Raw genomic sequence first — 1,153,433 nt, forward strand, 5'->3', positions numbered from 1 at the left:
TGAGGAGGCAGGAGCGTGCACAGCGCTGTCGGCGACAACGCTGGGTGAACAGGTAAGTTGTTATCCAAATAGAGACACTTTGCGAAGTGGAAGGGCCACTATGAATAGTTCGCCAGGACCATCTCAGCCAGACGACCTGGGCTCGCCCCCTGCTCTGCTTCCACGAGCCGTGAGCGTCTGGTTAGGGTGAAGGACCAGCTCTGCACGGACTGCAGTTTCCCGCCTGGAAAATAGCAAGGACCACCTCATCACATTGCTATAAGGGGTAAATGATATCCACAACCATATCTACACATACTTAGGGAGGAGAGGGTGCTGCATAGACAGATCTATGTCTCTATGTACCTACACAGATAGGGATACCTATTGATATAGAGAGATATAGATACAGATATATTTATGTAGATAGTGCACAAGCCTCAGACTTGGATACACAAGAAATAGCACATTTTCTTTAAGCTATCTTAACTTTCTTTTCAAGCTCCCCGTCTCTGCAGACGGGAGAATTCCCGACCAGTCTCTGGGGGCTCTGCCGCCGCCCCAGGAGACGTGCGGGTCCCGCGTGCCGCGCCCCAGGCCCGCGTCCCCTCCCCGCGGACGGCGCCTCCCAGGCCGGTCGCCAGACGCGCTGCGAGCACCCTCCCTGCGGGCGTCGGGGCGGGCCCATGGCAGGCTCCTCCGCGCCCTCTGGGGACCCAGGGTCCTCATTCTCTGACAGGGAAGAAATCTTTCTCTAAATCCAGCTAGGGTGTTTTGTGAAAGCCTGAGAATCTGCCTTGCTTCCTGTCTCTGAAAATCATATATCAATTCCTCTAAGAGCTTTGGTCTTGAAAACGCCCAAATCAGAGAGAATTACCGTCGAGTTTTGCTTTCTCTCCTGCCACATTCCTCCCCAGAGGCTCTGAGCGATTGTGTTTGCTAAAGAGAGAAACAGGAGGGACCGCGAACTGGCCAGGTCCGGCGGCGCGCCCTGTCCCTGGAGACGGCGCCGCCCCCGCCAGGACGCTGCGGCTCGGCCCCAACCGCGGGAAAAGAGAAAAGAGCAGAATATCCCAGGGAGGCAAGGACTGGAAGGTTTCTGGGAGAAGCAGCTTAGGAAGAGTGGCATGAATGAAAGAGTGAGCATCTGGCGAGTCATTCGTTAAGTTAGGGGACAGGAAGAGAGGCAGAATTACTGTAAAGATAGCAAAATATGTTTCTGCCGCGAATCTGGGGGAAGGGAGCAAAGAGCGCAATCTCAAAGGTCAGAGAATATAAACTAATCCAGCGGAAGGTTCCTTAGAGATCGGGGAGTCAACAAACCCCTCCGCCCCCCCCCCCCCAACATACAATCACAGCTAGTGAAACTGAGGCCAGAGTTGAGACCACTTGCCCAAAGCCCAAAACTACATTGACTTTAGTCGCAGGTATCTAACTCCACTGAGCGGCTTTTCACTCCAACTGTACTATATTACCTTCTCATGACTGAAAATAAAGAGGTTTGCAGAAGTCACTTGGCCTTGGGTTCAGATCCTGACTACTCACACTTACCTTTGTAATCTGGAGCCTCTTATCCGGCTCAAGACTCTACTCCTTCTGTAAAATGGGACTTATCTATAGTTCTGGATTGTTGTGAAGATTAAATGAGATACTAAATGACCTAGCACAGTGTCAGCACCTAGAAGCTGCTCATTGTAGACTGAGGATGTCAGGATTCCTTGGTAAGAACACAATATTGACTCCGCAAGTGTCTCGGCTTCCAGTTTTCCCAGACAGTTCATTTTGATAAACTACAAATCTTCACAAGATCCCATTTTTCTCTTTTTTAAAAAGAACACGTCAAAGATTTTAACTCATTAACTATTGAAGGAACAAGAAGATGTTAAAACTAATGCAAAGGAAAATGTAGAGGACAGACATCCATAGGCAAGGAGGAACGCTAATAGATGCACAGCTGGCCACTTGCACGGCGCAGTCATCAGGTGCATCTTCACTGGACATTGCATTTCTTCTCCTCTTCCTCCTCCTTCCCCTCCTCCTCCTCCCTTCCCCCCTTCTGCTCCTCCCCTTCTTTTGCCCCTGCCTCCTCCCCCTCTTTCTACTACCACTTCTAATTTTTCTTCTTTTTTTGGAAACAGCTTTATTGAAATGTAATTAATATATCTATTTGATATAGATATAGATAATAGATATAATTCAATCATTTAAAGTGCACAATCCAATGACTTTTAATATATTTACACAGTTGTACAACCCTGGCCACAATCGATTTTAAACATTTCATCACTTCAAAAGACACCCTGTACCCTTTAACTATAACCCCTGTCTTCCCATCCCCCTGCCCCAGCCATAGGCATCCCCTAGTTTACCTTCTGTCTCTATATTTATCTATTCTGGACATTTCATATAGATGGAATCATACAATATGTGGTCTGTTGTGACTGCCTACTTTCACTTAGCATAATGTTTTCGGTGTTCATCTCTGTTGTTGCAAGCATCAGTACTTCATCCCTTTGTATGACCAAATAATATTCCACTGTATGGCCTGTTTTCTCTTACACTGTGCTTTTAATGAGGTATTTCTCTTAAGGAGAAAAATATGGAAAACTCTGAGGTCTAATGGTTTAGAATGTTCCGTTTCTCTCCGGAAGGGCAGATACTTGATACTAATGTCAGTTTCTCCATCCAAGCCACGGGCTTCAATGTTCTTGGATTCTGGTTTGTTTTCTGAAATTTATATTTGCTTCCAAACAGATTAGCACAACCTGGTTAGAAGTATTTCCCACTTGGGTCACTGGCCAGTTTTTCACTGTGGCAGGCATCGTGGATACTTCCATGAACCCCATCTCTTGAAAACAACATAAAACAGAGGAGTTCCCAGTCCGATGTGGTGACCTGAGGTCTGATCTGGGAGTAAGTTCTTAGAAATGTGAAAAGAAAATAAGGCAGTCTTCACCTCCTCTTGCCCTCTCAGCTATTCTCAGTGCGCTGTGGATGAGTGAAGCTTGCCTCCACAGCTCCTGCTAGCTCTTTATCTGCCCTTTCACCTAGCACTGCCAGCCCTTGGTGTTCTCTAGGGATGTTGTTTCTCCTTCAGATGAGGGAGAATCCTTGTAGACTACTTCATTCTTAAGAAATTAGTGATTCTACAGAAGATTTACATTTCTAGAGAGGAGCCCAGAGAAAGGGCCCGTATGACTCGGACAGAACCTCTAATAGTGTGGCTTCTTGAAGCCCCCCCTTTTAAACCAAGTGTGTAATCCTAGTTCAAGTGCAATTAAGATTTGAATTTTTCTTGCTTTTTTTTCATCTACCCCATCCATCCATCCACCCACCCATCCATCCATCCATCCATTCACCCACCCATCTACCCATCCACCCACCCATCCACCCATCCACCCACCCATCCATCCACCCATCCACCCCTCCACCCCTCCACCCTTCCATCCATCCACTCATCCATCCATCTAACCAACAAGCATTTATTCAACACCAGTTTGGCCAGTCTTCAAGCCTAGTGCTAGGAATAGGAGAGCAATCTAGTTCAAAAGTTTCTCACAAATTGTATTGACATTATTTGTCTGCCTCCCCTGGCAGAGTTTGAATCTCCATCTCCTTGAGGGCAGGAGATATATTCATTCCCAGATGATCAAATGAATATTTGAAGAATAAATGACTGAATGCATGTCCAATACCCAGCATAGTGCCCGTGTCTGTGGGTGGTGTGGCTGAGGAAACCTCCCTGGGAGCGGCAGATCTCTGTAACATGGTGGCAGACCACAGAACGTGAGCTGGGCAGTTCATTAGAGCCCTTGATTATTCTTGTCAGGAGCTAAATGAAAAGGAATTCAGTTCAATGATTCCTTAACAACCACCACTGCTTATTTTTGCCTAAAGGAAGTCAATCTTTCCCCTTAAAGTCAGTTTTAGAAGGCTGCTTAGTCCCAGACAGACCCCAGAGTGGGGGGCAACAGATTTAGAGGTGACAGCAGCACTTCCTAGTCAAAGGACTCCTGGGAGAGCTAAGAATCAGTGCAGGAAGGCAGGAAAGAGCTGAGATGCTCCCCAAAAGCATTTTGAGAAAGTAATTATATGCATCAAAGTTATAGGGAAATATTCATGCCTTTTTAACATAGATCAACTTTATTGAGAAATAATTTACACATAATAAAAAGCACCATTTTAAGTGATGAGTTTTGTCAAATGTATCCGCTCCTTAACTATGACTAAACCCATAAAGCTCTCTTGTGCCTGTTTGGAGTCAACTTCCTCTTTCCCCCCTGCCTCACAAGCACAGATGTTTCCTTGGATTTCACATCAATTGAATCATAAGGCACATGCGCCTTTGCGTCAGCTTCCTTAACTCAGCATGCTTTTTAAATTGGTCCATGCTATCCTGTATGTCAATAGTTTGTTCCTTTCTTTGCTCATTTTAGGAATGTATCACTCTTTGTCTGTCTATTCATCTGTTGGTGAACACTCGTACGTTTCCCGTTTCTGGCTATTACAAAGCTTCTGTGACAACTGTGTACAAGGCTTTTTTGTACACATGACTTCATTTCTCTTGGGTAAGTACCTAGGAGTGGAATGGCTGGGTCATGTGGTACACGTGTGTTTAACTCTATAAAGTATTTCCAGTTTTCCAAGGTGGTGTCACCATTTTCCTCTGTGCCTTTTTTATGCTGTTCACATTTTAAAGTGTCCTGGGGTAATTAGGAATTCAGGGTAAATTGGTTCTCTCTCTCTCGAAGGGGATACAACCATGGACACAGACTGATGATGGAAGAACAGACACGGCCGAGGTAAGACAGTCCCCAGATGCTGGCTGAGAGTCTGACACAGCGGACAGAGCCCTGGCAGTGAGGCTTCTACTCATCACTGAGGAGACGCTTCGGGAGACTCAAGTGGGAGGCGGGGAGGGCTGGGGACCCAAGATAGGGCACAAAGACTACAACGGAAAAAGCACAAAGGGACTACATACTATAAAAATATATTAAATGTATTATAAAAATATTATCACATATAAATGTATGTTATAACATATATATATATAACTTTTTAAATATATTGTTTCATTTCCTATCTGTGGAAATTCCTCTCATTCAAGGAAAATTCAACCCAAGGATAATCCTCATTCATTATTGCAAATTGGCATAGGAGCCCTTCCTAAATTTACTAATTATTTTATCGACAAGCACCAGGTTAAGAGAGTGCTGCTTTCCTGAGTGGACGCAGTAGCTTGCTGTACCCACCACAGTCTGTCCTGAAAAAGCTGCAGGATGTTGCCTTTTTCCAGTCTGCTTTGCTCCGAGACCAGCATGGTAACAGACAGCATGGGTGGCAGCTCTCTGCTCACAGCTCTAACGTGGGTTCACTAGAGACAGCTGTTTCATATTTGCAGCCCTGGGTGCTCACCTCCTTAATACAAGGGTATAGCAGAGCCAGACCCTTAAACCAACATGGTTCTTGAGAACACTCTTTCTGCAGAACTCAACACCCAGATTTCTAGTAAACAGATCACTATCTCTTCAAAAGATTTGTGTTCCACATAAGGAAGATACTCTTAACCTTTGGTCATTGCTTGCTACCACTGGACAAGTTTATTAGGAGAAATGGTGGGATCTACAGCTCAAAAAGTTGTATTCAAAAGCAGAGGAAGGACTCAAGGCCCTCTTTGGGTTTGGGGTCACCGTCCCGAGACAAAGCATTGAAGGGTAGGCACAGGGCACTGGCTTGTCCAGGCTGCACCAGATATCTGCTGGGTGGGAGCCAGTGGAGGGTGGTTACAAAGAATTTGGGTTTCCAAGTTAACTAGATTTTGACTAAATCCCAACTGGGCTAGGAATACATTCCTTAACCTCAGGAAGCCTCAGATCCTTCAGCTCTAACACATGAATAAGAACTGCTTGTTCATCATTGTTTTGAGGATTAGAGATAATGCACGTAAAGCCTTTAGTATACTGGCTGGGAAAAATTACCCCTCACTCAGCACTAGTTACTGTTTTTATTTATGCCTCAATTACTTCAAATATGGATGAGGTGGTTGAACTACATGATGTCTAACACTTCAAGATCTAACATACCATGCCTCAAAATTAAAACAACGTTCATCCTTCAGTTTCAAGTTGACCTTATACTAGTAGTAATGTTATAGTAGTAATAACTCTAAAAGATCTTAATCAATTAACAAATGTTAAACATGTCAGTATGTATAAGAGTACTAAAAGAACTAAATATTCTACAAAAATCAGTTCCAGGTAATGAAATGTGCTAGACAGATTAAGTGGGGCCCCTATAGAGCTTTTCCTTACGGTCAAGATCCAGACAAAGAAGTACTCAGGGGAGGTTTGAGGCCAACAAACCATACCGGGAATCCAGGAGGGAGTAAGGAACTAATTTAGGCCGGGAGGATGTTAAACAAGGTGAATTGAAAGCTAGAGTTCCCATCTTCCTCAGGGGGACTTCCACTGTCCTGGTCCTTCCAACATTCAAATAAAGCAAACATGGATTTCTCCAAATTTAGAAAGCTCCGTGGAGTAATTTCTTAGAGAACTTGCATGAAACTTCGGCTAGAATTCAGCTGCCTAGTGGGATCCCTTGGGGATCTGACAGCAGAAGCGCAGCACGAGAAGCCTCCTCACACCTTATCTAAAAGCCAGCGTTAAACTGGGATACAGCGAAAGCGACTTTCAGGTGAATCGAGACTATGGGCCTAACGACAGCAACGAGGGGAGCTAAGGGGAAAGGGGAGGTCGGAAGTCAGACCACAGAAAGTTCTTGGAAACTGGAATAAAAATGTGTTCAATTGAATCACTTATTGAGCAGTATGTGCTTACTATTAAGAAACTATCAGGAGCCAGCTATGCAAATAACTCCCTGGGAAGCAAGGCGGCACGTGGTCCATCCATCCAACACTATCAATTTATTTGACTGATTTTCGTTTCTATTATCTAGAATATAAGGTCTACGAGGGCAACGGTTTACATCTGTTCACTGCCAGAAACCTCAGTGCCCAGATCTGTGTTAGGCACTTAGCATGTATTTGTTGAACAGGTATGATCTGGCTATAACTGAGTACAGGGGTTATGAGAACACAACGAAAGGGAGGTTTTATAAGACAAAGAATCCAAGAAAGCTTTCTGAAGTAAAAAGGAAGGAGAACCACTTCATAGTCATAGACCACTTGGACTGGAAGGGCCTTGGACAAGAAGAATGATGCTCTCCGTTTTACAGACCAGTAGGAGGAGGAATGCATTTTTAATTACAAGGAATGGGTCCAGATCCCAAGCTTCTCAGTATAGTTTCCTTTCAAAAGTGAGCATCCTGTCAGGTAATCTATAGCAAGCAAATCCAAAGACAAATGAAGGCAGCAAAACGGCATGGATGTTTGGAAGTACAGGGTCTGTCCAGGAAATAAAGATGATTTTAGTGATTTAGAAGGAAGAAACATGTGCGTATGTAGTAGGGGAAGGAAAGAGAACAATGAGAGCATGTGGCACAGCCCTTTAGTGTGGCCAGTCAAGTGAGGGAAGTTTTAGGAGGAGGTCGGCAGGACTCTGCAGAAGGGAAGGGATGAGGAAGCAGGAAGGGGAAGCAGCAGCATGCACAGAGTGATGAAGCACCTCTAGACTGCCAGGCACTTGGGGCAGAGTCTCTATCAGGAGTACACAGACACAAGAGAGCGAGCCAGCTTCTGGAAGGCTCAAAAGGGCAAGCTGAGAAACATAATGCTGAACAGGGAGATACTCAAGATTCTTGAGTACAAATGATATAACGAAAGTAAATGAGTCCAAATTGATAGTTCTCAAATTTAAGATTCCAAGATATTTCAAATTTTTTTGCTCCCTAAATATATCATTGTCATAAAGCTTTCTGATGATTCAGGGCCAGCTAAAAATAAAGGCCCTGTGTGCACATTACATTAGAGTTTTAAGCTAAGAGACTTATATTTACTATAACTTGCTAGGAAAACATTTTCTTCTTTAGTCAAAATAGTATAAAGTTTCACAATTATCACATATTAATTGGAACTGAAGGGTTCTTTCTTTTGCTAAGCCTTGGAAAATGGTATAAAAATAGTCACCTGGTAAACTGATGAAGTTCTACTAATCCAAATGGTAGAAGAAAAAAAATGTACAATCATTGTATGAAGTTCCAGAAACACTTTATTTAAAAATGGAGTTGTAAATGCATAACAAAATAACATAAGTAATAAATGTAACAAAAATAAATAAGGAGAATAATGTATTCATACAAAATAAAAATAACATAGTAAAAGGCCAAATGTTTATAATTGAACAAAACTGTGTAAACACTTAAACGATAATGTAAGTAGAGTAGATGCTAGTATTTTCCTACACAGCTCCTTACCTTCTACTTCCACGTGGATATGCTCAGTACCCAAACATTAACTAAAAGAGGGAACAATGGAGATTATTTGACTTTTTCTTCAAATGGACTGACGCTGTTTTAATGTGTCATTTATTCTTTCAAAGCATCTGTAGCTTTCCGTTCATGTTCTTCAAAACTTTTTCCATCTTCCTTTATTACATAAAATGGGGAATTTAGCTTCATAAGGAGAATAGTTCATTTACCCTTTTTCTTTTTAATTTAAAGAAAAATATGAGATCCATTATACAACAGATGTTTGTTTTTACATCTCTACAAAAAGGTTTTTTTGCATCTTCCTAACTGGCCCAACGGTACAGGATTTTAAAAAATCCTGTAAAGTTTTGAAATGTACGGAGTTAGTTTGTTTCTTAAAACAAATGTAGCACAGGATTATTGCTGAAATATTAAAGACCATTCCATAAAAGCTGCAAAAGTTGCAGTTTTAACCCTTATGAGACTGATGGGGTCAAGGGGAAAATCCAAGTCTACTAATAATATTTAACTGAATTAAGATTCACTCAAATTACAGTGTTCTGGAAACACAAAGATAAATTACTTTCCTTTTAAACTTATCCAAAGGTGAACTTACTGGAAAGAGAAAAAACAAGTGTATAGAAGAGACTTTTCACAGGCTTCCTGTTTAATAGCACAGGCCACAGCCTCTGTCGCTGTTGTCTTGCAGGGTCCTCATATGTGTCTAAGATTGAGACAGGATTTACTACTGGGTCCTACAGGGAAACACACAGAAGCAATTCATGGCTTGGGAGTGAAACTATCAACTAATCTTATGACTACTGGTTTTCCAAGTCTCCTAATGAAGAAAATTTTAACTTCATGATCATTTTAAGGGAAATTTTTTTTCAATTGTCACATATAAACTTGGTAACACAGGACCAATATACATGTTCTTAGTTTTAAAAATATACTCCACCTAAACTATCTGTCTAGTTTAACCTTTCTAGTTATCATTTGCGCTAAAGTGAGAGGCAAAATCTTACTTCCATTAAAAAAAAACTGGAAAAAAATGCCAAATTGATCTTTTCGAAAGTGGAGTAAAACACTGTGGGCTTAAAACAAATACAGTATTATCAATCTATGTACAAAAAAAGACGGTTAGTCCTTACTGATATATAGTACGTCCACCTACCACTCCCAGCAAATCTTAGTGCAAACATAATAGTTCTCTCCGTAAGCCCCAAGACAATTTATGTAGCAACAAAGTTATAGAAATCACATATATGTTGGAAAATTTTAGAACATAAGAACGACTGTGTCAAAGGTCAGTTCGACTGTGGAGGGTAATAGGTCATTGTATCCAATGGTCATGAATACTAATATAAACCCTATTAATAAGCAAATGTAAGTGTTTAACAAATCTGTACAGATGAAGAGGAAGTCCATTTCAGGGAGCAGCTTGGCACAGGAGACATGGGGGTCAGAAATGTTGGGTATTTAGTTTGCTTGTAGGTCACAGCATGGCTTAAAGAAAAAAAAGAAGATCTATGAAGGGAAAGGATGCAATTATATACTTCAATTTGAAAATCATAAAACCACAAAAGGTGAAACTGCCACAATCTGCTTTTTCCTATATGTGCATCAAGTGGTTATCTAAATGGTTTGAAAGGATTAACATGACACCACATTATCGGTAAAAAATAAATAAATAAAATTAAGAAGACAGAGATAACAAGATTGTAGTCGACCAAGCTGTCTTGTTTTATATAACACTATGCTGCTTCCAATATTCCTAGTCATTCCACAGATAGTTACTTTTTAACAATCAACAGAAAGTCATTCATGTACTGTAACATCTTCCTCTTCCCCATCAGGGTTGAACCTATTGAAATGTATACTGAAATCAGCCTCAGACTCGGCATTCTCAAATTCAGCTGAGACCGAGAGAGCGGCAGGATGAAGAACCCTAGCTTCTGGCTGGCAAAGTGTCGGTGTCTGACCCGGGCTGCTGTGGTTATTCACAGGACTGGACTTCTGTTTTGGTGGAGATGGCAAGATAACACTGGGAAATCCCATGTTGTTCAGAGCCTCCAACGTCCCGTCCGGGTCAATCATAGCATTGATCGCTAAAGGGAAAAAAGGAATGGGGAGAAAAGATATAACTATAGGTGTAGTTCAGTTTGAATATAAACATTGCTTATGATTTGTATGACATTTTGACCGCTGATGCTTATGTGAGCTTATATTTATTTAATCCTTTCTACACTATATTTAAAACCCCACTTTCAATAACTCTGGGGCTGATGTACGCTGCAGACTGTGCAGACCTGAGCACTTTCTCCGGCTCCTTGAGTAGGCTCACTGACGGGCATCTCAGTCTGTTGGAAGACTGGGATTAGAATTGTGGAATTCAGGAAAGATTTTTTAAAAATTTGCTTTCATCATTGTGAGAGGATAGTGAAAATAATGGTTATGATTTTAATAAACACTCCTAGCCATATTTATCACTCAGATAATTGGGGATTAGTTGCTAAGATGGGTTTCAGAGTAACCTGATGGTTGGGGAGGCCAGAAGAATACCAGCATACTTTTTGAACGCTACCACAGCTTGCTGTCCTTCATCCTGGTGAGAGTGCTGGAACATCAGCAGAGTGCAAGGGTGCATGTGCCACTGAGCCATGAGGATCCCCTCATAGCCTGGATACTAACATCCCATGGCAGCCGGGCAGGCCAACCAACCTTGCTACCTCCATAGGAGGGGCCGGTTAAAGAGCAGCTTTCAATCCTTGAGTGGATGAGGGAAAATCTTAGGCACTAAGGAGCTGGGAGACGGAAGCACCATAGATATAAGAATCACTTAAGACATCCTTTTAAAAGTATATCCCCAATCTACCGCTAACAATCATCATGTTAGCAAGCCACTTTTACTCATGGGGGTACGTCATAACGCCTAGGTGTGCTGAGGGTAAAAAAAGGTTAAGAATCACTTCGCTAGGACCAACATACTATGCCTATAATAATTCAATCAATAAAGACTGAGTAGAATTAGCTGTTGACTCTGGAATCAGCTTGTCAATACCACTGGGGACTTCTAAGTCAGGACATACATAGTATGCATTAGTGCATGATTAAGATCTGACATACTCCAAGACAATGTCCCTGTCAAAGTTTAGGAGCCAAATAGTCTCTTTCTTTACTTCTTTCTCTCCTCCTCTGGTCCCTATGGCCACTACCCACTCATTTATTGTGGTCCATCCAAACAGCTATTATTTATATTAGACTACAAGTTACTAGACTACAGATATAACTTAAGAACTGTCAAATGAAATAATGCTAATTCCCAATGAGCATTTTCAGCTGCATGCATACATTTTAAGACATTATTTTACACATTTTTCATATATTAGTATTTACATATATAAAAGATAATATACATAATACTGTGAATTAGTTTATAACATCTAGCCTATAATGCCTAACATTTCACTTTATTATATTTTTACTTAGTTATGTTAGGTTTTAAACTTCCTTTTTATGAGTAATTTGGATATGTAGAACTCTATATTTTTCTCCCTATGTCATTACATTTAATCAAATAGTGTTCTAACAATATTTAAAAAATACCACTTAGAATGCACTTGCCCTAAACTGTTAGCTTTTTATACTTAATTCAGTAGTAAATTTACCTTGTAGTTGCTTTTCAACTCTTTTCAGCTCCTGTAAGATAGAAGAAATCTCCTGTAGAGAAAGCAATGACAAAAATTAGCTTACTTTAACTAAAACGTTTTTATTTGATAAGCAATGAATTTCATACTCATCTTATTTGGAAGACTTAACATTACCCACGTGGCACTACATCTGTAGCAATAGGATATAAAATAATTCTGATATCTAGAGAACAAGATTCAAATTTTAAACTTTTAAATTTCAAACTTTTAAATTAAATTTCAAATTTTAAATGTTGAAATAGAACTACTTTTTTCAATGAGATAATGATGGAAGACGAGAAGTTGAAGATAATATGTTGTATAAGCAAAGATTTTGAAAGATTTGTATTGATTAACCTTGAAATAACTTTGTAAGAGTGATTAAGGATTTCCTCTGGAAAAATGTATCAATTGCAACTCTCAGCTTTAGGATGACTCCCTGAACAATGAAAATCTGTACAAATTAAGTAAATGGAAATGACTCGTGAGCTTATATTTGAGTTTGGCTCTTATTTCAAAATTGCCTGTTTATAATGTATAATTATTATAGGAACAAGAATGCATAACAGTGAGAACACAAAAGGTTCCTCCTTTATACTCTGGGTGAGTCTGAAGCAATCAACATTTTAAATCCCTGTGAGAGACGGGTGAAGGCATAAAACTTCCCAGATTTGTGCATTTATATCTTCTTTTATAAACATTAATCAACAGTTCAAAAATAAGTATATCATTCCCTAAAATGAAACCCTGCCATTCAAATGTTTTAATGTACAAGAAAAATCACCATACCATGCTTGAGGTCTTCACAATAGGGACCTCACTTTCAGCTCTTAATTTGCTTTCTATTTCATCCCAATTTCGATCTTTGTCTTTAAATAATATTCTAAAAATCAAAAAACACAAGCATTTTACTTTTCATATTTATATTTCATATTTTCATATTTAAAAATTTAATTCATTTTTAATGATAATCAAAAACAATACATCTTTTCAAAGCTACACAAGGATAAAGAAACCACTAAATGCTACATGAGCTGCGAATTAAACAGTGAGCCAATATTACCGATAGACTCGTTCATGCGAGAGATCTGTGTTAAAAATAACTGACTGGTTACAAATATACACATAGACCCTTTAGTATTTATCTCATTCTTTATTGAAAACCAAATATAAAACAATATAGTAACATAATCCCAAAATATTATCTAATATTTGTAAATTACCACATAACCATCACTTACAATGAAAACAGAACTTTGTTCAGCTAGAACAGCAAACAGAACAAACATAAAATAAAATTAAGATGAAAATAAGCTGAATTATGTATGAACAACTGTGTCTGTTCAGTCATGTGTTGCTTTATGACAGGGATGCATTCTGAGAAATGCAACATTAGGTGATTTTGTCACTGTGCAAACATCACAGAGTGCACTCACACAGACCCAGATGGCGCAGCCTACTGCACCTAGGCTACATGTACTAATCTTACGAGGCCACCGTCATATATGCAGTCTGTGATTGACTGACATGTCGTTATGTGGCACACGACTGTATAGGAAAGGCATCTTACTGATTAAACAAAGTGTGAACATTATTTTAAAGGTTGAAAATTGGAGTACTTACTGTGCTTTTCTTTAACAATCTTAATTCATGTTAGTATATTTGTATATAATATCCTATTAGGAGTTAAGACACTATGCTTTTGATAAAAACAATTGCCAATAAAGATAATTATCCTTATGTCAGAAATTAAATTCAAATATCTTAACTTACAAAATAAAATACAACAAAATTTTGACTTGTCTTTCAAATGTGGTATCCTTCTCTCCCCAGTGCTTTGGAATCCACGAGACATGACTCAGCAGTTTTAGAGAGATGTAAATACCAGGCACCTTTTTGGTTTCTTCACTGAGCCTAGAAATCTAGTTTATGTGCCATATATAAACGTCAACACTGTACAAGTAGCTAAATTATTATTATTGGAAGCTGATCAGTATTTAAGTAGTAAACTAAATTACATTCTTATTTGTATTTCTTCAAAGATCACTATGTCAGGTTCAACTCACTGAAAAACATGAAATTCATCAACATCAAATCAAGTCTGGAACATCTACAATTACACATAACCATGCTTTAAAAGGCAGTAAGGGTTCTAAGAATATCTTCTGATCTACGGTTAAATTTTCTAAATCCAAGAGACTTTGACAGCCATCTAAGAGCTGTTATCCTAATAACTATGATAGTCAGGCATAAGTAAATTATATTGTGCTTTGTAAGAGAGTCCTTATAGCACTTGGATTGGTGGAAGTAGGAAAACAAATGACTATTTCCTGGACCAACTCAGAACTACAATGGATTCCTAAGGAAGTCTGCACTTGGCCACATGGTAGCAAAAATTTAGTGAATTTTGTTAGAAGATGGTTACCGGGTATAACACTTGTACTTCTCAAATTGTTAAACCATACGTATTTCACCTTTCATGAAAATGGCTTAGAATGGTCACCTGAGGTTCTGGATGACACGCAAAATGTCTCCAAAGTTAAGTCACTGAAGGGATAAAAACTTAAAGACAATTCGTAAATATTGTGTACAGATTTAAGCAGCCAAACTTACCATGTTGGCTTTACAAAGTGAACTCTAATACAATATTTAAATACTAAGAAAGCAGAAAACTGTACCAAGAAATTACTTTAGATCCAGCCACAATTGGTTAGAAAACTGTTTTTGTGCAAAGGTTATTATGGATCTTTCAAGAAAAAAATCACAGCTTTCAAATGATCTTCATGTTATATTACAGATTCAAAACAGTAGTTAGATTAAATGTCAGCATAGAAACACACTGAATTCCAAAGCTAATTTCATTCAATAATTTAACTATTAAGCTAAAAACCCTTTTTGAGAAAGCAGCTGATTTTAGGAAAAGAGTCTTAGGCTCACAGTCTAAGTCCTCCACAATCTATTCCCAGCACTATTGCTCAATACATGTAAATTAAGGGTTGCAAACTGGCAGTCTACCAACACAGGCCATGTTACACAACTTGAGGGGTCACTTTCACATGGAATATAGTCATGTGTCACTTAACCACAGGGATACATTTTGAGAAATGTGTCATTAGGCAATTTCATCATTGTGTGAATGTCAGAGTGTACTGAAAGGGAAAAAAATTTGCCACCCCAAAATGTGTCTCTTTAACAAGAGGATTATTTTTGGCTTACTATGATGATTATTATTTTTTTGGTGAGGAAGATTGGCCCTGAGCTAACATCTGTTGTCAATCTTCCTCTTTTTTGCCCAAGGAAGATTGTCACTGAGCTAATATTTGTGCCAATCTTCCTCTATATTAATACGTGGGACACCACCACAGTGTGGCTTGATGAGTGGTATGTAGGTCTGCACCGGGGATCCAAAGCCGTGAACCCTGGGCCACGGAAGCAGAGCACGCGAAATTAACCACTATGCCTTGGAAGGCCGGGCCCTAGGCTGATTATTTTTAAGAAACAAAAGACTCAGAAAGTTTTTCCTGTTACCTCCCCCTTAAACTGCCTAAAAGAATTCAGATAAAAAAACCTTTCTCAGGAAGCAAGCATAACCTTAGCATGACATGAACTAGGAGGTGGACAGGGAGGAGCCTAGAGAAACCTGTTTGCTGGGCTTCCCCGGTGTTGTTCTGTTTCTTGTGGCCAAACACAAACGTGTTTTCCAAATGTTTGCTCCTTTTCACCTGCCTGTGAACTGCCTTCCTTCCTCTGAAGTCCTGACTCTCTGCACCCCAACATTTTCTTTTGTCTTTGGCTGAGGATGGGATTTCAGGAGGGCTTCAACCACTTTGGCGAGTTACTCAATTTTCCTGGGTTTCTCCCATGTATACATGGTATTAAACTTTTGTTTGTTTTTCTCCTGTTAATCTGTCTCATGTCAATTTAATTCTTAGATCAGCAGAAGAACCTAAAAGAGTAGAGGGAAATTTTTTTCCTTCCCTATGACACTTACACAAACCTAGATGGTATAACCTACTACCCAACTAGGCTAGATAGTACCAATTTTATGGGACCACCATTGTACACATGCTCTGTTGTCGACCAAAACTTCATTATGCAGTGCATGACTATACAATGAGAATGCTGCAAAACACTTCCTGTATAAATATGTGTAACTGAGTCTGTAGAAAGTATTAGAGCAATTTATACAGGTATACCTTTAGACAGGCCCTGGTAGGCATTTGAGTTTAGAACTCTAGGCAGAAAGCTTAAAGACCTGTCGTTTCCCAAACTATCCTGGCACTTTCCATGCAAAAGGCTCAGGCCTCTATCCCTTAGATTTGCTTATCAAAAATTAGACCTAACTTTGAATCTTACCTCCTCCACAAAGCATTCCTGACAGTCCTGGGTGAAAATGACCCCTCCTCTGCTTTTACCTCTAACTGGGCAATAATCTCTTACATGATATCTTGAACAACAGTTAACTGTACATATGCTTCACCTTGGCAACCAGACTGCAAACTGTTGGGACGATGTTTTATCTTCCTTCTTATCTTTCACAGAGCCTGCCATAGTGCCTTACACTGAGGAAAACTCAACACTCAAACTGAAGGCAACAAAATAACATCAAACGAACTTTATTGAGGCATTTTTACCTTTTTTTTAAACTTTCTAAATTCTGTCAAATTTCTGAGGCAACAAAATCAATTAATCAATCAACCGATAAGTCAATGTGTTCTTTGGTCTCAAGTTTAATTAAATGTTAAAGCTACAAGAAATATTTTTCTTTGGAGAAAACTAGGAATACAATTCAGAGCAGACTGAGAAAGATACTCTGTGGTAAGGGACAGTCAACAGGAAGAGAGGATGGTAGCAGGTACTCTTTCAAAACCTGAAATGAGTGAATGCATGGCTGAGTGGATGAGGATCCGGTCACTGGGGAAGGAGGACTTGCACTTCGGTAGGTGGGATGAAGTAACACGGATTCCCAGTTACAGGTAAGGAGACCTCCAGGGTTTCCAGCTGGCAGGTCACATGGCTACAGGATAAGATTTACACGGTATTTTTATGGATAACCCTGGTGTATCAAGAGGACACATATTTGATGTATTAGCCTGTTATGATAAAATCCAAACTCCTTAACAAATTCTGCCTAAATTGATCCTTCCTTAGCTCTCTAGTGTCATCTCGCATCATCCCCTAGTCTTTTCACTGCACCTGGTTTTTGACTAACGCCTTGTAAAATGTAGCGATATAGGTCATCCTTCTAAATTTATTGGAAGATAAGGCAACTTGCTTTTATAATAGCTTAAAACATATTTAAAATGGTTGTTTTTTAAGAATACCTTAACACAATATTTTAAAAAGACACTTCTGAAATAGTTTTTGAAAAATATTATCTAAACAACTTCTCTTAAACTAGATAGTTAGCCTTGACAAGTCAATAAAAATGTTCAATGTGTTTTTACCATGCTTACTGATACTCATCAAACACTGATGAAACGTATTATTTCAACATATAAGCAATGTACAATTATATTTGTATGGAATATTACAATTCATAAACCATACTCAGACATGGTTTAATTATATTTAAAATTTTTAATTAGAGGAATTAGAAATAAATTAAGTTATAGCATCATGAGTTTCAGAAGTATTTTTAAATAAAGTCACCTTGAGACTTCTTTAATACCTTGAGTCCATATCTTGATACCTTAAAAATTTACCAGACTTTCTTCACTTTACTGTCTTCCAGAAGAATATTAATTTAAATTCTCCTTATGTTAAAAAGAATAATGTAATCTGCAAGGCTTGTCCTATTTTTCACTTTTTAAATTTATTTTTTTAACATAAGTAATACAGAATATGGTTAAAAAACACAAACATTTCAGAAAAAAATACATATTATATATATAATATCTTACGTGTGTGAATGTTTATGTGCATATATATATATATATTATGAGCTCATTGGTATAAACCTTTGAGAAATGAACCCAGAGGGGAGAAATATACATATAGTCTTCTACACCTTGGTCTTTCCACTTAATGCTATCTTTACTTTTTCAAAGGCATATCAGTGGAGTACACTGACAGCCCCTCCAAATCTGGCTGCAATATGAGGCAGACTCCTTCACAGGTAAAAGCACTGATTGACTGGATTTTCTTAAGCAGCACCTCGTACATATAACTAGCTTTAAAAGTTATTTTAATGGCTACAATTATGTTGCCATCCACTGTTTTTTCAAGATAATTTGCCCTCTCAATTCTCACATATTCCTATGAGTTTCCTATAGAATAATAATACAATTTAAGTAATAAAATGTGTTACATTCTATGCACTTTATAACTAGACAGACCCCTGCTCTCACGGAATTTACACTTATTTGAGCCAGGTCAACTTGTATAAAGTTAGCTCTTTCTGCTACCTGCATGTGATTTGTCTTAATTTCATTATTTTGCTTTAATATTACCTGTATTTTACTATTCACAACTTCTATTCCATCTAAGCCCAATCACCCTTTTTTCTTTTTCTTAGTATTAAAATCACTAGTTATAGAGAAGAAATAAAAAATACAACAATACAATTTCATTTGATCCTTACTAAACTAAAAAATGTAGACACTTTAAGGTTTGTAACTGATTTTAGAGAAATCACATTAATTTCATGCTTTTTATAAAGAGCACATTTTATACTTTCTGACTGGGCTTGGAAAGGAGTCCCCTGTCCTCCTTTCACTCATCCTCAGTGACTGCGCCAGGAGCACTCGAATGCCGTCTCAGGGGCACTGTATGTGCGACACTTAACCAGCACATTGCTGCCGAGTCTGCAGGCCCCGCCTCCCTTCGCAGTAAGAGAGCTCTCCTTCAACCTGCCCTCCTGCGATCTGCTAACACTGCAAATAGCCAGTGACAAGTGCAGTCTACCCCTCCTTGGGGTAAAAAAGCCCAACTGAAATTTGTAGGAGAAAAAATGTACTCTCATTACACATGAATGAACAAACCTAGAGGCCCAATCACATGCCTCTTTGCTAACATCAGGAGTCACACCTCAAGTGTGGCTCAAGCACTCGATGCTCAGTGTAGTTGAAGAGGACGTACAATTGTTATCATTTTGAATTTAATTTCACTGGAAGCACATTCTAGAACTAGGGCATTATGGAAGGATTATTAACCAAAGGAATAAACAAACGAAATAAACACGGATTAAAAGACTCTTACATGGGAATGAAGCCTCCAAATTCAATCGCTGACTGAACGACCTCTGACTGCATATTATTTGGCCAGCACTGTTTTGACAAAACAGTTTGACTCACAATTGAGTGCAGAAGGCAGGCAAGTAAGCAGGTAATTAGAATTGAGTGTGATAAGCGTAAGAAGGGAAATACAGGATGTGATAATGTGGGCACCTATAGCAAGAGCTGAGGAGATTCAGAGAAGGGTTCTTAGAGAAATTGCCATGCAATTTAAGTCCTGAAGGATGGGGAGAGGTGTCAGATAGTCGACAAGTGGTCATGTGAGAGGCTAGAGGATGATGAGAGATGACACTGGACATAATTTATGGGCGGGGAACCGAGGAATATCAAGTTCCCTATGACATAGTCCCTATACACAAGATGTAGGCTAGTGAAGGGGTCAGACACTGAAAAATTATATAATTCAACATAAAGAAATAGGAAAGGAATTACAAAACCTAGTTTTTGACTATCTAAAGCCTTTTTACATATATTTCCTGAGTCTTACGAGAGCACAGATACTGTACCTTTTACTGATGAGGAAGATGAAACTAGATTAAAGTTTGAGGTTAGGACCTCAAAAGTCTGTTAACTTAAAATATTTACTATTATATTATGGAAGAGTAAACTGTTTCTGGTTTTTAATAAAATTAATCTAAGTTATTACAGCTGTTAGCTCTCAATTATAAAGGGCTGACTATCTGGGACATTTGTTTCTCTTCTTGTCCCCTTCATGCTGTCTAGTATATGGCTATGACTTACACCCACAAAGGAAGGCATCTAGCAGTGGCAGCTGTAAGACTCAGCACCACTGCTTCCGAATGGCTGTGGAAGCAGGCTTGCAAGACGCGGAACAGGTGACTATCAACACAAGCAAGGAGGTCTGAGGAACAAAACAGTACCTGATCTTCCCAGCTGTCTTATCTATAGACTGTCTTATCTTCTTAGAGAACTGAAAGACGGATGACAGCAGCAGGTTATCTCCCATGACCTGGAATATCCAAAGACAAGAGGAGACATTAAAACATTACCAGCGGACTGTATAACCACCAAGAACACTAGTCACAGCTCACTATATTTAGGGGCGGTTAGTATTTATGCTAATTTTAATGAAAGATCAATGAAGAAATGTAATTAGAGTAATGTGTGACTAAATTGAGAAAGAAATAAACATCAACAAAGGAGTTCCTGTTAAATAGCTTGTCAAGTTTCCGTATTATTTTGGTCATATCACTTACAAAAAACAATCCACATTGTCCTATCTTCGATCACTATCACGTTCCTGTCTCTCATGCTTCCAAGTCAAATTATCATAAAAGAAAAAATATAAATAATTTAGAATACTAAATTTATCATCTGTTCTTTCACCAAATAATATGAATAGAGATCAAGAAGTTTACAATTCTTGTTTTCCAGGGCAGAATCTAGCGGGAGAGACAATTTTTAAAAATTTACCCAAAGTAAGTTTTTATGATGGGAGTTGGCACCACCCCAGTTGAAATCCATGGGCAAAACCAGGGGTGGGCGAACTTCTGTAAAGGGCCAGAGAAGGAAGATTTCAGGCCATACGGTCTCTGTCACAACTACTCAACTCTCTTGAGGTGGCAGGCTGGATTTGACCTGTGAGCTGGTTTGCCAAGGGCTAAATCATGAACGACATAGCTGGTGTAGAACGCCAGAAAAAGGACTGAACTTGGGGCTAAATGTGGGTTTCCAAGTCAGCTCATTATATTGTCAGAACTGTATCTGGACTCTGTAAGAAAATGCTGAAAACAAAATATGGCCTTCGATGTTAAGAAGCTTTACAGACTAGTGGGGGACGGGACATAATAGCAATATATAGGAAATACTATTAAATATTTTATTAAAAACAACGTAAGTACTAAATTTTGTGATTCATGTTGCACAAATTCTAACAAAAGAGAGTTCAGTGAGGGGTGACATAAACAAGGAAAGCATCATGGAAAAGAGAACTTGAGAATGACAAGGATTTGAATTCAGTGGAGTATTGAGAAAAGGTTACTTGAGATGTAAAAAGCAACATAAAGACAAAGAAAGGCTAAATAGGTATAACGGTATTCTGTGAGCTTTGGCGAAACAAGCCAAATAAGAGCAGAAGACATATATTAATCAGGAAGGAGTGAGAAAGAGCAGGACAGTCTAAGGAAAGATTATAACATAGAAAAGGATACCATTTTTCTACCCCATCAAGTGTAGTTCAGTGTCACAATGTATTAAAAAGCTTTCTGATATCAACCTTGGGATAACTAGGTGTTTCCATTCTCTTTAAAAATATAAGCTTCTACACAGTTTTATATTTAGAGGAATTTATCTTCCTAGCCCTCAGGACAGAATGAGTATAGATGAATAGTGAATGGGACCTTTTACTGATACCAAGAACACCAAATGAACTCTCAGGCCAGGACAGAGAAAGCGTGCTGCAGAAGCATGTAGCATACTGCAGTTGCAGCTAGGGAGCTGACTGCATGCTTTTCCAGCTTGCAGTTTTTTTCTACTCAGTAACTGCAAACATACATATTCTTATACACTAACTTTTAACTCCTGTTCCTTAAATCCAGAGACCCACAAATGCCAACTTGTGATCAAACCCTTCTTGTCAACTGTTCCTTTCCATATTTTCCTTCTCCCCACCACCGAGGCCTGGACCTGGACTACCTCTGCAAGTCCTCCCTCAATTAGCTCTCTCCATGGTGCTATCTGAAATAACCATTTTCTTGGTGAATAAAGTCTGTTATATCCTTAATTTTTTCCCCCAAACTCATTTCATCTACTTTTCACAAACCTTTCCAATAAACCTCTCTTTCCCTGATTTCTCACTGCCACATTTATTTTTTTAAATGACAGTTTAATAGTTTATATCCACACTGGTCCTCAAGTACACAGAATTAATCATAATTCATGATTCCTGACACACATCATTGGTCCAACTTGGGCCACTTTTTCTTTCTTTCTCTTTAATAATGTATGAAACACTTCGAATCTACCATCCAAAACAAAAGCTAGCACTTAACAATAACCAATGTGACAGAAAAGACGTTGTTCAAAAATATTTACTCCCTCCATGGTCTCCATTAAGCACACTTCTCTACCCCATACCTTTGGACTCAGTCATGTGACTTGCTTTCACCAATGGGATATTAGCAGACATGACACAGCAAAGACTTGAAATGTGCTCACATGGTGGGGCTTGCTCATTTGTTTCCGATATAGCCACGACAAGAACAAGCCCTAGCTAACCAGATGGTCCAAGCAATATGACAGACACATGGGGCAAATCTGGACCCAACCTACAACTTTTAATTGTCCAGCTGAGCAGCACCAGTTCACCCACAGGTGTGTGACAAATAAATGTTTCTTGCTCCATGCCACTGAGATTTTTGTGGTGTGTTATGAAGAAACAGGTAATTGATATAATCTACTTCTAGTCATACAAATTCCTCCATCCCATCTCCTTGGCTCCTTCCACCCAAGATAAACAACATCCTGAACCCCACTCACCGTTCCCTTGCTCTAATCTTCTTATAATTTGTTACATCTATTTCTGTCCTAAGCATATATTTTCATTGTTTAAAACTGATGAGAGAACCACATTATATATAATCTTTTGAGAATTATTTTTTCATTTAATGTTATATTCCTAAAACTCATCCATACTGTTGTATATTTCTGAGGTTCATTTGTTTTGATTGCTCTATAATTGCTCAATTTGTGAACATACTAGTTTATACATTCACTTTTCTGCTGGTATAAACACTTAGATTGATTCCAGTTTTTTGTTATTGTCCACAGTGCTACCATAAATATTCTTTTGCATGGCTTCTGTTGTCAGTGGGAAAGGGTTTCTCTTGGGTATATACTAGCAGTAAAACCACTAGATCGTAAGGTCAAACTGTTTTCCAAAGTGACTGCATCAATTTAACTTCAACCAGCAGCAATAAGAAAGCCTATGTATCCATATCTTCTCCAACACTTATTATTTTAAGACGGTTTAATTTGTTGCCAATTGAATGGGTATAAGATAATCTCACTGTAGCCTTGAAATGTATTTCTCTGAACACTCATGAAGTCCAATGTCTCTCCGTATTTTGTAGGCCTCAGGTATTTTCAGCAAAACGTTACTCATGTTTTATGCAGATTTTTCTATTGGGCTGTTTTTACCTTTTTAAGTTAATTGGTAGGAGTTCTCTATATGTTCTGTACACTAACACTTTGTTGGCTGTATGTTTTGCAAAAGTCCTTTAATATACTCAAACTTATCAATCTTTTATTTTAAAGTCAAAATTTTCTGTGTCTTTTAAGAAATCATTCCCTACTACAATGTTGAAAGATATTTATCTATATTTTATGAACTATTTGAAAAGTTTCGCTTTCATCCTCATTTGGAGTTAACGGTTCATAGATGACGCGATGTCAGGATGGAACTTCACTCCCCCAGAAGGACCAGCGCCTGCTTCCCTGCCTCCTATGAACAGCCCTCCCCTGCCGTCTGCTCAGGTTTCTGCTTCACTTACTTCGTCCCTGCTCCAGGTTCTCCTCCTCGTAATCGTTAGGTGATCAGGAGGCTCTGCTGGCTGAGGTCTCGGATCACCAGACCGACAGTTGTTTCCTTCTGGTGTTTTAGAATGAACTAATGGAGGGATCTTTCGGAAGTTGAGGCTTTCATCAAAAACACGATCAACCAACTAATAGGACAAAAGCAAACCCTTATGAGAATAATTTGGAAAAGTACAGATACTGGCATTAAAACTTTTATGATTAGACAGAAGTTATTCCATTCTCAGGTAGTAACAGAAGCATGATATCTTCAATAAACCAATTACTCTTTTTATAAGCACTTCAAAGATGTCTGTTTTATAAAATAGATGTTCACATACATAGATTTTATTTTCAAAATCCAAAATATATAGCTATGTTAAATTTGATTCTTCCATGGATAAGGTTTCCTCCAAATGGAAAACAGGTCATTAATAGAAAAAGCTGAGCCATGTAGATGGACAACGAGTTTGTTTTACTCACATTGCCTTACCAGTGTAAAATAATGTTTCTTTTTCTTTTAGTTTCCTATCTTGTGTTTCCTCCCCAAATCCAGGTGCCAAATTTCTTCACAGATACATAAATTGCAAATTCCAATTCAATTTACAAAAGGAAAATATTTTTAAATCTATAAAATAAGTATTTTGGACTTAGGTAAACTTTTAGCAATGCTACAGAAATTACATATTCCAGGAAAAATGATATAGTGCCATCTACAGTACAAATTATACACATACAATACAAAGTAACTCAGGTTTACTGAAGAAGGAATAAACTCTAGTATAATAAAACAGAAAGGAAAAATGGAAGTCTACTCAATGAAATGTCTGAATACCTTCACTGCGTCTGAGTGAATGTAGAATCATGTTAGGTAAAATTTAGTTAGGCAGCTGAGAAAATAACATCTTCATCATTTTAAATGTACCATAAGAATTGTGTATGTCTTGCCACCAAGAAGATCCTTTTGTTTCTCACCAATAAAGATGATTTTATATACACTTACATTTGATCATGTGGTAACAAAACTCTACACAGATTGATGAAACATCATTTACTAAATTAGACAACACTTGAAGGGGAAAAAAACAACCAAAAAATGACCAGTAAAGAACTAGATTATAAAAAGAATATGACAAAAAGCAACTGAAGAAAATATTATTAGCATAGTTTACCAGAACTAAATTTGTCAAAAAGGCTAGCCACTTTTGGCTACTATTGAGAACATTATTTTATAAAATTAAGGAAGTGGAATCATCAGTATTAGAGGCTGGCAAATTTTTTTCTGTAAAGGGCCACAGAATAAAGATTTTAGGCTCTGCAGCCATACAATCTCTCTCCAACTACTCAAATCTGACATTGTAACACAAAACAGTCAGATCATAACTAAACAAATGAGTGTGGCTTTGTCCCAGCAAAACTTTAATTCATTTTTTCAAATGCCAACCTTTTGCTTGCGTTTCTGCACGAGATCAAGAGAGCCAATACGCCCAGAGTACCATTAATTTTATATTATATGTTAAAGGTACCTTCTGGAGCAATGCTATGCAAATGGTGCCCCCTGGAGTTGGAGAGCAGGAAGCCCAGGTTTTGGAAAAGCAAGCCTATATATGCTAACTTACATGCCAGAGTTTACAAGAATGTTACAAAACTGAATGTATATGTATTTCTGTGTGTGTGTATATATATATAATATTTCAATTTTCAAAGTATCTTTATGTATGTGTGTATTTATCAACAGAATTCTTTAAAGTAGTGAAAACTGTAGAACTTTTCTCTTTCTTTGCTATTAGAGATATCTCCTAGTTAACTAGCTATGAAAATACCTTTTTAATTGGAGTGTTTTCATAGCCAAACTTTATAGAAACTTTATACAATCATTTATCAAATTTTGGTTTGCTTTTGAGATACCATTTATTTTCATATTTTAAGACAAACTATGCACTAATAATTAGCAAAGTGCTTATTCTGAATAATTTCATAGCTTCTAATAGTAGACCAAATGTTAGCCTTTACTTGTTTAGTTACAAAAACATAAATTTGTTAAAGCAAAGTTGGAAAATGCAGAGCATCATGCAAACAGGGAGGGAGGACGTAACTAAAATAAACTAAGCAAAAAGCTAAAAGCAAAAGAAATAAAGAAAAGAAAGAACCTTATGCATTTCTCCATGAAGATCTCCTACCTCTTCTCTAGTGTCTATGGCAGAGCCAGGGGTGGTGGCAGCAGTGCTTACTGTGGTACTAGGGGCAGTGCCTGATGACGTCACTGAATCTATCTCTCCTGCTACATCGTTGATTTCCCGAGCAATGAGCGCAAGATCTTGGCTGATCCTGGTAATAATTTTAGAAAAGAAGTTTAATCCCTTTTAAACAACAGCTCTAGAAACAATGATTTATGATAGAATCAGTTACATAACTTGTTTATCTAATTGAATATTTGCACCCAAAATTTAAGATTCCTTGGAAACACTATGAACTATTTAGATACTCAAAGTTTTAAACTTTTAACTCCAAAAATTAATAAAACTAAATTCCAAATAATCTACAAGCTGTCACTTTGAAAAATATGTTAAACACGCTGAAGTAGTGCTGTACCTTTTAAAAGACACTGTTAATGTTAATGACCATGATTAATATATCACAGGCGTTCTTAAACTTGGGGGTTATGGAGAGAATTCAAGGAGTCCATGAACTTGAATGAGAAAAAACAATTACAACTTTATTTTCACTAACCTCTGACTGAAGCTTGGCATTTCTTTCGATTATAAATACGAGCAACAAACAATAGTGGTATTAGCAATACTGGTGATTTTTGTCACCAACAGTAATCATATTGTAGTTGTCACAGGTATCTCAAAACATTTACAGTCACCACTGCTTCAAAGTTCCATGAAGCCCACAGCAACAACAGTCCATCTGATGCGCTAACAAAGAGCCATATTACTGTACCACTTAAAAATATTTTGAGAACCGTATTTCAATCTAACTGCATTTATTCGTAATTCTAAGTATTTTATGTCTATGCATTTAGAAACATTATTCTAAGAAGAGCTTCATAACCCTCTCCAGATAGCCAAAGTGGCCTATGGTATCCACAGGTGAGGAACTCCAACATGGCACTTTACATAGGGCACAGCGCATTAGCACTTCATACAGTACACATTATGTCACCTGAGGGTCACAAAGTCCTGCGAGGTATGACTTATCTAACCGACTATGAATAAGGACACAGTCTCAGAGAAGCTGAATGCTTGCTCATGACCACCAAATTAAAGGTAGGTAAGGCAGGGCCAGATCCCAGGTTTAGAGCTCATTTCCCTAAAGCTATTTGTCTGTGTTTTCACCTGCTTTGATGGAAGAACCAAGTAACTGTTATCAGTGATAAGCAAAAGAGAAAACAGAATTTTTCCCTTTACTGCTTTTTTTTTTTTTTTGAGGAAGATTAGCCCTGAGCTAACATCTGTGCCCATCTTCCTCTACTTTAGGTGTGGGATGTCCGCCACGGCACGACTTGACACGTGGTGTGGAGGTCTGCACGCAGGATCCGAACCGGCGAACCCCAGGCCGCTGAAGCGGAATGTGCGCACTTAACCACTGCGCCACTGGGCCGGCCCCTGCTGTTTTATCTTCAAGAGGGAGAAACTTACAAAATCTACCATGGACAATCCTGTTTCTCTCAAAAAGATTTCAATTCGATGAGCCCTGAAAGTCTTCTAAGTTACGCACATGGACTCAATTTGGCTACATCCACAGGGAAGGGTTTGGAAGGACAGAACATTCTTAAAAGTACATGTGAAAGTTTATGCAACTTTAAGAAGGGGTTTAAAGTGATCCCTTAGACAACATATTCAATTCTTGCAATTTCCTGAAATAAATGAACCAGGATGAGAAACAGAATAACCAAGCTTAATGGGATTAAAAACAAAAGGCATTAACTTATCCAAAAATCTATTTTTTCAAGTTTTCTATGCAGACATCTATACAATGAAGCTTCTGATATTTGTAGAAAGCAGTACGAATTAATTACAAAAAACACAGACAACAGCAATCTCAACATGTTATGTAGTAAAAATTGGATTAAAATGAACAACTCAAAGTATATACAACATACATTGTTCAGTCAATAAGCACCTAAAAAGCTTTCTTTTAATGCACCAGTATGTTGTGTATATGCCAGCTGTTTCTTTGCATGGCAATTCCTATCTTAAACTTGACTCAATAATAGAGCTATTAATTAATTAAAATTAAAAGTTAATTTAAATCCACATTGCTTAAAAATCTCAGCATCTACTAAAACAGCATTAGGAATTCTAAAAGGTAAATAAAATTATCAAGAAAAAACCAAAGTTATGAATATCTTCAAGTAGAAATAGCAGATTTATGACTCAATACAGACTACGAATCTATTCATATGGTTGTTAAATCTAGGCTTACAAATTAATTCCATAATGCTTCTAGATTACATTTATTGGAGTATTTTATAATAATGTATTTCTCTACATCTTTGGTACCTCTGCTTTCTGTAAACTATAATCTTATAACCCAGGTTCTTATTCTCAATTTCCATCCCTATCAAATCCACAAGAGGAGGAAATTCTAAAATGATACACTTTATTTGGAGTTTTGCAAGCCCACTGTTTCCTTTGCAATACTGATAAAAACCCAAACCTTCAAATTTGACAAACCAATGGATAATTTTCACATTTCATTTCATTTTCATTTTGGGGGGGACAATAGTCCCAAAGGAAGGAAATACAGATTAAGAGTTAAGTTCTATAACATCAGTGCTAGTTTTCTATCTTCCTGACTGTCAGCACTAGCAATCCAATTGCAAAACTTCTGCAGGAATACACATGCGTTATGCGTAAAAATGTGGGATAACACGAAGGACATACTTTATGAAGTTTATGATTTTCTTGTGTGAACTACTTCAGTTAATATCACTTTCTTATTTAAATCAATTAAAGGTTTCCTTTCAGTGAAGGGTTGAATACAGGGGGAAAAAGATATGAAAAAGAGGCTTTGGGTATACTGGATGTTTAAAAGAAATATTGAAAATTAGAGTTGCTGTGAAATGCATGCCCTATTAAACATGCAATATTTGCAAGTGTGATTTAATAACCATAACAGAAAGAAACTATCAGATTTTATTGATTTAAACTGCTGACACGACCACTCTTTTAGGTTTTAAATTAACTATAAGAGGATAACATCTGCTTTATCTTTTTTTTATTGGGGTCATAATAGTTTATAACATCGTGAAATTTCAGTTGTACCTTACTATTTGCCAGTCACCATATACATGAGCCCCTTTAACCCTTATACCCACCCCCTAACCCTCTTCCCCTCTGGTAACCACTAATCTGTTCTCTTCATCCATGTGTTTGTTTATCTTGCACATGAGTGAAATCATACGGTGTTTGTCTTTCTCTGTCTGGCTTATTTTGCTTAACGTCATACCCTCAAGGTCCATCCATGTTGTTCCGAGTGGGAGAATGTTGTCATTTTTTACAGCTGAGTAGTATTCCACATCTTCTTTATCCATTCATCAGTCATGGGCACTTGGGTTGCTTCCACATCTTGGCTATTGTGAATAATGCTGCAACGAACACAGGGGTGCCTAAATTTCTTTGAATAGTTGATTTCAAGTTCCTTGGATAAATAACCAGTAGTTGAATAGCTGGGTCATATGATATTTCTAATTTTTTGAGAAATCTTCATATCATTTTCCATAGTGGCTGCACCTGTTTGCACTCCCACCAGCAGTGGATGAGGGTTCCCTTTTCTCCACATCCTGTCCAACACTTGCTATTTTTTGTCTTGGTGATTATAGCCATTCTAACAGCTGTAAGCTGATATCTCTATGTAGTTTTGATTCATATTTCCCTGATGATTAGTGATGTTAAAAATCTTTCTGTGTGCCTATTGCCATCTGTATATCTTCTTTGAAAAAACGTCTGTTCATATCCTCTGCTCATGTTTTGATCGGGTTGTTTGTTTTTTGCCGTTGAGTTGTGAGAGTTCTTTATACATTTTGGAGCTTAACCCCTTGTAGGATATGTGATTTGAAATATTTTCTCCCCATTGGTGGGTTGCCTTTCTGTTTGTCTCTGGTTTCCTTTGCCTTGCAGAAGCTATTTGGTCTGATGAAGTCCCATTTGTTTATTTTTTCTTTTGTCTCTCTTGCCTAAGTAGACATGGTATTCAAAAAGATCCTTCTAAGACTGATGTCAAAGACTGTACTTCCTGTATTTTCTTCTAGGAGTTTTATGGTTTCACAACTTACTTTCAAGTCTTTACTCAATTTTGAGTTAATTCTTGAGTTTGGCAAAAGATAATGGTCTACTTTCATTTTTTCTCATGTGGGTGTCTAGTTTTCCCAACAGCATTTATTGAAGAGCCTTTCCTTTCTCCATTGTATGCTCTTAGCTTTTTGTCAAAGAGTAGCTGTTGGTAGATTTGTGCTTTTGGCTCTGGGCTTTCAATTTTGTTCCACTGATCTGTGTGTCTCTTTTTTATTGTTTGTTTGTTTTTTTAGGCTTTTTATTTTCTCCCCCAAAGCCCCCTGGTACATAGCTGTATGTATTTAGTTGTGGGTCCTTCTAGTTGTGGCATGTGGGATGCTGCCTCAGCATGGCTTGATGAGTGGTGCCATGTCCGCACCCAGGATCTGAACCGGCGAAACCCTGGGCCACCAAAGCAGAGCGTGTGAACTTAACCACTCGGCCATGGGGCCAGCCCATGTGTCTATTTTTATGCTAGTACTATGCTGTTTTGATCAATATGGCTTAGTAGTATATTTTGAAGTCAGGATTTCTGATGCCTCCAGCTTTGTTCTTTTTTCTCAGGATTCCTCTAGCTATTTGGGGTCTTTTGTTGCCCCATATGAATTTCAGGATTCTTTGTTCTATTTCTGTGAAGAATGTCACTGGGATTCTGACTGGGAATGTCTTGAATCTATAGATTGGTTTAGGTAGTATGGACATTTTAACTACATTTATTCTTCCAATCCACGTGCATGGAATATCTTTCCATTTCTTTAAGTCATCATCAATTTCTTTCAATAATGTCTTACAGTTTTCCTTGTATAGGTCTTTCACTTCCTTGGTTAAATTTATTCCTAGGCATTTTCTTTCTTTTGTCATGACTATAAATGGGATTGTATTACTGACTTCTCTTTCTGTTAGTTTGTTATTAGAGTATAGAAATGCAACTGATTTTTGTAAGTTGATTTAGTACACCACAACTTTACTATAGTTGTTGATTATTTCTAATAGTTTTCTGATGGATTCTTCAGGGTTATCTATATATAGAATCACGTCATCTGCAAACAATAAGAGTTCCATTTCTTCCTTTCCAATCTGGATTCCTTTTATTTCTTCTTCTTGCCTAATTTCTCTGGCCAAAACCTCGAGTACTGTTGAATAAGACTGGGGAGAGTGGGCATCCTTGTCTTCTTTCTGTTCTCAGAGGGATGGTTTGCAGTATTTCCTCATTGAGTATAACGTTGGCTGTTGGTCACATATGGCCTTTATTATGTTGAGCTCCTTTCCGTCTATACCCATTTTATTGAGAGTTTTTCTCAGAAACGTTAGGGGGCCAGTCTCATGGTGTAGTGGTTAAGTTCGGCAGGTTCTGCTTCGGTGGCCCGGGTTCAGATCCCAGGCATGGATCTACACCACTCATCAGCCACACTGTGCCAGTGACCCATATATAAAGTAGAGGAAGACTGGCATGGATGTTAGCTCAGGGCTAATCCTCTTAAGGGAAAAAAAAATGCACATTGGATCTTGTCAAATGCTTTCTCTGTATCTATTGAGATGGTCACGTGGTTTTTATTCCTCATTTTGTTAATGTGCTGTATCACATTGATTTATTTGCAGATGTTGAACCATCCCTCCATCCTTGACATAAATCCCACTTGATCATGCTGTATGATCCTTTTAATGTACTGCGGTATTCAACTTGCCAATATTTTGTTGAGGATTTTTGCATCTATGTTCATCAGTGATATTTGCCTTAATTTTCCTTCTTTGTGTTGTCTTTGGCTTTGGGATCAGCATGATGTTGGCCTCGTAAAATGTGTTAGGATGTGTTCTGTCTTCTTCAATATTTTGGAATAGGCTACAAAGGATAGGTATTAAATTGTTTTTGAATGTTTGGTAGAATTCTCCAGAGAAGTCATCTGGTCCTGGACTTTTAGTTTTTGGGAAGTTTTTGATTATTGTTTCAATCTCTTGTGATGGGTCTATTCAGATTCTCTATTTCTTCTTGATTCAATTTTGGGAGGTTGTATGCTTCTAAGAATTTACCCATTTCGTCTAGATTATCCAATTTGTTGGCATATAGTTTTTGAGAGTATTCTCTTATAATCTGTTCTATTTCTGTGGTATCCACTGTAACTTCTCCTGTTTCATTTCTAATTTTATTTGAGACTTCTCTTTTTTTCTTAGTGAGTCTAAGGGTTTGTCAATTTTGTTTAACTTGTCAAAGAACTAGCTATTAGTTTCATCGACCATTTCTACTGGGTTTTTTTGGGTTTCAATTTAATTTATTTCTGCTCCAATTTTTACTATTTCCTCCTTCTGCCGACTTTGGGTTTTGTTCTTCTTTTTCTAGTTTTGTTAGGTGCAGTTTACGATTGCCTATTTGAGATTTTTCTTGTTTGTTCAGGTGGGCCTGTATTGCGATGAATTTCCTTCTTAGGACTAGTTTTGCTACATCCCATATGAGTTGGTATGGTGTATTTTCATTTTCATTTGTCTCCAGATATTTTCTGATTCCTCCTTTAATTTCTTGAATGATCCACTGGTTGTTCAGTAGCATGTTGTTTAGTTTCCACATCTTTATCCCTTTCCCAGCTTTCTTCTTGTACTTGATTTCCCATTTCACAGCATTATGGTTGGAAAAGATGCTTGATATGATTTCAGTCTTGTTAAATTTATTGAGGCTTGCCTTGTTTCCCATCACATGGTCTATCTTTGAGAATGTTCCACATGCATTTGAGAAGAATGTGTATGCTGCTGTTTTTGGATGGAATCTTCTACATATGTCTATTAAGTCCATCTGGTCTAGTTTTCCACTTAATTCCACTATTTCCTTGTTGACTTTCTGTCTGGATGATCTATTCATTGATGTAAGTGGGGTGTTAAGGTTCCCTACTATTATTGTGCTGTTAATATCTGCTTTTAGGTTGTTAATAGTTCTTTATGTACTCTGGAGCTCCTGTGTTGGGTGCATATATATAAGTGGTATGTCTTCTTGGTGGAGAGTCCCTTTTATCATTATATACTGCCCTCTTTGTCTCTCATTGCCTTTTTTATCTTGAAGTCTACTTTGTGTGATACAAGTATGGCAACACCTGCTTTCTTTTGTTTGCCATTAGCTTGGAGTATCATCTTCCATCCTTTCACTTTGAGCCTGTGTTTGTCTTTAGAGCTGAGATGTGTTTCCGGGAGGCAGTATATTGTTGGGTCCTGATTTTTAATCCATCCCACCACTCTGTATCTTTTGATTGGAGAATTCAATCCATTTACATTTAGAGTGATTAAGGAGCTGATATATGAGGGATTAATGCTGCCATTTTATCACTTGTTTTCTGGTTGTTCTGTATTTCCCTTGTTTCTCGTCCTGTATATTTCAGACTGCCAATTCAGTTTGGTGATTTTCTATGATGGTTTTCTCTTTATCATTTGTATCTCTGTTCCGATTTTTTGTTTAGTGGTTATCATGCGGTTTGTATAAAAGATCTCAGAGATGAGATAGTCCATTTTCTGACAACCTCTTATTTCCTTAGTCTAAGCAGGTTCCATCCCTTTCCTCTTCCCCATCGAAGTTATTGTTGTCACAATTTATTCCATTTTGTGTCATGAGTTTGTGGTTAAAATGAAGTGATTATAGGTATTTTTGATGTTTTCCTTCTCTTTATCTTTAATGTTATAATTGTTTGCCAAACTGTTCTGATGGGGAGCTGCAATTTTCTGATTTTGTCTGCCTATTTAGCTCCTTGTTCAAGGCTTTGTAACTCCTTCTCTTGTTTTTCAGGTATGAGGGCCTCCTTGATCATGTCTTGTAGGAGTAGTCTTTTGGCGATGAACTCCCTTAGCTTTTGTTTATCTGGGAAAGTTTTTATTTCTCCACCATATCTGGAGGATATTTTTGCTGGATAGAGTATTCTTGGCTGAAAATTTTTGTTTTTCAGAAAATTTTTTTTTTTTGAGGAAGATTAGCCCTTTGCTGACATCCACTGCTGATCTTCCTCTTTTTGCTGAGGAAGATTGCCCCTGAGCTAACATGTGTGCCCATCTTCCTCTATTCTCTATGTGGGACGCCTGCCACAACATGGCTTGATAAGCGGTACATAGGTCCACACCAGGGATCCAAACCAGGAAACCCCAGTCACCGAAGTGGAATGTGTGAACTTTTTGAATATATCATTCTACTCTCTCCTAACATGTAAGGTTTCTGCTTAGAAATCTGCTGAAAGCCTGATAGGGGTTCCTTTGTAGATTATTTTCTTCTTTCTTGCTGCCCTTAATATTCTTCCTTTGTCATTCACTTTTACCAGTTTCACTAATATATGCCTTGGAGAAGGTCTTTTTACACTGATGTAATTGGGGGTTCTATTAGCTTCTTTTACTTGTAATTCCAGATCCTTTCCCAGGTTCAGGAAGTTCTCAGCTGTTATTTTGCTCCATTCTCCCTCTCTTCTCCCTCTGGAATACCTATAATCCTTATGTTGCATTTCCTAATTGAGTCAGATATTTCTCAGAGAGTTTCTTCATTTCTTTTTAGTCTGAGTTCTCTCTCCTCCTCCATCTGCAGCATTTCTATATTTCTGTCCTCGAAACTCCTAATTCTGTCCTCCGTAATATCAGCTCTGTTATTTAAGGACTCCAGATTTTTCTTTATCTCATTCATTGTATTTTTCATCGCCAACATTTCTGATTTTTTTAATGGTTTCACTCTCTTTTATGATTAATTTCCTCTGTTCATTAATTGTATTCCTGATTTCACTGAACTTTCTCAGTTTTCTTGTAACTTGTTGAGTTTTTTATGATAGCTATTTTGAATTCTCTGTCATTTAGATTGTAAATTTCTATACCTTCAGGATTGATTTCTGCGTGCTTGTAATTTTCCCTCTGGTCTGGAGTATTAATACACTTCTTCATACTATTTGATGGGGTGGATTTGTGCCTTTGCATAGTGGTAGTATCTGGTCACAAATTCCACCTGCCACCACTGCAGCAGGGGCAGGAGTTGTGTAATCTGAACCTGCTGCAGTCCCTGGCAGCTGTGCCTGTCCTGTGGAAGTGAAGCTGTGCTGATGGAGCCTGTCTGCGTTTGCCTGCTGGTCACCACTGCTCTACAGGTGTATGCACAGGCACTCTGGCATGGGTCTCTTGCTCTGGCTGACTGGCTGAGCTGGTGCATCAGGCTGGGGGAAGGGGAACTTTCTTGCACGCATGCAATCTTGGGGCACTCCCACTCTGCCCTGCTATCTGCCCTCCTGGCTGCTTGGCTTGGTGAAAATCCCCCTGATTGCTTAGCTTCCTCACTGTGCAGCTTTCCCACGGGCTGGGAGGAAACGTGGAGAGTGAAGGCATTCCCGCAGAGGGCTGTCCCTGCCCCTCTCCTCTCAGAGCGGTGCACAGTCTGCACCCTCAGTTGCTGCCACTGGGGGAGGGAGAGGAGATCCTCTTACCTCCTTCCACTGCCTCCTAGGGGTTCCAGCACCTTCAGACGTATGGCTGCATGGGTTGCTCAGATGTGTACTGTGTTAGGTAAATGTCCTCTGTTGGTTTATGAAGGTTCTTTTCGTTGTATCTTAAGGGGGAGAGTCTAAGGAAAGAACTCACTCCACCATGACGATGATGTCACCAACTGCTTTCCTGCTTTATCTGTTTAATAGCATATTAACTTTAAAAAGTTTTTATATGTAAGCAGAGTTCCAAAGGATATACATATAAACCATTAGAATTAGGTTACATTTGATATTCCTGGAAAAAAGGAAGTGATGAGCTACTAGTAAAGTGTATACTAGCTTTAAAATCCTAACATTGAACTGGTGACAACAAATCTTACCTCCTACTACTTTTACATTGGATAAGAGGTTTTAATTACAACTTTACTCAGCTTTTAAGAAATTATTTAGTCTAGCTTTTAAATAACAAGAGTGATAAAACATAAAATTAGCTTAAGAAGGAGAAACATTAAGAGTCATTCCAGAAAAGCTTATGTTGAATTTGACACTATAATAAAGAATCAGAAAAAAGTCAAGCTGTCAAGAGGCTTAAAACATTAACTCCTATGTTTGACCTAAGTATAGCCTGTAAGGAAGGGTCACAGAAAACTGTCCTACTGATAGAGAAAGTTCTTCCTCTTCTTTTGGTGGAAACTGTCAGTTATAATTATAATATTTTGGTGGCATTTTGATCCAGTATCACAAAACTTTAATGAAAGAATTATGGCAAATCACATCTCTTGTGAACACAATGAAAGCAGGGAAAATTGGGAGAAATAAGTATTCTGAGCCACAAAAAACTGGCTTAGGGTGGGAAAGCAATGAGTTGAAAGTAGTGGCTTCTCTCGGGCAGCCAAAGCAATTTAATGAGTGGCCCAAATACAGGAATAAAGTTTCTATTTCTGGCCATCAAAAGAGGTAGAGATCTAATTATTAAAAAAAAAAAAAGCTACCTCCCATCACTGTCAATGAAACTAAGTTCAAATGCTAGCTTAGCACTACGGATAAGCTATATTTGGCTAAATGTTAAGAAGAGTCTTAAAATTAGGCTTCTGAATATGCTTCAAATAATTCAGCAAGCCATTAATAAAGAGATAATGGTAAGAAGATAACTTTGAAGGTCCTAACACACACTGTTGGCTCTCAATAAACATTTCCTAAATGAATGAGTAATATTAAAAACTAAACCAAAACAAACCAAAAAGCCATGACATTTCCACCAAAGACACAAAATTTGCCAGTTGAAGGAAAAAGATGGGCTGACGTTATCTGACAGGAAAGCACTGTCCTTATTCAACAAACATGAACCGAAAGAGGTAGTTGGAGGTACCCCAGCCAGAGAATATGATGAAGGCATAGTCAAGTTCTAGGAAATGTGGGAAAACTAAAAAGAAACTGAAGAATAACTGTCATTTGAACTTGTGGGTAGATGGTGTAATACCACTCTTGCTGTCTGGATCTGGCCTAGCCCAACAGAAGAAAACAGGCTGAGCCTAGACTTTAGCTATTTTGAGCCAATAAATTAGGTCTTAAAACTATTGAGCAGATATATCCGGTTCCTTGATAAAGTAATTCTTATCTCCATAGTCTTTTCTCCAAACAAAAAATACTTTAGTGTTATCAAAGCTCACCTCCATCCACTCCCTCAATTACATTGTCCTTTAATTACAGTGCAATTAAAAGACGTTTTAAAACCAAGACTGCAATGCATAGATATGTTTCATTACCTTACTTTATAGACCATAAGAAAACATACACCACTTAATTCTGGCTACTAAATTAAACCGGCTCTTCCAAAAAAACAAAACAAAAAAGCTTTTATTAATGTATTAAAAGTACAAGTAATTTGGTTTTTTACTATTAAGATTACCATACATTCATAATTTTAACTGAAAATACTTTAGGCTTAAAAAATATAAATGATAGTTCTATTTTAAAATGTTTTAAATATATTTAATCAGTATTCTTTTTATTTGAACTTTTATGAAAAAATATTATGTGTAAAAGATTTAATAATAATAAAAGCCTTTTTCCTCCTGTCTTGAAATGTCAGATGACTTTACATTGGGGTCAGTCAAATCAGGGAACAGGACTGGTGGGTGTTCTGTGACATATCTATTTAATAATCCTTTCAATACTAAAAATACCAGATCACTTGTATACTAGTGTTACTGCTGTCAGGACAAAAGGACATTTTAAAATAACTGTTTTTGGATTAAAAATTTGAACAAAACCTTGGTTGAGATTCTTAGGTGCAAACAGGGTAAGACTATTTTATAAATTATAAGAATTTAATGTTGATTCTGAAATTCCAGTTATATCTAGAGTCTCATTATAAGACGTAGAGAAAACTGGAAGGTCACGATAAAGTTCTAAATATAATCCTGCTTGAGTATATATTGAGTACACACACACCCTCCCCACTGTTTTCTCGGCTCCACTTAAACACAACTAGCATTTACTGATAGTTTACTACACGTCACGCACTGGGTTATGTACGTGCATCAGTCTGTCAACTCTCTCAAGGTGGTAGTATTATGTCCACTTTACACATAAGATCTCCAGAGCACACTTATTTAACTTGTCCAGGGTCACACAGACCTTGTGGTAGAGTTGGGTTTGAATCTAGGTCTGATTCCAGACTCCATGCTCTTGACCATTTGGCTATACTACAATTATGGCAACTTTATAATTTAGGTTATTCCTCAGAGTTCAGCAGTATTCTCAGTTCACTCACCATTTCCCGGCAATACCATCTACTACCACAGATTCCAGTATTTTCTTTTTGTGTGACTTCCACAACTATGATTCTAGCTCTCATCAGCTTCCTATGCCTCAGAGCCATAGTTCAACTGTCTGCTAGACTGCTTCCCATGGCTGTTCCATAAGTACCTTAAAGTTAATATGTCCAAAATAGAGCTTATGTTCTTTCTCCTTGCCTTTTATGTTCCATACTCTTTCCTATATTCCATTTGAACCATCATGGGATCATTTTAAATTCTGCCTTACCATCTGGTAATCATCAAATGCTGTCAATTGTTACACCTCTATATCTCATACTCATTCATTCATTCTCACTAACACTATCGTAGCTCAGGTCTTCAATACCTCCCATGTTAACTTTTGGAATAGGTCACTATCTCTAGGCTCTCTTCTCTCTCAAACAACTCTACACAATGCCTTCAGAGTTAGCTTCCTTTAATATAGATCTGAAATTAGCTTCCTGTTAAAAAGTCTTCAAAGCTTCAGAGGATATAAAATAGTATGTGCACTCCTTAGCTGGCATTCAAAGTCTCCTGTTATTTAGCTGGATTTGTGCTATCTTCCATTTGGTCAACCATTATCTATGTATCTTCATATCCTATACTTGAGCAAAACTTCACACTTTTTTAAACCTCTTATATCACTCTGCCTTCTATCAGTTATACATACTTTGCTTCCTACCTTTGACTCTGAACTCTCTGAGGACATCTACGTCTAAGTCATCTTCATAGTCCACTCAGGCTAAACACTATGTTATGCTCATATGAGCTGCTTTAGAATTCTTTGTTGAGTGGATGGGGACTATATGTATATACACAACATATATAAAAAACTTATGCATATGTAAATTTGATCCACAACAGAACTGCAGAGGTGTATACAGCAAGAGGGTACCACCTTTGCAAATAATATTTTCAGTCACCATTAGGATAAAACATGACACAGCTTTTATCATTTAAACCTCTTGCACAACACATCCATAATGAACTGGTTGTTAAGCCTTGAAACAAAATGTTCTGTTAACTAGAACTGTCTCTTAAAACAATTCCACGTTACAGCAGTATGTGCAGTAGTGAATCTAAAACACTGAAATACCTTTAAGTGCCTTCTAATTCACATGGGAATTGTACAATCTTCCGGTACAATTTTTAAATTAAACGTATTTTATTTGGTCATCTGCAAAGGTGGTCTTATAGCTTTGTTTACCCTAAAATTCTTAAAACCAGTATAATCTATTAAATTCCCACTGGAAGGAAATCTGTGTCTACATTATAATAGGGAAACTGAGGCAGGAACTACCAAAAGCACATGTATCAGGGGTACCTGGAAAAAAGTTTCCTCTTTCCATTGAAAGACCAATTATACTATATTTTGCTTATATACTTTATATTCTGAATGGACCTTGTTTTCATGCTTTAAGTTTAAATGCAGGCAAACAATTACTATGTGCAGATTTACAAAGGGCTGGTTAAGTGGTACAGCCCTAAATTCTCAAAAAAGAAGAATAAGCCAAAGCATAAAACATTTTGTAATAAATTGAGGTCACTGTTACATTTTTCAAATAAAAGTATCTTTACCTACTACTCATCAGTAAGTATTGCTCTCAGCATGTGAGTTTTGAGTAACAGTGGTAGTCATTTAAAAAAATAAAACTATTTCTCACTTTCTACATGGTTTGTGATTCATAGTTATTTGAAAATAAATTTTCTCACATTAAGCAAACTTACCAATGTCCTATTTCTTTCCTTCCATACTTTCTATTCTTCTTCCCCACCCCTCTAGTTTTCATTACTTAAAAAACACAAAAATACCTTCTCTGGCTTTGAGATATATGGCTGAAAAATTAAAATCCCAAAGGCAAGTTTTATTAGCACAGTGCTACTGACAAACGACAGGGGAAAGGCATAAAATCATTAGAGGTTAAATGGCCCAGCTTTCCTGTCTTGCTACAGATCATAAAGTCCACACAGACAAGAGCAATGAAATGCAATAATAACAAAATGGAACCAAGTGAAAACGTAGCACACAGTTCCTCCTCACTTTCCCCTCTGCAGTACAACTCTTTTCTGTCTGGGGACAGGGAAGTGGGTTTGGTCCAGAAGAAGGTGTTCAGCCCTTCTAGTTTGGGGTGGAGGGCTTCTACGAGGAAGCAGACGCGCCTCTAGGTCCCTCAGGTACTGTGGGAGCTTGCGCAGCAGGACACCTCCTCCATGGGCAGAGGGAGAATGAGGAGCCACGAGCACAGCCTGCTGTTGCCAGCTGTGCCCACAAGAATTAAAAATGTGACAAGATTCTCTTGCTACAGGCATTCTATGGGCCCATAATAATTCATGGGTCCCAAAGCACACGCACATCCTTCCTCTAACTAGAACTGGTTTACAATGCTTCAGAAAGTATTCTTATAAAAATGCTATTTATATGGTAAAACAAAAATGTTTAAGCAGCACAATGAGATTAGAAGGGCATGTTTTCTCAGAATGATAAGCAATTAAAAGCAATTACAAACAAATAATCATTAAACACAAAAAAATCCCCGAACATTACATTAAACTAATAAGCCAGAAAAAATACAATTCAGAGAAGTCAATGGAGTGAAGAAAAGGAAAAAGATAAACATCATTAAATTATGATAAAAGTTTGCTTCTTTCTGGAAGTATCTATGGACTTATTATACACAAGTTCTTTAATAATGTTGCCAAGTATAAAACTTGAAGATTAGGGTCTTAAACTAAAGGTAGAAATAATTTTAGTATGTATACAGTGAAAATGTTTAGGTAACATATAGTATACTGCAGTAAAATTTAATACCAACTTAAAAAAATATTTTAACTACTATAGCATCTGTTTGAGTATAGCCTCTCTTCAACAACCACAATAAGTTATCAATTAAAAACCACATTTGCAGCATGAATTTTACTTTTTATTATATAATATAAAGGCTATAATACATTTATTTCATATTCAAAATTCTATTTTGATGCAATTATTAAAGGGTTGAAGGAACTGTCCTTAATGAAACCGTAAAGTGTGAGTAAGTATCTGCTACTCTAACGCTCCCCAGAGAACATCAGCAGCTATCTCTAATAAGTACACTGTTGCCCCTCTGGAAGGTCAAAGGAAAGCAATCAAAAACTGCTGCACAATTCTTAATTATGTGGAGCTGATACTACCTTTCAAAAATTATATTAACTCATCGGCATCTCTACCAGAAATAAGAAAAGGGGGGATAACCCAAATAAATTAATTGTACAATATGTTAGTAGCACTGGCATTAAAAATACAAAATGAAAAAGAATGCAGAGCATAATAGTACTGACAAAACTAAGTTCACAGGTATCTGTATACTGCATTTCTTGGACTATTAGTACAAATCAAGTAGAAGCTAAATTTTGTTACCAAGCTGAAACACTGACAAACATCTCAACTCTTAAAGATAATGCATTGAAACCAACCTGGCTATCTCTTCTCGATGAGCAGTCCAATCTCGGATGTAGTCTTCCTGCTCTTTTATCCGGTGCTTGAACGAAGAACTAGTAGGCATTGTTGACCCAGAGCTCTGCAATCGAGTCGTTTTCAGGGCTGGAGAAGTACGTAGACGGGTATGTTTAGGGGAATTACGGTTTGATCCAAATTCATCTTCTGAGGTGGAAGCATAATCAGTAGGAAAGCGCCTCCATCTTGAATTTACTAAATTAGTTTAATTATTAAAAAAAGAATTATTATGTTATCTTTTAAAAGAGATAAAATAAAAATCATGATTTCAAAAACACCATGAGAGCACACACAGCACAATTTTTGATAACTGACATACACATACCTCACAAAAACCATAAGTCTACTACTCCTAAAAGATAGAAACATTACACTTCGGTGAATCAAAAACAATGAATAATTAAAAACAATTGAAAGACTGTGTTTTCCATAGCATGGTAAATAAACATTCAGATGAAAAATTCACTAATGATAAACTATTAAGCAAGCTCTATTTATAAATGTTTAAATTGGGTACTTTTTAATTGGAAATATTTCTCATTTAAGTGAAGATATGGACTTTTTAAAAAAATGACAGCAACAACAACAACAACAAAAATAAAAATTAGGGAAAAGATTTCCTCATGCCACATGAACTTTTTTAACATGGAGATGGTAAAAACTCTCTTTTCCCGACATACAAATGTGCATAATTCCTGCTGTGGAAATTATGCCTTTATGGCAGAAAAAAAACATTACCTCTGTCATTCAACATCCTGTTATGCTATGATTGGAAAAAATCTTTTTACATGGTAAAAACACAACAAAGAATCTTCAGTACAACTCTCTGCTGCTTTGACACTGAAAGCATATGGTGAAAATAGACAATGGCATAAACCTACGAGAAGCGAAACTCCACAAGCTGTTCTCACAACCATTGACATTTAAGCCACAGGAGATACTGTGAATAGCCACACTCAAGAAAGTGGTCATCACTTTCTTATTTAAGGTTAGTAAAGACATTTAAAAAATGGTATTGCTGACACATCTGAAAAATCAGAAGACAAATTAATGCAGACATTTCACTGCTACTGTTAATATCAAAATCAAACATAGAAATAATTTGTGAAGCATAAACAGAGGTGAAGAACAGGGAGCTAACACTAATGCATGGTAAACGGGACAAGGGCAGCACCCACGCCTGCTTAATCCACTGAGGTACATCTAGCACCTCGCAGAATGTCTGGCTAGCAAATGTTTAACAAATACTTTCGAATAAATGAATTCCTGGATACTAACCATTTGCTTTTCTCAAATTAGGAAAAACCTAGTAAAGAGCATGACATGTTTTCGGTGGCTAAAGTGACAAAAGCTTAGCACCGCCTTTAAGATCCAATTGCCACTAATATTAGAAGATTTTTCTCTCTTTCTCTCTCCCTTTTAAAACAGAAACTGACCCTAGACTGCATAGGTTAGGGGAGTCTAGAATTCCTTCATCCTATCCCACTAGAATTCTATACCTTTCCTGTCTTTTCCTCCCCAAACTACATTTTTGCCTGGGGCTCTGTAAGGACGAGTTGGCCCTCAGATAAAATTGATATACACTGCTACCAGAGTTGGTTTCAGAAACAGAGAAGTCTACAATCAGGACAACACCATGAATCAGAGGCTACCCATTTGTCCTGATTCACACTCCTATTTAAAGCTCCCGGAGCTTAGAACTGGATTCATGCATATGAGAGAATGAAAATATGCAGAAAACTACATGGCTTTCTTTAAAAGTGTATGCAAACACACAGGTAATTAATCATAGAGTTTTTTGAAGGGGATATTAAATATAATTTCTGATTTTAACATTATAAGATAATTTATTAACATAAGTAATACTTTAGTAGAAATTTACTCATTTCTAGACATTTGAATACTCCTGTGAATTGAATGGACACTGAAACTTGAAAACAATTTTAGGAAAAGTTTAGGAACAAAAGTAAAGAGGTTTTAGAAAAAAGTTAGTAATACGGCAAACAAGTGATACTTTTCAATAAAGGCATTTCATTAAACGCTAAATGTTTGTTTATTTTGCTATCTTAGAATATTACTCATAAAAGGAAATTCCTAAATAAGAAAAGGTCATTTGTTAGGTTAAATTTCCTGAGTTTTTATTTGGAAACTATAGCAACCATACCTACAACTGAAAATTGTATGGAGAGAAAACAGAACCAACAACAAAGAAGATATGAAAACATAAGAAGGTATGATGGAACTAAGGTAGTTAAGTTAGAGGTATCAATGGCTGGTATATTTCATGAGTGGCCGAGTACATGAAAGCAGAATGAGAAACTGAGAACCAAGTTCTAAATGTCAGGTGACAACACATAAGTAGAGTCACTTTAGAATTAACTTCTAATAGTCTGAGTCTTGAGATCAAAAAATAATTATATTTTGGAGAAAAAAATAAAAGAAAAACTTTTTTCAAAGAAAATTCATAAACTTTCCACCTATTTTCTTTAAAGATTTTATTGTTCCTTTTTCTTCCAAAGCCCCCTGGGTACACAGTTGTGTATTTTCAGTTGTGGGTCCTTCTAGTTGTGGCATGTGGGACGCCGCCTCAGCATGGCCTGATGAGCGGTGTGGCGTCCACACCCAGGATTCAAATGGTGAAAGCCTGGGCCGCCGAAGCAGAGCGCACGAACTTAACCACTCGGCCATGGGGCCAGCCCCTCCACCTATTCTTATAGGTCTATCTAGAAGCCAGTAAGAATAGTGAAGCTTCTAATAATATCTTTAAAAAGAAAAGCAACCAAGGGAATAAAACATTTTAAAATCTGAAAGGTAAAATTGTTAGGTTTGTTCTCCTAAAATTCAGACCAAATTGATAAAATAAGTAAGGTAGAGTAGGGAAATGAAAATGATTAATAAACCTTCAAATAATTTGAGTTTTCCAATGGAAAACAGTACGAAGCAAAGCTCAAGCTAGCTCTGGACACATCTGCTTGTGTAAGAGCAAAGAGCACTGCTGAGACGGAGTAAAATGACGACTATGTGGAGAAGGCACTTAACGCCAGGACTGCTAACCTGCTACTCCACAACTTCCTTCAAACCTTTTGCTTTCCTAACCTTTGTTTCTAAGCTATAGCAGCTATACATTTTATCTGAAGAAAAATCCCTAAAATCTGCTAGTTATTACAGAAGAAACTTCAAGTTAGAACGTTTTTAACTTTCCCCAATGTCTACTTATTGCACAGAAATTTAGGATAGAATGACAGAGGATGGTCTAAATTCTTCAATTCATAGAGAAGAAAGAGGCCCTGAAAGGTCTTGCCTTGCTTAAGTCAAAGTTTAAGCCAGGGCTACTGACTCCCAGAGTTCAAAACTCATTCCTTGCTATTCTAAATGCTTTACAACTACATGTTAGAAAATCTTTTTTTTTCCTACATTTCTAGTTAAATTTTTTTTAAAAAAGACATCCTCAGGTTCTCATAGAACGATAGTTTTTCTGATTTCTACCTGTACTGAAGAAAATATTTTCTTCTTCCTCTTGAATTTTATTCTGCTTAGTTAAAATCATTTATAAAATTAAATTAAATTTTATTATGATTAGGCTTATTTGACATATTGGTACCAGGAAGGCATTTCAGATAAATCATTAAATTGAAAATTTACATTGAAAATTTGAAATGCCAATCTCTGAGAGCTTCTTGGTTGGTGAAGTGCTGGGCAGCACATATAATAAAATGGGACAACGTTCTAAGACGGGCTTAATTAACTTTGTAGCTAAGCTGAAAATTATTTTAGTTACATTAATTATAAAACTTATTTTAGTTATAAAATTATGCAACACTCCCTCTTGTGGAAGTAATAAATACTATATTCACTATAAAAACACAGTATCCTTCATGTCTAGAGAATTACAAAAGGGAAAAAGAGTTATGAGGATCATTTATCTGTGAAGGCTCTGATTTCTTTTACTGTTTCCAAAAATTTGTTGGCATTAAAACACATCCACATCTGCAGATGTAATGAATACATTTCAGAAAACAAACACTGCATCTTCATACTTTATATCAGAATATTTTTGTGGGAAATTCCACAAACACGTTTTACACGTATATTTATGAGGAGTAACAGCATTCGGGGAAAAAAATTCCTGACAATGTTTTGTATTGGTCTTCGACCTGGAGGAAGAAATAATTTAAGCCACGTATGCCCAACATTTAAATTCCTGCCATCTATAAATTCTGAGGATTAGAATAAAAATGGGAAAGCAAACAGTCTAAAAATATTCTAAGGATGTTGATGTTTTTATTTCTTAGAATGTGCAGTTATAATGAAAACGAACTGCTTTATTTTGATAATTCAGGATACTTAAATAAATCTAGATATTTTAGTATAACTTGACATTGAAGGATTATGGAGGGGGAAAAAACTAAGCTCCTAAAAGCTAATTACACCAGAATTAAGCATAAAAGAACCCTTAATCTTAATTTTGCTAAATCAGAGATTTCCATTGTTCTATTTTAATCACATACATTTCTTTGAATAACTTTTTTAGACATGGCCCAAAACATGGAATTTGAAAGAATGCAGAATTATTTTTACATATGTCAATTTGGAAAATATCACAGGCTCTAGGTTCAGATATTTCTAAGATCTTTAAAGTTTACTGTGTGCATAGCAATACTGACCAGCATGGTTTCACATTCTTTTAAATCATATTTCAAAAGCTAAAAATTTTTATTTTCTTTTTCAAGATATTATAATTATCTTAAGTAAAAATATCATTAATATCAAAAACACCTCAATTAGAAAAATCAAAAAAGTATGTTTGTTTTTTTCTCCTTTTTACTATCTACCCTAGGTAACTATTTTAGTATATTACCACTAACTGAAAGGTCTTGGCCATTGTCCTTCTAGATAGGATATACTACTACAAATGAGCTTCTTCAGAGAATTTGAATATACAATCCTGGATCACAATGTGGCTTTCGACTTTCAAGGTGGAAGAGAGAACGTGAACTTGGTAAAACATCGGAATTACAAAGATTGCAGTAAGCAATACCAAAACCTTTATATTGAGCTTGTAGATCCTCCTGATAATAATCCAATAGATTCTAGCTGTCCTCTGGAAGCTTGCATACTCGTTGACAGAGACTATTTCTCAGAGCTGGACTAGACGTGGTAGGAGAAGCACCAGGCTGAGAGTTAAAAGCCTTGGACTGTCATCCTGTCCTGCCATAGCTGTGACCAGGGCAGGTTACTTCACCTCTTGGCCACACTTCCCTAAACTGAATAACCCTTTACAGGGCTTTTAAATTCCATAATTCTAATTATTTAATATACTGCTATTAAGTATGAAGGAGGCCAAAACCACATACCTCAATTTGCCTTAGAGAATTTATTAATTTTATTTATTTATTTAATTAAGGTACTTTTTGGACATAAAAAACTACATGTTTATCAAGTTCTACATTCAAAGAAGCAGAAAATAAAATGTATCTTTAAAGACACATATATAATATGGCAGCTTACAGGTTTCTTAGACCTGCTGAAGTGATCATATTTGGTGTGCACCTCAGATAAGCCCCTCATGTTAAACGTTGGGGAATGAAACCACATCACTCATGTGCTCAGGGACAGACACCTAGTGCAGAAGGAAGAGCTGTTCCACGTGCCTGGGTAACATGCCACTTATGTTACATGGCATGTTAAGAAGGGAGAAGACAGAAGTTTTTATGCACTTCAATACAGATGAGGTAACCAAACAGGCACCGTGGCGGAAGACACTTCATCAGGTACACAGCATAGAATGCAGCACAAAGGAAACATGACTGAAGAGGTAGAGCCATAAGGAACGAGAATAACAACACTGGGGAAACAGAAACCAAAAGAGGGCAGCTTTAAAACACTTGGCAATAAATCCATGAACCACCAACCAAAGCCTGCAGTGCAGAAACAAGGAGGACCAGGGTAATAAGGAAAACGCCATCTCTTCTTTTGGAAAGACGACTATATGTTACCTAGCTGCAGCCTACATCCATTCCTACCACAGATATGATCACCATCACCATCCCCACCGACCAGGAGAGAAGGAAATGTGAACGGAGGGGAGAAAAGCAGCAGTGAAGAGAAGGGAGTACGAATAAAAAGCGAAAAAACTAACAGACACCAAGCACTGCCAGTTTGGGGTCTTGCAGCTATACTGTGGTAGGTGTAAAAATAAAAAGATGATGTTGCATACCGACTTTCCCTTTCTTTCTCACTCAATACTTCCGGCTCACTTAGATGCTGCTGACTGACAGTAATAAATCTTCCAAGTCTTTTAACAGCTGGTTTCCCCCCACCAGCCTTTTCAGCCACACCCACACATGAGGCTGATTATGAAGTAATGAGACCATGTTTACAGGATACACACGAGTATCTGTCTTAGTGCTCTGGTCACACATGAATTCTCACTGCTTCAGCTCTGAATATGAAGAATATAAACAGACAAACATGCCAGAAGCAGTCAGCTTCCAGTGGGGAGTAAGCCGCTTCTGTAACGTTACATTCAACGACAGCTCATTACTACAGTTCAATGACACGGCAGCACTTTATGAGATAACGCTTAGAGCCAGTTCAACTCTACAGCCCACTCTGGCCCTTCTGTGCTTAGCGACTGGCTTACAAATCCATCCTCTTCTGCTGAAATAAATTAAGGATTAGTCTTCACCTCCCAAACCAGGAACAGATTTAACCTTAAAAAGTATAAGTAAATGAGACATTGCAAAATAAATAGGAAAAAAAGGATAAAATATTGATTATTTCATTTAGCTCTGAAAGTAGTAATAAAGGGTATACTGCTTTCCTTCAGATTCACATGGGCTTTGAATTATGTGAGGATATTTAAAAGTTAAACACATCCTTTTAGAAGCACGATGTTGATTCCTATTATTTAAACCAGACGATAATTCCTTATCTCATTTTGACACACAAATCAGGTACCTCACCAGCTAGACGATTAAAACTTCTAAATCGGTTCAATATACTTCTAATTTTGAAATCACTATTTTGCTTCAGGACATTAATTTGGAAGTGTATATAACTTCTGAATTTTCTATTTACCAAGCTAAATAAAATAATTTTTATAAAAAAAAACCTCTACAGAATAACCTTTCTGTTGAATATTTTGGGAACGCTCACTAGAGATTTAATTTTTGAAAAAAGGAGTCCCAAAACATAAAAGAAATATGCTAACATCATAAAGAGTCTGGATCCAATTTACCTGAAGGAGAGCCATGCGCTGAGGCCATACTTTTGACCTTGGAGTCTGACAGTCGAGAGATACTGTTAGCTCTAATTCTAGGAGAAAATTTATCTGAAGGTACTAATCTGGCTCCACTTCTAATGATGGCTTCTGCCGTCCGAGAAGAGGCACTGCTTCTCGAGATGGTTGCTTCAGAGTCACTGCGAGCCGACAACGAGCCAAGCCTTGTTCTACGAGGCTGAGCTAGTAAATCAATCCTAGAGATGTTGCGCCTTCCTGTGGGAGGCTTTGATGTCGAACTCGTTGTGGACACTTCAGAAGCAACAGATGCCTTGTCAGCATCAGCAAGCTCACTGTCTGAAGCTTCACCAAGTCGTGCTCTGCGCAAGAGGGAAGTCCTGGTAGGTCGTGGCCTCGGAAGAGTAGTTGATTTACTGGACGACCCCGGCGCCACAGGAGAAGTCTTAGATTTAGTGACTTTACTTCCTTCCAGTTTGGAATGTGCATGCTCCTCAGTCGAGGTAAGTGGAGTCCTTCCATGAGATTTACATGAGTAAGTTTCCTGATCAGACGACATAATATCAGAAATGGCAGAATGAGGTACACTAGAGGTCTGGTCATCGTCTGTTAAATCTACTGAAGGCTGTCTCATTCTTCCACTGGATTGTACAAATTTACGACCATCTCCTCTTGAACCTACCTCTGTGGAACGACTTTTTGTTTTCTTTTCAATTTTCTCTCTAGTACCAGAAGATGATTTTGTAACATCTTTGGATGGAGAACCTATGGAACACCTATCTTTATAGAGACTAGTGAAACTCCTTCGCTTTTGGGTTGACTTTCTTTCAGTCTCTCCAGTAACCAGACTGATTGTGCTAGCTGTGTCCACATCAGATTCTGGTGAAATAGAGTTGTCTCTATTATAACTGGGAGTATCTGGGCCTTCATCAGTTTTGTTATCTTCACGCAGTTTAGCTTCTAGAAAAGCCATTACTGCTTCTGTGTCTTTCAGAATAAGCGTTGTGTCCAGACTAGAATCAGTATCCATAGAGTCACTTCTTTCTCGTATTCTACTGGCAGACGTGAACGCCGACGCGGGTGTGGAGGATGTCTGCTTATTGATGTGGGGAATGAGCTCTATGGGGATGTTCGGGCTGGGCTTTTCTATGGTGAAGCTTCCTTGTCGCACTAAAGACTTGGAGGATTCCTTCTTGTCTCCTCCCTTTGAAGTCTGACTTTTCAGAACTTCCTCAGCTTTTCTTCGCTTGCCCTCGCTTTGTATCACCCTCTCTGCTTTGCTTGCAGAATGTCCTGGAATTTTTTCTTGAGGTTGTGACTCTTGTTTAAAAGATTCCTCCCTAGCTCTATCTATCTGACCTGAAACACTTTTTGAAGAAGACAATTTAGTAGGTGTCCACTGTGCCTGTTCCCTTTGTTCTTGTTGCTGAACTTTCACTGATGTTTGCTTTACCGAGGAAGCTTCCTTCTCAGTTTCACTTTTCTCCTTTCCAGCAGAAGCGATGCCTAAGTGAAGCAGGGTTTTATTCTCTCCGCTGGTTTTCAGCGTCTCTCCATTTACTGCCCTGCTCATTTGATTCAGGGCTCTGTCAGCATCTTGTTGATCTTTCTGGTACACCTGTGTAGGTGCTTCTTTCTCCTGAAGTTCTGTGTCTTGTTTTTCTCCTATTTCTGACCTCTGCATTAAAACCTTTGCTCTGGAGCTCTCAAGAGACTTTTCTTCATTTGGAAGCTGGGGAAGGGTTCGTCTCCTTCGCTCTCCCTGACTGGCCAAGGAAGTCCCAGAGCCCGTACTTCTCACTGAAATGCCAGATTCACTGATATCTGTTTCTATAAAATAAAACCACAACGAAGGAATTTATTATGGCAAAAAAGTGAAAATAAAAAGAATATCATATTACATTAGATTTTTAAGTGTAAGTTAAGAAATAGCACAAATATAAAATAAAACTTTGAATAATAAGCCAGCATTGTGCCAGAGTAGTTTAAAAAGCAAGTACAATGCCTAGACACACAAATAGGCAGATTACTAACAGGTGACTCAAGAAAGCAAACTGCACGACTTGAAAGCTAAGGTGATCTGATTTTAAACCTACACCTGTCGTTCTCTTTTTCTTTCATGTGTTTTACGGTAGGGAACTTCACTGTGTTCAGTCTTACTTTTGTGACTTATCCCACCCACAAAGTTTTGCTCAAGTAAATGCATTACACAATTGCAGAGAGAGTGCCTAATAAACACTTAATTAGGTTTAATTTACTTCTCAGTTATAGATTTAACTAGTTTTTAAAAAACTGATGTATGACTCACAAAAGAAAAAAAAAAGGAAAGAAAATACCATTTTCTAAAGGAACAGGTACAGATAATTCCATTATCCTTTCCTCTTGATCATGCCTTGTATGGTTAGCAGCCAAGCTAGCCCACTGTGAAACCCAACGCTTGTTTCCAGAGGAAGATGTGCCTTCCTAAAGGAGAAAAATAAGAGGACGAAATAAGACACTCTGCTCAAATCTGATTCTCATGAAAGAGAATGCCACTTAGTCACATCAACCTGCCACACAAAGGAATGTTTAAACCTCACATTCATATCATCATTTACTAAATTTCCTCTTATATAAAATGAAGACTCTCTAGGTACCCCTTTTAAGCACATTTTGTTATCACTGTAAATGTAGTATAATTTTCTCTATATGTTAAATACTAACAATGGGACTAAAATAAAATCTTGGAGCTTAAAATTTACTGCTGCTAGATAAACTCAGGTGTATTATCATAGCTTTGTGGCTACAACGTAAGCTGGTTCTACTCAACTCTACAGAACAGAGAGTCTAAAGGTCTATTCCTAAGGTGTTTTCTGCCCTCTAAATGTTTCTAGGAATCAGATAGGTTCCAGAGTATCAAGGAGTATTAAATTTGCCAGGTCAGGTCTTCAGGGACTTCAAAAACTTTCCAAAGCTTTAGATTTCTTTCTGCAACACTTTAATAATTTCCAGAAAGACCTAGAAATCACTCTACCTTTAAGAATTTTCTTTTAAGCAGTCTGAACCTAGACCTGCCATGTCCAGGTCTGCCCTTAAGCAAGCACTCTTTGAACCCTTATGGTCAAGGATGAAATGCAATTCAATTCATGATATGGTTCCAAAGATTTATGGACATGTATTGGTAATTCTTAAGATCAGGGCAATATAGGCATTTAATATGGAAGATCTAGGTAGTATCAAAAAATTTTTCCTCACTAAAAATCTAAGCCAAGGCTTAATATTGAAACTGGAATGACAACTAAGGAATAGAAAGCTATGACTGAAATTTTATTTTGAATTATTCAAAAAATATTTTATTAAAAGTGTCAGATTTACTTTATTGATTATGACAGGCTAGAAAGTGATGAAGTAAATACTTCATACAGATTATATACTATACGATTTCAAGAATAAAGGTTAGAATAGTAAGAATACATAATGACATCCATACTGTGAGGCCTCGGGATACCAAAGCATGCTGAATCCTTAATTCCCTTTCAAGATTCTGTGGTAACTGTCCACAGTTCTGAGTACTGAAGGAAGAACCACAGCCTTTTCACTATGCCAGGAACATCCAGAACAGAGGGGGTTCCACTGACGCACGCTTATGTAGAACCATTCTGTGAAAACTGTTCTAATGGCCTGGTTAGGTGACTCCTTCAGAGGTAGGTTCACACTGGGGCTATATATAAATTTTACTTGGCATGGGTTGAGGGGAAAGAGAGAAGAGGGAGTCTATTTAAGTTCACATTCCAGAACATGATTAATTCTTCCTAGATTAACCACAGTACCAAAACATTGCCTCAAATAAGTATTACTTGCTTTCAATAAGTAAATTAAGCATCTTGTAAAACAGAAACCAGAATAAAAATTCTCTAAGATTAAGGGGGAAAAAAAGAACAGTAAAACACAATAATTGCTTTGACAGTTTTAGGGAAATGGCAGACCATAAAGGGTCAATTTTAACATTAATAAACGAACATATAGGTGTATTTACCTGTCTATAAAAAATATTTTATTTACATTTCATACAAATGTAACACTTTATATTTTATTTTATTTATACCTTAAGATTTTATTTTAATTATATTTTATATTTATTTACAATTTGTATATTTTAAATTAACTCATTTCCTGAGAGGTAGTATAGCATAATGAGTAAGAGAATGGGTTAAGAAATCAAAGCTGCTTAAGGTCCAAACTCAGGCTCCACAATGCACTAGTTTTAAGACCTTGGCCAAGTTAATTCCTAAATACTTCAGTTTCCTTATTCGTGAAATGGCACACTGAAAGCTTCCATTGAATGCTAGCTTTCACTATCTGGATAAATTATAATTAATTAATACTTAGTTATATAAATTTTTTAGATTTCTTTTTGACATAACAGTGTGGAATGAAATTCTAGCATCATTTCCAGTAAGAGAATAAACCTTCGTTGAGTGCACAAATCTCAGACAATTACTATGTTGGGTGCTTCATATACTTCACTAAACTCCCCGTAAATAGGTTTTATCAAAAATACCATTTGTACGGACGAGAAAACTGAAAATCAGACCAGGGAAGGGACGGACCTAAGGGCGGTCTGTTAGACGTGGAGGTTCTGGGACTCGCACTCAGGTCCCTGCAGCTCTGCTTTGCCACACTGGCCCCACAGCCACCACAGCCAGCACGCCTCGTTCTCACTATGCCCCGGGCTGGACTACAGTGGTGCTTCTCTAGATTTATAAGTCGTAGTATCTATCATGCACTACGTTGCACATGTTTCCTGGCATGAAGATCTTTCCATTCCAAATGCATGATCTCCTAGAAAGTATGTGCCGTGTATAGTTTCTGTGTTATCTCATAAATGCCAATTAGAACAGTGAATATACAGCTCATTCATTGCTATATATTAAATATAAATATATTTAACAATCTCCCTCACTGACAAAAGAAATATTAATTTAAAAGAAAATAACAAAAACTGAAACGGAATTAAAGTCAAAATTACTTTAGGCCCAGAAACAAAGAATTGTGAGAATTTCACTTTTAGAAGCACTTTACAAGGGAATACATCAATTACTTAAAGTCCTATAACTACAAACGATAAAGATTGACATTCTGCGCATGAAAATAGTTAGGAACTAGTAAGAGACGTATACCTCTGTGTTGTGGAATCCAGGTATAGTCACTGGTTTTCTTTCTTCCATTACTACAGCAGCTGAATTGAGAGCCCACTCTTTTATCAAATCTTTATGTTTTTCATTGATAACAGGCCTATTATAATCCTGATTGTCATCTACTCCAAACACCTAAGAGGAGAAAATTATTTTATAAATGAAAAAGTCAGAATAATGTGTGAATATTATCAGTAACTTCAGAAGCAAATAAAGATATTCTGAATTAATTTTAAAAATGAGGGAAAACTCGTTTAATGACAAGGTAACATCCAATTGAGTTAATAGCTGGAGAGGAAAACAGGCTAGTGGCAGTGTATGTAAATGTAACTATCCTTTTTTTAATATTTAGCAAATGTAGTGTTTGATACCCAAGATATTATCATTGATTTGTTAAAAGATGTTAATAACAGTACACATTACAATAATTGCAAAGAGTTAGGGAAGAGTACCCACAGACCACTTCAGCTTGTTTTCAGCTGGTATCTTGGCACTATTATTTTTGACAAACATGTTGAAAAACTCTAAATGTATGACTGATTGCATGTGTTCCTTCCCTAACAAATGCTTAACATTTACAGGAGTTAAATTTATACACATAATTCTCTAAGGTCCCAAATAATAGATTTTATTGTATGATCTTTGTATAGAGTACAGCATAATTCTCTATCTGCCTAAGACTCATTTATGGGCCTCTATTCGAAATGCAGATTCCTGGTCTACACATACAGATTAGCATTTTCAATAACCAGACTGTCTATGGGCAACACTTTTGAAATATTCTAAATACAGAGACCAACAACCATGTGCTTTTAAGGGCAGACCCTCAGTCTAACTCATTTCCTGGCAGACAACAGGCCAATGCTCTTGGACAGACTGGAGAAGGGTTTTAACTACATAAACCCTAACATTCCATTTTACAATTAAGTCTTTACTTTGTTCCCAATGCTGATTATTTATTAGCATTAACTGTGGCTTTACTTATTACAACCAAGAATAATATGTGTTTAAATTGGCACTTTGTGGAAAGGATCTTTAAAACATAACCAGAGAGCCTTCATTTTTCATAAAAAGGGAAAGATACCTTAGTTCACTATTTTCTAGAAAACTTTTTCATGATGATACAGTACATCTTTTTAAATTCTGATAAATTCTGAAGTCCACATTTAGTAAAGCAGATATCAGATTTTCAAATTCACCTAAACTTGGAAATTTTACCACTAGATGGCCTTATTACTTAATATTTAATTCAAATATAACTATAGTTTTCAAGAATTATGATTTAACATTCTGTTGAAACACAAAATATTCAAATTATCTTTGCTTTAAGAGTAAATTGTAGGGGCCGGCCCCGTGGCCAAGTGCTTAAGTTCGCGCGCTCTGCTTCGCTGGCCCAGGGTTTCCCTGGTTAGGATCCTGGGCATGCACATGGCACCACTCATCACGCCACGTTGAGGCGGTGTCCTGCATGCCACAACTAGAAGGACCCACAACTAAAATATACAACTATGTACTGGGGGGATTAGGGAGAAAAAGCAAAAAAAAAAAGAAAAACAAAAACCCCAGTAAATTGTATCTTATTAGTGTTAAATCAAACATGAATTTTAATACATGGAAGCACAGTGTAAGAAGGGGAAAACAACTCTGCTTCACTTTCTAACACTGGAATTAGTACATTTCCAGCAACAGCAGTAAGAACTGCTGAGTAACCCTTTCCACATGCTCTGCCTTTAAACCCACGTGTAAAGAAGACAAATTAGAGCCACTCAAGGTATTTGTGACCGTCTTAAAATAAAATTTTAAAATTATTTCTAACTCAAGTCATTGAACTCCAAATTGACTGAAGTTTATCTCCTTATTTTTATAATAACTAGGAAAAAAATTTAACTTTGAATTTAAAAGTTTGGAAGTAAAAGATAAAAACAGCCACATGTATTTACTTGCATGTTGTATCTCTTTGGCATGTTAACTTACAAATTAGCTTAAGTGACTTTCTGGGTTAATTCTAATCCATACTCAAAATGGACTTCCAAACTTGATTTCCTCAAACATCTAAGCAGCAGCAGTTTCAAATAAAATCTAATAAATCTCTCCAGATCACTTCTGACACTATTTTGAAATGATGAAAAACATACACACAAAGAAGCACTGCTTTTAGGGAAGGGGAGCTGAAGTCGCAGAGAGAGAGCACTCAGGCGACTTTCTAGAGTCCTTTTAAAGCACTGGAGAGCTGTCCATGACCTGTCGGAGAAGGAAAAGTTATTCATTTTGCAAACAAGTGGCAGGGCCTGAAGCACTACTGTACAGGGAAAGAAGGCTTCAAAGTTCCTGTCGATATTTTTGACAGTATTTTGAAAATTTAATGATAGCAATGACTAGTCCAGCTTGAAATCCATATTGTCATTTTGTGTCTAGGTACAAAAACATCCACTTGTGACAACTTCCATGTGAAAACAAAAAGGACATAAACAGCTTATACTGTCAATGTACTTTAAAGCTATTATACTTTTCACATTTAAAAAAGTACACATAATCTGACATATGATGTAAAGGTTGGACAGAACTTGAGAGCTCCTCAAAGCAGAGACCAAGTTAGCTAGATTTTCTCATCTCTTCATTCTAGATTTTGTCCAAAGGTGATTTCACCCACATCCAAGGCTTCACTTCAACTTCCAACTGTAGACAGCTGTTCACCTGTCTGTCATCTCTCCTAGAAGGCTCCAGAGTATTTTAAATGCAGCATGTTAACCCAGGCTCAGGATTCTCTTCTCTTCCCCTCTCAGACCTGGGCTCAATCAAACCCTCCACCTCGACAGAGTACAAAATGTGAGGTCTCATTCAGTGAGGGACATTTTTAGGCTAGAAGTCTATAATGGGGAAGGGAGTGAGATGAGACACCTGTCTGATTTTTATGCGTCCTCTCTAATAGAACCCTCCACCCCAAGTTTGTCAGTTTCTAACTCTTCCAGATAGGAGCAAAAGAAAGGAGGAGTGGTATGGGAATAGAACATTTCTTTTTGAACCTGTACAATCTGAACTCTCTGTGCCTGGCAGACATCTAAAGATAACTCATTGATCGTAGGGGTAGGGAGTGGCTTTCATGTGCTCTCTCCCATAGTTCCCTTGATCCAGGCAGACGCATCTCTGTTTTGGGGAGTCAACTTCTATGGGGTCAACTTCTATGGGGGTTAACATCACACCTACTGAATACTTGTAAAGAGAGGTCAAATTATGAGGCCAGCTCTGTGGCCAAGTGGATAAAGTCCCACACACTCCGCTTCAGTGACCTGGGGTTCCCTGGTTCAGATCCCAGGGGCAGACCTACTCCACTATCAGACATGCTGTGGAGGCATCCCACACACAAAGTAGAGGAAGACTGGCACAGATAATTTGAATATTTAGTGGTTCAACAGAATATTAAATCATAGTTCTTGAAAACTACAGTTATATTTGAATTAAATATTAAGTAATAAGGCCACATAGTGGTAAAATTTCCAAGTTTAGGTGAATTTGAAAATCTGATATCTGCTTTACTAAATGTGGACTTCAGAATTTATCAGAATTTAAAAAGATGTACTGTATAATCATGAAAACGTTTTCTAGAAAATACTGAACTAAAGTATCTTTCCCTTTTTATAAAAAATGAAGGCTCAGGGCTAATCTTCCTCAAGTGAAAAAAGAAGAGGATTGGCAAGGGATGTTAGCTCAGGGCAAATCTTCCTCAAGCACACACAAAAAAAAAACGAAAAAAAAGGAAGGGTCAACTTACATTTGGTAACATCAAATATAAGAAGCTTGCTTATTGTGACAGAAAGTAGAGACTAGCGTGCAAAGGGGTGGGGGCAGGGGGAAGACTTAGGCATATCAATATGGCAATAAAAATGTAGAGCAAAACGGTAACTCAATAGCAATAGTCCTTAATTTATTAAAGAAGTTTCCAAATCAGCTGAAATTCAGAATTCACCTTTCCACAGAAATAAGAAACTCAATGGAAGGTTTAATACCAAGCTTTTGTGGTCTTGTTTTAAAATAGCATCTGAAGAATAGTATTACATTAGTATACTGATCTTATTAAACTGCCCAAGTGAAAATGCAGTCAAGTTTCAAGCCCAGATGATCAGAACATCTTTTTGTTCAATGAGCACGGACCTCCTGGGCAAGGAGAGCAGGGTCTCTACCAGGTCACATCAGCAGATGGGCCTACAAACATCACCTCACACACAATTACTTAAGAACTATGCAGAATTCCAGCCACTAATGTTAGGGAACAAAATCAGGATAATTTAATAGAGGAGAATTTTTTTAAATTTATTTTCCATGAAAAGCTAGTTTCACTTTCAAAAAGAAAAGTCCCTTAAAATTCATTGGAATAATGTTTAACACTGATTTTTTTATAATGCACTTGTAATCAACTTCTAAATTTAAAATTCAGACAAAACTGTTAGAGACAAGAGCTCAGCATGGGGGTAGGAGAGACATTTTATAATTTACCATGGTCTGCAAATGAACACGTGCACATGCATGTTCATAGCAGCATTATTCACAACAGCCAAAAGGTGGAAACGACTCAAACGTCCATCAACGAATGAAGGGACAAATAAAATGTGGTATCTGCACCATGTTATATTACTCAGTCATAAAAAGGAATGAAGTCCTGATACAGGCTACGTCATGGATGAACACTGAAAACATTATGCTAAGTGAAAGTAGCCATAGCCATATTGTCTGATTCTATTTATATGAAGTGTTCAGAATCTACAGACAGAGAAAGTGGATTAGTGGTTGCCGGGGCTAAGGGAGGGGAGAATGGAAGTGACTGCTTAATGGGTATGGGATTTCTCTTTAGGGTGATGAAAATGACCTGGAATTACATAGTGCTGATGGTTGCATAACTTTGTGAATGTAGCAAAAGCCAACGAATTCTACACTTTAAATGGCTAAAATGGTGAATGTTATGTGATTTTCATCTCAATTTTTTTTAAAGGCACCATCTGGCTTTATCTTCTTCCTTTTTACCTCTGTCCGGGTAAACACATGCTCTCAAATCTGCCCTCTCCCTGAGCCTATCCCCCTGTGTCCTTGATTCTTCCCATTCCTTAGGAGTACTATACCCACAGTCTCCTCCCTTTCCATCACCCTTTAGCACTCTTTTTCTATTAGCTCCTTCTTTCACATCTTCAAATTATGTTCGGGTCTAATCTAAAGCTTCCAGAATTAAAATGTCCCATTTCCTTCCTCTTTATGCTCATTTCCTTGTCATGCACTCCTTCCTTTCTTCCCTACTACAATCTGGCTACTCATCAGTGACCATCTCCCCCTTTCTTTGCCAAGATTTTTAAGGGCTAAGTTATTAGCTAGGTCTTGCTAGAAACTCAGAGGTATTTCTCGTCTTCTACTAACCAAGGCTATTCCCCTGAGACATAAATATTTCTTCTCACACAACCTATATTTTTCTGCAGCTTTCATACTTACTATTACAAAGCTAAGTGTGTAACACAAACAAGGTTTTAAACTATACATTTTAACAAGTTATTTTAAGATCAAGATGCACACTAGTTTCAGCACATAAGAATACAGGAAAACCTATTTGTGGAGGCCTGGGTGGATTTGATCAAAATAAACTAGCTAATATACAGCTGACCACATATACACACTGACAAAAAAGGACAAAGCGTGTTATAAATTTTTCTTCTCATTCATTCATTCAAAAGATATTAAATGTTTACTACATGCCAGGCACTGTTGTAGGCACAAGAAATACAGAAGTGATCAAGACAAATAAGACTATTCTAGAAAGGAGAGACAGAAAATAAACTAGCTAGAGGTGAGTTCCGTGAAGCAAATAAAACATGGCAATCTGACAGAGAGCTCTAAGAGGCGAACACTGGGGTTACTTCAGACAGGGTGCTTAGAGAAAGCCTTGGAAAGTGAATCATGTGAAGGAGCTAGATGAGCACAAAACACAAGGAGGAGCTTACTAGACGGAAGACACAGTAAGTGGAAAGTCCCTTAAGCAGGAAAATAAATAAGATTTCATATAATAATAGAGAAAGAAAAATGGGGCAAACCTATTAAATATTAAGCGTCTGATTGAAAAAAGGAGAGGGTTCCCTTCTGAAGCTTTGGGAATTAACACAGGAGGAAAAGGTTTCCTATACCTCAGAAGGCCAGAGGGTGCCAAGAAGGGGAGAGGAGTATCAATCAGAGTGACCAAAAGTAAATTCTTCCGATAAAAGTTTTTAAAAAATTACACAGTGAAGAGAGGATAAGAAAGATTAGTATAAGAGGAAGAAGAATCAAGCTGCCCGAATTTACCTGTTAAGAACTGCTATTTGCTTTGGCCCTTTAACCCAGACTGTTTCTGGACTGGCAGGAAGCAGAAAAAAAAGTTAAGTCCAAATCAAAATGCAGCCTGCCTGGTATCAAGGTCCTCTCTTCTTGCTCAAGGCTCTTATTTGATCTCACACATGCATCTGCTCTCACATCTGAATGGACTCTGGACACACTGCGTTGCGCTGTCTTCTCTCTGGCGCTGTCTTCCTAGACTTTGACTCTAGTTTATCACAGTTCCTCATCTCTCTCTTGGATCTAATCTAAAATCTTGATGTGAAGTTCGGGGTTTGGAATATCCCCATTCCAAACTGCCTATACCTGGATCCAGGTTCTCAGCACTGACTTTCTTTGGGCTATCTGACTCATGCTGTAGATGTTCTTTATTCTGTTTCCAGTCTTGTTACAGTTCTCCTGATTCTGGATTCTTCCCTACCACCTGTTGCCTACAGAACCAGTAGTGATAGATACAAGGCTGCATGAGGGAAGAGAATATGCTAATAAGAGGTATTTTGGGGAAGATATGCTGCCACAGTGGACAGGAGTCAAAACTCAGGATAGGAAAAGCATCTGGCAGAATTGGTCTATGGTATGAAATTTATGGAAAGGAGAAATACTTTTTCCAAAAGATAAAGCCTCAAGCCCTCTACAATGACCAATTTTTTTTCACGTTCATTTAATATTTAGCTTTCTGTTCTCACTACAGGTTTTTCTCATTTAGCTTGGAAGGCTAGGAAGCAGCCCTGATAACATCCTCCTCTTCCCTCGGCAGTGTTGGTTTTGATGGGATCGGGACAAGAAACTGGTACTATGACGGGTTCTCTAGATATCATAGGGAGGTCCAAGGAGGGAGGGCTGGGGGAGATTATTATTACTGTGGAAGATAATTACCTTTAATCCAGGTAGTCAACAGCACTTTCTTATTATAGCGCATCTCCATGCAAGCTTAGATGTAAAACTTAAGAGGTCTTTATAAATAACAGGCATTTGTGTTAATATTCTAAGAGGTAAATTTTGGGACAATGCATTAAATAAGATGATCTACTGACAAACACACAGCACAAAAATATGAACCAAAATGCTTTAATCCCGTAACTTGAGGGGTGGGGAGGGGAAATCTCAAGACCTTTTAACTACAACCAGCACAGAAAAAGAAAGACATGGCATTTCAGCTTGGTCATCTCTTTAAAGAGATACTATTTGAACTATATGCAATTTCTCCCCAGTTAAGATACAAATATATGTTCTGCTTATCTTCTTCAAGCCCAGGAATACAATGTATTTTAGGGAAAAAGTGAAAAGGCATTCAGTGCTTATCAAACATAAAATCATTGTTATCATGTGATACTATTGCTAGCTCACTCCTTTTTGATTCTATTTCTGACTCCAAGATGCTGTTTTCTCCTGGTTTCCTCCTACTCCTGTTAGATCCTTTTCAGCCTCATTTGCTCACTCTTATTCCTCTGTCCACCGAAGCTGGTGTGGCTAAGAATTGCATACTCCATTTCCTCTCACTCTCTACATTCTTTCTAGGTGATCCCATCTATTATTTTGCACTCAGCTACTCTCTAATAATTCCAAAATTAGTATTTTAGCCCAGATGTCTGATTTATATCCAACTGACTATCAGCATGTCAGCAGCTTTTTAACTGCCTTCTCTGTTTCCAGCCTTTCCAGCTGTCAATCCATTCTTCACACTTCTGACAGTGATCAGATCATCACTGCCCCACTTCGAAGTTTTCAATAATTCTCCACTGCCTTCAGCACTAAAAAAATCTAGAGTCCTCAGTGTGACACACAAGGGCCTTCAATATCTAGTCCAGTCTCAACTCTCTAAAAGTAATTGTGGTCCTCTCAACAAGTCCTCTACCCTCCCAAGCTTTTGCACAGGGTTACGCCATATTTTTTGAAAACGCTACTTTATTATACCTGTTATGGAATTAATTCCACCTGTTTCTGAGCTCAGTCGGTAATTAAATTCAATACTTACTGAGGACATATAAAATGCCAGGCACTAGGTTCCTGCAGTCATGGAGTTTACATTCTTATGTGTGTGTGTGAATGGGCAAGTGGGGAGGTGAATAAATAAATAGGAAACTATTAATTAGTGATAAAGCTTATGATTAAAATGAAACAAGCTGATATGACAGTGACTAGGGAGGTTTCTTTAGATTGCACAACTAGACTTCTCTGAGGAAGGGATATTTAATCTAAGATCTCCTCTTGGAAGCTATCGGTACCCTTCCTCCAAAAGACATGTCTACTGAAGCATTCATCAAACTATTTTTAATTCATGTTTTTACTTGTGGATTTCCATCCTCCTACATACTTATTTCTTGAGGGAAGGAACTGTCTTTTCAATTTGAATCACTCTCTCCTAACACAAAGCCTGGCACATAGTTGATGTTGAATAAAGGCTGCTAAATGACTAAAGCAATGAAATAAACCAGCTCTCAAATGATGGAGTGAAAAAGGAAAGAGACTACATGAAAGTTTTCAGGACCAAACAACAATTAAATTCAGATGGACAACAGCTGATGGCCCCACCTTCTATCCCCATACCCTAACTTCAAAAGGGAGAAATGGATGGCAGAGCTCATCCCAGCAATTTGATGTGATGCCTGTATTTACCCCTGTACTCCCCCAGTGCTGCTTCTGCCTTGGTTCCGGCTATTCTTGGTCTGTGTTTTCTCCACGCCCACAGGTGACTTCATCTTCTTCAGACATTTGATTCCTGCTTCTGCACTTTTGTTTCCCCAGAGCCTGACTTTAGTTGGCCTGAATTTTGCTTTTGGCTTTAATCACAGCTAGTAGAATCTCCGCCCTTTTTCTGTGGTATACACAAGATAATGGAGAGACTCTTGTTTTTCCCTACAGTTATGGTCTCAGCTTTGTTTTCTGGTTTATATAAACTAAGAATGACTCAATTATCTATTCGGTCACATATTCCCTTAAATAAATACTGTTTTAAAATCTAGGTTTTCTCTATCCATAGTGTAACCGTATAATTTGTCATTGAAACTGGGACTCTTCTTGAGAAAGAACTACAGACAGCAGGTGTCCACCAAGTTTTGTGGTCACCCTTTCGACCCAGCAGTTTCCTAAAGAGTCTTCTCTGCCACGATGACGTCTGTCCTGGCTTCTGCCGTTCTGGCCACGCTGTTCCCCTGCACTGCAACTTCCACTTGGGCTGCAGATTTGACCCTTGCAATTCTGAAAGAACTTTCCAGGATTTATAAGCATCTTGCCTAGAGATCTATATTTGGGAACACAGCTAACATTTATAGACCTCTTATTATAACGCCTACATAGGGATAAGCATTTTATGTATTTTATTAAATTATTTTTATAACCTAGTGAAATTTCTTCCATTTCAGAGAAAAAAACATGGAAGCCTAAAGAGGTAGTTTACTCAAGGGCAGATATCTAGCACATGCACAGTTTACACCCAATCCTCAATCTGTCTGCCTGCAAACGTCCATGTTCTTAAGCACTGAAATATAATCCTCCACTGTAAAATAACTTTTTAACAGAGAAAACACTGGTCACTATGAATAAAATATCCATAAACCAAACAAAGGCATAATAGGATAAAATTAATATTAATCTGAATTTTAAAACTTCTTACCATTCCTGTTTTTTCAAAACCTATTCTCTTATTTTTCATTTGACACTATTTTAAATAGCAATATACTTGTTCTCGATACCCAGAAGAAAAATTATGAACTTTAAAATAATCCTAAAGAAATGTCATTATCAATGCCTGATTTGAAAACAATTCAAAATCACCAAGTCATTTTCTATGCTAACACTGTGTCCTTATATTTCCCTTAACATAATCAGAAAACTCGCTTTATTCATCTGTTTCTTACTTGCTATGTTTCTCATTAACAACTATCATAACACTGCTCACACAGCATCTGTGTCATAGACTAATGGATCTCCAAAAGTTTGGAGTTGTACACTCCAATGGTAAAAAAAATTTTGAGCATGTGCTCCTCAATAAATGTATGTTTAGAAATTATATACATACAAATGTAGTAATATATTGCATACACTATAGAACACACTCCAAAATGGAAATAAAAACTACGAAATTAAAAGTAAACGTTAGTCCTAATAATTTAGGACTCTACTGCCTGAAAGACCACTCTGTAAATTCATCATCTAAACCAGGCACCTCAAATGTTAATGTGCATACAAACCACCCGGAGACCTTGCTTTTAAAGCAGATTTTGATTCAGTATGTTTAGGATGGGCCTGAGATTCTATATTTCTAACAAGCTCCTAATTGATGCTAATGCTGCTCACACAGAGTAACAAGAACTTAAACACGAGATTAATGTTTAGCCAAACTTATGCTGCTATTTTCCAGGGGGTAAAATAAACAGCTGATTCTAAAGTCAACTTTCCATTACCATGGGTAAAACTGAGAAAAACTACTTTTGAAACAATACAACAGGCATTATCACATTAACCAATAACGTCAAAGAACAAATCTGAAACATAAATAATCATGATCAGGCATACACTTGGCTAAACTCAGAGTATCATAAACAAACTAATTTTGTTTTCATACACTTCTTTTCTATCACCAAATAAAGCAGTGAATAGAAATTAACAAAAGAAAATAAGGACAAAGAACAAAATTGATTAAAACATACATATTTTCATCTGCTTCTAACATGAAATTAGTAGGCAGGAAACCTGTGGTTAACTACTATTAGCTAACATTAATGCTTACATTAACAGAGTCATGGCAATCTGGTTTTGTTTATTTTTTAGTTTTTAAATAAATGCAAAGTATACTATTTTAAAATCCTATCTTAAATTTACACAACTTTAAAAGGTCCAAGCAGTTTAAATGTACTGGACTTTACATACGAAACTCAGGCAAATTCAGAATATAAGCAGAATAAAATCAGAAAGAACTTTGGTCTTATTTTTAGTCTTGCAGTTCCCTAACAAAGTCCTGCAGTTCCAATACCACTGACCACATGAGAACACTTCACGCTGACTCTCCAGTAATTTCTAACAGTCAAATACACCACACGAAAACTAACATCATATCCAAATTTCAATTATTTACCTTGTCAATCATTTTTCTTGCTTCCACCTCCTCACTGTTGGGATTCTCTAACTCAATGGTATAAGTACCCTTGTCACTTTGGTCATCATCATTATCCTTTTCAGAAGCAGCAGAAGTAGCTTGATTTTTTAACATTTTATCCATCTCCTGGCTTGGTCTGTGCCCAAGACTCCCTGAACTTCTTAATAATGCAGTTTGTAGGAAGGGAATTGACACCGATGGCTCCTCTGATTTCTGTTTTAACAATTTCCCATGTGGAACACCATGCCCCCCTCTGTGATGCGCAGAGCTAGTCTGTAAAGACAAAGAAACCACTTTGGCATCTGCTGTTGGAGATTTTGTTTTTTCAAGTTTTGTATGTGGTGTTGCATAAGTAGTTTCCTGACACAAGACTCCTGCACTCTGAGTAAAAGAATATGACCTTCTTTTTCTGGGATTGTCTTCATCAAAGAATGCAATCGTAAAAGCGGTCTGACTTACAGCAGCTTGCTCCTGCTGCTTTTCAGGAGCCTGGGCCTTCTGCAGCTTTTTCTGTTCTGAGTGGTGGCGCCGTAAGTGTTCCTCAAGAGCTGCACGTTTGCTGCAGCGCCTGTGAGCCCCAGCGTTTTCTGAATCGCTTTGTGTACCATCATCATGCTTATTTCCTGGACACGAGAAAGAAACCACATAATAGAGAAGGAAAAACCCCATGTAGAAAATTAGAAGCATATACAAAAGTGCTATTTGTTTTGCCCCCTCCCCCTTTTCAATCCAAAGTCATATGTTCTTTTCAGTAACAGGCTCTGCAAACTTCCCTCAATTGCAATGCTTACATTCAAATTTTATCAACCAACAATGAGGTCCTTTATAAACAATTCAATAGGATTGTCTTTCTCCAAATTTTAACTTTATAATGATTCATCAATGCCTTAGCAGATAAGCAGTGCCATATCATCTGTAATAGTCTATATTTATAACGTTAATAAACATTATCCTGCCTTCAAATCTTATACCTTTATAAGCAATCAAAAATGTCTCTCTAGTATAAGAGAGATAGGAAAAAGCGTGATCCCACTGAAATGCTTATCATTACACAGTAAAAGAATAAAAATGCCACAAAAATGTGATTAGTTTTAACTTTCAATGTTCAATACTTCCAAAAGTATAGCATACCTTTCCTTTTTAATAAAGGATGCAAATTTGTAGTTTCCACCAATTACTGTACAAGTGTTTACAAACATCTTTTTAGCTATGAGAATTTTTGAAAATTTGCATTTGTGCTATAAACTCTGGTGGCTTCAGAGTTAAATAAAGCAAGCTAAAAGGCCTATCATGGAAAAGCATAGTCTATGAGATCCTATAGAAATCTAAGCATCTACTAGACAAATGGCATGGTGCTAAATATAACCAGATCAAAATCTATTTGTCTTCTCCGTAAAGCAGGTAAGAGTCAAGTTAGAATATATTTAAATTTTGAAACATCAGTTTCCTAACAGAGGATTTTTGTTACCCTTCATGGTTCCAGTAGGGATTACAGGTAAAACTCTATGAAAATTACTTGATAGTTCACTGATTTAGAATTCTCATTGCCCAAATAATAACATTAGAAGAAACGATCAAATGATTATTACATCATTATAGCATGAAATTATTGGAAAATCAAGAGCTACTCCACATATGTTTTAGATCAAATAAAAAATGAGGGCTTGAATGATGGCTTCTTTAGAAGGAAGGTATAAATGAATCTAGTCAACCAGATACATTCCAAAGCTTCCAGGACTAAATCTGATGTTTAAATTTTCCTGGGCTAAAAATTTTAATCCGAGTTATCTTCTGTACAATATGGCATCAAACTAGAGGATGACCAGAACTGAAAGACGTGAGAGCAGGGAAAGACAAAGGCGGTATGTGCAAGGGAAAAGCTGAACTGTAAGATTCCTGGGTTTCCATCTAATGAATTTAGAGGTTACTAACTGGTGCTAACGATTTAACACAAGAGGGTCAGCTGTAAAAGTGTGGTACATCAAAGGAGTGAGAAGGCTCAGAAGACAAAAGGACAACATTTTGGAAAAGCAAAAGGCAAGGGAAGCAAAAGGAGTGCCTAAAACCAAAATGCAAAGGTTCCGGGCGCTCCCCAGCACAGTGATGGCGATTCATACTGTAAATGTTAGACAAGACAACAAACCTGAAACTCTTTCTTCAGATTAGGGACTACGCAAAACACAATTTGAAAAGAAAAAACCAGGTGTGTAACTAACGGAATGCCTGCCTCAAGTAATGAAGTCGGGAATCAGGGATGGCAGATGGGATGCAAAACCAAACCAACCACCAGTTTACATACAAAACTCACCAAAAACAGGCTGTGACACATTACAGCCTATTTCATTGGGTCATCAGATATACTAAAAAGATATCCAGTTTGTAAGAGCTGGAAATAACTAAACTCCAGTATTTCCTGCATGATAAGACCAAATAACCCACATCATACACACACACAACATGAAAGCACCATCTTTACAGAATTTAGTTCTTGTACCAACACATAAAATTTGGGTTTAAGTGGTGTCAGGTCCTTTCAGTATCGTATCTTTAAATTATGGCTTAAAAATTCCCTTTATAGATTAGCCATTTTCTCTTTTGGAAGATTATTATTCATTCTTGTATTTCTCAGTGTCACACAAGGTGAGACTTCTGATCAGAACTGCAACTTTTGTTTTTACTCAACAAAAAAATCGCTAGGAAACTCCTCCTCAAGTTTCTTTCTTCCTGTTTTGTTTATCATTAACCATGTGCGCATCTGCTGAAGTTCTTTCAGTATCTCTTAGGGTAGGTTACTGTACCAAGTCAGTAGCTGTGGCTCTACTAAAGAGTAAAAGTGTATGGGCTTTGTGAACATCATCTTCCTCACTGTCCCAAAGCGCGTGCACTTTACTCTTATAGGAGCAAAGGGTTTTTGTTTTTGTTTTGTTTTGCCTACTTTCAAGTTTTCGACTGATCTAAACAGTTGCTGAAAGTCTAATTATTGTAAAATTGTTGCTATTTGCTATAATTACATTTGGAGTCTAGGTATATACTTCTGATATTCTAAAGTGTGGAAAATCTTTATCTAATGATGGCAGCTCTGACTTGGGGGGAAAGTCAAATGTCATTCATAAATGTATCTGGAGAAATAAAGTGGATATACCTTGGACCAAACTGAGTTATAGTCACAAAGAAATTTTCTTGGATGGCTTGTAAAATGGTCTGAAGGCAAATCCAAAAGCGGGGTTCTAAGCAATGGCAACACACTAGAATATAGGTCTACCTATAAATCAACTTTGAGGGACAACAGTAATTTTATTGCATAATTTCTGGTAAGGTTTTCAAATATCTAATCATTAATATTTAGATGCAGTGTTAATGTGAACATTAGTGCCTCTAATTGGAATCATACTTATGAATGGGCCTCATTCAAGAACAGAAACTGTCTTAAAATGACGGCTTAAAAATAACGGCTAATACAGAAAATAGTTATAATGATTAAAAAAGTTACAATAAAAGGGTTAATACAAGAGTTTTTTTAAATGGTAACTTTTAAAAGAATCTTTTTGCTCATTTTTTATACACTTAAGATTGGTTTAAAAAAGATGCTGTTATTTCTAAATTTTCAAATTTTATGCTACCTTTTATATTATACTAGGATACACTGTTACTTATCCAATTCATAAAAATGGTCAGTTTACAAATGGGTAGCTTTCATTTATAAGCTTTAACCTATACATACACATTTAGGTCTCAATTATATATGTAATATTCTCTAGTAGAAAAGATTATAATCATATGTCAAAGTACATATGCCAGGTAATTGCTTATGATTATATTTAAATATAGCAATAGGCCCCAACAAAGAATTAAGTTATCACATCATCTCACTATCCTGAGATGCCTTAGAAGCAAATAAAAAATAAGCATTTCTTCATTACTTGGTTAGAATCCCAGGCCATATGGGTTAAGCCACGTTCATTCTTGTCATTGACAGCGAAGTCATTCATGTTTATTCAAATTACTGAGTACCTATCACATATTCAAGTCCTAGGTGAAGTGGTAGGCATACAAGGTAAGTAATATATAGTCTCTGACCTCAAAGAGCATTTTTTTAAAAACTCATTAACTCCTTGTATAGTAACAGAACGGTCACATCAACATAAAACCACTTCCCTTATAGTCTGTTAAATAAAAGTTGATAGAGTAGCACAAATCTGTATTCAGTAAATTCTAAAATAAATTTAATTAGCAAAACCAATGGGAAAACATGATCAGCTAATACTGTGATGTACAGGTGTAAAGATTTTACTAATTGTGACTAGTGTTATACTAGTAAAGCATATATGGTAACTATTTCACAAATAAACATTCAATTGTGATTTTCATAAAAGTCTTAATATTGAAAAAATTTTTAATTCGATTGATTCCCAGGAAGTATCTCTAAACCAAAAACTTTTGTTTTATGAGAAGCCACTGAGAACAGTATGAAACAATCTATTAACAACGTGACTATACTAGCAAAGTAGAACTTTTGGCCCAATGGCTTAAAACTTCTTTCAAAATCTAGATATTGACATTTTACTGGAAGCATTACAATAGATAAAAATAGAATTGAATAAATCTTCTACTTAAGTCAAGAAAATGATAAGAATTGTCTTCTAGGGAATTTCACTGTTGAACTGAACAGATCTTTTATATTCATAAGAAAAAGAAACAAATTTAATGGTGTAAACACAGATTTATAAAACCAATCTGGTTTTGGCAAGAAAATGATGGCAGAGTATTTTGAATGATTAAGTTGAACACAGGCAGTGTGTCTTACTTTTGAGCTTTAAAACTAAATATAGACCTCTGAAAAAGCAGAAGTTTTCTCTCACATACTTATTTATCTAACAGTAGTTTGGTTAGCTACGAGGACTGAGTTTTCTCTATCATAAAATAGGAAGTTCCGAAATGATCGATGCACTTTACCTTTCAACCTTTTCAAGTAAACTGGAACATCACTTTTAATACTTTTGGAATCCTCTTCTGTTCTTTCCCAGATCATTTGTGGAGGGTTGTTCTGTGCTAGCCAGTCAGCTACTTTGTTTTCTGGTGCCATCATTCCAGTTTGAATCCCTGGCAGGTCTTGAGTTCCAGGAGAAGACTTCTTTGACTTGTGGCGCTGATCAGAGGTAAATTTTGTCACATGGTCTCTAATAGTTACCTTCCCTGGGGTACTGTCATCAAATTCAATGGTAAATGAAGCATGCCCTGCACCTGTTGTATGGGAACTTGGTGTGTCTTTTGTTGGGATTTCATGAATAGTGCTCTCTGTTATTTGTGATGGTTGCTGAAATTCTTTTGTAGGGATTTCAAAGTAACTTGGTTCCCTACAGAAAGGAAAAAGTACTTCTTCATTTGCAGCTGCAGATTGTTCCTCAACTTGCTTGGCATCTATGCTGCACCCTAATGAGAAAAATAAGAGAAAATTCAAAATACTTGGGGGCTTCTAGCATTTGAGGGAGTATAGTAATGGCCATTTGTATTACTCCATGAGAATCAGAAGGCAGATCAGTCTAGATGAAAAACAATGGCAAAAGTCAGAGAAGAAATAATTTTGATCATAAACATGGCATTCAGTTACCAACAGGAGATGCAAGATAAATAGCGGCAATGGCTAAGGATAGCAAAGCAGTTAGTGATGGACCTTCCATGGCAAGGCCCATATTTTTTCCAACGTGGATCTAGAAATCATCAAGGTGCAAGAATTAAAATCAAATGGAGGTGGAGATGCATGTTCAATGTATATGTCTTTAATGAGAGAAAAAAATATGAATTTCCTTATCAAGTAAGGAGGATAAAATATCTGAAATATCTATGAACACAAGTAGAAGCTCCAAAGGAGAACCAGCGCTCAAATGAGGAAACAAACATGGGAAGTCAATATGGAAATGATGTTCTAGAAGCAATGATTCCACTTACCATTCTTCACCATCACAGAGATAAGACTTTTAGAATGACAAAAATACTATTACTGATGTGTGATCCTTGCAAGAAAATAGATTTTTATAAAGAATAAAAGATTAAAGATAAAACATGTGGTTTGCTTGCAGCAATGCAATCCAAGCAGCAGCATGGAAGAAATAATGTAAAAATAGAAAATTCAGTTACCAGCCAATAATTCCAGAAGAATACTCATTTACATTTCTATACAGCAGAACATGCACAAGTGTCAAAAATCCTTGGAGTAAAGCTGAATTATAAATCTCAAATCAACAACAAGAGTTGGTAGAAGCAGCAAGCAACTCTGCAAGATTACCGTTATTCTTTTTATATTCAGAAACAAATAGAAAGGTATAAAAATAAATGCGTTTATACCTAAAATACGTAAAGGTATAGAAGTGAAAATGATAACTGAAATGTTTTCTTTTAAGTATGTGTTATTAGATTGTGCAAAAGCAAAAAACTATATTAAAGATTAAACTGCCCTGTTTTTCAGGAATCATATCTATTAGCAAGATGGTAAAGAATGACTTCAAATGAAAAATATTTCCCTAAAGCTCAAAAAAGCATTCCTTTTTTAAAACAGATTGACAGAAAAACCATTTGCACATAATTTATTAGGAAGGAAAGGCAATACAAGGAGATTAGGTTGTTTCCAATCATTGTCCAATTATGCGAAGTTATCTGGTTGTTTGAAACATCTTTTCAAATATTAAATCTTGACGTCATTCTTCAGGTGCTGTAATTGACTTCTTGGCAGTACTCTGAATATGAAACAGTCATAGAACTGTTTACTTTTAGACTACAGAATATTGGGACAGCAACATTTCCATAATCAAATGTGTGGGATAGGATATAGAAGAGATCAAACTCCATTTGAATGTAAAAATTATCCTTTTCAAAATCTACTTAGTTTTTCTCACCACTGAAAATGAAAAATTCTATCAAGAAAAAGTCTACATTATCAAAGCAATGATTTTACATGCTATTTGGAAAAAGTGGTTATACAAGACTCAATAACCTGACGTCATGTTTTCAATATTTCTTTATTAAAGAATTAATTTATCCTTTTATTAATAATAAACATCCACTTGGACTTTGAGTGTTTACTCTGAAGGCCTGTCATCTAAAATTGCCATGAGTGTAAAATGCATTAACCACTCGCCATATAGTAATAAATTCATTAATAAATGTTTTTTATTTTTTAATACATTGATTTATTTACTATGTACAATGTACTAAACTTGATCAATTCCATATAGTACAATCAGTTTATAAACCTATCCTATCAACAGACATACAGACATAATACATTCATTCACTCATTTTGCTCTGCTCACTGTTGAGGTAACAGAGTAACACTGAAGACGAGCAGTAGTTTTCTACTACTACCACCTGGATACCAAAATAAAACGATGTGGCTGAACTTACAAAGCAAAAACCACAAAAAGCTGGTCGGGGATATAGCATTTATAATCCATTTGTCACTCATGATTCAAAGGAATATGTTCTCAATTTTCCTCCCTTGTGAATGTAAAGTTCACCGTTAACACTGACATACTTTCAACTTGTTTCCACATTATAACATTAAAACAGCAGAGATCAATAACTACACACCACTATTTTTATGGTTATCATTCCCTTAGTCCTACTTCAAAACCACCTTTACTCCAAGGACTAGAAACCTGAGACTTACACAAGTAATACTTAATTTATGCAGAAATCAGTTATCTAACAATGCCAAGTAGCACACAGAGTGGACAGGCAGCCTGTTATGATCGGATGATTATAACCAGGCAGTCTAGTTTAGTGGAAAGTAGGGATAAGATGTGAAATCAGAAAAACTCTGTCTCTACCAGTCTTTAATTCTCATTTTCCTCATTGTAAAATGGGGAAATACTACTACCTATCCGTAAGACTGTTGTGAAGATTTAGTGAGATGAGTATTAAGTGAGATAATGTAAGTTACCCAGAACAAAGCCTGGTGAACTAGGCACACAAGTAAACCTTTCTCTTTCCCTCCTCCAACTCTCCAACGCAGTTAAGAATTAGGGAAACCAAAAACTGAAACCAAAAATCGAACTCTAAAAAACCCAAGACAGATATGACAATGCCTACAGTCTCCTGTTCATGAATTTTACAAAGAAGGAAGTCCTTCATTGAGAGCCTTTTTACTATTTACTCAGATTACACGTGGCAAATGTGGAGCGGATGTAGAATCAAGATTAAGGTCAAACATACTGCACTAAGAGTCAAGCAGTAGAGAAAAGACAGCAAACAATGGAGAGCAGACACAGGGCTCACAAACACAGCCCAGAACCACTCCGTCTCAGGGCAAACGGTCTACGTACTTCAGTCTCCCACGAACATCACCGTAAGGCATCAGAGTTCAATAACTGATATTCATAACGATGCCTGAGTCATAAAGCAAAAATTTAAATTATTTTCAGGCTTGTCTGCTTAACAAGGCAGTGATATGGGTAATTCACTTAATAGGAAGTGGTTAAACTCGAAAAAATTTCAGTTGTGAAAGTAAAGCTCAGTCATCTGAAAAATTATGTGGAGGAATTCATTTTTCTGAAGATGATAAAAACAGACCCAGTGTGGGCCTACTACACTTGGGAAATGTAGGTCTACTGGAAAAATTACTAGGGGTCTTCTAGATTAATATAGAAAAACAAAACATCTTTCTTCTCTTAGGACACTGACAGAACACATTCTGGGATTTCTGAATTTAACATTCATTTCTTTTCAAAATCTATTTTGAATTAAACTAAATAATACACTAAGTACACTAATATTTTGTTTATACTATTTTATTAATCTCAATTGCTAGATATTTAAAATGATTTAATAACTGATAATGCTAGAATTAATTATGATTATCTAAATCAGAAGAGCAATTGGCACTAACATCCTTAAATTCCTAAGGTATTTTATGATTGTGTGACCTTTCAGGGAAACTTCTAATACACACAATTCAGAAAAAAGTTCCCTTCATTATTCTGTATCGAATTAAACCAAATATTAAACTAATTCAAGATGACCAAGACCATATGAAGGCTTATTCTGCTTAACACACCCATTCAACTAAGTACATTCAAGTACTTGAAATTACAAAGACTGGGAAACCACTTTTGCTAAGCAGCAGTTACAACTTGAAAGTTTCCAAATTTAGTTTGATTACATTAAAATCAAGGTCAAGGAGCCAAAAATCTACTCTTCACAGTTGCACACATCTTTTCGAAATGTGTGCAACACTTAAATGCCTTTAATTGTAACCTAAACAAATGTTTAAACCAAGTTAGCAGGTAGAAGAGCAAACCTGTAGCTAAAATGAGGACAAATTTCTCCTTCTTAACAAGACTCAAAACATTCACACAATTTCGGGAGAACTTGATTATTCTAATGTAATCCAATAATGTAATATTTGCTCCTAGGGTTTTTTAGGCTATATGCTAAGTCTGTGGGAGACTCTGCATACATGTGGTTGCACAGAGAGGGACATCAAAAATCACTAGGTAGCACATACTCTACTATCCTTTCTGGAATGTTCTCACCTTGAAAAATAAGTAGTAGGATTTTACATTCTAAAAATTGGTAACCAAGAAGCAAATCACTTTTCGTTTTTATTGAAAGGATATGCTTAGAGCACAAATAATTAAACTAATCATTTATATTTCACAACTTGAAACACTTTTTTTAAAAAAACCTCAATTTCTAAATGATGAAACAAAATAACATTTAGTATAGATTTTCAAATTTGATTCTATAATTTCTGCTGGCATCATAAATTTCTTCAGGTCAGTAAACTGTTTTCTTCATCCTATATTTTAAAAAACTGCAAATGATAAATCTGAAACAAAACATCCTTATATTAATAAAAGAAAGTAAAAGAGACTGTCATTTAATCAGCTCAATCTGACTGGGTGCTTTAAGCTATTTAATGCAAGATGTAAATCACTTAATTCCTTCTAACTCAAAAATAATCCCAAGATTATAAGACAGCTTTTGTCATCTGGCAGAAATGACACTCAATGAGACAGGCCACGTAAGCTGATAATCATTTAAGAATTCAGTTTCACTCACACAGATGAAACTACTACTGAATGCTTCATAATCTGAAATTTATTTTATTATGCTGAGGTATCAGGGATCAATTTTCTATGCCAATTTGTTTTTGGAGTGTTTGTGTAAATCTTTGTACTCTGTGAAGTATATCCTTTTGGAGTGATTGTGTGTGTGTGTGTGTAATGACTGCTGAAATGTGAACTGCCTGTGGTTAAAAGCATGGACTCTGGAGTCAGGCTTCCTGAGTTCCCACCCCGGCCACACTATCAGCTGGCTGGGTGACGTCGGCAAGTAAATTCACGTCGCTGCACCTCAGTTTCCTTCTCTCTAAAAAGGGGGAAAGAGCAGCAACTCTCCTGTAGATACTACTGGGAGGGTTAGCTGATTAAGTATATGCAGGGCACTTACAGGAGTGTATGGATGAAATCAGCACCACCGAAGTGTTGGCTGTTATTAACAAATCATGATTCTGTCTCCAACACAAAAATTACATTTATACCTCGTTGTGTCCTAGAACTTACGTGTTTCAGATTTCAAAAGTTGTTTTGTATTAGGCGGGAGGGATAGATTTTGAATGGCTAGATAAAATCTCTATCAATTATTTTCAGTATTTGGCAATGGTTACATTCTGCCGTATTTTCTTTTAAATTAATCACCTAATAATTAGTATATATTTTTCTTTCTCTCCCTCTCTCTCTACTAGGTGGCTCTAGTGCACAATGATAATATGTGATCCTTGAAGTAAGGAATTTAAGTTTACATGAGGAGGCACACACACAAAATACTGAAGCAAACAGTGTTATATATTAGCAATCCTCACATACAGATGTATCATTTAAAATTTTATATCAGCTGATATATGTGTATATATATCTTGGGAGAAAAGCAGGTACGAATTAGTATAATTTATGTGGGAATGCATTGGGAAAACAATTAATAGTAGGACATAAGGCTCTCTAAGGAAAATGGGACAAAATCACAGAGAACTCTAATGGAAAATCTACTTGGCAGGCAAAAGGCAGCCACCGTAGTTTCCTAAAAAAAAGGAAATAAAGGACAGCTTAGATTTATTATGTAAAATGAAGTGCAGGAGGGTTGAAACTGAAAGTAGAAGTTCAATTATGACTCAATGAAAAAAAAAAGGCAGGAGAAGAAGGTAACATATGAGACATGAGGTAAAGGTACGACAAAGATTTCAAATCAGTGGACATTCTTGATCGCCCTCCAGTATCCATTCCCTGTTCCCCCCTCCTAAAGAGCTCCAACATTCCCAGGTATCCACTCTTCCCTGACACAGCTCATGTGCCTTAGGGAAAACTAACCGACTCCCGACTTCAGAGTCCGCAAGATGGGTTCAAGGATAATCTCACAGCCCTTGCCAGGGACTGGTTGAGGAATAAGCAGTCGACCTACTGCGGAACCCGTGAGAGGCCAGTGAGACGAGAGATGTGAAAACTTCTGGGAAAGTCCTTCCAACTACCGGGGGTCTTCTAAAGCAAGCTTTGCTATTTTCTGCTGGATGTGATCACAGCAGCATGCACCCCTGACTGCCGCTGGTAGGCAGCGCTGGTACGAACGCAAACTCCCTCTGTATGTGTGCAGCCACCGTGGGCAGCAGTGCTGAGAGCTGGAGAGACGCCAGCTAGATGACGCCTCTGTTCAGATGCTGCATTAACCAACCCTGAAGAGGCTCAGTTCCTTAAGTCGGTAAATGTCCTTCCTGTTCAGCCTCAGTTAGCATTTCTGTTATTTGAATCTCAGGGCATGCCAACTAATACTAAGTTTCTGAGTTTGGGCATGAAGAAAACCGTCTTGGTCACAGAAACAAGGAAGCTGCAATGGAAATTTATTTGCAAAGTTAACTTCAGTGTGGGGCACTGTAAAATCAAGTTGATAGGGGGGCTGGCCCCGTGGCCGAGTGGTTAAGTTCGCGCACTCCACTGCAGGTGACCCAGTGTTTCGTTGGTTCGAATCCTGGGCGCGGACATGGCACTGCTCATCAAACCACGCTGAGGCAGCGTCCCACATATCATAACTAGAAGGACCCACAACAAAGAATATGCAACTATGTACCTGGGGGCTTTGGGGAGAAAAAGGAAAAAAATAAAATCTTTAAAAAAAAAAAATCAAGTTGATAAAGCCAGCTTTCTTAGACATACATTCCGGTAAAATGAGAGCATATTTAAAGAACCAGCATTCCTGTTCTCCAGCTAAGAAAAATGTCTTATTTATCTTGTAGAATTAGGGTCAAAGGTAGAAAGCTGAGAAGAGTTCTGATGGAATCTATCCTTGACTCAGGGTCAGATTTAGTTTCCCACACTGCTCCCGGTGCCTGTATGTAATTCCTCCAGTTCTGGATCCTGATCTGCCGTTATCACAGAGACTGGCTACTCCATCCTTCCGCGTTGATGTCTTTGCCAAGTCCTTATATGACATACAACTGCTACCTCCATTTATTTCCTAGAAATCTCAATTTTCTGGCTTATGGACATGTAGTTCATTACTAAACCCCTCCAGCAACAGAAGAGTATGTTTCTTGACCATTTATCTGAACATGAGACCCAGAACAACTTCTTCATTCTGGCTGTTGAACTCAGCTAATCTGGCTGCTACCATATTCCAACAAATTAGGCACACTGAGGTTTTAAAGAAGCTTTAATTTCATATTACATTTCTGAACATAATAGAAATTGTTCATTAAAAAATATGATTGTATGCTTATGAATCTAATGAGACATGTAAAGTTAGTTTGTACCTACTATTTTGGTCTAACTGAAACATTTTAATCATTATTTTAAAATACTTAAAATGCCCAATTACATTATTAATCTATTTTCCAAGTTTTAATGCTCTCATAAATAAGCTGGAAAAAATATTTTAAAAGTGAATGAGAAAGATACTAGAATTAATAATTTATGTGAGAATCATTTGTAATAAATTGAAATATGATAATGTCATTAAAACATTCATCAACTTTTTTTTTATCAAATTGAAGAGTAGCAGATATTTCTTTTCAGGGTAGACAGATTTTTGCTTACATAATAAATTCTTCCCAAAACATCCATTTAATGTCAGAGTCTGAGATGTTTTACCTGACGCTCCAGTTTCATGATTTTTTTCTTCAGGCTTGCCATTTGCCTTGAGAGCTCTTTGTTCATGCACCTCATCATCCCCCCACCATGATGGCTGCCCGTACAATGGAGTACCCCGGGGCACAGCAGAAGTATCTGGAAAGAGGGGGGAAAAATCTGTCTAAAGCATATGAAATAGAAAAAAACACTTTTGCAGAATGCTAGAATTGCCTGATTAATTTATTAAGTGAAAAAGTATAGTTTAGACAGCTGAACATTACTCTAAGTTGAATAACAAGTATTTGTGGAAGACCTTATTCAATGTTGGACATGACTAAATAAATGAAGTTTCGCGCTGGCTAGTATCTACGCAACACAAATGGCTACAGGCCAATAGCCTTTTGTTAGAGAGTAATCAGTTGTTTGGTATACAGAAATACATTCAGTCTAAATATAAAAGAAAACTAAATTTTGACATGAATGACCATTTTTCATTTTTAAAGCCTAAGGGCACTGTACAGTAACCAAACTTAAACTAGCTGTTAACTGGACTAATAGATTTGTATTTGAGCAAATTTGGTAACGTCTATCAATTTAAAAAGCTGTTTTTGTATGAATGGGATTATTTATGTAAAAGTATTTTTTTACACTTCCTGAAACATGATAAATATGATAATAATTATGATGATATAGCATTACTGGATAATTCCTAATTCATTTCAGTTATTATAATTCAGAAGAAAAAGCAAACACAAAATAAAAATATTGTAAGGTGAATTACATTTACTTCTCTCAAGTATTGAAACATATTAAACACACCTACACACGACTACCATATAATTATGTGTTTTATAATGCTTTCTAATGAAAGCATTGACAGCATTAAACCCACTCTGAATTGTCCCTATTATTATTAATTATTTTTATATGGACATGGCCAAGTTTGTGAGAAGAAAGCATGCAATTTCTTCACAATCAAGTATAAACACGGTATTCTCAAAGAGGTTGGCTTACCCATGGCTCTTTCCTCAGATTTTAGTGCTTCCGTGGCTTTGTGCTGCACTTCTGTCACAGTATCTGCTGCCTTTGCATCTATGCTTTTGGCACATGCAGATTTTGATAATTCTGATTCTGAAGATTTTTGGGACAACTGAAGCTGAATGGTAAACTTCTCATGCTATAACACATTTAAAAATGGAAGTGAAACATCCATGAGTGAAATCAACCCTAGTACACGGCAGGCTTACAAAAGAAATGAGTAAAAACTTTTTACCTTTAGAGCTTCTTCAGGGACCCTCATTTCTCCGCGTACTACAGTGAAAAGATTTGTATGTAAATGGGGCTAAGGAAGAATATAATTTCAAAATTCTGATAATCAAGCTTCAAATGATCACAGATAATTTAGAAACTGTCATATTTTCAAGAGGTAATTACAGCAGAATTATATTTCCCTTAAGAGTAAATGCTAAAATAAGCTCCCAAATATAAAAATTTTCATTTTTAAATACTCAAGAAAATCTTTCAATCTAGCAAGTAATTCTAAACTTAGGTAATAACGGCCTTCAAGAAGCAAATAACCAGGTAATTTAATCAAAGCACAAAGACATTTTCGGTTCTAACAACAATATGATTGCAAAGAAGAAAAAACATCTGGATCAAAATATATTGCTAGCTAATCACAGAAATGGAAAGTATCTCATCAGTGATGCCCAACAGTAAACCCTGAAGGAATCCGTTACTCAGACTTCACAAGCATTGATAAGAACGAAGTTCACTTGAAAATGCAAAAGAAATGCTGTGATTAGGGTCCATCCAGCAACCACGACCTCCCCTCTCCCCCATGAACTGCAATCAGCGTCAGATTACATTATCAAACAACTGATTCCATAGATTAGAACCAAGTGCCAGATATAATGAACGCTTTCATTATTATGCCAAAAAGAACAATGCCTCTGTATATTAAAAAGACTCTCACCAAACAGTGGAGGTCACATTTCCCACCATTACTTAATCCTGTAATGAAAGGACTTTTATAATCATGTACTAAATTCTATTCTTCTTTACCGACTCAGAGCACCCATGACTTCAAGGGTAGAAAGCTATAATCACCACGACTACTTAGGGGGAAAAAGACTTCTTGTGTATAAGGAGCAGCAAACTTGTTCACCAGTATTTAACCTGTATTTCTACTCATTAACATAATAAAAACTCAGAATGTTTTAGAATTGTAAAGAGCTTAGGGGGATGCCCCCCTGGATTCTACTAACCCACCTTCCTGTTGTAGAGAGAAGGATGTGAGGACGGGAGGGGCAGAACCCAAGACAACACTAGCCAACTGACCCCCATCACTTCACACGGCTTCCTATAGCTTTAAAACAGTACAATTCTCTTTTTTTTTATGTACATATGCTGACACATATCTGCTGTAATATATGGAGATATTTATTTCATAACTAAGTATATTTAATGAAAAATAAAAGTCCAGTAACAGTTTCACCCCTAAGAAACTCATAAACAGCCAGAAAAGATTCATAGCATTCCTACATTTTCAAAGGAAAACACCATGTTAAAAGAAACAGAAAGCCATTTCTGGTTTTTCAATGGGAAGCAAATGATTTTAGCCTGCTGTGAGGGTTTTCTGGTGCTTCACATTTACCCTGGGAATGCCTGAAGCCTATTCCCCAAGGCTGGTCTGGGGTATCCTCCTTAGAAGCAGACTGCTCTAAGGTCAGGCAAAACTTGAAAGGCCATATTTCTTAGGTCCAAACACTTCACCTTCCAAACAGGCTCCTGTGTGGGGGACAGAAGAACTCAAGAACCCTCTTGTTGAGGAATTTCCCTGCAAACTCTGGTGTGACAACAGAATCCAGAGAGGGCCCAGCCCCAGCTTTTACTCCACAGCCATCACCTTCCTAACGCTGCAGACCAAGGGGACTGCTCTTAACTTGCTAATTAAGAAAGATCACAAACCGAGGCACACTCACTCATTACCTCAATTAAGTTACAAAATATACAATATAGCATTGTTAACTATAGTCATATGTCAATTACATCTGAATTTTAAAACTCCAAAATAAATGACAAAAAGTTTAAATTCCTGCTTATTAAAAATCATAATATTTATAGGCTATTCCCCCATTTCTTTATATGACTATGCTTGCTATTCTACATCATCCCTATGTTCAGTTTATTTAAGAAATGTTTATCTAAAGGTGGGATGGAGAAACTCATCTGCAAACTAATAATGTGGTTGAAGACACCCTCCTTTATCTTAATGACAATTAAGCCTAAAAATAGAGCAAAATTTTAGAGTTTTAGGTACTCCTAGGGGTATGGCCTTAAAACACTAAGTGTCAGATATCATTATGAACACATCTTCAAAAATCATTTTTTCCAAATGTTACATAATGAGCTTTTGCTAGCTGGGAAAAGATTTCCAGTGTTACAAGGTTTCAAAAAGTGCTGTATTTTTACAATACTCTGTGAAAAACTATGATATATTATTTTAAAAAATGTCACTCTCATGGTGTTGAAAACACTGATGTCACATAAATGAAAATACTGGAATAATTATTTTATATAATTAAAGAATGGAAAAAGAGCATTTTTTCCAAATTTATATATTTTATTTTATATGTGTGATTTAAAAAAAATATATATATATGAGAGTAATCTTTAAAAAGTCATCTCAAAGTTAGACAAAAACTTTTCTTTTTGGATCTTCTCACCAGGAATATGGGAAATTTCCTTTTGCTATATTTGATAATGAAATATACAATTACATTAAATTAGAGTCCACACTGTACTAACAAGGAAAATCCTAGAAGATGTCCAGGGCTTAAAAAAAAGTTAATGGCAGAAAACCTTCCAAGGGGAAAATTTTTCTCTATTAGCTTAATTCTGTCTATACCTTCAGAAAAACATATTCTAGCAAGTGAATACCTCACCCAACTTGCTGAAGCCCCTGTTCTAGAGGAACACAGTTTTTAAACAACTGATTTTAACTTCTCTTCTATGACTTTCTTTTATCTAATAGCTCATCTTAATTTCTTACGTTCCGTTCTTTCAAGGTTTGAGAAAATATCCTCTCTTTTTGAAATTTGGAAAGTGTGCTCATGCTTTGTTGTGCATATCAACCATTTTTAATCAGGAAAAACTCAACTTCTCTGAATGAAGAGTCCTTAACTTTACTTTTTTTAAAGTGGATATGAGAACTCCAGTTGTCTTCTCGCTCTCTTTTTCTTTTTGGTGAGGAAGACTGGCCCTGGGCTAAGATCTATTGCCAATCTTCCTCTTTTTCTCCCCCCTCCCAAAGTCCCAGTACCTAGTTGTATATCCTAGCTGTAGGTCATTCTAGCTCTTCTATGTGGGATGCTGCCACAGCATGATCTGAGGAGCGATGTCCAGGTCCATGTCCAGGATCCACACAAGCGAACTCCAGTCCACCGAAGTGGAGCATGCAAACTTAACCACTCAGCCACGGCTGGGGGGTCCCCTTGAGTCCTTAACTTTTAATTATGTTTATCCCCACCTTGATCATATTAACAGCCATTATCTGGATTGCCAAGCAAACAGCGCTACATATAGTGTTCCAAGACAGACCATCATCTTAGAAGCTATGAAAAGGACTTTTACCTCATTTCTCATATGATTAACCCAATTGTTTTGTGAACCATTAGGGCAGGAGCAAATGACTTCTTTAGGAAAAGATAAGAACCCCATTTTTAAAAGTTAAGGTACTGGGTTCTTATAATGACCTGTATGAATGGGATGGTAAGGAGGGGGTAACCTTGAGATTTAAGGTATTTAAGTAATTTTTAAGTCATTTTTCACTTTTAAATATGGAAACCATACTATAGTCCAGATTTTCATCCCAGCTCACTAGTGGTTCCTTCATAGTCTTTTTCACTGGTTCTTTATCTTTCCCACCTCTTAATATTGGAATGTACCAAGTTTCAGTCCTCTTATCAATCCACATTCATTCCCTTGGAGATATCTTTTGGTTTCAAGGTTTCAAATATTATTTATACAATGGAATTCCCAAATTTTTGTCTCTAGCCTACACCTCTTCCTTGGATTCAACTTGCATATCCAAAATATCCAAAATCAACTTCTCAGATTTCTGCTTCTGGCCAAGATGGAGCAAAAGGAATCAAATTTATTCTTACCTCTGAAATAACAGAAAATGGAGAAAATACATGAAACAATGGTTTTCAAGACAACCAACATCAGGCAACAAAAGACAGTGATTCCTGAGTGAAGAGAAACAAATCAGGGTGAGCCCAACCACCGCCCCAGCTTAGAGCAAGCTTCCAGGTCACCCTGCAAGGACGGGTAATCCAGGCAGTGCCTGGTAGACTCCCTGAGCTGTGGGGGAAACGAGGCCAAGAGTCTGGGGAGATGAGGTGACTAGAGCTCACAGGACTGAGCACTGAAGTGAAGAGAGCTGCACAGAGAGGAAATTCCAGAGATGTTAAGAGGGTTTTGCTCAAGTATTCAGCTGAGTACTGATCAGCACCTGCATGTGAGGAAGCTACTACCTAGCACTGGGGCAAGAACCACTTGAAAGTTTTAGCAGAAACAGTGCCCCGTGTTCACACAGGGCCAGGAATAACATCTGCTCCCAACAGCCAGGCTGAAAACCTCATGAATCATGAGCCACTGGATAAAGTGGAGGTGAATAAATTTTTTCCGTCAAGGGCCAACAGTAAATATTTTAGGTTTTTCAGGCCATAAGATCTCCGTTACAACGACTCAACTCTGCAAGAGCAGCTGTGGAAATATGTAAATGAGTGGGTGTGGCTGTGTTCCAACAGAACTTTATTTACAAACACAGGCTAAGGGCCAGATTTACCAATGGGTTTGCTGACCCCTATCGTAGAAAATATAGAAAAGTCTTGTCTCTGTAGTGGGAAATAATTAGTAACAGACTAAACTTAGAAGCCTAAAAAATCTTAAAAATAAGACACAAAATGATAAACTGTTTCCAAGTAACCTGTGTCCCAGAACAAACCTCAAAAGTATTTACAGGAATACACAAATATGCACCCAATGCTCCACAAGGTCAAGTTCACAATGTCTGCTGTCCAATCAAAAATTATGATGGATACAAAAACCAATCAAATGAAACTGAAGCAGAACTGACACAAATGTCGACAAAGATTCAAAACAGTTATAACTACATTCCACATGTTCAAAAAGTTAACTAGAAACTTGGAACGTACCAAAAACAAAATCCAAATTCGAATTCTAGAGATGAACGTTATACTGGGCTGGTTAATGGCAGGTTAGACATTGCCAAAGAAAAGATTAATAAACTTAAAGACACAGCAATAACAACACTGAACAACAGTTTTTCATAAAAAACTGAAAGAGGGAGAAGAGATAATTTTAAAAAATAAAATAAACAGCATCAGGAAGCTGGGAGACAACTTTGTGTAGCCTACTATACATTTAGTGAAAGTCCTTGAAGGAAACGTTGTGGGGACAGAAAAAAATATTTGAAGAAATAATGGCTGGAAATTTTTCTAAAATTTGATTAAAACTATAAATCCACAGATACTAGAAGCCAAACAAACCCCAAGGACAAGAAACATGAAGAAAACCACATCAAGGCAGATCATAATCAAAATGCTCAAAACCAGGGATAAAGGGAAACAACACTAGTGAGAATACAGTGCAGGAACATCTTTAAAGTACTGAAAGAAAAGAAATGTCACCTGGAATTCTATACTCAGCAACAATAACTTTCAATAACTAAGGTGAAATACTTTTCTAGACATATAAAAGCTGAAAGAATTCATCACCAGCAGAGTCAAACTAAAAGAAATGTTAAAGGAAGCCCTTTAGGCAGAAAAATGATACATGAAAATATGGATCTATGAAAAGGAATGAAGAACACAAGAAACGGCAGCTACATTGGTTTAAGATATATAGGCATAAAAATATAAGATATTTTTCTTATTATTTTAATCTCTTTAAAAGATAATTGACTTTTTACTAATAATGTGGTATGGGGTTTGTAACATATGTAAAAATACAGGGTATGACAACCGCAGCAGAAAGGTCAGGAGAGAAGAATGAAAAGTACACTACTCTAAGGTTCCTATACCACATGTGAAGTGGGATAATGCCACTTGAAGACACAACTTTAAAGATGCAATTATAGGGGAGATCTCACCAAGATGGCGGCGTAAGCAGACTCTGAACTCATCTCCGCCCACAAACACAACCAGGTTAAAACTATTTTTGGAAAAATTATCCTGGAGCGAAAACTGAAAACTGGATAAAAAGAACCCCCACAACAACGGACAGTCCTGACTAAGGCAGAAGAGGCAGAAATTCCTACTGGAGAGGAAAAAAGCCACCTTTGGGAGCAGGGGACCTTCTCAGCTGGCCAGGTGGAGACACCCTAAGGTACACAGCCCTCCCTGGAGAAGTGAGGTCCAGAGGAGGGGCCGATACTGCTATAAGCATCCTTCAGACTCAGCCCAACTGAAACGAGGGTCTCACTGTTTGGCTTTGCTGGCTATTAACTGCAGCGAGGATACCCCCAGAAAAGCAATCAGCCAAAAGCCCGAAAGACGCAGGTCTTAAAGGGCTCAAGCACAACCTCACTCATTGCAGCAACTTAAAATCACCACAGAGAAGGCTGACAGTCCTTTGGTGAAATGAGACTCACCTGATGGGCTCTGGGGGTATCTTGGTGGGAGGAGGGACCTCTCCGGAGACTGAGACATTGGTGGAGGCCGTTGTTCTGACCTGGCCCAGGCGGGCTGACACAGACCACTGTGAACACCACTGAGGTTCTTCCCTTGGCCTGTTAGCCCAGGGGTCTGCCACACCCACTAGAGCACAGATTTAATCCAGTTCAGCCAGGGCAGGCAGCCCGCCCTAGGGACCAGCCCCACCTAACAGCAAGCCCTCAGGCTACTTTTTGGCCTGCACTGACTGGGTGCCTTGATCCTCTATAGGCAAGCAGTGTGTCCGCCTCTGTGGGGCAAGGCCTTGTGAGGACCAGGTGAACTGAGGGGGGCACTGATGGAGAGATGGCAGCCTCTGGAGTGCAGCGTCGGGGTACGCTCCAGGGGGTTGGGAAGTGTGCATGGACCAGGACTGTGCTGACGGTGTATGTGGTCCTGTGGGGGGTGAGGCTTATCAGCAGCAGACGACTTGTGCTTCACAAAAAGCCATAAAAAGGATCAGCCCCACCTTTCAAAGCCTGAAACAATTGAGTGCTCCCCTTCCCAGGGCCAGCCCCACTCAGCTGCACTCCTAAGAGAACTGACAACAGCCTTGTAGACCTGCTACTTATCACAACTATACATCCCTGAGCCTCGCAACCAGCAACACTGGGTACCAACCCAATTAAGAGGAAAATTGCAATAGGAGTGTGCTGATAGACTTTGTAGCCAATGGTGCTGAGGTTACCCAAACCAGATTTACAAACAGCTGGCCAGGGAAGGAAAGACTAGACTCCCTGGGTAACTGCAGTAAGAGCACCCCTGCCATAGCAGAAGGACACAAGTACCCAAAAAGGGGTCACTCCTGGATCATTTGGACTGGTGACTAGAGGGAAGCACACTGCTGGGCCTCATAAGGCGTCTCATACATAGGGCCACTTCTCCAAGATTAGGAGACATACCCGACTCACCTAATACATAGAAATAAGCACAGAGAAAGAGGCATAATGAGGAGACAATGGAACACTTTCCAAGCAAGGGAACAGGACAAAACTCCAGAAAAAGGACTAAATGAAACAGAAATAAGCAACCTACTTGACAAAGAGTTCAAACAAAATATCATATGGATGCTCACAGATATTGGGAGAAGAATGGATGAACACAGTGAGCTCATCAGCAAAGAACTGGAAGATATAAAAACCAACCAATCAGAAATGAAAAATACAATACTGGAAATGAGAAATTCACTAGAGGGACTCAATAGCAGAGTAGAGGATGCAGAAGAACGGATCAGTGAGCTAGATGAAAGACTAGAGGAAGTCACCCAGGCAGAACAGAAAAAAGAAAAAAGAATTAGAATGAGAACAGTCTAAGGGAACTCTGGGACAACATCAAGCATGCTAACATTCGGATTATAGGTGTCCCAGAAGGAGAAGAGAGAGACAAGGGGCAGAAAATTTATTTGAAGAAATAATAGATGAAACTTTTCCTAACCTAAGGAAGGAAACAGACATCCAAGTACAGGAAGCACAGAGAGCTCCAAACAAGATTAAGCCCAAAGAGGCTGACACCAAGACATATTATAATTAAAATGTCCAAAATTAAAGACAAACAGAGAATCCTAAAAACAGGAAGAGAAAGGCCATAAGTGACATACAAAGGGAAGCCCATAAGGCTATCAGTGGACTTCTCAGCTGAGACCCTACAGGCGAGAACAAAATGGCAGAATGTATTTAAAGTGCTAAAAGGAAAAGACCTACAGCCAAGAATACTCTATCCACCAAGGTTGTCATTCAGAATGGAAGGAAAGATAAAGAGCTTCCCAGACAAGCAAAAACTAAAGGAGTTTATCCTCAAGAAACCAGTTCTACAAGAAATGCTGAAGGGACTTATTTAAGTGGGAAAGCAATGACCACAAATAGAGATAAAAAGAAATTATCAAAAAAAAAAAAAAACACCACACAATGAAATCACTTGTAAAGGTAAAAATATAGTAAAGGTAGCAGATCAACTACCTGTGAAGATAATATGAAGGTTAAAGGACAAATATACTAAAATCATCTATTTCAATGATAAGAGGGTAATGGATAGACACACACTAAACAAGAGACTATGTATGATGTCAAAAACATAAAATGTGGGAGGAGGGGAGTGAAAAAGTAGAACTTTTAGAAAGAGGTCAAGCTAAAGAGTCTATCAACTCGATAGAGACTGTTATACACATAGAATATTACATAGGATACTCATGGTAATCACAAATCAGAAACCTATAATAAATAAGTGAAAAAGTAAGACAAAAGAAATTAAACATATTACTACAGATAGCCATCAAACCACAAGGGAAGAAAGCAAGAGAAAAAGAAAGGAACAGAGAGGAACTACTAAAACACCCAGAAACAAAAGTAACAAAATGGCAAAAAAAAAAATACATATTTATCAATAGCTACTTTAAATCTCAATGGACTAATTGCTCCAATCAAATGCCATAGGGTGGCCAACTGGATAAAAAAACAAACAAGACCCATGTATATGCTGCATACAAGAGACACACTTCAGACCTAAAGACACTCACAAACTGAAAGTGAAAGGATGGAAAAAGATATTCCATGCAAATGGCAAAGAAAAGAAAGTAGGGGTAGCAATACTTATATCAGTAAAAATAGACTTTAAAACAAAAACTGTAACAAGAGACAAAGAAGGGCACTACATAATGATACAGGGAACAATCCAACAAGGCAATATAACACTTATAAATATCTATGCACCCAACATAGGAGCACCTAAATATATAAAGCAACTATTAACAGACATAAAAGGAGAAATAGATAGTAACACAATAATAGTAGGGCACTTTAACACTCCACTTACACAAATGGATAGATCATCCAAACAGAAGATCAATAAGGAAACATTGGCCTTAAATGACACATCAGACCAAATGGACTTAGTAGATATATGCAGAACATTCCATCCCCAAACCACAGAATACACATTTTTTTCAAATGCCCATGGAACATTCTCCAGGACTGATCACATATAGGGCCACAAAATAAGTCTCAATAAACTTAAGAAGACTGACATACTATCATGCATCTTTTCTGACCACAAAGGTGTAAAACTAGAAATCAACTACAGGAAGAAACCAGAAAAGCCACAAAAATGTGGAGATTAAACAAAATGCTACTGAACAATGATTACATCAAAGAAGAAATCAAAGGAGAAATCAAAAAATTCCTGGAGACAAGTGAAAATGAAAATATGACATGCCAAAATCTGTGGGATACAGCAAAAGCGGTTCTAAGAGGGAAGTTTATAGCAATTCAGGCCTACCTCAACAAAGAAGAAAAATCCCAAATAAGCAATGTAACAGCATATCTAAAGGTACTGGAAAAAGAGCAACAAACAAAGCCCAAAATCAGCAGAAGGAAGGAAATAATAAAAATCAGAGCAGAAATAAATGAAATAGAGACTAAAAAAAAAAGTAGAAAAAAAACTAATGAAACCAAGAGCTGGTTCTTTAAAAAGATAAAGAAAATTGACAACCCCTTAGCTAGACTCACCAAGAAAAAAAGAGAGAAGGCTCAAATAAATAAAATCAGAAATGAAAGAGGAGAGATTACAATGGACACCTCCGAAATACAAAAGATAGTAAGAGAATACTATGAAAAGCTATACGCCAACAAATGGGATAACACAGAAGAAACAGATAAATTCTTAGAAACAGACAACCTTCCAAAACCGGACCAAGAAGAGGTAGAGAATTTGAATAGACCGATCACCAGTAAGGAGATCAAAACAGCAATCAAAACCCTCCCGCAAAATAAAAGTCCAGGACCAGATGGCTTCCCTGGTGAATTCTACCAAACATTCAAAGAATACCTATCCTACTCAAACTCTTTCAAAAAACTGAAGAGGAGGGGAGGCTTCCAAAATCCTTCTACAAAGCCAACATTATCCTGATACCAAAACCAGACAAGGACAACACAAAAAAAGAAAATTACAGGCCAATATCACTGATGAACATTGATGCAAAAATTCTCAACAAAATACTAGCAAATCGAATACAATACATTAAAACAATCATACATCATGATCAAGTGGATTTCATTCCAGGGATGCAGGGATGGTTCAACATCTGCAAATCTATCAACGTGATACACAACATTAACAAAATGAAGAATAAAAATCACACGATCATCTCAATAGATGCAGAGAAAGCATGTGACAAGATACAGCATCCATTTATGATTAAAAACTCTAAATAAAATGGATATAGAAGGAAAATACCTCAACATAATAAAGTCCATATATGACAAACCCACAGCAAATATCATTCTCAACAGAGAAAAACTGAAAGCTATCCCTCTAAGAACAGGAATCAGACAAGGATGTCCACTGTTACCACTCTTATTTAACATAGTATTGGAAGTCCTAGCCAGAGCAATCAGGCAAGAAAAAGAAATAAAAGGGATATATATTGGAAAAGAAGAAGTGAAACTATCACTTTGCAGATGACATGATTTTATATCTAGAAAACCCTAAAGAATCCACTAAAAAACTTTTAGAAACAATATACAGTCAAGTCGTGGGATACAAAATCAACATACAAAAATCAGTTGTGTTTCTATACACTAACAACAAAGCAGCAGAAAAAGAAATTAAGAATACAATCCCATTTACAACTGCAACTAAAAGAATAAAATACCTAGGAATTACCTTAACCAAAGAGGTGAAAGATCTGTACACTGAAAACTATAAAACATTGTTGAAAGAAATCGAAGAAGACACAAAGAAAGGGAAAGATATTCGTGCTCTTGCATTGGAAGAATTAACATCGTTAAAATGTCCATACTTCCTAAAGCAATCTATAGATTCAACGCAATCCCTAACAAAGTTCCAAAAACATTTTTCACAGAAAAAGAACAAAGAATCCTAAAATTTATATGGAACAACAAAAGACCTCAAATAGCCAAAGAATTCATGAGAAAAACGAACAAAGCTGGAGGGATCACACTCCCTGATTTCGAAACATACTACAAAGCCATAGCAACCAAAACAGCATAGTACTGGCACAAAAACAGACACACAGGTCAACGGAACAGAATCGAGAGCCCAGAAGTAAACCCACACATTTATGCACAGCTATTATTCGACAAGGGAGCCAAGAGCATACGATGGAGAAAGGAGAGTCTCTTCAATAAATGGTGTTGGGAAAACTGGACAGCCACATGCAAAAGAATGAAAGTAGACCATTACCTTATACCATGAACAAAAATCAACTCCAAATGGATTAAAGACTTGAATGTGAGACCTGAAACCATGAAAGTTCCAGAAGAAAACACAGGCAGTATGCTCTTTGACATCGGTTTTTGCAGTATATTTTCAAGTCCCATGTCTGACCGGGCAAGGGGAACAAAAGAAAAAATGAACAAATGGGACATCATCATACTAAAAAGCTTCTGCAGAGCAAAGGAAACCATCACCGAAATGAAAAGACAACCTAATAATTGGGAGAAGATATTTGCAAACCACATATCAGATAATGGGTTAATATCCAAAATATACAAAGAACTCATACATCTCAACAACAAAAAAACTAACAACCCAATTAAAAAATGGGAAAAGATATGAACAGAGATTTCTCCAAAAAAGATACACAGATGGCCAACAGGCATATGAAAAGATGCTCAACATCATTAGCTATCAGAGAAATGCAAATCAAAACTACAATGAGGTATCACCTCACTCTGATCAGAATGGCTAACATTAACAAGACAGGAAACAACAAATGTTGGAGAGGGTGTGGAGAGAAGGGAACCCTTGTTCACTGCTGGTGGGAGTGCAAACTGGTGCAGCCACTATGGAAAGCAGTATGGAGTATCCTCAGAAAATTAAGAATAGATCTACCATATGATCCAGCTATCCCACTGCTGGGTATTTATCCAAAGAACTTGAAAATGCAAAGGCATAAAGATACTTGCACCCCTGTGTTCCCTGCAGCATTATATACAACAGCCAAGACTTGGAAGGAACCTAGATGCCCATCAAGGGACAAATGGATAAAGAAGATGCGGTATTTATACACAATGGAATACTACTCAGCCATAAGAAATGACGAAATCCAGCCATTTGTGACAACATAGATGGACCTTGAGGGTATTATGCTGACTGAAATTAGTCAGAAGGAGAAAGTCAAATATCATATGGTCTCACTCATAAGTAGAAGATAAAAACAACAGACACAAACACAAAGCAATGGAGATTGGATTGGTAGTTACCATAGGGGAAGGTGGGGGAGGAAGGAGGGCAAAAGGGGTGATTAGGCTCACATGGGAGGGGATGGACTATAATTAGTTTTTGGGTCGGTGAACATGATGTAATCTACACAGAATTCGAAATATATTACGATGTACATCTGAAAGCTATATAATGTTATAATCTGAAAGCTATATAATGTTATAATCCAATGTTACTGCAATTAATAAAATAAAAATAAATAAATAATAAAAAAGATGCAATTATAAATCTTAAAGTGACCACTAAAATAGTTATAGCTAATAAGTCAACAAAGGAGACAAAATATATTCAAATAATCCAAGATAAATACGGAGGAAAAGAAAACAAGAAACTAATGGGGCAGGGGCCCGCTGATGGCCGCATGGTTGGGTGCACTCTGCTTCGGCGGCCCGGGATTTCACCAGTTTGGATCCTGGGTGGGGACCTAGCGATGCTCATCAAGCCATGCTGAGGTGGCATCCCACATGCCACAACTAGAAAGACCCACAACTAAAATATACAGCTATGTACTGGGGGGCTTTGGGGAGAAGGAAAAATAAAAAATAAATAAAATCTTAAAAAAAAAAACCACTGATGGGGCAAATAGAACACAAATATTAAGATGACAACTTTAAACCTAACCACATCAATAATCACATTAAATGTGAAGGATCTCAATCCCCAAATGAAGGCAGAAATGATGAGACTGAATCAAACAGTAAGACCAACTATATGCCACCTACTTTAAAGACACAAACAGATTAAAAGTAAACGAATGTCAATGATATACCATGCCAACACTAAGCAAGAAAAAGCTGGAACAACCATATCAACGTCTCAACAAACCAGCTTTCTGAGCAAAGAATATTACCATGGATAAAGCAAGTGATTTTATAATGATAAAGGGGGTCAAACCATCAAGAGGACACATAATAACATTACGCATAATAACATTAACGCAGTTACCTAATAACAGCAGTTCAATTTACATGAAACAAAAACTTCTCCAAAGAGAAACAGACAAATCTAATTACAGCCTGAGATTTTGATACCTTATTTCTCAATAACTGATAGAACAAACAACAAATCAGTAAAATAAAGCAGATGTGAACAATACTGCTAACCAACCTGGCTAACTGACATTAATAAAACACTCCACCCCAAAACAGCAGAATATACATTCTTTTCGAGTACATAAGGAACATTTACCAAGATAGACCAGATATATTCTGGGCCACATAACAAGTCTCAATAAACTTAAAAGGATTTGAGACCTACAAAGTATGTTCTCTGAGCACTACAACATTAAATTAGAAATCAATAACAGAAAAGTCTCTGGGAAAATCTCCAAATATTTGGAAACTAAATAGCAAACTTATAGATAACCTATGGCTCAAAGAGAAATAAAGAGAAATTAGAAAGTATTTTGAACGTTAAAGCAGTACTTGGGGGAACTGTACAGCACTAGATACCTGTATTAGAAAAGAGAGTCGCAAATGAATGACCTCAGCTTTTACCGACAGGAAAGAAATTAATAAAGACAGCAGAAATCAAATAGAAAACAACAGCAATAGAGAAAACTCAAACCAAAAGCTTGTTTTTTTGAGATCTTCCAATTTTCTCCAGAAAATCTGCTCTAGCCACAGAATTCTCTACGTCAGTTAAAGGTGACTGCATTTTTCCAACTGCTTAAGTCAATTGTAAAATCTAGGAACATCCACAACTCCTCTTTCTCTGAGTCTACATTCAATCTAACCAAGATTACTGGCTCCATCTTCAAGACACATCCAGAATCCTACCATTTCTCACCACCTCCACTTCTACCACCCTGGTCCAAACCTCCACTGCTGCTCCCCCAGGACTGCGGCAACTGCCTCCTACTGGTCTCTCTCTTTTCACCCCTGCCCACTTCCCCCTTCAGTCTTTGAGCAAGAGTAGCCAGAGGATCTTTTTCAACATATAAGTCATTATCATGTCACTCCTGTGATCAAAACCCTACTTTAAGTTCTTTGCACTTAACTCTCCCGTCTGCCTGAAGAGCAGTTTCTCCAGATAGCCATACAGCCAACTCCTTCACTTTCTGCAATGTTGGCTTCTCAGCGAGGTCTTCACGAATATCCTTTTTAAAATTGTAACTTCTCACTCACCACCACTAGCTCTCTGGATCCCCCATTCACACTTTTTCTCCATGGAATTTATCACCTCTATTATCCTTTGTGTGTGCCATCAGCTCCCTCCAACCTAATTAAAGTGCAAGCACCAGGAGGAGACACTGTGGTCTGTTTTATTCACTGCTGCCTCCCCAGACCATGGGGAATGTGCTGGCACATAGGAGACATTTAATAAATAATTGTGACATGAATAAATTTAGGCTTGCTTATCTGCTCCATTTTTGGCCACTTGGAGATATATTAGCACTTTCTGAAGTTTATCTTGATTACTGCAGCATTTTATTACCCCTCACGAATTTACAGTCATTTCTTAAAGTTGGATATTTCACTACTTGCTTTTCCAAATTACATAATTTCTCTAGTTAGAAAACATACTTTGGGCAGATAAATTTTGTTTCTTAGCTCTAGTCTCAATTCATGGTAAAATGTTCTTTTTATTGCTGTGGCATTTTAATTAAACAGTTTTCCACACCAAGGTACAGCAGTTTGTAGATCGGCTAACTGTTAAGCTTAATTTTAATATGAATAAAGCACAATAATTGCTTTAGTCTGGTGGAACTATAGAACAAGTAAATGTAATATATAAAATTTGATTGCAAAATTTCATCCTATATAAAATTTCTGCCACTATAACAGCCCAGTGTTCACTTATGTATAATGCTCAAAAATCATAAACAATATGAGATGCTATTTTAAAATAATAAAATTAATTAAGCCTAACCTGAGTATGTAGATAGCAGCCCCATCTCAACACTGACTTACAAACCTGAAAAAGTCCCTTGGAAAAAAAACATTTGCCCCAGCAATTTTAGATAGACATACTATGAGCTAGTATATAAGAAGGAAATATTAGTTCACTATAAGAAGTCATTGTAGAGTCTGTAAAAGCATGAGTTATTTCTTAATAGTTACTTCCTGATTTAAAATTCAAAGTAAACTTTGAAAAGAGCTTTGTTAAAATCCATTTCCTACTATTTTCTCATGTTTTAAAGCAGCTGATATCAAATGGATTAAGCAGGTACTTGGATTCATCAGAAAACTATTAGAAATAATCAACAACTACAGCAAAGTTGCAGGGTACAACGTCAACTTACAAAAATCAGTGGCATTTCTATACTCCAATAACAAACTAACAGAAAGAGAACTCAAGAGCATAATCACATTTACATTTGCAACAAAAAGAACAAAATATCTAGGAATAAATTTAACCAAGGAAGTGAAAGATTTATACAAGGAAAACTAGAAGACATTACTGAAAGAAATTCATGATGACATAAATAAATGGAAAAATATTTCATGTTCTTGGATTGGAAGAATAAATGTAGTTAAAATGTCCATACTACCTAAAGCGATCTACAGATTCAACTTAATCCCAATCAATATCCCAATGACACTCTTCATGGAAACAGAACAAAGAATCTTAAAATTCATATACGGCAACAAAAGACCCCAAATAGCCAAAGCAACCCTGAGAAATAAGAACAGAGCTGGAGGTATCACAATCCCTGACTTCAAAATCTATTACAACACTATAGTAATCAAAGCAGCATGGTACTGATACAAAAACAGGCACACAGATCAATGGAACAGAAGTGAAAGCCCAGAAATAAAACCACACATCTACGGACAGCTAATCTTCGACAAAGGAGCCAAGAACATACAATGGAGAAAGGAAAGCTTCTTCAATAAATGGTGTTGGGAAAACTGGACAGCCATATGCAAAAGAACGAAAGTAGACCATTATCTTTCTCCCTCTACAAAAATAGACTCAAAATGGATCAAAGACTTGAAGGTAAGACCTAACACCATAAAACTTCTAAAAGAAAATACAGGCAGTACACTATTTGACATTGGTCTTAAAAAGATCTTTTCGAATACCATATCTACCCTGACAAGGGAAACAAAAGAGAAAATAAACAAGCGGGACTTCATCAGACTAAAGAGCTTCTGCAACGCAAAGGAAACCAGGATCAAAATGAAAAGACAACCCACGAATGGGGAGAAAATATCTGCAAATCATATATCTGAAAGGGGTTAATCTCCATAATATATAAAGAACTCACACAATTGAACTACAAAAAAACCAAACACCCCATTAAAAAAGTGGGCAGAAGAAATGAACAGATATTTTTCCAAAGAAGATACACAGATGGCCAATAGGTACATGAAAAGATGCTCAACATCACTAATCATCAGGGAAATGCAAATCAAAACTACACTTAGACATCATCTTACACCTGTTAGAATGGCTATAATCACCAAAACAAAAAACAATAAATGTTGGAGAGGGTGTGGAGAAAAGGGAACCCTTATACACTGCTGGTGGGAATGCAAACTGGTACAGCCACTATGGAGATTCCTCAAAAAATAAAAAAAATAAAAGTAGAAATACCACATGACCTAGCTATCCCACTACTGGGTATTTACCAAAACAACTTGAAATCAACAATACAAAGAGAGCCATGCACGCCTATGTTCACTGCAGCATTACTCACTATAGCCAAGACGTGGAAGCAACCCAAGTGTCCATCAACTGATGACTGGATAAAGAAGATATGGTGTATATATATACACACACACACAACAGAATACTACTCAGCCATAAAAAAATGACAAAATAGTTCCATTCGCAACAACATAGATGGACCTTGAGGGTATTATGTTTAGCAAATAAACATATGTTTAGCAAAATAAACCAGACATGGAAAAACAAACTCTGTATGATTTCACTCACATGTGGAAGATAAGGAAACACATGGACAAAGAGAACAGTTTAGTGGTTATGGGAGGGAAGGGTTAGAGGGTGGGCACAAGTGGTGAAGGGGCACATTTTTATGGTGACTGACAGATAATAACATACAACTGAAATTTCACAATGTTATAAACTTTTATGACCTCAATTAAAAAAAATACCAAATCTACTACTATTTTCTCACATTTTAAAGCAGCTGATGTCAAATGGATTAAGGAGGTACTTAAATTCAAATATGTTTGTATTTACTTTTTGATGAAACTTATTATGCTGGTGAGAAGTGACTCATGCATGAATCAAGGCTTTAATGCTAACTCTTAATCATTTTATGTGATACATATTTTTAAAATTTGATGTGAAATATACAAGTCAAAAGTATTAATGAATAATTGCTTCACTCTTTATATGTTCCTTTGGCTCTACAAGTGTAAAGGTTATATGATATGCTACAAAGTATTTTTTCATAAATTTTACGTTAAATCTAACATAAAAACTAGTTATGCTGTAAGAGCCATCTGAAAGTGTTGGGACATTTCCTTTATCTAAGCATCGACGCTACTGAGCTGACTGACACTACATCTTCTCCACTAGAATGATCAAAGTCCATCCAAGCTGCCAACAAGTTTAATACATTCCTTAACATCAAAGTCCCGATAAATATAGTAATTGAAAAAATGAAAACTCAGGAAAAACTTAAGAGCATAATGAGGAATATCTGTATTTTAATTAAATGTAAGTAAGTCTGTTCCACAAAGCCTTTTGCCTATACGAACAGAAATGTTTTCTTCTTCCATCACGTCCCCTCTCTTCACTAGTGACTCCTTACCCTACCTGGGCAGTAGGAAAACAGTCACGTCCCTATTTAGCTCTTAGAATTCTACTTTTAAACAAAAGAATTTTAAATACACACTAAATGCATGATGTACTTAATCAGGGAGCGTGGGTCTTAGGAGACACAGGATACTGAAAAATTTGAATTAAATAGGCAATAGAGATGGAACACATAAAACAGAATAAAAGCAGGGATGGAAGGGGCCAGTCCCAGTGGCCTAGTGGTTAAGTTTGGCACACTCCGCTTAGGTGGCCTGGGTTCAGTTCTTGGGCACAGACCTACACCACACGTCTGTCAGCAGCCATGCTGTGGCAGTGGCCCTCATTAAAAAGGAAAAAAAGGGGAAGATTGGCAATATATGTTAGCTCAGGGAAATCCTCCTCACCAAGAGAAAAAAGAAAAAAGTAGGGATGGAAGGAAAGCTGGGTAATTAAATTCTTATGTTCCTCTCAAGAGGCTGATCTGTACTGTTATTATTCAAGCAAAAAAAAAAAAATTCCTAGGTTGGGCTAATATTAAACACCCCCTTGTCCTCTCCCCAGTTACATTCTTTGACACCCAAATTACATATGCAATAACACTGAAGGGAGACCTCTGCTGAAACTATATATAGAGAGAGAGCGCAAAAAAAAAGCTAAGTCTATCAACTTTTGCAGGATTATTTTTAGGAACAGACAGAGTTAACTAAAAAATACACATATTACTTTTAAACCTGTATTTTAGTATGAGAAGGCACAGAGACTACTAGCATGCTTATATTGTGAATTCTTAAGTCTCAAGAAACGTTAATTTACACCAGAGTAAGTATTTTTTTAAAATAAATTTAATAAATGCACAAAATCATATAAGGATATCATATCCAAATCTCAGCTTATCTTCAAGTTTCAAGGTGATATAAGTCTGTTCTGGAATCCTTACATCATTCACAAAAGTCTATAAGGAAAAAAAACAGATGTCAGGTTATATAAGAAGTATTAATGATCACATTTCAGACAAGCAAATACTCAAACCTGATACTTGGAAGTACATATGATATGGTGGCTAACAGAGCTTGCGCATCATCAAACGTGCCATGCGTCTTACAGGCTGACAGACGATCTCATCACCTCGCCCTTTCCCATCATTACTAGGAGAACACAAAGAACCAGGCCGCACTAAGCCCACCACACTGCCAAGACAAATTTAGGCACCTAAAAGTGATGCCAAGAAAAGCTGGCAAACTGTAAAGGGTAAAATACTTAACTCTTGATTATCATCAGGGCTCCCTAGACTCAATTTTAGCTTTTATGGAGAACTGTAATTATTTGTGAGGACTGATATTTCATTACTTTTATTCTTAGAATTCTTTGAAAGAACAAAAGAAAATATACTCTAAAAAACTGAATAAAATTCATTTTATTTTACAATTGCCATATGAATCCTTTGGACCCTTTTTATGAATCTAAGATATATTATGGGATCTTAGTGATCTTATTTTTCCTATATCTTAAAACATTCTGCTATTTCATCATCCTTTAATTATTTCATCATTACTCATCAATTATTTCTAAGTAGATTGAAAAGGACCAAAATAAGAAGAAAATGGAAGAATGATAGCATTACCTAGAACATCGCTATTCAACAAAAACATATTGCAGGCCACAAATGCAAGCTACACATATACTATTAAATTTTCTAGCAGACACATTAAAAAGGTAAAAGAAAGAGATGAAATTAATTTTAATAATATCCTACTTTTAGTTTAACCCATATGTCCAAAATAATACCATTTCAACAAATAATATAAACAATAACTAGATATTTTACACTTTTTTGTACTTTTTTTAGACATTTCAAGTGCTCAATAGCTACACATGGCTAGTGGCTACTATAGTGAAAAGCAGAGAGCTAGAAGGATGATGCAATCATGAAATAAATCATCGCTATGGCATCAACCTTCAGTCTTCTTCCTGAAGAATTGCCCAAAATATTGCACCATCTTTCCAAGAAGATATAAAAGACATCTGGAGACACTATCTTTGTCTTTCTTTTTTAAGCTATCAAAGAGCACAACTGAGAATTCAGCATTTTTCATTTAATGTCCATAAAGGCAAAGAGAAGAAAACAGTCAGGAAGACATTTCACAATTCTAACATGAATACAAAAGCAGCACTCTAGGCTATAATAACAATGATAAAACTGATAATGACGTAAGCAAAATATCAGAGACTATGAGTCTTTAGACGAAGATAATCCTAGATGCATTTTCTCTAACACAAGAATTTTCTCTAATGCAAGAAGAGAGAAGAATATACAGTATTTTTCATCCAGTTAGCCATTCAGTAAGAAGGATCATGCAATATTTTTCAACACTCCTAAACCATTCTGTATTTTAAAATAAATTTTGACAATATTCTTTCATTTTTTGATGTTTGTGTTCCAACACTTATTTGATTTAGTTTGTAAGTGGACAAGTGCTCAGGTAGGTATCTATATAAAGGTAGTAACTAGAAGGAAAGAAATGATGTAGAAATAAAATTATTGGATTGATCTTCTAACTTTGTTTATAAATCTAAAAATAAGAAATGTTTTGCAATTGTAGAAGAAAGAAGATGGCCATCTTCTTAATAAAATTTTAAGCTGTCAAAGCCTTTAAAATAATGCATTTTAACAAGACAAGAGCAAAAGAACTAGGTATGACGATAAACTAGAACCAGTTAGAGTTGTACTTAAAATCTGGAATCAACATTTATAAAATGTCTATATGTCCCAGGTGAATGCACGACAAGTGATAAGCAGTTAGTGGCATTCAAAGAACATTACCCATTTTGTGAAGTATGTACCTTTCCAAACCAGGGAAATATGGAATAAAAATTTGAGTCTGTCATGCCTAATTTTTAATTAAAATTTTAAGCTATTTTTCATTATCCTTTCATCCTTACTTCTGTAAATTATTTGTAAAAAGACTTAAAGGGTCTATTGCACACAGATGGTAAATGGTGATGACTATTTTTCCTGGCATACTGGAAGTTAGAGATCCAGAATTGCTAGATTTATAGAACATAGAATAATGTTATACTTAATTGCCTGGAATTCAGACATTATATAAACACTCAACAAGTTTTTCTTTGACAAGCTGAAACTTTAAAAATTACTTTACTCTTTCCTTTTGAATTCCATTTCTTCCATCTTCTATTTTACTGGATTTGAGATGGCCAAAATACCTTATTTGGGAAGGCTCCCTCCACAGTAAAGAAGTTTACAAGGGTCCTGAATGATGTACAGTAAGATACATAAGGGGATTATGTTCTTATGGCCATATTCTCAAATTCCTATGCATAAGTGGCACTTCGTAGTATGTCGTAGAAAACCAGTTTCTAAGTCTACCAAAAAAAACAAAATTGAACAAGTGGCAATCTTAAACCCAAGCACAGATATATGGAGATGGTGGAATACCACTAAAACTTGAGACCATACCTTAGTATGATTTACGAGTAATCCTAAATCACAAGCTTCCAAACTTGCTTTACAAAAAGGCCAAAATGTTGGTACAAAGAAAATTTAAAGGGTTTAGGCATTTATAAACTCTTATGTCTGGTTCATTTCCAAAATGAACATTTTAGAGTGTTTTAAAACTTATAACTTGAATTTACCAAAATATTCTGTGTATAATTACAAAACAGAAAAGCTGAGGAAAAGAAAATGATGAAAAAGAAAAGAGAAGAATAAAAGAAAACATTAATTCACTGATGTTTGGTATGCAGAAGATAAACAATTAGGCACACCATATAAAAGGAATGCCATAGTTCTAAGCCAATTTTACTTAAAACTGCCTCAACCTAAAACACCATATTTACTCAAAAGGCTTAAGATGACCTATAAGATCCACTTTAAGCTAAGATTGCTCATCTCTCTTAAATATCAAGTACCTATTGTGCGTTTAACAGGCAGATTAGGTACTTTCAGAGATCAAAAACCATATAATTTTAACATGCTGGCATTTATGACAGAAATATTCCCTAAGGTCTAAAAAGCCTCAGGAAATACGAGCCAGACACAAAGTTTCAGCTCACAAAAATGCAAGTGAAAACACCTGGGGTAAGACAGTCTCATGAAGGTTTAAAGTTATAAAAGGAAGAGAGAAAATTTCAAAGAGCAATAGGTAAAAAAATTATCTTAATAAATTAAATATGGAAAGAAAAATGTTTTGTTTCTTATGTCAACACATCATTTGATCACACCTTTACCTGACAGGTAGGACAGACAAGGCCAATGAGGCACAGAGAGTGAAGTGACAATCAAGATCTCGGAGTTCAGAAGTAGAATTGTTGGGATTCAAATTCAGGTCTCTGAACTGCAGATCCCATATTCTCTTCACACTAAGGAAGCCTGGGTGCCCGAGCCAGGCCAGCTCCCCGACTCCCCACCCAAACCACTAACCTCATGGAAGGAAACAGAACGAGGTAAAACCCATTTAATTTACACACAACTAAATTATATAATTGATAGCATAAAATCATATAACCACCAGATATTATGATAATACTCTGGGAAATCTGAAAAGAGTGACCAGGAGGAGATCAACTCAATCATGTTGCCAGTGACAAGTCTCCCCATCATCCCTAACCATTCCTTTCATACCTTCCCCACTCTATGCCACACTGGTCTGATGCTGGCAGGAACTCCAGTGAGGAAAGGGGACACAAGCAGGAGCTGGAACAGAGCTGAGGGGGCAGCCTCATAACAAAGGGGAGAGTTGGAATGGGATGGGAGTGGCATGGCGGAGGCCACTGTGGCTCTCAGAAGGGCGAGTGCTCAAGTGGAGGCCCCGAGGTCGGAGGAAGAACTGAAGAACGGAAGGCAAACAAGGGTTCTCACAGAAAGAGAAGCTTTAAGGGACTTCGGGGAAATGGCCCACTCGAATATCAGCTCCAGAGCCAGTGTGAGCTTCCTCAGCAGAGCGACCCCATTTCTGGTAGCAGTAACATCAAGAATGGATCTAGATCTCTTGGGAATGTATTGCAGGGGAGGATGAAAGGGAGCAGGAATGGAAGTGGTCACAGGGAGTTATTTATAAGTTGAATTTAGTAGGCAAGAGCTTTTTACAAAATTGTAGTAGTGTATTCATTAAAAAGCATATAGGCTACAGGCTGCTAAATTTGTTTTAACTGCTTTTCTTATAACAACAACTAGCACTTATCGAATGCTTACTATGTACTGTTCTAAGCACTTAAAATTATTAACTCATAGTTTCACAAAAACCTGAGAGCAGTGACATTTTACTGTTTTTATTAAAAAACATTAGGAAGAGAAAAATTAAGTAACCTATCAAAGATTATATCACTAGTAAGAATTCAAGCTGAGCTCATAACCACCACATGGTGTCCCCTTACCTTCCGAAATTACTACTTTTAACCTAACGCTCAAGTTTCTAGAATTCTATGACTATTAACAGTAAACAGGCTGTGAGTAATAGCCTAAAAGTTCTCTTATGAATAAAATGCATGAGAGTTGGTAGTTCACAGACTTTGGCTACGAAAGTCCATTCTGAAATATTCCCTAGGCTGCCATTTGGGTAGTAGTACATTTACCACTGTGGAATGCTTTGAAGTTCTATAACAGGTAATATACTCACATGTATTGTCATATTTAATCCTCATAACAATACTAGAGTAGGAATTATTTCACTATTTTAAAGCTAAAGCAAGGTGACTAAATTTTGAACAGTCTTCACATTTACAAATTTCAATTTACTACATTTTCACAAATTTGGGGAGCTAATAGGAATATATATCAGGAAACTGAATTTCAGACAGATTAAGTGAATTGTCCCAGGTTATACCACTTGTAAATTACACACCGAGATTCAAATCCAGGTCCTGATTTCAAGTTCAAAATGCAGATGTTGCTCTCTATGAGTTATTGTATTTCATAAAATCATGACAAAGCAGACAGAACAACTACCAGGCTGAAGAAAATCAAACAGCTATTTGGAGAAAGAGACAGTCTAGTAGGAAAGCCACGTGCTGGAGGTGTGGCAAGGCAAAGCGTGGTGGTGTGTGGATCTGCAAGAGCAGGTGAGGCCACATGGGAGGCATTCCACTTCACACCTGAAGAATTTGGACTTAATTCTATGTATCATAAGGAACAAATAAAGACTGAAATAAAACCAACAAAAAAACCTGCCTGTAAAAAAAGTATCTCAAAGAATAAATACGAAAGGCCTTCAGTAGCAGGCCAATTCAGAACAAGAGAAAAATGTTTCAGTTCATTTGCCAAATGCCGGCATACATTTCCCATAGAGTATCTAATGGATATATGGAAAAGCAGGAGCAGTTAGAGGCAGTTGGGATGCACTTACTTTCTGTGAAGTTCATTTTAAGAATTTCAACAGCACAGATATGAACAAGACTATATCTGCTTATGCTAGCAGAGCCATAAAAAAATTGAGAAGAAATAAGATAAATTATTCAATACTTCAGCATTCTCTTATTCTGTGGCTACTTATATTCTGACAAAGTGAAAAGATCAAATGAAGAATGGGGAAAAATTCACTTCAGTAACACAAAATATCGCCAAAGCAGGAATCCAAAGAAGCCACAGTGAGCACAGGTGCTGCGACCACGCGCCACATTAACTTCTTTACTCCAGTATAGGGGTCCTCCGCCACCCGGCACCAAGCTACATTTCCACCTTTATTTTCTGAAGTTAACACACAGTTCTCTGTTCCCCAAGAACGCTTTTTCGCATTCTGACAGCCATGGCTTTCCACTGTTTTCCCACACATACATTCAAGCCATTCAGTGAGGTCAAGCTTTTATTCTATCTCCTTAAAGAGGCCTCTTTTACCCATTACAGATAACCAATCACTTTCTGAATTCCTGTAAATATCTATTGCCTATACAGTTTCTTGGGAACATGGGCTAGTTTCATATTCTATTGTATGGTCCCCAAAGTGCTATGTACCTGCAAGCATTTAAAAGTAAAATGCAAACTAAAGAAAAGGAAAATATAGTACAAATAGGAGATGTAATCTGATTAATTCAAATATTCAAATATTCAAATAAGACAAAAAATAAACTCTTAACTTACCCCATTTAGGCTGCCCAAATCTTTCACCAAATGTTCATCTGTGGAGGCATCGTAATTGATTACAGCATGCTGCTTATCCACACTACGAGACTGAAAGAAATTTTTAAGTTAATAAATATAAGAAAATATCATAATAAATAACAAACGCAAAGATTTTGGGCTAGATACTTCATATTAATAGGATAGTAGGTGAACACAGCAAAATATCAAATAAAAAGTGGATTAAATGATATTTAAACTGCATTACTATACAACACAAATTTGGCATCACTCCCCAAAGCAGCAGCAGCCAAAACTTTAAGACATTCTTTTCTACCAAATTCACACATTCCACTTTTGAGAAAACTTAAATCAGCTGACTTTGTTGAATGTATTGACAGTAATTTTTTTATAATTTTGAACTGTTAGATGGAAATCATGTGAATAATTTTATAATGTTTTATGTATCTTATTTGAAAAAAAAATTACCCTACAGAATTTTCTTCCTTCAATACCAAAAACTCTAACATAAATTACATAAGGAGCCCAAAGATTTAGAGAAAAAGGATACAATACATGTTCCTGAATAAAATGATCCTTACTTAAAACATGAGCTCTAAAACTGGAATTCAAGGAAGAGCCCTAAGAGGAAAACAGAGAAGGTCAAAAAAGGGAATTAAAATGGCAAACTGACTTCTGGAAACTACTTTTAAGTCTCTTAAAGTACATACACACACACACATTCTCTCTCTCTCTCTCCCTCCAGAGCTTAGTGAGTTGTTTGCAGATGGAAGCACCTGAAAGATGAACCAGAAGCCTGTGGAAGCTTTGATTGAAAGAAAATATGAGTGCAGTCACAGGAAGAAACAGTCTGAGAAGCACTGAATCTGAACTCACTAGCCCCTTATCACAGGGTTAGTATGTAAAGCTTGGTATACTAAAAGCAAAGAAACTATCCAAAATGGGGAGATGAGACTCCCAGGCTCCAGTGCAACATACAAAGAGCTTGGATGTCATTGTTTCCATGTTCACAATAAGAAAAAAGTTGATGAAACTGAAAATCAAAAACTTGTCTTGGTTTCACCAGAGAATTGAGATCCTAATGCCAGCTGACACCCTGAAAACTGGAGAGACAGATGAACACAGAGAATCACAGTTCACTGGGAGCAGAACCCATTGCTGCAGCCAGCAACTGACAGGAAAACTTGAAGGTAAAGCATCTAACTGCTGCAGACTTGAGTGTGAAATAGCTTGAGAGAAAAAACTCCTAGGGGTACGGACTCACGGGCACATCACTTTTTCATGGGTTTTGCCTCCAGAAGCCCCACAAGGATTTCAGGGTGAAGACAGGAGAAAAATCTTCCTGTGCTCCCAGAGGGGTGAGGGGCAAGGAGCTGCTGTGAAATAAACTCGGAGCATTCTGCTCTAGGAAAGCTGTTTTACCACAGCTCAACCAAGGTGGGTTTTACCAGAACCTGTCTGACATGGGGGAAAGGAAATACTCAACTGCAGCCTCCTCCAGCCCTCCTGTCTCACCTAAAGATGGGGACGAAAAAAGCCGAGATGTATTTATGAAGCTCATGGCCCCATTAAAAGACTGAGAACAAATCACAGCATTTCAGAATGCTTCCCCTCCCTCCAAACCTTATCATCAGATCAACAGGGATTTACATATATACAAATAATAACAGCAAGGGATTACAACAGAAAAAACTACAAAGCTCAGACTATTTAAGAAGGAGTCTCTAGGGAAACTGAAAGACAACAGGGGACACAAAAACAAAGGCACTACAGGAAAGGTTAACCTCTGACATTTTCAGCTAAAGCCAACATAAACACAGCCTAACTCTTAGCCACACAAACAAAATGGGGAGAAGGTCAGCAACCAATAAAATAACAATACAATATAAATCCTAGTTGAAATGATCCTTTCCAAGTAAATATTACTAAAATTAAGACTCTTCCCCAATTAGCTTAAATTCTACACTGAAAAAGTTTTGGTCTTTCCTTCTAGAATACAACACATTAAATATTGCTAATTTAATAAATTTAACATTAAAGTAACTGATACTAAGAAGAAACAGTATGTGACCTAAAACAATCTTCTAAGAAAACCTTAACATCCACCATACATACACTCTTGTTCTTCTGAAAAGTTTTAAAGGTTGTTTCTAGTTTTGTTTTCTCTGACATTTCAGTTTCTCTAGAACAAATTGCAAATATCAGAATTAACAGAAACATTATGAAGCGTAGTTAGCACCACTTCTCTACAGCTTACCTGAACAACCATCTATTTTGGCAAATTACAACTGTAACTGCTGTGAAATATCTGCATTAAATCTAAAAATTATTTAAACTTCATTGGTTTTCACTGTTGTCCTTTAAATTGTTGCTCTGTTTAAACTAATGAAGCACCAAATTCAGTTATTAAGGTTATTATTCGGTTATTAGGACATAACTGAATTATTATATTTCCTAGTGCAGCGCCACTAGGAAAATAACTTCTTTTTGTGGATTTATCAAGTTGAATTAGTCTAAGGATAAAAGTCTCTACACGTTGCAAGGCCAGGGAGATTTCAAGTAAATGTAGGCTCTCAAAAGATACTGAATGGATGGATCATCATAAACAACCTCTCTGTGAGGAAGAGAACACAGAGAAAGAGCAGTCCTCAGAACAGCCCACTGAAATTCAAGGGGGAGAATCTAAATGAGACTTGAGAAAAGGAAAAACAGAAAGCAAAGTGAAAAGTTACTGTTAGATATGGGACACAGGTCAAATGGTGCTCACGGAGACAGGGAATGGCTGCTTTTGAGGGAGTGGTCTACATGGATCAGAGACAAGGATAAAAAATAGTTTGAGGAGGAAATAATTAGGGAAGGCCACTTCACTAAGTCCACAACTTGCTAGAAACCTGGATTATCGTGAATCTGAATCGCACCTGCCTTCAAACTGTTTACGGGGGTAGGTAAGCACAAGAACACCTTAAAGCACACGCAGAAAACAACAGGGTCCACTGAGTTGAGATGCAATTCCAACTTTGGGGATTCAGGAGAGAAGGAGTGAGGATGTTATGAGGGATCAGAAGAAGCATCTCGTTTGTTGGTTTAACAAAGACAGTAATAATTTTGTGAGAAGACTAGTCTTATGAACTCAAGGCAAGGGATATCATCAGTTTAGAACTCACAAAACAAGTTGTTCCCATATGTGTAACTCTTTAAAGATTAACAGCCAATGAAAGCAAATACAAATTCCTATGACTTTAGTTATCAAATGTATTCATGGTGTTTCAATACCTGTCAAAGAAATTAAACAGAAACCCAAGATTACAGAACACAATACATCAAGTGAGTCGTCAAGTAAAACTGAAGACTAAGAAAGACTTGTTATTTACATCTAACCACACAACATTAAACCACTTTCATTTCAGATCATCAAAGTCACATTTTCTTCAGATTAATCTGAGCTAGGAGAAGGTGAATTACAACATAATTTTCACAACTCATATGGGTACTTCAATGAAAACTTAGTAATCTCCCAGGAACGTATAATTAAAACCCTGACAGACTGCCAACTTCATATTTCTCATGCTAATGGAAAAGCCTTAGCTGACTCAGGCTTAAACCACAAAGATAGTCAACTTTGACCAGGTCCCTTATTCTTGTCACCTTAAGCCTCTGGTAAGAATGCATGACTCCCTAGTCAATGCCCCATTATGGTCCATTTTCCCCACAAAAGTCTGTGCCCCCTTTCTCTTGATTTTTACTTTCTATAAAGACCCTCTTCCCAAGGCTTTGCACTACACTCGAGAATACACCTTACTTGAAACTCTTCTTCATTCTTAAGCACTTCATAGATGGTTACCTCCTGCTTCCTTCTTTTAACTGAAATCTGGCTTTCCCCTGAGAACACTACTTTCCATTGCACTCCTTTAAAGAGGATGCTGTCCTCCTAAATTCAACATTGAGTTCAGAGATGCAGTCTGAATTCTTCCCAGTGTACTGTTGTGGCTTCCGGACCATTATCCTCCCTCAACGAAAAACACTTTACCTTTTTTGAAGTTCTTGTTATCCACCTATAAATAAATACATATACATACTAGACATTCACACACACACACCTTTCCTAGGTTGCAACAATCATTTTGGTCATTCTAACTTTGTGACTGAAGTTTTGGGGTTATGATCAGTCTTCCTTTTCATTCAAATTCCTATTTCCTCACGATTGATTTTAAACATCTATGTAGATGACCCATATAAAAAGTTCTAGCCTCCTCAACTCCCACAACAAAAATCTGTCCCAAAACCACTCCCACTGCTATGCCTCAGCATGTGAAACTGATTCTACCTCTGGTATCTAAACCGTACTATTTCTCTCTGACTACACCCCCTGTTCTTCCAGTTGTCTTCATTATTTACAATAATTTACTGGTACATTACCTCAGTTCTTTGACAGCAGCCAGATATCTAATACTCTGACCCCTTCCTTTTCTCCCAAGCAACCACACCCTGTCACTCTATTTTCCTTCCTTCCCTACATACCCTGGATTCTCCTGGCTGCAACCATCCCCTTTATGTTCATAATTCCAAAATCTCTACTTCTGCTCGGACTACACCGCTCAGCTTCATATATTTATTTCCAGCTTTCTGTTGAGTGTCTCAATCTGAATGTCCCTTAGGAACCTCAAACTCACTATCTTATTTCCCAAAAGTACACTGCCCAAACTTCTAATTCATCTATTTCCATGCCAGAAATGCTACATCTTAGATTCTTTTTCTCTCTCTCACTCATATATAACTAGAAAGCACATCTTCTTCAATCTCTCCAGTCTCTCCCCACAAGCTCTTCACTGTTTCTCCTACTCTGTCTTCTTTTCTTCCTTTCAAATGATACCCTCTTTAGAACTTAACCATCTCTTTCCAGATTATTTTAATCTCTTAACTGCATATACCCATTCCAATCTCCAATCCCTGAGCAGTAATGTAGAACAGCAGTTTAAAGCAAAGACGCTGGAGTCAAAAAGAACTGGTCCAGCCATTTGCCAGCTGTGTGACCTTGGTAAAATTACTAATCTTTGTTTAATTATCTACAAAAAAGATAAATCTATATCACAGATTCTTTTTTGTTGAGGATTAAATGACATAACACATGGGAAGCTTCTGAAAAGGCAATATTGCCCTGCTTAAAAGCTCCTCGGTGTTCTTACTGGCTAAGGTAAAATATATAAAGTCATTACTACAGCACACAAGGCCCTCCAAGATCTGGCATCTTTTAACTCCAAACTCTTAATCTCTCAAAAAGTTTGCCTTCACATCCACAGCTCCTTCTACTACCTGCATACACATTGATCCCTCAGCACCCAGCACGATGCCGAGAACATAGGAGATGCCTAACAAAGGTTTCTTAAAAAAAACATGCTCCGGGTCAGCCCGGTGACGTAGTGGTTACGTGTGCATGCTCTGCTTCACTGGCCCAGGATTCATAGGTTTGGATCCCAGACGCGGATGTATACACCGCTCATCAAGCCATGCTGTGGCAGCATCCCACATACAAAATAGATGAAGACTGGCACAGACGTTAGTTAGCTCAGGGACAATCTTCCTAAAGCAAAAACAGGAAGATTGGCAACAGATGTTACCTCAGGGCCAACCTTTCTCACCAAAAAAAAAGGAAAAGAAAAAAGAAAAATATATGTTTTTTGGCCAATCTCATTTCATGAAGTATGGAGGTATTTTTTTTGGATAATAAAATAGCAAAAGTACTTAAGTTATAAAGTTCACACCAAATTTTAAGAAACCTACAAACTAGGTAGCTTAAAACAATAGAACCAAAATAAAAAAAATTCTCTTAGACAAGATAATTAAACTCAGAAAATTTTGGAAACTAAGAGTATTAAAATGAAGTAATAACACTTTATTTGTTGATCCCATTCCTGGGAAAGAAATAAAGAAGAAAAAGCCTGCCATCAAATAAGGTCAAAACATAAAAAACAATTTCAGGCCAGGAACAATGAAAAAGAGTCAAGGACTCAAATCAATTTCTAACTAAAAACTAACACAGGAAATGGTACAAACAAATACCTGATATGCATCATACAGCTGTGGGCATGAAATGGCTAATTTTAACATTATTATTACTTCTTACATTACTTCTTTTTCCTACTAAGGATCTAAGAGGGAGAAAAAGACACAGAAATACATGGATACAAATGCCAAGAAAAAACTAAGGAGAGAAAGAAAGATTGCTACTGTGTATCATCACCATTTAAAAATCTTTTTTAAAGACACTGTAGCTGAAAGCATCTATAAAAGCCCAGTTGCATTTTTAAAATCATAGTAATAAACAGTGATGATTTATCCTTTGCTATGCGCCCCAAAGGAGGGATGAAAACAAGTCACCTATGATCTTCAAAACATATTCCATCATCCTCCTCCATCAGTAGAAAATTAAAATATTAAAATAGTAAGTCAAATATAATTTCATTATAGTTTCCATTATGCATCAGGACAAAAACCACTTTTAGTTAGTATGATGATGGTCCTCAAAATAGAGCAAAATTCAAGCATCTGTTGCAATTGAAAATTTAAGAAGATAAAATCAGAATTTGATATGAACTTTTTTTTCAAAATGCAACTCTATTTGTACACAGAGATATCCAATACATTGTAACAAAAGTCTGAGCATGTTTACTAGCATGAGAATTAAGTTATCTAACCAATTTTAGGTTACATCCATGCAGGAGCTTGCTGCACAGTGGCAGATAGAAAGACCATTTGATTTTGAGCCAAAATTACCAATGTTCTAACACCAGCTTCCACTACTTAATGATTGCGTGGTACTGGCCCAGTGACTAAGTTTTTCTGAATCTTAATTTTACCATCTGTATAATGGGGATGATTATATCGTTCAGAAAATTAAGAGGAACAATTGAAATAACATAAATGAACACTGAGAACTAGAAAGTATTATTCAAATGCAAGGTATTCTTAATAGTAGTAATATTAATGTGTTACTCAAAACAAAGAAACTATAATTTTCATCCAATAATTATACTGCATACCTTTCACCCATGGCTAAGATTTGTTTTGCATAACATGTCTTATGAAACACAGTCTAGTTACCTTTCTATACCAAGACAAACAAGCACAGCAAGTCTAATTAATTTGCCACAGGCTTCCAAGAAAAGTGGGGGAAGGAGAATTCAAATTCCAGAATCCCTTGTTAATTAGCTACTCTTTAATATCTAAGCACATTTCTTCTCTTTCTTTCTTTCTTTTTTTCTTCTGGTGAGGAAGATTCACCCTGAGCTAACATCTGTTGCCAATCTTCCTCTTTTTTTTTTCTCTCTCTCTCTCCCCAGTAGCCCCAGGACATAGTTGTGTATCCTAGTTGTACGTCCTTCTAGTTCTTCTATGTGGGATGCTGCCACAGAATGGCTTGAGCAGTGGTAGGTCTGCCCTCAGGATCCAAACCTGTGAATCCCAGGCAGCTGAAGCGGAGCACACAAACTTAACCACTATGCCACCAGGCCAGCCCCACATTTCTTCTTGATGATTATTCTTTAGACTCCCTTTTTTGGAATGAGATGAAACAAAAAACATAAAACTCAAACTTATTTTTGAGTTTGTCACAAATAATATAAAATAAAATATAACAAAGTAACATAAATGTCATAAAATAAAAAAATTAATTGCAATCAAACTGATCATATGACCTTATGGAGCATTTGTTTCTTTTTGCACTGCATTTTAAGCCATATTACCATCAAAGTATTTTTTAAAATGCCAATAAATCTATTTGTAGTTGAAATGCAGCACGTATGAGAGCTCAATAATAATCCATTATACGTACATACTGCATTTTGTTTATCTATTCATCTGTTACTAGACACCTTACAGAGACACAGACACCATACCAGTCATGTCTCTTAATATTTCTTATCTCCACGTAAGGAGAGACTTATCCTGCAAGTTCCTAAACAACCATTCACACATTTCTGGGATATTACTCTGCTGGTTGATAGAAATGCCACGTGGAAAGCACCTCTTCCACTCTCTGATGAACACGTTCCCCCGTATTAGAACCTAAGATATGGTCCAGTTCTAAGAGGCCAATATCCAAACAGAATCATTACTGCCTTTTTCTCAGTTGCCACACTCACCACTCTACCTCACTGAGGAGCCCAGAAAATCTCTGTACTATTCTATTTCTCTCACTGAATTTGTTTAATTAAGATGTCATTGTATAGCGGTTTTCCTTTGTTATCTAAAAACTATAAAGTAAGTTCTCTAATTTTAAAATAAACATGTAATAAACATATGCAAAGTTGATTCTTCTATGGCTAAAGCAGCATTTCTCATTTTCCGCACTATTGATATTTTGGGTCCGATAATTCTTTGTTGTGTGTGTTTGGGGTGGGCGGGGAGAGGTATGCTGTACACCGTAGGATATTTAGCAGCACCTCTGGCCTCTTGGCCTCTACCTACTAGATGTCAGTAGCAACCAGCTCTACCCCCCACCATTTGTAACAGCCTAAATGTCTCCAGATATTGCCTAATGTTCTGTACGGGCTGGAGGGGGAGGCAGGATTGCCCAGCTGAGAAACACTGGGCTAATAAAATAAACACTTCTACTTTAAGTATCCGCTTACAGTTTTTAACCAAAAAAATACAGGGAGCAAGGGTCCAAGAATTTGTTCTACATTTCCAGGACCTATTAAAATAACTAAATTCTCAAAAATCTGGAGACCCACTTTCCTGCTAAATACTTTACTCAAAGACATCTTAAAAGTACCTTTTAAAAGTAACTCCTTTATACATAATTCAGTAAATACCAATGATCTTTAATTATGCTCCGACAACTGGAAGGTATCATAATGAACATCTCTAAAAGAAGCAGTGAAACTACTTTCAGTATCACTGAAGTGCCCACAATTAAATTCAGTTTTACTTCATGCTATGCTAATTTTATGAATTATTTCTAAGTCCTATTTTAAAAGTATATAATGTGAAACTTCTCATTTTTAAGAATAAACTTCTCTACTCTGAGCTCTCATTTTTCAAAATATAAGCCCCAAGACTTAGAACTTATTTTTAGATGATTCAAGAGGGAGAAAATTAATTAAACTGGTAGTTATAGCTAAAAGAGGGAGAGCCAGAAAGTTCGAATCTAGGTAGGGCTGTTCTCCAAGAGCAGAAAAATATTTTGTACCAATTCCAGACTCTGAATAGACACATACAGAAGGCTGACGTTATTACCTGCAACATGAGCTCACAGTCATCTCTTCCGACAAAAATCATTTCTCGCGGCAGCCTGTGCCGAGTGCCTCCACTGCTCACCAAAAACCAGGATGTTAAGCTCATTTTCTGCTCAGCTTCTAAGTCTTTGGTGAAGCTACGTCATCCTGTGGAGAAATATTCAGAAAAATACACATTCAGATATTTTTAGCTTCAGCATCTATTCACCAAACCCTGGAAGTAGGCCCAAGAATAGAAACGCATTCGACATTTACCTCTGACTAAATAAACAGTCCACAGGTCCCTGGAAATGACATATCTACCAAATTCTCATCAGTAAAGTACAACCACAGACTCTGCCAAGAGCTCAATTAAAAAGGAAGACGTGAAGCAATTAAGCAGGTAGTCAGCTAAGAAACATTCCCCATACTCCAGAAAGGCTTTGAGCATAGGGTAAAAAGGCCTGTACTCTTCAAGCAGACGATCACAGGAGTATCGTGTTAACCTCAGTAAACAATGTTGTACAATACTGTACAAATAAAATGTCTAACTTATAAATGATTTGAGAAAGACAGACTAAGTTCAAATGAATGTATCTGAAGAACTAACAACGGAAGCCAAAGTAACTGCTTCCCTGTCTACCAAAGTGTCTACTAGACCACAGAATGCACATTCAAAAACATGCACTTTCAATTTCTCTGTCCTCAACATGTACTTGACTTTCTTAACACATTTTTCTAGAGCAGCATTTCTTAAGCTTTTTGCTCTTGGGACCATCTTACATTCAAAAAAAAGGGACCCTAAAGAGCACTTTATTTACATGGGTTATAGACATTAATATTTACCACATTAGACATGAGAACTGAGAAACTGGTATTTATTAATTTGTTTAATAAAAAATAACTATATTTCTAAAACAAAAATAATTAGTGAGAAGAGTAGTACTACATTATATTTTTAAAAATCTCTTTAACATCTGGCTTAATAGAAGATTTTCATTCAATCTGTTGCCATATATTGTTTAACTTGAAATATTTAAGAAGATGGCTTCATTAAGATAAACAGGTGGAAAGGGGAAACATTTTAATAGTCTTTTCAAATAAGTGTAGATAGATTTCTTTGATACTACAACAAAGCTTCACAAGTGGTAGTTTCTTGAAAGTTACTTACAATATGGAATCTGAAACTGTTCATACTACATTATACGAAAATCCACCTTCGACTTTGGAGGGATTTGGTGACATTGCGCATTAGTCATTTGGAAAATACAGGTTCCCTGAGTTACACAGACCTTCAAAATGACGACACATTTCATTGTACTATTTAAAAACATCCCAGTCATGAATTTCATCACCTGTCTCATCAGAAAAGTCTATAAGTACTGGGCAGCTGTTAAGCTCAGGGTGGCAGAATCAAATGTTGTAAAATTCTAATTTTCTCTCAAAATCTCAAATTTTATTGGCAAAAAAATACTGTCAATTCTTTTCCTTGAAGTGACAGGCTCACTCTGTCCGCCAAATACTCAAGTTTACTTGTCTGTCACTGTTTCAAGTAAAAATGGTGTTCTATGAAAGGCATGGCTAGCTCAGCTCACAACTCAAACAATGACACAAAGGCTTCTCCTCGAGACCACCGCGGCACTCTGCGGCACAGCACCCGTGCTTTATGTGTGCTTCCACTCAGCCATACAGAATCTGAAAGAGATGGGACTCAAAGGTCAAGATTTAATAAAATTAATCATTTTTACCACTTCGTCAAGGACATTCTTAAGTGAAACTGGCTTTTTTTCCTTAACTACAAGTGCATGGCAGTGAAGAATACAATAACTATTAGTACAGTTTGGTGACAATGCCTTGATCTATGCTAAGAAGCCAGCAGCTTTATGCACTACTGTTTTTGTACTATGAGTTCAAATGTCAACACAATAAAAAGGGAAATAATGTTTTGATATTATTATGAAAACAGTTTTGACCTCGTGACCCTTGAAAAGGTTTCAGAGAGTCCCAGAGGCCTGTGAACTGAAACTTAAGAACTATTATCCTAGAGGATGTGGCCATGTCACTAAGAGCATAAAGCTGGGAGTCAGACAGACTGACAGATAAGAGTCTGACTCCTGGTTCCGCCACTTTTTTATTCTGCATGATCTTGGGCAAGTTACTTATCCCATGTCCCTTAGTTTCCCCATCCACAAAATGAGGAGAATGATAGTATCTACTCAACAGTTTTTCTTATGAATCAAAAGATTACCACTTACATTTTTCCCATGAAATGGTATAGTCTGATACAATTTAATTAGAAGCAAACTGTACCACAGTGAAACGAAACATTCTGTAATAAGAAACATATCTATACATTATGGGGCCGGCCCAGTGGCGCAGTGGTTAAGTGCACACATTTCACTTCGGCGGCCCGGGCTTCACCAGTTCAGATCCTGGGTGCGGACATGGTACTGCTTGACAGGCCACGCTGTGGTAGGCTTCCCACACATAAAGTAGTGGAAGACGGGCACAGGTGTTAGCTCAGGGCCAGTCTTCCTCAGAAAAAGAGGAGGATTGGCAGCAGATGTTAGCTCAGGGCTAATCTTCCTCAAAAAAAAAGAGAAAGAAATATATCTATACTTTAAAGCAAAGATCTGTGAAATGTAGAATTTTGTGTTAAGGTAAAAATGCTTTATATTATAAATTCATCTACACATACACGAAACAGTGAGTTTCACCAAAACAGGCAAATAATTTTCTGTAAAGCTAAAACAATGAACTTTTACTCCTTTCTCAGCTTACCTAATCGATATGGTCAATTTATGTGGATTCTTAAACCTTCCATTCACCTAACTCCTTGATGCAGATGTTGTCTTAGTCTTCCATCTGTCTACTTTCTGTCCAATTGATTTCGAGTATTTCATATATACATCCTGGCCAAGTCAATAGAGAATCAAACACATTTTACCCAAGAAAAACCTCCAACCTAAATATAGTATATAATTTGCATACTGCCTTTTCAAGGAAGCACAATTTTAAAATAATTGCATTAACAGGTAGGTCACAGCTATACACTTATTTAAGGGAACTGGAAAAAAACCACTACAGTAAGACATCTTAAAAGGAAATCAAATTAGCCTAAACACAGTAAACCAAAACACCTGAGCCAAACATGGGCAATAGGAATGGTTTCTCAACATTTTCGAAATCACAAAGTTATATGTAACTACTACAAAAATGACGTTTGAAGTATTTAGACAATATCAGACACAGTAATATAATACACAAATATGTAATATATAACTCTACAACATAAACATCTAATAATTATAGAAAATAATATAAAGTAAAAATAATGCCTTCTTATATATTTTGTTTTGACTTTCAATGAGGCTTAAAAAGGTAACTAAAAGAATACATATTTTCTGGGGCTGGCCCAGGGGCCAAGGTGCTAAGTCCGCGCACTCCGCCTTCGGTGGCCCAGGGTTTTGCTGGTTCGGATCCTGGGCGCCGACATGGCACCACTCATCAGGCCACGTTGAGGCGGCGTCCCACACGCCACAACCAGGAGGACACACAACTAAAAATATACAACTATGTACTGGGGGGATTGGGGGGGTAAAAGTGGGGGGGGGGGAAGCAGAAGACTGGCAACAGTTGTTAGCTCAGGTGCCAATCTTTAAAGAAAAAGAAAAGAATATGTATTTTCTGAAAAACAAAACTAAAACTCCCTCTTCTGGATGAGGAGTATTTTTTATTTATTGGGGCGGGGCAGTGACCTTGAGTTTTCTTCTATCTTTTCTACAATGGGAGGGAAGGAGGTTTAACATAAACCTACCGTCTCTCAGTTTTTATACAGGACTCTCTCCTTATCTCAGACAGCTTTCTCACCGGTCCCTCAGTTTCAGTGTCCTTTCCTGCTCACTGAGTAATACTGACACTGGCACACAGATAAAACTAAAGCCTGGTTTGGAGCTTCCTCAGTGGCCAAGGCATAAACCTATAAGCTCAGGTTCCTCTAGAGGGTGGAAAAAGGGGCCTAGAGATTGGCCAAATGTACGGAATACATCCGCGGTCTTAACCAGATGTGAAAGCAGTTCCATTTCTTTTTTTAGGAAGATCAGCCCTGAGCTAACATCTGCAGCCAATCCTCCTCTTTTTGCTAAGGAAGATTGGCCCTGAGCTAACATTCACGCCCATCTTCCTCTACTTTACATGCGGGATGCCTGCCACAGCATGGCTTGACAAGCGGTGCATAGGTCTGCACCAGGGATCCAAATCAGCGAACCCCGGGCTGCTGAAGCAGAACCTGCAAACTTAACCACTGCGCCACTGGGCCGGCCCCAGCAGTTCCATTTCTTTGCAGAGTTTGTGGATTAGTCAAGAAGACATGTTTTAGAGTAGACTTTGAGTAGAAAGCCCAGTCCCCTGTGCTTTTTCTAAGTGACTCCAAAAAAGACATACACATTTCTGCACTTCACTACTGGTACATTAAAAATAGAAAAAGACCAAAGAAAAGAAAAAAAGAAAAACAAAAAGAAAGTACCTAAAAATAAAATGAGATATAAATATGGTATTTTACAGTACTTGGCATATGGGAGGTACTCAATTAATGCTCATTTCCTTTTCTCCCTCTCCTCCTAATCCTTTCTGCCAAATGACAACCTAGGGTCATAACCTGAGACTGGAAAGATGTCAACCAACAATATACTGAATATCTTCTATGTCAATGCTCTAAAAATACTCACTTAAAGCAATATTTGAGGGTAAAAATATGACAATATAATGTGGCTTATGGCTTACTCATAAAAATAAAACTGCTAGAATCTTTTTTTCATACATATTTCAATTGTAAAGCAGTAAACTTACTAGATCACTGATTAAAATTCTTATAACACTTTCTCAAAGCATGAACAGTTTTCAGGTCTTACTGGGGAATCTAAAGTCTGAATAGTATAGAGGTCATCGACTTCTGCAAGGATTACACCCTCAGGCCTTCTTACATATTCAAATACTACCACAAACTACAACCTTTGCCCTGTGACTTTGCAATTACTCCAATTAGAGGTGGGGTCTAATTTCCCACTCTATCACTCTGGGCTCTGCCTTACGACTTGTTTCGGCCAATCGGATGATATTAGTAGATATGATGCAAGTAAAAATTAAAATGTGCTTGGGCAATTGCGCTTGCTCTCACAAAAAAAAAGAACATGCCCTGGCTAGTCTATGGGTTCAAGGCAAATGAGAGACATGCAGAACAGACACGGACCTAACATATGACTTGAGGCCAGGCCCTCACTGTGCCATCCAATCCCCAGCTGAACAACAGATACATAAGCAAGAATAAAAATGACTGCTGTTTAAAGCCCCTGAGAGACGGGGGGAATTTGATTCATCACTCACTATAATGCACAGAAAGTGAGTATAATTTACGAAAATAAATCTTTAAAAAAGTACACTCACAATCCAATACGTGCACTTGAATAATTTTAGAAATAATACACAAATAGAATTCTTGCTGAAGTTGTCCCTTTTCCCATTTACTCTTTTCATGATGGTTAGACTTATTTGAATAATTAAACGTAAAGCAGCTATACAATACAGAACTACAAATTGTAAGTAAAGGAAACTCACAGCTTATTTTAACAAAGAATCCAACAACTAGAGAATTCAGCAACGGAAGAAGACGCAACCTCAGTTTTTCTTTGGAAAAAAGGTCAACATCTATAGTTCACCTTTGCCCTCTGAACAGTTCAGTTTATCCACAGGAGAATCCTCCAATCTCCCCCTATAGGGGGCGATAAACACACGGCTGATGTTGAAAGAGCTGAGCCGAGGAGTGACTGAGGGGATCTCAGCATTCTATTCGCAGAGTTTCTGTGTGTTAACCTCCTTGGTTAAGCACATAGCACTTCACCGTAACCATCACAGGCCAATTCATACTGACCCTACTGTATCCTATTGTGTCAATAACAATGTTGTATCAAAAGTTATTTTGCAGGGACAACAAGCAAAAATAATATACTCAGAAAATAGAAACCTTGTCCTCACATGACCTCGAGCTGCCTAGGAACCAAAAGTTCCCTGACTATGGAACTCAATGAGTAAAGAAAGCGGAACAGGGAATCTGATGAGAAGTGACGGGGTCCGTTGATTCGTACCACACTGGACTTATAAGATGTTACACTTCCACCCTCCAATCAGATTCTGCCAAGCTAACATTTTATATAACCACGCCCACTCCCAACTCCTTAAAAGTCTCTCTCCGCTTCAGCTTGTAGAGAGAGGTTTGAACCTCACCTCCTGTCTCCTCGCTAGTTGGCCATGCAACAAAGCTCTTGTCTTAAAATTCAGTGCTGTAGTACCGGCTTCTACGCGCACTGGACACTGAGCCTTCACTTGGTAACACTACCCCATCCTTGACTGAGCCTGACGGTCACATGTTTGGAGTCTCTCTAATTAAACAATTCCAGATAATAAGTCTCTAATCTCCTGTGGGAATGGGGGTTTGGGCAGTTGGCCCTGGGTGCTCTTCATATGGACTTTCAACTGATCTTGTTTTAGGTCCACACCTGATCCCTGCCCTCAAGATACCTGGTATCTCAAGTTCCTAAGCCCTTCCAAGAGTCTATGTGAATTCATTTGTTTCTTTACGCCTCCCTAGCAGGCGCTTAAGTTTGACTTTCTTCCTCTAACAGTTCCCTCTCTTCCAAAACTTTCTCAGCTTCTCTCTTCCCAAGCGGTATCTTTTTGTCTTAGTGAGATTTCAGGAAGGAATAGAGAAAATTTCAGGGTTTCGATTCACTATATTTCTTATTTAATTTTTAAAAGAAATAAATCAAAGTGAAACCATTCCTGGACTAACACTTGGCTGATAACACTTCAGTTACTTGAAGCTTTTCCTTCTGTTCAATTATACGCAGGTAAATAAATGTCCTAAAGATCTTGATATGATGAATGCCAAAACATAAAAGTCTATAACTTTCTAAGCCTAGAACACCACTTCTTTTAACATATGATTTTGAAATAAAATAAAGGAGAGCCCAAATTGGAAGCCATCCAGAACATAATAAAATATCTCAATGACCACTTACTATCTCAATTTTCTTTATGAGTATCATAATCATTTTTTCCTTTATTTCTTTTTCACAGATTGATTCTAAGAATTTTAAGATTAGAGTAGTTCATCTTAAAATTTAAATTCTTAGAATTTAAATTTAAAATTTTTAAATGAAAAATTTAAATAAATTTTTAAATAAAAATTAAAATTCTTAGAAACTCTAAAACAAGTGAATTCCCAATAATATCTGCTCTCCATATTTGTAGTTTGGTTATTTCATTCTCATTCTAATGAATTCAAATTTCAGGTTCAAGATTGTTAATATTGCAAGCCCCACCTATGACTCAATAGAAACTAACTATAAGGGGCAAAAGTCTCCACAGTCAAGTTATCTAACCCTGGATATGCCCCCAGTCACTGGAGCAATGAGTATAGCACAGTTCACCACACAACATACGATATGCTAATATGTTTCCTTACTCTCACATGAAACAGCATGAGAATATTTTTAGTAGCTTCATGAATTTGGAAGGCAGCTAAGACAACGGGAACTAATAGATCAGTTCAAAAACTTGGGTTTTATGAGGAAGTACTGTGAAATACATTTGTTGGTGATTATTTACTCTACTCCTATCAGACACAGTTTTAGGAGCTGATGATAAAGCAATGAACAAAACCTCCTTACCTTCGCAGAACTAACATTCTAGTAAAATAACATATAAATATATTAAGATCTGTCATAATTTTCCCCAGCTTAACCCTTACCTTGGTAAGAAATTCTACAAAAGCTATGTAGGGATATCACAGAAAAAGGGGAATCCATGCCTCCACCTAAAGAACTATTGAACTCCTAAGAACTGCCTAAAGTAACTACTTTGATACTCTGGTGTCTAATCAAAGAGGTTGGTAAATTTCAGTCTTTTGCAGGTGGCAGCTACCATGACCCACTCCTCATTCCAACAGCTACAAGCAGCCGCCTAGGGACATCTTCCTCCACTTGTGGTGTGGCTTGCTGGAGCTGGGAAATGCAATAAAGACATTACCTTCCAAATATCAAATTCAGTGCTCTGATTGCTGATTGCTGCTTTTGATCCCTGAGCCTTTGTGCTGGCCACCAATGCTTCAACTCCCATGGGCCAAAGGAGCTTTCAAAGAATTTAAAGAGACAATGTGTGTTTGTTGGTTCGTTTTCTTTCCCCTTTTGAGAGTCAAGTATTTAAGGAAATCTTTAATTGGGTCACTGACTGGCCAGAGAGATGACAGAACAGAAATTTTAGTGACCACAATATGACAAGAAATACACACCTTGCAAAAATAGTTTGGAAAAGCAAAGAACAGCTGCTTCAACCCTTGACAAGAAAGCTTCAGCAATCCCTGAGGAGTGGGATAATAAGATTTCCAGATTTACCACAACACACTGAAAATGCCCAGTTTTCTCTCTCTGTATGTGTGCATACACATGCACACACACACACACACATATACATAGGAAAGCCCATTTACAGGAAATACATATATACACAAACATATATACATATAAGTATATATCTTATACATACACGCATATATACATGCAACTCCATTGAAAGGCAAACAAAATTTGACAGAAAACAACCCTGAAGAAGCCCTAACATTGTCATAATTAGTCAAAGATGTTAAACCAATTGTCATAAATGTGTTAAATGACAAAGAACTAAAGGAAATCAGAAAAATGACATATAAAGGAAAAAAGTATCAATAAGGAGATAGAATGACATAAAATGAAAAACTCACTAGAGACGTTCAACAGCACACTTGAAAAGGTGGAAGAAAGGATAAGCAAAGTTGAAGATAAGACAACTGAAATTACACAGTGTAAATATTCCAAAGAAAAAAGAATACAATAAAATTAACAGAGCCTGAGAGACCTGTGAGATATCATCAAACAGACAAACACATACATTAAAGGAGTCTCAGAACAAGGAACAGAAAGGGAAAGAAAAAATATTCAAAAGAATAATGGCAAAAAACTTGCCAACTTGGAGGAAAGACATAAATATATCCAAGAACATCCAGAAACTCCAAGCAGGATAAATTCATACGGATCCAAACTGAGACATGTTATACTCAAACCTGTCAAAATCAAAAGAAAAACACAATTTGAAAACAGTAAGAAAAGAGATTTTTCATACACAAGTGAGACTCAGTAGGATTAACAGGGGCCAGCCCCACAGCTGACTGTTTAAGTCCATGCACTCTGCTTCAGCGGCCCAGGGTTTCGCTGGTTCGGATCCCAGATGTGGACATGGCACCGCTCATCAGGCCACGCTGAGGCAGCATGCCACATAACACAACCAGAGGCACTCACAACTAGAATATACAACTATGTACTGGGGAGCTTTGGGGAGAAGAAGAAGAAGAAACAAAGAAAGATTGGCAGCAGGTGTTAGCTCAGGTTCCAATCTTCAAAAAATAAAATAAAATAAAATAGGATTAACAGCTGATTTGTCCTCATAAACCATGAAGGCCAGAAAGCAGTGGGATGGAATATTTAAGTCCTGAAAGAAAAAAAACTGTCAACCAAGAATTCTATATCCGACAAAACTATCTTTCAAAACTGAATCACAATTAAGACATTTTCAGTTAAACAAAAGCTGACAGAGGTCACTACCAGTAGACTGGCCTACAAGAAACACAGAAAGACTTTCAGGCTGAAATAAAAGGATAGTAGATGGTAACTAAAAATCATAAGAAAAAATAAAGAATATTTTGGTAAATATAGGTAAATATAAATCCAGTATTACTGTTCTTTTGATATGCTTTGTAAGTCTTTCTTTTTACAATATAATTTAACAGGCAAATACATAAAACATTATAAATCTATTTTAATGTGAATATAATATATAAAAATGCAATCTGGGACAACTACAATATAGAGGATGAGGGATGGAGATGCACAGGAGCAGAGGGTTTGTATACCCTTGAGATTAAGCTGGTATTATTCAAACTAGGTTATTATAAGTTTAAGATGATAATTGTAATCCTGAAGATAACGACTAAGAAAATAACTAAAAATATATAGAAAAGGCAAGAAGAAGGGACTCAAAATGACACATTATAAACATGAACTAAATACAAAAAAAGAGGCACTAGTGGAAGAACTGAAGAACAAAAAACAGCATAGCATACAGAAAACAAATAGATAAATGACAGAGGTAAATCCTTCAGAAATCACACTAAACGTAAATGCATTAAACTCTATTAAAAGGCAGAAAAAGGCAAGTTAGATAAAATTAACAGGATCCATTTATGTTATCTTCAAGAGACTCTGTAGATATAAAGATGCAAGGAGGCTGAAAGTAAAAGGAAGAAAAAAGATATTCTGTGCAAATAACCAAAAGAAAGCTGAAGTAGCTACATTAGTGTCAGACAAAATAGACTTTAAATCAAAAAAGGGTGCAAGAGGGGCCGGCCCTGTGGTTAAGTTCCTGTGCTCTGCTTCAGCAGCCCAGGGTTTTGCCAGTTTGGATCCTGGGTGCAGACATGGCACTGCCCCTCAAGCCATGCTGAGGCAGCACCCGAAATGCCACAACTAGAAGGACCCACAACTAAAAAAATACACAACTATGGACCAGGGGGCTTTGGGGAGAAAAAAGAAAAATAAAATCTTTAAAAAAAAAGGTTGTAAGAGACAAAGAAAGACATTATATATTGATAAAAGGTTCAAATACAGCAAGACATAAAACATAAAATACCTGTAATATACATGTACCTAACAACAGAGCCCCAAAACACCCAAAGCAAAAAAGGAGAGAATTAAAAGGAGAAACAGACAGTTGAACAATAACCGTTGAAGACTTCAATATCCCACTCTCAACAATGAAAAACCCAACCAGACAGAAGATCAATAAGGAAAATAGAGGAGTTGACAACTCTATAAACCAATTTGATCTAACAGACATATATACAACACGCCACTCAACTACAAGTGCATACAGAAGATTCACCAGGCTAGACCATTGTGTTAGGTCTAAAACGTAAGTCTCAATAAATTTTTAAAAATTGAATTCTTACAAAACAACTTTCCCAATCATAATTGAATGAAATTAGAAATCGGTAAACAGAAGAAAAACTGGAAAATTCTCAATATGTGGAAATTAAACAACACACTCTTTAACCACCAATGAGTAAAAGAAGCAATCCTAAATACACTGAGACAAATAAAAACAAAAACACAACACACCACAACTTGTTGAATATAGTGGAATATAGCAAAAGCAGTGCCTTAGCTGTAGTTCATAGCTGTAAATGTACACATTAAAAAAGAAAAATATCAAATAAATAACCTAACTGTATACCTTAAGAAACTGGAAAAACAGCAAAGTAAACCCAAAGCTAGCCGAAGGAAGATAATAATAAAGATTAGTGTGAAGATAAACAAAGTAAGAGAGTAGAAAAACAATGGAGAAAAATCAATGAAAATGAAACTTATTTCTTTGAAAGATCAATAAGTATAACAAACTTTTGGCTAGATTGACTAATAATAAGACTCAAAATCACTAAAATCAGAAATAAAAACAGTGACATTACTGACTTCTTTCTTTCAACAAGGTTGAAATTCTTTCAACAAGGGTGACCTCTGAGAAATAAAAAGGATTCTGAGAGAATACTATGAACAAGCGTATACCAAAAAACTGGATGATCCAGATGAAACGGAGAAATTCCTGGAAACACACAACCTACCAAGGTTGAATCATGAAGACATAGAAAACTGGGATAGACCATAACTACTAAGGAGATTGAATCAGTAAAAAAAACATCCTAACAAACAACAGCTAAAGACCTTCACTGGTGAATTTCACCTAGCTTTTGAAAAGGAATTAACACAAAGACTTCTCAAATTCTTCCAAAAAACTGAAGAGGAGGGAAGACATCTTAATTCATTTTATGCAGTCGGCATTACCTGATACCAAAGGTAGAGATAGACACAGACACTACAAGAAAAGAAGACTACACCAACATCTTATATTGATGCAACTATTTTCAACAAAGTACTGGCAAACTGAATTCAGCAGCATAATAAACGGATTATAAACCATGTTCACGTGGGATTTATTCCTGGAATGAAAGGACGGTTGAACATAAGAAAATCAATTAATGTAACAGACTGTATTGATAGAATGAAGGAAAAAAACAAACCCACATGATCATCCCAATTGATGAAGAAAAAGCATTTGACAATATTCAACATCCTTTCATGACAAAAACACTCTAATAAACTAGGAATAGAATGAACTTCTTTAACATCATGAAGGCACTACATGAAAAGCCCATGGCTAACATACTCAACAATGAAAGATTGAAACCTTTCCCCTAAAATCAGAAACAAGACAAGAACGCCCGCTTTCACCATTTCTATTTAACATAGTACTAGAAGTCGTAGCCAGAGTAATTAGGTAAGAAAGAGAATCTGAAGGCATCAAAATTGGAAGAGAAGTAAAATCATCTCTGTCCAAAGGTGAGATAAGCTTTTATGCAGAAAACTCTAAAGATTCTACCAAAAAAACAGAAACGTGCAATTGTTAGAGCTAATAAATGAATTCAGAAAAGATGCAAGATATAAAATTAAGTCAAAAATCAGTTGCATTTCTGATCACTAGCAACAAACAATCTGAAAAGGCAATTAAGAAAAACTTCCACTTATAACAGCATCAAAAAGAATAAAATACTTAGGAATAAATATAACCAAGATGGCCCAAGACTTGTACAGTGAAAAACATGGAAAATAGCTGAAAGAAATTAAAGGAAATCTAAATAAATGGAAACACACCCTGTCTTCATGGATTTGAAGACGTAATATTGTTAATATTGACAAGACTACCCAAAGCAATCTACAGATTCAATGTAATCTTTACGTTATCAAAATCCCAACAGCATTGTTTGAAGAAATAGAAAAATCCAGCCTAAATTCATATGGAATCTCAAGGGACCTCAGAGAGCCAAAACAATGTGGAAATGAAAAGCAAAGTTGAAGAACTCGCATTTCCTGGTTTTAAAACTTCCTACAAAGCTACAGTAATTAAAAGAGTTGTGCTGGCATAAAGACAGATATACACACCAATGGAACAGAACAGAGAGCCCAGAAATGAACTTTCACGTATATGGTCTACTGATTTTCAACAAGGGTGCCAAGATCACTTAATGGGGAAAAGAGTCTTTTCAACAAATAGTGCTGGGAAAACTAGACATCCACGTGCAAAAGAATGAAGCTGGACTCTTACCTAACACCATACACAAGCTAACCCCAAATGGATCAAAGACTTAAACATAAGAGCTAAAACTATATAAAACTTAGAAGGAAAAAACCGGAAAACTTGCATGGCCTTGTATTTGGTAACAGTTTGTTTAAGATGACACCAAAGCACAGGCAACAAAACAAAAAATACATAAATTGGACTTTATCAAATTTTAAAACTTTTGTCCAGGCTGGTCTGGTGGGTGGCACAGCAGTTAAGTGCACACGTTCTGCTTCTCGGCGGCCTGGGGTTCGCCGGTTCAGATCCCAGATGCAGACATGGCACGGCTTGGCACACCATGCTGTGGTAGGCGTCCCACATATAAAGTAGAGGAAGATGGGCACGGATGTTAGGTCAGGGCCAGGCTTCCTCAGCAAAAAAGAAGAGGACTGACAGTAGTTAGCTCAGGGCTAATCTTCCTCAAAAAAAAAAGTTAAAAAAAAATTTTGTCCATCAAAGGACACTATCAAGAGAGTGAAACGAATGAGGGAAAATATTTGCAAATCATTTATCTGATAAGCGATTAATATTCAGAATATTAATCATCAGGGAAATGCAAATGGAAACCACAGTAAGATACCACCATTAGGATGGCTATTATCAAAAAATAAAAATAAGTATTGGTGAAGATGTAGAGAAACTGAAACCCTCGTGTACTGCTGGTGGGGATGTACAAAGGTGCAGCCGTTCCAGTTTCTCAAAAGCCAAAGACAGAATTTCCATATCATCCAGCAATTCCAGTCCTAGGTCTATACTCAAAAGAAATGAAAAGTACGGACTCAAACAGATACATTTACACCAATGTTCATTGCAGGATTATTCATGATAGCCAAAAGGTGAAAACAACCCAAGTGTCCATCAACAGATGAATAAAGAAAATATGACATGTACATACAATGGAATATTATTCAATCATAAAAAGAAATGAAATTCTGACACAGGCTACAACATGGATGAACCTTGAACATATCGTGCTAAGCGAAATAAGCCAGACACAAAAGGGCAAATACTGTATGATCCACTTATATGAGGCAGCTAAAATAGGCAAATTCATAGACAGAAAGCAGAATAGAGGTAAAAGGGGCTGGGAAGAGAGAGCAATGGGAAGTTATTGTCTAGTAGGTACAGAGTTTCTGTTTGGGATGATGAAAAAGTTCTAAAAGTAGACGGTGGTGTCAGTTACACACTGAACGTAATTAATGTCACTGAACTGTACACTAAAAAACGGTTAAGTTGGTAAGTTTTATGTTATGCATACTTTACCATGATTTTTTAGAAAATGTAACTGGAAAAGAACAGCCCCTCAAGCCCTCTCTCTGCCTTGATTTCTCTGTTTTAAATTGGAAATAAAGTAAAACCTTACAGTCGTGTACACCTAACGACGCGAGTATGTTCTGAGAAATGCGACGTTTGGCAATTTCATCGCTGTGCAAACATCCTAGGGTGTGCTTAACAAATCTAGATGGCACAGCCCACTACACACCTAGACTGTATGGCACTCATCTTTTTGGGCCACTGTCACACGTGGTGTCAGTTAGTCACTGACCAAAACGTCGTTAGGCAGCACATGACTGTATTTTGTTTAGTTTTGTATTGTGTTTTTCTGCCTTAGAACAAGGTATTTTGGACATTCAAACTTTCCATAGAACCGAGAGTTTTTCCCTTAAAGCAGGGACTGGTTAACTTTGGCCTTCTGCCTATTTTTGTGAATAAAGTTTTACTGGAACACAGTCAGCTTCTGCATCACAAAAGCCGAGCTGAGTAGTTGTAACAGACCATACGGCCTATAAAGGCTAAAATATTTACTTTCTGGCCCTTTATAGAAAAAGCTTGCCATTCCTGCCGTAAAGTATTAATACCAGTTTTTAGTTTTACCATTTTAGATGAAAATATTTCAAAATATATTTTACATTTACCTACTTTTACAACTCAAAATATTAAATATTGTATTTAACTCTTTATTAGTGGTTCATGATTATCACTATTATCACTTATTAAACTGTGCTGTAAACTAGCAATTTCCACAAAATTTATTAAGGAATACTGATCTGTCCTAATACTATCTAGTTCTAATTTTCTGAGATCCTAAACTCACATTCTTTATGTTTTTTTCTGTCTTCTCCCTTCTTATCAGTAGCATTTTTCATTGTAATAGCCCCACTCCCTCCTACAAGGCCTTAAAAATAAGATAAGTATATTTCAACTAGGCTCAAAATGAACAAATAAAATCTGAATGAGAGCTCCTGTGAGTGAACTACAGTCATGTGTCGCTTAACAATGGGGATATGTCCTGAGGACTGCGTCATCAAGCGATTTCATCATTGTGTGAACATCACAGGGTGCACTTACACAAACCTAGATGGTATCACCTACTACACGTCTAGGCTATATGGTACTAATCTTATGGGACCACTATCGTATATGAGGCCTGCTGTTGACTGAAAAGTCAATATGTGGTGCACAAGTGTACATATATTTTCATTTATAGGCTTTGAAACATAAATTTTGTCACTCTGAAGGCTTTAGTTTATTTTTGGATCTTTGGTTGGGAGGCAGCAGAATTCTACAAGTGAGATACTATTGTAAAAGCAAGTATAACCCTTCCAAATTAAATAAGAATATTAGAGTGCTTTGAACGCAATGAAAAGAATTTGACACATCCAGGGTACTACTATTTACTATGTGATATAATAGAAAAATTTTATTTAGTGAGGAATTTAAGAAACTAAAAGATTACCCCAAAAACTTATTAGCAAAGTTTCAGGGATTAGAACTCACGGCATATGTCGATCCATAAATCATGAAATATCATTAACATGTGTATGGCTTAAGTTTAGATTTAACAAATCTAACAGATTCAGGGGCCTAAGAGTCTCATACATAATTCTGAAAAATCAACAAAATTCTAAACATTCGTGTGTGTTTGGGGTCTGAGAGAACAGGTAATAGCCTTAATTACAAATAGTAAAAATTCCAGGAACTCTCACTTAGGAATTACAAATATCAAAGCCTACTATTGACCAATGAATAGAATTGCCTTTGCTTCATCTAAAGGGACTGACAATATAACTGAAACACAACTCTGACTCTTCCATTTCCCATGCCAGCAATCCTCACTGACTTTTCTAACACTGGAGTAACAATCTTAAAAGCTAACAACCTTAGATATGCAGACTAGATAGAATACAAAATTATATAACTATCTGCTATGCTTATTAATTTCAGCATTAAGAAACCCCAGAGTATGACAAAGTGCAAAGCTAACAGTGTTGCCTTTCTCGAAGTCTTTCCCCACGGCAGAGTAAGCCATTCTTTTCTTTGTAGCCCTACAATACTTGGTTCAAATATCTGTTATGCTCTAATTTGAACTACAATTTTTAGCATTAATGATATTGCACTGCTACTATGAGATTCTGTCTCTAGTTGGTGAGCTCTCTAATGGCAGGATTCTATCTTCCTCCATCCCCCCTTCTTTCAGTAAAAACTTAGTAAGAAACCTATCAAATCCAGGTGCTTATGAGCATTTAGGGTACACAAAGACAAAACAAACAAACAAAAAGACCTCACCACATGGAACTCAGTTCTTACCGAATGCTGGTCAGTAGATGCCAAGACAGAGATAAGCCTAAAGTGATAGTAGGATAAACAGGAAGTTGTCATTATCCCAGACTCAGAGGCAGACACTCAGCTGGTATTAAAGGCTGAGAGCTGAAATAAATACAAAGACGTTTCTTCACCTCTGTATCCCGAGAGCCCAGCCGATGTTTCACCTCTAGTGAGTGAGTGACAGGCTATTTTTACTGAATGAACCAGCAGCGCTGGAGCTGCTACAAATCTTCTTGAGGTGAGGATAATCTGGAAATCTCCAGGAACAGGAGGTTAGAAAGGAATCATTTAACCTTTGCTACAATTAAAGCTAGCCATTAAATCCTATTACTGCCCCCCTTCAGCTGTGTCTCTCATACTCTTTAGGCCCTTCTCACGTAGGCTTCTTTACAGCAGCAATCCGACCAAAGTTTAAAGCCTGCCATTTGGAGGTCAGATGGAGGTAAACAATGAACAGCATCGCAGTCTCATTCCCATGAACCAGCATCACAGGCCCGTTTCCACCTTCAGTATCTATAATTAGCTTTAAACAGTGACTCTCCTGTTAGATCAGAGCTCATTTCATGATCTAATGGACTAAAAATTTAACATTTAAGCTTTAAATTTTAAAAAGCAAAACAAAAACGCTGCAGATGTCCAGAAGAGCACATAGCTTCACTATACTTCTAAGTTTCAACATTACATATACTTTACTGCTTTGTTTATTTATATTAAAAAATGTTGCTTCCAGTGACTTCCAGTTCAAATTGACTAATGGCAAGAAGAGTCTGAGTGATCTTCATTACCATGTAAAGCTGTGAATGGACAACAGCGCACTTGATACATAACAACATTACAATATAACTATGAATAATGCACTGTATAACCGCGGCAAAGAACTAGTTTATTCAGATTATCAGGTTGGAAGAAAAAAACCTATTCTATAAATGATCATCAGTGTATGCAATTACTTGAGCTAAAACACACGGTAAGGGCAGTCTATCCTTACGCCTCTGGCAATTGGCTCCTGATTCATCACCAGATGGCCTTTCAGAGGAACCTCCTCTTACCTCACATCTCCTGCTATTGCAGACTTTACTATTAAGAAAGAAAGAACTGGCCTCACATTAGGACTATCAATCTACGCAGCTGAAAATGCTTTCCTCCAATCTCTACAATTCTTATTTTAATAAAATATTATCTACTTATGCATCCATGTGACGATTTTTCTTCTCATACCAAGAGGCATGAAAGAGTAACAACGATATCTGTGCGCTTGGCCCAGGGCCTAGCTCTGTTTCCTAAACGAATAAACGGTAGGAAAAAAGAGATGTGATTTTCATAACGAAATAAAACTTAAAACAACAGGGAAAAAAGTGATAGACTTTACCTCCAGAAATTGTCATTTGAATCAGCAGTAAAGCTTATAAATTAGAATGAACTAAGCTGCTGCATCAACTGCCATATAGGCCTTTATAACTTATACCACGTCTTTTAAAAAAATTTTTTTAATTAAGACTAGTTTTTAGAGGGGCCGGCCGGATGGTGCAGCGATTAAGCTCACACGTTGCGCTTCAGCAGCCCGGGGTTTGCTGGTTTGGATCCCGGGTGAGGACACAGCCATGCTGTGGCAGGCGTCCCACATATAAAGTGGAGGAAGATGGGCATGGATGTTAGCTCAGGGCCAGGCTTTCTCAGCCAAGAGAGGAAGACTGGCAGCAGATGTTAGCTCAGGGCTAATCTTCCTCGGAAAAAAAAAAAAAAGACTAGTTTTTAGAGGAGTTTAAAGTTTCCAGCAAAATTGAAGGAGAAGACACAAAGATTTCCTGATACCCCGACCCGCCCTCACCCCGCCCCCGGCCCATGCATAGCCTCCCCCATTATCAGCAGCCCACACCAGAGTGATACGTCTTTTATAATTGTTGAACCTACACTGACATATCATGATCATCCAAAGTCCACAGTTTACACTACGGTTCATTCTTGGTGTGGTACATTCTATTGGTTTGGACAAATGTATAATGACATGTACACATCATTATGGAATCAGAATATTTTTACTGCCCTAAAAATCCTTTGTGCTCCGCCTATTCATCCCTCCCCCCACCAACCCTTGATCTTTACACTGTCTCCGTAGCGGTGCCTTTTCCAGAATGTCATATAATTGGAATCATAGAGCACGTAGTCTTTTCAGATTGGCTTCTTCCACTTAGCCATATGCATTTAAGGGTCCTCCATGTCTATTCACGGCTTGACAGCTCCTTTCTTCTGAGTGCTGAGTAATACTCCATTGTCTGGAGGCACCACAGTTTATGCACGCACTCACCTGCTGAAGGGGGTGCTTCCACCTCTTTGGGTGCTTCCAAGTTTTGGCAATTATGAATAAAGCTGCTATAGCTATCAAGTTTTTTTATCCTATCATACCAAGAAACCAGAAGATAAGTGAGTAAATTTTTTAAAATGTATAAATTTACGATTCATATTTCATATTTCCCCCTACTAAACCCCTAATAGAAAATATACCTATCACTAAAGTCTCTGCCTTCTGACAGCACCTATTTCTGAAAATGAGAAAAAAGAACTAGGGCTGCATTTCAGCTAAGGACTCAAGATGAAATAAAGTGCAGATATGATTGATCAAATATTACAAAAACAGAAAGAATTTTATTTATAAGTAGCATTTACTATGTGCAAGACACTGTTCTAAGAATTTCATACACACATACACAATTGTGTTTAACTTCAAAAATTATGTAAGTTCTAGAAAATGGACATAAACATTATACAACAATTATACAAGAAGACTCCATTTTATAGAGTACTATAAAATGAATTAATCTACTCTTTTCTTCATTCACAAGTACTTAAATAGTAAGCACTACAGAGACTAGGGAGAGAGAGATGATCAACATAGAAAAAGTTCCTAATCTCACAGAAACAAAAATAGACAGCTAAGTAAATGAACAAATCTAAGTAAATGAATAAGACAACTTCAGTGACAAGGGAAGCTGGGAACACGAGTAAACAAAGAGAACAGCATGATCAACAGTTTCAGGGCGGTGCTGTTTAGGCCGGGTAGTCTGGGGAAACCTCTGAGAAAGTGACATACATTTAGAACATACTTTAAAATTCAGATCTGCTGTATAGTTAACCTGACATGGAACACATAATGAAGTATACTCTTGGGAAAAATTTGTTTCTTTTGAATCCTCACCCCTACTTGAAACTGTACAGTTAATCCAAAAAAATAAACCCACAGCTGTGCTTTTTTTGGATACCTACCAAGATACTCGTTTCGTGCTCATGTGAACCAACTCAGTACTGGGAAAATTTCTGCTTTCATATCCTCATGATTATTTTGGAATAAGTGCTCCAAATTTTACCTTTATTATCTGCCATTTATTTAAACATTATTAAATTTTTTTAAAAAACAAAGCAAATACTGAGAAAAATGTAATTTACAACTTTTGTTTGAAAAAGCATTAAAGCTCAAAAATAATTTTTTGTAAATAATGAAGATGACATTCCAAATATCAATAGTCATACATTCTATATCTGAATTTATTATATATTTTCAAAAGACGACTTACATTTGATGGGAAAAGCCAGTGATTTAACAAAACATCGTTTCTTCATAAAAATCATTTCACAAAGTGTTTAAAGAAAATGCTTGAGAAAAGAAGTCATACTTTTCTATAAATTATGTAGGCATTAAAAGTTCTTGCCAAGTTTTCTCTGCCAATTTATGAAAAATGTGACATCTGACTTGCTTTCTTTTGCAGAACTGCACAACTTTGTTAAAACATAATTTCATTGTCTTACACCAATACATCAATTAAGACTTGGATTCAAACATTTATCAAGTACCTCCTTTGTGCCAGTACCTGTGCTAGCTGCTTACACTTTCATTCTTTCACTTAACTCCCAAAATATCCAAGTGAGAAACATTTTTCCCCTCAAGAGAACTAAAGTTAAAAGACTTGCCCAAGGTCACAAGGCTAGCAGGAGTAAACAGGAGCCATTTGGATTCAAACCTGGGCTTTCAGATACCAAGTTCTGGGCTTCTTCCACAACCACTGTCTCCTTCCTATTTTTCTCAAGTGTACCTTAAAAATGATGCAAGTTATACCAGTTCCTACAGACTCAGATTAGGCTAAAGAGTTTGAATATGACTGAAAAGCAATATATTTTTACCCAGCAGCATGATCTCTGACACTGTCTTTTTGAGCAATAAACCCTGACGGTACATGCAAAATTCAGTCTATTGTCAATCTACCTCTTCCACTCCTGCTTGGTCACCAGCCAACTCCAAGATTCTCTCCCTGAGAAATCCACAGACAAGTAAGAATCAATCAGTTTATATTAAAATCAGAGACCAAAAACCAGTTGTCCCATCTAGAAGAATGAGGCAAACTGAGTAAATCAGGGTACAGCATGGATCAGAAACCTAGAATTTGAAGGAACAGTAAGCCATCTCTAGGCTCAGTGATCAACTATGAATCTGAAAACCTCTGTCAGGTCATACCTGACCCAGAGCAGGGAAAGGTGCACAACGCTGCCTCCAGGGACTGAAAACCGAATCGACAGGAGGGAGCAAGAGAGGGAAGAAAGCAGGATGAGTTCAGGGTCTACAAGACCGTGAAGGCCAAACGTTTCTGACTCACCTTTCTTAGCTCATTCTACGACAACAATTTCTGTTTTTCTTGTCATTTGTCTGTAATGAATTTTATCATATCACTGCCTAATATACCCTTTAAAAATTGTTCCTGCTCATCATTACTACCTTTTCTCCTTTAATTCACTACATATTAACTGTTGGGAGGTGGATATAAATCATTTCCACCACAGTATCAGCACAACACACGAAAACTGAAATCAAACTTCAAAATGCAGAATAACTAAAAACTCAGAGTAAGATTTAAGCAAGGATGTATTTTACAAATACATCACAAATGCACTTACTTATAGCCTAATTCTTGTTGTTAGCGCTCTCAAGTGGATCCCGACTCCTAGCGACCCTGTGCACGGCAGAACAGGGCCCTGCCTGGTCTTTCGCTGCCGTCCTCTCACCTCCAGTGCTCTATCAGATAACGCTCCACTGCTATCCACAGGGTTTTCACGGCCAATTTCTTCAGAAGCGGGTGGCCAGGTCCTCCTTCCTAGTCTGTCTTAGTCTGGAAGCTCCACTGAAATCTGTCCACCACGGGTGACCCCGCTGGAATTTGAAATCCTGGTGGCACAGCTTTCAGCATCACAGCAACAAGCAGCCCCACAGTATGATACCTACAGATGGTGGTGTGGTTCCCTGACCAGGAAATGAACCTGGACACACGGTGAGAGTGCCAAATCTTAACCACTAGACCACCAGGGCTGGTGGTTTCCAGCCTAACAAAAAGTGGTTAATTATTAGCCTAAATTATGCAGTATTTCCTTTTACCTTCATGTTAAATTATAATGCTCATAAATATCTTTATACCAGCACTGTGCAATACAACTACGCTGGTGAAAAGATTTTAGAGCTACACTGTCCAATACGTTAGCCACTAGCCACATGTGAACAACTGAGCACTTGAAATACGGCAAATGAATCTAAGAAGAATTTTTATTTTATTTAATTTTAATTATTTTAAATTTAAATATTCACATATTGCTAGTGGCTACTCGAGCTAGCTCAGTTTGACACAAACAGGAATTACGTAATTATGTACATTAATTAAGGATGGTTTTAGTTAAATACTTCATACCTATAGAATATAAACATGCAGAACAGGTTGATAAAAAATAATTTATGTTGGAAAGAAAAATTTTGATATCAAAAGAACATAAAGAGCTTTACATTTTCATTTATAAAAGTGTACAGCATTCATACAAATCAGTACACTACATAAGAAATCAAGCCTATTTTTTCACTGCAGTTTTTCAATAACCATTTCAACTGTTACTATGTCCGAAGTCTATCCTTCCATATATTCCAATTCCTTAGACTACTGATGCTTAAAGTGATGGTTCATCATTACCAGAACACCATGACATATGCAACAGATTGCCAGAAAGATTTTTGTAGTGTGAATATTTCTGAGAAGACAATTTTTTCAACAATTCTTTTAAGCGAGGGAGTCTTCGGGCATAGGTAAAGAACAATTCTCTATGACATATTATTTCATTTGGAAAAGAGCATGTGCAAGTTTGAGGATAAAAAGCAGCTAAAATAGATTAAAAGACTATTAGTATATTTAAGAACAATTATTACTAGGAGACAATACTCTGAGCCCAAATGAGTATCAGGATATGTCAAAAAAAGGTTCACCTTCCAGAAACTTTCTCTTCAATCCTACCTTTCTTTTCTCCTCTGTCCCATCCTCTTGCTCTTTCTTCCATCTCTGTATACCACTACCTCTAATTACTCTCTTTCACACTCACTAGTTTGTGACTCAATGTGCCATAAACAGAAAATTGAAGAATATCCTAAATTTTCCAAATATATAATATTATTTCAAAATTTGGGAGTAACCTTAGAAAGTAAACAGTTTAAATCTTTTATTTTTACAAATGAGCAAAATGAGACACTGAGATTAGATGACTTGTTCAATGTCATATGGCTAGGAAGAGTGGCAGAACTAAAATGGACATCTAACTCCTTGTGCAAAGTATTCCTTTACTTACACCATATTGACAAAGTTTGTGTGAGTGTGTGTGTGTGTGTCTGTGTGTATGTTTATCCTAAGATCAGGAAACAATCTAAAAAGTAATCTGTGACAGAAAATAACTAAATCATCTGGTTTTTCTGTAGCATATATCTGATGACAGTATTCATTAATTAAAATGATACATACATTTTAATTTATAAAACAAATTTAGGCTTCTAAAAGTGTTTGTCTCAAAAAAAATTAATTTGGTTCCTGCCTTCACATGATTCCCATTTTTTCCCTGTGGTTTTGTAACATTTGACAGAAAAATGGTTTCCTATGACTGATTAATCAGATAAAATCATGTCACACTAGTGAAAACCAATCTATGGGATAAATGTTAACAAAAGGAAAAATACATATTAAATTGATTAGTAAAAGTCCTATTGAGACTTCTATTGTTAAATTTTATTTGAACCAGTTTACTATTTCCATCAGATGTTCAAGAATCCTATCAAAAGATCTAATAATCTTGTTATTTCATACATCTCCATTAATTTCATATTCATTTCCTATAAGGACTTAGATCAGACACTTCTACATGACCAAATAAAAACACTCAAAATATGAAAAGAAGCAAATAATTTTGTTAGGACTAAGTGCTTAGGGACTCTGATTCATAAATTTCTTAATTATCTTCCCCTGCTCTGGACATTAGCCCTCATTCTGATTTTTGACGCTGATATGTTTGGTAAAAATGTATTTTGCTTCCTTCATTTGCTGGATCCAACATACAAGATTTACCTAAATCCTTATACATTTTTAAGAAGTGATTTTGAGTATATTTGAATTTTATCAAATAGTAAGCTTACATTTTAGAGTGTATGGTATACATACGTATCAAAGAAATCCTGAAATCTAATGAGAAAGTAATTTTGTAACAAAACTCAGTACCCATGTTAGTACATGTGAATTTCCAAGGCCAAAGTAACTTTTCGATTTTGAACATGATACCCTTAGATAGCAAATAATTTTGAAAAGGTGCTTTACTATTTTTAAGAAATGTGATTTCCTGCTAAGAAAACTATTACTGCAGCTCTTATGATTAGCTCCTTGTACATGCAGCAAAGTCAGAATATAAAAAGACAAATGTCCACTAGAATCTAAGGATATCTTAGCTTTTCACAATGTTATGTCCTAAAATTAATGAACTTTCAAAATAAGGAATTTATGTGTTGTTGTCTATTGTAAGAGCTTATTCTGCTTTAAATATAAGTTTCTGCATTTTGAAAATTTGTTTTACAACAGATTTGTTAAAAATGTGCTTTAAAATGAGTACCAGAAAGCATGGAAATTTTTTAAAAATCTCAAAAAAGAAAAGAAAGTACAGACAGCACAGAGTTTCACTTCCCTTTAGTGCCAAACTTGAAAGAGTAGTCAGTGTTTGCTAATTCTACTTCCTTACCCTTCCACTATTCTTGAATTTATCCTCAATTTCTGTCCTCTTTTTTCCACTCAACTGCCTTAGTGAACTACGGTCAAAAATGTCCTCCTAACTGTTAAATCCAATGACCCTGAATATTCCTATCTTGCATCACCTCTCAATATCTTTAACCATTCCTGCCTTCTAGACTCATCACTTTGGTCTCCTCTCACTTCTGTGGTCAGTCCTCAAACTCTTCGAAAGTCTCTACTTTCTCTTTAAATCCTTGTTTTTTAGGGGGTTACTCCCCAACACGTGATCCCTTTGAGACTTCTCAGAAACCATTAGACTTTAATACCGCTTATTTCATTGTCACACATCTATATTTCAAGTAAAAATCTCTTTTATAAGATGCAGACCTTACCTCCAAATGCTTACAAATCATTTTCAGTTCAATGTCCCCAGTGACTCAGAATTAATTTGAAAAAACAGAATCCTTCCAATCCTCTGAAAAAAATCTGCCTTTCCTCTTGTTTTCCCTCTTGGTGAATGACATTACCAACCACCCAGGTACCCTCTTTCCCAATCTCCCTTTATTTAGATAGCCCACTTACGTTCCCCCAGAAAATCTGTATTTTCTAATTCCTCAAAAGACTCCTTCAGTTTGGAATTACTGGTTGACAACATGGAAGAGCAGGGATGGGGGGAAACGGGCTGTTAATTGTGAAGACTAAAGAGAAAGAAATTCTAAAAAGATACTAGGGCACACGAAATATACAATGTGCTGATTTAGAATGCTCAGACTGGAGGAGGAAACTATAAATTGTGCCCAAGAAAAAGACAGACAAAAAAGAACAAGTCAGATATTAGAAATCCTAGTGGCAAAAACAGGCACCTGAGAAGTAGATGAATGAAACTGTTGTTAAGACAGCATTCTTTGATGAAATATTCATCTTACATAGACCTCATCTTATATCTTTGGGGGACAGAGGTAATAACCTGCAATTAACCTAAGACATATTAGCAAAAAGGTCCTGAATCTATTAATGAATTATGTTCTGATGTTACTCACAATTAATTACTAGACCTGCTTCCGCTGAACACCAATAGCCCTATCCCCTTGTCCCCACGCCCCCCTCCTCAAATTTCTACATTTTACTTTAGCTACCGTTCATTTAATTGCATTCTCTGTCTTCCTACCTCTCCAATTTACAAATTTTAAATTCCTGATTCTGTATAGTAGATCCTTAACATTGTGGAATTTGTTATGCACCACTTATAATAAATCACAGGGTCAAACAATGCTCTCTCACCTCAAGCAAAGGCTCTCATTTTTATTGAATAGCACAACGTCGAATTCCTCACATAGGTGAAGGGTAACCGAGAACAGTGGAAGTGGGAGGTAGTGTGATGTCAAACTGAGAACAACTATTTCACTCCTGGATTTGCCACTGAAGGAAAGAGAACCGCTAGACTAAAGAAACAGTGTATGTTTCCTTCAATAGCTCTTCAGCTTAAAGAACACACAAAAATCAAACTCTATCATCCCACTTTAAAAGCTCGTGCGCGCACACACACATTATGCCCCTGCCCTCCAACAAAGGACAGCTCAGTGTTGTCAGCGTCAATTCTGTCAGCTAGCTATTTATAGAAGAACTGAGTTCAGTAACTCTACTGGAACAGAAAATAACATTTCATTTTTAAACTGCTGTTTGTTTAATACCACAGTGGTTGTTAGAAAATATTTCAATAGTACATTCTGAAAATTTAAAACTGAAACAATTAATTTCAAATGACTTAAGAGTCCTTTTCTTAAACACACACACACACATACATGTCTGCAGTTTACTTTGAAACGTATCAAAACGTAAGATGGACTGACAGACAACGAATATATGGCCAGACATGATAAAACCAAAATAATATAACGTTAATGGCAGAATGAAGATGGTGGGTATGTGAGTAGTCACTATGAAATTCTTTCAATTCCCCTCTATGAGAATTTTCATTAAAAATATAAGAAAAAAATCTAGAATAATAATAAACTACATACACACAGCCCCTATATTAGAAAAAAAATCTCACAAATTAACTCTAGTAAAAAGAGGGAATAAAATAGTTTAAAAATTAAAAATTCTGGGCCAGCCCTGTGGCCGAGTGGTTAAGTTCCTGTGCTCTGCTTCAGTGGCCCAGGGATTCACCGGTTTGGATCCTGGGCACGAACACAGCAGCGCTCATCAAGCCATGCTGAGGCAGCATCCCACGTGCCACAACTAGAAGGACCCACAACTAAAAATATGCAACTATGCACTGGGGGGCTGTGAGGAGAAAAAGGAAAACTAAAATCTTTAAAAAAAAAAATTTAAAAATTCTAAGAACACTCCATATAAAATCTAAGGTATTCATCCAAAGCTGTATTAAGAAAAAATATATATAGCCTTATAAGTGTTTTCTACTAAACTAGAAAAAATAAAAATAAATTTATTATTCAACAAACTAGTAGAGATAACTATTGAAGATTCAAAAAGAAATTAACAAATTAAAAACATAAAAATAAATCAAAAAGCTCACTCTTAAAAAACTACTAAAATCCTTGACATATATTTTTTTCTTCATTAGTCATAAATATTTAGCATTGTAATAAAAGGATATAACCACAGACATAATTTTTTTAAGTTTACAAAATAATTATATTTACAACTTTGTGCTTATAAATTTGGAAATCTCAATTACGTGAATAACTTCTAGGGAAATGAAAATGACACAAATGATTGAAAAACAGGCAGGAACCTGAACAGACATGAAAACATTATCAAAAACTAAGGCCTCAAAAACCTGTTCCAGAGCTCCTTTGCCATCAGTCATATCACAAACAAATCAATAAACTAGGTGTAATCTCAATCAAAATCCCAAAAGGATTTTTCCAAATAAGCTTGACAAAGTAACTGTAAAACTTATCTGGAGGAAATAAATATGTCAATTCTGTAAAACCAGTGCAGTGTAGAGTGAATAGTCTGTCAGTTTATAAACAGATATTATAAACCTATGTTACCAAACATGGGAGTAACACAACAGTGCAGGAACAGGCAGACAGGTAGATGGAATAAAAGATTTAGAAATAAATCTATGCAAAGAGATACTTCACCATAAAGCTCCTAGAAGAAATACATTCTGACACCGGTCTTAGAAGGATCTTTTCAAATACCATGTCTACCTGGGCAGGGGAAACAAAAGAAAAAATAAACATATGGGACTACATCAGACTAAAGAGCTTCTGCAAGGCAAAGGAAACCAGGAACAAAACAAAAACACACCCAGCAATTGGGAGAAAATATTTGCAAATAATATATCCAACAAGAAGTTAATCTCCAAAATACATCAAGAACTCATACAACTCAACAAGAACAAAACAAAACACCTAATCAAAAAATGGGCAGAGGATATAAAGAGACATTTTTCCGAAGAAGATATACAGATGGCTAACAGGCACATGAAAAGATGCTCAACGTCACTAATCATCAGAGAAATACAAATCAAAACTACAGTGAGATATCACCTTACACCTGTTAGAATGGCTATAATTACCAAGATCAAAATTAACAAATGTTGGAAAAGTTGTGGAGAAAAGGGAACCCTCATTCGCTGCTGGTGGGAGTGCAAACTGGTACAGCCACTATGGAAAACAGTATGGAGATTTCTCAAAAAATTAAAGATTGAAATACCATACGACCCAGCTACTCCATTACTGGGTATTTATCCAAAGAACTTGAAATCAACAATTCAAAGAGACTTATGCACCGCTATGTTCATTCCAGCATTATTCACAATGGCCAAGACGTGGAAGCCACCCAGGTGCCCATCAACTGATGAATGGATTAAAGATGTGGTATACATACAATGGAATACTACTCAGCCACAAAACATGACAAACTCGTGCCATTCGCAACAACACAGATGGAACTTGAGGGTATCATACTAAGCAAAATAAGCCAGACAGAGAAAGACAAACACCCTATGATTTCACTCATATGTGGAAGGTAAACAAATATATGGACAAAGAGAACAGATTAGTGGTTACCCGAGGGGAGGGCGGTGGGCATAAGGGGTAAAGGGGTACATATATATGGTGACTGATGAATAATAATGTACAACTGAAATTTCACAACGTTATAAACTATTATGACCTCAATAAAATAAAATAAAAAGATATTTCAAATTGTGACAGGTAATGAAAATATAAGAATGAAAATAAAGATAAAGATGTGATAAAGAAAATATAAGAATTACGCAATGAATGGTACTGAGACAAAAGGCGATATATATATATCTGCCTAAATATATTTTAGATAAATTAACACATTTGCATGTAAAAACTCAAATCATAATTTCTATAAGAAAAATATAGCATGTATTTAATAAAATTTTGTACAGCGTGATTACTTCATAAGGAAAAGAGAAATTCCGCTATAAATAAATCAAAAATCTTTGTTGGGTAAAAAAGAAATAAATTTGAAAGACAAATGACAATCTGGGAAAAAATTTTACAACATATATGACAAAGAAGTTGTAACAAGTGAATATGACGATGAACGTTCCTTTAGAAAAAATGAGCCACGGGGACACACACAAGCAGTTCGGATTAGAAATACAATGGTCAACGAACATATTTCTTAAAAACTGTTCAGATATATTACTAACAAGAGAACCTTAAATAAGGTTTTTAGTTTATCACATTGGCAAAATTTTTAAAAAGATATGTGACATCCAACACTGATGAAAGGTTGAGGAAACACAATCTCCTACAACAACAGTGGAAATGTAGATTGGCATCGATAGGGGGATGCAGGGGGGAGAATTTCATTAGAAAATCACAAAAGGTTTTAGAATTCTGCATATTCTTTGATACAATTCATTTCTTGACATACTGGCAAAGAAAAATATTGATTTGCACAGAAATTCACAGTTAGAAACGTCCACTGCAGAGCTGGTTACAACTTTAAAAATACTAAATTTCCATAAATTCTAAGTAAATTACAAGTTTGATAAGATGGACACCTATGCCACCATGAAAAGTTAAAGTCAGAAAGTTTAATCTCATGATAAAATGTTACCAGATTAAACCAGAATAGACAAGAACATGTAACAGTGGTGTCACTGGCTAGTGGGATTATGAATGAATTCTTTCTGACTTAATGCTATTTTCTAAATTTTCTGTAAAATGCAAGAATTAGTTTTTTAATACAAAAAAATAAAAGATTACCAAAAAATAAGGTGGCCTTCAATCTGCAATGCATTATTTATCCAATGAGAAGTATTTATTGAGCAACCAGAGCAAATAGTATTACAGCAAGGTCTTCGAGAGGGATGTTTTGAAGGTACAGTCCTATTGCTTCAAAAAGCTTTCCACACAAAGTCCTCCATCTGCAATGTTCCTTTTTCACCAACATAAGTATTTTATGCTTTACCCCTACGTCATCAAGTATGCTCATTTCCCCTAGCCTCTGTTTCCTCAAATCAGTTTCTAGCTGGTTGCCTGGAGTCCAAGACCCCTATGCAACCCCTAAACTTTGAATCTGTACTTTTTCTATTCTATGTAACGTGACAAACCATGTAAGAAACCCTTATCCAGTAAAACACCTTCCATAAAAAAGCCAGTTAAAGGAGGAAAATTCTCCTTGTTGGCTTGGAAAAAAGTAAGCTGGCTTGTTTACTTCTTTCTGACTTCATCTCATTATGTAGACACTCCGCTTAGAATTAAAAGGATGAGTTTAGGATCGGAGACAGTTATCTCAAAGCCGCTTTCCAGCATCATGTCCTTTTCTCTACCCCCAACAATACGGTAAGATGATGTGCAAACTGCCTATGGGGATGGAGTGCACAAGAAGTGAAAAACCACTCCTACAGAGTCGGAATGAAAGCACATTTCCTCACCCCAAACAAAACATTTCTTCACATCCACATTATCATGAGGTACCACACTTGGGGCAATGGGGAAGGGAGATCCCTACCAGCAATTACACCTTTCGTTGTCTTTTACATCTAATTTGTTTTTCAAAATAAACCTCTGAGGTAGGTAGACTATCACTAGCTTTCTTTTATAGATGAAGAAACTGAGCTTCTGAAATGAAGTGACAGGCTCAAGACCACACCATTAGTGACTGAGGCAATTCCTGACAGCAAATTCTTCTCACTGAACAGCACTGTCTCTCCTGTTCAAACCTCAGTAGCAGCAGCAACAAGGTCCATCCCACCTAGGAAAGAGCAGGGACCTATTTATGAGTAAAAGTTTGTTCACAGCTTCAGATTTAGTACTCTCTGGGGGAGAATAACTGTAAACATCCTCATCAAAAAAACTGGAATAAAGAGAGGTCTAATGAAATTATTTTCTCAGCGAGTTTACAAGGAAAGAAGATATCACTTGATTTCTTAAGAAGTGCTTACTGATTTTAAAGGTGGTACAGGTGACTGACCACTCCTTATCTCTAAAACTACATTCTTTACTTGGCTTTTGGGACACCATACTCATTACCTCAATGACCACTTCTTTTCAATTTTTCTTGATCAGTTTTCACTGTTGGAGAGCGTCAGGTCTCAATTCCTGGAGCTCTTATCAACTTAATTAATGAACTCTCAACCTAAGTGAAGTCTCCCAGTTCTACAGCTTTAAAAATGGTCTACTGGCGATGCTTAAAATTTAAATCTTCAGTCCGAACCACTCCTCTGAATTTCAGACTTCTATATTCAACGGCCTACTTGATATCTCCACTTGGATGTTTACCAGACATTTCAAACTTAACATGCCCCAAACCAGAACCTGGTAACTTTCACTATCTCCACACTATCCCTCTAGTCTAAACCATTAACATCTCTTAGTCTAGATCACTCCAATTGCCTCTTAGCTCATCTCCCTGTTCCCATTTTTTTCCCCTCCAGTCTACTACCCACAAAACATTCAGAGCCATACTTTAAAAATATAACCCAATTCGTATGTCATTCCCTTGCTCAAAAATCTTCCAACGAACTCCCAAGGCACTTTAAATAAACTCAACCAAGACAATCTCTTTCCAACCTCATTTCCTCCTATTTTTCCCTCTTCTTGCTCATTCACCTCCAGCCAGTGGTCTCTTTGTTCTCTCCATTCACTCACCCCATTCCCGTCTCAGGACCACTGCACTCTCCAACTAGATACCTATATGGCTTGCTTCCTTACCTAATGCAAGTCTCTGCTAAATGTCACCTTCTCCAAGAGAGATATCCCCTAACCACTCTCTAAAACAGTAGCTCTCAAGGTGCAGAAAATTGTATTAGGAGGCTATGTTTTCTGTAAAAGGGAAGAGGAGGATTAAGAATATATATTGTAGGGGCCAGCCCCCTGGCGTAGTGGTTGAGTTCAACACATTCCACTTTGGTGGACCAGGTTCATGGGTTCGGATCTGGGGCACAGACCTAGACCACTCGTGAGCCATGCTGTGGTGGCAACCCACATATAAAGTGGAGGAAGAATGGCACAGATGTTAGCTCAAGGCTAATCTTACTCAGCAAAAATAAATAAATAAATAAATTGATTAATTAAAAAAAAGAGTATACATTGTATTTGCTTAAAATGAAAAAAATCCACTGAAAGGAAACATAAGCCATAATAGAAAGAGCTATCTATTGGACTGGGGAAAGTGGTTAACTCAGTAGATAAGGTACAAGAGTGGGAGGATTTTTTACATTATTTATTTTTAAAATATTGTTTGATTTTTGAACCATGTGAATGTTCTGTTTGAATGACCACTTAAAAATAAAAAACAGCAGTTGTCCATAACTCTCTACCACTTTATTCTGACTTATTTTTCTTCATAGTACCTATGTCTACTTGACTTTACATCATACAATCATCCATATCCCCCACTAGACTGTAAGCTTCAACCAACTCCTTTAGTACTGTGGGCGTATAAAGGTTTCTCCTTAATTAAAAACAAACATACAAAAAACATTCAAATGGTTTTCATTATCTTTGTGCCATCTTTTCCCTCCAGCCTATTTTATTTATGTAACATGTATTCTATTTATAAATCTGCATGGCTTTGTCCTTGGCTCTATCCAGTACACGGAGAGGATGAACACATAAGAGGGCTGGCTTGTTAAATTTATAAATGTCAAAAAGCCAGGAAGGGAAGCTAATCCCTCAGATGACAGAATCATGATTCAAGATCCCAAACAAGTTTTAACTATGGCTACAATCAAGGAGACGATATTTAAAAGGGTTAAAGGTAAATAGTGCCTCAAAGACATCATCTATGAGTACACACAGAATGCAAGAGATCTGCACCTAAAAAAGATGCTGGTTCATGTTGACTACATCAGCAGTTTCCAGACAAATTTTTCAAAAACCAAAACGTGAAACAACATAAGGCCGCCAACTTCTTATTGTTTATTTAGAACAGTGAAACCAAACCAAACAAAAACCCAAGACAAATATCAAAAGAAACTTACCACCTACCCACACCATCATTTCATTAAAAAAGGTCATTTTAACATTAGAAAAGTAGAAATACAAAGTCTCAAAAAACGATCTCTCGAATTTCATAAATATAATTTGAAAACCCATATGTTTCTCTCATTTTTTTGTTTAGAGGTGACAAAGATATCACTGTTCTTAAAGAGTTCAGACAATTCCGGACTGTAATCACAGTGCATGGCTTGAATTAAGGAACGGGCTAACTTCACTAACTGCACTCAGACTGTAACTGCAGGACTAAAGACGGAAAGCAGACCAGAGCAGAAGGAGCAGCACGGACGACACGGACTGAGTCCAGCTGCCGGAGTGGAGAAAGGGAACGGAAACCAGATGACATGAAGCTGGAGGGGCTGTAACACTCAATTCAGAAAAGAGAAAACCTAGCAGGGACCTAATGTATTGAGGAGACTCTTGCTGTATCTTACTCCTCAAGACAAAACTGCAACCAATGGGAAGAAGTTATACAGTAAAGCAGACACTAGCTCACTTCAAGTAAGATCTCTCTATTACACTTTTCAATAGTTAAATGAGCCATCTTACGCCCATTTGTTCATGGAAGTGTTGTTCGTGAGAAGCTGGATTCAATCGGATCTCAGGGACATTAGTAGTAGGTGGCACACTGTATGAGATGATTTCTAAAGTCTCTAATTCTAAAATGTTGGGAATCAGAAGGAATAAATGTTGCCGTTTTAACTCACTAAAAGGATGAGTGGAAAGAATTCTGGCTATAGTCAAAAAGAAAAAGATTCAGTTATAGGCTCCACCACTTAGTAATGTGTGACACAGAGGCAAAATTACTAACTCTGGGCCTCAAATATTCTCAATTTTAAATGTGTAAAATAATACCTTATTTACAAGACTGTTGCATGAATTACACACACACACACACACACACACACACACACACACACGGCCTGGCACTTAGTAGGTGCTCAATACATGGTAGGTATTCTTCATTTATTCAATAAATATCATTTTTCAAACGGTACTATTTTCTATATTGTTCATTCATTATTGAAATTCTTAAATAATGGCTTATTCTCCGCTAGGTCTCATTTTTTTGTTTTTCAAACCTAAGTAATGCATGCTTAAAATTCTTTTCCACTATTATGTTTTGTACAACCCCTACTTGTATACAAGCAATTTTTGTAAGGTTTTCTTTAATCTTGCTTCTGTTGGTTTCCTTTCTATCTTTGTTTGACATAAAAGTGGGCATTACCTTTGGTATATATAGGCCATGTCATTCATTATGGCCAAAAAAATTCTGACATATTGGTGCACAATCATTTCAACTAAACTGGGCTGTATGTCCAGTTCAATCAACCCTACTACCAGACAGATGTTTTCTCATTCTTTGGTACTGCCCACACTGGCTAACTCACTGCTGAGCACATCCCTGAATAAATATCTGAGTACATAAATCAAAACTCATATCGCCAAGGGTAGCTGATTATTAGAAATCGTGGTTATTAACCAAAACTTATGAAATAAGGATGATCTGAGATTTCTCCCCATAAGAGGAAACCCATTTTTTATTGAAACACATTAATGTTTAATTCTCCAGTCAATATTATCTATCCACCAAGGATTTTTCAGATGGTATGTAATCGCTCTTTTGTTATACTTTCAGAATAATTTGCAACTATACAGATATTTTAGTTGGCAATTTAGCATCACTCCATCTGTTAGATATTTATTAGAATAGCATACTCTTAACACCCCAATGTCCATGATCGAGAAGAAAAAAATCATTACATATTAATTAAAATAGGAGAAATTATTTTTCAGGAGTAGAATTTTGTTGGATAAAAAAATGTTGACAAGTTTAAACATATGCAGTATTCCGTACTAGATGAGTGATATCTGATTACTATCAGATGCAACAATACAACTAGTTCTTTTTATTTTCAGTGATAAAAGAAAACAAGAAACTGATACTTGGAACAAAGAAAACAAATCACTAAGTATAGAATTTTTTTAAAGTTTTAAAAAATGCACCTCGATATCTTCATTAATATGCATAATGTATTATAATTTTATAGTGCAAATTTCACTCTTCTAATGCTAAGACAGAAAATATGCAGATGGTTATTTCCCTATAAAGTAATTTTAGAACACCATAAAATTTACCAGTAAAATACATATAAAGTTTGATTTAATATAATTCCACTCGCTGAATTTAATTACAGATTATTTTAAGTTGCAATTTAAGAGAAATATTAATAAATTCTTTTTAAAAAGACTATTAAAATGCAAAGTAGAATTAAAGGATAAAAATTACATGACAACAAAAAAATCCTTTATGGCACAATCAACTCAATAAAAAAGCACAAATTTAATTTTGATAAAAAGTTCAACACAAATATCTTTCTCAAAAGGTAAATTCTTAAGTTGACGAGACTATAACTCCTTAATCAAAGAAAAATGAACTTATAAGGTCTTGTTATGTGCCAATTTTATCTTTAACAGAGTTTACAGAGTTGATCATACTATAAAATACTACTGAATATCAAGAAATAAAATTAAAATATGGTTACTAGTAAGTAGTAGGGAAAAAACTCCAGTTTCTGTTCATGAAAAGCCCATGTTAGGGCATCTTTCCCCATATCAGTAAGTTCCTTTATAAAATTAAAGCTACACTTCAGGAGAATTACTATTTGTACCTCACAAAGAAAAGGATTAGATTAATACAACTGGGTTATCGACGAACTTGATTGTCACAGACAACTCAGAGAGCCAGCAGAGAAAATTTCCATACATTTTTACAGGGCAGGGGACACAGCTGAAACAGCGATCTGCAGGACAGACCTTAGTTTACTTGGCTCTGCCTTTCATCAGCAGTATGGCCTGGACAGACAAGTCAGCCAGCTTGCAAGTTTTAGTGTCTTCCTCTGTCTCTGTCAAGTGCACTTAGACTCTCTAGTTTTAAAACACCGAAATCCTACAACATTTATAAAGTTAGGAAGAACTAAAAGCAGGCCTGGTTTTACTTTTAAAAAAATAATGGCAGAAAAATACAAAATGGTTTACAACCTGCAATGTAATATTTCCAGAGCTGAATTCCTAAATCTGTGAAGCACACCCAGCTGAGGTTCTACCAGTCAAGATCGAGATACTGTACTATTCATAACGTAACACTCTCTTCACATTATTCCTCCGCCTGCTCCTCCCCATTCTGCTTCAATCTCTCTTCTGCTTGTTTGAACGCCAGCAAATGGTTGGAAGTATAGTAAGCTTAAGGATCAAATCATTTTAAAAGAAGCATTTTCAATCAAGTGTATCAACTGCTTCACCACACTTCTCCCAAATGGGTGAATTTTCACTAAGACAATAAAAATATGAATAAACAAATTCAGAAACAGAAATGTACTAGGCCTATTTTTTGTTTTGATTGCTTAAAAAACAAAACGGAAAGATGTATCCTAATCTATTCCCTTAGGAGCATGAATGCATCACCCACCCAATGAAAAAACAATTCTGCTGGTTCATTTCCCAGCTACACAACAGCTTCGTCGTTAGGCCCTTCCCGGTCCGGTCTTCACGGTCATCCAGTACTTTTATATTGATCACCTTGGCAATGCTTGGATAGGGACTGTCCCCGTCTTCCAGGGGCTTACGTTCCTCAAATAAATAAAACTCTACCGAACACCAAAACACAGAGATTCGATGACTTAGGGTACAAATCCCACGTCTTCCCGCCCTGTGCTAGGCAGCTGCTCCTATTTTTTTCTTGCACAAAACGAAGGGACCCAGGGCCGAAGCCCACACGTGAAGCCGAGGACAATGAAGCCGACAGGAAGCCGCTCCCTCCCCCGGCTTTGGAGCCAGAGCCGCCGCGCGGTGCAGTCGCCTGGCAGGGTGCGTGACACCACGTCCTCCACGTCCTCCACCGCGTCCAAAAGGCTGCCGGCCCGACCTCCCCGCAGCCGCCCCACATCCCCAGACCGACCGCACAGAAAGGGTGGGCGCTGCTGGCTGCTCCCGCGGGAAAGAGCCCCTCCCCGGCGGCACGCGGCCATTCCCCAGCGCTCCCCGCACCCCTCGCCCTGCCCGGCCGAGGGGAGGCTGCACAAAGCCGGGAGAGCCGAAAGCGGTCCAGGACGCCTCGGGAGAGGCGGCGGCCGGGCGCCCGGAGGCCGGGGCCGCAGGACCGGGGCGGGCGCGGGGGCGGGGGCGCCGCGCGGAGCATCAGGGAAGCAGCCCTGGCCGCCCGCCCGCCGCGCCCGCGCCCCCGCTGCCAGGCCGGGCAGGGCGATGTGCAAGGCGGCAGGGCCGGACACGGCGACAGAGCGCATCACTTACCCCTCACCGCTGGGAGAGGGACCGGCCGGGGAGGCGGGGTGCGCCCCGTCCCGTGAGTCTCTCGCACGCTGTCCTCCCCCCACCCCTCGTCGTCGTCGTCGCCGCTGTCGTCGTCGCCGCCGCCGCTGCAGACGAGCTCCCTGCCCCTCAGCTCCGCTGGGCAATAACGTTATTCCACACACGCCCCACACCTAGCGGTAACGGCAAAGAGCGCCCGCCTAGTGCGCAGGCGCCTGGGGAAAGGGCGAGGAGCCCGGCCCCGTCCCCTCCTCCGGCTCAGTCCCAACCATCTCTTACTGCGCAGGCGCCAAATTCAGACAATGAAAGGGGGTTGTGCGGAGGGTCTCGCCCACCAACTTTCCCAGCTGCCTACTGCGCAGGCGTACCCCGAAGACTCGCTTGAACAATGAAGCGGACCCTGACATTAGCCGGGACCGCAACCAACAAGGACTACAGTTCCCAGCGGGCAGTGCGCCAACTCCAAGTGGACGTCGGCTTCCCGGGAATGCTAGGATTTGTAGTGTCGGCCCCCTTTGCAGGCTAGGCTATATGGGAGATTTAGAACTTCTTGAGAATTTATCTGGCCGTTTTGGCAAATGTCGCTGCTGAAGGGTGTAGAGCTTGTTATTTGCGTCCTTGAGAAGCCTCAAGGATCAACTACATACTAGCAGATTTAGAAGAGTCAAGGCCTTCAGCGAGCCCTTTCTGTCAGTTGGGCGGTCCAAACAGCAGAATGGGATGAAGGCAGGACTAAGCCAGGCTGGGCTTCAGAAAAAGGGCGGAGCCTCCACGCAGTCTCTTGGCAACTGGATCTGGCTGCCAAACCGCCGAAGCCAGCGCTTGGAGCGCCGTGCCCTCTGGGAATTGTAGTGTAGTTGGAAGGGCTCTTGAGAGCTTGAAGACCCAGGCCTGGCGCCTGCGGACTACAATTCCCGACGTGCACCATGAGGGCCAGTGGGTAGGAAGAGCCCCCGCGAGCTCTGTGCCGGGTTACATGCTCCCCCACGGCAGCAGCGGCAGGAAGCAGGCGGGCGCCTCTCCAGTGCTAAGGCCTCTTGTTCTCGGAGAGGAAAATACTGGACGCTTCGTCACGTAACTCCCATCTCTGGTCCCCGTGTCTGTGAATGGCGAAGTCCCCGGAGAACTCTACCCTGGAGGAGATTCTGGGGCAATATCAACGGAGTCTCCGGGGTGAGTTGCTCCGAACCTGTGTGCCTTAGCCCCTGGGTACCAGGGCCTAGCGGGCAGGAGCTGACCAGGTGCGTTTCCTAGTACCTCAGTTCGGCCTCAGCCAGGATGCGGAGGCAGAAGATGGATGTTGCTGTGATCTTTGAGGAAGATAAAATATTTTTTTGTTTGATTTTACGGTTAACCAGCGTTGTTTCCTTGATTCCCTTAATTTCCTGAACCAACTCTCTGATCTTGACTTAGGCATCCTTCTCACCCAGCACCAGCAGAAACACTTGGACGGCTCTCTGCCGCTTTTGCCCAGTTCGCATACTTTGTTCTTTAATCCGATAAGTTCCTGATTCACACTTTCTACGCATTCAAATTATGGTGTAGTGGGTTGAATGTGATTTATTAGACCGGGGAAAAAAACCACTAATAATATTTTAATCACAACACCGTCTGTTTAGGGTCTAGGCTATTTACATACGTTAAATTATTTAAAACTTACAACAACATGAATATCTCTCTTACGCACAGAGAAATCAGGATGCAAAAAGTTAAGCCAAAGCCCACATAGCTGGTTAATGTCAGACCCAGGTATTCACTCTCGCCTGCCTGCCTTAAAAGCCTGTTTTTCTCTGTTAATCATGTCGCACTTACTATTGCTGAAACCTTATTTAGTTAATTCGGATTTTCTTAGTCTAGTACCCTATGAGTAAGTATCTATAGAAGTGAGGTTTGTACTTGTAAATGGCTCTTTCATCTTGGACATCATGTATAACATCTAGAAACCTCAGCTCTGTTATTTTAAAGTGGAAGTTATGGTAATGTCTACAGGGTTATTGTGAGGAGCAAATGAAATAATCCACATAAAGCAGTGATTTTCAGACTTTTTTTTTCTGTTACCCATAAGTAAGAAATACATTTTATATGAGATATATATGTACATATAAACTAAAAAGTTTCATTAAAGAGTATTCTACTAAATGTGATACACTCTATTTTCTATTCTTTGGTATTTTCTTAACCCTCTAGGTCATAACCAGCAGTTTGAGAAAATTATTTAAAGCATTTGAAACACTGATTCATTTATTAATTTAGTGCCTACTGTGTGTTAGGCATACCAGGTGCTGGGGATACAATAAGGAACTAGACAAAGTCCCTGCCCCCTTGAAGCCTCTGGATTAGCGGAGAAGAATGACAATAAATAAAGTAATTACAGATTACTGTGATAGAAAATAAGGGTGAACATTAGTGCTTGGCACATAAGAAGCACTTATTAGATGTTAGCTGCTCTTTATAATTGGTACTTGCCCCCAAGTAAAGATTTTTCAAGGAGAGTAGAAAGTTTATCTTCTAGTAACGCTAGACTTTGTAAGGGTTATTATTTATTGTTGCCATCTGTCAACAGTGTTACAAACTGTCAACATTCTCAGTCTTCAAACTGCAAGAGTAAAATAATTGGTCTTGATGAATACCTCCTTCAGTCTGCTATTTCAAGAGCTGTTAGATACAGAAATAACCACTTCTAACTGTTCATGGAAAGAAAGAAAAATACTGTGCACAGTAATAATATGAATGATTTCGTTTAATTTTTGAGGTTGGTAAAAAAAAAAATTTGTTTTCCATTATAAGTTTCTCCCAATGTTTCTTGTCCTTTGACCTTATTTTGAACCTTTATATAAGCATTAGAGGCTATTTAATGTTAGGCATTTGGATGCAGTAAAGCGGTTAATTTCAAACTAATGTTACAGTACTGTGTTTAATACCCATGATAATACTTTCAGTAATTATAGAGTGAAGAGTTTTCATTAAAAAATAATATATTGTAAAATAAATTTTAAATTTAATGTGAATATAAGATAGTGAAGACGTAATCAAGAGCAAACATAAAGCAGAGAAAAAGGTTAAAGCTTTTTAAAAATTTTTAGTGATAGTTTTAACAATGAATCAAACATGGAACCTGGAATTTTTCATGGGTCTTTAGGACTTATTTTATTATTTAGTAGCAATTTAATTCTTGTGTTTATTTACTTTATATAATAGCTTATAGAAGGAAACAAAACAGAACTAACCCTGAAGCGAAGCACAATCAGAAGTGCATTGCTTCATACACAGAAATTACTGCTTTTAAACAGGATGACTCCCTTTAAAACCAAATTTGTGTTTTTGAATAAATAAAGTGTGGTGGCATTATTTTATATGTGGGTCTTCATTATTTTAAGTGTTTTTGCCTAATAACTTGAGAATCATGTTACTATACAATCAGATAAAATGCAATTTAAAGTTCTTTTGTCTTGTTTTATTTTGGCTTTGTTGGTTTGTTTGGTTTTGTGTATCTGCCATTTCTTCTCCAAAATGTCTTGCCTAGTTCCTGTGTAAAGAAAAGCTATGAGCATTCTTGGTCTTTCCTCACAGGTTAATTCTCTGGTTTCTAAGTGACAGTACAGGTACTCATTACTAATATCCCTTCAGTTATATTCAGCCAGGAAGTAGTCATAGAAAAATGCAAAAATGCTTTCACAATTTTCCGAGATAGTCCCTCATTTTTTATAGGTTTTCCTCATTTCTTTACATTGAATATGATTTTTGGTACAATTATAGTATATTAAGAATTGGAATGTGATGTGAAAAGCAGAGTCAAAGTGGCCTTCTTACTTTTAAGACTTGAGTGGAATTCTTGCCTCTCCTTGACCCTGGTGATCCTAGAGCAGCCATGGAAATAGGGAGCCCACTTGCAGATCCATACTCACCTCTCATCCTTTCCCTTGCACTTTGCAGATGTCTTCACTGTTTGTCCCCTCTAAGGATACCTCCTGCTTCGGCCCTTCTTGCCCCACTGCAAGAAATTGGAGAGTTTTAGTGACTCTCCTTCAAAGGAAGAGTGCTAGTAGAAAAACTAAGACTTCATTGCCCCACAGATCTGTAATATTATTCCTACAAAGTAGATGATCTGAAAGTTCCTAGTGTGGTAAAAAGTGGGCATATCCTAGGGATCCCGGAAGTCGTAGAGTTTAATCTAGAACCAGAAGTGACTAGCAGTCTCCTGGCAGTGTAGTTAGGTGTTCATTCACTCGGGAGACAGCTAGAATTCAAGACCCACAGAATGGCTGAAAGCTATTTTGTTAACTAGGGGGAGTAGCAAATACTCCTCTAATTTCTTCTTTTATTTTTATTTTTTTAAAGATTGGCGCCTGAGCTAACAACTGTTGCCAGTCTTTTTTTCTTTTTTCTTCTTCATCTCCCCAAAGCCCCCCAGTACATAGCTGTATATTCTAGTTGTATGTCCTGGTGTGCTATGTGGGACACTGCCTCAGCATGGCCTGATGAGCGGTGCCACGTCCGCGCCCAGAATCCAAACCGGTGAAGCCCTGGGCCGCCTAAGTGGAGCGAGTGAGCATGACCACTGGGCCATGGGGCCGGCGCCCCTCGAATTCAAATTCAACACATCATTGTACAAGACCGTGAGGTATAAAATGAATGAGTTTGTAGCCTAGAAAGGGTCAGAAAAACCAGAATAATGGGCAATCCAGGCTGTTTTAAGTTCTGTACACTTGAATGTAAGGATATGGTATTAGAAGGAAGGAAAGAACTTGTGAGAAATGCAGTGTCCCAGCCTCCATAACAGAATCATGTCTAGTCTATTGCTCCAGTGTTAGCCATGGATACAGTTTCATCAACACCTGTATACATGCAACTCACCTCTTCACCTAGTTCTTAACGCCTTTGGTTGGGTGAGCATAAAGAAATATGGAACAAACTTGTAGTGTAACAGGAATACATCATTTGTTTTCTATATACATTTTATATGCTGGCTCCCCCCTTTTTCTTTCAACATTTTGATGTTTCAGGCTCTAGATTGAATTTCTGGAAAAGTAAAATAGAGTCAGAGAAGAGTGTGGAACTACGAGCCACGTCACTGAATTCTTACTGTTGCTTTGCTCATAACCATCTGTGTTACCTTAGGCAAGTTAATAAACTGTTCTGGATTCTTATTTCCTCAACTGTAAAATAATAACTTTGGACTAGAATTGTTGCCGTTAGGAGCCAAGCAGAGGGTAAAATGTGTGATGGAGTCAGTGGAAGACACTAGGGAATGGTGAGGCTTATGGCTCAACTGGCCAAATGTTTATGCTTTTTATAAAAACATTCCAGTTTCTTTCTTGCTCCCTCCCTGTTTCCTTCCTTCCCTTTCTTTTTGTCCTTTCCTTCCATGCTGTCCTGGCCAAACAGAACACACCTGAGAGCCTGGTTCCCCTCCAGGCACCACTCTAAGTACCTGATCTTGAATGTCCCTTCCATCAACACTAGATTGGACCATGTGAGTGATAAAGGTTATGTTTCTGTCATACAAAAATTGAGAGTAAGGAGTGGAGCTAGGTTCATAAAAAGTGAGAGGTTGAATGTGGGAAGAAACTATATAACTTTGGGGGTGATCCTTTTTGTAAATTGATCTAGTTTGAGAAAACTGAAGATAATGTTGATGTTCTATGTTTTACTTGTGTACAATTGGCACATCTCTCCAGAGCCTACGAAGTGTTTTTTTCCTTCCAGGGAAGGGCTGACATCCGTAGAAGGCCTGTGTTAATCTTACTTGCTAATAATTTGGTCACTGAATTAGCCAGCAGTGATATCATCTGGACCTTTGGCAAACTGAGGAAAACGTGTAACTTAAGTAAAAGTTCTTCTTTTTCTCAGTTTTACTCATCAAACTTGTATTTTTTCTTCTTTTTGTTTTTGCTTTTCTTAAATGTTTTCTGAATATTTTTTATATTCCTTGCCACATAAAGCGTATATATGCGGACACACATGTTCTCCACAGCTGATGTTTGCTTGTTTGTTTTACTCTCAGCCTCACTGAGACCACAACAGGTGACACTGTAAGAAAGCCTCTGTAAACATTCTCTATGAAATGAGAAAATTGTTTTGGTATTTCAGTACAGACTGAAATAATCTCTCTTTTCTAAAAATTAAATAAATTGAATGGTTTGGTTGTTAAAGATTGGTAATGCAATTAAAATTGGTAAACATTTGAGGGTTTTTTTTGCTGATAAAATTTAGATTACATATATTCATTTTTTGTTTTATATTCTCGTATGGCTTTTCTTAATAGATTTAACTTTTAGGACCATTTCTTTTACCAGAATAACAAAAAGCCAGTAGAATTCCATTTTCCCCTCCCTACGACCAATGAGGTAAAAATAGGCAAAATACAGGATTAGCAGCCAGAAAAGGGTGTTTTACAAGTAAATAGTCATCCCTGGAATAATCTAAAATCAAAACAATGGTGCAGTGTTATAAAATTGTCAGGGCATTTTCACATGTTGTTGGACGGAAAAAGAGATGGATTAAGTCGTTCTCAAACTATTGAGATACTGAGAATAATTATATTCCCTCTTGAGATGTTTAAAAGACTTATGCTCTCATCACTTTACCAGTTTGTGCTAAGGTTGTCCACCTTTTCAGTGAGTGATATTCCTCTCAGGGTCAAAGATAGAGAACGCAGCTTGAAATGCACGTGTGCACCAACCGAAGCAACCTTGATTATTGGGGAGCCTCAGCAAAGCCCGCTGGACTGTTGAAAGGAGTAGTCACCTAAGGTAGCTCTGAAAAATGCCTTACAGGATAACTTTTGCTTCGTGTGCCATGCCTTGAAACAAAATGAGATAAATATGAATTCCAAGCTCTTGATAACAGTGACGTAACACCTCCTGACACCTGGATCAGAAGTGCCCCATCATGGCAGTGATGGTCAAGGGTTGTGCACTGCCCACTGCCACTACTGTGGCAGAATAGCTCACTATCCTGCCCACTTTTCATCAAGAGCTGGCTGCAGTTACAGTGACCTAATGTGGGAAATCTCTCCTCAAGACTGAACACTAGCTATCTTGTTTTATTGATCTAAACCAGTGGTTCTAAACCAGAGGTGATTTTTCTGCCCACGGGACATTGGGTAATGTCTAGAGACATAATTTGGTTGTCACAACTTGGGGTGGGGGTGGAGTTCTACCGGCATCTAGTAGGTAGAAGCCAGGGATGCTGCTAAAGATGCACAACACGCCTTTACAACAAAGAATTATCAGGTCCAGATGTCAATAGTGCTGAAGGGGAGAAACCATGACCTAGAAGTAGCAAGGCTCTGCTCATAGCCGTTGCTCTGCAAGAAGCATCCTTGAGAATAATCACAATTAAGAATACGGATTGTATTGGCTCGTGGTTTTACCCATGTTCTGCCACTCTGGCTAGGATTACTTCTTTATCAATGGAAGGTGACAGGTGACAGAAGTCCTCTCCGTTGGTGCCAAAAAAGTGCCAGGTGTATCGCTCATAATGCATATAGCAAATCTCCTTGATGTGCCAACATCCATACATCATTAATGATCTTCCAGACACTGCTTTCTTAAGATGTTTACATTCTTGTTCAGATTATCTTCCACTCCTGGCGCCAACTGCTTTAACACATTTTTCAGCTGTTAGAGTCTTATGATAGTATTTTCTTTGAGATTTTTTAGTTTCTGCATACTACTTTTCATCTCTTTCACTATTGTAATTGGCATTTACAAAGCTGGTTTTGTCTGACTTTGGATTAGCTGTTTTTAACTTGGTCATGCTACTTGTCAGTCCCCTAGTAAACAGCGACAGCAATCTTCTGAACTAGCTGAGGCCCAGTCAAGTGTGGACAGACACATGTATCTCTTATCTCACTGTGGTTTCGTTTTTCTGCTTGTCTGCCTTGGTCTAAGCTTGTTTTGAGAACTGCGGTGCATCTTGTGTCTCCGCCTAAGGAGGCATGGTTCACTGCATGTTTTCTCAGAGACAGCTGGGCTCTTCACAGGGTGTGGTCCCTGCTCCCTGTCATGAGGGTAATTCTTGTTCACATCTCCCAGTACAGATGGAGAATGTTGACATTAATAATTCACAGTGCGTATATAAGAGATGATCCTTCCTAGACTGGGGCATGTTTGCCTTTTGTTCAAAAACATCTTGATGAGAAGAGGCCCAATGGTGAGTTAGGAATTAGAATGTAGGGAAACTGGATTACCAAAATTAATAAAATAGACTTCAATTTATCAGCGGTCGGGAGCTCAGTAACCTTCCCAGTGTGCTGATTGATGTTTGGATAGTAGACTAGCAGAAATATTACTAACTTACATTTATGTTCATGTGATTCTGTAGGACTCAGAGGTCCTATTTGTGTTTTTATTCATAATTAACTTTATATTCAGCCCGTGGTTGATGCTGGGGAGAACCAATCAGGATGTACTGCGAGATACCCTCACTGTCCTCTCAGGAGAGAAGAGGAATTGAGTAGTCTTTCTAACTCTTGGTTATCCACAGATAAAGCCGTGCCCATTAGCAGTGGGACAGGAAATGATAACTCAACCTCCTGTCTCGTCTAGTTTCCTTACATGTAAGCAGCAGATAACTGCAGCTGAGAAGTAGTGTTCTTCGTAAGGTTTATGAGGCCTTCAGCTCCAGAGGCTCCAGTTGAAGAGCAATGAGGTTTCATCTGTCTTGAGTCATCTGAGCATTATTATTCCTCAGGATTAACTCTGTTTGTCTGTTACAGTGTATAATTATATCACTATGTATATATTTGAAAAGCAGTCAGCATGTTTTGAAATGTAGTATTGTAATGACTTAAAAATATCACTTACCTCCTTAGTTTTAGTTTTAGGACACAGTTCTTGCAAATTTCTTCTCTTCCTCTCTGATCCTAATAAGTGAATTCAATGGTTCTGAAAAACCCCAAGCCTTGTTTATCACTTTTCTTTGGGATCGTTGTTGAGTTCAATATCTCAGAATTTCACATAACACTATTTTCAAAGCGCAGTTTCACTCATAGTCTTTGAATGTTATGAATTCTAAAAGATTAAATAAAAATATTAGAAAAGGGATTAAATGGGCTCATAAAACTCCACTATCACTGTAATGTGATGAAAGAACCCCACCTATAGGGATTTTCAACTACACAATTTTTCTCAGATTTCCTTTCTTTTTCCTAATAAAGTTTATTAGCTTTTAGTCAGATCAGGTATAAATAAGTAATTATCCTTTGTCTTAGAGGTGAAGTCATTTGATAGCTCCACAGAGCACATTTGTAATGTTAGTCAAACCCTCTGTTTCCTTTCTAATGGATGCAATAAAGATAAGTGCTTTATTCATAAATTTAAGTTCATAAATCTAATGCTCTGAATGAAACTGCTTATCATGTTAACACTTTGATTTTCCTTTTCCATTAACAAGTCTCTAGAAAATACTGTTGCTGGACAAGTATTGGAGTTATTGGAAAACTATTGCTGCTTCTTATTTTGCTAAAATCAGGAATGTATCTTCTCTGGACTTTTTTTAAACTCACGATGAGTAAGAGGAAGCCAGGCTTGGTTAGTAATCACCACCACATTCCTGTCAGAGAAAGCTCTGTGTGGAAATAGGATTGGTGTGGAGAAAAATGTGGTGAGAAATTCACTGGGTCACTTGTGTAGTTGAGTAATAGAATTTCGCCATTGAACCCCGACCTAAAAGACCTATTCTCTTTGGTTTAATAGAGGTAGAAAATGAGTTGCTGTAAGTGAAGAACTTATATTAGATATTTTGTAACATAGGGTATATTTTTTTCTGTTAAGTTATGGTTATTTTTTCTGTTTTAAACTTTGAAATTAATGAGCTTGGAGAAAATGAAACCTGTTTTTCAAGGTCCTGTAGAATAAATGTTTATAAATGTATTTCCAGGCATGATTGGTAAGGAAAAGACAGGTGTTTTGTAGCTTTATAGGGTTCCCATATAGGTAGCAAGGAATAGGAGCTTTTTCTCTTGAGGACACAAGAAGTAAGTCTAAATTGTCAAAGAAGGGCCTAGATCAGAAGAGAGTGAGGACTTCATTGGCCGTCGTTGTTATGAGTTGCTCTTACTTAGGGAAAGTACCATCTCCTACAAAGATCTTAAGAATTCTTTAGATGAAATCCATTTGAAATAGTTAGATAATACCAGTACATGAACTTGTTGTGAATTCTTTTCCTAACATAAATTTCTAAGTCAGATATATTTAAATGTTTGGTAAATGAATGAATGAATGAATTCAAAAATAACTTTGAAATATAGATGTCAAAATTTGAAAGTAGTGACTGAAATCTGGGTCCCAGCCCTACTGTGCAAGGAATCTTTTTTTGTTATATTTTTTGTTTGCAACTGGTGGTTTTGATCATAAGAGATTAGCAAAAGAAACAAGAAGTTTAGACCTGAAAAAATAACTGGACTTTAATTAATGAAATTACCAGTTGATTGCATGGTTCTCCAGTTGTTATACATGTAAAAATGTCTATAAAATAGGGTAGAATTATTAGTAATGCCATCACCAGTGTCATTTATATAGGTCTGTTATTAATGTAAGACTTGGCTACTTTGCTCAAATGTTTTTTTGGGTAAGTGCTTCACTGAATAATTATTTCGGTTATCTATTGCTGTATAACAAACCACTCCAACACTTGGTGGCTGAAAGCAACACTAAGGGCGTTTTAGAGTCTCTCACAGCGCTGTGGCTTCACTGGACTCTGCCGGGCAGCGCTGCAGGCGTCTGCAGTTCGGTGGCCGCCGGGCCTCTCTCCTCCATGCAGTCTCAGGACCTCTCCTTTCTGCACGGCTTCTTCACTGTCTCTCCAGCAGGGTGGCCAGACTTCTAAGTGGCTGAGGGTTCGCAAAAACAAGCTTCCCAAGAAGGAGGAAGCAGAAGCTACGAGACATTTTAAAGATGAGGGCTGGCCTGACACGAGATAACTTCCACTGTATGCTGTTGGTTAGTGCGAGTTACAGGCCCGAACAGTTCGACCTGGGAGGGGACAAGGGCGTGAGGACAAGTTCTTTGGGGGCTGTTTTTAGAGATGAACTACTACAGTAGTATACCTTAAAATACTTGTTTTAGTACTGTTTATGTTAAATATGTGCTAGTGAATTTAAGTTTCCATTCTAGGGTTAGGCAGGTGCACTAACCAAGAATTTCTCCGTGAGATGTGATCAGCCCGCGGTACATAAGAAGGGCTGCACAACAGAGGCTGCCGCTATATGCATTCGGCTCTGTGAATCTTGGTTAAAACTAGGCCAGGCAGCCGGGTGTCTTGCGGTAGGGGAGGGACACCTCCCTGACAGGGACAAGGCGGCTTCTCTGGGCGGGAGCTCGGTGTGGTGGAATCCCTCTTGCGGAGTGTCCAGGAGGAGTAGAGAAGCCTCAGGCATTGAAGGGAAGGAGAGCTTCCTCAGGCCGGGTTATTGTTTGGGTGCAGGGGCCAGGGGGCAGGGAGGAGCTCTCCCATTCAAGCCTCCTTGGGGCTAGAGCTATTTGTAGTGACTGTCAACCTCTGAGGTGTCAGGGACCTTAGAGATCTAGAACTTAATCTCTCACTTCCTCTAGCAGATTCCTCAGCAAGCTAGAAATAAAACTCTGCTTTTTCCCATGAAGTATCAGAAATAATTGCTTCTCTTTTAGAAACTGCCTTCTTACGTAAGTGTACGTGTGGTTGCCCAGATTTCACTGGCCCTGATTTTTTCATCGTGTTGTTGTTGCAGAACGTGCAAATAGAAGCATTTACCAACTGAAATGTGCCCTGAGAGAAGGCGATGTCACTGTGGGAGAAGACGCACTGGATCCTTCTCTCAGCACCAGTGTAGGAAACGAGGACACTGGGACTGCCTGGCATGAGCTGCAGCACAGCCATGCTGGTGAGTGTGAATGGCAGTCCTGACCTGAATGACACACAGTGGGTTCTTTAAACTCATACGGTAACAACTCCAGTCCATCCTCCACTCTACTGCTGGGATTTTATTCCTAAACACAATTCAGCTAATATATAATTCCCTTGCTTAATTTTTTTCTTTGACTTCCCAATGCCTACAGGCTGAAGTCCAAAATCATTAGTATGTCATAGCAATATTTCTTAAGATGGCTCCAAGCCACCATTCCAGGATCATTTTTCTAATTCTCTTCCCATCCATCAATCTCACAAGCCATCTCCTAGTCAACCAACCCACTGGCTGTGCTTCTATGCTTTTGCACATGCCAAACCTTCTAATTGGAATTTTTCTCACCCTCTTTTGCTTGGTGATCTCCTGTTCATCCTCACAGTGTTGTCTCCTATGTGAAAACAGGCACAACTAGGTCCTTCCTATTCCTGTACCACTATGTATAGTTCCAGGTTTACATGCAAACTTATTATCTTGTTTTATATCTATTAGTGTATCTGTCTTGCTCAGTGGATTCTTAGCTCTTACGAGGTAGAGATTTTCTCATGTTTGTCTTTGTATCCCCATTCAATAGCACAGTTCTTGATACATAAGTCATGTTTAAGCAATATTTGTTTGGATGGAACATTTGGATGGAACATTTGGAATATTTGGATGGATGGAACAATGGGTGGCTGATGATAAACCATGGATCTCAGACAAGGTTAACAAACCCATTGCTTTTGCTCTGTAGTTAATCAACTCAAAGCTTTGTTGCGTCAACAAGAAACTAAGGAAAGTGAGGTATCTCCATCAAGGAGACGAAAAACGTCCCCTTTGGTAAGTATCAACTTTTGCAACCTGACAGAAGCATTGTTTTTCTAACTATGTTTTAACTTTACAGTATCATTTTAGTAGTACACGTTGTAGACAAATTCTGAGCAGGGTATTCTAATAAAAGTGTTGAAAGAAATTCTCTCACCTCTAATTATTTTGGCTGAGGAAGAGAGACTTCCATGGCAGAGGAAATCCTGATTTTTTTAATGTATTGTTCACTTGAAAAATGTGAGTGAGGAAGTAGTTTGGAGAATTTACTTTGCAACCATTAGCAAGTATAGAAAAGGAACAATATATGGAAAGATTGGCCATTTCTTTTTTAAAGCGTCATATCTATATTTTATCATTTTTAGAATTATTATAATTTTAGCCATCCTTTGTAATACTCTTTTATTTTGAATGTCACAATGGAAGTATGTAATCTTAGTCTACATTTTAAAATATATGGTTATAAAATAGTGCCATACAAGAAGCTATACTGTCTATTTCTTCTGAAGTTGTTTTGTGTTGCTATTGCTTTGACAGAGTGTATTATTCCTGATTGAAGCAATGTGATATGCTAAAGGCTGAGAGAGCTGTGAGGGGAGGATTTGGCCAGGTTTAAATGGCCAAAATAATAGTCTAGGCCTTAGGTCTATCTAGGGTCTATCACCTACTTTTCTCGAAGGATATGCCTCTCACAGGGTTTTTGTTATAATAAAAGATCATATATTTAAAATTCTTTAGAAACCTGTGAAGTATGACACAAACATAACATGTCATAGCAGCAATAACCACCTTGCGTTTTCAATTGTGTGACAGTTGGATACCAAGGCTCCATGCTGGAAATCATAGGGACATGTCACTTTGCTTTACTCACAGCTGAAATGTCATCACAGTACCCCCATATTAACACTTCATTCCAGCCTGGCACATACTTTCATGCTTACCTCCCACTTTGGAGAAATGTACTGCATACTCCTTTTTAATATGTATTTATAGGTATAAATTATAATTTTAATACAACATTTCATAATTCAGTAAATTTATTGCTGCTGGCACCTAGTTTTAAGAATGCTCTTAAGAACACAGGATGGAGTACTTTTAAGTCTGGTAATGAAGTTGCTGTATCTGTTGAATGCTCAGACATGCTTATTAGCATTTTAAGGATAAAACTGAGCAGTGATGTTAGGGAACTGATTGAATCTGGATAGACAGGAAGACCCTCATCAAGAGCATCAGTTCAGTGTATCCGGTATCTACTTTACAAACAGTCTCATTTACAGGGAACTATGTGAAAGAATAGAACTGAGACTCTGAATGTATACAGCCTGCATGTAATGATTACAAGCCATAGTAGTAATAAGTAGCTTTTGAAAGTTGTACCCTTTAGAATGCATTTTCATAGCCAATATGACATATCAGATACATGTGGCTGTATCGAGAATGAAATTGAGGCACTATTGAGAAGGAAAATATGTCTAGATATTATTATTTTAAAATGTGCATATTCAACTTTAATAAACCCTTCAAAATATATACAGATGATTTCATGTGAACATTTTCCACACAGTATTAGTTGAGTTTTTAATTTTTCGCACAGACTATCCCCTATGTACACATAATAATACTTAATTCATATTTGCCTATGTTCTGGATCCATTTCTATTAATATAAAATTATTATAATTAATTGCTTTTACTCACCACAGATAATTTATTTAATTAAAGTTACTTTGGCTTTTACATTTCTTCAATTTGCCAAAAAGCAAAGTTCTACTTAATTATTCTGCTGTGAGAGCTGGTACTTCATTGTTGTTAGGAATTTCTGCTGGATTGAGAAACAAAATGATTGTGTCTCATCTCAAGCTTTCTTCGGGGTTCATCTAACTGGTTGACCCTCATCTTCCCTTTTCCTGATTTCCTCTTTTATTTAAAAAAAATCGTGGTATGATATATGATTTTATAAACAATTTTACAATCACTTTAGGATAAGGTAAGATACATTAAAAGTCAATTCCAGGAATGCTGCAGAAGTACAGTCATGTGCTGCATAACATTTCAGTCCACGACGGCCCGCATGTGCAGCAGCAATCCCATAAGATTAGTACCGTGAAGCATAGGTGTGTGGTAGGCTATGCAGTCTAGGTTTGTGTAAGTGCACGCTATGATGTTCGCACAACGACGAAATCACCTAACAACGCATTTCTTAGAACTTATCCCCATCATTAAGTGATGCATGACTGTAAACAGAATTCACACTTTTTCTGAAGTCTCATCATCAGACTCCTCAGTGCAGTGTATCTCGGTTTCATGTGTATCCGCTTTAGCACTCTGATCCCGGAGGCTCTGTGCTCCAGAGCAGCAGAGTCTCAAATTGCCTTGAGTATTAGGATCAAAAATCAAAAGCCACGTTTTGCTTATGTACACCTTCGTAGGTAGAATTTTACCTCATTGACACACACTTTGTGTCAAACGCTTGTCTAAAGAATCCCGTCTTCGGGCAGCTGTTCAGCAGTTTTAGCTAGCGGTCCTCTTCCATGGTGGTTTCTTGAAGAGAGTTGTCCCTTTATCTCAGCATTACTGAAAGGGGTGTCGCATTTTCAGATGGCTCAAATGGGCAGTTCATCCCAAGCCGATTATACTACCTCAGCATTTCTCCATTTGCCATATGCTTTTTATAACCGCTTTCACTTTTCATCTTTAAAAAATGATATTCATATCCCTGAATCTTAGCTATTTGTGGAATTTATACTAGTCCTAATAGAAATAGTATACAACTAAATACCATTAGCCACATTGTGATCTAGCCTCTATGACATCAGTGCTAAATTGAATATGGAGACGGTATTAACTGATTCTTTGCCAAATCCAAGCATGCTTAATTTTTTTTGTATTTGTTTTTTTGCTTTAGAGGTCATCAGAGGAAAGCAGTATGCCTACTGTACACAATCTGGTTCCTATCATCAATGACCAATCTCAATACATTCATCATTTAGAGGCAGAAGTCAAGTTCTGCAAGGTAAGTTTCTCATTAAAAATTTAAACCTACCTAAATAAAAGGTTATATTAATGATACTTTGTATGAAAATTTGCTATTATTAGTCTTCATGTTTACAGCAATATGTTGACAATTGTCATCCTTATGATTGAAAAGACTGATGTGTTTCAGGAGCTTCACGGGCTTGGGAATGATACTTCTGATCATGCCATTTCTGATTGCTTGATTTCCCAGTAGTCCATAACTATGTCTAATATTTTGATAACATGCTGCTATGTTGCAGAATTTTTCCATTCCACCCCATTTACTTTAGTCCAGCTGATGGCAAATACTTTGGGATAGTAATACCAGTCCTTTTCCCACGCTTGTCAACCTATTGAAGGCGTGATGCAGCAAGCAGGGATTCTGAGCTGGTGGACTGCCTATACTCCGCTGTCAGTATGAAGGTTCTTAGCTATGCTTTGAATAAGGATGGCTCATGGGGATGGTGATAATAATGATCCAGAAACCAGATGCGTCACCCGTGGCTTGCAGCACTTGACAGTTATATTGCTCGACTGTATGCAGTTTAATAATGTTATTCATGCCACTGGGGCCTTTCTGCCTTCCCAAAGTATGTTTGGTATTTCAGTTCTTCTTCGTTTTTTTTTTTTTTCAATATCAATGCATCAGATCATGTGGTATTTTTATAGGAATTACTGATATCTTTTGTATCATGTATTATATTTTTAACATTTTGGCTACTCTTCCAAGGTACAAGTCCAACATGTAACTTAAAAACCCTTTAGACTTTGAAGTGTGTTGCCTTTTCAAGGGAGTTCTTGATCTTAGCATGTTGTTTTCTCTGTGTTCTTGGAGGGTAAAATTATTAGTATATGCATCTTCTTGGATTACCAGAAAAGATGAAATAATATCCTGGGACTCCTTCCATTTACAAGCTACTATTAGTCCCTAAGATACTGTGGGTAAAACTTAAAGGATGTTGTAGGGGAGACAAAGCTTTACCTCTACCCACTTGGAGTCTTTGGCTGGACCTTAGAATTAAATTGACATAAAACAGATTAGCAGGATAAAAGCATGCACATTTATTTAAGTTTTGTGTGACATGGAAGCCTTTGTAAGGAGATGAAGACCCAAAGGAGTGGCAAAACCTAGATGCTTTTATAGTACTATGCTGAACAAAGAGAGGCAGTTGTGGAAACGCAACTAAACTATATGGGGAGGCCACAGGAAGATAAGATAGTTTAACAAGGTCTGTTTGTACAGGTTTCCCTTGGCCTCGACGCCCTGGCTCTGGTGATGGGAGTGTTTCTTTCCTCCGGGGACAGGGCAGGCAGCTTTCTCAGGGGACTTGCATCTCCTGCTTTCAGGAAGAAAAGAGGAGGTCAGAGCATTCTTCTTGTACCTGCTGTTTTTCAAGTGCCTTTTGCTCAAAATAATTCTTATTCCAAAGTGGTATATTTTGGGGTGGGAGTTTCTGCCACCCTTTAGTGTAAATTATAATAAACTTGCCATCTAGTTAAGAAGAGAATACTACTCCCTATGAGCACCACAGCAGCACTATAGAGAATATAGTGTAGTCCTTTGTTCCATAGTATAAACTATAATTCCAATAAGAGAAGAAGGTTATGAAAAGCTAGTGTCTTCGGGGATGTTACTGTGAGAGAGGAAAATCTTAAAGGAGTAGGATCATTTAGGTCAGTAGAAGGGAGATGAAAGAACTTCATAGAGAGAACAGCAACAGTGAAAGGATATATGCAGGATGAACATGGTTTAATTATGGGGGCCATGAGGCAGCTATTCTAAATTCCTGCAATGGGAGATGTCTCTTAGAAATAATTAAAATAGTGCTGAGCTGGTAAATTTGAAAAGCCTTGAAAATCAGGCAGAGTGTAAATTTAATACATTTTAACAAGGGAGTAACAGAATGAAGTAATGTTTAAGGTCTTAGAAATATTTTATTAGTTAGTTTAAGTAATAGACTGCCTTTTAGATCAATTTTAAGTTTATGGAAAAACTGAATGGAAAGTACATCGAGTTCCCATATATTCCCTTTAATACCTCCCCAACAGTTTCTCCTGTTACTAACATCATGCATCAGTGTGGTACATTTGTTACAATTGATGAACTAGTGTTATTACATTATCGTGTACTAAATTCCACAGTTTACGTTAGTGTTCGCTCTTTGTGGAGTACATTCTGTAGGTTTTGAAAAATGTATAATTACATGTATCCATCAGCAGTAGCATACGGAATAGTTTCACTCCCCTAAAAATCGTCTGTGCTCACTATTCGTCCCTCCTTCCCTACCTGCCAAACTCTTGGCAACCACTGTCTGCTAGTTTTGCCTTTTCCAGAATGTCATAGAGTTGGAATCATACAGCTTGTAGCCTTTCAGATTGCCTTCATTGACTTAGTAATATGCACTTAAGGTTCCTCTGTGTCTTTTTATGGCTTAATAACACATTTTTTTTTTATTGCTGAATAATATTCCATTGTATGGATATAACATAGTTTGTTTATCCATTCACCCACCGAAGGACATCTTGCTTGCTTCCAAGTTTTGGTAACTCTGAATAAAGCTGCTGTTAACATTTGTGTGCAAGTTTTTGCATGGACATAAATTTTTAAGTCATTTGGATAATTACCAGGAAGGACAATTGCTGGATCACATGGTAAGAGTATGTTAGCTTTGTAAGAAGCTGCCAGATTGTCTTCCAAAGTGGCTGTACCATTTTGCTTTCCCACCAGCAGTGAATAAGAGTTCCTGATGCTCTACATCCTTGCCAACATTTGGTTTTGTCAGTGTTTTGGATTTTAGCCTATTAGATCTATGTGGTGGTATCTTAGTGTTGTTTTGATTTCAATTCTCTAGTGACATATAATGTTTAAAATTTTTTTCATATACTTATTTTCCATTTATATTCTTTATTTGATGAAGTATCTGTTTAGGTCCTTTGCCCATTTTTAAGTCAGGTTGTTAATTTTCTTATTGTTGATTTTAAGAGTTCTTTATATATTTTGGATACCAGTCATTTATGAGATATGTACTTTTCAGTCCTTTTCTCCCAGTCTGTAGCTTATCTTTTGATTCTCTTAACAGTGTCTGTCACAGGGCAGAAGTTTTTGATTTTAGTGAAGGCTAACATCCATTTTTTTCTTTCATGAATTGTGCTTTTGATGTTATATCTGAAAATCATTGCCAAACCCAAAGTCACCAGTATTTCCTCTAGTCTTCTTCTAGGTATTTTCTAATTTTGTGTTTTACATTTAGATCTGTGCTCCATTTTGAGTTAATTTTTGTCTAAGGTGTAAGGTCTGTGTCTAGATTCTTTTTTGCATTTGGGTATTCAGTTGTCTCAGCATCATTTGTTGAAAAGACCATCTCCACTGAATTGCCTTTACTCCTGTGTCAACGATCGATTGACTATGTTTGTGTGAGTCTATTTCTGGGCTCACTATTTTGTTCCATTGAGCTATTGGTCTGTTCTTTCTCAAATAATACACTGTCTTGTTTATTATAGCTTTATAGTAAGTCTTGAAGTCAGGTAGTATCAACCCCCCAACTTTGTTCTTCAATATTGTGTTGGCTATTCTGGGTTTTTTTCCTTTCTATATAAACTTTAAAATCAATTTGTAAATGTCTACAAAATAGTGTGCTGGGATTTTGATTGGTATTATGTTGAATCTATAGATCAAGTTGAGAAGAACAGACATCTTGACAATATTGAGTCTTCCTATTCATGTACGTGGACTCTCTTTCCATTTATTTATATATTCCTTGATTTCTTCATTAGAGTTTTACAGTTTTCCTCATATAGGTCTTGTACATATTTTTTTGAGATTTATACCTAAGAATTTCATTTTTTTGGTGTTAACATAAATGGTATTGTGTTCTTAATTTTAAGTTCCAATTATTCATTGCTAATATATAAGAAAACAGTTGGCTTTTGTATATTAATCTTGTAATCTACAACCTTACTATAATCACTTATTCTAGCAGTTTTTAATTCTTTGCGATTTTCTTCATAGACAATCATGTCACCTCTGAGCAAAGATGGATATCTTTTTTAAATTTCTTCCTTTCCAATATATATAGCTTTTATTTCCTTTTCTTGTCTTGTTGCATCAGCTAGGACTTCTGGTATGACGTTGAATAGGAGTGATGAGAGGAGACATCCTTGCATTTTTCTTGATCTTAGTGGGAAAACATCTATTGTCTCACCATTAAGTATCATGTTACCTATACGTTATTTGTTGATGTTATTTATCAAATTGAGGATGCTTCGCTCTATTCCTAGTTAGCCGAGAGTTTTTATCTTGAATGGCTACTGGATTTTGTCACTTGCTTCTGCATCTATTGATATGATCATATGATTTTTCTTTTCTAGTTTATTGATGTGATGGATTACATTAATTGATTTTCAAATATTGAACCAGCCTTGTATACCTAGAATAAATTTCGCTTGGTTCTGTTGTATAATTCTTTTGATGCATTGTTGGCTTTGATGTGCTAATATTTTGATGAGTATTTTTGCATCTGGGTTTTTATGAGATATATTGGTCTGTAGTTTTCCATTCCTGTACTGTCTTCACCTGGTTTGGGTATGAGGGTAGTGGCCTCATAGAATGAGTTAGGAAGTATTCCATCTGGTATTTTATGGAAGATATTGTAGAGAATTGGTATAATTTGTTCCTTAAATGTTTGGTAGAATTCATCAGTGAATGAATGGTGGGCATGGTGCTTTCTGTTTTGAAAGATTCCTAACTATTAACTCATTTTCTTTAATAGATATAGGCCTATTCAGATTATTTATTTCTCTTTCTGTGAGTTTTGGTATTGTCTTTCAAAGAATTGGTCCATTTTTTCTAGGTTATCAAATTTATGGGTGTAGAGTTATTCATAGTATTCCTTTATGATTCTCTTAATGTCCATGGTGAGCCCTCTTTCATTTCTGATGTTAGTAATGTGTGTGTTCTCTCTTTTTTTCTTAGTCTTGCTAGAGTCTTAATTTTATTGATCATTTCAAAGACCCAGCTTTTGGTTTTGTTGCTTTTCTCTGTTGATTTCCTGTTTTTAATTTCATTTATTTCTACTCTACTTTTTATTATATCTTTTCTTCTGCTTACTTTGAATTTAATTTACTCTTTTTTTTCTAAGACTGAAGCTTAGATTATTGATTTGGAATCTTTTTGAATGTTTTCCACTGGTTTTGTTGCATCTCACAAATCTTGATAAGTTGTATTTTCATTTTTGTTTAATTCAAGGTATTTTTAAATTTTTCTTGAGACTTTGACCTTGACCTGTATGTTATTTAGAAGAATGTTGTTTAATCGCCAAGTATACTGGGAGTGTTCTAGCTCTTTCTGTTATCAATTTCTAGTTTAATTTTATTGTGTTCTGAAAGCATACTTTTTTTGATTTCTATTCTTTTTAATTTGTTAACATGTGTTTTTAGGCCCAGAATGTGGTATGTCTTGTTGAATGTTCTGTGTTAATTTGAGAAGAATGTGTATTCTGTTGTTCTTGGATAAAGTATTCTGTAAATGTCAATTAGATCTAGTTGATTAAGGTGCAGTTCTGTTCAACTATGACCTTACTGATAATTTGCCAGTCTGCCAGATCTGCTGGATTTGTCAATCCCTGATAAAGGAGTGTTGAAATCTCCAATTGAAATAGTGGATTCATCTATTTTTCCTTGTAGTTCTATCAGTTTTTGCCTCACGTGTTTTGACTCTCTGTTGTTAGGCACTTACACATTAAGGATTATTATGTCTTCTTGGAGAAGTGACCCCTTTATCAATGTGTAATGCTCCTTTTTATCCCTGATGTTTTGCCCTACTATGAGGTCTACTTTGACTGAAGTTAGTATAGCTACTCCAGCTTTCTTTCAATTTATGTTAGCATGGTTTGTCTGTATCTATCCCTTTACTTTTAATCTATCTGTGTCTTTATATTTGAAGTGGGCTTCTTGTAGATAACATATACTTGGGTCTTGTTTTTTATTCGCTCTGACAGTCTCTGTCTTTTCATTGGTGTATTCAGACCACGGACATTAAATTGATTATTGATATAGTTCAGTGTCTATAATATCTACCATATTGGTTACTGCTTTCATTTCCCTTGTTCTTTTCTTTCTTTGTTTCTTTGTCTTCTATTCTTTTTCTGCCATCTCTGGTTTTAAGTGAGCATGTTATATGGTTGTATTTTTTTCTCCTCTCTTAGCATATCAATTGAACTTCTTTTTTTACTTTTAGAAGTGGTTGTCCTTGAGTTTGCACTTACGTTTACCACTAATCTAAGTCTATTTTCAAATAGCACTACACCACCTCAAGGGTAGGGCAAGTTTCTTATAACAGAGTATTCCCAATATCTACCTCTTGTCTCTTGACATTGCTGTCATTCATTTTAATTATCCACCGGCTGAAATCAGTACATATACTTTTGCTATTATGATGTTGAGCAAACTCTTATGTGTTAGATCTCTTCTTGCTTCCATGGTTTCTGAAGAGTAGTCTGATACAATTATTATCCTTACTTCTCTATAGGTAAGGTTTTTTTACTCTGACTTCTTTAAAGGTTTTCTCTTTGTCTTTGATTTTCTGCGGTTTGAAAATGATATCCCTAGGTGTAGATTTTTTGGTTTTATTCTGCTTGGTGTTCTCTGAATTTCCTACATCTGTGGTTTGGTGCTTATCATTAATTTTGGAAAATTCTTGGTCATTATTGCTTCAAATATTTCTTCTTCTCTTTTCTCTTTCTTCCCCTTTTGTGATTGTCTCACAATTCTTGGATATTATTTTCTGTCGTTGACATTCTTTTTTCTCTTTGTGTTTTAGTTTGGGAAGTTTCTATTGACAGTTCTTCAAGCTCACTAATTCTTTCCTTGGCTGTGTCCAGTCTATTAATGAGCCCTTCAAAGATATTCTTTTTTTTTTTTGAGGAAGATTAGCCCTGAGCTAACTACTGCCAGTCCTCCTCTTTTTTCTGAGGAAGCTTGGCCCTAAGCTAACATCCGTGCCCATCTTCCTCTACTTTTTTTAATATGTGGGACACCTACCACAGCATGGCGTGCAAAGCGCTGCCATGTCCGCACCCGGGATCTGAACTGGTAAACCCCAGGCAGCCGAAGCGGAATGTGTGCACTTAACCGCTGTGCCACCGGGCTGGCCCCCAAAGATGTTCTTCATTTCTGTTACAGTGTTTTTGATTTCCAGCATTTTGATGCTTTCTTAGAGTTTCCATCCCTCTGCTTGCATTACCCATCTGTTCTTGCATGTAGTCTACTTTTTCCATTAGACTCTTTAGCATATTGATCATAGTTATTTTAAACTCCAAATCTGATAATTCCAACATCTCTACCATATCCAAGTCTGGTTCTATGCTTGCTTAGTCTCTCTAAACTGTGTTTTAAGTCTTTTAGTATGCCTTCTAATTTTCTGTTGAATGCTGCAGTGATGTAATGAGTAAAAGGAACTGGGGGAAATAGACATTTAGTATGAAGTTTTATGTTTATCTGGGTAGGAGTGAAGCTATGTTTACTGTTTGCTATTACTATAGGTGTCAGAGGCAAAAATTTCATCTAGGGTCCTGGTTTTTGTCTCTCCTCCTGTCTTTAGACTTCCCTCAAAAGTTCTTCTTAAATATAGTCTGAGATGTACAGTTATTTTCGTGTATTCCCCTGTTACTATATACTCACTATATATAGTACATAGTATATATACTGACTATATAGTAACAGGGGAATTTGATGTGGTAGTAAGGTGTAGGAGTACAGGAAGTGTTCTGTAGTCCTGTAATTAGGTCTCTGTCTTTTAGTGAGCCTGTGCCCCTTGGCTGTGACCCTCACAAGTGTTTCTCAGTCTTCCCCTCCCCTTAAGTGAGACCAGAAGGCTAGAGGGAGCTGGAGTTGGGTATTTCCCTTGTCCTAAGTCAGTTAGATTCTAAAAACTCCCAGTTATTTAGCCTCTGGTAAAATAGTTTATCTTAAGGCAGACGTTGTTAAGAAGAAGAGAATGTTTTGGACATGTTTCAAAATAGCTACTTTTCCTCTCCTACTAGAGGAAGTATGAGGGGATTTTTCTGTAGTCTTTGCTTTAAGAACCTGGTAGTGTCCTACAGATAAAACTCACAAAAAGTGTAGGAGCCCCCCTACGACTGGGTCCTTCTGGAGTTTTTACCCCTCAAACTTGTCTACACGGAGCTCCCAGCATTTCATCAATTATACTTTACGTTTTCCTACCCCATCACAGATTGCCCTGGAAGTTTCCGCTCTGGTAGGTTGTGATTCTCAGGAACACTTGTCTGTCTCTCCAATTTTGGGGATAGTAGTTTTTCAATTTGTTCAGCTTTTTTCTTGTTGTTAAGATGGGAGTACTGTCTTCCAAGCTCATTATAAGCCATATCAAAAATTGGAAGTCTGCAATATTTTTTTAGTCATAGCTTTTAATTACAGCTTTGTTTATTTTTCTGAAGAAAAGAATTGAATAGAACTTGCATATACAGACAGTACCCAACTTATGATTTTTTGACTTTACAATGGTGCAAAAGTGATACACGTTCAGTAGAAACTATAATTCGGGTTTTGAACTTTCATCTTTTCCTGGGCTAGCGACGTGTGACAAGATACTCTCTCGTGATGCTGGGCAGCTGCGGCTCCCAGTCAGTCCTCTCATCATGCAGGTGAACAACCCATACACTTGCAACCATTCCGTACTCATACAACCATTCTGCTTTTCAGTTTCAGTACAGTGTTCCGTAAATTCCTGATGTAACCAACACTTTATTGTAAAATCAGCTTTGTGTTAGATGATTTTGCCCAGCTGCAGGCTAACGTAAGTGAGCTGAGCACATTTAAGGTGGCCTGGACTAAGCTGCAATGTTTGGTATGTTAGGTGTATTAAATGCATTTTCAACTTAATATTTTCAACTTATGATGGGTTTATCGAGATGTAACTCCATCATAAGTCAAGGAAGATGGGTAATACATAGTAGTTTTTGATTACACTGGTGATGAAGATTAAGTACTGTACCATCAATATATTGATATATTTAAACATTCTTTCAGAGACTGAAATGCCACTCAATAGCTATTCCAATTGTTGTTTGTCTGTAATTCCTTATATTACACCCTGCAAGGCTAAGGAAATGCGCTTTCAGAACTCTTCACCAAACGGCTTCAGTCATAATTTCCTGCCGTCTGGCTATCAGTTCATAAATGATCATTGTACCTTTGCATGCCTTTCTTCCCAGAGTCCTCTATTATCTGTTTAGTCCTCTGTCAATTTTCAACAAGTGATTGGCGTTTGAGCATGAGCAATGATATATCTTTCCTTATTATTCGGCAGTCAACCTCATTCTTAACAGTCTTTTAGGGAACCCCTTTAATTAAAGCCTTTCTATAAGCCTATAAAAAATTTGTCAGAAACCACACACTTCTGTAGTGTGGCCATTAGTAGGCCTTCTCCTACCTTCCCCCAGCCTGCTCTCAGTTTGTTGGCTAACATTTGAGTTGCTTTGTTTGTCTACATAGAGTTATAATATCTCAGAAAGTGGGTAGAGAGTTGAGCCTTGCCTGCTTTGTATCATGTTGGATCCTCTCATCACCCAGTAAGAGCACTGCTTAAAAATGCTTAATGTATTGGTTATTTGTTTCTGTTTTTTTTAGGAGGAACTCTCTGGAATGAAAAATAGGATACAAGTAGTTGTGCTTGAAAATGAAAGTCTCCAACGACAGCTGAAATCTCAAAGACAAGAGGAGGCAATGAGGGAACAAACGCTTCTGGATGCATCTGTGAGCGTTTTTTAAAACCATCAATTATGTTTTAGTTTGAATGTTCCCTCCTACCCTCTCCTCCAGCCTTCTGAACTGCTTAGATTCTCTCCTTGAAGTTTGGCAAAAGTACTATGCTGGTATTCACTTGGGACCTCAAAAGTTAAAATTCACTGGTGGCATGAGCCCTCAAATGAAATGATGTAGTGATGCCCATATCTACGCTGGTTTCCTCTCTGAGCATACCATTTATGTTTTTTCCATATGGAAAGAGCAAGACTGAAAGCAGCAAGTATGTTATATAGGAAAGACTTTGTTAAGTCCAGAAACTGTAGCCTAAATTTCTGTGTATTTCTCTGAATTTTCCTTGAGCTCTGAATTCCATAAGTCTAATTAGCTGCATGGTGTAGCAGAAAGAACACTGGCCCTAGGGTCCAAGAATCAAAATGTTAGTCTTCCCATTGTCCCTAACAAGCTGGGTGGTTAGCAAGTAATTTTATAGGGCTTTCAAACATGGCTTAACCTCACGTGTCCTGTTTGTTTATTGGCAATTTGAGAAGATTCACCTCTGTTAGCAGTTCTTAATCTTTAAGGTGATTAGCCGTCACTTGGGATACTTGTTGGCATGCAGATTCCTGAGCTCCATCCCCTGATAGCCTGATTCCATGAGTCTGGGCTGAGTTCTTGAGTTAAAAATATGAATTTTTAAAAAGTCACCTAAGTGATTCTAAAATTAGTGGACCACATTTTGAAGAACAGTGAATTAGGTGAGCTCTAGAATTCTATGACACAGAATTCTTATGGTGACATTTAAATAGTGTTTAAACTCCATACCTCCTCTGGCTTGTCAGAAATACTTTTGCCTTAAAAATGTTTTTCACTCTTTTGCTGTAAGACACCCTTACTCACAGCTTGTTCTGCTTTTTGAGACAAATTCAACTTTCTATGCGGAAGTTTTAATACTTGCCTGTTGCAGCTTTGCTTTGCAAAGAATTTTGCTGGTTTTGAATTAGTCATCATTAGTAAATCAGTTAAGAAAAATATGAGTGTCTTAATGTTTTATCTAAGTGTCTTCTAGTTTTTGTTTTTGAAGTGTTTTTAGTTGCCTGACCTGATGTTTCATTTGTAATCCTTGAGTTCTATGTGTTCAAGTTTGCTATTTAGGAGTAGTCATTGTTTTAACTCTGAACAATAAAACAGGCTGACTAGTATTTCAGTTTATTTTTCTGCAATTACATTTCAGTTAGCGATGAGCTATTTTCCCTTCACTCTATAATTTTTCTGAATATTTATATTATATTATTAATATTAGTAATTAAAAATTCTGTCTTAGGGGCCTGGCTCTGTGGCCCAGTAGTTAAGGTCACGCACTCTGCTTCAATGGCCCAGGGTTGGCCAGTTCGGATCCTAGCACTGCCCCTCAGGCCATGCTGAGGTGGCATCCTACATAGAAGAACTAGAAGGTCCTTCAGCTATCATATACCACTATGGACTGGGGCTTTGGGGAGAAAGAAAGAAAAAAGAGGAAGATTGGCAGGAGATGTTAGCTCAGGGCCAATCTTTAAAAAAAAAAAATTCCGTCTTAGTTGCTTATTAATGTCAACTTGAAGACAATCTAGCCATATAAAAAGGACTTAGAATTAGCTCATTTTTAAAATAAATACATTCTTTTGCTTTTCTTCCAAATGTGTAGTCCGTTAGCAAACAGTGACTCAATTATGCATGGTCTTCAGTATTTATACAATGGCAAAGAAGTGGAAGAAGGGGAAGTGAAGCGAGAGAGGAAATTAGGCAGACAAGTGAATCAGGGGGCAAGAGAAGTGAGTAACACAGAAGGGGAAGGAAATGATGGGAAGTGAGAGCGCACTCAGGCTCTGCCTTATGAACAAAGAAAACTTGCAAAAGAATTGCAGCCACGATTATAGAAAGAACAAAATTGTAGAGAGGTTTTGTTTTTTTGAAAAACATTCACATAAGCTAAAATATAATGCAAATTGGAAATGATTGTTGCAGATGTGGCAGGTGACCTTGAGCTCTATGTTAATGTTAGTCCTCTGTTATTTTGTTGTTGCAGAATGGTTACCCCTGCTTTGTGCTTGTGTAGGTGAATTGAGGCATTTCAGCAACCCAGCATGGTGCTGTGTTGAGAGTTTTAACATGAATACCACTTTTTAGAGTATCTTAAATATAAACAGATCACGAGATATTGTCTTCCTTTTTTCTTCTGAACTCCTTTTAATGAGTCTATTACTGTGTTGATGGTAAATTTTTCCAAAGCTGTTGGCGGGTTGGAATATAGATTTACAGTGTTTCTTAATGCCTTGTTTTTATTTTTTTAAAGATTGGCACCTGAGCTAACATCTGTTGCCAATCTTCTTTTTTTTATTTTCCTCCTTCTTCTCCCCAAAGCTCCCCAGTACATAGCTGTGTATTCAAGTTGTCGGTCCTTCTGGCTCTGCTATGTCAGATGCCACCTCACCATGGCCTGCTGAGCAGTGGCAGGTCTGTGCCCAGGATCCAAACTGGTGAAATCCTGGGCTGCTGAAGCGGAGCGTGTGAACTTAACCACTTGGCCATGGGGCCGACCCTTAATCTCTTCTTTTTAAAAATAATTAAAAGTCATATAGAAATAATTGATATTTATTGATAACTGTGTGGTTATGCTGTGCCGGGCACTGTGTCAAGCACTTTATTTACATTATATTACTTCAATTTTAAATAGCCACACAAGGCAGGTGTTATGTTTATTTTCAGGTGAGTAAATTAAGGTACACAGGGGTTAAGTAACCAGAGTAACTGGTCTAATGTCACAAAGCTGAAAAATAGTAAAGCTAGGACTCAAACATGGGACTGTCTGACTCCCCAAATCCATCCACTAGCTTTGAATTATATTGCTTTCTGTGTAAATTACGAATAGCTTGTCAATACTGAACCAAACCATCTTTGCTGCCCGAGGATGGAAGTTTGTCCCCCAGCACAAAAGGGAAGAGCTTCCTCTTTACTGTTTGTGGGTTTTTGCCCTGAAATTGGATGGTAGCCTACATGGCTTTGAGCTTTTAGCCTAATTGATGATCTAGCGGTTGAAGAAGCAAGAAGACTATTTTTTAAAAATTAAAACAATTCAAAGAATATTTTATCTTAATTTTTCATTACTTTTCCTTGTTATAAAATTTCTCTCCATGGAAGCCTTCTCTTGAGAGTTCAAAAATTATAATAATATTAAAATATGCTGCTTATTAGAAATTTTGGCATGTGTACTCATTCAAAGATTGAGGAGATTTTTTTTTTAAGTAGAAAATTTCTGAGCCATTTCTTCCCATGTCCATTCTCATCCCCTCCACTACCAGCCTCTCCCCTCAATTAAGAAATAAAAGATTTTCAGTGACCTTAAGGGATGTAAATATAATTAGATTTTTTTAAAATCTTGGTCAAATACCATTCAAGTTTTTAAAAGCTATCTGTGAAAGAACAAAGTGGCAATTAGACTAAAGCACTTTCCTTTGGATGGTGTGTCCTGGTCCCTACCCCTCCTTTTTGAATCCCTGACATGCAGACTGCATGTCACTTCTGTTTATCACCATGCACTGTTTTTCTTTCTGTTTCGTTTTTTTGAGGAAGATTAGCCCTGAGCTAACATATGCCACCAATCCTTCTCTTTTTGCTGAGGAGGACTGGCCCTGAGCTAACATCCGTGCACACCTTCCTCTACTTTATACGTGGGATGCCTACTGATGCGGGGTCGGTGAGCCGAGGAGTCAAAAGAAAGATTTCTTAGACTCTCAAGATCTGGCAGTAGTGCTCTTTTATTTAGAGAATAGTGTGGAATAACATGTGGACAGGACCCATGGGCAGTCAGAGCTTCTGCTGCCACCACTTCTGCTGCCCCCGCTGGCATAGGGACAGGGCCCATGGGCAGGCAGAGCAGCTGCTGCTGCCCCCGCTGGCATGGGGACAGGACCCATGGGCAGGCAGAGCTGGTGCGTGGGGACAGGACCCACGGGCGGTCAGAGCTCCTGCTGCTGCCGCTTCTGCTGCCCCCGCTGGCATGGGGACAGGACCCATGGGCAGGCAGAGCTGGTGTGTGGGGACAAGACCCACGGGCAGTCAGAGCTCCTGCTGCTGCCCCCGCTGGCATGGGGACAGGTCCCATGGGCAGGCAGAGCTCGTGTGTGGGGGCAAGACCCACAGGCAGTCAGAGCTCCTGCTGCTGCCCCGAGTTGAGGGTTAGGGCTAATTTTATAAGGCATGGGTACGTGACTTATTTTTACTGGAGAAAAGAAAAGATGATGTAAAAAGTCATTAAATGATTTCAGTGCAGATGGGGTCTGGTTATTGTGCGGTCATATAACTTTAGATACGAATCTGGCCATATAGATCGGCATGTAGGTGAGGATGCCCTGGGCTTCTCTCCCTGGGGCGGTCCTAATTCATACCATAAAAAAAGTCCACTGGGTCGTATAGTTTGGCATTTAGGCCAGGTCACCTTGGGCTTCTCTAGCTGGGGCAGCCTTAATCCACATCACCTACCACAGCGTGGCTTGCCAGACGGTGCCATGTCTGCACCCGGGATCCAAACTGGTGAACCCCAGGCCGCTGAAGCGGAACGTATGCACTTAACTGCTGCACCACCGGGCCAGCCCCGTGTTTTTGTTATTGAAGATAAATATTTTTCTGGAAAGGCAGAAGACCATATTAGTTTAGGGACTCTGGCTCTGACTCGAGCCAGACTACCAGGGTTCAGGTCTAGCTCTGCCACTTGTTAGCCACTTCATACTTCTGTGACTCAGCCAGTTACTGTGTGACTCAGTTTCCTAATCTATAAAATGGAGATAACAATGAAGCTTATCTCATAGGGTGGTTATAATGATTGAGTTGATATATGTGAAGCATGATAAACAGTGTCTGGCACATAAACACCATATGTATTAACAATTTTTATTATTAGTAATGCATTTATGAAATGTGGAAACTGAACAAACCAAGAGAGGGCTCTGTGTTTCAAGAATATGTCTTGTTTCAAGAATGTCTTCAGTGGAGTAAGAGGTTATTTGTTGAATACACTGACATCCAGTGGTCTTTGCTCTTTACATTATTGCCTGCACCTGTAGGAATTTGACTTGGAACACTTGTTGTGGAATATGACCCTAATAGCCTGAAAATGTAAAATGATTCTTGATCTGTAGTTAGAAGCATCTGCTTTTTTAATTCCTTTCATCACAGATAAGAATCAGTTTTCCATTTGTAAAGCATGCATACTGATTTAAAGGTAAAAGTCGATTGCAATTACTGGCACGTTTTAATTCAGGGAAACATGCAGAATTCTTGGATTACAGTGGGTAACGATTCTGGAGTGGATGAAGCTGCCAAGAAACCATTTTCCCATGGCAATGCAGATATTACCGAAGCTGCATCTGCTGATGAAGCTGAAAAATGGAAGCTAGAACTGGTAAGTGTTTGGGGGCTTTTCTCTTATGCATCTCCTTTTTTTTCTACTTTTATTTATCATGGTAAATTCACATAATGTAAAATTTAGCATTTTAACGATTTTTAAATTTACCATTCAATCATTTTAAGTGTACAATTAATTTGCATTAAGTACATTCACAATGTTGTGCAACTATCAACATTATCCATTTCCAGAACTTTTTCATCATCCCAAACAAGACTCTGTACCCATTCAACAATAACTCCCATTCCCCTTTCTCTCCAATCCCTGGTAACCTCTTCTACTTTCTGTCTGTATGAATTTGCCTATTCTAAGGACCTGACCTAAGTGGACTCAAACCATATTTGTCCTTTTGTATCTGGCACATTTTATTTAGCATAATGTTTTCAAGGTTCATCTATGTTGTAGCACATATCATAGTTTAATTCCTTTTTCAAGGTAGATAATGTTCCCTTGTATGTACATACCATGCTTGGTTTATCCATTAATTTGTTGATGGACTTTTGGATTGTTTGCACCTTTTGGCTCTTGTGAACAAGGCTGCGATGAACATGGATGCACAAGGAGTCCCTACTTTCAGTTCTTTTGGGTATACACCCAGAAATGGAATTGTTGGATCGTATAGTAATTCCTCATTCTTTTTTATTTCTGCTCCTCAGACACAATCATTTCAATCTTACTATCTTTAAGTATACTGGTTCTTTGTTATGTTGCTTAAATCTGCTCTTGAATCCTTTAGTAGATTTTTCATTTCAGTTACTGTACTTTTCAGCTTCAAAATTTCTGTTTGGGTACTTTTTATAATTTGTTTTCCTGGTTTCTGTTAGTTCTTTGTCCATGTTTTCTCTTAGCTCGTTGAGCATTTTAAAGACAGTTGTTTTAAAGTTTTTGTTAAGTCAGTCAGACGTCTATAGTTTCTTAAGGATGATTTCTGTTTATTTTGTTCCTTTGAATGAGCCATGTCTTCCTATTTCTTTTTTTGCTTTGTGACATTTTATTATTGTTGAAAATTGGGTATTGAGCTAAACTATTATGGTGTGGTAACTCTGGAAATCAGATACCCCATTTTACCCAAGATTTACTCTCTTTTTTATTGCTGAAGGCAGTCGTAGTCCTTCTGTTTTGAGACTTTTCCCAACTGTCTTCGTAAAGACTGTTCCTTGTCGTGTGTGATCACTGAAGTCTCTGTTTCATTAGCTCATGTTCAGCTTATGTTTGACAAAGATTTCCTTCAACACCAGGAGCTGAAACAAACAAACAACATTCACCATAAAAGACCCCCAAAAGATAGGACAACCCCCCTGCCAGTCTTTGCAGGTTGGCTTGGTGCTGGGGCGTTCCTTGACCACGTGCCTAGGCTTGCTCTGAGCCAAGAGATCAGCCAGCTCAAAGCTGAAGGCCTCCTCAGGACTTTTCTGAGCTTGTGACTTCCCTGGGCATGCTTGTGGTTTTCTAAATTCCCCTGTTTACACATCTACTTTTGAATGGCCTCATTTCCCAAAGAGTCTGAAGTAATTCTATTTTAAGATCAAATGATACTGTTAAATCCTTTGATCTGTGTAACAAACAGACCTTTTCTTTCCTCTTATTAACTTGAAGTCTTCTTTGCATTAAATTTGACATGGCAGAATTGATCAATAATGATGAAAATGTAAAAATATTACTATAAATGGAGTATTCCAGGGGAAAAGAGAATGAATTCATTCAGCTCTCATTATCATATACAAGTGTTATTGTTATAGTTTTCTAAAGGTTCTTTCTGGCCCCAATCTCCCTCCCCTTTCTCGGTCCCTAATCCAAGCTTTATTCTACTATTTGGGAGAGAGTTCCTTTCTTTTAAAAAAAATCTGAAAGACTAAATAAATTGCAGTTGTTTTCATCCACATAATCTATGACAGCTATTTAGTACTCCTAGGGTAAAGACCGGTCTCCCAGGCCATCCACACTTCGTCTCCAACCACCTTTCCAGGCTCACTGCTCATTCTGCTGTCGTTGTTACAGACATTAGCTGGAGGCACACCAACCACTCACTACTTGCTACTTCATAGACTTATGACCCACTTCCATTTCTCTTTGAATAACTGGCTTTGGTTTATGTAATTACCCCGACCCAAAATGTTTCCTTCTTGTCTTCTGTGTGTCTAAATGTTTCCAGCCTACATGGCTTAGTTCAAATGCCCCCTCCCATTCCACCTTCCCTGGTTATGTGCTTTCCCTCCTCCTTGTCCCACTTTAGAATTAATTTCTCTCTTCTTGTTGTGTAGATGATTGTTATAGATGCACTTTTATCCTGTTTGTGTCAAAAGTCAATCCCTGCCTCTGTGTGCTCTATGTCCCAAATCTTTCTCACTGTTTTCAAGGATTTCTCTCTTGCACTTATCTCCTCTTGCTCTTGTATTTTTTCTCCCTCTTGACTGGGTTATTCTCAACAGAATACATGCTTTACTAGCGCCCATCTTAAAGCAAACAAACACAAAATATATTCTCTTGACCCAACATTCCCTTCAAACTATCACCCAACTGTTGTTCCCCTTCAAACCTGTCCAAACAGTTGTCTATATTCACGTCTCCATTCCTCACTTCCCATTCTCTCTTCAGCATGCTTCAATTGAGCTTTTACCCCCCATATTCCCCTAAACCTGTTCTTTTCCAGTTCATTAATGACCTCCACATACCAGCCCTCACCTTCCTGAACCTTAGGAGCATTCTATAATATGTACATGAGTTGATCATGCCATCTTCCTTTAACTTTTCTAATGACCCGATTTAACATACATTCATAAAAGTGCACAAAATAAAAATTTACAGCTTGGTGATTTATCTCCAAATGCCCACCTGTGTAATCATCACCTGTACGATGTGTAACATTGCCATGTCCCAGAAGCTCTCTTCATGCCCTCCCCAATCACTGCCCCCTCATTCCCTCAAAGCTGATCACTATCTTGACTTCTATGAAAATTGCCTAAGCATGGCCTCTAAACACTCTGGTTGATTTCTGCCTGTTTTTTTAAACATTTTGTAAATGGAATCACATAGAATGTATTCTTTTTTTTTTTTTGAGGAAGATTAGCCCTGAGCCAACATCTGCTGCCAATCCTCCTCTTTTTGCTGAGGAAGACTGGCCCTGAGCTGACATCTGTGCCCATCTTCCTCCACTTTCTTTGTGGGATGCCTACCACAGCATGGCTTGCCAAGCAGTGCCATGTCCGCGCCCGGGATCCAAGCTGGTGAACCCCAGGCTGCCAAAGCGGAACGTGCGCACTTAACCGCTGCGCCACCGGGCCGGCCCCATAGAATGTATTCTTTTGTTCAGCTTTGTGTTTGTTAGATTCATGTATGTTGTGCCTGTGGCAGAAGTTTGTTCATTTTCATTGGTGGGTCTACAGTATGAATATACCACAATTTATTTATCTATTCTATTGTTGATGGAGATTTGTATTGTTTCCAGTTTGAGGCTACTGTGAATATTACTGCTATGAACATTCTTTATATGTCTATTTGTGTGCGTTACACACATTTATACTGGATATGTACCTTGGCGTGGAATTGTTGGTCTTAGAGTATGTATATAGTCTTGCTTGAGTAGATAAAGGCAAACTTTTCCAATGTGGATTTCATCAGTTTATACTTGGACCAGCAGCTTGTGAGTCAGACCATCACTTCGTATCCTTGCCAACACGTGATTTCTCAGTTTTCTGGGGGGCTTGTAGTGCTATCTCACTGTGATTTTCATTTGCATTTCTCTGATTACTTATGTGATTGAATATCTTTTCATGTATTTATTGAGCATTTGATGTCCTCTTTTATGAGGTGCATGTTCAAATATCCTACTTATTATTTTTGAGTTATCTGATGTTGTTTTTTGGAAACTCTTTACATATTCTGGATACAAGCCTTTTGTTGGTTATATCTGTTTTAAGTGTATTTTCCCACTCTGTAGCTTGCCTTATAACTCTCTTGATAGTTTTTGCTCTTTGTGTGTCTCTCTCTCTTTCTTGACTAGAATTTCTTAATTTTAATTTAGTCCAATTTATTAGTTTTTTCTCTTTCTTGTTTAGTGCTTTTTGTGTCCTATATAAAAAGTGTTTCCCTATCCAAGATCATAAAGATATTATGTTATCCTCCTATGTTATCTTCTAGAAACTTTATAGTCTTACTGGTAACATTTAGATATACAGTCTACCTGGAATTAATTTTTGTATATGATGTGAAGTGTAAGGGGCCACCTTTTGTTCTTTTCCCATATGATTATTTATATACCCCAGCACCATTTGTTGAAAAGAAAATCCTTGGTCTTCCACTTTTGTCATAACTCAGGTGTCCGTATACGTGTGAGTCTGTTCCTGGGCTCTGTGTTTTATTTCCTTGGTTTTGTGCTCCTGCTATCCTGTCTTGATTGTTATAGCCCTGTATATGGTAGACCACGTCTTCCAACATTGTTCTCTGTCCTCAAGAGTGTCCTGACCATTTCTGGCCTTTTGTATTTCCAAGTACATTTTAGAATTAATTTATCAAGTTCCCAAAAGACATTATGGGATTTTGATTGAGATTGTCCTTAAGCTATAGGTCATTTGGATGAGAATTTATATCTTTATTATATCATCTAATTCTTTAAACTTACATATTACTACATTTATGTAGGTTATCTTTAATTTTTGGCAATAACCTTTTATAGTTTTATGAATAAAGGTCTTAACACATTTTTCATTAGAATTATTCCCAGATCAGTTATTTTTGATGTTATATAAATGACATAATTTTTTTAATTTTCATTTTCTCAACCCTCATTACTGGTGTAGAGAAAAGCACATGGTTTTTGTATTTTGAGTGACCTCCACTTTCTTTTGATTAGTGTTAATATGGTTTATTTTTTTCTATCCTTTTACTTTTAACATATTTATATCTTCATATTTATGTGGGTTTCTTGTGGACAACATATAGCTGAGTTTTGCTGTTTTATCCAATCGAACAATATCTAATTTTTAACTATGATTATTTATACACTTGGGTTTAAATCCACTGTCTTGCTATTTGGCTTCTTTTTTTCCTATCTCTTATTTTCTTTCCCCTTTCCTCTTTTCTGCATTCTTTTGAATTAGTTGAATATTTTTATGATTCCATTTTACTTCCTTTTATCAGTCTGAAAAAATCCTTAGCACCAGAACTCACCTGGTTGCCCAACTCAGAAACCCAGGATTATTTTTAATGTCTTTTTCTCTCTCATATCTATGCAGTCATAAAATTCTGTCACTTTACTTTTAAATCGCTCTACACTAAATTCTTTCTTTTCTGTCCGTACTGCTTGATCACTCTTGCTCATGTGCTCCTCTCTTACCTATGTATTTGTGATGACTCTTTATTGGTCTCCCTTTTCCACGCTTCAGAGTGACTTAATGTTCAAATCTGATAAAAAGCTTTCAGAATCCACCCAATGTCTCTACTACGTGGAGATTACGTGAGTTGTCGACATAAAGATCTTAATATTTTTATGCCTCTCATGGCCCAATCTTATGTATTCAACCCATCACTATCCACTCTTCCACCTAGCATGTTATATTCTAGCAATACTGATCTACTCATTGGCCAAACATGCTTTCTCCAGCCTCTGTGCCTTTTGCTGTATTGGAAGTTATCCATTAAGTCTTAGCATTTCCTCCATGAAAGCTTGTCTACTTTTCTTCAGCTGAATTGTTAAGTTCCTGCCTCTCTGATTTCATTTTACCTTCCGTATACCTCACTAGACTAAATTATATATAATTGAAATTGTTCATCTGTCTTTCTCTTCCTCCCTAGAATATAAGCTCCTTGAGGTTAGAGTCATCTTCATGTTAGATACCCAGTAAATATTTGTTGATTGAAAGAATAATTGGATACCAGTAGAGGCTTGTAGATAGTATATGAGTTTGGTCTATCATCATGTGATGTATAACTTTACTTTTATCATTCATCCAGCACATACTTATTGCTTGTCAAATGTGCAGCAATCACAATGGGAGATTCCAGTAAGATTTGATCCTTGCCCTCATGGACCTTAGAGGTTATAATTGGTTTTTCCCAGAGTCAGACTTTTTAAAGTGAGACCTGATGGGTGCAATTTTGAAAAAAAAAAAAACAGTAGTTCTTTGCAAGTATTCACTCAATAAACAGAAAATTTTGGATGGGCTAGGAAAGGGGTTTCCTGAGAGGACACATTATTTTTCCTCTTGGGTAAAAGAAAAAAATATTGAATTTAATATTAATAATTAAAATTTTCTTGTAAAACTCAGGACATGGAGGAAATGTACTTTTTTTTCTTTTCTATAGGAGACGCTAAAACTTACTTATGAAGAAAAGATTGAAATCCTGGAATCTCAATTGAAGTTTTTGAGGTAAAGTCTTATCATCTATTTAAAGTCATAGCAAAAGCATGATGATCTTAAACTGTATTTGAATGTTTGCTGAATTCCCAGTTTTAGTCAATGTAAGAATTACTTGGGGCCAGCCCAGTGGCATAGTGGTTAAGTTTGCACATTCTGCTTTGGCGGCCTGGGGTTTGCAGATTCAGATTCATATGCCTTTTGATATGTTTTCAAAAATCCTGATAAAACCTTTATATTATAGATTAACCATTAGTGATTATTTTATGTGTCAGAAGTAGAAAAAGATACTAGGAATTAATTTCCTGTGTGTGAAATGTTATTTTAAATAGTGGTAATGAAATATTTTCAAATCAAATCAACTTTAAAATACTTCTTATAATTTTATTTTAATAAGTCCAATTTGAAATAAAATTAAAAATCTTCAGGCCATATGTCATCTAGAGACATAACTAGAGTAATGCTAAGAACCAGCATCGTGGCTTTCACTGCTTGTGCTATTGTTCATTTATTTTAATATGCTCTTATGCTTTTCTTTGCTTATTCTGATTAGGTTTAGGATTTCTATAGAGATTTTTACTTTTTCATGAACAAAACTAACATTTTAAAAAAAGGTCTAATTTTTCTTTCTTGCTTTTTATCTTGCTTTGTTGTATTTTGATTTCTATCGTATTTTGATTCTTCAGTTCTAAAGTAAAGTGTTTCTAGGTCATTATACTTATGGGAATGTGACTTATTTGATCTCATTCAGAATTCAAATATGCCATCTTTAATTACATTAAAATACCACCTTGCAATGAACTAGACTTTGTTCCTTGCATCCTTCTGTTTCTTCATTTTCTTGTAGTACAATTTAAGATTATTTAAAGAGGTATTTTCTTTATGAAAGAGATAAAATCACTGGTCTCAGAAACTCTGGCTCTATGGTACCTTTTTATTTTTTACTTTTTGCCATTTCAAGTAACCAAATCTACCTGAGTGTTTTGAAGTTGAAACTGACAGAAATAGTTATGGAGACCTTTTGACTTTGAAATATGCTTCCCAAGTTCTTTTTACAAAGTCTTTAAAAGTCAGACTTTTTCTACATGATACTTAAAAAGAAAACTTAATTATCTTGGGTATAGGGCAAAAACAGCTTTTGGCTTTTTTTTCAACTTGAGACTGTTTAGGTTAGCTTTCTTTAACCTTTGGATTACCTGTGGATCTTTCCCACCTCCCCTTGGGTTGCCTCCCCAAATCCCAAGTGTTGAGGTAGTGTGTGACAGCCCCGTGTCTTGACTATTGGCTTTTCCCCTGTTTCAGTGAGCCAGTTAGGATGGCTGTAGATCCCTGAGGATAGTAGAAACTGACAACAAAAAGTAGACTGAGCCAGAGAGAAAATGTCTGCCTTCAATAGTCTAAGAATTTAAGGACAACTTTCTCCTTTTTAAGCCAGAAAGGGTTTTTTATACAGCAGGAAAGGAATGTCTCTGCAAGGAAGCTCCATTGCCCAAGTTGACTTGACCAAAACTTTGCTTGGGGTAGGGGGGAGGGCAGAATACGACCCCATACACTAGTCATTTTATCCTTAAAAAGTCAACTTGGAGAAAAACCTCATCTAGGGACTATCCCACAAAGTAAAAACAAACAAAGAAAACATACACACACACAATTTCTCAGTTCTGTCTAGCAAGCCGCATATTTCCAGCTAATAGCTGCTACTTATGAAGTCTTATGACTGGCAAGTTCTATAGAAATTCTTTTCGTGGCCCATTCTCTTTTGAAACAGCTCTTCATAAAACTTTGTGGTTAGATAAATGTTTAATGTTTTTTCCTCCTGAAGAAAAATGGGCAATAATAAACTACTCAGGGATAAAATCCATGTCCATTCTGTGATCTTTTAAGGTACTCTTTACAAATTTTAAGGGGTTAGCACTTGGAATGGGGTGTTTCCCTCAGTTCAAGGATGTTGTGTTATGTTGCCCCACCTCTTTATATAATAAGAGAAGCTTCTCAGGATTTGTATTTGGAGTTTTCTTTTTGTTTTGTGGGCAATGTAATGTAATGGAGATGGGATCCTGTGAAGAGGGAGACAGACTAATCTGTGTTAAAATCTTATAAGAACTTGGGCTAATTATTTAATATCTTCAAATCTCATTGTATTCAAAATCTCAATTAGGATACTCGTGCCTGCATTTCAGGGTTGTGGTAAGAATTAATTAGCTGTTGCATGGAGAGTGCGTCCTAAGGTAAACACCTCTAAGTTGTGGTAGTGGTTATCATGATGATGATACATTTGAAAATAGTTACCTCGCCATTTACTAGAATTTATTTTCTTATCTTTTTAGGAAAGACTTAGCTGAATATCGGAAAAATTATGAAGATCTTAAACAGCAACTAAAACATAAAGAATCTCTTCTTGCTGCTAATATTTCTCACCGTGTTGGTGGTCTTTGTTTGAAATGTGCTCAGCATGAAGCTGTTCTTTCCCAAACCCACACTAACGCTCACATGCAGACTGTTGAAAGACTGACGAAGTAAGTGTGCTCTGTGTGTGGAGTCTTTGTCAACACGGAAAACTGTGTCTTTAAAGGGGCGTTGTGTTCTTTTAGCCTCAGGCTGGATCACATGTGATCACTGTTAAGCTTCAGATAAAATGGATTTTAAAAGGTTTCTTCATTGTAGCTTTCTTGAAGACAGAATAGGTGAGTTTTGCCAACTGTGTGACCACGTCATTTTGGAGAAGTAATTTTCTCTCTCTTCGTTTCAATCTCATTTTGAAGTGAAAGAATCGAAGTAGATAACCTTTACAATTCTGTTCGTTTCTATGACTCCATAATTGCAAGTCCAGCACGATTCTTAACAGAACTGAGTTTGAGAGGAATTGTTTTGATTTTGGCTTATCTTGGATTTCCCTGCTGTCATTTAAGTAGAATGAGTTATTATCACGTTTTCGTCATCTGCCTGTTGTAAGAATATTATGAATACTGTGTTGTGAAGAAGGACCCACTACATCCCAGTGTTAATATTTGAGGACCGACTGAGGATGAGTTATACACGAGCTTTAATGTCGTCAAAGTTTCCATCTAGGTTGAAATACTACAGTTCTCTGTGTGCATCTTTTTTGTTCCATTTTCACTATTCCAGAGAAAGCCTTTTCCTGTGAGAATTACAATCTGTGGAAGTTGAGAATTATTATTTAATACAGCATAGTGTGTCTTCTCCCATGCTCCCTTCTTTTCTCTGTGCTCAAGGTCACCTCTCTCTGTTTGGGCTCATTTCACAGCCGGAACATCACTCCTTATTAGTTCTCTCACCAGCCTTGGCCCATTTTGTCCTCAGCTGACTTAGGCTCCTTTCTTCTGTGATTTTATAATGTATTGTGTATACTTGGAGGCAGCAAGTGTGATTTGCTGATTTCTGTATACCTGTCTTCTAGCAGACCACCTGGCCTGTGGGAGACACTCAGTAAATGCTTGCTGTTCACATGACAATGCATTTTAGCATTTACTGCTTAGTAGTCAGGGATCCTCCATCTGGAACTGGCGTGAAGAGAAAGACTGTGGTCAGTAGAGCAGACCACTTTTGCTCTACATCTTGACCTTTGGACAAATTACTTTACCTCTCTGAGTCTGGAGTCTTCTGCTGTTTGGAAGACTATACCTCTCGGGATTTTACTGGGGCAGCTTAGCCTTGTGCCTGGAGCACTGGCTTTTGAGTCAAACTGCTGTGTTTCATATTCTGGTTCTACTGCTAACTTACTGTGTAGCCTCATGAGAGTTACTTAACCTCTCATGCCTCAAGTTCCCTTTTTTTTTTTTTGAGGAAGATTAGCCCTGAGCTAACATCTGCTGCCAGTCCTCCTCTTTTTGCTGAGGAAGCCCGGCCCTGAGCTAACATCCGTGCCCATCTTCCTCCACTTTCTATGTGGGATGCCTGCCACAGCATGGCTTGCCAAGGAGGGCCATGTCCACACCCGGGATCCAAACCGGTGAACCCCTGGCCGCCGAAGCGAACGTGCGAACTTAAGCACTGCGCCACCTGGCCGGCCCCTCAATTTCCCATTTTTAAAATGGAGATAGAAATACATAACTGATAGGGTTATTTTGAGGAGTCATTGGAAGAATACATACATAATGCTTCCAACAGTTCCTGCTGTGTGATAAACGCTCCATAGCTGTTAAAGCCCTTCAGGGCCTCTGTCCTCCAGGAGCAGGCCGAGTGTCTGGCAGCCATGGCTCCCACGGTGACTAACACAGAGGTTGTTATATGAAAACGGAATTTCTCCAATTTGGACTGACTGGTAGTTTTTATAATCTATGCTGACAGTCCTGTTTTTTGTTAAATATTATATTAATTATTAAATTATTCATATATATTCAATATAATTATAAAAGATATTAAATATATTTTCAGATGCAACTAACATGTAATAAGCATTTATTATGTGCTAAAGACTGTGCTAAGCAATTTAACAACATAATCTCTTAATCTTAGTAAAGCATTTGTGAGGGAAATATTATTACCCCATTTTATAGCTAAGGAAACTGAGGCTCAGAGAAGTTAAAAATTTGCCTGTTTATATTTGAAAAAAAGAATAGAAGCATAACTCACAAAAATAAATTCAAGATGGCTTAAAGACCCAGATGTAATTCAGACTATAAAAGTATTTAAAAAAATGTAGAAAAATATCTTTATGGCCTTGGGCTAGTTAAAGTCCTGAGCATGACATGAAAACTGAAATTCATAAAGGAAAAAAGTTTATACATTTGACTCCATTAAAACCTTTCTTACAGTACAATATTACAAATTAAATTAAGAGACTGGGGAAAATATTTACATTTTACATAACAAAAAATTGATGTAATGTGTAAAGAAACAAACAAAAAGTACAAACTGCCCAGTTGCAAAGTGGATAAACAATAGAAATTGGTGGTGCCGGCCGCGTGGCTGAGTGGTTAAGTTCACGTGCTCCACTTTGGTGGCCCAGGGTTTCACTGGTTCACATCCTAGGCCCAGACATAGCACCGATCATCAGGCCATGCTGAGGTGGTGTCCCACATAGCACAACAAGAGGCACTCACAACTAGAATACACAACTATGTACTGCGAAGCTTTGGGGAGAAAAATAAAAAAAAAGATTTGCGGGGCTGGCCCTGTGGCCGAGTGGTTAAGTTCACACGCTCCGCTGCAGGCAGCCCAGTGTTTCATTGGTTCGGATCCTGGGCGCGGACAAGGCACTGCTTGTCAAACCATGCTAAGGCAGCATCCCACATGCCACAACTGGAGGGACCCACAACGAAGAGTATACAACTATGTACTGGGGATCTTTGGGAAGAAAAAGGAAAAAAATAAAATCTTTGAAAAAAAAAAAGATTGGCAACAGTTGTTAGCTAAAGTGCCAATCTTTAAGAAAAAAAAAAGAATAGAAATTGGTGAGCAATAAAAGAGGAAGGTGTCAATACACAAGAAGGTATTCATTCTGTTATTATTCAGGGAAATACAATTTTTTAAAAAATCAACTCATCAAATTTGTGAAAATTAAGGAAGATTGGTAATCACAAGAATTGGTGAGACCATGAGTAATGGACTATTTTCACACCCTGCTGGTAGAACCATAAATTGCTACTACTTTGGAGGGTGATTTAGCACCATCAGTTAATATTTAAATTAGGTATTACACATTTCAGAATCTACCCTGGAAAACGGATGTGTGTGCATGATGGAGTGTTTATAGGGAGTGCTTTTTGCAGCATTATTTGTAATGGTGGTGTGACACTGTGATATAATAAGAAATAGTACTTTGGTCTTCATCTCTGGTTCCTGGCTTAGAGCTCCTAAAACTTTAGTTTCCTAAGTGATAAGATCAATAGGAGTATCTGTTCTAATATTTTGGTTATGTCCCCTGTTCCTGAAATACCTCCAGAGCATAAACTTGAAAGGAACATCTTTTGTAATCTTAACAAGTCCCTTTCAACCACACCTGAATTTATGTTAATGAGGTGACTTTTGGAAACCCACTAAGGAGGAGTGTCTGGTTGCCAAGGGAACCATTCACGTGATCAGAGGATTGGAACTTTCAGCTCCCACTCCCCAACCTCTGGGGAGGGGAGAAGGCCTGGAGATTGAATTCAATTACCAATGCCCAATGATTTAATCAAGCCTATGGAACCTCTGTAAAAACCCTAAACAATGGGGTTTGGAGAGCTTCTGGGTTGGTGAACACATCAAGGTGCCAGGAGGGTGGCACGCCCAGAGAGGACATGGAAGCTGCAGGCCCTTCTTCACATACCTTGCCCTGTGCATCTCTTCCAGTTAGCTGTTCATGAGTTGTATTTGTTATAATAAACGGGGAATAGTAAGTAAAGCATTTTCATGAGTTCTGTGAGCTGTTCTAGCAAATTATCAATCCTGAGGAAGGAGTTGTGGGGACCCCCGATTTATGGCCCATTGGTCAGAGATACAGGTGACAACCTGGGACTTTCAATTGGCATCTAAAGTAGGGGACAGTCTTGTGGGACTGAGCCTTAACATGTAGTGTCTGTCCTAACTGGGTAGTTAGTGTCAGAATTGAGTTAGTATCCACTGAGAATGAGAGAATTGCTTGGTGTGGAAAACCCATATGTTTGGTGTCAGAAGTGTCGTGAGTACAGAAACTGAGTATAGAGGAAAACAAGAGGTTTTTCCTTTAGGAGTGAACAACCTAAATATCCTTCAAAGAAGAATAACTAAAGTATGGTTTAGATAAGCTGAAATTTTATGCACAGTAAAAAATACAAAAAAAGAAGTAGATTTATATATACTAAAGTGGGACTAAGCTTCAAAATATATCGTTGAACAAAAAAAAAATAAAACAAGATGAGAAAGATACACCTGGTATGAAACCATTTGTGTTTTTTTAAAAGTCCATGCACAACCATACTTAGGTATTTTCTCTAGGTTCATAGATATGCATAGAAAAAGATTTGAAAGGATAAACACACAATATTTAACAGTGATTACCAGTAGAGAGGTGGAAGAAGGCATTCAGATTGAAAGTATGTGTCAAATAGGTCTTTAATTGTATTGGTAATTAATTTCACAAGGAAAATGTAATGCAAATTAATTTAAAAAGGGAAAAAGCCTATTCAAATTCACACAGATGAAGACAGCAGAGTTTAAGTCCAGCAAAACCAACCAACAAATAAAAAGCAGGACTTTTTCCCTATTATGTTGCCTTTCATGCTATCTTTGTAGATCATAAGAAAAATATTTTAAAAGGAAGCTACAATGTTTGCATTGATTCCAAGCCTGGCAGTCATTTAGAAATTAGATTCTTACTCTATTGTGTATTCCTTTGTCTCTATCCTAAATTTCAGCTCTTAGCCTCTTAAAATAAATGTCAGCCTTCTCGGTTCAATTTTCTGCTTTGTCAGCATGTCATTGGCTCATGTCCTTCTTTAATAACAGAATACAGTGGAAGGTTTCTGCTTTTATTGTAAATGTAAATCTTTGTCTATATGATTCCCTTGGCTTAAGCTGGTGTTCAGCTTCTTTCATCTTATTAATGCAGAATGCTGGATATTGAGTGATATGCTGACTTTGAAGAATGGCCAAGACTTTAGATTTGGATTTCTAGTTTTATGCATAATTAGAAGTCTGAACCCTCAGTGATCTGTATCAAAGTATTTCCTGCATGGCTTTAACAGGGAATTTTTAAATCCAAAATATGATAAATCAAAGTGTTTCCTGGCCTCTACTCGGAATGTGGTATTGTGACACCAGCATTAACCTCCTTTGTTGAGTTTTTATCGTGTAATGTGTTGAATTTATGACACAAGAATGACTTGGACCTGGAAAAGGAGAAGATCAGGTGTGGCTTGGGGACCAGACCACCCATGTGTTCATGATGTTTTCGGACAGTATACTTAGCAACTGTTGATGACACTGGATATATTTTAAAGGTTGATTTGAAGTCCTCATAGTGTTTCTGAACTTCTGCTTTTCACTCAGGTCTCATTATGCCAAAAGGTATGTAAGAGCAACAGAAACCTCTTACTTGCTTAAAGAAAAAAATACCTTAGAAGGGTAATCAGGATGGAACGGCTTTATTTTGTATTCCTTTCTGTAGCTCATCGTGCCTTGGGGAAGTTTTGATGTACTTTTCAGAAAGAAGGAATGATTACTACTGTACTTTCCTGGGACTTTAGTCCAGCTTGTGATTTTGGGGTGGGTCATTGGCAATATTCTGTATGGTTGGCTTTGAAAGACTATGGCAGGAACTTCCCAGAAATGAGGAGCAAGGAAATGTTGTAATCAGCCTTGCAGACGTTCTTTTTGAAAACAGTGATAATACTTACAAATGATGCTTAATAAAGCTTACAGTTGGTAATAGCTGTGGAGTAACTAGGAACTAAAAGCATTTCTTAGGCACTCCATATTTCAAGACGAAGCTCATGCGTGTACATGAGACCAACCCTCTCTTTGTTGTAAACATCTGGCCAAGATTTTTTGGAGATTTTCTCTGTCCTTTATGCTCTGTTTGTTGCACTAGGTTCCTTAAATACTACATTCTTGTTAGGTAGATCACCCCAGCACTGAAACCCATGCTCCTTACCTCATCGTCTGCTCAGCTGCTCTTTCATCTGGATCATGGATGTTGCAGGGTTGATGCTGTATTCCTTGCTTTGCTTCGAAAACCTCCTTGATCGCATTTGTTGAAACATTCACAGGGTGGGGGGTTTTTGGGGGGCAGTTTTTGGTGAGGAAAATTGGCCCTGAGCTAATATCTGTTGCCAATCTTCCTCTTTTTGCTTGAGGAAGATTGTCACTGAGCTAACATCTTCCTCCATTCTTCTATGTGGAACACTGCCACAGCGTGACTTGATGAGCAGATCTTGTGCCTGGAATCCAAGCCCCCAAACCCTGGGCTGCCAAAGTGGAGCACGCAGACTTACCACCGGGCCAGCCCCACACGTGGTGTTTTTAAGCAGTCATGCAACTTTTGCCGTGGAAATGGTAATTTGGAGAACTGCCCTCTCACTCTGTCATTGATATGTCATGTATATTTGGACAATGTCCCATGGCGAGAGGCTCACTGTGGCCTGGCTCTGGGCTGGCCCAGTGGACTGGGAGCTCTGGAGCAGGACTACAACTGCCTGGGTAGTTACCCTGGGTAGCTGGAATTGACTGTTTCTGAAGGGCAGATAATGAGTGAGCACTGTTAGACTCAAGGGAAAGTATGGGGCTGAAAGATGGGAGCTAAATCAAGAAGGTGAGCCAGACGAACCTAGGCGTGGACAGGAGGCAGGGCCTTGTGCTGAGGACAAGGCTGCCTGAGTTGAAACAAAACAAAGCCAGAAATGTAGCACCGAGTAGAAAATCCCAAATTGCCAAAATGGCTACTGCAGCTGTAAGTGTATATGCAATTTAGCCATCTCTCCTGAGCTTCCCAGGTGGTTGAAGGCCACTGCAGAATTTCTCTTACAGAAAATTGGAGTTTGTCAGTCCAGTGGCTACACAGATTTTTAGTATAATCATTTTACGGGTCTCACTGCTAAATGATGATCTTAAGACAACAGTGTTTTGGGGTTTATCTTTAATGATTTTCTCTGGTTCAGTAATATGGAGTTGGTGGGTTGATATTCTGAAAAAATTTTGAACCAGAGCAACTAAACTCTTTAATTTCCGATTCTAAATACTCTAGTGACTTTTAAAATTTAGATCATAAAATATTAGAATTGGGGGGAAGTTTTACTTCACCTCTTTTGATGCCCTCCTGAGCAGTCATTATTCATTCATTCTTTTGTCATTTATTTCATTAATGAGCTACCATGTGGCAAACTCCTCTTGCAAGAGGATATACTGAAAAGAGATGAAATGTACTAAATATAAGAAGCAGGTGTGTTAGACTTTTATTCTGCTGTGATCTGTCTGTTAACACACTTACAAACACTGACCTTTTTTGTTAGTTCTTTCTATTTGGAACTTTGGCTTTGATGATGGCGTGGTATCAGGAACAGATAAGATTGTCATTGAATAGTGATTTTGATTTTCCAGTAGGTTTTGGAAGTTTAAGAAAGGTGACTATATGATGCCCACGTTAACCTTGCTATCCTTGAAGAGTGAATTTAGGTTTTCTTCTAGAATCATATGTTCTAGTTGGATTGCATATTCTCAATGAAGCTAGTACCCTTTTATGTTAGAGCTTATTTTGAAATTCAAATAAATATAAGTTCAATTTTGCTTGCATTTAATTTACGGCTTCACGAGAATAATTTAATCTTGCTTTGATTCTTCCCCTTTTTCACATAATCATTGTGTTTGATTATATTTGATAAAAATAAACTCCTTTTTTCATTTCTTTTAGAACAAAAAAAAGTAAACTATTTTTCCCAATTTAAAACAAACAAATCAGGAAATTCTAAGATGAAGATCACCATGCACCATGAATTTTATGATATTTGAAGCAATTTATTCTTTTTTTTAAACAAAAGGAGCTTTTATGAAACTGCTAATAATTGTAACTTTGTTCAGTATTACGTATTTCTTAAAATATGGCTGCTTTCCAAATACCACAAATGGTTTAAATTGTTTTATCTTTAAGAGATTTTTTTAATGGAATCATTGGTTAATTCTGAAAACAATTCAAGCCCAGAGTTCATGATCTTTTAAATTATTACTCCTTAAAGTTTGCTAAATTAAAGGAAAATCGCAGTTGGCTCTTTTTTGCTAGTTTGGAACTTGGCAACGAAAATGAAACTGCAAGCAGTTACTTCAACTGAGTTTGAAAGCACAGTTTGAAACTTGAGCCCTGTGTGACAAGGATGGAATAGCATACAGAACAGTCCAACTTACGTTTTTTTGCTTTGTGTGTAAAGAAAGTTTCCCGCCTCAGTTTCCCTTTTGAATTTATCCAGTGGATAAATTCCAGATATCCTGGCATCTTTTATGTGCAGTTAAGTTAACCCATGAGACTGGATCCTTGCCATTTTACATGTCATAGCATTTTGGCATTTGGTTTACTTCTGTCCCCAGAAATAGCTCAGCTTAGGATACTTCTGAGAATGGCTGAGGAGGGGGCGGAGCTAGGCACCCATCAACCCAGTGGATAAGGTTTGGTTAAATTACGAGCGTTATGGGCACAAGCAGGGCATTTGAGGGATTTAACGGGACTATGCATTGAAGGAAGAAATGTGTTCATGAGTAGGTGAAAGAGAAGAGCGACAAAGAGGATCGTGGAGGCAGATACGGAGGCAGGGACATCTGTTCAAGAAAGGGAGAGGAGAGTCGGCAGTGTAAATAAAACCTTAGTGGTCCCCTCTTAATGTGTTTACTCCTCCTTCGAGGTGCATTCCCTGCCTTCCCTACCTTATTGCCTTTTTTTTCCTTTTCACCCCCCACTCTTTATTTTTAAACTAATTTCCTCTTGTCTGGGCTTTAGTCTTCAGGCCTCGGTGTGCCAGGCCTCCGCATAATCGGTTATTGTCCCGCCAGATGCAGGCCTGCCCTGACTGCTCGCCGCTCACCCAGTGAGCACAGAGGGTCTTTCTCCGGCCTCTGCTGCAGTGCGTGCCGAGGGCGGCCCTGGCCCTTCTTCCAATACCTAGTAATGCCTTTTTCTTCCTGACTTTACGAATACATGGTCGTTTGATCATTTCTTATTTTGAATGTTCTTTTTTTGTGTGCCAACAGAGAGAGAGATGACTTAATGTCTGCACTAGTTTCCGTAAGGAGCAGCTTGACATATGTGCAGCAAAGGGAAGCAAGTGCATATGAGCAGGTGAAACAAGCTGTGCAGATGACTGAGGAAGCCAATTTTGAAAAAACCAAGGCAAGTCTAATAGGATTAGAAAAAAAGCATGCCATTATTGCTCTTTTTTTTTCCTGAGTTTTTCTTTGGGTATTCTTCCATCACTAGACTCTTTACCAAACACACAAAGTGAATACCAATTTGTTAGTGTTGACTTTTCTAAATTAAACAAATTTACTATTTGGAAAATTCTTATACCTCTGCAAATACTCGTGTTATATCACTATTCAGAAAATGTATGCAGCCAGCCTCATGGCCGAGTGGTTAAGTTCATGCGCTCTGCTTCGGCGGCCCAGGGTTTCGCCAGTTCGAATCCTGGGCACGGACAGGGCACCACTCATCAGGCCATGCTGAGGCAGCGTCCCACATGCCACAAGTAGAAGGACCCACAAGTAAAAATAGACAACTATGTACCAGGGGGCTTTGGGAGAAAAAGGAAAAATAAAATCTTAAAAAAGAAAACAAAAAAAGAAAATGTAGTGCAGTGTGGTAAAGTACTTTGAGAGACGTATGCTTAAGCTTTTTATTTGCTGATAATTTTTAGTGCTGTGAAAATCAAAACACCCATACTCACTCATTTGTGTATGTTCATGTACGACTGAAGACATCTTTTTTTTCTCTATTCATGGGAAATTTTGAGAACATCCAAATATGCCACAGATGATAATATGTGTGTATTTAATAGCATCTTGAGCTATGAGTCTGGATCCATTGTATGCTCAATCAACCATAATTGACAGTTATTGATCAGGCAGTGTTCTAGGCACTGTAAACACTAGGAGGTTCCCATTGATTCATTGTTATCTTGATTGATTGCTATATTTGGGGGCCACACTTAATCCATTAAAATTGCTGTGTATTTTCCCTATACACAATAGCCACACTTCAAGTGTTTAATAGCTAAATGTAGCTATTGATTACTGTGTTGGACAGTGCAGATACAGAACATTTCGATCATCACAGAAAGTTCTGTTGGATACTGTTAGTCTAAGCCGTATAGTGGCAGCAGTGTTATACTGGGCTATTCAACTCTGTATTAAGCCTCTTCTCAGTCATTGCTTATCCGTTTGTCTCTATCCAGTGCATCCCTAACTCTTCCCAGACCATTTAACTCTCACTGTTTTCATTACTAATGCCCCTGTGTCTTCTAAACCTTACGTTGGTTCTGACCAAACTCCGTAACGTCTTTATTGTTTCCTGAAACACTCCTGTTTCTTCATTTGTACTGAGCTCTGCTATCCCTTAATGATCTCATGATCCTCAACCCCCAGCAAAGGCCCTTTGTCACTCATTTCCTCTCATGTGCTGCGACAGAGAAAGCAGCATTCGCCTCGCTCTTAACTGCCGTGTCTAGGCCTTTGTTTTGGCACCTACTTTCAGTTCTCATTCCTCTTTGAGATCAGCGTTGTCTCTCTTCTCCTTAATCTTAGTCATTATAAACTCTCAATCTAGAAGACACTCTTTGACACTTTTTTAAAACAAAATCCTGCATTTTATTACTCGGGTTTATAAAATAGTTATGGAATCTTTAACCCTTTTTAAGAGCTTGAGCGTCTGACCCGTTTCCCTCTTGTCTTTGTCCACTCAGGCTGCCATGACAGAAGTACCACAGACTGGGGGGCTTAAACCACAGATACTTATTTCTCGCAGGTCTAGAGGCTGGGAGTCCAGGATAAGGCACTGGCAGGTTCTGTGTCTGGTGAGATCCCGGTTTCAGGTCTGCCTTCTCACTGTCCCCTCACAGGGCGAAAGGGGTGAGGGGTCTCTCTGGGGCTTCTTTTATACGGCACTAATCCCATTCATGAGGGCTCTACTTCCATGACCTAATCACCTCCCAAAGGCCCCACCTCCAAATACCGTCACATTGAGGGTTGTGTTTCAACGTATGAACTTTGGAGAGGCACAAACATTCAGTCTACAGCGCCCTCCACCTTACCTCCTTTCATCATCCTTAAACGTTTCAACATCCATATTGTTAATATATGCAACACCTGAGTCCCAACACACTTTAGCTTCGTTAATTCTATTGTTTTTTCCCTACTCTGCTGTAACTCCCACGTAAACTGAAGTGTCCATCAGATCTTTGACTCTGAAACTGCTTGCTTTGACCAGAGATTTGCTTTTCTCCCTATCCCAGTTAAATCTACTCTGTGTCTTCATTTCTGCCTCTAGTTCGTCAGCCTCCTCTCATATCTCGTTTTCTCTGTTGTCTCCAGGCCGATCTTCTACTGTTTCCTTTTAAATATGAATTTTACAATCCCAGATTGAACTCATTGTGTTCACTTCCCCAAAACTGCTGTGTCCTCTCCTCACTGAATGGCACCTTTGTCCACTAACATGCCCTAACCAGAACCTGGGCGTTATCCTCTCCTTCATTCCTTACTTCCAACCAATCACTGAGTACAAATCTTAGTTTCTGGAGTTTTCCTGAATTCTTTCCTCACTGTCACCTTTCTTGTTCAGGCCCCCTGTAACGTCTGGATTTATGAATTACAACAGCCTTGTCTCCTTTCCTTCACTCATTCCCTAAGCTGCAGCCAGAAAGTGATCTTGCTTCAGGGCAGATCTGATCATGTGACTCCCTGATTTAAGGTCCTTCAGGGATTTCCCACTGCCTTCAGGATAATCTTCAGACTCTTTCAGAGCCTTATAAGGTCTGGGAGAACATGCTTCCTTTTAACCCTTCACTGTCACTTGTGACTCTCCTCCAGCAGGCTCAGCCACCATCAGCTTGGAAAGCCAGTCGACTTCAGAGGTTGGGCTTGGTCTTATTAGAATTAACCAGACTTAGAGTCAACTTTCAGCCCCACCATTCACTAGCTGTGTGACCTAGGGCAAGTTGTTTAATTCTCTATGCCTTCATTTTTTCTCATCTGTAAAACAGAAATAATATCTGACTTCTAGGGTTTTCATGAGAACTGCATTTTGAATAAATAGTGGTGCTGGTGGTGATGACCATTAATCCCCCTGATTATGCCATGCTTTTTCCAGCTTCTGGGTCTTTGTACATGTCATGCAGATTCTTCTCCCCCACTGCCTGCATATTTTCTCCATCCTTCAGATCTTAGTTTACATGCCAGTCTCTCTGGAAAATCTTTGATCTTCCATCCTAGATTTGATGTACATCTTATGTGCTTTTTAGCAGTGTTTCTCAGTCTTGGCACTATTGACAATTTGGGCTGCATAATTCTTTGTTTCTTAGGTTATCCTCCATATTTTAGGATGTTTAGCAGCATCTCTGGCCTCTACCCACTAGATTCCAGTAGCACACCCCTCTCCCCCAATTTCTGACAACTGAAAATGTCTCCAGACATTGCCAAATGTCCCCTGGGGTTGGAGGATTGCACCTTGTTGAGAACCACTCTTTATTAAAGCCTTTATCAAAATGTATTGTTACTGTTTATTTGTCTGTATCTTTCATTAAACTTTAAAATCTCTGGCAGGGAGGAACATATCCATCTTGTTCACTATGAAATCCCTAGCATCTTGCATAGTGCTTGGTGTGTAATAGGGACTCAGTAAATATCCACTGACTATGGGAATTGCAATCTATTTTCTCACTAACACCCTAGAATTCCTGTATTCTTTCTAGTTTACTCACTTTGCCAGTGTCCAGTGAAAGTTAAGCCCAGTCACACTTTTTTTTCTATTGCTGCTTTCAGCCTATCAAGCACGGCTGAAGAAAGCTATTTAAGAAAGCCCGGGAACAAATTCCACAGGAGATAATCCTGGTTGCCTTCAATGGGTATAGGTGCTGTTTAGCAATTCTTTTTTTGCAGTTAACTCCCTTATCTATAGACAGGAACTCCACTCTTCCCCTCCCCAACTCTACTCTTACCACCTCACTCTCAGTAGATGACCCACTGTATTGAGATCACGACCAACTGACAAGAGCCTCTTCAGCACCTCCTCATCCCTCAAATGTGTCTTCTACTCACCTTTTTCTTGTGCATCTGGCCCCCTTACTTCCCAGGATGGGTCTCTTTCTCTAAGTTCTTGATATCTCCTACTTCTCGGGTTTTGGGCCCTGAGCCGTTTGTCATCACGTCTTTCTTGTGTCTTCTGTCCTTCCGTCTTCCTCATCCTATTTTTCTTCCTCATCCTATCTGCAGCTGTTATTCTTGTTTGAACAAACAAAGAGCAGCCTGCCCTTGATCAGCTTCCACTTAACTTGCTGCCATCTCACCATCGTTTCACTGGCAGACCTTTTCGAACAGGCCTCTACCCTTGTCACTTTCTGTTCACTTCTGAACACATCGCAGTCGGGCTTTCAACAAACTGTGTTCTGATTTCCTGCGGCTGAATGCTCATGGAGTGGTCCCCAGTCACATCTGGATTACTAAACCCAGTGAGCTCATCTCATTCCTCAGTTGACTCAGACTCTGCAGTTGTGCAAGCCATTAACTGTCCTATCGTAACGTATCATCCCTTTCTCGTGATTTATCTGATATTTTACTCTTGTGGGTCCTCTTTATATTGCTCCTCTCTACTCCTCTCAAGTCTCTTTTCACTTTTTTTCCACAAGCCTTTAATGCAGACTTTCCTCCGAGTCAGTTCCTCGCCTCCACCCATGTTGCGCTGGTTTCTGGGATCCATTCTCTCCTCTCGTGGCCAGACCGTCACCTTCATTTGAACACTCCTATGTTATGCCTTGAGCTCTGATAGCTCTCCCGAGCCTCAGGCCTACATTTCTTGCTGCTACTAGACCTCTTTATATGGATGATTTGCCACCAGGATCTGAAACTCTGCACAAGCAAATTATTAATTTTCTCCACCTTCCTGTCCACCACTCCTTTTCCTTCTACCATTTTCTGTATTATCTTTTTCAGACAATGGCATCATCGTCTTACCAACAGCCCTGGTCTGCATCCTTTAAAATATCTTGGCTCCTCCCTATCTCTCAGTCTCTACATCCAGTCAGTTACCGAGCTCTCCCTCTCTCTTCGGAGTCCCTTACTGAGCTATGCCTGCCCTCCATTCCTCTGAGTAGATACTCTTATGCACCCTGTGCAGACTGTTGCAATAGCCTTCTAATTGGTGTCCCCCGGGTCTCTTCCAATTGCAGCATATCTTTCACCTTGCAGCCAAAGTCTTCCTGAAGTGTCGATTTGCCTGTTCAGGTAGCTCTCCTCTTGCAGTAGAATGAACGACAGATTCCTTAGCATGGTCTTCCAGATCTTTCACAGTGTGGCCCCAGTCTAACTTTTCTAGCCTTATCTTTTACTACACTCTTTAATATAATCTCTGCTATTTCCAGAACGTGACCTACAGTTGACCATTTGAATTTGTTAACGCTATATTTTCTGCACTGTATTTATCTGTGAAATATCTATTCAACCGATGAGGCTCAACTCAGCTAGCAGTCTTCTTAGAAGTTTCCCCAGCCCCTTCTGTCTGAATCTTGTTTAATCTCTTCATCCTCTGTGTTCCTGCTGATGCTGTGTATAATTCTGGTAGCTGTTTACGTAGCTCGCTCTACTAAAAGACCTTAAAAGTCAGGTCTGTGACATCTATCAGTGTATTCCCCACATGGCTGTTTACATATTAACTGCACAGTAAATGGTTGTTGAATTAAAGTCAGTTATTAACTTTACGTAGTAATGTGAATTTTAGTAATTAGTGATTTTAAAAATTTAACAGTTAAGAACTAGAGAGGCTATTGTGTATTGTGAATCCATAGAATTTTTCACTGGACTAGTAATAATGCAAGGATGGAGTGCTAGGCAGTTTACAAAATGCAGTGCGTGTCTAGTAGTTTTTATCTCTAAGGTATGGTAAAGCACATTAGGAATTTTGCTTTCTGAGAGTAAAAAGTGAGATGGCATACATATTTTAATTTTAGAATCAAACACTTGATTACTGGGCTATGTAATGGTTACTTTGTTCTTATAGTTCCTTGACATTTGTTGCCATCTAGTGTCCACTTTGCACATTGCATGCTAAGGAAGCAGAAGGAATTTTTTTGTATTATGTATTTATATTTATAGTGGCAGTAGAAACACCTGAGGATTTTATAAGAAAATAAATTTATAACATAAGAAAGTTAGAATGCCAGACATAGAGTCAGTTGTGAAACTACCTTGGATCAAATGCCTACTCTGCCGCTTTCCAGATCTGTGATCTTGGGCAAATTATTTACTGTCTCAAAGCCTGTTTCTTCAACTGAGTGATAGGAACCACTTAAAATTTAGTGAAGGGCTTAAATAAATTAATCCTTGTATAAATAAATCAATCCTTATAAGCCATTTAGTAAAGTATCTGGCAAGTAGTAAGAGCTCAGTAAATGTTTTTGTTTATCTTTGAAAATTGCAAGTCGTTACAACAGGGGATAATATTAAAAGAGAAAAAAAAATAACCTGGGAATAACTGAGGGTGGAGGAGTAGACGCTCCTGCAGCGATGCCTTGGGAAAGCTACAAGATGCCAGGTTAAGCAGGCCTGAGACCTGCCTGCTTCTGTTTGAAGGGAAATGTTGACTTCGACATGAGGTTACCACAAGCATAATCTCAGATGAGATAACCCTCTGAAGAGTTTTTAAAAAATACCAACCTGGTAGGTTGAATAAATGTCCCCAAAACTTTTTTTTCCTTTTTAAGTATCCAAATTATGGTTTTTCTTGGACTACAGCAGAATCAGAAAGGCAAGAATTAGAAAACTGGAAAGAAAATCAGAAAAGCATTGTGTATTTGATTGCAGGCACAGTCATAGTAAATAATGCTTCTTGATACGTACAATATCTGCCACAAAACAAAACAAATTATAAATATCTTGAAAATGGGAGGTAGGGATAGACTGACTGATAGGTTTCCAGTAAGCAAGAGTTTATAAGTTAAAAATCAATATTATGCATTATTCATAAGTTAAAATGTGTTGATAATCATTTTTATTTTGTGGGCTTTATTTCATAAAAATAAAAACATTTTCATAAGTTTTTAAGTTTACATTCACAAGTATGAACTCTGTATTTCTCATAAGATCTTTAATTCTTTAATCATGAATTCTTCTATCACAAGGATTTCTAGGAACCTAACCCTAGCAGTTGAGAAGGACTTTTATATGTCCTAAAATAGTTTTCCTATTTTAAAAATTGAGTTGACTAGACATAAATTTGTTTTGGAAAATGTTTTGACCCCATTAAGATAATAATGTATACTTCTTGGTTTAATAAAACTAGGACTGGGAATATCAAGGCCAATAAATTATGTTTTGAAAATGGTGTTAATGTGGCCAGCATAGAATGACCACAAATAAAGAAATTTCCTGGAAGAGAGAAGGTCTTTTATGGATTGAGTCTACTAGGTGGGGAGAAAGTGTAATTCCTCAACTTCCCAAGACCTACAAGCATTTCCATCAAGAAAGGGGCTGCACTCCAGGAAAGAGAGAAGCCAACACTTTGGGAATTCTAGGGAGAAATGGCAGCCACAGGCCCCAAATTGGCTTGATCACCCATGAAGATCTATCAGTTAGTGGTAATTGACCATTGACTGACCTAGCCTTGGAGAATTCAGTTATTCCTTTACTGCATGGTTAGATGAGTATGATCAGGGATACTGAGTCAGCTGGGATTCTAGAAAGTAGGAGAGGGAGCCGTAGAATTAAAAGGAAAAGCTTTAATGGAAATAGTGTATAAATATTTGTTTAGTAGAACCAAATATTCTAGTATGTGAGGTCCATTATAAGAGAGATATCTTTAGAAAGATTAAACCACTTTTCTAATTCCAAGTGTTATTAAATCTTAATATTCTCTTCATTGTGGCTGGGCGTATGTATTAAAATCAAAACGAATAGAAGTTAAATGCTGTTTTATGATACGGAGTCATTGGTCACACACCAAGAGAAGTCCATAACCAGTTTTTAATGTAGTGTCTTCATTCATTGTTTCATTACTGCTTTCATACTTCCTTCATCATTGGGGGTGGCTAGTCCAAGTAGAGAGAAGGCCACCGACAAACCAAGGCCTCAGCGGTGGCTGTGTTTCAGCGCTTTCTCTCATCTTATCTCGGCATCAGGCCTCCTATCCTGTCAGGATCCTTTACTGTTCCCAAGTTGACTGCCTTCTTTGGATTGATTCTTTTTATTCCCATAGCCTGATCTTTAGATCTGCAGCAGTCCCTTCCACTGTTCCTATAGTTAATAATGTTAGCTCTGAGTCTTCGTTCAATTAAAAACCTTCTGATTGGGTATATTGGTTTATAGTCAATGATCATTTTATTCTTTCTTGCCAATAATAGTCATTATATCAGCAAAAGTTATGAACATATTTTAGGTTCATATAAAATATTTTTCACAAGAGCAATTATATTCTGAAGCACGAAAGTCTCTAACTCATAATATTTCAAGCTCCTAGGGCTTAAATTATAGAAAAATTATGCTTTTTCATTTCTTTTAAAATGTTCTTTTCCAGGCATTCTCATCTGGAATTGGACTCGGGACTGACTCCCTAGGAGAATCATTTTTAGTCATCGTATTTCCTTATCTGTTAATCTGACACAATTGAATTTTACCCCCATACTTTGTGCCAAGGAGTACAGAAACTTTTGAGAAGAGTTTACAAGAAATTGGAGTTTAGTGCTTTCCAGAGGAAGAGAGGAAAATTCATATATCCTAGACATTTGTCTGTATTTATTATTGCTTTCACCAGAGAGAAGCATGGCTATACATGAAACTTATAGTGCTTACTGAGACAATTTCTGTCTCTATTAATAACAAAAGTGACTGTCAAATTTATAATTACACAGTATGTAAGTCATAAGAGACTTGAGTTTCTTGCTACCAATTCAAGGGAAAATAGAGGTTGGGTGAGGGAGATATTGTAGATTAGAGCCACTGGGATAAAAACTAAGACACCATAGAATGATTCAGATTTTCTGTGCTAAGCACTTTAATTTTATTGGGACTTATTTTTAAACTGAGATTATTTTAAATCTATTTATCATTTAAAGTGTTCAAATAATTTTTAAGCATGAGCAAATGAAAAATCAGTTAAATTTAGTACTTATATATTTCTTGTGTATAAACATGATATATAACTGAAAATGCTAGAACACTTCCTTTTTCTGATCCCCTTTTTTATAATTCTGATTTATCAGTGGCTCTCATCAAAGTGCACTACCTGAATTTTGTTAGTTGATAAATTAATATAGCCTTAATTATGAAAATTGAAATATCTGAACACATGTAGTATCTGAATACTGTTTTAGATTAGTAAGTGGTGTTAAGAAATAGAAAATTATTCTACTTGACTTTATAGTGTGTTTTAACTATTTTAAACAAAATTAAAACTTAATTGTCTCGTTTTCCCTTTATTTTTCCAAATTCTAAGCTCCATTTCACTGTCTGTTTCTGGCAGGCTTTAATCCAGTGTGAGCAGTTGAAGAGTGAACTGGAGAGGCAGACCGAACGACTTGAAAAAGAGCTTGCATCTCAGCAAGAGAAAAGGGCCTCTGAGAAAGAGATGATAAAAAATGAAATAACAAAAGAAAGGGAGGACATGGCGTCAAAGGTACTTAAGGATCCAATTTGTTACCCACATTGCAGAAGAAATGTTTGTGCTGATGTCATTGATGATTCTATAGGCTGCAATTCTTGAATGAAGTTTAAATTTTAAAACCTTGTAAGTAGTCAAATTTCTTATAACTTAAAGCTCATAAAAATTTTCTATTTTTCCATATATTTCTCAGTAAAAGTGATATTCCCTGACCCTTCCAGATAAAATAATCCATTAGATTCCATCATATGAAATTGTGAAATTTACTTTAATCCTGTCGTTTCGCTTGATTCTGTCTCTCCTGTTGGTCAGAGGGGAGCGGGTGCCCTGCAGATATCCAGATTTTATTTCTACCTTGGCTAAATCAAAGACAGATGACTCCCCTACTTCATGCCCACTCCCAAATTAGACTTGCAGAAAATAAAACACTTACAAGAAACCAAGTAACCAAGAAAAAGTGATTATGTACCCTGTACAAATAGGTTCTTACAAATTTCAAGATGAATAATGACCATAACCAGATGAATAAATGGAAGGGAGAAATTAAAGGCGAAAGGAACAGAGACCATGAAATGGGCAGTGTTTGAAAACAGTAACAAACTGGAATGTGGGAGTGTGGCAGTCACAGGACCCATGAGGTTCCCTCATGAAGTTTACAGACTAGTGGGAGAGGTAGACATTAAACGCTTCCTTCCGTAAATGAGTTTTTAATTACCACTGTGACAAAGGCATGAAGGTACAGTATAGCATACTGTGAGAAGGTATAACAGGTCAATGTGACCCAGTCTGGGCAGTCATGAAAGACTTTCCTGAGAAGAGATTTTGAAAATGAGTCTCCAAAGGGTTGAGTAGAAGCCGTCAGGTAAGAAGTTGAGATGATGAGTTTCAAACCCAGGAAAAAAATACCCCCAAGACTCTAAAGGTGGAAAGTATCGTACTTCCTAGGAATTTAGAGAAGGCCAGGTGGCTGGAGCGTAGGAAGTGAGGGACAGAATAATGGGAGATGAGTTTGGAGAAGTGTGCAGGGACCAAATCATGAATGGCCTTAAAATCCAAGTGAAGGATGTTAAACTTTATCCAAAAAGTGTTGGAAAGCCATTGAATGGCTTTAAATTGGGCAGTGTCGTGATGGCATTTATATTTGAGGAAAATCGTCTGTCAAGAGATTGGAAGGAGAAGCAGAATAAATGCCTGGAGATCGGGTGGGAGGGAATTATGGTAGTCCAGGTGGGAAGGGATGGTATCTTGGACCTATTTTTTGTTGACTATTTCAAATCACTGTTAGTCCCCTCACATTCTCTGCTGTACCGCTTTTCCTCTCATTCTCAGCAGACAGTCTTACTTACCTAATGAAGAAAATTGAAGCCATTAGGTGATAACCACTTCAACTATTTATTTTCCCCCTCACCTCTGGCTCAAAGTAAACTTTGACCTGCATCCCAACCCTGTCAGAATGGGAGAGGCGTAATCCTGCTTCTTTTCCCTTGCTCTGGATCCCGTCGTCGTCCACCACCTCAGGGCCCTTGTTCCATTTGTTCCCCCTCCCTTCTGAATCTTCAGCCTTTCCTTCCCTACAGCCTCTTCCTTGTCATCAGGAAAATACTCTCAAATTCCTCCCACCTGTTGAAAGAAACAATCTCTCAATCTTGGCTACACAGTAGTTCCGGAAATCTCATTGCCCAGTCTGCACCTCAAACCACTTATGTGAAGCTGTCTGGGGGCAGGATCCAGGTATCAGTATTGTTTAAAGTTGCCCAGGTGAGTTCAGTGTGCAGCCAAGGTTGGACGTCACCTCAGTAGTTCCATTTCCCTCCTTTCTCTTCCCCTTAACAGTCAAGTTTCTGGAAAGATCCATCCCTATGTGCTGCCTTTATTTTCCCATCTCCCATTCACCCTTCAGCGACTGCATTTCAGCTTCTGTGCCCACGGTCAATGAAGTTACACTGCTATGTTTGCTGAAGACGTCCTTATGCTATTTTTAGGGAATATTTTTAAGTTTTTATTCTCCATAAAAGATTCTCTTTCCTTAATTTCTCTGAATCTCTATTCTTGATTTGGGAGAATGACGGTGTGTGCTTTTTAAGTTACTCTGAATTTCAAGTGCCTTTGAGACAATGAAAGACACTCATCCAGAAAGCAGCTGTCGAAGGCTCTAGAGTTTAGCAGAGAACTTTAGACTTAGTGTCTTTAGCACTACTGTGGCTTTCATTTCATATATGGTATCAATTCCTAAATCTTTAGCTCTCTAGTGAGCTCCCAAACCAGCTTCCCATCTTTCCCCTTGCAGGGGAAGCGCTTGCTGTCACCCTTGTCTCCCTCTCTCCCTCGCCCTATGCATCATTTAGTCACCCAGTTCTAGAGAGTCAGACCTCCAGGAGTTTTACATTGCCCTGTCTCTCCATCCCACTGCTATCTGTATCTGACCGTGGATGATTCCTATAGCCCCAGTGGTCTCCTCGCTTCCAGTCTCACCTCTTTCTCATCTGTTCTCTAAACCACAACCAGGGTGATCTTTCTAAAATGCATATGTCAACATGTCAGTCTCTTGCTTTCAAATCCTTTCATGTCTCCCTGCAACCACTTGGATAAAATTTAGATCCTTAAGTGTAGCATTAAGTTTCTATATTTTTCTTCCTCTCTTTGGCTCTCCAGTCTCACCTCCCTTCACTTTTCTTGCACTTCCTCAAACATACCAACATGCCAATCTGCCATACGTTTTTTCATTTCAGGATTTTGCTTGTGCTTTGCCCCTTGCCTAGAGGAATCTTCCTCTGCCCTCTCTGACTGACCCTCCAGAGTTCTTCTTCATACCACATCCTCTCACAAGCTCCCAAAGATAATGGGGAGCCTCTCCTGTGGGCCCCCATAATTTAGTGGATTGCAAATTCTTGTTGAATTGTCTGTCTCCTCTCATTTACTATGTGTCCCTTGAATGTGTGGTCTGTTAACATCCTCATTGCTTGGCACAACCCTCTCACAAAAACGTGCTCAATAGATATTTGTTGAATAGATGATTGTCATACAAGGGGAGGAAGCAAGGCCCTGTGCCATTGGAGAGGTCTGACTCAAATGCCGAGAATTCAGAGGGTCCAAACAGATCCCTGTCTGCAAGAGATCATGGAAGGCTTTGTGGAGAAGGTGGGGTTTTAGCTGAGCTTTGAAGAATGAGTAGGATTCAGAAATGCAGAGTATGGGGGAAGGAATGCTGGCTCTCACCAGCATGAATAAGGTGTGAAGGGAGGTAAAGTTGTGAACTGTGTTCTGTGTCAGAGAAAATGATATCAATAGCAAAGACCAGCTATTGTTCACACCCAGGAGATTTTTATTATCTGGGTTGTTTAGTGGAAAGCTTTTGCCTTGCTGAGTAGTTATAAAAATATGTAGATGAGCATTCCTGATAAGAAAGAACAAAGGAAGGCTGAAACGTGCCAGGCAGCGCTCCAGGTGCTTTCATATGTAACAGAACGTCTTTCTCATCCTGCCAATTATTTCATGAATAAAGGTGGCAACAGGTACACAATGTTTTTCTGAGTCTGAGTCGTTTGGCCCCCAGTAAGCCCTGGCTGACATTTGTTGTCTGAATGAAGAGCTGAGTGTGGCCCCAGCACTGAGACAAGTGCTCTCACAGGATGTGGCAGAAAGCGGCCTTCAGAGTAGTAAAAAAAGGGAGTTGACAGGATTAAGCTAGTTTTGAAAGTACCTAATATAATACCTGGCTTCGAGTGGGCATTTAGTAGATTTTAGCTTGTGGCGATTATCGTTCTTACTCTAGAGAAAGAGAGAAGTAGCCTACTGGACGGAGTTCCTGGAACTTCGTGTTAGTGAAAGCAGACAGATTTGAAAATAAAGCACAGCTTTACTTTTTATTTATTAGCTCAAATGAATTTGGGCAAATTACTTAATTTTCTGAACCTTCTTTTTTCAACTGAAAATGAATCCCATATAATTCCTTCTTTAAGGAGATTGAAAGAGAGACAGTCTATCCGCTGCCCAGCACAGGACAGTAACGTTAATGCGCCCCGACACTGGGGTGTCTGTACTCTGTGCTAGAACGAGGACCACTGCTTTCCTAGCAATGAGGAATGCGTGCGGGACTTCTAGATTTTCTTCCTTTCTTTTTATTATTTTTACTTCTTTCCTTTCTTCTTACTCCTTCTTCTTAAATTTCATTTGTGTGGAAAGCTCTAGAACAGATGCCTTCTACCCAGACAGATTTTGAGCCATTCCGCCACAAACAGTACCTGCTGTGAGTTTGTTTGTTATCTTCAGTCATGGTCCTTGGCTGCACTGAGCCCCTAGGTTTGCTGGTTCAATCAGTCATCCATCCTGTCTTTATTGAATGCCCCGAGGCCCACACGTTTTCTCAGTGGGCTCCCTTGATAGTAGCCCATCACTTGAATCCTTAATTCTTGTTCCTCTTGTATAGGGAGGACTGCCTTTCACCATGCTTAGAACACTAGGGACTGCTCTTGTGTAGAGATTTCTATCAGGCTTTCCCAACTGGGGTGTCCTTGTCTCTTGCTGCCCCTGTCAAAGTTTAAAGGACTTAGCTGATGTCAACGCCCTGGACATCCAGCAGTGTTGCAGCTGTCTGTGTTACTTCTGTCTTTGCAACAGATGTGGGTGGAGAAGCTCCTGTGGTGTAATGTTGACTTCCAGATGGTGGGCATGGGGAAAAAGAAGGTATGACAGCAGGAGAGGAGGCCTCAGGAAGTGGGTGACAGGAGGGAGCAGACAGGTAGTGGGCAGAGGAAAGAAATGATAGGTGGCAGAGGGGGGAATCATATGGAAAGAGTGCGATTTGTTACATGCTTTATAATAGAAACTGACTCAGAATTCACAATTAGCAAAATAAATGTCTGTGTATTTACTTCAAAAACCACACAATGTTACTATGTTTACCATAGCATCTATCTCCACATACAGTATGATTTTTAGTAGCTGGTAATTAAAGTTTGTTGCTGTTGCGTGGTTCCAGAAGAGCTATGATTACACATTCATAATACAGAGACTCATGAACTTGAATTTTTAAATTAAGGAAATTAAATTAATATTTTTGATTTGTTACGTTTAACTTCTTTTGACCTTTAATTTTAGGTTCAGATTGCACTATGCATAAGGATAGTTCATAGCTTGATATCAATAAAAGTAATTTAATTGCAAGTTAAATTTGTAGCCAAGCTTTTGATGATAAGAAGTACATGTAAACAACTATAAGTCAAATATACAATTCACAACCCCCAGAAAAGTTAATTAATACATCTACCTTCTAAATTAGAAAATAGCTACCAGGGCCCTTTTCTTTCTTTCTTTTTTTTTTTTTTGAGGAAGATTAGCCCTGAGCTAACTGCTGGTAATCCTCCTCTTTTTGCTGAGGAAGACTGGCCCTGAGCTAACATCCATGCCCATCTTCCTCTGCTTTATATGTGGGATGCCTACCACAGCATGGCTTTTGCCAAGCGCTGCCATGTCCACACCTGGGATCCGAACCGGCGAGAAGTGGAACATGCAAACTTAACAGCTGCACCACCGGGCTGGCCGCAAGGGCCCATTGTTTTTGTAAGTGTCAACTTTAGCTAGTTATATAATTCAAAGGCAGTCTTGATTTTTATCACAAACTTTTAGTTATTGATTTCAGTTGTAAAGTTGAATTCAAGGGCCGGCCCCGTGGCCAAGCGGTTAAATTCATGCGCTCAGCTTTGGCAGCCCAGGGTTTCGCTGGTTCAAATCCTGGGTGCGGACGTGGCACTGCTCATCAAGTCACACTGAGGTGGCGTCCCATATGCCACAACTAGAAGGACCCACAACTAAAGATACACAATTATGAACCAGAGGGCTTTGAGAGAAAAAGGAAAAATAAAATCTTTAAAAAGAAAATTTGAATTCATACCCATGTCAGTGTACAATGGTAGATTTCAACTATTACTATTATTATTATTAACATTATTATTATTTCAAATTCATTGCCAGGTCTTGTTTTAACAGATTAAAAACTGATAGATTTGGTCTGGTGTGAGGTAGCATTTCTTCTTCATTTTAAAACTACTACTACAAATAAGAAATTAAGAGCCTAGAAAAATTTGGCTTACTGGAGCAGAGTGAAATGTAATTGCAAACAAAAAACTATAAAGGTTAAATCTCAGATCTAGAAGGCATTTCTTAACCCTGAGAAGAAAAACTAAGAACCTGATCTCCACAGAGTCCCTCAGAAAAGCTATTTCTTCTAATTGTTCATTCATCAAACATTTGGGTACCGCTTGAGGAACTTGACCTTGAGGAACTTCTAGTCTAATGAGGAAACAGAGAACTAAAAACAGTGTGAGAAGAGGCTGGGGTGTGATAGAGGAAGAGTCAAAGTCTGACACCACCAGGACAGCACGGGCAACGCTCGATGAGAATGAAGGCCGTCTGCAAGCAGCAGGCGAGACCACCCAGTGCACGCTAGCTGGGTATCCACGGGGCACAGTACGGGGCTCCTATTTTGTGTTAGGAGCTGGAGGTCAAAGAAGCCTTCGCGGAGGAGACGAGAGGACGACTGAGAGGAATCAGGGATGGCCGATGATGGGTGGGCCGGTGAGGTTTTACCAACACAGGGAGCTGCAGAGAGCCGCCTCCTGGTTGGTGGCGGGTGAGTGGCTGCAATTCATAGAACAGCAGTAGCTCTCTGTAAAGACACCTGCCCCTCCAGCTCTCACAGTCCGTCCTTCTCTGCCCTCCCTGTGGGACAAAGGTTTAAGAGTCGTCTGATTCCTGGACATCTCCTCGGAAATATATTCATGTCAATCTCTGTCATAATTTCAATAGGTGTCTGACACCTGTCACCTTAGGGTTTCAACTAAAACTTTGATTTTTATCATCTTGATAAATGTTTTCCAAAATGAGGGTAGAGACCAGGGAATGAATAGAAGGGAATTACGTGTTTAAGTCAGGGCTGGTCAGTGAGTTGAGGATATAGAGAAACAGACTTACCAAATCCACAGAGAAATGACTTGCAGACAGCCCTGTGGCCATGCTGAGGCTCTATTAATTCAAGACATTTCTAGTATTTATTTTGTCAAATGACATTATCATTTAGGACTTTTATTCCCTCTTACAGATGTTGACCCTGTCTCAGAATATTGCCCAATTAGAGGCCCAGGTGGAAAAAGTTACAAGAGAGAAGATTTCAGCTGTTAGTCAACTAGAGGAAATTCAAAACCAGCTTGCTTCCCAGGAGATGGATGTCACAAAGGTACAAAGAGATATTTTAGTTTAATAATTGCGTAAATATTTTCTTTGAAAAGACTTTTACTAATGTACAAAGCTCAGAAAGAAGTTTGGGGGAGAAAAGTTTTGTTACTTGAAGATAATAAAAGTCCACGTAATGGTCACTCAGCAAACATTTACTCAGGATCGGCAGGCTCTCTCTGGGTGCTGCAACCACAGAGGTGAACTGGACACAAATAATGTCCCCAAGAGCTGACGGGTTAGTGACTGAGATAGACTTGTAAATAAGTTTTTTTACTTTAATTTTTCAACATTTGATGAAGCTTGTATTTCTAAATTAGTTGATTAGGAGTAATTTTTGCCACAGGTTTGTTCCTCATGGTAATACTGAAAGACATATATTTAGAACATGAAAAGTCTGCTTAACATAAAAAATTCTCCACCTCTCATTGCTTTTCAGATTTAGTCTCTAAAATCAAGATTCTAATACTACCACTTCTTATTTTATTGGTCCTTAAATTTATAGTTTAAAATATCACAGTGTCTGCGTTATGGATGTCACAAACTTGTGAACCCAGAACTAAAGTGTTTCCTGGTCTTCACTGGCTAATGTAAGATACATATGTAAGAAACACCAGAAGTTCATGTACATTTCAGTAATCACTTACAACTAAGAAACTAATTATGGGCATGCATGATGTAATAAATTAAATCAATTTATTTTACACCAATACATACACAGATAATTTTGTTTAAAATATATACTCTTTTCATATTGCATTTTACTTCTCAACATATTTGTCTAAATTTTGACACATTTTTAATTCCTTTGTGGCTTTATAATTTAGTAATTAAAACTGGCTTTAACGTGGGCTAGGAGAGGGAGGCTATCTTTTCTTTTTTTTCTTTGAGTTTCTATAATTGTCCATTTGCTTTCTAAAATTCAAGCTAGCTAGTGTAGAAGTTTTGAAATAACCATATATGTCCATATAGTTGATATGTTTTTGTGGAGATAGGAGTGGAAGTAATGGAATGGTGAGAAGGAAGAGGTAATTAACCCAGGTTTATGAGTGAAAGCTCTAGCAACAGTCTTCAGCTCATCGTAGGGAGAGAACTCTCGGCTGGCACCTGGGACGCTTTGTCTGTAGAGCTGTCCAGAGGGCTCAAGTGTCGGAAGAGTGCCGTGAGGTTGCTTCCATCCTCGAGATAAAGTAATTCTAGTTCAATTCGATTTGTTGATTTATTATAGATGGAATTTAAGTGTTGCAGATAACTTAGCAAATTCCAAACTGAAAGTAGTAAGGCAAGGGAACTTTAAAATTAAGGGATAAAATAATTTTAAATAGGACCTAATGTTTAGACATTTATTTTGTAGAGTAATTTTGTATTGCCATTGGGTTTTAAACACTATGGTTGTATGATTATTATTTTCTGGTATTATCAATTTGGATTCTTTCATTTCATTCCTATATGTAAATCAAATAGATTGGAGCAGTGAAGAACTAAGAAAGAAAGCAAATTAGGGCCTCTAATTTTTTTCCGTCAATTTTTGAGTTTTATTTAGCTTTAAAATTAATAACGTTTTGTAAATTACTAGTTTTTTTGAAATGAGAAGGATCAACACTTACACATTAAAGGCATTTGAATTTCAAATAGAATTTTTAGTAATTTTGTTCTTTTTCTAACTTTTTGAGGGCCACTGGGGAGAAGCTGACTGACTTCTGTCTTGTTGCTATAACTTTGGAATGTGGATTAGTTTATTTTTAAAAGTATTTTTTATTTGAACATAGGTAATGCATATAGGTTCTATAAGATTCTAATACCTCAGTAATGAACTAATTTCTAAAATTCTAATCATCATTTTTGGAGAAATACCAAAATTGAAAAGTTTCAGCCAAGTATAGCCATTGGATGATACATAATCTTTAAAAATGTGTCTTTGTCGGGGCCGGCCCAGTGGCACAGCAGTTCAGTGCGCACGTTCTACTTTGGCGGCCCAGGGTTCACCAGTTCAGATCCCAGGTGTGGACCTATGCACCTCTGGTCAAGCCATGCTGTGGCAGGCATCCCACATATAAAGTAGAGGAAGATGGGCACAGATGTTAGCTCAGGGCCAGGCTTCCTCAGCAAAAAGAGGAGGATTGGCACAGATGTTAGCTCAGCGACAATCTTCCTCAAGCAAAAACAGGAAAGTTGGCAGCAGATGTTAGCTCAGAGCCAATCTTCCTCGCCAAAAAAAACCCCCAAACCCTAACTGATAAAGTCTTTAAAGGAAAGTTTTATAATGTAGAGTGTCTACTTGTTTAACCATAACAATTTGAATGAATAATAACATACCTTGATATTTTAATTAATACTTTTTATGTAAAAATTGAGATGATAGTGCATTTTGGATGATAATATGCAATTGAAACTACTATCTTACATACAAAATCTTGGACACATTACTTGAATTCCTTAGTTATACACTTCTTTATTTGTAATTTGAAACTGTTAGACTCAATAATCTCTGATATTGCCTCCACATTTTAACAGAATATATTGAATATTCTAATAAAAAATACCATTTCTAAAGAAGTTCTATTGTATTTTATTTATATGACCTCTAGGGGGCACCAAAAGATCTAATTGCTGTCGTTGCCTGGTGAATTCCAGCAGCTATTGATCTAATGTTTGTAATCTAACAGGTGTGTGGGGAAATGCGCTATCAATTGAATAAAACCAAAATGGAGAAGGATGAGGCAGAAAAGGAGTACAGAGAGTACAAAACAAAAGTTAACAGGGACCTTGAAATTAAAGATCAGGTAAGAGTTGCCACAAGCATGAGTGCAGCCATTGAAGACATAACTGACATTCTTTATGAAGTTGATGTGGTTTTATTCCTAAGTCATTTGTTTCTGTTATGTTTCTTCTAACTAATGGAATGATCCAGCTTATACTATTAAAAGGATTTCTTTTATAGTTGCCTAAAATTATCACCTTTCACATGAAATGGTGAGAATACAACTGCATGCATATAAAATTCCAATCTGACAGGTCATAAATATACATTTGGATATGTGTATCTATTACTTATGAAAGTAAAAAAAAATGTTCTAATGCACAGTTTGAACCTAAAATATACATACATAAAGTTCTTGAAAGATGCCAACTTGAATCCAATTTTAAATGAAAAAGTTTAAAATTTGTAAGATGAGATGAGTTGATATGTAAACACATCAATCAAAGTGATTGTTGGCAGAGTGAAACCAGTTTTAACTAAGATAACCATGAATACGTTTGCTTACGAAGCCTAAATACGGTGAAATTAGAAATGTAGGGGAGAAAATGCTGCTTACTTCAATTTCAGTTTGAGCAGATGTTTTATGTTCTTTGTTGAGATCATGTAGATACTCCAATGTTAATTGACAACGTGGATAAAGTTTCTAGAGAAACATTTCTAATAAGCTGACTTTTGATTTTCTGTTTTTAGGTTACAGTACATTGTAGGCATTCATTCTTTATACTCAGTGAAATCAGGTTGATAAATCTATTCAATTAAAATAATAAGACTGAGTTCTCAGTGTCAATGTTTTAAAGAAGTTACTACAATTTAAAAGTAGGTAGCCCTAAGTAATTTTTTTGAAATATATATCTAATTCAAAGCTTTTTATTGTATTTTCCAACATCTTTCCCCTTTCAAGCCAATTAACTCTCTATGCAAATGACTCAAAGATGATCAGGAAAAGCATTGAAAATGGGAGTGACAATGACATTATCAGGGAGTAATAACTGAAATCTCTGGCGCCAAATTAAAATCTAAACAACTAAAATCATATTCTGCCTTTAAACCAGTATATTCAAAGTGTTATAGCAAGTTTCCATTTTCAAAGGACTTTTCGTTATTAACATGTACAAGTAATGGAATTGTGTTATTCTTTCCAGTTGGGGGCGTGCCTGATAGTGGAATTGAAAATCCTTTCTATCAGGGACTGAAGGTCTGGGATTACCAAACCAAACACAGAACTTTCCTTTCCTGGTGCATTATGACTTTTTTTAAAAGGTATCGTCTTGGCGTGCTCATTAGCATTCTTTTGGACCTTTTGTGTTATTTGATAGCATCTGCCCACAACATTTTAGACTAACTGGAAAAATATAGCAAGGAAGTCTCTAAGTTATTTAAAATTACATGATAATGTTCTAGAGAGAAAAAGCACTATGGGAGCAGTATGATCGCAATATCACTTGAAAATGAATAACCTGTGTAGACATCTTTGTAATATTTGTCTTTTAGTGCTGTATCTCATTTTAATTAACTAGTGATGGGTGGCAGGATTTTTAAAAGATCAGTGTTCGTTTGTAAACATTTTCTGCTAAACAGTGAAACATTAACAGTTTTCATAATGGTTTTGAGTGTTGTTTTTAGATAGAGATGTGCCTTTTTAGGAGGCCATAGAGTTAGGAGTAAAACCTCTGAACAGTTACAAATGCGTGTGGTGTGATGTGCCTGTGACCGTTTTTCCTCGGACGGAAGGTGAGGAAATCTTGTAGGTACTCTTTCGAACTGTTTTGTATTGAACAGACAGTTTCAGAAAAGAAAGTGGTGGTGTCTCATTCCGTGGATGGTCTGGAGTGCAAAGTGGCAATTGTTCTTTGGTCTTTCAGCCGTGGCCTGACCTTCTGTCCAGAGGCCCAGAGCTACTTTGCTTGGCCTCCATCTGCACTCCAGAGAGAAATTTACATTTCACTTTTAGAAGCTGGGCGTCGTGAGCATTTATCTAAAATATCTGTAATAATATAAAGTGTGTTTAACTTTAATGTTACATATCATGCAATTCAGAATTACAAGAAGGCTATCTCTAGGTTTACAAATAAGGTGTTCTTTGTAATATAGTCATTTAGTTGGTATTTTTGTTAATCTGACCTCTTGATACAGTTTTAAAGTAGGTGGGAATCTGTGAGGTTGGAATGTGGTGAGAACAAGAGCTTTTTTGATGTATACAAAATAGGGCAAATGGTTGACCACCAAAATCGTTTTCCTTGTGACCTGATCCTTGACTCTAGCACAATGAGAAGGAAAGGTCAGGGAGTCACAATGGCAGTCTCTTCTCCCATTTTCTCCTTTTCTTTTGTATGCTGTGTCGGAACCGACGGGTGGATTACCCTTCCCATCAACTCCTTTGTATCTCTTCAGCTTAGAGAGCTCCTGTCAGCCTCAGAGGATGCTTTTTGCTTCACCCCCATCTTCCCCCCCCCCCACAAAAGAAGACATTTGGTATAGAGGAGAATGAAAAATCTGTGCCTCAATTTTTATTAGACATTTTCTGTAGGCAACAGATACACACACACACACACACTCACTCCATTATGGGAATTTAAAAACATATATGAGGATAAAGAGAATATTATAATGAATTCCCAGATTTCCATCAGCTTCGTCATGTTGCCAGTCCTATTCCATCTATCTCACATTTTTTCTCTCCTTTTTTGTCTTCACTGTTATCTTCATCTTCTTTGTCTTCTTTGACTTCATCTTCTTCTCTATCTTCTCGTCTTCATTTTCCTCTTCCTCTTCTGTTTTCTTCCTCCACTTCTTCTTTTGCTGAAGTATTTAATGCAGATCTCAGACATTATGTTATTTTGTTCATAAAAACGTCAGGGTGCATCTCTGAAGGATATTTTTTTCATAATCACTATGTCATTATCACAGCTAACAATATTAACAGTAATTCTTTAATATCATATAATCCCTAACCCATATTCAAATTTCTTTGACTGTCTCAACAATGTTTGTTTCACAGTTGGTTTATTCAAATTAAGAAAACAGGCATATTTTTGTACATTAGAATGTTATGGTATTACCTTCTTTAATAGGAAATAAAGGGAAATCTTAGAAAAATTTCAACTTTCTCTGTCTACTGTTAGTAAATTTCATATATAGTGTTTGATTATGCTTTATATTTGTAAGGTGCCTCATCATCATTCTAAAGAAATGTGAGTTAATCCTGTGTAGACTATTTGAAGGAAATGACTCCCAAGCAGCAACCCCAATCACCAGTTCCTGAAAGGAGCCCCTTAGAGTCTGAAACTCAAAGCACATAATTCATTTTAGAGCCTTCCGTTGAGACAGGAATGCCGCAGGAAGCCCTGGTGTTGCTGTGCATCACAAAGGTCGGCTGACTCAGAGACGAGTGATGCATAAGTGGAGTTTTCTTTGTCAACTTCCATTTTGGTAGCTGACTCTCAGAAGGTGATTCTTTAGAGCCCCCAACCTTTGATCAGGGCCCAGGGCAAAATGAAAATACAGAGCCCTTTGTTCAAAAAGCAGCAAAAAAGCAATGTTAAAGGTACTAAGGTGTAAAATGTTTTTATTTCTTCTGCAGTCTCTCTGTCTCTCTCTCCACCTGTCATAGTGTTTTTTATTTGCTATCTAATGTCAGGGTGCCTCCAGCACAGGGAGAGTGCAGACTCCCACGGGTGCCACATGACTGGACGTGCACATGGGCCCATGGCTTCTCCATTCTCCCTGCCACCAGCCACAGGACCTACACACCACGCCCCGGCAGAGAGGGGAGGGCATCAGTCTTCCCCATCCCAGATGGTCAGATGGGCAGCCCCCTGGAGATTGCAGCCTCCACCTGGGGACGCACTGGTACCTGGATCAGGGTGGGCAGAGGCTTCACACCGAGTCCACTGAGTGTGCTGTGGTGCTGCCAGTCTGGGGCAGGGATGGTCACCGTCCTGTCCTGCCCTGACATGCTAGGCATGTACATATTCACCCCAACCTTCCCCAGGCTCACATCCATGCTCCTGCCAGGGACAAAGATCAGCAGCAGAACACATGCCACCCTGGGCGGAGGGCAGCAAGGTCACAAGCCAGGGGCTAGGGAGAGGATGCTGAGGGGAACAAGTGTTTTGAGAACTGTGCCCAGGCTGCTGTGAGGCAGTGGAGAAATAAGACCACACACTTGAGCCCGACTCTATTGTCCCGCAGACTTCACTTACAAAACACAGATTCCACTATAAAATCATAAAGGATTTCAAGACACAACCACAGAGCGTGCAACTGCAAGCACAGACCACATGCCCAGGAAGCAACTGTGGTTATGGGGATCAGCAGAGGTTTGGTGCGCCGATGCCCATAGGTATATTCCCGCTTACATGTACAGACACGCCTGCATGTTTAACATGCCCCTGTGTTCTGTGTCCATAAAAGACACTTGGCCAACTGCAGTCCATGGGCCAAATCTGACCTGCTGTCTGTTTTCACACACAAAGTTGTATTAGAACATAGCCACCCCTATTTGTGAATGTGCTGTCTACAGCTGCTTTCCTGCTACAAAGGCAGAGTGGAGGGGTTATGGCAGACACTCCACGGCCCACAGAGACTGAAATATTTACTATGTGACCCTTTACAGGAAAAGTTTGCCACCCTGCCCTAAGTGTGGAAATACAACTGTTAAAGTTTCCCTTGTGTTAGGAGAATGTAGAGGTTTAAGTTTGAAGATTCATCAGTCTTAAATTATAACTTAATGATTTTAGAGTACTTTGCAGTACAGCAAGTACGCCACATCCTGGTCTCTTCATCATCGTATGTCATGGCCAAGTGAGTGTATGACAGGTTCGAGTATCATTATCTTATTAGTGGCATATGGCTTAATAATGGCTTGGATTGGAGTATAGATATAAATAATTAAAAATTGTATATATACAGTTTTTTTAGGTTGGTACAATTTTTTTCAGAGATATGAAGGATTTCTTAGTATCATTAAGTTATGACTTTGGAGATGTGGCTACTATTTAGTAGATAGCTTTGAAGTTCAAAATCACCTGAAGGGGTAATCAAAGCAAATCTTTAAGGATGGAGTACATATACAAAAGAAGGAGATCAGAAAATTTTGGCCAGAAGTATTAGGGCTTGAAAAGATTTGAGGGTTGCTCATCTCCACAGCAGTATCATTTGGCCCTTGAATACTGACATTAAACATGGACTGTATCAACATGGGAATTGTTTTCTCAGTTCAACTAAATTAATTAGGTTGTTGGAAGAAGTGCATCTATTTTGTATGGCTTTGCATAAGGATGAGAGGAAGGCCTGCATGTCCTAAAAGCAAGTCCTATTTAAGGCCAGAGAAATAAGAGCAATGAAGAAAAGTTGAAGACCTGTGCCTTTTTACTTAGAGAAGACTGAAACCTTGCTTCCCTATCCTCAAGGACTTGACAGATTTTTTTCAAGGAGAAAGTTAAATACTTATTTTTTATCTTCAGTATGGAAAGAATAGGAACAAAGTGATCTAATCATAGCAACTGGAAATCACAATAGCCTGAAATAAGAACTTTCTGCCAGTAAGAAGGTTGGAATAGATGGCTGCAACAGGCCACGGGACTCTCTTTCCTGAAATTTTTAGTTTTGAACAGTGGCAGCAATATGCTTTCCCTGAAGACCCAGCTCATGGACCTCTGAGGTCCCCTGTCTTCTATTTGAATCTGGAAACATCCTGGCAATATTTCATTGCCTCTGTTAAAGTGGCTAGTAGTGGCATTTGTCTTTTCTACGTGAGACTTAGCACCTACAGATGACGGTATCATCCTGTTAGCTCTCGCTCTGCTGTGTGTCTGTAGTGCTGTGCACTGTCTTCTGAAGGCTTTGGGAGAACAGAGCAAGAGAATGGACGGCTTCTGAGAGCTAGACTTCAGAGACTTATCCAACTCCCAGTCTCACTCTCTCTCTAAAAAAGGACTGGGAGAGGGGCCACTTGGGCATGCGGTTAGCACATGTAATCACTCGGTCCTGGTGATGACAGAGTCGCTCTCCAGTGTTCTTCACACCCTCCTTCAGTGCTAGAGACTTCGCACATTCCTTTCCCTGCTCCTCACTTATGCAACAGCCGCTGGAGAGGGCTTGGCCTAGCCAGACCAGTGTCCTAGACATGGGAGTGGTAACTAGAAGGCCCAGGTCCTGCCCTTAGGGAGTTTAGATTCTAGCTGAGGGGACAGAGTACACATTTGAACATGCCTTAAAAATTCTTGCAAAGCAGCATATCGACAAGTGCAAATTAATGTAGTGTGAACTTCATGCTGGCTACAACCCACGAGAGGGAGAATCTGGTTCCATGTGTGTGATGCAATAAAGATTTTTTTATAGCATCTTCCCTAAGTATGCCCTAAAGCATTGTTCAGCATACTTAGATAAATTTGTGTTCTTATCACAGCCTAATCAAGAATTCTGAGAAAATTCTTCAGCCTGGCGTATGTGTAATAAATCAGCCTCTTTTGTTCTTACACTGTGCGATGCTTGAATGGGACAAATAGGATTATGTAAATAATTTAAAATGTCTCCATTTAATAAAAGATTATTGAACTTCTTGTTTTTCTAAAACACCATGTAAAATTAATTTCTTCATTTTAAATCATAATTATGTTGGTAAAGTCACAAAATTAGCAGTAAAAAAGTAAGTTTGGTTTCTTACACAAAGGAACAGTTCCAAATCAACTCAGTGAGTAATACCAAGTTGGCGATCCTTGGGGCATTCTCATTTAGTAGCTTGTTAATGATTTGGGCCGTGATTTTAGGTGGCAGTATGTGTGTACCTCTTTTATAGAAACACTGTAGAAATTCATATGCTCACAAAAGAGTCATTTGGTTTTCTAGCAAAGATGGTAATGCTATTCACCATAATAATTTATTTTTAAAAATCAAATGCATAAGCAGAAACAATATATCTGAAGATAGCAATTTACGACTATTTAGGAGATAAGGGCACAAATAGGAAACAAACAAGCCCATTTAGAAATAATATGCCTCATGGGATAAACGTTTAGAAATAAATATTTGCCTTTGAATAGGAATATAATGCTGTAAACTGAAATCAAGGAATATTTTTGTGTTTTAAGAAAGTCAAAAGATTCATCTACTACTGGGCCTAAAGAAATAGAATTTTTGCTATATTTTCAGTTTTAGTGGATGATACATATTTTGATCCTTAGAAAAAAATGGATGCTTATTTTGACTTTAAAAGTTGGACTCACAAGGCGAACCCGCCAGCGTTGCAGAGTATCTTCTCAGGCACCAAGTCTGCCCATCTAATCGTTCCCAGGGGGCAGCCGCTCTTCCACTCAGTGTCCCTGGAGGCCAGCCACTGAAAGGCATTAGCCACAGAGCAGCTACACAGGCTTTTTTACAGTTTAGAAATATTAGTACCAATATCCAGCATAACTATTACTAATTACTGCATGTGTCTACATTTAAAAACAATATTCATTGTATAAACATAAGCATATTCACAGGAGCCAATAATTTCATCACCCAAGAAAGCAAATTGTTTTCATTTTGCTATTTTACCTTCCATTTTTTGTCCATATGCATATATAACATTTGCAAGTAGTAAACATAGCCTCGATAAAATTTTTGTTTTTGCTTTTTTCACTTAACAATATCTTAAGCATATATATGTATCGCTGCCTATTCCTCATTGTGACCACTTTAATATGGTCATTTACACATACTTTTAAAGGAAAGTGACAATAAGTCAGATTTTGAAGAGGAGAAACACTATTACCAATTTAGAATTTTTTGCCCGAAACTTCATGGTTGCTTTGGTTCAACAACCATATATTGTATGCTCTGTGCTGGCCTAGAATGAATTTCTGTTCTTTAAGAAGAGAGTATATAAGACAGGTATGCAAATAAATATGTTAAAGAGAATATAGTAACTATCATCAGCAAACTATAAAACAGTATGGGGATTTAGAAGGAGGAGAGATGACATCCTTGAAGGATGGTTAGGATGTTACCCAGCATAGATGAGAGAGGAAGGCATTTTGGTTGAAAGGTCTACATGGCAACTTGAGCAAAGGAATAAGGATAAGGAAGTGGTGGGAAAGGAGGATGCATTCAAGGAACATATGTATCTTTTGATCCCATAGCATACTTATATGACTGACCTCTGTATCTCAAGTGCCACGGCTCTGTTTGGAAAGATTGCCCATAGAAAATGGGCTTCCATCGGCTTCAGAATCCCAGTGTAATTGCCTACTTATACTGCACACCTGGCATTCAGGCACAGAAGTCATATTATGTTTTGGGGATGTTTGCATAAATTTTTCACTTCCTTTGTAGTGGAACAAATTTTAAGATTTTTAAATGTTAAAATTTAAGATGTAGTGGAACAGTTTTAAGATTTTCAAATTTCAGATAACATATGATAAGTCATTTTATTAACAATGTTCAAATTGATAGGATCAGTTTTCTAGAGATAAAGAATTGACAGTTATGTTAAAGATCTGTAGAAGATTTCTGCGTAACTAATGATGGAAGGTGAAGGTACTACTTTACCTATGGACCGGAGTCCAAAGACTTGGCTTCTGGATTTGGCTTTTCAGTGAACTTCCTGAGAAAACCTCTTGGAGCCTCACTTTCTTTCCTAGGGAAGTGAGAAGCTTGGACAAGTGATAGCTAAGGTTTTCTCTAGCTCTGAATTCCTGTGTATCTAGGAAACTTTTTTCTGCCTCTCTTAATTATGAGTTAAGTACTAGTATAATCAATCAAAATCACATGGAGTATCAAGTGTCATCCCGAATTTTCCAGTTATACACTCTGATTTTAGAAAATGACTCTTCTACTAAGATCGTGAGAATGAAATTTTACTGTCATCAGCAATTTTAGGTCATATTCTTTTCATTATGATTAGTAATAGAGTAATAAAATATCTAGCCTTTTAAACAGTTGAATTTAATTACAAGACCTATTTAATTTGGTTGAAGTCTAAGGCCTACTCTGAATTAAGAATGACATTCCACCCGGAAGATTTGAGGCAACAGCAAATCGTCCAAGGTGGTAATTTGGAGGAGTAGCCAGCGTTCACCAAACCTGTGCCATTCAGTCCGTTCCTCATCCGTGTGAACTCTTTATCCCTGGGAACACATCCGTGTGCTCCTGCTGGAGAAATGCAGCTCTGGTAGTCACAGCTTTCACTGTCGCTTTTCACTTGGTGCTCTCAGAAGTGTAGCCATGGAATGAAATGCTGGGGCAATTCTGGACCCAGATGACCCAGAATATGATCATATTAAGTTTTTGTTTCTTGATTTTTTTTAATCATCAGAATGAAAACAAAAAAAAAGTTTAAATTCTCTTAGAGATTTCACATATCCCTGACAGATTTCCCTGACCCTCATTGGAGTCCAGTGTGACAGCCTGCTCCAGATAGAACCACACGCTCCTGGTGACAGTTAAAAGCTGCAAGGTGTTTAGGTTATCACATTATTCTTCTTAACATATAGTCAAAGTACTTTAACCTTTTTGGTGTTAACATCTATACTTAAGAGGATCAGTTACACTAACATACAATTTTTAGGGCAAAGATAAGAAAGTAGCAGTGTCCTTATTTCAGCCCTGCCTTCTGCCTTCCTTGAGAATTTCTGGAGTTCCCTATGAGGAATGAAAAATTCTTCTTTGTGTAAAATCTCTCTACTTACAACTGAAGTTCTAATATTTTCTCTCCTCTCTCTTCCCCCATGGTAACAGGTCATTCAGGTAATAACATTAGCCTAGCTTCAGGAATCGTGAGTCAAGCCATGGTTGAGAGACAGTTCCCATTGAATTGCAAGGGAGTGCTCATGTCTTCTTAAGGAGAGTGGCAGCCAAGGAAAAAGGGGAGGTCGAAACTTTTAGGGGTACTTTAAGAAGGTGGAGGAGAAAGGATTGCTCCACTGGAAAGATTGTCGCATCATTGCAAGTACTACCTTTCCTTTTAGACCCTTCTTTCAGTTGCTCACAATTTTCTTCATAGAAATCTGAATTTACTCTTACTGAGAGGTAATTGTCATATCCTAATTTGAATTAGAGACTTTAGGCTGTCCTTTTCGACTTGTCGCTACACTTAAGTTTATCCTAGAATAATAGAGTGTGGTTAGTATTTCAACCCTAATTTACTGAATGTCCACTATATATAGTGTTTGAAGCCATACAAGGGTTTATATAACAAAAGCCAGATATGGTTCAATCTAAAGAGGGAGTTAAAGCCATGGATGGATCAAGTACCTATTTATATCTATATTTTAAAATCTATATGAAGATACATATCTTTATTTACAGTATATCTTACTAATATGTAATACAAGCAGTATGATTTACTGATGATTTTTCTTGAGCAGAGCCTGAAGTCTGAAGTCTCTAAATGCTGAATTTAGGATACCTTAGACTTACCTCATCAACCAGGAGAGAAAGAAGGACCCTAGCATTATTCCAGGTATAAAAACAAGAAGAGTTAAAGAAGAGTAGAGGAAAAGGGGCAGAAGAAGTAGGAGAAGATGAGAAAGATTTTAGAAGGCATTCCAAAGGCATTTCCACTAAGAACTGGGCTTTTGCCTCTGCTCTGCTTCACATTAAACTATAACTCAGAAGAGGCAACCGTGACTGTGGATCTGTCAGCATATTCCATCAGTATTTTAGGAGGGATCCACAATAATGGATTTTTTAAACTATAATTGCTATGATAACCTCTCCCCCACAACCATTGCTGGAGTTGAGATTAACTTCATGCCACTTGGCATTTTTCAGAAGATGCTTTTTGACCACGTAGGACTAAAATTCATGAAGGTAATTTTTATCTTTAGTCTCCGTTGGTTCACTGGGCACGTATGAAGGATCAAAGGGAGGCTTCAGGCAGCAAAGAGCAATGGCTTAGTGGGCACTGCCAGTCAAAAAGATTTGAATGCCTTATTTTGCCGCCTTTGTGTTGTCGATGATTAGACGGGGAGTGGACTCATTTTTATGCATTTATTTATTTAACTAATAGTTACTGAGAACCTATTGGGTGTCACTCACAAATAGGCACAGGGGTTGCAATGAGAAATAAAATATATTTATTGCTCATACAACTCTTATAGTCTGGTGAGGAATTTAAATGTGATAAGGTGAGTGCTTAGTAGGAGGGGTGGCTGTCCTGGGAGAAGGTTCAGAAAGATTCTACTCAACAGTCAATCAGTTTTCAATAAAGATAATAAGAAAATTCAATGGGGAAAGAATAGCTTTTCAACAAATGGTGCTGGGAAAACTGGATATCTACATGTAAAAGAAAGAAGTTGGGCCCCTATCTGACACCATATACAAAAGTTAACTCAAAGTGGTTGAAAGATCTAAATATAAGAGTTAAACTTCTAAAATTCTTGGAAGAAAATATAGGCATAAATCTTCATGACCTTGAACTAGGCAATGATTTCTTAGATATGACATGGAAAGCATAAGCAACAAAAGAAAAAAATTGATAAATTGGACATCATCAAAATTAAAAACTTCTGTACTTCAAAAGACACTGTGAAGAAGGTGGCAAGACAACCCACAGAATGGGAGAAAATCTTTGCAAATCATATATCTGATAAGAGACTTGTAACTAGGATTTATAAAGTATGCTTACAGTTTAATAATAAAAAGGCAACTCAATTTAAAAATAGACAGAATCTTGATAGATATTTCTCCAAACAAGATATACACATGGCGAATAAGCACATGAAAAGATGCTCATCATCATTAGCTATGGGGGAAATGCAAACCAAAACCACAGTGAGATGCTACTTAGCACCTATTAGCATGGCTATAGTCAAAAAGACAGATGATAACAAGTGTTGGCGAGGCTGTGGAGAAATTGGACCCCCATACGTTGCTGGTAGGATTGTAAAGTGGTGCAGCTGCCTTGGAAAACAGTCTGACAGTTTCTCGAAAGGTTTGGCTTAGAGTTACCATATGACCCAGCAATTCCACTGTTAGGTGTATACCCAAGAGAAATGAAACATGCCCCTACAAAAACAAGTTCATGAATGTTCATAGCAGCATTATTCCTAATACCCCAAAACTGGCAACTACTCAAATATTCATCAGCTAGTGAGTGGATAAATAAAATGTGATTACATCTATATATCTGTATGTTGGCAATAAAAAGAGTGAAATACTGCTACATTCTACAACGTGATTGAACCTTGAAAACATTATGCTAAGTGAACGAAGCCAGTCTCAAAAGACAACATACTGTATGATTCCATTTATATAAAATGTCCAGAATAGGCAAATCTATAGAGACAGAAATATTAGTGGTTGCCTGTGGCTGAGGGGGTTGGGAACAAGTGGGGAGTACTGCTAATAGATATGGGATTTCTTTTGGGGTGATAAACTGTTCTAAAATTGATTGAGGTGATGGTTGCACAACTCTGTGAATATATTAAAACACATTCACTTGTACACTTTAATGGATGAATTGTATGTGAATTATGTCAGTAAAGCTGTTACTTTAAAAAAAAAAGATTCTATCATAAAAGTCATATTTCAGCCTAGTCTGGAGGGGAGCAGAGAAAGTGGGAAGGGAAGGACATTCAGGCAAAAGGTACAGAATATGCAAAGACACTGTTCCCTGTATACCTGGAGGGCAAAAGGAGCAGCAAGAGATGCGGATGGAAAGACTAAGCCCCAGAAATCGAAATTTACTCGCCAGAAGTGGCTGTAAGCCACTTGACGAAGTCACAGTCCATGTCTTAGTCATCATGGTATTGCTAGTACTCAGCCCGGAGAAGGCCTGTCACAAGTATTTATCTGTTGAATGAATGAGTAAATAAATGCAGACGTGAGCTAAACAATGAACCATAAATAATAGCAACAGTGCCTAGACTGGATGACAGATCCTCTAACTCCTGGTTCAATCTTTGTGCTGTATCGGGCATGAAGTGTTAGAATTGGGATGAAAATAACTTTTTTATAATGGTATTTATATTTTAGCAATTATATTTGTTTAAAATGTTTGATCAGTCTTTTTGTATTTTGCCATTCTAATAAGTGTGTACTGGTAGCTCATTGTGGTTTTAATGTGCATTTCCCTAATGATAGTAGACATCTTTTCAGGTCCCTACTTGCCATCCATATCTTCGTCAGTTATATCCACTGCTCCGCTCTAGTTCAAGGTACTGTCATCTTCACCAGTTTTGCAGTGATGCCCTAATTGGCTCCCCTTCTCCCCATTTTAGTCCATTTTAGTCCCTGCCCAGCCAGAGGGATCCTGTTAAAACCTGTGGCAGATCTTGTCGCTCTTCTAATTACACCCATCCAGTGGTTCCCTTTGAGGGATCTGTAAGGTGCTGCACAGTCTGGCCCTCCTGTTAGTTCTCTGCTCTCATCTACTTTTCACCCCATCGCTCTGCTCTAGCTACACTGACTTCCTTGCTGTTCCTCAAACACATCAGATATACTCCCACTTCAGGGCCTTTGTCCTTGTTGTTCCCTTTGCCTGGAACACTGTTCCCCGTGATAGCCTGAAGGATCACTGGCTTAATGCCTTCTCCTCTGCGAGCACTTCCCTAACCGCCTTATTTTAAATGGTGCACCCTTCCCCCGGCACTCCCTACTCTCCTTCTGCTTTATTTTACTCCATATCTTACTCATTTATTCTGTTTATTTACCTGTCTTCCCCCACCACAACGTTAGCTTCATGAAGGCATGTCCCCTTCAGTCCGTACTCGACACTTTAGCAAAAGGAAAATGTGAATTGAATCACATTGTTCTTCCATTTAACAACCTGGAGTGGCTTCCCATTTGCATTTAGAAACATAAATCCAAACTCCTTTCCATAGCTTAGGAGGCCCTGAGTAATCTGATTACTACCTGTCTTTCCACTCTCTTCTCACCTGCTCTCCCTGTGCTCAGCCTCAATGGTTTTCCTTGAGCATCCCAAACATGCTGGGCCCTTTGGACAAACATCTGCCTCGTATGTTCTTCCCCACTCTTTTTGTAATTAACCAGCTTTTTCTCTTTCTTTGGTTTCCACTTAAATGTCTCCACTTCTGTAACCACTAACATATTCCCCTCCCCCAACCCCATTATTCTCTCATAGTACCTTGTTTGTTTCCTTCTTGGAACTTATTATAATTTTTTATTATTTGTTAATAAAATCTGTCTCTTCTATTAGAATGTTAGTTATTTGAGGTCAGAGGCTCTTACTTATCTTTTTCACGTTTGCATTCCAGTGTTTCAGTGCTTAGCATGCAATTAGGGGCACAGTAATTGGATGCGTGGGTGGGTGGATAGGTAGCCAAGAGCTCAGGCCCTGAAAGTAGGCTGCCAGGTTCTCACTTCGCTACCTACTGCCCGGTGAACTTGGGCAAATTACTTACTATGAACAAGCCTCAGTTTTCTTATCTGTAACATGATACAACTCCTACTGCATAGGATTTTGTAAAATTTGAGATAATCTATGTTAACCTCATTGCGTAGTACATGACATAGAATAATTGATCTATACATGTTAATAATTATTATTTTTACTAATGTTGTTGTGATTATTATTCACATTCTCCATCCTCATCTCTCTTTCCTGTGTTCCATTTTATCTAGTTGCTTTCCAGAGTCATGATGATAACTGAATATGATGTATTTGGTATGACCTGACCAGTTCATAGAAGGGGAGCTGTCATCTAAGCTTACATTAATCTAACTTTAGAGCCAGTTATCATTTGGATTATGTGTTTATCAAACATAACTCATTGTGAACTCTTATTGAACTTAAGTTCAATTAAAACCCCTAATGGCACATGTCGGCTGCTCTACAATTGGGCAGTAAATACAGGTATTTGCATTTGTCCCCCTGAAACGTGATCATTTTAGTTTGGACCTGTCATGTCAGCTTGTCTGAACCCTTTTGGATCCTGTTTTTGACAACTCACCATAATAAATTATTCCTCTGGGTTGGTCAGCACTTCACTGGTGTCCTCATTAAGGTCAGTGGTTTAAGCCATATGGCACCAATGGCGGGACAGAGCCCTGTGAGCTATGGCTGAAGACCTCCTTATCACGTGATATTCTCTGTCTTCCATGGGGTTTTTTTAACTGATGTGTTTGTTTTCCTGTTTAAGAACCAGACTGTTTGCCTTCTTCAAAATAATTCTAGTCAAATCAAAAGACGTTTACTTTTGTACCTACTATGTACAAGTGGTGTGCTGAAGTACTACTGAGCCAGTGACAGAAGATTACATTGACGGCAAATAACGAAGAAATGAGGCATGGATGGCTGAGAAACGCGAGTGCCTCTGTCCATGTGCAGAGGTTTGTGGTCGGCAGCATTTAAACCTGTGCTGGAAACTCCCAATGGGAGGGGAGTGGGCCTGCCTGAAGTTCCAATTTCTTCATCTAGATAATCTGGATAAATAGGCTAAAGTGGAAATTTGAGGAATTAGAGTCTGTAAAATCATTTTTTGAGATTTCTTTGATTCATTCTGTCAGATGAATCCTTTTAAAAGTATTCTGTCCATATACATATATCAAATAATTATGTTGTACACCCAGAAAGTAATACAATTATATCTCAATAGAAAAGTATTCTGTCCTAATCATCACCCTATTTGTCTGTTCTACGCCTATTTTATTTTTCTTTATGAAAATGAATAAAAGCAAGAATTACGTTAGTTTTCTAGTTGTCACACCATATAAATTCAGAAACGTATATGGAAGTGTTTTCTAAACTGTAAAAAGCTGTCTACATACATAGAGCTGTTATGATTGAATAAATAACAGTCAATAAATTGAATAGGTGGATTTACTCCTTTGTATGTGGATGCTGTTAATTTAAAAGCACCACGCTCAAAATATTTATTAACTGAAGCATCTACTTTACACTGGAAGCTTCTTGCCAAACTTCGTTAGAAAATATAGGTTATTTTTGAGTTACAGTGAAGTACAATAAATTCTTAAGTTCCACAAATAGAATTTTACAGAAATATTTATATAACCCGCAGCTAAAGTGAATTTTCTAAAAACTCCCCATAAGGTGAGATCACGTACGCCATGTCTCAGTACAGAAGGATTTTTTTTTCAATCACTTATGTCTCTAAAAATAAACCTAGTTTTGTTGTTAAAATTTGCTGTTTCCTCCTCACATAAGAACATCTCATTAATTTTGATGAAAACCTTCTGACACGATAAGGTTAAATTGTCCAGTTTTCCAATGAAAGAGGATCCATTTTGTGTCACCTACGAGCGGAATAGCAGCTAAGAGGTGAGTTGAACACAGACGTGCTGTTGCAGTGGTCAGAATACTTGAATCCAAGCGTGAGTGTTCAGGGGAGAGCCTGAGGTTTGCGTGCCCTGTGGGTGCATACAGACATCCTCTGCCCTTGCTGCTCTCTTCAGGGTGTAGAGCCAGGATTGGTACTGATGTTCTCTGTAATCAGGTGCACCGAGGGCAGCAGACTGGGCAGGTAGAAGGAGAGGCGACCTCACGGAGGTCCGCTGTTTCTGTGTGGGGAAGAGGAGCGGTATTTCATCGTCTGTGCTCAGTGATCTAGACTGTAGAGAGGAGCTCCTTTTCTCAGTCATTCGAAGCTGATTTAGTGAAAAATTAAATTAAAGTATGATTTCCTACAAAATAAAATCATTCAGTTTGAAGCGCAAAGCTGGGAGATCTTGAATGGGTTTAAATGTTTGAGCTTTTCTTGATTTGAGAGAAATATTTTATTTTGCTTCAGCACCTGTACTAAACAGTAATATTGATAAAAATAAATCCAATAGAATATATATTTTCTCTAAATTAGGAAATGATGTATATGGTCTTAGGAAACTACTTTTTAAAAAGGGGCCTGAGTCTTCAATTTGTTCTAATTGTCAGAGATTGACAGAATTTAATAAGAGAATACACAGAGAAAAAGAAAAACTTGTTGAATAACAGTTGTCAGAGGAAAAACAGATGATGTGTTTTCTTTATTGCATTTAAAAAATTAATTATTACCGATAGAAGGTTGTTTGTGCTTGTAACTGAGTTACCGTTGTGGTTTGGCATTATTCCACATTTGAAGGGAAACGGGTACCGGCGAAGAGCCTGAAGGTTCTAGTTCAGTTGAGTGGGCTCCAGTGGGCTGTCGCATCTCACTGGACGCCAGTGTTCTCGTCTGTGAAAGGAGGGGTTAGATAAAGATGATGACTGAGGTATCTTCTATCTTTAACTGTATTTCTTTTTAAGGCTTGTGTTTTTATTAAACAAAGTCTTGATATAAACAGGGAAGTTAACTCTCAAATGGTTTAGGGTCCTTTTGGTAGGAGCACATTTTAGAAGAAATATAGTCAGCACAATGTTTAAAGAAAAGGAATTTTATTTGATAAATTACAAATGTACATTGAAGTCTTGAAAGATTAGGTGTAAAATAACTAAAAACCTTCCTTGTATTTTCCCTTTAGGAATCAGTATTTAACTGATTTTTCTGACAACTCCTAAAAAAGTAGCATTGAACATAAAAGTTTTCATTTGTTACAGTTGAAACATAAAAATGTGTGCATTATCTAAGAAACAAATGGTTTTGACAGAATTGCCTGTTTTTCTGGCTAAGAATAAATGGGCCGATTTATTTTTACATAATTTTTACTAGCTGACAGAATAACTGAAAAACCATGCTTATTATTGGAATAGTAGCAGATTTATTAACTAGTTTTCTTTGGAAATTGTGATACTGTGGTTTGTAGTCAGTACTTTTATATCTACTCTAAAAAATGTTTGGCTTTGAAAGCATACTTGAATATTATATTGGTTTTCCTGTAATTATAGTATCTGAAAAATATTACATTTGAATCATAAATGGAAAATAGAGGACATTGTTGAAATTCCACATTGCAGTGACCTTTATGCTGCAACTCATTTAAGGTAATAGCATCAATTTTGAAAAAACTTTCAAGAACTAACTATTTAATTTAGATTTATAAATGATACCCTTCAATGTCTTTTTAGGTTTTTTGATCTCACAATGAGAACCCAAAGGCATTGTAAATACATTTAATAATAAAAAGATATTTTCTAAACCACAACTATATAATAAACTTCACATATTTAAATTTACTTACATTTTCCTGTAGTAAAATCAGATATAACTTTAGGAATAGCAATATTTTCAGTTCATTTAAATTAATTTATCTTTATGGATAGTGGAAGCCTCTTTATCTTATTGAAAATGCCTTTCATTCTCTTGTTTATTAAAATTGTTTTAGCGTGGCTTTATATTTAGTCTTATTTTTTATTTGTGTTTAGTCAGATTTGCACACATGGGGAATGCTGCTGTAGCGACAACACTGTAATTAGTCGTGGGCAAGATGACCAAAGTTATTGTAATCTTTTATTTCAATGTATTTTCAATTCTATTGGAATTGGAAATTCTATTGGAAAATAGATTTAATATACAGAGATAAAAGGAACAAAATTATCCCAAAATATAGTAATATAATGTGAAAATTGTGGTTCGACTTCATTTAGCGTGAATCCTGGTGCCTTAATGCTTATAAGACATTTTCTGCTATAAATTTTTACAAGAATATTGCAATAATTTCTGTTATTTACTATAGCCCAGATGATTGTAAATTTGAGCAGGAAATGATATGCTAAATTAGATGTATCACTAGGTTTGCTTTTTTTATCAAAATGATAGGGAATCAGTTTATATTTTAATAATTATGAGGGACAAGAAAGACAGAGTGAGGTAAAGAGTGGACAGATTGGAGATGTAGAGATATATATGTAATTGTCTTGCCATCTGGATCATATGTGTAGGTATATATATATATATACATATATATATGTATATATATTTATAAAATATATAATATACATACTAATCAATGTCTGGCACATAGTAAGCACATGCTAGATACTCAAAAATATTTATTGTGTTGAATTGAAGGCTTGGGAAGGAATTGTTTAAGGGAATAAAGTAACAGTTTGTTTTCCTAAATTGGAATTATTTTATTTTTGCTTTGGGTGATTTTCTCAATTGGTGATAAAATGATTTTCAAATGGTTATGAAAGTTGACAACTGTAGTGAACATTGGAGTTTGGAGTAACATGTAGACATAATTTTTTCTTTAGTAATTCTTTTATCTCCCACCTTTTGTACTTATTAGTTCCTCTTTCATACGAGAGAAAAGCAGATAAAACAATTTTTTGGCCTTTGAAACAAACCAATCCTTTTCTATGAGGATCTCCCATCAGAAAAGAGACCTTCCTGTTTCTATTACAGTTCATTTGCAGAGAAACAACTCCAGGTTTACTTTTCTTTTGCCTGTACTTATTGTAGCTAGCAAAATACTTTTAAAAGTGCCTTCAGAAAGATTGGCTTAGAGATAGGTCTAACTTTTTTAACATAGGTTAAATTTGGAGCTACTGTAAAGAAGGACTTGTGTTCGTTTGTTAGGAAATCGAGGTCAAAGGCGGCATTGGTGACTCTCGCCTCAGAAGCAGTGGGGTGTCTTCACCAACCACCCTCTCTGCCTCTCACCCTAAGGAGTATGGCCCCATTCTCAGGGAAGGAAAGGAGTCGCAGTTTCGTCTTGGCTTTTTTTTACTAATGTCCCCTATTTATTTTATTAAATAGTATTAGAAGTTCATTTGAATATATTACATATATTTAATATATGCATGCATATATAATATAATGTATAATATATACATATTTTAAATATATGTATATTTTAAGTATTATATGTAGATATATATGTAAATTTAATTTACTTTTTCCCGTTTTATTGATATATAATTGACATTATATTAGTTTTAGGTGTACAACATGATGATTTGATGTATGTCTGTATTGTGAAATGATTACCTCAGTAAGTTTAGTTAACTATCACTTCACATAGTTACAAATTTTTTTCGTGTGATGAGAACTCTTAAGATCTTCTCTCTTAGTAACTTTCAAATATACAATACAGTATTGTTAACTTTAGTCAGCTTGCTGTACATTACATCTCTGAACTTATTTATCTCATACCTGGAAGTTTGTACCTTTTGACCATCTTCACCTGTCCTGCCCACTCCCCACCGTCTGCCTCTGTCTATTACCAATCTGTTCTCTGTATCTGTGAGTTCAGTTTTTTTTAGAATCCACATATAAGTGAGATCCTACGTTAGGTAACTCTTTCTCTGTCTGACTTGTTTCACGTAGCCTAGTGCCCTCAGGTCCATCCATGTTGTCACAAATGGCAGGATTTCTTTCTTTTTTGTGGCTGAATAGTATTCCATATATACACACCGCATTTTCTTTTTCTTTTTTTCTTTTTGAGGATGATTAGCCATGAGCTAACATCTGCTGCCAATCCTCCTCTTTTTGCAGAGGAAGACTGGCCCTGAGCTAACATCCTTGCCCATCTCCCTCCACTTTATATGTGGGATGCCTGCCACAGCATGGCTTGCCAAACAGTGCCATGTTGGCACCCAGGATCTGAACCAGCGAACCCCAGGCCGCTGAAACAGAACATGAGCACTTACCTGCTGCGCCACCAGGCCGGCCCTCCCTACCTTTTCTTTATCCTTTCATCCATCGATGGACACAGGTTGTTTTCGTGTCTTAGCTGATTGTAAATACTGCTGCAATGAACTTGAGGGTGCAGATATCTTTTTGATATAGTGATTTCATTTCCTTCAGATAAATACCAGAAGTTGAATTTCTGGATCATATGGTAGTACTGTTTTTAAATTTTTGAGGACCTGCCATACTGTTTTCCATAGTAGTTGCACCAATTTACATTCCCATAAAGTTAATTTTATATATTAACATGTTAATATATAACAGTTAAATTTATATATTGACATTTTAAATGTAAAATGATTTCTCTCTTTATTAAATTGAAACTTTAAGTACATTGCTAACATAAATTTCCTTCTGGAAAATAAGAAGCCAAACTGTTACCTTTTTTGAGACTTTTTTTTGTTTTAAAAGTTATAATATGGTATAGTGACAGCATATTAACAGATTTCCTTTATGTGTACACAGGAATATAGACCTGTATTTGTCTTTTTGGTTATATTCTCTCCACAAACAACATTGTAAAGTTGTTGTGTTTAAATATCCTAATATAGCATTTATGGTATGTCCAGTAGAATAGATGCCATAGGATTACCAGCTTTGTAGAACAAGGAACTGCCAAAGATCTAAAGACTTTTGAGTTTATTAAATCTGTTAACATGGCTCTCATGATACAGCTATGAACAAAACATTGTTCATCTAAAACATATTCTCCTCGATGATAATTCAATTAAGTAGATTTGTAAGTGATCAAGCCAGCCATTCCTAGGAGGTTTTTGTTTATAGATACATTAAACTCAGTGGTTCTCCAGTAGTCAGGTATCACCGATTTAGTCACCTCAAAGCTATAGGAGTGTTGGGGAGCTGTTTTCAAATCTTTGAAGCTACAGCAGGCCCTTGATATTTGTAGGGACAAATCCCATGTTCTTAGCAAAAGCAATTAATCCCTGCCGTTAAATACAGTAAAGTATAATTGACCCCTTCAACCTCTAGAATATTTATAAATATTGAGCTAAAATTATTTGTGGAGCTATTAAAATAAATTTTACTACTAAAATAAACAGTATATTTCATTATAGTAGAGTGACATTTCAGGAGGCGGTTATGTTCTAAATTCAGTTTGAAAGGTAAATATTCCATATAGTCAAAATTACTTTAGAAAATCTCAGAAATTGCCCATAATTTACATAGTCTACATGGATTCGTATGTATTGATTTTATATGTATTTAGAGCAATGTATTCCTACCACACTGGACACATTCCTACCCTTTCTGAAAAATTTTAATTCATATCATTTTACTTCCATTGTTGGGAGAGATTAGTATTTATTCAGACAGGGACCAGATATAAACAAGTTGGCTTGTATTTGAGGGCTCATTTGTATGAAAACTATGCCTGTTTCTTAGATGAAATTGCACTTAGTGTGGTGGGATTGTCATCCTGTGAGAGGAACACGTGCTGTGACTGACCGAGCGCTCAGGAGAGTCACATCTCACTCTTCGTCTTCACTCCAAGATGTTCACTCGCTGAGTTGAATGGTGGACAGAGTCACACTTCTCCCGTTTCTCTCTTGCTGTTACATGTTGCAGCTCCACTGTACTGTTGCCTTAACGTTGCCTCTGACCCGTCTGATTCTGTGATCATATGAATGAGACAAGGATGAAATGGACCACCCGGCAGGGTGGTGTGAGGTTGCATCCACTGAGGGCCCTTGGCATCAAACTGAGGAGCAGAAACGGGGAACTTGAAAGTAGAAAATGAAGGATCCAGCCCAGGCAAGGGGCACGTGTGGCTTTGAAGTGGTGTGTTCTTTCTTAATGTCACAATTGACAGCTTTCTTTTTTAATGCAGCTCTTGATACCTTTTCTGGTATTGAACCAATGCAACATTTATTCTCAGATAATTTGAAGCCTCCACACCATTGGTAGATGGTAACTAATGTGGTGAACAATCAGCAGATTTATGTGTTTGACTCCTTCATTAATTTAAGAATCTTCCATTTGTTTCAACATTGTGTTCTTTAACTTCGCGTCTTTTCCCACACTGTGGGGTCTTCTTTATCCGTTTCAGTCTGTCACCTGCACCTAGCTCTCTTAGTCACTCTTAGCCATGTTCACAGCACCTTAACAATTCTTTTGCAATGCATCATTTGAAAAATTTATCACCTCTTTTTTTATGGCTTTCCAAATATCGCGTCTTATTTCAGATTTTGCCTCATCCAGGGTCATCTTAATGCTCCTTTATGTTTCCAATAATGCCTATATTCCTAACATCAGCAGACATAAAAGGTCAAGATCTCTCTCTCCATGGTGTTTACAATGTGAATGTGTAAGTATATGATGATTTGAACATTGTTAATATTTTATCCATTTAGAACATTGAAAGAGCATGATAGAATTAGGAACAGAAAAGAATGTACCTCAATATTTTAAAGAAAAAAATTTCAAACTTTATGAATGGCCTGATATTTTGCCTATGATGAGCAGAAATTTACATGCATGAGAGTGCAGAGCAAACCCTTTCTCTACTTCCAGCAAGCATAAAGCATTTACTAAACCAGTCCAAAAAGGAGAGCTATCGCCTGGCTCTTTTTTGTAAACTGACCACAGAGGTACAATGGCTCTTATTTTTGCTCTTTAATTTCCTGGCATCACAGACAGTTTTGTGAGCTTGGTTGAACCAAAAAGTCTGCGGGGGCCGGCCCGGCGGCGCAGCAGTTAAGTGTGCACATTCCACTTTGGCGGCCCGGGGTTCGCCATTCGGATCCCAGGTGCGGACATGGCACCACTGGCAAGCCATGCTGTGGTAGGCGTCCCACGTATAAAGTGGAGGAAGATGGGCACAGATGTTAGCTCAGGGCCAGTCTTCCTCAGCAAAAAAGAGGAGGATTGGCAGTAGATGTTAGCTCAGGGCTAATCTTCCTCAAAAAAAAAAAGTCTGCAGCATTGTCACAGTATGACAGAATCAGCTTCATATCAGATGTCTTAAATCCTTCTCTTCTTTAGATACATACTTTAAAAAGGCACTTCTTTTCTGCCATTGTCCCATCTCACCCATTTTGAACACTTGTTTTGGCTGAGAGCTACTTTAGCTCTGAGGAAGAGCTTCTGAATATAAGTGATCAGTGGATGCCACTTTGTTTAACATTATGGAAAGGAAAAAAAACCTTTTCTTAAAATTCTTTAAAGAATATTTGCTTGGAGTAAGAATTGATTTAGTAACCACATTGGAAACAATTAGAAACATGGAAAGTTTTACCAAATTGTTCCATGTTGTATTAGGAAGGCTCACAGGCCAACAAGGGCCAGAGTTCTTACACTGGTGTGGAGTCATTGGGTTGTAAAAGATGTGAACTGTGGGACCTGCGTCTAAGCAAATCCAAACTCCATTTCTTCAAGTCGCCACCCCTAACGTCTCGTGGAGAAATGCTTCTGCAAAGTGAATCTTGGCCAGGGCTCTGCCAACTGAGAGCCTTGTGTTGGTAGTGTGATATTTGATCCAGGCCATCTGAGATTTCTCTCGTCTTTGTCATTTGTGTCTTCTACCTATTCCAAGTTGCGGGCAGAGGTTTTAGGAGCATGTCGTGTCATGTTCTCATCTGTTACATCTAGAAGGTTTGTTTAGGGAGACAGTATATGGTATAGTGGAAAGATTATTGAAATCAGACTAACCCAGTTTTGAATCCCAGCTCTGCCACTATATAATCTTGTGTACATATCACTAAATGTCTGTGAGCTTCAGTTTTCTCCTCTGGAAAATGGAGATAGGACGCTTAATTTTACAAAGTTTTCATGAACACAAAATGAGATGAAAATACAAAAGTTAAAGATACAAAATTGCTAAGACAGTGCCTGGCACATGGTAAGCACTCAAAAGTGATAGCTGGTATCAGTATTACTATTAGGGCTGCAATAAAAGCATATTAACTTAGTGGCTGTGTGCCCTCCACAATGATAGCCATGAACAGAACATCTTGAATGTTGTCAGCAACCGTCCACATCTACTACAGTACACAAGACAACCATTTTTGTCCATTTCTGAAAAGACTTTTTTACTACTTATAATGTCCTTTTATTCACATAGGCTGGTTTTCCCAGAGTCTAGTTTGGAGAGAGAGTCTTAGAAATACGTTTTGCTGTCTTGTAGACCAGCGCTATCCAATGGGATTTGCTATGCTGGTGGAAATATCTTGCACCTGCACTGTCTGACGGGGCAGCCTCCATCCACATGTGGCCACTGAGCACTGAGCATGTGATGGATACAAATGAGGAACTCAATTTTTTGTTTTAAATAACTTCGCTTTAAATAGCCACAGGTAGGTAGTGTAGCTGCAGACAAAACTTTCCTAATGATTTGGTAAAATCATTCTTAACATCTGTGAGTTAGTAAGAGTATCAACTGGTGTATACTAAATTTCCAGTGAGTACATTCTTTTTACCACACAGAACTTGATAGAAACTATTATTTCTCTCCCACGAGAGAGATTATGTTTCATTTGTCAATATCATATACCACTTCATTTTTCTGAATATATTCTATGAATTCATCCATTGGGTTCTGAGGGATAAATTCACATGGTCAAATTTTGTCAGCTTCTTCTTTCTCACTATGTGAGGACTTTGGTTCCATTCTTCTTACTGTTCTGTATTTTTTTTTCTCCCCATTCTCTTCTTCACATACACAGTAAGTTACCATATGTTAAAGATTAATAAGTGATTTTTAAGTGACATAATGTTTGGTAGCAAGGATAAATCACTACCGTTGGATTAAAATTGTTCCTGTATGCTACTTTTCCTTTCCAAGTAAAGTTATCCTTTAGGATTAAGATGATACGTAATTTTTCAAATGGGTTTTACATTCATTTCTTCAGATATTTTTTCTTAGGAAATCAAGAGAAATGTATATTAGAACTTCTTTTAATGAAACTATTTGATTCTACTTAGTTTATGTAAAATATATTTTTTAATTATCAGAAATACACAATACTTTTCAAATTGCAGGATCATTAAATCAATTTATGGGTTGAAACTAGAAGTTTTTTTAAAGAAGTAGAATAGAATAAGAAGGAATAGGAAAAGGGGCTGTCCCGTGGCCGAGTGGTTGAGTTCGCGTGCTCCGCTTCGGCAGCCCAGGGTTTCGCCAGTTCGGATCCTGGGTGCAGACATGGCACCGCCTGTCAGGCCATGCTGAGGCAGCGTCTCACATAGCACAACCAGAGACACTCACAAGTAGAATTTACAACTATGTACTGGGGGGCTTTGGGGAGAAGAGTGAAAAAAAAAAAAGATGGACAACGGTTGTTAACTCAGATGCCAACCTTTAAAAAAAAAAAAGAAGGAATGGGAAATATCTGAGTGTTTCACACATAGTAAGGATTAATATTGTTTTATGACATGCTAGTTACTTTTATACATATGTATGTGAGAGTGTGTATGTTTCTGAATTGTGATGTAAAATGGATTATTTACAATTGATCTTAGTTAAAAAGAAAAGAGAAACATCAAAAACCATTGTCTAATTTATAGTATGGTATGGAGCCAGTAATGTCAGAAGAGCTGGTTCAAGGCTTGGATTTACTTCTCTGGACAATCATTCAATGTCTTTGATGCTCAATTCCTCTTTTGTGTAAACAAGGATACCTGCCCTATGTGCTTCATGCAGTTGTTTTGAAGATCAAATAAAATACCCAGGTGATACACAGTTGTAGCAGCACTTGTTCCTGTAAAGTGGTTTGTCAATTATTTTATATGGAAAAAACTTATGGCGTACGATAGCAATCATTTATGCTCATGTTTGTGAATCTCAAGGTCAACTGAGATTTGGCTTATCTCTGCTGCAGTTAACTGGGTAGCCCTGCTTCAGGCTGTGGGTTGTGGGTTATCTGGGCTGTAGTTTGGGTTTGGTCCTGCTCCACGTGTGTTTATTCTGTGGTCTAGCCTAAAAGGGCAGCAGATATCCAGGGCATGCTTTTCTCATGGAGAATCACCAGAATACAAAAACAAAGTCAAAACACATAAACATATTTATGACTTCTGCTTACTTTGTAGCCACGGAAGTTCCATTGGCCAAGTGAAATCACGTGGCCAAGCCCAAAGTCATTGGGGAGAGATAGTGTGTCCCACTCCCAGTGGAAGGGAGATAGAAGTGAGGATTTGCTGAACAATAGTCTAAACTATCATTACCCAAGAACTGTTACATCCAAACTTTTGTTAACTACTTCATTCTCAAACATAAAAGGACAGCCAAGCATCACCATGTATTTTAGGAAAGCTTCTCAAATAATGGAGTGTCTAAAACAGACAAACAGAAAAAAGGCAACTGAAGTAATACCTAATGAGCAGAGGAGAATATTTAAAATACTATAATATTGTAATAGATAAGGTATTATATCCATAAGATAAAAATAACAGGCTTTGTAAAAAAAATGACGATAAGAAATAACTTATGGAAATGAAAAGTGTAGTAGAAATCTTTTCTTAAATTCAGTAGAAGTTTTGGAAGATGAAATCAAGGGAATCTTTCAGAAGTTAAAATCAGATGATGAAGAGAGAGAAGATATAAGAAAATTAGATGATTAATCCAACAGAGCCAAAAATGGAAATATTAAAATGTATGGCATCAAAATACTTTAAAATAATAATACAAGAAGACTCCTCCAAACTGAATAAGCTTCCAGATTGAAAAGGACCCACTGAAAACCCAGCAGAAAGCATGAAAAAAGACCCATTCTGAGGTCCAACTTTGTAAAATTTCAAAATGCCAGGGAAAAGGAAATGATTATAAAAGTTTTCAGAAACAAAAAAGCAAATCATAGACCAAGCACTGGAATCAGAACAGCTTAGGACTTTTCAGTTGTAATATTTGAATCTTGAAGACAGTGGAGTAGCCTTTAAAAATCGTGAATGACAATTAATTTCAACAGAGGTTTTTTTTTCTAGCCAAACTACCAAGTATGTGCTTAGAATAACAGCATTTTCAGGCATACGGATACTCTTAAAAATGTGTTATTCATGTACCCTTTCTTATGAAAGTTACCTGGAAAATGTGCTTCAACCAAAAAAGGGAGTAAACTGAAAAACAGGATGATTTACAACCCAGAAGACTAGGGAACTTTAGTAGGAGTATGGATAAGACTTGACCCAAGAAGGGGATCAACCAGGTCAGACATAAGACACCAAGAAGGATATATCCAGGAAAATTCTTTTTAGAGGAACTGATAATTTATCTGATGTGTTTCATTATTTGAGAAAATGTTATTGATGGGTATTTGACAGATCTGTTTGAACATTTGGGGAAAAATGTTAGTTACCTAGAAAAATAAACTACGAGAAATTGGCAGTTAATTCCAGAAATAATAAAATATTGTACAAGAAAATTAATTTAAGCAAAATAATACTTGTCTCAGTAGAGAACGATATTTCTATAATCATTCTAGTGTAATTTATCTACTGACTCATTATTCAGCCAAAATTGTTATATGGGAGGATAAGGTGGGGATGTTGGGTGAATGGCATGAGAGACCTAAATCATTACGTTTTTTTAACATCGGAAGTCAATAGAGTATGTCTAATACTGCAAATCAAGAAACAGCATTCTAAGTATGTCGTTTAAAAATATGAAGATAAGTGTCTGAAGAATGGATAGTGTGTGCCGTGAAAGATTAAGCTTGGAGACGGGTGAGGGGTAGAGAGCCTGGGCACTGCCCTTCTTTGTTATGAGCAATTGAGTACTATTTAACTTAAATTAGGTGCATTACCTTGATAAGACAAGTTAATAAATAATAAAAATAAAGTTACATATGTCCATGATTAAGAAAAAAAGCTTCCTACAGTATAGATTATAAATGAGCAGTAATGGGTCTCCCTTTCTCCATATCCCTTTGGCCTTGGTGTACTGTTCGCCTGAGGTAGCCACCTTGACATGAAGCATATCTTTTGGTAAAGTGTAAAGCTATCTGGACTTGTCTTTGCCCCGTTAGCCAAAAGATGGCTGCACCAAACTGCATTGTAGACATTGCAGGTTAATAGCGTGCTTTGAGAGGCATGGACAATTGGCCTATGACTGTGGTTGCTCTTTCATCCCTGAGCCACTCTGTACAGCCAGGGAAGCAGCCCTGACCTAGTTGGGTGAGGCAAAGGGTTGTCCTGCCAGTGGGAGCATGGCATTGCTGGCAAGAGAGGCCCCTTCTTACTGTTGGAGTTGGTGCCATGGCAGATTTTCCTGACTCGGGGAGCGCGTGTTGAGCCCTGGTCCAGCTGGTTAGATTATGTGTTGGTTTTGATTATCTGCACCAATAAGCCCTTGTTCTGGCACAGATGATCAGAAGCAGGCAGCAATTTTCCATCCTCCTAACAAAAATGCTTTTTGCATTTTGAAATTTTTATTCACTTTTCACCAAAATAGTGCTTTATAGGGGAAATCTTGGGTTACATCCAGAACTCTTTAGTCCTCAGTGGTAACCAGGTATCTTTAGGCAGGCCATTTTTTTTACTCATCTCTTTGCTGTTCTTGAAAGATAGAGAAAAAAAATCAATAATAATAATGATGATACCAGCTGCCTTTTATTCATCTTGTACTATGTGCTAGGCACTCTGCTGAATATTTGTCATCTCATTTAATCTGTTCAGTAGTTTTAGGAGCTTGCTACAGTTATCACTCCCATTTTAGACTCAAGACACTTCAGTTGTTCGTAACAGTTGAGTGACTTGTCCAAGGTCACAGAGCTGGAAAGTGCCAGAGCTGTGTCTGAACCCTGATTTATGTTGACTCAGGCCTGTGTCCTTTATCTCTGTTTGACTGGCTTCAATGCAGCCTTTGACTTTTTTTACATGAGATTAAGAAGGCAGCTTATTTTACCAATATAAGGTTACATATGTTGTTATTGTTGCATAGTGCTTATAAAAATTGTTGCATCTTTTCTTCTTAAGAAACTTTGGAATTTTATACATTTTCTATTTCTATCATTCTTTTGTATCCTCTCAGTTCAAAATTCTGGAGATCATTGATGTCTCCCCAATATCTCTCCTTTTATTTCCATATACTCACCATGTTCCCTTTATAGTTCTGTGTCCCCACTCCTCGCATCTAGAATATTGCAACTATCATTTTGTGGTCTCCCTATTGCCAGTCTCTGCCCTCTTAAGTTGATCATACACATTGATCCAGTTTTTTCAAGCTCAGCTTCTCTCATATTGCCTACCTGTTTAACCATTAGTATCTCCTCATTATCTATAAGGAAAAAAAAAAACTTTATTAAGTAGAATTCAAGATCTTTCATTATGTGGTCTACTCTATCATTCCATGAATTTATGTGCCCTTACTGTCTTTCCCACTTCTCTTGCCTGTACTGATATGTCCCTAATGTGGCCTAGGGAAGCACAGACTTTCTCTAATACTCATTTGTTGTTTTTATATGCTTTGCATCTTTTTGTGTGTGTAAGCCTCATTTGCCCAACTGAATTGTTAACTCCTGAGTATAGAAATGGAAACTCTCTGAGTCCACCAGAATATTTAGTACAGTTTCTTACATATAGCGCTGTGTGAAAAATTAATGAATGAATTTTTGAAGTTTTAAAGTCAACATATAATTCCAATTCTATAATTCTTTGCTTCTGTTAATTTCATAAATTTTAGACAAGTAAAACTTAGTAGACTTTTCTATTATGTTTTTCCATCTCTTTAATTGTATTTAATTATGAGAGGGAAATATGTTGGTATAACTTTAACAGTTTAAAATATGTTAAAGAAACAAATCAGTTTCATTTAGTATTCTAATATGAAAGATACAGGAAATCTGCTCTGAATGAAAGTGATATACTCATTGTTATATAGGTTTTTAAAAATAAAAATATTTGAGAACTTGTAATGTTTTATTATATTGTTGGTAATGTACAGTTTTGATGAGGATAAACTGAATATTTATAGTGTAATAAATGTAAAAAAATGAATTATTTGGTTTATCTCGCCTGATATATTAAATATAGTTGGAGATTGTTCAGAATATTGAGTAACAGTTCGAGAAAATTTGAAATGTACTTAAATACTGAGTTTAAAACACTCTACTTAGACATGATTTTGTTTTCCAAAAGAGGATTGCATTTTTGTGTATTAAAATTGCTTCTTGCCTTCTGCTGAATTTGAAAATGTTTTTACCCTTTACTTTCCTCTTTTTTGTTTTTCATATTTTAATAGTCTGAATATTTATCTCTTTTATTTTCTTTTCAGAAAATTTTATAGATGTTCTATAATAAGTAAAATATTTATTCTTTAATGTATAAATTATCTAAAACTATGTTCTATATGTTATTTTTGCTTTCAAATATTTGAATTTCAGTAAGAGAAGGATAATTTCACCCTGAGAGCAAAGAATAAACTATCGTGAATTTTCATGTATTTCAGATATTCATATTTATTAATCTTAGCATCCTTTTGTTGCCTTTTTAAATGTAATTTTAATAAAGTATTATTTTAGCTCAGAAATCTCATGCACTCTAAATGCTTAAAGGTTGTCATGCTGTACTTTTTTCCTAAATTATTTTCTTCAAATAATATTCAACATCATAATGATGCCTTCTTTTACACCTCACATTTTTCTAAAAGATATCTTCAATTATTTTACCCTTTAATTTGTTTTCAGTACATCCAAATAAAACCATAAATATATTTTTCAGAATAAAGAGTCACATATTTGATGTAAATCATTGCATCTGTTTGATCTAATCTCACAAACAAAAATGTTATATTTTAAAAGTACTGACATTTTAAGTTAACATTATTTTTTAAAGGGCCTGAGCCTTAGAATGAAAGTACAGATTATCCATTTTGACTCCTTTCATTTAATCATTTCATTTTTAAAATTAGACTTCATTTTACGATCCAAAAAAACCTCACGAATGTACGTGTTTGGCTGTGTTAATTCCCTTTGTCATAAAATGGAAGCTAGCCTAAATTTTCTAATAATTTTTCATCACATTAAAATTCATGGCAAAAATAAAATTGAGATAATTTTGAATTCAAGTGCATGTATTTTTATGGATGCTTTTCCCCCTCTTCTCTCTACCTAAGGAAATAGAGAAATTGAGATTAGAACTGAGTGAAAGCAAGCAGCACTTGGAACAGGAGCAGCAGAAGGCAGCCCGGGCCAGAGAGGAGTGCCTGAGACTGACAGAGCTGCTGGGCGCGTCTGAGCACCAGCTGCACCTCACCAGGTACTCCCGAGTCCCCTCCTGCGCCAGAGCACCCATCTCATGCCACTGATTGTTGCCACCGGCTTCCAAACCGTTGTTCGAGTTCGTCTTAGTCATTCAGTTCACACACAGCTTCCAGGCATATTAGGAAAAGTGGAGATGTGGTAAGCAAAACACCCAGACATGTGAATGATAAGTGTGGCAGGGAATTACTGATATATTACAAAACCTTTCATCTACAGTGCTCAAATATTTAGGAGATTCTCTATCAATATAAGCAAAATGGCATATTTCTCCTACCACCACCGCTGCCTCTCCTGTTATTTCTACGTCTAATAGAAATATTGAACTGGAGGATCCGAGGAATATATTTAGGAAAATAATTAGATACTGTCTGTTGTGAAAGAGACAAAGTAAAAGACATCCTAAGACACAAATTGAGATCTAACTGATACAAAATAAAGAATCTGTGTCCAAAGGTGAGGTAAAATTTAGAGATGAAATTGATTGACACTGTTCATGTCCAAACCATTATTATAACCATGCTTACAGCATTGTGGTTCCAAATTATGTTGTTTCTGTCATGAGATATTGTGATGTGATCATGTCGTCATAAAACTTTAGTAAACATAAAGCTCAGCCCTAGATCACAATAACACAGTTTAGGTAATAAGCATTGTGTAATTGCTGTATTGCAAACACACACACACATACACATAAATACACATATGCAGAGGAAAATTCGAGTAGAGATTGTAGATATTTCATGTTACCAAGTGGTTTCTTCTCACCTTGAATTTTAGTACTGTTTTTCGTTTTTCAGATCAAGCTTTTGGGTTTATTTAGTTCTTAGCATTTTTCAGTTTTTACAGAGGACTTGGTCTAAATACACATGTAAGTTTATGAGATTTGATTTGGTTCATAAATTAGACAAACACTGGTCTTCTAATCAGAGTAATATGTTGAATTTAAACTATGAAAGGGGACTGATCCCTTTTACATTAAATATGACAATATAATTCTGAGCACGGTATGATAACAGATGGAGAAAAGCACCGCTTGAACAGCCTGCATTTGGAGAAAAAAATATTCTAGAGGTTGGTGAACCTCCCAAAGTTTTGGGTTAGTGTCAAGATGCCTCTAGTTCTGTTAAAATCAAACTTTGTTAAAAATATTTTATTATGATAATATTCCAAATGGTTTGTCAGCTTCCCTTTTAAACAATGACAGGAAAAGAGAAGAAAGAAAGAAAGAAAGAGAAAGAAAATAAATCATTTACATGTGTGTGGTATCTGGAAAAATCTCCATAGATAAAGCACTTTTGTGAGAAAAAAATTGCTTAATACTGTAGAATATTAACTTTTTTTTTTAAGATTGGCACCTGGGCTAACATCTGTTGCCAATCTTATTTTTTCCTTCTTCTTCTCCCCAAAGCCCCCCAGTACATAGTTGTATATTGTAGCTGTGGGTCCTTCTAGTTGTGGCATGTGGGACGCCGCCTCAGCGTGGCCTGTGAGCGGTGCCATGTCCGCGCCCAGGATCCAAACTGGAGAAACCCGGGGCCGCCAAAGAGGAGCGTGTGAACCCAACCACTTGGCCACGGGGCCAGCCCCTATTAACTTTTCTTTTGATGCCCATTTGAAGTATTGTCATTGTAGAACTGATAATGTAATATTAACATAGTTCCTATGGTTATTTAATCTTCGAAGTTTCGGAATTTACCTTTATCGTGATAGTTAATTATTTTTCTTCTCTGTCGGACTTCAATTGAGAACCAACCATTTGTGTGCTGAGCACTACTAAACCACAGAAATCAGACAGCTTTTCATGTCTCAGTGTGGCTAAGCTTCAGTAAATAAATATTGATGCTGGTTTGGCCCCCTTTGCCGTTCTGTCTTATTTGGAGAGTTAATTTCTGAAGTCAGAGTCTGTAGAGAGTTTTCCTGCGTAGAATCTATTTGTACTGTCTAACGAGATGGGTTTCTTGCAAGTAGAGCGTATTAAGATGCAGCAACTGCTGAAAATGGACTAGTGGTAACTAATTCCTTTGTTCTTAAGGAAAATGGTTTCGCTTGGTTCCATAGAAAGCTTTTTCCATTGAGCTTTATTTACACCAAGCCTACAAAAATTTAAACCTAGTTTTATGGAAAATAAAATTAAATTGCCTTCTTTCTAAATGCAATACTCTTTTGTAAGCATTTTACACTATGTTCATGTTGTATAAAATCCACATTCATAAATTTAAAGATGACAATTATAAATGCAAGGAACTGTGCATCTCTCTCTTTTGCACTGAAAATGTCACTTGGTTGTTGGGCTAAATATTTCTGATATACTTTTTGAGTTTTTTTAGAGTTAGCTTTCCCTCACCATTCTTTATTGATTCAGTAAACTCAAGTGTGTGGTTGAGAAACTGTCTTTCTTTTTCAGTGTCGACCAGCTGAAATAAATCAATTCCACACAGGTAGCTCTTAACTTTGAATTGCATATTCTAAACAGTTTAAAATCAAATATGAAAACCATGTTATAAAGTAGCGACGAAATAAGGATCCAAATCTTCCAGGACAAGGAAAACTTAAAAACTGGAGTATAAATTTGTAGATCAATCTGAAAGAAAAATGTCTTATCACTTTTTTGGTATTTCCTGTTATTGTCTAATTAGATTTAAAAATGGAAAAGAGAAATTCAACATTTATTGAAGCACCCAATTGGTAACTATAGCAGTCACTTATTCAACAAATATTTCTTGAACACCTACTGTCTTTTCAGTACATTGCTTTGCCCTAGGTGTAGAGAAAAAAAGAAGACTGAGTTTTTACCCTCATCTTGCTCACACTCCAGTAAGGAGCCAGATCTTTGTATGCAATTATAATAGAGTGTGAGAGTAGTGCAATGATGGGAATAGAGATTCCCACAGGAACACACAGGAAGAAGAATTGTCTCGTTCTGCCTTGGAGATGAAGGTGATGGTCAGAGAAAGCTTTCTGGAGGAGGAGGTGTTTGGTGGCTATCTTGATTAATGAGTTCATGAATAAGCATCCTCAAAGTGGAAAGAGGTGAGTTGGGTATCCCAGGTAGAGGGGAAAATATATACAGAGACATAAAGATGGGAGAGAACATAAACTCTACAATCAGCTTAGGTGTTTGGCAGGAGATAAGCCAGGAAAGGGGAGCAGGGACCAGAGGAAGGGACTTGTGGGCCATATTCTGCAGTTTTGCCCATTCTGAGAGTAATGCATTTCTCTATAAGTATTTTAAGCAGGGCTGTCAACATGATCAGCTTTTTGGGTTGGGATCCTGCCTCAGACAGGAGTATAGAGAGTGAACTTGGAGAGCTGATGTAGGAGACAGGAAGACCAACTAGGGTAAAGTCAGCAACTATAGCCCATAGACCAAATATGGCCAGTTGTCTCTTTTTGTATGATTTATGAGCTAAAAATGGTTTGTAAATTTTTTATTGGTTGGGAAAAAATAATCTGTTGTGACACATAAAAATTATACATCCATAAATAAAGTTTTATTGGACACAGCCACAATTATCCTTTATGTATTATGTATGGAACTATCATGGCAAAGTTGAGTATGGTCCTCAAAGCCTAAAATATTTACTGTCTGGCCCTTTACAGACAAAGTTTACCAACCCCTCAGTTAGGGGCTGTTTAATTCAAATAGGAAGTCAAGTCAGCTTGAACTATGAAGGATTTAAATGTGAATTTCAAATGTAGTTGAAAGGCAATTGAAAATAGATTGGTTGAGGAAGAGATGATTGACAAGGACCCCAATTAAAATATAAACACAGTAGTAGGGGATGGTAATGAAGTCCTGGGCTGTGGCTGTGCAGGTAAAATGGAAAGGAAATAGCATGTTCAAGAGAGGTGAGAGTTAAAGGTGACTCCAAGATTTCTAGCCTATGTTAATCCAACTAGGGAACTTAAAAGGAGTAGCAGAGGAAGATAATCTTTTATTTTGGAGCTCCAGCGGACATGTGCAGTGGAGGACTGGAGTGAGCAGGAAGGTCAGGACTGGAGGCTTAGATCTGGTCCCTTTTACAGAAAGGTGCTGGCTGTAGCCAGGGAAGTGAGTGAAAGTGCATATAGAGGACCATGTTTGTAAAGTACATGGAAGGAGGACCGCCAGATGAGGAGACTGAAATGAGGCCCTCAGTGTCTAAGAAAAGACTAAAGAATGATTCAGAGGAGACTTTGGTGAGATAACAAAGCTATAAGCTTTTCTTCCAGGGCTCCCCAGGCATCCAAGGTTTGAGGAAACTGAGTTTTAGTATCTTGCCCAGTCAGTCACTGTCTCTGCCACTTGTGACCAATTACTTAATTCTTTGAACCTGCTTACCTACCTATAAAATGAGGTTGGACTAGATGATTTCTAAGTTTCCTTCTAGCTCTGATAATCAGTGATTCTAACAATGATTTAAGACAATCCATTATTAAGTTCCTACTTCCAGATGTTAGGCATTTAAATTGTTTAGAGTATTCCTTGTTTAAGTGATTCCTTAGTTTGGACTTCAGAGAGATTTACAGAAACGTCCTTCCTCCCTACCACTTACATTCATCATAATGTAGGCTCTGCTGACTGCTCACAGGTTTATGAAGCAGTCCCCTAACATCCTTCCGATCGCTTTGCCCACCACTGCCAAGTGCGTATGCACAAGCACTGCCTTGACCTTGTCACCTGCTCTCGAAGCCTTCCATGGTGCTGCGCTGACTGTTACGGAAGGTCCACACTCCTCAGCAGTTAAGGTTCTCTGACGGGTTCCAACCTTCTGGTCTTATTTCATCACCACCAGTGTCATCCTCTCTCATGTGATGTGCAGCCAAACTTAAGTAAACGCGGCCCTCCTTGCTCTTTTGGACTTTTCTCCTGTTTGCTGTCCTCTACACCGAGAATATCCCTTTGACTTTCTACAGCCCTGTTATAATTTTACCTTCTTTTCTAAGTCTCCCTGAAATCCTGGTCTTTCCACTGTAGCCCTCCCTGATGATTCGTGCCAGAGGGGAGCACGTCTCCCTCTAAATCCTCCTCCCCATGGAGAGCTGAAGGCACTTACTACATACTGGATGCGTCCCTCAAAACAGGAAAAAGGAAAACCTGAGAAAATGAATTAGTACGCTGAAGTTTTTCATGTACCTGATTCTCTTCCCTTCTGGAATGTATTTTTCCTCAAGGGGTAGAGGGGAGTCTTGTTAATGTCATACTTCTCGAAGCACCGAGTTCGGCCCTTTGCAGAGAGTTAGAACTCACTAAGTCATTATTGCAGGAATGCTTAATGTATATTGCAAGTTTATGACTGTTCTTTCAAAGCCCAGTATTGATGTATAAATATATATATCTTTCAGATATATGTGAGTAAAAAGTAGGAGATGGAGAAAAGACTGAAATTTAATGAGAAATTTTGTTTGTCCATATGATACAATATTATGATTTTGTAATAGCTGTTTTTTTATTTTTAACTTATTTGCACATATATGGTTAAGTGTAGCAGAATCAAATGATACATGATAATCATTCTAACAATTCAAGTAGGGTTGGTAAAGTGTGCCACACATCTCACTTAAATATGCTTACTTAAAAACCTCACACACACACACGCGCACACATGTACACGCACACACGCATGCACAACACACAGTTTGTAACTTGACTTCACTGTAATTAAGAGATGGCCTTCAGACAGTGTTTGAAACCAGTGCCTAATAAACATGGTCGTTGAGCATGCCGAGCCTAGCATCCATAAAAACAAAAGCAAGGCTGCCTTCTGCCTGTTATGTCTTTATTAGTAGTATCATTCAGAAGACTTCTTCCTTTTCCACAACAAACTTTCAAGTGTATTTAAAAATATCCGTTCGTTTATTTGCTCATTCCACAAGGAGTGTTTCCTGTTGCAAGACATTGTGTTAGGTAGGGATGAAGGGAGATAGAAACAAAATAGCTTCAGATGCTGCGCTTCAGAAGCTTATAAGCTGGTGGGGAAGAAAAGAAACTACACAAAGAGTTGGTAAGATAAATGATAAAATCCAGCAGGGAGAATCCAGGTAAGGTATTACAGAGACAGAGGGACAGATAACTTCTTAGTAACCTTGGTAGCATTTGGATATAGGAAAATGGGAATGAAGGCATTTGGGAGGTGCACATGTATACATGAAAGTAAGTTAAAAACATACAGTGTATCACTTAAATATCTGAAAGTATGTCTCTGAGGTTAAAAATATCTTCATCTTAGGATCTGCCTGGTACAGAGCTGCGTAGTAGCTCTTTAAAAAATAATAATAGAGGTAATGGCTAAAGGCCGTGGCCGTTGTTACTGAAGCCCGACTGGGTTCCAGGGACTGGGCGAGTGCTTTTCATTTCCTCCTCCCAAGAGCTCTGTGAGGTGCAGAATATTATTTTCCCTGTCTTACAGCTGGCGCAACTAAGGCCCAGAGAAGTAAAGTGATTCATCTAAGGTCACACAGCTGATAAGTTATGGGAGCAGGTTTTGAACACCCACAGTTTGCCTGCAAAACCTATATCTTTATCCATCAGGCTATAATTCTATGTGAATTAGTAGGGAAATGGATTGATGCAATTGTTTTTAAAAAACCTACCAAGAAAATCAGTAACATGAATTTATAAAAGAAATAAGAGCTGCTCCCTTATACACTGGTATGAATACGTGTCAGTGAATTTTAGTCTGGGCTTGGGCTTCCCCTACGAGACAGAGTCCCCTGGCTCACCATTTGCCTCAGTCACTTGACGTCTGCAGTACAACCGTCCTTCTTTCCTTCTGTGCTTCACGTTTGCCCGAGAAGGAGAGGCTTCTATGAAAAAGTAGGAATACCTTCACATATTTGTTTTTGACATGTTTCGACGTCTTTAAAGAGCGACAGGATTTAAATCCCTCTCACAAGACTGCCATTTGCACCCATGTGGGCAGATTACTCTGTGATATGACATTAACACCACCGTTTCTGGATGTTGATGTGATTGTCGTTAACTATTGAGGCAAACATGCTTCTCCATACCTATTGTACGTGTATTGAAGCACATTCTTTTGAATCCTGCATCTTTTTCTCAGATCTCATCCAAGGGGAATTACTATAGGAATCCTTCTGCTTATGTTCCAGAGAACTAGAAATTGAATTGCACAAAGTGCCAGGGGGAGACCAACCTGCCATTAAACCTGCAGGCTCCAGCTTGTGTTAGCACAGCCACTTTTAAAGCTTTTATTTCCCTCTTTGCATAAATAGTGTTTTCAATGACAGATACTTCAGAGACTCTCAGAGCAGGAATCTAGGTGAGGTCCATAACATCGGTATTATGCTCGCACCAATTTTGTGATCCAGATAGGAAGATCTGACCTATAACCTAGAGAGATAGCAACTTGAACTATAGTATTTGTGTCTTTTTGAAAGTGAGAAAGGGTATAGAAGAGGAGACACCAGGTTATCCTCTTATATGGGTGGTTTACTTGGGGAGAGGTGATCAAGGCTTCCTTTCCAGAGTATTCCAGAGCATTTAGCTTCCGCATAATAACTATTATAAATGCTTTCTGGAATTTAGTTGTTGGACCTCTCAGATTACCACTATGAGTCAAGAGTCTTTGGTTGAGGTAATAGAAACCCCAGAATGGGGAATGGATTAGTTTGATAACCAGACCATGTAAAATCCAGGTGCAGCTGGTCCCAGGGTTTCTTGGACCGGAGACTCAAGGCAGCATTAATATGCTATCATTTCCTGTCAATCCTGGGGCTCGACTTCTGTCTGAACGTTGCCTCATTCTTTCAGGTTCTTCAACACCATGTAGTCACATCCTTCAGTCTGAACTGAAGATAAAGGACATGCCCTTGATTTCAAACTGTAAGAATGTGACTTCCTAGCTCCTCTACCTCCAATTTCAAAACCTTCAGTTCCACAGCTACCCCCTGGACTCAAACTGAGTCACGTGCACACATGCTCTGTTGGGTGCTGTGGCTGGGCGTCTCAGCAGAACCCCAGGAGGAAGGGAAGAGAGTTGCACTGAGCAAGGGGAGGTGCCCTTCCTAGGGAGGCATCAGGGACCCTGCTAAATAAGACAACAGGTGTCTCCTCTATTGTCTTTTTAAAAATACAATCCCTGATTTTTCCTTTGACTAAGGAATGATTGAAGTAGAAAGAAGGGAAAGAAAATTAGGTCTCTGTTCGTGTCGGCTGAGAATGGTGTTCTCTAATGCCGCCATGGCCTAAGTCCACGGAGTCAGAGTCAGTGCTTCACGGTGTCGCTTTGGGGTTTTCTTTAAAGAACTCTCAGAATGTGAAAAGAGAGATGTGAAGGATGCATCAAGGAAGGTCCAGCATGTGCCAAGCACTGTGCCTGCTTCCTACAGCAGTGCCTCATGGATGCGGTCCATGGTGGGCTGTATGTAATTAGACTGTGACGAGATAAGTGCAAAAACAGAGCGTCTGGAAATTTTATATCAACTTTAACTTGCTTCAATATCCAAGTGCATGATCAGCGGGCCTTTTCCATTTTTGATGTTTTAACTTTTAAAATTTTTCTAGTATTTATTTTACAAAACTAATGCTTTGCAAAGGATTAGAAATTTTTTTTAAATGATCTTTCACACAAAAAGTGGGAGACACCCTGCCTTCTCAAGCCATAAAACAAGCCTGAGGAAGCTGAGTCTTAGAAAGGTAGAGCATGAAGTCACACAGCCGGGAAGGAGGGAGGGAGGGTGTCGAGGAGGCAGGGTTTGGACCGGGTCCACAAGACTCCAGAACCTGTGCTCTGGAACTCACATTTATAAATAAGTGCAAAAGCATATTTCAAAGCTAAGTAGAAATACGTTTTGGGTTGTAAAATCTCGGTTCTTGGGCAGGAAGCGGGCCCCTCTTATCTCTGTGTCTTCAGTACCAAGTGTGGCATCAGGCTAAGTTTAGCAGGTTCTCTGTAAATGTTGAATAAATTTGCCTCTCCTCTTTATTGTTAGGGAGCATTAAGAAGGACCTGCGCTCATCTTCAGGTGACAACTAGCTTAGGTCAAAAGACCAAATTTCCACTCTCTCTTCCTTTGAAGAAGACAGTGTAAGGTTGACGTGTATTCTTGCTATTCTGCAGTGAACTTTATCTTTTTTTCCTCCTGAGTTTTATTGAAGAATTTTTAGCCTAAAGTTTCCATTTAAAAGTTAAGCTCATATTTTTTCTTGTACTCCTTTCATGAATAAATTAAGCAGAGAACGTGTCAAAAATAATTTTAAGTGGATATATGTGCAACCAACATCTTCAAGTCTTGAAATAGATGGCCTTGGTGCTGTTTTAAATTGCATCCTCTTTTCCTTCCCCCACCCAGTATCAGAGAGAACAGGCTGTCAGAGAGCCAGGAAAGAAAAGGCATTTCATTTTGCTCTGGTGGACACCATGTTGCCTGAACCCACTCTGCTCCCCCTGGCTGATGGGCTAAGAACCCTGGTCTCGGTGTGGCCCGGGGCAGGAGAGGTTAGAGTCAGAGGCTGCCAGGGAATGTGTCTCTGCAGGTTCTGCTTAACGTTCCCTGGCTCACTCGTCTCCGTTCTGTGAAGCCCAAATGTGTGTGCAATGAAAATCTACGCTGGGGATGTACTCTTCTCCCCTGCCACGCAGGCCCACAGCCTGGAGCATGCTGGCGGCGGCAGCCAGCTCATTTTCCGAAGAAGCCCAGAGGAGACTGAGAAAGTATTGCCCACACCACTTGCTTGACTCAACAACCACGAACATCAAGTTCAATGAAAATAGGAGGAGAAAAAAGCAAAAACATAGAATTGTTATCTTAGGAGCCTTAAGTAGGACTATTTTTCGAAAAGAGAGCTCGGATCTCCAATATTAATGTAAAGTAAAAGAAGCGTGAAAAAAAATCATCAACTTAATGGTGTTTAATTTCTTCTTAAACACCTCTTCCTAATAGGATGTATTGTTTAGAACATTTATTAGGCGTTACCCACTTGTTATTTAATGTTTCCCTCATACCCACAAGTAGGTTATACAGTGATTCATTGATTGATAAATCCTCGGATCAAAGCTCGTTGTAAGGATCCTGAGAAAAGAAGAGGCTTGGAGGATACCCAGTGCCCTCAGTGCCCATCTCAGACCGTGTCTCACAGGGGACCAGGCTCAATTCAAGGAAACACATTTTTATTGAGCTACTACTCTTAGATTGGCTGAGCAGAGGATACAGTTCCCTGAACTCAGGGTCTCAGAGTGGGCGCCAAATGGGTCAGAAGACATTTGGAAGCAGCGCATAAACGAGTGTCCAGCTGAGAGGAAGGCTGTCCCACTGTGCTCTGCGTGCCCTCTCCCCGGGAGGGGGAGGTCCCCTGTGGGAGGGCTGAGCGTATCCTGCCCTGACCAAGGGTTGGGAGGGTTGGGGTGGGGACAACAGGCAGAGTATCAAAGAGATCCCTCCAGGGGGCGGGCGGCTGTGTCTAAATAATGTCCTCTGACACCTGTATTGTGTCTGCCTCTAAGAAGCCTGTTTCTGACCAGGAGACTTCCCGGAGGAACCGCCTATGTCGAGGGGGTAATAATTAGAAATATAACTATACCAACAAAAGAAGGATATGAAATAAAGTAACAGGTCAGTGTTGGAATATATGCAAGGAGTGGAGGTAAGGGGTGGTCAAGATGAGGCACTAAAAGAGGATTTTAGCAGAATGTGATATTTGCTGGTTTTCTGGTAGGTGATCTGAAGTGTGGTTCACGAGGCTGGGCATTGCTTGATCTTGACACTGGTCCTAGTTCTGTTTCTGATTATCTTCTGTCACCTTGGGAAACATCTCCGACTGCACTTCGTTTCCTACAGATCTTAACTGTGATTTTATGAGGATATAAATGAATATGAAAATCACTGAAACTCATTCAAGTTTCTGTAAATCTGAGAAGTTGCTCCAATGCTATTAATGTGAATTAGTGTAAAATAAATTAATTAGCAGTCACAATGCATTGCTCAGTCTAGAAAACTTTAGGACAATTGAAGTACGATCATATCACTCAAGTCCTTTTTGGCAAGGTGGCGGTGCTGACAAAATAGGGACACAAAGAGAGTATATTGCTAAATATATGACTTCCTATTTTCCAAATCTTCCACGGCCCTCTTTGTCTTTGAGGAAAACCCCTTGCCATTCCTGATAGTAACTGTTTGTCCAACGAGAGCTAATGGAAGCAGCCCTGCAACCTGGGGCTCTGCAGGATCTGCTGCACTCATGGCCACTCTGTTCTTAATCTGTTTCTGAAATAAGGTGTTTGTTCAGAATCATTCACTATTGAATTAGTGAACAATGTGTGAGTTGAAGAAACACGATAATTATATTATGGAATAATAAAATTCATCTACAGTGAAAATAGAGCCCATGTCAGAACTGTAGAGGGACCCACACTCAGATCCTACAAGCAGACTGATTTGCACAAAGAATTATCTGTTAAAAGTAGAAGAAAGAATGACAGCATGAGACAACTCATGTAACTAATAAACTTTTTAGATGCTGTTTCATATGTTTGCTTTTCATTAAATTCAGGAATGGCTGCAACGATGCTGTTGCGATTCGGTCAACATTCATTCCTATCTGTTTTTCATATACAAAGGCTGAGGGATGCCAGAAAATAAACTGTTAACGGAGAATTAACTTCATTGGCATGCTTTCATACTTATCTTCCAAATTAAAGAAAATGAAATGGGCAGAAACAGAGTGTAGATTACCTCCTTTTTGTCAAAAATGGTGGGAATTTGAAAATTAATAATAAAAAAGGAACAGATGCAGTAACATGCCAGAGGGAGATTAATGTGGAGAGTAAAATCTGTGAGCAACAAAACTGAAGCAAACTGAATCAGTGGGAGGCGGTTGTACAATCAAAATCAGGATAAAAGAGAAATTACAAACAACCCTGCACTTGTCAAAGTAGTAGTAATGAAATCCTGACTCTGCCAGCAGTGAGAACCTGTGTTAGCACTTTGGGGTAAGGATGGTAGCCGGGTGCCAGGTAGGAGGGCAGTGTGAGGTTGCTGGGCAGCAGCCATCTTGTGTAGAACAGATGGCACCGAAAGCTGGCAGGGGAGGGGCTCCTTAGCAGAACTAATCAGACAGTAACAGATAGGGCAGCTGGGGAGACTGACCACAGAGAGGGAGCCTGCGGGGGAGCCGAGTGCCATGATGTTTGCAGTGGTGTGCCCATTGGTCTGAGATAAGACCTTGCAATGTCTTTCCCATCTCCAGAAGAACTGAAACTTTTGTTCAGAAAGAAAAAATGAGTTGATTGTGTCACAGTTGGGGGGTGGGAGGGTAACAGGGTAGCGATTGAGAAAAGAATTGTCCATCTCAGAATTTGTTGTGTGCGTTTCCAATCCCAGCCTCCATGGAACTTTGATTTTTGCTGTTTGTGTGAGTCTGCCGTCCTAATGTGTACAGTGTGACACACGGAATGATCACTTTATATATTTTATGCATCAAAGAATTTGCAGTATCAAGGCTATAGTTTAAATTAGAGAAGACTTTTTGATATGATTTCTGCCACGTACGTCTCTCACAAATGAAAACCAGAAACAGGCATATGATACATGCATTTATGCTTAATAATTCCTCCTAACCCAATGTAAGCCATATTTGATTCAGAGCCACTTGCCCTTCTTTTTCTCCCTGTGTAACTGTGGTTTGAAATGTCAAAATGTTAAGCATAATTCAGAGATCAAAACCTTAGAATAAAAATCAAATTAAGTCATTCTGAAAGAAATGAAAGAGAAAACGGACCTGTTAAATTTAACAGTTTATTAGAGAGTCATGTTTTTTAAAATACGGAGTTGGGACATTCATGCTAACACTATTACTTTAACGAACAACCCAGATCTCCTGCATCTGTTTTGAACTAGTGTGTTTCTTTTTTACAGCAGGTTTGTCGCTTGGCCCGATTCGTGCCTTTTGGAGGGGGAGGGGAGAAATGGAAATAGGTGGTATAACATAGCCATATGCTATTTATGCAGCAGTTTCTGCAATAAATCTAATTTGGTGCTGTCAAAAAATTAGACTTATTTGATATAGCAGCACATTAGTAAATGATGTGGCAGATTTAAAGTTGTCATTTAGTCTCTTCTTACTCTTAACAGAATCTCACAAATTTGTTTTTCCCCCTTGATCAACTCTCTGAAAATGTCTCAGTTCTTTGTCCCGCAGTTCTGCAAATATTTCCACATCTGAAAGAAGGTCTTGCCTGAAGGTAATTGAGGAAGGGGGTGGAAGAATGAATATCCTCTCTCGTTAAAAGACTTCATGAATATATAGGCAGAGAAATCAATAAGCCAGAGGAAAAGAATAATATTTTCATCATTTTCAAGTCTGAGAAAAGCAGAACTGTTAGTCTCATTCAGAATGTAGATAAATTAAGGTCAGTTCTTCATTAAGGAGTTTAAATATTTTACTTTCCATCCTGTGTCCGTATGCTGTTTCAAGAATGGGAGGGACGCTTCTCGTCCTCGCCCAGCAGTGCCCTGAGGACGGTGTGCTGTTCCCCAGTGCGACCTGCTGGCTTTGCTTCCGCACCTCTTTATTTTTCCTGTAAAATACTTGTTTAGGTGTTGGTTTCAAACTGTCTCAGACTTTCTGCTAGCCTTTTTATTTTAAAGATAAAATAAGCATGTTACACATTAGGCAGGTAAATATTAACAGTTGTCTCTGAATTCCTTAAATTAGTCCGTTTGTAGAAGTAATCATATTATTTCCCCTTCTTTTTTTGTGTGTATCTGTGGAGGGGAAAAGTGTGTATGTGCATGCACATTCATGCATCTGGGTGTGACTATAAGTGATGTTAAACTGAGTGTTTTTCATTTGTTTATGTTCTTATCATACAAATTTTCCCAAACAAGCCTACTAGTGTATTTTCGAAACGCAGTTTGCTAAGAATAAAGTGTCCCTTCACGGTGATTTAAGCAGCCCCTATTAAACTAGCAATTTGCTAATACTTCTTTTTTTATCCAGCAAATCAGACCATGAAGTAATCAAATTACCAGCACCTTTCCATGCTATTTGGAAGCAGAGACCCAGGCAACCAGACGACCACCAAGCACAGATCACACTAAAGGGCAAAGTACCCAGAAAAGTGTTAACAAACTCGCTGGGTAAATTAGATACTATTTCTGAAATTTTCTCCACATAAAGAGAAATTATTTTAAAATTATGTTTTAGGAAGATGAAAGAGAAAGCACCTCTTAGAATTCATATTTTGTGTTCAAAATCCATATATTAGATTACATTGTATGTATTACATAAGAATAATTCATAGGAAATAGAATATTTTGGAGATTAGTAATAAAATTGAAGTTAGAGCTAAAAAAGAATGTCTTTGCACTTGGATTTTCAGCTGTCCTTTCTGTTTTTGTTTTTGCTTTATATTTAGCATCACAACGACTTTCTTGAACACATCTGAAAAACTGTTCTGATAAAGTCTTTTTTATAAATTATAAATATTTAATCAATTAAAATCTTAAGAATCAAATTTTAAGTTATGTGTTTTTTAGACTGCTTTTATTAGTAAAACCTGCTTTCAATTTTATGTCAATGAAGAAGGCTTTAATTTTTATCTTTTCTAAAAATCAATTTAGAAGATTTTACGGACTTGACTAATTTCACCTAGCAAAAGCATATGTGATAAGATTACAGTTGGAATGATCCTTCAAACTATGAAAGCAGCATCGTGAATGAAGTGCCATTTAGGTTCACATTTGTAACAGTGCTTTGGTTAAAATTTTTGTTGTATATTTTCTCCTAAAAAGTGATCTCCCTTTTCTTATAAGAAATTTGAGTAAAGTCGTTGTTTTGCCTTTTTCCTAAAGAATAAGCTTAGCTAAAATACTGGTAAATAATTCAGCATGAAGTGATTTCATGTCCAGTTGATGAAGGGAGGGTGAGTACTGGATAGCTGTAAGTGACACAGAACAAATTCAATTGAGAGTATAATTTTCACCTAATATCTATGAGTTTTTGTGTTTTTTTCACAGAGCTGGCCTATTGATGCAACATATATTTCTTTAGATAGATTATGTGTTTGTTTGGCACCATATATTTGAATATTACTGAAACAGAACTGTTTATTTTTTAAATGATGTAATTTAAAATATACATGAATTGATTTGTTTATTATGGGTTAAGTTTTTCAAAGCAGTAATGGAGCTATGTGTAAATATATAGCATATAATTGAAATGGTACATATTTGTACATTTTAAACATTTCAGTGTAAAATTTCTTAATTGGAATACTCTTCTTTCCCTTGGCTAATTCATTAGTGAAAATATTTATTCCTCAACTTAATGCTATATAGTATGAAGCAATTTTTACATAGTGTAAACTTGTTTATGATATTTTGGTTTCACTTTAAAACTTTTATTTTGCTTCTTATCCATATAGTTCATACTCGATATAATAAGAAGTGCAGACACACATGAAGGAAATACATATCAGCTGTCTGGTTTTACAAATGATCATTAAAACACCATGTCTTACTACTTTGACTCCAAATTATTGTCTTCCCGAACCCAAAAGTAATTTTCGCAAGTACATTACACAACAGAACTTCATCTTCTGCTGGTTAGCAGTGGAGGATTTAAATCCATGCCGACAGTTCATTTGACAATGACCTTGAGGGGCTTTGCTTCTTGAAGAAGAAAGCAGAAGCTTGCGGTAAACAAAGTTCACTTCTGACAGATGGATTGAATGACAGAAAGGTTGCGAGTGCCAGAATAGCCCTGGCAGAGGAGGAAATGTTCAGTGGAATCCAACAGGAGAGGAGGTGTGAACAGGTGCAGGGTTGCTGACGGAAGGGGAACCAGATGGAAGGAGCCAGAGCCAGTTTATTTAAAGGAAAAGGCAGAAAACATTGAAAGGCTGTGCGATCAGTGGCTAAAAGTGTTCATAGAGGAAGGTAAAAATTCACAAAGCAAAACTGCACAGTGGGGTAGCTAACACTTAGCATAATGGTAGTAATTTGTGAGTTTAGTTTGGAAGTTGCAATTGAAATACATTCATCTTGGCTCTTGACACCGTCAAGTATAGATATTTGAAAGTTGTTTATTTTTTTTTAAGTTTCTAAGCTTTTTTTATCCATCCATTAATTTAATTTTTTCCAGCCAGAAGCTCCGTTGTGATAATACTAAAATTGTGTCGTCAGCTAGGAAAAGAAAAAAATTTAAAGTGAAGGTTAGCATTCCATTCAAATTTATCTTGTGATGCCTCGGTTTGTTCACATATGGGAAGCAAATGCATGCAGTGTTGGGTGACATCTGTAATAACTAAGAAATTTGCAACCTTAGAATAGATGCTGTTGGTTGTTTTGTTGTTCTGAGTCTCTGTTCATTTTGTGAAGTCCAGTTTGATTGTTTTGGTTGGAATCATGCTCTCTGAAATATACATTTGCTTGCCATCTTCTGCAGGTTAATTTCTGTTGCTGAGGTTGCCCTGATTTTCAGTGACCTGCCTTCAGGCGGACACCTGCAAACTCAAGGATCCTTTACAATAGGCGTAGTATACAGTGGGGCAAGGAAGACGGACTTCATTTTCTTAGACCTATTAAAATTAAACTTTCTCTCTGCAAACCAAAGACATCCTTGCTAATCATCTGTCTGGTCTCATCATGCACGCCATTTATGTGGGCCCTTGTCTACCACAGTTGTCCTTGAAAAGTTTCCTACGTCACATTACTGATCAAGAGATGCCAACAGAGGAGGGGCTGTTATGGAGCAATCACCAGGAAAAACGATGAAAATACATGATTATATTGAGATTTTAAAGATCTAGTAATTTATGAACAAGAGTTTCTGTACACTTTTCACAAAGATTAAATACTCAGAATAAATTCAGTGAGCTGTTCCCCAGCTCAGAGCAGCCTGGATCAAAGAGATTACATTTGGTTAGGGAGAGGTGCCTTGGGACATTGTGATTTTAGAGAGAGTGTCTGTGATCCATGGCATGCTTTTGTAAGTAGAAAGAAAGAACTGAAATTTGATTAGCAAGTATAGGAGATGTTTATTTACACCTATGTTGTTTATGGAGATCAACACTTTCAGGCATTTTTTTAAAGACTGGATGAGGCTATATACAACTATATTTTGAAGGAAAATCATAAGTGATTTCTTCTAATAATGGGAAATCGATAACCTGTATTTTAAAATCAGCTCCAAAATGTGCCTGTTGCCCCTCACCTGTTAAGAAGTTCTCATCTAATAGATATTCTTATAAATCTAAAATTTTACATAAAATTGATTGGAGTGTACTTGCTTTAATTGTAATGTACTGATTTTGCTGTCTCTTCCATCATAGTTACCGAGTACCTTTATATACTAATACTACTGGCGTGGTGCTGCTCTGTAAAATAATACCATAAAACTCACCTGAATTCTGGGATTCGAATTGAAAGGTAGTAAAAAGAAACTCCCTCAATTAGTGTCATCATTTGATGTTCATACCACAAATTAAATTGCAAGCTCCTTATAAGTAGAACTAACAGCTTTCCAGAAATAAGTAAACTTCGTTGTACCCAGCATAGTGTCTTACATCATAGGGGTCTTGAATTTTTCTTGAATGAAGGGATAATGAGTTGTTGTTAAACAGGCATTCATTCAAGTTTTATTGAGCGCATGTTCTATTCCAGCTGCACTAGGCACTGTAAATTTTTAACATGAAGAGGGCATGGTCCTTCTTTACAAGTATCCTAAAACCTAGTGGACTAGGTTTACGTAACTACATGTGTGTGAGTGTCTTTAAAATCTAGAAAATAGTACTTAGATTTATAAACTTTCCTTAACTCACGATCATCTTAAATGAATGAATTAATTAAATTACCCATCTAATTCAACACTTCTTATAATATGTGGGAACTGAGATGCAGAGAAGCTAAGGGACCTGCCCAAGGTCAGCAGTTATTTAGTGGGAGCTGAAGGTAGAATCCCCATCTCCTTGCTCGTAGTCTGCTGCTCCTCCCTGTATTCCACAATGTCCTCCTTTGTATTCATTGATAATATGGCTTGTCTGAATAAACCCATTAAAATCTTCCCGTAGAAGTCTTGCACAACCTGTTGCTGAAAAGGAAAATAATTTTCTTTTTGGACTTTGGCACATGGTTACTGGCTCTTTAAACCAAAAATCAAAGAGCTTTAGCTTACAAACAGCAATTACATTCCTTGGAACACTCCTGGTGGGGGGGGGGGGGGGGGTGGTAAAGAGAGATCCCTGGACACACTGCTTACTCTGTAATGAGCACATTACTCACATTAACTCACTTTGTCCACATGACCCTTCTAGGTAGCGTCTGCCGTTTTTACAGATAAGAAAACTGAGATGTACGGAGGTTAACACCTTGACCAAGGTCACAGTGCTGCCAGGTGGTGGACTTGAGATTCAAGCCTGGGCACTTAGGCTCCAGATTCTGTGATCACTTCCTTTTGGAAAGTTGAATTAAATAGGGTTCTCAACAGTAGGGCTTCTCAGAGCCTTTAAAACGTTAACACGCACTGTGACTCTCTTAGAAAGGAATTTAGTTTTTAGTGCTTTCCAAATTTACATGACTTAGGGAAACTTTTCCATTGTCTCTACATATCTCCCAGGAACCAGGTTTTTAGGAATACACTGGAAAAACTAATGCAAATTAGTTTGTGGTAAGACAACCAAGGATTATCGAGTGGGGGGGTTACCTGTTCTCTTATCTCATCAGTGCCCCCGGCTTCTCTTCCATTCCTGAAGAGAGAGGGAGGTGGGAATTTTCCATTTAGATTGAGTCAGCCTGTCATGTGGGGGTGAGAGTGGGGGGCCATCTTTGACCATTACTTGAACGTTTAGCTGTGCCCGAGTCACGTTACAGTAAGTTCTTCCATATCTGCTGTTCCAACTTTGCCTTTATCTGTTACTAGTTCTTGAAAATAAATTTGATGATTAAATAACTAGATGCCAGTCAGTGAATTCAATTCAGCCACCTTTTAAAGCTTGACTCTTAGAAGATTTCATAGAATAAAGTATTATGGATACTTTAGGATATAAATCCTTTCAGACAAATCTTCTACTGGGAATTGTTGGCACAGTTGTAAAGGATGGGCCCCTAAACCAGATTCTGCAACAGACTTTATTCCCCCTCAACCTGTGGCATACGGTATTCCTTCCTTCTCTGTAGATCCCTTTCTGGAGCAACTCGTGGGCAGGAAGGTCCAGAAGTCGAGAAGTTTAGCACTCATAATGTGTTAATTTTTCTGCAAATATACTTGGAGGTGCCTATAATTTATAGTTATTTCAAATAGCTTCTGTTGGTGAGCTTTTCTATAAATAACAATCTTGTAATGATAATGATGACTGGAATTGTGATTCTCACGAGGGCTTACTATGGTCCTGGCTTTCAAATTATCTTTCTTCCAACAAATAAACTTCAGCAATTTTTGTAGAGGTTTGAAACCATTCATTGGCTTATTAGTATTCCACAAAGTAGAGATAATGTTTTGCGATTACTGAAAACAACAAAGGCAACAGACTAGCTCACCAGGCAGTGGGATAGTTTATTAAACTGACTGACAGATTGACTGACTAATGTGACTACTTGGTCCTCTTGATAAACTTGGAAAGTGTTGGTTTCTTACTAGAAATAAGTAATGAATGATATGAGGATGATTACTGGAGATTCAGGAAAGAAATATGTGGGGAAAAATCTCTTAGAGAGTCTGCTATTTCCCATGTAACAATTATAAAAAGACTATTATATGATAAAGATTTTCAAATTGTATGCATATTAACTTATTGGGAGTCTGTAATCCATGTAATAACTGGACATTTTTTTATAATTTGCCACATTAGCTATATGGAATAATTTTTTAATATGCTTTATAATTTAATTTTAAATATGAATACATCTTTTGGGAGTTGTTTCAAACCAGATCTGATTTACAAAAAAAGGGTTGTGTCACTTACATTTGTATAATGTGGTGACTCCTTCTTCTTCAGCTATCCTTAGTTTTCTATCAGAATTAATTTCCTTTGTTTCTCCTTTCAAGTAATGGTGACTGGCTGACTTAAGTGAGAAATTTATCAAGGTGAAAAAATGTTATTTTAATAGTTTTTGCTTTTTATAAAAATTATGAGAGTTGATGTGTTCATGAGGCACTTGAGGTTCGCAGTTTGGGGCAACATGGTTATTTTGGTGAGCATCAGGATCAGAAATGATGCTTTGCCATCGAGGAGTAGGCAACGGAGGTGCGCCCAGAGCCGCTCTGTCCAAGAGCAACATGGTGGGAGCCACAAATGCAAACTACGTATGCAATTTAAAGTTTCAAATAGCCGTATTTTAAAAAGTAAGAAGAAACAAGTGAAATTAATTTTAATAACATAGTTTATTTAACCCGATGGATAGAAAATCATTTCAGCATGTAATCAATATAAATTAATTCGATATTTTTTGCTCCTTTTTTCTTCTAACTCGTCAGAGTCCAGTGTGCATTCTTTACACTGGCAGCACGTCTCAATGCAATCTAGCCCTGTTTCCAGTGCTCGGGAGCCACCTGTGGTCAGTGGCTGCCACAGGAGCTGTTGCAGCCCTAGACATCTTGTTCCTCATTTTCCTAGCTTTCCCACAATGCCCGATAGAGATGTGACTGGATTTTCATGAGCATAAACCCTCAATTCTGTTTCTACAATAATTGGAATCATTCTATAAAAACAATCGTGTCAGCTTTTCCATTAATTTTGGAGCCAGTATCCAGGACTAGTTTGGATTAGTCCTTTTCTGAAGAGCTGTCGCTTGGAGGCGGAGGAGGAGGAAGACAGAGGAAGCCTGACTGGTCGTTACTTGAAGAGCAGCTGCACAATTAGCTGCGCCTGCAGCGTGTTGCAGTCCATCCTCCACGGCTTACTGTCCTGTCTTCCCCTTTACGTGGGAAGAGCTGTGGAGAGTAAATTTGGCAGATAACTAGATGCCAGTCCATTAGCTGGATTTTGACACCTTTCAAGTGGGTGATCTGGGCCGGACACTGCTGGCTGCTTTCTATAGAGTATCGCACGTGCTCTGATAATGTCGTGTCATGAGATGAGAACGTGGCCCCAGACTGAGCTTCTGCTCTGACGTCGCACGGCCAGGGCACAGTGCAGCCAGGGTTCAGACCTCCGTCTGTGTGTCAGAGCCCAAGCTCGCATCCACTGTGCAATGCCCCAGGCAGCTTTTATCAGTGAACTGAGGAAATTTCTTCTTCTTTCCTCAAGAATAAGACTGTTTGTCTTGGAGATAATTACATTGATTATTACTACTTTGAGTAGTCATCTTCTAGGAAATAATAATGGTAACAGTAATGATGGTCCTAATTAATATTTTTGAACATTGTGATGTGTTGGTACTGTACTAAGTATGTTTTCCTTACAATATTCTGGTAGTCCTATGAGGAGAGGTACTGTTTTAACCCTATTTTGCATTCAAGAAAGCCGCTTCATAGGGTAAGTGAATTCTCTTAGAGTACACAGCTAGTAAGTGGAGGGATTGAGACTGATGCCAAGTGTGGCTGACACTGAAGTCTGTGCTCTTAAGCCCTGCCTCCTTGTGTACAAATGCAGACCCAGCCCTGCTGGCAGTGGAGCCTGTGTACTATGGGATAAAGGCCAAAAGTATGACATTGTTTTTAGAGGTATTTTAGGATTTGGGTTGCTTATATTGCTTTTCTTGGGGCACAGATTCCTCTGGTTTTGGTGGGCTCAAGATGGGCCATCTTGTAGAAATGAGTGTGAGTATAGATTTAGAGTAAAGGTCGAAGCAGGTCCGCAGGAGTGGAAAGGGCAGCTTTGCAGCTACAGGAATGGTGAGGACGATGGCTCAGAAACGGCCAGGGGAAGAGGAAACTCCAGCAGCCCTCGTGTTCCTGGAGCCGGGGAGGCTGTTAGGATCGCAGATAAGCGTAGTTACAAGCAAGTGTTACAAGCCAAATAGAAATAATGATCATAAAATGACTAAAAGGAAAAATGTTTTGATGAGGAAAATGACGTGATTACTGTGGCAAGAACAATGATTTTCTTTTTTAGAAGAGCAAGAATTATACTGGTGTAGAAATCTGAAAACGTGGGCTTAGGTCAGTTTTCTCTTCTGTAAATGTAGTATTTTTTAGCTCCAGAATTATGCACAAAAATGGAGAGGTTACATAGATCTCAATCAAGCTTTAAAAATGAGTTAACTGTGTTGTTCTCAAGCCAAGGTTAGTCAAGAGAACACAATCCTGATTTCTATGTACAAACATTGAGTGTGGGACCACTTCAGCAACAGTGAAACCGCAGCCCACTTACTCAAACTTAGTCTTCTGGTAGATTCAGCCGTTTGACGCATAGTTATCAACTGAGATAAAAATTTAAAAGTACTTTTAAGAAGCAAATAACTAGGGGCCGGCCCAGTGGCACAGCGGTTTAGTGAGCACCTTCTGCTTCGGCGGCCCGGGGTTCACCAGTTTGGATCCCAGGTGTGGACATGGCACGGCTTGGCACACCATGCTGTGGTAGGCGTCCCACATGTAAAGTGGAGGAAGATGGGCACAGGTGTTAGCTCAGGGCCAGTCTTCCTCAGCAAAAAAAGAGGAGGATTGGCAGCAGTTAGCTCAGGGCTAATCTCCCTCAAAAAAAAAAAAAAAAAAGAGAGAGAGAAGCCAATAACTATCGTAAAGCCCTTGCACTTTTCTGTGGAGGATCAGTGGAACTATCCTAAGACATCATTTTTAGATATTAAAAAAAAAAAACACTCAAAACAAAAAATATGGCAGCAAATCATGGCAGAAAAACAATAAAAAATTATAGGAAGCAGATCAGTATGATTCTGTCTGCCTCCTGGTTCTTAAGAACAGCATCTGAGACCTTTCATGCAACAAATATTATTGAACAGCTTCTGTTTCCGGCCACTGTGTTAGGCACCTGGGGTACGACAATGCGCAGTGATCCTAGGAGCACCCTAGCAGGGGGACAGCAGCAGCAAGTAGGCCTGCCTCATCTGACATGACGAAACTTGATTATCCAGAACAGTTTGTTCTATTTGGTGCAGTTTGCTTAAGGAAGCAGAGATATAATTATTATTTTTTAGACATATTTATACTGCAAATGGTCAGATTTCTGTAGGTCTAATACCTGGAAAATTTTCTCATGTGGAACACCCTATCTCCCAACATTCCAGATAAATGAGGCATTACTCTGCTATGCTTGAGAAATAAGATAGTATAAAATATATTTCGTAATTGTAGCTCTTGCTATTATAGCATGTTTCTGAATAAATTTATTTGCCACAAAGTAGCTAATATATTCCCTGTTTCATAATGGATCCTAGAAATTAATTTCAGAAACGTTTTAATAATAGAATAGAAACTCTTTCCAATCAGTTGTACTACATTTTGATAATGATGCATGTCCATTGACAGGTTACAGAAATACCATTACAAAAATATATTGATCCTACTGATGTCTGATTCAAAGTTACTCATTAGAAGGATTAATTATTGGAAATATGTAGATAAACTGATACTTTTCAGAGAAAAAAGGCAAGACTGGACCACAGTGATTAGTTTACATAGAAAAGTCAGAGATGGAAAGTGTGGATATTTTAACAAATGGGCATGCAAAGGAAAAAATCGTGATCTAATTTATTTTATGCAACAGCATATTCGTCAGTGGGACCCCTGGTGTTGTGAAACAGAATACGAGAGGGCTTCCTGTCTCCCAGGAATTCTGCTCCATTCAAGCACTTAGTGCATCAGAGACATCTGAGCTATCGGAAAAAATTAAGGCTAAAAAGTACTGAAATGTGCGTTTGATGGCCGTTCAGTCTCGGTCTCTACCTGTGGCCTCTGCTGTGTCTAAGAACTGCAGGAATTGCTCTTGCTATTGCCGTAGTAATAAGTGCTCTTCCTGCTTCTAATGTTGTCCCTTCCCCATCTGTTCCCCACACTGCAGCCAGAGTGATCTTTCTAAAGCTCGAGTGTGATCACAACACTCCTCTGCTTAAAACCCTACATTGGCTCCCTATTTCCCTGAGGATGAAGTCCTTAAAAATAGCTTCATGTTCTGGCTCCTGCCTACATCTCCAGTCTCATCTTTCTTCAGTCTCCCTTCCACCAACTGCTCGCTTCTACCCCACAACACATGCATTCCGCCCTTCGATCATGCCAGAGCTGTTTGCAGTTTTCCAAAGGCACCTGGTTATCTCTCCTCTCTGAGTCTTTGCACACATTGCCCACTTCACTTGTAACAGTGTTCTTCTCATTCTTTGTGTGGCTAATTACAACTCGTTTTAAGCCTCTAATTTTTGAATCTTCCGGAAGCCTCCCTCTCTGTACCTAGCCACTCTCTGACTCCTGTCCTGTCCACCTGTATGATAGCAGGAATTTATTTTGATATTTACCATACTGTTTTAGTTCTTTCTTGTCTGTTTTCTTCACTAGACCATGAACTCTTTGAAGGCGTGGTCATGGTCTGTGTCTTGTATACTGATGCATCCCTACACTTTTGTGCTTGGCACAGAGTAGGCGTTTAAGGATTTGTTGAATGGATGAGCACTAGAGATTGACTAAACCCTTCATGTGAGGCAAGGGTATGGGATGAATGTAAAGGACACTGAACTTGGAGTGAGAAGATAGATTCTGGCTCTAGCTCTGCTCCTTACTGCTAGCTGTGTGGCATTGAGCAGATGTCTTGCTTCTCTGAGCTTGAGATGCCTCCTCTGTCAAACAGGGATATCTGCTCCATCGCCCTGCCTTACAGAATTGTTATGAGGGATAGAGGGCTCAGTGCATTTGACTGTGCTTTGTCAACTAGAAAGCACACATGTGGATGATGGTGAGATTGTAAGAGTCTGGTTTTGTCTTAAGTAAATGTGAATTGTGCAGAAGGGTTAAAAGAATGAGGCAAGATCTAGTCAAGCACACCTTCCTTTGCCTTGAGGCTTAAAGTTTTCAAAATTATTTTGGAGGTACTGTAAAAGAACATTTTTGGAGGGAATATTATTTTTAGGGGTGTTTCTGTTAATTATTTCCTTTCTTTTGTGTTTATTCCTTTGAAAAAAGTTGACCTCCTGTTTCTGCTTCCTTTCCTAAGAGTGACTCATGCTTTGGTCTGATAACTCATCCTTCAACATTATACTTCAAATTCTGACATACTTTGCAGTGAAGAAAATAGAAATAATTTACCCTGGGAAATATGTATTATGCCGTTAAGGTTTTTGCATACTTGAAGAAGTAGAGGTTACTGAATCCTAGTCCTTTAATATTTTTCTTTCCCTGCTTGTCCCACCCCAGTGTGTCTACATTCGCTCAAGTAAGAGAATATAGCCCTCTGTTAGCAGTAAACAAGCACAGGATTTTGGGTTCTTCTCAGATGTGGAAGACATCATGCTGTCTACCAATTTCATCATTGTTTTCATTTTGTTATTATTATCAATAATAAAACTAAATTATTGGTCAAGATAGGGATTATCTTCTCCCATTCTCTTCTTCTAGTCAGTAGTCAGGAGGATCCTTAAACCTGTGAGGATACTTAGCACTTTCTCTCTCTTAACAATTGTTCATTCATTCATTCATTAAATATCTGTTGGCCGCACAACTGTGTGTCAGGCACCATTCCAGGCTCTTGGGGTAAATTAGTGAGCAAAACAAAGGTCTCTTCTTCAGGCACTTACATTCCAGATAAGATGTGCATGTCTTATCTTCCCTCAGAGTCTGTGACCAGCTTGAGACAGGAGATGTGTTTGTGTGCCTTTCAATGTTTTTGCAAAGGTCAATATATTTCGTTAAGGGGGATAGAACTCACTGATGGTGTCACTGTAGGAGGAAGTGATCCAATAACATATGGAACAAATGGGAAAGGAGAAGGAGAACTGGCTTGGGATCTGGCTGTCAAGATGGGTAATAGAGTATTAAATGACACACACATATGGATAACTGAAATGAGGCTCTTGTTATCCTGTCTCTCATCTCTCTGCACCCCTGATGAAGTAAGAGATTGAAGCTTAGAGATTCATACTGTGGACTTTAGAGTCAGGCAGGCCTGAATGTCCTGGCTATGCCCCTTAATAACTAGGAACTTTGAACAAATTGTATAACCTCTCTCAGCCTCAGTTTCCTCATTTGTAAAAGAGGACAATAAGAAAACCTACCTCTTAGGGTCGTGTGAGGATTAAATAAAAGAATACATGTAAAGAGCTTAACTTATGGTAAATATTAATAAATAATAGATTATTAAAATTATTAATCCTTTAAGGTAGGGTTTTTTCCTGCCCTATTTGAATGAAGAACTCCAGGATTAAAAGAATTAAGTTACTTTTTGTGGTCACGTAGGTAATAAGAAATTAAATGCTATACTTTGGCCCTGTAGCTCTGGGTTTCTACTGTACTCCATTACCTCTGAAGATGTCATTTTCCTGGAACACAGAGAGAATCAACTGAAAATGATGTGTATGCATTTGTTTAAAAAAAAAAAAGCAAAACAAAACAAAACTGTAGGCAAATATTTAGTTCTAGTTACTTGTAGATTTGCTTTCTGTAGCAGATTAGCAATTTGAAAGTACTTTCTTGTGTACTAAATGTGAGCAAATGAGTAAATATGTTAAAGATAATGGGATCCAAGTTTCTCACTGTTTAGTTATGGAAAGAGGGAAGACTAGGTTCTATCCATGTTGTTGGATTGGAATTACAGATATCTAATTGAATGTATATATATATATTCGTATATAACATATAGACAAATATTTATATTTGTATGTATATGCATATGCATGTGTATGTATATGTATATGTTCATATAAAACATATAGATAAATGTTTATATTTATACATTTGTATGTATGTTCATATCCTGACTCTATCTACTAAGATGACCAAGAAGCAAAGACTTCTCTGTAGTAATGAGCACCACCTAGTGACAGATCTTGGTTTCTAAATACCGTTCTCCACTGAAAGGCACAAGAGCTCCTTGGCAAATGCTGATTCCAAGACTGGTAAAGGACAGTACAAGACGAACCTGGAACATCTTCTGGGGATAGAAAAGCCAAGAAGTGCACAAGGATAATGGAGATTTATCATATAGGACCAGCTTGAAGTGGTTCCCATTGGCCAAATCTGAGTTGAACATAAAAATAAATAATGATCATAATGGATTATAAGCTAGTGAGTGAAAATAAGAACCCATGACTCCATGATGATATCAGTAAATTAATAAATGAGAGAGAAAGGAAAGCTCTTCCTTACAGCTCATTGTTAACTAATAATTAAGAAAGAACATTAGAGTAGAAAAGTCATCATTGGATATAAAACTAGTGGGTGAGAGTTTGATGAGGAAAAGGATATTTGCATGGCCTTAGCATCTGCCAACAAATTACTTGTTAATTAGAAAGAAGGAACTAGTAACTTTAGAGTGGAGAGGCCTGAGAGGGACCACCTAACCAGTGGTGTGCTTGGGGTTGGCTCCTACCAGCTCATGAAGGGCAATTGTTCGTATTTCTTGCCAACTCTGTGTTGAGTGATGTCACTTTGGTAGCTCGAAGCAGGCCATGGTAGAAGTATTTACACTGAAAATTGGTAAACATTGTATGAAGGATTCCTCCCTGCCCCAGAAACCAATTATTAAACATTTTGTAACATATCAATGACAGTAACCACGTGGTCAAAGACAGTGTAAGCAATATTGAGATAAACGGATATCATGTGTCTTGGCTCACGGCAGCACCCACGCCTGCTGCTGCTCTCCTTCCATCAGGACTGCTCTCAGCTAGTGGGCACGTTACAAATGGTCTCATCCGTTTTGTCAAGCCAATACGCTCCTGTCACAAAGCTCTCTAGATTGTACTTTAAAGGGAAACACCTTTCAGCCAGAAACGTTGGATGTCTGGTGCTAGCACTTCAGTCTTCGCTAAACATGTGCATGTAATCACTGCAGATGGGCTTGGTGCCTCGAATCACCGCCACTGCCAGGGCCTTCTCCTCAGGTTAGACTTGAGGCTTCATCGTTGCTGTCCCAGACTCATTGATAAGCTCGAGGATCATCAGAAACTTTTAGTCCTTCAATGTAGTAGTAAGATTTAAAGTGTGCTTTAAAAAATCCATGTAATGTCATTTTTGCTCTGTGACGTGGATATTGTTAAAACAGCAAGATTTAAAATAATAAATGATATGGAAAAATTGAGAATCAGAAACAGTTAATTCTTCAGCCCCATTTTTTCATGGGCTAGTTAATATCATTGCAGACATTTGATGAAAAGGAGCAACTAAACTACTGGGCGTGCTTACTTCATATTTGAGGGCTATCCAGTGCTTGTTCACTCCTTCTAACTCTTAATTGCTGTCAGGAAAACATGAGCATGGCGCACACATGCATGTGTAGCCATGGCTGATGTGGATAACTTGGAGAAAAAGGAGCATATTCCTGTTCTAGTGCATTTACTTCTTTTTAAAATCAGCTCTATTGAGGTAAATTTAACTATAATAAAAATCACCAATTTTAAGTGTGCAATTAAATGTATTTTGACAGATGTACACAGTTTTGGAGCCAACATAATCATGATATAGACCATTTCTATCAACCCAAAAACTTTCCTCATGCTCGTTCCCTACCTCCAGGTCCTGGCAATGCTGATCTGTCACTCTTGTGGTTACTTTTCTGCATGTCATGTAAGTGAAATCATACAATATGTCTTTGGTGTCTGGCTTCTTTAACTAAGCATACTATTCTTGAGGTTTGTCCATGTGTTCTATGTAACAGTAGCTTGTTCCTTTTTTTTTTTTTTTGAGGAAGATTAGCCCTGAGCTAACTGATACCAATCCTCCTCTTTTTGCTGAGGAAGACTGACCCTGAGCTAACATCCATGCCATCTTCCTCTACTTTATCTGTGGGGCGCCTACCACAGTATAGCTTTTGCCAAGCGGTGCCGTGTCCGCACCTGGGATCTGAACCTGCGAACCCCAGGCCGCCAAGAAGCAGAACATGCGAACTTAACCACTGCGCTGCCGGGCCGGCCCCCAGCTTGTTCCTCTTTATTGCTGCTATTGCTAATATTCTGTTGTAAGCCTAGCCACAATTTGTTTATCCATTTAGCCATTAATGGACATTTAGGTTGTTTCCAGTTTTCAGCTGTTATGAATAAATCACCCTCATTTTGATAATAACCAAGAAATTCTTCTTCAATGCCATTACTTTTATTCTGTTTTGTAAAATATGGCTAACTACAAGTTTGTCTAAATGAGATCATCGGTGTTTTGAGTGGTAACTGAAAGAAAATCAGTTGAGGAGGCCTCTCTCAGCCATCCTCCATGAGGCACTCACGCTCAGCTGGACGCCACCTCTCGTTTTTCTGTGCTTTGGTAGTTTTTCTCTTGTACCTCTCTTATGATATATTTTACCTCTACTTTCTACTTTTGCCATTTTGAATTCCCTATTGGGGCAAGGACTATGGCTCTATGCCATATTTATCTTTATTTGACTCAGTGCCTAGCAGAATGTTTTTCACATAATACAGTTATGATAAATATTAAGCGATTTGGTTTGAATTCTTCTCTAATCCCTTCCTTGGATATGTAAGTGGTTTTTATTAATTTTTAAAATCAATTATTGCATTACCTCTAGATTGTTATAAAATAGGTTTCACCAAATCAAAACATTTCAAATCCCACCTCTGCCTTTACATCTCTTACAATGTAACTTTTGAGGAGATTTCTAATTTTTTATGGCCCTTATTATTTTTTTAAACTGTCACATGAGAGGATTTTATTAAACAAATTTGTGGTTCCCTTTCAGTTCTAACATTCAAGGTTTTATAAAAAGCTAGTAAGTCAGAAAGAATCTGCAAGGGGAGAAGGTGGAAGGGAGGAGGAGGTAGGAAAGCTAGGAAAGCGAAAATATGCCATGGTTTTATGTAACGAAAAGTAAAACGAATGTTAGCTAGACTTATTGTGGTGGTCACTTTTCAATTTGTACATATATGGAATCATTATGTTGTATACCTGAGACTAATATAATGTTATATTTCAATTATATCTCAATTAAAAAATAATAAAATAAAATATGTAGCTTCTTAAATAAGGTGAAAATTGGGGAAGGATTCAAGAAACAAAAGTTAGTGTGTAACTCAACATTTGTTGGTAGAGCATTCTTTTAAATCACTTTATTTTATAAGGAGAACTGCCATAACAGTAGTCTTTTTCCATTAGCAAATTTAGGATACCAGTAATTAGGCAGCTTCTCATTCTAAAAATTGATGATGAGACTGGCAACCCCTTTGTGCAGGGGACCATAAGCCCCAGTTTTCAAAGGGCAGTCCCAGTTAGGACTGTTGTCTCGGTGTAATCATTCGTAGTGCTCCTTTTCACTCTCAAATGGGTATTGGTTTGAACAGTGCATTTTATGGTCACCCAGTTATTAGGGATCTCAGAGACCCAGGTCTCCCTACCTATGTCCGCTGCTCTAACGCAGGGTCTGACTTGGGGATGGTTCCTCAGTGAAAGAGTCCACAGTGCCCTTTGTAAGCTGACTCCTTCAGCAGCCTGGTCTCCAGCTGCCAAAGCCATTAGAGCCATTCTCTTCCAGGTACTCTTCTTTTTTAGCATGTCTGAAAAATTTTGGCTTCCTCATGTAAGACTTGAGCAGATTCTCCAGCTTCTCTTACGACTGCAGTCTTCCTTCTCCCAAGGGGTTAACCCTTAACCAAGGGTTTAAGAACATCCATTCATTAAACATTCACTGTCCACTTCCTATGTGCCAAGTACTGAGCTAGGCTCAGGGTATAGACAGACAAAGATGACAAAAAGAGACAGACACAAATCAATAACTAAGTGTGACCAATACCATCTTAGTAGGATGTATACATACACAATGTATATTGGAATCATTGAGGAAATAATAGTTAATTTAGGAGTCAATGGAAGGAGAGGGGGAGAATTTTGAGCAGGCCTTAAAGGACGAGTATGCATCGAGCAGAGGGACAGGGATTGGTGGGGGTGAAAGGTAGGGCTGGGGGAGACATCCCAGGAAAACAAAGAGACTTGTGCAATGATCCATGGCTAGAAAAATGGTGTGACTGCAGAGGCAAAAAGTGGCCTAGTCTGACTATTTGTTGCAATATACTATTTTGGAACTGAGTGTGAGGCAAGACCTGGGAGCAAATCCAAGGGGTATTCTTATTAGGAGTACCAGAAGGGACCTTATTTCACATTTGGTGTGGACCCCTGATGATTCCATTTGAGTGAAGTGTGGGTGTATTTTCGTTCTGAAATTTTACACTACAACATTACCACATGCATTGACCAATTTCAATACAGACTTTCCTTATGTCGCTTTATAATTAGAAGCTGGTGAATTGAAGTTCCACAGCAGTACATAGACTAGTAGTGATAGCTTTATGGAATTGTTTATTTTTAGTTTGGCAAAGGCAAGGCAGTAAATATCTCAATTAGTAAACTAAAGCAGCATGGATGAGAAATGCCCACAAGGAGATCAGGAGTTAGAAATAACTAAGTCAGTTAATTGAAGGAAACCCTCATCGCTTACCCATCTCTAGAGTTTGAAGAACCAACCTAATGTGTGTGTGTGCACAGTGTCGGTACCCACAGTGCTGCCAGTGATGAGGTCCTTTGCATTCTTCAGGGTCTCATTGTTTCACAAGTTGCTCTCTTCAGAAGCCACTGTGGTTGACCCATTGGGTCGACAGCCAGTCACACTGGGGTGAGAGTTTGCCTCTGAGTGTGGAAACTTCTCATCTTGTAGTTTCTTTCAAAGTGACCCAAAGCAGGTTTTATTATGAAGTGCTGGGGGAAGGTTTTCATTTTTATTTTCATATTTATATTCACATTATGTGGCCTAATGTGTGAAAATATTTAACGAAAACTTGCATGTGGTACTGCAGAATCATTTACTTGCCTCTAGATAGAATCTCCTAAATTGTATTTGAGATTCCATTTTAGGTTTGGGAGGAAAAGCAGAGGTGGTCTACAAAGCTTAGTTTGAAGACTTTAACTTTTGGTGTATTGAGTCATGCTGTTCCTATAACTAGGATGTTTAGGAAATGTTAACCATTCAGAAGTAGAAAGTCTAACTGGTGCTACGAAACATTGAGAATGTTAAAGAAAAAGATGTGTGTGTTTTAAAATTACAAAATACCACTATGCAGTTGTCACGATTTTTTTTTATTTTTAAAGTTGCATTCTTTAGTCCTTTGCATTTATGGCATGTATTTAACGTTGTATGAAAGCACCTTTGGATTTTCTCCCTAAAAGTTGGGGGGGGGGGCTGTGGGAAGATTGTTGTCTTCTTATCCTTAACAATTTACAACATATCAGCTCTCTGTGGTCTGTTGGGGAAATGATGGGGGTTCATGCATCTGTAGATTAAATTTCTGTCTGTCTGCTCTCTGCTTTGTAGACTGGAAAAAGATAGCATTCAGCAGAGCTTTAGCAACGAAGCAAAGGCCCAGGCCCTTCAGGCCCAGCAAAGAGAGCAGGAGCTGACACAGAAGATGCAGCAAATGGAGGCCCAGCATGACAGAACTGGTAGGTGGTCGGGAAAGATTAGAGCACGGGCCCTGGCTCAGGAGCCGGCCCACGCCTCACTGTGAAATGACATCAGGAACACCTGTAACCTTTGGCTGGCCGAAGGGAGCAGATGCTAACTACACCGGAGATTCCGAATTACATATTAGTTAGCGTTTAAAAGAGAAAATGGAAAGTATTGCCCACTGTCTGTTGATTTCAGAGTGCTGCTCTCACATCTGTTGCACCATCTGGATTATGAGTTTATTTACCTGTGTTCAAGAAACGTAAAGCTGAGAGAGACCACAACAAAGTAGAAAAACAAAGGGCTTGTTTTTGGCTGGGTTTTCAGGCACACATGTTATATAAAGAAAATAGCATCAGAAGCTCTGCGGGAAATGCTCTGAGCTTACAGTTAGAGTCTCCTGAATAGCATTGAACAGTTCCCACAGTACACACATTATAGCTACTCTAAAAGCCTAATGAGTTTGCTTCAGCATCCAAACTGGAGAAAAGCTTTAGCCATTAATCGGTCCTTAATTCACTGTCGCAGCTGGATGTAATTCAGTGGCTCCAAATTGATATGTTCCTTTATTTAATCTTTGCAGCTTCGAACATTTTTAGCATTTGTATGATTTCCCCCTCCCCCAGCCCAATCTAGAGTGGTGTTTAATCCTCTGCATTCTTCAAGTTCTCGCAACCGCTGTTAAAATTCACTAATACAAGGCATCGACCACAGCTGGCAGCTTGGCTAAAAACTGCCATCTTTCATCACATTGGCACTGTTCTGCAGACTGAGTTGGCCAGTAACTCTTTACCTTTAATTTGAAAGTAAAATGCACTTTGAAAATAGGCAGTTTGATTTGCTCAGTCTCAGCGTTATGTGGTTCTTTCACTTTGGAGTTGTGTGTTCACAGACAGTGTTAGTCAAAACGAGACAGTGTCAGTCATTATAATTCCACACCACGTACTCCGAGCTGATTGTACTATTAAAACAAAAGTTTAATTGATCCAGTCTCTTCCAGAAAAATGTTGCTTCATTTTTAGTGCCTTGTTTTATTTTGCTTTGTATGCTATACGCTTTTTGCCAATCATTAGCTAAAATTGAAAAGAAATAAAGGGCCTTATTGAACCTTACCCTTAAAGATAATTTCCACATAATTTGATGTATACTATATTTGATGACATGGTAAAAAATTTTATTGCTTATCTTATCGGTGAAAAATTGCTAATGTAAAATGCATTAAATGATCTGTTTACTTATAAAGAGGCAAACGTCATCGTGACTCACGTAATTCCCTCTGGCACTTTCAGTAGAGATTTCTTTTAACAGCGTTTGGCCAAAAGAAATGAAAACTCACCAGACTTAGTAAATGTTTTTCCCCTAAAAACAAAAGGAGGAAGTTAGAGGATAAATTATTGTTTGCCCCCACTCCTAGCAGGATCCTATGCTCAAGGAGTCTTGGGCAGCATCTCCGAGGGCTAGATAAGAGCCCTGTTTATCCTCACTGTTTAACTAGAGCCACCTTAAGAACACTGACGTGCATTGTGCACAAAAATATCACACTCTTCTGTTTCTTTGACCAGATCTTCATTGAAGCTCATACTGTTGACAATGAAATCAAAATTCTAAGGAAAATTACGTATTTCACTTTCATAGTTAGAGAAGCGTGTACAAGAGGGGGTTGGTGAAATACATGAGTAAATACAAAACAGGAAGGGTGGGTTACAGCATGGAAGAGAGTTCCTCCCTGACTTCATCTCAGTTATCTGGTTGTGATCATTTTTGACACTCTGTGTATAGTAAAATTGTCAAAATAAAAAGACAATATTGCACATATTGCAAAGATAAAAGCATCTATGACTCTACTTGAGGTATTGGACAATTTATTAATATGTTAAAACATTACACCAAGCTGGTATGATCAAAAATGTTTTTTGTGTGTAATTATTAGGAAAATAAATGTCTCACAAGATTTAGTGTCTTGCCAGAGGAGTGGTCTTTTGACTTAGGACATGGAAAATGGTCTAGTGGCTTACAGGAAATGTGTGGTAGGAAGTGAGCACTTTCCCCACCATCTGTGTGGGAGCACCGCAGAGCTACAACCATAAACATCTTATGTTGGTGGGGGGGTTATTGTTGTTTCTAGAAAATGAACAGTATTCATTGCTGACCTCCCAGAATACATTTTTGACAAAGTTAAAGGAAGAGTGCTGTACATTAGCCAAGAAACTGGAAAAAATCTCTCAAAAAAGCAGGTAGGTAATATTATACAATACTTTCAGAGTACTGTTTGTGTGAATACTGTAATTTTTCCTCAAAAAACAGCGTTTCCACTATTTTATCTAATGACAAAATTAGATATCTGTTTAGATACATTAGATAGATACATTTTCTGTGAAAATATTTTCTCTGTATAAACACTTTCTTAACCATCCATGCAGACACCTTGAGTTTTTTATGAATATGTATATGTACTATTATTTGACTTTTTTAATGTTTATAATTGAAAACTATAAAATTTCAGAAGACAAAGATCAAGATAGCAGTTTTTCTAGTAAAAGATGCAGGTAAACCAAGGAGTTTTAAAGTCTTATGTTGATATAGTTAAAACATTTTAATCTATTATCACAGTTCTCCATGAACTCGCAAAAGCTGTCTTTAGGTCAAATGATCATAGATGAAATGTGTATATATAAAAATAAAAGTAGACGATACTTTGAAATAAACTCAAACCATCCCTTCCTTCTTCTAAAATTGTTTTATTTTAGGAGAACAGCCATCATTCATTTTATAGGTTCTATGCTCTTTTGTAAATCCATTGATGGGGATCTCAGTGAATTTTTTCCTGGACCTTTTCTAAGCAGGTTTTCTCAATGAACGCTGTGTTTTATGTTCTGAACTGTAAGAAGCCTGAGTTCTCATCTCGGCTCTGACAGTAACTGTAATCTCAAACAAAGGTATTTGACCTGCTTGAACTGTGATTTCCTCTTGTAAATGAATCGTGTTGGACAGAGTCACTTTGAATTGAACTGTAAAAGTCAACATTCACATAACTAGCTAGATGTCAATATCACCTTACAACGTAACCTAATGGAAAAATAACCTGTATATCTTTTCTGTATTTTTCTGAAACTCACTTAGATCTGCTCGGAGCAAACAGTATTGCTCAGTAAACTACTGACTTGGGTATCTCATTCAGAAGGAGTTTCCAGGAGGACCAGGGCCTGTCTGATCACTCTGAGCCCTGTCTGGGGCTCCTGCATCGATAAACTGGCTTAGTGATGGAATCCCCATCCCCGAATCTCCTGGGGAATCAGAGGGCTTCAGAATGCATGGTAGGCAGAGGCTCCTGCACCCACCCAGAGTGTGCTCTGACCTCTGTGCCTTCTTAGCAAATACTAAGTGAATATCTTGTTTGGGTAGGGGAAAAGCTTAGGGTGCCAAAATACCAGATATTTTTAGGAAATTTGGCAAGGAAACCCAAATGATATTGTCATGAAAGAGACCCTCATAAAATATCAAGAGTAGCTATTCCTAACCAGAAATATTTAATTCACCTCACATAGATCCAAAAGTAAGTAATTTGTTAGAAACAAACAAACCAGATTATATACTCTAAGAAAGAAATTATATTGATCTTGGGTTTATAATATTCTATTATTTTAAGATTGCTCTGTGACTGATTATTGATTATCTTGCTCTGTATGAAGACATAATTCAGGAAATTGAAGTGTATAAAAGAGAAATAGGTGCTATATGCTTGGTATATATTATTTAAATCTCACAACAGCTTGAGACAGGAATTATTATCTTCTTTTACAGATGAAGAGACCAATACAGTATTTAAAAAGCTGGTAAATGGGAAAGCGAGAGTTCTAACTTAGATGTTTCTGGTTCCAGTCTTTCTTACAATAAGTATAATATTTTACATCTAGTACTAAGGAAAATCCAGGCCGACATAGTTATGATGGGAAAGTTTGGGAAAGAAAAATTAATCTTCGATTCCCGTGGAGAACTGGGCATGCTTGGCATGTGAGGGTTCCCCTGTGAGCCTGGGTCGACCTGTGCCCAGCCCCTCTTTTGCCTGCTCTGAATCTCTCAGCTTACCCTGTCCTGGTCCGTGAGCTTGAGCCTCAGTGCCTCTCCAGCTCCTCTCGCTTCTAGTCCCTCTAGCTCCTGACCACTACGTTATGAATTGAACGTGTTCCTTTTTGTCTGACACACAGATGGCACTCAATACATATTTATTGAATGAATGATTGAAACAAACAAGTGTGGTGCTACCCCCATCTCCCGAGCTGACTCTGGCTCCAGCCTGTTCCTTTGCTGACGACAAGCAGTGTGCGGGACAAAACACCATGGCATTCAGAAAGAACTAGGTTTGAAGCTTGCTCTGCCACTTAGCTTCGTAACCTTGCGCACATTGCCTAATCTCTCCAAACCTCAGCTTCTCCGTCTGTGAAAACATTTCTAAAACCCATGTTGCAGGGTTGTTGTGGGAGTCAGCAGTATGTAGAGAGAGACACAGGTGCACGTGTGTGTAAAGCGCGTAGCACAGTGCTTGACACCTGGGATGTGCAGCAGCGGCTGCTCGTGTCATTGACGGCATTGTGTTAAGGGTCTGGACTGGCCATTTGGGTATCACTTCACTTAGCTATTTTTGTTTTTGCCAGGGTCCAAGTGCCGTTTCTGACAAACGTAAAGTCTATACCACATGAAAACCTTTTTCTTTTTTTGCTGAGGAAGATTGGCCCTGATCTAACATCTGTGCTGTCTTCCTCTGTTTTGTACGTGGGACACCACCACAGCATGGCTAGTGAGTGCAGTAGGTCCACACCCGGGATCTGAACCGTTGTACCCAGGCTGCCGATGCAGAGCGCGTGGACCTGTAACCCTCAGCCACAGGCTAGCCATGGGAACCTTTTTAGAGACAGAGCAGGAAAATGTGGGGCTGGTTGGTTTCAGGCCTGCTCAGGCACCTTGCTGGGTAAATCAGGGTTTAAGAGGATCTCCTGCGACTTTCTGAGTTGGTCCAGAGCCACAGCCTGGCACCAAGCAAACACTTGATAAATTGTTGCTTATTATTGTTAAAACTGTTGAGGCCCCTAAAGTTTAGAAAATACGCATTTTGTCTTCCTCACAAGAATGTAGTAGGTAGGATACGTTGTGATTTTAGGGCTTTCTTTTGTTTGTTTGTTTACTCTTAATTTCTTGTTGGTCCAGTCTCGTTTCCCACTGGCTCCCTCCATGAAGACTGTGAGATTTTCAAAACTCTTGCAAAATTTAACATTCCATTTTGATAGTACCCTCTGCTTTGAAACAACCTATAAAACTTGAAGGGCTCAGAGTGTTTCTTTTTAAATAAAAATTGTAACCTTCTTCAGCCCCGTGGCAGCCCTCCGGTGTGCCTTACACTCCCATGTTAATCCTCTGGGATAAATCGTTGCCCCTGTGCTTGGAGCTGAGGCAGTCTTGGGGATTTTTGAGCATTCTAAAGTGTTGTCATAGTGGAAGCTTAGTCTCCAAAATAAGTGTTTAAACCATGTGGTAATTTTGAGCCAGATTTTCCTCAGCGAACTGTAGTAAAATTTTTCCTGAAAATAGGTGTATTTATTTTGTGTTGATCAACAATTTAAAACATTTTTTTGCTCCTCTTTTCTTACTAGTGACATTTCTCTAAGAGTTTCGTGCTATTCAAAATGCCATACTAAACAAATGGATTCATACCGTTTAAAATAAGCTCCTTTTTACTCACAGAGCTGGCCATTTGAATAGAGCTCCCGCGGAATCGCTGGGAAAGCCGGCATTCTGGCTCACCATTCCTGTGTGTTCCTACTCTTGACCCCAGCCTCGTGCTGGGCTGCTCTGTGGAAGGGTTTAGAAACGGGTCCTCCATGTGTGTGTCTGCGGTATGAGTTTTCTCCCCAAGTGGATGTACCTCGCATTATGGCCGTGCTTATTGTTTCTGTTCCCTGGAAGCCCTCCACAGCGATTAGCACAGTCACTTTCTGCACAGTGTGCATTCCACACTGCGTGAGTGGTGTCTGTAACCCCAGGGTTTGTGAATGGCACGTCCCATTCTAAAACTAAAAATGAACTGCCAATTCCGTGCATTTTATATAGCTTATTTTTGACCACCAGACAAGAGAACTAATTCCATTTTGTTTTTAATTGGCACCAGGCAGGCGTTCCGGCTGGTTTTAGTTGAAGCTCACATTAAACTTTAGCTACTCTTTCGTCTTTATTCCCCGGGACTCTGAGAGCCTTTTACGGTGATAGGGTGTTTTTTTGAAGTTGGTAAGTGGAGATATTTAAGTATCTTTGGTGCAACTGTGATTTTTCTTTATCCAAGTGAAGGAAGCGTTCCCTCTCCCCAGCACTTAGATGAATCAGCAGTAGAATGTTGCAGTCGATCTAAAGCATGGCCTGGGAAGCACTTGGACAGGCTGCGCGCTGGCTGGGAGCGAGCCTCTGCCAGCTGCAGAGTGCAGATCAAGCGTGTGCTGGGTTTTAGCCTCGCAACACTCGCACGTCGAAAAGAACAGGATACAGAGCACAGAACCCGGGTCGACGTGGTCTCGCTTCTCTTTCTTTTCCATTTTCACTTTCTGGGTTACTGGGCTTGTGGATTGATGTCTAATACTGCCTATTGTGTATTTGTGATTTGCGTTTTGTAATTAAGAGGAACAATGGGAGTCCACTGGGTCTCGTTATATATAATGGTTGGTTTAATTTGTTTCACTTCTATCTTGTTAATTGTAAATTGATCATTAAGAGTTGAATTCTAATCTGTCACCAGGGTTGTGGGTATTGAGGCTAGAGCAATGATCCTGCTTTTAATCACTGATGATGAGAAACAAATTTTATAATTTTGGTACATATTGCAGTTCATATATTTTAACACTGTATTTTATGGTGTTATAAATATTGTTAAATGACTTTTAGTGTAGTTTTACTGTGTGGACTATAATGTATAAATTATATTACTGTTTTGGCAACAGGAGGTATCCAACTGTGTGAGTTTAATTGAAGTAAAGAACACACACCCGGTTGAACTATTTTTTTTCTCTTTTATGTTTAGATGATGCTAGGTTGGGATACTACAAAAATTATATTCTGCAAGAAGAGACTGATATTGGCCTCTAATAATTGTTATCCAAAGTCAAATGACAAGCTAAAAGGATAAAAAATTAAGGTGTCATGTTTTCTCTTAAAAAGCAATTATCACTGTAATCCTAATTATAGTAGTAAAATGTTATACTTCATGCAAATGCAATTACACAATATAACTGGTATATAAAAATGCAGGGAAAAGTTCATGCTTCTGTAAAGCCAGAAATTGCCTAAATTTTCTATGAAAATGGATTAGAGTCAATTATCCTTTTATATGATGCTAGGATAACCACGCTGCAGATGTAACCTCAGTAAGAGAAACTTGTATTGTAAGTTTATTCTTTGAACTTTTCAAATGTCTAGTTCTTTTTAATATATAAGGGGCTCTACACAGATAAAAGCTGATGTGCATGCACATATACCAAATTCTTATTGGACGTTGGAAGTTCATAGGCAAATTACCATTATAAACAAAGAAAAAAATATGCAAAGCAAAGAAAATATTTTAGCAATAAAATACCTGACAGTAATATATACTTTACAAATAACATTTATATTTTTGTGATTGTACAAGTAAGACATCCTCAAATTAGGGCATTTGGGTATAAACACAAAGAAGGAAGTTTTAAGGAAAAAATTTCCTGTGATATTATCATTCAACTATTGTTAACTTTTGACATATTTCTTTTCGGTCATCTTCCGTGTGTGTGTATGCATGTGTTTATATTGTGAGTGAGATTATCCTACATAGACAGTCTTTCACCCTGCTGTTCACCTGATATTATCTAATGAACATTTCTCTACATCAGTAAATGCTCTGGAAACATAATTTTAGTTGAATCATTTGTTTGGATAATAATTCATTAGACACGATGTTTCCAATTTTTAACAGTTATGGATAATAATAATTTTGAACTTGAATCTGAATTTTTGATGATTCCCTTACTAGAGCTATCTAAAAGGATCGCTAGTCTAAAAACTACAAACTCTTTTAAGGCTATTAATGTGTAGCACTTTGCTCAAGTACTGCACTAAATTCTGCCCACTATATATCAGTAGGTGACAAAAAGAAGTGAGAGATTAAAAAAGAGGCGGGAAGCCATATTGCACAGTGGGTGGAAATGCCCTTCTAGAGTGGAGACCAGTGTTTGCATCTGGGCTTGGCTCATCATCAGTGGGTGACCAGAGGCAAATCATTAAACCTCATATTTACTTCACAGAGGAAAGGAAATAACACTTACCTTGTAGGGGTGTTTGAGATCATTACCGTGAAGGATGGATTCCTCTATCTAGCTTAGTGTCAGCATACAATAAATATTTGACCATAATCTGGTTTTATTACACATTTCTTTGAATAATGGTGAAATTGAATATTTTATAAAAGTTTGTTGATCATTTATGTCTTCCTCTTTGAATATTTTTCATATTCCTTGTGTATTTTTTCATTGGAATTTTGATAAAGAGTTAGGGTAACACGTTATTAAATGATGCTTCTAATCTTCATTTGTCTCATGTTTTTATGTGTTATCTCAGGTCATTTTTTTAATTTTGAAAACTTTGTTCCCAGATATTTTTGGTTTTTATGATTTTTTTCAATATCAAAGTGACTTTATTTTTTGTTTTAGATGCATGTCCATTGTAAAAATTCAGAAAATATGAAAAAGGAAAATTTTTTTTAAAATTTGTAACCCTGATGCCTAGAGATAATCAATATTGTGGTATACATGTCAAAATATTTCGTAAATTATAAAATGGAGTCACTTTACATGTGTAGATTTTTAATATTTTCCTTTCTTCCCAATATTGCATATTTTTAGGTCAATAAATAACACATATAGATAGCCACATTATGAGAATAGCATCTGATATTCCATTTTGTTCATGATGTCCTTTGCCTTGCAGAAGCTTTTTAGTCTGTTGTGGTCCCATTTGTTTATTTTTTCTTGTGATTCCCTTGCCTAAGTAGACATGGCGTTCGAAAAGATGCTGCTAAGACTGATGTCAAAGAGTGTACTCCTATATTTTCTAGGAGTTTTATGGCTTCAGGTCTTACATTCAAGTCTTTAGTCCATTTTGGGTTAATTTTTTGTATGGCATAAGATAATGGTCTACTTTCTTTCTTTTGCATGTGGCTGTCCGGTTTTCCCAACACCATTTATTGAAGAGGGTTTCCTCTCCTTTGTCGAAGATTAGCTGTCCATAGATGTGTCGTTTTATTTATGGGTTTTCAATTCTGTTCCATTGATCTCTGTGTCTATTTTTCTGCCAGTACTATGCTGTTTTGTTTACTGTAGCTTTGTAGTATGTTTTGAAGTCAGGAATTGCAATGCCTCCAGCTTTGTTCTTTTTTCTCAGGATTCCTTCAGCTATTCAGGATCCTTTGTTGTTCCACATAGGTTTTAGGATTCTTTGTTCTATTTCCATGAAGATTCTGACTGCGATTGCATTGAATCTGTAGATTGCTTTAGGTAATATGGACATTTTAGCTATGTTTATTCTTCCAATCCATGAGCATGGAATATTTTTCCATTTATTTATGTTGTCTTCGATTTGTTTCAATAATGTCTTATAGTTACCAGTGTATGGGTCTTTCAGCTCCTTGGTTAAGTTTATTCCTAGCTATTTTATTCTTTTTGTTGCAATTATAAATGGGATTGTATTCTTGACTTCTCTTTCTGCGAGCTTGTTATTAGTGTATAGAAATGCAACTGATTTTTGTAAGTTGATTTTGGATGATTTTTTGTGTAGTGGTTACTGTGAGGTTTGTATAAAAGATCTCACAAATAAGATAGTCTGTTTTCTGATAGCCTCTTATCTCCATTTAGAGCCTAAGCAGGTTCCAGCCGTTTCTTCTTGCTCTTCTCAGTTACTGTTGCCACAAATTGTTCTTTTCTGTGTTGTGAGTTTGTGACTAAATTATTTATAGTTATTTTTGATGCTTTCCTTCCCTTTGTCTTTTATGTTATAATTAAGTATTTACTAACCTATTCTGATATAAAGCAGCAATTTTCTGATTTTATCTGTCTATTTATCTCCTTGCTCAAGGTTTTGTAAACTTTTGCTTTTTACTTTCTTATGGGAGGACTCCTTTCAATGTTTCTTCTAAGGCAGGCCTAGTGGTGATGAACTCCCTCAGCTTTTATTTATCTGGGAAAGCGTTAACTTCTCCATCGTATCTGAAGGATAGTTTTGCTGGATAGAGGATTCTTGGCTGAAAGTTTTTGACTTTCAGTTTTTTTAGTTTATCATTCAGTTATCCCCTAGCCTCTAAGTTTTCTGCTGAGACATCTGCTGAAAGCCTGATAGAGATTCCTTTGCAGGTTATTTTCTTCTGCATTACTGCCCTTAATATTTTTTCTTTGTCGTTGATTTTTGTCAGTTTTAATATTATATGCCTTGCAGAAGGTGTTTTTGTATTGATGTAATTAGGAGTTCTATTGACTTCACATACTTGTAAGTCCACTTCCTTTCAGGTTTGGGAAGTCCTCAGCTATTATTTCTTTGAGCAAGCTCTCTGCTCCTTTCTCTCTGTCTTCTCCGTCTGGAATACCTATAATCCTTATGTTACTTTTCCTAATTGAGTTGGATATTTCTCAAAGAATTTCTTCGTTTTTTTAAAAATCTTAGTTCTCTCTCCTCCTCCACCTGAAGCGTTTCTATATTTCTATTTTCTAAGTGAGTCCTCCGTAATGTCAGTTCTATTTTTTATGGATTGTAGGTTATTTTTTATCTCATTAATTTTGTTCTTCATATCCAGAATTTGTTTGTTTTTTTTTAGAATTCCAATCTCTTTGTTTGGTTTTTTTTAGAATTCCAATCTCTTTGGTAAAGTATTCCTTCTACTCATTGATTTTATTCCTGAGCTCATTGAACTGTCTTTCTGAGTTTTCTTGTAACTTGTTGAGTTTCTTTATGACAACTACTATGAATTCTCTGTCATTTAGATTGTACATTTCTTTGACTTCAGGCTTGGTTTCTGGAGTCTTGTTATTTTCCTTCTGCTCTGAAGTGTTAATGTAATTCTTCATGGTGTTTGATGAATTGATCCTTTGCTCCAGGGCGTTTGTGGTAGTATTGGGTCACAGATTCCACCTGCCACTGCTGCTGTGTTTTCTGATCCCACTTCATCTGCTGGAAGTTGTGCTGGTAGGGCTCCTCTGTGTTTGCACACTGGCCACAGCCGCTTGGCAGGTCATGCACTCACATGCAGCTGGAGCCTCTGTGCTCTGCCAGCAGGGTTGCTCTCATGCAGAAGCACTGTGCTTTGCGGGGGACTGGCTGAGCTGCTGCACTAGCGGGAGGCATGGGGCACTTTGTTTCACATGCAGGCTGGCTCTGTGTTTGTGGGCAGTTTGGCTGAGCTGCTGCACTTGGTGGGGGCTCCCCTATGGGGGCTGAGCTGCACCACTCAGTGGGGAGCATTCCCACAGATGGGGCTGCTCGCATGCTGGGTTCTCCCGTGGGCTGGAAAGTATTGGTGCACGGGCCAGGCTGCCCCATCTCCTCTTACAGTTGCACCAGCCACTGAGTAAGGACCCAAGACCTGGGTCTGTGCTGCTGGTAAGGGGAAGGGGTCCACTCACCTAGTTCCACTGCTTCCTGTGGATCCAGTCCCCCCACCTTCAGACCGTATGGTTGTGTGGATCTCTCAGACATCCTATTGTGCTGTGTAGGGAATCCTCTGTTGGTTAAGGAATGTCATTTAGTTGTAATTTAGAGGAGAAACAAAGGGAACAACTCACTCTGTCATGATGCTGATGTTACTCCACTGATATTCCTTTGTATAAGTAATATAACCAGTCTTCTGTTGACAGATTTCTGGGTTAAGTTTTCAGATATTGGGGGTTGCAGAGCAAGATTGCTTCTAGAAACAATGTTAAAATGAACATTTTCATGAAAACATATTTTTTTGTTCAAAAGTTTTATGTTTTTATGTTGTAAAATCTATGTTTCCTTTGTGAGTTTTATTTTAAAAAGTGACTTTTTTTTCTAGGAAAGTACCTGAGAACAGATAAATGTTCTTCTGCATTTTTTCCTAATCTGGTTTAAGGATATTTTTTGTCCTTTTGAAATTTATTTAAGTGCATATTGTGATAGGAAATACTAATCTTGGATAAACACTAAATTGACAATTTCTTAAAACTGCCCTTAAATTCTATTTTCTTTGTGATCTTAAAAGGAGAAGTATAAGCTATTATTAACTGATTTAGAGTATTTTGGATATAGGTAAATTATTATTAGGAGAAGCAAATGTCGATTGAGTGCTTGATCTGAGCTTGAAAATGAGATAATCCTTGCCCTCGTGTATAATCTAGTAAGAAAGATGAGGCACAGGGCACAATTCAGAGGAATCAATTTTAAGCTAACGTATGCATAAAAGCTAGAGGAAGTTTTTAAAAATGTGCTGACATATTGGGAACTGCGAAGTATTAATCAGAGTAAGCTTCCTTTGAGATGACACTTGGACCAAGATGAAAACAAAATCAGGAATGAGGTGAACTTAAAGTGAGAGGTTTCTTCATATGTGTGAAGCAGCTTGGTCCTTGCAACGAATTTCCTTAGCAAATCCAAATCTTTTCTTGACCAAGAAGAAAAGCCTATCTTGCCTAATAGAGGAATCCTTTCTTTGGATGGAAGCAATTTTACATCAAGCATCTTACTTAAACGTCAAGACACAAACCAATCATTTTAATGTGCAAGAGTTTTAAAGTTTCAGTTCTAACCTGAGAGGCAGTGGAGCATGCGGAGGGGTGGCAGTGAGAGCAGTGCTTAATCAGAACACGGACAGGGATAGAATTTCTCTTGGATATATGCCTTTCTGATCTTCAGATTTTGAGACTTGAGATAGTTATCAGAGACACTGAAGAGGTAGCGTATTTCCTGAGGGACATCAACCATCACCAAAGTAGATACCTGTGATCACAGCTGAAATATGTGAAGACTGGAAGAAGGCTGGAGGAGTAGCGCCTGACTTAGCAGAGTAGAGGACGATAAAGCTTGAGTGTCTGCAGCGGGGGAGAGGATTGTGAAGCAAGCTGATCTGCTTTCAGGATTCTGGAAAATCTTGGAAGGCAGGAGTGGAACATAGGGCTGAAACCAAAATTGGCAGTTCCACCTCTACTCCAAGCCACCAGGTGACTATCCCTCCTCCACCCAGAAAATTGGGGGCTTTCTCTCTGAAGAGCTTAAACCAGGAGGCTCTGGTTAAAATAGGGGCAGTGAAGTTAGAATAGAGGGATTCGTAGAAAGTCTGCGTTCTGAAAGGTGAGATCCCCACCCCTCTGTTTGTAAACAGCTCCTTGACCCCTGATGGTTAGGGTTAAACACACCAAGCAGGAAACGGTAGGATCCTTCTCTTGAGAAACAAAATGACCACAGAGGAGAGAATTACAGATACGTGTAACTGGTAATCTCCCATAGGAAAAGATGGCTTGCCACTCAGTCGGTCTACACTGAAGCCCACTCATTTGGGGAAAATAAATGTACATAAGTGCAATTGTAATCATAATATACTGCGTAGACATCAAGGAGCAATATGTAGGTAGTCATTATGATGAAAATGCTGATATTGATTTAACCACAAACTGAAATACTAGTAATTACATTAACAGGCTGGAGATGGGGGAAGGGCCATAAAAAAGAGTTTAATCTTCATCTACCATCATGAATCAGTAGAAATTTCTTAATTGATGGAACAAGCAATATTGATATAAGAAAATTTAGAAATACAGAGGTGAATACCAGAAGAATTAGCTTTAAAAAAATTGAAAGTATTTGTCACTGCTTAGCTGGAATGGGGGTCGGGGGCAGAAGACTGCCATTTTTCATTATTATGCCTTTTGGATCCATATGATTTTAATCATGTGCCATTAAATTAGCCAGGTTAATTAAAGGAAACATTCTCTGTGATAGAGCTTAGGCGTGGGGTTGCTCCTTTAACAGCGTCGTGGCTGGCCTGTAATAGGCACTCAGTAAATATTTGGTAAATGAAAGATCGCCTTTTTAAAAAGGGATCTGACCATTATCATTTTTGTCTCATTCATTGGAGAAGCCATCACTGCTGTTGTTAGAGTTGTTATTCCTTTATCTGTCTACCCTTTGAGTCTCTGCAATGCTTATCTCCCCCTACTAGACGTTTTTCAGTTTCTGAAATATTTTATTTTACATAGAATGATTTCTATTTACGTTATGTTTAAGTACAGAGTTTAATACAATCTTGAGGTTATACGATAAAAACATCCTCTGATAATAAGAACCTTTGACATCTATCATTTCTGTGTTTTCACCTCTCCAGATCTGAAATAGCTCAGCTCAGTCAAGAAAAAAGGTACGCTTGTGACCGACTGGAGAAGTTGCAGAGAAGAAATGATGAATTGGAGGAACAGTGTGTCCAACATGGGAGACTGCATGAGATAATGAAGCAAAGGTAATCAAGGTTTAATAATCAACTCAGAGGCCGTATATTGAATGTGTTTGGTTCACAGACAGAACAGGAATTGCTGTGGAATAAATAAAATTCATGATCACTGTGCTATTCAAGGGACATGCTCAAAATCTAACGCTTTTATGTATTTATGCTTTCTCAACTCAGGTGGTTCTTACAATACACGGAGAGGAGAGCACAGCCCCTCTTTACTATTCTCCAATGACACAGACTTAGATTTAACACCGACTGTAGGCAAACCAGCTACCTTTAAGGTGTGAGTTGGTAATGTTGTAATATGGGGAATTTCACAACTTCTCTTCTAGAAGTTAGGTTTTGTACATTTTTTGTAAGATGAAACATGTAGCAGGCCTAAGAAAGTTCAATATCTTAATCACAGGTTGCGCTGAGAGTATTGCTAGAGTCAGGATTTGACTCCAAACCACTGCTTTGAGGAAGTTACTTGACCTGTCTGAACACCCGTTTCTTGATCTATGTATTGGGGCTAATAATACCCACTTTGCAGTTGGATATAAAGCGGAATATATGTAAAACATCTGGCTCATAATAGCCATCTGCGAAATGGCATCAGTGGGATTTACTCTCTTTTTCTAGATGAAGAAACTTAGGCTCAGAGAGACTAGTGAATTTGCTGAAAGTGACAGATTAAGTGATGTCGTTCAAACTTGAATCTTGAACTTTTGGCTCCAAATTCCTTTCCTTTTTAGAGCAGTATTTTCCCTTATTATTTCCTATAAATGTGTCATTACTAATTTCTGTGTAATGATGGATTTCCCTGGAAAAAAAAAATCTCGGTATTTTGCACCATATGCTGAATTGATTTCGGCCGATGTGCACTTCCGCACGGCGACCGCAGCCAGCCTTCCGGGGAGCGGGGCTCAGCCTGCAGCTCCGTGCCACCCCAATCCAACTCCAGCACACCCTGAGCTTTCTCTGTTTCAAAAACAATTGTTGATGTAGTTGAGAGAAAATGAAAATATCTATGGACTCCTTTTATTTTCTACTTTTTAATTTAAAGTAAACATAAAATCCTTGGGGAGGGGGCAGGTAATTTACAACTTTGATCACTTGCTCTATTGAATAGAAGAAAGACAGTGAGAAAATGGCGCTGCTTTTTAGTCACCAAAATACTAAATGTGGATATATTTGCAAGGTAAGGATCCTTCATTAATTTATTCATTAAAATATTTACTTAAGCCCAGACAGGCCAGGAGTCAGCAAACTTTTTCTGTCAAGGGGCGGAGAGTAAAATAGAGGCTTTGTGGGTCACACGTGGTCTCTATCTGTCACACAGTCTTCTTTGTTTTGTTTTTATTTTTGTTTTTACAGCGCTTTACAAAAGCAAAAACCATTCTTAGCTAAAGGGCCAACAAAACAATCCAGAGGATTCAGCTCTTGGGCTGTAATTTGCCTCTGTACAAGACAACCAAGGCATCTTTCTAATATTTCTTTTCTCACATCTGTATATTGCTTTAGAGTTCACAAAATACACACATTGTCTTGCCTTGAAACAAACTGGAAAGTAGCTGTTATTATCATCTCCATTTCCAGATGGAGAACTAAGGCTCAGAAAGATAAAGTTGCCAACTGAAGGTCAGATAGCAAATTAATCATTCATTCATTCACCAAATATTTATAGATCGCTACTATGTGTCATGTTCTCCACCACATGCTGGAATAAAATAGCAAAGTAAATATTGTTCCCAGTCTAATGGAGCTCACAGCCTTATAGGGAAGATGGATATTGATAAAGAATTTCACAACTATCTAATTAATCACAGTAACGATCAGATCTATAAAAGGGAAGTGTAGTTTGTGGTATAAGCACATTTAATAAGGGGACTTCTCGTGATCAGGAAAAGTTTCAGTAAGAAAATGCTTGAAATGCAAAAACTTCAAGTGGATCTGTAAGCCATGGCATAGGGATTTTTAGCCTTCTAGAGCAGGAGCTGGCAAACTGCCCCAGCCCACAGCCTCTTTTGTGTGGCTCAGGACGTAGTCGTGCTCGTTCATTTACAGATCGTCTGGGGCTGCTTTGGCACTACAATGTCAGAGTTGGGGAGCTGAGTCACAGGCTGTGACCTACTGGCTCACAAAGCCTAAAATATTTGCCGTCTGACCCTCTCCTAAAAAATTTGCCAGCTCCTGTTCTAGAGAAAGGAAAATTGTAAAATTGAAGATCCTGAGGTCGGGCTTTTGAGGAAGGAAAAAACTGTGTTTAACGTAAAGAATGAGGGAAAGAATGGCATGGGAGGAGGGCTGGGGCAGGGCCTTTACGTTTCTTTTAAAGATTTTATTTTTCCTTGTTCTCCCTAAAGCCCCCTGGTAAATAGTTGCATACTTTTAGTTGTGGGTCCTTCTAGTTGTGGCATATGGGACGCTGCCCCAGTATGGCCTGATGAGCAGTGCCATGTCCGCACCCGGGATCCGAACCGGCAAAACCCCAGGCCACCGAAATGGAGCCCTCGAGCCCAACCACTCTGCCACGGGGCCGGCCCCCAGGGCCTTTAAGTTTTTATTATAGACCTTTTACTTTATTCTATTACTAAAGGGAAGAAATTTAAAGTTTTTTTAAAAAAATAAAGGGGAATAATGTGATCAAGTTGCATTTTAAAAATAGCATCCCAGCTCCAGAGTGGCTAATGAATTGGAGCAGAGCCATCCTGTTTACACAAGAACAGCTAGGAAGCTACCAGAGAATTAGCCAAGCGATGATGAAGGCTTGCTCTTGAAGTGCTAATGATGGCGACAGAAGTAAACAGATTGGTGAAATATTTAGGCGAAATCAACAGGACTTAATAGTTGAGTAGCTATGTTGGGTGAAGAAGGGGGCATATTCTTGATGTGAACAATGGATGCATAATGCTGCCACTTACTGAGAACTAGAGCACGCTCCAAAGAAGCATGTTTGTGGTCAAGATGGCCTGGGTTTGGGATGAGACCAAGTGTTAAGCTCTGGCCGTGTTGAAATGCATTGAACAAATGGATACGTTGAGTAAGCATGTGGACTTAGGGGACTAAGCTCAGGAGGAAGGTCTAGCCTAGAGATAGACGTCTCCATTAGCCTATAGAAGATATCTGAACCCTCGGGAGTAAATGAGGTCACCTGGAGAATAACAGGAAGAAGGAAGAACGGCTTACTGAATCTTAAAGGACAATATTTTTTAAAGGTAAGGTAGAGGTTAGCAAATGAGTCTGAGACAAGTAACCTGAGAAATAAGTGGAAACTGGAAGAGCACGTTATCATGCATGCCAAGGGATGGAAATGCTTCAGGAAAGGAAGTGATCAACCAGAAGCTGCTGAGTGATTAAATCAGACTGAAAAGTATCCATTGGACTTAGTGACATGGACATTACTGGTTATGCCAACAAAAATAGTTTTAGTAGAAGAGTAAGTACAGAAACCCTATTAGAATGGATTGAAAAGTTAGTCTGCGTTGAAAAACCGAAACAGCAAATTTAAACCACTTTTTCGTGAGATTTGCCTACAAGGGAAAGCGGGAAGCAAGAGAGAGCAAGAGAGATATACAAACCAACTGGTGGTGGGAAGATGTACTGGGAGGGGCATTTTGGAACAGAGAATCTTTTGTTTTAAGTTACAGTAGATATGAATGTATTAAATTCTGAATGTAAGATCCTTAAGTTGTAAAGGCAGGAAAGTTACATTTTCCAACTGGTGGTTTGGAACCCCTGGTATCTACAGAGGCACTCCAGGGAATTCATGTTAAAAATAGCTATGACAGGTTTTTTCTAGTTATGTTTTAAAATGAATATTGATTCATGTATTTCCCCCTAGAAAATAGAACCATGTGAGAGCTCCACAGTGTGTACAGAGGGAACGACCACCAGAGCCCGCGGAGGCGCACTGAGCCTGCTCGAGTGCTCTCACGCCCCCAGCAATCCTGGCTGTTTGTCAGCTATACAGCTTCATGTCGTTCTTTTCTGTCTTTCTTATATTAATGTATTATTTAAATTATATACATAGAAACCATTGGCTGAAGACATGAAGCTGCTGATTGAAATGTAACAAACTAATAAGGAGTTTAAAATTGGTAATTCTTCTATAAATTAACCTCAGAATAACCTTTACCAAATCTGTAAGTTGTATTTTTCTAATAGAAATTTTATTCCTCAAAAATAAATGTTAAAAATAGGAAATGTTATATTGATTTTTATCTAATTTGACATTTCATTTTCGGAGAATAGTCTTACTATTCATTATTTTGAAAAGTACTTAAAAATAAAAGACTGAAATATTAACCTTTATTTCATCATTTAAAAACAAAACAAGACAAAATATTGACAAAATAGAATCCAACAAGGTTTAAAAAGAGTTATACACCTCAACCGAGTAGGATTTATCCCAAGTATACAGGGCTGCTTTAACATTCAAAAATCAGTTAATGTAATTTATCACATTAATAGGCTAAATAAGAAAAATCACACAATTATATCAATAGATGCAGAAAAAACATTTGACAAAATCCAAAACCCATTCGTGATAAAAACTCTCGGTAAAATAGAAATAGAGGGAAACTTCGTCAACTTGATAAAGAATGCCTACAAACAACCTACTGCTAACATCATACTGAGTGGTGAGAAACTTGAGGCTTTCCAAGAGAAATCAGGTACAAGGCAAGGATGTTCCTTCTCCCCACTCCTTTTCAATATCATCCTGGAAGTTCTCACTAATGCAATAAGACAAGAAAAGGAAATAAAAGGCATACAAATTGAAAAGGAAGATGTAAAACTGTCTTTGTTCGCAGATGACATGATCACCTATGTAGAAAATCTGAAAGAATCAACAAAAAAATCCTGGAACTAATAAGCAATTATAGCAGGGTTGCAGGATATAAGGTTAATATACAAAAGTCAATTGGTTTCATATATACCAGCAATGAACAAGTGGAATTTTAAATTAACAACAAAATACCATTTACATTAGCACCCCCAAAAATGAAATACTTAGCTTTAAATCTAACGAAATATGTACAAGATCTATATGAGGAAAACTACAAGACTCTGATGAAAGAAATCAAAGGAGAACTAAATAAATTAAGAGATAATCCATGTTTAATAATAAGAAGACAAAATGTTGTCAAAATGTCAGTTCTTCCCAATTTGATCTATAGATTTCAAGACAATCCCAATCAAAATCCAAGCGAGATATTTTGTGGATATTGACAAACTGATTCTAAAGTTTGTATGGAGAGGTAAATGACCCAGAATAGGCAACACAATTTCAGTGTAATGAAGGAGAAGAACAAAGTTGGAGGACTGAGATTGTCTGAATTTAAGACTTACTATAAAGCTGCAGTAATCAAGTCACTGTGGTATTTGAAAAAGAACAGACAAATAGATCAATGAAACAGAATATGTAGGCCAGAAATATACCCACATAAATATAGTCAACTGATCTTTGATGAAGGAGAAAAGGCAATACAATGGAGCAAAGATAATCTTTTCAACAAGTGGTTTTGGAACCAGGCATCCAACATGCGGAAAAAAAAGAATCTAGACGCATATCTTATACTTACACAAAAATTAACTCAAAATGGAGCACAGAAAGAATCCATTGGAAAACTATTAGAAATAATCAACAGCTACAGCAAAATTGCAGGGTGTAAAATCAACCTACATAAATCAGTAGCATTTCTATACTCTAACAACGAACTAACAGAAAAAGAACTCAAGAACACAAGCCCATTCACAATCATAACAAAAAGAATAAAAATACCTTGTGGTAAATTTAACCAAGGAAGTGAAAGACGTATACAATAAAAACTACAAGACTTTCCTGAAAGAAATTGATGACAACATAAAGAGATGGAAAGACATTCCATCCACATGGATTGGAAGAATAAACATAGTCAAAATGTCCGTACTACCTAAAGCAATCTACAGATTCAACACTATCCCAATCACGTTCTTTAGAGAAATAGAACCAAGAATCCTAACGTTCATATGGGGTAACCAAACACCCCGAAACGCTAAAGCAATCCTGAGAAAAAAGAACAAAGCTGGAGGCATCACAATCCCTGACTTGAAAACATACTACAAAGCTACAGTAATCAAAACAGCATGGGACTGGTACAAAAACAGGTGCACAGATCAGTGGAACAGAATTGAAAGTCCAGAAATAAAACCACACATCTGTGGACAGCTAATTTTCAACAAAGGAGCTGAGGGCCTACAATGGAGAAAAGAAAGTCTCTTCAACAAATAATGCTGGGAAAACTGAGCAGCCACATGTAAAAGAATAAAAATTGACCATTCTTTTTCATCATTCACAAAAATTAACTCAAGATGGATCAAAGACCTAAAGATAAGACCTGAAACCATAAGGGCTCTAGAAGAAAATATAGGCAGTACAGTCTTTGACATCAGTATCAAAAGGATCTTTTCAGACACCATGTCTTCTCAGACAAGGGAAACAATAGAAAGAGTAAACAAATGGGACTTCATCAGACTAAAAAGCTTCTTCAAGGCAAGGGAAAACAGGATTGAGACAAAAAAACAACCCACTAACTGGGAAAAAATATTTGCAAGTCATATATCCAACAAAGAGTTAATCTCTATACTATATAAAGAACTCAGACAACTCAATAACAAAAAATCAAACGACCCAATCAAAAAGTGGGCAGGGGACATAAAGAGACATTTCTCCAAAGAAGATATATGGATGGCCAATAGACACATGAAAAGATGTTCATCATCACTAATCATCAGGGAAATACAAATCAAAACTACACTAAGATATCACCTTACACCCATTAGAATGGCAAAAATAACCAAAACAAAAAGTGACAAATGTTGGAGAGTTTGTGGAGGAAAAAGAACCCTCATACGCTGCTGGTGGGAATGCAAACTGGTGCAGCCACTATGGAAAACAGTATAGAGATTTCTCAAAAAAATTAAAAATAGAAATACTGTATGACCCAGCCATCCCAATACTGGGTATCTATCCAAAGAACTTGAAATCAGCAATTCCAAAAGTCCCATGCACCCCTATGTTCATTGCAGCATTATTTACAATAGCCAAGATGTGGAAGCAACATAAGTGCCCATCAACTGATGATTGGATAAAGAAGATATGGTATATATACACAATGGAATACTACTCAGCCATAAAAAAGGATAAAATCGTCCCATTCACAACAACATGGATGGACCGTGAGGGTATTATGTTACATGAAATAAGCCAGATAGAGAAAGACAATCTCTGTATGACTCCACTCATAAGTGGAAGTTAAACATGTGGACAAAGAGAACAGATTAGTGGTTACCAGGGGAAAGGGAGGGTGAGGGGTAGGCACAAAGGGTGACGGGGTGCACCTACAATATGACTGACAAACAATAATGTACAACTGAAATTTCACAAGGTTGTAAACTATCATAATCTTTATAAAAAGTAAAAAAAAAAAAAAATGGAGCACAGACCTAAATATAAAAACTATGAATCTCCATTAAAATTAAAAACTTAAGCTTTGAAAAAGACATTGTCAAGAGAATGAGCAGACAGGCCACAGACTGGGAGAAAATATTTGTGAAAGACACATCTGATAAAGGACTGTTATCCAAAATATAAGAAGAACTCTTAAAACTCATCAACAAGAACATGAACAACCAATGAAAATAGTGGGCTAAAGACTTTAACAGACACCTCACCAATGAAGACATACAGATGTCAAATAAGTATATGAAAAGATACTCCACATCATATATGATCAGGGAAATGCAAATTAAAACTATGAGGAGATACCACTACATATCTAGGCTGGCCAAAATCTGGAACACTGACAACAACAAGTGCTGTTAAGGGTGTGGAGCAACAGGAACTCTCATTTATTGCTGGCAGGAATGCAAAATGGTGCAGTCACTTTGGAAGACAGTTTGGCAGTTTCTTATAAAACTAAACATACAGTCCAGGAATCATGCTCCTTGGTATTTTCCCAAAGGAGTTGAAAACTTACCTCCACCCAAAAAACTTTCACATGGATGTCTACGAAAACTTTATTCATTATTGTGAAAACTTGGAAGCACCCAAGATATCCTTTGGCAGCTGAATGGATAAATAAACTGTGGTACATTCAGACAATGGAATATTATTCAGTGCTAAACAGAAATGAGCTCTCAAGTTATGAAAAGACATGGAGGAACCTTAAATGCACATTACTACATGAAAGAAGCCAATCTGAAAGGCTACACACTGCATGCTTCCAACTATATGACATCCTGGAAAAGGCAAAGCTATGGAGACAGTACAAAGGTCACTGGTTGCAGGGGTTGTGGTGGAAAGGAGGGTTGAACAGGTAGAATGCATGGGATTTTTAGGGCAGTGAAATACTCTGTGATACCATGATGGTGGATACATGTCAGCATACATTTGTCCAAATCCACGGAACTTACGACACCAAGAGTGAGCTATGATGTAAACTATGGACTTTAGCTGATGGTGATGTACAATGTTTCAGTTGCAACAAATGTACCACTTGGGAGGGTGCTGTTGGTAATGGGGGAGGCTATGCGTTTGTGGGGACAGGACATATATAGGAAGTCTCTGTACTCTCCCTTCAGTTTTGCTGTGAATCTTAAATTGCTCAAAAAGCTCTTAATTAAAAAAGAAACACAAGAGGGGGCCAGCCCAGTGGTGCAGCGGTTAAGTGTGCACGTTCTGCTTCAGCGTCCCGGGGTTCACCAGTTCGGATCCCGGGTGGAGACATGGCACAGCTTGGCAAACCATGCTGTAGTGGGCGGCCCACATATAAACTAGAGGAAGATGGGCAAGGATGTTAGCTCAGGGCCAGTCTTCCTCAGCAAAAAGAGGAGAATTGGCAGCAGATGTTAGCTTAGCTCAGGGCTAATTGTCCTCAAAAAAAAAAAAAAAACGAGAAAGCTATAAAAGTAACACGAATTTTACAGTAAAAAAACAAGAATTCCAAAAAATATCATGAAGCTGTTTCTATATGTTTTTGACTCTATAACATGGACTTAATTTCAAATCTACATTTTAGAGCATGTTTTGTTCCAAAATATATTATGTTATTGGCCAATCGTGCTCTTTTTCTTACATAATTAATTCATTAAGGATTTCGTTTATGTAAATGAAATAGCTGGCATTATCTGTTACATAGGAAAATTACTTTTTTATAGCTTTTTATTTTGAAATAATTTTAAATTACAGAAAAGTTGCAAAAACTAATTGAGAGTTCCTATATACCTTTCACCCAGCCACCCTCAACGTTAGCGTCTTACATACCCACAACACAGTTATCTGACCCAGAAAATTAGCATTGATGCAATACTAGGAACTAATCTCTAGACCTTGTTGAGATTTCGCCAATATTCTCATTGTGCTTCAGGATCCTACGTGGCATTTAGTTTCACATTTCTTAGTGGTCTTTAGACACTTAGTAATTTCTCTCAAGTAGAAAAACCTCATCTATGACGATTCCTCAGTGTTTTCTCTTTGTCCACGACCTTGCGCCTTCTGATGAGAGCTGCTCTGTGTTTTGTAGAATGCCCCTCAGTGTGGGTTTGTCTCATGTTTTCTCGTGATTCCACTGAAGCTGTGCATTTTTGGTCGGAATCCCACAGAAGCAGTGTTGTATCCTTCTCAGCGCATCACGTCAAGGGGTGCATGCACCTGTCCCTGGTGGTGTTGACTTTGATCAGTTGGTCAAGGTGTGGTCTGCCAGGTCCCTTCGCTCAAGAGAAATTATTATGTGTCTTGTGGGGAGATACTTAAAGACCATGCAAATAGCCTGTTTCTCTTCATATTTTTTTAAAATAGACTTTATTTTTTTGTGAGGAAGATGAGCCCTGAGCTAACATCTGTGCTCATCTCCCTCTGCTTTGTATATGGGATGCCTCCACAGCATGGCTTGATGAGCAGTGCGTAGGTCCACGCCCGGGATCCGAACCTGCAAGCCCTGGGCCAAAGCAGAGCATGTGAACTTAACCACTATGCCCCCAGGTCAGCTCCAAAACAGACTTTACTTTTCAGAGTAGTTTTAGGTTCAGGAAAATTACTTTAAAAATAAATTTTATATTTCAACCTTTGTTTGTTTATTTCAAACAAAATGTTTTTAGTTAAAACTTCCCTCTTAATCATAGCATACAAAAATAATGAAATGATTTAATACATTCCTAAGGGGGTTTGAGAATCAAAAGAAATTTGGAGATGCTGAGGTAGGCAAAAAAGACAAAAATGTTACAAGATTTGAATAGAGGGGAGTTGGCTGAAAAGAGGATATGAGCTGATAAATGCAGGTTTATGGATATGGTGCTGGTGAGGTGAGCTGAAGGCAGAAATAGTGTATTCTGTGTTTATTCAGCATCCATTTCTGCACTAGGCCAGGGGATGCTGAGATTGAAAGGGTCTGCTCCTCTGCCTCACTCTCATGCTTGCAGGCTCCCTCTCTGTTTGCGCTGGTCAAGGCACTGTGAGCCCACAGTCCAGAGCAGCCGTGACACCACCTGCCATCTCCTGGGAGGTCCCTCCTGGCCACTCGCATGCCCCCAGAAACCTCGGAGGCAAGGAGAAGGGATGTCCTGGGGGCCTAACCTCCCTTGGCAGCCTGCACAGGAGTTGGTTGGCCTGGAGGGTTTGTTTGATCTCCTGTTCTCTCTGTTTTATATAAAACAAAAGTCTATTGATATTAGGTTTGGAGTGTATAATTGAAACACTTTCTCTGTCCCTGAGGAAATGTCTTGATTGATCGTGCCTCGTTCAGAAGAGTAATCAAAGTGTAGACCAAGGCTCCCTGGGAATGATGAGCAGAGACTGACCCAAAATTCTAGAGCCTTTCTGCAGTTCTCAGGGGCAGTCTTAAAACCGATAAAGTGAATAGTTTAAAGGTACTGAAATTTGTTTTTTATGAGCATGCTAATGCAGTATCCTACTGGCTGCCACCACACCTTACAGAGTTCCTGTGATACTGAGAATGCTAATGCAGTATCCTACTGGCTGCCACCACACCTTACAGAGTTCCTGTGATACTGAGAATGCTAATGCAGTATTCCGCTGGCTGCCTCCACACCTTGCAGAGTTCCTGTGATACTGTACAAGCTCTGATAGTTTGACTTCCCATAACTGGGGGAAAGACATTTAGTTATTACTGCATTATCAGTGTTGTACTGAGGTCATCTTGGTTTTCAAATGCTGCTCTTGTTGCTTTCAATTATAAATTGCTCTTAATTTAGCTTCATGATAATTTTGTTTGTTGCAAGTTGTTTTGGAAACCTCCTACAGTAAAGTATTGCGTCCTTACGTCAGCAGCGTATTGGTTTCTCAGTAACTGTTTCAGGTCCTGAACGAATTGTAATTCAGAAGTGAATCACCTGCTCTCTTTCGCTACAGCAAATGTATGGATAATGCCCACCTCCCATCTCCCCACCCGCACCCCCACCAATTTGCTTTGGGAGGCATTCCTTTCAATGTGCTTCTTGGGAATCTGTGTTTTTAAGCAACTGACAACATACTATTCGAAGTAAATTAACAAAATTGCTGCATTATTTTAGATTTATATGCCATTATTTTCTAATATCAAACTATTGAAAATGGTAAGTAATCCATATGTTGCTAGGAAAGAAGCTCACTGCAGCTTGTTTATTTTGAGTTTTTCTTTGTTATCACCAGCTTTGATTTCACCAGACCGTGGAAATGTGTGGATTAGGTAGGCTGCCTCCCCCGAGGGGTCTAAGGACAATCTGCAAGTTACTTCCCAGAGGAGAGTTGGAAGCTATGGAAACCAGGGCGAGCTTGGAAAACTTGACCCTTTTCCCCAAATTATACCAAAATTATAAGCCAGTTGGGATTAACAGGCAATCTCTTTAAAATCCAATTATTCTATGCATTATTGACAAATCCCTAAGACGACTGGAAGCCACGTTCGATTATACTTTATTGGGAAGACCTGAAATCAGGTTGTTTTCCTCCCAATAGCAGAGGAGGTTTGCCACCTTATAGGGGTTAGAATTTTGATCTTGGAGTGGATAATACATCATTTAAAGCAGCTTGTGCAGTTACCATAGCTGGAACAAGGCAGGCGCTATCATAACTGATCACCTGGGAGAAGATTAAACGGGAAAAGTACCTAACAAAGCAGAGTTAGGAAATGCGAAAGACATTCTAATATAATTCATACTTTTTCCTAGGATAAGCCCAAGACCAGGAAAAGGAAAAAGACTTCCTTCACTTATTCATCAAATATTTATTGAGAGCTAGTTATATGCCACTGATATGCTTGGGGTAGATCACTGGACAAGCAGACATTCCTGCCCTTAGAGAACTTAGACTCTTTAAACTACTTCAGATTCTAGTCCTCTGCTTTGAAGACCTCAAACAAAGTAGAGAAACAGCGTGTAAGGTAGTTAAGAGCATGCATCTAGAAACAGGTTCTCTTGAGTTTTCTTCAGTTTATTTCTTCCTAGCCATGTGGTCATGAGCAAATTCCTTAAATCTTAAATTTCACCTTCCTTACTTCTTCACTTCCTTTTTCTGAAAAATGCTATCTTGGAGGATTGTGATAATTGCCTAGAATAAGCCATGAGAAGTCTTTAGAACAGTACTGGCACCGCCTTAGCGTTCGTTACACGTTTCACACTGTTATGCCATCAGCGTGCTTCACTGAACATATTACCAGGCCCTTGTCGCGCACCAGGCTCTCTCCTGCATTCTGGGTCCCACAGGAACATTGGAGGCCTCCATTCTCCCAGGTAGTTTGTTTATATCGTGGGTTAAATTGGCTCTTGTGAGCTAGTCTGTGAAACAAAATACCATGTGTACATAATGTTATCTCTGAGGGAAAATGCCTTCTGAATTTTTAACACTGATTTGTGGAACAACATTTTGGACCCTACTTGGGATATGCCTGTGATAGTCTGTGTTTGTGACTATGTGAATGTGTGTGTGACCTCCATTCAGTGGTGAAAGTTGTCAGTGTGCCCCAAAGGAAATTTCAAGAGGGATACGTTTACTTCTTGTTAAAAAAAATCACATTTTCAGCATAGCCAGGAGTGAGGAGCATTCTTTTTTAATCCCCAATTTGTAACTTCACCTGTTAGGTCTTTTCTTTAGAAACGGGGGAAAAAAGGCTAACCCTTTCCTAGGAGGCAAATTGTTCTAGCATTTAGAAAATTAGAAGAGAAAGAATGTGGGGCTGGCCCCATGGCCGAGTGGTTAAGTTTGCGCACTCCGCTTTGGTGGCCCAGGGTTTTGCCGGTTCGAATCCTGAGTGCGGACATGGCATAACTCATCAGGCCATGCTGAGGCGGCGTCCCACGTGCCACAACTAGAAGGACCCACAACTAAAATATACAACTATGTACTGGGGAGATTTGGGGAAAAAAGCAGAAAGAAAAAAAGAAAGAAAGAAGATTGGCAACAGTTGTTAGCTCAGGTGCCAATCTTTAAAAAAAAGAGAAAGAACTTTAAGAATATAACATAATAACTAATGCCTTTTTAGAGGAAAATATTCTGACCAACCATCTATAACTAGCTAGTTTTAATATCTTTGTAATGTCTGTTGTTTTTTATTTTTCCACAGTTTAGTCTAGATTAGAAAAAATATTCAATTAAAAATAAGTTGTAGCCCAGGGTTAGAACTGTACAAAGAACCAGACAGCTATAGCACTGAACGTCTCTCTTTGGGCAGAACTTTGCTAAAAAGGCTGAGCAGGTAAATTTCTATTCTTATGTTAGAAGACAAAAAGTGTATTTCCATGCTTAAAATCCCTTTAAAAATTCTTCCATATGCCCAGTGTAAACCTGTTTGAGTCAGTTCACTCTTTAAAGTTAAATTTCCCTCTCTGATTTTACCTTTTAGGTAGATTGAGAACCTCTGATTAGCATTTTCATTACTAAACTCTTATGATTTAAAATTTAATTTAGTGCTTTTAAGTTAAATAGAGTTTGCTTTCATTTCTGTAGTCATGTTTGCTGTTTTGCTTTAGCCTCTATAGTTTTAAACATTGCATGCTCAATGTGAAAATCTAAACCAGATTCCTGGCTTGTGCTCGATTTGCTATATTGTAACTTACTAATATATCCCTATATTTATTAACATTTATTAAGCATTGAGCATTCCAAAGCAAAAAGTCATGATCTCTACCCTAAGGAGCTCCCAGTCTTGGAGGAGGCCATGCAGTAATCACTCGAGTGTGATGCTGTGGTGAGAGCAGACCCTGGTGTTCTAGGGGCACCCCAGACTGACCCCACCCAGGTTTGGAGGGACAGGATGCAATTCCTTAGAAAAATAATGTCTAACTGAATCTGAAAAGAAGTAGAAGTAACCTTAACAGAGAAAAAGGAATAGATGTTTGAAGGTCCTGGGGGTCAAGGAGAACATGGTCTGGTCAAGAACCACACAAATGTCTAGCTGTTAGCATTCCGCACCGTCCGCTTCCGTGGCCCGGGTTCGGTTCCCAGTGGTAGAACCACACCACTCGTCTGTCAGTGGCCATACTTTGGCAGCAGCTCACGTAGAAAAACTAGGACTTACAACTAGAATATAGAAATATGTACTGGGGCTTTGGGGAGGGGAAAAACAAGAGGACGATTGGCAATAGTTGTTAGTTCAGGATGAATCTTTCCCAACAAAAAATAAAAAAAATAAGGGGCTGGCCCACTGGCATAGCAGTTTAGTTGGCATGTTCTGCTTCAGCAGCCCAGGGTTCGCCAGTTTGGATCCTGGGTGCAGACGTAGGCACCACTTATCAAGCCGTGCTGTGGCAGGTGTCTCACATATAAAGTAGAGGAAGATGGGCACGGATGTCAGCTCAGGGCCAGTCTTCCTCAGCTAAGAGAGAAGGATTGGCAGCAGATGTTAGCTCAGGGCTAATCTTCCTCACACACACACAAAACCCACAAAACAAAGGAACACACAAAACCAAATGGAAACAGACTCCTAAATAACAGAGAACAAACTGCTGGTCCCCAGAGGGTAGGGGAGAGGAGGGGATTAAGAGAACAGACTTCTAGTTATGAAGGAAAGAAGTCGTATGGGTGAATGTACCGCATGGGGAAGGTAGTCAATAATATTGTAGTAGCTTTGTGTGATGACAGATGGTAACTAGATTTATCGTGATGGTCATTTTGTTATCTATATAAATATCAAATCACTATGATGTACACCTGAAACTAATATTATATGACAATTATACTTCAGTTAAAAATATATGTATCCATAAAGGGACCTCGGCAGTTAGGAGTTAGATCTTCCCATTGGCTTTCTCTCTCCCCCTTCTGAGACTCCACTTGCACCTTGGTTAGATCGCCTGATGTTGTTCCAACTCTTAGATGCGCTGTTTTCGTCTCTTCTCTCCCTCCACCCCCACTCCCACTCCCACTCTTTTCTCTCTCCTTTGTATTTCAGTTTGGATAATTTCCATTGGCTAATCTTCAAATTTAATGATTTTTTCCCCCTTCTATTGAGTGGATTCTGCTGAAAGGCCCATCAAAGGAATTCTTTATTTCTCATGCTGTGTGTGCTTTTTATCTCTAGCCTCTCCATTTGACTCTCGGTGGCCTTATCATGGAGATGGGATTTCCTGCTGCGTCCTCATGGTCACATGGAGCTGTGTGCTGGAGCTGATTATTAAATTTGTAGAAATGTGTGAGCCATTCGACATCACGTTGGTAGTTTTAAATTGGCCGTGGAAGAAGTATTTACATCACAGAAATTGGCAGACAGTATGAATCAGGACCTCTTTCTCCCCGGAGAACTGGTTTTCAAACCTTTACCATCATGCCACTGATGGATTTTGCTTCTACCCCTTCTTCAGTGAAAGTTCACCTGTTCCTGGGGCCAGATACTAGAGGTTCCCACCCGTCTCCCAGAGGAAGGTGGCTTTTGTTTCTGACCTTCCTGCAGAGGCGGTGAACCTTTTCCTGGGAAGGTTTCCTGCCCACCCTCCAGAAGCTGGAGGCTTTTTCTTCATATGAGAGTTTAGGAAGTGGGTAGAGTTTTGTGCGTATGCCTGCCTGGTGGGGTGCAGGGCGAGGTCTCAGGTCTCCTCTCCTGCCCCCAGTGTTTCTCGTGAGCATCCACTGGAAGGGAGCCTGTGGAAGAGTGCAAACTCCTCTTGCCCTCTTGTGTCTGGGGCTCCCAGGGATTCTAGACAGCCACACTGGCCCACACTGTAAGAATCCATTAAAATTCCACCTTCCTTCCTCTTACCTGCTTTTGTGTCAGCTGTTTCTCTTCCCCATGCTCTGCCAAAGGAAAACCAGCTCAAGTGCTCTCTCTCTCCTCAGAGGGGCATATTACCTTTCCGAATTTAGTTTGCCTGGATATCTTCCAACCTCCGGTCTCTGATTGGCTCGAGAAAAATGATGGTTTTGTTGAGTATCTGACTTCTTTCTCATTTTTAGGGTGGGGGCAATGTTCTTTTGTAGTTTCCACATCCTAAGAGGAAGAGGAACCTCAGAAGTTAGATCTGAAAGAGTCTTTCTTTGAATCATGTAAAAACGTTTGGAATTTATTCTGAGCACCATGAGAAGGGAGTCTTGGGAGGATTTTAAGCGAGAGGGAGGCATCTCTGTGACCTCAGCCTTTTAAACACCGTGATGTCCGTCTCACACCTGGTGAGCCAGAGTAGCCCCTGCTAGCTTTCTGCCGATCATCTCCCATCTTTGACTTTGTAGTTTGTTTCTGATTTCTGAGTTTATTGACTTTTCACTAGTCACTTTGCTTGCAACATCAGGATACTTCCATTTCTATGACTGATTCCCCTGGTGTGTATCTTTCTATATCTGTTTTTGGGTATATTGACTAAGTGGGTGATTTCAATGAAGATTTTACCAATTCCTTCATTTCTGTTGTTTTAGAACTTGAGCAAGGATTAAATGCTAATGTTTATTTTGGCTGCAATCGCAGGGCAGCGAGAGTGAGGGGAAGCAGGGTGAGGCATGGAAGAATGGAACAGAGTGTGAGACACTGTGTTACTACCCTGGAAGCTGCTTCATGATAAGCCACAGAGACACAACCACACAGACGTTTCTGGACAGGCTGTACAGGAAACCGTGCCTCCAAGGAGGTCCCGGAGGGAGGAAGGGAGAGGACATAAACTGCCCAGCTTCCATCTCATGTCTCCCGTGGCTCCAGAATTTTCCCCGTGGGAGGCAGCTCCCCTGCACTTCAGGTTACATTAAGCAGCGCTTTTTAGCAGCTGCTTCAGAAGTCAAATGCTAAATTCTAGGGGTTGGCATATCACTGGGCTCCAGGTAGCAGGAGGAGCTCAAGACTTGAGGTGTGTGCAGTGAGCCTCAGGTGACAGAACCGAGAGGGCCACCATGGACTCCATGAGCTCAAGAGGAATGAGGGCCTCGGAGTGGACGCTGCTGATAATCTGATAACGGCTTTCGTGGATAATAGCATTAAATAATGTCAGCTGCAAGGCCAGCCCTTGGGAGAGGCTTCATTGTGTACGTCCCTGACCTGGCTTCCTCTTCGCTTCTCTTCCCTTCCAGAGCCACCGGTTACCGTTCACTGGTTGTGAGCATTCCTGCAAATGTGTCTTTGGTCAAATGTCTCTCATTTTCTTTTCTTCATTTTGTCCCTGAATCTCTACCTTGGTTTCTTTTCCTCTCCAAGAAAACCTGGGTTCTGCAATCTCTGGGTGGCTAAGACCCCCATCAGTACAAGCTGCCTGACACCCCACAACCAGAGACAGCTACTCTATTCTCTCCAAGATCTTGGAGCAATTAGTATTTCTATTTTTTCATATTCTTTCACTTTCTCCATTTATACCATAAGCTTATTGCAAGCAAGTGTCATGTCTTCTGAGGAAACGTAGCAATTCATAATAAGGAAAGAACACTGGATAGGGAGCAAAAGCTTAGGGTTTGTGGGCCAACCATGTCACCTGCCAACATATGATTTTGGACAGGCCAAAAAAACTCTTTCAGCCTCAACTTCTTTGTCCATAAAACGGGGATTATATACCATGCGGAATAGTTATGAGGATGAAATCAGATCGCAGGTGTCTCTAAGCACTGTATACATACAGTGTGTGTTACTGTGACTGTCAGCTGTCTTGTGGTGGATCACAATATTTCTTAGGCAGACGGGACTTTGTGGTCTCTAACACGAGACTGCGGTTTTGTTCTTAAAGAACCTCCAGCAGAGAGGCCCTGCTACATTTAACCAGCAGATCAATTCTATCGAGGTAGCATTCTTGTCTCCTATTTTTAGAGGGGGAAGCTGAGGCTCGAGAGGTCGTGTGACTTACCCTCGAATCGCTTAGCTAATGAGTAGCGTTTCGGGCCTGGGACTGCAGGGGTGCCTGGTGCCCACGCCCAGGCTTTCCCCAGGGGTGTCGGTGCTGCTCTGAGTTCCCCCAGCGGGCCCGCGTCTGAGCCAGGCCTGCGCTCCCCGACTGTAGAGTCCCCTCCACAGAGCGACCCGGCAGATTTCCCCATTCCCACTTGCGAGTGACAGAGTGGCATCTAACAGTCATATGCTCTGCTAGGGGCCTTTTAGGCTGAGAGCTCCTCAGGTTCCAGCCAGACTAAATGAGCTTTTAAAAAGGTTTAATTACTAACAGAGCATATGGTGCTTAGTGGTTAGGAACATGCAGTTTCTGGAGCCTTCTGCCTGGGTTCTAATCCCAGCCCCACCACTGACCTGGCTGTGGACCTTGGGCAGGTGCCTCCACCTCTCGGTGACTCGGCCTCCTCATCCGTACGACGGGGACACTAGTCCTCACCGCCTCGGGGGGTGCTGAGGCGGAAATGAGCTCAGAGTTGGCCGGGCACATACGAAGCAATATGTGTTTTTGTCAAATAAAATAATAAGTTCGTATGTTTTATTTTTCAATTCAAACTTAATAGTATACCATCATTAAATAAACAATTAACCAAATGAGAAGAAGAACATGAAATAGCAGGTCTTCCTTTAAAACTAAGTAAGCTCCACTGATAGAATGGCAAAAACCTCACTTTTCTCTCAGGAAATACTCAGTTCTAGGCTGCTCTTGGGGGGTTTTGTTCCAAAGTAGACCTTTGTCACTTGACTGGGGAGGTGGTCATTTGGCCTGGGAGAGGGCGCCCTGGGCAGCTGAGGGAAGGCCCGGCGGGCTGGTCAGGCCGGGCGGGCAGGGCGCCGGGCGCTGAGCCGTGCGGGCCTGCTCCGTGGCGCTCTTTGATGCTGCACAAGACATTGACGTCTGGACTCGAGCAAACATAATGAATTAACTCTTTTGTGGAATTCCATTGTTGTTTTTGACATTTATTTGGTAATTTTGAACAAAATAACTTCTGAGGTGGTTACATAAGGAGAGCCATGACTTCAGTCCTTTTAAAAAGTGTTTCCCTTTGTTTAGCTGGATGTGTATATTTAGGGTGGAAAGAAGCAATTTCCTGCGTTTTCACCATGTATAACATGCAGACTGCTAGTGATAGAAATTTAACAGATTAAAGAGAATGTTTGGTTTCATGATTACGTCTTGATGATATCGGGTGATATTTTCTGAGCTTTTGTTTTCTGGAAATTAATTGGCTTTAAAAATAGCTATCACCCATGCAATATGTTTTGTGTATGTGCGTACACACATAGGAGCAGAACTATTTTTTCCTTATCATCCATGGAAAATAGGCAGCAGTTTAAAGAGCAGGCATTTCAAAGGCATTTTGTGGAAACATACAAAAGCAGCATTAAAGTGGCTTTGGAGTCACTCTTTTCCCTACATGCAAATTTTACTGTTGACACGCTAGTCAAATGTGTCTTGAAGAGCCAGCAGACATCCCTGGAGCTGGGGCATTGCTGACTCCGGCTGCTCCCTGAAGTTCACCCAGTCCTCTGCGAGCGTGGGTGGGCGTGGACGGCGACTGCCATGCCAGAGGAGCTGTCCATGCTGCGTCGTTTCTAACCTGCCGGTGCTGCTTATCTTCTCCCTCTTGGTACCCTCTCACCTTTACCTGACTTTCCCTCTCTCTTTTCATGGTTCTGTTGCTTTGCTTTGGCTCTTTATTTCTAGATACCCACCTGTGGCCAGATTTCATACTCTTATACAGTGAAATGGTGTGCATTGGGTACGGCATTTTATTAGACTTCACACTGTTAGGCTGTATTATACAAAATCCGAGACTTACTAATTATGCAACATGGAATTTTAATCAAACATCTAGTTGCCAGGAAATTCTGGGTTCTTAAAAAAAAAGTTATCGGACATGTAGACCTTGAACTATCTTATTGCTGGGGTTGTTTACACAGCCAGATCAGCACTTGGGAAGAAATCTGTCAAAACCGTAGTTGGTCATAATTTATTGCCCTGTCTGAACTTTGTTATAGAAAGAAATGCCTTCTATTCAGCTTGATTCTTTAGTATCATAGAAATTCATTCAGGAAAGTTTGAAGAATAGGAGAAGAAATCTTTATTCACTGGGCTGAATCTTTCTTTATACGCTGTACGTAACATCTGTATGTATGTCTAGGTTAATACCGCCAGTTTTCCATTGCAAAAAGAGGCTCTTTCAAGGTTGAAATGATTAAAGTCTTGTATTTTAAATTCCTAAAATATCTCAAATAGATAGCAGTTAAAATAAATTCATAATGCTTTATAGCTGAGGTACGCATTTGGCTGTCTTGTAAAGAGTTCATCATATGGTACCCGGAGGTGATTTTTACACCTATATCAACAGTGCTTCTTGAGGCTGAGGGTTTGAGAAGAAGATCTTAGGAGGCTGGCAATTTCAGGCAGATGTGTATCTGTCCTTCCTCATCACTGGTTGTAATTTAACGGTAAAAATGTTGCAGCCATCTGGGTAGCAAATGGCTGAGGTCTGCTCTTGCCCGTGATTGTGAATGTGGAGGAGATTTGTTTGACTTCATAGATACTGGATTTATTACAAGGAGATGCGTCAAGCAGTGACTGTGTACATGCTGCTGGGTGTGTCTGCAGCCACTTCCTGGGCGGCCTTGCCTCAGACACCCGAGTGTCACGCTCACGTGTGTCTTAAGTGCTTTTTGACACAGCGCTGCTGGATTTTACGTCAGTTCTTCCCTCGGGGTGAAGCCCTGATTTTCATAGATGACCTAAGCTGTAGAAAGAAAGAATATGAAAAAAAACCAAAACAACGTAGCCACAAAAGTCCTTTTTACTAATATGTGGGTTTTACCATTTTTTCAGAAAGAGAAACCAAATTACAGCCACACTGTCACAGAATCTCCCAACATGGAAAGTTAGCAGCTGATTTCTTCTTCACAGAGAAAAGCTTACTACCCGTTCTGGACCATTTTAGGATCCGTTCTTGACACCACGCTGTCCATCCTGATTTATGTAAATGTTTGGTGTGTACCTCCACAGTTAGAGCCCTTAGAGTTTGTGCTGACTTGCTGGGCACATCCCCAGCAAAATAATCCATTAAAATTCAAATCCTTTCCCAATACTTGAGACAATCAATTTATATTACACAAGGCACAATTATAATTTCATGTACAATTTCAATTCTATAGAAAATGATCAGTGTCCAATAAAGAGGGACACTTATTTTGAGGCAAAAGGATATTTTTTATAGCCTATATAAACAAACTCTTTCATATTTTCAGAATAGTTCCCTCATTATCTTTGGTGTAGGGGAACCTGATTGTGTTTTATTTTGATATAGGGACAAGTGTGTGTCCCTGGCTGCATGTTTAATAGGCAATGTGACTTTTTCTCGATGACATTTAAATGGAAAGGGTTGAGACAGAATAAGGTGGGTACTTGCTTTCTCCTTAACATGGAATCACTCTTACAGAAAGAACAAAGAGGATGCACAGTGAGTGAGTGTGTTGCATTTGCGCCAGCGTTAGCGGGATGCGGACTATGCATTCATCATTACCTTTGTGTAATAGACCAGATGCCTGTTGCTCTGCTGGGGACCGTGTGTTGGATCCTAAGAAGATCGCCCAGAGGAGTTTGGGAAGGATGCATAGGATGGGAGTGAAGCTGTCATGGTTGCGTGCTTTGTGCTGAGGAGTTCCTGGGAATACTGCAGACCCCAGCGAGTGGGCGCACAAGGCAGCTAGACTCCGTGAGTGTGCCCACATCCCCCCCAGCTCTCATTTGTAAACTCTGAACGAGACTGGTATTGTCGGTCAGGAAATCTAGAACACTAGAGAAATATTATTAGGAAGAAGACCGTAAAAATAATGACAAGATAGAAAACAAATCCTGTCAGAGCCCAAGAATACATTTGGCTTCCGCTTGCTGTGTCTGTCTGTTTCTATAAATGGTCCAGAATAGAAACCGGATGTTTGAAATCTCTCTCCTTCTCGCGTGCTCTCCTCCCCTCCCCTCTTCCTTCCTCTTCAGTATTAGCAGACTTACTATTTTTATTATTTTTATTTATACTCCTATTTTTCAATATTTGCCATTTGTGTGGATAACACATTAATTTTTAATGAAATATTTTCAGACTCTTGGAATAGCTGAATCATAAAAGAAAACTTGAAATTGATATAGACTCCCGAGGCAGCATAGAAACTGATTATTACACTGTTACATTTCCTACTCACAAGTGGTAAGCGGCTATTTTAAAAGATGAGGGGTACTTCGATTTAAATCTCTTTTCTTCCTATATAAGCCTAGTTTGTATAGCATTTGTGGCACAAAGAGGAATTCAGGCACTGTTCTAATTAAAATGAAAGAAATATCAAAACAGTATGTTAGACAGTGCTCTCTAATAATTTTCTTTTTATCTAGAAACACATATTTTTGAGAAGCCTCGTTGCTGTTGAAGAAATTCAGTTGTGGCTTAAACTGAGTCTTGGGGCAGTTTTTCATGTTAGTTCTGTTGCAGAACTAAAGATTTTAAAGACGGCACCATTTGTTTCTTTGAGTAGTTTATTTTCTCCAGTCAGTAATGGTTTGTAGTTTGGTATTTTCAAGATTAAAATTAATACTGGAAATTATTTAAACAATTTTATATTGAACGCTATTCCCAGAACTACAGCTTCGTAACCCACTTTGGAACTGTAAATTAGTAAGGATCGTTTCTCCAAAAAGTTTTTGTTATAGAAAGCATAGACATTTGAGATGTAACCTCTTACAGACTTTTCCCCCAGTCTCAAATTATAGGGATATCTATGATCAATAGTATATTGGTAATTTAAATCTTATTTTAATAATTTTATATATATATACAAAATTTTATAATTGAAATTTCTTCTTTGTGATTACAATTTCTAAAAAATTTTACTTTTTTCAAGCAAATTTGCTTATTCTCAACATTAACAATGAATTTATATTTTTTCCAAGTGTTAATATTTTATATTCCAAATAAAGATCAGTAAATGTTATAAGGAACCCTGTCTGTCTTCCATGAGCTGGATTGCGTGGAATGGCATTTAAAGAATTAGAAGAGACCTGAAAGATTGCGTGGTCCCTCTCGCCCTCCATCCCTAGCCCCGACCCGGACACTTTATAGATGAGGAAACTGAGTTCCAAAGAGAGAGGTGGCTTCCAAGACAACAGTTCAGGAAATGACTAGAAACTAGAATCTGTGTTTTCTGACTTCTGGTCTCGTGTTTTCTACTGCTCCCGCTCAGTAATGCATACGTCCTCAGAACTAGGGAGGTGGGCTGGTACCCACCATCAAAAGGAAAATAAGAAGTGCAGATCAACAGATGTATAGCAGATGCTGTCTTAGCCTGTGAGCTTGAGGCCAGAGGTTGGAAGGTTGAGTGAAAGGTCAGGAAATCATAACAACGGATATATATGTTGGGCCAAGACATTTTCTTTTTTTTTCTGCTTTTTATCCCCAAAGCTCCCCAGTACATGGTTGTATATTATAGATGTGGGTCCTTCTAGTTGTGGCATGTGGGACGCCACCTCAGCGTGGCCTGATGAGCGGTGCCATGTCCACGCCCAGGATCTGAACCAGCAAAACCTTGGGCCACCAAAGCGGAGCGTGCAAACTTAACCACTTGGCCATGGGGCTGGCCCCCAAGACATTTTGTTTGTATGTGGATCACCCAATTTGGAGTGCCTCATCATTTTTCTTGGATAAAGCACACCAAAATTGCATCTTTATTTATTTGTTTATTTACTTTTTGCTGAGGAAGATTCACCCTGAGCTGACGCCTGTGCCAGTCTTCCTCTATTTGTATGTGGGTCGCTGCCACAGCATGGCTGCTGATGAGTGGTGTAGATTCACACCCAGGAACAGAACCCGGGCCGCCAAAGCAGAGTGTGCTGAACTTAACCAGTAGGCCACGGGGCCAGCCCACAAATTGCATCTTTTGATACACCCAGTTTTGGTTTCTCTGAAGCAACTGATGACGTAGAGACGCTCGGGAGGCGGCCTCCCTGCAGAATTTGCTGTTCTGGTGACCCTGTCCTTCTGAGTCCTTTACCATTGTGTCATGCACACCTAATTTGACAGACTTTTTCTTTAACTCAGCTTTGTTGATTCTTTCTAAACCATTCACTTTGTCTTCATAAAATCAGCAAACTATTTTTTTAACCATCATATTCTGAGTTCACTGAACGTTAAGCTATGCTTATGTGAGCAGCATGAACAGGCTTGGGCAGAAGGACAGCTGGAGGGAGCAGAGGGTCCAGGCACACTGGGGAGGAGCAGCCAGTGGCCATAGTGTTGAGTGTGCTCTGGCGTCATTCGGTACATTTAACAAGCATGCAGGGTGCCTTGGTTCCTTAGCTGATGAGGGTAGCGGCCGTCCGTTCAGGAGCATCGGCTGAACTTTGGAAGGAGCTGTTAGAGTCAGACAAATGAAGGTGTGCAACGGACTAGACTAGTGTTAGAAGAAGAATCTGCACTACGTTCTCCGTGCACAGTTTTTCCCTTTGTACCGGAGGGGAAGCAACCCACCTGGAGGCAGAAGAAAGGGAAGTTTCTTTGTTCCCTCTTTGCTTTCTCTTTCCCTGGGTGAAGAAGACCAGCCTCACATCACTCAGAAGATGGGCCAGCGGAGCATTCTTACGCCAAGCACATTTTCCACAACTGCTTGGAAGTGAAGGCAGCAGCCACTGTTCAGCCTAGAGACTCAGCCATCGTGCACAGACCTTTGGATGACCTGCTGTTCGCTCAGGGATGCTGGGCTGCGGCCCTGCTTTGTTTAGCCAGTTGGTCTACTCCTGTGTAAAGTCCTGGAAGGATTGCTTTCTTTGGAGGTTGCACTGCTGAAAATGCAAATGGTTTCAAAATGGGTTTAGATAAATTCTTGGATTAAGATCCCATGCCTGGTTTTTAAAGGGTACTATGAAGGCATTGCCTCATTCCTAAGTAACGAAAGAACAAACCAACAAGTAATGAGCAACTGTCCAACTATCCTCTCTCTCTAAATTGGGTGAATAGAATCCTTCCACATTTCCTTTTATCATTTTTTTTGGTGCAGGCATCCATTCCATTTTTCTTTTTTAATTAGGTCACAGTATTTATCAAGATGATGATTATAGCACACAGCTGCTTCACCCAAAAAAAAAAAATTGTGCTGTATAACTTCCTCTTTACTCCCTTGCTACATTTGCTGTGGCCCGAAGCGGCGGGGCCGCATTTTTCCATATGTATTCTGTGTAGGACAAGCAGTCCTACAAAATGGTCTTTGATAAAAGGAATGCAGGATGTTTTAGTCTGGGGACAGATTGCAGAAACAATCCGCTCTTTGGAAGGTAACAATGCACATTAGTATATTAAAAGCCTTGATAAGTCTGAGAAATTATTCACCATTCTTAAAGTTTAAGTTGGCTTTAATTAAAATAATAAGATAGATAAAAATATTTGTGAAAACAAAATTTTGCAGATAAAGGTGTGAGGCTGCAGCGTGAAGGACTGCAGACCGCCTGCAGGGATGTTTTTGAGACATAGCACCTATCTAAGCGTGGAGATGACCCACTGCGGCACTCCATAGAGGACCCGAAGGATTGCTCCCCGGCCCTGTGATCATCCTTCATCCCTTCACCCTTCTCGTTCTGACCCTGGTTTTATTTTCACTTTGTTTCCTTTGCACTCTAGTGTATGGCATGATTACCAAGTCCATGCTTTCTACCTCATGGGCAAGAAAGGCTGCCCGAGACTGTAGCTGTCGCATACACCCTCGCTGCTGAACAATGCTGTCTGTGATCTGCAGGCGAAGCTTTCGGTGTGATTCATCCAGGCTCCTGAGACTGTGTCCAGGGATGGATGTGGAGAGGAGTCGGTCCTGGAGGACTTCCTGGTCTCTATTACCACCTCTCTGGCTGTGATGAGCCAGGAGAGTAAGCATCTGGTTTTTTTCTCGGTTCATGGGCTCTCAAAAGGGATTTTTTGGCGCCGGCCTCGTGGCCAAGTGGTTAAGTTCATGCGCTCCACTTTGGCGGCCCAGGGTTTCACTGGTTTGGATCCTGGGCACAGACATGGCACCGCTCATCAAGCCATGCTGGGGTGGCGTCCCACATGCCACAACTAGAAGGACCCACAACTAAAAATATACAACTATGTACCGGGGGGCTTTGGGGGGAAAAAGGAAAAATAAAAGGGGATTTTTTTGTTGTCATGGTCTTCCTTATTCTCAGGGATCTAGAGTCATTTCTGAATATATAGAGAAAGAAGATTAGTGTTCGTTAATTTATTAGTTTGTTCATTCACTGTTACGTACATTGTTCGGATGTTTACTGAGTGCCCACTATGGTAAGAGGACCTGTAGTAGGCTTGGGGATTAAAAAGATGCACAAGATGTAACCCTTGTCTTTGAGAATTCATGCTCCCAGTAGCCTGGAATGCCTTTCCCTTCTCTGCCTAGAGAACTCTTCTCTCCCAAGAGCCAGGTCACTGTCATGTCTTCAGTGAAGCCTTCCTCCACTCCACCTCTGCAGAGCACTTTGATCAAGCACACAGGGGCATCAACTGTTCTCGAATGTCTGACTCATTAGACCGTGAACTCCTTAAGAACAGGAACCATGTCCTAGTCGTCTTTGTTTCTCTAGCATGTAGCCCAGTGCCAGGCACTCGGAAGGCACTTACTGAATGAATATGCCATCTTTTTTATCTTCTAGCACATCTTTTTCAGTTTCCCAAAACTGTAGAAGGGAAAAAATAATGAGTGAAAAACAGTGTTTGATGTATATGTACAACTTTTTTAATATATGTATTTTATGGCCTCTCATCTGTATCCTCACATTTGGAAAAACTGCTCAGTATATGTGTTAATTACCATCAACTAATATAAATCTAAAGTTTTGCTGAATAATGATGTGCGTCCAGTGTGCACTCAATAAATATTAATCACAACTATTAAATAGACTCTGATCTCATTGAAACTAGAGTGGCTCCCTTGCTCTATTTAGGCCCTTTAATGACTCCTTGTGTTATTAGTTGGTCCTTGTTTTGCGAGGTTTGTAGGTCATGTTTAATGGAGCTGCTGGTTGAGGTTGTTAGCGGTTACGTAAATGACTTTGACTTTACCATTTTATGACAGTCATTTGGAATGAGTTATATATTTTCCAAGCTTTTGGTTTCCCCAGTGGCCTGATATATTAAAGAATGATTGTTAAGTTGCAAATTTTGTGAGTTTTTTTTAGTCACCTAAATTTGACATTTTACATGATGCTAGTGACTTCTGTGTCATAGATGAAGGAGATAATGTAGAATTGAGGCTGGGAGACATTTTCCTTCTTTTCCATGGCCAGGCAGAGCAACCCTTGGAAGATGGTCCTCGGAAAGAGATGATCATTTCTCACTCAAACCAAATATACTTAACTTCTGTATCTCTCTCACTTTAAAATAATCGTTTCTGTGACCTGTGTCTGGAAGTGCTCCAGTTTTTCCACATGGCCCCTTAAAACATAGTGTCAGCGTTGCATTTCATATTTCTTACTTTGAATTATGCTACAGTGTTCACTGCAGGGTTATCTCCTGCTGGGCCTGGCTGGAGTGTAGGGTCCTGGGCTCCTTTTGGCTTTTTGCCTAGAACAGGGAGGCCTCAGTGCCTGCAAATGGGGCAGCCCAGCAGCCTCCTTAGCCCTTTTCTCCTAGGTCCACACTGCGCTCTTGGCGTTTTAGGTCTCCCCACTTCGATATGAAGAGTAAATGACTCCAAGCGAAGGCTGGAAACTGCATTTGAGCCTGATGTCCAGATATCTCGAGTGAGAACTACTTTCAGGGTAGGATTTGGGGGTCAGATAGGGGCAGCATTATCAGAAAATTTGAGCTCTCACTAGAGGCCAGCATCCCTTCATTCTAGGCACTCAGTCCCTCCCTCTTGTTTCTCTGGGACATGTTTCTATTTTCCAGCACTTAGAGCACTGTATTCATGGCATTTTATGTCCTTCTCTCTTATTAGATTGTTAAGTCTTCAGTCAATTTCTGAAGTCCAGTGGATAAACCTGTGTTGAATTAATGAGTAATTCTCTAGAAACCAAAATTATTTTAGTTTAAAAGCTGTTAGCTAATGGTTAGGATTAATATATGCTGATTCCATGTGTGTCCTCATTTCTCTCCACCAAGCCATTAGAGTTTGGACTCACCTGGCTTTATTAGCTACTCTTAAACCGTTTGAAGATACAGTATGGTTTGGTCCATCCAAAACAAAAGATCAAACACAAGTGATTGAATACCTGTTACATGATAGGAGCTGCAGGCCATGGAGAGATAGAAGATAAATTAGACAATCACTGCCCTTCAGAGGTTCTTGTTCATGGGAGAGAGTGTGGAGCCCTCACTCTTGCCCCCCAGACCCAGGCAGTAAAGACTTTAGTAGAGATGCGCGTGTAGCAGCGTAGGGTCACTGGAGGGAGGCACAAATCTAGCCTGGGAGATGCTGGGGAACTTTTTGGAGGAAGGGATGCCAAAACTTAACTTTAGAGGATGTGCAAGGCTACATGCCTGGCAGAAAGCAAAACTGGAGAAAAGCTCTGGAGAGAGAAGTGATGGCACATGGAATAGGAAGCACAAACAGGTCATTGTTGGTGAATGCATTGGGGATCGATGACAGGGCTCTGGCTTTTTATCCTGGAGGTACTGGGGGGGGTGGGCAATGAAGAGTTTTCAATAGAGCACAAATGGCTCACTCTGATGGCAGCATGAAGGATGGGCTTTAGGGAGCCAGACAGGGAAACCATGTAGGAAATGATGAGTGCCTGAAATAGAGATGAAGAGGAGGCCATGGATTGGAGAAATATTTAGGGGGCAAAATTGGCTAGTGATCAGTGGGATATGAGAAGTGAGGAAAAGAGAGGAATCAAGTAATTTTCTTCCCTAACTCTTACTGTTAGTACCTGTTTCTTTGGTCTAAATCCTAGTGACGTTTTTTATATCTCTTAGAATGAACCTGCAGAATGCCTTAAAAGCAATGATTGTAAAATGACATTTGTTAGTCATATCTTCGTTTAGTTTAAATTTTCCCTAAAGCAAGTCTACATTTTTACTTTCAAACTTATGTATCCTTTATTTCTATGACTATTCAAACTAGATTTATAATTTTTACAATAAATATTTTAAATCCCAAGAAATGGGTGTCAAGAACTGTATCACAAGAGAGATTGTAGCTGGTTTACCAACTCCTGACATTGCCGACGTATGGCCTTCCTGCCCCTCCCCTCCCAGCTGGGCCATCCGTCCTCCCCGGGTACACTGACCATCCATCCAGCCCTGTCCTTGGTGCTAGGTAAAAGGGTCCTCCCTGACAGGACAGGCACCAAAGTAGATAATAAAATAGAGTGATAATGTATAATGATACTTCTCTTTGGCCAATCCTACTATTTAGACTCCAAGAAGTAGTATTATTTCTAAGAGAAGAATATTGAAAATAATCAAATCAAAATATTAAATCAAATCATCAAAATGTCCAACATCAGGAGATTAGTTACTATAAACAGTTTACATAAATTCCCTACAATGGTAGTCTAAAATGCCAATAAAATCATTTGTTGGAAAAAATAATGTTTATTGACATAATGAATGTTCAAAGTATATCTCCAAGGGAAAATATGATACAAGTAATATATATTATATGATTCCATTTTTTTGTAAAAAAAAAAAAATGGTAGATAGATCTAGGTATAGATATATACCCAAAATGTCATATTTTCTTCACACTCTAGTCCACACATATGTGGACTCAAATTTTGCCCATGCCAACTCGTATGTAGAGCTCAGCATCTCTTTGAGTTCCCCAAAAGACTTGGTATACACAAAGGCACTGCTGATAGCCTGGACTTCACTGATGCTGTTATAAGAAGGTGGAGAACAGGTACGCCTCCTGCCCCTTAGAAACAATGTAACAATCTCCATTGATAGTTTTCTCCTTCAATGTCCTTTCTAGGCTGACTTTTTCCTTTCTCCTGCTTCCACCTTTCCCCATAACTTTCAAATTCTTTGCTTTCTCATCTTCTGGGAACCACAAATTCCTTATACCTCTGCATTATACAGAAAAATGCAGCTCTGCCACAGCTCTTGCTTCAAATGTGCATACATTCAAGTTAGCCTGTATCTCAAGTAAATAGTAAATTTAACCATTTAATTTTGCAACCTTGTACACACACACACACACACACACACACACACACACTAAAAGAAAGCCTAATAAAACAGTATTTGCCTGTACTATGCAATCCATATTTTCTATTTTATGACCTACTAGTGGCTCATGACCCAGAATTTGGAAAAGTCTGCCATGGAAGGCCATCTAATGACCCCAAAGCTTCAGCATACCCCTTTGGAATCTTACTTCTAAAATTATCAAATTGTTTCTTCCAAAAACTTAATGAATTTTTTTTCCATCTTGTTACACATGTGTGTGTGCATGTGTGCATGCACAAACACACACACACAACAGGACACCCAAAAATGTAATACATTAGCTGTCTCTAGGCAGTGGGTTTATTGGTGTGTTTTCTTCCTTCACATTTTCCAATAATTTCTAGGTTTTATGCACTGAGCATGTGTTACTTTTGTAAAAGGAAATGAAAACATTTAAAAAAAGGAAAAAGAATAAAAAAGGCACAGCTCAGGTTCTGTCTCTTGTTGGAAACCTACCCTGACTAATCCTCTCCAAGCAGGGTCCATTCCCTCCGTCTGTTTTTCCACTTTGCCCTTTTGATTTCTCTTGCCCAGCACTTATATCATTGCCTTGTAATGATCTGTTTTTATCGTGCTTTCCTCCTAGTTCTGAGACCGTTCCTCTTCTGTTTAGTTCATCACCATCAAAGACCACTTCTCCCTTCCCTCTGTGACAAGATTCTTAAACTGAAATCCACAGATAGGTTGTTAATCTCCAGAAAATGTATGCAAATTTTAATGTTTACTCATTTCTTTTCTGAAAATTGGATCCAGTTAGCTTTTGAAGGCCTGTGCTGTGCCAGAGTCAGCCTGGCGGCCTCGTGGTTAAGGTGGGACCTTCTCACCTTCGTGACTCGGGTTTGTTTTGTGCCCAGGAACCACACCACCCGTCTGTCGGTTGTCGTACTGTGGTTGCTGTGTGTTGCTGTGATACTGAAAGCAATATTGAAAAAATTGGCCGTGAAAACCCTGTGAATAGCAGCAAGCGTTGTCTGATACAGCGCCGGAAGGTGAGAGGATGGCGCAGAAAGACCAGGCAAGGCTCCGCTCTGCTGCCCCCGGGGGCGCTGGAAGTCACTATCCACTCAACAGCACTAACCACAGCCTTGTGCCAGGCAAGCTGCTAGGTCTGATCTTCATCCGACTCTCCACGCATTGGAGAGCTCCTGACCCGCTGCTCTCTGTGCTCACCCAGCCTGCTGTCCTTGTCCAGAGTGAGTGCCACGTGGCAAGGACGGCCCTGTCTCGCTCCTCGCCTTCCTGCTCCCAGAACAGTGTCTGGAACACAGTAGGCACTCAAGACTGTAACATTGTGAATGCCTAGGCATGGCGAGGAAGAAAAGGATTTTATTTTATTATCCCCACTTTTCAGAGTTGATTAAATATCATGATGTTACTTGAGGAAGCAGGAAGTAATTAAAAGCATTCAGACTGGGGTTTACGCTCAGTCTCGTCGCAAAACTGGTCTTGAAGCAGGTTTCAATTTGGCGCCTGAGTGGGCGTCTGTCTTCTTGTCTTTCAGGCTGGACTCAGTGGTCGCCTAGGCCCTTTCTGCCTCTAAATTACACTCCTCCTGGCTGGCTCGAGGCTCCATATCTAACCCCCGTCTCCTGCCTCTTGGGTTAGAGAATGTGCACCACTCTTGAGTTTGACTTTCCCTTGGCTTCATTCAATATGGTTCATCTTGTTTTTGAAGGTAGTTTGTTCCATAGAAACCAGACAGGGTGTTGTTTAAATAGTAGGCTGATGTCTCAGTGCAACATATTGGCCCACTAAGATCTACAAGAGTGTGAATCACAAACCCGCCTCTGTACGTTTCTGATTTAGTGTGAATGTTCTGGATGTAAGAAAATCCTGTTCAGAACGGTCAGGTTACCTCATTTTGCAATCAATCGTATTTCGAAATGTTAAGCTGTTGGAATAACTGCTCTTCCTCGCTAAGTAGATTCTTTCAACTGTAGCAAAACATTTTTAAAGTTAGGTAATTCCATCTCTAATCCAAATTGCATGTGTTTCTTTTCTCCAGACCATGGATGCGCTGGGGCTGTGCATTTAAAGCTCAGCTTTGTGCGTGGCGTTCCTGTGACGATTTCAGTGTGTAAAATAAGATGTTTACAAAAGCCAGCCTGAGACCCATACTATACAGCAGTTTAGCAGCAAATTTCTACTCTGGGTATTTAACAATAATGGGATCTTTCTATTGGCTTTACATAAACTCAGATTAGTAGTAAAATCTAAGTAGCAGCCCATTTGGCAAACTCTTATACTTTAAGCAGTCACAAATTTGCTTCTGATTGTGCTTTTCATTCACACCTAGCTCAGATTTTTTCCTGATGCTTTTTTAAATCCTCTAATTTACATACTGTGGTAAATTTAAAATGAGAACAGATGAATGCTGCTACACTTTCTATTTCACTGATGAATATGGTATTTTGCTTCAACTATCTAGCTGTTATATATTCAATGACCTTTAAAACATGAAATAGATACTTCTTTTCATATACACTGTGCAAGATGGATTATTAGTATTGTCTTCCCTTTCAGACACTGAGTCTGAGACTCAGAGGCCGAGCAGAGCTTCTGGGAGCTGACTGTAACAGGCGAAAGCCCAGAGGTTCCTGCTCCCGGGCTCCCACCTGCTCTTCTGGGCAGAGAGGCCTCTTCCCGTGTGGCTGTCTTGGGGATGTGAGAGCAGAGGCACCCACTATAATGCACTTCTCCTGGCCCTGCAGTCCCAGAGCGCCACAGTTGAAGGAATTATACCCATTTGAGGATGCTAGAACATATATTTTAAGTCTGAGTAAGAAAAGAGGTAGCAGTTTTTGGCTTGTTTCTTGTTTGTTTGTTTGTTTTGTGAGGAAGATCGGCCCTGAGTTAACATCTGTTGCTAATCTTCCTCTTTTTGCTTGAGGAAGACTGACGCTGAGCTAACATCTGTACCAGTCTTCCTCTGTTTTATGTGAGATGATGCCGCAGTGTGGCTTGGCGAGCAGTGCTAGGTCTGTGCCCAGGATCTGAACCTGTGAATACTCTGGCCACTGATACAGAGCATGTGAACCTAACCACTATGCCACTGGGCCGGCCCCAAGAGGTGGCGTTTTTTGATTGACTAATATGGATTTGGCTCCAGCTAAGTGTAATATGTTATCTCATTTGTTATTATTGGTAATAATAATCTTGCTCTCCAGAGGAGCAAAGTGAGGCTTGGAGAGGTATCAGAGAAAAAACAGAGCCTGAAAGGAGTTAAAGCGGTAAAAATAGATTTGATTCAGGAACTGTTGCAATAGGGGGAGAGAGACCTCAGTATATAACTGGGCTCGATTTCAAGTCAGCAAGGAAACCTGGGGGGTTTTTGTTGTTGTTATTGTTGTTGTTTTGAGGAAGATTAGCCCTGAGCTAACTGCTGCCAATCCTCCTCTTTTTGCTGAGGAAGACTGGCCCTGAGCTAACATCCGTGCCCATCTTCCTCCACTTTATGTGTGGGACGCCTGCCACAGCATGGCTTGACATGTGGTGCCATGTCCGCACCCGGGATCCAAACCGGCGAACCTGGGGCCGCCGAAGTGGAACGTGTGCACTTAACCACTGCGCCACCAGGCCAGCCCCAAACCTGGGAGTTTATAGCCAAGGAGCAGGACAGGGGTCAGGAACCAGTGGCTAGAAAATCACTAAGAAGAAACATCAGGGGTCAAGGGAGATTCTGGCTAAAGCGACCTTGCTGGGTTCTTCCTGAAGGCAGGCCAGGGTGATCAGACTGCTCCTGGGGGATGGCAGAGGATGAGGCATTTTGATCAGACATGTAGGTTTATCAGATGTCAAGGGTGGAAGACTCTCTAAACTACAAGAGTCTTGCTAGAACTGGGCAGTGCAGGCCTGACAAGGGCAGACACTGAAGCCCAAGGTCAAAGCCTAGTTGAGAAGAGGGCTCAGAGGAACCTGCCTGGAGTTTGGTCAAGGAGAGAGCCGTTGTGGTCAGAGGTGAGGTTGTTAAGTAACTGAGGTTTCTAAGGCCAGGCTCTTTCTGTGCCCACACTGGCTCCCTGTCCACGTCAGCCTGTGCTCCCCACGAGAGAGGAGCCGCTCGAGGAGAAAGTTCTTCTTTTGTTTCTGCATCTTGCATAGTGAACAACACATCACTTTGCTCCCGATGGGCCATCTGCCTGGGCAGAATTTCCATAAAGATAACAAACGTGCCCTCCTTTGTGCTGAAAGGCAGGGCCGTCGGAGACACCTTCCTAGGGGAGGTGGGAATAAATGCTTGAGGAAGTGAATCGAATCCATCATGTAACTTTGTAACAGTGTTCATTTTAGATCCAATAACCAAAATCAATATTAATTTGTTATATACAGTATTTAGGATAAAAATGCCATAATTCCTAAGACAAGAAAAATCTAGGACACATTTTTAAAGTACAAGTTTAAAAGAAGGGAATCTTTCTATTTCAGAATGAAGGGATGAAAAGTTTTAAAAATGATAACAAAAAATTCCTAGGGAGTTTTGAGTTTTTATTTTACCCTAACATGAAAAAGCGGTCCAGTTCCTGAACACTTGATTGCTTTACTTCTGTCTGTCTTGATCACACTCCACTGTGCTGAGAGACTGGAGGCTCTGAAATTTAGTAAATGGCTCTAATTCAAGATGTCCTACTCCATATTTAGCTTGATAGAAAGGCAAGCTATTGTCACTATATTTTACTTCAGGCAAACCCAGTACATTCAATTCAGAATTACAATGAATTAATTAAGTGGCCCTTCTTCACTGGACAACATGATTTGTCATAGTAAGTTCCCCTGTAATGCTTGTAAAAGTGATTCGGTTTATTAGAACCCTCAGTCTGTGCTATATTTCAAGGGCAGAGTACATTTGATAGTGTTACCCAATAAACCAAATTTGTCGCAATATTTGGCTGGGCAATCCGCTGGGCCCTGAGGAAACCAAGAAGGGGTCAGAATGGTCTCTGAACTCAAGGCATGCATGTTTCAGGAGCAAGGACTGGTGGAGTGGGTGTCCACTGCGCCAGGGGCCTGGGGGAACTCAGAGCACGGGCTCTTTCTTTGCTCTTCATCCGCCTAGTTTTCTGTCTCCTCTGACTGCTCATCCTTTGGATGCACCAGGAGCATGCAGAGCGCAGCTTGATGGAAAGACCTGCTCCTCAGCCTTCTCTCCTTGGATTGGTTCACTGACAGGGAAGGTCTGACATAATTAGACCTGAGAAAAGCGGGCAGGTTCTGTTTTCATCCTCCATCCTGCTCTGGCCAGGGGGAAATTCCCCTGTTAACTCTGTGGCTGGCTGGGGTCATGCAGGTGACCCAAGGTCCCTGGGCCATTCAGATTATTCAAAGCTAAAAGTTGTGGGGCATTTTAGGGGATTCGTTTAACGAACCTGCAGAATTAATCAGATGACAAATTTGGGGATATAGAGGCAAATACATAGTATTTTTTGGTGTATGTGTGAGGAAGATTAGCCCTGAGCTAATATCTGTTGTCACTCTTCCTCATTTTGCTTGAGGAAGATTGTCCCTGAGCTCACATCTGTGCCAATCTTCCTCTATTTTGTATGTGGGACACCACCACCACGGCATGGCTTGATGAGCGGTGCATAGGTCTGTGCCTGGGATCCAAAGCTGTGAAGCCTGGGCCACCAAAGCAGAGTGCATGAACTTAACCACTACACCACTAGGCCAGCCCTCATACATAGTATTTTTTAAAAATGAGTACCAATTCTAATGAAACCAGTATGGGAGAATCTGCTTAAAGAAAATGATCAAGGAAATTTGAATGAGCTGTGTCTGTAATTCTCTTCGTGCAGATTCATAAGGAAAACCAGTCTTTTATTTTTGCACCAATGTGCCTAGGTCAAAGTGTATCAGTCCCAGCACTGGAAGAAAAAGGCAGGGGAAGTAGTTTAGAGTTCAGCTTGAAGATCTTTTGGTCGATGCTATTTTTTTAATAAATGTTAAATACACGCATCACACTGTCTTCTAAAGAACATTTGTTTTTTAAGGGTCTTTGTGCATTCATCTGTGGAAAAAAAGCAGCCAAGCTGCTCTATTCAAATTCCAAATTCTAGGGGAGCAGATTGTCACAAAATATACAGTGATGAACTTCCAAAACGGAAAATGGATGGAGGAAGCATAGGTATTTATCACACATGCTAGAAACATTAATGCTTCGTGAGTAACAAATGGACCTTCGATTCTTTTTTGATCAGATGCATCCTGCTTTGTAACAATTAGTTTATTGATTATTTCGTAATTTTCTTATGGAAACAATCTTATAAATATTCAAATTCAGTGGGTGTCTATTCTGTTAATCCTGAAGATGTGAAATAAATTTCATTCTTAGTGTCTCATCAACGTCAAAAACGATCACAAAACTAAAAATAATTCATTTAAATGTGCACATTGTTTAATAGTTGGTGTTAGATCCAAGGCATGGTTCTTTCCTTTTAAATTGATCATTTATAGCTGATAATTTTCAGTGTAATATAGGAGCCCTGTTGAAAATATAGGAAAAGGATCCAGCCTTTAAGTAAAAATGTATTTGCTTTGCTTGGTCCATCAGTTTCCATATTTACAGCAGCTTCCCGTTGTTGACTGGCATCATGTGTTGAGAAATAGTCTTTCAATTACAGTGTATTTATTTGTGGACTTCCTACTCGTAGCAGTCCTTGTGCGAATGTAATGTCTGTAATGCTGATGGTTGATGTCAAAGTACAGTATTTAAGTCCAATTTTTCACTCGTTTTATAAAGCTTTTATCCTTACCACATTGACTTAAGTCACTCAAAATTGATTCTTTTTTTTTTTTTTTTTAAGATTTTATTTTTCCTTTTTCTCCCCACAACCCCCTGGTACATAGTTGTATATCTTAGTTGTGGGTCCTTCTAGTTGTGTTGTGTGGGACGCCACCTCAGCATGGCTTGACGAGCAGTGCCGTGTCCACACCCAGGATCTGAACCAGCGAAACCCCAGGCTGCTGAAGCAGAGCGTGCCAACCTAACCTAACCACTCAGCTATGGGGCCAGCCCCCAAAATTGGTTCTTAACAGAGAGCTCATTTACATAATTGCAACTTCGAGCATGCTTTATGAGTTTCATTGGCACTCTCCAACCCGCTGTTAGGTGGTTATCAAGGGCGGTTATTACAGTTTGCAATACAAGGAAACCAGAAGACAGGGATTTTGTTGACTTACCCTGTAAGACAGCATTGCTGCTAGACTTTTGGTGTGTGTTTCTTCTCTTTGTGGCTGCAGTACCCAAGGCGTCTCTCTCTGTCAGAAATATAATCATCAGGTCTTCTGGTGTAGATGGAGATCTCCCTGCAGGAAGCTTCAGATCCATCTTGAAATGAGGGCTCAGGGCACAAGACAGTTTGATTTGATCTTGACTTTTGTTGTGGGTCTGAGGAAGTTACTAATCTTAGGAGCACACTTCTTGGAAGAAGTCTGAAAATTCAACAGAGATGATCTTAGGATCTTTGCTATAAGAGAAATTCATCTACACCTTTAGTCTCACTGGCCCAGGTCCCTGTCTCTGGTCTCATTTCATGCTTCAAGGCTTCTTGGTTCCTGGTCCTCTTCTTTTTTTTTTTTTTCTGCTTTATCTCCCCAAATCCCTCCAGTACATAGTTGTATATCTTAGTTGCAGGTCCTTCTAGTTGTGGCTTTTTTTTTTTTTTCCTGCTTCCTGGTCCTCTTCATGATTCCACAGTTAGTTTGACAACCACTGAACATTGTATTAAACCTCTTGCTACCATGTACAGATTTCCTGACACCCCTTACAATAGCGATAATTATTATATAGTATATCATTATACAACATATGATAATAGGTATCATTAAAATTATTACCATTATTTTAGCAGCAGCTAACTTTACCTGGTACTTGCCATGCACTAGCCATTGTTCTTGGTCTAACACTTACCTTTATTAACACATTTAATTCTTATAACAACCCTGCAAGGCAAGTACTAGCATTATCCCCATTTTACCAATGAGGAAACTGAGGCACAGTGAGGTTAACTAACTGGCTCAAGGTCACCTAGCTACTACATGACAGGGGTGGAACTTGAACCCAGGCAGCTGCTCCCAAGTCTATGAAGAAGGAATGCTGACGTGAAGAATCTTAGGAGTATTTTAGCTTCCATAATAGCCATTTTTTAAAAAAATTCCTCCTGTAGTTCCAGTAAGATGTGACATGGAATCCATTCTGAACGGAGTCCCAACATACATGCCTTAAGCTGTTGCATACATACCTTAAGCATAATTATCCTCTGTCTGTATGTGAAAACCTTATGTTCTGATAGATGGAAGAAAATGTGGTGGAGAGAGTAAAACATTAATAGTTGCAAATATGTTTATGTTATCTTAAATATAAGGCGGATTGATGGAAAGGGAGAAGAAAAAGAAGAGAAGCAATAATTTGAAATAAGAGAATGGCAGAAAGGGCATTCAGTAAAATCTCTTTTTCTGATAATAAAAAAGTCATGGCTGGTTGTTGACGGTTTACCCTGACATTACACTGGGTGCTTTCCCAGGATTACCCTGCTCTACGAGCAAGGAATCGGGCTTGGAGGAGGAACGGTGGCCGCCACTGCGCAGTCGCTAAGAGGCGCAGCTAGGACTGGAGCAGGCCTGCCGGACTCCAAGGCCTGCGCTCTCTACAGCACCTCACTGTCTCTGCCCCGAAAGAGAAGACGGTCCTAGGGGACCCAGAACATCACTGGCTGTCAGGGGGCTTGTCCAGATCAGTCAGGTGGAGGCCTGAGAAATGTTGCCAGGAACAAAAGTCACTGAAATACTAGAGGTGCGTTACCGAAAGGCTACCGGGGGCAGTGGTTATCCACAAGAGGAAAGAAACCATACAACCTTTGGAAAGAGTGGGAATGGAAGGTGAGGGTGGAATCCTCAGGAAGAATACATTTGTAATCAGTTTGCACATGCTTTTGAGTATGTTCATGCTTTTCATTTATTGCCACTCAGCTGTGATGTGGGAACTCCAAACTTTTTTTGGAAACTTTCTACCAGCAGATATCACTGTCACCCCAGGTTTTATTGCATGTATGTCACATTTTGTTTGTTCCTTTTTTAGGCCCTGTCTGCCTTTCTCCTTTGTGTTACCATGGCAATATTAATGTTATTGATCTGAGTGGAGCATGATGTTATTCACCAGTGTGGCATAAATTAGATTTATAAAAAATCTATTTAATAAAGCAATTTATCAAGTGTTAATAATGTGCATATATTATATATATATTTATTTTTTGGTCACCAAATATAGAGGCCTCTACTTAAAGTAATCATTAAAGAGGCGCATCTGTTTTCACAAAAGGCATGCTTTCTTATCTTAAACACAAAGTTTCTGCAGTGAGTACTACTTTAGAAAGGAGGATCTATAGGATTTGTCCTACAGTAGCACGTTTGGCCATTTTCCCTGAGGCCACGGGCAAGGATGGAATCAGTGCCAGCTAGGAATGGTCACTGTGAGCGAGCCCAACTCATAGTGATTGATCACCACTGCAACAGGGGAAATCCAGAAACTTCCTGTTGTCAGAAGTTGAAGCAGATCAGTCTTAAAGAACATCTAATCGGACATTTTAACAACAAAGATGATTCAGAAGATAAGTAGCCCAACTCTCCATTTCCACAAGCCAAAGGTATTACAGGTCCAGTTGACTGGGGCAAAGTGTGGATGATGCCCGTTCAGTATTGAGAAATGGGTGACAAGGCTGGAGAGTGGGAGCTTGCTTAACTCTCTTTCGGTAATGTCGTGGTCACGCAAATCAGCTCCCGGCTTCCAGGCTCCCTGGGTAGTCTCTTCTCCTTTTTCTTATTTGCGTGCACTCCCACCAGCCAATTCTTGGGCTTGCTGCATTTCTCACGTGGCTGAAGTCAGTGGCCCTATAGCCTTTGCCTCCCAGCACCCCAGAGGGAACCACAATTCCCAACGAGGCACTGCCTATTATATCTTATTGCTTAATTATTCTACCTATTAAATGCCACTTAGAACCTTGTCAGCTGTTGAGAAAAGGTAATTATCACTAGTCACATGAAAAACACTTTTTTGGCTGCCTTACGGATACACATTTTACTGATACCTTGATACATAATGAAGCCTGATAGCAAAACTTTTGCTTATCTCTTCTTCAAGCCACAGCTGTTTCCCTGCTAAATTCATCCCATCTGTCTTCCCTTCCGTAAAGCTGTAGGCAGTAGAGCATAAGTACAGAAGCAGTTCAGTGCTATTTTGGATAAACATAGCTGAAATTTGAATCTTTGCCATTTGCGATGCACACATTTTGTTTTACTGCTGTAAAGAGAGCTGTCAAAATACAACTACATGGATAATTTACTAAAATACAGTCAAATATAAGGTTGATCAAAGAGAAAGTACGCGGGGTCAGTCTGACTGTTGCCATATGTGCTCAGAAAGCCGCCCTGGCCTTGGGACCCCGCGAGCTCCGGCCGGTTGGTCGGAGAAGGCTGTATCTGAGGTCTTTGTTGTAATCCTGCAGCCTGGTGTCAGGAGTTACCAGCTCCTTGTAACTGTCTGTGGCATGCCCTGCAGAGCCTGCAAGAGGCTTCACGAGTCCACTCTCTTAGTCTCCAGAAATATTTGCATCGATGGGAAACGGCTTCTCTTTCTTGGCACATCCAGTCAGATTTGAGCTACATTACCATTCTACAGTGTTTTGAAATGTGTTGCATTGAAACTTTTTTTATACCAGTGAGACAGTCTATTTCATTTACATCCCATTCCTTATTTCTGGGTTATTGGTGTGTATAAATGTACTGTTGTGCTTTTTTTTTAATCAGTAGTGCCCAATGCTTCCGAGTCAATGGAGAAGTTTTCTTGAATTAATCCCTCTTCTGAATTGTAAGGCCACTCACTCACCTGGACCACTCCCGTCATGCACGTTTACTTGCTTTCTGTTTCTCGTGCGCAGAGGTCTTTTCTAGGCCCAGTGGATGGTGATGTCTGTGAGGGGGGCGGGATCTGATGTATCGGGTAACCCCTGTGGCCAGAAGTCACGACATGTGTTTGGACATGAGACACAGCACCTTTGGGATGAGACCATTCAGAGATCTCTGCATCTGCAGTTTAGATTTAACTTGCTTCCTTTCCACCAGTGAGGTTTCTCTCCTAGCACTTTTCTAGAAGCATCTTTGCAAAATTCCCACAAATGTGGATCTTGTTAACAACTACACAACCTCCTTGGAATGAAATCTTATCTGTTTTGTTCTCCACTGTTTTCCGATACCCAGTAGAGAAGACATCGTAGGTTTCGGTAAATATTTGTTGAACAAATGAATGAGCGAATAATAGGACAAATGAATATTGTGCTCTTTTCTTCACATTGCCTTAAAGTCCCTGCCTCTTGGTCAGCTGGAAAACATCAGCATCTGTAGCACGTATGGCATTTAAACAGCTTTAGCAAAATCAGTGTTCCTGGGTCTCCCGTTGCTGCCAATGAAATTGTTTTCCTAGAAAGCCCTCAGGGCCTTTTCTGCGGTGAAGCATTGCCCTCTTTCATCTAGTTTTCTTTTAGCAAAGAAACTAGCCCCGGCTCCTTGGAAGGCAGAGGTAATATGACTGCCACAGTGCAAGAAACTCTCTGCTTCAACTGAAGGTGGAAATGGCAGCTTTTGCCACTGGTTCTTTGAAAGTCATCTGTATAAAAAGGGCAAGCAAATCTTTAAATTTACACTATGCGGCCATCTGATCCCAGGCCAACAGGTGCTTTAGAAGTCCAGTCATGTCCACTATGATGTTGTCCTTATAATTTATTCTTTCGTTCAACACCTGCCCGTGTCAGGCCCCGTGCTGGATGTTGTAGGTACAGTAATATTCAGCCCCTGCTCACAAGGAGCTAACATTTTAGTGCAGGAGAGAGACAGTCGTGATGCACTGTGATAAGAGCCATGATGTGCAACAGAGAAGGAATCGGTATGAGGAGACCAGAAAAGGCTCTGCAGAGGGGTGATACTTGACTCCTAAAGAGATGCAGAGTGTATGCAGAGAGTAGAATAAGGCACTTTCTCTAATCCTGTTCTTTGGATTCCACGCTTTAGAAGACCATTTTAGACTTAAAACCCAAGAAAAGATGCAGCACATGCCTTCTGACTGACTGCCTTATATTTCCGATATCATGGTATGGTTCTCCACTTTGCTGGCCCTCCTGATGTCCCAGCCAGCTAGCCTGGAGTGTTCCTCTGGCTGTCCAGCCCCAAGAACACCCTGACTCAAGCCACTTCTTATAATGCCTGCACAGCACAATCCAATCACAGTACAGGCCTCTAAGCAGATTTTCATCTTGGGAGGGAGAAAATAATATACTACATAAAAAAATATTGTCTATGGCAACATTAGTCATTTTAAAGATTTTATTCTTTAAGTTTTTTTCCTTTGTCTCCCCAAAGCCCCCCAGTACATAGCTGTATATTCTTAGTTGTGGGTCCTTCTAGTTGTGGTGTGTGGGATGCCGCCTCAGCATGGCTTGATGAGCGGTGCCGTATCCATGCCCAGGATCCGAACCAGCGAAACCCTGGGCCGCCAAAGCAGAGCGCGTGAACATAACCACTCGGCCACGGGGCCGGCCCCAACATTACTCATTAAACTCACCATTTGATGAGTTTGTGAGTTTTTCGATTGACACCTTCTCCCCATCTTTCTGATAATTCTAGAGCCCATGCTTTGACTCCACTTGGATGGGAGGTACTCTCTGCCATCTGTGACAGGGAGGATAACGAGACCATTCTGCCAAATGGGCACATGCCCACACAGGCTATTTAAATAGAGATATCTCCTGGAAATACCTGTCCAGTAAATCGATGTGAATTCTCAGTGTTCCTGTGAGAGCCAGCAGGTATAGGCAGCCATTGTCTAGAGAGAAGGCTGGAAATAACCCTTTGTTCAGAACCCTGTGAAGAAAGTTGGGCTGCCACGGTCAGGCCCTCTTGATCCTAGGTTGCTGACATGGTTGCACAAAATGTGTTCATAGAGGGGAACAAAAGTAGCTATCAGGAGTAACATGGCCCTGATTGACACTTGATCCTCAAAGTAATATTTGTTTTCGGAAATTCCAATTTAAAGCATGTAGTGGTACAGGTGGTACTTAAATTTTTCTTTCTCAATGTTATACACTTGGGCTTTTCAGTTATGCTGATTATTTCCAGGGAGCTTCGATGCTTCTTCCCATCCCCGGGGGGCAGGTTGCTGTCTTGTGAACTTTAACCTTTGCATCTGCCTCTGTTTATTTTCATGGGAGGTCACAACTTAGAGATTCTTCTAGTATCCAAGCAAACGACAACAAGAGTTTAGGGCATTCAGCCAGCTAGAATTTGACTTGAAAGGGACAAAGACCAATGGATAGTTCTCTGAGACTGTGCTTAATATTTCATCGTGAGGGTAGGCCTGCTACCACTTACTTAACTGGGCTGCCGGGGAATTACTAAAAAGATCCAGTTAATACACATTATTAAACATATTTACACACACTGAACTATTTCAAACCCAAAATGCTGGAATAAAGACAAAATAGTACTGTGTATTTACATAACACCGTAACACCTTTCATTGGAAAAATCGCAAGGCTTTGCTAACTTATGAAGCTGCATAGCACCCCGCGAGGTGTGCAGGAAGCAAGGTAGGGTAATCAACAAGAAGCTGGCGAGAGGCGAGCGCGCTTGTGGAGGGTGACAGAGACTCCTGTGGGGGCCCCTGGGCATTCAAGTTCAGGTCACCCCACCGTAAGGAAACGTAGAATGAAAGTACCTGCAAATATCACAGGCGGTCGTGGATTTTCATGTGCTTCTTTATGCTGTTATTTTTGTTGTCTTTCCAGTCTACACTGAAGTCTCTCTTGTTTGAATTGAATTGACTGGCATGATGAACTGAAAAGATTCAGAGTTAAGTCTGCACTGGACGGTGACAGTGCCTCCTGACCTGGTCACTTGATCCCTTGTTTAACTTTCCCCAGGCCCAACTAAATATGATTTCCTTTATTTTTCCTTAGCCAGAATTTTTAAAATTATTTTATTGAGGTCATATTGGCCTATAACATTGTGTAATTTAGGTGTACATTATTATATATCAGTTTCTGTATAAACTGTGTCCTGTTCATCACCTATAGGCTAGTTTTTATCCGTCACCATACACGTGTGCCCCTATACCCCTTTCATCCTCCCGCCCACCCCCTCCCCCTCTGGTAACCACATTTGTCTTTCTCTGTCTGACTTATTTCACTTAGCATGATATCCTCAAAGTCCATCCATGTGGTCACAAATCTTAGCCAGAATTTTTTACCAGAGTGTCCAGAGATGCCTAGAGATGGCTAGACGCACGCTAGTCAAGGGGAAAGGCATTGGTGAGCCCTGGTCTCCTCTGGGAGGGCCAGCATTGATGGGAACAAATTCAAGCCCAGGGCTGCCTCAGTGACTGCCCTGACCAGCACCTCCCATCATAGGCCGGCCCAGCACAGAGAGCACAGAGAGCAGCCCAGCCTTCTGGGGAGCTTGGTGCAGTGGGGTGACGAGAGGACCAGTGTGAACGCGAGACAGTCAGACCAATGAGAATAGTGAGTCTTGCATTTAGATTTTAAAATAGCGTATATTAGCATCTCGGAATGGATTTTGAATTTAATACTCTATTGGATTTCCACAAAGTTTAGTGCTGGAACTTAGTACTCATTCAGTTATGCAGCGCAATGGATTTCTTCACCTGATCCCTTGAGGAAAGAGACGAGCTTTCTCCCTGTACGTCTTTCCCACAGTAAAGTCTTTATTTTGGCTTAACCTTTCAAATTTTTTGGATAATTTGGGTGTCACAGATACTCATGAGAGGATAGCTTTCAGACACTATAATTTAAGTGTCTCTGAAGTGTAATAAATAGAGCTTTGTCTGAATTTTGGAAATAATGTTTTCTTCCTAAACAGCTGTTCATTTGTGTTCACAATTTTCTCTGTCTCTAGAAAAGCAGCACTTCTTTTTTTATATAATCTTGTCACCCTTTTCATCACGTGAGCCATGTTCAGTCAGTTGTTGTGCTATTGTTTTAATACCCCTGTGCCCCACGGCAGATGACACACCCCCCCGTCAGGGGCTTCCAGAAGAGAAGATGCTGCTCGCTTTGTGCACGCCTGTTCCAGGTCAGACCATCCGTTCCCATATCACTGGGGCTGGCTAACTTCACTGCCTTTTCAATTCATCTGAGACCGTTTTGGAAAAGGCATTTCAACGCCAAATGCAGTGTGAACAAGTCTTTGCCCGTCTTTTTCTCATTTTCGGGGCCCCAGTTAGCACACAAAGGTGGCAGTTTATGAGGCTATGATGCAGATGGTGATAACTAACATTATATATATATATAATACATATATATCTCCTAACAACCTGGAAGATAGGTGGGACAAGTATCATTAAAATTCCATTTTACTTTTTTTTTTTTGAGGCAGCTCAGCCCTGAGCTAATATCTGCCAGTCCTCCTCTTTTTGCTGAGGAAGCCTAGCCCTGAGCTAACATCTGCCAATCCTCCTCTTTTTGCTGAGGAAGCCTAGCCCTGAGCTAACATCTGTGCCCATCTTCCTCTACTTTATATGTGGGACACCTGCCACAGCATGGCTTGATGAGCGGTGCCGTGTCCGCACTGGGGATGCGAACCGGCAAACCCCGGGCTGCTGAAGCAGAACGTGCGCACTTAACCGCTGCCCACCAGGCGGGCCCCCTCCATTTTACTTTGAAGAAATTCGGGCTGAGAGAGACTCAGTGTCAGCGCATCCCACGGCTGGTAGGCTGGGCAGCATACCCACTTCCTGTCTCTGAGTCGTTGTAGGGAAGATAGTTAGAACACGAGTTCAGAACCAGACAGCTTGGGCTCAGATCCACCGCGTCTGCTCCACCACTTTTGTGCTGTGTACCGGGCGGCAGCCCACGAATGCGGGCCTAGCGCCCTCCTCTGTAGAGTCAGGACAGTCGTCTTACCTGTCTCACGGGGTGCTGGAGGGGACTGAGTGAGTGGTTACACAGAATTGTTCAGAACAGTGCACGGCACACAGAAGGTGCTCTGCAAACCTCAGCCGTGTGCATCCCATGTCGTAGGACATCAGAGTTTGTCCTACGCTCCAGGAGGGGAGTGTTAAGTAGGTCCTGTTCCGAGTGGACAGGCTGGCCCAGGAAAGCACACTCGAGTCTGCTGGGGCAAGTGCACTCCCGGGGGCTTCTGCAGAGTGAGAATAAAACAGTCTTTGAGTCTCGTGCTACAACCCAGGACGACTCCAGCCTGTGCGATTAGTGAGGGACAAATGACTCGAAGTGTCTGCCTCTGGGGAACCTCGTCTCACTCTCGGGGGACAGATCTCCACTCTTGACAACTCGGAGAGCTGCCTTCCAGAGTACTCTTGAGAAGCCTTGAGATGTATATCTCTTAAGTTTGAAACCCGAGGGGCACCTTGCATTATACAGCACTAAATTCCAAGTAACACATCTCCATTCACAATCTATTTGCACAGACCCTCCTGGAAACTGCTACTGACCATTGACTGATAATGTGATCAAAGATTTATGAATTTGAAAGCATTGGTGTGACAGAAAAGGCTTTTGTTTGTTTGTTTGAAATCCCATTCTGCTTTGAGCTGGGCTGAAGTCAGCAGTGATATGAGGCGCCTGGAAGCTGTGGTGCCAGAGGAGGAACCAGGGGGCCCTGAGTTGCAGCGCGGTCAGTGCAGGTCCACTCAGACACAGGAGTCACGGGGAGGGAGAGAGCAGAGGGATGGAGGAAAACCCGCCTGAGGTTGCGCCCCTGGTCCAGCTGCGTCAGAAACAAGAGGAGGTCACAAGAGCACTTGGTAGCTTTATTTGGAGAGCATTGTCTGGTTAAGCACACAGGAGCACCATAAATCCAGATCCTGGTTGCACCCACTCCCATTTCTTCATGTTAGCGTCTGATCAGCAACCTCCAAATGTTCCAGCATCCCTAGCAAGTAATTTTGACTGGGAAGCCTTCTATTGAGAGTTAACTTTTGTTGAAAGACTATTCTCTTGATAAGAAATTTCTGACCATTTCAGTGATGTTAGATTCCAAGTATATAATGACAGCTTTGCTGGTGTGTGTTTATATATGCAATGCATTGAGTGCATATGTGATAGCCTGCCGTCTTATAAAGAACATTGCTCTAATGTTTCACTGTGCTTTAGGTGCACCCAGCGTCCAGGCTCCATGTGAGTATGCGTAAACACACATGACACATGAACCACAAACCCTATGGAATTTGGTAGCATACATGGAAATCTGGTGAGGACGAGGGTTTTTGTGCTAGGAAACTTCCCTGTCAAATGTCCAGTAACTTTAGGTAAGTTCCACCCAAGGACAATGTGGTATAGAGAAGAGGGCACATGGTTCTAAAGAGAGAAATTGGGCTTTTACTCTGTTTTCACTGTTGCAGCTAATGTTAGGGTCACGGGTTTAGGAGACAGACCTGAGACTGTGTCCCAGCTCTGCCGCTTCCTCACTGTGTGAATTTAGGCAAGATATTGGTAGCATCTCTTAGCCTCAGTTTTCTTGTCTATAAAATGAGGATCATAATAATATCAATAATACCTTCTTCAAAGAGTTGCTGTTACGATTAAAAAATGGCTGGAAAAACGCTTAGTACAGTAATTGCACATAGAAAGGGCTCAATTAATAATAATAATAGCACCTTCGATTGTTTATTGCTTTCGTTATTTTATTATTGACTCTCAGTGACCTCATTTATTAGACAGAAGAAACCCTACCTCGCAGGGCTGTTCTCAGAGTTGAAAGAGCTGATATAGGTGAAAGCACTTTGTGTGTGCTCTGAAGCTCCCTATGAAAATAGCAGCAGGAATGACTGTCTTTCCCCTGACTGAGGGTGTTCTGAGGGCCTGGCACTTTGTATCCTGTCTCTAATCCTCACAACACCCCTGAGAGGTGGGGAGGGTCGTGTCATACTGCAGATGAAGCAGCTTAGAAGAATTTGAATAGAATCAGGCTCAGATTTCAACCCAGATCTTTTTTTTTAAATTCAGACTCGTCATTCTACATAGCCACATCTCAATGATAATAATAGAATTGTTAATAATAGTTTCTTGTTCCTGTTGATAATAGAATCGGGCTCATATCATCTAGTCTGGGCTGTCGTGTCATCATTGAGCAGGGTAGCATACACTGCATGTTTCTAAATTAAAACGTATGATTTTGGTGAAATGCACTTACTACATACTCATTCACAAACGTACGCGTGCGTGTACCCACTAAGCCCTAGGCTCTGGGGGTAGTTCCAAAAAGAAGCAACATGTCAGAGAGTCCTGGGCAGTGGCAGTTGTAGTTGGGAGACATGTGCTGTCCCCAAGGTGAATAATGTGAAGGGTAGACTTTTTGAATGGATAAATTCTGATATTTTTATTATAATTTTCGATGCTTTTTCAGTCACTCCTCATGTTTTTACATTTCAGTTACATGAATTTTCATTCATATTGTAGATGACAAGTAAATGGAATGTACAATTTGATGCCCCTGCCTACACACTAATTATGACTAGCTTATTTATTGCTCGCCAGCTGACAGCGCCCTGCTCCGTGGCCCGCTGGCCGGGGCGTGTGCGGGCGGCGAGGCGGCTGCGGTGGAGGCACCCGTGTGCCCGGCCCTGCTGCCGGCTGTGAGAGAGCAGCGGCTTTGGAGTTTGGCAGTTGCTAGCTGCATAGCTTTGCTAAAGTTTTGTCTTATTTTGTTTCTTTTTAAAAATCTGTCCAAGCCTCCGTGTCCTCAACTGTTAAATTGGAATAATAATACCCCTCTCTTCGAGTTTCTGGGCTTACAGGTAACGGGAGATTGCCTTTGACATGCTCAGCACTCAGAGGATGTAGCTTCCCTTTCCACCCTTCTTTGACTTGAAAACAAAAGGTCTACTTTTGCAACAATGGAATATTTGCTTTGCTTTTTGGCTGCCTTGTATTTCCACAGACTTGGAAAACCATATATGGTCACTCAACACATGGTTCAAACAAATTTACAAGAAGATCAGACACTTAGCATTTTACCTGTGGTGGAGATAGTACCACCAATGGGGCTGGCTTGCCTGCAGAGTGCCCTCCGCCCAGATGCGAAGCGAATGTCCCAGAAGGTGTGGCTGAGGCTATAATGACCGCCCAGCCCCTGACCCTGCTTTTAGGGTTTGGTCCTGAAGGAAGTCCTAGCATCCTGGCCGTGATCACTCGCGTGTGTCTATCAGGGTTAACATTGAGTTGAGAAGAAACCCATAATTTTCACCTGTGTCTTTTTGATTCCTGGCCTGATAGAATATTTTTCTAATGCCCCCCCTCCCAACTGTTCTAAGTTACAAATGGCCAGATTTCAGTCATCAGGAGAGGAGAATGTATTATTTTTTGCAGCCTGTCTTACTGGGGGCCAGATTCCAAGGAGGCAGCCCGTGTGCTCACAGGCCAGGAGAGCCAGGATTTCAACAGTGTCAACAATCTTTGCTCATCATACCAAAAAAGCAGTGTGTCGGGGCCGACTCATTAGCATACAGCCTCGCCCGTGCCTGCTAACAAAGCAGGCTCTGGGTATCTGCTACTTTCTCAGCCTGTCTGTCTTCCTTGACCTAAAAGAAGAGGAGAAATAGCTTCAGGCAAGGGTGCTGTCCCTTCCTGAAGCAGGAAAGCCTCACAGGGATCCCAGAGGGAGAGCTTTGAAGTGGGTTTCAAGTAATCATCCTTTGGAGAAAGGAAACCATCCATCCTTTGTTTTTCTAATCTTGTTTTAAATCAGTGACAAGCAAATAAATCGCCACATTGTCTAGTTAAAAATGATGGAGCCCTGAATAATTCTGATCTTCCCTGTAACTGTTTTGTTTAGTTAGAGTCCTTAAAAAGAAATAAGTACAGAGACAGAGGTACACACGCATGCCTTCCTCTCGGTCTGTCTCTATCCTCTTTTGTTGGGGGGATGGAGGGAAGAAGAAACGTACAAGCAGATGTGCTGCTAGATCTACAGGCTTCTGCCAACCATATGGCATCTTAAAGAAAGATGGTTGGAGCGTCTGGATTAGCAAAGAGTCGGGATGGGAAGCCATGTGTCGTGTTGGTACAGGCAGTTGTTCGAGCTCTCTCTAAATGGCTTCAGGAGATTGTGTAATGGAACAAATGGTCCTGCGAGCCCAGGAACAGCCTTGCCGCTGCTGGAGAGGCAATTGGCCCTCGGGCGGGTGCTGCTTCCCTTTTTCCCCCAGTATTATGTATTCTTCATTTAATGTTCTTCGAACTCTGAGAATTGACTCTGAACTTTTCAACTTACAATTACAAGCTCATTCGTGGGCTCTCCCTGCCTCTTCGTCGGCCTGAACTCTCCTCTCTCTCTGATCTGTAGTGAATGCTCCGGTCCCGCTCTGCGTCCTCTCCCGCAGCCCTGCAGGGGTCCCGGCTCAGTGCCCCAAGCTCCAGTGTCCTCCCAGCAACGGGGCATGTGTCCTCCCACCAGAATACCCAGAAACCCCAGGAGGTGGAAAATCTTCCATTTCTTAGTGAGTCAGCTGAGAGTTTTATGTGGTCCCAGGTTTTGAGCTCATGAGAGAAGTGTCCCATCACTATTTTGGACCTTGTGTGTGACATTAAAAAAAAAATTATACTAATTCCATAGCAGTGAATTCTTTGGACTTTTAGGTCACACATGCTATTTACTCAGCAATTTGAGACCTCAGAACTCTGCTTCCTGATACAAAATGTAAATCAGTTTAGGAATTGAGACACTGTGATATTAGCAGCATATTGGCAGCATTTCAACTTTGGTCAAGTTCTCTGACCATTTGCATTTGAGACAGAAGGAGCCATGAGACTGCCCAGTGGGAGCAAATCTTTCGAGTTTGTGCCCTCCGCCAAGCTCTTGAGACGTTTCAGCTACATTTTAGGGCAAACAGATCTTATTTTGTTGATATTTCAGGGCCATTGCACATATAACGTAAGCTCTTTAGCTGCTAGAAAAGTTAGGTCTTCCTCCTCGGTGGGGTAGATAACTCACTCTGAGACTCCGGGTGTATCATAAATCCTGGTTAATGGAAAGTGAAATAAGTAGTTGAATCAAAGAACCAGTGAATTTATCTGATCAAGTCGTCAAGCCAGCCTGAATGAAGTGGTCAGTCGGTCAGTGCCTGGTTTGCGCTGCACCCATGGGAGCGGAGTGCACTCAGCAGCAGCACCTCCTCTAGGATCCGAATCGCCACTTCCCTCTCACAGCCAGTGAGCCCACTGCACAGACCCCAGCAAAGGGGCAAGTGAGAAATGCAGCCTCCAGGTTAGAGGCGACCTAGCAGTGTCACCCAGAGGGGACAGGGGCTCCCGGGTCTGCCCAACTGCTGCCAAAGGTACTTTGAGCAATGAAAATACGGTATAATTTATTTTGCTGTGTAATGATGCAAAGACTTCCCCCAAAAGAGCAATGAAAGCTAGAGCATGTGTGACTGGGCTCCAGCAGGAGAAAGGGCACCAAGTCAGACGTCTGAATGTGTCTTCACTCTGTCATCATTTGTACATACTTGTGGCTGAGGCAAAGGCAAAGGATTTTACTATCTTAAACAAGGTCGTCTGAGAATCCTTTGAAGATTGTTACCAACTTCTTTCATAAATAACTATTTTCTGCAAGGATAAGGATGTCACCTAGAAATTTCAGATAAAGTGCTGTTTCATTTTTGTGAATTCTTTGTATTTGTATTAAAAATTATTCTTATCTCATATACATACGTTGAAATACATTCCTTTTTTTCTTTTCAAGCTTATTTCATGCTGAACCCATTAGTGTGAGGCTCTCCTTACTTTGTCTTCTGAATTGAGGATGGGGGTGGTTTGTGGAAAGCATAATTTTGATTGTTATCTACCAGTTGGAAGAAACTACCACTGTAATCCCTTTTACCGTCCAAATGTACATGGTCCCAAATTTGTCAGACTTAGAATTTCTTGAAACAATGCAATTAAACTGCAACATATTTCCTAACATTCTTAATTAAGACAGTAACTAAAAAATGTAGATTAACAGAAGTTACTGTTTTTATCAACATATTTTCTTTCTTTCCCGCCACCATCACATCCCCCTCCCCCACCCCTTTTTGCTTTAAATGTCTGATGTCAGTTTCGTCCACATGTACATTATGCACATGGCACCAAAGAAACAAAGTAAAAAATTCTCTTTTAATTCTGCACTGCGTGCCCAGCGCCACATGCACTGTCTGTTACATGTCGCTTCTTATGAGGTTCATGCTGGGAGTTTTTTTTAAAGGCAAAGTGTTTCTGAAGGAAAGAGTTCAGGTTGGGCAGACTGTGTTAAAAAATCTCGCTGTCTCCGAGTGGAATTAATAGACTGATTATTCTGTGCAGGCTCAAACTGGCAGCGTGTGCAAAAGTTCAAGAGTGTCTGGGAATTGAAATATGGAGAAGAATTCGGGAGAGCGAGCAGAGACAAAGAATTGGAAGTAGGGTTTAGAAGTGAAACTAATGGTAACTGTAAGGAGGCAAAGGAAACTCAAGAATGAACAACAGTGTCATAAAGCAGTACTTACTGAAAATACTTTTATGGACTCAGGAAGTCCTGTTTCCATGCACATTTTAGGATTGATCATAAAAATCAGTTTAGTTATTGGATGAGAATGGGGGAAAAAATTAAGAAATGTCATACCCAGTTCCTTTTCATTTTCGTTTCTTTGAGTTCTTAAAACCTTTGCCAGTTTCAATTGTCACATGAGAAGCTTAATCACACAAATTAAAACGGGTTGTAATATTTCTTCAGCCTCTCTATTAGCCAAGATTTTTTTCCTGTTTAATTAAAATTTGAGTCCTCCATGATCATCAACAAACAATGATTAATTTTTTTGTTTACAAACAAGGAATTAAAAGGTAAGAAGAGCAAATACAATCCCGCAGCACCTCTCCCATCTCAAGGAAACCAAACTTTTTCCACGTTGCTTCTGAGAGGAAAGAAACTGGGACGTGCGCTTGGAGGTATTGAGGCTCTCGCCAGCCCCTCCCCGCAACCGCCGTCTCGGTTTAATCCGCCGCCCGCCCAGGCTGCTCGAGGCGGCGGGATGCGCCCCGTGCGAGCGGGAGCCCGGGCCTGCCCCGCGGGAGGGGCGCCGCCGGCCCGGCGCGCTCGGAGGTGGCCCGAGAGCAGGTGCTGGTGGCGAGAGGCGCGCGCGGAGCCCCTGGCCCCCGCGCCTGCAGGCGCACAGCTGTGCAGCGTGGCGCTGGGCTTGCCGGGCACGCGAGGGCTCTGCGTGGTGGGCTCTTGGGAGCAGCTGGGCCCTCAGAAGGCTCGTCCTGAGCGTGCACAACCGCGCTAAGTCCGTCAGCGGGATTTCGCTAAAACTCTAAGATGAAGCGTTCTATTGGCAGCGTCTAGGATGGGGGAAACCCAGCTCCCTTCTGTTGGGCAGTTGCTGTTCTCTAAAGCAGGAAATTACCCCTGGGGGGGCTTAGTATACGGGGTCCCCCCGTCGCCATGTGGGTCGGGGTGGAAGGATGTCACTCTCCTGCCCTGCAGCTCTTAGGATGGTGGTGTGCAGCCCGGAGGAGCGGCGCTGGCAGGCCAACCCTCCCCCCATCTCCCCCAGCACGCTGCTGCCAGTCTGCCCCACAAACTTCAGCCCCGGTGGTAAGTGGCTAGCAAGGCAGTTGTTTCTACTGCCGGGCGCCTCGCTACTCCCTTCACAACCACCGAGGAACCGGCATGTAGAGGCTAAACGCTGTGTGGATGATTTAGCATAGCTGGGGGTTTTTCTTCTTAAAATCTGGGTACTGTTGCCTGCAGGGGATTCCTTGTCTACACAGCAGGTGCTCACCAGGATTGGGGGCCATGACTGGGAACTGTGGCCTGTGCTGTGAGGTGCTTGGGCACCTGCCCCTCAGGCCGGAGGCCTGCAGTGTGCCGCCTGTTGTCACCCCAGGAAGGTCTCTCCTTTCCTTCCCTTCTGCCTCTCTTATTCAGGAAATCTTAATTTAGGAAAGAGGAGTATTTTGCTGTATTAGGACGAATGAGGCTCCCTGAGACCATCCTGGGTGATGCTCCAGCCCTGGGAGCTGAATCCTGCCTCCCTGGCTCTCTCAAGGACTGCATGGCTTGTGCATGTCAATGGTTTCTTCTTGGAGCATCTAAAAGTTGCCTGATGACTGGGCGAAGGTGCCAGACTTTCTTATTCCAAAGCAATCTTAATACATGTTCTCTTTGCCACCCTCCTGGAGGCCGCAGCAGTCACCTGGGCTGCACAGCAGTGTGTTCACTTGTGCTACTTTTAAAAAACAGTCAGGAGTGTTGGAAGCCTAGACTGGTTCTCTTGCCACTTCTTAAAACTCACAATTTTGCAGCCCAAGCACGAAATAATTGATTTAGCTGGTCCCCTCTCCCCTACTATGGCATGGAACTGGGCAGGGTCCGGCTCTTCTGCTGTTGGAGCCCAGTCGAAACCAAATGAGCCTCATCTCTCTGATCTGCCATGGACCTTCTAGCTGAAGAATTATGCCATCGTATCAGCCCAACACTCACCACCGTGTGGAGGACCCCTTTTACTAAATGATTTATTACTCTTAGCAGAATTCCTTTGGCTGCAGATTTTATTTCTGAGTCACTCTGTTCAGCTCAATTGGTCGCCTTCAGTTACCGTGGCAACCAGCAGATGGGGTTCTTTGACAAGGGTCAGCGGGGAGGCTGCCTCAGTGTAGACGGGAGAGGAGCTGCAGAAAAAGCCTTCAGCAGTGACAGCTCTGTAGTGGATGGCCAGGAGCAGTTATCAAATTACTTGCATTAAAACCTAATTAAGGTGTGTGCCAATAAGTGCACCGTAGTGATTGATCTGGTTATTCATCTACCGTGGGCTCGCTCTGATTTGATCACACCTCCGTTACCAATCGAGGATGGGCAAACATGAAGGAAAGAGTGGGGAACCTCGCATCAGTGTGGGCCCTGCTGCTCTCCAGGGCCACTGCCCAAGGACCTCCTTAGTCTTCCTGGGAACACTGGACGGTGCTGCAAAGCCTGAGAGGGCAGCTGGGCAAGGCCCCAGGGTTCTGCTAGTTCCAAGCCTTCTTGTAAGGCTGTGGCTGCTTCATACCAGACAGCGCGCTTCAAAGTAAAACTGATCTTTCCATTGTCCTGACTAGAGGGGACTAAATGGACGTGACAACGAAGCACAAAGGGTCTTTTCTGGAGGGAGGAAAAGGGACGTTATTAAGTCAATTGACAAAATCAGAATTCAATAGGTGAGAGAGAGAGAGGATGATAAATGGGGCAATGGGGAAACGAGGTGAATTTGGATAAAGGGTATGTGGGTTTTCGTTGCACTTTTCTTGCAACTTTGTATAAGTCTGAAATCATTTCCTCATAAACAGTTTTTAAAAAGAGGGTGCTTACGTTTAGGCTGGGTAGGGCGTGGTGGGAGAGGCTGTGGGGTCTTTCCGCTCGGGCTTCCAAACGGCCTTGAGCCAGGTGTGGCCTGGATTCTACTCCGCATAGCTTGTGATTTTCAACAATTTCCACTCCTCTGCCCTGTTTTTCTTTGCGCAGTAGGGCTGCGCTCACCATGACTCGGCTTTCGCTTTAGAAAGAGCTCGTTAAAGGGAACCGAGGCCTAAGGCATCGTCTCCCAGCTTCTTCAGAGTCTGAGGTTCATGCCTTGTCAGCTCCTGGCCCCCCTGCCCCTTGGCGCCGGGACCCCTCCTCCCTGCGCCGCCCCCCGCGGGGATTAGAGCTCAGCCTGGGGCAGAGAGCGCCTGCGCTATAGGAGCACGAGGTAGCGACGCAGCAGCTGTTCCTCAGTGATTGAAGGTGAAACTGCCTCGGTTCCAGTGGAAGCTCTGTTTCAAGCAGTTGGTGGGTAAGAGAGCCTGCTGACATCAGCAGCGGCTTCAGAAGCTGCCCCGGCCCTCCGAGCACTGGCCGCCTACTCCCCAGGGCGCTGGGGGCCTGAGCCGCCAGCAGCTAGTTCCCCATGTGGTCCTCGGAGCCTCCGGCCCGCCGCTGCATCCTTCTCGCCAACGCCAGACTGTAGACATGGTCGGCGTGGTCTTCAGCCCAAGGAGTCAGCAAACAGGTTGGTGACAAGATAAGAACAATTGAGACTGTTAAAAACTTGTATAGCAATTAGTGCAACAGCATTTTTCTTGTTCTTCAGAAAACCATCAGTCTTCAATAGAGTGGAAGTTAAAAAAGAACAAAAAACAAAACCCAAACTGGGCCCCTTGCCTGAGCCAGGAGGAGGAGCGCCAGTCTAGGGATGTGCTTGTCCCCACAACCCCAGGCTTCAAAAGATGGTTCTGGTCAGCCTTTCTCAGCAAGTTGCCCAGTTGCCCAGTTCTCAAAGTCTGGGCCTAAAATCTTTACTTTTTAGTGTGGGATAGAAATCAGGCCTTTTAAAAAAGAATTTTAAAATGCTGTAAAGAGTACTAGATTTGGAGTCAAGAGATGTGGGTCCCAGACCTAGATTTACCACAGGCTGTGTGACCTTGGGCAAGTCACTTGCAGTCTCTGAGCTTCAGGTTCACCACAGTGGGCTGGACTGAATGCCCTCTAAGGTGCCTCGGCTCCAGCACGACCTGACCCTTTCGAAGAGAAGAGTAGCAGTCCTTCCCCGACAGCTGTCACCAAGCAGCCCCCGCTCTACCTCTGCAGCCAGCCAGGGCAGCCTGGGAATTTGAGAGAATGAAAACCTAAACAGGAGCGTAAATTCTCTTCACTGGAAATGTAAACTCTCCCCAGAATGCATGATCCTTAGAATGAATTACTCTGGTGAAATCATTATTGTCAGGGTGGAATTTGGCAAAGGAAATTGAAAGGCAAACCCACCATTGAAACTGCCTTAATTTCGCAGTGAGGATAACTGGCTGGAATGTGTTCCAGACTCCTAAGCACATAGCTTCCTCTCGCTGATTCTGTAGGACCACATTAATGAGATGGAATTTTGTAAAATGCAGCAGTAATTTTTAAGAATTGGAACAAAGTGTATAACTTTAAATTAATATGGCTTGCTCACCAAAATTAGTCAGCTAGAGCAGTAATTAGGATTATCGAGTTTTCCACCCTTCACCTTGGGCAGCCCAGATGTGTTGTCAGGACCAGAGAGCGGCAGCATTTGAAGACAGGAAGAGACTCAGATTCCGTAGGGTCACAGTATTGTGGAAGTTTGGAGCTGGGGAGAACTTAGTCCTCTCCTAGCCCAGAGGCTGGCAGACTTTTTCTCCAAAGGGTCAGGTAACAAATATCTTAGGCTCTGTGGCCATGTGGTCTCTGTCGCAGCTACTCAACTCTGCTGTTAGAGTGCAAAAGCAGTCACAGACAACTCGCGAACAAATGAGCACAGGGCAGTGAAAGAGGAGTTTCATAAAATGTTCACGTCACAAAATATTATTCTTTTGATTTTTTTTTAGTCATTTAAAAATGTAAAAACCCTTCTTACCTCATAGATCTTACAAAAACAGGCAGTGAGCCAGGCTGGAGTTGGCCTGTGGTGTGACGTGCGCTGACCCCAGTTCCAACTCATCCTCCCATTTCACGTGTGGAGACTGAGACTCAAAGGGATCCCGAGGTTTGCTGAAGTTCTCCAAAGCCGAGGAGCAGACTAGGAGAGTTTTCATTCAGACAGTTGGCTGTTTTGATGATACAATTGGAGCCATACAAAAAAATGAATCTCCGGAAGAACTATTGTGCAGTGTAACTTCCCAGTGGTTCTTAAACTTGAGAATTCATGGGACTCCCCCGGAGGGCTAGTTACAACAGGTACTGGGGGCCCAGCCCCGTCTCTGGTTCAGGACGACTGGTGGTGTTCCCTTCTCAGTCGTAGAAATGGAGAACCCAAGGTCCAGGGAGGACGTGGCTCCTGCCCGAGGGAGATTGGCAGGATTCTGAAGCCGTGTCTCCTGTGTCCAAGTCTAGTGCTCATTCAGCTCTTCTAAGATTCTTTTCGTTATGTGGCACATTGCAATAGCACACTTAAAACTATTCGGTGTATATGTTATGCCCTTTCAGGAACAAAGGTTTACACATAAAAGCATGCTTATACTATAGATGAAATGGCAGATCTTATATTTGGTACAAATGTTGTCCATTGGGAAGTGGTTCGCTCATTCTGACCCATTTTCCAGCATGGTCTAAATGTGAGGCAGCTTGCCGTGTGCTGGAGATGGAGAGCGGAACAAGATCCCGTTCCTGTCCTTAAGAAATTCACATTCAATGGGGAGAGGAGACACGTACGGGCTTTGGCTGGGTGTAGATGGGTGCTCTGCGGAGTGGGTGGGATGGGCTGGGCTGGGCTGCAGAGAGCTTTAGAAGGTTTAGGAGGCTGGTCCTCAGATTCCAGAGTCTGAGTCGTGTGGATGGAGAGGCAAGGAGGACTCTGGGACAGGTGACAGGGCCTGGTCCTACCCATGCAAGAGGGACACAGAGGGAGGAGTGCGCCATTTGTGCCCTGGTAATCCTGGCCCTATCCCTTGTAGTTGTGTGAGTTTGGGCAGATGACAGACTTCTCTGTGCCTTGTTGCCTTTCTCATGCACGAAATGCAGATGATAATCATACCTGCCGTGTACTATTGTTATGAGAATTAAAGTAGTTAATGAATGGAACATGTTTATAATAGTCCCTGGCCTGTAGTAAATGCTCAGCGAATATTAGAGCGTATTACTGGAGATAGTAGGGAACGGACGGCATATTCTACAGTCAAAATATTTGTACTGTTTAAGTCCATATGTTGGTTGAAAAATGTTCTTCATTTCCATGAGGAGGCCCCTTTCCCAGGGATTGGGGGTCTGAGCATTTTGAGAAGGCTTCTCTAGGAAGGGAAGGAAAATCTTTACTGTAGCCAGAGTGACCAAAGGAAGGGGTTCTTGTCTAAAAAAAAGTCAGAAAGGAAGACATTTTATCACCACCAAAACAAAACCCAGCAGTCTGTAGGAAGCTCCTAGGTGAAATTGTTGGGTGAAACTAAAACATCTGAACCTCTAATTTAAAAACATTTATGCATGAGGATATTGGCCATCTCTGGGGAAAGCTAGGGTGCTGGCCTGGGGAAAAATCCATAGGGAGTGGCCCCACAGTACTGGTACCTGGTTCATAAGTGTTCATTTGATTATTGTACCTCATAACTATTTATATACTGCATACATTTTGTATGTATCACATACAACATAAAAAAATTTAAATATATGTATTCACTTGCTTTCACAGTATTCATAGCAAATGAATGTCTGAAGCATGGGACCAGAGCTGGCAGCCTGCACCACTTCTGTTTTGCATAAGATATTTTCCCCAGCCCACTCAGCTCTATAAAGTTGTTTTGTATTACACCACTTGCTCCATCTTATCTCAAAGTCTTGCATATTTTTAAAAAATTGTTGGTTCTGCTCATGCATGCCGGGTGTGGCGGAGAGGATGGGTGTTGGACTAGCCAAGATATGCCCGGGCCCAGCGCCCATACCAGTCCCCTTTAATTTGATCTGCATCCCCGGCTTTAGCAACCTGGGCCTGTTTATTTCCACCCCACACACAGGCCCCTCGCACCCTGTGATTCCTGGAGAGCGTTTCCCCAGGCCAGCCCCTGCCGACCACTCTACCTCTGCATGGGTGCCCTGCTCTTCTCCCCCAAGACACCCCAGTTCTGCCCAGGATGGCAGTTGTCCACTGGCAGGTCCTTAAGGAAATGGGCCCTGTGCCCACCATCAGGATGGTGACCCCCACCTGGGGTGCAGAGTGGCCTGGACTGGCTGACCCCGCTGTGCCCTGTGAGGGCAGGGGAGCACCAGGTGCTTCATGGGAAGGGATGGCCCCTGGCCTGGTCACAGCTCCCCAGGGCACCTTGACAGCCCAGTGCAGATGTCCATAAGTCCTGGGGGTCTCTGGGGACGGAGGGAATACCTGCCTGTTATGCAGATAAGATCCAGGCCTTGGGAAAGAAGGGTCCAAAGAGCGAGTGAGCTCTGAAATCTAATGGTCCGTGGGTCTTTCCTGCTGTGCGCGCCTGGGGTGGGGGTAGGGGGGTGCAGGCTGTCGGGCGCCTTCCTGCAGGAGCGGCTGCTGCTGAGAGGCACCCGCGGCCCCTCTCTCCCCTTTAATGACTCCCCTTTAATGACTTCCTAGAGGAAGTGCTCAAAACAGGGGACCCAAACAGAACAAGAAATTGCAGCTTCTCGGAATGACGATTATGCTGACCAGGAGGAGGCCCGTGCGGGCAGAGGGAAGCGCCCAGGAAAGGGCAAAGGCGCCCGGGTAGTTGGAGAGCAGGGCCTGGGCCTTGCTGGGGCCCGAGAAGGGGCAGGCCTTCCGGAGGGAGAGGCGGCGGCGCGTCTGCCCGGGAAGGCTCCCTGCCCCGGCCGGCCCCCGCCGCCTGGCCTCTGCGCAGCGAACGGCGCGGTGCGCCTGCGCCCGGGTGGAGACGGAGGCCGGCGGCCGGCCCTCCTGCTCCCGGGGCCTCCTTCCCTCGGAAGCGGGGACGTCCCAGCCCCGCCGCCCGCGCGCCCTCCTGCCTTAGGGAGCCGGCACCTTGCCCTGAGGGCTTCCCTCGCTCCTCCAGGCCTCCTGCCTGTGGGCTCCGGTCTCTCCGTCCCCTGCAGCCCCTGTTGCTCCTTGCCCTCAGCGAAGCCCCTCTCCAGAAGCGTCTCCCCTCTCTGTCTTTGGGATCAGGCTTCCGCCACCCATCCCGACCGCAGGGCGGCAGACCAGGCACCCCCGCTCCGCCACCGGGCGGCCTGTCCCTCCCGCCCCTCCCCAATCTCCAGGTTCCTCCTCTGCCGGCTTTCCTCCCGCCTCCTGGTCGTCCAGCTCAGGGTCTTGCTGGCTCTCTGTCCTCTGCCGGCCTTTAAATGTGTCTGTTCCCCAAGGCCCTGCTGTCCTTGCTTTATCCCCTCTCACTGCAGCAGGGGGTCTTAACCAGTAGGTTGCGGGGGGGCGTGGAGCACGACTCAGATATCAGTGTTTTTAACTGAAAAATCCCTGCCACGCTCTCCTGGGGGAATCTCGTCCCCCGTTCATGGCCCCTCTCAGCAAGTTTGGCCTGCACAGCTGAAGATCCAGCCAGACCCCTCCTCGCCCCGAAGCCGCGTAACTGCTCGGGGGCCGGGTGTATCACAGGTGTCTTACCCCGACCCCAGAACTGCCACCCACGCCTGACCCTCCTCCCATCCTCTCTTTCTTGCTCCGTGGCACCACCATTGTCTGAAGGTCAACGTCCGTATTGGTTAGTTTGGCCGCAAAGCTTTACCGGGTCCAGCGCTCCCTCCCTGCGGGCAGCCCACAGCCTCTGGTGGAGCCACCGCGCACAGCGCGCCATTCCCACACATCATGTCCTTTGCAGTGCGGCCTCCCCCGTGGGAGTCCTGGCCCCTGCCAGACAGCAGCCATTCATCTTTTCAGGTCCCGGCTTGCCAGCTGAGTGGCCTTGGGCTAGGCATTCATCCTGTCTGTGCCTCAGTTTCCTCATCTGTAAAATGGGGATAGTAATAGTTCCTGCCTCTTGGGATTGTCATAAGCGCTGCAAAGTTAACAAGTGATAAGCTCTTAGCACAGTGCCTGACACAGAGTAGGCGCTCAACAGATGACGGTGATGGCAGCCGTGATGATCCGTTTCCAAGTGGGGCAAGCCTTCTGGGACCTCACTCTTGCCCTGTTGACCATTCGCTCCCCAGTGTCCTGATTCAGTGTAGCACCATTTGGTTTCCGAGTTGGTCTCCCCTTAATTGGCTGGGAGCCCCCTGAGGGCAGGGGCCATTTGTAATTCTTGATGTATTCCCAGGATCTACCTTAGTCCTTGACCCGTGCAAAGTGTTTATCAAGGGTCAGTAGGTTTGCTGAATTAACTCACCGCCTTAACCACCCACTGGCAATGGTTAAGCACAGCTGGCACTGTCTGGGTGCACCTCCAGGTGCCGCCTCTTGCCCCTGTGACTTCGTACAAGTTCACGGAGCCGCTCCCCTTCGGTTCCTCATGTGTAACGTGGGGTGCCAGCACCTCCCTCAGAGGCTGCAGTGAACTTTTCAGTAGGTGGTCAGTGTGGAGGGTGAGCCCAGGCGCAGTCAGGGGCAGCTGTTGGCGGTGGTGGGAACTGCCGCTGTGCCGGCTAAAGATGTGAGCTTCGAAGGACAACAGAGCCGAGAATAATAACCACTGCGGACAAGAAGACGACCCGTGTGTCAGGAGGACACCCCAAGATATCTCTTCTAGCTGGTTGTAGTGACAGAACCATGAACAGAGTGTAGGCTGGGTTGTGCAGTGTTTGGGGAAGGCTGTTCCAAAAAATAACTTTTTAATTTAAAAAAAAAATCTGTTTTACCAATATTCAAAACAGGCCTTGAGGGAGCAGCCATTCAGATATATCCTTAACAAAGTCCCTTTTATCTAAAATCTTGGTTTTTCTTAACAAAAGTGGGTTTGAGTTTATTGTTATTGTGGTTTTCACCTTTTCCTAATTTGCAATTGACTTCAATGCTGCCCGTGGAGTGACGCGACAGAGGCTGAGCCTGAACAGGGCAAAGAAGCCTCCTGAGAGGTCCTGCCCCAGGTGTACAAGCTGACTCAGAGTGAATCCATTCTTAAGCTCTTTGCCCACAAAGCTGGTGAGGGCTTTGGCCTCCCAGAGGGAAGGCAGGGCTTTCCCACTGTCCTTCTCCTTGAGTCGGTGGTGCTTTTGGGCAGCTGGTTCCTGCTCTAATGTCTTGCTCACACCTAGGGACTTGATTCTGCCGGTCTGGGTGTGGCCTGGGTGCTCCCTGGTAACTGCTGCAGGGATCCCAGGCCCACAGTTTGCAAAACACTGCCAACTCTGCCTCATCTAGGTTCTGAGGGCTCCCATAGAAGGAGAGTCTAGGCAGGAACTGGCCCTGTTTCTGGTGGTGAGCCAGGGTGGCTACCCCATGGCTGGCTTTTTGTGCTGTGAGAGCAGGCTTTGGCTCAGCCCCATAGCTCTGATCGGGCAGCCATCTCTTTTCAGGAGCCCCAAAACACATACTGGACCCATCAGTCCTCAGGACCTGTATCCCATTCGACCAAAGCACAGGGCAAGGGACCACAGAAAGAATGGCCACTCCTGGTCCCTTCTTGCCTCTAAGCCTTAATGGTGTTGATGTGGGGTCAGTGAGCTGAGGAGTCGAAAGAAAGATTTCTTAGACTCTTAAGATCTGGCAGTAGTGCTCTTTTATTTAGAGAATAGTGTGGAATAGCATGGGGACAGGACCCATGGGCAGTCAGAGCTTCTGCTGCCGCTTCTGCTGCCCCCGCTGGCATGGGGACAGGACCCATGGGCAGGCAGAGCTGGTGTGTGGGGACAGGACCTACGGGCAGTCAGAGCTCCTGCTGCTGCCCCGAGTTGAGGGTTAGGGCTAAATTTAAGGCATGGGTATGTGAGTCGTCTCTTTACAAGACAAAGGAAAAAAAGTTAAAATGGTACCAGTGCCGGTAGGGTCCGGCCATTGGGCGGTCCCACAACTTTTAGATAAGAATCAAACCGGATTGAGTAAATGGCAGAAGTCACCGCTCAAATATTATCTTCAACTAAAGACAAAAGAGGATTTTGGGGTGGGGGGTCAGTTACATGAGGTTGCCAGACAGTAAACAACTTAAGTTCTTGCCTTCCCCATTAAGAGTTTCCAGAGATAAGGCCATCCCCCCCTTCCTCCTGGCGCAGAGAGGGAGGCATGGAGATTTCCTTCACAAATGCAATTGTCTCTGATCAAAGGGCAAACAAATTCCACTCCTCGGAGCCTGCTTCTTATCTGTAGTTTTAAAAGTAACCAGCCTAAAAATCCTCATCATAAACTGTTTTAAAATTAAGCAGCCTAAAAATCCTCATCAGTGTCATTTATTTATCACCTGTTTCTGTTCCATTTGTTTTGAGCAGGCATGAAGCAAGTGGGCTCCTGCCTCAGTAGCTCCTAGCCTATGGCTCTCTGCACACCCAGGACTTGCTGGGAAGGGAAAGCCACCTAAGGATTTAGAGAGCTCACCTGCTGACGATGATACTTTGTGCCTGTCTGATTTAAATATCAGAGCATTAGACTGCCTGCTTCTCAAGGATAAAGGCCGTTATCATCTCTGCACCTTCAACGGGCCTCACTCCAGAGTAGCTGCTCAAGAGCAGTGGCTGCCTGCATTTGTCAGTGGGTCAGCCTGGGCTTCTAGAATGCTCCTGTCCTCCCCACAGCCCGCTCCATGCCTGGCTTCTCTGCCCCGGGGGAGGTCCTTGCCCCCAGCTGCTCCCTGCTGGAGAGACTGCAGAGAAACTTCTGTTTGATCTGATGCAGGGGGGTGGTTTTGATACTCTGCTTTCAGGAAAAACTGTCCCCATCGGACAGTGGGATCCGTGGTGGTGGGGGCAGACAGGGCTTCCCAAAGCTGCAACGCCATGGCTTCACCAGAGGAAACTTATTTTTTCCTCCTCCAAGATCAGAGAAAGAGTAATGAGGGCAAGGGGGACAGTCCTGTCATTTCTACAGTGCAGAAGCAGGAAAGCGCTGTCGGTTCTGCCCCAGCCTGGTGCAGGGAACTGGGAGGCCGAGCAGGGCAGGACCGCAGCCCAGGCTCCGGCTGAGGGAGCACCTGAACGTGGCCCTGTACAGATAGACGCAGGAGGGAAGAACTAGTCTTGCCCTTGGTCCTTACTCTGTTTCCAGAACCCGCAGAGAGGGGGAGGCCAGGGAGCCAGCAAGGGCTTGTGGGTGGGGCATGACTGAGGCCTCGGCCCAGGGGGAGGGGCATGGGCTTGTGGGCGGGGCATGACTGACGCCTCAGCCCAGGGGGAGGAGCATGGGCTTGTGGGCGGGGCATGACTGACGCCTCAGCCCAGGGGGAGGGGCATGGGCTTGTGGGCGGGGCATGACTGAGGCCTCGGCCCAGGGGGAGGGGCATGGGCTTGTGGGCGGGGCATGACTGAGGCCTCGGCCCAGGGGGAGGGGCATGGGCTTGTGGGCGGGGCATGACTGACGCCTCAGCCCAGGGGGAGGGGCATGGGCTTGTGGGCGGGGCATGACTGACGCCTCAGCCCAGGGGGAGGAGCATGGGCTTGTGGGCGGGGCATGACTGAGGCCTCGGCCCAGGGGGAGGGGAAAGGGCTTGTGGGCGGGGCATGACTGAGGCCTCGGCCCAGGGGGAGGGGCATGGGCTTGTGGGCGGGGCATGACTGAGGCCTCGGCCCAGGGGCGGGCTGTGTGAGCATGCACCGTGCAGCTTGACGCCAGCAGCGGCTCTCTCCTGTCTTCTTTGTTAGTCTTGTGAGCACGGGATACGCCACAGGAAGAGTAGCAGCGCCCACAGGGTGTTCTTAGGAGGGGACAGGGTGGGGTCTGGAGCGGCAGCAAGTGTGCCTTCTGGGGCAGCTTGAGCAATGACGCGCGCAGAACCCACGAAGTGGAGAAGGACCTGTGGGCGGTGGTGGGGGTCCCCCTGGAGATGGGAGGATTGCAGTGGGTGGGAGCATCCGAGGAGAGCCCGAGTTTCCCAGGATGCAGTGTTCCTGTCCCCAGGTGCTGCGTCGTTGTCGGTAAAAGAGCCTGCCCACCCCAAGGCCCGAATCTCTGTCCTTGTAAATGGTGGGTGGCGCTCAGAGCGCACCAGGAACCGCCCAGGAGAGCTTGAGGCCCTGTCTGCGAAACTCCGGGGCTTGGCCTCAGGGTTGGCATTAGCCTGGAGTTTGCAATGCATCTTGGGCTTTTAAAATCCTTCTCTTGTGAAAATGCAAGTTGATTTCCCTGCTGGCGTTTTTGGTCGGTGAGGACTGTGAGGAAGGGCAGATGACACACCCAGCTGCTTTCAGAACAGTTCTGGGTAGTCGTTCAACTCTAAATTTAATCCAAAGCCCACGTTTCCATGGGTGAAGGAAGCAACTGGGTGGAGGAAGCTGTCTGTGGACAAATGAGGATAATAGTTGGAGCGAATTAGCAAGTGTGGAGAGAAGAGCCCATGAGCAGAGTGACAAATTTAGAATCTTTAAAGACATCTGGTCAGCGAGGCTGGCTCGTGATTGAGTGGTTAATAATGGAACACCCTTAGTTCAGTGTTTCCGCCGTCCCTGGCCACTTCCCCTGCCAGGGCCGCCCTTCTGCTCCAGCCTGCCAGAGACGTTTCCAGCCGGACAGTGGAGGCGTTGAGCCCCTCGTCTGTGACCTTTGTGAGCTTAAGGTTTCAGCATTTCTGCTACTTATCCAGCTTATCTATGTTCTTTAATCGACAACTCACTGAGAAGATTCCCGATTTCCTTTCATATTTGATACAGTTTCACTCAGCCTGACAAATGCTTTCCCACTGCTGGCCAGAGCCTCACCCTCAGGGTCCCCCAGACTTGCAGCTCCCGGTTCACTGTCCCTCAGATACACACAGCAGTGGAACACGTTGACAGGGCTGAGGTTGGCCCATGTCCCCCTGCTCTCTGAAGCCTATTGCCCCCAGTTCGCAGGACCCGTCTCTCTAACTCTGTGGTTGATTTTTCTCCAGGCTAAAGCAGCTGGACAAGCACAGCCAGGCCACAGCCCAGCAGCTGGTGCAGCTCCTCAACAAGCAGAACCAGCTTCTGCTGGAGAGACAGAGCCTGTCGGAGGAGGCGGGACGTCTGAGCTCCCAGGTACTGTGCAAAACCCAGCACAGGGTGGGCGTCCTCTCCCCCAGAGAACACGCAGGGGACTGCACAGGGGTCTTTTTCTTGTTCCCTTTTTCAGAGCTGCATTTTAAGAGGCTTAAATCCCCAGTGATCACATTGGTCAGCTGAGAAGCTGAGGGAGAGCCTGAAGACTGTGCTGGGCACGAGGGGGACACAGAGGAGCGGGGGCCGCGGCCAGTCCTCTTTAGGGAGCTGGAGTTTGTGTGGGAGAACAGACCTGTGACCCTGCAAGCGACCCAGCAAGCCGCACCGAGGACTACGCTGCAGAGTGCGGGCGCCGAGGGTGCGTGTGGCCGCGGAGCAGGGCGTGGGCAGGAGGCCTTTGGGACACGATCGGCTCCAAACTGCTCCTGAAGGATGTGCACAGCTTGAGCTGGTTAAGGACAGCCGTGCTCCCAGTTAGAGAATGGGATGCGGGAGTCTTGTCCTCAGTTAGCTGGTAGTCGAGCTAAGATTTTGAGTGCTTGCAGGGCCTGGCGGTGTTCTGCACACAACAGGCATTCACTCTTTACCCTTGAGGAAGCCCGCAAGACTGACATTGTGTCTCCATTCTACAGAAAGGGAAACTGAGGCTCAAACAATCCGATAGAGCTAGCAAATAGGGACACTGCAAATCAACCTGTCTGACTGCACAGCCCAGGCTTTCCCTGTTCAGGTAGATCTGGGGCCAGCAGCAGGGATAATGGAGGAAGGAAATGTCCAGGTGGGTTGGAGTATGGAGTGAAAGCTTTTTCCTAGATCTCTTCTCTTCCTGTCAGAGGCCGTGCTGCTTTGCCCCGTCAAGCGGTGCGTTAGGGTAACGAGGTGGTCCGTGGCTGCCCGGGGCCGCGGCCTTTAATTGGCCTTGCACCAGGTGCTCCGAGAGTGTCCAGGACGTCATGCAGAAGTGCTTGCAACGAGTAAAGGCAAAAATGCTTCTGGAAATGAGAGTGATGAGAAAATGTCCCTCATTCTCCTTCCAAGATGACCAGTGGACTTCGGGGATCCACTGTCCTCAGAGGGATTTTTCCCACGCAGCCCCCAAATCCCTCTGCAGGGTACTGTTTGTCCCACAGATAGTATGTGAGCACCTGAGTGCCAGTCACGGGGCTAAGGCCCGGGCCAGAGACACGCGGTATGTCCTCCAGCACCTCGGGGTGGCTCACAGGGAGGGGGTGGGGTACCAGCTACACACCACGCACATCACTGTGTTTGGGACGCTTGCAGATATACAAGTACCAGGAGCGTGGAGTCCAGGGCCTGCCTGCACACACACCAAGGCAGCGTCTCCAGGAGCAGGGCCTGGGGATCTGCGCTCTGACAAGCTGTTTGGGCCGTTCTGGAGGACCCTGAGGTCTGAGAACGTTGGAAGTGTTTGGAGGCAGAGAGAATGGAGAACAATGCCAGGCAGTGTCATTGTCGTGAGGCCCTGGACAAGTCACTGCGGTCTCTTCCCGGCCTCAGTTTCCACGTCTGTGCAGTGGGTGTTCCGGCAGCCTAGCTCAGGGGAGTGATGCGCTGAGTGCCTCTGGGAGGTGCTGGGCAGGGGCATCTTCCTGGCGCTCCGAGCGCGGGCTGCTCCTCTCGGTTCTGGACAGGTCGTTGTCACGTGGGGTTGCCTTGTAGCTCCCCGTGTGCCTACCTTCCAGCATGCTCAGATCTTAACATGCTTAGAAACCTCTTCCGCAGCTTTACAGATCTGATAATTGCCAAATGGATTGCAAAATTTTCATAAAATGTATGTAAAAAAAGCCGCAAACCTCAAAAAGTCCTCAGAAAACCCAGCAGTTTTCTTCCCTCGCCTGAAGCAACAGAAGCCACTTGACGGGCTGTGCCCCCTGACGCTGGCCCATCGGGCTCGTCTCTGAAGCCATCTCTCAGACTCGAATATTCCGTCTGGGTTATTTTCATGTGCACCTGACAAAGGAAGTTGGGGGAGGCAGCGCTTGCTGGCTTCAGAAGCAAGCACACGTGCTCAGAGAGGAGGCCGGAGAGCTGGCCGGTCCCTCTGCGGGCCCTGCAGCCTGGCCGCCCTCCCGCCTGCCCGCGGCCTCGGCCGGGTGCTGAACTCCAGTGGTGGGTTTGGCTTCTCTGAGCCCTGGAGGTGAATAAGGCTGCCCTCTGCCACCGCAGGTGGTTCGGAGGCCGCAGCCTCCAGAGGGGTCCCGGGCATCAGGGGCACCCCCTGTTTTCCTGGAGCTGGGACCCAGCTTCTCTTCCGGTCGGGGTGCTCTAGCTCAAGGCTTCCATTCTCTCAGCCTGGATGAATAAGTATAATAACTTAATGCTGTATGTCAAAGTCCGAAAATCTCTGTCCACCCAACGTCCGAAAGAGAATGGCTATATTCTAGCCTGAGCAGCTGCTCCGAAGCTGAGTCACCTCCCTCCCGTTCACTCTGGTGTGCCCTGTGCCCTGAGGCCCGTGGCAGGGCTTGGCTTGGCCTGTGGCCTCAGACAGGAAGCATCTAGCCTGTTTAGAAGGCTTTATTATTCTAAATTGTTTCTGCTTAAATTCTGAAATGGGCACGACAACGTGTCTGGCAGACGGAGCTGGTCTAGTTGCAATGATGTTGTAGTGACATCGTCCCCTCTCTGCCACCGTGCAGTGCAGGTGCCCCAGTGGCCATGGCTCAGGGCATGACCACAAAGCTCAAGGCTGCTTTTTGACTTGTTCTTTGTTTAGGACTGACTCAAAACAAGGGCTTTGTTAATCTCCTGCTTCACTCCAGGGGGAAACAATGTCTAAAATGGCTTAGAAAATGTCCTGAAATGGCAGTGCTGGCCCTGGCAGAGAATCAGAGACAGGACAGCACCAACCAGCTTTGCTCCTGACTCGCCTCCAGCATTCCTCCTCGGTCCCCGCCTTCCCCCTCGGGTCCCCACCTTCCCCCTAGGGTCCGCCTTCCCCCTCGGTCCCGTGTTGTCTCCTCTTGGGCCCAGGGCTTGGTTGAGCAGCAGTGCTTTCACCTCTTCCTGGGCCGTGGGCGTGAGGCCCTGCTGGGGAGGACAGAGACTGTCGTGGTGGTGGCGTGGTGGGGGTCCAGGGTTAAGGAACCAGGGTCCTGAGGAGTTTAGCCAGGCTGACAGCTGGGAGCAGGGTCAGGGGTCTGTGACCTAGCTCCTGGGGGCGTGAACATCTGGCCGGGCGCCGGCTGGTGAGAAAATTTAGTCTTTTCTTGGGGAGAATGGCATCTGAGAGACAGGAAGAACAGCAGTTGTCTGTCCGTTAGAGGACGGCCGCATACTTCCAGAGTGTTTTCCTTGCTCACGTCCTTACTTGGTGGTGACTGTGGTTCGGCTGATGCGCATCTCCCGAGGGGCCCCATCCCTGCAGGCCGTGTGGCTCCATCCACAGCCTTCAGTCGGGAGAGATTCCTTTATAGTCCCTTCAGATGGATCAATTACAGTGTAGACAACAGTGTCTGAAACGGACTTATCAGTGGTTACTCAGCTGACCCTAAGACTTTTGAGCATTCTTGGCAGTGAATTTACTTTCTAATTTGATTTAAACTTGTGCATGGGTCCAGCAGCCATATCTGATTATATTCAAACTCCCGGACCTGATCTCGTTGCTCCAGAGGACTCCTGGAAGAGCGCTGAGAACAGGCCCGAGAAACAAAGACACGGAGGCGGAGGAGGCCTCAGCCACGTGAGCCCCGGGAGGGCCCGAGGGGCCGGCGAGGAGGAGGAGCCCGCAGGTGGCCAGCCTGGGACTTGGAGGTGTTCACCGGGTTTGGGGTGGGCCATCCCAAGCCGGGGCCTCGTCCGGCCGGCGCAGGCGCTTCCGCGGAGCCAGCTACCTGCAAGACAGATGGTGCTGGAAGAGAACGGCAAAGACGCTGAAGAAAATAAATTAAAAAGCCTCCTCCTGAACCAAGAGTTTTTGGAAAGAATTCTAAATAGATGAAAACAAACAATTTGATTTCAACCAAATTGTTGTTTTTTTGTTTTTATCCTGATTTTCACCCGAATTGTCAGTCTCAAAAATAAACACTGATACATTCCCAGAAAATATTTTTCAAATAAAAACTGACTCTGTTAAAGTTTGCTCTGATTCTTTCAAAACTGTGTACGAGACACTGTCAACCAAAGTGACTTGCATATTTTTTTAAATAAACTTGAACATATGCAGCTAAAATGTCATTAACTCCCGGCTGCCCGAGTGTTTCAGGGAAGGCAGGCCCTGAGCCGCGCCTCCGCCTCCAGGGCCTCCCAGCGCAGAGGGGCTGCCCCGAGCCGTCGCGCAGAGGGCTTCACTTTCTGTTTTTTAAACTAAAGTCCCTGTGTGCAATTAATATTGGAAAGCACCTACAGCTTCATTTAAACCAAACTTGCTCTTCCGTTAACACGTCCCTTTGTCCAAGAGTGAAGAATTTCAGAATGAGAGTTGTGGAAGAAAGATCCATTGAAGTTTACATCGTGGCAGATACGTTCTCTCTGCTCCCGCTTCCCGAGTCAGACGTTACATTTTCAATATAAATTCACAATCGAGATTTTAAGGGGAGCTAAATATTTTAATCCAATTAGACAAGTGAACAAAACACTGAATATTGCATGGCGTGTGGATAAGTGGTTCTTGCCTTTAAAAGACTGCAGTTCCGTCACATTACAACCCCAAATGTCAATGTTGTCTTTATTTCTAACGCTTTCAAACATGAGGCAGCCAGAGGCTCCACTCCCTGCTGTTGGTGACACTGTCTGTCCTTTGGGAATTCTTAACATCTATTTACCATGGAAACATGGTTCACATAAAACAGAGACACCTGCCCTTGTGCAGAGGAGGTTCTCGTGACTCAGGGGACCCACTGGAGGATTACAACTCGGGGTCCCATGGCGATGGGAGCTCTTGAGTCTGCGAGTGCTGTGGGGAGGCGAGGGCCCAGCAGATGCCAGAGCCTGGGCGTGCTGTCCTCTGAGCCCGAGCCCTCCCATCTGCACCGGGTCCCTTGCCTCCCCCGCCCCACAAGTCCCACGTCCAGCTTGAGATGCAGTTTTCCATGAAGCCCAGGGACGGTCATCGCCCCCTGCTTTCTGCAAGGCAGGCTTCCCTGCCTCTACCTTGTCATTTTTCTGGCTTCTACAGTTCTTTTCCTTTTTTGGAGCCCAGAGACAGAAAGCCAGGCCCCTTAGGCCAGGGAACCCGGGCTTTGAACTCTGACTGCAGCAGAGCTGCCATTGTCAGAGGCCAGCCGGGCGCTGGAAGGGAGAATGAACTGCTGGGTCTGCGGTGACCGTGCCGTGAACTCCTGCCCCGCTTTGCAGCTGGCAACAGCCAGATTCCAAAAAAGGCCGTGCCAGAGCCGGAGGGGTAGAGGCGGCTCAGCCGCTTGTGCCGGGGGAGAGGGAGGCCTCTGCCCGTCCCAGGCGCCGAGGCCGGGTGGAGGACACCTGCCTTCTGTCTGCTGCACACTCACCTCTGTCGGCCACGTCCACACGAGGCTGCAGAGGACTGGCCAGGGCGCCTGCCCCCGAGCAGACGGGCGACCCCGTGGCTCACTTGGCTTGTTTCCAGGTTGTCTTCCACATCTGACTCCTGCTTAATCCCACAACTGTCACACTTGGCCGCCGCAGTCTGTCACTGGGCTGGGTGGAACAGCACTGAAGAGCCTGGACACTGAGGGCCAACTGCCCCGGTTCAAACCTCAGCTCTGTACCACTTCAGGCTAATGTTTTAGCTTCCATATCCCTGTTTCTGGTATAAAACAAAAAACATAACAATAGATCCGGCTTCCCTTTCAAAGGGAGCTCCCTGCATCCCCCAGAGCCCAGCAGGGATGGCCATGAAGCCAGCAGGGTTTGCACTGAAGTCATCACAGCCTTGAGGGCCGCTTGGAGAAAGCATTTAACATCCTTTTTGTACAGATAGGAAAATAAGGCCTAGAGAAATGAAGCGACAAGAACTGGGAAGCGAATGGGCAGGAAAGGAACTTCTAGAGAGATCGGGACTCATGCCCTGGGCTGAGGGCTGGTTGGAAGGGGGCGAGGGACCACGCCACGACGGGGAAGGATGCTGCCTGGCTGGGAAAGCTGCAGAGCAGTGGCCCTGGCTCCCAGAGGGGGGCGTGGCGGAGCCTCTGAGAGGGCTCTTCTGGTGGCTGTCCTGGAGCTCTGTCAGCTGAGGGCAAGCTTTGAAATGCCCCAGGTGGAGGTGGGGGGAGGGATTCTGCCCTCTCTGGATAAAAATAGATGCTTTCTTGCCAGAGGCACAAGGAACAGGACCATTTTTTGACCTGGCCACACGGAGGCAGAAGATGTGCAAATAACAAGGCAGAGAGCAAGGAGAGGGTTCCACTTGGAGGGGCTGTGGGGGAGATGTGCAGAGAAGACAGACCAATGGAAGCCTGGCTCAGGCTGCAGCTGCCCATCTCCTGTGAGCGGGCCGAGGTGGTGCCCTGCTGTTCCCCGGCTGCGCAGCCTTGGGAACAAAGCAGCAGCCATGGCTGGACCCCACAGTGTTGGTTGCCTGGGGAACAATTCACGTCCCCCAGAGAGACTCGTTTTTTAACCTCTGAATTTAAAGTCAAACTTCAGAAATAAATTAGACACAAAAGTCAGGGTTTGTGGAGAGAAGGCTCTGTTAGGATTTAAAATGAGAACAAAGAAAATGGATGAGCAACAGTGGGCTTGAAGATGGGGAGCATTTCTATCATCTGTGGACAGTGTGTCAGAAGCGCAGCCGCCAGGGTGGCCCGTCGGTCCTCCTCCACTCTGGAGAGCAGCCCCGGAGAGCTGCAGATGTGGCCACACCACAGAGAATGGCCACAGCAAGGGGCCTGGGCGACAAGTGGAAGGGCAGAAGGACAAGAACATGGTGGCTGAGGGCTCAAGCCACAGTTCCAGCCAGCTGACGTCCCACTGGCAGGCGCATCCTCGTCTCTCCTCCACAGCCGGAGTGGGATCACTGTGGTGTGGACAATGGAACTGACTTTCTGGAAATAAGCCTGGCTAATATGCCTAAGAAGTGATGGCAGACCAGCCAGATTTGGGCAGTAACTAAAGCTTCTCTCTCTGGACGCGCTATAGGATGGGGGAAGCCCTGAGCAGTGTTCTTTACTAAAGGGTCAGTGAACTGACGGCTGTGTTTAGCAGACAAAACAATGACCTATTAGGGTAAATAACTCCTTCAGTCAGAGGTTTCCTGAACGCCTCCCACAGGGCGTGCAGCCGTGGGCACTGGGGAGCGAGCAGTGAACAGTAAGTACTAGAATACGAAAGTGAGGTCAAATACAGGGCTTTGCACCAAAACCAAATAAAATATAAAACCGATGAAGAGACAGTGATAGCCAGTTTGCTACAGAGGGAGAAACCAGGGTTGACTCTGGTTTGTTCACATGGAGGGCCTCACAGCTGTGTCGCTCCTGACTGGGCCCCAGAGCTGGGGTCACTGGTTTATGGCTCGGATGATAAATTATGAGATGGCCCCAGAGCCCACAGGCACCACCAAGGCTCATAATGAGAAATGCCAGTTTCCTGGAGCTTGGGTTTAAAAAAATCCTGCAACGTATTTTCCTTCAACTCGGGTCTTTCCCAACTTTCTGTATGGTGCATGTGCCTGTTATCGTGTGTTTTCCACCCGAAGTTCAGTTAAATTTTTCTTTGGCAATATGCCTCTTGTGGTTTATGCTTATCCTTGTAGTCAGACATCCTTGAATCTCTAAAGTCAGAAAATAAGCCACTGCCTCCAGAGCACCCAGGTCACCAGGCCGCCTGCCAGGTCACCTGCGAGAACGTGGGGCACAGGGTCCTTCATGGAACTGTACTGGGACAGTTCAGTCAAGACTGGAAGGCAATCAGCTCTCGATGGAGACGCAGTGTTTGATGGTCAGATGGAGCTGGTGGCGGCCTCTGTGCTTGAGTAGTCCCCTAAACACAGAAGGGAGCCCTTTCTACAGCAGGGGGCCTCTGGGCCATGGGGGACTCCCTGCGGCCCATCCAGGAAGGGCCCAGAGAACAGAAGCCCCCTGTGGGCTCTAAGGAAGAGGGCCCACCCACACCCAGCCCTCAGCGGGCTGCACACATCACACCACATGTGATGTGGGCCCAGATGTGTTCAGTGGGAGATGGCACTGTGCGCACCATATTCAAACTGCCCTGTGTCAAAACCATTCCATTTAGACACTCATTCAAGCGTCATAATCAGGGTCACACACACTAGATATCTACTCGAAACGTAAACAACCTTTTCTCATTGTTTTAAAAAGGCAGCAGTCTGATTTTTATGTACCTTGCATGAATTCTGATCCCGGTTTCACTCAGTGTCCCGTCCTGGAAATCCTCAACTAGTGATCACAGCTTACACGGGGTCAACAGGAGCCCCCTGATTCTAGCTCAGGACATCGGCCTTGTGGGTGCAGAGGCCCCCTTGTCGTTCTTGAAGATGATTCCAGCCAAACAGAGAGCAGATTGGGCCTGTGACCCTGCGTGGCTTTCCAGTTTCTCTGTTGAAGTAGAAACTGGGATTTGCAAGGTATCGTCTTAGCTCTCCAACTAGTCCCTATCGTGGGAGGGACTTCACACGAGGGAGGGCAAGGCCTGTGGCTCACTCATACTTCCCACATGGTGCACAGTAGGTACTCAACCGTCGTTTTGTGGAGCACGGCCATTCCCATCAGTTTCTGACCCCACTTCCTGACGCGGTTTCAACACGAGCAGCACGCCAGCAGGGAGGCGGCGGCAGCACCACTTTCCTGCTTGTGGCACCCCCAACCCAGTTTGCATGAGCTAGTTTGGAAACATTTATTCCTGCTTAAAACTAAGAGACCCAGTACACCAAATGCCCTCTTCCAGCAGGGGAGTGGTGGTGTCCCTGGGAAACCCTTTTCGATGTTATAATAAATTGTAGCTAAAAATTGGGAGGCTTTGGCTCGCACTGTCTCCGCAGGAGCTCGAGTGCCGCGTGGCCTGCCGCCTGCCCCCCGCCCTTGCTCTAGCCTCTCTCCTGCCGGCTGAGCTGTTCTCAGGAAACAGGCTCTGGCAGGAATCGTGTTTCCTCTGCGGGACGGGAAGAGAGGGCCCTCCGGCTGAGTCCTGTCGTCAGACTCCCTCATTGAAGGGGCACACAAATGTCTGGAACACAGGCTGCTTTCAGACTAAAGCATTAAAACCAAACAGTTCACCTTGTAGTCCTATTTGACGAGGGTTTTGACCTGTGGTCAAGATGAGACACAAACTTTTCATACAATTGGTCATATACAATTTCCACATTTTTAGCAAAAGAAATTTATTCTCCAAAAACTTAAAAGTGGTAACTAAACCAGTGAGAAGACAAACCACATTGAAGAACAGGATCTATTTAAACTTACTTTTTATTATCATTTTTTCCAGTTACCCAGCATGCCACAGTCTGATTGCTGACCTGATGAAACAGAGTGGAATAAAGGATTTACAAAGAGATACTGACATTCATCTGGTTTGTATGTGAGACGCCACCACGCGCTGCGACCTCCCTGGTGGACACCCCCCAGAAGGTGGTGGCCGCGTGGGGGCCACATTGGTTGCCGAGCGGTCCCTACACGACGGACGGCTGGAGCTGAAGTCTGACAGATGAGGGGCCCTCCTGGTGTGTGTTTTCAGAAATGGCTTGAGGGTATTATGTTTTTAAATCTGCTCATTTGTATGCTATGTTACACATATGAATTTCAATAAATGAACTTTTCAAAGACTTGAATTGCAATGTTTCCTTTTTACCTCGTGGTGATGAACGAAACACACCAAAAAGGCACATATTTTAACTAGGCCAAAGGGTATTGAGGACCAAACCTTTTTCCTGCCATTCCTGGTCTTTCCTCTTTTTGCGGTCTGTATGTCATCCTTCAACTTTATCTGCCTGTAATTAACATCCTGTAGACGCCCTGACTTCTCAGCCGGCTAATCTGACACCATCAGGAGCCCCCAGGAAGCACCAAGCACCCTCCTCTCCACTCTTAACAACAGACGAGAAAGCCGCTCTGGCTCGGTGGTGCCCCTTCTTCTTCAACACAGGGATCTGAGAGGAGCCTAAAAAGATACTTAGTGAAATTACAAAATGTACTTCGAGTTCTATCAAATATCTGTACACAGGTTACTATTTTAGTGTAAAATAGTATTTCTACTATACACAGTTAAGCCCTCAAATGCTTTAAAGTAATAAAACCGGGCACTGAAAATGTTGTGTTGTCTCTGAGGATGACAGAGACACTAAAGGCGAGGCTGCAGTTGGACTGGCCCCTGACTTCAGGCTGTTCTCCTGCCAGCACTCCGCCGTCATCGTCACGGCCTCTCCGGATCGGTGTGGACTAGGCTGTGGGGGCGGTGGCATGACACACACGCAAAGACCACTTGAGTCTCCTGAGCATGGAAAAGGTTCAAGCCTGAAAGAATAAAACTTCAGATTCACAAGTTTTTGATTTCATCACATGTGCTAGACACAAAGGCTGTCACATAAGATATATTAATTGTCCCTAATTCTGTTTTAGGAATACAGTAAATAAATTACACAATATTCTAAAAATAGCACCTTGAAAGGATTATAGAGGACACTCTCTGGTAGCCTCCTGGATCTGTCAGCCCCAGTGGTTTTGAGAGAGGGCGCATGTAAGAGGCCCTCAGATTTGGTGTGTGACATACACGGACACGCCTAACTTTGGTCCCAGAGCCATTCCTCTGTCTGGCCCCATCCCAGGAGGAAAGCCAAGTTTCTACAATAGTAGGATTATGAGGTAAAATCAGAAAAAGGCCCCACCAAAATGATTCTGGGTCCATCAGAGTGTAGTCCAGTCATCCTACCCATCGATTACTGATGCCTAAGTTGGTTAATTTGCCATGAAGTTTTGAAAATACACTCTCAAAAAGGAAGTATGCAGAGCAACACATTATCAGGAAGACATTGCTGACGAGCTACACTCCTGAAGAATCCTGGGTCCAAACCATCTGGTGGGAAGATCGTTAGGGTCTTAACAAATCCCCGAGGAGACCTGGTCCATCCCTGGCTTCACAGCGCTGAGTCGGCACCTGCCCTGGGGAGCAGCCCCGCGTCAGTCTGAGCAACTGCCGACCGCCACGTGACCGAAGCAACACAAGAACCCCGTGTGTGCTTCCAGCCACAGGGAATTTACCTGTCTTCCTGCCACGTTTTCTACAGGGCGGGTCAACACCAGGGGGAGGGATTAAAAATCTTTTTTCAGGAAAGAACAATATTTAATTTTCTGCGATTACAGAACCACATCCAACAACAATAAACAGAGAAGTAGCAGATTGACATAGTGCTTTATTTAAGCTGTCTGTACGAAGGAAAATAATGTGCATCCCTATCATATGCGTGTAAAAATACTAAGGATGTACAGTGTACAAAACAGTTTCTTGTAGTTATTTCACATCCTTGCGGGTCATATACTTAAGGAAATAAACAGTTTTAGTATGACCAACGGTAATAGTAATACAGTTTCTTGGGTTCATAGTTGCGTCTGCTTAAAATCCTTACCCAGATGACTAGATCTTGCGCGGATCTAATGAAAGAACTAGCCAGGTCAAGAGGTGTCACAAACTATAAAGCTACAGGGAGGTAATTCAATTACCAATTTAGAGGTTTTCTTTTTATTTAAATAAATACTTTACATTTCATGCTTGCCTGTAATGCACTACCAGGAGCAAGATCAGGAAATTCTACTGTAGACGGGACAAACAGTAGCAGCAAAGTGTGTACACTGAGGTGTAATATCGAGACCCTGCAGTTAGTAAGGACGGCCCTTACTGTTGTACTCTAGGAGAAGCAAGTGGCCCCTGCAAGAACACTCAGCTTTAAGAAGCCAGAAATCAGGTCTGGGACATGGAAAACAACACTGGAATAATGCTATGAAATTAGTGTGGAAAGCAAAGCTGTGCGCAACCCTGCCACAAACCCGAGCAGAAATGGCCAATTTCCTCCAAGACGGCCGCATCACGACAAGAGGGCAAACCACGAAAGTCAGGACGAGATGGAGCCCACGCAGTCTGCACTGCATTCTGCTAGAATGAGCCTAGGGTTCAGACTTGTCCATCTGCCAGAGTCCAAAACTACAGCTAGGGGCAGACACGGGGAAGTTTTATAAATCTCCTTCTACATCCATCTCTCTTTTTCTATTTTTCTCCATGTCAGCTGATTGAGATCTGGGACTGAAAGTGAGGGATTCTCAAAATCGAAGCCAAGAAAACACTGAGCATGACACTAACGGAACCTCGGGTGGGGCTGGGGGATCAGTGACGGAGCCCCGGGCACTGGCTGGGGACTGAGAGCCAGCCGTGAGGAGTGGCCAGCCCGGGGCACTGCCGACGCCATCATTAATCTTTAGGAAGTATCCTTGGCCAAGGTCATGGAAATCACCTTAATACTTGGGGGAAAAGAAAAAGCTACCGATGTGCCTGGTGTGCGGTGTCACACGCTCCCTCTAAAGGACGAGCGCTCTGAGCTCCGGCCAGTCAGCCTTCACCAAGTCTCTCTCACCTGGTTCTTTTTATGTAACGTATGCAAGACAACTTACAGAACATACCTTCTAGTCTACTTTCGTGTCAAAGTGAAGCATTCAACAAAATCCAAGTGAGAAAAAGAAGCTGAGCTGTGTAAGAAAGGATGAACCGCCATTCGCTGTAACTTCTTACTCAGGACGAAGGATGAACTTCACTCAGGTAGAGATACGAAAAATCAGGATAAAATCTATGTTGGAATGTGTCTTAGCTGCCTTAGTAAAATGCCCTTTACCCCCGTCAGTCCCAGCGGTCCGCCCGCCCCGCGTGGTCTCCTGTCTCTACATCCGTACTTCCAGCGCCAAGAGGCTAAGACATCTGCAGATGAGCAGGACTCAGCCTGCGAGGAGTCACGGCGCAGGCGAACGCTGCGCCATGCTGCGGTCCTCCGTTTGGGAGCTGTCAGACAGGTACCACCACGCATTTCCACGATCACTCCTGGAGTCAGATGGCCTCCCGCGTGCTGCAAGAGGGCCCCCAGCCTCCTGGGCTTCATAGGCTGCTTTGGAAAATGCCAGCTCCTAGCACCAAAGGGTTTAATCTGAAGGTCATCATTAATGAAGGAGAAAAATGAGGTTTGCATACATGTCCCCTTTCAGTGAGAAATGTTAGAATTTGGAGACATGAGTATATACAGAAAAAGAAAAGCTGGAGGTGTTCTTTTTTTGTTTTTTTCCCTGATGGCTTAATTCAGTGATAAATGTACCATGATCAGAATAAACACACCAGGTTCTTATCCTCTACTGCCTACTTCGTAAATACTCAAGATGTGTTCTTTTTGCCAAGTAGAGTTCACTTCTTATCCTCATTCAGGTGTCAGTTTTCTTCACTACATGACGTTGCCAGGCCGTCATCACAGTTCACTTCTCAACGGAGCGAACATCACTATCCACTTGTCTCGTTAACCCCTTGGCATGGAGAGTTGGGAATTTGCTCATTTTTAGCACCAAGGGGTTAATGACAGCATCTCTTCTCCCAGAGCCACATTCTAACCAATACAGACAGCTCCAGAGCCTCATCCACACTTGTTTACATAGGAGAAAAAGTGCATGATTCTCATCGGTGTGTACATTCCTCGCACATGGGTCAAAATAAACTGTAGTATGTCTATTTTATGTAAGTTGGAGCTGCATTTGCTAACATGACATACAATTCTCATTACTAAAAAATAAATACTACTGCAATATAAACAAAATCATAAAAGGACATTCAAAGTTTAACATCCGAGAAAAAGCTAATTCACGCAGAACTGAAAGTAAAAAATTAAAACAAATAAGGCAAACACCTGTTTACCTTGGTGTCCAAATTTGGTGAAAAGCAGGATCGTTACACCTGTCTACATTCTTCAGCCATCAGAGGTGATAAATATCAAGAAGGGAAAAAGGTTTCCAAGCACAGGGAAAAAATGCTCTCTGGTGCAAATCACGTCCTAGACCCTGCAGTGACCTTGGCCTGCTCGCATATGCTCTCTTCCTTGGGAGAACAACGTTCACTTGCCCACGACTGCCCCTGAAATCTGGATGTCCACGTGGCGCACGGAGCTGCCTCTGTAGCATCCAACAGGAATTTAAATAAATATGTACATACATATCTATGCCCGCAGTCGTTCAGTCCTCCCCTCAATGCTTCCTAATGAACTCCAGCCAGATCCGAGTGACACATACCCTCTTTATGCACTGATCTGACGTGCTGTACTACAATTCTGCGTATGCACACCACCACCCTCCCACAATCGCTTGTTCTGAATTATAAACTAAATCTTCTTAGTCTAATTAGTCTGCATCTTCTAGAAAGTTAAAAAATGTACCTAGAATCAGTGTATCTCATTAGCCTTCACCGTTAGGGAAAACAAAAACTAAAAGATCAAAAGATGACAATCGGTGCACAAATGAACGATGGTGGGCTCATGACTTCCGAAGATTGTACAATTACCTCTTAAAGTTGCTATAATAGTAAGACAGTAGCAGCAACAGCATGAGACCTTAGACTTAGATACAATTTCATGCAAAAACAAAAGGGCGCGTGTGTGCGTCTGTGTGTTCGTGTGGGCGGAGCGGCGAGGGGCGGAGACCTGCTGGGTCCGGGGTGTCTGAAGGTGCTCCTGCTATTTGTGGGAGCGAGGCCTGCTGTGACGCGCAGGAGTCACTCTCAGGAGGAAATCTAAGGTGGCCGTGAAGGAGCAGGATGAAGGAAGCTTATTCCCGTCCACTTGCGGAGTAGGAAAACTGCGGGAAGTGCGGCCGCCGCTCGTTGTCCATGCAGTCCATGCCGTCCTCGTCATCTGCGGGCAGGAAACAGCTCTGTTAACTTTACAGTTATTTTCTGCAACGTTATCTCTGGTCTATACAGTTCTAACTTCTAACATCATAAAGATCGACAGAGGCAACAGCTCCCAGAAACTTGTCATCAGCAAAACATATAGTAAGTAAACTCACTTCAAAAATTATCTCATTTTCAAACACATGATCTACGAAGAAATGATACTGTCAAATAATCTCCCTCAAGACACTAACATTTCAAGACTCAAACTGAAAAAACACCACTGAAGGAAACAAAGTTTTTTTTAAATACGAAGGAACAAATGATCTTCGATAACCTTTAATTTCATGGAACTATGCATGTCAAAATACAGAAGTCAATGAATCCGAGGCAGCCAGTGTCTGTCCAGAATCCAGTAACACCTGTCTTCAAACGCTTGTGTTTTTTCTTCATGCTGCTTTAGTGTGATCACAAAATAAAGCTTCATGCTACTCCATTTCCCCTGAGTCCTTGATTACATGCTTAAGATTTTACATTATTTATTCTACATTTAATATCTGCCTTATCTCACCATTCCCGATTTTCCTATGATAAACTTTGAATTTGAATAAGACAAAGAAAAAGCAGGAAAGACGTCAGCCTCTGAGTACCGGCTCCTCAGGAAACAGCAAGAAGCCTAGTGAAGGCAGGGAGCGAGCGGCGCCTGTCCCAGCGGCTCCTCGCGTCCCCACTCCTGGACTTGAAGGATCACCCATGATCACCAACTTCTGCCCACCGCTGTTCTCACGACTAAAACGCTGCTGTCACAGCGCTCCTCCTCATCTCCGGTCACTTGTCCACATTATCCCCTGGGCATCTGCTCTGGGCAAAGTCCTTGCCGCCCTCGGGGCTCCCAGTCGGTGGCGGAGGTCCCCCACGAAATCCCCCGGCTCTGCTGGACCGTGTCTGTCCTACAGCGAAGTAAGTGAGCGAGGCTTTCAACCCAACCTTCTTCTCTTCCAGCAAAATGATTCCATTCCCTCAATCACAGAGGAACTATGACCAATTCTTTTAATTTTCCGGCCTCTCCAGGGAGCCTCCATGTCACATAATGGGAGAAAGAACACAGGCCAGGTCCCGCTGTAGCGTGGGCAAAGACCTTGTCACACAACCAAGGATGATGCTCTGCATTCCTCTGAAGAGTAACAAACATTTCTGCTTTTTCCTCACTGGTTTTCTTTTCAGTGTTCTATTCTTAATACAGAAGATTCTAAAAACGGGATCAAGTTGCTAAACAAAATCTGTGGCCTCAAATGTACTAGAAAATAGCATTATATTAGGCGGGAATGAATCCTTGAAAAACCGTTTGTGGCTCCCTGCTCCCTAGAAGTCACTGCCCTCTGAGGGCCCCACTCCTTCTGCACACAGACCCTTTTCACTACAGTGAGCACTTCCACGAGGACTGTGATTTAGGGAAATCTCTGCTTTCTTCTTATAAAATATTGGTTCTCCCAAGAAAACCACATTCGCCTTCTAGATCAAATACCCTCCACAGCATTTTCAGCTCTACTGAAGACGGCAGGAGCCGCGCAGGCATGTCTCTTGTTGAGTCACCAAGTACAAAACTCTCGAGAGAAAAGGCAGCTAAAATGTTCAGGTTCAGATTCTGACTTGTGCCAATCACATTTCAAAAAAACCGTTTTCCCCACTAACAGCTTTATTTTCTAAGTGTTTCTGTGCAGTGAATGTGCAGAGTGCCCCGGATGGCATGTGTGGGAAGGCTGGTGCTTGTCTGGCCTCAGCCAGCGAGGGGCAGAAGCTGCCCTGGGTCCCTGGGCCACAGCAGGCCCCGTGGCAGCCGGCAAGGAGTGGAGCCCGGGCCACCAGGCCCTGACAGTGGGCTGCTGGACTCCCTTCCCGAGGAGGCATATTTACTGCTATGAGGCTGCCTGTTGGCTGAGAATTAAAAGAGAGTCTTCATTCTGCCACTTCAGTGCCACATTTCTGCAGGTAAAGAAATCTAAATCTCGCAGATAACCATGTGAGGCCCACACCAGGACAGTCTTTAAAGCAGGTTCTCTTGTTCCCTCCAGCCCCCTCCCATTCTCTCACACCCGGTAGACAGTGAGTGGCAAGTATTTGGTCAGGGCCCCAGGAGGGGCTGCGAGCTGGGGGTGCTGGGCAGGATTCAGGGGCTGCCTGCAGGCAGGGGCCGCAGAGGGAGGGGAGCTGCCGGCTGCCAGGGTGCTGGCTGCCTGGGCCAGGGCCCGTCACAGCCGGTCAACGTCCATAAACATGTTGCTGCTCCGAAAGGAGGTTCACAGGGAAGAAGGGTGGTAATGAACATGCACTCTGCTAAGAACACCGGACAACACCCATCCAAGAGAAGAAAACAGGTGAGCAGCTCTACATTCTCCAGCTGAGTCCCCGGATCCAACAGCATCAGCTGCCTAATCGTCTTAGAACATTTAACAAATGACTGATATGGCAGTAAAAGCTACTAGATCTCAAAGAAATCCTCTTTTTCTGTAAGAGGAAGGCAGAGGACCATTAATGGATATAATGCAAGACGACACATTCCAAAATCTGTTCAATTAATTAACACCAGTGAGAACAATCTGGCATGTTACTGCAGCTGTTTATAGAAAAGGAACAGTCTGCCTTTCTAACTGCTGATTTGTTCTAAAAAATAACTCCATTCTGTTTCACAAAGGCAAGGTGGCAAGTGGGCAGCCTGGCCGGCTGACGGTGCCTCTGAGGCTTTGAGGAAGGAGCCCCTGGGCTGTAGCAGCCAGGGAGCTGCAGTGGTTTCTCACCAGCAACACGACCCAAAGCTGCAAGAAGAGAAGATGACGTGACATGCAACCACAGTTCAAGGTTCCCCAGATTCTCCTTTCATCTGTCTCTGCCTCTTCAGGGAGCCCAGGAGATATCCAGAGACCATCACACTGAAACCGCTGCCCTTGTGCCCTAGAAGGACCCCAGAGCCACACTTCACAGCCCCGGAGGCCACGCCCTTCAGCAGGGGCCCTGGGCCACACAGGGCAGGCTGCTGGTGCCCGCCTGTGCCTCAGCCCCCTCTGCCAAGCTCTTGCATCTGATTTTCCTCTCTATAGACCCTGAATCGGGAAATAAGATGGCAAGTCCAGTGTCCTCCTGACCCTAACTGGGGTTTAACCTGTCAGGCACAGATGATGCTGCTGGACTCACACTTTGGGGCCGTCCAGGGCACAGTACCAGGGCAGGGCAAGACCCCACTTCTGATGCCCACAGAAGCCAGACTTCCCTAAGCCTACAATTGTAGGTGGATTCTGATAGCCACTTCGGAAGTTACTGTAATAAACGGGCTTCCTGTCTCAGCCCAGAAATGAACTTACGACCCTTTAAAGATGCTGAGTCACTAAGCTTACTCAGCGCTATCTCCATCTAAAATGACATACATTCTTTCAAGAACAGAGTTGCTGTTAGTGATAAAATGTGACATGCCAGGAAAAACATTCTATTATAACATTCAACATTTTATATTCTTGATGAAGAAGGTGAGACACCAGGTTCAGATTATATTCTAGAAACTGCGCTGGGTGACTTAAAACACCTTCCAACATTTCAGCCTCATTTTAGAAGTTCTCGAAATTGAGCAATAAAATGCCAGTAATGACATTCTCATCCTGACACCCGCCATGAGTGTGCAGTCAGGAATAAGGCAGGTCAGGTGAATCTTGAAGAGTCTGGTTCTGGACAGCTGCGGCTTTGAAATACAAGTCAATCACGAAAAAAGAACTACGGCTAAGGATGTTGAAACGCTTTTAATTTATCTGTTATCAAATAGATTTTAAAACTACTTTGCCGTGGTCTTTTTAGTCCTACATTTCCTGACATCATATTGTGGTCAGTCCTTCCTCAGGCCCCTCCGTTCACGCCCACACTTTTTGGCTGAGTGCTTCTTGCATGGGGCCTATATTCCCCTTCACACAGTGGATCACAGAGCCAAGAATACTATGGATTGGCTAATCTGCTGCTTTAATAAAATTAAAAAGAGGGTTATTCAACCTGTAGAGCTCCAGGTGCCTCTGCTCAAGAGCAGGTCCCTCAGCGGGAGAGGGATGGGCTCCCCGGAGGCCGTCCAGCCCTGCACCCCCTTTCTGGAGGGCAGAGACATGCCAGATTTGGGAGCTGGTGAGTGGCAGAGCCACGACACACAGCAGGGTCTGAGTCGGGGGCTTCTGCAACCCCACTACCCTCTTCCACACTAGTATTGTACTGGTAACTTTCTGAGATAAAATATGTACTCACGGCTTTGCATTTACAGAGCCTACCTATTTCTTTTCTTTTTTTAAGATTGGCACCTGAGCTAACAACTGTTGCCAATCTTTTTCTTCTTTTTTCTCCCCAAATCCCCCCAGCACGTAGTTGTATATTATTAGTTGTGGGTCCTTCTAGTTGTGGCATGTGGGACGCCGCCTCAGCATGGCCTGAGGAGCAGTGCCGTGTCTGCACCCAGGATCCAAACCGGGGAAACCCTGGGCCGCTGCAGCGGAGCGCGTGAACTTAACCACTCGGCCCCGGGGCCAGCCCCCCAATCTTTTTTTTCCTATGCCTTCCAAAATCACATATTTAGTTGTCCTAAAAGAGTCCACAAATGCCAAAAGTTCTATTTAACAAAGGAAACTGTCTCAAAGAAGCTGAGACCACGACAGAGATGCGTCAGCACCCTCCCTTGCCGAAGCCCACTGTGAAGTCAAGCCCAGGGCAAAGTTCTGGGCACCGACAGGCAGCAGCACTCTCTGTAAAGAGCTGGGCCTCCTTCTGCCCTGGAAACTAGCAGGCCCGCATCATAATTTGGTTATTCATTCATTTAATACATGTTTACTGAATATCTCTACTAGGCTAGCACCTGGCTGGGAGCTGGGACTAGCAGCGAATAAGGCAAGCCAAATCCTTCTTCTCAGAGCTACTGCATCCTAGTTGGAGAACAGTGAACAAAGAAACAAATGAATTAACCAGGAGAACATCAGCAAGTCAAGGCGTCAGTGCAGAGAAGGAAGAGGCAGGGCTCCGGGTCCGACAGGGTCCCGCTCTCTAGACGGGGAGGGGAAAGAAAGCTCTCTGGTGAAGTGACATTTCAGCTGAGATCTGAAGGACAGGAGCCATTCATGTGGAGGTCTGGGAAAAGAGACTCTAGGCAGAGAGCATAGGATCCACAAGTCCCAGGGAAGATGGCATGTTCAAGCTGTGACTGGGTCACGGGACAGTGGGGGAAGATGGAACAGGAGGAGGTCAGAGAGGTGCATGGACCCCGACCAGACAGGGTTGTGTGAGCCGCGTGAGGAGCCTGGATTCAGAGTACAGCGGGAGTCCTCAGAGGGAGGAGCAGGGAGACGAGGTGGTCTGATTACAGTTACGGTTATATGCAAACCGCGAGGCCCAGCAGCTGCTCTTGGTGGAAAGCGCTCACGGGCCAATCCAACAGCTCACTGGCAGTGCCCAGCATTTCAGACAAGGGCATCACCACAGTCCACGCAGGCCAGGGAAACTATGCCAAGGCCTGGGCCCACGGTTTCTGCTCAGACAATCCTGAGCTGCTTGCCCACAACTCTATAGGCTTTCTAGCACTGTCTTCAACTTTTCGAGATTCTAAGAACCCAGCAATGCGCACAGACAGAAGGGAGGCCCACCGCCCACCACTGGTGATATACCATGGGCAGCACTTCAACACACTGATATTTCACACCTTAACCTGGGCACTGGCCCAGCTGCTGAGTCCTGCCCCTGGTGATGGCTGACGCTAACTGCGGGACTTGGGGAGGCTCAATGTCTCCCTGGGTGTCAATTTCTTCCCTTAGAAAATGAAAGGTAAGAGGTTCTTAACTTCTTCCAAGTCTAAAGAAAGAAAAGTGCACATATGCATACATAATTATATTTTTCATTTCAGGGTGTTCGCAGTCCCTTGTTGTTAGGTCATGGGCCCTGGACTAAACTCTCAGCCGAAATGACCCCTTGAGTGCCTTCCAATACTGTAATCAGTTGACCACAACCACAGCTGGACCAGTGCCGCACCTCAACCTTCCCCTGCACGGGCACTCAATGCATCAGCACTATCAACTACTCTGCCTCTGAACAAGGAGAAAGAGGAGAAGAAACGAAGGAAAGGATACACAGGAAAAGAAGAGGAGGAAAAGCTAACCTGATGTTGTGTGAGCCAAAAGACACGTGACTCGAAGGGACCTTTTAGCTCTCCAAATGCGTGCCCAAAACTCAGCATTATCCTCACTCCTAACCCAATGACGACAGACACAGACCTTTCTCAGCATGTGGGAACGTTTACAAAGCATGATTGATACCCTTTTATTCCAGTAAAGTCCACTTATTTAGGGTATTTATCAAAGTGTGGGGCACACACTAGTGTATGTGGGCTGATTTTAAACCGTGCATGAATGTATAGTTTTAACAGATATGAAATTTAATTTATATCATCAAAAAATTACTAGCAAACTAACTTATGTCTTCCCAGGTATTATTCTTAAGACAAAGCTAAGTAACAGAGAGTGATTCAATGCAAAGTGAATTTAAAAACTATTAAGTAAGCAGGAGACCAGAACTAGCAAAGTTCTGAAGGTGGCACGTGAAGGAGCCATCTGGGAACACGGGGGTTCTCCACTTAGGGATCTTTTCAGCGGACGTCAAAGAATCCACTGAAGAACAGGAAGGAAGGCCTCATTAGTCTCTAATTTGGCCCATCATTCTTAGGTTATAATTTTCCCACATATAATTTTTCACACCCAAAAAAACATTTCTCTCAGCTACCTGTCTTTAGCTATTTCCACACTGGTAACTCTACCTTCTTAAGTGGAATGGAGTAAGTCACTAGGGAATTTGATCTTGAAAAATAGCCAATTAAAAAATGACTATTTTCTTCAATTATATTAGTATGTTATCAATTGCCTTCTACATTTACTCACATTTTTCAGGTGGTGTTATTGTAATAGTCTGAGCCGTAAATTCTTCATCAAAATATCTGGTATCTGTCTCAGATGTTACTTGAGGCTTAAATGGAGGTACAAGCTGTAAGAAGAAAGAGAGGACTGTTAACAGATTTTAGTTTAGGAAGATTCATTTCTAGAATAAAATTAGCAAATAATGGAATGAACAGCACAAGAGATTACATGCTGAGTCACTGCGTAAGGTCAACGTGGTGGCTGGCTTCCCAATCAACAGTCTAAACACAGAATAGTAGGTACCTGGTTGTTCTGAATAAAGTTTGAGGGGTTATGTGAAATAGAACAAATGAGAACCAAAGAATAGGGTGGGAAGAGGATATTGAAAAGTCTGTCCTCATATTTTTCCCCAGTAACAAAAGCACATACAAAGCTGTATGGATGTAGACCACTGCAACAAAATGTGGGCTCCTCCTCGTGTGGCAAAGCACAACCTTGCCCGCTTTCCTCGATCTGCCTTCCTGGTGCCTGGCCGAACAGGTTATTATTGAAAACGTAACTTGATAATACAGCTATTCTCTAGGTCACAGGGAGAGTGCTGCCTCCGAAGCTGGCAAAGAAGTGGAACTTTGCTTACTTGAGATGGGCATTAATGCCAGCCCCCGTTCTGGAACAGGGGTTCTTGGCAGCCCCTGACGTTTTATGTAAATGTTTCATTCAGAGTTCTCATCACCTCCTCAAAGAGGACCACGACTCAAAAGAGATTAAGAGTAACTGCACTAGGATTGACGGAACTGGACTCATTTGCCTCAGATCGGCAGTGGACATGGGGTGGGGGCAAGTCTGGGGTTCCTGAAGGTGACAGAGCCCGAGTGGCGTGAACCTCCACCTCTGTGACCTCCACCGGCCACAAGGGAGCCGGAGCCAGGACAGGGTTCCTGCTCCTCAGGGCTCCCTCCTCAAGGCAGAGCCTGTAGGCTGCTTGTTGCCCAGGAAGCTCAGTCCCAGGGCCTGGAGTCGGAGTGCACGCTCTGAGGCACACGGGTCATTACAGGCGGTGCTGCTTTTAGAAGGAACTTCCCATGTGGATAGAAAAATGGGAAACAGAATGACAGAAATCAGTATGTTTTATAAAAATTTTACAGAAAAGAAATACACAATTGCCCTCACATCAATGCATTTTCCTATTCTTACTGTCACCAAATTTACGTTAAGTAATATGGAAAAAATCTTTAAATTATTCTCTAGACAGCGTTTTAAAAAACCAGGAGATGAGGAGAATTAAAAGCACGTTTTCAAAATAAAGGACTGTCTTTCAGTTTACAGCACGTTACGAAGCATTTTGTCTCTGTTCTTCTGCCATTCTTTCTCCGGACATCCAGGACACAGCTATGCTAAGGTCTCCACTGAGCAAGTGCTCTTGGAGACCACGCAGACGCAGGCGCCCGTCATTGGCTGGTAACTGTCACTGCAGAGCAACAGGCCTCCTCCCACAGCACCCTCATCCCGCAGGAACAAGCTCCTCCCCAGTGGGGGAACCGGCCGAGGAGCCAGGCCATGCTTCTTTCGAGCTGCTTTGAGGGTGACTGGCACAAGCACGCTGCTCCCTGCACTGATGGAAACCCTGTCTTCCATCAGACACGGTGCATTCTCTTCACCAGCATCATACACACGCGCACAAGAACACCAAAGGTGCAGAGACGGGTGAATTCCTGGTTCTTTTAGATACTGAGGGTACGGTAACTGCCTCTGCCTGGCAGGCAACTGGAGACTGGGATGCTAGTTGTAACTTTCCTTCTGACTCACCATTCTACAAATGTTCAAAAAATAGATCTTCATCCTTCCAATCAAAAATTAACCACAAAACTTCTTTTAGCACAAACGGGCTTCTATCAGGCCTGCGGAGTACTTCTGCCCACCCTTCCCATCTGGGTTCTTCTGATGGCAAACTTAAATCTGCCTTCAAGTTAGCGGGGAGCTCCATCCTTTCAGCTGAGGGAAAGAGTGGTCACTGGAAACTTGAAAAAACTGAAGCAGATCTTTAAAAAGTGTTCAAAAGATTACAGGACAGCTTAAGCTAGTCTCCGTTCAAATGTCACAACATACAGAAGACTGGCCTGCCCTCCTCTCTCAAACAGGTGCTCTGCTCGTCACTCTCCATCCTCACCCTGCTGTATTTTCCTCAGAAGACCTTCCAACAGCTGATATATACCCACACCTACACAAATGCGTGCAAAATATATTTGTGTACTGTCGTCACCATCATGCCTCCTCCCCAATACAACATAAGTTCCACGAGGGCAAGGACTCCTAAAAAACAGTTTTACTGAGGTATGATTGACACATAATAAACTGCACATATTACGAGTGTTCAATTTGATAAGTTTTGACACATGTATAAACACATGAAACGGTCACCAGTCACAATGGTGAACACATCCATCACTTGCAAACGCTTTCTCTTGACCCTGTGTAATCCTGTCCTCTTGCCTATCCTCCTGCAGTCAGCGGCTGACATGCTTTCTGCCACAATTGATTTGTTCATATTGTCTAGACCTTTATGTAATCGGAATCATACAGTACGTATTCTTTCTCTGGTCTCTTTCATTTAGCATGATTATTTTGATATCCATCCATGTCACCGCCTGTATCAATATCTCATCCACTTTAGTGTTGGGGAATATTCCATCACACAGATGTACTACAGTTTATCCACTCGTCGATGGACATGTGAGTGGCTTCCAGTTTGGGGCTATGACAAATAAAGCTGTTAGGCATCTTTATGTCCAAGTCTTTGTACAGACATAAGATCTGACTTATTTTGACAAATACCAAGGAGTGGAATGGCTGGGTCACACGGTAGATGTACATTTAATTGCTTAAGAACCTGCCAGACTATTCCCTAATGTAGTGGCATCATTTGACATTACTCCCAGCAGTGTATAAGAGTTCTACTTGTTCCACAGTGTTGCCAACATTAGTTTGGTCTTTTCAATATTAGACGTTCTAATATGTGGTGGTATTTCACTATGTTTTAATTTATATTTCCCTAATGAATAATGATCTTTTCCACAAGTTTATTTCTTCTTTGGTGAAGTGTCTGTTTAAATATTTGCCCATTTTTTTCTTGTCATTATATTTAGGGTTCTTTATATACTCTGTATTTATGTCCCTTATCAGATTTGTAATATGCAAATATTCTTCCAGTTTGTGGCTTTTCCTTTCATTCTCTTAACAGTGTCTTTTCAAGAACATTCTTAAGTTTGACAGAGTCCGATTTATCAATTTTTCTTTACGGATCATGCTTCTGCCTTATCTAAGAAATCTTTGCATAACCTATACCACGAAGATTTCCTCCTATGTTTTCTTCTAGATGGCTTTACATTTAGGACTATGATCCATTTTCAGTAAATTTTCTATACGCTGCAATTCTTTTTTTAACAAAATACAGATGTCCATTTGTTTCAGTACAATTTGTTGAACTGAACTATCTTTGCACCTTTACTGAAAGTCAATTAACCATATACATGTGGGTCTATTTCCAGATTCTCTATCGGGTTGCATTGATCTCTTCAACCATCTTCATGGACAAATAAAGACATTATCTGTCCATAACAAACTGACTTGATTATTGTGACTTAATCATAAGCTTTGAAGCCAGACAGCGTAGGTCCTCCAACTTTGTTTATTGTCAGAGTTATTTTGGCTACTCTAAGTCCTTTGCATTCCACACGAATTTTAGAACCAACCTCACAATTTGTACAAAACAGTGTGCTAGGTTCTTGATTAGAGTTGTGTTGAATTTATAGACCAATTTTGAGAGAACTGACATCTTAAAAATATTGAGTCTTCTAAATCATGAACACAGCACGTCTCGCCATCGCTTTAGGTTGTCTTCAATGTCTCTCTACCATCTTTTTTTAGTTTTCAGTATAAAGGTCTTTCACATCTTTTGTAAAAAGTACTTCACATTTCTGCTGCTATAATAAATGAGATTTTTATTAATTTTCATTTTGGATTGTCTGTTGCTGCTGCATAAAATTACAGTTGTTTTTGGATCCTGCAATCTTTTGTATATTTATCTTGTATCAAGCAACCCATGGGTTAAACTCTTGCAGCTTTTTTGTAGATTTTATCTGATTTTCTACATAGGTAATCATGTTGTCCATGAATAAAGACAGATTTACTTTTTCCTTTCCAACATGTATGCATTTTCTTTCTTTTTCTTGTCTTCCCACACTGGCCAGACCCTCCAGTACAGTGCTGAACAGACTGAACATTTGTGCATTGTGAGACCATTCAGTCTTTCTCCATCAAGGTACTGGCCATAAGTTTTCCCTGGATGTGCTTTATCAGGTTGAAGAAGTTTCCTATCCTAGTTAGTGACAGTATTTTTGTTTGTTTGCTTTTTGTTTAAATCAGATATGGATGTTGGATTTTCTTGAATGCTTTTCTGCATCCACTGAGATACTCATGTGTATCTCTTTCCTAGTCTGTTAATACAGTAAATTATACTGATTTTTGAACGTTACACCAACCTTGTATTCTTGGCATAAATACCACTTGGTAATGATGTGCTGTTTTTTTAATCAAGTGTTGGATTTGATTTCCTAAAATTATGTTAAGTATTTTTATATATGTTTTCATTAAGGAAATCTGCCTATAGTTTTCTTTTCTTGTACTATCTTTGCCTGCTTTTGGTATCAGATTAAGCTGGCCTCATAGAATGAATTGGGAAATATTCCCTCATCTTCAATTTTCTGGAAGAATTTGTATAGAATTGGTACTACTCCTTATTTAAGTATTTGGTAGAATTCACTGGTAAAGCCATATGGGTCTGGAGTCATCTTTGTGAGAAGGATTTTAACTATGAACATAATTTCTTTAATGCATACAAGGCTATTCATGATGTCTATTTCTTGTTGGTAATTTGTGTCTTTCAAGAAATCTGTCCATTTCAGCAAAATTGTTGAATTTGGGGCTGGCCAGGTGGCACAGCGGTTAAGTGTGCACGTTCCGCTTCGGTGGCCCGGGTTTCACCAGGTCAGATCCCGGGTGCGAACATGGTACTGCTTGGCAAACCATGCTGTGGTAGGCGTCCCACATATAAAGTGGAGGAAGATGGGCACGGATGTTAGCTCAGGGCCAGTCTTCCTCAGCAAAAAGAGGAGGATTGGCACCAGATGTTAGCTCAGGGCTGATCTTCCTCAAAAGAAAAAATTTATCAACAAAGTTTTTTGTAATATTTCCTTTCCTTATCATCTATTTAATACCCATAAAATTTAGAGCAAAGTCACCTCTCTCATTTATGATATTAATAACTTGTCTTCTTGCTTTTCTGTTGTTTGCTTAGAAATTTATCAATTTTATTAATTTTCTCAAAAAAACCAGCTTCTCCTTTCATCAATTTTCTCTATTATTTTTGTTTTTTATTTCAATGACTGCTGCCCCAATCTTTATTATTGCTTTTCTTCTGTTTACATTGGGTTTAACTTGTTGGGGTTTTTTCTGTTTCTTAAGATGGCAGATCAGGTCACTGACGTAAAGGTCTAAACCTTTCTTCTTCTTGCATATAGTCATTTGGTATTATAAATTCCCCCTGAATTACTGCTTTAGCTCTATCACACAGCAAAACATGTCTTGTTTTCATTTTTACTCAATTCAAAATACATTCTAGTTTTCCTTTTGATTTCTTCTTTGACCATGGATTATTTAAAATTGTATGTAATTTCTAAATACATAGGGATTTTCTATATGTCTTTCTGTTTTGATTTCTAATTTCACCCTCTTTCATTCAAAGAGAACATGCTTTCATTTTTTTTTGAGGAAGATTAGCCCTGAGCTAACTGCTGCCAATTCTCCTCTTTTTGCTGAGGAAGACTGGCCCTGAGCTAACATCCATGCCCATCTTCCTCTACTTTATATGTGGGACGCCTGCCACAGCATGGCTTGCCAAGCGGTGCCATGTCCGCACCTGGGATCCGAACCGGTGAACCCTGGACCACCGAAGTGGAACGTGGGAACTTAACCGCTAGTCATTTGGCCAGTCCAAAGAAAACATGCTTTAAATTATTTGGATCCTTTTAAATTTATAGAGTCGTTTTGCCCAAATATGGTACATCATGGTAAATGTTCTGTGTGATCTTGAAAAGGACGAGTGTTCTTCCGTTGTTGGGTGGTGTTACAACTGTCAATTAGATTAAGTTTTCTACAACCTTAATGATTTTTTCTCTAATTCTTCTATCAATTATTTGAAGATAGGTATTGAACTGTCCAACTATAATTGTATATTTGTCTATTTTCTTCTTGCAGTTCTATTTGTTTTTGCTTTTTGTATTTTAAGTTTTATTATTTCAAGCATAAATGATTAGGACTGTTATGTCCTCTTAATGAACTGATCCCTTTATTATTATGAAATGATCCTCCTTATCTCCAGTAATATAACGTGCTTTAAAATCTACTTAATATGATATTAATAAAGCCACTCTAGTTTTCTTTTGATTAGTGTGAGCATGGCATGTCAATTATCCTTTTATATTTATCTACTTGTATTTTACATTTAAAGTGGCCTTCCTGTAGGCAGCATATAAATGGTTCATGCTTTTTATCTAGTCTGACAATCTCTGTCTTTTAATTGTGGTGTTTAGATCCCTTACATTTAATGTGATTACTTATATGATTGAGATTAAATCTACATCTTGCTATTTGTTTTATACTTGTCTCATCTACGACTTCGTTTTGCACTAATGCTGTATCTCCAATTGCTAAAACACTGCTGGCCACATAGTAGCAGGCAGTAATATTTGCTGAATAAATGAATACATCATTCAATCTGAAGCTGACATGGGATGTCAGAGGGCATTTCACCTATCATTTTAAAGAAAAGGAAACAGAAGCTAAACTTGGTAAAATGACTTGCTAAAGATGATACAAATAGCAACTGAAGCAGCGAAAAGCTAGGTCTCCTGATCCCGAGCTCTTTCTAGCATAGCACTTACAATATGAAGGCTTTGCATGAAAATTGCATTTGCCTTTGACTGCTTCTCCAGACATTACTCAAAGTCAAGATATTCATGCTCGGGGACATTATTTCCTCCCCACTCCCTCTCACACACAGAAGCAGAAGACAACACAGTGAAACATAAACACCTATCCAGGGAAGCAAAAACCCCAACTCTGTACATGGGGACGTGCACTGCAGAGGACTTGGAAAAGCCTCTACAGTGCTCAACAGAGGCATTGCCCACAGGAACCACCAGGGAGGCCCGGACCTCGGATTGCACTACAAATTTCCAGAACATATACTCACTTTAAACAACAATGGAACAAATTTTAAATATTTTATTGTTAGGGACTAAATTGTGCCCCCCACCCCCTAATTCATATGTTGAAGTCCTAACCCCTTTGTGACTGACTTAAAGAGGTGATGACCTCTTTAAAGGTGAACGAGGTGTTCGCGCAGGTCTTAATCCAACCTGAATGGTGTCCTTCTAAAGGGAGGACATTTGGACACACAAAGGGACCCCAGGGGCATGCACGCAGGCAGAGGAAAGGCCATGTGAAGACAAGGCACGAAGGCAGCCATCTGTGAGCCAAGGAGAGCGGCCTCAGAAATCAGCCCCGCCAGCAGCTCGAGCTGGACTCCGAGCCACCAGAACTGTGAGAAAATAAGATTCGGTTTCTGAGTCACTCAGTCTGTGGTATTTTGTCATGGTAGCCCCATCAGACTAACACGGTAATTTTCTATTTTGAGTTTAAGCCAATATCATCTTACTTTCTTCTTTTATTCTCTCTAGAAACATCTCTCAAAACACCTGCGTCAACTGGTGCCACGCTAACTCACACGGGAGTGCCAAAGTCCTGCTCAAGTCAGACGCACTCAGCTGTGCATCTCGGCCACTTTCATAGGTCAACTCAATGGGTGATCTCAGTGTCATTAACTGCAAACTTAACATATTTTCCCAACACATGCATTAAACTTGGAACAGATCTTTCTTTGAAAGCTAACTTGTTTTCAGAAAATGTAGTTCCCAATGCCCTGAACAGGAAGATCAAGGTGCTGGGTTCCAGACATTGCTTCAGTTTACCGACAAGCAAACTCTTAGAGTTGGATTTACCTGTGCAACCTCACGTCCATATAGCAGCAGCAGAGCTGCAGTCTTCTAAACCCTTTCCACACCGAAATTACTGTACCATTTGCTATCTAAAATTCCTAACAGTAAATATTTGTGTGTTTCTTTATAGTGTAAGAGCAAGAACAAAGAGAGAAAAACTTTTCCTAAACTTGTTGGAATGAGTCGTGTTCACCACTCCTGGTACGGCTGGAGTGACAGCAGGGCTGCATGAACACCACAGTCTTTGAAGGCCAGTCTCCCCTGACCTTCCTCAGCAACAAAGACAATGGCTACCACAAGGCCTCTATACTCTTTTCTCTGTTTTCAGCATGCGTTCCCTAGAAATAGATGGCACGGCTTACAACTTTCAGGGAAAGCTGACACAGAAAGCGATTATGGAACCATAATTGCCACCTTAATTAGTGTTCTTATCTCCACCAGTCTGTTGTGGCATACATGGATAAAAAATACTGGGAATATGGATATTGGCAGTAGAAACTGTCAACACTATTAGATGCTTAGATTTGCCACAGATAATAACCTGGTGCTATAACTCCACCTCTTTGAAATAACTCAAGAGAGTAGCTAGGCTCAGGTAGGGATTCTGGTTTATTTAATCTCTGGTTCTCCTGAAAAACTGATCTCATGCTTTGTGTGTGTGTATTCCAATATACATATGTTTTGAAAAAGTAGAAATACGGAAAGAGGATTTATTTCTAACAAAACTAACAGATCTATGGCAAAACATTATTTAATTATATTATCTGCTGAGTTTTACCAAACCAATTAACCTTTCTTGACAGATGACCAGAAACTCAAATAACTATATTCATTTTTGCAAAACCACATGGTAGTAATTCGCCTTCATAATGTTCACCTCGATCCTATAATGCACCAAGAGATCCAAGGTATAGATCACACTAACATACAACTCTTACAACACAAACTGAGCCCAGCAAAAGAAATATTTTAGATGTAACAAACATTAAATGTTTGATTAGCGCATCTGCTTCTGGTACTGGAATTTAGAGGGGCTTTTTAACACACATTATGCATGATTTGCACTGCTTTAAAAGTAAGCCCCAGAAATTTGAACTCCTTTTTTTTTTTTTTTTTTTTTGATATGTCATCTCATTTAAAAAGAACTTTGCGGGCACTCATTCCTCTCACTGTAGGTCTATGGACAGGTGATGCTATTTACAAATATCCACGGGTACATCACATTTCTTGAAGATTTCAGTTATACTTGGAGAAACGCTGCTTATAAAGGCAAATGGACTCTCACGGGTGAAACACAGGGGGCCTTTCTGAAAGGCAAAGGACAGCAGTAAAAAGACTTTGCTCCTCTGGTAGTGATTCTGGGCAAGCAGCAAGCCTTAGAAACCTCAGGCTGCCACTAAGAACCTGCGGAAACAGTTCATCCTTTACCCCTCCTCCAGCTGACTTCCCAGGCGCTGTTCAGCATCAGCAGCTGTGGCAGTCACTAAGCTCTATTTCAGATTAGAAATGTTCGAGAACACGAGCAAAAGTTAAATGAGTATGTAAATTGGGGAGAAATGATGTACGACAGGCAATTTCCAACTTATAAGCCAGTTTTGTTATGAAAGGCTGCATCTAAGTTGGAGAAAACCTGAGAGCTAAACAGACAAACAACAAAAGCAAACACAAAACTATATAACGTAGGCTCCCATGCAGTAACGTCAGTCTATTAAACCTAAAATACAAAAGTAAAAACGAAAATAATAATAAAGCTCCCAACTAACATTTATAATATTTTACAGAGAAATTCATATTATATTTCTATGAAGATGACCAAGAACCTGTCTTCTTCTGCCCAACTTCCTGCAATGACAGCTACTCTCTTATCGTCACACCAGACCAACCCTAGGAAAACCCAGGGACGAGAGAGCGCCCGGGTCTGGGGATGAACTTTTGGTGAGAACAAAGGCGAGAAGGGACTTTAAAAGCTGAGGAGGAAAAGGTGAGGCTCACTTTGAGGGCAGAGAGAGGCTGCGTTTGCTGGGCGTTCCCGGTCCATGGTCGACGCCCAAGCACGTGTTGGCTAATTGATCTTTGGAAACTAACTGGCCTTCAATGAAGGAGTCAGAAGTTGGGAGCTAAGTTTTGAAGGCTCCGGCTCCAAAAAAGGGTACAAGACTGGAGAGAGGGCACAGGTTCTAAACACACGCGCGTCTTTCCTAAGTCAGTGTACATCGAGGCGTCCCCTTGTAGGTGGACACTGGACAGCTAAGGAGCAGAATTGTAAAAGGCGAAGAAATGAGCAACGCTACCTGCGAAGCCCAGTTAAACGGGACTTTCAATGGCCTGAAGTACTCTATTCCCTAGGAACAACGAAGAAGTGGGTTTTGAGTATCTCTTCTTTTCAATGCATTTTTAATTATAAAATATCTGCACTGAGAAGAATCTTATAGATCTAATCCAATCCCCTCATTTTAAAATGAAAAAACTGAGGCCCCAAATTTTCATCCTAGTCAAAGTTATCCAAAAGCACCATAATATGAACAAAATTCCAATCCTTTGAGTCCGTCCCTGAGTGCACGCTTCATAGGGGCTCTGCATTCTTGAAGCCTGGATTAGGAATCCTTCGAGACTCTCCCACCACCTCCGAACACACCACTCATCACACAGAAATGCAAATACTGTGCCCCTTTATCTGTCTCCTCTCTTCCACAGGAGCAACCCAGGCAGGGAGCTGGTCTTACTTATCTCTGCACTCCCAGCCCTCAGTCTAACACGTGATAAAAGCAGATGAACGGTAGATGTTTGCGAATAAACACTGGAAAATCTTCATAGGAGGTTCTTTGTCTTTCAGCTACCGATGCCTACTGACACCAAAAGGCAACGGAAATTACACATTTCCTAACACAATCTGAGTCTGTTACTGAGAACTGGGACATGTGGGGAAGGGAACAGCCTTGACTTACCTTGTTGGTATGTACTGAACTAACCACAACACTCACTGGTAACTCAGTGTTCAAACAAGCTCTTCCACTTGCACCAGCTCGTCAGAAAGTTGCACAAATGGGAACCTACGGGATACTTCTTTGCATGAATAGAAAACATTACTGTGTCACCAGAAAAAAAAAAAAAGATTTATATTTGGCATGCAATAATGTATAATTAAGAACAAATATTAAGTTTTGCTTTTAGCCTGAAGGTGGGCCCCACTCTATACCACGCAGGGTGAAACTTGGATTAGAAACCTCTCGTCCTAACTGCCATGAAGAACCACAGGACTGAGTGTGGGGTAGGCAAAGCGGCTTTAACGTGAGGGGGGAATCCCACAAAACAGAGACCTAGAGGAGACCCCAAATCCTAAACATGAAGTCTGCCCGAATCCCCAGCGGGCTCCTGAACAGGCGTGCACACAGAGACCAGGGCCCGCTGCGGAGGCTAAGGAACCGCCTGAAATTTTAACTGCCGCCCACCTGGAGAGGAGGCAGTCTGCAGCTTGAGTTCAGCCATGACAAATTGCCTACTGAGAAAAAAATCAGTGTTTTTTGTTGCAATCTAACAGAATTCAGAGGCCCCACTAGCACTCATCATAAAGTCCAGGATATATTCCAGAATGACTCGATAGAAACAGCAACAAGAGAAGACGGCCGTGCACTGGAAAAGGACGCCAGTGGAGACTGCGCTGACCGCGCCTGCGGCTGGAATCAGCGGACGCGATTTTAAATGAGGTTTATAACATGCTCAAGGATGTTAAGTAAAACACATAAGGAATAGAGAGGAAATCTAATCAGAAAAACAGAAACTTAAAAAAAAAAGTGAATCAAATGGAAAACCTAAAATGAAAAAGTACAATATTTGCAATTAGAAATTCACCGTATGGGCTCACAGCAGATTAAAGATTACACGAGTCAGTAAACTTGAAGATTTATCAATAGACGGTAACCAATCTGAAGAGCACAGGAAAAAAATAGAAACAATGAACACAACTTCAAAGATCTGTGGGACAATATCAAAAGGTCTAACATGTAATTGGAATTACAAAAAGAGAGACAGACAATAGCACAGAAAATATATTTCAAGAAATCTAAACATTTTCCAAAGTTAGTGAAAGATTCAAAAAGTTCAGGGAATTCCAAGTAGAATAAATACAAGGAAAACCTCACCTCTACACATTATATCAAAAGGCTAAAAACCAAAATCTGTCCGCCAGGGTCCAAGCAGAGCAGCAGAACGGCCCCAGCGCGCGCGCCGGATCGGAACCCACTCCCCCGGATCGGAACCCACTCCCCCGGATCGGAACCCACTCCCCCGGGACTGGCCACCAGTCGCCCGAGGCCGCGTCTTCGCGTCTAGTGCCAGGCGGCGTCCGCAGGGCAGGGAGGCGGGCAGGGAAGACGCGGCACGGGCGAAGCGCAGAGGACCCGGGAGCCCAGGCCGCTTCTCAGCATCTGTGACCCTGATGGTGTAGACATGCATGCCGCACACGCAGGGACCTGGGTCGCAGGCCTCCAAACCCCGAGGCCCACAGCGGGAAAGCCACAGGGGGCCCGGAGGAGGACGGCGTGGCGCCGAGCCCGCTTCTCCTGGGCCCGCCGGGGCCACCTTCCAGAGCCGGCGCCGCCCAAGCATCCCCAAAGCAGCCAGTGGGACTAACGCCTAATTCACCGGGGAACCGAGAACTGGACAAGCGCTCACTAAACTACCAGCTCAATGTTATATTCCCTGCAAATGTCCTTCAAGAATGAAGGCAAAGCAAAGACACCAGCAGATAAAAGAAAAATGCCTTGTCACCCAATCTGCACTACGAGAAACAATCACGGAAACGCTTTAGGTGAAAGGGGAATGATACCAGAAGGAAACCTGGATCTTCAAGAAGGAATGACGAGATGAATGTTCTGGCATTAGACGGTGGTGATGGCTGCCCAACCGCGAACAGACCAACACCCACTGACGCAGACACTGGAAAGGGTGCATATACCTCAGGAAGAAAACAAGTTAACTGAAGAAAAGAATGAAGAGCATTTGAAAAAGTAAACATGTAGACAAATAACAAATACTCAGAGCTCCCGTTTGGAATCTGGGACAGAGATGGAGATGAATCTTCAAAAGGCGCCCAGTTTAGTGAACGGAGTGAAAGCCTGTACACTGAGGTCTGGAAGATTCCCTCCGGCCCTTTCAGCACAGGCAGGCTTCACTCCGGCCCTCTGTCCCTTGCACTCACACAGAGAATACTACCCATTTCAGCAGCGGCCACGCCACTGAAATGGTATCAACCGACGGACCGAAATAACCTACCGAGTACCTAAATCGCTCTCAAAAGCAAGTTCTCTCTTCTTTTCTGAAGGAAATCTCTGGAAAATAAGTACAAATGTAGTAAGTATAAGATTGAACTCAAAAAGAGCCAAAGATTTCAAATCAGCCTTCCCTGAATACTTCACCATTTTATATCATTTCTTTTCCTTACCAAGAGCAAAGCTTTGGCAGTCGGCACAAGGACGGGCTCTGAAACCTTCAACCTCAGATGGCCTCAAGCACCATCTGGCGCCTCCTTACTTGCCCCTAGTTAGGTTTCTCTCCAGTTCCCTCTCTTCTCCCAACGTAAGACATTCTGCTCAAGCTTCTGACAAGGGCCGCACACATTCTTCTCACCCTAAGAAGGCAGAGTCCTGCAGCAAAGAAAGCAGAGCCTCCAGGCAGAAACGCCGCCAGCGTCCCCACCAAGCATTTACAGACACATTGGCCATTTGCTCCGGGCAGCATTTCTGCTCCCTTCTAGTCAACGTCACCACACAGCTGCCCACCTCTTCAGCCAAGGGCAGTCCCTCAGCTGTGCTTCACAGATCTTGCATTTTTCTTATATCTTACTTTTTCTATATTTATTAATCTTACAGCTTGCTATCTATATCGTTTCATCTTACATCTTTTTTCTATATATCTCCACTTTCAGAATCCTTATTGGATATTAATGCAGACAAAACATGAGGTTTATTCTTTCTTTCAAATAAGAACACTGAAAGTTTGTTTCCTCTTGGACCCACTCTTCTACCTAACGTTCAACGAGTTCTTTTGGTAGCTCTTCCTATTCTGTCTTCTATTTGGTTCCATTTCTGTAATTTCTTTATTTCTGCTGATGTTTTCATAACTACATTTAACCAAGCATGATTTATTTTCTAGAATATTTGAATATTGTATGAGTGACACAGCACCCATTAAATATGGAACCTAGGCACAGAATTTAAAGTGAAATTGCATCAAAACAGGAAAACTGCTTTACTGTCCATTTTGAAACTTAAATATTGAAAATATTCAGACCGGAATGGCAGTAGTCTTACTTCCTCATTTCAGTTACTTGGTTCATGCTAATTTCTTCTCTGATGTTTAGACAGCAGTTTCTTTTGTTTATTTGTATCTCAAGGTGGAAACGTTAAACTGCGGCAGCTTTTCCCACCAGCTCTCACCCGCCTAACTTTCAGAGCAGAATATTCGTTTAGGGAGGACTGTGTGCTTTCATCTGAGTTTAGAAGTAATGTCAGAAAATGTTACGCATGTCCTTTTAAAGAAAACATAAGGTTTCTAATTGACTTATTACTATGGTAATTCAAGTGAATTAGAAGTAATTAACTGCAATCTTGAATTATAAAGTTGAGATGCATATATATATATATGTCAGGATCTCATCTTGATGTAAAGTAAATGAGCAGTTACCTTGCGGGGTTTTTTTTCTTTTAAATAACTGGTTTAATCCATAATTCCATAACAAACTTCGCTTCATTTCAGTATTCACTTTATCTTTGTCCATTAAACAATGCTCCAATAAGGAAATGAGAGGAAATAGCTGACAATTACTAAAAGATTTTATTTTTTTAATTGATTAGAAAAATAAGTTTCTAGGGTCTCTGAATGCTGGATTTTTTTGTCTTATCCATCCATGGCAGCAAAAAAAAAAAAAAAAAATCACTCACAATTATCAGGTTTACATGTTACTCTCATAGGGACTTGCCATACCTCACAGTTCAAAGTATATAGCTCGGTAATATTATACTGACATGTAATTGCAGTTTATTAGACAGCAAAAACTATTCAAAAAGAAAAACAACCTACAGTGTCTACTTACCTTTCTATAGGCAATTGATTTAGTTACTCTGATTTTAACATGTGTACTTGGATAAAATGCTTATGTATGTATACCAATGTCACAGTGCAAGATGCTGCTAACCCAGGCACAAAGTGTTAAAATTGTTTTGTGAAGACTGGTAACCACCAGCCATGCCATTATACCTCAAAAAAAAAAAAAAAAAAAAAAAAGCCCTTACTGGAGTTTCCCCCTAAATATATAAGCAAAACAAAAACAAATATAATCCATTGTACAGGCGGGTTCCATTTAGCTATTGCTTTCTCCTTCTCTGCTCTTCAATTTTCCTGAGTAGCCTATGCTTGCTGGTCGCCTTCATTCACCTTCCACATGACTCAAAAAATTAAAAAGGAATGATTTCAAGCATAAAGGAAAGAATAGAAAATAATATTTAAAAAAACTCCAGACTTAATGGATGTTAACGTTTTGTCATATATACTTTCAAACTTTTGTTTTTTAAGCTATAAAATACAGAGATGCAGCTAAATACCCAGGCCTCTCCCCTAATATTCAACTGTTTTAACCTACAAGAATGACAATTACATGATTGAAGCAAAAAAAAGTGGAGTTACTTTGTATCATTTGCATGCAAGTTTTTATACTTTTTTCCCACATATAGGCAGTCATAAATATAGTTTTCTTCAGTTTATTTCAGTTTCTGTAATAATGGCATCATTCCCTACATATCCTTTGTAACTTTTTTTAAGTTTATATATTTTTGAGTTTTATTAATATTGACATTTCTAAGTCCAAGTTATTCATTTTTTATTCAGTATAGTATTCCAGAGTAAGAATAAGACAAAATTTAATTATTATATATTCCCCCATTAAAGATCTGGGTTTTTTTCCCTTTAAAAATCATATACCCTTTATTTCTTTTTCTTATCTTATTGTTCTGGCTAGAATCTATGATAAAAACTGCTTAGAATGTGATATTGATAAACATCCTTAACTTGCTTTCACATTTAAAGAAAATAATTGTAATATCCAACCAGTAAGTGTAATATTTGTAGAAAAGTTTTTGATAAAAACTTACATATTAAAAGAAGGTTCCTTTTACTTCTAGGTTACTAAAAGTGTTTTTAACAGATTTTAAAAATCATGAATCATTTTGACTTTCATTGTCATGAAAAGTTTTTCTATAAAGATTGAGATGATGAGGATTGTGGATTCCTCAATCTCTAAATATGATGAAGAACATTAACAAATTTTTCTAATCTAATTTCTATAATTAATTTCTAAAATAAATCCAATATGAAAGTAAATATTTGTTGGAAATAACTGTTTAATATTGTACTTAAAATATTTAAATCTATGTTCATAAATGGCCCATAATTTTTCTTTCTTGCATTAGTCTTGTCAGGGTTTGGTATCAAGGTTGTACCATAAATTTGACTAGTATATCAGCTTTTTTCTTTTGTTTTTCAGGAACAGCTTGTATAAAATATTTTTAATGACAGGAATTATGTTTTCCTTGAATGTTTGATGGAGGTTACCTAAAAAACTCATCTGGGCTTGAACTGCTGTTTTCCTCCTCGGGTGGAAATGCTGGAGCTGGAGGCGCAACAGACATTATACTAACTCAATGATTAGACAGAGACATAACTTTTCACACTGTTCTTACATCAACTGGTAATTTAAAGTTTTCTAAAAATGATCCATTAACTCTTTTTTTTCAAAAACAGTGTAAAACTCTTCACGGTAGTTGCATCATATTTTAGTTTTTGAGAAGGATTGTCACTATTTCTTCTGTAATTGTTTGGCAGAATTCTCCAGTAAATGCCATCTGGTCTTGGGCTTTTTCTTGTTGGAGTTTTTTGATTACTGATTCAATCCCCTTATTAGTTACAGGTCTATTCAGATTTTCTATTTCTTCTTGAGTCATTTTGGCAGTTTGTGTGTTTCTAGGAAATTTTCCATTTCATATAGGTTATCCACTTTATTAGTGTACAGCTGTTCAAAGTATTCTCATAATCTTTTTTATTTCTGTAAAATGAGTAGTAATGTGTCTCTTTCATCTGTGATTTTTAGTACTTGATTTTTCTTTTTTCCTAGTCAATCTAGCTAAAATTTTGTCAGTTTTGTTGATCTTTTCAAACAATCAACATTTTTATTGTTTTTCTCTATTGTTTTTCTCTTCTCTATTTCATTTATCTCCTCTCTAATCTTTATGCCAAAAAATCGCTAACCTAGATGAAATGATGAAGAGGTAAATTCATCAAGAAGATTTAATAATCTTAAATTTCGGTACACCTAAAAACAAAACTTTAAGATTAAAAGAAAGCAAAAGTGACAGAACTAAAAGAGAAATAGTCAAAGCCACAATCACAGATGAGGATTTAACTTCTCCTCTTAGTGACTGATAAAAGCAAGCATTCACACAGTCAGTCAGGAGGTCGGCCAAGTCGAGAAGACTCAACACTGCCAGCTGACCTGACGTGGCCGACACTCAGAGCACTGCGCACAAGACAGCACGCTCTCTTTAAACGTCTATGAAAAGTTCGTCAGTATACACCATATTTGTTTCATTAAAAACAATAAATTTAAAAAGATTTAAAATTATATAAAGGATGTTAACCATAACAGAATTAAACAAGAGATCAAAAAAGAAAGATAGCTGAAAAATCCCCAAATATTGTAAATCAAACAATACATTTTCAATAATCCATAGGGTCAAGGGAAATTAAAAAGCATTTTGAAATGAAAACTAAATCACAGTATGATATAAAACTTACAGGATGCAGCTAGAGCAGTGCTTAGAGGTAAAAATATAGCACTATAAGCTTATGTTTAAAAAAAAGAAAGGATTCAAATCTAAGTTTTTCAACTTAATAGACTAGATAAAAAAGAGCTAATTTAAAAAACAAGCTGAAAGGAACAGAAAATATCAAGAAAATAATCTATCAACTTAATGCCAATGAATTCAACAATTAGATAAAATTTTAAAATTCCTTGAAACACAAACTACCAAATCGAATTCAAAAGAAACAGATACTAGAAGTGCCCTATATCCATTAAAGAAATTGAATTTCTTTGGTCCAGGCTCAGATGGCTTCACAGCACATTCGATCAAACATGTAAAGAAGAAATGTATCAATTTTAGCAAACTCTTCCATGAAATAGAAGAGAAGGGAACACCACTCATTTGCGGGGTCCAGCATTATCTGGATTCTAACATCAGCCAGATAGTACATGAAAAGTATAGCCCGATATTTCTTATGAATATAGATGCAAAATCCTTAACAAAATACTAACAAAAGAAATTTAGCAATATATAAAAAGGTAATATACCATGATAGTGTGGGGTTTATTCTAGACATACAAGATAGGTGTAATATTCAAAACTCAATCAGTGTGATTCACCACATTAACAAACTAAAATACAAATAGTGCATGATTGTCTCAGTGAATGCAGAAGATAGCACTTGACAAAATCCAGCATCCACTCATAATAAAAATGTTCAGAAAACAGGAATAGTAAAAAATGTTGTTAACCTGAGATACAGTATGTATAAAGAAACCCTACAGCTAACATCATATTCAGGAGAAGAAATATGAATGCTATCTCCCTAAGATTAGTAATAATTAAATGCCTGTTCTTACTGTTTCTATAGAACATTGTTCTGGTGATCCTTGCCAGTGCAATAAGGCAAGAGATAAGAAATAAAAAGCATACAAATTGGAAATAGATGACATGATCATCTATGTAGATACCTCCTAGAAAAAAAAGTCCTAGAACTAGTAAGTTTAGCCTGATGAACTAGTGAGAATACACCTAAAATCTCCCCTAAAGACCTATTGCCCTCACCTTCCTCAGTTTCTTTTACCCAGTATATGATATCTAGCTTTCAGCAGAAAGTTACAAGGCATACTAAAAGATAAAAAACATAGTTTCAAAATACAGAGCAAGCATCAGAACCAGCCTCAGATATGGGAGAAATGTTGGAATTATCAGACCAGGATTTTAAAGCAGCTATGATTAACGTACTAAGGACTTTAATGGAAAAAAGTGGACTCCATGCAAGAACAGCTGTGCAATATAAGCTGAGAAATGGAATCACTAAGAAAGACTCAAAAGGAAATGCTAGAAATCAAACATGTGATCAGAGAAATTAAGAATGCCTTTGCTGGGCTCATCAACAGTCAGAGTACAGCCAAGGGAAGAACCAGCGAGGTTGAAGAAACGCTAATAGAAACTCCCAACTGAAAAGCAAAGAGAAAAAAGAATGAAAAAGAAGACACTATCCAAGAATTGTGGGACAATTATAAAAGATGAAACACATGTGTAATGAGAACAGAGAGAGAAAGAAACAATTTTAAGCAATAATGACTGAAGATATTTCAAAATTAGTGCTAGGCACCAAACCACAGATCCAGGAAGTTCAGAGAATATCAACCAAGATAAATACCCCAAAATCTACCTGGCCATATCATCTTCAAACTGCACAAAATCAAAGATAAAGATAAAATCTTGAGAGAAGCCAGAAAGAAATACACACACAAACACACACGCACCAAAAAACTTTATCTATAGAGATGCAAAGATTAGAATTACATTGGACTTTTCTTCAGTAACCATGCAAGCAAGGAAAAAGTGGGCTAAAATACTTAATGACAAAAGACCTAGAAATTCTGTATCCAGAAAAATTATCCTTCAAAAGTAAGGAAAAATAATGACTTTCCCAGACAAACAAAAATTGATGCAATTTGTCACCAGAAGACCTGCCTTGCAAGAAATGTTTCATCAGAAAGAAAGAAAATGATATAGGTCAGAAACTTACATCTAAATAAATAAAGAGCATTAGAAAGGAATAAATGAAGATAAAATCTTTTTTTCTTATCCTTAATTGATCTAACAGGTAGCAGTTTGTTCAAAATAACAATACAACAATGTATATAATAATTATAGTTTATGGGTAATGACAGGAGTATTATGAAGGACAGGAGCAAGGAATTAGGAATACTGTTATAAGGTGTTTATACTATCCGTGGAGTGGTATAGTATTATTTGAAAAAGGACTTGAATTAGTTATAAATACATACTACAAAATCAAGGGCAACCACTAAAAAAATTTTAAAAGAAGTATAAATGATATGCTAAGAGAGGAGAAAAAAATGCAGTCTTTGAAAATGCTCAATTAAATGCAGAGAAGTCAGAAAAAGAGTGGAACACACAAAAAGAGAAGAGGACAACAAATAGAAAACAGTAATAATTATGGTAGATATTAATCCAACTATGTCAATAATCACTTTAAATTTAAATGGTGTAAATAAAACCAACTAAAAGACAAAGACTGTCAGATAAAAAAACAAGACACAATTGTATGTTGTCTACAAACAATCCAGTTTAAATGTAAAGACACAGAGAGTAAAAGTAAGGGGATGGAGAAAGACATACCATGCTAACACTTATCAACACATAGCTGGAGTAGCTATATTAATTTCAGACAGAGCAGACTTAAGAGTAAAGAAAATTATCACAGATAAATAGGGACATTACATATGATAAAGGGGTCAATTCTCCAATCCTTAATGTGTACACATCTAACAACAGTGTCAAAATACAACAAAAACTGATACAGCTTCAATGAAAAACAGATTACTCCACTATTACAGTTGGAGACCTCAACATCCCCGTCAGTAACTGACAGACCCAGCAGACAGAAAATCAGTAAGGACATCGTTGGACTGAACAGCACCATCAGCCAACTGGATCTGCCTGACATTCAAGACAACTTCATCCAACGGCAGCAGAATACACATTCTTTTCAAGCTCACAGAACATTCACCGAGACAAACTACATTCTTGGCCATAAAACACACCTCAACAAATTTAAAAGAAGAGAAATCATACCAGGCTATGCTCTCAAATCACAATGGAATTGAACTGGAAATCAATAAGATAACAATACCTGGAAACCCCAAATACTTAGAGATCAGAGGATACACTTCTAAAGAACACATGGGTGTAATAAGTAGTCTCAAGGAAAATTTTAAAGTATTTTTAACTAAATGAAAGTAAAAATACAACTTATCAAAATTTGTGTAATGCGGTGAAAACAGTGCAAGCATAGCTTATTTCACTGAGGTTCCCTTTACCGCGCCTCACAGATAGCATGTTTTGTACAAACTGAAGTTTTGCGACAATGCTGCATTGAACAAGCCTACGCACCATTTTCCTAAAAGCATTTCCTCACTTCACGTCTCTGTATCACATTTTGGTAATTTTGGCAATAGTTCAAACCTTCTCATCATTTTTCTTCTATTTTTTTGTGGTGCTCTGTGATCAGTGATCTTACTACTGTCATTGTTTTGGGGCACCACAAGCTGTGCCCGCGTAAGACGGTGGACTTAATTGATAAATGTTGTGTGTGTTCTGATTGTTCCACCGACCAGCTGTTGCTTTGTTTCTCCCCCTCGTTGGGCCTCCCTGTTCCCTGAGACACAACAATATTGACATCAGGCCAATTAATAACCCAGCAATGGCCTCTGGGTGCCCAAGTGAAAGGAAGTGCTGCAGGGCTCTCACTCTAAACCAAAAGCCAGATGCGATTAGGCTTAGAGAGGAAGGCTTGGTGAAAGCTGAGACAGGCCAAAAGCCAGTCCTCTTCTACCAAAGATTAGCCAACTTGTGAATGCAATGAAAAGGTTCTTGAAGGAAATTAAAAGTGCTACTCCAGTGAACACACGAATGATAAGAAAGTGAAACAGCCTTATTGCTGATACGGAGAAAGTTTTAGTGGTCTGGATAGAAGAGCAAACCAGCCACAGCATTCCCTTAAACCAAAGCCTAATCCAGAGCAAGGCCCTAACTCTCTTCAATTCTATGAAGGCTGAGAGAGGTGAGGAAGCTGCAGAAGAAAAGTCTGAAGCTGGCAGAGGTTGGTTCATGAGGTTTCAGGAAAGAAGCGTCTCCATAACGTAAAAGTGCAGGTGAAGCAGCAAGTGCCGATGGAGGAGCTGCAGCAAGTTCTCCAGAAGATCTAGCTGAGATAATCAATGAAGGCGGCTGCACCAAACAACAGATTTCCCAGGCAGATGAAATAGCCCTGTATTGGAAGAAGACGCCGTCTAGGACTTCCATAGCTAGAGAGGAGAAGTTAATGTCTGGCTTCAAAGCTTCAAAGGACAGGCTGACTCTTTTATGCTGGAGCAAATGCAGCTGGTGACTAAGTTAAAGCTAGTGCTCATTTACCATTCTGAAAATCCTAGGGCCCTTAAGAATTATGCTAAATCCAGCCTGCCTGTGCTCTGTAAACAGAACAACAAAGCCTGGATGTCAGCACATCTGTTTACAACACGGTTTACTGAATATTTTACGCCGACTGTTGAGACCTACTGCTCAGAAAAAATGACTCCTTTCAAAAGATTCCTGCTCATTGACAAGACACCTGGTCACCCAAGAGCTCTGATGGAGACGTACAACAAGATTAATGTTGTTTTCATGCCTCTAACACAGCATCCATTCTGCACTCCACAGATCAAGGAGAAATTTCAACTTTCAAATCATTATTTAAGAAGTACATTTTGTAAGGCTATAGCCACTAGAGATGGTGACTCCCCTCAGGGATCTGGGCAAAGTCAGTTGAAAACCTTCTGGAAAGGAATCACCATTCTAGATGCCATTAAGAACATTCACGATTCACGAGAAGAGGTCAAAATATGAACATTAACAGGAGTTTGGAGCAAGTTGATTCCAACCCTCATGGATGACTGAGGGGTTCAAGACTTCAGTGGAGGAAGTAACTACAGCTGTGGTGGAAATAGCAAGAGAACCAGATTTGGAGCCTGAAGATGTCACTGAATTGCTGAAATCTCATGATAAAACTTTAATGAATGAGGAGTTGTTTCTTATGGATGAGCAAAGAAAGTGGTTCTTGAGATGTAATCTAAGCACGATGAAGACTGCTGAAATACAACAAAGGACTTAGAATATGACAAAAACCTAGCTGATAAAGAGCAGCAGCAGGGTTTGAGAGGATTGACTCTAACTTTGAAAGAAGTTCTACTGTGGGTAAAATGCTATCAAACAGCATCGCATGCTACAGAGAAATCGTTTGTGAAAGGAAGAGTCAGTCAATGTGGCAGTCTTCACTGCTGTCCTACATTAAGAAACTGCCACAGCCACCACGGCTTTCAGCAGCCACCACTCTGATCAGTCAGCTGCCAGCAACACTGAAGCAAGACCCTCCACCAACAAAACAAGTGTGACTTGTTGAAGACTCAGATAATGGTTAGCATTTTCAAACAAGCTATTTTTTAATTAAGGTATGCACATTGGTTTTTTTTAGACCTAATACTATTGCACACTTAAGAGACTACAGTATAGCGTAAACATAAGTTTTTTATGCACTGAGAAACCAAAAAATTCATGTGGATCATTTTATTGAGATATTGCCTTTTTTTGCAGTGGTCTGCAATATCTCCAAGGGATGCCTGTATTTAGAGGAAAATTTATAGCACTGAATGCATATATTAGAAAAGAAAAATCTAAAAGCAATAGTCTAAACTTCCAGTTTAGAAAACTAGAAATCGAAAAGCAAATAAAGTCTGAAATAAGCAGAAGAAATAAAAATTAGAGCAGAAATCAAATAAGTTGAAAACCAAAAATTGATAGAGAAAATAAACAAAACCACACATTGGCTCTTTGAAAAGATCAACAAAATTGATAAAGCACTGCCACATTAGGTAAGAAACTGTTTTTCTATGAGGTCCCCTGGCATTTCTAATAGTGTTGTTTTATGCATGCAGATGCTGCTATTTGGTCCAAAAATTTTACTTTTTTGTTGAGGATTATACTAGTGTTCATTAAGCCAAAAATGACTTTTCACATTTAATATTTATATATTGAAATCTACTTAGCCCCAAATTATTTTTGTCTCTGTTTACTTTTTGTGATATTTGACTGTTAAACTTCCATACATTCTCTTATTTTTTTCCACTTTCCTGTGTAGTTTTGTTTTTGATTCTTGTCCAGAACAGCTTATTATATTTAGTTTTTAACTCAATTTGAGTGCTTTAAAGCTTAAACCATTTGCATCTCATGCCACAACTAACGCTGGTTTTCAGAGCTGTCTGGGTTCTTTCATATCCTCAGTACAATGCCTCACTATCAAGAGAAGACAATAATTTTAACGTAAACAATCGGAATGTTTGGTAGGTATTTGGAGCTCATCTTTCTTTGACCTGATGTTCCAAAATAGGCCATCATTCAAGTATGATAAGGAGAGTATCAACAGGAAGCTACTGAGGAGCGTATTTTTAGCCTATTACCTCTCTCTCTCTTAGTGTCATGTTACACTTGTCCAACCGAGCCTCACTTAGGAAAACAGTAATGATCACTAACATCTGCGTAACTGTCATCAATCACCAAACTCTTTGATCTGAATTTTTCAACCAGAAAATAGAAACTTATGACTCAGTCAGAAAAGTGCCACTGCAATGTTTGTATGATACTCATACAGGACTTTGATACACTGAACAAAAACATGTTCTCAATCCAGCTCCCCTTCCTGACCGTGAGCATTTTCCAATCCTCAGTCCCAGCTCTCAGGATTCTCATACCTTCCCTCCCTCTGCACCTCCCTCGCTGACTCTCCTTCTCATCTATTTTCTCATCCCTCTCCTCCGTATAGAGGAAATCCATTCCCACAACTCTAATTTAACCGAATTTCCACATATTCATATTCTTTCCTGCTCTCACTTCCAAATATTAGTGCTGCATTTCTAGTGCTTCGAGAATTCCATTTGGAATTAAATATTACCAGAACCAGCCATAATCCTCCCCCATTTCCCCAGTATTGTCAGACTAGATTACTAGTTCTCATTTCTCTATCATATCTAGAGAGTTCACGCTTCCCATTCCTTCCTCATTGCCTTTATTCTGCTTCACAGAGGCCTCCATCACTTAACATTTATATCACTGCAGTAGTCTCAACCAGATTCTCTTTTCCAAACTCTCCTGCCTAAAAGTCTCTACTAACAAAACTTGAAAAGCTCCAGTCATTGTATGTCATTTCCTTATGTCAGGGTCTTTAATTCTGGTAAGTAGGTGGATCAAGCAAACACGAGCTAAACTTTTCAAGAGACTATATTAGCAGGCCCACATCTCCATTTTTTGCACCCAGCTTCTATCCACCGTGAATTGCTGGTTCTTCCCAGTCAGCATATCTTACCGCACTTCACTCGTCACTACTTTGTTTTTTCTCGCATTGGTCTCCCTTTCTGAAATGTCACATTCCTACCAATTCCAATGCTATATGCCCTTCAAAGCATTCCTTTTTCCATGAATCTTTCCAAATCCAGGGAGATCATACCTTAGAAGTGGAGCTAAATGAGCCTTAGAATAAAGGCTAAAACAATGAAGAAAAAAATAACCAGACAGAAGCATGGATCTACATAAAGGAATGGAGAGTGATAAAAGTGGTAAATATGTAGCATTCTTAGTCACATTAAAATATAATTCTCTAAAGCAAAATATAATTACTATGTATTGTGATGTTTATAACATGTGAAAGTAAAATGTATGAAAATGATAGCATAAAGAATAGAAGGGGTAATAGAAATATGCTGTCGAATGTGACATGGTTATAATATTAATTGAAGGTATACTGCAGCAAGTTAAACATATATATGGGAAACTCTAGAAACAACCTCAAGACAATAAAACAAAGATGTATAGCTAAGACGACAATAGCTGAGATGTTTTAAAAATCATAAAAATATTCAATAAATCTAAGAGAAGGCAGACAAAGAAAGGAACAAAAAGAGAAATAAAAAACAAATTGCAAGATGGTAGCTTTAAACCCAATTATGTCAGTAATTTCATTAAATGAAAATGGGCTACACATCCCATTAAAAGTCATATATTATCTAACAAATAAGAAAAAAGCCAGATGCCCTGCAGTGGCCACAGTGGCCGGAGTCGTCTTCCTCCTCCTGCCGGGGGCCAGATCCCCCGACGGTGTCTAGCTGTGCTTAAGTCTGGCTGGTGCCACCTGTCTCCACGATGCCCCCCAAGAAACAAGCTCAGGCTGGGAGCAGCAAACAAGGTGGAGTAGAAAAAGAAAGAGAAGATTATCCAAGACAAAACTTTTGGTCTAAAGAATAAGAAAGGAGCAAAGCAACAGAAGTTTATCAAGGCTGCTGCTCACCAAGTTCAGTCTGGCCAACAAAATCCACATCAGGCAGCATAAAGTGAAGCTGAAACGAAACTGAAGAAAGATGACAAGAAGCAAGGATTGCAAGAGCTAAAGGAGCTGTTTGCACCTGGAGTTGCTGCTCACAAAGCAAGCAACGGTGCAGGTCCCAAGTCCGTGGTGTGTGCATTCTTCAAGCAAGGACGATGCACTAACAGAGCTAAGTCTAAGTTCTCTCAGGACTTGACTCTGGGGAGAAAATGTGATTCAAGAGGTGAGGAACTTGAAAAAGATTCTACAGATAACTGGGATGAGAAAAAGCTGGAAGACGTAGTGGACAAGCAGCACGGTGAGGTGGAAAAGAAAAAACCCAAAACTCAAATAGTGTGCAAACTTTTCCTTGAAGCTATTGAAAATAACAAACATGGCTAACTTCGGGTATGCCCTGGAGCAGTGATAACTGCACGTATCATCATGCACTTACCTGGATTTGTGTTGAAAAAAAGATGAAAAGAAGAAGATGAAATTTCATTAGGAGATCTAATTGAAAGAGAGTGTGCTGCCCTAGGTCCAAATGCTACCAAAATCACTCTGGAATCTTTTCTTGCAAGGAAGAAAAGGAAAAGACCAGATTCATAAACTTGAGCAAGATATGGGGAAAAAAAGCAGACTTCAAAGCAGGGAAGGCACTAACGACCCGTGGTTGTGAGGTGTTTGAATTTCGTCCTGAAGGGGTTGATGACAATGAGGAGGAAGAAGATGATACTTGTTACACCTAGGATCAGGTGGAGGTGAGGCTGAGGATTCAGGGAGCGGAAGTGACGGAGAGTTAAGCGTACATCCCGGGAGAGGTAGATGAGACAGGTGTTACCAGAGCCAGTCCTGAAAGATTCCAGCGCCTAGACTTCAGAAGAGGATGGAAACAAATGAAGCAAAGCTTCTGGAGGCAGGGCTGGAAACGGTGAAAAAAGTGATTTGGAAAAGGACAGCGAAGGGAAGGGACAGAAAAATGGAGCCATTGATGTTGTTCTTATCAATGAAAATCTTTCTACTGGGGAAGATTTTGATGAATTAGAAGAAGAATTATACACACCTGATTTAGAAAAATGACACGAGACAAGTCAAGGAAAAATTAAACCAGCGCAGCATGAATTGAAATTGGCTACAGTGATTTTTCCACCTAGAATTCTCCAACAGGATCTTTATTTCTCATGCTGATTCTGGAAGGCTTACCTTCTCCCCAAAAAGGAATACTCTCCCTAAGTCTTGTCTTCTGACGTTGGCTACATCCCAATAGTAAGTTCAGAATAGCTCACGATAAGTTGAAAATATAATGGTCATTGCAGAAAATGACTGACAGCAGTAACTGTTCACTCAAGTAGGAAGCATGACTGCTTTTCCAGCTTTTGATTTTCACTGGGCATGTGTTATTACAAAGACAACATAAATTTAAATTTGAAATACCCTTCATTTAATGCAGTTTTCACTGAGTGATTTCATTTCCTTTGTATTTATATGTTTACAAGACTGCCTAAAATATGAGAACTGTACCTCATAAAGGGAACTCAATATGCAGATTCAGTATTGTATATCTTTGGACAATTAGACAGCAATTCAAAATGCAACTTGTTTAATCTGTCAGGATCAGCTGTAACACCTTGTGTTTTAAACCTTTCCCTCTTCTTTTTGCCAATATAGTTGTAAATAAAGATCATCATACATTAAAATTCATCCCCCTCAAAAAACACAAGACTCAACTACATGATGTCTAAAAGAAAATCCACTTAAATATAATGACATGGGTTAAAAGCAACATGATGACAAAGACCTATACAAAATCAAAAGAAAGCTGGAGTACTTCTGTTAATATTGGACAAAGTAGATTTCAAAACAAAGATTAATGCTATGTATACAGACGAACACCTCATAATGATAAAGGGGTAAATTTACAAGAAGACATGACAATTGCAGATGTGTATGAAACTAACAATGAAGCTTCAAAATACATGAAACAAAACTAAAAAAGGAAAGAAACAAATCCACAATTATAGCCGAAGATTTCATCAATCCTTTTTCAGTAACTGATAGAACAAGTAGACAGAAAATCAGTAAGAATATAGGACACATGAGCTACACTATCAACCATCTCGACCTAATGGATATTGATAGAACACTTTATGCAATAAAAGCAGAACACGCATTCTTTTCAAGTGTATGTAGAACATAAACCAAGATAAACCATTTTCTGGGCCATGAAAAACGTCTCAATAAACTTAAAAGGATTAATATCATATAAAATATGTTTTCCAACCACAAGAGAATTAAGTTAGGAATCAACAGAAAGATATCTGAAAAATTGATATATTTAGAAATTGAACAACACACTTCTAAATAATCCCTGAGTTAAGGAATCACAAGGGGAATAAGAATATTTTGAAATGAAAACACATCACAATTTGCAAAGCATACCTAACAGGCCTTAGACAGAAACACAACACTAAGCGCTTATGTTAGAAAACGAGAAAGGTCTCAAACCAATAATCTTACCTTCCTCCTAAAGAAAACAGAGAAAGAAGAGCAACACAAATGCAAAAGCAGCAGAATAAAGAAATAATAAACAGATAATGGATTTGAACACAGAAAAACAATACAGAATGTCAGTGAAACTAAAAGCTAGCTCTTTGAAAAAATTCAGTAACATTGATAGACCTCTAGCCAGATTAATTAAGAAAAAAAGAGAGAAGACACAAATTACCAATATCAGGAATAAAAGAGAGGTCATCACTATATATACAACAAACACTATAAAGACAATAATGGGATATTACAAACATTTTTAAGCCAATAAATTAGAAAACTTAGATGACAAATTCCTTGAAAGCTACAAAATACCAAAGCTCATTCAAGAAGAAACAGATAACCAGAATAGTCCCATAAATATTAAAGAAACTGAGTTCACAGCTAAAAATCTTCCAACAAAGACAGAACTCCAGGCCCAAGTGGCTTCACCGGTAAATTCCACCAAAGATTTAAAGAACAAGTAACACAAATTCTACACAAACGATTCCAGACAATTGAAGAAGAGGCAGTACTTCCCACCTTGTTTTTAAAAGGTAAACATGATCCTCAAATGAAAATCATTCCAAGACATTTTGGGAAAAGAAGAGGACACCCCAGTATCACTTATGATTTAAGGCTGCAAAAAACTCCTTAAAAAACATATTGTATTAAACCTAGCAATATATAATAAGGATAACACATAATGAATAGGTGAGGTTTTCCCCAGGAATGTAAAGTTCACTTACATTAGAAAACCAATCAATGTAATTCACGATTTTAATAGAGTATAAAGGAGAAAAACCATATGATCATCACAATAAATGCAGAAAGACTTAAAAAAAATTCAATACCTATTCATGATAAAAACTATTAGCATATTAGGACTACAAGGGAACTTCCTCAGCCTAATAAAGGAGGGATTGAAAACCTATATTAACATCACATTTCTGTAATTTGTTATATTGAAATAATTTTAGGCTTAGAGAAGACTTACAAAAATAGTACAAAGAGTTCCCACATACCCTTTACACACCTTCCCCTAATGCTAATATCTCACACAGCCATAGTACAATTATCAAAACTAAGAAATTAACATTGGTACAAAACCATAAACTACCAATTTTATGTAGATTTCCTGCCACCTCAGGTTCCTCCAACCTGACAGTTCCACAATCATTCCTGCCTTTCATGAAGCTGACACTGGGGAAGCTATCCAGTTACTGTGAGGAATGACCCTCCATGTGGGTCCCCCAGGTTTTCTCATGATTCTATTGAGGTTCTGCATTTTGAGGAAGAATACTACAAAAGTGATACATCTTTCCCAGGGCATCTTATCATGGGTTACATGATGTCAGTATGTCTTATTACTGATGATGTTAATCTTGATCACTTGGTTCAAGACACTGTCTGCCAGGTTTCTCTACTGTAAAGTTATTCTTTTAATATTTGTAAATAATAAATGTGTGAGGAGAGATATGTTGAGACTACGCAAATATCTTTCTTAAACTTAATTTTTTTTTTTTTTTTTAGTGAGGAAGATTGGCCCTGAGCTAACATCTGTGACAATGTTCCTCTACTTTGTATGTGGGATGCCACCACAGCATGGCTTGATGAGCAGTGTGTAGGTCCATGCCCAGGATCTAGGCCCATGAACCCTGGGCTGCTGAAGTGGAGCACATGAACTTAACCACTACACCACCAGGCCAGCCCCTCTTCTTTCTTAAACTTTTGCCTACTACCACTACTAATTTTAACATTAGTTGGTGGATCTCGCATGCAGCAATTTTTACTCTGGTGTTTTCATGGTGATTTTCTAGTTCCCTGATTTCTTCTGCATTTATTAATTGGAATTCATCTATAAGGAAGACATTTCCCTTCTCAACATTTTATTTATTTGTTCAATCATTAATTTTTGCAGTATGAACTTATGGGTATGTATTTTATCCTTTGGGTCATAATACAATACTGTGTTTATTTTGTTACTGAAATTGCTCCAGCTTTCCCCAATGGGAATTATTGAAGGTTGGCTCCTGTGTCATTTTTATGTCTTTTTCTGTCTGTCTATCTTTGTTTTTTACTTTCTGACACCACAAAATTCCTTGGGCTCATCATTTATTTTTCCCACCCACCTCTGAAATCAACCACTTCTCCAAGTAACTTTGGTTCCTTTCATTGGAAAGAGACAGTTAGAAACTAAGTCTCAGGGCTATCTGTGATCATTAACATCATATTTAATACTAAATGATGTTTTCTCCCTAACATCAGGAACAAAGCCAGGATGTCCACTCATCACTTCTCTCCAACATTGTAGTAAGGTCCTAGTCAACAGAATAAGGAAAAGGAAGAAATAAAACACATACAGATTAAACATGGAGTAAAACTTTTTATTTACACAAGATATGATCATCTGTGCAGAGAATCCTGAGTAATCTACAAAAAAGGCTACTAAAATTAGTAAGTTTTGCAAATTTGCAGGATACAAGGTCAATATACAAAAATCAATCGTATTTCTATATACTGGCAGCAAACAATGTGAAAATGAAATTTTAAAATACCATTGATGTCAGAAGACATAAAATACTTAAGGATAAATTTAACAAAATATAGGTAAGACTTAAACACTGAAGATTATAAAACATTACTGAGAGAAAGTAAAGACCTAAATAAACTGAGAGAGACACTGTGTTCATGGATCCAAAGGCTCAACACTGTTCAAACGCCAATTCTCTCAAATTTATCTACAAATTCAACACAATCTCCCACAAAATCCCAGCAGATCTTTTTGTAGAAGTTGACAAACTGAGTGTAAAACCTAAATAGAAATTTATCTAGATAAATTCATATTATAAAACATCCTGCCAGAGAATCTTAAAGTTGAAAGACACTTTAGAGATCCTAATTTTACGCGTGAGTAAAATGAACCGCCCATGCCCACATGGGATGAAGAGGCAAGCCCAGGAGAGGATTTCCACACTTCGGTACCGTGCTCTTCAGAGTGGCACACCAGGACACTCACAATTAAATTAATTCAGTTTTCACTTTGCCCTGGGAGAGATCTAGTTTTCCTCTAAAGATCCAATCATCTCTACTTGTGCCTTCATCTCTAGATTTGCCACAATATATAGAAAAATGGCCAAAAAGCATGTAATAATAAATCTACAAAAACAGTAAATCTCCCAAAGCATATTAATAAAACTGTAGTAAAAAATACCTGATCTTTGAGATGAATTAGCCTCTTACGAGTAAATTCCACGTTTTAAAGACATAGGGGCTCCATAAAAATGTTTAATATTGTGAATTATTTCATATTTATACTGTCTAAAGCACTAGAATTATAACGGAATTCATTTAAAAAGCTACTGGCATCAGTATTAACATAATTAATTCCTTTTTTATTAGTGATACAATACAAACCCAAATAAATACAGCCAATCACATTTCAAGGCCTTTTAGAAAGAGCCTCAAAATTTAAGGGTGCTGCTATGATGCTGTTGTTCTTCCAGTGTGTAAGGCCGGCTGAGAACACCCGTGCCTCATCTGACATCCAGGAGACCCCAAGTAAACCCGGAGCAGGTGTCAGTCCATGATGAATGGAAACTTGGTAATTTTTGTAGTGGTGCTTCTTTATACAAGATACTTAACACCTTTGCTCAAATTAAGAGGCAACTATTTTTATCAAGCATAACAAGTGAAACTCATTTCACCACACCCATCATCTAAAGCCATACTGTGGCAGCTCCTTCTCCCTGCCCTACTTGCTGGCTCCTCCAATCCCATTTGCCACAAGGGAGCTTCCTGGGTACCTCTACTCTGGGCATGTCTGGTCCAGTGGAGCAGAGACAGAATAAGCCTGGCTTCTTCACTGATATACTAGCTGGGTTCTCAAACTTTCTCCAAGTAGCCAAACTACCATTTAACGTGAAAAGCTGAACACTGATGAGGAAGTCTTTGTAGCATATCTTAGTCTCCTAATAGGACTGAAGAAAGTGCACGTTTTGCCTCTTCCTTAAGTTGGCAGTGCCATGCTGGTGTTCCACAATTCTCTCCTAAAGAAATTTTTCCTTCTTTTCTTTCTTTCTTTCTTTTTTGATTGGGTCCTCCTTGGACAGGGTGTATCAAAGGGCTATTTAGTTGTGGCTTATAGCTTTTTTTTTTTTTTTTTTTTTTTAAAGATTTTATTTTTCCTTTTTCTCCCCAAAGCTCCCCGGTACATAGTTGTATATTCTTCGTTGTGGGTCCTTCTAGTTGTGGCATGTGGGACGCTGCCTCAGCATGGTTTGATGAGCAGTGCCGTGTCCGCGCCCAGGATTCGAACCAACGAAACACTGGGCCGCCTGCAGCGGAGCGCACGAACTTCACCACTCGGCCATGGGGCCAGCCCGTGGCTTATAGCTTTGTGCACCAAAGAAAACCTCTGATCATGTCTTATTTCTGGGAGACATGACAAGACCCTGGTCTTTTCCAGGTTCTTTTGCAGTGTACTGACATGAGAAGAAGAGTGCATAGTTCATTGGGGTTATATATGGATGCAACTCATAAAAAATATCATCAGTGTTATAAAGTGGATGCCTACATGAAGTTACTACACATTGAGGACAGTTAAGAACGGCCACATGCTTCTCGTAAGGGTTGAGAAGGATCTAATACTTACCCCAGTGCTTTATACAAGGTAGAAACTCAAGAGATGTGCATTTAATTGAACTGAAGTTTGAGTAGAGGTGTTCAATATGGTGCAACCATTTTAAATATCTAGTTACAAGAAATGCTTAGAAAATCACCACACTCCCCATTACCGTAACATAATACAGAAATTAAGTACTTGTCTTATTTCCTTATAACTCATATGATATCATTCTATCATTACTTTAGGGATTAATAGAGAACAATATTTGGCACAAAACAGACACTACATAAATGTCTATTAATATCTATTTTAGAGAAAAATATGGAAGGCTGGAATAAACTGAAATGGAAGGACTAACTACACGAAACAGATAAAAATTCTAAGCAAATACTGAATTACATAAAAATTTCAGATGCTCATATTTTACTATGAAAATCAAAAAATCAAAATCAGTGTCTGTACTAAGAATACCTGAAGTAGCAAAAATATAACGAAATAAACAAAAATGAAAAAGATGGAACAGACACAATAATTTTGTGTTCCTGAACTAAAGCAAAAATTGGAGTATTAAAAACAAGGAATAAGCAGATTACAATAAAAAGAGTTATATAACTAGTAGCATCCATTTTGTGGGTATTAAAGTTCTGTTTCAAATAACAGAGAAGTCCCAAATAAGACAAATTTATTACTTTGTTAAATATTAAAACTAAAGTGCATTAAAATTCCTTTTAAAATAAGTATTTTTATGAACAAATCTGAATATCCACTTTAAAGTTAAAGACATAAAGGTAAAAAAAATTACGATTTGTGCTAGTTTTCTTAAAGAATATCATAATGTTGGTGTCTTTATTTTTTCTGAATTAAGGAAACAGTGAGAAGCAAACTAATGAATTATTGTGATTAAGACAAAAATCAATTGACCATATTGAATAAAATTTCAAGCTGTATTTTGCGAGTCAAAAATATCAATAAAATTTTGTGCTAAGAAGTTCAATACTCAATTAAATGATAGAGTAAAAATGAAAACTATCATTACATCATAAATTTTATTCATTTTAAAACTTTTTCACTGTAAATTCATTTTACCCAAAATATATAAACACTACGCCATGAAGATAACCTACCTTTTTATCATATACATCTTGCCAGTTTACTCCAGAAAAGAAACTGTGTCTCATAATTTCTTTTGCATCATCTGGTCCTCCACCAAGGCTATGAGGACAGAAATAAGATTAAATGAGTATAAAACATTTACATATGCCCAATGCATAACAGTAAGTTTTTGTGAAATGTAATTTTCTGTGAGATAAAATAGTCCTTGTGATAAACAGCCGTAAAAATAAAAAGCTTTTTCTGTAAGATCTAATTTCCCTATCGTGCTTTAACAAGAACTGGCCTCAGGACAGGATGGTATCTGAAAAGAGCACGGTCTTTGGAGACAAACCTGAAACAGGCAACCAGCTCTCGAACTTACGAGATGTGTGACGACGAAAAAGTTGCTTAATGTCAGTTTTCTCATCTGTCGAGTGGGGATAATAATACCAGCCTGGTGGGTGATTGCAAGGGTTGGAAATAAGATAGGTGAGTACCTAGCACAGCAAATGACAGCTACTATCATGGTCAATGCTATAAACCAAATTTATTTTAGAATGACTCAAGTCAAGGTGCACCCTTGTTAACATAAATTCTGAAAAGATTAAATAATTGGTTAGGAAAAACAATTTGTAAAGCATTGCTAATAAACAGAAACTCAGACTATTTTCACATCTCAAATGATTTACCACAGAAATGATATTATTAATCTATGAAATATTATTACAATGTAATTTGCTATGCAATTTTCAATATATATCAAAACGTAAAAATACTCCGCCCATCTTTGAAGGTACTCTTATTTAACTGATACCTGACACAATATGAAATTCAGGAGTTTTACGGATTCCTCAGTTTCATATAGTGCATACTAGTCACTACGAAGAAAGAATGAGAGAAACAGAAAAAACGGAGAAGAAAGGAGACAGGGAAAAGAGGGAAAAGAGAGAAAAAAAGAACAGAAAAAGAATGAGGAAAAGAAAAGAAAGGAAGTCCATTTAAGTCTGAATTTGACACAGCAAGCATTATTTGGTCTTGCTCATGGTTAGGAGTGGCGTGTGCTGGTAACCCTTAACAGTCAGCTCTGTAGGGGAAATTCGGCATGCGTAATATGCATATCATACACATAAGTTTACTGCGAATTTTACTGATATAAAGGATGTTAAGTACAACGTTTACAAAGACTAATAAAATATACAATGTTCTTCATTGTAAATTAACCGATTAATCCTCACAGAAAGCGTCTCTTATTTTTGCTGTAGTCCAAAGCCACGCGCTGCCTTAGGAGCAGTTCCGATGTGAGCATGGCTGACATCTTTGTTTATGGTAAAGACTACGGTGAAACGACAATAACAGAGAAATACGTCAGAACTTTACTGGTTTGTCAGTCATGGGAGTGATCCCTTTGCCGAATGGCTAATAGTTTTGGAATGGTGGAAGAATATTTCCTCACCCTTTGCGCTATTCACAATTTAATGGTTACAGATACAACAAACTTTAAAATTTAACCTCTGTTATTAACATTTTCTCTGTCACTTTCTTAAGTCTCAACAATCAACAAAACAATAAATCAAGCCCTGACTTAAGTGTTTGCCAATTCTGGTGATGCAAATGACTCTCATGAGGGCCAATTTCAAGTCCTCAACCTGATGTCACTCAACACAGGAAGGGGAAGAGATGTGCAGAAGCAAACCATTTTATAGTATTTTTATACAGGTACAACAGACGTAAGTAATCTCAAAAGCACAGACAATAGGAAAATGTAACAATTATTAAGGAGTGATTAGTTTTGAGTATTTACTACCTTTGATTTTAATATTCTTGATTTAATTTATAAGTTTATATACCTAACTTTTAATAATGACTGTATTAAACAACCAGCTCACAAAATTCTTGAAATTCAACAATTGGCTCTTAGGAGCTGCTATGTGCCAACTCCAACACACCACTGGGTAGGAAAAAAACCAAATAAGTCATAGAAAACAAACAATTATACAATTCTAATGAATTCTGGTTATTATTAGGTATAAGAAATACACGAGTGGAAAGAACCCAGGATCCTCCGACACACTGTCAGGATGGAAAATAAAACAATCAGCTAACATCTGAATGTCTTTAGGGATGACCTGTGGCTCCCACAATCCAGGTCTCCTATCTACAGATCTGTATACTAGAATGCACCAGGCCCCTGATATGGAACCTTTAGATAGGATCAGATCAGAAAAGCTTGGTTCACGTTGGGGACTTTCAGACAGGCGATTCTATATTTAGTTAACACTCAGCACTTGAGGCCCTGGCATAGCTCTTCTTCACTCTATTTCAGGTCGCGTGTGTCTCCCCTACCCCCTCGACTGCAAATTCTTTTGAGGGCAGAGATCAGTATTACATTATCCAAAGAGCATTTTAAGCTTGTGTTGAGGGAGCCAGAGAAGCAGAAACACCAAAACACATGTTTCTGAAAAGAATTTAACATTTCAAAGTATGCAAAGTAGTCTGCGTGAGAGAAATCAGAAGTTCATTGTATTTTTTTATACTTATGTTACTGTTTATTTCAATATTGTTTTCATTTTGAATTATATATAAGATGGCGGGTGAGGTAGGAGTTGGAGTGGAGAACCATATCATTTTGTAAATAAAAGGTGGAATCCAGTTTCAGTTACTCACTCTTGTTCGCTCCTCAGTTCTCTAGTAACAGTCTGGCTGTGGACATAGCCAGCATCTGATCTATATTCATCGGCCACAAACACTATGCAAAGTCTAGGAATGTAATCTTAGACTGCCATTTTAGAAGCTGGTAGAGATTCTTTAACACAAGCTTCTTCAAAGTGTGAAACTGCAAAAATTTCAATGTCAATAACTCCCTAATATACAACTTAAGACTTCAAAGTAGTATCAAAATATGATATGCACTAAGATATTTATGTCTAAGAATACTAAACTCCAACATCAGAATGCCGAACCAAATCCTCAGCTACCATGGATTCGTCACTATCAGGACCATCATGGAATTCATATTCTCTAGTGTTACTGAATGCAACGTGAGGTCACGCTTTTCCTATAAAGTCTGCATAGGATAAAGGAGATACTAATAGAATGATCACAAGGTAATGGAGAATAGGAAATAAAAGCAAAATGATAGTTCAAACTTTCTTAGAACTGACGGCAATTCAGTAAAGAGTATCAGAAAAATTCAGGCAGTATTTAAAATAGTTGGACAGGAATAATAAAAACAGGTTTACTACAAGGCTATCTTTGATTATGTTTCCAAAGACTTTCAGCATCCTTTGTTGGTTCTTTCTCTTCTTTCTACCTCTTAAATGTTGATGTTTCCCAGATTCTGTCCTGGGCGCTCTTCTCTTTATGCTCTACTCTCTCCACTACTCTCATGGCACCAGCTACCTCCTAGCATCGCAAATCCACATATCCAGTTCCTGTGTTTTCATCAAGCGCTGGTACTATTTTCAGCTGCATACTTGACATTTCCACCTAGGCCTTCCATAGAAACCTGAGACTCGGTGTAGCCAATATCAACATGCACCCCATCAAGCCTCCTCCTTTGCCTTACTCCCTATCTGTTAATAAGACTCCATTCTTAGACTCCAAACTAGTCCCCCAAGCTGGAAACCTCAGAGGCTTCCCTAATTCCTTTCACTGCCTCATCATCTGTATTTTACCATTCATAAAGTTCTATTTATCACTCTCTACCACTGCTTCAGAAAGAGCTCCACCTTGTATCTGGACGATCCCATATGCACTCCTAACTGCTCTGCCCACCTGCCCCTTCACTGCTCTAATTCATCCATGACAAAGGTGCCAGAGTTACCTTTTCACAACACAAATCTGATTACACCATCTCTTACTTTTAATAACACAGTGGCTTCTCATTCTCTTTTGAATAAAGATTAAATATTTTCTAAGAAGAAGAAACATAAGGTCCTTACAATCTAACATATCAGCTTCATCCCCCAATGTTACCCAACTCATATTCCACGCTCTAGTCACTGAACTTCTCAAATGCCACGTTCATTTGCAATTCTAGCTGATCTTTACACGTAAATTTCTCTGCATGAACGCCACTGTCAATTCCAGCTCCTTCATGAGCCTGCTCAAGTCTTCCAATCCCCTAAATAGAGCTAATAATTTCAATAGCAATTTGTGTGCAGTTTAACCCAAGCATCTGTGAATATATGTTCTGTGCCCCACATTATTATTTGAACACCTAGACAAGACATTGTTCGTCTTGTTCATCCTTGCATTCCTAATATTTTAATGCAGCAGTGGAGGAGCTTGACACATCTACTATAAAAGGAAATAGCAGACAATTGAAAATAACACACCTTCTCTTTCGATGACACCAGCTCCTGGGTGGGCAAACCTTTAAGAGCTGTCCTACATACCAGGCAACTAACATTCTAGAAACTTACCTCACATTTATTCAATAATTATTAGGTACCTACTATGTGCTATCCAAGGGCGTAGGAGGTGGATGACAATAAAAAAATGAATGAGACAAAGACATGAAAACCATAAGCACAATTTTGTTCTACCAGCCACTTACAGAGGGGACGACAAAGGAATGGTTTGTCAAAATTACCTGGAGGAGGCAGGAAAGGATGAGATAAAAATTCACTGCCCTTGAAACCCACGCCAAATAAGAGATCCCCAAATCAAGCAGATAAAATGGAAATCCTAGTTCTGTTTAAAGATCACCAAGTACCCTTGTTACATTAATTGTGAAATAATCACGTTAAATGGAACACGTTTCAAAACCTGAAACAACTGAGAAATTGATGCATTGTAAATAAGAAACATAAGAAATATCAAATAGGCACCAAGGAACTTGATTTCTACTCTTGCTTGACACAAAGTTCCTGTGAGACCTACAATAAATCACTTCCCCTCTCGGGGCCTCTATTTTCTCTTCAATGAAATGGAACTGAGAATAACATCTCCCCTATCAACTCTACAAGGCTACTGAAAAAGCAAGGGAGAGAACAGACATGCAAATGCCCTAAAAAAGAAAACAAAATTACTTTACGAACATGACGTAAGATCTCAGTTATGTGATCATGAAACACATTTTTGAATGGTCCTCCACAACGCAAAAAAAAAAAAGTTATGTTTACTTATTTCTGTTAAAGGAAAATCACGTTCCTCCTACATTTAAAAGCTAAAAGCAAGTAAGGAAAACCATCTCTAAGGTAGACAATGCCCACATTTTAGGGTTCATTTATTCCTTCACTCATTAATTCAGTTTGCCAATAAATACATACTGAGCATCTACCATAAATATAACATAGTAAAAAAACATTATGTGAGGTGTTATGGAAGATTCAACAGTATATGAAATGGTCTATCCTCAAGATACTTAAGATCTAAGAGGTTTTCAGAGAAATACTGATACATATATATCTATAGATATAGATATAGATGCAAGGATGGCTATAAACACACAAATACATATAGGCACAAACACATATTAACGGATATTTTAAAACTAATAGTTCTTTCATAGATGACATAAAATGTATGTGTAAATGATTACACAAACATCAACAAAGAATACTGCAGCTCTTTAAACAAAGGGCTCTAGGATTCTTCAGGTCATGGCTGTAGCTACAAAAATAGAAACACAAGTGTGTAAAGATTTTTTTTGCCAGTAATCCTTTCAGCCACGCATCGGAAAGAATATCTTCAAATGACAAATCAAAAAAGCACTTAGATATGTTAACATAGGTTGTTGGGGCGGGAGGAGAGTGTAGAGACAGTTTTGTTCTTTCTATAATGTAAATCAGCAGAAATATAAAGGCCCACAGACTGAAAGGAGGAAAAAGGATCCTCGGATCCCCACAATAGCAAGCACCAGGGCAATTAAGAAACTTCTCACTCATAAAATGGATAATAAAACTCTCCAATCCTTATTTGGTAAAATCTGCATAAAATTTCCAAGTTAGGAAAGAGTTGAGGAAATTTAAAAAAATGTTCTATATTATGCAGTTAAAAATAAGTCAGCATCTCAGTGGGAAGATGTCTATACCAAATACATTGCTTCTTGGAGTTAGTTATATTTGAATGAATTTCCATATCACAATTTCTAACCACATTCAACAGTAACACACTGAGTGTTATTTTTGCTTACCGTTTATTTGGATCCTTTATCAAGAGCCCTGAAAGCAATGATTTTGCATCTGAAGAGAGTGTTCGAGGAAATTTAATGTCTTCCATTAGTATTAGTTCAAAAAGTTTCTCATGATCCTGGTTGTAGAAAGGCAACCTCCCACACATCATTTCATACATGACAACCCCTAGGCCCCACCAGTCCACGGCTCGGCCATAGTCATTATCTTCTAACACCTAAAAGTGAAACCAGTGATTAATTATTACACATTAACTTTTAAAGCATTATTTATAAAACATAAGATTTTTACATAAAATTGAATCCTAACTTTCAAAGCGTAGGTAGGCTATTCTGACATCTTCACACCAAATATGTGGAATGTTCAATACATATCCAGGAAAGGTCAGTGTACAAAAAAAGGGATAGGTCACACAACAAATTGCAAAGAAATGAGAATATGAATGCACTAAGGATCAAATGAAAATCGTTAGCATGTTTTCATATTTTCTCTTAGGCCAGCTTAATTTTTCATTCCGGTTCCACTAATGTGGACGTTAAGTAACAACCTAGAGCTGAGCTATGCTGATTAGAGAGCACAGAATGTGCCTTACACACTCCTGCATTAAGAACGAAGAAATACAAACCAGACAGTGAGAGACAGGAGGAAACAAAGGCTGTAACAGAGGAGAGGACAGGGCATGACAACCATGAACACAAATGTGAAAACTTCTGGAGCCCCACACAGTTACACTCTTTCAGGAAATATGTAGTCAACGGAGTGAACACAAAGATCTACTGTTCGGGTCGCGATCAAGTTTAGCGTCCAAAGCTTTAGTACCTCAAACAAAAACTCCTGTTACACACAAACAACAAAAGTTATGGACTCAATATCTGGGTGGGATGTGCCCTTAAATTTGTTTGCTGAAATACATGACATGCCAAATAAATTTAGTAAGAAATGATATGAAAGTATCAGGTAGGCTATGTTAGCGCAACCTGCTCAAACGGGAATGTGGGAACTTGCCCCTTGTCCTGGGAGAAATCAGACTTTCCCTTTCTACTTGCTAAGTCCTCACCTAGTAGAATTTTCTTCATTTCTTTGGAACTTTCAATATTTTATTTTAAGTTACTGTATTTGAATAATCTTAAAGCTTACTTTATCTAATCCTCTTAGCTTCGGGAAAAACAGATCAAAAAACCATACACATGAAATTTATCAATTAAAAAATCTCATAACTGATTACCTAAGAGAAAATTTGATACACAACAAAGTAGTACTCATGTTCCAAACTTTCTTAGTTTGACTTAAGGAAATGCGTTGTTGAAGATTACTTCTCTGTGACTTTCATTCAAAATTTACCAATAATTTCATACAATTGCACATGGTATTTTTGACAGTTACACGATGATTATCTATAAATACTATGACGAAAGGCACTGTGGTAAACAAGGTATTTAAAGATGGAGAACACATTCTCAAGAAAAAACTGTTGCTTAAAGATCTCTTCAGTAGTGTTCTTCAAATGTTATGAAAGATTTTTTACTTCAATTGCATCATTGTCTGTTTTGTGGCTGAAGACTAGGAGCTGCACTGGCAAGACAGAAACACAAGCCCAGTTCCTATGTTTTTCCAAAAATCTTTTGCAAACCACAAACTAAGCAAAATATTTTCAGGAAAAAAATCAAATTCTAGTTCCTATATTTAGCCAAAAATATTTCAAATTTCTACTTGTTTGAAATGAGTAACCTGAGAACATACAAAAAACAAGAAATAACCTAAAGAAGTAGAAGAAACTACTCGTGTACTTAAAGGAAATGCTGTCTATATAATTTTTAAATAGCAGTGACTTTTGATTTTCCAAGAATCTATCTCACATGCAATTAGCAGAATGTACTGTTTGTGGGCCTTTATCTAATAGACGCAGTATTTTACTTAATGACAACAAATTTTAAAATCTAAGTAATCTTTTATGCATTCCTACAACACCAACAAAACAGTGGCACATACGAAAAAGAGCCAAATGTGGTTTTTAACCTCTTTTTTCATAAAACCATAAAAAGCATAAAAGCTGGATTAACTGCCTTCCGAACCCACATTTCACCAGCCGGGTTCTCATCCCCAGCTGGCAAAACTGGCAATCCTTTATTTTTGTTTAAATACCTGGTTTGAAGCCAGAAGGGAAAGTGAGTACATAAAAAAAGGGTTTTATTTGTGAAGAGAAATAAGCAACTGAAAAATAAAACTGCATTGTAAAAAAATCTGTTTGATAAAATATATTTTATTTAGCTTTGTAAAATGAACACTGATTCTCAAAATAAGTGGTTTTGCTTCCGAACATCCGTGCTTTAATTGATGTACAGATACATAATGCTGCAATTAGAACTGTCTGCTGTCTCACTCGAACTGAACAAATCTGATGTAACGTACTGTCTTACTGACACGTAAACTTCAGCAACATGGAGGAGAAAATAACCTAACAACTCAGCCAGCACTCTTCTCTGAGTCTTTGCTATTGATTAAAAAGAAAGGCTTCTGGTCAACTCCTACCTCCAAACAGCTGGAAGATGAAATACACAGGAAATAAAAATAAAAGTGATTGTAATATTCTACGTGGATATATACTATAAAACATGTTACCCTGTTTCTTTCTCTTGCCTTCAATTTAAATTATTTCAAAACACAATACTTTGAAATACTCTAGAAATTCCAGAGTAAAATTAAAATCCACAGCCTCTTTTATATAATTTTTGGAAGATAATTTTTCTCCCTTACTCAAAGCACTTCTTTTTCCAAAATTACAGTAACGTATAAAATTTACATTCTTTAACCTAAGAGTTGCAATTCCTTCTAGACACCTCTGATGATTTTTTTCTACCAAAAAGGATAATTTACTTCCTGGTTATCATGAGGGGCTGATGCACAGGGTCTGATCATGGTAATGAAGGGGTACACCAACAGCAAAGAACACTTCAACTCCATTACAGTGAAACACGGACAACTTGGACGTAAATGTAGGGGAAAACCTGCCCGAGAGAAATAATCCAGTAAAACACTTATCTTGAAGACTTCATCCAAAGACAGTCAGTGTTGCTGACGTTTAACTGAACCCCAGGTTTAACCATGAATGCAGACATGTCCTGTTTCCTTCCATGCCCACAGTCCTCTGTAACCACAGAGGCAGCTCTACTTTATAACTGCACTACAAACAAATGTCCAGAGATAAAGGACAAGTGGGGATTTGGAACACTAAAAGAAACATAAACGTGAAAAAATAATGATAAGTAACATCAAATCCAACAACCAAACAGAGCACAAACTCTAGGAAACCAGGCTTAGTTTCCGTTTTTCCACTGGGGGCCAGAGATGGCTTCACCTGCTGACATAATAAAACCTAAGATTCAAGGAAGTCACAATAAGTACCAATTATTATTAATATTCTGGCAATATCTGATTAATATTTGGTACCGTTTGATATAGACGCTTTCATTTATAAAACAGCCGGGTGAGTTAAAGTCACCATGAACAGCTCTTGAATGGTCACTAATTTCAATGAATGATACTAATAATAAACTATGTATTTTGAAATGATACCATCAATTAAATTTCCTAACATAAACATTTATTTGGCTAATGGCACTTTCAAAAAACTTGTTCATTCCAATATTCTTCTACCAATGGGGGTTTACTGGGGGGCCGGAGGGACACCTCTCTCAGCTGGTGCGGCAGCCACACAGTGCACCCAAGGCATGCAACTGCAAGGAGGCTACGTGTGCCCTGGCGTGGCTTCCTGCTCAATCAGTAATCCTGGCAGAACAGATGGGAAAAAATTAAACATCTAAACAAACTGTCTGCACACCTATGTTGTGAAAGTAAACTGAGAACTTGGATGAACCAACTTACCACTACTGCAAAAAAATTTTTTTTTTCTGGTAACCTTATATTTCAGGTAACTGATGTGTGTGTTTTATACATAAACACACATTTATATACATTTTATCTTTATGGAAATCCTTTACATATTCTTAACATCACAGGAATTTGCTAAAAGGAAAAACCACACAAATCTTCTAATTCAGATTCTAAATTGTATTGTAGCTTCAGGAGAAGTATATATTTCATAAGAATTACGAATTTCATGGTTTCATGGCATTTTCTTCATAAGCATATTTTTATGTCCAGTTCTCAGCTACTCTAATAATTCTTAATCTGAAGCTGTAACTGGCATTCACTGTGAATGAGGATGCTGTAAGCGCCATGGCCACTTCCTAGCGCTCACACACAAGCATCTGCACACATCCTACAGCACACTCTCAAAGCAATCTCTGGTTAGAACAGGCAACATTCTTGAGCAAGAGAAAAACTAAACGGATACAATACAGGTGATTAAATCACACTTACACATATCTTCTCAGAGATGTCTATACTTCCTTTTTATCCTGAAGAAATAGACAGTATTGGATTCCAAGAAACTGGGTCTTTGTTACCCAAGTAAAATTAGACACTGTAGAATGCTCCAGGTAATCACTAATGCTCCCAGTTAGGATTAGTTTTATATATGTTCTTATGCTTCAGAGAATTTAAAATTAAACTTTGTGCTGAAACTAGAACCACTCCAAAGTACTGAATGCAAACATTCTGACTGTCAAAGCCAAAGCCCACGTAACCCTGAAGAGAACTGTAGGTGAGGAATAATTATGCCAGGAACTGACAGAGCTCCAGGGGAGTAGAGCCGTTGAGTGTAAACACGGAGAGACAGTGACACTGAACTAAAAGATACCATTCTAGTCCACAGTGAAACAGCATCCAAGTTGGGGACAAAATGGGATGGTTTTTAACATTATCTAGCAACAGTATAGATAGTAAGCTACCTCATATGACAGCTGGAAGTTCTTAAATGTGAACTCCGACAATAAAGCCAACGACTGCTATCTGCACTAACTAGTGCTCCTCTACTTAATTCTGCCCTCAGTGCTGGTGATGAGAACTTCTCAGAACCGTGAGAAAGATGAGGGTTTTCAAAAATACCTTAAGAGGACAGGTGTCACATGAATTATTAGTAATTAAGTAAAATACCAGGGACGGGCACAGTTTTAGAAAGTTGGCTAAAATAACTTTTATTTTTACAAAAAGCTTAGAAGTTTGAAGACTTAGTTTCACAATCTGTTAGAAATAGAATTTTGTCCAAGGGCTAAGCAAAATCTAACTACGTGTGCTACTATTTTTACCTACAGATTAAATGTGAAAACATATGTAACTTTGGCCTCATTCATTTCTCTTAAAATCTCCTAAAGACAACATTGTCAAGAGCCCATAAAATAATGTCTCTTACACTTATTTTTTGTTGTATTTAAAATAAACAAATAAAATTGCATTTAATACATTTAAACCAATTTAGGTTTCAACTCCTCCCCCAACTACACCACTCCATGCTAGCAACTATCTTTACCCTTAATTGATAGGATTCTCTCAACTCCTTCTGAATAAGTTAATGTATATCTTTGGCTTTAAATATATAGAGAATTTAACTTCCATTTGTGCTATTATCTATATCGTGTCACAACAACTTTGAGCAAATCTTTGTACCAAAGTAGTTATCAAAATATTCTGATCTATTTCAGATATTTTCAAACCATGTATTATATAAAAGACATTAAAGATATCTTTTCAAAAGAAAAGTGAATAAAATGACAGCAAGGGACTGTTTTCTAAAAATGAGGTTCTGAAAACCAAGAATGCATCCAAAAATGCATTTTCAGCCACTGAAAAAAATATTTTACACTTATACGAAATAAAATTGTATACTTTTTTTTCTGAATAGCAACCACAACTAGACGCTATATATTTTCCAACAATCAAGTCATTGTATGCAATCTTTTTGTTAGTCCTAACTTGATTATCAAATAATTTTTATTTTTACACTATTACAGAAGTGCATTTCTCTAGGTTTCCAAACCACCTTATTCAACCTTCCCCATCTGTCACCATCTGCTTCTTTTTAGCATGTACTTTTTGCGTGATCACATAAGCATGTGAGAAATAACTAACATTCAGATGATTATCTGCTGGTACATTTGAGGACTGGGCATAATAAAAGTGAACTGCCAAAACGTACTTAACACTTTTAATTTTGTTGGGTCTTGCATGTGAGCTCCATTTGATTTTCAGACTGGTTTACAGTTGGGAAGTTGATCAGGTACTGCTAACTCAAGAGCGAAGCTGAGACTCCAATAATTAGCGCTGCATAAAACGGTTTGGATTCAACGAGAGCCAGGCCCAATAATCAAATCCAACAGTAAGACTTTATACGTGATTTCTAATTTCCTTTATAATTTCTGGGTGTGGAAATATGGTATAGATTGCAAAAACAAAATCGCCTCACAATATCTTATGGCCCATAATGTATGGCAGGTCAAGTTTATTTCCTTCTAACATAAGAGCAAAAAAACACTCATTGAAACCTGAATACACTGAAGCAGTTTTGGAGATACAGCACACTCATAGCTTATGCCTACTTGGACTGTATCTCCGCAACTTCTTAAAAAAAAAGACATGATTTTTCTCTTTAACGATAAAGAGCTATAATTCTACATCAAAAGCAGTAAGAGAAGAAATACTTTTGAAAATATCCTTTTTTCAACAAATGGCATTTTTATACTATCAGACTTATCTTGTCTGGTGGTCTTTGCCACAAAGAAACTTAAGTTCATTTAAAATTTAAGTTTATCTAAAAGTCAGCTGTGTCTGATACACAGGACAGTTAATAAATCGGTTTGGAACTGATTTCTAACTCCTTTTTGAGGTATCGATTAAATATCCTTCATCTATCTTCAAACAGCAAAGCATTTCTACCAGATCAAAACAACTCAAAGGGTAAAGGATGACCACACTAGATGAGGTACAGGCTGCAATAAGATCTCTCCACAATGAGAAAACAAGTCCTCTCCAAGAGAAGAGAAGGGAAAACACTGACAGAGAATTGGTACTCAGGAATGTGTTCCAGCTCTGATAAACAACCACTCCTAATATACTGCCAAGAAAAGTCTGGCGTTCATAATGGCATGGACTAGGAATTTCTGGGTTCAAAGAAGCGAGAGACCTCCCCCCAAGCAGAGGGCAGAGGCTGGTTTCAGCGTCTTGCGAAGCCCTTCCTAACTCCGACCACGTGTATCTGACCACATTACTGCCTTGCTCTCACTTCAAAGGTGATTTTCCCTCATCTGTGAGATCAAATCTAAACTCCTCTGCATGCCCCTCTCGACCCATGTGTCCAGGTTCTTCTTTTCCTGCTTCCCATTTACTGCCACTGGATCCTCTCAGCAGGTGCACGCACCCTTCCTTCTCCTTTACTACACTGTACATAACTCCAGTAAAGCTACTCTTTTCTTGCACAGCAATAATTTTCCATATCTTTACCATCTTAGTAAGCAGCAAGCTACTTGAGGACAAAAACCATTTCTTACTATCTTTGTATTCCTAGCACCTAACACAATGCACAACACCTAATAAATGTTCAATAAATATTCCTTTATGAATGAATGTTCTTCAGTGAAATGGTCCATACTGGAGAGGAGAGAGGACTTAAATTCTTGTTTTAAGAGTAAGAGTAAACACATCCAAAGTTACCCCGATTTAACAAAAATCTAGGGTTTGACACAAATACTTAAATTAGAACCGCATGAGAAATTAGTTGTGTCACGATTTGTCATCCTCAGATGGTAACTATAATGGTCACTCTACCCTATAAAAACAAGGTGCCAAGATTTCAATTATGAATCAACATGTATCAGCCATGGGGATATAAGCTGCTTTTAAAGGCTAGACTTTCGCAATATTTTTAAAAAAAGGTAAACAGAAATGTTTTCTTATTTGTCTTGAAAAAGAAATTGAAAATTTCTTGTGAATTGTAAACTTTCTATTTAGAAACAACGGGACTCTTGCATTAAATTCTTGGTTTTGTTCTTCAGTTGATGACATTTGCATATAAAACAGTCTTTGTTTCTTAGGAGATCATCTGCCTCTGAAATGAGATCTATTTATCTTCTTCAGAAATAGTCTCCCCTAATTGTGACACAACTAATTTTGTTATTCTAAATGCGGGCTATCATCATCCAAGGCAAATCTACAGGACGGTAACTGAACTCCAGAGAACAAAGAATTTGTTGTTCATGACATTCACAAGAACAATCCTGGTCTAGAAAATACGATCTTGTATTTGAATAAACAAGGAATAGTGTTTCTAAAATCTCCACAAAAATGGAGAATTGTAAACTCCAGATTTGTAACAGAGAAAATGGTATTTTTGGCACCCCTCAAGAAAATAATAGTTGGAAATTTACTGTATTTCAAATTATTAGCACTTGTTTATAGTAACTCAACATTGTTGAAATGTAAATTTAATCTCTAGTAGAAAAGAACTATTATGGTAATAAACTGGTATGAGTTACTCCATGTATGAGGAATGCGGGTATCATTCTAAATGTATTCCTACTTCCTAATTTCTTTTGGTTACTTTTTCCTGTTGAGTATTTACAAATTATCCATTTTAAAATTACAATTATTTACATGTCTAAGTGGCCTTGAAATTGTGACTCTTGGGGGCCATGATGTATATAGTTAAAAAGTCAAAGTAGGTTTCATAAGACAAATCTAGTTAGAATCCTAATTCTGTCTCCACCACCTCCTAGCTGTGTACAGAATATATATATATACATATATATATATTTTTAAAGATTTTATTTTTTTCCTTTTTCTCCCCAAAGCCCCCTGGTACATCGTTGTGTATTTTTAGTTGTGGGTCCTTCTAGTTGTGGCATGTGGGACGCCACCTCAGCATGGCTTGATGAGCGGTGTCAAGTCCATGCCCAGGATCCTAGCTGGCGAAACCCTGGGCTGCTGCAGTGAAGCACATGAACTTAACCACTCGGCCACAGGGCCGGCCCCCAGAATATATTTTTTTAAAAAAATTCTGATCCTCAGTTCCATCACCTTTAAAAAGATCAAGTTTGCTATTACAAAAGGTTATTCAAATATGCCACGCACTTATCTAGCAGATGGCACATAGCCCGTGCTCACTGAATCGCAGCCCGCACTCAGCACAGAGCAAGGCCTCCCCGTGCGGTTCCAGCCACACTAGCCTTCTCAGAGTCTGAGGGAGAACCGAGCGTGCTCCTGCCTCAGGGCTTTACTGCAGCTACTCTCTGTGTTTGTAAAGTTCTTCCCCTCTATTTAGGCAACAGCTGCCTCCTTCCTTGCATTCAGGTCTCTGGTCAAACATCACTTTCCCTGAACATCCCATTTACAGAAGATTATATTTTCCAAAGGTAGCTGCAACATCATCTCCCATCTCACGCGCTCTTCTACCATTGAGAGGTGGGGTCAATGTCACTGTCCCTTAAATCTGTGTAGGCTTAGGACTGCTTAACTGCAAGCATATGACAGAAATTATGTCGTGTAATTTCTGAAACCAGGTCATAAAAGGAGATGCATACACGAAAATTCACAGCAGCATTACAGCCAAAAAGTGGAAACAACCCAAATGTCCATCAACTGCTTAACAGATAAACAACATGTGGTATGTCCATACAATGGAGTATCATTTGGCAATAAAAAGGAATGGAGTACTGATAACATGCTAACACATGGATGAATCTTGAAAACACTACGCTAAGCGAAAGAAGCCAGGCACAACAGGCCACGTATTATATGATTCCATTTATAGGAAATGTCCATAATAGGTACATCTATAGAGACAGAAAGTAGACTAGTAGTTGCCTAGGGGGAGGGGAGGCCAGGGAACTAATGGGTATGGGATTTCTTTGTTGGAGTGATGAAAATATTCTGGAATTAGACAGTAGGTGATGGTTGCACAACTTTGTGAACATACTAAAAATCACTAATCTGTCCTTTAAAAGGCTGAATTTTATGGTATGTGACTTATACTGTAATAAAATTATAAAAAATGTACTAAGAAAAGAAATTTTCAAAAAAAACTAATAAAACATTTCTTGATGGTTTACTAGGTGGGGGAAAAAAAAAGATGCAGCTTCTAACTTGTTACCCCGGACATTCACTTTTAGAATCCAGAGCCAAAGAAGTCTGACTACCCTGCAGCCATCTTGTTATGAGGAAGCCCAGCCATGCGCAGAGGCTAAGGTTGCACACAGACAATCCTGTTGATAGCCCTGCTAGGGTACCAGTTGACAGCCAGCATCAACTGTCAGACATGGGAACAAAGATGCTTCCCGACTCCAGCCTTCAGCCAGCGTTGCCTCCCTCCTGCAGTTCTTCTGGCTGAGGCCCCACATCCTGTGAGCAGAGACAAGCCACCCCCGCTGTCCCCTGCTGCACTCCTGACTCAGAATCACCATCACACAGAATGGTGTTTCTCACCAGTAAGCTCTGGAGTGGCATGTGACACAGCAATGGAAACGTGAACACTATTTGAGTCACCACACCACACCACCCCTTTATCAAGTCTTTTTTTCTTCCTAGTACTTATTCATTACATGACATGATGTGGTTTATTTATTTTTATTCTGTAGCCCTCCATCACAAGTAAGTTCCCTGAGAGCTGGATCCTTTGTGTCTTGTTCCCGTAACCATATCGCCCTAAAAAATACCCAACACATAGCAGACACATAATATATAGTTGTTGAATAAACAAATCAATGAATTCTTGTGGAACCTTCAGCATGGGGAGGTCACAGGTTGGAGCTTGCTTTGGCATGAACTCCAAAATGAAGCCACTGCCATTTCATTAACTTTCTCAATGAAATATTTTCAAATAATGAAGTATAAAAATGCACATTACTACAAATCCAAATTATCATTTTTTGTTTCTAAGGAAAATCCAAGATGGTTTATAAAACTGTAAACATTCTTGTTGAAGTCATTCAATTATTCTCTTTTAATAAATGAATCAAAATGGGCATAATCAAGGAACAAAATGTATATGGCCAAGAAATAAAAATTTCTTACTCTATTATAGTTAGTACCTTTGTGCTCATAAAGTTTATAGAATTTAATTTCTACATATTCTTTCTTGCCTTATAATAAATACATTAAACAGATGAGACCAAAATAGATTTGATTCCTCTTGAAATCTAGGTCTTACAATTTTTTTTAATGCTTAAATGGTTCACATTGCAAAACATTATGTCAATGTTATTTTTTCCCAAGAAGGGAACCACAACCTACCTCTGGTGCCAGGTATTCTGGTGTTCCACAGAATGTCTTCATGGTGGCGGCATCTGTGATCCCTTCTTTGCAAAGTCCAAAATCTGTAATTTTTATGTGCCCGTCTTTATCCAGCATCAAATTCTCCAACTGCATAGTAAGAAAAATGACATAATTTGTTCCATAGTCTTCAAAAATAGGAAAATACTGCTTTGAAAAGTTATTGAATGATATGTAAGTTATTCTGGAAAGAGGACAAAGTTGTAGCTAACAGAACTTTCAGTACATACAAACCCTGTAGCTTCCTAGCTCATCTTTAAAAAGAAACATGCATATGATCCAGCTATTCCACTGCTGGGTATTTATCCAAAGAACTTGAAAACACAAAGGCATAAAGATACTTGCACCCCTATGTTCATTGCGGCATTATACACAATAGCCAAGACTTGGAAGCAACCTAGGTGCCCATCAAGGGACGAATGGATAAAGAAGATGTGGTATTTATACACGATGGACTACTACTCAGCCATAAGAAATGATGAAATCCAGCCATTTGTGACAACATGGATGGACCTTGAGGGTATTATGCTGAGTGAAATAAGTCAGAGGGAGAAAGTCAAATACCATATGATCTCACTCACAAGTAGAAGATAAAAACGACAAAAAAACAAAACAAAACATAGCACTGGAGATTGGACTGGTGGCTACCATACGGGAAGGGGGGAGGGGGGAGGGCAAAAGGGCTGATTAGGGTCACATGTGAGGGGATGCACTATAATTTGTGTTCAGGTGGTGAACAGGATGTAATGTATCCAGAATTTGAAATATGACGTACATCGGAAAAAAAATAAAAATAAAAAAAAAATACTTAAAGAGGATAAAATTATTAATTTTATTTATTTTTTTTTATTTATTTATTTTTATTAATGTTATGATAGATTACAACCTTTTGAGATTTCAGTTGTACATTTTTGTTAGTCATATTGTGGGTACACCACTTCCCCCTCCGTGCCCTCTCCCCACCCCCCCTTTTCCCTGGTAACCACCGATCAGATCTCCTTCTCAATATACTAATTTCCACCTATGAGTGGAGTCATATAGAGTTCGTCTTTCTCTGACTGACTTATTTCGCTTAACATAATGCCCTCGAGGTCCATCCACGTTGTTGTGAATGGGCCAATTTCGTCTTTTTTCTTGGCTGAGTAGTATTCCATTGTGTATATATACCACATCTTCTTTATCCAATCATCAGTTTCTGGGCATGTAGGCTGGTTCCACGTCTTGGCTATTGTAAATAATGCTGCGATGAACATAGGGGTGCAACGGACTCTTGAGATATCTGATATCAGGTTCTTAGGATAGATACCCAGTAATGGGATGGCTGGGTCATAGGGTATTTCTATTTTTAACTTTTTGAGAAATCTCCATACTGTTTTCCATAGTGGCTGTACCAGTTTGCATTCCCACCAACAGTGTATGAGGGTTCCTCTTTCTCCACAACCTCTCCAACATTTGTCGTTCTTGGTTTTGGATGTTTTTGCCAATCTAACGGGGGTAAGGTGATATCTTAGTGTAGTTTTGATTTGCATTTCCCTGATGATTAGCGATGATGAACATCTTTTCATGTGTCTATTGGCCATATTCATATCTTCTTTTGAGAAATGTCTGTTCATGTCCTCTGCCCATTTTTTGATCGGGTTGTTTGTTTTTTTGTTGTTAAGCAGTGTGAGTTCTTTGTATATTATGGAGATTAACCCTTTGTCGGATAAGTGGCTTGTAAATATTTTTTCCCAATTAGTGAGCTGTTTTTTTGTTTCAATTCTGTTTTCCCTTGCCTTGAAGAAGCTCTTTAGTCTGATGAAGTCCCATTTGTTTATTCTTTCTATTGTTTCCCTCAACTGAGGAGTTACAGTGTCCGAAAAGATTCTTTTGAAACTGATGTCAAAGAGTGTCAAAAAAAAAAATACTTAAAGAGGATAAAATTATTAATTTTTAAATGAATGAGAGTAAGAGTCATTATTGTGCAAGTTCTGAGAACTAAAGCCCAATTAACTTTTCAAAGCAAACATCAACTCTTTTTTTTCAAAAAAAATAAATTACAATTTAAATAATCCCAAAGAGATGAGCATCTTCTCCTAGATATATATAGATGGTTTTCAGTAATTTCTCTTGGGAATCTATTGCTATTGTAAAATATTTGCTTACAGAAATATTTTTTGATGGTTGTTGTAAATCAAACCTAAATATTATTTTGTAAGGTAAGGCAATATCCTCTTTTGCAGTTCTTTGTAATAAAGAAACACCAACCCTTTTAAATATAAAAAGAAGAAGAATATCAAAGTCAAACATTCAATAGTTAATGAAAATATATAGCACAAATATTGTAAAGTTGGAATCTCTTGGAACTCATTAACTCTAAAACACCAAAGAGAATCTTATAGTTTAACCAAGTAGCAAAATCATCTGGATCAAGTGAAAATTATGAAATGCAAGAGGGAAGCAGTTTGTGCAAGGCCAATGCAATGGAAAATAGTAACAATAACTCATCTTTTTCTCCTAGTTTGAACCCAAAGTTATGATTATCATCACACAGACATACATTTGAGTTCTGAGTTGTGATCTTACAGCCCTATGCAGATGGTCCCCTAACCTTGACCGGTCATGTAGACACCACCTAAAGGAATACGTGAGAAACACATGTGAAAACTATACTGGCAGGATAAATGATAATTCACTTATTTAAGGAGAAGATACTTATCCTACTCCTTAATGTCATGACATACGAAAGTGCTTACCCGAACTCTGAAGACAATATCAAATTCAAAACAGAACTCCACACAGGAACATAAACCACAGACACCAATCACACAGAATGTGATGATATGATACTCTGCCATATTATCCAATGTCTTATAAACCAGAAACTAACTGGAGCGAAGTTGTGTTCAGTGAAGGAAAGATAGAACAGACATAAGTCCTTGGGTATAGCACTTACTGTGCTACCCAACTGAACTAAATGCTCAATGCGTGTTTCATGAATTGCAGGTACTTCAGAGAAGCGAATTTGTGACTTGTCTACAGAAAGCTAAATGAACTCCAAATATATTGTTGAACCTTTTAAAAGTAAAAGTTCTCTTATTTTATCTAAATTCACATACTCTGCATCTTCCTTACACTTCTCTAGCAACTGCAACTTAAAAATCAAGCCTAGTTTGCCCAAATGGCAATAAGTCCTGAATACTGGAACCAATCAGAAACATCAAGAAAGAGTTTCTTTGCCAACTGCTCTTTCTTGCTATTATCTCTTTGTCTCTGCCTTAGTCTTTCTCATCTTCATGCTTCTGGTTTTCTCTCCTTTTCCCTTCTCTCTCTCTCTCTCTTTTTTTTTTTTGGTGAGGAAGACTGGCCCTGAGCTAACAGCTGTTGCCAATCCTCCTCTTTTTGCTTGAGGAAGATTGTCACTGACCTAACATCTGTGCCCATCTTCCTCTATTTTATGTGGGATGCTGCCACAGTGTAGCTTGCCGAGCAGTGCTGGGGATCCAAATCTTCGAACACTGGGCTGCCAAAGCGAAGTGTGTGAACTTAACCATTACACCACCAGGCCAGGCCCCTCCTCTTTCAAACAACACCCTCTTATTCCTTTCTCTCCTATCTTGCCATAAGGAGAAAGACAAGTATATAGTAGTGGATCTTTCGTTTGTTAAATAAAAATATATGTGCTCTGCTCTTAATTTTTAAAAAATGCTTATTGTTTAAATATGTGAATATATAATATATAAAAACAAAACCAAATTAGTTCTTAAAATGTTGTAAGATCTTTTTAAAAACATTTAATAAATCCCTTTTACTAACATAATATACAAAAAATTCTCATAAAAAACTTCAAATAATACATAACATTGAATAAAATATGAATATACTATCTACTCCATTCCATTCCCACTCCCATCCTAGTTTGGTGTATATGTCAACCTTCTTTATGCGCTTTATATGCCTTGGACAGTATTCATGGAAACATGGTAGCGGCAGGACGCACCACTTCTCCACATTTTGACAAGGCTATTTTGAAGTGGATGGATACAGAAGTATCATAATGTACAAACACTGTCTTTTAACACCAAGAAGTATATATATTTTAAAAAATCCTGATTTGTACCTAATTCTCTACCCTCATATCTCATCTCTAAGATACCAAGGGTTGAGGGATGAGGAATGAAGTGAGATGCAGGCATGTGGCTGGAGTGAGGAATAGGTTAAGGTGACCAGGAGTCCCAGTTTGCCCAGAACTGAGGGGTTTCCCAGGACACAGGACTTAAAAGTTCTGTAACTGGGGAGTCCTAGGCAAACCAGGAGTTGGTCATCCTACTTGTTTTATAAATGAGCTTTTAAAAAAAATTACAATGATATAGTAAGAAATCAGGTTGGCCTAAGGGATGACTGAGAGAGATGGGGTGAGGGTATAGTGATGGAGTGAGAGGTAGCATATTACATGGGAAGCAGGAGAGAACAAAAGGGGTGGGAGCATGGGGTCAAGTCAGAGGGCTTTCATGTGAACTCAAGCTTTATCCCTTACTCACTGTGTGTCCTTGGGCATGGTACTGATTTCTATGTGCCTCAACTTCATCTATAAGACACAGGTAAATAACTGTAACAATCCAATGTGATTGTTTTGAGAATTAAATGAGATACTGAATGCAAAACTCAACAGATTGTGAGCATTCAACAAAGGTATTGATCACGTATTAAATATGGAGAGTTTAAATGGCTGATTTGTAAGTTATCAAAATCGTGTATGCTCTTCCAGACAACTTCTGTTTTAAAGAAAAGAGCAAAGTTCAGGAGTGGAATCCTATAAAACACTTTTGTCAGCTCAATGACTTCATTAAAAACACTTTCCAATATGCAATAATTTCTTTTGAAGAAAACAACAAAACTAAATATTTCATAATTTTTCAGCAAGTTAGTTTACAATAGTGTCCACCTTCTTCTGTCAATTATTTTTCTTCTCTATCTTGAAATGTCATTTTGCCAAATGTGAATGACAAGAACAACTTGTCCATCAAAAGTATAAACAATAGTCAAAGATGCATCACCTTTAAAAAATGTCATCTCCAAATCTAATCTTGTATAAGGAAAAATCGGGGGGTAATTAAATATTCAGTCTTGTTAAAAAATAAATAATAATTTCACACAGATGCATAAGAAAGTTTCCATAAGACAGGAACCATTAGTGGTGTGATTCACAGATATGAAGGATGCACAGAATCATCTGGAAGTCTTTTCACAGCAGATCAATGGCCTGGATATACCAAAACACCTGGAAATCACTTCCTTAGTACATTTATTTATTTTTTTTTGAGGAAGAGTAGCCCTGAGCTAACTACTACCAATCCTCCTCTTTTTGCTGAGGAAGACTGGCCCTCAGCTAACATCCATGCCCATCTTCCTCTACTTTATATGTGGGACGCCTACCACAGCATGGCTTTTGCCAGGCAGTGCCATGTCCGCACCCGGGATCCAAACCGGCGAACCCCGGACTGCCGAGAAGCGGAACGACTTCCTTAGTGTATTTAACACTAACATAAAGAAGATTTAGTCAAACATTTTTAGGAATCTTTCTATTGTGTAAAGGAGGAATAAAAATACTTACAAATAACTGTTCTTTGGTTTTCTCTCCTAAATCTCATGGCTTTCCTTCTTCCATTAGCCATAAAATGCAAAATGCATACTATCACTGACTGTTCGGTACTCTCTATTTATGAAACTTTAAGTGCATCTGTTTTATTTCCACAGTCTTAGTTTCCCAGATTGGGAGCAGGGAAATACGTTTATGCTTAATGGATGCGTCCACTGGCAAAAGCAATGACGAAGTCAAACAGGAAGTTTGAAAAAAAGATTATATATTAAAAATCTGGGTAATGCTTACTATTTGTATCAGTTAGAAGGCTGTTATCTAACAGTTCATGCTTTAAGGAAAGAAAAAACATTACACATATATCTCACAGAGTTTCCATAAAAAAGGCCACATTTTTGACCCAGTTGAAGTGGACAGGCGTTATTTGATACAGGGTCTTGACTCAGTGCATATAAGAAAAAATAGTAGATACTGAAATCATTTTTCCTCTATGCTTTATGGACAAGAAATTATAGCAAGAAAGTTTATTATGCTCCTTTCCGCTCTTGCTGGTGCCCAGAATATAATTAAACTCCAAAACTCCTAGCTGTCTTTAATACAGTGCTTTCCAACCTCTACACTTCATAGTACAATAAAAAATGAAATTTGCGGGATGTACCAGGATCAGTGGACAGGCTGCCTGAGGCCAGAACTGACTGGCCCCGGGGCTCCTAAACCCCCTGGCGGGCTGCGGGAGGCCACAGCTGGGGCACACCTATAATTCATTTGTGGCACACAGGCCGCGCAGCTCTGCTTAACACACATCAAGGTAGCTATTAGAAAGTTTGCTAAACCTTCGAATATAATATTTATCTACCTATCTTTTAGGTACCATTTTATTTAAATGGGTGACACTGTGCTTAAACAAAGGCACGAAAACAGCAGTTCTTAAGGGCCCTGATGGCTACACTGTAGCAATATAAAGGAATGGTTCCTCTCACTCACTCTTACGCCCCTTTTGGCACAGTTACATCAGACTCGGTGTTCAGGACCGAGACTGCCTCAGGCCCAAGAATGCAGTAAGGAATCCTCCTCTACACACTGCGTATTTAGGTTTACACGCGTCAAAGTGCCAAAATGTCACACAAGTTGGCCTGCAGGAACTGAATGACCACGAATTAAAAGAGTGTGCTGAAATACTGAAAGAGAAACATGTCTTCACTTTCAAACTTCCTAAGCTCGAAAAGGATTCATAACGTACAACACTGGAGACCCCATCTAGGTTGCCAAGCCACTCAAGAATTTACTTCAAATAAAGAACATAGCCCAGTAGTAAAACTTAATTTTTTTCTTTTTGGGGAAGACAGGCCCTGAGCTCACATCCATGCCCATCTTCCTCTACTTTATATGTGGGACGTCTGCCACAGCATGGCTTGACATGCGTTGCGTAGGTCTGCACCTGGGATCCAAACCAGTGAACCCCGTGCCGCCGAAGTGGCACTGTGCCACTGGGCTTGCACCAGTACAATTTAATTTTAGAGGTGGAAGGGATTTTTAATAGCAGTGGCTTAAAATTTCTATAAAACAGCGCGTTCAGAGTTACTGCCTGATTAGAAGTGGGAGCTGGGGCCACGTCTTCAGACTCCGTACGTAAAGCACAGGTGCGGTCTTCACTCAGACTGAGCTTTTGTTCGGGGGGAGCTTCCAGGGCCAATGAAGACTGAGCCGGCAGTGCTAAAGGACTTGCTGAAGCCATCCCTTTGTGTCATTCTGAGTCTCTGAAATTATCTAAATCTTCCAACATTAATAATGTAAATGATTAACTATTAAACTCTGGGTAGAAAGCAGATTAAATTTTCCACAAGCAGGATATAGCAGCAAGGTATGTGTTGTTTTCTGCCCCTCGCTTGTGTCACAAACTCTTGGAGAAGTTGATTCTCAGTGAATCCCACTGTTACCGCATGCACGTTTGCAAATGCCCCCATTCAGCCTCTTCTGTGCTTGGACGGCCATGGGTGTTGAAAAGAAAGGTTACACTTGCAAAATGAGAACTAAGCAGAAAAGTTTTTAACACAATTTGCACTACTGACGAAGTCTCAGAAGAGATTTCTTTAAATGTTGTTGTTACCATGAAGCAACACCACTTGTTCCTATGTAATCACAAAGAATTTGGGTCCTGACTGAAACAAAATTTCACACCATGACATGTATTGAAAAATTAAGCAAAATTACTTTTTAAAGTGCAACAAAGGTTGGAATAATTTATGTGTTGCTATGAATATCAAATTATTAGGAAATACTAACTGATAAAATATCTTAAATTAACTTGCACACAAAAAAGGCTTTGCCTCCAATGATAAATGGGGCAGTGGCGGATAAGACTGATTCACTTGAGAGGTGCAGGAAACACAGGCATCTCAAATAGATTTGCCTTTAAATAAACACGAGGTCACTAGGAAGAGAATGATAAAGATAAATCTGAGATTGATGAATCAATGTAGGTATCTAAATCAGTTTTTGATGATGCTATTTTTAATACATCTGGTATAAATATATCTAAAACATGCATTCTCTTATCTTCGGCAGTTTCATTCACATTTTAGGTGACCTCCCAGAGCTAACCCAATGCATTTCTCCATCTAGATTTCACTTCAACACTAGAAAGGCAGAATGGTATAACGAAGAGAACATTAGACCTGGAGCTAGGATTTACAGGTTCTAATATCTTGATTATGTCACCAACTTAGTCCACTACTTAGAGTAAGTTACTTACGAGGCCTGTCGGCTTCAAGGATCTCATGTGTAAACTACGGTTCAGCTCTAAATTTCCATGATCCCACCTAAAGTATCTTATTCCATTATGCATAATCCTGTGCACTCTGGATAGAGGTAAGACTTGTATAAATTCTGAACATTTGCCTTTTCACATTACATGTATTTTTTTTGCTGTAAATTCATATGGTTTCTGTACTATGCTATACATTTACTTAGAATTTTAAGTTAAGGTTATATTTAAAAAAAATCCAAGCATACAGAGCAGAGACCATTTAATTGTCTAGCAAAGTTAGTGGTCTATGCATATGGTAACTACATGACTAGTACTCATATATAAAGTAAATATTTTATATGGCAGTTTAATAAATTTAGTCTAGGGGCCGGCCCCGTGGCTGAGTGGTTAAGTTCATGCGCTCTGCTTTGGTGGCCCAGGGTTTCCCGGTTTGGATCCTGGGCACGAACATGGCACTGCTCATCAGGCCATGCTGAGGCAGCATCCCACACAACACAACCAGCAGGACCACAACTACAATATACAGCTATGTACTGGGGGGCTTTGGGGAGAAAAAGAGGAAGAAGGAGGGGAAAAAAAAAGATTGGCATCAGATGTTAGCTCAGGTGTCAATCTTAAAAATAAGTAAATAAATAAATTTAGTCTAATTCCATCAGAAAGGACAGGCCAACAAAACTCATTAAATGAACTTTAATGTCCAAATATGTTGAGTCATTTACTGAGAAATGATTAACAGAGAACAGTGACCAAGACCATCCCAATTACATCACTACATCATTAAGGGACCAACGCTGACAATCAAATGATCATTGCTTTCTTTAGACTGCTAATCCTATCTTCCAGTTTTAAGCATTTTGCTGTGTTATCAAGTACTTCAAAATTATTCTCATTTCCTTAAACCCAGGAAATCCTCCCCTTTCTCCCTACAAATAGGATTCATAAAATACAAAGTGAGGGGCTGACCCAGTGGCATAGTGGTTACGTTCACACACTCCACTTCGGCGGCCTGGGGTTTCTGGGTTCAGATCCTGGGCGTGGACCTACACACTGCTCATCAAGCCGTGCTCTGGAGGCATCCCACACACAGAAAATAGAGGAAGACTGGCACAGACGTTAGCTCAGCGACAATCTTCTCAAGCAAAAAGAGGAAGACTGGCACAGATGTTAGCTCAGTGACAATCTTTCTCAAGCAAAAAGAGGAAGACTGGCAACAGATGTTAGCTCAGGTCCAATCTTGCTCACCAAAATATATATATATATGTCTCCATATATAAAGTGGGAGTGGAAGGAGTACACTCAGAGAAGAGCTAACTATTTATAAGTAAATTTGAAAATGCCATATAACTTATAAGTTTTGTCACGCCATATAACTAATTTCTTTAAAAAGTCTCTAGATTCAAGACATTTAAACATTATAGTCTTCTTTGGCCACACAGACATCAGACACAGGGATGCTGAATTCTGCCACACTCCTGGTCATAAAAACCTTCAGGCTAAACATACTGTTGATTTGCAGGCATCTCTGGTCCACTCTGGCACTTAGCAGATCATCCTCATCTAGATGTTTTATAGTTGGATAGTTCATTTTTCCTAAATATAGTACTTTACAGCTCCTTCTAAATTTTAATAAATAACAGTATGCTATACAAACATACACACTGTATTTCACTGTCATCATGTAAAGTAACACTTTGAGAGATAGGTACTCCTTATGGTCATTTATAACATAAAGGTACATGATAGGAACATCCTGAAATAACCTCGACAAATGCTTAAATAATTAGATAACTTAAGAATCTCAGGTGCTTAAAAAGGAGTGAGATGGGAGTGAGGGGATAACTGTGATTCCTCTTGCATGCCATAAAAAAATGCGTAGATATACGCCTCATTTAATACAAACAGAATTTCATAAAAGACTCATGTAATTTCCATTTCTACAAATCAAATAATATTTTTAATGAAGTAGTACTTGATAAATAAAGCAATTCTGCATCAAATTTTAATAGGTCAAGATTACTACATGATTTACTTTTTAAGAAAGTAATATTGTCACATTTAGAATTTGTTCAAAATGTGTCATGATACAAATTACCTTAATATGGCCAATCTAATTCAAAATAGTATCATGAGAATCACTATTACCTTTCATGAGCTACTCCAAGAGTCAGCCAACTATGGCCTATGGGCGAAAGCTAGCCAACTGCCTGATTTTGTAAATCAAGTTTGACTGAAACACAGCCAGACACACTCGTTCACGTACCGTCTACGCTGCCTTCGCCCGACTGTCGTAGAGCTGAGGAGCTGCAAGAAACTGGATGGGCAGCAAAGCCCAAAAGATTGACTATCTGGCCTTTCCAGAAAGTTCATCAAGCCCTGAGCTATTCTGAGGGTCTCATCAGAAAGGAGCTTAGAGAAGTCAAGTCAGTATTACTGGTAACACAAAACAGTGCTTTTTAAAATGGAAACTAAACAAATTACTATAAGGCTGTATTGGAACGCCTCAGGAATTTAACCCTGCCAAAACAAAAACAAGTATTTTCCTCCCAATAAATAATCTTATTTATTATGAAAGTTTCTTCATAATACAACATTGGATGTTAGAATATAATAATGAAATTCATTTTAAAATGTTACTTGCAAAGTTACTTGACTTTTAATCAGGTGTCTAACATTACTCATATCATTTACAGAAAAATGAGTCTATTATTGGTAGACCACATTCGATCAGAGCAGTCAAGCAAAAATTACTTTTCACATCAAAAACTCAGACATAAAGGAACTACGTACATATCAGCGAATGAAATTTCCTGTCCAGTGCAGTGAACTACATTCTTAAACAGAGAGCTTTTTTCCCCAATGAAATCTGCTTTTCTCCAAACTGTGTAACTTTGTAATTACTTTATGTTTGTCCCCATAGACTCTGCAAAAGCAAATTCTGACTCCTTTTCCTTTTACCTTGAGATCACGGTACACAATCTTCCCGGAGTGCAGATAGTCCAAGGCAGAGACGATTTCTGCACCATAGAAACGCGTGCGGTCCTCAGAGAACACCCGCTCTCTCGACAAATGGAAAAACAGCTGCAGGGTAAACAGCAGGGACAGGGCTGTAATAATTACTGATTTAGTGGGGGAAATTAACACAAACATAAAACACCTCTCCTCACCATATTGTGACGGTAGATAGCGTACTCTCAGTGGACACTGAGCACTCCTAGACAGCAGCTGGCTTAGCTTTTCCAGGTTTCCAAGGGGAGACTGCGGGCTGTTACATCAGCGTTTTAATCAATATCCCAATCTTGTTTAAGGCATTCTGCTTGCCACCCATTTAACCTTCAGTTACCAGAGGAAAAGGCAGGCATCATCACACTGCATTTCGCTTCACGATGCTGTTGCCTCACTCTTTCAAGGATTAGGTACTGAGACATTATTACAATAAGTGAGCACAAGGATAGATGGAGTATGTCTACTTACTCATTTGATTTCAAAGAAAGGACTGCTGATTGGCTCAAACTGATTTATGTGAACATGTTATATTCTACAACTGTTGATTCACCACGATCTCTCCAGAAACATTTTCAAAGTCTGAATCAGTTTTCTGTGGTGAGAAACTGCGAGGCTTTAAGTTTCTAATTTATTTTAGTAATGCCCAAAACGGACTGAGAAGCTCCCATTATTCCGCTTACAGTTTTCAATGTATATTCTTCCTGTTTCAAAAATTAACTACGCCACCGATCTTTTCTCACATAATCACTTAAAACTATAAGCCCATCCATTTCCTGTTAATCACACAAAAGATATACCACTCAGTCAACAAATATTTATTGGTGCTCCCTGTGGCCAAGCATCCAGCTCTCCTTTTAGGCCAGCTCTTTATGCAACAAACCGCCCACCGCACCTCTCAGTTCCCCGATGTATGAGAGGAAGGAGCAGGTTTCAGGCACTGTGAGTTGACTATGGACCTTTGCTGTACGATTTCACTGCATAAAGGACTCTGCTAAGAACAATGAAAGACAGCTAACAGAGCTGAGCACACAGCTGAGCAGCAGGGTAGGTACTTATGCATGTCTGTGATTAAAGACATGAACCACAGTCAATGCATCCTCGAATTCAAGGTCAGAAATTAACTATACCGTCACACGAATCACTGACTCTTACTGTTTCTGCAAAGTTATAAGAATTACAGTTAAGTAAGACTTGCTCCTCACACACAAATCATAATTCAGGTAACATAAAAGAGGTTCCTACGGATTCCTCCTCTGCTCCACCTCCACCTCCACTTCAGAGCCTAGCATCGTTTTCAGAGCAGCTTTACGCATAACCATTGTCGTAGTCAAGAGAGAGAGGTAATATCACGTAATTATTGACAAAAAAAGACTGGCTCAACATTAGTTATAGTAAAATTAAAATATGTGGCAGATAGTCTCTAAATTTTAATTCTCTACTATATTGTCAAATTTTATCAAATCAAAGATGCCATTGCTTGGGACTCCATCATCATTTTATGTTAACAGCAAGAAAGAAAAAAAATGTTGTCAACTAAAACTATCATACACCATCAAATACAAAAGGTATTCTAATTGCAGAAATGTTAAATGTGTCTTAAAAATGATCAAATATAGTATGCCAAAAATCAAAATAATGTATACAATTACTCAGAGACATTTTTCAAAATTCATTCATTCTACATAGGCAGATATATATTATTAATGCATTATCATTCAAATGAGGACAAGAAGTAGAAAGAAGCATGGAACATCTGTAAAGTCATTCTGAAAAGTTTCCAGGTCAAAATAATTTCTGCCATGCTTTATACAAAATATCACTAGCTTTGATGGAGGAATCCCTGTGACCTCTATGTAGATCTATGGTAGCCTTCTAATGGGATGAAAATCGTAGGTAGATTTCTAAATTTTCTTAAAATAATGTCACACCTACTACCCACTCATCCACTGTACAAAAGATATAGATCCTCTCTGAGTCAGTGTAATACATGTGGGCTTCTACATCTTTATCTACACCATCTATCTTCAACTTGTCTCCCAGCCAATTTATATAAAAATATCAGCTAAAAGAAATACTTAAGGAGAAGCATCCTATTTATTTTTCAATCTGCTGTCCTCTGATGTCTACCCTTGCCACTTTAAAGAATTTGTTCTTGTTAAGATAACCCAAGAACCTCTTAATTGCCAAATCCAACAATCTATTTACAATCTATACCCTTTCTTCCCATTCTGGAGCTGAGAACATCATCTACTGCTCTCTCCTTCTTGAAAACATTCCTTGGCTTTGTTAATACAACTCTCTCCTGATTTTCAACCTCAGTCTTTGGATATTCCTTCTCAGTTTGCACCTTGGCTTTGAACCAATTTTCAATTTTGTGAGCATCAATTATTTTAAAGTCACCGTGTTGGGCATTGGGAAGAAAAAAGAGAGCATAAAATGATGATTAAGACATAGTCCCTGATCTTAAGAAATTCAACCCAGTGAAGGAAACATAAGCATAGATTAAAGAAAAGCAAGGTAGTTGTGATAAATTCTGAAACTCCAGTATTAAAAATGCTTTGAAGAGTGATTAATCTTCATTGGGATGATCTGAGGAGACTTTACAGATAAGGTATTATCTCACGTTCTGAAGGATGGGATTGTCCACAAATGGAGAATACAAAGGAAGCTGACAAAAGATTGCTATGTACGTTTTACCTATCTTTATATTACTAATACAGCATAGTATATTACCCACATATAGTAGGTAATAACAAATGTTTGTTATTTGTTATTGAAATTTGTTATTTGTTATTGAAAGAATTAATTCTAAAAAGAAAAACCCGCCATGGCAAGGAAACACATGCAGGGAATACGCGTAGCTGAAAAATAGTACATTCAGGGCAAAGACGAGGCCAGACTGTTTTGAATCTTGACTGCCATGACATGAGTTTGCAATTTATTCTGTAGACAGATAGTGTCAAAGAGTTTTGGGTAAAAAAATTAGCATAATTTTAAAAACAACTCTAGCAGCAATTGGAGAATCAATTAAAAAGATTTGAGACTACAGTCAGGTAAACAATTCATAAAGTGCAACCAAAAAAGTTACTGAGCACCTATCTAGCACAACTCTTGTGAAAAGCTGCAGACACAATGAGAAGAAACGACACCGATCTAAAAGGATATTATTATTTATAAACAATTCTACTAAAAATATGGTAGTTATCAAATAGAGAGCACAAATAAAGAAGTGAACAAATATGTCTGGGAATATCAGAAGTTACATTTAAGCTAGATAAGACTTCTGAGGGACCGCAGCTAGAGTGGTAGTCACAGACATTTCAAGAGCGTCAACATTCCAGAGGGCACTAGCCATTTGGGCCAAGGGAAACAAAAAGTATGTTGAGGTTTCCCTATCGAGGCTGAGCTGCTGCCAGCAGTATAGAGGAAAAGAATGGGGATGGGGACAGAGAAGCAATGGATTTTATTGTGACTGATGTCATTTAAATAAGCACTTGATAGCAAAGATTTGGAGCTATGGGATCCAAGGGTACAGAGGTAGATACGGGAGTAATTTATATAAGGGATATTGTTGAAACCAAAGAAGCACAGTATAGCTCAGGAATTCAGTAGGAACTGAAAATAGAGTTAAGGTGAGAATCTTAGGATACCACTTACATAAGGACAGGAAGAAGAAACAGAACAGGATACTGAGGTGGAGCCCTAAGAGAAGTACAAAAGGAAAGAAGAATACAAGATCTAAAGAATGAAGGAAAAGAAAGTTTCAAGAAGGAAGTAATGTTTACCTGGCATAGGAATTAGGCCATTTGTTACCTTTCAGGAAAGAGATGTGATACTTACGTGAGCTAAGAAGAGAAGAGAAGTAAAGCTAGAAATGATGCGTGACTCCTTCAGAAAAAAATGAGTGAAATGAGCCAAGATACTGTTGAAACAGAAGGGTTTTGCTCAACATATTAAATAATGCTTTCAGGAAAACTTTTGCCCAAAGAAACTGAGAGATACTATAGAGCTATAATTCATAAGGAGTAGGCACACAAATTGAAAGAAAGATCAATGAATTGAGACAGCCAGAAACAGTTTATTTAATAAGAATTTAATAGATGATGGTAACGCATGACAAAGTATATGGGAAAAAAATGACTATAATAAATGGTACCACAATAATTCCTTAACTTTGGAGAAAAGTAAAATTCAGTTTTTATCTCACATCATAGCAAAATAAATTTCACATGTAATTAATAGTTAAATATAAAATATGGAACTAATTTTTAGAAAAACTAGAAAATATGAATCAATAGTTATTTGATCTCAGGATGAAGAAGGATTTTCCAAGTAGAAAAGAAGTGGAACAAATCATAAAAGGAAAAACTCATGAATTAACCACGTGGAATGGCAAAAATAAATAAAATTGAATATTTATAACAAATATGACAAAGTTCATATGCTTAATATATAAAGAAATCATATGAAAAATAAGAATACTAAACACAAAGGGAAAAAAGGGGAAAAGATAGAGACAATTAACATAAAAGGAATAAAAATGATTACAGTATATGAAAACATCATAATAATCAATGCAGTAGAGATAAAAACGAGACAATTTAACACATCAAGAAACAGTACTGTCAGTGAAAGCGTGGTGAGATAAGTAACTTCATACTCTGCTGGCTAGTAAGTAAACAGATAGAAACTCTTTGCAGGACAACTGGCAATAGATGTCAAGATAATTTTTAAAGTACAGTAGTTCCTCTGCTAAAAATGTGCTTTCAAAAAAGGGAAATGTAGAAGTCGTCCATGCAAGGATATTCTCTGCAGCAGTGTATACAATGAAAAGAATGTGAAAACAGCCTTCCGATCATAACGAAAAATAAAATTAGATTTTCATCTAATATCATAACAAAATAAATTTTCATGTAACTAACTGTTATATATAAAATATGAAACTAACTAAAAAACTAGAAAATAAGAATAAAAAGTCCATGAGATTAGACTTACCCCCTTGTTCTAAACAACTAGACAGAAATACATGAAACAAAAAAGAAAACTGGGAAAAACATATAACACAACTCTTTTTAGATACTGGGCAACTGGTAGTGCAGGACAATGATTCTGGTGTGAAGAGAAGCAAATGACGTGAGCCCTAAAATCTCCTGCCTTCTGTCTGAGGGGACTTTCTGGAACATTATGCAGGAAAGGAAATCCCAAACACAACTCAGAGGTCTCACTGCTGGAGAGTTAAGTATCAGATTTTGAGGAGGGTGAGGTGGACAGCATTTGTAGGCCAGAACACCAATGAGGAAGAAGCTACACAGGATCGGCACAGTTGAGACTACTGCTGAATACCAATCAATACACGTGTCAGGTTAAACTCTACGAGAACAAGTGGAGAGGGCATGGGGAACCGTATGCCAAAGAACTCCCAGAGTTCACAAAGAGCTGAGAGACATTCAGTTTCTAAGCAGTCCGAAGAGTGTCATTACTAAACACCCAAGCATTCAGCAGATATTTCAAAAAAGTCAGAGTAAGGGCCAAACCTACATTAACAAAGCTCACAAATAAGATGGTAATATATCAATCTTATTTGTAAGTAATTGCCCTCTAGAACAAGGTGGAACCGTGTTCGAAGGAAGACAACAAAATCCAGATACTCACATAAAATTCCAACTATCTGGTATCCAACTGACAATTACTAGACATGAGAAGATGCAGGAAAATATGACCCATAACCAAGATAAAAATCAGTCATTAGACAGAGAGCTTAAAAATAACAGAGATGATGGAGTTAACAGACAGTGACCTTAAAACAGTCCATGAACATAAAGAAGAGATAAAGGGAGGGGCTGGCTCCATGGCCGAGGGTTAAGTTCACGTGCTCTGCTGCGGTGGCCCAGGGTTCAGATCCTGGGCGCAGACATGGCGCCGCTTGTCAGGCCACATTGAGGCGGCATCCCACATCCCACAACTAGAAGGACCTGCAACTAAGATATACAGCTATTACAGGGCGGGTTTGGGGAGACAAAGCAGAAGAAAAAAAAAAAGAAGAGATAAAAGGAAATAGAAATAAAAATAAATGGGACTTCTAGAGATAAAACACACAATATCTGAAATAAAAAATTCACTAGATGAGACTAACAACAGATTAGACACTGCAAAAGAAATGACCGATGAACCTGAAATCATAGCAAAAGAAGCTACACATTACAACTGAAAAAAAGAGCCTAGTGACCTGTTGGACAGCATCAAGGAGTCCAACGTATGCGTGACAGCAGCTCCTGAAAGCGGAAGGGCACGTTGGCAAAACAAAGCCTGGAATTCTTCAAACTCAGATAAAGATGACGATGCACAGATCTAAGCATCTCAATGAAACCCAACGAGAAGAAAACTCACAAACATGCCTGAACACTCAGAACCTAACGAGTCACAGCACACTCAAAAGGTTGAAAAAACAGTGATAAAGAGGAAATCTTTTAAAAATTCTGAGGGAAAAAAATTACATACAGAGGAACAAATAGGAGGGCAATCCCAGACTTCTCCTCAGATACTATATAAGCAAGAAGGCAACGGAACGATATGTCCAAATTGCTGAAAGAAAAACAAAAAGGCATCCTAACCTTCTGCACCCAGTGGAAATACCCATAAAATATGAAGGTAAGAGACTCTTGCCTGGAGCAAGATTAACAGATGCCAGATTTACACTTCTTTCTTCAACAACTAGACAACCATATAAAATAAATAAAACAAAGATTCGTGAAACATGAGGCTTCAGAGTACAGTGAATACAGAGGAGAGGGAAATAAGGTGATCACTATGACTGCTCCAGCTTACTGCCTGGAGAGACTGTCCACGATGTGACACAAAGAGGGACAGCCAAACAGAACCTGGTAGGATCCTCGAGTTAAGGGCAGAGAGCGCAGAGATTGGGGAGATCACAGTAGCTATAATTCACGAGGCAGAGAACCACAGAGAGGAGAGCTTCAGGGCTCTGAGATGCACTGCCTTCAAATCTTACTGATTGGCACATGGATGCGAGGAAAATTCTGAGGCCACAGAAAGAGCCATTGGAAAGGATCATGTGAAACGATCATAGGCTTACAGAGAACCCAAAATACTTTTTATCGTCACCAGGCAAAAAGGAAAGACTCCTTAAGAAATGCGGTGTCCAGTATAGTCCTTGCGGATACTGTCTCAGTTATTAGCTAGTGCTAGTTATTAGTTAGGTGTTAGTGCCATTGAGCGGATTCTGACTCCTAGTGACCCCATGGACAGCAGAGTGGAACCCTACCTGGTCTTTCTGCGCCATCCTCTCCCCTTCTGGCGCTGTATGGGACAATGCTCTGCTGCTATTCACAGGGTTTTCATGGCCAACTTTTTTGGAAGTGGGTGGCCCTGCTGGTATTTGAAATACCAGTGGCACAGCTTTCAGCAACACACAGCTCCACAACCAACAGAGGGTGCTGTGGTTCTCTGACCAGGAAACGAACCTAGGCCTAGGCAGTGAGCGTGATGAATCTTGACCGCCTGCCTGTAGGTAGCGCAGCAATATTAGTGTTAGAGAAAAGGCTGTCTGGGTCAGTCTAACTAAGCTTGAAAGCAAGCTGGAAAAGATCATACTGTTTATAAGTAAGTACAATATATATATATATATATACACACACACACATACACGCGTATATATATATATATATATATATGGCTTATACATATATATACATATATATGGTTTATGTTAAAAAATACATAGTTTTAAATTCCCAAAATCCTAATAGCCAACAATGTAAAATTGGCAATGCCCAGTGTCTGGCATACAATAAAAAATTATTAGGCATAAAAAAATCAGAAAAATATAACCCATAACTATGAGAAAAATGAATAGAAATGGACTCAGAAAATGACACAGATTGACAGAAACAGACGAATATCATGATAACATAGCTATTAAAAATATAGTCTAGGGGGCTAGCCTGGTGGCATATTGGTTAGGTTTGCGTGCTCTGCTTTGGGGGCCCAGGGTTCACAGGTTCGGATCCCTGGTGCAGACCTACACACCGTTCATCAGGGTATGCTGTGGCGGCATCCCACATACAGAGTAGAGGAAGACTGGCAACAGATGTCAGCACAGGAACAATCTTCCTCACCAAAAATAAATAAATAAATAAATTAATTAATTAATTAAAAAAATATATAGTCTAGCGGCCAGCCCAGTGGCATAGTGGTTAAGTTTGCACACCCCGCTTCAGTGGCCTGGGGTTTACAGGTTTGAATCCTGGGTGCTCATCAAACCATCCTGTGATCAAGCCTATTTGTGGTAGGCATCCCATATACAAAAAAATACAAGAAGACTGACACTGATATTAACTCAGGAACAATCTTCCTCAGGCAAAAAGAGGAAGATTGGCAACAGATGTTAGCTTAGGGACAATCTGCCTCACCACACACACACACACACACACACACACACAAACACACATATATATAGTCTAAAAGTTCAAAAGGAAGAGAAGGAAGCATAATAAGGAAATAAATGGAAGATACCAAAAAAGTTCCAAATTAAACTTCAAGAGATGAAGTCTGAGATGTCTGAGACGAAAAATGTACTGGATTGAATAAACAGCATATTAGACACAGGAGAAAAAATTGTTAAACGTTAAGACACAGGAAAAAAAATCTAAAAGACAGAAAAAAAAGTGAGAAAAACAAACAGAGCATTAGTAAACCATGGGACATCAAGCCATCTAACATATGTGTAAGTGGACTTTCAGGACAGAAGAAGAGAGCTGAGAGGACAGGAAAAATAAAGAATAACATCCAAAAAGTTTCCAAATTTGATGAAAACTGTAAGCCTACAAATTCACAAAGGCTTAATAAAAAGAACCCAAGCAAAAGAATCATTAAGAAAACCAAATCAAGGCACATCATAAGCAAATAGCAGAAGGCTGGCGATAAGAGCAAAGCTTAAAAGCAACCAGAGGGTGGAGGCAAGGAGAGACACAGCAAGCACAAAGGAACTAATCCAAGAACGAGAGCAGACTTCAAGAGAGAGGAGTGACACCATTACAGTAATGAAAAACAGAACTGGCAGACTAGAATTTTATGCTAAAGCTAAAATATCTGTCCAAAAATGAGAGCAAAACAAAGTCTTTTTTGGACACACAAAAGGTCAGAGAATTCATCCCCGGAAACACGGCATTTATAAATGTTCAAGGTAATGCATCAGGCTGACAGAAAATAACAGGTGGAAAATTGGATCTACACAAAGTAAAGACTGCAAACGCTAACTCTGTGGGTAAAAATATATTGATTTTTTGTATGTTTTTACTCTCTTTAAAAGGTAATGATGGTTTAAAACAAAAATAACAAGGTACTGTGGCATATACAACATTTTTATAGCAAGAACACAAAGGCTTGAAGGGGGAAAATGAAAATGTACTGGTAAAAGGATATTAAGGATATACGTGAAATGGTATAACAACTTGAACAAAAAATGAGGTAAGTTAAACACAAGTTTCTGGTTAAAAACTATCCCACGAAGAAAACTGCAGATCCTCTAAAATTTACAAACAAAATACTAGTGAATTCTATCAACCTCTTAAAGAATAAATAATAACAATTTCATGCAAACAATTCCAAAAAACAAAATAATTCCAAACTCAACATACTGTATGCGGTCAGCATCACCTTAGTACAAAACCAGACAAAGGCATTCCATGGAAAGGGATCAATCATTCCTCATAATCATACACGTAAAAGGTTTTAAAACTTTATCAGATTATACCCAACTAAGTGAGGGTTAATCACAAGCTGATTTAACATTTGGAAATCAATCAAGGTAATTCACTATATTAACAGACTAAAAAAGGGGAAACCGTGTGATCATCTTAATTGATGCAGAAAAACCTTTTAAGAAAAGTCAAAGTCCACTGATGATAAAATCTGTAGGCAAAGTAGAAATAGGAGAGAACTTCCTCAACCTGTGGAAGGCATGAAAAACGCAGAGCTGACATCATACTTAAAAATGAAAGACTGAATCTTTCCCCTCTAGGATTAGGAACACGGATGTTCACTGCTTCTATCTGACTTTGTGCTGGAGTCCTGGCCAGTGAAGTAAGGCATAGACACATAAACAGATAGGTACACAAATATGTAAAGTTTATACAGATTGGAATAGAAGTAAAAATGCCTTTATTCACAGAAAGCCTGTCTACTTAAAAATTCCAAAGAAATTTACAAAAAAATTTCTCAAACTAGTAAGTGAACTTAGGAAAGCCATGGAATACAAGGTAAATACACAAAAATCAACTGTATTATATACTAGCAACAAACAATTTGAAATGGAAAAGACAACAGGAATACGTAAGGAAAAACTGAAAAAAGTTGTGCAAGATCTATTAGCCAGAAACTACAAAATGTTTCAACAGAAATTAGAGAAGACATAAGTAAACAGATCTATCGAGGTCATGGATCAGAACACTAAAATGTTGTTAAGATGTCAGTTCTTTCCAAATCGATCTATGGACTCAATGCAATCCCAATCAAAGTTCCAGAAGGCTTTTTGGTAAAGATTAACAAGCTGATATTAAATTGATATGGAAATGCATAGGCCGTGGAGGGGTCAAAATAATTCTGAAAAAGAACAATGTTCTTCCCGATTTCAAGATAGGCTCTAAAGCTAAAATAATCAAGTCACTATGGCATTGGCGTAAGCAGAGACACACTGATGGAACAGAATGGAGTCCACAAACAAACCTACACGTATATCACGAATTGACTTTTGACAGAGGTGTCAAAGTCATTCAATGGGGCAAAGGATAGCCTTTTCAACAAAAAGTGCTAGAATAACCAGATATCCATATGGGGAAAAAAAATGAAACTCAATCCTTAGCTTACAGTATACATAAAAATGAACTTTAAATAAATCCTAGTATCCATCGTGTATAAATACCACATCTTCTTTATCCATTCGTCCCTTGATGGGCACCTAGGTTGCTTCCATGTCTTGGCTATTGTGTATAATGCCACAATGAACATAGGAGTATTTACTCAGCCATAAGCAATGATGAAATCTGGCCATTTGTGACAACATGGATGGACCTTGAGGGTATTATGCTGAGTGAAATAAGTCAGAGGGAGAAAGTCAAATACCATATGATCTCACTCATAAGTAGAAGATAAAAACGACAAAAAAAAAAAAAAGACACATAACATCAGAGATTGGACTGGTGGTTACCATTGGGGAAGGGGGGAGGGGAGAGGGCAAAGGGGGTGATTAGGGTCACATGTGAGGGGATGCACTATAATTAGTGTTCGGGTGGTGAACATGATGTAATCTATACAGAATTTGAAATATGATGTACATCCAAAAATAATAAAATAAAATAAAGAAATAAAATAAATCCTAGACCTAAAAGTACTAGGTACAACTATAAAAGTTCTATAAGAGGAGCTCTCGTCAAGATGGCAGTGTAAGTGAACTCTGAACTCACCTCCTCCCATGAACACAACCAGGTTACCACTATTCTTGGAAAAATTACCCCAGAGAGAGAACTGAAAACTAGATAAAAAGAACCCCCACAACAATGGACAGTCCTGATAGAGGCAGAAATTCCTGTCTGGAGGAAAAAAAGCTACCTTTGCAAGCTGCGGAAGTTTACAGCTGGACTGTGTAAGGTACACAGCCTTCCCTGAGTGGGGGCGTGTTATTGCTGTAAGCATCCTTCAGACTCAGCACAACCGAGATGAGTCTCATAGTATCTGGCTTTGCTGGCTATTAACTACAATGGGGAATACCCCCAGAAAAGCGATCGGATGTAAGCAGGAAAACCCAGCTGTTAAAGGGCCCATGCACAAATTCACCCATCTCAGAAAGCAACCTAAAATCGCCAGAAAGGTGCACAGTCCATAGGTGAAAAGACACTCATCTGAGAGGCTCTGGGTGCATCTCGGTGAGAGGTGAGACCTTGCTAGAGACTGAGACATTGGGGGCAGCCATTACTGTGGCCTAGTACAGGCGTGCTGACACAGAGGCTGGCAGATGTCACAGGAGTTCTTCCCCTGGCCTGTTAGCCCACGGTCTGCCCCACCCACTAGAGCACGGATTTAATCCAGCTCAGCCAGGGCAGGCAGCCCATCCTAGGGACTGGTCCTACCAAACAGCAAGCCCTCAGGCTACTTGATCGCTTGCACAGACTGAGCGCCTCGATCCTCTGCAGCGTGTCTGCCTCTGTGGGGCAGGGTCTGTGTAAGGAACAGGTGGAGTGTGAGGGGCGTTGGAGGAGAGTGTGGGGGCCTCAGCAGTGGGGCATCTTGGTACACTCCAGGGGGTCGGGAAGTGTGCACAAGGCCAGGACTGTGTTAATGGTGTGTGTGGACCTGTGGGCCATGGGGTTTATCAGTGGCAGAAGCCCTGTGCTTCTCAAACAGCCTCACAGAGGAGCGGCCCCTCCTTCCAAAGCCTGAAAGAACTAGGTGCTCCCGTGCCTGGGGCCAGTCCCACGCAGCTGCAATCCTGTGAGAGCTGACAACAGCCTTGCAGACCAGATGTCCACAGCAATTGTAAGCCCCTGAGCCTAGCAACCAGCCACACTGGGTACCTACTCATTTAACAGGAAAATTGGATTTAACAGGAATGCTGCAATGGGAATGTGCTATTAGATCTTGCAGCCAAATGTGCTGGGGCTCCTGAAACCCGATTTACAAACAGCTGCCTGGGAGCGGAAAGCCTAGAGTCTCTGAGCACCTGAAGCAAGAGCAACCCAGCCGCAGCAGACACATATGTGTAGTCGACACAATGGACACTCTTGGGGGCATTTGGACTGGTGATGAAAGGGAAGCACACACTAGGCCTCAAAAGGTATCTCCTCCATAAGGCCACTTCTCCAGATCAGGAGACATAGCTGACATCTGACACAGAGATAGAAGCATAGAGAAAGAGGCAAAATGAGGAGGCAAAGGAATATGTTCCAAGTAAGGGAAGGAGACAAAACCTCAGAAAAAGAACTAAATGAAAGAGAGATATACTACCTGACAAAGAGTACAAACTAATAGGCATAAGGATGCTCACTGATCTTGGGAGAAGAATGGATGAACACAGTGAGAGCGTCAACAAAGAACTGGAAAATGTAAAAAAGAACCAATCAGAAATGAAGAATACTGGAAATGAAAAATTCAGAAGAGGGATTTAATAGCAGAGTAGATGATACAGAAGAACAGATAAGAAAGCTAGACAAAAGACTAGAGGAAATCACCCCAGCTGAACAGATAAAAGAAAAAAAATTAAAAAGAACAAGGACAGTCTAAGGGACCTCTGGGACAACATCAAACACACTAACATTCATGTTACAGGTGTCCCAGAAGGATAAGAGAGAGAAAAAGGGGCAGAAGATCTCTTTGAAGAAATAATAGCTGAAAACTTTCCTAACCTAAGAAGGAACCAGACATCGGGTATAGGAAGCACAGAGAGCACCAAACAAGATAAACCCAAAGAGGCCCACACCAGGACACATTATAATTAAGATGTCCAAAATGAAAGAGAAAGAGAGAATCCTAAAAGCTGCAAGAGAAAGGCAACATGTGACATACAGATGAAATTGCATAAGGCTATCAGAGGACTTCTCAGCTGAAACCCTACAGGCTAGAAGAGAGTGTCACGATATATTTAAAGTGCTGAAAGAAAAAAATCTACAGCGTTGGATACTCTATTCCACAAGGTTATCACTCAGAATGGAAGAAGAGATAAAGAATTTCCCAGACAAGCAAAAATCAAAGGAGTTTATCACCAAGAAACCAGATCTACAAGAAATGCTAAAGGACTTATTTAAGTGGGAAAGAGAAGACCACGAATAGGAATAAGAAGATTATGAAAAAAATAAACAGGCAATATAATCACTGGTAAAGGAAAAAATACAATAAAGGTAGCAAGTTAACCACCTATGAAGATAATATGAAGATTAAAAGACAAAAGTACTAAAACTACGTATTTCAATGATGAGAGGGTACTGGATACACACACACAAATTAAGAGGTTACATATGATATCAAAAATATAAAATGTGGGAGGTGAGGAGTAAAAGAGTAGAGCTTTTAGAAAGAGGTCAAACTAAAGGGACTATTAACTCAATATAGATTGCTATATACATAGACTATTACACATGAACCTCATGGTAATCACAAACCAGAAACCTATAATAAATACATAAATAAGTAAGAGAAAGGAAGCCAAACATATTACTAAAGAAAGCCATCAAACCACAAGGGAAGAAAGCAAGAGAAAAAGAAACAAACAAAGAAGAACTACTAAAACACTCATAAAAAAAGTAACAAAATGGCAATAAATACATCTTTATCAATAGCACTTTAAATGTCAATGGACTAAATGCTCCAATCAAAAGGCACAGGGTTGCCAACTGACTAAAAAAGCAAGAACCATGTATATGTTGCATACAAGAGACACACGTCAGACCTAAAGACACTCACAAACTGAAAGTGAAAGGATGGAAAAAGATATTCCATGCAAATTGCAAAGAAAAGAAAGCAGGGGTAGTAATACTTATATTAGACAAAACAGACTTAAAACAAAAACTGTAACAGGAAACAAAGAAGGGGACTACATAATGATAAAGGGAACAATCCAATAAGAGGACATAACACTTGTAACTATCTACGCACCCAACATAAGAGCACCTAAATATATAAGGCAACTATTAACAGACATAAAAGGAGAAACTGACAGTAACACAATAATAGTAGGGGACTTTAACACTGCACTTACACCAATGGATAGATCATCGAAACAGAAGATCAAAAAGGAAACACTGGCCTTAAACGACATATTAGACCAGATGGATTTACTAGATGTATACAGAACATTCCATCCAAAAACTGCAGAATACACATTCTTTTCAAATGCACATGAACATTCTCCAGGACTGATCACATATTAGGCCACAAAACAAGTCTCAATAAATTTAAGAAGATTGAAGTAATACCAAGCATCTTTTCTGACCACAAAGGTATGAAACTAGAAATCAACTACAGGAAGAAAAGCTACAAATATGTGGAGAATAAACAAAATGCTACTGAACACGGATTGGATCAATAAAGAAATCAAAGGAGAAATAAAAAAATACCTAGAGGCAAATGAAAACAAAAACACAACATGCCAAAATCTGTGGGATACAGCAAAAGCAGTTCTAAGAGGGAAGTTTATAGCAATTCAGGCCTACCTCAACAAACAAGAAAAATCCCAAATAAACAATCTAACAGTGCACCTAAAGGAAGAAGAAAAAGAAGAACAAAGCCCCAAATCAGCAGAAGGAAGGAAATAACAAAAATCAGAGCAGAAATAAATGAAACAGAGACTAAAAAAACAATAGAAAAAAATAAATGAAACCAAGTGCTGGTTCTTTGAAAAGATAAAATTGACAAACCTTTACCTAGACTGACCAAGAGAGAAGGCTCAAATAAATAAAATCAGAAATGAAAGAGGAGAAATTACAACAGACACCTCAGAAATACAAAGGATTATAAGAGAATACTACAAAAAGCTACATGCCAACAAATTGGATAACTGAGAAGAACTGGGTAAATTCTTGGACTCATACAATCTTCCAAAACGGAATCAAGAAGAAGTAGAGAATTTGAATAGAACCAATCACCGGTAAGGAGATCAAAACACTAATCAAAAACCTCCCAAAAAATAAAAGTCCAGGACCAGACAGCCTCCCTGGTGAATTCTACCATACATTCAAAAAAGACTTAATATCCATCCTTCTCAAATTTGTCCAAAAAATTGAAGAGGAAGGGAAGCTTCCTAACTCCTTCTACAAAACCAACATTATCTTGATACCAAAACCAGACAAGGACAATACAAAAAAAGAAAATCACAGGCCAATATCACTGATGAACATCGATGCAAAAATTCTCAACAAAATACCAGCAAATTGAATACAACAATACATTCAAAAGATCATACACCGTGATCGAGTGCAATTTATTCCAGGGATTCAGGGATTGCTCGACATCCACAAATCAATCAACGTGACACACCACATTAACAATATGAAGAATAAAAACCACATGGTCATCTCAATAGATGCAGAGAAAGCATTTGACAAAGTAAAGCATCCATTTATGATAAAAACTCTAAAAAAAATGGGTATAGAAGGAAAATACCTCAACATAATAAAGACCATTTATGACCAATCCACAGCTAATATCATTCTCAATGGAGAAAAACTGAAAGTTCTCCATCTAAGAACAGGAACCAGTCAAGGATGCCCACTTTCACCACTCACTTAACATAGTATTGAAAGTCCTAGCCAGAGCCATCAGGCAAAAAGAAGAAATAAAAGGGAGCCAAATTGGAAATGAAGATGTGAAACTGCCACTGTTTGCAGATGACATGATTTCATATATAGAAAACCCTAAGAATCCACTAAAAATGTTTCAGAAATAAAAAATGAATACAGTCAAGTTGCAGGATACAAAATCAACGTACAAAAATCAGTTGCATTTCTATACACTAACAACGACATAGCAAAAAGAGAAATTAAGAACACAATCCCATTTACAATTGCAACTAAAAGAATAAAATACCTAGTAATAAACTTAACCAAAGAGGTGAAAGATCTGTACACTGAAAACTATAAAACACTGCTGAAAGAAATTGAAGAAGATACAAAGAAATGGAAAGATATTCTGTGCTCTTGGGTTGGAAGAAATAAAGTTAAAGTGTCCATACTTCCTAAAGCAATCTATAGATTCAATGCAATCCCTATCAAAGTTCCAAGAACACTTTTCACAGAAATAGAATAAAATGTCCTGAAATTTATATGGAACAACAAAAGACCCCGAAGAGCCAAAGGAATCCTAAGAAAAAATAACAAAGTTGGAAGTATCACACCCCCTGATTTCAAAATATACTACAACGCTATAGTAACCAAAACAGCATGGTACTGGCACAAAAACAGACACAACAGGTCAACACAACAGAATCGACAGCGCAGAAATAAACCAACACATATATGGGCAGCTAAATTTTCACAAGGGAGCCAAGAACATACAATGGAGAAAGGAGAGTCTCTTCCATAAATGCTGTTGGGAAAACTGGACAGCCACATGCAAAAGAATGAAAGTAGACCATTCCCTTACACCATGCACAAAAACCAACTCAAAATGGATAGACTTGAATGTAAGACCCGAAACCATGAAAGTTCTAGAAGAAAACATAGGCAGCACACTCTTTGGCATCGGTCTTAGCAGCATTTTTTCAAATGCCATGTCTGACCAGGGAAGGGAAACAATAGAAAAAATAAACAAATGGGACTACATCAAAATAAAAAGCTTCTGCACAGCAAAGGCAACCATCAACAAAACAAAAAGACAAGCTAACAACTGGGAGAAGATGTTTGCAAACCATTTATCAGATAAGAGGTTAATATCTAAAATATATAAAGAACTCATACATCTCAACAACAAAAAAACTAACAACTCAATTAAAAAATGGGCAAAACATCTGAGCAGAGATTTCTCCAAAGAAGATATACAGATGGCCAATGGGCATATGAAAAGACATTCAACATCATTAGCTATCAGGGAAATACAAATCAAAACTACAAAGAGATATCACCTCACTCCAATCAGAATGGCTATAATTAACAAGAAAGGAAACAGTAAGTGTTGAAGAGGATGTGGAGAAAAGGGAACCCTCATCCACTGCTGGTGGGAATGAAACTGGTGCAGCCACTACAGAAAACAGTATGGAGACTCCTCAAAAATTTAAGAATAGATCTACCATATGACCCAGCTATGCCACTGCTGGGTATTTATCCAAAGAACTTGAAAACACGAATGCATAAAAATACATGCACCCCTATTTTCACTGCAGCATTATTCACAATAGCCAAAACTTGGAAGCAACCTAAATGCCTATCAAGGGACAAATGGATAAAGAAGATGTGGTATATACACAATGGAATACTACTCAGCCATAAGAAATGATGAAATCCAGCCATTTGTGACAACATGGATGGACCTTGCGGGTATTATCCTAAATGAAATAAGTCAGAGGGAGAAAGTCAAATACAGTGTCATCTCACTCACAAGTAGAAGATAAAAACAGCAAACACACTGGCAGCAACAGAGACTGGATTAGTGGTTACCAGAAAGGAAGACGGGAGGGAGAAGGGTGAAAGGGGTGATGAGGTACATATGCAGAGTGATGGATTGTAATTAATCTTTGGGTGGTGAACATGATGTAACCTACACAGAATTCAACATATATTGGATGTACACCTGAAATTATATAATAAATAAACCAATGTTACCACAATGAAACAAAAAAGTTCTAGAAGAAAATATTTGTGACCTAGTGTACACAAAGATTTCTTAGTACACTAAAAAATAAAAACCAGAAAAGAGAAAAATGATACACTAAAAACTTTTGTTGCTTAAAAAGTACCACTAAGAGAATGAAAAGGCAAGGTACAGTCTGCAAGAAACTATTTGTAAGACATACATTTGGCAAACTATTTGCAATGAGAATATATAAAGAACTCTTAAAATTCAGTAATAAGAAAACAATCCAAATAAAAAATAGGCAAATTAAAGGGGCCAGACCAGTGGTAAAGGGGTAAAGGGGGCAAGGGGTAAGCTCCACTTCACTGGTCTGGGGTTCAGGGGTTTGGGTCCCAGGTTCAGACCTATACACGACTCATCAGGCCATGCTGTGGCAGCATCCCATGTACAAAATAGAGGAAGACTGACACAGATGTTAGCTCAGGGCCAATCTTCCTCACCAAAAAACCAAAAAGGCAAAATATGGAGCTGGCCCCGTGGCCTAGTGGTTAAGTTCGGCACATTCTGCTTCAGTGGCCTGGGTTTGGTTTCCAGGTGCAGGCCCATACCACTCGTCTGTGGCCATGCTGAGGCAGCACCTGGCATAGAACATAGAAGAAGACTGGCACAGATGTTAGCTCAGGGTCAATCTTCCTCAGCCAAAAAAAAAGGGAAAAAACAGGCAAAATATTTGAACAGACAGGTCACAAAAAATGTATGCAAATGGCCAGTAAGTATGTGAAAAGATATTTAACAGCATTAATCATCAGAGAAATGCAACTTAAAACCATAATAATATACTTCTATATATTCACTGGAATGACTGAAATTAAAAAGCCTGACCACACCAAGTATTGGTGAGGACGTGCAACAACTGGGATTCTCATAATACTGATACTAGAAATGTAAAAGGACACAACTACTTTGGAAAATGGTTTTGGAATTTCTTAAAATGTAAACACATGCTTACTATAACTCAACAATGATACTCCTCAGTATTTATCCAATGGAAAAGAAAACTTGCACATGAATGTGCATAGCAGCTTTACTCATATTAGGCAGTAACCGGAAACAATCCAAATGTCCAGGCAGATTAACAAACCTTGGAGAAGGTATGCAGTGGATCGCGACTCAGCAACAAAAGGAACCAATGCCTGAGAAACGCAACGAAATGAATAATCTCAAAAATATTAAGCTGAGAAAAAGAAACAGACACAAAAGAGTACATGTTGTATGATTCCATTTCTACGAAATTTTAGAAAAGGTAAGTCAAATCGTCAGTGCTAGAAAGCAGAGCAACCGCTGCCGAGGGCCAGGTGTGGCTGCAGGACCAGGTGCTGGAATAGGACAGGGAAGATGGACTGCAAAGAAGCATGGCAGAACTTTTCGAGGCAATGGAAACATTCTACGTCTTTACTGTAATGGGGACTACATACATATATTTGTTTGTCAAAAGTCATATAACTGTATGCTTACAGTGAGTACGTTTTATTGTATGTAGATTGTACCCAAGCAAAGTTGATTAAGTAATAGAAACAATCTAAATGTTCAAAAATTTGGTAAGGATTTAATAAATTGTAGTATATCTACATAATTAATTGAAGGCAATTAGCATATATTTTACAGTGTTAAAAATGAAAAGTATGTGTACAGTATGGAAATAGGTAAGTATATAAACATGGTAATAGCAATTATTGCTAGACAGTGAGATTCAGAGTGGTTTTTATCTTGTTTCATATCTCGAAAATTACTTTAATTATTTATTTGGTATCAGTTCCCCAAAACACCATGCTTTCCTTGAATGCAGAGCCCACCTGTCTTGTTTGTGTCATAGACTAAGTATATAGCACAGTGACTAGCTTGTAGCAGGCAGTCAATAAATATTATTTTCAATTGAACTGAAATAACCTTTTGGCTTTTTGATGGTCCACAATGAACATGCACTGTTGTTACTTTCATAATCAGAAAAAAATTATATAAAGGCTTCAAATCAATATACTGTTGATCCTTGTGATTTAGGCTCATGACAAATTTAACACTCTATTAATTTTTTTAATAGATTCAAAGTAGCTTTGCGTCCTCAGCACCAATCCAAGTGTGCAGCACATAATATGTGCTTAATAAATATGTATTGCAAAGAATAAAGTTAAATTCAAAAATGATTTTCCAAAGAATTATTTATAAGGAAAGTAAGACAAAGTTTTAAAGGTATTTTTATTAGAAGTATAAAAAATCATATACAATAACTGAAAAACCTTGTTTTTTTCCAAAAAGAAGAATGAGTTATTTGCTGCTCAAGCAAGGAGTGTATCTTTAGAAATGTAAGTTCTGTTAGGCCAAGAGTACATGTCTTTTTTATGTGTGTTGTGCTTAGTCATGCTGTAGGAATACAGTAATGTAAACAGATTATCTCAACCTACCAAAGGTACAATTGTACACAAAATTATACATACATATCTATGACAAACCCATAATGCTTATTTTGAAAATAAACTGCTATATTTTTAAAAAGTTATATTCTTAATGTAACAAACTTTCCAAAAAAATAAAGATCCGGACTTAAAAAATGTCCTGCGAATTATCACTCTAGCTCACCTACAGGGAAACTAAGCAACAAGACTGTCCTCCGAGCTGCTCTAACAGAACCCCACAGCCGGAGGGGCTTATAAACAACAGAAGTCTACTTCTCACAGTCCTGGAGGCCGGGAAGTCCAAGACCAAAGTGCCAGCAGATAGGCTGTCTGGTGAGAACCTGCTTCCTGGTTCACAGATGGCTACCTTTTCGCTGTGTCCTCCATGGTGGAAGGGGCACGTGAACTCTCTGGGGCATCTTTTAGAAGGGCACTAATCCCACTCATGAGGGCTCCACCTTCACGTCCTAATCTCCTCCCCAAACCCCACCTCTAAAGACTAACACACTGGGCAATAGGTTTCAACATATGAGCTTTGGGGGGACACAAATATTCAGTCTACAGCAAATACTATATCATACAATTGAACAGCATTACTATACTATAAAAATGAACATTTAAATACTTACTGTTATCGGATCAAATAAAAGTATTCTTATGTTAAACAGGTTAAGTCATTTAATTATCTTCCAGATAATGTCTATCCCTTTCACCAGCTAAGCTCATGGTCTGTATGCATTTCACACAGAAAAATTAATGCAAAGTAATGTAAATTTACATTTAGTTTTTGAAGAAAGGTTTTGCCAGAAAGATAATGATATAGATAGTGACATAAAAATGCCACATTTTAATAACATAGTTCAATATAAAATTTCTTAAAATACCAACTAAACCCGTTAGGATGTTGCCGTAGAACCGAAAGGGATCAAGGGCGGAACTGCTGGACTCTGAGACAGCTGTTTGGTGGTAACCATGTCAGCTGGAAATTATCAGCTAAATACCTTCAGCCCTATCCCTCTGCTTCTTGGCCTCTTATTACAAGTCTGAAAATGTAAAAGAAGTTCTAGATCACCGACTAGCAGCCTGTAAACTGGCAATTTTCAAATAAGCAATGCAAGACAAGAAAAGTTAAGGAAAGTTTCTGAGATTAAAAGTCACTTAATGAAAATACTTAATAATGTGATAAGTATAAAAAATAGTTCCTTTTAAAAAAATAACTGTAAATTCCTAATCTATTTCTATAATTAAAATAACATATTAAAATATTTTATTAAAACTGTATTAACAAGATTAAAGAAGAGATTGCTCAGTTCTACCACATTAAATATTAACAGATTCTTCATTGGGAAAATAAGATGTACTTTTAAAAGGGCAAAAATTCTCAAGGTAATTATTTTAAAATATTTAAATCTGTGGGGATATATGTAAAATACCTGGGTTATTTATGAAAGGTATCTGATACCAATACAATAAAATTAATAAACACAACCCTTTTGAGCATTAAGGTCATAACTTTTTTTTTTAATGATTGGCAGCTGAACTAATCTGTTGTCAATCTTCTTTTTTTCTTCTTCTCCCCAAAGCCCCCCAGTACATAGTTGTATATTCTAGTTGTAGGTCCTTCTGGCTCTGCTATGTGGGACGCCACCTCAGCATGGCCTGATGAGTGGTGTGAGGTCCGTGCCCAGGATCCTAACTGGCGAAACCCTAAGCCACCAAAGTGGAGCGCGCAAACTTAACCACTAGACCACAGGGCCAGCCCCTGAGGTCATTACATTTTAACAACGATCATGAAAGCTATATAATGCTATTTCCATATAGCAGATGATTAAATTTAATAAATATAAGTTATTTTTTCTACTACAATAGGCACTACTTTTGAGTACGGCTACTTGTTTGGCACTGTGCTAAGTAACTTACATGCATTACATCATTTAATCCTCAAAACAAACTTACAAAATAGGCAATTATCATTATTAACAATTATTATCTCCATCATAAAGATGAGGAAACTAAGGCTTAGACATGTCATGAAACTTGCTTAGCATCACATGGCTATTAAGCAGTAGAGCTGAGATTCAAACCTAGGCCATCGGACTCTAAAGCATATCATCTATTTATTATACTAAGCATAGTTTCTATTAATTTGAGACAATAAATGTATAATTTCTTCCACCAGGAAGAAATTTCATTCATGAGTCTCATTCACAATTGCAGAATGTAAAGTGTGTACGAGAAGAGCCTTTACAGAGCACAGCTGCCTTCTCAGGGTCTAGAACTAGACGGGAGCCTTTGCTAAAGGATCAGTGCATCCACTGCTTTGTGCTACAGTCTCTCTCTCAAAGTTTCTCTCGTCAAAGCCCCTGCACACGGCGTCCTTCCCTGGGACCCTTTTTCCCATACACCTGCTATCAGTCTCAATCTAAACGCTACTTCCTCAAAGAGGTAACCCAATTTATAGCAGGTTCTCCATTATTCTCTCTCATACTGTAGCACTCTGTTCATTGCTATAATAATAATACATTTATTGGGTACATTTTATAATATGACTCTTTTATTCATCCTAGTGTACCCTATGACTGAGACACAATAAGTATTCAATAATGATTTTCCAATGAATAAATAAAACTTATTTGGAGAATGTACCTACTCTTAACTTCTTAGTTCAGATGTACCTCTCCACCTAAAATCTCCAGGGCAAGAAAAAACTTGTGGAGATCACAGATATGTTCTTTATCTTTATTATGGTGATGAATTCATTGGTCAAAAGCTATTAAGTTGTATACTTTAAATATGTGCAATTTGTTGCACATCATTATACTTCAATAAAGCTGTTTTAAAGAAGAAATCAAGACAACATGAAGATTTTTCTCAAACAAACAAAAGCTGGCTGAAGTTACGACTAGCAGACCTGCACTACAAAGTACGTGAAAGGAAGTCATTCAGGCAAAAGGAAAATGCAACAGATGGATATGTACATTTACACAAAGGAATGAAAAGCACTAGAAATAGTGACTATGCTATAAATATGAAACATTTTTTATTTAAAAAGTTCCCTTTAAAGATAATCGACTGCTTAAAGCATAAATAACAACAGCCATTGTGAAGGTTACAACATGAGTGGAAGTAAAACATATGAGAACAATGGCACTGGAGACGGAGGGCAGGGAGAGAACGTAAACTCTTGTAAGGTTCTTGCAATAAGTGAAGTGATATCAGATTCTTTGAAAGCAGACTGTGATGAGCAAAGCGACGTATTCTCATCCCCAAGCTACCACTATAAAAACCAAAAAAGCAGCAGAGCTAATCCAAGAGTGAATATAAAATGAAAAATTGCAAAAATAGTCAATACAAAAGAAGGCAGGAAGAGATTGTTTTTAACTGAACAAAGAACAGATGGGGTAAATAAAATAACTAGCAATATTTAACCCAAATCATATGCATGATCGCATTAAATGTTAATGCTCTAAACACTCCAAATTAAAACGGCAGAAATTAGATTGGATTTAAAAAGAAGTATGACCTAACTATAAGCTGCCTACTAAAAAATCAAAGGAAAAATAGATAAATCCATAATTGTGGTTGGAGATGTCAAGCCTACTCTCTCAATATTTGATTAAACAAAGTAGATACAAAATTTGTAAGGGTATAGAACACTGGAACAACATTACATTATCAAACAACTTGACCTAGATGGTATTTTTAGAGCACGTGGCCCACCCAGCACAGCAGAATAGACCTTCTTTCTAAGAACACACAGCATATGCACCAGATAACACATACTGTGGGCCTAAAAACAAGTCTCAATGAATTTAAAAGGATGTAAACTATACAGTGTATTCTCTGACCACAGGTAAATTAAACTATAAGTTTAAAAAAAGGAACATATATGGAAATCCCCAAGTATTTAGAAATTAAACACCACATCTTTAAATAGTCCATTGTTCAAAGAAAATATGACAAGAGAAATTAGTAGATTTGGGAAAATAGAATAACATAACACGTAAAAATACATATAACATTAAAATATGCTACAAATATTTACATATATAAATATAACATAAAAATTGGTACCTGCAGAGAAGTTTATAACACTAAATACTTAGAAAAGAAAAAAGGTTTAAATAAATGCTTTACATTTCCACATTAAGAAACAAGGAAAAGAAGAGCAAATTAAACACAAAGCAACCAGAAGGAAATAATAAAGAGCCAAAATCAATGAAATAGATGACTCAAAATTGACAGAAGAAACATCAATGAAACTTAAAGCTATAAATAACAATAAAAATTATTAACCTTTAGGAAGACTGACCAAAAATAAAAAGAAGATACAAATTGCAGTATCAGGAATAAAAGAGAGAAGTTAGCTACTGATTCTATAGATACTAATGTAATAACAAGGAAACATTATTAACAATACTAAGAAAATATATTTAAAAATTTAGATGAAACAGACAAATTCCTGGAAACAAACCACCAAAGTTCACTCAAGAAGAAACAGATTAAATGCATGTCTATATATATATGTGTGTGTATATATATATATGTTTAAGTTCAATTCATTGTTAAAAACCTTCCTACAAAGAAAATGCTTGGTCCTAAAATTTCACAGGTGAAATCTACTAGAAAACAGAAGAGGAAGCAAGGCTTCTCAACTCATTTTAAGAGCGCATCATTACCCTGAATCCAAACCCAGACACATTACTTGGAGGAGGGAAGAGGAGGAACCTACAGAATGATATTCATAATAAACAAAGATCTAAAATTCTTAACACAATTTTACCAAATCGGATCCCACAATGTATCAAAAGGGTAACACATCATAACCAAGTGGGGTTTATCTAAGAAACACAACGTTGGTTTAACATTAAAAATCAAACAATGAAATTCAAGATACTAGCAGAATAGAGAATAAAAACTATCTGACCACCACAATAAATACAGAAAAATCATTTAACAAAATAGTACACCCAATCATGATTTTTTTTTAAAAAGCTCAGCAAACGAGGAATAGAAAGGAACTGCTTCAACTTGATAAAAGGTATCTGTGAAAAAGCTATAGCTAACAACACACTTCATGGTGAAAATATGAATGCTTTCGCCCCAAGATCAAGTATAAGGCAAGGATGTCTGCTCTCACCATGCTTTTTAACATTGTTCTCAAGGTCCTAGACAGGTTGACAAGGCAGAAAAAGAAAGAAAATGCATGAGATTAGAAAAGAGGAAGTAAAATTATCTTTGTTCTTGCATGATGTGATCATCTACACAGAGAGCACCAACATGTTCACAAAAAAGCTTTTAGCAAAAACACAAAATTCAAGACTAATAAGTAAACATCAACTGCATTTCTATATACTAGCAACAAACAATTCAAATTTGAAATTTTAGTCATTTATAACAACACCAAAAACATAAAATCAATAAGGAACCATTCAACAAAAAATGGTCAAGAGCTGTACACTAAAAAATACATAATACTGTTCAAAAATTAAGAAGATCTAAATAATGGGAAAGATATATCATGTTCATGGATCACACGACAATACTGTTAACAAGTCAATTCTCTCCAAATTGATCAACAGATTTAACACAATCCCAGTTGAAATCCAGTAGGCCTTTGCATAGAAATCAATAAACTTCTTCCATAATTTATATGGAAATTTTAAGGAAACAGCATTGCCAAAACAACTTTTAAAAAGAAGAGTAAGGGGCTGGCCCTGTGGTGTAGTGGTTAAGTTCGCATGCTCTGCTTCAGCGGCCAGGTGTTCATGGGTTTGGATCCCAGGAGGGGACCTAGCACTGCTCATCAGGCCATGCTGTGGTGGTGTCTCACATAAAGTAGAGGAAGACTGGCACAGATGTTAGCTCAGCGACAATCTTCCTCAAGCTAAAAAAAGAGGAAGATTGGCAACAGATGTTAACTCAGTGCCAATCTTCCTCAATCAGTCAATCAGTCAATCAATCAATCAGAAGAGTAAAACTGCAAGACTCAAACTGCCTAATTCTAACACTTACTCTAAAGCAAAAGTACTAAAGACAGTGTGATAAATGCATAAGGTTGGATAGATATAGATCAATGTTAACAGAAGAGAGTACAGAAATCAACCCACATATATACAAGCAATTGGTTTTTGACAAAGGTTCAAGGTAATTCAATGGGAGAAAGTAGTCTTTTCAACAAATATGCTGGAACAATTAGACATCCAATTGCAAAATAAAGGGACTTTGACCTTTATATAGAACCACATACAAAAAGTAACTTGAAATGGAGCATAGACCCAAATCTAAGTGCTAAAACTATTAAAACTTCTGGAAGAAAACACAAGAGAAAATCTTAAACTTGGGTTAGGCAAAGATGTTTTAAATTAAACACAAAATGCAAAAATCACAAAAGAAAAAACCTGAAACTTGTATTTCATCTAATTTAAAAGTTTTGTCCTTCAAAAGATACTTGTAAGAAAGCATATCAGCGGGCACAGCGGCGAGGGTGACGGGAGGGACTGACTGTGAAGGGGCATGGGAGACTCGTTGAAGAAGATGATTTTTAAAAGATTTAAACAAAAATATACATAGAAAAAAGATTCTCCACTAAAAAATGAAAAGGCAGACCACAGACTGGGAGAAAATATTTACAAAACATATATATGATAAAGTGCTTGTATCTAGAACATATTATTAAGAAGACAAACAACCCGATTAAAAAACGCACAAAAGATTTTAACAGATATTTCAATAATGAAGATATACAAATGGCAAATCAGCACAGGAAAAGACGTTCAATATATTATTCATTCAGGAAATTAAAATTAAACCTACATGATACCACTACAGTAAAATAAAAAAAGATTAACCATGCCACGTGTGGTGATATTAAATAACATCCTAGAAATGCAAAATGGAACATGAAATTTGACAGTTTCTTATGAAGTTGAACATATCAAATGACACAGAAATTGCATTCCTAGGTATTTACCCAACATAACTGAAAATATATGTTCACACCAAGATTTGTACTGGAACATTCACAAGAATGTTTTTTGTTGTTGTTGCTGAGGAAGATTTGCCCTGAGCTAACATCTGCTGCCAATCTTCCTCTTTTTGTATGTCAGCTGCCACCACAGCATGGCCACTGACAGATAAGTGGTGTAGCTCCATGCCCGGGAACTGAACCTGGGCCACCAAAGTGGAGTGAGCTGAAATTAACCACTAGGCCACCAGGGCTAGCCCACAAGAGCTTTTTTCATAATAGCCCAAACTGCAAAGAACCCAAATGTCAATCTATGAGTGATGGTATAAACACATTATGAAACATCCACACAATGGAGTAAAGCCATAAAAAGAAATAAACTACTGCTATCTGCAACAATATCGATGAATTTTAAAAGTATTATGCTAAGTGAAAGATGCAGAATACAAGTGACTATACACTGTGTTTGCAGATTATAGTTTTTAATATTTAAATACTGTTTTGTTCCAATGTCCTGGCTTTTTTCCTTCAGGGTCTCCAATTATACATATAGCGTTTTCTGTTTTCACTCTTGAAATGCTCACTCTGGGGTAATCCAGCCTTTGTGTTAAGAAGCTTGATTACCCTGAAATTGCCATGCTGCCCAAGACTACGCGAAGAACTGCTGGAACAGACAAATGCGGAGTCAGCTCCTGCGGCTCCAGTCACCTCATCTGAGACTCTAGATACAAAAGTAAGCATCTCAGACGTGGAGGCTGGTCAAGTCTTTGGATTACGACTTCAGGTGCAGTGATATACTGGTTCAATAATTTATGAAATTAGCCTTGAAATATTATAAAAGTATATACTAAAAACATTGCCAGATGTATTTTGCCTTGAACTTGATAGGCTAATATGACTATTATAATGTATCCTTCTTAGCTTGGGAATTTCTGAAAAAGCTTTGGATAAAAGCAACAGAATTCTGATATAACCTATGTATTAATAAGTAAAAGTTAGCAAAGAAATTAGCTTGTCAGACTCCTGACAATAAAGATATTTATATACATATAAATTTAGCAAAATTTTTAAAATCATCACTATGAATATGAAATGATACTTTTAATTTGAAAATCACCCAAATCACACCTCCATAAATTAGTAAGTAGAACTAGAATGCTGACTGCTGGCACTTCTGTCTTATGTGAATTTAAAATGAGATGATTTGGGTTCACTGAAGACAAAATCCCAGCCAAATAATGAGAATCTGAAATAAGTATGAGAGGATCTCAAGACTGGCATGAAAGTGAAAGTCATATGCAAGAAATAAAATGAATTTTATCAAAGTAATTAATATAGAGCATACAAGGAGCTAAATATGGACAAGAGTAGTAAATAACTGAAAGTGTTAGGTTCATTTGTACTCACGAAAAGAACACACAAGAACATGAAGAACTTATCAGATGCATAACATTTCCACATAATCATTTTCCTTTATCCCCTGATGAATCTCCTAACTTCCAGGAGATTTCAGCCTGGAAAGAGATATACAGAGGTCCAATTTCTAGGCCTGAAAGAAATACTGCTATTGAGTAAGATTTGAGGGGAAGACTCCTGAGTAGAGATAGTCTAAACCAAATTAAATAATCCCACCACCTTGTTCAGTTTTCAGTTTACTACTTCTTTTCCCCGGAATATTTCTCTGCTTCTCATATAAATCTGGTAACACCTAAGCTACAAGAAGAGAGTGGTTTGGATACGTTAGCAGCAGTGTCATTGGTCACATTAGGGTGCTTTCATAATTAGTTCTCCAGATGCTCATTTACTGTCCACCAAAGGTTGCACTGAACTCATTTTCATAACCTTGTTCTATTGAGCTCCAACCCTTGTACCAACCCTTGTACATTCTCTACTACAGCCAAGGGGCATTCCTTGCATCAACCCAGAAAAAAGAAAGAATCCATGGTACTCTGCTTAGGAACTAGTCGATGTCAAATCCAATGGCCATTTTTCAATTGTTATCTTGCAGGATTTACTATACTCTGTTATACTTCATATACTCTACTTACCTTCCAAGACTTCTCTTGTGTGGTTCCTTCTGCCTAGGATCGGCCTAAGGCTTCCCTCATCACCAACATGTCTGACGTTGGTACCTTCAGGCACCACTCTTGGCCACTAATGTTCTAACTTTTCTCACACTGGGTATTTCCTCACTTCCTTGGTTTTATCATTTATTTCGGTCTGTATCTCTGACCTAACTCTCCTACCTCTTTGATATCCCCACTGGGGACCTCAGACATAGGATGATCACCCCAGAACTCATTCCCCCTTCCTGTGTTTCCTGTCTTAAACAATCTGGTATCTACACAATTTCCCAAGCAGCAAATAGGACACTATGTGTTGTTTGTCTTTCCATTTAGTCGTTAAATCCTGGAAATTCTAGTACCTAAACATCATTAGAATTTGACTCCTTCTCACTAATATTGACACAATTAATGACCTTATCATTTCCATAATTCACTTCTCCCTGCAGTAGCCTCCCAAACAGTTTCCTTGCTTCCAATTCTGTCACCTCCAATCCAAGCTTCACGCTGCTACAAAGTAGTCTTTCTAAAACATTCGTACAGAAATCCTTCCGTGATGCTCCAGTGCCTTCAGGATAAACCCTAAATTACCTGGGAGAGAAGACCTGCCCTAATGACTCTAATTACCTGTTCAGGCTCTCATGGCTTTCCTCTGCAGGGCTTCATGCATCATCCACACTGGCCACGTGGGGGAGAACTGGCATGTTCCTGCACATTCTACACAGTCTATTTCCCCTGTGCAGAAATGCCTTCCTTCTCATCCTTACTCATCTAACTTAAGTCGTAGTTTAGCAAACACTTCAAGAATTGTTTCCTACCCTGGCATTCTCCCCTTTCCTCTCTCTCTTCCTTCTGGATTGATTCCAGTGCCCATTCTCTGTATCCCATGGCAACCAGTATTATCATAGCAATAACGACACTATAAAGTATATGCATATTCTCTTGTCTAGCTCCCCAATTAGACACTCATCTTCTAAAACAAAGTACCATGCTTTTACTATTTCTGCATCCTTCGAGGTTCAGCTCAGAGTAGTTGCTCATTAAATATTTAATAGGCAAATGGACTATAATGGAGTGGGTTCTAAAGTTAATACATAAATTATCAACTATAATAAAAATCATTCCTGAAAATTCCTTAGGAAGGGACTACACTGGAGACCCAATATATGGTGTCTCAATGTACGTTAACCCGGAAGAGTTTTCTTCCACCACTGAAATAATAGAGGTTTTTTTAGATGAACACCTGTAGTTATAATGCACTTAATGACAAAGTTTTATAAAAACTATGTAGTTTTTGCTTTTTTAAAGACTGGCCCTGAGCTAACAAATCTGTTGCCAATCTTTCTTTCTTCTTCTTCTTCTCAAAGCCCCCAGTACATAGTTGTACATTATAGTTGTAGGTCCTTCTAGTTTTGCTGTGTGGGATGCTGCCTCAGCATGGCTTGATGAGAGATGCTAGGTCCATGCCCAGGATCCGAACCGGCAAAACCCTGGGCCACCGAAGTGGAGTGTGCAAACTTAACCACTCAACCAGCGGGCCAGCCCCCAAAACTATGTATTTTAAGCGCCAGAATTTACATCTCATGAAACTCTAAGGATGGCAAGTAGGAACTGACGTGGAGTAAAAAAACAGTAAATTTATCTCTCTCATCTTGAGGTCACTCTTTGAATACACTCATCAAGAAGAATGGCAAATCCCCATATTCTTTCTTTCATTCATTCTACCTATCTATCTGTCTATCTATCTGTCTGTCTATGCATGCTCTCTCTTGCTGAGCATATTTCTTTGAATTCATCTAAGTTATATGCAATTATGATGTGACTCCATTATACTGATGTGCCTATAAGCAGCCACTGTTGATTTTTCACAGCCAGTATTTCTCTCACAATCATCTTCCATCAAAATTATTTACTGCTGTCAAAAATATTGGCAAACACAGGGATAATAACAAGCATGGCCGTGAGCATGCTAAACTCCTGTGCATTCTATTAGGCTGAAAAAAATCCCAGATGTTCACAAAAATGTGAAGAAAGTATAAGAAAAGGAACGTCTTAACTATTATATTTCAAGATAAACATTCCAGAGTATAGGCTAAAAGCATGCTACTGCTAATTAAAAATCAACAGACAATAAGTAGGAATTGCATAAAAATTGGGCTAGTTCTAACTACTTCAAGGGGCCCGGTAAAGAATCCTATCTCAGGGTAAAGTTGGATACACAGAGATTTGAGGCTGCTGCCATTTGGGTGAGTAGCAGCAGTTCGCCACAGGTTCCTTTCAACAGGCCGGTATCCTCCTGCTAATGTCTCCTAGACACCACGCAGACACTCCCCACTGGGTAACTCACAGTGTGTCTGCAAGTCTTGGAGTGGACTGTTAGGGTGAGTTTATAGCTTCCCTTATTTTCCTTCTCTCTATTTCAATCTTATTTCAAAAACAGAAGTACTCCATTTAGTATTTTTTCTACAGCAATTGACTTTTCAGCATTTCTAGGAAGCATCTCTGGGCAGAATAAATGGCGTGGTGACCCTAAAGCAAAGCCAGAATTAAAGAAGTCGCCATAAGGACACATTGAACATAGATTCCCTCCCCAGAGACGATACATTGAAGAAGGGAGATGATTCCATTAAGTTACAAGAACCAAATAACTATTTGTATTTGTAAAGTACATTTAAAAGGTATTTAAAAGTACACTTGATAACCTAAAAGAATTAAAAATTGGAGGAGTTACATATACAAAACTTTCACTTTCACTAAAATTGTGTAAATATAAATACCTAAATTTTCGTTTTTCTATGTATGCATTGCAATGCTATAATTACTATCCATGCACTTTAAAATTATCTATCACATACAGAATCAGTTCACTTGCTTCAATACATTAAATAATTTAGTCTTTATCTATAACATTCCCAAAACAGAAATTCTGAAAAAAGAGAAGAAATGTCAAATGAGAAATAATGTAGGAGTCTCAATAATAAAGAAAACCATCTGGCTTGTCTGAAAAGCTGCTTTTGTGTGTAAAACTTTTTCAATAATCATCAATTAATTAATCTCAGAAGCACTCTAGGTTGAGAATAAAAGTGCTCCCTCTAGGGAGTGTCCCTTCATCCCACCACTCAAAATGCTTCTCTCTCCTGGGAAGTGCCATGGCCCTTAACCTGCACTTGTGATCCACGTGATAGTGAACACTTTACACGTAGTCTCAGTTTTGTACCGTATCTTTCTCACTAGACTATACACTCTTTGAGAGTAAGATCTAGGTTTAATTCAGATTTATATGTCCCACAATATCTACCAGAGTGCTGTGCACAAAACCTCATTAAATATGTATCTTATAAATACAGTCAAAGATACTTCCTTCTGAAAAAACCTTTTTGACTTTTTTCCAAAATAATCTATATAGTTAGTACACTATTTTCTAATTTTCTTCCTACTTCTCAGCAATTTCTAGTTAATCACTTTTGCTAACTTCTTTTCTCCCTGAGGAAATGTGTTTATCCATTGACTTATTTATTCATTCAAATTATCCAATAAATATTGTGTCAAGTTCCTACTTGTGTCAGGTCGTGTGTCAGGTACTAGGGTTATACCAGCGAAAAGCCCGTTAGGAAGCTCCGAGTCTAGCGGGAAGACAGACAAGCAAACAGACAATTATAAAACAATGTGGTAAGTGTTATAATAGATGTAAATACATGACGCTGTGTACGAGTATTTATCCAATTTAAGAGTGCTCCAGTTTAAGAGCGCATCTCCAAGTTTTGGTGTGCAGTTTATCATTTTCCCTATATTATTCTCTCCCCAGGCCATCCATCCAGCCAGTCATCTGTCTACCTGCCTACTGTCCTTTCCTCAATTTTTTAAATAGATAAAGTATATTTACGATAAAAAATACAAAAACTGCTCAAGAATACATATGTGAAAAATAAGTCTTCCTCCCACATTGTCCCCAGCCAAAGGTAAGCACTAACGTCCAGTGCATAATTCCAGAGATATTCCATGTATATACAAATATTATATATATATAGTCCTATTTTCTTTTAATACAATGATGGCATGCTTTATACTCTGCACCTTGTTTTTTTCACTTCATAATATGTCTTAGAAATTGTTCTGAATCAGTCCATACTGGGCTGCCTCATTCTTTTTAACAGATATAAAGTATTCCACTACATGAATACAACACAATTTATTTAAGTAGTCTCCTTATTGAATGCTCATTTAAGGTACTACAATGCTACAATGAATATATTTATCCAAAAATCATTCTGTGGTATATTTGTGAGTATGTCTGTAGGATAAATTCCTGGAAGTGAAGCTGTTCAGCCCAAGAATATGTGCATTTTTAATTTTGAGAGATACTAACATAGAGGTTTCATGAATTAAATTTTCCATAACATGGGAACTATCTACCTCCATAACTTAAATTATAACTTTTATGGGAATGGCTCCCAAATCTGTATCCACAGTTCTGATCCTTTATTTATTCTCTGTGATGTTTCCACATAAATATTTCCTTGGAAACTTAGGAAAAACCTTTCAAAATCAAATTTATAATCTTACTCTCAACACATTGTTCATAAGTTCACTCTTTAATTCTCCCTGATTCCAACCAAAATCCACTTTTATCCCTCTCTCTTTCTACCCACATCCAATTAATCGGTCACTAAGACATACCAATGCTATACAATTCCATGAGGTCCATGTTCTTTGTAATTTCTCAGACAATATCTGAGGGCAAGGGCCCAGTTCTGAATGCCTGGGATACTGTTACCTAACGACTCAAGTTCTTCTTGCCTGTGCTCACCCACACCCCACAGTGAGTCTGCTCACATCCTCCTCTCTGCCTGTAATACCTTCTCAAATCAGTTCTCCTGCTGGAATCTCATTAAGCATTTAAGGCCTACCCTAAAGGCTAGATCATTCATAAAGCTTTTCTTTTACAAATTTATTAGCAGTTAGGTCTTTCACTATACATTCTAGTTTTTAATACACTGATAAGATAAATTATAAACTCCTTCATAGAAAAGATAATGTCTTAACACATTTTGATAAACCCACACTGCCTAGGCACTCAAAATGTGCCAACTAATACCAAAAGAATAAGTGAATTTTCACAATGAACTAATTCCTATTAGTCAGATAATTCTATAGGAGAAGATATTCTATACGGAATATTTAACTAATTTATTTAGTTTGGAAAATAAGACGATTTTAAGGTCTGTGAGATACAAGCCCCTATTTAATAATTAAATTTATTTCAGAAAGCCCGCAACGTAAAACATTTCCCGCTAACTATTCCAGTGAATTACATTTTCCCCTCACATTGGTTTTGACCAAAATAGAGGGGAGAAAGGACAAGGAATAAACAAACAGGTGAAATGTACTACTAAACTAATGAAATTTCTCTTCAAAACTACAAGATCCCTTAACATCTCTTAACTATAGTCAAGGTTACTCTAACTACTATGTAGAAGAGAAAACTCAGTCACAATGTGCCTATAGACTATTGTTCAACTGTGTTTAAAATAAATAAGTTTTTACAAGTTTCGCAAAAACTTGAGGAAGAACTTTGTAAAACATCATAAGTCCTGTTTTTCTGGCTTTTGAAATTAAATATCATGATTTCAAAAATTATAATTGTGGTAAAATTTTTTTACATTTTAAAAAAATACAAGATAAAGGAGAATACGATTGCACTTTCCAATATATAAAAGTAGTTATAAAAAAGTTAATGACATTAAATTTCATTAGAAATTATTCAGCTCCCATCCACTCAATAGTAGAAAGTGCTATACAAATCCCTATCAAGAAGTAGAGACTGTTATGTTACAACTTACATTTTAAATAACTTTTTCAAAATAATGACAATACTACCATGCAAATGCAAGTGCTGGATTTACTTCTTGACTCACCTCTCCCCCATTAACATATTCCATCACAAAACACAAACGGTCTTTTGTCTGGAAGGAATATTTCAAGGACTTGAAATGAAAAAGAAAAAAATGTTGTATTATAATTCCACATTCTTATAATGTAATGTACCAAAAATAGAACACTTAGAAACAGTAAGCATGATTGATGAAATGAATTGTTATTGTTTCTTAAGAGTCTACTTACTCCTTAAGAGTGCTGAAGAGTTCATGAGAAACATAAAACAAATTCTGTTTAAATCAGTATTGGGTATTATTAGGGGAAAAATTAAAATTTTAAGTAAAATAAAATCACTAATTGTGATGAGCACTTCTCAATATATTGTGCAATCTATTTGAAACTGTATTGATTCCCAAAGTTTTTATCCATGCAACCTTAAAGCGAGGGCCACAAATTACTCTGGTGGAAGTCTTAGGAATACAGTTACAGTAGTTATATTCAATTTCTAATATAGTTTCAACATCATTTTTTGCATACTGAGTGCATAACATGATCCGATCCAACAGAGTTGGTTCATGTAATTTTATAAATTATAAAGATATCAAAACTTTATAGCTATCTTATTACACCAGACAATAAACACACAACAATGTAACAAAGTAAGTCTAGGTATCTGGTGACACCTCTGAAAATTTCTACTTCAGATAATCCTAAATCTTTAAAAGCTTCCCCCTTTTTAAAAGTCTAGCTATCATTTTAATCCTAATACACTTCATCGGAACCAGGAACAAACAGAAATCTTGCATATTATGCCTCTATTACAAGCAATCTACGAACAGGACTAAAAAAAAAATCATTCTTTCAAAACAACTCAGTCACAGTTTGTACTTTGTCTAGTAAAGAAAACACATTGTGACTTATCCTATCTTTAATTTAATGTGTTCAGTATTCCCGTATTTCTTAAAATACTCTATATCTAAAATAAGTCTCAATTTCTCTAAAAAATATTAGCAAAGATTTCCGCCTTTCATATTTGAAGACAATGCTGCCTGATCATTTAAATATTCATCAGAAGCCAATAAACAAAAGAAACATAAAATCCTTACATTTAATACTAAGAATATTTTTTAAGTCTACCATTTTCTCAGTGGTTTTCTTAAAATGCCAGAGGTGACTTATTTGCTCTATGGTGTTTTTTTTCTGTAAAGGCAGTGAATTCATGGGAGAAACAGGAACTCTCACAACGTAATGGATGTATAATGAGAGGGATTACAAATGCATGCATATTATAAACTTAATCCATACATTCCAATAATTTCAAGGAAACGTGAGTTATAGTGTTTCCACAAAGAAAATGGCATCCTAAAATGAACGTTATTTAAAACGTTATTTTTCATGGCTTACTTTCTGTAATAAAACTTCCTTAAATTTAAAATGTCATGATGATAACATCTGTCCTCTGGTCACTTACTGTTAAAAAGGGATGTCTAGTGTTCTTTAATACTCTGCTTTCAGTTAGAGTGTGTGCCACTTCATCCTACAAAAGAAAAGGCAAACCTTTAATATACGTACTAAGCACTAGCAATAGAAAAATTTCACTGTTTTTCTAATACCAGAAGAGGTTAAACCCAGAGACAGAAAAATACTTCTTAAAACATAGTGACAAGCTCCCTTTATTGCTAAGCTTCTCCTGTACCAGAAAAAAAAAAGATGAAACTAATGATCTAAATCAAATGGCTGTAAGGTATACACTCATTTAAACTCAGTCATACTTAATCAAAGTACAGTAGTAACGATACAAAAATCACCAAAAATATTCAGGGACACAGAAAAAAATAGTAAGCCTTTCTTCTTGAAGGGAAGGCCTTAGCAGCTAATATTTAGGCATGGAGTAGTTATTATTTCCATGTTGTAATACATTTTATTCAGGGGGATATAAAGAATATATTTCACTAAGGATCATAGAATTTGTATGTCTCCTACTTAAAAGAAAAATCAGTTATTGAAAAGGAAAACACAGAATACACATATAAGTTTTAATTCTAAATTATACATTTTAAAATAGAAACAGAGTATTAAAATTTTATCTTTTTGCTTGTGGCTTTTTAATGTGCTTCTTAACAAGAAAGGTCCCAAACTAGTCTAGGTGACAATTTTAAAATCTGGGTGTATGTCAAACCAAAAGTAAGAGCGTATTTCTTCAATTTTATACATAAATCTCATCTTGACATCAAAAGTAAACAAGGAGAGATTTTCTTCATCATATGAAAAACTGGAAAAATGTTTCATATTACAAAATATAACATCAACTTAAAGAAGAAAGGAAAGGAAGATAACTTGAAACTAACACAGCATCTGTGATCTCTGCTTCTAGCAAGACTCTAAACAAAGCTCTTGCTGGATCAATTTTTTTAACACGTCAGCAAATCACAATTAGACTATCAGCGACAGTGGAGAGCAAAATATTAGGACACTGCATTATATTCATGATCTTCACAAAAGCATCAGACCTTAGTTAGACCTAGAAGATAAAGGAGAAACAGATCAAAGAAGCTAAGATCTAAAAGCCATTCCAAGAAGGTCTGACCAACTGTGCCTGAACAGAAAGTAAAGTGTCATTAACGACACAGCATTTAAACTAGTGAAACAAAGCATTAGTCTGAAACCACTCCAGTCTCACTTGTTTAACAGGAGCCAGGCTTACAACATGAAAGCCCCTGTCATAGCATACTATAACTTCTAAATTAATTAGAATAATAGCAAACTTCTTAATACAAAATAAATCAGAAGCAGAAATGACATCATAACTTACTGATTTCTATACCCACAGGGCCCAGCATAATGATTAGCACAGAGTAGATGTTTAATAAATGTCTGTTGAACTGAACTGTTTATCATAGGAATGAATTCCAAGATGTCAAGTGTGTGGAAGTTCATTTACTCAATCAGTCATACCTTCAACAAATACGCAACAAGTAAATATATTCTGGGCATTGTTCTACACACTGAAGACAGGGCATTGAACACCACAGACGCCCTCATGGAACTTTCATTCTAGGTCATCAGGTGGTGATCAGTGTTGATGGAAAAAACAAAGCACAGAAGAGGAGACACTGCAGTCTACGAGTATCATCTAATGAATACGAAATACATAACTAAGCATCAGGCAAGTGGCTATTTTGTGATATACAGGACCAAATTCTTTCATTAAAAAACAAAATTCTTGATGTGCACTTACTAAATGCTAAGGACAGTGCAGATATAACAGGTTTAAAAAAAGACGACTCCTTTGCTCATGGAGTCACGGGCTAATAGAGAAGACACAACAAACAGGTAAATATCCAGTTTAATAAATAATTACCAATTCTGATAAGTAGCATTAAGAAAAACTGGGGGTGTCTACTGCTGCGAATGGGGTAATGAAGGCAAAGCAGTGCTACTGGAAGAGGGTAAGTGGGCAATGTGATGGTATGGGAGGTGGGGGAATGCGAGGGCACGATTTGACTTCTATTTTCAAAAGTTTACTCAGGCTCCTCTGAGAAGGAGGACAGCAAAAATAGGAAGGATCAACTAGGAGACAATAGCTGTACTCCAAGAGAGAAATGAGGGTGCCTTGGATTACTATGGTGGCAGCAGGAACAAGAAAAAAGGGGACAGTTTATTGTTGTTCTTTTTAAAGATTTTATTTTTCCTTTTTCTCCCCAAAGCCCCCTGGGACATAGTTGTAGGTCCTTCTAGTTGTGGCATGTGGGATGCTGCCTCAGCATGGCTTGACGAGCAGTGCCATGTCCACGCCCAGGATGTGAACCAGCGAAACGCTGGGCCGCCGAAGCAGAGCGCAAACTTAACTTAACCACTTGGCCACCGGGCCGGCCCGAGGACAGTCTTGAAATATCTTTGAGATATAAAATTAACAGTAATAATCTAAAAGTCACATGCCTCCAACATGAGGGTGAATTAAAAGAAACATTTCTTTACAGGCAGTCAGAAAGAGATTCACAGAAGATATAACATTTACCTGTTATGCTTTAGGATGTTAAGTGATTTCAGGCAGTAAACTAGGAAAAGACTCAAGGAAGGCAAGTATGAAACCTATCTGGAACTAGAAAATATATTGTAGTGCTTCAGAACATACTTCTGTGGGGTATTTCATTCCACTTTGCTAAAGCAAGCCCATCACATATGAAGTTATTTTTCTAAATCACTTTGTAAATTTCATGAAAGAAGATGAGTTTTCTTCTAAATTCTGTAATCTAACTACATTGAAGGAGCCAAGTAAAGGCGTATAGAGACAAATGCTAAAACATTTCTTTGTTATAAGAATGGAACCAGAATTAATAACATGTACATATCTTTCATACATTAAAATACATTTTCTACTATATTTTACATATGACTAGATTAGAATTTTCCCCCTTAATCCATATTTAATGGTACCGTATTTCACATACTAATTAGTTTCTGCTATGAAGGTAAGGTATGCACAAGCTAAAAAGTAAACACAGGTGCCAATAATTTTTAATCACAGTTAAAAGCCACATGTCAAAACAAAAAGTTAAAAATAACAGTGATAAAACTTAGTGGCTAAAACAATATGATGCTTTTGTAAAAATCTATTCATTGATCATGATTATAAATGAAGAGTGCTACAAATGCTTGGGTATATGATATAAGTACAATAATGTTTTCATGAAAAAGCTTTAGAAATACAGTTTCCTATATATTCATCCACGGTAAATACTAAGTAATGAATTCTTAAATCTAATTTCTTTGACAAAAGCAGTGTTAGGGCGAATGGTATTTCTTGAGGACGTGAGGCAAAAGAATAGTCCTCCTCATATTTATTTTCCCAATCCTCTCCCTTTATCACTCCGCCTCTGCCACACACAGTCTAAAGTTCTCCCTTCCTTTTTCCCAGTCACTGTTTTGTGCAGACAGGTGGTGGTGGTGCGAGGAGGGGGTCACGGAAAGGAAGAGGAGGAAGGGAACATCTCTGCGCCATGATCAGGGACACTGAGGCCGTCACCCCCTTTAATCTGCAGGAACGCAGCAGGTAGGTCTTATTATTCCCATTTTATCTGAGGAAACTGAGGTTCACAGAAGTTCAATCGCTCAGGCTGCAGGTGGAAAAGTCAACACTGCTCCCACGCCAAGTCCCACGCCAAGTCCCACGCTAACGGTCGTTTCCACTTCACACACAGCCTCCCCTCTTCCAGCAGCTTCGTGTCTACTCAGCTGCGTACTTTACCTCTGCTCATGTTATTTCCCCATCTTGAACACAGACTATCACGCCCGACTCTATCAGAAGCTAGCTGAAACGAAGGGACCTCGTGTCTAAAGCATTTGTTTCATCTGTCCAGAGCAGCGAATGAGACCTAGAGGAGGAGATGGGGCGGGTGGGGAACGGAGAGGAGGGAGAACACTTATTCTAAATTAAACCACATGACGACCGGGGACCATTATGTAGTTGTTCTCTGTCTTGACAAGCCAATGTTAGCAATCTCTACTTTTTTTCCCCATAGGAAAAAGATATCATACTTATTAAGCTCTAAATTTGGGGGTTCTGACTTCCCCTTCTTTTGAAAACTTGAGCACTGGCCCAGATGCAGACTTCTGACACTTCCCCTACTCTTCAGTTGTCACATTGTCTGCTCGCCGTTCCTCGATATCTATTTCTATTCTCTTTTTTGGAGGTTTTTTTCACGTTAATGGAGAAAATGAAAGCGCAATTGTTCTCTTTTGTCTGTGAACACTACACCACCTTTCTCGAGAGCTGTGATCTGATGCTCGGTTCTTGATGCTCCTGTGCCAAACACCACTTGAGCGGAGGGCTACAGGAACTCCTTTGACCTCCCACACTATAATCACTTCAGAACGTAATCTTTCTCAAATTGCAGAGTATGTTGCTTGTCTGGGTTGTCCTGCACTACATTCCCTTCTTTGCTTCTGCCCCTTTTAATTCCCAATACTGGAATGAGTCAATCTCTACTTTCTCACCTCTATATTCCACATCTAAAGGAAAAAAACCACATAAACTAGCACCATTGCAATTCCCTCTCCAATCTCCGCTGAATCTTCTCAGGATTCTTTCACCCATCCCTACTGAAGTCACTCCTCTACTCCGCAGCATGGTTGTTCAGGAGCTCTCCCAGGCCCCCGCCATGCCTAGCACGTATGCTGAAATGTACAAACAACCCTGCAAGGTTCTCTCAGCCAGCTAAGCTACTGAGCTGGGACTGAAGCCCAGGTCCATTTGACTTTCAAGTCCAGGAACTTTTCATTAAGTTGTCTCTCTTTAGCTCAACCTCACTCCTTCACACTTTCAAAATGTGATCTTACTTCCTACTCAGAATAGAAGTCATTAACAACATTTGACACATTTGATCACTCTTTCCCCCTGAAAACATCTTCTTCTCCTTATTTCCAGGACATCACAAACTCTTCATTTTCCTCCTCTTTATTGGTCACCTTTTCTCAGTCTTTTTGCTGATTCCTTATCTCTGAAGACTGTTTCTAGGAGTGTCCCCTGGGCTCAGTCCTCAGACCTCTTCTCTTCACTAGGTACCCTCATGCCCTTGGTGACTTTATTCAGACTATGACTCTAAATACAGTCTACACGGTGATGGACTTCCAAATTTACTGCACCTCAAATCCAGACCTCTCTAAACTCCAGAAATGCTTATTTGACACAGATGTTTAACAGATAACTTAAACTTGGCTGTCTAACAGAAATATCAAATTTGACATGTCCAAAATCTAGGTTCTAATCTGCCATCAAAAGCTTGTTTCACCCCCCAACAACCGAAAATCATCCCCATTGCAGTGAATGGCAACACTCCTTCCAGATGCTAAGGCCAAAAATCTGGCAATTATCCTCAACTGCTTTCTTTCTCCCCTACCCTACATTCAGTCTGTTAGGCAATCCTGCTGGCTCTTCATCAAACACACCCAGGATCTGATTACGTTTTACCACCTCCACTGCTACTATCCCTGGTGCAAGCCACTATCATCAACTATCTGGATTATTGCAAGTAACTCCCAGCAAGCTTCCTGCTTCCAACCCACAGTCTATTCTCAACACTGCTGCCAAAGTGATGCTATTAAAATATGAAAACCAGACCATGTTACTATTGGCTTCCCACTTCATTTAGAGTAAAAACCACTATCGTTACAATATCTACAAGTACCTAAACAACCCTACACTATTCTTACTCTACACAAGCCATGACAGACTCCTAGCCATTCTAAGAACATGCTAACAATGCTGCTTCCTCATGCCTTTTCAACTAGGATTCCTTCTATCTGGAATATTCTTCCTCTCAAATACCTGAATGGCTTGCTTCTTCATCTCCTTCAAATGTTCACTGAAGTTTCACCTTCTCAGTGAGGCCTTCCATGATTATTCTATTTAAAATTGCAAAAATCACAAAAACCACTACCACCACTATTCCTTATTGGCCTGCCCAACTTCCTTTTTCTCCATAGTATGTAACAGTTTCTCTCATACTGTATGATTTACTCATTTATTATGTGTATTGTTTACTGTCCGTCTCTTAACTAGAATATAATTTCCTATAGGGGAGGAATTTTGTCAGTTTTATTCGTTCACAATAGTCCCAGTGCCTAGAGTAGTACCTAGCAAATAACGAAGTGTTCAATATTTATTTATTGAAAGAATGAGTGAATGAATCAGTAAGTAAGAAGTAAATGAGAACCTCAGCATATGTTCAAGAGTGACAGACGCTTCACAAACTGCAAGAAGCAACTCTAGAACACAAACCAGTGAAATCACACCTCCAACAGCACAATGGCAGCTGATGAAGGCACAGCAGACCAAAGCAAACACGTTCATCATAGGCCTCCCACAGTACACCACAGTCATGTACACAATGTTTAGTACAGAGATTCAGGAGCATCTGCAAGACTGGATTGATGAAGCTGGCAGATGACATTAAGAGCTTCTGGTGAGGGTCCAGCAGTAATAACTTAGGAGTCCAAGGAGACAGAGATGTTAGCGGTCAAGTCAAAGCACAGGGTTGATATTTTAATAGGCACATGTGCAGGAAAGAATTAATTCAGTAGGCCTGGGTTGCTCAAACCCTGCACGTTCACAAGAAAAGTTAGACTTCAGGATTGGCCCTTGGCCAGCTCTTGGGAACTGAGCTCTGATCCCTTGGAAGAGTGTTTTTGTATGCCAGAGATCCTGGGCCACATGATACTGGTTTGACTAGATAGTTCATGCAGACAACAGGAAGAATGACGAAGACTGTGCCTGACTTTGCTCAGGGTTGCTAGAATCTGAGCTGCCAAGGGAAGCCGTAAAGGTGCTTCCTGCCTACATGTCTGACCAGTAATAAAAATCCTCGACACCAAGATTGAGGTGAGCTTCCTAGATTGACAACACTTTGCACATGCTGTCACACACCGTTGCTGGGAGAATTCAGTGCATCCATGCAACTGCACTGGGAGAGGACACCTGGAAGGCTTCTCCTGGGTTCCGACTCATATACCTTTCCTTTTGCTGATTTTAATCTGTAGCTTTCGCCGTAATAAACCATAACCACGAGTACAAAAGCTTTTCTGAATCCTGTGAGTTGTAACGAAATATTGAGCCTAAACGAACAGTAGCTTGGACAAACTCACTTTAGCAGAGCCAGGCTTTTATTAGCAGCCAGAGAGTAGTCTGTAATGGGAGGAATTACTCTGCCCATGCATCTCTCCCAGAGAATATATTCTTTAGCCCTTCAAGACAGTGAAACCTCTTATGAGAAACTGTAGCAAAGTCAATTTCTCTATTCCTGCGGCTGCAGGATTCAGGACACACCTCACCTTAGGGACCACTGACACAGTTAACATCAGAAGTGGGATTTGTTAGGGGTGACATCAGCAAGCTGGAGGGCTCAACTTCCGCCAAAAAACAATAAATAAACAACTACAAACTGACAAAAATAGCTTTCAGAAAGCTCCAGACTACAAGGAAATCAGCCGAAAGCAATGAAGCAGCAGAAACCATGCAGAGTTAGAAAACTGAATGTGGCTGCATAGAAAGTGTAAGCAACATTTCACCTATGACATGCCATCTCCCAGTTCAGAGCAGCTAGGCCTAAGAGGGATCCCTTCACAGGGATTTCAGTCCATGGGGAAAATCAGAGCAGGAGAACCCCAACAAGTGTCATCACTGCCATGGATGTTTGCAGCCTTTGCTACCAGGACCCCCGGGGTCTTCACTAACACTGGAGCTGCCTAAAGTCTCCTCCACTACATCTCCTCTCTGGGGCTGCAGCTGTCACTGTGATGGGACCTGCCCCCAGGGACCCCAGTCGTTGCTGTGCCAGCTCTCCAGGATGTGGATGTCACAATCACAAGCCTTGCCATCCCCAGGGCTGAGCTGCTGCTGCTCTGGGTCCTAAGCCGGCCTCTGACCAGCCAGACAGGGGTAGCAGTGCTGTTCGGCACCCTGCGCTCTGTGTCCCAAGCTGGGCTCTAAGCTGCCATAAGCAGGGTCGTGCTGCTGATGCTCTGTGCCCCACCTCCAGCACCTGGGCACAGTTCTGACGTGCCATAAATGGGGCTGCACTGTGCTGTTCTGTACACCACTGCCGGGCCCCAAGTTGTAGCTTTGACCAGTCATAACTGGGGCTGAGCACCCACTGCTCTGCACCCTACCCCTGGGTCCTAAATCGGGGCTTTGACCTGCCACAACCTGAGCCACGCTGCTGCTGTTCTGCACCCTGCCCCTGGGGTCCCAACACAAGGCTTCAGTGGGCCATCAAGGGTAGTGCTGCCACTGTTCTGCAACTGCCCCTGGGTCCTCAACTGTGGCTCTGACCTGCCATCACCGGGCTGCAATGCTGCAACTCTGCATCCTGTGCTTGGGATTCTACGTCCTAGCTTTGACCTGCCATTACTGAGGCCACCCTGTGCTGCTTGGTGCCCCGCCCTCAGGGTCCCAAGTCCTTTGACCCACCATCACTGGGTGGCACTGAGGCTGCTCTGCACCCCAGCACAGGCTCCTAAGTCACAGCTTTGGTCCATCATCACACAGACCACACCACTGCTGCTCTGTGTCCTGCCCCTGGGTCCTAAGTCAGAGCTTTTACCTGCCATCGCCAGACTGCACTGCTGCAGCTCTGTGACCTGCCTCCAGAGTTCTAAGTTGTGGTTTTGACCCGCCACCACTGGGGCCAATAGGATGCTGTTCTGTGACTGCTCCCTGGGTCCTAAGTTATGGCTTTGATCTTCCATCACCAAAGCCAAGATGCTAAAGTTATGCAACTGAACCCTGGGGCCAGAGTTGGGTATTTGATTGATCATCCACAAGGTGTGCACTACTGCACCCTGTCCCCAGATCTCAAGCAGCCACTGAACCCTGTCATCCCAGGGATCCTGCTGGTGCTGCCTCCCCCTCCACACTAAGGCCCAAGTCACTGCGGTGATCTCCAGAGATCCACATCCCAGTTCCTCGAGAGATGTGCACACACCTGCACTGCAGAGACCAGCACCAGCACTGCAGCAAGTGCACCTGTGCCCAGGACCCAGGTGCTGTGGTAGCGCTCTGTGCACCAGATTCCAGGACACTGGCCCCACTGACACTCTGAGTGCCAGCACACCACACCTGGCACCAAGAGGGGTTCCTTTGGGTAGAAATTCCTCCCAAAGGCAAAAGAGAACAGGAGGACTCCAGCAGCCTTCACCTCCGAGGACTCCAGCAGCCCCTAGCCACCACTGCCACCCACAAGACCTCTACAGGCTTGGCCACAGAAGGCCCCCCTAGTCTTTGCTGATGTTGACCTCAGCTGACAGAGCTGCATGGAGATGCCTTTGCTGTACCCTTCCAAGAACTACAGACACTGCACCCACCCAGCTGGCACACTCACAGTCACCTTCAGGTGAAGGTCCTTCCCCACCAAAGCCAGTCTGAAAAGGCTGGAAAAGGCTGAAAAAGGTGACTGCTCCCTCACATGTGCAGATATCAACATAAAGACACTACAAACATACAAAAAAGGAAACATGACACTACCAAAAGTACACAATAATTTTCCAGTAACTGACACCAAAGAAATGGATTTGAGAGTTATCTGAAAAAGAATTCAAAGTAATTAAGGAAGCTCAGGAAGATTCAAGAGAACAGAGAGACAACTAAATGAACTCAGAAAAACAATACATGAACAAAACAAGAAGTTCAATAAAGAGACAGAAATCATAAAAAAGAACCAAATAGAAATGATGAAGCTAAAGAATACAAAGAATGCAATGAAAAATGCAATCGAGAGCTTCAACAGTAGGCTCAATCAAGCAGAAGAAAGAAGGTGCACAAAGACAGACCTCTTAAAATTATCCAGTCAGGGGAGAAAAAAGATGTAGGAATGAAAAGAGTGAAGAAAGCCTAAGTGAATTATGGGATACCACAAAGTGAAACAATGTTCACATTATGGGAATCCCAGAAGGAGAAGAAAGAGAGGAAGGGACAAAAAACTTATTAACAGAAATAATGGCTGAAAACTTCCCAAATTTGGAGAGATGTGGACATACAGGTACGCAAACCTCAAAGAATCCCAAACAGATTCAACCAAAAGAGATTTTTACTAAGACACATTATAATCAAGCTCTCAAAAACCTACGGCAAAGGGGAAATTTTGAAAGCAGCAAGAGAAAATATATTCATCACTTACAAGGGAACCCCAGTAAGACTATCAGCCACTTTCTCAGCAGAAGGCTTACAGCTATGAGAAAGTGGGATTACATATTCAAAATGCTCGAAGAAAAAACTGCCAACTTAGAATATGTTACTCAACAGAGCTGTCCTTCAAAAATGAAGGAGTGATAAAGACTTTCAGAGAAAAACAAAAGCTGAGGGAATTTATCACAACTAGACCCGCCTTACATGAAATGTAAGGTAAAATGAAAAGATGCTCATCAGTAACATGAAAATGTATGAACGTATAAAAGTCACTGGTGAAGGCAAGTATACAGTCAAATTCAGAACACTCTAAAACTGCAATGGTAGCATGTAAATCACTTTGACCTCTAGCATACAGGATAAAAGACCAAAGTGTTAAAAATAACTTTAGCTACAATATTTTGTTAGTGGATACACAATATAAAAAGATGTAAATTGGGACATCAATAACATAAAGTGTTAGGGGAGGGGTAAATTAATGTGTAGGACCATTTTCTGCCACTGAAGTTGCTATCCACTTAAAATAGACTGTTCTAACTGTATGATGTATTAGGAACATCATGGTAATCACAAAGCAAAAAACTCTGATATACAAATGATAAAGAGAAAAAAATCAAAGTATACCACTAAAAAATCAATTCACAAAGAAAGAAAGGAACTATAAAACAACTAGAAAGCAATTAACAAAACAGTGATAGTAGGTCTTTAATTATCAATAATTACTCTAAGTGTAAATGGTTTAAATTCTCCAATCAAAAGATACAGAGTGACTGAATGGATAAAAAAACAGGATCTAACTATAGGCTACCCAAAAGAGATTCACTTAAGCTTTAAGGAGAGTCATATGATGAAAGCAAAGGAATAGAAAAAGATATTCCATGCAAATGGAAACTCAAAAAGAGAAGGGGTAGCTATCCTTATATCAGACAAACAGACTTCAAGTCAAAAGCTGTAACAAGAGACAAAGAAGGTCATAATATAATGATAAAGGGGTCAGTTCATCAAGAGGATAAAACAATTGTAAATATATATGCACCCAGTATCAGAGCACCCAAATGTATTAAACAATTATTAACCAATATAAAGGCTAAAATAGAATGCAGTACAATAATAGTGGGAGACTTCAATATCCCACTTTCAAAAATGGAGAGATTATCCAGATAGAAAATCAATATGAAAATAATGGACCTGAACTACACTTTAGACCAATGGACCTAACAGACATACAAAACATTCCATCCAACAGCATCACAATGCACATTCTTATCAAGCACACATGGAACATTCTCCAGGATAGATTATATGTTAGGTCACAAAACAAGTCTTAATAAACTTAAGAAGACTGAAATCATACCAAGTATCTTTTCCAAACTCTATGGTAGGAAACTAAAGGTCAACAACAAGAGGAAAGTTAGAAAATTCACAAATAAAATATGGAAATTAAACAAAACACTTCTGAACAACCAAAGGGTCAAAGAAGAAATCAAAAGGGAAATCAAAAAATATCTTGAGACAAAGGAAATGGAAACATAACATACCAAAATCTATGGAACACATGAAAATGCAGTTCTAAAACGGAAGTTTGCAGCTATCAACACCTACATTAAGAAAAAAGAAAGATCTCAAATAAACAGCATAATCTTACACCTTAAGGAACTACAAAAGAACACACTACACCCAAAGTTTGCAGAAGGAAGGAAACAATAAAGATTACAGCAGAAATAAATGAGAGACTAGAAAGACAACAGAAAAAAATTAACAAAAGTAAGGGTTGGTTTTTTGAAAAGATAAAGAAAATTGACAAACCTTTAGCAAAAAGGAGAAAAGAGAGATGATTCAAATCAATAAAATTATAAATGAAAGAGGAGACATTACAACTGATACCACAGAAATAAAGCATCATAAAAGACTATTATGAATAATTGTATGCCAACAAATTAGATAACTCAGAATAAATAGATAAATTCCTAGAAACATACAGCTTACCAAGACTGAATCACGAAGTAATAGAAAAGCTGAACAGATCAATAATGAGAAAGGAATTTGAATCACTAATCACAAATCTCCCAACAAATAAAATCCCAAGAGCAGATGGCTTCACTGGTGAATTCTATGAAACATTTAAACTCCTTCTCAAACTCTTCCAAAAAATTGAAGAAAAAGAAACCCTTCCAAACTTATTTTATGAGGCCAGCATTTCCCATATTGAAGCCAGACAAGCACACTATAAGAAAAGAAAATTACAGACCAATATCTCTGATGAACATAGATGCAAAAAATCCTCAACAAAATACTAGCAAACTGAATTCAACAGCATATTAAAAGGACGATACACCATGATCAAGAGGATTTATCCCCGGGATGCAAAGACAATTCAACATATGCAAATCATTGTGATACACTGTATTAACAGAATAAAGTATAAAAATCTTATGATCATTTCAATAGATGCAGAAAAAGCATTCGACAAAATTAAACATTCTTTCACGATAACAACTCTCAACAAACTAGGTATAGAAGGAATGTACCTTAACACAATAAAGGCCATATATGACAAGCCCCCAGCTAACATTCTACTCAATGGTGAAAAGTTAAAAGCCCTTCCTCAGGGCTGGCCCCGTGGCCGAGTGGTTAAGATTGCGCACTCTGCTGCAGGCAGCCCAGTGTTTCGTTGGTTCAGATCCTGGGCGCAGACATGGCACTGCTCATCAAACCATGCTGAGGCAGCGTCCCACATGCCAAACTAGAAGGACCCAGAACAAAGAATATACAACTATGTACTGGGGGGCTTTGGGGAGAAAAAGGAAAAATAAAATAAAATCTAAAAAAAAAACCAAAAAAGCCTTTCCTCTAAGATCAGGAGCAAGACAAAGATGCCCACTCTCAGCACTTCTATTCAACATACTACTGGAATTCCTAGCAGTAGCAACTAGGCAGAAGAAAGAAATAAAAGACACCCAAATTAGAAAACAAGTAAACTTACCTGTTTGCAGATGACATGATCTAATATACAGAAAACCCTAAAGAGTCCATCAAAAAATGTTACAACTAATAAATACATTTAGAAAAGTTATAGGATACAAAATCAACATACGACAATAGGTTGCATTTCTATGCACTAACAACAAAATATCTGCACGAAAAATTAAGAAAGCAATCCCATTTGCGACAGGAACAAAAAGAATAAGATACTTAGGAATAAATTTAACCAAGGAAGTAAAAGACCTTTATGTTGAAAACTGTAAGACATGGATGAAGGAAACTGGCGAAGACACAAATAGAAAGATAACCTGTGTTCTTGGATTGGAAGCATTAATATTGTGAAAACGTCCAAACTACCCAAAGAGATCTACAAATTCAACGAAATCCCTATCAAAATTCCAATATCATTTTTCAGAGAATGGAAAAAGTATCCTAAAATTTGTATGCAATCAAAAAAGACCCTGAAGGTCAAAGCAATCTTGAAAAAGAAGAACAAAGCTGCAGGCATCACAATTCCTGATTTCAAACTATATTACAAAACTATAGTAATCAAAACAGTATAGTAAGCAAAACAATAAGGTACAAAAGAATGAAACTGAATCCCTCTCTTATACTACTTATAAAAATTAACTCAAAATGGATTAAAGACGTAAAACCTGTAGAAATCCTAGAAGAAAACATAGGAAAAATCTCCCTGACACTGGTCTTGGCAGTGATTTCTTGGATAAGACAAAGGATTTGTTAAAACAACTCTGACTCACTAAGCATGGCAAAAACTTTGGGAAAAGGAAGGATGACAAGGCAGGTGGTGATGAAGCTTTGATGCCTACCTAAGTGGGTACTGAGTCACCCATGGTATTCGACAGCAGCTGTACTGTGCTAAGTTACTTACTGGATACATAAAGAAATGTAAAATAAGGAGAAACAAGCTAAATATACAGTTCATTGGTAGTTTTTGTTTCTCTAATAGCTAAAATGAAACTAAGGGAGAGTATTGGGATGAATCTCAGCACTCATAAAGCTCAGATTTCAGCCAGTCTGAGCTCGGCCACTAGCCTCAGGCTATTACCAAACGGGAAAGTTACTAGAAACAACAGATAGTACTTCTATGGGCTCTGGTCACCACAAAGGTAGGCCATGTGGCAAAGGAGCAAAACGAAGAAACTACTGAACCCAGAGAGAAAGTGTGAAGGAGTTATCTCAATTTATGAATTGGTCTCATAAGGGTCTTAAAAAGCTTTACTGAAATGGACTGTGAGAGTTACTAATTTAGGGTTAATATCTTGGAATGCTGCAGAATGGAGAAGCCTGTTTGGATTGATGCAGGACCCACAGCCTACTACAGAACAATCACAGATGGCTATATATGATCCAAACACACAGCAGGTTGTTCCCAAGGGGACAGCTAGCCTGGTGGACCAGATAGAAGCTGCTGTAAAGTTTGTTTACTCTGAGAAGTTTGTACCCTTCCCTTCCTTTAAATGCAAAGTGGCACTTCCCACATGACGTGGGTAATAAGCTACATATGCAAGCCATGCTGAACTGGCTTTATGATGATCAGGATATTCATCGACTTAACATGCCCTTTACCCAGGTCATGGTAAATACTGTATCTTCGTGGGACCTTTTAACACAGGCTTTCCATGCAACCTAACTGCTGCAAAAATGATCAAAGAAGTCACATCAGATTTGTTGTCTCAGCTTCTTGCTATAGGTCTTACAGATGCTAAGAAAATCAGAGTGATTCACAAAAGAATGCGGAAAGACAAAGAGATGTTCAAGGCAGTCATTCCAGTAAGGTAAAAGTTATAAATCATAAAATACTAAGGAATGGGATGAATAAAGTGGACATTGATGAGCTGACACAAAGGTCTTAATGTAGCACTATTAGAGGTTGAGTGGACTGACAGGAGCCCTTGCTGGTCCCCCAACACTGAAGGACCCTAAACAAATATTTTCTATTTACCCTAATTTGAAGGAAGGAAAAAGCTAGGAGGCAAAGACGACAATGAGGGGACTTCGAATCCTCAGTCTGCCTCTGTGACTAACGGACATAATACAATCTTGAAACCTGAAATACCCAGATGTCTTGGGTAATGTAGGAGAAATACTCCAAGAAGGCAGGCAGTGCCCAGAAAAGTTCTACAATAAAATGGAAATGGTTTAACAGGAATACGATATTGGTGGAACGCAAGGAAGTACTCATCGTATTCAGACGCAGGTAATCTCTTTTCCTCTAGACCAACTTTAGAACCACTGGAGATGCTGCCAGATCCTATCACTACATCCTATTGTTCAGAGGGCATTGCTCAATGAACAGCTCTCAAATGACCAACAAAATGTCGTTTGGTTTACCGACAGCAATTCCAAGGTGGACAGACAGCCTCCTGTTTGGAAGGCTGACACAACACTGACTGACTGATGTAGAATTCTGATTGAAGAAAAGAAGAACAAATCAGCTCAGGGGGCTCAACAGCACACTGTTTTCCTTGCAGTGATGGAAGAATTAAAAAACCAGAGCCCTGATATTTTGACGTATACTGATGAATGGGCATTCGCCATTTGCCTAGCCATATGGCGAGGCTGATAAACAATGGAAAACTAGACTATTAAAGGGACGGACTCCTTGCATTCCACCAATGGGCACAGTCCTATGGAAATCATCATGGGAATTTAACAGGTGCATTAGGGTAGGATATTTTGATATCCATCAGAAGAACCTTCTTCCAGGATTAGAGGGTCACTGGAACCAGAAGTGAACATCCTAGTTTGCTTGTTTGAGGTGGCCATCTGGGTTCATAAAATGAGTACATACAAGGGGAGGTGAAGTAACACGGAGAGGGGTGACCATCAACATATTCCTCTTACACCCTCTGAGGCACAAAACGCCACTAAGAACTATCCAGTCTGCCAGAAAGAGAGAAAGAGAGTGCAGAGGACTCTGGGGCAGAAGCCTGGGAGGAAGTCCCTGCCCACCGCACACAGCTGGCAAGTGCACTACACTGGACCACTACCAGTATTTCCCGAAGGCTATTAATGGGGCCTGATAGGAACAGGCACTTCCTCTGGACTGGGCTTTGTACACTTAGTGGTAGATAAAAGCTCAGAACACTATAAAAAGACTGGAATGGAAGATACCATACCAATTTGGGCTACCAAGTTACATGTCATTAGACCAAGGAACATACTTTATAGCCCACAGTGTCCAACAATGAGCAAAGTATTGTATCAAACAGACATTCATGTTACATATCATCCTCAGAGTAATAATCTGATAAAGAATTGGAATGTGAAACTGAAACATTTGCTATCTAAAATGGGAGGAGACAAAGACATGAACGGCTGGTATACATGCCTTCGCAAACGTGTGCTCACACTGAACACGAGGAGGACTGAAGGAGGGTCCTTGCTTGATAGATTCCTCTACTTTTCTGGAAAACACGGGAAAGAGGGGGAGGGAGAGGAAGCTGTCATGACTATACAGCTCTTCCCCACGTCACAACTTACTTTCTTCCTACCTGATGTAGTGATCCTGGGACCAGGGCTACTCCTGTGGGTGCTGGAAGCAGGACTCAGAGCGTAGCAAGAAATTGTAACTATACCTTTAAACCATTATGCCAGAATTCCTGATGGCCTGATGGATGGATTGTGTCTTCACCCCATCTAAGAAAACTGGGGTTGACAGTGAATGCAGCTGTACTGCCTAGTGGTCAAGATAGCTCACTAGTTCTGTAACTACTAACTCAATCCTATATGAAGGGGAATGGACTGAGGGAGAGGTGTCAGGCAGACTACTATTGCTGTACGCAATCTGGTTCGGCACATCCTTTCCAAAGGCAGAAAAGTTCTTATTTCTGGGTACTTGACTGTATTAGCTTCCTGTGATTGCTGCAACAAATTTCCACAAACTTGCTGGCTTACAACAACAAAAATTTATTCTCTCACGGTTCTGGAGACCAGAAGTCCAAAATAAAGGCCAGCAGAGCTGTGCTCCCTCGAGAAGCTCTGGGAAATCCATCCCACACCTCTCTCCTAGCTCCTGGAAGCTCCCGGCAGCCCCTGGCTGTGGAGCCCATCACTCTGATCTCTGCCTCCATCTTCACACTGTCTTCCCTTTTCCTCCATGTGCACTAAACCTCCCTCAGCCTTACGCCAATGACACTTGTCACCGGATGGAGGGTCCACTCGGAAAACTGAGGATGATCTCCTTATTTCAAGATTCTTAATTATATCTGCAAACACCGTTTTTCCAAATAAAGTAACATTCACAGATTCCAGGAATGAGGATGTGGACATACTGTTTTGGAGGTCAGCATCCAACGCACTACAGTTCAAACCCCTAAACCCCTCCAAATTTGCTTTTGTCTCACATGCAAAATACATTCACCCCATCCCAACATCCCCCAAAACCTTGACTCATTATACTATCAACTTTAAGTCTAAAATCTAATTTAAATATCAGCAGCTCAAAAGTTCCAAATCTCACCATGGAAATCAGGTACCGGAGAGACAGTGGGTATGATCCATCCTGGGGCAAAATTCCTCTACATCTGTGGACCTCTTAAACCAGAAAACAAGTTACCTGCTTCTAAAATACAATGGTGTGATGGGCATAGAATAGACATTCCCATTCTGAAATGGAGAAATTGGAAGAAATAAAGGGGTGACCGATCTCAAGCAAGTTCAGCAGGGGAAACTCCTTTAGATTCCAAGGTTTGAGAAATCCTCTGTATTTGTGTTTCTACTGTCAAGGCTGATGGGGTTCCATAGGCCTCTTGGTCTGTAGTGGCCCCAGTGGCTTCTGGCTCTTTGCCCATGCCTCTGGACCCAGAGTCATCCTTCCTTTTTCTTTAAGAGTAGCAAATGTTTTCAGTTGGCGTCCATCAACTATACCATTTCTTTTACACTAACAGGATTTATAACATTTGCAGTCTGCTCTGTGACTATAATTAAGTCTTGCGTGCTTTGTCGATTGATTGATTTTGAAAACTGAACACCAACCTACTGTTTGCAGTATTATAAGTAAGTAAATATCACTTACAGCAGAATCAAAGTATGGCAAGGCCAGTAATGAATGAAAGATTACTCTACATCAATAATCCTGGGCTCCTCAAAGGATAATCCTTCATTGTCTGGGCCAAATTGTCTCTTTCTTATCCTACATCCATTGCTTATAATGATTCCATATTTCATTTTCCTTCACACCTGGACTATGTCTTTCTGAAACAAATATTTGTTTTCTTGAAGTTCCTAAGTCCCTTTTCTTCCTCCTTCTTTATTCTACCATTAGAATCAACCTTAGTCAAATAATCTAATATAGACTGGCTGGCTATTTATACATATATCACCTTTGAGATTTTCTTATCATTGCACCAAGTTTTAGTTCTATTATTTCATGGGCTCCATCTCTGACTCTCTTTTGAATTTCCTTCTAAGTTTTGTTAAAAGAAGTGTGAAGCAACTTTGCTGTCATTCCTTTGTGGGGAGGTAATCTGTTTCTTGCTTTCTGAAAGCTTTTAAGATTATCTTTTTAGCTTAAGGTTCAAAAATTTCCTGAAGATGTAAGAGTGTGTAGGGGTCTGCTTTTATTTTATTTTGCTCAGTGCTTAGCAGACCCTTCCAATCTGAAGACTCCTTCAGCTCTGATGAATTCTATCTCCTTTGATTAGTTCTTCTTCTCTCTACTTTCTTCCCTTAAATCCTTACAGACATTGAATTTCCTTGATTGAGTCTTCATGTCCTAACTAATCTGTCGATATTTTCCATTTCTATATTCTTGGCTTTTCATTCTGAGATATTCTCCCAAATTTGTTTCTAATCCTCCCAACTAAATCTCTTATTTCAGCAATCGTACATTAAATGCACAATTCCTCTTTCTTGCACTCTACTCCTTTTTCAGTCTGTTTTTGTTTCACATGTGCAATATCTTTTCCCATTTCTTTACAAATACTAATTAGAGATTGTTAGATTATCATCTATTCTCTATTTTGTCTCTGTTTCACTAAGATCAACTATTCTTTTGGTCCTCTGTTTCTTCTCCTTTATTCTCTCTCAGATTTTTCTCATCTGTTTGGTGATCCTCAGTAGTCTGTTCATATGTGTGAACGACTAACAAGGTATATGGACAGAGCATGGGTTCCCTTGCTGAATGGGAAACCAGAAAATAAATTCTACTACATGGATTAAGAAACATATACTGGCGCACTTTATTTTAAGCGTATGAGATATGGAACTGAAAAGCAATTTAACTACTCCACTATGACCCCCAGAAATGTCCAAGAAAACAAGGTGTCAACTGCCATACCAGGGAACCTAGCCTACCTAAGACAGACTACTCAATAACAATGGTAAGAAGGACAGTTCTACTTTTATCCTGATGAAATGAACACTGTACCCAATCACTGTGTATGGCTGGGGATATGAGTGGGATGAGAGCGACCCAGCTATTCTGATCAAAGTAAGTTAAAACCCTGTATGTTACTTCATTATCCTCTCCCAGCTCCAAGAGTTGCTAAAAAAAAAAAAAAAAGTATGGGCATTTCTATGGGGCTTTATCAGGTAGACAGTTCCACCTCAGCTAAATTACTTTCTTTTGCCTGTTCTGGACTGGGATATGCTGTGCTCTATTCATGTTACCACTATACTAAGTGCTTTCAAAGTCCATAAAATCATAAAATTCTCTATAACTGTAAAAAATAAGGGATTCAAAGCAGGGATCCTTAGAGAAATAGTAAGTCCAAGGCTGGAGTAGGGAAAATACAACAGGAGCATGGGGAATCTTGTGATGCCAAAAAGTTAGGTGATGCTAAAATAAAGATAAAGGTATGTCAAAATGGCACAGAAACAACCTAATGAGCTCCAAATAGCTAAAGTAATTTTAATCATAAATTAAGTGATAGTATAGGATTATAATCTTTAGAATAAAATAAATATCATGACTCTGTACTAACATAAATAATTGAATACATAAATAAATGGAGGAGAAAGAACACTCTTTAAGAAACACCAGGAATCTGTCTCCCCACCTGGACAGTAACTGGTAGAACCAACAGATGTACCTATTTTGGAACTCTGGAGTGTACTGAAGGTTTGCAACATGTAGGGCAAGGCTTGGATGGGAAGTTCTGGTTACTTTCAGCTCTTAGTAGGGTTGTGGCTACCCATCCTCCTATCCAGCCCTATAATAGGCAGCTGTGTGTGCATTCCTGGAGTAGCTTGAACAAGGCTTAGAGGAGCCAGAGTGGACAATAACAACCTTGTCCTCCAAGTCTTAGGAATCTGTGTTCTACCCGCTGATCACACAGGGCAGACATATAGGCAGGCAGCAGTCTTTGCAAGCTCCTCCCCCTCCAGCTGAAGCAGCAGCCTTTCAACAGCTTTTTCCCTCTCTCTTTTCCCCCTTTCTGTAACCAGATATTTAAGAACTAGGACATTCAAAAGCAACTACATATACAAGAAAATTTAGAAAGTCATTGTGCACATCCAGAGGAAGACACAGGCTCAGAAAGACATAAGAAGACCTTAAGTTTACACCTTACGCTGACCCCAGCAAACCGTGGGGAAGGAAGGAGAATCTGATCTCCAGAGTTAACACATTATAAGATTCAAATCTCCAGTTTTCAACAATAAAACCCCCCCGGGTATACCAAGAAACAGGAAACCGTGGTCCACTAAAAAGGAAAAAAGGCAACAGAAACTGTCCGTGAGAAAGACCTGGACAACTTACTAAACAAAGACATTAAAACAAACTGTCTTAAAGATGCTCAGGAATTATAAGAAGATGTGGAAAAGTTAAAAAAAAAAAAAGATGTATGCACAAATTGAAATATCACTGAAGAGATAAGGATCAACACCTCCTAGTAATCAAAAACCTCCCAACAAAGAAAAGTCCAGGACCAAATGACTTCACTGACGAATTCTACCAAATATTTAAAGAGAATTAATGCCAATCCTTCTTAAACTCTTCCAAAAAAGGAAGAGGAGGGAACACTTCCAAAATTCATTTTATGAAGTCAGCACTACCCTGATATCAAAACAAGACAAAACTCTACAAGAAAAGAAAATTACAGGGAAATACCACTGATGAACTTGGATCTTGGATGCAAAAATCCTCAACAAAATATTAGCAAATAGGGGCTGGCCCTGTGGCCGAGTGGTTAAGTTCGCGTGCTCTGCTGCAGGCGGCCCAGTGTTTCGTTGGTTCGAATCCTGGCCGTGGACATGGCACTGCTCATCAAACCACACTGAGGCAGCGTCCCACATGCCACAACTAGAAGGACCCACAACGAAGAATATACAACTATGTACCAGGGGGCTTTGGGGAGAAAAAGGAAAAAAAAATAAAGTCTTTAAAAAAAATAAAAACAAAATATTAGCAAATAAAACTAAACAATACATTAAAAGGATCATACTCCATGATCAAGTGGGATTTATTCCAGGGATGTAAGGATAGTTCAACATCTGCAAATCAATCAATGTGACACACCACATTTACAAAATGAAGGCTAAAATTCATATGACCATTTCAACAGATGCAGAAAACGCATTTGAGAAAATCAACATTCATTTATGATAAAAAGTCTCAACAAAATAGCTATAGAGGGAATGTACCTCAACATAATACAGGCCATATAGGACAAGACCATAGCTAACATCACACTCAATGGTGAAACCTGATAGCTTTTTCTCTAAGATCAGGAACAAGACAACAATGCCCACTCATGCCACTTCTATTCAACATAGTATTGTAAGTCCTAGCCAGAGCAATTAAGCAAGAAAAAGAAATAAAAGACATACAAATCGGAAAGGAAGAAGTAAAACTGTCTCTATTTGCAAATGATGTGATCTTATATAGAGAAAACTTTAAAGACTTCACCAAAAAACTGTTAGAACTAATAGACGAATTCAGTAAAGTTTCAGAATACAAAATCAATATACAAAAATCTGTTGCATGTCTATACACTAATAATGAATTATCAGAAAGAGAAATTTTTAAAAAAATCTCATTTATAATTGCACTGAAAGAACATACCTAGGAATAAATTTAACTAAGGAGATGAAAGACCTATACACTGAAAACTATAGGACATCCACGAAAGAAACTGGAGAAGACACAACAGAAAGATATCCCATGCTCATGGATTGGAAGAATGAACATTGTTAAAACGTCCATACTACCCAAAGCAATCTACAAATTCTGTGCAATCCCTATCAAAACTCCAATGGCATTTTTCACAAAAATAGAAGAAACAAGACTCCAAATAGCCAAAGCAATCTTGAGAAAGAAGAACAAAGCTGGAGGCATCAGGCTCCCTGATTTCAAACAATATTACAAAGCTACAGTAATCAAAACAGTACGGTATTGGCATAAAAACTGACACACAGATCAATGGAACAGAATAGAGAGCCCAGCAATAAACCCATGCCATATATGGCCAATTAATTTACGACTAAGGAGCCAAGAACATACAATGGGGAAAGGACACTTCTTCAATAAATGGTGCTGAGAAAACTGGACAGCCACATGCAAAAGCATGAAACTGGGCCACTGTCTTACACCATATACAAAAATCAACTCAAAATGGATTAAAGATTTGAATATAAGACCTGAAACAAATTCCCGGAAGAAAACAAAGCAGGTAAGCTCCTTGACAGTCATGATGATAATTTTTTGATTTGACACCAAAAGCAAAGGCAATAAAAGCAAAATCAACAAGCAGAACTACATCAAACTAAAACGTTTCTCCACAGCAAAGGCAACCATAAACAAAATGAAAAGGCAATGTACAGAATAGGAGAAAACAGTTGCAAAACATTTTCCTGATGAGGGGTTAATACCCAAAATAACATAAAGAACTCATACAACTCAAAAGCAAAAAACAAGCAATTCAATTGAAAAATGGGCAGAGGATCCAAATAGACATTCTTCCAGAAGACATACAGAGATACAGGTACATGAAAAGGTGCTCAACGTCACTAATCATGAGGATAATGCAAATAAAAACCACAATGGGATACCACCTCACATCTGTTAGAATGGCTACTTTCAAAAAGACAAAAAATAATTGTTGCTGAGGCTGTGGAGAAAAGGGAACATTTTTGCACTGCTGGTGGGAATGTAAATTGGTGGAACCACTATGGAAAACAGTATGGAGGTTCCTCAAAAAATTAAAAATAGAACTGCCATATGATCCAGCAATTCCACTTTTGGGTATTTATCTGAAGGAAACAAAATCGCTATCTCGAAGAGATATGTGCACCCCCATGTTCACTGAAGCATTATTTACAACCGCCAAGACATGAAAACAACCTAAGTGCCCATCAACGGATGAATGGATGAACAAAGTGATATGTGATATATATCATATATTTGTGTCTGTATACACACACACACATAGATACAATGGAATATTATTTAGCCATAAAAAAGAAAGAAATCCTACTATTTGAGACAACATGGATGGACTCTGAGGGCATTATGCAAAGTGAAATAAGCCAGAGAGGAAAACACAAATACCGTTAGACTCACTTATATGTAGAATTTAAGAAAAAAAAGAAAAAGAAAAAACCCAATCTCATAGATACAGAGAAGAGACTGGTGGTTGCCAGAGGCAAGTGGTGGGCAACATGAGTGATGCAGTCAACAGGTACAAACTTCAAGTTACAAAATAAGTAAGTCTTTTGGATATAATGTACAGCATGTGGAATACAGATAACAATACTGTAGTTTAATCTGAAAGCTGCTAATAAAGCTGTAGTATAATTTGAGAGTAAATCTTAAAAGTTCTGATCACAAGACAAAACTTTGTAACTATGTGTGGTGATGGACTTTAACTAGACTTATTGGGATGACCATTTCACAATATATACACATATTGAATTATTATGTTGTACACGTGAAACTAATACAATGTTATATGTCAATTACATCTCAAAAAAAGACTAAGGTCAAATCACCTCTTCCAGGAAGTCTTCCTTGATCCATTGGCTACTTTTGCTGGCCCTCCTTCATGCTCCTCTCATACTCTCGCATATAAATACACCACAATTATCTACTTATGAGTTGGTCATCCCCACCAGACTGTGAGCTTTCTTTTAGGCCAAAGATGGAGTCTTACTGGTAAGCACAGGGCCTGGCATATAACAGGTATTCCATAGATGTCTGCTGAATGAGTTAAGACAGTGAGTGAGCAAGTCAGTGAATCGCAGGGCACCTGTAACCCACTGGACATTTAGGACTGACAGAAGGGAAGGTTAATCTAATGACAAAACATCGATATTAGAAAAAGAGAGAGGGGCCGGCCTGGTGGTGCAGCGGTTAAGTTTGCACACTCCGCTTCTCAGCAGCCCGGGTTTCACTGGTTTGGATCCTGGGTGCGGACATGGCACCGCTTGGCAAGCCATGCTGTGGTAGGTGTCCCACGTACAAAGTGGAGGAAGATGGGCACGATGTTAGCTCAGGGCCAGTCTTCCTCAGCAAAAACAGGAGGATTGGCAGTAGTTACCTCAGGGTTAATCTTCCTCAATAAAAAATTAATTAAAAAAAAAAAGAGAGAGACAGAAAACATAAGAAGGAATCAAAGAGAAATACTGGAGCTGAAAAGTACAGTCACTGAAATGAAAAATTTACTAGAGGAATTCAAAAGCAAATTTGAGCAGGCAGAAGAAACAATCAGCAAACTTGAAGACAGAACAATAGAAATTACAGAGTCTGAGTGACTAAGAAAAAAACAGTTGAAGAAAAGTGAACAGAGTCTAAGGGACCTGTGGGACACTGTCAAATGGACCAACACATGCATTATGGGAGTTCCAGAAGGAGAAGAGGGACAGAAAGCAGCAGAGAGATTATTTGAAGAAATAATGGCTGAAACTTCACCAAATTTGGTAAAAGACATAAATATAAACATCCAAGAAGCTCTATGAACTCTAAGCAGGATAAACTCAGACACTCACACCAAAGCACATTATAATCAAACTGTCAAAAGCTAAAGACAAAGAAAAAAATCTTGAAAGTAGCAAGAGAGAAGCAAATCTTCACATATGAAGGATCTCCAGTAAGATTATGAGCAGCTTTCCCCTCAGAAACTTTGGCATCCAACTCACTAGAGGAGATATATTCAAAGTGATGAAGGAAAAAATGGTCAACCAAGAATGCCATATTCGGCAAAACTGTACTTTCAAAAGTGAGGGAGAAATTAAGATATTTCCAGATAAAAGTTGAGGGAGTTCATTACCACGAACACTGCCCTACAAGAAATGCTGAAGGGTGAAATGCTTGAGGTGGAAATGAAAAGACACTAGATAATAACTTGAAACTGTATGAAGAAATAAAGATTTCCAGTAAAGGGAAATACATGGGCAATATTAAAAGCTAGCATTATTGTGACTTTGGTTTGTAAATCCACTTTTTCTTCCTACATGACTTAAGAGGCTGACATAAAAATTTATCAGTCTGTGGTTTTGGACACACAATGCATAAAGATGTAATTTTATGACATCTTAACTTAAAAAGGGTGGGGATGGGGCAGTAGAGAAGCAGTTTTTATATGTTACAAAAGTTAAGGTGGTATATATCCAAATTAGAGTGTTATAACTTTAGGATGTTAAATGTAATCTCTATGGCAGCCACAAAGAAAATAGCTATAAAATATATACAAGGAAGTTAAAATATTTCACCACAAAAAATCAACTAAACACAAAAGAAGACAGTAATGCAGACAATGAGGGACATAAAAACTATAAAGCAGACAGAAAATAAATAGCAAGGTGATGGAAGTCCCTCCTCGTTAGTGTTTACTTTAAATCTAAATGGATTAAACTTTGCAGTCAAAAGGTTGAGAGTGGCAGAATGGATTAAAAAAATGATCCACCTATATGCTGTCTGTAAGAAACTTTAGATCCAAAGACACAAATATGTTGAAAGTGAAAGGATGGATAAATATATCCCACACAAATAATAACCAAGACACAGTAGGGGTGAATGTACCATTATCAGACAAAATTTGTTTAAAAAAGGTTCCCAGAGGTGAAAAAGCACATTATATATTAATAAAAGGTTCAATATAGCAAGAAGAAATAACAACTACAAACATTTATATAGCTAATAAATCTAAATATAGGACCATCAAAATATGTGAAGCAAAATTAGACAGAATTAAAGGGAGAAATAGTTCTACAACAACAGTTGGAGACTTCAATATCCTACTCTCAGTACAGACAGAAGGTAAGTAAGCAAACAGAGGACAACACAATAAACCAACTGGAGCTGACACACAGTACACTCTACCCAACAAGACAGATGACATTCTTCTCAAATGCACATGGAACATTCTCTATGATACACCATGTGCTGGCCACAAATTAAGTCACAATAGATTTAAAAGATGGACATCCTATCAAGTGTCTTCTCCAACCACAATGGGATGAAGTTAGAGAGCAGAAGCAGAAGAAAACGGGAAAATTCACAAATTTGTGGAAACTAAGCAACACACTTTTAAACCACCAATGGGTCACAGAAGAAATCACAAGGGAAATTAAATTATAAAATACTGACAGATAAATGATAACAAAAATACAACATACCAAAATTTATGGGATGCAGTGAAAGCAGTGCTAAGGGGGAAATTACAGCCCTAAACATTTCCGTTAAAAAAGAAGAAAGATCTCAAATCCAAAGTCTAACTTAATAACTTAAGGAACTAGAAAAAGAACAAACTAACCCTAAAGCCAGCAGAAGGAAGGGGACAGAAGGCTAGAGCAGAGATAAATAAAATAGAGAATAGAAAACAGAGAAATCAACGAAACCAAAAGTTGGTTCTTCGAAAAATAGACAAACTTTTAGTTAGACTGACTTAGAATAAATGCATAAAGGATGAGGGAATAGAAAATAATTACAACACCACAGTAATAACTTATGTGGACAAGATCCACCGGCGGATGTCAAAATTAGCAGGAAGAAGAAGAGGGATATTTGCGTCGTCTCAGAGTATTTCATCTAAAATATTTATTAATTATAAAGAGAAAAATAGTAAGTGTACAGTGGAGAAACCTGGGAAACAACACTTCACTCAAGTAATCAAGATTAACGACAAGAGCGATAAGACATACGGACATCATTTACTCTTTGATATGATGCTCTTACAAGGGCACATTAGGATTCAAACTCTCGGTGTTGTCAGACTCTGAAACGTCATACTGCTAATCATTTTGCTGTGAATAAGGCTGTTTTCTTTCAAGAAACTGATAAATGGACTTGTCGGGGAAAGCAGCAAGGAACTACATCCATCAGGATATTCTATCCATTGTAAAATATACCCAGTTCTGCACAGTCATTGAGAAAAGCATAACTAATTAGTGAGATAAGACAGGATCCAAGTGAGGCTAAGGGATAAACGGAAAAAGAGAATGAAAATATTTCCTGATGCTTGACACATAGTAGGTAATAATAATAGTAGCAAATATTTATAAGAATATATATTTATTTTCATTTAACACTATTTTAATTCAATTTTATTTAATAATAATGCAATTAAATTTATTTTACAATGATGGCAAATGCTACTACATTTATTTATTCATTCATTTAACCCTGAGAACAAGCTTATGAGATGGGGACTATGATTATCCCCATTTTGCAGATGACAAAACAAAGGCATAAAAAGCTGAGTAATTAAGTTAGGGATATTTTAGTAAGTGGCAGAGTCTACTACACTATACTACCTCCCAGAAAATATCAGTTTAATTAATAATAAGTGGCAAGTACTATGCAAAATACTTTTAATATCCTAATCCTCATAATATTCTTGTGCAGGAATTTTTTTTTTTTTTAGGAAGATTAGCCCTGAGCTAACATCTGCTGCCAATCCTCCTCTTTTTGCTGAGGAAGACTGGCCCTGAGCTAACATCCATGCCCATCTTCCTTTACTTTAGATGTGGGATGCCTACCACAGCATAGTGTGCCAAGCAGTGCCATGTCTGTACCCGGGATCCGATCCGGTGAACCCTGGGCCGCCAAGCGGAACGTGAGAACTCAACTGCTGCGCCACTGGGCCGGCCCCCAGGAATTCTTTTTACAAATTAAATTTTCCATCTGCAAACACAAAGGCTCTGCTGGGCTGTTCAACAGGTGCAGGCTATTCAGCACGCCTGGCCTCTACCTGGTACCTGGCAATAGTTTCCTTCCCCCTGAGTCATTGGGATAAGCAAATGTGCCCCCCACAAACACTTTCAAATGTGCCTAAGGGAGCAGTACTCCCCAAAAAACTGGCTGTTAAAGGTCATTAGGTGGAAGATGCAAAGCTGGGATATGAGCCCAGGCCTAACATGCCTCCAAGGGCAATGTTCTCTCGAACACCAGACACTGACTTGTGAAGAAGTTGAGAGTGAAACAAATGTGCAAAGATGGGGGTAGCACAGCTTCACAATGTGTGTGGAGCAATATACTCCACATGAGGAAACAATACACGCAAATAACTGAAGGTTAACAACAGTACTATATGCCATTTGTTGAATTAAGCAAGACAGAAAACATGGGCAACTTTGTAAAGTATATCAAATTTGTCTATTGAGGGAACTAGGATTCAATTCAGAACAGTGAGGGCCAGCCTGGTGGTGTAGTGGTTAGGGTCACATGCTCGGCTTCAGTGGCCTGGGGTTCACAGGTTTGGATTCTGGGTACAGACCTATATACCACTCATCAAGCCATGCTGTGGCGGCGTTCCACATATAAACTAGAGGAAGAGTGGCATGGATGCTAGCTCAGGGCCAATCTTCCTCAAGCAAAAAGAGAAAGATTAGCAACAGATGTTGGCTCAGGGCCAACCTCCCCCTCGCCCCAGACCCCACAAAAAAGAACACCCTTCATCACCATGTTAATTATCTGTATACGTCTAAGCTGATTAAAGTTATCGGGGAGGGGATTAAGGCCTCCTGAAAGAATTTCAAAGTATCATTTCTTTTAGTTTCATTATTCCAGTATTTTCCAATCTATTAAAATGCTCTTCCATGCAACGTCATACAAGCTGGATAATTTATGGTTACAAATCATCTACACTATTTGAATCACTCTCATTTATTAATAAGAAATTCAGAATGTTGGGGGAAAATATGAAAAAGCAACACTAGAGTAATCAGTGATATAGGTCACAAATAAATAGTGAAAACATTCTCCCAAACACACATAGGATACTTCTATCTCCTCAAAAGAGCTTCAGTATATAAAATTCAGATAATATTACAAACTTTTGAAAGATTTAACATTATAAATAAATATTAATATACAGATTACTGTAGCAGTAGGCTACAATCAACATTTTGGTTATTTAATCAAATTTCTGCACTTTAGTCATGTGCATGCATGAGCACACACACATGCATACAATGCAAACAAAAGTTTAGTAATCAACTCTAGTAACTAATTACCTTTGCAATAATAACTTCTTTCTTCAGAATCTTCATAGCATAATATTTCCCACTTGCCTTCTCTCGAACCAAAATAACTTTCCCAAAAGTGCCTTTACCTAGTAGTTTCAAATAGTCAAAGTCATTCATTGTCTGAAAAATACAAATCAAAAAATACAATATGAAACATTTGATGTAATTTATTTGTAAACATATATGCAAGATTCACTCAAAAGTAAATTTTCCCAATTTCTAAGCACCCTTAAATGAATTACCATTGGACCGGCATTACTGTCTCATCAGCAATCATGGACGCCGGAAATAATTTAAGCAATTCTCAGATACTGGAGAACTGTGAACCTAGAATTCCTCAACTAGTCAAACTATCAGTCAAGTAGAAGGGCAAAGGGAAAATAAAATTATTTTCACTCACTTTCAAAGACGCAAGTTTTTAAGGATTTAGTAGTGCCACCATACCCAGCCAATGTGAAAATCAAAAAGGTCCCCCTTAAACATTTCCAAATACACCAAAGGGAGCAGTACTTTTGAAGAAACTATTTGAGAACGTACTCCAGCAAAATAAGGATAGAATCCTAGAAGTTTTGTAAAAGACGTGTATACGAAATGATGAAAATAATCCTAGAGGTCAGTGAAAAGAACTCTAAGAAAGAAAATAGTACGACTTCTGAGAAAGCAATCAGCGCAATTCAAAACAGGACGTCAGGGAGCTCTAAGAGTGCCTTTAACCAATCTGCCTGTTCTCAGTGTCATTTCTTATCCCCATTTCTGTGTCAGGTGAGTCCCAGGATTTTGCCAAGCAGACCTGCTGCTTGCTCTCTACAGCCCCCTCTGTGAATGCGCTCCTGCTCTGCTTTATTTGTGAACATTCTTCCACAAGCTTCCAAAATTTTGATATTGCTCATCTACTAATACTCTTCCTCTAGCCAGCTTTTCCTTTTTGTGAACTTGTCCCTCTTAAACATTTCTCTACTGTCATTTTAATGGGCTTTAAATGGAAGGGGAGACAACTGGGTATGCTCACTTTAGCATCTTACATTTAAAGTCAGTTTAAGGGGGGTTATGAACAACAAGCTAAGTCTCTGGGTCTGTAGACATTCAAAAGTTATTAAACATGTTCGTGCGCTTTTATAACTATTTTTTTCTGTTTATCACTCATCTGAAGTAAATGTCTCAAATCAATGACCTTAGCTTCCACCTTAAGAAACCAGAAAAAGAGGACATTAAATCCAAAGAATTAGGATAAAGGAAACAATAAAGATCAGAGCAGAAATCAATTAAATTTTTAAAAGAAAGAAAAACAGTAGAGAAAAGTTGAGAAGATCAATAAAACTGATAAGCTTCTAGCCAGACTGGTTAGGAAAATAAAGACAGAAGATGCACATTACCAATATCAGGAATGAGAGAGGTGACATCACTACAGATTGTACAGCTATTAAAAAGACCACAAGGAATACTATATACCACTTTATTTCGATAATCGACAATGTACATGAGATGAACAAAACTCTTTGAAAGTCTCAAACTGTCAAGCCTCATTCAGAAAGAAACATTTAACCTGAATAGTCCTATATCTGTTGAGAAAATTCAATTCATGGTCAAAAACCTTTCAATAAAGAAAACTCCAGGACCAGATGGTTTCACTGGTGAAGACTACAAACATTTAAGGAAGAAATGATACCGATTCTATAAAAACTCCTACAGAAAACTGAAAAGGAGAGAATACTTCCCAATTCATTCTATGAGGCCATCATTACTCTGATACCAAAACCAGACAAAAATATCACAAGAAAACTACAGACCAATATCTGTCATGTAGATATACATAAAATTCTAAAGATTTCATGAATGAATGCTTACGTTCGTTATCAACATTATTTGCTACCTATGATTTTGATAATTTTTCCAAATGTCAAGTTATACATTAATGTCTTAACCCTTCAATAATGTCTCTAGTTCTAATAAAAAGCAGCAAAAGATATCAGAGGAAATAACAAAGTACACATTGATTCAACTAAAAATCAAACATGTAGCACTACATGTACAGAATATAGTTAAAGTGAGAGTCATTTGAACAAATAAGAGGTAATATTAAGTAATTCCATTTTGATTAGTAGATTTTTAAGAATCAAAGAACACTCTCTAACAACAAAGCTCTTTGTGTGAGGTAGTCCCCAAAGATGGCCGCCACCAATCCCCTGTGCGCACATGCCACTTCCCAGGACGAGAGGGAGTCACCTTTCCTTCTCCCTGGACTGGCCTTGCATCCGGCCTCGAACACAGACTACGATCAAAGGGACTGTGCCACTTCCAGACCTCGCCTTTAAGCCTGTCAGCTTACACTTTCTCCCTCTCGGAAAAGTCATTCTGAAATCCAGTTCTCATGCTGTAAGGAGTCCAGGCTATACGCTCAGAGGCCCTGGACGATGAGACAGCACTGCAGACAGGGACCACAGGGAGGAGGGGAGTCTGGGCTATCCGCTAGACAGAGGTCCTGGACAATGAGACAGCACTGCAGACAGGGACCACAGGGAGGAGGGGAGCCTGGGCTATCCGCTAGACAGAGGCCCTGGAGGATGAGACAGCACTGCAGACAGGGATCACAGGGAGGAGGGGAGTCCAGGCTATCTGCTCAGAGGCCCTGGAAGATGAGACAGCATTGCAGACAGGAACCACTGGGAGGAGGGGAGTCCGGGATATCCACTCGGAGGCCCTGGACGATGAGACAGCACTGCAGACAGGGACCACAGGAAGGAGGGGAGTCCGGGCTATCCGCTCAGAGGCCCTGGACGATGAGACAGCACTGCAGACAGGGACCACAGGGAGGAGAAGCAAGAATTGGCCCTGGGAGATGCAGCTGCCTGAGATCCATGTGAGCTGAGCAGAACTGCCCAGGCAACCCCCAAAATCATGAGAAATAACATACTAGTACTGCTTTAAGACATTAAACTGCAGTAGTTTAGGGGCTGGCCCCGTGGCCAAGCGGTTAAGTTCGCACGCTTCACCTCGGCGGCCCAGGGTTCGGATCCTGGGTGTGGACATGGCACCACTTGTCAGGCCACGTTGAAGCGGCGTCCCACATAGCACAACTAGATGGACCTACAACTAAAATATACAGCTATGTAACAGGGGGCTTTGGGGAGAAAAATTTAAAAAATAAATAAATAAAAAATAACCCGGAGTATTTTATTGCATGGCAATAAAGAACTAAGAGACATTCTCCTCATAACTAGGTCATAATGTCCTTTTATTCCTCAAAACTTCATTTTCACAGGACCTTTCTCATTTTATATCTAAAAGCACTGTAAAATGATACCCGCTGTGTCCTAACACTAAATATCATATAAACTGAAACTGAATTCTTGAGGATAAAAATTAGAAAAGAATTTATAAATTGCTTTATGACATTTTCATAGGAAAAGCAATATATAATTATAAAATATTACATAATAATTATAAAATATAAAAAATAAAAATAATATAAAATATTATATATTTTAAGGAGTGCAATACTTAGGAACAAGGAGGTTTAAAAAAATATGATAGCCTTAACTTTCATCAGATAGAAGCCAAATAAGACGATGAATACCTCAAAATTTAACATTTCTCTGACTCTACTAACTTTTCTGTTTGGAGACTCAGTTTCAGTGGGAGAATTCTACAAGAATCCGCTTTAAAAATATACGTATGTTTAATTACCTTTGTATGGATGAAGTCCAACAATAGCTAATATTCACTGAGCACTTAGTATATAAGCACTTTACACATATTCCCTCATTTGAATCCTCACAACGACATGAATTAATCTCCCTTTTATAGAGGAAGACACTTTCCCCACAATTACACACACGGTGGAGCCAGAACTCGAATCCAGGCAGCAGACTCCAAGGACCTCACTTTCTATCACTATTCTGTAATAATGAGATTCTTCCGAGAGTGCTCTAATATAAAATGGGATTAACTAATAGCCAAACACCGTGTAAGTGCAACAGTTTGACAACATATTTTAAGAAATAGAGTACAATCATAATTTTGTTTCCAATATAACTTGGTTATGAATATAACAATTATAGAGATTATTAGAGGCTTAAGATACATGAATCAACAAAAAGAAGTAAGTTGCAGGCTGAAGTTGTTCAGTGTATAATTAAAAGTCCTCACAGGCTTGAACAAGATATTTAACTTCTCTGAATGTCAGATAACTCAACTGTAAAATGGGGTGATAAGAGTACCTACCTCAGACGATTCTTGTGAGGATTAAATGATAGTATATATAAAAGCACTGCTCAGAGCCTAGCACAAAACCAGCAGATAATAAATGTTCACAAGTGACAATTAGTGAAGATGGTAAATTCTAAGATATTCCACACTGGTAATTATGAAAAGAGGAAATGTATTACGTTTTTATAATCATTTATAAACAGCCTTAACAGAAAATGTAAAATCCTCCATACTTTTCCATTTTTACATCTTTCAAAATGTTTGTCTCTCTTCACTGAAAGTTCTTCTGGTAAATTTACATATTCATTTCCAAAATTCTTCCATCCATCTGTAACAATATTTCTAGTTAGGGTGGTATAAACACCTCACTCTCAACCTCTAACTGCCTCAATAGCATCTTATTATTATTCTTTGTTATTAAGCAGAATTTTAGGAATTCCACAGAATTAAACAGGGTATAGCTGGTATAGTGTCTTACTAAATGGTGTAGTAGATTTATAATTCAAAGGAAGAGATTAACTAGGATCTGATTTTAAATTTATAAGCATAGTCAAATTTCAAGTTAATTGTGTACATTGCACATACACATGCAAAAGAAGTTTTCTTATCTCCGAGTAGGTGGGTAAAGCTAGATTGTTATTCTCTTTGCACTGACTGAGGAACAAGGGGGAGTGACTCAGAAAAAATAGGGATTCAGTTCAACTAATAAATAGAGGATATGTCTTCAAGGAAGACACAAAGGGTTCTCAGACTTTGGCCAAGGTCAAGCATAGAGTATAATTCTAATTAGAACAGAAATTTCAGATGAGAAAATGATAATTAACCAATTCTAAGTTGTGACTGTGTAACTTCACCAAGTTCACACAGTGAACAGGTGGAAGAAGGAGGATTTGAACTCAGGCAGTCTACCTCCAAAGAGTTCTTAATTACTGCGCTAATACCAAATTACATGGATAATCACCTTAAAAATTAGTGTTTCCCTACCTGTGGATTAATTTACAATCTATTATAACAAATACATTCTCACATGAAAGATGGCATGCTCCTCTATTTTGAACACCTATATCCTTTAATCTTTTAATACCATTTTTTACATAAGGAAATTGCTTTTCAATTTTCTCTAGCAATGAAAAAGATAACTTACACTTCCCACAAACATATAAATTGGCACTTATTATTCTGGAGCACTGAGGGAAGGGAAAAGCTATTTCCCTCATTGGCTCAGGAGCAGCCATTAAAATAAAAAGCTATGATTTCCAAGACTGCTCACTTTCCTGCTGACATTAGTGAGGTGAGGCACCAAGCAGGAAGTACACCAGAGCCATTTCTGCTTCTGCTTTCAGGAGCACACAGAATGCCAAATGGAAAAGAACCAAATCATTAGGGAAAGCATTTTATTTCCAAACTTCTAAAATGGTATCAACAAGAATAGGGAAAAACACAAATTATAAAGTAGTTTGGTGGCACATCAGCCATAACTTCCTAACGAGCCCTATCAGCATTCAGCGCTAACCGCTGACCACTGAGATGATGCTCTAATTACTTGGTTTTAAACAACAACAGGTATTTCAGATTCACTGGAATAAAAACCACCACACCCATATTGTTCATATCATAAGATAATCAGCTAACAATCTGTGCAAATGGCAGTTTTATTATATTTCTTCCATAAACATAAGTGTGCTAAGTAGAGGAATAAGTTACTATTTCCCACCTTCCTTTTATGATGGGTTGTGGAAGCATCCATCTCTTCCTCCCCTATATTATCTATCTGTGAAGTTGGACTACAATTCATTCTCTCCTCTTCTTGCCTCTGAAGTCTGTCTGCTACAGCCTGGATAGCTTCTGTCCATTCTTCCCTATAAAACAAGTAAAATTTCCCATTAACAGAGGTTGGTAAACGACTCAAATATTTCCCTTTTATAAACTATGAAATCAACACAAATAAACTCTATTCCAGGATAATACGCACACATACACATAAATATATCTCCCATTCTTACTCCAAGATGAAATTAATCCTATAAGCGTTCTATATTACAGACCTAAAGTCTGTAACACCATTTATTTGGATATATGTTAAAGAAAAAAAAGAAGACGAGAATTACAAGAAAATTCAGTTAAAATCCTTTAAATGTATAGTTAAATTTTAATTGTCTGTACACATCTTACCTATGAAGTAAATTGATCCCCATAAGTTTACTGCACTTTTTTAAATCTTTTGTTTAGCCATTGTAAGCCCATCATTGACATACTCAAGAACTTTACTGTGGTCCAACAGAAATTCTAAGAAAAGGTTTTCAAAGCCAAAACCTTTCACTGTTTCCAGATCCTAGATAAGTTCTTTTTGAAAAAAAAAAAAAAAAACAAAAACGATAGGCATGAAGTTTGTAGCTTAAACAATAAGTCTTAGGAGCATGAGTATCAAGCTCTTATTTTTTGACAGCTGTGCTATCCGATCAAGAATCATTTATTTCCATATAAACTTTAAAGTCAGCTTGCTGATTTCTTAAGACAAAGCCTGAATTTGGAGTAGAATTACAGGAACTCGATAGATCAATTTGGGGGAACTGTCGTCTTCATAAATTAAGTATTCCAATCCACGAGCACAGTCTGGCTCTCCATTTACCTACGTCTTTAATTTCCCAATGCAATGTTCTGTAACTTTCTCTGGAACAGTCCTGTGCATCTTTAATTGAATATATTCCTAAGTATTATTTTATGCTATTGTGGAGGCTTTAAATTTTAAATTTCTAATTTTTCTCGCTAGTATTTAGAAATATAGTTGCTTTGTGTGTGGTGACCTTGTATCCTGCTGCCTTACTAAATTCACTTATTAGTTCTGGAAGCTTTTATTTTTCTGGGTTTCCTACGTATGCAACCATGCTGTCTACAATACGAGCAGTTTTACTTCTTCCTCTACAATCTGTCTGCGGTTTACTCCTTTTCCTTGCCTTACAATGCCCTAGATCAGACCAATCACCTAAACACAAGTGATGAGAGCAGACGTTCTTTGTTCCAGATCTTATTAGGTATTGAGCCTTTCAGATTTGAGTATATGTAAGCGGTAGCTTTTCATAGATACCCTTAATCAAGCTGAGTAAGTTCCTTTCTATTTCTAGTCAGTTGAGTTTTTTTGTTATGAAAGGGTGTTGAATTTGTCAAACGCTTTTTCTGCATCTGTTGAAATGATCATGTAGTTTTTCTCCTTTCTCCTATTAATAGAGTGAATTTAGTTGAACGATTTTCAGATGTTAAAGCAACTGAACTTTTGGGATAGACTCCATTTGGTCATGATGCATTATCCCTTTTACGTGTTTTTGAATTTCATTTGTCAAAATTTTGTTAAGAAATTTTGCATCTATATTCACAAGCATATTGGCCTATAGCTGTCTCATTTCATGACAGTTTTGCCCAATTTCTGGAATAAGGGTGACAGTGGCCTTACAAAATGAGTTGGGAAGTGTTCTCTCCTCCATTATTTTCTGAAATAAACATGTAGGTTTAGTAATATCTGTTTTTTAAATGTTTGACAGAATTCACCACTGAAGCCATCTGGACCTGGAGTTTTCTTTAAAGAAAGGTTTTTAAATTACTAACTCAGTTCTGTTCATTGATACTGGGCTCTTCAGGTTTTCTAGGGTCAGTATTGGTAATCTGTGTCTTTCCTCTTTCGTTTTTCTCTAACAATCTTCCAAGATGTTTTCTAATTCTATTAACTTCTTTTTTCTCAAAGAACTAGCTTTGGTTTATTGATTTTTCTCTACTATTTTTCTGTTTTCTATTTCAATGATTTCTAATCTCTATTGTTTCCTTCTTTCTGTTTACTTTAATTTCCTCTACTTTTCCTGTTTCTTAAGTAGGAAGCCTAGGTTATGACTTAAGACCTTTCTTCTTTTCAAATATAGGCATTTAAGGCAACAAATTTCCCTCTAAGCACTCATTTAGCTATATCCCACAAATTTTGATATGCTTTTTTTCATTATCATTCATTTAAAATCATCTTCTAATGGCCCTTGTGAATTTTGGTTTTGACCATTTGATTATTAAGAGACATGTTGTTTAATTTCCAAATAGTTCTGAGTTTTTCTAGTCCACTTATTGTTATTGATTTCTAATCAATCCTACTGAGGCCAGAGACCATATTTTGTATAGTTTCAATCTTCCCAAATATATTAAGAATTGTTTTATGGTCCAGAATATGACCTATCCTGGTGATGTACCACGTACATTTGAAAACAATGTATATTCTGCTACTTTTGGGTGTATTATTCCATAAATATCAATTATATCAAGATGATTAATAGTGTTATTCTATGTCTTTGCTAATTTTTTGACTAGTTGCTCTATTGATTGCTGAAACAAATTTTAACATCTCCACATATAGTTGAGGGATTGTTTCTCTTTCTCTTTTCAACACTGTTATTGCATGCATACATATTCATGATTGTAATATCATCTGGTTCAATTGACCATTTTATCATTATAAAGTATCCCCATACTCTCTAGGAATATATTTAATTTTGAAATCTGATATAATATAGCAAAATCTCCTTCTTATGCTTATTATTTGCATGACATATCTTTTTCAACCCATTTACTTCCAGCCCAGCTGTGTCTTTTTATTTACAGTGCATCTCTCATAGACAGCATGAGTGGGCTCGTATTTTCATCAATTCTGAAATGCTCTACTTCTTAATTACAGTGTTTAATCCATTAATATTTAATGCAATTTTTATATGATTGCACATGAGTCTACTATTTTACTTTTTTCTATTTGTCTCCTCTTTTATTTTCCCTCTTTTCCTGCCTGTTTTTGTTTTACTATTTTATTTAAATTTTTCAGAATTCCATCTTAATTTTCCTGTTGTCTTTTCAGCCATGTTTTTTTTTGCTGTATTTTTCCATACATCTGTAACTTTACATAGTCCACTTATATAATGCATTCTGGATCAATTAATTTTTTGTGATTCTGTTTCCACTCATATTAACCTGGTAGTCATCATACTCTTGCTTTCCTTTTAGCAGTTATCCTTGAAATTATAACATCATCGTCAACTTAGCAAAGTCTAAGATACTTTTAACTCTCCCCAGAAAATGCAGTGACATCATAAGACATTAACTCCGTGCTCTCCTCAAACTCAATTTCTACGGCATTACTTCAGGGTTTTTTATTCTTCATATAATTAAACCACAAGATATATAATTATTATTATGAAAAAGATCAATATTCATTTGGCTTTATAGACTGATTTACCATTTTAATTCTTCCTGCATCTCTCCTCCCATCTGGGATTATTTTTATTCTGTCTAAAGAATAATCTATTAGTATTTCCTTTACTGCAGGTCTGCTGGCGACAAACTGTATCAATTTCTGACTGAAACTGATTTCATTTTGCTTTTAGTCTTGGAAGAAATTTTTGCTCATGAGCCCTATTTTCTTTCAGCACTTTGGAGATATCATTCCGTTATCTCCAATTATCGTTCTATTCCATATATTCTGTGTCAATTATTCCTGTTGATATAGCACCTTTTGTTCTAACTGCTGCTCCTTTGAAGGCAAAGTATCTTTTTTCTCTATCTTCTGTAAGGATTTTTCCATTGTCCTTTGTTTTCAAAAGTCTAATCGGACAAGGTGGGTTTTCTTTGTATTTTTCTGCATAAGATTTACAGAACTTCTTATATATGTGATTTGATATTTTTAGCCATTTTGGAAAATTTTTGGCCATTATCTCTTCAAAAACTTTCCGTCCCATTCTTTCACTCTTCTTTCTTGAGACTCCAATTAGGTGTATGTAAGGCCTTCTCTCTGCATTCCCTACGTCTTACATTCTGTTATTTATTTATTTGTTTGTTTTTTAAGATTTTATTTCTTTTCTTTTTCTCCCAAAGCCCCCCTGTACATAGTTGTGTATCTTTCAGTTGTGGGTCCTTCTAGTTGTGGCATGTGGGATGCCACCTCAGTGTGGCCTGATGAGCGGTACCATGTCCGCGCCCAGGATTTGAACCGGCGAAACCCTGGGCCGCTGAAGCAGAGAGCGCAAACTTAACCAGTTGACCACGGGGCCAGCCTCTTAATTTTTTTCAAGATTTAATTTTTTTCCTATGTTCTTATTTATTTATTTTTATTTTCTACCCTTTTCTCTCTTCATGTTTCATTCTGGATATTGTGTTATAACCTAGCTTTGAGTTGAGTAATTTTCCCTAATACTGGCCTAATTTACTGTTAAAACCATTCACTAGCACTCAAATTTTAAATATTTTATTTTTCAAATTTACAATTCCAAATTTATTCATTTTTATAATTTCTAGCACTCTGATCAAGTTCCCAGCCTGAACTTTTATGTCCTTGAACATACTAACACACAGCCCTTTTCATCTCTGTCTGACAACTCCATCATCTGGGACCTCCATGAAGCCAGCTCTGTTGTCTTTATGGCTCTGTGGTTCTGGCCACACTGGATTGAATCTTTGTGTACTTGTTGATTTTTAATGAGTACTAAACAATGTGCATGAAAAAGTAAGAGAGAGTTTGAGGGCTAGGAGGATAAAATCTTCTTTTACAGTTTATATTTGCTTTTGACAGGCTCCTAGGAGACTAGCAAAAGGGGATCATGTTAACCAAACTTAAGGCCTGAAATAATCTAAAGCTAGACTTCAAATCTTAAAAGGTAAATCTGTATATAGTTCACCTTTCTTCTAGAGTATAATCCTTTAGAGGGCCAACCTCACGTGTAGTGATCTATTGTCCTGCTCTTTGGCAGGTCCTGGATTCCAGAATACGACCACCAGAGCTGACAGATACTCCAATCTCCCCATCACAGACAGGTCTTCCAGAATTAGCAGGCACTCCTAGGGTGGTCTTTTTTGTTTTTAAACATTTTTTCCAGCTTTTCTAGTAGTGCTTAGACTACTGACCTAAATTACCTAATTCACCATAATCAACCTACATTGGCATATATTATATATACCTAAGAATATTATTTATTACTATATTAACATTACTATATAATAAAATACAATAATATAACAATATATCATATATATATGATAATACTCCTTTGTAGATATATATGTATACATTGGACCAAATTATCTTACTAAGTGAAAGAAGGCATCCAATTGTTTAATTCCTATGTAATGTTAGAAAATGTAGCCAGTTTCGAAAACAAAATGGAGACCCCTATGAAGCAAGTAAATTCATTTTTTAAAGTCTACAAACTACTTGTACAAAGCTAAACAATTTCCACAAGCTGACCATTTATTTAAAAACAGATATTTGATTAAAATGTCTAAATATGTGTGCTACTAAAATTCAAATAAGCCATGATGCAGTAAGAACTTACAAAGATAGGGGAAACCTTGGTATTGGGAATAAGTACAACAAAGTGTTACAGGTAAAATGATACCAAGTATGCAGTGGGTACAGTGGCGTTCAAAGAAAAACAATGGTAAGTTTGGGATGGGGACCAAAAGAGAGAGATGATTTGTCAATAGAGAGGTACAAGATGAGTTGGGACAGGAAGAAAGTATGAGGAAGAGACAAGCAAGGGAAGATATTCTGGCATAGGAGAGCAAAAGAGACCAGAGAGAGCCAAAGGATACAAGAGCCCACTATACAATTAATATTGGGAAACTACAAGTAGTTCAATATAGCTGTAACAAAAGGAGAGTGTATGTGTGCACATGCGTGGACAGTAAAGGGCACCAGGTCAGAGAACAAAGATGATGGTATGGTTTGGCATGCACTCACTCAGCATAGTCCCTCCTCCCAGCTCAGCATAGAGTGAGTGGGAGAAATCCGCTAACTGTTGGCTTTTCTCTGGGGAGGGAAAAAGTTGGAGTGTGTGTCCAATGTTCTGGCATTTTAAGGGTCTGCCCAAGGACTTGTTTGTTTCTTGCCCATCTTGAAGACTCTAAATGTCTGAGGGCTACTGAGAACAAAAAAGAGTTGGGCAGCTTGCTGCTGCTCTACAGGACGCACATACAGCAGACAGAAGATGATAAAGCTCAGCAGCCTCTCCCTCAGCGGGGAAGAGAAGAGCGGAGTGTGCATCCAACATTCTGGTTCTTCAAGGAATGGCCCCTGGAACTGGTTTCTGTCTTGCCTGACTCAGAGCCCTATGGGAGCTTGCATAATCTAGAAGCCTAGGTGGTGCTGAGAACAAAAGAGACCAAGGAGGCTTGTGGTAGCTCCTGAAAACCTGCAATATTGGAAACAGGCTCCAGAGGGAGCAGGAGATTATAAACTCCTGAAAAAGAAACCTAAAAGTCTCTCTAATTGGAGATTTACACATACAAATCCAGAGAAGTTACATCCACAGAAAAAGTTTGAAAGACCCCCAAAATCTCTAGCTGGGCTGACTGGTGAAGGTTATTCCCTACATGAAGGCAGTCTTGTAAGACAGGAGGGATGGCTGTTTCTCATATGTGCAGATCCCAACACAAACTTACAAGGCAAACAAAGAAACAGGGAAATATGGTTCAATCAGAAGAATAAAATCTCCAGAAACTGATCTTAAAGAAAAAGAGACCTATCAATTATCTGACAAAGAATTCAAAATACCTATCAGAGAGATGCGCAATAACCTCAGTACAATGATACAGGAACAAAATAAGAATATTAACAAAGAGAGAGAATATATTTTTACAAACTGGAGCTTGAAAATACAATAACTGAATTGAAAAATTAACTTGAAGGGCTCAACAGCAGTCTGGATGAAGCAGAAGAACTGGCAAATTCAAAAACATGTCTTCTGAAATTATCCAGGTAATTATCCAGGAGCAAAAAGAAAAAAGAATGAAAAAGAGTGAAGAAAGCCTAAGGGACATATGGTATCCACCAAATGGCCCACTAAACACATTATGGGAGTCCCAGAAGGAGAAGAGAGGGAGAAATAGGAAGAAAACTTATTTGAAAAAATAGTGGCTAAAAACTTCCCAAATCTGGAAAAGGAAATGGATATCCAGATTCAACTAGGACAAACCAAAAGAAATCTACACTGAGACACATTATAATCAAATTTTCAAAAGTCAAACAGAAATAGAGAATGTTGAAAGCAGCAAGAGAAAGGTAACTCATCACCTGCAAGGGAGCCCACAGAAGACTATGAACTGCATTTCTCAGCAAAAACCTTGCAGGCCAAAAGGCAGTGGGATGATATGTTCAAAGTGCTGAAAGACAAAAACTGCCAACCAAGAATATGATACCTGGCCAAACGATCCTTCAAAAATACTTTCCCAGGTAATCAAAAGCTGAAAGAGTTCATCACTACTAGACCTTCCTTACAAGAAATGCTCGAGAGTCTTTGAAGTTGAAACAAAAGGACACTAGATAGAAACACAAAAGGATATTAACGTACAAAGTTTCTGGTAAAGGTAAATTTATAGACAAACACAGAATACTGTAATACTGTAACAGTGGTATGTAAACCACTTTTAGTTCTGGTAGAGAAGTCAAAAAAATTATAAGTATGAAAATATGTTAATGGATACACAATATAAAAAGATGTTATTTGTGACATCAAGAACATAAAGTATGGGAGTTGAAATAAAAGAAAAGAGCTTTGCACACAATTTGAAGTTAAGCTGTCATCAGCTTAAAATAGACTGTTACAATTTGAAGATATTTTATATAAGCCCCAAGGTAACTACTAAGAAAATACCTATAAAAGATACACAAAAGAAAATGAGAAAGGAATAAAAGCACATTACTACAAAAAATTCAATGAAACACAAAAAATAGGGACAGAAAAGCAACAAGACAGACAGAAAACAATGAGAAAATAGCAATAGTAAGTCCTTCCCTATCAGTAATTACCTTAAATGTAAATGGATTAAACTCAATAAAAAGACACAAAGTGGCTGAATAGATTTAAAAAAAGAAGATCCAATGCATGCTGTCTAGTGAATCTCATTCAGATTGAAGGACACACACAGGTTCAAGTGCAAGGAGGAAAAAGATACTCCATGCAAATGATAAACAAAATAGAACACGCGCAGGCGTGCTTCTGGCAGACAAGCAGACTTTAGGTCACAAACTGGAACAAGAGATGAAGGAGGACACTATACAATGATAAAGGGTCAATTCACCAGGAACATCTAACAATTATACATATATATGCCACAACATGAGAGCACTCAAATATATGAAACAAACATTGACAGAACTGAAGACAGAAATGATAGCAACACAATAATAGGAGATTTCAAACCCCACTTTTAATAATGGAGAGAGCATCAGAACATTGAGATCAATAAGCAAACAGAGGACTGGAACAATGCTATTTAGATCAAATGGACCTAACAGACAGACAGAACCACCCCACTCGACAACAGCAGCATGGACATTCTTCTCAAGTGCACACAGAACATACTCCAAAACTGATGTTTGGTCATAAAACAAGTCTCAACCAATTTAAGAAGACTGAAATGGTACCAAGTATCTTTTCTAGCTTCAACGAAGCTAGAAACCAATAGCAGAAGGAAAACCGAAAAGTTTGTAAATATGTGGCTCTTAAACAACACTCTTCAACAACTAACAAGTCCAAGAAGAAATCACAAAAGCACAACATACTAAAACTTACAGGGTACAGCAAAAACAGTACTAAAAGGGAAGTTTATTATGGTAAATGCCTAAATTAAAAAAGAGGAAAGATTTCAAATAAATAACCTAACTTTATACCTCAAGGAACTAGAAAAAGAATAATTAAGACTACAGTTAGCACAAGGAAGAAAATAATACAGATTAGAGCAGAAATATACAAAACAGAGAATAGAAAAAAAATCAATGAAACTAACAGTTGGTTTTTCCAAAGCATCAAAAAATTGACAAACCTTTAGCTAGATTAATTTTGAGAAAAAAAGAGAGAAGACTCAAAATGAGAAGTGAAAGAGGAGACATTACAACTAATGTCACAGAAATAAAAAGGGTTATAAGAGATTACTACGAACAATTCTACGCCAACAAATTGGATAACCTGAAAAAAAATGGATAAATTCCTACAAACATACAACCCACCAAGACTGAATCAAGAAAAAATAAAAAGCTTGAACAAACCAATAATAAATAAGATTAAACCAGTAATCAAAAACCTCCCAACAAAGAAAACCCCAGTACCAGACGGCTTCACTGGCGAATTGTATCAAACTTTTCCTTCTTAAATTCTTCCAAAATGAGAAGACAGAAAATTTCCAAATTCATTTTATAACATCAGCATTACCCTGATATCAAAGCCAGAAAAAGACACCACAAGAAAAGAAAACTACAGGTTAATATCCCTGATGAACTTACATGTAAAAATTCTCAACAAAATACCAGCAAACTGAATTCAAGAGTACACTACAAGGACCGTACACCATGACCAAATGGCATTCACGCCTGGGATGCAAGGGTGGTTCAACAGATGTAAATGAACCAATGTGATAACACTACATTAACAGAATCAAGGATAAAAATGACATGATCATCTCAATAGACGCCAAAAAGGCATTTAGCAAAATTTGACACTCTTTCATGATAAAACACTCAAAAAACTAGGAATAGAAGGAAATTAACTCAACATAATAAAGGCCATACATAAAAAGCCCACAGCTAACATCATACTCAATGGTGGAAAACTGAAAGCTTTTCCTCCAAATCAGAAGAAGGCAAAGACGACCACTCTCACCACTTCCATTCAATATAGTACTGAAGTCCCAGCCAGAGGGATTAGACAAGAAAAAGAAAGAAAAGGCATCCCAATCAGAAAGGAAGAAGTAAAATTACCTCTGTTTGCAGATGATATGATCTTGTGGGGAGAAAACTCCAAAGTTTCCACACACAAAAAAAACCTGTTAGAACTAGTAAATGATAGGGCCGGCCCCGTGGCCGAGTGGTTAAGTTTGCACGCTCTGCTTCGGTGGCCCAGGGTTTCGCCAGCTCGGATCCTGGGCATGGACATGGCACCACTCATCAAGTCATGCAGAGGTGGCATCCCACATGCCACAACTGCAAGGACCCACAATTAAAAAAATATACAACTACGTACGGAGGGGTTTTGGGAAGACAAAAGAAAAAATAAAATCTTAAAAAAAAAAAGAACTAATAAATGAATTCAGCAAAGTTGCAGAATACAAAATTAACATACAAATCAGGTTTATTTCTATACACTAACAACAAGCATCTGAAAAGGAAATCAAGAAAACAATCTCATTTACAACAGCATCAAAAAGAATGAAATACTTAGGAATAAACTCAACCTGGGCATGAGTTGAGGCAAAAGATCTGTACCTGAAAACCACAACACACTAATGAAAGAAATTAAAGAAATAAGTAATTGGAAAGATATCTTATGCTCATGGATTAGAAGACTTAATATATTGTCAAAATTTCTGTACTACCCAAAGTGAGCTACAGATTCAATGCTATCCCTATCAAAAGCCAAATGGCATTTTTTGCAGAAATAGAAAAACAATCCTAAAATTGATATGGAACCACAAGAGATCCCAAATAGCCAAAACAATCTTGAGAAAGAAGAATAAAACTGAAAGCATCACACTTCCTGACTTCGAAACATAGTACAAAGCACGTATAAAGTAGAGGAAGATGGGCACAGATGTTAGCTCAGGGCCAGTCTTCTTCAGCAAAGAGGAGGATTGGCAGCAGATGTTAGCTAAGGGCTAATCTTCCTCAAAAAACAAAAATGCTACAGTAATGAAAATAGTATGGCGTTGGCATAAAGACAGATATATAGACCAATGGAAAATAGAGAGCCCAGAAATAAACTCACGCATATACAATCAAATGACCTTCATCAAGGGTGCCAAGACTACACAATGGAGAAATGACTGTTTCTTCAAGAAGTGGTGCTGAGAAAACTGGATATCCACATGCAAAAGAATGAAATTGGACCCTTATCTTACACCATACACAAAGACTTACATAAGACCTGAAACCATAAAACTCCTGGAATAAAACAGGGATAACACTTCTTAACACTGGTTTTGGGAATGGTTTCTTGGCAACAAAAGTAAAAATAGACAAGTGGGACTACATCAAACTAAAAAGCTTTTGCACAGCAAAGGAAACAATAAAGAGAGTGAAAAGGCAACCTATGGAATGGAAGAAACCATATATCTGATAAGGGGTTAATACCCAAAATATCTAAGGAACTCCAACAATTCAATAGCAAAAAAACAAATACCCTGATTAAAGAATGGCCAAAAGACTTGAATAGCCATTTCTCCAAAGAAGATATTCAATGATCAACAGGTACATGAAAAGATGCTCAGCAGCACTGATCATAAGGGGAATGCAAATGAAAACCACGTGAGTTATCACCTCACACTTGTTAGGATGACCATTATTAAAAAAAAAAAAGAAGAGAACACACCAAGTGTTGGCGAGAATGTGGACAAACCAGAACCCTTGTACACTGCTGTAAAACGGGAATGTAAAATGGTGGCAGCTGCTGTGGAAAACACTATGGAAGTTCCCCCAAAAATTAAAAACAGAACTACCATATGATCCAGCAGTCTCACTTTGGGTATTTATGCAAAAGAACAGAAATCAGGATCTTGAAGAGAGATGTGCGCTTTCATATTAACTGCAGCATTGTTCCCAATAGCCAAGATGTGGAAACAACCTAAATGTCTACTGATGGATGAATGAATAAGGAAAATACGGTATAAACACACAATGGAATATTATCCGCTCTTAAAGAAGGAAATCTCGTCTTATGCTACAACGTGGATGAAGCTTGAGGACGTTATGCTAATGAAATAAGCCAGTCACAAAAGGACAAATATTATATGCTTCCACTTCTATAAGGTATCTAAAGTAGTGAAACTCACAGAAGCAGACAGAATGGTGGTTGGCAGGGGCTGGGAGAGAGGAAAATAGGGAGTTGCTATTCATTGGGTACAGAGTTTCAGTCATACAAGATGAAAAAGTTCTAGACATCTGCTATACAGTAATGCACATATAGTTAATACTGTCCTACACACTTAAAAATTTATGAGGGTAGATTTCATGTTTTTTTTTAAATCACAATTTAAAAAAAAGAATGTACTTAGAAAAGCTAAGAACATTGGGGAAAAAATAGTAATAACTGAAGTCTTGCTTTATTAGAAGTTAAAAGTTTTAGAAGGCTTCCTTCATAAAAACCACGTGGTCCTACTACTAGAATTACAGAAAAATCAAAGGGAGAAAAAGAAAAAACCTAAAAATATAAACATTTATGCATATGTGTCATCCATAACCAGTGAGAAAAGAGTGGATTATTTGATAAACGGAGCTGAAAGAATGGTCTCATTTTTTTGGAAAAAATGGTTAGATTCCAAACTTACATCATGTAATGAAATAAATACAATTTTTTTAGCTGGATTAGAGACATACATTTAGTTTACAACAAGTAAGGACTTTAGACTGGCGGGCAGGATATAGAAAACATAGAGTTTTCCTAACTCTTACTACATCTTTCTAAGTCTTCTTTAACACTAAAGTCATATAAAATCTTCAAAGACCATATTCTAGATGAATACAGAAAAACACACTCCAATAGCAAATATAAATACACTGTTTTTCATTTTTACTAAAACCGCTTTATTCTAGTCACAAACGCAGAAGAGAATGGCTGTTCAAAAAAGTAGTATGATATTACCACAGGAACAGCAAACTATTTTAAAGTCTTAAGATATGGCTTAAGTCCAGCTTTGCAAACATAAATGACAAAATGAATCATGCTTCAATGGGATGTTATAAATCCACTAAGAATAACATTTTCAAATAACATATATTGACATGGGAAATACTCCACTCAGTCAGCCAGTCAACAGATACTATGTTGAACCCTGGACTATGTGTCAAAGATAAAATAATGAGCAAGGAAGATATGATCCTTGCCAATCAAGAATCTTCTAGTCAGGGAGAAAGGCAAACAAAGATTACAGTGGTGATATACTTGAAATAAAAGGTACAAGGAGATTTGTAAGTATATAGCAGGGGCACCAATCTACAAGAGTCAGAGAAGCCTTTGTAGGAAATGTGACATTTTAAGCTCAGACCCGAAAGACACATAGGAAGCTCAACCACAGATATGGGCTGAGGTATAAGCACACTGAGCACTCAGCATATAGAAATGCCCAGGGAAGACAGTGGGGTGGAGGGGTGGAAGGAAGACATCCCAAACTGTACATATACTAAAGGCCTAAAGACATCTGCACAGATTAATACTGAAAGTGTATAAAAAAAAATGGTCAGTCCTTAGCCCTGGTTACAGAATAGGACTGTGAGTAATTTCTACTTCTTTTCCATTTTTCTTTCTTTTCTACATTTCCTAAAGTAATCACACATTACCATTTACATTTTTTGACCAAAAAAGCATTATTAAAATAATACTTCACTATTTACCAGCCTTTAGGGAGAGACTGTTTTTGTTAATCTTAGACAAGTCTCTTAAGACCTAATTATTCATTTGGAAAATAAGGCTAATAACATTTAATTTCACAAATTTGCTGATTTGGATCAAACATCATAACATAACGTGCAGGAAAATGATTTTGTAGCTGTGGTTGTTGTACCTAGCTCAGTATCAGAGCCACCAGATAAAGGTATTAAGACAGAATCGAGGGGTGGGAGGTGTGGCAGGACTGGATGGTGGAACAGGAGGATGAAAGTGCATCGCTGATGAAGCTGGTGAGCGAGTTACTGACATGTTGCCACTCCCCTCCAGCAATGACGACAGCCAGTGCCAATCAATCCTGATGTTTTCCTCACTGAGCTTAGACTCAATCTCAGAACCCTTCTCCACATAAGACTCCAGGCAGCCACTGCATATGGCATCCTACTCGAAACCTTCTGCCATCACCAGCCTCAGAATTCCAAACATGAACACAATCGATTCTACCATTTTTTTAAAAATTGGGTTATAAAACTCTCTTCTTTCATTTATATTTTAACTCATATGTTCTGTTTTCTGTTAAAAAGTATATCTTATAGCACTTCTAGACGTTTTGATTTAGTATTCTGGAACCCGACAGAGAATACAGTCACGTGCTGCATAACAACATTCCGGTTGACGAGAGATCACACATACAGTGGTGGTCCCACTAATTAGTACCATCTGGCCTAGGTGTGTAGTAGGCTATACCATCTAGGTTTGTGTAAGTGTGCTCTATGGTGTTCACAAAATGACAAAATCACCTAATGACACATTTCTCAGAACATATCCTCGTCGTTAAGCAACATATGACTGTAATTAAGGGACTACAGTATTTTACAAATAGATTTACATATAGTTACAAATGGGGAAGTCAGATACACACTACAACTTTAGATGAATTGTTGCTTTTTCACACAATGGAAGAAATGAATTTCTTACCTTTCTTCTGGAGTGTCTACGTGAAAGGTTCTCTCTATGACAGTGGTCCACTGGAGACATCTGATAATAAATGTGTTTGGCTTTGGTCGTTCTGTTTTCATTAACTGACATTCTAGAAATAAAATAAAAGGTCTCTTTGAATATTTGAATATATTCATATTTAAATCAAGAAGTAAATAGCTGAGAACTATAGAGTTCTATTCTAAACAAACACTGCAACCTCACAGCTTTCTATGGATCTCCACTCAAGGCTGTTCACAGCCTGACCTCAGTATTCCTTTCCAATTCTATTCATCAGCCAAACTGGACTACTGAACTTTCCCCAAATACGTCTTGCTGTTTCCTATATCTATACCTTTGCTCCAGCTTTCTGACTACCTGGAATGCTTTCCATTTACTTCACCCCTACCCACATGCAATCACCAACAGTCAGAAGAACAGCTATCCTTTAGGGTCCAGATCAAATCCTACTCCTTCTACAAAACCTTTTATAACACCTGGTCCTAGATTGACCCTCCCCCCACCCACATTCTCATACTTATTACTGTATCCCTCATTTTCCACTTAGCATAGACTACCTTATGTTATTATTTATGTTAAGAAGGTAACCTTATCCCTGCCTAGCCTATCAGCCTTTTGACAGTATACACTGCCTAAAACTCTCAGTAATCACAGCCCCTTGAGCCAGTCAGCCAGAAAGTGATAAAATGTGCCAGGGAATAACTAGGAAGACTTCAAAGAAAAGGAGCATAGTGTAGTGGCTAAAAGTATGGACTGAACATCAGTGTGCCTGAATTCAGTTTCTTTTTCCTACCATGAACTATGCAATCCTGGACAAGTGAATTAATCTCTCTTGTCTTCAAGTATTAAATCGGAAAAAATAAGAGTATCTACTTCATAAAATTGGTGTGGGGATTAATAATAAACCAATGCAATACTTACTGTGTGAATCATAATAAGTTTTCAACAAATGTTAGTTATTATTATTAGGTGTACTTTATTTGTTAAAGGTGGACTTTAAATGATACCTGGTATAGGGTAACAAGAGAAAGTAGGGTAGGTTGTCTACCGCCACTGCTCTTTTGAAAGAAACTAGCTGACAAATTCAAAAGGATTTTCTCATTGCTTCTCTGTTTTGTCCCATCTCCATCATTAGCAGCTATCAACTACCATTTCTATGTCTTTATAGGACTAAGTAGGTCATTGATCACATTGGACTAATTCTTTATTGACTCTACACTACAAAACATCGTTCACTCAAGGGTCTCTGCTTAGTCTTCTTCGCTTTCCTAACAAGCTTTCATGGTTTCGGCCATCATCTCTCAGCTTAACCAATATCAAAACACAAACTTCTTTCTATCTTGGATCTCTATTTTATGATATACATGTCTAACTACACAGTAGATATTTCTACCTCGTTGAATTACTGGTACCACACCTAAAACCAAATCCACTATCTTTCCTCCTAAATCTGTTCTTCCTCCTGGCTTTCCCAATTTTTCTATCATCTAGACTGAAAATCTGCAGTGATTTTTTTTTTATATTGGTAGTATTCACCAGTACTACCTGGCTTTTCCATTGATGCAATTCCACTTCAGACTCTCACCGCCCAAGGCCGAAACCTCCCCAGGTGCCATGAAACCAGATCTCCCCACTCAGAGCCGTGGAAGGCTGGGTAAGTACCTGCAGAGAGGAACTGTGTTCTAAGAGACGGCTGAGCTTGTCCACTGTGAGCTCCCGGTCTCCCGCACCCTTGCTCCCCCTGCAAACCCCTGCGGCTGCTTTCTCTACCTCAGATGACAGCACCTCCACCCTTTCAACTGCTCAAGGCAAAAGCCTTGGAATCATTTTTAAGTCCGTCTTCTCTTACATCTCATTCTGGAAATGCTGTTGGCTCCACTTTCAAAATTTATCCAGGATCACTTCTCACCTCTTCCACCACCTGGGAACAAGCCGTCGCTATCCCTCACACGAATACTTCAACAACCTCAGAACAACTTTCTCCTACCCTTCACTGCAGTATGCTCTGGACACATGCAGTCAGAAATCTTCTTAAAATGAATGACTGCAAGAAAAAATCTTGAAACGTTTCCAATTCACTAAGAATAGAAGACGAAGGCCATCACATGATCTACAAAGGCCCCACACGATCCGGGCCTCGCATCCACCCTACTTAAGTTTCTGACCCTCTTTCAGGCCACTCCGCCAGCCACCTGCTTCCCGGCAGCTCCCCGACAGCACGCTGCAAGCTCTCTCCTTAGAGCTTTTCGTCTGGCTGTGCCCTCTGCCTGGCATCCTTTCCCCTCAGACACCCCACAGCTACTTCCTCAACTCTTTCAAGTCTTAGATCAACTCTGACCTGCTACTTAACACTGCAATCGCATCCCTTCCCCAGGACTCCCCTCCCCCTCTTACCTGCTCTACCCTTCATTCCCGACAGTATGTTATCATCTTTGAACGTATCAGATGACTGGCTTAGGATCTTTCTTGTTTACTGTCTGTCTCCTCAACCAGAATCTAAGTTCCACTAATATATTCTTAGCACCCTAGAACGGAGCCTGACACATAGCAGACACTCAATGAATAATGTCTAAATATGTGAATTCTGATAGTAAGAATCTAACAAGAAGGTAATTTTCATGACACAGGAAAGAGGAGAAAATGTCTGAAGCAACTTCCTTACATAGTCAAGAAGGGGGGATTTGCTGGACAAGCAGAGGGCTGCGCCAGTTAGGAGTTCAGGCAGTTTAGTGGTGCAAGAGGAGAGAAGACAGGGCAAAGGGCTCTAATGCTGCGAGTGCACAGATGCAAGTAGGAGTTGGGAGAAATTATTTTCTCATTGCTTCTATTCTTTCAATGAATTAGGATGTAAAGCCATCCTTAAGAACAAGGTTGGAAGAGGACGCACTGGGGCTTGAGAATAGAGAAGATAGGTAACAGCCCTGTAGGAGAATGGAGGAGCAAATGGACTAGGGAAATCGACCAAGACTGCTGTTCAGCACTAAGGGCCCACTGGAAGTGAATTACCAAGAATTTAAAGTATCAGGAATCATGTTGTACATTTCTCCCCAGATACATTCAGCGGCATGGGTGCAGATGGGGGACACGAAGACTGGATTTGAGCAAAGCTGTAAGTTAACCAAGCAAGTCTGACAAAGCAAGAAAGTGGAACAGAACAGAGGATGTAAGACAAGGGAGCGGTTTAGACAATCAACTAAGGAATTTAAAATGGAGGGAAGTGAGAACCTGGTGGTGCACAAAATAATGAAAAAGTGGCAGAAGCAGTGGATCATAAAATCCACTGTTTCACAGTTAAATCTTGTACAGCAATATACTTTTTGAAATGTGAATGTTAAAGAAATACCAAATATAATATGCTGATTTTTATTTTTTGTTTGACATATGAAAGCTTTAAAATATCCAAGATATTATACCAATAAAGAACCGCATAGTTTCCTCTGACTTACTCTGCCCATGAAGCACAGACCCAATCTGAGTCTCTCTGAAGCCCACTGTCCTTTCCCATTTCCTTCTTTACAAAACTCCTAGTAAGTTTCCAGTCGGTGTTCACTATACCGTTTTACAGGTTCACTATACTGCCTTAGGGTATATGTGTAACATATACAAAAATATATGTTAATTTGATGTCCTTGCTAGATAAATTACTTAAAAGTTAGGAATTATATGCATAACTCTTACTCATAGCACCTACGACAGTGACACCACGTAAGGGTACTTCGTAAATACTTGATGACTGAGTAATTGGCTAATTGGCTTTTAATGTAAAGAATGGAGGACAGACATTTAAAAGAGAGCCAGGCCTTACAAAAGTACTCGAAAAAAGGGGAGAATAGAAAAGGAAAGAAAGAATGCCCACTCCTACGTTCACCTATTTCAGTTTTACTTAAGTTTCCCATGATGGTGATGTCAAGGTAACTAAGATAAGAGACTTTAAAATTAGAACACCAGACTCAAACCCTACCTCCATGACACAGTATCTGCTGTGAGATCCTAGGCAAAGAGCTTTGCATCACTAAGCCCCTAGGTTCCCATCTTTAAAAACACTACTAGGAATTAAAGTAAAACTTTAAAGGAAGCATATTTTCAATACTATACCTAATTTAAGTTTAAATGCTAAAATTTAAAGAACTTCTCAACACTATAATTTTAAGCTACTTGAAATACTACATATAAGGGGCCAGCCCAATGGAGTAGTCGTTAAGTTTGCACGCTCCACTTTGGTGGCCTGGGGTTCACAGGCCCAGATCCCAGGCACAGATCTACACACCACTCATCAAGCCTTGCTGTGGTGGCATCCCACAGACAAACTAGAGGAAGACTGGCATAGACATTAGCTCAGTGACCATCTCCATCAAGCAAAAAGCAGAAGATTGGCAACAGATGTGAGCTCAGGGCCAATCTTCCTCACCAAAAAAAATACTACATATGAGATTCTAAGCAATTATCAATTACTGTAATTTACAAAAATTATAATAAAAGTGATTACTTTAATTATCATTCCCAAGCAGACCACTAACAAGGAATTGTTTAGAAAAGAATCAGTGGTTAAGTTTGCGAGCTCCACTTTGGCAGCCCAGGGTTTCGCTGGTTCGGATCCTGGGCACGGACATGGCACGGCTCATCAGGCCATGCTGAGGCAGTGTCCCACATAGCACAACCAGAGGCGCTCACAGCTAGAATATACAACTATGTACTGGGGGGCTTTGGGGAGAAGAAGAAGAAGAAGAAGAAAAAAAGATTGGCAACAGATGTTAGCCCAGGCGAATCTTTAAAAAAAAAAAAAAAAAAAAGAATCAAATTTTGTATTTACATATAGGATAGTTTTAGAAAAATATTAAAATAATAACGCAATGACTTAAGTAGTTATGCAGAACTTGGCTGTTCTGACTAAATATGCTAAGTACTCATGGACTCAACAACATAAATGAAATGCCAATTATGGGACAAGCACTATGCAAGATTCTGGACACAGTGAGTAAGAAAAATGAGCTAAGAAACTCTACAAGCTTACAGCACACCCCAAACTTCATTATTAATCATGCTACATGTGTAATTATAAAGCAGTAACTCACTAACGGTACAAAGGTTTTAGTCAGGTCCTCCTGAAGCCTCTAGTTCAACAAAAATGTTACATGTAGTTATGAACAAGTAGTATAATGCAAATAAACCTAGATTTTATAGGTTTCAATATGAAATACTCTATAAATGAATCCAATTTCTAAGTAATACCCATTCGTCTGAGACTGTAGAAGAGAGAACTGGCTACCAAAAGCTAGTTCAAAATATTCAAGTGGTAGTTGTGTCAACACCAAGAGAAGAGAACACTCTCCCACAACGTCTCAGGGTTTACCGCTGTAGATAAACAAATGTCATCAGAGTTGAATCCGAATTCAAAACAAGTGAAAATTTAAATTATCATGTTAAAACAAGCGAGCCAGTAAACAGAGAAACTTTTGAGTCCTTTTATGTTAGCCGTGATATGCAATCATGAACGCATCTGGCAGTCCTTTGTAAACTGAAGAAATACATGCCACAAAGTTATCAGAACATGGTTCATGTCTGAAAACTTTTATTCTTAGAAGAGACTAATTCTTAAAGAGAATTCTTAATGGACACGGTGATTAATAAATAGATCAGACAGTACTTCTTTAGAAGAATATTTTCCTTTAGTTATGTAAAGATTCCCAATTCAAGGTAGGCCAATAAAATTTAAAAACAAAAGTGGAAATTTTAGATAGAGTTTCTAAAAAGCTATTAACCAAGTGACTATCTGTGACTCCCAGAACCGTTTAATGCAAGTGCTCCTATAGAAAATGCGAGGGAGCTAACTTTTAATATAACATAACTTATGATACTTTTCAGTAGAGTGTTAGTTACACTGGTACTTAAATTAGATAGTTATACTAGTTAAACTCATCTGATCAAGTTAAACCACAAGCTAAATTTCAAACATTCTGCCTACTCTACCATTCTGAACCACAGAAGACCAAGTTTATCCAAAGCTGTAATTACTCTCTAAACCTGAAAGCCAATTAAATTAGGGACTGCAACATGTCAGATCACAAAAACATACACTGTGGCTGGCCCAGTGGCGTAGTGATGAAGTTCAAGTGCTCTGCCTCAGTGGGGTTCGTGGGTTCAATCCCGGGTGCGAACCTCACACCACTGAACAAGGCACGCTGCTGCGGTGTCCCACATACAAAACAGAGGAAGATGGCACAAATGTAGCTCAGCAAAAATCTTCCTCAACCAAAAAGAGGAAGACTGGCAACAGATGTAGCTCAGGGCCAATCTTCCTCACTAAAAAATAAAAAAATAAATTCTACTAACATTCAATACAAGAAACAAAGGCATAGTAATAGATTCCACTTATAATTAAATCACATAACCAAATAATGCTAACTGTGAGTTATAATGCCCATAAAGCGAGTTTATTTTAAAGTCCCCAGTATAATATACTATTGTGGATATTCTTTGAAAGGGGTAAAAAGCATTTCTTTCTTTTGTTTAAATTTTTACTATCCAGGAGCAAAAAAGCATAGTGCCCAATTAAGACTCGACAAACAACCTTCAAGAGACGAGTTCAATCCACTGAGAGGGAGGTGTCCTGGGGGCAAGTGCCTGGTGAGAAGAGTAAGTCCACAGGGGCTGTCTGCTCAGTGATCACTGTGTCAGGCACTGCACCCACTGGTGGTTCCTAAATGTTACTTGTTTCACCCAAAGGACAAACCTACGAGGTGTTGCGTGACTATCGTCCGTTTTACAAGTGAGCAAACTGAGACTGAGACTAGCTACATAACTTGCCCCAAAACACACAGCGTGCAAGTAACTCTATAAGGATTTGCCCCCTGACCTATCTGACTCCAAATTCCATGCTCTTCTGGAAAGGATATACTGCTAGGAAACCCGCCTCAAACAATCAGTAATCATCTGTCAAAGTGAGGTGACTGCCCCCACCCTCTCCCACACATTCCACATACCTTCCCAGGGCTTGGCCCTCTCCCTGTAGGACACTGTCTCCTACAAAGAAATTCAGGATAATTTTCACCTGATACCAATGTTTGCCCCAGCTCTGAACACAGCAGAGGGATGGTTAAAGAGGATTATCCCCTGGTGGGACCCTAATCCTGGCATGCAACCAAAGTAGGGGTGGAGATAGAGGACATGTAACTCTTCTAGGCTAGAAGAGGCTTAAGAGACACACTCATCAAACGCCACGTGCAGTCCTTAACACAGGCTGCTTTAAACAAGCCCACTGTAAATTGTAAAAGATATTTTAGGTGACAACTGGGGAAATATGAGTATGAATTCGTATTAGACAATATTAAATATTTCTAAATTTTATTGGGTGTGATAATGGTATAGGAATTACATACGAAAATGTCCTTATTGTTTAGAGATTCCTACTCAAGAATTCAGGGATAAAATGTCACAATTATCACAATTTACTTTAAATATTTTAACAAAAGATGATGCAAATATGGTAAAATGTTAACTGTTAAGTCTAGGTAATGAATATATGAGAGTTCAACAAGCTATTTTCTCTCTTTATCTATATGTCTGAAATTTTTAATAAAAAGATAGAAAATCCTTCCAAAATAATATTAGGTTCTTTCCTCAAAGTATGTACCAAAATAAACTAGACAAGGCTGAAACAGTTGAATGTTGAAAACAAAATTACTATTATATTTTCTTTTGGGTGAGGAGCTAACATCTGTTGCCAATCTTCTTCTTTTTGCTTGAGGAAGACTGGCCCTGAGCTAACATCTGTGCCAATCTTCCTCTATTTCATATATGGGATGCTACCTCAGCATGGCTTGAAGAGCAATGTATAGGTCCACACTCAGGATCCGAACCCATGAACCCCAGACCACTGAAGTGGAGCATGTGAACTTAACCACTATGCCACCAGGCTGGCCCTAAGAAAATTATTTTTAAAACATAAAATACATAGATGAATATCTAAAATAAAGACACTTCTAGTTAATGAAACTCATTTAACACAAGTGAAACTTCAGAGTATTTCACTGGAAATTGAAGTTTAAAGGTATTACTGCTGGCATAATCAGTTTACTTCATATCAGTTATAATTGACAACTTAAATGCCTCAAGCTTCTGTGTGCAAGAATGGGACAATTCCTACTCACGTATCTTTACAGCCACTTATCAATGTTTACCAGGGTGAGCAGACAATAAATATGCATATAGATCAAGATGCACGTGCACTGAACACTGCTCTCTCGCCCCCTAATTGCTCCTGTCACTCAAAACCATCACCTGCAAGAGTGGCCTTTGCTGTTGTTACCAATACTTAACCAATGATCAAAGCTGTAGTTTCCCCCACTCTCCTGAAATCTACTCATCGGTATCTTGTCTTTGTTCTCATTTTCATTGCTTGCTACACCTGATAGCCTGGGCCCCCTCCTTTGAGGCACTCCCCTTTGGCCCCCATGACACTGATCGGCCTGCTTCTGCTTCCAACTCTCTCACCTTCACCAGTCTTCTTTCCTGGGCCTCTTCCTCTGAACTGAGCTGCTCCCTTAGGCTCAGACCATTGTGGTAAGCTTTTCTTTTATGAAAATTTTGTCCTTAGTAAATTTAGACGTTCATCAAACAAATACTCATTGTGTGTCCACAGTATGCCAAGCCACAACCAGACACTGGGAATACAGCAGTGAACAAAACAAAGTCTCTATTTTTCATAAAGTTTATATTTTTGGTGAGGGGATAACTAGTCAAGCCATAAACAAGTAAAACAGTTAATTTATAACATAATAGGTGCTTATAAGTATCATGAAGAAAAATTAGGGCAATGATTTAAAAATAACAGGGAGGTGGTTACTATTTTAGAAAGAATGGTTAGAAAGGGTGCCTCTCCATGAAATGACGGACCAATGCAGGTCTCTGTGGGTGAGCGATCTGGGTGGAAGGCACAGCAAGTGCAAAGACCAAGAGCAGGAGGAAGCCCACAGGCACGTCTGAGAAAGAGCCAGGAGTCCAGTGGGACTGGCGTAAAGTAAGCTAGGGAAATGGCAGGAGATGAGGTCAGAAAGACCTTCAATGACCTGGTAAGGATTCTGGACCTAATTCCAGGAGGCTCTCTCATGGCTTTGCCTCGATGATCACCTGACATTTGATGACTGTCAAACCTGCACCTCCAGTGCCAGCCCTTCCATCAAGCACCACATCCATACGGCAAAACTGGCACCTCTCTTTCAAGGCTCTCTTATCTCCTTCTTAACATATCTAACAGGGGTTTGTTTTCTTATCTTCCAAACTGCAAATTACCACATCAACAGTGTTTCCATTCATTTTATTTCTGTATCATTTTCCCAATCACTCAAGGAACATCCCACAGTCATCTCTGACCCCTTTCAACCCACGGCCATGGCTGCAATGTTCATCGTACCAGTTCTTTCAGAATGTCTCTTAAACCATTGCTTCTTTTCACTGCTGTCACCAAACCAGAGACCTTACTACCAAACTCTGGATCTCTGAAACGGCCTCCCAGCTGGTCTCCCTTTCTCCAGCCTTCTCCCCGTCCAAAGTGTCCACCATACTACTGGCCTGATTAGTCTTACTCAAACTCTTATTGCACAGGACGTTCTCCTCAAAAGCACACTACCCTCTGCAGACACAGTTCAAATTCCCTCGTCTGACTTTCAAAGCCATTCTGTCTGACTCTGGAAGGCCAGAGAGTGACATCAGCATCATGGCAGAGTGACCTCTCCCTTGGACTCTCCCCACTAAAATACAACCAAAAGGACATTCAAACACCAACAGAGGACACACACACAGCAAAAAAGATGTCTGAGAGACCCAGGCAGCCATATGTCTGAAGGTGGTGGTGGGGCTGGATCCTCCAGAGGAAGTAAAAGCTGATTGGCAGGAGCTCCGCAGAGAGAGGGGCCACGGCTTCGGGAGGCGCACAGCTGAGGGGAGGTGCCTATCCCTGCCTAGCACTCCAGCCCCATGATCGCCCGGGGTGCGGGGCAGAGAGGAAGGGGCGGGCTGGGGGGAGGTGCACGGCTGAGGAGAGGCACCCCTCTTTGCCCAGCGCTCCAGCCCCACAATCACCTGGGGCACGTCACAGAGAGGGATGGGCCGGTTGGGGGTGCCCAGTGAGTGCCGAGAGCACCACGCAGAGAGAGGCAGTGGTTTGGGGAGGCACGCAGGTATAAGAAAGTGGTCCTTACCCCACCTGGCACTCCAGTCCTGCAATTGCTAAGAGCTCTGCACAGAGAGAGAAGTGGAGGCGGGGGAAGCACAAAGGAAGGAGAGTACCCCTCTTCCCGCCCAGTGCTCCAGATCTGCCATTGGCCAGAGTGTCACACAGTCATAAAAGCAGCCAGTGGTCCGAGCTGGGGAGCCCCTGATCATGCTGGGCCCAGAAAACACAGTGCCTGATACCCATCCAGTGGAGGCATGTGGCAGCAGTAACCAGATAATACCACCGTGCGGAGGCAAAAATCCACACCATCAAGCAGTATGAGGAAGTATATTAAATCTGCAGACCAGAAGGAAAATGACAAGTACCCAGAAGCCAACCCTGAAGATACAGAAATCCATAACCTAAACGACAAGGAATTAAAAATAGCTATGCTAAAAAAACTCAGCAAGTTACAAGAAAACACAGAAAGACAAATTGACGAACTCAGGAGCTTCTTCACAAAAGAGACTGACACTATAAAGAAGAATCAATCTGAACTGTTGGAGATGAAAAACACAATGAATGAGAGTTAGAAAAATATGGACTTCCTAAACAACAAAACTGACAATATGGAAGACCGAATTAGCAATTTAGAAGACAATACTACAGAAATGCTTCAGAGGGAGGAGAAGAGAGAACTAAGACTAAAAAGAAATGAAGAAGCTCTCAGAGAAATATCCTACTCAATGAGGAAATGCAACATAAGGATTATAGATATTCAAGAGGGGGAAGAAAAGGAGAATGGAGCAGAAAGCTTGTTCAAAGAAATAATAGTGGAGAATTTCACAAACCTGGTGAAGAACATGGAAATCCACATGAGAGAGGCTACCAGACCTCACAATTATGTTAATGTAAAAAGACCTACTGCAAGGCATATAGTAGTAAGCTGACAAAAGTCAATGACAAAGAAAAAGTATCATGGGCAGCAAGGCAGAAGAAAATAACTTACAAAGGAACCCCTATCAGGCTTTCAGTGGATTTCTGAGCAGAAACCTTACAGGCTAGGACAGAGTGGAATGATACATTCAAAATCCTGAAAGACAAAAACTTTAAGCCAAGAATATCTAGCGAAATCTCCTTTAGATATGACAGAGAAATAAAAACTTTCCCAGATAAACAAAAGGGAGTTCATCGCCAAAGACCCCCCAACAAGAAATCCTCAAGAAGGTCCTGCTACCTGAAAGGAAAAGAGAAAAAACTAACAGGAAAGGGCCTACAAAGCCCCAAGCAAGGAGATGAATAGGTATGCAACAATCAGAAATCAGGAGCTCTCTATCAGATCAGGTTGGTAACACTTAACTTTTACATCAAGGATAAAGAAAAGGAAAACACCAAAATAAAAATTATCTCATCATTTTAACCACAAACTCACAACACAAGATGGAATAAGATATGACAAAAATAACTTAGAAGGGAAAAGGAAAGGGATGGAATCAGGATAGTCTAAGGAAATGAGGCAATCAGAAAATGAACTATCTCATCTTCAAGACATTTTTACGAACCTGATGATATCCACTAAACAAATAATTAGAACAGAGACATATACGATAAACAAGGAGAAAATGAAGAAAACCAACATAGAAAACTACCTAATCAAATCAGTAGCCCAATATACATGGGATGAGAAACAAAGGATATATAGAAGAACCAGAAAACATGCAATAAGATGGCAGCATTAAGCCCTCATATATCAATAATCACTCTAAACGTAAATGGACTGAACTATCCAATCAAAAGACACACAGAGTGGCAGGATGGATTAAAGAACAAGACCCAACAATATGTTGCCTCCAGAAAACACATATCAACTCTAGAGACAAACACAGACTCAGAGTGAAGGGATAGAAGACAATACTCCAAGCTAATGGCAAAAAAGAGAAAGCAGGTGTTGCCATACTTACATCAGACAAAGTAGACTTCAAGATAAAACTGGTAAAGAGAGATATAGAGGGGCACCGTTTAACAATAAAAGGCACAACACTTACAAATATACATGCACCCAACACAGGAGCACCAGAGTACATAAAGCAACTATTAACAAACCTAAAAGGAGATATCAACAACAACACAGTAATAGTAGGGGACCTCAACACCCTACTTACTTCAATAGATTGATCATCCAGACAAAAAGCCAAGATGCAGATAGAATTAAATGAAAAACTAGACCAGATGAACTTAATAGACATATAAAGAGTACTCTGTCCAAAAACAGCAGAATATACATTCTTCTCAAGCGCACATGGAATATTCTCAAGGATAGACCATATGTTGGGAAACAAGGCAAACCTCAATAAATTTAAGAAGATTGAAATCATATCTACTATCGTCTCTGACCATAATGCCATGAAACTAGAAATCAACTACAAGAAAAAAATGGGGAAAGGAACAAAAATGTGGAGAATAAACAACACGCTACTGAACAACCAATGGGTTGTCGAAGAAATAAAGGGAGAAATAAAAAAATATTTGGAGACAAATGAGAATGAAAACACACCATACCAACTCATATGAGACGCAGCAAAAGTGGTCCTAAGAGGGAAATTTATAGCAATACAGGTCCTCATTAACACACAAGAAAAAAGCTCAAAGAAACAATCTTAAACTACACCTAACAGAATTAAAAAAGAAGAACAAACAAAACCCAAACTCAGCAGAAGGAGGGAAATAATAAAAATTAGAGCAGAGAAATAAATGAAATTGAAACAAAAAAGACTGCAAAAAGGATCAATGAAACAAGGAGTTGATTCTTTGAGAAGATAATAAAATTGACAAACCCTTAGCCAGACTCATTAAGAAAAAAAGAAAGAAGCCTCAAATAAATAAAATTAGAAGTGAAAGAGGAGAAATTACAACAGATACCACAGAAATACAGAAGATTATAAGAGAATATTATGAAAAACTATATGCCAACAAACTGGACAATCTAGAAGAAACGGATAAATTCTTAGACTCTTACAACCTCCCAAAACTGAATCAAGAAGAAATAGAGAATCTGAATAGACCAATCACAAGTAAAGAGATTGAAACAGTAATCAAAAATCTCCCCAAAAATAAAAGTCCAGGACCAGACGGCTTCTTGGGAGAATTCTACCAAACATTCAAAGAAGATTCATTACCTATTCTTCTCAAACTATTCCAAAAGATTGAGGAAGATGGAAATATTCCTAACATTCTACAAGGCTAACATCACCCTAATCCCAAAGCCAGACAAGGACAACACAAAGAAGGAAAATTACAGGTCAATATCACTGATGAACATAGATGCAAAAATCCTCAACAAAATATTGGTAAACCGAATATAGCAATACATTAAAAAGATCATATACCATGATCAAGTGGGATTCATACCAGGGACACAGGGATGTTCAATATCAGCAAATCAATCAATGTGCTACATCACATTAATAAAATGAGGAACAAAAACCACATGGTCATCTCCACAGATGCAGAGAAAGCATTTGACAAGATCCAACATCCATTCATGACAAAAACTCTCAATAAAATGGGTATAGAAGGAATGTACCTCAACATAATAAAGGCCATATATGACAAAGCCACAGCCAACATCATACTGAATGGGGAAAAACGGAACGCCATCCCCCTGAGAACAGGAACAAGACAAGGATGCCCACTATCACCACTCTTACTCAACACAGTACTGGAGGCTTTGCCTACAGCAATTAAGCAAGAGAAAGGAATAAAAGAAATACAAATCGGTACTGAAGGCTTTCAGCAGATACAGATACATATTTATGTGTAAATAAATCCTAATAACATCAATTGGGAAAAAATTGAAAGCCTAATCAAATTCTTGATTGCACAGCTATGGATCTAACACTTTTTCCTTAGGAAAATTGATAGAAATAATTAGATTTATAGAAGAGTTAAAAGATTTTTTTCCTTGGAGAAAAATTAAAAGGTAGGCCTATCCATTCAGAGTAAAGTACAGAATTGTCCAAAAAAACCAACGAATTTTGGAGGACTGTAAACAAACAATCCTAATAATTTCATTAAAAACATACGCAAAGATAACCAAAGAGTCATTATTAGTATCTGACCCATCTGGAAAACAGTCTCTAACTTCCTGAAACTTTAAGGAGAAGATATAGATGTCTCTCCTTCTGTTCAGGAATTCTGACTCCAAATAAGCTATCCTGACTTTAAAAGGTTTCCACCACAGCCATAAAGAGGTCTCTGGGTCTTTCCATAGCACAAAATACTTCATTTTAAAATCTAGTTCAACTGATGCATTGCAAGCTAAACGAAGAGCATACTTTGGAATAATCAGCTCATTCATCTCTAGCAGAAGAGAAACAAAATCTCATCTTAAATCTTTTGCCAATTTAGGTCAGTAGGGAAACTGCTTTCCATCATATCTTTCTCCAAAATTTATTCTTTTAAAATAATTAACTACTAAGTCTTTATTTTAGCACATTATCAGCTGCTTCACCACATTAAGATTTTATATGCATTACCTCTTTCCTAATCTTCCCAATAAAGTTGTAAAGTATTTTCATCATTTCCATTTCACAAATAAGAAAATGGAGGCTGTCTGATTTCTAAGTCACTTGTTCATAATCATCAAGTCATTAAAGTTGTAAAACTGAGTCTCTAATTCAGGTTTTCTAGTTCTAAATTCTTGGCTCTTCTTAGTACGTCACATAATGTTTCAGGATAAATGTCAGCTGCTTACAAGAGAGGAAATAAAAGTTTTGTTTCTTTATAATAAGCTTTATATACTTCACTTTCTAGTTTTCTGCAATTAAATTGATAGAAAAGAGGTGACATATAGAGTATTCAAGTATCCCCCCAAAAAAATACTGAGCAAACTTGTTGTTTAGTACTCATACACTAAAAATAATTGCCATCTATTGTGAGAAAATTACATTTAAAAGCGCCAATGAGTTTTGATCATATGATTATAAGATAGGGGAAGTTCTAGGTGATAGATAAATTGTCAAAGAATAATACTGTTTCAGGATTTCTTTATAGAAATTACATTTGAAAAACGTCTTTTAGTCAATATTAGATTATTAGTACAAGGCTGAGAGCATATTTGGAATATCTATTGCCATGAATGTTAAAAACCTATCGTGAATTAACAGGTAACTAGAGTTGCCTGGAATCTGATATGGGAACTTGTTCAGGCTCGTCAATCTAAGCCAAATTTGTTGATTCCTTTGTCATAATAAAATTATCTGTAAGAATAAAGAGCCATTAGTAGGAAAACAATAGAAATGTAATTTCCTACAGTCACAGAAATTCCAAAGAATTTATGAGGTAAATAGTAAATGTATAAATAATTCAGTTTAAGAAAAAGTCTTATTTCCACAGGAAGATTCTGAAGCTCCAAGGAAACAGTGCGTATGAAATAACGCTATAAAGAGGGTATTATATGTTTATTTTTATAAGAATATCCTATAGAAATAAAAACCATCAGTGTGCTTCTGGAAGCAATAACTGTTGCTGGTTGGATGATTCAATTACCATGAACTATTCTGGCATGTTTCAAAAGCATTACCATTTTAAAACATAAAAAATGTCTAAAAATGCAACCATAGTAATAGATTCTGAGTGCATGGGTTGGGGGGTGAGGGAGAAAGACAATGACAAATTGGTCCAAAAGGACACTGAGGCTTCATAGTTGGAGGACTATTGTGCTGACAATTAGTGACAGGAAGCAGAGCACAAAACAAATGAATGAAAAAAGCTGAACTTGCAATGAAAGACCTTATTATAGTGCAGAAACATTATTGTAATAAAGGAGCAATGTACTCTCCTCTACAAAACTTCCAAACAGGCGCCCTAGTCTCTTTTCTCTTTCTCTGCATTTCATTTTTTCATTAGCATCTGTTTGATTATGTATTATTTCCAACCCAAAAGAATGCCTCTCTCTTTTTCCTAAATTCCAAGGCTCAAAGGTTCTTCCCTGCTGTGGCCTTGGACCTCATTTAACTTAGTCAAAATATAATAAATGCTTAAAAAATAACATAAAGACATACGGGGAAAAAACAGAAAGGCCATGATTTAGTAGATAACTACAGAGAGATCAACAAAATATATGCCCCTCAAGTCCAATTTGTTAAAAATGCAATGCCCGTGTAATCCACACTAAATATCCTGCTGATTCTGCCTCTAAAAATTCTCCCACAACTTCTTCAATATAATCAGAGGAGCAAGGCTGAATCTTCACCGACTACTGAATACTCTGCATTAAGCTTCAGTTTTCTTAAAGGGAAGCATCCAGAAGCTCTAAAACCTCTCTCCACGTACTAGTTGAGAGTGACAAGATCTGAGCCGTGACACTAATGTATAAACCAGTCTAGAGGCACAGAAAGCCCACACCTTCTGAACTGCCTGGGCTAGAAAACCCCTCACCTCCAGACCCTGAGGCAGCCAGAGATGCTTCAGTTAAGCAGTGGTGTGGAAAAAGCACTGGCCTTGAAATCTAAAATCTGTGGGTCTAGCTCCCACCTCCATCGCTTACTAGATGCATGACCACTGGCAAATTCCATGAGCCTACTTTCCTCAGCTACAAAATAGAAATATTATGTATCCTGCAAAAATGTCAGCAGGATTAACCAGATAGTCATAAAGTGCATAGCACACAGGTCTCAACGAATGGCAATTATTATTATTCTTACTTCTCAACAGACAATGTTTCAAAATATTATCACCTGCTGCTAATAGGCAAATGACAAACTTTTGGAAGAAAGGACTTTAGAGATCCTTCATTCTAACTTCCTCACGCCACAGATGACAAAACCCTGAGTCCCAAGGTGGTTAAGAGATCAGCCCAATATTACATAATACATTTCTATCAAATAACAGCCACCTGGCTACCGCCTCCATGCTCGTCCCCCTGCTATAGCACAGATAAGCATCGCTGTCACATAACACACACCCTCGAGAACGAGAGTCTGCTATTAACCTACTGTGCATAAGGCCTGACATACCACAAAGGTTTTGTAGGTGCTGACTAAACATTACTCGAAGAGAGCTGTCATCTCGGAACCCCACATATGATTAAATGCATTCAGCCAGGTATCAGACAGACCAGAGTCCAAACCACAGTTCTGCCATGTACTTGCTTTGAAACTTTGGGAAAGTTTTTTAATCTCTCTAGGTGTTAGTTTCATCATCTAGTTTGGTTTTTTTAAGGTAATATTTATTCCATGTTGTTCTTGTCATGACAAAATGTGATCACATAAATAAAGCATCTCGTACAAAGTAGGCTCTTAAAAAAATGTCACTTCTCTTCCCTAAGTTCCTCTTAATTTCCTATGTATTAATTATGAGTAAGATGGGATTAAAGCATCAAATATGACGGTATATAATCACTTTTTAATTTACAATTTTAAAAACTACACACAAACATCTACTTTCTAAAAAATAAAAATTTAAGTTAAAAAATAAATATTAAGCAAATAAATCAGGTATCTATATTTAACTTAACCAAAATGATCTATAAATTTAATCAGGTCGTAAATGAGTAGAGTCAGAAACGTATGCAAAAGAACTATGTTTACCCTTCAGATACGGAAAGGTATCATGGAGGAAAATGCTGGGATTGGTAGTAATATAAAACACCAGTCCAAGGATCCTTAGCATCAAAGGCTGGCTGGTGTTGGGTGGTGTTATATACTCAATGAATTTTTCCCTGAACAACTGAGATACAGGTATTGACTTATTAACAGTTAACTTAATGTAGAAAACGATGTGACAGATCCACCAGAGCTGCTTATCACATGTAGGCTACAGATGGTGATGCTCCCACCCCAGGCCCACTGTCCACGCTCCATCCACACCACGTCACCTCTCCTACATAAAAAAAAGTCAGATTCTTTAAAAATAAACAGATAAAGATATAATGTGCCCCTTTTCAAGCTAAAAGTTACAGTTTAAAAGCTTTTTATAGCTAAAGAAAAAATATTGCCTTTAAGATGGGATTTTAAAATGAAATATTTATTTGCATCAGTAAAATTATTTTATATTCTACTAGGAGAGAGGATGAGCAGCAATGCCACTACAGAAACGGCACATAAGACGCCAGGTGAGCTAACAGGGGACCCATGCCCAACCCTGACCCTGAGGAAACACAGGGTCTGGCCTGACTGCAGCATCCTGATAAATATTTCAAGTGCTACATTCATTCCTATCATTTACCCTTTGTCCTCTTTCGACATTTTTCACTGGATACAGGGATAAGGAAATAACATACCATCTGGAGCTTTCATTCATATCCGAGGATTTCAGACCCATTTAAATTAACAATAAGAGATTCAGCCCAAGTTTCTCAGAAATAATTTTTTCAAATTAATGCTATTCCTGTCACCTGGAATGTCTTCCATCTTTTGAAGCCTTACTATTTCTTCAAACAATCTCGATTTCCAATGAAGCTTTTCTTGATGATCCAGTCCTTAATGACACCTTCTTCTCCTAAACTCTTACTGAATTTATTAATCATAAAACTTCAGAACTGAACCACAAAACATCTCAAAATACCAATTCCAAGGGTTTGCAGCAGATTTTTGCTACTAGGTTGTAAATTCTTCAAAGCCAAGGGCTATATCAAATATCTGTGGATTAATAAAATGAACACAGGTTTCAACGTTAGCATTCTCTTAGACACAGAGTGAAATTGTGGCTCTGCCATTTGCCAGGGAAGTGACCTAAAGCAAGTCCCATCATCTCTCTCAGTCTCTTTAAAACGGAGAACGTAATACTTACCTCAGAGTGTCGCTGTGAAGATGAAAAGAGATAACATATGTGAAAGGGCCTGGCACATAGTAACGCTCAAAGAAAGCTTGGTTTCCTTCCTGATTTCCTTTTTTCCCTCAGTACCTGGTACAATGTTGAGAACACAACAAACCCTCAATAAAAACTTGCTAAATATTCATTAGAATTTAGATTTCTAGCAATATGTTTAAACATGAATTGTGATATGTCTATGTTTCCAAATTGTGTTAAATCATACACACCAAGGTAAGAAATTTCAAAACAGAGTAAGTACGTGAGGTTGTTATTTGGAATGACTAGCAAAGGAAGTCAAGGAAGGAGTCAGAGGTAAAAGTACTTAAGAATAATTCAGTGAAAATAATTACATGTAGAGTGTTCTTTACTTAAGTGTCTTTGGACAAGAGATAACTGACTGCTGACCTTAAGAGAACTTGAGTGAGAGAGAGGGAAGGAGGGAGGCAGGGAGGCAGGGAGAAGAAGAAGAGGGGAGAAGGGAGGAAAGAAAAAACAGGGAAGGGAGGGAGGGAGGGAGGGAAGAAGGAAGGCCAGCTCTGCTGGGATCTCTTTCATGTCCTCACATCACTCGATGCAAGCTATTGGAGCTGATCACTCCTAGCCTGCCTTCCCCTAAGAACAAGCCCGTTGCATCCTCCATCTTACAAAAAAATAATCATTTAATGGAAGAACCAAATTAATTTTAATTTTCCTCCCAGTGGATGATAACCAAAGGATATTCTTAGAACAGTCAGAAAGATATTTGAGAATTTTATTACTTTTATTAAAAAACAAAAACAACTTCTGACTAAAAAGGGCGTAATAATAGTCACACGGACCCTTATCTACCTGCAGAAGCTTTGTCTTCCACAGGCCAGGCTTTAAAGAATTTGGTTTGCGCCCAGTTCCTCTGAGGCCAATCCAGTGGTGCTGCCCTTCCAGCTGCAGTGGTGTCTTCCTCGTGGGCCAGAAGGAGGCCATGGGCATGGTTTAAGAGTCTAGCTCACGTTGTTTAGTTACAAGAAAGATTAGCCCCTATAGATCAAAGTCCTTGGCATTAAATGAAATGGAGATTCACTTCATCTCTAGCAGCAGGCTTCAACTACAAGAGATTGTTGTAAATAGGTTCTACTTAAAACTTGTAATGGTCTTTAAAGAAAAAAGTAGTTTCCTCTCCACTCCAATATAATTTAGCTAGAGAGGGAAGAATGGCTGCCATTTAACTCGATTGAGCAAATAATACTGAGCATCTTCTATCTTAAATTAATGCTTTTATTTGCATAGCATTTTATAATTTACAAAGTGCTTTCACGTATATCATCTCATTTAATCCTCACCACACTCCTGAGTCAGCCCTGATAGTCTAGCAGTTAAGATTCAGCACTCTCACCACCACGGCCAGGGTTTGTTTGCCAGTCAGGGAACCACACCACTGTCTGCTGGTTGTCATACTGTGGTGGCTATGTGTTGCTGGGATGCTGAAAGTTATGCCACCAGGATTTCAAATTCCAGCGGGGTCACCCATGGTGGACAGGTTTCAGCGGAGCTTCCAGACCAAGACAGACTAGGAAGAAGGACCTGGCCACCCACTTCCAAAAAAATTGGCCATGAAAACCCTGTGAATAGCAGCAGAGTAGCGTCTAATAGAGCAGTGGAAGGTGAAAGGATGGCACAAAAAGACTGGGCAGGGTTCTTCTCTGTACATGTGGGCGCTAGGAGTCGGAATCCACTCCACAGCACTGAGAACCATAACAATAATCCTGAGAAGTAGATATTATTAACCTCCTGTTTAAAAATGAGAAAAACTAAGATTAGAAAAGTTATGTGATTTGCCCAAGGTCACGCAGCTAGTAAAGTAGCAGAACCAAGACTCGAACTCAGGTCTTCTGACTCCAAGTCCAGTGATCTTCCAGCACACCAGATCTTGTAATAAACGTTAAAGGCAATTTTAAAAATGAGTATACACAGTCGTTATGCTCTAGATGTTTACTACTCTCCTTGATTCTACATAAGTCCCCATACTAATGTGCTTTCTGACGAGTGGGGCTGAGAAAGCAAGGACTGCAACTCAACAGGTTAGCTTCCAAGTCGATCAGGAAGGAGGGTGAGAGAGCATGAAAGCTCCTAGGGAAAGGACAGAATCTCACAGCAATCAGAGCAGGCCACCCAGAACGTCAGCAGGAAGGCAGCTTTAAAACAGTAAGATTATCTAACAGGGACACACGTAAATTTACGTTTACAGAGGACATACAACTGACGAAATCTTTCAGAGATGCAGACGGTTGCTCTCATACCTAGGAGCTGGATTTGAAACTGTAGACCGCCACAGTAATATCCATTCAAATGGGATTACACATTTCCTCTTTTGCACATTTGTTGTGTAACGGAGAAAAAAGGAGGGAAGAGTAAAATTTCTGCAGAAATTTTTTTCTTGTCAAATTGGAGCGTGATTTGAATGAGCGGATGGAAAAATAACTAAACATGGCATTATTACTCTTATGATTTTCTAAAAACTAGCTCCTTTTAAAGTGATTTTTTTTAAAGCTTTTCTCCACTCCCAACTCTAAGCTTGGTTTATGGGTTAAATTTTGCAGATATATAAATATAATACCACCTATAAAAATGAAGGAGGAAAATTTGATTAAATTTACAGTAATACACTTTATGCTGAATTTTTAAGTAAGGCATCTACTCCTTACGGTGAGATGCACCTATTAGAAAACATAACTTTCTGTTTGCTTAAAAATCTGATCACAATTTAGGGGGAGAAAAGCACCAAATCTTCAAATGGTCTAAAAATGACTCAAAACAGAAACAGGGTTAGGAATTCCGTATGCAACTGAACCTAATAGAATGTAGCAATTTATGTCAAAATGAAGATATACAGAACATCAAGGAGTAACAGAAGAAAAAAGGAATTCTAAAAATACATAGAGTCTAAACGTAAATATTAACAAAAAAATAATAATTCATCTTCCTCTTGTGAAAAATGGAGAAATGTGAGACTTTTCTGAGCAAGAAGATGGTATTTATAAAGAAACAATTTTTGGAAGATGAACCTATCCTATGCAATTACCACGCTTCTAAATACTCCAGAGAGGAGGCTGCTAGAAGGCAAGAGGTCATTTAGGAGACCATCCAAATAATCCTGCAAGCAGCTAATGAAGAACTGAACTAGGATGGCTGCAGTGAGAGCGTGGAAAGTAAGGAAACAAGACGACACCCTGCAGAGTGCCTGACGGAGGGGACGAGGAGGAGCGCGTTTGCCCCAGACGCACGCCTGCTCCTGCACACTGTCACCGGGTAGGTACTTCTTACCCAGTACTGACCTGCACACCTAATGCTCAAAAACCTCCAGTGGTTTCCATTAAAAACATCAGAGTGGTATTCAAGACCTTCCACAATCTGATGACAACCTATCTAATCTTAACTTTCTTGTTCCTTCAATATAAAGTCTCTGCCTATCTAGGATATTGCCTATACTATTCACAAAACAAGCTACTCAATTCCAGACTTCGTATGTTTGCTTAGATTGTTAACCTCACGGAGAAAGGTCTTCCTTTTCCAAAAACCTAAGTATCACCTATCCTTCAGGGCTGATGCTAACCTCATCTCACGAATAAATTCTTATCTGGGCACCCTAGCTTACCTTTACTGATTCTCTCAACTTTTACAGCATTTATTTTTTATAAAATTCATTTTGGCAATTAATCTCATTTTCCCCCCATTGCTATGTCTTCCGGAGTCAATGACAAATTCCAACATATAAATTGTATTTTATATTCCTTTTAGTATGTAGTATGGTTCTAGTGATAATAAACTCCTTAAAAGTGAGCTATCCTGGTCTCTTGTAATCTTTGTACATATGCATAGTATAGGGTTGTTATTCTAGGTTGTATTGTGTGTTACATAAGACCAAGGATCAAAGCTACTTCTCTAACCTCCTGAACAGCCACAAAGGAAGCATTACTACTTTTTCTACATTTTTAAAATCTCTGAGTCTAATATTTTTTTCAGCAGTAAAGGTGTTTTTGGGTAGGTTTAAGTCCCATAACTTCCTTTCTTTCAAAGAGAAGAAAATAGGCTAGTGAGTAAACATTTCATTTCACTTTTAAAATTGGCCTAAGAAATGCAGACCGATCTATTTTTAAAAAAAGGGATTGAAGAAAGGTTTCAGAAAGGAAAGGGATACTGTCAGAGTGGGCCCATATTTGCAACACAGAATAAGGTATAATTCTCTAGGAGGTTCTTTCAGGGGTACAGGCTGGCACTTCTCCCTTCTCACCACTGAGAGCAAGAAGGAAAAGAGAAAAAGTAGGATGAGCCCCAAGACACGTGGGCAAATGTTCAAGTTCTCCACCGAGGGACTGTTTACACTTCTGAGTTGGGCTGATAACTGTCGAGATGTCAGAGACGACGACTACTGGGGAGACAAGGTATTGTACTCAAAGCACCTTTGAAGGCAGCTCTACAACAATGCTTGTGTATATCTTAGGTTATTTTTCAGTCAAAATGTAATGTTTCCTTCCTGTGCAAAGATAATATCAATCTATAATTAGCAATTTACCAAACCATAATTGTGATTAGAGATGTACTTTGCTTGAAAAAAACACTATTTTTACTTACATTTCTACAGTAGTATATTTAGAAGGTACCTTCACATACAGCTCATATTTGACCCACCAAAGAAGGACGAAGGTCAAAGACCATCATCCACGTTTTATAGGGCTTGGAGAGTTTACGTTCTACATGCCAAAGGATATCTAGCAATTTAAGTGTTGGAACTCCAACCCAAAATCAGATCTCAAGGCTCTTAATATAGGGAAAATGTCACAGAATGGGGGTGGGGAAATAACATTTAAATGGCAGCAGAGAAACCTGAGTTTTAATCCTGAAACTTAACTAGCACTACCTACTAGAGCGACCTTAACCACACCAATGAATTTCCAAAGGCTCCATTTTTCTCATCTGAAAAAGGAAAAACCTGGACTAGATTTTTTCAGACATTCACTCAAAAATAATTATCAAGCCTAATATGTAGGCAGTAGGAGATAAAGATAACACTAGGCTCTTTCCCCTAAAATACCTCACAGACTAGTGGATGAGACATACACATAAAGAAAGTAACCAAGAAACAATGCGAAAATGACAAAAGATAACAGTTTTGTGAAGGACAGGGAGGAGTAACTTAGCAAGGAATGAGGCTTGGAACTTAAATCTGAATTGTCTTAAAGGATGAAAAAAAATTATCCAGGCAAACAGAGCACAGGAGGACATTCCAAGCAGAGGGAATAACAAACAAACAAAGCTCAGGGTAGAAAAGCAGAGTAGTGTGTACAGGGAACTACAGACAGCTCTGCACTGCCGAAGTGTAACTGCACAGCAAAGGGAGACGAAGCGAGAAGTGAAAGCAGAGGCCAGACTGAGGAGATCCTTGTATGACATATTAAGGAAGCTGGACTTTATCCAGCAGGCAATGAAGATCTAGGCCAGAGCCCTCACAGGGGAATGACACAGTTGGATTTAATTTTAGAAAGATCACTTTGCCAGTCACATGAAGGAAGAATATGAGTGGTGGAAACTAGAGGCGGCGCCTCCAGTTAAGAATCTACAGCAGAGATGACGAGGGCTTGTCCTAGGCTGACCACAGGAAAGGACGTAAGTTCAAGAAATAAGAAGCAAAATCGGCAAGATTAGAAAAGAACTGGGAGTAGGGTGAAGATGTGAAGAAAAGGAAGGCATGGAACGGATCCATGTTTCTGTTCTAGACAGACCTGAGATACTGAATCACCCTGAGTTCAGCTTAGGGCATGCTGAGTTCAAAAAACACCTGGAGAGAGATGTCCAGTAGTCCACTGAATGGAGTAACCTAATGTTCAGGGGAGAGGCCTGCCCTGAAGATATGTAAGTATGAGAGGAAACTGTATACAGGTACTGACTGAAACTTTAAAGTGAATGTGATCCCCAGGGAGAGGGTTCAAAGTGAAAAGAGGCCTTGGCCAGAACCCAGTTAGACACCAAAATGCATGCAATAGGCAAAGAAAGAAAACCAGGGGAGAGGCAGCCCAGAGCACACTGGGAGGATCATCCCCAGAAGGAAGCGGTGATCAACAAAATAAAATGGAGCCCAGATGTAAATCCATGAAGAGAAGAACTGAAAAATGTCCACTGGCCTTAGAGATTGAGTGGCCATGGGAGAATCTATTAAAAGTGGTTCAATCAAGTGAATAAGAGAGAAAGCTGGACTGCGGGGGACTGAGAAGTAGAAACAATTTTTGGAAATTTTAAATCAGAAGAGAAGGGATTTCAAATTTAATGAAGATTGGAAAGATCAATTCTACCACCCTTCTACTTCTCATAATTTAATTTTTCATATTGATAAAAAGCCTAGTTTGTTAAAATTCCATTAAAATCCACCTATATTTGAGGCTGGCCCAGTGGCGCAGTGGTTAAGTTCACATGCTCTGCTTTGGCGGCCAGGGGTTCACCTGTTCGGATCCCAGGGATAGACCTGTGCACCACTCATCAAGCCATGCTGTGGGAGGCGTGCCACATATAAAATAGAGGAAGATGGGCACGGATGTTAGCTCAGGGCCAGTCTTCCTCAGCAAGAAGAGGAGGATTGGCAGCAGTTGTTAGCTCAGGGCTAATCTTCCTCAAACAAAACAAGACAAAACAAAACAAAACCCACATAGATTAAATTTGAAGTACCACTTTTACTTATCAGGAAAACAGAGGACTCACATTGCAGCTATCAATGGAATATATGTATATATAACAGTTTCCAACATACCTTAGAAATAGGGTGTAAAATAGTCTCTTGTTTCATATACCAAATGGGGCTGGGGCAAAAGGGAAACTATTGGTGAAGTAATCCTCTTTTGCTCCAACTGTCCCTTCTCTTAATGTCTCATAAACACATTCTTCATCACCCTCTGCCTGGAATATCCTTCTCCTCTATTTTAATTTGCTTAACTCCTCTTCAGTCTTCTAGGGCCTGCTCAAACTCCCCCTCACAGAATGTTAGAGACAAAAAGGGCCTTACAAATTCATTAAATCCAACTGTTTTCACTATGCTGATAAAGGAACTAAAAGACCAGAGTTTCAGAGAATGACCTGCCCAAGGTCGTATTCATGGCTTATGGCAAAGCTGCAATTTGCACTATTTCTTCAACCACTGCCCATTTCACTACTCATTATTTCCTCAGGTAATTATTATCTATAAAATTTAAGATTTCAATAAGTCAAGCTTTAAGAATAATCAATTTAAAGTAGTTTATTCATTATAAGATCCATGTTAAGCTGGTCTCTAACTTTACTTGTTAGTTTGCACCAACTACCTACAACTACTTGATTACACAAGAAAAGATTACAGATGTCAGCTAATGTTTATTTCGTGGATAAGCTGACTGTCAGCCAGTAAATAGGATCCCTCCCCAAGAGCGCAGCATCTATTTCCGCCTCTGCCAGTGGAAGTGTTGGAGCAGATGTTGGCAGACTGTGACATACAGTATGTCTTTAAAATTGGTTGGGGTGTGAAATTTCATAAGGTCAAAAAATGCCGCATTTTGATCAGCAGATACAGGAATTCTATACTTTTATAAATTATTTCATACAAACCAATAGCATTTGCTAGTAAAATAAAGAAACTAAGAAACCATACTTGCTTTAGGTAGGATGTGACAATGTACACTGCTAATGTTTTAAAAGCCAATTTCTATTACTTTAAAGCAAATGTTCACCCGAAAGATCTTTAGAATGAAAATGTGTTCTTAAGTCAATATGAAATACAAGATTTTAATTTGACAATAGGATTTTTTAAATAATTTCCTACTGAAAGAAAGCCATAAATAACTAATGAGCATTTTGGTGGGGGAGAAAATAATCTTCTTAACTAACACATAAACAGTGTTCTCATTTTTTTTTAAGTGAAATCCTTATATAAGAATCCCCTAAACAAATGGAGAGTTTTGTGTTTTTTTAAAGCTAGTAACCTTATCATTCAAGTGATTTCATAAACCCTTTGGTTTACTGTTTTAAGTTTATTCTTTAAAAAAATTAAAAGAGAGTATCCATAAAAAGCCCTGGCACTCTTATAAAGGTAAAATGACTTTTTGTAACTTTCAAGGACTTTTGTTATCTTGGATTTTTTGATGTTGTATTTTATCGTCTTTTGTATTTTTTTACTTCAATTTTCCCTCATATCTCCTCTAAATATGGCTGGTAGATAACAACACACAACCAAAATCAAAATTAAGAACGGTATCTAAAGATTTTACCTCAACAGTACAGACTTTAGCCCTTTCGCAAGTTTACTTTAACTTAACCTAACTTTTAAAATGCCTTATTTCTGAATTAACACGGAAAAACCTTTTCATTGGTTAATCAGTAATTTGAACATTCTGAAGAGCCTGGTCATAACAACAATAACCATCATCATCATCTTTCATTTTACTTTGTGCTATGTTCAAGCAACTATATCATTTCTAAATAAATTTAAATTATGAAAATTTTTGCTAGATATTTGTAAGGAATAAAAATTTAACTACAAAGAAAAATCTCCCCAGAAAATAATTTCTAATGTAAACCACTTGTTTCTCACCATACAGTCAATCAAAAGAGCTAAGATTATGACGGGAAACTTTGAATAGAAATGCACTGAGTACTGCAATGTCTTACAACCACGTTCACTCCAGCAGCCAATTTCAAAGGTCTTTGTTTACATTTTATAAAGAAAAACTTAGGTATACATTTGGAGAACTGTGTTTATCACATTCAAGTTCTAACTATAAAAGATATTAAACGATATTACATTCTATAAGACCACATATTATCGATAATCCCTAAACTGAGAAACTGAAATTCTACCAAAGCTGAAAATTTCTCTGCTATTAAACACAAACTAAACTTTCTCATAGGATCCTCATACATCCTAAGACATCTCACACATAAGGTCACACAAAGAAACACACACAACGTGACTCAACAATCCTAATCAACTTACTTGCCACTGAGAAGTTGTTGAGAGGATAAGGTAGGTCCACATCTTGAGGTTTCTCCTTATACCCTATGAACGAGCCATCTGTCTTCAAAAGGAAGTATCTTGGCCTCCAGTTTTTTATATATTCTCCTACAAGAGGAGAGCATGCATGTTAATGCTGGGGAAAAAAATGAACCGCAGCTTTTATGTGAAAAATAAATTATGGTACAATATATGTCCCACAACACTGGCCTCCAAAAATTTAGTTAGGCAATTTTCTTTTAACTTAGCTTACAAAAGAAAATACATAAGCCTGCAATTAAGATTCAATAAAAACCCAAACATGTTTTGTTTTTAATGATTTCACACTTTGATAATTCATTTACACCATTATTTCTTCAGAGAATCATTCATCTGAGTACACATTTTGTTCAGTTTTTCATTTTATCAGATGGTTGTTAGAGCATATTTTCAGCCGTTTTAAAAAGCCTTGGTAAATCATCCACACAGAACCAAGGAATTTCAACAAAAAGCACTTATCATAAGAGGGATATGAAACAAACGTTTCTCTTTCACATACCAGTGACTCTCTCATTTTTTTAAAAGAAAGGGAAAGAAGTCTATTTTCACTGGTAAATCTTTATCATAACTTGTTTAAACACTTTATTGTTCTACATGGGAGAATAACCTTCTTTACAATGCTGTAAATAAGTGAGGGAAATGAAAGAACAAGGGTTACCAGAGCATAAAAACCATGCACACACTCACACACACAAACAAAGCAACTGTAAGAACACATGGTACAGCACCAAGCACGTCAGAGTAAATAAATGTATATTTTATCAGATTCTGACAAAAACTATAGCCTAGCTACCAAAATATAAAGTTTTAGCAACCAGATCACCTTTTGCATACCTCATAACTCTTCTTAATTTTAATGTGGCATCAGAGGTATTCCCTGATGCTACAAGAGCTGGAAGGCTACCTGGCCTCAATTTTCACTTCTCTGCTGAATATTTCTACCTGGTATTTCAATCTCAAATGCTTAATCATAGTACTACAGAAATTTGAAAGCAGTTGAACTTTCCCCGAAAGTCAGCTTCTCTTGACCCCGTTACCTAAGCTCAGAGCTAACACCTGCCTGTTCCCTCTCCTTATCCCATGAGTAGCTAGGTCAATACTATCTGCATAAGTCTCTCTTTTAGACCAACCTAAGTCAGGCCCTAACAGCTTTTATCTGCCCTTCTGCTAATGCTGTGACTGCTCTCCCATTCTATTTAACCCCTTCCATCCTAATGCATCTATCACCTCCAGATTAATCTCATGTCTGTGTGTACCATTTTGACTGTATGACTTTTCTGCTCCAAAATATTCTGACTCCTTAGCATTTACTGTAAAGCACAAGTCTCTCAGCATAAAATGTAAGCTCCTCCATACTCTCACCCCAACACATATTTCCACATGGAGTCATTCCTCTGAGTCAGCAGTTGTCCAACATCTTACCTCAGACCTCCTCATACCCTTCAATATTACTGAGAACCCCAACAAATTTTTGTTTATGTAGATTACATCCATAATGTTTACTGTATTAGAAACTGAAAAGAAGAAAATTTAAATTCTTTTAGTATAGCCTTTAAAAGTAATAATAAACTCACTACATATAACAAATGCTTTTTATGAAAATAATCTTATTTCCTAAAAAAAATTAGGGAGAAGAGCAGAAATTTTTGCCAACCTCTTTAATGTTTGGTTTAGAAGATGACTGCCAGATTCCTATACCTGCCTCTGCATTCATTCTGCTGTAGTACGTCATTTTGGTTGAAATATAGGAAAAAGACCTGCTCAAACAGATATGTACCTGGCAATGGAAAAGAGTCTTCAAGTGGTCATGGACATCCTCCTCTGATACTACACCAGCATTTGACAAGTGGTAGTTTTCTAAAAGATCAATCACAGTGTGGACTTTGAGACCACATCGATGAACTTTCTGTAGTCTGCCATGTGAAAATCCGCTGGTCTATACTGCACACTGAATGAATCTTCTACACCATGCGTGATCTTGTAATATGACTCATTGGTCGTTTAGATAACACTGGTCCACTGAGTAATAATGACCTTCCAAATACTGACACATTTCATTACACATCACATTCGCTGTCAGTATAAATCACATCAGAAGAGTAAGCACCGGAAAACTGTCAAGCTCATAATGGCAGACGTGTTCTCCAAAGCTCTAATTTTTGCTCGGAAAAGTGATTTTCACCATTGGTAGTAAACATCGTCAGTTCTTCCTCTTTAAAGTGATATACTCCAAGAGCCCAACCTAATGCCTACCACTTGATCGAGGCTCAGCAAGAATTCACTAACCAAATGAATAAATGCAGGATATGTACATGAACCTCTGCACAAGCACATCAGAGGGACTTAAAGGGAAAGAAAAAGAAAAGCTGACGCCCCTTCTCACTTTGTTTTACTGAAGAAATATGGCCCAAATGATAACAAACACACGCCAAATTTATAAAATATGAATGTTAAACTCAGAGTTCCTATGAAAAAAATGAAATAGTGGAAGACAAAAACAACAACAACAAACACACACATAGATACAGAGAACAGACTGGTGGTTACCACATTGCGGGGGGGGGCAAAAGAGGTAAAGGGGACATTTGTACAGTGATGGATGGAAACTAGACTTTTGGTGGTGAATGTGATGTAGTGAATACAGAAGTGGAATTATAATGATGTACACCTGAAATCTATATAATGCTATAAACCAATGCTACCAAAATAAGATAATAGTTTTTTAAAAAATTAAAGAGTTCCGTTCTTGATTATACTTATTTTTCTATTTTTACTTAAGTATTCCTACATAAAATTTGAAATCATTAGATATTAACTCTCTAATTAGTGATATAACATTTAGATTTCCAAACACTACTGTAAAACAGTAACAGACATATTGGTACAAGACGCTGTAACTCTGTCAAGTAAGTAAGAAATAATAGTTTAATAATTATACCAAAGATAAAATGAAACAAATTCATTTTAAAAATTTAAAAGAAGAAAAAATGGGATAACACCATTTCTTCTTATTTTTTAAGAGTACTGAATACACTTATTCAAAAAAATGTTAGATTAAATAAAAATAAAATGCTTATTTCTAAGAATCACTTCCTGCCACCCACTAAGCATTCTCGTGCTCAGATGAAAGAAACAAAACTTCATCACATATATCTTACACCTTTTTTAGTAAAAAAATCTTAGGAAATTTAAAATATTTTATGCATCTATAGCAGGACTTCTGGTTGCCAAAATGTTCTTTAAAAATAAATCTATTATGGGGCTGGCCCAGTGGCACAGCGGTTAAGTGCGCATGTTCTGCTTTGGTGGCCCGGGGTTCACCGGTTCGGATCTTGGGTGTGGACATGGCACCGGTTGGCAAGCCATGCTGTGGCAGGCGTCCCACATATAAAGTAGAGGAAGATGGGCATGGATGTTAGCTCATGGCCAGCCTTCCTCGGCAAAAAGAGGAGGATTGGCGGCAGTTAGCTCAGGGCTAATCTTCCTCAAGAAAATAAATAAATAAAATAAATAAATATATCTATTATGCATCCCTGATACATAATATATTATACCAAGACTGTGAGCTAAACAGTCATTCACACAGGAGAAAAACTGAAAAGTCAAAATTTCCTTTCTTGATAAGAGAAAAATAAGTATTATTTCTCACACAATTTTATTAATAATTTTGAATTGATTCAGTTTAATCAGCAATTGTACTATCACACTAAGCTAATAGTGGATCTCAAACTCTCAATGAAGACTCCTGAATCCAATTATTATTTTCTTGTCATTTGTCATCTATAACATGAATGGCCTTTCTGACAAGATACTTAAGAGTGCATTCATTCATTCATCATTTCTTCTAGGTACTGAGGACACAGTAGCAGACAAAATAAAGGTCTCTACCTCACAAAGCTTACATGCCAGTGTTACACCAGATTCCACGTGCCCTCTGAAATTCGGAGAAGGGTTTTGAATATCTCCTGAAAGCAGATCCTTTTTTATAGGTTCCCATCAACATTATCAAGTAAAGTTCATATAATAGCATGATGTGTTGGTCTAGTTAAATACTCATTTTCTAGTTCCAAAAGTAGAACTGAGAAGGGGTTCTTTTTCCTCCAAAGGAATGGGTCTTACAAAGAACACAAACTTACAAGGTATGAATTAAAAAAGGAAGCTTTACTGCCACCTACTAGACCCAGTACAGAAGACGACGATGCCTCACAGCTCAAAAGAGCGTAAAAAGTTACAGCTTTTCACCATCCCTTAGCAGGACACTCTGCACACTGGCAGCAGAGCAGAATTGTCCCTGCAGCCTTGGAGGAGGCAGTGAGAGTTCAGATGACCCACATGTTCTCAGGCTGTTCTAACCAGGTGGCCCCAAAGTCCTGGCTTTTATGGATCCATGTGCCCAGAACAAAGGTACCCTCTCTGCCACCCATCCTTTGAAGACAGACTGCTAAAAGTCAACCACATCTTAGATTTCAAACAGCATTTACATCTAAGTTTATACCTGCTGCACGAAAGCCAAGTTGCATCATACTCTTATATTTATAATCCATAGGTTTCAACTAACTTAAGACGACGGCCTGGTTATAAGGGGAAAAGTCTGTTAAATAGAGCAGCAGCATTTATGGGGTACTACGTCTTCTGAAGAAATTCTTCGACAGACACCGACTAACACACATTCAAAATCTGTATGCACTACCATGATAAGCCTTCGGCAAGCACCACAGTCACACCTGGACAAGATTTCACACACAGGCTCTTCCTGACTTTCTCCTACTTTAATGGGTGCTCCCAATTCTTTCTCATCCTCCTCGGCTGGAGGCTTTATCTATTTTGAAGTATGCTGTTACCAATACCAAAACACATATATTTCCCAACATGAATTCTGATATTTTGGCTTCTTTAGTGGGCTGAATGGTGAACCCCAAGAGATATATATATATCTAGTCCCTGGAATTTGGGAATGTTACTTTATATGGCAAAGGATGTGATTAAATTGAGGATTTTTTTTTTTTTTTTTGCTTGAGGAAGATTGTGAGCTAACATCTGTTGCCAATCTTCTTCTATTTTATGTGGGATGCCACCACAGCATGGCTTGATGAGCTGTGACTGGGTCTGCACTCAGGATGTGAACCTGTGAACCCCAGGCCACCTAAGCAGAGTGCGTGAACTTAACCACTACACCACTAGGCCAGCCCCTTGATCCCATTCTAAGGCTAGGTTGTACTCCAGAACCTGGGCCTAACTCTAACTTCAAGAGAAGCAGGAAGTTAGGTGGCAGTGAAGCACATACTGGCTGGTGACAGTTCAGAAACACTCAGTTGTCTACTGGAGGCCTGGCCTCAACTGTCACAGCCATGCTAAACACCACTGGAGAGTTACCTGACACAGACACAGTCCAGTTGAAAGGAAATCTATTCAGGGGCTGGCCTGATGGTGCAGCAGTTAAGGGTGCACATTCTGCTTCAGTGGTCTGGGGTTCGTTGGTTGGGATGGTGGGTGCAGACATGGCATTGCTTATCAAGCCATGCTGTGGTAGGCATCCCACAAATGAAACAGAAGAAGATGGGCATGGATGTTAGCTCAGGGCCACTCTTCCTTAGCAAAAAGAGGAGGATTGGCAGCAGATGTTGGCTCAGGGCTAATCTTCCTCAAAAAGAAAAAAGGAAAAAAAGGAGAAAAAAAAAAAGAAAGGAAATCTATTCAACTGTAGCACTGTTTTTCACAAATCCCATAAAACCATGATCATTTAGAATTCATTTAGACCAAACAAGCATCATTTTCAAGATACGCTACTTTCCTAGGATAAAGTAAAATATGCTAGTGACCAGCAGGAAACAAACTGAAATTCTGAGTCTGTAATAGACACAGGTGACACAGCTTTTTTTTTTTTTTTTCCTTTTTCTCCCCAAAGCCCCCCGGTACATAGTTGTATATTCTTCGTTGTGGGTCCTTCTAGTTGTGGCATGTGGGACGCTGCCTCAGCGTGGTTTGACGAGCAGTGCCATGTCCGCACCCAGGATTCGAACCAACAAAACACTGGGCCACCTGCAGCGGAGCACACGAACTTAACCACTCAGCCACGGGGCCAGCCCCTGACACAGCTCTTTAAACTGCCAGTGACTATTCCTACTTGCTGTAACACAGGCTTCAACAGCTAATCACTTCTAAGGAAGAGGGTGGCGGCATTTTCACATGTATGTCCAGAAAGAGGCATTATTGTTTTGATTTACCATAAAGCTGAAATAATTATAAACTTAGCTTTCCTGAAAATATTTTTTTTAAATTTTATTTCAATGTTTAATCACAAATCAAGTTTTTAAGATATATTATTTTTGTCTCTGTCATCCTTGAGGGAAAAAATGAATAGATGATATTCACACAATTCACATATTAATAAAAAATAACCGCTTTGTAACCTTCATTATTTACAAAGGGAGAGAGCCACTCATATTTATGCAAAAAAGAAGTTGACCATATTGTCTCTGTGATAAGGCATGCAGCCATGTTTTCAGAACAAAAGAAACTTTACTTAAACACTATGTTGTGTAATAAAAATTACGACAAATTGTTGTGGTCAACATAGGGTCAATGAACTTCTCAAATTAGGCTCAGTTCTTTCGCTTCCCTGTCTCACCATGAGAACCCTCTAGGTAAGACAATGAATGCTCAAGAGCAACACAACCTGGGTTCCAATCCTGACTCTTCCATGTACCAGCTGCTTAACTGTTCTATACCCCAGCTTCCTCATCTGAAAAACGAGAATCAGAACAGCACCTATCTGAAGGTAAGGACGGGACGTAAAAGCACTTAGAACATCACCTGATCACCTGGCAGATAGCAAGAGTGAGATTTTGTTATGATTAAATGGAGCCATTACCATTTATGGTAATATCACTTACAATTCATCTCCAACCTCTCATTAAATATTGAACTAATCAATACTGCACTTATTCAGGAGTATTTACAGAAATGAGGCGACAGACAACAATCAGCAGTAAATTCACTCCATCAGCTAGTGTCAAGTATATAAAACTTGATTCCTATGTAAAGAAATGAAAAGACTATCCAATAGCAAAACACAGCATTGATTTAATACTTTTAGTTCTTTTTTAAGATAGGGGTGGAATATCAGAGGTTAACTAGTCTTCCAAAGAAAAGAGCAAAAGTCTAAGATCTCTCTGAATTATTTTTATTAAATGACATACACAGGACACAGTACCATGAAAATACAAATATTTTAAGAATTTCCAAAGAAGAGCTTTAAAGCAAATAATAGTGGCTTTCAATAAAAATAAATTTATGTGATTTTAAGAAACGATTAGTCTTAAATAAAAGCTTTCATGGGTCAACTTTTACCTAAGACAAAAAGAGGTTTAATGTTAATTTCAGTAGAAAATCTATTTAACTTCATGGTTCACAGTATAGTAAATATTTAGTTGCTTGTTGACAGATGCCAACCAAATCTACGCATATGAACTACCTAAAAAAAAAAAGGCAGAATCTTTTCCACTAGTGGATCTTCACAAATATTAGCGCCATAAACAAATCAGTACTGAATGCATAATTCATAATAGTGTGCTATGTCTTAAATATCTTAAAACCAAATATAGAGACTGAAGAAACACATGATGATAAACACAAACACTTGCAATCTTTGAAATTGCCTCTTACACTTTTATATAGTGGGTTGCAAGCATCCTACTCCAATTAGTTCTAAGGAAAAGCCCTACGAGCGTCTCTCAGGGAGTGGAAGAAATGTGTTTCTTACTGAAATCATCATCCTCCTCTTTTAATCCTAAAGCCTTTTTTAAATACTACCTCCACAGCAATGAGCTAGCATAATAACAATTTCTGAAATTGTCCTTTTAACTTTTTTAAAAAGTTTAATTTTAACTTTTAAAAATATGAAAGTGCTTTTGTATATCGTAGGTGGTCACTAAATATACGTTGATCAGGTTTTCCAGCTACTGCAAAGCTAAGTTTTTAGGTTACCATTCCCCCTCCATGAAGTCCTCTCAAGCAGACTCTCTCCCTGCCCTTCAAAGGGTTACATTCCAGGTGTCTCTCTGACGAACTGTCACCAGCCAGCTTTGCACGTGTGTTGAGTCTCTGAAAACTGGGTGATGTCTACACAACATGCTTGCATTATAGACCCTGCCCAGCTCACTCATTTGAAAGCACTGCTGAGTATCACAGATCAAAGGATAAGGTTCTTTAAAGATTTTTATTTAGAATTGGGCAAAACGGGCTTCTAATCGAGTCATCCATTCAAAAGTGTCACAATACGTACAGTACTGAGAACGCCGCCACAGCTGCCACAGGCAGAGTACCTCCTTCATGTAGCTTTAAGTGTAGCTGGCAGTTGTGAGAAAAGAGAACAGCAAAAAAGTGGATGATTTGAGCAATTAAAATTCAAAATGAAAATTCCTCCCACTTCTTTTATCATTCTTAGTGATCCAGGAAGTCACAGTGAGGGATGGCTCCATCTCCTATGCCTTGGCATTTCCAAACAGCATCCTATGTGCCACGTGAAAAAGGTGCTCAGTGACATTTGCCGTTTGACGCGCTGCTGCGAGGGAGGGACCGGGAGGACGATCAGCATGTGATCTTCAGTATCTCCTGAAAGAACTGGTTTGCCGCTGTGATGATTCCAAGATGCGGTACTGCACCCACTCCTCTTCGAGGCCTCATGACAATATAAGCAGAAGCACGGTAATATAGCTTATGATGCTACTTTCATCTAGCATAACATACAACACACCTTAGCCTTTCAGCTTTGAAGCTAGGGCCCATGCTTGTATTTTTCTCTCATGGTTTTCTGCATAGTACTGATTAACGAAGGCATACTGCAAAACACTCAGATGGTTACGAGGATTTCACCCAGGTTGTCTGGCTATTGCGTAAGGTCATTGAGAGATTTGTGTGCTCTTGTACTGGTCAATGTTACCACTGCAACTGACCAAATAGAAGGTGTTTACAATTTTGGTGATTCTGCGTTGCACTTCCAAGATGCCGTAAAAGCTTTCCAGATGTACCCACATTCTTCTGCTTTACCACATATGCTCCTTCATGATTATTTTGAAAAGTATATTATAGTCAAGAAATTTTGCTTCCACTGCATAATGCATGAACTTGTCATTTTTATATTAAGTATAGTTTTCATATCTACTTCCTAAAGAAGGCTGGGGTCCATGTTTTGCTTTGAAGCTGAAGCAATGATGGAAAAAGTACCTATGCACTGAATACCACAAGATGTCAGAATGCCAGCTGCTCTGAGAGCTCAGAATGGCTGGTCTGTCAGCACTTTATCTACTTCATAATTTTCTTTCCTTATTCAGAAAATTGCACAATTACCATCTATCTTTAAGCATTCTGGTATTTGTTTGATGATATTCTGTAAATCAGTTAATCAAATCCTGGTTCCCTTTGTTTTTAGGAAACATTACATTTTGAACCAGAAATGTGATACTTAGTATTACTTTAAACATAAGAACATCTTAATAGAGTTATAGTATTAAGTTTTACTTTGAGAGAAGAGCAAGGTGAATGGAGAGAAAAAGACAGAGAACCAAGCATCAATACAAACCAGCCAAGAGAAAAATAGCATCCTGGCCATTTAAAGAAGAACAAACAGTGAGATAGTTTACATAGCAGTAGAGGTGTTGTGGAGAACTAAGCAATATGTACTCAGCTTCCTGCTGGGTTAAACGTGAGCTAAATTAGCATCTGGCTTACATTTACACCCTTGTAGATTGTGAAAGCAGAGCTTTCTTTTTAATCTGCTGTCTGCATTACATCAAGACGTCTTCAGTTCCACACAATGCATTAAACAGTCATTCCTGCACTCTTGCTTTTTTTTTTTTTTGAGGAACGTTGGCTCTGAGCTAACATACGTGCCAATCTTTCTCTATTTTATGTGGGATGCTGCCACAGCATGGCTTGACAAGTGGTGCTAGGTCAGGGCCCAGGATCTGAACCTGCAAACCGCAGGCCGAAGCAGAGCGCACGAAATGAAACATTACGCCACCAGGCCGGCCCCATTCCTGTACTATTTTAATAAAGTCTCCAGGGCCACAGAATTTTAAACAATTACAAAGAAAGGGAGCAATTCAAAAGATAATTTCATCAGAAACTTTACAACTTCCTTACTGTAAGCATTTCCATTTCACCACACCACATTCTCTAAATACTTAAATCAGTGTAAATCCTACCTTATATGTACACTACAGTGAAAAGCCTTCATGAGCATCACGTATGGAAGCAGTGACTCCACAACACAAACCTATTTACCATGTATCTCCAGCACCAACCAGAGAGCAGGCTGGCATTTATTCATTAGCTGAATGGATAAATAAACGTATCGCTATGCAAAATAAGAACTACGCTCATGTCCAAAAAGCTCTCTCCAACAGAAATCTCACTATGAGGCAACCCGTAGAGTTCACTCCATTCTTCTGTGACAACACACTGCTGGACAGGACACAGAGCAGTGACAGTGTCTCACCGGGGCAGGAGTCGGCAGACGGCAGTGCCTGCTCATCAGGAGGCGGCCTGTGCCATTTGAAAAAGCCCTCAGGTGATTCAACGCTCCCGCCCCTATATTAAAATCCCCACCTTACAGAATAAACCTCAACAGAACAGAACAGGCTTTTATCCGAGACTTTCACCAACAGAGTGTCTTCCGTAACAAATTTCAATAGAATAGGACCCAAAAATGACACCACATCAATCTACAAACTCCATTATTCTGAGGGTGAACCAGTGGCCTTCCTAACTCCTCTCTCTCTGATTTCCTAGGCAATATATCCTTCCTGAGACTCGTACCACAGTGTGTAGGTGATGGAAGGATCCGGGGGGAAGCAAAGAGGAAAGGCCCCTTGATGGCCCTGAGCCAAGCATCGCCTGGGGTCTGCCAAAGGAGACCTGTTCACAGCAACACAGAGAGACTGCGTCAGGGTCCCCACGCTGCGCCGACCGCCACACTGAGGCTGTGAGACAGACACTGGTAACGAGTAAAGGACAAAGTGGAGATCTGCACAGTAATCTATTGAAATCAACCAAATCCTACTCTGCACACTGCTTGCACTTTCAGAATGAGGCAGAGTATCATACTGGTGGGGAGCATGCACTCTGAAGCCCAGAGTTCAAATGCCGGCTCTGCCACTCACTAGCTGTGTGCCTTTGGGCAGGCCACTTGATCTCTCTATGCCTCAGCTTCCTCTTCTGGAAAATGGGGACAATAACAGTGAAGATGAAATAAATTAATATTTGTACAGCACAGAACAACGTAAACATTATACAAGCATTTGTTAAATGAATAAAACATCTGAAAGTATGGCTAATCAAAAAAGATTGAGCGAGTACCTAATATATATAACATTAAACTACACAAAAGTAAATCGAGTATTTAAAATAAAATGTAATTTGATAATCTCATTTGTCCAGACTATCACTGTTCCACATCAGTTGAATAAAGTATGTGCTGGTTGTTGTGGATAAAATTTCAATTTTCGTCATCCACTTTGCTTATATCCCATTTTCATTCCCCATTATTACTGACAATAATGAATTACATCATTTATGCTCAACCAACTGAAATCTCCCATTAAAAACTGCAAGCGCGGTCAGAGAAATAGCCTTTCTTACTTCAACATCAAGTCAGTCTAGGGGAAACAACCAGGCACTCCTCTGGATTTCCTACTGAACATCTTAATGTTTCTTTCCAATTATCTCACAAGAAAGTTACTACATCCAAAAGCAGAAGCAAAAGTATACAACTCATTATTTTGACATCAGGCCTTTCCATTCTTCCTTTTTGGTTACACAAGTTTACTACTGTTCATCTCAAATACTCTGAAGGCAGAGACATGTGAGACCACACAGCAATGTCAGGCTTTTACGAAAGCTGAGGAGTAAGAGTTTATTTCAACTCCTGGTATATTTATATTTACATATAACAATAACATCCAGTGAAGTAAATTATTCTTGATCTATATTGTATTTTAAAGATGAGATTATGCTTAAGTTTATAAAACTGAAGAGAATGTAACGCTTTCATTTCAATGAATGCTGCCATATATTCAAAAGGGTGGTTCAAATAATTTCGAATACCAGAGTATCTGTTATCAAAGAAACAAAAAGTAAAACACACCCAAGGAAAATCATCTTAACTTTCCTAGGCAATTTTCTTATCCTCTTTGTAAACCAATCTAATTTGGCAATTTGTGGCCAGTCATCTGTTATCATTTTCTCAGAAAAGAGCTGAATGTGCTTAAATGCCGTCATCAAATTGGAGTGCACAGATCTATCTAACATTTTTAAGAGAACAGAACAAATCAAACAAACGCAACCACAAATCAAACACTCCTCAATTACTCAAAGAAGTCCACTTGTCCTCCTGAAAGCAAGCTTACAGATCAGATAGAGAAAATAGCTGCTTCTCAAAGGTGAGAATGAACTTACTTACCTCGGCCCTCTGAGGGCAGTATTACCTAAGACGTAGGCAGAGATCTCAGAAAACAATCTACCTACCATCCGAATAAAAATAATTTTTAAATAAAACCCTGAAATGGGTATATTTTCTCATTCTACCCAAGTTTTTCTTTCCTCATAATTATCGTATCTCTACAAGCATAATAATGCTTGTTTTCAAATGTTTCCAGTTTGAAAGGAAAGATTTTAAAACCAAGGCATCATGAAGGAAAATGACTTGAAGCCTCAATACCATGAAAGTCATTCAAAATACGATGAAACGAAAAAATTACAAAAATCATTCTGCACTGTGTGAATCCTCTACTAAGTTATTATTATAATGGCCTTTGTAAAAGAAATTGTTTTTTAAAACTTGCAGGACATTAGAACATACAAATCTTCCAGTAAAGATAAAGTAACTCAAAGAGATGAACATCCGGCCCCAAACCTTAGGTGATGGGTTTCTTCTTACAGGCAACCAATGGCCAACGGGCTCATTTGTTACAAATCCTTCTATTAGTAAAACATAACAAAAATGACAAATTGGCAGTAAGGTCAAAGCACCCACTTAATTTTCATGCTAATTCTGAAACTATGAAAATCTTTACATAGCATAAGGATTATCAATCTTTACTTTCTAGAATCTAATGCAATGTGCACTGGGTGTTTCACTCCTTTTCCTCAGAAAATACCTATTTGACACAAAGTAGGAAAGAGTTTCCTGGCATTCACCTGTCAAAGATTTTTTAGGATGTACAAAACACTGAGTAACTAACTCTCCATCATCCGGGGGCAGGACAGACTTTTAACTGAAGAAGAGAAAAAGTGCTAACCTTCACGTCAGTCTTAACGCGTGTTACAGTCAGTGACTGTCCCCGTCTGAACTGCACACCAAATGCCCCTCAGAACGGACCCAGACTAAAGACGAAGAGCCATGCTACAGTGAGTGACCTGATGAAGGGAGATAAAAACCACGACAAGCAGGTAAATGGCAAAATTTACTTTTACATAGTAAGATCTCCTGACATAGGGTTTCCACTCAGTAGACCTATGCTTTTACTTGGCGTTTATATCTACTTTTAAGAAAAGTCCTTGCTTCTATAACTTAAGGCATAACTCTCACTCAGGAACTATGCTATTACCTGGCATAACTTTGAGTAAACTAGGTTTTTAAAATAATTACTACTGGAATTAAACAGTTTTATTCGGTTTAAATTATGCTATACCACGGAGTTTTTTAAGGTCAAAGAAAAAAATTTTTAAATTAAATTTCAAATCCTATTTTACTAAAACAAAAAGTACAAAGAGCTATCTTAGAGTCAGTTGAACATAATGCAAATGTAGAGAAGAGAAAGAAGGTCATTTCATAAAATCCTTTTCTGTAATAAATATATATACTTAAGTTTAAATATCTCTTTAGAAAGATGCCAGGAAACAACAGCTGCTGTTCTCTGTGCTTTCACTTAAAAGTATAAAATTATGAACTTTGATGCTGTGTTCCAGTCTCAAGCAAGTAAGTGACTTGCCTAGCCAAAAAAATACATGAACTTCACGGTTTATGCCTTTCTGCCTTTGTATCTTAATCATCTTCTGTTCTAAAAAGTGTTACCAAGTTTACCAACATCTTTAATCAGATTTTCTTGAAACTAAAACACATTAAAAACTTTAAGCCAAAACATTTAGCAAGATGCCTTAAAGAATATGTCAGACAGTGAAATATTCTTCTGCTTTCAACATACTGGCCAATATTTTTAAAAATTACTATTCATGCAGGATTTTTCTGGGGCACAATTCAAATACATCTATACACCATTAAAGCTAGAAGTTCCTAAAATTTTTTTGAATTATCCTGAAAATACACCTGGCACAGTTTCATTCATATGTGAAAATGTCCTTATGGTTCAATAGTTTCATCCTAATCTGATACATTTCATAGGCTATGAGATAGTTCCACATCTTTGGTACTGTAAGTGGTTTCTGGTAAACATACTAATATTTAAAAGAATTAGACTACAACATTTAACTATCTATATATGAATACTGACATCCATCACCATGTGCTATTAAACATTAAAATACCCTCATATGAAGCAGGCACTGCATTTTACAGCATTCAAATTGAGGCTTACTTTTTTAGTATAACCAATTGATTCTTCAAAACCAAAGCAGAAGTCCTTAGTCACTACGCCCAGTCCTATTAACCACTCTTAGAAATTGGACCCGGTAGCTCTCCCAGGTGCAGCATCCCTTGACTTTTCATCCAAAATTACTGAGTAATATGTAGTAAAGACAGAAGGCCTGACAGAACAACACTTTTACAAGGAATTAACCATGCTGCACTGAACTGATTGATCCTGTCAGGTCATCCAAGGCATTTCCTCTTTACTCCTCTCCGAAAACACCTCTGTCCCAGTACTGTCATCACTATGTGAGATCAGCTTCTTCATCTGCAAAATAGAGTTCTGGCAATCAAGTAACGCTTTACAACTTCAGGAGGAAATAAAACACTGTTGTTTAGTGTTGTTTGTTCACTACAATCATTATATTTGACTGCAATGTGTCCCAAAATTGTATTTTAAAGATAGTTATAAGCCAAATACAGCTTAAGTATTAACCATAGCAGAGAAAAAGCCAGCTCCAAATAATGAGATTAATATTGAATTAAAGAAATGAATAGAATTTTCTGTATTCTCATGCTGAATTTTTTAAGTAGAAGAATGATTTTATAGGATAAAATATAATATCATCATTATATATAATGACTATATACAAAAATCACTATATATATAAAATCATCATAAACACTCATACCACACCCCAAAATTAGTTATATTCAACAGTTTTCTTTATATTTTCTTTAAACAATCAATTTCTCTTCAGATTTATGAAACAATCATAAATCACTAAACATAAGGTTCTAAGAAAACAACCTCCTTTTTTTTTTTTTGCTGAGGAACATTGGCCCTGAGCTAACATCTGTACCAGTCTTCCTCTATTTTGTATGTGGGTGGCTGCCACAGTGTGGCTGACAAGTGGTGTAGGTCCCTCCGTACCTGGGATCCAAACCCACAAACCCAGGCCACCAAAGCGAAGCATGCCAAACTTAACCACTACAGCACAATGCTGGCCCGAAAACCACCTTATATCTTTAAATGGCCTCTAGACCTTTGTATGCTCACTTTGCAACAGTCAAGCATTATATAAGCAATCCAAGTACAAGAGTTACAGGCGTTTAGACTTACACATCACACCTAACAAAAATAAGCTATTACTACCAGCTACTATTGCATACATTCCAGATAATCTAAATGTTACCTCATTTAGCCCTCACAAGATCCTTGAACAGCACTTATTGCTTCTTTAACAGATGAAGGTCAAGGGACTTTCATAAAGTCACTCATCTAAGTTAAGTGATATGGTGTCTGCTCCATGTAACTTCAAGACCCTCTGCCTTGAAGATTTCAATTACCTGAGTATGTACACTTGCCTGTACTACTGAGATTTTGCAAGTGGCTCTGAAGAAAGGAGAAGCAACGTGACGTGATGAATAAAGCACAGTGCTGCATGTCTGCTTTCACACAAGCTCACTTTGGTTCGGCTGCTCACGACCGTCCTGAACCCGGTGCAACCACTCTCTCAGTTTACGCACATCTCCACCTGGAAGATGGCATGGTACGTCCTCCCAGACTTAGCAGGGACAGCAGGACTGATGACGAAAGTACAAACACATGTACCGAACTCCACACAGAAATATGGACATATCTGTGGTCTTCCAAATAAAGGCAAAACCCAGCTATATGAGACAAACGAAAGCTCCAGTGTAGCTGATGGTTCTTTACTCCTTCTCGGCAAATACAGATTTGATCACTTGAGGAAAAATTGACAGTGTGATAGAAAGTTTTCCCAAATAGACCTGACCTCTATTTCTTTATGAAAAGCAGAAAAAATAACAGATATCTTCCTTTAGTCCTTCCAGAAAGATGTTTCCCGGGACACAAAGCTCTGTATGTCTGCCTTCCAACTACACTTTACATATTTCTGCTCAATAATTATGCAACAAAACCCTAAACATTTTAGGAAAGCATGAGTTTACCAAAAGTCAAAATAAAAACTCCTTAATTCCTCAGACATGTTTTTTTGTAATACAAATCCAAACAGAAAAAGAAAGAAAAGTCAAGGCTTCTCTTGTCATTTTCTAGTAATTTCACTCATATTGTGATTGGTTTTGATAGCTTGCAAAAATTTGAGGTGTTCTAGACTCTAAGTACCTTTGAGAAATTTTACCTAACATGACTGTTTCTTCTCAATTATTTAAGGTCAAAGTAATAAAACAAATATTTAAATAAACATACTCACTTCACCCTAAATCTAAGTGTTATCATAGCATTTAAAAATATCACAGATATATCAAATCTCTGATATCAAATGACAAGAATGTATCAGAAGGAAATATATAACCAATTCATTATTCTATGACAAAAATGCATGCCTGCCATTTATAGAATCAGTAATAACCAAGAGAAAAAGAGTATTAACCAAGATGGCTAGGTTCCCAGATAACTTTGTTGCATAACCAATAACATCTAAGTTCAAAGTATGATGGAATTATTTAGTTAAATAAATTTGATACTCTCTCACCCCTAGTGGTAGGCTACAAAACAAACTGATTCACTTTCAAGTAGTTTACATACTGACTAGTGTTAAACTGTTAATGTATGCATTAAGAGCATGGCAATTCACCTGACTGATTTCCTCATCAAAATCTCCTGTTATCAGTTAGCAGTTCACACCTGAATTAACCAAATAGATTAGGTATCGTCTATGTAGAGAAATAAGAAAGTCTGTACTGCCATTTAAAAAAGTTGCTCTCTAAAACCAGACACGAATAACATAAGGAAGAGGAAGTATTAAGCCCCCAAACTAATTAACGAACTAAGGCGAAGGGGCGCGCAGGAAAACAATGATAATTAGTCTGTACCCTCGGCTAACCGAATCCACACACACGCATTCTGTATGTGCACAAACATCAGCCGCATCAGAAACCGTCTCAAGTTCTAGCCATTATTCTGTTCGACATCTGCACATGTTTATGCGTCTCTCCAAACAACCTCTTGAACACCCTGCTGGAGCTGTCATTTTTTCTTCTCCCTATCTGGCAGATGGCAAGTCAACAATCGGCATCAACAGCAGCCCAATATCTCCCCCTCCATCCCACCCCCCTAAACAGACACAATAATAACTTCTTTGTGCTTCCCTACAATGCAGCTGCTTAAACCATTTCGCTACAAGGCTGCTTTGCCTTAATAAAAAAAAAAAAAAAAATCCCTTCTGTCAAGTCTAAAAAGCAGCATAATGTTAAGCAAGCTAAAGCCGCAGCACAGCTGCAAACGGGCAGACACATTGACAGCTCCTCCCTTAACAAAGCCCTGTGAATTGAAGGGGGTTCATCTGAGGCTCACACAGTAATTAGTATAAAAAAGTCCGACAGCCTCTATTATGCTAAGGGAAAAAAAACTGGACAGAACTGGGCTGCTGTTTTGCGTCAAGAGTTCTGCTGCAGAGCAGATAAATCATGTTGGGTTTTTTCCTCTCTTTTTAAAGACAGTAATAAGGAGGATGAGAGAAGCTAATTTGAAAACTTGGACACAGTAATTGTACCATATGGTGAGCATTCATCCTTTCTGAAATGCACGCTAACAGTCACTTACATGCACATTGCTTTGTTTTACAGTTGTTATTCTCTCTACCATATTCATAAAATGGATTTGAATATCTGATACTCAAGAGAAGTTGTGTGTAATTAGCAACAGAACTGCCTGGGTTTAATTTATTGGCCTTGCACTGCAATCTAGTAAACGCAAAACAAAATTAAACAATGTATCCACTTTGTAAAATGTTTTTTCTTTAACTCAATAACAAAGAATGAGTACAGGTCCATCGGAGTGTTGCTATGTTAAGGTACAGTATATTTTGAAAATTCCAAAAGAATAAATCATGGCTGCTGGAAAGATTTCTACTGACCCATTTCAAAGATACCAAATCAGCAGGAGAACGGCCATTCACTCGAGACCATCTGGCCCCGTTCTCTGTCTCACTCAGGCAGATGAACGCTTCTTCACACGTAGCAGACCCAGACTTAGAGAATTTCCTTGTATGGGTCCTAAAAATGTTTTCAAGAAAATCTGTCAGTTATTAAATAGTTATTAAGTACTGTGTGCCAAGCACACACTAGGCACAGAGAGGATACACTGTCGAAAAGTTTTTCATTTCCAAAGTCAAACCTAAACACAAACTAGACTTCATATTTCTGTCTACTTCCAAATTCCATAAAAATCTTTCTACTAGTTGAAAAAGTCTTCAATAACATTAGGGCATTGCTTATAAAGGTGCTATATACATCCAAGTGGCATTTTTCTGACAAAAAATTGTACAGAAAAAAACTAAGATTCGTTTTTCTCTAATTAGAAGTAAAGTCATTTTAATGCCAGCTGGGTGCTTCTTTAGATAAAAATGGAAAGGATTTATCTACCTTCTATGGACAACACTCTAAACAATCTGAAATACTCAACTGGAACTCATATGAATCACTGAAATTTCAAGTGGAATGAAATCATACATCTGAATTTCTACAATTTACATGTATCCACCAAGTACTGTTCTGATCAATATTTTTGGGACAAGGAAAAGTAAATATTTTAAGGAATTATTAGAATTTAAGGAATTATTAGTTCAACATAGAACTCAAGAGTCCCTACTTAAGCTTGAAGCAATCTGTGTCTTTAAAAATATATATATCAATGGTAATAATATCCCGATCCTATATTAGAAGATTGTGATCCAACTGAGGAAGGCAGGCACACTTACATTCAGAAGGAATAGCCCATCCAACAAATTCCACCAATAATTTTCTATGATAAATCTCTACATTAGGAGATATAAACTTAGAAAATGGAAAATTTATCACCCACTATTAGTATTGTGGCTTTCCTTTATAGCTACTAGCGTTGGGCCACAGGACCACTTTACCTTAAGATAAAAATATTTCATTTTTGCATTCTGCTTTACAGTTTACTAAACATTTTCAAATATTAAAATGGGGCTTAAAAGCTGGTTATGCTAGATCAGAATTTGGTTTGACCTACACTGATGTTTGGTTTGGGAGCTATCTGACCAGCAATACATGTCTGAGTCTGTCTACTTTCAAACCAGGTGAATCCTATTATATTTAACAAGGTCACCACACTATCTGGTGTTAAGCAAGAAAGAGCTCAATCTACAGAAGGGGAAAATCAATCTTTTTCTAAAACTGTGCAGAATCACATAGTAAATATCCTGGTTGATTAAATGAGCAAAAGAAATAAGAGAATAATATTGTTTGGAAAATAGGTTCAAAGACACAGCCATTAAATGACAGATCTCTTCATCAGGTAACAACAAAAAGCTATTCTTCGTGGAGAAACAAGAACTTGCTTCTATTCAGGAAAATCAAGTTGAGGGAACATTTGTAAGCTGAAAGCTCCATTTCATTATAATACTTGGAATGTTGGATGTGAAGATCTGAAAACTTAATGGAATAATGATGGGCTTGACACTAGAAAAAAGAGTTGTTGTTACAGCATTTAATCATCAGTTTTTCTCAGCTAAATATATCAACAATTTCTAAACTATTTGAAACAATTTTGCATTATATCAATGATAACACTGCAAAAAGTCTAACTGTCCATAGGAATAAATTAACACTATTTTAAAAGCCTCTTCTAATAAGAGGCACTTGTCAAGAGTACAAACAGTAGTTTCAGAAGAATGCCTTCCTTGTGCACTCTTCTGAAGGCTATCCTTTACCTACGGCGGGGGGACGGGGAGAACGAAACTCAGAACTAAGCTGTTAAGAAAATGTTCATAAACTAAATTCCAGAACCAAACCACTCTAGCATGTCCAGAAAGAATTCTCATTTTGATTTACTGACAATATATCTTTTTAAGAGTTCATATATGCCACAGAAGTAAAAAATTGATGCTTTCTTGTTAAATGTGAATAACTGAAGTCCTCATAACAAGTTTAACAGGTACCAAATACAATTTATAACGTACGGGGTACTCTTAAATACTTGCGAAAAATTGGTCAAAGTCTGTGACACCCACTAAGAAGACCATGCAGTGATCTGCTAACGCCCTAGCAATGATGGCAGACCTGATCCAAGACCAACATGCGAGAAGACTAACATATTCATATGGACTTCCTCAGCAGAAATCAAAGCAACGCATCACTTTACAACAAACTTCTCATTTCCATAATAACAGCAAATCAAGCAATAAGAATTCCTATCATAGAATTTCAAATTAAAAGTGCTTAGAAGTTAAAAAAAAGAATGATTACTTAATGTTTTATGATGATGATGTAGAAAAGAAAGGGAGGGGGAGGGGGCCAGCCCCGTGGCCGAGTGATTAAGTTCGCGCGCTCCACTTTGGTGGCCAGGTATTCACCGGTTCGGATGCCGGGCGTGGACCTAGCACTGCTCACCAAGCCGTGCTGAGGCCACGTCCCACATAGCAGAGCTGGAAGGACCTGCAACTGGAATAAGCAACTATATACTGGGGGGCTTTAGGGAGGAAAAATAGAGGAAGATTGGCAACAGATGTTAGCTCAGGGCCAGCCTTCAAAAAAAAAAAAGAATGGGAGGAAAAGAAGCTATTTCTACACTAGTTTTTAGAGCAGGCTTCAGCCAACGACGCACTCTTGATGGTTCATTGTCACCCTCAGTGCCCTTTTAGGGTACTTTCAGTTGCAGGGACAAAGCCCACTGAAGCTGACACAAGCAAAAGGTTATTTACTGTAAGAATACAAACACCTCATCCAAGGGGAGAGCTGCACAGGCAGAACTTAAGCAAATGAGACCTGGAAAATGACCAGCATCAGTTCCCTTGCTGTTGTTTGGGGACCGTGCTTGGTCTGCTCTGCCTCCAGCGCCTCATCTCTCTCTCTGCCTCTCCCACTCACCCGTGTGAGCTGCCTTTGCCACAATCTCTCCACCCTCTCTCTACCAGCGCCTCAGCCTGCTCACAGGTGGTGTTCCCTCCTAAGTTCAGCTTGCAGTCAGCCCTTAATGGCAATTCTAACCCGGATACACATGATGGCTTCACCTCCCCATCTCCTGGCTGCTTCAGTCTTTCACTTTTGGGTAGGAGCCCACTGATCAGCTTGACGGGGGCAGTGGCATCTACCCAAACAATAGCAGGTGAGGGGAGAGTAGCTGCCCTTGGAAAGGGCTAGTGAGAGAGCAGTAAATCACCAGCATCTCTACCACACTGAGCCATGCTAGCTGGGTGTGTGTTTCAAGAAAGATTTCTAGTTTACTGGACTCGTTTTAGCAACGGGAAAATTACTACTTAATAAAGGCTTTGTAGAATAAGTCACTGAATATGTTAAAAAACAAAAAATTACCCCAAAACTGCTTTATGTTTTATATGACTACTGGACAAGGCATCCAGGCAGGACTCACCTGAGTCTGTCATCCACTGTTAGTAGATAAAAGTCACGTTTCGAATACCAGTGAACAGCTGTTACATAAGGTATTAGAGAATAACGCTCATCTCCTAGCAGAAATGTTTGTGACTTCCGTAGAACTGCAATACAAATTCAGTTTGTATTATAGTCTTTCAGTTACTACTATTGTACACTAGGAATCTAAATGTCTTCCCAAGAAGGGTCTTGTCCAGTAGTTTTTAAGCTGTGGGTGAAGATTTTTAATTTTCAAAGACTAGGTAGTATCAAAACTACTGGACACACTGGCAGACTCCACCTGACAAACAGGTAGGGTTCCAAAGCTTATTTAATGTGTCAGACTTAAAACTTAGTTTATCATAGAAGAAATTTTACTAATATCAACGGTAGCTAATTCCTACTTAAGTCAGTTGAAAAAGCACTACCCGGTAGTAATCACAAGAACTGCCACTTTTACAATGCTTTCCTATGTGGTCACTCCCTGTTTGATGCGACCCTCCCCTCAACCTGGGAGATGCACAGGGCAGGTACCAACACTCCATCAGTGTTCTTTACTCCTGCAGATGGTGCACTAAGAAGGGGGAAAGGTTTTGCTCAAGAATTTCAAACCTGTAAGTAGTCGATGAGAGAAGAGAATGAGATAATGAGCTTCCTCTCACTGGATGGCCATATTTCAAAATATGATTAAAAAATTTGAGTGAAAGCTTGTAACAAATTGATCCTTAGGTCACTTTGAACACTAAGATCCTAGGATGTTACAATTTTACAGATTAGGAAGCTAAGACGGGGCTGGTAAGAGACACGCCCATAGGTCAGTTCTTTTGACGTCAGGTTCCTGCAGCTCCAGCTGCCCTGCAGATCACAAAGCAGACGTTCTACAGCGCATTTGTAAGAAGTCTTGGAAACTCAAATCACCTTTAACAGCATTTTTATTTTTAAAATGCATTATAATGAATCCAAGATATGAATATACAATATATCTAAGATCTTCCACATGCATGGTAGCAAGTGTAGGGTAAAAGAAGAGAGCTATATTTTTTTATGCTGGATGCTACGCAAAGGAAGAAAGAGGACTTCTTCCTTCAATTAGCAGTAGCCATTGCTTCCACAACACCCAAAGCACAGGTCAGACACTCTCTTACCACTTGGTTAAAAGGTAATTTTGTCTACAGCTAAAGCAGCTGTGAACAGTGGGTAAGAAAATCCCCATATCTTACAGCCGCTTCCACCATATGCAAGACCTGGGACACAGGTATTCATAAGTCAATGACTGTGCATATTCTCTTTGTTATCAGTTACACGGGAGATGAAAAATGGAAACATCAGGTCATCCGTGTAGTATATTTTTAACTTATATTTATTATTAACTCATTTTTAAAGCTTTTTTCTTTCTTTCTTTCTTTTTCTTTTTTGGGTGAGGAAGATTGGCCCTGAGCTAACATCTATGCCAATCTTCCTCTATTTTATGTGGGATGCTGCCATAGCGTGGCTTGACAAGTGGTGGTAGATCCTCGCCCGCGATCTGAACCTGCAAAGCTCAGGCCACTGAAGCAGAGCATGCACACTTAACCACTATGCCATCAGGCGGTCCCATTTTTAAAAACTTTTTGAAAAAGCCACAAACATTTTACCAATCTGCCTTTTGTTTCAACTGGCTGATAAAATTCAGTTTTGAGGCACAAAGGGTTAAATGGTATTAACTTAAAATCTGAAGAGTAAACGTTAATAAAATAAGTTGATGAATGTTTTCCTTTTAAAATATTCTATCCAGTATTTTACACATCTAAAATACAAGGTAAATTTCTTCACCTATATTTAGTCATTGTAAAAATAGGATACACTATATTTTATACATGTATAAAACGCAGCCATAATTCAATCCTTTTACTCATTCTGGAAATAATTCAAGTAATGACTCAATCGCAGCACACAAGACATGTAGGTTTGCAACTCTGTTCATTTACACATGACGCCTCTTTCTGAATATCATGTTTTGTTGGGATATTCATTAACTAAACCTGCACTAAGCAAAAAACACATTTGTAAACTGCATATGGAATGAGGCAAAATTCGTTTTTTTTAAAGCAACAGAGTTTACAATCCTATCCGGCTCTCAGAGCCCTGTCTTACTTCACAGGGTCCCCTACTCCTCCAGCTCCAAGGACTGCTCTCCTAAGTTGTTCACACTGTGACCCCCCGCTCCAAGTTTTTCATATCAATTTCCTAACCCGACATTCCAAATTGTTCTCTCCATCCTTTATTCATCTCCCCTCAAGGAGTTCCACACTGACTCCTCCTCCAACTGGAGGCATACTCAATTTCTCACTCCTCAACTCCACTTTGTTTTCTTGATTCCCACTTCCAATTCCTAACAAACGAGAATTAAATTTTGAGCAAACTAAATGATTCACTCCAACAAGTGTTGAGTGTATAAGTGAGCTGTTGAAAGAGATACACCATGAGATCCTAGTGGCTTAACACAACCCAAATTTTATTTAGGGCTCATGTAAAGTCAAACAACTATTCATTATCAGTGGTGGCTCTCTTCCAGGAACCCTCTTAGAGACCCAGACTCCTTCCTCCTCGAGGCTGGACCACCTCCTTGGCTTCATGATTGCCATTAGAAGGGACAAGAGAAAGAGGACTGAACACAGGCAATGTTTAGGAGCCATGCCTGGAAATGGCATGCCTTAATGCTGCTCACATTTCAGCGGCCAGAACTTCATCTTATGGCCACATCTAACATCCAGACAGCTGCGAAATGAGGTCTAGCTGTGTGCTGGGGTGGGTATGAGAGGGGTATTCAAATGGATTTAGTGAACAAGTAGCCAATCTCTGCTATATTGAACATCTAATATATATTCTAAATAAACGCTTACTTAACTACCTTGTATTACAAGGGACACACAAGAAACGAAAGTTTATTTGCACAGTTGTACAAGTAAAAATGGCTAAAGTGGTAAATTTTATATATATTTTACCACAATGAAAAAGAAAGGAAGAAAGGCAGACAAATAAAAGCAATCTCTGCCCCTAAGGAGCTTAAAATCTTTTTAAGACACACACACACAAGACAGTCAAAAAACATGTTTCAATATAAAAATTACCAAATCAAATATGAGCAAGTGTCAAATAAGTAAAAGATAATAAGTACAGTCTTCATGTGGTGCTTTCCCATATTGCACAGAGTTCTATGATTTTTATCCTAAATTGGGTCTCAATCTGACTTGGCTTGTTGCTCCGGGCTAAAAGATGTGGGGAGAAAAAACAGACTTGGTAGGATCTCAATACTGCCATAATTGAAGAGTTTAACCAGTTAAAGAGGTACTCTTCTCAAATATGAATATCTCTGAAAATTATAAAGTAATACACATTAAGGGCTAACGCAATTTGAGGCAAATCAAAATGCAATCACCACCTGTGTTTTTTCTTTTTTTTCGCATCTTCCCAGCTCACAGTATAGCTCTCAGAAAAAATAAGCCTGTAAACCCTTCTTTTAAAGCATGTGCTGCAACACAGTCCACTGCAAGCAGGGGCTCCCCAAAATAAATTAGTAGTACACTCCTATATTCTTATATTTTTTATATCACGGAGAGAAAAGGGAACTAACAATGCTGGAAAACTTATTATTCCAATGTAATCATATCCATTTGATACCTTCTTTAACAAGGCATCAATACATTCATAGAATCAAGAAACGTCAGTGCTAGAAGGAAACAGGTATTACCGTAGTGTTGGATAGCGCTCTCTGTCGCTCCTGGACAAAGTACATGAGAGGGGAGACTACCCTACTGATACTTTTTTAAAAAGATAAAAGAAACCTAGGCATTATGATACGCTTCAGTTTGTACACCAGACTTGAATCTTCTCATATTACATAATAAAATCTCTAAAAGAGCCAAGCATAAAACATTCCAAATAATTTCCCAACACATTTCAGAAATGAATACATTTTAATTTTACAGTCACTGAAATTTACATAGCTTAAAAGGTTACAGCAGGTGTTACGTCATTCTCATGAACAAAATGCTTAACATGAAGAACAATTCATACATTTTGACACATCTGCTAAATTCATGTTGCAAGTACTACACTGCTGGCTTAAGTTTTCCTTCTTACATTATGCTTACATTTGAACTTGTTACCATAAAAGAGAAACACACCATAATACAAAACTTCAGAGAAAAAAGATGTATAAATTGAAATTGAAACAACCTAAATTTATAATATAAACTCATAATTTCATCAAAGCAGTTCTAATTTTTCACATTTCTAAAACATATTCTATGCATGCTTTTGAGTTTATGTATATGAATAAAATGCTAAGGAGAAAACTATATAATTACCAAAATTTACTTTACAAAAGGCATTCTTGAATCACAACATGTCTTCTCCAGTGACCTTTATCCCACTCCCAGGCCACCGCCTTTAAAGAAAGTCAGAAGGCCCTCCATTACACAAGAAAGCCAACTAATTCCTTCAAACTAGGCAAGAAGAACAAATCTAAACTGGAGAACCCTGGGTGAGAACGTCCTGCCCAATCCCCACTGGAAAAGGAAAATTTCTTCCTAAATGCAAAAAAATTAAGTAAAGATTCACATCTTCAATAAAATATAAAGTAATTCAGAAAGACAAGAATCATGACAAACCATACCTCAAATATTGTGTTAGACATGAGCAACATAAAAACAAGTATCACCGTAGGTAACTTGTCTAGGAAGTAATTAACCTTTCTCAAGAAACAGATGAAATAAATCTGGGTACTCTTTTCAAGATAAAGCCACTTTTCATTCAACATTTATCATTCTCATTTAAAATATTCAAAGTGAAATTTTTGATATGTATATGCTGTTGTTTCTTATATATCAGTTTAAAGTAACAATAAGGTCTGACCTAGGATTTAGATCTCATTTTTATTGACAGTATTGTTATAAAATGTGTTCTGTATGATACCAATTCTTTTAAATGTGTTGAAACCTGCTTTATGGCACAGTATATGGGCAGTTTTTATAAATACTCTGAGTAGCTATTGGGTGCAATATTCTATCTGTCCATTAGGTCAAACTTTTTAATAGTTTTATTTTCAAATCTTCTATGCCTGTACTGATTTTTTGAATGATTGGGCTCCCAATTTCTGAGAGTGTTATATGAAAATCTCTTGCAACTATGGCAGATTTTTAAAAAATAATTTAAAAAAATAAGGTATGAAAGACAATTTATGGAAATAACTAGATGTTGTTATACTCAAAATAAACAAACCATAAATATTTGACCCAGCTCTTACCAAGTCCTTTAGCAAGAAGCATTATCACAAAGCAGCTAAAAACTCAATCCTAATACAATGAAAAGAAAGTTGGCTGGCATAGGAGTGTTTTGAAGTGCTTTCTGAATACCTCAGTCTCACACTCAAGTCAGGAGCATCTGTCCGCCAACTGTCAAGATAATGTCTAGCCTAAGAGTTTTCCCGAATTCATCACTATTCATAGATGCCTATCACTATTCATAAAAAAAAAAAAAGAAAAAAAACACAAGAAGAAGAAAAAAGGAGAAAAAAAGCACCATACTTTCACAGCTATTTTCTTTTTCTATATGTCATTGTAGAGGTAAATACAGAATTTACTACTTTGAACCCAAGCGCCCCTCCATCTCCAGATCTGAGAATGCAAGCGAAATGTCTTCTAGAGTTCTAGATAATTCACTAGGTCACATTAGTGCTTCTCCCTTTAGACTGTTACTGATTCCAGGATCTGATCCCCATCCTCAAAGCCTCTACAGAGCACCACTCCTTCCACAGCCAGAGACAAGACAAAAGTGCCGTCCAGCCATCAACCCCTAAGGGAAACGGCACAACAAAGGACAGAGTACTTTCACTGGCTTCTCTTTAGAGGACACTACAAAACGCAAGTTAAATAAATAAAGTTGCCTCCCTCAAGAAACTTCATTTAAAATTGATTCCTACGAAATGTGCATCATTTTTCCAACTCAGATACAACAAATTGCATTTCATAACATATAAATAATTCTCAAATTATTCAGCAACACTTTTCTGAGCCATTGTACCAATTCTGTGAGTTGGGCTGGAAGACAGGGCCCCTGTGCCGGATGTCCTCAAAGGAAGAAGTCTCCACCCAGGAAAGAACTGAGACAAGCCAAGGCAGAAGGAAACCAAGAAAAACTGAGGAGAAAACACTAAGAATTCAGAGCAAGGTAAGAGCAGTCCTTACTAAGTGTGCAGTTGTCCTATTTTCTACTTTACATACTAACAAAATCAGTTGGTTATATCTCTATTTTCAATCATATCAACCTACATGTATTAGAGAACTAGTAAGTGAATAAATCAGTAATCAAGATCAAAAACTGAGAATCAATAAGGGAGTTCGTTTCTAGACACATAATTTTATCAAATAGTAAAGTGAGGAAAATTTTTCTACATTATAAAACTTGCTGTCCCTTAGTTATATTTCTGACAAAATTATGTATTAGATAAACATCTGTATGCTGAAATACATTTTATTATTGATTTCTATCATAATTTAAGAGATGAGTCCTAAATTTTAGTGTAAATATGAATTTCCAGAGGTACTTAATGCAAATGTACCCATCTTGCAGGATCTCAAACCTAGAAATTCTCATTGCAGTTTCTGGAAAATTTCATTTTTAATAAGCATCCCAAAGGTTCTAATAGAGGTGGGCTACAGCCCACACTTTAAGAAATACTAAGTTAAGTGCTAAATTTCTGCTGGGAGAAGATATTTAAATTAAAATCCATACTTCATTCATCAAATCACCGGTCAAGAAAAAACTTACAAGGGGTTGAGGGGAAAAAAGGTGGATAAAAGGCGGCCAGTAGTATTCTAAAATATCTTACAATACCAAAGGGGAAATCAGATAGACAAGTAACCAAACTATGTTAAGTATGCAAGAAAAGTTCTGACAAAGTGCTGGCAGAGTTCCAGGACGGAGAACTCATTTTCATATGGGGACAAGGGAAAACTGGACAAAAAAGAAGAAAAGTGACCCAAAGCTTGAAGGACTGATGGGTAGGATTTACCATCTGACGAGAGTGAAGACAGTCCTCCAGGAGGGAAAGTGCCCTCTGCAAAGGTACAGCGAAAAGAAATCACATGCCACTCCCAGGGAAAAGGTGGCCAAGCTGGCTGGAGACCAGAGCACTGAGCTCAGCCCCTCTTCTGTCTCTGCTCTAGAGACAAGGCGAGTGCGCTCCAGCAGTAACTCTGCTCACTGCACACAGCGATCTGCAAGGGTTCAGGGCAGGGATGTGAACCACTGCAATTAGGTCCTCAATGGCAATGAAATAAAATAAAATTTTATGTGTAAGACATTATTTATCTTTACATTCCTTTTAAAGCCCACTTTGGCTTTTTCAATACACAGTTCAAAAATATGTAAGTCTTTCAAAACACCATTGCCAAGAAAAAATGAAAGTGGTAACTGGTAAGACGATTTGGGTATATTAATGAAAAGGATATACATGCCACATAATGTGGCTAAAAGATGTCACAATTAATTCAAAATGAATAAGCAACACACTATTACAAAGTAGCAGCTGAAAGTACACACAGAACCACGGTTACGTGCATTCATTTGCTTATGGAGCGCTTGGTGGAAGACCGGGGGTCCTCCTGCCCGTTAGTACTCATGAAGCCTCCTACAGGGCAGATGGGAAGCTTAACACCTCCACCATCAACGGCTATCATGCTAATGGCCTTCTCAAGTCTCTATTTTTTCTTTTATTTTTATTTTTTGTTTAAAGATTGGCACCTGAGCTAACAACTGTTGCTCATCTTTTTTTTTTTTTCCCTGCTTTTTTATTCCCAAATCCCCCCAGCACATAGCTGCATATTTCTAGTTGTGGGTCCTTCCAGTTGTGGCATGTGGTACGCCACCTCAACGTGGCCTGACGAGTAGTCCCATATCCGCGCCCAGGATCTGAACCAGCACGCAAACTTAACCACTCGGCCACAGGCCTGGCCCCTCAAGTCTGTTTTGATACTCCATTGCTGGGCATTATTATGGCTCTTAAGTTTGATGAATCTGGAATTCTGAATGAGGGATGACCTACTCCCCAACTGCAGGCCAAATCCACTTCAATTATGAAAAGTAGATAACAAAAGAACACAATTGATTATACAGGTGTTAGAGGATGCTTAAGTATATTCCAGTGGTAACAGCTGGAAAAATGCCCTGGATGAAGACTCAGTATTTTTTAATCTACTCAAAAAAGTGGGGCTATGGGGCTGGCCCAGTGACGCAGCGGTTACGTGTGAATGTTCCACTTCGGCAGCCCAGGGTTTGCCAGTTCGGATCCCGGGTGTGGACATGGCGCCGCTTGGAAAGCCATGCTGTAGTAGGCGTCCCACATATAAAATAGAGGAAGATGGGCACGGATGTTAGCTCAGGGCCAGTCTTCCTCAGCAAAAAGAAGAGGAGTGGCAGCAGATGTTAGCTCAGGGCTAATCTTCCTCAAAAAAAAAAATAACTAACTAAAATAAATAAAAATAAAAAGTCAATTTTTTTTAAAAAAGAAAGTAGGGTCAATATCACTTGACCTTCCTGCTAGATGTAAAAATATCTTACACATATAAAGTGAACTCTATTAATGCAGATAGCAACCTAAAAATATAGCAAATACTTAATATGGTCTTCTAGTGATATCTAAGTTCAGTTTCTATGATAACTTACAACAGTAATTTCTCAAAATAACAGACAATTTTCCTGAAAAACTTTGTAGTTGCTCAACTTAACCAATATCCTCTTTCTCAAGCCAAGAGAAAGTTCTTTATCTGTGGACAAGTGATCAATCCCACAGTCACAGGGCTGTTAAAACAACGTAAGAGAGCCATCCCTCACAGCCTAGTGGTTAAGGTCTGGCACTCTCACTGCTTCAGCAGCCCGGGTTTGCTTCCTAGACACGGAACCACGGCACCCATCTGTCAGATGCCATGCTGGGGGAGCGGCTCACAGAGAAGAACTAGAACAACTTACAATTAAGATATACAACCATGTACTGGGGCTTTGGGGAGAGGAAAAAAAAAAGAGGAAGACTGGCAACAGATGTTAGCTCAGGGTGAAACTTTCCCTGAAAAAAAAAAAGAAAAAAAATGGACCAAGGGTATAAGATATATGGTTCAAAACGGGTCAGAACACTCAAATTAAGAGTCAAATCTGGTGGCCAGCCCAGTGGCATAGCGGTTAAGTTCACGTGCTCTGCTTTGGCAGCCCAGGGTTCACAGGTTTGGATCCTGGGCACAGACCTATGCACTGCTCCTCAAGCCAGGCTGTGGCAGGCATCCCACATATAAAGTAGAGGAAGATGGACACAGATGTTAGCTCAGGGCTAATCTTCCTCAAGTAAAAAAAAAAAAAAAAAGAGGAAGATTGGTTATAGATGGTAGTTCAGGGCTAATCTTCCTCAGCAAAAAACAAAAAGAGAGAGATTATAACACTGATTTGATAGTTACCCAAAGGAGAATGTTGATATTTTATAAGAATTGACCTAACTGTATGGCCTTCAGCTACCTCTCTCTAAAATAAATGAAAAATCACCATTCCAACAGCTTAAAGTAAATGTTGTAATCCTATGATGTCAACTGCTTAAAGGAAACCACATACCACTCAGATACTGAAGACTGAAACTATCAACTGCCTAAACAACTTACTGTCTACATCAGCAAGACTTTACTATTCCTGGAGACTGCGGCCCAGGCAAACAGCCTGATTGCTCATTACAGCCACTTCCTGAGACACCCATCAACTCTTCAATGGAAAGCATCAACAGAGTTTGCTCTCTAAGATTCTTTGACTCCCTTACTGTTCTATCACGACCCTTATACAATCTTAATCACACAAACACACCCACACACACACACGTCCTGTACTGACCCATCTTAAACCAAACTTTCGTCCTCAATATATACCGACCTTGCTTTCTTCCCTCCAGGATGCTGCAAAGCTCGGTCCAGGTGGTGGTGTCCCTTACTGCAGCAAGCAATAAACTCAGCTTTATCTTATCCACACATTGGGAGGGAGACATTTGGAAAGCTAGCATTTGACACTACGCCCATTATAAATTTTAATTGTTTCAGAAAAAGACTTAGAGTTCTTGGGAGCTTTCAGCTTGCTGATGCATCATACCAACAATTGTGAATTTGGATTATAGAACTTATTTTACCCAAAACTTCACAGGAACAGTTAGGGCGAGACAGGCAATCCTAATGTTCTTTTAGAAAAACTGCTCTGGTCACATGTTGTCAGTTCTTCAAGGTTTCAAAGGATAACCAGTTGAAAGAAAACGTCAAAAAACTAAAATCTTAAAGCTTTCCAAGATTAATGAGTTTAAAGTACATATCCTTAAAATTACAAGCCCATTTACTGTCTATAGACTTGAAGGCAAGAGTCAAATGCCAGATTTTCCAGGAGAGGAAGGAAGTTATTAGGGAAAAAAGCATCTGAGGAGAATCAAATTTTTCTTTAGAGAAAAGAGCCCTAGATTGAGTCAGAAGGCCCTCCAATATTTAGGCATCAGGTAACGTTTCAAGAGCCAATGAAAGATCAAAAGGGAATGGCCAACGAGTTAGGAGAAGCCAAGATAAGGGAATGTTTCAAGGAGGACTGGTTGCTAATCGCTGAATGATATTAAGAAATGGAAGAAAGACATGAGCAGAAAAAAACGTCCACTGAACTGGGAAACATGGATGTCAGTGATTTTGATAAGTCTTCTCAGTGGGGTGGGAGAAACACAATTAGACCAGAATGGTCTAGGAAGTAGAAAAGTAAGTAACTATGAGATGAGAAAGTGTACGCTGGCAGTGCAGATGAATCATTCGGGCCATTTTACTCCAATGGGAAGCAGCAGTGGAAGCAATAACCGCACCGGGAAGCAAGGTGTCAAGAGACGGCTCTTCTTTCTAAGACGGAAAATACTAGCGCATGGTTATACGCTGCTGGGAGTGAGGAAAGCAGTGGGGGGGTCTAGTGACACAGGGAGGGGATAACCAAAATTGAGATGTCTTGGGAAGATGAAAAGTAAATTTTCACGAAATACAAGTGAAAGGAAGAGCATGCTCACTGAGTTTAAACATCGGAAGACGGTGGGAACATAAACTGGTACAACCTTTCCAGATAAAAATCGTGTGCTTTACAGGTAAGAAAGAGCCATGAAAACAACTATATCCTTGAGCCAGTAATCTCACTTATAAAATTCTATTTTTAAAACAATCCAAAATCTATCCTAATGATTTTAAAAAACTTTGGTAAATTATAGTATAAAACGCTTATGAAAAGTCCTTAATGACATGGGAAAATGTTTATAGTATTAAAAGAAAAAAGTAGGAAACAAAATTCCAAATGATAGATTTGAAATATATACAAATATGTGCCTAGACAAAAGATGAAGGAAACACAAAGTAACAATTTATCTCTAGATAGTAAATTTATAAAACATTATAATTTTCATCTTTACGTGTATTTTTAATTTCCCCCCAACGAGAATGGGTCATTTTAAATACCAGAATAAAATAATTTGCTTTCCACTTGCCTGTATTTTCGATCTCTCCCTCTCTACTTACTTCTTCCTAAGAACATTAAACATTTATATGCTTCAAAAATCTTTGGATTACTTTATTTATAACATGAAAATTTATATGTAAATATCTGGGAGATTAAAAGCAATCCCACCACAAGCTAAAGATGCATCAGAAGGCTGCAGTGAGCTGCCATGGCTCGGTACGGTGTCGCTGCAGCAGTTCATGCGCGTTTCTCACACGTGTCCTTCCAAGTTACGCGGCCTGTAAGATGCTCAGTGACAAGGCCACAGGGAACAGTCTACAGGAACGTAGGGAACATCTGCTCTGACACAGCAGCAAGAACGGAGGGAGCATGGAAGAGGTAACGGGCGGGCCCCAAGGTCCTCTTACTGGATGGCCTCGGTAGAGCCACAGTAACAACAGGAGCCAAGTGTCCTCCACGCAGAGAAGGGCCAGCTTCAAACAAGGAAGTACATGGCCAGACCTGGAAACCAGCAGCCACAGATATTTACAAGTCAATAGAGAAATTATTTTTTAAGCCCCCTTTATCCAAAAAGAGTGTTCTATGAAGAAAAAGAGAAAAAAGGCGGCACTAGAAGTGGAACATTGAAAGAATTTTTATATAGTCAGATATCTCAGTTCATGGAATGATCACATTTGTAAACTAAGAGTTCACGCCTCTTCTTAACGTAATGTCTTTCAAGTCAGAAAGCCTGGGGTTAGAGTCCCAGCCCCTCTGTTTACTAGCTGTGCAACCTTGGACCACTTACTTCCCTAGCCCTCAGGATCCTCATTTGTTGTTTCAGGATTCTAATAGTCTACATGTGGAGCTATTAAGAACATGAAATGAAATCAAACATGGAAAAAACAATGAAAAGCCGGATACATAATTATAACTCAACAATTTTTAGTTTCCTTCCCTAATTTCATTCATTTGCCATCTTCACAATTTTTGTCATCTCCACATGCCATCTGTATTACCTATTTAATATTCTTCTTTAGATAGGTTTACACATATTTTTCCTAAATAGATTTAGTAGGTAACAATACTACCTAATGAAAGCCTGAATAGGAAAACAGACAACGGCCAGACCATTTGTGACAGCAGACCTCTGACCCAGCACCGCTGCCACCAGCCCAGGAAGTCAAGTCACACGCTCTGCAACCAGGAGCCCAGAAGAGTCAGGACGTGGGCAATGACCACCACTTCCCTGAGGTTTGCACCTGCTTCCAACTTGGACAACCAGAAGCGAGCTGAACATGCTCCCCAAGCCGGTCACACCAGAGGCCCGTCTCCAGCTTCCCCAGGCCAGCAGCCTGCACTAGGGCACACCTGAAGCTTCCCTGCTTTTGCTATAAAGCTTTCCCACTCCTCTGCCTGCCAAATGTAAATTAAAGTGGCTGACTCCTCTCTCGCTATGCAAGCTCTGAATAAATTGTCTCCGTTCTCATCTGGGAGTAGTCTGTGTTGATTTCCACACCATGAAAGGACAGGTCTGATAGGCTAATCACATTCTTCTAATACATAAAAATAAATACTTAACTAATAAAACTTAAAGTGTTCCCCCATGTACCACCTAAATAACCTCAAATGTCACACTTTGGGCAATGCTGCATTGCACTTGGGTTCCCAATAGGACTGCTGGCCACGTGTAAGATGCTCAGTCACAGAAGCGAATACTATAACTTCCTAGGGAGATAAAGTCAGCCACCTTCCTTTCCAATCTAGAGATAAAGTGTCTTCCTTATCAACACTTCTAAGTCAGAATTTCTGAAGCCTGATGGGGCTATCAGAATGTCTTATGGGGGAGGAAAACCATACTTAGACCTCCAGAACGTGCAGTGAGTAAGTGACCATCTGCCTACCATTTTTGGGCCCAGGCGTGGAAGCCTGAGTGGATGTGAGTGAGCAGGGGCCGGGGAAAGGCAAGCGATGACCACGGCCCAGTAGCTGGCATGGAGGGCTATCTGAAATGCCAGTGACCTCATATGCACTCGTATTTTAAGATGTGGAGTTTGAGATCTAAATTTTCCTACAACAGAGCTATTCAACAATGGGATGCAAAGCTAGAACATTAGGAAATAAGAGAATGTATTTTGTTTATTTGCTTATAGAATAGATCTATTTGTCTTAAACTTGGCTTTTTTTTAACTGGTCTAAAAATCCTCCAATGTGAACTGAGTTCAGCTATCCAGTAAACTTAAATGTTCCTCAATCTCTGGATTATAACATATGTCACGTGTTTTTAAATAACCTCAGACTCCAGTTGGTCTAGAAATTTCCTACACTGCTACTTAGTGGTGACTTTAAAGAGTTGTGTGTAACTGACACTGGTTCATTAAAAAGAACAATAAAAGAGTTTGTATGCTGTTAAATAAAAACTCAAGTTCAGAACAATAAAGAGTCAATACCAATGAGCAAACAACAGGTGCCCTCAACAACTATACGGTAACGCATCTCCTGTTGTGTGCTTTTGCCAGTCAGTACTGCAATGGCTTTACAAAGGGTCCAGTGCACCAGACTGCAGCTAATTATACATATTCAAGCGATTAGCCAGCACTTGTTGCCTCATTCACACCACCCTCCAAACAGCAGCCTTTGAGAGGAGAATAGACTGCAAATTTACTGAGAGCACACTGTTAATCCTCCGGGGAGATCGTAAATGTAAACAGGACTACTCCACATCAAGGTGCTTTGACAACAACAATCATCTGCATAAACACATGCTCAACAACAAACAGGTGTTCTGTTTCACAACTCGCACCCATGTGATGCTTTCAAGTAAGCACCATGCACAAACTGAGAAGTACTTTGAAACCAGCTGCAATTACTATAATTAGGTGCATTCCTACACTTGGTTTCCTTTTACCTGTTCAGTACTGTGCTATGCCAACTCACACACTCCAAGTAAAATGACCATTTCAGGGCTTTCACTCTCAAAGTATAGAAAGAGGATACACTAGAGTCAGTTTAAACTAATTTAACTGGAACCTTCTGCAAAAGAACCCAATCAAAAATACTAAAGGCAAGACTCAAAACTTTTGTTTTAAAACTTATGTTAATAACACAAAAGACAGTTCTTTTTCAAAAGCTGTTTAAAGTTCGACTCAGAAGAGACCCAAATCATTGTAGTATTGATTAAATAGAAGGGAAAAGGAGGAAATATTCTAAAAGTCTATCAACTAACAAATAAATATAGTGCTAGTTATCAAAATGGAATACTATCTATCAACTAACAAATAAATATAGTGCTAGTTATCAAAATGGAATACTATACAGCAGTTAAAAGGCATAACCTACCAATAGCTATAGCTATAACTATAACTACACAGCATGGCTTAAGCACAAAAACATGATGCTGAGCAAAAAAAAGGGAATTTCAGAATGCTAAGAAGTAAAGGCTAACCACTATAAAAAAATACATAGTAACCAAATCAGTATCTATGTAACAGTAAACATAATTCTCAAGTCAGGATTTTCAAATCTATTAATACAAAGCCCAAAACTCACAAAAGTCAAACATGGCAAGATCTCTCAATAAGAAAACTTTGGCTGGGCTGATCCTCCTAAAATCCAATCCAGTGATAGATACGCTGTGAAGTCATGAGGGCAGAGACGGTCAGCCCTGAGCGTCATGTATCTCCTATACCTCGCTAGCACTTCTGGCAAACAGCAAATATTTGACCAATGAAGAATTCATGAATGAAAGAATGAAATGTGTGAGTGAGGGAGTGAATGAGTACATAAATAAAGTTCACAAATAAAATGAAATGCTCGAATATTGGTTGTTTAAAAACAATGAGCTATAAAAAGGAAAAAATATCAAAAGGAAAAGTAGATCATATTATTACATTATTTTAAAATATCTGTTAAAATACCATTCTAGTGAGATATTTGAAACTTTAACAACAGGCTAGTCATACTGAAAATAATTGGGAATATTATTTTACAGCCAGAAAAATATTGTGTTCTATCTCCCCTAGTAACATTTTTCACCATTTTTCCTCATTATTGAGAGTACTGTAGCATACCCAGAAACAAACTTCAGCCTCTGAGTGGCTGAGTCTTCTTTTCATCACCACCATTGTCATCGTTGTCATCGTTGTCATCATTGTCATGGTCATCATAGTCGTTGTTACTAGTTTTTCCAGGTATTTCCATCCTTTCTAATTAGACTCAGCTGCAGAAGTAAATGCATGTTTGACGCAATCATATGTGGAAAACAAACTCTAAATCCAACGACAGAGTCACACATTAGAAGTACTGGGAAGGAGAGGAAGAAAAGGACAGGTACCTGAGATGCTGCCATGGGATAATAAGTGGAATGGCAGAATGAATTTGAGGTTGAAAATTAATAATTCAAATATTATTAAAAAACAAAATTACTTCCTTTTGCTAGTGCTGAACACAAAATATGTCCTAAGTAAATATTAAGTATGGGAGTAATATAGGGGGGTTGCATTTAGCTTTGGTTATATTTAGTCTAAACTATCTGCCACATATTTATTTTTAAAAATACAAATCTGTAAACGTAAGAAAATGTAAGTACCAGACAAAGGGCTTGAGGTGAGAGTAAAAGTGTGTGCTTCGCAGGCAGATAGCCAGGTTCAAATCCCGAGTCTCCACTGCATCATCAGCATAGCCCAGACAAAGCGAGACCCTCTGAAGCTCTGTTTCCGTCACTGTAAAACTGGACAATAAGAGAACAGTGCCCCCCACAGAAAGCTGGGGAGGCTTAAATGATACAACAGAGAGAGAGCAATCAGCACAGTGCCTGCCGCATACTATAGTGAGTGATCCCTATATGTCAGAAATTATAATCACTAATCATTATCAGCCATAGTAACCAACGTTCAAATTCCAAAGAACCAAGTCAAGGAAAAAACAACAGGCCTCACTCGATGCCCAATGTTAATGAAATTTACTAGAAAAGAAAGGAAATAAAAGAGGCTGAAGGAAGCACAGTACTCAAAGAAAATGGCTTCTGTAGACAAAGGTTTCAAAAGTCAGGAAAATTGTTCAGCAATTTTGTTTTTAAAGATGTTAAAGGGAAAAACAAAACAGGAGTGGAGAATACAGTAATAGGACAATCTTTAAAGAAATTAGGAATCTTGGAAAGTGTGTAATGCTATTAAAGAAATGGAAGCCTATCTCCAAATGAGAAAGTCAAGGCGTACACCAGTTAGACCAGAACAGAGAGAGGTAGTGGATTCTGCTCACAATCCACCTACTTTACAAATCCTCAGAGTCCATCCGATTCCACTCACACGGATGCTTCCCACATTTTGCTATTTTCTTTCCCCTTCCCGATGGATAGTGCCCATGTAACTGGCACCTCATGGACACTTAGAAATACTTGCTGAATAAATGAACTATGGCGCACTGAAAGAGCACACGTGATGTATTATCTGAATACAGAGCAGTTCTCTCTCCAGCTCGTTTCCCACCAGTCCCTCCCTCGCAGACCACCTCAAGCCCCGCAGATCTACTTTCACCTCCAATTGCCAGGTAGTGCCTACTAAACAGCACACAAGAAAAATGCTAAAATATCCAATAGCAAGGAGGTGCCAGAGTACGGAAGGTGCCAGATTTCATTCTGTCCCACTTTGGTCCCTCTTCCGGGAACTGCTTCCCTTCACACTGTAACAGGTAACTCGTACACCTCCTTTAGGTCTCAGCTTTACTTTCGCAACCTCTAGAAAGCCCTTCTTGCCTCTACGTGGACAAGACGTATGAGCTAGGACAAGCCACTCTATTTCTCTGTGCCTCAGTACACTCACCTGCAAAATGGGGATAATAACAGTGCTTACCTCATAAGAGTGTTGTGAGAACAAAATGACATCACACATATGAAGCGCCTAAAATGGTGCTTGGCAGGTGGTAACGACTCAAGAAAGCATGGCTATCTCTGTTATTTGCCCACCCCTAAGTCTAGGTTAAGGGCTCCTTTGACATTTTACTATTATTCTACCTCTTTGCCTACCACAGCATTTATCAATGTATGGATTCCATTATATTTTGCTAAGGAAGATGGAAAGTAAAAAGAGAAAAACAAAAAAGAAGAAAGAAGTAGGAGGCAAAAGGAAAAGTGGGCACTCAAGACTGGGATGAAGAGAATAAGAGAGAAAAGGGAAGGGCAAATTTCTGCAATGAGACATCAGTAATACAAAACTGAACTCCTGTCTTCAGGATTCCAGTACTTTCCTCTTGAGCCTACAAAGATTCCACACTAAATAAGACAACAATTAAGAGACCACTGGGGGAGGTTCTTGGGTGTCAATAATGAGAACAATATTTTGCTATATATCAGATGAAATGAAATCAAGGGCCAAAAGGATTCCTCATCATAATTTGGGAATAAAAATCACACATAAAAACTGATCTAGGCTAAAGTGGGTCACACTTGTAAATTATGAAAAGACTCCAAAACACTGAAGTACTTTGGTCTCTTCATACAAATTAGCTGTTCCTTTTATAATAATACAGAGTAGCATTATGAACAGAGACTAAGATAAACTAATATACTCAAATTGCATCAACTACATCTATAGCCCAGAGAAGTTAAACAGAAGAAAGCAACAATGAATAGACTCTTCACCAAGAAAGAAATGTTTGTTTTTGCAGGTTAGCAGCACCGTTTTTCCACACTTGCATCCTAATAGTTCTCCTTGGTCTCCCCATTATGCAACAGTTCTTTAGAATACAGCCAGCTACCCTGACGACTGGGTTCCCTTGCCAGAGTGGCTTTGTCTAAATCCTAAAGCTGTGCCTGGCTCTGCGCTGAGCCCAGGCGCTGCCTGTGATCTGAATGCCAATGAAGAGTACAGACCCTGTTGTCTAACAAGCCAGAGACTAAAAGGTCTCTTTGGGGTCAACAAACTGTCTCGACAACTTTCACAAGCTTAAGAGACTGGAAAATGAAGCTAGAAATGCATCCTATTTCTGAGGAGAACAGGAGAAAGTATGAAATGTTGAACATTCATCAGCAGTTTAGGGCTTCAGCATTCAATCAGAGAGGGGTGTAGTATGCCTTCACATGTAAATAAAGTGCTTATGCTTTTACATAGAAATAAGCTGAATTTTAAAGAAAAAGTGTAAATACACTTCAATCATCACATCAAATTTGAGGATGTTTAGAGAATTTATATTCTCAAAGTTATATATAAACCTTGCATCCCACTTACCACTTCGTAAGTGATTGAAGGAGACGAATAACCAGGATATAAAGATGGCTAACCGTTACACTGTACAATTTAGTGCTTGGCTCCAATCTAAGAAATGCAAACTTACACAACTCTAAAGAACCAATTCCCAGGTAGTGCCTACTAAACAGCAAACACTAAAAATGCTAAAATATCCAATAGTAAAAACACGAAGATATCATTTTAACTACATATTTTTAGTTCAGTTTTCAATGAAAAATAACATGCATTGTTTCTGCTTGTTTAATCTGCTGTTCAGCTAGTTTCCTCCTATTTTAGCGCTTAGAGCCTCCCTTTTTCTTCTTTCTAACTAACTGGCCATCTCTCTTACTCAATCCAACACCAAATCCTCTCTGCTCTCCCTCCTGGAGTTCTCAAACTACCCACCTCACCTGCCGCCGCCACCCGGACTCAGCCCACCACGCGCCCTGCCCTGGACTCCTGCAAGCCTTCTGACTCATCTCTGGTGGAGCAGCCCAACAGAGAACACAACGCAAGCCACAGACACCATTTTAAAATTCCTAAAAGCCACATTTAAGAAGGGAAAAGAATAGATAACATGAGCATATTTTTTTCAGAGATGGCTCACAACTTTTCTTTGCAGGGAAGGATTCACCCTGAGCTGACATCTGTTGCCATCTTCCTCTTTTTTTCCTCCCCGAAGCCCCAGGGCATGATTGTATATCCAGTTGTAAGTCCTTCTAGCTCTTCTATGTGAGCCACCACCACAGCATGGCAGCTGACAGGCAGGTGGCATGGTTCTGTGATGGGGAAACGAATCCAGGGTGCCAAAGCGGTGAGAGCACCGAACTTTAACCCCTAGACCATCAGGGCAGGGTTGGTAACATCATTTTAAACAACATATTTTACTAAACCAAATATATCCAAGATATTACCATTTCAACAAGTAATCAATAAAAAAAGAGATATTTTACATTCTCTTTTTTCCCAAACCATGAATTCAAAATCCAGTGCATATTTTATACCTATAGGACATCTCAATTTACACATTTTCAACAGCTTAAGTGTTGATGTAGTCCTAACCAAAAAGATAAAGTTAAAGGAAAAATATTTTAAATTGCTTCAGTTTTTAAACTCAAATGAAATAAAATTTAAAGTTCACTTCTTCAGCCACAATGACCACATTTCAAGTGCTCAACAGCCACATGTGGCTCACAGCACCTGTGCTGGGCAGCCCCAGTGGGGCTTCAATCTTGGCCTCTTCTAATCTGGACTCGAGATACTCAGAAATACTCAAAAGCACAAGCTGTTCATGTCACCTATGGCTTCCAGCCCTCTGACTGCGTCTCAGGCATCTTCTGACCAAACCCGGCTCCACAGAGGCCCCGTGGCACCGACGTCCTCTTCCTCTTCCAGCCTCATCTGTCTCCACTGTCCCCTCCGCGCTCGGCTCCAGTCAAGCAGGCTTCTTCCAGGGAACGCTGACCTCTGTCCCTGCCGGCCTGTGCTATGGGTTCCACGGAACACTCTTCTTCCCCATCCCTGTCCCGGGCACTTCCAGCTCCTCCTTCAGATTTCGACTTCGAGGTCACTTTCTCTTCTTAGATCCCTTCCCGTTACACAACACAAGCTCGTCTGCTCTTGTTCACGCCTGTATCCCCAGCATTTACCAGAAACACCTGGCGCTTTGTAGGCACTCAGTAAATATGAATCAACTGACAGAGCAATCTGAGCTATCCTAAGTGAGCTGAAGGCGTGCCCTCATGTCAACACATGGGGCAGGAAGGCAAGAGTCCTCCTTCGAGCTCACCACACGCTTTTACTATCACCAGCCAAAAACAGGCCGACCGTGAGAAACTGGCCAAAACTAACACTCAGACGTCAAGACTCTCATAGTTGGCGTATTCAGTACAAAGTAACACTTTGTGCCCAATACATTCCGTGTGTCCGCTGTCAGGAAGTACACCTCTGGATGAGAGGAAAACATCCTCCCCCGTCCGCTGAGGGGAGCTCTTTATATATACATCCAGGCCTCTTTCTCTCCTTTTACCCACTCTCATTCTCATGAGACAGAGTAATTTATCTGGTGAATAAATTTAGGGGGAAAAACCTTGGTGTGCAGAATTAAGCTCAGCTCTTTTTCTTCCTTTTGTAGCTAATCCCTGCAGAAAAATGCAAATTTGCCTTTGTTTCTCCATGTAAGGGATCAGCAAACTGACTACACAAGGCCTGCAGCCTGTTTCTCCAAATAAAGTTTTATTGGCCTGCAGCCACACCCACTGGTTACAGGCTATCTGTGGCTGCTTTCTCACACTACAATCACAGAGGTGAGAAGCTACCGTTGTGAGAGAAACCACACGGCCTACAAAGATATTTACTATCTGGCCCATTACAGAAAAAGACCCACACTCTGTGGCACTGTCTTCCTTGTGCTGCCTGAAATGTGCTCAGGAAAATCAGCCTAACTCTGCACTTCAATGAGCAAGTCATCAGGCTCCCACAGTAAGGCCTCCAGCTTCACCTCAGCAGCAGCACATTCTGGCCTCTATCTATGCTCTTCATTTTATGCCTAATATTGTACAGAAGGCCAGACAGGCAAGACTCATTACCTATACTCTGCCCTCTGGAAATCCCAACACTTCATCTATGTAAATTTTCTAGGCATAATTATCAAGTTCTAGGCTATGAAATGTGAGGAGAGGGGTCTTAGTCAAATAAACACATGTTCTAGCTATGAAGTGCTTGGAAATCTGTTTTTTGAAGGAAATGTTGACCCTATATCTGGGAAACTTATATCATTAATATTAACTTCATCACACATATAATTATATATTCCTTATATTGCCAATAAGTAATAATAGAAGCCTAGCCTAGTTCTTTAAAGACATAAAGCCTTAGGTTTTCATGTTAGGCCCTTTGTTTTATGAAAACATAAGCCTGTATTTTCTGTAACAAGTATGCTAGTCTCTGGACATTACTGATTTTTGTTTCCTTGAATGTTTCTCTCTGTGTCTCTCTCTAAACAAATCAACAGTACAAGAAAGTGGCAACAGACCTCCTATTTCTAGTAACAGTAGTAAAAAACTATTCCAACAATTTATTAAGGAGCATTTCTCTTTTTTCTCATACTGATGTTGTTTAAACTAACATCTTTTAGCCAGTGACAATTCTATCACACACACTTGTGAAAATTTGCATGCAAGAATATTAATCTTGACAGTAACTATAGAGAGATCAGAGGGAATTAAGATTTTCCTTTTATAAGTTTATAGAACATAGTCTAACAATAAGCTTACATAAGATATTTAAATAGGTCAATGAGTGTTGCATATTTTTATCACATGCTTTTTATTCATTTCAATTTCTTAACAATTTTGTCCTATTTAAGATATTTCCCTGATGTCACACACCTCACATTTTCAAAGTTTTCTACTAAAGTTGCTTAAGTAATTTAATACATGAAGATTAGCAAACACACGATGGTATATAAAATACTTCCTATCTCAGTACTACCTCTCATTTATTTATGGTTGCTGGGGATTCTTTCTAGAAAACCAAGAATAAGAAATAAACAAATTAGAGCTTTTCAAAGAAATCATTTTTGTGCAAAAAATTTTAAGTAATAAGATGAAAAAGACCTTAGTTTTCTAAATAAGTATTCTTCGTCTCAATTAGGCCATGAGTTCTTTGTATTTACAATATTCAGCAAATACTTATAGACCACAATACTTTCTTCATAATCCTTCAATATAGTCTGTGACATATGCCTCCTATGAGAGTTGTCACCTCCCTAAGTTGAAAATTAAAAAAAGAAAAAAGCCAAGCAGTTAAAATCATATGAAAATGATGGGATTCCACGTAAATGATAAATATGACTCTTTGAGAATCAGAAACCTTAAACGTTTGTTTTTATGTTTTCTCCTTATTTGGTAGTATAGTAGAACAAACTTTCTGGTCTTTTTTATTCTCCTATCAGAAATCTATTTTCGGGGCCGTCTCCATGGCCGAGTGGTTAAGTTCGCGCGCTCCACTGCGGCGGCCCAGGGTTCGGATCCTGGGCACGGACATGGCACCACTCGTCAGGCCACACTGAGGCGGCGTCCCACATCCCACAACTAGAAGGACCTGCAACTAAGATATATAACTGTGTACAGGGGGGGTTTGGGGAGATAAAGCAGGAAAAAAAAAAAAAAAAAAGGAAGATTGGCAACAGTTGTTAGCCCAGGTGCCAATCTTTAAAAAGAAAGAAATCTATTTTCTCCTCATAAACATATTCTTTCAACTGCAGTATTTAAGAAAGACAGCAGTCTGTTCACAAAAATCCTGGACATACAGATATTTCAGGGGTTTCAGGGTATTTTTTTTAAGCGTAGACCATTTACTGAAATGAAACTGTATTAGGTTACTTTAGACTGACTGTTACAACAGACAAGAACTGGCTGGCTTAACTCATCAACTCCCCTCCACGGCTTCCAAGGTCACCACGGCAGGAGGAAAGAGCAAGGCAGGAGGTACACTGCCTCAGCACACAAGTCACAGTGACTAGGCCAGAAACTAGTCGCATAGATCCAACATAACTGCATGGAAAGCTAGAAAACGTGGGAGCACAGGGAAAAGCTCATCTCTCCCTGGGAGACACACCTCTACCACACTGCTCACGGAAACTCCAACTCTCTTCAGACAAGGCCGTGACCGACCATGAAACTCAGATCAGTCACAGAGATCAACTTTCAATTACATTCTCTACAATGTCTAGTATTTTTTTCCTGGTGGGAAAAAAATTTATACTATTTGTTTAAACTACTTCACTTTGATAGTTTTTTTAAAAAAGTAGTATCAATAACTAGTCTTAAGAACACTTAAAAGATAAGAATTTGAAATTAATTTGATGGTTTGAAATACAGAATAGTTTTATTAAGTTAGAAAAGATTTGCAAAGAATTTCTCAATTTATCAAATACAGAAATAGAGCCAGTCGTCATCAGGGAAATGCAAAGTAAAACCACAATGCCACATCGCAACACACCAACCGGAAAGACTGAAATGAAAAAGACAATTTCAAGTGTTGGTGAAGATATAAAACAAATGGAACTCTCATAAATTGCTGAGGGGAATGTAAAGAACCAACATTTCAGGACAGCATCTAGCATATTTACAAAAGCTGAACACATGCATATCCTATGACCCAGCAGCCCCCTTTCTAGGTACATCCCCAATAGAAATCCTTACATAGCACACCAGAGACAGCCAGAAGTAAGAACAATGCAAACAGCCAACAGTAGAAGAGAGAAATAACTGTGGAATAGTCATACGATGAAAACACAGAACAACGAGCAGGAATGAATGATTTTTACACACACCAGTGTGCATGAATCTCACAAATATCATATTGAGAAGCAGAGCTATACGACTCCACATTCAAAGGCACGCAGAATGAGCACGTGGCACAGAGGCCACCGCACAGCCTGGTGGAGGACGGGCCTGCAGGGAAGGGGGGAAGGCTCAGAAGGCAGAGGTGATGTCTGTTTGTTTCAGACAGGTCTAAGTTACATGGTGTGCTCATGCTGTGAAAATTCATAGAGGGGTATTCTTATGATTCTTTTACTTTTCTATATGTATCTCATACTTTAAGAAAAGTTTATCTTAAAAAATTATTACTGGGCCCGGCCCGCCGGCCAAGTTCTGTGCGCTCTGCTTCAGCAGCCCAGGTTCGTGGGTTTGGATCCCAGGTGCAGACCTACTGCACTCATCAGCCATGCTGTGGAGGTAACCCACATACAAAATAGAGGAAGACTGGCACAGATGTCAGCTCAGGACTAATCTTCCTCAAGCAAAACAAGAGAAGGATTGGCAAAGGATGTTAGCTCAGGGCAATCTTCCTCAGCAACAAAAAAAACAAAACAAAACAGATTATTACTGGTAACAGAAATAGAATCCCTTGATTTATTATATTTTGCACCATCATCCATTAGTTCCAATATTCCTTACCATGTTCAGTGACAATTTTTGAAATGGCTATTCTCGTCACCATTTGGGAATCTCATTTGTGATACCTGTATTTATTTGTTCTTATTCATTAAAAAATGCATTACTTACCGTGGTGATGATTTCATAATATATACAAATATCAAATCATGATGTTATACTCCTGAAACTAATATGTTATACGTCAATTAAAAAAGGCATTAGGTAGACCTTTAAAAAACTAATTTAGCAAAATCTGTATTGACTCTAGAACATAACCTTATACAAGTATCAACAAACTGCAAAAAATACAAATTCCCAATATGAAACCAAGATTAAAAGACCTTTCAGTTCCATTGGACAATTTTTCACTTTGCTTTATTTCTGTTTCCAGTTAGCCCTAGTTCAGTATTTTACTAAATTCAAATAAACATAGGTAGTACTTTATATTCAAACATGTTTCTTTCTCTATATTTTTTTTCAGTAGTTTAACATACATCTCTAACTTGGTCTATCAATCCCATCTCTTCTTAGATCTCCTCAATTACGGCTGTTATGTATTTTTATAATATCTAAATCATATCTTATTTAATTAATCAATTAAAATGTATTCCATCCTTATGTTTCAGTGAGCTAAATATGCTATCTTGAGTAATATTTTTCTTCTTCTAAATGATACCAATACAAGCCTATATTTGACAAAGCTAGTTAAAGTTAAAACAAACAAACTTTAGAGACGATTTCAAAAAGTGCGTCACTGAATTAATGTCATTAATTGCCACTTGCTGGGGTTATTTGTACCCCCATTTTTTCAATAGAAAACATAGTAAGAGATGATGAAACTTCCAAGTTTGATAACTAGGCCACAACCAGAACTGCAGATGGAACCTCTGATTCTTGGTCTGTTTAAAAGTGAACACTCTGCAGAGAAGAGGAGTCCCATAACCTCTGGACACTTACTGCTGTTGATATTTTTAAATTTGTAAGAAATGAGTTTATTAAAGACAGTGAGGCATCAGAAAAGACACAGAGAGAGAGGGAGATAGAGAGACAGAGAGAGAAGAGAAAGAGGGGCAGCAAGATCTTTCCCTTGAAAATCTCCAGTAAACTTTATGAATATGCTTAGAATGGAAAAGAATTAGGAGGAAAAGAGGATGAAAAGGCATCAGAGATTTTCAGCCTTGTATTTCAGGTCTGGAGAATTGTTACTGTCTTGAAGAACATGGACGGGGAGGGGGCGGGGCACCAGCATAGGAAAGGCACCGCTGCACTGCCATGCTGAGCTCAAAAACAATCACCAAAGGGGCTTTGGAAGCTCACCAGCTGCAAAGTTTTTGTATTAAGCTGTGATTCCATTGGGAGGATGGGAGCCTCTAAATAATGATGTCAAAAGAGTTTTTACATGCCCAGGAGGCTATTTGAAGCAAACAAAAAATCTACATTTGTTCCTAATAGAGGTTAAGGCCTTTGGGGATTAGAGATGGAGAGCGTAGATGGCCATTATCTAAATAAACTTATTGTTCCTAGCACAACAAAGGAATACATTCCTAAAAAGGAATATGTAATATTTTCACTGTAAAGCTCCAAAGAAAGAAGTAAAATGAACACTCTTTCTATGTACGAACAAAACGTCACGAAAGACTTTCATTTTGAAAACTACATGGCCAAGTAAATTTAAGAATTAAAAAATGAATTGCAGAAGAATTTCATTAATCGGCCATTTTTGCATCCTATTTTAATGCTTTTTTATCATAGAGGCTGTAATTCATAATGGCTGATCCCACGTAAGTTGGAGAAAGCAGAATTAAGACGCCACCACTGGGAAGCTTTTACTGACCTCCTCTCTTGTTTTAGCATTCTGCCCAGTACGTCTCAGAAAATGCAACACGTTCACATTTACTTGTCCAAAAAGAAAAATAATTTTTTCCCAAGAGACATGAAGAGATTAAAGGAAGATATCTTCAATTAGTAGACCAAAATACTACCTAACAATATCTAGTCTTAAAAAACAATGAAAAAGTACATTTTTTCCCAGTCAAGGGAAAATCTTATGTACAATTCTCAAAGCAAGTTTCAGGGGCATCTTTCGCCTACTTCCAGTTGTTCGGAACAACGCATTTGTTTTCTTCGGAGCTTGCCTAGTCTGAGCCACAGGTTGTGCTCCTGGCCACTTGATGCAAAAGGCTTTCTAGTTAACATTTATTTTTATATAGATTATAATGATGTTAGCAAACAAGGTACCTTTCCAAATGAAAGAGTCACTATTACCTTGGGAAGTACCACAGAAAACCACCTTAAAATATAAGCTGATTTTGTCCATAAACAGAATAAAATTCAAAAGGGATAAATGTAAGACAGTTTACTTAAGACATAGTTTAGGTTTTTTGGAAACATGGCTAAAAATGACTAAGATCATAATGGTCACAAGCTGATGAAAGAAGGTGTGTAAAGCCCTGGGCTGGGCACCACTCAGGCAGGAAAGTGCCACTGCACCTGCTCTACCACAGTGACCTTCAGGCTGTCTGACACTGTGACCCAATGGTTCTAGCAACCCCCTGAGCCAAATGAAGAAAAAGCTAACATAAAGGAAAACATAAGAACATAAACAGAGCCTATAAAATAGACAGTGTGGGGCCAGCCCAGTAGCGTAGTGGTTAAGTTCGCGTGCTCTGCTTCAGCGGCCTAGGGTTCCTAGGTTCAGATCCCAGGCACAGACCTACACACCATTTGTCAAGCCATGCTGTGGCAACATCCCACATTAAGTAGAGGAAAACTGGCACAGATGTTAGCTCAGCAAGAACCTTCCTCAAGCAAAAAGAAGAAGATTGGCAACAGATGTTAGCTCAGGGCCAATCTTCCTCACCAAAAAAAATATACATATACACACACACACAGAGTGTGCCTGGGTATTGTTTATATATGTATTTCTGAGGAAGTCAACATAGTTGTCTGCTTGTTTGTCAGCTTGTCTGTTTCTTGCATGTTTGTTTAATAATTATATTGTATACCCGTCCAAAATTGATCAGAGGTTCTGAAAGAACTAAGTTGAAAGATTTTGTGGGCAGGTAGCAAGTACGACACGATTTCTAAACACAATTCCTTGATTTGATCATGAAGACAAAGAAGCAAAACTATACTTAGCAATCATATCTGGTTGAGACAGAAAACAAGAATAGGATAGAAGAGAGCTGGACACTGTTCCTCCTTACAGCTGAGGACAGAAAGGCCATATAAAGGAAAACTATGCTCAGCTATGGTGAAGACATACACAATCTTGACCACTGAAAAATAAGCAGCTTCATTAGTGCTTCTAAAAATTCACTAGTCCCAAAAACCAGACGAATAACTAAAGTAGTACGAGAGAAAGAAAACAGCTTCACAAACTCTGATGTGGAACTTCAGCATTGTCAATTCTCTGGATGAATACTACTATCTAGTGCGATCAACACAGTAAATATAAAGCAACAATGCAAAGCAGCGTTAATCGCATGAACTTTTCAGGGTTTGCTTTTGTTCTAAAGGAGGTATTCTCTCAAGATGTCATTGTAGTTGTGCAAATAAGATAGCTGGATAATAAAGAATCAAGCTCCATAAACCCTTAAAGATTGCCTGTTCGCACACGTCTGTACGCTGAGGAGTGTGTCAGGCCGCCTCGCCGTGTGAGCCAGAGCGACATCTAGTGGCAGCTCCGCCGAACAGGACGTACTCGGGACTAGATCTCCCCAAAACTGCAAGTGAGCAGTCCCTGGTAACACGGCAGACACTGACACTGGAGCCCGAATGAACTACTCCACCTCGATATTTAAACTAACATCAGAATTTCCCCACGCCCGCTGAGCTTCCTCCTTCCTCCTCCTTACCATTTCCAGGCCTCCATCCTCTCCCTGTTTTCCCAGTCATAAGTTCCCCTCGACCCTCATTCACATGCCGCGTTCTCTCTGGAACCCTTGCTCAGTCTCTATTTTTCTATCTACGTTTTCCTTCCCTATAGACATTTTACCATTCTCCACCCTGTGTATATTATATGATCTGTTTTCTGTATAATTGTTCTGAGTACTGCTTTATTAAATCATGAAACTAAGCCAAATGAATCCACCATAATTCATGCAACCTTGGGAAACTATTTAATTCAGCTCTAGTTGACTTGATCATCTATCAAGTTAAAGTGACAGATGATTAGTTACCAAAAACAAACATGCCACACCTCCTTTACACTTTTCAAACCCCTCTCTCCCAAATCCCATCTCTCTCATTCTATAACTTTACCTCCCAGAAAATATGGGTGCCAGCCCCATGGCGTAGTGGTTAAGTTCACGCTCTGCTTCAGTGGCCCAGGGTTAGCGGGTTCAGAACCTGGGTGCGGATCTACACGTCGCTCATCAAGCCATGCTGTGGTGGCATCCCACATAGAAGAACTAGCAGGACTTACAACTAGGATACACAACTATGTCCTGGGGCTACTGGGGAGAGAGAGAGAGAAAAAAAAAAGAGGAAGATTGGCAACAGATGTTAGCTCAGGGCCAATCTTCCTCACCATAAAAAAAAACACGAAAATATGGAAACCACTGTAAATAACCTCAACTTCTCAACTCTCCATTTGAAAGTCTCTTTATGTAAAATACCTTCTTTCCTTATTTCAAAGGAGGACAAACACATCCTCCTTTTCAAGGGCTAACCCCCATTCTTATGTCCAATTTTTACTGTTATCTATCTCTAAGATTTAGTTATGTCAATGATTCCATCTCTCTTGAATCTTCAGAACTTGCCTCTGCATTCTGATTTCTGTCCTACAATCTACAAACATGCTCACCCCATCCAAACATTATCTTTTGGGACCAGCCTGGTGGCATGGTGGTTAAGTCTGTGCACTCTGCTTCGGCGGCCCAGGGTTTGCAGGTTCAGATCCTGGGCACAGACCTACACACCGCTCATCAAGCCATGCTGTGGCAGCATCCCACATACAAAATAGAGGAAAGACTGGCACAGATGCCAGCTCAGGGCCAATATTCCTCACCAAAAAAACAAAAAAAAAATCATCTTTCTTTGACCTGCTATAATCTATTTTCTTTCCTTTTATCAAAAAATAACTCAAACAAATAATCTATAATGATTTTCTCTATTTCTTCAAATTCCATTCACTCTTCAACTCCTTGCAATTCACTTTTTATCATCACTACTCCATTGAAACTGATCTCTGGAAGGTCACTCATGTGGCCATCAGTGGCCTTTCCCAGCCTCATCCTCCTTAAACCCTTACATGATGTGAGAATCATTCTCACTGGCTTCTAGGGTACAGCAGTCTTTTCGCTCTTTTCCTGTCTCCTTCATAACTCCTTCCCTGCCTCCTCTTCCTTTCATACTGCCTAAACACTATATGGCCTCATATATACTTCAAGAGAAAGAGGCAAAGGATTGTTTCTATGAAGAAAATGGTTTAGTTAGTAAGTGGAAATTAATTTGCTTGTTCATATTCTGCTAATCTGCCTGCCTTTCCTTCAGAATAACTGCTTTAACCCTATTTCATTTAAATTTTCCCTGATTATCTCCAATCATAATTCATTACTCTGATGAACCAAATTTCATACTGTATTAACATACATTTTACGTCATCTTTAGATGTGTCCTAAGGTCTTTTTAATTTCACACCATAATGTTTACTTGCAACTACTCTATGCACCCCCACTCCACCCCTCTCTCCCTCCCTCTCTCTCTCACTCTCCCTCACTCTCTCTCTCTCACACACACACACTGTTTTACAAAGATAGTGAGCTCAACGCCCTTGCTCTCTAATTGTGGATTTCTCTTCAAAATGCTTTGATACTACTCTTTACATACTAGGTTCTTAGTAAGCATTTGTTGATTAAGGCTGTCTAATACTTGAATAACTAGGCAATTCAAATAAAAATCATATTTTAAAAAAAGAAAACTGACTTTCCTTTGTTTTAGTTGCTGGTACTAACACTATTAGGTTATAAACAAATATAGGAAGTGAGATAATGCTTTGGAAAAAAAGATTATTAACTCTGAGTTACCTGACCCAATTTTACTTGTGAAAATTGCTCTACAATATGTCACAACTCTAACTTACATCAAACCAGATATACATTTTTAAAGTGTTTCTCAAAAACTGTCTAGTAAAGGAAGAAAGAAATTCTAAGAAATTAACAGTACAGAATCTTCAAGAACAACAACACACTTTAAGCATCTATACAACTTCTATAATATGAAGACTGCCACAAGGCAAATTTCAGTGTGCACAAAGACCCATTCGTAGACCAGTTGTGACACTGTTGAAAGTACCCAAGGCAATGATAAATGAAGCAGACATTCCCGCTAAATGCCTGGATTTAAATTTAAGTATCAAGAAAGCTTAAAGGAGTAATACTCCAAGAAATGCAATTATATCTCAATCTTATGTATATAATATTCTCTCATTTCCCTTTTTTAGAGGAGAGAGCTATATTCACCTTTTAGAAGATAAATTCTTTATTTGTTTTGTTGTGTTGTTTTCCTTTTCTCCTTAGTCTAGCGAAGAGAGAGTAAGGACATTCTGCTGTGTGGCCCTGGTCTAAGGGGCCTTGGCAAATCTAGCCCACTGTTGAACGGGAAGTGCATTGGTCTGGGAGGTACATGGGGGCATCAGTTCAGAAATGCAAAATGGAGAAGGTAGGAACATTTAAGATTGAATGAACGTTTGTCTACAGGAATAGGCCCGAGACATGCACGGAAGAAGTGGAACAGGACCCAGCCTACAGGGGAACAGTGCTGGTAGGGGGACAGAGGAGGAAGACCTGGAGAGACATTCAGGGCGAAGTTCTCAGGGACCGAGGTGGGTGCAGGAGGACGGCTGGTTCCCAGAACTTCAGCTCTAGGGTCTACAACTGCCTCAGCCGACTCTGAGTGGGCAATCTGCTATTCACACAGACGGACCACCCAGGCAAAGCCCCACTGGCCCCAGGGACGGGTGGTTCCCAGAACTTCAGCTCTAGGGTCCACAACTGCCTCAGCCGACTCTGAGTGGGCAATCTGCTATTCACACAGATAGACCACCCAGGCAAAGCCCCACTGGCCCCAGGGACGGGTGGGAGAGCCCACCTGCAGAAGTCTGGCTGTCAGATCGCAGCCCCCGAGGCAGGGCTGATGCTAGGTACAGGGCCTGAGACAGTGCTTGCCGAGAGGCCTCCGTTTCATTATTCAGCATTAACTGGAAGTTTCTTTACGTCTGGTACAAAATCAAAAATCACTGGACATGAGAACATTTTAAACTAAGAAAAAAATCTACTCAATATTGGAAAGTAAAAAAATCTGACACTTATCCCAAATCCAGCACATTAGCACCTGAAGGTGTATCTAGTAAAGTGATATGGCATAGCATTTCAAATAGTCCTGAAATGCTGAATTAATTATAGTGACCATGAGCAGTGCTTTCCGAACAGCTCTGATTGTGAGATGAACATTCTTTGTATTTCATGATACTAATTCAGCCTTTTTTGTAATCGATGCTATAAATGTTACGGAAATTATGTACTGACCATGTTCATTACCTAAATTTCACATAATAATAGGTTTGTTAAATTAATTTTTCCCTAAAATAGATAAAATGATTATTCCTTATTAAGGATTAATCACTTGCCAAATTTAATTTTCTAAAACAACCTCATTTCAATTACACACGAGTCTTAGATTTGGTGCTTGCAACTCTTTATTTTACTTTTTCAAACACAATAGACTTTAAATTTTGAATAAGAGAAACACTTTGCAGGTAACTCCTTGGTTTATAAGTGGGCTGTACTCTTTAAATTCACTGATAGCTTTGGGAACTCTGAAGGCTTTGTTCCAGAGACTAAAGCTATCAATAGTTGTTAAATTTGAGGATGTCATCATAAAGGTCTATTTAACTCAGTTAAATAGCACTAATTGGTACCAGTTAAACCAGCCTTAAATCTAGGTCCTTGGAATGGAAGGGTGGGGAAAAATAATTTAATGTTTTTAGCCCTCTTTCCAAGCACAGAATTGGCCATAAGCAAATATCTGAAACGGGTAAGTGGACCCTTGGCATAATTCCTAGATCCTTTCCCAATACATACTTTTCTCCCACATCCTGTTGTTATTTCTATTGGTTTCAAGGTCTTCACGCCTCTTCCATCATGTCATACCATCTTGATCTGCCTTAAGTTCCCCAAATGCCCCATATTTCAAAATTTACAATCTTCCCTCCACCAATATCTGATCTCAGCAGGTAACCAGAACACAAAATGACTCAGAGGAGTAAGTGCAAAGGCAGGCCTAAACCATTAAAGGTAATTTAAAATGTTAAATAGCTTGACTACTAACTTAAATTTATAATGTGTATGGGGTCTTAAGTAGTACAAGAAATCAAAATAAAAGCAACATTTAAAAAAGAAAATCAGAAAATATGAAGTTAAGTTAGTATAAGAATGATCCCAGAAAATCAGTATTTTATAAGAGACTTTGACATTTGGTTTAAGACAGAATTTTCCTTTCAGTATACATACCTGACAGTTGTATGATATTGTTCTTTTGTAACCCCACGTTGATACTACCAAGGTTGGTATAGAAAGGAATGGTTTCTCCAGGGGATATACAATGTCATCCTGTTAACGCCTCATCAGCCCTCTCCAGTGGTTCTCCGTGGTCTGCTGCACCAAGCTCACGCTCTGCAGCAGGCTAGGAGGTTAAGCAGCAGAACGCACGAACTGAACAGAACACCTTAGACATGTCAGAGAGAACCTTGAGAACTAGGCTGAAGAGTTCGAATCCCATCATTCTCCAAGAAGCCTTCTGTAAAGTCAAGATGGGGTAGAACAGTGAACCACCTCCTTACTACTAACGTGACAGAGCTCAGCACTTAATTGATAAATTGCCTTGAAGTATTCTCTACATGTTTCAAATATTGGTCTTTTTCCCTAAGTGGATTATGGAAGCTTGGAAGTAGATTATGGAAGTCTTTATGTAGGATTTGCCTCATTTCTGCCTATTGTCCCAGCTTCATTATTAACAGTGTATTCTTACACTCTTACAAGAGTCCTGGTTTGGATAATACACTATATAGTCAGCCTATCCTTAACGTTAAAGGCCTTATCTTAAATTTCTTTTCTTTTCTCACATCACGTACCTAACACATACTCAATAAAAATTTTGCTCTGTTGACCAAACTCCAAATACAGTATGGCGTTATCATTCTCTCGATGATAGTCTCAATGCTTTTTATACTTCTCATAATTAGCATTTATCACAGTTGGTCATTGTATATCTAACTGAATATACATCATCATATCTATAATGAAATATATATACTTGAATGATTAGCTGTGTAGTATCTGTATCTGCACTTGATTTTCGGTTCTGAGAGCAGTAGAACGCAACCAGGAGTGGTGAGTTTGTTGCCTGCCCCCAGTGGACATTTGGCAATATCTGGAGACACTTTTGGTTATCTCAAGGCGGGGGCGAGACGGGGAGGGACTTCTGGTATCCAGTGGGTAGAGAAGCCAGGGACACTGCTGAACACCTTCCAATGCACAGGCGGCCTCCTATAGCAAAGGGGAACTACCTGCTCCAACAGTGCTGAGAGAAAGCTTATTCTACGAGGGCAACAACCCTGTCGATTCTGACTCACAATCTGCCCAGCAGAAAAATGCTTGATGTTTATGAGACAGTCATTAAATATTTGCCAAATTAATGAATAAATGCATCACTCAAGATCCTTTACGAATTCTTCTCACACTGGCTCCTTCTTGCTCTTTACATGCCTTTTATAACTTTTGCAAACCCACGAGTGACTAGAAATTAAGAGTTAAAGTCTAAGTAAATCTTTGAAATGTTATAATTACTAACATATTGATAGATTAGCTGGTAAAAGAGCAGAACTATTAGCTAAATGAGCTTCACGTTAATCATGCTCTTTCATGTTATCAGAATTACAAATTAAATTACAAAGAAAACTCTCAGGGTTCTCCAAACCATTTTCTTATATAGTATAATTTTACTATAACAAGCTTTGCTGTAAGTTAGCCATTAGATAAGTTCGGAACATAGCAAACCATGTTCACAGAGACTAGAATAAAAATCTAAGACTTATCCACAGCCTGCACCTCATCAAAAAAGAACCATTACTCAAACAGTAGAAGAACCCCTTCTTATAAGGCAACTTCACCTAAAAGCTCACAGCAGGAGGCTACAGAATTCCAAAGTGCACAGTAAAATGTGAAGGCGCTTTTCTTCTTCCTTCAGTCATTAGGCATGGCCAAGGGACTCAGGAATCTGCAGGTCCTGCAGTGGGGAAGCTAGAACAGGGACCTGAGCCCAATCAAGTAAGTGGCCACAAGGAGTGGTGGCCAGCATGATTAAGAGAGTGGTTACATACAGGAGATTGATCAAATAAGTAATATACTGAAGATAGTTGGACCTAAATTTCTCACTGGAAGTTATAAATATATAAAGGGCAAAGATAGAATCAATATATAGATGCAGAAATTAAAATACATATAAATATGTGTATATATGTATACACATACATACATACATATATTTCCTAACTATTTACCAAAAGGGCCTGAAAATAGTGACATCCAATACGACGAACAGAACTAGCACCCAGAGTTGGTATTCTAAACACCATTCTTATAGAAAAAGGAACCAGGACTCCTCGGAGCACAGCCGATTCCAGAGTTGGGGCAGGGATACTGCAAGGTGAGCCTGAGTCATCTTGTTGTGCAGACAGTAAGCAAGTGTTCAAAGAATGATGAAGACAGGTTAAAGCACACAGAAGCTGGAAGGAGCTCCCACTGGCCAAAGCTGAAACAATCTGAGAATGAAAATAAACAAAAACAATAAAGAATTATAACTCACTGAATGAAACAAGAATTCATGAGCCCATACTGATATAAATAAATAAACAGACTCCTTATAGCAGAATCACAATGAATGAATGTAGACAAAATAACAGAATTAGAAAATCATCATTTGACACCCATCTTAGTCACAATTAAATCAGGCAAGAAACATCAACAAACACTAAGACTAACTGGTGAATCACCGATGGGAAGGTAATATTTACTTAATCTCAAATGATCTCTCTACAATATAACAACAACAAAAGGAGAAAGAGTACCTTCACAGTGTAGAAAACTAGCAGTCACTACTTTAATCATGTGATCAAAGCTAACATCACTAGTAATGGGATAAATTAGGGGCTACAACAAGAACACAGCATCACTTCCGTGCCATTGCTGCCAAAAACGTACAAGCTGGATCTAACCATGAAGAAACATCAGACAACCCCAAATTGACTGACATTCTACAAAATAACCAGCATGTGATCTTTAAAAGCATCAAAGTCATAAAAGTAAAGACTGTGGAATCATTCCAGGTTAAAGGAGACCAAGAGACCTCACAACCAAATCCACTTCAAGATTCTGGACTAGAATTTTCAAGAAAAGACATTACTGGAAGAACTGGCAACACGTGAACAGGGGCTGACGATGTGATGGTAGTGACTGATGGATCAATATTAATCTCTTGACTTAATACTTATACTCCCCTCACATATAGAAGAATGACCCTGTTTGTAACAAAAATCCTCCAAAGTATTCAGGGGTAATGGAGCATCTTAGACTCAAATGGATCAGGGAGAAAAGCCTTTGAGTTATTCTTACAACTTTTCTGTTTGAAATTATTTCAAAATATCAATAAAAAATAAATGTGATGGTTTTTACACTTGCACATTCCCTACTTGCATTTTGATATATAAATTTATCTAACAATTAAAGCTCTTAATTAAACAGGTTCTAGTAATAAATTTCATTCATTCATTTGTTATTCATTCAACAAATATTGAGTGCCCTCATCTATGACAGGCACTGGGAATAGAGTAAAAAATAGTGGGCAAAAATCACTTTCATGGAGTTTATATTTTGATGGGGGAGAAATAAACAGAGCATACGGTATGTTAGATACGGGTAAGTGCTAAGGAAAAAAACACAAAACAGGGAAAAAGGGAACAACAAGTGTTGTGGGAGAGGACTGAAGTTTTAGATAAGGTAACCCAACAATGGTGTCATTGAGAAGGTGACTTCTAAGGAAAATTGAAAAGATGTGAGGAAGCTAGACACACATATCTAGGGGGAAGAGCTTTCTTGACACAGAAGGCAGCAAAGCTTTGAGAAGGGAACATGTCTGACATGTTCCAGGAAGGAAAAAAAGCTGGAATGATTAGAGCATGAAGAACAAGGGAGGAAATAGTAGGAAATAGGGCCAGAGAGGTAAGAGTGAGCCCCAGATTATCTAGAACCCTGTAGATCCCAGAAAGAACTATGGTTTTCACTCTGAGTGAGATGAGAAGCCACATCATCAGACTTCAGTTCTAACAGGATCACTGGGGCTGCTGCTGGAAAACAGCATGGAAGGAACAAGGACAGTTTTGATAAGAGGGTAACATTAATCAAATTTAACTTCTCCACAGTAGTCAGTCTCATATCATATAATATAAGAAAAACCTACATGAAAGCTAAAGTAAGAAGTCATACTTTATATCTTTCCAAAATAATATGAAGGCTAAGGATTAATTTTTTAAATTGAAAAAAAAAGGGGGGAAAAACAGAATAAAAAATTCAGGATCTTGTTCTAACTCCCAAGTTTATTTTTAAGTCAGTAAATTTATTTCTGATATTATTAAAGTGAACTGAAGGCCATATCTTAGTGTAGTTAAACTAGAACATTCAATCTTATAACAATTACAGTAAATGCTTCAGATACCAAAGAAAACTCAAAAGAAGAGAAGAGAGGATACAGTAACATGAAAATCATGAGAAAAAGGCAGGAGACATTAAAATTAAGAAGAAAGGAAAAAGGAAGGGAGGTTGTATTTCCGTAAACGTCAGATTAGGTAATTCGGATGGATACTCCACTGAGAATTTAAAATGTTAGACAAAATGAGGACTCTGATAAACCAAATCCCACGTTAAGCTGGAAGCACAAAGGATTATTCTCTAACAGGAAGGGAACACCAAAAGTAAACTAGATCTTGCACAGATCTGCAGCCTGCCTTCACCACTTCGGAGCGGACCAGCAAACCCCAGGACTTGAGCTTGGATTAAAGGGCTCCTAGATTGCTAATGCCCACAAGGCATCTGGCAAATACAAAAGAAAATCCCTTTGTCAAGGCTTCATATTTCTACAAATAATTTTCAAATACAATGCCTAGCGTACAAAGTCAATTCTCATTATTCCTGGATTCTGATTCACAAATCTGCCTGCTCACTAAGATTTATTTACAATCCGAAAATCAATACACAGGTTGCTCTGGTGCATCTGCAGACGCGCAAGCTGCACAAAGTCCGAGGCGTCCAGTGTGTACACTCCCAGGTGAAGCTGAGCGAGGCCCTGCCTTCTGGCGTCAGCTCTCCTACTACAAACAAGTGTCCCTTTCACAGTACATTTAGTGCCCTACTTTTCACATTTTTGTGCTTTTTGTTAGTGATTTCATCCTTTTAAATGGCCCCCAAAAGTAGTGCTGAAGTGCTGTCTAGTGCTTCTAAGCTCAGGAAAGCTATGATGTGCTTTACAGGGAAAAATACATGTGTTCCATAAGCTTTACTCAGGCACAAGTTACAGAGCTGTGGGCTGTGAGTTCAACGCTAATAAATCAATAATATATATTAAATAAGGTGTCTCTAAATAGAAACACACGTAAAACAAGGTTATGTATTGATCAGTTGATGAAAATGTTGTGACCAGAACTTTGCAGGAACCTAACTTTGTATTTCCCCTGGAAGCAATGATTCAGTATTTGCAACCACTTTGTATATCATAGCTACCATGAATAATGAGAATCGACATTATTTACAATGAGCACGTGATGAGCCAACACACCAGAGGCAAAAAACAACAGAAACAACAAATTACAAAAATAGACCTACGGGGATTTTAGATACTGAAAGTATCAGAGAGTGTAGATAAAACCACTGAGCTTAATATGTTCAAACTTGAAATTTTCAGCAGTGAAGTACAAAACTACACAAGTGACATAGCTCATCTGAAAGACACAAACATAAATTCTAGAACTGAAAAATACAATGAACAAAAATAATAACTCAATGGGCAAGTTTAATAGCATATTAGATGCCACTAAAGAGTATAACAGTGAACTAAGAGACTGTCAGAAGAAACTATCTAGAAAGAAGCACAAAAAGATGGAAAACACAGAAAAGGGATAAGATACATAGGGTACACATGGGGAAGATTTTACATGTTTTTAATTGGTATCCTAGAAGATCAGAGAGAGAATGGATTGCAGAAAGCATCTGAAGAGTGAACGGCTAAGAATTTTCCTGAAAGACATGCATGTATGAAAGATAGCTGATGAACAGAGAGACAGGACAAATAACAATAAATCCTTATCTAGGCACAAAACAAAGAGAAAAATCTTAAAACCACCCAGAGAAAAAACAGACTACATTCCATTGCCCAACAGTTACACTAACAGCTAACATTTCAATAATAATAGTGGAAACTCAAAAACAGAGGAATGATATCTTCAGTGAACAAAAGAAAATAAACCCCAACCTACAACTCTATACTCAGTAAAAATATCCCTCAAGAATGTAGGCAAAATAAATACGTTTCCAAACAAATAAATAGTAAAAGACATCGACAGATGAATGGATAAACAAAACATGGTATACACATACAACAGAATATTATTCAGCCTTAAAAAGGAAAATCTGACACATGCTACACCATGGATGAGTCATGAAGACGCTATGCTACAGGAAACAACAGAAGAACAAATACTGCATGGTCCCACTTACATGAAGTACCTAGAGTAGAATGGTGGTTGCCAGGGGCTTGGGGAAGGGGAAATGGGGAGTTATCACTTAATGGATATAGAGTTTCAGTTTTGCAAGATGAAAGGAGTTCTAGAGATGGATGGTGGTGACGTGTGCACAACAATATGAATGTACTTAATGCCACTGACCTGTACACTTAAAAATGGCTAAAATGGTTATTTTTATATGTATATTTTATCATTAAAAAAATAAACTAAAAGAGTTTGCCACTTTCTAACTGTATTAAAGGAAGTTCTAAAGGATATATTCAGAAGGAAAAAAAAAACACCATCCCAGAAAAAAGATCTTAGATATAAGAAGAAATGAAAGAATGACAAATGTGAAAAAAACATTGAACCTCATTAGCAATCAGGGAATTACAAATAAAAACCACCATAAGACACTCCCACACACACATACCACGTTAACAAAAATCAGAAGTCTGATAACACCAAAAGTTGGAGACAATATAGAGCAAATACTGTTGGCAAAAATGGACACTGGTACACCCACTTTGGAGAACAGTTTGTCATGACCTGGTAAAGCTGAGAATATGCATACCCTATGACTCAGTAATTCCACTCCTGGATATAAACCCTGAGAGAAATGTGTGCATATATTCACCAGGAGACATGTATAACAATGTTTAGAGTAGCACTGTTTGTAATAACAAGAAACCGGAAATAATTGAAATGCCCTTCTACAGTAGAATGGATAAATAAGTAGGATATCTATCCTACAGTAGGATAAATAAGTTGTGATCTAGTCACAGCATGGAATACTATACAGCCAAGAAAATTAATGGACTAAAGCTGCACTAAACAAGGATGAATCTTACAAACCTAATATTGAGTGAAAGAAGTAAGATACAAAAGAATGCATAAAACACTGTTCCAATTTATATAAATTTCAAACACAGGAAACACTCTGTATTCTTTAGGAGACATATATGTGCTAAAACTATAATAAAACCAGGTAAGTTAACAGCATAAAAGTCAAGAGAACATTTACTTCTAGGGGAAGGAAAAGCAGATGTGAGCAGGAAGGGCTGTGGATGGCTGCTGGGGTCACTGGTCACATCCTTTTTCTTCACTTGCATGGTGACCAGTGTAAGTCCACTTTATAATCTTTCATCCTACTGTAAATGTATGTTTGAAGCATTCTTCTGGCCTGAATCAATTACATTTTTGAACAATTTTTTTTAAAGGAGAAAGAAACTATTAGGCAACAGGGAGAAAAAAAAGTAAAGCTAGACCAAGAGCCATAAGTAGCTATAAAGAAGCTAATTTTTTTTTTTAAAGATTTTTTTTATTTTTTTCCTTTTTCTCCCCAAAGCCCCCGGTACATAGTTGTATATTCTTCGTTGTGGGTTCTTCTAGTTGTGGTATGTGGGACGCTGCCTCAGCGTGGTTTGATGAGCAGTGCCATGTCCGCGCCCAGGATTCGAACGAACGAAACACTGGGCCGCCTGCAGCGGAGCGCGCGAACTTAACCACTCGGCCACGGGGCCAGCCCCCTATAAAGAAGCTAATTTTATGTGTAACTTAAGAAAATCAGTCTCTACTACCAGCAAGGTAGCCACACTTTTGTGACATTAAGGAACATACTTCATGGATTCAGTTTATTCCTTGCGACAATATACAGTATGATCAGAAGGCACCTCTACATAAATGAAGGGATCTAATTTTTATACCACAGTACTTCTATACATTTTTGCCCCAACAGTCCCAAACTGCACTGTAGGCAATGATATGTGTGGTTTACACTCGAGGTGTCCATCCTGTCAGCTGAGAAAGTCCCTAGCTCACGGAGGTAATGGCTTCTGCCAGGAATAGCATCCTCAGATGTGAAGAGGCCAGGGTTTGCTACACTCCTTGCCTAACCATCTGCACAAACCAAAGCAGCCCAGCAATCAGGTAGTGGAGGACAAGACTTTACTCAGTGATAAGTCCACCACCATAGGAGGTGCACCTCATCAAATGGAACCTCTCCCCTGGCCCATGCTTATCCACCTGAGGTATAACAGGCTATGGGCAAGTGCACTCAGGGAGTTACTTAAGGAAGTCTCGCAGGGGTCATACACGGGGCAGGCTCCTGTCTCAGGGTCTCTACACTAGCTACCCTCTCTTTCTGGAATGGCTGTCCCCCACACATGGCTGGTATTAATTCACATCCTTCAGGCCATCCTATCTAAAATTTCAAACCAGATGACCCCCACCCAACCCCTGCCAACCTTGATATTTCATGTCCTCTCTCCCAGCCTTAATTCTTCTCTAGTGTCCAACATACCGTATGCTTTATGTATCTATCTTCTTCATTTGCTCTCTCCCTCACCTGTATTTAAGCTCCATGAACACAGTAGGTACTCAATAACTATTTCCTGACTGAATGGATAAATGAATGGATGGGAACAGCTGGCTGCAGGCACACTCAGCTCCCATTCCCGTAAGCCCTTTCCCTTCACTCTGCTCCAAGTACTTACTGAATCCCAAATATTAAATTTAAAGCTTAGGAGTTGATAGAACATCTTCCCTGGCTCCTGAAAACTCAGTCATGCAAGGAACAATCATTTAGAAAGACTTCCCAAATCCCTAGGATCATCTGGCAGTCAGCTACAGCATCAAAACGTATCAATAAAGGGCCTGTCTCAGTTATCTAGATGTCTGGGCCCAAATCAGGCAGACCACTCCCAGACTATATAACCAGAGATCCAACCATCTTTCTCTGCTCTATCGTCAATCATTTAAACACACTGAATAACATACTATATGCAAAGCACACAGTCCTATGCCTGATACAGAGTAAAATTTAGTGTTAGCTAGGAGGAGGTACCAGTTAAAGACATTTTTTCCAAGGAAAATAATGTGCATGTATTTTAAGAAATATAATATATATGCATTTTAAGAAATATACTAAGCATTTTATTGTTAAATCCAAATGCACAGAAATTTGGTTCCTTAATCCTGGAATCTTTCTTGTTGGCTCAACTACTGATACTAATCCAATTCCACTATCTTGTAAGAAATTATAATGCTAGGACAATTTCTACAAGTCAAAATAACAGATTTTTGTCAGTATATCCAGTAACTGTAAATCAATGAAGCATCTACAGTTTGCCCAAATTGCTGAAGAATAAGTTTAATATCTTCATAGTAATTCTAAGTTTCCGAAAAGTTCTGGCATGTATTTAGTGACTAAATTATGTGAAATAGAAAAATTTAAAATATGTTTATTAAAATTAATCTTTCATTCCTAGAGGCAAAAAAAAATTATTCTCAAGCTAGATTGCTGATCATCTGTTCTTAAATTTTTTCATGTCAACAGCAAATACTAAAATAAAATCATAAACAATGAATTTACTATATATATTTTTAATTGCCCACTTTGAAACCCCTTTGTAATGAGCTGATCAAGCTAACATAACATTTTACAGAAATAAGGTATTTAGGGTAGGAAAGATAATGTCAAAATTATCTTTTTTATCTGACTTATGTATAATCAACGATCCACCCTCTACAGATGGCTATGAAAGCATCCAAAAAACATTTCTGTGTGACAGAGTGCATCGTGCTCCACAAAATGGACTGTTTTCCCACACTATTAATAAGACTATTAACATACTTTCTCTCAAACCCTCTTTTTCAACCCTAAGTGCCTTCAAGACTTACAGAGTAATTTCAGAAAATAAATAAGATATGTCAATGGTTAAAACACTGACCTGAGCACATTGCGGAATGTAATTTATGCGTGGCAAGGTAAAGATTGTTGACACCGTATTTAAAATGCAAATCTTCTAATCTTCCAAAATCATTCACACACTGTTCCAGAAACATTTCTAGAATGAACCATAGCTTTCAGGATTGGGGCCAAGTATTCTATAGTGAATTTTAATGTTGGCTTATAGACCTGATATCTGTCATTTACTTACTTTATGACACGTAGACAGACTTATCTGAATAGAAAATATTTTAACAACTTATGAAAGCAAAAAAATGCTATTTCTAAGTGTAATTACTCAACTATGAAATCAAATCAAATATCAAATTTTCCTACTGAATGAAAAGTTATCTTTCCATTAATACTGCCTACTAGCTACACAAAATTGTGTGGATTATTACTTTAATAAAGACAAATGAGGATGGACCCTGTGGCTCAGTGGTTAAGTTCACGAGCCCCGCTTCAGCCAGCGGCCCAGGGTTTCACCAGTTCAGATCCTGGGCGTGGACATGGCACCGCTCATCAGGCCACGCTGAGGCGGCATCCCACATGCCATAACTAGAAGGACCCACAACTAAAATATACAACTATGTACCAGGTGGCTTTGGGGAGAAAAAGGAAAAATAAAATCTTTAAAAAAAAAAAGAAAGAAAAATGACCCAGTTTAAAGTGTATTTTATTGTTGATAATGAATAAAATCAATCAGTTAATTTCTAAATCATCACTTTACTGAAACGCCCACTAAGTTTTAGAAAGTGAACAAATAGCTTATTCACTAGGATTTTGTTGCTGGAGATCTAACCACTGTACCAATCTTACCAATTAAATTATGTAAAGTTGACAGCCCCAAAATAAATCACTAGTCATTGTCAAACTGGTAAGCTGTATTTCAGGGAATCCTGCTCTCTTTAAAACTGGGTGTTCACAGATAATTAGGCAATAATCCGAATTTTACAAGTGGTGTTAGATAACTGAGAAGCCGGCGTCTTACTGTGAATCACGTGCCAGCTCGCCTTTATGATGCCACTTAAGACCCAAGTTCAGAGCCCACCTGGGACAACACATTCCAGCAGTCCCTCCGGATATCCGTCTCCACCACCACTGGCTAAAAGCATATCAACCGACAAGGAAAATTTTGCAACAGATTTAGAACAAGGAAGAATTCATAGAACAGATGTCCACAAAATTCTTCGTAGGATACTCAAATTTAAATGAAAACAATTACGGTAATATCAAAAAAGATTAGTAAATCAGTTTGGGAGGTGTCTAGACGGGTTAGGTCCTCTAACTGTATGCAAAGTTTTAAAGCAAGTATATTCGAAAGTGCGGTAATATTCTGAATAGTATCTAGAGAAGAAACCAAAGGAATCTTACAGTTATCTCCTTGACAATTCCAGAGTTTACACATGATCTTTCCTTTAAAGTTTCAAATAACAGTGCCTTTCTGCTTATTTCATTTTAGACACAAACACTACTTCTGCTTTAATGTCAGAGGACTTGGGAATCCCAGCTTCACTTGGTTTTCCATTTTCCCGATCTGATCAGCAGAATATTGAGATAAGAGAAGCTGACTTGGACACCCTCCAGTGGCTGGCTCTGCAGCACAACAGAAGCATCTTTCATCCTGAACTCTTATTTCACTGTGGATATTTTTGAATGACAGTTAAAAAATTTTAGACTTATACACCAGATTACAATCATATAAATTTTGGTAAAAATCACACTCTTAAAAAAGGAAAACGAACTATAAGTCACTATTTACACTGCCTCTATTTGCAAAATTCTTGTCAAAATTTCCTCTACCAAGGTGTTACATACTATTTTAATAATAGAATGGTTAATTCCCTTTTTAATCTGTTGTCATAATCAAGCAATATTCATAAAGTAAGACTGAAAGGAAAGAAATTAGTCAAAATGCAAACAGTGAATCCTTATGAGAGAAAAATACAGCTCAGTTTTAAAAACATGTACCTCTATGTGCTAGATATCAAAGATAACTATCTACCATTTTTTAGTCCTTATTCAAGGATAATCTGAGTTAAACAATGTGTACCAAGAGTATAATTCCCCATATATTGGGTGTATTTAATCACATAAGTATAATACAGGAATACATAGAGGAAAAGAATGATTGGTTGTATTTTTAAGTAAACTTTTTACTAAAATTTATGCCAATTTGGAATAGAATTACATGTTCACATTAACGTTTTAAACGTAAATCATTAAATCCTGAGTACTGACCTCTAGAAAACAAAATTAGTTTAAAGATACACAGCAACAAAGAATGGTAATGAAAGAAAACTCCAAAAGATCCTATATTTAACTAGCTGCTCGGTCATTAGAAAGGTGCCCATAACTGCCATATGTTGCTCAAATATGTTATCACACCTACAGTTTCATCATATGTCTCCCAAGAAATTAATTAGCTCTAACTTTTTCAACTTTGACAAAAACGTCTGCATCAATCAGATTACTAGCTGTTGCAAACATTTCAAAATTCAAAGCTTTCTTCAGCTTATATTTAACCTTTTAATCACTATTAATCATTTAGCAACATTTAGAACAGATTTCATTAGACAGATGTCTAATTCTAGAATTTTGAATAATGTAAACTCATTTAACATATATTTACTTTTGGTGCACATTTGCTTGTAATTTTAAAAAATAAAATTAATCTAAGGTCTAAAACTATTTATTGACACATCATTTCACAGCTGCATTTAGGTTAAAGAAGAAACTACCTAAAATTTTCACTTTCTCTAAAAATCTAAAAAATTATAAGAAGTTGAAATCATATGATTTACAGTAATAAATTTAATGATTATAAAACTTATATAAATTACAAAAAAGAAATCTAAAAGGACATGTTAATTTAAAAAATATTTTACAAGCTACCAGCAGAAAAAGAAACAAAAGTTGACTAAGAAGAGAATTTTTATAAATACTTTTTTCTTTTTTAAAGATGGGCACCTGAGCTAACGTCTGTTGACAATCTTCTTTTCATCTTCTTCTTCTCCCCAAAGCCCCCCAGTACACAGTTGTCTATTTTTTCTAGTTGTGGGTCCGTCTAGTTGTGGCATGTGGGACGCTGCCTCAGCGTGGCCTAATGAGCGGCGCCATGTCCGTACCCAGGACCTGAACCTGCGAAACCCTGGGCCACCAAAGCAGGGTGCGTGAACTTAACCACTCACCACAGGGCCGGCCCCTATAAATATTCTCTTTACCAAATTTTTAAAAAGGAAAAAAACCACAAAAACTATTCCTGTTTGAAACTAAACTGCCTGCCAGGCTATCCTCAATCATGTAAACCAACTTGCAACCCCACTACTCCACTTAAACTACTCTGTTAAGGCTACCAATGACTTCCTGAGTATTCATTCAACAAATAGTTATTGAGCAATGAACAAAACAGACAAAAATTCTGCTGTTGTAGAGCTTACATTCTAACGGGAATAAAAGAGAAAATAAACGTAATAGTAAGTAAATTCTATAGTACAGCAGTCCCCTCCTATCCATGGGGCATAGTTCCACAACCCTCAGTGGTTGCCTGGAACTGCAGATAGTACTAAACATTATATATACCATGTTTTTTCCTATACAGACGTCCATATGATAAAGTCTAATTTATAAATTAGGCACAGCAAGAGATTAACAACAATAACATAATAGAAAAATTATAACAATATACCACAAAACATCACTGTAGATCTTAGCAACCTCAGCATATAACTTTTCTCCTTCTTATTAAGTTGGGAACTTTCACTTAAAGGAAGCACTTTACGAGTTCTCTTTGGCGTATCCGAATTGCCAGCATCAGCACTCTAGCACTTTGGGGCCATTACTAAGTAAAATAAGGGTGACTTGAACACGAGCACTGCAATACCACAACTGTCAACCTGATAACCAGGACAGCTTCTAAGCAACTAATGGGCAGTAGCATATACAGCGTGGATTTGCTGGACAAAAGGATGATTCTGGGCAGGACAGAGCAGGACAGTGCGAGATTCCATCACACTACTCAGAACAGCCAGCAATTTAAAACTTAGGAATTGTTAATTTCTGGAATTTTCCATTTAATATTTTCAAACTGCAGGCAACAAATTGCAGAAAGCGAAACAACAGATAAGGGGGGACTACTGTATTTTAGCGGTGCTAAGTGCTAACGTCTCCTGATTCCACATCCAAACGAATGGCAAACAACAAAAGCCTGCACTGGCTTCCCTGAAGCCACGTCGAACACTCCTGAATCCTCCTTTCAGTTATCTCAGCTAACAGAATAATGGATGATCTAAACATAATCTCATCTAGTAAGGAACTGGATTTAAATTCCAGTTCCCACCCTGGTTGAAGTGAATGTTCAAGCACTCAGGATGAGGGCAGCCCCAGGAACAGCCAAGAACGTCCTGCTGGCAACCCTCAGTCTCTTCTCAGCAGCTACCCAGGATTTTGCCTACTGCTAAAGAAAAGAGCACCTGCGAATGACAAAATCTTTAAGCTGAAAAAAACCTTAGAGACACCAGATGTCCTCTAGGAAGCTTTCCTTGACCTCTTCATAGAGACAAGCATTTCTTCCTCTGTTTTTAAACTCTATAGAAAACAGGAATGATGTTCTTATCTTTGTATTCCCAGAACCTATTTGAGGTCTGGCACAGAAGTTTGACTGGACTTTTCATTAATAAAGTATTGTTTTAGAAAGATTAGTCTGACAATAATACAGCAAAGATTCAAAAGTTGGTAACCGTTGTGAAATTATCTGTATTGTGTCTAAGTGCACTGCTCTCAACTGGGGAGGAGGGAGAGTACCCATTCACGTTCAATAAATATTTGGGAAGGTCCTGCCATGTGTAAGGTTATACTAAAGGACACAAAAATCTGTACGACTGACACAGTCCCTACCATCATAGAGGGTAGATTCCAGGGGAAAAAGTCATAATAAAAAAGAAAATAAATAATAATTTTAGATTGCAAGGAGATCTTTGATGGAAATTTACAGGATACACTGCTAGAGACTCGATCGCTTTCATTAGATTCTCCAAGTGCTAAGATTACTTTACAGGATGTACTGCAAGGGAAAGACAAAGCCTGAAGGAGATATTGCAGGAGTACAGGTAAAGAGATTAGGAGTTGGATTCAATTCAATTAACATTTAACGAATATTACGTCTCATGGACTATAGCGCGAGCATGAATAAAACCCCAATCTTAGCCCCTGAAGAGCCCGAATTCTAACGAGAGAGCAACATACAAACAGATCAACTTGACAGTGGAGCACACGTGGGGCTCATGGAATCACAGAGAAGAGCTGACCTAAAAGTAGTGAGGAAGTTTCCTAAAGGAAGAAAATGCCTAGAATAGGCGAAAATAATGCAAATGCAAATAACTTCTAGAGTTTGAAGGAAAAATTAACAGGACAAGATAATAGCACGTGCACAGGAGGCTGATGGAAGAGGAAAATGTGACTATTTCTAGCCTAGTGATCTGAAAAGAAATCCAGTGATCTGTCAATAGAAGAAAGCTGAAAGGGAATGAGTATTAATAAAAAAGAAGAGGGACTCAGTTTTAAAGATCTGAATTTATGATAACAATGGGATAACCATGGGAATGTTTATAAATATTCAAGCAGAACATTAAAAAGAGGTTCTTTCACTCACCAGTAACAAATATTTGGGATTCACGTATACAGAGATACTGTCTCATGCAGTCACAAGAACAGAACTAATTGTTTGCAGAGAGGGCAGAGGCTCAAGAATAGAGGAAGGGTGGGATATAGTCACATTTTTGCGGGCATCAAAAGAAAAAAAGAACACACCAACACAGGAATGAACCGAGAAAGTCAAATGTCAGGGAAGCCAGGAGAAATGTGTGTTCACTAAGGAGTGGGAATCAATAATATGAAATGACACAGACACTCCTAGAAGTTAGAACGGCAAAGGTCACTGAATATGATAAAGGAGAATAATTACTGGCTGGAGAGAAGAGTTTTATCATGCAGAAGTCCCAGTTCATCACAATTAATCACAACGAGGAGCATAAAGCTATATACATGAACCACATTTTCATAACATCAATTTTATTATTTTATAAGCATAGCCAATATTTATTAGAAAAAATAAATTGTAAGCAAATAAAAAACTGTATAAAAGAGAGTATTCATTTTCAATAATTGTAACTTTTTAAATAATTTGTTTTCAGACGAAAAAAATTTCCAAGTCAAAAAAATATTCAATGACACAAGTTTAAAAAAAAAGAATTCTTGTCATTTAGAGACAAATGAAACCTATGTATGAAACGATGCAACACCTGAGATTTGCTTCCGAATAACCCAGGAGGTAAAGGAATAGGTGGATAAACAATAAAATAAGATTGGCCATGAGTTGAAAATGTCTGAAGCTACTGTTAATTACATGAGTGTTGATCATACTTTTCTCTACTTTTGTACATTTGAAATTTCTTCTTAATAAAACATTTTATTACCTAAGAGCAAAAAGAAATAAATATCTGTATTTATCCTAACTCTATAGTAAATAATCCTTACAAGGATCTGAAATTAACCCCAAACTGTCAAAAGGAATGAAAATACAATTTCTATAGGAAGAAAGGTTGGAAATTTGGCTTATAAAATATGATAGATAGAAGGGAGGAAAAAACCCTAGCATAAGCAAATTCCAGGATACAGCTCCAGTTTTGTAAAAATTTAAACTTATAAAATGCCATAAGACTAAAATTTTAAAATATTCAGAATCAAATCATGAAAAATAAATGCTTTGTTTTCCCCAGAAGAAGCTGAGATACGTAAGTATTTTTCATAATAAACATTATATGATAGTTTGTGACCCTCTTACACAGTGACAGAGGTAGGAGCTTATACCTGTTAGGGCTGAAATTCACTGTACGCTGTTAATTCCATCTGAGACATTCTTCCCTGTTTCCTCATTTCCAGTACTATCAGTCTCTTCACCTAATAACTTCAATTCATTCTTCAGGGCTCTGTTTAAATACTTAAAAATTACTTATTCCAGGAGTGTGACCCCAAGTCCACAGAGCAGGAGAGAAAGCCATGCTGTATCCTCCCACAGAACCTGTTTCTATCCCTCTCATGTAAACGGTTCGTTTTAGCACCATGAAGGAAAGGGCCACGTCTTTTAAAAAATTTTTTTATTAAGATATAATTCACATCGTAAAAATCACCATTTTAAAGTATACAATTTGTGGTTTTTAATATATTTACAAGGTTGTGCAACCATCACCAACATCTAATTCCAGAACTTTTCATCACCTCAAAAAGAAACCCTAAGCCATTAGTGGTCACTCCCATCCCCTGGCAGCCACTGAACTGCCTTCTGTCTCTATGGTCGTGCCTGTTCTGGACACTTCACACAAATGGAGTCATACAATGTGTGGCCTTCTCTGCCTGACTTTTTCACTTAGCATAAGGTTTCAAGATATATCCATGTTGTAGCATGTATCTGTACTACTTCATTTCTTTTCTGGCTGAATAAAATTCCATTTTATGGATTATACCATATTTTGTTTGTCTATACAACAGCTTTCGCACATCCAGGTTATTTTCACTTTTGGGCTATTATGACTATATTACTATACAAGTTTTGTATAAACATGATGTCAATTCTCTTGGGTGAATACCTGGGTATGGCACTGCTGGGTCATATGCTAATTCTATATTTAAGTTTTTGAGGGACTGCCCAACTGTTTTCCAAAGTAGCCGCACCATTTTATAATCCCACCAGCAGTGTATGAGGGTTCCAGTGTCTTTGTATCCTCACCAAAACTTTTTATTATCTGTCTTTTTGATTACAGCCACCCTAATGAGTGTGAAGTGATATCTCATGTGATTTTGATTTGTATTTCTCTAATGGCTAATGATGTTGAACATCTTTTCATGTATTGTTGGCCATATTTCACATTCAGATCCTTTGTCCATTTTTTATTTTGCTTGTCTTCTTACTGTTGAGTTATACAAGTTCTTGACACATTCTGGGTACTAGACGTTTACCAGATATATGATTTGCAAATTTTTTCTCCCATTCTTGGGTCCTCTGTTCACTTTCTTAATAGTGTCCTTGACACATAAAAGTTTTTTAACTTTGATGAAGTGCAATTTACCAATTTTCATTGGTTGCTTGTGCTTTTGATGTCCAATCTAAAACACCATTGCCCAATCCAAGGTCAGAAAGATTTACTCATTTTCTTCTAAGAGTTGTATAGTTTTGGCTCTTATGGTTTTAGGTCTTTGATCCATTTTGAGGTTTTTTTTTTTTTTTTTTTTTTTTGCTGAGGAAGACTGGCCCTGAGCTAACATCTGTACCCATCTTTCTCTATTTTATATGTGGGATGCCTGCCACAGCACACCTTGATGAGCAGTGCATAGGTCCGCGCCTGGGATCCAAACTGGTGAACCCTGGGCCACTGAAGCAGAACACACAAACTTAACCACTACGCCACTGGGCTGGTCCCTTGAGTTATTTTTTGTATAATGTGAGGCAGAGGTCAAAATTCATTATTTTGCATATGGAAATCCAATTGTCCCAGCATCATTTGTTGAAGACTATTCTTCCCCATTGAACGGTATTGCCACCCTTGTCAAAAATTGATTGACCAGAGATGTATGGGTTATTTCTGGACTCTTAATTCTCTTCCTTTGACATATATGTCTATCCTCCATGTCTCTTTTTGACTGCACCTAGCACAGGGCCTGAAATGTGGGAAGCACTCACTATAGACTTGGTAGTTGAATAAAAAATAAATGATAATAATAAAATGATACAAGTTTTGAGCTAAGCAACACCTTCCAGAGCATTATCCTATCCCATTATTTACAAAGCAAGTTTGCAAAATCAATAAGTTACAGGGATGTAACGTACAGCATAGGGAACACAGTCAACAATAGTGTAATAACTTTGTAAAGTGACAGATGGTAACCAGACTTACTGTGATGATTATTTCATAGTGTCTATAAATCTCGAATCACTATGATACACACCTGAAACTAACAGGATATTGCATGTCAGTTATACTTCAACAAAAAGAATAAAAATGGAAATAAAACATAAAAAGCAAGAAATTGAGGCCTAAGAAAGGCTAACTAACTAGCTTAAAGGCAGAAGACATATTAGAGGGAGCGGCAGGACCAGCATTCGGCTCTCCTAACTTCTGATGCAGGGCTCTTCCCACAGCATCAGGTGGCTTCTCCAGCAAACCGAACTGCTTTAACATCTGCCCATGTACCTGTGAGAACCAGCATGAACGTGAAAGGCAGAGATAAGCACGTATATGAATACTTGACCAGAGGGGAACTCTTCATTAGTAAAAAGCTTACAACCAAATGAGCCAGAAAATAATATACCGCCAAATGCAATGTTTCCCTCCAGACAACTGTCCTCTAACTTCATTTTTAGCTGGAGAACACAGCGAATCACTCTTTCCGTCCTCAGATTACTCTAAATAGAAGAACACCATTTGTGAGACAGTAAAAATGATAAAGCAATCAGGCACCCGGTTCTGTTACCCTCCTATCTTCACCATTTCCCACCACCATCGTGATCCTTTACGCACTACTACGTGTTGTACAGAATGCAGAAAGAGAGCAATCAACACTAATTTGACTTTCCTTTACCACCCAGAAATCAGTCTGCTTGCTTCCAAAACCCAAGAAATTTAAGAGCTAGAAAGCAGAAAAATAAAGGGAATCAAATGAGCAGCTACCAGAAAAGCCTTCTAAAAGATATATGCGGGGAAAAGAATACGCATGACTATGTATGATTTAGGGGAAAAGGAAAGAGGCTAAGTGTTCAAGCGTAATACCGCATTTGTGTGTGCATGTGAGGGAAAGGCTGTCTGCACAAACGCCGTGTATGCAGCATGTATAAGCAGCCCAGGAACTTTCCTGTAGTTGGGAATACATTCAAGCTTCAGTGTCTCTCTGAACCTTTCCCCGAGTCCTCTGAGCACAGTTGGCCATCCTTTTCCCAGTGCCCCATTCTTCCTTCTACATGCTCCGTGACTATAATTATTATCGCGTATTCTAATAGTTCTCTCACATGTGTGTCTCCCTTCTACACTGTCCTCTCATTGAGGGCAGAAACCACATGTTTCCTGTGTTGTGCTCAGCATAAAATCTAGCACAGCCCTGCACAGAGCACTTTATAACTCTTTGTAGAGTGAACAATTTCAAACTGTTTGTTAACACTGAACACATTTGTTCAAAAGTGTCAGTAATGAGAAATTTATTAGTTCTTGCTATGATAATTCCAAAACATTAGAATTCACACATAATTCATCAATAATTTCTTACTCTAAGGACAAACTTCAGAGTTGGCCAATCTGCTAAAAAGCAGACAAACCTAAGTCAGTAAGTTTGGAACTGAACGTTGCAGTTGTGGGCCATCTCTGCTCAGAAGGCCCCAAACACAACAAAGGTTCGAGGAAGACTAATGCCCCACAAGCAGCATGGTCTATGCGGTGACTTGCAAGGAACGGGGGACTCACATCTGTAGAAACACATAAAAGACTGCTGAGGGTAAGACACTGCACATTCACCAAGATGAAGCAGAGTAAAACCAAAGAATACAATGACTGCACAATACTGGTCTAGTGGCACAGGCAAAGCTCTGGAGTCTGAAAGTCCTGATTTTAAGATGTGCCTCCACTGTGACCTCTTTAGGAAGGTCACTTCATCTCTATGTGCTTCTTTCAGTTCCTCTTTTGTAAAGTGTGAATAGGAATGTCGATCTCAGGGCCAGCCTGGTGAGGTAGTAGTTAAGTTTGTGCACTCTTCTTTGCTGGCCTGAGGTTCACGAGTTCAGATCCGAGACATGGACCTACACACCACTCATCAAGCCACACTGTGGCAGTACAAAATAGAGGAAGACTGGCACAGATGTTAGCTCAGCGACAATCTTCCTCAAGCAAAAAGAGGAGGATTGGCATAGACGTTAGCTCAGGGCCAGTCTTCTTCACCAAAAAAAAAAAAAAAAAGAATGCCGATCTCCTAAGCTCTCTGCGATGGTCAAATGAGATGCTGCAGAACAAGGGCCATTAGGCAAACCCAGACACTAGCCTCTAACAGGCCTAGAACCATGTTAATTCTCTTCCTACCTAGCAGAAGGTTCTGACTTAAGGGGCAGAGTCACAAAGCTCTCTTCTCTAAAAATGTCTGAAGTTTTACCATAGGAAATTCTGTTTGAATTTTCAAAAGCCCCAATAAAATGTAAAATAACCGGGCATGTAGTATGTCTAGTGATCTTTCTAAAATGACCTGCCAAGGCCCAAAAGTACTGGGATCTTTTTTGATACTGATCCAACAGGGAAAGGCCCACGGAGGGCAAGGACCGGATGAAGAGGCTGCATGAACAAGATAAAAAGCAGTGAAAGGGCGCTAGAGACACACTTGTTCTACTTTACAATATTCCTTACAATCAGTCTCATCTAACTACATACCTCTACTTACACTCACAGAAAGTTCAAAAACTCATCATAAAGCAGTACACCAATTTACGTTACTTTTACACAAAGAAATCTAAACACCTGCCACAGATAGAGACCCACAAACTGCTCCTTTTCATATGGTTCCACTTTTACAGGCTCCATTGCTTTCATGACTTCAATCTACTGCCTTTTTTTCTTTGTTTATATCACTGTTGCAATACTGAATTTATCATATAAAATCACAGCTTTGAGTTTATATAATACATACCACAATAAAGTTGATCTTGGGCACAGATCCTTTTTCTTCTGAAGGAAAATACTTGCCACTTGATTATTTTATGTTAGTATCCATTAGAGACCATCTCCCTACAAGGTTTCTTATTTTCTTTCTCTCAAATTTGATTGCAGTGGTTCCAGAAGCATATTTGTCTGCTTATCACAACTAAAATAGCATCTATTAGTGCTGAAATTTTTTTTGTTGTTTTCTTAGGGGTTGTTTTTTGAGGAAGATTAGCCCTGAACTAATATCTGTGGCTAATCCTCCTCTTTTTGCTGAAGAAGCCTGGCCCTTAGCTAACATCGTACCCGTCTTCCTCTATTTTATATGTGGGACGCCTACCACAGCATGGCGTGCCAAGCGGTGCCATGTCCGCACCTGGGACCTGACCCAGCAAACCCTGGGCTGCAGAACGGAGCACACAAACCTAACTACTGCGCCACCGAGCCGGCCCCTGAAATTTTTATTATAAAATGAAAAAGAAAAGCCCCAAACCACAACTTAAGGATTGTATCTCTGACAACTATAACCAAATAAAAGGTATACTCTAAGATAAACTACTTGTTCTGCGTTTCCTCAAACTGCCAACTGTGTGCCAGGTCACTGTGTGAATTTTGATAAAATCACAGCACAGGTGGCATGATGGCTATGCCACAGAAATGATCAACAAAATTTACATAAAGAAAAAACTCAACCATTACATTTTCTTTATAGACCGCATCAACACAATGTAATGTCCAAACTTACACTTCAAATTCTATTCCTATTATCAGGGAGCAACCACTACCACGTTTGCCCCAAGTTCCAGCCCAGATTCTCGGTAACTCACCCGCCCATAATCCTGTGCCTCCTCTCCGCCTGTGGGCTCCACCAGAGAGGATTCCATGAAGTAAATGTGGAGACAGTTACTGCCAAAAGTGAATGAGTGAGAGATGCTTAATAGTTCTAGAAAGGCTAATATATTAAATCCTTGATTCACTAACTTAGAGGGAGAAAGTCTCAATCCAAAAGCTAGAGGGTAGGAACAGGTTATACTCCAATTTGAAAATATCAAAATATGTCTAAGATTCAAAATGCTTGAAAAAGAACTTTTCAAAACCCAGCAAAATAAATTTAGCATTGTTTGTTGATAAAGATGTAAATGGTACTTCTGCTCTCCTGGGCTCACAGAAAAAACTCAACCTGATCAACGAAACTAGAAAAAAGAAAATAAAGATTTGAATAAAAACAAATTAAGATCTGCATTTTAGAGGTCATATACATATATTCAGTGTAAAGGTTCTCTTTTCTTCTACTCTAAGCATATTTATGGCTCATCTGTAAACCTGACATTCCCATCTTTCTCCACCCCTCTTGACAGAATGCAGAAAGCATCTCTCATCAATATGCCTGCAATCCTATTCCTCCTTCTACATTCCCCTTCTTAATTAATGTCATCTCATATTCTCCATCAATGAAAAGCAAAACCACCAAATCATTTCTAATTTTCCTCCATTACTCCATATGCAAAATTTATGCCAAGTCAAAATAACGATAATGATGACAATAATAGGTTAAATAAACACAGCACTTTCAATGTTAGAGGCATATGTAAATGTTTTCCATAAATTATTTAATTCTCATAATCACTGTATAAAATAGTGTTATGGACTGAATGTCTGTGGCCCCCAAAATTCTTGTGTTGAAGCCCTGACCCCCAGTGTGATGGTATTTAAAGATGAGGCCTTTGGAAGGTAATTAGGTTTCGATGGGGTCACAAGGGTGATGCCCTCATGATGGAATTCATGTCCTTCTAAGAAGAGACACCAGAGAGCTTGCTGTGTCTCTCTCCACCATGTGAGGACACAACGAGAAGGTGCTGTCTGAAGGCCAGGAAGAAAGTCCTCCCCAGAACCCAGCCTGCTGGCACCAAGCTCCGAGTCCAGCCTCCAGGACTGTGAGAAATACCCTCTGCTGTTTAAGCCGCCCAGTCTATGGTATTTTGTTATGGCGGCCCAAAGTGACTAATTCCCCATTTTAGAGATGAGAAAATTACGGCTTCAAGGGGCTAAATAACTTCTCTATAGTGGACCCAGGTTAAAGTGGTAGAGCAAGCATTTAAACCTGGCTTTTAACCAATACTGTTGCACTGATGTCTCTACATTACTGAGTGCCTAATATGCATCACCCACTATGCTAAGTGCAAGAGATCAAAGTAAGGTGGCCCTTAAGGAACTCATACATCTATTCCCATATCACAAACATAGAGACTGCCAAAGTATGAAGTCCTCGAGGTGTGGTACCAAGAGATGTTTACTGAAATAAACAGAAAAAGCATCAAACAATAACATAATGTGATAAGTGTTACATGAGCAGGTCAAATAAAGTAACACAGTAGTTTCCAGAAGGAAGCAATTGATTTTGGGGTGATAAGACAATACTGTAAGATCAGTAGGGTAGGAAAACAGTTATAAAAGAATAAATGAAATGCAGTCAGAACAGGGCAAAATTAATTAGACTTGGAGGAAATTTATCAGGGATAAATAGAAGTAGACATCTGGAATCTCACCGTTGAAATGAGAGAGAATTCTAGGTTGAAAGAACTGTATGAACAAAAACATGGAACTTGAAATGTGGCTAGCTGTTCCTTTTCTGATCCTATATTCAACACTGTAGTTTACAGTATAAAATATCTTAACAGGTGTCCCTGTCTCTCATCTCTTCCTTTCTCAAACCACCCTACACAAAGCATAGAAGTAATCATCCTAAAACACAGATTGGATTGATTCCTCGTTCAAAAGCATTCAATAGTCCTACTCTGCCTACAAGATACTATTTAAATTCCTTAGACTAGAATGCTAGGCCTCTCACAATCTGTCCCTGTTTTTCCTTTCCTTCCCGATTTCACCTTGAGTCATGATTCCTCTGTGCTGAAGCTACATCAAATTATCTGTGCTCCCAACAGGCCCTGTTAAAATGTCTCCATCTGGACTCTAGCCCATCTTCAAGACCCATGTAAAGACTCCCTTTGGAAGTATAACTTTGCCTATTATCTCACTTACTGCAACTGTCTTACGTTAGTTATCTTCCTGCATGTCCGTCTCCATTAAAAATTATAGGCTATGTGAGGGATACCCCCTACCCTACTGGCACAGATATTAAGAAAATATTTCAAGCAAATCTTTGAGTGTCTATGTCTAAGTACTATAAAGGAGCTGATCATTACAATGCAATCTGAGAGCTATAATGGACAAATACAGAGAACATTAGGAGACAATCACCTAACTCAGCCCGCAGAGACACAGGATGGCTTCCCAGAGAAGATGACAAACTGATTCTTAAATGAATATAAAGAAGACAAAGGTAAAATACAAACATGAAACAGTGCCATGTGTAAGAAGAATTACGAGAAATCCCATGTTGCTAGAATGTAAAGCACAGAGCCAGAGGTGGCGAGCACGAACCTAGAGAGACGAAAGGCTTCATCAAGTGCGTGAAGGGACATTGTGCTGTAGGCCAGTGGTCTAGAACCAACACTATAAGTCCATGCTGTGTCAAAACTAGGTTTCAGTTACACTGGAAGACACTTTAAAAATTCAATTAAACAGGTCACATATTCAAAATCAATCAGATTACAAATGTATAAAGCAGAATCCCATTGCACCCATCTGTGACGGGTGCGGTTCGTACCCTGCTTGCTGGGGTGCAGTTTAGCTGCTTCTCTTTCCTCCCAGAGTTCCTTGATGCCAATATAAGCAATGACTATATAATCTTATTTCCTCTCTTTTACACAAAACGTAATCTATATTATGTTCTACACCTTGCTCTTTTTCTTTTTAACTGCAGTGATTTTTCCACGATTTTCCATATACGTTTGTACAGATCATCGATTACCCCACTTCTCCTCACCTCCAATCATCCATCTCCACACTTGAGACCACCCTGTCCTTCATCCCATAAATTTTGCCCCGAGCCCCGGATTGGGGAGACAGATCTGAGAGTTTTGCCTCCTGTCTCCTTGTTGGTCAATCTCACAATAAAGCTTTTTTCTTTTCTCAAAAGCTGATGCCATAATAATTGGATTTTTATGTGCTTTGGGCAGAGAACCCATCATATGTGATAACAGAACCAATGTAGACCCCCCACGAGCAATGTCTGAGCAGTAACAGCGCCTGGTCCCTGAGAGCAAGGGTGGAATCCTAGGAAACTCTAGCCTTTAAAAACCTAATCAAGGAAGAAGAATCCAGAAGAATGAGACAAACAAAGAGATCAAGGAAAAACAGGAATGATGGGATTCTAGAGGACAAGCAAGAAAAGATGATTGCACACTGGTGTCAAATATATAGCAGAGAGATCTAATAAGATAAATAATTAACTAAAATATAAAACAAATAAGTACAGCAGTATGGTACTCATGCAAAAACAGAATGGATCAGGATACCATTTAAGAAAAACAGACAGGGCCAGCCCGGTGGCACAGTGGTTAAGTTTGCATGTTCCACTTCTTGGCGGACCAGGCTTTGCCGGTTTGGATCCCGGGTGCAGACATGGCACCACTTGCAAAGCCATGCTGTGGTAGGCGTCCCAAGTATAAAGCAGAGGAAGACGGGCACGATGTTAGCTCAGGACCAGTCTTCCTCCCCAAAAAAAGAGGAGGATTGGCAGCAGATGTTAGCTCAGGGCTAATCTTCCTCAAAAAAATAAATTAAATAAAAAAACATACAGTAATAAGGAATAAAGGTAATTACGAAATGAAAGAAAAGACTCTTCTCCACTAAAGGGAACCAGAGCTCCCTGGAGAAGCAGCTGACGCCAGAGCCAGGAAAGGGAAAGTGTATGATGAGCTCGGCACGTCCTATTGCGTCAAAACGTCAGAAAGTCTGCACAAATTGACAGGAATGTGTCAAAAGAATAGAGGAGTTAGCTGGAAGCGGCTTTCATGGGCCAAGTCTAGGAGAATTTAAGCATTTCAAAATTGATAATGATAGTAAAAGATTATAATCCGTTGAATAAAATAGAATTCATAAGGGAGAAAGAAATTTCCCTACATACATTTCTCTATAGAAATTTTTCTATATAAATACTCCTTTAAATTACAATTAAATACAATTAAAATGAAAAAGGAGCAACAGAATTAGAAAATCACCATAAATCATTAGTAACTGATTCAAACAAGAATCATAGATGAAATGCTGAAATCGGTGAGCCAAAGTCTGAAGAGAAACCAGATATTTATATAGTCACAAAGTATCACATCACAAGATTCTTACTACAAAGGGAAAAATAGTAACTTTACAGTGAAGAAGAAATTTGGTAGGCACCACTGCAACCAGTGACCAAAGTTCACATCACCAGGACTGGGAGAAATCAACGTTCTGTGCCTCCTGATTAAAGGCGACTAAAGAGACATGATGAGTGAAGTTTCTCTGCATGACGAGACATCTGGATGCCACATAATGGAACTCACACAATGCCAAGACTGTGGGAGGGGGACGTGATAAAGGTTATTATTGGCAATATCCAGATAATCGTATTGTATCAAGATTAATTGCTTGATTTTGATAACTATAATTATGTAAGATAATGTCCTTGTTTAGGAAACACACTTAAGTATGCAAGGGTAAATTAAAAAGGGGCATCATGTCTCACGTTTACTCTCAAATGGTTCAGAAAAATCTACATATTTGAACATAAACATATAAGTATCTTTAAATATATTAAAAATGTCTTTATATAAATACAAAGATATTTAAAATATCATATATAGAGAGAAGGAGAGAGGGACACAGCAAGTGGACAGAGAGCAAAGGAGGGGGAGGGAGACACATTTCCACACCAATGTGGGAAAATGTGCTCATCTGAGGAATGGGCATATGGACTTCTTTGTAATTATTGTAACTTTTCTGCAGATTTGAAGCTATGTCAAGATAAAGACTTGCAGTAGATCTGGAATCAGAAACCAGACTGATGCTGACTCCAGTTTGCACTCTTCAACATGCCACTGAATGAATCCTTCCATTGAGTGAAAAATATAAGGCGCAAAATTGTCTCTCTCTATAGATGACTACTGTTTTGTTTTTCCTTTTCTTTCTTTTTTGTTTTTTGAGGAAGCCCTGAGCTAACTACTGACAGTCCTCCTCTTTTTTTGCTGAGGAAGCCTGGCCCTGAGCTAACATTCACGCCCATCTTCCTCTACTTTATATGTGGGACGCCTACCACAGCATGGTGTGCCAAGAGGTGCCATGTCTGCACCGGGATCTGAACCGGTGAACCCCTGGCCGCCAAGAAGCGGAACGTGCAAACTTAACTGCTGCACCACCAGGCCGGCCCCTAGATGACTACTGTTTTAAAAAATAAAAAACAAAATAAACTTACGCCTAAGGAAAAAAAACACTATGGGCAACTATACCAAAACAGTTCTTTTTCATTGTAGAGTAATGCACGATTTTTTAAAAATCCAAACAATACAGTTAAAGTCTCCTCTCTTACACACTTCCACACTCTTGGGTAACTACTCTTAATAAATCTAGATAGCCTCCTAACATGTTTTAAATACATATATTTTTTCTTTATAATATATATAATTTTCTTTATAAACATAATACCACATTATATAACCTATTCTTTCACTTTACATTTTTTATTCAACATTACGCCTTAGACATTCTTTCCTGTTAGTATATAATACTCTTCTTTTCAGTGGTTGCTTAAAATTCCACAGTATGGAGATACTTATTTAACCACTCACCTTTTGGTGGGTACTTAAGCTTGTCTCCAGCTTTTCCCTTTGCCCGGACAGTGCTATGTGAGGGGGGAAATGCTGGTTCAGTTTGGTTTTACTTCACATTTTCCTCATCTTTTCATGTGTTCTCAGCTATCTGTACATCCTCTTCTGTCAGTCCCTGTTCATATTCTTTGTCCACTTTGTTACTGGGTCGTTGCTTTTTCTTAATGATTTGTGGAAGTACAGTGTATAATAAGAATGTTAATCCTTATTTTTTCCCATATATGATGCCTTTTGTTATAGAGATTTAACTTTTAGAAAATCAAATCTTTAAGGATTCCCAATGTTACAATAATGGTGACGTTTGAGTGATGGGATTATGGATGCCTTTTTTTAAAGTTTTTTTTTACTTATCTGTATTTCACAAATTTTTACTAAGCACCTATTACTTTTTTAATTAAAAAAATTATGTTGCTTAAGAAAAAGCCCAATAGGATATTTCATGGAACCTGGAAAATTGATTCTAAAAATCAAATGAATTTATTTAACAATTTCTCTCTTAATGGCCTTTTGGAGACAAGAAGAGCCAAGCAAACCACGAAGAACAACAAAAAGAGTTTGAGACTTGTCTTAGAGAAATCCACACTTGTTGTAAAGTGGAACGGGCATAGGAAGAGGAAATAGGCTGACGGAGAACAGATCTCAGAAAGAGACCACAGACAGACAGAACAACGATAACAGATTATTCAGTAAATGGGATTGGGACAATTATACATACCTTTGGAAGGATAAGAAGACTAGATTCCCTTCACAACACCATAAACCCAAACACAAAACAACCTAACAACCTCAGGGTGGATTAAAGACCTAAATGTGGAAGAACTTTTAGGTGTCTTATTACAAAATTGAAGACACTCTGGTAGCTAGCCCAAGATCACCTCCAGTGATCCTCACACACTGTGCTGGAGCCCCAGTATTTTCTCCTCCGACAATGAGGAGAGCTGACAGCCAGTCTGTGACTTCAAAGGCTAGATCATAAAAGACATTAGTTTCCACCTCGTTCTCTTGGTCCACTCACGCACTCTGGAGAAGCCAGCCTCCATATTATGAGGACACTTGGATGGGATTAGTGAAGGACTGTTTGAAGAGGAACTGAGGCCTCCTGGCAGCAGCCTGTACCAATGATACCAGCTCAACACAAGGCTCACATAAGGGAAGCCATATCATAGAAAAGAAACCATACTGTAACTCTGAATGACCTCTGATTAACTAACCCAACTGGATATGCGCCCTCCAGGAGATACACACACCCTGTAGATTTTAAGGCCCCTCTCAGCTGCTATAAGTCGATAACTTTGTGCTTTTGAGTTCCTTAGGAATGTGATGACCCCCCGGGCAGAGAGTCTATGCTGACAGTCATCATCAATGACAACTGAAAGATCTGGGTATGGGGCAGTTGCTCCCTCTCTGCATAGCCAGTAAAACAAAAGATTACCTGGAACTAAGACCAGATGTCAGGCCCCACCCAGAGATCAGATGGATGCCCCCACGGGAGACCAGATACCTCCCCAACCCGGAGACCAGCCCCCTATACAACTGGCCTGTAGTCTTTGTTCTGTAAGATGGTTTTTTCAGACATTAGTCGGCCATCTTCCCCCTTGTTGGCAAGCTGTAATAAAACCCTTTCTCTCCGACCATCTTGCCTCTTGACTATTGGCATGTCTTGCAGCGGGCACATGACCCCCCGCTTGGGCAGTAACACCAACTCACCAGCCATGGAGAGTGGGCTATCTTTAAAAACCAGTCCCCCAGCCCAAGTTAAACCTTCCACTGACTGCAACCCTAACTGACATCTTGACTACAACCTCATCAGAGACTGAGACGAGAACCATGCAGCCACACTGCTCCCAGAAATGGAGGGAAATGATAAACGCTTATATTTGTTTTAAGTAAATAGGCTTTGGTGGTAATTTGTTATGCAGCAATTGATAACTAATAAGAAGATTATCATTACAACCTCAATGTGGGGAAGGAGGTTCTTAAATATGATTCCAGAAGCAAAACTATAAAGAAAAAGCTTGATAAATGTATCTATATTAAAATGAAAAATTTTGGTACAATGAAAGGCAATACAAATACAAGGAAAAAGACAAGCCACAAACTGAAAGAAGATATTTGCAATTCAAATAACCAATGATTAATATCAATACTTGATGGACTCCTACAAATCAATAAGGAAAGGATAAATCACCCAATACAACAAAGGAGGTGGGGACAAAGGACAGAAAAAGTAATTTACAAAAGAAATTAAATAGAAATAAACATATAAAAATTCAAAACTCCACCAGTAACCAGAGAAATGCAAATTTCAAACACTAAATATCTTTTCTCACACATTAGAAGGACAAAACTTCTATTTGATAAAACAAAGTGATGGCAAGGGCGTGGCGACATGACGATGACAGCTCATAACTGCTGTCAGACGTAAACTGGTGACAACCACTTCAAAAAATACACAAAGTCTGGCAAAGGCAAAGGATGAGCATATCCTATGACCTGGCAACATTCTACCTGCAATATTACATGCCCTAGGAAAATTTCCACATCTACACGTGGGGTATGTACAAAAACATTCTTTGCACTGTTTGTAAAAGGGAAAAAACTGGTAACCAGTTAAAGCCCCTCAACAGAAGAAGAGTTAAATAAAATGAAGCTTATCCAAGCAAAACCACACAGCAGTGAAGACGAAGAAATCAGAATTCCAGGTATAAATACCTCATAAAAACAGAATGTTGAAAAGAAATTTCAGGATGGTACCATTTATATTAAGTTCAAAAACATACCAGTTCTATTGTTAATATATGCATTTACACATAAGAGAAATTTTACAATATAAATGCATGAGAATGATCAATACTGAACTAGGTGCACCTCTGGACAAGCAGGGTAAAAGGAGCGGGAGTAATATTAGCGAGGGACACATCAGCTTCAAGTGTATCTGTAATGTTTAATCAATAAAAGAAGGATCTGATACTAAAACACAACAAAGCTAAGAGATGAGTACTTGAGTGCTCATTTTATTATTCTTTATACTTGTCTGTTTGCTTGAATATTCGAAAACAAAATATTTTTACCCGAAATACAATTTTAAGCAATATTTGTAGCAGAAAAGAGCAAAAGAGAGTTCATGCAAATTAATGAACCCAGCACCTCATTCTGTGAATACACAAAACACATGCAAAAAAACTAACAAATAAGAAACTGTACTAGCAAATAAATACATGGCAAAATGTCTAAGCTCAAGCTCATTAGTACCTTTTCATCCAACAAGTATCCATGAGTGCCTGATAAGGTCCAGGCACTATCTTAGGATCTGGGATACAGCAGTGAACAACACAGCTCTCACAACACGGTGAGGAGAGAAGCGTATCTTCTAAAAGGTGGAGGCAGTCAAAAAAAATACAAAAAACAAAAAGTCAGATGTTGGTAAATGCTATGAAAATAAAACAGGTGATGTGGCAGAGATAAAGGAGGAAGAAAAGGATACTTTGGGTGCTCAAAGACTCTGACAAGACACCTGTCCTGAGAAGCAAATAACGAAAAGTCCTTTGAAAGCTGAGAAAAGAGTATAATAGGCAAGTGCATAAGGCCTGACACGAGCACAAACACGATGCATCTGAGGACGGAAAAGATGCTGACATGTGGGCTGCAATGAGCACAGGGCTAGTAGGCGAGGGAAGGCTGAGGAGCAGCAAGAGGAAATCCAGGGGTGAACCCAGGCATTACCGGAGCTTGAAGCTTACGCAGTTGGGGAAAGGGCTCTTCAAGAAAAGGAACACAAAACTATGAAAACAAAATTAGGTTCTAAATTGAATATTTATTTAGAATGAGATCTGAAACTCTATCAAATCACAAATTTTTTGAAGTTGTCAACCACATCAAAAAATCCTAAATAACATATTTTTAATAACTCCCTGGCACACTTTTATATTAATTTTTCCTACATATCTTGGCTGTGTAGTACTTGATTGCCTCTTCATATGACAATGATTTTGTAATATTATTTTCTATAGAGAAACCACAGAGAATAGCTCAGTCTTTCATCTAGAACAGAGGGTGAAAATTTGTTTTTTATTACTGATAGTTTAGAAAAGTTTCCTTCAGCTTCACAAAGGACTATTGGTGACATCACATAAATATTTTAAATTATCAAATTTTTGAAAACCACTTTTACGTTTCTTTCCCATAAGAATTGTAAGATTAGAAGAATGCTCAACAAACTTGCAAATGGTCAATCTTGGTTTCTCCTTCATCCCCACGTTCTTCCAGCGGCTGGTGCCTTAGGACAAGTTCCGATGGCCACTCAGCCCCTGGCCCTACATCCTCCTGTGAGAGCGCCAGCTGAGGCACTCTTACCCTGAGTCAGCTGCAGAAACCGAACTATGCGTGAAAGAGACCGCAAACCACATGAATGCAGCCCACACCTCTCTCCCAGGGATTCCAAGATTGCCTGTGTCCACTCCAACGTAACCTGAAGGGATGGTGAAGGGGCTCAGAACGAGCCTCGCCCAAATGTGCCACTTTGGCATGTGGGTTATTTTGAGCTGAAAGCAGTCAAGATCCAGCAGTCTCAAGCACCACTTGCACCTCTCCCGTAGCAGCTACAAGAACTCAGGTAGGGCCTTGCTCAGAGAGCGCTCTCACCAGAGATGATTCTATCTGAATCACCTCCAGTTGAAAAGAGAAGTAATCATTTCTCAACTTACAGGTTTATTATTAAAAATTATAGAACCTATATTAATGCAGGAAAGAACAGGAATCTTCAGTCAGGACACTTGGTCACTGAGTGTTCGGTGACAAACATTTTAGGAACGGAGGCACAGTTTCCAGCTGTGAGCCCCAATCCTGACAGCCTGGTCTTCCCATGGGTTCAGGGGGACCAATGTCCTTAATAAATCTCCTTTCTGCTTATTGGCAAAATTTAACCAGTAAGAGTCTTTACAAACAATTAAGAACTCTGAATCTATAAGTAGGCAATAAGCAAATAATAGTAAACCAGTCAATCATGGACCCTGAAGTTCTTACAAGCAGTGGGGTGGAGATGGCAGAACTGACTGGGAGCTGCTGAACCGGAAGTGCTGGAGGGTGGTGTTCCTCAGCCCTGCAGCTCAGCACAGGTCTCCCGTTGTGCCCTTCGATGCAGGCTTTGGGGAGGTGTGAGGAGAGGAGCCAGCTTCTCACCACGCAAAGTATCCCCACTATTGAAGCGCTTACGAAACAGAAGCCACAGAGAAGAGGAAACTAAGGACGGCAAAATGGCGGGGTGGGGGGGTGGTGTCCACATAAGAATTGATGTGAGAACACACGGTGATGTACCAGGCACCAAGAGCATAGTACAGAGAGAACGCACAAATTTAGGAGTGGGAGACACAGAATAAAAGCACTGTAGGGTTAGGATAACCTGAGAAATGGGGGTCCGAGACTGACTGTCACGGAAGAACTGCCAGCATCACCTCACCTGTTAGTAAGGTCTTAGGAGCTAAATGATGAAGACAGTGACAGCATGGACTTACACGTTTCAATTCAATTATATACCACTGAAACTTTAATCTAACTGAGACAACATTTAAGTGAGAAGCTAAAACAAGTGAAAACGCCTGACCTAGAAAAAATTTGCTTAAGTTAATGAATTCTCCAAAATCTAGAGTTTCAGAAATAAATGTTGCACACCCATAGAGTTTTTTAAAATCAACTAGATCCACAAAGTTTGTTAAGAAAAACTAGTCTCCAGACCTTCTCTCCAACATTTCCTTTCCCCCAAAATTTCCTTTTATTAGTTGTTTTGGAATTTACCTCCATATCTCTAAGTCATGCAACACTTTTCTATTCCTGCTTCTTAGATGGCCAGCTGCGGGTATCCCCTAGTGAATGCCTGTGGATGAAGTCTAAGAATTAGCTCTACTTCCTGGTCCAGCCACCCTCCACACACCCCACCCCAACTGTCTCAATACTCTGGTTGGATCAATATTTAAGGCTTATATTATTATGACTACGTAGGGTATTCAGAGCTGAGCCAAGCAGTAAAAAATAATTACCTTCTTTTCCTGCAGAACGTTTTGTCTTCCTTGGAATTAATAGTTGTCTGGTTTCTCATTTGCTTAGTTCTCTATATACTTATCCCTATATACTTATCTACTATATATTTATCCCTAATTAACCCCAGACTCCTCCATCTGACAAATCTCCTTTGAATATTATCATTCACACCAGGTTTCTATCAATTCCTCTTCTTGAAGAAGTCTCTCCCTGTCTTCTGACTTGCTGCCATCTGGACCGGTCACCCTGGACCGGCTGCCCAGCTACCACGCTGGGGGTTTCTTTCACCCTCTCCCGGGTCGGAGCTCCTCTTCCTCTCACCCGGCTCCTCCTCTTTCTTGATAGATTCCCCTGCTTTGATGGAGTACATTCCTCAGCTTCCTGAGGGTTTGTGGGAGGTAAAGTTTTTGAAACTCTGAAAATATTTTTATTTCACTCTCCTACTTGATTAATAGTTTAGTTAGACTAGATTGTATTGTCATTTTTCTTCAGAATTATAAAGGCATTGTTGCTCTGTTGTCCATCTCCTTCTACTGTTGTTGAGAAGTCTAAAGGCACTGATTCCTGATCCTTTATATGTGGATCTAATTCTTAAACTGAACAATGATGCACCTTATTGTGGGTCTATCATCAACCATTGGACAGGGTATTCAATGGGCCCTTTCAACTGAAAAAAATCGTGTCCTTCAGTTCTAGAATATTTTCTTGATTTATCCCATTAAGACTTTTTTTCCCCGTTTCTCCAGATTTCCCTCTGAAAGTCTGTAATTCCGATGTTGGAAACTTCTGGACAAGTCTTCTAATTTTCCTAGCTTTTTCTCTGCTGTTTTCTATCTCCTTCTTTTGCTGTACCTCCTGGGAGATTTTCCTACTTTATCTTCTAACCTCTCCGAAAGTACTATTCACTCTTCTTTTCAAAGAACGTTTATGAAATACTCAATTTGGCAAGAATAATATAATTTAGTACAGTATAATTTATAAGTCCTGGTATAGACAGATTTCTTGATAGTTATCACTATAATAATATTAACTAAAGAAAAGGAGTTATGACACAACAAACTCCTTAAACTAGCCCTGTTTAAGTCTATTTAATATTTATGTCCTAAGCACCTATGCAACAAAGGTATAAGATATGTCACTAAGGATGATAACGACAGCTAAAATTTATTACGTAATTACTATAATGCCAAGTATTTATCTGCATTATTAGTTAAATCTCACAGATGAAAAGGTAAATAACTTGTCCAGGATCACACAGCTGGCAAGTTGATACAGCCAGAATTAAACTCGAGGTGTGTCTGACTTCAGAGCCCAAGCTTTTAAGCACTTTGACAAACCGCCCTGTGTTCAGGAAAACCTCTTCTTCCTAGGCACCTGTTTCCCCGTCTCCCTTGTAGTCAAATATGGCCATGTGATGAATTCTAGTTCTTGAAATATGAGAAAGAGGAGCGCCACTTTCAGCGCGGCCTGCTGAACACCTTGTCTGGGTGACCTTTCCATGTTGTTTCCCTTCCCGGCTTGATGCCCATGAGCATGTGTGACAGAAACCATTTCCTGAAGATGGAAGGAGCCTCCCAATCAGGAATGCTGTACTTCTGGACTTTACTGAGCAAGAAACAAAATTCAAATTATATTAGGTCACTGACACCTGCAGGTTTATCTATTACAGCAGTCAAACCCTACACTATATTGCCTTAAGAAATGTAAAAGTTTTGGGGCTGGCCTCATGGCCGAGTGGTTAAGTTCGCGTGCTCCGCTTCGGCGGCCCAGGGTTTCGCCGGTTTGGATCCTGGGTGCGGACATGGCACGGCTCATCAGGCCATGCTGAGGCGGCATCCCACATGCCACAACTAGAAGGACTCACAACTAAAAACTATGCAACTATGTACCAGGGGGCTTTGGGGAGAAAAAGGAAAAATAAAATCTTTAAAAAAAAATGGAAACGTAAAAGTTTAGAGGAAATAAGGTAGGTATACTAGTATCTATTATAACATATATGGACAGCACCACAAGAGTAGTACAAAGTTATGTTCACAGGGAAAAGTTACAGGCTCAGAGAAAAACAACAGCACTCTCACTGGGGAGATCATGGAGGCATCAGCATTTAATGCGACTTTTGTTTGAAGGGCCAGGTTTAGGTAATTAAATGTGTGGCAAAACAATGCATTCCACATAGAAGGAAAGACTTATGCCACCAGATAGAAGCTGTAAGAGAACATCATCACGGGAAATGGTGAGCCGCATATCAGGGCAAAAAGTATATGGTATAAGTCAAAAAGTAGTGAGGTCTAGGCTGGAATGGAGAGTGATGCTGGACAACAGCACCAGGTCATGACATATGGACAATTTTCCTAGGCGACAGGGAGCTACTGAGGGCTTAGAGCAGAAACTCCCCATAAATCACACAGTGCAACATAAACAGAGTGGTACAGGACTGGAAAGAGCAGGGAGCGCCTGGAGGCTCATCTGTGTCAGAGGGTGTTACAGTAGTCCAGATCCCATCATTTGAAAAATATTGACTATCACTGACTTCATGTAAATCTAAGCTAGATGACAGCAGTGGGAACGGGAAAATAAACCGATGAATGTTAAGGAAAAATTAGGCGGTATTTGGTTATTCCATCGGGGCTGTGGCTAAGTAAGACAAAGGAAAAGGTCAGTAATGACAGAGGTCTCGTGCCTAGGTGCCTGGGGTAGGACAGTGTAATCAAATAGAAAGGCTGGGAGATATAACCGCTTCAGAAGAATTGGTTAGCCTGCTTTGAGAAAGGGTGAATTTGAGATAACAGGTACCATTTTTCATATTAATTACTAATCTCCATTTCCAATTTACTAATTCAATCAAAAGATCCAAGCCCATCATTGAGTCTAGAAAGGATTAAGAAGCATAAATAGAGATGCTGCAGCAAATGCTAGACTTTTCAGACAGCCTTCAGGAGCATGGGCTAGATAAGAATATTACATCAGTCTGATGTTTCCCAAAGAGTGTTCCATGACACACTGATCATTCTCTTTCTGCATATGCTGCAGCCACTCTCTCCCATCCTCCCTTCCCCTCAAATCCCAAAACAGAAGTTTCATGAGAAAAAAAAAACTGTCAAGGAATTTTGGAAAATCTTACAAAGTATAATTATTTTTTGAAATTCTACAATGTACACTTTTGAGAGCCCTATACTAAAGACACCTATTTTGTTTAGTCTAGGTATTTCCAAAACTTATTCAAAGACAGAAATCTATTTTTGAGGAACAGCTACCTATCAATGGTGTACTCCGGGAAACTGTACACAGATGGTAAGCTACTGAGGGCAGAGAGAATTTCTTATCACTCCTTGCATATTCATAGCACCTGACACGGTATGAAACACACAGTAAACAATGTAGCTGAAACAAACAATTACAGAGTTTATATAATAGTAACAGCCACATATTTTGGTCATTTTTCTAAAAACTATTCCAAAATACCAAGGACGACCCAGGTTTCTTATAAAAGTTCTTTATATACTTCATAAAATGTCTACCATAAATTCATTACACGTGAATATATCTATTATCCCAACACCACTGGATATACTTCTCTTTGCTTTCAAAATTAAGTCCATCCGAAACACACCTGAAGACACCTCAGACTCCTGACAACAGATCATCCAAACAGAGCATTAAGTAAGCAGCCTTGTAAAGCTGTGAAGTAACACATGCCAGTCAGTTACCATGCACATGTCCGGTACAGTATGAGTACTAGATGAGAAGCATATGCTTCATGTCGATGACATGAAATAAAACAAGAGAAAGAAGTAATGGTGAGGAAATCTTTTTCCCTTCCCTCCTAAACAATGCAGGTGAACTTAAATAAGGGGAGTCACTTATGCCAGTCCCTTCCCTCAACAGGGAAGAGAGGAAGAAACACCTTCTTCCACTGGGTGGGGGAAAGAACAAATTGTACCCCTCCAGGCTTCATTCAGTAGCTTTGGGCCAAATGAATCAACATGTTTATCTGCTAATGCAACTGAGCTCATTTCAAAGTGTTATGCATTTGAAAGGAAAGGAACTTGTTTAAATGGCACTAGTAAAAATTAAAAGTTTTTCTTTTTGTTTCAGCAAATTTAGTTAAGCTTTTTGCTCATGAGAACCAAAAATTATAGAATAAATCTTTCCTTGTGTCAAAATGTTTATTCCAAAGTGAGTAAGATTCAAGGAAACTAAGGCTCTAAAACACTTGATCTAAGGGTCAAGGACAGTCCGACTGCTTAGTTCTGACAGCAGTTTTTAAAAGCTGCTTCCTGTACTCAGGAACGCTCACTGTTCTTGCACAAACAATAACAGCCATCATTTATACAACCACCTTGATTTTTCTTTCCTTTCCTTTTAAATTCGCTGTCTGGCAATAGCAAAGGCTACAGTTATTAATTCCAGTAAATAATTTGCACTTATACTTCTACTTATTTAAAATTGTTGGGAAACAATTTTAATTTATTCACTTATACAAAAAATATGGCCTGAGTGTGAATTATGTGCCAGACATTACAGATGAAAGTCAGCAACAGAGATGTGGTCACTGCCCTCCAGGAGCTTTCAATCCAGCTGGGAAGACAGATATCACGAAATTACACATATAAATAACCCAGGATATGAAAAGGGAAAAATACCACGTGAACAAATGACATGATCTAGCCCCCCGGGGGGTCAGAGAAGCGCTCCTTTGGTAGTGACAACTGAGCTGAGGTTAGCATAACCAACATTAAACATGATTTAACACTCACACACCCCCCAAATCATCCTCATAATAAGAATGTCCACAGCTGTTGGGAGGAAAGGGGTTTATAAGAGCAATGGTAAAATCCACATTGATGAGGATCAAGATCACCCCTGCCCCAGGGAGAAGCCCAAGGCGTCCTGCCCTACATACCGATGATCTATATCATCGTCCGGGAAGCACAGGATGTCCTGACCTGATCCGATCTGATTTCTTATCTAAAGTTATAGGACCACCCAATACCCAGACCCCACCTGCACTGATACCATTTTAACAATTTTTTTCATGATCTTTTGTTTGTCTTGTAAAGAAATAACTCACATACCTATGCCTTATAAATTTAGCCCTGCCCTCAACCCACTGCAGCTCTTCCTGCCCATGGGTCCTGTCCCCATGCCTAGAGCTCTTACTGCCCATGGGTCCTGTCCCCATGCCCGCAGCTCTTCACTGCCCATGGGTCCCGTCCCCATGCCTGCAGCTCTTCCTGCCCATGGGCCCTGTCCCCATGCCTAGAGCTCTTACTGCCCATGGGCCCTGTCCCCATGCCTAGAGCTCTTACTGCCCATGGGTCCTGTCCCCATGCTGCAGCTCTTCCTGCCCATGGGTCCTGTCCCCATGCTACTCCATGCTATTCTCTGAATAAAAGAGCACTCCTGCCAGACCTTGAGAGTCCAAGAAATCTTTCTTTCGACTCCTTGACTCACTGAGCCCACACCACACATGACTTTGAAAATAATGGTGATGGCTTCATGCGAACAGCACCAAGAGATCAGTTAACTGTAGGAAGAAAAGCGATGGCTATTCCTGGTGAATTGCCACTCAGAAATAGCTTTCATAGCCAGAACTATTTTCCAGTGAAAAAGCGCAACATCAGCTACCACCTCAAGCCCTCCAAACACATTAAACTGAGTTCATAACAATAAACGTATCCCAAGCCTCAACACCCCATAAAACCTAGGTCACAAAAGGACGTCTTCAGCTTCACAGATCACAGGATCATACGATGTTAGAGCAGAACATACTTTTAGGAACCATCCTGTAATAAAACTCTTTCATTTTGCCAATCAGAAATGAGACCCAAAGTGGGGAAGCAACATATACACCATTCATCTAGTTAGCAGTAAAAAAAAAAAAAAGAGGCTAACTAGACCCTGGATGTCCTGGGTCTCGTTTCTATGCTCTTGCTACAGCATCACGATAGCAAATATATCGAATGATAAGAAACGTGTTACAAATAAATAAGCAAAATTCAAAAACACAGGGATTCCATTTCAAAAATGTTATAAACCTTCAACTGACCTGCACTTCCCTTAAGCCCTAGAAAAACAATATTCCCTCTTACCACACACCACAGAAGGGGTCACGTGAAGGAAACTAACACTTACTGACCCTATAGGGCCCAGGAGCTGGGCTGAGTGCTTTATCTATTTTAATTTCACTTAATCATCACCACTGTCCTCTGAGTTAGTTGTTATTTTACTCATTTTACTGAGACATTGAATAACTTACCCAAGGTTACACAGCAGAAAAATGGCAGAGGCAGGATTTGAATTCAAGTATAACTCTAAATCCACATAAGCCACTTTACCCCCCAAAAATTATTTTTTCATAGGAAAATATTACATAAAGCAGTTAGGTCTCCCAGAAAATTTACCCATTTAACTGCTGATGAGAAGTTTTTTACAGTTTCATCTGGAGTTCTAAGAACCATGTACTACATTATTTCAAAAGGAAGTACCAAGTTTTCTTTTTTTTTTTTTTTAAAGATTGGCACCTGAGCTAACATCTGTTACCAATCTTCTTTTTTTCTCCTTCTCCCCAAAGCCCCACAGTACGTAGTTGTATATTCTAGTTGTGGGGCCTTCTGGCTTTGCCATGTGGGATGCTGCCTCAGCATGGCTTGATGAGCAGTGCTAGGTCTGTGCCCAGTATCCGAACAGGCAAAATCCCGGGCCACTGAAGCGGAGCATGTGAACTCAACCACTTGGCCACAGGGCCAGCCCTGGAAGTACCAAGTTTTTTAACAACTACTTTACAAACAAAATCTAGAATACATTCTTAGGTTGAATATTGTTTATAATATTTTCCTTTCACCATTCTTTTCAACCCCACTGTCACTGTCACCCAGAAAAACATCAGCTACCCATTTTAAATATCCAAATGTTGGCTCACAAACAATAAGGAGAAGCATGTAATGTATGATCACTTAAGAGAACCATAAGAAAAGAAGAACTACATTTTAATAATTCTGATTTCTTCATTGGTGGATACCCCATTAGCAGCTTCAATAGGGAGAGAGTATACTACTCAAAAAATAAGAACTAGTAATCCAAACAGAGCAAAGCACATCATAATTAAAGGAAGATCAATTTTTGACTGTGGAACAACTACCCATCTCACAGGACCAAGTTTCCGCTTTCTCGGCTCTGCTCCATCAGTTCCCCGTCATGCGTCAAGCTCTCAGCTTCCAGTACTTAGCCAATATTCCCTGTTGCTGTCGCTGTCATCTCTCATCCAGTCCTCTCCACCCTCATGGGCTGAGGCTTTTGTTTTCTCTGCCATTCTAGTGGGGAGACAAACACTTGTGTTCTCTGGTTGTTTATCAGAGGGTTGGCTTTTTTTTAGGTTTTCTTTTGACGCCTATGGCGTCTGTTTTCTCCCGATTCTCCAAGTATCATTCCCTCCTCCACCTCCATTTCTCTTTGCTTATTCTGACCTCTGTTTTTTCTGGAGCCTTTCCCCAGTGTCCAATGGTCTCGGATTGTTAGTTCATATTTAAGAATGAGGTTCTGAAAAGAAGTAACTGAAAAGATCTGTGTGAGGGAACAGGGCTTGTCAACTGGTAGAATTCACTTAGGGTGCTCTGGGGGTGAGCCTGCTAGTATCTGAAGATATGTTGGCTTTCTGCAGGAGATGAGCAGGACAGACGTGACTGTGGAGTTCTGGAAGGAGAACGGAGGCTGGGAGGGGCAAACTAGAGTCCCACTGTTCAGATGTCGATTTCCCTTGATCTCCCTGTTTTAAATTAATCAGCCACCCACTGCCTCTGGTTTCAGAAGACAGGCTCTTCTTTAATTTTATAAAGAAGAAACTTTGATCTCCTGAGGCCAGGGGCTGGTGATGGCAGGAGTCACCCACCTACGAGCACACAGGGAGGAAAGTAAGGATTCCACCCATGCGTACAGATTTTCCAGCCAGTCCCCCTACTGTCAGCTCCACGGAGCCCTTCTTCCCTAAGCGTCAGGTGTCTCCCAATGCTGAGCCTCTCGGGGGCTTCAGGACACAGTGTCAGATTTCTTACAGGAATGGTAGCCCTTCCTCTCTGCTCAATCAGCTATCGCCTGTCCATCTGCTTTCTTATTTCAAAAACGTATAGCAATTTCTGTCTCCTGTTGTAATCTCATTCAGAGAGCAACAGGAGCTATTGTTTAAAGGGTACAGAGTTTCAGTTTTGCAAGATGAAAAAAGTTCTGGAGATCGATGGTGGTGATAATTGCACAACAATGTGAATATACTTAATGCCACTGAACTGTACGCTTAAAAATGGTTCAAAAGGTAAATTCTGTGTTAGGTATATTTTACCACAACTTAAAAAAATAATTTTAAAAAAGCAAGGTTTAAAAAAAGTTGCCTCTTCAAAGACTACGGTTTACAGAGCTCTCCCTCCTCATCCGGGGTAACTCCAGCACGCACCACAGTTCACTTTCTTCATTTTCCTCGGAGCACTTATCGCTGTGGGAAATTACCCTGCTTATCTAATTACTCATTTACTATCCTGTCCTCCAATTAGAGAGCAGGCACCGGGCCACCTTCTACCATCACCTACACATCACAGTACTAAGAACGTGGTAGGAAAGCGCTCAATAAACATTTGGTGGATAAACGACGTAACTGGTTTCCACGTTCCAACCAGACCTACTGAATGAGAATGCTGAGATTCTAAGACACTGATTTATAAAAACTGAAAACTAGCTATTTATGACTCAAATAGCACACCTCTCTGCAGCTAGTCAGGACAATTTGACACATTTGACCTTTAAAACCGATAGTCTTTTTTCTTACCAGTGGAGACCCATTTGCTTCTGACTGAAGGATTGAACAATGTGGAAGATGTGGATAAAAGATGAGTTTCTAATTATTTTCATACAGGAATACCTGATAACATGATAATATAGTTCCTTAAATTTAATTCTTTTTAAATGATTTTAGCACACATGCCTTTTAGAAAAGCTTCCACATCATAAAGATGTTTAACCATCTATTTTATTATGTAATTCAAATACTAAGACAGCAAAAAAAAAATCCTATTTATGTTCTTTACGTTATCTTTCTAACTTCCCACAGGATTTTGTTCTGTTATCTTCTCTCTCGTCTTTAAATCTCACCTTGCTAGTTCTATAGCTTGCTCCCAGACAGCAAATGTAGTCATGCTTAACGATGGGGATGTTTGTTCTGAGAAATGTGTCATCAGGCCATGTCATCGCTGTGTGAACGTTACGGAGCGCACTTACACAAACCTAGATGGTATAGCCTACTACACACCTAGGTTATATGGTACTAATCTCATGGGACCACCATCGTATATGCCGTCTGTTGTTGACCAAAAAGTCATTATGCAGCACATGACTGTATTTATCTCGTTATAAAAAATATTCACCTGGGGCCAGCCAGGTGGCATAGTGGTTAAGTTCACACGCTCTGCTTTGGCAGCCTGGGGTTCACAGGTTTGGATCCTGGGCACAGACCTAGAACTGCTCCTCAAGCCACACTGTGGTGGCATCCCACATAAAATAGAGGAAGACTGACACAGATGTTAGCTTAGTGACAATCTTCCTCAAGCAAAAAGAGGAAGACTGGCAATAGATGTTAGCTCAGGGCCAATCTTCCTCACCCCAAAAAGAAAAAGATCGCTTGATCTTACTACACACTCAACCTACAGTCTTCTCTATTCCCCTTGACCACATCAAGCTTCCTGGAAGACTACTTTCTAATTTTCTGCTGATTCCTCAATCCGCAACTCCATGGCAACTAACATGGCTGTCAACCCCTTAACACAGCAATTGCCCTCTCAGCAGTCACCAATGACCTCCTCTCTTTCCAATACTCATCATCTCTCTCCATCTGTTTAAGTTCTGCTCCTCTTGCCAGATAACTTAAATTCTGTTCATCCTAAAGGAACCCAGGCAGGTCTGGGTGTGAACCTGGCTCCAAAACATACTACACTCCTCTGAGCCAGCTGACCCAGGCTTAGGCTGTCTCCCTAAGGCATCTCTCCTGTCTTTACTGGAGGGCAGCAGCTACTTATTCATCTTTACTACCTGTGAGCCCAAACACTCCAGCACACAGCAGACACTCAAGAGAGGTTTGCGGGAGTTGGGAAGAAAGGAAAGAGGAGAGGAGTGGGGAAAGCAAAAGAAGGGGGGTGAAGGGGTAAAGAAGATACAGGAAACAGTTTTACTTGCCTTTTTATCCCTAAGTACAAAGCAGAAAAGACAGAACCTCAATGTTTGGTGACTCTAACTGAATACATACATGCTTCCCATTTAATGGTTTGGTTTTGCTCAATTTCGTTGAACATTTATACTCAAAATTCTAACAGTTGTACATTTACCCTAAAGGCTTGGTTATAAAAATCACACTGTACTATAGCTGTAGACTTATTAAGCACATGCATCGTTTCAGAAATTACTAGTCAATGAAGCAATACCACACTTTAGCATTCTTCAACTTCCAGATGGTGGGGGGAGAATAACCCAGTCAAGTTAGAGTCAACACGAAATGAGGAGGAAATAGAAGGAACACTGAAGTCTGGAGCTAGCGTGGTAAGAAAGAGCTCCATAAAATTCCTAACATTAGCTTACAGATCTATGAAGAAATTGTCATAAATAAGTTAGGGTAGGTTTTAAAAAGCTTCTTCAAAAGTCTGATTTCTGCTACTTAAAGGGGAAAAAAAAAGATATCCCTAATTATAAAAACAAAGCACACATACACAAATTGCTTTAAATAAATGTTCTTTTACTGTATTTCAGGAAAAAACTATTTAGTACTTTTGTGCACTTATTAAACCATGAAAAGGAAAATATTTCTTTGCAGTTAAGAAAGGACGAGGACAATGCTTAGAGGAAAACAAATCAAAATCACCAAATTCTTCTACAAACAACTTGAAGTTGATTCTCCTTAGCTCCCACTCTCTGCCTTATTTCCAAGTTTCTACTCCCTTGATTTTCAGTGTCAGCACTCTCCAGGGGTCTGTCCCCCACTTCTCTCAAGCGTGTTCACTGAGCATGCGCATCCTCCCCAGACGGCACGACGGTCAGGAGCGCACCCATCACAACTGGACCTGCCTGAGTCCGAATCTGTTCCCCACTACTTACTAGGTGTGCAACCTTAGGACTGAACCTCTCTGGGCCTCAATTTGTTCATCTGTTAAAGAAAAAAAGGATAAAATAGTACCAACCTCACAGGCTTGTTGTGACTACTGAGTTAATACATATCAAATGCTTAGAATGCTGCCTGGTGGATAATAAGTGATCCAAAAGTGTTAACTATAGGGGGACCATATAATTTATCATCCAAACCAGGGCACTTGTGAGGTGTAAAGAAGGGACAATTAATAACCACACTGATCACACTGGAGCAACAGGCATAAACCGGAACTGTCCTAAGCAAACCAGGACAGAGTCATCCAATTAGTGTAGGAAGAACCATAAAATATTGTTGATATGCAACTGTTTCTGCCCTACAAATATCATATAGTTAACTTAATATTGCGCACTTCCAGTTAAAGAAACCTACTTGCATACTATTATTTATGAAAGTGGGCTCAGGGGATGGGGGAAGGTCGAATAGGTCAAAAAGTTTGAGATACACCAAAGTAAACAAAGTTAAACAAATTTCTTCACCATCTAGTCCACCCAAAAGTCATTGGCGTACTAATGTGCCTTAACTGACTTTATAGCTTCAATTAATTTTATATTTTGCAACTAGAAAGTGTATTATGAAATGAAATTAAAATGAGCCACTGACTTTTTTAAAATATAAAAGTATGTTACCTATCTATGTTCACTCCTCGTTTCCTCAGTATCTACCCATAATGAGTACTAAATAAATATTTGTTGAATAAATGAATACTAACAAAATTTCTCATGAAAAATGATTTCAGGAACTAAAGCAAGATCAGAAAGAAAATTCTAGTTTGGGGTTTTGGTTGAGCTTCTTCAGTTTTTTTGATATAAGGTTCTAGTAGACTCCTTGGATAAAATTTGTGTTGAATTTTCCATTGGATTTGCTCTTGACTAAATGTGGCTTGGTGATCATGGGTAAAACATTTCCAAAATGGGTAAAACAATGATAGTAGTAGCTGATGTATACAGAAAGACTATGCTCAAAGGCTTACACACATTTCCTTGATCTTCACAATAATCTTAAGCGAGATCTGGCTTGACTGTGGGAATGTTAGTAGATCTCAAGTCCACAGCTTATTTCCAAATGCCTAGAATGGATTTTCTTTTTTGTAAGTTTATACACTTCTTTTTTGCTGGCATAACTTACCTTTTGTCAGGTATATTCCAACACAATCCACTACTACACCTAGCTATTGGTAAGGCAGCTAACCATTAGGTGCTCAGATCCCGTCAGGAGAAGGGCCATATAAGCACTCTATACCACAAGGTCTCAAAGGGAAGCATATCACAGGCACAAGGCAGCTGTGACAAAAGTCACATTTGTAGCTATACATCTGTAGCTTGTAGCAATCTTCCTAGCAAGAACTTATCAGGAAAGAAACGATTGGAGAAATAAATATTTATGTAGCAAAAATAATTCCAAATATCAAATTCTGGAGCTCAAAGGGACTTTACAGATAACAAAGTGAAATTTTTTTGAGCATAAATCAATACATTTGTATCCTTAAACTTCATAGCAGGTTTTATGATTGCCATTCTTTACATGAAGTGACAAGGTTTAGCAACCTGTCCAAGTTTACACACCTTGTAGGTAGAAGAGTTAGAATTCAAACCCAAATCTGTCTAACACCAAAACTAAGATCATTAATTTTCTTTACAGTATACTTACATTCCTCCTATTTTACACTTTTCTGTAACCCAAATTACTCTATTAAAAATAGTAGAAATTGGGGCCAGCCTCAGGGCCGGGTGGTTAAAGTTCCACGAGCTCTGTTTAGGCGACCCAGGTTCGCGGGTTCAGATCCCAGGCGTGGACCTGCTCCACTCGTCAGCCATGCTATGGAGACATCCTACATGCAAAACAGAGGAAGACTGGCACAGATGTCAGCTCAGGGCTAATCTTTCTCAAGCTAAAAAAAAACGGGGAAGACTGGCAATGTATGTTAGTTTAGGGCAAATCTTACCAAAAAAATAGTAGAAATTGAGAGCTAGACAAGATCTCTAATCGACCTATTTTACAGGCCCAGCAACGTTAAGCAGTTTTCTAAAACGCATTGAGTACACACAGTTGGTTACTGAAAGAGCTGAGATTAAAACCCAGGACTTCTGCTAGATTCACATCCAGTTCTTGCCAGCATCACAAAAGATCAGTGGTTATCAATAAAAATTATAATAATAGCTATCACTTATCAAGCACCTACTATAGGCCTGAAACCATATTAAGTAAGTACTCTATACAACTATCCTGAATCCTCCCAACAATCTTAAAAGGCCAGATCTGTTTGACTCCAAGGTCAGCTACACTTTCTCTCCCATCATACTGCTTTCAGAATCCCAACCAGAAACCCAGGTTGGGCGTGTGTGCGTGTGTGTGTGTGTGTCACGATGGTTGTCTTGTTTCTTTTTGTGTGTTCTTGCTACTACTGAAATCGATCCATGTACAGCTGCTCCATTTTTGTGAAGGTCTAAAAATATTGTGATATGTAGCATGGAAAACATTTTTACTTATAAAAAAGAAAAGGCTTCTACAATATCTTTACAAAATCATAAACTAAAAAAGCTGTTACGACTCATTTATACAAGCAATCAAAGGCTGATTCTTTCCTAAGGAACTTGATTTCAACACAAGGCTTTCATTAGACTACTTGGTTTGTTATAGAACAAATATAGGCACACACATACACACATACATAAGACTGGAAGGCAATGTGCCAAAATTTTAGAACCAATATTCCTCCAGCTCACAATCATGGTGTCCTCCTTCCAGAAATGATCACATACCCCGGGCTCTCGACCATCAGAGGATGCTATATGCCTGGCTACAGTGATAATTAGGGATGGAAAAATGACACAAACAGAATCGACTCTCATATTTGCTACATGGCTGATGGGAAGGAGTCTATCTTCCTCTTGGACTGTGTGCCATGATGATGTGACCATGGAGCTCCCAGGAGCCACACGCCTATTATGGAGCAGAAGCCTGCTTGTAAAGGAGACATCGCAGATAGAAGCAGAGCAGAATGGAGCAGAAGACGGAACGCCTGACACCACTACCAGGTTCCTGGATTCCGGTCTACCTGAAAGCATTCCATCTTAGATGCCCCATTTATGTAATCTAATAAAGCTATCCTTTCTTTTATTTTAATTTTTCCTTCATTGCTTAAGCTTCTGTTGGGTTCTTATTGCTTAAAATCTTAAGAGTTCTAATTATGCTCATAGAGAAAAGTCGTCAGTTAAAAAAATATTATGCTGCAAAATTTTAAAGTTAGATCAATTAATTTTATCTATATAAAATATGCTTTAAATTATATACTAAGAAAACTTTTAAAATTAAACTGAGTAAAACATTTAGCGTTCCTAAAGAAGGTGATTTTAAATCTTCACATATTAACAATAATCGCATTTAAAAATAATACTGGAATACGTTAATGTTCAATATTTTCTTTGTATTAAAATTCTTCTAATGGTAGAAAATACCACAAGCCCACTCCCTCTGCTCTTCAGCCTTCCGCCAGGCCACTCTCCAACTACAGATTATGCTGGGTGGGTGGGGACTTCCTCCATTCATGCTTCTGGGATACATGAACAGAAGAGGAAGTTCTATACCAAGATGACGTGCCCTCTCCCAATTCAGAGAGAACATAACAGCCATCGCATCTAAGTCCTCTCCTGCCTCTTCTCTTCCTTAATGTTCCCTCCTTCTCTCTGCTCTTCTTTCCTGCTCACTCCCTTCCCTCCGGACTAAGTGGAAGTCAGCCTCGCCTCTTTTCCAAAACTAACCCTTTTTCTGTGTTCTCATCTCCTCCCAACCCTTTGTTCCATCAATTATTCTTTTCTCTGCCAACTGCAGTATTTCCTGTCCCATTTATCATGTTCCCCTCTGCCATCATATAACACAAGGTTTTCTCTAACTTTTAAAAAAAAATTTCATTTGACGAAGCTGACCTCATTCTATTCCTACATAACTTTTCACTGCCAAACATTTCAAACAAATCGTTTCAATATTTAAGTATTCACTCCTTATTTCCCAGAAACCTGGCTTCCACCACCATCACTACCCCATCAAAAATCACTGAAACTGAATTCACAACAGTCTTTTCTTGTCAAATCTAATGGCCTCTTTTTAGCTTTCATTTCGTTTGTACACTCTGTTCTATGTGACATTAACTATCCTCTTCTAAAACCTCTCGTCCATTGGTTCTAATGACATTACTATTTGAGCTCTCTTCCTACCTAATAACTCCTTTTGTACTTCCCTAAAGAGGTCTCCTTTTCCTCCCGTTCCCCGATATTAGGAGAACAAGTGTTTCTCAGGTTCATTCTTCAGTCCAGTGATTATCTTTCTATGCACTTTCTCTGAATAATTGTGCCTATCATTAAAATTTCAGCTGTGTTGTTCTTCTGTGTTGAGAAAATATTACACACACACACAGCAGAATAACCATTTCTGTCATCCTGTCCCAAATCAAGACCACTCCTGCATTTCCTGAAAATGTCATCACAAGTCTCTCAAACCGTGGCAGGCACGAGCACACATGTGGGCACGTGGGCCCATCTTCTATTGCCTAGAATACTCTTCCATTCCCAATCTAAAAACTTCCTATCAGATTCAAATGCCGCTCCGTCTGTGAAGCCTTTCTAGTCACAGACCCATCTCCCAAGCAACATGAACTCCTAGTTCTCTGTTCTATAGAGCCATGGCACTAAGCAGATAACTTTATTACAGCATTTTTATGATCTTATGTAGTATACACTCCTGTGTTTTTCATCTCACTCAATAATTATGTTTCAGGGGCAAGGGATATGTTTTATTCTTTTTGTTTCTTTGGTTGCCATAACATGGTAGGCACTTGATATTTATTGGAAAGCATGCTTGAAAGGCCCAGGTTCAGAATGTCAGTGACATCTTAAGACCCTTCATATACCCATACTGCTTTGCAAATGCCAAAGTTCAAAGTGACAGCTTTCTGAACACTGAATATTGAGTAACTACACTCGTCACTGGCATTTATGGTTTCTTGCTGTGAATATTCTTCTATTTTGCATATGTGTCTTATCTTCTCAAGGGGGTACGTACTTGAGGGCTGCAACTGTTAATAAGTACACTATATTACTTGATGTGATTCCTTGCCCTTTAGTAGGGACTCAATAAGTATCGTATGACTGTTCAATAAGCCTCACTATTAGGAATTCTAAAACTATCTGACAGATCTGTTATTAACTTTTTGGGTTTTTTTAACTTATTGTTCTAAATTAAATCAAAGTTTTTCAAAATTACTCATTAAGGAAAATAAATGGAATTCATAATATCTTCAAATCCACAGTCCAAATAATGTATTTATTTTTAAAAAGAAAAAGCAACGCTGGTGGAAGGGCATCTTTCTCTGCAAATACAGATCTATTACATATGGCCATTTAAAACGCAATTTCCTGCAATTCACAACATAAAAATTGATTCAGGTAAGCACCATCAATGGAAGCTTAAAACCAAAGTGAACGGTTGTTAGGAAATACGACCCCACAGATTTATAAATAAGAAAAAACTAATTTATAGAGAAGAGATCAAGAAGTCACCTTCTTGATCAAGTACACATCATCCATGCAGTATTTTCACCAAGAAAGGTTCATCAACTTGAATCTAATAATAAGGAAAAATTAGAAATCCAGAATGTGGGACATTCTACAAGGTAACTTGAGGCATAAAAATCCTCAAAAAAATTAGAATCAATGTCATAGAAAGCAATATAATGTCATATTTATTATTATTCCAGCATAAAAGGGGCGAGAGACATAATCAAATATACTGTATGGATCCTGAATTTTTTTAAAACTTATAAAAGTTTTTTTGGACTATTCTACTAGATGTGATCATTGAATGTATTAATTTTCTTAGTTGTGTTAATGGTATTGTAGTTATGAATACCCTATTCTTGGAGATTCAGGCTAAAAGAACTTAGGGATGGAGCAATATCTGCAACTTCCTTTCAAATGGTTCAACCAAAAATAAATAAACAAAATTGTAAGGAGGTGAGGTGCTGGATATGTTAATTAATTTGATTGTGGTAATCATTTCACAATGCATACATCTATCAAAACATCACATTATACACATTAAATCTATAAAATTTTTGTCAAGTATAACCTCAATAAAGCTGGGGAAAAAAGTATACATAAAGCAAATCTGGTAAAACATTAAGGATGTTTATGTGCTCATTAACACTATACACTTGTAGCTTTTCTGTATATTTACAAATTTCAAAATAAAAAAATTAAGAGTGAAAGTAATTTCCTCTTCTTTCCATTCACTTTAAGCTAAGTAAACTGATGAGAGCTGAGTCTACAGTCCTCTTGTATCTAACACTTATTTACTTAAAATACTTTTACAAAATAAATAGTAAGTTAACCTCTGAGAATACACACTACGTAAACATAACTTGACTTACTAACAAACAAGGCTAAATGAGGAAACTAAAGGTGGAATAAGGAGAAGAAGTTCTTCCCCACTTTACAGTTCTTAGCAGTAATGAGCAATACTTGGTAGACCTTAGCAACATCAGAGGTCAGATGACTCCTTTCTCCAATGTTTAACTGAACATTATTCATGAACATTCTTGAGTTTAGATCTTTCTTCAATGACATATAGCTATCCTACGATTCTAACAGTTCATGACCTTTGAAATCAAGTCTTACTCTTCCTCCGTGTTAAGGTTCTCCCCTACCCCCAGTGCCTGCCATATTCACAAGGTTGCCTTCTCAGCCTTCCAATTTCAACTTAATTGTCACTGCACTAGTTATCTATCACTGTGTAAGAGATGACCACAAAACTTAGCGCTTTAACATAGCAATAACCCTTTATTGTCTCACAGTTTCTGGGGACCAGCAGAGTGAAAGACACAGGACAACTGCTGTAGCGCCACTGCTCAAACAGGGTGGAGCAGAGGAGACGGAGCCACGGGCTCAGAGCAGTCTGAAACCCAGTGGATCCAGGCAGTTCTTGATTAGAACTTAAGGCCTGCTTCTGCCCTCTAGGCTCCTGGTTCTGCTCTGAGCAATCCTTTCTTTTCCATAAAGGGTGGCCCGCGTGTGAAGCTGTGTCGTTTTCTCAGCACGCTGCATGCCTGCAGAGGTTCAGGGATCCACAGAGAGCTTTTCATTTGTACTGTCTCTAAACCTTTCAGTCCAAGCTGACAGTGTTTCTGCCAATTCGATTCTCTTTAAAAAAGAGAGAGGGAGAGAAGAAAAGAAAAAGCTTTGTGGGTTTCCTGTGAGTCTTATTATGGTTTACTTCACTGTGAGACAAAGGCCACACCATAAATTTCTTCAGGATAAGTCCCCCTGTCTTGGCGTCTGCTGAGAAAGCTGGGGGACAACGCTCTAACCGTCCTGAGAGGCCCTGTTGTTCGACTAGAGTTCTTTGAGGCAACACCTTGGATCTTTCTGAGGGCTTTAAGGATTTTAAAGTCACATCCTCAGCTTCACTTGTAGATCATGTTTTTTTCCTGCAAGTGTCCTGGATTTGCTCTTTCCCGGAACCTATTTCTTAACTCTAGCCACACTGGTCATATGAAGGGGCCAGGAATTTTCAAATTCAACAGTCCGTTGCTCCCTTTTGTTAACAATGCTTCCTTTGGTTTATTTCTCCCATTGTCTATTTTACATCTAAGTGGCAAGAAGAAACCAGGGGTATCTTTAACATTCTTGGAAATCTCCTTGGCTAGATCACCTAGCTCACTGTGTACATTTTTCTACTTCCCATGTTATTGCAGGTGACAGAGTTGCTAAACTTTCTGCCACTAAAGAACAAGGATCTCCTTCCTCAAATGTCCAGTAACATTTCTCTCACTTTCCTTTAAGCTCACACCCACAGCCTCCCCAAAGGCCAACACGCTTCTACCAACAGTCTGCTCAGGTTGAGCAGGCTTTCACCAACGCTTCAGAGTCTCCCCAGCTTGGATCCACCGCTGAGTTCCAAGACAGTTCTCCATTTTAGGTTTTTGTTATGGCAAAACAAAACCACTGATACCAAACCCTGTATTATCAATTGCTACATAACAAGTTACCCCAAAAGTTAGCACTTTGAATACAATGCACTTTTACTGTACAGTTTCAATGGGGCAGGAGGGGCTCAGCCAGGCAGTTCTGGACCAGCATCTCATGAGATTGCAGACAATACAGTGACCATGGCTGTAGTCATCAGAAGGCTCTACCTGAGTGGGGTTTACTTTCAAGATTCCCACAGCTGACAAGTGCATGCTGGCTTTTGGCTTATAGTTCCATATTCTTCGTGGGAAAGGAGCTTAATGGCCACTCCATATTTACATGGCTCTGGATGATGCTTTCCAAGGTATCCATCAGGCTGAATTGCTTTCTGAACTAGCATAGCAATAGCTTATCTTACATGATTTAAATCACAACATTCAAGCAATTCATTATTTCACTGCAATTTTATGGGTAACCTGCTGAAACCATTTTTATAACATATAGAAAAACTCAGTAGTGACTATCAAAAGCTGAGGATTGTCTCAGTTTAAGGGGCTACCTCGTCGTCTTCCACTAGATCCCTAAACCAAAGATTCAGGGTCCTAATGTCAATAACAGCACAATAGACACCACTCCACAGTTTCTGACACCATCTCTAGTAATACTACTACACATCTGATTTATGTTGTGAATGAAAAATTTTAATAGATTCTATAAAATTAAAGATAAAAGATATAAAGAAAAGGGAGATGGCTAAAATATAGGATACATTAGAAGAAAACCAGAAAATAAAAGAAAAGCATACAGGCAAAGTAAAAACACAAGGGCAGAACTTTCTAAAATCCACATTGTACAAATCAAGTTTGTATCAAAAGAACAGGAACTTGAATCAGCAAAATAGAAGACAAACTACAAAAATTCACTGAGAATGAAAGAAAAAAGCAAAGATACAAAACATAAGGGAACAAAGGAAAAATATAAAGGGTAGGAAGCAAATATCCAATCAAAAATAATAAGGCACCATGCTACTATTGTGGATTAAAGAGGACCACAAATTCTTTCCCATTCTTTCCATCAAGAGATGGACTATCTCTCCCCACCTTGAACCTAGGTTGGCCTTGTGACGTGTTTGACCAATAAAATGTATGAGAATAAATGCTTGTGCCAGCGGTGGAACTAGCCTTGAGGAGGACTGACAGCTTCCATTGTCAGAAGCCAGTCACATGCTCTAAAGTGGTCCAGGCTGCACTGCTGGAAAACAGCACCATGGGGAACTGAGGGACTCCCAGCCAGCACCCAGCACCAGACCCAAATACGGGAGCACAGCCTTCTTAGACCTCCCGGTTCAGCCCAGCTACCTTCTAAATGCAGACACGTAAGTGACCCCAAGTGAGATCACCAAGAACCATCAAGCCAAACCACAGAATCACGAAAAATAACAAATCATTGCTGTTTTAAAGCCACCAAGTATTGGGTGGTCTGTTATGAAGCAGCAGATAAGAGATGTAGCTGATCTAAAACACACAACACTACCAAATACATGGACATATCTGCAGTCTGCAGCATAAGATACTTGTGTCCTAAGTCCTTGCTGGAAATATTATCTTAAACTGTTTGAAAACTCAGCTTGTTTCAAAAGCCTGGTTGAAAGTAACAGATTTTCTATTTCTCAAATTGTCTTCTATCATTTACTTATTTGAAAAAATATTCTAAACTCTATCCTAGGATTAAGTCAAGCATGGAAGATTGAAGAATAAATTTTAATATTACATCCTCAAATTTTACTGATATCTACTTTAAGATGTTTTCAGAAAATTCCACTTCTGTAAGTGTATTCTCATTCTCTCACTCACTCCTTCATTAACAGTGCTTGAGGACTGACTACGCACTAGGTATTGGAGTGGTAAAGATGAATACAGAAACTATGAAGCAGAATCGAGGGCAGGTAAAAATTTTATTGCTCCCCTAACTGTTCCAGAAAGTCAATCCCTGCCTAGTCTGCACTCCCAAAGTACTTTGTACAAATCTCTATTTTGTAATAATAGAAATAGCAGCTAAAATTTATGAAGCACTTACTATGTGTCTGACATTATTCTAAGCCTTTCGCACGATTTAACCCAGTTCTCACAACAACCCTCAAGAGGCAGGGAAGAACAATCAATTATCCCTATTCTACAGATGAGGAAATTGTCTCATCTGAAAGGTCTTTTTTCCTCACTAGACTCCAGAGTCCATGAGGGCAGGTGGCCCAATTCTTCATCTTCATATCCTCCCCAGTCTCCAGCACATATTTCTCTATAACTAACTAAATAAATCAGTTTACACAAATGCTAGAAATTAATACATTCGTTTCCTCTACAAGGACAATTTTACACTCCTCAATGATGATAACTTTTTGCACAAAGAAAAAATGGCTTGGGGCTAAATAAATATCTCTGGTTGACTGGTAAGAAAAATTAACATAGGATAAAAGTTTATCAATTTATTGATAAACACAACTATTAAGTCCTAAACATTTACAAACAAGTCTAACTTGATAGTAATATAGTATATTCAGCACCATTTTAATGCTGAAATCCATAAATATCACAATGACAACTACACAATTCAGCATTTTAAAAAGTTTTTTTAAATAAGTCAGTGATAGGAATAAGAAAATAAGAAGGCCTATCAATTAAAAAATGTGGATGAAAAAAATCCAAGTAAATATAAGACCTACTACTTTGAATCATGTAATGTGGGTATTTTTGGCAGACCCAGTGTTATTTGGATGGGTATAGTTGGAATCGTCAGCTATAAAACCTGTGGCTACTAGTTTCATTGCATACTCTGACTTAAAAACAGGAAGAAAAATGAAAACCTTTACATAATTGACTTGACACACAAAAAATTCACAATCCTCAAGATTACTGGCTAGAAACTGAAATTTAGATTCTATAAGGAGAATAAAGTCAAATTGGGGATCATTTTACAAATGTAGCCCTTAATTCACTACCACTTGAGAATACCAAACTAGCTTTTTTTAAGAAGGGAGCATGAGCCTAGCAATCCTACGACCAGACAAAAAGGCTACATTTTAGAATAATCTCCAGAGTTAAATTTTAGAGAATGCTTGTGTGCCAAATTTTCCACCTGACCTCTAGAAAGGCTGTCATCTCTCCTTGAAATCTGATTGGGAGCTGAAGTGCAAGCATCATAGTGTCAACATCACAGCGTTTCGTGGCAGACTTTGTTGGCTGGCTACCGCAGCAGCAGTTCCCAATCCCCTTTACCCCTGCACCTCCCTCTAGAGGCTGAAAGCCAGACACTCGCTTTCTCACAGCTAAGGGGGCACATAACCCAGTTCTGGACGGCAGGACATAAAAGGAAGTCCAATAGAGAGCTTCTAAAAAAGGGACAGCGTGGCTGACACCAGCCCCTCCATTTGTTTGCCTTCAACAGGGATGCACTGCTTGCTAAAGGCATCCTGACACCTTGAAAGAACGAGAATGAAAAGCCAACAGGCTCAAGGTGAAGAGGCAGGAAGCGAGCTCGAATATTGGACGATTTTATCCTTATCTGCTAAACCATCAGCAACTGCCCACCTTTACCGTTCTTAGGTGAAAAAATAAACCTCTTTGTTTTGTTACTGTCGGCTAGGGTTTCTGTTATTTTTAGCAGAATGCCTGCCTTACTGATATATTTACAAACATTTAGAGAATATGGTGTACAATTACTTTAATTTAAAACAAGTTATCATACTTGTATAAATAAAAAACAGTCATACTGATGCCAAATAAGTCTAAAAATTAAATCCAGGAGGTCCTAGATATTTTCCCTTAACAATATTTCTTTCTGACTATAGAAGTAATATATTCACTTTAGAAATTTTACGAAATACAGAAAAATATATTTTTTAAAAACCTCACCATCCAGAAATAACCACTTTTTATACTTTGGAATATTTCCTTCTAATCAATTTTTATACATATACCAATACACAAAACTATGCTTTTTTATTTTCATAAGTTGGGATCATGCAGGATATGTTTATTATTATTAATATATGCACAAAGTACTAATAATTCAGTAGCATACAAAAGAAGATAAAACTTAAAAATAAAAGTATCTCCTCCACCATTCGCACGCGTGCACACACACACACACACACACTCACTCATCATCCCACTTCTCACACTTTTGGTGTTACGCCTGGCTTCTTGATTTATCTCCTGTAACCACATCAACTGACTTCCCACTACGAGAGTGAGAAAGTGAGTCCCCCTTCACCCTTCTTCCCAATTTTGATCACCTTTATTTTCATCTTAGTTCTCCTATTGGTCGACATTATAATGGTAAAATGCACTTAAGTCTCTATTTCTTGGCCCATGAACATTAGATAGAATGTCTTAGTATCCAACTGTTTAAGATAAGCAAATTAGTGTCCCTAGATGGCAAACATTTTGAGTCATAAAGTTCAACAACAGAATTAAAATGTGACTATCATTTGGCTTTACCCAATCCTGAATGAGAAAGAAAACAATGTGTGTGCTTGTTGCTTTGGCACTAACTCATTTAATTTAAAAAGCACGGGGAAAGACAGGAAAAGTATCACAACGAAGAAGAAAGACAGAAAACAACTGAAAGAACTTATAAATCCCACAATGAACTAAAAAAAAACTGCTAGAGACAAACATGAATTTTAAAATTATAAAAGACGAAGCATGAGGAGGAGAGCACAACACTGAGGGCAGACGACAGGGAAGGACACTGACTGAGTTCACACCTGTCTTCTCAAAAGAGAGCCATCGAAGCAAAGACTGACACCCAAGGTGCTGGGGAGACAGCAACTTCTCACTTTGAGTTCCAGTCACGCATCCATAATCTTTGAGAAATGCAGAGCATCAGATGGGTACTTTAAAAAGAAAGAAACCTGAAAAGGGCAAGTATCCTTATTGTTTTTATAGAGGAAAACACTGGGGGAGGCTAAATATTAAATATTAGTACAGTTGATGTCAAAGTTAGCAATATCCTATAAAAGATTATTGAATAATAATAGCAGTTATTGTTGATTAACTATTCCGTATGGCCCCTGCACTGTGGTAAGAGCTCATCAAACCTTATGATCTTAGAGTCTTACCACCATATAAAATAGACACTATTCTCATCACTACTCTACAGCTGAGAAATTTAAGGCATATTAAGTATTTTGCCCATAGTCACTAAAACATGACAAAGCCAAATTGAAATTAAATTCCATCCTCTTAACCACTGGACTAAACTGATAGCACATGAGTCCCTAAAAATGAGAAAAAGAGATGGAGGGGAAGTAAGAAGAGATTCATTAAGAGCAAGTTCTGTCAAACTAGTCACTTTTCCAGTTACCATGTTGTAACCACAAAGACAAATCTCTATGACATATTAAGTGATTACGATGTCATTTATGCAAAGTGAGAGAAAACAAAACGATCCAAATGTTTACAGAGAATAGTGTAACAGTCTCATTTCTTTATTCACTCCCTTCCTGTCCCCTGCCTAACCTCTTGCATCTCAATCCCCTGACTAGAGGCAAATACTAGTTATAGTTTGGACGTATCTTTCCAGTTCCTAAATACTGAAGGAAAATTTTGGCTTTATACTGGCACATCATACCTGACACTCGTTATTTCTGAGAAGGAAAATGGGAGTGGACGAATCCTATCATACTCTGTTTACTGCTTGAATCTTTTACAAGAGAAATTCATATATTACCTATTAAAGATAATACAATTTTTTTTTTTGAGTAAGAATAGCCCTGAGCTAACATCTGCCCCCAATCCTCTTCTTTTTGCTGAGGAAGACTGGTGCTGAGCTAACATTCATGCCCATCTTCCTCTACTTTATATGTGGGATGCCTGCCACAGCATGGCTTGACAAGTGGTGCATAGGTCTGCACCCAGGATCAGAATCAGTGAACCCTGGGCCGCCCAAGTGGAACATGCAAACTTAACCGCTGCACCACCGGGCTGGCCCCAATACAATTTTTTTAATCATAATGATACTCAAAGAAAACACATCAAAAGTTTCTGAGTACGACCCCAATGGTCTCCTTGGAAGCGAAAAGTTTTATGCTAGACTATATAACAATTAAAAACTTGTACACGGCAAAAATATACCATAAAGTGAAAAGGTATATTCAAACCAGAAAAATATTTGCAATGACAAAAAGATTAATAAAACAACGGTGTTCTGAATATAAAAAAAGCTCTCACAAATAAATAAGAACATATAAAATTTATCAGCCAGACTAAAGACATAGGCCTTATACATAAAAATTGATTAAGGATAAGAACAAGCAATTCATTTGAGGAAAAAAATGGTTAAAAGCATTAACAACAAAATTAAACCTCAGTAACAAAGATATATAAAATAAAACAGCAATATAATGACAAAAACTAAAAAGAATAACACCCAGTGATGGCTATGTTACAAGAAAGCAGAAACTTTTACATACTAGTAATAGGAATGTAAATTGGTAACATCTATACAACAAATTGGCATTTGTAAATGATTTGTATAAACAAAAGATAATAAAAGTGCCTTTAAAAGGTAAAACTGAAAAAAGGGACTGCACCCTTAGATGGCAGTGACAGCCTCACTGGGACAGGCTGACCATAGTCTCGCTGGCTTAAGGAGTCAGATTACGGAGTTCACAGCTGCCCAAACAGGTAGAAAGTGAAAGGGATATCCCACAAAAGAGGGAGACACAGAGGGGGAGCCCCAGACCTACAAATAAACTCTGTCCAAATTCTGGTTAACCCCTGAACTGTACACGCATTGGAGTCTTGTACATGCAGGACTCCAATGAGCCTGAATGCAGAAAGCAAAACATGGAAAAAAAGCACATTTCAGCTGCTCTTCGCAACAGGGAAAATAAAGTGTGCAGTTTGAAGAGAATCAAGATAAGTATCAGTTAGAACAAAAACCAACTTCAGAGAAAATAACAAATCAGGAGTCTGTACGCGCTATCACCACAGTGAACTGCACACAGCTGAAAATTACCAGACACATGAAGAAACAAGAAAACAGGCAAAGAAGAAAAGCAATCAACAGAAACCCACTTCAAGAAAACCCCAATGTTGGGATTAGCAGACAAGGCCTTTAAACAGCTATTATAAAAATATTCAAGGACTTAACAAAAAATATGGTCATAATAAACGAGGAGATGAAGAAACTCAACAGAGAAACAGAACCTTTAAAGAACCAAATGGAAAAATTCAATGTAACAGTTCAGAGATGCCAGAAGAGTCAGGGAACTTACCAGCTTAATAGAAATTATTTAGTCTAAAGAACTAAGAGAAAAAAGATTGAAAAGAATTAACAGCGTTATTAACCTGTAAGAGATTATCACGTGATCTTCATAGGTATAATCAGAGCCCAAGAAGCAAAGGAGAGAACACTGTAAAATGTTTTTCAGAAATAATGGACAACAACTTCCCAAATTTGGTAAAAAACATAAATTTGTAGATCAAAAAAAAGTTCAGTTAATCCAAAACAGGATAAATACAAATAAAACACCAAAGCACATCATATTCAAACAGCTGAAAATCAAAGACAGAAAAATGTTGAAAGAGGCCTGGGAAAAATGACATGTTATACATAGGGAACAACACAAAATAACAGCTGACTTCTCATCAGAAATGATGGACACCAGAAGAAAATGAAATGACATCTTTAAAGTGATGAAAGAAACAAACTATCAAATCAGAATTCTATATACAATGAAAAAATCCTTCAAAAATGAAGATGAAATGAAAACACTTTAAGATAAATTTAAAAATGAGTGTACTGGTTGCCAACAGATGTGCTCTAAAAGAAATGCTAAAGAAAGCTCTTCAGGCTAGAGGAAAACATCAGACAGAAACTCAAATCCATAGGATGAAATGAAGAAACAAAAAAACTGCAAATAAGTATATATAAAAGACTATATTTTTCCGGCTCTTCTTTAAAAGACATAGAGAAAGACATAAAACAAAAATTAAAACACTTTCATGGGGTCTATAACATATTTATGTCAAATATATATGAGAAGAGTAGCAAAGGTATTCAGAGAGGGGTAAATACAACTATAGTATTACAAAGGTCTCATATTTTACAGGAAGTAGTAAAATATCAACCCAATATAGAACGTGATAAAGTTGCATATTGTAATCCCAAGAGCAGAGGTTCTCAACCTCAGCACGACTGACATCTGAGAGAGGGAGATTTTTTGTTTAGAGGGGGTCCCCTCTAAAATGGTTATGCTGGACTAACAAAACAGGTTGGAAAGTATTCTCCCCTGAATTTTTGAAGGAATTTGGATGAGTTTTATTTCTAACTTACATGTTTGATAAAGCGCATAAGTGAAGCTACCTCACTTGGAGCTTTTCCTATGAAACTTTTCATGATAAATTCAATTTCTTTAATGGCTATAGGGCTATCAGATTTTCTGTTTCATCCTGTGTCAGTTTTGGTAAATTGTGTTTTTTAAGAAATTTGTTCATTTCATCTAAGTTGTTGATTTATTTGGCCTAAAGTTGTTCTTAATATTCCCCTATCCTTTAAGTGTCTGCAGGACCTGTGATGATAATCCTCTTATTAAATTCAGCTGTTGGTAAATTATGTTCTCTCTCTTTTCTTTGATCAGTCTTGCTAGGGGTTTATACATTGTATTAATCTTTTCAAAGAACCAATGTTTTGCCTTAGTAATATTCCTCATCTTTTAGTTTTTATTATTGCTTTTGCTCTTTAATTTGCTTGTCCTTTCCTGACTTCTTATGATAAAATATTACATCATTGACTTTAAACCTTGTTTTTTTAAAAAAAATAAGCATTTAAAGCTATGTATTTATCTTACTTCACTGCTTAACTGTATCCCACAAGTTTTGATATATTGTGTTTTCTATTATCATTTAGTGTAAAAGGTTTTCTAACTTCCCTTGTGATTTCTTCTTTGAACCATGGGATATTTAGAAGAGTATTGTTTAATTTCAAAATATGTAGGTATATTTTATATATGATACATAAAATATATATTTTAGATATCTTAGTGTTATTGATTTCTATTTTCTATTTGATGGTAATTACAGAAGAAACACTGTAAAATTTCATTCATGTGAAACTTTTTGTGATTTTTTTTATGGTTCACCATATGGTCTATCTTGACTTCCCGCTCTTGTGGGTGTAGTGTTTTATAAATGTCTGGTCAAGATGGTTGACGGTGAGTCATATCTTCTGTATCTTTACTGACTTTTTTTCTTTAGTTCTGTCACTTACTGAGAGGGGTAAAATCTCCAACTGTGACTGTAAATTTATGTTTTTTTATTCTGTCTGTTTTGCTTTGTATATTTTGAAGCTCTGTGTTTAGACGCATCCACATTTGTGATTATTCTATCTTCTTGATGAATTACATTGTTTATCCTTAGAAAATGCCCATCGTATCTTTGGTAATATTGTCTGTCTTGAAATTCAGTGTGTCTAACATTAATATAACCACTCAAGATTTTTTATGATTAATATTTGCTGCATCTTACATCTTTTTCAAATGTCCTTTTACATTTAGCCTATCTGTGTTTTCTGTGTTTTATATTTAAACTGCCTTTCTTGTAGATAGCATATATCTGGGTCTGGTTTTTTCTTTTTTAATCTCATTTGACAGTCTGTAGCTTTTAACTGAGGGTGTTTAGACCATTCATATTTATTAATGTAATTATTGATATGGTGTGGTTTCCTATTTGTCGCATGTGTTCTTTATTCCTTCTTCCTACATTCTTGCATTTTTTTTAGATTTAGTATCTTTTTACTGTTCCATTTTACCTCTGCTACCAGCTTATTATTTATGCCTCTTATTTAAACATTAAAAAAAACCTATAGTCAATGTTGTTGTTGATGTGGTTGAATTTAGACACACTGTTTTATTTATGTTCTATTTGTTCCATGTAAAAAAAAATTCCTCAGCTTGTAGTTTTTTCCCTTCTATTGGGTTAATTGAATTTTTTAGTATTTCATTTAAATTCCTCCATCAGTATGCATTGTCAGTGGCAGAGATCTCCCAAGGGGCAATAATTGGTTCTTGGGGGAGGGTGTGAAAAAACTTAGATATTACAATCGTTTGTGCCTCTCCAATGGGGCACATTATATAAACAGATACCTGTGATATTAATATTTCATGTGGTAGGCTAAGCCATAATGGAAAAAACTTTGAGAAACACTGCTCGGTCATCATTTTAACTTGCATTAATTATTTAGTGGTTGTTGCAGGGCAGTGGTTTTCAACCAGGGTTATTTTACTCCCCAAGGGACATTCGGCAATGTCTGGAGACAGTTTTGATTGTCATGGCTTGGGGTGGGAATGCTACCAGCATCTAGTGGGTAGAGGCAAGGGATGCTACTAAATACTCTACAATGTACAGGACAGCTGGACCAAACCTGAAGTGAAAATTGCAGGTCAGTATTCTGGCAAGTGCAAAAATGGATCCTCAACAAAATATTAATAAATCAAAACTGGTAAATTAAAGATAATACATCATGAGTAAACGGTATTTACTGCAGCAAAGAAAGAACTATACCATATTAACATATCAACATAATAAAGGGAAAAATCAAATGGTCATTTCAACAGATGCAGGAAAATCTTTTGAAAAAACTGAACATCCACTCATGATAAAAACTCTCAGCAGATGAAGAATAGAAGGGAACTTTCTTAACAGGATAAAAGGCAGCAATGGAATACCTACAGTTAATATGATAGTAGTAAAAATAAATGCTTTCCCAATAAGATGAGAAATAAGGCCAAAACGTCCACTCTCACCACTTTACTCAACATTGTACTGGAAGTCCTAACCAGTAAAATAAGCCCAGAAAGATTAAAGACATAAAGATTGGCAAGAAAGAAGGAGAAGTGCAGCTCTTTGCAGACGACTTGACCATCTACACAGAAAATCTTCAGAGTAACTAACATTAATCAGAGCATTGAAGGAGGCCGCAGGATACAAAGTCAATACATGAAACTCAACTGTTGACTGGGAAGGGAGTGTGTGTGTGTGTGTGTGTGCGTGTGTGTGTGTGTGTAACAGCAACTGTATAATTCTGTAACTCTAGAATGCATATGAAAGCTTATCATTTGATGGTTCTCCCCAATCAGTTTACTTGGTTAAAGTTTTCCAAACAAATATATTGTAACTATAGGAAAAGCAAACTTCACATAATTGCAAATACATTAAATCTCAGAGTTTCAATGCCATTAGAAAATAAGTTTAATTTTTCCATGTTTATTCTCCACTTGTAACGTCAACAGTCAGAGTGCGCTTCTCTGATCTATCATGTGGTTTACAGCCACAACCACAGCTCTTCACTCTATGGAAAATGCTTGCTGCTGAGTAGTAAACAGGAAATCATACTGTCATTTTCTGTTTCCTTAATCACCTTATAATTTATTTCAAAAGTCAGTTTGTGAATAAAACATGAACAAAAGGTACATAAGTGCATACAGAGTAAAGGAGAAGGAAAGGTCCCTGGACTCAGATGAGCACCCAAAAAATTGTATATTTTGTTTTCTATAACAATTTATAATTGACTAGGTCACAAGAATCACGCATTAAAGCATAACCCAGCTTACAATCTTTATTGTACTAAAGTATATTTTGCATGGCAGGGTTAAGTTATTTTGTGAGAAAACTCATAGACTTAGAAAGTGTTAGCTAGGAATTACCAAATGCTAACATTCTAGTTCATCTAAACAAACCATCTCATAGAATGCAAAACAAGTATCGCCCAAAGGACACAGTTTATGGATACCCCTGAATTGGAAACTCTAAGCACAAGGCAAACTAAGGCAAAAAGTTCTTTGAAAGCACAAACTGGTTACTCATAAAGAACACAATATGGAAGTTTGATGTGTTAGATATTAATACAACAAAAAGTATAAGAAATTAACACACGCGTGCAGCATTTTCATCAATCAAAATGTTTTTAATGCTATAACCACCTCTTAGATTTGTACCAACTTCAAAACAGTTAGATTACGAGTTGGCTAGAAAAAGATTACAGACTCTAACTTTATCAAGGAATTGGCTCTCCATATTTCTAAGAGACTACTTAGGATTTTAAGAAATAATACCATAAAGCAAATGGAATTTTGCAAATTACAATAAGCCCTTGATTAATATTATTTCAATCTACTTAATTCTATAATTTAGACCTTTTAAGCTGGTTAAATTTCCCACTGTATTAATGCAGTAAGTTTCTTCAGAGCAAATTATCCCACGAGCTGTAACAGAACAAACTAAGAAAGCAAAACTTCTGACATCTCGTTCAGAGATTACGCATCCCCTAAGGTGTACCCACAGACTGGTCTTTGAAGGAGACAATCCAACAACTGTCCAGTTAACAAGCAGATGCCTCCTCGCTGAAGTGCAGCCAAACTGGGATGTGCTCTCCAAGAACCATCAAGGAGGAAAATGCAGACAACACTTCACACCAATTTTGCTACGTGGTATTTCTCTTATTGCCATTTCTAACACCAACAATACTATGTTAATGTGTTATCTCAATTAATACTCACCATTTTGCAATTGCTCCAGAAAAGTACAGGAGAGGTTTCACTACTGATATATCTCTAACAACCAAAGTTAAGAAACATTTATCCTACACAATCATTAATTATCTTTAAGTCTATTTTTTCGCTTCCCAGGGAGCTATTCACTTAAGAGCAACTTACATTAAAAGTACAAATAAAATGAGATTACATCATTTTTTGGGGGGGGAGATTGGCCCTGAGCTAACATCTGTTACGAATCCTCCTCTTTTTGCTGAGGAAGACTGTCACTGAGCTAACATCTGTGCCCATCTTCCTCTGTTTTATATGTGGGATGCCTGCCACAGCATGGCTTGACAAGTAGTATGTAGGTCTGCGCCTGAGATCCAAACTGGCGAACTCAACCACTACACTACCAGGCTGGCCCAAGATTATATCTTGATAGGAGCTAACAAGAACTGATTCATAAATACACATTTGAGAAAAAGAACTGATATTGAAAGGAAGGACTCTATTATAACTTTTTTATATCAATACCTTTTATTAATAGTTTACTAGTTTAAAAACACTCCTCTAGGGGGCCAGCCCCGTGGCCGAGTAGTTAAGTTCACACACTCCACTGCGGCAGCCCAGGGTTTTGCCGATTCAAACCCTGGGCATGGACAAAGCATTGCTCATCAAGCCATGCTGAGGCAGCATCCCACATGCCACAACTAGAAAGACCCACAACTAAGAATATACACAACTATGTACCAGGGGGCTTTGGGGAGAAAAAGGAAAAAAATAAAATCTTTAAAAAACAAAAACAAAAACAAAAACAAAACCACTCCTCCATACACATTACCTTGTAATGATTACAAACACACTATGAGGTAAAGAAGGCAGATATAATCATATTTATTTTCAAACGAGTACATCAAAATTTAGGTGATAATAATCTGTCCAGGGTAAACAGACAGTAAATAATAATGCTCTTTTAGAATTCTTTGAACCAAAATACAGCCAAACAACAACAGACTACCTAATGAAATCTACTTGACCAAAACACAAAATTATTATTAAAATAATACTGAAAATCTCTAAAGGAATAAATTAAGAATGTTGGAGGAAAAAACGCCCATTTGGTTTCCCCTAATATTTCAACTAAGGCTTTCAAGAGCCCAGTTAAACACTACCATCACAAACCCTCATTCAGGGAATCTAACTTGTCCTAAGAATAAGAAAAATACATAAATTGTCAAAATAGATGAAAGACACTACCAGGAACACCAGTCTTTCATTCACAAATATACACAAACAGGGATTGCCAGACACCTGAAGAAAACTACCACCACCAAAATAGAATCAAAATAAACAAACTGAAAGAGTTATTCAAAGAGGAGACAAAGCTTAAAAATAAAATCTATTCAGTTACCTAAGATTAGAGATTGTATTATACCTGTAAAATAAGAGCAGGTGGCTATGAACTAGAAAGAATTTCCAGAAATATAAAGTAATAGCTGAAATAAATAATTCAATAAAGGGCTGGAGAAAGAGTCAAGGAAATCTTGCAGAACAGAGAGAAAAACAAAGACATGGAAAAGGACAGAAAAATTTTAAAAGAGAGCACTGATACAGAAGCTCTAAGAAAAAAAAATAGAAGGATACAGAAAACATAAAAGGAAAGAAATAATGAAAGAAATACAGAAGACTTCCCAGAACTGAAGAAAGACAGAAGGGTGCAGATTCAAAGGGCCCACCAAACGCTTTGCAGGATGAATGAAAAAGGACCCTCACTCATCCTCCTGAAATTTCGTCATGCCAAAAGCAAAGACGCATCAGCACAGAACGCTTCCAGAGAACAAAAACAGACAAGCTACAAAGAAATTATTCATATTAGCACCACACCTCTTATCAGTAACACCAGGTACTCAAGGAAACGGAACGCAACCTTCCAAATGGTAAAGGAAAACGATTTTAAACCTGAATTCTATACCCAGCCAAGGTGTGCACGTAGTGCGAAGGTGAAAAGGACATTTTCAAACACTGTGCTGACAAGCACACACACACATTCTTTCTAAAAAATTACTTCAGGAAATGCTCTAGAAAACTGTAAAATCTAAAGTAAAAAGAAAAAAGACATGAGATCTAAGACAACACAGAACTTGTCAAAGAATGCAATTAAATAACATGATATTAGCTGAGCATCACACCCAGAAAAAAGTCAGTTCATATTAGAATTTCAACAAATAGTATGATTAAAAAGCTGGATAACCAGTGATATGAAGAAGGCATACACTCTTCTACCAAGAGGAGGAAAACATGGCAATTAGAAAATCTAGGGAAAACAGTTACAGCCCAAACTAGAAGCCAAACTAAAGCAAGGCATGATCTTGAGTACCAGTACAGTATAAAAACCCATTTGTTCTCTATGGATCCCATCATACGACTTCGTTCAGCAGTGAGTATTATTTACATACTCATCATACTGATTACTGCAGAATCAACAAATGTAACTATTACAACCCTTGACAATACAAAATAAACGTTACAGCTGACATAAATGGGGAAGGGAATGTGAGAAATTCAAGGTCAAGATTGTGAGGGGTACTAATTTTTCTCAACTTAGAAAGTGGCGAGTCTAGAGAAGATGTTTAATGCTTTCTAGAGTTAATGGTACAAGACTAAGAAGTTTAACCAGAAAGACCAAAAAAAAAAAAGGGAAGAAAGAGAATAGGTATTAAAAGTCAAAATCCTCACTTTTTACGAAGGGGATATACTAGATCACTTAAGAATAGTGAAAAATAAAGTTTAGCATATTACATACAAAATTGGGATAAAAATCAGAATTAAAAATAGAAAAGGTCTAAAATGGTTACCTCTGAGGAGAGAAATTACTTGGAAAAGGTAGGAGGTAGAAAGATTTTTACTTCTCTATTTATGCCTTTGTGTACTATTCAAATTCTTATGTTTATATGGCTATTACTTCCCAAAATAAATATACACACGTACACAGAGACACATACACATTTCATTAGAGTCCCCCTTCCTCACCAATGCAGGAAAACACTTGAGAAATTCTTCTTCATTTCTTCTTTTTTCTAAATCCCATGCACTATATACCAACCTTCTATTATGGTATTTCAGACGAGACACAATTGATTCAATAGACTCAAGAACCACCCTACATCCTCGATAAACAGTGGTGATATCAACAGTGTACATTTGTGTTAGAATGGTCAAAACACATCCACACACATTATCTTATTTAATTCTCACAATAACCTTGTGAGAGCAGATTTTAGAGATTAATCAAGTAAAACTCCCAAAGGTTTTAGTGATTTCCCACCCCAAAAAAACAAAGTAGGAAAAATAATATAAATATACTAGACAAATTAAAAAATGTATTTAAAAATACCTTCATGTAACACTGAAAGCTGAAAATGCTCTCCAAATTTATAATATACAATGAAATAATAAATATCTGTCATAAGTAATGAAAGAAATTTAACTTAACAATACAAATAGTCACCACTTTGGAAAACAGTTTGGCAGTTTTTATAAAGTTAAACATACACTTACCATATGACCCAGCAATCCCACTCCCAGTTATTGCCCAAGAAAAATGAAACACACCACAAAGACACGCACTCAAATGCTGACAGCAGCTGTATTCACAACAGCCAAACACTAGAAACAACCCAAATGCCCATCAATTGGTAAACAGATAAACCGTGGTAATGTCCAGACAGCGGAATACTGCTCAACAACAAAAAGGAACAAACAGGATACACACAACAACGCAGATGAACCTCTATAGTACCATGCTATGTGAAAGTAACCAGGCGCAGAGGACTATGTATTTATGATTCTACTTATACGAAATTCTAGAAAAGCAAAATTATAGTAACAGCAGATTAGTGGTTGCCAGGGCTGAGGGAAGAAGACCGATGTATGGGGGAATGAGGGAACTTTTAGGAGTGACAGAAATGTTCTATGTCATGATTGCAGTGTGTGTTGCACTACTGTATAAATTTAGCAAAATTCATCAAAGTGTACACTTAACACTGAATTTACTGTATGTAACCTACGACTCACTCAATAATACACATGCACATTTAACTACTCACAACAGCTTTTCAGCACAGGCATTAACTACAGACCTTCAAAGAATATTAAAATCACTATTTAAGAGGTAACTTTTAACCGGAAAATAGATATACAGGAACTTAAAAGTCCTAAGAATGGAACAGTCCTCATCCTACTCCACTTGGCCATGTGGATAAACAGCAGTTGCCTGGCAACCAGTCTAAACTCTAGATTTCTAATAAACACATTGACCACAAGCAGGTGAACTCAAAGAGGAGAAACTAAGCTTTACACTGAAGAGTTCTTCCTTTAATACTAAAAAGGAATAATAAATAATATTTATTTAGATAGATAGTACTTGTTAAGATTAATTATTTATCTAAAGCAGGAGTGAACAAGAAATACTAAAAGTAGATCATGAAAAATAAAAAATTAAATTAAACATAAACACACACAAAAGAAAAGCCTCTCCTCATCTGGTCTTTTACTTGAGGACCTCACTTCCCTAACTTAGGGGACTGTCGAATCCATGAGCTTGTGGGTGAGCCCGTCCCTGTCACCACTCAAACAGGCTTAACATAATTGAATACTTCTATTTACACATCTATATATCTTTAAACGCATCCAAGTTAGACACTTTTCTAGATATTAAATCATTCTAAAGACATCTTTCTGGATTGTAGAATCTGTGGAAAACACAAAAAATCACAACACAAACTTTCTGTAACACGCATGCACACAACACACCAGAAAGCCAAACTTTTACAACTTTGATTATAAACAATCAAAATCAAGAATTATAAAGAATCACTAAATAACAAGCAAATTTCTAACGCATATGTTAAATATCCTTTCTCTCTTACTGGACATAGTATGTCACAGTTCACTTTGTTAAGAGCATCAGAAAAAATATCCACTTCCAGGCCACCACTAACTGTCAGCACACTTACCCAGCACGTTACTCTCAGCTTTGTTGGACACTTACCCCTCTTCTGAACCCAACCTTCTTTCACAATGGTAACATCGCTCATGATGGCTCCCCTCTGAGCCCCCAACTTGGAGAACTGGTGCTTTGTGATAGCAGCTTTGGGGTTTGGATTCTCTGCTGCTGCTGCCCTTCCCACTCTCTAGTGATGACTCAGCCTGGAAGGAAGTATTGAAGAAAGAATTTCTTTTTTTTTCCATTCTTGCAACTCACATAGCAATAACAAACAACTAATTCTTTGTAAATGTCTTCAACTGGCCTGACCTCACATAAAAGTCTTGCTCTTCAAACTGGAGAACTTATTTATTAAATACTTCTATAATGAATGCACTCCCCTGGTCTTGTGACGGATTTCAAATGATAGTGAAACTTTTAACCTAAGAGGCTGCAACAAAAAATGTCTTAAGAAAACCACTGTCACATCTACACAAATAACACAGAAAAACGGGTGATGTGTGCTTGAGGTGAGAAGGGAAGAAAATGAAAGTTAAGTGAACTAAAAGTAAATCTTCATGTATGTCTAGTTTCAAAATCCCTGTAAATTCAGAAACAGTTATGGCAAAGCGACTGTGAATGCTTTTAATGGCTGTATTGATGTAAAATACAATGAATTAAGAAACCAACATTTATGTACACTTACTCTGCCTTGTTCCAAGAAATATTTTAGGTAGATTATGAAAAATAAAATATTATAAATAACATAAAATCAATTACTTTTTATAGTAGACAAAATGAAATAAAGGGAATATGAAAGCGGAAAAAAGTATGGAGTGTTCCAGATGTGTCAAGAATATCATAGCTGCTTATATCTATTATTCTCAGGTAATATTCACAACAACCCTATAAGAGTATGTATTATTAAGTCCATTTCCTGCATGGGGAAACTGAGGCTCACAGAGAGTAAGCAGACTGCCCGACTTCAACACAGCTCATGAATGATGGAGCTAAGAGCTAAAGCCAGGCTGTCAACTGCAGAGCCTGCATTCTTAACTCCAAACTACACTGCCTTAAAAATAAAAAGAAGGTGCACCTACAACATGACTGACAAACATTAATGTACAATTGAAATTTCACAAGATTGTAACCTATCAACAACTCAATAAAAAAAAAAAGTTTAAAAAATAAATAAATAAATAAATAAAAATAAAAAGAAGCCAGAGTAACAGTCTAAGTATTTGTGAAACACAGGCCACAAATTTAGCATGATGCTTTCAGGAAGCAATGCAAATAAAAAAACACAATCAGTTTCAGTATTTACACTATCCATAAATATTTTTTAAAAGAAAAAAAAAAAAGAAGTGCTCAAAAGAATACAATTCTTCCTGGGACAAAACTCTAAATTTATCCCATGGGTCTTCATAAAATACCTCGTAGTGTAACAAACCAAGTCCCCAAAATATCCTCACATATATACAGCAATGAGTTTTCCAGGGTTATTTCTTATTGTCCCTCTCAACTGAAAAAGGAAAATGCCAAGATAAAATTGAGTTAAAGCATTTCCACAGAAAAGGATCCAAAAAATGTGGTCCAGGTACCCCAGCATTATGCGGTCCAAGAACACAGGCATAAATTTTAGATGACCAGGAAAATAGATGGAAGGACTATATAACTATACTGTTTTCTCAAACTGGGGTTTTCGTAAATAGCACACAGCAGTAAATCCAAGGCAGACTGTCCAGCTAGCACTGAACTGAATTGCAGCTCTTTTTCCCACGCAAATAAAGTACAGAACCTCATCACTCAGCAGCCAGGAATCAAGACTAACATGCTCTCAGGAAAGCCTGACAGCGTCTGTGTGGCTGAACAGAAGACCGCCCCACTCACGTGGCACGGGGCTGAGGGCAGCAGCTCCAGGCAGGGCCGAAGCTGTCCTCAGAATCATCGTCTGCTACTGCAGAGTCAAAAGGGGTATTAGAATCCGGGTGTATCGTCCCAAAATATGTTAGACAAAAATACTAAGAGAAAGTCCAGAAAAAGTGAAGAAAAAGAAAGATGAAAAAAGAAAAGAACTTCTTTGGCTAAATAAGTTTGGGAAATTATACAAACCATGCCTTTCTCTTGAAATGTCACTATTAACACACTGAAGGTACAAAATATGTATAATCTTATTTATCTCAGCAAATCGTAAACTTATTTGAACACACGTGGCCCTTTTTTTTCTTTAGGAACATGTATTGATAGCCAGAGGAACACACTTTGAGAAATGACCCTAGGAAACGCCACAGAATCCAAAACAAGACTCATCTCACCATTAAAAATAGGGGAAAAAAGAAAAATCTTGAGAAAAGAATCCAAACATCACTTTAATTTGATTTATATAACTTTCTGAAGAACTCAACATGGTCAACTGGCTACACAATATAGAACTAGACAAGTGAAAGGCTTAACTCTTTATGCCACATAAAGAATTACAAGGAAGTTAAACACCAGGAACACTAGTGCAAAACGGTGTCTTCAGAAGAACTGGCTGTAGACCTGCTCTTCGGTCATACTCGCAGCAAGGGGCTTCACAGCTCCTAGAGCCATTCTTGCTTTCTGACTACGAAATTACATAATCGGGGTAAAGGAAAATTCATATCTTGGTATTTTGGGGATTAGAAATGGAAGAGATCAGGGATCAATACTTAGTAATAACCAAAAAAGAATACATATCCAATAAACATATATAAAACATATACTCTATTAAAATAACTTGCATTACAATACCCTTATAAAGAACAGTAGAAAAACAAAAATATTTTCAAAATTGATTCTATTTTTTTAAGTGAACATTTCATTTTTAGAATCTTAAACCTGAAGGGACCTTCATTTTACAGTTGAGGAAAAAGAGGTCAAAGCAGATGAAGTGACTTGCCCAGGCTCACGAAGCTACTTGACAAGAGGACCAAGGCCAGAGAAGCAGGCACATGCTCTTTCCTCCAGCACTGCCTCTTCAGCACAAAACAATATACTGAAATATCCAGATCAACTCAAAATCAATGAATCTTGTTTTATAATGAAACTTTCAAAAAACTAGTTTTTTAGATAAAAATGTTTATTAGTGCTTATATATTTAGGGTAAACCGTTAAAATGTATGTTAAATGGAGAGAACAAAATTTAGAATCTTCATCAGGGCCAGTGAACCCATGCGTTACAGAGATGGCTTCATCCATTTGCATCTTAAAATGTTACCAAATCCTACCCACAATCCTAATTTTCAGCTTTAAAATTGCTCCTGGGTCTATTGGCTAAAATGATACATTCTTTGAACATAAAAGATGTGCAAATGCATACTACTCTAGAATTATGCTCAATAGGCTAGAAGTAAATGTTGTCTTCTGTATATAAGAACAATGCTCTTGATTCTCAAGCGGTCTTCAATTTCCCACTGCGGCAGTGCTCTTGCACCAGCCATCAGCTCTCTCCCACTCAGCCTTCCATGTTACTAAAGACACATCTGCAAAACGACAAGCTGGACTTCACCTCTGTAATCTGCTTCCCTAAAGTAGGCTGAACTTCACCCCCTCTACGGTCTAACTTCCCCAGAAATGCCTTCTATTCAATGAGCTATAACAGACAAAATCTAGTTTAATTTTCTTTTGAGCCTATCACATTAAACATTTCATTGTTGGATAATCTAATTTTTCCCATTCTTATAAAAAACTTCACACAAAATTCTTGGCAGATTCAACTTAGAAGTTACAGGAAGCAGTTACACTAAAGGTACTTTCATTCAGAACTATTTGAGAATTTGATGATGATAATAATTGCATTGGAATGTCATTTTACAACTTAAAAACATTTTCACATCTTTTACCTCATTCAATAGCATATTCAGTAAAGCACACTGACAGTGCCTGGCACATAAGAGATGCTCAACAAATATGGAACAATGAATGTGTGGGTGAATGAAAGAACAAAGATGAAGCATGAAATAACTAATAAAGAACAGACTAAGCAAACTAATATTGTAAGTCAATAGAGAGATGCTGTCAAGTCATCTTAAAAACAACTTGAACTTAAACATTATGAAAGCACCTACACATGAGTAATTAAAATTATAATAAATATTCTTCCCTATTCATTAACGTATGTTTCCTATGGACTGCCATTAATAAGAAGGACTCACGCATTAAGATTATCCTTTTATCTCGACATTTTTTGACACTTTTTGTTTAGATGGTCAAGTTTCAATTCCCAAACAAATCAAGCATCAACACTGCCCAAAATCATCCCTTATGGGAGGAAAAACGAGAAAGAATGGCATAGTTTCTTTTTTCCCTTTTATTTTGTGAGGAAGATTGGCCTGTAGCTAACATCCATTACCAATCCTCCTCTTTTTTTGCTTGAGGAAGACTGGCCCTGAGCTAACATCCATCCCAATCCAGCTCTATTTTGCATGTGGGTCATCGCAACAGCATGGCATGACAAGTGGTCTAAGTCCCTGCCTGGGATCTGAACCCGTGAACCTGGGCCACCGGAGTGGAACACACCCAACTCAACCACTACACCACAGGGTTGGCCCCAAGAATGGCATATTTTCCTAACGATATTTACAAAAATTTTTTAAAGGTATTTGTTTACTTATGGCAACCAACCATTCAATTTTAAGTTAACTTTTCAAACATCTTTTAAAAATATCATTCACTCAAGAAAACATATACGTATATTTATTCCGTCAATTAACATGTATTGATTGTCTACTCTGGGACAAGCACAATATGGATTATACAGGGAGGTAAGCAAAACAAAGTATTTAAAAATCTTTTCCCAAACCTATAATGATTTGTTATCAAAGTGCTTTCACATATACAACCCCACTTGACTCTAAAGACAATCTGTGCAGTGGCTATTGCATCTACAATTTTGAACCTAGGAAAACTGACCAATCAACAACAATGACATTACTTCCTCACAGTTACCATGACAAGTTAGTGACAAGTAACAAAAGTGACTACCTGCAATTCAAGTATGCTCTCTACCAAATAACAATACGAACTCTCAAAAATACGGATAAAATTTACAAATAGTTCTGAACATGTTTTTCTCTATCAAATTATTTCTCAGAATAAAAACATTGTACTTTCCACTAAAGTACAATGTTTTCAAATAAATTAAATATAACTGTGGCATCACAAACGAAATTATAACATCAGAAGACTAAAAGTAGGCTGACATAAAGTTAAAAAGCAACCCCAGGGGCTTAAGTTCACACGTTCCGCTTGGGCGGCCTGGGGTCTGCAGGTTTGGATCCCGAGGGCAGATCCAGCACCACTTGTCAGGCCATGCTGTGGCGGTGCCCCACATAAAACAGAGGAGCACTGGCACAGATGTTAGCTCAGCGACAATCTTCCTCAAGCAGAAGAGGAAGATTGGCAACAGATGTTAGCTCAGGGCCAATCTTACTCACACAAAAAAGAAGAGCAACTCCAACAATTCTTTTTTACAAATAATAATAAAATTCATAGGTTAATAATTTCCTATATGTTAATGTCTAAGTTAAAAGCCACAATACAATCTATAATAAAACTTTCTCTAAACTATAAACTTGGCTGTAATTTAATACTATGTAGAACAGACTTGCTCTGCAACACAATATTTTACCTACTTTAAATATGCTAGCCAAAGTGAATTAATGAAGGACAACTAATGTTCAAATACAACAGAATGTTGCTACTTTGAAATACAAATGATGGTCAAGAGTAACCATAATATAATCCGATGGTATTTACTGACTTCAAGAAATAAACATATGAACTTAATATACTCCATGATAAACACATAAGGCTATACAAAACTTTTAAAAGAATTTAAGGGAAAGGAAAAATACTGAAGTGGAAGGGAAATTCAAGGCAATTTGCTCTGCACTTCACCAGTCTGTCCCTTATAAGAGTTGTTATCCTGTTAAAAACACATCGTAGAGGCAAGTGACCCACACAAACGATGTTATTTCGGATGCCTTTCCTCTCTTCAGAGGGTAATAAAACACTTTGTGGATTTTCTTAAAACTCTTTCTATAGATATCTTCACTGATTCACACTATGGGAAAACACTTAAATAAGCATAGGCAAGACTTTCACACAAAATATCAATTCTTCCAAATTGCCAACCAACTCTCAGAAATCAACTTAATAAGCTTTGAAACATATATACAAAAACAAAGCATTCTCCCCCCACTTCCTACCCATTTCACCCAACACATCCATTATTAAACAAATAGAAAAGCAACTTGTGCTGGATGATATATTTAATATTAATATATACTATTATTTATATCTTTATTATTATTATTTGTATACTATTATATTAATATATATTAACATGTTATATTAATATATTAACAACTCAGGAAATGCTTATCGGATTCCTCTGGCTCACCCAAACCACTGAACAAGCTACTGATAAATTATCCCCTACATCTCTCACATGACCTACGGCTTGTCTCTATGTGAAGGCAGCTATAATAACATGGACAGGTGGAGGGTCGCTACTGAAAGAATTTCAGTTGCACAGTTGGTCATATTTTTCCAACATACATGTAAAGTCCTTCTAAAATTTGCCTTGGGGACCTCCCTGATTATAAAATGAAAAAAATCCCCACACGCACACAAAATACAATTGGTATATGGTCCAATAAATGCCAAAAATCAGCTAGACAGATTTTACCCCCAATTAAACTGAGAGCTAACCAGCAAGTATGGACTCCTGTAACTAAGCTCCTCACAGTGGTGCATCAGAAAGAGCACTGGACAAGCCAAAAAACTTGGGTCCCTGTTCCCAACTCTGCCCCACCCAGTGTGATGTTAAGTAAGGTCCAAAAAGTGGAGCGTTAGATGAACTCTAAACAGCCCCACAGCTCTTCCAGAGCTAATATTTATGATCCTTCAAGTTAAAATCCACTGAGTATCTCCTTCATTTATAGATGGCATCTTAGGTGACACTGTCATGATTATATACAGTTCCTGTCCTCAAGTTTAATAGACAGTTGGGAAGATAAAACATTCAAACAACAATTCCACTCAGACACAATTTGAACTAAACTCCAATACTGGCAAAATACCGTCTCTCTTCCCCTCCCTTCCCCCAGACTCCCAAATACAGTCAGAGGTTTTGCTAATTAATAGAGGGGAGAAAACTCTCATTTGAAAGTCTTCTAGTGACTTCTACTAAATCTTTTTACTTTCCCTCTGAATATGAGCATAATATACTCATTAAGAAATATGAAATATCTGCAGTTGGTGATAAATAAATATAAACAGAGTACTGAAAAGAAAAAGAACGAAAAAGCAAATCTACTGGTCAAGAAGTATATATTAATTTATCTATTGATTACTATTTGAAAATTACCTCACAAAGGAAATGTGTTTATACCTAATATGCTGAAAGATTATGGTGCTACAATAAAATATGCAAACATTTGAGGCATTTAATTAACCATTTGAAACAACTGAAATGAAAAAGAACTGTTATGGATCAGTCAATACACTTTTTTTCCCTACAATTACTTGATTTCTTTCAAAATAATTGTACTACACTATCAAAATTTAGCAGCGTCGTTGTGAACTCTAATAATAGGTACAAACAAGTTAGGAAAAACACTGAGAAAATGTGTTTCAGAATTAGGAAAGTTAAAATGAAACGATTTCTACAGTGCCAGAATAAGTGTTTTTTCCTGTGAAAGTCACTTTCAGAAGTATAGCAGGGGCTGTTGTAAGGATTAAATGCATTTATGCATGTGAGGCACATATAAAAGTGCCTTGCACACGCAAGTGCTCACCAGGCACTGGCCAGCGCTAACTCTACAGTGAATCTAGCTCTGAGTAAAGACCATAAGAAAACATCTAAGTTAACAGCAGGTGACTACAGAAAAGCGCATGCCATACAAAACCAGGATTTAGAATACTGATGCATACTGAAACCTGGAGCTAAAAACAAAGCAATTTTAAACGATTCAAATATTCTAACACAAACGTACAAAAATTCATTATGTGCATTAATTTAGATTAACTTTAGAAAGATAAAGATGCCAGTCAAATTACAAGACTGATTTGGTCAAAACAAAATGAAATGGTTTATTTTTCTGCCTTGTATCTTATGTTATTTAAATCTAAGTGGTTTTAAATTAAATATTTTTTAATGCTTGAAACTTAACCACACTATAAGATCCTACCAGATCATGGCTAAAAATACAATTAACATGTCATTAACAGTAATTGCCTTATCTTCCCAAGGGTGAATTCTTGAACCAAAAGGTATAACAACAAAGAAGTGTAGCTATGTTTTCACAAAAATATGCAAAATTTAAGTAAACCCTAAACTTCCACAAAATCAATTTGTAAAACAGGTTCCTTTTTTTAAAGAAACCCCAAGAGTTGGAAATTTCCATTCAACTTTTTTAAGAAAGAAAATCTCTCATACGTTTAAACCAAAAACTAGAGTTTAAAAACTCTTAAATCTCTACTTTGCACAAGACTCTATGCTGAGTACGTCTGTCCCATGATATGCTTAACCAAAACAGGTTTAGATTTCCAGTGATTCTGAAAACAAATTCTCTTTCTAACGGTAGGGATCTTCTGGATGAAATGTAAATAAAACAGTTCTTAATCAATCAGCCCCTTACACACAGTTCACACTCTGGTATTTCTTGAATGAATGAATGAAATCTTATTTAAAATACTTTACAGACATAAAACTACATCAACAAAAAAAGTGCAAAGCAGAACACTGAAATACTCTCACACAGGCAACTTAAAATTTTTAGTTTGACATTGACTCTTAGTTTAAGTTGGAAAACAATTCACTAAAGTAATCATTATGGAAAGGCTAAAAGTAGGGGACAAAAGGAACACAAATAATAGTTTCAGAAAATTTTTGATAGAAAATTACTTTAGACTAGATATTCGTTAAATACTGTAAGAAAACATACTACTGAAAATACTTGGCACAACTATACACAACAGAAAATGAAAATTCTACATTCCTCTGAATTCCAATGTCGTCTCACATATGACATGCACTCCCTCACTTTAAAATAAGAAGCTCAACCAATCAAAGATATTGGGGTCAACTTCAGCGAGAAAAACAAAAAGCAGGCCTTCAAACTACAGTCTCCTTGGTAAACTTTTAAAGTCAAGATTATGTATTGACAAAAGAAAACAAAGTACAGTCCTGATAAATATCTTGCAAATAATTGTGCATTCAGTCATACATCTTGGAAAACTAGTAATTTATTCCTAAGTAGATAATTTAATAAGAAATATTTTCATGTTTTAGACAACTACCTCCTGAATACGTGTGTTTTAGACAATCACCTCCCGGAATATTCATACTAATTTACACATATTTTGTAATGATACTCAAGTTCTGGAGATAAACTTTCCTAAATCATCTTTATTGGACTCTTCCACTTTTGGATTTTTCAACTATTTCCTAACAATGTAAACCTAATTTAATAACTTTCCACCAAAAACAAAACCAGTGGCTGTCTGGTGACTTACAGTATAATCTACCAAGAGACATAATATGACCACGCTTTACCAAATACGGAAGACACACCTAAACTGATGATATGAGGGAGCTGGCAATGTGTTAACTGCAAAGTCTTTATTTCATACCTTTCAGCTACAAAATGAACTAAAAAAGTGTAAACATCTTATTAATACTAGTAATTAGTCAATATAGACACATACGTTTCACTGTTGAGTTTCTATTTGGAAACGTTATCAATTCCAAACTACTGAGCTTTCAACCAATTACCACACTGGTGAAATGAGTTGGTTTTATTTTGACAACGTTATTTTCATGGAAGAAATGAGGGCATCCTAGCCTTGACGTATGGGCAAGCATTTCCTCCGCTTTCTGAAGATCAACGTTAAATATCGGTAATGAAACCCTGGCCCCAAACAGATTCAATCTAGTCTAACTGTACAATCCCGGGAAATCCCAAACAAGGAGTGACCCCGCCTAGGACTCAGGGCGAACACAGCGACCAGCTCGGTTTCAACTTTGGGCTCTGAAGGGCCCCACCAGCATCATGGCTGATGCAGACCGATGCGCAGGAGGAGGAGGAGGTGGACGAGGAAGAGGCTGGTTTGTTTACTTGCAGCCCGAGCCGCCGCCGCCGCCGCCAGCAGCGACAGCATCACTGGATCCGCCAAACCCAGCATCTTCCGCACATTTCTATTCTTGGCACACAACTCCCGAGCGGATTAGAACCCCACTACTATTAAAAACACAGCCGAGCACGTTACCCACCTCCCAGACACCCCCGCCCACCAGGCCGTCTTCGCCCGTGCGCGGGCAGCGGGGCGGCCGGGAGGAGCCCCCGGAGCCGGCGCGGCCTCACCCCCACGCGCAGACAGCCCCCCCGGACGCCGCCGCGGCGCCCCGCGTTACATAACCTCCCGCCCGGCGCGGCGCCCCCTCCCCAGCCGCGCGGCCGGCCCGGAGCGGCCCGCCCGAGGCGCCAGGCCGGGCGGCCCAGGCGCGCACGGGACCGCTAGGCCGGAGCCCCTACCCGGCCGCGGCCCGCCGCCCCCCGCGGCCCCGCGAAGCGCGCGGGGCGGGTGCCAGCCGCCGGCATCCCCGGCCTCCCCGCACCCGCAGCCGGCCGGCGGCGCCCCAGCCCCCGCCCACGCCCCCGGCGCGGTGACAGCGCCGCCGGCCCGCGCCCCCCGCCCGAACGAGGCCGGCAGGGAGGCCGGGCCGGGCCCGGAGGAGCGCGGGCGCGGCGGGGAGGGGGCGAGTGGGGGCGGCGGCTGTTACCTGCAAAGGCGGCGGCCCCGCAGCTGCTCGGGCGGCGGCGGAGGATGGAGCCGGGGGCGGGGGGAGGAGAGGGGGCGACTCGGGGGTCCCCCTCCCTCCTCCTCCCCTCCTGTCCCCCCCCCACCCCGCAGAGCCTCTGGCCCCTGGAGCCGGCGCGGCCGGCGGAGGCAGGCGCGGGGCTGCAGGAGGAGGGAGGGAGCCGGCCGGGCCGGGCCGCGGAGCTGGAGCGGCGGCGGCGGCGGCGGCGGCGGCGGCGGGAGGGAGGAGGGCGGCGGCGGGAGGAGGCGGAGACTACATGGGAATCGGATATCGGCTACAAATTCAATTCATCACAGAAAACACCGCGCGGGCGGGGCCGCCAGGCCGGCGGGCGGGCGCGGCGGCGCGGGCGGGGGCTGCGGCCTCTCCGGGTCCCCGCCGCCCCCTCCCGCCGGGCCCCCCGCCCCCTCCCGCCCGGGCCGCCGCCGCCGCCGCGGGGCTTGTTGTTGACTTTGAGGAAAACTCCTGACGTCAGGGGCCGGCTCTCGGCGACTGGCGGGAGCGGCTGCCCCGGCCCCGGCCCTGCCCGCCGCCTCTGCTCCCCTCCCTGCCGGGCCCTCATCCGCAGGCTTCCCCGCGCCCCCCAAACCCGCGGCGCCCGCGCCCCCTCTCCTCTCGCGAGAACATCCCCCCGGCCAGCCAGCGGGCGCCGGGAGCGGGGGCAGCCGTTCCTGGGCGGGAAGTGCTGGGTTTCCCCGCGCCCTCGTGGCGCGCGGCGGGCACCCGGGGCCCGGGAGCGGGCTCGCCTCCTCCGCGCAGCCACCCGCCCTCGCCGCGGCCGGCCCCGCGCCACGTCCTCCCGCCGCCGCGGCTCCCGGGAGGTGGGACCCGGCTCGCGGGGTCCGCACCTGGTCCCCCCGAGGTGGGCGGCGCCCTGCGGGGAGGTAACCTCGGCGCTTGGAGCCTGCGCACCGCAGGGGTCAGTCCAAAACGGAAAACCGTTGCCGACGGTGCCCCTCTGCGATGGTCGGCCGCGGCGCTTCCTGTAGGCAGTCATAGCCACACACAGTGTACAGGTTGCAGTGGGACCCTAATTCACTCTTACAGTTACACCCTTTTTACTGATATTCGTTTCCATTGACTTTGGGCAAGCTAGCATGTATTCCACTCACCACGAAGATAACGATTTCTTTCTTTTGAAGTTCATGGTTCTTAAGAATATTTGCAATTGGAGACACTATTTTTGCATGGTGGCCATATTTTACCATAGATCACCCTCCACAAAGTTATCAAAGAAGTTTATTTTTTCTGGCACCATTTTGGTCGCTTCTAGAACACTTTGAAAACGCCGTATTATTTTGCCACGTGGCTCTAGTCTTGTTGAGGTACCTGTTATTTCTCCCAGTGCAAGATTCTTATCATACCTTTAGGTTCTTTCTGTTAGAAGAGTTCCTCCTCCTCACAGGCGCTTCCTTCTCTGCTTTTCCCTGTCTTGACCGCATTGAGATGGTAGTCGTTCTCTTATAGTTTATCCCTGGTGTTTATATAGTGAGTTGTATTTATACATCTATGTCCACATCTTTTCTGTTATGAAATGCACATATACTGGGATTGTGGACAGAAGTATGAAACCTACTAAAGAAGAAAAGAGTTTTTTTGAGTCAATTTGCTCCATTTGTGAGGGAAACCTTTCCCTGACCATTCTAGAGCAAAACTTGCCATTTTAAGATACACAATCCACCCAAGAGAAGAGTCCTCAAATGCTGCTTTTCACCTTTTCCCAAATTTCCCAGCACATCATGGACTAATTAATAAACAGACTGTAACCTAATTCTATTCCGTTTTTCTGCGCATCAAATAGACATAATTTATTCCCATAGTTATCAGTCCCTATCTGCAAAGCGATTCAGTTACAGATTTCTTGCAGTAAAACACAAAAATGGGTCAGATTTTTATTCTATAGTAACCCAACCCACTTTTTATTTTTAAGAAAATAGTCCCTTATGACACCAGCACTAAAAAAGACTGTCGTGAATTCTCTGTTAAATATATTTAACTCTGAGAGTTGTGGTATTCTGAGTTACTAGATATCTCTTATCAGCTGCAATTTTCATTTGTTTCCAATGTCAACATCAACGTATTTGTGAGAACCAAATTTGTCTTATGAGCCATACTGCCTCAAAATATTTCTCCTAGTTTCATGAGATCATATTAAATCTCAGCTAGATTAAACCCTAAAATTAAGTATTGTATAAACTACAATGATTATATACTCTGGGCTTCATTTATTTGAAAAGCATAAACTTTTATTTCTGCTCTACTTTGCTTTTCTACTATAATAGTTTCATAAGTTTCTATAATAAAATCATGTTGGCTTTTATTATAGGATTAGTATTATTTGTTATAGAACTATTATTTATTTTAAAAGCATTGTTTTTTCTTTTAGACTGTGCCATCATGAATTTGGCCGAATCTGCCAATCCTGGCATGATGGTCCTCCGTACAGAATGTATGCTACATTTCTCCTCCTCTTCATTGTCATCACCTCGCGAAAATGTGAGGAGCGACAACATGTTCATCCATAGGAAAGTCTCTCCTAAATTTCAGAGAGAAAGCTGTCATTGGTTATTAAGCCAGATGTTCTTAAGGCTAGCATGTCTCAGTAGTAGTAATTTATAATTCTTAAGAAACCTATTCTTTCTTCTTGACTACCAATGAGTAAATTAGGTACTGAGAGCTATTTCTTAGTACGTCTACCATTTCTTGAGAGTAACTTAAACTAGAAAGTACATTAAGAATTTGAAGACGAGGTAAAATTTAAGTCACTGCTTCTCGTCCTTAATAAAAAGAGTATCTTGTCTTCGGCATTGTCTAGGATAGGACATGGCACAGAGTATCCACAGAATAAGTGTTTGTTTAATGAATGAATGGACAAATACATCTGTGCCCTATGTGCAGTTTATACAGTATTTTCCTCTTGGGATAGCTTATTGGAAAGATCGTGAACACACTTGGAGATTTGCAGACCTGAGTTCAAATCCTCTCTCAGCAGAATTTATGTCTCAGGAAAGCTGCTTAACTTTCCTAAGCCTTAATTTCCTCATTTGTGAAATGACAGTTACAACTACTTCATCAGCTTATAGGAGAGTTATATGTGATGAAATATTAGATAGTATCTAAAACATAGTGGTCAGCAAGCTAAAATTCCTTTATTGTAAATGTGAATATATTCCTTAAGATAACACTAGCTGCTACAACAAGTAAATACAAAAAGCTATCCCGGCACACAACAATAGAAGTATGTTTCTCACCCACGTAAAGTTGCGAATGGCAGGTGTTTCATTCTTATAAATGCTTAGGATCCAAGTTTCTTCCGTGAAGAGCTCTGACCTGCTCAACACGTAATCACAACATTGAGCTGGCAGAAGAGGAAGAAGCACAGAGGATCACTCAAGGAAGGTTCTATGCACATCACCTCCTTTCACATTCCACTGGCTAGAATGCCTGACAACAAGGCGGGCCGTTAAATGGAGTCTAGCCAGGGAAGAAGAGAAATAGGTTTGAGAACAGCCAGCCAGTCTCCGCCACAGTTGGTTTCTGAAACAACCATGTTAAGTCTACTGCTGTAATGAATGAATATCCTAGCTGATTTACAGAGCAATTTCCAAAAGAGCATAGTTTAAATCCAGGTATAGGAAGAGTCAGTTGCAAGAGTTATCAGTACTAATTGTCTGTTTCTCTCTTTCACAGATCTTTCTTAAGGTGTAGGTCAGATGTCTGTGTTAGTAACACATGAGAGTACCTGAGGAACAGGTGTGTCAGTAACCTGATGCCGTGTGAAACTGCGGTGCTTAAAGCCCTCTGGAAACTGCCCTCTCATTTCGTCATCAGGTTTATTTTTCCTGCTACGTTAGTAGAGTATGAATGAAAACCTTTCCTTCATATTGTCACTTTCCCTCTTGGACAGCTAAGTCTGTTAGCAACTGAAGCATCTCTGGACAGTACATTTAGTATTTCAGGATACTTGGGTCACAGATTTACTGACCACAATTAAATAGCTGTTTGTGGGACATGGGGCTAGAATTCCTGTTCTAACTCCAAAGCCACAAGCATACATAATGATTATTCCTGGCTGTGCAGGAGAATCAATGTGTGCAATAAAACTAATATGTACATGTTGTAATCCCAGAGCCTCATTTTGGGACATAATTTTAATTTCATGAGGTAGTGTGCTTTTCTGGCTGTTTCAGAATCTGCTCCATGGGGATTGAACTTTTCAACACAATAGCTAGTAGTGAAATAATGACGGTAAATGTCCACCCCTCATCTAGGTAATTACTTCAACTCCTTCCTCAGTTATCTCATGTAAGTACACTTCTGTTCCAGAAAGTTTCCCCATCCATTTTTTTTCTTTCTTCTTCTCCCCAAAGACCTCCAGTACATAGTTGTATATTCCAGTTGTAGTTCCTTCTGGTTGTGCCATGTGGGACGCCACCACAGCATGGCTTGATGAGCAGTGCCATGTCTGTGCCCAGGATCTGAACCAGCAAAACCGTGGGCCACCAAGGCAGAGCGTGGGAACCCAAACGCTTGGTCATGGGGTGGCCCTTCCCCATCCATTTTAAAACACAATTTCTTCTGCTAATGAAAATACTTTCAGAATCAAGCAGAAAGTTTCAAATCTACACCTGACTTTTTTTTTTTTACCTGCTACAGCATCCTGTAATTGTTGAATTTGTACTATTTTATTAAATAATACTGACTTGCTTTTTTATAGTAGGAAGAAATTCAGTCTCAGAATTTTTCTATTGAACTTTAGTTACTAGGCAGAACTATGGTCTCTTTAAGTTGCAAACACGATCTCCGTTGAGAAATTAGACTTTAATCGGATCACTGGGTTTGATGTAAAATTCAAGTCTCCTTTAGGCTGAAAGCCTGCAGTGGGGAAAGCAGGTGAGCTCAGCTTCTCTATTTCTCCATCTTATCTCCGTCTCTCTGTCCTCTTTCACAGCACAAGTCCATCTGAGTGAAAAACAAAATGGTGGTTATCCAGCTGGTGCCATTATAAGTCAGTTTTGCTCTCTCTCCACCTGACACACAGAATCAGCTATAGGATTTGCAGGACCCGTGCAAAACAAAAATACCAGGCGTCTGTTGGAAAAGAATTAGGAATTTCAAGATGGTGACAGCAGAGCATCAAACCAAGAGCAGGTCCCTGTGCACAAGCGTGCACAGGTCACACACCCATGAGCTGCCGGGCTCTCTAGGGACTCTTTGGAGAGTGGCTTCGCGGCTCCCCTGACAGCAACCCTCATGAGAAGGGGGATGCACCTTTTCCTTCCGGTCACCCCTCAGCTTCTGTTTCCTCAGCCCTGTGAGAGTCCCCCTGTGGGAGTTCTCTCATCCTCTATGGGAGACCTCTCCCACAAAAGGTCTTCTGGGCAGGATTCAAGATGTCTCCAGGCCAGCTCTCTCTCTCCCCTGGGACTTTATCTGGGCCATGGGAAACATTCACATGTCCTTGACTCTGCAGGCCATTCTCTCCCTCTTGGTTCTGCCACAGGAGCACTTGGGCAGCCTGTTTCACAGTTTCCACAGAATCCCCTCGTTGTGGGGAACGCATCTCAAGCTCTCCACGTGATCCCATGGAAGCCCACAGAAGCTCCCTGGCATGAGCTGCAGAAGCAGCTTCCACCCCCACCCCACTGGAGATGGGGAGCTCTGCTTTCCCAGGGTAATCCCTTCACAAGTCTCCTCTTTCTCCAAGTGTCTCCACTGTTTGATATTCGTAAAGTGAACGAGAACATTTGAGTCATAGGATAGGCTTTGGGCTATTTCCTTCATCAAACTGTTATGAACTATCTAACCTCAAATTTCATACTTTTTTGTATCTTGAAATCTCAGCTGAAACTTCGGTTTTAAATTCCTATTAATAAGCGTATTCTTGGGGCTGGCCTGGTGGCACAGCAGTTAAATTTGCATGTGCCACCTCTCGGCGGCCTGGGCTTCACCAGTTGGGATCCCAGGTGCAGACATGGCACCGCTTGGCACACCATGCTTTGGTAGGCGTCCCACATATAAAGTAGAGGAAGATGAGCATGAGTGTTAGCTCAGGGCCAGTCTTCCTCAGCAAAAAGTGGAGGATTGGCAGCAGTTAGCTCAGGGCTAATCTTCCTCAAAGAAAAAAAAAAAGCGTATTCTTTCTGTGGTATAAATATTTTCTGTTTCTTATTTAGATGTGCTTTAAATTAAAAAATGTACTCTAGATAAAAAAAAAATGGTCAGCTATTACCAAACAAAAAATATTCAGGTTAACAGGTATTCAAAGCACAAAATTAATTAAAATAGGATGTTTTCTACATTTGTTTGTATTTCTGTTTGACAAATATGTGACAACAAATTGTGTTTTTCATACATTGTTACCTATATTAATGACGTTAAATATTTGGACTCTTGCCCTTGGTTAATTTCTCAAACTTTTTTCTTAAAAATTTTAAAGTTGGGGCTGGCCCAGTGGCCTAGTGGTTAAGTTTGCTCTTGGCTTCAGTGGCCAGGGGTTCACCAGCTCAGATCCCAGGCGTAGGCCTACACACCACTCATCAAGCCATGCTGTGGGGGTGTCCTACATACAAAATAGAGGAAGACTGGCACAGATGTTAGCTCAGGGACAATCTTTCTCAACCAAAAAAATTTAAGTTGAACACTACGAAATTTTATCTCTAAAAGTCTGTGATAGACAAATATGCCACAAAATCAAAACTTAAAATATAGAAATACATTTTGTACTGATGTCGATCACTTGAACGAAGGCTATGTTGAACCATGAAAACCCCTGGATGGAGACATGAGTCTCTAATCAGATGGATTTTTTTTAACAACATAAGGCTGCCTTGATTTTCCCTTAATGTCTATGATTGCCAAAGAGGAGCTGCCTTCCTTTGTTCCATATCAAAGTACAAAAAATTCAGAAAGTGTTTGCACTTTGGTGTCTAGTTTAAACTTCTTAATTTTGTCATGCTCCCTTCAAAGTGCTATCGTGAGACATGAGTACGCGAGTCAGAAAATACCAATTTACTAAACAAATGCCATGCTTGCCCACAGTACGTCTTCTCCCTGTCATCTTCTGAAAAGTTACTTCCTTATAGATATCTTAGTCCAAATATCGGAGAAAGTCCTGGAGTTACATGACATGTAGAAGTCTTATTTATGATCAGAAGCTTCTTTAGATGATTCATAAGAGAAAACTTCTAACGAGTGAGGAAAAAGGCAAAATCCCCCAACTTTTGTTACTCTTCATGTGCTTTCTTCATCATTGTGGGTTATCATAACCTCTTTTTCCTCAAATCTCCAGCCAGGGTTTCATAACACTAATTTGCATATTTGCCTAGTCCTATTGTCTTCCTGATAAAATGTTTACACTTCAGATCGTGCAGTTCACAATTTAACTTAATTCACTTCAGTTAATTCCATAAACATCTGTTGAGTTTATACAAACAAAGGTCTAGAGATAGATATGAGTACAACCCAATGCCTGCTCTCACCATGTTCCATCTGTTGGGAGACCAACACAAATAAATAACTATCATACAAATGAGTGTGACAATAGGAATATGTATAAAGGAACCAAAAAACACGCTATGGGAACGGTCGACAGTGGGATGAGAGGAAATAAGTCAGGTCAACCTAAATAGACGTTAATGACATTTTAGCTGAGCTTTAAAATGAGGTCAGAAGTGGATGAGGCAGGAGGAGACACTCCAGGCAATGAAAGGAGCCCAAAGCAAAGCAGGAAAGAGCAACCTCAGGAACTCCAGGAAAAGGAAAGAGGTGCAGCGAAGGTTTCAGTGACGTGAAGACAGTTGAGCTGGGCTTGAAGAATAAGCAAGGATGAAATAAGAGTCTGCATTTGTGCAAGCTCAGTGGAGAGGAAGCAGAAAGGAGACTTCTGTTCTAGAGTAACTTATGACATAGAATCATCAGGACTGAGTGATCAGATGGTGGGCAGACGGGTCCTGAAAAGAAGAGGAATGAAGGATGATGCCCAGAATTCTGCCCTCCTAGCACTGGGAGGAGGAATGTGTGTGTGTGTGTGTTTACAAGCCTGCACTCACCATGGTTGTTATTGCTTATTTTGGGAAGGAAAGTTGTCAAGAGGTAGGGTTATAAAGGAGAAAAGAGAAAATCAGCCGTTTTGGACTTGTTAAAATTGACATGTGCCTGTGAGATTTTCAGGTAGTTGTAGGAATAAACACAGCCGCTACCATGATTGAAGGCTTTCTCTGTGCCAAGCACCATGCTAAACACTCTACAGGAATTAACTGATTTAATATCAGAGGGTTTGGGGGATATGAAAATAGGGAGGTCTGACGAAAAGGCTTGGTCTGAAGATACAGGTCTGCATCAGAGCATGGCGTAAGTGTCACCATGCAGCAATGTGATATAAGAACTGAACCTGGGGCCGGCCTGGTGGCGCAGTGGTTAGGTGTGCACGTTCCGCTTCTCAGCAGCCCGTGGTTCGCCAGTTTGGTTCCTGGGTACGAACATGGCACTACTTGCCAAAAACCATGGTGTAGTAGGCATGCCGTATATAAAGTAGAGGAAGATGGGCACGGATGTTAGCTCAGGGCCAGTCTTCCTCAGCAAAAAGTGGAGGATTGGCAGCAGTTAGCTCAGGGCTAATCTTCCTCAAAAAAAAAAAGAAAAAGAACTGAACCTTAGGAAACACTAGTACTTGAGGGCAGAAGGAGATGGAAGAACAATAGCCAAATGAGTAAGAAGAGTGACAGAAGAAGTTACAAAAGCCAGGCTAGGAGAGAATTTCACAAAGGGGCGATGTATTTGCCAGTGGAAATGCTGCAGAGGAGGTCAAATAAAAAAATCTGGTAAGTTCCTCCTTACAACTGGGGAGTCATTGGTTACCTTTGTGGAAGTAACTTTGTGGGGTAATGGGGCTGAAAGCTTCACTGAAATGAGTTAAAAAGGAAATGGCCAATTGAGGAAGAGAGGAGAGTGGAGGGATGAGAGTGGGAACTAATATTTACTGGAAACTGCTATGAGCTAGGTTCTGTGCCGGCACTTTGCATCAGTGTGGCAGGATGCTATTTTGAAATATTAACCACTGTTTTCTGGTTTCTGATTCCCCTAGCTCTTCCCTTCCATTTAGAGAGCTAGAAGATTCTATCAATGATGCGGAAAGGAGTCCTTTCCTGGCTTTTCAGTTTCTATACCCTAGCCCTCAGGGGGAGATGGAAATGACCCTAGGGCTTCTAACAGCAGACTTGGGGGACTATGTGACCTCTCAAACAAGCCTTCACACACTTGTGCGCCCACGACCACCACCACTGGAAAGTTCCTCAGCAGGAGGAAGAGAGTACAGGAGTACATGAGTGGGTTTCTGGGGAAGGGCTGGCCCTATACCCTGCCCTATGCGCCCAGCCCAAGTGGGAAAATGAGTAACTAACTTGACAGCCTTCAGGATTCAAAATAAAGAGGGAAATTATGTTTCTTCCCCTGTGAGAGCCTGGACAGAGGGAAGGCAGCAGAGGTTGCCTTATCTGCACCGTGAATGTAGTCATTCAGGCCCCACAGAGCCTCCTGGGGCCCAGCGTGACTCGGACAGCAACACAACTGTTCCTGTGCAAGCAGCATTTCTGAGGCTGCACAGGGCTTTAGGCAGACATCTGAGATCGCCATGCGCAACAGTGATGCGTGATCAGCATCACAGCTCCAGCACATCAGCAAATGGCCCGAACGGATGGAGGGACACTTCAGCAGTAACTGTGAAGGACTAACAGCCAAGGGGCAATTGAGGTGACCCATGTCTCAGAGGATGCTAGTGCACACAGACAACTAACACCAATAGCCCCTTCTCTCCCCATGAAGGGATACCATGTAAGCCATTCTCCCCACTGCCTGCCCTCCAGAACTTCATCACAACCCCAGGCAGAAAGGAAGTTTCTAACCACCCAGCAAAATGGAGATTCAAAATAGAAATAAAGTTGAGTTCTAGAAATAGTTACGTTTCCTAAACACTTGAACTTGGAAAGTTAAATTCATGCCCACCATATGTGTTCTATGACACTTAATCCTCATTACAACTTCATTAAATGGGAATTGCCATTCTCACAATACAGATGATGAAATAGGTTCGGAGATTAAGGAACTTCCCTAGGCTAGCAAAGGACAAAGCCAGGGCTCATACCACTGTCTGTCTTACACCGCAGGGAGGAGAATGGAGATAAAGGGATAAACCTTGAATGGAAGGTGGGTACTTTTCTAAGAGTGAACATGGAAAGCATTTGCACAGATAGAAAGAGTTTTGTAGACAGGTGGGAGAAATTTGACAGTGTTAGTGCTTCATGGCATGAAAGAGGAAGGCCCAAGTGACAATGGTCGTCGGATGCATGTAGGATAAAGACTGAACCATAACGCCTTGCATTTTAGTGCCTTGAACATAAGGTGGTATATGTCATGCATTTGATTGAGTTCCTTCAACATTGTAGTGGCATTATGCCCAGATCTGCAACCCCTCCTTTCACAACTAAAGCAGACATTTCTCCAGCTGCTAGGAATATTGGTCATTGACACCTCATTAGGTCCCCTTTCCAGGATTGCCCTCTACTGAAAGAGCGGCTTTACCCCAGATGACGCTCCCTACCCAATGAGTATTCAGTCCAGGGGTGTAAGGTCCAGCCCCTTGCCTCAGTTCGGGACAAGTCTACAGCCCGCTTCCCCCGCCCCCCGCCACACACTCCAGGTCAGCTGAGGTCTGTGTTGTGACTGCGCTGCATTTCCCCCTCTGCCCGCCCAGTCCTGCTACCTTTGCTCCCACACAGGCATTTATCCAGAGAGCCCTCCCCAAAACTTCCTGCAGGCCCATCGCCATCTCAGAGTTGGTCTCCCTGGGAATCCAACCGAGAAAATCATACCAGCATGCTTTGGGAAAATCAGGGTTTCCTGCATGAACAGCTGTGTGGTGTGCGGAACCTCCTTTCCTCCTGCCCAATTGTGTCCGCGTGGATTACAGTTACACTCCTGACCTCTCCTATCCCTTACTCTCTCCTCCCCAGGGATTCCTCTGATTGCAGAGTTTGTGGGAAGTAACTAGGCACTTAGCCCGTTCCAGGGTCCTCTGGGGGATGAGTCTGCTCCCCCCCGCCCATGTATAAAGAGGCCATCTGCCCCGTGGCACGGCCTGTGTTTTCTGGCTCTAGAGTGAAGTATTGATCAGCATGCTTATATGTCTGCAGCCCTAAATGCAGACATATACAAAATCCAACTTTTACTAATGTCAAGATGCTATTTTCTTTGCCAATGCCTACCTTTCGTATTATATTTCTCAACTGGGATCCATTTCACAAAGAAGAAAGAGGAGAGTTGTTTTACTCTCTGAAACCTTTACCCCTACAGCACTTTTGGAAGGACAAGAAACAGTATTTAGCGTTTGAGTGGCTTTTTAGGGTGAGTAGCAAGAGTGACAAGGAAGGTGAAAAATAAACATGATGTGGAATAAAAGATAGAGAAAAATGTAATGGCTCCAACACTTAGAAAAAAACCATGAACTCTAGTCCTAAATGCAAAGCAGTTCTTGCCTGAGAGAAGGGGTGAGTCACTGATGGACCTGCCCAGGCTCCTGGGCATCAGATTTCAGTCACTGTTCTTCATTCTCCAAATGTGGGCTCAATGCAAAAGATTCATAAAGAACCGGGGGTGTCGGCTCTGTTACATAGAAGGACCGCATCAGCTTTATGCTAAAATCAGTTTTACCATTGACTTAATGACATTTTATTACCAAAAGATAAGCATGCTGAATGGATCCACACATCCAAACATTTATTGTAGGTTTGCAGAAGTGACGGTAAGGATGATGCTATTTTTATCAAGGCTTATTTTTAAATTGCTTTAATTTGACCTCATTTTACCCAAAATTACTCTTTCGGATAATTTTTCAGGCTTAGTCCCAAGTTAAGGATGGCTCCGAAACTTTTTCCACAGCAAAACATTCAGTAAGATTTCATTTGTTCTGAGAATAAATAGGATTAAGAAATATTTACATTTTAGACCAGTTGAGTGTTTCAGGTGTCATGTTTTGCAGGTTCCACATTTAATATAATTCTACTTCCGATATTCATTTTTATTACTCCACAAACTAACCAAAAGTAATAAGGTCTTAAGAGCTAGAAAGCATGTATTTGGCTTTTCTCATCTGTTTGAGTCCATGTTAGGATTTCTAAGGTATCATTAAGTATTGATGAAGTCAATCCATAAGTCGTTTGTTGCTTGCCAGTTGTATTGCTTATCAATAATGCTATTACCACTTTTCTCTAAAGCATCCAGATTTCCTACCAAAAAGAAAGCTATGCAATTGTAATGTTCACCTTTTGTCATAAGATTATGGGGTACAGGAAATGCGGGAGCAGAGATGTCTTCAGCTTCCCCGCCTTACTGTAATGTTCCTCGCCCTCTAGGAGGTGGAGAATGTGTGAGACAACAGAACACCTCTGCTCTCCCAGGTGATGATGGGTTTGCTCTGAGCTATTGACACTCATATCTGGGCCTCTTGTGATCAATGACACGCAATTTGGAGACGGCTGACTGGGGTTAATGGTGCAATCTGTGGCTTTGGAACAGAGTTCTTCTCTATGTGAAACTAATTGGCCCATATGGGGATTAAACTGGTAACAGTGTCCTCATTTGTCAACCCATCCATTCAGTGTTTGAATCTGGTTGCGTTTCAGTACTGCCCCAAATTCAACCAATGTATTTTCAAATCAAAATATCATAAGTTCAGAAAGAGGAAGAGGTAGTTTTTTAAATATGTAAGCTATTTGTGAACCCAAATCACAGTAAGAAAATCATTAAAAATTAAATAATAATTATCCTGTTGCCAATTATTCTTAAATGGATATCCCCGAGCTGTGGGAAACAGAACAGGAAGCGAGTCTGCTTCCCTGTTAAGTAACTTATTCCATTGCAAATTCCATAATTACCTTCAAAATTGTCAAGACGTGCCTTCAGAGTACCCTACTGACTGCCCAATGACTGCTTAGAGGGTTACCACCCCAACCTCAGCTCTTTCCCAAAATGTCAGGTTTCCAACTGACACCTGCCTTTCTTTCCTTATTTTATTTTTCTTCGTTTCTACATGCATCAGAAGGCTTTCTTTAATCCTGACCCCAGACTATTTTTAAAATCCATTTACCAGTTACATGATTAATGTCCTGACTTTGAGAAACAAGCCACTCTCTGCCACAAAATAGAGGCCCACTCTTCAATACAAACTTCAATTCAGTTGAGGCCCTATCTCAACAATACAGTACATTTAAATTCAAAACTTCTTTTTAGATCAACTTAGATTTTTCTCTCTCAATTTTCTTCTTGATTAACTTGATGACTTTCTCCGATTCAACTGATGCTTAATATCTAACACAAACACATAAAAACAAGCCCCGAGTTGTCAATCAAGTGTGCCATGGTAGATCTTACAGCACAGTGGAAATGAAAAAGTCAAACTTCTAAAAAACAGAGAGTGAAAGGGTGCTTACCAGAAGATGGAGGTTGAGGGGACAAAATGGCTGTTGTTTAAGGGTACAAAGTTGCAATGAGTACTAAATAAGCCATAAAGATCTGATGCACAGTATAATGAATGTAGATAATATTGTACTATAATTATGTGATAGAATAAATATCTCTACAACAGCAATCATACTACAGCATATAAATGTATCAAAGTAACACATGGTACACCTTAAATTTACACAATTTTATATGTCAAATTTATTTATTTTTTTTAAAAGGTTTTTATTTATTTATTTATTTTCCTTTTTCTCCCCAAAGCCCCCCAGTACATAGTTGTATATTCTTTGTTGTGGGTCCTTCTAGTGTGGCATGTGGAATGCTGCCTCAGCGTGGTTTGATGAGCAGTGCCATGTCCGCGCTGGGATTCGAACCAACGAAACACTGGGCCGCCTGCAGCAGAGCGTGCGAACTTAACCACTCGGCCCCGGGGCCAGCCCCTCAAATTTATTTAATTAAAAAAAGTAAAGGGGGAAAAACCAAGAAATTGAAAAAAAGGGGGTCGGGGTTGAATAGGGAGCCCAGAGGGGATGGACAATGATGCACCAGGGTGTCAAGGTGACACATTTCTATCCAGTAAAAAAGCATTTTTTTTTCACTTAAACCCTCAGAAGATATTTTTTTCCTGCCAAAAAGATCTTTAAAATAAGTGAATTTTGAGCAGTTGCAGAAATAGAGAACATTTCCCACAAATAGTAGTAAAGACCCAAACATAGGAAAGTGACAGAGCAGGGTGGACCAGTAAGGGTGTGGGACTCGGGAGAGCATCATCAGAACCGTGACAAGCAAAGCCGAGCTGTGCCGACCAGACTCCAGAGAAGGACCTGATTTTAGCCCGACTGGTGAGAGTTTTCACCAGCTCCTTAGTGAAGAGAAATGGAATCTAACATCCAAACTCGAGTGTCTGTAATGGATAGAAGGATTTATATTTGCTTAAATTAACAGTTGATTCTCTCTTTGTCTTCATAAATTCTTAACTAGAAAGGCTACTTTAGATAAATATATGTATAGGATATATGTGCCTCTGCTAATTCCAAGAGGAGACAAAATCAGCTCTACTGGTTTCCTTAGAAAAGAAAGCTTTATGTAGTCAGAGTGCGCAACAGATTATATTTGCACGGGAGAGAGAGAGACTGAACGAATAAGTATGAAGTGAAGAATACACATAGGACTTTCTTTTTAGCCCTGTATTGATTTTTTTATCTTCATTTTTTAAGTTTTGAAATATGATATTTATGCAGAAAGTACATAAAACGTATACATAGATTGACCAATAATTTTAAAGCAAACACCTGTGTAACTACTATCCAGGTCCAAAAAACAGAATATGAGCTATAGCCTTGAATCCAGTGTGCTCATCCTGACCATAGTCCCTTTTCCCTCAAGGGTAACCACCACCCTGTCTTTTGGAATAATCGTTTCCTTGGATTTCATTATAGTGTTTCCTCCAATTTGTCAGCCCATAAATAATGTTTTTGTTTGACTTTCTCCTTGTTCTGAATATTACGCATTTAAGGTTCATCCATGTTGTTGTGAGTGGCTTTATTTTTTCATTTTTACCGCTGTATAATATTCCATTGTATAAACATATCATGAGTTTTTTTTTTTTGTTTGTTTTTTTTTTTTTTTTTTTGGAGGAAGATTAGCCCTCAGCTAACTACTGCCAGTCCTCCTCTTTTTGCTGAGGAAGCCTGGCCCTGAGCTAACATCCGTGCCCATCTTCCTCTAGTTTATACGTGGGACGCCTACCACAGCATGGCTGCCAAGCAGTGCCATGTCCGCACCCGGGATCCGAACCAGCGAACCCCGGGCCGCCGAGAAGCGGAACGTGCGAACTTAACCGCTGCGCCACCGGGCCGGCCCCAACATATCATGAGTTTTTAAAAGGAGTTTTCTATTTCATCTAAACTCTAGAATTTAATGATATAAAGTTTTTAAAAAATAATATCTCCTTATTTTCTTTTTAACATCTGAAGAATCTGTGATGTCCTCTTTTTCACTCCTCATAATAGTTATTTATGAGGTCTCTCTCTTTCTTGATTGATTCTCACCAGAAGTTTGTCAATTTTACCAGTGTTTTAAAAAATACAACTTTGGTGTTAGTTGAATGTGTATTTTATGCTTGTTCTGTAATTCATTAATTGCTGCTACTTTTATTTTTTTCTATCTTCTAACTTGCTTTGGTTTTATTTTGTTGTTCTTTTTCTAACTTCTTGAGATGGATGATGAGCTCAGTCATTTTTAACCTTCCTTTTTTTTCAATGGATGTATGCAAGGCCATACATTTTTCTCTAATGACTTCTTTAGGGATGTCTCATATGTTTGAGATGTCATGTTTCCATTGTCTTTTAGTTCAAAATAATTTTTATTTGTGTTCAGATTTTTTCTTAGAATTGCATTTCTTAATTCCCCAAAATTTGGGAACATAATTTGTATGACTTCAACCCTTTAAAATCTATTGAGACTTGTTTTGTATCCCAGCTTTTGCTCAATTTTTGTAAATGTTCCACATGTGCGCTTGGAAAAGATATATATTCTGCAGTTGTTGGGTGTTGTGTCCTATATACATATCTATGTATGTCCTATATTTAAGTCTTTAAAAATCATATTATTAAAATCTTTTGGGGCTGGCCCCATGGCACAGTGATTCTGTTCAGTGTGCTCCACTTTGGCGGCCTGGGTTTGTGGGTTCAGACTCCTGGTGCGGAACTACGCTGCTTGTCAACCATGCTGTGGCGGTGATCCACATAAAAAAACAGAGGAAGATGGGCACAGATGTTAACTCAGGACAGATATCAGCTCACGGTTAATCTTCCTCAAGGAAGAAAAGAGGAAGATTGGCAACAGATGTTAGCTCAGGGCGAATCTTCCTTGAGAAAAAAAAATCTTCTATATCTTTACTGATTTTTTTGGTCTCCATAGTCTATCAATTACTGAGAGAGGTATATTAAAATCTCTTTATGATGTAAACTCATCTATTTTTCTTGAAGTTTTGTCAATTTTTGATTTATATATTTTAAGACCATGTTATTGGAAACATACAAATTTAGAATTCTTATAGCTTCCTGATGAATTGAACCTTTTATCATTATGAAGACATGCTCTTTATTTCTAATAGTGCTTTTGACCGTAATGTCTATTTTGTGTCATATTAAAGCTATGCATGTGTACACACACATATATGCACACACAGAGAGAGAAGGGGTTATAGAGTGACACACACATGTACATATGTGTATACATATATACTGTATGTAGACATTTGTATATATACATATGTGCACATGCGTATATGTATACATACAAGTTTGTGTATAAAGCTATACCAGCTTTCTTTCAGTTAGTATTTACATTATTTTTTCATCCCTTTACTTTAAATCTTTCTTCAAACCTTTCTGTATACTTATGCTTTATGTGGATTTTTAAAAATCAAATCTGACAATTTGTCTTTTAACCAGAGCATTTAGTTAATTTACATTTCATATAACAATTGACAAAATTGGGTTTTAGAAAAATCTGCCGTCTTCTTTGATGGTTTCTGTTGTTTCCTCCTGCTTCCTGTAGCTTAACAAGAAGCCCACTCAGCAGACCCTGGTTCCATGGGAGGACACGCTGCAGCTGAGGTCAGAGGCATTCTGTTGACCAGGAATTTCCCACTGTTACAGAGCTGACCTGCTGTCCTCTCCCTCCTTCCAAGTCCCTCAGAAACATACAGAGTCGCCCAGGACGTGGCCTTCTCCCAGAGCCCTGCTCCTCAGGCCTGCCTCTCCATGGGAGAATGCGCACTGGGGCCTGGGGGGGTACCTGCAGCTGTTCTGTGCCTTCAGGTTTCCCTAAGAAAACCTGACCCCACATTTATGTCCTGTCATGCCAGTGATATATATGTGCACACCCCTGGGCCCAATGCCTTTCTTATCTTCTTTTTGACTGTTTACTTTATGTCATTTTCTTTTTGGTCCTCTGTTGATTTGGCGATTATTTTCTTTGTCTGCTATTTTAGTAATTATGTTAGAAATCACAGTATTTGAAATTAACATACCAATATCTCAAGCTGATCAATACCTTTATCTTCCTCCTGGAGTGAGGAGGGGACAAAAAACAAAAAATGTTGCTTGAACTGAATTCCCTCCATACCCACCAAATTAATATGTTTTTGCGGTTGTGAATCTTAATTAAATATCTTTAAAAAAATTCCTACAGGCCATTATTATTAATGTTTATACACGTTTTATTTATCTAAATATTTACCTTTTTCTTTTCTCTCCATTCTTTTGTGTATCTTGAGTTGTCCTTCCTCCAGAAGCACATCCTTTAGCAGAGTGCTTCTTAAACTATCTGTGGTGACAGACTTGTTTCTTTTTTCTTTTGATGACGACAGACATTTTTTTTTAAGTACAATAAAGTGAATTACTGTAAAAATTAAATAAAAAAAGCGAAGACACAAAATACAAGACTCACATTTTTATTATTAGATTCAATAGATACAAAAGTACTCTGTCAAATTGGTAGAAGTTTTCTGAACACTTCCTCCTGGTTCCTGGACTTCTCCCACCTGGACCGGCAGCAATGCTCACGGGCAGGCGTGAGTCATACACCTCGCTTTGAGTGGAGCTTTAACATAAAGTACAGCTTTAACATTTTCCTTCATGAGGACCCATCTGCTAGTAACGTACTCTCAATTTTTGTGTGTCTGAAAATATCTTTTCATAACCCTCATTTTTAAAAATGAACTTTTTTATGTAGTACAGTAAAACAGAAAACAGCACATATGTGTGTGCTGCTAAATAAGTTATGACAGAGCAGATCCACCTGGGTAATCGCCAGCTAGGTCAAGATATAAAACATTACCAGCACTCCTGGAGCACCCTCCCACCTCAAATCATCACTCTACCTCTCTGCCCAAAGGTAACCACTGTCCTAACTGCTAATATCAGAAATTAGTTTGCCTGGCATTTAACTTCATATAAATGGAATCCTACTGTATGTTTTGTTAAGAATCTGGCTTATTTCTCTCAATATTTGTGAGATTCATGTGTTGTAGTCCATGGCAATATTTTTTACATTGTCATTGCTATATAATATTCCATTGTGTGAATATGTCACACTGAAAAATAAAATCCATTCTGTTGTTGATGGACATTTAGATTGTTTGTAATTTGGGGCTGTTATCAATACTGCTTCTATGGCCATTCTGATTCATCATTTGCTTACACATATGCATGCATTTCATTTGGGTAGACACCTAGGAATGGAAATGTGGTGTCATGAGATATGTGTACGCTAGGCTTTCTGCCAAAGAGGTTCCTCATGTGGAAACCCACCTTCATCAGAAACTGGAATTTCTGTTATTGCATTTATATTTTGTAGCAAGAGAATCTTTCTCTTTTTCTAAACTGATTAATCATTCTTACTTAGAAATATATTCGTAACTTCAATATAAATTCTATTAGGTTCCAAAGTTGTCTTGAGTGCAGTAACACTGCAGCACATACGTGTATGCAGATTTATGAGCATAACAATTCACAGATAAATTGTTGTATTTGTCTTATTAACGAATGTTGTTTTGCATTGTTTTGCCATTTGATAAGTAACTTCTTTTCCAGTGACCCACCTTCACTGGTACAGTATGGAGAAGGCGTGTTTCTTCTGGAGATGAAATATTAATTAATTGTGTAACATTTTATGCTTCTTTGTTCTTTAGTTAGATCCTGGAGACTAGACCCTCAGCTACCATGTTAGACTTGTTAACAGTATGTGATACAAAAAGAGACTGTAATCCTGTGAGTACAAAATGAGGGAAATCGCTAAGAAATTTTTAAGGGCAGAAACTTGGATTAGAGAGAGACAATGCAAGGAACCATTACAAATTCAGTAAATATAAAGGACCCAAGGGAAGTATGCTGATACCAAGAACAATTTTAAGACTATTCCTGTTGAACAAAAGAAAAAAAGGAGATAAATTTAGCTTGGGGTCACTTGCTCATTAATTTCTTCAAAGCATTAAGGAAGAAGAGGCTTAGGATTATTAATATGTTTTCTAGAAAAGCCTGCAAATAAATACATAATAGAGTGGAATGGATAAAGGATTGAAAACTCAAGATTTTGGTTTGAGTCCAAGCTTTGCTATGCACTAGCTATGTGAAATTGGACAAATCATGTAATAAGACTTCAGTTTTGTCATCTGTAAAATGGAGATAATAACAGTACTTAGATCAATGGTGGTTGTAAAGTTAACGTTTAAGAGACTTGTCAGAACTTGGTAAACAATAGATCCAGAATTGTGTCTCACAGATGTGTTACCTTAGTCTCATGTGGGTATTTTTCTAAAAGTTTTAATAGCTGTCACATTTTTAAAATTTGGATTTCCAGCTTCTTTTTTTAAATATCAACTTTATTCAGGCATTATTTACATAAAATACAAGTGTGTACAATGGTAAGAGATTTATACAAATGTCTAGACCTCTGTAACCACCACCATAGTCAAAATAACGATCATTTCCATCGCTGCACAATCTCCCTTCTGCCTGTCAGCGGTCAGTCCCTTACCTGACTTCCGAAACCCCGGGTGATTCTGCTTTCGGTGACTGCTGCTTTGTTTTGCCCTTTCTAGAATTTCACGTCAGTGGAGTCACACAATATACACTCTTTTGTATCAGGCTTCTTTTGCCCATCATACTGTTTTTGACTCATCTACATTGTGTATATCAGTTGTTCATTCTATAATACCGCTGGGTATTACCCATTGTATGGATATAACACATTTTGTTTGGATGTTGTTTCCAGCTTTTGGGTATTATGAATAAAACTGCTTACATTCCTGTTTAAGTCTTTGGTGGACATACGTTTTTGTTTCTCTCTGGTAAATATGTAGGAGTGTAATAGCTAGGTCACTGTGCATTGTATGCTTAACTTTGTAAGAAATGGAGCTTCTTTCCAAAGTGGCTGCACCATTCCCACCAGCAATGTCTGAGAGTTCCAGTCGCTCCACATGCTCACCAACACTTAGTATTATCAATCACATTAATTCTCACCATTCTAATAGGTGTGTTATGTTATCTCATTAAGGTTTTAATTTTAATGATGTAGAGCATCTTTTCATATATTTGTTGCCTGTGCTTTTATCTTCTTTTGGGAAATGTCTTATTAAACCATTTCCCAGTTTTTTTATTGGAATGTTTGTCTTGTTATTAAGTTGTAAGGCTCATTATATATTCTGGATGCAAATGCTTTGTTAGATAAACGAATTGCTAATATTGTCTCCCTGTTGGCAGCCTACCTTTTACATTCTTAACGGTGGTTTTTGAAGAGCAAAAGCTATTAATTTTAATGAAATCCAGTTTATCAATATTTATGCTTTTTTTGTGCTGTATCTAAGACATCTTTGCATGAAGATTTTCTCCTATGCTTTCTTCTACACATTTTATAATTTTGCCTACTACAATTAGGTCTATGAGCCATCTGGGGTTAAATTTTTGTGTGTAGTGTGAGGCAAGGATTGAGGTTCATTTTTTTCCCCTTAAGGATATCTAGTTACTCCAGCATCTTTTGCTGAAAAGACTATTATCCCCACACCTTTGTCAAAATCAAGTGTCCATGTATATGTGGGTCTATTTCTGGATTCTCTATTCTATTCCATTGATTTATACATTCTTACTCATGCCAATACCACACTGTGATGATTATGGTAGTTTAATATGTAGTAAGTTTCAAAATCAGGTAAAGTCCTCTAACACTGTTTCTCTTGTTAAAAATTGTCTTGTCTGTTCTAGGTTACTTCAATTTCCATAAAAATTTTACAGTCAGCTTGTCAAGTCCTGCAAAAAAAAAAAATCCTTTTGGTGTCTTGATTGGAATTGTATTGAATCTTTAGATCCATTTGTGGTGAATTAATATCTTAAAAATATTGAACTTTCCAAGTCATGAACGTGGCATACTTCACCACTGATTTAGGTAGTTTAAATTTTTTCTCAACAATAGTTTTTAGTTTCAAGGTAGGATCTTACATATATTTGTTAATTTTTATCCTTAAGTGTTTCATGGTCTTTGAAGCTATTGTAAATGGTACTCTTAAAATAAATTTGATTTTCTTATCATTTATTGTTAGCATATAGAAATACAACTAATGTTTGTATATTGACCCTGTATCATAGGACTTTGCTAAATTAGCTTATTAATTTCTAATAACTTTTGTGTAAACTCCATATGTATCTGATCATGTTATCTGTAAATAAAGAAAGTTTTATTTTTTCTCTCAAATCTCTATACTTTTTTATTTCTTTTCTTTGCTTTATTACACTGGTTAGGACTTCCAGTATAACACTGAATAGAAGTGGCGAAGGAGGTGGGGTGGGGGGAGCATTCAGTATTTCACCATTAAGTAAAATGTTAGGTATAGGTTTTTAATTGCAGCCTTTTATAAGATTGAGAAAATTCCCTTCTATTCTTAGTTTGCTAAGAATTTTTATTATAAATTTATGTTAACTTTGTTAAAAGCTTTTTCTGCATCTCTTGGGATGCTTATTTGATTTTTCTCCTTTGTTCTGTTAATCTGATGAATTACATTTGTTGAGTTTTGAATGTTAAACCAACCTTGCATTTCTTGGCTAAACCTCACTTGGTCATAACGATTTATCCTTTTTATATTTGCTGAATTTGATTTGCTGACTTTTTAAAAAGATTTTGCATCTCTGTTCACAAAGCATATTGGCCTGTAGTATTCTTGTAACGTCCTATTTTGTTTTGGTATCAGGGTTATGTTGTCCTCATAAAATGAATCAGAAAGTATTTTCTTTACATCTATTTTCTGAAAGATCTTCTGTAGAATTGGTATTATTTCTACCTTAAATGATTGATAGAATTCAGCAGTGAAGGTATTTGGGCCTGGAGTTTCTTAAAAATTCAATTTCTTCAATGTATATAGGAATATTCAGATTTTTAACTTCATCTTGTGTCAGTTTTGGCATTGCATGTCTTTTAATGAATTTTTCTATTTCATGTAAATTGTTGGATTAATTGGCGTAAAGTCAATCACAATATTCTTTTGCTCTCCTCTTAATGTCTGTAGGCTGATAGTGACAGCTCTTCTTTCATTCCTGTTATCGGTAATTTGAGTCTTATTTTTTGATCAGTTAAGCTACAGGTTTATTAGTTTCATTGGCTTTAGTTTTCATAAAAGTAGCTTTTGATTTCATTAATTTTTCCCTGTTGCTCATGTTTCCTATTTTATTGATTTCTGATCTTTATGATTTTCTTGCTTCTAATTGTGTTGGGTTTAATGTATTTTAGTTTCATAAGATAGAAGCATAATTCATTGATTTAAACTATTCTTTTTTCTAAAAAAGAGCATTTAAATTTCCCTGTAAGCACCGCTTTAGTGGCATCATACATATTTTGGTGTGTTATGTTTTCATTATCAATCAAAATATTTTATAACTTCTATTATTTTTTGACTGTGGTTTACGTAGTTGTATGTTTAATTTCCACATATTTTGGGATCTTCCAGATAACTTGTTATTGATTTGTAATTTAAATCCACTGTGAGTAGAGATCATACTCTGTATGATTTCAATCCTTTTAAATGTATTGATAATTGTTTTATGACTCAGTATATGATCTATCTTGTTGAATGTTCCATTCACTTGAAATGAATGTATATTTTGCTGTTGTTGGATATAGTGATTTATAAATATCAGCTAGGTCAGGTTTGTTGCTAATGTTCAAGTCTTATACATCCTTACAGATATTGTCTGCTTGTTTTATTGATATGTTCTCAAGCTCAGAGATTCTTTCCTCAGTCGTGTCTAGTTGGCTAATAAGCCCATCAAACGTGTTCTTTATTTCTATCACGGTGCTTTTTATCTTCAGCATTTCTTTTTGCTTCTTTCTTAGGGTTTCCGTCTCTCTGCTTATGTTGCCCATCTGTCCTTGCATCCCGTCTACTTTATCCATTACAGCCTTTCACATATTAATCACAGTTGTTTTAAATTCCTGGTTTGATAATTTCAAGATCCCTGCCATGTCTGGTTTTGATGTTTGCTCTGTCTCTTTAAATTGTGTTTTTTGCCTTTTAGTACGCCTTGTAAGTTTTTCTTGATAGCCAGACATGATGTACCTGGCAAAAGGAACTGCTGTAAAGAGCCCTTTGTTTTTTTATTTGTTAAAGATTGGCACCTGAGCTAACATCTGTTGCCAATCTTCTTCATTTTTTTTCTTTCTTCTTCTTCTCCCCAAAGCCCACTGGACATAGTTGTATTTTCTAGTTGTAGGTCCTTCTGGTTGTGCTATTTGGGACGCTGCCTCAATGTGGCCTGATGAACAGTGCCATGTCTGTTCCCAGAATCCGAACCAGGGAAACCCTGGGCCACCAAAGTGGAGCGTGTGAACTTAACCACTCGGCCACAGGGCTGGCTCCAAGAGCCCTTTAGTAATGAGGTGGTGAGGTATGAAGAAGTTGAAGTGTCTCTTAGTCCCATAATTAAGTCTCAGTCTTTTAGGGGGCCTATGTCTCTGGACTGTGAACTTCGTAAGCGTATCTCGGTTTTTCCTCCCCTCTTAGGTGGGACAGGATGGCTAGAGTGGGCTGGAGTTGGTTATTTCCCTTCCCCAGGTCAGTTAGGCTCTGATAATACGCCAGCACATTAGGCTCTGGTTAGCTAGTTTCCCCTGAAGACAGGCCTTGTTAAGAATAGAATGTTCTGGCATATTTTAAGATGGTTCCTTTTCTCCTCTCCCTGCTGGCAGCATGAGGGGATTTTTTCTGCTATATTTACTGAGAACCTGGTCGAGCTCCTGGGGGTAAATTCCCTGTGACTGGGTCCTCCTGGAGGTTTAACTCTCAGACCTGTCCATTCGGAGCCCCTGGCAATTCATCGAGTCCAGTTTAGGTTTCCCTGCCCCCACACTGGTTCCCAGGCAGTTTCTGTCCATGAGTCTCTGCTTCGGGAAGCTGTCACTCTGCTGGCATCTGTCTCTCCAGTCTTGGGGGCAGAGATTTGCCCTGTGTCCTCCCCTGTCTTACAGATCCAAGAAGAGTCGTTGGTTTTTCAGTCTGTTCAGCTTTTTACCTGTTAGGATGGAGTGGTGACTTCCAAGATCCTTACATGTGGAGCTAGAAACTAGAAGTCTATTTGTTTTATCAATTGATGGGAGGAATGTTGAAATTTCCAAATATAATTGTGGATTTCTCCATTTCTTCTTTTAGTTCAGCCATTTTTTTCTGTATGTTTTCAATATCTTTGTTATTGGGTGCGTACGTTCAGGATTATAATGTCTTCTTAACAAATTTATCCTTTATCATTATGAAATGTCCCTTTTTATCCACGGTAGTATCCTTTTTCACGATGTCTATTTTGTCTGATATTAATGTAGCCACTCCAGCTGCCTTAGGATCAGTGTTTGAGTGGTATATTTTTATTATTCTTCTACTTAACAAATTTGTGTTTTTATATTTAAAGTGTGTTTCTTGTAGATAGAATATAGATTGGTCTTGCTATTAGACCAGAAGTCATTAATGTGTAGTCCTTGGACCTCTGGAAGTACCCAAGTCCCTTTCAGGGGTGTTCGTGAGATCTAACGATTTTCATAATACCACTAAGATGCTATTTTCCTCTTTCTCTGTGGGAACGTTTGCACTGATTATGCAAAAGCCATGGTGGATAAAATTGCCTTAGCATGAATCAAGGCAGTGGCATCAAACTGTACTATAGTTATTGGTGTTCAACATGTACTTGCAAACAAAAAAAGAAGAAAGTTTCTCTAAAGAACCTCCTTGATCAAGGAGTAAAATGTATCACTTTTATTAAGTACATATCATTTAAATACTCTGTTTATTGAATTGGAAGTACACATAAAGCACTGCTACTACACATTGAAGTATGAGGCCCTCAGTAAAAGCACTTGTGGAATTATTTGAGTTGCAAGCTGAACTAGCCACTTTTTAAATGGAGCACTGTTTTTACTTGAAAGACAACTAAAAAATATGGTCATTCAAACTTGGCTATTTGGCAGCAATTCTTTAAAAAATAAATGTAGTAATTCTATCACTTCAAGGAAAACTACTGATGAATTCTTTGCCAATGACGACATCTGCACTTTCAAGTAAAAATTAGAATTTTGGAAAACTTGCGCTTGCCATCATGAACTTGACAGTTTGCCAATAGATAAGATCAGTAGTGATATGAACAATTGTAATTGTTTCAATGTTGCATATTGAAATGTGCCAACGTTTGGAAGATCTTCAAAACTCAGTGACCCAATATTTTCCAGGTGATTAGTAAATGATGTTATGTGGGTAAAGGAAACATTCAAGGTGGTAGATAGACAAATGGATTTTAATGTACTTGACAATGAAAAGTTCATTGATATGATTTCATTTTCTATATTGCAACTAATCTTTAAGCAACTATCACTTGTCAAGTTTTGGTGTAGTATCAGAGATGAATACCCACAATTTCATGAAAAAGCTATTACCATAACTTTCCACCTACATTAAAACTCTCAAGATACCACTAAAATGACAACAAAGGGCAGTAAAGAGAGGAAAATGGTGGGTGAGAGAGAATTCATTCATTCAAGGAATTGGTGGAACAGTAGATATCTGAGTTAGTGAAGCAGAGTCAGCTAAAATGCAATAGGTGAAAGAAGGAGATACCGAGGAGAAGCAAGGAGCACGGGAAAAGATCCTCCCCCAGCTGAGCCTTGAGATGACTACGGCTCAGGCTGGCATGTTTATTGTAGCCTTGTGAAGTCTCTGATCTAAAGGCACCCTTTAGACTGAATTCCTGATGCACAGAATCTGCTAGATAATAAATATTTGTTGTCTTAAGATTCTAAATTTGGGGAGAATTTGTTACACAGCTATTGATAACTAATACATAACAGTTTGTCTATCTTTTAAAATGTGATTGCAAAATCAGCTTTGAATTTATTCTGCTGATTTTTGTTTCTGACATTAATGTCTGCTTTCATTTTTATTAATTCCTTCTTTCTGCTTTTTTTTGGTTTTTTTTTTGGTCTTTGTATAAGTATTTTGAGTTGGGTTTTTATTTACTTTTTAAAAACTTTTATTGATAATAAGTATTTAATTCTATAAGATTTCCACGATGACTATGTTAATTGTATCCCAGATTTTGATATGTCTTTGATATGTCATCATTATTTAAAATAAATTCTACAATTTCTCTCTGTATTTCCCCTTTGATGCAATTTGACCCAAGTGGTGGTTACTGGCATGTTTTAAGTTTTTCAGAAGGAAAGGACTTTCTGTTTGTTTTTTTAATCTCATTACTTTTTAGTCAGATTTCATTATTGTCAGATAATTCTTTGGAATTTATTGATGTTTTCGTTATGGCCTGAGATATGATCACTTTTCGTGAGTATTGATTTGCTTTTGAGAAGTATGTATATTCTTGAGTATTAGGCTTTAGAGCTCAATATTTATATGTCTTTATCTATACCTACCTCATTGATTTTGTTCTTTAGGTCTCCTGTGTCCCTACTAAATTTTTTATCCACTTGATCTGTCTTGGTTTGAGAAGTATGTTACGTTCTTCTATTATTGGTTTATTTCTGTCTTAATTCTTCTTTTATCATCTATGGTTTATGCTCTGTGAAAATTGTTACTGTTATATTGGGTATATAAATATTAATAACTGTTATGTCTTCATTGTGACTAGAGCTTTAGCATTACAAAATGTTTTTCTATATCTTTTTATGCGTTTTGTTTGGAATTCAGCCTTATCAGATATCACGATTGTGGATCCTATCATTTAATCTTAGTTCTACCTGTGAATATTTATGTGTCTAATGCTCAACCCTAGTTCTTGTTTTGACATCTCGCTAGTCTTTTTGATTCTTTGAAGCTCCAGTAGATTTTTCTGCAAGTCTTATGGCAACAGTATTATGGGACTTCCTGCATGTTTATAACAGTTTATCTGTGACTTCATTCTTGAAATTAATTTTGCCTGGATATTAAATGCATAATTTCCATTTTCTTCTGAGTATCTTTAAGATGTAGCTTCACTGTCTTCTGGCATTAAGCTTTGCTGTAGAAAAGTCGGATGATGACAATCTGCCTTTTTAATCTTCATTACAAGATGTTATAATTTATAAGATTATATTATGATGTTATAATTTTTTTTCTTAAAGTTTGGCCCTGAGCTAACATCTGTTGCCAATCTTTTTTTCCTTCTTCTTCTCCCCAAAACCCCCCAGTACATAGCTGTATATTCTAGTTGTAGGTCCTTCTAATTCTGCTATGTGGGACACTGCCTCAGCATGGCTTGCTGAGTGGTGTTGGGTCTGCACCCAGGATCGGAACCAGTGAAACTCTGGGCTGCCGAAGTGGAGTGCACCAACTTAACCACTTGGCCACAGGGCCAGCCCCCATAGTGTTATAATTTTTAACATTTGTTCCGTTCCAATCCTTTTGGTTCCTGTTATATGTATGTTGACTTTTTTGGTCTGTCTTCCATATCTATGTCTTTCTTTCAAATCCTTAGTATCTCTTTCTTAATTTCTTTTTTTATTTTTTAAAACTTTCTATTTTCCATCTTCTATTTATCTTAAAGCATTATCCATTTTGTGTTCCCTCTGGTTTTTTCTTTATTTTGAAAATACTTTTCTTTTTTATAATGCTTTCTTGGGTTCTGTCATCTGCCTTTTTAAATATTTGTTTTCAACAATCACCTGATTTCTGAATTTTCCTAATTCTGATTTATGTTGTTTTTTCATAATTTCTATCACATTTTAATTTTTTAAAAATACTGAATTATAGTTTTCACGTTTTATAGGCTTATTTTGATGGCATGATTTTATTGTCCACAGGGATGTCATTCTACTCCTTCTATTTTTTTCTTATAATAACTTTATATGAAATTCAACTATGATCTTTTTCTGATGCTCACTCTTTAAGGAAACAAACTTTCCTGTACTTTCAGGAGAGGAGTAGAAGATTTTTTCTTGCTTTATAGCTCTAGAGCTCTCTCTGTGTTTTTTTTTAAAGTGATCAGAAGTTTCTGATTTCTGATCTTTGTCATCTTTGTCTCCTTGCTTCCCAACTTTTAACCAGTTCTTTTTTTATTTGCCCATATCATTCCTATCTTGCTCAATTTGACTTCTCCTTTCAGCAGCTTGTCTTCAGTGTGGGCTTTGTCTTGTAGGGGAGATGTGTTTTATTAATTTTGAGAGTTTATAGGACCCAGACAGCTCCATTGGACTTTATTACAACACGATCCCCTTGAATTTACCTGTGAATTTTGTCCGGCAGAACGTCCTCCCATCTCAGCTGTTCTCAGGTTGGCCCAGGCTTTGCAGTGAGTGCGACGTGGTGATTTGAGGGTTTGACCTCAGTGCCATTAGAAGCTCGTTCGTCATTGCTCTTTTTCTGCAACGTAAATGCTGATATTGCTCAGGTCTTGTAGCTGAGGGTGTTGTGTACCTGGGGGATCACAGGAATACTTGTCCTCTAGATTTATTGCAGATATCATCCGTGGGTCTTTTGTTTTGCTATTCTAGTTGCTCTTTATGTTTTTAGAGGAATTTAGGAGATTGGAACTATACCGCCTCTGCTGCCACCTTCTCAGTCAGTCTTTTGCTTCTTAATTTGTGCCAAGTTAGACCAGCAGAAGTGCATTCGATTAGGCTTCTGTTTCCTTTAGACATGATCCTATTAGTCCTTGATAGTTTTCAAAAAGATATTCAAGGCTTGTCTTAGATATTTCCTACCATGGACTTTGAATCAACATTTCTACAAAGAGCTTTAATTCCCTTTATCCGTTAGATTTTTACATTAAATATGTCCACTTGGGCTGTGAAGCATTATGTTGAAAAACCTAAGTGAGTCCTCTCCAGGAAGGTTCATAATTGTAGAAACTGTCTCAGTTAAGGCCACCTTATCTTGACCAAAGAAATATGTTATGTCAGAGAGAATAGGGGAAAATGATATAATGGAGCCAGAACAGTCCTTGAAACCCAACTGGAAATAAAGACTTTTCAAGTAGTGTAATACAAAGTGAAAAAAAGCAAGAAGGAAAGAAAGAAATTAATGTCTCCTGAGTATTCAATATGTAACCTTGTTTGACCCTTAGGAAAACCCTGTGGGCATGTGAGGTAAGCATAATTATCCCGATTTTACAGCTACAGAAACAGAGGTTCAGAGAGTTTACTCAGGGTCATCTCACCAATACATAGACTGGGTAGCGATATGGAAATATTCTCACCCTAAATTAGTGGCTTTAAAATTTATTTAAAAGAAACAAACAGAGCACCTGACATTTATAGTAATTTTACCAGGAAGTAGATAAATACAGAAATACACACACACACACACACATCTATATTCAATTTTAAAAGCTTTTTATATTGAAAATAGTTGTAGAGTCACAGCAACTTGGAAAGATAGTACAGGGAGTTCCTCTGTATTCACCCAGTTTTTCCCATTGCTTATGTCTTATATAACCATAGTACAATTTCAAAACCAGGAAATTGACACTGTCATGACACGCATGTACCATTCTACGTCATTTTATCTCATGTATAGATTTGTATCACCCCCATCACAATCAAGATACAGATCTGTTCCATCACCTCAAAGATCTTGTTTGTGTTACCTGTTTGTAGTCACACACACCCCATTCCCACCACCCATAACCCCTGTCAGTCATTGACCTGTTCCACATCTGTATAATTGTTTTCATTTTAAGAATGTTATATAAATGCAATCATGCAGTATGTGACCTTTTGAGATATGCTTTTTTCACTTAACCTAATGCTCTTGAGATCTATCAAAATTATTGCATGTATCAGTAGTTTGTTCCTTTTTTATTGCTGAGTAGTATTCCATGGTACGGATTTACCACAGCTAACTCCTGCCAATCCTCCTCTTTTTGCTGAGCAAGACTGGCCCTGAGCCAACATCCATGCCCCTCTTCCTCTACTTTACATGTGGGACGCTTGCCACAGCATGTCCGCACCTGGGATCCGAACCAGTGAACCCCAGGCCGCCGAAAAGTGGAATGTGCGAACTTAACCACTGCGCTACTGGGCCAGCCTGTTTCTAGTTTTTGACTATTCCAAATAAAGCTGCTATCAACAGCCATGTATAGGTCTTTGTGTGCATGTAAGTTTTTATTTCTCTGGGGAAATGCCCAAGAATGCAATTGCTGAATCATAAAGCAGGTGTAGTTTTAGCTTTTAGAAAACTGCCAGATTATTTTCTAGAGTGGTTTTACCATTTACATTCCTACCAGCAATGTATGAAAGATCCACTTTCTTTGTATCCTTACCATCATCACTATTGTTTATTTTAGCCATTCTAATGGTGTACAGTGATAGCTCATTGTGGTCTTTTTTTTTTTAAGATTTTATTTTTTCCTTTTTCTCCCAAAGCCCCCTGGTACATAGTTGTGTATTTTTAGTTGTGGGTCCTTCTAGTTGTGGCATGTGGAATGCCGCCTCAGCATGGCCTGATGAGCGGTGCCATGTCCGCGCCCAGGATTCGAACTGGCAAAACCCCGGGCCGCTGAAGCAGAGTGTGAGAACTTAACCACTCGGCCACTGGGCTGGCCCCTCATGTGGCCTTAATTTGGGTTTCCCTAATGGCCATAATGATGAACATTTTTTTCATGTGCGCATTGCCATCTATATATCTTCTTCAGTGAAATGTCTCATATCTCTTACCTTTTTAATTGGATTTTGTTGTTTTGTTTTGTACTAGCTGTTGAGTTTTGAGAGTTCTTCATGCACTCTAGAAACTAGTCCTGTATCAGATATGTGATTTGAAAATATTTTCCACTGGTCTGTGGCTTGTCTTGTCATCCTCTTAACACAGTCTTTCACAAAACAAATGTTTTTAATTTTGATAAAGTCCAATTTATCAATTTTTTCTTTTATAAACAATGCATTTTGTATCATATCTAAGAACTCTTCATCAAGCCCTAGGTTGTGAAGATTTTCTCCTATGTTTTCTTCTAAGGATTTTACGGTTGTAATTTTACATGTCAATTTATGATCCACTTTGAGTTAGTTTTGTATCAGGTGTGACGTTGAGCTCGAGGCTCCTTTGTCTGCATGTGGACGTATCTAATTGCTCCAGCACCGTTTGTTGAACAGCTCTCTTTCATTCTTCGAGTTGTCTATTTGCCTTTATAAACAATCCATTGTCTATACTTGCATGGAGTTATTTCTGGATTCTTATTCTCTTCCCTTGATCTGTGTCTGTATTTCCACTGATACCACAGAGTCTTCTCGAAATTGGGTAGAGTGATTCCTCCCTCTTTATTCTTCTGTTTTAAAATTATTTTAGTTATTCTAGTGCTTTTGCTTTTCCATATAAATCTAAGAACAATCTTGTCTAGATCTTTAAAAGATCTTGTTCATATCTTGATAGAAACTGAATTAAACCTGTGTATCAAATTGGAGAGAACTGACCTCTTTACCGTGTGAAGTCTTCCAATCTATGAACACAGTCTGTGTCTCCATTTATTTAAACCTTTTATTTTTTTCATCATCACGCTTTAGTTTTTGGCATACAAGTCCTGTACATGTTTTGTTAGATTTGCACTTAAGTATTTCATAGTTTTGAAGAGCTTGTAAATGATATTGTATTTTTAATTTCAGTGTCCACATGTTCATTGCTAGTACTCAAAAATACGATTGATTTTTGTATATTGATCTTGTATCCTGCAACTTTGCTGAACTCACTTATGAGTTCTATAGGTTTTTTTGTTTTTGTTTTTTTTAAATGAAATATAATAGACATATAACGATATATTAGTTTCAGGTGTACAGCATCATGATTCAATATTTGTATGTATTGTGAAATGATCACCATAGTAAGTTTAGTTAACACTCATCACCACACATAGTTATAAGTTTTTTTTTCTTGTGGTGAGAACTTTTAAGATTTACTCTTAGCAGCTTCCAAATATATAGTACAGTATTATTATCTATAGTCACCATGCTGTACATTACATCGCCATGACTTATTTAGTTTATAACTGGAAGTTTGTATCTTTCGACCACCTTTACCCATTTCACCTACCACATATTGCCCACCTCTGGCAACCACCAATCTGTTCTCTGCATCTAGAAGTTAGGTTTTTGTTTGTTTGTTTAGATTCCACATATAAATGAGATCATATGCTATTTATCTTTCTCTATCTGACTTATTTCACTTAGCATAATGGCCTCAAAGTCCATCCATGTTGTCACAAATGGCAAGATTTTATTCTTTCCTATGGCTGAATAATATTCCATATATATATAATATTCCATATATATATATATTTATACACACCACATTTTCTTTATCCATTCATCCATTGATAGACACTTAGGTTGTTTCTGTATCTTGGCTATTGTAAATAATGTTGCAATTAACATGGGGGTACATGTATCTTTTTGAATTAGTGTTTTGGCTGCCTTCAGATAAATACCCAGAAGTAGAATTGCTCAATCTTATGGTGGTTCTATTTTAAAATTTTTGAAGATCCTCCATACTCTTTTCCATAGTGGTTACACCAATTTAAATTCCCACCAACAGTGCACAAGTGTTCTCTTTTCTCCACATCCTCACCAACAGTTGTTATTTTTTGTGTTTTTGATAATAGCCAGAGTTTTATAAGTTTTATTTTCTTTGATTTCTTGGGAATTTCTGTGTAGACCATTATTTTATCTGTAAATAGAGACAGTTTTTCTTTCTTTCCATTCTGTATGCCTTTTATTTCCTTTCTTTCTTTCTTTAGTTCAGTTCGGCATGACTAGAACTTCCAGTACTATGTTGAATAGCCATAGTGAAAGTGAACATCTTTACTTTATTCTTCATCTTTGGGGAAAGCATTCGGTCTTTCACTGTGAAATATGATGTTAGCGGTGGGGTTCTTGTAGATATTCTTTATCAAGTTTAGAAATTTTTTCTGAGAGTTTTTATCGTGAATTGTTATTGAATTTTGTCAAATTTTTTTCTGCATCAGTTTATGTAATGTCAGGTTTTTTATTCTTTAACCCATTAACATGGATTACATTTATTGATTTCAAATATTGAACCAGCTTTGCATCTCAGGAATTAAACTTTCTTGGTCATGGTGTATAATTCTTTTCACATATAGCTGAGTTCTATTTGATAATATTTTTGTTGAGAATTTTTGCATCTATATTCATGAGAGAGATTCTTCTGTACGTCTCTTTTTTTGTGCTGTCCTTGTCTGATTTGGTATCAGTGTTATACTGACTTCATAAAATGATTTGAGAAGTGTTCACTCCTTTTTAATTTTCTGGAAGAGATTGTGTAAAGTAGGTGTTAAACGTTTGATAGAATTCACCAATGAGTCGATTTGGACATGGATATTTCTTTCATCAGTTTTAAAATTACAAATTCAATTTCCTTAATAGTTGTAGGGCTTCAAAGCATCTAGTATGTGCTTTTCAAGGAATTGACCCATTTCATCTAAGGTTGTCAAAGTTACATGTGTAGACGTATTATCTTTTTGATGTCTGCAGGGTCTGTAGTTGCATTCCATGTTTCATTTCTGGTTGGTCAGTTGTATCTTCACTCTTTTTTTTCTTTGTCAGTCATGCTAGAAGTTTATTGACTCTGTTCATCTTTTTAAAGAACCAGCTTTTTGTTTCTTTGATTTTCTCTATTGTTTTTTGGCTTTGAGTATCAATTTCTGCTACTATATTATAATTTCCTTCCTTCTGCTTGCTTTGGGCTTATTTTCTCTTTTTTTTTCTAGTTTCTTAAGATGAGAACTTAGATTATTGATTTGAGGCATCCTGCCCAACTAAGATAAGCATTTTTGTGCTATAAATTTCCCTCTCGGCACTGCTCTAGCTGCATCCCACAAATTTTGATATGTTGTGTTTTTATTTTCATTCAGTTATGTGTATTTTTTAAATTTCCCTTGACTTCCTCTTTGGCCCATGGATTATTCATTTGTATGTTGTTTAGTTTCTAAGTATTGGGCAATTTTCCTGTTCCCTTGCTGTTAGTGATTTCTACTTTGATTCCACTGTGGTCAGAGAACGTGCCGTGTATGATTTCAATTCTTTTTTAAATTTTTGAGGCTTGTTTTATAGCCCAAGATAGGGTCTGTTTTGGTATTTGTTTTGTGGGTCCTTGAAAAGAATGTGTGTTTTGCTGTCATTGGGTGGAACATTCTATAAATGTCAACTAGATCCTGTTGGTTGATGGGGTTGTTGAGTTATTTTATATTCTTGCTGATTTTCTGTCTAGTTGTTCCAGCAGTTTTTAAGAGAAGTGTGTTAATGTCTCCAACTACAATTGTGCATTTGTCTGTATCTTATTTAAGTTTTCTGAGTTTTTGCTTCACATATTTTGTAGTTCTGTTGTTGGTGCATAAACATTCAGGGTTGCTATATCTTCTTGGTGGATTGACTCTTTTATCATTATGTATGTCCCTCTCTGTTCCTGGTACTTTTCTTTGCTCTGAAGTCTACTGTAATAAACTTCATAGTTATTTCTGAAGTCTACTCTAATAGACCTAAACAGACTATTTGCTCTGAAGTCTACTTTATGTGACAGCAATATAGCCTTTCCTGCCTTCTTTTGATTAATGTTTGCATGGTATATCTTTTCCCATCATTTTGTTTTCTACCTTCCTACATTATTATATTTGAGGTGAGCTTCTTGTAGACAGCGTAAAATTTATGTTTTTTCATACACTTGGCCAATCTCTGTCTTTAATTGATATATTTAGACAATTTACATTTAAGGTAATTATTGATATTTCAGGGCTTAAGTCTACAATTTAATTTTTTGTTTTATGTTTGTTCTCTCTGTCTTTTGTTTTTCTGTTTTCTTTTTTCTGCCTTCATGGGGGTTACTTGAACCTTTTTAGAATTCTATTGTGATTTATCTAAGTATTTTTGAGTGTATCTCTTTGTATAGCTTTTTAGTGGTTGCTCTATGTGTCACATTATATACACATAATTTATCACAGTCTACTTGTCTTGACATTTTACTAGTTTGAGTGAAGAGCAGAAATCTTACCTCCCTTTACATCCCTTATACAATAACTGTCTTAAACATTTCCTCTATATACACTGAGAACCAAATCAGACAGTGTTACAATTTTTGCTTCAACCATCAACCACAATTTAGAAAACTCAAAAAGAGGGGGAAAATCTGTTATGTTTACCATATTTTTACTCTTTCCATTGTTCTTCTCCGATGTCCCAAGATTCTTTCTTTTATCGTTTCATTTCTGTTTCAAGAACTTCCTTCAGCCATGCTTTTAGGGTAGGTCTTCTGGGGACAAATTTATCTTCCTTTATTTGAAAATGTCTTGATTTACCCTTCCTTCTTGAAGGGTCTTTTTTGCTGACTGTAGGATTTGGGATTAACAGGTCTTTTCTTTTGGTACTTGAAAAATGTCGTGCCACTTCCTTATGGCCTCCCTGCTTCCTGATGAGAAATCTCTATCCTTTGAAATGTTTTTCTCCTTTAATATAAGGTGATGTTTCTCTCTTGCTACTTTCAAGATTTTTTCCTTCTTTTAGTTTCAGAAGCTTGACTATGATGTGTCTTGACAATGATTTCATCATGTCTATTTTTTGGGGGGCTTACTCAGCTCCTTGAACCTAGTTTTATGTCTTTTGCCAAATTTTGGAAAATTTCTGGTATTATTGCTTTGAATACTTTTAGCCTCATTTTCGTTCTTTTCTTCAGAAATCCAATGACATGAATACTAAGTCTTTTGTTATAGTCCCACAGATCTCTGAGTCTCTGTTCATTTTTAAATTTTTCAGTGTATTTTCTCTTCACTTTCAGATTGGTTATTTATATTGTTCTATGTTCAAGTTCACTAAATATTTCCTCTGCCCTCTGTATTTTGTTGTTGAGCCCATCAGTTGAGTCTTTTATTTCGGCTATTGTATTTTTTAGTTGGAAAAATCTCCATTTTTCTTCTCTACATTTTCAATTTCTTTACTCAGACTTTCTATTATTTTTTCATTTATAGGGGAGGAGTTTCTCATTACTGTTGAGGTGGGTGGGAGTTCTGGCTCCCCACTAGGTCTCCTCTGATACACCAGGGCTCGGTGAGGCAGAGGTGTCTCATTATTGCCCCCCCCCCCCCGCCCCCATGGCCTCCACTGACACTGAAGTCGGGGGAGGTTGGCCTTGTTACTGGTGGGTCTTAGTCTGTCAGGCTGCCCACAATAAAATACCATAGACTGTTTGGCTTAAACAACAGGAATTTATTTTCTCACAGTGCTGGAGCCTAGAAGCTCAAGTTCAAGGTTCCAGCAGGATTTGGTTCCTGGTGAGAGCTCTCTTCCTGGCAGATGCCACCTCCTTGCTGTGTCCTCACTTGAGAGAGAGAAACAGGGAGAGAGAGATAGAGTTCTCTTTGGATCCCTTCTTATAAAGACACTAATTATATCATATCAGGTCCCTGCTCTTATGGCTTCATTTAACCTTAATTATCTCCTTATAGATCTTATCTCCAAATACAGTCACATTTGGGGTTACAGCTTCAACATAAGAATTTTGGGGGGACACAGTTCAGTCCATAGTATGACAGATGGTCATGGAAGTCCCGTATCTCTTGTAGGCCTCCTCTGACACAGCCCCAAGAGGAGAGGGAGGAGCAGCTCATTACTGCTTGGTGGGGGGGGGTCTCCATTGACACAGCAGTGCCACGAATGTGATAGAGGTAGTTACTCTCGTGATTGCCTTAGGTCATCTAAGACTCCACCTATTAGAATGGAGTGAAATTCCCCTGCTGCCCTGGAAGAGGTAAGTTGTCACGTGAGGGGGCCTGTGAGGGGACACAAGGCGAGAAATTGTACGTGGCCTCTGGGAGTCAAGAGTGGCCCTGCTGACAGACAGTAAGAGGATGGGGACCTCAGCCCTATAGCTGCAAGCAATGGAATTCTGCTGACAACCACACGAGCTTGGAGGAGGACCCTGAGCTCCCGACAGGAAGCAGCCTCGCTGACCCCTTCACTGCAGGCTTGTGAGATCCTGAGGAGAAGGCCTGGCTAAGCCACGCCCAGACTCCTGACCCGCAGAAACTGGGAGATGATGAAGGTATGTTGTTTGAAGCTGCTAAGTTGGTAGGAATTTGTAATCATGCAATAGATAACGAACACAGCCTCCAATTCCCAAGTTACATTTGTGATCTCTTCTCCCCACCCTATACACTGGATCAATGACATAAATAAACAGTAAGTATAAACATTTGGGGCTATGCTTAATGATTTATCTGCAGCAAAAGCTGATAGCTTGATACATTTCTTGTCACCTGAAGAAGTGAGTGGGCTTATTGGAGAATAGTCTCTTCGCCAAAAGTTGGAGGAAACAACAAAGGGTAATAAAATTTAATATCAGAGAAGATGCTAACAGATGGACTGTGGGCTTTAAAAAAACAAATGTTGGAATCTCTAAGGTGAATGAATCCTTTATGACTAAAAGTGGAAGACAGGTTTTATGAGTATACAGCAAAAAGAGTAACCAAGCAAAGTTGAACTATCATGAAAAAGATTGAAAATAAAAAGTTAAAAGGAACAAATCTATGATTAGCATCAAAAAGTACATCTGTGCCAAGAAGTTAATCGAAGAATAAAAGCAAAACAATTTTAATAATGAAGATAATAATAACAAAATACCTCATGTTAAGAAACATGAAAATCAAGACAAAGTCACCATGGGGCAGATACTGCCGCTGCTGGCACGGGTGTGGAGATGCCACCAAAGAAACAAGTTTTCAGCACAGAAGCACAAACATGTCAGTCATTTCTTGCCCATTTCAAAATTCCAAAAGAAGTTGTGTCCAAGATACAGCATGAGTCTCATGCTAGCCAAACATCATATTATTTTCTCCTCAATTAAATCTTCTTGGTGAGCTACAAATGTTTCTTTTGTTGCTAACCGCTCCAGGTGGGCCTTGTTAGCTCCCAGTTCGTTGCCAGATTGTGAAGCCCACTGCTCAACCCAGCGCTGTCATTTCCTTCTCTTCCCACAGTCGCTACCTCCACGCTCTTAAATCACAACTGCTTGCCACTCCCGCTCTCCCCTGCGCTCCCACCTCCTCATGTGCCTCCACATGGCCCTGTGCAGTGGAAACAAAATTCGTTCATCCGCCTGACGTCACCTTTCTCCTCCATCCTCCTCCAACAAAGCTCGCCTCTTCTAGGAAGGTGATTCTGAAACTATTTTAATGACAAATTTAAGAAGCACAGAATCTGCTAATAAAAATAATCTACATTTGATCTCAAGGAGGTCCATACTTCCCCCTTTAAACAACCCCCTCCTTTCCATATGTCCCTGGGTCTCAACTGTGAAGCAAATATGAATTACTAGACCAAGAGGCAGAGCCCATGAGACTATATTCTAGGTGGTGTCTCTCTTGCTGTTGGAGAATAGCTTACGTAATTCTTAACTGGCTGGTAAAAAGCGTTTTGGGGAACTTAGCCTCCAGTTCTGAAATTCTATTGTTTCATCGATTGATTTAACTATTAATTCAATAAATGCTTCTTGCTGCTGATGAAGTGCTGACAGGGCTCTGTGCTGGATGCACCCTGGGGGAAAGCAGACTTTCTAGTGTGGGAGGTAATCAAGATGAAAAATAAAGGAAACACACAGATTGTGATAAGTGTTTTGAAGGAAGTGAAGAGAGTTTGGGGATGGGGACAAGGAAGATGGGAGGGAGGTTAGGAAGTCTTCAGTAAAGTTGTTTTCAGCGATCACATTTGGCTGTGTCCCTTTTTTTGGCCTCTGCGCTCTTTGTCTCTCTGTTCTTCGTGACTTTCGTTCTCCATTGTATCAGTTTTCTTTTTTTGACTCAGAAGCTGGTACCCACCTGCTGCTTAAAACTCAAGGAAGGAGACAGGTTTGAGCTGTGTCTGTTCTGGAATCCGAGCTCCTCTGGCCTGGAGTTCTGGCGTTTCCACTTGCCAACTGTGCAAGCTTGTGCAAATTTCTTCTCAGTTTTCTCATTTATAAGATGTTGGTAATTATGATTCCTAGATTCTAAGGTGGTTGAGAGAATTAATTAAAATACAATGTGCAAAATAATTAATACAGTGCCTGGCATATAGCACATATCAGCAAATGTGAGCTGTCCTGTTGTTTCATCTGGTCCGCATTTAAGATAAGCTGCCTTTACAGATACATATGTGTAGGGAGGGTGCTGATTTATGGTACTATGGCCCCCAAAGATCCAAGCACCCAATAAGCATAATTAACAGAGTTGAAAAGACTATTAGTTGCAGTCTCATACATTTTTATACAAATATATTTCCTTATTGCAATGGCTTTGCACACATGTTAAGGAGCAGGACAGTCAGATGGACTACACTAGAGTAAAATTTAAAGAAATATTAAGACCTAGGCATCTGTAGCATCTTTAGAACCAATCTATGTGTAAGCACTATTTGTTCCAGCCCCAATTTTCCTTTAGGATTCAACCATAGCCAATAGGAGGAAGGAGATCAAACCCATCCTGAACCTCCTTTGGAGTGAGACCTCTTCTGCAAAGTTCTGAGACTTTAAGCCAGGGTGGCATTAAAAGGTTTCTGGGCTACAATACTCAGCTGCTCTAATTAAACGGTGACCTTGTTCTCTCTGACTCCACTGAGCTCGTCTACGTAGGGTTGTGTTCTATAATCTTGGGCTTCGACGCAGCTCCCGAGCTTTGGCGGGAAGTCCCTGCAGCCTCCTTCCCGGTGCTCGTTGTATGCGCTCAGCCTCTGCTTTGCTTTGCTACGAAAGCGAGTCCCTGAGACTTCGAGCATCTTTCCCTGTGGGCCTCAACCTTGCTCTTCGGGAAAAGATTGTGGCCACACTGTTAATCTCCATATGCGGGTCACAAGAATCTCCGTGCTTTTTTTAAATTTAAAGGACAGTCATCATTGGCCAAACTGCCTCTCCTAATTTTAACTCTTTGCCCTTTGAAACTGAAGCCTTTATAATTTCTAATTTGTGCACAATTTGCTCAATGGCTGTTCCCTCAGACTTTCGGGAAGCATTTGCTCTGATGCTCCCGTATCACGTCTGTTTACACGCTACCTCTATTCTCACGCACCTCCTTCCACACACACACTCTGCCTTTTTCTTTGGTCACCACAGCATCGAGAGTAGTGCCGGCGATAGTATTAGTACATAGTACTGTATACTAGTATACTGGTACTAGTACTCTTATAGTGTAATAGTACATAGTAGGCACTCGAGAATATTTGCTGAATAAACAATGCTTATGTATATTCATATGCTTGCTTCAGTCTCTAATGGGATTATTTGTTTTACATAGAACAAGACCTACTACGCAAGTCTAATTACATGTAAAATTTGACAAGGTCTAAAAAAATAGACATATAACTGGTTTCATCACTGTTTTTATAGTTTAGTAGGTGGTATTTAGATCAGCAGTGCAGAAGTATTTTCCTGCCTTAAAAGTTGTGACAAATATTGAGGTGGACCTCAAGTGTGTCAATAGAATGTGATGGCCTGTCTGCACTTCTGTGTGAGTTAGAAGACACTGTACCTTTTGTGTATCTGTGTTGTCCGTCAAGGTCCATTCCGCGTCTGACTCCATATTAGATTTTGAATGTATAAACACCATAGCTGAAGCACTGAAACACATATAGGGGAAACTATTACAAAATTTAGGTACAAAACTAATAAGCCTTAATAAATATTTTTGAAATAAAATGCAGTCCATCTGGGAGAAGCATAAATTTTATTTTCATTCATTAGGGTGATCCACTCACTGACTCATAGTTCTAACTTCCTCTCCCACTTTGAAAAATTAGTCACTCTATGTGATGGAACATTGCAACTAAAGGTCTATTATATTTTCGATTTGCATAACTTGTGAATACTATCTATAAATACTAGTATTTTCCTCAATTTTGGAAATTATATAATGACAAGAAAACCCTCAAACCAACTATTAGTGTGATGTGTCTCGGTTTATCTTCAGAGGCCTTAAATGGAGGGCTTTATCTGAAATGGATACAAGAAGCAGTGGCAGCTTTTTGCCTGAGCAATGCTTTCCTTAACGACGTTTGTATCAAGATCCACTCTTTTAGCAAAATGTTTACCTTTCTGCATCTCTTACTTGCTCTCCCCAGATAGACTTAATAAGGAAAAAGGTGTTCTAGAAAAACCCTGCCCTTTTTAAACTTCCGGGGGTTGCTCTGTTCCCCTGTCAGCTATGATCTCACTCCAGCAACCAGTGAGTATTCCAGAAGAGCAGCAGTAGCTTCGCGTGTGCTTCTCTTTGAACAGGAGCTCCTCTAATGCCGGCTTGCTTGGAGCAGGTCGGGTGGGGTCTCATCAACCTCTTCGTATAAGGAGTTTTAATGGTGGGCATAGTTTTTCCTAAACTTTCTATCCCAAAGCTTCCAGAGTACTCTTCTTGATGAATTTACTAAAACTATTCAATGCTACTGCCTCTCAGAAGCATGTACTATCCAGAATATCATTACGGAAGCGGGCAGTGGGAGAAATGAGAGAGGGGCAAGTTTCACTGAGCAACTGGGGACCAGGGGACCGGGTTTCCTACAGACAGAGGAGCCGATGGAAATCACAGGCTCATCACTGTGCAGTCTGAGGGTTTGGTTCAACAAACAAGAGACTGCCCGGTGCAGACTCGTTTCTCCCCACCGGGCGTGGCTGAAGCACGCTTTCTGACTTGGCATGTGGAGTGGTAGTAGTGTGGAATCTGCAGCAAAGGGCTTGTTTGCAAATCTTCTTTGGATGACGCGCTGGGTTTGCAGAGAGCCGCACTGTAATTTTCCTCTGCGGCACTTTAAGGATGTGGAATTGAACGCCTGAGCTAATTCTCTAATGCTAACCGCCTTCCTCTGCGAGGAGAGAAAATACATTGCAGAGCCGTGCTATGAATTACAGTAGCTGAAAAGTCAATCGCCAAAAGGCAGCCTGCTCCAGATCCCCTGGTTTCAGGTTTGAGGACAGAGAGGAAGGCTTGAGGATGTGTGAGTCATGCTGCGCTCTTAGAGCTTTCGCTGGAGCTTCTGGGGTGAGGTGCTTGGTGCCCGTACTGCCCGTCTGGATGCAGTGAGAGCTTTAGTGGCTCCTCAAGAAGGCTTATTAATAGCAGAGGACTGAAGTAGTCAGTGTGCCATGTATAGCGCTTGAGGGAATGAGCAACGCCAGAGAAGGCTCATCAGGACTTGCTGTTTGGTTTTTCTCTGGCCCTGGGGAAACAAATGTATTAATCAGATCTTTAGAGAAAAAGAGCGTGCAGTGGGCTTACTGCGCGGAGATATGACAGACCAGGAGTGGTTTTTTTGATGAAATATCCTGCCAGAGAGACTCACAAGGCTGCTGACCCGAGTGGCAGAGGGAAAGTAAAAGACGTCAAGGTTGGTTTCTGCTTTAAATTCTCTTAACCTCTTAAGGTAACAATGCTGACTTTGAATATATCTTACTCAAAATCATAAATTCCAAACTTAAGAGTCACTGATGGAAATAGTCTTAAAGATTAACCACCTTTCCCTCCCATCCCTGCTGCTGAGTCTCCAGCACTGGATAATACACCGGGAAGTAAAAACATTTTGTGTAGCAGGGAAACTGAAAAATGAGATATACACAATTAAAGATGTCAAACTAAAACTTAGCGACAAGATTAGTGGCTACAACTTAAGTCACATTATATTTGTATATGTACAAGCTGTAACATTTCCTGGGTTTTTTCCTTGACTGAACCCATTACATAAGGAAACACACATAACTGGGTATAAATCGAAAAAATGAATTTATTGGCTCATATAACTGAAAAGTTCAGGGATCTGGCTTCAGGCACAGTTGGATCTAGCTGCTCAAGTGATGTCATCAGGATCCTCTTTCTCCATCTTTCAGCTTTGTGTTGCTTTGTGTTGCCTTCATTCTCAGGAAGGTCTCCCCATGTGATGGTTTCTAGCAGTTACAGATTTATGTTTTGAACTTGGTAGCCCCAAAAGAAAGCAAGTTTCTCTCTACCAATATCACAGGCTTAAGTCTGGGCCCATCCCTGACCCAGTTACTGCAGCCATAGTGCTGGAGCGCCCTGATTGGCAGGCCTGTGCTGTCCACCCCCCCAGGAAGCAAATAGACTGAAAGTGGGTGAGGGAGTTGTTCCTCAAGGAGATCAGTGTACTGTCATCAGAAGAGGAAAGGGGGAAACAAGTCCTTCAGTCCTTTACACCCAAACGTGAGTGGCCTCCTTAGGAAGCTCCGTGCTTGTTCAAATCATGCTGCCTTTTACTCAATATGTTTGTTTTGTTTTTTGGTAAGGAAGGCTGGCCCTGAGCTAACATCTGTTGCCAATCTTCCTCTTTTTTGCTTGAGGAAGATTATCACTGAGCTAACAACTGTGCCAATCTTCCTCTATTTTGTATGTGGGATGCCGCCACAGCATGGTGTGATGAGCAGTGTGTAGATCCGCATCCAGGATCTGAACCTGCAAACCCTGGGCTGCCAAAGTGGAACATGTACACCTAACCACTATTCCGCCGGGCCAGTCCCAACATGTTTTTTTTAACTCCATTTTTTAATTGCCTCCCGAGTCACTTTACAAACTATAAAATAAAATTTGTCTCATTAGTTTATAATTACATAACATTTTTACATGAAATATCTAACCATATTAAATAGATTAGGATTCTTTCCACTGTTTGAGAGTGAATATACAAAGCAATGCAAAAGAAAATTCTAAAACTGGATTTGAAAAAATGATCTAAATCAAAGAATTATTGAGTTATGACTAGAACCCCCTGAGGTACCTACGTTGAAAGGGACATTACTCATTTGGGTAGATGAATCATGATTAACGAGGCCCTTGTCCTTAATGAAAGCTTGGCTTCGCTGAGGTTCTGACTGTAAATGCAAAAGGAGGCAGAACTTTTATGAGCTGAGTCCTCAGACTGAGCTTCCTCCTGAGCATTTGAAAGATGGAATGGTTCAATGCTGAGGAGCACCTCTCCAGCACAAGCGTGGAAAGCACTTTGCTCCCCTCCTCAACGATGCCGAGATTCGGGAAGGCGCTCCTGAGCAGATGGCTGGACAGACTCAAGCATTAGTTGCTGAGCCTGCATGCTTGCTAATTAATTCTTCAGTTTACTAGGATTAAAATGACTGCAAAACAAGGCATCCCTTAAAGTCAGCGCCAGGTGAGCGTCTCAACCCCGTGTCTATTGTGAGGACAGTTATTTCAAACAGCTGAGGGCTGCTGTCAACTCACAGACTCGCCTTACCTGCCCTGTTGGTTTAATTAAACTGGTTTCCATTTGTGAAAGGACTGTCTTCAGCTGTAATACTCCCGTTCTCCTGGCTGTGTTTCCAAGCTCTCCAGCTACAGTGGTGAATGGGGTCCATAGGAGGTTTCGTTTGACAATTCGGATGGACAATGCGGTTGACGCTTATTATTGAGAAAGCAGAATTTACAGGACCGTGGCTCAAATCCCCTGGGTGTTGAGAATTAAAAATTGTCAATGCTGGGGCCAGCCCTGCGGCCGAGTGGTTAGGTTTGTGCGCTCTGCTTCGGTGGCCCAGGGTTTGCTGGTTTGGATCCTGGGCGCGGACCTACACACCACTCATCAAGCCATGCTGAGGTGGCATCTCACATAGAGGAACTGGAATGATCTATAACTAGGATATACAACTATGTACTGGGGCTTTGGGGAGAAAAAAAGAGGAAGATTAGCAGTAGATGTTAGCTCAGGGCCAATCCTCCTCACTAAAAGAAAAAAAAAGCAGTGCATAACACTTAAAAAAAGAAGCTGTAAATTCTAGTCTTGACACAGCTGCTTACTATGTTACCACATGTCCCCAAACTTCTGGATATTCCTTCCTGGGAAAGAGGTGAACTGAATACTGACTGACGTCACGCAGAGCAGGGAGAGCGCGCTGAGTATCTGCTGTGGAGGATATTGAGATCAGGCAGTATTTTCACTCTACAAAAAGTTATGGAAAAATCTAAGGCTTAAGATTTTTATTGTATAGAACTCTTCAAATTTGTTAAAGGAGTTTTGGGGAGGGTTCTTTTCCTATTGGAATTCTGATGTTGACAGTGGGTGTGCCGATGTGAACCACACAGCTCTTTGTCCCGAGCTGTAAAGGGACTCTCCAGAGTGGTTGTGTGACAAGACCGGCTCTTCAAGAGCGTCATTCCCTAAGAAGAACAAGCACATTTTGAAGGATGTCATAATTTGGACACATTGCTAGGCTATTGTTGTCATTTGAAAAACGAGCACTATAATCCAAAGCCCTGAGGTCTAAAAAGATTCAGGGCACAATCATTTTTTTTAATATGGCATCAGACACACAAGATAAAAATAGGTTAGTGGGTATAAATGAAGTCAAGAGACACTCCTTCTCTTCCTACTCCATTTGCTCATTATCATAAGCATCTCTCTTTGGGAGGGAACTTTAGATGACATTTGTAAAAGCAGATTCTTGTCTTCACTTAATCTGGTGAAATGGGAGGGGTAATGTGACGAGAATATCAAAGGTCTAATTGGGACTAGAGAGAAGGGTATTATCTTTTTTAAAAAATGTTTTTGGTGAGGAAGATTGTCCCTGAGCTAACATCTGTGCCAATCCTCCTCTATTTTGTATGTGGGATGCTCTCACAGCATGGCTTGATGAGCAGTGTGTGGGTCCACACCTGGGATCTGAATCTGCGAACCCTGGGCAACCAAAGCAGAGTGTGCACGAACTTAACCACTATGACACTGGGCCAACCCCGATGTTATCTTTTTTAAATATAGAAATTGGGATAGATTTTGTAGGCTCACTGAAACTTGTATGTTCTAGTAAGTTATGAAATTTATTAGAAAGTTGGGTTATCAATAAGCAACTAGCAAACTAAGTGCTATTATCGTGATCTAAAACACTAAATTAGCTTCTCAACCATTCAACATTTTATAATGATCACTATATACTAAATAAGAAGAAAAAGTAATTCTTAAGATTTTTATTGTCTAGAATTCTTGAAATGTACTAAAGAGGTTTTGGTTGGGTTCTCTTCATTTTGACATTCTGTTATCATAACTCGGTTTGCTTGCTGCTGTTTGCCTGACTCTCAAGCTCGGATCCACCTGTTTGACCCCCTGTTGGACTGAAGGTCTTGCATGTACTGCCAACTCAGTATGTCCATAACAGGATTCTTCACCTTCCCTTCAAACCTGCTGCTTGCCCAGGGGTCCCATTTCTATAAATAACATTACCATCCTTCCAGTTGCCCAAGTCTGAAACCTAGAAATTATTCTTGATTCCTGTCTCTCCCTCAACCCCTGCTGTATCAATCAGAGTTCAGTTGGAGAAAAGAGCCATCAGAAGATATTGGTAATTACACATATCTTCATCTATAGATTGATACAAGTAGGTAGACATTTACATACACACGCACACACATATATTCAGGGATTTGATCTCACACAATGTGAGCACTGGTTATGAGTCACTGAAAGGCTATTCTCTTTGCATCTGATATTGGAGCTTCAAGTCCACAGGATGGACAGTCAGGAAGGGAAAGTGAATGTAAAGAGAAGGAGAAAAGAAGAATCTGGAACTCATAAGCATGAGCTGGAGAACTTTAGGAGAGACTGAAACCCATGTCAGGTCATGCTGCCTCCGACCTGGATGGTGTGCGTACCCCACCTGAGCCGAGCGCTCTGCCCACAGCTGGACCAGCAGAGGGAGAAGCCGAAGCATGTCCAGGGCAGGGTGGCACAGAGGCCGGCCTGGCCTCTGCCTCACACAACGCTGTGTATGAGCCTGCAGATAAATGACAACATGTGTGAACTAAAAAATTGTCGTTGCTTCACACCATTAGAAGATAAAGCGAAGTGTATTTAAAATTGTAAGGGTTTATTCAAGCACTTCTGAATCCCAACCAGGTAGTGCCAAACCGGAAGTGGTCAGGCGCACTCCACCCCAGGAGCCAGGGGAAAGACATTAGTACAGAGAAAGTGCCACAAGCAAAGACGAGACTATTTGACTGGCTAAATTTTAAAGTCCAGTTGGCTGTTTGTGATTGGCTGTCCTTAGTGGTTTGATTTTGTAACCTGGAGGCATTTATAGGATTAGATTTTGGTTTGATTGCGTCTGTCGCCAGGGCATTAGAGCCACCTCAGTCTAATGGCCTCCCTGTTTAGTCAACTTAACAACCTCCATCCTCCAGATCTCCCACAAGAACCTCCCATGGAGCTCCCCTTAAGCACACGGGAAAGGGAATGCTCGGGAAGGTGGTTGAGCCCAGCCAGGTGGACGCGCTCCAAAGCCGCACCTGCACGGAGTCAGTCGCATGGGAATCTTCATCTCCCAACTGCACTGGTTTCTCTCGCCTGTGCTCCACCGCAGCCTGCCGCGACTCCTCTACCTCACTTCCTGCCCCTCCCCTCGAATTGGTGCTCAAGCGAGGTGATCATTCAAAATAAAATCTGCTGAAAAGCCATCGCTGCCCATAGAAGAAAATGCCACGTCAGTAGAATGACCGATACAGCCCACAGTGAGTTGACCACTGCCACCTCTGCCATCTCATTGCCTGCCACTCACCTTTGGGCACTCTAAGCTCCAAGGAACTTTCTTTTTCTATGAACTCACTAAGCTTTCTCTCACCTTAATGGTTTTACATTTTCTCTGTTCTCCTTGCCTCGAAACTCTTTCCCACTGAGCTCTGCTCCTTTCCCAGGTCTCATGTGAATATGACTAGTCACCAAGGCCATCCACAACTGTGCTGTTGCCTTCCCTGGTGCCCTGTGCCACCCTTGCCATAACACCCATCACATTGTATTATTTAATGCGGATCTTGCGTGCCAAGCTGTAGGAGGGCAAAGACTGTGCCCATCTTACTTATTGTTGTATTTTCAGAGGCTGGTGGATAGTAAGTGTTCAACAAGTAGTTGCTTAATAAAGGAAAGAATTAAAGTCTTCTAGGAATTACAGGCAAAGCCCTGCCTTCCCATCCTAGCTGGAGACAGACAAGACTGAGGTTTGTCACCATTGACAAAGCACATGATCGCATTCATGGAATTTTATAGAAGGCGCTGTCTTGGAGACAGGAAAGGGGTTACTGAGGGAAAGTATGCAAGCTGAGATTTAACAAATGAGTGAGTCTATCAAGGGACAAGTGGCAGGGATTGCGGCAGAGGGAGGAGGTCTATGGAGCCACGTGTGTGAGAGATCACAGCATGGGTTAGAGCTCACTGGGGCTGGTGGGCAGACGCTGAGGCCCGGGGAGAGCAGGCGGGACCAGACACCATGATACACTCCGGACTTGAGATTTTTCTCCTGTGGGGAAGGGGAAGCCTGAAAGAACTGTGAAGCAGGATGCACCTCCACACGCGTGGTGGAGGCTCATCTGCAGCCCTATAGGAAAGGGATTGGCAAAGGTGAGCAGTGGCAGGCTCTTTCAAGTTTTAAGGGATAGAGACTTGCTTAGCTCATGGGGACCATTGAAAAGATTCGTGGTGAAATTAGGGAAGACACGTAACCTTGTCAGCCACTGCCCACCCAGACCTCATGACAATTAGAGCAGTGTTGTTCCTGCTTCTACACGGCTCGGGTCCCTGTACTCTCTTGTTGCCCCCTGGGCTCCAGACGCTCCCTGTGTCTCCCCGGGCAGAGATGCAGCAGCTCTCTGCAGCTTCTCTGTGTGTCTCAGCTCCCCAAGAGAGAGGACCTGATTGGCAGCTAGTTTTAACCCAGTGTGGAGCACCCACTCCTACCCCAGTTTGGGCAGGTCCTTGATGCTCGACCTCCTCCCAGGCCTGTGATTGGCTGCCTTTGGGTCAGATCCTTTTATCAACTGTGGCCACTGTGAGGCTTGCAGTATAACATATAAGCAATCAGTCTTGAGAACCTCTAGGAAGGGGGCTGTAGGTGTGGCAGGCACTCCAAGGTGTCTCAGAGAAGAGAGTGGAGCTGCAAGGGCCCTCCCAGGGCCTGTACACTCTCAGGGAGGGAGGGTGGTGGGGGGGCTCGTCCAGAGACAGGAGGTCAGCTGAAAGGCTCTTGTGCCAGTGAGAGGTGGTGAGGGCCGGAACTAAGACAGAGACAATGTGTGTGAAGAACAAAGGGCAAATTAAAACACGTGTTGAGAAGGTAACATTGGCAGAACTTGGGGACTCGACTGATTAGGTTTGGGACACGAGAATGCACGACTCCTGCGTAGAAATGGGCTGGTTCTGTCTAGTAAAATTTAGTGCGTTAGGAAGCACAGGAAAAGAAGATGCTGATTCACCACGGAAGAGATGGAGTTTGGCTTAGGATATGTTTGCTTTTGGGGCATCTATAGGACCCCCAGATTGACTGGCCTAACAGGCTGCTGGTTAATGTGTCTGAGATGTGGGTTGGTTATATGGTCAGCACATTCAGGAGAGAGTCCACAACAAGAGAACAGATGGATCACCTGAGGAGAACATGCAGACTGGAGGAAGAGCGGCCGAGGGAACAGCCCAATGGAGGTAGACAGCCCAATGGAGACAAGCAACTAGGCATGGACAGCCCTGAGAAGAATGTGATGCAGCCAAAGCACGAATGTTTTAGACGTTCATGAGGCAATTTATCAATTCATCTCTGAACGTGTTTCATACAATGATATTTATATCTCAGATTTCTCTCTGCTGCTTCTTGCAAGATTTGGATATATGTCTGAAAACCAACTGTATCAGATGTTTGCATTGCCTTCATCTTAGACTGTAAAAAATGTGCGTGCAAGAGTGTTGAATGGATGTAGAACAGGAGATTAAATTCAAGTAATTTTTAACTATTCATTTTTTTCCATATTTACCACTACTTGCAGTATAATCAAAGCCTAAAACTCTCCCGCTTTAGTTAGTACTTTTGTGAAGTGGTACTTTTTTAGATCCAAGCTTATCACTTCCATGTCAAAGAATGTCCCATATTTTCCTGTGGTTCATATCTTTCTTAAGGTACATCAGCCTAAATACTCTAATATTATTTTAGTAATGTCTTTTGTTTTTACTTTCAATATACTTCTTGGCAATTTTCTTGGTATCCTTAGCTGCATACTGGCCTATCTCAAACCACTGTCGTTCAACTCGCATGTTGTGACAGTGGGCTCGGAAATCAATTCAGGTGGTCCTGTCAGCATTTAAAAAAATTAAATGAAATAGAACAGAAAATGTTGCAGTATATCACAGGTAGAGAGGATAACTTTGATTTGTAAAAATTATGTTTCACTTGAGTGTTGGTTGCATGATTGTTTGCGTGTGTACGCATGAAGGTGTGTATTTGTGTGTATATGAGTACTGAATTAAGATATAAAGTTTATTTCTTACTGTGGATTGTAGTAAAAAAAAGTTTTGATTTTGAGAAATACTGTCCTGACCATTTTGGGGATGACACAAGCTAACTCAGATGCTGTTACACCATGAACTCTTTCTTCATTTGGTAATCCCAGAATTTAGCACAAATGCTTTGCATGGAGTGGACATTAAACAAATGTGCGTGGAACAAATGAGTGAATGAACGAATGAATGAGCATTAATGTAGTATGGGTTAATTTTCCCTGAACTCATTATCCTACATTTGCTAATGTTCAGGATAGGCTGTGATACAGGAAAAAAATAAGGACAAGAAACCAACTCAGTCCCTTCAGGAGCTTTAAAAAAAGAAACCTGATTTTGCCAGAAACAATTACTATGCATTGCAGCCACTTCGCTGGGCAGAGAACGCCTGGAACACTAAATGGAAGTGCTATGTATAGCACATTTATAAAGTTTTGAAATATTATCGCACAGCTACAATCTTGTTCATTCCATTTATCGGAAATACATCACTTGTTTTAAAAAATTCTTAGTTCTGTTAAGGAACAATTTTTCCTGATTCTTGAGCTTCCTTATAAAATGGTCCAGCCTAGTGAGTATCTGATTATGGCTAGGAAAAACAAAGACAGATATTTTAGTATATTTTTTCTCTTTCATGATGAACAAAGTTGCGGGACTTTCTATTTCTCAGGTACCCAGGTCGTGAGACATGCTCCAGCGACACCTTTCCATGGGAGCTGTTCTCTCTGAAAGGAGCTAAGTTTAGTTGGGTTGTCAGATGGAACTTGAACGCAGAGGAATTTAGAGCTAATAGAAATAGAAAACAGCAGATGAATTCCACACTCCTGGCAAAGAGCAACTGAAATCACTGGTGCGACATCCTGAAAAATGGAACCTTCCTCCTCCTTCTACCTGGGGGGAAGTGTCCAATGTCCTCTGTTACAAGATCTGAACAGCTTGTGCAATTTTATCAATAGAGAAAATGTGCAATAGGTTTTTTCCTAGTTTATTTTTCTCTTCCTATTTTTCTCTTAGCTATTGAAGTGAATTCATTGTATGATGGTGAATGACCAGAATTTAGTGGTGAAAATATCTAACCATTTTTCATCAAGACTCTAAATGATGGCAGAGGCTCTCAAAATTTTAAATTATCCATAGCCTCACAAAGAGCTGGTCACACACTCTAACCGAAAAGTATTATTTTGTGCTCATAGAATAATAAATATTTTGGTTTAATATGTTTTTGTTGTCGCAGTTTCTCAAGGTTGAAAGGACTCCTAGATTACTCCCAAATATTGGCCCAACAACCAGAGCCGGCTTCAGAGGAGGTTTTCCTGGTTTGCAATAAAAAGAAAATCTAGGATAATGTAGTGATTTTTTCCAAAAAGCTAAATGACTATATTTGTAGGACTATTTTTCTTCCTGTGATTTTATAGCTATCCTACTTTTTTTTCATGTGGAGATAACCCTTTTTTTAAAAGAATGAAGTTATGGCTATAGTTGATTTTTTTTTTTAACTTGGGAGAAAATGTTGGTGACCCAAAACTGGGAGCTGCTGATCTAGTCCAAAGCTCCATGTAGCATTCGAATGCCCTCCTCAGTTCCTCTCTGGTAATTTCACTCAGCCTCTGCCAGACCACTGCCAGCAACAGGGAGGGAAGCACCTCCCAGAGAACATACATCTGAAGAGAATGCTCTTAGAATGCTCTCTAATGCCTCTTAGAACTCTCTTCATTGAGAATAGAACTCTCTGGAAGTCCTCCTAATGGTCTTATTCAACATTTGGTGCCTGAGAGGAGGTAACTAATCAGAAAATGTGTAGAATTGCTTCATTTTTGATGAGACACTTTCAGATGTATTCTAAATATTTTAACAATCCTTCTTACAGTATATGCATTATAAAGAACATTGTTAAAATGAAAAGAGCTTTGTTGAGCCAAATTACTTCCAGCGCCTACTAATGATTTTTCAGTTTTAATTTGTCCAATGGAATGAAATCCCAGAAGGAGAAAATGGAAGCATATTTTGAATTTACTATAATAGTATTAGCTTGTACTTGGGGAAAATACATTGACAATTTCAAAAGGCCATTCTCTGAATTGTGATCCTTAATCCTGACAGCTTGTGCATTTCATAGTCACTGTGTTAAATTATTATCATAGTTTCTAATCCCTTATGTTGTAGGGTATTTTACAGTTTACAAAGCAGGTTCACATCACGGTCTCACTTAATCCTTACAATAATCTTGTGATACAGTCAGGGCAGGATTTTTACCTTTATTTTAGAGATGCTAAACTATAAATCAAAAACAGTAAGTTACTTGCTTAAGCTCAAGCAATTTGTAAGTAACAGGACCAGGATTTAATCCTAGATCCCCTGACTCCAAATCCATAGCTTTCCCACCAAACCAGGAAAACTTTCATTTGGGTACAAGGATTAATACTTTTCCTCTTATCTTCAAGTTTGCTAACATCTGATGTTAAATCCACTAAAGAGAAGGTACATCAGAGAATACATGATCGATGGAGAATCTCTGGTCAACAGACTTTCAGATCAGTTTGTTCTATTTAAATGGAGTCAAACAAATAATAAGATCAGCCTTCTACAGTTCTGTGTACACATGAGCCCCTGGTAAATATTGTTGACAGACTGCTGTGACAAAGTTAGCACACAAAACTTAAATGATAACTAAAAAGTCATGATACTTCTGACTTGGCACAAACCCAAAGGCATTTCAGTAAAAATTCTGGAGATAAATATATTTGGTACACAGAATTTCTCCCAATTCAGCTTATGATTTTGAGTGACCAACCTAAAATAAGCTTTTCTCTCACATTTTTTCTTTCACAAGAGAGATCAGTTCAGAATAGTCACAGCAATTAGTATTCTGTACGCAGCAGCCCATCTTCAGCTGCAATGGCAGGGTCCAAACAGCCGAAGCCAGAATCCATATGACAGAGCTCAGTTCTTTTTATTTATTTATTCTCAACACATGTGGTCTCTGTAACTCGTGGCTTGGGATTGTGATTATAAGGGCAGGATGACAATTTCTGCAAAGGAAAATGGTTGTTTGCCTAGCTAAAGTTTTAAGGCTGCTGAACAGACGACAATGAACATAGGATTAGCTCACACTTTTACCTACTGGTTCGAGCAAGTCAGCTACGTTCAACAGTTTCTCAAGGACAAGAGAAAATTCGTGCTGGCTTTATATCAAGACGCTAACTCCAAATAGACAAGAGAAACAAAAGCGGGAGCAGGACCAATAGATAAAAGAGCCCTTGTTAGTGGACTGAAGCGGTTGCTACAAATAGGACAGCGGAAGGAGAGTTGGGAGGGGGAAGAGGAAAGCAAGGTCAAAGAAGGATGATATCAATAGAGTATCTCCAAATAGCACAGAATGCAGCAAGAAGTAGCAGCAGATGTCAGTCCAGCCCAATGTCAACCCCCATGGAGCTATGTAGAAAGACTTGGAAAGAAACAGCATCGCTGCAGTTGGTATTAGGAGTAACGAGAGAGCAGATGATACCTTTCTCCCCATGAAATGAAAGCCACGTCTTGCCACTGGCCATAGCCTCATCTCCTTTCTGGCCGGCCCCCTTCAAGCTTTTAGGTTTTTTTCTCTTTATTTCAGATCTTTTTCTCCCCTCCTTTTCTTTTGATTTCCTTTCTTCTTCCAGACTCTCTTGCTGCCAATTCTAACTCTGATCCTCACCCCACTGGCTGCTTCTTGCTTATGCCGCCAGGCACTCTGGTTCCAGATGCTTACCCTGGCCTCAGCAACATTCCAGGGCTGATGATGCATAACCAGGAGGATCTACTTACTGCAGCACACAGAAGTTCCCATCGTGATTTCAGACATTACTGGCATGGGTTGACTTTTATAACTGTGGAGGAAAGCCAAAAATGCATAAAGGAACTCTGTTTTCAGAGTTTACATCCCTTAATTTTAGTGAATGGATGTGGGTGTGTTGAAGACTCAGTTTCTTAAGAGTTGCCTAAATTTCATAATTATTTCATTTTCCTCCACTCACAGATGGCCTTGCCCTGGGTGTAAAAATTGAAGAGCCAATATAAAATGATGATACCTTCAGTCTGGCGGTTAAATTTTAAATTTCAAACATTGGTTTTCAGAACCTTGGAGAGCGTCAAGCTCAGCCCTCCATTTCCCTTCCTGGAGTCAGCTCAAGCATAAACTGATTTCTTGTGCAAAAACGTGAAATAAGAAATAATGGGATAAGTTGACTGGGAAACTAGTAAATTTTGTAATAGAAATGCTTTCCACAATAACCTATTTTTATTGTTTAAGTTTCTGTTGTATAGTGTTGCATAGTTCTTAAGAGGGTGGATTTGGGGTCAATAAGACTTGGGTTCAAAGCCAGGTTCTGCCAATTCCTAGTGATACAGCCTTAGGCAATCTCCCTAAGCCTTAGCTCTTCTCTTCGGTAAAATGGAGCTACAAATAGTAGCCACTTCTCAGAGTTGTTCTGATCGTTATGAGATAATGCATATAAAACCTTTAGCACATGGCAGGCACTCACTGCTTTCTCATACTTTCGAATGAGTTCTTTCTGACCTAGTTGACAACAGTTATGGTGACCAGTACTGAGGGTTTGGGTCTCTCCTGGGGCATTCTCTTCCAGTGTTTTCTTGCTTTTCCTTGTGCCGCTCCCAGGGACAACTGAGTCATACCTTCATTTGTTCATTTAGTATGTATATTTATTGAATATCTCCTTAGTGCCAGTATTATGCTAAATGCTTGAGTTATGGTGATGGATGAAAGGAAATGATCCTTTTCTTCTTTGGGGGAAATTTCTCACCATAGGAATCTTGGTGAGAAATTTCTTGGCAAGAAATTCCCCCTTGGTGAGAAATTAGAGCCCACCTCCCACGATTGAAGCTTAAAGGGTCAGATTACTCATTTCTCAGTCTTCCTTGAAGTTGGGGCCCAGGCATATAACCTAGACTCGGTCAATTAGACTGACTTGCCCCAGACTTCTGATCAGGATCTGGTGATCTGAAAACACAGGTAGAGTGAAAGATTCTTTCTGGTGCAACACCCAGTTTCTAGGGCTCCAAGAACAGTGGTGCTGGCATCAGTGTCTGGTGCCCAGTGCTGGCACTGTTGGGGCTGTAAGTTGCCGTGATTCGTGTCTAACATGACTGTACAGCAGAATCAATCAGACTAGTTTAGTGGCATGATTTGGGCTGCGGTTCTGCCTGCATAGCCTCCTGCATAGCCTCCTTTTGCTCCTGGGTACGATTCTGTGGCTGTTTCTGTAGCCCTCCTGGAAATTCTATAAGTACTCTATTACCCTTTGAATATTTCTTTTCTTTTTGATAATATCAGCTAGTCAGTTTCTATTTTTCCGGCTAAGAATCTTGACTGCCTCACCAGAGACTCAAATCCCAGATCCAGACTTGAAAGCTGGGTGGTCTTGGGCAAGTTCTCCCTAAGCCTCACGCTTTTTATCTATAAAATGGAAACTACAGCAGGTGAAAGAATATACATACTGTGCTTATCATACCGTATCTAGAACACAGTACATGCACAATATATGTTAGCTCCTATGGACACATTTAAAAAAGATAAATGAATACAGGAGAAAGGCGGCAGAACTTGTGAGTGAAGCTCTTGACTGCAACATCTGCTACTCAAACATGAAAGAAATTGACTAAATTTATTTTAAATTATTTCAGTGATTGAAAATATCATTGAGCTAAAAGGAGGCAGACAAACTTTAAGCCTGTAAACTTTAATTTCTTTCTGTGTTCAGAGCATAAAATGAGATTTTTAGAAATCTCCAACAGAGAATACATCAGAATGATTGATTGAATTTTTAAATTTCAAATTGATATTTAAGTAACACATATATACAGATATAGAATCCTTAGGTATAAGGACCCTCAAAAAAGTCATTATAGGTGTGAGAGGTTATTACAAGCTCTTGCGACCAGCTAGTATGGACCTAAACATTTGAAATTCGTGTTTACCTCTGCTGTTTTTATTTATTTTATTTTATTGTTTTTTTGAGGAAGATTAGCCCTGAGCTAACATCTACTGCCAACCCTCCTCTTTTTGCTGAGGAAGACTGGCCCTGAGCTAACATTCGTGCCCATCTTCCTCTACTTTATATGTAGGATGCCTACCACAGCATGGCTGGCCAAGCCGTGCATAGGTCTGCAACAAGGATCTGAACCGGCGAACCCCAGGCCGCCAGAGTGGAAAGTGTGAACCTAACAGCTGCGCCACCAGGCCGGCCCCAAACCTTTCCTGTTATTAAATGACTCCATTTGTGTTTCTTACAACCTTTCCCCCAAAGAGTGAGCTCCTGACTTTGGATCGTCACTGTCCCGGCCGCTGCTGCAGTGGCCTTTCTCGTCACACTTGTACCTTCATTATCAGGAACTTGTGTCTTCCATCCGATAGCAAATGGGACCAACGTGCCTTGTACTGGTCACAGTCAAAATCAGCTCAGACCAATAATGTCAGTCTGTTGGAGTATTCCTTCATGAGAACCATAAGAGACATAGAGCTAGAATTAACATGATAATCTTTCACTTGAAACCAGCATCCTTCAATACTTTTTTAAAAAATTCCAAATTTCAGTGCAAATTATTGCTTTACCATTTGACATGGCTGTTGTTTTTCCTGTATTATTTAATGCTACTGTGGGATAGCAGTCATAAACTGTGCATAATTATTCATTATCTAAGTAACTCTGCGGAAACATTTTGGAAGTTCGACAAAAGCCTTGACTTCAGGCCAAACAACAGAAGTGTCCATTACTCTGGAAGTGCCCAGGTGGACGGCATTCTTAGCGGGCACCGGTAGTCTTTACTTAAATTAACTTCCTTTCCATAACTAGCCACCAAACCAAAAGAGCTTGATTAATAAAAGCCCTAATATGCGTAAACAAAACTCAGGGCGTGAAGATTTGAACAGCTGCAGGAATGGGTTGCTGGGAATGAAAGTCCTAGCTTATTGCCCATGTGAAGCTGTTTCTAACAGGAAAGATAATTTCTTTTTTAGGACAGGGAGATGGAATGTGGAGCACTATTAACAAGCCAACATGAAGCAGTGGAATGGCAAGTGATTAAAAAAGAAGAAGAAGAAACTTAAGGATAAATTTATGTAAACTATGAAGGGTTGCTAAGAAATAAATTCTTGGGGAAAAGGGTTTCCATTTAATCAAGAAACTTGTTTTGAGGGCTTTGGTTAACAAGAAACTCCCTTCTAAAGTCAAGATGTGTTTTGAATTCTTTTTAAAAAATTCTATTATCATGAAAACAAACAAAGGCTGCAGGTCAAAATTGTGTTGGGACACTTGTGGTGGGGCTCACAGATCTTACCTGGGAGCACCAACACATTATTTGGTCCTTCACTGAACAGAATATCTGGGTGATTCGCATTTTGGTTTAGTTAGCGGTTAGACTACAGTTAATTTCTTATCTCTATTTATTTGAAGTTATAATTTTCATTAAAATTACCAATGGAAAATCACCTGCAATGAAGAACTATGTTTGTGTATTAATTCCAGCCATTGGCTCTCATTATCCTGAAATTCTGAAAAAAGGAGACAATTTTTCAAAGGGAGAAGCTGCTGGTTTGAAATATGGCTTTTCCTGTCTCATTAATATTGTCATGTCACTCGGAACTCTCACACCTAGAATGCAGCTATACTCCCATTTTCTACTTTTAATAAATGTTTTCCCTTTTTTAGCTATCTCTTGATCTTTTCTATTCTTTTTAGTTTGAGAGTTCTTTTATTCAAGTGCTATCTCTTTTACTCCAAAGCTCATTTTTTCCTTTATTCCTGTTATTTGACATTTTTTCAGAAGTACGGTTTGAAAATACCCTCTTCCTTTAGACGAATTACTTTCTTAAACACAAAAAACTTCTTCAGGGTAGTGATTGTCAAAATAGTACGCAGGGGGCAACAGCACTCAGGCTATTTATCAATGGGAATTGTGTCGACTTGTGTAGAAAGATTTGAAAATGACCCCTAAAGAACAGTGGGAGATTAAGCTGAATACAGATAGGAATCCTTGTCAGCATGATTACTGGGAAAAGGATTCATTCAAATGCAGTGCTGCCAAGAAAGAAAAAAAAATTTATGACATAAAGAAATACTTGGTAAATTCTCCTTGCTTGCAATAGCTTATTCCATGAAGTGTGTGGATTAAAACAAACAAAACTGTATTAGGTCTGACATTAAACATAAAAAATGAGACAACACAGGAGCTCCGTCAGTTTCCTTCAATCTACGTTCTTGCTTTTTAAAGGGGTCTTGTTATAGCCGCGAATGAAAATGATGAGACAGGGACTGGCCCTGTGGCCGAGCGGTTAAGTTTGCCCGCTCCACTTCAGCGGCCCAGGGTTTCGCCGGTTCGTATCCTGGGCACAGACATGGCACCGCTCATCAGGCCATGCTGAGGTGGCATCCACATGCCACAACTAGAAGGACCCACAACTGAAAAAATATACAACTATGTACCAGGGAGCTTTGGGGAGAAAAAGGAAAAATAAAATCTTGTGAAAAAAAGAACATGATGAGACAGAGAGGGTCTGCTCCGTGTTGAGTCCTTTTCGCCTGTCGTGTCTCTTGGCTCCCTCAACCTAGAGAATAGACAACGGCAAGGATGGTGTTATCCTGTGCACAGGAAGGACGCGGAGGCTCAGGGACCCTGAGGAAGGCGCCAACATGCAAATCTGGAAACGGAAGGAACCGGGGCTGGAAAGCAGGGCCACCTCCCTCTGGAAGCCCTACTCTTTGTGACTAGCACTTATTTTAATAAACAGACCCTGCATTTATTTTAACTTTGCCCAAGAGCATTTCTATCTGTGCACGCAGTGTCCTCTTCTGTGGTTTAACCTGAATTCCAGCTTATGTTTGCCTCCTCAGGAGAAGACGTCTGTCAGACCCCCGGGACTGTCGGCACAGTGGTGCTGCCCACCAGGAGAAGGGCAGGCGCTGCAGGGCAAGCGCCCCAGGCTCCCAGGCGCTGGGGCCCTGCAGAGGGACGAACTCACACGATTTCAGTTGATCTTCAGAATAGCCACATAGAAATTAGTTGGTTAAATACTTATTCATTCCATAGTTTTTTATTGATTGATTATGTGGTCCATATCTAGGCTCTGGGGATGCAGCTGGGAACAGGCAGTAGCCTTGCACTCGTGGAGCTCATATTCCAGAGGGGAGACAAACAAGAAACAAGCAAGATACACAGCAGAGTTACAGGTTGTAAAAGACGCTGTCGATGACATTTGAGTTGAGGCCTGAGGATAAGGAAGTGAAAGCTGTGTGAGAATCTGGAGGTGCAAAGGGAGGCGGCAGTGAGTTCAGAGCCCCGGAGGCAGAGCAGGCCCAGAGGGGCCAGGGTCAGGAGTCAGTTCTGGGAGGCTGAGGGCAGTGGTGGGAAGCAGGAAGGCAGCGGGTGGCCCGAGAGGCTTGGCAGGTCTAACTCCAGAACTTGGTAGTAGGGATTGAGAGAAAGGGAGGAACGAAGAAGGACTGCTCGGTTTTGGTGTAAATGGATGGTAGGGCCATCTACTGAGATGTGAGTGACCAAGGGGAACAATTAGGAGTGGGGAGGAAAATCAAGAGGTCTGTTCTAGATCTATTAACTTTGAGACATTTGTTAGACACTCTGCTAGAGAAGACAGGAGGCAGTTGGCTCTATGAGTCTGGAGCTTGGGGGAGGGGTTTGATAATGAATATAGTTAAAAAAAGATGTTTACTATATAGTAGTGTGTGTTTCTTTATTAATGTATTACGCTACAAGATCTATCAGTGAGCCTACAATTACTGTAATTTTGAGGTTGTGTGGAAGCATAAGTGCTATTTGGAGATACCTGCAAAACTAGTGTAACACCCAAACATCTGACTTCTACTACTGATAAAGGTAAAAAGTCTTGATAATACCACTGTGGCTGTTCAATTAATGAAAATAGAGATATAATATTTTTCCCATCTAAGTTCACAAAACTCCTGAATTTTCTCCATGGACTCCCTGTGGGCCTGTGGACACTTCTTCCATTGTGACCAGAGAGATAGCAAAGACCGGTACGGATGAATGCTGGTTTGTGGATTTGGTGCCTTCTATTTTCTCCTGGAAGGCAAGGTCATCAGCTGGGAGCAGGGAGGGAAGAGCTGGGTAAGGAGGAACCAGGAAGAAAAGGCTCAGCTCTCAGGGGAAGCCAACTCTCAGGAAAGAGCAGCAGGCTCGCGGGGCTGTGTAGGACTGTCATCAAGGAAGTGGGCTCAGAAGGCAGTCTTCTGTGGTTTGAATCCAGGCTCTGTCACTTTTTTATTGCGTGACCTTGAGAATATTATTTAATGTCCATGTGCTTCATTTGCTCATCTCCCAAATCAGAATAATAATTTACCTAGCACATAGAGCTGAAGTCAGAATTAAAACAGTGAATACAAACAGTTTAAATTACGCCTGAGATAAATTAAGTGCTCAATAAATGCTAATCTTTATTTTTAATACAAGGGTTATAGTGGTGGTTATGGAAATAGCTATGTGGGCTTGAAAGATACTTACAAGGCAGAATTGCCAAGTCTTGGAGATTAATTTGATGGGAGTGATGGAGAGGGAGGAGTCAAGACTGAATTATATGGCTGAGTAACCAGTAGATGGTGGTGCCATTTTCTGCCAAGGAGAATAGTGGAAGAGCAGGCTTGTGCTAATGAGTGGGGAAGAAAATGAGAGTAAATTGTCCATTTGTCCACTGAGCCGTCACATAGACAGACCACGGACTCTGGGACCCAAAGCCATGAGGCTAACGATCAGGGGGATTGCCCCACTCTGTGTGCAGAGCACAGCTTGGGAGTTTGTTTTAATGGTTTGGTTGGAAGCACACTCTTTTTTTCTTTTCTATTCTAGTCTATCTTTGTCCAGGTTAGATGTGAGGAAACCAGCCATTGATTCCTAAGATTAACAATTTTAGGAGGGCAAGTATTATTCAGAATATCCTTCATTGAATTGTCCTTTCTTTTCATAATCTGTTATCGTTTCTCTCTTATTTATCCACTTCTAAACAGAATTAAAGGCAATTTTCAGTATAAATAATGGAGACTCCATAGGAGCAAGAAGCATGTCTGTTTTATTCACTATGATTTCCCCTGTGTCTAGCAAGTATTTTTGTATATATAGTAGGAACCCATAAATAGGGTGTCTACAAAAAAGATTAAAAAGTAAAATTCAGGGGCTGGCCCTGTGGCATAGTGGTTAAGTTGAGTGTGCTCTGCTTCAGTGGCCCAGGGTTTGGTTCCCAGGCATGGATCTACACTACTCGCTGGCGGCCATGCTGTGGCGGTGACCCACATACAAAATAGAGGAAGATTGGTGTACATGTTAGCTCAGGGTGAATCTTCCTCAACAAAAATGGAAACAAAAACAGTAAAAATCAGATAGAATGAGAAGAAACTATACACTAAGATCCTAAGCCAAGAGTCCAGGATTATTCTCACACTTAGAAAAAAATTGGAAGCTTTTTCAAGTGAAATATCACCCGGAAACTCAAGGTATATTATATATTAAAGGATACTGAGTACATAAAATGGAACAATAATTTAGAACATGTGCTTTTTCAGGTCTCAAATATTAAGAAATAATTTCATTCAAGCTTTTTAAGTGAATTTTTAATATTAGTCAGGATTCTCCAGAAAATGGAGCCAATAGGATATTTATAGACATTTATATACTTATATTTTATATATTTATATTATATATATGTTTATAAATATAAAAGGAGGTTTATTATGAGAAATTTGGCTTGTGATGATGGAGCCTGAGAAGCCCCACAATCTGCCGTCTGCAAGCTGGCGACTCAGGAACGCCAGTGGTGAAATCCAGTCTGAGCCCAAAGCCCGGGAACCAGGGGACCAATGGCGAGCATCCCAGTCTGAGGGCAGCAGCAGACGAGGTTCCAGCGCAGGTGGTGAGGCGGAAACCCAGGGCGAGCGCCTCCTCCCTCTGCTGTGTGTTCTCTTCTGGCCCTCAGCGGACTGAGTGGTGCCCACTCACGCTGGGGAAGGCAATCTACTTCACTGGGCCCACAGTTCCAATGCCAATGTCACCCAGAAACACCCGCAAAGACACACCCAGAAATGCTATTTAATCTGGGCACCCTGTGACCAGTCAACACACAAAATTAACTATCATACAGTGTTGTCATTAAAGGGAGCTGCTTTTGAGTCATTAACAACATTTTTAAAGAAAATATTATCTTTTCATCTAATTTATTTGGGATATAGAAGTTTTTGAATCTTTGTATGATGCAGTCATTGGAATTTTATCTCAAAATACAAATATCCTTTACACAAGACCAGACAGTTAGTTTTTAAAAATTTGTTCTGTAAATGTGTGTGATGGGTTGAATAGTCTTCCCAAAACGATATGTTCAAGTCCTAAGCCCTGGACTTAGAATGTGACCTTATTTGGAAATAGGGTCCTTGTAGAAGTAATTAGTTAAGATGAGGTCGTACTGGAATAGGCTGGGCCCTATCTGATATCCAACAAGAAGACCACAGGGAGAAGATGGCTGTGTGACAGTGGAGGCAGAGATCCGAACGGTGCATTACAAGCCAAGGACTGTGAACAAACACCAGCTGCTCGAAGAGGCAAGAAACGATTCTGCCCTACAGGTTTCTGGGGGAACATGATCCTACCGACGCCTTCATTTCAGATTTCCAGCCTCCATTCTAGGCCTGTTTCACTGGCATCCAGAAACTTCCAATCGTGAAGTCGTACCTCCAGAAACAGCTACTTAAATCCAAGTTAAATTGCTCTCCCTTCTTTTAAAGCATTTAAGACCAGCTTTGACTGAGATGGTATCAGGCTATGTCCTTCCTAAATAATACTTGGTGGTTAAAGATAATTGGTTCAGTGCCTATAATGTGAGAAATTGTGACAGGCTCACATGTAACGGGAATTCCTCTTTGCCGAGGGTCAATTTTGGAGGGGGTGAAACTGCCATGGATTTAGCATCTGTGGCTGAACAAGTAAAAGTAGAATCCTCTAGTGGTAGATGGCTTTGGTCTTTTAGCCTCCTCAGCAGCTCCTGGGAGCCCAGTTTAAACACCACCACTAGGAAGGGATTTTATTAAGAGAGACCACACACAGAGGTATTACATAGCATGAAAAACAGCTGCAGCAAAGGAGTTATAGAAAAGGGGTTCCTGAAATGACTATGTCATTTTAAACCCAGATAGAAGCCAAGGGTATAGCATGAAGACGTAACTCAGCAGAGGCATTTCTGAGGAATGAGGTCTGTGTGCAGAGCGCAAGTCTAACTGGTGGGAAGGAGTGTGGTGCTAAGCGCACGGACAGGGCGGCGCACAGCGCGCCCCTTAGACTGTCTTCTTGGAATCGCACTTGTGTTGCATGGGCATTTGCCAAGCTTGGGATAACAGCACTTTCCAGTCAGATTCCCTCGTGAGAGCCCAAGACCTGTGGATGTCCTTGCTTTGTTGATTGAAGGACATTGTTCTGCTTTGGTACCAGACACCTGCGTGGCAAGATTCACATTCCATTATGGAAGTCGTGAAGCCTGAAGAGTGCTCTCCCCCAGCTGGAGGGCCTTCCACCTTTGACTCAGAGGCTGCTCTCACTTTGCTCTTATGTGGGAAACTGAGAAATTTGTTTTCTTCTTAAAAATAAATGTTTTGTTTTACTTCATTACTTATAATACATACTAATTGAAGATGTTAGAAAATATAGAAAAACAGAAAAGAGAAAATAAAACTCATAATCATTAGGCATTAATATTTTGTATGCCCTTCCAGACATATTTCTATAGAATTTTTTTCCAGAGAAAGACATCGTGAGATGCACACTGTTAAAATCTGCCATTTTTCTGTTATCCATATACTGCAAGCAGTTTTCCTTTGCTTGGATCACCACACCTGTTGGACATCTAGATCTGTTCCCATTCTTTTGGTGTCATGTCTTTCGGTATATTAACTCTTCCTCTATCCAAATTATTTGGCGTATTTTAAATTATTACCTTAGGATAAAACTCCATAAGTAGATCTGTTGGGTCAAAAAATACACGTTTTAAGGCCTTCGATAAGTATTTCCAAATCATCTCTTATAAATTTACTCAATTTGCATTCCCACAAACTGTACATGAGACAGCACACTCATCTTCCCTAGGTATTATTATTTTTTTTTTTTAGGCCAGATTAAAATTCGGTATCTCTTTGCGGTTTAATTTTATTTCTTTAATTACTAATGAAAGCGAACCCCCCAACACACATATTCAGTACACTTTTCTGCCTAATATTGCCCCAAACCTTAACAAATCTGCTTGCATTTTCTGGATTTTGTTCACTGCCTTGTTTTCTGAATTATCAAATTATTCCCAGGAAATAGCGTACTATTTCGGGCATTTTCCAGGATTCCAAGGAGATCACTTGTCACCAATTGAGAAACGCCTGTAGACCATCCTTTCATTCATTTATCTGAAAATGGTTGGGACAAACGGTTCACGTTTTCGCAGCTTGGTTGCTTAGTGGTGAAGACCGTGCTTCTTTGAGTCCAGTGCTCCCAGGGCTAGTTTGTGCCTCAGTTTCCTCATCTGCAAAATGTACCTGCCTCACAGGGTTGTTATGACCATTAGAACAGAGCCATACATTTAAAGCGCTAAATGAACCAAGAGGACAGAAGAGGACGGGGAGCGTTGGGTGGAGGGTTTAAAAAGTGGGGTGAATCCCGGGTAGAACACAGCAAGAACTGGCTTGAGGAAGAAGACCCACCTCGTCAGTCTCGTGTTTCTCTTAGCTCCGAAGCCTCACCCCGGAGGCCACGGACACGCAGCCAGCTCTTTCCTTCCTGACCTTCCCCGCGCGCTCCGCTCCTGGAGGGAGGCGGTGCCGGCGGCGCGCGCACGTGGAGGCAGAGCGGCGCGGCCGGGCGGGCAGGCGGGTGGAGCCGGCGCCCGGGCCCCGCGCCCCCGGAGCTCGGCCGGCGCTTTGTGCGCGGGAGCTGAATGGAGCTGGTACGTGTGCGCGCGGGCTTGCACGGATTAGTCGTGCTTTCCCATGAACTACAAAAGAACGCCCGAATCTGGGACATTTGTCATCAAGGGGCAGGCTGCTCAGGATGCAAGGTAACCAGAGCCTTTCCCGGACGGCTTCAGTCTTTAGGGACGTGGGGTCACCCTAATCCTTCCTGTTTATGCTGTGAGCGCGTATGCGGCGAGGCTTAAGCTCCGCGATGGCAAATAAGGATCGCGATGCAGGCATTCCTAAACAGCTATGTCGTCTGGTTGCTTTTTAAATTTCTTTTTGAAACGGGCACCGTTCCCTCCCATTTATTCAGTGCTCTCACAGACAGTGGCGCGGCTGAAGTCTGTCCCAAAAGCGCAGCAAACGGGGCCTTTCTGCCCACCAACACTCGAGTTAGCGCTTGGCTGGAGTAATGCTCTTGTTTACACATTTATTTCCCTGTTTATTTCTTCTTTCTTCATGCAACGACTCTGACTTCCTGTTACTGTGAGGATTTCAGAACTGTTAATAGATACGTGTCCATACCCATCTCATTTAACAGCTAATTCTGAGAAAATGACAACTCTATTATGGTGTTGTGGAAGCCAGGAGATACGTTTAGTGGTAGAACTCTATCGAAATTTACTCAGAATTCTCTCCAAGTTACATGTGTTTCTCTTTCATTCAAATTTGATATATTTCAGTACCTGGAATCTCAAGTCTGCAATTTTGCACAATTACATGTTAGTTGGTGAAGTTGAATATTGCAACCCCACTCCTGGTCAAAAGGAAAGAAAACCCCGCTGGGAGCTGACCCTGAAGTCCGGGCTCCTGGAGGAAGGGCCATCCCTGTGGGGCTGTGGATTACTCCATCCCTGTGGGGCTGTGGATGAGGGCCCGCCTGAAAGCACGAAGCAGCGCGAAGCAGAAGCGTTCAGCAGACACCTGAGGGCCGGCATCTTAACCTTTTCATCTTAGAGAATAGAGAACCCTTCCTTCCTCCTGATTGGTCCATTTATTGATTTATTCCACAAACCTGCGAGGGATTACAATGTTCTGAGGACTAGGAAGAGTGATATGATGGAGATCTTGCTTTACATATATTATGTGTATAATTTTTTATGTGTTGCTTGGGAGAACAGAGGGGAAGCTGAGAACATTAGGTAGGGCTTCCAAGAGAAAGTGGCACTGGAGGAGGATGTTAGCAAGGGTTTCCCAATTTGCCCATGCTTTGGAATGACTTAGGAAGGTGACCAAAGTTCATATTCCCTGTCTTCATCCTCCGCCTACAGAGTTAGAATTTTTAAGGCAGCTGGCAAGCTGACGAGCTGATTCTGTGGCGATCAGCTGAGCCTTGGGTCCCAGTTAAAGCAGAGCCACAGTGGGGGTGGGAGGGAGATGGTTGGGGGCTCGTGGAAGAGCATGTGCAAATAGAGCGGAGGTGAGAAGGACCTTATTTGGTCAATGGTGAGTGGCTACACCGTTTGTTCCAAAAGCATAGCGTTGGTGTTTCTGCAACAACCAAGTAGAGAGCCTTTGCTTCTAGAATTTATTTGTTCCTTTGGCTCAACGTTTTTATTCTCCTAGTAGAAATCAGTGGAGAAAAACATATTATAGAACTGGATTTAGGGCCCCTCTCCAAGAATACACACACACACGCGCGTGCACACACTCTCTGCTGGAATGTATCTAGTGAATGTGATGAGAGATACCTGTTTTTCTGGGCATTATGAAATACCTGATGCAAAGTCTTAAATAAAAGGTTAATCCTTATTTTAAAAAAACTAATATATGAATATTTTATGAGTAAATATATTTACTCTTCAAATACATTATCAAAATATGTAGCCATAAAGGCTTTTCATATAATCAGCGGTGACAGCAGGAGCCTTCAACGTGCTGGTGGGGAAGGTCATCGCCCAGAACTGAATCGCAAGCAACTGGCCATTTCTGTTTTAACCCTTGTCACTAGCCGATGATATCAAGTGTGGAAATATAAAAATGGAGACATTTATTAATTTTCTCAGCTAAGGAGATATTCAAGCTTGATTTTCTGTTTCATAATGAAGCTTCAAGCCTTCTGACAAATAACTACCACGACACATGTCCCCTCTGGTTATTTTCTCTTCCTCATCCTTAATTCATTGCTGAACATTTTAAAGAAGTCATTCCTTCTGTCTGCGTGACATTTAACTCCACACCTGCACGCAAAGATTGCCTTAACTCGAACCTTCTGGAGGAACTTCTTGTGCTTCATTTAATGGAACTCGGACTTCCTCTTCAGCTCTTGGGTTAGGTGGCCCTTCCTCAGAGGAGCCTTCCTGGACCAGGTCGCTCAGATCCTGGCCCTCATTAACAGTTGACATTCTTCCCTTGAATTGCCCGTCAAATAGTTTTATTGGTTCAATGTCTGTGTTTTCCACTCCCTTATTCTGCTTGAGGACAGAGACCACATACATCAAGTTCAGCAATGCCAGAGTCTAACACATAGTCACTGTTCAATAATATTTGTCAAATTAGTGAATAAATATAGATTTTCATAAATCGAAAATACCATCCTTTTGTTGACCAATAACTTTTGGCGTGAACATTTCTAAATGTCTTCGCATGGATGCCACAGAAAATGGTCCAGTCCTCTTTTATTTCCTGCAGTAGGTCACCTCCTTTCAAGAGGCCAGAAGACAGGCTTTTGTGTGTTCCGCCGAAGGGTGTGGGGGGCTTGGCAGCCATGTGGTCTGTGGTCAGCCAGCAGGGGTAGACCTGTGCTTTCAAGTCTTCTGCGCCAAAGTCTGTGGCTTGTGTTTCACTCTGCGGACGGCTAGTTTAGCTGAGCAGTTGTCAGACAACATTTGACTTGGTCCCTGCCCTCAGGAACGTATGCTTTCCCTGAGGAAATAATACATAGGTGTATGAAACAGACAGTAATGACTGAATAATAAAATGAATGGCACAGACAGTACATTTAGGAGGACTTCAGAGAAGAGGGAAAAATTAAGATGTGAAATGGGGCAGACAGAAAAGACGTCTTAGGGGTGTGGGGCTTAAATAGCCTTTGAAGAATAGATAGAACCTAGTTAGTCTGAGAGAAAGGAACAGCAAAAAAAAGCTCAGAATGAGGCCTGGCGGTGTGCGGCTGGACTTGGGTGGTGTCGCCGTCTGCCTAGCTGGAGGCTCAGAAAGAGCCTGGCAAAGTCTGGGTGGGAGGCATTGCTTTCAGGACACTTTGCTTCTAAAAGGCCCGAAGGAAGAGAGCAAGACAGATATGTTCAAAACATCTGGCCCAGAGTGATAGTGACTGAGCAGAGTGTGATTGTCACAAACCTTGACGAAATAAAAATAATATCACCATTGGAAGTGGAGGGTGGGGATGGGAGGAGCGTAACTACCCCATCTCCTGGCCCTCTCTGCCCTAACCTCAACCTGTAGTTAAAAAATAAAAGTATTCTAGCTTCATGAACATTTTATTTTCCTCTTTTTAAAAATCTTAGATATTTTAGGAAATGAAATTTTTGTCTAAATTCTGCAATACTTTCACTTTCACTTTGTTTTTTCTGCTGATTAAAATCAAGTAAAATTAAGTTTAATGCTTGCAATTATTAAAAGAATAAATAGCATATCATCCTTATTAAATTGTTTCTTCTATCTAGCTCTCCATTTCCATATCTATTCCACATGCATAGTGATGTCTTCAATTATGCTTGTCAAATGTTAGCTTTAGCTAGTTTTGGGCTGTGGGATGTGGGGTGATTTGTTGCCTTTTTTTTTTTTTTTTGGTCAGGAAGATTGGCCCTGAGCTAACATCTGTGCCTATCTTCCTCTATTTTGTATGTGGGACGCCTCTACAGCATGGCTTGATGAGTGGTCCACGAACCCTGGGCCGCTGAAGCAGAGCATGCATACTTAACCACTAGGCAACCAAGCCAGCCCTTGTTGCTTTTTCTTTTTTGTACTGCTGATTAAAAAAAATACTAAGTATACATAATGTTGACAAAAACAGCCAAATCATTACTTTAAAAAAGTGCATATCTGGCCAAACGAGAGACAGAAACTTGGGGAGAAGGACGATCCAGAAGGAGGCAAAGGAAACTAACTTCTCTGATGGTCAGCTTGCTGGTGGGAATCCCAGCGGAAGCTCAGGTCTTCCCACCCCATTGCCATATGTAACCATTACGCCTGCTGTTTTATTCGCCCAGCCTCAGGGGTGAAATTGATGGGGCTCTCACAATGTCTTAGCCTGGAGATATTTTGAGTGGTATAACAACCACAATTGTTTGTCTACTATCTTCCACTGTCCTTGTACTCAAGGAAGAGGGCCCACCTCACTCCTGGGGTGAATCGTGATTGGTCCAAGCCCTTCCTAGTGGTCTCATTTCCCAGTTAAGCATGTGATGCAATTCCAGCCAATTAGATGTGAAAGGAAGATTGCTGAGTGGTGATCCTCTGTGAAAGGGATTTTTGCTTTTCAAAAGAAAATGTTAGAAAATTCCTCATTTTCCTGCCTCTTTATGGTATTGTGTAAGGATAAAATGCTTGGAGCTATTGCAGCCATCCTGAGACAATAAGCCTGAGGACAAAAAGCCACAACACTGGCGATGGGAGAGTGGAAAAAAAGATTCCTGATTACATAGATCTGGTTGCCTATTAATCCCAGAACTGTCCCACCTATAGTCTTGTTATGTGAGATAATAAATGCTCTGTGTTTTAAGGTACATTTAGTTTGGTTTTCTGTTCTTGTGACTGAAAGATACATATAGCCCTGGGAAACAGTGTGACATGTACCTTAGTCTGGCAATAAGAGCAGAAAAGTCACATAATTTTTTCTACAGTAAGAGCCCAAGTAAAATTAGAGAAAAGTTCTATGCGTTGCCATTCCATGGATTCCATTTTAGGCCACGTCTACACGCACAGAAGGCTGCCATTTATTGAACACTTCTGCTGTGCTGGGTGATCTGTCTTATTAATCCACATACTAGCTACAGACCTGCCTTACAGATAAGGAATCCAAAACACAAAGATTTCAAGTGGCAGAGTCAGGATTTGAATCCTTTTCAATAGCTGGCATTGGTTCTCAGTTGTCAGACTGTTAATATCTGCTGTGAGGTGGATTCACAAGTAACTTATTACTAATAAACAAGCACCAGAATTTAAAAGAAACGCACAAGGGCAGATTCAAGGCCCTCCCGACGTAAAGCACGCGCATGAACCTGCGTTCCTGAGGGTTCCCTTTCTGACCTGGAGAGAAAGTGGCAGAGCTCTTGTCAGCCGCCAGGGGGTTGTGCCCATGCTATAGCCTACCTCTTCTGTGCCACATCCCCTGGATTCTGGCAGTCTGTCCCTGTGATAGGGAAGGTCTGTTCTTCCAAAGGGTCCCTGTAGGTGGGGTCTTTTTTTTTTAAAGACAACCCCAGGCCAGCCCTTTTCCGTGGTTGGTAGAAGTGTATCTTGCTCCCAGTGCAACTCAAGTTAGCCTCTTATGTTTAGATTTTTACCCCAGAAAAGCCAGACACCAGGTCCTGTTTCCCACACATCCCAGAGGCCCCATATCAAGCGGGTGGGTGTGGGTTTCTTGAAGCCTTCTCTTGCTCAGCCTTCAAGGGAGGGGGAAGCACTTCCTCCCTCTCCCATGAACCACAGAGATCACCAAGGACTTTCTAACACACGATCCTTTGCCCCGTCTTCACCTCCCTTACAAGTCTCCAGTAGATGATGGGCCAACGGCAGGACCGGGACCACAGCCTCCCCATTTTTCGCCCAAAGGCGGGCTTAACGTCTCTAGGGTAGGTTTTCTCAATCACAGCACCGTTGAATTTGGGCCAGATGATTCTCTGCTGTGAGGCCTGTCCCGTGCCTTGTAGGATGTTTAGGAACCACCCCCCCACCCCCGCTGGCCTCTGTTTATTAGATGTCAGCAGCATTACCCCAGTTGTAACAACCAAAAATGTCTCCAGACTTGCCAAATGCACCCTGGGGGGCAAATCACCCTCAGCTGAGAAGCATGACTATAGAGTTTTGTGTTGCTGTCAGCCGCTGGCCCTCCAGAGAGCCCCTGTTTTAGCATTCTGTTGCAAATGGCTTCTGATACAAGGTGAGCCTAGAGTCAGCCTGGACATGGACCACATTTATAGTGAGCTAAATCATCCAGTTGTAATCACTTCTGTTTATCTCCTTTTTCTTGCCTCTTTGGAAAAGCCTCGTTGATGTGTTGCAAGCCTCAGCTGTGTGTAGCGCAGGACTTCAAGATGAACTTGGAATTGTGGATACTGGGCCTTGGGGGAGGGAGCGCAGCCCCCCCCCCCACCCCCGACCTGCCCCAGCAGAGCCAGCCTGGCTTGTGCCGAGATGGATAGTGCGAGAACAGTCACCAAGCACACCCCTCTGGGCTTGAAGGTCCTGCTGCTCTTCCTACAGGGGCCGTCTCCCTTTGCTAACAACCCACCGGGCAGATCTGGCTTTCTTTTCCTTCCTTCTTTCCTTCCTTCCTTCCTTCTTAAGAAACCAACAGTTTTCTGATAATGTTCTATTAGGATTGGGCAAGCAACAAGAGCCACAGAGTGTGGGAGTGGAGCTGATGGAGTGCGTCCTGCCTTAGGTCAGGAGGCCTGGTGTGGAGCTGGGCCCTGCTGTGAGGGGAGGGGCAGAAAGCAGCTGTTAGTGACTGGGCAGTCTGACGGGAACACTTCTTTCAAAGAAGATTGGCATTTTCCAACTAAATGTATCTAATAGGTGCTCTTGGAAGATAAATGAGCAAGGGACATTCGTGGCCAAGTGGGTTACAGACCGTGCAGTCCAAAGACAAGCACTTCTATGAGTCCCCATTGCTGCCCTCTGCCTTCGTCTCTGTGGCCATCGAGGGAACTGGCCTAGCTCTTGTCAGCTCTGATCCCAGAGACTGAAGTCACAGCTTCAAAATATAAACCTGAATATAGGAACTACAAGCCGACTCGCCTGAGTTTTTGTTTTCCTGAAATATAAGTAGGTCAGTAGATGCACAAGGGCAAGGTTATTCAAACACGGGCGGTGACAAGGGAGAAGACTGAGAGACAAATCTAAGAGTAACAGGCAGATGCTGCCAGAGGGAAAATACTCAGCTAGACCCATAGAAGACTGAGAAAAAGTAGGAAAATGCCTGGGAAGACAGAGGACAGCGCCTTGAATATAATGTGCTATCTGGTGTGCAGCTGTTTGACATGGGCATTCTCCCTAAGGTCCAAGGGAGTTCCATGTGATAGGAGAGTTTTTGGAGAATCAGGAGGCTGGGCCCCGGCCCACTGGAACAGACAGTGTCCCTTGCCTCCCCAATAGTCACTTGCCCATATCCCTCCCTGGCGAGCATTGGGCAGAGATTTCATTCTGGGAAGGAATGATGATTGGCCGAAACCTAAAGTTTTCATTCTCACTAATGATTGGTCTCTGAATGGACATGGGCCCAGTTCTGCCAGTAAGATCCAAGGGGAAATCTACAGAGCACTTCCCTTCCTGAGTGGAGGGAGCCTGGCAAGGACAAAGCTTGTGCCCCTGCCCTTTCTTCCTTGCTGGGAAGTCAGTGAGAGAGTATGACACCTGAAGCTTTGTTAGCCAACTTTGGCTTCTGAGCTGACAAACGTTAGAATGAACAGTCAATCCACAGAGGGTGATGGAACACAAAAATGGAAAGAGTTTGGGCCCTTGGGCGTGGCTTTGAGCTGCTGGACTACCCAGAAGCCACCCGCCCCTCCAGATACTTGTGAGAGGACAATAAACAGTCCTTGTGGCTTAAGTCATGGCGAATTGTTTCTTCCTCATGATCCAACTCACACTAAGGGATATACCAACCAATGCTTATATTATGTGTTTTCTATTTCTTTAAATGATCTATCAAACCAAGTTCTTAGGAATGACTCACATTTTTTTTTTAAAAAAACTTTTTTTTTCACTCCTGAGAGCTAAGTAAAAGGTTATGGAAAAATGGAATTCTTTACAAAAATAACACACTGCATACATATTTGCTTGATATTGTGAGAACCAGTCAGGCTTAAAGAAACATTTCATAGTGTCTGGTTTTGTTGATCTTGGACATGGTTATCTTACTCTCTGTCAAATGATGGATTCCCACTGAGAGGCAGCCGCTTACTTTTTTTCTCCCTTTTTTGTTCTGATGATGCTAAGATCCCTTGTATGACAGGCACAGAAAAGAATGCAGGCGACAAATGGGGGAAGGCATCCGATTCACATAGGATTTAATGAGTCAGTCGAGATTACAAAGCCCTCACTGGCAAGGTTATATCTTTGTAGTGATCTGTTCTACCTACCTCTGTCATCGTTTACGTTCTCTGTGCTACAATCGTCACAGAGTTTCGAGTGACTTGCTGTTTGTCAATAGAGATTCAGTGGCCTGAGGTTTTGAGCTGTGGCTTTTGTTCCAGCTAGATATTTTCATGTAGTTTAGATTAATAAAACATGAAGGAATTTCTGGTATAATGCGTGCGCTCTGCTTTGCTCTGAGTGCATACTAATTAGATACATACATCTTCCTTCTGAGAAATAGAATCACATCTCTAAGCTTTAACTTGCTGTCCAGGTTCCTGTTGACTCTTCCTCTATTTTTTTTAAGAGAAAATATTTAGTGAAAATAGGGACAAGCACTTTGGTCTTTGTTGTCACTAATAACGGAAAATTATTAGAGCAGCTCTTTCTTCTCATCCTTCATCACGGGAAGGAGCGATGCTGGTGATGACTGGGACCGAAGGTCACGCCGCCTGGCTTTGTGGGGACAGATGGCCATTGCTCATCATGTTAGCAAGAAGCTTGATGCTGACTTCTGGACATCAGCTGCTCACGATGTGTGTTAAGTGCTAATTTAGCGTCAGGTGGCACCAGTCCTCGTGCTGTCTGGTCTCCTGCCACCTCGATGGGAAGTATTTGGACAGCACAGCCTTCCTTGCCTGTGCTCCATGATGAGACGAAAGCAGACTCTTTAACGCATCTAATAATGCTAATAAACAATACTGCCTTTGATCATTTGGATTTTGCTTTGCCAACTAGGCATTCTGAATTTAGGATTCCAAGGGGTAATTTTGTAAGCTATTCTGAGGGGAAAAATGCTAAACAAAGGGGCTGGCCCAGTGGTTAAGTTGACACATTCTTCTTTTGGTTCCTGGGTTTAGATCCTGGGCGCAGACCTAGCATGGCTTGGCAAGCCACACTGTGGCGGCATCCCACATAAAATAGAGGAGGATGGGCGCAGATGTTAGCTCAGTGACAATCTTCTTCAAGCAAAAAGAGGAGGATTGGCAACAGATATTAGGCAGGGCCAATCTTCCTCACCAAAAAAACCCAAAACCAAGCAAAAAAAACTTGTGAAAATAAAGCAACAGGAGTGCTGGGGCTGGGGTCAGGGGAGAAGCAGAGCAGGGCAGGGGTCGAGGGAAGACATCAAGAGCTGGACTGTTACCTGCTTTCAGAAGAATATTAACTTCCTTGGTTGTTGCGGCTTTACTGATAAATTCTCTGCTTTTGAAGTAGCTTAAAGTTCTCCAGAGCAGCTATATCGTTAATTCTCATTGAATTCCTATAAGTCGGTGTATTTGCAGTAAACGGTACTGTTTATTAAGGGTCCCAGATAGAGGATTGTTGAAAAATTTACTTATTTTATTTGTTTATATTCCTTACCATGTTCCACAATAGGCTGGATATGGTATCTAGAATATGTATTGCATGATAATAGAGAAAGTATAAGTACGGAATCAGGCTGGAGAAAGTATGGATAGGACCAGAGGACCAAAAGCCAGGAAAGTATGGGGATACACAGGTCATAAACTCTGACACTGCTACCAAGACTGACTGATAAATGTGTATCTAAGTTTTCTGGTTACCAGAGCAAAAAGGGAAATATGGTCACTTGGAAAATATTCTCAATTTCAGAATGGACATTTTCTTGGAAAAAAGCATGCCATTTTTATTAAAGATGCAAGTTTTTCCTGACTCTCAGGCGTTACTAAAAGTTTTGGCATGCATCTTCATGGGCCACAGATACCTATATAACAGGTGACAGGCATCACCCCTAACTGATGAGGAACACCTCAGCAGGCGCCCACTGTGCGCAGAGCACTATCCGCGTGTAACTCAAGCAGACCTGGTGTGGGCACCACAGCCCGCCTTGCAGAGTGCCTCTTCCAGAAGCGCTTCCCTGCATGGGGCCAGGTCTTCCTATGCTGGTTCCAGGGCAGTGTTCGCTTTCAGCTGTGTTGCAGAGGTTACACCCCATTTGCAGGCCAGCTGTTATCGGCTGAAATGTGTCCCCCAGAATTCAAGTCCTAACGCCCAGTACCTCAGAACGGGACTGCATTTGGAGACAGGGCCTTTAAAGAGGTGATCAAGTTAAAACGAGGTCATTAGGGAGGACTCTAATCCAATATGACTGTGTCCTTCAAGAAGAGGCGATTAGGACACAGACACAGAGGGAAGACAATGTGAAGACACTGTGAGAAGGTGGTCACCTACAGCCAAGGGAGAGGCCTGGGACAGATGCTGCCCCCAGAGTGCGCAGAGGGAACCAATCCTACCGACCCCTTGATCTCAGACTTCTGGTCTCCAGAACTGTGAGAAAGTGACCTGCTGTGGTTTTGTGCCCCTCCGTCTAGGGCACGTGGTCATGGCAGCCCTAGCAGACGAGCCCCCCGGTGCGGCCGGCCTGCCCTCTTCTTTCCCGAGCAGCCTGGCTGGTTCCCGGACGGGTCCCAGACGCTCCCGCATCCAGCGCTTGAAAGCGGAGGTGGGCCCGAGAAGACCCCACAACAGCTGTGGAGGCGGGACCCAGGCAGCGAAAAAAGAGGGAGCTGGTGGCTCTCAGGCTTGAAAAAGAAACTGGGCTCCCTGCCCCCCAGGATACTAACCACAGAACTGACTCGCCGTCTGGTACTTTGTTTCTAAGTTACAAGGAAATGCCTGCGGGCATCAGCCTAAAGTCAGCAGTGCGTTGGGACACACTGAGCAAGACTCCGCAGAGGGCACGAGGCCTGCTCGGAAGAGGCTTTCCAGGATCTGTAGGACGAACGGTGGAGGCGAAGTTTTTCTGAGGGCTCCTGATGGCACATGGGCGCCCTTCTCAGGAGATGTTTTTACGCCTCCGCGCTAGGGATGGCCTAGAAGAATATAAAATTATTTTATGTTTGCTAAGTGTCTTCTAATTTGCAAACTACATGCAAACAGTCTCATTTGATTTTCACAACATTCCTGAAAAGTCAGCAATTATCACCCTCATTTCTGAGAAAGAAACTGGGACTCAGAGATTAAGTGACTTGTCTAAGCCAAGGAGCTCGAATTTACCTAAAACCAGGTAAATTCCCAAGGGCCTGCCAGCCAGCCTGGTTCTGCAGAACAGAAAGCGAGCAGCTTACGGAGGGGGCTCCTGACGGCTCAGGAGCTGGCCTTCTGGCTGGAAGCTCGTGCGGCCGCGAGGCCGCTCCCCGCGTCTGTGCTTCGGCGTCCTCGTCTGCGCACTGGGGATGCTGCGGAGAGGGCCGGTGGCACGTCGGTCCCAGCCCAGCCGTCTAGAGCAGCGCCTGCGCAGACAGCGCTCAGTCACAGGCCGTCGTCGTTTTTGCTGACTAGGTGTTTTCTCCACCCTCCTCTGAATCTCTCTTTTCCCTTCTCTCTTCCAGGTTTTTCTCATCCTTATTTGCCCTGCGGAATCTTCGAGAACATTACAGACCAACTGTCGTCTCAGGGTGGAAAGTTCAGTGCCGCCCCCCCCCCCCCCCCCCACTGCTATCCCAGGAATTTTGGACCAGTCCTCGGCATCCTGAGCAACAAGTAAATCTGAAAGAGAGGGCTAATTCCCATCCTTTCCCCTGAGACCCGTTAGCGTGGATTCAGCTTTTTTTTTTTTTTTTTTTTAAGCAGCAGAGCCCCGTTCCCTTCCTTAGGGACCCGCAGTGCTTTGGTTTCAAGATTCGCGTGCGTGCGCCGCCGGCCCGGAGAGGAGACGGAGAGCAGTGACGAGGGGCTCGGCGCCCCCGGAACACGAGGAGGGACTAAGGCGCGGGGGGCGGTGAATGGGCTCCGTGCTCCGGTCCCGGCGCGGATCCCAGGCGGACAGCAGCGGCCCCGGGCGGCCCCAGGCCCTCCCCGCGCAGGGAAGTGGGGGGCTCTGGGCTCGGTCCTGCTTTCTTTCTGAATTCCTGCTGGGCCAGCCAGCTCCGCAAAATCCGGGCTCACCTCCTGGAGGTTTAAAGCGACTGTATCTGAGGAGGGTAGATGAAGACAAGCAAACCAGACAAGTCCAAGCTCCTGTCTGAATTTTCGGAAAATGCAGATGCAGATCTGATAGGATACGCCTTCACTCTCCTGCAGACCTTTTAATGACTCAGCTTAGCAGGAAAGCGACATTTGGTGCGAGGCACTGAGTGGACTCATCTGTCGTTCTGCAGATAAGAGGACCAGAATAAGAAAAGAGTTACAAGCAGGACTAGGATTAGAGCAGGGTCTCTGGTTTCCTATGACATCTACTAAAGGACAGAATTTGAATGTTGGTGGCTGGGAGCCACATGAACTCAGGTCACTTTTTGCCTCTGTCGGTGACATCTTTGGTTACTCAGGATGTTGGACTGGGCTAGTGTACCTGGCTGGGAGTGGTGAGCGTGAGAGAGGGGTGTGTATGTAAGGAATGGGGTTCTTAGTTGAACATTTTCACGTCTGTGAGTGGTAGGAAGAAAGACAAGTTGGTAACTTCCAATCATTGCATTCCAGTGGGTCTTCTGATTTTCAAATTCCCTTTAGATGGGGAGAGAGGGTAAGGCGGGAGATTGTTGGCTGTGGGCTGCAAGGAGGGGCTGAGCCTGAGGTGTGACCTCCAGATGCTGGGGGATGTTCACTGCGCTCCTCACTGGAACATCTCTGTTCCAAGCTTTCAGGTAAGGAGTAGAGCGCTCCTAGTGAAGTCCAGGATTCTAACTGTGATTTGACTGCTGGCGAATCAGGTGAATAAGAATCTTTGCAATTACTTACTGTGGTTGCGCATTACTTACCAAACGTATTCTTACAAGTTCCTGCAGTGGAAAGGTAAATCAGCTAAGTCGGTTGTTTCTATTTAATTCCTTTCAAAAAGCATGTGTGGGAGCTGCTCTGATGGCCTAGTGGCTAAAGTTCCATGCTCAGTGCTCCAGGGGCCCGGGTTCCCTTCCCAGTCGAGGACCCACAGCACCCGTCTGTCAATAAGCCATGCTGGGGTGGCCGCTCACGTAGAATAACTAGAACTTACAACTGCGACATACACCCATGCCTGGGCCTTTAGGGAGGACAAAACAAGAAGGAACACCTCTGACATGAGCCAACAAAGTAGATTTATATCAAGTTAAAAAAAAAACAAAAAAAGCATATGGATTGCCTACTGTGTGTCAGGCAATTCCTCCTTTAGCCTCTTTATGGAAGGCGTTTTGGAGGAATTGAACTCTGCTCTGTGCTTTGAGATTAGGAGGGCAAAAATCCAAGATGCTGGTCATTTTTGTATTTACATCCTTACTCTAACCTCTTGCTTTATTTATCGATTGTCTTTTTAGGGTTATTCCTAAGGAGTGCCGTGTTTAGGAATGGGTTCAGAGCATCTCAATCTTTGATGCTGCTGGAGGAAAGAGGCGTTTTACTATAAGATACGATCAGTATGTGAAAAAAAGTTGAGTCTACCAGGCAGAAGACTTATGGGCCACTTACCTATATACTCCTCGGTGCACACTGCCAACCAGCAGAGAGGGAATGAGTGTCACAAAGACAGTGGAGAGAGTCATACTGCTTTTTCTCACATGCTGCTTCTGTTTTTAAAGAAGTCTTTCTTAGAATTTACTTTGCATTTTACAGTGACATTAGCAAGACCTATTTAACTCTATATTTTACTTAATCAATCACCATGATCCTTACACAGTTTGCTTCCCTCTTTCTAGAAACTTTTATTGTAGTTTAATTTTTGTTATGCTAGAGTACTTCCTTGAGTGAGTTTTTCAGAAAGTGAATAAAATGGGATACATTTAGAATCCTTGCATAACAAAACTATTTTTAGTTTACCCTTACATATGAAAAATTTGTCAGGTATAGAAATCGGACAACTTTTTCTAGAAAGTCTGAAAACATTGTTCATTGTCTTCTGGTTTTAGAGTTGAGTATGAGATGGTGCCAGAATGATTTTTTTTTTTTTTTTTGCTTTAAAAGAGGAGTACTCTCTGAGAGTTGTAAGATTTTCACTGGAAAGGAAAAACTGTCTCTAACCTGATCTGGATAGAACTTTTTGCATGATGCATTTCTCACCTTCCTTCTGGGAAGAAACTAATATTCCTGATAAAATGCTTAAGTAATTTTTAAGTAGACTTTAGTGAGCTTAAAGAGAGCTGGCCTCTGGGAGATGAGCTTCCCACCCACTCAGTGGACTGTCAGTCAAGAATCTAATGATCTTTAACCAGAGCTGCTTTTGCATTCCCCCTTTAGTCCTACAAACGTGTCCACCAAGACAGAAATCTTTATGTTGCTTTGCTTCTAGACTCTTCCTGTGAAGCAAGTGCTCATAACTCAAGTTTCTGAAAAAATTTTCTTTTTAATCTTTGTTTTTGGAGTTCAGAAATCTCTCTGGGACGTGTCTAAGTGTAAAGGATGACGTTGCTGTTGTTAAAACACAAAAACCAAAAGCATCGGAAATCCATTAATTTGTTCCAGGATTTTTAACCTGCAAGTAATGGGGAGCCATGATGGTTATGGAGGAGAGGGTTTTGGACTGACAGTTCTGGTGGCGGTGTGCAGAGATACAAGCACAGATGTGCTCATACTATAAAATGCACCCCAACAACTGCTTGTCAAACCCTGTGGACTTGAAGAGCCAGTAGCAAAGAGCTAATTCGAACCACACTTTCGCCTCCCGTAGCGGTTCCGTACTTCAACTCTGCTCCAGACCAGCCCAATCAAAACTCCTTGGAATGGAGTTCAAGCATCCTGACTGTTATTTTATTTTATTTTTTTTAAAGATTTTTTTTTTATTTTTTCCTTTTTCTCCCCAAAGCCCCCCGGTACATAGTTGTGTATTCTTCGTTGTGGGTTCTTCTAGTTGTGGCATGTGGGACGCCGCCTCAGCGTGGTCCGATGAGCAGTGCCATGTCTGCGCCCAGGACTCGAACCAACGAAGCACTGGGCCGCCTGCAGCGGAGCGCGTGAAGTCAACCACTCGGCCAGGGGGCCAGCCCCTCCTGACTGTTATTTTTAATCTCCGCAGATGATTCTAAGGGCCACCAGGGTTGAAAAGAGGAATGCAAATATTTTTCTGCTATGCTGAGTTCCTATCCATTATTCTTTCCAGGCACAATCTCCGCTACTCCGACCTTTGTTCCATTTCCAATCTCCTTTGTTGCCATAGTGTATCTTGGTTGATCTATATTTTTTACCCACTTTAGTTTATCAACGTAACAACTATTTGTAGAATTTCTTTGTATGTCAGGACCATGCTAAATGACGGAGTGTCTCTTCTGTGGGGATCCCAGACAGTGTGAATAAGTATCCTCTCCCCTTCTTGACTTGGGTCACAAAGGCACCCCTCCTGAGCTCTCACTGCCATGGCTGCCTGGGACACAGAATGCCTTGCTTGTCCCTGGGTCCTTATGGATAGTATTGTCCTGCTCTCACCCCCAAATTGTCTGCCACCCAATCACTTGTGCTTGTGGTTCTGTCTCTGCACCCCTTCTTATTGGAGGCAGTAGAGAGGTAGGGGCAGCCAACCCCCCAAAACAGTCCTTTCTTGAGGCAAAACTGCTCTGAGCTGAGACAGTCTTTGGTCCCTGCAGTGCACAGTAACTGCAGACGCACAAGGAATGAAACGTCCACCTGAGTGTAGAAGGAAAAAAAATGCCAATAAGATCGACTCTCAGAGCCTCTTGGCCCATATAACATTCCTTCTTTGTCCAGTCATTCCAGTGCTTTCTGCTCTCCTTTCTTTCATGAATAAGGCATTGGATCCCTTTCTCCTTATCTTCTTTGGATAGTCAGAGCCAGGAGGCACAACCGAGTGACAGGGTATAGAGTGTCTATTTGGCTGAGTATAAAAGGGAACATACAATTTTGTGGTCAATTTATTTTTACCTCATTCATTCTCAGGGGTCCACGGTTTTCGCCTCATTGATTTTCTGTGTTCATTGACTTGAAGCCTGCTGTGTATGGGAGGTTGATTCGTGTCTTCTCAAGCCATCTTTCTTTATTGCCTTGGCAACTCTCTGCCTTAAGCTTGAACTAGTTTGAACTAATCTCAGTAGTTTACCTACTTAATATGACACTTGTCTTTTAGTAGCAGTATTATAGTTTAATCTGGTACCATCAATTTTAGAGTTTGAAGGGATCTTACAGATCATTCTAGTTCAGCTCCTTCATTAAATATGAGGACACTGAGGACTAGGGAGGTCGAAGGATTTGCCTAAGGTCACACAGCAAGAAAACCGGCAGACCTAGACGGCCTCCTTAGAATGGAGGGAAGGAGAGAAGGAATGGAGAGAGGAGAAAGGGAGAGAAAGGGAAAGAAAGAAAGAATTTCCTCCAGATATAGCAGTTAGGATGCTTTTGGCTAGAAGTAATAGAGCGTTTGACTCAAACTGGCTTAAAGAATAAAGGTGTTTATCATCTCACGTGTCGAGAAGTCCTGAGGTGGGGCAGATTCTGGGGGTCAGATGACAGGGGCTGCAGCTGCACTTTTGGTCATTCCTTCCCTAACCAGCCTCCACGTGTAGCTTTGTTCTCAGAGTGGCTTCCGTCCTGGTGCTGAGATGGCTACCAGCAGCAGCGACAGGACCACTGTGCGTCCCTGTTCACACCCAGATGAGGAGAGATGGAGAGCGTGGATCGGAAGTCCTTGCCTGTGGCCCTTGGGCTGGCTGAGGTTGCATGCCCACCCCCAGACTAGGAGCACTTGCTGGAGGAAGGCTGTGAGTTTGTGCCTCATTCCTGAGCCAATCTCTGGCAAGCACGGGCTCGCTCTCACTCCTTCAGACCCAGCGGCACCTCCCTCTGGAGACAGGGGTAGGTCAGTCTCTCACGTGTCACTTGAGCTTCGTAGGGGAGAGGTTAGTCAGGGTTCCCTAGAAAGAAAGAAGGGGGAGTGGAGGGGGTAGGTAGGCAACCAGATGTATCTCCCACACCAGGAACCATTAGGCAGTTAATGTTCCTTTGGATAATGTGTGGCAGAGAGCCCACACTTGGTGGACAGCAAATGACCAGCTCTTGGTGCTGTTCTGCTTATTATTTATTAAAGCCTGGTGACTCGGGGGAGGAACTCTACATTTTGAACTTTACCAGTGTCGGGGAGGGGGTTGATGAACTGGGAGAAAGACCAGCCATGCCTCCTCCTATGATGCGAGTGGCCAGAGGGAAAGAAAATAGGCTTTCCTTCGTGCTTTGAGGAGGCGACCCTGTCTGATTTGTAGAAGGGGTGCCTGGGTCAGGGTCTACCTAAGTGCCTACCTTAGTGCCTGGGCCACGTGGAAACTCCAGGCTGAGTAGCGATTTTCACTGCCTCAAAAGGATTGGAGCTAGCACAGACCAGAGAGAAGATTAGGGGCTGCACCTGAAAATTTCCTCTTGAATTAACTATAATCCTCTCTTGCCAAAAAGCAATCCTTTTCAGGTGGGGTTGGCAGTGTGTGTCACCTGTCAGTCACAGTGAGGCTTCCAACCAGCCATGTGTTTGCCCTATTCCTGGCTTGGGCCTTTTCCTTCTTTCCGAAGTTTTTATTTATTACCATCCATGAGTGCTGGTCTCAGGGCAGAATTCCCTCCCCACCACGATGCACTGTTTTGAGTTAGGCCATTCCTAGGACTTTTTACTATTCTGAACACTGCTCATTTCCATGTGTTGTCCTGGCCTCTCGTGGCTGCTTCACTGGACGCATTTGATGGAGGGCGCTTTGAGGTTTGTGAAAAGCATTTTCGAGACACTTCCAGTTAGATAACATCCCTGGGTCTCAGGGATCCTTTTTAAAGTGTCACCGCCATCTACATTAATCATCCTGTTTTTGATGCATAGACAAAGGATGTGGAAGTGTTTCTGTAGGGCTCGGGGAGGGGGCTGTTTCTTCCAGTCTGGAGAGGCAGCTTCAATCTGAGTTGTGGAGGCGGTGTGGAAAAGCTTTTGGCTCCTGAATTACAATAAGGATTTGAATCAAGAGAGCCCACAAAGATTCTGCCCATAAAGCTGTTTCACTCTTGTATTCTTTTTTTGGAAGCGAGGCCCCAAGTATTAATGTTTTCCCCCACTGAATGCCATTATGCATGTAGAGTACAAAAAGAGAGGGACTCAGAAATTGTTCCATGTCTCTCCTTCTCTCCTTCCCCCCCCCCCCCAAATAACTTACTTGAGTTCTTACCCTATTGGGGAGTGTGTGCTTATGTGTTCTGAGTCTGGGTGACATTGTTTTATGAGGCCGGGGTGTTTTGTCATTCTCTCAAGCTTGTCACCAAGGCCTTGTTGCCTCTGAAGGCTGAATGTTCTGCCTTCAGAGCTGAAGGTTCTGATGTCCCCACTGGCCGGCTAAGTCTAGCCCCAGGTCCTGAATCAATCCTGATGATGCCTGCAATCTCAGCCTTATCCGCCATCCGGTAGCTCTAAGAATTAAATCGGACACCCTGCAGATTCAGGATGCCGTGGCTGTGCCATGTCTGCTAACTTTCCGTGCCCATCAATGTCCTTTGCTCCCAACCAGCCCCCAGGGGACCCTGACCTATTGTATGCCCCTAGAGTTGTTGCATGCCACCACATCCTGTGATGCTCCATCCATCCACCGCCTGCCTTGTTCCAGCTCTCCTACCTCTAATAGCCTCTGCCAAGCAGAGTCCTGCCCTGAGCCCTAGTCTGCTCAGCAATTTCTTCACACCATACCTGGCTCTTGCTAGTCTCCCTCCCTGGAGCTGATCCACGTGCTATGCTTCCCCTAACTCAGTCCACAGTCTCAGCATCCACCTGGTTTCTGATTCCTGAGTGCATGACTACTGCCTAGATTTGTCACCCCATTGAACAAATCCTATTGATACTGTCTGCATCATGCCTGAAGGGCTAGGCCCTTTGCCATTGTGCCTTAAACTCCTGGTGAGAATATGAGGGCTGCAATGCCTGGACAGTGCTGTGCTGTTGTGGGGGTCCAGGTATCCAGATGTCTGTCAGAGACTGACTGTAGACTGAATGTGTAATGTCTCACATAAATATACACATAATGTTTTGAAAATGGATGTGGATGCTTCTGCATCTAATTTAATTAGATATAAATCCATTTAATAGCATTACTGAATTCAAAGCATCTTTTTGTCATTATCTATCTCTCAGTCAATGGATACCAAAGATACAAGTACAACACAATACAATGCTGAGGTCCAGGAAAGGCCTCTTTTGCTGTCCCTGTCTGCACTCACCTGCTAATTCCCTTGGGTTGCAATACTCTGACTGCAGTGCAAAACTCCTAAGAAACTGTTGACTCTGCATCAAATGTGAACCTTTGTGGATGGTTTTTCCTGCCAGCTGCTACACGTAGGGACATCGGGGTTGACACCTGAGCTACGTCCATAGCTATCTCAAGGCACACGGACTACAGAGTTGTACTGGCTTCAGAACGACTAAATATGTCACAGCTGCCTCGGGGGGAATATTTCGGGGGGAACAGTCCATGTTTCTGAGCCTTGTTTTCACTCTAAGTGTCTAAGGATGCCCATATCCTTAAAGGCTAATGGAGGACTTGGGTCCTAGAAATTTCCAAGACATTTAAGGACCCTACTTTGTTCCCATTAATCTTAGAGGTAAGTTCTAGCTTCTAAGATATTCTGAGCCAGCATCCATCTAAATATCCCATTCTGTAGGAATAAACAGGATGAAAAAGCAGCTGGAACAAAAAACTTCCCAGTTAGTATTTTGCCAAGATTTACCCAGACTTGACTAGACTCTAAATTCCTGATGGGGATTCTGAACTGTCCCCCACCCTTGGCCACACTACATTCCCAATGTACCAGGTCTAAGTCTGAGACTGGATCACAAGGGAAAGCCCCTGAGCTCTAGGGCTGAGTGAAGCCTGGCCTTGAACCCAATATACCCTTCTAATGGCTCACTGGACCTCTGAAGTTCAGAAGAAGAGTGGCTCAAAGCTCTAGCAAAGGAGGAGCATGGGGCAGGGGGCTGAACCCCAGAAACCATGTTCACCAGAGCTCAAGAAGTCCCCTCGCCTCCCTCAGGCCAGGGGAGCTGTCCCTGGTGTTGAAGTGGACCATCGCTCCATCTGTGCCGTGGGGGAGAGTTATGTAAATAGTGCCTGCGTCTCCTGGAACTCCACTGTCCCAAGTGGAGGGGAGCTCTAGCTGGAACTTGGTAAGACCAGTCAGTCCCATGTGGTGTTGGTTGCCCTTGGCTTGCCCTTTCTGAGGCGGTAAGCAAGCACAGGAGAGCTGGCCTGTTGGGGAGTCCCGGGAGGAGAGGCAAAAGAGGTCCTGGAGATGCCACACCATTACCAGTGACACCTCCAGGAAAACTCCTGATAAGAACAAAGCTCCCTTGTCCCTGTGCTCCCAGGAACCTGGGACAAACATTCTACACCTCTCTTGTCCGGACTGTGAGAAAAGCCAGCACAAGTATGGTGATCTGGCTTGCTGTGATGGCAGTGGCAATCTTCCCTCAGACCGTGCTTTGTGCTGTGAATACACTGAAGGAAAAGATGGGCATGGTCCTCACCTTCATGGAGCTGTGGTTTGAAGGAAGACACAGAAAAAAACCCCAAAGAAGTAAGCAAACAATATAAAATTGCATATTCTGATAAGGAAACAAAATGTGCAAAGAGAAGAGAGTGGACTTACTTTAATAGTCAGGGAAGATCTCTTTTACGAGGGGATATTGATTACTGGGTTATGAAGGGTGGGAAGGAACCAGCCTACTCATGAGTGTGGGGTAAGAGTGCTTTGGGCTGACAGAAAAGTGGATTCAAATGCCCTGGGCCAGGAAAGAGCTTGCTTATTTGATGCATTTAAAGAAAGCTTCTACAGCTGCTTCCCTAACATCACCTGAGGGCAGGGAGAAATGCTCAAGTGAGGATGGGCTGACTGAGTAACTGAAGTGAACTAGTAATCTGGAATTTAATTCAAGCCATCATTTCAAAGGGAGGTAAAATTGCTCAGGGATCCGTCTTATCAGACTGACCTTGAATTCTGCTGCCTAGTTTTACATTACAATTTTCAGTAGTGCTGTGATTTTTACTACCAAATACAATTCTATTTTGTACCGTGACATGTGCCTTTAAAAGCAGGAGAGAACTGTATTCTCAGTGGGGGAAAAATGCCTAGAAAGAGGACGTCTTAGAAAAAACAAAGAAGCGAGCCAAAGCAGAGCCACAGCTCTTATCTGCACAAGCCCAGATTCTGGTCAAGAAAAGCTCAGAGGGATCAGAGAAGTCGTGATCTACGTAAACAGATGGGGAGACACAGAGGGCTGATGTCGGTAGAGGAGCCTGCGAAGAGCCGACGGGATTGGATTTGGGGAATGGAATCTTCTAGGCCAGGTCAGGCTGCCTGACAGCAGAGCCGGTCTGAGAAGGGCTGTGACTGTGCGGGGCGTGTGTGTGAGACGGGGACAGATGCTGGTGTAGGGGCAAAGTTTATAGACTGGAAGTCTAGGTGTGCGTGTGATGTATGCACGCATGTGAAGAACATGTCACAAGGACAAATGCAAGATTGCTAAGGAGCCTCCCAGAGCCTCAGGGCCCTTAGTCTTAAACTTCATTCACTTCACGGTACCTCTGCCTGCGTGCAAGTCCCCTCATAAAAGTTCTGACTTAACTTTACTCAAGGTAGGAAAAAGGCACCAAATGTGAATTCTCTGCTGAGTACTGGCTGTGGTAGAGGGAGAGTGGGGGGAAAGAACAAGACAGGTCGGAGTTCATTGCCGGAGAGGTCACCCAGGCAAAACTGGGGTATGCTGTCGCGGGGAAAGGATGAAGGAGGGAACCAAGCCAGACAGGGTGGGGTCTTCTGTCTCTTCTGCAGAAGGGCAGCAAGGATGCTTTCCTGACTCAGCCTTTGCTTAACCTCATCCATGAAAAGGATTGTCCTCATCGTTGACAATTACCCTGTGAAGGTACCCTACAGGTAATTATCCTTTGAAGGCTACACAGAGTACAACCTATGTCAGATCCCTTCACCCTCGAAGCAGCCTGGCCTGCTGAGAAGACAGGAGAAACAGGCTGAAGTCCTTTGGAAGGTGGAGAAATGCTTGTTTCCAGGGCCCCTCCACGTCTCCATCTTGAAGTCTCTGCCCAGCTTTCTAGGTCTCCAGTGTCCTCAGCTGACCCTAGGGGGCAGCTCCCCCATCCCAACCCTTCATCCTACCCTGTTGGTGACTGGAATTTGCTGTTAAACCTATAATTTTCCTCAATAGCTCCCTAAATCCTAACTCCTTTCTTTGTCCTGTCCCCATGAAAACATATGCACACAAGTCACATCTCATTCCCTTAGTGACTTGTGAAAAAATAACTTTGATCAACTTCAATACAATGAATTTATACCCAGATTGTAAAGCCAGGCCTCACATACTATCCTTTCTAGAAATATTTCTTCATTGAGCACAAACTTGCTGAGCATTTAGCCTGTGCTGGACACTGAGTTAGGCCCTGAGGGTGCAGGGATGACTAAGAGAAGGCCCCTGCCTGGAGGAGGCCATCAGCAGTGGGAAAGCAGACATGGTGACCCAGGGAGCACAATGCACAACCAGGGCATTTGGAAAGAGGACCTGGCAGAAAGCAAGGGGTGACGGTTGAAAGTTGAGAATCTCCAACACTGATCGCAGCTGGCAAAGCAAATACTATGGGACAGAGGACTCTTAGCACGTCCTTTAGAAGACAGCCTGTGAAACGTCTCCTGTGCACCCTGATCAATCAAGGTGACGACCAACGACTGGGGGGATGTTGCTTGGGGGTTTTGAGTATTTTCTCCCCCAGACCTGATGATCTCTGAGGTCTCTTCCTGCTCTCGGTTGGGTAGAAGTTACGTTGGAACTATTTCACAGGAGCCCAGAAGAATGGCAGAAAAAGTGACCGCCAATTTATTCTTGAGTCCTCTTGGTGAAGACAGTGCAAGTGTTCTGACTGTGAACAGAGAGGCTGACTTTGAGAAGGCCAAGGACAGAGTGGCTTAATACTGTCAGAGTTTTGCTTCTGATGCCCCTGTTGCCCTTCCATTTGCAGTGATTTGTAGGTGTTAGCTGGAGCACTCACGTGCACCTGCAGTTTTAGAGTGGCTATAAATCCATTTGTTCACGATTCCAGTATCCTGGGGCTAATCCTCACCCTTTTAGCTCTACGAGAAAATGATGATTGTAAAAGTGACTGTCCAGGCAGGGTGTGGCCTCGAAAAGCAAAATGCTGTAAATTGCTTTGGAACATTTTGCTGTGATGATCTGAATTGAAGGGTGGCAGAGTGATTTGGCCTTGCTGAAAGGGAGGACTGTGTCAGAGCGTAGCACTTAGAGCGATTCTTCTCAAAGCAATGTGAGTGCTGTCCTTGCCAATTTAGGTCACAGATCTGGTTTGGACATCCACGCCCAGCGTTTGGTTATGCACCCACTTAACTGACACGAGAATAGTCTACTAGATTGCAAATATCTACATACCACTGTTTGCTGACTCGACACGCCATGCTTCTGCACTAGGAGTCTCAAACGTGTGCAATGGCCGATAGTCTCTGGAGGTGCTAAAACTGTCGCTGCCAATATCTAATCTTTGGGGTCCAGAGAATTGTTCTTTCTTCCACTTTCACGTCTGCACAGTTATTTACCCAACTGCCACCATATAGCACTTGTATCTCTGTAAGTCTTCATCAACTCTATTAGCGTGTTCGACTCACATGTTAAAAGTTCAAAATAAAATCAAATAATGCTAATAACCTTTTCAGACTTTTATGTCTTTTAATTTTTTTAGGGTATATTTTGAAATGTTAAAAATCTCTATTTCCTATAACTTTAACACATTTTTAAAGAGAATTTGTAGGAAATGGCTTATTAAAAACTGTTTCTATGTCTCCTTTTATTACAAAGAACAAAGGCCAAAAAGCTGCCATTTCCTTCTGCTGTGGGTTGAACCGTGTCCTCCAAGAAGATGCGTTCCAGTCCTAACCTCCATGCCACCTGTGAGTGTGACCTTCTTTAGAAATTGGGCCTTTGCTGATGTAATCACGCTCAGATGAGGTCATACTAGATGAGAGTAGCCCCTCATCGAGTGATGGGTTTCATAAGAAGAGGGAAATTTGGACATAGATACAGACACACAAGGAGACTGTCATGTGACAATGGAGACGGAGATTGGTGGGATGCTGCCACAAGATGAGGAATGCCAAGGATTTCTGGCAACCACCAGAAGCTGGAAGGCAAGGAAGAGTCCTGCCCAAGAGCTCACTGAGGGAGCGGGGCCCTGCAGACACCTTAAATTGGGACTGCACGCCCCCAGCGCGGCGAGAGAATACATTTCCATTGTTTTGGCCACCTGGTTTGTGGCAGCCCTAGGCAACTACCACAGGGGAACTACCTTCCCCTGAACTTGCACCTGGAGCCTGGGTCTCTAATACGATGTTTGCCTTCTGAGGGTTTATGGATACCCATGCTTATTTCTGAGATAGGCAGGTTGGATCACGTAGATGACTTCTTACCTCATGGGATGCACAGAATTCCAGAGAAATGTCAGCAGCCAAAAGCCAAAGTCTCAGTCTACTGGGCCTTAATGAAACAGCCTAAAGGCTGGGACCGAGACGACTGCAAGGTTGTTACCAAAGGTTGGGAACGCAGTCTCATAAAGTTGTGCTGCTGTGTTGTTCATAACTTGGGAATTTCCATTGCAAGGGATCTGATTATCTTGGGATATAAGTGAAGGATATGAGTTCAATTAAGTGACACCAACAAAGGTTTCCTGGTTTATCTCCAACAAAAGCATCTCCTTGGTTTGATCATTGGTTTGATGAGTTCTATAAAAAAGATGGTGGCAGTCAGTATAATTTCATTGTTTTATACTTTGTGGTTTGCAAGTTTCACCAGGTAGGAAGTTAGGATAAGTGATTGCTAGATGGCTCATGGTGGCTTGTCTCACAGTTGAAATCATAAACCATGTGTTTTGTCCAAGATCTAGATTACATTTTATTTTATCTTTCTGAAAAATTAGCCATATTAAAACAGATAAACATACTGGCCATAAAATAGTAGAGTGGATAATCTTATAGAGGGAAATAAGAAAATAAGCTCTTCTGGCAAAAAGAGGAAGATTGGCAACAGATGTTAGCTCATGGCCAATCTTCCTCACCAAAAAAAAAAAAACAGAGAAAAGAAAAAAAATAAGTGCTTCTGTATAGTTTGATCTTTTAATAAACAGATTCCTAAGCATTAGGCATTTATTTGTCTTAATCTTGTACTCACACTCTCTCCATTTTTGTTTTTGAGGAAGATCAGCCCTGAGCTAACATCAGCTGCCAATCCTCCTCTTTTTTGCTGAGGAAGACTGGCCCTGAGCTAACATCCGTGCCCATCTTCCTCCGCTTTATACGTGGGATGCCTGCCACAGCACGGCTTGCCAAGCTATGCCATGTCCACACCCGGGATCCGAACCTGCAAACTCCGGGCCACCGAAGCAGAACGTGCACACCCAACTGCTGTGCCACCAGCCGGCCCCTCTCCATTTTTTAAGCTGTAGGGAACTACTGGCTTGGAGACTATAGGCTGGGATAGTAGGAAACCTCTAGAATTCAGAACCTAATTTAATCAACCATAACAGGAAGATGCAGGATTCCTCCAGGTGCACAGCTCAGGGGCTAGACTACTAGTAAAAATGCTACATAAAGACACAATAACCGGCTAAAGAGACGAGGTGTCCACAGGGGAATATGGTCAAAACAGAAGACAGGACGTAAAGAAGCAGAGTTTCTTGTGAGAGGAACAATGAGCTCCATCCTCAGTTGCTCATTTGAGCTTGATTCGCGTTTAAAATGAGTTAAATTAACATCTCATCCAGGCATTCTGATGAGCCCTCAAATTCAGCATGCCCCAAACTGCACCCTTCTGAGCGTACAGTAGATGCGAAAGACATATCTTTGAAAGATAAATGAATAAACGGCTCATCCGGCCCGCCTCACATCTGACCTCTCAGGATTTCTTTTATCAGTTAAGGGCACCGACGTTGAGATTAAGATGTCGAGCTGGAAACCTCTGAGTCGATGGATTCTTCCCTCTGGCTCAGCCGTGGTCCGCCTCGGGCGGCGTGAAGCGCCCTGGCTAGACTCGCACAGCCCTCCTGTCGCTCTGGATATCCCGCTCCCAGCCTGATCAGAACCTCCTCCGTCGGAAAGCCTGTCCTCCTCACCTCTGAATTCCCAGAGCTCAGCCTCTGCCCTGGTGAGACACGGCGGTGGAGGAGGCCTCGGTGGCTGTGGCTGGGGACGCCGCGCGGGTCTGTCTCTGGCCGCATCTGGTCGGAGGCCGTGGGAAGCAGCGGGTCCCGGGAGGCCCAAGGAGCCGCCGAGCAGTCGGCCAGAAGTGGAGGAGCCCAGGTGAGAAGTGTCTGTGATGGGAAGCCTGGGGCAAATCCTTTTCTGGAAGCAGATGAGTGTCCATGTAAAACAAATTGGCCTCGCCGTTGTGATCCTCCGGTGCTCACTGTCCTCGTCTTGCGCGCTGTGCTGCACACCCGTCGCCGGGGAGGAGGGACGGACTCCGGAGTGGAGAGGACCTGCCCGCCGTTACCAGAGAGGCTGCTGCAACTCTTTCTTCTTCCCTCGCCACTAAATGCACCTTGTGGGATGGAGGACAATCCCCTGATGGAGTGGGGGGCAGCACCCCAGGGCCCTAGTCTTCCCCCTGGGAGGAGAACAGTTGGCATCCCACAAAGCGGGGTGAGTGGATCTGGGAGTCCTCTGCCCCAGCGGGGAAGCAGTGGCCCTGCCTGGAGTCTGTCCCCGGTCTGGGCTCTGTAGTCATGCGCAATAATCGTAATGAGCATAACTCAGGAAGTCCCTTGAGCAAAGTCAGGGTACCACCAGAGAGCTTTTTGCTCATGCTTGAACGCATTTCTATTTTATTGTCCACGACTGAACAGCTCTGCACCAAATGGGGCATATAATTAGGGCATTCCTGGCACTGAGCAAGTCGTGAAGCAGGCAGGTGGGCGATGTGGCATGGTGAACCTCCCCCAGACCCCGCTTCGTCTGTGAGCCCTGCTCCAGTCCTCGGGTGCTTGGGAACATAGGGATAGGGAGGGGCTCCTCAGCAAGTCAGCGGGTGCCGACCTCTAGTCTCTTTTTGTTAACTGTTTAGTAGACCTTGGGCCCAGCACATCTTACTGTGATCATAGACAACATCCAGTGTAAGATAAGGCCATTTCAGCCTGACAAATTCACTGGAATGAGCAGCTGCCCTAGTGCCTGGCGATGAACGGCAGCAGAACCTTAGGCCAGTCCTCTGAAGGCCTGGCGTCGTTTTCCGGTGGTACCCTTTGTTGGTAGATGGTCTGTGGTGGAATCATTTTTATTCTGTAGGTTGGTGGTTGCCTAATGATGGCCTGTGGAAAGTGCCATTCGGTGACTGTTACTGAGTAAAACAGAGACTATGGAGAGGGTTTCTCCATTAAGTTCAATGTTTTCACTTAGTCTAGATTATATTTTTCCGATATCCAGGAGTTTGAAAATGCTCTTTCGACCTGAATCTGAGCATGAGTAAACAGATGAATCCATACTGTGGAACATTCTACAAGACAACTTGTCTGAATTCTTCTAGAGAGGCAACATCAAGAAAAACACAATTTTTTAAAAACGTGGGGGAACTATTTAGACTAAAAGATACTGAAGAGATGTAACAACCAGATACAGTGTATGGAACTGCATTGAATCTCAGATGGGAAAAAAAATCTATAAAGGAGAGTTTTGAAACGACTGGGGAAATTTGAATATGAGCTGTTTATTAGATGACACTGAATTCATGCTAATTTTCTTAGGTGGGACAACAGCATTGTGGTTGTTCTGGAGGATGTTTTTTTCCTTTGGGGACATGACGAAGTATTTAGGAGTGATGTGGCTTGACGTCTGCAACTTTCAAATGCTTCCACAGAAAGAAAAGTTGGACAATAAATAAAGCAAATGTGGCTGAATGTAAGCAACCGGTGAAGACAGATAAAGCAGATAGGGATATTCATTTTGATGTTATTTCATCTTTTCAGAAGACTAAAAATTTCAAAATAAATATCAGGAAGAAAAATAGTCAATTCCTCTTGATAAAATATTTTATTGGTACTGTATATTTGGGCCACACTCTCTTGGGTGATGTAAACTACTTTAAAGTGAAAGCATTTTAGAAACAACAGCTCAACAATCCCCTTTCTTTTATGAAATGATAGTCACAAGTGAAAGTTGCTTTTTATTGATGTCCAAAATAAAAGCTTGTCTGGAGAGTGCTGCCCCAGTGCTCGGCTCGCGCTGCTCAGGGCTCTCCAATGTTCTTTGAGTCATAGCACACAGAAGATGGTGATATTTGTATGGCCAATGGGGTGAGGCTGCTAATGTCTGAAGGCGACTAGCCCAGAAGCTCTGGCTGCCCCCAGGATGAAGGAGTCACTATCTTCGCACCTCTATGAGCCATGTGGGCCACACAAGTGTGTCATTGTCCACAAGTTAGGAAATTCTGCTTCCATGCATAAAAGTGCTGTGAACTGTTTTAAACATGATTTGAAACATTTGCTTGAGAAAAGCTTTCTAGTATATGTCCAACATACTGGCTTCGTCTGTATGATGCTATGAATGAGGTTTTGGTATCGCTGTGTATTTGCGATAGCACTAAATACCAGCCCAGTGACCTCTCTCTCTAGCATGTTTCCATCTGTATCATCGCTCACCACAACACTCCTGATGATGGATCTTGAGTTGTAACAAGGTTAACGACGAGGCAAACTCCTACAGGAGCACATGCAGCAAAGTCGGGAGGTAATGTCGTATCTCTGGCTTTTGTCATTCAGTCCAACTTGAATGTACTACGATAAGGCAAGAAATGGTCTGAAAACAGAAGGCTAGAAAGGAAAAGTTAACCCAGTTTAATCCAAACCTTTTTAATGAAGTAACATTATAAAGCTCAAAATTCTGAAGTTCTAAATAATTAATTTAAATTTGTTTTAATTTTTCTATGAGGAGAATGCTTTAATGAGGAGAGAGTACTGACTGGGCTTCCTAAAGGGATTCCTGGACCCTCCTGGTGCATCTGAATAGCTTGGTGGGCCTCTTAAAAACACAGATGCCTGGTCTTCATCCCGGAGAGATTCTTCTGATTCAGTTGGTCTGGCATCCTAATCCACGCCCCGCCCCCGCTGATTCTAACGTGCCACCAAATACTGAAGCCTGGGATCAGAAGACGATAGTACCGAACTGAGAAGTATAAAGTGCTTTACAATCGTGAGACATTAGTTTTATTATGTAACAACTGTAATTTCCTTACTATCTCCTCCTAATTTCCCAACATGGTTAACTCATTCCTCTCGGAGTGGAGTTTTTCTTCTGGAATCCCTGTGGCCTTATTCTTTCTATTGCTCAGCAAGGCCCCGTGTATCTGTGGTTGACACAAAAGAGGTAACTGGCAAGTATGCGCCTGAGTGCATGTGAGCGTGCTGTGCATTGAGAATGTGCTTCCTTTCTAAACCCAAATACCACTGTTTCTGTGTCATTTACTGGTTTAATCGAGCCTTTGCCTCCTTCCGTTAACATGGGAATCTTAGAGTTTCCTGCATTGACTGAATTTTTGCATCATGTGCCAGGTAGGATACAGAAAATCAAGCACTGGGCCTTGCTTAATTCCAGACTCATATTCCAACATCTTTTTTCATAACAAATTTGATGGGCATAATACAAAGATGGAAAGAAGATGATTTATAGTGGAGGATAAAAGTGTGACTTTAAACTGATGCTGAGATTTGCAAGACTGAGCTAGTATGATCCTCAAGAAGTAAAAACCACCCAGATTCAAGTGTCCTGATGATGATGATGATGAAGATGATGATGATAGGTAATACACAGTGTTTCCTATCTGTCAGATCCTGTTCTAAATGCTTTATACCGATTAACTCATTTAATCTTCACAACATTTCTATGAGTGACGTACTGTTATTATCATCCGCCATTTACCTGAGGAGGAACCTGAGGATAGGCTGGCTCTAGACTTGATTTTCCCATTAATTAGCTATGTGAGCTTGGCTGTGTCACTTAACCTCTGAGGTCCTGAGTTTTCTGATTGGATTAGTGAGTCTCTAAGGCTCCTTTCTATTAGAGATTCGGAAACTTTGTGAGTTGTAAATTCTAAGGATCTCTGCTCTCCTTGTTTCGTTCAACCAGGACAACCCACTTCCAGCTATTTATCTTATTGATTTGGTGCGGTTATTTCTTCTTTTCTATTCTTGCCCAAGTTAGTTTTCTATTAACTGCTTTTCCTGCCCTCTCAGGTTTTTCTACATTTTGACAGACTTCCTTCACTTCCAGATGTAGATCGCTTCTCTGCGTATGTGGACACTGGAGTTTGAGGACTGCCATTTAGGAGCTGAGGACAGCAGCTTGGAACATTAGTGAGTCAAGCAGTGTCATTTTCCTGAAAGTTACATAGTGTCGAAATGAATGAGAAAATGGTGAAAATGACAGCAGTAGTTCCCGTTGAGCCATGGTATCTCAGTGTAAGTGATTGCTATCTTTTATAACATTGTTGTAAACATTGATCACACAGCTGCCCGTCTGCTTGCCAGGCTACGTAGTTTACTAATGCATCTAATGATAATGAACTACAAAGGTAAGATTTTCCTTTCTCCTTCCAGATTTGAAAGTGTGGACAGTGAGATTGGAGAAGTAGGTAGAAAAATACTCAAGAAACTTAAGAGGACTCAGGTTTTCTGTTTACTCCAAACGGCTGAAGGACCAACGGACAGTGTTCTTCTCTATGGTGACATATACATTCCAGAGAAACAACTGCCTAGAAGGAAGCTAAATGTAATGATAGCAAATTTCAAAATCATTCGGTTCTTTTTCTCTCCTTTGCCACTGGAACCTTGAAATGTATGATTTTGTATTCTTTATGTGCAAAAATGAGTGTTCTCGTGGTCGCCATATTAAAAACTTACGTAAAAGGGGCCAGATAGATGGTGAAAAGTCTTCTCAGCTGTGTGTGTCTACCTGGCGCTTCTAACACTCAATTCTGTATCTTACATGACACTGTAAAGTTTATGGATTCCTCTAAGTATTCAGATGACTCAGCAATGAAGGCGGTAAATGTGTGAGGCCAAAACACCATCAGAAACGTCTTCATCAGCAGGGAGCAGAAATTATATTAATTAAAATGTTCTGAAAAATGTACAGGGTGCACTCCCAACGAATCATAAAACTATTTTAATCCTAATTAAGGATGTTCCCTCCTGGCATCTAGTAACATAGAGAATTAGAATTTCTGTGGCATTTCTAGAAGTTGGGTCAGCAGCTTCAGACTGGATCCTTCAAGTTAAGAACTGGGCACATTTTGATAGAAAGCCACCATTTTTATTAATTGATATTTATTCAATCTCCTCTCCATGTTCAGAGAAGATTAGGAAAATGTACAGAGTAAAAGGATCAGAAACAGATCAAATTTGGGTAGGAGAATGAAGGACTTGGGATGTTGAGAAATAATCACTGATCCTATAAAGGAAAAGCATGGCTGGATGGAGGGTGCTACACCCACTCAGGAACATCTGTGTGTACTGAAACCGTCACCCATGTGGGTCTGGAACCTCAGCATACAGACCATTGTCTGGGAAGAAATGATGTCACCAGGATTTTTAGCCTAAGACCTAGATAAATTCATTCATTTTAGGGTAATTTGGTGATTCACTGTGGAAGTTTAGTGTTTTTTCTGTGGATTTTGAAAACTTAATAAGGCTTTTGAGACCTTTCCTCACTGAACCTCGTCACATGTGTAGGCTGAGTAAAAATTTTGGATATAATCATGAGCTGACATTTTATCCATCGTTAAGAACTTCATCGTTAACGCTTTCAAGCATTAGCAAATAGAGGCAAGTTTCATCCTTGGAGAGGGACAAGCTAAATAACCCAGGCTGAACGAACAGGAGGTAACATTGTGTTCCCTGGACCTCACATTTCTAGTAAAGCATCAACTTTCAAATGACAAACTCTGGGCTCATCCTCCACATTGGAAAATGATTTGAGAGGAAAGAATTTGTGTTAAAATTTAGAGATTAAGTGCTAGTGCTCCTTATAAAAGGATTTCCTGAATGAGAAAAGAGAAAAACACTACCTTTTGGTCTGTGGTGATGAAGAATATTGCAGTTGTGAGTATGAAAATACTTTTATCTTTAACTTTAAAGCTGAAAGAACATGCCCATTCACAGAGTGGTTTGTGTTGACACTGGTAGAATTGACATGTGAGAGAGGAGAGAGAAGCTAGCTCCTGGCTGAGGACCTGCTCCTGAGCTTGCTTAGCTGCACGAGGAAGCAGGAAGGGCAGCGGGTCTGGCCCCACCACCCACGTGCGCCCTTGGTTAGTACTCTTTAGAGCAGAACCCGGAAAACAGGAGAGTATGACATACACATTAACCCGCATGTGTAACTCTGTCAATTAAAAGACCAATAAACAGGCAGCTTAATAGCACATTATGCCATAGATTACTGTAATCGGCTCAACATATTGATTTTTGAGCATTCTCAGTTTGTTTATCAGAACAAAGTTTATTCTTTTTTAATTTCTTTGCCAATTTATTGTTGTGTTCCATAGCTTTTGCAATATTTGCTTCTATAGAGTTTTATGTTGTAGGGAATGCCCCACCACAATTAACGTTGAACTCGCTGCTGAGAACTGCTTTAATACGATCAAGACGACATTGACTGACTTGAAGTTGTTATATAAAGTTGTGGTGGCAAAAAGATGGGTAGGTAGATGTAAAATCGTTGGAATGGGGATTTTTGCCTGGATTCAATCTAAATACATCTCAAAAAATTGTAAAATAGAATCTACCAGCTAAAACTAATGAGCACAAAACTGCATTGATTTGGCCCAGGGTGGACAAATAGAACATCTGGCATATTTGGCACCAATGACACAGCTGGCATTGTTGGAAACGTTTCTGCAGAAGGTACAGATGCAGAAAAGGGAGAATTGGTACAAACAGTGCAGATGGAACAGTTGGAACAGATGACAGTGGGCAGAGCTGGCGATGCTGGCACAGGTGTCATAACCTCAACAGCTGGCACAAGTTGTGACAATCCTGGGATTTCTTAGTACAAGGCACATGTTCATTTTGGCTTTGGCTGCAGAGAGATAAGAGCATTTTATAATTAGTAAATGTGCCATTTAAAAAAGAACTTTTTCCCTCTCCATCCTTAAGGACATCTACCTCCAACTGTTAAAGCTTGGAATATAAAGCGTTTTTGCAAATTAGAATTTCCCTGAGAAAGCCATAATTGATAAATACAGATTTCATAGAAGAGGCAATTAGATATTTTTGTTCTTATATAGATAAAATTCATGAATGGAATTTCTTCATAGGAGTTTTGTGGGAAATAAAGGTCAGATTTTTGGAAAGAAAAGTACACTTTGCATTTAACCCCAAATTTGTTATCAAATTAGAGGGTTATTTGTTTCTGAAATATAGTGAGTATTTCCCAATTCTATGAAGTTTCCTGTAGAATCACACTTGAAGACATGGCACAGAACTGGAAACCTGTCTACAGAACAGGTTGGGAAAAGAGAAAAAAATGCTGGAATCTGTAGGATGGAGAAATCATGGTCTTGCCACTTTCAAATACCAGCGGGACTTGGCTCTCATTTCATCTGAAATGCTATAATTTGGGCTTGAATTAAAAATACAATATAGTATAATCTTTTGGGCAATGATGTTTAATACCAGATGAAAAGTTGAGAGAACAAAGCAACTTGTTTGTTAGTGGCTAGAAATCACTGTTTTCTTCTAATATTTTTATTGTAACAAAAGTCTGTTCATATCATGGGGTAGCCAGAAACTATTACCTACTTATAAAATAATAAAAATATAACAAAGAATTAAATAATGGGTTCTTAAATCTATACTCATGTTCTCTTGAATATAGCAGGTGCTTCATAAACTCTTGTTGAATCAATGAACCTATGGTCTAAGAAATATCAGTATTCAGAATTTAAAAAATCAATAATCACTCTTTGTATTAACGACAGATTTTCTATTAGGAAGAAACAAAGTGAATCAGGTCTCAGTCCTCCTTAAAGCCTCAGACTTGACCCGTGCATTTTAGCCAGGGGAATCATTGGTGAGCAAGATGAGTTGGATGTCATCTACTCTATGTCTCCAAGGAAATCCGAAATTCTTTAGGTTTTCCAGTTTATCTTGAACTAAAATCAGCATTATAAATCAGCTTCCATTCATAATCAATGCAACACAGTGAATGTTTTATATGTGTTTTGAGACTTTTGGGAAACAATCATAATAAAGGTTAATTATTTCTCCCTGGAAGTCAACTGTTCTGCTTTTTTCTTTTTTGCAGGGAAGGATTAGCCCTGGGCTACCATCTGTTGCCAATCTCACCCCTCCTTTTTCTCCTTCTGCTTTTCCCCAAAGCCCCCCAGGGAGTGGTTGTATATCTAGTTGTAAGCCCTTCTAGTTCTTCTGTGTGAGCTGCCGCCACAGCATGGCAGCTGACAGGCGGGTGGTGTGGTTCCGCGACCGGGAAGTGAACCTGGGCCATGGAGGCGGAGAATGCAGAACTTGAAGCACTGGACCATCAGGGCTGGCCCCTGGAAGTCAAGTTCTTGACCATTAAAAACATGCTGTCTTCGTTTCCAGATGGCCCTGCATATTGTTACCTATATTTAATTTTTTCAAAACTGCTAAAAGTCATTTAAACTATTTGATTTCAGTTTCTCCATTCCTTCTACTCTGTTATAACCTCTTGTTGAACCCAACCAAAATATTCTTATTATTCAGAACTTTAATTCTATCACTTAACTTTAGTTCATTTCTTGACTGAGATGACAAAAGTGTTTCTGCTTAAAACAGATAAAACACCTTAATTTGTTAACTGTACTTTTGTGACATAGAGCAATGAAGAGCTGGAGGAGGAGGTAAGAGAGCTTACTGTTCTCTCCAGGCACCAAGGTGATGCCAGATGACTCAGTGTAGATGACCAGGCTGGAAATGGCCACCTGTACCTCTTCACCTGGTCTGAGACACCGCCTCGTGGCTGAAACACGGATGAACATTACTTCTAATCAATGCACGCCGTATGAAAAGTCATCAGATCAGGAGAGTAACAATTAGGGGTATTTCTAGGGTTTGGCTTTGGCCCTTAAGAGGTCGGCAAGAGTTTTTATGAAGGAAGAGCATGAAAGGGAGTCATTCCTTTGAGCCTCTGCCGTTCTCAGGAATTAAGTGGAAATTAAACATGGAAGATGCAATCTGCTGCAGCTAAGTGATGCTTCTCTCACTGTCCCAGCCACTACCTGTTTCTAAGCACACTGAACTTTCTAATTTATGGCATCTCATCTTATGTAAATATCCTTTTCCTCCTCTTAGCTCCAAGACATCAGGATGTGCTTTCAGTCCACCCTTCCAACAGTTGCTCGCATTAGGCCACTCCACTGTCCCCAGGCACCTTCTCTTCTCTGCACACGGCAACGTGGAATACATTTTTTCCTAGGCTTAAAAAATAATGTCTGTTTTGTTGAAGAGGTGGTGAACAAAAATAAAGCATATCCATTGAAAATAAAACCATCTACAAGAGTGAAACAAAAATCCATGGAAAATTTATATGTTAATTTCAAGAATCGAGGAACTTTTCTATTCAGACATCATCTCCATCTACCTCCCCTGCCTTCTCCTATTGCATCAGCTACAGGCCCATAACTAGACCCGGACCCCAGCTCCTCTTGGGGTCATGAGCATCAACTCACACATTGGGTACAGCACCAAGCTTGTTTGTGTGAAGGCAGTGTTTTCCCTCCCTAGCCCCACCACGGTTGTGCAGTGACACAACCGTAACATGACTCACTCTTGTTAGTCTATCGGAAGTGGGGAAGGAGGGAAGGAGAACTCTTGTAAGAATTAGGTGGGAAATCAGAATGAGCCTGTATGGAGATTATTGAGCTATTATTTCATTGCAGCTTAGAATTGACCTATTATTGGTGATTTGTGGGTTAGAACTTGCAAGCAAGTCAAGATTTAAGCTACAATCGATTCCCCAAAACCATTATGCTGGTATCTATCATTGTGTTATGTGAATAAACAATTAATTGAAGTGTAGATACCTGTAGATACTTTTAAACATGTTTTAGTATGAAAACATTTAAAACTTACAAAACAAATAGATAGATGACAATAATGAGCTCTCAGGTAACCATCACCTAGATTTAACAAAATTATTAACATTTTGCCGATTTTGTTTCTTCTTTCCCCCTGCCATCCACTCACACGCTTTCCCCCTCCCTTTCCTGGAGTTTTTAAAAGTGTATTCAAACTGTCATTTCACCCTGAACTACTTCAATATTCATCCCTAACAGACGAGGACAAATTTTAAAATCACAATGGCCAAAAATAACAATATTTCTTCAATATCACCAAATTCCTAGTCCATCTCCCGCGTCCCCCACTTTCCTTGGAGGTGTGTTCATACAGTTAGTTTGTTTGAATCAGCTCCCAAACGAGGTCCTAATTATGGCTCAAGTTTATTTTACTCTTTCTTTTTTCATTTCATTGATTAGTTGGATAAACCAAGTCATTTGTCCTTGGCATTTCCTACATTCTGAGTTGGACCAATGCTTCCTTGTAAAGGCATTGGCCCTGGCCCCCATCCCTGTGTCCTGTACACAGGCATTTAGAGCTCTAGGCTTGACTAGATTCAGTTTCAAGTTTTAGGCAGGAACATTTCATGGTTGGTGAGCGTCATGTCGTTACTTCCTATCACATCATGTTATGGGGCATACAACATCTGGTTGTCCCATTTTTAGGGATGCTAAGACTGATCAGTGAGGTCAGGTGTATATATTCTTGATCCTTAAGACTATATTCATCTATTCTCAAGCTTCTTTTCACATATGGATATCTCAATATCTTTGTATAATCCTCAGGAAGTCCTTCAATTGTTAACAAAAATTCTTGTTTCTTTCAGAGAACTGCCAATGGGTGATATCAAGTTTCCATACACACGCACACACACACACATCTGGAATTTTTCTAGAGCTTACTTGACATGTGTTTTTCCTGCTTTTACATTATTAGAGGCTAAATATAAATTATAACATGCTTTGTGTGTCCAAATGCACAAGCCATTTGTGAGGTGATCAGTGAATGATAAATTAGGTTATTGATCAGTTGGCAATTGCAGTAATCAGTGTAAGTATTTGTAGTCTTGTTAATTTCAGTCATATTTGTAACCACGGTGGGTCAGCTGCTCATTGGTATGTAGCCGGTCTGCAAGTGATAGATCCAGTTATTTCAGGAGTGCTAATGGCTAGATGAATTCAGCTGTCCTACCGTACTACTCATTGCTTGGAAATTCATCACTGTGATTGTCAAATATTTGATAGTGTCAACGTGGTAGATAGTACATGACTTGCTTTTTACTTCAAATAATTGATAGAGAAATAGAATAAATGGAAATACAGCAAAATATTTAGAAGTACTGAAATGATGGAATAATTCCAAAATATAAACATTCAGATTGAAAGCCTATGAAAAACTGCATACTAAATTTGATTGTTTTAAGTAGATTGTTATAGAATAAATACAGTTAGAAGTCTATGCAATTACATGTTTAATAGGCATTTCAAATGTCTTAATATTTTGAATTCTAAGCTGTTTCCCGGTCTGCTTGAAAATGAGTGTTCCTGTCACTGGTCTAGGGTTCATGAATACAAAAGTGAATGTTTTTCCAGTGGTGATTAACAATATCTATAAACATCCTCAGTAACAATAAAACATTTTAAGTTTTTATGAAAGCTTAATTACGAAAAATGTCTTCTTTCTGTATGAAGTTTGAGGTTTCACTTTTGCTATTTCCTCTGATAATTGCTACAGCCCTCTAGGAGAGCAGATTCGAGCAGATGAGGAAGCTGGGATAGCGAGAGACTGAACGTCTTAAGTAAGGGCACACAACAATTAAGGACGAGCGGAAATCCAGATCACTGCTGAATCCACTTTGGACTTAGACGTTCTGTTCTAGAGAGAAAATACGTAACTTGCTTTCACCAGGGAGCTTCAGTTATTCTGAACCCTAGGCCTGTCCAAAGTGTTATGGAAGCTTCCAGTTTGACTACGCACCATCTGCATCAGTTTCCAGTAAGCTTTTGTGTCCCAGCTTTCCTCAATCTATTTTCTATTTACCTGACAAAGGATATTTGATTCCCTTCATAATTCTCATCTCTCCTGGGCATCTCTCATCTAAAAACATTTTCCTCTTCCTAAAATTCACAAGAAAGCTGGATTTTTATGTGGCTTCCCTTCCTTTTCTTTCTTTTATGAGAACAGAAAAAAAGTTAGAGAGAAATAAGGTACAAGACTTTTGTAGACTATTCATAAGATCCTCTAATGAGATTTTTCTCTCCCTTAAATAAGAAAACGTTTTACCTGGCAACCATCCTACTAGTTTGTTCCCTCTCTTTCCTGGGACATGTGCAGTATATCTTGGGAAGACCTTCTTTATTAAGCTCTGCTAGTTTTCAACATGATTTCTGCTATAGACACAATTATTTTAAATAAATTGCCTTTCTTGTTCTCTTGCTCCCATATTAAAAAATGCATTTAATTAGAAATCATCCTAATTATAAATACATATTTAAGTAGAGATACATATTGTTTTTCTTATGATGTTTTTCTAATCTTATGATAAGACTATGCCCATTAAAATTGAGAAATAACATCTTCTCATTGATTAAGATCCCATTTTTTGGTCTTTTCACTGGATATGGAGAAAGTATATGGTGCTTTTGAGACAATAACTAAAGTGAATGGAGAGAAAGATCAAGAACTTGGAATTACTGAGCCCAGAGGAGAAACAGGACAGGACATCTCTTGAAAACTCTACAGTTTGCAATTATTCACTGTGAAAATGATCTTGCCAGTCATTGTATTCATTTTAAAAAACAAAGTGAAATATGTTTAAATTACAACAAAAATTAATCAGAAAGACATACAGAAATACCTTAAGCATAATTGTTTAAATATCAGAGTATGATGTTAAGAAACTCTTGGAATCTTTAAGAACCACCACCACAACAAAAAGCACTCATTAGTGTCTCCTCACTAAGAGCCTGGAGATGGACTGAGGCTTGCTGGAAAACAGCGTCTGCATTTTCATCTCCTGCAACCTGGGAGTCTCTGCCTTCGAGAGTCCTCCTGTTTAGGCCCCCTCCCTCAAGAGGGCTGAGATCTTTTATCATCTGACTCTAAACTTGGGCAATTTCTTCCTTCCTCTTCCTCCTCTCAGCCTTCGTCTTCACAATGACAGACTGCGTTCAGTAATTGCTATTGTTTGTAATTGTTCTATCTCCAAAGTGGCTGATTAGGGGAGAGACCCAGCTGTCCATCAAAATGGTGCGAAGTGGCTGAAGCAGCCGTCCCTGGAGCTGGGGAGAGTTAACTGCACTCTCTGAGCGGTCCCAGTAGGAGAGGTGCTGAGAAGCGCCCCGGCACTCGCTGTTAGTGCTATTTTTTCTGAGCATGTCCATTTGTGACCTGGAAAAAATGTAGTAAACAGCATGTTAATTAGTTTTACAGATGAAATTAAATCAAGAAGCATTGGAAAAACACCAGTGAATAAAGAGAAATGCCACCCAGGGTTTCTGAGGTTAAAAATATGGGAAGGATCAAACAAAATGAGAATTAAGGTGGACAGGTGTAACCCCAATGCTTTGAAGGGAAAAAACAAGCTATAAAAGTAAGCAGCAAGAGGGAAAGATCCAGAAAAACGGCAATGCCAGAGAAACCAGGGTAGAGTGGACAACAAATTAGACATGTTTGCAATATACTGTGGAAGCCAATGTGATTTGGGGCTGTGTGTGCAGACGCGCCATGTCACGAGGGAGAAGTGGAGTAATTTAGTGCATTTGGCAGAAACACACCTGGAATATCGCGTGCAGGTCTGTGTATCCTGGGAGCAGACAGATTTAGAGGAACCAGAGGGAAGTCAGCATAAAGCAACCAAAGTGATTAACAAGTGATAGGCTGATTTATGAGAAAAATGGACTGTGTGATTTGGCTTAAGAGTATCAAGAATGGAACATTTAAATTTAAGGGTGTTTTCCTGACTTTTTACCTATAAATCAAGAATTATTAAAGTGTAATGAGCCTAAAAGCATTCCCTGTAGTTTAAAGTGGAGGGCTGAAATTTACAAGAAGGAAATCTTGTGAATGAAGCCTGTGAGATTATTAAAGTATCTTTTTAGGGGAGTATAAGCAGAGCCAGGCTGGAAAAATACGAGTTTACATTTTTATCGTATTCTTCATTCCAAAGCCATTCGATTTACCCTGGCCGTGACCCTTCGACACTGAGCATGAAGTAGAACCGTGCATCTGTCAGGACCCCAGAAATCTCCTGGATGCTCGTTCCTCCACAAAGTTCCACTCAGAGACGGCCGTTTGTAAATTTGGTTTTAGTATATTCCCCATATAAGTGCTTGTGGCGGGTGGCGTACCTTTTCCATCTTTCTGGGTTCTCCTGATATCTGCAAAGACAGTGACCAAGGGCAGCAGTCGATCTGCCGTATTATCTCTATGTGTGGCTGGAGGCTGTCATCTAATCTGAGGGTAGGCTTCTGATGGCAAAGGAAAGATGAATCTAATTTTAAAAAGTCTCAAAATGATAGCTGGAGGAGCAGCATTTTGTTCTAGCTAATGAGGCTAATTTGTTCTTAAAATACAAGTTGCCATGCTTCCTAAATTCAAATTCACTTCTGATGTAAATACAGAAGATATAAATACGGAGAAGAGATGTATGCTGTATTTTTTATTTTGCAATTTGGAGCGCATTCTAAAAGGAAGTGTTAGAAAAGTGATTTTATTCTCTAAAATTTGGGGAGATCTTTATTTCCTGGCTTCAAATACATGGAAGGACAATGAACAGCATTAGTTTTACAAGAAAGAGAAGAAGGTGAGGTGATTTCTTCTTGCTGGAGATGGTAAAGTGCATTGTCTTGGAGATTCTTTCCTAAATCATTGTGATCCTCAACTTTCTCATCTGGAAAATGAACAGGGGGAAGTATATTACTTTCGAAGTAGTTAAATAGTCCACTGACAAATGCTTTATTAACATTTAGATATTTAGTTAAATCTGCCAGAGAGAATGTTGTTGTTCCTAAATCAAGGGATTTCTCATCTTCCTCTATTCACTGTGGTGGGGAAAGTGACCATTCTCATGTGGTCCTGCCATTGAAGGTTTTCTTATTCTTTTCATTTTGAATGCTCAAAGAGCAGAGAAGGTTAAAGCAGACAGCAAAATGAAAGACCTTAAAAAAATACATGGCATTAATTTTCTAAATACTATTTGATTAGCTATTTAAAATAACAGTTTGAACCACATTCTAGAAGAAATAGGTACTCTCTTAATGGGGCAATAACACTTAATGCATAAACTAACAAATGACACAGAGCTGTTACCTGAGGCATCGTCTCCTAACTGGTTTATCCAAGGGGTTTGTGCTATCCGTGTACTCTTGGGTTTCCTTCTAAACACTGGACTCTGATTTTTTTGGCTCATAACAAAAAAATTAGCTGCCCCAGCCTTATCTCATTTTAAATTCAGATCCGGGAACCAAGAAAAGTTCACGTTTTTTATATGAATTAATTGATGTTTTGGCTGGGGTTTTGAATGCATCTGTAACAGATAAACTCTGTCCTTTCTGACACCAATAGTTCACTTTAGAGCAATGAAAACTGCTGCTCAAAGGAACTGACACTGCTGTCCACTGACCAATCTTTGTCTTCGTAACAGACCAGATGAGAGCCCCCTCAGGTTTAAAAATACGAGCGCTTGGACTAAAGGTTTATTTTTTTTCCTTTCCATCCAGATTTGGCCAAGTTCTGTGAAACTTGCTTCCTCCCTCTGCTTTTTCTTCTTTACTTTAGTGCTTTTGAAAAATTTGGTATAGCAAGTGGTTGTTAAATTTGGAGGAAGAGGATGTCAGATGAAAGGAAGGAGATGTCTCTGTGTGGAGCCCAGCATGCAGTACAAGTCGCCAATGTGCTGGACGTGTTTTCACCAGCAAGTGTGAGTCCTGCCTGATCTGGTTGCCATCTGCATCTCAAAGCTCTTGCTGTACCACTCTCCTCCTAGCTTCAGCCGTGCTAGCATGCTTTCTCTGGCTTGAATATCATGCTCTTTTCTGTCTCTGGGACTTTGCACTTGCTGTTCCTTCTGCCCGAAATGCCCTTCCCCTAACTCTTAACGTGGCTGGCTCTCTCCTCCTTTACGTCTCAACACAAATGCCACTGCTTCAGAAAGGACTGTCCCACGTACTCAAGCTCAAATAGCCCTGGTGCTGCCACCTTTTCTATGATTTACCTGCCCCGCCCTCTGCTGTCATCTTTCCCCTCCTCTGCCTCTTCCTCCTCTTTGCCCTTAGCACTTAACACAAATCACCCTGCTGGTTCGGTGCCCTGTTTATCGGCTCTTTCCTTCCTTGAAATATGTGTTCTACAAGAGTAGAGGACTTTCCTTCTTTGTTCTTTGTATTTTCTCCTGTGCTAAGAACAATACTTGGCCCATAAAGCCAATATTTCTTAAATGTTGGTCAAGATTTTGTACAAATATCTCATGACACATTTTCCAAATATTTCTACTTGTAGAAATGGAGGAGGAAAGAGACACTAAAGAGAACTGTCTCAGAGTGCACCCAGGCATGGGTCTGAACGACGGCTACATCAAGCTGTCAGGGTATAATAAACGTTGCCACCTTCAGCAAACTCATCTGAATATATTCATGGATGCCAGGGCACTACCATCAGAAAGGCAGCAAATCGATAAGCTGGATCCTTGTAGATGCAAAGGGAATTGGAGGACTAACAAAATGATTCAGGCTGGAAGATCCTTGGAGTCAAGAGCCTTCCTTTCAGTAGATTTTCTGGATCTTCTAAAACAATTGTAGGACATAGAGCATATCCATAGCCTGTGAAATGGGCTGAAAAAAAAATGGAATATGTTCATGATAGATGCCAGAGAAAGGCCAGTGGGAAGGATGTGAAGTAGGTTCCATTCCCCATCAAAGAGCTTTACTGGCACAAGGCTCCTAGTCTTGTCCCCTTGCCATTCCCAAATATCAGCAGCCTGGAATGAGGACTAAATCTGTGGATACATAAAAAGGAACCCAGGCCTGCTTCAAGGGCATGTCAGACAGAAAACAAAAACTGCATTTCCCAAGCTGTTTGAGTCTAAGCACTCACACGGACACCTGGTGAACCACGCCGTGGTTCCGTGGGAAGTGAGGGGTCTCTCCTGGGGTTATTGCCACAAGCGCAAGGGGAGATCTGCCTACATGGCTTTCTAGGTGTCAGGGGTCACGAAGTGCTGTGTGTCCACTAACTCATTAATTCCCATCACAATCCTGGGAAGTATGTACTGTTACTATTTCCATTTTTACAGATGGGGAGACCAAGACACGGAAGAGGGAAGCAATTTGCCCAAGATCATTCAGCTAGTAAGTGGCAGAGCTGTGTATGGACCTGGACAGGCTGGCTCCAGAACCTGTGCACGCTGAAAACGCTCACGCTCTTTCCTTGGTTTTGAGGAGTGATGATTTCTACAGCCCCCTCAGGTATATCTTCTTATCTCTGGAATCAGGAAAGCCAGAGTCAGACATTACGGAGTAATTTGAGGCTAACGGTACCTTACGATGCCTGAGGAACTTGCTAGAAGGACTGTGTTGTGATCCAGCTGTACTCGGGTGCCTCTGAAGGTGGTCGATGGAGAGGGGCCTGTTCCTTCTGTGATCACCACCGCTCTATGCAGAGGGTAGAAGGGAAAGCATTTGTGACTGCCTGCACAGGGTCCACTTGGCTCTCCCTTTTGCTGCACTCCTAACGATGCTGATGGCAGCCCTTGTCCCACAGGTCCTGCGCTCACTAAGAGAGGGAGCACAGCGGAGTGAAATGACGCGGACACTGGAAAGAGGCAGTCCTGGATTGAAATCCCTGCTCTGCCACTTACTAGCTGCATGATCACTGGCAAGTTATTTAATCTTTTTATGTCTCAGTTTTCTCATCCACAGGATGAGGTTAGTAATACTCACTTTCCAGGGCTATTGAGAGCATAATCAATTAAATAAGACCTGGGAAAATGTCTAGCATATAGAAGGCACTCAATAAGTGTTAGCTCTGTCTCCTAAAATCAGAGCAAATCCATACCTGTGGGTGATTGAAATAACGTTTAAGATCTTGCACGGTGTCAGAGAAAGTTTCTCAGCAGGGCGTATGGTACACACCAAATCAGTTTATCAGTTCGTTTGCATTCGTGTAAGAGAAATGGAGAGCACTGAGCATAGCTCGAATTCTAAGTCACTGAAATCCATGCCAGTTTTATTTTTGAAGGTATAGACCCAGGTTTGGTGATGAAGGCATTTGATGAGGGGTGATGGAGAACAATGTTTATCCTGATGGCAACAAGAGAGTTAAGGCAATTAAACTGGATTTTACCCCTCTGGAGTCCAACACTTGTTTCTCCAAGTACAGTGAGTTACAGAGATAGCACATCATGTACCAATAATGAAAATAACTCTGTGAACAGCACGGAAGTAAGTTGGGGCTACTTCCACCCACACAGAGATGAATTTTATGTGCAGCAACCCTGGAATATAAATGAACTGCTGTATATGAGAAATAAGAAACAAAAGGCTGAGACTCTGTGATAGAAGAAACCTGCATACTCTTTCCTCTACCTCCCAAAGTAAGATCATGGACACAGGATTTCCTTCTTGCAGGGGGACAGCTGGTTATAATCAAATGTCATGCACAGTGTGAGTAAAAGCTTGAGTTTGGAGGCGCTCTGTCTCAAGAGTCTCTGGTTCTCGTCACAAACTCTCTAGATGCTCTTCTATGTGCCCTTATGCAGGGCACACTTCACTAGCAGCAGGTGTTTGCTCATTTTGATAAATGTCAGCTTCTTAACATTCACTTGGGAGAGGGCCAGGATGACAGACACCATCCTGCCCTTGCTGGACTGATGGTCCTTCCACAGTGCGTGCTGGAGGGCAAGCAGGGTGCACACATTAGAGCTACGGGGCTGGAGCTGGCCCAGCCTCCTCTCCCCTTGTCAAGGTAGGGCGACTCAGCGTCGGCGGACATGCTCCAGATGTCCTGCCATCATCTGACTGATGTAGACTCTGGGGAGCCCCCAGTCTCCCATGATATACAAGGAGACAGGAAGCCCAAGGCTTCCAAGTGGGGCCCTGGGGGTTTGTGAAGTGCACTAATGCACTAATTGAGTATCACTGTTCTGTTGTCTGTCATGCTGCTTCCATCCCTGCCCATTCCTCTATTTCTTAGTTGTTTGCTTTCTGAAGGCTCACTAATCAAATATCCCGCCCTGTCCATCAAACGAGCGTTGAATCACACAACACGCCAAGGCGCTGTCCAAGGTACCACACCCTACAGTTAATTACTGCACATTGCTGTTTACTACCAGAGGGTATGTTCCATTTCTGCTTCTGTGAAACCTCCTCCTGACAAATATGAAGGGTAACTATGGATAAAGAATAAGGTGATTAAATAATATTAATTGAGAGTTTTGAGGTAAAATGTGGTAAGATGAGATGTTGTGACTTTCCATGTGGCCGTCTTTCCAACATTTATTTAAAACTTTAAGAGAAGCATCAATTGAGGTGTGTCCAAATAAGTTCTTAAGCAATCAATAATTATTGATTTATTGTATGCTGTGTCACAGCACTGTTATAAGTCTTGAGAGGGACTTAGAAAGGTTTAGCCATGGTTCAAGCTTTCAGGAAGTTAAAAATCAATCTAGTAAGGAAGACAAAAAATAGCGTACACATGTGAAACAATCCAAGCAATATACAATGAAGTGGTAAATTTTTTTAAGGGAACAGTTACATAAATGCTTTATTTTTAAGCTCTTTAGACTTAAACATAGCCTTGGTTAAAATAAACTCATATTTTTTCTCTAATTTTTTGTTGTGGTTAATATACATATAAAATTTACCATTAAAATGTACTATGTTTAAGGGTAAAGCTCTGTGACATAGTGGTACATTTTGTAGCGTGGACTAGAGAGGAAGGGGAAATTGAGAAAGATGGAAGATCAGAGAAGTCTGATGTCCTCGATGGAGGTGTGACTTGAGTTCTTGTTCAGAGAAGATGCCTAGGACTGGGACAGAAGGGGGAGTGAAGATGTGTGTGTGGCACGCCAACAAGATTTAGCTGAACGTCCACGTCTAGGTTGGCATTTATGCAAAACGTTTACTCTTTTGTGGCTGCTTGAATGTGAAATAATGATTTATAAAGTAATAATTCTGATAAATGTGGAATTTTAGAATAAAACATCCTATTTTAAACAAATTAATAAATTGAAGGTCATTTTGCAATTTGATTATAGCTTTTGTTTTAATATAGCCAATAAAAATTTTCCCAGCGGGCTAAGTCCCAAAGAATAGCTCATTAAATATTGCTATTAATCCAGAAAAGGTCTCAGTCTTTCTATTTTTCTATGTAATAAATGGCCCACTTCTATAAAGGCGACAATTGCTATATCATTTGTTTGCAACTGGCATGGCTACTGGAAACTTCTGATTTTTTCAAAACTAAAATTTTCTGTAGGGGTTGTCTTTCTAACAACAGAGATGACCTGCTGGAGTATACGCTGAGATGCTTCAAAGGACATGCAGATATCATCACACTTAGGAAAATGCAAAGCAAAACAAAATAGAGCAGAAATAAAAACAAATTCCATGATCACATTGGGAACTTCTGATCAGAGTTTATTACAGGGAGTGCCAGGGTAGAGCGCAAAGAAGGAGTCAAAACAGCTGGGTTGCAGTCCAGGTTCTGGCACTTAATCACCTTGTCAAAGAAACACCAGTGAGCCTCAGCCTCGTTATCTAAGCCAGCCCTTAGAGCCACACACCTTCCTCTCCATTAAATGTCTGGTGAATTTAAACAAAATGGAGATAATGCCTGTCCTTCCTAATTTGCTCATTTTTTGGTGGGGAAGATATGCCCCAAGCTGACATCTGTGCCAATCTTCCTCTGTTTTATGTGGGATGCCTCCACAGCGTGGCTGAAGAGTGTTACAGGTCTGCGACTGGGATCCAAACCCCCGATCCCTGGGCTGCCGAAGCAGAGTGCACTGAACTCAACCACTACACCATGGGGTTGGCCCACCTATTTTGCCCAATTTTAAGTATCAAAATGGATCATGGTATAATAATAAAATGTAAGATGTTGTTGTAAATGCAGAAGCTATCCAGAGTAAATGGCACAGATGGATTCAGTGAGCAGTGTTTGAAGAGTTATTCTTGAGGGCACATTTGGATCACAGAGGTGAAGACTGGACTCGTGTTAATTCTGGGCACGATTTAAAAAATTCCACCCATGTGACTTTGGAACTATTTTTGTATCTACCAGAAATCTTGTTTATGTGTCTGTTTTAACCACGGCTCTCCTATTATCTTTCTCCCTGCAAGGCCCCTCAGGTGGCATTTGCATTGAGTGGTGTGATTTTTGTTTTCAAAGAGGGAAATTTTACAAATTGTGCTTCACTTTTATTTCAGCTTGAGCTGTTTTCTCTTGAGAAAACAGCTTTTTGCTTGGCAAAAATGGATGTGAAGCATTGGCGAAAATGAAAGGCCGTTTTTATTGCAAAGAAAACTGCCTTTTGCTTTTGCCAAAAAAAGCAAAACATATGAGACAAAACCACAAATATTTCCCTGTTTGCAAACCCTGTGAAAACGTGATTTTTCACCGGTGGTGAGAATATTTTCCCACACTACTTATCCCGTTTCTAAAAATTATGGTTTCAATGGTAAAAGTCATAATTTACACCTACAACACCTCATTATTATCATCAAATAGCTCGAATATTGTTATTAAACATGTTGACTATATTTTCTGCTGAATGTCATATTGGAAGAGATACAGCTCGTTCCCAGTAAGATTGTTGTTTCAACAAAGAAAATGAAAAAGGTACTGAGCAGCGGTGGACCATTGACATTGAGCAAGAAAGCTTGAAAAGGAAAGGTGTTTGGGTTCAATTTGAATTTAATATAGACGATGTAGCTGAATGAATTAAGACTTAAGAGCACAGCAATGAAAGAGAATAAAAGGGTGGCAATAGTAGAATGTGGTAGAAAGAGCATCGAAATGGTATTTGAGAGAATAGGGTTCCAGTCCTGAGTGCATAGTTAACCAGCTGTGCAACATTTGGCAAGTCAGCCTAGCCTCCTGGGGCATCAGATTGCACTTGTGAAAATGTTAGGATTCAATTAAGTGACCATTCAGATTCCTTTCAGATCAAAAAATGTGCAATAACCAGATTGGAAGTGCATTTGTAACATATAGAAATTGTGAGTATCAAGGGATCTGCACTAACTGACGCTTTTGATTCCAAAATAGTCCACTAAAGTCAGAAGGCTACTTGGCGTCTTTAATGATTTATGCGAAGGTATTCACATAACAAAGTTAACTGGGGATTTCTTTGCATTCGTGGCTGCCCTTAATATCAATATGCTTTTCCTCACGCCTGCATGAAAACTTGTCTACTGTAATTAAGCTAATTTCTTTTCATTTTCCCTAGTGAAGCAATAAATATTCCTTCACCATTTTTATATTATTATATAATATATTATATATTATTATATATATTTAAAATATTAATGCAAGTGTGATTCAATCAAAACAATAGATTTGTTCAGGAAAGTGGGGTGTAAATAAATTTGTGATATGTGGAATGCTATTTGGAAAAAGATTTAGAGCTTTTAAAAAAATTTTTGGTGAGGAAGAGTGGTCCTGAGCTAACATCTGTGCCAACATTCCTATATTTTTGTACATGAGACGCCACTACTGAACGGCTTGACGAACGGCGTGTAGGTCTGCACCTGGGATCCGAACCTGCGAACCCTGGACTGCTGAAGTGGAGCATGCGAACATGACCACTATGCCACCAGGCTGGCCCAAGATTTAGCTTTTAAAGCGAATCTATGGTGAGTGTTTTACCAAGCAAGGAACCATTTTGTCAAACGAAGACATTTCCCAAGATGAATTTATTTTCATAGATATGGTAGAGAACCTTCAGAATTCCTTGCTGTTCTTGACCCTCTTCCTTCAAACCTGGGTCTTCTGTTTTTGTCTTCCCCTAAGAGAGCTGTCTTCAACTGAGGGACAGTTGAGAATCAGACCCTGGACTGGGCACATCCATTCTTCACCCATGGATCAGTTGTTTATTTATGACTGACTGCGCCACACACCGTTAGGCACTTGAAATGTGTTTTCCCATTCATTCCTTTAGCAAGCCCCAGGCAGGAGTTATTCTCCTGTGTGACCAGGGTGGTCTTCTAGATGGCGTGGGTTGCTGATAAAGTACCTCTAAGCAGCTCCAGAGGCTGTTCTTTATCTGTCCCTCCCTCGTGCTGCTGATCTATTTGTCTGCAAAGTTCTGACCCTCTCAGCAGGGTTTTGGGGGAACTGTGGTAGATAGGATGAGGTGGGGGTTGGGGAAGCTCTATGTGCCTTCTCTGCAGAGGGACAACCCTCCACTCTGGGAAGTACATCGAAAGTGCACAGCCCACAGCTCCTGTAGCTGGTTCCAAAGTGGCTTCCTCTACACTAGTAAATTTTTAGGGTTGGGATGCCCCTTTCTTGTTATAGTCGGGGGAATAACTCCAGGCACTGGGCACTTTGAATTAAAGTGCTGTCAACCCCTCACTCTTGTTTGGTGGGAGCCTGGAGCCAAACTGGCCTGGCTCTTTGAGAGGGGCTGGTTCAGGCTTCGCTCCACATAGGTGACCGTGTGGAGGGAGAGGTGGGACTCAGAGTGTCTCCCACGTGCTGGTCATTCTCAGTGTTTGGGATAGGGCGCTCACAGGCCAGCAGGGAGCTCGCCCTCATGGAGCCTACATTCCAGTGTGGGGAAGAAACAAATGAAAAAAATAAGAACAATATCAGTTAGTAAGGTGATCCCCCAGGATGGTTTAGAGCAGTTGATTCTCAACTCCACCAAACACAAAGCTCTTTAAAATAAAGAAATAGTTTGCAATGCTACCCTGATGTGAAATTCATAGATAATGTAACACATCTACAAATATAATTTTATTTATTTATGTTTTTGCTGAGGAAGGTTTGCCCTGGGCTAACATCTGTTGCTAATCTTCTTCTTCTTTTTTTTTGTTTGTTTGAGGAAGATTGTCCCTGAGCTAACATCTGTGCCAATCATCCTCTATTTTGTATGTGGGTCGCCACCACAGCACAACTGATGAGTGGTGTATGTCTGTGCCTGGGATCTGAACCTGCGAACCGGGCTGCCAGAGCAGAGCACACCAAACTTAACCACTACGCCACATGGCTGGCCCCTACAAATATAATTTTAAAAGTGCACAGTACAATGCACTTCAAATATAAATATAAAGTGCATTTATAAATATATTTTATGTAAATATATAAATAGGAAACAAATATACAATGTTTCAGTTTATATACGATAAATATAAAATTTTTATTTGCATCTGAATATGTTTTTTGGGCTGGCCCGGTGGCATGGCAGTTAAGTTTGCATGCTCTGTTTTGGTGGCCTGGGGTTCATTGGTTTGGATCCCCGATGCAGATAAGTGCCACTTATCAAGCCATGCTGTGGTGGCATCCCAGATATAAAATAGAGGAAGATTGACACAGGTGTTAGCTCAGGGCCAATCTTCCTCAGTAAAAAGGGGAGGATTGGTGGTGGATGTTAGTTCAGGGCTAATCTTCCTCAAAAAAAAAATATATATATATATATATTTATTTATATATAATATATAAGTATATAAAATATATTTACTAAATATAAAAAGCAAATAAACAAGGAAGTAATTTGTCAAAAAACAATATGTATTGCAACATGTAAATGCTTGAACTCAACTACACTGGATATTGCTATTTCCCTGGTGGTTCCTCCCAGCTTTATTTAGATTTCCACTTATGTTTATTTTTCCCTATCAAAACTTAAAGCTTATGCATATTTACGTCTCCCTCCCTGAATGATAAAAACTCTTAGTATGCTTTCTGGTCTCTTCTTCCTCCACTTTGTCCTCCTGGCACATTGCTATTGTCTGGAGTTTTAAGTCTAAAATGTTATAGTTATTTTTGGCAGGGGAGGGGTGTAGATCATTGCTCATATTTTTTAAACTGACTTTCCTAATATGTGTTTTTAGTGTATTTAAAAATTATTTTTAAAGTGTACAAGTTAGTGGTGTTTAGTATGTTCACAAACTGGTGCAGCCATCTCAACTATCTGGTTCCAGAATATTTTCATTACCCCAAAAAGAAACTTCACATCTACTAGTAGTCTCTTCTCACCAGCCCCATCTCAGCCCCTGCCAATCACTAATCTACTCCCTGTCTTTGTGGATTTTCCTGTTCTGGACATTTAACGTAAATGAAATCATATAATATGTGACCTTTTAGACTAGCTTTTTTCACTTATAATGTTTTCAAGGTTCACCCATATTACATCAAAAATCAGTGCTTTATTTCTTTTTATTTCCTAATATCTTGTTGCTTCTTTCTGGATTAATTTCCCTTCTTAAAGTGTATCTCCCAAGAAGTCTTGCAAAGAGGCTTAAATCTGTGGCACAAATTTTCCTTAGACCCAGTATGCTTCACAATGTCTTCATTTTGTCCTCCCATTCAAGTAATAGGTTGGCTGAATAGAAATGTTTAGGTTCAGAGTTCCTCATCTTCGACATCTGAAGGTATTTTTTGCTGCTATCAAGAATCCCAATATCAGTCTGGTCCTTGTTCCTTTAAAGGTGATCTGTTCTTTCCCTCTGTAAGCTTTTAGAATGTTCTCTTTAGTGCTGGTGTTCCTAAATTTTGCTTTGATAGGTCTGTACTTTTTTGTCACTCTTTTTGATCTTGTTTAGCAGTGGATGGTATCTTTCAATCTAAACGTTCTCTTTCTCTAATTCTGGGAAATTATTTCTTCAAGTATTTTTCTCCTTATTTATTTCTTCTCTCCTTTAGAAACTCCTAATATTCAGATAGTGATAGTTTTACTTCTGTTTTCCATACCTCTTAACTTTTCTCTTATTCTTTTCTTTCCTGATGCTATCTTTGAGCGTTCCTTGACCTGATCTTCCAGCTCATTAACTCTTTCTTCAGCTGTATCCATTCTGATATTTAATCTACCCATTGAATCCTTTACTTGGAAAATTATATTTTTCTGTGTGCAGTATTTCTAATAGCTTTATTTCATGGTTACTTGTTCCTCTTGCAGATGTCCAATATCCTCCTTTATGTCGGGGGCTATGAATTATGCTCATCTTAAATTACTGTTCTTTCTCATTACTTTTGCTTCCTCTGGAACAGTTGCTTTGTTCTTTTTCTCTATGAGTTTATCTTTTCCTCTGTTGGGACTCTCAACTGCATTGACTACCAGTGTTTGCCTTGGGGGAGGGGAGAGAACTTGCTTTGCTTCCCAGGTTAGTTTAGGTTTTGAGGCTGGGGCTGTTCCTCAAGGTGAACAGACCCTTGTATTGCACTCTTGTTCAACCATTCCCTGTTTTCCCTACTTTAGATATCATCCGTCCCCCAGGGAATCTCCTAATACTTCTCTTCCAGGAAAGGTGGTTGTAGGTGAGTGACAGGGAGAAGATACTCACAGTCCTGCCAGCCTACCTCCTCTCCACCATGTTTCCTATTCTGGCGGGTGCTGATGTTGCCCTCATGTTACCGTTCCAGCTCCACCTTTCCTAGGTGCTGGGCTGATGTTGCTGCACAAAATGATCTCCCCAGGCAAATGCAGAGGAGGGAAAGCGAAGGAATAGGCAATAGGAAGGAAGGAATCTGATGGTTTTGGCCCTCTCTGACTCCAAATTACACTCCTCCCATGTTAGTTGTTGAACTCAGCTCTGCAGTCCTCCAGACTCAGCCACTGCATCTCTTCTGTGGTGTCTCCCTCCAGGATTAGACTCAGGGGAGGGAGTCAGCATCCCATGCTACTTTCCTATTTTTCAGTATATATTCATTTGTTCATTTCATACATTCTATAACTATATTATCATTCAGTTCATTCAATCATATGCTCATACATTCAGTTGTATTATCATTTGTCTTTCAAATTTGAAAGAAACGTTAATTTGACTTGAACCAAGGTTATTCCAACATTTTACTGGTAGGGCATTTAGAATAAAATGTGCAAGCCATTGGATTTTAAGTGTAACTTAATAGCAATTATATACAAAAAGAGACCATTTCAAAACTCAATCAATGGTTTGACTAATATTTCCCCTAATAGAAGCCCAGACACTGAGCCCAACCAGTAACTCCACTGTCAGTCAGATAGGATTCGTTTGGTTGGTGTTTGGCCCTCAATTTCCAATACATAAAATGGGCATGTCCTCATGCGGATATCTGTCTGTAAAATTCCCAGCCCTGATTTCAAAGGCAGTCCATTAATACAACTAATGGAAAGGGGGGTTTTGGGTGGGTGAGAATATATTTGAATCATTTCTTCATTCAAAAGATATTAATTGAGCACCTGTCTGTGCCAGACTCTATACTGACATCTGCATAAGACACTCTTTTATGGGAGTGCTAACCAGAGTTTTAAAGTATAAACTGATCGTGTATTTCATGACAATAAACATAAAGTCTGAAGAAGGAGTCCCTATAGTTTTCTTGTTCTATTAAAATTCTGGCCTGTACTAAAATTTGGGCTATGTTATCCATGAGACGTTGTTCAATAGCACTTTGGTGTTTCAAGAAACGCTGTATCAGAGGGATGGCTATTTCCTTAGACTATCTCTTAGACTCTGGTATAGAAAAAGTTGGTATCTTGGCCTGCAGACACATAACTGAGAGCGGAGAATCAGAAGAGGGACTCCCAGGCGAATACCGGGGTAGATGCTGTGGCCCAGATGCAGCACAATAAATTATTTGGAGAGCTAGTTAAAATACGGATTCTGAGATCCTTCCAAGGGATACTAAGCTAGTGTCTCTGGGATTGGTGGCCCTGACATCTGAAAAATTCAGGGCCTTGGCTATGTGTGGGCCTCTCCTGTGATCCTAGGGCAGACCAGATGGGAGCCACCCATGTGGGGAGAAGGAAAGGAGGACGCCAGGGAATAGGCAACATTGGAGGGGCACAGGAACCATAAAAGAGAATTTAAAAATATCCAGAATACAGCTGAGTTACTAAGCCCTGAGAAATAAGATTATGTGTTGAGATAAATGCATGAGATGATGGAACTGTTGCCAGGATAGATTGTGAAAAAGAAGGGAAGAGTTAGGTATGGGATGAGTGATGTGAATTGAGAACCCTGGACCACAGTAGAACTCAAGTTTTAATTAGAGCCTTATGTCTGTTGTCATGGCATGAAGACCCCTTCAAGATTTCATTGGCGGACAGAGAGGTTTTGCAAAGTCCTAAGGGGAAAGTGGCATACTAAACTACTTATTCATCCATTGATTTATTCATTTAATCACAGCTAGATGTGGCATATTCATTACTCAACAAACATTGAGGGTCCCCTTTTTATCAGGCACTCTGTGAATGTAAGACTAGAGAGGTAGGCAGAGACCAGACTTTCCAGGGCCATGAAGTTTGTCTTCATCTGAAAAGTGAATGGGAGTCATTGAACAATTCTAAGAAGAGATGTAACACAATCAGATTGTATGTTGAAAGGCCACTCTGTTACAACATGGAGGAGAGATTGGATGGGGACACGCATGGCTGCAGGCAAGCCAGATGGGAGACTATCACAGTTTCCAGATGAGAGGCAATAGTTTGGACTGGAGCAGTACAGAAGTAACAGAAAATGGACAGATGTGAGAGATAGTTAAGTGGTAAAATTGCATTGATAGGACATGATGCTAGATTGACTATGGGAAGGGTTTAAGGGAGAGGAAGGTGCCAGGAATCACTCCTGGATTTCTGGCTTGGTCAACTAGATGGATGATGGTGCTATTCACTGAGAGAGGAAACAATGGAGGAAGTTAGGCTGTGAATTATGATGCTTACAGTCAAGCCGCGTCTTCTGGCTACTTCTGCGCCCGTGTTTCCCCTAATAGACCACTTTGGTTATCTCCACAGAGCATGGACTCATTGCTCAGGGCCATGCCCTAGAGGAAAATGTTTTCTAAACTAGTTGATGACCAGTATGGAAAAGCCATCAGATAAAATAACTTAGAGGGGACACGAGATTACCAAGTCTCATCCCAGTGACGGTGGGAAGGAAGAACCTGGATGGTTTAGTCTTGGAAATCCTTCAGTATGGATACTGAGCCACTAGCGTCACCTTTCTGGCTTTTGTGAGCCCGTTGCCCACACATTTCTCAGAGTTGGCTAACAAGCACCGCCTGTTTTGAATGTCCTTTCCTTTAGTGTTTTCTGACTCCTTTGGAGCTTATGAACAGAAGAATGTCGCAAAGGCAGGCAGAAGACATTGTTCAGTCAGACAACAATATTTATTGAGCCCACTGTGTACAAAACACTTCACTAGTTTTTTGAAGAGATAAAGATGAAATGGCTCCCAAGAAAAGAAAAAGTAGAAGCAAAGCATCTATGCAGTCCACAAATTGTGCAGTCGACTCCTAGAAACGAAGGGAACTGGTTGGTCATCTGGAGGTCCCATGGGCGGAAGCTGGGAGCTCAGCAGAGGCAGGTGATGGAGCCCGTGCTTCACTGTTTTGGAGGGGCTGCTGCCAGATGCTTGGAATATCGTGGAGTAATGAGGCTGGAATTTTAGAGATTTTTATCCACTTCTCTTCCTCTCACTTTTTCTCTGGAAAGGGTGGACCTCTATAACTCCCAACCAGGCGAGTGAGGTGCTGACGTCCATTGCAAAAGTTGTAAGTACATCCTCCTGGGAAACACACCCTTTGTACGTGATTTTAGAGAAAATGGGATTAATTCCCTCTGTCTAGGGGGTGAGTTGATCAAATAAGACTCTTCAAGTAAAGTGGAAAATAATGTTTAGAGAACGTTACAGTGTAAATTAAGAGGGTAAATGCTTTCCTTCACTTTGAGATTCAGAAATAAACAAGGAGTCAATCCACATATGGGGTCTAGTGCCTCAGGATTTTCCGAATAATGTCATAAAACTGTATGGGGACATTGTGGGAAACTGAGGCAGTGGGTTGAAATATTATTTGCTGGCTACCAGCTGTATACCTGAGTCAGGCGATTGAGGGAGCTTCCCAGATGTGACTTCACTTAATCTCCTCAACAATCCTATTAAATGGGTATTGTACCTCCATTTTACAGAAAAGGATATAAAGGTTCAGAGATATTGGTCCCACAGCCAATATAGGACAGAACCAGACCAAGGAAGTTCTGCTGGATTCCCCGGTCTGTGGCATCATGTCTCCTGTTCTTGCATCTCTTCTCACCCTTTGCTCCTTTTATTGCCTGTAGAGGCTCCCTCGGTCTAAACTCCAGGAGCTGCACAGGGAAGTTCCCACAACTCCCAGCTCCCCAAAGCATCGGACACCTAGAGCGGTTGTTCTGAGTATGGTCCCCGGACCAGCAGCCTTGGCATCACCTGGAACTTGTTACACATGCACATTCTCCGGCTCCACCCCAGAGCTGCTGAATATGAAACTCTAGAAATCTGTGTTATAACAAGCCCTCCAGGGGATTCTGAGGAAACCAGCAACGCAGAGGGATTCCCTGGGGATCTTTGCTAGGGCATCTTCAAGGAGTACTCTGGAATAATTCAAGGAAGTGACCAAGAACTCTCCAGGGCTCAACTATCCATGGGAGGCAGATCATTTCCTGGAGGACTGCAAAGGGGCCTTTGCTTCTGGTGCTTCTGCCTGCATAGAGAAGGCCACGCTGCAGTCTTTGCCTGGCAACCTAGGGAATCCTGCTGGAGGTTTCCCCTTTCTAGGCTACCTAGCCTCGCCTCTCTCTGGGTGTTATCAAGTAGGCCAGCCTGGTATTCCCCCACTGTCACAGGATAGGACATGGCCCAGCCTGGGCTGCCTTTGCAACATCCCCCTCTGGGTTCGCATCCTCTCCCTGGCCGGGAGACTGGCGCCGTGGAGGAGAGCGAGCTGCTCTGGTGAGAGCTCCTCCAGGCTGAGGTTGGCGGAAGGAGGGCCTCATATTTGAAGGTGTTGTGATCCCACATCTGAAGAAGGCGTGCACTTGCTGAGAAGCAGGTAGGGAGCAAAGATGACAAGCCAGAGAAGAGTCCAAGCAGACGTCAACACAGAGGAGAAGGGCAGGTGTGGAGGGGGATGGTGGTCTGTTCACGGGGAGCCGAGAGCAGAGAGGGGGCGCGTAGCTGGGATGTGTGGATGGTCTAGGGGTGGCACATCAGGATTATTTGGATGAAATGATAGATATTAGAGCCCTTGTGATTTTTTAAAAAGCTCCTTACTGGCTGATTCTGATGTTGCAAGTCCATAGGCATTGTTTGGAGACCACTGCTGACTTTTACAGAATGATGAGAGCCCGCTCTGTATAAACGCCAGAAATGGGGTGGGTCCCCTGGGTTTTGTGCACATTTTCATTAGGAATTTTTTTCCTTGTTAGTATGTTGGCCTGGCTGTTTTCACAGAGATGAAAAACCGAGGGCTAAAGCAGATAGAAGAGTTATTTCTCTTTTGTATGGAAGTCTGAGCTGGTAGAGCATCCAGAGTGGCTCATTGGCTCTGCCCCACAATGTTATCCCAGAGGCCCAGGCCCCTTCTTTTGTGTTGCCTGCCATCCCTTGGGGCGCTGTCCCCGTCCACAGGATCAAAACCCGCTCACAAGCACCACATCAGTGTTCCAGCCCTCGGGAAGAGGGAAAAGGAAGCAGAGTGTGTGAGCCAGCTCGGGCTGCTGCAATGAAATACTATAGACTGTGAGGCTTAAACGACAGCCATTCCTCTCTCACAGTTTTGGAGGCTGGAAGTCTGAGCTGAGGGCGCCAGCAGCATTGGGTTCTGATGAGGACCCTCTTCCTGACTTGTAGATGGCCACCTTCTTGCTGTACCCTCACGTGGCGGAGAGAGAGTTCTGGTCTTTTCCTCTTCTTATGAGGGCCCTAATCTCATCATGGGGTCTCCACCCCTATGACCTCATCTAAACCTAATCAGCTCCAAAGGCCCTACCTCCTAATATCATCACAAGGGGGTTAAGGCTTTGACAGATGAATTCGGGGGACACAAACATTCAGTCCATAACCCAGGGCAAACAGCTTCCTTTTAACGACATAACCCAAAGTTGCAGGTGTCACTTTTGCTCACATCCCATTGGCTGGCTTCTGTTCATATGGCCACATCTATTGCCAGGGAGGTGGAGGAAATAAAATCTTTAGCTAGGTTGCCACTACCCAGCTAAAATTTTGGGGAGTTTGGTTATTGGAAGGAAAGGAGTGAATGAATACTGAGAATTAATCAGATGTCTTTCCAAAGGGCTTGGAGTCACTATACCTCCCTTCCCTAAGCTAACTCTTTCTATCATTATGCCCTGTCTCCTGTCCTTCTCTTGTGTATCACCCTCTTTTTTTATGTGCTATAGCCCTAGACATTATGGAGGTCGCTCAGAGGTTGTATTTTAAGCTGCCTGGGACTATACTTCTCAAGTGAGGGTGGAGGGGTGAGGATAGGGCTCAGTAAATGGCAGCGGGCCGAGTGGTCCTGGACTTGCTCCTAGCAGCTGCTCACACACCGAGTTAAGACACTTCCCTGGATTCTTAAACAGGATTCCTGGTTTTGTTTGTCTGTAGGCTCTCATTGGATCAGTGCATATTTACTGACACTTCCTACATCATAAACATCTATGTTGCCACATAATAAAATCCAATATTTACCCTACAGCACCTTACCCATCACATATTCTTATCCATCAGAAATTCTTAAATTTAGTGGGAAAATCATTCCACAGAATTTTATAGATTGTGGGCTATGAGGCAAGCACTACTTATGGTTGAATTTCTAGCACCTAACACAAAATAGGCATACAATAAATGTTTTTTCAATGAATGAGTGATTAACTATGGGAATCTGGAAATGAAGTAAATTGTCCTAAAAGAGTTCATCATTCAGTGGGGAAAATGAACATACAAGCAAGACCTCACAACACCACTCTGGGAGTCTCCTGGCTCCCTGACTTCACTTTCTTGTCCCACCATGCCACACCGGCTTCCCAGTGTGGGAGGGGGCATCGTCTATCCACTGGATCAGTCCTCTCACCTCCCTGAAGGTGTGCTTTTGAATTAGCTCATTCTGGGAGGTTCTCAACAGCAATAGTGTTGACATTTTGGATCTGATAATTCTTTGCTGTCCTGTAGGACATTTGCATTATAGGATATGGCGCAGCACCCTGACCTCTGCCCACTTGATGCCAGGAAAGCCCCTCCTCCAGTTGTGACAATCAAATTTGTCTGCAGGCATTACCAAATGTCCCCTGGAGAGCAAAAATCACCTTCCCTTGAGAACTACTGTGGGAAACCCATCAGACATCTCTCCTACCAGGCGCACTGCAGATGCTGACCAAGAACTTGTGCAAGTACTTGAGAGGAGTCAGTGCCTTCCTTTCAGCGATGCTGGCTCTCCCCAAGGTTCCAGCCCAAGGGGAGGTTGGACCTCTCACCTGGTGAAAATGTACATGTTTTTCTTAAACTTTCACAACAGAACGACAACTCTGCCTCCCTCACATCTGGTTTTAAAGCATGTGGTTCTCACTCTAACCAGCAATACCAGGTCTTAACACGAAGGCAGTGGTTAGAAGTTCATTCAAGAATTAATGAAAACCAGGGACCGCCGGGGTTCACTGTGGAGATCTGCTATTTGAAAGGCTGGTCAATCAACATGTTCATGTCCTCGGGAACATTGTTTTGCACACACTCTACCATGCATTGGAATCATCTGGGGAGTTTGTTTAAATGCATGTCTTGGTCCCATTTGCAGAGATTCTGATTCAGTAGTTTTGGAATAAAGCTTACGAAGCTACATTTTCTGAGTCCTTCCAGGTAATCCATGGGCTACACTTTGAGAAATGGCATTTATTTCTCTACATGCTATTTCTGGGTGAAATTAGACAATCAGAAAGAAAGGCTCTTGCATCATATTATCTCAGCCCCTTTAAGGAATGCCTCAGATGAGCCACAGCTTAATGCTATACGTCCAGATGTTATAAATAAGCTTGGTCTATACAGTGCTTCTTGGTCTTCAAATTCTGGACTCTATCCATGTTTTCTTTTGATGGCCCTGCATAGGGATACATGTGATGAATTTCTTCTGGGGTTTAGTTAAGAAAGTATTTTCTCTACAAAAGATGTGCTTGTGTGTATTTATATTTATATATTTTGGTGGGAGATGGGGCAAGGGAAAACAGCTAAACGTTTGTCATCTAATGTGTGTCCCTTCTTGCTTCAGTGTCTCTCAGTCACTGAGATGGCAGCATTGCACCAAAGACAGTGTGTTTTCTCTTCTTTCTCTCAAACTCACTATTAATTTCTCTCTGTGTCCAGCCCTGTTTCCTGAATCAACTTTGAAGTCTTAGTCAGGATTGTTTTAGTTGCAAGTGAATGAAATCCTATCTCAAAGTGACTGGAGCAAAGATGGGAACTCAGGATTCACATAAGGGAGCTGGCGTCAGGCACGACGAGGTGCAGGGCTCAGCGGGCCTCCTATGAGCTGCTGCCCACCCTTTGAGTCAGTTCTGGGAAAGCACTCTCCTCATGGTGGCAAATGGCCCTCAGTAGCTATGGCCTTATCAAGTCTGATCTTCTCAGAATGCTCAGCACAAAGAATTCTCTTTTTCTAATGGTTTCAGTGAAAGTCTTGCAATTGAGTCCCATTTGTTCTGATTGGCCTAGCGTGTGTCACTTGCCCACCTCAGGAGCTGGGATGGGGCCAGTCGCACAAAACCCAGGTGGACAGAATGCAGAGAAGGGTCGATACAGGGTAGGAAGGACCACACGTGTCCATGTGAGCACCAAGAGGGGCCAAGGTTACAACCTTTCAAAGGCCAGGGCTGAGAGGACGTCATGTCGAGTCTGCCTAATGCTCTGTGCACCCACTAGGCTGAGCCCTCAGGAAGTAGTTGGTTGGGCATCTTGGCTGAGTGTTGCCTAACCACCTCCAGACCTTTGACTGTGATGGTGCTTTTCCATTGGCTCCCTTGCTGGGGCCCTCTGCTGTCCCGCTGTTCTCCTTTCCAGCTCTCGCTCCAGCAGACATCCTTCCACTCACTCCACATACCTCAAGTTTTTCATACACTGTCTGTGACTATGAGCCTAGAGTTTCAAATGTGACCACCCAACACTTGCGCTAGTCGGTGTAGATTGTATAAAATCTGGACATGACTGGTATCCAAACGTCATCCACTGGACTCATTAAATGCCGCCACACATCTCCATGTGGAGAACACAAGAACAGGCAGAGCCTTGGAGATTCGAGAACTTACCCCCTGCCCTGTTCTTTGGGCTCCTGCTTCTGGAGGGCCTTAATCGGAAGTGTTGTCTCACTGGCCGTGACCTTCCATTATTTTTAAGTAGCTGTAACCAAACAAAAGACAAATGAAAACTTTCTCTGCTTGACATTGAAAAAATTGCTGGCATGTCATGTGGTAATTCATTAAAGAATTCTCATTCATCAAAACAATTCATTTTTGTTTGAAGAGGCTGAATAAGCAGTTTCTTGCTGATTTCACTGTCAGTTTCTCTGGCCACATGTGGCGCCAGTTCATTTGCAGTAATTTTACTCCTAAATATTAAGAGGTTTGGGGGCATATGTGGAATATTTGACATGAGATTGGGCTGTTCTACTTAGGTAACTCCGCACCAGCTCGCTCCTCCTTTTTGCGTTCTTTCTTTGACCATTCTAATACTCACAACTTGACTTTAATCTCTCTGTTTTAGATGGAGAGCTATACACCAAGTGGATTCTTTCTTTTTTCATAAATTAAAATATACCTGATTAATTTGAATCCACTGCTGAACTGATCATAGGAAACTGGTCTCTGGGCTATTTAAAAAGATAATTTTTTTTTCTTTTAAAGATTGGCCCTGAGCTAACATCCTTTGCCAATCTTCTTTTTTTTTCTTCTCCCTAAAGCCCCCCAGTACATAGTGGTATATTCTAGTTGCAGGTCCTTCTGACTTTGCTATGTGGGATGCCACTTCGGCATGGCCTGATGAGCGGTGCCATGTCCGCGCCCAGGATCTGAACCGGCAAAACCCAGGGCCACCTAAGTGAATCATGCAAACTTAACCACTCGGCCACGGGGCTGGCCCCAAAGATCTTTTTATAATAATATCTCAAACTAGGCGAAATTGTTGTTTCAGAATTTCTTAGAATCCTAAGCCCTAATTAAACTGTAAATGTGTGCTTTACACAATCCTTCATTATAAAGCACTAGTTCGTTCTCTACGTTAGCTGTGTTTAAGCACCACAGAAAAACAGCTGCTGAATTTCCCCCCAATTTTTTCTCAGAAATCTTTAGTCAGCATTATTTCCCCAAACCTAGTTTATAGCATTCATCCAACAGATTCTACCTTTTACAAGACTATCTTTGCCGTTCTTTGGCCTGTCAGCTGCTTCTCTTGTGAGCTCACTTCCCTTAGGCCTCTCTCTCGGCACCTTTCTCTCTTCCTTCTCATCATCTCCTTCCATCCTCTTGGAACAGGGCATGGAAGCTCAAGGTGCTGACTGAGGTCACGCAGGTATTTTATGTGGGTGGACAGGTTGGGAACAACAGAAGGAAATGACAGAGGATTTGTGGGGGCTCTGGGGAACCAGAGACCCTTGCCTCCGATACTTACACTGGGAAGGCTGCCCCCATTCAGCTCCCGCTGAGTCCCCCTGAGAGAATTCACCACCAGATTTGCCAGATCTCACACTTTCAAGAGAAGTCAGAAATCTGGGTTTGATGTGAAATGTTCCAATTTTAGAAATGGTCCATTACTTTAAAATGTTAAGTTTACTCCTCCTCAAAGTCTGCCTTGTACGCCACTAGAAATCCTTTTATTCATGCTTTAACCAAAGTCGCTTCCATTGAAATCTGATTATGCCACACTGATTTTTGCCCCCTCCTTACTTCCTCAGTGCTTGGCCCAGTTTTGCGGTAATTTGGTAATATCTGGTGAGGGAGAGCCCTTCTCCTCTCTAGCGGTCATTTGAGGCATTGGGACCAGAGCTCTTCCTGGGAGAGAGTGAATTCCCCTTGGCCCTGCACTTTGTCACTAGCTTCTAGACAGTGACTTAGGATGTAGTTGGTTAGGAAAGAGGTGATTCTGCCCACTGATGCTGGAAAAGAAAAGAGCAGCTGAATTGGAGTCTCTATCCACTTCTCCCTACTTATCACTTGTCACTATCCCCTCAACCTGTTAGTCCAACATCTTCACTGCCACTGCCAGAACCAAGCAAGGCTGGCTATAGGTTCATCCGTTACAGACATGCACACACACACACAGACTCATACACATATAGACACACACACACCACCACACACAGACTGCCTCTCTCAAACACACACATTCACATCCATACATATCCACACACACACATACCGCTGCCGTTTCCTGACTCGTTTTCTTCTTCTCTCTTGCTCTTGATGCTCACCACTTGATCTTATCTATACAAAAAATGTGGTGTGTCTGAGACTTCCAGTGCTGCAAGAGGACCAAAGAAGTGTAGGCGCTTAGCTATATCAATACCCTAATTAGTCCATAAATTTGGATAGTTGGGAGTTAACTTTATTGTCATAATTACAACTTGGATTTATATAGTACTTAAATTTTTAAAAGCGTTTTTGGAGTAATCATTTCATTTTTATCTTTGCAAATAAACCCTGTGGCTCCAGTAGTGAGATATCATCATCCTCTTTTACCAGATTAGGAAGCTACTGTCAGAAAGGCTCGGAGTCTTGCCGACGCTGGGGATCAGACACGTGAGGGTCTCCAAAGAAACTCTGATGTCAAATATTAAAAAGTGGTATTAGCTGAAATGATTTTCACTGAATTGTTTCTCTTTTCCTGTGCTTTCACTCTTTGTAACAAAAGCAATTCATTACCAATGGTATCTGGACACTCGACTGAATACTTGTAGAGTGGTTGACTATGGTGTCCCAATTTTTGGTCTGGTTAACCTGATCCCTGTATCTGTGATGCCCCTCAGCCAGTTAGCAGGAGGTCAAGAAGCAGTATTCATTTCCTGAGTAGGATGTTGAGGTTTTTTTTCTAATTAGGTCAGGCCAAGCAACACAGACAGAAGGGTAAATGTGAAAATTTCAGGCAATATGCTTGTTTGTACATGCCTTGCTAAAATTTTTAAAAGTACTACACAGCTAACTTATTGCTAACTTATGATCCAGCAAGATCTTCTTTTGGGAAGCTATATCGATTAGGAGCTTTTTGGTTACAAAAAAAAACAGAAAACCCAACTAAACATATGCATTAAAACATATTATCTCCTCCTATGGCCAGAGTTGGAACAATCTGAACCACAAAACAAACAAAGTAGATTGAATGATAACGAAAAGTATGAAATAAATATCCATGAGTCCACACTGGTATAAATAAATGATTGAATAAATAAATTAGGCAGAAGAGACAAATCTCCTGTGCAGAAAGTTCTAGATAATTCATGTGACTGCTCCACCTTCAAGGAGGGGAGCGCAGCTCCTCACTCCTTAAGTTTGGGCTGCCCGTCATGGTGGCCTTCCGAAGAGGACAGTATGGAAAGGCGGGAAAAGTAAGTTTACAGGGGAGAAAATTGACAACACGACCTCACACAGGAGGTGCAGGTTACTGTGAGCTGCGTCGGTCATGTGACAGCATATACCTTTGAGATGATGCGGTGAAAATGGCACTTCACCTCTGTGGTCCTCCTCCCCACAAAAGCCATAACCCCAGTCTAATCATGGAAAGAACATCAGACAAATCCCTGTAGAGGGGCGTCCTACAGGATACTTTAGCAGTCCTCCTCAAAACTGTGAAGGGGATCAAAAACAAGGAAAGTCTGAGAGACCGTCACAGCCAAGAGGAGCCTAAGAGATGTGACAACTGATTGTGATGTGATGTCTTAGGTGGGATCCTGGAACAGAACAAGGGCATTAGGTAAAAACTAAGGAAACTTGAATAAACTATGGACTTTGGTTAGTAATAGTGCATGAATATTGGTTCGCTATTTGTGACAAATTGTACAAATGTACCACACTAATATAAGACATAAAAAATAGAGGAAGCTTGAGGGGGGGAATATGTGGGAACTCTCTATGCTATTTTCTTGATTTTTCTGTATATACAAAACTGTTTTAAAAAATAAATTCTATTTTTTTAAAAAAGTATTATCTCACCAAAAAGAGCAGACAGGTAGGACAGTCCAGAGTTGGTTAATTCAGCAGGACAGCCACATCAGCCACTCTGGTTCCTTCTGTCATCCTGCTCTGCTCACCTGACATGGGCTGACCTCAGCTGGGGTTGTCTCAAGGTCAAAAGATAACGACTGCAGGGCCTGTACACAGGCAGACATGACAATATCCGACAGAAGGAAAGGAACTATTTTTCATTGTTTCTTTGTAAGTTTAAAGGTCCTTTTCCCAGAAGCCACCAGGAGATCACTCCTGGAGACCACTGGCCAGAATTCAGTGACGTGTCTGCTCCTGAGCAAGTCACTGACAAGGAAACGAGTTGACCACAAGGGCCCACAGGAACCAGGACTTCCCCTGAGTCTCCTAGACGGGGCATCTGAACCAAGTGGACTCTTCCAACCCCTAAGAAGAGGGTGACCAACTGGCCGTGCTGCCTTGCAAGGGAAAGCAAAGCTAACAACCTTCCTACTTGTATTGTGTTATGTCTGCTTCCCAGCTTGCATATACCACTCTGGTCCCTACTACAACCCATCCTCTTTGTGTGTCCATCGCTCCACCTTTGCAAGTCATTTTGAAGGTTAATTTTCAAGGATTTTATATCAAGCAGCAGGCATATTATTTTTCTCTTTTCTTTTCAGTGGCCACTGAATGGCTTTACCACTCTCTATAACTCTACTCATCTCTCAGACTGACCAGGGAAGCTGCTTGGCTCCGTTCCCTCCATTGGGCTAGTTTGGGGGCACTGATTTGCAGTACTTTCCTGATAAGCTCTGATAAGGCAAAAATAATTCTCCCCTTCTTTTCATCAGAAAAATGTAGATGATATGTGCATATAAGAGGTCCTCCATCAGAATCCCTAAATGTCTTTCCAATGCCTCAATCCTAGGCACTACTGCATCCCATCAATTTCATTTTCTCCAAATGGGGGAAATGTTATTAGGTTAAGACAGTATATTTTCTGCTTGTAGTAACATGGTTTCTAATAGGTTATGGAATAATTATTTGTAAATAATTACAACTAGTAATCTGGGTCCCACAGTCTTTTTTCAGATGTGAGGGAGGGGAAAATCCTTTAAAATAGGTAAACTTTTTATATATTCAAGTGAGGACAAATGACAGAAACCACAGTTTCCATCTCCCCTAAAACCAAGAAAAGGCAAGAAATTAGAGTGAGAATAGGACTGAGCTGAAGATCTGGATCCTACAAGTGTACTTGTCAGAGTGGTGAGGTCCACGGTGATGAAGAGTCACCAGGTTATACTCTGGAGAAAGAATTCTATGCCTAAGAGACCTTGTTCAAGAGGCGAAAAAAAAAAAAAAAAAAAAAGACCCCAGAGAAAGACATTGAAAATTCTATTATTTTCTAGTAAAGAGTGTAAGCTGAGTTTGGTAAATGAATATAGACTCAAGGAAACCAGTGGGGTCAAATTGCTCCTTCCCCCAGGCCCCCCACCTCTTAGATCTCTCCTTTATCTGTCAGTGTAGACAATATGTAAAGAAGAAAACAAACAAATAACAAACAATTGTCTAATGATCATTTCTGAAACTTCTCTGCCTCTCTCTTACCCAAATCCTTAGAGAGGCCGCAGTGTGGGCATGATCTGTGATAGCCGAAAGGACTGGAGCTGGGAGGGGTGCGTGTGCGTGTGTGCGTGTATCTGTATGTGACTGAAGAGGGGAGCGAGGAAGACAGACAGAGGAACTGCAGAGACGCCTGCCGTTACCTGACAATGTTATAAGCAAAACATTGATGGTGGGGGTGTTCTGATCCCCAGTTCATCTAGAATCCATTTCAAGACCACAGGAACCTGGCCCACCTCTACAAAGGGTGCAGGACAAAGTCTTCAGGATTACTTAAAGAGGTGGGAAACGCCAGGAGTCAGCAGGCTCCTGATTGCTGAGGAGCAGGTAGACCGAGAGAACCCTGCTTCCCGCTCAGTCCCTCCCAGGTGTGTTTCTTGGGCGCTCCCTAAGAAACTACATGCACATAAATCTCTGTCTCAGAACTCATCCCTGACCTAAGACAGTTAGTGCCCGGATGCAGGTCCAAGTGTACCTACTCTAAAATGGGATTTGGGAATTAGATCATCCATGATCCCCTGGCACCACATAGTAGGGCAGCTGTTGAAATTTTTACCAGTGATGAACTGGGATGTTCTCAGGTGTTTGAGAAATTTACAGTATTGGGGAGAGTAGTAATTAAAAGTACAATGACATCAGATAGCTCTTACTGACTGCCACCAATGCACTGCAGAAAAACAATGAAAGGCTATGAGTGAACAATCACCAATTTAAGGCAAAGTGTGGGAGTTAGAGGACCTCCGCGGCAGCATATGAAGAGTGATCATCTCTCTCAGTCAGAAGCCAAAAGAAAGGCTGAGGATCAGACCCAGGACTTCATTATAAGGTTAATGGAGCTTGCGAGAAAATGGAATTCTCCATCCTAGCAAGATTGTTATGCCCAAAACATGGCCCTGGTTGGAAGCAAGTGGGAACCTGAGATTTGGGATGTGGACATCTGGGTTGATCACTCAAGCACCCTGAAAAGCCAGGTCCCCTGCATCCTAGAGGGCTGCAGACATGGCCCCTCCTCCCTGTTAAAGGATAGGACCCCACTTCCATGAGGATGATGAGAGGTCTTCACCCTGCCAGACAACTCGCGCCCCCTCCCCACCTCAGGTTCTACCCCCACATCAACTCCCTACCAGATCAACAGCTAAGATCAAGTCAGGACATAACTTTGTTGGGGAAGTGTCGGGCCTGGTAAGTGAGGAAGGGGACCATACGCAGAAGAGGCTGCAGGAAACAGCAAGCATGCGTTAGCAAAAGTTGGGAAAGTATGTGTGATGGTTAATTTTATGAGTCACGTTGACTGGGCTAAGGGATGCTCAGATAGCTGGTAAAACATGATTTCTGAGCGTCAGTGAGGCTGTTTCTGGAGGAGATTAGCATTTGAGTCGGTAGACTGAGTAAAGAAGCCGGTCCTCACCAATACAATCTTTTGGGGGCCTGAGTAGGACAAAAAAAGAAAAGGAGGACGTTTGCTCTCTTTGCTTGAGCTGGGACATCCATCCATCATTCTTCCTTTGGACATTTGCCCTCCTGGTTCTTGAGCCTTTGGACTCAAACTTACACCACTGGTCCCTCTGATTCTCAGGCCTTGGGACTCGGACTGAATCACACTGCTGGCTTTCCTGGTTCTTCAGTTTGCACATGGCAGATTATAGGACTTCTTAGCATCCATATTGCACGAACAAATTCCTATGATAAATCTCCTCTTATCTCTCTCTATCCTATTGATTCTGTTTCTCTGGAGAACCCTGATTAATATAGATTTTGGTACTTAGAGTGGTTCTAGAGGAACAGGATTTTAAAAGAGTGAGTTTTCTGAATTGGTTCTGTTGTTTCTGGAATTGGCTTTCTAACCTGAATAGATTTAAAGATGCTGGTGACTCTATTTCCAGTAGAGAAGAGAGCACAAACTATTTATAGAGACATGCAAAGTGTCTGCATTGGATCCTGCTAATCAATCACTTATACGAATCAAGGAAGTAAATGATGTTGTATATGATACTTTTGAATATTTTTCGAAAACTAGGAAATATAATGACATTGGTTGGTTGTTCTTAGTGTTGTTGGACAAAGAAAAGGATGAGCTCAGGGATTGAAATCCCAGCTCAAGCACCGCATAAATGACCTAAGTGCTTCTACGTGTGCCCTTATCTCCTGAAGCAGCAGGACTGAAATTGCTGAAAATCAGATGCAGGATCTCACCCTGCAATTGGCTAAATTACAACTCAAGATGAACTCTCAATCTTGCGTGGTATCTACTGTTAACATGAGGGCATTGGTTGGGAAAGAATGGGATCCTATAAGTTGGGATGAGGATGTGTAGGAAGACCTTGATGAAACTAGGGATGTTGAACCCATAAATTATGATGAGTCTCCTTGCCAGTGAAATAGGCTTCCCTAACCCCAGAAGAAGCGGCCTCCCCACATGTGAGTTCCTTGATTAGAAGCAATGCGGTGTGTGTCATTAGAAGTAATGGGGAAAGACGTGAAGATATTTGTGTCCCATGTGAATGCTCATGAAAGAGTGACCTCAGCAGTGGAGGATTTCAATAATCAGGTAGATGGGATAACCCATTCTGTGTATACCAGTCATCCACTTTCCCCAGCCACCCCATCACTGCCCAATGGGCTCATGAACAAAGTGGCCATGGTGGCAGAGATGGAGATTGTGCATGGGCTCAGCAACATGGACTTCCGCTCATCAAGGCTGACCTGGCTACAGCCACCACTGAGTGCCCAATCTGCCAGCAGCAGAGATCCACACTGAGCCTTCAATATGGCATCATTCTTTAGGGTGACCAGCCAGCTACCTAGTTGATTATACTGACTGCTTCCATCATAGAAAGGGCAGTATTTTGCCCTTATTGGAATAAAAACTTACTCTGGATAGAGATTTGCCTTCCCTGCACACAATGTTTCTGCCAAGCTATGTTGGTGGACTTACAGAATGTCTTATCCAACCATCATGGTACTCCACACAGCATTGCTTCTGATCAAGGAACTCAATTGACAACAAAAGAAGTGCAGCAATGGGCCCATGCTCATGGAATTCGCTGGTCTTACTGTGTTCCCCACCATCCCGAAGCAGGTGGCTTGATAGAAAGGTAGAATGGCCTTTTGAAGCCTCAGTTAAAGCATCTTGCAGGTCTGGAGCTAGGTTCTCCAGAAGGCTGTATATGCTCTGAATCAGCATCCAATATATGGTGCTGTTTCTCTGATAGCCGAGATTCACGGGTCCAGGAATCAAGGAGTGGAAATGGGAGCATCACCACTCACTATCACCCCTAGTGACCCACTAGCAAAATTTTTGCTTCTTGTTCCCATGACTTTATGCTCTGCTGGCTTAGAGGTCTTACCTCGTAGTATTTAAGTTATGGGGTATCAGGAGAAGAGTAAACATCACTCAAGGCCTTTACTCTCTTCTGGGGAAGGGATTGGTGTATTTTCAGGTGTACACAGGATAGTTGTACCACGTTAGACAGAATTATGACCTTGTTATTGTCTTTGTTTGGAGATTAAGTATGGTTTAAGGAGATGTATATGGGTGCCAAGTTGTCAAGGGGTGAACTTGTGATGGTTAATTTTATATGTCAACTTGACTGGGCTAAGGGATGCCCAGACAGCTGGCAAAACATTATTTCTGGGTGTGTCTATGAGGCTGTTTCTGGAAGTGAGTAGCATTTGAATCAGTAGACCAAGTAAAGAAGATCACCTTTACTAATACCATCTAATCCATTGGGGACCTGAATAGAACAAAAAGGCAGAGGAAGGACAAATTTGCTCTCTTTGCTTGAGTTGAGACATCCATCTCTTCCTGCCTTTGGACATTGGTGCTCCTGGTTCTTGGGCTTTCAAACTTGGCCCAGGACTTACACTATCGGCCCCACTATTCTTGGACCTTTGGACTTGGACTTACATCGTTGGCTTCCTGAGGCTTCTCAGGCCTTGAGACTTGGGCTGAATCACACCACCAGCTTTCCTGGAAAATGGCAGATTGTGGGACTTCTCAGCATCCAGAACTGCATGAACCAATTCCTATAATAAATCTCCTCTTATATCTGCATATCCCTCTGTCTATCTATCTATCTATCTATCTATCTATCTATCTATCTATGTATCTATTTATCTTATTGATTTTGTTTCTCTGGAGAACCATAACTAATATAGAAAATATGGGGCTGTATCCTAAAGTGCTGGATCTAGAGGGATAGAATTATAGTTGGATAAGGGAGAGTTTGTTGCTGTGGGAGCACTCTCCCATGCTACAGAATTATACACCCTAGTAAGGATCCCGGGAGGTTATTCTCTTGGAAAACACTGTCAGGTTGGCTCTCAGAAGCACGGGGAGGGTGATGAACCATACTAACTAAAGTAGAACTACTAGAACTTTCACAGCAAATGATGGAAGAAGGGATCAAAAGGCTCAGACAAGTGGGCATGCCAGAGTGGATAGACCATGAAAAGCCAGAAAATCCACCAGCTGACAATCTTACCTAGAAGGCCTTGGGAGACACTCCAGAGAGTAGGAGATCAGTTCTATGATGATCCAGATCCATATCAATGAATATATAGGAGTCCAGTACTCTGGGGCATGCCAGGACATCCACTCTAAAGCAATACGCAATATATGGATTAAGAGATTTTAGTAACGTTGAGAAGCTCAGTATTGGCTGTTCTCTGCAGGCTGTGGGCTGATGATGAGAGATATTGTTATAGAACTGGGTTTCCTTAGAGCTTCAAGGATAAGATCCCCAAATAATAGAGGCCAGGTGGTGGATTTAACCATCACAAAAAAAGTGGGTACAATTATTAAAGGGAGCATCAAGGATAGTGTTGGGAGTAGGATTAAGTGCAGACAACTTTGGTGATGTTAATAGAGCTTGACATTCCTAGGAGAAAGATGGAAGGGAAACCAACAAGAGTATTGCTCCATCTATACGTCAAAATAAATCAAGGATGTGTGATCAGGAGAGCAAGGTCAGTCATCCCAATAAAACATCATGATCCCTTGTCCAGTTTCTATATCTGGCCCACTTTCCAGACCTGGAATCCATTGACTGAAGGAGAAGCTGGGTCTTTAAGAGAAAGGCCCAGCATTACCACACCAACTGTATATGATAATGATTTGCCCAGTCTATCCCCAAAGGAACCTATAACCCTTTACTCAGGTAATCATACAGTGGGTAAAAGGGACTATCCAGACATTTCTATGATTTTGGCCACAGGGTCTGAGTTCACACTAATACTAAGGATCTGACGCATCATCATGCTCCTTCTGTTAGAATAGGGCATATAGGGGCTGTGTAAGAAATAGAGATCTGGACCTGGACTGATTCACAGTGGGCCCATGGGGTCCATGAACTCACAAAGTGGTCATTTCCTCAATCTTTGAATGTGTAGTTGGAATGGAAGTACTTGGTCATCAGCAAAATCTCACGTTGATTCGTTGGTTTGTCATTTTGTATAGTGATAACTATTGTAGTAGAGGAGCCCAAACAGGAAGCCTCTGAAACTGGCTCCCCCCGCAGCCAAAATACTAAATGAAAACAATATTGTATCCTAGGGAGAATAACAGAGGTTAGTGTCACCTAAAAGTATAAAAGTATAAAAACCTAAAGTATCTGGGGGTAGTGGTTCTAATCGTAGCCCCCATTTAATTCACCAGTCTGGGGCCTACAGAAAGCAGACAGGCTCTGGAGGGTGTGAACTACCACAAACTCAACCAAGCAATAGCCCCACTTCCTACTGTTGTTCCAGATATGAGTTTTTTTGCTGAAGCAGAGAAACACAACCACATGGTATGTGGCCTTGATTTGGCAATGTATTCTTTTCCATGCCTACCAGAAGCAATTTACATTCACATGGAGTGGACAACAGTGTACATTTCCAGTCTTTCTTAGGCCCTGTTCACTCTTCTGCTCTCTGCAGTCATTTAGTCTGAAGGGAACGTGGACTATCTAGACATTGGAAGAACGTCACATTGGTCTACTAATTTGATGACAACAAGTTAATAGATCCACATTAACAAGACATGGTTAGTAATTAGAGGCCTTGGTGGCACATCTGTTCCAGAGGGGTGGGAGATAAACCCTACAAGGATTCAGGGGCCCATCATATCTGTGGACAGTTAGTAAAGGTCAAATTATTGCATTGCATGCCTCCCCTCACTAAGAAGGAAGCGCATCACTTGGTCAGCCACATTGGGTTCTGGAGGTAGCATTTCCCTTCTTGGAAATACTACTCTGACACACATACCAAGTGACATTGGAAGGCTATCAGCTTTGAGTGGGGCCCATATCAGGAAAGAGCTCTGTGTCTGGTCTATATTGTGACGTAAGCAGCCCTGCTGCTTGGACCATATGACTAGCAGACCCTCTGTTATTAGAGGTATCTGTGGTGGGAAAAGATGCCATGTGGAGTTTATGGCAAGCCCAATAGGAGTTTCACAAAGTAGACCCCTAAGGTTCTGGAGCAAGGCCATGCCATCTACAGCGGATAATTATATATCATTCAAAAAAATAGCTCCTGGCACGGTAATAGGCCCTGGTTGAGATGGAGTGCCTAACCCTGGGACATTGAGTGACCATATGGCCAGAACTGCCCATGACAATCTGGGTTCTGTCCAACCCACCAAGTCATAAGGTCAAGCAGGCCTAGGAGCAATCCATCATAAGATAGAAGTGGTACATCCAGGAGGAGGCATGAGCAGGGCAAGTGGGCAAAAGGAAACTTCATAAGTAGGTGGCCCAGACACTCACGTCACCCACCACTGTTGTACCACCTTCTCTCTCTCAGCTCACATCTATGAGGATCACTTGTGCACTCTTGAGGGCTGCACGGTTCCTTATTAATCAATTGATAGAGGAAGAAAAAGGCAGAACTTAGTTTCTGGAAGAGTCAATCTAGCTTGTGGGTACAAGCCAAAAATAGACAGTGACTGCTTTATAGCCCCTCCTAGGAGTGGCCTTGAGACACAGAGGTAAGGGGAAATCCACCTCCACAGGAGGAGCTTTGGACTAGGCACTTGATCATCTACTTTTGAGGAAAAAGAAGTTGCCCAGGCAGAGACTCATGAGCAACGGCAAAGGCTGGAAGAAGCGAGACTGGAAAGATCAGGGATAAGGACTCTGGAGAAGAGGCATGTGGTAGAACTATGGGAATAGGCACAAAGAGTGAAGTCTTTTGTACACCTTTTAGTGCCCACCAGAGAGCATTTACTACAGAAGTGCATGAAAGGACCAAAACACAGAACGATTCACCAGTCGGCGTCAGCCAGCCTCTGTCATTGGCTGCCCAAGGGCTGGTACAATTGGTGCATAAACACAGTAGTTACTACCTCAGGGAAGGAGGCTATGTATGGGCTTACCAGCATGGGATCCCACTCATCAAGGCTGGCTTAGTCATTGCCATCACTGGATGTCCAACCTGCAAGCCAGAGACAAACACCTAGCCCCAGATGGAGTGCCACCCCTCAAAGAGACCAAACAGCCCCTTAGTGGGAACTTGATTACATTGCACCCTTCCACCCAGTAGGGGAAGTGATTTATCTTGATTAGAATTGACACAGATTCCAGGTGTCGGTTCAGTGTTCCTGCCTACAGGGCCGAAGCTACTATCTGAAGGCCTACGAGTGTTTGTTCCATTGACACGGGAGCCCACATGATATCATACTGGACTAAGCAATCCATTTCACAGGAAAGGAGAGGCCACAGGAGGCATCTGACCATGGGCTCTACTAGTCCTACCACAGATTGCACCACTTAGAAGCTGCCACCTGATCGAGGGATGTAACAGGCTTCTAAAGGAGTGGTTTAGTCACTGATGTGAAGATAATGCCTTTTAAGTAAGAAACGCCACCCACTAGGATCCTAAGTCAACGACCATTATATGGAATCGTGTCCCATGGAGGTAGAACATATGGGCCTGGGAACCAAAGAGTGAGAGGAGGAACAGCCCCACTCACCATCACTCACACTGACTCACTTGGGGGTGGGTGTTTCCTATTCCTTCCCGCTGGATTCTGCAGGGTCTACACTGGGCTAGAGGTTTTGGTTCCAAGAAAGGGAATGCTTCCACCAGGGGGCAGAGGAAGAGTCTCACTGAACTTTAAGCTGTAGCTGCCACTGGTTTTTCCAGGATTCTTGTGCCCAGACACTATTGGGCAAGGAAAGTCGCCATCCCAGCGGAAGTAATTGACTCTGATCATCAGGAGGAGGTGGAGTTGCTGTCATACAACGGGGCAGAGGAGAATTTGCGTGCCACCCAGGTGATCCACATTGGTGTCTATTGGTGCTCCCTCAGCAAATTTTGATGATAGACAAGTGCAGCATGCACAGCTTGAGAAGTGCATGGTGACCAGGGGCTAAGGGATGAGGCCCAGGTCCGCCCCTCCCAGTAAGCCCCCTGTATCAGAGGTGCTAGCTGAGAATGAGGGGAATGTGGAAAGGGGAGTGGGGGTTGGGGGAGATGAGGAGCAGTTTCAGTCAGGACCAGCTACAGCTATAGGGGTCTTCTTCATCACACCAATCCCTTGGAGTTTCTGCAGGAAAAGAGACCCATGAGCATCCTGGAAGCACAGCTCCTTCCCAGACGGGGTGAAGTGATTGTACAAAGCGCACCGAGTGTGTAAGGGCTGGACTGGAGTGCCTGTGGTGACTCAACACCGAGGCCCCTCAGGACCCAGCACGTATCTCCCCAGCCTCCAGGAGCACTGGCTGAAGTCTGCACACACAAGTCCCGAGTCAACACCCCAGCTTCATAGCAGCCCTTGTGGTTGGCTGAAGCCTTTACTGTGACTGCCTGAAAGTCAGCCGCTTCTGCCCAGTCCTGGTCTGCCGCCCTCACTCCCTCGCAGGCGTGGGTCCCAGGCGCGGCCCCGAAGCTTCCTGCAGGCAGTCTCTGCCTCCGGGGACTCTGTTAGAGTTTCCCAGGGAACCTTAACGGAAGACAGCCTGAGCTGGACCCACAATAATCAACAAAAGCAGAACAAACATTTCTGGTTTAAGTGGAACATTGACTGTAAGCTTTTCAGGGTTGTTTCAACCTAAATTGGAACATTCAGGTGAATGATGAAGAATATTCGCAGTTTACAAAATTCTTCCAACTCGGGCCCAAACATCTCCGTACTGCCCATTCGCAAACCCTGCGACCCTGTGCCACCCCACGCCACCCCCCCACCCCCCGGGGCCAGGAGTGGTTTACTACAACCAGTAGCTGGGGGTCGGCGGTTCATTCGTGCTTTCCCAAAAAAAGCAGGAACCAAAACAGAAAAAAACAGAAATCCAAAAACCCAACACTGAGAAGTGCACCTTTCCAGCCGACCATTTAACATCCACGACGAACTCACATCTTTCAGTGGAAGTTACAGATTTTTGTATATAAACACTGATCACAAAAAGTGACTAGTAAAATCCTGAAAAGTTAAAGGAAAGGCTCAAATTCCTTTTCCCTCAAACTTGTGTCCAATTCAATTTTCCGTGATTTTAACAGGAATTAAATGCTGGGCAGAACAGAGAAAAAGGATATTATTCGGTTTACACAGTAGGCTCAATGTCACCAGGTGTTTAAAATTCACTGCTAGGTAGACCAGACTCAGTCTCAAAACTTGACTTTTGTTGGGTGGCGCATATTTCAGACCTACTTATTTTTGCTGACAGACCTTGTTTTTCCCCCTCTTTTTTTCTGTTCCAGCAGGAAGGCACAATCATTCTACGATCCTGCCAAATATAACAAACATCTACAGATGGGTTGATCTGCAGCTGGAGGCTTTAACTTTGTAGTATTTATTTGAAATCTCCACGCCAGCAGAGCAGGGCTAAGGCGCAGCGAGCACGATTCACAATGTTTTGGCTCGGGAGCAAATAGCAGTTGAACTTAGTTTTTTCAGCTAAAATGGAATTTATGCAGATGTGCTTTGCACTAAATTCATTAAACAATTACATCCTGGTGCAGTTTTCACATTTTTGTGAAGGATCTGCATAAGCACTAATTAGATCTGAAACAATGTTACTGGGCAAATTATAGTGCCAATTGTTTGCCTCGTCTTGCGTCCTGCATCTGCTTTGCAATGATGATGATAATTTAGGTGCAAGCAATACAAATGCTGGTTTTTGTTACATTTAATAGAAATATTTATTTAAAGCATACTATAGATTAATTGATAGTGTAACCAGCACTAAAGAGCCTGCAAATGTTTTCTCACGGACATTTAGTGGTGAAATTGAATATGCGAAGATACAGTAGCTGAAACTTCTCACAATTGCTAACTGGCGTTTCCTCAGTGAGGTTTGCTGTTGAAAAGCAACTTTGCATTTCATTTGGCTTCCAGCACAAGCTGGCTTAGCTGAACTACAGCAGAGCCTTTCAGGGGGTGGCATCTGACGTAAAGGCAAAGACTCGTCAACGGCTCCCAGTTGTGGCTCCCCACGCCACCTCCTCTTCTGCAGTCATTGGTTTAAAAGGATGATTTAGGATTGGAAAAGTGTTCAATTCTTAAGTATTTCAGACATTAGAGTATGTTTTCTTTCTTCTGTATTCATCTACTTTCTATTTTACGTATCATTAAATGTAAGAAGGCGTATTAACATTTAAACATCAAATCAATTCTGCAGAAGTGAGGACATTCAGACAGGGTTTCTATGGCAACTTTGAATGTACCAACTTAATTCAGGGCTTGCTCCAACCCAGTCACCTCCATTACTGCTCTCAACCTAGACATTCTTTAACTCGCCTGACTAGGCATGGAGCTGGGAATCTTGAGTATATTCTGCTCTCACCCAGGATAACCGCTACTACAACTACCTAGCAAGATCCTTATCCCCAGGAAGGCGGCCAATGCGGTGAATCAGATTGGCTGCCGGTTTCCTAAAAACCACTCTTGTTGTTTGACTCTTCAAATGGTTACTTTTATTGTTCATCGGAGCCAGCCATAAAAGAGTGAGCTCAGTGCCAACGCCAACAAAGATTAAGAGGCAAAATTAAACTCCAAATTTAATCAATGCAAGAGTCCCAGTTTGGAAGTATCTCCTCTCCAGGCAGGAATACTAATTATTAATGCAAAGCACAGCAAGCATGAATGGTGCTCTCAAAATTTAGCTTGCAGATTCCTTCACTCTGCTGGATTGCTAAACTTTGGGTGGGCCTTTCCATTTCATTCTGCCAGGTAAGAAGGATGGCAACTAGAAGGGGCCTAATGGGTAAGCCTGAAAATGCTGTGCTGGTTGAACCTGAGGTTATATCCTCTTTGAAGGAAAACATAATTTAGCACGGAGCTTTGAGTTGTTTAAGGTAAAATGTCATTGTGCATGTGTAAAAAGGTAAAGTAAAATTTGTAACAAAAATGTTATATTTTTTTTCCGAGGAAGATTGTCCCTGAGCTAACATCCATGCCCATCTTCCTCTATTTTGTATGTGGGACGCCTGCCACAGTGTGGCTTGATGAGTGGTGCATAGGTCTGCGCCCAGGATCTGAACCAGTCAACCCCAGGCCGCTGAAGCAGAGTGTGCAAACTTAACCGCTATGCCACTGGGCTAGCTCCCAAAAATGTTATTTTTGAAGAGTCAGTAAAAGAGAATAATTAATATTTCCTAACTTGAAGAATCCCAAATTCATACTGATTCACCCTGTGAAGATACTTGGTTCTATATTTTATTTTCATTTTGTATTTTATTATAAGGGGGAAATAATGAGGATTTAATTTTTACCAAATTAAAGCTATTGTGAGAATTATTTCTCAAACTTCCAAAAGTTTGCATCTGAGAGCAAATGGAGAAAACTAGCCAAAATGTTGAAATTTTAGAAAGTTATGAGTGACTGGAAAAAGGTTATTATGACAACATTTTCCATTATAACAGTGTTAATTGCTCCTGTAGCTGATAACATGTACAACAGTCGATGCAACTTCTGAAGAGATTATTAAAGGAAACGACAGAGCTCTTGGTTTTACTGATTTGATTCAACTGTTGTACCTCTTAGCCAAAGGGAATTCCGTTTATAGTTGGTTGGCGCAGACGATACCACTTACTGTTTCTAACTTCCTCTTTAGGTCCCTGAGTAGTGGCCATCTACCGTCCTAAGGGGCCGGAAGTAACGCTTCGGTTTTATCCCGCACCTTCTTTCCTTGCCTTCCTTCTTCTATTCAACAAGAAGTTCCGGGTTCTTGCTCTGGGCCAAGCACCGTTTTAGGTGATCTAGATGCAGAGATGAATGAGCCTGGAATTCACAGCATGGTGGGGAACAGTCATGCCTCTTTATCCAACATGGCACATACTTGTCATTTTCAATTATCTTAGGCTGCACATTGGGGAAAACCTAGAGATTAGGTGTCATGTGGCTACAGTCGTTATGAAGTAACCTCAGCTACCTGTGGGGCTGATCTCCTGAACCGTATTAGTCAGAGTATGCTATCCAACATAGTATTACATATTATTATTTAGCTGATATAATATTACATGTGTAAATGGACCCACTAGTGCCCGTCCAGGAAAAACACAAATTAGCTATAACTGGGGATGCTAAAAGGCTCCACTGGCCCCCAGAATGTCTCTCTGATACAGCTTTATCCTTCCATAGGGCTGGCAATTTTCTATTGCCAGCATTAAAATTTCCTCTTAAATGAATTTTTCTTAGGGAGCTTATCTCTTTAACCAGTTTCACTCTATACTAACCAGATAAACTTGAAATCATCAGAACTCTCAAGTACTCCTGGTAGGAATTTGTCATAGTCTGGATAGTGCTTCTGCACTGGGTGGGGGGCCAATTCTCTGCTTGCAATGGTGTCATCTCTGTATCCCAGCCAGGAAGAGCTCCTTATTATGTATGCGAGGAGAGAATTTCACATTTGGACTTCTATGTCAGAAAGGGTGACGCTATAGAAGAGGAACATAGGTTAAATTTTAGGCTATAAAGTGTTAAATGAGTTGTTGTTTAATCTGAAAGGAATTAATTTATTTAATAAAACCATTTCTATCCATGCTTTGCAACAGAAGGAAGGAAATAACTGTGATAGAGAGGGAGCCAGGAGCCCATGGATAACTAAGATAATGCTGAGTACCTGGACTGGTGGCCTCACAAAGTACTGGAGAAAGCTTAAAGGGTGGGTGTGTGCCTAGGAGATACCTAATTTTTATCTGGAATCTATCCTGCTCATTAGCCCCAATTCCTCCTTTAAAACACTCAACAAAACACGTTGGGAGGAAGTTGAGTTCTGGGCTAGGCTGTCCTTTCTCTACACATCAGATTCTGGTTGGTTTGACAACATGTTTAAGCACCTACCATGAGCTAGGCATGTGCTATGATTTGAGGTTCTAAAGAAGCACCAGAGATATGGTCCCTACTTGCCTCCAAACTCTTCTTAGTGGGGGCAGGGACCATATTTGTCATTCCTGCTTATGCCCTCAAAGCATTGCACAGTATCTGGCACATATTAAGTGTTTCCTGCTTATTGGTGGAGACAGACACCTAAACAGAGCATTTCAATACAAAGGAAGGAAGCAATGAAACTCCATAGGAGAGGCCCTTAAGCCAACCTCTTGGAGTTCTAAAGGATCAGCACATGTTAACTGGGCCAAGAAAACAGGAAGGGCTTCCAGACAGAGGAAATGGCAAGAGCAAGTCATGGAAATATAAAATGACATGGAGGGCTGGCCCCATGGTCTAGTGGTTGAGTTTGGCATGCTCTGCTTTAGTGGCCCTGGTTCGGTTCCTGGGTGCTGACCTACATCACTCATCAGCAGCCATGCTGTGGCTGCGACCCACATACAAACTAGAGGAAAACTGACACAGATGTGAGCTCATGGTGCATCTTCCTCAGCAAAAAAAAACCCCTAAAAAAACCCCAACATGGTGTTTGGAAAAACTACAAGCTGCGTGGTATTAACAACGCTGAGAGCCCAAGGTGGATTGTGAGGGAGGAAATCCAGAGTGGTAAATGCAGACCAACCTCGTGCCCTGTGGGCCACATAGAGGACCTTGGGTTTTACTCTGTAGGCAATAAGAAATCATTTGAAGTGTTTTAAGCACAAATCACTGTTATGTATGATATTATCTCACCCTCTAGTAATAATAATAACTAATATGTGTTGAATGCTTACTGTTTTCTAGATGCACATCCAACTGCTTTACACGCCTTTTCTCATGTTATATACAGAGTTTCTCATTTTTCTTTGTGCATTTCTACCTTGCACAAAGAGTACAGGGAGACCATTAATTGTGAATTCCTTTCCTTCTAACACCTCTGTAAGAGTTACAGATACAGGCATTAATTGGACCACCTAATAGACTGCATTTTCTCTTTTTATGAATCATTTAAGAATGAAAATACCACTTTCTTCTCTCCTGTCTCCCTCCAGCCCACACTGTGAGCACCCAGTGGTTGTTTTACTGGACACACTGGGGCAGCACTGTCCAGTAGAGCTTCCTGTGAGGATGGAAATGTTCCATATCTGTGCTATTCAACACTAGATACATATATAGCTAATGGAGCAATTGAAATGTGCCCCATGTGTCTGAGGAACTGACATTTAAATTTCATTTAATTTTAATTATTTTAAATTCAAATTTTATTTATATTAATTATCTTAAATTTAAATATCCATGTGTGGCCACAGGCTACTGTTTTGGACAGTGCAGATATAAAACATCTCCATCATCACAGAAAGTTGTTTTGGACAGTGCTGCTTTGAGCATCATTTCACCCTTCTTAACCAACAACTGGCACCTTCAACCCTAATGTTACTTAATCTGTGAGACTCATCCATAATGACCTATTAACTTTTATCTTGGAGTTCTCATTGATGGTTTTCAGATTTTCTTCACCTTTTCAATCAGCTTTTGGGTCTCATCTTATGATCTACAAAGGTAGTAAATTATTCTCTCATGAGATCAATGATTCTTCCACAAAATCGAGAAGGTTTAAAGTTCTCATGCTAAAGCAGCCACTAAAGGGGCCGGCCCCATAGCCGAGGGGTCAAGTTCGCATGCTCTGCTTTGGCAGCCCAGTTTGGCTCCTGGGCACGGACCTAGCAACACTCAGCAAGCCATGCTGAGGCAGTGTCCCACATAGCAGAGCCAGAAAGACCTACAACTAAAACATACAACTACGTACTGGGGGGCTACAGGGAGAAGAAAGAACAAAAAAGAAGATTGGCAACAGGTGTTAGCTCAGGTGCCAATATTTAAAAAAAAAAAAAAAAGAATCCACTAAAAAAACCTGATAGGACTAATGAATAAGTTCAGCAGCATTGCAGGATACAAGATCAATACACAAAAATCAATTGCATACTTATACACTCGCAATGAACAAAAAAATCCAAAACTGCAATTAAGAAAATTGTTCAAGTCACATAGTTACGAAGACTAGAATACTTAGGAATAAATCTAGCAAAAGAAGTGTAAAACTTATGCTTCAAAAATTACAGAGCATTGGGGCTGGCCCCGTGGCCGAGTGGTTAAGTTCGCGCGCTCCGCTGCAGGCAGCCCAGTGTTTCGTTAGTTCGAATCCTGGGCGCGGACATGGCACTGCTCATCAGACCACACTGAGGCAGCGTCCCACATGCCACAACTAGAAGAACCCACAACGAAGAATACACAACTATGTACCGGGGGGCTTTGGGGAGAAAAAGGAAAAAATAAAAAATCTTTAAAAAAAAAATTACAGAGCATTTTTGAAAGAAGTTAAAGAAGATCCAAATAAATGGAGAAACATCCCATGTCTATGAATCAGAAGACTTACTGTTGTTAAGATGACAACACTCCTCAAATTAATGCATAGATTCAACGCAGTCCCTACCAGAATTCCAGCTGAATTCTTTGTAAAAATTGACAAGTTGATTCTAAAATTTATATGGAGTTGCAAGAGCCCTAGAATAGTCAAAACAATCCTGAAAAAGAAGAAAAAGAAGAATGACTTACACTTCCTGATTTCAAAACTTACTACAAAGCAACAGCCATCAAGACAGTGTGGTTCTGGCACAAGGACAGACATATGAATCAACGAAATAGAATTGAGAGTCTAGAAATAATCCAGACATCTATGATCAACTAATTTTAAACAAAGGTGCCAAGACCATTCCGTGGGAGCAGGAACAATCTTTTCAACAAATGGTGGTAGAACAACTGGATAGCCACATGCACAAGAATGCAGTTGGATCTTTATCTCACACCATATATAAAAGTTAACTCAAGACCTAAATGTAAGAGCTAAACTATAAAACTCGTAGAAGAAATCTTCATGACCTGAATTTGGCGAGGGATTCTTAGATATGACACCAAAAACATCAACAACAGAAGAAAAAAATAGATAAGTTGGACTTCATCAAAAGTAAAAACTTTTATGCTTTGAAGGACACCATCAAGGAAATGAAAAGACAGCTTGCAGAATGGAAGAAAATAAATGAAAATTATATATATGATAAGAAATGTATTTAGAATATCTAAATAACAACTCAATAATAAAAAGACAAACAACTCAATTTAAAAATAGGCAAAGATCTGAATAGACATATCTCCAAGGAAGATATACGAATGGTCAATAAGCTTGTGAAAAGACATTCAGTATCATCAGTCATCAGGGAAATGCAAATCGTAACCCACAAGATACCACTTCATACCCACTAGGATGCTAGAATCAAAAAGCCAGATAACAACATATACTGTAAAGGATATGGAAACATCAGAACCCTGATATATTGCTAGTGGGAACATGAAATGGTTCAGCCGCTTTGGAAGGTAGTCTGCCAGTTGCCCAAATGATTAAACATAGAGTTACCATATGATCTTCCAATTCCACTCCTAGGTATACATCTAAGAGAAATGAAAACACATATCCACATAAAAATTTGTACACGAATGTTTATAGCAGCATTATTCATAACAGCCAAAGGGGGGAAACAAGCCAAATGCCCATCCATGGACAAATGGATAAACAAACTGTGGTATATTCATACAATGGAATTTTATTTGACCATAAAAAAAGAATGAAGCATTGATACATAGTACAACACGGATGAACCTTGAAAACATTATGCTAAGCGTAAGCAACCAGTCACAAAAGACCATATACTATATGACCCCCTTCACATGAAAGTCTAGGGTACGGGAATCCATAAAGACAGAAAGTAGAGTGGTAGTTGCTTAGGGCTGGGGGGAATGGGGGGGTAAGAGGTAATAGATAAAGGGAAAAAAGTTTCTTTTGGAGGTGACAAAAATGTTCTAAAATTGATTGTGACGACGTTTGCACATATCTGTGGACGTACTAAAAACCATTGAGTTGTACACTAAATGGGTGACTTTTATGGTAGGTGACATATTTCAATAAAGCTGTTCTCTTTTTTTTAAGAAGCTTTAATGTTCACTGAAAGGAGTCAAATTCAGAAGATCCCATGATTCAATCAATTTTTAATTCCCTTCAAATGGGTCAACTTGATTCAAAAAGTATTTTTCTTATCAAGATCCACCAAAACTAGGGTCAAAGGGCAGGAGTTAGATTACTTGGATCACATCCCAGCTGTACAAACTTTGTAACGCTGGATAAGATAACCTCTCTCTAAGCGCCCTTTCCCTTGCCTAGCCCACGGGAACAATATAGCAGGTCCCCACTCTGCAGGGTTGTTGGGAGGACTGAGCAAGAGGATGGATTCAGAGGGCCCAGCACAGGGCCCGACCTCAGCAGGTGCCCAGTGTGTATTATTATTAACAATAGCTCACGGTAGTGTTGATTATGGTAGCAAATAGAACAAATAAGTCAGCGAAATAGTCTCTGTAGATTCCAACAAAACGAATAGTTAAATCAGTAAAAAAGATCAAATTACAATGGTTTTTACTTGACTTTATCATGGAGACAAAAAGCAATGATTCCTCACATCCATTACGATGAGTACATAAAGAACAAAAACCCAGAGAATAACAAGTGATGGTGAGGATGTGAAGAAATTGGAACTCTTATGCACCGTTGGGGGGAATGTAAAACAGTGCAGCCACTGCGGAAAACACTATGGCAGTTCCTCAAAAAATTAAAATAGAATTACCATATGATTCAAGAGTTTCACTTCCAGGTATGTGCCCAGAAGAATGGAAAGCAGAAACTCAAACAGATATGTGTACACTCATGTTCATCGCAGCGTTATGCACAACAGCCAAAAGGTGGAAGCAACCCAAGTGCCCATTAACACATGAATAGATGAACAAAATGCGATATACACATACAATGGAATAATATTCAGCCTTAAAAACGAAGGAAATTCTGACACATGCCACAACATGAACTCTGGGGAGATTATGCTGAGTGAAATAAGCCAGTCAAAAAACAAATACTGTCTGGTGCCAGTTCACGCGGGACCTGGAATAGTGAAATTCATAGAGACAGAAAGTAGAATGGTTGTTGCCAGGGCCTGATGGGAAGGGAAGCAGGGAGTTGTTTACTAGGTATAGAGTTTTAGTTTTGCCAGATGAAAAGAATTCTGAAGATTGGCTGCACAACAGTGCAAATGTACTCAACACTACCAAATGGTACACTTAAAAGTAAAAATGGTAAATTTATGTCACGTCTATTTCACCAGAATGAAAAAAAAAGCAGCAGTTTCCTGCATTATTAACTGGATGTCTGAGAGGTGACACAGGGTCATGGTGAAGAGCAGGCTTTGGACTCTGGTAGACCTGGATTGGACCCTCCCTCCACTGCATATTAACTGGGTGACCCTGGGCAAGCTCCTCCATAGCCCATTTCTCTAAGATGGAAACTCTGTAAGGTTAGGAAAGACCTCTTTATCCAACTGTGAAATAGTGGCTAAGGAAGACTCTGCCTGTGTTACATGTTTGTTATTTTTTTTCTCTCAATGCTAATTCAAAAAATATATATTAGGCGTACATTAGCACAATGACCATACAACTGCAATTGCCAGATAAAATACAAGACACCCAGTTCAATTTGAATTTAACATGAACAATGAAAACTTTTTAATAATAATTTTGTAGTATAAGTATGTCCGAAATACTGCATTATGTCCCATGCAATATTTGGAATATACTTATACTAAAATTTTATTTTTTATCTGAAATTCACATTTAACTATGTCTTATATTTTACTTGCTAAGTGTAACTCCTCTACATAAACATTATTGTTTTGTTTTTTTTGCTGAGGAAGATTTGCTCTGAGCTAACATCTGTTGCCAATCCTCCTCCTTTTTTTGCTTGAGGAAGATTCACTCTGAGGTAACATGTGTGTCAATCTTCCTCTATTTTGTGTGTGGGTCACCACCACAGCATGGCTGACAAGTGGTGTAGGTCCCCACCTGGGATCTGAACCTGTGAACCTGGGCTGCCGAGGCAGAGTGCACTGGACTTACCACTATGCCATGAGGCTGGTCCCAAAACATTATTGTTTTTATTCTTCAAATAAGTGACAAAAGTTAGCTCAATGGGGGAGGAAAAACTGTTTTTCCTACTGCCGTGACAATTCTTCATTTTTGTCCCAATTCTTGTGTTTCACTGTTATCAAAAAGGCATGATGGACATACGACTTGATGAGTACAATGCCAACTGATAATGGGCCTGATTTATTAATCTTCTGTTTTGTCTCCTAATTATAATTGGTTTGAAACAAACAAAAGGATGAATGGGTTAACTGCTTTGTTGCTTTCTTTTCTTTAATTGATTAAATATCTATGAAATATCCTTTACTCTGTGCTGTGCCCCCATTTCCCTCAGAAGCAGATGTTTATCTGTGAAGGTGGTGGCCCTGAACCACTAGAAAGAAGCCCTGCTTTGATAAAAAATTAATAATGTTAAGACAGCCATCTAACAAAACTTCGACGAGGGAATTCCCTTTCCATCCTGGGGCGTCTGTGATGTCTAACATGACTTAAACACTGTCGGCCCTACTTGCAATCACCAGACAGTCTCCTGCTAGGGACAGCGCTGTATCATTAAAGTGGAATCTGCTGAGAGAGACAAGAGTCTCATTCACTGAACAGAAGTACGAAAGCCACGTCAAGTATTTTTCAGGCCTTATCTCAAGATGTCCATGTCATACACGCTTACGGGTTTGTTCACTTGCCTAGAGAGGACCCTCTGTTTCTCCATGAAAGCTTATGCTTTCTTTCTACAGTGGAGTGTGCTGGTGACGACAGTAGAATCAGGAGCCAGCAAGCACAGATCTCAGCTCAGGTTCTACTGCCTGTGGCCCTTGGACTTGAGTGTGTGTTATAGACTGAATGTTTGTGTCTCTCCAAAATTCGTACGTTGAAACCTAAACCCCAATGTGATGTTTTTAGGAGGTGAGACTTTTGGGAGGTGATTAGGCCATGAGGGTGGAGCCCGATGAGTGGATCAGTGCCCTCATAAAAGAGACCCCAGAGAGCTCCCTCACCCCTCCCACTGTGTGAGGACACAGTGAGAAGACAGCCGTCTGTGAACCAGGAAGTGGGCTCTCACCAGACACCAAATCTGCCCGTGCCATGATCTTGGACTTCCTGGTCTCGAGAGCCATGAGGAATCGATGCTGCTGTTTAGGCCCCAGGCTAAGGGACCTTTGTTGTAGCAGCCTGAATGAACTAGGACAGGACGTGACTGACGCGGGGAGCTGTGGCTGCACAGCCGCGCAGGTGGAGCTAGTGAGGGTCCTTGAGAGCCGACGAGAAGCTGCCGCAAAGGAGCTCCAGGGACGAGGTGAAGCCCAGGCACGTGGAGAAAGGCCCCTTTTGACAGAAGCCTCTCTCTGTTCTCTGGACTCCTGCCCCTCGAGGTTGAGGGAGCTGAGTGGCCAACTTTCCTCTGCCCCACCCTCCTCCCTGCCTGCTGGCCCCTCTCCTTGCCTTCTTATGGCCTCACCAAGCTGTCATTCACGCTGGAAACTTCCTGAGCGTGGTCTTCTTTGAAAGACTCCACTGTGTAGAGGCCCAAAAGGGGACTGTCATTGATGCCTGCGGTGTTAAGATGGCCACCCCTTCAAGGAACACAGTAGACCTGGGGGTTTTAAATAATAACCAGTTTACTACAATTACACATTTAAAAGCCCAGTTTCCTAAAGCTTTTAAGTTTATGTTACAAATCAACTTATTCTCTTTATAAATTTAGTGTCTTTTATGTAAAATAAGAGGAAATACCTTTGATTAGTTTTTGATCTACTCAGGTTGAAAGGACCAAATTCCCCTTAAACTATTAGCGTCATTGACATTAATTATTAGCTTCCCTTAAACATTTGAAACTTCTGTGATACATTCAATACATTTAATTTTCTTTCTAAGCAACTTCAAATGCCTGATCTGGCAAGTTAACGACTCTGATAAACAAAGCCTTCCAACAATGTTAAGGCTTTGTAAATCTAGTAAATTGGGATTTATAAATGATGTGACTCACGTTCCATCAGACATTTGAATAGTGCTTACAAACTTAGTAAAATTACCTTCAAACATTCAACTTCCTATTAAAAGTCTTGAAATTACACTTTTAAACTGGTAGTCAAGAGGGCATGATGACTGGTTGGATGTGGCCCAGAGCTCCAGGACCAGAGGAGACCCATGTTCAGGGTTCACAGAGACAGCAGCCTCAGAGGCGCTGGCATGTGTACTGGCCATGGTGAGAGTCAGGCTGGGAGGGGAAGGGACTCCAGCAGGCAGCTGGGGATGCAGGTTGAAGGCCAGAGTGCAGATTCAGTCACTAGAGAGAGTGTAGGGAGAGAACAGATGGACGGGCCTACTGAGGCCAGGACTTTGGAGGCCCGACAGAGGCTAACGATGGGCCCAGGGGAGCAGCCAGGAGAACCAGTCAGCCAGTCCCCCGCTCCAGGCCCTGTGCCCCTCGCTTTCGGAGCTGAAAGAAAACCTTCAGGATAGTGCGCTCAGCTGCACTGCCACGGCCTTACTGCCCATCTGCGATAAAGCTTTAACTTTGGGATTGAAGTTTCCTTATCTGTCAGATCCTGATGATAATCATAGCTTCTAATGTAAGAGGAGAAAAGAAATTGCTGTTGGACGCCCAACTTACTTCTAAGGAAAGTGGCTCTTTTAAAATAGAAATTGACTAAGCAGAAACAGGCCCAGGATATAGGAGCAGAAACTGGGAAGGACTTCATACAGTTGAGAGGAATTTAGAGTTCCCTGGGCGTATTTGCAGAGATGGGAGGAAGGTCACAGGAAGAGAGGCGGTCGTGGAGGGAAGACCTGGTTAGCCTGGCTCAGCCCAATAAGGCAGCTACAGCCACACGTGGTCACTGAGCACTTGAAATGTGCAAGTCCTAATTGAAATGTGCTGTAAGTATAAAATATACGTGTTGGAAGACTTTATGAAAAAAAGAAAGTAAAAGATCTCATTAATACTTTTTTATATTGATTACATGTTGAAATTCTAATATCCTCAACAATAACATTCAGTTAAGTAAAATATGTCAAAATTAATAAATTGACTTTTAAATGTGGCCACTAGAAAATATTGAATCATATATGTGAATTCTTTTTCTGTTGGGCAGTGCTGGGGTAGGATCATTAGTAAGATGAAGAGGATCAGCTAAGTGTGTCCCAATAATGGGGTGGGATGGTTTTATTTTTAATGCACAATGGTGTCTCATATTCAGTTGAACTCGTTTGAGCTGCAGCGATGTAAACACCCCTTTTGCCTCCCTCCAGATCTTTACAGACGTCTACTACATACTTAATTTGCTCTATGTGAGTGTGTTTTCTGTGAGTAGAAATTGAGTTTCACACGTGGGTCACTGGTACAGGGCAGAGCCAGCACATGTGGGAAGAGGTTCTCTTGAGCAAGACAGGCCTCCTCCACCCAGGAATTCAGAGATGCCTTGGGGAGGGATGTTGACTTCTACAGAGGGTAGACTTCGAGCTCTGAGTCTTAATCATCTAGGTTTCAAGAGGCAGCAGTGCCCCTGGGGTTATCTGGGTTACATCATTTTGTAGAGATTGTAGGTTTATAGGTGAAAAGCTTAGAGGCTGTCTGGTCCAACCCCTAAAAATTATCAGTGATGAGTGGATGCAAATCCCCATGATGAGCAGGAGGATTGGGCTTCCCATCAAGTTAACGACTTGGTTGCTGTCTGGGATGTTCCAACTAAGCAAGGTGGATGAGATTGGAGAAGAGCTTAGTGATCAGATGCAAACACAACATAGCTTGGGTGGCAGCAGAGTCTTTAGACTTCCGTGTGGTCCCTGTCTAGCCAATGTTCTCTTCACACTCGTCCTCGGAATGACCCTCTACCTCCTTCAGGCTGACTCACAGCCCACGGCTCACCCAGGAGGGAATGCTGCTGCTGCTGAGCCTCTTGGTTTGATCATTCATGCTTTCTGTGTTCTGGTCCCCATCCAGCCACCCTCTGTCAATCTTTACAGCAGACCTCCTGGCAGGAGTTCTCGGGAGAAAAGACTTCGCAAAACAATTCTGATATTTTGTCAAAGACTGTCTTTGTCTCATTGGAGGCTCCATTCTTTTGCCCACCTTCTGGCTTTGAGGAGATGAGGTTCTGTGGACTTCACATCTCAACACTGGAGACAGCATAGAGTTGTCAATGACCTCCCAATTTCCAAGCAGAAAGCATCACGCATAAGAGGGTAGAGGTCCACAATCCTTTAGCTGAAATCCTTGGGGCCTGATGGGATTCGGAATTCAGGGTTTTTCAGATTATAGGAAGGTAACATGGTGCATAAATTATTTAACATGCCAGCGAGGCCCGAGGAAGCCCCATAAACAAGTGCATTATTGTTTCGGTAGGGAAACATATGAAGGGATGTTCACACTAAGAGGGACACAAACAAGGACTCCAAATGGCCTCCTCTCCTCAAAACTCATTCAGGATGAGTTTTGATGCCAGGTGAGTTTGCTCTTCACTTATTAAAAAAAATGAGGGGACAAAAATAACCAAAGCAAGTAGTAACAAATGTTGGAGAGGTTGTAGAGAAAAAGGAACTCTCATACACTGTTGGTGGGAATGCAAACTGGTGCAGCCACTATGGAAAACAGTATGGAGATTCCTCAAAAAATTAAAAATAGAACTACTGTACCATCCAGCTATCCGACTACTGGGTATCTATCCAAAGACCTTGAAATCAGCAATTCCAAAAGTCCTATGCACCCCAATGTTCACTGCAGCATTATTTACAATAGCCAAGACGTGGAAGCAACCTAAATGCCCACCAACAGATGATTGGATAAAGAAGATGTGGTATATATACACAATGGAATACTACTCGGCGGTATAAAATAACAAAATCGTCCCATTTGCAACAACATGGATGGACCTTGAGGGAATTATGTTAAGTGAAATAAGCCAGGTAGAGAAGGACAATCTCTGTATGACTCCACTCATATGAGAAATTTAAACATGTGGACAAAGAGAACAGATTAGTGGCTACCAGGGGAAAGGGGGGCTTGGGGGTGGGCACAAAGGGTGAAGGGGTGCACCTACAACACGACTGACAAACAATAAAGCACAATTGAAATTTCACAAGATTGTAACCTATCATTAACTCAATAAAAATTAAATTTAAAAAAAAAAAAAACGAGGGGCCGGCCCAGTGGTGTAGTGGTTAACTGCACACACTCCACTTCAGTGGTCTGGGGTTCATGGATTCGGATTCTAGGTGTGGACCTACACAGCGCTCATCAAGCCATGCTGTGGGGGTGTCCCACAGACAAAATAGGGGAAGACTGGCACAGATGTTAGCTCAGGGACAGTCTTCCTCAGCAAAAAAGGGAAGATAGTCAACGGATATCAGCTCAGGGCCAATTTTCCTTGCCAAAAGAAAGAAAGAAAGAAAGAAACTGTCACAGCTTTCTGGATTCAGTAACTGCAGATGTGTAAGTATGGACTTGCACACCCAAAGCCAGTTCTCAATAGGCACCTGTGCTGGGCTTGCTGGTGTGGGGTTCACTTCCACCAGCATGTTCCAGTAGACCCTGCTAGCCTTAAGAAATCTTTAGTCCAACTCAGCATATTTGAGGGAACAATTCACCACTAGGTAATTACCCAAAGTCTGAGAGTCCTCTGAATTTGAGTTCCCCAAACAGCCATTGCTTTTTGGTGGCTATTATAGGGGTTGGCATGAGAAACTTTCCTGCAATCAACTTTGGAGTATCACGGAGAATCAAGGTTTGGTATTTTTCACCATTTTTTTACTTCACAGCTAGTTAATGAATTCATTTTTATTCAACAAACAATTTAATTGCACGTACGATGTCAGGTACTGCTTCAAGGTAGGGGCAGTTGTAGTCTTCATTTTACAGGGAAGATGTGGCCCAGGAGGGTTAAAGAGCTTGGTCAAGGTCGCATAGCTAGTTAAGCAGCGTTAAACCCATGAGTCTAACGTCAAAGTCTGTGCTCTTAGCCACTATATCACACCCCCGTTAAGCACTACGTTTACAGTAGGTTAAAACATAGCACACACGCAAAGAAAGGTGCTTAGTTTTTTTTTAACAAGAAATAAATGTGATTTTCTTCTTCCAGGGAGGGAAATCACACCGCCAGTGTTAACTTGCCATCTGTGGTCACTTTCTCTCACTCAAAGAAAGATTCAACATAGTTTTATTTTGAAAGAATTGGCAATTAAATATGAAGATTGTTGCCCCAACAATTATATATTTTAATAGAAGAATTTGAAATTAAGTAACTTTTATAAGGGTAAACTGCATTTCTAGAATTTAGGAATAATTTACATCATAAAGAACTTCCTTACTCTCTTCTGTGCATGAATAGGCTTAAAATATGGTGATGACTATTATTGTTCACAATACCATAGTTATTACTTTGAACATACAAAGGCCTTTAAAATCACAAATTAATTATTAATGAGATATTGCTCTTAAAGAGTTATATTGTTCGTAAGGAATGTGATTGTTCCATAGAAAGGAGTGTGTTTTGTATGTTGTCATAATTTTGGATGAATAAACAAGGCTGGCATCTGGCCAGGTTGTGAGGTGTTTCAGATCTCTACTTTCTTTTCTAGATAGGCCTGAACTAAAGGAATTCAGGATTCAAGGATCAAAAAAAAATATCCTGCCCATGTTTTGGAAGAGGAAGATCAAATATACTTTGATTAGAAATCCAAACTCAGCAAATCCATCTGTTTCTATACATTTGTACTTGCTTTATCTTCATTTCTCAGTAAAAAGGTTTTGCTTGGAGAATCCCAGCATGCCTCCACTAACCTGAAAAGAAAGGAGAGGTGGACACACTGAGGCAGACTGTCTGGAGGCATCTGGGAGCCACAATAAGCCAGGCATGAGGGAGGCAGCAGCTACCACACCCAGCATCCTAGGAAGTGTCAGTGCGGCTGGAGTTGATGGAGAGGACAAAAAACACAGCGGGAGAGGTTGATTTTCTCCATTGGGAGATTTATCTGCACTGGGTGAGTCTATTATTACTCTGTAAAGCTCCTTCCATTTCTACAGAGTTGATGATTTCTTGTCTCCTCTAAAAGTCCTAAGCAAAACAAACATTTATTAATAGTACTAGGCAGGATAAGTTATGTTGTACTGCAGTGGAAAACAGCTCCCAAGTCGCAGCGACTTCACACCACGAAGGTCTATTTCTCACTCAGGAAGCCACTGGGGGCTGAGTGGTCCTCCCACGTGTCTGTCCACATGCTGCAACTCGACAATCAAGGCTGATCTGGCAGTTCCACTGCCTTGTCATGAGGCCTCCTTGACTGTCCTGGCGAGGGACGAGACAGCTAGGGGGTAACGGTTTCCTCTTCTGAGTTTTATTTAACCTGTGAGACTCACAGGTCATAGGCCATTGGACAGAGTTAGCCCCATGGCTCCGCCTCAGGGAAAGTGAGGCTAGCAACTCTGTTTCTGCTGCGTTCGTCAAAATGAGCATCATTATCCAAAATGGATGGCAATGACGAGTACAGCCAGGTAAAAACCCCTTTCTCTTAGGGGAAACTCAAGGAACTGTATTTGTTGCGTGGAGTATTTGTTTACATGATGATGAGGATTCATCAATGACAGTGTGAAGAACAGGCCTCGAAGGCAGAGACCATGTTGTGTGTGTTTTGGTATCTCACCCCTGGCATGTGCACTTCTTGTGGAAAGAGTTCAATAAAGTCTTCTTGAACAAATAAATGAAAGAATGCGGCATTCTGCATCCTCAGCTTCACGAGGCATTTCTTATTGCTGTCCTTTCTCAGCAGATCCAGTTACATCACAGCAAAAAGGCATTTTCCAAGCCCGGAATAGCTTCTGACTTGCCATAATTCACCTTGATGAGAACTGGAAGCTATGGTCTTGCCGCTCGGGCAGCAGCTAGGAAACAATAGTAACCAAGTAAATTGCATTCCAGTTCTAGATGTAATCGCTGGCATTGTTTGCCCCTTACCTAAATCTCTTTCCTAAGAAGCAAATTAGTCTTCAGATGAATTTTACATGTTAGACCCTTGGCCAAGTCTTTAGCCAAACCAATTCATAAACTCTTCTTTGAATATAAAATTCTCTGACCACCATCAGCATTTAAGCTCGTGGTTGTTTTTCTCATAATTGTGATGGGCCCATATTGACTGCACATTGTCTCATCTAGCTTCCTGTGTGGTCAATAGAACTCCCCTTCCTTGGCCCTGTAGCCACTGGCCAGATAATGGACTGTCTTAATATTTTGGCTTTGGCCTTCTTAGAATCCACTCATGAATGAGCAAATAGTCTTGGCCAGACTCCTAAAAATAACTTGTTTTGCCTGCTGCCTCAACATCTGACTGCAAAGTTGGTGATATGTATTATTAAGTAAATGTGAATTTAATAAAAACGTGCTGTGGTTTATGTGCTGTTAATCTTACGCTGCGGTTTGAAACAATGTCAGGATTTCTACTGACTTTTTTGAGTTTACATATGAGCTTGGATACACCTGAATATTGGGTTCTTTTGCTCTTCTGAGTGAAATCTTTTATGCTGCCTTAGGTTTTCTCCTTTAGACCTGGTGTCATGCAATAAAAACTGTGTGCGTGCATGGTCATATTTTCGTCTGTGTGCAGGCTGCCCCCTTGGGGTTTGAACATTAGTATTTGCTGATTTTTCCTGCCATATACATTTAAGTGCAAAGAGTTTCATTTAGATGTAGAAAGGCCTGGAGTTTTGAGGGGATGTAATTTTTCAATAACGACCTTAGATGTATAAAAAGGTAATGGGCAGTTTTATATGGACTATTTATAAACTATTGAAGGGGAAAAAAAGCACACTGTGTTCTTGTCATCAGGACAAGGCAAACTAGATGAGAAGACTCTGTTCGTTCAAGTTTAACTGATCTATATCAAAGACCTGGAACAGATGGAAATCAGTGTTTCAAAAAGACAGCAGGCTAAATAAAAAATGCCATACAACATTAATCCCAAGTAGTCTTTTTTTCCTTCTTGTCTACAATTTATAAGGGCACTGGCAATCATAAAAGGAACCTGAAAAATGATGATGGGAATAATCCCGTCTTTTGGTTATTTGATAGTCTCACAACTGCAATCAATTATTTTGATTTTCACTGGACTCTTGTTTGAAAGTGTCTTTAGTTATAGATCAGATTGTCCTCAACTGGATATAATCTACTTTCTGGATTTTCTAAATGAAAAAAAAATTAATCATATTCCATCATACTCTAGCCTGTTATTTACTAAGGAATGCCTTAATTCTTGTAATGGTATTGAGTCTCCAGTTAGTTATGGTTTTCTAACTGTTAATAGTCCGCCTACGCTTATTCAATCTTTCCTTTTTCTAGTGCTCATATGTTCACAGGAACTCAGCCCAAGTGGTCAGGGGTTAGATAAGTTGTGTTTAATACACATTATACAGATGCCCAGACTATACCCTGCCTCCTGGAGGTGGGGAAAAGATTGCAGCAAGGGTTAGCGTTTTACTCATGATCACTCAATCACTGATGGGCAAGGACATGGGTTCAGTCCTCTTATCTCAAGCTGGTGACCAAAGACCGTGACAGCTGCCTTTAAAGCCCCATTAGCGCTGAGTTTCAGTCAACTGCAGAGGTGAGATGAGAAAGGATTTCTCAATCTTTGACAAGTAACTGATCCAATAGGGAGGCTTTGGAGGCCCACGTCCCCAGATCCCATGTCCAGACCCTCCCCTTGGAGATTAGGGTTCAGTGAGTGAGTCAGTCTGAGGTGGGACTCTGGCAGCAGTATTTTGGGAAAAGCCCCAGGGTGATTCTAAGGAGGGTTAAAGTTGTAAATGAGTGATGTAGGCCGGTGGCCAGTCCCCAAGCCTGGAAACATGGAGAAGGATTTGAGGGAAGAAAGGGTTGGCCCAGTTCTGGCTCCACACCAGAAAGCACTGGAAGGCCGAAGAACTCCTGATGGCTTTCTTAAACCTCAGAGCCGCGGTCAGGTAGCCGAAAAATCTCTGCTTCCCTGAGCCTCACACTCCGGCAGCTGCTCTGTGATTTCCTTGTGGTAGACGAGAGCAGAATGATCACTTCATTCAGACTGCTAACCTTATTCACTGCATCACTTTAGAGATGCTGGAGCCCACTGGTCCAGGTATGCTGCCTGCAGAGTTTGCAGGACCAGGCACCCTGGGGTGTCCTCTCCTTTCTCACTGAAGTGAAGACCATCCCAACTTGTGTCCCTACTCATCCTCCTCTTCTCCAGTCCTCTGGGGCCCTAGTGACTCAGATTCATTCATTCAAGAACTATCTGAGTGCCCACTCTGTGCCAGACATGTCAGATGTGTAACAAGGAATCCTCACGTGGGGCCCCACTTGCACTAAATCCAACAATATTCAGCTGGGGCTTCCTTGAAATGTACAGAAATCAATTCAAAGTCTTTTCATTTTCAAATTTAAACTCTTCCTGGTTTTAAAGCATTTTTTTACACTTCTCTCTTTTATTCTATCCGATCATCAATAATTCAGATTTCTTTTCTTAATACAAAGATTTAAAATTCCCTCTCATATTTCTAGTGGACAACCCAAAACACTAAAATCTGCTTTATACTTCCCTTGGGAGATAAACAGATGCCCTAGAATTCACCTTCTGCCTCTCATACACCTGAAACCTCTGGAAGGGAACTGAACTTCAAAATCAAACCATGAAAGGAAATAATCATTAACAGTTACATCTCCTGGGCAGTTCTGAAAATGGAGGTTGCGAACTTTTTACGAAAATGAAAAAAGAATTCTCAAGATAAAATGTGACGGACAATAACTTGTCCTAGTCTGCAGGCCACAAACTAATAATTCAGTTGAGATGGAATCTTGGACTTTATTCTTCTTGAATCTGTTATTCTTTATTCTAATCATGTTTCCTCAAATAGTTTGTCTTCAATAATTGCCCAGAATTTGAGGGAAACATTGGTTCAATAAAACGATCATGATTGATTTTCAGATGAAAGATAGAATTTTCTCTATCTACCCATCTATCTATCCACCCACCCACCCATCTATATGTATCTATCTATATCTATCTACCTATCTATCTACCATCTAACTACCTACCCACTTATCTATCTACCCATTCATTTAAACTGTTTTTGGAGTGTCTAACTCTATTGTAAATACCCTAATGATCTTATTTTGCATAAGTATCAGGTAGCACACAATCACAAAGTCTATGAAATGTACAATCGTAGTGTAAGAGGAAATGGAAAAGTTCCACGTGCTCAGTAATCCATTGCTGTCTCCAGCCATATATTTCCAGACCACCACTTCAATATGTTTTTAACTGTTTTGCTCAACAATATAAAGCCCTATGGAACCTTTCTTAATGTCCTTCGTCGATGTTAAAGAATTAGTGGCCATCATGGGGAAAGCACCTGAAGAAGGAGAGAGAGCAATGGCAGGAATCAGAGGACATCAGTTGGCCAGAGCTTATGAATGAAGCCACACTGTTTGAGGGGCTCATCATCCGTGACCATAAATGTTTTAGTCTTAAAGGTGTCAACATCAAAATGACCTCAGAAGAATATTTTCCCACACAATGAGCTTATCTCTGAACACGGGGTTCTTGTTTAATTTGGCCTTTGGAAAAGAAGTGAGAAACAGGGATATTGGAAATTATATTTTCTGTTTATTAGGTAAGAGAAAGCTAGTGTTTCTTCTCTTCTTCCCGGGAACACAGATAACCTACATTTCCCAGGTTCTCTTACACATAGTTTGGGGCCATATGACTGAGTTCTAGCTAATAGAATGCGGGCAGAAGTGTCAAATGCCACTCTAGGCCTGGACCACTCAAAATCTCCCAGGTCTGATTCTACCCACTCTATTCTATCGAGACTTCGGAGGCCTTTTATGGGAAACGGCCAGTCTCTGATGGCTAAGATAGAAAAAGCCCTAGTCTCTCAATAACTGCATGGAACGGAGGCTCCCACGTTCCTCCTCCATCCTGACCAGTCCACAGTAGACAATTACATCAGAAATAAGCCTTTGTTTACTAAGCCGCTGAGGTTGGGGGGTTGATTGTTCTAACAGCTAGCATTACTTTCTCTCACTAATGTTTTCACATGTATTAAATGTTTTTGTGAATATATTAGAATCTAATGTTTAAATGTAGCCTTTGTTATGTTGCTATATTTACATATTATATTCCATTTAAAGGTTCAAACCTTGGGGCGACATATACCCTACTTTCCATTGTGCTTTAGGAAAAGGCGTATGTAAGGCATCAGTTCGAAATTTGGTTCAGCTGCATGTGAAATAACCAGATCTTAAACAAGATAGTCATGCTTTCTCTCTTATAGAAATAAAGTCGAGAAGTAGGCAGTCCTGGGCCGGTATGGTTTAGGAAGTCATTAAATTCAGAAGCTTCTTCCAGCTCACCTCTCCAGACTCCGTAGTTTAGCTCTCATTCTTGTGGTCCACTATGTCGGCCCAGGCTCCAGCCACCACGTTTATATGGCAGACAGTAGGACAGGAGAAAGAAGAAAGGGCTCAAAACCGCATAGTGACTGTCTTCTAAGGGGGCTTCCTATAAACTGCCAAAAAACACTTCCACTCATATTTCATTGTCCAAAACTTAACACGTGGATATATCTAGCTGCAAAGGAAGCTGTGTAATTTAGTTTTTATTTTGGGCAACCATGTACTTAGTAAGACGAGAATTTTATCACTAAAGAGGAAAGGGAGAACGGCTATGGGGGTAGACTGCAGAGCCTTTACTCCATGTAATAAGTACAAACTTCTCACTGAGAAGGAAAAACTGACTTATACAAAATGCAATTTGAGACATACATCCGTGTACACATAGACAGACACACATAAAATTTTCATTTATATTAAAAAAATATGTAATGCATATAGATTACCATTTCCACCCTAGTCTCCGCCCATCAGAATTCCTCCAGAGTCAGCGAATTACTCTTCTCCAGTGTTTGGGGCACAAACACAACTGCATCAGACAACAAAGGAAGACTAGGGGTCCTTTACATGCTGTCTATCAGGACGCACAGAGATAAGTAATCACATGCGCAGGTGAGTACACAGAACGGGCTCAGCAGTTGTCTCCATCTCAACAATACTCATCTAGTATTGTGATCATGGTATTGACTATGGATAGACATTCTCTGTTCTGTTTGTGTCTGTGCATGTGTCTGAGTGAATGGTAAGAACTTGCTGTACTCCGTGTCCATAATGCCTGCTACTATGTTGAATCGTGGAGAAATTCTGGTAGAACAAATAAATATCAGCTAGATAACTCTTTTCAAATTCGACACGTGTTAGACCCCTTTCTTAACCATGTTGCCTTGCTTTGTACTCAATTTTATGGGCAATCAATACATATACCAGCTTACCCCTACTTCCTGTGACATCAGTGACACCCTTCCCCAGGTAATACTGTACACTTGGTTTTAAGATTGTGTCTATCCTTCTTCCTCATTCCCCATCCTCCCATGGACCTCCCAACACTTTATTTGCCCACACTACCCTCAATGACACAGAAGAAGGAATGTTTCATACGAAAGATTTGGGGTTTTGAGCGCCCTTGGGCATCAGGTTGGGAAACTCCAGAAAGTGACTTCTTGGAATCTTGAGCTAATTAACTACCTGCCAGGCACTGTCCAAATGCTTTACAAAGGACCACCTCTTTAATTCCCCACTAACCTTGTAATGAAGGTATGCTGAGGGTACCTGCTATTATTGCCATCCCTGTGTTTACAGAGGTGGAAGACGGCTCGGACATGTTGAATAACTTGGTTACAGTTACACAGCTAGAGACAGCCTGACGACCAGTGCAGACGGCCTGCTGCCAAAGCCCACGCTGTAATCACTGTGTCACCTGTCTCCATCACGGCCCCCTCACTGCACCTGCAGTCCCACCGTGCTGGTACTCAGAGAGGTGCATTGTGGAGCACTCCCTCTCTGGGAAAGCCTACAGCCTGGTTAGGAAAATAACATCATAGTATAAACTGACCTGAACACCGAGTACCCTGTCCACCGGGACACACTGATCTCAAGGCTGAGGCGGCCTGACGCCCCAAGAAGATTTACGTGTCCTCCTCTGTGGCCGCTAACGTCCCCTGGTGGACCATCTTGGCTCCCTACGACAGAAGTGCTAGTTTGAGGCAAAGGTTTTCCTCAGTTTTCCTCAGGCTAACCGTGTCTTGCCATGAATCACCCAGCAATCATTTTCATCTGCACTCGCTTGTTTACTGCCCTCCTCTCCAAATCATCTATTTGCAGTCATTTTCCCATATTCTGGGCACCGCAAGTAGGTTCGGTTAACAAGGAAGAAGGAAACTGATAAAGATATTGTTAACAGATCGCTTTGTGCACAAAAAGAGCTCCCATCTTCCCTCCCACGTGCCGTCCTGAATTCCCCTTTTTCTCCTTCTCAGAGTTTTATGTTTTCTCAGGATGTCTGTGTGTGCCATATGACTGATTTTCTGTGGTAATTGCTTTATTCTTCAATAAGAACCTTTACAATGGCAAACTCCCACAATACTTAATGTGTAAATTAGGGCTGTTGCAAGGCAAAAATCGAACCTTTGAAGATAAACCGGTACCCTTTCTCTCTCCCCTTGAATGTGAGTAGAAGTTTTGACTGGTGCAAAAATCAAAAAAATGTCCTCCTTTAAAAAAAATTCTTTTTTGCATCTTATCATTTCACGCATTTGGGTTTCCAGTACAGGATCTCAGAGAGGACAGATCATTAATTCATTTCAAAATAGTCAGCTTACCAAGAAAGAGTGCATTTCATTCTGTGTATACAGAAGTCGGTGGACTATTATATAAACGCAGTGTTAAAATCCACGGGCTCTCAGGCTGACTAACGATGCTCGCGAGGATTGTTATTGGGTTGTAGGATAGAGGGTGGCCATGAGCCCAAGCAGCAGGTCCAACATGGGGAAAAGCAACCCACCTTATCCGAGGGGCCCCCAGAGAAAGGCTCGAGGTAGCAGTAGCTTTATTTTGCTCCCTTGCAATAGCAACAACAAAATGATGCCATAGATGAAAACTGTCATGTCCCACCCACGCCATCTGTCCTGTGCTGCACACCCACAGCTCCCCTCATTCTACAAATTAATCTTTCACACATTTTTTTAACAAAAAAAGTGTTAATGTTATAAAAGAAAAAAAAACCCAAGGAAAACAGAAAGGGCTGTGTAGAAAATAAATTAAATTTAAATTTGATGGCAGTTATGACTTTTTTTATTGACTATAAGAGCAAACAGTCACAGCAAATTGGTGCCACTGGCATCTCATTAAAACTATAGGGCACCCTTAATGATCTCTGACAATGATCGCGTGTGTGTTTTTTTTAAATATAGCATGCACATTTTGTCCAATTTGGGCTCTTTTTTCCTGTTGCTTTTGTCCTCTTTCTGAGTGGATATTATTCATGAACTGAGTCTTTATTATCTATTTGGCCATCTGCATAGCATTGGCCATAGTCCCCTGTATTGTAATTTTGAGTGAAAATAAGGACTATTAGAGATTGCAATACTAAAAATAATAATAATAATATGTTTGAAGAACTCAAAGTAAAATCTTGAGGAAAAATATTTGTGATGGAGGTGAGGTTTGAAGGCCCCGTGGCGTGAAGGTGGGGGAAGACCTGGATGGCTCCAGTCACTCATTTAGGATAATGGAATCTGCATATCCTCGCTGACCAAATTAGCGTCTGCTTGCCTTGGTAACAGGCAGTTCAGGAAGCGATGCTTCTTCCTGCTGGACTGTCTTCGAAAGAAAAACAATTTTTATTTTCTTACTCGCTTCTCTCTTGTTTCTGAAGTCCATAGATCTCTGAGTGGAGTGGCCGTCCAAAACAATAGCATAGTCCCTTTAGCTGTTAGATTTTAGAATTTGAATATTCATGTTTACAAGGCATTAGGTGCCTTGTTTTTAGTTTAATGAAGGGAAATTTTTTTTAAATTAAACTATTAGGGCATATTATTTCCAATTAAAAAAATTATATTTCAGAAAAAATGAATCAATTAAAACTTATAAAACTGTTTTATTCCTAAAACTTTGCCTAATTTTATTTGTTTCTCTCCATTCTCCTTTCTTCTTTTTCCTCCTTTCGATCTTTTCTTCTCTTTCTTTCTGAAATTCTCTTACTCAGTGTCAGCTTACCTTTGTTTTTTTCTTTCCACTTGTCAGATTTTCCCTACAGCTGCTGGACGGCCATCAAAATCAGCTGATTGAAAGATGAATATGGATTAGCAATGAGCCATCCTCCTGACAACAGTAAGGCACAGGCTATAATACATTTGCAACAATATCATTTTTGTTTCAAATAAAAATATGTAATATTCTGTTTGTTTTTTCTTTTTTTACTTTTGCTGAGGAAGATTCCCACTGAGCTAACATCGTTGCCAATCTTCCTCTATTTTGTATGTGGGTGGCCACCACTGCATGGCTGCCGATGAGCGGTGTAGGTCCACACCCAGGAACCAAACCCAGGACGCTGAAGCAGAGCGCACCGAACTTACCCACTAGGCCACCGGGTCGGCCCTCCTGTTTGTTTTTTAATAGTCCTTGATTTTTTTTCTTGTAGTTGCTTCCTATTAAACTCAAGGAATATGCAATTAAAGCTATGCTTTCACACACACACACATATACTGCTTGGGCTTATTACCAAAGCAAGATAAAGTCTGTCAATTATCTCATTATTTAGAAAATAAATTATTTACCTAGAGTTAGCAGTGGTTTAAAATAACTTTCTTGTTGTATTTGTCTTTCCTGTCCAAATTGGTTCACATATGTATATAGTAACAACCTAAATGGCATAAAATTTTCAAATTTGGAAAGTTAGAGCCAATCACTTTAATATCCATTTTGGTTTACCTAAAAATAATAAAGGATTTTTAAAATCAAGAAGGATAACCCAGTCTCAAAAATAGTGACTTGCTTAGGGTAGGTAAAATTTAGGTCATATGGTTTTATTTATTTTCATACCTATTTAGCTTGTATGGAGAAGGTATGCTGGTCACTTAAAAAATGATTGAATTAGGGGCTGGCCTGGTGGTGCAGCAGTTGGGTTTGCACGTTCTGCTTCTTGGAGGCCTGGGGTTTGCCGGTTCGGATCCTGGGTGGGGACATGGCACCGTTTGGCAAAAAGCCATGCTGTGGTAGGCGTCCCACGTATAAAGTAGAGGAATATGGGCATGGATGTTAGCTCAGGGCCAGTTTTCCTCAGCAAAAAGAGGACAATTGGCAGTAGTTAGCTCAGGGCTAATCTTCCTCAAAAAAAAAAAATGAGTTAATTTATTCTTTTATTTTTGAGATTACTTTAATTGCAAATATTATAATAGCTCAGAAATGTGAAACATTTCTATCTCACTAAATGGAATATGATTTTAGTTAACATTATAAAATTGAAGCTTATATATCAATATTATATGTGTTACTTCCATGAGATCTGCAGAAAATAAAACTAAAATATTATTTTACACACTGTTTTTAAGCCATATAGTTTCATTTTCACTAAATTGGTGTGATAATCACTGATAATTTTAAATCTTATCCAGATGTACATTTGATAATATGGCACAGATTTCTCTTTAACAAACTATATTTCAGGTCTGACTCTTAAAAAAAAATCTTCCCCTAAAAGAGCAAAATCCATAGTCTTGAGCGTTCACAATTGAGAGCCAAAGTTTTCTCTCTTGCAACATAACAAGAATAAAGTGATTAAAAATCATGAATTAAGAAATCTTCTTTTAGAAATATATTATGAAATAAATACTTTTAATAACATTAAAAGACACTATACTGTGTGAAATGGTTTGGGCCAACGTCACTTGCCTTAATCCTCGTTCGTACTGTGCCCTCCAGCCCCCAAACGTCATCTGATTGCTAAACATCATCTCTTAAACGTGGCTTATAATTGCTCTGAGTCTTCTCTGAGTCTAACTGGGAATTCTGAGTCAGGATAACATCCGGCCCTCTCTCCTCACTCACTCTCATCTGCGGGAGTTGTAGAGTTGTTCAGAGAAGCAGGATTGGAGGAATGAAGCACTGATGTGTGTAGGTAAGGTATGCTGACTCCTCGTTATTTCTCTAGCTGTTTTTGAGTGTTGCAGATTGATAATCTCAGAAGCTGTATAAGAAGAAAGGATCTCAATCAAATTTGTGACCAGATCCCCCCTTATGGCCGTGAGAGTTTGATTTTCATTTAAATAACAATAAATACAGGCATAAGGGTTTGAGATGAATTATGTAAGCCCTTTAGCCATAACCATTACATTCTGCCACCAAATGAGCTGCTGTGCTCACTCTGTTTTACGGGCTCTGCGTGGCCTGTGTTATTGTATCTGCCAAATAAAACCCAGCAAACCATGCAAATGAAAATATAATCTTTTATGTCTCTCAGTCACAGGATGCACCCAGTTTTATAGATTCCTCTGCTCCAGATTTATGCTCGGAGGACCCTACGGTCTTAACAGGGTCTCAGGAAGGGGAAACATCTCCTGCTTGGAGGCCTCGTCATCCCTGTCCACCAAAAGCATGTCTTCAGTTGAAGCTACTCTTGAAAAGTCAGGAATAATTCCTTTCATTATATATTTTTAGCTCGTCTACGTGGTTCAGTTGAGATCACAGACTGTTTCGTTAAAGATAAAGACCCAATAGATTGTATTTTTTCAAAGCATGGTGCATTCTAATTTGCTTAAAAACAATGGAGGTTTTTCTTTTAGTTTCAGAGTGGCCTAAATATCTGAAGAAACACAACTTAATGAATTAATGACCAACTAGTTCTGCAACTCACCAGTCTTGACTCGGGGCCTTGGATAAGCTGCTTAGCCACTCCATTTCGACATTCTCCTCCAAGTAGCAAAATTAACAATGCATCTTCTACCTGCAAGAGATGTTTTAAGGAATAACTCATTTCTAAAATGCCTCAAAGATGAAATATTCTTTACACATTTCTAGAGAATTACTATGACTCAACTTGAAATAAACTCTCTACCACATCCATCTGGGTTATTTCTATGCTGGGTGCCCCCAAGAAAGAAAATGGACACTTTTCTGGTAGTCTACAGAATAAGCTCTACTCACTTTTTCCTGAGTTTGAAAGTAACAAGTGAACCTGTAAAGCTCCCCTATTCCTTCCAGCCTCTGGAAAAGTGCAAATGTATAAGCTCCTTCTTTCCATCTCTTTTTTCCTCTCTTCCCTCCGTGTCTTCTCCCTCTCTTCCTTTCTTCCTTCCTATAAATCTTTCTTGAATGCTTATTATGTGCCAAACACCATTCTGGGTGCTAAGGGTTCAGTTAATGTCATAGAAAAAGTTCTCATCCTGAGGGAGCTTATATTCTATCAGGGAAGAGAGTAAACAAAAAATAGTCAATATCTTAGATCATGGGAATTTTCCTGGTTGACTTCACTGAAGTAGTGAAGTGCTAATTCAGGCATTGGTTATGATGCAGGCCAGATGTTTTATATGGAGGCCAATGTGCCTGGTACCAGGCCCCACTTATGGTAGATGTTCAGTGACTGCTGAATGAATGAATTTCTGAAACGTGATTAGTTAGGTTAATAAATAGTTCACGTTCCTCAATGAAATGTCAATACATCCCCACAATTTCTCTGTGAGGTCAACCTAAAACTAAGTGATGAGTGTACTATGAAGCTCTGACTCTATAATCAAGAAAATCTAGTTTATATCAAGCAGGTCTTATCAGAAAAACCAGCCGAACAAATGGCCTCAAGGCATGTGCGCACACACACACACAGACATGTACACACACAGACACACACACAGGCATGTTCACACACACAGACACACAGACACACACAGTTGCCCTGTGGCAACTTAATGTTAAACAGCAAGTATATTCCAATCCTCTTTACTTTGGGGCTAGCTACTTCACAGAGTATTATTTAAGGGCAATGAGCAGGACGTGGTTTGACAAAAAGCAGTGGCATAGGTCAGCAGAGCCCAGGAAGGAATATTGACGTCTCTGTTTTATTCACCTTGCTGCTGCCACCACCTCCACCAGCACCATCTCCACCACGAAGGCCTCTGCCGTGGACTCCTCTCCAGTTAGCCTTCAATGCTGTCACCTTCTTCTCACTGTTTTTCATGGCCCTACATCTCCCCTGTTAATCTATTGTCCCTTCTACGGCTCTGCTCTGTCTGTCATTTTTCTCTGTCCAAAATGCTCCCTTGTGCATATGTCTTCATCGTGTGGACTCTGGTTGCTGTGCTGTCTTGGCAAGTCTGCCTTCCTGTGTCTGGCCCCCACTCCAATGGCTCAGGCATGGTTTGGCATTGTAGACCAGTTATGAGGTTGGTTTTTTCTTTTTGGCCTCGACCTTTTTTTAAAAATTATTTTGGCTATGACCTTGCTGAATAGCCTCAGTTATGTAAAACAACTTCAGAGCAATGGGTTTTCAGTTAAACGTGTGCTGATACATTAAGGTACAGAGCGGGGGAACAAAGAGAGCTTCAAGGCACCTAGAAGGAGCTTGAAATCTGCTTCCTCTGAGTTCATTTTCAAGAACCACTTTTCCCATTGTCTCCCATAAAGTCATTACTGCAGCTTCAATTTAAAATGCTTATTTTTACTGAGTTTAATTTAGATACACATTTGCATTGTAAAATGGGTACTTTAAAAATAATCATTTTAGTCTTAGGCATAAACGCTCGTTCTTTGTAAGGGGAGTAACTTCCTGAGTTGCCTGTTCTTGCTACGGGTGAAGTTAACTCCTGGAGCGAGATTTAACCTTCTGTCTGCTCTTATTACCAGGAATAGTCTGAATTTGATATGTATCAAGACTTTTCCTTTAAACTTATAGGATTTCTTTATAAGAAAAGATTTTTATTAAGCCAATTTTATATTATTACAATACTTAAGGTTGGAATGCATTTACTAGCCACTGAACTAAAAGTGAAATGTTATCTTTGTCCAGTGGGTTCACAATGACATTTCTATATAATGAAGCCCTAAATATAAGGGGGTTGATATGATTTCATGTATTGGAGGCACCTAGCACGTGGTGGGAATTTTACAGCAAGAGCCATGAGAATGCAGGTCCATATTTCTCTAACGCAATCAGTAAATAATGTTTGGATGTATCATTCTCTTTTATGCCATTTAAAGTCCAAGAAGGTGCTGCATTAGAGGGGCGAGCAAGCACAAAAGGAAGGAAACACTTCCCCTGTATTGGAATGCAGACAGGTAGAATGTTTCATCTTTTGGTCAGAAGCACACTTGACACATCGTAGGTTTGCATAATCAATACCTACTGGTAGTCTCTCTCGTTCTCTTTACTTCTCCTTTTCTCACTCAGTTCATTTGCACCCGAATTTCCACAAGTCCCAATTTAAGCAACTGAATATAATTAAGAGTATTATCATTGCGAAAGAGGAAAGAGATGAGGGTTGGGTGGCTCTTTGCTTTCTTTCTAAATTCTCTGAAGTGGCCCGTCTTGGTCTTAGCCAAGCCTGAGCTACCAGCCTCCTTCAGCCATTACGCTGCCTCTGGGTTTATGATGGTCATGCAAAAGCACTGATTTATAGTAAGCAACTGAAAACTGGCTGCTACACAGGAAAAACAGTTCTGGGAAGACTGTATCTTTTGCTCCTCTCTGCCTTTAACCTCAAACAGATTTGAATTACTGGTGTCGGCTCATCCCACTTGCAGTGTAGGGGCATATCCCCAACTCCCTGTGTAAATCTGCTAAGGACCATTCCTCAGCAGTTGACGATAACATTATTTCTGTCTTTAGGGCTGAGAATCGGGATGAATTATCTCCTGCTTATGGCTTGTCATAGTTCAGGAATTTAATAAATAGTTTCAAGTATTACAGAATTTATAACTGAGGGAACGGTGTGGTATGTAACATGCCTTGCGGAATTATAAGTATGTATATTTTTAAAAACCTTGCTTTAGGAAATATGCTCCTTGCTCATTTCATTATTGTGGCATGTGTTCATTTGCTCATTTACTTTTTTTTACTATTGTCTCAGCTGTGTTTGTGTCTCCTCCTCCTTTTAGGCCATTTCAACCTGTTCATTTCTAGAAGTCAGCAGAGAATGAGAGAGGGAATCGAAGTGAGTTGAAAGAATTTCATGTGTGCCATGACATTGAAAGCCAGTGGGCTTGAGAAGCTTCAACAAATTTTTCATTTTAGTGCATTTTTTCTCTCTAAATTCAAAATCAGGTCAACCTGTACTTACATTGTGTTACATTTTATAGCTATTTAAAATATTACACTTTGGAACATCTGGTCTTTCATTGTTAATAGTTGCCTCTCTAATTTTTTAAGAAAAAAATTCCAGTTATACATTAAGTTTATAAAAAGTCGATATTTCAAAAATTAATTTCACAGATAACTTTTTCAACATGACCTATTGCAGAAAGTGTAATAAACACAGTGATTTTTTTCAGACATTTGACCTGTGGTTTGCATTTAAGTCAGACATTCATTTTATGGAGTTGCTCATTAAGTTAAATTTTATTTGGTCTGTCAACATTTTATAGTGTTACATTGTTATTGGCCAGAATGCATGTGTTAATAAAACATAAAACTTGTTCCCTGGCAAGAAATCTAACCATGAATGGTTAAGCTGACTTGCACCATTTTTAATTTCAGGACTCCCAGCAAAGGGCGGATTAACTGGATCTGTCAGGACCGGGACTGCTCCAGGGGGAATCAATGGTATATTTTTCTAATAGTCTAGAGACTGTACATTTTGCACTTTTTTTTTCACTGTGAGAGGAAAAAAAAAGAAACATTATTGGCTCTTCAAATCTGTCAAGTAGCTTTGTATCATGGTAATTAGCTAAGCTTGTAAACAGAGAGGTAAACAGACCCTACTCTGAGGAGCTCGCCTGCCGGGCTGTTTAGAGTCTGACTTACTACCTTCCATGCTTCCAATGGACGCTCAATAAAAACAGCAGTCATTCTGTACGATACCTCTGACATCGGTCTCATTTTACTTACTTACAATTTGTATGCTGACGATTCTCCAAAATGATTAAAAGTACCATTTTAACAGTAAGTTTATGACACTTCAAAATAAAGTCAGAGTGTAAAAAAAATTGTTTTTAATGTTAAAAAAAGGGCAGAGAAATACAACCACACCAGGGACCAGGAATAAGACAGCGGTAACAATTAAGTATCAAATTTAGCTCTGACATTCACATACTATTATATTGTTGTTTAGCTTCTCTATTGTTTCAAATTTTTATATATTTATGCCATTTCTTTCCCAATTAAATTTAAACCCCAGGAAGGAGAGAAGCTCTCTCATACTTTCTTGTTGTCTTCCTTGAACACAATAAATACTCTAGAAACATTTTTATTGATTCTGACAATGTATGAATATTCCATGCATTTTCATAAATTTATAAAATCTTTTACATAATTGAGGGACAACATACTTGTTTCCCTAAATATCCACCTAATCTATATTTCCTGGCTACACCACTCAGCTCTCAAAATGGACTCTGGCAATGACTGTTAGATCTAGAAAACAATGCTCACACCTTTCGGTGTCTCCCCCGCACCTCTCTGAGGCTGTTGTCCTACTTGCAGGTGCGTTCCACAAACCTTTTTGTTAGAGCTGTAACTCTGTTCCACACGCCATAGCGCCGAGTTTCTAAGCTTTTTGTGGATAATCTGAATGTTCTAAATTTCTCATGAATTTATTATTTAATATCCTGACACTATCAATTACTTTATTTCACTTGATTTACTTGCCTTACTTTTAACTTTTAGTAGGTAAGAAACAGCTTTGAGAATGCAAACGTTTCTTTTCCCTGAACTTGTTGGCAAGGCAATGTATTCCTTTTCGTGTCTTTTTTTTTTTTTTATAGTGTATTTCATCCATCAAGAACATTTATAAATTTCACTAACTTGAAACAGGTCAGACTGAAATTGGGCCTTCTACCAACAGACCAAAAGATCTAAAATTCATCGAAAGCATGGATACAACAATATATTTCAAGAAATAACAAACTCTAGTTATCATACGTGGCCTTGACCTCAGTGATCAATCACGAGGACATATGCAAAGGTTGAGGGAAAAGGAGAACAACACTACTGTTTCCAGCAGAATATTCCAATAGCATTTCAGTTGCAGGAATTTTGTGTGCTCCTGTTTTCACTTCATTAGTAATTCAACATGTCTGATTTGCCCACACAATGCTTCCAACTTAGTTCGCCCATTTGACCTGGAACAAAGTGAAAGCACATTTTGCCCAGTTGAAAGGTCTCCTGGCAAGTTGGTTAGCAACAGGCTTGCCAGCCCCGGTTCAGTTAGCAAAGAATAAACACGTTTCATTCGACAATTACTAGTGTACTGACTTCTTCACTCTGCAGTTTTCTATTTTATTTTCTTGAACCATTTTTCTCATTTGTTACTCAACGTTTTACTTGTAATTCTTGCGTCTTCAACAAGATTTCCCGTTTTTGACGGTAGAAGTTTCTACATTTTCTTTGTTGCCGTTTAACAGTTTAACTGCAAAGAACAAGAACCGAATAAAAGTTTATCTGAAGGGAGGGAAAAGCGGTGCAACAGTCTTACATCCTCCCTCGGTGGTTTAACGTTGTGGCTGGATACGTACCAATTAAGGAATCAGGGTAAGGTTTGCGCAAGTATCAATTTTACTACAGATCTCTAAAATTTGGTCACTTGGGAACGTTTACTTGTAACAGTGTAAGAACACACGTGCCATGAGGGTTCCGCGAGGAGCAGGCGCTCAGCTCCGCCTGCGGCGAGACGGCGGGAGGAGAAGGACGCCCAGCGCCCGCGGCGCCCCGGCGGCACCCGGAGAGCTGCTCCGGCGCTCGGGCAGGCGGCGACCCAGGCGTCGCGGTCCCCGGCGGAGGGAGCGGAGGGAGGCCCGCCAGCGCCGGCCTCGAGCGCCGCGTCCCGGCGCGCCGCCTCCCGAGGATACCTGCGCGACCCGGAGCAGCCGAGCCCCACCTAGATCAAAAGTGTGTTTACGGCGGTCGCGGCGCACAGCCGAGAGCTCGCTCCGCACCCCCAGGGCGCGCGAGGCCGCCGAGCCTGGAAACAAGCCCCTCCCCGCGCAGCTGTCGCCGCCGCCTGCGGGCTCCTTTCACTTTCTCACGGCCAAGTCACCCAGAGGGGCGCCGCTGCCGCCACCGCCGCCGCGCCCGAGGACTCCGCCCCGCGCCGCCTCGCTCCCGGCCCCGCCCGCCCCTGCAGTGCCTGGCTGCGATTGGCCCGCGCGAGCGGCATCTCCGGCTCGCCCCTCCCATTGGCTGGGCCCCTTTGTCAGTCCGACGACGGCCCGCCACTCCCTCCGCCCTCCCGAGAAGCCGCCCTCCTATTGGCGGAGACGGCGGGCTGGGGCGGGCGTGAGCGCGGGGCCGGCCGCTTTCGGTCAATCGCAGAAGCCCCACGCCGGGAGGGAGGGAGCAGGCGGAGAGGGGCGGCCGGAGCGGGGAAACATCTGGCCGGCGCCGCCGCGTGCGTGCGTGGTGCGTCCCCCGCCCCCGCCCCCGCCCGCCCCGCCCCCGGCCGGCGGCTCCGCGCTCGCTCGGCGCCCGCTCCCTCGCTGGCTCTGGCAGGCTGCGGCCGCCGCTGGGCTGCTGCCATGGGGAGCCGTTGAGAGGGGCCCTCTGCGCTCCGCCGCGCTCCTCCGGCTGCCAGCGGGGGCGGGCGGGCGGAGCGGGCGACGGAGCCGGGATTGGGGGGCGGGGGGGCCGGGCGGGAGGGGGGCGAGCGGCGCAGGAAGCCCACCAAGTCCGGCGGCGGCGGCGGCCGGGAGGCGGAGGAGGCGGAGGAGGCGGAGGACGCGGCGCGGGGACGCGGCGACTTAGGGCCGCTCCGTGTGAGTGCGGCGCCGGCCCGGCCCCTGCTCCGCGCCCCTCCGCGCCGGCCGGCCGGCGGGCCCAGCTGTGCGGCGGCGGGCCGGCGCCCGGAGTGGAGTTAGTTTGGGCTCGGCGCGGCGGGCGGCGGGCGGCGCAGCTGCGGGAGGCCGGCGCGGGGACGGGCCGCGCAGCTGCGGGGTCGGCGGCGGCTCGCGGCTCCGCGCCCGGCCGGTGCAGCTGCGGGCGGCGCGGCGGCCCCGGCCGGTGCAGCTGCGGCGGCGCCTCCCGGGGCGGGGGGCGCGGGCTGGGGGCGGGGGTGGGAGCCGCCGCAGCTGCACCGCCCGGGACGGCCGCGGCTCCGGGGACCCGTGCAGCTGCGGCGGCGCCGGGGGAGGGGCGGGGGCCGCGGGCGGGCGCGGGGCCGAGGCCGGGCCGCGGCGGCGGGGCGCGCGAGCCGCCGCCCCCTCCCCCGGCTGCTCCTGGCGACTTTTCTTTTGTTGTTGCCGTGACCCGGGTCTGTTTTCTCGGCTGTTGTCGAAGGTGTTTTCCTGCTGCACCGGCTCTACGCCCTCCACCTCCTTCCCTGTGGTTTAACCTTCCTCTTTCCCCGAGTGTTGAATGCACAACCAACTACGTCAAGATTTGCATTTCTTCCCCACTCCGCACCCCCGCCCCACCTCTTTGAAAAACAAAAACCCAGCCTCACAAACCCTTGGACCCGCGGTAGCGAGACGTAGAGGGGTTGCTTGTGGAGTGCGAGCCGCTGGCCCGTTGCGGTGCTCGGGACTCATTAAAGTGTCACTCACCCCCCACCCCACCGGGTAGATGGGGTGATTAATGTCTCATATGTTGGAGTGGGGAGAGGGCGTTGGTGGAGAAGAGGTGGTGGGGCTGAGAAGGAATTTATCTGTGAACAGTGCCGCCTGAAATAGGCACTCATAATTCTGTCATTCGTCGCGAAGTGAGAGAAAGTTAGGTTTGTGACTTTGGGGAAGCGAGGACGGGGCAGACGTTGGTTTTTGTTCCTCTTTAACTCTTGCTACGGCTCTCGAATGAGAACGGCGTGGTTCTCACCAGGGCTGCGACACTGCGCCTCAGGCCCCAGCTCCTTTTCTGCCCCTCAGGCTCCCCAGAGTCTACGGAGATGTATTTGAAGTTCACAGATGTCGCAGCACCTTGCGGGGCAACGGTCAGCCCAGCCAGTTTCATCAGCCATTCGAAAAGACCCATAAAGTCTAGCTAAAAAGTTCCCAAACTCACTAGACCTGGCTTTCCTTCCCTCCCTCCCCCTTTCTCCCTGAAAGGTTTTCTTGTGATCGAGAACATTACAGAGTGACCCAAAAAAAGATTGTTATGGAACACAGATCAAGGGGAAGACAACGTTCTGCTTTTTCTGAGCGGAAAGTCAGATCAGATATGCAGGTGCAGCGTGCATTTAATAAAAGTGACTGTGGCAGGTTCTGTCAGTTTATTAATGTGTCTCATTGAACTGAAGTACCTTCCAGGATTTCAGAAAGTGCGTTTTCAGCTTGTTGATACTGAGAATTGAAATTTGCATTAACTGGCAGTGTGAGAAATGTTACTGAGAGGTAGTTGTAGATAGTAGTTGAGGAAGAGTGAAATATGGAGGTGAACCAGGCTGAAGTAATAGTTCTCAACAGTCCTCCAACGTTCTGAGACATGTATGCCATTATCTCAGCAGAAAAAAAAAATGAAAGTGCCGTAATAATGTTGAAATGGGACTGAAGATGTCAAATGAGTTGGTTTAAAAATATCCCTAAGTTGCCTTTGAAACTTCACGTTCGAGTTGAATAAAAGTGAATCTGGATTTCCTGAATAGCACCGTGGCTCGAGTGTGCCGTCAGTGTGTAAGCCAGTCCACCAACTTAAGACAGAAGTGTTGCGATTCCATAAATACAGTAGAACTCCATATGCTGAGTTTTTCAATTTCTTCTGTTAGAAAGTTTGGAAAAAAAGGGAGACTTTGAAGTATTTTGTTTATACTAACAGAAGAGAAAAGTTCTCCTAAGAAGAAGCTGGTGGCAGGAGTGTAGAGGAGTAGCATATGGCATTAAAAGGAGCACAGCTGGAGGTAGCATTTCCATCTGAACATGATGTCAGAGCAGCTGACAGCCTGCCATCCCTCAGCCTTTTATTCTAACACACAGACAGGGAGTTAGTGTGTGCGGATCTGTGGCGGAGAAGGTATCTCCTCCCTCTCGAACATCCTCTCCACTCGGCATCTGTCTCTCCCAGTCTGCTTTTTCCACCGATGTAACAGACCTGGAGCCAGCAAGACTCCGAGGAGAGGACTTAATCAGGTTTATGTGTCCTAAAGGTAGGAGTAGCGAGAGATTAGATTGAGCATATTTCTGTTTTGGTGTTTTGTTTATTTAATTTAAAAAAATCACATTACTTTTCTAACCCAGTTTAGGAATAATATATGAAATTGAGTATTAAATGAACATCTTATTGGAGTTGAAAGTCTTGGGCTTGTTTAGTTTTAATTTTTATCCCTTTTGCTTGAGCGAGTAAATAACTTTAATACACAGAAATATTTCAAGTTTTGAAATGTTAAGAAAGGCTTTGAAATACTGCTTTTTGAGATCCCTTCGGATTAAAATCCTTTTTTTGTTGTTGTTGACTGCTATTTAATTCCTTTTGCTTTTTGTGGGGGAGAAGTAGTAAACTGTCTGGAATCCAGCATTCAAACTTATATGAGAAGATTCTTCTAGTTAAGAAGCTAGATTGTTGTGTAATTAATTCCACTGTGAAACTTTATTCTTCAAAACATTCAGCAGCGCTACTGAAACATACAGCTGGAGTGCTTTTGAAACTGAAGATTTTTTAGAAAGACAAAAAAAAAAAAAAAAACTTTTGTCCCCAGGAGAATAGTTTGACTGGTTTCCTCATTTCTCTTTCAAATATATATTTAAGAGATCTTTTATTTCAGCATAACAATAATTATTTGCAGGAGTTTTTGTGTTAGCGACTAATTTAGAACTTGTAGATTTGAGCTGCCTGAATTGGCCAGACAGCTGTAATCGCACTCCTCTGTTCTTAATCTCTTTATCTGGGCAGCAGCTGCCATATGGCCACAGTCAGCTGGATCAGATGTTTATAAGCTTCCTTCTTCGTCCCTCTCTGTCCTCTCAGCCTCCTAATTTGATCACGGCTACCTTGTGAGCTGCCCTCCAATCTTTATTTTTAGCCCTCTCAAGGATTAGGATTGATGTTAGCTGTGGGGCACTTAAAGTGATTGTATTGTAAATCTTGGTTTATTCTAACAGTGGCATCTTGCAGAATGTATTTGGGGTTAGGAGGAAAGTTTTAGTCCATCTTGGGCAAAGTGTAGAAGAAGCAGGGAAGTAATTTCTGAATATTAAATTAATGTGTGTCCATTCCCCAAATGCAGTCTGAGATGGGTAGTGTGGAGCCTTGCTTCTGGTCACAGGAAAGGGGAAGTTGGGTCGTCTTTATTTTTAAGGAGTTGAATTTTGACCCTCTGTACATCTTTGCCTTTCCTCTCCCTTCGTTTCACTCTCCTTCACCAGAGAACAAGGGCAACAATGCATATTTGAAAGAATAGAAGCTAGTGGGGAAAACAAAATATATCAAGTTATGTTGAAACAAAGTATTTTCTGTTGACTGAGGTAAGGCAGAGTCAGAAAAAAAAATAGTTTCTCTTTTTCTAGAGAGGCTTTTTTTGGGGGGGGATGATGAACCCGCAAAGCTTTTGAGTTTCACTTGAACGTAGTATACCTTTATTTAAAGAGTTTCAATTAATCTTAATATGGAACTCATTTTGCTTTGCAACGTATCACAAAGTTTAGGTGAGAATTTTCAGAGTTAAATAAAGCCCTTCTGGCCTCTAATGTTCTAGATGTACAGGTTTCACAAAGAAGTAGAACCATTTTTTTCTCAATTCATTTAAAAAAGTATTTGGATGTGTTCATAGTAAAGATGATCTTTTCCATCTGCTGGTGTAGTTCCTTCTGATCTGGTACATGTGTGCCATACCTGCAAATCTTACGGCATTAACATCTGTTTTTATACACAGGGCTTTTGTTGTTGTAACACTCTGACTTTAAGAGTAAGTTGTTTGCTAATTTCTGGACTAATTATGCGATTTCATTTTTTTCCTTGATTCAGCCAAATGTGTGTGTTTAAATTGTGCTTTCTAAGTGCAGTCAAGTATCAAAAGTAATAAAATAGAAAGAATGGTTGAACAAGTTTTCTGAATCTTCCAGAATGTGTTTGGGACTTTTCTTTGTTCATTATATGAGTTGTTCCCTTTGAAATTAAAGCCATTTTCTAGGTTTTTTTAGGACATAATTTGATGACTAGAGTTAATTAAATTTCTTCTGAAAGAGTTCTAAATTCTCATTCTCAGTAAGAGACTCTACTGAAATTAAGGCTTTTAAAACTTGACGACAAGTCCAAGGAGGGTGGAGATGTATGGGAGACGGCTTGGCTGGGGTCAGGGAGTGGGGAAAGGGGCCGTTTCTCTTCCCGCATTTAGGATTCGTGCGTGTGATCTGTGGTTCTTGGGTCATAAGCCTGATTAAAATTCAGGGACATGGACCTCAGCGGCCCAAGCGGAATTATTTTTTTTTATATGGGGATTAGAGCATTGAAACGTTGTTCCTGACCAGGCTCTCATGAGAAATTTCTCTCTCCCCAGGTTATGAAGACAGCATGGAGTTTCCAGACCATAGCAGACATTTGCTGCAGTGTCTGCGCGAGCAGAGGCATCAGGGTTTTCTGTGTGACTGCACTGTCCTGGTGGGAGATGCCCAGTTCCGGGCGCACCGGGCTGTGCTGGCTTCATGCAGCATGTACTTCCACCTCTTTTACAAGGACCAGCTGGACAAAAGAGACATTGTTCATCTGAACAGCGACATTGTTACAGCCCCAGCTTTCGCTCTCCTGCTTGAATTCATGTATGAAGGGAAACTCCAGTTCAAAGACTTGCCCATTGAAGACGTGCTAGCAGCTGCCAGTTATCTCCACATGTATGACATTGTCAAAGTCTGCAAAAAGAAGCTGAAAGAGAAAGCCACCACGGAGGCAGACAGCACCAAAAAGGAAGAAGATGCTTCAAGTTGTTCAGACAAAGTCGAGAGTCTCTCGGATGGCAGCAGCCACATGGCAGGGGATTTGCCCAGTGACGAAGATGAAGGAGACGATGAAAAATTGAACATCCTGCCCAGCAAAAGAGACTTGGCGGCCGAACCTGGGAACATGTGGATGCGATTGCCCTCAGACTCAGCAGGCATCCCCCAGGCTGGCGGAGAGGCAGAGCCACACGCCACAGCAGCTGGAAAAACAGTAGCCAGCCCCTGCAGCTCAACAGAGTCTTTGTCCCAGAGGTCTGTCACCTCCGTGAGGGATTCGGCAGATGTTGACTGTGTGCTGGACCTGTCTGTCAAGTCCAGCCTTTCAGGAGTTGAAAATCTGAACAGCTCTTATTTCTCTTCACAGGACGTGCTGAGAAGCAACCTGGTGCAGGTGAAGGTGGAGAAAGAGGCTTCCTGTGATGAGAGTGATGTTGGCACTAATGACTATGACATGGAACATAGCACTGTGAAAGAAAGTGTGAGCACTAATAACAGGGTACAGTATGAGCCGGCCCATCTGGCTCCTCTGAGGGAGGACTCGGTCCTGAGGGAGCTCGAGCGGGAGGACAAAGCCAGTGACGACGAGATGATGACCCCAGAGAACGAGCGGGTCCAGGTGGAGGGGAGCATGGAGAGCAGCCTGCTGCCCTACGTCTCCAACATCCTGAGCCCGGCCGGCCAGATCTTCATGTGCCCCCTGTGCAACAAGGTCTTCCCCAGCCCGCACATCCTGCAGATCCACCTGAGCACGCACTTCCGCGAGCAGGACGGCCTCCGCAGCAAGCCGGCCGCCGACGTCAACGTGCCCACCTGCTCGCTGTGCGGGAAGACTTTCTCGTGCATGTACACGCTCAAGCGCCACGAGAGGACCCACTCGGGCGAGAAGCCCTACACGTGCACGCAGTGCGGCAAGAGCTTCCAGTACTCGCACAACCTGAGCCGCCACGCCGTGGTGCACACGCGCGAGAAGCCGCACGCCTGCAAGTGGTGCGAGCGCAGGTTCACGCAGTCCGGGGACCTGTACAGACACATCCGCAAGTTCCACTGTGAGTTGGTGAACTCCTTGTCTGTCAAAAGCGAGGCGCTGAGCTTGCCCGCTGTCAGAGACTGGACCTTAGAAGATAGCTCTCAAGAACTCTGGAAATAATTTTATATATATATAAATAATATATATATACATATATATAAATAGATCTCTATCTAGTTGTGGTACGGTCTAAAAGCAGTCTTGTTTCCTGGAACTAAGAAGTTGGGATATTAACTTGTTTTTGCACTTTAGAATAGCATGAGAATCTCACTAATTTAGCATTCTGATAAAAGAAACTTTAGCGCAAGTCGAGAATAGAGAGGCGTTTTGCTTTCAAGGGGGCAGGGGAAGTGGGCCAATAAGAACCTTTGAAACAAATCGTCCTATCACAAAAGGCTTTCTTAGGGCTTCATTTTGTCAACATTGCATTGTCTTTTGAGCTCTCTCGTTTCCCCACTTTTTTTTTTTAAAGTAGAAATTCCCTCCAGTTTTATTAGCCTCTTTATATGTCTCAAATTGCATGAATCTTTTCTGGCTGTTGGAAACCTGAATGCTTTTAGACCCAAATGGAAAATTTCTGAAATGCTGGATTATCTATTTTTAAACAAGCAGTTGACTTAAAACTTTCTGTGGCAACTTCTGGTTTTCTGACGGTTCCCAATGAGAGCAATTCTGAGAGTACACTGGGATCACTGGGACGCTGTCTGTGAAGGTTTGCTTGGGACGAACAAGGATAGTGCAGCTTCAGCAGTGTTGAACTCTGTGTTGAAAATGTGAATTACTGTTATTGTATACTGTAATTGATTACATGGGCTGGGGGGGTCAAAGAACTTGACAGGTTGTGTTGATGCTCTTAGTTGAGTCTTGAAAAGTAAATATTAACGCTACAGAAATGCATGAGTTTCAATATATTTTTTGTCTTTGTTTGCATTGTATAACTTTAACGAGTGAGTTTAAAATTATTTAATTTCCTTAGAAAAATAGCACCATTTGGAAAAAAACTGGTGTTATGAAGAACGTAAATGCACTGTTTTTATTTTTATTTTATATAATTTAAATTGACTTTCCCACTGTCCTTAAGTTGAAACTGTTAAGCTGAATAAAAACTTAAGCTGCAAATTGATAACTTCGCTACATAACAAGGAAAATATAAATGTTTACAAACGGCTTAAAGATTTGCATGTGCAGTGTGCATTTATAACAAACTTCTAATTGCACAAGACCCATGCCAGCTCAAAGTTTAGGTGTACACATTTACCCAGTTGAGCATTTTTAGAATAACTACTGCACAAATTGACAATAGGTCATTCTCTCTTTTTTTGCTCCCCTTTTCTTTCTCTCCCCTTCCTTACCCAACACCGCCCCCCCCCCCAACTCATGAAAAGATTCTATGGACTGAAAAAGCCCCAGGCTGAAAGGACTGGCCTGCCTTGATTGACATGGGGAAGGGGGTTAGTAGACTTTGTGTGTCGCGGCAGCAGAGGCTGCAGCCCGACGTGTGGTTTTAGTGGCCAGCACGCAGGGCAGAAGCATTTTGCACAGTGTTTGTTTTCCTGTCTTGCACTTACAAATAAGGTCTATGGGAGTAGCATGGAAAATGTTTGCTGTTTTTCCCTTTTTTTTTTTTAATAGCTTTTGTTTAAAATTTGATCGCCTTAACTACTGTAAACATAGCCTATTTTTGTGCTTAAGATACTGAATGGAAAACTCCATTGTGTGTTGCTGGACTGTTTTGGAAATATTTGGTCAAATGTGTGTTAATTTGGCTGTAATGGCATTTAAAGCAAACAAACAAACAAAAAAAGCTGTGAAAATGGCCTTGGAGCATTATCTTTAGTTACTTGAAGAGTTTCTAGTTTTTTTAAATACAGTTTATGTTAAAATAATTTTTATTAATTTAGAGAGGACAATCAATGTCTGTGAGAAAGCGGACTTTCTTTGGATTTTCATTTTGTGGTCATTGTGAGTGATTGCTTTTTCCTTTTATTAGTTTCACATTCTTCCTTTGTTCTAAAACTTAGACTGACATCTAGCTTTGACAATCATAGTATGTTTTATTTTCCTGAGGGGGGAATAACTTATAATGCTGTTTAGTTTTGTACTATTGGTGTGTTGGTGAATTTTTAAACTGTGTGCTAACTGCAATAAATTATATGAACTGAGAATTTCTTGTGTGCTATGTCAGTTGTGGTTCTGTACTACATAGATCCTGAATGTCATACATGGGATCTTTATTTTTAATATTCAGAGATTATGAAATTATTAGAATGCCTTAAATCCCTCAAATGGAAATGTGCGAACATTTTTGCTTCTGGTCATTCAAGAGGATACTAAATGCACATTTTAAAAATGTGACCCATTTTCTACAATCTCGATCATTTAAGATAATTCCCTAGAAATCTGTGAATCCATGAAACTTCAAGCGGCAGCATAGGTTTTTCATAATATGCTGTACAACTACTCATCTGTACACCATAAGTCATTTTCATGGATAATCTTATCCTAAGTTGATTGGTCAAATCTATTCTTCTGTGCTCTGGTTTAAGTGGAAAATTGAAGGAGACCGGATGTCTTAATTTGGAAGACTGCTTGGCTAATGACTGGAATTCTATGCAATCGAATTAGCAGGCATTCGATTGTTCAAGATTAGCTATAGACATCCTTTTTATTGCTGGGAGAACTCGAAAGTTCCCAGGTTTTTAATTCTCAAGTTGTAATTTAAAAATGTAATTAAGCACATGCAACCATTCACAGAACCCTGTCCCCTAATTATTTTGATGTTCCCAACTTCATGGTTGTCTCGTTGGGCATATCAGGGTGAGAAACTTTGCTAGTTGACCCAAGGAATTGACAGAACACACACGTGCCAGACAGTACGGTAGAGGAATTGTCACATACGGCCCTGCAGGGCCGGCATGGACCTGAGAGTTATTTTAAGTCCTGAAATCTGTAATTGCCCGTAACTTACAGCCTTAGAGATACATGTGAAAACATGAAAACATGGTTCTGTATTACTGCTGTCAAATACACTTAGGCTAAATGGCCTATAGTAAGGTTAATATTCTTAGCTGCTATAGGAAAACGGCTATACGGTGTGGAGCCTGAAAATATACCATTTGTAAGCTTCCCGATGGCTTTGGCTGGGAATCCAAATGATTTTATCATACAGCAGAGTCAATAATTTACAATTTGGAATCCTACGTTTCCCTTTTTTGTTGAAACAGGATTTCTATTCCATGCAAGTCGCATTTGGTTTTAACCAAATGAACATTGTTTCACGTGAAAGGGGAATGTACATTTGAGTTCCACAAAATAATTTCTTGAGCAGTTACAAGCTTATCAAAAGGGAGATTTTGTGTTTTCAGTTCCTGTGGTATCTAGTCATGGTCTCTCAAAGCTTTCTGAAGGTGTCGAGAGTTAGAATTTAGTTCCATTGACTGGCATCTAATTTTAAATGAGGAACATTATCTTAAACTTAACAGGCACACTTATAAAAACAATGTTTTGACATGTAATTTGGAAGAAATAACTTCTTAAAACATTCCTTGCAAAACTGGAACAGAGTATTAATAAATCACCACATTTGATAAGTGAAGTGAGGGAATCAGTTGTTTATTCGCTCCATTTAAAGAAAGAAAATTAATTGTCATGTAATCATCTTGGAGATCAGTCAGATTGCTCCCCCCTTTGACATCTGGCTGATACATAAGTATATTTTAAATACGTGGTTTTGCTTACTTTTGCAAACATCTGTTTCTTTTAGATAATCATTTATGCCGTAGGTAGGTCGCTGTGGGCCTAGCATCATGTGCTAGGTGTACCCTCAGGAATGTCCCAGAAGTATACAATGTTAAGGATACAGACTTGTCCTGATTATCTACAAACAGCTTATTGGAAGGTTAGAAAAAGGTGAACACCATGGTAAAATTACATAATGGCGCACGTTAAAATGGCTGAAATATTCATTTTCCAAGTAAATGTTTTGAACCATCAAAGAAAACAATTTTTTTTTTTACCCAAGAAGTAACACTAAAAAACCTTGGCTTTCCCAAGTTTTAGCAATGAAACACAAAGTATATAAAAATGAGACTTTAAAAATCCCATTCTATCAGATAAGAATGAAAGAAAAGTCTTAAGATCTCAAAATTTCCTGTAGTGTATGATTACATTTTATTCCTACAAAGCTTAAAACATTCTTTGATTTCTAATATAATGATGGAAACTTTTACATACCTCTGGGTAGGAAACAGATCATTTTAGATTTAATTTGTAGATATTGATCTAAATTTTTGTTATAATTGTTTGTTGCAATGTTTGAAATTGCTGATACGGTACAGTGAATCGAGTAAGTGTGAATTTTGAAATCCAGGACAGAAGAGCTCAAGCCTTTTCATTAAAGTCATTTGCCATTAAAATGCTGAAGATAATACCGTTTTAAAAATAAAACAATAGTTATATTTTTTAAAAGCAAATTGCTTTTAGGAGTTCCATTTTGGCTATAGTCCAAGTTTATTACACTGACAGGATTTTGCCCCTTATGTTAAAATTTTTCTACCTTTTGCCTACAGAAGTATGGCAAGATATCTTTGTATGATCATGATCCTTTGGTTTAAATTGTAGAACCACCTATCTTTTGACTTTAAATCAATTTAGTTACATAAAGAGAAACATTTTATGTTTGTAGCCCTCCGCACCCCTTCTTAGATTTTCTTAATATTATAAAAGGATAGCTAAAGCAGTCAGAGCTAATTGATGTCACTGGAAGTTTTTAGAAATATTAATTCATTTTCAGAGATTTTAGAAATTAAATTTTTAGTAATTTTGCAAACTGACCCTTTAAAAATCTTTGCTAATTAATTTTTGTAATTTCTTGTAAAAGAAGCTCTACTCCAAGTTTAAAACATTGTAACAGGAAACGGTGAGGTCATAGAAATGAAACAGTAGGATGAAAAGTTTTTCTTTTAAGCCCGAAATACCTTATCTGCTTACAGTAAATAAATTATTGAATTATCCAGATAATTCAGGCTCATAGAATAAGTTTTTCCTAAAATATTCAAGCAGTTGAAAGGAATCAGATTTTCTTGAGAGACAGGTTATCCGGTTAACTTTCCTGATTCCGCTTTAACATTTACTAATTTACTGTTAATCACAATTCCTAGGTTATGTGAGCGTGGTACTTTCTTTTGGCTGAAGGGTCGTTTACAAGACAATTCTTTCAAGACTAAGATTTTTCCTGAATTTTCAGGCACTTCTTCCCCTTTTCCAACTGTCTTTAGGAATGGGTTTGCAGTTGAACTTGCGTTTTGCTATAGGAGGCATTCTCTCTAGTTAGTTTGGCAGGAGAGGAGTGAAAACCCAATTTGGCTTTAAAATGTAGCCCATTAGTCAGTAACAGTTTCAGTGAGGATATTTCGAGTGGCTTTGAGAGGCTGTGCGACACCCATAGAGTCCACTGACGGAAATGACTTATTTACAGTTTGTTATAATCTCTGTAGTTAATCATTAAATCAAGTCGTTTTTATCAAATCTCAATATGCATGCTTAATATGAGTATATAGGAATTTCAAAAAGTCATATTGGCCTAAATATTGAAGTTTTTAAAAAGTATATTTGTAGTTAATATGGAGTGATACATAGAAAACTGTATGTGAATATTGGTAAACATAGGCTAGATGAAATCTGTTGTTTCAATACATAATGCATATATAATGATATTGAACTTGACAGAACAGCATAACCTTATTTTGTGTGGTGTGCCAAATGAGAGCTAACTCTTGATATGTGACAGAGCTTAAAAGAATGTATCTTAACTATTTATGATTCAAAAAATATATTATTTGAAACTCTTTATAAATACGCACATATTCACTCCATTAAAAAATCATACTCAATGCAGTGTGTGCTTTATCTTTGAGAAGATTATTGGAGACCCTCACATTTTTGCCTGTCTAACGCGCTGAAGTGATTTTTGATTAAAGTAGGAGCATTTCAGGCATTTCGTCTGAATCTCTTAAAGTTGTTTTTAAATGCAAACTAAAAATATGCATACACCTTTTCTGTGGACCATTCCTTTGGACTGTATCATGTAAATAAGCTGTTTGGGAATCTTGAAATACCTTTTGCATGTTACTGGACAGACGACGATGCTTCCTAAGGATGTGTCTATTTGGACAATGTTTAGAAAAGCACAATGGTACGACAATAGATAACAAAAACATTTAAGAAAAGTATTTATTGCTAGTGAGCAATAGCCATAGAAGTTAGAGCCATCTAGTATTTAGTGTAAAAAAACCTCCATTTCTTCTCATTTATAACTATTTCTCTGTGTCACTTAAAGTCCTCATTGAATAGAAGAAATTTGAGCATAGAACCATATTCCGAGAAAAGCTAATTTATAAAGTTATTTCTATAACTGCCTTTGAGAAAGAGGGTCTCTTAAGGATGCGACAGGAAGGAAAAATGTACAGGTTTCTATCCAAAGCACAGACACGACACACAAGTTGTTAGTGTAGAATTTGCTTAAGATCTCTTCAGAATCCCCAAGATTTTGCAACTGAATAAACCGAAAGAAACTGAAGCCTGGCAGAAGGAATATTCCTTTAGTTTCTTATTTTTGTTGAGACTCAAACTAAAATTCATACTTATCACCTGTTCTCTGTTTTTCTCAATGTCCTTTTATTACTTATAGGAGGGTAAATTTTATGCATTGAGTGATTTTGACATCATTGCACAACTGAATTTTCCAACCAAGTTGTTTTTGTGTCTGAATTTCTACCATTTTGAAAAAATTGAAACAAATTTGAAATCAAAACTACATTTGAGATTGGCCCTATGTTACCAGTCTGCACCGGCAAACCGCACCTATCCAGTGAGGGGGGCCGCGGCTGCGGACCAGGCAGCGGGGGCAATTCTCGGGGCTCACTGTGATCAGTGACAGCCGAACTGGGTGAAATCCTCCAGTTAAGAGAAAGGAAAAAGTTAGAGGATATGTTGGGGCACAATGAAGTTTTGTTTTTCATACTAAGTGTGAAGTCTAGAAAATGCGATTTCTCACATTCTATTTCTATGTTATTTTACTGGAGGCCTCAGAGCAGTGCTAGAATCACTTCTGTGCGAAAGGGGGAGGGAGGGAGCGTTTGTCATCGTTTACTCAACTGGCTTTGTCAAGGTGCTTATCTTGCAGTAAAAATAATACTGTAGTCAAAATACAGGCAGTTTTTAGGCTTGACCAGCATGGAAGGATTTCAAATGATTGAAGTGTTTCTGTTTAAAACTCAGTCAAATAACGCCCTCGAGGAAGGAGGTAATCAATCCTCACATTGTTATTCTTATTTAATCACACATATATAATTTTTTCTCTCTCCTAAAATAACGTAACTTTTAAGCATTATAAACAAAAACAATTCCAAGCTTACATCTGTATCCTGAATTTTAAAATTTGCATTCTGGACTGGTTCCTTTTGAAATAATGAGTTAATTTTGTTATTCAAATTGCAAAAATCTAATGGCCAGAATTTGATAATAATCTAATGGCCCAATTATTCTCCATTATTTGAAGACCTATGTTGTGTGTCTGACGCTGTCCCCTTGCAGATTGCTCTGTTGCGTGTTCTTCCACTCAGACTAATCTAAAATCACAAAAGCTTAGAGCTGGAAGGGGCAAAAGTGACTTCCAGTTTATTCATCCTAAAAGTGGAGGAGAAGGTGCTGGGCTAGGCACAGGGGAAGCGGAGAGCTTCAAAGGACTTTCAAACATTTCACACATTCCCCAAAGCATTGGTGGTCTAGCATTTGAGACATGAGGTTTTTCTCTCTTTAGAGGCACATGAAGGTTGACTTCCTTACTCTGGGCACGTCTTTGATCAAGTCTGAATCTGAAATCAACATTCTGGTTATGCCCAAGTGAGAAAATTTGCATTATATAAATATGTATTTACCATCATTGCACTTTCCATTGTCTGCTATTGATATTTACAAATTGAACCCAAGATTGGAATTATACTATTTCTTTTCCTGACTTGGATCCTATCAACTGTTTAAAGAATATTACAGCAGAACTCTCTCTCCTGGTGTCAGAGGAGGACGTGTTCTGGCCCTTCTACTTCAGGTTCCCCAAGCGCTGAGACCCTGGCAGGATTCTACTGCCTAAAGCGCTCTCCCTCTCTGCTCCCAGCCGTGAAAGGGTGGTTTGGGTTTCCAAAACATGTAATTTGTTCAACCACAACGAGGCACTGCTACTTGCAGGCTGGTAACTGCAGGGCTGACAGAGCTGTTGCTGGACGTGCAGGAGGGAGAGGAGAAACATGGATGCACGACGGAGCGGGGCAGCCAGACAGGAACCTCAGAACTTGTTTGCTGCCGAAGTGGTAAAACTGAATATTTTCCCACTTAATCTGAAAATTGGCCCTGGTTTCTTGGAATGTTTCTCACCTCCTTCTCTCAGCATCATTTGCTGGAAAGAAGACTCAAGAGAAAGTTGGGGAATGTCTACCAATGAACACGGGAGGAACCCCACCCCGATATCTTCATTGGTTTTTCCATTTGTAAGACCAGAATAATAATACCCATCTCTCCTCCTTCCTTAGAATACGGTGAAAATGAATATGCAAAAGCATTAAGCTCTCAGAAAACAGGTACTATGTATATTTGAGGTGACATCACTATTATAATAATTATTATTATTTTTTTACACCAAGATGAAGTTTTACCTTATCATAAAGCCTTCCTACTGATGTGGATTTTTTCCAGTGTGGATTTTTATGATTTAAATTCATTGAGCACTAATAGTCTCAATTTTATTTCATTTTTAAGCAGGCCCGAGGAAAACAGTCTTGACATGAAGCATGAAGGTTGAAGCCCCACGATAATGCAGAGGCTCGCACCCCCTCGGGTGGGTGTGTAGGTGTGCACAGGTTTCAGTATGTGAGCCTCATATAACTTACACTATTCTTTTGGTTCCTTTTGACAAATCTCTCAAAACCCTTTCAACTCTTGATCTGATGAATCTAATCTAAAATTCTAAGTTGGATACAGATATTTTTTCTCTTAAAGCTGAAGAGACCAAGACTGAAAGCTTCAGTTTATGTTTACTCTTGCATCATAAGTATAAAAAGTGGTATGATTAATATATATAATGATAATGCATAGGCACAACTCTCCAGGGAGGGGCACATGTTAAAATAATTTACCCAGAGATTTAAATGAGTTACACCAATCTCACAAGGAGAAGGTGGCACATGCTAGATCAGACCTCAGAGCATCTCAATCTCAGGCCCTGCGTCATCTGTGTGATGTTATGTATCGTCAGAGACTCATTGTGGTATCATGCAAATCTATGGGCATGTTGTATCACAGTGAATAAACTCATCTGGAGGAAGATGACCTGGTGAAAGTCCACAACTAGATGGAATGCAAGGCTGCCATGTTCCTTGTGAGGAACTTTGAGTAAATATTGCACGGTTCAAACTTAGGATCCAACTTTTTCACGTCCAGGCTTCAAAATCCCCATTCAGTGTGTCCACTTCGCTCTTTGATGCAATGCCACTTCACAAAGGCATGCACTCCACAGCCATCTATTTTTCTTTTCCTTTTTTCTCCCCTTGATATAATGACACAGACCTTCCTTTTTATTTTATAATTTTCATAGATTTTTTTCTTAAGGCAATGACTTTAACAATACATGTTTGATGGAACAGTCCTTTTGGTTGATATATTCAAGAGTTTGGTTTTTAAAAAAGTTAAAAAACAACAACAAGAACCAAAAACAAACAAGCCCCCCCTCCCCACCTCCCTCTGCTTGGTGCCATAGACAAGAGTCCAAAGGACATTAGCTGCTCCATTGCACACATTGGAAGGGAGAGTTCGCTGTGAGCTCAGTCCTTCTAATAGACTGGCAATTTTGTAAAAGCTTTAGAGGATTTTGTTTAACCATTTCTGCATGTGTTTTTAATGAGCTCACGATGGTTTATAACAAAGGCCAGGTTGTCTGTTCTGCGGCATCTTCTGACCTGATCCCTCCCTGCTGACCCGAGGAATGGGCACCTGTGCTCCTCTGCTGGCTCCCCTAGGGGAGTCAAGGTGGAGGGGCCATGTCCGGGCTGTCTGCATGCCAGGGATGGATCACGCAGCGGGCGAAGTGGAAGGAGTCTCTTTGCTGACAGCCTTCCATCTGGACTTTGGATACGGCTCACCGTTCACGTAGGGTGTTGGTGAGCTGCAAGGGCCACGAGAGTCGGCTCCTCTGTGAGGGGTCAGTGTGTAACACATCAGCAGAGAAGAGCTCAGGATTTCATTTGCAAGGCTGGGAGCAGCCGCTCACTCCCTGAGTTTCAGGTACTCAGGTTTGTGAATGTGTATGATGCCGCTTTGACAAGTCGGCATTGAATAGTCAATAGGATCATTTACAGCCTCATTCAGATAATCCGACTGGAGTAGACCTGAATAAATACATGAAGCCCAGGTGGCTAAAAGCTAACGCCGTGTGAGTTTAATAATTAAAATAAACAGAGCTATTAAGATGAATTTCAGTTTGTCATGTATAAATGTAAGAGGCTCTATAAAGGACAGTATTTTATGATTCATATAGGAATATGATGGATGTATGATACGTTTTCCACAGCTATTTAAGAAAAAAAGATTATCTTAGTCATGGGGTAAAGTTATGTGATGCATTGCACCATCCAGGCTGTGTCTGGACCAGTACAGATTTTTTTTTTTTTTTTTGTGAAAGATTACTTCTTGGCAAACTAGATATGCAAACGCCAGAATACAGTAAAACCACATTTAATTGGACCTACTTGCCAACTTCTTGAACACAGCTTGGATTATTCCACTGGAGGCTGCTTCTGTTAAAAGCTGGGGGAGGAGGAAGTGGCATATTGACAAGGCTTCAGATAAATTTTTTTCACTCGAAGTACAATTATGCAACGAGCCAAGTTTGGAAGTATTTTACTATGTTTAATAATTATTATTAAAGATATTGTAAAACATATGCATTTGTTAAGTGGAATGTAATGGGAGTAAAATCATGTCATAAATTTTACTTTGGATTTATTTTCCTATTTTGTTTTTTATTTGACAGCCTTCCAGATTGATTCTAGCCAAAATCATGCACTCTAATACATATCGTACTTGATATTAAAGTGAGAAGATGAGTAATTTATAGAACCCGAGTGAGAACGGTTTTCTTCTCTCAGCCAGCCTATACGGAATTGCCACCTCTGTTCAGGTAGCATAAACCATGCACAGAGAGTGCCAGGACAGGGACTGAGAAATCCCCTACCTAGAGGAATCCTGTGGTCTTTCTTCTCCAGGACTGAAGCTCGAGAACCTGCACCTCCTGGGCATGTCTGTATTTCAACAGATCGGGGGCCAGGAGAAGGGTACCTCTGTCTTTGTGTGTGTGAGTCTCGAAGGCTCAGGCTCATCTCTGGAGATGGGGGTGGGGATTCACGACAATTCGTAATTCTGCTCAGGTGACTCAGCTTCAGGTGATGCTGGACGGCAGCATCATCCCTTACGCAGAAAGCTGAGAAACCACGACATCCGTTTGTTTCACATCTTGACTTTCAACAAATTAATATTGTCTCTACGGACTCCTTTCCAAGGAAAAAAATGACCCTAAAACTGCACTTCTTGAAACTGAACAATGCTGCCATCTCTAATAATTAGCAAGACACTCTGGATTTGCACTGAACTCCACCTGCCCCGCGGTGTTCTCACAATGCCCCTCAAGCTGCGCAGCAATGGCCCTTTCTTCGAGCGTGGTTAGGCGGAGGTCTGACTTCCGAGGGCCCTGCGTCTTCCGCCACGCCGCGGCCACCGCCACGGGGAGCCGAGGGCAGCGCGCAGCCGCCCGCCGCGCGGGGAGGCGGCCCGGCCCTGCCCCCGGCGCTCGGCGCGTCCCCAGGTGTGCTTGGAACGGGCGCGGGGCGCAGGCCTGCTGCTGCGAGGGCTGGACGGCTCAGGGGGAGCCTGGTGTCTGCACAGGGGACACGAGGCCGTCTGGACCGTGTCCCTGAGCGCAGGGCTCCCGCTGCAGGCCTTGGAACGTCCTGCCGCACTGGCCACTGCGCCTCGGAAGTCCCCCGGGGCCTTTCGAGGAGGCAGTGCCCTGGGGCCTCAGGCCGTCTCCGCCCTCCAGGGCCGTGCGGGAGCGGGCGCTGGGGCCCGGAGGCTTTCTGCAAAGCCTCCCTCCCGCCAGTCCTCTGCTGACTGGCTGTGCAGCTTGAACAAGTGGCTTCATCTCTCTGGGCTTCTTTTTCTTCATCTTTAAAATAAACCTCTTGGGCCAAAGGACTCTGCGGTTCTTTTCAGCTCTAAATGCTCGGATATTTGGTCGCCTGTTTAACGGAAATGCTGATTGAACTTGGGCTGAGGAGGAACTATTTTCCAGGCAGAGTAAGATAGCTAACTTGCTGCTCAGGCTTCAGAGGCCCACTGTGACCCGAAGCGCGCGCTCTCAGACTCGGGGCCTGGGCAGCGCGCTTCCGCTGGTCTTCGATGTCTGATATCTGCCTGTATTTACATGTGCACATGCTAGACATGTGCTGGACACAAGCTTCCTTGTCTTTGGTCAAGCCTAGTGGGGTTTGGGTTAATTTTTATTTTTCAGTAGGAGAAACTGGAGAGATCCCAAATAGATAACAGGGAAAAGCGTATCTAGTTCCATGGTCTTTTACACTACACACCTCCTTTTGGGAAGTGGGTGGGGACAGCATCCCCTCTGTTCATTATTTTGACCAGCAGCGAGCAGTGGGACGGCGTTCTGCGGGTCCAGCTGCTCTGCAGCGTCGTGGTTGGACAGCTCCCTGCCGCCCTCCAGGACAGGACAGGGCCTCGCGCGTGGACAGGCTGAATCTGCAGACAGGCAGCTTCCACAGGAAGAGGCGCACCGGAGACTGCTGCGGGCGTGGCTCATGGAACGTGCAGTGTCCGGGGACGAGGGGTAGGCCTGCAAGTGGAAGACCATTTGAGTTGGGCAGATCATCCAAAGGGAACACATCACACTCTCCGACAGACTCTAAACTTAGGCAAGACCAAATTCTGAGTGCCAGTCGTAAAAATCCCGTGTTCCACCATTGGCAACCAGACCACTGACCCAGTCATTTCCTGTATTTCTAGCACGAACTTAATCCATTCCAGTATGGAGGAAAACCCACCCACAGTGCTGTGTGGAGAAAAACAGTCCAAGACAAGGATTGCGGACTAATTTGTACAAGAGGCTAACTCAAATATTTTCATTTTTATTTTTTTCCTTCTGAAGTCACAAAGTAAAATGGTTGAGGAATTCAAGATTAGCATGTAAGTGAGACTGAAATAGGACTACATTCTTATATTAGTTAAAACTCTTTTGGTTGCAAGGAACAGAAATCCAACTTAAGCTAGTTTAAGCCAAAAAAGAATTTTATTATGAGGCTACTTGGATTCAATGGAATCCAAAAGAGGAAGGTGGATGGGCCTTGGGAGCAGCTAAAGTGGGAGCTCCAAGGCTGTCAGGTTTTGTTCTCCTTTCCTTGCCTCTGATTCTCTTTCTGCTGATTGGCATTTTCTCTTCCTCAGTCCACATGGTGGAACGGGGCTGCCAACTGCTTCTGCATTTGCACGTCTTCATTTTCAGACACCCAGGGAGAGGCTGACTTCTTTTGTCAGTTGCAGTTCCCAAATGCTGGGGGAGAATTCTGATTGGCTGGCTTGGGTCAGGCACCCACCTCTTGACCAATGGGCTGTGCCAAGGGCAAGGCCCACTGTTCCAACCTGCAGCCCCTGTGGCAGCCACGTGCACATGGAGGGCACGTGTGTGAGGTGGCAGGGGCCAGTCCCAAGGGATGGGCAGACAGTTCCCTGAAGTGAGGCTGGTGCTGAGCTGACAAAACAATAGGGGCCCATTACGATTCTCTACCGAAAGGGACACTATAGAAAAGTATTATTTATCTGGAAGCAGGACTAATATATTCCCCCTTGTGGTCTAACAGCAGTTATTAATTTCTAGCCCGTGGCCAAATAGTTAAATGAAAATAAAGTCTGTTTTTTAAAGTACTGTAAAACGTTAATTAATTTTCATTTAACTTAGTTCACCTAATCTCCCTCAAGTTACCCACTGTTTTGCGATCTCGGAGCACGTTCATATACGTTTTTATGAAATTCTTACCTGGCTCATCCAGGTGAGGCCACGGAACTAAGTTGCTGGTCTTCCCTTTCAGCTATTTAACAGCGATCCACATGCCCTGTGGGTGAGGCGGGAGCCATCAGACAACGGAGCACAACGAACAGAGATGTCGCTTTTCACTTTCTCCTTGTTTGCACCACAGGAAGGCAGCTCTGGGCAGTGGAGAGCTCTGCATTTGAAGCCGACAAGAAACACGTGCTCTGCCTGGGGACACAGGAGTCGGTGAGCCCCGGGCCTGGAGGTGTTGGGAGGGCCACTGTTGCTCAGTGTGAGCAAGGCCCTCAGAGCCAGGGTGTTGGCTGCTAACAAAGCTGTGTGAACCCTCCCAGGTGCTTCCAGTGTCACAGAGTGACAGTCAGGAACTGCCCTTGCCTATTGGGGGAGAGACTGAGCCCCAGGAGGACCTGGCTCTCTGGGGCTGAGGGAAGAGAAACACTCAGCTTGCTTTAGACAGCAGACACAGGCTGTTTGGGTGGACGTGTGGCTCCTCACTTCTTAGCAACTTGCTGTCCCGTTGCTAAAGATGCAAAATAATCCGAGTCTGGAGGAAGCTCCTGGTCAGCGTTAGTCGTCAGGGCCCAGGAGAAGTGTAAGGCTTACTGACTCAGGGTGTCGCAGACCCCGCGGAATGCAGACGTGAGTATTTAGGCACCGTGGACTTTGTTGCTGCTGTTTTCACTAGAACTATTGTGCTCTGGCTTTGGGGAGCTCTGGGGACAGACAGCGGGTGCCGCCTGGTGTCGCCTGAGTCCTGAGAGGCAGCTGGGCAGCCAGGATAGGAGCAGCGCTTGTGCTGTGAAGGCGGCAGACCTGGCTTCAGATCCCCTTCGCACCTCAAGGCTGTGAGCTTGGGTGGACAGACGGCTCCTTGCTCAAACGGAGGGTGCCGCCACTCCCCGAGAAGGGCCAGGAGCACCGGGCAGACGTCTGTCAGGCTGTGGGGGCCATGCATCTGCCAGGCCACTTTCAGGCACAGGTGACAGAAAATGGACTCAGACCAGATTGCAAAAAGAAGGGAATTTATTACTTTACGTATTGGGGACGTCTGGGGGTGGCGACGGCCTCAGGGACCACTGGACACAAGGAGGTGGAAGATGACATTAAGTTCTCTCATTCTCTCTTTCCTCTCCCCACCCCACTTCTTGGGTTTACTTCTGTATTTACAGCTGAGAAGAAGCTTTCCTCACACGTTGGGGGCATTGGGCAGGGACAAAGATGGCCTCGTCCCAGCTAGTGACTCCAGGAGGAGGAGGATGGCACCCTCGGGACACCTGTGTGTCAATCCCGAGGGAAGAACTCTCCCCTGCCCGCGGCGACGTGCCATCCAGGGGCCAGGCACTGGGAGCCAGGCCGGGGGTCACAGCCGCTGTGGGGGCGGCCTCAGCTCAAGCCCCCGAGCTGGAAGCAGAACTGTCGAAAGTCTCGAGGAGCCTAACGACAGGGGAAGAAGATCTTACCAGGGAGCCAGGGAGAGTGACGGTTTCTGCTCACAGCCTCCTGCCTAAGGAGACACATGAGCGGGGCATGCGGGAGGGTAAGGAAGAAGTGCTAGGTGCAGGGCAGATATTTATTAAGTGACTACTGTGCACTTGGCCCCAGGGGGACAGCAGTCCCCGCCATCATAGAACCCACTTACTGGTTAATGAAACAAACAAAAAATGATAGTAAAATATCGTAAGTGTCATGAAAAGAGAAGTATACAGCAAGTAGGAACCACAGTAAGGGGGGCCCACCTGGCTGAGGAGGCAGAGAAGACTTTTCAGCAGGAGTGATGGGACCATAGGAGTGAGTTGCACAATAAGGGGATGGAAGAGTGTTTTGGGCAGTAGGATCAGCATGTGCAAAGGTCCAGAAAGAGATCCAGGCAGCTTTGAGGAGTCTGGTAGTTCTTTCTCAGGCCAGGCGGCATGGCTGGAGCCCTGTGGGGGAGGGCGTTAGCTTCCTGGGGCTGCCGTGACAAATCACCACAGACTGGGTGGCTGCAACAACGGAAATTCCTTTCCTCACGGCTCTGGAGGTGGCAAGTCTGAGATCAAGGTGTCAGCAGGTGGCACTCTCTCCAGAGGCACTATGGGAGAATACTTCCTCACGTCCGGAATTCCAGCTTCTGGTGGCTTCAGGCATTCCTTGTGGCTGTATATTCTGGTCCCTGCCTCCACCTTCACTGGCCTTCTACTCTATGTCTGTGTCTTCTCTTTTACTTCTTATAAGGACACTTGTCATTGGATTTAGGACCCACCCAGGTAATCCAGGATGATCTCCTCATCTCAAGACTCTTAACTTAATTACATCTGCAAAGACCTTTTTTCGAAATAAGGTGACATTCACAGGGCCCAGGCATTAGGATGTGGATATTGTGGATATATCTTTTTTTTTTTTTTGCTGAGGAAGATTGTCCCTGAGGTAACATCTGTGCCAATCTTCCTCTATTTTGTATGTGGGATGCCACCACAGCATGGCCACCAACAGAGGAGTGGCATAGGTCCACGCCCAGGAACCAAACCCAGGCCACAGAAGCAGAGTGTGCCAAACTTAACCACTAGGCCATGGGACTGGTCCTGGGCTTATCTTTTTGGGGGCCTTCATCTAATCCACTACAGAGGGGAGACTAGTGAGAGAGATTCTAGGCTGATAGGCAAGCCCAGGTCCTGGGGAATCTGGACCTCACCCTAGAGCAGGCCAGTGACATTTCAATTTGTGTTCCAGTTCTAGTTGTTTTGTGGAAGTGGACTGCATGTGGGCAGAGAGATGGAAGCAGAGTGGGGTCTGCTGGGAGACTGATGCTGTGGTCCAGGTGAGAGATGACAGGGGCTGGGCTGGGGCAGTGGCTGAGTGAGGGATGGAAAGAGGTGGATCATAGATCTACCTAGGAAAGCAGGTCGACAGGACTTGGGACTGAGTGGCTGTGGGTGGCAGGCAGCAGGATGGAGGCAGAAGGATCATCATGGATAATATGTATCTTCCACTCTAATTTTCCCAGGAGATAGCACTGGGAGATGGAAAGAATGTTGGCTTTGGAATTGGCTAAACCCGGGTTCAAATCCCAACGCTTCCACTTCACCGCTTCTTGACCTTGGTTATGTTTCTTATTTTCTCTGAGCCTCAGTGTTTTCCTCAATAAAATGGAGATGATTCTGACTTCACAAGGCTCTTGGGAGAATTAAATGAGGACACACGCTGGCTTCTTGGCCCAGGCCTGAGCGCCACGTGGGCACCTCAAATGTGCTCAGTTCCCCTCCCTCCTGTGCTTGACCAACCCCCTTTCCTGCCTGGACTTTCCCCGGTGGGTCAGCTGTGCCCACCTCCGCCTTCTCTCCCATCTGCTTCCTGGGCAGCTGGCTCCCCCACCTGCAGCCTTTCTCTCCTGGGACCTGCCCACAAATTACCCTCCCCACTGTCCCGGAACCTTCTGCAGTCTCTCCTTGTTACTCATAAGCAGCACAAGCTGTGAAAGCAACAAGCTGTGAAATGGGTGGTCTCAGCCCCGTGGAGAGGGACCTAAAGTACTGGTTCGGTTTAGTCCCTGCTTTTGCGCATGCACGCACTCCTTTACGGGGGCAGGCCTCGTGCTAGCGCTGGGGACACAAAGCTGCGTGTCCCCGTGGTTCTCATCTCCTGCAGGTGACTAATTCCACCAGGCCACTGCTTTCTGTCTGCTTTGTGGCTTTCCTGCCACGCTGATTTCCAGCCGCACGCTGCGGCCTTGACCTCTCGGCAGGTGATGCAAGCAGGAACCAGTCCGGGGATGAGAGAACGCCAGGATTTCCGCGCAGCCTCCCCGAGAAAGGACACGCTTCCTGCCCTACCTCTCGGGCATATTTTTGGGCTCAGTGCAATCCACTCAGTGGATTCCCTCCACGCCCTGTTTTGCCAGCTCCCTCCCGTTCATACTCATTGCTCTTAGTCTGCTCAACCGAGAGGCCAGGACTGGCATTTTATCGCCTCGCGACGATGTTTGCGAGCGTCAGTCGTCTCCCGCCGCGGCGCAAGGGGAGGCCCGGCTTGCTCTTGGCCCCGGCTGCCTGCGGCCTCGTGGCTCTCGGCGCGCCTTCCCGTTCCGATGGGGGATGCACGTGTCGGGAAGCCTCGTCACAAAGGCACAGACGCTGAGGCTTGTGGGAACGGTTCTGAGAGACCGCCTCACGCCCGCCACCTGGTAGAGCTGTTGATTGTGAGGGAGGGAGAAGAGGTGTGCACCCCGGGAAGGCGGAACCCCAGGGGAGAGCGGAAGAATCGTTGCATTAGTTGATGAATTCATTTCTTGCACTCATCGTAGTGCAAGGCTCTGCGGCCGTTTACCCAGAAGACTACCTTGTCCCTATCCCAGAGGACCCAAAAGAGACTGGAGAGAAGAGACGCTGCTTTCAGAATGTCGCCAAAAAAGCTGACACTTAATGGGCACCTCATGTTTAAGGGCTTTGTCACTCGATATAAATTCCTGCTCCTCTCTCCAACAACGGTTCAAGATGGGTATAAATACCCACTTCACAGGTGAGGAAACTGAAGTTCAGAGACCTTCTCCAGGAGCCAGGGGAAATCTGCCTGTGAAAATTCAAGCGAAAAAACAAATGAAAGGGATTTTGGGGCATTACAAAAGTTTTATTCCTTTTACAAAAGAATTCAGTTATTGACTCCTTTAAGTTTTGAGTGATTCTAGAATTTTCATGGTACGGTTTCCCTTCTCTGATTTACCCCACAACATCAGGAGCGCCCCGGTCAGGGCTTTGCTGGCGAGTGGCTGGTTGCTCAGTCTGCAGGAGCCTGTAGCCGCAGCTTGGGCCTCATTCGCTGATTCCAAAAGTTCCTGTGAGAAGGCCCAAAGAGAGATGTCAGAGCCAGAGGGAACTTAGATTCTCTCAGCCAAGTCTCTTCTTATGTAGGTATGGAAATTGAGACCCAGAGAGGTGAAGTGACCGGCCTGAGGTCACACAGCTGGTTAGTGATGGGAGGTGACACTTACTTTTGCCCCACACTCCTTCTGCCGTCTGGCCTGCTCAGCATGGTAAAGGAGATGGCTCCCCCCAGTCATCTGTGGCCCATGGGTGTTCTAGGAGTGATGGCAGTCACCTCCTACTTGATGGAGCGAACGGCAGTGTTGTTGCTGCCACAGTTTACATGCTCCGGGACACGCACAGCCAGTCTGTATGTACCCTCTGCCGGGAGTCCGACTTCCCTGGTGCCGAGGGCGAAACCCAGCGAGCAGCCTCTCCCTGTCTCACCACTGCCGCGCATTAAGGGGTCAGTTTACATTTAATTCAAGTTTGGCGTTTCTGAGCTGAGGTGGCCTTGCTTTGGCTTTCTGAAAAAAGCATGCAGCCCTGGCCTAGGAGTCTGAGTTTCATATAGTAGGTTCCAGTACCGGAGGGAGCTGGCTAGTACTTTCTGGTCTTTCTGAACTGAACATAAAATCTGCATGTTTCCTTCTTCTTTGTTCCTTTTTCAGAAGTGTATAGTTCCTCAGATTCTGAGGAGGGGAGGCTGGGAGAAAGGAGGCCCATACAGAACAGGGGGCCCTCCCCTTCAGCACTTCCGCAGCCTCTGTGCTCCCCTGTCCTCAGGGGGCTGTTGCAGCTCCATCCTTGGAGCTGAGGATGAAGTGAGAAGGGGCCTCGGAACTGCCCGGCTCGGTGCCTGGCACACAGCAGCCCTCCCTGTAAACGCCAGCTATTACTGTTACAATAGCTGCTGTTATTCTCCAGACTTCCAAGTTCTCTGCACCCCCCATGGATCATGTCCTGTGAACACAGGGACCTGGAGAAAAGGGGATGGGAGAGTGGGATAGAAGTGAGGGGGCGTGAAGGTTAGTGAGGGAAACAGAGCAGCCCACTTGCTCAGCATGCAGGCTCAGCACCTCCTTCCTGCCTGCGACGTCCTTCCCGCTCTCTGACTCTGGAGCACCACCAGCCCCCAGGCGCCCCCTCCCTGGCTCTGCACAGCCACTGCGTCTACTGCCTGGGGTTGCACCGCTCTTCTCACAGCTGCCTTCTTGGAGCCGACGTGTGCTCTCGGCTGCTGAGACTCTGTGATGTCAGGCACTTGACACCCACTGCCTCTTCTGACTTTCACGTTGACCTTATGCAGTAGCTGTGTTCCCATTGTGCCGGATGAGGACACGATATTCACAAGAGTTAAGTGACTTGTCCAAGGTCATCCGTGGAGTGACAGTGCAGAGAGCCGGGCTCGGGGCTGCTGACCTCCGGCACCTGCTCTGGCGCTGCTGCTGCCGGCACTGCAGGAAGACGTGCTCACAGACCTCCAACTGACAATGCAGCTGATGGACAGGGCCGTCTCCTTTTCTTATGCATACGTTACTGTTTTCCAGGTTTTTTTCAATGAGCCTGCATTACTTGTGTAATTGAAAATAACATTGATGATCACTGACAGCGTAGGTGCTTACCAAGCACTGGACAGGTGTCATCTCATTGATTCCTCATGTGAGCCTGGGTGAGGAGCCTTTGAGCAACATCATTGCTTTCCAGAGGAGGAACCAAGCTGTTGGAAGTGAGAGCACTGACCCACTGTTGTACAGTCAATAGTGGCGGCAGAGCGGGCTTGGGTCCAAGACGGCCCGACAGAGCTTATTGCTTCCAAGTGGAAATGAAACTCTGTCTTAGGAATAAAACAAGCATTCCATTTAATATGAAATGTCCAGAATAGGCAAATCCATAGAGACAGAAAGCAGATTAGTGGTTGCCAGGGGCTGGGGTGGGGGGTGATGGATGGGGAGTGACTGCTCATGGGTATGGGGTTTCCTTTTGGGTGATGAAATGTTCTGGAACCAGATAGTGGTGATGGTTGCACGACATTGTGAATGTCCTAAATGTCAAAAATGGTAAATTTTATATTTGCGTTTTACCACAATTTAAAAAATGTAGAAAAAAGGCAAGAAGAGGAAAAACTATTACTAATCATTTCCAGGGGCAGTTACATTTTGGAAGCTCTTTTCAAGAAGGAATACAATTTCGTGAATAACAAAGAAGAAGACCACCACAGGGATGGGAATCCCGAGGGCCTGGAATGGGAATCAGAGGGCCTTCAGGATTAGCTCTTCTGCCTAAGGGTCTGTGGGCTGAAACCACACCATCTAAGGGTCACAGTGTGCAGAAGGCTGAGTGCTGTATGTGGATGGTTCATCGAACGCTCGTCGTAACCCGGGGCAGAGTTACTTTTATCATGCTCATTGCGTGGATGAGAAAGCTGAGGTGTAGAGAGGGCTGAAGGACGTGCCCAGCATCACGATGCCTGTAAATGGCAAAGCTGGGCTTTGATCTCAGGTGGCCTGACCTCCTGGCCCACCATTTTACCTGCAGCTGTTATAAATCTGTGTGTCCTGTGCATCACCCGTGCGTGTGGCACTGTCCAATTTCACTCGGTGGAAATAGTGCTGTCGTTATCCTTCCCGCTTTCATCAGTGATAACTTGTCCAATGGGATACATGCTTCAGATACACTGAGGTTGATGAAACTGCTGAATGCGGGAACCCCAGCAAGGCTATGCCGGGTGATGGCAAATCAGGTTCAAATTCACCTGTGCCCTGAAGGTGGCATTTGGTGGGGAGCAGCGGAGGAGATGTGAGCTCCTTGCCTGTTCCACCCAGTGGAGAGCCCGCTGGGCCTCCTTCTGTGGTCCTGTCTCTGGTGGGCGTGGTGGCTGCTGCCCCCACACCCCCCGGGCTGTGGCATAGTGGCCCACACTGTGGTGGCCGCTGCAGCTGTCCAGGAAAGGCCAACAGGAAAATAGCTCTACCATGGTGGAAGGAGAAGAGCATGTAAAGATTGAAAAACAAAATAAAAAGCCAAACCAACAATCCTCTGCCATAGATATTCTTTAAAGTCCGGGTGGGACTGGAGTTAGGCTCTGTGTGTGAAGAGACACCAGTGTAAGCCACTGTCGATTTCATCATTCAGGCTCTGCTTGGATAAATAACAACAAAAACAGCAATTATCACCCAATGCTCTGCAGGTGTCAGCTCTCCACATAAGAGTTGGGGGCAGAAGCAGGAAGTCTCGGATCCTGAAACTTCAGAAGACACAGAGAGTAAGTCTCAGCCACCCCCTGTTACTGCCTCTGTTGACTCCAGGGCCATCCGCCACCATTTCCTCTGCTCTGCTCAAGCTCCCGCTTCCTCTGTCCCCAGTCTGATCAGCTGATGGCTCTGTCAGTGCCCTCCCCTCTCCTACCGGCTCCCTGTCTGTGCCCTGGGTCAGGGCTGGGTTCTCTCCTGCCTGGACTTTCGAAAACCTCTCTGGATTTCCTGCTGTGGGACTCGTCCGTCTTTCTTAAGCCACCAGCTGCTGCGCCGCCAGAGTGAACCTACTGAAGCACAGGTTGCGCCAACTCTCTCCTCGTTCCAAATCCTGCAGTGGCTCCTCTCTCACTCCCAGAATAAAGCAGACACTCCCCAGCCTGGCATTCAGTGCACGTGGGCATCTGGTTTCCTCCAACCTTCCATTCATTACTTGTTCAACGCATATTCCTCCATGTGCCAGGCAGTGGAATTGCCTCTGTGGGCACATGAAGACAAAGTCCTGGGTCCTTCTCTCAAGGACCTTCCAGAGTAGTGGGCTCCGCAGCCAGAGTGCTATGGAACATGACGTGAGCCCCTAATCCAGTCCCAGGTGGTCCGTGAAGGCTTCCTTGAAAAACAACTTGTCGAAAGTCACTAGATGTCACTTCAAGAAGGCAAAGGAGGGAGCCAGATAAAGATGGGTGGATGTAGGGTGGACAGGGAAATGGAGAGAGTGATGATGGTGAGAGGCCCAGAGATGAAAGAACAGGAGCAGGTCCATATGACTATAGCCCGAGAGGAAAGTGACAACATGAATGAGTGGGTCCAGATTACAAAAAGCTTGAGAAACCTGTCAGAGAGTTCACACTTAATCCTGAGAGCAACGGCAGGCCAGTGAAGCATTTAAGCAGAAGAGTAGTATGAACAGATTTGCATTTTAGAAGGATGATTCTGTGCCAGTTTGTAGGAATGGTTAGAAAGGGGGAGAGAGGCGGGAGATGAGTCAGGAAGCACTTTGAGGAGTCCAGGCAAGAAGTGATCATGACATTGGGGTGGATGGAAGTGGACAGATGTGAGGAGACATTTGACATATTGAGTGGGCAGGTCTTGGCAGTTATTTGAGGTAGAGGATGAGAGAGAGGGAGGTGACAAGCCCATTTCACAGGTTTCTGGCTGGGGCAACTGTGTGGACGCTGTGCCATTACCTGGGACGGGTAGGTCCCAGGTAGGACGAGCAGGTCTCAAGTCTGGGTATGGGTGAGGGTGTGAGAGACTGTGAGCTCAGCTTCGGCCATATTGAAATTCGGTGTCTATGACACACACAAGGAGAAATGTCACTGTGATTGAGGAAACACAGAAAGCTGAAGACAGAACCTGAAGAACACCAGCATTGAAGGGTGGGCTGGGAAGGAGAGCCTGCGACAGAGGCACAGAGGGAGGAGGCGTAGAGGCAGGGGGAAACTGGGGGAAGTGGGTCCTAACAGGACGCCAAGGAAAATAAGGACAGAAGAGAGCTCGATGGCTATCTTGAGCAAGGAGGTTGTTGATGACCTTGGCAGGAGAAGTTTCTGAGGAGTTGGTGTTGGTGGGTTGGAGGAGAATGCAGTGGGTTGAGAAGTCATCTGAGGTGAGATACTGGAAACAGTAAGTGAAGATGACTTCTGCCAAGAACTTCAGCCCAGAATGGGGGAGAAAAAGAAAGGACTGAGTCAGGGTAGGAAACATCTTCAAAAGGGGTTTCTTTCTTTCCTTCCTCCCCTCCCTCCCTCCCTTCCTCTTTCTCGTCCTCCCTTCCTTCCTCAATAGGGGAATCCTGAATGCTTCACACTGGGAAGATGCCTGTGGAGCAGGTGCAGGCGAAGACCCAGGAGGGGGAGGGAATGATCCATAGAGAGGGCTGTTGGGGAGGCAATCGGAGCCTGGGTGGAGAGGTGGCCCCGGGGAGGAGACAGCTCCCTTTCACGGTGGTGGAGAGCAGGACTGGGCGTCAGAGCGGATTAGCCTGGGGTTTGGGGCCAGGAGTCAGGGACGCCATCAGCTCATCCTTTCCATCCTTGCTTTGAATTGCTCCTGAGCAAAAGGGGCTACGCACGTGTGTCCGACTTTTCTCCACTTCACGGCACTTGCTCAGTGCTTTCCTCTTTTTCGCATGCCCTTCATTCTATCTTTACGTGGAGAGGTATATCCAGATTCTGTGGGGCCTGACGTGTACACAGTTTGGGACAGCCTCTTTAAGAAAAAGACTGCTAAAATATATTACTTTGGCAAATTTTATAAAAATATATGAAAATGTGAACATATTTCTATGGCTCCTCCTAGGACCTTGCAAGGAACCCATGCAAGCTAGAGTCCCTGAAGATGGAGCTTCTTCAGCTTCCTGTTAAATCCTCCTTGATTTAAATGTTCAAATCTATTCAAACTTCAAAGTTGAACAAAGAATTTGAGTAACAACAACAACAAAACAAAGCAAAGAGCCCCCAAACAAAGAAACAAAAAGCTTCTTCCATGAAGCCCCCAGTGGGAGGAAGTGGGGAGAGCCTTGGTTCCTCCTCTGTCACAGGGGGCTCGGGGCATCTGCCTCCTGTTTGTGAAGATTGAATAAGGTAACAGATGGGAGTGAACCGGCGTAGTTCCTTTCCCATGATTGGTGCTTAATAAACGTTTGCTGAAGAAATAAAATAATGCATGAACTTGGCTCCCTCTTCCCACTTTGACCTGCATGTTACTTCTGGTGGGCTCATCTTAATCTTCCTGAGAGGCTCTGAATACCTTGTGTGTGTCTTGCTATTTTGAGTCCTTTACAAGGCCTATCAGGGTGTCTTGAGTGTAGTGAGCATTCAATACATTTATGGGACGAATGGACTCATAAATGAACCGGGGTGTATGAATCTCTGCTTTAAGAAGGAAGTTCATGGTCAGCAGATTGCTTAGCGCTCCACCTAAATGAGTTTTCTGGTTGAAGCTGTCAATTCTTGGTGCCCACACTGGTGATCACTTAACAAAAGAACAGGAAGGACTGGCTCATGGCGGACAACACACATTTGGCTGAAGCAACAGAATGTGGGAAGGCAGGGGCTTCCACCAACTTTCAGAGTGTGGTTGGCAGAATTAGGAAATTTTAGGACAAGACAGTGTGGAGCACGGCTTGGACTAAATGTGATAAATTAGGCAAAAGCTGTCAAATGTAATTCAGAACGACAAGTCTAATGAATATGTAGTATAATATGGGTGGATTTCTTATTCTGTTCATTTTGAATACATTGCTGCTCAGGGAAAGTGTGTTTCTAGAGCCACCCGCGTGGGGAGAAAGCACTTTACTGTTTACTTCTCAAGGGCTGCTGTGAAGATTGAATCAAAAAAATTATATAAAAGTGTTTGGTAAACTGTAAATACCACATGAATCTCTTTTATTATTGCTATGATTATTGCTTCCCTGGCCTGATCGCTCTCCCTCCCCTCTCTTCTCACAATCTCTATGTTCCACCAGTTTCCTTCAAGTGTCAGTGCCCCAAACATATGCGTGGATTCTTAGGGCTCACTGTCCCACATGACCAGGGTAACCTGCCCACACCCAGACCTGTCTACTTTCCAGATTCTGAGGTCCTTGAGAATAGAGATGATGCCAGACTCATTTTATCCCTCAGTCCCGAGAACAATGCCTGGCACACAGTGGGAGCTCAGTAAATGTTTGCGGATAGATAATACTCTAAGATGATGGGAAAATAGTTCTTGTGTGATTTCATCTGGATCATTTGGCTGCACGGCCTTCTCAAGGAAGGTAAATTTAGTTCCCAAGACACCAGTCCCCTTCATTATTCCTAGGAAAGCAAGTCCATAAATAGTTCTTGTTACTCTACAAATCTTGAAAAAAATGCCCCATTTCCTTCTGGAAACTGTAATATTCCTGCTCTGATGTAACTTCTAAAGCACCCTTAACATCACATTGAAGGAGGCAGCTCTTTGCAGTGAAAAAAGCCCCAACGAGATATCCAAGGATGTGGGCTGAAATCCACATGGTCTTGTCTAAAGCTTGCCTTCTTGGAAGCCTCAGTTTCCTCTTGTGTAATGTGAAGATGATAATCCTGTCCTGCCCTCCCATTGGGGCTGTTTCCAAGATCACTAGGATAATGCAGGCCTCTACCAAAGTCCCGCACGCCTATGCTTCCTCTTCTTAGGACAATCTTTTTAGGTGGAGACTTGGTAGACATAAAAGACATTTATTGATAAACATTGGTAAAGGGTCACAAATGAAAGGGAAATACTAGGAAAATGTGGAGCAACAGCACTCACTGGGGGCAGATCATTGGTAGTTGTTACCGGGTGGATTATGCTACGATGGGCAAATGGGACCATTTGGTGGGAAGAATGAAGGCACAAAGCATAGAGGGGGTGATTCTGGGGCCTACCCTCCCTACCCCTCCTTTCCTCCTCTTACAACCGAGAAGCATGGTCCCAGGATCCCATCCTCTCCCATCTCCTCAGGACCTTGCATCATGCTGGTCGCATCCATATGCAACATCTCTCTCAAAACTGGGCCCTTCCCACTGATATGCTCAGTCTCTGCCATCTTAAAAGATATCTTCCTTTCATCCCATAAGCCCTTGTCTCCATCTGTTTCTTCCCTTTCACAGCATCTTGATAGAGTTGAATACGCACTAGCTCCATTTCCTCATCTTGTATTCACTCGTGTTAGTCTTCCATTTCTCCACAGAATCAGCCCTTGGTAAGAACCAAAGGGTCCATGTTTCTAAATTCAATAATGCTTTGCAGTCTTCATCTTGTGATGTCACTCCCTCCTCAAAATGCTGCCTTCTAGCTGGTGCCTGTGACAGCACACTCTCCTGATTGTCCTCCTGTCTGTGGCTGCTCCCTCTCAGTCTCTGTGGTGGGTTGAATTAAGCCTCCCAAATGATGTGATCAAAGTCCTAACTCCCGGCACCTGGGAACATGACCTTATTTGGAAACAGGGTCTTTGCACATGTAATCAAGTTAAGATGAGGTTATTAGGGTGGGCCCTAATCCAATAACTGGTGTCCTTATGTACAAGAAGATTAGGACACAGAGGGAAGATGGCCATGTGATGACGGAGGCAGACATTGGAGGCAGAGAAAACGCATCCACAAAACAAGGAAATCCTGAGGCTGGCCCCGTGGCCCAGTGGTTAAGTTCGCTCGCTCCGCTTCGGCGGCCCAGGGTTTCGTAGGTTCAGATGCTGGGCACAGACATGGCACTGCTCATCAGGCCATGCTGAGGCGGCGTCCCACATAGCACAACCAGAGGCACTCAAAGAAGACTGGCAACAGATGTTAGCTCAGGTGCCAATCTTTAAAAACAAACAAACAGGTTCTGAGGCCAAGTCCAACCAGGAGCCTTGTTTTCTCAAGACAGTGCAGAGGGAGAAGGGGCCTGAGCAGCTGGAGAGAAGACCAAGGTCGGTGTCCACAAGCCTGAGTGTCCTGCCCCAGGCTAGGCTGTAATGCTCAGAGTCGAGAGCAAGCAATCAGTGGGAGTAAGCAGCTCAGAAGGAAGCCTGTGAACACAACGACAGTGCTGGGGGTCCCCTACCACAGGGTACCTGATACTCAGCGGGGTGGCTACTTAAGGGCCTTCTGCCATGGTGGGCAGCCACCCTCCTATTAAGCATTCCCCAACCTCGGCTAGAAACATCTCCCTCCTCCCTCCTGCCACCAGGACGAACCATACAACACCGCCGACAGTCCACTCTGTTCGTCCTACAAAAATGGCAATTTCATATGGTTCAATGTAATAGACCAAGAGCTTCTGATGGCAGAGCCGCTGTTGTTTTCATCTGTTTCTCCACAAGTCTTGCCATGTAGTGGATAAAATAAATACGAACCAAAGAAAAACAAACAAACAAACAAACAAAAAACAAGGAATGCCAAGGATTGCCAGAAGTCATCAGAAGCTTAGGAAGAGGCAAGCAGGGACCTTCCCACAGAGCCTGCAGAAAAAGTATGCCCTCCCTGACACCTTGATTTCAGACTTTGGCCTCCAAAACTATGAGAGAATAAATTTCTCTTGTTTTAAGCCATTAAGCTGTGGTACTTTGCTATGGCAGATTGAGAAACTGATGACGCCTCCTCTCAGGCTCATCCTATGTTAGCCGTAGGTTTTCCTAAACACTTAGTTCTAGACTTCTCTTCATCTTTTGACGTATCCTCCTCCCTAGGAGACCTCCTCCACATCTATGCTTCAGCCATGGCTTCTCCACCTGTAAATCCTCCCCGGCTTTCCGAGCTGAGCTCAGACCTGACTCCCGCGGGGAAGCCATGTGCAGCGGATGCTGTCAGTGCCCTCCCACACCCCCGGCGCTCCTCACGCCTCCGTCAGCTTCCCACTGCGGCTGAAGTCTCCCACGTGCTCTCTCTGGCTGCAGGAGTGAGTGGGGCAGAGCACTGGAGAATGAATACTCCAGGAGCCACCCTCCAGCAATGATGGATGGGGGTTGGAGAATACACAACTCAGCTTCCTCACCTCCTCAGTGACCTAGAGCATCTTTCAGAGGCCCCAGCAGACTAAACCTCACTTGCCCACAGGATCACATGCTCATCAACTTGCACCATATTGGCTTTTGTCTCTGTCTCATGTCTCCCCTCTCCTACCACACTTCCTGAGGTCATCTCCCAAAAAGACTGCTAGCCCTCAAATCCTTATCTCAGGGGAAATCTAACCGAGACACTGAATCTGAATTACCAGCCTGGCACAGATTCTCCAGGTATTCTTCTGAGAGCATGATAAGCCTTGGCCATACAATGTTTATATGCACATATTTCTTTTGTAATTATTTGAGTAATATCTGTTTCTTGTCCTAGAGCCGGGGAGTAAACAACAGTCCTCAGGCCAAATCAGATGTGACTATTCATTTCCATACTGTCAACGGCTCCTTTTGGGCTATGACAGCAGAGCTGAGCAGTTTCAACAACGACCTTATGGCTTGCAAAGCCAAAACAGTTACTGCCTGACCTTTGGCAGAAAAAGTTTATTGACCCCTGTGCTAGGCTATAAGCCTGTGTCAGTTAGCTTTGGCTGTGTAAGAAACCACCTCAGAACTTAATTGTTTAAAGCAACCACCATTTATCTAGCTCCCAGCTCTACGAGCTGGCTAGGTAGCTTTTGTGGTCTAGGCCTGATCAGCTGATTTCTGCTGGGCTCTCTAATGTGTCTGTGGTCAGCTGGTGGGTCAACTGGAAGCAATGCTCCTAGGATGGCCTCACTCCCATCTTAGAAGTTGGCAGCTGTTGGTCAGCGAGACAGCACGTTTGGGCCTTATGTCTCTCACCACCCAGTAGGCTAGCTTGAGCTCTTCACATGGTGGTGGCAGCAGGGTTTCTAAGAGCAGCCACACAGGACAAAGCACAGGCAGTTTTCAAGCTTGTGCCTGTATCGTGTTGGCTAACATCCCGTTGGTCAAGCAAGTCATATGGCCAAGCTTAGTGTCAAAGTGGGAAGGCACTCAAAGGCATGGTGGGGTGTGGAGACAAGAGGGGAAGAGCCTGTGGCTACTTTCCCGATTCTCCAGGAAGCTCTGTGGGGCAGGGGCCCTGCATGTGTTTGCTCACCATTCTATGTTGATGGAGAAGGCATAGTGCCTGGACGGCAGCAAGTGCTGAATAAATATTCATTAAGTAAATGAATAAAATTTACCTGCTTGATCAGCAACTATGTTTTATTGAGCCTTTGCTATATATGGGTGCTGTTTTAACTATTTCACATACATTATCTAATGCTTACCATGTAAGGTAGACATTATCAGTACCACTTTATGGACAAGAAAGCTAAGCCTTAGAATCCATAACTTGCCCCATATAACACAGATAGGAAGAGAGAAGTCAGAATTTGAAACAAATTTGTTTAATTCCTATGCTGTTAACCACTACTCTAGGATGCTCTTATTATTTTTTTACTAAAGGCTTCAAATTTTTTATAGTTTAAAATTTCTTCCTTTATTTTTCTATTTTAAAGTTCTCACCAGGGTGTTCCTTGCTTCTCTCGGCCTCTCGCACCCCTCTCCTCGCAGGTCCAGAGGTCCTGTTAGCACCTCATGCAGATCTCCCATTCCAGGGTCAGCCAGCACTTCTGAGTTAAAAAGTAAGCTGTGGGGCAACCAACAGCTCCATGCCTAGAATCCCTGCTCTTGACACTCAGCAAAGTTGAGGGCCACCACTTCACCCAAGAAGGCAGTAAAGCCAGCCCAAAGGTAGCTGCTGAGAGGTGGTGAAACAGCCTTGTTTGTCTTCTCTCTCAGGCCTTTCAGTCCTATGAGAGGCAATCCATGGATCAAGATCAAAATGGTCTCTAGCAAGCACAGTCTTCTAAATGACCATCATTTATTCAGAAGTCGATAGTTAATCAGCTCCACAAATGTTTATTTAACCTTTACTGTAGTCCAGGCATCATTCTATTCACAATCGGGAAGCATAAGTGAACAACAGCCCTGCAGTAAAGACGCTCATCATCTAAAACATAGTTATTTGACAATGTATTGAGTGTACTGGTAGAGACATGCCTGCAAGTACAGCAGCCGGGCCCTGAACTAGGTTGGGGTGGGAGGTTTGAAGGGGAGGATGGGAATTCTCTCATACAACCTTTAGAATCCAACTCAGGTTCAAGCAAGGCTGGGTCCAAAACACTATGAATTAAGTGAGTGGTCAAGTTCATAGACTGAAGCGTCAGATAGACTGGGGTTACACTGCTGTTTCCACCATTTGTTAGATATGCAATTTTGGAAAAGATAATGTCTCTAAGCATTAGTCTCTTCATTTATAAAATGGGCTAAGAATAGTATCTGCCTTGTAAGGTTTTTGTGGCAATTAAATAAAAAATATATATGTCAAGAGCTTAGCACAATTTGGGCACATGGTAAACATCCAAAAAGTGACTGGTGTTATGAGGGGGGAGGCAGCCGTGGTTCTGGTAGTGGCACTCCAAACTTTTCATCATTCCTCACCCTCTTCTCCAGCTCCAGGCCAGCACCCAGTAAGAAGGGGTCTGGAATTCCCCTGCATGTAAAGAATGGCTTCCCTTAACACAGCCAGCGTTCCTGCTCTTGAACCATTCTGAATCTTTTTGATTTCAGATTTATCTCCCATTTTTCATTTGTAGTTTGACCTTTGTCTATCTGTCTTGGTAAAACTCTTTTTGTACTGACCTCTGGCTTTCATTTTTGCCTGGGACTGATGTTGTCCCTTTGGATTGTGTGATTTGGGGGCCTCTCCAGGCAAACATCTTACCCGACTTCACCTGAGCAACAGCCTGATCCAAGCTTAGTCCTTAGAAGTTGACCAGATGGCAAATTGAAGACAAAGCTTGACAAGAATTTGAAGGGAGGAACGTGACAGTGCTGTGGAGAGACGGGGGAAAGTCAGCCTGGCCTAGACTTCTTCACACCAGTTTGGTGGGCGGGAACAGCCAGCCTCCGCGATGTGACTCATTTTGTGCGACACAGAAATCATCCTTGCAGCCTCGTAGCTGGCCTTGTGTCCCTCTGTGAGCATATGTATGTGTATGTTAACATTCATACAGAGCCTTCAGATGCGCGACTATAACTTGACATCTTCTAAAAATTCATCAGTTTATTTATTAATTTTAGCAAACTGGTTTCAGCCACAGGAAATTAGAAGCTAATTTTTCAATAAGCAATGTCTCCAGGGATAGTTCACAAAATCAACGAGGAAAATACCTGGCCAATCTAATTCATTATCACAATCAAATAATGTTAAAAGGTTATTTGTGGAATAATCTTAAATTAGAGAATTATATTAGCAGCTTGAATCATTATTGATTATTTGATTATTGGCCATTTAAAAATTGTCTCTACTTTTGAGATTTTAGACCAGAATGAGATTTATAGCATCCTTCTTTAATTTACTGTACCCTGTCACAAGATGTTTTGCTGTATTGCTGAATGAGCCCTGGGCTTACCTAGATTCACGCCGTGGCTCCTTCATTTGATGGCAACCTAGGGCAAGTCAGATGTTCTCTCTGAGTCTTGAGGTCCGCATTAATGAATGGGGAGAGTAATACTAGTTTTGCAGAACTAATACAAGGATTAAATGAGATTATATTTATGAAGGTACTGTCTAATAATAATAACAAGCTTTTATGAGGTGCTTATCATGTGCTAGGAACATGTATGAGTTCTTAGCACATAATGATATATTATATTTATTGACTTATTTAATCTTCATAAAACTCTATGAAATAGCTATTATTACTCCCATTTTACAGATAGGAAAACTGAAGAACCAGGACCCTTAATAATTTGATTGAAGTTCTCACAATGAATAAGCAGTGGCACAAGACTTTGAGTCCAGCTAATCTGGCTCCAGGGCTCACATATTAACCACTACAATCCATGCCTAACCACCAGGCAACACTGCCTCTTTGTGCCTCCTACATCAGTGTTCAGTGCACAGTTGGTGCTCAATAACCATAAATGTAGCTAACTATTGGAGTACTCACCAGATTGTAAGCGCTTTTGAAGATAGCATAGTGTCTTATTCACCTCTGTATCTATCCTTCACAGATGCTAGCGCTGGGCTTGGAATAATAGAAACCCGGTATAGCGTGTGTGTGTTTTTAATTGGAAGGGTGGGATTGGGGGAGGGGAGGAGGGGTAAAAGGGATAAGATAAAGATTTCACTAATTGCATAAGTAACCTGAGGTCTAAAGATGTTACAATCTCCACTCAGAGTCTTTCAGGGAAACGCCGTCTCTAACGCACACCAGTAAATCCGAGCCAGGCTGAACTCTGCCTAGACTACCTCAGGTCGGAGAAAAGAAGCCTGGACACACTCTCCCGGAGAAATATTGGTAGGTAACAAAGAAACAAAGTCGGAACAGTTGGTGCATTAATATCTGAAATGTAACTCAGATGAAGTCATATCTAGATTTTGCCAATTTTTAATTGCTTCCAGCATCTTAAACACCATGTGCCAAAACCTTCCATCCACCTCATTTGCCAAGCACCTCTGCTTCCCAGTCACCGGGACTCAAAATCCCCATCTTTGAACCCCCCTCCCTGTGCACGCCCCCCGCCGCCACATACTCAGTTTCCAGGGCCACAGACTCAACCTTCTCCATGTCATTCCCACTGGACCTGCACTCTTCATTCTTCCCTGCTGTCTACTGTCGCCAAGGCCTCCTCACTGGCCTCTCTCCTGGTCTTGTCTTTCTCCCGTCAGTTCTGCACTGCTGTTGACTTCGTTTTCTAATTGCGGTTCTGAGCATGTCGTTCCCCGGCTGGAAGACCTTCTGTGGATCCCCACTGCCTGCGGGAGTACATACTCCTTGAATTCATGGGCTTTCGTCACATGACCCAGTTGAATAATTCAGGTTTTATTCCCTCCCCCTCTCATATTCAACCTCATACTCTATACCTTCACCCCAGCATACTATTTCTAGTTCCACAGCTGCCTTCCAGGCTTTTTGGACTGGCTCTTCTCTTCAGCTGCAACCTCCTCTTTCTCACCTGCCTTTCAATTCAAATACCCTTATTGCTGTTTACTAGCCAAGCCCAAAGAGACATGTCATCCAGGGCAGTGAGGGTCTTTTAATTTCTCTTCTCTCGAGGCACATTGTCTAACATCTGATGCTCGTCAGCTGTCAGGACACCTCAATCGTTTCTTCATTACCTTCTGTGCTTTTATACTTGTTTCATCAAAGGATTGCCCATCAAATCTGAACCTTGTCTTTCTGTGGGACAGGCCTGCCCCACCTAATTTGTTTACCTAGTGGTCTGTGCAGATTATTTTGAGGAAGGCTACTTTCGAAGCAGCCTATCTAACCATGGACATGCTTCCATAGAAGGAAAGGCAGAGGGAAGAGAGAGGGGCCAGAGCCAGCAGCCAGGGGCCAAGAGCGACGTGCGTGGAGGTGGATGGGGAGGGCAGGAGAGGGAGGAGTGCCCGTACTGTGCGGCTAGGGGCTCGCTTCTTTTGCCCCTTTAGATACACATTGTTCCTCCAATGCCATGAATAAAGTGACTAAGTCGAATTCTTTTCCTCCCAAGCAGGATCATGACAAGTCTCAGTAGAAGGTTTGGATTCAGCCAAGAGAAAATACATGTTTTTCAGATTTGGAGATTTGGAGATAGGCTCATTTATGATAGAATTGGCATTACCGTCACCCTACCGATCACTGGGCAAGTTATTTCATCCACTTCTGTGCTTTGAAGAATCTAGGGCACTATCAGGCTGGGATCCAGTACCCCATCTGCTTTAAACAGATGATAAGTTACTTATTCTAGAAGTCTTTAACTCCTGTCCCAAGTAGTGGATGTCATTTCCTGCTGGGCTCTTTATTCCAGCTAACCTCTTATAAATGGCTCACTTGAGATGGACTTAAGAAAAAACCTCTCTATATCCAAAATTGTTTTCCTGAAATACAGACCCCTTAATTTGCTATGCATCCCTTTAGAACTCTGTGACAACTTTCTCCTCAATAAATTTCAAGTCTAGGTCATCAATATTTTGTCTGAGGATGATGAAGAATTTGGGTGTACTAGTCCATAAGCATTCACTGCTGTAGTCTTTTTCATTTCACCAAGGAAAAAGTCAAGAGCAACCTATGACTTTGGCTGTGCGGAGCATCTTTCACACAACCATAACATCACAAGGAGACTTTGATCTCATAGGGAGCAAGCAGTAAATCTCAGAATCAACAATTAGCTGTACATATTTCTTCAAAGTCGGAATCATAACATAACTCAGTTATTTTTTTGAGTGCCAATATGCTCATAGCACTCTGCTAGGCACAGAGGGAGAGGCAAACATGATGATGGGAAAATGAGAAAACAAATGAAACGGAGTCATTGCCCTTAAAGGAGTTACAGGCAATCCTTGTTATTAGCGGTAGTTATGTCCTATAAGATCACTACAAACACTGAATTAAGTGAATACTGAGCTATTCCTCCTGGGGAAATGCAGGGTTAGATTCCCGTGAGCCTCTTGTTCTGACATTTCATCAGTTGATCAATGCATAAACTTGTTTTATGTGTAGTCATGTTTGAAGACACCTTATTTAGTATCTATTATTGATTCATTAGCATTGAGCTCATTGCCAACAGCACCGTAACTCACGCCTGCACAGACCTTGTCTAACACTCGTGTCTTTTGCAAGGCTCATCACAGCCTCTTGCTCTTAGGAACATGTGTCGTACTTTAGCACTATGCTTGGGAGCCATTTTAAACAGCGAAATCACCAAAAAAAAGCACAAACTTTAGACAAACATGGCACTATATAGGCTGTGAAAGAACACAGGTACAGGACGAACATGTGTCTAGTTACGAAAGGCGGAGTGTCACCTTGTCTGGCCTTGTCTGGGAATATGTGCGTTGAGCTGCTCAAATTTTCCCCACTCTGTGCATGTCTGTGAATGACCGGGAAAGTGCCATGAGATCTGATATGCGGTTACAAATAAAGTCAGAGAGTAGGCAAATTTGCAAATATGGAATTTGTGAATAATGAAGGTCGACCATGTATTCTAAAAGTCATGTTAACGACAAATTATAAAATTTACGAGGAAGAGTTGAGGAAAAACGAAGCAATATAACCAAGACCAGCTACAGAATTTATAGGGCCCAATGCAAAATGAAAATGCAGGCTCTCTTGTTCAAAAAGATAGCAACAGCAGAGCATTAAACCAAGCATGGACCTTTGTGAGCGTGGGGCCCTTTCTGGCTATACAGGTATTATGCCCACGAAGCTGGCCCTGACCCTAACAGTTAGGTTAGTACAACCTGGGGAGTAGGGTTTGGGACTGGATCAAGAAAGATTTTATGGTGGCATTTGAGCTAAACTCTGGATGGCTTGAAAAAGTAGCTCAAATAAGTGGCTGAACACTCCCAATTCACATAATGCCATAATGTATTTATAAACAGAACAGTCGGGACGTGTGCTCTGGACTCCGCAGTTCAAAGGTCGGGGAGTATTTGTTGACCCTGACCATGTGCCAGGTACTGCAGCAAATGTCAGCATGTGTTCTCTCATTTAATCGACACCACAACCCTATGAAGGACAATGTCATCATCACCCTCGTTTTCCAGTTGAGAAAATGGAGGTTTAGTGAGGTTACATACTTGCCCGATGCTGCACAGCAAGGGGCACAGAAAGGTTTTGTGCCCATCTCTCTGATCCCAAAACTACATTTAATCTCAACCACACCATGTTTCTCCATTTCGTGTGAAATACACATTGCCCTATGTCTTCACAGAGCCAACCTTGGCAGAGCCACCAATGGTGGGGCCAGGTGAGCAGACAGCTCAGAGGGGCTGGCCTGAGCTGAGAGGGCACCTCCTTCCCTAGCCTGCTCCTCCGCCCTGTTGCCTCACGCCAAAGGGACAGTCATGCGGTCTAGGTGGAGACAAAGACCTTACATTCGCACAGCCCTAGGAGTTTACAAAATGCTCTCACTTTTGTTATCTTTTGGGTTATTACAATAGTCTCATGAGTTCCTTACTCAAATTTCACAGTAGGGGAAAGTGTCAGCAAGGATGAGTGACCAGTCCAAGGACATGGAAGTGAGGAGTGGCGTCAGGGGCTGGCACCCGGATCTTCCAGGCCCCAGCTCAGCGTTCTTCTGGCTCAGCCCCTCTGTCTTCACTGGGGACCCGTAGGGGGTGAGTGGTTTAAAACTCAACAGCACAGACATGCGTTGGCTCTCCACCTTCGCCGTCTAAAGCCCCTCACTGATAAGGTTCTTGCGTCCAGTTTGCTTATAAATGCATTCTCCTTTCAATTTGGCTTCTTTAGGAGTAGGGCAGGAGCACAGAGTGTTCAGTGGCATAATTAATACTCTGAATGGTCTGCATGACAGAAATCTCCTGGCAGTTCGGGCTCAATTTGTGGATGGAGGGGGTTTCCTAGCTCCTCAGAACAGGGTAATTAAGCAAAGTGCTGGAGGGGTCTCCCCTTGGTTTGGGAAAGGGAGAGCAGAGCAGCATTCGAAGACTCCGGCGCTGACTGGCGTCTTTACCCAGCCCTGGAAGGCTCTTTGGATCTGAAAGAGGAGCCTTTCCTTGTTTCTTGCTGCCTTGGCTCCTGTCACCTGCCTCCGTCTCGCACGCAGCCAGTGCACAGAGGCCCTTCCTCACGGGCGCCTGGGCCCTCTGTCCTCCAGCAGAGGTGAGGGGACCAATGGACGGACAGAGGGCTCTCTCTCCTCCCAGCAGCGTCAAAAGGTGGAGGGCAAGTTGCTTTCTACTGCATGCCGCGCTGGGCCATGTGGGGAGGGAAGGAATAGAGAGAGACACTGGCTCTGTTTCCCAGAATTAATGGTTAGCGTCTGCTGAGGCTATTTACCCTGTAAACGAAATTAAACAACAAAAAGCAGGGATGAAGCAAAACAACCCAAATGAGCAAAAACCATTCTGGCAGGGGGTGGAAAACTCACTTTCTCTCAGCAGCGCAGGTCCAAGCACGTGTACCCATTGGAAAGACAAGCGGCTGAGAAGAACTTGTGTGGTGGCCTCTCCTCGGGACCGCCCTGTCCCTGGAGGATGCCCCCCCCCCCCCCCCCCCCCCCGCTGCCCCGAGAAACGCCACGAGCCGCACAGTTCAGCGCGATGCGCAGTCTGCATCTCAACTGGAAGTCATGAGAGAGTTGTGAAAATTATCAAAAGGGATGGGTAGAAATTCAGCAATTTTATTCTGTTAAGTAAGGAGTAATTCTGTGGTAGCTAACCATCCTTCTGTCTCATCAAGAAATTTTGCGGTAGACTCATTCTATGGGAAGTTTTGTCTACAGTTTTCCATCTGTTGTGATGATCGTTATTAATCAAGCTGCTGTCATATCATCTCGGGCTGTGATTTTCGTCAATTCCTCAACGCTGAGTAGGGTCGGTCCTGGGGAAGGAAGTGGTACCTGAGGGGCTCAGATGGTGCGTGCGCCCCGCCTCCCGTGAGAAGTCTCTGGGCTGTTAAATACCATTTTCTAAAATAAACATAAAATGGAAACTGCGAACATCTATATTTTCTAAGACTCACCCAGCAGATTTCCCCAAGAGCCTGCTTTAGCTGGGAAGTCAGTGTCCCATCCCACAAGTATTTACATTGAGTTCACACGAGTCTGATTCGGTCACAAGACTTTGTCTTCACTGTCGTCCCCGCGCTCCGGGTTTCCTGGCCCTTGTGGAGGACACGCCCTGAACGCCATCCTCAGGCGGCCACATCTCGGGGGCGGCGGGGCAGCCCTGGGTCCTGGGGGAGCCACCTGTTCTGGAGCTGCCCCGAGTTGGTGTTCCATGGAAACGAGGCTGTGTGCTTAAGAGTTGGTTTATTCATTTGTTTACTTTGTTTTTGTATTATTTTTAGTAAGTAATTTAGGCTAAACAATGTTTTAAAAATAATTTGAAAGTTTAATTCTTTACTTGAGATAATTGGCTACATGTAGAGTTATTTTAAAAACTAGAACCTCAGTATTGGGAGACGTAAAGCAGAAATGATTAGGACAACAGCAAAAAATGTACGAATATGACTTACAGTGTATTTATACACCATAATTCATCATATTGGAAATATCCATGAAAATTAACTGTAGCCTACCTCTCTGTGATCCTCAACTGAGTAAATTCTCCCTCCCCTCCTGGCCTGTCTACCCCATCTCCCAATATATTGCATTTCGAAGGCAGAGACAATTGAGGCTTCCCAGAAAACAAGTTTATGATAGCAGTAAATGATATGGCAAATATATTTGGGAGAAGGGACAGGTCTTCTGTATCTCCCCGTGTGGAGTGGAAGTTGTAATATAATCAAACAACCACCACTGAGATTTATCGAGTGCTTATTCTGTGTCAGACAGCATGCTAGGCGATTTACATCCATGATTAAATTTCAGCCTTGCAACAATTCTATGAAGTTACTATCATTATCCCCTTTATACAGGTGAGTTTCAAACAACTTGCCTATAACCAGTTATATAACTAGTCCTACCACTAGTAAGGAGCAGAGCTAGCATCTGAACTCAAGTTTGTGTGACTCCAGAGCCCATGGCCTTAAACACTGCCCTCAGCTAGAGAAAATGGGCTTCTAGCAAAAAAGAAGAGTTGAAGTCCACAATGACTTGAAGTCAACAAGAATTCCTCAGTCTCTACAGAAATAGGTAACTGTGTTCACTCATCTGTGCTCATCTGTGCTGGGACAGTTATGGGTTTCCAGGTTAACCTTGAATTATCCAGAAGTTCAGGTAACGGGAAGATGGCATTGACAAATAATTTAGATTAATTAAGATTTAGATTCCTGTTGATTGCTTTTCTATTGTTCCCTGACTTTCACGTTTATATACTTTGATACATGATTAGCTTTCCTATGGTGTTTCCTGTAGTACTTCCAGTTTTCTGACTTTTGCTTACCTCACATTTTTATCTTAGTGCCATAGTCATTCTTTTCTTTGCTTCTTATGCCTTGATTTCCCTTTTCCCTATTTTTTCTGAATAAGCCAGGAAGCTCTCCTGAAGAAGGCAGATACGATTCTTACTGCGTATTGTCTGTTCTTTGCTCTGCACTAGACTAAATTAAGTGTTTTAAACTTTGTCTCTCTCTGCATCCCTGCTGTCTTTATCTTCTTTATTCTGTTTTCCTTGTCCTCTCCTTTTCTGTAGGAAGTGTTCAACCCAGCTCTCTCACGGAGGAAGGCAGCCCCTCTAGGAAAGAGGAGATTCGGCTTTCTAAGCTGCCAGTTCAGCATGGCAGTGGAGGAGGCAGCAGAGAAGCATACCTTTAAAACTGCTGATGGGCAGAGAGGAGCCTTGTAGGGAGGCTGCAGACTGTGGACTCCATGCATTTTCTGGGGCGGCGTTCATTACTCACGGAACTTTGGCGGGTTGAAGCCTGCTTACCTCTCCCGGAGGACAACTGCTCCGGCTAATGGAATTCTCCTGCTTTCCTATGGCTCTGTTTTGTTATCTTTAGGCACTGAGTGAAGTGGCATGTGCCAGTGGGGGTGGCAGCTGCCCCTGCTGTTACTGTCCTGGCATGGCTATGACCCTTCTTTCTGTATCAGCATCAAGAGGATGCCGTCGTCCCATGACGCCAAGCAAAGCCCGCCGCCCACCTCACAGAGAGCACCAGGTTGTCTCCAAATCCTTTCCTTTCGCCATTAACTGTGAAACACCCAGCACAGGAGATGAAGGTGAAAAGACCAGTAAATGAATGCATTTCTGCATCCTGATGGTAAAATTCCTTTTAACTAGGATTTCTCTTTTGCTGACTGTAGTTTCAAATTCTAATGTTACTGTAACTAATTGCTGGCAGATGATTGATTTTTTTTAAAAGCATAATTAAATTAAAGCAGACTTTGCTTTTGGTAAACTATTTTTAGTAAAATGTATATGATAAAAAAACCCAAAACCAACCCAACACTAACCACATGCTCAATCTGGATGTGAAGGCACGTTACTAAAAACCCTTATACATATTGAAATGAACTGGCTTATTTGTCTAATAGCAATTTAACCTTGTATAAATAAGTATGAATACATGGCAAGGCATCTGAAAAAATCTAATTTATCTGTACTCAAATGAAAGATTTTAAACTATTAAAAATGATAATATGCCTGTAGACATACTATTTAATTTGCACGAAATAGTTACAGGGAGTCACTGTAGAAAAGATGCTAGGATGTGGAATCTGAAACATGTAGGTTCAGAAAACATCTGCGGACAAATAGAGTGAGCGTCTCCAATTTTAAAGTCGATTTTAAGTCATATAAACAACTATACCCCCATTATCAGGCATATATAGTGTGGTTACGAATTCAAGTGCCTAATTACATGCTCAGCAAAGAGGAAAAGGCAGAAGGTCCTTCATTAGAGGTTGGCTTGAAAATGGGCAGTGTTTGATTCCTTGTGACCCTCAGTTGGCTCATAATATAAATATTCTTAAAATTTCTCTCTCTTTTTCCCCTTTTCCACTGAAGAGAATTATGAGCAAGAAAATGCAGCCCACTGAGAAGCAGATCCGCATTGCAAACCAGTGGCTGCGATTCCTGACTTGATTTATTGCCCTGATGCACTGGCTCTCCCTGGCGGGAGCGTCCTCGCCCCTGCCCGGGACCACAGAGCCTCTCCTCCGCGCTGCCATCCATTATCCCCTCCACTCAACAGCTGCTTCCTGCTTGCACTCCGTGCAATGTGAGGCTTTTAAAAATCTCTCTGTCTTTAAAAAAAAAATGTCTATGTACTTTCCATGATTTCCTTTTGGGATCTAACTAAATGCCTTTTCTTCTTCCCTTCTCCCCAGTTACTATATTTGACACCACAAAATCAAGAGACTGGCTGCCACAGACTTAATAGCTCCATGAATTGGACAGGTAGACCCGAGCCACAGGGCACCATGGTCCTCTCGGCTTCTCCCTGCTGCCAGCTCTGCGGCCGACATCGCCACTGGAGGCTCAGTGCGGGGGGAGTCACGAAGCCTGAGAGCCCTGTGCTCTGAGCATCGGGCTCCAACTGGAAAACAGGCTGCTGCCTTCCTTTCCTTCCAGGCAATAACGTAGCAGGAACTGAAGGATTCTTAAAAGGAAAATGAACAGCAGAAAGATTGGTGCCATTGCTATTTCCAGCAGACCGAACAGCCTACAGAGAATCGTCAAGATGGGCAAACTAACATGGACAAAATGTTGAGTTTTCCACATCAACAGTAAAGTTCCCCTTATAAATGAAAGCAAGACTCATTATCTTGTAGCTAGAACTTTATATTTCATAGAGGTTTTCCCATTTTTTTAAATTATACTTTCCACAGTTTTTACCCACGGGGTAACTAACTGACTAATGTACTTCTCATCTTATTTCCGGCTGAATTAGCAGACAGAGTGATTACCTGCTATCAGACACACAGTAAGTCAGTGGGAAAATCTAAATTAGAACTCAATGCCTTTTGCGTTCTCAACTTCCTTTTCTCTGTTGAGCCACACAGATAAGAATATTCAATAGACCAGGAAATGTGCGTGGCCTCACTGCAAATTCTACAATTTTATAAATCTTTCAGGAAATTTTTGAAAGGTCATAAACCATAAAGTCATATTTTGAGTAGTTTGTCACCAGATCTTCCAGGTGAGATATTTTCTGCATTTTCTTCTGGCCTATTTGTTATATTTTATGAGCCAAAGTTATTATTTTGGTACTTTGGGAAACAATTATTAATTTGTATTTTCCTAAAAACTAGATTTACAGCATGTGCAATAGGTATGGCTTTGGGATTGTACACCTTTTGTCTTTGGATGGGACCTGTCAAAAATCAAACCCTAACCCTGCCTAGCTGACAAATAAATGTTATAGCTGTCTAAAGGTTTAAAGCAATACAGATTGTCTGAGCCAATAAGTTGATTTGGTGAGAGCGGGATGCTAATGAGTCTTTGATCCGTGCAGAGGCCAGTGAGTTCTAGCACAGTCTCAGTCTGCACCCCTCACCCCGCCAGCTGTCTTGCAAATGCCTGCCATTGGTCACAGGGGGGACCAGGCAAGCTGGGAGTAGGGATGGAGTGGTGCAAATCCATCATCTCTCCAAACGCATCACTCAAGTGTCGGTCCTCTGCAAGACAGGCCAGCAGCAGGCTCTTCCTGCACAGGGATGGGCATGCTCCAATCAAAGAGGTTCCTCAGCAATAGCACTGCTGTCTTCCAAGGGAGATTTTCTTGTTTTTGTGCTGAAAATAAATGTAGTTTCGTATTTACTTCATGACTTGGGCTTTTAAAAGGTATTGCATATGGTAATTTGGGGGTGGGGACAAGTGAGCTTCCAGTCCTCAGGAGAACTTGCTGGGACTTAGAGACTGACCATCAGGGTGAGTGATGCCTGGCCTGTGATGGCAGTGTGAAGCAGCTGGGCCCCAGCAGGGAGGCTGAAACAACCCGTGGCAGCTGGACAAATGCGCGAGGTCAGGCAGTGTTTGTGGACACTGACTTCTCCCTAAGCGTCCCCGCACGGTGGGAGACATCCAAGGTCGTCACCCAGGAGTAACACCCCAGGGCTTTTCTGTGTATAAACCTCTCCCAAGATGCTGACCCCGGAGGGACAGGTCCTCTGTTGGCTCCAAGCACTTCTAAGATGGAGTCCTGTTTCTCCGGCTAATTCTATTTCTGGAATAGGTTATTTGATGGAGGAGGAAATAACCCACATGACCATTGTATTGAGAAGGTAAAATTAAAAGTAATTGTCCTTTCCTAGCCACTTTCTTCTTCTTTTTGGGGAGGATTGGCCCTGAGCTAACATCTGTGCCCATTTTCCTCTATTTTATATGTGGGATGCTGCCACAGCATGGCTTGTGGGTAGGTCCACGCCTGGGATCCGAATTGGTGAACCCTGGGCTGCCGAAGCAGAGCAAGCGAACTTAACCATTATGCCATCAGGCTGGCCCCTGCCACTTTCTTTTTGGATGAAAAAGAAACATTCTTTTATTTTTATTTATTTATTTATTTATTTTTGAGGAAGATTAGCTCTGAGCTAACTACTGTCAGTCCTCTTCTTTTTGCTGAGGAAGGCTGGCCCTGAGCTAACATCTGTGCCCATCTTCCTCTACTTTATATGCAGGATGCCTACCACAGCATGGCATGCCAAGCGGTGCCACGTCCACACCCAGGATCCGAACCGGCGAACCCTGGGCTGCCAAGAAGCGGAATGTGTGCACTTAACCACTGGGCCACTGGGCCAGCCCCAGAAACATCCTTTTAATATTCAACAGATCTTTACTAAGTACCCACAATATCGTAGGTATTAGGCGTAGAGGATAAGGATAGCAACAAGAAGCTCACTTGAGTGGGGGGATAAAGTATCACCACATGGGCTCCACATTATAGCCTTTTTCTTATTACTTTTACGTTTGGGTATATTTGAGGTGGTAGAATAGAAAAGCTTGTAAGAAATTATTTTGTTAGCCAGAGGGCTTTTATGAGAAAAACTAATAAAAAAGACAAGAAAACATAGTCTCTAAGGTTTGGGAGCTAGGATTATTATTATTTTTGAAATTGTTGATGTTGAAATGAATGGAAATGACTAGGAACATGCCCTCACGTGGTAAGAGGAGGTGGCATGGTGCACTGGGGAAAACCAGGGCACAAGTTAAAAAGGGCCGTTTTGTACAGGAGAATGTCTAGTTTTGTATGCAACGTGCTCAAAGCCAGGACAGGATGTTGCTGTTTCTGGCCTGTCTCCACTGAAGGGTGGCCTCTGAGGGTTAAGTGCATTGTATCCCAAAGGCTCACCTGGAATTCTGTCCTGCTGAATTTGGAACGCTCTGCCCAGTAAGAATCTAAGGACTTCTTGCAAGAGCAAGTGTCCCCTGACAACCCTCGAAAATGCCTTCTGTCTCTGCAATGGCCACAAGACCCACACCCCACCCAGCACCTCTCCGGCAGCCCCGCCACTGCTCTCCCCCAGCTCATGCTGATCCAGCCGCACTGATTCCTTGCTGCTTCATGATCTTGCAGGGCCTGCTCCCACCTCTGGACTTGCAACCTGTTCCCTCTGCCTGGAATGTCTGTCCCCCTCTCTGCAGGGGGCGGCTAACTGCCTCCCCCTCCAGGTAGGCTTCCCTGATCACTGTCAGCCCACCCACCCCTCTGAATCACCCTCATTGGCTTCATTTTTCTCTGGAGCCCTCCCACCTTCTTAAACACCACACAGACACTGCTCCATGTTGTTATCTTTGGCCTCTCCCCTCCGAAGGGAGGCTGCCTTCGGCAGGGGTTTTGGTCGATTTTATTCTTTACTTCTTCTCAGCACCTAGACTAGGTCTTGGCAATATGGTGCCCAACACACATTGGTTGCATGAATGTTACTGTCATAAGGATCTCCGGGACTCTCTTGCAGCAGTGGGCTCGAGCGTGCAGGCCCAGCTGTGTGGCTAGAGCACATGGCTCACCCCGGGTCCGTCCTCTGGCCAGGGAAGCAGGCTTTTCCGGCTCACCTCACAGCGCCGCTGGGCCGGCAGAGGTGGCACTGCTTGTGGAGTCATCCGACACATCCCTCTCCAAGCTGTGGTTTGTTCGTCGTTAAATCAGTGTGTCGTATTAACTGTGATTTAAGATCAATTTGGCGCTCTTAAGGGCAACGATAATGATGGAGACAAAAATCTGAACCTCTTCCACGCTGCCTGCTGCAGTGACTTCTCAGGCCTGATGGTAGGGGTGTGGACTGCGCTGCCAGCCCGAAGCCTCCACCTCTGCCTGAAGTAGCTGAATTCTGACCAATGTTCCCCTGGAGCGTCAGCCTCCGTCCCTTCCCTGGTGTCCGCTCAAGAGCTTCCTGGATAGCAGCAGGACTGAGTGTCTGCTGTGCTTGGACACCTGACCCTGCTGGAAGGTGATCGAGGGCCGTCTCAGATCCTCCCGGAGAAGGACTGAGGCACCCTCCCGTCTAACTCTCCTGGAAGGCTGTTCCGTAGGCAGAAGTGTGGCTGTTCTCCAAGGACTGGGGAAGAGTGCAGAGTGGTGGGGCTGTCGTCATCGTCTATCATAGTCTGGAAGCAGCATTGTCCCCATGAGCCTGGGCACCAACGTCCCCTCTGGAATTCCTCCTGTGCCGCGGCTGATGCGTCCTCAGAAAGAAAACCCTCCCCACCCCCACCCCAGCTTTACCTGGAAGGACCTTTCCACCCAGATCCAGTTTGCTCTCTAACTTTTGGGCGTCTCTCTGGTTTCAAGTTTATATCATAGCCTTAAGTATATAGCAAAATTTAAATTTCTGAGATTTATTTTAAATTTCCTTTTTATACATCAAGCCGACTTCCCTTTATAAATCCTGAAATCACCTCTGAAATTTTAGACAAGGGCAGATGTCACGTACTGTGACTGGCAAGTGTTCCACACGCCATTTGTTGCGTGTGGTCGTTGTTTTCCCTTTTGCTTCTTTTTTCCCCTCCTTTTTAGAAATCACCATCTCACGATAAAACCAATTAAAATAAACTTTTCCAAGACTCTTATTTCCTGGCTGAGATAGTCCAACCTTTGACTTTTTCTGAAGCACAAGATAAGACTTTCTGATTAACTGGGGGTGGGATGTTTATTCAATCTGTTCCTTTTATACATTATGGATACTGCTTTTCAGTTTTTGTGCCATGTCAGTGGCATATACTTTCTGAAATTAATAAATACAATACATACCATCAATGTGTGAAATTACAAGAAACATATTTCCATGGTTTGACATACAAAAATGTACTCACACACTTTTGAAATCTCCTGTCAAATCATGTCACATCTGCACCTAAAGCACACAGACATAATGCTAACAGCTTGTTAGAACTCAGAAATGCCACCCGCTAATCAGCCCACCTGTGGCATTCTCAGTCCATCTTGCAAGCTGCATAGCCTGCTGCCAAGAAGCTTGACAAGAAAATGTATATTAAATTATTGAATAAGATTGGAAATATTGTACAGTGTGGGATAAAGAGAATGCACAATGTGTGGCCAATGACACACTGTCCCTTTTCATTGTAATGCCTGCCTGGAGGTGACCTAGCTTCATTCCCATTTGCCATCAATTATGAAGCTGCTGCTAAGTTTCTGGATGTGAAATCAGCAGCGAGGTTTTCATTGTTTCTATCGCATTTTGTTATGTGTAGTTGGTATTGACTAAAAGAAAAACCAAGAAAAAAAAAGCAGAAAGCAAATTTTGAACGAAGTTTTACAGAAACAACCCCATTTTCATACAATCCCATCCTGCAGTTCAGAGCAAAACAAAGACTTCCTGACATTCCTGACGCTCTTTAGAAACCATAGTAGCAATGACGTTAACCAGATTCAATCGTTCAGTATTACTTAAAATCCTAAGAAAATGATCTTTTGAGCATTCTTAGCAAAAAGTCAAATAAAATGCAAAAGTGAAATAAAGTTATTAAGATCCCAGAGCAAAATGGGGCAGAGATCACGGACGAAACCATGAGCACATTCTGCTCATGCCTGGAAGCTCTTGAAATCGGGGGGAAGTGTGACATTGCACAATACGATTGCATTTCTACCAATTATTAATTTCTATAGAATATAAACTAATGTGCGCACGGAAGTCTCTTCTCTGGGGTCTGTGAGTGAGAAATGCGATTTTAGCATCTGTTCTTTTAAGGCTATTTGCTCTGGGAAGCCAGTGTGTTTTGCCATAAATCTAGGTCATTAATTTGTATCTGTTCTTTGTTTATTTAAGAAACAGGACAAAAGGGCAGCTGCTGAAACATTTGGCTGTGCCGAGGGGTAGTGGGCTCAACGTGCTGGAGCTCTGCACATGACCAGCTTGAGTTTGTATCCACAGCTACAGGACAGGACTTTATGGAAGCACTTTGCCAAGCCATGTGGTGTTCGGCTTCCCTTTGCATCAATACCCTTTTAATTACCTGATCCTGAGGGGACAAAAGTTAGAGAAAAGTGTCAGTGCAAAAGCCTAGGAACCCGCCGAGAATCCAATTTTTTTTTAAATCATTATGGTACACTGTCTGGCAATTATTCTACAGAACATCAATATAAATCCTGCAACTGGCCTGCGAAGGTAACGCTATGACCTATATAATTTGATATTTATAAACTGAAGCACATTAATATCAAGGAAATTGATTGTTAACAACATCTAATGCTCTGAAATTGGCCATGAAGTGCAGAATCATTTGAAAGGCATTACTGTTATCATGAAGCATTGCAGAGGTTTTATTTATTATCATAAACCTAATTGACTCAGTAAATTAGATGTATTTAAAAAGGTCATTTGCTGCTTGTTGATACTGAGTCCTAAGCACTTTAATTCAAATGGATCACAAAACGTGGCAGTGTTTTCAAGGATGATCCAGTTTAAGCTGATCCAAGTGAACAACGTGGAGGCACAGTCGCTCGGATTTGGAAACAATAATGATGATGTTAATAACAATAATCATGTGACAAGAACTGTTAGGATTGCTTAAAAGACTATATTAGAAAATTATGAGTCTTCTATTCAAAATGCTTACTAGAAATAAAAGAAAAAAAGTCAAATTTCTCAGAAGTGAATTTTAAATCACAAAGAAAAATTTTTTCCTAGAATCATCTCTCTTTTGGATAAATGTAATGCCACCTTTGCATTTTTCTAGGAATCCCTCACTGTGAGAGGGTTTGGTCACTTCGTAAATCTCAGGATGTTTCTTGTGTCAGCCTGGGGGCCTGTTGGAAGAGACATAAATGACTCAGGGTCCCAACAAGCCACCTGTGGTGTTTATGAGTTTGTTGAACGTATTGTAAGACATTTAATACTTATCTGGATAGAGGTTTAAATTTTTTTCCTGTTGGATGGGTTTTCATATGAGTAGAAACGGTTTTGTTTTTTCAGATGCTCTCTGTTGAGGAAGTCACAACTGGAAATTTGGTCAGAAGCAGGGACTGCTCTTTCAAAGCAAAATCATACTCAAGGCTCTTCGCTGGAACACTCTGGAAAGGCAAGGAGCTCTCCTCTCAGCAGCAGCCTGCAGTCTGAGAGGAACCTGGACAAGCTGCTTTGAGAGACAAGCATCAAAGATCCTTCAGGAAGAGACTGAAGCAAGACCTATCTTTTATTTCATCTGACACTGTCTTTGGTTTCTTCATTAGGGTGACACGTAGATCCCTGAAGTCTTGCTCTCCGAGTAAACATGAGCTTGGTCCAAAGAAGGAGTGTGCTCTTTCCCATCATTGTGCTGTTTTGTGGTCAGAGGTGCAGAGAAAAACTTAAGAAGTGTCAAACCACCTCATTCCTAGGAATAGTAGCTGAAAAAGCCTCTTCTTTCAGCACCAGTGGAAAAGAGAAAGAGAGATTGGTTAGACATGAAATCTCCTAAGATTTCTTATGCTCTGAGACTGTGTTTAGAGAAGAAAGCACACGAAGGGTGCTTCCTGAATATGCACATGCCAGTCATTTGGTATTCCACACGTCCTGCTATCCAAGGTCCATTAACAAACCACTGGATGACTAATAAACCAGTATCTATTTGGCACCTACCACACATGAAGAAATATGCTAGATATTGTAACATCTAATACTTTCTGGAAAATAAAATAATTTTAAAAAGTCTTTTCTGGAATTTTTGTGTACCAAGTAGAATACCTTGACTAATTCTGTAGACTTAGATAATTTAAAGCTACCTTTTTGGTAAAATAAAGGAAACCAAATCAAAATTATTCTAAAACAAAGGGGAAAATCCTCAGAATTCATCTGTCTTAAAGACATTGATCACCGGTTCACCATTTAGCTGGGCATGTCCCATCCGGCCATCGTATTTCAGTTCTATTCATCTCTTGATGCTTTTCTTCTTGTCTGACCTCATCTAGATTCCTTCATTCTCCCACACTGTCCCCTACTCCCCAAGGATTTAATGGATGAAAAGCACACACACAGAAAGATGCTGGATTGCCAGTCCCCTAGGATAGCCAAAAGGTATCTATCTACTTCTTTACTGGGCTCTCAGTGGATATAAGGAAAGCTGTTATATATATGTATAAAGATGATTTTATATTTATGTGAGACAGAGAACATCTGAGCTTCTCTTCTGCTCCCTTGAGCTTTCCCATTCTCTAGTCTTGCTCAGTTTTCAATTCTACTCCAACATCTCTTGGCTGCTAAGTTGCCCAACTTTTCTCTGTGTCTTTTTCTCCCTAACTCAATTCAGATCTCTCCATCTGATCATCTTCCCCAGAGTGGTTGTGGCCTTTGGGATGCAGTCTAGGTGTTAAATGGATGATTATTCACTGTGATCTCCAAGCATGAGAACCCTCCTTTCCTTATAGAGGCTCCACTCCCCAGAGAAGAGTTTGGCAGCATTTTTCTCAAAGTGGAAGAAAAAGGCATCACACTTAAAAAACCCCACATGGCAACTCTCAGGAGACTTTTGATGCAGGTTCCATTTCTGTCAAGAGAAGATGCATTTGCAGTGGAAAAAACATTGAATTGGGACTCAAGAGACCTCCCTTCCAGTCCTGGCTCTGTTTATTACTGACCGGGGGACTTTGCAAATCACCTACCTCTCTGGGGGTCTTAAGTCCTCACTGTAAAACTAGAGGATAGGACCAGAAAACGTCCAAGGTCCTTCTAGCTCTGACATGCCCTGAATCTAGCAGATGTGACCCTGAGACGTTAAAAGGAGACTTCTGTCAAAACTAAGATTTGATGCTCCCTGAGTAGGTAACTCAGGCTTCTACCTTTTTGGTATTTTACCTTCAAATCACAGTAATTTTTCCCCCTTTGCCAAGGCTTCTCTAGGAAGAACATCTAATCATCATTTAAAATACAGAAATAAATTTTTTTGAAAGTTTGAAACCAACATTCTTCCTTTATTGGCAATGCCTGTAGAGTGAGATGCAATAGCCAAAAAAAATGGCCAACACCATAACTTTGTCTACTTTATTGGTGAATACTACAAAGCATAAGCCTTATTCAGAGAAATCGCTTTAAAAAAGAAAAGTCTTGGGGGGCTGGCCCCATGCCCTAATGGTTAAAGTTCTGTGCACTCTGCTTCAGTGGCCTGGGTTTGCAGCGTTGGATCCTGGCCGCAGACCTACACCACTCATCATCCGTGCTGTGGCAGCATCCCACATACAAAATAGAGGAAGATTGGCACAGACGTTAGCTCAGGAAAAGCTTCCTCACCCAAAAAAAAGAAAACAGTTTTCTTTCTGATTCTATAGCTACAGTTAGATCATCCCATAATTCCATCTATTTATCTACCTATCCATGTACCTACATATTATACTATTTTAAAAATAAAGTTAGGAAGTCTCTCTTTCCTCTTGTCTCAATAAATATTCCATAATAAGTCATTCATGTTGAGAAGATAATCATCATTGGGATGCATTTCAGGTATACTTGAAAAACTGCAGAGGATCCAGAACTAAAGAATGAGCAAAGCTGCGCTGTATTTGCATGAGGGAAGGCAAGAGGAGAGGGAGGGAGGGAGGGAGGGAGGGAAGAAAAGGAGACAGGCAGCTTTGTTGCTCTCAGCTGCATTTGTGCAGAGATGAGCAAAATCTATGGTCCCTGTCTTGGGACAGACTCCATGACCACCCCTGAGCCAAGATACTGCAAGAACAACATGGGGAAGAAAGGTGCTTTCCTAGCACGCTAAGAGCATCGTGCTCCAATTATATGAATTAGTGCAGATACCTTTTAAAAAAATATCATTTGACAGTTGATGCTTTGGAAAGTAGAAGTGTAATTTAGGCCCATGTTTCCCCATCACCAGCTCAGCACACAGGCACACCATAATGGCCTGTCTGAGATACCAAGCTTTCCCCAACCCAAAGGATGCCTGTGACCATGTTCCCGAGGCAGTCCCTTCTTCTGTCCATGAGTCAACCCACATTTCTGACTGTCCTCCCAAATAGGACTCAACTCTAAGTCAGGCTGCTTGCAGCACTCACTCGCATCTTCTTCCTGGACCACCTCGTTGAAAGCACACTCTTTGCCATATCAACTCTTTCTTCTCTCCTCTCATTTCAGACTACATCTTAGTAGCCTCTTCTCTAAGGCCTTCCTTTCCCCTCCTCACCACTTGATTTGGTCAGGGACACTCTCTCATCTTACCCTCCCCTAGGTGGGTTAAAGAAGATGTTAACACTTGTCAGTAAATAAAGCAAACATTTGCAAAGCACTGGCCTGGTCTAGAGAGCCCAAATCCCCACCTGCAAGTAAAATGCATCATGGACGGGCCATCTCTTAGATCATTTTAGCCTCTGCCCACTCAAAACTTTGCAAGGTACGAGAGGACTTCTGGTGTTTATAATGTCATAATAACGTCATTAGAGAGTGATTTAGAATCCCCTGATGTGAACCAATACTAAACCTCAATCTGGGTATCGTACATGTTTTAAAGTTACATAAGGAAGCTAACTTTTCAGCCCACGGTAATTCCCTAAATTTATAAGAACCCAACATCTAAATCTATAGATCTGATAACCAAGGTTATAAATTATTTCAGCGATATTAACTACCATTTATTGAGGACTTTCTGTGTACTGGGCAGTGTGCTGTATATTTTCTCAACAAACTTCCGTGGAAGGTGTTAGTCCCACCCTAGTAAGCAATTTGCCCAAGATTACATAGCTGATAAAATTTCAGTCAGAATAGGGACCAAGGCCTGACACCTACAACAGTACTTTTAATCATTATGCTAAACATGAAAATATGTAGCTCAGATCTTTTAAAGTAGTTAACCATGGAGTATGGACTTTGAAGCAAATCATTCGTCATGGGAGCCCTTGAGCAGGAGTTGGGGTAAGATCCCACTGCGGGCTGCAGCCCATTTGATCCTGGTCTTCTTGGGCACAGAGGTCTCACACCGAGGATGGGAACCTGCTATTCCGAAACTGGAGGGAAATAGATGGATATTGGCTGGAATAGGAAGGATTTAGTTTAAATATGTAAAATATTTTCCCATAGTAGAGAGTTATGAGATGCAGGAATGTGTCTTGAAGGAAAGTGACAGAATCTGTTTCACTGTAGCCCTTTAAAACATGGGAAAGATTTCTCTTTGAACAGAAGTGGAAAAGACCCGCAGGAAGGGGCCCTGCCTCTTTTGCCGTAGATTTCTACAATCAGCATACAATTCTAATAGCATCCTGGCATTGCGTTCTAATAACAAGTCATTTGAGACCATGGTAGCCAAATGTATGCAGACCCAAGTAAGAGAAGCCTGAGAGTCAAACTGGATGAGATTCCATTATTATAAACCTTAAAATGACAGTTTAGATGAGAAATTAGTCATTGCTGAAGGAAGGGAGTGAATGAAGTAGGAGGACTGTATCTTGATTTAATATTTGTTAAGTACAATTTGACCAGTCTCTCTCCTATTCTGGAGGTACAGGATTCAATCCTATAAAGTCACTGAAAAGAGAAAAATATTCCCCCTTTTCATTGCTTTATAGGGGAGGCAAGTTTTTCAGTCATTGATCTGCCCTTAAATTTATAGCTCACTTCTATTCTGAAAGCTTAGGCAATAAAATAATAGCTTTTTGAAACACTGAAGCTTTTTCATTTTTACTTCTTAGAGTAGTTAATCATTAATCAAAGGAAAAAAATCTCTGTGCATGCAGCATTTGAATCAGGAATTCGAGCTTTACGCAATGAGCAGCTGGCGCTGAGTCCCGCTGCATGAGCCGTCTGCTGCGTGCATCAGAGGCTTGGGTGCTCCGGGAAGAGAAGGGGGCTAGAGATCATGTCAGAGATACGTCAGTCTGTGTGGAGTCAGAATTTTCATAACATTTGGAACTCTGGTCCATAGAACTGCTTTCTGGTGATTTCTTCCGGCTCTGATGGCTTACTCTTACTAGATGCATCGTTTTGACACTAATAAATATGGGAAGGCCTGGGAAAATCTGATGGGCTGGAATTGCTTGTGAACCAGTAGATCTAGCTTTTAAAACTAATTTACCGGAAAAGATAATCTTCATCTTTTTTCTTTCAGTCATAGAAAATATTATTCCTTAAATGCCATTAAGTCTTTTTTTGAAGAAACAACAATTTCCTAATGCCCCGAAGGTACTTCAATGCACTATTTTAAGAGAAATATACATGAGTTATGGATTTGAGCAAAATTTCTATTTAATCCAGATTATAAATTCCAAAGCGATTTAAGAGTGTTTTTTATTTCCTTATTCACTCTGTCCCTTGGACTCTCTTCAAAGGTCCCGATTCCAGGTCCCTCTTCAACTGTTCTCTTTATTGATTTAATCTTATAATTTGAGTTTGAAACTGATTCCCCAGCTTTTTATACAGCAGTCCAGATTTGTTCTCTGTTTAACACGTCGCAGAGAACTGAGTGTCAGGTTTCCATCTCATCTGTTCCGCAAGTCTGTGTTCTGGTGTGATGCCGGCGTAACTGGTATAATTGGAGACAAACGATGATCTGTCCAAGTTTCATGAAATAAACGCTTATAATTTATAGGAATTAGAAATGCAAATATTGAAATGCTTTAGAATAGCACATAGTTACATTCTCAAAATTTCAAGGGTGTGGAGAATTAGAGAAACTGCCTGACCCGCTGCGAGTTACGGCCAGCTCTAGATGGTCCAAGATCAGGTAGACGGGTCCCTCGGAGGGAGGATGCAGACAGAGGAAGCAGCTGTCTCCAGGCACGTTGTCTGCCTCCGGCTGAGAAAGACGCACACTGTGCTCACACGGCCGTGCGTGCTTGTTCACGTGTCCACTCAGGACGGGAAAGCAAAGCAGTATTCCGGTGGATGTACGCCGCACTCTGTCAGTTGTTGAAGTCTCCGCTGTTGATGCCAATTGTGTTTTCCCAAATGTCTTAAAAATCTGTTTAAATAAAAATGTCAAACACTCATACAATTTCTAAAGTTGTGGGGGCATTTGAGGTGAGCAACACAGTCAAGGACAGCATCTTAATTGTCTCTCTGTCTCCCACAATGCCCAGCACAGGGTTTTGCTCAATAATTATGTATTTAACAATGAAATAATTGAATGGATCTAGTTCAACGGATATGCCAATGCAGACATCCGGCTCTGCAGCCCTGAATATCTCACTAGTCAACCTCGGTCTACTGTTGCCGACTGCCAACGGTTCCAGAGTTCCCCCTGATGTTGAGCCAAAGCTTGTCTGTTGCAATCTCCACTTGTTAGTCGTGGTCTGTTCTTTGGGGGGAGCGTTCTATTCCTTTTACTACAGGACGATCCTTCCAATATTTTAAGGCAGTTATCATGTCTTCCCTCAGACATCTCCAGAATATTGCCCACTTTCTTCCACCATTGCCTGTAAGGGATGCAGTGTAAGGAAGAGGAAATTGCAGGTAGGTGCTTAGTAAACTTGCATTTGTGTGCCATTTGGTTATTTATGAGTGATGTAGTATTTGGTGGGTGTTTATAGATTCTTGTGTAAAACATCATATTAATATTGGTCTGCTTACCTGTAGTATGGTTTTGGGAATCAAACCCTCTGAAAATTATAAGATATTATGGAAACATCAGACATTATTATTTCAATAAGACATAGTTTCCAGCTACTTTACCAATCCAGTGTCCTTCCTCTGGCTGACCTATAGTTTATCATTGTGTTCTTTAAAAGGTACTGACCAGAATTAAATTCACTGTCCCATCAACTACTGGTCTTGTACAAAGTACAATAGAAATTAAAGGAAGAGAATGGAAGAAGAGGACTCACATTATTTAAAACTTACCGTGTGCCAGGCCCTTCACTCTTTATTTATTTTAATCCTCATGATAATTCTCTAAGCATGTATTATATAGGTAAATGAAGAAAACCTTAGAAATTTTAAGTAATTTTCTCACATCACCTGCGTCAACTTGACTCTTGTTCTTTCTACTCTGCCATGTTGCCCGTAATTCTGTTATTCCCATGACTGGGATGCTCTGCTTCCGTGATTGGAGCATTAGATGGTGACAACATTTTCCCCTGGCTTGAGCATAACAATAACTCATATTAAGCTTGGGCTTAAGGATAAGGGCTTTAGGTTTTCATTTTTATTTTATTGTATTTTGTATAGAAATAGAATATATTTCTATTTACCCTGTATTCCTATAACAGGTTTGTGGAAACCTAAATTCAAGCCAGTCTAAGCTTATTCACAGCCTCTTTCTGTTTAATAATTCATTCTAGATTTTGTCAGGGATACATATCGGGTTTACGAATTTGCAGTTTTTCCATTTCCTGTTATCCCTCATTTTGAAAATGGAGACATCTGTCAATCTATCTTCTCACACCTCTCTTGCTCTTATCCTCTCTTCTTCCTCGCTCTGTTTCCCTCCCTCCCTTCATCCCTTACTTCCTAAGGGTGTTAATACACAGAAAGCACTCGGAAGAGTGATTGCCAGATACAAGTGCTCAAAAATGTTAGCTATTTTCATTCATTCAACAGGTAGCAATTAAGCATTTCCTATGTCCCAAGGACTGTGCCAGGTGCTGGTATACATTGGTGACCAAAAAGAAAATAATCCTTGTTCTGTGGAGTTCACAGGCCAGCGGGGGCATGGATAAATCCTTAGGGTGGTCAGAGACCACTCTTTGAAGAAGCGACATTGAAGCCACGACCTGAAGAATGAACAATCATGCAGTGCAGGAGGTTTCCTGGCAGTGGAATCCTGAGACCACATCTGTCACCTTTTCCAGAGCCTGACATGCAGTTTTAAATCCACAAAAAATGGCTGAACGCACACTTAGGAGTTCCTCATTCAACTTGCTCTTTAATTGTCTGTTGACATGTTCAACCATTTCGAATGTGAAGACCATTCTCCCTTTTGGAACTAGAAGCCAAATAGAAATGAGTAGCTAAGAAATAAGCCTGTCTCTTTGTTCATCATCTCTATCTAAATGTGATCCAATAAGACATTTTTGTCATTCTTGGCGTTTTCAAAGCTCATCCTGGGCTTCAGCCTCCTGTAGGAGGCCAAATAATGACCCGCAAAAATATCAAATCATAATCTTAGAATCTGTAAATGTTACTTTATATGGGAAAAGGGACTTTCCAAGTGTGATCAATTTAAGGATCTTGGGGCGATTATCCTGGTGGGCCCGGAATGTAATCACACACGACCTTATAAGAGGGAGGCAGAGGGAGATTTGATACAGATGGAAGAGGAAGAGGCGATGTGACTGGGCGGAGAGTGGAGTGATGAGGTTATAAGGCAATGACGGTGGCAGTCACTGCCATTTCAAAACTGGAAGAGGCACGGGATGGATGCCCCCCTGGAGCCTCCGGAGAGAGCACAGCAGCTGCCGACGCCTTGGCTGCAGCCCAGTGATACTGACCTTTGGACTTCCGGCCTCCAGAACTGGGAGAGAATAAATTTCTGCTGTTTGAAGCCACGAGCTTGGTGGTAACTTGTTATAGCAGCCACAGGAAACTGATGCACTCCTTTACGTTATTCTGTATGTTCCCGAAACTCGTAATCTCCTTGGGCTATGTGCTCCTCCTTCCTTCTTTTTCTATATACATAATATTTATGTTTCAATAAGACACGTTCCATGTGTTTTCTTTTAACATCTGAGCTCACCAGACTGCTATCCATGCTTCACACTGGTTTCTTTAAATGTCATCGTTTAGAGGTCAGAAAATATAAAACATTGTTCGGACAGATATATAATGAGTTTCAAATGTCTTTTTTCTTGGCTTTTCAAATATTGATAGTACAAGAATGCTTACCGGTTGTTTTTAAAATAGGAGAACTTTTTGCTCAGTAAATTCAAAATTTTGCGCTCGAAGCTCTATTGATGCCAATAGATCCAGTGAGGTAGTACCTGGGGGGAGAGGTCCTGCTGGGAGGGGACATGGACCAAACGGAGACCCACAGAGCGCCTGCTCTGCCTTTCAGCCCTGCCCTCCAGCATCCAGTGTGGTCCCAAGTGAGCATGCCTAGATATGCTGTTTTGTACTCCAGACAGACCAATTAATGCCTCTTGAATCACGCTATCAGGACTGGGTAGTTAGGTGGGTCCCAGTGTAACAGCAACAAAGAGCTCATGTCTATTTGTATCCCTTTCCTGTGCCTTTTTGGTTGAAAAAGATATTTTTTATTGCTGCCTATCTAATGTTCCAAATAATCAAATCTCGGAGAAGATACTGTGTTTTAGAAGTATCTGGAATAGCCCCACATATAATTTATGTGTTTGCTCTGCATAAAAAGTATCACACATGAAACTATTTAGAAAGGTATATATACAGAGAAATCCTCTATTGCCATCAAGTTTACTCAATTTTGCTTTTGTACTGTTAGGGCCGTTAACCGTATCTGGATATGTGAAAGGGGATTTGGAGGGAAAGGTGAGAAAAACAGCTGGAAAAGGAAGTGAGTGAGGAGGAAGGTAGGGGAGATGGAGAAGGAGGCACAGGGGAGAAAGGAGCAGGTCTGACCCACATTCCCAGCTGCCCATCCTCTGAATATCAGAACTCAGTCACATGCTGCTGGGGGAGGGGCAAGGAACAGGACTTCGAGTGGGAAGTCAGAGTCCAAGTATCCGATTGTATTTCTCTTCAAAACAGTGTCACTGAGGGCCCGGCCGGTGTCGAAAGTCCCGCTTTGGGATTCACACGTGCTTACCTTCAAGCGTGCTGTGTCTTCTTTCTGTGGTGAGACGAGACTCATTTATTCTGCCACACGCCTCAGAAATACTTAACCTAGTTATCTGATAGCCATGTGTCTTCACGCTGAGGTAGAAGGAGCTGTGCAGAGGCTTTTTTGCTGTGAAAGAGATGGATTGTTTGAATCGAAAGTGTCTGTGACAGTGGGGAGTGCGGGTTTTGGAAGACACGACTAACGGGAGAGGACCCAGCACACCCAGGGGGGCTCTGACTCACCTCCAAGCCACCTTACCACAGTAATGGTGCCAATATCCTTTTTACTTTCCTATTTTATGGACTTCAGGATTTTTGGTGAGCTAGACTTTACATATTCATGGGTAATTTTCAAAGCAAAATAATAGCGGGATAAGTGAGGATTTTTTGTGTGTTTTGTGTGTGTCATAGGCCAACATCCCTATGACTGCACCTTGATGTCTTACCTGAGGTTTCAGTCACTGACAGCTCTTGTGTTCTATGATGCTCATGGATTTTTTTGAACATCCGCTGAGCTGGGGCAGGGTGTTCATCTTTGTGAAGAGCACCGCATACCAGCCTTGTCCTAGAGGCGGCCCGTCCAGCCCAAACCTGCAGCTGACAGCTCTCTCACGGCAACCACAGCCACAAGCTACTTGACGGCAGACAAGGATCAGATCAAGGGGGCTCTCGGCACAGAAAGTCTCCATCAGGGATGCCTTGCAGGAGGAGCAGAGTGGGAGGAGAGGAAGCCACACAGCTGGGCCAGGACTAGGGCCAGGCAATTAAGGCATTTGCCTCTGGGGCAAAATTTAAGGCAGTGCCAAAAACTGAGTCATCAAGATAAAGAACATATACATATTTTTTTTGGTGAGGAAGATTGGCCCTTAGCTAACATCTGTGGCAGTCTTCCCCTACTTTGTATGTGGCGTGCTGCCACAGCGTGGCATGATGAGCAGTGTGTAGGCCCACACCCAGGATCTGAACTCGCAAACCCCAGGCAGCTGAAGTGGAATGTGCAAACTACTATGCCACCAGGCAGGCCCCAAAATTAAGAAAATTTTAACGCAATGTTTTTAGAAATCAAAATTAATACAAAATAATGAACAAAATCTCAAAATTTTGAAGAAAAACAGGATTGATATTACTGATTGTTGTTTCCCTCTGGCTCTAAGATGTCTCCATGAGGTACTGTTACTGAGCCTGCAAGTAGGGAGGGAAAGGAGATGGGGTCAGCATCAGTGACAGGTATGAAGGTCCTGAGAAAGGAGTGAAAAATTCATGTCACGCTGTCCAGTTAAGCTTGGCTGGGACAGAAGATCTCAACAGGGAGACAGTAAAAGGTAAAGAGTGAGATGGGGGAAAGAGGTAGGAGAGTTATTACAGGGGGCTGAAGAGCCATAATGAGAACTAACGGGCAGGATTCGTCAGGGTGGACCATCCAAATTGTGGGGAGTGCCCATAAAATAATTGTTGTAGCCTGTAGGATGGGTGGTAAAGGGCAGCGATTGCCTTGGGAAGCCAGTGTGGGTAAACAGAGGTGTCTGCTAAGGGGTAGCTGTGACCCTGGAAAAGAAACATTTCTAAAAGACGTTGTAGATAAAGAGAACTGGCAGAACTCAGTCATTTGGATGTGGGGATAAAGGAGAAAGAAGAAGCAGAAAAGACGAGCCATGTGCCAGGCTCCTGGGTGGATGTTAGTCTGCACTGCCTGTGAAGAGCTCTCAAGCAGAAGCTGGCTTGAAGAGCCTGAGGTGACACTAAGATGCAAAGTGGGAGAGACAGACTTGGGGGTCTAGTGTGTATCGGGAGACATGACCCCAGGTGAAGAAAAGTGCTCAAGAGGGGAGGTTCAGAAGTAGTGAATGAACGTCAAGAAATCTATTTTCCCACTCAGTGTTTCTCAAAAGTGTGGTGCTGTTTGCATTTTGCGTAACAAGTCTTTGTCATATGGAACCGTTCTGTGCATCCCAGAAAGTTAATGTTCTTGCTCCTCTCTCCCCTCCCCCCAAAATGCCAGTAGCACTTTGCAATCACTGGGACAACTGGGAAGGGCCCCACAGATGTCCAAAGTCTTCCTAGGATGTGGTTTCTGACCCTCCAAGCCAGGACCGTTGAGAACCCCTCTGGGGAAGAAGAAAATCTCAATTCAGGTAAAGAGTTGTCCAAGAAATAATAGTGTGGCAGAAAATCCAAAGGCAAAGATGTTCCCAAAGGCAGGGTAATCAGTGGTGTCGAATGTCACAGAGAGATCAATGACTAAGGCCAACTTGAAAAACAACTTGAAAAGACAAGTGGGGAGGTGTCCTCATGACACCTTTCCTTATTCCAAAACAGCCAGGTGTCGTCCTACGTGCTGGCAGATGGGACAGCTGTGTTTTTTCAGGCAGGGCCCAGTTTTTATGTTTCACTGTTATAATCATGCTCGCACAGTTATATAATCTGAGAATTTAGCTCTGTTAATAGTGCCGTATATATAGATGTTAAAAATGCCATGTATTTGTTATTTGTATATCTGTTTGTACATGTACATGTGATATGGACTGATTATTGGAAGAGTGGCTTTTATAATAAATGTTATCTCATTGTTCTATGGCCATTAAAGCCCTCTGTGGGGGTATCTGTAGGACGACAATATGCAAATATCAGGAAACTTAGCTAAAATTTTCCTTTTACTTCTTTCTAAATGTAAGGAATGTTTTTGTGGGTGTGTGTGGAAATAAAAGGGCAACACTATCATTTTAAAACCAACTTGTGCAACCGTAAATGGTAACTTTTATAATTAAATGTAGTAAAAAAGCTAATAATGGTCTCTTCTTTATTGGTCAAGCACCTTCAAAGATGCTTGATCTGCATTTCTTTGTATGAATAGGCTATCTGAACTTGTGTAAATGTTTTGCTATGGTTTCATCTTTTGGAATGTTCTCTCTTGGAGGTGAAATGGAAAAGGTGATCTTTATGTATTATTTTTCATTCTGTTTGGTCTACTCTTGTGGTTGGATGCTTAATTTGGCATATGGTCTCTGGAACGATCACGGTTGTCCGTTTCCACTGAGTTCTGTTGGTTGTACTGAATCAAATCCGATAAAATTTTGTGAATTTCTACTTAGCATTCTATCAAGGTCTTCTCTAAATTGGTGGTTTTGGAGTGCTGTGTTACTCCTTCCCTTCTAGCCACTGTGTTCTCCCAGATTGAGAAAGGAACTACGGAATAATATTTCTAAACATAAAATAAGTTCTTAATTTCTCTTTCCAAATCTCACATTGTCGATAGAGGTCTTTTTTTCTTCTCATAATGTTCAAAATGATCTGCCCTTTTATGAACGCCTGGAGACTATTGCACAAAGCTAACGGTGAGGGAGCAGATGCCTCATTCAATTGCAAAGAGAAGGAAATCTGTTGTCTCAAATAATCCCTAAATTCAGACACTTTCAGACAGCTATTATCAAGAGACCACATTCTAAGAGCAGATGTGTTATTAAGGCTGAGAAATGTTATGAGGACTTCGTGATCTGACAAATGATTTCAATCTATCCAACATTCCAACATTTCATCTTTTAATAAATTAGAGATTAAAATACCCATCTTGGGAAGACAAGTTGTGTAAGGTAGTTGGGAACCGGCGTTGTAAGTGATACTTCATTTCCATGCAAAACCTCCCCTAAATTATGCTTACAGGTCCTTTTTAGATATAAAATCTGTTCATTTGACTAAAGCAATTATGATGTATTTTAATCTTCGTATTCAATCCTGTGGCTCCTTTCCGCGGATATGAAATACAGCCCCTGCCTTTCAGTGAGAAATGAAAACAAATACACCTCGCCTTCAGTTGTCCCACCTAAATGTGCCCAATCACGTCTTTATACCATTAAGTTTACCTTTATGTGATTACTTTATGCAGAGCCTTTTCAGTGAGGCAATTACTGAAAATTCTGCTGAGGGTTAATACTCTCCTTTTCTTGCCTGCTGCTAAATCTCTCTCTTTTTAAGGTGCAATAGAGTTCTTACACTCTGGATAATAGACTCCTCTTTTGGGTTCAAGTGAATGTTTTCACCAGCCCTATTCAGAATCAGAAAGTATAGCATCCATAACAAAGTGGACACTCCTCGGCACTTGCACACTGCTTATTATCCGAGCGTTGTACTTTGATCTCTTGAAAAGACTTGTGGTGCCATGAGATTTTACATAACCTCATCAGTGTCAAGTAGAATCAAACTTAGATACAGGTGAACAGGAATTATTGCAAATAAGCTGAAAAGCAGCAAAGGCACCCAAATTCTCTTCAGCATAGATGTCCCCATCTGCACCCAAGTTGAAATTTACATCCCACCCGGCCTTACAGAAACTGGACAATAAAGTGGTCTTGACTGGATTTCTTTATTCATCTGGAATTACTTTCTTGGCTTAATATTTGAAGGTGCTTCCTTGGTATGAAATTTGGGAACAGAAGTAAACAGTCTCCTAATATTCTCCCTATGACTGGTAATATTTTTGTCTCCGACCTTCAGGATCAGAATTTGACAACTAGAATTAGAAAACAAATGACACATTGTAATTTAAAAAATATGTTAAATTGTCACAATCCTAAATATGGAAATATGGCACAGCAAAAAGAATGGAACCCCAAGGGGCAACTCTCCTTTTATTAGCAGTTCTAGAGTCCAGGGCGAAGCCTTCGCCGGCCTCAGCGAGCCTGCTGCAGCAGGAGCAGAATGACCCCTCCCGTGGGCTTCCCTCTCGCCAAAACCCCTTCTGATTTCTACCCGTAACAAGGCCAAGCTTTGTGGATGTCATCATCCACTTCTCACTTATTCATTCGTTCAACATTTATTTAGCTCCTACCACGTGCAATGCGAAATAAAAGTGAAAAGCCTTTGGAAAGTAGACATTTAGAGAAACTTGCTACAGGCCATAAAAATGGTATAATTGTGACCCAGTTGCAGCAGACTTTTTAAGAATACAGGCCTTGTACAAGGAGTTGAAAGAGCACTAAAGATAGTGGCAAGGTTGCCATTTACAAGCTTTGCGATTTAGGGCGTGTCTCTAAGGCCCTCCTGCATCAGATACCTAATCTCTCGAAAATGCCGAAAATGCTGGTGACTGAGTAAGCACATATTATATGCAGGCAGGTGTTGGGCGCTTTTGGGAATACAAAGATAAATCAGATACAGATTCTGACCTTATTTAACTTTCAGTAGTTATGGGAGCAGACACTCACATAATCATGACACAAGAAAGAAGAGATGTTGGAAAGAGTGGCACAGGTTGCCGTGCAAGTTCAAGGAAGCAAGTGACTCTTTGCATTTGGGAGTGTTGGGAAGGAAAAGACGTTTGGTTTGGGTCTTAAGGAGTGGGCAGGATTTCAATGTAGAGAAATAGGTAGGACTTTACCCAAGGCCGAGGGAGCAGGAGAGAAAGCACACAGAGGTGGGCGTGAAGCACAGGGGTCAGGCTCAAATTCAAGGAAAGTGCTTTGCTGTTGCTTGCCTCCTTGCTTCTTTATTTTTCGTGAGGAACACTCTCAATCTTATTTCTAGGCTCCGAGGAATTTGTCCAAGAAAGGATTTTAAAGGCATGTTGAGGGAGGGGTGGGAAAACAAGGACAGAGAGTCCTGGATCAGGTGAGGGGCACAGGGCCAAGAGGAGGGACGGACATTGTGGAGAAAGAAGGTGCAGCTGAGCCAAGAATGAGTGTGTGCAGAGGTTCAGGCAGAGCTCAGGGGAGTTGGGCAGTCCATACCCAACGGCACCCGTGTTCTCTATGACGGTTTGGCATCTGATGAGTCAAGGGAGCTGGGGGTACAGGCTGAGAGGACTGATGAAGATTTCAAAGCTCTGATGAAATGGATGGGGAAAGGGCCACCTGTGGTTATGCAGAGGAATTGTTGAGCCTTCGAGGGTCTGGCTGAAATCAGAATCATCTACTTGCAGTGGAGCCATACAGGATGGGGATTTCTTCTAAAAATCTGAGTAGGGAAAGATCCAGGAGAAGGAGATATAAAATAGAAAACAGAAAGAGGAAACCTGATGGAGCCAGGTTGTGGAGAGGCAGGGTGCGGGGCGGACAGTGAAATGCAGTCCGTGAACGTGGAGCACAGTGTTCGGTTTGAGGGAAGTCTTGGAGAACCGGATGGATATTGTTTTCTCTGAGTAGGAGGGAGCAAGGACTTTTAGCAAATTTTCTCTCTCTGAGGGTTAATGTATTGAGAATTTAATTGTGCCAGGTCCAATTAAAAATGACAAGTAGGGCCGGCCCTGTGGCCGAGTGGTTAAGTTCGCACGCTCTGCTTTGGCGGCCCAGTGTTTCGCTGGTTCGGATCCTGGGCGCAGACATGGCACCGCTCATCAGGCCATGCTGAGGTGGTGTCCCACATGCACAACTAGAAGGATGCACAACTAAAAATATACAAGTATGCCCTGGGGGGCTTTGGGAGAAAAAGGAAAAATAAAAACAAAATCTAAAAAAAAAAGACAAGTAAATTTTCAAGGATATATTTCAGTGAACATTAAAAAACGGTAGAAAGGAAGAATGCAAACGAGGCTTTGTGGTCCATTGTGTGAATTCATTCCTAATGTAGATAACACTTGGAAAATAATCTAACTCAAGGAAGGCAAACAGACTTTAATATGTAAACCATCTCCATCTGCTTGATGGTGGCTGCCGGAGGGTTGTGTTGAAAATTCTGAGGACCAATGTGAAATGTGCTGCGCTCAATTTGTGATGGTTGGTAAGGTCACAGAAGAGGAGAGCGGGGTATCTGTGGCATGTTCTTGCCATTCTTGAAGTGTAGATAGAACCTGGAACTTTTGTATTTTCTCAGGTATGTCACCAAAGTAGTATAAAATCTTGTGTGACTTAATTTGTTATTATTACCTGTCAGTGAAATATAATATTTAACTATATCCTTATAGATTGCAAGTATTTTTGTTTGTAAGGCCCTTTGAGCTCTTGCATAGAAGATGACACATAATTACAAATTATAATAATGTGAGCAATATAATTTGTGAAATAAGTGTTTCTCTTTTATCTGAACCAAATTACTAATGGGAGAAATGTTTGATTTAAGTGAACTATGCCCACAGAAAGGTGATTATCTAATATCTTTCAACTTTAAGAAGGTTTAAAGACACGCGCTGTAACAGGCTGATAAAAATAAAGCAAAACGGGGCTGGCCCCGTGGTCGAGTGGTTAAGTTTGTGCGCTCCGCTGCAGGCAGCCCACTGTTTCGTTGGTTCGAATCCTGGGCGTGGACATGGCACTGCTCATCTAAACCACACTGAGGCAGTGTCCCACATGCCACAACTAGAAGGACCCAGAACGAAGAATATACAGCTATGTACTGGGTGGCTTTGGGGAGAAAAAGGAAAAAAATAAAATCTTTAAAAAAAATAAAGAGAAATGCAATAGTTATTTTATATTATCAGGGACAAGAAGAGAATTAATGTTTACTGAGGCCTGTTTTAGGTTCTTTACGTGTGTTCCTGTTTGGGTGATCCCATCTCTTGGGGAACTGAGTGAGGCTGAGGGAGGTAGGAATTTGCTCAGGGGCAAACAGCTGGCAAGTGGCCAAGGTGGCGGCAAACCTGGGTGTCGGCGGCTTCAAGTCTGCCCTTTCCATCTCCGGGAGAGAAGCGCCTGTTACTACCTCTGCATAGGCAGGACCTGTTCGAACTAGAAACAAACGCTAAAATGCTATCCATTTTGCACGTAATACAAGGTAGAAATTATGCTCACTATAATGCTGGAATTGCACATCTTAATAAATTACTCCAAATTTTTTATCAGCAGGAAGAGATGTTTTAAAAATGCATATGTCTAGGTTTGCTTTGAGGCAAACTTGTATACATGGATATTAATGGATACCTACTGAATTTCCACATGTGTGAACTAGAGTTTGAGTGACCTTTGATAACGCATCCAATCCTATTTGGCTCCTCTTCTCTTTTGCTGTTAGAGCCTAGGTACGGGTTCAGGATTTCTAGGTATGGATTCGCGATTTCTAGGTATGGGTTCCTGATTTTCTCTTCTCCCTTTTGGTTAAAACATGATGTCAGTTCAGGAAAGCTAGGGCCACATTAGCAAGCTGAACATTCCAGAGGTATTAATGAAGTAATAAACACAAGTGACAAGTGAAGTTGTTCCTCTGAAAACCCAAAGGCAATGCCAGCTTGTAATCCTGCAGAAGGCGTTTCTGGGGTTCAAATATAAATAGTTTTTCTAAGTAAAAAACAAATCTAACATATTAAGTGTTTCATTGAAAGCCCCAATTATGTCTAGAGTTTTGCACTCAGTTTATTTAAAACGTATCTTGAAAAGTCGATGGTCCAAATTTTCCCGTAGACTTCCACATGAGGAGAATCTGTCTCTTTATATTTAGCTGCAGGCCACCTAACAAGTTCTTAGGCAAAACACATTATTTTGCTAGTACAAAAGGAATAAATACTGTATTTGGAAAGTTCCAGTGTTCTTCTTTAAAATATTGCTGTTTCCATAGCAATAACATAATGTACTGAAGAGTAGAATAGTGTTTCTTTAGAAACCACGTGCATGGATACATATTTCCATGAAGGGCTTTGAAGCATCTCACCTGCCTGTGCTCCAAAAATGGAACATCCATAGTGAATCGATTCAATTATCACCTTGTGAAAGAGAACTTGGCCAGTATTTCGCTGCCTGGTGATGTGTCGGCCTTCTGCTTCGGGTCACATGTACGGCACTTTCCCAGGTTCTGTGCTCTGTGAGGGTGGAGGATAGACTTATATTCATTCATTAATTCATTTAGTCAACAAATATTTATAAAGCACCTAAATGCCGGGTACACTTCTAGGCACTGGGAACTCAGTGACATTACAGAGCTTAGATCTAATGGGCAAAACAAGAGAATTCTCTTTGATCAACAAGGAATGTTGCATCATGTGCAAATACACACATAAAAGTGCTCCTTGATGATGGCGGTGATGTTTTAAACACTTTGCAGGAGTACAGCATCAAAGAATAATGTACTAAAATGGTAAGGAATAAGAGAAAAGGAGACAGAGCTGAGACAGATTGTAGTTGACACAGTGACTCCCAGGTGGTTCTGCCAGCGATTCTGATGCAGCAGCTCTGGGATGAGCCTCAACGTACTACAGGGAGCAAAGGGTGTTTCCAGGGCTTGTATAACTAAGGTGTTAGCAAGAAACAGGAAGACTGTGGAAGTGGGTTCGCTGTGAGTGGAGGAGGCTGTGGAGACCCAGCGTGGAGACAGGCTGTGACCATGACCTTTAAAACACATTTTAGGTGGGAAGGCTCTCTTTGGGCACCTGCCTCGTCTTTGTCCTGACTGGCAGTTGGGTGCCTTTGCCTTCCTATAATCCTCCAAACGTGTCTCATGGGCTGATTTTGCCCTGATGAGCCCTGCCTTGCTGGGTACCTCCAGCTCTGACTCCCAAAGCTGGGAGAACGGATGGGGGGCAGGAATGTCACTGGAAAGGCCCGTTCTCTGGTTAACTAATGGCTGTCTGGCATCTGGCAAGGGGGATGTAGGTCACAGATGTCTCCACGCTGGGTCATCACTGTTCAGAGAGAGAGCAGTAAAAGGAGCAGAGTGTTCCCGCCCGCTCCCTGAGGCCACACAGCTTTGTCTCCCACACAAGGCTCCCCTTGTGCTTTTGGTAGCAAAACCTTGAAATATTTAACATCTTAAGAAACCCATGTCTATCTGCCATGAGTGAGGTCCTTCTGTGCTGCGGCATTGCTGGTGCCCTGGTCACAAACAAGCAGCAACCTCTTGACTCTCCCCGACTCTGAAAGGTTTGGCTAACTGTCCACGTTGCTCCAAAGAGCTCTTGGCTGCAGACACTTCTCAAGCCACCATGGGAGCAGAAAGAGCTTCGTGGCCAGAGGTAGGGTCACGGAGTCAGAAGGCTCCCAGGGTGGCCACCCTTTCTTCAGAATCAGACAAGTTGACCAGCTACCCCAGATGCCTTCTTAGACCTTGCTAATAAATCAGTAGTCAGCAGCAAGGTCACCAAACGAGTCCTGAACTGTAAGCAAATAGTTTCAAGTAAAGCATTTCAGAGTTTTGCTTTCACCCCCAGCGGGGGCAGAAGTCCCAGAGCGGGAAGCATCTAGCTCTAGCAAGGAGGTGAATGTTTGCTTGCCAACCACCCAGCACTTTTAACCACCGTGATGCTACCCAGATGTTCTTTCTTAAATGCAAAGGCATCATTTTCTTGCCAAGAAATGGAATGATTGATCAAGCCTCCTTTAAATCATTTCATCTTATCCATTCCCATCTGAAGGAGCAGCTATTGCATTAATATTAATATTCTTGTTGTCTCCCCTGAGAGAGAACTGCCCCTGTAACCCCGCCCGATTACTGCCGACACCGCAGGGATGTGGAGGTGGGGCAGGAAGCCACCAATACGGGGCTGAGGTTGTTTGATTAGCAACAGCTGGTACCAGTGCCCTGCCCATTTTTTAAAAAATGCTATGCTTGTCAGATCCAGTTTCTTGAGACTAGATGGCAAAGGGTAAGACAAGAACATGGCATATTTCAGCTTTTGCATGCAGAAGAGGGATTTATGCTAAAGAAGGTGCCGGCAACATTCAGAAGCTAAGAAACTTTGCAAAAGAATATCTGCTCTCAATATTGAGTAGGGAACATCTGAGCAATTAGACAAACATATTGAGTAACTGAAACCACCTGTAGGATTTGAAAAAACCCTCCATCTTTCCTTCTCACTTGTCCAAGATACTTTTATAGGAATAAAAATGTGGGCTGCACATGTCTTGCATTTATCCTCACTGTGACTTTAAGTATGTTAATGATCAAGGTGGAGTTTGCAATGCCAGCTCCTTCGAACTTGGTGGAAACAGTTGACCATCAAAAGGAAATCTGTACCATTTGTCCAGCAGGGAAATAAATCTTCCTTTACTCACTTTTGCCCTGATTTCTGAGAAGCCCACATGAACACTGTCTCATCTTGTTGCGTGTTTGGAATTCCGGGTAGCGTTTTCAGGGATATTAAAATCACATATGGTACGTATATTTGACAGAAGCTTTTGGCTGGTTAAACATGTGTCCTTTGTAACTGTAGCTATTTTATTTTCATTTATTTTTCCTAATCTGATCAAAATTAAATGAATTTCATATATATGTTCAATTACTGAGCACATACCATACTATCAGAGTTATGCAACCATTCCAATTTTATAAAATACCAATTATATATCAGGCTAATAAGAACACGTGAATTTGCATATGAAAACATGTTATAAATGTTAGTAGAAAAAGGGCATGGTTAAGAAATGTATTGCATGCTAGTCCGTAAATAATGAGTATTAAGAAGAGAATGGTTAGCATAATCCAAAATATGGATCCAGGATGTGCCTGCCTCTTGGAGAGAGATTAGAATAATGCCAAATGGAAGGAAATCTTGGCTGCCCTCCCTATTTCTTTCATGAGCAACAAATTTAAGACACATATTTCTTCCCTATGGATCAACTATTCTTAAAAATAAAAATTTCTAAATCTAACAGTAACACTTACAGGACTAATGCTTGATACTGCGATGGAATCTTAAAAACAGCAACAATAACACCACTGTGAAATGCACGGTCCCTCTCCAGATAGTGCGGCTTCATGGGCTGTGCATTTCCTGCTCTTTTTTTTTTTTTATGCCCGGATCAGAGGGAAGTTCACTGCAAACAAAGCAGATCCTCCTGCTATTGGTGCCACGGTCTGTATACATGACAGCTTAGTATGTGAACACCTGGGGGATTCATTTGCTTCTTATAACTTCTAAAATACAATTTTTCAGGAGGAAGAATGCACTAAATCCTAAATGAATGTTAGAATGTTATTTTTACTTATTTATTTATTTAGTGGTGTGGAAGATTGGCCCTGAGCTAACATCCATTGCCAATCTTCCTTTTGTTTTCCCTCCCCAAAGCTCCAGTACTTGGCTGTATATCCTAGTTGCAAGTCCCTCTAGTTCTTCCACGTGGGACTCCACCACAGCATGGCTTGATGAGTGACGTGTAGGTCTGAGTCCGGGATCCGAACTGGCAAACCTCTGGCTGCTGAAGTTGAGTGTGCTAACTTAACCACTGCACTACCAGGCCGGCCCCAGAATGTTATTTTTAGACACTAAAAATTGTTGTGGTGGGCAGGATAATGACCCCCCAAAGATGTCCACGTCCTCGTCCCTGCAATTGTGAATATGTTACCTTACGTGGCAAAAGAGATTTTGCAGATGTGATTAAGTTAAGGGTTTTGAGACGGGGAGATCATCCTGGATTATCCAGGCAGCCCGATGTAACCACAAGAGTCCTTAAGCATGGAAGAAGGCAGAAGCAGTCAGAGGGAGATGTGCATCGTCAGAGCGGAGCGATATGAGGAGGACTCCACTTGCCATTGCTGGCTTTGAAAATGGAGAAAGGGGGTCTCTAGTCAAAGAATGCAGGGGTCTCTAGAAACTGGGAAAGGCAAGGAAATGGATGGTTCATTAAAGCCTCCAGAAAGGAACCAAACCCCGTGGATACCACGTTGCTGGCCCAGTGAGACCTGGGTCAGACTTCAGTCCTCCAGAAGGTAAGACCCTACGCTTACGCTGTTTTAAAGCACTGAGTTTGTGGTAACTTGTCACAGCAGCAACAGGAAACCAGCACACTTGTGATACACGTTCCTTTTTGTTTCTGAGGATTCTATTTGAAATTCATGACTCTGACTGTCCAGAACGTTGTATCAGGAAAACTTGCCAAGACTCAAACCTAGACAGAGAAGAAAATGGATACAGAAGGATGAAGATGTGCCCTAAATGAGTAAGTGTAACAAAACTGTTTACTCTCTCAATTACGTTTTATGGCAGTCCCTCAGAGGAAACTGTGATTTTAGTTTCCGGAAATGGTACACCTTGGGTTCGCATTACTGACATTTGGTTTTATTTAGAAGTTAAAGAGAATGGCAATATGCCTTCATGTTAGTGATTTGGCAAGTAGTAATAAAAATCTGAATTTTAATGCCTCCGTTTTTGGTTAATACGTTTTTCTCACAACAAACTAAATACACAACAGCAAAATCAATATCTTTAATGTTATTCAAAGACCATCTTTTAAATCTGTGGGAGAGGTCTTGATCAAACGGTTCATTTTTGTTTCATTCTCTTTCATCAGGGAAGTTAGAGATAGAAAAGACCCACTAGATCATAAATTAATGATCCTGTGTTAATGCAGATGTCCCCACTAATTAATAAAGGAAAGTAAAAGCAAAGCTTGAATATACTGAAATACCTTTCAGTCTGGGAGAAAGATTAAAAATTCTTTTCCTCATATCTAGACAAAATTTGTTCGTGTTTTACACAAAAAGTAAACTTGTGAAGTCCTAACCCCAAGTCTTAATCTCACTGATTCTTTTTGAACAGGTTTTCTCCAAAACTTAGGGGCAGGCAGAATTGGGCAAGCTCAAAGCAGACGGAGGAAATTCCCATGACGCTGTGTCACTAGACAGCATCCCCAAGAGTAGCCAGTCGCCAAAGCTACCTCTTGTTTTATGCCTTTACCGGTTACTCTGATTTCCTTCTAGTGGATTCCAGGTGCCCAGTGCCTTGGGAGCTGTGGGCCTCAGATAAGATGCACCTCAGAGGAGAGCATAATTTTACAAAATAGTACACTTAGAAATGGAAGCTAATAAGAATCAACATAATTGAGTATGGAAATCGAATGTCTTTATGACCTAGGCACAGACATTACACACCATCGTTTCTGTAATAGTGTCTTGGTTACACTGATCACCCCTACTTACTGTTAGAGGTGGCTACACAGGGGCATGAATACTAGGTGGTAAGACTCATGGAAGGCCATTTTGGAGGCTGACTACCACACAACAGATTATTTTCTTTCAAAGACATTGATAAGGTTTGGCCCTTTGTTGTCAACCTACAGATGCTCTTTCTCCAGAACTGGAAAGTTTGCGCAATTGTCTACCCTTATTCTCTTCTTCCAGAGTGACAGCACTCATAGTGACTACTGCAGGGCCCTGAATGGAAAGATTGATATCATTATCATGGAAAACGTGATCTGCCAAACAGGTTACGCCCACGAATAACCTCTATGTTCTGAGAGAGAGCCTTTCTTTCTTCTCAACGCAAGCAAGCAAACAACAAAACAACCCTTGCTGGGGTTCAACCAAGTACTTCGAGACTCGATGTTTGGGAAGTCACTAAATATGCGGATTAAGAAAGAATATCATATTCTCTTCCACTTCCTTGACAAAGTCTATTGTAGTCTGTCTTCTTCATTATACATAGTTAATGGATAATTCAAGACGTTGACACTGAAGAAATTGACAAATGTTACGAACAGTGGATACGATTTGAAAATTGTCGGCCCAGTCTTAGATGTGAGCACACGCCAATGTCGGAAAACAATGAGACACAATAGTATCTTGTTCTTCTTTATTTATCAAAGAAGCAAAACCAGGTGGCTTGATGCCAAGCTTAGCACATGCTTCATCAGTTCAAATCAAAGATTTTGTGTCCAAGTTAGACCCTGGTTTGGCAAAGAAATTTTTAACAATTTTGAACATGTCAATGGCCTTTGAGGTTTCCAAAAGGCATTCACAAAATAGGAATTCCCTGATAGTATCAGTGTGCACCTAATGGACAAAACCCAAGAGTGAGATGCACCGAAAGGTGTCAGTAACTGTCTTCGAGGGAAATGGCTTATTAGCCGGTTCTTCCGTGACCTTCATCAAATGGTTAAAAGAAAAGATTAAAAGAAATGCTGATGATTCTGGAATGGATGACTTTATATTTGACAGAGATACTCTTTCAATATTCTTTCTCTGATCCAAACTAGAAGTCTTATGACTATTTTTCAGGACATGTGGTTTCACAATTGTGTGTGGATTCTTTTCCTTAGGTATATTATAAGCAGCTTTGAGAGATACATGAAAACAAAGTTTTTGTATCAAAGCACAGCCACATTTTGGTACGGTTCCAACCAAGAATGTCCACCTTGCCTGATGTGTGGAGAGGACAGACAGTTTAATTGGATCTGTGTTTGCACTGGGAGGATCTGGGCCACAGAAGAACACTGTGGCTTTTGTATCTCATGATGTTCAATAGTAAAAGTAGAAACAAATACACAGAAGACTTACCAACTGTTTCTTTTCCATGACATTTCCACAACTTAACTTGCTCTTAAGTTAAGGGCCAATGTAAAAAGGCAGAGATGCTAGGGTATATTTCCTTTCGTTTTTATTTATAGGAAACTAATCTCAGTGCCACATCATGGTGATGATGATGATTTTTGCCTTCCCTGACCATGTTCAATAGCATCCCTCGCCACCTTGCACTTGTTAGAAGCAAAATGATACCATAATAAGATGGTTGATATTAAACACTATGTTTTTAAATGAAAGCAATTATCAAAATAACAGAAAGATGAAACAAAACAAAAACATTTCCCCAAGTCTCATCCCTGAATTCTGTTATGGGCTGAATGTTTGTGTCTCTCCCAAATCCTTCTCCTGAAACCCTGTCCCTCCATGTGATGGTGTGAGGAGGCGGAGTCTTCGGGAAGTAATGAGGATGAGAGGTGGTCATGAGAGTGGAGCCCTCATGAAAGGGATTAATGCCTTTATAAGTGTCGTGAGAGAGCTTGCTTCCCCTCTCTGCTCTCTGCCGCGTAAGGATACGACCAAGAAGACGGCAGGCTGCAACCCAGAAGAGGGCTCAGCGGACCCTGCTGGCAGCCTGATCTTGGACTTCCAGCCTCCAGAACACTGCAAAATAAATGTCTGCTGTTTATAAGCCAGCAGTCGATGGACCTTTGTGAGAGCAGCCCAAACAGACTGAGACAAATCCTCCAGGAAACTTTGTCTTATTCATTCGGTTTCTTGTCTTTTCTCCACTAGACTGAGCTCCTTGTGGGCAGGAACTGTCTTTAATCTCTGTGTCCTGACAACAGTTATTTCCTATGACAATTGTGTAAGGTAAAAATTACTATCCTTTACATAGCATCTGTTTAAATCTCAGAGCAATTAACTAACGGTGCTGGTCCCATAGTGTGTTTTCATTAAAATTTGTTGAAGAAATGAATGAACGCATGCATGCGAAAAATAACTTCTCCCCATAGCTCTACCACTAGCTGGAGAAGAGAGTCCTTTGATAGAGATATTCCAGTCTAACTGGCAGGCAAACTTTTACATTGTCTGTGAGCACATTAGGCTATCATAACCTCAAGTGTGATGAACTTGGAATCAGAGGACTTGGGTTAGAATTCCATCTCTGCTGCTTACTTACTGGAAAACAGGTTTCCACTCATTAATTTACTCATTCATTCTGTAAGCACTTGTTGCTTGTCTATTTATGCTCAATCACGATGCCAGGAATATCATTTAACCTCTCTGAGCATTGATTAACTCATGAATAACAGGAGAACATTAATTTTACAAGATTACTGTGAGGATTAAATAAGGTTGAGTGAAATAACGTGAAAGTACCTAATCCCTATCACAGCCCTTGACCTATAATAGGTGCTCAATAAAATTTAAATACGTGTCCAACGAGATCAGTCAGCTCCCTTTGCTCTGACGACTTTCACCAAATCACCTTCTCATGCTAATTTAACGTCTCAAGAAAACTTTTGGACTAGAAATAAAAGGCACTTATGACACGATGTAAGTGCTCTCGTCTTAAGTGTAAATATGTCTCCATATATTTCTTGCTTAAAAACCAAGTTTTGAGTGAGCGTGTGTTTGATTATTATGAGCTGTTTTCTAGAGGCTGTCACTCTTGGGTGAACTAATGTGAAAGAATCAACTTTCTTGACCTACAAAACTGAGGACCAGACCTAGACTTGTGATGACTTCTGAAGCTCAGACTCAAGCAATCAGCTATTGTGTCTCTCTGTCCTTCACTCTCCACCCTCAAGCAATGAAAAACCTATATTAGAATTTGCATATATTTATCGAGACCACAGAGGAGGTGGAGCAAGGCCTCATGATGAAATCAGCCTGGATGACGGACTCGGGTTCACTCATTCACTCAGCAGGAATTCTCTGAGCATCTATTGTGGGCCAGCCTCTGTGCCAAGTCTTGGTAATTAAAGATGGAGAAGACAAGTTCCCTTTCTTGAGAGCTCACGCCCTGGGATGTAATTGTATGTCAGTTTGGAAAGTCTGTCAAGAGTCTGCCTAGTTCACGTCTTGCATGAACCCACCAAACAAAAATTGGCTCAGAATGGGAGATAATGTGTATCTGTATGTGTTTGGACATACTTACATGTATACTAGCACACCATGGCAGGTCCTGAACTGTAAAAATTGCACCCCAGCACTGAGTTGACTTACTCTAACGCAGTTACTGAGAGGTAGGTTTAAAGCATGACACGTTGGCAGCTCCACCTGGTTGTCTGATCCATAAAACTATGTTGTTGAATCTTGTGCTTGGAAAATGTGCCTATATCATTCAGTCCCTTATTCTACAACTATTTATTGAGAGCCTGCTGTGTGCTGGGACTTGCTCTGGTTTCCAAGACTGAGTTGCCCCACTGATTCAAATCCTCCCCGTAAATTTAATCCCAGCTTCGAGCTCGCTCTCTCCATAATGTAGCACAGACCCTGGCGTGTGATCCCTGTGAACTCCAGTACTAAGGTCTATATTACCTTTGGGTAATTAAATAAAATCTAATTGAAGTTTAATATATATGCAAAAACGTATGCCTAAGTTTACATTATTACAGCTAAATATATTCATATAACCAGCACCCAGATAAAAAACACCAGAGTGCTCCCAGCACTCCAGAAGTCCCTCAGAGTCACCAACCCCTGCCTCAAACAAGGGGAATTACTCTCCTGACATGTAATAGCATAGATTAGTTTTGACTGTTTTGTACTTTATTTAACGGAATCATACAGCTTTTATCTTTAGACATCTATAACATACGGCCTGGATTGCTGTATTTTATAAATTTTGTGTGCTTTTTTAATGATGAGAATGCAAGTTTCTTTATGTAACTTCCTCGTAGAAAAAAACCCAGAATCTAAAACAGTGCCTTGGAGAGAATGCATTAGACCGGGGGCTCCTCAGCCAAGCTCGTGGAGATACAGACCTAAGACCTTACCATGAACTTGTCTGGGAATGGGGTCTTTATTCTAGCCATCATTCCAGGACACCACTCTGAGCGTGCGTGTGTGTAAGATTATACTGAATCAATTTATTACTGCCTAACTTAAGCAGCATTTCTGAAAATGTGCAGGAGAATAAAAAATAAGGTTTTTTTGGTTTTTTTTCCCATCCTAATAGTTTTAATGGAGAGTTCTCCAGACTGGAGTTAACTTATTGCTGACCTTTTGGGTTTATCTGAAAGATTATACTTACCCTTGGAGGTTCCTTCTGGTGACTTTATTGATTGACAGGAGAAGAGTGTCACAGTCCCATTAGTGATGGTGTGGCAGGTGGTGTATCTTCCTCCCCAACCTAGGAAACTCCCAGCCGCTGTAATGCTGTTGAAAGATCTTTATACCTATGGTCTATTCTCTTCTTTCTCTTTCTCTGTTTTCCTTCCTTTCCTTTTTTTGTTTATTTTTTTTGACAGGTTATCAGCATTAACTCTTGCTAAAAGCCAGGCAGGTCCTTTGTCGAAAACCAACATGCAACCCTACAGAGAATATTTTTCTATGTAAGTTACTTTCACTTTCATCCTCGTAATAAGCCTTCTCAGTCCTCAGATTTCTGGTAGGCATTGACCTTTCCTATGCACTCAGGGCCACAGCAAATGAGTTGTTCTGCGAGATAAGGAAAGAAGCCCTTGAAATGTAGCTTCCTAATGGAGCCGTTCTGGGAAACAGTGACCTAGCAAATGGCCCCCGTGTATTCACTGTGGATGTCCATTTCCAAACAGCCACAAACAAATTCTGTACAGTCACAGAAGTGCAAGCTGCTTAAAGGGCATCGAGGGAGTGGGAAGACAGTGGCTGAATAATAAGGGAAATCCAGCTGTCAGATGCCTACAGTACAAGAAGCAAGCTCCAGGTTGCAGTGGGCAGAGCTTCAGATATGTTGAGCTTGCAAGTCATATCTCAGACTTTCTGCTCACTGCTTCTATTGTTATTTTTATTGTTGCCAACTCAGTGTCAGACACTGTACCAAATCAGGGACTAACATCCCACATTCTAGATCATTAATCCATTTTCTGGATTCCCATCATAACATCAGCACCTACCGCTTTAGAACTTTATCCCTGATAGGCAAGACTTTGAGACTATCACTTCAAGATTCACAGTTATTTCTGACCCTCTCCTTCCCTTTTCCTACTCACCGATACTGTTTCCTATTATTTATAAGGAGATACAGCATAAAAAAAACGCTATTAAGCAAGAGCACTAATAAACTGAAGTGTACCTCTAGCATAGTGCTGCATATGTTTTTGCTTTCATTTGGTTCCAGCTACAGTTTTCCCATTTTACCAACCAGGTGAATTCAAGGGGTGCAGAGCACAAGGAATCTCAGGACAGGTTCAGAAACACCTTGTCTTCTCAGCTGCTTTTGTTGTGAAGGTGACCATCAGTGCCAAAGGGTGACCTGCCCAACTTTCTTAGTTGCTTTGACTAACAGGGTCTCCAGTCGGACACAAGGGCTTTCTACAGTTTAAACAAAGACAATGGGAAAATATGTTTTCTTGACCCTTTGCAGGAAATCCTGCCAAATGCGCACAAGAATGCAGCGTTTCCCGGACCGTCGGTTGCTCAGGTCTAGCACTCAAGGGCGGGCTTGAGCAAACCTGGAAAAAGATGCTCACATTCTTACTGAGTAAGAAAACCTGAAAGTCATTACCCATGTCCGAAGGTGCTAATGTGCAGCAAAACCTCAGCGTAAATGGTTGGGCGTCTGTGATATAAAGAAATGACACGCATGTTTCGAAATAGACTAACAGAAGGGAGAGATATACACTTGACCCTGATGTTGTCCATTTTCCCTGCCTAGTTTTTGGCTTTTTGCAAAGTTTCTACCCACCAAGAGCAACGAGTAAGATGCTCGTCGGAAAGAGAGGAAAGGAAGGTCTGTCTCATGACATTAGAAACAAATGATTCCTCAATATCTTTATTCTAAAAGCCATGGCCTCTAAATTAAGAAAGAAAGTGCAAGCTACAGTTTCTTTCCCTGGGCCCTGGAGGAAGTTAGAAGAATAGGTGGTGCCAGCTGCCCCGCTCGATGCCGGCCTTCTCGGATGGCGCGTATCAGAGCGGCAACGGTCTCCAAACAGAGCAGTGACAGGGACATCTGTCTCCCTGCTGCTCTCCCCTCCGGCAAAGGGCGGTGAGGACGCTCAGTTTGGACTTGTAGGTGCTCCCCCATGAAAGCAGCTTCAGTGTTAACCACGTCTTCTCTCTGTGCATCTGTTGATCACACTGTTCCTTTACTTGTATTTTAAGATAGCCTAAAAGCAAAGATGACTACAAGAAAGTGCATGTGTATCTCTGACACTGTAGGATTAAGAAAAAAGAGGTGAAGAATCTGTGGAATGGAGTGTTACGTGGGCACAGATAATTCTTCCTTCCTTTCTAAAAGAAATTAGGAGAGGCAAAGTTTTGGAAATGTTCATATCTAAAATATTGCAGAGGTTTGCAGATTACAGAGTCAACTTGATCACCAGTGGAATGGTGTTAAGAGTGGTGCTCTCCTAGAGGTAAGAGTCCAAATGCTGGGGACTCTTTCCTGCTCTCTCTCTCACACATGCGCACCCTGGCCGCACACCACTAAGGCTCCCTTCCCTGAGGTATCCACACAGCGTCTCTGAGATTCAGGGTGGCTTGTGAATTGGTGCCTTTAAAGCAGTGAGCTGGAACGCAGGCTTCTTGCTGTCCCGCTGGGGTATTTAGAAGAATATATGCAAAGGGGATATCATTTTTGTTTATTTTGGCTTCGTATTGAACCAAGATCATTTAGAGCTGGAAGGAACTTCAAAAATCAAGCAGTTCAACCCCTAACTTCTCCTAATGAAGAAAGAGGCTCAGTGAAGCGCCCCGGCGGGGCTGGGCAGCAGTGGGGCCCTCATTCTTGTTTCTGGCAGATGCTCTCCCTCCTTCCAACACCTCTCAGCTCTCGCTTGCTTTTCTTCTCCACCTCCTCAAGCAGTTTAGATCCGTTTCTTCCTCTGAGCGGCTCACGACCTCTTCCCAAAGCATTCTGTTGCCGTTATTCAGAGACAAACAACACAGAAGCAACATATTTCTGCGGGTATTTTGGTGCTCCCAGACTCGCAGTGTGTGACCCTCATGAGTGCTGGCACACAGGGCACACGGGCTGCGAGCTCGGTGTCTCTGGAGCCCTGGGATTCACAGCCAGCCTCAGCATCACTCCTTCCCTGCCCTCCTTTATGGTTTGTAAGCGAACGTTTTTCTGAAAATGGTCATAACTTTTAACAGTTAACTTAGTTAAAGGATTAGTTAATTAAATTGATTAATGAAAAGGTAATTAAATGGATAACCATTTAACCAGATTAAAGACTCTCTGGAAGGAAGACAGGAAGAATAAACCTGCGTACGTTCAAATCTATTCTGGTTTTGGTGAATATTACAAGTTGACGTTCCATCCATTCATCCCTCTGACAGAAGTTTATTCAACCAATGTCTCATTCAAAAACATTTTTTGCATGCGTTCTAAGTACCAGTTATTGAGTACACAAAGCCACGGGAAACTCTCCGGTTGGGAAGACAGAAAGTGTACGCAGTGGTTAGACTGTGGTACCTTAGACACCCAGCATCCAGAAATCCCACACCGTGTGTTATGGACCAAGGTTTGTGCAAGGCTCTTGACTGAACACTACAAAAGACACAGTGATGAGCAACAGAGAGTCCCCGCCCGTTAAGCTCTAGTTAATAAGGACAATAAGACACAAAAAATTCTAATGCAGTAGAATGTAGTATCACTTACTCTGAATTACTTTGCAATTTATAACATTTAAAAAATTAGGGACAAGCTCCTTGCATAAATGTAAGAAAAGTTGTAAAAGTGGTTATTGTTATTTTGGAATAGAACAGAAAAAGATCTTGAGAGTCAGAGAGTCTCATGAGTTAAAGATAATAATCAGCAAGGAGCCCACAGTTTAAACAAAGAAGCTGACGTTTGGATGCCGAAACAAAGAGCGTTCAGCAGATATAAATCATGAGGGGATCAGCGCCATCCAGCCTAGGTCTGGTCTTCATGCCTCAAGGGAGAACCGGAAGAAACAGGCATTTCATTTCACAAATGAAAGTGAAGAGCGGGGTTCTAACAAAGAAAGGAAGAGAGGACAGATGCTTGCTTACTGCACAGCCACAGAGGGGGCTCAGGGAGGGACTTCAGGGGCCCTTCCTGACACCAACTCTTCCTGTGCTTCTTGCACCTCTGACAAGGAGGGCGGCGTGGATGAGAGCTATTTGGATGTGGTCCTTCCTGGGGATGAGGAGACTGACCTCTCAGGAGACTTTCTCCTCTCATTCTTTTCAGTGTTGTCAAACACAGTGTCAATCCTTTTGTAATTGTTTTTCACTTCATCGTGTGGAAAAGAGAGTAATCGCCTCCACAATGATCTGAAAAATTCCTTAAGGGGTGAAGCCTTCAGAACCTGTAGATTTAAAAAGAATCCTTTTGTTTAACTGAGTAGCAATATGTTTCTAAAAGGGCTGCCTTTTCCTGTCTTCTGCCCATAAGACCCATCCAGGGATGGGAGAGCGTTCGCTCCACCTTTTCTCTGCCTGCTTCCTTGGAGAGCAGTTCCTGCCTCCCCTCAGGGCTTTGCTGAGTGCTGCCTCCCTTCTTGCTTTGGTCCTATGGATTTGTTACATGATTTTATGACTAGTCTGTCCTCCTTCATTTTCAACCCTAGAGCTCATTTCATTTTGGTTATTTTTTAAGGCTTCTCCAGACAGCCAGGTTTTTCCTTGTCCTCATACTGAGGCCGACCTTTCTAATGCCTTTATCATAACTTCTTGAAAAAAATTTAGCTACTCTGGTCTTCCTTGCCAATGAAACCAAACCACTGTGTAAGAGCCTTCCTTTCTCCCTATGTACCATCTGAAAAAGAGTCATCAAGAATTCAGAGTTGTCACTTAAGCATCGGTTAGGAGATTAAATGCTCTCTTTGCCGTTTTCTTCAAACCTTTCCCCTCTTGAAATAAACTAATGAAAATAAAACCAACAATTAGATTAGGAAAACATAAATTCTCCTAAGTCAAGTAATGCTACAGCTAAAATCCTACTTTCCACTTTCCACTAGGTCTAATTTTTTTTTTAAAGATTGGCACCTAGCTAACATCTGTTGCCAATCTTTTCTTTTTTTCTTCTTCTTCTTCTCCCCAAAGCCCCTCAGTACATAGTTGTATATTCCAGTTGTAGGTCCTCCTGGTTGTGCTATGTGGGACGCCGCCTCAACATGGCCTGATGAGCGGCGCTAGGTCTGCGCCCAGGATCCGAACCAGCGAAACCTGGGGCTGCCCAAGTGGAGCACGAGAACTTAACCAGTTGGCCACAGGACTGGCCTCCATTAGATCTAATTTTTATAATATTTTAATAGATTGATTTTTAAATGTTTTTTTATTTTTGTTTTTAATTTTGGCCCACAATTGGTTCTCTAAGCAGGTACTTTTCTCCAAATTGTGTTAAGGTAGTGACTTGACAGGAAGACAAAAGTAAAATTTCAAATTTGAGTTTACAATAATTTTGAATTATTTACTTAATTAATTTTTTCTTGAGGAAGATTAGCCCCGAGCTAACATCTGCTGCCAATCCTCCTCTTTTTTGCTGGGGAAGACTAGCCCCAAGCTAACATGATGCCCATCTTCCTCTACTTTATATGTGGGATGCTGGCCACAGCATGGCTCAGATTCTGGGTAGGTCTGCACCCAGGATCTGAGCTGGTGAACCCTGGGATGCCAAAGTGGAATGTGTGCATTTAACTGCTGTGCCAATTTTGAATTATTTTAAGTAATTTAACACTATTTAAGGCATTAAAGATCACAATGTAAGGAGTCATGAAATCTCTTAAAAGAAGTACAATTTTTTGAATATGTACATTGCCACAATGAAATAGTTAAAGGTGGGTGACAAAAACACATACTTAAGAAGACTGAACCCAACTTCCACATGTGGAGACATCTGAACTGAGCAAAACTGTCTTTCTCAACCTAAGCTTATTAGTTATTTAATAACTAATTATGATTATGAATAAAATCCATCTGTGGTGATTTTAAAACATGGCTGCAAATTCTTTGGCACTTCTCCCAATGAGAGATGGTGTCTAATTCCCTTCCCTTGATTATGGGTTGGCCTTACTGACTAGTTTCTAGCAGAGAGAACGTGACAGAGGGATGCTGAAACTTCTGAGTCTCAGATAGAAGGGTGATACTGTTTCCCTCTAGCCCTCTCTCTTCTGGGATGCTCACCCTTGCAACGCAGCTGCCATAATGTGAGGAAGCCCAAGCTACATGAAGATGCCACATGTAGGTGATCTGGCCAATAGCTGACGTCCCAGCTGTTTTAAAATGTACCCAGGATTTCTTTTAATCAGGCATGGTGAGACATGCAGACATGAAAACGAGTCATGATGAAGAGGTTTTTATATTCACAGGTCCCTATAAATGGAGTCATGGCATGTCACACAAGACCACATGCGAAAGCACCACGGTCTATCATGAGGCAGACGGGGTGAGAGGAAGACATGGGAAAAAGCCTTTACTGTGGTTTCCACAGGAGAGAACAGCTGAGGCAGGGTAAGCATGCTTAGGATTGACCAGTTCAAGTAATTTTCATGGGCACTGGGATGTGGGACTTTTCTCTAGTTTTCTGATCCCAGACCCTGGTGATTAGGGCAGGTGGATAGTGGCCGGGAGTGTGAGAGCCCAATAAAGGAGGCAGTTGGGGCATGGACTCTGGATTGGTTGGCTTACATATGAAAGTCACTTACTATCTCTAGGACTTGCCTAGCTCTGGGATGGGCAGTCCCTCCAGGGTCAGCAAGGCCCTGGAAGTTAAAGCATCAGAATAAAAAGGTATGCTTAAAACACTAGCTGACAGCCAGCATCAATGACCAGATATGTGCATGAGGAAGCCTTTGAGATGACTCCAGCCCAGTCACTCTCGTCTGATTACAGTCCCATGAGAGACCCTGCGTGATACTGTCCACCTGAGCCTGGTCAAACCCCTAACCCATGAGAGGCAACTATCATCATCTAATAATAATAATAACAAATGGCAGTTGTTGTTGATGTTTTTTGCCACTAATGGCTGGTTTCTTATGGAGCAGTAGAATCAGAATACCCTCTGCTTAAGGAATGGACTTGATTGCATAAATCACTTTTAGAGGCTATTGCTTATACTGTAAACATTGAAAAGAATTGTATGTACATGGCTACTGTTATACATTCTCATATATAAGACATTCTCTCATATAAGACATCCTTTAAGAAACTAATTATGATGTTTCTAGAATGGGTTAAGCACATAGATTGTCCTTTCAATATAACTTCCATTTTGAAGCAAATTACTCTCATCAGTTAACTACATGCATAAAGACGTTCATTTTAACTAAGGACCTTTGAATAGGAGAATATGTGTCCTTGAAGACACTAAAATGATGGAGCAGAAGCTTTGATTGGGCTCCTACCTACATGGCATCGATAAAACTGTCTTTCCAGGTACCTAAGAGGATATTGCAGCATCTTTGGGAGAGCAGTACAGGAGTGCATGCTTCTTACCTGGGCTTGCTGAGAGGGCAGTGAGACTAAACCCCATATCTGATCAAATGTTTCTTCACTATTATAAAGAGCAGTCTCTGTGGCTTTGGGATCCATTTATCAGTCTGTTTCTGCTATTCGCTAATCCTCTAGCAGCACGGAGCCCTGGCCCTGGAGACAGCATGGCTCAGCTCTCTCCCGAGAAGAAAGTTCGTCCCCTGAGCCGATGCTCCCGTGTGCAGTGGCTGTAAAGTAGCAGGTCTTTTGGGGTGTTTTCACTCAAGGAGTACTAATGGTCATCAAAACCTCACCAGAAACAGGAAGGTAGCCTCTCTTGCAAAGAAAGGTGGGGAAAACCACATATTTTCCTTCCGTCGCCCTCTCTAAACATCTCTGGATGAAAGGATCTAATGCAGACCAGGTGTGGACACTGCAGAGGACCGTGGTCCCCCTTTCAGCTCCTCTGTCTCCCCGCTTCCCAGGTTTCTCTCCCCCCGATTCTGAGAAGCCCCTGTCCCAGTCCTGCTGTCCTATAGATTTCTTACTTAAAAGGGAACTCGATGTCACCTCAGCCTCTGAGACCCAAAATTTTGAGGCTATACAGGTGAAAAGACAGGTGAGAGCTGAGGACTTAGGGACTAGGGTGCTGTGCCTAGAACCTCTTCAAATCAGACCAGCCTGGCTATCGCCGGCTCAGTGTGCTGTGAGGCGAGCCTGTTCTGTGGGGCTGCCTCAATGAGAAGCCCCAACTCTACTTCTGCTGTGTAAACAAAGAACTGGGAAAATGTAACTCAAAGCATTTCAGAAAATGTAATTTCAAATGCCACAAACCAGAGGGTAAAACAATGGTTTTTTAAATCCTAGGATTCTGACATTAACATTTCAATAAGTTGTTATGCACACATTTTCAAAACAAAATCCAAACTTATCAATGAAGCCATAAAGGGAATCTCTTTGGAGGCAAAGTAAAGAGGCCTCTTTTGAGTCCATCTACATGGCCTTGAATGTCTACCTTTTAAGGTTCACATCATCTTCCATGCACAGATCCCAGCTATGTAGTGGGTGCTCATTGTTGAGTGAGTGAATGAATGAGTGGGTGAGAAAAAGACATGGTATCTTTGAGAAGCAGAGAAGTAACTTATGCATTCAACCAAATAGACCAAGGATGATTGATACTTCTTTTAACACCGAATAACAGAATGAAGAACTATTTGAGACAGGATCTATCGTACTAATTAAATTGACAGCAGTAGCCAATTGTGTCTGAATCTGGCTGCTCTGTGATCAACAACTTCCACCCCCACCACACACACAACATCCTGCCAAGTTAATAATCTCATTAATTCAATTAAGCTGTTTAGAAATTGGTGTCTTGTTAGATGCAGGGGCTGTTTCTTGAGAAAGCTTCATGATTTGATTAGCTATACCCTCTATTCTGAGCCAGGGTAGGATTTTGGTTGCAGGCAAAGAGTTCTGATGACTACTTTGGTTGCTTCTTGTCTTTTAATTTATCATTTCAGTATTTGCTACCTGTACATAAATTTGGAAATTTTTCTTTCATGCTATTACTGTTATTCATTATGAGTCTATAACTCACCACAGGCTAAAATGCAATCTTCTGAACAATGATTTGCATCTATATTAAATGCAAATATGAGCATATCTAAATGTATGCACAAAGACTTCATTTAAATAGTCAATAGCACTATTGAAAAATCTGGACTATAAGTGCAGGCAAAACCCGCTGAATATGAATGTGTCCAGCCAGCTAAATGAATGCAGAGTGAAACACGGGTCCTGCATAAGCATCCTGAAAACCAATACTTTCAAAAAAGGAAGACAAGGAATGAATAAATACAAAGACCCGAACTGTACAAGGTCTTCTTGACTCATCTATATTAGGATTCGAAATTGCTATTTAATTATTTATATACCATGAGCATCTTTAAAAGGGGAGGGAGTGGAATTTCAGCAACTTTTAATAAAAGCATAGGTACAATAATGCCCTAAACCATTAACAAAAGATTAAAGAAGAAAACATGGTAATAGCCAAGAAGAGGGGAAAGATTAGGTCAAGAAGTCCTGTGGAGAAAAGTTACACCAACCAAGCATAGAGGTTGGCTCTGAGTTTCCTGGCAGGCCAAGTGCATGTGATCACTAATCACGTTGAGCTATTTCAGGTGACCAAAGAAGAGAAACATTAGTATACCATTCTTTTGCCAAATATTTATTGAGCATCCAAAACAGTGGTAAACAAAGTGTCATTCTAAGTGTTCCTCTTCATTGTCGTAGAATTTCAAAGCTTCCGTCAGACATATTAATCAGGTATCACTCTCCATGGCAGCTGAAGGACTCAAGTAATGGAATGCACTGGTTAGTGGTTCCTCGGGTGGTGAGAGTTAGTTTCCTCCTTTAAGAAGTAGAAAAGCCACAGCTGAGGAACTTAAGATCGCGAAGGAAAAACACTGGGACAGAGGTCACAGGCTGAATTTATGAAAGTTTTGTACATATCTTTATATCCTTTGAAATAAAATAACACAGCAACTAATGATAAACCTTCATGATGTTTTGCATTGCTCAAACTAGCAATAATAAATACTATGAAATTAATTTTTATCTGTAATGCATTGTTTGCTAGGATTTCCTTTTCCAATATTTTAATCAGATGGTTATATATTCATATCTCCTTCTTGCAAATAGTAATGATACTAATTCTGTATCTGATTCTCCAGTCAAACGCACAAATATTTTTAATTGTATCATTTTGATTCCCACATTTCGGGTTTTGCAGTGTTTATAGAAATTAGGATTATTGAAATAAAAAAGGCTTTCTGCCATTCCCCCAACACATGGGTTATAGGGTCGTAACACTGGCTGGGAAAACTTTGCAGCTTCACAGACACAGCTCAATCCTCTCCTTTCCAACTAAGAAGTCTAGCTTTAAGAACCTAGTTTCCTTTCCCTTAGCTGCCTTTTTTCTCCTAAAATTTTGTTGCAAAACCTCTATGCTTGCATTTTTGTTTTAAATTTCTACACTTTATTTCCTTAATTTCTAATTATCCCCTGAATGAATGACCCACAATTTTAATGTGTTAGAATCAAATCTTTACAATTGTTGAGAAGATATTCAGAGAAAACAATACCATGCGCTCAATTTTTTTTAAGAGGAACTTGCTTTTGGTGTGGTGCTCTCTGTTATTTGTCAATCTTGAGAGCTCTGAAAGTTGGTGGGGATGGAAGGAATATGCGTTAATCACCCACCATGAGCCAGGCACTGTTGTAGGCACTGTATATGTGTGATTTCCTATCATCACTACAACTCACTAAGCTAAGTGTTATGACATCCACTGTACAGAAGGAAAAGGGAAGCTCGGGGAGGTCAAGTTCCTTCTTCCGGGTCTTGAAGCTGGTAAGCAGTAGAATTGCAGTTCAACTATACTTCGCTCTGGTGCCAAGCTTCCTGAGATTTCCTTGGAACCTTTTTCTTTAATACACGTACCACACCAAAAAGGGGACCCATGCCAACAAAAACACTTTCAAATACCTGAATCTTCTCTCAGCTATTTACCTTAATATGTTAAGTTATATGGAATAGAATGAATAAGATGGATAGTCATTGCGATTTATTTGACAATTTAGAAAAGGCAGAAATGCAGAATTGATAGTTTTTGATAGACACGGAAACTTCAGTCTTGGTCCGCCTGTGTGTCGTTAGTTGTTATTTCAGTGCCATCTTTGGCATGAAGGCACAGGCCAGCAGCGAGAAGTGCAGCTTGCCTCTGGTATCTGACAGTTGTATGACCGTGGGCAGTTTCTTTAACCTCTCTCCATCTCGGTCTCCTCATTTGTAACACAAGGATAATAACAGTAACTAGCTCAGAATTCTTAAGGAGATAAAATGGGTTAATACATATAAATTGTTTAGAACAGTGCCTGGTACATAATTAGTTTGGTCTGGATCTCTGTTGAATTATTTTTTTCAATTTGTTCAGGATAATGTAATTCCCACAGTAAGCCTGAGAAAAAAATTAATCATAAAACTAAGACTGAAATCTTTTAAAACATGTATACAGGCTGTTGTAATAAGAAAGAATGAATGATTTTGGTCACAGCTTTGTGAGTTTAGCATGGAAACTGTTGTCCACTTGCAAGGTTCTCGTTTGACAAAATGGACATTGAAACTCATCTATATTAGACAACCAATTTCTTCTTTTATTTCAATGCAATAAATGTTTGCGAAAGGTATGGCTACTTTTATGATGCCAATATTTGACCATCTTTGACCTATAAAAAATGGAAAGTTGAAATGGTTCAGAGTGGCATTAATATTAATAGACATGAAAGAACAGTGTTCTTTGGGAACTAAAACAACTTTTCAGCTTCCACTTTGCTGAGAACGAGTACATCTGGGTGTAGTGGACACTGGGTGACATAGGGGAAGTTGTGAGAACTTTCCTCTGTTTGCCTTTCAATCTTGAATGATGGGAAACCATAGCAATTTAGCCACAATATTTCCCAGAGTTTCAGACAAAATAGAATTCTTCCATTATTCTTTAGAACCTCAAACCACCCGGGCACTGCAGGAATAGACTCCATAAAGGAACACCACAGACATAAGAAGTTCGATAAACTTTGCTGAGTGCCTCGTAAGAAAAGTCAAGCACTAAACATCAAGCCAAGCGCATCACAAATCTCATGAACATGATGATCAGCAGCGGCAGCATTTGAACAGGTACTACTCCTGCGAACTACATGCCAGCACTGTGCTGAGTACTTTACATCCATACCCCTTGGAAATCCCTGGGAAGTGGGATCCCTGCCCCTGAGAAGCTGATGGCTCAGAGAGGGAACCAGACCAGTCACCACAATGCCGTGTAATAGGCCGTCTGCCTGTAAGGTGCTTCCAGGCATATGTCTACCCTCCATTCCATGTCTTAACTTAAGCCCAGCTGCTTCTAGAGGCCGCCCTGGCTACACTCAGTGCCTCTTCTCCAGAAGACATCTGCTCCCTCAGATGAGTGGGAGGCCGATGCTTTATTGGGAGCAGGGACCACGCTGGAACACTGAGAGGGTAAGTGAATTCCCAAGATGCATAATTCTCGATTCCCAATTTAGGCCATGAGACATATACAGAAAAATGTAGGATGGTGAGTAATTAAAACCCTCTACGTTTTAGCCAAGCATTGGGTGAGTACAGTAATAATCCTAATTAGTTGTTGACTATCGAATCTGCCATGTGCTAAGGTTGTGCATGCACCTGTGGGCTGCATCTTCACAGCTACGCTCTGACATAGGCACTGTTGTCATTTATGGTCAGGTTATTGAGGGAGAAAACGAGGAGCAGGGCAGTTAAGTCACAGCCACATGGGGGTTTGAACCCATGTCTGTCTCCTCTAAGACCCACGGTGTCCCTAAGACATTGAGCCCATCTGGTCTGGGCACAGCCTTCTTTTCTGCCTCTCTCTGTCTCCAATCTTCTCATTTTCTCCAACTCTTTAGCCTCTCCCTTGCCGTGATTTCAGCCTGTCACTGGCATTCAATGACAATTACAGCAAGGGCACTGCCTGGCCAGAGATGCCCAAGAGTGGAGGAGTAAGATGAGGTTTTATCTACAAAGGAGATGAGGCATTTACGTGGAGGATCTAAGAAAACACTAGCAGGGTTCATGTCCTGGAAGCCTTCCGCATTCTCTAAGGAGAAGGTGACAGAGCTCTGAGGGCCTCCCATCCATCAGTTCAACAGCAACACGTTACTAATAATTGCCAGCTGTGTGGCCCGTCCTCCCCTTTTACAGATGCTGACACTGAAGCAGAAGGAATGGTAAGAGGCTGACCTAGGGTCACACCCAGCACAGCAGGGATGAAAACCCGCAGACTTTTGAATTTCTAGCCTATCACTTAGCCTGTCAATCTACAGCACATGCCAACACGGATGGACGGCTAGGTGCCGCGTTTGATGGAGTGTGAAGATACTTCACGAGCTGCTGATTCACCATTCTGAGAGGCAGCGGTGGAGAGAACTCGGACTGTGCATTTGCCTCCAGGGCACATGGGGAACCTTCATGGAGGAAGACAGACTCCAGAAGCTGAAGGTCAGGTCCAAGTCACGTCTCCCTTAAAGTCACAGTAGACTAAGGGTTTTCTGTGCTTTGCTTACTTATCAAAGTGTCTACAGACACATTAATTTCCTCGGGAGAGCTGGAGACCACAGGTGGGGATTCCAGCTGAACACACTCCTCTCATCCACAAGCCTGTTTCCCCAAATTCTGTGCTGTGCAAATGGGAACCACGCCCACTCTATAGAGGCCAATGTTCTGACATTTCAAAACCCAACTCATCTTCAGTATGACTAAACACAGACACATGCACAACAGTGAATCGAGTGTAGCAACTTTGGAAAGCCCACACTTCTGAGAAAATGGCAAATAGGCCTCCTTCTCCTTTGACTGTGAATGCAGTTAGCGAGGGACCATCATGAACTCTGAGTTCTATTTGCTTTTCCACGAGGCGAGTGGGTATGGCCATGGGTTTTAATTCACATCTTGGCCCAAATAAATACATCCTCTGTGTAGAGTACGCGCAAGCCAGAACCATCGCATTTGGGAGATGCTTCCCCTGGTCAGGCCCCCTCGTTCTCCAGAAACTGCTTCCATGCAGGCACTTCTAGCTGGGATGGGAATAGCCTTCAATAAGAACCAAATCAAGGGCCACACTTTGCACACCCTGGCGCCACTTGGTGACCCTCTTACCTTCTGCTACTAGGAGGAAGGCTCTGCAATGGCAGGGGTCTCAAACTGGGATCTGTAGATGGCTGCATGTGGTCATTGACTTCAGACTCTGATTTACTTTTAATATTTGTAATATTGTTTGAATATGTTTTATGGAATTAGTCATTTGCTCATATCTAGTTAATTAAAAAACACTGCCCCTCATTATTGTCTTATGTGAAATAATAGTGCCATGTCAATAATTTCTGTTGAGATCAGTTGCTTTAGAAGGCCAGGGATTATTGGCAGAGCAGATGACCCATGGATTCTTTTCTCATGGGCCATAAAATTTTCAGAAGCACAAAAATACTAAAGCACAGTATTAACGTGATCATAAATAAACATTCAAAGATGCTTATGATAAAAAACAGAATGCCATATAGTAACTTTTCCAGTTACTATAAATCAGAGAATCATAAAATCATAAATCTGGCAATAAATTTGAGAGGCCACATTTAGTCTAAGGTCAGGAGTCAGGAGTCCCTGATGATATCAAACACGTCTACAATTTGTATTTTTTTAATGTTACTATAAATCAGAGTATCATAAACCTGGCAATGAACTTGAGAAACCATCTTTCATGGAAGGCTTAAAGTCAGAATTCCCCAGTGATAAAAAACATTTTTTTCCTGCAATTTGTATTTTTTAAATGTAATACCCAAAGTAATATGCTGAATTATGTGACAAATGTTTACATGAAATATTGGGGTTAATTCTTCATAGGCCCTACATTATAATACCACTTAAAACGTTTCCAACTTAGTATTACTTTTAGTCATTTTGTTAACATAATTCACACAGGAATTGTTTTTCTTCTGATTGTTTTGAGAACTGACCATCAAGTTCTGAGTTGCCTAGGATTTCAAGTCTAGAGGCTGCCTCCCCGATCTCCTTCCTCTTGTTTACAGCTTTTAAACTGACACTGTTGCCTGTATTCTAGAAGGTTGCATACCTTTATATATAAGGCAGAGTAAGATAAAGGAGAATACTGAATAGCTGACTTTGAGTCATTTGCTTTGCTTATAACTATTTCATATATAATCTACTATTTGAAAAAACTGAATACACACATACCATACCATAATTATTCCCGTTTTGCAAAGGAGAAAACTGAAGTCTTAGGGGGTGAAGTGAGTTGTCTGAGATCACCCTGTTTCATACGGTTAGAAGTGTCTGAATGCTTGGCTAGTCCAACACTGAAGTTGATGGTTTCAGCAACTCTCACACTCTCAGTCTCCTATTTTCAAGCTCCACATGTGCTTGAAAAACATTCAGAACGTCATTTTAAGGACTGTACTGGATTGTCTCTACCTTCAGGGATCTGTGCTGTCTGTTAGTTTAATTAGTTAATTCATTCCATCATTCCTATAGTCTTTCATTCATTCGTCCATTCAACAAATAGTTATTGAGCACCTTTTATTTATTTATTTTATTGAAGCATAATTGACATACAATGTTATGTTAGTTTGAGGTGTACAGCATAGTGATTCTGCATTTATGTACCTTACAAAATGATCATCACAATAATTCCACTTACCACTGGTCACCATACAAAGTTAATACAATATTGTTGACTATATTCCCCATGCAGTATATTATACTTCCATGACGTTTATGTTATAACTGAAAGTTCGCACCTCTTGACCCCCTTCACTCATTTCACTCATCCCCCAAACGCCTTCACTCTGGTAACCACCAGGCTAGTCTCTGTATCTATGAGTATCGTTTTCTTTTGTTTTGTTTGTTCATTTGTTTTGTTTTCTAGATTCCACATATAAGTGAAATCATATAGTGTTTGTCTGTCTCTGTCTGATTTATTTCACTTAGCAAAATACCCTCAAGGTCCATCCATGTTGTCACAAATCTCAAGTTAATTCCTTTCCATGGCTGAGTAGTATTCTGTTGTATCTATATACTATGTCTTCTTTATCCATTCATCTATGGACACTTAAGTTGTTTCTATATCTTGGCTACTGTAAATAATGTTGCAATCAACAAAAGGGTGCATATATCTTTTCTAATTAGTATTTTGATTTTGTTTGGGTGGTTAGTTACCCAGAAATGGAGTTGTTGGATCATATAGTAGTTCTGTTTTTAATTTTTTGAGGAACCTCCATACTGTTTTCCGTAATGGCTGCACCAATTTACATTCTAACCAACAGTACATGAGGGTTTCCTTTTGTCCACATTCTTGTCAACACACTCACTATTTCTTGTCTTTTTGATAATTGCCATTCTAACAGGTGTGAGGTGATATCTCATTGTGGTTTTGATTTGCATTTCTCTCATGATTAGTAATGTTGAGCACCTTTTCACGTGGCTCTTGGCCATCTGAATCCTTCTTTGGAAAATGTTTATTCAGGTCCTCTGCCCATTTTTTAATTGGATTGTTTGGTTTCTTTGATATGAGTTGTATGAGTTCTTTATATATTTTGGATATTAACCCCTTATTGGATATATGATTTGCGATTATCTTCTCCCATTCAGTAGATTGCCTTTTTATTTTGGTGCTGGTTTCGTTTGCTGTGTTTCCTTTCCCTTTGTTTGATGTAGTCTCATTTGTTTATTTTTACTTTTTTTGCCTTTGCCTATGGGGTCAGATCCAAAAAAATATTGCTAAGACTGATGTCAAGGAACTTACCCTATGTTTTCTTCTAGGAGTTTTATAGTTTCAAGTCTTATAGTCAAGTCTTTAATCCACGTTGCTAATTTTTATCTATGGTGTAACATAGTGGTTCAGTTTCATTCTTTTGCATGTAGTTGTCCAATTGTTCCCACACCATTTATTGAGGAGACTATCCTTTCCACATTGTATATTCTTGGCTCCTCTGTCATAAATTAATTGATTATGTATGTGCAGGTTTATTTCTGGGCTCTCAATTCTGTTTTGTTGATCTGTCTGTTTTTACGCCAGTACATACTGTCTTGATTACTGTAGCTTTGTAGCATAGTTTGAAATCAGGGAACGTGATATCTCCAGCTTTGTTCTCCTTTCTCAGGATAGTTCTGGCTAGTCAAGGTCTTTTGTGGTTTCATACAAATTTTAGGATTGTTTGTTCTAGTTCTGTGAAAAATGTCTTTGGAATTTTGATAGGGATAGCATTGAATCTGTGGATTGCTTTGAGTAGTATAGATATTTTAACAATGTTAATTCTTCCAATCTGTGAGCACAGAATATCTTTCCATTTATTTGTATCTTCTTCAATTTCTTTCATTGGTATATTATAGTTTTCAGAGTACAGGTCTTTCACCTCCTTGGTGAAATCTATTCCTAGGTATTTTATTCTTTTTGCTGCAATTGTAAATTTGATTGTTTAACTTCTCTTTCTAGTAGTCACTATTAGTGTATAGAAATGCAACAGATTTCTGTGTATTAACTTTGTATCCTGCAACTTTACTGAATTCATTTATTAGTTCTAATAGTTTTTTGGTGGTCTTTAGGGTTTTCTGTATGTAGTATCATGTCAACTGCAAATAGTGACAATTTTACTTTCCTCTCCAATTTGGATGCCTTTTATTTCTTTTTTCTGACTAATTGCTGTGGCTAGGACTTCCATTACTATGCTGACTAAAAGCGATGAGAGTAGCCATCCTTGTCTTGTTCCTGATCTTAGAGAAAAAGCCTTTTCCTGTTGAGTATGATGTTATCTGTAGGTTTGTCATATATGGTCTTTATTATATTGAAGTATGATCCCTCTATGCCTACTTTGTTGAGAGATTTTATCATAAATGGATGCTAGATCTTGTCAAATGCTTCTTCTGCATCTATTGAGATGATCATATGATTTTTATCCTTCATTTTGTTAATGTGGGGTATCATGTCGATTGATTTGCAGATGTTGAACCATCCCTGCATCCCTAGAATAAATCCCACTTGATTGTAGTGTATAATCCTTTTAATGTACTGTTAAATTTGTTTTGCTAATATTTTGTTGAGGATTTTTGCCTCTATATTCATCAGGAATATTGGCATGTAATTTTATTTTTTTGTGATGTCTTTGTCTCGTTTTCGTATTAGGAAAATGCTGGGCTTGTAAAGTGAGCTTGACAGTATTCCCTCCTCTTCAAGTTTTTGGAATAGTTTGAGAAGGAGAGGTATTGAATCTTCTTTAAAATGTTTGGTAGAACTCACCATGAAGCTGTCTGGTCCTGGACTTTTGTTTGTTGAGAGTTTTTTGATTACTGATTTAATCTCCTTACTAGTAATCAGTCTATTCAGATTTTCTATTTCTTCATGATTCAGTCTTGGAAAATTGTGTGTTTCTAGGACTTTATCTATTTCTTCTAGGTTGGTGTACAATTGTTCATAGTAGTCTCTTATGAACTTTTGTATTTCTGTGGTGTCAGCTGTAACTTCTCTTTCATTTCTGATTTTATTTATTTGGGCTTTCTTTCTTTTTTCATGGTGTGTCTGGCTAAAGGTTTGTCAATTTTGCTTATCTTTTCAAAGGATCAGCTCTTAGTTTCATTAATCTTTTCTATTTTTTTTTTTTTAGTCTCTATTTCATTGATTTCTGCTCTGATCCTTTATATTCCCTTCCTTTTACTAACTTTGGGCTTTGTTTGTTCTTTCTTTTCTAGCTCCTTTAGTGTAAAGTTAGATTGTTTATTTGAGATTTTTCTTGTTTCTTAAGATAGTCCTGTATTGCTATAATCTTTCCTCTTAGAACTGCTTTTCCTGTGTTCTGTAGATTTTGGAATGTTGTGTTTCCATTTTCGTTTGTCTCAATGTATTTTTTGATTTCTCCTTTGATTTCTTTGTTGACTCATTGATTCTTTAGTAGCATATTGTTTAGTCTCCATGTGTTTGTGATTTTTTTCCAGTTTTATTCTTTTAATTGATGTCTAGTTTCATACCATTGTAGTTGGAAACGATGCTTGGTATGATTTCAATCTTTTAAAATTTATTAAGACTTGTTTTGTGGCCTAACATGTGATCTATCCTGGAGAATGCTCCTTGTGTACTTGAGAAGAATGCATATTCTGCAGTTTTTCTATGGAATGTTCTGTATATATCTATTAAGTCCATCTGGTCTAACGTGTCATTTAAGGCTGATGTTTCCTTATTGATTTTCTGTCTGGATTATCTATCCATTGATGTAAGTGGGATATTAAAGCCCCCTACTATTATGGTATTGCTGTCAATTTCTCCCTTTAGTCTGTTAATATTTGCTTTATATATTTAGGTGCTCCTATGTTGGGTGCATAAATATTTATGAATGTTATACCCTCTTCTTGGATTGACCCTTTATCATTATGTAATTTCCTTCTTTGTCTTTTGTTGCAACCTTTCTTTTGAAGTCAATTTTGTCTGATGTAAGTATTGCTATCCTAGCTTTCTTTTCATTTCCATTTGCATGGAATATCTTTTTCCATCACTTCACTTTCAGTCTGTGTATGTCTTTAGATCTGAAATGAGTCTCATGTAGGCAGCATGTATATGGGTCTTGTTTGTCTATCCATTCATCCACCCTATGTCTTTTGACTGGGGAATTTAGTCCATTCACATTTAAAGTAATTATTGATAGGTATGTACCTATTGCCATTTTGGTTTTTTTTCCTGGTTGTTTTTGTAGTTCTTCTCTCTTCCTTTCTTCTTCTTTTGCTCTCTTCCCTTGTGGTTTGATGACTCTCTTTAGTGTTATATTTAGTCTCCTTTCTCATTATTTTTTACGGATTGTTATAGGTTTTTCATTTGTGGTTACTATGAGGTTCATATATAGCAACCTATAATATAACAGTCTTTTTAAGTTGATAGTCACTTAAGTTAAAAAACATTCTAAAAGCACTACGTTTTTACTCCTCCTGTCTGCACATTTTATGTTTTTGATGCCATATTTTACATCTTTTTATTTTGTGTATCCCTTAGCTATTTGTTATAGTTATAGTTAGTTTTCCTTCATACTAGTTTTGTAAGTGCTTGATCCACTACTTTTACTATATATTTGCTTTTACCAATGAGATGTTTTTCTTTCATATGCTTTCTTATTCCTAGTTATGACCTTTTTTTAATGCTTAAAGAAGTCCCTTTAAAGTTTCTTGTAAGGCTGGTTTTGTGCTGATGAACTCCTTTAGTTTTGCCTTATCTGGAAAACTCTCTCTCTCTCCTTCAGTTATGATTGGTAACCTTGCCAGGTAGAGTACTCTTTTTTGGAAGTTTTTTCCTTTCAGCACTTTGAATATATCATGCCACTCACTTCTGGCCAACAAAGTTTCTGCTGAAAATCAGCTGATGGTCTTAAGGGGTTTCCTTGACCATGACTAGTTGTTTTCCTCTTGCTGCTTTTAAGATTCTCTCCCTATCTTTAAGATTTGACATTTTAATTATAATGTGTCTTGGTGTGGATCTCTTTGGGTTCATCTTGTTTGGGACTCTCTGTACTTCCTGAACCTGAATGTCTGTTTCCTTCACAAAGTTAGGGTAGTTTCAGTCACTCTTTCTTTCTTTCTTTCTTTCTTTCTTTCTTTCTTTCTTTCTTTCTTTCTTTCTTTCTTTCTTTCTTTCTTTCTTTCTTCCTTTCTTCCTTCCTTCCTTCCTTCCTTCCTTCCTTCCTTCCTTCCTTCCTTCTTTCTTTCTCTCTTTCTTTCTTTCCTTTCAAACATTATCCCTGAGCTACCCTCTGCCACCAATCCTCCTCTTTCTGCTGAGGAAGATTGGCCCTGAGCTCACATCTGTGTCCATCTTCCTCTATTTTATATGTGAGATGCCTGCCACAGCATCTCAGCCATTATTTCTTGAAGTAAGTTTTCTGCCCCTTTCTCTCTCTCTTCTCCTTCTGTGACCCCTATAATGCAAATGTTAGTCTGCTTGATGTTGTCCCACAGGTCCCTTAAGCTATCCTCATTTTTTAGAATTCTTTTTGTTTTTGCTGTTCTGTTTGTATGATTTCCACTACCCTGTCTTCCAGGTCATTGATCCATTTTTATGTTTCATCTAATCTGCTGTTGATTCCTTCTAGTGTATTCTTCAGTTCAGTTATTGCACTCTTCAGCTCTGTGAGTTCTCTTTGGTACTTTCTTATATTTTCTATCTCTTTGTTGAAGTTCTCACTGTGTTTATCTGTTCTTCTCCTGATTTCAGTAAGCATCTTTACCACCATTACTTTGAACTCTTTATTGGATAAATTATTTATCTCCATTACATTAAGTGTTTTTTATAGAGTTTTTTCTTGTTCCTTCATTTGGAACTTATTTCTTTGTTTCCTCATTTTTCTTGACTTTTGGTGTCTGTTTTTCTGTATTATGAAAACAGCTATCTTTCCCTGTCTTGAAGGTGTGCCGCTGTGTAGGATCTCCTACTACTTGGTTGTTATCCCTACTATTTGATTGTCTTTAAACTCTATCGCCAATTCTTTCAGACCCATGGGGCCCAGAAATGCAATCCCCCCATGAAATCTGAGCCTGGTGCTCAAGGGACATCCCATGTGTCAGCTGCGCACACCCATTGGCTCTGGTGTGGTTGCACAAGTGATGCAGGGTGGTAGGGCTGCTAACTGCTGTTTAGCAGGTTAGAGTGAGAATGCAAAAATGATGCCTGCCAGCACCAGCACCAGCAAGGTAGAGGGGTCCCATAAAAATGGCATCCACCAGTGTTCCATTCCTGGAGAGAGCTTTAACTGACTACTGTCCCTCTAGCAGACACTTTAAGATTAATAAGTGAATTTCCTTCATATATGGTTTAGACTCTTTTTAAACTGCTGCTTTTTTCTCTGGGTCCTAGGGCAAGTGGGTCTACACATGAGCCCTTTAAGAGAGGAATCTTCTTTCTCTATAGCCCTATGTTTCTCCTGGATGTAAGCTCTGTTGGTTTTAAAAGCCAAATGCTTTGAGGGCTTGTCTTTCTGGTGTGAGATCCAAGGGTTGGGGTGCCTGATGTGGGGAACAAACTCCTTGCACCTCAAGGAGAAGCTCCGTTTTTTTCAGATCCCTCCAGATTATGGGTCACCATGCCAGGGTGGGGTTTTTGGCCAGACCATGTCTCTGCCTCTCCTGCGTGTCTCAGTGTAGCCCTTTTTATCCTTTGTTGTGGAGCTGGTGTTCAGCTGGTTCTCAGGTTCTTTTTGGAGGGAGTTGTTTCATATGTAGCTGTATATTTGTTGTGTCCATGAGAGGAGGTGAGTTTCGGGTTTTCCTATTCTTCCATCATGAACCTGTCTCCTTGAGCACCTTTTAAATGCTGGACACTGTGCTAGCTACTGGGGATTTATCAAAGAATAAGACAGACAGACATAGTCCTAGTTCTGATTGAGTGAGAGAGACGTTTTCCAAGTAATCATATGAATAATTACCTAATTACAAATTTGGATATCTGATTCAAGAAAGACATGAAGAGAGGGGCTGGCCCCGTGGCCGAGTGGTTAAGTTCATGCGCTCCGCTGCAGGCGGCCCAGTGTTTCGTTGGTTCGAATCCTGGGCGCGGACATGGCACTGCTCATCAAACCACGCTGAGGCAGCGTCCCATATGCCACAACTAGAAGGACCCACAATGAAGAATATACAACTTTGTACTGGGGGGCTTTGGGGAGAAAAAGGAAAAAATAAAATCTTTAAAAAAAAAAAGACATGAAGAGAACCATAAGAGCGTATGAGAGGGCACCCTCACTGATTCTGAAAGAATAGGAAAGTCTCTCCCGAGAAAGTGACCTTTAAGCTAAAGAAGATGACCTTCAGAAGGAATGTGAGTACGTCTGGCTCTTGAATGTTCATAACAAAATGACAGCTTTGTCCTCCTACCCAACCCTAATACAGCTGTCATTCAGAAATTTCTGTTCTCACTTCAAGCAACAACATTGAATATCTACCTACAGATACTTGTTAAAAAATTCAGCCCAAACTCAATTGTTTTTAAAACTTACTTAAGACATTGGATTTTGAAAAGTGTAGACACCTCTTGACCCTTCAACCTATCACCATCTTGCAATTTCTACCTGTTAAATATGCATGTATTTGTCCCCTTCATTTGTGCATAACCGTCTAATATAATTTCTCACCAGGATTTTTGCACCCACCTCCCTGCCTTCAGTCTTGTCAAATAAAGTGTCCCCATTGCTGCTAGGGTGTTCTCTCAAAAATATGTGTTTAAGCAGGATGTTTCCATTCTTACTTTGCTAGTTCCTATTTATCAGGCTGGGTTAGGTAGCCCTTATCCACAGCATCTTTGCATTTCTTTCATTGCCTTTAATGTGGCACATTGCTGCCTTTAGCATGACTTTGTTGGTATGCACAGAGTTGGGCAGGCAAAGACTTGGGAGATATGCAGAACCCATTAAGATGATATTTATGTATCTCAAAAGAGTCAAAGAAACACAAATCCATTGAGGTAGTGGCGGAAATTAGTTAGATTTTGGTGGGAATTGCAGATTTCAGGGAGTGGATAGAAAATTAATTAAGAATTTAAGTCTTGCGACATGGACAGGAGACAATCCCATTATTAAGTTTTGAAATACATTTTATAGGGACAACAAAGAGCTCTCATTGTGTCTCATTATGATCACAGCAAGAATCAAGTCTCATGATCTGATGAAATTTATCTCTAGGTCTTTAAGAAACCTCTTGCTTGGGTTGGGATGACAAAGTTGTTTATTTAGTGGATACTTTTTTTTAACTCTAGGAAGATATAGAATTAAATATTTAAATGTTGAAATAAATCAAACAAATATATTAAGATTTTAGCTAACTTTGGAAATAATATGTGTATATTTGCTCTGCTGAATACTTGGACTGTTTGAAAGAAATAGGCACATTTCAATATGTAACAGAATGTCATTCTAATTTCACATTTCACTTTAAAATATAAAATTGAGTTAATTAATTCCACTTATGATTCTAAGTTGAAAAGTACAGGAGACTATTACCAAGGTTATAAACAATATGGAAACAGTTTAAAGAGCTTAAGATTCATCATATGCATGTTTCCTTTTATTAGATTTAAAAGAGCGTTGTAGGTGCTTGGGAACATTCTCTGTATTAATCAGAAAATTGAAGCATTGAAAAAAGAAGTTGAATATATTATTTTTAAATGCATACAGTTTAAAATATTTAAGGAAGGGGCTGGCCCCGTGCCTGAGTGGTTAAGTTTGCACACTCTGATGCGGCGGTCCAGGGTTTTGCTGGTTTGGATCCTGGGCGCAGACATGGCACCACTTGTCAGGCCACATTGAGGTGGCGTCCCACATGCCACAACTAGAAGGACCTATAACTAGTATATACAACTGTGTGCTGGGGGGATTTGGGGAGATAAAACCAAAAAAAAAAAATTGGCCACAGTTGTTAGCTCAGTTGCCAATCTTTAGGAAAAAAAATATTTAAGGAAATTCAATTAAGCAGTGAAAGTTTTCTTAAAAGTCGTTGCAAAAATGTAGTACATGTACAAATAGAATAAAAAGACTTATAAAGGGGCTGGCCCCATGGCCGAGTGGTTAAGTTCACCCACTCTGCTTTGGTGGCCTGGGGTTTGCTGGTTCAGATGCTGGTCATGGACCTACACACCGCTCATCAAGCCATGCTGTGGCAGCATCCCACATAGAGGAACTAGAATGATGCACAACTAGGATATGCAACTATGTACTGGAGCTTTGGTGAGGAAAAAAAAAAGAGGAAGGTTGGCAACAGATGTTAGCTCAGGGCCGATCTCCTCACCAAAAAAAGTAAAAATAAAAAAATAAAAGTGAACATAAAGGCTTAAGGTTCAACCTTAAAATTAGGTTTTTGAACTTATGAATTTTTAATTTTAATAAATCAAATATTAGTTTTTTAAGCCCCTGAAATCTCTTCAAGGACAGGGAAATTCAAATTGAGAACTGCAATTATCGGTGATTTATCAACTTTTTCCTTTTTCCTGTGAGTACTTTGAAGAGAAGGATCAAGTCTCACTGAAATGATAATTTTTTGATTAATATGGTGTTTTCATTAACTGTTTAACTTCTTTAATCAACTGACCTCTTGTTTCAGTCCACATTTTTTATAGAGCAGAATTGAATATTAAGTTAATATCAGTTTTCTTATTGTATTCAGGCAGGTTTTAAGACACAAATGGTCTTAAAACTAGCTTGTTTTAAAAATTTGGCTCAGAAATTCTGAAGAAGTATTTTCTTTTTTTTCGCCATTTGAATATCTTCTTTGGAAATATGTCTATTTAGTTCCTTTATCCATTTTTAATTGCATTATTTGGGGTTTTTTTGACATTGAGTTGTATGAGTTCCATATATATTTTGGATATTAACCCCTTATCAGATATGCAGTTTGCAAATATTTTCTCCATTTGTAGGTTGCCTTTGCATTTTCTTGATCATTTTCTTTGTTGTACAGAAGTTCGTTAGTTTGATGTAGTCCCGGTCATTTATTTTTGCTTTTGTTGCTTGTGCTTTGAGTGTCATATCCACAAAATCATTGCTAAGACAAATGTCAAGAAGCTTTTCCCCTACGTTTTCTTCTAGAAGTTTTATGGTTTCAGGTCTTACGTTTAAGTCTTTCATCTATTTCAAGTTAATTTTTGTGAGTGGTGTAAGGTCCAGTTTCATTCTTTTGCATGCGAATATTCAGTTTTTCCAACACCATTTATTGAAGAGATTAGCTTTTCCCCATTGAGTATCCTTGGCTCCCTAGTCAAATATTAGTTGACTGGATATGCATGCATTTATTTCTGGGCTGTATATTCTGTTTCACTGATCTATTTGTCTGTCTTTATGCCATTATCATACTGTTTTGATTACTGTAGCTTTGTAATAGAGTTTGAAATCAGGAAATGTGATGCTTCCAGCTTTATTCTCCTTTCTCAGGACTGCTTTATCTATTTGAGGTCTATTTTGGTTCCATACAAATTTTTAGATTGTTTCTCTGTTTCTTAAAAGAAATGTCATTGGAATCTTGAGAGGGATTGCATTGACTCTATAGATGGCTTTGGGTAGTATGGACATTTTTACAGAATTAATTTTCTGATCTATGAACACAGGGTATCTTTCCATTTATTTGTGTCTTCCTTAATTCCTTTCATCAAAGTCTTATAGTCTTCAACGTACAGATCTTTCATCTCCTTGGTTAAATTTATTCCTATGTGTTTTCTCGTTTTCAATGTTATTGTGAATGAGATTGTTTTCTTTATCCTGCAACTTTACTGAATTTGTTGACTAGTTTTAACAGATTTTGGGGGTAGTCTTTAAAATTTTCTGTATGTAAGATCATATCATCTGCAAATAAAGACAATTTTATTTTTTTCTTTCTGATTTGGATGCCTTTTATTTCTTTTTCTTGTCTGATTGTCCTGGCTAGGCCTTACAGTACTATGTCGAATAGGAGTGGTAAGAGTGAGCACCCTTGTCTTGTTCCTGACCTTAAAGAAAAAGTTTTAGCCTTTCGTTGTTGAGTATGATATTAGCTATGAGCTTGCCATATATGGCCTTTATTATCCTAAGGTAACTTCCTTCTATATCCAATTTTTTGAGAGTTTTTTTTTTTATCATGGATGGATGTTGAATTTTGTCAAATGCTTTGTTTGCATCTATTGAGATGATCATATGATTTTTATGTTTCATTCTATTAATATGATGTGTCACATTTATTGATTTGAATATGTTGAACCATCCTTACATCCCAGAGGTGAATCCTACTTGATCATGGTGTACGATCCTTTTAATATGCTATTGAATTTGGTTTGCTAGTATTTTGTTGAAAATTTTTACATCTCTATTCATAAGGGATGTTGAGCTCTAGTTTTCTTCTCTTGTAGTGTCCTTACCTGGCTTTGGTATCAGGATAATCTTGGCTTTGTAAAATGAGTTTGGGAGTGTTCCCTTGTCTAACTTTTTGTAAAAGTTTGAGAAGGATTGGTGTTAATTCTTCTTTAAATGCTTGGTAAAATTCACCAAGGAAACTATTTGGTCCTGGGCTTTTCTTTGTTGAAAGATTTTTAATTACTGATTCAACCTTCATACTCATTATTAGTCTGGTCAGATTTTTTATTTCTTCCTGATTCAGTCTTGGCACATTGTATGTTTCTAGGAATTTACCCATTTCTCCCATGTTCCTCAATTTGTTGACATATAATTGTCCATAGTAGTCTCTTATGAGCCTTTGTATTTGTGTTATCAGTTGTAATGTCTCCTCTTTAATTTATAATTTTATTTATTTTGGTTTTTTCTTGGTTAGTTTAGCTAAAGGTTGGTGAGTTTTGTTTATTTTTTCAAAGAACCAACTCTTCATTTTGTTAATCTTTTCTATTATTTTTCTGTTCTCTATTTCATTTATTTTTGCTCTGATCTTTGTTATATCCTTCCTTCTGCTAACTTTGGGCTCATTCTATTCTTCTTTTTCCAGTTCCTTGAGGTGTAATGTTAGATTATTTGGCATCTTTCTTCTTTTCTTGATGTATGCGTTTATCACTATATACTCCCCTCTTAGAACTTCTTTTGCTGCATCCCCTACTTTTTGGTATTTTGTGTTTCCATTTTCATTTGTCTCAAGATTTTTTTTCACCTTTTGATTTTTTTCTTTGATTCAGGAGTGTGTTGTTTAATTTCCATGTATTTGTGAATTCTCCATCTTTTCCCCTGTTGTTGATTTCTAGTTTCATACAATTGTGGCAGATAAGATACTTGATATAATTTCTATCTTCTTAAATTTGTTGAGACTTGTTTTGTGGCCTCAAGTATGATCTCTCCTAGAAAATGTCCTGTGTGTCCTTGAGAAGAATATGTATTCTGCTGTTTTTGGAGGGAATGTTCTGTACATCCACTAGGTCCACTTGGTCTGTAGTGTTGTTCAAATCCACTCTGTCCTTATTCGCTTTCTGTCTAGAAGATTCTTGAGAGTGGGGTATTAAAGTTCCCAACTATTCTTGTATTATTTTTTATTTCTCTTTTTAGTTGCGTTAATATTTGCTTTATATATTTACGTGCTCCACTGTTGGGTACATAAATATGTACAAGTGTTATATTTTCTTGATGAATTGACCACTTTATCCTTATATAATGACCTTTTCTTCTTTGACTATTTTTAACTTAAAACCTATTTTATCTGATATAGGTGTAACTGTCTCTGGTTTCTTTTGGTTATCATTTGCTTGCAGTATCTTTTTCCATCTCTTAACTTTTAGTCTACATGTATCCTTAAAGCTAAAGTGAGTCTCTTGTAGGCAGCATGTCATTGAGTCCTTTTTTTAATCCATGCAGTCATTCTATCTCTTTCAATTGGAGGGTTTAGTCCATTTAGATTTAAAGTAGATTTTGATAGATTAGGACTACTATTGCCATTTTGTTAATTGTTTTCTGACTGTTCTGTAAATTCTTTGTTCCTTGCTTCTTCTCTCGATGTCTTCTTTTGTGATTTGACGACTTTTTGAGGTGATATGCTTTGATTCCTTTATCATAATCTTTTGTGCACCTACTAGAAGCTTTTCCTTCGTGGTTACCATAAGGCTTACATAGCATATGTTTATAACATCACATTTTAAGCTGATAACAACTTAAATTTGTTAGCAGACAGAAACTTTTACTTTTACTTCTCTCTTCCTTACATTTTAGGTTATTGATGTTACAATTTATGTCTTCTTTATATTGTGTATCCAATAACAAATTATTGTAGTTGTGGTTATTTTTAGTACGTTTGGTTTCTTTAACTTTTAAACTACAGTTGTAAGTGAATTACACACCATCATTACTGTGTTAGGAGATCTAACTTTGACTGTATATTTACCATTACAAGTGACTTTTACACATTCATATGTTTTTATGATGTTAATTATCATTCTCCTATTTCCACTTGAAGAATGCCCTTTAGCATCTCTTGTAAGTCTGGTTTAGTGGTGATGAGGTCCTCAGCTTTTGTTTGTTTGAGAAAGTCTTTACGTCTCCTTCATTTCTAAAGAGAGTTTTGCTAAGTATAATATTCTTGGTAGACAGTTTTCTTCTTTCAACATTTTGAATACATCGTTCCAGTCTCTGCCTGCAAAATTTGTGCTGAGAAATTCACTGATAGTCTTATTGGGGCACCCTTGCATATGACTAGTCACTTTCTCTTGTTGCTTTCAAAATACTCTTTTGTCTTTGACTTTTGACGATTTAATTGTAATATGTTTTGGTGTGGCCCTTTTCAGGTTCATGCTATTTGGGGTCCTTTGGGCCTAATGAATCTGACTGTCCACTTCTCTCCCCACATTTGGGAAATTTTCAGCTATTATTGCTTTAATTAGACTTTCTTTCCCTTTCTCTTTCTCTTCTCCTTCTGGGATTTCCATAATGTGTAGACAGGTTCTTTTGATGATATCCCATAAGTCCTGTAGGCATTCTTCAATATTTTTCATTCTTTTTTCTTTTTACTCCTCTGACTGGATAATTTCAAATGAACTATCTTCTAGTTCACTGATTCTTTTTTCTGTTTAGTCAAGTCTGATATTTAAACTCTCTATTGAATTCTTCAGTTCAGCCATTGTTTTGTTCAGCTCTAGGATTTCTGTTTGGATTTTTAAGCAACAGGTTTATTTATTTATTTATTTATTCAAAGATTGGCACCTGAGCTAACATCTGTTTCCAGTTTTCTTTTCCTCTTCTTCTTCTTCTCTCCAACGCCTCCCAGTACATAGTTGTGTATTCTAGTTGTAGGTCCTTCTGGTTGTGCTGTGTGGGACGCCACCTCAGCATGACTTGATGAGCAGTGCCATGTCTGTGCCCAGGGTCCAAATCTGCGAAACCCTGGGCTGCCAAAGCAGAGTGTGCAAACTGAACTACTTGGCCACGGGGCCAGCCCCTGTTAGGATATTTTTGATGGTTTCTATTTTCTGTTTAACTTCTCATTTTGTTTATGCATTGTTTTTCTAGTTTCATTTAGTTGTCTGTCTATGTGCTCTTGTAGCTCACTCAGCTTTTCTAAGAGGATTATTCTGAATTCTTTGTGAGGCAGTTCATAGATCTCCATTTCTTTAGGGTCTGGAGCTTTATTATTTTCCTTTGGTGCTATCATGTTTACCTGATTCTTCATGATCTTTGATTCCTTGTGTTGGTATCTGTATATTTGAGTAAACAGTTTTCTTTTCCAGACTTTACAAGTTCACTTTGGCATGCAAAGGCCTTCACCAGTCTGCTTAGCTTGGGTTGCTGGATGAGTGAGCTGGTAGCATCCATGGGCAGATGAGACCTGCCATTGGTATTTTTAGTTGGGAGAGGCCACTGCCCATGCTCTGAAGTAGGGAGAGTGCCACTGACTGGGTTCTGTGGTTGGCTGGGCCTGCTGCCTGGGCTCCACACTCAAGCAGGACAACTTGGTGGGCTCCCTGATTGGGCAGGGCTGCTGGCTGCTCTGCAGTCAAGTGGAACCACTAGATGGGCTCTGAAATTACCTCTGGTTGGGTAAGGTTGCAGGCTGTGCTCCCTGGCAGGGCAGTGATGAAACAGGTCTGTGGGCTGGGCTCTGCAATCACTTCTGGCTTGGTGGGGTCTTAGGCTGTACTTCCCAACCGGATGGTGCCATTTGCTTGACTCTGTGTTCAGGCAGGGCCACAGACAGGGCTTCACAATCAGATTGGGATTCAGGCTGTGCCCTGAAGTTGAGCAAGGCTGAAGGCTGGGCTCTCTGGTTGAGAGGGGCCTTTAGCTGTATCCTACAGTTGAGTGGGGCTAGAGGGTGTGCTCCACAATTGGATAGGGTGACTCTCTGGGCTCCCTGCCTGGGAAAGGCTGCATGTTGTCTTCAGTAATTGGACAGGGCCATAGCCTGGGCTGTACGGCTGGGAGCTACCATAGGCTGGGTTCCAAGGCTGTTAAGGGTCACTGTTCAGGCTCCCTGATTATGTGGGGCCAGACCAGAGGCCATATTAACAGTTGGCAGGGGGTCTGGCTTGGTGCTGCGCCCAAGTGGGACTGTAAGATGGGCTCCACAACTGCCTGGGTTCTCTGGCCAAACTTCTTGGTGAGGTGGGAGTGGAGGCTACACTTAGTAGTTGAGTGGGGCTGCACATTTGCTTCCCTGCCTGGGCGAAGCCATAAAACAGGCTCCATGGCTAGTATGGTTCGTTGACTGGGGACCCAAATCAGGCAGAACTGACAACCAAGCTCCCTGTCCACACAGCACCACCAGCTTGGCTCTGCAGATGGGCAGAGCTTCTGGCCAGGAGTTATGATTGAGGGTCACTGAAAGCAGGAATGTAGTCTACCAAGATCTGAGCATTGGTTTCTGTAAGCCCGGCCTTGCTCCCCCGTCTCTATCCGATCCCCAGTGGTCAAGCCCCATCCTGCAATGTTCAGGGAGCTTGATGCTCACCTTGGGCTCTATTTCTCCTGCTGGAGATACTGTAGGACTACCAGAGACTGCATACAGCAGAGCAAAACCCTGCTGGGTCTTTTTGTGCCATCCTCTCACTTTCGAGTGCTATATTAGACAATGCTCTGCTGCTATGCACAGGGTTTTCACGGCCAATTTTTTTGGAAGAGGGTGGCCAGATCCTTCTTCCTAGTCTGTCTTTAGTCTGAAAGTTCCACTGAGACCTGTCTACCATGGGTGACCCTGCTGGTATTTGAAATCCCAGTGGCACAGCTATCAGCACCACAACAACATGCCGCCTCCACAGTACAGCAACTGACAGACAGGTGGTGTGGTTCCCTGCCCGGGAAATGAACCCAGGCTATGGCAGTGAGAGTGCTGAATCTTAACCACTAGACCACCAGGGCTGACCTCCATGGAGACTGTTTTTATGTAACTTATAAGTTCAGCCCATTATGCTGGATTGGGCAAAAACTGAGTTCATTTTTCAGCACTCTTGAATGAAATGCCCCACATAGCCAGAGATTTACACAAATTATGACTTTAAATTAGCAATAAATTTTGTTGTGGGGTCCAAAAGTTGCTGACTAAGAGGCAGAACCTTTAGTTAAGGCAAGATTGATTGCGTTTAAAGGCCGACACCGCTCAATACACCACTCAAGGTCAGCAGGGAGGTGGTAAAGCCAACATACTCCCTGGAAATAGTGGGGCTCCTACGGGCTATTACTCATGGAGAGCAAATTCTGAGTTGTTTTTGCAGCCAGAGTGACACCTTTCCTTCATTTCAACCATGTTTTCTTGACCAGTCTCCCCTGCAATCAGGGGCTTACATTTATAAGGTTCCTGGTTAGTTGAGCCTTCTGGAATCACAGAACAAGTGTGGGCAACTAACCAGCCCACATGGACATGAGCCTCATGACCTAGGCCCAGGCAATGCTAAACAACTGGCAGAAAGGTAGCCGCCAATTCTGGACATAATACATGGTCACAGTAGACAGCAAGGCATGGCTTAAGCAGCCTCCCAGAGCTGAAGGGCACTTGGCCCATGCTGGGCCCTGTGGGCAGGATGTGTGCAGGGGCCCAGCAGCTGCTCCGTGCCAGCACAGGTGGGACAGCTGCAACGAATGGGCCCAAGAGCCACCTCAAAGGCACACTGTGCCCAACTTCAAACACATGGCCTTGCTGTGGACAGCTGAGAAACAGCAGCAGCAGAGGCAGCAGCAGTAGCAACAAACACACTGCCTGACCCATTCCTTGGTAGGGAGGGACGGAACGGCTCCCTCTCGTGCAAAGCAGACCAGCAGGCAGCGTCACACAAAGCTCTGTCAACAGCAGCTGCAACCGCCAGCCAAGAGTTATCTTTACATGTGAATCATTCGGACGGGGGCTTCTGGTCACACGGGAGTTCTTTCTCAACTCAGTCAGCCTCAGGGACATCTGTAAAATCCCGTCAGAGTCCATGTGTAATGAGCATGCAGGCAATTCTGCTACGTTCCTCTTCTACTCGATTCCCTTAGAATGCTTTCCAAATCTGCACTGCTCTGTTTCACGTTGACAGCCACTCATGAGCCTCTAGCTATGGTAGTGTCAACTGAGGAATAGAGAGGCTGGTTCTAGACCCTTCTTGAGCTCTCCCACTGTGTAGCTTCACCTGATGGCATTCTTGGTTCTTTCCCCAAAGCCCACATCTCTAGGAGGAATGGACATCGTGCATAGATTCACGTTTATTGCCTTTCTTCCTGTCTTATGGCGGATCCTGAGAGTTTGCAGGAACAAGACACATGGGCACCCCACCACCAAAATCTTACTTTGACTGAATATTATTAGTTCTCTCTAATCGCGTATCCACCCTGCATCTTGGTTGTTGCCATGTTATTTATATTAACACTCAAAACCACGTCCCATGATCCTGAACTGGTCGCTGTTAGGAATGCTCATTATTGCTCTCAAAGCCCATCAGTCCATTTTCTCTCAACCCTCCACACTGTGCCCTTCTCTAATGTCATCTCCAAGTGTACCAACAACAACTGTAGTTTGAGACATACTTTTTGGACTGAATAATTTTGTTTCTGAATAATTCCTATTTTGTCTGACCGAGCTGGTGGCCTCGGGCAGGTCTGTGCAGCATCTCCTGAGTTCGGCAGGCTGCTCCGTGATGAACTTGCAGGGGAAGTTGGGTTGGCGCCCTTGTATACATAATCTTAATCACCACGAGTGAATGTTTAGGATAGGCTGATACACTAACCGCTTAGTGGTATTTTGGAAAAACAGCACTAGACGTTTGAAAAGGAAAAAAAGTTCAACTTCTTCCCAAGGGATTAAGAAAAAATGTATGAGCAAGAAGTTTCTAGGGCTACATATAGAGCTCCTAAAAGTATTCCACAGACTAGTTCTCTTATTCATTTTTTATCCCTGTGTTTCTCACTGTTGATCCTTTTCTCTTTTAAAACTGATATTTTTTCCGTCTTTATTTTAAGCCCTCCCACCCCCCACCTTTGATCCTCAGCCATAGTATGCAACAATCTGAATGTTCCAGAACACCTTACTTTATCTCTACATCTGTGCCTAGTTCACACTCTGGGAACTCTGATCCCATTTTGTGAGGAGTTTAATGGTCTGTTGTTAGAACACAAAAATACAAAACACTTTTGTTCTTCTGAAGTTTTGGATGCAAAGACCAGCCCCCAAATAGTGAGAGCTAAGTGATACTCCTCTGGCTTATTTGTTTGTTTCTTTTTTTTAATTTTGGTAAACTATGTGTAACATAAAATTTACTGTTTTAGTCATTTTTAAGTATACAATTCAATGGCATTAAGTACTTTTATAATGCTGTATAACCATCACTATTACCTATTTCCAGAACTTTCTCATCATCTGGAGCAAACTCTGTAGCCACTAAACAATACCTCCACTCCCCCAGCCCCTGGTAATGTCTACTCTTTGTGTCTCTACGAGTTTGCCTATTCTAGGCACCCGTAGAACTGGGATTATACAATATTTGCCTTTTTGTGACTTGCCTATTTCATTTAGCATAATGTTTTCAAGACTCATCCATGTTGTAGCTTGTAGGAAAACTTCATTCTTTTCTTTTCTTTTTTTTTTTTGATGAGGAAGATTGACCCTGAGCTAACATCTGTGCCAATCTTCCTCTATTTTGTACGTGGGATGCTCCCACAGCATGGCTTGATGAGCAGTGTGTAGGGCCACATCCAAGATCCGAACCCGTAAAATCCAGGCTTCTGAAGTGGAATGTGCAAAATTAACCACTACACCACTGGGCTGGCCCATTCATTCCTTTTTATGACTGAATAATATTCCATCGTATGTGTACACCACACATTGTTTAGCCATTCATCTGTTGATGGACATTTAAGTTGTTTCCACCTTTTGACTACTATGAATAATTCTGCTATGTCTGGTTGATTTTGGAGGAGAAATAGCTTAGATCTAACTGGAAACAAAGGTACCTGAGGATTTTCTGAGAAATTTTTAACCTAGCTCAAAGTATTCAGAGTCCTTGGGTGTATGCAAGTGCCTATTAACTGAGTTTTATACCAACCGAATTGCAAAAGCTAGTAAAAAAAAAATCAGAGAACACCATAGAATTTATACCAAGAATTATTAGTTACCATCTCACAGTCCCATGGCTTTTAGATGCACCCAATATCGCAGTAAGTAATATCCAGACGTTACACATGGGCCCAGAGTATTTTCTGTGACAGTAGGTAAGAGGGAATCATTGTTTTGGCAGAAATGTCCAATTTTTTTGTGTGAATTATGATTTGCCATACTGTATCCTCAATTTTGCATTCTGTGATAGTTATAATACTGCATCAGAGGTAAAATACATGTTCATCTTTAGAAATTATGAGTCAAAAATAACCAAATTTAGCAATAAAACTTCTTCTTCTTTTGGGTGGAGTCCTTAGGTAAGAAAGGGTGCCCTTTCTGAATTCAGGAGTTTTCTTCTCTAAAGCCATGTCAGATTCCATTTGTAATAAGTATTTAGGTAATTTTGTCATACTCCTGTCTACCTTCTTTATCTCCCTCCTCTCCCTCTCCTTACCACCCTCTTCCTTCTTCCCCTCACCTCTCCTCTATCCTGCACCCTTAGCAAGTGGGAAGCTATGCATATTTGCTAGGGTCTTCTTACTTACCTGGAACTCTCCTTGTCCAGGAGATGTAGACACATCTGAGACTCCGCCAAAGTTGGAACTATAATCTGGGGAGGTGTTTGCAGAGCTCCAGTCACAGAAAACTTCCCATTGGTGAGAAACAGAGTTTTCTTAGCAGTATATAATCTCGGGCCCATTGTGTATATGGCTCTTGCTCAGAATGGCACAAATTTGTGCTGTAAACAATGTAAAAACTTGCTGGAAGTGTTGAAATAAGGGTAGTGGGTTCTCAGGCCTTTACTTTTCCTGTTGGTTTAGGCAGCTGAAACAAAACGTTTTACAGATTGTTTATCTGGTGGTGACAGTGGCCTGACCCAGTCCTGTGAACCCTCATGCACTGGCATTGGCAGGTGGGCAGTGTATGTGTGTGGGGTTGGAGATGAACAAGGCCAGCCATATCCAGAATAGGAATCTATTCCAAAGGTTTGACTAATTTGAAAGTCACAATTCGGGTCAAAATTCAGGGTCACAAACCATGTATTCCCTGTGCCCACACCGGGGAGCATCACCTATCCATACTCCTGGCTCTGGCCCCATGTAGTATACTCATGTGCTAACAGCTAATTCATTATTGAACCATGATGCTCCAGGCACTATTTCACATTGCTTCACAATAACTCCATGAGCAAGTTATATTATGTTCATACCCAATTTTACCCATGAGGAAACTCAGGCTTGAGGAGACTGACATCTCATGAGGGAAAAACGGGAAATCCCCGCCAGGTGTGTCTCAGTCCAGAGCTTACTCTTCCAGCTGACACGCTCCACTGTGCTTGGGCACTGTCTCTGCAGCCCGCCATAGTTTAAGTCATTAGCAAGAGCTCTGTGGGTGCCTCTGAAACCACAGATCATGCATCAGCTGCGGCTTTTGGTGTCGCTATGCCTGTCCCCTCCTGCTGCTGTCCCTCGAGTCCTGATGGAACGACTAACCTACTTGGTAGAGATTCATTTTTGTTTTACATCAACAATCTCTGGCTTCAATTCTTGTCGGATGAATGTCTGTCTTTGCAAGATTTGTTGGTCCTAAGGACCTCCTCTTGGTCTGTCAGTCCTGACAGAATTCTTGCTATGCGGAGCAACCCTAGTGGATGCTGTGCAGAGAGCCCACACTGTGTCAGCCCTGCCATCCTGCACTCACTCCAGTGCCTGGCACACAACATTTCTGGAGTGAAAGGATCCCTCATTCTAGAAGTCACCCAAAAACAAAAAAAAAAAGAAAAGCTGGATATGCAGCTGAATGGAGCACTTGAGATGAAAGAAACCACACCTCTTAGAGGAGAAGAAAATGCATAAACTTCCTTGACCCCAAAGTCCTTTTCTTGGCCTGCCCCCAAGACTACACTGAAACCAAAACTGACCGCTTACTTATCACCACTCAGTCTTCCTTCTTGGCCATCTATTTGGACTATCAAGCTGAAATACCAGTAGGAAGGACTTGAAAACCTCTAGAGTTTTACCACCCTCTTCATGCACCAAGTATTCTTAACTATTGAATGATGAAAAGATGGGCACAAAAACCGTTTCCCTGTGTTCGCTCCCTGGAGCATAGATTGTGGGAGTATTTTGTGTGTATATGTGCATGCACACATGCGTGTTCACACATGTCAGTGTTTCTAAAGCAGGGACAATGAAGTTACTATTATCTAATATTTGCCTTCCACATACTAAAGCAAGTGATTTCATCTCTTCTTAGAGTTCAGGAAAGAAACTTGCATCAGGGTTAAGGGCAGTCCTTTGACCTACAGCCTTGTGGGTGGCCCAAGTAGCAACTCTGACCCAAGGTTTGCCAGAAGACAAGGGAATGAATAAGAAGGTAGGAGCCTGTGCAGAACTTAAGCTTGAGGCCCTCCAAAAAGAGGCCTCTGAAGCATATTTCTTCCTTGGTTAATTAAGCATGGACAGGGAATTTGGGAAAATGTGTGGCAACCAAGCAGCCATTTTCCATTTTTTCTTACCTATGGCCATGGCACAAGAATGTGATGGGAGCAGGGGTGTCCATAAATAGTCTGGCTCCAGTTTAACAGAGACAATTCCTTTCACAATCACAGCTTTCGCATGTGCTAAAAATGACAATGCCATCCAGTGTCAATAGTTCCAGGGAGACCCTTCATTCCTAGTTACAGCAATAAAACCGCTGGTGGGTGGTCCCTGCTGCTGGTTGTCTTCATTATCATCTCATTGTGCTTATGTGAGGCCCAGTGCACTTTGGAACTCTCAGGCAATTTAAAAGCCTTTCATGCATTGGAGTGGCTTGACATTCATATTTATATATCTCGCTCACATGGCAGCAGAATCTCTATTCTTGGGGTCCTCGTCCTTTGTGCATTCAAGGTCACACCCCATTTAAGTGGGAATTGTAATAGACCCTGAGAACATCAAGCCCTCATAACTCAACTGTGCAATCCAAATTCCTCTTGGGTGCTTAAACTCTCTGCCTCTTGCTTCAGAGTCAAAGTGAAACCTAGAATAGGCTTGTCTAATTAAGATGTTTGAGTTTACCTTAGGAATTTAAAAAAGTTTACTTTGGAAATTTTTAAAGTTTTGTCTCCTTTAAAAAATATTCCTTCAATGTTGCATTTATAAGCAAAAGTGGGCTTGTCTAAATCAGAAACCTGGACATCACGGCCAATTGTCTTTCCCTCTGTCTTCAGTGGATAATCAATTCCAGTCAATTCTATTTGTGAACTATCTTTCAATCCCATGCCTTCATCCTCCTCCTAACCCTCTAGTCTTACTCCTCTCTGTTCTGTCCCTCTACTACTACCAGGAGGAATTTTCTAATAGATAAGCCTGATCATACCAAGTTCCCCACAGCTTTCCGAGTAAATGTCAACATCCTTAGTCTAGCCTAGAAGGGTCTTTGTTGCTGCCTACCTCAGCTTCCCCAGGTGCCCACACCTGCCCTTCCCTCCAGCCGGATCTCTGGAAGAGATCCTTGCTCCCAAGAGATCCAAGCCCCAGCATCAGCTCTTCCCGGGCCAGGAGTGCATTTTCTCCTCCTCTTCTCTTGGCTAACTTCTATTTCTCCTTGAAAGCTCAGCTTAAGTGTCTTTACCTTTACCCTGATGTGTACCCCCGTAACATGCTTGCTACGTCTCATTGACAGCATGGCCCTCAGAATTGTCACTGCTGACTTGCCGATCTATGTTTCTCACTGACCTTGAGCTCCTTGAAAGCAGGAACTGTGTTTTTTCTTTCTCCACATCCCCAGGGATTCCCCAAGTTTGGCCCATAGAGAATGAGCAAGTGATTGGTGAATAAATTTCAAACAATTTTGCTAAATTACAGTTGAAATAATCTTTCAAGATGTAGCATACAGTAAGAGTCTGAACCCATCCGAGTAACAAACATCTTATCATCCCTTGACATTATACAATGAATGACTGAAATTCCAAACAGGAGGTGTAAGGGAGGAAGACATTTCCTCTACCCTCTCTGGGTTCATCTGGCCGGAGAATGAATTAAATTCACATGAGACAGAATAGCAGGAGAAAATTAAACAAAGCTTTATAACATGTATACGTGGGAGAGGCTCAGGCAAGCTGAGCAACTCACCAAAATGGCTGAAGCCCCCACCTTAAATATCATCTTCAGCAAACAACAAAGGAGGATGTTGGGGGTGGGAGGAGTCAGTTACAGGAGGTTACCAGAAACAGGAATAAGATTATTATGCAGATTTAAGTCCTTGCCTTTGGTATTGATTAAGAGTTTCTAGAGATAAGGTCATCCCCCTCTTCTTCCTGGTACAGAGAGGGAGGGACTTTTACAGATGGAGATTTCCTTTGCAATGTAAATGTCTCCTAACAAAAAGCAAGCAAGTTCCATTCCTCAGAGCCTCCTTCCCTGTTGCAGTTTATCAGAAGCAACCAGCCCAATAATCCTCATGCCAAAGAGACATATCTTGGCGTGGCCAAGACCAGTTCCCCACAGAGGCTTGAGAGGACCCTTGAAAGGCCACTGTGAGGCAAGGCAGACGGGCACGTTGTCCCCTCTCATCCTTGGTTCCCGGGGTGCTGTCAGCTTGTTTGCTTGCTTTTACAGTTAGCTGGCCTTTTCCTCGTAAGGAGATGAGTGGTGGCTTAAGGAGCCTTTCTCCTCCAGGCCACCGAAGGTTCACACGAGAATTTCATACCAAATGGCAGAATGAGTCACCACAAGGCCCTCTGTGGCCAGGAGGAAATGACATGTTCAGGTTTATCCTTTAAACAGAACTGCGCAGCGTTCAGAGATGTTTTAATCAGCTAGTCTGTGAAAATTGGAGGGATTCTCCCTCCGTTTCTGAGAGTGAGGTTGATAGTAGGTTGTATAAAGTATTCCAAGAAAGGAGAATAGAATAAATGGAGTTTGCTGAGCGCTCAGATGGGCAGTGGTTGCCTGGGCTTCCCAGGTAAGCCGCACGCCACTTCCTGGCAGCCTGCCCCTCGTTTGTAGGTGCCCTTTGTTTAAGTATTAGATGGACGTTTGCAAGATTATTTAAGTGATTTCCCACAATTTATTTCAAGCATTTTCTGTAGGTGGTTTCAGGAATTTTAAGTATGATGTGAACTACAGACCTCCTCCCTAAATGCGCCGTATCCAGCATTAGTTTTATGTTCTGAAAGATGGACTAAGGCATAGTTCTTGAACTGCTGCCAACTAGCCAGAGAGACCCTGGGTACACCGGAAATGCCCTCCAGAGGCCCCTCCCAGTGCTGTCCATAGCGGCTGTCCTTCAGAGTGTGGCCCCAGACCTGTCCGTTCCCCTACTAACGGGTTCTCCTAAAGACCATTCCAGAGACACCTTTTCTAGGGCTCAGCAAGGGAACGAGAAAAAAATCTAAGCATTTTTGAATGTCCAAGGACATAACCTAAATCTCTTGTAAAACACGCTTGTCCTCCTCCTCCAGTGCTGTGAGCAAGCTCTGACTCCCCTCCCCTCCTGGAGAGGACTTCCTCCCGCGTGTGCTCCAGCGAGAAGCAGTTCTCTGAAGGCCTTTGCCATTACCCCCTCTGACTCAGGTAGGCCTTGCTGGAGATGCTTCTGGCCACATGACCCCACCTCCATAGCCTTTGACATCATCCATACTGGCTTCGCCCTGGGGTGGTCTCTGGGGATTAGTCACCCAGCACCTGCCATAGGCTTCACTGGGCACAGATAAGGTGGTCGCTTGGGTAAGGAAGCTCCATCATCAGAGCTCCCTCCGGCCCTCGCACATACTAGACAGGCAGGCCTGGAGCAGCCCAAAACACAGAGAGAGTTCTCACGTCTTCAGGGGGGATCAGATCCATCTAGCATCAGTCTGAACAAAAGCTACACTTTGGAAAGTAGCAAAGCAAACTTGTAAGAGCTCACAGGAACATACCCTCCCTAATCATGTACTTCACATGTTCTCACATGATTGATGCTAAACTAAACTCTAGACCCTACTAAAGCCTCTCGAAGAGGTAGTCTACCTTCCGGACTCCTGTTCTTGCCAAGTAATCATCATGACATACAAAAGAAATCAGTTATACATAGACAGATATGTCTGCAGTCTAGTCGTATTTCACCCTGAGGGTGGTAGTGTAGTACACTGGGTGTTTTTGATGTTTTCATTAGTGTGAGAATTGCTGATGAGAATGGTCACATTAAAGAGATGATACACTGACTTTATTAAATCTTACAACATTTTCCTGTGATAGATGGAAAGAAATAAAATCTTAGCTTTTAGTCTATCAAACATCTTACCTTCAAGTTGAGGAAGACAAGCGCAAAGTTGGGGAACAAGAGCAAAATCAAACAGATGTGATCATTTCAGGCACTTCTAAGTGTCCTAAGATAAAATAGGGCACCGTGAGACAGAGCACCTGGGGAGTGGGCTTGGAAGGCAAGGCGTAAAGAAGTCCCTCTGAGGGAACCCTTTGAGCTGCCAGTGGTCTCAAGATGAGAACAAGGGTGACTGAATGTGCAGTGAGGCTGGAGGATAGAAGCAACAGGAGGAGGGGCTTCCAGGGGTGCTGGAGGGGAGGGCAGGGTCCAGACCATGGTGGCCACTTTGAATTTTATTTTAAGAATAATTGAAAGACATGAGAGAGCTTTAGCAGGGGAGTGACATAAGTCCAATTTATACTTTAGAAAAATTACTTCCTCTGCTCTGTGCACAATGGACACTAGGGGCAAGAAGGGAGGCAGGGAAAGAGTTCAGATGAGAGGTGACAGGACTTCGGGCCATGGTTGTAGCAGTCGAGATGGTGAGATGTGGTCAGTTTATAGCTATATTTTAGAAGTAGCGCCAATGGGATCCGATGTAGAGTTTGAGGGAAAGAGAAGAATCAATAATGACTCCTAGGTTTTTAGTCTAAGCAACTGGGTGGATGGCGATGCCATATCCTGAAAGGGGGAAAGCTTGGTTCTGAGGGGGAGGAAGTAATCTGAGGTGAGGAAAAAAATTAAGAGTTCAATCTTGACACTGTCAATTGTGAGGGACCTGTTAGTCATCTGAGTGAGCATGCTGAGTAGGAAGATGAGTATTTGAATCTGGAGCTCAAAGGAATGTCAGAGTGGGATAAATAAATGTAATGATCAGCAGCATAAAGATAAGTCTTAAATCTACGAGACTGGATGAGATCACCTTGGGGGAATGCAGATAAATTAGAAAGTCAAGAACAGAGTCCCAGGGCACCCCAACACTTGGAGAGAAGTGGAGAGGAGGAGCCATCAGAGGAGTCTGACACAGAGCCAGTGAAGTAGGAGGACAACCAAACTAACGTGGTGTCCTAGAGGCCCAAGGAAGAAAGCCTTTCCAGAAGGGGTGTTTGATCACCCATACCAAATGCTGCTGAGAGGTCGAAGAGGAGGAGAGCAGAGCTGATTCCTGCCTTTGGCAACTGGTAACCCTGATCAAAGCCATGCCAGTGCAATGGAGGGGACAAAAGTCGGATTGGACTGGTTTTAGGAGAGATTGAGAGGTAGGAAATGAAAAAGATGAGTCATAACAATCATTTTAAAGCTTTTCCTCTGAAGGAGGCACAGGCACGAGGCTGGACCTAGAATGGGAAGAGGCGTCAAGAGACTTTGTTTTTTAACATATATGCTATTAATTATTGTTTATTTGCTGGTGGAAATGAATATGAGACAGACGGGGAAATTAAGGAAGAAAGAGAGAGAGGAAATAATCGCAGAAGCAAAGTCCTTGAGAAGAGCACAGTGGTGAGATGTGAATCATAAATGGAGGAGTTGGTCTTAGGAAAAAGTAGGTATACTTCCATTTAAAAGGAGGCAAAGTGATTTCAGCCCAGGAACTTTCAGGTCTTGAGTCTCGGCAAAGAATAAGTGGATAGGTAGGTTGAGCAAGTATTGGAATTTTAATAAGCATGCATAATCGAGGAAGAAAGAGGCACAGTTGTTAAGGGCATTTGCAAAGGAATGTTTATACTGCTGGGCCAGGAATCTGAGCTAAGAAAGGAAGTGAGAATATCTGTGTGTGGGTGGTGGTGGCGTGGTGGTGATGAATGGTGAAAAAGTGGAGGTTGGGCCAATGGACTGTCAGTCATGCTAGTGTCACGGTACAATTGGAGAGGGATAACAGAACAATAACAGGAAAGACAAGAGATGGTGGTCCAAGAGTGAGATGCCTAAACTTGAGATTTTGGAAGTTGTGCAGTTGTTGTTAATGCCAAGGTCTAGGGTACAGCCATGGGAGCGTGTTGCTGACCTCTAGAGGAAAAGATCTTTGGAGCAAAGGAGATCAAGGAACTAAAAGGCAGGATGACAGCTGGATCATCAACATGGAAGATAAAGTCACCATGGATGAAGAGGGGTTCAGAAAGCAAGGTGCCAAATTCATCTCTGAATGACTGAGAGAAACTGGGAGGTCAGTAGGCTTAAGAGATGAGAAGGAGCAATGAGTGGCAAAGTCTGATGATATTTATTTCAAAGGATGATCTTGCAGAAGGAAAGAGGAAGCAGCAATTGGAGCAGGGGCACCCACTACATGTCTAGGGCTTGTGACATGTAGGGTGTGGTGTGAGAACAGCTCCCACTTGTGAGAGTTTCAAGGAAAGCAGGGTCTTCAGAACACCATCAGCTGTCAATGAAAGCAGGAAGTGGGTGGGAAATTTCATATGGGGAAAGAAGAGAGGAAACACGTTTCTTAATGTTTACTAAGACCATTTCTGTAGGATGGCTAGGATGTGCTCCAACCTCTTTTTCCAGTCCATCAGGCCTGTTTGCCTGGGAGCCATAAATCTTCACAATATTCCACAGGTCCTACCTTGTTTGTGTTAGGTGGGTCTTAGGACTAGGGACCAGCAGCGTCAATCCCCTCACCACACCATAGAGATGATATACAGTAGTCCCCTCTTATTCGATGTTTTGTTTTCTGCTGTTTCAGTTACCAGCGGTCAACCATGGTCTGGAAACACTAAATAGAAAATTCCGGAAATAAACAAGTTATAAATTTTAAATCGCACGACGTTCTGAGTAGTGTGATGGAATCTCGCACTGTCCTGCTCTGTCCCACCTGGAATCATCCCTTTGTCCAGCGGATCCAAGCCGTACATGCTGCCTGCTATTTAGACACTTAGTAGCTGTCTGGGTTATCAGATTGACTGCTATCACGGTGCTTGTGTTCAAGTCACCCTAATTTTACTTAACAATGGCCCCAAAGTGCAAGAGTACTGATACTGGCAATTTGGACATGTCAAAGAGAAGCTGTAAAGTGCTTCCTTTAAGTGAAAAGGTGAAAGTTCTTGACTTAATAGGGAAAGAGAAAAAGGTCATATGCTGAGGTTGCTAAGACCTATGGTAAATTTTATTACAGTATATTGTTATAATTGTTCTATTTTGTTATTAGTTATTGTTGGTAATCTCTTACTGTGCCTAATTTATAAATTAAACTTCAGCATAGGTATGTATGTATAGGAAAAAACGTAGCCTAGCCAGGGTTCAGTGCTATCTGTGGTTCGGGCATCCTCTGGGGGTCTTGGAACGATCCCCCGCAGATAAGAGGGGATGACTGTATCCAGGAGACCAGGCTCTGAAAGACTTATAATTGTAAATGTGCCACAAGGCTGCCTACGAAATGCTGTAATGAGGACTCACATAGCATGACAGGCTGTAACCCACCCGAAGGCAGCCCCCAATGAAGGGAAACATCTGTGGAACGCGGGGGCCCTGACTGCCGCCTCTCTGACCAGACCTCTCTCCTGGAGCTCATCCTGATCACCGCAACTCAAACATCACGCTTTCAAAGAACGCCATATGTAAGAGAAGAAACCCAGAAGCTATGAGGTTTCAGACCAGAAAAGTTGAATGTTCTAGGAAGGTTCTGAGCCATTTAGTAAAGAGAACACTTCACTTTCCAAGACCATCCCCTGTTCTGTTTTGCGGTATTTTTATTAGAGTAGTAATGGTCACTGCTCACGCCGCAGTGAGGACTCTCAAGGCCATTGTACCCAGATCCTACTGTCTGTGAGAATAGGCTGTGAAACTAACTACGTTTCAATAATAAGTTGTAGCGAAGGCTTCATAATAGCTGAAACTGACATAACATTTTCATTTGATGGAAACTAAGTGGCAGAATTTTGAGGGAGTATTTGCTCCCAGGTGGAGTACACAACATTTTCGTGTAAGGAAAATATTTTGTCCAAAGGCATTAGTAAAAATCAGCTTTGAACGAAAGTGATTTCAATAGCACTTTTGAGCATATATACATAATTGGTTCTATTTTCCTAATTAAATTAACTGATACGTTTAGGCAAATGACCAGTCAATTCAAAAATTTGATTAAAAAAAAGAAATGTCTGATTGTTTGATTCAAATGATTTGATCACTTGAGTTCAGATGAACACAGTATCTTGGTTGAGGCATCTGCTTGCTCAATAAGGATAAAAACTTTAGTTTAATTGGATTAGACTTATTTAGGCTAATTGAGGATTTGACGATGCTTAGTATAGTTTATGAGAATAAACTGCTGTTATAGAAATTGATAAGATACCAGAAGTGGGAACCAATATAAAAAGTAATGGGCAATTGACATTTGTAATGATTAAAAAAAGAAAGAAAGAAAAAGCTAACTAAGTAGTGATGATTTGAGAGCAGTATTCTCTGTCAAGGTTACCACAGATGTGAGCACCTGGTGGAGAACCCGCCTGGCACCCCACCCTGCAGCGCCGACTCCCCCGTCGGTTGTCGTGCCTCTGCGGCAGTGATGCTGTGGTCGAGTTCTTCCGCGTTTTTGTTATGTGTACAACAGTAGACAGCAGGAAATATCCATGTTCGCTGACAGAGCCCTTTCCTGCCTCTGGGTTCACTAGAACCTAATTTTCTTAATGTCTCCAGAAGCTTTCAACTCAAGTAAACGGATAACTTTGGTGACTAAACAGATGTGAAATATATCACCTGATAAATTAAGGGAAGCAATTCTTTTCTACATCCCACGGCTATACTAAGAGGCACTCAAAGATTGGAATTTAGGGAAGAAGGAAAAGCCTCGTGAGCTCTTTTAAGAAAACCCACCTTTTCTGTATTCGAAACAGAATTTCATTCACGATTCTTAAATTGCACTAAAAGGTATTGTAGGCCTCTGTTAACTTCTGCCTGCCTGAGTCCTTCATGTTTTCTGAGAGCAATCTGCCATGCTTTTTAAAAAATCCCAAATAGTTTGTGAAAGAACTTTGTTCATTTTATTGATATGTAAGGCTTTGATGACTGTGATGCAGCCTCGGTGAGCCGAGGAGTCGAAAGAAAGATTCTTTGGACTCTCAAGATCTGATAATAGTGCTCCTTTTATTCAGAGAATAACATGGGGACAGGACCCATGGGCAGTGAAGGGCTGCAGGCATGGGGACGGGACCCATGGGAAGTGAAGGGCTGCAGGTGTGGGGACAGGACCCGTGGGTAGTGAAAGGCTGCAGCATGGGGATGGTGGGACCCATGGGCAGTAAAGCTGCAGGCATGGGGACAGGACCCACATCCAGTGAAGAGCTGCAATGTGTTAAGCACTAGGACTAAATTTATAAGGCATGGGTACGTGACTTATTTTTACTAGACAAAGGAAAAATAATGTACAAAGTCATTGAAATGGTATCGGTGCAGGTGGGCTCTGGTTATTGTGTGGTCATATAACTTTAGCTATGAATTGGGCCATATAGATCGGCATGTAGGCCAGGACGCCTTGGGCTTCTCTCCCTGGGGCAGCCTTGATCCACTTCAACTGGATGCATCCTTTTCAACATCATATCTTTCTTATTTGAAAGCACACAGAAAAAACAAAGCATTGGTTTTCTACTCTGGTTTGGTTTCATAGCATGAACAGCAGCATGCCCACCTGAGTTAGACATATATAGGCTGAAATCCTATGGTTTTTTCACCTATTAAATGAGGAAGATAGCTCCTAAGTCGGGGGTTTTTGAGAGGATCACCTAATATAAAGGGTGCCCAGTCCTAAAACACAGTAAGCACTAAATACATGTAGGTATTACAGCATTATTATCCGAAGCTGTCTGTTGCACTATTGCAACAACCATCCAACTAGTTCGCTGATTTTACTCTTTCCCCTCTACAGAGTAGCCAGAGTGCCTTTTATAAACATATAAATTAGGTTATGTCATTCCCCTACTGAAAACTACCAGTGGCTTCCCATTGCTCTCAGAAGAACTCCATGCATTTGCAGTGACTCACAGTGACGCGGCACCTTCCGCCGTGACTAGCCCCGCTCACTCTCCGGTCTGACCGCTCTTCTCCTTACTCTCTACGGCAACGTCTAACGTCTTTCCGTTTCTAAAATGTGCCAAGATTATGCCCACTCCAGTGCCTCTGCCTTTATTCCCTCTTCCAGGAACACTCTTCTCCCAGGTTAGCTGGTTCCTTTTCGCTGTCATTTAGGTCTTAGCTCTAGTGTTACCTCCTTGAATAATCCTTCCTGATCAATCTTAAGTGGCTCTCCTCCTACCCCACAAACACTCTTCATCAAACGACTCCGTTTTATTTTCCTCACATCATGTCACTATCTAAAATTATTTTAATTCGTTTTACCAGTTTTATTTCCCACCTTCCTCCAGTAGAATGGAAACTATGAGGGCAGGATTTCCTGTTTAGCAAATAATAGATGTTCAATAAATAGCTGCTAACAAATGAAACAATGCCAGAGTGAATACACTCAAGAAATATGAAATTCTTACAATAATCCTTAAAACAAAAATAAATTACATTTGAATTAAGGTATGGGTATGTATGTGTGTGCAGGGCATAGAGTTTTTTTAGTGGCTTGGCGTGATTAAAAAAAACATCAATGGTGACAGGGTTTCACAACGCTAAGAAAATGGGATGCCTTTCCCTAGAGGCAGAGTCTCCGGGAATGCTAACAGAAGTGCTCTGGCTTCGCTATGTGTGCTTAGTTCAGACTAAACTAAGACTTAATGTTCACCCTTCTTTCTAGCCACGGTGTAACCCCATACTCACATGGGCAATACTATGGGACAGGAGAGAAGGTGGGAGGGCCTCCAACGTGTGTGTTCATTTCCTCAGGGTCTGATTTATTGAAAAGACAAAAGAAATGGGAGGTTTTACTGATCTGAGGAAATCTGAGCTCTCCCGTGTTTCTGTCTTTCCAGGTAACCACACAGCCTCATCCTGGGGCAGGGGAGAGATGGTAACTCATAACTGGTCTCTTTTCAAGCTCCTCAGAATAGAAGTTTATGGAAAGACACATAGACATGTATTGACCCATCTTCAGAATGCCATGTCTCCTATCCAAATACACACTGACCTCTTCCTTTTCAAAGGCAGAATTTGATCCATTAATGTTCTCCAGTGTTGGTTTCATAAAGCATTTGGATGGGCCCTTCTTCACAAATGAATAAAAATGAGTAAAGTCCTCAGAATCAAAGGAAAGCCAGGACTGGCTTCCAGAAGCACGAGGCAACCCAGAGAGTCCATCTGCAGCCAAACCATGCAACAGACCCAGACACAGCTTAGAGGCTGGCAACAAGTCTGCCTGCAGGATCTGCCAAGGAGCCAGATGCTGTTGCTTCCAAAGCTTGGCATCAGGGCCCCTGCTTGCCATCCAACAAAGAGGAAAAATAGGAATGATATAATGTGGTGGGATAAAACACATCCCACCTCAACCTTTTTTATTACTCACTGAAAAAAAATATGGAAGATATTTATGGGAAAGTACCAATGTTTTTGGAAATATTGTACATACATTAGCTACAACACCATTTTTGCCAAATGGGAAATATATTTAAAATATGCAGTCTGCGTCTGTCTAAAAATAAATTGTCATCTTTTCTGATCAATGTATATGTCCAGGATATGGAAATGACTCTGCTAATTGAGGATGCTGTCACCAGTGCACTTGTAAGTTACCAAGAAGTAAAGTTGTGAAGAAGTCTGTCTGTGTATGTGCATAAAATAGCAATTAATGTTGTTGTCATATGAAGTGAATTTAAGAAAGATTGGGCTTTGAAAAAGAACTATCCGCAGAAGGTGGAGTGTTGAATTTCATGGTTATATAAAGTATTAGGAGTTACGTGAGGTTGGATGAGATAAGATGTTTATGAGAAAGTAGAACGTGGCGAAGAATGGTGTTTGCCAAGGCTCCAGGGTGGTATTAATAACCCTCTATAGATGACAAAGTACTGGTATGTAGTGAAAATTCATTGTCATTCCTCTTCATCTGGGTTTTAAATTAGAAAATGAATGTCACTTTCAATAATACTTGTAAAATTTCTATTGTTTTGAGAGTGACTCAGAATCCTACATCTAAAAATTAGAAAAACAAGGCAGAATAAGAGATTGTATCTTCTTTGTCAAGCGAGCTGAGGGGCGTAAGCTGTACCAGTGTGCTTCCATTTCCCCGGATTTGTGCTCACCTGGAATTCCGCCCTCAGAGCCACTGCAGGCTTCGGCAGCACAAGCAGAGTCGATTCCAGGAGGCTTCAGCTAAGATGCATACTGCCTCAGCACATTATCACAGGCAAATTTGTCATCTTAGCTTGTCGACAGACATTTGAAAACAGGGGACAATCTGTGGGTGAGCAAGGACACTGTGAGGGCATCAGGTGAGGAAGCCTGGAGCCCGGTACTGACTGAGGGTGGAGGGGAACCTGGGGAAAAATTCACCCTCTTCGTTGCTTTACCACGTTGCAGCTTTATTTTATTTTCTGTCTCAAAACTGAGAATCTAGGACAGATACTTAAAAAAAAGTTTTTAGTGTAAAATGCAGCTGTTTACTTTCTAAGTTATTCATTTAAATGTGAATAATTGCAACTCAAATATTATTTCTTAACCTGAGATCCTGGGGCTCCTCAGATGAATGAAAAAAGGTAATTGATTTGAATAGAATATGAAAGATCATTCCAGACAGGAAAGACTAGATTTTCAATTTTTTTTTTTTTTTTTTTTGTATTTCATCCTGCTCCCACACTTCACAGAAAGGAAAGGGATCCAGAGAAATATAGCTTTTTCGTGCAGAACCTCCCAAAGACCTTCTCGACCCTGGACCGTGTCAGAGAAAATTACTGCAAGAAGGGGCAGCCCAAACAGGCCAGGTTCAAGTCATGCCCACTCGTGGACAAGTGTGCACGCACACAGCCACAACACGTGTGCACAAAGGCCCACACACTCCAAAGAAAGACATAGAGAGCTCTGAGGCCTCGCCTCAATGTTCAGATTTTGAAAGAGCAGACTACCCGGCTCTCTTCTGCTTAATAAGACGTTGATTGCGGGGCGGAGGCAAGTCTGTGCTGATCTCTTACTCACTATATGATTTATGCTAAAAGGATAACAGGTACGAAGAAGTCGAGAAAATGTTTTTATCTCAAATCTGACTTTCTTACTGTTTACACTGCTTCTCATTAGTCCTCCCAAGAAGTGGAAAAGAGAGTCTTATTATAATACCAGCAAAACCAAAGAGATTTTCAAAAATTTATGTTCAATACATTTCCAAATTGGAGCAGGAGGTCAGGTTTAACTCAGGTTAAAAATGTTATGCTATAAACACAAATTCATCATTGTTACAGTCAGCAGATCATACATACATTCCAGAGTGTAGGGCAAGAACCATGATTTGTGTCACTGCACAGAAAGATAAATCACTGTTGAAGACCTAACCACCACAATCACCGCCACCAGGTGATAGATCACGCTGCAGCCCGATCTTCTCCAAACATTATGAACAGTTATCAGGGGTTGAGGATGGCAAAGCACAAATGGATATTAATCTTTGCTCTCCCAGGCCTCGGCCGACGCAGAGTTGCTGTCTCTCAGAGTCTGCCCATGATTTCCAGCAATGTGATAAGCTCTAGTTATGTGCAGTCTGTCCAAAAGGGATCAAATATAAATATTTCCGAAAAGAAAGAGTGTTTCAAATCCCATCCATCAAAGCCTTTGAGAGCTCTGTCCCGGCAGCATTCTGGAAAGGATTGCTGTGTGAGAATTTGTTCCAGAAAGGAGCTACTGAAGTAAATGGATGAGGCCATGTTACGGAAAGAACGGGGGTAGAGGTGCGGGTGGGGGCTGGGCAGAACTAGCGCACAGGAAGCTGCAGCAAAGAGCCTTTCTTGATGCAGAGCCCTGGCGCCTAAACTGAAGACTGCTTCTCTAGGGCCTAGAGTGGCACTGCTGTTTTGTCTTTATCTACCTTCCCAACCATACAGATTAAACAGGTGCTTGTCCCCTGGACATCCAGCATATGACCTCAGGTCAGGGCTGTGTTCACACTTTCTTAGTCCCTTGACTTCCTTTTGGAGGTCCCCACCCTGCTCCGTATCACACATATTAAAATGTACCCACATTAAAGGGTATTTTCTTTTTGCTATAAAAATGAAATTTAAAATTGTGATTTTGCTTTTGAAATTTTCTGGCTGTGAGTAATTTAAATCGTGATTGGCAGTGGTCTCCCAGCTGCTCTTGCCTACATGGGAATTCTTGTAAAGAGAGAAAATCTATGCATTGTTTTCAAGGGTAGGCTAATTTTATTAATACTAAATTTAGCAATTAAAGAAGTGGTCATGTCATGTTCTGCAAGTTAAATATTTATTAACTTCAATTTTACAGTTTTTTGGGGGGCCAAAAAATTTTTTAGTTCTCAAATATTTACTTGGGTCCCTAAATACATTGTGTAATGCCCAATGGATGGACTGAACTGTCCCAAGTCCTCAAGAGTAAAAGCATTGTATTTGGGGATTCCATTCATTAAACTCTGCCTGCTGTGAACTAGGTGCCGCTGCTCTGGTTTCTCTCACAACAGAGCACACAGATGCATTCAGGTGCCTAAGGATGCGCTCCTGCAGTGGAAGGGTACCAGGGCCCATACAGTCGGCTGCTGAGATCTGTCACAAGTGTGCCTCAAAGACTCAGAGAACATCAGTCCTTTACTGTGCTCCCTCCTTCTTGATCTCCTTTTCAATAGACTGTTAACCCTTGAGATAATGCTTTCTTCTGACAGAGGCTCCATCCTTTGTCTTTCTAGACTCAAGGCATGCTTTTGAATTTGCATCCTGTCTGTTGGCTCAACAGTGAGTTTCCTTTAGGCCCTAGGTACAACATTTCCAACATTTCTGAGCTTGGTAGAAACTAAGAGAATGTGCAAATACCTCCCTCAGCACAATTCAGAGGAGTGTCTCTTTGATTTATTCTTTTTTCAGACCAGTGCAGAGAAACATCCCTGCAATGTGTGTGTTAACCACCCCCAGTTAAAGCAAGCAGAACTGGGAGCTCTCCTTTCTGTCTTTTTCTCGTCTTTGGTCACACCGGTGGGCTCCGTTCTCCTCTTCTGTCCTGTGGAGGCCCCATCTTGGACTAGGTCCATCCTTGTTGCTGGAGGCTGTTCATTTGGGCTGTGACTCTGACCATGCAGACTTATCTCTCGTATCTTCCAGAGTTTCACAAAAACAGCTTGGCTTTGTGTCACTCTACCCTCGGGCACCCCTATGCTCAGCCCAGCAGAAATCTCACTCTTCCCCTCTCAGCACACACACCCACACTCACACCCAAGAGAAGACCTCCCTTCACAAAACTATGGTTCACAACGACCAAATCATGCTCAGCATTTTAAAGCAACCCTTGAAGATTTCTACCATGACTTTTAAAATACTCAAGGCAACATTTTTAGATTTTACTCTCTTTGGTCTTCCTCCTACCTCGCCGGTGATTCCTAGTAAAGTCTCCTGGTCTAACTGTCACACTCTCAAGGAGGCCCACGCTGACACCCTATTTACACCCCTCCTCCCAGTATTCCTGCCCTTAACCTTGTTCTGTTTTTCATTCTTTAAGTATTTGCTGCCTTTTAACCCACAATATAATTTACCTATTTATTCTATTTTATTACACAATTTTAAAATCCCCTCACTGGAATGTAAGCTTCATAAGGGCAAGAATTTTTTCCCGTTCTCTGATGTAACGCAAACATCTAGAACATTGCATAGTACATAATAGACGCTCAACAAATATTTGTTGAGTAAAGAAATCACAATCCTTTCTCTAGTCCTGAAGGTGGCGGCTTCAGTAAAAATTTCTCCAAACGGGTGCTGTAATCTCTTGATAGTAAATGCTAACATTTATAAACATATCCAAGGTATTTCATCTGAAAGTCTTATGAGACTCCCAGGTCCTTTACGTTTTAGTCAGACTGGAAATGCAGCCATCTCATTAGCTGTGTAAACATTGCAGATGAGAGAGAAGCCATCATCCGGGCAGGATTTAGTGATATGTGGTACAGAAATTGGGTTACCTGTGTCTCAAAAGCCTGATGTATTGAACAGACATACCCAATAGGTTTTCCACTTCACTAGAACACATTTTGTTTGTTTGTTTAATTGAGAATTCACTAATAACAGGAATGACCACGACAAATATAACAATACGTTTATTTTTCTCAAAATGCTCTTCTACGCTATGTCTCAAACAATTTACAAATACGCCTATCAAAGAGAAGTTAAACCAAAAAGTTGAAATTCTGTCTGTTTTGCTCTTCTTCAAAAGGCAGACCAAAACCAATAGGTAGATGTGGTAGGAAGGCATTTGTGTATCAAGAAGAAGGTTCTAACAATTAGACCTATTCAGAAATGAAATGGTCGCCTTGACTATGGAGGGCTCCAGTCTCCGGAAGAGTTTACACAGGGGCCAAGCACCGCCTGTCATGGACACTGTGGACAGCATTCCTGAAATGAGTGAAGGGTCGGAACGACCCCGGAGGTCCTTCCCAGGCTGAGATTCTGTGAGACCATGGGTTATGATGGTCAGTTACACGACACACTCTTCTTAGAGGATAACTAATATTACCTTAGCTGGTTGATGAGTAAACTGAGGGATGAGAAAACTGAACAGATGACCCACATTTTAAGAGCGAAAATTAATGAAAAGAACATCCATATTTCTGAATTCCATTTTTCCTTCACATCAGATATAATTAGCTTTCAAAGTGAAAAGTATCAATCAAATGTGAAGGGCAAGGCAGAAATGTTTCCATATTCTTTCCACTTGTATAAAAAGGAAGCAGCTCTTAGCAATGAAAATTCACTTCACAACACCCAAAAGTAAGTTGAGATCACCAAATGGGAATAGCAACTATTTTTCATTGCCATTCAGGGTAGTCAAAAGCTTTCCAACAGGGAGAAGATATGGAACAGATAAAGGGAGTGCCAGAGGTACTCACATGAGCATTGCAGACTCACAGGCTTTAAGCCCAAGAGATCGCTGTCTCTGGGCATGAAAAGAGTTGATTTAAAAGCTTAGGGTTGTAGCCAATACCATTAGCAAGATGCTGCCCAGATAGCGGTTTATAGGAGTAGTTATCATCAGTCCCTTCTCCTCTAAACTCTTGAAGGAGTCATGCAAAATTATTTGTTTTGAGCCAGTCCATAAGCTATACTTGTGTCCCATTAAGTGATGCATCTGAGGAATCTTGTAATCAAGTCAAAATACCCAATGCCTCAGTTGCTGCCGTCACTCATCTCCCTGCTTTTGGATGTAGTGACAAAGGCCAGAAAATTCAAGGGGATCTGTGTGTCTTGCAGGCTCCGAGAACTCTTAGTAACCTCCATGATGGGAAAACAGGAAGTTGCGAGAGGCTGGAATTATATAGACTTTGCTTTCAGAACTAGAAGTGGCCAATAAAATTTATCTTTATTACCCTTTACATTCTAGATGTTTCCAAGTGAACCAAACACCAAGAGATTATGAGTCCCTTTGGAGACTTTTCGTTAGGAAATCCTGAGTCTTAAAGGAATGACCTTCAAAGGTCATTAGGAAGTAGAGGGAATATCATCTACCAGAAAGATATAAATTCTAAAGACAAAAGGATGCCGTTAAAGAAAATTACTGTTTTGGAGATTTATCCCATTAAGGCCTAAGATTCCAAATTTGAAAACTCATATAAATCCATCATTGCAATGTCTTGAGGAAAGGAGTTCTTCTTCTATTTAATATACAACTGTGTCAATTAAAGGACTTCTCAGGTCCACACTACTTCTCCCTCCATCTCTACCCCTGCATGCTCTTCCTTCTTCCCATGGCTGAGTTGTAACATGGCCAGACACTTTCAGGCCTTGGAATGAGTTTTTTTGAACCCATTTGCCCTTGAGGGCAAGACGGATGGTCTGGGGAACAATTGTCTACCTGTTTCAGTTCTTCAATCAACTATAATCTAAACCCCTTCTAAAATTAAGAAGAGGTTTGCTAGAGGTAAATTGGAAAATTGACATGCATTACTCCTGCCTTATAATTGGACATCATCACTCATTAGTGATTCTCTATGAGCTAGAAGGTACTAATTGTCAGGGTTGTCTTTCCTCGCTCTTTCTTTCCTCAAACGATCTCTTTCTGTTCAAGTCCGCGAAGTTGGCACCCTATTGCTTTTTTCTCATTTAAGGTTGTAGCACAGGGCCTTGGCTGCTCTCAATGCCCTGAGGTTTGGAAGGTGAAGCTCTGTCCTCCAAACTCCCAATCACTGGCTCTAAACTGTGGCCATTTCCTTACCACGGAGGGTATTTTTGGAGAAGGGAAATATCTAGAACACTGGTCAGCAAACTATGGTTCATGGACCAAATCCAGCCTGTCACCTCGTTTTTTTAAATAAAGTTTTATTGGAACATGTCACGCACATTTGTCTGTGTATTGCCAGTGGCTGCTTCAGGGCCACAACAGCAGAGTTGAGTAGTGGCCACAGAGGCTTTTTGGTCCACGAAGTCTAACAATGTGTTATTTGCCGCTTCACTGAAAGAGTTTGCTGACCTGTGATCCAGAGTACTGTAGAAACAGCACGTGACGAGGAGTGGAAAAGTCAGTGACCAAGGCTCAGCTGTATCTCTCATCACCTCTGTGACTTTGGATAAGTCATTTACCTCCTGTTTCTTCTTCTGTAAAACAAGAGAGGTAGCCTGTGTGATCTCAAAGTTTCTCTCAAGGACCACAATTCTGTGATCTGTGAGTGAGATACGTCCCACCATCTCCTTCCCTCTGGGACCAGCTCTAAGCAAATGATGAAGCTGCTGAAAGTTTCTGGTGCCATCCTCTTCCTTTATGTCAGGAATCCCCCTCACCATCGTTCAGCAACCCGGGGCCCTCCCACATCACCTGGCGCCGAGCCTCCAGAGCACCTCTGCCGGGGCGTGAGCTCTCAGCAGGCCCTTCCTCCGTCCCCACTTTTATTCGCGTGTCCTTTCTTCGGGTACTTGCTCTGTAGCTGATCAGGTAAGTCTGACAAACTTACTCTGCTGTAGCCCCTCAGACAGCTTCAAGTTATTTCTCCCTTGCAGGAACGCGGGGCAGAGCTCTGCTACTCCATACCCTCTCCTTAAATAAAGAAGCCCAACAAAACAAAACTCAAAATCATCCTTTCATCAAGGATCTTAGCTCAGCTGACAGATCCCTCCCTGGAAATTCTCTGTTGAACCTTTTTGCCTAAGTCCGTGTGCTCCAGTTTCACAGTCATCAGGGGAACAGCTGACCAGAAGCTCCTGTCTATTTTGGAGGAACCTCTTCACACGAATTCAAATACTTGCTGGGTCCCTAACTAGTGGTGAGACCCGTTGTGGGCACTTTAACCTCTCTGGGCTTCAAGCTGCTACACGTGCAAGGTGGAGATAACAGTTCCCGCCTTGCAGCCTCGTTCCAAGATTACAGAAAATGGATAGAAAACCCCCGAGATGTAGTATGCACTCAAAAAAGTATCCTGCATAGTGAGATTTCTTTTTAAACAATGCTTCCCCCCATCTACATCTTCCCACACCCTTCCCGCACTTCCTCCCTCCTGGCGGAAGATCTGGGTGTGCTGGCCTGCCACATCCTGCTTCTCTCCAAGGCCGTTAGTGCATTAGGGAAGCTGGAAAAGCCTCACATGGAAGTCACTATGGTAGCCAGGAAACTGGACTACAATATGCTCTGATCTCAACTCCTGTCACCTCTCTGAAGACGCAGAGACATATGAGGATGGCCACCTCATGGGGCAGCAACCGGAGCAACCGGACAATCTTCCTAGGGTAACTCGATTCAGACCCCCTTCTGACTCCAGTGTGGTTCATGAGGTTCACAGACCCTTGCTTAATTATTTTCCTGCTGAAACTGACCTTTGCTTTTGACCTCCCAGATTAACAGTCTAGCAAATTCTTGAGGGAGCTACCATTTCTTATTCACATTTGTGAGGTGTATATGGTGCCTGGCGCCGTGCTCTGCATAGACTCAGGGGCCAGTAAATGATGAGGTGATTAATCATGACTGATTAATGGGTGAATTAATAAGTGAACGAGTTAATTGGCTGGATATTGGGGAGGGAACCCTTGAACATTTAGCCTTATCCTTTGTGTAGGACGAGGATGGAAACAGGAGGAAAGATAAGGGGACCCTGAATAGAGAGGATTCTGAAAAGGAAAAATGGCCTCAGCAAAAGCCGGAACTAGTAGCAGCCCAAAGCGGTCCCACTGAGAACAGTCCAACTGTCCAACTCTGGGGCTCTCAGCGCCAGTCCCCAATCTCTGAGCCGCCAGGCCTCCCCGGGCTCGGTGTCAGAGCCATGCTGCTGCCGGGAGCAGTCATGCGTGTTACCTCAGCAGCCCAGGCCTCGCGGAGCCCTGCCAATTTACCTTCCGCTACTAGGGCCAAGTCACTTCATGCAGCAACTCTCCAGACCCCTGTCCCTCTCTGACATTTGGGGGATGGCAGCTCCCAGCCCACCGTGAGCCGTTTCAAGGAAAAATGCAAAAGCCATTCCTTTTCTTTTGGCTCAGGGAGACCCCTACTGTGTGGGGGCTACCTGCTGACTATGGATGCATGTGAGTTACTAACAGTCTCTGTGTTTTGTGGGGCTGTCCATTCTCTCTCAGGAATACCACACTGGCCCACGGCCAGCCCCAGACCTGCAGCCTGGCACACCCCTAATGCCAAGTCACTGCGCACATTCCTGCGGGTGCTGCTCGGGGGGCTCCTGTCCTTTGAGAACTCCTGATTGTTGTCTGGGGCTGAACAGGGGGCCAACTTCTCCAGTTCATTCTCCCTTATTTTCATTCAGCTTTAAATACTCTGCTCTTCCCTATCGTGAGAGCTTAGGACTTAGGGTCACAGAGGCTCCTGATATGTGGGAACAGTTCTTGTGTCAGCCTGTCCTCCCCTGCCTGGCGGGGCCAACCCTGACAGTGCCCTTAAAGAAGCAAGCAGACCCTCCAGGAGCCACTTGATAACTGACCACATGCGTCTTTGCCTCTTCTTGGAGACGTGTGGTTAGAGGTTAAGATCTAATGTCAGGCCATCTGGGTTCAAATCCTGCCTCTGTAGCTTATGCTGGGTGACCTGAACCACATTATTACTTTCTCTATACCTCACTGTTCTTATCTGAGAAGTGGAGATGAAGATCATGCCCGCTTCGGAGGGCTGCTGTGAGAATGAGACGAGTTAGTATCTGGCACATCAGCGCGTAAGCAACGTTAGCTAGTATAACGACCCACAGACCACTACTCTTGGGGACTGTGCTCTGATCCTCGGTGTTGGCTGCTGAGGGGAGATTCTGAATATTCTGATCCTGGCTCTGCCTCTTACCAGCTGTGTGATCACAGAGAGAACATGGCCACTCTGCGTCCCAGTTCCCTTGTCAGTAAAGGCGACAAGGAAACCTATGTGTGCAAGGCTGTTGTGAGAATCGAGGAGGCAATGTGGGTGAAAGTGCTCTGTGAACAGCACAAAGCCACACAGCACGACGTGGCGTGTGGTGACTGGGGATACTGTCTAGAACAGGTGATTGGTCTGTTCTTTCTTTTAAAGTCTCTCTCAGGAGAGAGATTCCAGAACTTTCCTCCGGTACAGTCTGATGTGACGCTACCCTGGTGGGTAAGTTCTTCTTTATGCTGCTTTAATTTCTCAAATTTGGTCCTATGAAGACACGTCACCACCTCCTGAGACAGGCAGAGAGGAGAGAACGCAGCCCAGAGGCAGAGGCCTGATTCTGGTCCAGGTGTCCGATGAGAGACCCATGTTCCTGCTGCAAGCTGTCGAACTTTTTCTTGACTGAAGTGCCCTTGTCACTAAAGTGAGTACGATAAGCACAACTTTGCTCACTCATTTCTTCAATACCTGTGTACGACAGCCTCTTGCATCGTCCGCCCCGTGTGGGGTATAGAATGTGGTGGGCGCACCTGGTGGGCGCTGGCAGAGAGAGGTGGAAGGGCCTGCTCCAGCTGGAACTCCACAGATCCTTTCAATGTCTCTCCTGAGATCTGCCTCAGAGGCCTCAGCTGCTCTTTCCTAGGCACCCACGAGCTAAACTGCTCAGATAGCACGTATATGGGCATCGTAAACCCACAGTTACAAGCAGATCCAAACAACATGTGGGTACCAACGGGTACCAAGATGCTGGCAATGCCACTTCTAGGTTTTTTCCCCACTTTATCAGTGCCTGCTCATTGGTTCAATCCCATCTGATCAACTCTGTGAGTGAGGGACTGAGGGATGTTCCCAGTGAATCTAGAATCCTGGGAAGTCACCACATTGCAAGAAAACTCTGGTTTGAGTGCTTCCTCCTGGGCCTTAATCCCCCCACTCCTGCCCCCAAAGAGAAAAAACCACCATGGTGTGTGTTTCTAGCCTTGCAGAATGTGTGGGAAACTGCCTGTCCCTGTTCATCGCAGGGGAAGCAGTGTGTCTGTGACCTTGGTGCAGGGAAAGGACAGTCATCTGGGGGGCTTTTCTGAGCGGTGAACCATGGGGCAGCCAGACCCCTCTGGAAATCACATCATCCTGCTCCCTGCCTCCCCACATCCAAAAAGCTGAACCAGGGGACACGGGCTGTGGCAAGCGCCCCGCCCCCTCCCCCACCAACCCACTGACGACACCCTGAAGGTGAATTTGGAAAACACCCAGGCTCCACACGTAGCAGAAATGAGGAGACCTTCTTGCCTGGAAATGCTGCGTCTGGACATCAAGTCTCACAAGCGGTTGTTGAATGGGCCAGGAACAAGCACTTCTCTAGGCCGTTCTATGGGGGGCTAGTGCGTGGAGCCCAGTCGTTTGCCAAGTGCACAGGGTGCTGGGTGCTTCACTGAATGACAGGTTGTGAGGAGAGAAAACAGAATGTATATGAGAGTGGTAGGAAAAACGAGTGTCAGGGAAAAAGGGCAACTAGAGAAAAAAAGACATGGGAGAGAGCAGCCTTCATCAAAGTAAATGAAAAATGATAAAAGTCAATGCCGGCTGTGCTGAGAGAAAACGCCTTCATTTGCACACTGCTGTCAACACTGCCCCTTAGGGTTTGGTTTGAATTTCTTGGAGATCCATGTGGTGGTGGGTAATGAGGATGATGAAAGATTTATATTTTTGACCTGGTAATTTAACCTCTAAGAATATAACCCAGAAAAGTGATGCAAAAGAAAAAAAAAAGAAAAGGACTAACTGTGTCACAAGAAGAAATTTTTGAAAAGTGCAATATAGATAAATTTCATCTTGGGATGGAATTATAGATATAGGTCTATAGATAGATGTTCAACCCGTTATCTAGAAATAGTTGAAGGACCAAGGCCCTAAGATATCACTTCTGTCACCAATTCTGTGGCCACCTAAAGAGATAAGAATGGGGACTATGCTAATATATGGAAATATGTATATAAATCACATTATGTGGACAAAACAGAGCACAACATCGTATCTGCACACTGATGTAAAAATGTGTCCGTGTACCATTTCAAGGCTTAGGGATAAATTTGGAACCATGAAAACAGTTGAAACTTCAACTTTGCTTCTTTTTTTCTTGTCAAATATTTAAGAGAACAATAAAAATTTTGAATCTAGAAAGAGAAGTTTGAGGGTGTGGTATAGCCAAAGACAACTTGGAAGGCCCAGAAAGAGATTCAGAGAAACACAACTAAAACTCCGACGGTAGTGGAGTCAGCATGAGGATCCCGATTGTCCCCCCGACTCCTTGCACCCTGCCTGTCTGCCCACCTCCGCCCCACTCACTATCAGGCCGTCCACCTTACCTCCTCTGCTTTTTAAAGGTTCACTTTCTAATTCAGGTCTGTTTTTCTCTGAGGTTAGAAACACTGAATGCCAAGGGAGCCTTTCTGAGTTCTTCCCTGCATCTTTCCTGGGTCGCTTCTTGGAAGGCCAGTCAATATGATGAGGGCTCTTGAGTTTCCAAGAGCCCCGACCCCGCATTTTGTGGCTTGAGCTCTTTCAGGGCAAGCATGTGAAGGGAGAGAAGGCACACTCCACAGCCCCAGAGTCCAAATTTGCCACTGGCAGCAGGTCTCAGGGCCCCAGGTCCAACAATGGACTCCCCTGGTCCAGCCGCAAAACATTTATAACCTCTCCAAGCAGTCCTCTGGCACAGGAAAGAGAGCTGGGAGCTCAGGAAGCTAATGACCTTGAAACTATCCATTTATCTTGGCCTTTCCCCTCCGTGTGAGATGCCACAAAAAGTGCCAGTCTCTCTCTTTCTCTCTGAAGAAGAATGGATGTAGCCAGAACGCCAGGCACACCTCACCTTTACTTTCCCTTGCGGGCCAGGCCTGGGGTTGGAATACCAATGGGAACAGGAGGGGAAAGGACATCATTCTTGATCATCCAGACGGCCTTCCTGAATCCTCCGTGGAGGGGAGAGAGCTCACCTGAGTTCTGCTTCAAAGCCTAATGTCTGTCGGCTTCTCCATAAATCTTCATAAATAGACAACGCTGACTCCTAACAAACCTCCTGCCTGGAGCCAGAGGCTGGTGACAACTCTCCCAACTCGAGCTGTGCTGGCAGCCAGTGGTGGACAACAGCTCCCAGCTACCTCCGCCCTCCCACCGAGAGGAGGAGGAGGGCAGCCACCCCGAGGAATCTGAGTGTTTGAAATCAATAGTTCTCAGTTGCCCAGGATCTGCTTCGGTGGCTGCCCTCACCCTGGCACAGGGACATCAGCTTCCCGCTGGGCCCCGCTGAAGCCAAGAGCTGGCACAGCGAGACTCCTCTTTGTGTTTGGTGTGGCCCACTTGGGTGTGAGATGTTTCCTCTTCCCTCTCCTGCAACACTCAATTGGATTTGGGTTAGATAGCAAATTCTTGGACCGTGGCTAGGCTGAGAAGGCAACTTGTTTCAAGCCGAGAATACAAACAAACAAACAAACAAACAGCACCAGAATCAACAAAGGAAAATAAAATTACTGTGATTTGAAAAAGGCAAAGCCGGTTTTAGGGTCCGAAAGCGCCTTTCCCCCAATACCTACATCTTTCATTTTGTGGGATCTCCATTTTCTTGCTATTTTTTCTTTTTCTTTTTCTGTCACCAAAGCTGTATGGCTCCTCTTTAGCTGGATCTCACCAGGGACATGAACATCATTCCTGTGTCAGAGCACACCAAGGTCCCTTATCAACTGCCTCTTTTGCATCTTGTTTCCAGTGCCTTCCAGAGGGCAATGTGAAGGAAGGACATTTGGGGAAAACATCTTGAGGAGAAAGGAAGAGAACTAGGGGCTGATGTAATGGTCTCCCAGTCAAATTGCTAATTTGAGGCTCACTCTCTCAAGTTGTTTTTTCCCAAGTCTGGCTTTAAGGATAAAAATATATTATTTTCAAGTCAATCCACAGTTGCATTTAAAATTCCCAAGCTGCCTTAGATACATGAAAAGGTAGTTTAGTTTGCTAGCTACCGTATTAATGTGTGAAACGGCTAAATTAATCCTTCCACATGATGTCTGAATAGGTTATTATAAGGTGCTTAGAGAGTTGGCAGGCTAAGCCCCATCTTTCTTTCAAGATGTTAAGAAAATAAATGTAAGTGCAGGAAACACTGCATGTGGGGCATCTGCTGTCCAACTTTACAATTTGAATGTCAGTGTAATATTTAGGAAAAGTTAACCACAAGAACAAGGGCGCACGGCTCTCCCCGGGCTTGGTTCACCTTCTGAACCTCCGTTCAGTTACATTTGATCCTAAGGGACTTGAGACTGGATGGGCTTCCAACTTCCCAACCCCGTTGTCTTTGTTAAGACTCTTTCGTCCTCTAAAAAAACCCAACTTGACCTAGTTTGAACCAAGAGGGGAGTTTTATTAAAAAGTTACTGGGGTATCTCACAGAACCCGAAGGCTGTGGGAGCTCTTGTAGAGCAGGGAATGGGAGCCAGAAGGAGACTAGGCATCAGCCCGACTCTAGCTCTGTCTGCCTTTCTGCGTTCATTCCATTCTTTCACTCTTCTCTGCAGGCTGGCTTTCTCCTCTGCTGCTTTCCCAGGGGGAAGATAGTAAACACAGCTCTTGAGTTTTACAATGTTCCTGAATTCCACCCCACACAGAGAAAACGACCAGCTCTGAATTCGAATTTCATGCTGGCACTCACACGACTACATTCCGGGGCTCACTCTTGTCTCCTTTGCACTGCTGGTCTGCTTGCTTTGTTCCTTTCTCAGAGCATCCTGTTCTTGTTAGATGAGCTCCATTCTTTTCATATCTCACTTAGGATACTAACTAGGTGTTTATGTCACTTATTCGATTTTCAATTTCTCTTGTATTCTCTTCATTATCTTCTTTTTTGGGGGTTGGTTTATTGTTTCATCCTGTTTTCGTGCTACTCATTTTATTCTGAGGTCTGATTAACTTTGCTTGTCTGCTTATAATTAAGGATGGGAGAAGGACTTGATTTGTTTCTAGGTTGCTAGGTGGGTTTTCTCTGCTGTTGTATGTATATGTCTGTTTTCCTGCTTTTTCATAAACAGATTGACTGGGGAATTTGTAGATGTGAGCATGGCTCAACAATTGGCAGGTCTCACTTCAGAAAGCAAAGGAGGAGTTGGCGAAGTGGGTACCAGATTTGATGCTGGGAGGGCCTCCAAATACAAGAATGGAGAGATCTTTACCCAGGGGCGCTGACATCCACTGAGCAGACCTCAGTCTTTAGGCTGGCCCTGCTTTTGTTTTGCCTGTGTGGGTAAAGAACTGGGCTACCTTCCTAGGGATGGTGGAGAGGAGAGGGGAGGGAAGCATGAAGAAACAATTGGTGCAGTCGTCGACTAAGTAGAATTTTGTGCTGACTGAGCTTGGAACATTTCTGGCTTCTGGGGGCAGGTTCTCTGTTGCAGTAGCTCCTGGGTTGTCTGGGATGAGCTTCCTCTCTGTTTTGTCTGTCAGTAGGGTTCCAAACTCTCTTCATATTCCACAAATTTGTTGAAATAGCTTGTCTGCTGATGATTCTCTTCACATTTGTGGATTTATTCCTTTACATTCTATTGGAGTCTCAGTAGGCAATAGAAATAAACACTTTGCTCATTCTTCCATCTTGAGCAGGAAATTTCTGAGTCCTGATTTCAAATTCCAAGAGAGAGAATCTGACTGGTTCACCTCAGATGACGTCTTCACTCCTGTCCCAATAATCGGGATGGAAAGAGCTCATGGCTGCTAAAGGCAGCCATACGATGGGAGCAATTCTCATTGTGAGCTGGAAAGACTCACCTAAGACACTCGTTACACCAATAGTTTTACAATTTGAATTTTTGTTGTCATGTCTGTGAGCTGTCTCTTTTTTCCTGCCTTATCCCAATAGAGCCTATTCCCATGTAACTCCCTCACTGTATCCTTAAGCAAGACTAGATCTAGTGGTGAGCTGGTAAATGTTTAACAACTGGATCTTTTGGGGGTAAACTCCTGATTTGCAGCATTTTCTGGTTTCTGTGGTACAAATACTGCCACCATGGCTGATTTCAAGCTATCTTTATGACATCACTGAACACAAGTTGGGAAGAAATGTACAAAATTGACTCTTGCACGTGTGTGCAAGCCACTTCCTCCAGGATACCATTGACTAGCTTGGAACCTATTGTACAGTCCTAGCCAAAGCATGGCCACCAACAAAGTTGGTTGAATCCATTAAGATTCTTTGGTTACAAGGAACAGAACCCAAATACAGTTAGATGAAGCAAAAAGAGAAACTTATTGAAAAGAATCTGGGATAAAACATGGACTCCAAGGAAGAGGTGGATGTCCAAGACTTGGGAAGCACCAACAGTGCTTTGGCGACCTCAGAAGCAGCATTTTCTGGACCTTCTCTCAGAGTTCTGTCATTTTGTGACTTGACTTCCACTCCCAGTTTCTGATGCTAGTTGAAATTCCTGGGGAGAATGTGATTGCCCTCAAGTTAGGTGTCCTCAACTGGTGCAATGTGGCTCTAATACGAGTTCAATGACATTTAACAAAAACATAACTTCTAGAAAGCGGGACTTGCTACATAATTTGTAGGATTCAGTGCAAAATGAAAATGTAGGTCCCCTTATTCAAAAATTATTGAGAATTTCAAGATGGTACAGCAAAGTATTAAACCACGTGTAGGGCCCTGAGTGACCACACAAGTCCCGTGCCCCAAAGCGGGCCCTGGCTGGGGGCTCACTCCTGTGGTCAAACTGTGACTTCTAGCTCAGGTCTTCAACTGTTCACCTGGGGATGTTGAAAGGCAAGCCTTGGGAGAGGCCATGTGACGAGGGACTGATGCTTTCCAACCACACAAATGCGATTGGAAGCGGATAACCTCCCTCCCCCCAGCCTTGCTCCATCCAAGTGAGCCTTCAGATGACACTGCAGACCTGCAGGGACTTTCAGCTTCATGAGACACCTTGAAGCACTGGTGCCTAGCTAACCCATGCCTGGATTTCTGACACACAGAAACTATGTGACAATAAATGTCTGTCGTTTTAAGCCACCAAGTTTGTGAGGATACTTTTTAACCCTGCAAAAGATAACTAATATATTGTTATACGTTACTTCTGACATTTTGAGATGTATTGTAATTTACACATAGGCAGTTGAGTGAGTTTATGGATTACATGGTCTAGTTTTAACTAAATTCATTCTCACGAAAAATGGGCACGTGGTTTTAAAAGAGTCCTGCACAGAAACTGGAGATTGAAGCTAATGCTGATGATACAGACAAATTGACCCAAGAAAAATGCTCTTCATAAAGTATATTTTAAGGAAAAAAATACTAATCAGATCTGTCAAGATGGTGACCAAAAATGTCAACATTTTTGAAATACGGATTTACTCCACTTGAAATGTTAGCTAATAATGGTAGTACATCTATAAAAATTGTAAATAAGCCAATATTCATATATTCGTGCATTCTCAAAAATACTTCACTGGTCGGTTGCATGATCGATAAGGATTGGTGACTGCTGCATCTGTGCTGGAATGGGGGTAGTGGAGACTGCCCAGGCTCCTGTTCTGAGGCCAGCTGATTGCCACACCACCATTGCAAGGGAGGGCAGTGGTCAGGTGGCCAGGCGCACACAGCTGTTTGAAGTGAGAGACCACTTAAAATGGCCAGGAGACTTACAGCATTTCGCAATGTTGGGGACTAGACTCCCCACCGTCACCTAGGATGGAAACTCATTACTCTTATTTGGATATTAAAAGGCAGAGGAATTCCAGAAGACTGGAAATATTTGGGAACATTCAAATTATATGTACAATTTTTAAAAAGTTTTGTTGTGATATATAATGTTTATTCAGAAAAAATTTTAAATATGTGTGAACAGTCTAACAAATGAAAATAAACTTATTATAACCACCACCTGGGTCAACAATTAGAATATTGCCAGCAGTCTAGAAGCTTTTAGCTAGCCTCCTTCCCCAGTCCTACCCCTCTCCTTCTAACCTAGAAGAAACTGCCCATCTGATTTTTACGATAATTCTTTTTTGGCTTTACTTGATAGTTTTACCTCTTTGGTATGTCTCCATAAACAATATGGTTTGATTTCACCAGTTTTTAAATTTCATGTTAATGGAAATCATATTGCGTGTATTCTTTTGTCTTTTATCTTTTGTTCGACACTGTTTGAGAACCATTTGTGCTGTAAATAGCTGCATCTATTTTTATTGACATGTGGTTCTCCTTTGTATGAATATCCCAATTTATTTCTCCATTCTTTGTAGAAGAACGTTTGGCTTGTTTCCAGTTTTGAATGTTCCAATGTAACATTCTGGTACATATATCCTGGTGGACATACACATGAGTTTCTCTAGGACGCGCTTAGTAGGAGATACTTAATTATAAGCTGTATACATTTTCAACTGCAGAGGATAATGCCAAATTGTTTCCTAAGCAGTTACACCAATTTATACCTCCCCCCAGAGGTGTATGAGACTTCTCATTATTACGCATCTTTGCCCTTACTTGGTATTATCAAACTTTTTAATTCTTGCCAATCTGGTTGGTGTGTAGTGTCATCTCTTTGCGGTTTTAATTTGCATTTCCCTCATTACTAATAAAATGCTTTTACACACATTTATTAGTCATTCAGATTTCTTCTTATGTATTTTGTTGGGTCTTGCCCATTTTGCTATTAGATTGGGTTTGTCTTATTGATATGGAGTAGTTTTTAAAATATATTCTCAATTTATTGGCAATTATATCTTACAAGTATTGCAACACATAACATTTATATCTTCCTCCACTACAGTATGACCTTTTATTATTTTTTGATATCCTTTGACGAACACAAGTTCTGAATTTTAATGTAGTCAGACTTACACATTTTGCATTTTTAAATCTTGTTTAAGGAGATATTGCATGTATTTCCTACATGAAGATGTTCTATATTATCATCTAAAAGCTTGTAGTTTTACCTTTCACATTTAGATCTTTAATGTACCTGGAATTCACCATGGAAAAGGCATTCCTTCCCTCACTGATCTGCCATGCCTGTCTGTAACCTGTCAAGTGTCCACACACATTCAGGTCCTTTTCCTGTTCTCTCTAGTCTGCCCCACTGGTCTATTCGGCTATCTCCGTGCTGATACCACACGGTCTCTACTATAACTTAGAGTAAATCTGGTGTCTGGTGGAGCAAGTCCTCAGTCTTCATTGTTTTTCTTCAAGAGAGTCAGATACCCTTTGTACTTACGTCTGAATTTTAGAGTCAACTTGTCAAATTCCACAAAAACTTGCAGGGATTTTGACTAGGATTAAAATTACATGGAATCCACAAATCAATTTGGGAAAATTATTATCTTTTCAATGTTAGGTCTTCCCATCCATGAAAATGGTATATTTCTCAATTTATTTAGGTTTTCTTTAACATCTCTCAATACAGTTTTAAAACCTTGGAAATTTAAATTTTCCATAAAGATCTTAAATACCTTTATAAATATTTATATTAATTGCTTCATATTTTTTATATGTTTTGTTGCTGATTTATAGGACTACAACTGAGTTTTGTATATTGCTATTGTATCCAGCTACCTTGGTAAAGACCCTTATTAATTTTAATTTATCTGTAGGCTATTTTGGATTTCCTATGAACTCAGTCTTATCCTCTTTTGTTTTCCTTGCCTTAGTGCACTGTCCAGGGCCTCCAGTATCATATTCAATATTATAATTTTTATGCATGTGTCTTATACCTTTGTGATACCGTAAGCTCAGCGAGGAATGGATCACTGCACAAAAAGGGTGTTCAATAAGCGTGAGTCGAATGAGTAATTGAATAAATGAGCTATTCCATCATCCACATGGCTAATCACAGCAGAAATCATAGGGTGGCAGAGAGGCAGGGGATGAGTTGAAAAACTAGGTGAGAAATCAAAATCAGAACCAGCAAGACAGAGTACACTCCTGGAGACCAAGACGAAGGTGCAAGGTACGTAGATTAGCCTAGTAGAGGGACCTAAGCTGGGTATAGAAAGAGGCAGAATAGCTAATTTGCTTATGCCTCCGGCACAGTGCTAGGCACTTTTAAATTCATAATTCTCCTCGCCAAACAAATTCTTTCTTTTTTTTTTTAGGAGTATGTTATGATGCTTCTATTGCTCTTATCACAAAGACCAAATCTGATATGACCTGGCCCCTGCCCACCTCTCCAGCCCTGGTCTTAAGACACTCTTACCCACCTTGTTGTGTTCTAGTCTCCCTGGCTTCTTTTTAGTTTCCAGAAAACTCCAAGCTTCCTCTCCTGTCAGTGCTCTGCATAGCTATTCCTTCAGCCTGGAGTGCTCTTTCTGCCACCCCTCCTCCCGGCTGGCCTCCCCTCCTCATCTGTCAGGTCTCTGCTCAGACGTCCCTTTCACAGGGAAGTCTGCCCTTACCTTCACCGTGTGGCTCAGCTCCCCACGGAGTCTACTCTCAAAGCACCTGCACTTTTCCTTCAAAGCTCTTACCAAAATAGCATTTTAGTTCTTGTGTTATTTCTTGATTAACATCTCACAGCTAGACTACAAATCTCGACACGGTGGTGACTGTGTTGAGCTCGTTCATGGCAGGGTCCCCAGCACCTGGGCAGCATCCAGCACACACACAGCAGGTCATAGTCACTCCCTGAACCACTATTGGCTTCGCTTCATGTCACCACCTCTGGGTCTTCCCATTTCTGCCAGGTGCTCCCAGATGCTCCCTTCTTGCTCCCAGAGCCCTGTGTCCTTAATTCTATTTTGCTACTTAACCATGCTCAGCTCAGTTTGCCTCCACTTCTAGACTGTGGTCTTCTCAAATTCACCCTTATGCTCTCAGCACCTGCACAGATGCAGGGCACACAGTAGGCTTTAGTATATGTTAGCTTGAGTAAAATCAAAGAATCATAAATAACGAATAGGAGCCAGCCCAGTGGCACAGCAGTTAAGTTCGTATGTTCTGCTTTGGTGGCCCGGGTTTCACTGGTTGGGATCCTGGGTGCAGACCTATACACCACTCGTCAAGCCATGCTGTGGCAGGCATCCCACGTAAAATACAGGAAGATGGGCACAGATATTAGCTCAGGGCCAGTCTTCCTCAGCAAAAAGAGGAGGATTGGCAGCAGATGTTAGCTCAGGGCTGATCTTCCTCAAAATAAAGAAAGAATGAATGAATGAATTGTACATGTGTATACAAGAGGTGCTTGAGAGTTTCTCACCACAGACAGTCTCTTAAATGAAGCTAACTAACTGCGGGATCTTTATGATAATTTGGTAATTAATCTCCCTTTGAGAGGATTCAAGATAGAAACAGCTTACCCTGAATTACAGTCAGTAGTGAACACTTGCAGGGAGGGTCTGGTGTAGCGTGTGCTTGTGTGGATGTGTGTGTAATATAATATACATCTATTTTTTTCTTTCTAAAAAAATTTACAAAAATAAAGAAAATGTCAAAGCCTTTTAAAGGGCGCGATCACGCTGAGTAATACAACCCTTCCTTGATTTTTACGTTATTTCAGTATGAGATGTTTTTAAGGCTCTTGCTAAAAATAAAAGACATTTCAGAGTTTCTCAGTAAATGAAGACTGCAGACTTTTCAGTTTTGTTGTTTCCCCTAAAATTAATATAATTAATTAAAATCCAATGTTAGTCTGATTTACAGTCTGTGAGTTGATGAGTCACAGAATCTTATGCTAATAGGGCAATTCAGCTTTCTGAGCTCTTAACAAAAAACTGCGTCCCGGCCAAGGGCCGGGCAGAACAAGGGTGACAGAAAGACCAGAGGGGAAGACTTTTCTAACCTGGCCCTACATGAGTTGCATTGTGTTTGGACTAGGAGAGTCTGAGGATAATTTGGAAAGACAATGGCTTTTATCAAGTGTAAGAAATTAGTTTAACTGAATTTCAGTGTCATTACAGGAGCAGCTGGTGAAGGCTAATAATGTCTGTTCAGTGCGGCTTCTCAGGAGCCGCTTCCCCACTCTGTTCCCTGGGAAGGCTCGAGTTTCAAGCCTTACATCACTGATATCCACCCTTACAGTCTGGTCTTGGCCTGGGGTCAGTGGTAGGAGCACAGAGATTATTTCCCACTCCTGGTGTTTACCTCCACTCGCTCCTCCCCCTTATTTGAAAAGAGATCGCCAGGTGCCAGTATCGCCTTGACGTTACTCTGAAAAGCACGAATTCCTCCGGGGTCCATTCTGATGGGATCTCTATCTACATGGCACCTGACCTAGCATCCAGGGTTCTTAGCTGCTCCTCCTGGTCCGGATAGTGGATTCCATGTGAAGAAGAAAATGGTTGACTTCAAGAACTGGAAAGTTCTTAAATGTCATCTACGTGGGCCTCACTGTTCACTTCGTAGATTGAGAATGTAGCCTTGAAGAGGGAGGTATTCAGACCGCCTGTCCAGGGTGTAGTCCACCACCCCACATGACATAGCCACACCTCAAAAATGCCAGACTTGTTCCTTATATGTAGGATTAAAAATTGCCCCCCCATCCCAGTCAGTCCGCGTGCCTGCGAGGATCCCCTCGAATTGCTCAGCTGCGCACTACTGTTCGGGCCTGAATTGATTTAACCCTGCCATGATTTCCTTCACTTGGGTCAAAGTTTTGCCATTCTCAAAATATCAATCCTTCTGAAATGGGTAAGACTTCATTTACACCCCCGCAAAAAGGAACTTATAAAATTATTTATAGGGGAGGAGATTTCCATAGATAGAAGGGAGGAAAGAGCTCAGGAACCTGGAAAACTGGGGTGGTTTGAGGAAGGTGAGTAGAGGGGGAAAGATGGGCAAGGACTCCAGGTAAACCGGCGGTCAGCCCGCCATCCTGCTGCGCAGCTCAGAATAGGTCACCTGGGAGCACAAGGGCGCCTGTGAAGCATGGCTTCTGGGGGTCACCTGGCTCTGGCCCTGAACGAGGGCTCCAGCCGGGCTGGGATTTCCTTTCTCCTGGGCCACCTTCCCGGAGTGACCGTGTAGCAGAAAGGCTGCACCAGGCTTCCAGGTTTCTCCCTCAGAGACTCTCCAGAATCACCTGCCTCAGGTGAAAGGGGCCCAAAGAGGCTACTGAGTTCCCACTTCTCAAAGCCTGGTCCTCCAACCAGCAGTTTCCTGGCACTTGTCACACTGCCAGACACCTGCAGGCGGAAGCTGACATGACCCAGGGCAGGGCTCTGAGATGGAACAGGAGCTGCCCTGCAGAGAACATTCTGCAAGGCCATCACCCGGTGGGCCCCTTCTTCACTGTCATCCCACCTTACCTGTGTGCTTGTCCTTCTTCATTTGGAGGCCGGGCCACTCTGCCCATCCCCTCCCTGCTGCCTGGGCCCTTTCCTGGGGTCAGGCCTGACCCCCTCCCAGCAGTGCACACGCGTCACATGCTCGGGCCTGGTGTGTGGCCTGGGCCTGCTGCCGCTGCAGGAACCCCTGCGCCCTGGCCCTCCTTCAAAGAGCCCCCCTGCTCCAGCAGCTCTCCTCTCCAGATCCTAACTCCCGCCTGCTGAGAAGTCCTCGGATCATGCCACTTTTAGTATTATTCCTGGATAGATTGACACCTATCAGGTTCTTCACCTTAGGCCCCAAGTCAGCGTGTATTCTCCAGAGATCTGAAGATGTGTTTGCAGGAAACAAAGGACTGATCTCAGAGGACTAGAACCAAGGCTGTCGTCCTGAGCCAAGGCTGCCAGGCTCGTTCTGGAAGGTTTGTTGCTTACAACCTGGAGTTCAGAGCAGATGAAATTCACAATTCCCTCTGTGGGGCCTTGACCATCCTTTCTCTCTGCCGTGAGTTGCATATTGCAGGGGCTTTCTCAAATTATTGGCAGGAGTGGGAGGGGAAGGGGGGCCCCAAAATGTATGCAAACGTTAATGAAATCTGTGGGGAGAAACGCCATCTTAAACACTAACACACACCGGTGCCTTAGCTCCCCAAAGGGAGGGTGTGAGGTGCTTGTCCCATCTCTGTTCTGCCGCTGTTCCTAGCACCCGCCAGTCAGTGAGGAGTGCAGGCCAGACGGAGGAGTGGTAGAAAAGGCTGTGGTCTTTAATCCCGGAGGGCGGCTTAGCTGTAAGGCAGATCTTACTGAAATCCTGGTTCAAAGCGCCTAGCCGAATCCCCGGCTGGAAGAGCTTGCAGCCTCTGTCGGACAGCACCACTCACGCCTGCCTCCGCACCCACCTTCTCTTTTCTAGGCTATAATTTTTATAGAAAACTGTCTTGCTTTGTAAAGACATTTTGTTCACCCCCTGCTAAACCTACTGCGACTCACATTCCTTCAATGAGCAGCATACAGGGAAACAGATGGTGGGGGAGAGGGGCCGAATGGGGCATGGGGCGGAGACGGAGTTACGGGCTGCAGCGCAGCAGCGGGGCCCCTCGAGGTCAGCTGGGAGCTTCGGCTGGTCAATGAACTTAAAGTTCAGCCCTCAAAGGGCAGCAGGCGGCCAGGCTCCTGCACAGAGCTAAACAGGAGGAGCCTTTAGGACCAGACCAGAAAGAGTTCTGTTCTCCGAACGTGGACTTGAAGCTCAGCCCATGTGAGGCTCTTCGCTCAGGTGTCTCGGCCGAGGTGTCTTGGCCAGCTGGTGGATTTCTCCTGTTGTCCTGTAACTTGGCTTGAAGCGGAAGATGACCCGTGTCACCTGGCGCCCTGATAACAGAGAGCAAATTCCAGCAAAAAGTGCCCATGTCTAGGCTGGCCATCCCTGTGCCCAGCAGGCAGCTCCCTGCCATCTGGCTACCTCAGAGAGATCGCAGCCGCTCTGCTCCTCGCCCACCTGGCTTCAGCTGCCTCCCAACCCCAGTGACAGGGATAGCGTGGCCAACACTGGGCATAAACCGGGCTCTGATTTACCTGCTCTCCTGCTTCGGGGACCCGGGGACCAGGTCCCCTATGCTGTTGTGCCCTAGTTTTCCACAGAATTGATGGCTCATCCCTTGGGGTAAGCAATCTTTCAACCTTATATGCAAATATTGAAAAACCTGAAGCTTGAATGCAGGTGTGGTGCTCAGAGCACTCGCGTTTGTCAGGGGCCTTCAGTGGAGGTTTCCTAAAGCACCACATGTAGAAAATACTTACCGGATGGATGGGGGTGTCAGGGGAAGCATGTGCACCATGTGGACGTCTCAATGGCCTCTTATTCTAATGAAATGTTAGCAAGAGGAGGTCCAGGAAAGATCGTGTTGAGGACCCAGGCAGCAGATGATCTGTCATAATAGTGTCATGTTTATTCAATGGGGGTTTTAAATATGGCCAGGGAATAGCTTGTGATAGTCCTAAAATCTGAGCACTTTTTTAATTGGTTTATTTACACATTGGCTTATTTCAAGAGTGGATTACAAGAATATATGTGGTAGAATCTAAAACTATAGACGGATCCACGGAAGTCAGAGACGGCACATTTAGAACGGTAGGGAAACCCCGCAGGCAGATGCGTGGCTGGCAGGCTGCTCGGATGACAGGGCGGTGGCCCGGTGGGTTCTGACCCCTCCTCGCTGGCGTTGGTGGCACTCATCAACATCTCTGTGAGCCCGGTCCGGCTCCTCATGAGGCAAGACACAGCCTGGCTTCAAGAAGCTGCGGGTGGGGGCCAACAGAAGGGATTTCTCCAAATGGAGTCCTGGCACAAATTATTGGGGCAAAGCAGGCTGGGATCAGGAAGGTGACTAGTCTGAGGTCAGAGGCTAGGCACTCATGGGAGTCCGGGCAGTGCCTGACCTTCCACCTGCTGGCTGTGCCGAGCTCCCCCCTGCCCCACCTGTCCTGTGGCAGCCCCCCTGCTCCCGGGTCCGGGTCTGGCTCCACAGTCCCTCCCTCACTGAGGACCCGCCCAGGCCTACACAGGGCAGCACCCTAAACCGCTCCTGAGCAGCCTGCCCTCGTCTGTAAAAGCTTGGCATCAGAGCATACCTCTCAGCGAAGCAACTCCTGTTTTAATGTTTAACAGCAACTTGCCAAGTATACGCATGGATTTGTTCATCTGATGAGTTAACTTGAAATCTGTCCCACAGCAGAGGTTCGGGGTCTGATGAGGGGGAGAAGCCTGAGCCAGAGCTCTCCACAAGGAGGCTTTTGGGGTTTCCAGAAGCAGTCCTGATGCCCGGAATCTCAGTGAAGGGGATACTGAAAATCGCAGTAGGGAAAACGGACAGAAAACCGCCCGGCCTCAGGACTTTGCTAAGGCTGCTGTGCTGCTGGCTGAGCTGTTGTCTAGGTCACAGAAGCAAAGTTAACACTATTCCATTTTGCATTCATGCATTTGCTTTTCCCAAGTAGAATACTCTGGATTTTGTTTTGGCCCATCCCTAGGCAATTTCAGAAAGAAAGACGAATTGTATTTCAGCACTCCAGCCTCAGCTTGGATCTCTTCTGGTGGGTCCCAGCCCATAAGCACCCAAGGCCTCGTCCCGCCCATCGGATATTCAGTCTCTTCCTGTCATAGGCCTTGACCGGGTCTGTTATCTCTCTTTATCTCAATGGTAATCAATTAAGTTAGCTAAACGTGACCGCCAATCTTTATTGACAAAAATGATAGAATAGAATTTAAGAAAATACTTATTTCTAGATGCAATTCTATGCTTTTCTGGCTAATATTTGGTTAAGGACTGAATTTAATACTAGACTCTTTTTTAGTATCATATTACTCAGGATTTTTCTTTCTGAGTCAAAATCCTGATGGAGAACAAGTCTAGCACCAGCTCTGTTCCAGAGTTTGTCCTTCAAGGCCTCTTGGCATCGGGCTCGAGTTGGGAGCCTTCATCTGTTCTTGGGTCCCACTCCAGCGTACCAGGGGCCAGGAACACAGGCTTTGCCGGCAGAAAGAGCTGATCTTGAATTCTGGCACAACCACTCAGTTATTGTCTTGACTTCCTCATTTGCAAAAGGAGGTTCATGACACCTACTACATGGGTGTTTTGTGAGGATGAAATAAAATAATAAACGTGCAAAGCTTGGCAGGGAGCCCAGCACACAGGATTTGAGACGGTCACCCCCGTCACCAACCTCACATTCTCCTCTGCATTTTCATAATCATCACAAACTCTTATAACTCATTCAAGAACAAGCCGCCCAGGGCCGGCCCCATGGCTGAGCGCTTAAGTTCATGTGCTCTGCTTCAGTGGCCTGGGGTTCGCCAGTTCAGATCCTGAGCACAGACCTACACACCACTCATCAAGCCATGCTGTGGCAGCGTCCTACACAGAAGAACTAGAAGGACTTACAGCTAGGATATACAACTGCGGACTTGGATTTTGGGGAGGGAAAAAAAAAAAAGAGGAAGATTGGCAACAGATGTTAGCTCAGGACCAATTTTCCTCACCAAAAAAAAGAAAGAAAAGCTCATATCTTAAAAAAAAACAAAAAGAACAAGCCATCCTTTTCCTTTAAATTTCTGATCATCAGTGGTCCCATGGAAAGGCAACAGGATTTGGGTCTATCCTTGCTGTGAGTCCTGGTTCTGCCATCTTGGATAATTTGCTTGGTCCCTCCAAGCCCCATCACCTCACTGTAAATTGAGGATGACAGCCGTTTCCTCATGGGGCTTCTGGGAGCATTAATTCAATGGTGTGCACAATGCATCTAGGTTTACTAAAGATTGGTTAGCACCAACTCTTCATCATTTCTTCTTTCTCTGTGAGAAAATAACAGAAGAAATCACATCCAAATGAGATGCCACACATCTACCTGAAAACCTTGTAATGGCATAGGCACAATATTTAGTCTTATTTCAACAGACTCTATTCTCTTTGGGCTCTGCTAGTTCACAATAGGTATTAATCACTTAAACATACGAGCCAATTTGTACTCATCTGTAAATCAGTTAATGGCTCTTCCATAAGTATTTGCATAATGTGTTTAGCCAGAAAAAAATGCACAGTCTCCTGAAGGCTCGGAGGAAGTGCCTCCGTGGTGAGGGTGCCCTGCCAGGTGACAGGGGCCACCTGTAGGGGCGTCTTCTCCCTGCCTTCCCCAATGGCAGCCCAGCCTGACTGTGCTGGGCCCAGGTCTGCTTGACTTGTCAAGACCCCCGTTTGTGTGCACACGTCTGCTGAGCCGCCTGCCCCATGTCAGCTGGGTTTCTCCCCACGCCCAGAGGCACAGCACCATACTCTCCCTGGCTACAGTTAATGCACAGCTGAATTTGTGTCCTGTTAGTGGACTGGGACTGGATGAAGAGACAGCAAGGAGTGGGGAAACTTATGTCTTCCAAACCTGGACACTTCTGTCTGTGAAAAATGGAAACCTGGACAGTGTGACACTGGGACAACTGGCATAAACCAAGATAGATGGTCACTCTAACAAGGTGTCTATGCTCCTGGTAGAACAACTCCGAGAATCAAGGCTAAATGCCTAAATGCCATCGCATATTATAGCCAAAAGCTTGGTGCAAATACCTCTTCAGGACCCAGGGTGCCTGTGTGGCACCGTTTTGATTGTATAGACGTGTCACTATCAGCACCTGGGCGGCAGCTCAGCTTTGGTCAGTCACTGGAGAAGAGGTACTAATCCCTTCAATGATGGATGTTGGCTCAGCTCATTATATGATCATCTCATTTCTAGACAAGTGTTCTGGAAACAAGCCACATTGTGTTTTGAAGGAAGAGAGGTGAATGGAATCTAAAAGAAGGTAGGTCAAAAACTAACAGAGAGGCCAGGAAATGACAGACAGGAAATGTAGGTGAACCTCTGAGAGGTTAAGTGATCCTGCTTATATTAAAACAAACCTCAAGGGACTGGCCTGGTGGTGTAGTGGTTAAGTTTGTGCACTCCATTTCAGCGGCCAGGGGTTTGCAGGTTCAAATCCTAGCGGCGCACCTAGCACTGCTCCTCAAGCCATATTGTGGTGGCAGCCCACATAAAATAGAGGAAGATTGGCACAGATGTTAGCTCAGGGCCAATCTTCCTCACACACACACAAAAAAAGCATAAACTTCAGATTAGTGTTGGAGCTTGGATGCTTGGCTCCAGCGAGCATTTGGAAAACCATCAGTCAGAGCAGCCACTGCACTTAACACATGTCTGTGCTGGATGATGTCGACATGAGGTGACTCAGCAAATGCTATAAGACAGGTTTGGAGTGGAAAAGCCAAGGACTTCTGCTGCCAGTCAGATCCTGAGAGGTTAATCCAGAGCTTCACATAGTCCTTAGATTTGGTGCTGTTGTTGTTGCCGGGGCCGCAGGGAAGGTGGTCAAGGACCTGGTATGGTCTCCAGTTATTTCCAGTACACTGTCTTGGGAAGCAAGCTTTGGGTTCCAAGGATGGACGCCTCTGTGGCTAGCCATCTGGGTAACGTTCATCGCACTAGTGTGGGATGCAGACAGGGAACATACTTAGAGGCAGAATCAATAATCTGGCAAAGAGGAGGAAGTTCACAGCTTCACAAATGAACTCCTTAGCATTAATTAATTTATTCATTAATTCAACAAGAATTTGGTAAGGGCATATGATATGACAAGCAATGTGGGAGGCGTGGTTGGAAGATGGAGGGGAGGGAATATATTATTATAAAGATGTATAAAGATAGGCCCCCTTCCTCTCTTTATGAACCCTGTATTGGTGGAGCGAGACAGCCATACAGACGTATAATTAGAACACAACCTTAATACGCACTGTTTCTGTAGGAGCGTACAGAGTACTACAAGACGACAGGGGAATATGAAATTATCTCAGGAATTCTTTTAAGGTTTCACAGAGGAAATAGCATTAGGGCTGCATCTTGAAGGGTGACTGGGCATTTCTAAAGCAATGGGAAAAGGAGAAAAGGACACATTTTAAAGTCAGACAGACCTACATTCTAGCCCTAGATCCAATTGTGTAGATTTGGGTCAATTATTTAGCCTTAGTAGGCCTCTGTTTCTCTACCTGCAAAACGGAAATAATGATGCCTACCTTGCAGAACTGTATAAGAATTAGCGATAATCTATGTTAAATGTTTGGCAAGAGAATAGGCACAAAATAAGTAGTAGCATTATTAAATTTACCAGCTGGGGCTGTGAAGAAGGGCATTTCAGATAAAGGGTATACCATGTGTGAAAACAGAGACGTGTGAAAAGAAAGAGTATGTTTTGGTGACAAAAAGTAGTTTACCGCATTGGGAAAGTAGGGCTTGAGAGGGGGAAATAAGGGATGAGGCTGCACAGGTTGACTGGGGCAGTTTGTAACGGGCTAGTATTGTCTTTGGGGAAGAGAAGGCCAGCATCATTCAGGCTTCCTCATAATTGCTCTGCCCAAGGGCTCTCTGCAGTCTGCTTCCACAGGTGGCTTCAGCTCAGTCTTCCTCATTCTTCCTCCTCCTCACCTCTCTCTGCCCATCATACGCTGAGAGCCACCACACCATCTCCATGGTTCCTACCCTCAGCTTAGCCGTTAGTCACTTCTACCATTTCTCCTGCAGGTGCCTTCTGTTCTAAGAATTCCCAATAACAAAAACGCAAATATGCAAACAAAGAAATGACAGAGAGATCTTGATGATACCAAGGATTCGTTGCTCTCCAGACTTCAGTTTCTTCAAGAGTTAATTGGAAATAATAATAGCACTAACTTCATAGGAGTAAATGAGATAATTATATGAAGCACATACTAAGGGTTCAAACATATTAGCTGTTATTATTATTATTAGCTTTATAAAATAATTTACCATTCAATATATTTGAACACATAACTCATCTACCACTTTCCAGGCAGATACATTCTGCACGGAAGACAGCACAAGCATATGGGAGCGGTGTAATTTAATCATCACCTAATTAGCCAAACTATTTAAAATAAACTTCACAGTGATGATGAAAACATTCTCACTTCTAAATGTAAATGCCGGAAGCTACGTCTTCCCGTAATTCTCCCCCTCGGAAAACCATGAGCTGAGTGACTCTTGGCTCAGTGCTGAAGCTTCCTCTCCGTTACATTCAGACCCCACTGACTGTAGTCATTTCCTTTCTTTGTCATTAGATGAGGGGAGGACTGCTTCTGCCATCTTTCCTCATGCTCTTGACATTTCCCCTAGTGGTGATTGTTCTTTGTGTGGATCGGTGTGCCTGAGATAGTAATAATAAGAGCTAATATTCATTACATGACACTATGAGATTAATACCGTCAGCATCTCCGTTCACTGAAGCCAGAGCTCCGAGCAGTTAAGTAAGCTGCCCGATGTGTCTCAGCTGGCGGGTCGTGCAGCCAACATCTGCTCTCAGGTAGTCTGCGTCCCACTTCCCTGAGAGTTAGAAAATCCAAAAGTAGTAGAAACCTTGACGTTAAAAAGAGGTAGCTGCTGTGAGCTAAGTTAGTTCTTACCTTTTGTTTCCTAATTAACCCAAAGTTCCTCTTACAGGGTCTTAAAAAACCCTATTTTCATATCGTCCAATAGTAAAATGATGGGCACTCAAGGCAGGTAAATGCATGTTCAATAAAAGATTTTTCTAAACAGCTGACTGATAGAAATCTGTTATGATAAAAATGCCAGAGGAGCTTAAAACTGGGAATAAAAGAAACCACAGTCTTTGAAGATGAATCAAAAAGTAAAAATGCTGTATATGCTGAGAAAGCTTGACAACTGAGACCAAAGCTCAGGAAGTTCAGTGGGAAAGTTCTAGAGAGGATTCAGGCATTTGGTAGGTGACTGGACTACATGATTTTTAAAGACCTTCCTAACGCTAGAGAAGCCATAATTCAATTGGTAATATAATTTTTTACATTCCCAGTTTCAGTGCTTTTAGTTTCATGGAACAACTCACAGCATATCAGTACAGTTTTGTGCTTCCATCTGCTTCCCGAACATTTCCACATCCAAATTCCACAGGGCTTCAATCTCTATGCATCTTAAACCCAACACATTGGCTCCACTGCCCTCTTCTTTCTACGTGCCTGATCTCAGTTAATCATCTCACCATCGCCAGTCTCTTCAACCTGATGCTCAGAGTCCTCCTCAACTCCTCCCACCTCCTCAGGCTCCACATTCAACTGGTCAACAAGTCCCACCAACATCTAAAACATCTTCCCCAGCCTCTCATTTATAATCCCACTGCTGCCCTATCGGCACAAGTAATCATACTACAATGTTTATTATGGACTAAAGATACAAAGATGAGAGTCATAGTCCTTCCCCCCAGAGAGCTCACAGCCTGGTAGAGGAGGCAGGCACATAAACAGGTGACTCAAGATACTGTGGCAACAGATGTGATGGAAGTCAATGACACAATAGATCAAGATGTATAAAGCATCTTGTAACTTCTCACCTAGACACAAACGTCCCCTGGCCCACATCCCTTCTCTACTGTACCCCCATCCAGTCCAGCCTCACACTGCCATCATAACAAGCTTCCTCCTGCTGTGTCACTTAGTGCACAGAAGCTTTAGGTGGCTGACTCTTATCTATGAGAAGGTCAGTGTTAAGGGCAGATTTCTGAGTCACAGTAGATACAATTTGTGGTTGAAGTGACCAGAGCTCATGAGCTTGTTCAGAGAAGCTATCCAGAATAAGAAAAGGAACATATGAGAATGGAACCCTAGGAAAACAACTGCACTATAAGATTGGCAGAAAAGCTAATAAGAGACTCAAAAAGAGTATTCACAGGGGTGGGATGGAAACCAGAAAGAAGAAGACAGGGATGATAGTGTAACGAGAAGTTGAAAACAGTCAATAGCATTGAATGCCGCTAAAAGTTTAAGCAAGAAAACTGAAGAGAGGCTGTTGATTGCCCATTGATTTGTGAAAGCTAAATATTTCGGTTGACTGGCAGGATCAGAAATAGGGCTTCATCCGTTCGAGGTTTGAATGGAGGTGCAGGACGGACAGCAGGCAATGTGCCACCTCCTTTTCAAAAGGCTGGGGGAGAAAGGGATGTATTTCAAACATTCTGTCTTGTATCCAATTTATTGGGTTTACATGCTGAGAGCAGAGACTGTCTTCTTTCTCTTTATGTCCTCACCCACCCTTCCCATAGGAATCAGCAGGGGTTTCAATCCATGTTTGTTTATTTAGGACAACAGTAATTTTTCTGTCATTAGTTTTTCTAAAATATTTGAGAGTGCTTGGAAATAGTTTCTTCCATCAATGATTTCAAACATTGTTCATCAGGGTTTCTTTGTTCTATTAATTAGCCCTCTCAACGAAGAGACAGACAGCCCTGGTTGTCTAGTGGTTAAGATTCAGCGCTCTCATGGCGGCGGCCCAGGTTCGTTTCCTGGTCAGGGAACCAGATCAGCCGTGTGCGTCAGCTGTCCTACTGTGGGGCTGCATGTTGCTGTGATGCTGAAAACTATGCCATCGGTATCTTAAATTCTAGCAGGGTCACCTATGGAGGACAGGTTTCAGAGGTGCTTCCAGACTGAGACAGAGAAAAAGGACCTGGCCACCCACTTCTGAAGAAATTGGCCCTGAAAACCCTGTGGCAAGTAGTGGGGCCCCATCTGACAGAGCGCCGGAAGCTGGGGCAGGGCTCCGCTCTACTGAGCACAGGGCGCTGGGGGTCGGGACCCACTTGAGGGCACGAACAACAAATGAAGAAACAGCTAGCTGAGTAGACAAAGATAAACTTTCACAGATCACATTTGAGTTATCACAAATTCTGAATTTATAATGTTCCAAATTAAGACATTTTTTAATTTTGGCAGTCCATGAACTTCCCATGTCGGTCAACAAGAAAATAGGATTTACATGACTACCACCACCACAGATCAATTTATCAAAAAATTTTGATGGAAACTCCTATTATATAAAGCACAGTTTTCCCAGTGTGCCATATCAGGTCACATATTGGAACTAACCTTAGGTTTGATCTTATTCATGGGGTGAAGAGTGCCTGATACTAAACGCTCTCTTTTTAAAAGCTGCCTTAGCACACAGGGACAGCGCTCATGATTCTTCTGGATGCACAGATCCCAAGCTGCCCCATTGGCTCTGTGCATAAGACCGTTTATAACAATAGCAGTGATGTGATTGCATGTGTGTTTTCCACACAAAGGAAATAGATCGTTTCCTGTGAAAACATCAGAAGCTCCGTCCCTGCCACCCTGAGAGGAATTCTCCAGCAGTTTTCCCTCAGGTCAGCCCCAGGATATTCTGGAAGATTATTTAGTTATAATCCTGGAACAGGCTCCTCCGTCTATGAAGTCTTCACCAAATCCAAGTGGGTGGAAAGGCATGGGTTTTCTGTAGTTGGCCTGAACCTTGCCAGATTCCCCCAACACCTCCTAAGCCTTTCCAAAACGGAGGGCTCTCCCCCGTTCTGCCCAGAGCCGAGGTCCATCAAGCCTTATCTGCTCTGCTGAGACCTGGCATCCCACGGCTCAGACACTGCTGCCCCCAGTCCAGCTTCCTCTGCCAGCCATTCCGCAGCAGCCTCAATACTCAGAGCTTCTGAACATGGGCCCTGGGCACCGGCGCGTCTGCGCCTCTCTGGGGCATAGGGGAGGCAGAGAGAAAACACTCAATGCAACACTGGATCAGCAAGTCCCAGAGAGAAAGCAGTGGAGCTGAAAGAGCGGACACCGTCCTGAGAGTGGATGGGGGAACAAGTGGGAACTCCAACCACAGCGCCCTCTACCTTCTCCGGGCTTCAGTGCAGGTCATACAGCACCTCTGCGCGTCCCTACAGCATCTTCGAATACCTCAGCCCAGAGCTTCAGCTTCCACAGAAAGTCATCGTACATGTTTCCTTTATGTTACAAATTCTGCCTTGAGGTTCTGAAAAATGAGTTAGCCCCTCACCAAGGAACACCTCAGCACACACACTTGCAAGCACTATGAGTTGTAATCAAGCCACACTCCTTCCTTCACCAAATAGTCTTGGGACTATGTGATCCATGCTTGGCCTCTTTAGGGGGTGTGGGATTGTTAATTGCCATGTGAAAAGGTAATTACTTGAATGCATTCTAAACCTGAAGAGGCTTGATCTCGCTTCTCTCAGCCAAAGAGGCACTTAGTCATTTCTTCTCTTGTCCATCAAAACAGGCCCTGCGTCCAAGACACTGCCCAGCTCGGACCCTGTCATTCCCTCTCAGTCTATCATAACCTTCCAACACAAGCTTGTTAGTTTAAAATAGTCTTGTAAATAGCACTCACCAACTCACACAGAGCAACTAATGATTTATACCTGAAAAAAGGGAAAACTGTCAGCGATTGGCTTGTCCTGGAGGAAAGAATGATGTATTTACATGCTACTGTTTTAGTAATCTTTACTTTAAAATGTAAATTTTTGTCTTTTTTTAATTACATGAATGAAATCTGACCATTAAGGAAAATTTACAAAATATAGCTAAACAAAAGCAAGAAGGAAAGAAAGGAAGGAAGGAAGGAAAGAAGGGAGGGAGGGAGGAAGGAAGAAAAGAAAGAAGGGAGGAAGAAAGAAAATGAGCTATAATCCCACAGTGGAGATGTAACTTCTGTTGACATTTTGGTTTGTTTTCTTCCAGATCATTCTTTCTTTATTCCTCTAGTTCATCCTCAAAATGAGATCATAATGCTCACAATCCATATTTGTGAGGCCATCTTAGAGGGTGAAATCTGTGTCAAGAAATAACTATGAGCATATTGGACAGTTTTAGCCACTGAAACCCAACAAGCCTTGTGGAGTGTCGGGTCATGCTTGCTAGGTTCAAACCACAATAGCTTCATTGGGTTCTCAGCCGCATTTTAATTCCATGTAATAGCTCTCAACACTGGGCGGGAGCAGAGAACTGGGGAGCCAACAGGACTTACTATAAGTCAACATGTTTGTTGATCCTGGACCAGCAGCTGAGCCAGAGGGCAGGAGCGCCTTGCAGGGCAGGCAGACAAAGAGCGGGGAGGTGGAGCTGGCCCACAGAGCGGCAGGCACTGTGCTTGCTCTCTTCGCTGCAGGAGAGACCCTGGGGTTCTTCCCGTCCGCAGAAAGCCCAGTGCTCAGCGTCCCTGTGCTCTGCACGGCTTTGGGTGTGTCAGAAGAGAGGCCTCTCCCTGCCCAAGAGTTGTTTCTTTGGCATTTAACCAAAGACATTAGGGCTCCTTTCAGAAACACGTGATCAGGGCCCCAGAATTTTAGCACACACTGTGGAGAAAGTTTAGCTAAAACAACAACAACAAAGCAGCCTCTTTACAGGGCGAAGACGTGAGTGCGGTGTTTCTAGGGAGGGGACATTGACCCCGTTCCCATTCTAGAGTCTGGACACTGACCCCATTGAATATGGACAAAGAAGCTCATCACAGAAGCCCAGCAAGCCCAGCCATTCACAAGCGTGAAAGAGGTCCTCATGCCTCTGCATTCTGGCCAGGAACCAAAGGCCCCATCAGCTTTGACACAATCAGGCCTGTTAATATGGAGAGGCCTCAGGGTTGCAGCACATTCCTCTGGACAGCCAACTTGCCTTAAATTATCTGCCAAAGTGTATCCAAGTGATGTTTGCACCAGCGTTGGAAAATATCAACACTTTAGAGGAAATAAGAGGGGCCAATGGAACTCCCATTTCCTGAGCTCTTACTACCTACAGGGCATCCCTGTTTCCTCATTTAAGCCTCACAGTAGCCCGGGAGGCTCAGTATTACTGCTCTCATTTCAGAGATGACAAAGCTGAGGTATAGATTGCTTAAGGGATTTGCCCAGCGTCCCACAAGAAAGTGACAGAGCTGGCACAGGAAGTCCTGGGCACTGGCTCCAGAACACATGTTCTTAATCTCTGCTCTGAGGACTGATCCCAATCCACTTACAATGCTCTTTCTGCTCTCCCATTGATTCTTTTCTCCTTTTCATAAAAAAGAATGATGGGGGGCTGGCCTGGTGGTGTAGTGGTTAAGTTCGTGCACTCCACTTTGGGAGCCCAGGGTTCATGGGTTTGGATCCCGGGTGCAGACCTACACACCACTCATCAAGCCATGCTGTGGTGGCATCCCACATACAAAATAGAGGAAAACTGGCACAGGGTGTTAGCTCAGGGCCAATCTTCCTTACCAAAAAAAAAAAGAAAAAAAGAAGATGGATTTCTATAGGTGATTATAGTGAATATTAAGCTTAGTTTTTCACAGACTCACACTTCATGCAGACAAGAACCAGACGCAGGTTAGAGATGATCTCTCATATCCCTCTGCTGTGCTTAATTAACAAGGAAGCACATTGCATGAGGCCTATTCGATGCATTCAACATTTAGTAATTATCTAACACTTAGCCAGTACTCCAAAAGACAGCCACAGACAGAGAGCTAAGAACGAAAGGCCAAGAAGAGACAGTGAGGAGTAAAGAAGCCGTTGAGAGTAGAGGTTTGAGAAGATGAGGTTTGCTGTCCTGTGCCCACAGCACTGCCAACCAATGCTGTTTCCCTTCAAATATGAGAGCCGCGTTCCCTGGGCGGGGAGCGGACCGCTGAGCGCGCTGGGGAGCCCTGTCCACAGGACACGGATGCTGCTTGCGGCTTTTCGGGGGGGACTGGTGGCCCTGGGCCATCTGTGCTCTCCATGTAACCCACCAGGTTTGCCGGTGACAGCTGAGGGCCAGGACTGCAGCCTTCAGCACTCTGGAAAAAAACAGCTGTTGCGGTTCCTTCTCCTCCGGCCTGGTCTCCACTGGCCAGCGGGACATTATGGTCTTTGTTATTCACGCAGCAGTTGGAATCTCTGTCCATTTAAGGAAGGAAGCCGCAGGGTAATCCAGCCCTGGCCTTGCCACTGACGAGTGACTCACTCCATTCTGCCACGTGAACTGTGGATGAACCCGGCCGGCGGTGGCTCAGGCCCTTCCTCACACGTGGTCTCCAGCCCGCACTCAGCTAAACTTAATGGGATTCCTGAGGGATGTGGGGGGGTCTATATATTATGTGAAATTAAGCTCTGTTCACCAGAAACCATGTTTTCTGTTGTTTTGATAACATTAGAGAATAGGAAGGAAAAAAGTTCAATTCTGAGAAAGGAGCAAGAGCTCAGCCATATTGGTTTATTCCAAAGGGAATTCAAGCCAGCGCTGGCCCGGGAGTCTGGAGGGCCGGTTTCACCCCATGGGCCACCGGAACCGAGGAAGGCCAATAGAGCACAGCCCTCTGAGGGAGCAAGCCCCGGATTCAGCCCCTACTCCGCTGCTCAAGCCGATGAGGTCTCCCACCCTCAGTCTCTTCATCTGTAGAATGGCCCACCCTGCTCCACAGAGCTGGCCTGAGAGCGAGGAAAGCAAAGCGTGCAGCACAGTGCTGGGGCGCACTGCAAATGGCAATAAAGATGGGTACACACGTACATATGTGCACACGTGTATACATGTGCACATAGGCACGTATGTGTGTATGCATCATATACAATGCATCCATCAGCCCACATAGACATATGTGCACATATACAGTGTATCTATTTATATATACACATATACACACACATATATATCATATATATATTCTGATTTGGACCACGAGGTTCAGGGACCCTAGGCAGGGTTGGCAGAGGGGACACGGTGCAGGGCAAGCTGCTGTTGGCAGAGAAGGGCTGTGACACTGAGTGCCGGCGCCTACCTGGGCAGTGAAAAGACCCCCAATTTGCAACCGCGATGGTAGCTAATATTTATCAGGTGGCCCAGAATTAGAGAAGCGTTGTCCTTTCGTGTTGTTTTTGCTGTTTCTAAAATCAGAAACCAGAGGCTACAGCTTTTGCCAAGATTCTTTAAGAGGAGACCCCATGGGGAGCCAGTCGCTAAAGTGCCACAAGTAACAACCTCAAGGGGCAGCCACGTCTTCTGGCCAGAGGGAGGGAGAAGAGGCTCCGAGGGCATCTTGGAGCCCGGGCGAGGGGGTGCCGATGTGCCCAGGGTCCAGTGGTGGGCTGAGGACAGTCACCTGCTCTCCTGGGCCTTCCTGTCACTGACCTTGGCAGCTATGTTCCAGGCCCTCGGGAGGGAAGCAACTCTAGTCTGAGCACACGAAGGAAGGGGGAGTGAGGTCTTTTTCTAGCAAATGACCCTGTGCCAACTGTGCCACCAGCAATCTCATCCCACAAGCCAGGAAACAACGAAGTTGTCTGTGTGGCTACCCTTAGTGGCTTCTTCACTGTTTCCACTTTTTTTCTGTTCTTATCTTGGCCTCCCATTTAGAGAGAAGGCTGCAGAAGCACAATGCCTGGTAAAAGGGACTAGACGAGCCAACAGGAGACAGAGTTCTCGTGGCGCCTCTGCTCTACTTCAGAAGGAACTTCAGACCCTTAATTCCAGTGAACCTCAGTTTCCTCATCTGAACACGGCGAGGACCCAGCAAGGACCCAGCGAGGCCACGTGTGGTTGGGGGTGAGGAGTCAGTTGACGTTGCACACAGACACCTCTTTCAGGGATGTGCCCACCACAGGGGCTCTGGCACAGTGGCTCATACTTCTGCCACTAACACAGGAGAAACATTAAAACACACAAAACCTGTATGCTATGGATGGAATTGTGTCTCCCCAAAATTCACATATTGAAGCCTCAATCCCCAGTGTGAGGGTGTTTGGAGGTGAGGCCTTTGGGAGATGATTAGGGTTTGACGAGGTCACAAGGCTGGAGCTCTTACAATGGGATTAGCGTCCTTATAAGAAGAGACACCAGAGAGCGTGCCCTCTTTCTCTTGCCCTGCCACGTGAGGACGCAGGGAGAAGGCAGCTGTCTGCAACCCAGGAGGAGTATCCTCACTAGAACCCAACCATGTTGGCACCTTGATCAAGGACTTCCAGCCTCCAGAACTGTGAGAAAATAAACTTCCGTTGTTGAAGGCCCCCAGTCTGTGGTACTGTGTGATGGCAGCCCAAGCCGACCAAGACACTGCACCTCTCAGGCCTCTGCCAATCAGGCTAAGGATGCTGGAACAGTGGGCCAGGGTCCATCACGGCCCTCCTGGGAGAGGAATTCCAGGCCTTTAGGCCTTGACACCAGTGGGTGAGGGGATCTAGTTATCATGGGGTGAGTGCTGAAATTCTCAAAAAGTTTTCAAAATCAATTTCGTTTCACTTTAGTTTTAAAATTTGGATGATTCCAAAAAGATGTAGAGTATAAATGTGGGATGGATGTTGGTAGAAAGAATGCACAAGAACACATGTTACTTCGTGTGAAGGTGTATGCCTCACAGCACTTTTAGGAGCACGTGGGTAGGTGCAGGTGGGAGAGAAGTGGGGGGAGCAGCATCGAATGTCATAGCGCCACGAACTCAGGAAACGATGGCACTGGGCACACTGAGGCACCAATGAATTCACACTTCCCCTCCTCCACACCAGTTAATAGATATCTCACAGTGAAGATGCTAATCTCCTTCTGGTCAATAGTGCTTAGCAAATAATCAAAATAAAATACACTATGTATCACAAAAAAAAAGAAAGATTTGGAACTATGTGCGGTGATGGATGTTAACTAGATTTATCATGGTGATCATTTCACAATACATACAAATATCTAATCATTGTGGTCTACACCTGAAACTAATATGTTCTATCTAAATCAATCGATCGATCGATCAAAGCCCCATTTCATGTCCGTGAACTTTTTTCCCCTTCTTTGCTTTCTAATCACAGAGTCTGGGGCAATGAAGGAGGGTCAGAAGTCAGCTGCCATCTCTTCCTAGTCCTGTGTCAGGGCCGTGGCATCAGAAACTTCTCCTGCCCCACCCCACCCAGGGGAGGCATTGACCTTACCCTTGATGGAGAAGCCCTCGGCAGGGCTGGGTGGGGAGGCGCCAGTGTGGCTGGACTGAACCAAGGCGCACATCCCAGACCATGTGGCTATTGATTCCACGCGCCAATTGTCTGGAGGGAGAGTGACAGCTTCCCGGAGACACACAAGTGCTGTGAGTGGTATCTATTGGGCCACCCTGATCTGTTAGGGACTACAGTGTGTGCCTTTGTGATCTGAGGCTGAACATGCACGCGTGGGGAGGAGCTGGGGCACCAAATCTCACTGGCCTCAGGGGCTGGGAGGAAGAAGAGTGCACTATAATAAGTGCTGTCTCTCTGCCTGTCCCACGTCGGGTAATTTGCTGTGTTGATATTCTTTGTCAGATTAAAGAGAGGCCAGAGGGAGCCTGTGAGGAAGCAGGCGCATTATAGAAAACAATGAAATGCTCTCTCACCTGCATCACTGTACTTGCTGGGCAGAGCAAGAAGACACTGCCAAAAAGGAGAAAGAGGAAGCCCTCATTTCTTAACTTGTTTGTCTCCCATTGTCAAGAGTGTGTACATTATCAGGGGCATTTCCTAGCAAAATGGGAATTCTGGAAGAACTCTATTCCACTTAATAGACAGAGTGAAATATGCGTGACAAATCCAGCTTTGAGGGAAAAGGCCTGCGGCTCCATCTCAAGTCCAGAACTTTCCCCCTGAGCTGCCCACACAGACCTTGTGCCCACCCTGCTGTGTTGGGTGTAAAGAGCAAGAACAAGCCGCGGATGGGGGCGTAGGGATCGGGGAATCGCAGAATTAAAGACAGCTCAAATTTGCAGTGCCTCCGTCCAGCTGTAGAATCCTCCCACAGGGAGGGGTGGCCCTGGCTGACACAGCTGCTGCTTCTGCCATCCCTCCTTGGCCCACCACCGCCTCAAGGGCCCTGCCGGGCCGGTTCTGGCTGTTCCGGAGCTGGGACTGGTTCTCTGTAGGCCACTCACCCTGGTCCGCCTGGCCTGGGAGACTAGTATGATTATTTGACTAGCCCCTCTAAAGGTCAAACTCCTTGAGAGTGGGGAATATATCTTAAGCATTGTTGAGCCCCACGGAGTTCTGAGCTCAGTGCCTTGTAAATGGTTGACATTCGAAACATCCAATTGAGGAGGAACAGGGGTATGTCACACACATAGCCTCGGAGCTGCTTTCTGGCCCATCTCGCACAAAACCACTGAGTGATGGAGTAAAACAGGTTACTGAGTCACAAAGGAGTGTGGAGTCCTCTAACTAGTCCCGAGGGGAGACAAGGTGTAGGTCTTCCCTGAACACGCACAGTTACAGCAGAAGAGAAGGTGGCAGGCAGAGTGCTGGGGAAACCAGGCTGGCCTGGAGCACCAGGAGGAGGATGCAGAAGTGGAAGGGGGAGGAGACACATCTTTCCCCTGGGAGGGGGTGTGGGGAGGGGGGTGCGCCTGCTCTGGGGAGAAGCATCACCTCCAGAAAAAGGAGCTCTGCTGCAGCTCAGGTTGGGAGGAAGAGCCGGCCAGGCTTCTGGGGCCCAGGGCTCCCTGCACCCTAACCGAGGAAGGGAAGGAGCAGTGTGAGCCACTGGCTCTCGGGAAGCATCACTCCTGGAAACCAGCTGGTGCAGGCAGCTTCCTGCCCCAGAGAGAGAGAGGCTGAGCGGCTGTCCTGCTTAAGCAGCGGTGCTTGACTGTAGGGCTTGGCAGTAGGGTCCAGCTTTGCACAGAGACTGGAGGACCATAGAGATCACTGTTATCTCTTGCGCCCCGTGGAACCTCCAGGGTGGCAGTGGGGAAACACCTGTCCGCTGTCCCAGGCCTGCTTCCCGCCCACTCCCTGTCCAGGGAAGGGTTCCTGAGCAGCCCGGAACCGCACACAGAGGGCAATGACGTCTGCTCCGGGGCCGCGGTGAGAGACAATGTGGGGCAGGAATGTTGGTTTCCAAGTTAAGGGCGGAAAGGCCGCGCAGGTGCCCCTCTGCAAGGCTGAGAAAGCGGTCCTCCCGCAGGTGATCTCTTTATTTCTCCCAACCCCTCCCGAAGGAGAAAACGGGGCATTTAAAGAGGAGAGGGAAGTAGCAAGGACTCATTTTTGAGTTTCTTGTTGAAAATGAATCCCTGGGACAATAATGACTATTCTGCATTCTGCTGTCCACCCCTCCCTGCACTCCGCCCCCCCACACACATAACACTGTCACTTCCCTGCGAAGTGTCTTCCCTCGGACTCTTCAAGACTGAGGTTTCCACGAGAGCTTCCTAAACTGCCAGGAAAAGCTGAGGACCTAACGTCTCATTAAAACTTTACGCTGCAGGGGACACAATTCTTTTCATTGATTCCCTTACGATCTAGAGCCCGCAAGTGAGCCTTATCTCAAAGGAGCAGGAATCGTTCCGTGGGAGCACTCATCCCAGCTGTTAGGCACCAGATAAATAACGCCTTGTGTACCCACCAATCAGGCAATTTGGAAAAGCTCAGATAATGTGGGAATCATTGGAATATTGAAGCCGGCGTCTTTATGTAAGCCTAGAAGAAGGGAGATTAACATTCCTGAATCCCCAGTTCCCACGAAATGTCACACTCTCTCCCAAATAGCCTCTTGCTGAATAGGGGGAAGGCAGCCAGAGGGTCTGGCACCTGCCGTGCAGTTACACTGGAACTCAGGTGAGAGAACAAAATGGTGTGGAGGAGAGCTGTGAGAGAGAGCCCTGGGCCCAGCTCCTAAGCTGAGTAGGCGGAAGAGGAGGGGACAGGAAGTGTCAGGGCCCGACTAACGCCTGCCCAGCAGGTCCCGCATACACACGGATCTGCCTGACCGTGGCTGGACAGATCAGAAACACCGCCTCCTACAGCCTCCAAAAAAAATGAACTCCCAAACAGCAAGGGCATCTCCTTTCTAAGCTGCAGCTTTACTGCTGATCCTTCAGACCCCGCCCCAGGCCGCAGGGACACCGTAACGCACCCATGCTACTATGACAGCTCAGGGCAAAGAGGCACAGGGAAGTGTCCACGGACTCAAGGATCACAGAGCTTTTCATAGAACGTAACATTTTTTTATACGTAACATTCATAAAGATTACGCAGAAATCCAGGCACTGAGTGTATCTGCAAAATCAGTAGCCCAGATGGCAAGTGAGAAAGGACCCGTGGCCCAAGCTTCTGCGTTACCCAGGATAGCCCTGGTCTCAAATATTCTGTCCCCATAAGCCACTGAAACACTCCAAGTTTCTGATATTTAGGGGCACCTAAACCACATCTCTTAGATTGCCTCTTGCTTCTGGAAGCCACACAAAATCCTTTTTCAATGTCTATTTGAATTTGGACACTGTGGTGCCTGACACTGAGGACATAAGAATGAAATTTATGTGAGGTGGCCAAGCAAGCTCCCTAGAGGAGAAGGGAAATGGGATGGGCCTGAGCTGAGTAGTTGCAAATGACGGGATCACTGCACAGAAAGAATGGTGTGAGCCAAAGGCTGAGCGGTGACAGCCAAGAACGTGTTCCAGGGGCCATGTGGAGGCAGAGTGGTGCGGGGTGGAGATGCTGGGGAGGTAGATTGTAAGCAAATGATGGAGGAGCTCAAACACCCAGCCTAGAGGTGTGGGCATAATGGTCTAGGCCAGAGTCGGCCAGATGGTATATTGGAAAACACAGTATTCTACCAGATGTTAACAGATGTTCCAGGGAGGGGAAAAGGTATGCAGGTGTCCGCTCTCCACCCTTCTTTGCTCTCTGCCTCTGTTCCCTGGAACTGTATGGTTTGGATTCGCATGCCCTTTGGTCTAGGGTTGTGTTCTGACGACTCGAGGATTGCCATGTGATTGGAACTCAGGAAGAGAAAGAGGCCAAAGTATTTATGGCTCGCCTCTTGCCTGCCATGCTGTGTTAGGTGGTGGCAAATCCCTCTGCAAGATGCTTCCGTGCCTGTGCCTCTCCAAGCCCACACCTGTCCCGGGCTCCGTTCTCTTCCTTATCCCAAATTCCCTCTGTTGCTAGTCCCTGGGTGCTCCATCATCCCCTTGTTGGTTTCCTTAATCTGTTCACACTTTTGCTAATAGTCCCTGCAATTACTCCTTTGAATGAGCCATCTGTTTCCTGCCAGGATCCCAGTCAAGTAAATTTGGGGGAAATACCGGAAAATTTGCAATGCTTATTAGCATCTTAAGGCTCCAAAAAGTCCTGCTGTAAAGAAAATCTTTAATTTTGTTTTGTCTACAAAATCCTTTTTTTTTTTTTGGAATGGCTATTAATCTTTACAAAGTTTAAGAAATGCTGCTGTAAGCTAATGGTCATTTGAGGAGGGGAGTGACATCCACAAAACAATGCTTTAAGACAATTAGTTTGACCAATGGGAAGGGTGGATTGGAAAGAACAGAAACAGGGAGATCTGAAAGGACACAGTAGGAGTCTCCGCATGAAGGTGTGATTTGGGTCATGAGAGTAGGAAGTAGGGAACGTGAAAACTGAGATGGTCTCCCATGTCCCTCCCTCCATTCCCCGGGGCCGGGCAGCCACGCTCACTTCCAGTGAGGACAGAGCCTCTGCTGATGGTGAGTTCCTGATGCAGTGCCCACGTCCTCTTTGAGAATTCTTATTAGAGACATTCAGAAAATACTAGCTACTACTCAAAATTTGACAGGACCCAGAAGTAAAATGAAATCTGACCATTAAATACATGCCACTTTCTCCTTTGTGGTTGTACAAGTCAAAAATAAGAGCTGTTTCCATGAGAACTCTGCTGATTTAAATACTCACAATGACGTTATTGAAGAGGAATCAGGATGCTGAACCAGACGCTTTGGAGGGCAATTAATAGGCTGGAGCTTAGTCTCATGTTAAGATGGAACTGCTCTTTTCTCAAGAATCTGTTTGGTCAAGGGCCTCAGTTTGTGAGGTTTTGTGTCAATAGAACATTCGCCACATCCCCCAACAAAATTCTTCAAGAGAGAAAGAACACTGCTCCATTCTCCTGACTATCTAAAAACTCTATAAACCAAGGTCGACTAGAATTTCCTCTTTTCCTTACTTAGGCGTTGCATCATGACCTGCAAGAGTCCTCGTCCATGTCTGTCTTCCTGCACTCACATTTCTGCTGAATTCCTTTACCCTCCTTGAACTTTTTCACAGAAATCCAGAGATGGAACTCAGAACCCCAGGTCTCCAAATAGGCCCATTGTCAAGGTGGTACAATCAGTTCTCCATTATTCGTGTTGAGGAAAAGAAGCATTAGAGTTGGTAGAGAACTGCAGGAAGTCTGCCCAGCAGGGCTGGAATCGCAGCAGAGATGCTGGAGCCAGACACAGATGCTCCCTGCCAGCAGTGGAGTCCCTGGTCAGGATGAAATCTGGAAGGAGCTCTTTCTAAGTGGTCTGGACCCAGTGGAAGACAGCCTTCCTAGAGAAGAGGACATGGGATTTCAAGACACGTGACACAGGGACCACGGTGGGAGGGAGGCAGGGGGTTAATTCTCCACAGTTCTGAAGAGTGAACCTAGAACGAATAGTCAGGCTGGTAGACTGGGCTCCATTTTGATTGAGCTGAAGGAAACTCCTGAGATCTGTGGCAACTCTCAGAGTTAATAATAATAATAGTGAGATCTGTCTATCACTGGGAGTTGACTATGCGTCAATTCTACCTGTAGTTCAACAGACAGCAGCTCTTCTTAACTTTCCCAAGCAAGAAGAAACTAGAACATTCCACTGACCTCGAATGCATCATATGGCAAATGCTAGAGCAGAAAACAAGACGCATCAGCCCACTTGAGAAAAGTCCTTTAGTGCCTGAATTTGTTTGACATGTTTCCTTGACATGGAACCTATAGAGTGGTCCATTCCATTTTGCTCAGGGAGAGGACGAGCCAGTTTCCAAACTCCAAATCTTTATGTTCGAAGAGCCTGAGTGAAACCAAAAGTCTGATCCTCACAGAGCCCTCCTCACTGGGAGCTGGGAAGTGCCCAGGGCAGGGGAGGCCTCATGAGTCAGTTCAGGGGTATTATGTTGTTTGTTGTTTGGAATCATCAGTTGCCCCACTAATAACTTAGTCAAATATATATACACACACATATGCACACACTTTTTTAAAGAAGAAAGGATCTGTAAACAGACTTCTAGAGCTTTTCCTGGCTACACAGAAAACAAAGACTCTATTGGCCAGATGTAGAAGGCAAAGGAAAATGGGAGATTTAAGTCCCCTCTCAAAAAAAAAGCAATTTTCCTTGTAAATCTCTAGATCATGAAGGCTGAAATGACCCATCAGATGGCTGATTTCAGAGTACGCAGAGGCGTGGCTTAAATAACCTCCCGTCAACCCTTCCTATCTCGAGACTTCATGAGACTCGCCTGTCCCACATCCTGCCCATCTGCAGAGCTGCCAAGAGGAAAGACAGCTCCCTGAGTTATGGAGAAACGGCCCCAAGGTAGACTGGAGGCAGCAGTGATGCAACTGCTGGGACAGGCGACCAGGCAGTCTTCCTGCCTTTCAATCCAGAAGTGCAACACTTCGGGAAATTCATTTGTCTTTAGAGTGAAGTCTGATTTATAGATGTGGACATTGAGGCTTATAGGGTAGAAAGATTGCTAAAAGTTGAAGAGTGAACAGGTGTCACAGCCTGGAAGAAGAGGCAGGCGCCCTGACTAAGGCTGAGTTTACCAGTCGTTCAGAAGCGTTGGAAATAAAACAATTCCACCAGTTGTTTTCATCCTATGGGCACCACCAGCCAGCACTTAAGCTTTGGTTCTCCCACCAGGTAAAGAAGCGTTGTGTGGGGGCAGCGTGAGTCCGCTAAGCTCACCACGTGGTCCAGCAACTGAGAGCCCATCTCCCAACATGAGTCTCTCCGCTCCCCTCCTGGGGCCGGACTGTAACTCAGCCGGAGCGCTGGCTGCTTGGAAGTGGTGACTCTGCAAAGCTGGGGTCCCAGGCTCTTGACAGGAAGCAGTGGCTCTGGTCTTTCTGAGCCCTTGCATCCTACAGCGCTCGGGGGAGAGCGTGTCTGCCCATGTGTGCCAGGCCCGGCTGCCTGCCCTGCTGAGTGAGGACAAGACTGGAAGGTGCTGCTCCTTTCTGGGGGTCGGCAGAAAATATTTCAAGCCCAGAATACCCCCCAAATACCTCATTAATAGGAAAGCTTGGCAAAGCATCTTGCATGTCCCTCTTGCTAGTTCGTATCTTGGAAGGAACCAAAATCAACAGAGATCTGATGTCCAGCTTGCCCAAAATAACTCTGGGGGAAGTTTCAAGATGTGGCAGGAACAGAATCTCTGCGGTTTTCATTGGATGATGATGATGAGGGACGTGAGGGGCCCTTGCTCTACCTCATCAGAAACCAGAGTTTTCAGGGAAGGAGGGAAAGGTGGGGGCAGCCTGGGTTTGTACCCCGCTTCTCCCTTCTCTGTGTTCTGTTGCATCACCGAAGGGCATTTGCAGCCTGTGACACAGAGAGATTCTAACCTGGATTAAATCAAGGGCTTATAGGAGCTGTTCTGTCTGTCTTCAAAAGCAAAGCAAAAATGTGATAGAAAGCATGGAGAATACATCTCGGAAACAGGATCAGAGGAAGGGCAAGAGGAGAGAGAATGGTGGTTAGCCATCCGTGTCTTGCCAATTATCGTATGCTCTGTTTAGGTTTTCCACAAGTGATTTCCCATTCCTGGTGGGGTGCTGTGTGAGACTCACTGAGACCATCCCTCATGCTCTGGGAACATAGACCCAAACAGAAGCAGTGTGACCCGTCAGCCGGTCAGTGCCGTGAAAGCCCTGATTCTGCTGGGGTGTGGGGTTTTCCCTTTGGGGGAGTTTTAAAACGTGCTGGTTACTCCCTTCAGAGCTGAACGTGAGAGCTGGATGATGCCCGAATGCTCCTCTGGGCACACCTTCCCCTGTCAGCCGGGACTGTCCTCACTCGAAGTTACTGCCTTTCAAGCCACTTGCCCGGTTGACAGCAAAATAGGAATATTGTCTCTTCTTCAGGAAAGCCTGCCTTGACTCCCCCAGACAGGTTTTTCCTGGCACTTTTCCTTCATAGCACTTAACACAGTTATAACCAACCAATTAACGGAGCTACGTGCTTGTCCATTTAGGGTTGGCCTCTCTGCTATGTTATAAGCTCCCTATAGGGAGACTGTCAGTCCAGTTTACCACTTTATCTCCAGCTACCACAACAGAGCCTTGTACACAGCAGGTGATCAATATCTACTTGTTGCATGAATGACTGGATGAGTGAATGGCATTATCCCCCAAGAGGGCACTGTTACCCAGAAAGGAAGGTTGTAGGTGCACGGCCCGTGGCTATCTGCACGAATTAGTGTATAGGTTGTTTAGTGATGGTGAATAACACGGAAAGGGCCAAGCTGAGGTGTCCTCCAGGCCAGGATTCAAACTGTGTGATGCTGGGAAAGTTTTAAACCCTCTGTTCCTCAGTTTTCTTATCTGTAAAGTGGGGAGAGTAGTTGTACCTACTTCAGTGACGCACTGACAATGAAGAACTTAGCGCAGTGTCAGCCCGTAATAGGTGCTGAAGAAACATCAACTTCCACACTCCTCCCCTCCCCAGAAGGGACAGTTAGTGGACATTGGCAGTGATCACAGAGGGTGGTTGAGAGGGTTTCAGCTAGATAGGGAGGCCCTCCTTGGACAGACATCTAGCTTAGCATGCACAGTTCAAGCAGGAGACCCAGCCGTGGGAAGGACTGTGGCGGAAGCTGCCCAGCCTAGCTAAGGAAGAACAAACTCCTTGAGAGAGATCGGACCGGGGTGATTTTTAAAAAAAATATGCACAAGAGGAATATAGAACAGAGGACGCTCATTCAACAGACAGTTTGCAACCTCCAAGAAGCAAACTCAGAAGGAAGCACAGAGCTTGGCATGGCCCCCGCCCTTGGATCCACATCATTCTCTTCCTCCTGTAACCTCACTCTGGCTGGCCCTCCCATCTCCCAGTCTCAGGAGAGACAGGGGCAGGGCAGACGGAGGTGTGGACAGAGAGAGGTGGTTAGAGGAGAAGACAAGGTGTGGGCACAGAGAGGAGCAGAACAGAGCTGGGGAGAGGTGGTGGGAGAGGACGGGGGGGCAGTCTCAGGGCGGGGGAGTGACACGGGGCCTTTCCTCCATGATGTTAGTTTCCTGAATGGAGAGGCCTCTTCCTCCCTGGGGAAGGAGAAAGAGCAGGAAACCAATTATCCGTGTTTGACACGGGTGGTACCTGGGCCTGCACAGTCACCCCATGACACAGAACTGCTTGGCTAAGCTTGCATGACAGGGTCCAGAGTGGTGGCCCGGAGCCTGGGGGTCCCTGCCCTCCCCCTCTTCTCAGGAGCACTGCTTCCCAAGCACTTTACATAACGTCTCATGTGATCCTTACGAAGGGCCCGGGATCAGGTGTGACATACTCCATCTTATAGCTTAGGAAACTGAGGCCCAGACAGGCTAAGAAATAAGCCGAAAATTCACAATTACTTGGAGGTGAAGTTGGGACCTGAACTCAGGTCTTCCTGGCTCACGAGCCCAGGGGCCTCTCTCCCTGGGCTCAGGGCCCACTGACCAGCCTTCCTGGACCTTGGCCAGCTTGCTTCTTGGTCCCGCTGCTCACCTCCCATCAAGTCACAGTTCCTGTCCCCCGATAGCTCGTAAGCAGAGGCCCTGGGACCCTCAGAGGCAGGCACAGGGAGACTCCAGCACTGACGTGAATGCTGAGCACTTGGCCTGGTGGCAGAAATTTCCAGCCCCCTCCTCACTTTCAGCAGCAACAAGTGTGAGGGTTTCCCCTCCCCCCCCATCCGGGGAAGCAGGGTGCTGCAGAGCAGCTGGCAATCACAGCCAAACACCTGTGCGCCAGATACTACAGCTGCAGGTGTGAAGCGTGGTCTGTCTGCAGTGCTGTCACACGCCACGTCCAGTTGCTGTGCTCAGGCAGGTTGGAGGAGGATCCATTGAAGAGAACTTTCTGTGGCAGAATTTCAAAGCATAGGCACCCACCTCTCCACTTCCTTCCACCCCCAGCATTTCATTTGCTCCTCTTCTTTGCACTTGACGTTTCCAGCTGAGCTTGCCTTTCACCGGTTCCGAGCAGGAACAGTGCTGGGAGGCGATGCCTCTGCATTTACACACGCCACCCGGCAGTAAGGAAGCTGCTTAGCATGCTCCGAGGGCTTTTCATCTTCAAAGCAGTTGTTCGGCTCTCCGGTCAAGGGCTGCACATCTGGCTGCAACGTTTGTGGATGCCTGGTCGAGGGGTTACCTTCAAAGTGGGGGTGCCTGGGAGACACCTAGAGGCATCCTGCCATGTGGCTCAGCCCCCCAGCCTGGTGTGGTCGTCTCATCCCCATGCTGCTGGCATGTTCTATTCCAAAGTACCAGACTCTCCTTCCACTTCACAGAGATCTGTTCGTTTCCTGCTAGAATCACTTTTGGGGCTTTGGTTGAAGTTAAATAACCGGCATGTGGAAAAGGGAAGAGATAGGACATTTCACAGGTGCTAAGGAGGGTGGGAGGGAGAAGGAGGAAAGAAGAAAAGGACAAATTGCTTCTGGATATTAACTCACAGGATGTCTTTCCCCAGAGGGAACTTTTTCACAGGGACAACAGGTAGTTTCACCCACAACCAGGTATGAGGCATTTATCCTGATGCAACAGAAAAAAGGGAATAAAATCCGTAATAGCAGAGTATACCACAGACAGGTCCACTTGTCCCCAGTGCCATGAGCTCCACCATTCCTCAAGCTTCTTGGGGGTTGGCCCAGCTTAGAAATGGGGGACGGTCACTGCACACAACAGACACCTGTCTCATCAAACCCAAACGCTTCCACAGATCCGCTTGTTTATTCATTTAGTCAGTCAGCTAATTTTTATTGTCAATCCTTATCGCACCTTATGCTGTAGTTTTTATTATTATCCCCAATTCACAGATGAAAAAACTAAGGTTCAGGAAATTAAGTAATTTTCAAAAGGGCATCCAGGCAGTAAGTGGCAGAGCAAGATCTGAACCCAGAGTTGTCTGGGCATCAAAGTGAAGGAATAAACCAGAACTCTGGCTAGTTGTCTTCACGTCCTAAGGTATCAGCCTGGGAGGAGATGAGGGCTAAGTGTGGACCTTACCCCCGCCCCGCGACACTTAAAGGAGAAACTGGAGACTGGTAGTTTCAAAGCTCTTCTCACTTGGGTCTCTTTCGTCAACTTTCCTTTCTACTAAAAACAAATTAAAATGAAATTCTACTTCCAGAAATCATGTTATGTGGATCAAATTTAGTTGTTGCTTTGCCGCCCAGAGAGATCACACAGAAAGTACATCTGTGTGCCCCTCGTCCCCTCACTGCACGTCACTCCGACGTCAGCCCGGTCACCACTCAAGGTGGCACTTTCTTGGTCCTGTAAAGAATGTAATTTTCACTTGTCCCTGAAAAATCAATATGGAAAGGCTCTAATTCCCCAGATTTCGATTTTTCAATAAAAAAGTGAAAATGAAACTCTGCAAGAGTTGCAGCCAAAATGGTGCCCCTGCGCCAGCTGCAGTCTGGAGGGAGACTCACCCAGAGTTCCAGAGAAAAACACCAGCTTTGACTGTGCTCTCCTCTGAGGACAGTCAGCTAGGAAAGGGAGCCAGCTCAGGTGGGGAGCCCACGCGAGATTTAGCGGTACTCCTCCACAGGGAGAGTCTCACACCAAAGACATTTATCGCAAAATTCAGGCAGTCCTGGGGTGCTTCTGACGGAGTGCGTATCAGAAAAGACCTGAACTTCGGAATCAAGACACAAAAGAATTAAAACCCCATCTCTATCATATAATAGCAACTTTCCACTTTGCAGCTCTGATCATCCTATTTCCTCGACCCAAAGGAGGAGGAAGAAAGTCGAAGCCGTTGATTGAATTCTCAGGGTCGGTATGAGGAGCAGATGCAACGATCTATGGGAAAGCGCCAGCACGACGCCGGACTCAGAGTGGGCTTTCCGTAGGGTGCGTTTCCTGCTGGCCGGCCCCCACCTCCTCTTCCCCTATAACTTTACTACTTGGGCTGAACAGCTGAGAGCCGTCAGGAAGTGGTGTTGTCAGTGGAGGGCCACAGCGAACTATTGAGTTACCCACCCTGGGACCTCCTAATCTACCCATGCCGTTGACAGACTTAAAGAAGACGTCACTAGACTCTGCCACTAGACGCCCTCTAAAAGAAGACCACCAGAGTGCCCTGCCACCTCCTCCCATGCCTGTTTGGACACTGGGTGGCGAAAAAGAGAGCAGCACACCCCCAGCATGAGACCTGGTCCCGCAACGTGAGCCACCTCCCTTGCTGCGCTGTGCCCGCTGGCAGCTCCACCTGAGCCGAGAGCAGCACCTGCCATCAGAAGCCTGAGTCCCAGGATTCAGGGTGCTGCCACGTGATCCTGGGTGGGTCCCATAGCTTCTGGGTGCTTCTGTGTCCTCAGCTGTCCAACAGGTTAGTAATTGTGAGGCGCACTTTGACCCAGGGCAGCAAGGTTTAGCAAAGAGAAGCCACCTTAACATGTTCAATGATGGGACATGATGAGAGGAAATTTTTAAAAAACAACCCCACCTAGCATTGAAGTCTATTATGTCAAGCCTTTGCTTCTCCTTGTGCCCTGAAACAAGGGAAAGGAGATGTTTAAGGCCATGAAGATAACACACGCCTCCTCCTGGAGGTTCCCTGGTATCTCTGCTGAAGGTGGTCAGTCCTGTAAAAGGCTCTCACACCAACCCTAGTCACTTCCAAACCTGTGACCTGGAGGCTGTGGGGACCAGGAGGGCAGAGGGAAGGAACAGAAGTAGAGGCTGGCTGTTTCAGGGAAACACACACAAGGTTTTAATGACTATCCGCCTGTCCCCACCGCCAGGTCCATCAGGACTGCATCCAGCAAGAAGGAGTAACTCTTCATAAACTGCTCTTATCAGAAAGTGACGGGATGGGTTCTAGAGAGGCACAAACAATTGATGCCAAGTACAATATACAAGCATTTCTCAATTTTTCTAGGAAATCAAAAATAAGTAAGCAAGCCCTCCTCCACACGTGGCAGGTGGATTGAATAGAGCCTATTCGGTTGATAAGTTCTTAAGAAGTGGGTTTGGGGAGGCTTTAAGACAGAGTTTTGTGGGCTGGGCATGGGGAGAGAGACCATTTGTCAATGGTGATGACAGACTTCCAGGGTGATAACACCACAGGCAAGGGCAGGTTCAGCTGAGACAAGAGCTGCCCGGAACACGCCTATGGAGTAGCCTATATGCACAATCTCACCTAATAGAAGTAATTGGAGACAACCTGAAGATCCAGCAGGGAACCGGTTACATGCAGTGGAATACCATCTTTCCGCTGAAGGCTACTGAAAGTGACGTTAAACACTTACATATCTTGACATAGAAAACATCCTCAAAATACAGTCTTGGGTGAAGAAAGCAGTGTCTATAAAATGTGTACTGTGAACTCATTTATGTAAAAGGGAATCCACCCTTCCACGCTGTATTCGTGCATCAAGCTTGTTCCTAAAACGTGGTCACCAAATGTTGTCTGTGGTATTCTCAGGGGAGGAGATCTTGAGCGATCCATCGTTTCTCTTTCTTCCTTGTTCTCTTCTGTATTATTGGACTTTTCTTTTCGTACAAGGAGCACTTACTTTAAAAAAAGGCATCATAAAAAAATCCATCTCTGTAAGAAGTAAGATTTCACCTTTTTATCCTAGTGAAAATTGGTGATTAAGCAGTGAGAAGAGCATTGAACATTTTCCTGATCTTCCAAGACATGCCATGATTAATATAGAGAATAGAACCCTTTCTGATTTCCTAGTATCATAAAATACTGGGGAGAAGGGACATTATGTAAGACACCATCAAAAGTATCTCTCGTGACTCTAAGACATCCTTTTTCCAACCCTCTGGCAAAGAAAACTGACGCATATCTCCTAAGGGCTATTTTTGCATGGCCATTTCTTCTTTTTTTTTTTTTTTGCCATTCAAACATGTATTGAGCATGTACAATATGTAAGACCTTCTGTCAGAAAGCCACCCCCTCATCTCTGGCTGGGCTTTGTTTCAGGTCCAACACTCAAAATAGTCATGGAGATCCCAGTGGAATAAGGCACCCACCAGGTCTTCTCGTCCATGGAGCAGGTCGGCATTGACCAGGAGGCTCCTGAAACCTCTTGTAATGCAGCCAGTTTGCAAAAGTCGTCCCTCCACCATGCTCATGTGCACAAGCTCAAGAGTCATGTGACTGTGGTTGTTCATGCAACATTCATTCATTCTTTATTTACCAAGTGCCCACTGTGCATCAGGATGGTGCTAGTGCTGGGTCTACTGCAGTGAACAAAATAAAAGTCTCTGCCCTCAGGGGCTTTTATTCGAGTCAGAGAAGCTGGACAATGGTCCCTCCCCTGGACACACACACTATAGGAGGCAGTAAGCTCTATGCAGAAAGACAAAACAGGGCAAAGGAGACAGTGACAGGGGGACTGGCGCTGGTTTAGATGGGAAAGCCCTCTCTGGTAAGATGACCTCTGAACAGAGGCCTGAGAAAAGTGAAGGACCAACCACAAGAACACCGGAGGGAAGAGCATGCCAGGCAAGGGAACCGCAGGAGCCAAAGGCCCTGCAGGAGAGTTTGTTCAGCGTGTTCCAGGAACCACAAGAAGTCAGTGCAGCTGGACCCAGCGACCAAGAGGGATGGGAGGGAAGGAGGTGAGCGAGAGGAGAGGCCAGGTCCCGCAGGGCCTCGTGGGCTGTCGTAAGCACCTGGGGTTACATCTGAGCGAAAGGGAGACCCTCGGGGGAGTTTAAGCAGAGTTGCATGACCTGACATGATGGAGGATGCATTTTTATTCTTTTCAGAAATGGAATAGAGAAAAGAAGAGAAGATACCAAATGTGTAAAAAGAGACATAATTTTAAAAAGAAATGGAAATGAATGTATATGCCACCCAAAAGGACCAGGAACAGTGCTGTGGGTTTCCTCCTTTGCATAATAGTAATTAACCTTGTATGGATCTAACGTCTTTCTCCAAACAGCCTTACAAACAGCCGATGGTCTTGGAAAGCAGAACGTGCCACAAGGCAACAACAGGAGCTTTGAGCAAAGTGGTAAGTCCCTATGAGTAACAGGGCACTTGTCCCTCCTTCTTGGCCAGAGTTGAGGGCATCTCTCTCTCCTTTTTCTCTATCTACCTGAAAGATAAGAACCAGCAGGGCCAGCCCCATGGCTAGTGGTTAAGTTTGGCGCGCTCTGCTTCAGTGGCCCAGGTTCGGTTCCCAGGCGCAGACCTACAGCACTCTGTCAGTGGCTGTGCTGTGGCAGTGGCTCACGCACAAAAAGAGGAAGAACGTAACAGTGGATGTTAGCTCAGGGTGAATCTGCCTCAGCTAAAAAAAAAATGAACCCACGCTGCATGGTGGGCATGTGCAAAAGGTAACAAGCTGCTGCTCTCTTTTATGAAGGTCAAACCCATCAGCCCTGCCCTGTCTGATTTTTAGCACTAAACTAATTTAAAATATATTAATAATGAGTATCAGTAAAATGAATAATAGCTAATATGTACTAGGTGTTGTGCTTTACAAATGTTTATAAATATTACTAACTTAATTCTTACAAGAACACTTAGATGTTATTATTACTCCCATTTTACTGTTCAGAAAACGGAGATCCGAGAAGGCTTAAAAAAACCTTGCACACAGTTGCACAGGTTGGCTAGTGCAGAGCTGGAATCCAAACCCATTTCTGTTTGAATGTAAATCCTGTGTTCTTAGCCAATGAGCCGCACTGCCCCTCACATAGCACTGTCCACGGAGAAGCACACAGTGCCGGACTCCAGCAGGGATGGACAAGCGTGACTCCCAGGTCCTCAGTTTAAAGGCTAGCAGGAGCCCTGACCGACACAGAGACAGAGCAGAGAAGGACGTCCTCGAGAGGGAGGCCCGGCCGTGGACACAGGTGCAGCCAGGCCCAGAAGCCTGCAGGGACCAGGTGAGCGTGGCCACAGCTTCAAGGTGACATCCTCACTCAGCTGAGTTCCCCGCTCCAAGAAGTCTGGGGCCTGGGAAGGCCAGCCCTCAAGTTGACTTTTCTTGGCGGCTGCCACCTCCTGAGCACTTAGGATGGGCCAGACGCTCTGCTAGGTGCTTGGGACATGTGACGTGTCTTGTCCTCACTGCTCTCTGAGGTCATCTCCCCATCCTACACCCGTGCAAACTGAGGTGGCCGAGGTCTTACAGTTCACAGGTGGAACAACTATGGCCGCGTGCAGGTTGATTCAAAAACCAGTGTCTTAGTCGTGACTCGTACTTCATAATTTCTAGGCACTTGGAGAATTTCTCCACTTTTGCCCCAGGACCCATATTTAGGAGCTCAAAGGAAAGCTGGCACCTAAAATTCCCTGTCATGGACCTGAGAGTGAGGTAGCATTGTCTGTGTGCTTGTGTGTGTGTGTGTGTGTGAGACAGAGAGAGAGCGGGGGGGGGACCGAGTCGGGGGGAGAATCCTCTAGCAGGCCCTGAGAGTCAGACAGAGCCCGCACCTCAGGCCTCACCCTCCAGCAGTGCACACAGAACACAGAGGAGAGGGGTTTGGAGCTGCAGTCCCCATCTGAGTTCCTGCCACTGTTTGCAGAACCACCTGGCAAAGTCACTCTCAGAACAAAGCTTTTGCTCAAAGCGCCCTCAGGCTGGGCAGGCGTGTCTGAGGCGGGGCTTCCCCACAGAGCTGCGGCCCGTGCAGGCAGCAGCTGTATCAGGCCCTCAGGGACTGCCTCTCTGCCCGCCTCCCTCTCTCGGGCCTCATGCTGTTGCCCACTCTTGGCACATGTCCACCACAGCAGGCTCGTGTCACATCGGGAGCCGTCAGTCTGGGCAGATGGGCTCGGCTCTCTAGGTTCCTTATGAGGGGTCTCACTCCACCACTGGAGGCTCATGGGAGGCTGTTGGTGATGGTGAAACCAGGCAAGATGCCAGCAAATGATGCTCCAGCTGGCCAGGCCTCACACCAAAGAAATCTGAGAGCCCCTTTCACCCGTACGCTCTCCTTCTGACCTGCAGGATGAGGGCACCTTAACTTCCAGCCTTCGAAGCACATCCAACAATCATTTATTAAGCACCTGCAAGTCCCATTTTGTTGTTGTTCTTGTTTTAGATGTAAAAGATTTTCCCAATTCACATTGGTGTGTGATCTGGTTTGCTAGAGTGGGTATCTGGAAACGTTAGTTTGTTTGAGTCAGGCTAAGTCAAATTGATGTGAACATTTAAAAAGTTCCCTGCCCATTATAGAAGCACACAGACAAACAAGCTCACTCTTTATGTAAGAGGGAATCCACACATCTAAGCCGGACGCACGCATAGAGACATATCCTGAAAGATGTTCACCAAAATGTCGCCTGTAGCTTTCTTCAGAGCCTGAGATCTTGAGTAGTTTTTCCTCTTTGCCCCTTGATCTCTTCTGTGTTATTTAGGAAGAGACTAGAGGGAGAAAGATAAACAACCCGTGGCCCCGTCCTCAAGGAGATGCTGATCTAAGGTAACATCTTTGTTACCTTAGCAATTCAGCAACTCGTAGTGAAGGGCCGTCACCTGTTCACTGCTTTCAGAACTTTCACAGATAACTCCTGCTGGAGGGAACCTGAGCACCTGACAGAACCTACCGACAGCGACAGAATCTTTCTCCTTAGAATCCAGACAAATTTTGCATTATAATCTACAATATATTATTTAAGCATAAAAATGCTCTTGGTTATTTATCATCAAGCCAATTAATGCTCCAGGAAAATACTCTAGGTTTGTCCTGTGCCTCTCCATGTAGACTCTCAGGGTTTCTAGGACTCAGGCCTCGAGGGGCAGCAAGGGGGTGACAGTGGGTCCAGAGCACAGCTCCATAGACTTTCAGACTCTGCTAGCCTCCTCCTGTGGCGGTTTCCCTGGAAAGTGATGCAGGGCTCTTCAAACCTGGAAGTGCTGGTCAGGTCAGCTTAAAATGGGCTTACTTAAAATGTATCAGAATTCTTCAACTAGCACTGCTTGTGAAACAACTTGCAGGTTCTAGAAAGTTCTGCTGCATTAATAATTCCACTTTGATGAGATTCTACAGATACCTTAGACATGGTTTTGGCCCCTTGGACTAAGGATTTATACTTCTCGGCTTTTGTTCTATTTTCCAGCTTTTTCAGGACTTGAAAAACCTGTTTGACCAGTCCTGTGACCAGAATCCTTAAGCCCTTGTGACCCAGATGAGCCACCTTGAGTCTAACAGCTGACACCACTGACAGACGGCCAAGACAGAGCACACGCGGCTGTCGACTTCAGCTTTCATCAGACTTACGGTCAACGCATAGTGCCATACTGCGTGCTTCAAGGACTTCAGGAAGAGCCAACCACCCTCCACACTCAGGTGACACTCATCACACTTCGGGGTCATTCTCGTAATCAATAGAGATAAAGATGTTTACTGAATGTCCATAAAACATTCTGGTTTACTTTCTAGTTCTCATCTTATATCCAACAACGTGGTTTAATTGTTTAAGTTGAAAAAGATTGGCTTTGGCCCATATACGCTGGGGAATGAGTCAGGCATGATAACTTATCATGGACTTAGACACAAATAATCACTCCAGTGGAGTACAGCTTAAGATGCTGAGCATCTCGGGGCCAGCAGACTTCCTTTGTGAACGGTGAGGTGCCTGTGAAGACTCTTGAAACATATGTGGAGACTTCTGATGCTGTCCTTAGGTGATGTGGCCAAGGTCATGCCAGATAAATGAAAGTAATACAACCTTTCTTTGGGTGCCCAATACAAAGGGCTGTGGCAACAATGGAGAGAGCAAAGAAACTAAGCAGAATTATTGCAGTCAACTTGCTTTTTTTCATTAAGGTGATGATACTAGAAGGATGAAGTAACAGTGTCAAAAGCACAGAACTGTTGCTCCTTACACACTTGAAATAGTGATATCTGGAATCACCTGGTCTGAAAAGAAAAAAAAGGGAGCAGTAAAAATTTCCTTTAAATTGGATTTTTAGGGCTGAAAATGTGCTGTTTTCTAGAAGTAGCCACTAACAAATTACTAAGAGACTTAGGCTCAGGTTTTCTGGAAGAACTTTTCTTTGGATCCGTATCAGTTATGAATACATCTGCGTATAAGCAAAAGCAAACATTGCTATAGCGACTTAGAAAAGCAGGGCTTTGTTTCTCTCACATGACCAGGTGCAGAGGTTGCAGTCCAGGGCAGGTGCACTAACTCGGTGATGCTCTCAGGCACCCAGGTCTTCTCCACCTTTCTCCCCCTCACTCCATTCTTAACACAGTCACGCCCTCACACTCACTCGTTGACTGTTACCTGTGTCTTCGACATCTGCATTCTGGGGGTTGTCGGGAGAGACAACAAAGGATAGAAAGAGGCTTTCTTTTGGGAAAGCTTAGCCTTTTTATTGAAAACGTACATGCTCCCAAGGACTTCTCACATCTCATTGACCAGACTGCCAAGAGGATTCCACCAGCTGTGACAGAGGCTGAGAAAAAGAGTGTTTGTCCACCATACTGCTATCCCAAGCAAAATCGGAGCTCTCTACGTAAGGAAGACTGACAAAGACACAGATGTTGGGGAAACAATCAGGAGTATCTGCTACAGCAGCTGGGATCTGGCGTCTGGATCTGGAATTTTGGTACCTGTATATTACCTGTATATAAGCCAGGATCAATCCTAGCAAACGTAATTTCAGCGGTTGTCTACGAGGTTCACAGCCAATCCATGGCTACAGTGACACGACACGTGAGCAAAGGCACAGAGCCCAAGATCTGTGACGTCTGGGCCTTGAATGAGAGAAAGAATGAGATTCCAGCAGTATCCTCTAATTCCGTTCTAATGGTGCATCATGAAATCATTAGCATGCGTTCCAATAAGGTGGCTCATTCCTATGGCTCATGCTTGGATACACGAGCTCTCATTTAGGGCCAAGTAGAGGAAGAGATTCCTTTTCTCTCTCACTTTTCTTTTCCTTCATGCTGAATGTTACACAAGGCTACTTAAATTCCCTTTTTCCGATGATTTAAGCAACTGACTACACCTCTCAGTACTTTCTCCTTGTTCTCATTCTTTTGAAAAATTTGTACTCTCTTGACTTGCTTAAAGAACTATCTAGAATTCTGCCTTAGCATTGCTTGTCATCTGTCTGCTTGAGGAGATTCCTGCCCAGGACCTGTTGACTCAGTTGACTTCTGAACACACTAGGTTTAAGGTTCAATATTCACATTTTTCAAGATCATTATTGGCATCTAAAAACACTATCTTACGAATTATTCAAAGTTCATGATTTACTAATAGCTGGTGGTATTATTTTAAATTTATGGAAGGCAGAACAGTATCAGTCATAAATCCAAGTAGTGGGATTTATAGGTACTGAGTTACTTCTCAAATAATAACCTTACACAATCAAATTGTATTTGGCTTACACTTGGTTATGATCTCCAGATCATATAAATGTACTCCTTTACAGAACCAGTCACATTTCTGTCTTGAAAGTAGGATACTGTGGGTTTTTATTCTAAATACACAAACTCCACAGGTGAGAGAAAACATGGCTATTAAAAGAAGGGGAGATGAAAATTGAATTCCTTCTACTAAAACTAAACAAGCCAGGCAGTTAAGAACACTTAGCAGGATGTGAATGGTCATCTTGTGTTAACATTTGCCCTCGGTTTATAGTTGTGGTGTTTCTTCATTATGTAAGAAAGAAATTCACTCATTCTTGGGGAAGGACAATCTTTTCCAGAACAAATGAAAATATCTTCACAAAAATGTAAATATGAGAGAATGAGATATTTGAAATCCTGGCTCCTCCCTGCCCTGAAAAAAGCAGAACCAGCAGTAAGCAGTGAACGCAGGCTTCGAGTCCAAGTTGTCTCCATCCAGAGCCCATGCCCTTCACTCGGATCCACGACAGGGTTCCCACCGGCAACACTGCATGCCTGCACTAAGACAAAAGGGAACTCTGCATATGCCGCGTACTGATGGGGAGCCACCTGACCCTGTTCTGGGGAGAAAGGGAAAGAGTTGTTTGAACTGGGGTGAAGGAGAGTGGCTCCCACCCAACAACTCATGGAATGGAGGAGCAAATAGAGGAAAAGCAACACGAAAGCTTAAGTGTAAAAAGGCCGATCAATGAAACTGCTTTCTCATGTGTGAGCAACAGAGCTATAAAAAGAACTTTCCAGCTTTTCAGTCAAACCTCTGCAGTATCTCTACCCAAGAAACGGTCTCAACATTAACCTCTCAACTTCTTATTTAAGGCCAGTTTTCATTCAAAAGTGTCATTTTACCGGATCTCAGATGAGAAGGAGCCCGCCCCTAGCCACCAGCCAAGTTCAGCTGGACAATCCAACATATACGCGGAGCTCAAGAAGTCTTCACAAAAAAGAAGCTCCATCACCAGCCTGTATTTCAGAAGTAGCAATCACATATCCAGCCAAAGTGAAATTAGGAAATTTGCATGTCATTTATTAATATCCTTCTTGTCTGTCAAGCAGCCTTCAGAAACATGTGTTCCTCCTTTAGAAAGAGGAAAGTGTGATGGGGTGTTCTCACACAGGATCCCAGACCAGTCTGTGTTTCTCCATGAGGGTGTGGAGCGTCCACAAGAAGGACGCTGGCCAACAGTACATTCTCCTCTCTCTCCTAACGCTCAGGACGTTCTTTCCTACAAACAGCGACGTGTATCTTGTCTTCAGGATAGTCTCCTCCCCAGCATAATCTAGCTTGAAATCAAAAGGGTCTTTAAACACTCCAAGATGCCTGGTTGTTAGATTAGGAAATTGTTGACTCGTTAGGTGGGATAATGATAATGTGGTTCCGGAAGAAAATGTCTTTATAGTTTTGGAGATGAGCAGTGAAATATTTAGAGATGAAATGTGGTGGTATATTTCTTATTTACTTTAAAATACTTCAGTGAAACTTTTAAAAAATAGATAAAATAAATATGGTAAAATGCTAACCACTGTAGTATCCAGGAAATGGGTTGGCAAGTGTCCATTACACGTTTCTGTCTACTGTTTTGTGTGTTTGGATATTTTCTTAACGAAAGAACAAAAGCTCCAGGATGGCCCCTGCCTGCAGGTTCCTTGATCTCCTGCATCAGAGCAGTCCCAGCCTCCTCAGCATTCCTTGCTGCTGGCCCTCTCCCCTTGAGCTCTGAGTCTGGGTTGCCCAGGACCTGGACATTCACAGCCAGAGGGGGTTTTGTGGTAATTCTAACCAACATTCACAGCGCTTTCTCTACGTGCCAGGCAGCATTCTAAGCACTTCGCATGAATTACGTCATTGGATCCTCACAGCCCTATGTGGAGGCTGAATCAGCTACTGTTATCCCCATTTTACTGAGGTGAAAACTGAGACCCAGAGTTGTTAATGTGGCCAAGGCCACTCAGCTTCAGTGGCACAGCTAGATTTTCAGTCCAGGCGGTTAATTACTGGGGTAAAGAGCCTGGCGGGGCTCATTACCTGCGGTCATAGTGCTCCTCTTAGAAAGGCGTTGAAGGTGTTTTATGGCGTAGGCCACTTCACCGCCTTACGTGAAATTGACTAAACCCTAGCAGCACTCTTTCTGTGTGAATAAAGGTGAGTTGCAATTGTTCCTTCTTTTCTGCATTTCTCTCAGAGGCCAAGTCAGTGCCTGGTACCTAACAGACACTTGATGATTGTTGATTGATTGATTTGCTATAAGGTAATCACCTAGAAGAGAAGGTCAAGGACAGCACTAGGCCGCCAGCACTCCTCCAAGCCTTAGCCTTTGGCTCCTCTGTCCCCATTATTCAAGTATGGGCAGATATAGCCCTCAGCAGGAGATAACCCTCTTTAGAGGTGTTCTGAATCCACTTCTGACACTGACCTTGGCTTCTGCCTGCCGGCCGGAATCACCACTAGACATGACAATGAAGAACTTGGTGCACAGCTATCCATGTGCCCGCGGAACCCAGCTGAAACCATACCTACATACATAGACACATCTACGTTTGCCTCTATCTATCAATCATCTATCAGCATGTGTGTAATGTTTATCATTAGAAGTCAGAGAAAAGCTAACATAGCTTACAGTGAACTGGTTTATCTAGACGTAACAAAGTTTGCATTCACCTCTGCTTCTTTATGTTAGGAAAACACACTTCAGTGGGTCCTTCAGTCAGGCAGCGGTATAGCAGAGATCCACTTCCAGAACGGGAAGGTCAAATGCTGTGCATAATCATGTAAAAGGTTGTTCATGGTGGGCACATTTTGCTCTTACTTTCCTAAAAAAGGGCTTAGATTATACAGTCTCTGAAAATTATTTTCTGTTCTTGGTTGATAGGCTTTAAAATTTATCTTCCAAGCGCTGGCTAGCAGGAGATAGGGAGGATGTAGGAAGCCAATCATCATTTCAGGCAGGCAAGATTCCCCCACAAAGAGACCAGACAGGGGTTGCTGAAGCCCATCTTGACCTTCCACAAGAGCCCCACAGGCAGGATTATCAAAAACTGGATAGCGCGGTCATTGTATCATGAAGGCTGTTTCAGGAGAAGCCCAAAGCTAAGGCCAGACTTCTCAGGTAGCACGTGGGTCCCCTCTGCGGGACAGTGTATTTGCTCTCACTGTCATCCATGTTGAGAAGCAGTCTGTCCTGACACAGGGGTGAGCACCTAGAAGGTGGGCTTCAGTTTGAGGGAAGGTGGTCACTAATACCCTGGACCTTGAGGACTAAAGTTTTGACTCTGGGCAGGAGAGACATGCGCAAGGGTTCTCCCAGTGACTGAGGTAAGATGGCCCCAGGAACTTAGCCATAGGCTGGGGAACTGGAGAGAGATTTCTAAGGAGGCTAGTCTCTTTGGATGGCTACGGCTACTGACAGGCGCAAAGCACAACATGGGCAGTCGGAGGACCACACCAGGCTCCTAGGGCTGCCAGGGAGCTGCCGTCACTGAAATACCAATCTTCTCTGACCACACAATTGGTCAACTACCCTCTGTGTGACCTCACAACCTGGGAAGTCCTGGGAATTTGATTGCATTGGCAGGCATGCCTGGCCTCTCTAAATCCTGTGCCTGGTGTCTCACAGAAGTACCCAGCAGCTTTCAAGTGGTTTAAAACACATATTTCTGTTGCTTTTCCACAAGTGCTTCAAATCACTGGTAATCAGAGAAACATAAACTATAACAACGAAATAACCTTTTTCTTCTATTGGAGTTGCAAAAGTTTAAAAAAGTAACAACCAGTGTTTACATAGGTTGAATTCCTTTTTTCGTCCTGCCCCAAACCCTAAACAACACCAAAGAGAGAAATAGGAGAAATAGTCCACAGTTACCGTTGTATTTTACATAATAATCATGTCGTCAGCATCAATGAAAGTAAACATCAACAGGGCTGTGAGCACTCTGGAACAGAAAGCCATCTGATTTATGTATTTATTAGCTAACTCATTCATTCAGGAATATGTTGGACATCTCAGAGGCACACAGAGTGAGGAAGGAAAGCAGACACCTATCAAACGCCGAGTGGGAGTGGGGATTGAGCCAGGAAGAACTATTCTGTGAGGTTGGGTAACAAAGAGACGGTGAATAACTCGCCTACGTCATCCAGCTAAGGAAAGCTTTGCTAGAGGCTCTGTGAGATGGAAAGATGCAGAAGGCCCCCGCCCTCTTGGGGCTTCCCATCTGGAGGGGGAAGAAACAAGCACCAGGTAACCCCAACGTGAACACTCTGGGACCTGAAGCTGGAGTCATCGCCCAGGCCCACTCCAGGGAGTTCAAGGAGAGGAGGTTTATTCTGGTGCAGGTGAGGCTGTGCCCGAAAGGCTTCTCGGAGAAGCATTTGAACTGACCCTTTTAGGAGGGACATCAACAGATGAGGGCAGGGAAAGGAGAAGAGCGGAGCATTCTAGGGTCGGAGACTTTCTTGGCTAAGTTAGTAAAGAAGAAAGGGCCTAGGCATGCTTGGGAAAAACTACCAATAAAGAAACAAACCAGCAAATACACTCAACCTAGATCTTCACAGCGTTTCAAAAATTCTGGTGGACTGAAACCAGGGAGAGTTCACGAAGAAGATATGCAAAGGGCCTTGAGAATGAAGCTCAGCCTACAGCCAGTGAGTGTGTCCGCAGACCTGGAAATGTGAATCTTGGGTTTGGAAGAACTCAGGATGCAGATACAGAGTGTGGGAGCATCGGTTTTCCAGTGGCCAGGATGCCATGCAGGGAGAGACGCTGCAGAGGGAAGGGAAAGTGGATGGAATCCTGTGCGCTTGTGCCCAAGTGTGGCCAAGGGAGTGGTGAAGGCAGAGGCGTGCAGGAGAAAGGGATCACCTAAGTCAGCCTTACTATCTCCCTCCAACGCACAGCTCCCTGCCTTTCACAGATGAGGTGCTCAATAACTGTGTGAAACGAATAAAGGAAAATTGACTCAAGCAAGGAAGCCAAATACTTGTTGCCTACGAGCACAGGCCCAGTACTAAAAATAACAAAAGAGAATATAATAAAGTGTTCTTTCTCAAAGAGTCACTAACTCAAGCCCCTGAGTCCTGTGTGGCTGTGCTCAGGAAGGGGTTGTTTACGAGAGGAGCCATAGGGACCTGAAAGAACGAGTGGGAATGCCGGAACCTTCTTACTAATGTGACCAAGACCAATAATTGCGTATTGTGAATGCCAAATTCTTTCAGGACTCCTCATTTCTCTAAAACCTTAGTGTGTCTCCAAATATCTCAAGAAAGGGATGTCATAACATTCTCAAGACGAAGTAAATGTTAGCTCATAGTCATCATACGTGAATGGCATGTGTGTGCTCACCATGCAGCATCTGGAGGGAAAGTATCGTGCAAAATCGAACAAAGGTTAGGGAATAGTAACAGCCACTCCTGATGAAGAGCTTCCCATGCTCTGAGCGTGGGGCAAAGTGCTCTAACATTCAAAGGTGAACACCTTCTCTGTGCCAAGTTCTCGCACAGCACACAACTTCTGCTGCCTCACCTCAAACACATTTTCTCATCTAATCCTTACAATGATCCTATCACGAACCCTATTTTATGGTTGAGGAGACCAAAGTTACATGATTTGCCCATATGATGCATGTAATAAGTGGCAAAGAAAGGATTCAGATGCAGTGGATCCGATTCCGAAGCCTGTGTCCTTAACCCCACACTCGAGGACTCGGTCTTTGGGAGCAAAAGCATCTCCTGAGCTCACAGGACGGTGAGGCAATCCTGAGGAGAGACACACACGTGGAGAACACCATGGGTGAGACCCATCCGTGAGGAGACACAGGAGCCCAGAGACCCAGGAGAATCTGCTCTGTCACCTTGGTTTACAGCCTGTGTGGCCTTGCAGGGTTGTGCTCTCAAGGCCTCCCAGGCCTGAGAAGGGCAGCAGGAAATAGTTCCAGTCTTTGGTCCAGATCTCGAGTCCTCCAAACCTTTGTATGTAATTACACTTCCGTTGGCTTTCATTTCTGCAGACCTTCTTACAGGAATACTCTATTTAAAAATAAGTAAATAAAAGAGAGGGGACTGATGGAGTCAACTGAGAATTCATCTAATTTCTGCATCTAACTCCTATGACTAATTTGCTTCGGAAAGGACAAGGGCTGTCTAGGAATGATTGGGTTTTGCACAAATCCTTATGTATGAAGTGACTCTATTTGCAACTAGACAGGATCCAAAATCCAACGACCGACTGTAGCAAAGTTTCATTAAATAAAAAAGAGAGAGAAATCACGGCACCTTTTGCCTGCCTTATCATAGCTCCGGAACAGACTCTCCTGGCCTTGAAGCTTTCTTCTCTACTCTCTGGAAGCCACTGGCGGCACCTCCCTCAGACGTGGCCCACTCAGGCTCCAAAACGCACTCTACTGCACTCAAGGAGCCCAAGGAGTGCCTTGTTCAGAAGTTGAGCAGAACCGGCATCACCACCTTCGCTTATCCAGGCTCTGTCCTTGGGCCCCAGTCTGGTCTCTGTGTCCCTGCCTGGGACATCAGTGTAGTGCCCAGGCCTGCTGCCTTCCTTATGGTGTTAGCTGAGCAGGCTAGTTGCCTGTTCCAAGCACGCTGCCGTGTGCAGAACCTTCTCAAACTCCTCTTTGGAAAGCTCCTCAGAGCCATTACCCCATCCTTTCTCCTTTAGCCCAGCTGTTCCCAAACTTCAATGTATGTGAGGCTCACCTGAGCATCTTGTTAAGCTGCAGGCTCTGATTTAGTAGGGCTGGGCAGGGGCTTGAGAGTTTGCATTTCTAACAAGCTCCCAAGAGTAGGTTTTTGAAACAGTTGAAGGTTAATCACTGTCAAGAATGATGCCCAGAGCAGGTGAGATACCATTGGCCACCACTATTTCTGTCTTCCCAGACCACGTGCTTGCCCTGGGTTTTGTGGGGGTTTTTTCCTAGTGAGAAATCTTTCCCTCCCAGCCACAGCAATGGGCATTTGGCTCAGTCTGGGACAATCAGAGTCCTGCCTGGGAACGCTATAAGGACAATGGTGGGAATGGGGGAGTGGGGGTGAGCGGGGAGCAGGCCCTCCTTTCCCTGGGGTTACTACACTGGGATTATAGTGTCTCGGGGCTGCTAGGAGCCATCTTCCTTGGCGCACGCAGGAAGCCCATCTGCAGCAATAGAGAATGAGTTGAACCTACAGAGAGAAGTGACAAAGGCAGAAACCCCATACCATTTAAACTCTTAGACCCAGTCATACCTGATGCTAGATCACTCCAGTCTTTCCAGTTATGTGAGCCAATAAACTTGCCTTTTCACTTAAATTGAGTTAATCCTTGTCAGTTGCAAATAAAAGAGTTCTTAGTGAGTAAGGCATTTTGGGGTCAAAATCAAGGAATGTAGTGATGAGGGTTCATGGAGTGACTCTAAAAGCAGTTCCTAATGGCCAGTTCCTGAAATGTTGGAGCAAGGGGAGTTTCACTGGAATAATTGCTTAGCCTCTCCTGGTACCACTAGAAGGAGGATAGCATTCGTCTGGAATGTTTTTAAATGATCTTATAACTAATTTCTTTGTAACATCTCTTGTGACCTCAACATTCTCTGGAATGAAACAAAGTTAAGCCATGTACTTAAACCATCTCTGTGCCCTGGGTAGCAGAGATCAAGGCAGAAGAGGGTACTGCCAGTGAAGCCATGAACACGCGACCAAATATGGAGCCCTAAGGGCCTACCCTCCAAGGACAGATGATGTCATAAAAAAGGAGAATAGCTACAAGGCCATCGCCACAGGGATTGAGGTGGGAATGAGGAAGGCCTGGAAGAAACAGTAACAGAGAAGATGGAGAGAAGGGGCGGCTCACCAGTGTTTGGATCACACCTCTCATGATGGGATTCAAACATTTTGGAGAAGCTCCACGCATGCAGCTGTTTCTTCCTGGATTTTTAGTTCTGTAGGTAAGCTTAGTTAACACAGGATCTTGACTCAAAATCAGATTCTTAAATGGCCTCATTTCCACTTATAGCCCTTGATGTCATCTCTCCAAGAGTCCTCGTCCCAGCCCTTTAGGGAGTTACCAAGGCCTCAGGATCTGAGCTAATGTGCGAACTGGGGAAAGCAGAAGGCAGGCATGCAAAATAGATTGAGACTGTACGTACGAGTTGTTGGAAGATGAGCAAGTGTGTGGTGAGCAAAGAGGGAAGAGGAGGTTTCTGCTTTTCCCTGTGATTTCCCCATTTTAGGTAATGGCAGCCCCAGCCTTCTCAGCACGCAGGTTCAAACCTCAGATCTCTTGACTCTTCTTTCCCCTTTTCATCTTCTTCCTCACTGCCTGCCTGTATGAGACAGATCCTATTCTGATGCCAGCTCTTACCTCCACCCCCTTCTCTCCATCTTCTCTGTTACTGTTTTTGCCTGGCCTTCCTCATTCCCACCTCAATCTCTGCGGCAATGGCCTTGTATCTATTCTCCTTAGATCCTTCACATTCCTGCCAGATCCAGTCAAAAATGTTGAGGACTTATTGACTCACTTCTGTGGCAAATTGTATTTTCTAAAGATGCCGTAACACTAGTCCTGAGTCCATGTGTTCTTACAACGGGATTTTGACATTCCTCCCATCAAGAGGTGGAGTCTACGTTTCCTCCTCTTGAACTTGGAGGGGCTCAGACCCAGCAGGAGTGATGTTATGTGACTCCAAAGCTTAGGAACTAAAAAATGTTACAGTTTTTGCCTGGTTCTCTTCAGAAACCTGCCTTCAGACCCTTAGTTGTCACATTAAAAGTAAAAGCTGCTATACTGTGAGGAAGGCCAAGCCTCATGGAGATGCCACGTGTAGGTGTTCCGAATGTGAGGGCCTCACTGACAGCTGGGAATGTGAGTGAAGATGCCTCTAGAGGGTTCCCTCCCCCAGCCACTGAGTTACCCCCAGCCTTTGAGTTCTCCCAGCTGAGGCCATGACATCATGGAGCTGTGCTCTTTTTGAATTCCTGACCTACAGAATCTATGAGCATAGTAAAATAGTTGTTTTAAGCTGGTAAGTTTCAGGGCAATGTGTTACACAGCCAATAGGTAACTGAATTTTATTTTTAAACTCCTTAATTCTACACAAAACTTGTACAATTATCTGGCCCCAAACTTCAAGAATCTACTTACAGAAGAGGTGAGGTTTCAGGAACTGTCAGAGAGGAAGAGAGGAGCTGATCCAATAAGGGGAACCCGGGCACCTCTATGCATTTTTTCTGTATCCGCTATGTCTGAGTGCACATGACAACCCTTATCATATCCAAATCTTTGCCGTCATGGTCATGTGCTAGGCATTAATTATCTTCTTTAAGAGATGCAGATATTGAAGCTCAGAGCAGAAATATAAATTTCCCTGATTCCCTAGGTATCAGTGGCAAAACAGGAATCCCAACCCAGGACCTGATGGCGCCAAGGCCCTTACAATCCTTACACGCCTTCCGGAGAGCTAAGCCCAAGAAAGAACACAGATGAGCACCAGGCACAACTTGGCTGCTCTTACCTTCTCAGGACATCACTGAAATAACTTCTGTCTTTGGAATAAAGGAAAAACAAAGCAGTCTGGTTTGGCCAGAGAAAGCCCCCCTGCACCAATGTCGAACAAGCCAGGAGTAATTTGTTTCTATTCTTCTCCCTGTGACTGCCGGAGGTTATCCTGGTTTTTATTAGCCCAAACTTCCCCTTTTCAAAAGATAATTCTTTGAAATCTTCTGGGAAATTAACATGGCTCAATCTGGCTCTGGGCTGGCCACCACATGCTCTCAGAATCAAGAGAACCCAGGATTTTTAACCCCTTGTAGTCGCATACACATGCACACAAAATTGAATGCACTTCTATGTTGTTTTAACAGGCTACAAAGAGACGATTCACACTGAACCAGACATTGTTCAGTTTTTTTCCTGGAAAAAATTTAATCTAGATTTGTTCCAATTCAAGAGTTCTAGGCAATGTACAGTTTCAGTTGTAATTCAAACTTACTAGAAATTTTTTATTTAAGAAATATCATGAACCAATTAATATACAAGTTAGATCATTTACATATGCTATTTTTTTCAAATATTCCTTAAGGAAAATTCATTAGGAACAAGTCATATAAAATAATGACAGCATAAATTTTAAATTCCCACTCTATTTCGTATTCTAGTCAATTACATCAAAAATGTTCATAATTTTTATTTTCTATCTACTTGGGAATTTTTGAGATTGCTTACAATGTCATAATAAATATAAAAATGTGATACAATTTTGGCCACTAATTTCTTGTTCTTTCAACATTTCCATGTCTAAGTTTCTGGCAGCTGAAAATTTGTTTTTTTCTGGGAGGTCTGGCAGAGCAGAGCAAGGTGGAGAATAAGCCCAGCCCCGTACCCTCTACCCCCTGCTCTCCTCCAGAAGCCCCCTTACAGTGAAGCTTATGGTCTTTGCCTCTGACGTCTCCGTTTACTCCTCTGTTCCTTTCCTAGGCAAAGGTCCCCGAGATGTCACTCAGGATATCCTTTGGGAACTGGAAGCAGAAGAAAGACTCCTCTACTTTCACCCAGGCCCGGCATCAAGGCTGTGTCCACAACCACCTGACCAGAAGCGTGCACATTCACTGAGGAAGAAGAATGAGGAGACCTTCAAGAATAGGATCGAATCCTGGTCAAGCCAGGGCAGTGGGTTCATGCTGTGCCTCACACTCCTTTGCTGCAAAGACACAGCAGTGATAAGTAAGAAACAAAAAAAGCAAAATAACTGGGCTCAAAATAATCACCTCTTCAATGGCAACAAAAAGTGGTGAGCAGCGACTGAAACCACAGGGCTGCAGGTGGTGATGGTCTAGAAAATCGAACTCTCCAGAGCGAGGAGACTACCATGTGAGGGGAATCCAGACTCATTTTCATTGGCCAAGGCAAGGGCTGGGGTGGGTCTTCTTCATGAGGAAATCTGACAAGATAGTGTCTGGAGCTTTGGCTTTATAGCTTAGGAATACAGGAAGACAAGGAAAAGGCTCTGTGACAAAGAACCTAAATCAAATTTAGTGACTGTGAATATGATGTCGCCAATACTACGATGGGAGGAAAGCCCTGAAATAGTAGAAATGGCTCAGGATTAGAGACCTGGATGACAATAGCTCCAAACAACTGAAAAATCACTGTAGGGAGAGGAAATTATGGGGAGGGGGAGTGTGAGGTGGTAAGAGAGAGAGAGAACATAAACCAAGATCTCCCACTCACAATCAGGGTGCAGACCAAAATCCCAGATGTGAGGAAATCCGATGAGAACGAAATCAAGAGTCTGAATGTAAACTCATTTCTAATTAAATCAATTTTATGGAACAGTCTAGAAAAGACTTCTTTTTAGATTAAAAAAAGTATGTAACACACAAAGACATAAATAGAATAATAACTTTCATTTTAAGTGACCAAGAAAATGTTGAGAGAGCAGAAATAAAAGAAGAACAGGTGTATATGAAAAATAATGAATTAGAAAGCTTGGAATACAAAAAATAGACTCATTTTTAAAAACTCAATATGTGAGAGCAATTCTAGACTAGACACTTTAAAAGAAAGAATACGCTAATTAGAATATTGAAAAATTCACCCAGAACGCAGCACAGGAAAAAAAGTAATTGTATATAAATACATAGATATATAAGTAATATATATAAACACACAGTTAAGAGATAAAGGGGCTAGATAAAGAAACTCCTACATTCCTTAAATAGGATTTCAAAAATAAGTGGATATTGGGAATGGCAGAGAAGTAATATTTGTAATGCTAATAATTAGGAATTCTTCATAATGAAAGGAAGACAAGAAATCTTAAAGAAAAGTGTTCTCCAGCTCCCTAATATAAATACACATCTAGACTCATCAAAATGAAGCTACAGAACTACACAGATAAAAGCCATAAGAGAAAAAGGACAAATTATTTACAAAGAAATAACAATTAGACACTCAGGAAATTTCGTAGCAGCTCCATATCAGCCCAGGTCAGAAGGCAGGGGAGGAATAGCTTCAAAGTGCTGAGGAAAACTAGGCGTCAACTCGGAATGTTATATTGAGCTCCACCACCACTTAGCAATGAGCGTGGTATGCAGATATTTTCCGATATACAAAGATCAAGACCTCTTACACCCACACAGACTCTCACTGTAAGATGTTCCTTAGCCAGAAAAAAGAAAACAAAACTAAATCCAAAAATAAACTATGGTTTGCAAGCAAGAAAAAAAATGGTGAGTACGGAGATTGATAGACTATCAATCGCAACTATGGAGAGTAAAAACATACAAATAAAATCTAATGTTTTATTAAAAAGTAAAGTTAAAGTTGTTTCCAATCATAGCAAAAAAAAGGAGGTAGGTGTGAATGTGCTCAATGGATACTCGAAGAATTTCAAACCAGCAAAGGAACAAAGTTAGAGGAGGGGTGGGGAGGGCAATCAACTTCCCAAGAGGAATCAGGGGGATAAAAGGAGCCGGAAAAGGACACTTAAAGAAAAAATTGGAAAACATAAATCATAACATATCACAAAAATGAAATCCGACTAGCCTCAACAAAAAACAAAGGTCATCAGACTGGAATTTTGCAGCCATATATTAAAGATTCAATTCGTCAGGAAGAGATAACAATTTTAAATTTGTATGTAGCTTATATCACAGACCAAAAAGATATAAAGCAAAAATGGACATAACTAAAGGAGAAACAGTCAAATTCAAAATCATAGAGAGAGATATTAACACACCTCTTTCATTAGCTAATAGATTAAGAAGACCAAAAAAAAATTGGTAAGAATATAAAAGAATTGAACAATATGAACCTTGCACTAATTGATGTATTAAGAAAATTACACCTAAGAACTAAAGAATACACATTCTTTTCAAGTATACCTGTACCCTTTACCAATACTGACCATAAAGAAAGTCTCAAAAAATTTGGAAGTATCGAAATCATATAAAGTATATTCTCTCACTACAGTAAAATTAAACTAGAAATCAATTATATAAAAACTTGAAAATCCTCATATATATTTATAAATTAAGTAATAAACTGCTATATTATTTGAATCAAAGAAGAAATCACAATAGAAATGAGAACTATTTTGAAATCATCATAAGTAGTATATATCAAAACTTATGGAAAGCTGCTAAAGCTGTGCTTAAAAGAAAATTTATAGCCTTAGAAGTATATATCAGACAAGAAGAAAGGCTGAAAATCAATGTTCTAAGTATCTATCTTAGGAATTTAAGAAAAGGAAAAGAATTGCAAATTAAACCCCAAGAAAGCAAAAAGAAGAAAATAAAAACATAAGAACAGAAGATAATAAAATAGAAAGCAAATATATGAGAGAATCAGCAAGGCTAAAAGGCGGTTATTTAAAGACTAATAAAACTAATAAATCCATAGTAAAAAACAATCAAGGAAAAAAGAAAGAAGGCACAAACAAAGACATCAGGAATGAAAAAGGGGACATGACTATATATCCTCATATACTAAAAAAGATAATAGAATAATATTACGGGCAACTTTATGACAATTTTCCTAAACTGGAAAATTAGGTTTAACGACAGTTTTTTAAAAAAAATTTACTAAATGGACACAAAAAAGAGGGAAAACCTAGTCTTATATCCATTAAATTGAATCCAAAATTTAAAACCTTCCCATTCCTTCAGGAGTATATTCTTTACAACATTTAATGAAGAAATAGCCCAATTGTTTACAACTTTTACAGACAATGGACAAAAAGAGAATACTTCCCAACTTTTTAAGACTGAGCAAGATCATTACCAAGAAGAAAATTATAGGGCCAAGCTCTTTCATAAACATAGATTTTTTTTAAAAAAGCCAATCAAATTCGATGACATATAATGAGAATAAAATGTCATGTCTAGTGGAGTTTTTTCTAAGCATGCAAGGTTGGTTTAATATTCACACTTAGGAATACTAATGGACCAGTGTTTAATTTCCTGACTTGATTATTGAACTCCAATTGTATAGGAAAATGTCTTTGTCCTTAGTAAGTAGACATTGAAGTATTTAGGGGTAAAAGGACATAGTATCTCCAATCTGGTCTAAAATGGTTCAGAAAAAATAAGTAATGTGCACATATTTATGTTTATGTAGAAAGAATGATAAAGCAAATGAGACAAAATGTAAAAAGCTGGTAAATATGGGTAAAGAGTTATGAGAGTTCCTTGTCCAAAGCAATTTTTATATGTTTTAAATTACATCAAAATTAAAAGTTTCAAGAAAAAAGTCAGTGTAATTTACCTGTAAGCAGAATAAAGGAGATAAGTCATACGATTATTTTAATAAATGCAGAAAATAATTTGACAAAATTCAACATCCACTCATGATAGAAACTCTTGGCAACCGATGAAGAGAATGACACAGCTTTAAACTGATAACAGGAATCTCCAAAAGGCCCACAGGAAACATCACATTATATTAACATCTCTATATATTAACACAAAGATCCCTCAAAAACATAACTTCGAGTTAAAAAAAAGAAGAAAAACATGCTGCCAGGTGATATGTACAGTATAACATGTAGGTGGAGCTTAAAACGTGAAAACCATCATTATATATTATTATGGCTAGAAATCAGATGAAAACTTTCACGGAAATGAGAAACAGCAAGTCCAGAGCAGCACGTATCTCTGGGCCTGCAGAAGCAATGTTGATTTATCCTCACAAATAAACAGAAATTTCACGATATACATTCATTGCTTTTCAAAAAATTTTTATTGTTAAAATTTTTTAAAAAGGAGCAACCTGGAATATACAAAGAACTCTCAAAACTCAACAGTAAAAGGACAGACAATCCAAATAAATAATGGAAAACCGACCTGTACGGGAAAGAACACACAGAGGGCATGTGAACACGTGAAGGGACGGTCAGTGTCCTCAGGGGCAGGCAGGCTGCAGCCATATGGATGCAGACTAGGAGAGCAGCTGAAATAAGATACAGGGACACCCCACCCGCTGACGGGGCCATGGAGCGTCCAGAGCACTTGCACACCAGAGCACTTGAGGGCACCAGCTCTTGGTTCTGTCCACCCCCCGCATCGTTGCCATTCTGTGGGTTGTGCTGGGATGTCCTGGATGCTTTGTATGTTTCCTTGATGAAGTTTGGCATTGCTTTATATGTCTAGTAGCCATTTGTCTTTCCTCTTTTGTAAAATGTCTTTTGTCCATTTTCTTGTTGGGCTATCTTGTTGGGTCATCTATCTCTTCTTGATTTATAGGATTTTTGTTTGTTTTTAATAAATGATGGAAGTGATCACAGAGAGAACATGATGGCTAGTTGACCCTTGAGCTGGACCTGGGCAAGCAGAGGCCCCTCACACACTCCCCTGTCCTTAGAATGTACACTCTACCCATGGTTCCCACAGTAGGAGCCATTCCAAGGGCACAGCCATGAGACAGAAGGTGCTGTTGAGACCATCTGGATTGAGTATGTGATGAACCCAGTTAAGGTCTCCATATGAACTTTTCAGGTTCCGGGAGATGAGTGTAGAGCTCTACTCATCTTGTGGCCACCCAAGACAAGTCTCGTAAGTCAGTCCCCTGGCTTATTGAACCTGCCACCTACCATTCTGGAGTGTCTGTCTCTGTCTTTGGTCTCTGTCTGTCCTCGTGTGAAGGGCGTTTCAGATGACACCCGGGCAGCTCCCAAGGGTGCGAACCAACACAAATACTGAATGAATATCATCATCTCCCAGTCTGTGTGTTGCTTTTTTCCTCCTATGTGTGTATTTTTAAAAAGGAAGAAGAAGAAAGTGTGTTCTCACAGGCTCGTACATGTATAGAAGTCTCTGGAAGGACACACAAGACATTGGTCCCAGGGCTTCCTCTGAGGAGGGACCCTCAAGGACCAGGGGAAAGGACAGGGGCAGATACACTTCTCTTTATATTATTTTGCACTTTTTCTTTTAAAATTATTGTTATTTGCATGTATTTTAAATTTTAAGACCAACGAGCCCTACTAGAACTAAGCAACTCGCCCTCTAGCTGCCTCTGACCTCGAGGCAGTATAGCAAAGTAGTCACGAGAGCTCTTCCGCAGCCAGAGCACCTGGGCTGTCCGCCAGCTCCTCCACTGCCACTGGCGTAACCTCAGCAAATCGACTTGCCCTCTCTAGGCCTCAGCTGAGGAACAGCAATTCCTACAACGTGGCAGCCTCCCCACCTTCATGGCAGAGGTGATGTGATGTCTCTCCCAAGATCAGGTGCAAAAGGACTGTGGCTTCCATCTTGGCACACCATCTCTTGCTCACTTGCTCTGAAGGAAGTCACGTTGTATCCTGTGTTGTGAGCTGCCCCATGGAAAGGCCCTCAGAGCAAGAAATTCACTTCCAGCTAGCCAACAGCCAATGAGGACCTGAATCCTGCCGACCAATCCTGCTGACAGCTAGTCAGTCAGCTTGGAAGTGGGCCCTCCCTCCGGAGAGCCTTCAGATTGACGCCAGCCCAGGCTGACGGCAGCCTCGTGAGAGACCCGGCCAGAGGGACAGCTAAGTCTGGCCCAGACTCCTGGCCCACAGAGACTGTGAAATAATGAATGCTTGTTGTTTTAAACCTCCGAGAAAAGGCAACAGAGGGGCTGGCCTGGTGGGGTAGTGGTTAAGTTCACATGCTCTGCTTCAGCAGCCTGGGGTTCACTGGTTTGGATCCTGGGTGTGGACCTACACACCACTCATCAAGCCATGCTGTGGCAGCATCCCACATAAAATAGAGGAAGACTGGCACAGATGTTAGCTCAGGGCCAATATTTCCCCCCAAAAAATATTTTTTAAAACAGGAACAGAAAGACTAGGCAACATCTCTCCTGAAAAATTTATTGATCATCCGTCTGAGGCAAGAGGCCAGACAAGAACAATTGATTGTCCAGACGCCCTTCCAGGGCTGGAGCCTATGAAATTCTCGAAACAGTGTAGCAAATCCTTGATCTCAAACAAAATGCTCAAAGAAATTTGTGATTTGCTGAATTTAACTTCCTAGTTAATTCGAAGAGACTTTTTTATAGAATCTTGGAGTCTAAACGTCCCTCACAGGTCACTTGACAGATGAGAAAGCTGAAGCCGAGAATAATTAACTTCTGAATGTTCTGAAGCTTTTTCACGGCAAACCCTAGCACAGGGCCTGTCACAAAGTAGAATCTCAATAAAGGACTGTTGAAGGGAAGAAGGAAGGAAGGGCAGGCAGCAGCGAGGCAGGGAGGCCGTCTCCTTCTCGATTGTTGCAGTTGCTGAAACTCCTTGAAGTCATGGCCACCGTGCAGGGAAAGCTCGGAAGTCGGGAGACCTGAATTCAAGCCCTGCCCACAATTAGTTGCATGACCTTGGGCAGCTCCTTGACCCCGAACCTCACACCTTACACCTCTCTTGCTCAGGTGTAAAACAGAAAAAGTAATACTTCCCCTGTCAGAGAGTCACGGTGAAATGCAAACGGAATTGCATATGGGGACACACCTTCCGAGGGCAGAGTGGCACAGGGTACACATTTTGCTGTCGCTCCTTCTAAAACGTGTTGTCCACTGTGGCACCTTAGAAAGCAGACTATGCAAGAAGACATCCCCACCCCCACAGGTGGGACAGAGCTCCCGCTGGGAGCATCGGCTGCTCCGGGGAGGGAAATCCATTTGGACACTCATCTCATACCATCACTGACACAAGCTTTAGATGAACTTAAAAGTCAGCTGTCAATTACAGCATTGTATAATAGGTAACATTGTGCCGTTGAAAGCTCTGTGCACTGGCATGAAAAGATCTCCAAGAGGGAGTGCTATGTGAAGAAAACCGAGCTGTGGAGCGATATGTATATTTATGTACGTGGATGCATGTTACTCATGTAAAAATAAATGTCGCATACACGCACGCACAAACATATGCCACAAATTTAGAGAAAGTCTGAGGAATTCACACATCAATTGTTAACAGTAGTTGCCTCCGGGGAAGGTAATGGGATTGGGTGTGAATGTGGCATTTTAATTTTTTATGAAAATTTTATAAAAAATACATATATATACACATGCTACTTGAATTTTTTTAAGTGGATATATATTAATTTCAAATTTTAAAATATTTTAAAAGTTAAATGTAAAGAATAAAACCATTAAAAATAATACATGAATACCTGGTCTCTGTATGAGAAAAAAAGTTTGAAAGTAATAAAAAAATCATAAAAGAAAGTATTTCTAAGGGCTGGCCCAGTGACGTGGTGGTTAAGTTCACCCGCTCTGCTTCAGTGGCTTGGGGTTCGCAGGTTTGGATCCCAGGTGCAGACCTACACACCACCTCATCAAGCCACACTGTGGTGGTGTCCCACCTACAAAAAAGAGGAGAACTGGCAATGATGTTAGCTCAGGGCCAATCTTCCTTACCAAAAGAAAATTTAAAAATAAAAATAAATAAAATAAAGTATTTTTAGAATTAACTTCATTAAATGCCAAAAAAGTACAAACAAAATTAAAAGGTGAATAAAAACTGGATAATAATTTAGCACCAAGTATGACAATCTTTTCTATTACAAACTGCTCAAAATTCATTAAGATTTTAAAAATTATATCACCACCCCCTACCGAAACCCCCAAAAGCCGTGACCCTCCAGACATTCAGCCCAGGCTGCTCGGCATGGAAGATACGTGTGAAATTATCCTTATTTTACACACGGAAAACTGACACAAAGATGGTGAGGCCCCTGGACTCCGTGAGCAAGCTGCCGTGGGGAGCTGCAGCGCCCCCAGACCCGCAGTCTCTGGCCTGGCCAGGCCTCCTGAAGGGAAGGGATTCTGGAATTGGCGATATACCGCCCCCTTGCTCCATCACTGTCCCCAAGGAGGTTTAACACAGTGCCTCTGCCCTGGATCTTGTTGGAACCCAGACTGCCACTTGCTGTTTCAGAGTCCTCTTGGAGGATGGCTTGAGGTCTGTTCCAAAAAAGGAGAAGTCCAGATGCAAAGACGTGTCTGGAGTTTGTGGCCCAGAGCGGCCCCTGGAGCGGTGGGAAAGCCCAGCGCGCACTGCGGCCGCGGGGGTCACATCTGCATCCGAAGATGATTTCACTGGCCCTCGGGCCTCCCCACGAGGACGGGCAGGTCGCCGGCTGCTCTCTGTTCCTCTAACGGACGGGGTTCTGGGGATTGCCTGGGCCGCCCCGTGAGGAAACTGAAACTGAGTTCCCCAAAGTCGCGTGGCCCAGACCGCGGTTGCCGGCCCGCCTGGCGACAGAGCGCGGGCCCCAAGACCCCAGTGGCTATCAGAGAACGGCTACAGTTGCCGTGAATTCTAAGAAAGAATGCGTCTTTGAGGTTCTAGATGGTGCCCTTTGTTCCCATCAGTGACTTCCTCTGCCCACTCCCGTGGAAGGCGGGAACTCGTGGGTTCGAGAAGCCGGTCTCCAGAGACCTCCTCCCAGTCCTGCCCCCAGCCCGGCCTGCGGCTTCCGGCCTCCAGGGGCTGGGCAGGGCTCCTGCCACCACGCTGATGTCCATCAGAATAAAGGGGAATCCTGCACCTAATAACTCAGATGTGGGGATCAAGCCATCGTGGGACAGGAGTGGACAGTTACTTTTAAAGATAGCATCAGATAAAAATATACCATTAAAAGATCCTGTCATCCCATCAAATACTCATTGAACATTCAACAGACACTTCCTGAGCGCTAATGAATGTGCAGGGGGTTAGCACCTAGGATTATCAGTATGCCTCCCCAGAACAGATGATGATTCCTCGGAATTCAGTACTCAGGACGGTTCAGGAGAAACTCTGCTGCTTAGTAGAATGAGCCTTGAGCGCATTACTTAATCTCTCTGAGTAGTTATCTATAAAATTGGTATAATCACAGAAACCTCCCGGGACCTTGAGGAGGAAATGAGATAATGCATATACAGTGCCCGGCGTAACAGTGTCAGGTCCACATCAGACAGTCAAAACGGTGTTAGATTCCAGTCTCCCCTCCTCTCCTTCAGTTTCCTCCTCTCTGCAGTCTGTCATCGTGTTGGCTTTACCTCCCCGTCTCACAGCTCAAACCGCATAGCACATAAACACAAGAGCACCATGCAAATAAATGGCCTTATTAGGACTGTCAAGTCTCTGATTGAAAAAATTAAGAATGCTATCTATTAAGGTGGGTGAAGACAACTGAATGTCAATATATTCTGCAAGGATGGATAATATTCCTTTGCTTAGATCTGAAATATGCTGAAGAAGACTAAGTCAGAGACCAAGCCTCCCATTGCAGAGGTCAGCAGATTTTGGCCCAAGGGCCAAATCTGGTCCCCTTCTTGCTTGTTTTTGTGAGTAAAGTGATATTGACCGCAGACTTGCTCATTCATCTATGCATTCTCTATGGCTCTTTGCACCCTAGAGCCACAAAATTGAGTTGTGACAGAGGGTGTGTGGCCTGCAAAGCCTAAAATATTTACTATCTGGTCCTTTACACAAAAACATTTGTCAATGTCTGCTCTATTGAATACTTTCTATTCCTCTATTACAAATATCCGTAAACCTGAGGCTGAATGCCAGAAATTAAATTGTTTAGCTCTAGAGTCAGTTAAGGTTTACAAGGCCCAACGGTTGGAGCTGAGACCCAAATGAATCTGAGGTTGGGTTGCCTCTGGCTGCCTACTGCGTAGTCCTGAAGCAAATTGTAGATTAAAATAAAGCTTGAAAAGAAATGTGAGGGTTTTAAAATGTGAGAAAGCAAGATGGAGTCGAGGCAGCGCCAGCCTCACCTACCGGCTGCGTTCCCGGCCTGGGTCGGCAGAGGCAGGCACAGGCAGGCACAGGCAGGCACAGGGTTGTGGCAATTGCTCTGCTTCCTGGAAGCTGTTCCTTTATTTGTAAAACCAGGGGCTCATCCACTCACTGGACATCTCTAGACCTCCCCTATGGGGACCTCGCTGGCTTAGACGTGGAAGTCTGGGACTGGGTTATCTCTAAGAGGCCTTTCTAGCTTTATGCTCAATTTAAAATGTTCGGTGAGACCGGGGCCTTGGATAATGGTGATGTGAGGAGCAGGGAGTTGACATTCATGGAGTGCTTTTCGTTCTGCCGTGTTTGAAGGGCCATCACCACGGCAGTCACTCTTCGACTCTCTTCTTTCCAAGTAGATACTGCGTCGGTGTGAGTCCAGTCCATCCCGCGAGATTCTCCCACCTGCGGAGGGAGGAGGCAGCCCCAGACAGCTCAGGACAGGCTCTCCACCTTGAAGTGCATTCAGCCCCGGGGATGTGCAGACTGGCCTTCTGAACTGTGCCATTTAGCCAGGCATCACCCTAAGTTTACCTACCCTAAACTCTCACCAGCAGACACAGCAAGGGTGGCTTTATTCCTGGAGTGATTAATTCATGTGGCAAAGGATCCTAAAGGTGCTGCCAACAATCTTGAGATGATTAGGACCTGACGGCAAATAAACCCTGCAGAATCAGGACCACTTTTGCTCTCCCAAAGCCCCAAAGTGAGGACTACCTTCCCAAGACTCAGAATCCAGAGTCTGTTTATCCTTTTTGTGGAGAGCCCCTCGTCCTGGACTGCACGCCCTGCACGTCTTCCCATAATGCCCAGTCAGGGCAGGGACTCCAGTTGGCAACGTGGAGCCTCAGGAACAGCCGTCCAGCAACACCCAGATGAGAGCTGCAGCTGCTGGCCTGGGCCTTCGGGTCAGTGGCCACTGTGTGCAGCCCTCTCCCCACCTCCTGAAGTTCAAATGCCAGCCCGATTTCTATCTGGAAGCATCCCAGCCCAAACATGCAACAAAAGTTCCCTCTGACAAGCCCATTTCGGTTCCAAAGTATGTTTTTATGTTTGTTGGCAAATAGCACTGTCACCAGCAACAATAACAACACTGTTTCCCTCGACTGAAGCTACTTCATTTCTTCACGTTTGTTCCAGGGCTGGAGCTGGACAGATGAATAATGTAGGCTAGGCGGCTGGCCCAGTCCTGACCTCGTGCCTCCAAAAGCAAATACAGCGGTGAAAATGGAGACTTGTTTGTTTGAACTCTCACTGGCTAATTTCAAAAAGAAAAAGCAAAAATAAAAGCAAGCCTCCCACCGTCCTGTTTCACCAACGTAGACACTGAAGTTTTATTGTTTTGTTTTCAGGTCTCACTTTCTGAAACGAGCAGCTACTGCCCTCTGCTGGTGCCCGGATGCAGCCGCTCTCTCAATCCTCGGGGCTACCCTGCCATCTTGTGGTCACACTGAGGATGCGCAAGTTTAGATCAAATCAACCTCTAAGTACCATAAAACACAGGTTGTTTGAAGGATTCTTCAAAATATTTAGACAGGCTTTCATTTAAGCCATCTCGAGGAGATGGATTGGATTTGGAATCAGAATGTTGGTTCTATGTGCCAGTCAACTGTTTGTGGCATCATGCTTGAGCAAATCGTTTCATTTTTATGAACCTGTTTTCTCATCTGTAAAATGGAGGTCATAATAAATGTGTGATTCTTAGTGTTTTGTGAAGCTTAAATAAGATAATGCATATAAAAAGTGACTTAACTTTATACATAAACACACATAAATATATTAAAAATCTCTAAAAAAGTAGATTCTCCCATCATACTTGGTAAAACTTTTTTAGAGGCTCAAAACCTGTTTTGCTGTCTACCCCTCCTACAGTAGAAGCCCAGCCCCGGGCTAAGAAGAGAGAAGGACTCCGCACTGTCATATGCTTTCCTAAATGCACAGACTGTCAGATTCTCTTAGCTTTCGCTTCTCTGATTTAAGGAAAACCAGTTTCTTGGGCCTTTCTTCGTTGGGCCAGCGAATGATTAATGAGGAATGTAGATGAGCCTTCGGAGGTTAAAGCCTGCTTACATGGAATCGCAAACCCCGTTAGGGTTGGGGCTTGGGTATTTGGCTGCCTCAGTCTGGAAAAAGCTCGAGCCAGACCCGGCAGCTAAGGAAGCTCCCATAGGACGTCTGTGCCGCGCAACACTGACGCGAGATGACTCACCACACACAAGATGGGTTTGGCCACTGCTTCTGTGCAGCTGTCGGAGGAAGCCAAGAATTTCTGGTGCCTGCTCTGGACTTGGTGGACAAATTCAAATGTTGCAGTCCTCAGCTCGAGCTACGTTTCGGTTCTGCCTGGCTCGATTGGCCAGCCAGCGCTGGCTGTGTTGATGGAGCAAGCGTCCAAGGTGCTGGTCAGAGCTCAGAGGTCCCCCTCAGGCCAGCCCTCTCTGAGCCCTCCAGTCACTCAGCATTGTCATCTCGCTGATGCGGGAGGCAGGCTTCAGGGATGTTTGGCAGTAGGCTCAATAGTTTTGCAAAGAGAACATAGCACACCAGCCAGAAGGACTCCAAATCCTCGGGTGAGTGGTGAGGAGATAAGACTCAGCTTTGCATGCCCAAGGCTGGCTCAGCTGTCTCCAGACTCACCTGCTTCTGAGTTTGGTTCACCTAGGCCTGACCTCGGGAAGCCACCTTTAGGATCCTGAATGTCACCAGTGAACCTGAGTGTTTTAGGTGGTGAGGGAGACAGAAGAGGGAGCCGGCTGTGTCTCCAGGAGGGTCCTGTGGCAGTCAGGGGGAATGGAAGGAAAGGTCGTGCCCATCCCCTGCAGGATGAGTGTGTCCCTCCCTAGAGGTGACATGCTGGAACTCCACAGTCAGAGAAGCCGCTCATAACCCACCTAACTCTTGTTGGGCTGCCCCAGAAACTTCCAGAGAGACAAACCTGTAGATGGAGCTCACTCCTCCTCAGGCTGCCTCTGAAAATAAGAGGGTCTTCTTCCTGCGGTCAGTGGGAGAGTGAGAGCATCAGGGTCTTCCCTCAGGAAAGTACAAGAGGGTGAGGTTTTTCCTCAGAGCTTTTCCATCTTTATTAACTACTTATAAGGGCCAAATGAGAGTAGGAATTAGAGATATGGCAGCTAAACTTTCTGAGCTGAAGCACATATGGTCTGACAAGGGCAAAGGTGATTGTGGGCACGATAAGACTGCCACAAAATTACTAGTTTTCTGTGATGTGTTGAAAAAGACAGGCTGTGGAAATTCAAGCATCTAGGTGTGAGTGCCAGCCGCGTGGCCAGGAGGTGACAGAAAGTCAGGGTATGAGGGTCTCAGAATGTGCTGCGGGAGCTGACACTTTCACGTCCGCATGGGCAGCAATAATTGGCAAATGGAAGAGGGGCACTGCCAGCTTTCAACAGAAAGCAATGAATTAATTTTTTTGGATAAATACTCTTATTTTTAGGATAATTTTTAGATTTGTTTTGGATACACTTATTGATATAACCCAGTAGATAAAATACCTATCCTACATGTTAAATCTCACAAAGTGTAAGGAGAAGGAGTAGAGGAAATATCTGGAAACTGGCAATACGGTATGTGATGTAGAGTCAAGAATTTGACTGGCCTAGTCCCTGATTCCTGGGAGGGGGCCTCTAAGCCCTTGGAATTTTTGGGGTAACAGGAGTGTCTTATTAATTCATGGTGGGCGCCTCAGATCACACCTGAGTTTATGCTAATAAGGTAACTCATGATGGGTCCCTTGATAGTTTCAGGATGGGGCCTGGCCATGCTGGAAAGACCACCATGTGATAAGAGCACTGAGGCTTGGAGCCACGTGATGTCAGCCCAACCTCTGGGGAGGGGAGCTTGAGTGCAATCACTGTGGCCAATGATTCAATCAATCACGCCCATGTAACGAAACCCCAATAAAAACTCTAGACACAGAAGCTTGGGCAAGCTTTCCTGGTTGGTAATCGTGTCGATGTGCTGGCATAATAATTCATCATGAGGACACCAGAGCTCCACATTCAGGAATCTCCCAGACCTGCCCTATGCAACTCTTCGTTGGGCTGGTCCTGATATGTGTCCTTTACAATAAAACTACAGGCAAATCGTGAAGATATTGCAGTTTCAGTTCCAGACCAACACAAAGTAAACAGTATCACAATAAAGTGAATCACACAAATTTTTTTATTGCCAGTGCATGCAAGAGTTATGTTTACACTACGCTATATCCTATACATACACCGTTTCCGTGAATTCTGAGTCATCCTAGAAAATTATTGAGTCTGAGGGGCAAGTAGGAACTCTTAAATTTTTAGCCAGTCGATCAGACGTGCAGGCGGCCTGGGAAGCTCCAAGCCTGCGGCTCATGTCTGAAGTGAGGGAAGTCTTGTGGAGGAGTGTGCCCTGACCCTGGGAAACGTGACCTAACCCTGGGCAGCTAGTGTCAGAATCGCATTGCACTGTGAAACCAATCATGTATACTCATTGGGGAAATTCACAGAAGAGTGCATTGGTCTGGGCATGTTTGTTCACGTGTCCGCCTCCCACGCATGCAAGAGGCGTCCAGTGATGGATGTTGGTTGAAAGAGTGAGTTAATCACGCGGCAGGAGGCTCACTGCCCGCTGTCTCAGCATGAGTGTGGTCCTGCTCCCTGACCTCCCACATCAGCCCCTCCACACCTGCACCCTGCTGAGTATCATTTGTGTCCTTGAGCTTACATGTGCCCTGGGGAGGGTGTCCCTGTCTCTGTCTGTCTGTCTGTCTCTCTCTTTACCTTTACACTGGACTCCCTCCTACATGAACTTTCATTCACTTCTCTTCACCCATGGCATGGGCCGGGAAGCTAGCCCTGGCTGTCTAGTGGTTAAGATTGGGTGCTTTCACTGCTGCAGCCAGGTTCATTTCCCAGTCAGGAAACCACACCACCGTCTGTCGGTGTCATACTGTGGGGGCTGAGCGTTCCTGTGATGTTGAAAGCTGTGCCACTAGGATTTCATATTCCAGCAGGGTCACCCATGGTAAACAGGTTCCAGTGCAGCTTCCAGACTAAGACGGACTAGGAAGCAGGACCTGGCCACCCGCTTCCAAAAAAATGGGTCATAAAAACCCTATGAAGAGCAGCAGGGCATTGTCTGACACAGCGCCAGAAGGTGACGACAGCGCAGAAGGACAGGGCAGGGTTCCTGTGCTGTCCACAGGGCGCTAGGAGTCAGAATTGACTCCAGGCCACTAACAACAACAAATGAGCCAAGAAGAACTTAGAGGCGCTTTATACCAGATGCCAAAACCAGTAGCAACACAGAACTAGAGAACTAGTTCTCTTCCCTGGAGTAGGACCTACTAGGGAGAGGGGCTGGTAGGCGTGTCTGAATGTTTGAGACACTCTTCATTTGAACTGGAAGTTTATTTTTTTATTGAGATCTAAGTGACATATAACATTATATTAGTTTTAATTGTATAACATAATGATTTGATACATGTATGTATTGTGAAACGATTACTGGAATAAGTTTAGTTAATGTCCTTCACCACATATTTACACAGTTACAAATTTTTTTCTTGTGATGACAGTTTTTAAGATCTACCCACTTAGCAACTTTCTATGTACAATGCAGTATTATTAATTGTAGTCTCCATACTGCATGTTACATCCTCACGGCTTATTCATCATATAACCTTGTACCTTTCTCTTACTCCTGCCACCCCAGCCTCTGGCAACCATTAGTCTGCCCTCTGCATCTGTAAGTTCAGCTGTTTTTAGATTCCACATATAAGTCAGATCATACAGTATTTGTCTTTCTCTGTCTGACTTATTTCACTTCGCATAATGCCCTCAAGATCCATCCATGTTGCCGCAAATGGCAAGATTTCCTTCTTTTTTATGGCTGAATAGTATTCCAGTGTGTGTGTGTGTGTGTGTGTGTGTGTGTGTGTGTGTGTGTGTGTGTGTGTATCTCACATTTTCTTTATCCACTCATGCACTGACAAATGCTTAGGTTGTTTCCACGTCTTGGCTATTGTAAATAATGCTGCAATGACCATGGGGTTGCAGACACCTTTTTCAAGATGGTGATTTCTTTTCCTTCAGAAAATACCCAGATGTAGGATTGCTGGATCATATGGTAGTGCTATTTTTAATGTTTTGAGGAAACTCTATACTGTTTTCCCTAGTGGCTGCACCAATTTGCATGCCCACCAGCAGTGCACAAGGGCTCCCTTCTCCTCACACCCTCGCCAGCACTGGTTACTCCCGTCTTTCTGATGGTCCCCGTTCTAACAGGTGCGTGGTGATACCTCATTGTGATTTTGATTTGCATTCCCTGATGGTTAGTGATGTTGACATCTTCTCACATGAACTGGAGCTTTAGACTGTACGACTGGGAGACTCACTTATGATAACCACAGGAACACACGCCTTACCCCCCTCCCACCCACAAATCCCTAAACATTACAGAAAAGACATTTGTGAAATCATGAAAGCACAGGAAACTAAGAAGGATTTCTGTTAAGGATCTAGAAATTATGTCAAATCCTAGAAATCCAGAAAGCAGGCAGGGATGGGATCAGAGGAGGAAGTCACAGCCCAAAGTACAAACAAGAGAGGCCTGCTGCCAAAAGATGGAGCCCCTCCTGGTGCCCAGGCCAGGGACAGAGGCACCGGCGCGGAGAGGGGCCTGGCAAGCCGTCGCTGTGGCTGGTTTGGGATAGCCTTGTGGGCTCACAAGCTGGGACATTTAGACGTGAGAAGTGGACTCCCTGACAAAGAGGGAGGCCTTCAAGCTGGCACGCCCACCTCACAGCTGCCTTCCATCCTGCAGTCGGCTGGAGTGGGCTGCGGGCCACTGCCTGGCACTCCCAGACAGGCCGAGAGGAGATCCTGAGTGCTCTCTGAACCTGCCACCAGCACCAACTCATGTGGAAAAACCAACCTCATGAAAAAGAGACACCAAACTCAACCAACAGAGCTGAGAGCTACCGACTCCAAGGGAAGAGCATGAACGGAAGCGGCCTTAGATAGAGAAGTCTAGTTGGCTAGATGACCGAGTGGTACAGATACTTGAGGTGGGAAAAGACCCGTGTCTGGCCAGGACGGCCTCGCTGCTTGCACTCTGCAGAACCTCTCTCGTCCTACCCAGTTAGGTCCCTCTGCCATCCCTCTGCTGACCTCAGAATGCTTGCATCCTCAGGACCTGCAGGATCCACGATTTCTTCCTGCATGGGGTCCCCGCCTCTGTCTCTTTCCCCTGGGATCTGGGTTGTGACTTATTGGGCCCCAGAGCTTCCCAGATCTTTTTCCTTAAGAGCTTTTGTTGCCCTCACAGGGCCTCTCACGTCTGGAAACACATCTGGGCCTTCATCAGTACTTTCTGAACCAACTGATCCAACTGGAGGAACTGCCATGCCCGCGGCTCCACCCTGTTCACATGACCTCCAGGAGGCTCGTTCTGTCAGCCTTGTGATTTTGGAGCTGAGTGACTGAATTCACACTTTTCTGGATGTTCATTTCTAATTGATAAGCTTAGCGTGATGAAATATATACCCGTTCCATATTTCATATCCACTGTAATACATGTATCAGTCATAGAATTAACAGATTTCTAGAAACATCTAAAATTGGACCTAACACTGGATTAAAAAGTGGTTCTTCCAGAGAGACGAGTTGACACGCACCACTACATAACATATTGTTAGGTCACCTGGGCAAGGCAGGGTCAGGGCCTGGGGGGTCGGGGGGTGGTTTAGGCAGAGCCTGGAATTTCTTCTGACTTTGAGTTTTCTGGATGATGTATAAATCCCTTTCTGATGAATGATTCTCAGATTGTTAATATGCAAATGTAACTCCCAGGTGCTAAGTCAGCTTTCACATTAAAATGGTGACTCTGGAGTCTGGCAATGTAAACAAACAATTGTGCTGTTATGTATATTATCCCACATCTAATTCTTGGCTTTAAACACCTTTCAGCACCTAGTGTTCATATTGTTCAAGCCGGTAATTCTCCTGCTATGCTACAATCTCTTCTAAGTATGAGAATTAACTGCTGGCACCAGAGTTCCTCTTAGGATGGGAACTGTCTTGCTGAGAAAAAATGTCTTGATTAGTGCTTGAGTAGAAGATGAGCCCCACTAGGAAGGACTTGGTGTCAGGTGGCCCCATGTCCGTTGATTTCAAGGTCCCAGAGCTGCATAGCTGAAGGGGAGGACTGGGCAAGGAGAGCAGGAAGGGAAGGGAGGGCAAGGACCACCGAGTGGCACCATCCCGAGACTCCCCAAATCTTTGGGAACATCTTCTAGACGCATTATTGCCTTGTGTGAGCAATTTTCTATTGTGAAAGCCAAAGAAAGAGCTGAGTTCCATGTCAAGGTAAACATGGCCCAGGACCGAGGCAGCCCGGGGGGTCAGCCAGACCCAGGGCAGAGGAGGCAGGGGACCCAAGTCCCCATCAATGAGCAGCGACCTTTAAGATATCTTGGCTTCCACCACTTCCAGAATTGGGCATTTTGAGACCGTTTCAGCCTGGACAATCTCGGTTGATGTCTGGTTTAATCGGACATGTGGACAGGAATTTGTGTACAAGGATGTTAATCACAGAATTACATATAACATTGGAAATTGGAAACCTAAGTGTACAAAAATAGAAATCTGGTAAATAAATTGAAGGAGAGCTAAATGAGGAATAATATGTAGCCATTAAAAATTATGTCGTCAAGGACTATTTAACGACATGGGAAAGCTCCTACTGTAATGTAAAGAAAAGAAAAAATTTCAAAATGTGACTGTTGGAATTAGTTTCTGGTTTTTTCTGATAAGTGATCTTTTCTTGAAGAAAAAGAAGATGCAAATTTTAACACAGATCATTCCAGAGTTTGAGGGATTATAAGTGACTTGTCTTTTTTTGTTTTACTTCTGCATGATTTTCAAATTCTGCATAATGAGCAAAAATATGTTACAATCAGGAGAAAGTAATGTCACTTTTGAAGCGTAGGAGTGGAGTTTGTTTGTGTGAGCTGATTTACTTGGCAGGGACACAGGAGAGATGAGCGAGAGGGATGGGGCCCTTTAGTGAGGTTTGGTCATGATTTATTTATACTAGTTTAGGTAAAGCAACATTTGTTTAGTAAAGATGAGAAGAGGTCTGACTGTTTTGAGGGGATCTCCAGTCTTGTCGGGAGGAAAAAAAGCAGAGGAGAGAGAGAGGAAATTGAGAAAAAATACATGCAGACTCTCTTCTGAAACGGGCTTTGAACTGGTAGGTGATTTCCTTCTATTTCGCTTTTGTGTGTTCTTATTTCCCTTTTACCAGGTCAGAGAGGCGACGCTTGGATTTTGGGTGTTGGCAAGCATGCGAGGGAGAGCCTGCATGTGTATGTATGCACGTGCGTATGCCTGTGTGTGCGGAGGGAGACAACACCTCCTTCCCGTGCCCTGAGTGAATCATCTGCTCTAAGCAAGGACAAATTCTCCGCGAGACCTTGACACTCACCCTCATCTCCTATCAACCCCCACAAAGCTGAGGAAGCCGCAGTTATGGTGCACAGAAGATTGTAATGTAAGTTTTCAAATCTCTCTGCCACCAGCTTGAGTTGCATGAGGCCAGGCTTGACATACTATGATCTCAAAAGTATTTGAGGAAGAAAATATACCAGACATTCTGGGTGAGCCAGATAATGCATCAGCCTCATATCTCATCCCTGGCCCAGCTTTTAAAGACGCAGCTCATTGCCTTGACGTTGACCACCAAAGACCAGGATCGCACTCCCAAACATCCCACAGCTACTTTTGGACACCATAACATGACTTAGAATCGAGTACAAGTTATGCCCTTGGGCCTACACAACCCTGGCCAAGCCATGTCACCTCTTGGGGTCTCAACACCTCACCCATGTAAGGAGAGCTCAAGGCTGGGGCATTTCCAAGGTGCCTTGAAGCACTGGGAGTCTGTGATTCTTTGATTGTAGAATTTACGTACAAGAATATATGTGTGAGTATCCGTGTGTGTGTGTGTGTGTATAACGCTTATTTGCCCAAATGGAGGACGACTAAGGGCAAAGGTGACAATTTCAATGATATTTAACCCTAGGGGGGAAAAGGAAGGAAATGTCATTGTTTGAGCAGCTCCTGACACTCTGGGGCTACTCTAGGTGCATTTACTGTGTTATCTCATTTAACTCTTACAATAACCCTACTTACTCTATGATGCTATTAGACATCGCAGAGTAACTCTGCGGTTTTAGACACCAAAGCACAGATGTGAAATGACATGCTCAAGATCATCCAGCCACTAAGAGCCACAGGTGAGGAACAGCACCCAGACCGTCCAACGCCAAAGCTGTGGATCGACCATTCAGTACATTTTGGGGACCTCGCCCTTCATGAGGGTCCTTGGTGTTGTGAGTGGGGTTAGGTACCACTTGGACCTTGTCACTGTGGTCATTCTAGGCCCAGATGCAGCACCACTGAGCTCTCACCCCTTCTGCCACTAGGCTTGTCACCACGGCTCCTGACAATGCCCGTCAGCACTGCCTTGAGATTGGAGGAAGAGTGATCTCAGCCCACAGGCCCCCTGGAAGGGAGCCTTGTTTTGCTTGTGAATTGTGTGTTCTAGAGACTGGGCTGAAGGGTAGTGAACTGAAAACCACACTTCAGGACTCTATAATCAGCCCTCACCATGCCTGCCTGTGTTACAGGACCAACACACACCTTCCCACTGGGCGTCAGTTCACTGCTTCCCCAGGGGAGGGGCACCTCCCACTGCCCACCACCAACGGGTTGGGAGGGCTCCATGACTAAGCCAAGCTTTCAATTATTGCGCTAACTGCCATGTCTAAGAATCTTCTGGTATGGGAGCAGAGTATGGGCGAGGGCCTGACAGAGCAGAGTTCCATTCTCTTGTGCTATCTACCATGACACATTGCCTCTTAAAGCTACCTTTATTCTGGAGAAAGTAAATTCCAGAAGTTTAACATATGCTGTACCATTTAGGGAGGCTAAGTTCTATTGAAAAAAGTAAACAACTAGGAAATTACCAGTTGTTCTCTTGTTGTTTAGCTGTGAGACTTTTGGGCAAGCCAGCAACACTCTTTGAGCCTAGTTCCCAGCTCTGTAAAATAAAGGAATTAGGGAAGGTGACCTCTCACACCACTTCCGTCTTAAGAGTCCGTGATTTGCCCCAGACTGTCGGCTTTAACAGGGTGCATCCCAATTCTAGAGACTGTACTTTGTTGAGTAGCTGCGTTCACCTTTCATGACTTTTCCAAGTTTACTTCCTCCTGGCATTAAGCAAGTGCTCGCCTCCTTCTGTCGGTGCGTGTGGTTCAATATGTGTGTGCAGCAGAGACTGAGAGCAGAGCGGATGCCAGCCACCACCTTCCAAGAAGCATCATCCTGCCTGACACAGGGGCTGCCTGCTGACCTGTTCCCACAGCTGCCGCCATTTTGCAGTCCTCCCTGGCAACCCTCACCAATGACTCGCAGGTGTTACCCACCACCAGCTCTCCCCCCACCCGCCTCTCAGACACCTCCTGAAGTGTCAGCTGGCCCTGGTGCCTTAGTCACTGGGGATACTGGCACCAACTCTTCAGAGCACATTGAGCTGTTGTACCCTGGGGCCTTCAAAGGGGCCTCGCACAGATGAGTTCCCACGGGGTTGATAATCTCACCCCATTTCACAGATGGGGAACTGTGGCCGCAGGACCTCCTTGTCTTCCAAGAAGGCACAAAGGCAGGGTATCAGCCAGGGCAGAAATACAAGCTTCAGTGCTCTCCCGGAGCGATGTGAGCTTTCATAATCGGGCACACGTCTTTTTGCCTTTTGAAACTTTGTCGGATTTATACATAGCCTCCACCTTGTCCCTCTGAACTCGGCAGGGCTTGCCATCAGTCACTGGGCTGAACACCTGGAACTCTGTGGGGATTATCATTAGAAGGATGCGAGGCCAGGTGTGGTTTTGGACCAGAGACCTATTGGAATAGGGAGGATTTCTCACTTTCCAAGTTTACTCTGCTCAAGTTAAAACAATTAACCTCCTTTCCCCTTCAAACAACTGTTCTCCGCAGCTTTCTCCCAGCCAGATCCAACCCGAAGGCGCAATGTCAAAAGTGGACTCTCTCGACCCTTTGAAACCTTGAGATCAAAAGGCAGATGAGGCCTGTCCACGGGCCTTCTTTTTGCCGTTGCTGCCCTCTCTTCCCTACTAATTTCACCTCCCCCCTCTGGACACTTAAACCTCCTAAGAGCAGAGATTTTCTCTAGTGCCCAGGTCGTGAAGAGGCTGTAGCCAACGGGAGTTTGGCCACAGTTAGGCCCTTACGCTGGGCCCCACACTCCTCTCAAGAGTTTGCCAGGCTGGCCAGCAGGGAGGGAAGGACAGCTGGCGAGGTTATTCTCCGTCACTTGGGGTCTGAGCTCTCTTAACTGATGTAGCTATTAGCACGTTCCCCTTCTGTGGCTGCAACATCTCCCAGGACAGACACACACACACTCAAAAGCTCTCGGTGATATTAATATTTTCAGGAAATCACATAGGTCCTTCTTACACTTGGCCAGCATGACTTGAATGCTTAGTTCATTCTGGGCACTGTGTTAGGTGATTTTCTTGCACTAATGATCTCATTTAATCCTCACAGCAATCAAATCCTCACAACAAACAAAATGTGAGCATGTGTGCAGGGTGAATCTAAGGCTCAAGAACTAAAGTGAATAACCCAGGTCACCCGACAGTAAGTGGCAAAGCCAGGAGCTTGCTGGCCGTCGCCTGAGACCCTCTCTGTGATGGGGGTCGAATGCTGTTGTACGGCATTGCTGACCCATGCGAGGCAGCCCTCACCAGCCCCTGGCACCTACGTGCCAGAGGGAAGCTCACACTCACCCATCTCACACCCTTTTCCTGAGGTTACAGGGAGGGACGGCAATGGCCTGCCATGCCCGGAAAACATTGCCCACTGCAGTGATGATGGGAAATAACTCATCACAGAAAATTAACTGATCGTCTTGATCTAATCCAGTGGTTTTCAAACTTGGTTACATACTAGTTAACTGGGGAGACTTTTTAAGTCCTAAAGACCAGGTTGCACCCCATACCGACTAAGGCAGCATTTAATGGGGAACTAAGCATCAGAATTTTTTAATAATATTTTAAAATTTTCAAACAATCACAAATTTAAGGAACAGTTGCAAGTGGCTAACGACGGAATGTTTGTGCCCTCCAAAATTCCTGTGTTGAAACCCTAAACTCCCATAAGACAGCATCTGGAGGTAGGGGCTTTGGGAAGTGATGAGGTCCTGAGGGTGGAGCCCTCAGGAGCGGGGTTAGTGCCCTTATAAGATGAGACATGAGAGCTTGCTTCCTCTCTCGGCTCTCTGCGTACAAGGACACAGCCTCCGCACCAGGAAAAGGGCCTTCATCAAGAACCCACCCATGCTGGCATGTTCATCTTGGGCTTCAAGCCTCCAGAAATGTGAGAAATAGATGTCTGTTGTGTAAGCTGCCCAGTCTGTAACATCTTGTTATAGCAGCCCAAAATGATTAAGACACAAGTACAAAACAAAAAACTTTTTCCTGAAACAGTTGAGGGTAATTTGCCAACTTAGTGCACCACCTTTCCCAAACACATTAGGTCTATTTCCTAAACAAGGACATTCTTCTATATAACCTCAATAAAACCCCAAATCAGGAAATTAACATCATTACATCTCTACTAATAGAATTCTGCTAATAGAATCCTCAGACTCTATCCAAGTTTCATCAATATTGTTTTAATAATAAACAATGTTATTATTGTCCTAATGATATTCTTTACAACAAAAGGATCCAATTCAGAATCATGAGGTACAGTTTCTTTAGTCTCCTTCAGTGGAGAAAGTTCCTCAGTCTTTCTTGGACTTTCATGACCTTGACACTGTTGAAGATGATTTTGTAGAATATCCCTCAGCTTGAGTTTGTCAGTAATTTCTTTATGAGTAGATTCAATTTATTCATGTTTGGCAAGAATATCACAGAAACCATGCTATGTCTTCATCGCGTCCTGTTGGGTGACTCACAATTTTGATTTGTCCCTTACTGATGACATTCACTTTGATCATTTGATTAAGATGGTGCCTGCCAGTCTTCCCCACTGTAAAGTTGCTCCTTTTCCCTTTGTAAATAACTAGCATTTCGTGATGCGAGGCAAGAGGTGAGTTGCATCCTGGGAGACTGACCAGCATTGGTTATTTTTACATCTCCCCAGGTGATCCCAAAGTGCAACCAATTTTGAGAACCCGTGACCTAACTCCTTCTTGTGAATTAAGCATGTGCAAAGACACAGGGGCCTTTGTGACATGAGTTAATAATAATAAGAGCTAACACTTATTAGCTAACATTTGTTGAGCCCTTATGTACCATCCACTTTATTTGCATCATCGCCATCATTATAGCAGCTTCCAGTTATTATACATTCATTCAACAAATTTTTATTGAGCACCAACTATGGACCAAACACTGTTCTGGGTGCTAAGGATACAGCTGTGCACAAGAGAGACACAAAATCCCTTTTCTCACAGAGCCCACCCTCTAGTAGAATGCCATGTATCAAACACTGTGCTAGTTACTTTATATTCACAGTAATGACGACTATAATAGTGTTTCCTTTATTGAGCACTAACTATGGGCCAGAGCCTTAGGTCACCCTCACAACAACATATGAGGCAGGCACTTTTATTACGCACTTATGAACCTAAGTCAGGGAAGGAAAGGCTACAAGATGGATAGAAACGCAGCCAGCACAGCATTTGATGCATTAATTATGTTCACCTCAGTCCTAGCAATGATGATTATGGATACCATGATTTTTGGAGACTCACTGAATTAACAAAATACCACTTTACATGCATCAAGTTGGCAAAAATTAGAAAGTTGGATGCTATCAAGTGCTGGCAAGGACATGGAGAAATGGGACCTTTGAGGGTTGTTGATTGGAAATTTAGCTGGTGCTGCAATTTTGAAGAGTGTTTTCTAGATGTATTGCCTAGAATCCAGGAAAACCATTCCTTGGTATGTGCACTAGAGAAATCAAGACACAAGTTCACAAAGAGACGTGCACAAAGAGGCTCGGGAAGAGCTGTGTGTTCAGCAGAGTTGGAGGCTACCTGGCGGCTCTCACTAGGGAAATGGACAAGAAAATAGATTACATATATGTGGTGAAAAATTTTGCAGTAGACAGAAGGAATCGCTTAGACTACATAAAACATTTATAAATCTCAAAATTATAATATTGAACCAAAAATGTAAGAATCAGAATATTTATAGCATAATAGCATTTATAAGAATTTTAAAACAATATACAAATCAATACTGTATATTATCAAGGATATACACGTACATATGTGCAGTGAAGGTGGATTGGAAGGAGAGGCACTAAATACACGGCTGGGTACGCAGTTGGGGGACAGGGACAAGGGAGGGTGATGGAATTGGAGCTGGAAGAGTATGGGGGAAAATAATAATTTAAAAATAGAAGAAGAGTCTTGTAGGGACAATGATAATAGCATGTTATGAATTAATGAATATTATCAATTTGATTCTGTGCCTGGGAGCAGAATAAAAGAGGAAGTAATGCCTGAAGGTTTTTCAGAAAGGTTCCATGAACACTCTGGAAAGAAGTTCTTCACGCTCAACCGTCTTTAAACCAGTCCTCATGGAAGTGGGGTCTCTAGAACAGACCTCATCCTTCTGCATCAAATCGACCTAATGAAAACAGGCCTGCATCGCTGGGTGCTCACCCTGACCCCTACCTGAATACCGGCCCCCGGGTCCCTGGACTTTTCTTGTACCTCTTACCCATAACGATGACAGGGGGTCATGGAAAGAGGGTGGAGTTGCCCAGACCAGGAAACGTAAGCTTGGGTCCTGGCTCTGCAACTTACTAGCGTGTGACCTTGAGCAAGATGTTTAACGGAACCTCATCTCTCAAAATGCAGACCACACCAGCTCATTGAATGGGCTGTTTGGAGAAGTAAACAAGACTGCAGGGAGAGACGTGGCCACAGTGCTGTCTCGCTGCCCCCTGGAGAGCCTGAGTGCTACCACAAGGCTCTTTGTCCACAATTCTAAACCCCACCCAAACAGTGGGCACCTGCTCCGGAGACTGTTAGCAAGGAGGGCTGCTCTTGCTCAGTCTCCTGATACCAGGCCGACAGGGGCAGAACTGTCATCCACACGGAAGCACCGTGGTCCTCCCCTGCCTGTGCTCCTGAGGCAGGGCAGATGGGGCGGGTTGCAAGCTCCTGGAGGAGAGTGCTGGGTGTGCGGCACTCCCCGGTGGCCCACTTGCTCCCCAGAGTGACCCAGCGGTTTCCAAGGGGTCCCAAATAACTGGGCACTTTCTCTCCTATGTTTCCCTCACAGTAAATGGCACTCTTTTTCACCCCGTCCTCAAAACCACGTCCTGGAAGTCCTCTTTGGTTCATCTTCCTCTCTGGCCTCAAGTCTAACCACCAGCTAGGTCCTGATGGTTCTACCACCGATGAGCCCCTCACAGCCTCCCCGGCCCCATCCTGGGGACCTGGCACTGCCCAGCCCTCATCGTCTTCTCCACATGGAGTCTCATCTGCCTCTCTCCTACTCCAGATTCTTCAAAGGTTGCCCCAGGCATGTTCAATTCACGCCCCTTCCCCTCCCTGTCACTCGGCCCCAGTCTCACAGGATTTCTTCCTCTTCTGGGAGGTTGCCAGGCCCTTCAGTTCCTCTGCTCCTGCCCTTCCCGTGTTGTGCAGGCTCTCCCGCTAACCTTTGCATGGCTGGTCCTCGTGGGCCTTTGGAGTTCAGCTCAGTTGTCATCTCTGCAGAGTGGCCCTTCTCACCTCTCACTCTAAGGCCTCCTCACCCCATTTGCGGCCTTCACAGCACTTAGCGCAATCCTACTTGGCTTTCTGGCTTGTTTAAGAACTTTGTGGACTTGCTTCCTCCAATCCTGGCAGGGTGCCTAAGATATCGCGAATCCTTGCACTGGGTTGAATCGTGTCTCCCCAAGACTCCTGTCCACGCAGAACCTCGGGACATGACCTTATTTGGAAATAGGATCTTTGCATCTGTAGTTAAGGTAAGAATCGAGATGAGATCATACTGGATTAGGCTGGGTCCAAATCCAATGACAGTTTCCTTGTAAGAGACAGGAAATGACACGTGGAGACACGGAGGGCCCTGTAAAGACGGAGGTTAGCATTGTGCTGTCACATGCCAAAAACACCTGAGGCCCCCAGAAGCTGGAAGAGGCAATGAAGGATTCTCCCCTGCAGTCTCCAGAGGTGGCGTGGCCCTGTGGACCCCTCGATTTCAAACTCTGGCCTCTAGAGCTCTAGAAGGTAAGTTTCTGTTGTTGTAAACTGCGTGTTTGTAGAGGTTGCTTACAGCAGTCCCAGGACACCAATGCCGCCCTCTGTAAGTATTTGCAGGATGGAGAAGTGAAGACCTGCAGATGGATATCTAAGCCCTGGGCGCAGCAGGCAAGAGCATTTGAACGTCAGTGCTGCCCCCGCAGCCTCACCTCCCCACCACACGGCTCGGCCCGACGTGCACTGCACACCCACTTGCACACATGCACGATCTCGTCTGGGACGCTCCTCCTCACTTGCCCCTGTTGTGCAAGGTGGCTCCTTCCTGGGTCTCCATGCATCAGGGCTCAGGGAAAATTCCAGATTGTCCCAGGACATTGTTAAGAAATACGCTTTTTTGGAGAAAAGAGAAGCAGACAGGCCAAGGGTCAGCAACAAAAGCATGGGTGTGGGGCCCTGACCTCCTGCAGAGAGGCACCGGAGGGTGGGTGCCGAAGGGTCCACGGGAGGGAAGCAGCCCTGCTCTTCTACCTTTTTACGGGGCGAGCTGAGAAAGCAACCTCTTCAGTGGAGGCCTGCACAGGCCCAACGGGAGCAGGCAGCCAGACGTGGGTGTCGGCTGTTCTCAGGAGCTGTCTGGGAAAAGTTGCAGACCCGCCGTGGGCTAGGGAGGTGGGGAATGGGGGCAATGGAGGAAGCCTCTCTCCATGGAAAGCTGAGCTGGGGTGCAGCCCGTCGTCCTGGGAGACGGGGTGGGGATTCCCAGCTAACCCTGTCCGGGTACCCAGAGCTCTGGCTCATGGTGGTGCGGTTCCGCTCCTCACAGCTCAGTCCTCAGGTGGACACTCTTATTCTCTGGGTACCAGCAGAGCGCAGCCTCCTCAGGGGCCTCTCCCCGCCCTCCCAGGCCTGCTGGAGGCGCCTTCTGATGCCTGCCTCCCCCGCCCCCACCACCATGCACCTTGAGGATATCTCCAATGCAGGGCCCCAGTTGGACCTGCTCCATTTCTCTTCTCAAGTGCAAGAACTTTTGTCTCAGTACTCTGGGCCCCTGGTACTTTGTAGACACTTGATAAATGTCAAATAAATGAATAAGCACATGAGAAAGCTGGAAGAGAGGAATATACAGAGCACCCTGGGGGGTTTTGCTGTTTATCTGTATTTTCTATTTTTTCTACAATGCACATGTATTACTTGTATCATCTTTTGTTTGCTTTTAATAGCACTGTCTTCACGATGCCAATGATCCCCCATATCAGTGTCAGCCACCATTAGTTTTCTTTGTAAAGGGAGGGAAGAAGGCGCCACTTCACAGCTTCAGGCTTACCAACATGGACTGCACAGCATCCCGTCTGATCGCCACAACCCTCAGAAGTGGGGATTTTTTTTTTTTTTGAAGTTTCTTTGGAACTTTATTCATTGAACTTTAATCATTCATTAAAGATTCCAGCTGATTTTGAACAATATGCAACCAATTTTTACAGGACTTGTCTTCAAAAAGATTCAATACAGAGACAATTAGGTTGGACTCAGAAAGTCAGTTTTTCACAGATCCTAGCCTTTAAAATATGATGATAGGTTGTGAGTAGAGCACACATATGATGATGTTGAAGTATTTCTATTCAGTACCATTTTTATTCTTAAAATTTTAACTGTGGATATGTGAAAACCATTTGCAAATTTTTTTTGTTGAGGTCATAAGAGTTTATAACATTGTAAAACTTCAGATGTACATTATTATTTGTGAATTACCATATATATGTGCCCCATTACCCCTTATGACCACTCCCCAACCCACTTCCCCTCTGGTAACCACTAATCTGTTCTCTTTGTCCATGTGTTTGTTTATCTTCCACATATGAGTGAAATCATGCAGTGTTTGTCTTTCTCTTTCTGGTTTATTTTGCTTAACGTCATACCCTCAAGGTCCATCTGTGTTGTGGCAAATAGGATGATTCTGTCTTTTTTTATGGTTGAGTGATACTCCATTGTATATATATACCACATCTTCTTTATCCAATCATCTGTCGATGGGCACTTAAGTAGCTTCCACATCTTGGTTATTGTGACTAATGTTACAGTGAACATAGGGGTGCATAAGTCTTTTTGGAATGTTGATTTCAAGTTCTTTGGATAAATACCCAGTAGTGGGACAGCTGGGTCATATGATATTTCTTTCTTAATTTTTCGACAAATCTCCATAGTGCTTTCCATAGTGGCTGCACCAGTTTGCATTCCCACCAGCAGTGTACAAGGGTTCCCTTTTCTCCACAGCCTCTCCAACGTTTATTTTTTTTGTCCTGGTAATTATAGCCATTGTAACGGGTATGAGGTGATATCTCATTGTAGTTTTGAATTGCATTTCAGAAGCGGGGATTTTTACCTCTAGTTTTAGACAAAGGAACAGATTTGTTGCCATAGCATAGGGAACATATGTCTAAGCCAGGATTTTTATTTAATTGAGATGTAATTGACATAACATTGTATTGGTTTTTGGTGTACAGCATAAAGATTTGATACATGTCTACATCTGAGCTGAGATTTTCACCCAGCCTGTCGGACTCGAAGTCCAGTGAGCCTTTTTTCAGTTTCCTAATGCTGCAATAGCAAGTGATCGCAAATTTAGCAGCTTTAAGCCAAACAAATGTGTTACCTTCCAGTTCTGTTGTTTGGGGAACCAAAGCGGGTCTCCCTGGCCTGAGATCCCGGCATTGCCAGGGCTGCGATCCTTTCTGGAGTCTCTGGAGAGAATCTGTTCTCCTGCCTTTTCCAGCTTTCAGAGGCCATCCGTACCCCTTGGCTCGTGGCCTCAGCAATGGCCGGCCAAGTCTTCCTCACGTTGCATCACACTGACACTAATGCTCCTGCCTCCCTCTTCCACTTTAAAGACCCTAGTTATTCCCTTGGGCCCACTCAGATAATCCAAGGTAACCTACCTGTTTTAAGGTCAGCTGATTAACAACCTTAACCACATTGGCTGCCGTGGCTCCCCTTTGCTGTGTTAGGGGACATGTTCACAGGCTCAAGGGGTTAGGACATGGGCATCATCTTCGGGAGGCCATTCATTTTTCTTCCTACCACATCCTGGAAGCCAGATAAAATGGGAACGTCGTTATATTGCCAGGCAATATCGCTTATGGTGAAATTGTCTCTGATTGGTAAATTACATATGAACTAGGCAGAGCTATGAATCAGCTGTAAACACTTGATGTGGACGTTGTACTTTGGGCAAGTGGGGAATCCATTCCTTGCTTTTTCCAGCTTCTAGAGGTTGCCTACATTCCTTGGCTCATGGCCCCCTGCCTCCATCTTCGGAGCCAGCATCTCTCTGACCCCACGTCTGTCATCATGTCTCCGTCTGACCACAGCCAGACAGTAATACCAAATGCGTTTGAACAGGCCCAGAGCAGTGCATGTCAGATGGACACAGAGAGGTAGGAGACAGGCTTACGAATTGCACAATCAATGCTTTTCTTATTGGGATGTTACAAACTGCATTCACTCAACTAACATTTATGGAGCTGCCACTGTGCTCCAGGCACTGTTGTAGGGACTAGGGACAGTCACTGAGCAGAACTGACAAGCTCCCGAGAGCTTCACTGGTTCACCATAAGGAGGTTCTCGAGTTACTTCAGTAGGAAAACCTCCCAGGATGATAAGGTACATGGCCACTGCTACAGTCTGAATATCTGGGTCCCCCGCCCCCAAAATGCATGAGTCGAAATCCTAATCCCCAATGGGACAGTGTTAGGAGGTGGGGCCTTGGCAGGTTTTATCTGCTCACAGAGACCTCTCATTATTGTTTGTTGCCCATGAAGCCATTTGAGGGCAGCCACAGGCCTGTCGCAGCTGCTGCACGTGTCTGAGCTCATGCTGTGTCTCCTGGAGAGGCGGAGGAGAAAGCCCGGCTCCTCCTCTGCCTCCTCCCTCTGTGCCGCGTTTCATGACAGGAGTAGCGAGCCCCAGGGGATGAGTCTCGAGTCCTGTGTGAAAGCAGGTCCTTGTTGCAGTCTGCAGTGCTCTCCGCAGACACGCAAAGACGGGCATCAGGGATTCTCCTTATGCTCACTGTTTTTCTTGTTTCAGCTCTTTTCCCCAGACTCAAGCACCCTCCTCCCTCTACTCCAACCGGAGAGCCCCACGCCTCTTCCTTTGTCCTGCTTGCTCAGACCAGACTGTGTCTCAGCTCGATCTCAAGCCGAGACCACTGATAGTTGGCTTTATCCAGCAGACAACAGGGAGCCTCTGATGGGCTTTGAGCAGAGAAGAAACCTCATCGTTAGGAAGATTCACCTTGGCGGTAGTTCATCAAATGGCCTGGACCGGGGAGAAACTCTTCCTGCTTCCGTCCTGGGGCAGATTCAGTTCGGGACAATGGCACACTGCTGCCACCTGGAGGCAGCCGGCCTCGATTACAGAAGCAATTCGCCAAAAAATGACGGATTTCCTTCTGAAATCAAAGCTGCAAAGCGGAAAGCCACAGAGTGATTTTTAGTGCTACCGGAAAAGTGACCTGTTTGTTTGGATAGGCCAAAAAGAACAAAGCTTCAAGGAAGTGGGTGTGCTAGGAGTGGCCTGGCCTCCCCCTCTTCCCTCGGCAGGGCTGATTTATGAGGAGGTTCTTGAGTTGCTTTAGTAATAAAATCTCCCTGGATGAGCTGGAGAGGCACCCCCGCTCCTGACTGAAATCTGTCCCACCACAGATTTGCACATCAGCGTCTGTGCCAAAGTCAAGGGTAGTCATTGCTCAGAGGAAGGACGCGGGCTCGTCTGGATCCAGTGAACGTTCGGGTCTCTGGTCTTGCTTCCTTCAGACGTCCTCACCCACACTGGACACAGCAAGTGTCTCTTGGACAGACAGTGGAGAGAGGCCGTCAGAGCTGACCTGTCAGTCTGCACAGATCCTTCCAGTACCTTCTTTTCCCTAACGGCCCTGTGACTTACAACACAACCCAGGAAGTAAGCAACAAACAGGAACCCCAGAAATTGAAGTGAAGCTGTTTTGAGAATTAGGACTCCACCTAAGTCTTTGAATGCCAGATTCCTACTGCAGGAATCCACTTAATTACATACTTCAGTATATAATTCTTGCGATATTGCGAAATTGGTATCTCTCTTCTTTCAAAACAGAAGTAAACTATTTCTTATCAATGTACTCCAGGTGGCAAAGTAATGGGAAGTTTATTATGGCTAAATTTTCTCTTGCCATTAGCTCTGTTGCCTTCCTAATATCTAATGTTTTCTTAAGAAAGTTTTTCAGTGTAGACAAACAAGGACATTTCTCTGAGTCTTTGCCAAGACTGCACTGAACTTTTGCTTCTGGACAGATGGGAACTTACAAGCAGCCCGAGGCCAGCCCTCCTGATTTGCACAGGAAGAGAGGAAGAGCTGGTTTACCCACTTTGTGCTCAAGCAGCCCTGTGAGGTTTATATTGTCCTGCACATTTCAAAGGTGATGAAATAGACATTCAGAGAATACCTTGCCCAAGGACACACAGCTGGAAAGCAGAAAAAGTAGGATTTCAGTCTTAGGGTTGCCTGACTCTAGGTCCACTTTGCTTCCTACAGCTTAAGAATTTAGGAGGAGGAAAACCCGAAGGGTTAAAGACGGCGGTGGGAGCCCTGGGGATGAAAGGAAAACGAGCCTCAGGGCCCATGTTGGGGCTACGCTGAGGGTGCCCCAGTGTTGGTGCCAGGGCAGGACAGGTGCTGGGGAAAAGGAAAGGCTGGTCCCAGGAGTGGCCACTGTCAGATTTCCGGTGGAGAAGGAATTGTTCCCAAGGAGCCTCCTCCCAGGAAGGGAATCTGCCTCCAGGACTTTCTGAAAAGCCAGTGTTGGTGCCTTGTCTCTGCCACTGTGGTTCCTGACTTCCCTAACATTCCTTTTTCCTTCTTTTTTTCCCCTCTCTCCTCCCACACCAGTCCACTTTCTTTTTCTGTTTGGCTTTACTTAATCGTGCCTATCATGGGGGAACCAGAAGACTCTTCTGCTGACTGAATTCACGAAGGCCTTTCGCTTCCTCCTTCCCACACGGGCAAAACCTATACAACAAAACCCAGGTTCACGTTCTGCCATTGGCTCCCAAGAGAGTGGAGTTAGCTTTTTCCTGTTTTTCTTTTGAACCGCTTCTTAGTTTTCCCCTCCCTCTGTTCCCCTCTCAGAGGCACTAGTGTCCAGGGGTTGAGCTTGTTGGAGGTGGTGGTGGCAGGTGTCCCCACAGAGGCAGAGATGAAATTTGAGATTGGTTACGTTGAGCAAATAAGTGACTTTAGGAAGTGAGTGAATGTAGGAAGGACAATGGGAGCCAGGGTGGGGAAGGGACAGAAAGAGACAGTGGAAGGCCTGGGTGAGCCTTGAGGGGTTACTGAGGCATTAGATCATAATCAGAAGTACAATGGGAACTTGTAGTTTTTAAATGTATAAACACACAAATATGTATACAGATATAGTTATGTGTGTGTGTATACATACTAACAAATTCTAGCTGTCACGGAGAGGGCCCAGAAACAATAACCCCTCAGTAGCAATGAGCACATGGAACATCTACTCTTGGTTTCTAAATACGATTCTCCACTGAAAGGAGCCAGAAAATGGCTAACTCCAGGGGTAGAACAAAGATAAGGCGAGCCTGAAGCATCTTCTTGAGCCAGAAAGTAAGGAGGCATTTAGAGAACAATAGGCACATGGCAAAGGGACATAGGAGCCAGCTGAGGGAGATCTCACTGGTCAAATCTGGGACAATCCAAACATCAAAGTAATAAGATAGTATCAGATTTTGACTTATTAAATAAAATAGGACTCCATATTGACAAATAAATGAATAAGTAAGTAAATGAGAGGTGATGGTGAAAGTTCTTTCTTGTAGTAAACTGCCAAGTAATCAACGTAGGAAGAATGATGGAAATAGAAAACCGCCATATGACACCGCCGCGGGATGATTTATTCAGGTAGCGGTCATCAGTGAATGCTAAGGCAGGTGAGTGGAGGTTGGTAGGACCAGGTTGTTGGTATCCTTTGAGAAAATCTCCCCAGAAAATGTGTATCATTACAGAAGAGAAAGTAGTGACTTGATGGGGGAGAAATCTGGAAGACATCAACAGAACCAAGTGATCAAGATTAATGTCACCACTGATGGGACAAGATGACATCTTGTGCTGCAGTGTGAAGAGCCCAGCATCCTGGCTGTGGTATTACTGTCAAGAACGCATGACAGGGGCTGGCCCTGTGGCCGAGTGGTTAAGTTCGCGCGCTCCGCTGCAGGCGGCCCAGTGTTTCGTTGGTTCGAATCCTGGGTGCGGACATGGCACTGCTCATCAGACCACGCTGAGGCAGCATCCCACATGCCACAACTAGAAGGACCCACAACGAAGAATATACAACGCTGTACCCGGGGGGGCTTTGGGGAGAAAAAGGGAAAAAAATAAAAAATCTTTAAAAAAAAAAAAGAATGCATGACAAGTTCTGACCAAAAGAGAATATCAGATGAACCAAGTCTAGGGTCATTCTACAGAATAAAAGCCTGTACTCATTAAAGCTGAAGGACATGAAAGAGAGAAATTATTCCATGGTGAAGGAGATTGAGTCCCTCTTTGTCCTCTCCTCTCATCATAAGGATGTTAGTCTACAGAATTTAGTGCCCACCCTACACCCAGGATGATCTCGTCTTGAGGTCCTTAATTACATCTGCAAAGACCCTATTTCAAAATCAAGTCATATTCTGAGGTTCCAGGTGGGCATGAACTTTGGGGGCACATTATTCAACCCACAACAGGGTTCTATCAAGAAATGCACAGTATTTAGAGGTGACAGGGCATTGTGTGTGCAGCTTGCTCTCAAATGGCTCAGAAAATGATAATGGGGATTCAAGAATGCTTTATGGGGGCCGGCCCCGTGGCCGAGAGGTTAAGTTGGCGCGCTCTGCTTCTTTGGCCCAGGGTTTCGCTGCTTCTGATCCTGGGCACCGACGTGGCACCACTTGTCAGGCCATGCTGAGATGGTGTCCCACATGCCACAACTGGAAAGACCCACAACTAAAAGTACACAACTATGTACTGGGGGGCTTTGGGCAGAAAAAGGAAAAAAAATAAAATAAAATCAAGAATCCTTTGTGTACTGTTCTTGCAACTTTCTATACACTTGAAATTATTTCAAAACAAATCGTTAAAAAAAATTTTTAAACCTGCTTTTGATATTATTTGAAGGTTTTCATGGGGGAAACTTTCAGGAAAGAATAAGACAAGATGTCAAATGTTTGAGCTTCCGCAGGTCCTGCCACCATTCCTCATCTTGTCCGAGCGCCTGGAAGACTGGGGATGGCCCTCCCTGCTGGGGTGGGAAGGAGCACGAGAATTCCCTCTCCTCTTAATGCCTTGCCTTTTTGGATTTTCTGAGTTCTTCAAGAGCTTTAAATATTCTTTTTGGGTGGATGAGATCCATTTTCATAGGGAGGTGATTTAGAATTTAGCGATGGCCCTGAGAGCATCTGCCAAAGCTGGTGAGGGAGCAAGGGTGGGAGGGCTCGCCTGGTCCCAGCCTGGAGCGGCGCTGTGCTCCCGGCCGACCAGGCCTTGGTCTATGGACCGCCGTTGCCAAATGTACTGAACACCCTCAATTTTTATTTTTAAATTTGACTTATGTTGAGCCTTTTCACTCCTACTTTGTCTTTCCCGATCTTCCTTTTTATGCCAGTGAGAAATGAGAAATGTGGGGCCGGCCCCCGTGGCTGTGTGGTTAAGTTCGTGCACTCTGCTTTGGTGGCCCAGGGTTTCACCAGTTCGAATCCTGGGCACGGACGAGGCACCACTCATCAGGCCATGCTGAGGTGGCATCCCACATGCCACAACCAGAAGGGCCCACAACTAAAAAACACACAACTATGTACCAGGGGGCTTTGAGAGAAAAAGGAAAAAAAAAATGAGAAATGCAATTCCTTTTTGCCCATTACACATATTTCTACTCTCAAACTAAAATCTATCTCCCCATGTTCTTCACCTTTTACTTTAGCTAATAAAAGGGTTTCACCTTTTATTCTGCTTTAAATCTCAAACATTTTCTCTTTTGTTGTCTTTCATTACCTTTCAGATACAGTGTGTTTATTTTGTTGCATAAATTTCACTTCATTTTTATTTCGTTTTTCTTATAATTTTTACCTTTCATCTCTCACACTCCCATTGCCCCTTTATTAGCCAACCCGAATTTTCTTTCTTTTCCTTTTCTTCCTGCCCTCATACAGTGATTGCTTTGACAGTGCTGTAGAAAAGGGTCGTCCCAGGGGTGAGGAGTTCAGAGCGGATGACATGGAGGATTGTCTTCTCACTGTCTCCAAAGCCTCCAGCCTGGCTTGCACCCGACCTAGAGGACCCTGCCAGAGTCCTTGCCTTCTGCTCGGAACCTTCATCCATTGCAGGGCTAAAACTCTCTCGGAAATCTTACTGTTTCCTTCTCACATAATCTAATCCTTTGTGTGTTAAAATCAGTGCTCTTCAATATCTAGCCAGACGTTGTTGAGTGGATCATGCTGTGACATGTCTCGTCACAGCCAGAAAGATGTAGTGAAGGAGGTGACAGTGGCCTGGCCCGGACTTGGTGACCTGTTTGGCCCTGAGTCTCAGGTAGGCACTCTGCAGAGGCACGGTCCTCAGGCCCACGGCAAGTCTTGCTCTCCTATCTGTTTCCAATCTGCTTATTTCCAAGTTGTGCCACCTCCCTTCTGGGCAGGCCATACAGGTTGCTGGGTATGTGGTCCTCCAGGTTCCCTTCCCTCCTTAGAACAGGCCTGGAAAACTGGCCAATATAGAGATTATTCTGAACAGGCTTTGAAAACAACTTCAGGGTGAACCTCTGTGTCAGGATCCATTCTGTACGTCCCAGATGCACTTGGAAGGTCATACTCAGAGAAGAATGGGAGGTCCATCTTCCCTCCAGATAGTGAGGCTTCTTTCATTCCCTGCCCCTGGCTCTCCGTCTGCCAGCCCCACATGGCCTACAGGGTATCACTAACCTTTGCCATTTCCCCTGGATGCAATACAGGTTTTGCTTTACTATCTTGGCTAATTGGGGGACGGAGGAGAGAGTTTCAAAGACTTCCTCTCTTCCTTCTTAACCACAATAGCTATTATCCTGATGGCCAAGGAACCACTGTGAGGGTAAAGCCGACACGGAGTATGTCCATTGCGACTGTACAATCAGGCTCTGGAGAAATAACCACCAGATGCATGAGTGGGCCTGTGGACTCGCTGGGAGCCAGATTTGGGCCAGAATTTCATTTACTCCCTGGTCTCCATAGGCCTCCCTTCTAACGGGGTGCCATGAACATGCTTTTCGGCTCTGAGAATGATCAATGTCATTATCCAAAGAAATAAGCACAGAATCATTGGAGAAAGACTGGGACAAACATTGCTACATACAATCGTGATGTTGCAGGGGTTTCCTCGTAAAGACCCAGCCCCTTCTTCAATCAATGGGTTCTGGGTCTGACAATTATTTCAGGTTAGTTTTACGTATTTAATTAATTAATCATAATGAAAATTATGGCAGCTGCCCTCGTCCATCCTTTATTTTTCGGTTGTATAAATTGCATAATGCCCTTGTTTGGTGCCCATGTATAGTGGTAGATCTATAGTACTTCCTAAGGGAACACCATGTTCTATGAACCATCTCCATAACGCTATGTGGGCTTGGTCCCTTAGCTGACCAAGTGAACTGGCCACTGATTTTGTCACCTGACTTCTGACAGGTAAGTCTAACCACCTGGTCCCTACTATTTTGGGATCTTATCATTCTCATTGTCATCAGCGATCCTAGTTATATAATAGCATCTCCTACCATCAGCACTAGTCTATCGAGTACAGTTATCACTGAGCTTTTCAACAATGCTGGTGTCCCTCTCCCCACTTCATTCCTTATCACTTTAGTAAATGGAGTGTCCTTCAGACACCTGCTTCCTACCTCCTATAGAATACAGTTGTGTGTGTGGTTTTCCAGCCTTACATAGTATGGATATACTCCAGCATGCCCACTTCTATGATTCTTTTGATCTTTTCTTCCACGTCTGGAAACAATACTTCTGGTGCATCTATTTGATTTAACATGGGCCATTGCTTTCTCCAACCTTCTAGGAGCTATAGGAGCAACATATTCGCTCTGTCTCCTGAGATCCTTGCCTGAGTCTTAGGTCCTTATCCTAGGAGAATGCTCCCATATCTATAAAATTTCCCTTGCTCAACTTTATATTCTGCTCCTACATTAAAAATGTATCCAGGATTTGTTTAATCAGGTTTGATAAGACAGCAAACGGGGAAATGATTTTCATGAAGGAAGAAGTTTATACTCACAGATATGTGGAAACAGGAGGCACAGCACACCCTACAGGGCCACATGGGGAAGGAAGAGGGAGTCAGAAGAAGAAGTCAGGAGTGAGAAGAAGGCGAGCAGGGCCCAGAGCCATTATTGCGGTTTTTGTGGGAAGGAATTATGAGGCGGGATAGGCACTTTGTGTAAGTTTAGGATTGGATAGTTTGAATAATTTGAGCAGGCTCTGGACTATAGGGATGTCCACAGCTGTCTAGCACCCAGCCCTTGGATGATTAGGGCAGGAGGAATATTGGGTTGGTGTGTGAGGATTTGATAAAGGAGATGGTTGGTGGGTATGGGCTTGGGATCGGTTGGTTTGCACGAAAGGCATGCTTGCAGGTTAGTTATTTGCTCTCTCTAGGATTAACTAGCCCTGGGAGTAGCAGTCTCTCCAGGATCAAGGCCCCCAATGCCAGAGCATCAAGAATACAGAAAATAAGAAAATATAGTCAGTACACCCCCCAACCTTCCACCTTATCCCCCCTCTTTGATTCAGCCTTCTCAGAACCCAGCTCTATAATCTGCTGGCTCCCTCCAGGACATGTTGGCTAGGTCCTGCAGTGTATAGTTCCTTTTCTTCCTCAGGAGGTCCAGCATTTCCCAAGCTGGGTTATAGTGTGACTTCATGCCAGTTATTGGCCTAATGTCCAAAAGGGCAGGTGAGGGCAGACCCTAATGAGGGTGCCTGCCTTGCAGGGGAATGGCCTTTGCCATGTCTTCCAGCAAGTGGGGTGGATGCCAGCCTTTCATATGGAGGAGGCAGCCAATTCTGCAGGCTTGGAAGGTTCAGGGAATCGGGACTTTCAAGTGTATCAACCCAGATGTTCCCACTTCTTATCTCCAGATCCCATTCTTGACTAATCAGAGCCCTGACCTGGAGACGGCAGACCTACCTAGGTTGAGTGTGCAATCCCCTCGAGAGCTCTGCTCCCCTCGTTATCAACTCCTGGGCAGATCCTCCACTTTTTCTGCCTTCTGGCTACAGGAGCTGGGGATTCCTTTCCATGCTGCCAAGAAGGCCTCTGACTTTCATACCTACCTTGTAATTTGTGTCACCACTGTCAGCCTTTCATTTTTCAAAGCATCAATTGCCCCCTGCAACACTCATCCAAATCAATTGTCCAATTCCTAGTCCCTCCATATTTCCTAAATGCCTAATATGTTTCACCTACTAGTATATTTCCTTTCACTGGTACACCATCCAAATTCACTACTGGCAGAAGTTTTAACAATTGCCCTGCTACCTTTTACCAGGGCTGATCTGTGCCCAAACTACCAGCAGTTATGAGGTCAACTTTGCAAGCCAGACAGCAGGTGGCTCAGCTGCAGAATCCCATTTCGTGTCTGCTTCTTGGACTATTCCTGGTAGCGACAGTTACAGTTTGATTCCCTGGGAAACAGACTCTGAGACGGAGATTAACATGCAGGAAGCTTATTAGAGAGTGTTTTGGGGATTAATGCTCCTGGAGAAAGGGAAGGAAATGATTAGAAGGAGAAGTTGGGTTGTGCTGTGGTCTTAACAAAGGCCTCAGCTGACCCTATAGGGAACTCTGATGCTCAGATGGTCCTTCAGAGTTGTCATGATTTGGGGAAATAATAGTCATTGGATCCAGGCTGCCCAAGGAAGAGGACATGACCTTGGGCAAGGCGGCCCTTTGCAGCCAAGGGTAATTTCTGGAGAGAGCCAACAGCCGAAGGCTCTCAGCCAGCAGCACTCTCAGAGCCCTTCAGATCTGCAGGGAAATCTGGACGGAGACCATACCATCCTGCACCTCGCAATCTGGACATGATTAATCCCAACGAGCTCATTCCCACATCAAGGCGCATGCTGTCTACTTGGACATATGGTCTCTCTTTTATGATTATTTAACACTGCATCCTCTATGACAGAATTGTTTAACTTTAGGACTTTAAATACCAGGATTTTTGATGGGTCTAAAAGGCAAGGAATAGGAATGGGAGCATCATTTTCCCATAGGTAATTTTTCTAGAGACAGATGTGCTAACCTAAATGGAATATTTCTTGCACTCATTTAAGAACAGGATCTGAAGGCTCAGAATCCAGAAGGCTGATAATTTTGCTTTGAAGTACTTGAGAGGGATTGTTGGACAACCCTACCCACCAGGATTCTATTATCAACTGGAAGCACAATGTGACACTTATTAACATTTCACATGTGTACATATGCAAATTATTTGATAAGTTAGTTGCCATTTGAGGTTCCAAAAGTAGGTAAAAACTAAATGAAACCAGCCTTCAATCATTCTTGCTCATTTCTTTTTTTTTTTTACTATTATTATACCAATGTCAGTTTTTTTAAAAAAATTTTTTGAGGTCATATTGGTTTATAACATTGTGTAATTTCAGGCTTGCATTATTATATATCAGTTTCTGAATAGACTGCTTCGTGCTCATCACCAATACTCTAGGTTTCATCCATCACCATACGTATGTGCCCCTTTACCCCTTTCACCCACCCCCTCCACCTCCTTCCTCTCTGGTAACCACTAATCTGTTCTCTTTATCCATGTGTTTATCTTCCACATTTGAGTGAAATCATAGGGTGTTTGTCTTTCTCCGTCTGGCTTATTTCACTTAACATAATACCCTCAAGGTCCATCCACATTGTTGCAAATGGGGCAGTTTTGTCTTTTTTTATGGCTGAGTAGTATTCCATTGTATATATATACCACGTCTTTATCCATTCAGCAGTGGATGGGCCCTTGGGTTGCTTCCACATCTTGACTATAGTGAAGAAGGCTGCAATGAACATAAGGGTGCACAGATCTCTTTGGATTGTTGATTTCACGTTCTTTGGATAAATATGCAGTAGTGGGATGGCTGGATCATATGGTATCCCTATTTTTAATTTTTTGAGAGAAGTCTCCATACTATTTTCCATAGTGGCTGCACCAGTTTGCATTCCCACCAGCAGTGTATGAGGGTTCCCTTTTCTCTGCACCCTCTCCAACACTTACTTCTTGTCTTCTTAGTTATAGCCACTCTGAAGGGAGTGTGGTGATGTCTCATTGTAATTTTGATTTGCATTGCCCTAATAATTAGTGATGTTGAACATCTTTTCATGTGCCTGTTGGCCATCCATATATCTTTTTTGGAAAAATGTCTGTTCATATCCTCTGCCCATTTTTTTTATCAGGTTGCTAGTCTCTTTTTGTTGAGTTGTATGAGTTCTTTGTATATTTTGGAGATTAACTGCTTGTCAGATATGTGATTTGCAAATATTTTCTCCCAGTTGGTGGATTGTCTTTTTGTTTTGCTCCAGGTTTAAAGAGTTTTGTGGGGAGAGGTGTTTCCTTCTTGACACAGAGGGCATTTTTTAGAAAACCTTGCTCAATACAAGAGGATCATTGGCTAGGCCCTGAAGATATTTTTTCACAAGAAGCCTTTGCCAAAAAGGAATTTGGCCTGTGTTTTCACAGCCACTGATCAGAGTGTCAAGATTGCTTGGTTTCTCTGGAGCTAGACCATCTCAGGTGTGAATAAAAAGGCATTGTCTCAAGTTCAACCTAAACGCCTGGGCTGGGAGGCCAGGAGGGGTCATTTTGACTCTGAGACTGAAATGATGTGTGCACAGTAGCCATACTATGTTTGTGCTCCACAGGAATTCCAGTGTGCACAGGCAGGTTGATGATGTTCCGGGGTGCACAGTGGCAGTTCACATCAGTCTGGGATGTAAGGTGAACCCAAAGAGGAGAGCTGAATTTGGGGAGTTTTTGTCCATTTTGCTTGTAAGTCAGAAGAAAAATAAATCAATTTTTCAATTAAATTTTACTATAAATATCAACAGTGTAATAATAAAATATGTTTGGGTTTATCTTGTTGTCCCCACACTACCCAATGTCCTTAACAGTGAAAGGACATTAGTTTTTGGAGATAAAAAAGTGAAGGGAAGCCCAGGTCATGAGTTGGACATGGGCCCCGTTTGTACGTTGTCATGTCTCTGAGGCACAGAGGCAGTTGTATTTTAGGGTGGAAAGATTCAGCAAATAAAAATACAGTGCCCAGTTAAATTTTAATTTCAGATAAACGATGAATAATTTTTAGTGTAAGTATATCCCAAATATTGTATGGCATCCCATAGAGTATGTCCCAATAGTGCATGACATCCTGTACTTTATCTGGCAAGCTTACTGTATTTTCAAGTGAAAACTGTTGGATTATGCTGAGGGATTTTCAAGGTGAGGGGAACCAACAAGTGGCTGCCTATGACAATAAGAGGAAGGGTACTGAGCCCAAAAAACCATGAAAGGAGACGTGACAAAGAGGAAACTGAAACTGAGTTAGACAGCCAAACAAAATTGGACTGCCCAATTCAGTAAAAGTAAATTTTAAGTGGAGCTTAGATGCCAACGTAGCCCAGGAGATTTGACTTGGCCGATGACTGAGACAAAGTGCAAACAACTGCTCACAAACAGGTCCTGATTTGCAGTCCAAGAGGAGTAGGGCGCAGCGTGATGGCAAATGCCATGTTTATTTCCAGTAAGAATTGGATGACGTTAATGTTGACCTGTGGTTTTAGAATTTTGAAAGATGGAGTGAGCCTCCATTGTGAATAACTTACTCTCCATGGGGAGGTCTGGCAGAAAGATCCATTGGCCGTGGTCAAAGCAGAGCAACAGAACATCCAACGACACCTTGTGGGTCCTTGGGCCCCATGGATCAGTGCCAAGGGGCAAGTGCCCACAGGTCTTTCAAGGCAACAAATGCCGTCTCTACTTGCCCATCCAGGTAGTAAGGGAGCCTTGTGCATAAAGCTACAATCATTAAAACTGTGTACAACAGCTACAGGATTGACAGATCAAAGAAACGGTATTAAAAGTCTCTGTCACTTTCTATGGTATAATCATTTGATAAAAGTGAAGCGTAAAGTCTTCAATCAACGATAGTGGGACAGCTGGCTCATCATTTGGAGAAAAATAGTCGAAGTCAATAAAGCTCTCCCTTGAAGAGGATTAACATAATTGTCTTTCGCATGGTCCTCTGAACTCCCAGAGCAGCTGTCATCGTCAACAAGGAAGCTCCAACTGCGTTTGTGTCCTGGAAGCGATTTCTAGAGGGCCCGCTCTCCCGACTGTTCTTCCCAACCAGACCTGGGGCTGCCTTTCGGCTTGATGCTTCACGAGCAGGGCGCTGACTCAGTGAAGTGGGTGGGCGAGGAGGAGAACGTAAAAGAAGCATGTAGAAATGACAGCCCTGAAGAAAGCAATCACGAAATTCAACCCAAAAATCCTCAGGAAACTTAAACTTGCCTTCCTGGGCCAAGGTATGAACCAATGTGTACTCAAACACATCAAGCGTTTCCCTCATTTCTGAGTCCGTGAAAAGGCTCGATGGTGTCCCCAGCTCTAAACGTGACCTGGTGAATTTCTAAGACAAAATTATATTTAAAAGTGTTATTTAAAAAAAAATTTCTTACACCTCAGCTTTTATTGTTTGCAAAGTTCCACCCCACTATGATATTTAATCGCAGACATTCAACGCATGAGAGTATGGAATCTGATTCAGAGAGTCGAGCTCTGTGACCCGGCAAGTCACTGCTGTTTCCTTGGCTTCTGTGTCTCCTAACACGCAGGAGCTGTACCAGGGACTCTCTGAGGCTGCTTCCCACGTGAGATTCTGTGATTCTGAGATCACTAAAGTGCATCGTCTGATGGCCTCGTCGGCAGTCAGAGAAGGCTGCTCAATCGCTTTACTTAAAAGAGTGTCGTTATAGTTAACATCTCTGAGTAATGTCCCCGGATCTGGGAAAACAGAAACAAAACCCAAAAACCTTAGTAGAAATGACTTGGATCCTCCTTCTCTGAATTCTCTCTGTCCCCAGACCTGGCTGGACTTTCTGGCTCTTAGGAGTAATTCAGAAAGACCAGAGGGAGCGTTTGTACAAAGCCACAGCTCTTATATCACTAATCAGAAAGGAATAACCTTCCACTAGATTCTCCTCCTTTTTCCTCTTGCACTGAGGCCTGTTGAACTGGTTTGCCCAGCTTTGGAATTATTCGTAAATTTTTTATTGGTTTTGAGAAGACATTCAAAGAATGGTGCCAGGATGGACTGGGAAAAACAATACAAGACCACTTTTAAGTGTAAAGAATATGTGATATACCACCTCTTTGTAAACAGAATGATTATTTGCAAGTGAACCATTCAAAAAATCATAAATCAGAGACAATATATAACTACGGAAGTACATTTAGTTTATTCAAGCATTTCCTTGGTTGCTTAAAAAACAAAGTTTGTTTTCAGGTTGGAGAACATACCACAGGTCTGACTCAGTCCTGACTCAGAGCTCCCTGACCAGTCAGCTTCCAGGAGAGAAAAAAAAAAACCAGGCTGGTTAATGAGGAGTCACAGTGAGCTGGCTTCCAGAAACCTGACTAGAGCAGCTTGCCTGCCCCACAGAAATTGTGACTTTTCTTCATCTTTCTTTTTTTTCTTTCTTTCTTTCTTTTTTTTTTTTTTGTGAGGAAGATTAGCCCTGAGCTAACATCTGCTGTCAATCCTCCTCTTTTTGCTGAGGAAGACTGGCCCTGAGCTAACATCCATGCCCATCTTCCTCTACTTTATATGTGGGACGCCTACCACAGCATGGCTCGATAAGCAGTGTTAGGTCTGCACCAGGGATCCGAACTGGCGAACCCCAGGCTGCCGAAGCGGAATGTGCACACCTAACCGCTGAGCCACAGGGCTGGCCTTTCTTTCTTTATAAATCCGTTTTTGGAGCAATTTGGGGAAAGTTTGTTCTCTGTGCCTCAATTTTCACATATCTAAAAATGGTAAAGATTCAATATTCTAATATATGTGAAATACTGACGATAGTGCCTGAAATAAAACAGCTGCTCAACCATTTGCCATTATTATTAGTTCTTCTTATTATTATCTTATTGAAAATCTTGCCCCAGTCTCTCTTTCTGGCCTCACTTCACTCTGCCCTCCGCTTGATGTGTCCTATATATCAGCCACACAGTGTGACCTGCATCAGGTTGTTAGGGTCACACCGTCCCTCTCACTAGAGGATATTGTATTTCTTACCATGTATGTTACACAGATTATGTCACAACCCAGTTTTCGAGGAACACATTTTTTAAAAACTAACCTTCTGAATTATTTACAAAGTCATCAGAACATGTAGGAAAAGTACTTATTTCAGTAAACATAGCCAAGCAAGCAACAAAATATAATGTTTTTTACATTATATATTACACATTTGCGTAAGATATAACGCCATTCCTCCACAGGAGTCGCGGTGAATTGGAGGGTCGTGTGCGTGCGGTCATGCTGTGGGCAGCCACATTCGGCCCAAGGAGCTGGCATCTTCTCCATTGTTTTCTTGTCTTCTGAGAAAGGGGCCGACTTGTAGGTTTCACTTTGTGTTGTAGTAAGAGTCTCTTCCTTTTCCTAGGGCTAATTTTCACCTAGATTGTGTTTGAGTAGTTTTTGGAGTCACACAGGGAAATACAGAGGAGAGGCAGTGAGATGATGTAAACGCGTGTGCTGGGGGACTTCAGAGGTAGTGCGGGAAGCGCCCCTCCTGAGCCCTCACAGTCATCTCCGTCAGGGAGGAGTTGACGTGGGAGCACGAGGCCTCCTGTCTCCCACATGTAGATAAATGACGCCACCCCTCCAACCAGAAACCCCAGTGAGCGCTGTCCTTGATTCCTTTCTCTCCCCCACGGCCCTCCGCTCAGCCTCGGAGCTGTGTTGATTCGACCTCGTGGGTTTATTTCCCACCTGTCTCTTTTCTGTGTTTATCGTTGCTGCCCTCGCCCAGATCACCTTCAATTCTCACTTGCATAACGAAACAGTTTTCTCACAGGTCTGCCTGCTGCCGGTTGTCTGCAAACCACTTTCTGCATCCGCAAGCGCAAGTTTAATCACCTTGACTGAGCGCTTGTGGTGTCCCAGGGACTGTAGAAAACACACGGCACTCAGTCTCATAACAACCCAGTGAGGGAGCTATTGTTATTATTTCCTTTACAGATAAGGCAACTACTGAGAACTTAAGGAACTTTCCAAAGTTTCCCAGCTAGTAAGTGACGAAAGCAGGATTCAGATCAAGTCTGGCGCTCAGACACAATCAAGCACCGCATAGTACTTACCCCTTTAATAACTCTCCTTCAAAATAAAATCTAAACTCATCAATGTGGCAGACAGAGGGCTTTGCCGGTCTGCCCCTGGCTGCTGTTGACCCGCATTTCCCACATCCCCCTTTTTCTGTGCCCCCGCCGGGTCGGGCGGCTTGCTGCTCCCACTCATCCATCCCCACGCCTCTGAGCCTGCGGCTTGCTCAGCTTGGAATACACTTTCCACCCTCCCACTCGCCTCCCTTTGTTATCATGACTTATGCATGTTGAGCATTTACTTGGTGGCAGGTATGTTAATTGTCCTATTTATTCATCGTCATAACTCTGTATACTCTTATTTCTGTTTTATAGAAGGGTAAAGTGAGCCTTGAGAGGTTAAATACATTTCCCACTGCCCACAGATGATGAGTCAAACCAGGTTTGTTGTGCCCATGCTCCTGCCCAGTTACTTTAAAAAATTCTTTTTTTAGATTAAGGTACTACATAGGAAAAAATTCACTCACTTTAAGTGTGCAGTTTGATAAACTTTGATAAAGGTATGAAATCATGTGACCACCAGCACTATTAAGGTATACAATAATTCTCTCACTTTAAAGGCTTCCTTGTGCCCCCTTCATAGTTAATCCCTCTCCCTGCCCACATGCAACCACCGACCGACTTTCCATCGGCTTTCCATCACTGTAGTAAAATCACCCAGTATGCAGTCTTTTGTCTTCTGTGTTTGACTTCTTTCACCCAGCCTAACGTCCATGAAATGCACTCATATTGTTGCATGCATTAACATTTGTCCCTTTTTCTTGCTGAGTGGTATTCCATAGTGTGGATACATTGGTATGGATATGTTTATCCATTCACCAACTGATGGACATCTGAGCTGCTTCCAGTGTTGGTTATTATGAATATTCATATGTGCATCTTTCTGTGGACATATGTAGTTATTTCTCTTGAATAAATACCTAGGAGTAGAATTACAAGGTCATATGGTTATAAGGTAAGTCCACGTTTAACGTTATAAGAGACAGCCATACTATTTTCCAAAGTGGTTGTACCATTTGGAATTCCCACCAGAGTTTTACTTCTTTTCCAATATTTATATTTTATGTCTTTTTCTTGTCTAATTATACTGCCTAGGACATTCAGTGCAATGTTAAATAGAAGTGATGAGAGCAGATATCCTGGTCTTGTCCCTGATCTTAGGTAGAAAGCATTGACATTAGCTATGGGTTTTTCACACATATTTTTAGATTGAAGAAGTTCCCTTCTCTCCCCAGTTCCCGACGGTTTTCTCATGAAAGGTTGTTGAAATATGTCACATGCTCTTTCTACCTTTATTGAAATGATCATATGGTTTTTCTCCTTTGCTAGTAGTGTGAATTACATTGATTCATTTTTAGAAGTTAAACCAATCTTGCATTCCCAGGATAAATAACATTTGGTCATGATGTCTTATCCATTTTATAGACTGTTGGATTCAATTTGGTAATTTTTTTGAGGATTTTTGCATCTATGTTCCTGAGGAATACTGGTCTGAAGTTCTCCTGTGACCTCTTCATCTGGTTTTGGAATGTAGGTAACACAAGCTTCATAAAATGACTTGTAAAGCCTTCCCTCTGTATTTCCTGAAAGAGCTCGTGTAGGATCGCTATTATCACTTCCTTATGTGTTTGGAAGAACTCATCAGTGAAGCAACCTAGACCTAGGGTTTTCTCTGTGGGAAGGTTTTTAACTATGAATTCAATTTCTTTAATTGATATACTGCCGTTCAAGTTTTCCACTTCTTCTTTGGTCAGTTCTGGTAATTTGTGTTTTCCAAGGATTTTGCCCTTTTTATCTGGATTGTCAAATTTATTGGCATAAAATTGTTTACAACATTTTCTTTTTTTATCATAAGAATACTTAGTTTAATAATCACACTTTTACCAGGATTCCTAATTAGGTCTACTTTTTTGGAGACATCCAGATAAAAGAGGCTTTTCTCTATAGTATGCATGTGACTTCATATGGGCCACAGTTAGCACTTTGAATTGTACTTTTTGTATGTAGATGAAAGAGAATGGTTATTAAACTCTTTAACATTTATTTATTTATTTTTATTGTGGTAACATTGGTTTATGACATTATACAAATTTCAGGAGTATATCATTATATTTCAATTTCTGTATAGATTACATCTAGTTCATCACCAAATCACGAATTACCATCCATCACCATACTCTTTCACTCCTTTTGCCCTCCCCCTCCCCAATTGCCCTCTGGATCTATCAATATAATCTCTATATCCATGTGCTTGTTTGTTGTTGTTGTTGTTTTTATCTTCCACGTACGAGTGAAATCACGTAGTATTTGACTTTCTCCATGTAACTTATTTTGCTTTGCATAGTACTCTCAAGATCCATTCATGTTGCTGCAAATGACAAGATTTCATCAGTTTTATTGCTGAGTAGTTTTCCATTGTGTATATATACCATGTCGTCTTTATCCATTCATCCACTGACGGGCACCTAGGTTGTTTCCAAGTCTTAGCTATTGTGAATAATGCTTCAATGAACATAAGGGTGAATATATCTTATGCATTCATGTTTTTGTGTTCTTTGGATAAATACCCAGAAGTGGAACAGCTGGATCGTAAGGGTGTTCTATTACGAATTTTTTGAGGAATCTCCATTCTGTCTTCCATAGTGGCTGTACCAGTGTACATTCCTACCAGCAGTGTATGAAGGTTCCCTTTTCTTCACATCCTCTCCAGTATTTATTTCTTCTCTTGTTAATTATAGCCATTGTGACAAGCATGAGGTGATATGTCATTGTAGTTTTGATTTGCGTTTCCCTAATAATTAGTGATATTGAACATCTTTTCATGTGCTTGTTGGCCATCTGTGTATCTTCTTTGGAAAAATGTCTGTTCAGATCATCTGCCCATTTTTTGATTGGATTTCTTGTTTTTTTGTTGTTCAGTTGTATGAACTCTTTCTATATTTTGGATATTAATGCCTTATCAGACATATGATTTGCAAATATCTTCTCCCAGTTATTAGATTTTCTTTTCATTTTGTTGATGGCTTCCTTTGCTGTGTAGGAACTTTTTAGTTTGACTTAGTCCCATTTGTTTATTTTTTCTGTTTCCCTTGCATGGTCAGACATGGTACATGAAACTAAGCTTCTAAGACCAAGGTCAAAGAGCGTACTCCCTATGTTTTCTTCTAGAATTTTTATGGTTTCAGGTCTTACATTCAAGTCTTTAATCCACTTTGAGTTAATTTTTGTGTATTGTGTAAGATAATGGTCTACTTTCATTCTTTTGCATGTGACTGTCCAGTTTTCCCAACACCATTTATTGAAGACGCTTTCCTTTCTCCATTGTATGCTCTTGGCTCCCTTGGCAAAAGTTAGCTGTCCATAGATGTGTGGGTTTATTTCTGGACTCTCAGTTCTATTCCACTGATCTGTGTATCTGTTTTTGTGCCAGTACCATGCTGTTTTGATTACTATGGCTTTGTAGTATATTTTGAAATCGGAGAGCATGATACCTCCAGCTTTGTTCTTGTTTCTCAGGATTTGGCTATTCAGGGTCTTTTGTTGTTCCACATAAATTTTAGTATACTTTGTTCTATTTCTGTGAAAAATGCCATTGGAATTTTGATAGGGGTTGCATTGAATCTGTAGATTACTTTGATAGTATGGACATTTAACAATATTAATTTTTCCAATCCACAGGCATGGAATATCTTTCCATTTCTGTGATTTCTTCTAACAATGTTTTATAGTTTTCAGTGTACAGATCTTTCACTTCTTTGGTTAAATTTATTCCTGGGTACTTTATTCTTTTTGTTGTGATTGCAAATGGGATTGTATTCTTAATTTTTCTTTCTGCTGTTTCATTGTTAGTGTATAGAAACACAACTAACTTTTGCATGTTGATTTTTTACCTTGCAACTTTACTGTATTTGTTATTTCTAATAGTTTTTTGGTGGATTCTTTAGGGTGTTTGTATATAAAATCATGTCATCTGCAAATAGTAATGGTTTTACTTCTCCCTTTCCAACTTGGATCCCTTTTATTTCCTTTTCTTGACTGATTTCTCTGACTAGGACTTCCAATACTATGTTAAATAAGAGTGGTGACAGTGGACATCCTTGTCTGGTTCCTGTTCTTAGAGGCATAGCTTTCAGTTTTTCTCCATTGAGAATGGCATTAGCTATGGATTTGTCATATACGGTCTTTATTATGTTGAGGTATTTTCCTTCTATACTCGTTTTATTCAGTTTTTATCATAAATGGATGCTGTATCTTGTCAAATGCTTTTTTGCATCTATTGAGATGATCATGTGATTTTTATTCTTCATTTTGTTAATGTGGTCTATCATGTTGATTGATTTGCAGATGTTGAATCATCCCTGTGTCCCTGGAATAAGCTCCACTTGATCGTGGTATATGATCTTTTGAAGCATTTCTGTATTCCATTTGCTAGCGTTTTGTTGAGGATTTTTACATCTATGTTCATCATTGATATTGGCTAGTAATTTTCTTTTTTGGTGTTGTCCTTGTCTCGTTTTGGTATCAGGGTAATGTTGGTCTTGTAGAATGAGTTAGGAAGCATCTCCTCCTCTTCAATTTTCTGGAAGAGTTTGGGAATGGCAGGTATTAAGTCTTCTTTGAATGTTTGGTAGATTTCACTCGGGATGCCGTCTGGTCCTGGACTTATGCTTTTGGGGAGGTTTTGGTTACTGTTTCAATCTCCTTAGTAGGGATTGATATATTCAGATTCTCTATTTCTTCTTGTTTCAGTTTTGGAAGGTTGTGTGATTTCAAGAACTTATCCATTTCTTCTATATTATTCAATTTGTTGGCATGTAGCTTTTCATAGTATTCTCTTATAATCCTTTGTATTTCTGAGGTGTCCATTGTAATTTCTCTTCTTTCATTTCTTATTTTATTTATTTGAGACTTCTTTTTTTATGTGTGAGTCTAGCTAAAGGTTTGTCCATTTTTTTTTATCTTTTCAAAGAAACAACTCTTAGTTCCATTGATTTTTTCTTTTTTTTTTTTTGTCTCTATTTCATTGATTTCCATTCTGATTTATATTATTTCCTTCCTTCTACTGATTTTGGGCTTCAGTTGTTCTTCTTTTTCTAATTCCTTTAGGTGCTCTGTTAGATTGTTTTCTGAGATTTTTCTTGTTTGTTGAGGTAGGCCTGTATTGCTGTAAACTTCCCTCTTAGTATCCTTTTGCTGTGTCTCATAAATTTTGGCATGTCATATTTTCATTTCCATTTGTCTCCAGGTTTTTTTTTTTTTTGAGGAAGATTAGTCCTGAGCTAACATCTGCTGCCAATCCTCCTCTTCTTCTGAGGAAGACTGACCCTGAGCTAACATCCATGCCCATCTTCCTCTATTTTCTATGTGGAATGCCTGCCACAGCATGGCTTGATAAGCAGTGCAGAGGTCCACACCCCGGATCCAAACCAGTGAACCCCAGACCACCAAAGTGGAGTATGTGAACTTAACTGCTGCACCACCGGGCTGGCTTTGTCTCTAGGTATTTTTCATTTCCTTTGATTTCTTTGTTGATCTAATTGTTGTTCAGTAGCATTTTGTTTAATCTCACATTTTTGTGGCTGTTTTGATTTTCTTCCTGTAGTTGATTTCTAGTTTCATACCACTGTGGTCCAAAAAGATGCTTGGTATCATTTCAGTCTTCTTAAGTTTATTGAGACTTGTCTTGTGGTCTAACATGTGATCTCTCCTGGAGAATGCTCCATGTGCATTTGAAAAGAACGTGTATTTTGCAATTTTTAGATGGAATGTTCTGTGTATATCTACTAAGTCCATCTGGTCTAATGTGCCACTTAAGGCCAATGTTTCCTTATTGACCTTCTGTTTGGATGATCTATCCATTGATGTAAATGGAGTGTTAAAGTCTCCTACTATTATTGTGTTACTGTCAATTTCTCCTTTTATGTCTGTTAATGTTTGCTTTATGTATTTCTGTGCTCCTATGTTGGGCACATAGATATTTACAAGTGTTAGGCACTCTTATTGGATTGTTCCCTTATCATTATCATTATCATTATGTAGTGCCCTTCTTTGTCTGTTATTAAAGTCTGTTTTGTCTGATATAAGTATTGCTACTCCAGCTTTCTTATCATTGTCATTTGCATGGAGTATCATTTTCCATCTCTTCGCTTTCAGTTTGTGAGTGTCTTTAAGTCTGAAGAGTGTCTCTTGTATGCCCATATATATGGGTCTTGTTTTTTATCCTTCAGCCACCCTATATCTTTTGATTGGGGCATTTAGTCCATTGATGTTTAAAGTAGCTATTGATAAGTACGTACATATTGCCATTTTGTTACTTTTTTTCTAGATGTTTTTGTAGTTCTTCTCTGTTCCTTTCTCCTCTTGTGCTCTTCCCTTGTGATTTGATGGCTTTCTTTAGTATTATGTTTGGATTCCTTTCTCTTTATTTTTTATGTATTTATTATAGATTTTTGGTGTGATTACTATAAGACTGATATATAATAACCCATGTAAATAGCAATCTTTACTAAGTTGATGGTCTCTTAAGTTTTACTTCTTACTAAAAGCCCTACACTTTTACTCCCCACCCACACATTTTATGTTTTTGGTATCATATTTTGCCTGTTTTATTTTTGTGTATCCCTTAACCTCTTATCAGGGAAATAGATAATTTTAGTACTTTTGTCTTTTGACCTTCATACTAGCTTTATAGGTGGCTGATCCAATACCTTAACTATATATTTGCCTTTACCAGTGATTTTTTTCTGTGATAATTTTCTTATTCCTATTTGTTGTCTTTTCTTTTCCGCTTACATAAGTCTCAACATTTCTTGTGAGGCTGGGTTAGTGATGATAAACTCCTTTAGTTTTTACTTGTCTGGAAAACTCTTATTCTCTCCTTCTATTCTGAATGATAACTTTGCCAGGTAGAATATTCTTGGCTTTGTTTTTTTTCCTTTCAGCACTTTAAATATATCATAGCACTCCCTTCTAGCCTGTAAGGTTTCTGCTGAGAAGTCAGCTGATAGCCTTATGGGGTTTCCTTTGTATGTAACTTGTTGCTTTTCTCTTGCAGCTTTTAGGATTCTCTCTTTGTCTTTGACTCTTGACATTTTAATTATAATGTGTCTTGGTGTGGGCTTCTTTGGGTTCCTCTTATTTGGTACTTTCTATGCTTCCTATACTTGGATGTCTGTTTCCCTCCTGAGATTAGAGAAGTTTTCTGCTATTAGTTCTTCAAATAGGTTCTCTGCCCCTTTGTCTTTCTCTTCTCCTTCTGGGACACCTACAATACTGATGTTGTGTGCTTGATGTCATCCCAGAGGTCCCTTAGACAGTCCTCATTCTTTTTAATTCTTTTTTCTGTTCAGCTTGGGTGATTTCCTCTACTCTTTCACCCAGATTGCTGACCCCTCCTTCTGTGTGATCTACTCTGCTATTGATTCCCTCTAGTGAGTTTTTCATTTCCATTATTGTATTCTTCAGTTCTCATTGATTCTTTTTTATGTTCTCCAATTCTTTGTTGAAGTTCTCATTGTGTTCATCTACCCTTCTCCCAAGATCAGTGAGCATCCTTTTGACTATTAGTTTGTACTCTTTATCAGGTAGATTGTTTATCTCTGTTTCATTTAGTTCTTTTTCTAAGGATTTGTACTCTTTCCTTTTTTGGAACATATTCCTTTGTCTCCTCATTTTGCCTACTTCTCTGTGCTCATATCTATGTATTAGGTAGATTAGCTACATCGCCCAATCTTGGACATGTGGCCTTATGTAAGAGATGCCTTATGGGGCCCAGTAACATGCTCATCTCTTGTTACCCATGCCAAATGTTCCAGTAGTGTCCCCCCTGTGTGGGGGGACTACATATGCCCTGGCAGAGTTGCTCATATAAAAGGTCTCCTACATAGATGTTGTACTTATTTTTGAGATTTATACCTAAATATTTCATTTTGGGGGATGCTAGTGTAAATGCTGCTGTGTTTTTGTTATTTCAAATTCCATTCATTAATTGCTGCTATATAGAAAAGCAATTGACTTTTGTATATTAACCTTGTATCCTACAACCTTGGTATAATTGCTTATTAGTTTCAGGAGTTTTTTTTTTTTAATCAATTCTTTCATATTTTCTACATGGATGATCATGCCATTTGCAAACAAAGACAGTTTTATTTCTTCCTTACCAGTCAATATATCTTTTATTTCCTTTTCTTGTCTTATTGCATTAGCTAAGACTTCCAATATGGTGTTAAAAAAGAGTGGTGTGTGAGGACATCCTTGCCTTGAAACTGATGCTAGTAAAAAAGCTTCTAGTTTCTCATCATTAAGTATGATGTTAGCTGTAGGGTTTTTGTAGATGGTCTTTATCAAGTTGAGAAAGTTCCTCTCTATTCATGGTTTACTGAAAGTTTTATCATGAGTAGATGTTGGATTTTGTCAAATGCTTTTTTTGCATCTATTGATCTCATTATGAGATTTTCTTCTTTAGCCTATTGATGTAATGGATTACACTAATTGATTTTCAAATGTTGACTCAGACTTGCATATCTGGGATAAATCTCAGTTGGGCATGGTATATAATTCTTTTTACACATTGTTCAATTTGCTGGTACTTTGTGGAGGAGTTTTGCATCTATGTCCATGAGAGATATTGGTCTGTACTTTTCTTTCTTAAAATGTCTTTGTCTGGTTTTGATATTAGGTTAATACTGGCCTCATAGAATGAATTATGAAGATTTGCTTTCATACTTTATGGAAAATAAAATTTTTAATGGGAAAAATAAAATATTTTATGGAAAATATCATAAAGAATTTGTATAATTTGTCTCTTAAATATTTGGTAGAATTCACCAGTGAACCCGTCTGGGCCTGGTACTTTCTGTTTTGGAAAGTTATTAACTATTGATTCAATTTTTAAAAATAGATTTAGGTCTATTCAGATTGTCTATTTTTTCTTGTGTCAGTTTTGGCAGATCCTTTCTTTCAAGGAATTGGTCCATTTCTTCTAGGTTTTCAAATTTGTGGGAATAGAATTGTTCATAGTATTTGTTTATTATCATTTTAATGCCAATGGGATCTATAGTGATGGCCCCTCTTTCATTTCTGATATTAGCAATTTGTGCCCTCTCTTTTTGTTTCTTATGTAGCCTGGCTAAAGCCATATCAATTTTATTGATATTTTCAAAGAACAAGCTTTGGGGTTCTTTTTACTTTTCTCTATTGATTTCATATTTTCAATTTTATTGATTTCTGCTCTAAATCTTACTATTTCCTTTCTGCTGCTTAATTTGGATTTAATTTGTTCTTTTTCTAGTTATTTAAGGTGGAAACACAGATTCTTGATTTAAGTCTTTCTTCTTTCCTAATATATGCATTCACAGCTACAAATTTCCTTCTAAGCTCTACTTCCATTGCATCCCACAGATTTTGCTGAGTTGAGTTTTCATTTTCACTTAGATCAAAATATTTTTAAATTTTTCTTGGGGTTTCTTCTTTGACCCATTTTTTTATTTAGAAATGTGTTGGTTAAACTCCACATATTTGGGGATTTTCTTGTTATCTTTCTGTTACTGATTTCTAGTTTAACTCCATTGTGGTCTGAAAGCAGACATTGTATGACTTCTATTTTTAAAAATTTGTTAAGTTGTGTTTATGGTGCCGAATGTTGTCTATCTTGGTGAATGTTCCAAGTGAGCTTGAGAAGAATGTACATTCTTCTGTTGTTAGATGAAGTAGTCTACAGAAGTCCACTATATCCAGTTGATTTATGTATTGTTGAGTTCATCTGTGTCCTTATTGATTTTCTGCCTGCTGTATCTGTACACTTCTGATAGGGGATGTTGAAATCCCCAATTAAATAGTGGAGTCATCTATTTCTCCTTGCAGTTCTATCAGCTTTTGCCTCATGCAGTTTGACACTTTGTTGTTAGGTGCATACATATTAAGAATTGCTATGTCTTTGGGGCTGGGCCAGTGGCGCAGCGGTTAAGTTCACACGTTCCGCTTCTCAGCGGCCCGGGGTTCACCGGTTCGGATCCCGGGAGTGGACATGACACTGCTTGGCACGCCATGCTGTGGTAGGCATCCCACATATAAAAAGTAGAGGAAGATGGGCACGGATGCTAGCTCAGGGCCAGGCTTCCTCAGCAAAAAGAGAGGAGGATTGGCAGTAGTTAGCTCAGGGCTAGTCTTCCTCAAAAAAAAAAAAAAAGAATTGCTATGTCTTCCTGGGGAATTGGCCCCTTTATCATTATGTAATGCTCCTCTTTAGCCCTAATAACATTCCTTGCTTTGAGGTCTGCTCTGTCTGAAATTAATATAGCTACTCTCACTTTATTTTTATTAGTACTAATATGGTATATCTTTTTCTGCCAATTTACTTTTAATCTATATGTGTCTTTATATTTAAAGTGGGTTTCTTACAGACTACATATAACTGGGTCTCGTTTTTGATTCACGCTGATGAGGTCTGTCTTTTATTTGGTGCATTTAGACCACTGACATTCAAAGTGATTATTGATATAGTTGGATTAATGTCTATCGTATTTGTTACTGTTTTCTACTGGTAGCCTCTAATTTTTGTTCCTATTTTTGTCTTCCACTCTTTTTCACCTTTTGTGGTTTTAATTGAGCATTTTTATATGATTCCATTTTTCCCTCCTTTTTCTTAACATATCAGTTATACTTCTTTTTTAAAGTCTTTTTAGTTATTGCCCTTTAGTTTGCAATACATATTTACAAATATTCCAACTTCACTTTCAAATAACACTACATCACTTCCTGGGTAGTGCAAGTACCCTAGAAAAATGAAATAATTCCAATTCCTCCCTGCCATCCTTTGTATCATTGCTGTCATTCATTTCATTTATCTGTAAGCATACATAAGCGCGCACACACACACATATACATAAGCATATATATTCAAGTATATGGTAACCCTGGTGGTTTAGTGGTTAAGATTTGGCTCTCACTGCTATGGCCCAGGTTTGTTTCCCAGTCTGGGAACCATACCACCCATCTCTCAGTTGTCATACTGTGGCAGCTGCAGGTTGCTGTGATGCTGAAAGCTATGCCACTGGTGTTTCAAACACCAGCAGGGTCACTCATGCTGGACAGGCTTCAGTGGAGCTTCCAGACTAAAAAGGACCTTCCTCCAGGTCAATTAGGCTCTGATAATATCCTAGCAGATTAGTCTCTGGTAAATAGTTTCTCCTGCGGGCAGACCATATTAAAAAGAACAGACTGCTCTGGTGTGTTTCAAGTGATTCCTTTTCCCTGCTCCCTGACAGAAGAATGAGGGCATTTTTCTCCTATATTCACTGTGAGAACATAGTCAAGAACTTGGAAGTAAAACTCACAAAAGTGTGGGAGTCGCCTTATGATTGGATCCCCCCAGAGTTTCTCTCCCACACTTGCGCAGGCTGAGCCTCCCGTAATGTATCAGTTACAGCTCAGATTTTCCTGCCTGCCACTGGTTCCTGCGGCAGTTTCTGCTCCCGAGTTTCTGCTCCAGTCAGTTGTGATTCTCTGTGTTTGCCTTTCTATCCGTCCAATTTTGGTGGCAGCAGTTTGCCCTGTGACCTCACTTCTCTTACGGATTTAAGAAGAGTTGTCACTTTTTCAGTTTGTTCAGCTTTTCATTTGTTGCTACAATGGAGTAAGTGGAGACTTCTAAGCTTCTTTCCTGTGGAACCAGAAAACTGAAGTCCTTGACTAGTTATTCTCACTCTTGGTCATTCTGAACTTGGCGTCCTCTGGGAAACTTCCCTGACTTTCATGCCCGGGCTGGGTGCCCCTCTGTTTGCTCTCCTAGCACCATGTGCTTCCTCCAATCTAGCAGTTCATTCATCTATCAATAAACATGGATTGGACAACCACTCTCCGAAGCACTGAGGGAACCATTGTGAATAAGAAGGCCTACAGCCTAGCGGGGAGCGAAAGACCAGACACTCAGGCAATTACTGGTAATTATGGCACACGATTCAACCTTCACTGGTCAATCAAAGCTTTCCAGAGGACATGAATACAAGAACCCCGAGAAAAATGAGTTAGCCAGATGGAGAAAGCTTATTTATTTCTACATCTTTCTCTCTTTTTAGATTCTAAACTCCTGCAGGACAAGGTCCACATTCTACTCGTAACTATATTCCCCATACTCAATAATTGCTTAAGCAAGTGAATTAGTGAAATTTAATAACTGGACAATGAAAGGAAGAGCACATCAGGTTGGAGCAATAAAAGCACTGAAACAAACTTTACGATGTGTTCAGGGAACCACAAACAGTGTGGCATATTTGGAGTGGTATCAGGGGGAACTAGAACAGGAGATGGCACCACAGCCAGCTGATGGAGGACTGCGATTGTCACATCGAGGAGTTTGGTCCGTATTCAGCAGATAATGAAGGGTTCACAAACAGTGTTGAGAGGAGAGCAGTAGGCCAGTGAGCAGAGGCGGCCATCTCTAAGCGCCCACTGCTTCTTGTAGGGAGTGACCATGAGGAATTAATTCCCACAGCAGGATTTCTATCTTCCACATCTGCAGCTGAAAAGTGTTTTTAAAGTAATAATTTTAGTTTCACAACCAGAGAATGGATTAACTCTCTGCAAATGGTTAAGATCCTTGATATCCTCAGCAAGCCCCATTCTTCTGCTTGACTGATGAGGGTCACACCTGTTCCCGAGGATCACCTCTGCAGGGTGCCAACAAGCCTTCTGCCACCCCCTAACCCTGGGAGCCCTGGGGATTACCTTGGAGTGCGAGTCTGCAAAGGCTGAGAGAGAGCTCTGAATCAGCTGAAACATCCTTGTTGTGAAAAGGGAGGATTTCCTTGGATACTTTCTCATCGCCCAAGAGGCAATGTGGGAGCCTTCGGGGAAAGAGCAGGACAATGCTGCTCAGGTGAACACGCGTCTTGGTCAGGTAGCCTTTCCTCAGCACCTGAGGCCTCACATCTTCCCCTTCTGGGAAACTCCTAGCAGCTCTCCGAGACACAGCATCACAGTCTCCTGGCTAAGCACTTCTGCTGGTTAGAGGAGTGGTGGCTCTATAATTATATTGGCCACAAATGGAGAAGCTAAGATGCTTGTTCCTCTGGGAGAGGTTACCCAAACCTCAGATTACACTGGGATCCAGATGATTGACATCAGCTCCTTTCCTGGATGCAGACTTTTGTCAGGACTGAGAAATAGAGGTTTGCCAAGAGAAAGCCCAGACCCAGGGCCACACAGCTGGCCTTCTGATATGGGCTCCTGCCCAGCCCCACAGCTCAGCATCCCACCTCTCCCCTCAGCTAAGCCATTTAGTGTCACGCACAGGCCTAGGATTCATGCTGCTCTGAAGCAGGAGCACTTTAACAGCCTCGAACTCGACTCTCTGAGACCCAACACGCAGTCTGTGGTACTTGCTGTCCAGCATTGGTCCGGTCCCAGACGATGCTAACCTGACATCCGCTATGTTCCTAAGACTGACCCGCCCTCCCCCAACATGTGGTCCAGTCCTTGTCACAGGCCCCTGGAGTTTTCCTTTTTGTGGTAGCCTCCCAGAGACATCACCACCCCCATGCCTCCTGGATCTGAGGCCCTGTCCAGCCCCCTCCTGGGGAAGAGAAGGGATGGGTTAACATTTGCTGAGTGGCTTCAGCATGCCTGTCACCATTCCAGCCACCTTGTCCTCTGTCACCCCTTTATATCCTCACCACAGCTGTGCAAGGCCAGTCTAGTTCCCAGTACACAGATGATGAACATCGAAGCTGCTGAAGCTTAGAGACAGTAAGGACATTTCCCCAGGTCACCAGTCTCAGAGGTGGAGGAGCAGGGGCTTGAAGCATGGTCAGTCGGGGTTGAAAGCTTAATGCCCTTCCCACTCCACCAGGGCCTCTCAGGACTGAAGCCCAGCTCTGAATGCAGCTGAGTGTGGCCCTGAGTTGCCAGCCACCCTGCCTACTGCCCAGTGACTTCCAAATGCTGCTTGCCCAGGGCAGGCCATGGCTCTGTCCTCTCACTGGTTTGGGATCCCTCAGTGTGGTAACTTGACCTTATGTTGCCAACCAGCCTTTGGGAAAAAAGCAAACTCTGGAGTCCTGTCTAGGCTTGAAATCGACTTAGACACTTCATAGCTTGCTCTGTGACCCTGAGCAAGTTTCTTAGCTTCTCTGAACCTCGGTTTCCTCATATGTAATGTGTGATGACAAAACTTGCCTCAGTGAGTGTTTGTACAGATGCAAACCTGACTACCTGGGAAAGTCCTGAATTTAAAAGCTTCTTCCTTTGTCCGTAAGTCTAGACTCATTGTTTAAACATCTTTGTTTTAAAACTGAGTTTAAAAGAAAAAAACTGAGATGATTCTTGCAGAGGATTTCACAGATAGTATTGCTACTGAAATCACTAAATTTCATTGTACACAAAATAGGACATAATAATGCCACTCTGGCATTTATTAAGAAAGCAGCCGTTAGGCAACAAAGGCAGAGGGAAATCGTGGCGTTCTGTGAGCGTCTCTCCTAACAATGCCTCTTCTCAGGAGGGGCCTCAGCCGCCACCGCTGACAATTTTCTTCAGGCTCCATCAATGTTTTTCGTTGTTTAAAGACACACATTAATTTAAAGTCTCCTCCCATTCTCTCTGTAAATTACAGCATTCAGATGAAGTGGCAGCTGCTGTAATTAAGACACAGTTAATTGCCTATCTCCTTAATTGCGATGACAGGATTCTGACAGTTTGGTAAATAAGAATTGTTTGGTTTCCTCTGGCAACTTCAGTCTCGGCTCCCCTCACGAGCGCTGAGTCACCCAATTCGGGAACAAAGGGCTGTGGTGGAGGGAGCGGTGCTGGGAGGGGAGCCTTGGTTTACAAGCAGCGCCCTCTCTTCCTGCAGGAACCTCCCCACGTCACCTCCCCTCCCGGGGCTTTTCTCCACGTTGATCAGTCATCTCCTGAGACTGCAAGATGGGAAGCCACAGGAGCAGGGCCTGGGCCCGGGGCCACGATTTCCTGCTGCTGCTGGGCACATGGGGGGCTCCTGCTGTCAGATGAGGAAACAGAAGCCCAGAGTTTAAACACACCGAAAGCCAAAGAGCTCCTGAGTGCCAGCCCAGGTCTTCGACCGCCGTCTTCCACTGTGCTTAAGGACGCTCCGCAGAGGAGAGAAAAGTGAAGGATGAAAGCAAGGGCATGGGGCGCGGGCCTTGGCTCAGAGCCCGCCTCTGCCTTTTCTGCTTGTGTCGCTGTGAGCGAGTTACTGATGTCTTCAGGCCTCATTTGCTTCGGCGGCAAAATGGATTTTGCCTTTCCCATCTCAAACATTGTGAGAATTAAGAAAAAGAATCCTATAAAGTACTTCAGCAACATGTCAGACTTGTGCTAATTGCTCAACAACTGAAAGTTACTTAGCAAGTAGGACTCTTGCTCCAAAACTGACGTCAACAAATTTTTTTGCATTCCTTTATTTTCCATAAACTTAATTTTTACTCTCGTCCCCATTCTAGGTTCCCATCTCAGGCATTTCTCTCCAGGGTCTTGCCACTTTCCAATGACACGGTGTCAGGGAGCCAGAGTCTGATCAACGTCAGAAAAACTGGACCTAATTTTCAAAGCCCCCTAGGAGGCAAGGAGAAATATTTGCAGTTGCCTGCATGCTGTGTGGTGCTACAAAGAAAGGGAAGAGAAATGAAACAAGTTTCCACAATAGAATAGTACAAACGCTCCTGTGCTAGCCTGGTTATTATTAGCACAAAAAACATGACGGTGCAATCTGATTGTGTTGTGACAGCCATGTTATTAGTCAATCCTTGCTCCCCAGAGGCCACACTAAGCTTGAGAATTAAAAAAGGATGTTAGTGACAATGACCTCTGCCTCTTTCTCAGTGCCACTGTTTTTGTTTTTAAATTCCTGTCTTTTCCTTAGTATAAAGTGAAGGAAGTGTTGGTACACAATACTTAACATTTTTTTCAACAAATGAATGAATGAAGGGGAGTAAGTGGGTGGAAAAATCCTCTTTAAAAACAAGATTGCCTTTGAGGCAGGTCGTCTCGTGCTGCTGGCAGTCTGTGGGCTGGCTCTGCAGAGATGGGCTTGAACAGGACAGAAGCTCACCCTGCTCCCATCCAGAGTCCAAAGGAAAGCAGGCCAGGGTTGTTTTGGTGGCTCCAAAATCATGAGGGGCCAGCCCTCTTCAAACTTACTATTCTATCATCCTAAACGCATGGCTTCCATCGCATCACCCCAGGACTGCTCAAATCCCAGCATCTTATCTTATTTTCACCCAACAGGAAGGAGAAAGCCATGCGTCTCCCTTTAAAGATATTCCCCAGAGACAGCACAAAACAATCCCAGTGCATTTACTTGGCCAGAATCAGACATACAGCCAACACGTAGACGTGACAAATGCCAGCCTGGCCACCCAGGCTGCTGACACTGGTGCAGACCTCACTGGGCAGAGGCGGCTGGCAGCCGTGATCCCAGGCAGGCCCCCGACACAGACAGCACGGCTTCCAGCCAGTTCGATGCTTTCCTAACCAACAAACCTAGATGTCGCCAGCCCGCCATCAACTTCAGACACTTTGGCTTTAAAAAACCTACTGCATTTCTCCCCTCAGAGCCTAGAATCTCTGCTGGACCAGGTTCCCTGTTGGGAGCACAACTGTTACACTCAATGCTCTATCTGTAGTCGCTTAGTCTCCATGTTGTATTTTTCTTGAACCAAATGAAAGGAAGGCTAAGAAATATAGTCTTCCGTTGAGTTCATCCTGACCTCAGCTAAAACACTGAGGATTCTATTACCGAGGAGGAAGGACAGAATGGATATTGAGGGACAAACAGCAGTCTCTGTCATACCCATAAATTGAGGAAGCTGGAGTTTAAAGTAAAAAAATGACATGAGAACTTGACGGCACCCCGGCTATCTCACCAGCCCCAAGTTTGCTGAAATCCTGAGAGGGTTTGGACTTCCTCATGTCATGACCTTGTGGGCTTCAGGCAATCTTATCCGGAGCCCAAGTGGCCCATGACCGAGTGTCGTCTGGCTCTAAATCAGTGACACCAGGGGCCCTACACACGTGCCGCCTCACAGCCAGCAGCCGCAGCACACTCGAGCCTGGGATGGCAGGAAGCATTTGTGCCCTTACCTCCCACCCGCAGTTCAGCAAAGGGCACTGGACTCGCCCGGGGAGCTCTGACTGAGCTACGAAGCAGAGCTTGTCAGCTAGCAAGCAAGTGATTTTGTGTAGATACCACGACAGAAATCAGAATTACAGCATGAACACCTAGTGTCCCGGGTACTTTGCTAAGTGCTTTATATGCCCCACAACAATCCTATGATATAGATAATAATAATATTATTATTGCCACTTTTCAAACAAAAGGAGACATTAGAGCCTAGAGGTTAAGAAATAAGCCGTGGAACTAGTAAAGTGGCACAGTGAGAATCTGAACCCAGGTCTTTGGGAGACCAAATTTCTTGCTCTTAAATAACTTATGCTGTTTCTCACAGAGAAGAAAAGATACGTGCCACCTTAAAACATGAGATGTAAAAGGGCTGACACACAGGTAGACACAGTGACCAGACATATACAAGGCCAGGTGCGGAGGAGGCTCCCTCAATCCAGAATGAATGGAAATCCACCTGGCAAACAAAGGGAGAGAAGTGTTCTAGATCAAGGAAACATCACATGTAATGAGACAGCCTTCACTGATTGCAAAGTGGCTGCTGGGCTCCAGACATTGCATTCTCAATCAGGAAGAGAGGAAGTGGGGTTGAGAAAAGATGTTTCATTTATCAGTAAGGAAAATACTCCCCAGCAGACTTTTCATTACATCTCATAGGCCAGAACCAAGTCACAAGGTCACTCCAAGCTGTAAGGAAGGACAGAAAAGTCATCAAGGGCTGAGATCAACCGTGAACCATCCACTGGGGCTGGGCCTGTTGCAATCTGCGAAACTTGGGTTGCACCAGCAAAGAAGGAGTGGGGAAGAGTGGTGGGGAGGCAACCAGTAAGCTCAAGCTCACAGCCTTTCACATGAAAGTAGAGGGTGAAGAGACGACAGCACGATGAGACTAACAAGAGGAAGGACTGAAATCACTTAGTGAGATAATAGGAGTGAGGGCTGAGAGAGATGCTGGATTCTCGGGTGATTCCCAAATTTATGGCTTGGGTGACTGGAATGTCAGTGGTCTAATTAATCAGGTGGCAAAGAGTTAGGGCTAGAAGTGGGCTAATGAGATGCATTGTCTTAGGCAGCTTGGACTGCTATAACAAAGGACAGCAAACTGAATGGCTTAGACAACAGACATTTGCTTCTTGCCATTCTGGAGGCTGGAAAGTCCAAGATCAGGGCGCTGGGTGACTCGGTTCCTGGTGGGAGCTCTCTACTTGAGTTGCAGGCGTCTGCCTTCTCGCCATGTCCTAATATGGATCTTCCACCGTTGTGCACATGGAGAGAGAGATCGCTCATGACTCATCCTCATGACCTAATCTAACCCTAATCACCTCCCAAAAGGCCCCGTGTCCAAATACACATTGAGGGTTAGGGCTGCAACATAATAATTCTGGGGTGACACAAACATTCAGTTCATAACATGCATAAAATGACTTTATGACTTAGGGGACAGTCTATTGTTTTGAGATTCTTCAGAGACTTTCCTATCTCTTACTCTGTTGGGAGGATCAAAGAAATAAAGCAAGGAAAAGCATTTTTATATCAGCCTCATCTAACAGTAAATTGTCATCATCAGTTAAATAGGAAGCCGTTGGAGTGGCTGCCTGATCCTATTTCCCCAGCCTCTACGTCCTGCTCTGTGATCCTAACCCCTGACAGATGAGCTGTGTCGTTATCACATCAATTTCAGCGCCCTGGGACGGGGAAGCCCTGCTTCTGGGGCCCCGAGATCTGCAGTGATGCCTGTCTCCTGAAGCTGGGGATTCTCATCCTTCCTCCAACTTTGCAGTCCAGTCTAATAGCCTTCCAAAAAATTAATTTTTTCATCAAGTTAATAGCAATCATTTGTGTAACTTAAAACCAAAAGAACTTTATCCAACTTCTTGGTTACGTCTTTTTTCTTTTACTTTTAGTGAGCTATAATTGATATACATCTTGGTTTGGTCTTAAAAACTATATAGTATGCCACATTACCCCAGAATGACACTCTTTCCAAAAAAGTTTACTTGGAGTCCAATCACCAGGAAATGAGAAAAAATAGACTGTGAGATATTTTACAAGATAACTAATACAGACTCTCAAAGCAAGTCATTACCATGAAATGCCAAGAAAATCAGGACACAGAATTATTATAGGCTAGAAGAGAACAAATGTAATGGGTGAATTTTGCTTGGCTCTTGGATCGTTAAAAAAAACAGATCAGCAGGGGCCAGCCTGGTGGCGTAGTGGCCGGGGTTCGCCGGTTCGGATGTGGGTGCAGACCTACTCACCACTTGGCAAGCCATGCTGCGGCAGGCGTCCCACAGATAAAGTAGAGGAAGACGGGCACGGATGTGAGCTCAGGGCCAGTCTTCCTCAGCGAAAAGAGGATTGGCGGCACATGTTAGCTCAGGGCTAATCTTCCTCAAAAAAAAAAAAGATCAGCTTTAAAAAACACTTTTGGTTCAGTTTGGACTGTATATGAGATGGTATTATAGAATTAGTGTTATTTTTCTTAAGTGAGACAACATCCTGGGGTTAATAGAAAATATCTTTATTCTTAGGAGATTTATGCTGAAATGTTTAGAGTTAAGTGTCATGATGTCTACTCTCAAATGATTGGGGAAAACAGATATGTAATGTAGCAAAATATACAAAACTGGCAAGGGGCTGGCCCTGTGGCCGAGTGGTTGAGTTCACCCGTTCTGCTTCGGAGGTCCGGGGTTTCACTGGTTCGGATCCTGGACGCAGACATGGCACCGCTCATCAGGTCACGTTGAGGCAGCGTCCCACATGCCACAACTAGAAGGACTCACAACTAAAAAAATGCAACTATGTACTGGGGGGCTTTGGGGAGAAAAAGGGAAATAAAAACCTTTAAAAAACAAGACAAAAAACTGGCAAAACTAAATGAAAGGTACGTGGATGATCATTGCATTATTCTCGCAAGTTTTCTGTAAGTTTGAAATTTTTCTCAATAAAATGTCTAGGGAAAGTGTCCCATATGCAATTGTCCTGTAGGGTGGATTCACCTAGTGAGTCAGTGAGCCATCCTAGTCCATAGAGTTTCTGAGGTCTATACTGTCCCATATCATTGTAACCAACTTTTGCAAACCAACAAAGTGCTGCCACAGGTGTCACCTCTTGTGATCCTGTGCGAAGGCCCACCCTCATGTGGTAGGTTTACTGCCCTAGTTTCCAGCCAGGGGGAAATTCTGGTGTGTGCTTGGTTCCAAGTCTCGCATCTCCTCCTCACTGGCTGCAGGCCAGTGCGGTAATGTGCACCTGGTGGGTTCTCCTTAAACATTGATGTAACATTTGTCCGATAAAGAGAAATTCTTAAATTGTTACTAAGGAGTGTTAGATAACTCTGAAAATTTTGGATTTTTTAATAAGATGTCAGGATACCAGAAACTTGAGAATAATTTCTGGATCACTGGGAAGTTTTTTCCTTGTCCCGACATCTTTTAAGCCTTCTTTTAATGGAATACTCTTTAGTCACCATTCCCTCAACCTCTCTCCAACATTTGACTGGAGGCAGGCAGAGAAGGCAGGGCTGCGGTTCTTTTAAAGGGAGAAGAATTTCGCCTTTGGGCTGGGCTCCTAGATAGAGTTTCCCAGGAAACGCACTCAAACAGAAATTTGCATGAGGGCGTCTACTGGGGCTGCTCCAGTAGCAACCCTTGTAAGTGAGCAAAGGAAACAGGGGTCAGCTGAACTGTGAGCCACTTGCATCCAATGAGGCCCCAGCCAATGCCATGCAGAGCTCTGAGGCTGGAACGAAGTTCAGAGACGCCTCCAGCTGGGGCCAGGAGGTGGGACTTTTATGGGCCCGTGTTAACCTTCATTGCGTGTGAGCTGCTCCAGGAAGGGTGTAGTCTTGGCAGAGAAAACTTTTTTCACTTCAGGGAAATTCTTGGGGAGGGACTGAACTGTGATCTGTCAGCAGGCAGCACCCTCAGCTGGGGAAGGAGAACCTCAGTCCTAAGTGGGGTTTGGAAGTGCAGTCTGAATCTGCTGCAAAGCCCTGTCACCTCCGGGCCGGAACCCAGTCAAAGGTCACATAGGGCTTCTATTTGTCACGTATCTTTAGTCTCTTAGTCTAGAAGAGTTTCTCAGCCTTTCTCAATCTTTCTTGACTTCATCATTTTTAAA

The 1,153,433-nt window shown here is 40.7% G+C and overlaps 4 protein-coding genes, 1 long non-coding RNA gene and 1 pseudogene across 36 annotated transcripts; 4 read left to right on the forward strand and 2 right to left on the reverse strand.

Annotated features, from left to right (window-relative positions):
* Nucleotides 1-8,121: 8,121 nt before the first annotated feature.
* On the reverse strand, nucleotides 8,122-152,918 carry CEP170 (centrosomal protein 170). Of its 12 annotated transcripts, none has more exons than XM_070501382.1 (21): nucleotides 152,511-152,807; nucleotides 114,777-114,922; nucleotides 105,543-105,632; nucleotides 99,323-99,404; nucleotides 80,032-80,087; nucleotides 79,773-79,935; nucleotides 78,780-78,914; nucleotides 70,603-71,079; nucleotides 66,109-66,272; nucleotides 65,629-65,922; nucleotides 54,195-54,344; nucleotides 51,372-51,498; nucleotides 49,036-50,865; nucleotides 41,756-41,990; nucleotides 26,032-26,128; nucleotides 23,779-23,949; nucleotides 20,149-20,237; nucleotides 12,822-12,915; nucleotides 12,012-12,063; nucleotides 10,326-10,451; nucleotides 8,122-9,849 (listed from the first exon to the last, which is right to left on the reverse strand). In XM_070501382.1, exons 2-21 carry the CDS (start codon nucleotides 114,879-114,881, stop codon nucleotides 9,839-9,841), a joined length of 4,548 nt encoding a protein of 1,515 aa, XP_070357483.1. In that variant the 5' UTR covers nucleotides 114,882-114,922; nucleotides 152,511-152,807; the 3' UTR covers nucleotides 8,122-9,838. The 12 variants fall into 12 exon arrangements, with proteins under 12 accessions (XP_070357483.1, XP_070357482.1, XP_070357481.1 ...); XM_070501381.1 differs by having other exon boundaries at nucleotides 25,981-26,128; XM_070501380.1 differs by having other exon boundaries at nucleotides 25,951-26,128.
* Nucleotides 152,806-376,495, forward strand: SDCCAG8 (SHH signaling and ciliogenesis regulator SDCCAG8). Of its 14 annotated transcripts, XR_011499354.1 has the most exons (20): nucleotides 152,806-153,701; nucleotides 164,242-164,394; nucleotides 165,149-165,234; nucleotides 168,124-168,231; nucleotides 177,879-178,004; nucleotides 183,289-183,429; nucleotides 189,733-189,797; nucleotides 192,113-192,301; nucleotides 201,438-201,576; nucleotides 210,904-211,056; nucleotides 218,138-218,272; nucleotides 220,935-221,051; nucleotides 252,602-252,744; nucleotides 285,092-285,219; nucleotides 287,349-287,457; nucleotides 299,610-299,741; nucleotides 321,599-321,777; nucleotides 366,693-366,819; nucleotides 366,914-367,138; nucleotides 370,413-370,874. XR_011499354.1 is itself a non-coding variant. In XM_014847801.3 (18 exons), the coding sequence occupies exons 1-18, from the start codon at nucleotides 153,635-153,637 to the stop codon at nucleotides 376,186-376,188; spliced, it is 2,148 nt and encodes a 715-aa protein (XP_014703287.3). In that variant the 5' UTR covers nucleotides 152,806-153,634; the 3' UTR covers nucleotides 376,189-376,495. The 14 variants fall into 14 exon arrangements, 7 of the variants coding, with proteins under 7 accessions (XP_014703287.3, XP_014703286.3, XP_070357487.1 ...); XR_011499352.1 differs by lacking the exons at nucleotides 321,599-321,777; nucleotides 370,413-370,874 and adding an exon at nucleotides 376,159-376,495; XR_011499351.1 differs by lacking the exon at nucleotides 321,599-321,777.
* Nucleotides 376,122-704,620, reverse strand: AKT3 (AKT serine/threonine kinase 3). 5 transcript variants are annotated; one of them, XM_044762924.2, is made up of 14 exons: nucleotides 704,338-704,571; nucleotides 693,594-693,751; nucleotides 567,095-567,220; nucleotides 539,127-539,238; nucleotides 524,480-524,624; nucleotides 518,548-518,679; nucleotides 488,938-489,003; nucleotides 487,508-487,576; nucleotides 451,774-451,896; nucleotides 440,435-440,563; nucleotides 429,259-429,473; nucleotides 423,152-423,239; nucleotides 388,509-388,611; nucleotides 376,122-381,592 (listed from the first exon to the last, which is right to left on the reverse strand). In XM_044762924.2, exons 2-14 carry the CDS (start codon nucleotides 693,637-693,639, stop codon nucleotides 381,507-381,509), a joined length of 1,440 nt encoding a protein of 479 aa, XP_044618859.1. In that variant the 5' UTR covers nucleotides 693,640-693,751; nucleotides 704,338-704,571; the 3' UTR covers nucleotides 376,122-381,506. The 5 variants fall into 5 exon arrangements, with proteins under 5 accessions (XP_044618859.1, XP_070357492.1, XP_044618862.1 ...); XM_070501391.1 differs by lacking the exon at nucleotides 693,594-693,751 and having other exon boundaries at nucleotides 704,338-704,620; XM_044762927.2 differs by lacking the exon at nucleotides 567,095-567,220 and having other exon boundaries at nucleotides 704,338-704,477.
* Nucleotides 414,582-416,081, forward strand: LOC106835456 (zinc finger CCCH domain-containing protein 15 pseudogene; annotated as a pseudogene).
* A 177,416-nt stretch (nucleotides 704,621-882,036) lies between the features above and the next one.
* ZBTB18 (zinc finger and BTB domain containing 18) lies at nucleotides 882,037-890,663 on the forward strand. 4 transcript variants are annotated; one of them, XM_070501450.1, is made up of 3 exons: nucleotides 882,758-884,689; nucleotides 887,036-887,723; nucleotides 887,836-887,978. In XM_070501450.1, the coding sequence occupies exons 1-3, from the start codon at nucleotides 884,677-884,679 to the stop codon at nucleotides 887,843-887,845; spliced, it is 711 nt and encodes a 236-aa protein (XP_070357551.1). In that variant the 5' UTR covers nucleotides 882,758-884,676; the 3' UTR covers nucleotides 887,846-887,978. The 4 variants fall into 4 exon arrangements, with proteins under 4 accessions (XP_044618718.1, XP_044618719.1, XP_070357551.1 ...); XM_044762783.2 differs by lacking the exon at nucleotides 882,758-884,689 and adding an exon at nucleotides 882,037-882,371 and having other exon boundaries at nucleotides 887,036-890,663; XM_044762784.2 differs by lacking the exon at nucleotides 882,758-884,689 and adding an exon at nucleotides 882,315-882,468 and having other exon boundaries at nucleotides 887,036-890,663.
* A 37,671-nt stretch (nucleotides 890,664-928,334) lies between these two features.
* Nucleotides 928,335-931,228, forward strand: LOC123282285 (uncharacterized). The gene is made up of 3 exons (XR_006522326.2): nucleotides 928,335-928,862; nucleotides 929,609-929,822; nucleotides 929,932-931,228. It is a non-coding gene; the product is annotated as an uncharacterized lncRNA (long non-coding RNA).
* Nucleotides 931,229-1,153,433: the final 222,205 nt, after the last annotated feature.

This window comes from Equus asinus, chromosome 30 (genome assembly GCF_041296235.1).
Source record: "Equus asinus isolate D_3611 breed Donkey chromosome 30, EquAss-T2T_v2, whole genome shotgun sequence".
NCBI lineage: Eukaryota > Metazoa > Chordata > Mammalia > Perissodactyla > Equidae > Equus > Equus asinus.

What these genes read in the sequence shown, in the direction of transcription:
- CEP170 (XM_070501373.1), bottom strand. Translation starts at nt 114,881, where the DNA reads ATGAGCTTAACATCCTGGTTTTTGGTGAGCAGTGGAGGCACTCGGCAC. An exon ending in ATTTGGGCAGCCTAAATGGG is followed by an intron (nt 99,405 to 105,542) that starts GTAAGTTAAGAG and finishes TTTTCCTTATAG; the next exon opens with ACTTTTGTGAATGATGTAAG. An exon ending in TTGTGAAGACCTCAAGCATG is followed by an intron (nt 12,064 to 12,821) that starts GTATGGTGATTT and finishes CTTTCTCTACAG; the next exon opens with GAGATTTCTTCTATCTTACA.
- SDCCAG8 (XM_014847800.3), top strand. Translation starts at nt 153,635, where the DNA reads ATGGCGAAGTCCCCGGAGAACTCTACCCTGGAGGAGATTCTGGGGCAA. An exon ending in TCTCAATTGAAGTTTTTGAG is followed by an intron (nt 189,798 to 192,112) that starts GTAAAGTCTTAT and finishes TTATCTTTTTAG; the next exon opens with GAAAGACTTAGCTGAATATC. An exon ending in AGGAGATGGATGTCACAAAG is followed by an intron (nt 218,273 to 220,934) that starts GTACAAAGAGAT and finishes GTAATCTAACAG; the next exon opens with GTGTGTGGGGAAATGCGCTA.
- AKT3 (XM_044762924.2), bottom strand. Translation starts at nt 693,639, where the DNA reads ATGAGCGATGTTACCATTGTGAAAGAAGGTTGGGTTCAGAAGAGGG. An exon ending in AAGAAGTTATTATTGCAAAG is followed by an intron (nt 489,004 to 518,547) that starts GTAATTAGTTAC and finishes TTTCTTTTGTAG; the next exon opens with GATGAAGTGGCACACACTCT. An exon ending in TTGTGTACCGTGATCTCAAG is followed by an intron (nt 440,564 to 451,773) that starts GTAAAAGGAAAA and finishes CTTACTATGCAG; the next exon opens with TTGGAGAATTTGATGCTGGA.